This window comes from Canis lupus, chromosome 27 (assembly GCF_011100685.1).
Source record: "Canis lupus familiaris isolate Mischka breed German Shepherd chromosome 27, alternate assembly UU_Cfam_GSD_1.0, whole genome shotgun sequence".
Taxonomy (NCBI): Eukaryota; Metazoa; Chordata; class Mammalia; order Carnivora; family Canidae; genus Canis; species Canis lupus.
The window spans coordinates 6,562,331-7,583,042 of NC_049248.1; the positions used below are offsets into that span (position 1 = coordinate 6,562,331).

Here is a 1,020,712-nt window from a genome sequence, read left to right on the forward strand (position 1 = left end):
CAGGCTTCCTGGGGAGCCTGATATGAAACTCAGTCGCAGGACACTGGGATCATGACCTGAGTCAAAGGCAGATGCTCAACCACTGAGCCACCCAGGTGCCCCCCCCCCCAAAATGTAATCTTAAAAAGATATCTTCGTCCATTACTAGCTGACCACTAAGCTAAATGGTAGAGACCTCAGTGACCACACACAACAAAGACACAAACTTTACAGAAGTAGTTCAAGAGACAGACTAAACGATTAAGACAACAAACAATAAGAACAACAAACTTTAGACAGAGGAGGACTCTGATTTCCAGAGTTACTACATGACATTATTTTTAAATGTTCAGTTTTCAACAAAAATTGTGAGACAAAGAAACAGGAAATTATGATCTATACACAGGGGGAAAAAGCAGTCAATAGAAATCGTTCCTGAGGAACCCCAGACTGGACTATTAGATAAACACTTTAGATCTGGCTATTATAAATATGTTCAAAGAACTAAAGGATATCATGTCTAGAGAACTAAAGGAAGATATGAGAACAGTGCCTCACCAAACAGAGAATACCAGTCAAGAGAAAGAAATATTAAAACACACACACACACACACACACACACACACCACTAAACAAAGATTCTGGAGTTGAAAAATACACTAACTGAAATGAAAATTTTACTAAAATGGTCCAATAACACATTTAAGTTGGTAAAAGAAAGAATCAGTGAAGATAGTGCATAATCTCAATTGAGATTATTTAGTCTAAGGAACAGAATGGGGAAAAAATGAGGAAAAATTAACAAAGCCTCAGAGACCTGTCAGACACCATCAACATACAGATATAGAAGTTTCAGAAGAAGATGAGAGAAAGGAAGGGGAAAGAATATGTAAAGGAATAATGGCCAAATTTCTCCAAATTTTTTGAAAAAATTAATTCACATGTTTAAAAAATCTCAACAGACTCTAATTAAGATAAACTCAAAGAGATCCACATCTAGATTTATCATAGTCCAACTATTGAAAGACAAATAAAAAGAATCTTGAGAGAAGCAAGAGAAAAGTGATTGATAATACAAGAGATCCTCAATAAGATTAACAGGTGACTCTTCATCAGAAGTCAGGGAGGCCAAAAGGTAGTGAGATGAGGAGGGTAGAGGGAAGAGGTAAAAAGGGTGAAGGAGAGTGGGAGATACAGGTTTCCAGTTATGGAATGAAAATGTCATGGGAATAAAAGGTAAGTAAGTATAAAGCATATAGTTAATAGTATTGCAATAGTGTTGTATGGTGATAGATGGTAACTATACTTACTGTGGTGAGGATAGCATGCCATACAGACTTGTGGAATCACTATGCTGTATACCTGAAACTAAAGTAATGTTGTGTGTCAACTATACTCAAATAAATAAGCTGAAAGAAATTAATGCAAACAAAGAAATCTATATCCAGCAAAATTCAAAAACAAGGAACAATTAAAACAATCCCAGATAAAAAAATTGAGTAAATTCATTGCTAATGCATGTGTCTTATAAGAAACACTAAAGTACGCATTCAGTTTGAAATGGAAGGACATTAGACAATTACTGAAGTCCAGATAAATAAATAAGGGGTGCTGGTAAAAGTAACTTTATAGATAAGTGTATAACAATATATGAATGTATATTTTTGTTTGGAACTACTTTTTCTCCTATCTGATTTGAAAGACAGCTGCATAAGACAATAATTATTAATCTATATTGATGGATACACTGTACACAAAGGTGTTATGGTGACATCAACAGCATAAGGGGAGCTAAAAGTATACAGAAGAGAAGTTTTTGAAAACTGTTAAAATTAAGCTGGTATTAATATAGTCTACAGTTGCATAAATTAAGATGTTGATTATAATGCATAGAGCAATCTCAAAATACTTCAAAATGATATACTAAAAGAAACAAGGGAATTTAAATTGCACACTAGAAAATATCTATTTAACACAAGAAAAGGCAGTTTGGAAGAATAAAGAAAAACCATACATAAGCTATATAGAATGTAAAGACCAGGATGCCTGGGTGGCTGAGTCAGTTAAGTGTCTGACTCTTGCTTTTGGCTCAGGTCATGATCTTGGGGTCATGAGATGGAGCCCTGCATCAGGGCCAGGCATAGAGCTTGCTTAGGATTCTCTCTCTTCCTCTGTCCTTCCACCCCAACTCACACTCACTCTCTCTCTCTCTCTCTCAGAAAGAAAAGAAAGAAAGAAAGAAAGAAGAAAGAAAGAAAGAAAGAAAGAAAGAAGAAAGAAAGAAAGAAAGAAGAAAGAAAGAAAGAAAGAAAGAAACCAAAAGTACAGACATAAATCTTACCTTAGCAGTAATTACAGTGAATGTAAGTGGACCAAACACTGCAATTAAAGAAAAAGGGTGACAAATGAATCTTTAAAAATGATCTAACTGTATGCTGCCTATGAGGGACATGCTTTAGATTCAAAGACACAAAAGTTGAAAGTTAAAAGTTCTAGAAAAAGAAATTCCATACAATCAATAGCCAAAAAAGAACTGGAATGGCTTTACTTATATCACAAAAATAGAATTTAAGCCCAAAACTATACCTAACAACAGAGCCCTAGATTGGACTATTAGATAAACATGAAGTAAAATCTGTCAGAGTTGAAGAAGAAAAAAAAAAAAAGAATTGAAAAGAGAAATAAACACTTCAACAATAGTTGAATAGCTCAATAGTCTATTCTCAATAAGGGACAGTACAGCTAGAAGAAAATAAATAAGGGAATATAACACTTAAATAACACTATAAACAAATTAGATCTAAGAGATAGCTATAAAGCATTCTACCCAACAACAGCATAATACCCATTCTTCTCAAGTGCATATGGAATATTCTCCAGGATAAATATATTTTAGGCTATAAAACAAGCCTTAACAAATGTCCAAAGAGGGCAGAAAACATTCAAAGTATATTCTTCAATCACATGTAATGAAGTTAGAAATTTAAAAAAGAAGGAAATTTCAGAAAATCACAAATATGTGGAAAGTAAATAATAGAACATAACCAGTGGATTTTTTTATGGGCTGAGTTGTGTCCCTCAAAATTTATATGTTGAAGACCTAACGCCTATTATGACTGTATTTGGAGATAGGGTCTTTAAAGATATAACTAAAGTTGAATAATGTTATAAGGTTAGGGATAAAATCTAAGACTAATGTCTTTATTAGAAGAGGAAGACACACCAGAGATATCTTTATTTCCACATAGAAATAGAGGGAAATTTATGTCTGTAAGCCAGGAAGAAAGATCTCACCAGAAACTAGCTCTGGTGGTATCTTGATGTTAGTGTTCTGGCCTGCAGAACTTGAGAAAATAAATGTTGCTTTAGCTACCTCGTCTGTAGTGTTTTGTTGTGGCAGCCTTAGAAGCCTAATTAGAGCCAAAGAAAAAAAATACAAGGGAAATCCCAAAACAATTTGAGATAAATGGAAACAAAAACACTACATACCAAAATTTATAAAATGCAGCTAAAGTAGTATTTACAGGAAAATTTATAGCTACAAATTCCCATATTAGAAAAGAAGAAATGGTTCAAATCAATACCATAGTCTTCCACCCTGAAAAACTACGAAAGATAAGAGCAAACCAAATACAAAACAACCTGAAAAAAGAAAATTATATAAAGTTAGAATGTAGAAACACGAAATTAAAATAGAAAAATAATAGAGAAAATAAACAAAACCATTTTTAAAGATTTCTTTTAATTGACAATCCTTTAGCTATATTGAGAAAAGAAAGAAAGAAAAAAAGAAAAGGAACATCATAAGGAGAGAGATTAAGGAAGAAGGGAGAGAGAGAAACTCAAATTACAAAAGTCAGGAATGAGAGATGAAAGAGTGGACATTGCTACCAACCTTACAGAAAAAAAAAAAGTATATTATTAATAGTATGCCAAAAAGAATGTAGATGAAATAAGCAAATTCCTAGAAAGACACAAACTATCAACACTAACTCATGGAGAAAATCTGATGAAATCTAAAAGAAAAAGATTGAATTAGTAGTCAAAAAACTTCCCAGCAAAAAAAGCCCAGGCTTAGATGGATTTACTGGTGAATTCTATCAATCATTTAAGATAAATTAACATCAATCCTTCAAAAACTTTTCCCCAAGAAAAGAAAAATAAAGAAGGGACAACTTCTAATTCATCCTATGAGGGTAATATTGTCCTGATACCAAAGGCAAAGATATCACAAGAGGAGACCAATAACTTTTATGAATATAGGTGGAAAAAATCTAACAAAACAAATCCAGAAATATATAGAAGGATTATATAGCACAACCAAGTAGTATTTATTTTAGTATTAGTATTTATCAACCCTTTATGCAAGGTTGGTTTAACATGAAAATCAATCAATGTAATATGTTGATAAAGGACAAAAACCATATGTCCATCTTAAAAGATGCATAAAAAGCATTTAACAAAATCCAAACTCTTTCATGATAAAACATTCAACAATTTAGGGACAGAAGGGAAATTCCTCAATCTGATCAAGGGTACATACAAAAATCCCATAGCTAATATCATGCTTAATAGTAAGAAATAAAATATTTTCCCTAAGATTGGGAACAGAGATCGCTGGGTGGCGCAGCGGTTTAGCGCCTGCCTTTGGCCCAGGGCGCGATCCTGGAGACCCGGGATCGAATCCCACGTCGGGCTCCCGGTGCATGGAGCCTGCTTCTCCCTCTGCCTATGTCTCTGCCTCTCTGTCTCTCTCTCTCTGTGTGTGACTATCATAAATAAATAAAAATTTAAAAAAAAAAAAACCTCCTAAGACTGGGAACAAAACAAAGATTCTTATTCCCATAACTTCTGTTCAACTTTGTACTGAAAGTGTTAGTTAGAGAAATTAGGCAAGCAAACTAAATAAAAGGCATTCAGACTGGAAGAAAAAAACTATATTTGCACATCATATGATCTTGTATATAAAGAAATCCTAGGGAATCCACAAGAAACTAAGTATCACTAAGTGAGTTCATAAAGATTTCAGGATAAAAAATCAATATACACAAACCAATTGGATTTCTACATATTAGCAATAAAAAACCCCGGAAAATAGAAGGAAAGAAACTCTTCTTTTTATATTAACATCGAAAAGAATTAAATATCTAGGAATGAATTTAACAAAACATGAAAATTGTGTTAATTGGGGATCCCTGGGTGGCGCAGCAGTTTGGCGCCTGCCTTTGGCCCAGGGCACGATCCTGGAGACCCAGGATCGAATCCCACATCGGGCTCCCGGTGCATGGAGTCTGCTTCTCCCTCTGCCTATGTCTCTGCCTCTCTCTCTCTCTCTCTCTGTGACTATCATAAATAAATAAAAAATTTAAAAAAAAAAAAAAGAAAATTGTGTTAATTGAAAATTAAAAGAAAAACATTTTTGAAAGAAATTAAATAAACCCCAAATAAATAAGAAGAAATCCTATGTTCATGGACCAGAAAACTTAATATTCTTAAGATTGCAATACTCCTCATGATGATCTACAGATTCAACACTATCCCAATAAAACTTCCAGCAGTCTGTTTTGCATAATTTGAAAAGTAGACCCTAAAATTTCTATGACAATTCAAGGGACCTTGAGTAGCCAAAATAATCTTAGAAAAAGTTGGAAGACTTGCACTACTCAATTTCAATATTTACCTCAAAAGCAACATTGATCAAGACAGAATAGTGCTAGCACAAGGATAGACTTAGGTCAATAGAATAGAATTGAAAGCCCAGAAATAAACCTATATATGAATAGTCAACTCATTTTCAACAAAAGTGCCACGATGAGTTCATAGGGAAATAATAGTCTTTTCAACATATGATGATAGGATATCTACATATCCACATGCAAAATAATGTACTTGGACCCCTTCCTTGCACCATATGCCAAAATTAACTAAGTGCATCATAGATATAAGAGCTAAAACATTAAAAGCTCTTGGAAGAAAATGAAAGAATATATCTTCATTACTTTGCATTACTGTTTGAATGGTTTCTTAGATATGACACCAAAGCACAAGCAACAACAACAACAAAAATAGATAAATCAGTCTTCATCAGAATCAAAAACTTTTGTCTTTGAAAGGACACTATCAAAAAAACATGAAAAGGTAACCCATGGATTGCAACAATATTTGTCATCCCCATATCTGATAAAGGATTTGTATCCAGAATATATAAAGAACTCTTCTTGTAAATTGTAAATCAACTATGAAAGGACAAAAAAAAAAAAAAACCCACAATTTTGTAAATAGGTGAAGAATTTGATAGACATTTTTCAAAAAATATATACAAATGGCCAAAAAGAACATGCAAAGATGGTCAGCATCTTTAAACATTATAGAAATGCAAATCACAACCCCAATGAGATACCATTTCATGCCTTCTAAAAGGCATGAAATAATAAAAAAGACATACAATAACAATGTTAGTGAGGACATAGAGAAACTGGAAATCTCATACATTTCTGGCAGAACAAAAATGTGTAGTCATTTTTGAAAAATGTTTGACAGTTCTTCAAAAAGATAAATATAGAGGTACAATATGATCTGGAAATTCCACTCCTAAACATATTCCCAAGAGAAATGAAAATATTTTACACATGAAAACCCATATACAGATGTCCATAGCAGCATTATTCATAATAGCCAAAATGTGGAAATGGAAACAACCAAATGTCCATTAACTGAGGAATGAATAAACATGATGTGATATATCCATACAGTGGAATGTTGTCAACAATAAATAGGAGTGCAGTACTGATACCTGATACATATAGAAACCATGAAAAGTATCATGCTAAATGAAAGAACCAAACACAAAAGTCTGCAAATTGTATGAATCTGTTTATATGAAGTGGGTGGAATAAGCAAATCCATAGAAACTAAAAGTGGTTGCCAGAGTCTAGAGGGGAGTGAAATGGAGTGTGGAGAATAACTGCTAATGAATACGGAGCTTTGTTTTGAGATGGTGAAAATATACTGGAATTAGATAGTGGTGATCATTGTGCAACTCTGAACATACTAAAAACCACTTAATTGCACACATTTACTCTTGAAATATCTGAAATGTTTAGCATACCTTCATTCTATTTTGAAAGAATGGTATATCAGTAAAGTAGAATTCTTAGTTGCAAGTAGCAGAGAATCCAACATCAACTTGCCTGAGCAATAAAAAGGAAGGTGTGGGCTCACATAACAAAGGAATAGTACTGAAAAAGGGACTTATCCCAAGGGCTTGAGTGACTTTGGCAGGCTTTGTTCTGCTCCCACTGTATTGGTCTCATTCTTAAACCTTGGCAGCAGCAGTCTCAGATCATCTCAGATTCAAGTCTCTAGGGAAAATTTCCCTGCCTCTCTCAAAAATCCTAGCAAAATTCTCATTGATTGTGATTGGGCCATATGTCCATCTCTGAACCAATCACCTTGGCCAAAGAAATATATATTTGCCAGGTCTGTATCATGTGTTTCCTCCTACAGTGGAGAGGTGGCCTCTCCAGAAGTTTGGCGTATTGAAAGAGGAAATGCCCAATACTGTTGCCAAATGGGAAAAAATAGCTGAAACAGATACTAAGAAGCCACACAACAACAAATATCTACTATCAACAATTAGGAAAACTTTGCCAAAATAGACAATCTGGAGGCATCTTATAATTTTGGTTCCACAAGTGCTCCAAACACATAGATTCTCTCAATTTTTGTTCTTTATCCTTTTTAATCTAAATCCTGTTTTAGTTACAATTTACATTCAATGCTTGTATTCATTTTCTATAATATGAAGGTTAACCACACATAAACAAATGGATCAGAATAGAAAGCCCAGAAATAAATCCATGCTCATATGGTCAATTTGTCTACAATAAAAGTGGCAAAAATATACAATGGGGAAAAGACCATTTCTTCAACAAATTGTTCTGGGAAAACTAGACAGCTATATGAAGAAGAGTGAAATTAGACTACTTTCCTACACCATACACAAAAATAAACTCAAAATGAATTAAAGACCTGAATGGTGAGACTCAAAACTATAAAACTCCTAAAGGACAATATAAACAATAATTTCTTTGACATCAGCCATAGAAACATTTTTATAGGTATGTTTCATCAGCAAGGCAAACAAAAGCAAAATTAAACTATTGAGACTACCTCAAAATAAAAAGATTTCACACAACAAGGGAAACAATTAGCAAAACAAAAAGGCAACCTACTGAATGAGAGAAGATATTTGTAAATGATATATCTGATAAGGGATCAATATCAAAAATATACAAGTAACTTCTACAACTCAACACCAACAAAACAAATAATCTGATTTAAAAATAAACAGAGGATCTGAATGGACATTTTTCCAAACAAGACATACAGATGACCAACAAACACATAAAAAATGCTCAACACCACTACTTATCAGAGAAGTGCAGATCAAAACCACAATGAGATATCACTATACCTGTCAGAATGGCTAACATTAAAAACATAAGAAATAACAAGTGTTGGCAAGGATGTGGGGAAAAAAGAACTCTTATGAACTGTTGGTTGGGAATGCAAGTTGGTGAAACCACTGTGGAAAACAGTATGGAGATTCCTGAAAAATTTAAAAGTAGAATCATTCCATTCTCAGTATTTACCCAAAGAAAATGAAAACACAAATTAAAAAAGATACATGTGCCCTTATGTTTATTGAAGCATTATTTACAACAGACAAGATATAGATGCAACCCTAGTGTCCAACTATAGATGAATGGATAAAGAAAATGGATAAACAAGTTGAGATAGATAGATAGATAGATAGATAGATAGATAGATAGATAATAGATGATAGATATTTTATATATACATAATGAAATATTGCTTGGCTATAAAATAAACACAATGAAATCTTGCAACGACATGGAAGGACCCCAAGAGTATAATGCTAAATGAAATAAGTTATTTGGAGAAAGACAAATGTCATATGATTTCACTCATATGTGGAATTTAATAAACAGTACCAACAAACAAAAAAAGAGTGAAATAAAAAGACAGACTCAAATACAGAGCAAATTGATGGTTACCAGAAGGGACATATGTGAAGAGACAGATGAAATAGGTGACGAGGATTAAGAGTACACTTATTTGGGGCAGCCCCGGTGGCTTAGTGCCTTAGCAAGGCCTTCAGCCCAGGGCATGATCCTGGAGACCCTGGGATCAAGTCCCACATAGGGCGGGCTCCCTGCATGGAGCCTGCTTCTCCCTCTGCCTGTATTCTCTGCCTCTCTCTCTCTCTTGGTCTCTAATAAATAAAATATTTTTTAAAAAGAGTATACTTATCTTGATGAGTATGGAGAAATGTACAAAATTTTGTGCACCTAAAACTAATAGAACACTGTAGGCTAATTGTAAAAAAAAAAAAAAAAAAATGAAGGTTAATCTTCCACCATAGCATTTTATTAGCCCATGCTCTGTGTAAGTGAATAGAATGATCACCCTCAAAATGATGTGTCCACATCATGATCCTGTGAATTTTACCTTACATGAAAAAAGTGTCTTTGTAGATACGATTAAGTGGTCCTGAGGTGAGATCATCTAGGAATACCTAGGTCGGCCTTTAATCCCATGATAAGTGTTTCTATAAAAGACAGAAGAGAGAAGACACAGGAGGAGAACATCATGTGAAGACAGGGCGGAGCTTGGAGTAAGGCAGCCACAGTGAATACCCATAGCCACCAGAGGCAGAAAGAGGTAAGGAACACATTCTACCCTTCCACCTCTGCTGGGAGTACTTCTCCACCGACACCTTGATTTCAGATTCCTGCACTCCAGAACTGTGAAAGAATACATTTCTGTTGTTTTAAGACACCAAGTTTATGGGTAATTTGTCATGGCAGCACTAGAAAATGAATACACCCTGATATAGATACTAGATTTGGGAATAATTAGGTCTATTTCAGAAACTTCGATTTTTGAAATACTTAAATGGGCTACAAGAATGTTTTAATCAAGTATCATATAGGGATGCCTGGGTGGTTCTGTGGCTGAGCGTCTGCCTTTGTTTTTGTTTTTGTTTTTTGTTTTTTTTGTATATATATTTTTTTTATTGGAGTTTGATTTGCCAACATATAGTATAACACCTAGTGCTCTGCCTTTGGCTCAGGTCATGATCCTGGAATCCTGGGATCGACTACTGCATCGGGCTGCCCACAGAGAGCTTCTCCCTCTGTCTATATCTCTGCCTCTCTCTCTGTGTGTCTCTCATGAATAAATAAAATCTTTTCAAAAAAAGTATCATATGGCTTTCAACAGGAGCAGACAGATTAAAGATTCCATTTCTTTACTCTCTTATGTCCTTTCTCAAGTCTAAAACAAAACAAAGCAAAAACCAAAATAGCAAATAAAAGGCTAGAGGGAAAAAGACTTCCAAACTTGGTTTAATGAGAAATTAAAGAAGGAAGATATACACTAATCTTTCAAGATGTTTCTGTGAGGAGGGAAGCAAACAACATCTGTAGGTACAGGGATACTAAGGAATGAAAGGAAATTTTTTTTATCTTAGTTTTCAGAATGGGAAAGAAATCAAGTATATTTAACACTTAATTAAAGAGAATGAATAATTAGGGAATGGTTGCATTCCTTGCTTGCATTACAGAATCGAAAGGGTGACTAATACAAGCAGATCTGTAAGGAGGCAGGTGGAAAGGAAGTGATTGGCATGGGCAGCCATATGTACTTTGAATGGAAAGATGGAGACCTTGTCCTTAAAACTAGAGGAACAGTGATCAGTATGGCTCTAGATATTGAGATTTTAGGTAAAGCATAAATGTTAGACTAAAAACAATAGTCTTGTAAATTCTTATTTTAAGATTTTTGAGATAGAGCAGCTGAATTAAGTCTCAGTTAATCTCCCTTTGGGTGATTTTCTCATCTGACAACCCATTCCCAATATTTTATAAATCATAAAGTACAGAATTTTAGAGTTGGAAGAATTCTATCTCTTAAAAAAATAAAACCCTCTTCATTGGGAAAAAAAATCTGAGACAAAGTGGTTGTAAGTCATAACTAGACTCAGGATGAGGTCTGGATGTGCAAGGCTGAAGCAGCATGGAGACGGAAGTCATGAGAGTTAAGAGGATCCAGGCATCTTTAAGATTGGGAGGCAGCATAGCATTGTTTTTTGTTTTGTTTTGTTTTGTTTTGTTTTGTTTTGTTTTGTTTTGTTTTTCATGGAATAAATTTAAGGGCACAACCCCCAAACCAGGCTTCTAGGGTTCAAATCCTAGCTCTGCCACTTAGAAGTTGCATGGTCTTAGGAATGCCTGGGTGGCTCAGCAGTTGAGCATCTGCCTTTGGCTCAGGTCGTGATCCTGGAGTCCCTAATCGAGTCCTGGATCGGGCTCCCTGCATGGAGCCTGCTTCTCCCTCTTCCTGTGTCTCTGCCTCTCTCTCTCTCTCTCTCTCTCTCTCTCTCTCTGCATGTGTGTGTGTGTGTCTCTCGTGAATAAATAAAGAGAATCTTTAATTAAAAAAAAGTTTTGCGGTCTTGGGTAAACCACTTAACATATTTATGCATCTTTATCCTCTTTCGTAACAATAACATTAATCTTGTCTGGTTGTTTCAAAGACTGAATATTTGTAAGAGCTTACTATAGGGCTTTACATTTCACTATATTACACTTCTGTAAAAATGATAAAGTGATTGATTCTGTATCTTCTGAAGGAAATTCAGTCAGCAAGGGTTATGCATTATCTTTACTCCCTCAAGCGTTATTTTCTAACAGAATGCAGAGACTTAGCTCCCAACCTAGTATTAGAACCCAACCCATTAGAAGTTCCACTGCCTATCTCCTTCCTATCCCAGTGCTTAACCAGACCCATTCCAGTTGGTCACCATCTCTCAGCACATCTAGCATTTTTCAAAATCACTGGAGGGTGAAAGAAATGTGATGTCTCTGCAGATCAGATGCTCTGGAGCTCTGCAGGCAGGAAGGGTAGGCCAAACCTGTGGGTTGTTCTGGGAGAGATTAGGAACACAGTGTCTCAGACCCCCTCTCACTCTGGGACTCTCACCAGCAGCTAACTCCTGGCATCAAGCATGTAGATTCCATGAAGGGACACCCCCTCATCTGGTCACATAGCAACATAACGGTGTTATCTTGACCCATCACTGCTGAAGGGAAACCATGTTCAGTGCTTCTCGCAGAAGCTTTCTGGGTATGCTTCCCAGAATCATCTCAAGGGCTCTTGTGGTTACATGACAGCAAGTGGTATTGCTTGGATTTCAACCTACATCTCTCTGGACTTAATAAGGTGCTTTCAGGACCCTTGGGTGGCTCCATCGGTAAAGTGTCTGCCTTTGGCTCAGGTCATGATCCTGGGGTCCTGGGATCAAAGCTTGTGTCAGGTTCCCTGCCTCTCCCTCTCTGCCTTCTCTTGCTCTCTCTCTCTTTGTCAAATAAAAAATAAATAAAATCTTAAAAAAGAAAGATGTCTTTCAAGCAGCTAAAACAAAACAAAACAAAACAAACAAAAAACACATAACAAGAAAGCATATGAAATAGATAAAGATCCTTTCTGGGATAATGTACAGAGCTAGGAGGAGACTAGTAAGAAATGACCAACCCCACCAGGGGAGAACCTTAGAATTTGAGACTTGTTTTGACAGTCTGGCAGCCCAGGCACCACCCCATGCTGAGCACTTTTCTTAGGTAACCCAGTGGGAAGTGAACACAATTTCCAAGATTATCAAAATGACTTTTGTGAAAGAGATGAATACCTGGCTATACATGAGAAGTTTTACTGATGAGCAGGAAAAATAGACTCAGAAAGTGGATGGCTATTCCCCCAAGAGCTGCTACCTGTTCCTCCCCCTCCCTGTCCATCTGCATACAAAGGCACCTGCAAGAGATTACCTCGAGGGCCAGGTTTACAGTCCATGGAGATTCAGGCAAAATTGTTGCAATTACTTGCAAACCTGTTCTCTGAAGCAGGATAATTTTCATGAGCCAGAATAAATCCTTCCTGTGACAATGAGTAATTTTTATGGTCTTTCTGCAGCCATCTAACTAATTGCACGTCTCACATTTTACAATTTCCCCTCCCCCATCAGTACAAGACTAGTAGTTAGCAATGACCTTGGCCTTTTCTCCTCATAACCTATTTGAAATTGTTAGAAGGAGAAAATATATATGGCTGGAGGCTATGCCACACAGTCACCCTCTGGTCCCTTCCTCCTGTTGTTCTCCAGTCCTATGTGGTTCAGTCAGCCTGTGGTGGTCAAGAGGCTGTGGAGTCTCTGTCTCTGAAATGATCAGGCCGCATTGGAGACATAGTTAGCCTTCCCCACCCTGCCCCGCCCACTAGTTACTGTCTCTAAAATTTAATTCAGAATTTTTAAAAGTTGGCTTGATTTGAAGGATATAGAAAGTCACAGACACAGGAATGGATGGAGAAGATGGATCCATACACAGATCAGTCAGTGAGGTAAGGGCATAACTCAGCAAAATCATGGGACTCAGTGGGGACCTCTCCCAGTGGTCCAGGGGGGTGATATTTGAGCTGAGTCTTAAAGGTGCATAGAAATTCTTTTAAAAATTTGTTTATCTTATATTTATTAAATTCTTTAATGCATCAGCTCATGTTTGGGGTTGAAGATGGATGAGAGGCAACAATTAATATCAAGGTGCTTGCAATTCGGTAGAAGAAGAGGTCAATAGTCAGGAAATTGCAAAGCAATGTAATAACTATTACAACATATATACACATGGCACACAATAAGAGCCCACCCAGGGTTAGGCATGGTCTCTGTTATCAAGGACCAAACTGCAAGTGGATTTGACAATGGTATCTCTTGCTGAGGTAAAGTCAGACCACTCACTTTTCCCTTTACTGCTTTTCTAGAGCATGAAGAGATTTTTATGCCTCATTCTGGGTTGTTGGTTGGGAAACCAAACTGGATTATTAGAGAACTGTGAAGATAAATTGGGAGGACTACCTGAGGAGGCTTTCTACTTGTCAAACTGATGCTGAGGGAGTGTTTCCACACAGCCAACGAGAATGCGTCCTACCTCTTCTTCCTCACAGGTAGTCCTGATACATGGAGCCATGTAGCTTCAGGGTTTTTTTTTTTCAAGTTTTTCCACAGCTTTCTTCTTTCTGGACTCTTTCTACCATTCACCATGGCAACAAGAATCCTTTCCCTGGAGGATTCATCATCCTTTCCTGCTAGGAAAATGAGTGTGTTTACCTGCCACTTAGTCTTCTCAACCCTTACTGATTTGCCTCACTGTCACCAAGGAGACTGTCCTCTATAAGCCCCATTGATATACCTCCAGCCCACTTCAGCAGGGAAAGCAGTTTTATCTACTTTTCTGTTTGGCTTTAAAAAAATCTTGAAAATCAGATATATATTTTTAAATATTCATTCATTTATTCATGAGAGACACACACACACACAGAGAGAGAGAGAGAGAGAGAGAGAGGCAGAGACAGAGGCAGAGGGAGAAGTAGGCTCTATTCGAGGAGCCCAATGTGAGACTCGATCTTGTGACCACGGGCTCACCCCCCGAGGGAAAAGGCAGACGCTCAACTGCTGAGCCACCCAGGCATCCCAAAAATCGGATATTTTATATCAAGTGACAGGCAACAACTAGAAATTTGAAACCCACTCAAAAGTCCTTTTGATGAAAAATCTCTTCCATATGTTTGGGAACCAAGCCCTCATATTAATTGAATATACTGAACACACACAAAGCAAAACAATTTTTTAAGATCTTCCCTTGACAGTTCTGGGTTCAAAGGTTTTGGTTTCCAAATGTTTCTGACAAGGTTTTGACTGGGTTATTATTTATTTATTTATTTATTTATTTATTTATTTATTTATTTATTTATTTATTTATTTTTGAAGATACTTTATGTGCTCTCTGCTTAAGCTGGCTCAACTTTTTAAGCCAACCAACCCAATTCTCTGATTTGCTTAATGTTCTTTTACATTTCAAATGTTTTCCACATCACCATGTCACAGGAAACTACAGAACCATTCAGGAGGGTGAATGATGTATAGCTAAGATTTGGAATCAAAGTGGAATCACATGTTTGTAGGTAGATGCCCACACTGAAAAAAAATTGGATCTTTTATCCAGCCATGGCACTGTCCAATTGTGCAGCCCTGAGAGATATAACATATTTGATTCTCAAGGTTATTTTTTAAGATTTTATTTATTTATTCATGAGAGACACACACACATAGAGGCAGAGACACAGGCATAGGGAGAGGTAGGCTCCTCACAGGGAAACAGATGTGGGGTTTAATCCCAGACCACAGAATCATGCCCTGAGCCAAAGGCAGACTCTCAACCACTGAGCCACCCAGGTGTCCCAATTTTCAGGATTCTTTTAACTTTTCACCTCTCTAACCTTCTCTGTTGGCCTACCTAAATAATGGGACATAAAGTCTTGTGTCCCTTTGTCTGCAACAAAAGAAATAAAAGGAATTGAAACATTCAAGAAGAAAAAAAAGTTCCACAAAGGTCTCATGTGCCAATAATCCAAAAAGTTTCTCTGGCTCTCTGTATGGTCAGTAGAGCAGATAAATGAATTAGTATTATATGGGTTAAAAGTAAGATTTATCTTTATGAGTTGAAACATTTTAAAAACATGCACCAAGGGAAAAATAGGGAATCATGAAACAATGAGCTTATGGTCATGATTATGAGTGCTTTCAAATCAACTTTCAGCCTTCCCAAAAAGTATGTCTGGCTGTTCCTACCTCCAGCCAGCCCCATCTCAATCTCCACCTCTCCAGCCATGCCAAATTACCTGGTGCTGTATGAACTTGGATCTTTGTACTTGAACTTGGATCCCCTCCCATGCCTGAAATGTCCAGCCCTATATACTCTACCTGATACATTCCTCATAATCCTTCTGGGTTCCGTGTAAAATCATCTACTCTGTACAACCACCTGATCAACACCATGAGTTAACAGCCTTCTCTTTATGGGCTTCCATAATCCCTGGAAGTCTTCTCGTGCCTCCACTGCACTCCAAATCTATTGTCATTATCTGTTGACTTACCTGTTTACCCGAGTGGGTTGTGAAATCCTTCGGGACAAGGATGGGTTATTCATCTCTTTATCCCAGTGCCTCACATGATGCCTGGCACTTAATTTTCCAGATATTGAAGTCAGACAGTGGTGTGATAGAGTTGATTTGTACTGACAGCTTGAATTGACTTGTGAGGTCCGATTATTAAACTTTAGGAATTTTCGCAGCCAATGTTGAAAATTATACTATATAAGCTTACAGTTTGATATAATCAAAACAAAAATTATAAATACTCAAAATTCATCACTTTCTAAATACTTTACAACATCTTCCTATGATCTGTGCACCTGAGATTGTATCTGGACAAAGTATGGTAGAAAAACTATATAATAATGTGCTGCTACACCTCTCCCAACATCACATTCAGTAAAGTCACATTGGTGGCTTGAAATTGGCTGTGGCAGGACTATAGACACAATAGAAATTGGCTAATGCTACAAATCAAGGCTTGGTTTACTGTTTTGTTGATTGTCTAGACTTAGCAAAGTGATGGGGAAAATGTTAATGCAAACTAAATTAGGAATGTCTGTAACCATTGCATGGTGAATAACACATACACACACACCTTGAGCATTTGAAAACTATTATCCAATTCAGCAAGAAGCCTCTCATGCCACTGAAGAGTCAGTGAAACTGTGACATATGTCTCTGTTGTTTCACATTATTTCACTCATTAAAGTGTCAACCAGTATTCCTGTCAGAACAATGCTTGTTTGCTAATTGCAATCATAGGTTGATTACAGATACAAAAGTTTGACAAGCATCAATGAAAACATTTTACAGAAAGCAATTCACTACAGAGAACTTACAATAAGAGTATTGTATATTTTATTGTTTGTAAATTGTGTACTGTACATTTTTTATATCATTAAATCTGTAATGAACTCATGAGCATACATGAATGTACTTATTCCCTCAATCCCCCACCCCTAGAAAGCCTGTTGTTAAACATCTACCAGAGAGGAGAGACTTCAGAGCGGACTGGGGTAGTCAGATGGCTACATCTATGGAGAGGGTAGGGCTAGACACAGGCCCTAAGAGTCAGAGAGGGAGGCTGGGTAGAGCAAAGTGGAGCAACAGTCCCATCAGGAGGAACAGCAGAGCAAACGTGTAGAGGTGGGAAAGCCTCGAGCTGTTCAAGACACAGTGAGGAGTCCAGGCTGCTGAGATAGAAGTGGTGGCTGAGAGTTGCTGGACAGGCTGGGGAGGTCCAAATTCCGGAAGTCAACGCAAGTGAGGCAGAGAAGCCGGATTTGATTTAGAAGGCAATAGGGAACCACCTCTGACTCTTCAGAAGGGGAGTGATGAGAGGTGAGCAGTGATTTAGGAAGATTAATAGGGCCACAGTGTTCAGGATAGATTGGAAGAGGGAGAGGCTGGCCCAGTCCCTCCGGAAAGCAGAGCAGAGACTGCGAAGGATTTCGGGACTGGAGAGATGAGGTCATGCGGTGCTTTGCCTCTGTTCTCCATCCACCTCTCGCTTCCTCTCTCTCTGCCAAGTTCAGCTATGTCCCCCTCCTTCACGTTTCCCCTCCAGCAGTCCTTTTCTCTGGGGCCTATGATTAATTCTCTCTTAAAAGTATCTGGTGATAGATCCAAGGGGCATTTCATGAATTCTGCCTCATTATGTGAAGCCTAGTTTAAAAACGTCCTTCTGCCTAGATCAATTAAGAAATATTAAAATCTGACCTGCACCTAAGCCTGCATCTTTTCTTTCTCTGAGAAAGGGATTCAACCATCTTCAAAAAGTCCTAAGAATGAGAGAATTTGACTCTGCAGTTACACAAGCCCAAGCAGGAAGTAGCTAAATCAGCATTATTAAATGCTCTTCAAAATCAAGTGCATTGATCTCTTCTCTATTCGTTCTCCACATTTGTGTGTCTTACCCTCACATATATGCACACACTCACATGCAAACACAGACTGCCAGTATTTAGCAATGCTAGTTGGCTGTCGATAGTGTTGCTATGGCTATTAGCCTGGACTATGGAGATGGAGGACTGCTCGAAAATGGTGATAAAACAAGACAAAAAAATTCACCATTTGCAGTCTTTTCAAGGATGCTGGCTGCTTTTTAGGGCCACTGGATGGCACCTAAATCATGCTCTTGTTCAGGAATCATATACATTCTGCTTGTTTAAAAGATCCAATCCCATCCATCATGCCATCTGAGGTGAGAACAATGTCCGGCTAATAATTCCCAACATGGTGCCATATTGGGCCAATCACTGATGTAATGGTCTTTGGGTCATGAGGTTGGAATGTTGGTGATGATGCCACTGTGACAGGCACAGCTCTTTGACCTGATGGTCTCCTATCTCAGTGTTGACCTGTCCCTGTTTGCCCAGGGTCATAGTTGAACAGGTGCAGAAACGATGTTCTATCTAACTGCAGTTACAGTCATATCCATATTTTTTTTTCTAAAATAATCTATTGCAAAAAATTATATGCCACAGGTTTTTTTATTCTTTCCACATTTTCTTGTCTTTTTAGAAGTTACTAGCTTAGGCCCTTAAACACATTCTCGTGCACACAGACACACACAGACACACACACACACGAGGTATTTCTATCCAGCCTTCAAAATGCCAACCCCATAAACATGTCTACCCAAATTCCTATGACACTTATAACTGCTGCTTTCCTACACCATTCCTCCTAATTCCCCGATGACAACCCAAATAGCCTTGGCTCCCTAATTTTTCTCCCTACCAAGGACAAAAATAAAAAGTCATGAATACCAGAAATTTCTAGGGGCTAAGTCAGCTCCTTCCCATGGGTGATTTTTATGCTGGGCGCTGTCTGATATCTGACACTCAGTCTCACGATAAGTAAGTCTAAGGCATTCTGGTGCCTACACTTAGTAAATGAAATCTGTTGATCCATAGCAATCAGTCAACCTTTTTTTTACACTGAGCTAAGCACTTGGAAGAATCAAAGAGTATAAGGGCTGTTGTCTGCTTTCAGAGGGAAAGAGCTAATGTGCAAAACCACTCAAGAATACTTCAGTGCCAAATTGGGTGGTACTGGCTACAAGAGGCAGCACGGTATTTATCAACAAGGGCAAGATCCAGAGTCATAAGTGTGGCTTTTTCAACCCTTTCCATTATCCCGTGCAACAACAGACCCTCCATACACTCTCTCATTCACAGACCTCATCCAGTTCACTCCTTGGCTCATAAGATTTCCTGAACTGGTATTTGATAAAGTTCAACATTAATGTGGAAACAAGGATATCAGAATTATATTTCATAAGTAACAGAATACAAGCTCTTCTGGGTGTCCATATTCACAATTCCATCTATTAAGGTTATACCTCTATTCTGACTAGATGAACAAATTGAGTACACAAGACCTTGACCACCACCAAGAGCCTAAAACTGAAGCATGGAAATTTGACAGGGTTGTCTTGCTTTGGGTGAAATCTTGGTTTGTTTGTCTTAATTTACTCTCACAAAGTCCTCTGCTTCTTTGAATTTGTGACACAAGTGGCTTGTGAAAACACGCTTCTCTCTGTAGTTCTTTAATATCAAAGATTCTCATTAATAAATTTTTAGAGTCTAAGGACTATATGAGAATCCAAAGTTAAATTTTTGTTCCATCTGCCTCTAGATTCATAATATTTTTTTAAAAAAGAGTTTATAGTCTCTTTCAATTCTCTTTTTTAATTAACTTTTTATTTTGATTCCAGTCTAGTTATCATACAGTGTTATATTAGTTTCAAAAGTACAATACAGTGACTAAATAATTCTATACATTACTCAGTGCTCATCATGATAAGTGATCTCTTTAATCCCCAAACACCTATTTCACCCATCCCCCCCACCACCTCCCCTCTGGAAACCCTCAGTTTGCTCTCTCATTTCTCTTTTATAGTCTGTCATTGCTTGGTATAGAGAAGTAGTCCCTTGTGGCTCATCTATATTTTGCTTACTATGGATCAAGCTCATTTTCTTTGAAGATATTTTTAAAAGATGTTTTCATTCATTTGCATTCATTCAACAAAAATTTACTAAATACCAGCTCTATGCCAGCATTCTTTTAAACATATCTCCAGGCACCCTGATGTAAGTAATTCAACAAAATAGATTAAATCCCCCTGGTACCCAGGAACTGCAGATAAGATGAAGGGGAGATACAGTCCCTAGATTTCCCTATACAAGCATACAACTTAAAGAGGAAAATCACACAACTCCTTAGTTGTGGGTACATGTGCATCACACTACTCTATTAACTAGTGAATGAACACAACTACAAGAAAATAACAAAGGACTTCATTTACTGGGTCCTTACTTTTTATCAGGCAATATACCAGGTGCTCCACAAGCATTAATCCTAAACAACAAAGCTATATGGTAGGTACTATTATTATTCCACCTTACAGATGAGAAAAATCAATCTTCAAGAGGTCACAAAGACAGATGTATGTCCTTATAGACACACTTCATTCTTGTGTTCTGCTGCCTCTGTGCTTTGATCCTGGATTTTTCTACAGTAGCTGTGGTAGGCCTGATACATGGCTGTCCTGAGACTTTGAAAGATGTGATTTTTTTGGTCTAATATTTAAGAGGTCATACATACTCATGTACACTTTCGATCTTCACAGCAGTCAGTAGAGGACACTGACTATTCCAGAGGGGTCTCCATGCTCCCTCTATCCTATAAACACTGTTCATTAGTTGGAAGGGGTACCCAGGGACAGCCTACAGATGCATCAACAGCTCCAAGTGTTGGTCCAATCCATGGCCAGGCCAAGTTTAGGCATTAGGGATAGTTCATCACTTCAAAAGTTTTACTACCACAAAATATGGTAGAGAAAAATGTGAGTAGAAAATCCAGGAGTTATCATCCTAGCTATTCCAAGCATGGTAAGATGCTAGCCCTCTGCCTCAGATCACAACCCTGCCTATGGCCAGATGTGATTTTCATAAAAGGATTTGTAGAAGAAAATAAAGAAAGAAAATTTGGTAAACCAAGAGCACACCCTAATGAAGACATCTATTCCCCAGTTAGAGAACAAGTAAATTGCTGGGTCAGGCTGATGTGAAGGCAAAGGCAGCATGCTACCCCCCACCCCAAATAGTTACCACCTCCACATTTTGCCAAGGAGTCTTATAAACAGCACAGGAAAGTGCACACAGTAAACCATGGCCCCAAAATCACTCCTCATGCTCTACCCTTCTTCATTGAGGAATGCCCATCCTGCATGGCCTGACACCTATCTTACCTCATAATAGTCACCATTTTGAGTATGTATCACATGCCAAGCATTTCTTATTCAGCATTCCTAACAATGGAAGGAATTCTGGACTGGAGAGATGAGGTCATGTCATGCTTTGCCTCTGTTCTCCATTCACTTTTCTCTTCCCTTCCCTCTGCCAAGCTCAGCCACATCCCCCTTCCTTTGGTTTCTCCTCCAGCAGTTCTGCAAGTTAAGCATGACTGTTCCCATGACCAGAGAATAGACTGAATCTCGAGACCCTCAGGATCTCATAGCTGGTCTGATAAGCTGCAGAGACTGTTCTTTTGGCGATGTCATGCTGCCTCTAGTGATGTCTCCTGCGTTTAGACCTAGGGAGCAAATATATTAAAATTCAGCAAAAATTTACTGTGAGCTGCTAAACAAGTAACAAAATAAAACCTCAACCTAAAAACTTCAAAAGGTGAAACCAAGGATAAAAACAGGGAACTCTTAGCATCCCCTCATCCCTGAAACAGAACAACTGAGTTGACAAAATACCGAAAATCTTTCTTTAAGATTTATTTATGTATTTAAGAGAGAGAGAGAGAGAGAGCATGAGTGAGAGGGGCAGAGGAAGAGCATACCCAGAGCCCAATCCAGGGCTCGATCTCATAAACCTGAGAGAATGCCTTGAACAGAAACCAAGAGTCAGACACTTAACAGACTGCACCACCCAGGTGCCTCACAAAATACTGAAAATCTTATTAGAAGTCTTGAATTAAGAGTGGTGGATGAAGTGGATCATCTTTATCTTTTCCACCTCCTGCTGGGTGGGAGTAAATGGGGCATGAAAGACAGGGGTGTGAAGCAGTAATAAACATATGTTGACCATCTCTGTTGGAGACTAAGCTCTTGGGACCTGCTTTGAATTTGATGGGCAGTCCTCAGGACAGGAGACAGCATGCCCACCTGGGTAGTGCATTGTGCTATAGGACATTAAACACAATGGGCATTGCCCCAGGTGACTCTCTGCCTCTAAGTTCTCAGATCCTCAGACAGAGAAGTGGATGGAATTCAATTCTTAACCTCTCAGCCTTAGATAAACAGCAAAGACACACAGTTCTCATATACAAAAGGGAAAGGAGCTGAGCCAAGATCCCTGTACAGATATCAGAGCAATTGGAATCAGAACAAGCACACCAAGCATCAAGCATCGTGTGTAAGCTACAACAGGAAGCAAAATTCGGAAGACAATACCTCAACGTGAAAGAAAGATAATCCAAGGAACAGAATCAAAGTGCTTATGCTTCATACTCTAGAAAAACGTAAGAACTTGAACTGAATTTTAAAAAATAGCTTAAAGACAAGATAATAAAATAAGATGTTGGCAGATCTGAAAGAAAACTTTGAGATAAAAACAAAACATAAATAAATAAATAAATAAATAAATAAATAAATAAATAAATAAATAAGAAACAGTGAGAAAAGGGACAGTTTTAGTTGGAAGTCAAAAGATTAACAGAAAAAGGGCTCTAGATAATCCTAGCAAATGTAGAAAAAATTATAATGTGAGTAAAATCAATTGGAATATAATAGACATAGAGGAGAGGAAAGACAGACAATTCAACATGTGGATAACTTATGTAGCTGATTTCCCTAAAGTCAAAAACTGAACAAAAAGGACAGAGAAAGATGACATATAAAATAGGGGAGAATTTCCCTAAAATGAAAAAATGGAATATGTGATTTATTTGAACCTTCCATGGAAACTGGCATAGTGTTTTAAGTATGAAAATAATCATGAAATTAGATGAAGATTATAAGAAGATTATAAGAAGCAGTTGTGATAGCCAGGCTCCACTCAGCATGCTCAAAGCTGAAAGCCATGCTCCTCTGAGGCTCTAGGCAAGGCACTGCTTGAGGAGGCAGGCCAGAGAAGGGGACAAAACCAGGGCTTGGCATCCCCAGAACTTAGACCTGACAACGAGAGGAGATGCAGAGGATCAGAGCTATCCAGAGCTTCACAGTGCAAGGGAATTTTATCACTCAGCTACAAGCGGCAGTAAACCCAAACTGGCTACACCGAAAGTAGGAATGTATTGGCTCACACAACTAATACCCTGGGGAATGTTGGCTTTAGGTGCAGTGCTCCAGAATCTCAAACCATGTCCTTCTCTTTCTCCCAGTTCTGCTTTCTTCTGCATAATCTCCATTCTTTAGCAAATCTTCCCCTCACAGTGGAGGTGAGAAAGTTGTCTGCTCGTTGTACAGGCTTACATCTACTGTTACAAGCCCAACAGAAAGATAAACTTGTATTTCCAATGGTTTTATCAAGAATTGATTCTCTTTAGATCGGATCAGATCATGTGTTGATTGCTGAACAAAGCCCTGTGACCAAGAGGGTTTAATAGCCTGATTATCTCTCCTTGAAACAGGTAGGAACTTCTCTCCTTCTGGTATATAATGTCAGAATGGGGGAAGGGTGTTACCTAAAGAAAACTGAGCTGTTAGAAGGAGAGAAAAAAAGATGTTGAGAAAGCAAAAATAACATAAGTCAACACACTGAAGAATGGAACACACACACACAAACTCATGGATACATACCTTCTCATGCACTTAACGATAGCATGTACACATTAATATGATACCAACCAATGACCCAAAGCATGAAGGACAAGGTAGAAAAGAACAAAAGGGCCATCCTTCAAGTGTAAGGACCATAATAACATCTGAAGTTTCCATATATACCACCATCACTGTCATTATCACTGTTCATAGAACAAGCCAAGCCTCTTTTGTCACAAGAGTGTTGTAATAGGCATAATTCTAACAGAAGGAACTAGAAACAGTTTCTTTCTTTTAAAAGCTCACCTTATATAAAATAGGCAGAATGTGGAAGATCACCCATAAGTGGATCAAGAGCAGATTTAAAGACAAGGAGCTAATATGAGAATGGACATTCCTAGAATCATGAAACACTGATGCATTCTTTCCATAGGTATGCATATTGCACCTACTGAGTGCCAGGCAGCCCTCTGTGTCCCGGGCAGGGGTATGGTTTCTGCCCTAGGTTGCTAAAGGTCAGCCTTTCCAAAACCCTATCTTACAGAGGAAGAAACGAAGCCCAAGGCAGAGAAGAAACATAACCAAGGTCACGAACCTGACGGCTAAGTTAGAATGAAAATGGCTATCCCTTGAGTGTCTATATTCCAGAGCTGTGAAAAGAATATGAGGGGATCCCTGCGTGGCTCAGCAGTTAACTAATGCCTTTGGCCCGGGGCATGATCCTGGAGTCCCGGGATCGAGTCCTGCATGGGGCTCCTGCACGGAGCCTGCTTCTCCCTCTGCCTGTGTCTCTGCCTCTCTCTGTGTATCTCTCATGAATAAATAAATAAAATCTTAAAAAAAAAAAGAATATGAACTTATGGTTCAATAGACCTAGGTTCCAATCCTGGCTCTGTCACCAACTGGCTACACGAAGCCCACCGAAGCCCACCCTTCTTGCAGGTCACATGTTTTATGGCTGCCTCAAGGAGTGAATCAGGTGAGCCGTGTTGCCTCTGTAGACATCTGCTTTGTGAGCTCGGGAATATTTCACGGAGATGTTTCCCCAGACAGGTTTATGGCTGGTCTTGGCTCAGTGCCTTGAAAACACTCATCATGTGATGAAACAAGAATGTCATCCTGCCGACTATCAATAAACCAACATTGGCATTCCCACCCCCACTCCAACACCATCCCCCATGCAATCTCCCTCCTCTCTCCCCATATCCCGAAGATATCCAAATCATCTCATTAGGAAGTGACATCCGAGGGATTCATTGCTCCTAATCGGAAGAGTGGCCAGAGCTCGTCCTTATAGACACTTAAATATTTTTTGTTAAAAGCTGGAGTTTGGAAATGAGCAAGAGCCATTTCTAAAGGGAAAACAGAGAGCATGTGTGAGTTCAGGTCAGAACACTCAGGAAGTGGGCATCAGAAGATTATAACAGATCCTAGAACAACAAGATCTCCAAAGTTCTTGCCTGAAAAAGCACAGGAAAAAAAAAAAAAAACTTGAAACAGCCTGCTGTCTGGATTCCAACCCTGGTGACTCATCCTGGGCTTTCCTTACCTGGGGGAAGTGTGGGTTTCCCTGAAGATATTGCATGCAGGCCTGATTTCTAGGATGTAGGGTGAAGTGGATGCCACTGTGTTTAACTCTAATCATTGTCCTGAGGGACAAATGGGTTCAGTGAGCCTTCATAGTACTTTCTTAGCTCCTTGGTAAAAATCATACCAACCCTCCCCTACCAACTTGCCTATCCCCTGTCCAGGAAACAGGCCTTCCAGGGATGGAGAAAAATATAAGCCCCAAAGAAGTAGGAAAAGATGTAAAGAGGATAAATCAGGAAATGGGTGAAGGGAGTGAAAAGGCATAAACTTCCAATTACAAAATAAATAAATCCTATGATGTAATATATAGTATGGTAACTATAGTTAACAATATTGTACTATTTATTTAAAAGTTGCTAAGAGAGTAGATCTCAAAAGTTCTCATCATAAGAAAATAAATCATAACTGTGTGGTTATAGATGTTAACTAGACTTATTGTGGTGATCATTTCATGATATATACAAATATCAAATCATTATGTTGTACACCTGAAACTAATATATTATGCATCAATTATGCCCCATTTCAACAATGAAACCAATTAAAAATAAGATAAGGGCATCTGGGTGGCTCAGTCAGTCAAGCATTTAACTCTTGATTTCGGCTCCGGTCATGATCTCAGGGTCGTGAGATTGAGCCCTGTGTCAGGCTCTGCACTGGATGTGGAGCCTGCTTGGGATTCTCTCTTTCCCCCTCTCCCTCTGCCCTTTCCTCCCTCCCTCTTTAAAAAATAAAGAAACAAAAAAATAAAATAAAATGAAATGAAAATAAGTAAGCATGGAAAGCTTTTAGAAAATTATCACATACCAATCAATACTGCTCTTAAATTCCATGTTGTTAAATGTGAAAATTACTAGTGATTTCTATCTTCTTACTGGGTAATAGCAATAAAGAATATTACTGTCTATCTATATCTATCTCACTACCTTTTCTACACCTGCATTTATTAAGTAGAATAATCAAATGTATTCTTACCACCTCCCTTCTCTCTTCTGTTAGTAGAGACAGTCTGTGAACATAAAAGCAATAAAATTACATTTCTTAAAAAAAACAAAAACAAAAACACAACAGCATAAAGCACATTTATGTCCAGGACAGAAGAAAGGCAACCATTTCTTGGGGGATCCAGTGAAATGTTAAGTGGGCAAGAGAGGTTGAGGGAATGATGAGGCAGGAGATGCCAAGATCATTAAGTCACCAATACTGTTATGAACCAAGACTCTTAAACCACACTGTTTCCTAACCGAGCAAACGGGTATCACATCTTTTGTGCCCATCCCCCCAAGAAAGCTCATGTAAGGGTGGAGTGGTATGGAATGGATTCTGAATTGAGATGAGGATGCCAGATGATCTACAACTTTGGGATGATAATACAACTTTGCATGACTACTGTTTGAAACAAATAACATAATAGATTTAAGGGAAGGCTTTCTTAATTATGAAACACTGTCCAAGTTTTGGCCATTGTTATTTCCCATCCACTTGCCATCTGCTTGCATCCTGTTGATGCCCCTGTGCACCTAACGGTCTCTCCATTTGCTCTTTGAGGGAAGGGCTTTTCTTTGTATAACTGGTGCTCAATGAAAGTTGAAGGATCGAGTGGAGAAGAAATGATGGGCAGTATAGTTCCTGGTCTCTGCCTGCCATTCCCAGGACCAGGGATCCCTGTTCTCTGTGTGTGTGTGTGTGTGTGTGTGTGTGTGTGTGTGTGTCCTCATCCATGTCAGCACAGACCTGACCACTCTGGGTCTGTCCTAAGGCTGATGCATTGGACAGGGCCATGCTGGGCTAGAATCAAACCGAATGTCTTTGCTCTGACTGCCCATCTGTTCTGCCACTAACACCAGCACAAAACTTAGCTGAAGTGACTCATGAATACTGGGCTGTCCCAGGCCTCACAAGTCATCCCAGCAAGCTGCAGTCAATGCTTCCCTCCCTCATTCTCTCCCTCTCCCCAACATCCCTGGGGAAATGTGGCCTGGTCAGCCTTCACCAAGCTTGCTGGCCCAGTCGCTAGGATGCAAGGCTGGGATGCAGAGCTGAAGAGGGCAGAAACTCCACGTAGACACTCTCCTTTCCCAATCCATGGTACCAAAACCATAGGTTCTCTTGAAAGTCATTAAGCAAATGTTCCATGGTTCCCTAGGGAATCATTTCTTCTGGGAATGGCAGTGTTGATTCTGTCATCGGGAGATGAGGGGGAGGGACAGCATCTGGAGCATGATGTCAATAGTGAGAACTGTTCATTTGTTCTGCATTCAGTACTTCTTCTCAGTGCTATTCAGTATCTGCAAGTTTTCAAGGCAAAATCTCAAATAAAGAGAGGCCGTACTGCTTGCATTGGCAACAGAGACCTGTAGTCACTGACTCTGCTTTGGCTATTGAGCACTGCTTTGGCATTTTAACGCACTTCATATATTTATGTGAGGCACATAAGAAAGGGCAGAGAGGGTGATCTGCCCTGGGTGCAAGCACTGGGTTCTGCGCATTGTAGGCAGAAGATTTAAAAACAGTAATAAAATACATTAAAAATCAGTCTGCTTTTTGGGACACCTGGGTGGCTCAGTCGGTTAAGTGTCTGCCTTCGGCTCAGGTCATGATCTTAGTGTCCTAAGATCAAGCCCCACAGCCAGCTCCTTGCTCAGCACAGAGTCTGCTTCTCCTTCTCCTTCTACCTGCTGCTCCCTTTTTGCTTGTGCTTTCTCTGTGTCAAATAAATTAAAAAAAAATCTTTTTTTAAAAAAAAAAGTCCATCTGCTTTTTGTTATCAACATGAGCTAACAAACCTAATATGTCCATGATAAAATAATCCTTCCTGCTGGGCTGGATGGCTTCTTCCATCTCACCTCCTCACCTGGAAACACTACTGAAGGACACGGCCATCAATTCCGCCTCTCATTGCTACATTCAGCCAGTCAGGTATTAACACAAGGAACAGTTTTGGAGCATCTACCGTGAGAAAGACATTGTGCTTCATGCGAAGGAAACAGAAAGGCTAGGATACAGCTCTGGCTTTCAGCAGGCTCACACACTAGGGAGAAGAACAAGGCCACCAACAATGGCTGTAGAAAACACAAATGTCCCTGTGCCTGCCAACCCTGGGAGTGGGGAGTCCCTCTTCAATGAAATATTTGACTCCCAAATTCCATCAGTTCTGAGAACACATTTATTCACATTTTAGCATGTCTGAAATCAGGATCCATTTTATAGCTGACAGCACCTCACAACTGTAACTGGCAGCGTTTTTGCTTTCCTAGTAGTGCAAAGCTAGGACATGTCCCAGTCATTGGCCTTATGGATTCACCATCACAGGGGAGCCCGGCCAAGCCTGCAAGGTGTTCAGCTGTAGGAGTCCAGTCTTTGTCAGGTCTTCTTCCCAAGGATTTCTGGGATTTCCCTTGCCTTGGGAATGGCAAGGGCAGCACGCCTGCCCTGCTTGTCACTTCTGTCTGGTTCTCTCTGGCCATCTATCAACCACTCCAGTTCACTTTCCCAGGCTGCTACCCCTCCTTCTCACTGTGTTGTCTATATTCCCCAGGAATTGGTGGTGGGCCCCACCAAGCAGGTGTGGAGGGTAGAGGGGAGCACAGAGAAACTAAGGTCCAGGAAAATAAAATTGAATTTTAGTGGCAATGACCCTAACCAGCTTCAGCACGGCAGATACTCCCCTTCTAGGCTATGACTCCTCACATGGGGCCCTCCTCCCTGCCCTGGACCCAAACTCCCAGGGAGACAAGAAGCCTTCATAATAGGATCATTTCTGCTTCTCTGGATAGCTCTGGACTTCTATGGACTCAGAAAAAAAAAATTAAATGTATAAAATACAGAGGATTGAAAAGGATACCAACTTTATTGAGAAATGTCAAAAATCATAAAAAACAAATCTGTGATACAATGATGTGCTTTCTTATTACAAACACTTTAAACAACATCATCTACATGCAAGTCTAATAATTGCTGCAGTTTGGAAGTTGTCAAGAATGTAAAGCCTATTTCTAGATACCTGTCAAATCTGTAATATACATAAAAAACATCCTATTGCTGATGATGTCACAGTTACTGCTGATTCTACCTTGGCTTTTTACCTATTTCATAACTGAAGGAAACACTAAATTTCAGCCAGAGTTGAGTGAGAACAAAGACGACTTTTTTTTTACCACCCCAAGTTCGCCAGCCCCCTGACTTACGTCAAAGAAGGTTATGACCTTCTACCCCAGAGCAGCAGGCACCGAATGCTAGAGGCTTTGAGGATGCCCATGTTAGGGGAACCCCCTACAAGTGTAAGCACAGGGATGGAGATCCTCATGGGATGCCAGGTAAGCTAGGTGCCCTCTATTTGCTCCTCCAAAGCCACATTCTGCCCTTCTCTACCACATCACCCAGGGTCTCCTGCCACCCAGCTTCCTACAGGGTTCTGACAATGGAAGTCTGTGGCTGGAGACTAGAGTGCAAGAAAAAGGCTGGAGTATTCTTTCCCCAGTAGCTGAGTCTCTCCAGGGTTAAGTGGACTTCCTTGGCCCCAGTAATATCATCTACCAGAATCAACTAATGGATTTGGAAGACTCAGGGGGAGTTCCAGGTCTGACCTAGTAGCTCTGTAACTAGGTAAGTCACCCCAACATTGAGTCTCTGGTTCCTTGTAAATAAAATGGATAAAATAACCTCTGTCCCACCTCCCACAATTTCCACAGAAGCTCAGATGTTATTTTAAGTTTGGCAAGTGTCAGCAGCAAAAACCAAGGGGAGTGCTAGCCCTTGTGTAGGAGAGGAGCCAAGAGGTCCTGAGAGCAGGGACTGCCCTCTCAGCTACCCTCCTCATCTCTCATAGAGTTTCATGTGCACTTGAGAAACTGAGTTTGGATGGGCCATCCTCCACCCTGATGTCAGGGGCCTGCTTCTGCAGAATGCACTTAACTGGCACTTTGAGAACCAGCAGGGAAGATAGCAGACCCACTGCCTCTGAGACCCATCCTGCACCCATCCAAGAGGAGAGGTTATGCCGAACTCTTTACCGACTGACCAGCAAGTCACACTTAACATTGCCTTGGACTTCTGAGCAGCCAAAAGATGACACCATGGTGGTGGGTGGCAGTAGAGACACAATGTCTGTTGCTTCAGATGCTGGCGTCAAGGGCCCAGGTGCTAAGCAGGAGGCAGCCTAGCATACTGAAATAACTTCTTAGGCAAATTCCCTGCATCCAATACTTCTTCAATGCTATCCATTCTAAAGCCTTGATTACTCTTACCTAACAACCCTTCCAACATACCACTGAACTGCGCTAAGTGCCTTCTCTTTATTACCTGTAACAAGAGGCTTCTAATCCAACCTGATTCATTTTACAGATGAAGAAACAGAGGTCCCGAGAAGGGACCTGATTAAGATCGGGTGACTGGTTAGGACACATGGAGTCCAGACTCTTTAATCTATGGTACAAAATCCTTCCACTCATTCTGTCTTACCCACACTCTGTATTCTAGTCAGGCTATGTTCTTTACTATCCCAGGAGCAATGCAATTTTGTCGCTTTGCAGGACTTATTGCTCATCTCTTTCTAAGATGGTGAGTTGGATCACAGTATAGCTAGTGGGATAGACATTTGTACAACAGGAATAGAAGAATCAGCAGATACGGCCACTCCCAGGAGTGGTCTTCCCAGTTGCCCAGTGTCATGGGAATGCCTCACCATGTTTTGTGAATGAACAGTGTCTGGCAGAAATTCAGAATGATCTTTGGGAAGAAAATGTCAAAATAAGGGGGAATAAATTCATCTGATCAGAGACCATAAGAAATCACTTGGTAACAGCCAACAACAGGTGTAGGAACAAATATTTTCTTTCCAGAGTCAAAGACAACTTTTATAGGGTACTTGGATTCAATAACAAAAGTGTGTTACAACATGATGAGGTTGGGTTTTTTACTTTCTTAATGTTCTCCAGATGTTGTGTGTGCACACAGATGCACATATGCACACACACACGCGCGTGTGCATACACACAGCTAACCAAAGCAATGGTTAAAGTTCAGGGCTGACCCCTGGATACCACTGTGGGTCTGCACACTAGGAAGCATGCAACAGCAGAAAACTCTGAATACTCGAGACTATCTGTAAGGTCATTGGCTACAGCAGCCATAGAACTATCATGATTCGAGTTTTTTTCGGGCATTGTTTGGCAGTAAGGGAGAGGAAGAGCCTGTGTAATATAGAGAAAACTTTGCCCCTGCTCTTGTAAAACTTCAAATCTAGATGAGAAGCCAATTAAAAGAGAGAAATCCTGGATCCTTTCTTTCCCAGGAAGAATCGACCTTTGCGTGCCTCGCAGGCTTGCCCCCATGTCTACCACAGTAACTGTCAATGGCATGTGTCTCTCCCACCCACCTCCCCCTTGAGAGAGTGCACATGCACTTCTCCAGAGCAGACACTGATCTGACCTGTCTCTGTATCCCAAGCTCAGTACCATACCTGATGTGGCAAGCATTTTAAAAACGTTGCTTAAATGAACAAATGAAAGAGTGAATGGGAATAGACATTAGTAACTCTCTGGCTGATCATCTGGTAAGAAGACTGCCTGGACTGATGATCTTTCCCCTCTCAATTTTCTAACAATCTCTGGGATCATTTGCCTATTTAGTTGTCTCTTTGTATGGGAAATATGAACTAAGAAAACTCTAATCAGTCAACTTATATCTGTTCACAGCTCTTATGAGAAGTTACAAAAGGAAGTAAGTGCCCGTGGTCATATCACCTGACACTTAGAAGATTATTCAATGTGTCTCTTCCTCAATTACTAGCAGATAATTGTGTGTTTTCTACTGGGACACTGTCTCACACTGTACATGTGACCAGATATTCAAAGAGGTTGTAAAGTTTTTGTGTCAAAAACTCTATCTAAAAATTAGGATAAATAGAATGGTCACATAATCAGGTTTTCTTCTTAGTCCTGTAAAATATAAAGGAATATTCAGAAGAATTTCAATGGGTTATAGTAAGACCTTTTAAAATCATTAAAGAAACATTTAATCATTTTGGTGCAATTTTATTATTATTATTATTATTATTATTATTAATAAATTTATTTTTTATTGGTGTTCAATTTGCCAACATACAGAATAACACCCAGTGCTCATCCGGCCAAGTGCCCCCCTCAGTGCCCATCACCCATTCACCCCCACCCCCGCCCTCCTCCCCTTCCACCACCCCTAGTTCGTTTCCCAGAGTTAGGAGTCTTTATGTTCTGTCTCTCTTTCTGATATTTCCCACACATTTCTTCTCCCTTCCCTTATATTCCCTTTCACTATTATTTATATTCCCCAAATGAATGAGAACATACAATGTTTGTCCTTCTCCGATTGACTTACTTCACTCAGCATAATACCCTCCAGTTCCATCCATGTCGAAGCAAATGGTGGGTGTTTGTCGTTTCTGATGGCTGAGGAATATTCCATTGTATACATAAACCACATCTTCTTTATCCATTCATCTTTCGATGGACACCGAGGCTCCTTCCACAGTTTGGCTATTGTGGACATTGCTGCTATAAACATCAGGATGCAGATATCCCGGTGTTTCATTACATCTGTATCTTTGGGGTAAATCCCCAGCAGTGCAATTGCTGGGTTGTAGGGCAGGTCTATTTTTAACTCTTTGAGGAACCTCCACACAGTTTTCCAGAGTGGCTGCACCAGTTCACATTCCCACCAACAGTGCAAGAGGGTTCCCTTTTCTCCACATCCTCTCCAACATTTGTGGTTTCCTGCCTTGTTAATTTTACCCATTCTCACTGGTGTGAGGTGGTATCTCATGGTGGTTTTGATTTGTATTTCCCTGATGGCAAGTGATGCGGAGCATTTTCTCATGTGCATGTTGGCCATGTCTATGTCTTCCTCTGTGAGATTTCTCTTCATGTCTTTTGCCCATTTCATGATTGGATTGTTTGTTTCTTTGGTGTTGAGTTTAATAAGTTCTTTATAGATCTTGGAAACTAGCCCTTTATCTGATAGGACATTTGCAAATATCTTCTCCCATTCTGTAGGTTGTCTTTCAGTTTTGTTGACTGTATCCTTTGCTGTGCAGAAGCTTCTTATCTTGACGAAGTCCCAATAGTTCATTTTCGCTTTTGTTTCTTTTGCCTTCATGGATGTATCTTGCAAGAAGTTACTGTGGCTGAGTTCAAAAAGGGTGTTGCATGTGTTCTCCTCTAGGATTTTGATGGAATCTTGTCTCACATTTAGATCTTTCATCCATTTTGAGTTTATCTTTGTGTATGGTGAAAGAGAGTGGTCTAGTTTCATTCTTCTGCATGTGGATGTCCAATTTTCCCAGCACCATTTATTGAAGAGACTGTCTTTCTTCCAATGGATAGTCTTTCCTCCTTTATCGAATATTAGTTGACCATAAAGTTCAGGGTCCACTTCTGGGTTCTCTATTCTGTTCCATTGATCTGTGTGTCTGTTTTTGTGCCAGTACCACACTGTCTTGATGACCACAGCTTTGTAGTACAACCTGAAATCTGGCATTGTGATGCCCCCAGATATGGTTTTCTTTTTTAAAATTCCCCTGGCTATTCGGGGTCTTTTCTGATTCCACACAAATCTTAAAATAATTTGTTCTAACTCTTTGAAGAAAGTCCATGGTATTTTGATAGGGATTGCATTAAACATGTAAATTGCCCTGGGTAACATTGACATTTTCACAATATTAATTCTGCCAATCCATGAGCATGGAATATTTTTCCATCTCTTTGTGTAATTTTAATTACTATTATTTGCACATCCAGTCCCTTAACTAAACCATCTATTAAATGATATAATATAAATAGAGGGAACTAATATTCTGTCTTATACATGATAGTCTAAGCAAACCATTTGAAATAAGTGGCAGCACTTAAACTTACTAATTGGTGGCCCTCAAATTTTAGGAAGCATCAGAATCTCCCAGAGGGCTTGTTAAAACAAGTGGGATTTCTGGGTCCCCGCCTTAAAGTTTTTGGTTCAACAGGCCAAAGGTAGAGCCCAAGGTCCTGCATTTCTAACAAGTTCACAAGTGATGCTGAAGCAGCTGGTTGTTTAGTGACCCACTTTTTTGTTTTGGTGACCCACTTTTAAAACCACTGCTACTGGCTCCTCTTTCCTACATGAAACACTCTTTACCTTCAGCTTCTACGGTAAAGATTCCTACTGATTGCTTATCCATGAGTTGTTTATCTTTTTACTTACAAATAAGCTGTCATTTTAGTTGGGGCAGCAGTGCAAATAGCACATTTCCCAGCCTCACTGCTGTAAAATGCAGCTAATAATAGAGATTCAGATGTTGCCTGTTAGGACTTAGAGGTAAGGATCTACAAAGTAGTGCATAAAGGCAACACAAGCATTTTTGTCTTTCCCCCACTTCTTCCAATTATTGCAGTGTGGATGTGATGGCTGGAGCTCCTGCAGCCATTTGGACCACAAGTCTTGACCTTGACCCTTGACCACAAGGGAAACTTTAACAAGGAAGACATTTTTTACATGGCCATTTTTACAAGGCCATGGAACAGAAGCATGGAACACCAAGTTCTTGATGACATCATGAAGAAGTCATTCCAGCCTACCAATTACTTCAGATTTATTCCATGTGGAAAAAAAAAAATCAAATCTGTAACATTTTAAACCATTGTTATTTTGATTTTCCATTTCATACAGCAAACCTAATATTGCCTGATTCAGCTTCCAATGTACTGTAGTGATCTTTTTGCCCACCAGGCTCTCTGACTACTCCTTTTGAACACTCTTCCTCTTCTTCCTCCTTCTTCTGTTTTCTTATCTCTCCAATGTCTTTTTTTTAAGATTTATTTATTTTATTTATTTATGATAGAGAGAGAGAGAGAGAGAGGCAGAGACAGAAGGAGGGAGAAGCAGGTTCCATGCTGGGAGCCTGATGTGGGACTCGATCCTGGGACTCCAGGATCGTGCCCTGGGCCAAAGGCGGGGGCTAAACTGCTGAGCCACCCAGGGATTCCCCCTTTTTTTAAAAAAAAAAACCTCTTTTTTTTCCTCTCTCTTTTAAACCACAGTTTATCCAAAGATTTGACCTCACCATTCCTCTCCTCTCTTCTCTGGCGTCATCTAGATGTGTTCATGACAATCTCAGCCAGTCTCTTTGCTCTAATTATAGCCTTTCTTCTGATAACACCCAACTTTGAAACTGCAACCTTGCATTTGCTGAAAAAGAGCTTATACACATCTCCATCTACACGCAAATCCCTGTGGAGTGACACAGTCAATGTTTCCAAAGCTGAATTTCTCATCTTCTCTCAAGAATCAGCTACTTTTCTTTTACTTCCCAATTCTCTCCATAGAGCACCCTGATTTGGACTTCACAATATGGAAACATTCAAGCTATCTTAAACTTTGCCTTCTCCTTCCGCTTGATAAATGGTCAATTATAAATCCCATCAATTCAACCTCTGTGATTTAACATCCTCTCCAACCCAAGCCATTGTTACAATGCAGGGCTTCATCGCCTTTCTTCTGGGCCAGTGCAATAGCCTCATAACCACTCTTCCTGCCTCAGTTTCACGCACCTGCCTGCCAGTGTGGGTGAATACCACTCTCATTATATTCCAGTCCTATGCAGCCAGCATAATCCACCAGATATAGTCCACCATCTGATACCAACATATCTTTCCAAACATAGTTTCCACTATTTTTCATCATACACTTTATCTAAACCTCACCCAACCTGTGTGATTTATCATCTTCAGCATTTAGCCCATAATTCTGTGTTGCTATCTTGTTGTTTGTGTTGGCTCACTTATCAATAATCCCGTACTACTTCCCACCCACTCATACCTCAATCCTGTGTATTCCTTGGGCTCAACAAAAATGTCACCTTAGGCCTCCACTAAGCCTCCATGGTCTTTATAGCTGAAAGTTTTCTCTGAAATCCCATATTATTTTATATATATATATATATATATATATATATATATATATACTGATTTTTCCTATTACAGTAATCAGCATACATATTTTATCTTGCTAACTAGACCTGCTCATTCCCTTGGCTTCTTCTTTAGAGTACCAATATGATAGGTGATCAATAAACATGTTAGGTGAATAAAAATATTTTTATTTTTTGGATGCATGCCTAACTATATATGTGTTAAATGTTTGACTATTACTTATAGTCTCTCCTCTCATTACCATGGTCACCACCTCCTCCACACCCACCTTTCAGCCTGCACTACTTTAAATTGGCAAGATGTGAGGGAAAGAAGGAAAGAGGAAAAAAAGGGCTATGCCAATATGTTCACTTCTTTAAAAATAAATAAAACAGAAAGAAAGAGGTTAAGTTTTCATTGGGCTTTGATGGATAAGGAGAGGATTGTGATTTTTGCGGCATGAAGGATATTTTTGCTCCTTTAAAAATACGAAGGATCTCTCTGGAAGCAGTTCAGTGCACTTGTTCCACTGCGTATCAGACAACAGGGACTTTCTATTTGCAGCACACTTTACACACTTTTACTGCTCCACTGCAGCCAAACTGTCCTTCGAAGAGGTAATATGCCCTCTGAAAAGATCAGTGCCTTTCAGAGACTCTCCTGAGGCTCTTTAGAGAGCAAAGCCCCTCTCATTCCGTTCCACTGTAGCATGGAAGGGAGAAGTTAGGCGCTATGAATCACACACTGGAATTCATTAATCTCACGTGGTGCGCAGATTGGGACATCACGCCCTCCCCCTTGGCTGTGCAGACAGCCGTGTCTCCTGCTGGACACCACCAGCCCCTAGGGACGATACAGGTGGGTCCATTCTCTCCTCCCAGGGGCACAGAGACATTCAGATATGGGGAAGAGCACTGTGCTCAGTGTCCTGAGCCTAAAACATGCTATTTTACCATGACGCCAATAGACCACCTTGGTCCTCAGTTTTCTTATCTGAATATAACCTGCATAGAGGACACTTGTTTAATGTCCCACAGAGACTGATGCTAATGAAGGGGAATCTTATTTACCCTTTTCCAACTGGGTCACACTCTGAGGGAAAATACTTCCTGCCACCCAATAATCCATAAAGTGATGTGGTTTATACCTATTCAATGACCACAAGGGAAGGGGGTGGGGGTGGCCAATGAAGCAGCTCCCACTGAAGGGATTTGGTCACATTTAGCCTGAGGGGAAGGGGTGAAGGATGGGAATCAGGCATCAGCCCCTGGCCTTGCTACCCATTCCTCTTGCACCACGTGCAGGTCTGTGTCCTCTTTCGTGCTTCTCTCAGACCTATGGGGTTCTCTCTCTTTAAGACCTTCGGCCTTTGGTGTCTCTTCCCCTCTCCTGGCACAGGCTGTGTCACTTTCCTGATACAGTAATGAGGTCTCCATTTCATCAGGCTTCGTATATCTGAAATCTCCCAATAAAATATCTGAAACTTAAGCCCAATAAAACAAAAGAGCATGTTCTGGCTTCCAAGAAGCGGGAAGGGGTAGAGTAGGGAGGGAGCCCTGGACTATACATGGGACAGAGGAAAAGAAATGAGGGCAACGGGGCTTTACTCTGGACTGTGCCTGTTCTTCCCCATAAAGGATCTGGAGCTGGCACATTACACCATCATGAGGATTAATGTCATTCTGAAGACTCTTCATGAGAAATTTGTATTCCTTTAATTTTATTTCTTGCAAGATAATAATCCTCACCTTATTATGCTAAAGGAATATTTGCCCCTTCCCTGCCCTGTGCTTTATTATAGTTTTATCCCATTTGCTGACAAGGAGTAGTGCTTTACCCAAACCAATTCTCTTGAACACTCAAGCTCCTTCCATGATGATGGAGGGGGAAGGGAAGCCTTGCTCAACTATGCACATATAAACATAGCTCTGGGCTTCAGGGAGGTGATGGATTTCAAACCTATAAAGTAGCTATCTGTATTCTTAATGAGGTCTGAAGATGACACAGAGATAGCTCTGCTCCCATCGTGCTCTGAGAGCAGTGATGGAATGGGCTCCTCCACCATCTGATGGGGAGCAGCCCCTCAGTCTCAGAAAATGAAGCAGCGTGCGGAGGCTCTGCCACCATTCCATGTTTCAGAAAGCATGTCACCATTTCAGACTACTAATTGCAGACTCAGGACGGTTCACAGAAAGCTATTAAGCTGATCATCATTCAGACATTTTCAAGCATCTATTAAGGGCCTACCACGTACCAGACATGTTAAAGTGCTTTCCCAAGCAGTGCAGGCAATAAGGGGCACTTACAGTGTGGCAGGACAGGGTGGCCAGAGTCTTTAGAGAAGTCTTCCTGATGCAGTAGGAACTGAGGTTCTGTTTAGAGGAGGGGTAAATCCATTCCCTCAATATCATCAAAGCCTCAGCCCCAAAGGCCCAAGTGTGTTTATCTCTCATCAGCTCTTGGTCCTGAGAGTTTGTTGGATGGTTTCCTGGCATCAGACTGTGGAGGAGACACAGCTGGGCCAAGACGATGACAGCTCTGGATGAAGTCTGCACCAAAGTTCTGACTCTGGCTCAGCCACTAGGAGCCGTGGACTGTGGCCCAGACCTCTACCTCTCTGTATCTCTGCTCCAGCCACGGTGTTTGTAATCCCCAAACATGTATCAAGAGTCAAATGCAAGGATGAATCGATTCCCCTCCCAAGATTTTGTCCTAGGGTATGTTTTCTCAATCTCAGCACTACTGACGTTTTGGACTGGGGAGTATTTTCTTGTGGAATTATATCTTATGCATTATAGGATGCCTAACAGCAGCCCCAGCCTCTGCCCACTAGATGCCAATAGCAACTCTCACCAACAACTTGTGACAACCAAAGTCTCCAGACATGGCTGAATGTCTCTAGGGAGACTTCACCCTAGCTGAGAGGCACCATCATGGGATATCAGAGGAAAGATGGCTGCATGAGAACTTAGGTTTGCAGCAGCATTACATGTAATAGTAAAAACCACAGAAACAATTTGCATCAATGTTTAGAGAGGGGTCAGGTAATTATGACACACCCTTTCGGTGGCATATAGCCATTACAGATAAAAACATGAATTTATATACATAAAATTATACTGAATATGAAAGCAGAACGTTAAATTATAAGGACATAATGCAGTTGAGTAAAAATGCTCTGAATCATAAAATCTGAGAATTAGATAAAAGTCACCTGATCAACAACCTGATTTTCTGATCCTCAGACTCCATGGAAGACATCTTTACTAAGGGAACATACATCCCCCTTGTCCACAGGAAATCACCACAAAGTAGATAGCTTAAACCAACAGGGGTTTATTGTCTCATGGTTCTAGAAGCCAGCAGTCTGAAATTGATGAGTCTGCAGGCAGGTCCATTCTCCTCTAAAGGCTCCAGAGAGAATCCTTCCTTGACTCTCCTGGCTTCTGGTGGTCTCCAGTTTTCCTTGGCTTATGGCAACACCACTCAAGTCTCTGCTTTGATCTGTATTTGGGCCTCAAATCTTACTCTCCTTCCTCTTATACAGATACCACTGGATCTAGGGCCTTCCTTCCATCCAGGTTGATCCCATCTCAAGATCCTTAACTCAATTTCATTTAAAGACCCTATTTCCCATTAAGGCACATTCACAAGTCCTGGGGGTTAGGATGTGGATGTACATTTAACTGGATGGGTGGGGATACAACTGGAATCACAATATCCTCACTTCTTCTTGACCCTGGGTCTCCCATTCTTGGACAGCTTTGAAGTAGACTATTCTTCCTCATGTTACATAAACATCCTCACACATGCATAATTATCAGCACTCTGGAGGAAAACGTAAGAAGTTGGAAGAGTTATATGGTAAGACTCTAGGATTTGTTTTTCTTTAGCTCTCCCAATAAAAATAAAAACCTGTTTTCTTTCTTTCCTCAAAAGATCCACTCATATAGTATATGTGAAATTGCTTTGTACATTTTGAACTACCAAACAAATATAAGGACTTTTCACGATGACTTCACTTCATTTTGCAAATGCTTGTCTATTTGGAGTGCTCTATCTGATACACAAATCCTTAACCCTATCTATGCTTGAAACATTAGCAAAGAAAGGTCATCAAAAACATACTTTTTGGAATAAGACACTATTTGCTATTTTAAAATATCATGAAATCGTATTTGTGATTTTAAAAAGTTATCATGAAAAAAATCAGTAGCCAATAAGTTTTTCTCTCTTCAAATTCTCCTTTCTCTTCCTTATATTTATCTCTTTCTGTCTTTCTCCAGTCCTTACTCCCCTACCAATCTCCCTTCCATTCTCTCCCTTCCCCCTCCTTCTTTCCTATCTCCATTCCCAGCAAACACATGTCAGACATCTGGGTCCCAACACAGGGAAGCAGATCCTCCAAGCTGAGAGGAGAGCAGGGCTGGTTTGACACCTGACTTGGGTACTGAGGGGCCTCTGAAATACTCTTAGAATCTCTGTCCTGATTCATAAAACACATTCATATTAAAGCATGCTCCTTGTTTGAACCCCCAGGCCCACTCAGTGACCACGGCTCAGGGCTTTCAGAACACCTCCTCCTCTGCAGCCATGTGGAGGGCAGCATCAGACCTCGGGGCTCAGGGCCTGTATAGGTTATTCACAAATGTAACCATTGCCATCTTTAGGGATTGGTGGTGAGCCCTGAAAGGTGGTCTGCTAGAAGCAGCCTTAGGCATCCATAACCATTGTACCAGCTAGCCTGGAACATGTGAAACTGGGGAAAGGAGCCCCCCTTAGATCTCTGAAAGCCAGTGACCAGTTTTCTTATTGACCCAAGTCATTAAAACTTTTCTTCACTTTCAGCCATTGCTAAGGGTCTTTTTAGCTAAGAGTCTCTACGTAGCACAGGGCACAGGCTCAAATTGTGATGATAGGAAGTTGGTCTGGACAGTCAGGAGAGGAAATGTCACTATTTCAGATAGTCTAGAACCAGGAGTTGTTCCTGTTTGTAAAGAAATCAGCCCCCTCTCTTGCCCTACTGCCAGCCAAAGGTCTAGTTCCAGCCTGACTATGAACACCCAGGATAGCTTTTCAGAGTTTGAGCCTCATCTACCCATCCACATAGAGGACACACATCATCTCTTCCTTCTCATTCCTTGGCACCAGTGCTGCTAAAAATAGAAGATGCCATACTCACACTGCTTACACTGCTGTTGATTCTGGGACTAAAAGGGGAAAAGCACATCCCAGAGCCTTCACCACACTCATGCAGTGGGTTGAGTAGTGGCCCCCAGAAGACATGTCCACCCAGAACCTGTGAGCGTGACCTTATTTGGAAAAAAAGGTCTTCACAGATGCAAGAAAGTGGAAGATCTTAGATCAAGATCATTCTGGATTAAGATGGACTCTCATTCCAATGTCAAGGGTCCTCATAAGAGATGAGAAGGAGCAGAGATACACAGGTATGGCCATGTGAAGACAGAGGCAAGAACTGGAGCAGAGTTACCCCAAGCCAAGAAATGCCTGGAGCCACCAGAAGCTGAAGGAGGCAAGGAAGCCTTTAAGGGAAAGCTTGATTTCACACTTCTGGCTTCCAGAACTGAAAGAGAATAAATTTCTGTTGCCATAAGCCTCTGAGTCTGTGGTCATTCATTTTGGCAGCCTTAGAACTAATACACTCACTAAGAAAACATGACATATTGGCAGGAAATTTCAATCTTACTAAGACACTCCAACATGTTGTCCTGAAAAGCATAGATCTGGGCATCAGATAGACCTAGATTTGAATCTCAGCTCTGCTGCTTTTCAGGACAAGGTTCTTGGGCAAGTTCTATATCCTGTTCAGTCACAGAAAGCAGAGGTAAGACCTCCCTTCCCAGGGTTTTATGAAGAGAAGACCAGAGTGCTGGTTTTCTTCCCTCACAACTTCTTCTCTTCTCCATGCTCAGAAAGCTCCAGGGATTCTCACTGGTGATCTATAAAATCAAGTCCAAGCTCCAGAGTATACATTTAAGATCGTTCCTATTTTGTCTGCCACCCACCTACTGTCCTTCCGGAAACTCTTTTCCATAAGCTTCTCCTTAAGAGCCTCTGAATTTGGCACTTGCTTGTCCCTGAAGCAAGTTTCTATCTATGCCCTCCCAATACTGACACATATTCCCTGCCCTTGTCCTTACCCTGAGCCAGCGTCACCTGTCCCCCACCTCCTTGTCACCCCTCCTGTGTCACTTGGTGTTTCTGCAGCAGGACATGGAAATACCCAGATTCGGCCAGGGAGCACTCAGATTCAGGTAATAGGGAGACAAAAATGGTATTTCTGCATCCTGGGTCCCATCCACTCTTCCTCATGCCTCCTCTCCTACTCCACACTTGCTTTCTCCCTACCCCAGGTGTTAGCTTGCTCCTGAAAACCTCCCCCCACACCACCACATGGCTCATTCATGCTGTAGTGTGAAACAATGACAACAATTTAAAAATATTGCTTCCCATAGGGGACTCAAAACCTTAAAGCTAAACAATAAATTCCATGCATCATCAAACATGGAGATGTGAGGTGCAAAGGGGAGACAGGACCTCTCTTAAATCGCACCAGCTGCCCCTGCCCTAGCATGCCCTGCTGTCGGATGTGAGGCATCCACTGCCTCCATCCTCCCATTCCATCCCCACCTTGGTTGCCTGGTTCATCCTCCTTATTCTGAGATTGAGACACCACTGAGCCTTGTCTCTCTGTGACCCTTTTTCTCTTTCCCCATCCAGCCCTTTTCCCCGGCTTTCTTCCTGCTACTTCTTTTCTAATTGCTCCCGGGGTGGGGGGGTGGGGGCGTAGGGGGTGGGGGGGTGCTGATCATCCATCTTGTGCAGTAGATATTCAATTAGAGCAGACCTCAGCTCCCAACCCTTCCCTTCTCACTCCCTCCCTTCCTCCCACCCTGCCTGCCCCCAGATGTCAACCTTCCGCCCCCAGATGTCACCTTTCAGGAAGCAATATATAACATCCTCCATCCGAGGCAGTCTACTGGCCCCCCGCCATTCCCAACCTGAGTCCCCATTAACTACGCCAAAGCAAATGAATAAATAAATCTCTAAGGAAAGAAAGAAAGAGGAGGAAGTGCAGGTTCAGAGCTAATGGAGGTCACCTCCCAGCCAGGACCTCCCACTCCCACTTCTGTGAAATGAGCCCAGGCCTGGGGAGGTACTTCCTCCTGGAACAAGACGCCTGTGTCTGTTTGTCTGTGGTGTGTGCCCTGGGTCAGTTCCAGAGGTACAGTGTATTATCATAGTTCTGCTGTTACTGCTCGGCTTAATTTGGTCTTCACACACAGCTTAGGAGCAGAAATGCACGGTACCTCTTGTCAGGACAGGCAATGCCTGCTCAGCTGACTGATAAAACGACATGATGGGTGTATGTGGCACTTTGGAATCAGTCAACCACTGTAGGGTGAGTAGATGGACAGTATTATCAACATTCCAGGGATGGGAAAACCATCTTACCCAAAACTGATGATGATCCTGGAACCAGATCTACTAATTCCTATTCTAATTTTTATTCATTGACAATCATATTCTTCTAAAACGGGGGCACATACCCTTTAAGAATGCCGGACTTCATGCCAGGAGGTATAGGAAACCACAGTTAAATGAAATGCTTCTTCCTGAATGGCCAATGTCACTTGCTCATAAGTAATCTGAGATATAATTTAATACTAATATCATCACATCATATTTACATAGATACAAGATAAAATGTATCAATATATTTACAAATATTTCCAAAATAACATCTGTACATTTTGTGTACATATATATATATGCATATATATATTATGAAATGGAAAATTGTTTTCTCTCTAGCTTTTATGATAAAGCAGAAGACAAAGTAATTCAAAGCCTGTTTTCTCTATATCATTGGATCCCTGGGGTGCACAGTATCACTCTTTCCCATGATTTAGGGATCACACTTGAAGGTACAGTTTAAGAAGCTCTGCCCACAGCACCCCAGGCTGATCTGATGAACTGACTCTAACCCCCACAGAACCCCTCATTTATGAATTATCAATGCCTGTGTATGACATACATGTGGATCATTGGCCCAGAACAGGCCTAACCTAACTCTGTAGTCCCTTAGCTACCACACTTGTTCCAAAATCTGCACTTGGCCTATTGTATTTATCATCATCTCATCACCTAAATCTGGCCCCTCTCTTCCTCTTTGCCATCTACCAACTCCCTCAACCAGAAACCTGAGAGAGCTAATCTTTCTTAACTTCACTCAGGGCTACGCCCTTCCACCATATCTAATCCAATCTATCACTCAACCCAAAACAGACCCCTAGCACACATGATCCTCTCCACCTCTGCTATCCACCTCCTGGCCTAAGAGCCCATTATTACTTCCCTGAACTACTGTAACAGCTTCTGAATCTTTCTCTTTTCCCTGTTCTTCTTTTTCCTCTCTCCATTCTCCATATGAACAAGGGGATCTTAGTACAATATAAATCAATGCCTTCACCCCTGAAAACATCTCACTGGTGCAAGATAAAAATACAACTCCTAAGCACAGCCTTCAAGGCCCTGCGTGGCCTGCCCTGAGCCTTCTGGAACATCCTAATCTCCTACTGGCTCTTCTTCACTCACTAAGCTCCAGCTAAGCTGGTCTCCTGCCTGACCAAGTTCCCTCCTGCCTGAAAGTCTTTGCAGGGCTGTTCCCTCTCCCTGGAGATTTCCGCCCCCACTCCTGTCATGCCTCCTGTCCATATTTCATAGCACAGCTGAGACATTACTTCTTCTAAGCCTTCCAGGTCACTCAGTCTAGAGTAAGCTACTGTTTTCTTCATAGCACTTCCTGCAACTTGTACTTGTGGAATTATTAGTTGTTGCTGTTCTTACATCATTAATGTCCATCCCCTTCTTTAGTTTATAAACTTCTTGCAGACAGACACCACGTCTGCTTTACTCAGTATCGAATAAGCAATGATAAGCCTAGAACCTACTACCTAGAAAGTCCTCAATACTTTATGGATGAATGAATGAATGAATGAATGAATGAATGAATGAACTATCTACAAATACCACTTTGGATTGCTTTTACATTAAGCATAATTAACAGTTGAAGAACAGTAATGAGTGGATATTTTCTTAGTAGGTTCAGAGTTATTCTGGACATTAAATAAGACAACATACATAATCTACTTAGCCTAGTCTTTAGCCTTCAGTATGCACTCAATAAAGGTGCACTATTCTTATATTTCTTATTATCAGAAAGTCTCAATGAGGTACCAGATTTTTTAGCCACTGTACGAGAGACTGCTAATTGTCCCTGGTACCTACTTTTCCTTCTTTCTTCTGGTTATAGAACGATGCCTGAACACACACACACACACACACACACACACCACAATTAGCAAGATACATACCCACTTATTTACAAACTTATTTCTAAGGATTTTGCAGATGGAATTAGCCTCACGAAGTAAATCCTTACCAATAAGATAAATGGCATGAGCAAATTCCATGTGACTTGCTTAATGGCAAACTCTTGTCCACACTTCTTTTCATTCCCTTTCCAATAGCTTGGAAGAGAGATGTGGTTAAGACCCCATTTCTATTGTTCAAGGAGGACAACATCCTAGGCAATCACAAAGCCACAATACAAGGGAAATCTAAGCCCCTGTACAACCTCAAGGAGCAAAGCTACCCTGCCAGCCTGAGCCATTCATCTCAAGTTATTATGAAATAGAGGAAAGGTTCTTATTTAATGAGACTGTATTTTCAAGTTGCCTTGTTACAGCAAATGGCCAAACTTATGCAGTTCTCCTTGGGTGTTTTAGGGAGAAAACTGAGAACTTCTGTACTGAGAGTCACAATTCTCTCAATCTAATTCTCTCTCTTGAACTGTGATGCCACCAAATGTGATGTGGAAGGTAATGGTTGGCCTCACTGAGGTCAGCCTTGGAGACTAAGGAATATCCCCTCACTTCAATATCTCATCCTAAATCTGTCACCAGGCGCCTGAGTCCTCACTCAGTTATAGTAACTATAAGACCTTGGCCAAATCTCGAATTTCTGAGCCTCTGTCCATGTCTTTAAGGATGGGTATTATGTTACTCCTACCAACCTTGAAGATCTGTGAGCATCATATGAGAGAAGAATAAACTAGAGTGCACTATGGTGAGAAGTGATGAAGATGCTTATCACCCCCTACTTTGGCCCCAGCCCTCAGAGAGACTAGGAGAGCACCACTTTCACAAATGGGTCTCCGCTGAGCTAGATTGGTCCTTCTGGTTACAGGGAAGTGGATCTTTATCTTTCAGTACAATGGATTAGCCATGCTTTGCATGCTTGCCATTACTCCAACTTGGTAGGCTCTTTCTTACTGAGGATATCACCCTGGAGCACATCATATCATGAGCTTTTAAGGTGGCTCTTGGAACACATTTTCCAGGTTAAGAGACAAGGTATGGGATGTTCTGGGAAAGAACATTAGAAGGAATAGAGTGATAAGAAAAACTTAGCTCTTAGACCAGGAGTCACAAAAGCTAGAATCCAATCCCAGTCCTGACACAGAGTCACTCTGTGAGCCTTGACCAACCACTTACTGTCTTCAAACTCCATTCTGGAAAGCAACTGGGTTGCCTCTGGTAATCTAGACTTTCCTTTCCCTTTCTAGTTCTAAAAATCTGTGATTCTAGGCACTTTGGAAAAAAAGTAGGAGGACCCCAGGAAGTAAGAGTTAAAAGAGTAGAACTCTAACATGTGGGGCCCAATTCATTACTTGGCCATTGATTCATTCTTTCTTTCTTTTGCCAAGATGTCATTGAGCCCCTACAATACAGGAAGCACTGTGAGGATGAGAAGGAAGGGACTGCCTGCTTTCCTAGGTCCTGGAGGAAGGAACACTATCTGCCTGGCACCAGATGAAGCCATATCTGTCCACTGTATAGTTCATTTAGGCCAGTGCAGGTAGCCAGAAAGCAGGCTAAGAGCAGCATTCACTGACTATTCACTCATCCCTATTTTTCAATGTGTCCATCCCTCAAGCAGTAGTAGCTGAAATAAGAGTAATAAGGGGAATCCCCAATGTTTAAAAATAAACGAAGAATACAAATCTCCGTCTAGTAGATTCCAATGACCACAGAATTATTATGCCAGAATGAAACAGATAAGGCAGCAACATGACCTAGAAACCCAGGTTGTTGCTTGAGATCTGTCACCAACTACAGTATGTGTCAGATGAGCAAGGCACTTGCCTGTTCTGAGCCTTGGTTTCCTGTTCTTTAAAGTCTGGGATTGAACTGGATTGTCTCCAAGGACTCTTCTAGGTCCAATGTTACATGAGCCTCTCCCTGATATTATTCCATAAGGTAGTATTTCCTTCTAATAACACAGCATAATGAAAATTCCCTAGAGCCAAATGCGACCCCTCTGTTTCCTTTGCATGGCTGATTAAATTAGTGAAAACCAAGCAGGCCCTCACTGGAGAGCCTGGGAAATTGCTGGATAATGGGGGGAGATTTCTGAGGTTGCCTTTGGGTAGATTATGCAGTCCTCCAGAGTTTTCTCTGAGTTGTGATTAAGCATGAAGCAGAGAAATTCAGCAATGTAGAGAACTGGCCTGGGCCTCTCCTTCATAGAGAATGCTTCTCAGCTAATAGCTCTTTTACCATTTGATGCAAGGAAGTACATTGATTCTTTGAATCATTTTTTATATCTCCATAACCATATTTCATTTATTTATTTATTTATTTTTGAGAGAGAGAGAAAGAGTGGGGGCAGGGGCAGGGTGGAGGGAGTGAGAGAATCTTAAGCAGACTCCCCACTCAGTGCAGAGCCTGACATGGGGCTTGATCTCATGATTCTGAGATCATGACCTAAGCCAAAATCAAGAGTTGGATGCTCAATCAACTGAGTTACCCATGTGCCCCTCTACAACCATATTTTAATTACATAAGGCTATGGAAGCAAATCTGAAACACACCTTAAGGATGATCGGACCCTGATCAGTTAATCACAGCATACTAGAGACTGCATAGGATCATTTGAAGAGACCCTTTGTGAACCCATCCCACGGTGAGAGAGAGAGAGAGAGAGAGAGTGTGTGTGTGTGTGTGTGTGTGTAGTGAGAGAGAGAGAGAGAGAGAGAGAAGGAATTAAGACAGGAATCTCTTTCTCCGAAGACCTTTGAGGTGACAAGGGTGCCAAGTGGGGCACAGGATGGGCACTGGGGTCTCCTATAATTCTGCCTAAACTTCCCTTCAGGTCCACAAGGAGGGAAAAAGCTTCAGAGCTGAAAAGACAGGCATGATGCAAAGAAGGAGAAGTGAATGTGGCTTCATTCAGTTCTCAGGGTTGAAACTTGGAAGAAACAGGGGTTAATAGTTATTAAAAACTTACTCTGTGCCACATACTGTAATGAGCACTTCAAAGGCATTTTCTTTTTTTAACTCAAAACTCACATATGCACACACCACTCTTTGAGGGAGGTATAGTTATCCCTTACTTCACTGATGAAGAAAGAAGGGTTAGAGAGATGATCTAGATAATCAAATGGAAAATTGAAACACAGGTCTTTCATCCTAATTCTGAAACCTGAGCTTTTTAATAAAATCTATGGTTCTCACATTGCTGGAGTGGGAAGAGCCTCTTTACCATATCAAATCCTTGCTCCTTGCACTTCTTCACAATGCTAAATTTAAAAATTCCACTCTATACGAATGCTTGGGACAAAGATGAATTTGGAGGAATCGGAGGAATCACTGCATTAGCCATGCTAATGGGAATGCTCGTGAATAACGGAGCTTCTTGGGCCCATATAAGAAAGCAATGAGAAGGAGAAGGGGACTATTAATACCTATGTTTTATCACATATGGCATGCTCTGGCTTGGGGACTTCAAACTGGGAGCCTAAATTTTATTCTTTCTTCTTCAGCCTTTTATTTCTGAAAATAACAGATTTTGACTTTTCTGTACCTCCAAGGAGATGTCAGAGTCTCCTTGAGAAAATCAAAACAAAGCTGTTTTGTGAGTAAATATATGCTGAATGAAGGAATTACCATAAGCCATTTATTCTAGGTGCATTAATTAACACTGCCTCATTCATCAGCTGTACTGTCCAATTTACTTTAGAGGACCAGCTGTCTCCAACTCTGGAGGGCTTCTGTGGGGTTGAGATCATTAGTCTCCACACCCTGAAGGAGAAGTGGAGACACAGTCTTGCTCTCTTACAGAGTTGCACACTGAGAAACTGGAGATCAGAATAGAAATGAATATGAAATCATCAGATTGACCCATATTTAAACGTTAGAACTGCCTAGAGCTATAAGAAAACATGTTTTCCACGTAGTTGAGATGTTCCCTTTACCATATTAAAGACTGAAGTCTAATCAGGCTTCTCTCCAAACGCTTATCAAGGTAGAAATTCTGCAGCAGGCTGTCTATAGCCCCAAGGCATCAAGTAGAGCCAGCTTAAAATACAGGGAACACTTGTGGTGTAATCTAAGGAGGCCCCTTTCCTCTAAAATAATCTCTTCCCCACTGGCCTTCTGGCAATACTTGACATGCCATCATTAACTGCAATGGGCTCATCAATGTTTTCCTGGAATAGGTGCAAATGACATGACAAGAGCTGAGACTAGGCAGTTCTAATAGGATTGGTGAAGAATTAGCAGTCCAGGGCATGATGCCCCGTTTAAAGGCAACTGTGGGTCAAGACACTCTGTGAGGCAGGTGAAAGTCTGACAGCTCATTGAGGCTGGCGGGCTACCAAGGAAAGGTTATAGATCGGAGAACTATTTGTGTGCATGTGTGCTTGTAAGTGTGCATGTGTGCACGTGCGTGCGTGCGCCTCTGTGTGCATGTGTGTATACAGAAGGAAGGGGGGGTGTCTATGAGGGTCCCCAGCAAGGCTGCCAAACAGAACTTGTAAGAGGGTCAATTATTGTTGGTATCTTCCCTCTAATCCACACCACCTCTATATTTTCACTCTCCCCAACTGCATGTAGAATTTCTTGAAAGTAGATTAGATAGCTTTCAGAACCAGTGGACAAGCTGGTGAACTAGGCTTCCAAACCAAGCAGCCACAAAGGATGTCTGGGCCAGGACAGAATTAAAAGTCAAGAGGCCCTTCTATTCTGGTTCTGCCAGAATCAGGTGAATGATTTCAGTTTCTCTGTGGCTCCATCATTCAGTGTTTATTCTCTAAGTTCTCTGGGAGCATCTCAACTCACTGTTTTCCTCTATGTCTTGGAGTCACACGTCCAACTGGGTCAGCTCTCTCCAGCTGCAGGCAATAGCCAGTAAACCCACACAATTGTGTGTGTGTGTGTGTGTGTGTGTGTGTGTGTGTGTGTTTATGCATTAGGGTGGAGGTAGGAAGTCAAGTTTAATCTCATCTGCTCTTTCAGATAGTAGGCAACATTTGCAAAGCAAATGGGCATCAGACATAAGCCAGGCAGTCACACCTTGAAACAAAAGCTTTATGAACTTGCTTTTTTTTTTAAAATGCATGCTAACAAGTATAAATTGGAGAAGCTCACAAGACTACACAGTGAATGGGGTATGCACACAGAGGAAAAGGAACACTGCAACAGGTAGGGCAACACAGGAAAGTTAATCCCAGAAGACAATCTGGAGATGTAGTTTGAGGAGGAAGAGAAGGAAAAGGTCACTCTGGGTAAAACTTGGCTCCAACATCAATTTTCCCTCAAGTAGAGAAGTTGGCACAATAAAAAGCGGAGTCCTCACTATTCCCCTATAAATGGGCTGAGATCTTTCCCCAAAGCACTATTATGCATTCGGACATTCTCTTGCTATATTTGTATGGGAAAGAAAGAAAGCAATTCACAGCCTCCCTAGTTCTTTTTCTTGCTATTCTCCATTTGTCTTTGTTGCTGGCATGTTATTTCACTAAAGAGGAATGTCCTATTTTTAAGAGGTGGAAGACAGTATGTGGGGTGGAGGTTATACTAATAAATTTTGACATGGAAAAATGGAGACCTTCTCTTATTTCCTTATAATAAATGAAAACTAAGTCAAGAATCTTGAAACTCATTTCATCCCAAAGTGATGTGAAGGCCTTCAGGAGGGAAGAGACACCTTCAGAGGGCAGCTGAGCACGTGCCTGACTGGTTATGTGGGAGTGAAGGGCAGGGCTGAAATCCCGTAACATTTTTATTAATGCCCCAAATTCTTGCAAGTTCTCCCAATCTCTCTTGGGCTGAGTGCATCCTTTCCCTCAGAACGTGGTGCTTGCATCCAGTTCCTCTTGGAATTTCTGTCATTTGATATACATTTATTATCTTCTATTTTCCAAGAAGCTCTAAGAACTAAGAATTTAAACAATTCAAAGATGAATAAGAAAATTCTTTTTGTTACAAGCATATAAGTCGGCTGGGGCCACCATAAGAAAGCATCACAGAATTGGTGGCTGAAACAACAGAAATATATTTTCTCATAGTTCTAGAAGCTTCAAGTCTAAGATGCAGGTGTAGGCGGGTTTGGTTTTTCCTGAGGCCTCACTCTTTGGCTTGCAGATCGCCACCTTCTCGCTGTGTCTTCACATGACCGTTCCTCTATATACATGTACCCCTGGTGCTTCCATGTGTGTCCAAATTTCCTCTTCTTAGAGGGACACCAATCAGACTGGATTAGAACCCACCCTAATAGCTGCGTTTTAGCTTCATCACCTCCTTAAAGGCCGTATCTCCAAATACAGTCACATTCTGAGGTACTGGGGGTTGGGGCTTCGACATATGAAATTGAGAGACACACAATTCAGCTCGCAATAGCAAGGCAGCTCCCTATACTCATAACAAATCAGGTATCTTAAGGCAACACACAAGAAAAAAAATGCTTCAATTTTTGTAAGGGAACAACAGATTGAATGGGTCTTCTGGCCGGAGTAGGTCCTTTATATAAGTTTCCTGGATTGAGCTCCCCTATGATGTGGGGAACTCCCCACAACTCCAGGCTGTCTTTCTTATTCCAGTAGAGATTGAATATGCAAAGGTAATTCTAGGCCAAGAGAACAGATGATGCAAAAGCACAATCATGGCAAGTTCCTATTGAAAGAGTTGGATGTATCAGATGGTGTCTCATAGGGAGAGGTTAGGGGATAAGACGGAAGAGGTGTAAGACAGAAAAAGCCCAGAGGGTAAAAGATCACGCATGTGTGCTTTGGATCCTGATTTATCCTGTAGGCTCAACAGTAGGGTTGTGACTTGGACAAGGCAGGATATTTTGACTTGAATCTCTGCTTTTTTGGAGATATTACTGATGTGACAGCAGGGAGACAGAGTGGGGAAATGGCAGAGAGGGAGCCCATTTAGGAGCAGACTGCAATGTTTGGGGCCATTTTCTAGGGCTTCCTCCATGAGGAAGTCACAAAGGTGGGGATTGCAAAGAAATAGACTGCCCCCAAAAGACTCTGGACAATGCGCTTTTAATCTTTCAGAAGAGGCAAATGCCAATGAGGTCAGATTTGGAGGAAGGTCACTGGCCAGAGAAGGTAAGCACCTTCTTTGTAAAGCCTCCAGGCACAGTGCCATCGGTTTACGTTGTACTTGAACCAAAGCCATGTGGAAGGAAGAAAGGAATGAGATCAGAGTCTCCCAAAAGCTATGCGGGGAGTCTCCATGGTCATGTTAGCTGTCGGATAATTAAATTACTTCTTAGAAAAGTAAGATATATTTCCTCTTTCCCAGTATAGTATTTTTGGAAAAGAAATGTGTGCCTTCTGCTGGCTGCCTGGTGTGTCCAATTCTAAATGTCAAGTTCAAGTCTTGAAAATAGTGCTGGAGACATTTTGTCTCAGAGGTGAGTCGAGGTGGGTCCCTCCCACTGGATCAAATGAGGCTTCACCATCACAAGGAATGAAAACTTGTCTTCTACTGATACAAGAGTAGCACACTTTTCTGTTTCAAGAGGGCCATATGATTCAGCTTTTTTCTTTTAGCTTTTTGTTCCTGCACTCAACATTTGTCAAGCATCTTTATCTGTCAAACAAATGATAGATACTGGTGGTACAAAGGTGAATATGACCCATTCCAGAGAAATTTCTTCCTGTCTGATAGAGACCAGGCAGATACAAGTAGATGAATTAAAATACTATATAACATACATTTGATTGAAACTATGGATTAAGGGGACCACAGAGAAAGTGCCACACCTGCGTAATCACTTTCCTCGGGCAAAGCATACCATGATGTACATGGTGTGATGACCCACCAAGATACTGCATCCGAATATGTAGTTAATTGGCCTATATGGGTACCTGGAATTCCTACCTTAATTATTCCTTGGGTTAAGGCCTATTTAAATTTAAGAATGTTTTATTCTAATCATATCCTAATATCTCAGCTCAATCACTTAAAATAACCATTCACCCAAACAATATGAAAAGGCATAGAACTGACAGGTGATCCATTAATCACCCAAATATTTATTAATGATCTCTCATCTAAAGTGTACTGGACTGGGGCACTATACAGAGAGATATAGAATGTCACATAAAGAAGAGAAAGGGAAACAAGGCAGTAGCAACCACTGATGTTGCCAAGTCTTTGACATATATCACATTACTTATTTTTGAAAGGAAGAAATTATTAAAATCTCTATTATATAGGTCAAGAAGCAGGTGATATGAATTGTTCAAGTTCACACAAACAACAAGGGGAAGGTCATTGCCACTCCAAAGCCCATAATCAATGCATCACTCCCTGGTTGTCTGACAAGAGTGCTGGGAGTACATTTTGTAAGAAAGGTAGGAGAGAGGGAAAAGCCCTGATGTGAAGTGAAGCAGTGACACGAGTATCCAAGGGGGAGGAGATACTCAGTGCAGAGCCCACCATGGCCTGAGTTTTCCGGAGCTGCAGGGGTAGAGCACACCCCCCAGCTGCATCTAAGCACACTTGAAAGTATGTCCACACACTGCTGCTTTTGCGGCCTTACTGGGTTAGCATTAAGGGCTGCTGTTGGATGCATGTATTTTGTACGTACATGTGCTACCATATTCCAGGTGGATGTATATGCTAAGATTATCAAAATAAACATCCATTTAAAAGAATCGTTGAATTTGTATCTTTCTGTGACCACGAATATTCTCAGTTAATGGATACCAGAAGGGCAGTCACTATTCTGTATAGGGCATGATGACATTTTTGTTTCTTGGCAACAGACCATGGTCCTCATTTTGGAATAGGTTGTGTGTCAAAGGTCTAGAGAAATTGTATTTTTTCTGGTTAATATCTGTCAAGGTTATTGCCCCACAAGGGGACAGACACTATGAAAAGAACGTTGTCCATAGTCTTACTTGAATTTCATGGCTATGGGTAATATTCATGGTAAGTGGGTAATATTATCATCCTTACTTAAGAGTTGAGAAACATCAAGCAACTTGCCCATGGTCACACAGCTGTTTCCAAGCTCTTTAACATATTAGCTCATTGAATACTCCCTGCACCCCTATTAAGTATGTACTATTGTCATCATCCTCTCCATTTTTCAGACAAGAAAAAAGAAGCGTGGAAAAGCTCAATGACTTGTACAAGGTCACACAGTAGTAAGTTCTGGAACTGAGATTTGGCCCTGTACCTGGATTTGACCTGCACAGCTCAACTCCTAACCATCAGCCTCTCTCATTTACTTGATAAACTCTGATTCTGCCTTGACACTATCAGACTCCAGACTACAATTCCTACAGGAACACAGCTTCATCTTGCATGTGTGAAAAAGACCCTCACACATATTCTCTGAGTGATCAAGTACTTTGCCTCCAAAAGCTCTTTTGAGCTGCTGCTAGAATGCTTTTAAAAGGAACTATTCAACAAATTGGGGAGATTTCAGGGGAGTTTATTTGTCATCCAAATAGGCTGATGCTCTGGACATGATCATGCACAAGATAAACCATCCAATGAAGAGAAAAGCATATTCCTTGCACTCAGAGCTAGAAAACACCAAGATGAAACTGCACTGGGATTCAGAAGGACAATCAACTAATCGGTTGTAAGGGACTTTGGTCCCATGGGCCTGTGGCAGTCCAACTTCCCCTATACCTGGAATGTCTGACCAGTGTCCCTGGGATTGGATCCCTTAAGGAATCTAAAGGTCATTGGATGCAGCCTAAGACTGTATTACCATTTCAGTTCTGTTCATATTCTACTGAAGCTCCTGCTCTCTTCCATATAAACTACTCTTCCAGCCAGATCCCTCATCTCCTGTCCTGCCAGAACTGCCTTTGCATCTAAATGCAGGTCTCAAATTTTCTGTCCTTTCTTTCATTTTTAAATTCATATTGCTAGTTTCTTTTTTTTTTAAGATTTTATTTATTTATTCATGAGAGACACAGAGAGGCAGAGACCCAGGCAGAGGGAGAAGCAGGCTCCATGCAGGGAGCCTGACATGGGACTCAATCCCTGCACTCCAGGATCGCGCACTGAGCTGAAGGCAGACACTCAACTGCTGAGCCACCGAGGCATCCCTATATTGCTAGCTTCTACCCAACATTTTAAGTTTCAAAATTCTTTTGAATATTATTTCTGCCATTCATCTAATTAACAAATATTTCCAAGATTGTAGTAACTCATAAATTTGGAAAGTTGGAACATTTTTTTTGGCTTCAGGAGTAGAATTTAGTAATTCATCGCTTATATAAAATATAAAATACTTAGTGTTCATCACAAGTGCTCTCCTTAATACCTGTTACCCGTCAGCTCATCCCTCATCCATCTCCCTCCATCAACCCTCAGTTTTTCCCCTATCATGAAGAGTGTCTTATGGTTTGCCTCCCCTCCTCCTCTTTTTTCCCCTTCCCAAACATTCATCTGTTTTGTTTCCTAAATGAGTGAAATTGTATGGTATTTGTCTTTCTCTGGCTGATTTATTTTGCTTAACTTAATCTAGCTCCATCCACATCCTTGCAAGATTTCATTCTTTTTGTTTTTGTTTTTGTTTTTTTGTTTTTTTTTTTTGATTTCATTCTTTTTGATAGCTGAGTGATATATTCCATTGTGTGTGTGTTTGTATGTGTACCACATCTTCTTTATCCATTCATCAACCAATGGACATTTGGGCTCTTTCTACAGTTTGGCTGTTGTAGATAATGCTGCTATAAGCACTGGGGTGCATATACCCCCTCGAATATGTATTTTTGTATCCTTTGGGTAAATACCTACTAGTGTAATTGCTGGGTCATGGAGTAGTTCTATCTTTATGCAAAGTTTGAACTCTTATATTCTTTCAAGTCATTGATGAAAAGTATAGAACATGGACATAGCTCTGTCCATGCCTCTTGGGACTTGAGTATAGGTTGACCTTAACCCACTGAGACTGCCTGATTCCCTGGTGACTAGTCCAGCTGCTGTGGCATTTTCAGTGAATCCTTCCTAGATCCTAGACACTATCACCTTCTAGTGTAAAAACTCAAAACCATCTATTTAGTCATCTTTCCTAAACGGACCAAACACTCCAATCGAAAAACATAAGGTGGGATGCCTGGGTGGCTCAGGGTTTGAGCATCTGCTTTTGGCTCAGGTCATGATCCTAGGGTCTGGCATTGAGTCACACATCAGGCTCCCTGCAAGGAGCCTACTTCTCCCTCTGCCTGTCTCTGCCTCTGTGTGTGTGTGTGTGTGTGTCATAAATAAATAAATAAATAAATAAATAAATAAATAAATAAATAAATAACATATAACATAACATAACATAACATAACATAACATAACATAACATAAGTTGTCTTTCCACATCACTTGGCACAGGGAAATACAAATCAAAACCACAATGAGGTACCACTTCATACCTGTCAGAATGGCTAAAATTAACAAGACAGGAAGCAACAAATGTTGGCAAGGATGCAGAGAAAGGGGAACCCCCTTACATTGTTGGTGGGAATGGAAGCTGGTACAGCCACTTTGGAAAACAGTGTGAAGCTTCCTCAAAGAGTTAAAAATAGAGCTACTTTATGACCCAGCAATTGCACTACTAGGTATTTACCCCAAAGATACAAATGTGGTGATCTGAAGGGGCACCTGCACCCCAACATTTATAGCACCAATGTCCATAATAGCCAAACTGTGGAAGGAGCCAAGATGTCCATCAACAGATGAATGGATAAAGATGTTACACACACACACACACACACACACACACACACACATGGGAATATTATTCGGTCATCAGAAAGGATGAATACTTACCATTTACACTGACATGGATGGAACTGGAGGATATTATGCTAGCGAAATAAGCCAATCAGAGAAAGACAATTATCATATGGTTTCACTCATAGGTGGAATATAAGAAACAGCACAGAGGATCATAAGGGAACAGAGGGAACTGAATGGGAAGTTATCAGAGAGGGAGAAAAACCATGAGAGACTCTTAACTTTAGGAAACAAACTAAGAGTTGCTGGAGGGGGTGAGGATGGGGTAACTCGGTGATGGGCATTAAGGAGGGCACATGACGTGATGAGCACTGATGTTATATGCAACTGATGAATTATTGAACTCTACATCTCAAACTAATGATGTACTATACATTGGCTAATTGAATTTATATTTAAAAAAAAGACAAAAGAAAGAAAAAGGGTATCAGAATGGATAAAAAAACAAGAATCATCTACATGCTGCCTACAAGACACTCATTCCAAACTGTTCAATTTAATCTATAGTGTCCTGAAGTAATTTTTGTCTCCTGTTTTGAAAACAAAAGTATCTGCCTGTTTTCAGTGTCTGATCCATTTTTCATGATATCTCAGATATTATAACAATTGTCAAAGACTGTAAATGCTAATTCATTTCATATGTTAATGTGTAGTTTAGTGAAGCCAGAGATTGGAATTTAAAAATTTACTGGGTAATCTCTTATTCTCTCTTTGCTTTTTTCTTCCATGGAGGCTGCAAATAGATTTGGGATCTATTTGTTACTCCAGCAACAGGCACACAGAAACTTTCCCCAATATCTGTTTATCAAGGAGAACAGAAAACTCCAGTTACTCACTGAAGACCACAGATGAGGAATAGGAAAGATGTCTCATGAAGTCAGTTGGCAATGTCACCTGGACAAGCATGCCCCAAACACTTCCATCAGCTCAGAGCCTGAAACAAATTGGCAAACTGAAAAAGATTGTAAAATGTTATAACTGGGAGTGTATTTAGAAATTGTCTAGTGCAGCCCCTCATCCTGCAGATAAAAAGTGAATCTCTCAGGGGGGAAGTGGCTCTATGATTATTATGTGGTATATCCATGATATAGGCAAGTTTAAAACACTCCTAATCCAGTGTTCTTTCCATTATACTGGATCATTTTTCTAAACTCTAATTGGCATATCAGATGGAGGAAACATCTTTTAATGGTGCAACTGATTTTGACAAAACAGTAATAAGACTTTAAGTCATTTTATGAAAGGTGCTGTAAATAAGGAGCCTGAAATAGAAGCAAATGACTCTTGAAGACATTCCTTAGAATGGTCTTCATACCGTGCTTCCTGTCATTCCTTCCACTCAGCCATCATTTCCATTTTAGAGAGGCAGAAACTGAGACAGAAAAATTTGGTAATTTTTCTACATTTAGAGGTGCCAAGGGACCCTAAATCCAAATACAGTGACTCTACAATTTGTGTTTTTAGCCACTAGACAAAAGTCTCTCTCTTATTCACTTATGGCTTCCACGGGATCACCAACTCAGCTGCCCCCTATAATAGGGGTAACTGCTTCTTTCCAACGGAATGTACCTTCTTGACCTGAGCCAGCTGATCTGATAAACGAATAGGTGCTAATGAGCACAAGTGAGCTGTCCTTCTCAATTGACACTTTTTTGACAGAGGCTTTCTAGAAACCATGACTTTGCATGAGTTTAGTTCAACCAAAATTCTTCAAGTGCAGGCTCCATGAGGGATCTATTACAGATGGTCTCAGGAGAGTTAACCTTGCCCTTCCTCTTACATGTTAAAGTAGTCTGCCTGGTGTTTGATAAATAACACCCTGTGTCTGAGACACACAATATCTTGAGATCATTTCCTTCTCTCTTGATTCCTCTCTTGAAGCAGTTGAATGGTGAGGCAATGCAGACCCCATAACTTTGTGGGTTCTCTATTCTAGGTGCAGTACCAAGGGGCTCCCATCTATTATCCTATTTGATTGTCACAACAACTCATTTTACAGATGAAGAGACATTGGCTCAGAGTAGCCACCTTATGTTAATTATCTTGCCCCAATTCTCCAGCTAGTGCCTAAAATGTTGGAAGCGAACTAGGGGTGGTAGAAGGGGAGGAGGGCGGGGGGTGGGAGTGAATGGGTGACGGGCACTGGGGATTATTCTGTATGTTAGTAAATTGAACACCAATAAAAAATAAATTAAAAAAAATAATTATAAAAAAAAATGTTGGGATTCAAAACAAGTTTGGTTCTATAGCCCTTGCTTTCCTGTCCATCTTCTTTTTCTTTTTTTCCTTCCTTTCTTTTCTTTTCTTTGAAAAGTTATCCTAGGCTCTCTCACATATATTAACCCATTTTAGGATGGAGGTCATCCAAGGGGGACTGGTAAAGGGATTTCACAGAAGTAGGATGGAGGAATATGCTAAATTTACCAAGCTTTATTGTAATTTAAGTGAAATAAAGACCACACTTGGAGACTTGAGACATGCTACATCATTTGAAACATCCCCTGTTGCTTGGTACCTTCCCCTATTACTTGGTACCCTGTTGCTTAGAGATCAGACAAGGTACTATCTAAAGTGTGACATGCCTCTACAGACGGTAGAATGGTGAAGGCTAGGAAATACCTAGAGTCAGGACAGACTTTTTTTAGACATAAAAAGCCTAATTAGACATAAAAAGATACCCCAAAAATGCAATATATAGAACATAAGTTGTTACAAGCTCAATATTTCCCAAACTTCTGTCTTTGGCCAACCACATGTTTTTCCCATGTAGACATACCAATAAAACTATTATAAACTTAATATTTTTCTTTAAATTGCTTAATTAGTTTTGCTTAATTAGATTTTTTTGCCTAATTAGATTTTTTTGCTTAATTAGATTTTTTTAAAGAAAATATTGAGGTATAATATTAGTGTAGAGAAGTTCCCTAATAATAATATATAACTTGGTAAATTTTTGAAAAGTAAACACTCATATGTAACTATCATCCTAATTGAGAAATGATCACCAATATTCTAGAATCCCTCACCCTGCCTCTTTCTTAAGCACTACATTTTCTTCTCACACGTAATCACTATCCTAACTTCAAAAACCACAACTTAGTTTGGGTTCTTTTAGCAACTTATTAAAAATGAAATTATGATATTATGTACAGCTTTTTTGTCTGCCTTTTTGTTCAATATTTTTGAAGTCAGATTTTTCTATGTTTATCACATGTGGCAATAATTCATGATTTTCATTTTCTGTAGAGTGTTCCATTGTATGAATACACTACAATTTATTTGTTCACTCTACAGTTGAGGGGCATTTCCATCATCTCAAAAATACTGCAACTACAAACATTTTGCACATGTTTTTTGGTGCAGAAGCACAATATATTTCTTTTTTTAAAATTTCTATTGAATATATATTTTGTAGTGAAATTGCTGGGTCAAAGATAAGTGTATGTTCACCTCTAATAAATAGAGATAAAACAGTTTCCTAAAGCAATTGTACCAATTTATATTCACACTAGCAGGATATAACATTTCTGGTTGCTCTACATCTTTACCAATATTTGCTATTGTCAGGGTTTTTTTTTTTTTTTTAATGATGTTTAGTCACTCTGGTGTAGATGCAGTGGTATTGCATTATGTCTTTAATTTATATTCCAATTTTGACTAATGAGGTTGTACATTTTTGCATTTAGATATTCTATTTAATGAAGTGTTTTCAAGTTCAAGCCTTCATCCATTTTTCTACTGCATTGTCTTACTTATTCTAATTTATTTGTAGTAGTTATTTACATGCTCTGGACACAAGCCCTTTGTTCCTAATATGTATTGTACATATCTTCTCTAACTCTGACTTGCCCTTTTACTTTTTAATGGTACCTTTAAAGAAACATTCTTAAGTTTAACATAGTCCAATTTATGAATCTTTTCCTTTATGATTAGTGCTTTCTTTATGTCTTAAGAAATCTTTCCTTACCTTAGGATTATGAAAAAGTTTTCATAATATGTTCTATAAACCTTATTATTTTACCTTTTACATTTAGGTTTGCAATACAACTGTAGTAATTTTTGTATCTAGTATGAAATACAGGCAATAATCATATTTTTCCAAGTGACCATCTCATTGATCCAACATAATTTATTTTAATTATCCCCATATCTTTCAGTGCCATAAGTGACCATATGAGTCTACTTCTGCATTCCTTATACTGGCCATTAACTTAGTATGTTCTTAGCAAATACCCATTGTCTTAATTGATGGAGCTTCATAATGACTCGGGATATTAGGTAGTATAAGTCACTAACTTTGAAGTTTTTCAAGAATGACTTGGCTCAAATTGGTGGTTTTCAGAAAATTTAAAATATAAATTTGAGAATCAGCTCATCAATTTACACACACACACACACACACACACACACACACACTTTCCTTTTATTTGGGATTATATCAAATGAACAAACTACTTTGAGAAGAATTAACATCTTTATAATATTGAGTCTTCCAATCTATGAACATGGTATATAGTGTCATGCAAATCTTTAATTCCTCTCAATAATTTTTGTACTTTTCTATGTAAAGATGTTATACAACTTTTATTAGACTTATTTTTAGTACATGTTTTTATTCTATTGAAATGGTACTTTTTTTAGAATTGAAATTATACTTTTTTTTAGATTTCAACTTATAATCATTTGCTACTAAAAAATAAAAAGTTTTTTTTTTTTTTTTGCAAATTACATATATTTAAGTTCAATTCTGTATTACTTTACTAGTCATTCTGTCTTACCTACACTATGCTCTTTCTCTCTTTTCTGGCCTTTGGAACTAATATTTTCCCCAACCTCCACATTAACATCTTTAATAAACCTTCTTTTATTGTTCATTTTGTGATTGTCATAGAGACAACACGTAATTTTGAATTATTAAAATTTAATATACTTTAGTACTATCACTTCCCAAAGAATGCAAGGGTCTTAGAAAATTTTGCTCATTCATAACTTACTGCTCTTTGTGCTTTGTTTGTTGTGAATCTAATTCTGTAAGATATTTTATGGTTTCATACAGTTAGTATCCATTCACACTTGCCACATATTTAAACATTCTGTTGCTTTCTGTTATTTTCTTTCCTATATTTTTCATTTATATGAAATCATTTTCCTTTTTTTTTAATTTTTATTTATTTATTTTTATTTATTTATGATAGTCACAGAGAGAGAGAGAGAGAGAGGCAGAGACACAGGCAGAGGGAGAAGCAGGCTCCATGTACCGGGAGCCCGACGTGGGATTCGATCCCGGGTCTCCAGGATCGCGCCCTGGGCCAAAGGCAGGCGCCAAACCGCTGCGCCACCCAGGGATCCCTGAAATCATTTTCCTTATGTAGAAATAACTCCCTTTAATATTTCTTTCGGTACAGATCTTTCAATAACAAATGATCTCAGTTTAATTATCTGAAAATAACTTTACTTCACTTATTTTGAAGGATATGTTATTGGATGATTAATTATTTTCTTTTTTTTTTCTTTAAAGATTTTATTTATTTGAGATAGAGGGTGCACTGAGGGGGGCACTTGATGGGATGAGCACTGGGTGTTATTCTTTATGTTGGCAAATTGAACACCAATAAAAAATAAATTTATTTTCTTCTATACTTTGAAATTTTCTTGTCTTCTTACTCCCATGGTTTCTGTTGAAAAGTCCTTGATAAGTCTTACTGCAGTTGAGGATAATGCATCTTTTTTTCTGGTACACACTTTCACATTTTTCTTTTTGTCTTTGTTTTCAGAAGATTTATTGTGATGTGCACTGTGGTTTTCTTTCTGTTTATCTTATACCAGGTATGGCAAATTTCTTGAATATGTGGTGGAGTGTCTTTAATCAACTTTTGAAAATTTTTGACCATTATATTTTCTGATATTGCTCCTGCACCAGTCTCTTTTCCTCTCCTTAGTTGGGCACCAGTTATATGTGTATTTGATCTCTCCTCTGTGTATCACGTTCTTAAATCCTTTTAGATATTTCTTAATATTTTTTCATTCCACGCTTGTAACATATCTCTTTTGGTTTACTCATCTCCTCTTCAGTTGTATTTAAACTGCATTCTTAACTTTCTGTTGTAATCTTTCAGTTCTAGCATAACATTTATAATGTTTTATATAAATTCATTATATCTCCCATCTTGCTATTAATTTTTAATGTAATAATCACAACTGTTTTTAAAATGTATGTCTATTAACTTCAATATATTGATAACTTTGGGGTTTCTTCCTATTGTCTGATTTTTCTCTCTTGTTTCTTAAACATTTGAACACGTTTCCTGGTGTGTGTAAGGACAGTTATGCAAATAATTGAAGCACGGTGTACTCCAGTAAGGATTTTCTTTTGTTTCTGTTAGGCACTTAGGCTAAGGAAAGATTATCTTAATCCTATTTTGAGCTGATTGGAACTTGGGTTTCCGTCATTGCAAAAGTGGTTCTATTTTTGGTTCCCCTTTATCCTAAGAAGTAGACTTTTAATTATCAAAACTGAAAGCACTTCTCAGTGATTCTTGAACTCCAACTGCTATCTCTAAAGTTTAGAGAGATTACAGAAAGTTCATCTTGGTTTTTCATTTTTTAAGCTGCTACTTACAAATCAACATCTGTTTCAAGAGAAAAATGCAGCTAAAGATCAGTGTCACTTCTCTGTGCTTCCCTGTTCTCTGACAACTTGTCCCCTTGTATTCATGGTGCTGTGGTATCTTTCCAATTACTCCAAGCACATTTTTTCCTATCTCTTCCTCCAATATTTTAGTATGGGAATTTTCAGACATATAGAAAACATTAAAGTATTTTACGGTAAACAGCCACATACCCATAGACCAGATTCTATAATTTATATTTTCTTCATGATTGGCTTATTTTATCTCTCCATCCATCTATCCTTCTGTCCATCCATCAATTCAGCTTTTTATTTGATGTATTAAAAAATATATGAATGCCTTGAGGACAACTCCCTTTAAATATGTCAGGGTGCATTTCATTAACTAGGGTTCAATATTGCCTTACAGACAATTTTCTTTAGACACAAAATTTACATTAATTGAATTTTGTAAATTTTAAGTAAGCATAGATTGTGTATTGACAAATGTATACACTGTATAATCCAAACTTCTATCATTCATGGCTCTTCCCAGTTATTTCCCACTCACCACCCCAGAGACAACAGTTGTTATAATTTTTTTTGCACATTAGATTTTTTTGCCCATTGTAAAACTTCATAGATATGGAAACACATACAATATATGATTTTGTGTAAGGCTTATTACAATATAATATTTTTGAGATTCATCCATATTGTTGTGTGTATCCATAATTTGTTCTTATTTTATTGCTGAAGAGTATTCTATTATATGAATATACAACAACTTGCTTATTTCTTCTATTAAAGGATACCTAAAATATTTGTATCCTTTGCCTTGATCCTGATCTTAGGGGAAAAATGTGTTCAAATGTTCACCATTAAGTATCATGTCAGTTGTCAGTAGTTTTTAGATTCTTTTTGTCAGATTAAGAAAGTTCCCTTTTGTTGATAGTTTGCTCAGTGTGTTTACATGTGTGTATTTATCACAAATAAGTACTAAATTTAATATTGTCAAATGCTTTTCCTAAGTCTATTGAAAATACACTATGATTTTTCTTCTTCATTGTATCAATGGAGTGAATTATATTGATTGGTTTTCTAGAATAAATTGCATTACTAGGATAAATCCTACTTGATGATAATATATATTGCTGGATTCTATGTGTTCATATTTTGTTAAGAATTTTTGCATTTATGTTCATAAGAGATATTGGCCTATCATTTTATTTTTTCTTTCACTTTTTTCCTTTCTCTTCTTTTCCTTCCTTCTTTCTTTCTTACTAATTTCCTTGTCAAATTTTGGTATTAGCATTACACTGGCTACATATAACAACTTATGAAGTTGATACTATTCTTTTGTAAATTGTACATTTTGACAGAATTTATCAAACCATCTTTTTCTATTGTTTTATTGGTGAGAAGGTTTATGATAACAAAATTCAATTTTTCCAATACATAAAAGCTATTCAGATATTCTATCTGACCATCAGTTAAGCTCAAATACTTAACCCATCTCATCTAAGTTGTCAAATTTATTTCATGACAGTTTTCATGATAGTTTCTTTTTAACATTGGTAGGATTTGAGTGACGGTCCCTCTTCATTTTGGACACTGGTAATTTTCTTCTCTTCCATTTCCAATCTAGCTAGGAGGTAATCAATTTTGTTAATCTTTTCAAATTTTGGCTCTATTAGTTTCTATTTCGTTGCTTTTTTTCTTAAGAGTTCTTTCTTCTTATTTGCTTTTAGTTTACTTTGCTCTTTCTAGATTTCTAAGGTGAAATATTTGGTCATTAATTTTTAGACCTTTCTTCTTTTTAACATAAACATTTAAAGCTGTAACTTTCCCTCTAAGGGCTGTTTTATCCATACCACACAGATTTTTGAGAAGGTGGCTGTATTTTCATTACTGTAGAGATCAGAATATATTCTAATTTCCCATGTGATTTCTTCTTTGACCTACAGAATAGTTAAAAATATGTTGCTTAATTTCTAAATACTTAGAACTTTCTACATATCTAATTTTGATTGATTTTTAGTTTTATTCTATTGTAGTTGGAGAATATGCTCTACATTATTTTTATTCCTTAAATCTAATAAGGCTTGTTTTATTATGCAGCATGGGGACTATCTTTGTAAACATACCATGTGTACTTGATAAGAATGTGTATCTGCATTTATTGGATGTAGTGTTCTACAAATAGTAATTAAGTCAAGGTGATTAATTATATCATATTTGCCTTTACTGGTATTTAGATTATTATAAATTCTACTAATTGCATAGACAGGGGTATTAAAATCTCAAGCTATTACTGAGAATTGTCTGTTTCTTCCTTTAAGCTTTTGCTACTTCATGTGATACCACCTGAAGACTGCCCTCAAGTTAAAAATTTTAAAAGACTGAAAACTCACCCTATCTTGTTCTCTTCTTGAAAAGTCAACTCTCCTGGAGAGTCTGCCTACTTTTCCATTCTCTTGTCCCTAGTTTATATTTAGAAGGATTTACACAACTATATCATAAGTAGAACCTTCAGATGGCTTCTAAAAATATTTTTTCAGCTTTTTAAAGTACTTTTGGTGGAAAGATTGGTATATTATAATTTAGTTTGCAATAATCAGAAGTGAATGTCCCAAACAAACGTGTTTTTAAAGGAAGTTTTGAATTGATACATTAAAACAAACTAAATATAACTATATAATTTAAAATGTTTATTAATGTACCACCAAAAAATCTTAGTATATCCAATATAATCTTAATATATACATCATGCTTTGGGAAAGTACATACTTGCTAAAGTGACCAGATCACTGAGGTGTGATAGTTCAATTACCTATCCAAATCTGAAACCCCTCCAACAACATTGTTTGAAGATGGTCCTATGCCTGAGCTTGTCCAGTGATAGGAAAACAATGCATTAGCTATGAAGTGATTGGTTCTAGTTTTTAAAATTCTCTATGTCAGAACCAACACCCTTGTCTTGACTTGACATTTGCACCCCTATAAATTCCACTCACCACTCCAAGTTCTACCCCTTGAAGTCTTGCAGAACAGTCACATTTTCATTTACAGAATATAACCTTATAGACATCTGACTCTTCAAGTCCTATTTATTAGATGCTCCTAGGCTCCTGAGATCCATAATGCCAAGGACAGATATTGGTGTCAGTTCTTTAACAAGGAAGGAATGAGGACGTAAACAAGAGAGTAAATGATATGACCCTAGGTTTTACTGTTAGCTCTATTGCAAGAAAAAAAAAAATGAATCTACCAAAGAAACATTCCTCTCGCAAAATAGATCCTTTGCCATTTTCAATACAAAGGAAAGAAGATAAAAAAGCAAGAACAATCTGAGGGAAAAGATTCATGTCAGTGCAAGTCTCAAAATGTTATCTAGAACAGTATGGAAAAATAAAGTTCATCTAATTAATCCTCTCTCTTCAGAAAGGACCAGCCAATAGAAGAGCATCCACCTCACTTTTAAGGTGGTCCTTTGACCTCTCCTGTAATTAAAACTCTTTTCCAATTCTTACTGAAACCTTGCCTTCTGCGTGTGACGTTAATTCTCCCTTGTTTCGCCAGTGGTGCATGATGGGAACAAAACAAAGGAAATGAAATATTAAACTAAATTGAAACATTATATGTTCTCATTCATTTGGGGAATATAAATAATAGTGAAAGGGAAAATAAGGGAAGGGAGAAGAAATGTGTGGGAAATATCAGAAAGGGAGACAGAACATAAAGACTGCTAACTCTGGGAAACGAACTAGGGGTGGTAGAAGGGGAGGAGGGCAGGGGGTGGGAGTGAATGGGTGACGGGCACTGGGTGTTATTCTGTATGTTAGTAAATTGAACACCAATAAAAAAAAATAAATAAATAAAATAAAATAAAATAAAATAAAAATAAAACCCAGAAAAAAAAAAAAAAAAAAGAAACAAGTAATGAAATAAAGGAAAGAAGAAAAGGTAGGGAAGGAATCACAGGGACCTGGAAAACATTTCCAGGAGGAAAACATGAGGTGTGTCTATTTCCTGGGAGTTGCATGGAGAGAGTAAAGGAAGCACCACTGGGGGAATCAGGAGTTTGAGTTACAGTGCTCTCACTGAAGAGCCTCTTAATAACTTTCTCTATAAAATGAGAGCTAGGACTAGGGGAATCTCAGGTGCCTTCCCATCCAAAAGAACGTAAGTCATTCATTCATCGATTCTACTTTGTAGCCAGTTTCTGTTTTCCAATTTGAGATATGGAGTGTGGACCAGTGATTCATGCTATGAATCTCCTGCCAATTATGAGCCCATCTTCATCTTAACCATGGACTCTCTGCTAACCCTGAAAAAAAAAAGACATAGTTTTTGGTGTATTAATTTCTATGTATAGAAGGCTATTTCCAACTATGTTGCATAAAAACCTTTGGCAATACATCTTTTAAGCAGAGGGAGAAGAACCAGTGGAACTCTCTTATCCTCACGTCAACATGGTGAAGCAGTGAATAGAAATCTGAGGCCCCATGCTTACTATCTTGCCAGCAGCTCCAGATTCAAAGTTCATTCAAAGGCAAGTTTTGAACACTGGTTTCTCTACTCAGATTGAGCTCTAAGTGTCACTTAAGTCTATGTCTATCCTGGAAGGAGAGACATTTGCATGACTGTATGGGATTCAAATAAACATTTGTAGCAAAACATCAATTGGCCATAATGTTCTACTCTAGGGTTCTTTTTTTTTTTTAAGATCTTATTTATTTATTCATGAGAAATCCAGAGAGAAAGTGAGGCAGAGACACAGGCAGAGGGAGAAGCAGGCTCCATGCAGAGATCCCGATGTGGGACTCTATCCCAGGACTCCAGGATCACACCCTGGACTGAAGGCAGGCGCTAAACTGCTGAGCCACCCAGGTGTCCCTACTCCAGGGTTCTATAGTTAATGAGTGGGCTTTTATTACTCATGAGACACTTGAGACTCAACTTTTTTCCTGTGTATCTTGATGTTATAAACACTAGCAGTTTTGATTAGTGTTTTAATCATTGAAGCCAAAGCCAAGGGCTTACTCCCTGGGAAGAATTTCTTGGTAATCTGGCACTGTGTAGCTTTGTCCTGCTGCTTGTGGAAGTTCTTTGGCTAAGACAGTCCTGTAGTTATACAGGTACCTTTGTCAGGACAAAGGAACTTGCTGAAGAGACGGGTAAGTGCTGAAACCAGTCCTTGTTCTATGTACCAAGTCACTGTTCCAGTGTGAGTTACAGTCACCAAGAAAGGCACGCAAAGGGCCACAGATGGATGTGTTCTTACTCGACTTCATCATCCATTTCCTTGTTTCCCTGCCCACTCTGGGACAACCTTGAGGGCAGAAGAATAGACTCTATGGACACTGCAGCTTTACTACTGCTGCTCATAGCCTTGGACTACAGACAGGAAAGCAGGCTCACATCAGAGCTCCTCTGAGTGTTCTTAGGCAAGTTGTTCCTCCCTCCTAGACCTCAGTTTCCTCATCTGTTAAAACACCACCTCTCAAGGGCGGATGGTGGAGTGGTAACAGGCAGTTGAGGTTCAAACCTCTGTTTTGACCCTTATTTACTACTTATGTATACCTGGACAAGTTATATAAACTCTTTGTGGCTCAATATTTTAAATCTCTAAAGTAAAGATAATAATAGTATCTACTGGGGCACCTGGGTAGCTCAGCCAGTTGAACGTCTAACTCTTGATTTCAGCTCTGATCATGATCGGAGGGTCATGGGATCTAGCCCTTTGTGGGCTCCTCACTCAGCAGGAGGTCTGCTTAAGATTCTCTCCCCATCTCCCTCTGCTCTCCTCCCCCTTCACAGGCATGCTTTCTCTCTCTCTCTCTCTCTCAAATAAATAAAATCTTTTAAAAAATAATAGTGCCTACCTGTACATCATTTAATCCTTGGAAAAAACCTACAAAGTAGGTACTCTTATTATCTCTACTTTACAGATTTAAGAAATTGAGATCTAGGAGGAGACAAGTAGCTTGCCTAAGATCACACAGGAGCTCAGCCATGAACAGTCTCTAGGTCAGTGCTAAGACCAGTATACACACTTACACATAGGTGTGTATGCATATACACATACACACAGCACTTGAAACAGGGCCTGGTATATTATGTTAAACTTATTAACAGTACCTAGCACCCAGTAAACACTCAATAACTGCTACATGTTGTGATCATGATGATGATGGTGATCTGAAAAGAAGTTCTCACCTGCTAACATTCTTTCCTGTGCCGGGCATTTATGTTTCTATCAGATCCCAGCTTGGGTACTCTTTGCTGCTTTAGCCTTTGCATTCTGAATGGGGGCCTGTGGACAGCCTGCTCTGAGGGTGAGAACAGGAGCAGAACTGTCAGTGAACTGCCTGGTAAATAGAGAAAACCATCAGATGGGTTGGCTACATGGGTATATCTATCTGACTATTCCTGTGTGTTGGGGAAAGTGGGGCACATAAACTTATCTTAACTTGAATACAGCTTTCCTTGGCCTCCAAGAACTATTAATACCTCCTTTTTTTATTTTTTTTATTTTTATTTTTTTGCTGTTTTGTGAGAACCCTAGGGATAAGGTCTTTAAAGTAAAAAACCCTGTGATTAATTCCCCTTCCTTAGTTTTCCTAGGCCACTGGAATGGAGAGAATGTTTTCAAGGATACATGGATAATAGAATGAATCTTCCTTGTCCCCCACTGTATCCCATACCTATCTTGTCAGTGTGAGTGAGGACTGGTCTTGGGGTCAGGAAGATGAGTGAAGTGACATTTGCCAGCCTGAATTCTGGGGAGAGATGTGTAAGAAGAGAGTATTCACAGGATATGTTATTATATGTCATTGTCATACACATGGCTAGGCTCGGCAGGGCTCCTATTAAGGGATAAGGAGACCTGGGTCCTCATCCTACTTAGCCTAAAATCCTTGGGAAAGCTGCACCTTTGGATTGCTACATGTTTGCTTCCTAGACTTTCCTCACTCCTTAGTACGAACTAAGAGTAGTAAATGGAGGGTGTGGCCAGATATTTTTCTAATCCTCAATCCCACCACAGGTGCCCAATTAGGGCAAATCCCAAAATGCCCAATGGAAGGTATTGTGTGAGGAACACAGTGCTAGCTTTCCCATCAACTTTCCAGCCATGAACCAGCATCTTCTGTCCTTTTTCCACCAGGGCATCAAACATGCAAAACACAGGCTGCACTCAACAATGACTGTCCCAGTAGAAAAGAGCAGGAACACTTCCACTATGGGAATCACAAGGGAAACTCACCATACTTTGCACAGAGAAATCACCTGGCTGTGGCTTGTTAGAATTTCCACCTACAGACATCAATCAATCTGGGGCTACCGGAGATGGAAAGCAGATAATACAAAATTCCCAATTATATTCAAATTAGTGTGTGGGTTTTTTTGTTTTCTTACTTATATTTCCAATTATACAAGAAAATGAGGTTAAATCCCTTTAACACATGGTAAAACCAAGACACTGAAAAGTTCAGCCATTTCCTCTAGCTCACAGAGCAGTGACAAAGCTAGTTCACATTCTCATTCTTCCAGTCTCCAGCTCATAGATCTTCTCTGGGTTTCGCTGTCTTTAAGAATTGCTCAAAATTCTTATAGCATAAATTAAAGCCTACGCTCCACTTACAATCTCCCATTTCTTCCTAAGCATTCAAGTGTTCTTTAGCACCCAGACCCTTCCCCAGAAGGAAGCCACAGTGAAAAGACCACCAGGTGGGAGTAGGGGTTTTTAGAAATGGGACCTTGGACCCTGTCCATTCAACCCTGGGGTGCCACCTTCTCCTGAGGCTAACAGACCTGCTCCAGTGTTCCCAGAGTCTGTAAGATGGAAAGCATTTGCATATTTCGAAACATCTAGATCAATCCTATTTTCAACTCCTATTTTTCATATTCATCTCAACATTTGGTTATGTCTAAATACAACCATGGAGGCCTCAAGAAACAGCTGGCTGGTGAGTGGACACAGCTTGGCAGATGAATGTAAGGGATGGATTACTCTCACCATTTGTTAATCCGAACCTCAAATAGGAAATGCTGGCATCCCTAATGAGAGGGCTCGCCTATTGAGTATTTTACTGTCTGAAGATGGAATTAATGGCAGTGCCATATCTATGTCAAGCCCAGGCAATAAAACTTTATGAGTTCTTCCCCATGAAATATTTTGTTTATGTCACATGCGTCTAATCTAGGGTGTTTTTTTTTCCTTTTTCTTCACTTCCCTACCCCCATCGTTTCCCTGCCCTCTTTGTCTCCTGAGGCCTATTCCCTTTGGAAGTGCATTAGTTACCTAGGAAACCTTAATGTCATTTTTTTTTTTTATGAGTGGAGTTTGGTGCAGCATAAAGTTAATTTATAGGGTGGTGAGGAATTCATGTCATGACTGGTGAAATAGGAGACTTTATTATGATTTCAATATCCACCTGTGTGGTAGGCATACATACCTTCCCTCTATCATTATGGGTAATTTCTTGAAACATAATTATGAATATGTATGCTATTTCACAAAATGAGTTGATCCATTGTTAGTCAATGTAATTCATCATATTGTTCAATGTAAGCCCTAGAACATTATTAGCAATAACAACAAACCAATAATAGACTAGGCAATCTGTTACAAGTTGAAGGACATGTTGGAATTTCCTCTTACGTGATGAGGTGGTTCTGCTTTAGAGACAAAGAATGAATAAGATGAGATGCTGAAATCCTTCAACTATGCCTTTCATGCTTTCTGAGGTCCGTGTTTGGGAAACCATATAAATTCTAAATACATCCACTACTTAAATCTGCTCATTTCTTTCTCTTTGTCCAAAGGAAAAATATATAACCATGAACATTAATGAAGTGTTTCAAGACAGTTTACAAATAACAAACATGACATTCCAGCGCGAAGCTGGGATTCCCCCACCAGCGTGATTGGCAGGGTTTCTGGTAGGAGGACTATTAGACTGGTGCTTCCATTGTGCCTGGCACTGTGCTGGGCATTTTAAATCAATTCGTTCATGTGGCCTCCATAATACTCCTATGAGGTTGGTATTGTTTCTACCAATTAGGGACAGCGTCTGAGAAGTTCAGGAACCTGTCAAAGACACAACAACCAGTAAAGGAGGGGACATGGAATGTAGGTTGATAAGATTCCAAGATCTATTCTTTCAAGGAGTTCTACTTCTTGGTCTGTTACTCCATTTTTGTTTGTTTGTTTCCCTGAGGATATTCATGGAGAAGCCAGAGCCTTGGTTTCCTTAACTATTAAATGTGTGGCAGGGACACAGAGACTGATGGAATTTGACCTGTCTCTTTGCTTTGTTTAGAGATCAGTGTTGATAGCAGCAAAGCTGGGCTTTCACAAGATGATGAACAATTCAGGGAAAACCTGGGCTCGCTGAATAAACATAAAGTCACTCAGTTTCTGCAGACATCTGCACCCACAAAAAAAGAAAAAGATAAAGAAGAATGGCTCCCAAGACTCTTCAGGGCATTTGGGTGGAGTTGCTAATTGGCAGGATAGCTCCTGTGGCTGTTGGTTAATAATGCTGTAGTTACCATGGGTGTAGTAATGGGTGGGCAGCCAGGAATGGTTTGAGTGCCAGAAGCCAAGGTAACACACAGCCTTCCTGGGCCCTTAAATTCCCAGTCCCTATGCAAACACCTTTGGCAGGCACTTTAATTGTTTCAGAAACATAGACTTTCGGGCTCCAGGAGCTCAAGCAGCTGTCTGAGTGAGTGCGGGTAGGAGTGGATGGTGTAGAGAAAAAAAAGTAGTCCTCGCTTCGGCAGCACATATACTAAAATTGGAGAAAAGAAAGTAGATGCAAGCATTCTGCAAACCTCTCCACAGTGCCCTCCAGCAGCAGAAGAGGCAACTTGCAAACACTTTAGGATCAGCTAAGGTGAGGAGGATAGCTTAGCAATCTAAGGCAGAGGGGGGAAATAGCCACAATGGAAGAGGCCATACATTCAAGGCGAGCTCTATGGTGCTGGGGAAAAGAACCTTGGCCACGTGTGGTCGTGGAGGAAAGGGTCCTTGGAGGCCACCGAGCCCAATTCTCTCATTTCTTGGGTCACCATGTCATAATGAATTAATCACACACAGCTACTGCACAGATTCCCCTCCTTTGCCACATGCGGAGCAGCAGCACCCCCCCCCACCCCCCAACACAGAGCCCATTTAACTGAAACATCCAGTAGATCAATACTGTTTTTCATAAGGTAAAGGCATAATTCACTCCATTTCCATTTTGTTTCTATTCAGTGTTTCAACCACAGAGTGGTGCTATTGCAAAAGATAAGGGTGGGCAAAAGGCAAGCTCTAGAAATTTGCTTTAGGAGAGATTTTGAAAGGGTGCTTTCAATCACTGGATCTAGTTCCTGCCCTCACAAACAACTTTCAGGAGTCAGGGCCTTACATTCAGACCGGGCAGGGAGAAAAAGAAAGTTTAGTAGCCTAAAAATACAGTCAACAGATGCAAGGCCATGACCAAGGAATCAGCATGGAGAAAGGAGATTACCTGACTCATCAGGAGAGACCTTGTCTTGGATGGACTTGCACACCCAGCTCTGTCTATGGGGCATGAACTCATTGGCTTACTTCCTAGTTCTGTTCTTTGCTTGAGCTATCTACACCAGTAAGATCTTTTTCTATTTAGAAAGACGGATTTGCTTAGAAGTCCAAACGTTCTGCAGTTCCAAAATTAATTACATGATGATATACAATAATCTTTTACTCTTTAAAAAAACATACATGCTTTCTATTCCTTTTTCTGGCCGCCTTCTTTTATCACATTGCTTCTCTTAAAAGTCAATAGAGAGACCTGGGGCATTAGTCCCTAGTATTTTTGAGGCAGGAGAGGAGAATCTTTAGCTCTGAAGCAGAAAGGAAAACTGAAGGAAAAGGCAGCTTGCCTGCTCCAGGGAGAAATTGTCTGAAAAAAAGGTCTTTCACAAAAGGAAGGACCAGGAACTCTCCATTTGGAAAAAAGTGAGGAAAATGCATCTTTTACCCTCTGTTTCTGTCTGGTTCTCTTGCTCTCTTCCTCTCTCCTTTCCTCAGCCTCTCCCTCCCCACCCCCCACCCCCAAGGCACCATACATATTTGGCAAGATTAAGGTGTCACCTCTCATATTACAAGGCGTGTTGATTGCACGCAAAGACGGACCCACCAGCGCAGGACAGCCCCCCACCCCCTCACCCCCGGTGGAAAACAATACAAACTCTTCCTGTGATGGCCTAGGTCCTGGCAAACTGTGGCGGCCAGTCCGTGCACGGCATCTGCGGAACAAATCGGGTCTTAAACTCACTGCTGCCTTTCCTTCTTTTTTTTTTTTCCTTCTGATTTTTCAAATTTAAGTTTGCCCCCCTCCTTCTTCTCCTCCCGCCAGACTGCCAGTGACCGGGGGAGCTGCAAGCGGATCAGCCCGCACATGTTTTTAACCCGTTCCTCACTGCAGCAGGAGCCAACCACCTCTTTCCCTGCAACCCTCGGGTTACCGGAGGACCCGGAGCTCCAAAAAAGAGCGCCTAGAACTTGACCAGTGGAGCTGAAACTGGGCCTGAATCTCTCGTTTGACAGCGGAGGTGGGGGTGAAGTGCGGGAAGTGGGGGAGGGCAGGGAGTGGGGGGGCCAGAGCAGAGGGAGAAAACCAGGACCCAGCAGATCACGCCCAATCCAGACCTTCCCGGTGCTGTGAGCCGAGTGGAGGGAACCCCTCGGCAGGTTCATGTGGTCCGGAGAAGGACCTCGACATTTAGGGACCAGGGAGGCACTGAAGGAGGACCCCAGTCTTCCCAGGGACCGCGGGAGCGCCGCCGCTGGGCCTCAGTGGGCGCTTCTGGCCGTTTCCGATGTAGCAGCCTCCATCTGCCAGGATAATGATGAGGCAGGGACGATCTATCTAGTACGCAGCCCCCCGACTCCTCATCCCTTCCTACCTACGCTCGGACCCGCAGCCTCTCTCTGCAGCTGCTTGGGCCTCATCTGGTAGGCGCATTGCCGATGCTTCTCCGTGTTGGACCAAATTCTCAAACAAATAAAAGGAATTTGGATTTTTTTTGAACCTGGACCCTGGCTGAAACATAGAGTGGGTTGCTTCTTAGACACCTGGACTGGCAGGGCAGGGACCAGAAGGGATACTTACTTGCTCCCCTCCCCCAATCGCGCGAGTCAAAAGGTCCTGGCAAGAGAAGTGGCCGAGGGATGGCAGAGGCTGCAGGAAGGAAGTGGGGGGGGGGGGGTGCTCAGAGATGGAGTGGGCCAAGCCACTGCCCAGAGAACTGGGCAGCAGGGGCTCAGAAGCGCAAAACTAAACTCAGAAGCTCTGGATTTTTCATTGACCCCTAAGCGACATTCCCACCCCCCAACCCCTCACTTCTCTCGAAGGCAAACGGACGAAAGAAAGATGACTTAACTCGGTAAATTTAGAGAGAACGATCTCAGAACAAGTGGGGTCTAATGGGCAGCTAAAATTATCGCGAAATAAGAGATTTTGCCCCCCTCCCGCCCATCCCTTCCTCGAATAATCTGCTGGTGGGGGAGTGAGCGTCACTACTTTCGGAGGGCTCCTTGGAGGCTTGTTTGTGGCTTGCCTTTTCTGCTTCCCCGCGCTGCCTCCTGCGTGCAGACTGGTGGGTGCTGGACGGGTGCTCAGCTGCAGGGCCCCATCCTAGTTTGGAAGGAAGGGGCTTAGAAGTAGGAGTCTGGGTCAAATGGGAGTCTCCCATCCATCCCCCTCGCCCTTCCACGTTCGCGTTCACGCTCCCGCAAACACACACACACACACACGGCCACCCCGTCCTTGGGTCCCCTGAGCCCCGTCCCCTACCTCTCTGACTCGCTGTCCTTGACCGCCTGCACAGCGTCCTGGGGACTGGTCCCTGAGTGCAGCGAGTTCGCTGGGGAGCGACTGTCCTTGGGCGTGTTCGTGCTGTGGGGTGGGGGAAGGAGTGACGGGTGGGCTTGATAGGAGGTGGGGAGAGATCTAGAGCTGGAAGGGTCTAAGGTTTGGAGGAGGAGTTTGCACATTAGACCCAAGCCGCCAGGGGGAAGGGGCAGGAAAGGCCCTTCTGCCTAGAAAGGAAAATCTTAAATAAAAAGGAAGGAAAAAGAAGATCAAAAAGAAATTTTTAAAGAAACGGAACAAACAAGACAGGCTGCAGACATGAACATGTAAAATGTAGTGAAAAGTTGGATATTTCGTTTTTTCCTGGATCTCTAAAAGGAGGGATCCTGCAGCATACTATTAATTCGGAAGTTTTTGGTGGTTTTCTTTAGGACAGGCTAGAAGAAACGACCCTGTCGCCCCACTGCCCGCCCCCAGCCCCAAGGCTCAGGGGCGCAGGGGCGCCAGCGGGCGAGGCGCGCGGCGGCGGGGCGCGGGGGCGGGCGTCGGCGCCGAAGGGGTTAAGGCGCTGAGCGCGGAGCCATCTGGCCGGGTTGGCTGGTTATAACCGCGCAGATTATGTTCACGGGACTCAGAGTTGAAGGCTCCTCTCCCTACCGAGCAGCTCCGCGCGCGGCCCCGCCAGAGAGCCCGGCGCAACTACTTTCTTCCCTTCCTTCCCTTCCCTTCCTTTCCTTTCTTTCTTTTCTTCTTCCCCTTTTCCCCCCCTGCTGGGTAGTGGCGGCGGCGGGGTGGGGGGGACTTTGAATGACCGAGGTCGTGTCCACCTTTCTCTTCATGTCGACGTCCCTGGAAACAGTCACACGGATGCCATGGTTACTTCTGCCACGGTAAGGGGAGGCGGGCGCGTTGGGTGGCAGGTTCGGAGGTGAGGGCCTGAGTGGGGGGGTTCGCCGGTGCACCGGCGCGGGGGTCCCCAACTCTGCGCTCCGCCCCCACCCCCATCGCTCGGCGCTCGCTCACTTTCCCGGGCTCGTGCCTCCCGCGAAGTTTGCGCTGGGATCTGCCCGGGCCGAGGCGCAACCGCGGCCACCCCCTCCTCACCACAGACACACACGCACACGGACACTCCTCCCCACCTCTACTCCCGTCCCCAGGCTGCCAGAGAAACCGCCCAGAATCTGGGAAAGTGATCAGGTTTAAGGGACCTGGATTGGAAATGGGGGCGGAGGCGAGGGGAAATAGGGACGACGGAAGGGCAGAGGGGACTCAGCAGAACCGCCCCCCAACCCCCAACCAACACACCCGCCTGCTCCTGCAGGAGAGAGCTCCCCGCGCATCCTGTAACAAAAGGGGGTGGCAGGCAGATCCCGCGCGGGGAACAGGCGAGCGTGCGGCCGCGGGTCCCCGGCACGCGCCCGGCGCCCCGCTCCCCGCAGCGCTGGGTTCCCCGCACGCCTCCCCCGCCCCGGGCCCGGGAGAGGGCTGGGGGAGGGGACTCGGAGCTCCCAAACTGGGAGGTCGCAACTCGCCGGGCGCGGCGGCGTACCTGTCGCGGAGCACCCTGCCTCTCCCGAAGGCTTTTCCCGGCCACTGCCACGCGCCCGGGGCCGCGATGGCCAGCGCCCACCCCGCCGCAGCCCCGCCGGGGTCTCTGCGCAGATGTTGGAGCTCCGCGCGCAGCCCGCGCATCTGGGACCCCGCGGGGGAGCGACGGGCTCGCCGACCGGCCGTCCCCGGGGAATTCCTTGCGTTTTCTCCAGGCCAGCTCTAGGAATTCGGGTCGGAGGTGTGGGGAGGCCGGGAGACTGGGGACCCGCAGAGCTAGGTGGGCGTCCAAAGGACCCCCAGTGGGCCAAATTACCGCACTGCCCAGAGCGCTGCTCACACTCCAAATGAAACCTGGGACTCTTGGGAATTGAAGGTTCGGGGAAAGGAGGGGTGAGGGTCGGAGAGGGGACTCTGCTTGTTGCTTTCGGGGGCAATTGGGTGCGCGGCGAGGTGCTGCTGCTGCCGCTTGGGGGGGAGTTTGGCTGCTGCGTTGCTCAGCTGCGCTGCCAAGGCACGGAACTGAGACCCTCGTACGGAACCGGGTTGGAGCTGCCAACTGTTAAGGGACCGCTCCCCACTTCCCCGAGTCTGGGGGCGCTCCAGGTGGAGGAAAACGCTGAACTAGACCGCCTCCTTTCGACCTCTGGCGGTGGGTGGCAGGTTTAGAGTCAGAGCGGAGGCGCCACCGGAGCGCAGGGCTCAGCGCTGGAGAGCTGGGACACCGCGCTCGCTCGCCCAGCGGGACTTGTTTATGTGTGCGAGGAGCTGGGGGCGGGAGTTGGAGGGGTGGCCCAAACGGAGGTGGGTGTCACTCCTGGAGCCTCATGTTTCAAATTCACCGATGAGAGAATATGCTGGACAACTTGCTTTTTCATAAAGAGATTCCCCCTCCCAGCCTCCAGAGCTTAGAGCAAGAAAAATATCTAAGCCCTCTGTCCTAAACGTCAGGAGGGCAGAAAGTTGTAACAGAGGGCACTTTGCAATCTGCTCTGTGTTCCCTGCACTCAGAAATTCTCCAGCATATTCAGCTGGCCTCCCCCCTCCAGCCCCCAATTCCTTCCTGACCTGTTGCACAAGGAGAGTTGAGAGGTAGAACTGAGAGGACAACATCCAACCGCCTCTGCCTTGGAGAGCTCATACACTTAGACTGGGGCATGGTGTTGGGAGTTGGGGGGCGATGAAAAGAAAGCAAGCTCTGTGACCAGTGTTGGAAGAAAATAGCAAGTCTGCAGGCCTGCAGCAAGGAGTGTGTGAGATTTTGCGTTCTTGGGGACTGGATTGCAGCTGGTAGTGGAGGATTGGGTTCTGTGTGACTGGGGTCTGGTTTCCTATGGAGGGAGATCTGGGGCCCTTGGGTGCTCTGTGTGGTCAGGGAAGGAGGTTTCTGGAGAGTCTCTGCACCAGGGTGTGTATTGCAGATGGCCAGAGAGAGCCAGAACTCCACCTTCCTCTATGTGCAGTGGAGGTGTGTGTTTCTGAGGCGTCTGTTGGATGGGCATACGTGTGACTGGCAGGAGATGAGAGCATGTGGGAACATAGGTGTAGCTAATGAGAAATCTGTGCCCGTGAAGGGTGTCAGAGCAGGAGGAGAGGTACAGTGTGTTGAAGACAGATGGCTTGTGCATGCCTGCACAGACACATGGAGTGGGTGTGGCGGGGGAGGGTGGCTGTGGGTAGGAGTGAAAGGTGGACTGTCTGGAAGGTTGGGCTCCTGAGGATTACCAAAGGGATGGGGGCGGGGGTGATTCTCTTTGCAGGGCAGAGTGTGAATTTTATGAGTGCATGGGGAAATTTGGCTGGAATGGCATTGGGATATGCCGGGGATAGGAAAGTATGGGCTCAGACACTCATTGTGGAGAAACAAGGCATTTGCAGACAAGGATGCTGGGTTGGTTTTTGCCTTCTCCTCTTACCTACCCTCCCCAGAGAGGAAGTAATTGGAGAAGGCTTAGAATGAGGGGTGTACATTTAAGGAGGAAAGTCCTGTGTGTTGGCATTAGGTGAGGATCAGGGAGGATGTCTCCATAAGATTGGAGTGAGTGGGGGAAACTATTTAGCATGCTTGATGGCAGAGACGCGTGTTGTATTATGTTGGATGATAGGTTTCTCATTTAATAGAGGGATTCATTGTTACCAATTTATATTGATTATTAATTAACATTTATGGAATGCCTGCTGGATGCTGAGCACGTTGCAGGGTCCTGGGGCATAGCACAGTGCCCTGGAAAAAAATCCTCCTCAGACTCAGCTGACTGCTGCAGTTTTGCCAAGAGAAATGAAGAGAGCTCAGTGCTAGTTGAGGTTTCTTTAAGAATTATAATTCCGTTTCTAGAGATGTTTATGGATCTTAGGGGCCAAAGGGAAGCTGACTTGAAATGTATCTGTGTTGTGGAAAAGGGGCATAAAGATAGGGATGATGTATGGTTTTGTGTATTGGGGAGCCAGCTGAAGGGTGTTACTGTTTCCTGTAGGGGGTGTAAGCTGGCGATTTGGGGCGGGTGCTGCAATTCAGGTCAGAGTGCAGGTCCTGACACATTGGAGGATTCAGTTTCTGGGAATGTGCAGGACTTACTCACTAGCACGAATGAGACTTAATACGTGGAGCTGGTGATGGAGAAGCTGTGATCAGGGAAGATGAGGGATGGGAGCGATTGGTAATCTTTGATGTTTTCTGGACTGTGAGCATACAGCTAACCTGGTGTGCATGTATGTGCATGTGCATGTGTCCATGTGTGAGGCCAAGGTTAAGTGATTGAGAGAAAGCTAGCCAGAGGATAGAGGCATATAAGTTCTGGCCCTCATGAGGGGGTAGGGCATATGTTTTTGCAGGACTTCTGTGTGCCTGAGGAAAGATGAACTTTGTCTTGGATGCTCAGATGTATATTTTAAGTCAAAAGGGTATACATAAAAGAAGAGCTATAGGCTTCTGGAAGCATTTGGGGAGTGAGGGAAATGTGAAATTGGTGGCATTCGTACCTTAAGACAGCTAGTGTGGTAACTGCATCAGAGCAGGAAGAGGAAGGTATGCTTTAGGCTGCACATACCTGCTCACCTGGACCAAGTGATAGGGAACCTCGTTTATTGGGTTCTAGTGATGTGAGGGCGTATAACTGGGGAGACTTTGACTCCTGACATTTTAAAATTCATGACATCGAGCTGTGTCATTTTGAGGTTCTACCTTATTTTTAGGTTAAATTCATCCTTAGAAAGTTGATAAAGGCTTTGACCATTCTTGGTCAGAAGATCCCGTGCAAATATTCCTGAAGATGGCAGGAATGCCTTGATTGTAGTTCAGTTGTGCCCCTTTGGAGCAGTGTGACTTTGGGAGAGTGTCCAAATCTCAGTAATGACTCTAGGAGGAGAAAAGCTCTTTCTTCTTTTTCCCCAAAGCTCCATGTGCCTAGGAATACAAAGTTTCACTCAGAGATGAAGTCTCATTGAATACAGGCAGTGGCATGTCTGTGAACCATAGTAAAAATGGGATCTCTACCCCTTCCCAAGTTGGTAAAACAGTCTTAATAACCACTGCATGTGTACTGCTCATGTAGTGTGCATAGAACTTTCTATAACTGCCTCAGTTTACTCACCCACTAAACAAAGGCAAGCTAGCCTAGATTGCAGTTGATGGGAATCTGTGCTCATTAAAGGTCCTTGGAACTATTCTGAAGAAAGATGGCCCCAAAATCAATGTTCTTAATTATCAGAGACATTCTCCTGTTCCTTAGCATGAGCTGTGTAGGTCATGACTCTAAAACGACTATGACTTTGGAAACAGAGGAGATAGGAATGGTCCTTGGCATATTTGAATAAAAGAGGACCAATGTCCAGCCATCGCAGGTGGTGATGAAGGTCTATTTCTCTCTAGACTATGGGTCCTTCGAGGCAAGAGCCTGCCCAGTAGAGGCTTGGGGTTTGTGAAATGCCTTGTGCCCAGTGCAGCACAATGTTACAGCGCCTTCCCCCAGAGACAGAAATGGAGGCCGGGAGAGGCAAGGAAATCCACTGAAGCCTCCAAGTCCTCCCAGAAGTCAGCACACGCTGTCAACTCCTGGCTCGGAGTCAGGCTCCCATCCTTGAGTTCAGTGGCCATAAATAGTCAGGAGCTAAGCTATTTCCATGAGGCACTAAACCAATTCTGTTGCTTTTCTTGGCGAGATGGGGCCAATTAAGTTGATTGGAAGAGGTCACTGCTGATGGGTCTCACATTCCCCAGGCGGGACAGGCCAGCAGAGTTTAATTACATAACATTTCCCATCCCTGCAATTCCACTCCCAGATGGATCAGATGTTCAGGCCTCTCCACTTCCCCTCCGTTCAAGACGGCTCATGAAGCAGCGGCTTCTGCTCTGGGCTTCTCCAGACCTTTTCCTGAGCAGTTACAGTTCTCTGGCCCCAAATGGAGGGAATGTAAATCCTCGAGTTGGCTGAAGTGCGAGAGGAGAGTTAGGCCGACACAGAAGATCTTTAAAACCCACCACCCTGCCTGGAGACCTCACCAGCTGCTGTTTTACTCTTTAATGAGGCAGGCAGTTTCTGGCGGTGGAGATGTTGAACTAATGACCGTTGCTAGGGTTTTAGATTTAGTTTTATTTAAAATTGAGTCCATTGGAGTGGGACCAAATCTTCTACTGGAGACAGGCATAAGCCCTGTGTGGTGCTGCTAAGGGCTGTGGATGTACTTTGTGCATAGACGTGTGCAGAGTGAGAGAAGAGCATGGGATATGTGTCTGTGTGCTCGGGAATACAGAAGCTCAGGAGTGGCCCTGGGTGGGCAGGTGCCGTTTGCAGAGCTTGTGTCAGAGGTGGAAGGTATATGGCTGTCCGGCTCAGATGAGATGATCATTATATTGCTTCTTTCAGAAGGGCCAGCTTGTGGGAAAAGTTGGTAGCAGATTATTTGTATATAAGGATGGAGGATGGGTGAACTTTTAAGAAGTATGAGGTCAGTATAGATGGTACCTTGCTCTTGCCTGGACATATTTCTATTAAGATCGAGGCTGGGCAAAGGTAAATCTTACAGAGAACTCACTTTAGAACCTGTGAAAGCATATGTATATGGCCCAAGATCTTTAAAGCATTTGTAGTTTTCTGTAACTCAGCCTTTCATTCTACCGAAAAATGCCAACAGGCTGGAGAGTGCATGCAGCCCTGAGTAATTAGAATGCATTGGCTGTTTCATAGCCTCATCTATGCCATGATCCTTCTCAAGCAGTCTTAGTTGGGAAATTCCAGAGGCTGTCTGTGGCTCTTGACATCCTGACAGGACAGACTTCTGAGTTTAAGTGCAGTTTAGCTAGAGAAAAACAGATTTTGGAGTGAAATTTGGTGTGGTCTGTTGTGATTGCTCACTTTTTAATAGCATTTTTAGAAAAGACCCAGATCTTTTATGGATTCATTCAGTCAGGGATTTTTTAAAATCTTAGGGTTCCTGTTCATTCAAGGCCAGAGCTGTAGGAGTAAATGGTAGCTTACTGATCTCAAAAGATCTCGGGCCAATAAGGTGATGTCATGCAGCACCCAGCAGCAGAAAGCCTCCTGACCTAGAGGTGGGGAATCACACTTGTTACTGAGCTCTGTCACTAACCAGCTATTGTTATGTGACCCTCAGCGTTCTCTTCAGGCCTCGATTTACCCATCTGTAAATGAGGAACTTGATTTAGAAGATCTCAAAGTCCCATTCCAATTCCAGCATCCTAAGCTTCTACAGTGGCCCCATCCTCCTCTACAGTCCACGCCTTGCTAAGAGTGCATCTTGAACTCCTGCTTTTTATCTTTGGGGAATGGCTTAGCCAAAGGCAGAAAGGCATGCAAAGAATTTGCCATCCTGTTATGTTTTGGCTAAGAATGCTCATGAAGTTGGCTTACCCGGTACTGTATGTACAGAGTTGAGAGAGGTTGGGTTTAGCATCAGGCCTAATCATCAAGCTTCTACATGAGTTCTTCTTAGTGTCAATGTTGTGTTGCTGACTAAGACAAGTACCTACCTTTAAGATGAATGATGATGATTGATGATGATGATAGTTACTATATGAGTACTTACCAGGTACCAGGCATTATTACAAATATTCGCATGGCATTGTCTCAATGGCCAGGTTAATCTCATTTCCAGATGGGAAGGCTGAGGTTACATGAGGTTGAAGGATATGTATAAGGTACACAATTAGATGTTGATGTGCTGCTGGCTTTCTATCCTGAAGCCTATGGCCAACCCAAGTCGATCATCTACCAGTCAGATTGTGTTTTCTGCATTCTGTGATGTCATCCAGATGAGAGATTGGTAGGCCTCGGCAAAGCTTGTCACCCCACAGGGTAACCTGCTCCACTGGAAGGTACATTTTCACACTCGAGACAAATGTTGAGGCTTTTTAGCCACCTGCTGGCAAGCATGTGTCAGATCTGTCTCCCATTCGGCCCTCCCCCTTCACTTCCCGTTCTGTTGACAAGGGAATCTACCCTTCCAGAATGGGGGTATTGATTTAAGCCACAATTGCCTCCTTGTAAACTCTATAAGATCAGAACTGGACATCTGGTTTTGATCCACACGCCCACAAGAGGTGGTAGGTCCCAGCATTCTTGAGTCCTGGGATGAGGGTTGCACAGAATCAAAGTAAAAGAGAATCTGCATGGAGAACACGAGGGCCCCTCAGAATTTGGAAGATGACTTGCCCTGATAGGCTCAGGAACTCCCTCCGTGTACGCTGGGGCCAGAGTGGATGTCGATTTCGTGCTGAAAGGTCGGGGTAGGGGTTGCTGCTAAGGACTGGGCCCCCCAGGCTGTGTTTGGCACAGAGCAGTGGAAGCCCTCCAGCCCTGGCCCTTGCCTGCCGCGTGCCCCTCCCTGAGCAGTACCAGAAGTAGGGGAACCAGAGGGGTGCTTGGGGTGCCTGCTGCCATCTCTGAGGGCCCTGACTGGAGGCTCTTATTCTTTCTTCTCCTTCTGCTGATTTCCACAGCATCCCTCTCACTACATCTTCAAGACAATTCATGAGAATGACTGTTTTGTTGCCGAAAGGTATTTGCAGGGTGCAGACATCTGTAGAACACTAACCTAGAACCTGTGAGATTGTAGGTACTTAAAAATATGTGTCTATTTTATTTAAAATGACTTTTCACATGGAGGGTGATGCTTTTTTTTCTGTATAAGAGGACACAGCCTTTTCATTATTACCTATCTATGACAGCCAGGTCCTGGCGATGTACTGCCCCCTTCCTTCTGTTTCTAGGTCTCAGACCCTAGAATTAAAAAATATCCCCCCCACTCTGGCTCTAAATTATCCCTCAGGGAATATGTATCAAGTTTGTAGTGTGGCATTATTTCCATGCTGTGTCTAGCAGACCTGCTTCTGGTGGTACATAGGGCATGTACCTTGCCTCCCCTGGATTCTGGAGGAAAATGCAGCCCTGGGAATCACCTGATTGCCAACAAGTGTGTCCCACAGTTGAAAAGGAGCCCAGCTCTCCTGACACCTCGCTACCACCTCCAAAGGCTTGCCCCATCTCTCCTGGCAAAGAAATCAAACTGGCTGCGTGACCTTGAGCAAATCACTCCCCTTCCTTGGGTCTCTGTGTCCCCTTGTGGAAAAGAAGTGAACTGTATTCGCTAGAAGGGGGAAGGACCCTGCCAGTCGTGGCAGCTCACATACTCTGATTCTGCTGCTCCCTGAACCTCACTGCGGCCCAAGCCTGGGATTTCCAGGTATCCCTGCTGGCCTGCAGGACTTATATGCAGAAACGTGGAGGGGGTGGAGGAGGAAATTAAGTTATGTGATGCCAGATAAGTTATTGAACATATGGATGAGTGTATGTTTATAAAGTGCTGAAGAAGCAAGCTTGCCAGATTTGTGGCAGATCTTGGATTAGAACTTGGGAGCATAGAGAGAGGTTTATATGGGAGAAAATTGTCTGTGGGTAGCAGAATTCAGTAAGCTAAATCAGAAGGCTCCTGAGCTCTGAGCAAGAAGACCATACTCCACCCTTAACTCAGAGACTAACTGCAATTTTCGGGGATCCCTGAGTCACACCAGGTTTCCACTTTGCTCGTGTGCTAAGTGAGAGACTTGAGGTCTACTAGCTTTGCTGATCCCTAAAGTCTTTCCTGTCTCATCCTTTATTGTAGGAATCAAGGATAAGTAGAGAACCTGGATGACTGGATCCATAAGGGGATGTGGCTTAAATGTAAAGGGAAATGTCCTCTGATTACAAGATGTCACAAGTGGCGGAAACATACATCTGTTCTTGAATCTGAGATGGCCCTGGAGTATACGTTCTGTCTTTGGGATGCCCTCCCCTCCTTCCTCACCAAGAATGTGGAAGCCATCCTTCACATCTCTGCTTTACCTATCTTCTCTGGGAAGCCTCCCTGCATTCCCCCACCCCCAGAGCCCGTGACTCCCTCCCTAGCTTTCTTGTGTTATAGCACTTAGCAGCCTGAGTTTTATTTGCATTCCTACCTTTCACTACAATGTGAGCTCTGTAAAGAAAGGATCTGGACTTTTCATCTTTGTGTCCCCCAACACCTTGAGCAGGTCTGCTGCAGAAATGTGTTGGGGAATGAGTGCATGACAGGTCATCTATGAAGCCAGACCTTGGAGCACTCAGAGCCAGGCTCAGAGAGGGGACATTTCCTGCCGAGGGTCCAGAGATGTGTTCTGTGTGTCTCTTTCTGGCCTGTCCCAAGGCTAAGGCCATGAGGCTCATTGCCTTCCTGCTCACTGGGAAAGGCTGTTCCTGCTCCCCTCAGAGACTCCCCACCCCATGTCTTAGTCTGCCAAGCTCTTCTGCAAATTTGGGCTTTTCGTCACAGGTGAGTTGGGTGTCATTGCATATGAATTAGGGCAATCCATCTCCAGACTCTTGGAAAATACGTGCGTAAAGGTTATTCACTAAACATTGTGTTGGTTGCTGGTTGGTATCGGGCCATGTGCTAGATGTTGGAGAAGATGCAGGTGAATGGTGTGCCCCTGACCTTGAGGATACAGGAGCAGGTGAGGGACACGGGGGGGGGGGGGGGCATCGTTGTGTTCCAGGGAGGAGCAGTCTGAGCATTGGAAGGTCAAGTGCAGGCCCCTGATTGGAGTGTGTTTTTTTTTTTTAGTGTGAACAATGATTAGGAATCGTCTGGGTCAGGAGCTTTTTCCCTTCTGCAGGGCAGTGGCTTTCTGGTGGCCTAGTTCCCCGCTGCTCAGCCCAGGCTCTGGCGGTGGATGCTCAGAGCCCATTGGGATGCGTGCCTTGGTCAGTCATGGGGAGAGTTTGGGGAAGGTGTGTGTCATACAGGTGTTGGGGCTTGGTAGATGTGTAAGTGTGTGTACTCACAGGTGTGCTTTTCAGCAGTATCCTTGCTCTGGCTTCAGTTTGCGTGGACAGGGGTGCATCTGCCTGAAGCTCGCTGCTTCTCCTGTAGCCTCTCTGTGTAGTTACTGCCTCTGTGGCCACTGTTGACACAGGGACAGACTGCCATCTACTGTCCACTTCTGTCCTGCGAGTCCCTCTTGCTCAGTGAGCTCCTCAGTACTTTTTTTTCTTCCACATCCTGTTTTTAATTGGTCCAGATACTAGGAGAACTAGAATAGGCAGCAGATCCTTGTTAATAATTTCTTTGGAATTTATAAGGGGTCTTTAAAAAAAAAAACAACATAACACATCTCTTAGACGTTTTTCCTAGACACTAAACAAAAGTGTAACTTGAAGAGGGCCTCCTGTCTTAACCTGATTCTTCTGAGCCACCATGGTAGGCACCACAGGGGAACCGCAAGGGGTGAAAGGCAGGGCCCTGCTTTCAAGAACCTTGCAGTCTGTGTGGGAGTCTGGGACAGAATGCAAGCAAATAGACCTGTGGGGGTGGTGAGGGGGGGCAGGATATATTGGTAAGTGGCACACAGTGGCAGGGAGCAAGGGGATCTGAGAGTTTGGAGGAAGGAGGAGTCCTTGTAGGCTGGAGTGGTTAGAAAGACATGTGGAGTAGCATGTCCAGGTCTGCTTGCAGCTCTAGGGATCAGTGGGAGCTTCCCGAGGGACCTGTCTGGTGTCATGGCACAGGCTCTGAGCTGAGAGTTCTGGGACCTCCAGGGCTGCCTTGGGACCTGGGGCTGGTGGTCTTGCTGCCTGAGGGCTATCCCTTTCTTGACCCTGCATTACATGCCACACCTGCATGCAGAGGGAGGTGGCTCCTGCTGTCCGGCCTGTCAGGAAGCAATAGTGCCAGAGTCCTTATGGGGGGTGGGCACCTCAAGAAGTGGCCCTGCCTGCCCTGATGGCCCCACACACAGTGGGAGAGGCAGTATTTCCCAGAGGAACATTGGGGGATGTGCAAACACAAACACAAGTGGATGAGTGGCTTCGCTGGGTGTTTGCCACACTCCTCCCCTCCGTCTCTCTCCTGAACTTCCTTCTGAAGATCTATCTGCATGGTGCTTGAGTCAGAGTTAGCACCCCCCTCCCCAAAAAACTGCATTGGTACCCTAGCGTTGGTCATGGCTCAAGCATGGAGTTCCCCCACACTATAGTTCAAGGCTTTGCTATTATGATGTTGTTTTTAACTACCTGCCACTTTTTGATAGTTGTGGAAGGAAATGGTTGAAGTTGTTTTCATCACTCACCCTCATACTCTTCTCTCTCTTTCCTAGCATTTAAATGATCACCAAGGAAACATTCAGTTGATTTCATGTTCTTGTGCCTTGGGTGTGTGTTTGTGTGTGTGTGTGTGTGTGTGTGTGTGTGTGTTGGGGGAAAAAGAGAAAAAGATATTTTAGATTGTAGTCTATTAGCAAATCTAGGAAATCAAGTTGGATGTGGTTGGGTTACTGGCAGAGACCTCAGCTTGTCACTCTAATCCTCTGACATTCCCCTTTTACTTTTTGGCTCTTGTATGAATCGGGAATACGTGTTTACATCTGAACTCTTGGGGGCTGCCGTATAAAGTTACTGTCTGTCTGCTGTAAGTCTCCTGAGTCATTTGAAGGACCACTCGACAGAGGCACAGTCAAGGATAGAGCCATTCGAGACGGCTCTATCAATTTTTTTACTGAAATGGGAAAAAAATGTTAGGGGTTTGGAGAAGGATTCCGGTTGTTTTTCACATGTTTTCCTGGGGCACAGTGATGTCTGAAACTCTTGTCCAAAGACAAACAGAAAGTGGGGGCTACAAAAGAGATAGAAAAGAACTTGCCTCCAAGAGCAGCCGGTGTGGAGGGAGATCATCAGCTCCAAGCAATCCCAGGAACAATCCCAGGAAATAGAGGGGGACACTTTCTGACAGCCTGTGATGTGATTTGTAAGCATCTGTGAAAGCAGGAGGGGGTGAGGGGGAAGAGGGTTCCAGGTGAGGAAGTAGGTGGGAAGCGGCTGCAAGGTGAGCATACCAGGAGTCAGAAGAACTGAGAGATCCCCGGGTAGGTGGTGCGCAGAGCAATGTGGGATGATGTGTACAGAGAGGTGTGGAGTAGGCAAGAGCCAACAGGGGGCCCCCATCTTTACCAAGGGTGATGGGGCACTACTGTGCCCAGAGAGGGCACAGTCAGGCTTTGGCTTTGAAAAGGATCACTCTGGCTGCAATGTGGAGGACGGCTTTTAATTTGTAGCTGTGCAATGAAAGAATGGCTATTGAATTGGTGGAAGAATGAATGAGTGAGTGAACAAATGAATGAAATACAGAGGGGGAACATCAAGCCTGATTTGGTCTTTGGCTACTCTGACTAGTGCTGGCTAGGAAACATGATCCCAGCCCAGGAAAAAGGAGGATAGTGTGCTGATAGGAGTGGCTTTGACGTGGGGAAACAGGAAGTAAAGTAGGAATTCATAATGCTCAGAGTTTAGAGTGGTTGGCAGGTTTTCTTTTTCTGTGCATTTCCATCTGAATTTGGTTTTGTTTACAATCAAAAAAGAAGGTGGCTTTTGGAGTTGCACCCCAGAAAACATGAGGCTGTGACAGTGACTTGCTCCAGAGGGGGCTGCTTGCATTGCAGACCTTTTCATAGGCACAAAATGAAATGTGAACAGATGCTAAAGTTTCTGGGTCTCAGATTCCTGAATATCAGATCCACCTATAGATTATTCTTATGGCGGGATGCCTGGGTGGCTCAGTGGTTGAGCGTCTGCCTTTGGCTCAGGTCATGATCCTGGGGTCCTGGGATCGAGTCCCACATTGGGCTCCCTGCATGGAGCCTGCTTCTCCCTCTGCCTCTGTCTCTGCCTCTCTCTGTCTCTGTGTCTCTCCTGAATAAATAAATAAAAGTCTTTCTTTTTTTTAATTTTTTTTAATTGGTGTTCAATTTACCAACATACAGAATAACCCCCAGTGCCCGTCACCCAATCACTCCCACCCCCCGCCCTCCTCCCCTTCCACCACCCCTAGTTCGTTTCCCAGAGTTAGGAGTCTTTACGTTCTGTCTCCCTTTCTGATATTTCCCACACATTTCTTCTCCCTTCCCTTATATTCCCTTTCACTATTATTTATATTCCCCACATGAATGAGAACATATAATGTTTGTCCTTCTCCGACTGACTTACTTCACTCAGCATAATACCCTCCAGTTCCATCCACGTTGAAGCAAATGGTGGGTGTTTGTCGTTTCTAATAGCTGAGTAATATTCCATTGTATACATAAACCACATCCGCTTTATCCATTCATCTTTCGATGGACACCGAGGCTCCTTCCACAGTTTGGCTATTGTGGACATTGCTGCTATAAACATCGGGGTGCAGGTGTCCCGGCGTTTCATTGCATCTGTATCTTTGGGGTAAATCCCCAACAGTGCAATTGCTGGGTCATAGGGCAGGTCTATTTTTAACTCTTTGAGGAACCTCCACACAGTTTTCCAGAGTGGCTGCACCAGTTCACATTCCCACCAACAGTGTATGAGGGTTCCCTTTTCTCCGCATCCTCTCCAACATTTGTGGTTTCCTGCCTTGTGAATGTTCCCCATTCTCACTGGTGTGAGGTGGTATCTCATTGTGGGTTTGATTTGTATTTCCCTGATGGCAAGTGATGCGGAGCATTTTCTCATGTGCGTGTTGGCCATGTCTATGTCTTCCTCTGTGAGATTTCTCTTCATGTCTTTTGCCCATTTCATGATTGGATTGTTTGTTTCTTTGGTGTTGAGTTTAATAAGTTCTTTATAGATCTTGGAAACTAGCCCTTTATCTGATAGGACATTTGCAAATATCTTCTCCCATTCTGTAGGTTGTCTTTGAGTTCTGTTGACTGTATCCTTTGCTGTGCAGAAGCTTCTTATCTTGATGAAGTCCCAATAGTTCATTTTTGCTTTTGTTTCTTTTGCCTTCGTGGATGTATCTTGCAAGAAGTTACTGTGGCCAAGTTCAAAAAGGGTGTTGCCTGTGTTCTCCTCTAGGATTTTGATGGAATCTTGTCTCACATTTAGATCTTTCATCCATTTTGAGTTTATCTTTGTGTATGGTGCAAGAGAGGGGTCTAGTTTCATTCTTCTGCATGTGGATGTCCAATTTTCCCAGCACCATTTATTGAAGAGACTGTCTTTCTTCCAATGGATAGTCTTTCCTCCTTTTTTTTTTTTTTTTTTTTTTTTTTTTAGTCTTTCCTCCTTTATCGAATATTAGTTGACCATAAAGTTGAGGGTCCACTTCTGGGTTCTCTATTCTGTCCCATTGATCTATGTGTCTGTTTTTGTGCCAGTACCACACTGTCTTGATGACCACAGCTTTGTAGTACAACCTGAAATCTGGCATTGTGATGTCCCCAGATATGGTTTTCTTTTTTAAAATTCCCCTGGCTATTCGGGGTCTTTTCTGATTCCACACCAATCTTAAAATAATTTGTTCTAACTCTCTGAAGAAAGTCCATGGTATTTTGATAGGGATTGCATTAAACGTGTATATTGCCCTGGGTAACATTGAATAAAAGTCTTTCAAAAAAATAAAGATTATTCTTCTGGGTGTGTGTGTGTGTGTGTGTTTCGAAGTCTCCTAAAAATACCCAAATCTGCAGAACCTCTTTGCCAGTACTGGATCTGTAAAGAGAGTTATTTACAAGGTCACATTGTTTGTAGCATATTATAAAAGGAGAGTGTGTGTGACAGTGGCCCAGACAGACACTTGGCATGCCACCCAGCAACTTGGGATATGGGAATTCCAGAACTCTGCCTAGTGAAGTCAAAGGAAACCCAGGGGAACCTCAGGTGTCCTCTCAAAGGGCTTTTCTCAACAGAGATGACTTCACTTTTGCTGTTCTGAACTCACTTTGCACTTGGAGATCTTTTACCTTTGGCTCACTGATTGGTCTGGATGATATTTAGGCCAATTGAAGTTGAATATCTAGGGTTGGAACAGAGGCCTCTGTACTTTTTAATGCTCACCAGGTGATTCCTATGTGCTACCAGGGTTGAGAACCACTGGCTCACAGCATCAGCCTGCTGTGTGCACACCATCTCTCTTGGTGTGCTTGCGAGGGCTCCTCACCTTGTTAAGGATACCTAGCAAATGTGGTCTGAGCTCTCCTACTCCCTTACTACCTAGCATTTGCCTCAGAAACTGGATACCAGGAGGGCAGATCACAAGTAATCAGCGGATTATGACACACCCCCACCATCCCCCATCTACTGGAGGGGTTTTTGAGGGTGAATGGTACCGAGCAGGAGAAAGGAGAGTAGACCAGCATTCCCAGGACATTAATGCTGTGCAGGCACTTTTGTAAATGTCAACTCATTAGTTTCCCCAACAGCCCTCAGAGGCAGATACCCTACCAGGTTTCCACAGTGCATTTAAGATGCAAAATGGTTTGTGGTCTCTGAGTGATCAGATTTCTTGCACTGGTTCTTCCTGAGAGTGTGCACACCAGTCGGAGACCCTCCTCTAGGCTTAGCTGTGGAGGTCCAGCCTGAGGCCATGCCTTAACCATGGGCCCTCCCTGCCCAAGAAAGTAGTTCTTCTTCCCCTTGACATTGTCTTGTTAGAAAGCCAGGGCTGACAGGAGGGCCAGGGAGCAGAGGGTCAGAGAAGGAACCTAACAATCAAGGTTTGAAAAAATTAATAAAATCTGAAAAAATTATGTTTCCAACTACATATTCCTGAAGTGCAGAGTGGACCATCTGGAAGCATTGCAGTCTCTGGCTTTCTCGTTTACAAAAAGATATTACAGTGTATGCTGTCAGGCAGGCTGGGGCTGGATGCCTAGCACCCACTGCTCAGTGTGGGCTGCTGTAAGCATTTTGGACCTGGGATGCTCCGGACGGCAGAGCGGCCTGAGGGTGGTTTAAGAACTATGATGTGGTGGAGTGAGCAACGCTCACCAGATGTGGACACTGGGAAGGTGGTTCAGGGGAGGAGGTCAGAGTTGATGTGACTGTGCTCTGTTCTGCAGCACTGGGCAGTGAGGTGGGGACAGGCCTCATCCTGCATAGGGGACTGCCAAAAGATTGCACTGTCATAGCCAGAGACAAACCCTGCAAAGAGCAGTGGAGGCAGGAAGCCCAGGGCTGTCTTTCTCTGTGTATCAAGTGGATGGAACTGAAGTCATTCTTGGCAACGTGTAGCTGCCACCATCTGCCCCTCCCCCACCACCCCAGCAATCACCTTCAACAGTGGCTTTTTTTTTTTTTTTTAAGTCAAGGATTAATAATGTTTCAAAGGAAAGAGGAGAAAGATGAGCTGAAGCATTTATTTCTGGACTCTAGGCAATTTATTTTGTTTTCTAAAATCCAGTCTAGACTGTGTTCTGAAGGAAGGGTTCATGAACTGAGTACAAAGTGGACAGTAGTATTGAGGAATATGAAGCACTTTGGGCAGTAAGAGCATCCCTCTCTGCATAGGATCGTGCTCAGGAGCTTCAGGAGAAAATGCTCCTCAGGCTATTTCTGCCTTAGAGCGAATGGTGAAGAAATGTAAAACTTCATTACGGTGAACTATATTGAGAACTAACATTTAAGCAAGAGGATTCAATTCTTTTTTTTTTAAATAAATTTATTTTTTATTGGTGTTCAATTTGCCAACATATAGAATAACACCCAGTGCTCATCCCGTCAAGTGCCCCCCTCAGTGCCCGCCACCCAGTCACCCCCACCTCCCGCCTTCCTCCCCTTCCACCACCCCTAGTTCGTTTCCCAGAGTTAGGAGTCTCTCGTGTTCTGAGGAGGACTCAATTCTATTTCCACTTCTATCAATCGCTAATAGTTGCAACCTCTGAAAGCCTTAATTTCCTCTTTTGTAAACTCGGATGATAAATCTTATCTACTTAAGATAATTAATGCAGAGTTTCAGATGAGATGATGCATAGGGAAGTGTTTTCCAAGCAGTAAATTACAAATACATGTTATGGTTGAAACTGGTATATTCTTATGCTGATAGAACATCGGTCAGTTTGAAAGTTGGTTCTTCTCCAAGGCTGGCTGGAGAACTGTTCCTGATGAAGACTGCAGCACCTGGGCACTCCTGCAAACCCTAGGAGTCTGGGAGGTAGCCTTCAGGTGGCATCAGAAAAAACTGGGAAGAGGGGCACCTGGGTGGCTCAGTGGTTGAGCATCTGCCTTTGGCTCAGGGTGTGATCCTGGGGTCCTGGGATGGAGTCCTGCACCGGGCTCCCCGCAGGGAGCCTGCTTCTCCCTCTGCCTGTGTCTCTGCCTCTCTCTCTGTCTCTCATGAATGAATAAATAAAATCTTTAAAAAAAGAAAGAAAAAAATCTCCTTGAAACATCCTATTCTCATTTTGTGGATGAAGCACCTTATATTTTCGAGATGATAAAATATTCACAGTCCCCTTCTGATTGCCTTTTTTTTTTGCCCATAATTCATTTTCTTGATTTAGTGTACGTACATAAAAGAGAAAAATGATATCCCAAAGAATTATACCTCTCACTTGATTTTTTTAATTTCATTTTAACTGCTTCCTTGGGTTTGAGTTTTCCTGATACCAGATTGCTGGTTTCTTTTCAGGGTGCTGGCTTTCCTTGGATAGGTGGTCAGTTATTTTCACTGCCAAATTATCTTCTGTGGCAGGTTCTCCTACATTCATCACACCTGGCTTCTGCGCTGGGTGTCAGTTTCTCAAGTTGTCTGTGGCTTCTTAAACCTTTTTTTTTTTTTTTTTTTTTTTTACGATAGTCACAGAGAGAGAGAGAGAGAGAGAGAGAGAGAGAGGCAGAGACAGAAGCAGGCTCCATGCACCAGGGAGCCCGATGTGGGATTCGATCCCGGGTCTCCAGGATTGCGCCCTGGGCCAACGGCAGGCGCCAAACCACTACGCCACCCAAGGATCCCTGTCTGTGGCTTCTTAAATGTTTACCTTCATGTGGATGTGTGGGGGGGTGCAGGATTCCTTACAGTTTCTGGCCAGGAGAGTCCCCCTGCTTGTTTTCAAGCCCAGGCATTTATTTTCATGTATTTTCTGTTATGTGTCTTGATTTGATAACAGGAGGAAGAGAACTGCAGGGGGTACTTGGTCTGCCATATTGAAAGAGAGTCCCCTCAAAGTTCTCCGAATGCTCCAGCCAGCATAAACACCGAAGCCCACTGCTACGGTGACGGTCATGGTGGGAGTAGCTAGACCACTGAGCATGGTGCTTGCCCCACAGCAAGGGCTTGTGGTGCTCTGGCTGCACTGACCTGTTATCTGTATAGTATTGTCATTAAAAGGCCATTGGCCCAAGTCTTAAATCCCAGCTTCACTTCTTAGCTATGCAATCTTGATTGGTATTGCTAAGATTCAGTGGGTTTTCTTAAATGTAAAAGGACATCATCATATTGTTGGAAGGAATAAATGAGACATAGTATGTGGCTCTCTGAGTCTGGAACATGGTCCAGATTCAATACATGTTGGTTATTACTATCATGATTTTATTTTGAATGTTCTTGATTAACTGGAGGGGGGAAAAAATAACTAGACACAGGGCCATGTTGGGGACCCACGGGTAGGAACAGCAAACGATTACATAAGATGTTAACTAAGGAGCCTGAGGCCATTCTCTGCAGGGTCATGTGGCTCTGCTCTCTATGCATCTGTATCCCCCCCCCCCACCATTCTGGGCCTAGCAACTGACTGTCCCAGGGCCCCCATCTCAGATTCCTCAGAGAGAGATCCTCATTCACCCAGCTAGAGTCAGAGGTTTGTGCTGGTTCATTAGCCACAGACCAGGGCACCAAGTCATGTCATGTTGTACTTAAATAATTTCAGAAGCCTAGCCTTTCAACAAAGGTGCAGCTGTTCTCAGAGCATAGGCCCATGGACTGAGCATTTACCACCACCATCCCCAAATTATCCGTTAAGATGGTCAATCAGTCACGTCAGAACTAAAAACAACAATGTGGCATGGGAGGATTCTCAGGTGAGCATAGACTGGGACAGTCTGAAGAGACCAATCTCTTCTGGGCAGGACACAGCACCTGTGCCTCTCCTTACAAGCCTCTGCACCAGGAAAGAGAGAAGCAGTTAACAAAAGGCAGGCCAGTGTGACAAAAGAAGCATCCTGTAAGGATAAGGGCCAGTTGACATGTCCCTGCAAGGCTCTTGCTGGGACTCAGGCCACACTCAGGACCGTCCCTGGTCTTCATCTTTGGGTAAACAGTTCAATCAGGGTCTTTCCCTGAGTTGACAAGCGAGAAATAAGTTCTGCTCATAGTTTAGGCAGAAGGCTTGGTGAGGTTTGGTAGGTGGGGTCTTCTCTCTCCTTCACACATGCCGGACAGCACCGGGATCCTGGAGCTTGCCTTCTAGATCAAAGGCTGGTAGTCCACTGCTCAGCTTCCCTTCCCAAGCACAGATCTTAGCCCTCTTATCTGAAGGTCCCCTGTGCTGTCCTCATAAAGTCAAAACGTGCAGCCCCTCACTGTGTACATGCAGTTCCCAATTGTGTGGCCATTTTACTTTTAATCCCCTGCATTTTTGAAGCTGAATGTGAGATTAAACAACGAAGGCCTTAGGAATATCCCAAATGGCAAAGATTCATATCCTTAAACCCTAGGCCCTTAAGATAACCAGTTTCTGATCCCTGAGGTGAGTTTTTAATGTGATAATTTTGTTCAGGATTTATTTGCCCTTGGGGTCATGGCACCAGGTATCCCCCTGTGCAATCCCAGTCCCTTCAGTGACTGGGCAAGACCCCTAGACATAAGTTCCCACATTTTACAGATGAGGAAACTAAGACTCAGAGATGTGAAGTGACTTGCCCAATGGAGCTTTGATCAGAAACTGGATCTGACTCCCAGCCTCTTGGGCTGCCCGTCACCACTGCATCACCTCTGTTCAGGATGTTCTGCTCAGACAGTTGTTGTCTGCCCAGCTTCCATTCATCCATCCTTTCAATAAAGCCACATACCTGTCTGTAAGAAATACACAATTTCACTAGTGAGATTCTTCTTTTGTTGTAGCCTTTTATCTAATTGTTAGATTAACTCTTGAGTGGGCTTCAAAAGTCTCAGCTCTTGTCTTTCCTCTCACTCTTCTCTCTGTTTCCTACATTAGCTGGGATTTTTTTGGTGATAAACAATTTTGTTGATGATGGAATAAAAGAGTGGACATACCCTGTACTGCCCAACGCTTGTACGTTTGAATAAATAAGGTGCTATAGAAGACTCTCTCCATCACACCAAATATAATCCAGGCTCCTAGAACATGACTTGCTTGTCTCTCCATAACACACTCTGCTCACCGCCGTGGGGTCTCACAATCGTACTTTTGTTTATGTTTCTCCCAACACTTAGGGTTTCTTTCCTCCTATGTTTTCCTGGCTGACCATTAGGGGTGCTCATGCAGGAAACCTTCCCTGGAGCCCAAAACAGATGGGGTTTGGGCTTACCATTTATCACATTACTACCCTGTGCCCCACTGCAAACATGGTACTCGTGTGTCTGTCTCCCCAATGCATCTGTATGCTCTTTGCTGGTACAAGCCATATTTTAATCACCTTTATGTTCACCGGGACCTGAATTCCAGTGTTCAAGAAATGTTGATTACACCGAACTGAGCCCCAGGCAGACATATCTACGGCAGTACGGTGGGTAACAGAATTTGACAAGACTCTTCAGTCCTGCAGGATCTATCTTTGTTGAGCACATCTCTGTGGGAAGGTTTGTGGTCATTTTTAAAACCTATTTTTTTTCCATGAGAACTTTCAACTAGATAACCTTAAAAAGTAGGCTGATTGACTGGCCATGGCAATTAAATCATGGCTTTCGATTTCTGATCTCTAGGAATTTCTTTAGGTATTAAAATTGACCCAAGAAAGAGCTCTGCTGGCAAGTAATTCTTACATCAGTATCCTGAAAGATTTTTCTATCCAGAAATATTTAGTAAGTGCCTGCTGTGTGCTAGGCACCATTTCAGATGCAGTGGTAGAGAAGTGAATGGGAAAACTTAACCCTCTGCCCTCATGGAGCCTACATTCCAGTGGAGACAATCCATAAATGCAGAAACAAACAAGCATATCAATAGATCAAAAAATGACATTTCTTCTGAGGCCCAGGGCCATGATGGACAATAAAACAAAGTGGTGTGAGGCAGTGGGAGAGGGAATTTTTTTTCTGTTCATTTTTTTTTTTATTGGAGCTCGATTTGCCAACATAGAGCATAACACCCAGGGCTCATCCAGTCCAGTGCCCCCCTCAGTGCCCATCACCTAGTCACCCCATCCCCCCGCCACCTCCCCTTCTACTACTCCTTGTTCGTTTCCCAGAATTAGGAATCTTTCATGTTTGGTCACCCTCTCTGATATTTCCCATTCATTTTCTCTCCTTTCCCCTATAATCCCTTTAACATTTCTTATATTCCCTGTATGAGTCAGACCATATAATGTTTGTCCTTCTCCGATTGACTTACTTCACTCAGCATAATACCCTCCAGGTCCATCCACATTGAAGCAAATGGTGGGTATTCATCTCTTCTAATGGCTGAGTAAAATTCCATTGTATATATAGACCACATCTTTATCCATTCATCTTTCAGTGGACACCGAGGCTCCTTCCACAGTTTGGCTATTGTGGAGACATTGCTGCTATAAATATTGGGGTGCAGTGTCCCAGCATTTCACTGCATCTGTATCTTTGGGGTAAATCCCCAGGAGTGCAATTGCTGGGTCGTAGGGCAAGTCTATTTTTAACTCTTTGAGGAACCTCCACACAGTTTTCCAGAATGGCTGTACCAGTTCACATTCCCACCAACAGTGCAAGAGAGTTCCCCTCTCTCCACATCCTGTCCAACATTTGTTATTTCCCGTCTTGTTAATTTTCCCCATTCTCACCGGTGTGAGGTGGTATCTCATTGTAGTTTTGATTTGTATTTCCCTGATGGCAAGTGATGCGGAGCATTTTCTCACGTGCTTGTTAGCCATGTGTAGGTCTTCTTTGGGGAAATTTCTGCTCATATCTTCTGCCCATTTCAGGATTGGATTGTTTATTTCTTGGGTGTTGAGTTTGTTAAGTTCTTTATAGATCTTGGATATTAGCCCTTTATCTGATATGTCACTTGTAAATATCTTCTCCCATTCTGTAGGTTGTCTTTTAGTTTTGTTGACTGTTTCTTTTGTTGTGCAGAAGCTTTTTATCCTGATTAAGTTGGGAGAGGGAAGTTTGGATGGGTATGTTCAAGAACCAGCAAGAAGGCTTGTGTGGCTGAGACAGAGCACTAAGAGAGGCCGGCCAGATCGTGTAGGGCCTCAGGGGCCATTTACAGAGTTTATTTGTGTGATGAGTTGAAGCATGTAATGAGAAGCCAGGACCTCCCCATGTCCCCAGAAAATATGTCAGGAAACCAGAGTTTTCTCCCCCTTCAAGTATAACAGAAGGCCACTGGAGGGTTTGGAGCAGGGAATCATGACATCCAGTTAACCTTTTTAAAAGGTTCCTCTGCCTTGCAAGGGGCGGGCTGCAGAGTCAGTGAGACTGTCAGACACCAACACGGGGCGAGAGAGGATGGTGGCCTGGACTCGTGTGGTCATGAGTGAGGTCGAAGAAGCCAGAAGACTGGGGGATCTGTTTTGGAAGCGGGACTGGAAGGATTTGCTGATGGACGAGCAGTGGAGGCTGAGGGAAAGAAAGTTGTGATGGAAGAAGGGGCAGTCAGAGACCTAGCACCATAGGTGCTTGTCCTTGTTGGGTTCTGGAAGCCTCCCAGAGAGAGCTTGCTTTTCATGCCTGAGCACTGTATGTGTGGCTCGCAGGAGCACCAGGGAAAGAAAAGCAGTCAGAATGTTCAGTATGCTTCATTTCTCTCCCCTGAAAAATGAACTCTGCTCAGTGATCTAATGGGCATAAATTTTTGTTCTAAAAAAACCACTCATTCGGCCGTGAGCTACCGAGTGCCTGATATGGTAAGGTATTGTCCTGTGCTGTAGGGAATACAAAAATGCGTGGTTCCTCACCTCTAGGAATGTTCAGTACATCTCGGGAAGTAAGATCTCCCCAACTAAACAAAACTTGAGAGAAAGGATTAGGGTGACGGGCATGGTGTACACAGAGGGCAGTTAGAGTTCCAAAGAGGTTTGGTAGCTGGTTGAGGAGACCCCTGGATCAAGCAAGAAAGTTCTAAGGGATAGATCTAGATAGCACAGTCAGAGGCACAGAGGTAGGGAAGGGCAGGCGGTGTTTGGGGCTTGACCAGTGTGCCAGAAAGAGAGAGCTCCTGCCCAGCAGTAAGAGAAGCTGTGACTCAGGGTAGCTTCCTCTGCTCCCTGGGCATTGTGGTTTGGGGGAAAGAGCCGATTGCATCCCCTCACAGCTCCTCTCTTCCCTTTTTCTGTTTTTGGTTTGCATTATTTCCCCCTCGGAGTGCTCTTTGAACTTTCTAGAAACTCCTCTTGGGGTCTTCTCATCTGTTCCTAGTTTAACATAACGTTCTGTCTCATGGGGTTCCGCTTTGTTAGGTTGTAGCATTTTGAGATTCAGCTTTCCTGAAGTGCTTCTCCGTGTGCAGCATGGGTGCACATTGTCATCCCAGTCCCAGGAAAGGAAGGATATAAGCGTAGCAGCAGGCTTCACAGAAAATCCTAGCACTTCTCAGTCCTGAGTTAGAGCCAGAGCTCTGCCAAACCTAGCTTTACGGAGAGAAGAGGAAAAGCACTAACAGCTATCCTTTTTGATGTCAAGTGCAAACAAATCATTTAGCTCCTCTGAGGTCCACCAAAAATAAGCTACTGGTCTGTGAAACCCTGGGATAATCCATCTGATTTAAGCTCTGCATTTAGTCACTTAAAACATTCTTGTACACACGTATGCTGGCGCGTGCACATCTACAAACACACACGTCTGTCTCTTTGTGCTCTTTGGGAACTTCTGATGACTCGTCTCCTCTCCCAGAGTCTAGAAGGCAAGGCTTATAAAATAGAGTTCTGGAAAGCTTTTCCTTCTGAGTAGTCAGGGCACCATTGCTTTCCTTCTTCCCCCAGAGAATCCTTGGCCATTGGCCCATGGTTGGAGCAAGGATCAGAAGTACCCTTGTATTCTGGGGGTTCATTCCTCAAATAAGTGTGGAAATCTGCACTCTGATCTCTAATCTGGCTCCACCAGGCTTTGGGAGAAGTCCCTTTGAGCCATTGACCAATCTCATGGCTCCCAAATGGCCCTGGAAATGTGGGGCCTTAGATGAGCCTCTGCCATCCTTAGAGAGAAGTGGGGAAAGAAATGATGGCAGAGCAGCAGGGGAGCAGGGGAAGTTCACTGGATCTTGTGCCTTTTGTTAAATCCTGAGCAGGGAGAAACCAAAGGGCAGATATTATGTTGATTAAATGATAATAGAAGTGATCATGGATTCCTGGGATAACTTCTGGGGTTGGATAAGCCCCAAGTGAGAAAAATTTTGCTCTTTGTCTCAGTGGGTAGGAAGCTCAGTGAGTACCTACTACGGTGTTGGTGGTTTGATGGTTCCTCATTGCGGGGGATGAATCCCCTTTGCCTCTGCATTTTCTGAATGGTTGCAACCATTTCTTATAATTCCCTGTGTCATCACTCAGACAAGAGTAGATTTGGCTCCTTTAATTGCAAAATAATGGTAATTGTTAATATTTATCAAAGTGGGAATCATGCCCAGTGCCTTATGTGTGACCTCATGAATCCACACAAGTACTCGGTGAAAGAGCTGTATTTATAATTCCAATTCCATTTTGCAGACAAAGCAGCTGAGGCTTGGGCAGATTTTTCACCACTGCTCCTAAGATCATCTGAGAAACTATATGTTTTACTTGTTTTTCTAATGTATTATCTTTTTGTCTCTATTATTTTAAAGATTTTATTTATTTATTTATTTATTTATTTGAGACCGACAGAGAGAGAGCACGTGTGCACAAGATGGGGGAGGGGCAGAAGGAGGCTCCATGCCGAGCAGGGAGCCTGACCTATTGTGGGGCTCGATGCCAGGACCCCAGGATCATGACCGGAGCCGGAGGCAGACACTGAACTGACTGAGTCACCCAGATGTCCCTCTTTTTCTCCGTATTATAAATAAATTCCGTGGGGACAGCACATTTTTTGTGTTCTGGCTTCACTGCTCTATCTCTAGGACCTGGAGTAGGACATGATACATAGTAGTTGCTCAGTAAACATTTGTGAAACTACCATAAAATTCACCCGAGATTAAATGGCTAAGAAGTCGTGGCACCAAGCTTGGAATCACTCTTCTGATTCCAGAGTCCATGTTCCTAACCACTAGTTCACACTGCCTTCTTGTTTATTTATAGTTAATTTTCCTTCTTCTGTTCTGCCCACCTTTCTAGCACTTCTCACCCTCCTTGCCTCGCTGTGTAAATGACACAAATGCCATCTACTAGATGCGGTACATGACAGTACCCAGCCACAGGGTACTCTCAGCCCTACTTGGTCTCCTGAATAGGAGGTCCTTCCTTAAGTCCATATTAAGTCAGCAGATTATCATTAATATTTGAATGGTTCTTTTATCTAATTGGAAACACAAAACAGCTGTCTCCTTAATTCAAAAGTTTTGGTTTTTCTTAAATTAAGATCTGAGCCAAAGGAGTACCATAGAGCTGATTGAGGTGCTTCGAATGCCCTCTTCTTGCACCTGGTCGGTGGAAAGTAGGTGAGACACAGACAGCTAAAAATCCCAGCTGGGACCCTCCCAGAAGTACTTACAACATTGTTTTCTGATTGTGAAATACATACCTGTCCTAATGTGTGCTCACCTCAGAGAATTAGGAAAGTGTTAGGATACCCAAAGAGGAAGACAATTTCCAGAATGTTATCCCTTGCAGTTCTTCCTCTGTGTGTGTATACACGTGTGCATGTTTATGTGTCTCTGTGTGTATATTTCCTTTTCTTAGTAAGGGAGCTCATCATACTTGATAAATAATCTTTAAATGGCATTTCCCACTCTGTGTATTGCATGTATTTCCCCATGTTTTCAAGTATTCCTGTGTACGATGATTTTTTCTTTTAGTCCATTGTGCAACATATTTGAACCATTTCATGGCTGTGGTGTGTTTCCATTTTGGCCACTGTTTTTACACTAGGGTTAACCATCCTTTTAAATAGATTTTTTAATACACATATCTGATTATTTTCTTAAAACAGACTTCTACAAATTACCTTTCCGGGCTTAAAGATGTTAACATTTTTTTGAAGGTGGTGATTTTTAAAAAGTTTTTCAGTTCCTAGTGGGGAATCTGAGCTGATGGCTATCTCAGGACAGTAGAAGGGTATCTCGACATCTCTGCCCCTGGCCCCGGGAGCAGCCTTGGTGCAGACCACTGTGGGTCATGAGAAACCCTGTCCTCCCCTCCTCCTTCCCTCCATTAGTGTTCTCTTTTGGGCATATGTGCATTCTTGATCTAGTTTTTGGATTGTTCTCCTCTTATCTTCTCTCCCACCCCACCCGCCACCTTTGAGCTAAGTGCACATGTCCTGTTGCACAGTAGGAAAGAACTGGGATGTGGGAGCCAGACCAGCTCCCTCGCTCACTGGCAGAGTGGCCTTGAGCAGGTTACTTTACCTATCTGCCAGTCATCCTCAATTTCCTCTCCTGTAAAATGGGGCTAATAATCAAACTACTTCATCGTATTGCGTGAGGGCAAAACAATCAAATCCATGTAAAATGCTTCAAACTGTGCCTGGCACACAGGAAGCACTTATTAAATGGCAGTTTATTAGATACATTTTAAGATGGGCAAATCAGTAACAGACTGTCATTCTTAACCTCTGTGTCCATTTTGTTTCAACTTGCAAAGTTCTTTGCTAGTGTGTTAGCACCTGGGTGCCTGTGCACATGACTTGCCAGGGACTTTTCCTCCAGGAAGCCCTAACACCAGCTCCGCCCCCCCACTTCCAGTTGTTTCCTTTCCTTCTCCCTCAACACCCCTTAGACCCTCCCTATTTTACAGAGCATGGGCTTTTCTGGGCTTCCTGACCTGTCCCCATGTTCGTGCTACTCCTTCCCATCCCTCTTGGACTCTCCCTCCTTATCAGGTTATTTGTTCCATTGAGGGGGAATGAGCCTGGCTGGCCGCTTTTCCAGCTGGCTTCGTCTCTGTGCTGCACTGTACGACTGCTCTCCCTATTACTTACAAACCCTTTAGATCTATGTTGGCTTCATTCTCCTCGCAGATGCATGGGTAGTTGAGGGTTTTCTTTTCCCGTTTGCCTAGCCTCGTGCCCCTTCCAGCTCCCCTACTAGTTCGGGATTTTTTCCCCAGCTGACCACAGACCAGGGACATCTGTCCTGAAGCTCTTGTCTACCCAGCAATGCCAAGGTGGTGTGGTAACCAGAACTTCCTGGAGTGGCTGCTTTTGGGGGAGGGGGGGAGGTTGGGGACATCAGTTTAGGTTTCCTAGACATGTTCTAGGAGCTCTGGTAATCCACAATATCCATGACGTGGCTTGTACTTTGTGGTGCGTTGATAAAAACTCAACCTAAATCGTCTGTTGTGGACAGTGGAGTGAAGCCCTAGGGCAGGGCAGGCCACCGAGGAAGACTACCCGGGAAGTACTGTGTGAGTCTCCTAGAGCTGCTGAACAAACGAATCACAGCCTGGGTGGCTTCAAACAACAAGAGTGTATTGCCTCACCGTTCAGGAGCCCTGAGATCCAAAATGAAGGTGTTGGTGGGGCCGTGCTCCATCTGGAGATGCCAGGGAAGGAACCCTTCATGCCTTTCCCTCAGCTTCCGGTGGCTTGATGTGTCCTTTGGCTTGTAGATGCATCACTCAAATTCTTACTCTTTACATGCCATTCTCCCTGTATGTTTTCACGTTGTTTTCCCTCTGTGCCTGGCTGGCTGTGTCCCAATTTCCTGATTTTATAAGGACACCAGTTGTATTAGGACCCACTGCCATGACCCCATTGTAACTTGATTGCCTCTGTAAAGACCCTATTTCCAAATAAAGTCATATTCTGAGGTGCTGGGCGTTTAAGACTTTCCATATCTTCCTGGGGGATGCAATTCAACCTGTAAGAGGAAGGAAAGATGTTAAGGATTCACACTCCTCCACATGTTCACACTGTGCTGGGCAGGCTGTGTTCAAATACAGCCAGTTTTTCAGAATTAAGATGAAGAGGGGCAAGGCCTTTGAGCAGAGCCTCTGTCTGTCTCGGCAACAGTTGATAGCCAAGGAGGACCGTGTCTTGCCTTCCTTGTCCCAATCCAATCATTTTTCTTTTCTTTTTTAAAAAAATTTTATTTATTTATTCATGAGAGACACACAGAGAGGCAAAGACACAGGCAGACTTGCTCTCTGCAAGGAGCCCGATGTAGGACTCCATCCCAGGACCCCGGGATCACGACCTGAGCCAAAGGCAGATGCTCAACCACTGAGCCACCCAGGCACCCCACATTTTTCTTTTCTTTTTCTTTTTTTGTTTTTTTTTTTTTAATTTTAATTGGAGTTCAATTTGCCAACATATAGCATAACACCCAGTGCTCATCCCGCCAAGTGCCCCCCTCAGTGCCCGTCACCCAGTCACCCCAACCCCCCACCCACTTCCCCTTCTACTACCCCTTGTTCGTGTCCCAGAGTTAAGTGTCTTTCATGTTTTGTCACTCTCACTGATATTTTCACTCATTTTCTCTCCTTTACCTTTATTCCCTTTCACTAATTTTTATTTTCGATACGACTCCTGCCTTCTTCTTCCAATGATCTGGGAGTTTCCAGGAGCCACAGAGACAACAGGCAGCAGGAGGAGCCCAGCTGGGAGGGAACAGCAGGAAGTGATGGGGGTAGGGGGAAAGCAGAGGATGGAGGTAAGTGTGCAAGGAGTGGAAAAATCAGGAAAGTTCAGTAAGCGAAGCACCAGATTGGCGAGGAGGTCGCAGAAGGTTGCTTGGCAGCCACGAGTTCTTGTCCCAGCCCTGCCACTAGGCTCTGTGCCTTGGGCTGAAGCATTCAACCTTTCTGGACCTTGGTTTCTCCGTGGGTGAGATGGGAGGCGGATGGCTACTCCCATCTACTCCGTGGGTGAGATGGGAGGCGGATGGCTACTCCCATCTACTTCTTGGCCGGAACAGAATTCTCAATTAGAGCCTAATGTGTAGAGCAAATGGGAGCTCTCGGACCCCTGCAGAGAGTCCAGCACACCTTCCTGTTGAAACAGCTTCCCGACCAGTGTGCATCTGGTGCCCGGCCTGCTCCTTCTTAAACAGCTCCCGCTTCTCTCCCCTACCAGCTGCTGTGTCTTTCCACACGTAAGCTTGCTGCTCCTTTTCATGATTCCCATTACTCCTTGACGGCACACATCTGTCTTAGATCGTTGTCAGCTCTGGGAGGCTGTGCCAAGCTTCTGGAACACAGCCTGGGACGGCCTGGGCTCCGGCCTGGGCTTTCGCCGGGAGCTGAGCGAAAGATGCCTGCACGCCGGGGTGGGGCAGGAGTGTCTGGGCCTGGCTCCAGCTCCGAATGCGGAGGGACTGCCCTCATAGGTTAAATGCATCTCGGGGCCACGATCACCTACTCAGCTCTCCTTGGCACACGCGCGCGCACACCCACACCCACACCCACACACACACACACACACACACACACACAAACACACTGCCTGGTACTCAGAGGAGCCCTAACCCTTCTCATGCTGTCCAATTTAGCCTGCTTGCATGCTGGGTGATGTGAGACCAAGGTCTGCACCCTGTTTATAAGGATGATGGGGAAGGAGAAGGGAGAGATGGGTCAGAGAAGTGAATGTCTTCCTTGGGGGCATCCAACAGATAAACTAAATGAGCTGCTGACACCCAGATGCTGATGCAAGAAGGTGGCTCTGCACATCCTTCTGCTGAGGCCCCTTTCGTGATTGGCAGGGATGGTGAAGGATAAGCAGAGAGAAGGATCAGGAATGAAGGTCAGTGGGAAGCATTAGATGGTCCACTGAGTCTAAGAAAAGAAAACCAGCTCTGGCACACAGAGGTCATAATTGCCCGCCCCAGACAGGATAAGTCTCAGTGCTAGGAATAGAGAAATAGGAGGGGTGTGGCCTCACGGCAGGCCAGGCCAGGTGTTTGCATGTCGATAGCTCCTTCCTCCCAGTGTCCTAAGACATCCGACATCCGACATCTGTAGTCAATGGGAGGGCTATAGGTCTGCAGTAGGCATTGGGTTTTCTTAGCAGGGATACTGTGGGCAGTTTGCACAGGACAGTGCCTTGGTACAGGATGCAGTGCAAGCATTAAATGCTTATAGCATCTTCCCCTCCCCTAGTCATCATGCCACCCAGACCAGAGCTCAACTGATGTCCCAGACCCAGGTTATCAAGGTGCCGGGGGTGGGGGTGGGGGGTGTTTTCCAAACACATTTCCAAATGCCCTTTAGGAGGGGATGTACCAGCCCTTTGAGAGAATCACATAGATCGACATTGATTAAATGAGTGAAAAACGAATGAATGATCTCCCAACTTCTGTGATTCTGCAACCTACTTCCGCTTCCTTTTCTCGCTCTAGGAATGTACTGAACACTGGGAGCTTTGGACTCTTCAGCCCCAGGTGGAGCCTTGCCAGCGTTATTTAATCCATCCCCCTGCTGCCGGGCCGGCTGCACCTAACTGCCTCAGGCAGGGCTGCCGCTTGCTCTGCAGAAAGCTGTTTGTGCAGAGGTGGTCTACATTCTGTTTCTGTCCCCCTGGCTGTGAGCCGGGGGGAGCCCACCTCCACCCCTCCCCCTCGGAGCCGTGACTCGGGGTCAGAGCTCTGGCATTAGTCTGCTAAGTGTCTGACTGTTGGAGGAGAGGTTTGTGTAAGATTCCCTCTCCACAGCTCAGCCCAGATGGGATGATGAGGACCAGATTCAGTTTCTGAGCTCTGCTATTTGCCAAGATTTTTACCAGGCTTCCTGAAATAGACAGGGAAGCAGAGCAAGCTCCCTTAGGTCAAGTGACTTGGGCCCGAGTTTATCAGAGTCCTCGAATAGCTGCTCTGTTAGTAGCAAGAGTGTGCCAAGCATCCCACGGCTGCTGGACCAGGAGAGATGGGTGCACGAGGAGGAAGGGGGCTGCTGAGCTGTCTTCCCATCTCCATCCACCCACAGGGTCATGGGGCCGAGGCAGTGTCAGCCTGGGTTTGCTCACCTGCAAAAGGAAGAGAAGGATCATCTAGCTGCTTTTGCTACATGTATGGACTGGGAACAAAGAGAAAATATTTATGAAGTGTTTTGAATTCCAGAGAGAACAGGAACCATATAAATTCATGGCATATTAAGATTTGAGGTCAGAAGTTAGAAATTAATCTAGTCCAGTCATTGGGTGCCGTTGGCAGGAAGATCCGGGGATCTGTGAACTAGAGCCACGGGTGTCCCCCTCGCCACCACAAGATGCTCCATTCCAGTTCCTACCTGGATTCTCTCCTCTTTATACCCTGACTTCTTCAGTGGAGTTGCTGTTTCTGCAAGTTCTGTTCCATGCTCAAACCCACTGCAGTCTGAGTGTCACCACCAAAGTGCCCCAGAGCCTTCCTTGGCCCGTGGCTCTTATGTCACTAAGCCCAGTGAAGAGAGCCAACCTCATCTGGCATGGCCTTTGAGAATCTCCTTCATGCTTTCTTCTTTCTTGCAGTTCTGTCTTCCCACGATCTACTGCATTGTCCTGCTTTTCATCCTGCCTCTGGGACAGTGTCTTTATTCTTTACTTAGCTGATTTTTTCTCCTCCATCTGACCTGGGCTCTCCTCTCCCTACACACTCTCCATAGCCAATGTCAAGCATTCCAGGGGCCTCCCTTTTCTGCCCAATGCTGACTCCCAAACATATGGGTACTTTCTCTTAGGGTCCAGACCTGTACATTCAACCGCCCAGGAGATAGGCCATTCAGATGTCTTCTGGGTACCTAACACTCGGAATCCCCCAACCTCATCACGGGCTCCTCTGTGCTGCAGACCTGCTCTCCTTCCAGTGCATAGTCTGCATTGTTTCCCAGCTTAGTAAATGGGGCCACCTGCTATTGCATTTGGTCCAATCAGACACCAGTTCTCCCCAGCTTATCTCACTGTTATTCCCGTGACTGGGCAACCTCCACATCCTCCTAATCCTGAACTCCAGAATATCTCTCAACTTTGTCCCCATCTCCTCATTTCCATTGCCATTACCCTAATCAAAACCACCATCGTCTCTTGCTGTTCTCCACACTTTACAAAGCTAATTGGCTCATTTTCCTACATGAAATTTTATAATGGTGCGCCATGACTTGAGTCCTTATCACAATTCTCAAGACTGTTCACGATCCCCCTCTTCTTTATACATCTTTCTCCTCCCCTCCCCCTGCCTTTTCTCTCTTCTTCTTTATCCATCTCCCTCTCCCTCAGCCAAACTGGATTGTGTTTTGTTTCTCAGTATACACAAATGCACCTTCTTGCCTCTGAGCCTTTATACTTGGGAAATCGAACTCGCTACCTAGAACCACTGCTCTCTATTCTGAATGCCTCTTGCCTGATTCATCAGGTGTCAGCTTGAATATCTCTTCCTTTGGGAGTTTGTCCCTAATCCCGCCTTGTGTTAGGGTCCCCTGCTGCACGTTCTCATAGCACCCTGTATTTTTCCTAACACCAGCATTTTGTATTCTGACTATTGGTTCAACACTTTTTTACTAGACTCCAGACTTCTTGCAGGCAGGAACCATCGCCACTTGTAGCGTTGTTCCAAGCACACCTAACACAGTGGCTGGCTTAAAAGTAGTTGTCAAATAAATAGAGGAGTGAATGGAAGGTGTTTATCCAGCAGAAACCTGGAATTGGTTCTGAGATCCGGCCTGGGATTAAAGAACAAACTTTCTGAGGATACCATCTTGAATTCCCAGAACAGGTGACTAACCCTCACTCACTTTGGCAAACATTTACTCCATGCCACACAGCCAGGTAAAAAGTCGAATGAGATTTAATCCCTTCTTCACAAGGAGCTTAGTCTCTTAAAACAAGCTCTGAAATGATTTTGGCAGGTAGACGAACTGGTCCCTCTTTCTCTGTGACTAGTGGTGTGGAAAAAGGGGGCATGCATGCACACACATGCATACACACACACACACACACACACACACACTCACGGACATCATGCTCACACATGGACGTGACCAAACCCTTCTTCTGTTTTACTAAGTGGTAACTCACTTCTCAGTTTGGGTTCTTGGCATGCCATGGAAAATCCCATCAGCCTTCCATCCGGGGAAGCTGGTTTGACTGTCACAGTGCTGTCTGTAGCTTGATCTTTGTTGATTCCCTCCCTGTCCACATTTCTCAATGGTGAGCACTCTACTTGCTCCCAAAGCAAACACCTGATTTGGCCCCTCACCCCACCCCCACCACCAAACTGGTTTTCTCCTTCTTGTGCTTAGAGTTCATCTTCTCTTCCTTTTCTGGATTCTCATATGGGATGAAGTCAGAGAATGGAGACTGACCACACCCTTCCCCCCAACCCCCATACAGTTTCTTGGAAGCTCCTGGGAGGCAGCTGGTTCTTGCCAGTGGAGGAGGAAGAGGCTTCAAGAAGCTCAAGGCTCAGTGCCTGCCGCCAGGCTGCTCAATTAAGGACATGCCTGTCCCTCACTCTCGAAGATCTTGTTGTTGTTCCCCTGCCAGAGTGACACCCGGCATTGGCTCCTGCCCTTCACACCCAGGCAAGAGGCTATTTCCCAGAGGTCTTATAAGCGATTCCATCCTCTTTGGAGCTGTTTTTGGATTTCAATTATCTTCAGGGAGGAACACACGTATTGGATCTTTGCCTGGCCGTGAAATTTCATTTCCATTTCTTTACACCTGGGGTTGCAATATAAGAAAAGACCAGAGCTCAACTGATGTCCCAGACCCAGGTTATCAAGGTGCCGGGGGTTGGGGGTGGGAGGTGGGGGGTGTTTTCCAGAAAGCACTACAGTCCTAGGACAGATCCATCAGCAGGGTCTGGGAGGAGACACCCTTCTTCAGCTGCTTTCTCTTTGGGGTGTCTGGTTCTTTCTTTTTCACAGGCATATCTGAGCACTTGGTTCACGTCTTTACGACTGACATTGGAATATTTGACTAGTCATCCCAGATGCTCATTCTAATTTGCAATTTGTCCTAAGGGACCAGCTTATCCTCTTGAATTTCCCTTTTCCCAATCCCACTTATCAGTCCCCCCACCCTTGGGATCTCCTGGAAGCAGAATCAGTCACCACAAGGCCAACCGCCCAAGGGATTTCTCCATCTTTATATGCTCCTTTCTACCTCTACTTATGCCAGCCTTGGCATATAACAGATGCACTTTTAGTGATCATTCCCACTCACAACCTAGGATACCTTCCTAGGGACAGCAGAAGAGGTCAGGGTCGATTCCAGTGCCCCCCCCCCCGAGATTTAACCTCATTCTCTCCCTTCTTTATGCAATAGACTGGATCAGAACCAGCAGCCCTGTAGCAGTATATTTCTTTGCCTCAAAAACCAGGCCCCAGAGAGCACTTGATTCCTTGGCAGAGAGGTGGAGGCTTAATTAATTTTTCTCTTTTTTTCCTTTGAACTTCTTGGAATACATGCACATACTCACATTCATGCACAATTGGGTGTATAAGAATTTTAATGGCAGGTGGTGTTAGCAGTTCTTTTTCTCCTGATACAGACCAGGGGTTTTTCCATCTGGACTTTTTAGCAGGACCTAGGAATATTGACTTTCTAACCACTTGGATTTGGGTGGAGTGAGCAGAATGGAAATGGAGGAGAGGGTTCAAGGGGGAAATGTGCTTATATATAAATCACATGTGAAGGGAGTTTTGAAGTCATTATTGCTTCAGGATGTGTGAACTGTAATTATTTTTTAAGGCCTTGATTTACCCAATGAGCATTTCCCCGGATTGCTGCTCCAAGCATGACGTCTTTGCTGTCAGGGGGTCCAGCCTGGTCTGATACGAGTTTAATCACTTTAAAGGGGGCCCAGGGTAGGATCCGGTTTCTCCAGGATCTCAGCTGCGGTCAGTCCTGCCTGGAGCACAACGTCCACATGACTCTGATGATTAAGACACTGGAGCTAAAATGAAGAAGAGACATTTCCTCCCTCTCTTTTCCTTTTTTTTTTTTCAATTGTTGGCTGCACGAGGCAGTAAATCACTTTCAGACGGAAGGCTAGTGGTCATTAGCCTTGCTCTTCGCACTCCTCAGCTCTCTGCTCACACGGCAGAGCAGTTTTCCCTGCACTCTGAAAGTGGCTGCTTGGCCGCCTATGCTCTGCCTTTTGACCCCATGTGCTGTCCTGTCTTCTTGCCGCCCTCCTTCTTTGGCTTCACACCCCTGACTCTCCTGGACTCCATTCCTCATGCTCCATCAGCTGCAGCCCTCTGTCGGTAAGGGTCGTTCCAGGGAAAAATTGTCAAGGGACATGTAAAACATGCCACCCTCTGTGTTTTGAGAATGGTTTCCCTCCCCAAAGGGCTTTTCTGGATAATGAAGAAGGTCAAACTGGGGCAGCCTACAGGAAGAAGCCCTTAGAAGGGAAATCTGTGTCCACAAGCCTTACGAATCCAAGACTTGTTTTGTGTTGTTGTTGTTGTTTTTGTTTGTTGTTGTTGTTTTTGGGCTTGTGACTTTAAAAATGTGGAGAACTTGGGAAAAGAAAGTTGAGGGAATGTTGAAAATATTTGAGGGGTATGTGTATGGATAATTGTTAAAAAGATGTGGTGGGGAATCAGATTTGTATTCAAACTTTGTAATAGGGTAACCTGTTCATTAGCTGAAGTGTGCTTCGGTGCAGGGGTGACAAATACATTCATCATACATGTGGACATCTCCACTTTTGCTCATAGCAGACATGACTAATCAATCACATCACTCCCTTGCCCGCAGCAGACATCACTAATCAATCAGCACACGTGTTCCCACTGAGTTCACCAAGTCTTTTAATCCTTTATGTAGGCCTCCAGGTTGCCATATGTATCAACTAAACAGATTTGGAAGTTAGACTGAAACCCATTGAAACCTCTAGTTTAATGGAAAGAATATTAAGCTTAGAATCAGAATACCTGAATTCTAGTCCCTGACCTACTACTTATTAATAATTAATTGTTAATAATGATTCTCTAACATCAGCATCCTGATAAGCATGTTTTGCTTATCATCAAGGTCTGAGGCAAGGATGCAGTAGGATAGCATATAAACTGTAAGATAGCATTATGTGGGGGTGCCTAGAACAGTGCCTGATACATTGTAACCACTCAGAAAATGGTAAGCGAATCGAATTTGAAGTGGCACAGGCATAACGTGCACCCTCCAACATGTGGAACAATGAATAGTACTTCTTTCACCCTTGCTGTTGTTTTTAATGTCCTCAGTGAAGGCAGATGGAGAACAGCTGGGCCCTCTAAATCCACCTCACTTTAACTTCACATGCTTAAGACTGTTATAAAATCCCTCTTTCGTGAACTAATATAATGCTCCCTTGTTACCCCAGGAGGACACAGTTAACACCAGCATGTTGGGACCTGACACGCTAAGTGTGTAGCCATGTGGCCACACCAGGTCTGCATTAGTACTTGGCTCTCCAGAGCAGCTCATGTGACTGAAGAAAGTTCCAGAAGAGATCTTGGTAGAGATCTTGGTACAACTGGTTGATACAGAGGGAGTAGGACAGGATATGCTGGAGGAGGTTTCACCGTAGTTTACCTCATGCCAAGGTCAGAAGACTCCAGAGTGGTGTTCAGGGCATGCTGAGAAATAAGGCGATATCAGACCAGAATCCAGCCCTGCCTCCAGATTGGGAAGGAGGTATTTGCAGAACCCAGCAGCCTCAGGGACTGTTCTTGAGGAAATTGAACCCTTAATACCATAAATGTATATATTCTGAGATATTGATGACTTTAAAATACATTCTGAGATATTGATGACTTTAAAATACCCACATGCCTGGGTGGCCCACTTGGTTGAGCATCTGACTCCTGGGTTCAACTCAGGTTGTGTTCTCTGGGTCGTGAGATCAAGCCCCTGCATCAGGCAACACACTCAGTGTAGAATCTGCTTGAGATTCTCTTTCCTTCTCCCTCTGCTCCTCTCACTTGTGGGCACACTCTCTCTCTCTCTCAAATAAATAAATCTTTAAAAAAAATACCTTCTCAAGTTTACATACATCCTATATTCTATATAGTGCATGTGTTTTACCCCCGTCCTACTGATTTGCACTGAAAAAGGCATGCTGAATAGATCTCTTCCCTACGGCTTCAAATTGTATCTGGATTATACCTTTTCTATCTTTCTATTCATGTGTGGGCACTCTGTACCCAAGGGCCTTCTGCCCTTTCTTCTGGAATGAGAGAGGCAGGACCAGATCATTGCATCAGGTCAAGATTCAGTTTAATTAAACAAATACGTATTGATCACCTAAGTGTACGTGCTAGACAATGTAAGGCCTGTTGAAAGGCATAAAAATGTAGTCCCTGTCCTACACAACTTAAAAACTATCATGAGGGATTAAGAAATAGACATAGGAAAGGCAGAATGGAAGACCTACAAAAGAGAACATCAAAATGCCTTGGGAGGCAGATCCCAAAAGACTTGGTGGAAGAATTAAGTGATTGTAGTCTTTGGAATCAGTCTGGCTGTCGGGCTCTAGATGGGTGGGCAGAGATGGTGAGGATAGGGCAGTAGGACCAGTAGGCAGAAGGAGCCCCCAGAGTGACACTGTGGAGATAAAGAGCCCCAAAGGGTACAGGTTGTTATGAGGCTGGATTTGTATAAAGGGCATCACCTAAGGGACAAGATGCCTTCTTTTGCTGATGTTGGATGTTAGAGGCAGAAGCCTGATACATATTGGTACTGGAGCAAATCCAGTGTGGGATCTTGGCAGATCTGCAGAATGCCAGATAATTGGACAGCTGGCTTGGTTCTCTTCCCATTACGCCACACCATTGGGGCACTCGCTTGCTGGGAGAACTTGGTCAAGCCACTGCCTCCACTCCCTGGGTCTGTTTCCACACCTGTAGAATCAGGAGGTTGAATTAGGTTATTCTATGTCCAACACCTATGATTTTGTGATGATGACAAAAGGTGACAGGAACATGTATTTATTTATTTAGCATGCCTCTTTGAGAGGGGAACGGGAACAAAGTGGTACTTCACTCCACATGAAAGTAGAAATCAGAGGTCCAGTTCTAGGCTTGGCCTAAGCCACACTCGTCTGTTTTCTGCTTTGGCACTAGTAGACAGCTCAGCTCATCCTTCTCATCTGAGAGGTTCCAACAGTCTCTGTTTTGCCGGCCACCACCTTGGAATTTCAGCTCAATTCAGTAAGTGCTTTTTGAGCAGTTCCTGTGTGGAGTGTGGTACTGGGGTCATGTGGGGTGGAGATTCCTGCCAGTGTTGAGACAGATGGGGAGGCCTGGAAGAAGTAGTGGTTCCCAGATCTGATGTTTAATAGCATCATTGTAAGGGACTTATTTGATATGTGTTCCTAGGCCTCTTTCCTGGGTGCTGTTGATTCAGGAAGCCCGGGGTGGGGCCTGAGAATCTGTAACATTAACCTCTCCTGGATGATCAATGGTGATGCCAGGCCAAGATTAGGGAGCCTCTAACCCAAGGAAGATTCTCAATTATCATGACTCAGAAAGACCGTGTTCCACCCTCACTTACGTTTATTTGAATTCAATATTTGTTTCTTTCTTCCTGTGCACTCAATGTAGGCATCTGTGTCCAGGGTAGGGGATGAGGATGGAGGATGTAAGCTAGGATACCTACGCTTCTGAGCGTCTGCACAGCTTACAGCCTCCAAAAGAAGGCAAGTCACTCACATGAGAAATGTTTTCACTAGCATCTGCACTCATCTCTTTAAGCCTTCATTTAAGACTCGCATTATATCTATTGAGACTGGAAAGAGCCTCCTACAGTGGACAGGTCAGGTGTCCTCTTCTCTTTTTTCCAGATGTGGAAACTAAGGCTCAGAGAGATGAATCGGTATGTGCAACCCACAGAAGTAGTAGGTGTGAGGCCTGCCACTCAGAGCAGGGCTCCTGGCCTGGGTTCAGTGCTGCTCCCTATTCCATGCTAAGCGAGAAGCATCCCCTTCCCCCTAAGAGCAGTGGACTCTGGAGCTGGGAGAGGCCACTGCGGGCTGAGGTCCTTGGGGACATGGAGAGCCGGACTCAAGGAGGCAGAGAACTGACTGGAGCCTGTGGCCCAGAGCAAGGCAGCTGACGCAGCTCTGATCTGGAATGACCCTTGCTGCTGAGAATGACAGCTTTTCACATCTGCCTTCTAAGGTGGTAGGTATCACCATGACAACGTGAGGCAAAAAGAAGGAGGAGTTCATTACTCGGAAGCTTTTCCGTGGGAAATTCGAGTCAAATGAGTACTTTTCCTGAATGAATGGCACTGGCATTACTGAATGCCTACCGTGTACCAGGCAGTGTTCACACTGGGTGCCTACCATGAAATGCCTCATTTGTTCCTCTTCACTGCTCTGTAAGGTTGGCAGTATTAGCCTGATTTTACAGCTGGGACAACTGAGGCTCCTAGGAAGTATGTGATATATGCACAGATGGCTAAGAGACGGCAGAGCAGGCCTTCAGGTGGGGTCTTTCTGACATCCCAGCCCCCACCCCCTTGCATCAGAGCCCCTAATGGCATGGCTCACGTGGTGGCACTGCATTTCCTGAGTCGGGGACCTACTAAGCTTCCCCATCAAGGGTGCCACAGCAATAGCATCTCCACGAAGGTTGGCATTCATGTCATATGAGCACCCATGCTCATCTAAGAGGCCATGCACCAGGAGGAGCTACTTAGGAGGCATTGCCACAGACACTTGTCAAGGCTCAGAGAAATGACAGGACACTCAGGACTGTCATCTTCTAAGTGGCAGAGCCGGCACTGAGAGGCAGGTCCTCCGACTCCACCATCTTCATACCATTTGGAGCTCGGCATTGCTGGAGATTGCTGGGCTTACATGGGGCCACCAGGCCAAGGAAGGTAGAAGCCAGACCTGGGAGGATTGTTAGGGCCATGCCCCACTCCCCAGACTGAGCTGCCTCTAGGCTTCTAGGGGCACAGGTCAATACTGGAGCTTTTCACATCTTTGAAGCCAGCCCTGTGATGTCTCAGTGTCATCTTGAGCAAGTCCTGTGTCCAGTGGCGAGATGCACGGTGGTGAGGGTGGCTCTTGGTCTGTGACGGGGCTGCCCCCAGTGTGCCAGCAGAATGGGGCTGTCCCTTCTTGTGCAGTTGAGTTCTAAAACCAGCCTGCAAGGATAAGGCCAGAGGAATGTTCTGCAAGCCCCAGGGGTGTCTTTCAGGACAACTTCTTGTTCCCTCATAATTCTTCAGACAAATTCTTCTTCTTCTAATTTTCTTTTTAACAAATTCTCCTTTTGATCCAGACTTTTCTAGGCATCCAGTCATTCCAGAAGTGACACGTGTGTGCGCACATACTCGCATTTAGGGGAGTCCAGGGAAGAGGATAAGAGAGGGGAGTGAGAACTCTGAATCTGCTCGAATGTAGCAGAGAACTGTCTATAGCCAGAAAGTACTGCCTACTCAATGAAATGCTATTTGCCGGGTTTTTCCCCCTGGGTAGAGTCTCCTGTTCGAACTTGAAAATAAAAATTCCTCCACTTTAGAATGAACAGGCAAGAAATGCTGTAGGTTGGGATTTCCCAGGGGGGCTGGCAGTCGTCTGCCCTGGGACCGACCGACTGGGGAGCCTGAACTCTCTGTTCTCGTTAGTTCTGTTCAGGGAGGGGAGGTGGAGAAGGGGGCAGCGGGAACAAACCGCCCCTGCAAGTTTTCCTCTGTGCCTTGGAGACTAGGGATTTACTAGGCTCCCTTGGGGAGCATTGGAAGGAAATGAGGAAGAGCTGCTTCTGGGGTTTGGGTTCTGTGACCTTCATCAATCCTTCTCCTCCATCCTTCCCATTACTTCAGTGACCGCGTTCAGAGGAGCAGAATTTTGTTCTCCCAAATGCACACATCCTGATGCCTGGGAGGAAGAAGCCTTTTTTTTTTTTTTTTATTTTGGAAGAAGCCTTTAGTGTGTTGCTTATTTCTGTTCTGTATTTAACTTACCTCAGTCTGAGGCCAAAGTCCCTTGAGTGTCTTCTGTGATTTAATTGATCTAATGAAGGTTACAATGTTGTCATAAAAGCGCAGAAAATTTGAAAGAAAAAAAAACACTAAAAAAGAATAGTTAGAAACTGACATGCAATTAAGAGTGCACAAAACCCGGTGTTAGCTGGATGCTTCACTGGCTGTGACCTTGGGCAGCCCACCTTGGCTCCTTGGGTCTTGGTTTCTTCAGCTGTAAAATAAGGGCTGAGGAGTTAAATCACTTTTATGGTCCCCCAAGTGCTAAAATCCTCCTCTCCTGTGATGACTGGTCTTTAAATGCCATCATCATTTCAAAGCATGTTATTTGGGAGATTTCTTCTGGGGAGTCCGACCTCGACCTCGTGTTGTGACGTCCCTGAGAGGTTGTCATTCGCTCAGGCTGTGGTCACCTGCAGCTGTGAGTGGCTTTGACTAGCCTAGAAGGTAGGAATTCTGAATTTGCCATTTTCTTCTCCAAGGGATTGGCCAAATGCCAGATTCTTCTATCTCCTGCCTCTCACTCGTCCTCAAATGGTTGCGCCTAAAAAGATTCTTTTGATTCATCTTGCTAGACCTGTCCATTAATCTTACTTCCTTCAAACCTAAACATGATGAACGTCCATCCTTGAATTCCGACAATTAGAGATGAAGTATGTTTCACTGGTACGGTACCAAATTGGAGTGAATTTATTTCCCAGCAGAGGGATAGACAGGCAGGGTCTTACTGGCGGCCTTTCCTGTTCTCTTCCTCCCTCCCTGCCCAGATTCTCCTTTGTCCCACCATCCTGTCCCCTCATGTTTCATGCTGTAGCTCTTGTACACCCTTGTAAGTGGACAGATTGATTCTACTTTCCCAAACTCAGCCACTGAGCCGGCTCCGCCCCCTGCCTTTCCCCCTTCCCCCCCTCCTTCCCTTGCTCCCCACCCCCATGGTTCTCCTCTGATGAGATTTCCTCTCTGAGGGAATATTTTGGTCCTGTTCTCTGTTCCCAAACAAATTCCCCTGGTCCTTTAAACCTGGTTTCAATCAACATAATCACAGTCTGTTCAGTGATATCAACTCTGCCTTGATTTGTTCATATAATTCATGCTGTGTCCTCCATCTCTCAGGCTGTTTTATATATACACACTTAAATACGTGTGTGTGTGTGTGTGTTACATGTAATGTATGTATATTATAGGTTGAAAGAGAGATATATTTTCCATCATGCCTATAATTTCTTTTCATCTTTGTCCAAATCAGTGTCTTAATGCCTCTCACCTAAACTGGATTCATTTTGAGAACCCTATGGGCTCTTTTTACTTTTTAAGAAGAGCTATCTAAATCTGGCTTAATAAAAATGAGTTCTAGACTGAGGGCAGATTTCTTTTATCCCCAGTCCTAAATCTCATCCATGCAGTGGGATAGCGTAGAGTGAGGTGGGTGGTTTGCTTCTCCATGACTCCCCGCTTCTGAGGGTGCTTTCTCAGTCTTCATTCACATCCTGTCACAGGTCCTTTCTTTTGTCTGGAAGGAAGGATACGAGGGGGCCCTGGGGAAGCTCTGACACTTAGAGGGCCTAGATGACAGCATGGAGATGGACTCAGAAATGGCAGCTTAGTGGTAGATTCTTGGTGCGTGACCCACATGCCGAATTCTACTAGTCCAGTGATTACACCCCCTGGTTATGTGGGTATAGCGAAGCAGGACAGTATTCGGAGCCATAGGGAAGCCCCCCTATCCCTGCAACCTGCAAGGTCATTAACACACCACCTCATCGTGGAGCGTGGATACCACTAGAACAGGGAAGTCAGTTGACTTGCCAAAATCGATTCTGGCAAGTCATGGCTTTAATTTCCAGAGCCAGGCACTTAAGAGAGAAAAGTGTTTTGTGAATTCTGAAAAAAAAAAATTTAATATTTTATTTATTTATTCATGAGAGACACACATAGAGAGACAGAGACCTAGGCAGAGGGAGAAGCAGGCTCCCTGCAGGGAACCCGATGTGGGACTCGATCCCAGGACCCCAGGATCATAACCTGAGCCAAAGGCAGATGCTCAACCACTGAGCCCCCCAGGTGCCCCTGAATTCTGAAAATTTAACTTTACAATATTCAGAGTGACAGTCTGGAGGACTCAGAGTATAATGAGGACAGATCCACTTTCCCAAACAGCAGGTGAGGAGAGGAGAGTTCTTTGGGAGGAGAGACAAAGCTCAGCCATGGTCTTTGGAGGGAGGCAGGGAGGGGCAAGGGTGTGTAGAGTCCTGGAGACAGGCTGAGAACTGCACGGAGAGTCACCGCCACAGTTGGGGGCACCAGACATTCCCCGGGGTGCAGTGACCATCTCAAGTGAACAGCATAAAAGGGAAGTTCCCACATCTTCACTTAACTACGGGCTATAGATGAACCTGGAACTGGATGGGACTTTATCATTAATCCACAACTAACCCTGACCAGTAAGGCAAAATGTGGGAACACCGGCCAAGCCTTCCTTGAAGATTACAGATCTTGGCGAACATCTCTTTCACGTTCCAAAATAATATAAAAACAATTTTGAACCATGCATTTTTTAAAAAAGATTTTATTTATTTAGGAGAGAGAGAGAGCACAAGCCAGGGGAGGGGACAGCGGGAGAGGGACAAGCAGACCCCCACTGATGGGGGAGCCTGACACAGGCCTTGATCCCAGGATCCTGAGATCATGACCTGAGTCAAAGTCCGATGTTTAACCGACTGATCCACTCTGGTTCCCCTGAACCATGCATTTTTTAACACTTAATTTTTTAAACATAAGATGTGTTTATTTGAGAGAGAGAAAGAGAGAAAGTGGGGTGGAGGGGCAGTAGAAAGAGTCTTAAGCAGACTCTGTGTTGAGTGTGGAGCCCAACTCAGGTCTGGATCTCATGACCTTGAGATCACAAGCTGAGCCAAACCAAGGGTTGGAGGCTCAACTGACCTTGCCACCCAGGCGCCCAACATTTAATTCTTACAAGATAATTTTTTATTCATGGCCTCCATTGTTTTATTAATTACCTATGTCTTTGATTTAGTGAGACACCTTTTATTTAAAATAAAAAAAAAAAAGGAGAGTTTCCTGTTTCCTGGGTGGCTCAGTCGGTTAAGCGTCAGACTCTTGATTTTGGCTCAGGTCATGATCTCAGCATCATGAGATCGAGTCCCATGTCAGGCTCTGCACTAAGCATGGAACCTGTGTAAGATTCTCTCTCTGCCCCCCTCCCACCTCCTGCTCATGTGCTCTCTCTCTCAAAAAAAAAAAAAAGAAAAGAAAAGAAACAATGAGAGGAACCGCATTTCCCTTTTGCATTGTTAGTTGTTCATGAGTTGATTTTAAGAGGGGCTTCTGGTGTACAGGTTTTCATGGGGAGGAATTATATGGTTGGGATTCTTCCCCTCCTCTGATATGGAGACAAAACCCCCTTAATAAATCCACTGAGACCAGGAAGCCGGATTAACTGCCACATGCTCCAGGAGAGAGTATCTAGCACATCCAAGTTTTGCAGCAGGAGAACACCATCTCACCCAAAAATCTATTCCAGATCCCTGTGTCATGGTCTGGATGCTGAAGTGGAAGCAGGAACATCCATGTTCCTGGGGGCATTGCATTTGGAGGTCCACTGTAACCTGAGTGAACAGTTTGTGCGGTTCCTGTTGATAAATCTCCTCTACCACCCATCCTCCCTTGGCTGGAGGGCACGGGCTATGTCCTCCTCTTTACTTCCTGTCCTGGATAAACATGCCCCTGCCTTCTCCCGGGACCTGGGGCAGTGGCGTCACAAATGGGTTCCCCTGCCTTTGCCCATCTGTACCAGCCAGCACTGCTATGAGACCCAAAGACGTGGTATTTGGCTCACCTACAGAGCCCAAGTGCATCCTCCGGGCATGCCACCCAGCCCTGAGACTTCTCTTCAAAGAAACACATACTGATTGTAAGATGAGTTTGCAGCCCAGATGACATCTGATAAAGGCTGTTATTTTGAAGTACAAAATGTGTGTGTCTCTCACTGCTGGCATTCCCAGAAGCTGGGCATGTTGTCAACACCTGTTTTGAGCTCTTTCTCTTCCCCACCCTTCCTTTTGGCAGCCTAAGTTGCAATTCATTTCCTCCAGGATTGTCTCCTCTGTCCTACCCCCTTACTGGGTCTTGCAATAGACACTTTAAATAGTTTATTCTTCCACAGTATAATTTGTGTTGAGAAACGCAGACTCGCTGACTTTAAGGCCTTTTCTAGCACTAAAAAATTCCTCTGGCTTTTATAGACTGTTTCATGGGCTATTAATGTGGAGCAGACTGCCTTTGGACACAGCAATTCACAAGGGGTCAGCACACCTGGATTCATGCTTCGCCTTGTGTCATCAGCCAGGGGGTAACTTTAAATATGTCACTTTCCTCATCGGGCCTTAGTTTCCTCATCTGTCACACAGAAGCTCTTATGTGAGTTAGGGAAACTCTAGTGCAATAATATATCGAAATTATAAAGTAATGCTAAAATATAGAAGCAGGATCATGTTGACACTCCTGATCCTACCCAGAGCGTACTCAAAGAAAAGAGACTGGCTTTGCAGTAAAGGAGCTTTTGGGTAGACTCAGGGGCATGGATGTCTGAGAGGAACCATGGCCCTTCCAAGAGGCCTCTTAAGAGGCTCAGCTGCAGCATGGGCTGCTTATTAGGTGCATCTCTTGCTGTGTGGCCATACTCTTGGGGAGCTCTTCTTGGAGACAAAGAAGGGGGTCTGGGTGGGGGCTGCTGAAGAATGATCAGAAATCTACACAAAAAGCATTGGAGGCAGAGGCGGATCTCGGCATAGATTTGAATTTGATCACTGGGAAGAGATTTCCAGATCTCTGCAGAATTCGGGCAGAGGTAGATGCCTTTTGGCAGGGAAGTCTCTTTCCTCGTGGAAGTTAGAAAGTCGGATTTGGCATCCTGGAGGTTTTGTCTTGGTGGGTGATTGAGTCCCCCACTGCCTTGCATAATCCCTGGAAGGCTGATGCAGGGAACGCATTAGGTACAAGACAGAAAACTAATCTGGGGGTCCTGAGGCCGTCTGTCTACTGTCAGTTTTCACCTGGTTTCTGATAAACGTGATACCTGTGATCCGCTCAGGAAAGCATCACCTGATAAGAAGTAGGTTACTTAGTTAACAGTAAGGTTGTCATCTATACATAATCAAGCTCTAAAGAAGTTTCAAGTTTTTATTTATTTACTAATGGGAATACTTTGAAAAATCTATACCCAGGCATTACCTTCATGAGATGGGCAAGAACACTAGGAGTGTGTCGGTGAAAGAGGGCTGGGGGCCATGTAGTGGGAAGGGAAAGCATGCTCAGGCATGTCGTGTACGTGAGTATGTGAGGTTGGGGGTGCCAGTCCTGGCTGTGTCACTTACTGGCTGTTTGCCATTGGGCGATTCATTTAACCTGCCTATGATTCATTTTGCTTAGATTTAAAATGAAAAGATATTGGTCCTCATAGGTCATTGAACTACTATAATGATCAATTTGAAAATATACGGAACAGTATACTTATTAGGAATTATTTTGGTATCCGGGCCCCACCACTGCCACCATCCTCACTTTTTCCCTTCAGTGGTTACTTACTCTGTCCCTCCTGGTCAGTTTTGTGTTGCTATGATTTGAACCCGCCTGGGGAGGGGGTGGAGAGACACTGATGTCCTGTGATGCTGGGCGACTGGGCAGTTTTTCAAGGCTGGCATTGCCACCTTCACTGGTCTCTTCCCACATACACCTGTTCCCCTCCCCACATCCACCCCTGCGCTCCGTCCCCCCACCCCCACCCCCGCCCCTGTCAGGGACCTAGGGTTCCCAGGAGGGTGATGCTAAGAGAAGTGGCAGGGTCAGAGAGGCCACCACTGCCAGGAGCTAGTCTCAGAGCTAGCCTTTTGCTTTCTGCTCTAGAAAATCAGTGACCTCAGATTGCTATATTAATGACTATTTTAATTTACTCCAAGAGCTGTTATTCAGTGAACGTCTTAAGGGTTAAAAAAAAATTCTCAAGCCTTATTTTCCTTTGGGCCAGAAGAGCACTTCTGTGAGGTTTACTTGTAAAGTATGCATATATTTTGGGGAGGTTCTAGCCGAGTTCAAAACTGCCTTCTCTCACCTAAGAGGTCTTTTTAAAGACATGAGCCCAAACCTTCTTTTTGTCACCATGAGGGATTTAAACCTTCTTTTTCTTTTTTTTTTTTTAAAGATATTTTGTTATTTTGGAAAGAGAGAGCTAGAGCAGAGGGAGGGACAGTGAGAGTGGGAGAGAATCTCAAGTGGACTCCTCACTGAACATGGAGCCCAACACAGGGCTCGATCCCATGACCCTGAGATCACAACGTGAGCTGACATCAAGAGACCCTTAACCGTCAGAGCCATCCAGTGCCCCACAGCCGCCTTTTTCTTTACCTTTTGCCTATTTGGCTCTTCCCAGATCCTTGTACAGCTCCCGTGAGTAAATCCTTTATGACCCATACAAAGATTTGGGCAGCTTATGTTGTGCCAGGTGCTGTGTTCCACACTGAGGTTTCCAAGGTGAATGTGATGGGGGTTCTGCCCTCAGGAACAATGAAGCCCAGTGTCTCCTAGAGCTGCAGGACCCCCCTGACCTGGTAGGAGGCCCTCCCTGGACCTCCCTGGACCATCACAGCAGGGGCTAAGCAGCCTTTTGGCCCAGCACTAATTTCACGTTTGCAAGTCCTTTTTTTTTAAAATAATAAATTTATTTTTATTGGTGTTCAATTTGCCAACATACAGAATAACACCCAGTGCTCATCCCGTCAAGCGCCCCCCTCAGTGCCTGTCACCCATTCACCCCCACCCCCCACCCCTCCCCTTCCACCACCCCTAGTTCGTTTCCCAGAGTTAGGAGTCTTTATGTTCTGTCTCCCCTTCTGATATTTCCTACCCATTTCTTCTCCCTTCCCTTCTATTCCCTTTCACTATTATTTATATTCCCCAAATGAATGAGAACATATAATGTTTGTCCTTCTCCGATTAACTTATTTCACTCAGCATAATACCCTCCAGTTCCATCCACGTTGAAGCAAATGGTGGGTATTTGTCATTTAACTTGCTTTTATTTGCAGGTTCTCTGGTCTTGTGCATTCTCTCCCATCCCTAGGAATCCCCTGTATAATGCGGATACTGCACTAGGACTGCAGGACCAGGAGGCCTTGCTGGAGGCATCATAGTCTAGTAGCAGGTAGAGAGTAAAGGAAGAGGAGGCTCAGGTCTAGAGGGCCTTCGGACCTCTGTGCAGGTTCCTTCCCACCTTAGTGCAAGTGTCTTTCTCTACACAATAGAGAGCCACCTTCCTCCCTGCTTCTCCTTCCTGAAGAGACACAACCCTGCTGCTTCTGGACAGTGGGCGGGGGATGCTAGAATTGAAATTTTTATTTTCCTTTTTTTTGGCAGCTGAGTCCTTTCTTGGTAGTTGCTGATACAGTTTCATTTGAGAGATCCATCACCCACATCAGCCACCATCTCTCAGGACTTCCAGAAACCCCTTCTCCCAACCCTCACATAAGCATCCTCAACTGATTCCCCTGGCCACCTTCTTGCTCTTGACTCTAAGCAAGTATTTTTATGGGATGCAGGTATTCCATATCAACAGCCTTTTGAAAAGAGTGAGCATGAAAGGGAGAACCTAATAATGACTATACCAAGGAAAAAGCATAAATTGCCATACTTTTTTTTTTTTTTTAAGATTTCATTTATTCACAAGACACAGAGAGATGGGAGAAGCAGGCTCCATACAGGGAGCCCAGTGTGGGACTCGATCCCAGGACCCCGGAATCACACCCTGAGCCAAAGGCAGATGCTCAACTGCTGAGCCGCCCAGGTGCCCCAGTGGTCATACTTCTCAAGAGGTTCATCATTTTGCTCCAGGGACTTTGTTTCTAGAACTTGTATACAGTACCTACCATGAGCTCGGCACCATTGTAGGTGCTGAGGACATCAGACATGGAAAAAGAGCTTGCAGTCTGCTGGTGGGGACAGACAGTGAAAGCATGGTTATAAAAGAATGGGAAAGTGCTGAGGGAAGTCGACAGGGGTTTGGAATTGGAACAGACCAGATAGACAAATAGGAATCAGCCAGGAAAGTGAGGGAGGTCAGGAGAGTCCATGCAGAGGTGAGAAGACACCAGGTGCGTTTGCAGAACTGAAGCCCCTCCCTGTGGTTGGCGTGTGAAGGGTAAGGGAAGAATAGTGAGAGATGAGGTCTAGGAAGGAGACACCCAGGAGCCAGGTTGGGAAGGGCCCATGCCTGGCCAAGGGATTTGGGCTTTATCCTGAAGGTTTTAGAAAAGAACAAACTTTTGCAGTTCAGGAGTGACCCAATAAGGCTCAACCTGAGAAAGCTCATTCCATTCTGGTGTTGAGAAGAAATGCCAGGAGCCTGGGAGAGGACAAAATAGGGTCTCAGAGACCATCTCAGAGACAGTATCACCTGGAATTAAAGATCAGGGTGCTGTGGGGGACAGGGCAGGGCAAAGACTCAAGCTTGTACCATATATGGTGAATGCTGGTGCCCTTGCCTGGGAGCAAACACAGGAGGCCAGAGGACGAGCAGAATTTGGGGGAAGGTGGTGATGTTGGTTGGGGACATATCACCCTCAAAATGCCTCTGAAACATTCAAGTGGAGATGCCCAGGGGGCAGTTGCATTCTCTGGCATGGAGTCTAAAAGTGAGATCTGAGCTGGAGGTGGGGGTGTGAGAGTTAGCCCACATGGACAGGTGTGTGCAGTTGTGCAGTCACAGGCACAGGTGAGAAAACAGGATTTGGGGAAACAGCATTGAATGCACTGGAAGGTCAGTTCTGGTGGCAGGTGCTATCACAGCAGCTGAAGGAAGGACTGCAGGTGTCTGTCTATCTGATAGAAATGAGATGCTCAGGGGTGTCCTGGTAGTGCTGCTTCGTGAGGGGCCTGGTGCCCCAGTGATGGATCCTGTCTGTTGCAAGGGGCTGAGGAAATGGACAGAGTGACAGGTGCTCCTATGCAAAGCTCAGCTGGGCCAGGTAGTCATCCTTGGAGAAAACTACTATTTTTTTCTTTTTTTAAAGGTTGGCAGCAGGTGGACTCTATATACCTAGGAGAAGAAGTCTGTAGAGGGGCAGGCTGAGGCTAGAGCCAGGTTGGAGGCCTAGGAGGAAGGAGACTCCTGAGCAAATGGGAGGGAGTGGGACCAGTGTGTCATCCTAGGTCCGGTTAGAGAGGGCCGTGCCAGGGACAGGTGGACACTTGGAAGAAATGATGGCCAACCCAGGGCAGGCCAGTGGTGCAGCCCTTCCCCTCCGGCCACATGCTCAATAGTACCCCCTTTCACTTTCGAGAGTGCACAGGTTGGGGTTACCAGGATCTGTCCCCGCAACTGTGCATATTCAAGTGGATTCCAGTGGGTAAGGAGTTAAGGCGTTCCTATCTGAGGGGCTCTGCATAGGAGACAGGGTTTTCTGTGTTCTGAGAGACCTCAGGAGACAAGTGTCGCTTCAAAAATGCAATCCTCTGAGGCGCTGGAAATAGCAGCACCTTGTTGATCCACAGCAGGGGCTCTACTGAACCCGAGAACATGAATTTGCTGGGCAGCAAACAGTGTGTATGTGCTGTTCCTGCCTCTGATCAACCTGATAGTCAGCAGGGAGGACAGAGGCTCCAGTCCACGTGACACTGAGGTGGCTGCAGGGCAGATGGGCCCGAGGCTGGCGGATCGGCTGAGCTCATGCTCGAGGCAATAACTCATAGCAACGGTCAGCTCTGCGCATGAAGACATTTACCGCAGCTTTGTTTATGAGAGCGGAGAACTGGAAATAAGAAATTTCCTACAAAGGGCTGTGATCCAGTAAATCACAACACATTCCTATGATGGAATATTATGTAGCTGTCAAAATTTTGTTTGTGTAGAATTCTAATATGATGGGTAAACGCTTCAATTATAAGATTAAGTAAGAATGTCACAGAATGACATACATTAAACATTCCCAACTCTGGAATGCGGAGAAAAACTTCGCATGTGTTTAAAAAAGGCTGGACACACAAATATTCCATAATGATACTTGTGGGAGCTGATAGATTTCTTTATATACTTTTGCATTTTTAGAATAGTCTTCAATATGCTCTTATTTTATAAAGAAAAAGACTCTCTCTAGAGAAATTTATTTAAGGAAAAAATTCTTTAAACATAAGAAAGGGTGTATGCAATCACAGTTTAATTTTGTCTCCTCAGAAAACCATTGTAGGGAGTTTTAATTCTCTCAGGACTCAACCGAGGGACACCACCAGCATGGCCTGGTGTTTGAGAACGTGGATTTTGGTGTCAGACATGCCTGGGTTTGAATCCCAGCTCTGCTGCTAATCTTCACTACCTACTTAGCTGCGTGGCTGTGGTGTGATCTCAGGCAAACCACTTTCTCTTGGGTGTGGCTTCTTTATTTATGAACTAAGGGGAATAACAAATGCCCCCAATGTCTTCTTTGTAACTCAAAAATCCAAAAAGCTCAAAAACTCAGTGTCATTTCTTGAGGTTACAGCAGATCCATTTGGCTACAGAATATGACCTGAATCGATGTGATCTCCCTCCCTCCCTTCGGTGAGTGCTTAAAATCTTGCAGCAGAAATATTAGGTCTTTTAATCATGGGGTACTGCCCAGGCCCACTGAGAGTATTAGGTAATATATGGTAATATACAGAGTTTCAGATAGGAGACTATGAACTGGAGGACCTTCCTGGGAAAGCTATTGTAGAATCAAATTGGTTATGACTCTAGAGTTCTAGCATAGTTCCTGGCATGGGGTCCTGCTCAGTGAGGTGAGCTATCATCACTATTGACATTCCAACTTTTCTTGAACCTTCAGTAAGTAGAATGTATACTTTCTGCTCACCCTCCTTTTCCCTCTGTTCCTTTCCTTATCAGGACCTTTTAAGAAAACCAAGATGTGGTTTACTGTGGGAACTTGGGCTGACATTGTTTAAGACACAAGCGTGGAAAAAATGGGAACTTCCAGTAGGAAGTTCTCCTGCCTCTTTTCTTCTTCCAGATTTCTAGTTTGGAGAATAAGCCATAAGGAATGATATACATTCACAGGGCACCCAGTTAATTGAAGAGCTCATCAAAGGATAAAGAAGTCTTCCTGACGCCTTGGTGACGAATTTAATCTCCAAGCATACGTATTCACTGTGGAATTGTAATGTATTTATAGCATAGTTGCTCTAGATTTTGCTTTAAGCTAAAACAAGTCTAATATATAAATTTTTTAAGTTGAAGTATGGCATTTTACTGCCTTCCATAGGAATCCACAATAAGATTTTTTGTCATAAGCCTTTCTAGTATTCTTCAAAATATAATTCAGCTCACAAAACTTTGATTTGCACTCAGCCTCTTCAGAAGCATGAATAGGGACAAACTGAGGTCATTACTTCTTCCTTTTCCTGGATGAGTGGCGCTTCATAAATTCTGTTAGTGTGGCATTAGCCAACTATATTATTAACATCACCAAGGGGAATTAAAATGTATCATGTTCTAGGATCAAAGATTCCACATTCTGAGTCAGTGCCAGCGTATTTCCAGACCCTTCCGTTTGACCATAGCCTGCAGGGAGCCATCCCCTCCCTCCCAACCATGTGACTCACCCACACGGGGTGGGGTTGGGGGGTGGGGGAGGTGGAAGTCACTCACTGCTCCCACACATCTCCGTGGCCCCGTTATCCTCCCTGTGGTAAAGTGTTTTGCCTTCATAACATCAACACAGAATCAGAGCCTCAGGTCTGGAAGGAGCTCTCTGCAATCGGCTCTATTAAATCCAGTTAATCGGGTCATTTAGACTGCATGCCTGGAAACTCACTACTGCATGCTTTCTAGTAAACTGCAATAGATCTCCCTGAAATAGATGGCTCTAGTGCTTTGTGGGTTGGTCCAGTGGTGGAAGAACTCGTCAGTTGGCCAGAGATGACTGCCCTACTCTGAGCCTACAACCTTTCCCACTTCAGTCCATCAGGTCCCCATTGGCCCCACTGTGGCATGCCCAGCTCGGTGTCAGGATGCATTCCTGCACATTCTTGGGTCTCAGCTTCTCCTCCAGATTAATCCACTCATTAGCACCAAATTGTAGCATGCCTCGCCAAGCCCATTGAGCATAATTGAAAGCTTCTGAAGTCGGATCCCCCAATTATGTTAGTTCAGCCGTCTCATTAGCCACCGTGCATCACCCAAACCCATTGTCAGATGTGTTTTCTTTCATTATTGTTGTCATTTTCTTAATGCAGGTATTGTGGAGAAAGATTGTTTTTAACATGCACTTGTGCTTAACCTGTTGTCTGATCTCTCTGGAATGCAGTAAATCTTCTCACACTAGAGATAGGTGGGTTGGGGGAGGGTGGGAGCAGGGGAGTAGGTGGCTTATAAAGAAGTGGGTGTAGAACTCGGGGCTGATGGCAGGCTCCATCATCTGTCTGGACAGGAGGATGGTCTCGCAGCCAGAGGTAGCCTGGCTTTGGAAATGACTCACTTCATATAACCTGGCCCATTGCAGACCCAGCGAGCCTAGAGAAAAGTGTGGTGTGCATTTTATCCCACGGGGGCTCTCCCAGAAGCCACAGAAAGATGAAGAAGCTCTGCTTCTTGGGGGACCACAGGCATGTGGTCTGCCCTATGCTCTCTTTAGGACTTTGAGAGTAGAGAGGGTTGTCTTTCAGGAAGAGTGTAGAACCAGGAGTCAGGGAGTGGGGCTTCTGGTTCTAGTCTTACCTCTAGCTGGCTGTAATAACTTTGAGCTCATCACTCACTACCTCTAAGGCCTCAATTTCTCAGCTTTAAAATAGAAATAACCTCTTTGGATTTTCCTGACTCCATCTAGACCAAAAAACCTAAAGACAGTAGGAAATAAGTTTTAAATTGCCGTCCTTGGCATACAGCAGGTGCTGAGTGTATCAACCTTCCTTCCTCTAAGAGAGTTGAAGACTTTGCCACGTCTGCAAATGTGTTTCTCTTCCTGGGACCCATGTGCCTGTTCTGCAAGGCCCTGAACCCTCGATCAAGCCCCTGGGGCCTCGTGTTTTCTCCACTTGCCTTGGCTGTGATCTCAAGGTGGCCTCTACTTGCTCTCTAGAGCACCTATAGGGATGAAGCCTCTAAGTACAATTACACTTTTGTGGAAGAGGAGCTACACAGTCCGCAGGCTCCCTTGACCAGTCTGAAGTCTTCATCCCTTCCAACGCAAACCCTCCAGAGCCGTAGAAACCCACCTTCTGCCTTTTGGCAAACCCACCAAAAACCAGTGCGAAGCCACACATTGTATTTTTCAAGAGTCAACCGCAATCATCCAAAGATGCGTCGGAAAGTCATAAGGGCTGGTGGGGCGAGGGGGTGGGGTGCATGGGGCAGGGGTGGGTGAGGAGGGATGGAAGGTCTGTGTGCCTCCCCATGAGGTATATTGGAAGTCACGTTGGCAAAATCCCTTCAGCCTTTATTTACCATGGTGGCTAGCCACGGGGAGGAGGGGGGCCGAGCCAGGAAGGGGAAGACAATGGAACACTGTGCTGCCCTCTCTAAAAGCGCGCTCTAAGCAAGTGATGCTGCAAGCTCAGTCCGAGCCCCGCTCAGTTAGACAGACCCAGGGCCTCAAGGAGGGCCTAAGGGCGGGCCAAAGGCGCTCAGGACGCTCAGGACGCAAACCTGCGAGAATCCTAAGAAAAGCTGACGAGCCCCCCCAGCCCACGCCCCTGCTTCCTCGGCTCTTCCAGGGAGAGGCAGTGTGGCAGCCCGCGGGTGATGGGACCAGGAAAGTGAGTGCAAGCGTCTCCTGGAGAGTGCCCGACATATGGAACGTGTTATGGGGAAGGGTTACAGGCTGGAGGAGCTCCTAGAGTTTTCCGGGGCTGGGATGGGGGAGGGGAGGCCTTCTGAAACAAGAAGGTTTCTAAACAAAAGGAATTTGAGAAGGGCTGGAGAAATAATGAGAAATGCAAACCTGACCCACAGTTTCTCTATCTCCTGGGCTTCTCCCCTGCCTGTCCTTACATGTTTCCAATTCACAGGGACCCAAGAAGGCCACCGGAGCCTTGCACCCTCCTCTTGAGCCTAGCAGAGCAGGCGCGGTGTGTGTGTGTGTGTGTGTGTGTGTGTGTGTGTGTGTGTGTGTGGAGGGGGCCAGGGGCGGAGGGAGACCCCCAGGGCCATCTCTCAGTCCTGTGTCCAGGGGGGCCAGAAGGAGAGCACTGGCCCAGAGCCCTGCCTTTGACCCCCTGTGGAGGGCACACTGAGAGCACTGGAAGGATCTTGGATGATTTATTCTGATCCCTTCGCTCTCTGGAAGAGGAAACTGAAGCCTGGAAGGTGGGGGAGAAAAGGCTTGTCCAAGGTCCCACAGACGCTACAAACTGGGGTGCACCCTGTCTTTGGAGTCCTCTTAACCCTTGGGTTTTCTTCCTGTGTCAGCAGCCCTCTCCCAGCATTCTGCACACACACAGACAGACACACACTACATGGTCACATGCACACACACACACAGGTACACACCACACACAGACACATGCTCACACAAATGTTCACAGTCACACATATGCATACCACATACTCACATGCAGACATACAGACATACACACCACACAAGATATCCACACAAACATGCACACCACACACTTAACACACACATCACACACAACAATGTTCACACAGACATGCACACATAGATACACCACACACTCACACATACACACAGCTGTTCACACAGATATGCACATACACATTACACACTCACCTGCAGATGCACACAGCACACACAGATATTCACATGGACACACAGATTTATACACAGTCACACACAGATACATAAGCCCAGATATACACACGGACACACAGATATTCACACAGAAACACATTCGTGTTTACAGACACAGTTACACACAAAGCTATTCATACACAGGCATACTCACACTCACACACAGCCTAGCCTCTTTCCCAACAGCACATGCATTAGTTGGAACCCTGCTCTTCCCCTACCCCTGAAGACCACGGGCTGCTGGCACTGCCCCAACCCACTCTGAGAACAAGTTCTAGAAGGCCTGTACGATCATGGGCCTCTACATCATTGCCAGCTCTTTTTGAACTCGAGTGTTCCTGCCTTCGTGCTTTGCTGTGGCCCCCGATCTGTGGCTACCTGCCTGTCTGCAGCACCAGCTTGATCATTTCTCTGGTGGATGGGAGGAAAGTGTAAGCTAGGGCATGGATATCAGCGGCGGGGGAGACGATGTCAGGGCGGGGTGTTTCTAACATGGATCAAAGTGCACATGGCCTCTGGGGCTACAGAGATGGTTGCTTTGGAGGGGACATTCACTCCCAGTCACCCTGTTTTTCCCTAGCCAAGAAAAATTACACCAGTCCAGGGGCCTTTGACTCAGCTGAAACCCCCCGTTTAGGAAAATTTTGTCTGCCTGTCTGTCACAGTATCTACCTCCCTCCATCCCTCCCTCCTTCCTTCTCTCTCACATACACAGGCACACGTGCGTGTGCACACACACCTTGAAGCCTCAAAGAGTAGAGGGTGGCTTCACACTGTATTGCCACTTTGTGGTCAGGCCCATCAGGGCTGGCGCACACCTTCAGATGATTGGGGGCTCCAAGGAGCCCCTCCTCGTCACAATTCCAGCCTCAAGTCATCAGCAGTGTGCTGGCAATAGTCCTAGATGTCCATTTTAGAGCTGTCCTACAAGAATTTACTCAGACGCCCTTGGACAAATTTCATGAAAGGTCATCATTGAAACTAACAAACGACACATTTGATCTTGTATAGTTTTTGCAGCTCTGGGTGTTTGTTTGCTTTCACTATGTAGCAAACCACTCCAAACCAGTGGCATAAAATGCAACCATTTTTTCAATTCTCATCATTTTGTGGCTCAGGAATTTTGAGGACTGCTGGGCCGAGTGATTTTTGTGTGGCCTCAGCAGAGGTCACAGGTAGTATTCCGTTGGCTGATGGGCTGGTCTGGATTATTTAGGTCAGTTTTACTTGCAAGACTGGTGCCTTGGCAGGGCCAGCTAGAGGCCCATCCAGGGGAGCCTCTCCAGCATGGTGGCCTTGGGGCTGTCAGACCACTCATGTGGTAGCTCAGGGCTTGAACAGGTGGAAGCGTCATGGCCTCTTGGGGCCTAGCCTTGGAAGTCACATAGCATGACTTCTGCTATACCGTATTGGTCAAACAGCCACAGGCCACCCACATACAAGGGGAAGGCACATGGACTTCACCCCTAGACAGAGTGCCAAAAGTGGGCAGCTGCATTTTCAACTAGCAACGTGCTTGTGCATGATGTCTGCCTCCAGTATATTTTCTGGCGAGACTGTCTTGTAGATTGATCCATTTTCGGTACCTGCTATATCAAGAGAGCCTCTGTCGATGCTTAAAGCTCTCTCAAGCTTCTGAGGTTTTGTGACCACCCTGCAGTCCTCTGACCTCCAACTTTTCCTTTGAGAGCAAGTGTGACTGCACTAAATGCTTGGCATCCCTAGAATCATAACGACGGTTGGGATGTAGAGAAGCTCTTCAGAAACAATGAGGTTTTCAAACATAATGGAGGCCCTGGTCTTGGGAGCAATTGAGGAAAGGAGAGACCAGAGGGATGGAAAGCCATCAGGTTGGAGATGAGGTCATCCAGGGTGATGGGATCAGACATGGGAAGGAAAATGCACACAATCCCAAAGCCCTTGAGGAATGTGGATATCATGTGAAGGATGGTACTGGTGCTACACAAATATTTGTAAAAGGAAGAAGGAGGGAAAGATTCTGCTTCCACGGGCCACCTCTTTGGTGGAGTCAGGCATTGAGCACTCCAGCCCTCTCATGGTAGTGTTAAAAGGGCCATGTTGCTCACATGGGACCCCTCTGCCTCCTCTAGGAAGCCCTATAGGCAGTGAGCCTTGTGGACAGGTTTCCCTCCTGTGTTCTTAAATATATTGTCTTGTGTTTTTTAAATGAGCAGTGCAGGACTGGTCCTCTGGAGAGCTGGCCTTTATTTTTGGTTTTTCCACTAATTTGTTGTTTCATCTGGGGCAGGTCACTTTCCTGCCATAACCTTCCATGCTATGGATTAGGATGTTGGTGCCTGGCTCCATTACTTCAAAGTGACACAGAAAAATGGGGAGGATCAGAAAATGAGAGCAGTAATGGGGATCATTTGATCTGGTGAAGAAATGGCTAAGAGTTGGCAGAGGGTAATAGAAAAATAGAGTATTCCAGCTTAGGAAGAACCTTTAGAACTCTTTAGCCTGGGTAGCTCAGTTGGTTAAGGCATATGACTCTCTTGATTTTGGCTGAGGTCATGATCTTATGGGTCTTGAGATCAAGCCCTATGTTGGGCTCTACGCTCAGCAAGAGTCTGTTTGGGGTTCTCTCCCTCTGCCCCTCCCCCCCACTTACTCTTTCAAATGAATAAATAAATCTTTAAAAAATTCTTTAGTCTGAGAATTCCTCACTTAGGATCTATGGGCCTCTGGGTTAGACTTCAAGAAGTCTGAACTGCCTTGGAAGTTTTCTGAAAAGTTGTCCTCTGTGCACACATATGCATCTGTCACATTCTGAAAAGGGTCAGTGATCCAAAAATGGTTAAGGACCACCACTGTAGTCCACCAACGTTATGTCATATGACTCCTAACTAAGAAGGATAAAGCCTCCCCAGATGAGATGGATTCGGAGAGTATGGGTGCATTTTTCTGGTTGTCACTGTGACTGGGGTGCATGACTGGTATTAGGTGATAGGGGCCAGGGCAAGAATGAGCAACAAAGAACTACTCTGCCCAAATACCAGCAGCACCTCATGGAGAAATACCATCAGGAGTTGATACCTAAGACAAGCAATGGTTCTCCCTTTGCTACAAAGCTCGTTAGTGGCAGAATTGGGTTTTGTTGATAAATCAGAACAGGAGATGTGCCAGGAGCCCACGTTATTTTATTACTCCTTGCCATTTGCAAATATACTACAAAGAAAACCAAAGTATCAGAAATCTGTCTTACCTTAAAAAAAAAATCCAGCAATTTTTAAAAAGAACCCCTGGGTTCTTGGTCTTCCTTCCTCAAATAAGGAGGGAGGAAAGAAGTGTTTTACGTATTGGGAAGCCAGGAGACATGTAAGTGAGTCCAATAGCCCTATGTGGCGTAGGGGATGTTTTTCAGCCACTATGAATTGGTGACACCAGGCCTAGCCTATGATATGTACTCTTTACATTTCAGAGGCTTTGTCCTGATGTCCCTTTCTGTAAAAAGGGAAAGAAGCATTAATATACTAGTGTGGTGCTCACTTCCTAGTTCACTCCAAGCAAGTGGCAGGTGCCTTAGACTCTGGAATGAACTGGAAGTTGTTCTGCAGTATTGGCTGCAAGTAAGGTCCTGCAGGGTCACACAGACAGGGGTTGATGTCCTGGCTCTGCCTGTCAGCCAATGTGTGATCTCAGACAACATGACTTAATCCCTCTGAGCCTCAGTTTCCTTAACTGCAAAGTGGGGATAATAATCATATCTGTGAGGCTTAATTGAGATAATCCATGTGAAGTGTCCCACAAAGTCCCTAGCATATGGCGAGGCTCAGTAAATGCTAGCTGTTATTACAAGCGATTATTATGACTGTGTCTGTGATTAAAGACAGCTTTGGGTTGGGAGTGTTGGTGCCAAAATTGCTTTCAGAGGACAAGCCCAGCTGCCCAGAAAGAGAGCCGTAGACTGTTTGGGATTGGAGTCATAATGTTTATGAAGTGCCTACTGCACACTCCAGTTTGGGTAAAAGATTGATTTCCTCTCTGTGTGCACATCCCAACATCACTTTACAAGCCGGTGAGAAGAGGCTTGGGAAGTCCCATAGATGTCTTTCCTGCCTCAGTTTCCTGGTCTGTCAGGTGCTCAGGTGAATTATGGTGGCCAGGGTGAGCAGAGGGGAGAGGTGCCCTGGAAAGTAGGAGGAAGCCGTGGCACTCGGAGCCTTCAGACCTCAAGGTTTCCAAGAGAGGGGTTCCAGAACAAAGATAGCCACGGACCACTTGCCAATCTCTCATCCTCATGAAAGGAAGTTGGCTGTGAGACCAGGGGGGAGCCTGAGGGGGGAGACAGAGGCTATATTTGACATGGCCCCGATGGCCAAGCCCGGAGGAGAAAGGCTGCCATCTGACCACACTGCAGCCAAGTCCTTGTAGGGCCAAACCATTATGGTTTGGGTTGATCCCCTTCTCGCTGCCACTGCTCTGGTTGATGCACAAAGGTTTGGGCGTTGCCAAGTCAGCTGTGGTCTTGGTTTGGAAGAGGCATCCAGAGTGTGAATGGAAGTTGTGCTTCGGGATTTCCCTTAGCTCCCAGCTCTCACAACCAAGCCAAGTTCTTCTTCTGCCATTTTGCGACCTGTTCTTGGCTGGGTGGACAAGATAAGTAATTTATTATCATCATCATAATTTATTATATTTATTAAGGATCAATTCAGCAGCCTCTACCTTGTAATTATATTGACTTACAGCTGTATAGCACTTTGCAGGTAATGCAGATGCTTGACACATAAATCCAACCCCAACACGAAGCATAAATCTAAAACAGAAGGTTGACTTGGACAGTTCTCCTCTGATGCTAAGAGTCGAATGCCAGCTGTACCCCCAACTGTCTGTATAACTGAAGCAACCTTCCCTTGTGTGTTCTCACACTTGGAAAAGGGGGTTTCCCCCAATGCAGAAAACAAAACCAAAATCAAAATGTCTTAGAATATTAAGTGATACAATAATTTAGAAATAGCCTCTGTGTGTGTGAGTGTGTGTGTTGGCACCCGTGCACACACACGAGCCCATATATGCACACCTTTTTGCACAGTGATGAATGACTGTTAGTGCCCAGAACAAAGAAAACTAAATTTATAAATACATGCCATTATGGCCAGTAGCTGGATTGACTCAGATCTTCTCTGGGGATCCTTCCTTGTCCACCCTCTGGCCATGAAATCAGAGTATGTAGTATGCAAAGGATAAAGTAAATCGGGATTTCCTGGGGCTTGTGTTGGCATACCAAGCTCCTTTCAGATGTCTTTGCCAAGACAGGTCCACGCCAGAGGATTCCTTGGCCTGAGGAATAACTGTGCTACCTTGCTCTCGGAGCTGCTGATGCACATTGTTTTGACATGCGCCATACCTTCCGTCTTTCGCTGCCTTGGGGCCGGAGGAGAGGGTGTGCTTTGAACAATGTAAAATTCCTCTTCCAACAGCTGTGCAAAAGCAAACTCACAGCTCTCAACTTCCAGCTCAGGGCATTGAGTTTGGTTTTCGGATACAGGCTCCTTGTCCCTTCTGGAATCCGTCTTGCTCATTTTCCGGCCTCCGAGAAGAGACTAGTTTCAGAAATTCCTTACTGAGAGAGGCAAGGAAACCTTTTAAGTTGCTCTATTCTGTTTTGTTTCATCCTAGGATAGGCCTTCCCTGTTGACTGTGTGCCTTGTTTCCACTGGGAAGCCAGCATCCCCTCAAAGTTCAGGACCTTGTCCTCTCCCAGATCTTGGGCCAAGTGTTCTCCATGTCAGACAATTTCTGAACTCTGAGTTAATAAGGAAGTTTTAGGAGCACGTGGGTAGCTCAGTGGTTGAGCATCTGCGTTTGGCTGAGGTCATGATCCCGGGGTCCTGGGATCGAGTCCCACATCAGGCTCTCTGCAGGGAGCCTGCTTCTCCCTCTGCCTGTGTCTCTGCCTCTCTCCTTGTGACTCTCATGAACAAATAAATAAAATATTTTTAAAAAAATAAGTTTTAACAGGAGGAACAGGAGAGCAATCCACCTCCTTGCCTCTGCTCTCACCTGTTATTTTGACTGTGTAGGTGAGCGTCTGCCAGGGACCAGGGCTCTCAAACAAGATGTCACAAAGCAAAGTACAGAGAAGAGGCTCTTCCTTCTTCCTGTCACTGTTCACTTCCAGTTTGGGGGAACACAGAGCAAGCCAGTCGGCATCTTTTGGTGACAGCCATCCACTTGGCTCTGCAATCCTGGCTCTACTTCTTGCCCTCTCTGAAGCTCCGTTTGAGTATTTTTGTGCTTCATGAAACAGGGAACGTAAGAGTTGCCACCACTCCAGAGGGTGCTCAGAATGAATGGAATGGGATTTAGGAAAGAACGGAGGGCTATAGGGGAAGAAGACGAGGCCATGGAAGCCCACATAGCCCTAGTCATGTGAGTTCATTTCTCATTTACGCCTTGTAGCCATTCCAAGTCGCTCCTTCCCTTCATCCCTTTACAACCATTTCCCTCCCTTGTTGGTTTTGGAATCATCTCGCCCCCAGTGAGTTAACCTATGTGTTTCTAGTTTGAATCTCATCGTGCTATTTCCAGGCTGCCAACCCCCACGGGTGCTGGGGAATAATTGGTCTGTCCTCACCGGTGTTTGTAGCACCTTCCTTTTGAGCATCATCTGTGCGTTTTAATTAATCTGCCACTTTTTCCTCTATCCTGCTTCCGGATCATTAATAAAGAGATTAACCAAAACCAGACCAATCCCCCGTGGAGGCTCCACCAGGATCTCTCTCTCTCTCCCTGCAACCAGCCTTGTCATGGGTCAGAACATCTTCATATGGCCCGACTAATTTTCAGGCCTCAGGACCTGGTTTCAGAACAAAGCCAATTTGAATTAATTCTGCAATCAAGATATGGGTAGCAAGCTTAGCCAGCCTTCTATATGGCCTTAGTTTAATATTTCCACCACATTCCTTTCCTTTTTGTCATTCTACTTTAAATCTATCGCCTTACCACCTCTCCCCCTTTCCAGTCCCTGAACAAGATATTAGGGTTATCTGGCAGGATGTAGTCTTTTGAGCCCTTAGCATTAGTCAGAGACCATGTCATGGCTGCAGAAATTCTCCAAAGAATTAGGCCCTTCTGGATACAGCTGGACAGTGTCCTTGTTAACCTAGCCAGAGAAAGGCATTTGCCTCCAGAGGATGTGGCTGTACCGGAAACAATGAAATCTCTAGAATTTGCATATTAAAAACTTGGCAAATTAAAAAGTGCTTCCACTTTGATCTCATGCCTCTTCCCTGAGAACAGCCAGAGCACAGCCTCTGTGCCTTATTTGTAAGTCACCCCGATTTCCAGCACTGGCGCCAGAGCCAGGGCTTGAGATGGGGCATCTGGTGCTCCGTCCACCATGACACATGGCCTATGTGGGGATGGATGACCCGTGGAGAGGCTGACCTGGAAGGACATCAGGCCTAAGGGGGACAGGAGTTTGTTTCCTTGCATGGCAAACACTTGCAGAGAGAATATGGGGAGGAGGAAACAGGAGTGGTGGCCTCAAACACCGAGAACTGCTGCCCAGAGCTGAGGATTCCTGCAGAGATGCTCGACCCGCTGGGTGGAACCTGTCCTGGTTCCAGCCTTTAAACCTAAACTTCCTCTGGAAATAAACTCTCTGGAATATTCAAGAGCAGGGACAGACTGACCACATAGCCTAATCCTTAAGGACATCAGTTGCAAAGTGGGACTGTGATCAAATCCTGGCTCTGCTGCTTGCTTGCTAGCTGGTTATTAACCATCTTGTGCCTCAGTCTCCCCATCTGAAATGGGGAATGTTAGTACATACCTCAGAGGAGCTGTTAACTGAGATTAAAGGTTTGATGAACGACAGTCCCTGGCACTTAGCATTTCTGTTCCTGATGCTCCCATTCCAGCTGGGCTAAGTATTCACTCCACACATGTGCAGCAAGTAAAGTCTCTAGGTCCAAGGTCAGGAGGAGGCGCGCCTGCTGGGAAGCCAGTCCTGGAAAGGTAGATCAGAACTCAGAGGAGAGCGCCCCCAGGTGTTTGTGTGCCAAACGACAGACACGGGGTGTGGGGAGGGATGGGGACGACACTCAGGTCCTGTCACACCCCACTCTCCAACCAGTTTTCATTTCCATTTCAGCTGCTTTACCCCCAACCCCTCTGTGTGTGTGTGTGTGTGTGTGTGTGTGTGTGTGTGTGTGTTGTAAACTGAGCCAGAAAGGAGAAATCAGAAATTGCTCTCTTTTGAGTATTTTGAGGGATGGTGAAACCTTGTAGGAATGTGGCTCCGGGGAACGAGAAAACACCATATGTGGGAAAGCATTTCTAAGTGAGCAAAATAGCATCTGCTAGTTGGTCAGGATCTTGGAAAACTCAGTGCAGGGGAAATGGGCACTGGGGAGAGTGTAGGAAGGGGGTTTTACTGAGGTCTTTAACAGGTCTTTTTCCAATTATAGCCAAGAAGAGCCTGGGGACCATGGCCTACTTCAGAGCCAGGGCTTGTATTTTCTTTGGGAAAAGAAGGCAGAGTTGAGTGGCTTCCAGACCAGGCTTGGCAGAAGCCCATACAGGATCTTGGGCCAGGGAGCAGTGTCTTGGGCGGGTCTTGATCCTGGTGGGCACTCATTCACTAAGTAGACATGGAGACCCTGCAGCCCCGTGTGAGGCAGCCGTCGTGGGTGGATGAAGAGGACATGGCCCCTCATGCAAGAGAAGACATGTGGCCAATGATAACACAATAGCAGGCTTAGATGGGGTCTTTATTAATAGTGACCAACAGAGGGGACACCTGGTGGCTCAGTGGTTGAGCGTCTGCCTTTGGCTCAGGGTGTGATCCTGGGGTCCTGGGATCGAGTCCCACATCGGGTTCCCTGCAGGGATCCTGCTTCTCCCTCTGCCTATGTCTCTGCCTCTCTCTCTGTGTCTCTCATGAATAAATAAATAACACCTTTTTTAAAAAAAAATAGTGACCAAAAAAGAAGAAGCATAGAGGTCCTACTAAATCAAAAAATTCACTGATGTGCCTTGCCTGGGTCAATCTGGCACCGCCATCCTTTCTTCACTCCCGACTCCAGGGAGCTAGTCTTCTGGGAAAGCCTACTCCAGAAGATGGGGTGGAAACTACAGACTCTGGTGACTAGAAGGAGCCAGAGATCAGATTTGGGATCTTTTTGCCCTCAGCTTATCCAGAAACACCACTTCACAGCCTCTCATGCGTGTTTGCTTTTGTGATTTTCCTGTGCTCTGTGCTTTCAATTTGCAACAATCTTTACTTCTGCCACAACCAGTGTGGCTGGTCTGAGATCCAAGCACTTGCTAGCAGTGGCATTTGGGAGAAAGCTCTGTGCTGATGCAGATTGCTGTGGGCTGTATGTGGAAAGGAATTCCTGACTTCAGCTGCTTGGTAGCTCGTATGTATGCAGGGAGGCATGCAGCCGCTCTGTTGCCACAGGGAACTCAAATTCATGTCCAGCTGACATTCCCAGGGTGCCACTGCAGGCCAGAGACTGTGCTAAGTGCTTTTGTATAGATTTCATGATTAAACCCTCACAATAATGTTACTTAGGCACAAGCCACATGATTTTTCTTGAACTTTAGAACCGTGTCATCTGTCACTCTCTGCCATTACTGAGGAGTCTAATCTTAGATGAAGCCCTCCATCCCCACACCAGGCCTCAGTTTCCTTACTTGTAAAAATGACAGATTTGAGACGTCTGGGTGGCTCAGTGGTTGAGCATCTGCCTTTGGCTCAGGTGGTGACCCCAGGGTCCTGAAATGGAGTCCTGCATCGGGCTCCCTGCGTGAAGCCTGCTTCTCCCTCTGCCTGTGTCTCTGCCTCTTTCTCTGTGTCTCTCGTGAAAAAAATAAAATCTTAAAAAACAAAAACAAAATGAGGGGTTTCCACAGGGCCCTTTCCAGCTTCAAACATCTGTGTTTTGGAAGTTCTAATAGCAACATTCTTGGACTTACTCTCCATGAAAAAGCTACAAGCAGATTATCAAGGTGGCAGCCACAGGCACTCCGGCTGGGTTTTAATACAGCCTTACAAGTGGGTTAGCAACACTTACCAGTCTGCAGTTGATTTATTCCCACAACTTATCTCAAGTATCGTGGTAAGGTTTTGGAATCAATGGTAAGGAATTGTGGTGCTCCAGGAAGGGGTAGGACCAATGCTAAGAGGCATTTAGAAACTCTTATATTACTATTTTTTTCCTGTGTGTCTCTCCCACCCCCACCCCCACCGATGATGGCCTGATTTCTTCCGGCTGAGTTTCTGTGCTTGGGATCCGAGAGGGGTCAGAGTTGCCTGAAAGAGACCTGTGTTCTAATGCACCCAATGCCTGGGGCTCCCTGAGGCAGTGCACCACCAGGTGGGCTGCTAGGAGCAGTCAGCCCAGGTACAGCAGCTAAGTATTGTCTGGGCAGAAGCTAAAAATAATAAAATCAGTTACAAGTTATTCTGCTTTTCTTTTCTTTGTTTTTTTTTTTAATTTTATTTGTTTATTCATGAGACAGACAGACAGACAGGGAGGCAGAGACACAGGCAGAGGGAGAAGCAGGCTCCATGCAGGGAGCCCGATGTAGGACTCGATCCTGGGTCTCCAGGATCAGGCCCTGGGCTAAAGGCGGTGCTAAATTGCTGAGCCACCGGGGCTGCCCCATATTCTGCTTTTCATGATCAGCATGCTTTGGCAGTTCTGAGCCATATCAGTGATACAGTGTTCCTTCCTGACAATTCTGACTTCTCCCACTGCCTCATTGGAACCCACAGTCCTTGGTCACCACTGCCCAGAGGAGGAAAGCAGGTGGGCATGAGGGCCTTTTCATTCTGCACATCTCCAGGCTGAAGTCACAGCTCCTGTCCCAGGCTCTGAACCTGACCCCCTCCACGCAGCACTCTGTGGGCTTTGCCCATCTCTCCCGACCTAAAATGGATGGCCACTCTCCCCTTCAAACAGTTTCACCAAAATGGAACGTTGTCGCCCTGCTGCCAAGGCTGGCTTCCTAGGTATGCATGCCCATCGTCCAAGCTCCTGCACTCAAGAAGGGGACTCTACATTCAGTTTAATGCTGTGGTTGCCATTTTGAAGTTCTTAAGAATTTTACCTTTAAATAGGTGTTCTGTAAGTGAGATCTGATGGGACACAGGGCATGCATGCAGGGGCTTGAGAGTCTTGGCTCAAAGGTAGTCACATCTCCTGCCACCACCCTGCAGGGTCTAAATTACCTTTGCGCTAGGCCCTGCAAATGAGGTGGCTCTTCTGCCGTCAGCCACCCTCCTTTCCGTCCCTGACTCACTGCATCCAGACTTGCACCTTGTATTCACCATGGTGTCGATATGGGGTGGGAGGGCGGGAGGCCCACAGGCGGGCAGGGGCTCCTTGGAGGGCCTTGGAGGAGAGGGAATCTAGTGAGTAAAGTACCTAGAACCCTGAGGCCTGTCAGACCTGCCACGGCAGCGAATCGGAAACATGCTGCAGAAATGCAGAGGAAGTGGCAGTTGCGGCTTCTCAGAGGCCTTACTGCTTTTGGAGGCCCTCGTAGAAAAGTTCGCTTTCCAACCAGGCACCGAAGAATGGGTATAATTTCAACAGGAGAGGGGAGGAAAGCCTGCCAGCAGAAAGGAACAGCACGTGTACACGGCTCCTAAAGCTTGTTCGGGCAGCTTTGAAAGAGCAAATGGGCTGGGGCTGGGACGTGCGAGCCCAGGTGTGATCTGACAGAAAAGGCCGCTAGAGGACCCCTCTTCCCTGTGCATTTCTCCTCCTCTTTCCACTGCAGATAGGGTTTCCTCACCTATGCAGTGAAGGAGCTGGATTCAGTGCTCTCTTCATATGGCTCTTCTACCCTTAAAGCCCTTTGGTTCTGTGTTCAGGCACCAGCCACGCAGATGTTTCTTTTTGCATCCCCAGCCCCACTGGCACCATCCATCCTTCTTCCTGTCGATACACCCTTATCATTACCTGGCCAATCTGTATGTACATCAACCCTCATCCTCTCTGGGACCTCCCCTCGCTGACCATACTTGATCTATTTCCTCATGAGCAGGTATCCTGCGTAATCTTAGCTTGCAGTGGCTGGGCTTTGGGAAGACTGAATAAACTTTTTTGATAGACTTTTAGTCCCAGATTGTTTTATTGCAGCTGTATTCTGTTTGGAGCGGGGAGAAAGGGCATGCAATTCTAGTTGCATGCATGCCATACGTTTTGTGTTCCAGCTTCATTTTGTTGGGTCTGTAACATTGAAGGAAATGTCAATTATATGCAGAATGGGAGGGAGAGTAGTTATCCTGTGGGAACCACTTTCCTAGGATAATAGGATTCTTAGAACAGTCTCTAGGGGTGGGCAGCAAAGCTAGCATCCTTCTCTCGGCTTTGACCCTTGAGGAGTCAGTAGTCCACAAAGAGTGGTTCCCATGGAAGGAAGATGATCCCCTTATCAAAGAGGTGGGCCAAGAGCCAGGGGGAGGAAGTAGGAGCAGAATGCCTGCAGCCTTGTTGGCCTTTGGGGACAAGCGAGCAGTGCTTCAGACAAGATGGGGAAGAGTCTGCGTCTGGAAGTCTCAGGAGCCAGTTAGTGTGGGCAAGCTCAGACATGGGTACTTGGTAAGCAGGGCTGCTCTCTGATTCTTGCGTCCCTCTTGTTTATTTCCGTTCTATTTTCCCCCTGGATTTAGTGAAGTCTCTCTGCAAGTACCAAAGGTGAATGGAGGGAAGGTTTTTTATTTTCCATGCTGAGAGCTTTAAAGAGGAAACTGTGAACCCCTGGGAGGCAGTGAGGTGGTGGCAATGGTAACTAAGGTATGGATACCTCACGGGGGTGGTGTGGATCACGGGACGAGGTGGAGATCGCTCCGGCTGCCAGCCCTCCCCACCTGAAGAGCCTCCTTCCAGCGCCAGCCTTCGGAAAAGCTCTGGTGAGGGACAGACCAGCCAGAAAGGTATCTTGAGATAAGCCCTATAATTCCATAAGGACCCAATGGAAACCTTGTGTCGCGGTTCTGCTCTGGCAACCAAAGGAGAGGGCGGATAGGTTAAATAAAGTACCATTTAAACAGGGAGAAAGCAAACTGAAAATGCAACCACCAGAAGAAACATTGTGTTCTAGAAACTTAGCATGTAAAGGCCAAACAAGAAAAAAAATGCATCCACAAGGAGTCTTGCCTTTCGGGGCAAGTCCAGCGCATTAACTTGAGCTGGTTGCCTCTGTGCCTCTATCTTCTGCAAGGGAGTGTCTGGGAAGCAGTTGGGCACCCTGGTGAGGCATGTCCATTGGAGAGCTCGGCCAGGCCCTCTCAGAGTGGGGAGCAGCCCATGAGCTCATTACAAGGGCCGGAGAACAGCTCCACCAGAGGTGGCCTGGCCGGGGAAGATGCTGTGATGCTGCAGCACGCAGGCAGCAGGTGGGACCCCAGCCTCAGGGTATTCCTTTGAGAGATCCAGAAGCTGCATTAGGTGTGGGGGAGGGAGGTAGAGCTCCGTTCCTTGACACAATTGCAAGTCTGCTCCTGTTGCCAGAAGAATGTAAATATACCTTTACAATTTTCAGGTTCAACTTCTTCATAATTTGCCAAGGTGGAGTGGACTGTGGTCTTCTCAGGCTCAAGTGGTATTTAAACAAGTGGCAGGACTTCATGCACACACAACAGAAACCTGAAGATAAGTGCAGACATCAAATGCAGATGCCATGGGGGATGTCTGTCTAGGAACGAGAGCAGAGGTGGAAGTCCTAAGTGTGAACCTCCTCCTCCCTCTGTCCTAAAGGCTCCTGGGGCCCCGGGTCCTGGGGACAGCCCTAACTCCTCTATAATGTAGACCTCATGACTCATGGTTTTGGTTTATTTAATTTAAAAAAAAACAAATTTGGGGCACCTGGGTGGCTCAGTGGTTGAGCATCTATCTGCCTTTGGCTCAGGTCGTGATCCCAGGGTCCTGGGATCGAGTCCTGCATCAGGCTCCCAGCAGGGAGCTTGATTCCCTCTGCCTATGTCTCTGCCTCTCTCTGTGGATCTCTCATGAGTAAATACAATCTTAAAAAAATAATAATAATGTAATAAAAATAAGTTTTAAAAAAATTTAAGAGGATTCCTATGGAGGCAGTGTTTCCCAAGGAAAGAAACCGACGGCCCTGGTCTCCGGACATCAGAGAGGAGCCTGAGTTCTCTTGCCTGCTCTCACGGGGCTGCTCAGCCCACAGTGACGTGGATTCAGCTGCCACTGCCCGCTCCTAACACCTGTGTTTCTTTTTCAGATCTTACAGGTGAACAAGGTGATGTCCATCTTGTTTTATGTGATATTTCTCGCGTATCTCCGTGGCATCCAAGGTAACAACATGGATCAAAGGAATTTGCCTGAAGACTCGCTAAATTCCCTGATTATTAAGCTGATCCAGGCCGATATTTTGAAAAACAAGCTCTCCAAGCAGATGGTGGACGTTAAGGAGAACTACCAGAGCACCCTGCCCAAAGCAGGGGCCCCCCGCAAGCCCGAGCGCGGGGAGCCGGCCAGGTCGGCGTTCCAGCCGGTGATGGCAATGGACACCGAAGTGCTGCGGCAGCAGAGACGCTACAGCTCGCCCCGGGTCCTGCTGAGTGACAGCACCCCCCTGGAGCCCCCTCCCTTGTATCTCATGGAGGATTACGTGGGCAACCCTGTGGCGGCCAACAGAACGTCTCGGAGGAAGAGGTACGCGGAGCATAAGAGTCACCGGGGGGAGTACTCCGTGTGCGACAGCGAGAGCCTGTGGGTGACCGACAAGTCATCGGCCATCGACATCCGCGGACACCAGGTCACGGTGCTGGGAGAGATCAAAACCGGCAACTCTCCCGTCAAACAATATTTTTATGAGACAAGATGTAAAGAAGCCAGGCCTGTCAAAAACGGTTGCAGGGGGATTGACGATAAACACTGGAACTCTCAGTGCAAAACGTCCCAAACCTACGTCCGAGCACTGACGTCAGAAAACAATAAACTGGTGGGCTGGCGGTGGATACGGATAGACACCTCCTGTGTGTGTGCCTTGTCAAGAAAAATCGGAAGAACATAGATTGGCATCTCTCCCCATATATAAATTATTACTTTAAATTATATGATATGCATGTAGCATATAAATGTTTATATTGTTTTTATATATTATAAGTTGACCTTTATTTATTAAACTTCAGCAACCCTACAGTATATAAGCTTTTTTTCTCAATAAAAATCAGTGTGCTTGCCTTCCCTCAGGCCTCTCCCATCTGTTAAACCTTATTTTGTGACCCGGCTCTCAGGAGCAGCTCTGTAAAATCTGTGTACACCAGTATTCTGCATTCAGTATTGTCAAGGCCATGACTGTCGTTTTAGTAAACTTGTTGAAATCAGATGCTGTCAGAGTTGTGTGTAGACACAGTGATGCATGCTTCATGTTTAATGAGCTAATTAAATGCACCGTTACCGCAGTCGTTGCAACGATACCCGGGAGCCGTGAGCTCCATGCTTAATTCTGGCCAGCAAGTCCACTGCCGAGGACTTGCCCTCGTTTCTCTGCTGTCACTTTCGCCAACCAGAACTACGATTGTCCTCAATGTTATGGTCCCGGAACAGTAACAACAAACCTGGCAATTTTAGTTTGGAAGGTTTTTTTCAGCACATTGGTTGTTTTGGGGTTTGAGGTTAAGGGTTGGAATTTTTTTTTTTTTTTTGGCTCTGATTTTTGTTTTTGCTTTCTGTAAGTGGTTTTCTTCCTTTTAGGCATATAGGAAAAAATGTTTTAACTGTTTGTAACAGAATAATTGTATGGTTACCCAGAAGCCAGCTGAAATGAATCATGAATAATCTACACACAGAAGAGAACTTCCTCATTTGAGATCCTTGGGGCTCATGGCCCCCCCAAAAGAGGGGGGGGCTGCCTGAGAATTGGAAAATGCTTGCACTTCAGTCAGACCTGGGTACACATCGCAGGTCCTCCCTTCCTTGTGACTGGGGGCAAGGCTTTGCAGGCTCTCAGAGCCTGGGTTTCCTAGGGTCAGAAGGCCCCATGGGGATTCTTGCTAACTCACGGGGCTATCATTAGGATGCTAAATAAATCAGCTAAATAATCACTGCAGACTTGCTAGCATAGGGCAGCCATTGGAGGTCACTCCTTCTTCCTTCCCTCTGTCTCCTTTTTTAGCTAGCACATTTCTCTGTATCACTTTTGGTGGGTTTATCATTCTGACAGGTAAAAGCTCAAAAGCTCAGATGGAAGGAAGGTGTTACAGAGTCGCAGAGGGATCCCTGTGATGATGGCTACACCCATCCGAAGAGGCAGGCCTGAGGAAGACACAGTGGCTCCCCCAAGCACTCCCCCCCCACCCCCCCCCACCCCCCCCACCCCCAACGCTGGAAAGCAGACCTTCCCCCTGGCGCTAGAGCGACTCTCCCCTCCCATCTTGTCGGAGGCATAGTTACTCACTGTCCTTCTCTGGAGCCCTGTCCTGCGCCTTCCCTGCATAGCCCTCTCCTCAAAGCATGTGCTCTGTCTAGAGCAGCCCACGCCCCAAGATCTCTCTAACACATGCCTAATAAAAAATGCGTTCTTTATGGGGCTTGAACCAGCCTCAGCAAATTGAAACAGCCTCAGCAAATTGCAGTGGCGTTGGTTAAGCACATCATCATACTGCATTTGATTCTGGACGCCTCAAATACGAAGGCAGGACATGAAGAATTTCCTTTATGCCCACCTTCTGCTGGGCACTTCCAAACACTGTCCCCTTCCTTGCCACAAGTCCTTTGAGGTAGACACTATCATCTCCAGGGCACAGGAGAGGAAATTTAACTTGGCCATGGTCATTGAGCAGGCGGGTTAAGTCCGTGCTCAAATGAGGACACAGTCTGGTTTCCTCTTAACTAGCCCTCCCTGGCCCCCCCTTCTGTGTGACAGTTTGCATTTAAGAATGAACATTACAGTCTTAGGGACATGGAAAGCAAACTTGCCTGTGTGAAAACATTTGTAGCACCTGTTTCATGAACAAGAACACAATAAACCAGCAGGTAGAGTAACCGCTGTCTTACGGTTGAGCCCAAGCCATCTTCTCAGACTGGAACTAATGTTCCTCTTCTGGACTTGCTATTCCAAGTAGGTGTAGGGCCTATCTAGAGGGTCTGGCTGCCTGGGGAGATGGGCTTGGGTGACACAGCCCCCAGCCTGGGAAAGCACTGTCCCTAAACAACAGGACCTAGTGAAAGGAGTTCGCTTGCACGTGGAGAGGGAGTCTGGAGCAGCGTGCTTCTGAGCTAAGTGTTGCTCTGGTAACAAAGTGAGCCTGGGGAGGAGATGAAAACCTTCCAGAAAGGAGCGCCAGCCTGCAGGCCATTGGGATGGCTCTGCCTCCCCCGTGCTGGGTGGCAGAGCAACGATGCATTACCCGGTTCCATTTGAGTAACTTTATTGGCGTAAGAGGGCATTCAAGCGCTGCCAAAGTCAACATGTCGGGCTTAGTGAGCCCAGGGCAGAGCCTTCCTCAAGATTCATAGGAGGCCTGTTGTACCAGTGTACACACCTGCCTTTGCCAGAGCCCCATGATCAAACCCTTCTCTGCAATAGAGGAGACTCGGGCTGGTGTCTGGCTCCGGGAAAACTCTACACTCGTCTTCATCTTCCCGCCCTGCCTGGTTTCCTGACAGAGCTTGAGGACACGGGCAGGTGTGCTCCAGTGTGAAGCTTCACAGGATAGAGGAACAGGTTTTGGCCCAGCTTCGTTGCCAACAGCCGCATGTCCTCGGATGACTCCCCTGTCCTGATGGGGGCTTTTGGCATCATGAGACTCTACCGCACAGAGGGGCAGTGGCCAGCCTAGACAGTCCTCACTTCTCTACGGAGGCTGTGGTGAGAGGCCCCGTTGGCCACCAGCGGGGGAATCTCTCTGTCCTCCCACAAGCCTCTCGGGTGCCTCCATCTACAAGCTGTGTGAACTTGAGCACATGCTTAAACTCTCAGAGCCTTTCTTTCCTGGTCCTATACAATGAGGGTAGTGCTGACATCAGAAGATTGTTTTGCACTGTAATGAAATCATTCAGTTCTTGGCTCCTAAATCCCTCTGAGTATTACTGAGGAGGAGGAGGAGGAGGAGGAGGAGGAGGAGGAGGAGGAGGAGGAAGATTAGCTATCGAGGGATTTGCACAGGTCCTTATTCAGGAATTCTGGTAGGAACTTCCAAAGTTCGAGGTGGAGGATTAATTAACCCCTTGATTAAAGTCTATCAATCACTGATCCCACAGGACACAGTCCCAAAGGAGCATTTTCCCAGTCCCTCTGGCCCCGTCTCACTGACAGGCCTTGAATCCTCAGCTGCCACACCAGCTAGGTGTGGTAGAAAGTTAGGCAGAAAGTTAGCTACCTAGTTAGAAAGGTATTTCTAACTCTCACTAGCAACCTATGTGATTTTCTGATATGTGTGCATGTGGATTTTGTTCCTTCTTGCAAATGCTTGGGACAGCCTTGTTCTTGCTGCCTCTCCCTCTCACTTGTGTCCAACAAGTCTTGCTCCAGGTTGATCTTTTAGGGTTGGTATTTTTGAGAATTTCTCTGTGGTTCACTTCCCATATGTGTGTTTGTGTGTGCTTTTTACTTTAGCTAGCCCACGTAAAAACACTCCACTGAGGCTTGGAGAAACCATCTGCATTTGTTTTATCACCTTTGAACATGTGTTCAGAAATGAAATCTGTGTAGTCAGTTTATGGCTACCCAGGGGTTTGTGTGGCTTCCAGGAAGAAGCATCCCCTAGACTTCAAGTTCTGATGGCGCTGGGGCTGCAAACCCAATGCCAGGTTCTCAATCAGGCTGGGCTTTGCCTCCCAGATTTCTGGCTCTGCTTGGCCCTGGGGAAGGTACTCTGAAGCCCAGAGAAGAGCCAACAGCCCACAGCAGCCCCTCCTCCCACTCCATCTCCACCCCACCCACCCCCAACACTGTCCGCACCCCTGACCCAAGGTCCTTAAATGTGCTCAGTTCCACAGACTCATGAAGAGCCGCAGCCACTGAAGGCTGATTCTCTCAACTGGAACCTTCTACAGCCTACCCTCCAAATCTAAGGAGATCCAAACTCCTTACACATGGCTTCTCAAGGTACACAGGGTGAGTGGATGTCTCGAAAGGCTCACATGTTCACAACAAGCTGCAAATGCAAGCACCTCTGTGTTGCCTGGAACCCCTGGGTCTTTCTTTGGTTCCAGATGGAGGCTGGCCCAGCTGGGAAGAGCAGAACCACAGAGCGGGTCGGAAGCGCTCCGAAGGGCAGTGGATTTGTTTCCTTCGGTGCTCGCCTGCATTTGGTTACAGCATACAGCAGGCCAATGAAACAAGCACAGATGTGCCTATGGCAGGGGCTGGGGGTATGGAGAAGCAAGAAGGTGGAAGGCAATGGCCCAGAGATACCAAAAGCCTTTTTAAGAAGCTGCCTACCACTGATGAGTGTGGCTTACTTGTTACAGAGTTCCTGTAATGAATTGCCTGTCAATGATAGAAGTCTCCATGGCAAGAAAACATAAAAGTTTATTGGAAAATTGGGAAACACTCTTTAGAGGTAGATGGTTTTTCACATGGAGATGTATGGAGGTGGGTGTGCATGCGTGCATGTGTGTGTGTGTGTGTGTGTGTGTGTGTGTGTGTAGCTGCTTTGACTACGTAACCATTGATGTATTGCATTTTTTTAAGAAAAGATAATGCTCAAAAAGAATGCTCCGGAACATTCTAAAGTTTAACCTTTAGGAGACCGAGCTGGTAGCCAGCTGGCGAGCATATGGAAAATGAACATTCTTGGGGCTAGAAAACAGACTGATCAGGGTTGAGGATTTACAGACAGAAAAGCATGAGGCAGACTCCACCAGCCAAAACAGGAGTTGGATTCGTGGGCTTTTTGATTCAGTAGGAAAGCACTGGAAGCTGGTGCTGGGCTTAAGGGGTAGAAGATAAGACCAGACCAAAGAATAAATAATAGTAATGGTGATCATTTCCTGGCTGATCCCTCCACGTAAAGCACTGTGTGCACCTGGTAGTTTTAACTCCTTCCTACAGCTGAGAATGCTGGTTAACAAAAGTTGTCACTTGCCTAAGGCTGAACAGCTAATAAGGGAAAGTGCCTGGATCAGAGCCCCAGAGGTCTCTGTGGTTTGGAGGTGCAATGCTCTTACCAGAGTGAGTGATGCAGTAATGGAGAAGATGCTGACTGTTTCAGGGGACCCTGATGAATGCAATAAGGTGAATATTGCAATAAGGTGAGGGGAGCAAGGAGGGTGGCGTATACTTAACACACAGGGGAGATTGAAGAGTTAGTACAGCAGTGATTCCCAACAATTTCCAGTGGCCCTCCCACCTCACACCTTCCATCCCCCACCCAGCAGCTCAACAATCCCTGTGCTAAGGTTGTTTGTGGCTTCTTCTCGAAGTGTACAGACCAGCATTGCTGTCTTTTTTCTCTGAGGCTTTTGCAAGGAGATAGAAGGCAGGAATTTCAAATTTGGATAGAAACTTTCATCCTGCTTTACAAGGCAGAAATCTCTTATTCATTCAATCATTTTCTTTTTAATTTGTGGAACGCCTATAGGATGTCATGCACCCTGTTCAAGCATATGGTGTCAGCACAAGAGATGTCATCCCTCCCAGGAGAGCAGCGTAGAAAGGGTGAGACTTTAATGTATAGCAGCTTAAAGTGGACCTCATAATTCCCACATCTCCTCTATAAACACCTCCTCACAGGGAGCTGGCTCTATTTTAAAATGGCTCTAATTATCTGGTAGAAATCCATTCCCTATGTCAAAGCCACATCTGCAGATACAACATCTATAACTAAGCTGCCAACAAAAGGGCTACAGGAAGCTAGACAATAAACAACTAAATGCTGCTTGGGACAGTTGAGGCAGGCTTCACTGAAGAGGTGACCTCTGAGCTGGCTCTTAAGGATGAGTAGGAGGAGCTTGACAGGGAAGAATGAAAGGAAAGATATTTCAGACAGAAGGATAGCCTACAAAAGTGCATAAGAGTGAAAGGGTCTGACATACCTAGAGAAAAGTAAAAGGTTTGGGGTAACAAGAATTTTAGGACTATAAGAAGCTGGAGAGAAGCTGGGACCAAATAATTCAAAGTCATGTGTGAATGAAAGTCTATGAAATTTGTATCTGATTCTTTGAGTACCACCCCCCCAACTTTAGCTTCAGAAAAATCACCAAGAAAATTTGCTAAAACTCATTGCTGGGCCACATCACCTGAGTTTCTGACTCCTTACATCTGGAGTAGAGCCTGAGAATGTGCATTTCTAACCAGTTCCCAGGTGATGGTGCTACACACTTTGAGATCACTGGTTTACTAAGCAATGAGGAGTCAACAGCGGTTTTCAGCTCTTTTCTTTAAAAGAAGATGATTTTGGTGGCAGTGTGACAGACAGACTGGAGATCGATTGATGGAGTGATAGCTGGAAGACCAGCAGGAAATAACAAGGGAGGGGCAGGCTAAGGAGAAGGCAATGGGGATGGGGAGAAATGTTGGGTTGGAGAAGCATTTTTTGAAATGTCATCAGTAGGGGGGCACCTGGAGGGCTCAGTGGTTGAGTGTCTGTCTTTGGCTCAGGTCATGATCCCGGGGTCATGGGATTGAGTCCTGCATCGGGCTCCCAGTAGGGAGCCTACTTCTCCTTCTGCCGTGTCTCTGCCTCTCTCTGTGTCTCTCATGAATAAGTAAAATTTAAAATCTTTAAAAAAAAAATGTTATCAGTAACCAGCGGATGTGGAAGGTGAGAGAGGAAGGTGTTAAGGAAGATGACCACAACATCCTTGAGGCATATTGGTTTTAAAGCAAATTCAAGAGGACAGCAAGATGAGCGGGTTTGTAGGCAGGAACTATAGACAGTGAGTTTGAGGAGGCCATGGGACAAACTCTCTATTGGGTAGAGAGCTAGTTACCAAGATAGTTTTATGTTTGGGGTAACGAAAGACCGTTCTTCCTTATTTAGGAGTGCTCCAACAGAAATAAGCCATTTGCAAATGGGTCTAGTGGAAGCTCCATGGATGGGTTGAAGCTCATCAGTAAATCAGGGTGTGGAATCTGGACTCCTCTGGGGATCTATGGTCAGGCCTCCACTGCATGCAATCTATTCCACCCTCCTTCTTTATCACTTTGAAAGCTGGACAGACAGCTTAGAGATGACAGAGGAGAAGCAAATGAATATTCTGAGGCCCAGGGCAGTGTCATTCCCTGGAGATGTGCCTCAGCAGCCTGCTTGAGGACACTACTATCACAGACAACTCAGGTTACCTTTTAAAGGGAAAAGTCAGTTATTGGGGAGCTGAAATGTAAAGATTCTGGCAAAAAAAAAAAAAAAGACTTACTGTGGTTCTATTTTCTGGGCTAGGACCTTTACCAATTATTAACATGCCTCTTTGAAAGTCCCTTGGTCAATCAGGAAAATGAAAGATTCCTCTATCGGGAAAATCCTGGAAGGAGCCAAACACCGTCTGTTCTGGAGGTATACACATGCCACATCCCTTCTGCCTTGAGTGTCTTTCCCTTGGTTCGGATTCACTCCTGTTCAGTCTTCAGATCTCAGTTTGCAAATTCCTTTCCCCTGGGGGGTACCTCTCCCAAAACCTCCTCCTGAGTTCATTACCCCACCATTGTGTGTTCCCAAGCACACAGAATTTTACCTCCTGCCACAAAACAAGGCCAAAATGAGCTCTGTGGTTATTTGTATGATCATTTGTTGGCTATGTTGCCCCATTTGGCTGCCCCATTTGGTTGCAGCCACTGCAACCAATGGCTGCCCCATTTGGTAGTCAGTAACTACCAAATGGGTTTTAGAACCATATCCCAAATGCTGAGCAGCATGCTCTCAGTAGGTCTTCAATAGTATTTTATAGTACAAACGAATGAATGAGTCCCTTTAGTAAACTGAGCTTACAACAAGATGAAGAATTTGGATCAAACCTAAGGGAGAATGGATTAGTGTAGAAGATTGTATTGCTCTTCAGTTCTTTCAATGTCGATGATGAGTTGGGGGAGTATGTTTTGGAGGCAAAAAGCTCTAAATCTGCAATATCCAATATTCTACAATCATTAGTGTCCCTGTTCAGTCCTAAGCTTGGAGACTCCATTATTCCATTTGTGGAAACGTGGGAATGAGAACCTGAGTTGGAAGAAAACAACTTTTAAATATAAATTAAGGTAAACAAAGCAAAACAAGGCCATGAACCATGGCTATGGTTGCACTTCTTCTTCTTTTTTAAAAGATTTATTTATTTATTTATTTATTTATTCATGAGAGACACACAGAGAGATGCAGAGACACAGGCAGAGGGTGAAACAGGCTCCCTGAGGAGAGCTCAATGTGGGACTTGATCCCAAGACCCCAGGATCATGCCCTGAGCCGAAAGAAGACACTCAACCACTGAGCCACCCAGGCATCCCTAGTTTACACTTCTTAAATAAAGCACATCGTGTACCAGTGGAGCAATCATTTGACCATTCGGGCATACATTCATTCAGCAGAGCTCCCTAGAGACTACCTATGTGCCAGCTCTCCTCCTGGGCATTGTTTAGTACAGTGACAAACAGGCATTGTTTGTCTCCTATACTGTAGTTAGTGGAGCTTCCTGTCTACAGCACACAACAAGGAGAAAAGATAAAGAAAGAAGTAAATATATATATAATATGATTTCAGGCAGGGGTAACCGCTAAGAAGAAACCTGAAACAGGCCAAGGATAGGAATGAGCAGGGAGCAGGTGGGGACAGGGGGATGGTGGTGTTACATGCCTTGTATTTTCATGATTAAAATGCTTGCTGCTGTGAAATTCAAGCCTGACACGTCAGTGTACCTAAGGGAAGCCAAACACATTTCATGTACTCTGAGCAATTAATGGCCCTAATTGAAGCATAGAATCTGCAACCAAAAGTCAAAAGTCAGGCTTTGGCAATGGAAGTTGCAAACAGGGACCCATGAATGAATCATCTCTGGGCAAAGCTTTTTATCAGAGACCTTAGGCACCCCATTCTCCCTTTTGCAAAGTGTTGCTTTTTGCCTGAGGGGCTTCTTCAGCCTTCCCTCCCTCTGAGAGACTTTTTATCCTGTCAAACCTGTTCCATTCCAGAGAAACAAGAGTTGGTCACTCCCTCCTGCCAGTAGGGAGGGCCCGCTGGTCCCCCTCCAGATGCTGAAAGCCCTGCGGTGAGGGGAACAGGTGGGGGGCAGGCCACTCCCTCTGAATTTCTGGGCCTCTGGCTCCTGCCAGCAGCTCCCCAGCCAGGTTAAGTAGAGAGGTTTGCCACACCCGAGGCTAGGTTTCTGGCTCCGGCACCCCAAAGGAACTTTCTTTTATTCTAAGTCATATTTCAAGAAAACTATGCCTGAGGCCCCATCAGGGTGACTTCTGTTGAGACTGTAGTGGAGTCATTTGTATTCTGCAACCCTCAGTTTTCCTTCCTGGAAAGTGGGTATAAAAGCATTTCTTCTTCCATTACAAAGTATCGTGTGTGCTATACCAGCCTACCTTAAAAATGAGTGGCTGGGATAAGAGATTGAAACTGCAAGGAGAGGCAAGCAGCGTTCCAAGAAAGGTCATTAGAACTACTTCCCACCCCAACCTATAAGCCAACTAGACTCCAGAGAGTTCAGGCAACCCAGCCAAGGTCACACAGCCAATATGCAGGGCAGAGCCAGGATGAGTAGGTCTTTAGTCATCCTGTGCAGAACACCCTCCACACTGCCTCAATAGGCTCCTTGACAGAGCTGCAGGGGTGAGAGACAGGAGTGGTCTAGATGCTTCTACTAGGTTAACGTAAGAGCTTTTGCAAGGGCCTTACAGATATCACCCCAGTGTCTGCCCTGCCAGCAAATGCTTCTGCTGTTTCCAGGGACTTCCCAGAGACCGGATCTTTCCACATGGAATCTTCCATCTGTGGCTCTCAGACCCTCCAGATACTGGCCCTCGGGTTTGCAGTGTGATGTAAGGACCCAAGTTCAGCTGACCTGCACTTGACCCCTGATCGCGCCATTCATAATCATGTGATCTTGGGTAAGTTGCCTGATTTCATTCAGCTTCCCTATAATGGAAATGGTGTAGGACCTGCCTCTCGGGGGGGAAAAGTAAAGATGTCTATAGCTGGAACAGGCAGTGTAGACCAGTGGATGGCCACAGGCTGGAGCAGGGTCCTGGGGGCCCCACTGGACCCTCTTTGAGTGCTGGCTTATAAGAAATTCCTGAGGACCCTAGAAGAAATGTAGTGGGATCTCCCTTGGGGGAACTTGCAGAGAGGTACACATTATTTTGCTGCCCCCTGCCACCCTCACTTCTAAGGAGGTGTCTCTTTTTCTTGCCCAGATCCATCATGCTCTAATTTTTTAGTCCAGACCAAATCTGAAAGCTTTCTGAAGTCTATAAAAATATCTTAGATTCCAAAAGCACAGTACCAACCGGGTGGGAAGGAGGTCGTAGAGCAGAGGATTCCTGATTTAGACCAATTCCTATCGCAACATCTACCTTTTCTCCTCCTCGTGTTCTAGCAGATAGTGGTTCCAGCAGAGCTCAGGTCTCCCCCTGCTGCTGGGGGAGACGTTGCCCTGTCCTGGTCCTTTCAGCTTAGCAAGAGGTAAGAGAAATATGGACAAGCAAAAGCTCATGCATCCATCAAGAACTACAGATGTGAACCCGACCACGCTGGTCATCCCACGAGACCTCAGATGAGGCAAGTTGTCTCTAGGCCACATCATGCCCTCTTCACTCAGCTCTGGCTCTGTGTCAGGATCCTGCTTGTGATGGCAGCACACACTCCCGGAGAGACAGACACAGATAGCCATGTGATCAATGTTTCTACAGCTTCATAACAGATTGTTATCAGGGCAGAGATAAAGGGGGAGCTTTTTGCTTCAGGCCAACCAATGGAACACAGCAATGGTGTGGCAAGGACCACACCACGGAGGCAGGTATGCCATGCTAAGGAAAGTAGACCTAGTTCTGCAGAGAAGGAGAGTCTGTGTCCTGTGGGAGCTCAGCAGAAAGACCTTTGGGAGATAGGTCACCATGGGTCCAAGAGTCTTATCTGTCAAGAAGGGCCCCAAGTTTCATCTTTACCCTCTGATCCTCTGTACCCCCTGGACCACCTGCTCCGGCTGCTTCACTGTATCTGTGCCGACTCAGGCTTGCCTGGAGTGAGAGGGACAGATGTGGCCAGCAGGTGTGGCAGCACTGTAGCCATTTGATGGCTCTGGTGTCCGTCTGAGGACGTGCTCTTACAGCCTCTCTAGAGGAAGGGCATGCTCAGAGTCAGGTTGAAGGGAAAGCCCTGGGAGGCATCCTGGTGGGTTGAAAGCCAGATTTGGAGAACAAGGTTGCAGGACTCAGCATATGGCAGGGCCACTTCATCGCTCATGATGAAGTGGGTTTTGACCCACCACTTGGCATTCCCCCTGTGCATTCCCTGGTCCCCTTGGCCTGGAGGGAGGACAAGGTCTGGTTACTGCCTTTTCTCGTCTCCTGCAGCTGGACGTCCAGATGCTGGGTCTCAGTCCCGGGACAATTGCACTGTCCATATTGCTTCCTCTCCCTCTTATCCTGTCATGCTTCCTCCTGAACTTTTGACATGAACCCTGCTTCATGTCAGCCTGACAGTCAGCCCAGTGAGTCTTGCAGCCTCGTTTTGCCTCTGAAACCCACAGGCCCTGTTCCAGGCTAGCGACCTACACGTCTCTTCTCAACTCACGGTCAGCAAGGCTGCAACTCTGTAAGAGGGCAGGAAGACAGAAAGCCTAGTTCTGGTGGTCTTCAGAGCAAGAGGCTCCTGGCGGCCCCATGGATTCCTTTGCATTGTTGTGTCCTGTATGCCTGATCCAAAGAGGCAGAGTCTCACACACACACCCCCGCAGCAGCCCCCGAAGCAGTGCTAGCTTTCCCATCTCCTTTTAAAGAAGCTGAATGACAGCATTCCCAGACATGAGTTTTCATCAAATGTCACTCTCATCAGGTCCCACCCAAATGCTTCCAGGAGTTCCCCATTGCTAGAATCCAAGCTTTTGGGCACTTGGAGTCACCAACAGTATAGACTAGTCTCTTTTCTGGTGATTTTTCTCTCTCTCACAGACACTGAGATCAGCCTCCACTGATGTCTCCCTATTTCTCAGACCTGCCATGCACATGTCCCGCCTTGGTGTAGTGCCCCCCTCTAGGCCCTCTCCAGATCCTTCCCTGTCCACAACCTTCATCACACATGATGCCCCCCTCCCCCAGCCCCTGCACTGACTTGAAAGCGATACCAGAAAAGGAGAGGTAGCACAGGTATGAAGTCCTGACTCTTGACTTCCTTCCCTGTGGCAGATGAGGGTGCTGAGCCCCAGGGCAGCGTCGTACCTCTCCAGCAGTCACAGGAGATTAAGGAGAGTGCTGGCACTCAGTCCCACATCCTCCATCTCCAGAGCTCCGGCCTCAAGATGTTCTCCATACAGTACTGATTTCCTCTGATTCGTGGGGAGGGAGAGAGTTGAGGATTACACATGTAGCACTCCCACGCATCTTGCACACTTTGGTCCCCTTCCGGGTGCTCATCCTCCACTTTTTCTGAAAGAAAAACCCCAGCTAGCCACCAGCACTAGCTTGGCCACACCAGATGCTGCTATAATTTCCCTCCTTGGGACAGGGGACAGAATCTGCAGCGCCTGATGCTCAAGACAAGCATGGGATCTCTTATTCATAAATAATAAATAATTTCAAAGCAATGGCAACAAAACATTAGCCCCAAGCACAGGAAGGGCCCTGGGTTACTGCCTGGGTGGCACCCCATGAGGCTCACCTGCTCCTGCTCTGGGCTGCCCTCCCAGCACTCACCACTCCCGGGGACTGAGCAAGCAGGGCCCATGGCTGTCCTTGCTGGAGCTCCAGTGTGAGTACTACCCACACATAGTAGGTCTGCAATAAACATTATTGAATTGGAAAGACTTCTTGTATGCAAGGTTATACACTTCAGAATAGGAGATTCTAAAAGCAAAAGAGATACTCATATGTCCAGATTTCCTAGTGCTTGCAACTTGAAAGGAATATCTGATATCCTTTTTAAAAACAATAAAAGATTGAATATGATTATAGGCGTAATTATGCACACCTCCCCTACCCCCCAAATTCACGTGTTGAAGTCTTACCCCAATACCTCAAAATGTGGCTGTATTTGGAGGTATGGTCTTCAAAGAGGTAATGAAGTTACAGGAATCATTAAGGTGGCCCTTAATCCAATCTGACTGATGTCCTTAGAAGATGAGGTTAGGATACACGCATGCGCAACACAAGCACGAAAGGAAGGCCGGCTGCGTGAAGACACAGGAAGAAGACCGCCATCTGCGAGCCAACAGATCCCTCCCTCACAGCCCTCAGAAGAAACCAACCCTGCCGACACCTTGATCTTGCACTTCCAGCCTTCGGAATTTCAAGGCAATCCATTCCCGTGGCCTAAACGGGAATGGATTGTCTGTAGTCCTTTGCTATGGCAGCCCTAACAAACCAGCACAGATACTTCAAGAAGAAAAATAAATCACCACAAATTAAATGGTAATGGTCGATAAGTTCTTTTAAAAAAACCAGAAAATATGAAAAGCCTAATGCTAATAATTTCATTAATTGCCCAACATACTTTTATGACACTTTCTTTCCCATATTTTGTGTCTGTGTATTATTCACATCTGACAATAGTTTCATTGTGTTGTTTTCTATAGAGAGAAGAGAAAGAGACCTTAGCTTAGCTTGTAGCATGGGCGATCGCATTTTGCCTTTTGTAATATTGATATTCAGGGAAAGTTGCTTCCAGGCTCACAATTTATCCTTGATAATGTCATGTGCATTTTTAGAATTGTCACCAAATTTAGAAAAAGCTCTATTAAAGACTTTCACATATTAGCTGAAAAATGTCAGGACATTTCCATTTTTTTTTTAATGCAGTGATTAATCTCACCTGCTTTCTGAATTGCCAACATTCATTAAGCAGTCTGTCATCATCGCTCCCGCTGTGGGGTTATGTTATATATTTGTCAATGATAGCAGTTTTTGTTGCATCAGCAAAAGAAGAGAGATCTTTTTTCCATGTGAATGTATAATTTATTCCTTTCCTTTAACTGGATTATGTAACAATACTTCTATTGGAAATGTATCACTTCCACCGGAAATTTATGTCTTTCTCCTAATGAATTAATAGGTTTGTGTGATCTGAAATTTTTTTTGTTACAGCTTGTTTTTTGATATCAGAATAATCGTTTTTTTTAATGTCAAAATAATCTTAATCTTACTTCCACAAGATTTTAAAAGCCATGCCACATATGAAGACATTACAAGGGTGCCTCCCAGCCTTTGGAAGGGCTGGAGCCATGAGGGAAACTGAAGCTTCATTAGCTTCCTGGTAAATCAGCCCTGGTCAAGGTTGAAGGCTGGGACTCAGAAGAACTAAACCAACACAAGCATCCAGTGCACGGCCCTCCAGCCAGTCACCAGCACTTGCCCCAGCCAGTGACACCCATGTTCGGAGCCACGATTCAGGCTGCAGTGAATTTCTGTGAGGTTAGGACAATGCACGTTTTCTGCGTTTGCACGTAGGGAAAGAGAAACCATTTCCTGAACCCCAAATGAGGGTGACTCTGAGGGTACTGTCTCCTCTATTCTTCTGGTCGACCAAAATAAGATTTTCTCTGGTTTTGTGCGTAAGGTTTTTCTGTTTGTCTTTTTCAGCAGCACAAAAGGGTTTGGTTTTTGTTATCCACTCCACACCAAACCTCTGCATTCTCTCAGGGTGAGGGAGTTGTGAGGTGGGTCAGAGGGGTCCCTCATTGGCCCCCCAGCGTGTCCCCTCAAGGTGGCTAACTGTGCGGGCTCTGAGCCAGGTGGCTGCAGCTTTGACACAAATTCCATCCTCTACCAGCTCTGGACAGAAAGGAACCAAAGAACACAAGACAGTTGTAACCGTGAGAAGTTAGTGAGTTATTGTTGCAGGAAAAGCACTTAGTACCCAGGACCGGGCACTTCACAAGTGCTCACCACTGTATGGCTGATGTTTTTATTAAGGGTGTGATCAGGAGAATCAGAGGAAACTGGTAGTGAGGGCCAACCCTGTCTGAGCTCGAGGGGATCTCCCTGTCCCCTTCCCTCAGGCCTCATTGGCAGCTGCACCCTCTACTCCTCTACCACACGTTTGTCTCCCGTTTCCTATTAGACGGAGTGCATGAGATGGCTACACTACTGCAAAGGCCAGCCGCACACCCCGAGTGAGTATTCCAGATAGGCCCAGGCCCTAGTCCCAGCCCATCCCAGCTTGGCAAGAGGCCACTGCAAAACTTCACCCCACTGTGTGCCAAACATCAACCACTAGAAAGGCAGGTCCCAGTGCCTCTTCCGAGAAGGCTTTCTGGATTTCACTCTCCTTCCTTAAATTCTGCTCATAGCCTATATCTGCTCTAACTCTGGGCTTAGCTTTTTCAAGAGCCATCCCGACTGTTAGGTGTAGTGTTTCTGAAACTATGCAGTACAAAAAAAAAAATCCGAAAGCAGATTCATAGACTTACAAGGCCAGGGTGTGTATTTTCCCAGGCATCTAGAAGAAATTGCAACATCGTGGTAACTCTTCATCCTGTTTTGTACAATTTTTGCAATAGGCTGCCCATATTTTGAACATGTTTGCTAATTTATTTCCTTTACAATCCAGCATTTGTAATGAAATGCCAATATGAATGAAATGTCAAATACCTTAGGTACCAGACCTTAGCTTAGGTATTTAGGATTAATCTTTCACGGAAGGAGGCAGACAATAGAAAGGACACATAACGAAGAAGTCTGTCTGTGAGATGGTGATTAAGGGCATGGGGAGTAGAAGGAGAAAGCAGAATGGAGCTGAGGTCCCAGAAGGCTGGGGAGGGTGGACAGGAGGGTCAGGAAGCCTCATGGATATGCCGAGCTCTGAGCAAGGACTTGGAAACTTAGAAGCAAGAGGACTGTGCAAGCCCGGGGAAGAGCATTCTGTGTAGAAGGCCTCCAGCGGGAATGCATCTGGCATCCCCTGGAACACAGTCCATCGGCTTAATCCTGGTGAGCCTGCTTGTGGCTTCTTGGTTCGTCTTGAGCATCCCTAACAATGTCAATTTTGGTCTCATTTCTGTCATGTTTATGAGACCTAGGCCTCCTACCCCTGCTCTCCGCGGTTCTGTGTTTAGAAATCAGGAAGGACAAAATTAAATGAAGTATGTAACATAACAGCACACACTCCGAGCCTGAGACGAGGGGAGGCCCGACACTGACTGGTGGGCTGGCCCGCTGCCCTCCCTGCCCCCTCCCGTGGAAGCTGGCATGGACAGTCCAGGGAGCACTTGGAAGGGAGTCTGGGGATACTGGTGTGCATGGTCCAAGCATGCATGCTGAGTGCAGGAGAAATTTATGAGAGTCCAGGACTTCTTGCTCCACTAAGGAAGAACGCAGGGCAGAGGCAGGGAGTGGGGGAGGGGAGAGGGAAGAGTGATGCGGGTGGAATGTGGGCCACACCCGCTCTCCTTTTAGAGCCAGGGAGGGCTTTCCTGTCCTTGAACCACAGAGCAGACAGTCACCCCAGGCAGCTGTGTGCGTGGGGCAGGGCGGGGTGGGGGTGGGGGTGGGGTTCTGGGAGAGGGTGTGGTGCCAAGGAGGGTGCCCCACTGGATGGCCCAGGAAGCAAAGGTGTGCTTCATGCTTCTTGGCCAAGGGCCTCCGGTTTGCTTGGATGTGCGTGTCTCTCTTCTCCCCCCGCATGTCCCAGGGCAGGGGCCTTCTGGGGCACCCATGCTGCAGTTAGGCTTCAGGACAGGCTGTGGGACATGTGGACGTCTGGGCTGGTGAGCCTGGGAATCGGGGAGGGGGTGTCTGCGCAGGGAATCTGGCCCACCCCAGTCATAAATGCCATCCTCTTAGGGACACGCAGGAGTATTTTATTGTTTCATTGAAAACTGAGCCCTGAGTGCAGCTGTTCGGCCCAGGAATTCCAGGGGGCAGGGATGGTGCGGGAAGTGGGGAGAGGGCCCACTTGTCAAGCCCATGAGATCTGGTTACTGGGGTTGGGGGAAATTGGATGCGGTTCCAGGGCTCAAATCTTTCTTGCCCCACACACCAGGGCGCTGGCTGCACCGAGGGCGATCAAGGCGGGAGTGATGTGTGCTGCTTCCCCCGACAGGCCAGCAAATGGCTTCTGAGCCGACTCCTGACAGCCTGTCTCAAAAGAGGAAAAAGCTTCAAGGAAGAAATAAAAACAACTCTTTGTTTGGAGAGCAAAACCTGAACTGAGTTAGAGGTGACAGGACCGTCCCCTTCTGCTCTGCCGAAGGAGGGAAGGAGGTTCTCGCACCGGAAGGCTCTTTCCTCCCGTTTCCACCTGCCCTCTCCTTCTTGCCTTGCCCATGGCAACTTTAAAGGTCACCTCCCCAGGAAGCCTTCCCTGCTCTCCATCTCTGCTGCGGTAGCCCCTCCTGGCGGCGATGTCCCTGCCTACTGTTTTGCGCTCACCAGGGTGCAAGCACCTTGAGAACAGGGGCCGGCTCTTCTTGGCTCTTCTTTCTGCTGCAGCATCATCAGCGCCTGCAAGGATACGCAGCGCGTGGCAGGCATTCGAAACATAGATTTTATTATCTTAAGTATGCATTTAAGGGGCGCCCGGGTGGCTCAGTAGGTTAAGCACCTGACTCTTGCTTTTTGGCTCTTGCTTTTGCTTCATGATGTCAGGGTTGTGGGATTGAGCCCCAAATCAGGCTCCTGGCTCCATGCAGAGTCTGCTTCCAATCCTCTCTCCCTTGCCCTCTGCCCCTCCTACTTGTATTCTCTCTTAAGTGAGTACATCTTTAAAAAAATAAATAAGTGTTTATAAGACCTAGCATGTACATTTCTTTTTATAAGGAGATAGAGAAAATATGGTAGAGCAGAGAAGACGAGGAAAGGGACCAGAATCAGGAAAGAAAAATAATGCTGATTGTTTTCCTTCAAAGACAATCTGCTCCTTGAGATCAGATGCCCTTTTGGCTCCTGCCAGGCTGCTCAGAGGCACTGGATGGTCTCTGGACACTGAGACTTTAGTTTTTCCTTCCTTTGTCCATCACATCCTTATCCTCTAAGGTCCTGAAATTCCTTTCTCATTTCTCAAAATGCGTTCCCTACAACCTAAGAAGTTTGACTCCTTCCCTCACTTTGGAATGGATTGTCAGTTTACGTTAGGGAAGTTAAAAACAAAAACAGAAAACAAACAAAAGACCCCACTTCTTGTCCCTTGGTATACATCTGGATTCTCCTGGAGCTAGCAGTAGCTGTGTGACCTTCATCAAATCACTTCCCTCTTTGGGCCTCAGTTTTCTGTAAAGGAAGGAGAAGCTAGAAAGGGGTGAGCTTCTGATGCCCACCCCAGATAACATTCATAAAGGGGGCTGCTCCCTTGACAAAAAGGCTCACAATCTAGCATCTCTGGGAATTCTAGGAAACAGAGGACCTCGTTCCTGGTGACCAGGCCCTCAACTGCTACTCTCTGGGGCTGTCCTTCCTTTGGGATATGCCACACAATGATCATGAGGACTCTATTTGACAAGAAATGAAAAGGAGATTGCCTCCCCGCCAACCCCACCCTGCACAGATGGCTCCAGTTCACCCTGTATCTAAGTCCTTTGCCATGTGAATTCTCACCTGGAGGTGGAGCTTATGTCCCCATTCCTTAAATTTGAACTGGCTTTACAGCCAATTTGGCCAAAAGAATGCACTAGAGGTATTGATGAGTAAATTCAGAGCCCAGGTTTCAAGAGGCCTTGCACAATTCCTTTTTCCTTCTTGGAATCCTGAACTGCCATGTGCCAGGCTAGCTTCCTGGAGGGTGGGACACATGAATGACCCCCAGCCACCACCAGAAGAACTGCCCAGCCAAGCCCAGCCAATGTCAGCAAAGATGAGCCAAGGTCGATTCTGATCAGCAGAACTGTGCAACTGATCCATGGACCTGTGAGTGATGATGAATGGCCCTTACAGAGTGGCTCATTATATAGCAATAGCTTAGAGATGATACACTCAGAATCTTCCCCCATAGCATTCCAGCCCCTCCCCCACCCCGTATTTTGCTCCTTGACCATCCCTGCATGTGGTCTGCTCTTCCTGCCTCTGCACTAATTTGTTTCTTAAAAATATCATTTCCCACCCAAAAGTTCAGCTTTTAGTATAAGGACATATAGACAACTGTCTATGTGATATGATTTTATTTTTCAAGGTCTCTTAAAAAATGGGTGACATAAAGTATCAGCCAGTTGCCAGTGGCATCTGAAATTATGGTCTGAAGAATCAGTCTTTTGAATTACAGTAGAGAGGACATGCATCATGTGGATGAACACACGTCCCACCTCAGTCTCAGTGGCATGAGCTATCAGGTGAAATGGAAATCAGATGTAGGGATGGCTACTTTTATGGGTGGGCTGGGCCCCGTGTGGGGGATACAGATTTGGCTGTGTTCCAGTAGAGGCCTCCATGAGGTCACAGTCAGTAAGAGGATGAAAAAGCAGGAGCGCTCAGGCACGTCTTAGGTTTGCTGAGGACTGACCCTGTTTTAGTACAAGCATTCCATTTCCCTTTGGGTTCAACGAACATTTGTTAGAAGTCTATCCTAAAGCAGGTAGACACTGGAAATGACAAAAATAAATAAGGCAGAGTCCTTGCCCTCAAAGAACTTACTAGTTCATAATCAGAAAAGCCCTAGGAGGGATGCTTGGGTGGCTCAGCAGTTGAGCATCTGCCTTCAGCTCAGGGCATGATCCTGGCCAGGATCGAGTCCCATATCGGGCTCTTTGCATGGAGCCTGCTTCCCCTGTCTCTGCCTGTGTCTCTGTCTCTCTCCCTGCCTCTCTCTGTGTCTCTCATGAATAAATAAATAAAATCTTAAAAAAAAAAAAAAAAGGAAAAGCCCTAGGAGCATAAGTCAATATATCAGTACATTCAGATTTAGTTGTTCCTTCTAAATGGTGAGAAAGCCAGATTAATCAATGATCAGCAATTAGAAGAGTCAATTAGCAAGATTATATTACTTATGATTTTATAGTTCTTCAAATTTTACTCAAATTGCATCTCTCTGCGACTACTATTAATGCTCAGAAGCAAACTCTTGATTTCCAGCCATCTCCATCTCCAGTACCTTGTCTTTCCCTCCTCCCGTAGCGTTTACCCACCTCTGTAAGTGATCCCTCTGTTCACTTACTAGCTCTGGCTGAAAATAGAGGGCCATCATGTAAAAACAAAGCAAACCCATTTATATTCATCTAAAAAAAATCTATCATGTTTTTCTCTTTTGTGCTTTATCTAACCCATTATAAATGCAATAACACCACCCTCACAATGTACACGGAAGCCAACCACTTCCCACTGAATCCACCACCACTACCCTGCCACAAGCCATCAACCCCTGTCCCCCAGACTTCTGCACACATCTAACTGATCTTCCCACTTCCATCTTTCTCCTCTATGTACTCTGTAACTAGCGGGCCAAAGATCCCATTCAAACAGAAGTCTGATTATGGTCATTCTCAACTCAAAACCCTCCAGGGACTTCCTACCTCACTTAAAATAAAATCCAAACTTATCAGAGCTTACCAGACCCCAGATGACTCTATCTCTCTCACCACATTTCCCATCACTTTCCTTCTTGTCAACCTTGCTCTAGTCAGATGGGCAATACTGCTTGTCCTTAAATCCGCCAAACATTCCTGCCTCAGGGCCTTTGCATGACCCATTCCCTCTGCCCGTGATCCTACTGACCCAGGTCTCTTCATGGACTACTTTTTTATGACCTATCATCTCTCCTCAATTCCTACCACTTTAGAAAGAACCTCTGTGACCACCAGAGCTAAAATACCCACTGTTAAATAACACAACCCTGCCCTTCCTCTGCAACCCCTTTGTCTCTTCCTCCAGCCCTTTGAATAGTGCGTACCCTCCTTATGTTGTATTGTGTACTTGTTTATTTACTGATTGGGTGCTGAGTGTGGGCCACCTGGCACAGCGATCCCAGCTCTCTTGGGTCCCACTGTATGCCTAGCAAACTGAACAGTACCTTGTCTTTCCCAGCTGCAGGATAGGCATTTAGGGAAGTGATTCCTGTGTGTTCACATTGATTCTCTTAATATATCTAAATGTTTTGATTTGTAAGATAATCATTAAGTGAAGGGGCAAGTCAACAGCATAGCTCAAAAACATTACTCTTGGAATTCAGAAAGCATGAATTAAATCCCATTGTTTCTCTGTTAAAAAAGAGAGAGAAGCATTTGTTCTTCTTTCTTTGTTTTAAGATTTTATTTATTTATTCATGAGAGGCACACAGAGAGAGGCAGAGACACAGGCAGAGAGAGAAGCAGGCTCCCCACAGGAACCCCAATGTGGGACTCGATCCCAGGACCCCATGAGCCAAAGGCAGAATCTCAACCACTGAGACACCCAGATGCCCCTGTTTTCCTTTCTTTAAATCATGCCTTCCTCCCTCCCAACCAAAGAGGTACTGTGGTTACTTCCATTTTACTGGGGAGGAAACAGGCTTGGAGAAGGTTAGCCAGCCTTAGTCTTTGGTTTCTCAACAAGAGGATCAACCTCTAGAAGGCAAATTGTGTCTCAAACTGTGGCCAGAGAAAGTCCCTCTGTGGCTCCCTTCTAAGGCACTGCACTTGGTGTTCTCAGTGCCTGCAGCATGGGAGAGGCCCCCCCTTCCCAGGCACCTCCTCTCTCCAGCTGTCCCCACCCCTCATAGGGCAGGCTGGGACTTGCTAGTGACTGCAAACAGGCAAGGTGCATGTGGGTCTCTGGTTTCTAGGAGCACTGCCAGGCTTCAGGAGCCCCAAGGCTGTGCTCCCCAGGGCCTTCCTGTCAGGGGCAAATAACCAGTTGTTAATGTCTTCCTGGGCGTATGCGCTTGAGGTCATCACAACAAGGATCTCCGCAATTGGCACAGGGTGAGGTGTAGACACTGGAGGCCTTCAGGCTGACAGCTGCATGGGGTCATTTCCAATTAGAGGATGAGTTGGAAAAGAAGAAAAAATTGGACATGGAATCCTCTCTCTCCTGAAGCCTGCCCGCCCGAGGCCTGGGGACTCCCAGGTGGAGGACAAACAGCCCCAGACGGCAGTGTGCCTGGGAAGGAGATGGGGGGTGGGGGGGACCAGCTTGTGCAATCCTGCCCTTCCAGACGGGAAAAGAGAGCACAGATGTCTCAATAGGTTAGCTTTCTCCTGGACAGTCTCACTTTTCCAAGTTCTTGTTCCCACGAGAAAGGCCACACAGCACCAGGGAGTGGGCAAGAACTCTGGAGTCACACAGGATTGAATTTGAACCCTGGTTTTGCTACCTGCTAGTTATGCAACCCTGTTGCATTAGTCAGGACTCCAGCAGGAAGCAATGGTACAGTCAAATTGGATAATTGTATTAAGGGGCTGTTTACAAAAATGAGGGCATGAGGGGGTGGCAAAGCACCTGGGGACTAGGAACAGCATGGCACCATGACTTAGGGAGGGTCAGACGAAGATGAGCAAGGGAAGAGACACCGAGCAACTCAGCAGTCAAGACAAAGAATATCTTGAAGCAATATGTTTTCAAATTACAGTCAATATAAAAAACCCATAGAGAATAAAATATCGAAATCCTAAATGAAATAGAAGCTTTAACAATGCCTTGCTGAGCCATGTGGGAGCCTGAGACAAAAGGAAAATATGTGCATCCCTATAGATACATGTTTCTGTATATTCTTAATGGTTAATTTTTTTCCCAGAACATAGAGTTTTTAAAATATTGAAAATTAAAAGTAAGTGGATACAGCTCAGCATTATTTGAAACTTAAATATTTCATTTACATCAAAACCAGACTGTATCATTACTTAAAATAAAAGCAGCTCACTTAAAATAAAAGCAGCTTCATCAATAGGGTTTTCAGAATCTACTTTGTGGTTTTTTAAAAGATTTATTTATTTATTTGAGAGAGAGAGAGGGAGAGAGAGCACTTGTGAGGGGGGAAGGGCAGAGAGAGAGGGAGAGAGAGAATCTCAAGCAGACTCCTTCCTGAGTATGGAGCCCCATCAGGGGCTGGATCTCAAGACCCTAAGATCATGACCTGAGCCGAAATCAAGAGTTGGATGGTTAACTGACTGAGCCACCCAGGTGCCCCTCTACTTGTTGATTTATGTCATTTTCAATTGAGAGAATTGCCATGTTTGACAATAGCTCTTGATTAAGTGACTATCTTAAATAATTTTTAGTTAACTTCATTCAGCTCACCAAAACTTCTCTTGCAATACAACACTAACTGGGATGGTTAAAAAAAACAACTCATGGCTACTTTTCCAAATTTGGAAAAGACCACACTACACAAAACGTGTGAATCAGTTTTAGAAGATTCAAATGTGATGCCGATTTCACATTATCGATGATTTATATGTCTGCTAAAGCTATTTCAGAAGAAATTTCTATAATGCTCATATCAACAGTATGTTTAAGAACTAAGGCAGTGACTTTTTTTGTAAATCAGATCTTTACAAATTACTGGAAATTTGTACATGGAAAATTACTTCTTATAGTTATGAATTCAAAATCCAAAGATTTTTGTTTCCTTTTCATGTGTCCATCTGAAATGTGAAAGTTGGACATCTAAAATCTTAAGTTCTATTTGATATATGTTGTTCTCATGCCAATTGGTACTCTGATCTTTGATTCATACATTTCCAATTTCCTTAGTTTTTCATTATTTCTTCTTCTTTTAAAGGATTTATTATTTATTTATTTATTTATTTATTTATTTATTTATTTGAGAGAGAGATGGAGGGAGGGGCAGAGGATGATAGAGTAGTAAGCAGACCCTTGTTGAATGTGGTATCAGACGTAGGGGCTTGATCTCAGGACCCTGAGATCATGACCTGAGCTGAAACCAAGAGTCAGAATGCTTAACCAACTGAGCCACCCAGGAGCCCCTTTCATTTCTTCTTTAATTCAAAAAGTATATTGGGGGATCCCTGGGTGGCGCAGCGGTTTGGCGCCTGCCTTTGGCCCAGGGCGTGATCCTGGAGACCCGCGATCGAATCCCACGTCGGGCTCCCGGTGCATGGAGCCTGCTTCTCCCTCTGCCTATGTCTCTGCCTCTCTCTCTCTCTCTCTCTCTGTGACTATCATAAATAAATAAAAATTAAAAAACAAAAACAAAAACAAAAAGTATATTGGTACCTGTTGATAAGATCTTCATACATCAAACATTTTCAAAATTATTTCCTCTTACTTGTTGTAACTCAAAACTCTCAATTGAAAATAAGATTAGCCAAGAAATAGATTTTTGAAGTACTAATGATGAGTTCACTTCCATCCAAGCCTGGGAAATAAAGTTATAATACATTCAGTGTAGAGTATAAATAAAATATTTAAAAAATATAAAAAATAATGTGAGTTTTGATACACCCTACTTTTCAATTTTTCAGTATTTTTTTCAGCTACTGTTCTAGAAAAAAAAAAAACATTAAAAATCATATAAAAGCATGTCTAAAGGGGCCCACAGTTTTCCCATTGCCTCGGGCCACTGCCACAACCAGCTCCCCACCCCCAACCCCAACCCCCGCACCCCCATCCCCCACCCCCTGCCTGGGGGGAAGGTTAGGAGGTGCTTCCTGGAAGCTGCATACAGAGTAGAGAGGACTGATTGGCAGGAGCTGGGACCTCTGCGAAGAAAAGCTGGGAAGCACTTCAACCTCATCCTCCTCCTCCCATCTCCTGCTGGTATCCTGCATGGGCTGGACCCAACTTCTTGCTGGTGGGCAAGGGAGCCCCTTGTGGGCCGGTGTGGGTCAGCCCCATAGCACAGAGCAGGGAGAGAAGGATGGAGGAAAGATTTGGAGGGGCGCGTGGAAAACCTACAGGACATTCTCTCATTCTGTGTATTTGCTCCAAAATGCATGCTTTTCTCCCCTTACACTTCCCTTTGTTTGGGGAGGCAGGTGGGGGGTTGGGGTAACTGGGTGACGGGCACTGAGGAGAGCACTTGATGGGATGAGCACTGGATGTTTTACTGTATGTTGGCAAATTGAACTGTAATAAAAAATTTTTTTTTAAATGCAAGGTTTTCATATGCGAAAAATAGGGCAAGGTATGTAAATTGCTCAAATACTAGCAGCCCCCAAACTTGAGCCAATGTTATGGCTGAAATGGAAGTATCCACTGCCAGCAGCAGAGCAAGGGACAGAGATCAGGGAGGTACCGGCAGGGTCCTGAGGTCACATGGGACCACTGAGACAGGACTCCAGTCCTGGCCCCGCGCAGGTCAGCTCTGCCTTCAGAGAAACACAGCGGTCAGATGGAAGGAACTTGAAGCACCTAGCCTCAGTTTATCTTATCTGTACAGAGTCTGACAGTGATAGAGTAATATCTCTCTCGCAGGATTTGGAGAGATAATGCATGCGAAAGCATTTTGTAAACTATGAAACATGTTAGTTTTTCACTTGGGGTGGGAGGGCTGGTGCCTGTTTCATCCTCAAAACAGAAAACCACATAAAAGCCATGTGGACATCTTGTCTTCTTTACTATGAAATCAGATGCAGAAAAGCTTTTCCTTACCTCAGGATGCCATGTGAATTGTCCCTGTTTGACAGACTGTTACCATACTTCTTTTAATCTGGAATTAAAAGACTCTAGAACCAGCTTTCTCCTGCTTTGCTGAGATGTTTTGAATCCATGTCCCCTCATTGTCCCTCAACTTCCCTGCATCCAAGTGGAAGCTGTGATGCTCAGTTAAGAGCTTTATGCTCCAGGAAAGAGGAAGGAAAGAGTCACCTTGACCATTCAAGGTTCTGTCAGCCGGAGTAACCTGTTCCAAGAGGAATATGTATTCTATGGTAGAGTTCAAAAATATAAAAGAATGTAGGTGCATCTAAAATGTTCCAAAACTGGAATGGCACAGATTATTTTCGATGGCCTATTCTTTTGGAGGCAAAATGAGTTGGAAAGATCACATAATTGGATCCCATGGGTAGAGACCCCAGCCCCAGGCTCCCCTGACAGGATCAGAAGAGAGTAGAGGGCACGCCTGCCCCCAGTTTCCAGAAGAAAGATGGGATCCACAGCTGTGATGTGATCTCGGAGCCCAGCACCATGGCCACAGGCGTACATGTACACAGGAGGGCGGGCATGCTGCCCGCCAATAGGGATGGGATCGTGCGGTGATAGAGGACCCCCTCCAAGGGTCTGTCCATCCTGCTTCCCTTGGCTCTGACGCTGAGCCACCTCACCCCTCAACCTCATTCCTCAGCAGTGTGATGTGGGGACAGGAGCAAGCCAGGGGGTTTATAGTTTGGGTGTTTGGAAGAATAGCCTGAGAGTTTTTTTAAAATCACACTCTCTGTAATCACACTCTCTAGAGATTCTGAGTCAGTGGACTTGGAACACAAGCCCAGGATCTGTAATTTTTTAGACACCTATGGTGGTTTTGAGGAGCAGCCAAACTTGGGAGCCATGAGTCCAGGTGGTCCCTTGGATCGCACCAGCCCTCCTAGTCTGTGGGTAGGAGCTGTAGGGACGGTAGGTTCGGAGCAGAATTTCATGGAAGAACAGAGGGAGAGAGATTCTCGGACATGGGGATGGGGCAGGACAACTCTAGTAGGGGACTATATATAGTTGGCTATATAGTTGACAACTATATAGTGGCTTGGCCTGGCCTTCTCTCAGCCGATTCTGAGTCCTGGTTGTGTTTCATTGCTATCACCATGTGAAATCACTGCACTGTCTGAGCATCTGTCGGTGAAGCATCAGCCTTCAGCTCATGCCATGATCTCAGGGTTCTGGGATCGAGACTTGCATCAGGCTCCCTGCTCCATGGGGGAGTCTGCTCTCCCTCGCTGCCTCTTTCTCCCCCTGCTCATGTTCTCTCTCTCTCTCTCTCTCTCTCTCTGTCCAATAAATAAATAAATAAATAAATAAATAAATAAATAAATAAAATCTTTAAAAAAAAAGAAGAAGAAAAAATCATTGCACTGTCTTGACTGTTTCCATGCTTTTGATGCCATAATTTCCTGTCTCATCCCAGTAAAATCCAATCTTAATTGATTTAAAAAGGTGGTAGTAATAGCAGCCCCCCTAAATGCTATGTTTACCTTCCTTTTTTTTCTTTAAATATTTTATTTATTTATTCATGAGAGACACAGAGAAAGAAGCAGAGACACAGGCAGAGGGAGAAGCAGGCTCCATGCAGGGACCCCAGAATCACACCCTGGGCCGAAGGCAGGCACTAAACCGCTGAGCCTCCCAGGGATCCCTTATGTTTACCTTCTTAATCTCTGCTGGAGATTCCTCTGTGGTCCGAAAACTTGCAAGGCATCATGTCCAGTTCTAAGTTCTTCCTCAGCTTGGCTGTTTTGTAGACAAGCAAGCGTCACCAGTGGCTGCATCTTGACACGAGGAGTGGTCAGCTGGTGAAGGTACAACACAGTAAGAGACTGGTAGTGGAGGAGCCAACAGGAGATGAGGCAAAGCAACAGGTGCCACAGGAGAAAGCAGAGGTCAGGAAATGGCTCTGGGTGTTGGTGGTATGGCAATGGGGAGGGCGGGGGGAGGCCCAGACAAGGAGCTACCATCACCAGGGTTACCTTCGGCCAGCTACCGTGCCACATTCCTTCAGATCTTACAACACTCTGAAGTCATAGGATCCCCATCTTACAGGGGAGGAAACTGAGGCCCAAAGAGTTTCAGGGACATGGCTGTTCAGTGGCAGAGCTGGTATTTAACCTGGGCCGATGTGACTACGAGGCCTGTGCTCTTTGCCAGGGGGCCAAGCAGAAGCCAAGAAGAGGAGACTGAGCGCAATCAGTCCGTGGAACGTGCCCCAAGAAGAGTTGGTGTGGGAGGCAGACCACGTGGGTGCTCACTGGATCCCCACAACCTTCCAGACCCTGGGCAGCATGGCTCATACCGGAGGCCGGGAGGTTGGGTGAGGGGCAGGGCTGGTGCTGGCTCTCTATTCTCTCTCCAGCAGGTTTGGTGGGTAGGTCTGCAAGGGAATAGAGGTCAGAGCAGCGGTAAGGATAGAAGGCAATAGACTCATCAAACCCCTCCAGGTTGCAGATTAGAAGACAGGAGGCCCAAGAGTTGACCAGGACTCCACCTGCCATCCATCAACACTAACCCGGCATCTGCAGGGAATTTTACAGTAAAGACAAGTATGGTCTGGAATGAACCTAAGTAGAAGGAGGCTTCTGGAAAAGAGCAATCATGGCAATGTTGAGAGGTGATCAAAGCCTCAAAGGTGGAGAAGGACATGCCTGGCAAAGAGACAGAAGGGAGACATTTCAGGTTGGGGCACGAGTGATGTGTGGGATTCAGTGCTGGGGGTGGAGGGGGTACTGTGCTGAATTCAGGCAGGGTGGTTCAAATCCTGGCTGCCATTTGACCAGCGGGGCGACCGTGGGCCAATCCATGACTTATCCAGGTCTCCGCTTGCTTACCTCTAAGGAAGGCAGTAATAACACAGACCACTCAGGATTGTGGTTTTGAGGAATAAGTTAGATCACACATGGAAAGTGTTTAGCAGAGTGCTCGGCAGGTGCCAGGGCCCCAGAAACAGAGTTCTGCCTCGGTAATTGCTGATGGTGCCGAGATTCCTGGTAGCTAAGATGGGGGGAGACAGGAGGTGCATTGATGCTGAGAGGGGTGGACGCGAGGTCACCTCAAGGCGCAAGAGGGGCTTGAGGGCTCCCCACAGAACAGAGAGGGAGCAGAGCACGGGGCTGGTAGCCAGGTTTGCAGAGCTTGGTTTTAAAATCCAAGAGTACAGGGCTGGTGGTGCAGCCTGGGGTGGCGGCTGCTCGGTGCTGAGGAGCTTGGGATGCCCACCTGCCTAGGCTCCTTGGACAGCTTCCAGAATGTCAGGCAGCCAGACATGAGGTCATGTGTTTACTATAGGGAGTGTGCAGCTGGGGGGGTGGGGGGAGCAGGGAGCAGAGGGAGAGGAGGGGAGGAGTGGGGGCTGTGGGGCAGAGGCTGGCCGCCCCTCGTGTTCCTGTTGAGAGGAACTGAATCAGCAAGCATTAGATTCAGGGGTGGGAGGGAAGGGTCCTGCTTCTCTGCCCTTCCCACCCCTACCCTTGTTTCCTTCTCACTGTCCCAAGCCCGGAGCTGGGTGGCAGGTGTTGGCACAGGTCTGACAGGCACCCCATGAGAGCACAGGCCACCTTTCAGTCACTGCCCTGACACCTCTGGCAATTGAAACTCCCCAGGAAATGGCCCTGCTGGGGAGGGCAATGAGCCCCCCACCTGAAAACACACCTCCCGGCGCTGAGGAAAGGCTGGTCTTTCCCGAAAACAGGCTGGGGCGCGCCACTGGATTGGGTGGTGGGGGGAGGCTAATGAAGCCAGAGCCCCGGAAGGGCTTCAGAGGCACCTTAGCCAGGCCTCACACTTCACAAATGGTGAAACTGAGGCCCAGAGAGAGGAAGTAGACTTCCCCAGCAACATAAGGAATTAGAGGTTGGAAAAGGCTTCAGAAAAGTTCCTCCCCTGGAAGATATCTATGTCCTGATAATGGCTGGGACCTGGGAACATTACCTGATACGTGGTGGGGAGAGGAGCCTTAGCAGAAGTGATCAAAGCAAAGGTGTTGAGTTGGAGAGATTCTACTGGATTCTCTGGATGGGCCCCAAATGCAATTCCATGTATCCTGATAAGAGAGAGGCAGAGGGAGACTTGACCCCCACCAAGGAGAAGGTGAACAGAGAAAGAGAGAAAAGATGCTGACCCCGAAGAGGGGAGGGATATGCCTGCAAATCACCCGGTCCTGGAAGACACAAGAACGGGCTCTCCCCCAAGGTGGCCCAGCAGACAGGTTGATTTTGGCTCCGTGGAATGATTCTGGACCTCTGGCCCCAGGAACTGAGAGACAATACATTTCTGTTGTCTTAAGGCTCTGAGTTTGATTTGTCCCAGCAACCACAGGAAACCCATAAACTCAAGTAACTATGCTCCACCTCTGGTTCCAGGCTTCTCCTATCATCACCCACCACTCGGACAGAGGGAGGAGAGCTAGGTGCCGGGAAGGCAGGGGACCCAGTTTCCATCAAAAGCTCTCTCCTCAACTCTGCTGTGTCCCCAGGGATAAGGACAGAGACACATTTCTCTGGGGAAGCAGACAGGCCAGCGAGCATGTTCTTTCTGTCCCGAGTGTGAGCAGAGAGCCAGCCAGACCAGGATGGAGGCAGGGCCCAAGCCAGCTTCCTGCTGCTAACCAGGCTTTAATGCTGTCTAAACACAATTTGGGGTATTTGCAGTCGAAGCTGCTACTGTGTGGCACTGAGCATTTGGAGTGTCTCTGTCAGCATCTCCCTGCAGCCAAAGGAGAGCCCTGGGATTGATTAGGAGGAAAGCCATTTGGGGAAAGAAGTGTTAAAGCTGGTTAGCATTCTCTTCCCTGCAGGCCAAGGTGGTCCTGCTTCTGCAGAGTGGGACAGGCCAGAAGGCTGGGCCCAAATTCCAGCGCACAGACACAGTGCGTTCCAGTCCAGAGAAAGACAGCAACTGGTTAGACTCGGCTTCTCTGAAAATCCTGGAGAATGGATAATCCTGGAGAATGGAAAATCCTGGATGCAGAATATGGAAAATCCAACCTGCCCCAGCAACCTGCAGCCTCCTGGGGTTTGAGTTAGGTGCTGGGCCTCGGGAGGTTGTAACAGTTAAATGTGTGTCTGTGAAGGGGCTCTTGTAAGCTGTAGAGATCCAGACTCACAGGAGTTGTTATTTCTACCCCATTAGCTCTGTTGGTTTTCCTAATCGGGTCCTACCGCACCCTGGTCAAGTAGGTTGGATGAGGCAGGGGAAGGCTGTGATGCCAGGGTATACCTGACTCCTGGCTGGTCCATCCCACCACTGAAAAATAGCAAAACAAACATTGCCCCGGGGCACACACATACGCATGGCCAAGGAATTGAGGAGTGGGACAAGCTCTGTTTCTTGAAAGCCATCAGTCTGGCAGGAGACACTAAATGCATACATAGGGAATGAAGTTAATATAAAGCAACGCATCTAAAAGTGCCAAGTGACACACTCAGACAGTACAAAACTGCTGAACACCCACACAACTAGAAGCCTGGCCTGAAGTACACCTGGCACTCCTGCAGTCTGACCCTGAGAACTTCAAGGAATGGGAGTGGGGTGGGGCTGTCTTGGAGAAGTGCCACTCTGGACAAGGAACGAGAAGGGCATCTCCCTTACTGGGGTGACAGAGGGAAAAGGAGGCTCTGGGTCAGGGACACTGTGGTCCCCTGAGCCCGGCAGTGGCAGGCAAGAACAGGGGCAGGCAATCTGGTGGGAGGTCCTGTGGAGCTTAGCCCGAGGCAGGTGGGATGCAGTATGGTGGGCCTTGGCGAGAAGGAGCCATGCCCCCCTGCAGTGCCACCTGGCTGTGATGCAGGTCTGCGTCACTACCACAGAGTGTCAGATGCCCAACCTCAGGCCTGAGGCCTGGACCTGACCAAAATTCCTTGCTCCAGGAATTACACAGCCGAGGGAAACCAGAGTCTCATAGAGGCAAGGCTGAGTTCTGGCCACTGCGACCTGGCCCAGGAAGGGCTCTGGCTCTGTAGGGGCAGGCGGCATCTAGAGAGATGGGCTTTTCAGGCAGTGAGTATGCAACACTAGGTAGGGAAGAGAGAGCTAATCCCCCTCCTCCAACCATGGCAAATAGTGACCATGCACAGTTCCCACTGGTGGTGTTTTATTAATCTTTTCCTCTATGGCCTCAATTCCCAGTCATCTCACCGCCCTCTCAATGTGTTTGATACAAATCCTCATAGAAATGGATTTTTTAAAAAAGCTTTATCTATTTATTTTAGAGACAGAAAGAGGGAGAGAGCTCATACACACAGGTGGAAGGAGGAGCAGGAGAGGCACTCTCTAGCAGACCCCCAAATGAGCGTGGAGCCAGGCACAGGGCTCCATCCACCTGAGCTGAAATCAAGAGTCAGGCACTCAACCGACTGAGCCACCCAGGCACCCCAATAGAAATAGTCTTTCTAAAGCACATTTTAAATGTTTGCATGTTTAATCTACATACATGGCATCCTGCTGTGGACTTTCTGTTTCTTCTCTTTTTTAACTTAAAAGTACATTTTTCAGATTTGCCCGTGATGCTCTATGTCTCTCTAAGCCTTGGTTTTGGCCGTCACTACCTAGCATTCTATAGGGGCACCCATCCCTTTACACGTACCCAAGCCCCTGGGGGCATGCAGCTAGCCTGCACCTAACTCTGCTCATGTCCTCTTGTGACCAGGGCTTCAGCCATTAGGGAAAGGTATACGCACTTGTACTCACCATTCTCAGGTTTCTGTCTAGGACCTTGTTGCCAGATTGTCCTCCTGCCAGAAGTACACAAAACTGTTTCCTTTGTCCTTACCAACATCTTTGACACTCTGATGAAAGGAAAGTTGGGGTTTTGTGGTAGTTAAGACTATGAGTTCAAACCTTCACTCCATCACTTACTAGCTATATGACCTTGGATAAGACACTTCTCCATGCCTCTGTTTTGCTTCTATAAAATGAAGATAGTAATAGAACTACCTTATGGTATTAATATGAGGAATAAGTGAACTAGTAGAAATGTGATACATATGTTAAGTGTTTAGTAATTACTAATATTACTATTTAGCATCCATTTATATATTTGTTGGCCATTTGGATTTCCTCCTAGTGTAGATTGCTTATTCATAACTTTTCCACATTATTCCATTGGGAACCCACATATTTCCTGCTGATTTCTGTTTGTTGAACATCCTAGATACTAATCCCAGCTTATTTTTTGTCATAAACACCTCCCAATATGTTATTGGTTTATTCTCCTTGACAGTGATATCTTCTGTTAAATATAAATTCTGATAAAATCAAATGTATCATTTCTTTATTTCCATTAGGCTTGTGCTTTTGGAGTGTCATTTAATAAATACTTCCCTATACCAAAATTACAGATGTATTACCTCTTTCTTTTATGATGTTATAATTTTACTTTTCATATATAGATCATTAATCTTTCAAAAGCTCACATTTACATTTGTTAAGGTAGGTATGCAATTTATCTCCCTCCATTATAATTCTTTTCTTCATGATTTTGTGGTGATTCATACATATATATTAGGAAAGGAATGTATATGAATATATTGAGGGTTTGTAGCACTGAATTCTATTGCATTGATCTCTTTGCCTATCCCCATACCAAAATCACATTGCTTTTATTGATACATTACTATAGGTTTGTAATATTTTCATATTTTCTTTTTACAAATATTTTTAGGGGCAGCCCGGGTGGCTCAGCGGTTTAGTGCCACCAGGGTGTGATCCTGGAGTCCTGGGATTGAGTCCCGCGTCAGGCTCCCTGCATGAAGCCTACTTCTCCCTCTGCCTGTGTCTGTGCCTCTCTCTCTCTCTCTCTCTCTCATGAATAAATAAATAAAATCTTTTTAAAAAATTTAAAAAATATATTTTTAAATTCTTATTTGAGAGAGAGCAAGCTAGAGAGAGAGAGAGAGAGGAGAAAGAGAGAGAGAGAGAACACGAGCTGGTGGGAGGGCCAGAGGGAGCAACAGACTCCTCACTTAGCAGGGAGTGGACACAGAGCATATTCCATGACTGCAAGATCATGACCTGAGGACAAATGCCTTACTGCCTGAACCACCCAGGTGCTCCTCATATTTTTTTTGAGTAAGATGACTATCTTGACTTATTTTCTCTTTACAAAGTGTTTTTTACCTTATTTTTACAAAGTTTAATTAGGTATTTGTGGGTCTATATTCTTTGATACACATTTGGAATAAATTTATGGCCCTCAAAAAGTCCTTTTGAGATTTAGCTTGGAATTACAATGGATTTATAGATTATTCTGGAGAGAACTGAAATAGTTACAATGTTAGATTGACAATTCATGAATAAAATACATTTCTTTATTTCTGTATCATTCTAATTTTATATCTTTTTTGGTTCTATGGGTTTACTCAATTGCTTTTATTTTACCTTCTTGAGTTGAAAGCTTAGCTCATTTGTTTTTGTTCTTTCTTGCTTTGTGATAAATGTATATAAAGCTGTAAATTTCTCTCAAAGAAGTGATTTAGTTGTGCCCCACATATTTGGACATATGGTGCTTTTATTCTGTTCAGTTTCAAGTACTTCATACTTTTCCCTCTGACTTCCCCTTTAGCCAAAGGGTTGTTCAGTAGCATGCGTTTTAGTTTCCAGGCATACAGAATTTTTAAAAACTATCCTTTTTAAATCAAGTCTTCATTGTATAGCATTATAATCAGAGTAGTTTGTGCAATGCTGGTTCTTTGGAATTTATTGAGGCTTCCTTTGTTACTCAAGTTTGCTGTTGACTTTCGTGAATATTCCATGTGTTCTTGTAAAGCATATGCATTCTATATTTATTAGGTGTGAAATACATATGTATTGGTTCAGGCTTATTAGTTGCACAGTTGATAGATAGTTTAGATCTATCATACTTTTTCTTTTTTGTCTATTTAATTAAATAGTTTCACAAAGGAATGTGTTAAAATCACCAGTCCAACAAATGATTTATCTATATCTCAAAAGTTAAGTCTCAGTTTTATTTTATATACTTCAAGACTTTGTTATTAGGTGCATACATGTTTACGATCACTATATTATTTTGTCTATTCATTTTACTGATGAATAGTACCTCTCCTTCTCCCTTTGAATGAAATTTACCTCAAAGTGTACTTTGTCTGAATAAACTTGGTAATGTGCTTGGTACATATTTGCTTGATACGTATTTTTCCATACATTTATTTTTATATAGTAAGTATATGCAAAGAAAACTTTTAACATAAACAAAAGGATGCCAAAATCAATAAATGTGCATATGAAGCCCCTGCTCATCTCAAGTGGTAGAACATTAGCTCCCATGAGCTTATCCCTGGTCCCATCATGCTCCCTTAACCCCCAGAGATAACCTGACTTTTGTCTATCATTTCTTCACTTTTTAAAATATTTTCACAGGGCAGCCCGGGTGGCTCAGCAGTTTAGCACCGCCTTCAGCCCGGGGGGGTCAACCTGGAGACCCGGGATCAAGTCCCCCATCAGGCTCCCTGTGTGGAGCCTGCTTCTCCCTCTGCCTGTGTCTCTGCCTGTGTCTCTGCCTCTCTCTCTCTTCTCTCTCTGTCTCTCATTAATAAATAAATAAAATCTTTAAAATAAATAAATAAATAAAATATTTTCACATATTCTTGTATCCCTCCTCAGTGAATCACTCCATTGTTCATGCTCTTCATGCTTTCAAATTTTGTATGAATGAGATAGTTTTGCATGTATCTTTCTGTGACTTACCTTTTTTAAAATTCAGCATTACTTTCATGACTCATCCTTGATGATGTATAAAATAATTGTTCATTAATTTTCACTTTTTGATAGAATTCCACAGTCACAATATAATTTATATATAATATTATGTATATAAAATATAGGGCATAATTTGTATTCCTACTACTCTTTAGTTTTTGGTTTTTGATTGCTATATAAAGCATTGCTGCCATGAATGTTCTTCTCCCTCTCTCTCTCTCTCTCTCTCTCTCTCTCTCTGTCTCTCCCAATATATAAATGCAAGAGTTCTGTCTTGGTTGTGAATTGTTGGGCTGGTTAAGGTTTGGACTGGAATTGTTAGGTATGCAATTCTTCAAAGATATGCATATCCTTAAAAGTATATACATATTAGAATTTCTCACTCTAAAATCCACATATTTTGACATAAGTTTTCTAAATCTTTTTGTTTCTCTATGCTTTCTTTTGGGAAATTTCTTTGAACCTGTCTTCTGAGTCATTAGTTCTCTCTTTAGCTGTTTAATTTGCTCTTTAATCCATCCACTGCATTTGATTTTAATTATTGTATTTCTCAGTTTCTAGAAGTTACCTTTGATTCATTTTAAAATCTCACTGGTTTCTTTGACAGTCTTTGGTCCTTTACTAATTGTTTCCAAGCCTTGATTTTATCTCTTTAAGCATAGAAAAGGTATTCATTTTATTTCTATCTGATGATGCCAATATCCAAACTATTTGCAGGTGTACTTTGATGTCTTTTTTCAGAATCTATAGGTTAATAAAGGAAGAGGTAGCATTTTCCTCTATGAAATTACAGCAGAGAAACAGGCCCACTTCTGGAATGGGGCTCCAGCTATGGAGCTAAAGAGCTAATTCCAGCAGCCAGCCTTGAACAGAGACCCAGTCCCCAAGTCAGAGTTTCCTGTTCTTCTCTCTTTCCATCTACTCCCCATCTATGATGTACCTTGAAAAGCACAAAATGAGCAGGTCATTTATGCCTCATGCCACTGGGCCACGGCTCTCTTCTCTGAAGAATAACCCAGGAAGCAATGCGACTCATACAATGTGGGATTAATATCTTCTTCCATTTGTAGAGTCACATGTGAAAGAAGTTCATCACCTTCATGCTGACTGCATCCTACCAGGATCCTCAGAGCCAGCTAGAGAAATAACACATTCCTAACCTCACCTAGGCAGGCAGCAAAAGCAACCAAGGCTGTAGAGGGAAGCCCATCTGAAATGGGAATTGTGAGCAAACTTTATTACCTACCCACTTCTCCTTCATCTCTCCTGAAGGAACACTGAGAACCCTGAGATTTCTCAGGTATCCACCTCCAGAAGGGAGAGACTTCAGGGAATATTGAGTTGGTTACTTCATTCTAAATGAGAGATGGAAGAAAGAGCTACCCTGTTCTTCCAATGGACATTGTCCAGTGATATGCCTGGAACCGTCATGGCCAACTTGTGACCATGAGGGGAATTAGCCTGAAGATGAAGCCACTCTGTGGAAGAGGACAGAGCAGGAGAACCACAGGGTGAAGAGCCAGAGCCCTGACCTATGAAGCTGACTCTTCTTGTGCCTTCTCATCTAAGAAAAGAACCCCCTCATTGCTTAAAACTTTTGAGCCAAGGTCATCCATAACTTGTAACCAAAACATCCTAACTGAATGAGAGGTAGGAAGGGTTACTTAAAAGCCATAGTCACAGAATGGAAATGAACTGGGAGAATGTCTAATGGCCCCAGACTTCCCATGTACAGAGATCCGTCCACGCTAACTCCTACGAGAGCAGTGACTGGAATCTAAGTGTCCTGGTCCTAAATCACAGTCATTTTATCAATGATTGACTGTCCAGCCAGCATTTGCCATGGTTCCCAAGAAGTGGACACCTATCACTTTTTTTCTGTTCCAAATCCTGTCTTGATTGGGATATGCTCCTCATCCCACCCCATGTGATTCTGATTCTGATGGGGCTCTCAATTGAGAGACACCATCAGAGGAGAAACACATGGCCCATGCTGACCAATAAGACTTTGTTCTTACTCTGACCAGTCTGTTTGGGGATCAATATGTGACCCAAGTCTGGCCAGTCAGAACCCTTTTCAGGCATTCTTACACATGCTAGAAAGGATGTTTTTGTATTTGGGGTGTGTGTGTGGGGGGGAATACTCAGTAGTGCTTTTCCTAGATTGTAGGGTAGTTCTATTTTTAATTTTTAGAGGAACTACCATACTGTTTTCCACAGTGGCTGCAGCAGTTTATATTCCCACCAACAGAGCAAGAGGGTCCCCTTTTCTCCACATCCTCACCAACACTTGTCATTTCTTGTGTTTTTCATTCTATGACAGGTGTGAGGTGATATCTCATTGTAGTTTTGATTTGCATTTTCCTGATGAGTGATGTTGAACATCTTTTCACATGTCTAAAGCTATCTGTATGTCTTCTTTAGAGAAATGTCTGTTCGTGTCTTCCGCACATTTTTAATTGAATTATTTGTTTTTTGAATATTGAGTAGTATCAGTTCTTTATATATTTTAGACACCAACCCTTTATCATATGTCATTTGCGAATATCTTCTCCCATTCAGTAGGTTGCCTTTTAGTTTTGTTGATTGTTTCCTTCACAGCACAAAACCTTTTTATTTTGATGTAGTCCCAACAGTTCATTTTTGCTTTTGTTTCCCTTGCCTCAGGGAACATATCTAGAAAGGTGTTGCTACAGCTGATGTCAGAGAGATTGCTGCCTATGCTCTCTTCCCTGAACTAATTTTAATTAGGTGTCTGTTACATGCAACTAAAAAAGTCCTCATTAATATACTCTGTAATCTTATTCTCTTTTCATTTATGTTTCATTTTCCCCTGCAAAGTGTGAGGAGAGACATCATCTTATCCACCATTGTATCTTCAGGGCCAAGGATAATACTTTCTCATTATGTGTCTGTGTTCTTATTACTTAGTCCTCAAACCACTCAAGAAGGATACAGAGGAGGGAACGTTCTGGCTTTCAACAGCTCCAGATTAGGAGAATTCTTGGTCAATTCTGAACACAGCACTCTGCTGTCTTTCTTATTTCCACTGACCTAACCTATCTCATTAAAATGAAAAAACAGCAAAGGTGTTTTCAAGCCAAGGAGTCTTGCCAATGTGGCTAGAGAAGCAGGGGTCAAGATAAGTGACCTGGCCACTGGAATCAGCAAAGATTCCTGGGCTCTTCTGAAGCTCCTCTCTTTATATGGGGACCTGACAATTTACTAATTTTCAGCTGATGGTACTATATTTTGTTTTTCTTAGTAGAGTGAAGTTTTTGGATCTAAAAAGAAGCTTAAACCTTCTGTGAATAACAGATGGGGAAAGATGAGAAAGCTCAGGAAGGTAATCAGTGCCAGTGTGGTCCTGGGTGGGTGGATGATGACAGGGCTGGGAGATTAGGCACAGCAATAAGGAGCCTACTGACCTAGCCAATCACCTTTGAGAGGAGACGGCTCCAGGTGACTTCACAGTGGTGTGGGGAAGACTAGTGTCAGGTAGGTAGCTATTCTCCAGGCCTGCTGACACCAGGTATTCTGGTTTTATGACAGGAAGAAAGGATCAGAATTTGACATAACGGAGTGTTCCTGAAACTAGATTGATGGCTTATTTCTGGGTCAGGAACATGAACACATATATGTGCACACACATACATGCCCACACACAAGACCCGGCACAACATACATCTGTCTCTTCAAAATGGTTTAGAAGTTTTGAAAGAGGTGGTATAGAGAAGTTTCTGGAGCCATGGATCCCTCTGGCAATTTGTTAAAGTCCATAGCCACTGCTCAGAATAATGTTTTTTTTTTTAAACCTAGAATACAATGAAATATATAGTACTATAATTGAAACACATAGTATTACAAATTAAACCAAAGGTATTGGAAAAAAAGTATTGAAATATTACAAAAACATGATAAAAATGTCTTTAACAATGCATTAAGTAATAAGATATTGCAGCAATTCTAAAAAAACTACCATTATTTCTAAGTAGTGTTGAGAATGATGATATTTTCATGACATTTGCAACAAATAGGACGTGATATGAAACTATCTGTGAGTTCTGTGGGTGACAACGTCACTAGTACACTATTAGTAATGTAATCTGGTGCCTATACTCAAAATAGAAGGATGTGCTACAATTCAGTTAGAGGTTAGTAAAATAAACATGTATTTTTTTTCCCATCCAAGTTCTTGGATGAATTCTATCCAAACATATCTTGGAAGTCATGGAATCTTGGATAAGAAACCTTCTTTTAGAGATAGGCCACCTGAATCCAAAGAAAAAGATGTAGCATCTTCTTGGGATCCCATCCTGCACCATCAATTCAGACCTAAACGACCCAGTTACTCAGGGTTTGACTCAAGGAGGCAAGCTGTTACCTGCTTTGTTGTTCTGGCCCATTGTGCCAGGAAACCAGACTGGGCTTTGAATATGCATGATCTGGGATAGTGCTTGTCATTTCTCCCAGATCATCACAGAAGGCCTGGTGGCACAGATGGGGCCTGCTCTGTGCCCTCCAACTCAGCAGCCTGGATCCATCCCAGTGGGAGTGGTGGCACCAATCCCCACCCTCATCCCTCTCTCCAGCCCCTGCCTAACTCTAGGTGCCCCATCGACTCATGCACCCTTGAAGCTGCCTTCCCATCTGAGGACTACCACACCCCTGAAGGGATAAGAGAAGGAAGGGTGGGGGGGAACCGACTATATAAGCCCAACATGTGTGGGGCATTATGGTAAGCACTTTGCATATCCTGTCAATATAACCCTGTGACATGGGTGATATTACCCATCTTGCACTTGGGGACACAGAGGCCCCAAGGGATTAAATGAGTTGCATCAGTTGAGGCCAAGATTGGTGGAAGCCAGATTTTCCTACAAAATGCAGAGTCCCCCAAACCAAGAGCACACCATCTCTTTGAAAGATCCCATTCCTCCCACAGGTAGCTCTGTCCCTCACAACATTTTTCCTTACTCTGAGTTTCAGCACAAATGTTGGGTGGTACTAATTATTAGTCTTATTTAATAACAGAGCGTTTGTGTATTCATTCATTTAACAGTTTCATTGAGGGCCTACTAGGTGCAGGTCCTGGAACTGCAGCAGGAAGAAAATCGAATCCCCTTCCCTCTTGAAGTCCACTTTCCTGTGGAGCTATAGACAATAAAAATAAACAAGTAAACATAGGGTGTACCAGATTGCCGAGAGAACTGGAGAATGACAAGGGAAGTCCAGGTGATGGGGATGCTGGCAATCATCATGAGCTTATCTTGACACAGAAATGTAGACAGAGGTGTGCAGGAGTGAGGGAGTGAGCCTCATGCAGGGGAGCACTCCACACAGGCGTGCCTGGCACATGGCGTGGCGTTCAGCGTGGCAGGAGCAGAGTGAACAGGAAGAAAATGTAGGAGCAATGCTGATGTTCAGCCAACACGCACCTATACGGGAGTATCGATTGGGAAGATCCCAAAAACTGTCCAGACTGGACGACCTCTCTTCCAAACTCTCAAGTACCACCACAGCATTACCCTAACCACAGAGACCTGGCCTCCCCATTGGAAGTCCTCGTGTCCAGCAGCTGCAGGGGGATGCCTGGCACAGCAGGGCACCTGCACCCCGTGGTGGGCACCCGTTCACATAGGTCAGGGCCTCTGCAAGCACCCATTTTTGCGTCATTTAGCATTCTGAGTATCACCCCGTGGAGCAGGCAAAGCTGGAGAAGAAGCAGGATCCAGATCAGGTAATAAAGGAGAATAGGAGAAAAATCTTCCCTGTGGAGACCACAGAGATCTAAAACTCTTGAGAAATTTTGCTCTAAAGGAGAGCGGATAAATGGGACAGTGATTGGAGGGAGAAGTTTTTCTACTTGTATCTCAATATGGGAAATACTACAGCTTGTTCATGTTGATGGGAATGATCCCGGAGAGAGAAACAGGTGGGGCAGGAGGGGCCCAGACCCGAAAGCACTGGAGGGTGGATGGGCAGGTTCAGGGGCCCTCAGGCTGGAGGCAGAGTTCTGCCTCTAATGGCTCCTGCCTTCTCAGTGGGAGAGAGAGAGAGAGAGAGAGAGAGAAGACTACTGACAGTCTCAGGGGATAAAAAAGACAATGAAATAGTGCCCAGCAAAACGGGAGCATGAGTGGCTTGGGAGAGGCTGTCAGGCAAGCAGCACCGCTCCTCTCCATAGGCGGGCATGGGCTGAGTTGTTCCATTTCCAGCTCCTGTGGGGAGGCCATCTAGGTCTCACAGAGAAGGAACAGAGAGGGTAAAGCAGAGAATTTCCCACATGCACTCCAGAGCTCCCTGAAGACAAGGATGGGCCATGCCCCTAGCACCTCCACAGGCTGGGGGCACAGACCCTGTCGATGACTCCCCATCTGAAGTGTCTTAGCCACCAATTGCCAGTGACTGCAATCCTAATTTAAAGCTTCCTTTTTTATTTGAATATTTTAAGATTATAGTAGAGCATGCATACAATAAGATCCATAAATCTGAAGCCCATGAAACCACCATCCAAGTCAAAGGCATAGAAAGTTCCAGGCACTGAGAAGACCCCTTTGTGGCCTCAGAAGCTTCTCTCTGCCTTCCCAGTCACTTCCAAAATAACCAGTTCTCTTTTTTCTTTTTGTAAAAATTTTTTGCTTGGTGATGCCTGGGTGGCTCATCGGTTGAGCATCTGCCTTTGGCTCAGGTTGTGATCCCGAGGTCCTGGGTTCAAGTCCTACATCAGGCTCCCCACAGAGAGCCTGCTTCTCCTTGTACCTATGTCTCTGCCCCCCCTTCTCTCTCTCTGCATCTCTCATGAATAAATAAATAAAATCTAAAAAAATTTTTTGCCTGTTTTTGAATTCCATATAAACAAAATCATCCTTTAAATATGTTTCATAGATGGCTCGTTTTATTCCGTATTATTCCTGTGAGATTCATGCTGTTGCATGTAGTAAGGCTTGTATTTTTTTTCTTTGCTGTAAGGTACTCCCTTGTATTAATTTATCACAATCAATTTATCCATGTTCTATGGATGGCATGAAGTTTGTTTCCAGTTTGGCTATTACAAATAATGTTGGTATGCACATTCTTTTATAATCTTTTTTTTTTCTCACAAATATATGACGTTGCCAGGTATATTCTTACTTGTGGATGCTGGTGGCTCCTCAGAAATGTGTATGTTAAGTTTCAGACACAACTTTCCAAAGTGGTTACACTAATTTGTGTTCTACAACTACAGCAATTTCTTCTTTTGGGCCTTAGATATTTTTCAGTCTTCAAAAGGCCCTTCTTGGGCACCAATCCCCCCTTTTTTTTTCTTCAGAAGAGAAATGATATAAGTCTGGGAAGTGGACATTATAAACATGCTTACCTGGGGCCAGGTGTAGAATATTGTGGGTTTTGGGTGACAGTGGAAGGAAGCCGGACAAGGACCTCAGGAGTGGGACTGGTTGGGATGGGGAAGTAAGAGGGCACCAGAGACAAGATTCCCCAAAGGCAAGCAGACCCTCCTGTGGGTCTGGAGGGCCTGTGGCACCCGAGGACCTGGAGCCCTAGCGCACTCCCTCTACCTCTATCCCTGTCTCACTCACTCACATGCTTTGTACCCCTTCTCCTTATGATCCACTCTGATTCATTACCAATGTTATACCTCTTTTGGGAAATGGCTCAAATGGGTTTTGGAAAGCTGCATAATGCAAATAGTGTCTTAAACTATGACACTGTATTAAATTTTTCATAATCAAGGATCTGGCAGAAAATGAAAGATTATAGAATCTCCTTCAGCGATAAGCCAGGATCTCCCATGAGCGGGTCTGTAGGAAAGCAAGGAGGGTGAGCACATGATCCCTCTAGGTTATTGTGAGTCCTAAGGGGAAGGAGAGTGGGCAGGAGCAGAGATGTTTCTCTCTTGGGCACATGGAGGAAGCAGAGTCAGAATACCCTGAGACAAACTCAGTCTCATTTCAACCTATGCTCCAACTCTCTGTAGGACTCCACGAACATCCAGCTGTGTGTCCTTAGCTCTAGAATGGAGTCCCAGAAAGTGCTACTAAGGGATTGCCTGGCTGATTTTGTTACATGGGATGCCTAATGTGAAAGAGCCTAGAAAGCACCAGCTGCAGTAATAAATAAACCCCAACATATCAGTAGCTTGACATGACAGAGGTGTGCTTCTGACTCTCATTTTTTAAAAGATTTTATTTATTCATTCATGAGAGACAGAGGCAGAGACATAGGCAGAGGGAGAAGCAGGCTCCATGCAGGGAGCCCGATGTAGGACTCGATCCCAGGACTCCAGGATCATGTCCTGAGCCGAAGGCAGGCACTCAACCACTGAGCCACCCAGGTGTCCTTACTTCTGACTCTCATACCAGGCCAGTATAAGTGCCCTGGTATGAAAGATTCCAGCTCAGGGACTCAGAGTCCTTCTGTTTATGAATCCACACCCAGCATGTAGGTGGGGAGAGCAGTGGAGAAGGTACACTTTCCTTTGAAAAAGACTTCCAGGTCACTCACCTTAATTCATTAATGAGAATCGGTTATATAGTCACACCGGCATGCAATAGGGAGCATGCCATCTGGTCTACTGTGGCCACATCTAGGAAAGACTCAGAGCTTCCTGTCTGATTTATGCAGATTCATTTTATTTATCAAAATTTATCAAATTTTGATATCAATTTATTTATTTATTTATCAAAATCTTTCTTATCCAATTATTCTATGTTTTAGTATCAGGGCCCAGATCCTGTCTTATACATTTCTGAGCCCCCAGCCCCCAGCACACTGAGAGTATTCTATAATTGCTGATTGATTAATTGATTCATTCATACTGCCTCCTAGAGTTTTACAAAAGACCAAGTCCTAATTCTTATTTTATTTGTTGTCTACCTGTACCTCCCCCTCTAGCCCTGCAGTCACAGCCCCATCTAGCAGCCCAGCTATCTACTGCCTGGACAAGCATAATCTCCCCACCTTTTGTTTTCCATCTGTAGGAAACCAGTCATGTTCCTTGGCTTAGTTCAAATGGTACCTCAACAGCTAACATGTCCTTGCTCACCAAAAATTTGTTGTTCACAAATTTGGCACTTGGCACAGCTTTCTGAAAACATTGTGTTCGCAAGTACACGTATCAAATTATCCTTCCAAATTCTAGTACCTCCATGCCTCTGAATCTCTTAACACTTTGTCCTGAACCAGGCAAAGATGAAATGCTCAGCTCAGACTTGCCAAGTAGTGGTTCAGCAAGATGAGATTCTCACACCCCCCAAAACATATCCCTTGGACCAACTGCCTTCTACCCGCCTGCATCAGCACATAACTCAATAAAAGCTGAACTTCTGAAGAATCGGGCAGTGCAGACAGCAAGATGAAAATGCAGTTTCACCTCCACCTCATTTCCCTCATCTCCTCCTTGTCATCACAAGTGAAACTCACAAAAGAACATCTGAGCTGAGAGAACATTTGGAAGAAGGGAATATATGATCCCTGTGGCATGAGCTCAAGCGTGTGTGAATGTGTGTGTTAGGGAAAATGGGAAAGTCCTAAGGAAAGAGCCTTCTAATCCAGTCTGCTGAGTGTCAGAGGGAACAATCTGGCCCCAGGAACAGTGGTCACTGAGGTTGGAGAGAAGGCAAAGAGCACCAGATACTCTCTCCAGGGGTCTTCTTATCTATGCAGGCTTGGGTCCTATAGTCTTCTGGCTAAGACCATGAGCCAAAGTGCTATAGACAAGAGAACACTGGATGAGGTGGTCAAGAAGACCAGCTCCCTACTCACTGTAATGAGGTAGTCCTTGTATCGCATCTAGGAAATGGACATGATAACTCTCTGCCACCATCAGATCCACAGAGGCATAGAAGGGCAGCCTCCATGAGTCAGTGATCATTCTTGCCAACAAGGGGCTTTATACTAAGTATATCCAATAAGTATATTCCAAACAAATATACAGGAGTATTATAATCAACTCTCCCAAGACTTCAGCATCCTGGAGCCAACAGATTAAGAACCCTGGAAGGAACTTGAAAAGTTGCTCTAGAACCACCTTCTTCTAGTGCCACATTCTCATTTTCTAGATGTGTTTCATTTCTGAGCCCTCAGGTCAATTGCTGGGGTTCCAGAGGACTATTCTGCATCTCTGCCAGGGGAGTTCTGGGCTATTGGAAAAGGCCTCCAGGAATCAAGCAGATCACCTGGTAGAGATGGCAAAGCTTAGGAACCACATACCACCTTCCTGTGGGTCAGGTTAAACCCCCTGGGTCAGACCTGGCTAACAGGGTAAAACATGCCCATGGCTACAAGCAGTGGGCCAGGGTAGCCCTATTACCCAACCAGAGTTTTTCCTGGTCTTTTATGTACAGAAGTCAGGAGAGTGACTTTCTTCTGCAGTCACAAAGCTGGGATGATGTAAACCTAGAGATACTTTAGCCATATCCTTCTGATATCACCCTGTAGAGGTGAAGAGAAGGAAGGAGAGGTGAGTGGAAGGAATGGAGAGAAGGAGGAAGGAAGACCTGGTTGAGTGTCCATGGTTCCTGAGGTCAACTTTATCCTCAAACTTCCCCGTTTACACGAGAAAGATTTCTCCCACTCACAACTTAAAGTTGTATAGAATTGTCTATTGGTAAAATCTGCTAATCTTGTTTCTTGGTTTTCTGATCTTAGTTAGAGAATTAAAGGATGGATCTCTGTCTACATAGGAGCAGTGAAAAGTGACAGCTCAAGGGAAGCTGGACTTTTGAAGTTAAGACCTTCCAAGACCTGGCAAGGATTGGAGTGATGGCCGGAGCTCAGCCACTAGCTAGGGAGCAGCAGCAGCTGAGACACACTGATGCTATGAGAGCAAGAGTTCCCAGTGATTGCCAGAAATCCCTAGGAAAGAGAACCTGGTAACGTGGAGCTGGAGCCTGAGCTAGGCACCAGAGTTTCACCTGACCTGTAGGCTGCAGAGGTCTGAGTCACACTTACTCCTTCTCTCCCTCCCTTCTTTCCTCCTTCCTTCCTATCCTCCTTGTCTCTCCTATAGAATCAGGCTTCATCCATGGAGGGAGGTCAGGAGGTGTACACAGGTTTGGGGACTGCAGAGGAAAGGTGAAGTCACCATCCCAGCATCAGTACGTATTTACTGAGTTCATACCACCCAGGCACATTTCCTTACTTGCCAGATCTTAGAAACATCCACCAAGTGGGGGGCATGTTGCTGAAATATACAATATGACCTCATACCATCCTTTAGATGATCCTCATGCATAATCCATGATGAGACCCTTGGAAGCACTCATGTGACCAGTTGGCTCAGATTGCCTCTGCACTGGAGGTAGGGAGCTGAGCCTTCCTGTCCTCCCCCACTCATCAGCATGGGGGTCTCCAGCACTCTTCCTGGCAGGATGATGACACTTGCCTGAGCCAGAAGGTGGAGACAGTCTCCAACCCTGACTTGTAGGCTGCATGGGCCATTACTGAGAGAAGGAGCAGGAGAGCAACTATAGGGAACTTGGGAAAGGAAAGGATTACAGAGAAAGGAAACAGGGGTGTTGATAGAAGAGAGAAGCTGAGGGTTGAAGATTCCAGGAAGCTGGGCTGTGAAGCTGCCTCTGGACACTTGGCAGACTGTTGCATGGGGGTAGGAGCATGAGCTTTGGAATCAGATACAATAGGAAGAAAGCCAGCCTTTGACAGCCAAGATACTTGACAGCTTCCAGTTCTTCCTCTGAAAAATGGAAACCACAAAGTCCGCCTCATAGCTTGGTGATTAGGGTCCAATGAACTCATGTATATAAAAATATTGGACTTTGTGCCCTGCACAAAGCACGTGCCCTTAACACAGGCAGCTGTCACCACCTGAGACCTCATGAGCCATGCCTGGAATCCCTCCGTTACTCAAGTTGGCCTTCAAGGCCAGTTATGATCTGGCCCCTTCCTGCATGAACAGCCTCACCTCCCCCCTGGTGCTTTCGTTTCATGCAGCTTCGACTTCAAGCTAGACCTTTTCCTTCTCTATTTAAAGGTCTAGGAGAAGCTTGTGGAAGGATGGGGGCAGAGAGTACTCAGTGCCCAATGCAAGTCTATTCTCCTCTTTCTCCTCACCAATGGAAACTGGACTTTGTTGGGAAACAGGGCAATGTGCCCAGCAAAGAAAACTATACTTCTCAGGCTCTCTCTTGCGGGTGGGGGAGCATGTGACTAAGTCCCAGACAATAAGGAAGTTACAGAGTGGCACTTCCAGAAAGCTCCTAAGCAAAGGAGCTTTACTCCTCTTCCCCTAAATAAAGTGACAGCTGGATCAGAGGCCATCTTCCAGCTCTGAGATGGCCTTGAGGAAAGAAGCCGACATGAATCCTCTGGATTCTTCAAGGGAAGCCCTGTGTCTGTTCTGGCTCTCTGCCAGCCACACACCTCCCCATGCAGCGAGGCATACCCCCTTCTAGACTACTTCCGATATTCAAGACCCCAGAATTTTCTGACTAAATCACCCCAAACCCACTCCCAGGGCTACATGTCCTTTTCTGTGGGTCTATCCTCCAAAGAGTGGAATGTATCACCAGTCTATACAGCCCTGAGTGTCTGGATGCCTGGTGGTCAAAGAAGGCCTCTTAGAGGAAGTAAGAGTTGAGTAGTGACTTGAATAAAGTAAGGGGACAAGGGATGTGAGAATCTCAGGTGTAGGATCCCCAAGTAGAGAGGCCTTGGGTAAGAAAAGATTCATGTGTTTCATGAGGTTGTAAGACTTGAACCCCGGAAAGCAGGCACTTCCACATTCACCTTGGGATCTATGAAAGCCAGCCCATGCCACCAGTGTAATTCATGGTGGCTGTGGAGTCCCATCTCCTAAAAACAATTTTGAGTCAGATAAATTCTGAGTTTCAGTTCTACATAATTAGCCTTTTGCCCCCTGTCAGATGTTCTGTACACCATTCTCATGTTTAACGAGGCTGTAATGACACCAGCCTGAGGTTGGCCACTGCTGGTCTTGGGCAATATGGTGCCAGAGGCTGGTTTGTATTATCTGTTCCAGTGGCCATTCTCTCTTTCCTGGAACATGGTTTCCTTTCATCTCAGACTAATTGGTTTCAGGCCAGGGCTCATTTGCCCATTTGGTCTTTGACGTCCCAGTCTGGGATGAGTTTGATAAGGTTCCAGGCCCGGAAGCAGGAGGAGGAAGGAGGTGACCTCCAGAGGAATCCACAACCCATGGGAATTATCACTGTGTGTCTGAGTCATGTCACCACCAAGCAAGCCAGAGTTTGGCACATTTTAGCATCTGGGAGTCCTTTCTCAGCAGGAGGGAGAAAGGGGAAGGAAATGAATTAAGTGTAAGCAGGGAGAATGGTGTGAGCACTGTCCTCTCTCTCCCGCAAAAGATTTATTGCATGGAGAAGATAGCAGGTGTTCATTAAAATGGGTTTCTTTGTATTTAAATCTATTATCTGGTGTTGAGAAAACATCAATTGCCTTGAATGCAGATGCATCTTAGCCACTTAGTCGCCCTCGGAAAGAATGCCAACTGGCTCTGACTACATTCACTAGGACATAATAAAGATGGAGACTCTCCAGGGCTTTGGGAAGGTGACGCCAGGCCAGCTGTGATTAATACATGTCCTCAGATCAGATTAAAAATGATAATTACCTCTTCCTTTAGGAAGAGACCAGGATTTGGGGGGGCTGATGAGGGACCTGAGGAATTGGAGACACGCAAACCTTTCTTTGCCTTTGCCCTTGCCTTAGCTACGGTCTCTTCAGGAAATCTCCAGTTTTGGGCCAACATTTCTTGATAAGATTTCTACAGTGAAGCCAACTTGATAGACGTCAAAGGTTTTCCTGTCTTGGATTTCACTTATGTCATGGAGCCAAGGCAAAGGTAGGCAGCTACCCGGCTTGTTTCCTTTGGAATGAACTCAGGCAAATTCCTCAAGGTTTGTTTATGTTGGCTGCCTTCAGGGACCTTAGAGCCTTGAGGCAAGAGGAGACAATCTGCACTCAGAGTATCTGAGCAAATTCCAAGGATTCAATGCTCCAGAAGGAGAGTTCTGGGTGGGGTAGGATGGAGGGAAAGTGGAAATCCATGAGACTTCCAGGACTAAGCACCCAGAAACTGGTACTTTTATGCAGAGATATGTAAAAATTTTGTATTTGGAACAGCCTGGACACGTACAGAGTCCCAGGTCCCCTTGGTGTGACAAGCAGCACTCCTTTATTTACTTCCAGAATCGCAGGGAGGAGCAGAGGGCCTCCAGGGATTAACTAGGGTGGCCTGGGAGTGTGCTTGGGAGGAGAACTTAGGGTGGGGGTGGGGATGGGCAGTGGCTATTTAAAATCTAGAAAATTATTTGAATCTTTTAGTCCTCAATCTGGCCTTGCTGGCTGTGAAATATGGGCTTTGATTCCCTGTGACATGGCTGTGGAGAGCCAGGAGATGAGGCGTGGAAAGGGGAGCACAGTGGCGGGACATTGTTGCTTTCCAGTGAAAGCCTCATCACTGGGAGCCACTGGGTGGCTCAGTGGCTGAGTGAGTGTCTGTCTGCCTTTGGCTCAGGTCATGATCCTGGGGTCCTGGGATCAAGTCCCACATCGGGCTCCCCACAGGGAGCCTGCTTCACCCTCTGCCTCTCTCTCTGTGTCTCTCATGGATACATAAATAAAATCTTAAAAAAAAGCAAGCAAGCAAGCAAGCCTCATCACTGACCACCTTCTAAACACCTACTGTGGTGGGTACTCCAGCCACACCTTGCTCCTTACCTTTCTCCATCTGTTCCTGACCTCCTGCCTTAAAGCAACCCACCTTTACTGAGTGCAGACTCTGTGTCCAGGGACTGTGTGAGGCTCTGGATCCTAGAGATGAAAAACAAGTGCTCATTTTCCTTAAAGGAGGCCAAGCCCACAGGTGAGCCGTACACACTTTCCACGGGGTGAGTATGCTAACACCAGGCCTGCCGGTGTGCAAGCCCAGTTGCAGTGGTTTTATGATAGAAGAGTGACGAGCTGGGGATGGGAGAGACGATTGTCTGAAAAACAGCACAGAGGAAAGGCTGGCCGTTTGGTGCTCACAGCCTTGAGTGGGAACCAAAGGTCAGGTGTAAAACCATGGGTTTTCTGGCAGCACACCAGAAATGAGCATTCCAGATGTAGCAAAAGCCCAGGAAAGGAACATGGAAATATGTAAAAGATCACAACAGATGGGTTTGACCAAAGTAGAGAGTTTGTACAATTAAATAATAGGGGGAAAAGCCTGGAGAAAGAAACTGATGGCAGCATGGCAGAGAGGAAATAGCATGGCCTCTAAGACAGAGCCAGGTTTCACATGTGGCTCGAGTGTCTTAACTAGGTGTCCTTAAGCAACTCGGAGTGTCTTAGAGCACCTGGTGTTTATCCATAAAATGTGATTATTGTTAGGGGTCTTTATGAGGGTTACAAAACACGACTCTGATGTTCCTGGTCCAAAATAGTCCTAATGAGTGGTTACTACATACATACACATCCATCCCCTTTCTGACCCTGACCCACAGTGTCAGCATAATTCCCCTGAAGAATAAAGGAGGCAATTGTTAAGTGTTTGTGCAAGGAGTTGGTGGAACACTAATCCTAGGCCAAGAGAGCATGATCACAGTGAACCAGGAGTCTTCTAGCCTGTCCTAAGAAGCATCGTGGAAGGGCATGCCCAGGGACAAAGGACCAGGCTGATGTGAGCTCACAGGAAGGTCCCCAGGCATGAGAACTGAGGGAAGGGCAGAGATCTCAGTCCAGTGAGGATGGCACAGGCCAGGAGAGAGGTCACCAGGGCTGGGCACCCTATGCAATCATGAGCAGGGTGGAGGCGTAGGCAGCTAGGAGCCATAGACAGTCTGGAGCAGTGCTCCTGCTCAAACAGTAGGGATCAAACAGTAAATATTCGGTGAAGCTATGTAGCTTCTGTTGAAGCAATTTAATGAATTGGTAAGCCTCGTGTTGCCTTTTACCTGACACATTCTGCATGTATTTGCCAACTCCTCTCTACTTTAACTCCCTTGTATATATAATCGTGGCTTCAAATCTCTTTTCAGAATGAGTAATCTAAAAAAAAAAAAAAAAGAATAGGTAATCTAGAGGCATCTGGGTGGGTCAGTTGGTTAACCATCCGACTCTTGATTTTGGCTCAGGTCATGATCTCAGAGTCGTGAGACTGAGCCCCGAGTTGGGCTCCACACTGACATGCAAACTGCTTAAGATTCTCTGTCTCTGTCTCTGTTTCTGTCTCTCTCTCTCCCTCTGTCCCTCCCCCGCCCCTTGCACTCGCTCTCCCTCAAAAAAAAAAAAAAAAAAAGAACAAACTGGGTAATCTATAAAGAAACAGAAATATCTTCTGTTTTAAAAAAATCTCTGACCATGTGTTTTCCAAATAACATGCCACTGCCCACCTGCATCACCTATAAGGGGTAGAGAAATGGCTACATAACATCTTTCCAATATAAATTCTCATTCTCTTCAATGGGCATTTGATTCTTTATTTCTACCCTTACTAAAAATAGATTTGAGACTGTAGACTGTTGCCAATAGACAGAAGATACTTTTCAGAAAGCCTATATTCTTGGTTGTCAGTTCTCTGAGAGGTCCTTTGGCATTTTCTGACTTTGCGATCCTGGAAAATAATTGCCTCCATGTGGCATCCTGAAAAGGCGTGAGTATAACCAGAGTCACTATCTTGGATAATACATTTGCCATGATGCTCTGAAGTACTCATCCAAAGATCAGTAGAAAAGCCTGTTTTCTTCTGAGGGGATTTCAGTCTTGATGATGAAGCATTTCAATTCAGAAGTCTACCCTGCTCCCACAATAAATTCTTTTTCCTTTGGTAGACATTTATAAAGACCACTCAAGGAAACCACGAAAACCATGAAAAATTAGTTTAGATTAATGCATTTTCTGAAAATCACGGTCTAGTGACTGAAGCTTATACTTGGGTATCACTTGATATGTTTTTAATGGAGTTGGTACAATGTTTTTAAAAAACCACGACATACTTACTCGACGTCAAAGCAAGGCATTTGTTTTAAAAGCCAAGGCACGTTAACAGAAGTGGAGAGGAAAGACAATAATTCTAGTGAATGTTGGGCAGTGACATTGCCTTTGAGGTCTTCCTCAATAGTTTACTCATCTGGAAACCCAGCCCGAGATGGAGTTTAGCAAACGTGCTGATGTCAAGAATGCTAACCAGGCCAGTGCTCTGGGTACTCTGTAGAGATCATTCTAGCATGCAAGTACTCCATTTCCTGGCATCTGTGCCACCGTCTTGGAAAGGCCATGTCCAGACTTTAGATTTACTGTTGGCAAGACTGGTCTCTAGCAGTGGATTCTATACTGGTCATACATTTGTCTTGGCCATTGATGATAATATTCGTCTTCTTAGAAATGTACATGTTTGTTATAATATCACTCCTTCATATTGGTCTCATGCTCGGTGGCCTACCGAGGACAACCCTGAGAAGGAGAGAGGGCAGGTATGGTTTCCATGCTCCGGAGGGAGAAAGAGCTCAGAGAAGTTAGAACTTGCCCACTGGGAGAGTGGGCGCTAGCACCAAGTCCAGCTCCACGACAGAGCGCATTTTCCATTACAGTACCTTTCTCAGGTGTCATATGAGACTCTGTCCCCGCAGAGGCTTTACCCAAACACACACAGCTGAGAAATGGGCCTTCTTGCTTTTTTCCAATAAATGATTAATAAGAGCACAGGCTCCGGGGGGAGGCGACTGCAGTTCATTCCACCTTGGCCACTCCATCGCTCCATCAGTTTCTCTGATCTTCAAGTTCTGCATCTGCGTGTGACAGAGCATCAGAATCCCCCGCCACGACCCCACACACCATCTCTGCCGGGTCAGATTAGAGGCTCCAGATTCAGTGACGGCTGCCACAAAGATTTCCATCTGTGTCACAAAGGAGTCTCCAGAGTGGAAGGAGATGGGGAGCTTCTGTAGCCTTAGGGAGGCAGACCCTTAGACTCAGCTGGGGCTGGCGGGAAGATTTTTCTCGACACTCTGAAACCCCCTACTGAAAATCCCAAATCAGCATTTATCAGAGTGGATCAGTCTGTCAAGAAAGACCCCAGGGGAGTGTCTGCTTTCGGCTCAGGGTGTGATCCCAGGGTCCCGGGATCGAGTCTCGCATCAGGCCCCCCGTGGGAAGACTGCTTCTCCCTCTGCCTGTGTCTCTGCCTCTCTCTTTGTGTCTCTCATGAATAAATAAATAAAATCTTTAAAAAAAAAAACAAAAAAACAAAGCCTCAGAGGGGATGTCCCTGTGCAGAAGGGGTGCCAGGCCAGGGAATCTGACTTACTACAAAGATCTGGCTGTTCCCTGGGGAAAGGCTGAACCTAGTGCATATGCGGTAAGGCTGGAAGCCCCTCAGGCACAACAAGGTTGTACCTTGGAGCCCAGCTGTGGGGCACGACTTTGCTATGTCAGCAAAGGTGCCGATGTGGAATGGCAAGTATCCCCAGTGGTGTCTCCATGTTGCATTAACCAAAGAGGACGAATACTCCCCTGCCATCTCTTCCAGGGGTCCCAGAGAGCTCCCTTGAGGTGGAGGAATCAAAGGTAGGAGGCCTTAGGAAGGAGATGCCCACAGCCTCTCATTCCAACTTTGTTCAAAATTATGTAGGCACTAAAGTGATTAATACAAAAAAGAGGGATGTGCAATCCAAGCTGGTGGTGTGGCTCATCTGGTTAAGTGCAAAATGGGCAGTAGAAAGGAGGTTATGAGGATTAAGCAAGGTGACGAGTGGACAGTTCTTGGCACAGAACTGGCTCCTACTGATGTCATCACTGTCACTACTAGTACTGTCACAACTAGTACTGTCACTCCAAGGGCCTCAGGCAGAAGCACCCAGGCCAATGGGCTTCTGAGGGAGGTGTCATCATTTTGGAGAAACACAGGTTGTAGTCTGCACCCCAGGGTTGAAGCCCTTGTGGCTTCAGTTCCAGTGACAATGAAAATGGGGCCAATAAGAGGAGGTAACTTTACAGGGAATCTCGTCCCCGGGGAGCCAAGGATAATCAGGAAGTGGAGGCAAAACGACTTTTGAAATGTATGGAAAATTCTTTCATGTCTTAGAGCTTATTATATATGAAAGAAACTTGAGAGAAGCTTTCCCAAAGTTGATAATAATCTTTTTTTTTTAAGATTTTGTTTATTTATTCATAAGAGACACAGAGACAGAGGCAGAAACAGAGGTAGAGAGAAAAGCAGCTCCTTGCGGGGAACCTGATGCAGAACTCAATCCCAGGACCCCGGGATCACGACCTGAGCCAAAGGCAGACACTCAACCATTGAGCCACCCAGGTGCCCTGACAATAGTCTTAACATTCAGATGCAATCACCGACAACAAGCTGTGGAACTGAAAAAGACTTTCTATGTCTATTTTCCATCAGAAATACAAGGCACGGACTGGAGCATATGGGCAAACTTGGGCTTCGGTACAGACACCACCAAGTCCGAGAAGCACACCACACACAAGCAGTCAGGAAAATGGCACAGAAATGGCATCAAGATACCCCCATCACAAAGATAGGCACCTGTTAATGTGGAGGACTCAAGTTCCCAAGGAACATGCACTTTGCCAAGAAACACAAGAAGGACCTGGAGAAGATGCCTCCAACAACATCAAGGCCATGAGTGCACGTGGTGAGGCTGGTGAGGCCTCTTCAAGCCCAAGGAGGTCAATCCCAAGATCCCAAAGGGCAGCAACCACAAGCTCAACTCACTGGCCTACATCACTTGCCTACAAGCTCGGGGAACATGCTGGTGCCCACCTTGCTGAGAGTCTCAGGCTCTGCTTGGTCAAAGTTCAAGGCCAAGGCTCAAACCCAGGCCCAGGTTGCATCTGTGACTCTGCCTCCAGTTCCTGGCACAGAACCCAAAAGGTGCCCAGCCCCCCACAAAGCCTCCAGTGTAGAATCTTCTGTCTGCCTCTGTGAGGACAGAAGAACTGATGTGACCTTTGGGCTTCTGTGTGGAGCTAGTGCCCTTCTGCGCTATTTGTGCAAGTAAACCTATGGCAGGACCCATCAAAAACAGACAAAAAAGAAATAAAAAGCAAATGTTGATTAACTTTGCTGGGGGAAAGAATGAATTACCTTTCTCTTTCCTAATTGAAAACACAGTTGTGAAAAGCAAAGGGCACATGGCTACAAGTGTGGAGGTAGCAGTACTGTAATATAAAAGGTGAGTGAGTCAGTTCATCAATAAAATAAAACTATTTGTAATGGATTCCGTGACCCGTCTAGTTTAGCCTAAAATTCATATTTGGAACTTATATTTCATGATAAATATTCACCTTTGTGTCTTTTTATTTAATAATTTTAGGTGCCTTTTCTTAAAGAGGATCCCTAAAATTATAGAAGCTTCTGGCCCTGCAAAACTGGAATCTGCCCATGTTAATAATCCTCCCTACTTTTGACAGAATGATATTGAAATGTGCTCTGCATATGCTGCCCATTGACCTGGAGAGGAGCTTCAGGGGACTTTCTGGAAGGAAGTTGGAGCCATTGAGAAGACAAGGAGAAAAAAGCCTCGCCCTGGGAAAAGACAGTGAGCAATCAAAAGTGACAGGTGGAGTATAGTGAAATCAGAGGTTGGCAGCTAAGAAAACCCAATTTGAAGTTGTTGGGCAAACACTGGCAAGAGTTTCTGAGTTGAGTCGGAATGTGGCCCATGGCAAAGGGTTGATGAAGTCTGTTTTGGGGGGCCTCATCTGTTTCTCAGCTAGCCTCATTCAGACCAAGCAGATGTGGTTCTTGATAGAAGTTGACACATACTCTCTGAAGAATTAGATGCAGGCCAACCAGAGTCCATCACGCTGGAAGAAAACTAGGAGCAGGTTATGATGTGGGATCCATGTCAAAAGTCTGCCTCCTTCCCTTAGGGCCTAAGGCTTCATTCCCCTAATTGAGGAAGACATCTTGGCTTGGGAGCCTCAGTCCTCAGCTCCTTGTTCTGTTAGGCAGACAGGAGTGAGACGAAGGTGGGTCAATAAAACATGAAGGTTCCTGAACTCATATGTAGAGCTGTCTTTTTGAATTCCCATCTGGCTTTCGCCTTGCACTTCCTTTCCACAGATAAAGCTGAAAACGCCATGGGAGGAGCAGGATAAGTGGGTGCCACTGCCTCTGCATAAGAGTTGTGGGGAGACATGTCTTCTAGCCTGGTTCGGGAGGGGTCTAGTTCTGGGGGCACTGCCATTCTCTGCTGGACCAAACAGGGCCGCGGAGCAGGAGGCTAGCCAGATGTGCAAATAAGGCTGCATTCTGAAGAAACATCTGCTTTGTCTTCCAGAACTTGGGGCTAAGCCTTTACGGATGGGTTCTGCTCTCTGGCGCCCTCTGCTGTGGCTGAGCAGATCGGATACCTCTGGGGGTTGGGGCAAGAGTAGAAAGTCCTGCAACCCTTCTCTGCGCTGAATTGGGTTATCTGAGACACAGATGGCAAGGGCCTGGGTTGCGAAAGATGAGTAGAATGGTAACGTGGAAGATAAGACTGAACATTCTCTTCGTGTTTGCGGGGCCGTGGTGAACCTGTAGAGCCCTACGGGGCCACACAAGAGTGGATGCTAGCCTTGGTGCAGTCCAACTTCTTCATTTACTGGCAGGGAGAGTGCCTTGGAAAATATATACAGTAGGCAAAGCCAGTAGTACCACAGGAAGAAGTAGCCCAGAAGAGTAGGGTTATGGGGGCGTTAGGAGAAATCTTCACCTTATCTGTGGAGGATCATACAAGTGAGAGCTTAGGAGCTGCTCAAATAATTTATTAGCCATTATAGATGGATTGATTCCAAGGGGAGGGGGCAAAGAAGTAACATGGTACTCGGGGAAGGGCATACTCCTGATACATAGAGGATCTGGAGAAGGAGACACGTGCTCAGAAGAAACATGGTGGACATGAAGATAAAAAACTGGAAAGCTGATCTACAACTTCAGTGTTTCCTTAAAGTAATCAAAACAGTTGGGATGGCTATAGCTATACTAGACTCCACTTCTATACCGGAAGAATACCTTCCAGAGCTGAGAAAGGAGTGAATATGCAGACTGAAGGTGATTACCTCATTTCAGGCATATTAAATAAAAGAAACCCACATCAAGACCCATTCCAGTAAAATTTTTGAATTCCAAGAACACATTTTAAAATCCTATTAACACCAAGGCAGGAGGAAAAAAGAAACATACAAAGGGATATGAATCAGGCTTATTCTAGAGGTTTTTCCTCTGAACCAGTGGATGAGCCTGTATTCTTTGCCACAGCCACAATGTTTGGAAACTAAGGATGGTGACTTGAGAAAGGTAAATCCAGTCATCATTCCAACAAAAGCAAATGCCCAGTGTTGTGTTTTGGGTAGGATTCTCTGGGAAGCAGACTCTGAGATGGGGAGCTGCATACCTGGCCTGCAGGGGGTTGCCTGGAAGTGTGCTCCAGAAGGACACCTGTGGGGGGAGTGAGGTAAGCAGAATGAGAATTGCTGAGTTGCAAGACATTTCAGTCAATTCCACATGGAGCTCTGGCACTGAGGGAACCTTTAGAATTATCTGGAATTGAGCCAAGGGAGGCCTTGGCCCCCTGCAGAGATGAGATGCAGCCCCCAGCGGAGGAGTGGCCCTGGTCCAGGCATCCCCCTTCCACTTTATAGCAGTTCTAAGGTGGGCTTCACACTGGCACTTGAGTCCTGAAGGGACCTTTTAACACTGCATTGTTAAAAACACTCTTCCTAAAGGCATACTCTGGCCAACTAAGGCAAAACTGTGACAATATGAAAAGACAGGAGCACTTTCCTCATTTATTTTTAATCCCAGACCCTGTTTGACTACGTATTTCAAGCAACCATGAAAGCCAAGACTGGTCCCTGGGTTTTCCCACCTCATTCCTGTCCTTGCTTCTTAGAAATGCCTTACACAGCCTGCTGGAATCTCCTACAATTTATGGCAGTTTAAAAGAGCACCTGATAAGTTACCTTCCCATCTTTCTTAATAAGAGCTAAGCTCTATACAAAGTTAGAACATTGTGCTGGGTGGATCAGCAAACCAAAAAGGCTTTCATTCATCTTTGGATATGGCAAAATAAGGGCCATTTGAGAAGGAGTTGATGATTTTCTGTGTCTTTAAAATCTTCCTGAGGCAGCCACTCTGGAAAACAGTATGGAGGTTCCTCAAAAAGTTAAAAATAGAGCTACCCTACAATCCAGCAATTGCACTACTAGGGATTTACCCAAAGGATACAAAAAGTACAGACCTGAAAGGGCACATGCAGCCCGATGTTTATAGAAGCATTATTAACAATAGCCAACTATGGAGAGAGCCCAAATGTCCATTAACTGATGAATGGATAAAGAAGAGGTGATACATGAAATATTACTCAGCCATCAAAAAGAATGAAATCTTGCCATTTGCAACAACATGGATGGAGCCAGAGGGTATTGTGCTCAGTGAAATAAGTCAGAGAAAGACAAATACCATATAATTTCACTCATATGTGGAATTTAAGAAAGAAAACAGATGAACACATAGGAAGGGGTAAAAAGAGAGAGAAACAAACCATAAAAGATTCTTAGGGGGGATGTCTGGGTGGCTTAGTGGTTTAGCGCCTGCCTTTGGCCCAGGGCATGATCCTGGAGTCAGGGATCGAGTCCCACATCAGGCTCCCTGCTTGGAGCCTGCTTCTCCCTCTGCCTATTTCTCTGCCTCTCTATGTCTCTCATGAATAAATAAATAAAATCTTTTTTTTTTCTTTTAAAGAGAGAGATTCTTAGGGATACAGAACAAAATGAGGGTCCATGGAGTGAGGTGAGTGGGGGATGGGCTAGTAGGTGATGGGGATTAAGGAGGGCACTTTTTAAAAGATTTTATTTATTTATTCATGAGAAACAGAGAGAGAGAGAGAGAGAGAGAGGCAGAGACATAGGCAGAGGGAGAAGCAGGTTCCCTGTGGGAAGACTGCTGTGGGACTTGATCCCAGGACCCCGGGATCATGACCCAAGCCAAGGGCAGATGCTCAACCACTGAGCCACCCAGGTGCCCCAAGGAGGGCACTTGTGATGAGCACTGCTGTTATATGTAAGTGATGAATCATTCAATTCTACTCCTGAAACCAATATTGCACTGTATGTTAACTAACTAAAATCTAAGTAAAAAATTGAAAAGAAAAAAAGTATATCTCCTGTAGACAGCAAAATAAATAAATAAATAAAATAACTTGATAGTAGAAGTCCTCTTATAATATATACATGTATAAAAACACCATGCTATGCACTTCAAATATCTTACAATTTTGTCAATTATACCTCAATATAGCTGAAAAATGTTGAAAGAACGAAAAAAAGAAGAAAGAAGAAAAGAGAAAGAAAGAAAGAAAGAAAGAAAGAAAGAAGAAGAAAGAAAGAAAGAAAGAAAGAAAGAAAGAAAGAAAGAAAGAAAGAAAGAAGAAAGAAAAAGAAAAAAAGATCCTGAGAATAGCACCATGTATTTTCCCAAGCAGGATTGTTCAAGACAGGCCTGCTTTGAAGAGGCTGTGAGAGGGGAAAATGGGAAGGGAAGTCTACCTTTTATTCCACCTTCTTTTCTTTACAATGAGCACATCAAGGAAATAGCCATTAAGATTATTTATTTGAATCAACCATCAAATGGATTTCATTTCTTTTTATTCTTAATAAGGAAAAACTGATGAACCCAGTAGTAAATATGCCAAGCCCTCCACCTGGGGCTCATGACTGTTTCTCTTGGAGGGAAAAACTTAAATAATTTAAACTGTTTTATTTACATTTTATTTTTTCTGCATTTTCTACATCTTCCTCAATGAGTATATATTACTTATATGATTAAACAAAATAGATGCTATTACAGACCAATGTAGAGGGCTGAACATACACCATGAAAACACAAATGAGCTCAAAATAAATCCAAACATCAACTGTTATTATTTCTGGAGAAAGGGCATAGGAAAAGGAGGGATATTTTTTCCTTTCTTCAGGTTTCAGATGTTTGCTCACAATTATTATTATTATTATTATTTTGGTATTTTATAATGAAATGTCAAAATGAATTATTTCTTTTTTAAAAAAGATTTTATTTATTTATTCATGAGAGACACACAGAGAGAGGCAGAGACACAGGCAGAGGGAGAAGCAGGCTCCCTGCAGGGAGCCCTATGTGGAACTTGGTCCCAGTACCCCAGGATCACACCTTGAGCTGAAGGCAGATGCTCAACCACTGAGCCACCCAGATGACCCTATGTTATTTACTTAAAGAGCTCAGCGAAGGTTCTATTGTTTGTTTTAAATTGGGCCTGCACATACCATCTCTCTACCCAGCTTAACAAATCCTTTGGGAAGTTCTTCACGCTTAGCCTAAATACTTAGCCAGTTGCTGCTATGGTAGGCAGGCACAACTGGTGGTCATGAGGGCAGATCTCAGAATTCCTAATTCACTTCTTGTGGGAGAAGAGGAAGAAAGCAAAGTCCTTTCAGGGTGAAACCTATGGGCAGATGAACTCTCCCTTCCTCTCCATCTAGGTCTGACCCAGTCCCTTGGGTGAGGTCTGGCCACCACAGGCATCCATATCCCATCTCCAATCCCTTTACAGGACGAGGTGGGGCAGGAAAAACAAAGCAAGAGGCCCACTATGCAAAGGAAATAAAATGGATCACCTACTAATCCCCTCTACCTTACTCAACTTTTTCTTTTTCCCCATACCACTTACTACCTCGTAGCATACTAATATTTTCATTATGATGTCTTCCTGACTCACCCACAAGAATGTAAGCTCCCCAGGGGCAGGAATCATTGTATCAAGTGATGGCCTGATACAGAGCCTGACACATGGTAGGTGTCGGGTATGTAATCTTGAACAACATTCAAAACTGAAAACTGAAATTTATGAGATAACAGAATTGATGAGATATATGAAGTGGAAAAAAGATAGCAAGGCAGCATATTCTGCAGGATTGTAACCTAAAATACACATGGGTTTGAGCGGGAACGAGAGTCTGAAAGGAAATACAGCAATTGCTGATGTTGATTCTGAATTTGGGGACTGTGGGTGATTCCACTTTCTTCCTCAATGGCTTTCAGATTCTCTGACTCCTGGGGTGCAAGTGGCACCTCTGTGATCATAGAAAAAAGTTTACTTGGAAAAAATAAGGAAGAGAGGTGGGGTGCTGAGCCAGGCACTGTCGTGCAAGGCATGTGTCTTGGTGCCGGAGGCAGCCCCTGGACATCCAGTGTGGACCATCACTGCTTCCGGGAAACACCAACCCATTCACACCAGTAGGAGGGGGCCCTGAGGATAGCCTTCTTTTTATGGGCCTGGAATCTCCATGTTACTAGTGCGCCTCAAGTGAATTTTTTTTCCCCGTTGGCCACTTCTCTTCCTCCAGGTTAGCTGAAGCCTGTTGTCAGGCTTTTATTTTGTTTTGATAATATTGTGGTTTCCATCTGGGCTCACAACCTGAGTTTGAACACGAAAGTGTCATGTGGTTAAAATGTATTGTAGGACTGCTGGTACGTGAGCGCCGTGGGACAGGATTGTCTGCGGCTCCCACTAAAGCTGTATCTAGGCCCTGGTGTCCCCGTGAAAGAAAGGACCACCTTCCAGAGCAAGAGCTGGTGCAGTCCTGCACGTGGCCAGGAGGCAACAGAAGTCATGATGAGCAGCAAGGATGACCAGCCCAGCACCTGGGGGCCCGTGAATCACCAGGTGTGCTGCAACTTGAGAACACTCATCTCTCCTCTGAGGCATGGCCCCCCTTGAAGCTTCCATCCAGACACCAAGTTGGACTCTGGTCAGACTGACCTGGGAGGAACTGGGGCCAGGTCCCAAGGCCCTGGTGCAACTGGTTTCTGGACAGCAGGTGGGATTGAGGTGTGTGAAAGATGATGAATGATGTTTGGCCTTTGCTTCCAACTATACTTGAAAATCTCTCCCCTTCTCACACCTCCCCCCCAACTGATCCCCCTTCTGAGAGGAAAGATGAAAGCTCTGAAGCATCTTGGGTTTGTCATTAATTCCAATGCAGAATGACAAGCCTCTTACCTCTGGTGCTTTCACATTTCCCTTCTCCCTTATATTTCTCCTTAAACCTTATTACTAGCTGAAACCCTATATATTATCAGTCTCCCTCTCCCAGGAAACTCCAGGAAGCAGAGGTCTCATCGCTTGTACTCTGCTGCATCTCTCCTCCGAGAAAAGTATCGGAGGTATAGTAGGTGTTCAATAAATATTGGTAGGCAGTGACCGACAGGGAGAGAACCAAAGACATGGAGACATAGCTTTATAAAGAATGTTTCAATTTATTTGATTACTTTAAATATGAACCTGCATAAAGTGATGGTTAGTTGCACAAGCTCAAAGCATCCCCACGACATGAACTGGAGACAAGCCCGGGTTTAGGCCTCTACCACTCACCATCAAGTCCAGTGGCCACAGCAATCAGCCCTGTGACTTAATTTGCACCCGGTGGGGCAGTGACAGTCCCAGCTGCAAGTGACATAGAGGGGTCTGCTCCCCGGAAGATGGAGGGAAGGGGTGAGGGATCACTCAGGATGGGGGTTTGCTTCTCTCACAGCCTGTGCCCACCTGAGAGAGAGGACACCTGAGGGAATGCAGGGAAGGCTCATGGCGCCTGGGGGCTCTGGGGTAGAGACACCCAGTTCCTTCGCCAAGTAATTCAAAAGAGGGTACCAAGCCCCCCAAAGGATACAAAGAGGACCTAAAAGAAACTTAAGCTTGAAGTTTCTGAGAAGCAGACCCGTTTCTTTTCCTGCCTCTGCTCATTCACTCGCTCGCTCTCGCACCCCCTCTCTGCACACACACACCTTCGCGAGGGCCCCTCAGGCCAGCCCCCACGCCCACGCAGGTGCACGGGTGCTCCGCGAGGTCCCTGGCGGCCGCAGCGGCCCGCGGGGGCGGGCTCGCTCACACGTTGGTGTGCTGAGAACCAGAGGATGCGATGCTGCCCGGCTGGCTCCGGCCCGAGGGTGCCGAGCTGGGTGCTCGGCTCCTGCTATGACGCCCCCCTCCCAGGCTCCTCTGGCCCGGCTCGTCCGACAGCTTGAGTTTCTCATGCTCCTCTTTCAGGAAGAAGTCCACCAACAAGCCCTTCTCCTTCTTGATCTGGTCGCTGATGTCCGTGGGGATGTCTGGAATCATCCAGTCCACCAGGACGCTCAGGAACATCACAAGGTTCTGCCAAAAGCAAGGGAGAGGGGTTGAGGGGCGAGGCCCGGCCCGTGGGTCCCCAGTGCACCTTGTCCACCCTTGCCCTGTCCTCCGGCAGTGGGGCTGGCCGTGTGGTGCCACGGCGGGGGCAGTGGCACACAGAGCCCCAGGAGCAGGACACCTCCGCGGTATTCTGGCTCCCTACCTAGTAGCAGGTGGTCTTCACCAATGAGCAGAAATGGCCCGCAGTGTCCCCATGTAGAAAGTGGAGCAGTAATACTACCCGCCCCCCTAAGTTGCCGTGAGGATGAAAGTCAACACCTCCCATATGGCAGGGCCTGAGAAGTGTCAGCTGGCTTTTCCCCTTCCTGTTCTTCCTGCCAGGCCTCTCAGCCTCGGGCGCCCGGCTCCAGGGCTCCCTGGGAAGTGGGCACAGGGCCTGCTGGCCCCTCCAGGCCATCACTGGGCCGGCTGCTCCCCTCTCACTTCCAGCCTGCGCTCAGCGCTCCAGATCAGAGATGGGCCTTTGGTCTCCGCACTGAATTCTGGCCTCGGCCAACCTCACACTTACCTGATCCTGCTCCCTCTTCTGTCCAGCCATGCTAGTCACACTGGCCAGTCTCAGGCCCCTGCCTTCAGCTCCCCCATCTCCATTCTGAGCTTCTGTGCACACTTGCAATCAGCTTCCTTCCCCACCTGCTGAGCCCCATCCCCGCCTTGCAAACACAGGTAAGACAGGACTACGTTTCCCTGCAGTATTTTCCACTGAAGCGGTGAATGCATTACCACTGTGCCAGCGGGGCCCGATATATGACAGCTGCGCTTATTACCTGGTTCCCACCCAGCTCCCCAAGCCAGGCAGTTTCCCCACCCCAGTTGTGGCATTCTCTGCCTGCCAATCACACGCTCGCTTTGAGATCCAGGGACAGCGATGAACCCAGGATGAGATCCTTAGGGCATGGCTGTCTTCCAGGTTCCAAACCTATTCCTACCTTAACCTTGACCCTCGCTTGTACCTAGGGGCCCCAGGGAGGGCCAGGGGACTAGTAATAGCTCCTGGGCCAGGAGCTTCCAGACGCTCCTGGAAGCCTTTCATGCTCTAGAGCTGCTTCAAGTCACACTCTTCCCTTAAACCAACTTTCACAGTGTGAACGAGTGTTATGTGTGACGTGTGGGAAAGCCAGTGGATGCCTGCAGGGGGGTGTTGGAGCAGGTTTTCAAAAAATCGCCCCATCTTCTCAGAGGAAGAATGGCTGTCTTCTTTAGGTGAAAGACTAGCTGATGGGCTTCTCCACTTCCCGGGCTGGGGTCGGGGCAGGATATCTTAGAGCCCTCCAGAGATCTGCCTTCAGGGAATACAAAAGCCTGGGGGAGTGGAAGAGAAAAGGATCTGGGCTCGTGCTCCAGCCCTGCTTGAAAGGCGGCAGGACCCCCGAGTGGGAGCTGGGGGCCCGTGTACCCCCGGATCTGGGCCATGCAACCTGAGCTCTGGCTATTGTCAGAGATAGCAATCGCGGACTCAGGTTTGCTATTCATTCAAAGAGGCATGGCCGGATGTCTCTGGGGTCGGAGCTCACCAATAAAGGAGGGAGTTGGCCCAGAGCTAGAAGAACCGTTTGGAACCCAAGTCCTTTGGTGAACTGCAGAGACCAGGCGGGGCTGTTTGTCTGCAGTAAGGTGGGGATTCTGGGCCCCACCGCTCTTCTCGCTTCCTTTCTTGTCTTAGGTCTAAATGGGAATCTATCTCCACCCTGTAACTTATCCCACATCTGCCTTGTAAACTTACTCTGAGCGCTATTCTCTTTCTGCAAATTCATCCATTCATGGAAGTCCTCTCAAGAGTGCTTCCTGCCTCCTCTGGGGAGGTGCTCCCTCCTGCTGGCCACTTGCAGGGACCCCTATGTCACAACGCCACATGGAGAACACATGGAGAGGAGGGGCAGGCGAGGAGACATGGCTGTCTTTACCTCTGTGGCCTGGAGGCTACTCCTTATCTGGACAACTCACCTGGAAGATTATGACAAAAGCCAGACGGGCAGACAGAATGGACCAGTACTGTTTGGAAAACTCATATGGGTTTGGGGCCCACGGAGGCTCTCGGTAATCCTTAAACCTGGGCAGAGAGAAATGTAGTGTTAAGACTAGGAAGTACTGGAGGGAAGAGGGTGTTTGAGATCCTAAAGGATCAGAGCAGCCGGCAAAACCCTCGCTCCCAGACTCAGGAAATTGCAGGAAGCAAGCAGAGTGAGAGGAATCCATGGTCCCACCAACAAGCCATGGAATAACAGGACCAAAGTCCAAAAAACTCCAGTGTCGGCCTGGAAATGCCTTTTTCCCACACTCTCTAACATCCCCCTGGCTTCCTCTGGTTTCTGTATTCTTCTTTCAGAGGAGCCCAGGAATCATGAGAGGAGCCCAGGACAGTGGGTTCATGTTGGCCCCACTAGCACATGAGCTCAAGAGCCGAGGGAGATGCCCAGAAACCTTGGACAGTTCCAGCAGCCCCTGGACTCAGGAAAGACACAGGCGCCTGCAGACAACCCCAGGTTTCCTTCCTGGCCGGCTGCTTTGGGAACGGCCATAGAGGTGGCAGCACTCTTGCACCCCAGTGAAGGCTGAGTCAACCCAAGCTGAAGGCTGAGTGCATTTGGGGAACGGTGGTAATAGTGATGGTTGGTTGGTATCCTCGGTTCTGCCAATCACGTTTATAATCTGTCCATGTGGCTTAAGAAAGGATAATCATGATACAGTTTCACTCATACATGAAATATGATAGTGAAAGGGACTATAAGGGAAAAGAGGGGAACTGAGTGGGAAAAATTAGAGAGGGAGACAAACCATGAGAGACTCCTAACTCTGGGAAATGAACAAGGGGTAGTGGAAGGGGAGGTGGGCAGGGAGACGGGGTGACTGGGTGACGGGCACTGAGGAGGGATGAGCACTGGGTGTTATACTATATGTTGGGAAATCAAATTTAAATTTTAAAAATGTAAAAAAAAAAAAAAAAAGAAGAAAGAAAATGTTAGTAGTGCCTGATGTGAAGTCATGCCTCTTCCTCGGGCCCACGAGAGATCTAGAGTTTTTCCTCACCATTGCTCTTCCACCTCTATCCTATGATGACTCATATTAAAAATGGCTCATTTTCAGGGTGCCTGGGTGGCTCAGTCAGTTAAGTGTCTGACTTTTGGTTTTGGCTCAGGTCATGATCTCAGGGTCGTGAGCTCGACCCCTTTGTTGGGCTTCATGCTCAGTGCAGAGTCGGCTTGAGATTCTCTCTCCCTCCCCCTTGGCCCCTACCACTCTCTAAAAAAGTCTCATTTTCTCAGACTTACTTTTTTCCAAGCCTGGAAAAGTGACAAGAGCTGGCACCAGAAGAATTATGACCCTTCATGGAACTGTTCTCTCCATGGAATTCCACAGATCTTTGATGCTTAGTAAAAGCAAAATAATCCCTAGGGGAAGAAGTGGGGTGGCATCAGGCCACCAAGGGGGGTGCAAGACTGCAAGGCAGGCAGGGTGGGGACTCTATCTGAGGAGGGGCCGGGGGGAAAACAACCTATACTGAACATGCAGCATGTGCCCATCCCTGAAATCAAGAGTCAGATGCTTAATGGACTGAGCCCCCTAAGTGCCCTAGAAATGGATACTTTCTGTTCCTTCCCGACCTGGAATGAGCCAGCTGCCCTAAGATCCAGGACAAAGTATGGTAGTTTCCAACTGTCTATGGAGAGATGCAGGAAGAAGAGAAGGAAAAAAGAGGAAGAGGACAAGAAGTGCACACACACACACACACACACACACACACACACAAACACACACACAAAGGCACAGCGCCAGAGGCAGCAACAGAAAGAGACATGCAGAGGTGGACACTAAGCAGTTGACTAGGGCTGGGCAGGAGGCCAGGAGCTGCCCCTTCCCTGGCCGCCCCCCTTCCAACAGCTGATCACAGCTGTTGCAGGCTTGCTTTGACATCCAGATGAAAAGCAAAGCTGACTGCAACCCAGCAAAACGCCACAGGATTCAGCATATCCACCCGTGGCTGAGGACACAAGCTCGGCGGGCCCCAGATCACACTTGCTAGCGGGAGACAAGGGGATCATGGCTAAACGGAGAGGGACAGACCTTACATGGGAAAACTCTCATGCTCACCCTCTCTCCTGCTGCCCCAGCAAGGACCCCATGGCCAAAGGGAATTCATCTTCTGTCCTCAAGACTTCAGGAGGATGGGTGCGGCATATATGTCCACTTTGTACCACAGGGACACCCTTCCCCAGGTACAGCCCCATCCCTCCTGCTACAATCAAAGTCTGCTTCTCATGTTCTCTAGCTCCATCTACAAAGGAATAGCTGCTCACTGACCTTGCTGTAGGAGCCCCTGCTCACCCCTCTTTCTCCCAGTCTGAAAAAAATCCATAAATAATCTAATTCTGGTCCCACCTCTGATACTCACTCACCCCGGTTTTGGAAATGTCACTTTGCCCTCCCTGAGTGTCCAAAATATTTTTAAAATCTAACAGACACATCCATTTCATCAGAGATCTGGGAAAAGATTAACACAGATATTTCCAGAAAGCTTTACCTGAAAACACTGCCATGCCAATAGGCTAAAGGTAGCTCTGGTAGGAGCTACAGGACAAAGTACCCACAGGAAAGAACAATGTACAATGTAATGAATTATGCATCTGTTCCTATTTCCCTTTCCAAAACTAACTTTAAAAAAACAAACTGTGACCCACAGTCGTAAGAGACACATTTTCCATTAACACACACAAAAGTATATGTCATGAAATGAAAAATCACACCCTTGCCGTGTGTGATGCACCAATATTTTCTGATTCTATCCTCTCCTGTCTGATCCTATTCTCATCTTTATAATGCTGACCATGACCCACTAAGGTGATTTTCTAAGCCCACTAATGAACAATGACTCGTGGTTTGAAAAATATTATTCCCCTAAGCCTCTGTCACCAGGAAAGGAGTAGTTGTTTACATTCCAGTATAAGTTCAGATTTCATAATTTTTTTAAAGTGTCATTCTAAGAAGTCAAGCTTATCAAGTGTTTCCACTGAGTAATAAGAAGACACTACTTAAAGAGATAATTATCTTTAAGATTAGAAATGGTCACAAAAGATGGATGACCAGGATGCCTGGGTGGCTCAGTTGGTTAAGCCATGACCTTTGGCTCAGGTCATGATCCTGGGGTCCTGGGATTGAGCCCTGCATTGGGCTCCCTGCTCAGTGGGAATCCTCCTTTCCCTCTCCCTCTGCCCCTCCACTGCTTCTACATGCTCTTTCTCACTCTGTCTCTATCAAATAAATGAATAAAATCTTTTTAAAAAGTGAGTGACCAATGGACTTAATTGTGCCCACCATGGTGACAGGTCTGCTGGCTTCTAAGCCCAGGGCACAGTACGCGAAAAAGCACGGGCTTTTAGAATCACCAGGTGAGGGCTTGATGTTACCTTTGCCACTTTGGTTCTATGGCCTCTAGAAGTTGCCCGATGTTCTGATGGCCAAGGTGCTGGTCTACAAAATGGCCTCAGTGTTCCATCTCATAGGGATGTGATGAAGAGGCAATGTCAATGAAGAGCGTGCAGTACACCACCTGACCTACCAGATATGTGCCCAATAAAAAATAGCTATTCTTTCTCTTTGACTGGAGGTAGCTTATGGGAAAACACCTCTCCTGTTAAGAGGCCAGACCACATAAACCCCTGCTCCCAGTTCCTCCTGGCATTCCAAGGGGATTTCAGACCATTCAGGCATAGATGCTCCAAGTTTCCCACCATACTGATGTGAATCAGTCAGCCATTGTCACAACTGCAAGAGGCTTCTCTCGGGATCTATGTCCAGGTAAATGGCACAAAATAGGTAAGCCTCAGGCCAATGGGAAGCAGAACTTCTGCTCCATTCCCATCAGCTCAAAGGCTTTCCAAAACCAGAAGTTAATCCATGTTTGAGGGATGGTTCTCCCAAAGTCTTGCTGAGTGGCCAAGCACTGGGTGAACCCCCACATCTAGTCACTTCTTGCACCTGTTGCCTGGGATTTAAGTTTGCAGGTATGATTTTAAGAGCCATTTCTAGATCTTACAGTCTCCTCTCCAAAGCTCATCTTATTTTCTTTGAGACTTGACATTAATTTTGAGTGCCCTTGAGTCTCGTAATGATATGAGGCTTGCAATTACAAAACCACTAAACTGTCTAAAAAGCAAGTGTGCACTGGGAGTGGCTCTGTCACTTACAAGCTGTAAGACCCTTAGAAACCTGTTTCTCATCTCTGAACCTCAGCATTCTAATCTGTAAAGTGGAGCTAGTAAAATGTGTATCTCTGTGCTGAGCACACAGAAGGGCTCCAGATCTCTCCCACCAACCACAAATAAATGAACAGGTGCATGCATGTGCATGCATGCAGGTGCATTAAATGTTAAAGGGAAACACAGTGAAAGTTAAATAAGACAACACGTGTGCATGTGATTTCTGGAGGCTTCCATAAAGAAGAAACACAATGCTTTCTTCTGGGAGAGAATGACAAAGGTGAGGATTATGAAGAACGTCTTTTCTTTTCCTTTTGTAAATATACAAACGTATGCAGAATTTCTTTTGTTATAAAAAATGATAATTTCAAGAGGACATAATTAATGGCCATCTTCAGTGGACCCAAATGCACTTTTATGTTAAGCTTTCAGGAGCAAAATCATAGTGTTAACCAAGACAGCCTCATATGCAGCAAGTGAAACTGATAAAACAATCACTATTATATTTTAGCTTTAAATTACTTTAGGATCATATCTAGATTGTTCTAGCACTATGAAAAATCACAACGAGTTGAATTTATACACCACCTAAAGAAATAAGGTTCCCATTAATTTAAAATATATTTCATTATTATAGAACACAGCCATGAAACCCCATACAGGTTCTATGAGCTTACTTGACGTTAATGCATGGAAGAAGGTTTGGGAAAGATGCACACAGATGTATTGATTACTATGAGTCCTGTTGGGGAGGTGCCTAGGACGGGACAGAGGTTAGGGTAGATGTAAGACAGTGTTAGGTTGCCTGTAATGTTTTAAGTTTTTAATATTTTACATGTGTCATGAAATATTAATTTTTTTAGAAAGAAGCAGGAAAGAATCTTTGGATATTATCCATTCCAAGTCCTCATATTTATAGATGGGGACACTGAGGTACAGAGAGGTTACAGAGACTCCTGGCTCAGATGCCCCTCCCATCCTCACTTGCAGGGGTGGCCAGCGACAGCGACAAGGGCATCTGCCACAGTTCATCATCACACAAAATCACCATGGGCAGGAAGGTGCTGACATAACAAACTGAGGAGTTAGTCATCAACAATCAGGGACTGCTTTTTCCAAAAATGAGGTTTTAGTTACATTATGAATCAGTCAATACATTTCTCAACTCCAAACAGTGGTATGTTAAAAAAAATTTTTTAAATAGTCCCAATGGAAATTAATGTCATATTAATGCTAAACACAATTACATACAATATTTTCATACTATCCGAGCAACTTCAAACTGCCTTCTGAAATTGGCCTTTAACGAAGGAGAATAGTACAGGCAATTAGGAACTAATGAGAACCATGTTAATCCAGCGGGTGATAAAGATCAGGAAAAGTCAACACCCAGAAAAGCTGACTCTCCCTCTGGAGTCAGTGAGGAGCAGATGAGAGGCCGCCATGGACTGAAGACAGCTCGCTTCTTCAAAGACTTTTCACATGACCTTGGGATATGAAAGAACTCAGACACTGCAGAGAACCTGGCAGGCGCCACCCAAGGATGCTCAGCACCTCCCAGCAGCCCCACTGGGTTGACCATGCCCTAGCAGGCTCCCCAGGCTCTGGGACCCCGATCCCCGGCCAGGCCCTCCCCTGCTGAACTCTATGCTCCCTCCCAGTGGAGCCAGGAGCCTGGGCCACCATCTAGCCTACATGACAGGATAGCCCTTCGACCCTTGTCAATAGCCACCGATCTGGCCTGCAGACTGATGTCACTGGGACTGTTTATGGAGCAGCCCTGCCGGAGTAGTTAGAGGACTGAAGCAAACGTTGTTCTAAAAATGCTGGGAATGCATCTCAAACGGGCAGCTGGAGACTTGTCCTAACTTTTATTGCTATTTTTAAGATACCTCTATCCCTGGCAAGGCTGGGCTGGGGCCCGAGACCTCAGTTTTATTTGACCACATTTATCTCCAGAGGTCACTGAAAGCTAAGAATAAGAAGGGTCATTGAGTTCCCAACACTATTTGCCAGAAAATCAGAACAAACTTCATTTCCCACCACGGGAGCAGTTTTAAACACTGGCTCTGGGGCTAGCCATAGAGCTACCTCCATCTCTTACAATCTCTCCTTTCCTCCCTCCCTCTCCCACCCTATCTCTTTCCCCTTCTCCCCCATCTTCTCTCTCTCTCTCTCTCTCTCTCATTCATTTCTATTTCTTACAGCCACTGACGGTTCCTGACTTATGGCATCAGTAGGTTGCCGCCACTCCAAAACTCCTGAGACTTCGGTGAGCTGGGCAAGTTCATGTAGCATGCAGTAAGTAGGACCCGCTGAGGCAGGGATTTGATTCAACAGTTATTGCCCATTTAGAAATAGGCAGCCCCGAAGTACACCTATTTGATATGCTCTATCTAGATAATATGTTGACCCTACTCTCTGGATACTTGCTTATACCGCAGAGTGGAACATCTCTTTATTTTAAATATAACCCACTGGTCTTCACACTGCAGCCAGAGAGAACACCAACATAAAGTATAATTGCAGCCCTGCTCCCTGTGGCTCCCTGCTGCCCTAAGAGGGAGTGCACATGCCTCCATATGACCATCACGTTCTTGGTCTGGCTTCTGTATTTTCTTCCCGCCTCACCCCTCGGAGCTTACCCTCCAGCTCCCACCACCAAACAATAAGCCCATCTCCCTGGAATATCTTGTTCTCCCCAGGTCCCTTTCACCAGGTGATGCTCCCTTTGGGTCCCCCAGCACTCCTCCCACTCCACTCACCACCCAGGCTGGCTCAGTTGTGTGAATGAGGAGGGTCAAGAGAGCATCAGTCTGGCCGACCTTGTACTGCTCAGTCTTTAGGTTTTAGCTTCCTTGAAGCATTCTCAGAATACTTAGGTCTGGGTTAGGTGCAGGCCTCCTACTTTGGGGCTCTCAGAGCTCCTTGAAGATACCCCATTATACATTGCTTTAATTCCTTGCTGACTTGCCTGTCTCCTCCATCTAGACTTCTTGAGGAAGGTATTGTGTCTTGTTCCTGCAACCAACAACAAGCCTCTATAGTAAGGTCTCAAAAATAGTTGCACAGTGAACTCAAAATCCTTACTGGTCCTGAGTAAGGAGAACATGACTCCAAAACTCATTTTGGTTTGATCTTGCAGATAAATTTTCTTAGCAGAAGTATAGAATGCACTTCCTACAAATGCACCCAGTAATAATTCTGCCACTTTGTTGGAAGAGGTTTATTGTTGTTTAATGGGCCACAGATAAGCCACAATCCCATCAGCTCGCATGGCAACGATGGAGAGAAGAGTTATCGGGGCGTTGCAGCTGGTTGGCGAGTCCAGTGACTCTGAAAGCAGATACAACAAAGCTTGATCTGCTCTATGTGTAGTAATAATACCTGGTATGTTGGGCATTTGTTGTTGTGTCCATTCATCGTAAGTTCTCACCACGGAACTTCCTCCTACTCTGTTCTTCAGATGAAGCTCATTCCACCTCCAACCCCCAAGTCCTCCTCTGGCTACAGTGATTAGTTCTGGGGAGAGCATGCATACTGGTCATATCTGATGAGACTTTTGCAGGATCATTAGGAAAGAGGTATGTTCCCATTTGGACTTATATCCAATAGCTGCTGGCAGTCATATTCCATACCCCATATTTATTGACTGGAGTAGAGTTGGGAGGGAAGTGGACAAAGACTTGGTTTTTGCAGACTTGATTCAATCAAGTCTTGCCTAAAATTAGAATGACTCTCAACTTTCAATATGGAGGCCCATTAAAGTCCTTTTATGTTTAAACCAGTAGAAGCCCCTGGTATATCTGGAAAGCATATTCATAGTGTTACCAAAAGATCTAATTGTCAGGGGCAAGGTCACAGACCCTCAGTGCTCAACAGACTTGTGCTTCTAGACCAACTAAAGAAACACACATAGAATGCATGGGTGACACAGGGGGTTAAGTGTCCAACTCTTGGTTTCAGCTCAGGTCATGATCTCAGGGCCATGAGAGTGAGCCCTGCATCGGGCTCTGCATTCAGCAGAGTCTGCTTAGAGTTTCTCTCACTCCCTCTGCCCCTCCCCACCTGTGCTCTTTTTCAAATAAATAAATCTTTAACAAACCCCTCACATACAGTGTTAGCCTTGCTTCCCCACACAACCCATACTGGTGCTGCTCCCTGCTATGCCTGGACATTGAAGCTTCTGTTCTTGGATGAACTTGAGTTTTACTTCAGGATCTGTCACTGAAACCTCAGCAACTCAAAGAATTCTTCACCATTCTAAGTCTTGGTTTCTTCTTATGTAGAATGAGGAACTTCAACGAGATCATTTCTATACCTTCCAATTATAGAAATGATTCTTTAAATATTACTTCTCAGTGCATGTTTAATGTAAACCTGCTGACTGACTTCATGCACTCTGCTGGAGCACATCTAGATGCTACCAGAGAAGCCTCAAGCTGGAACACATCCTCTGTATAGTGGAACTCTGTCTTTCGGATCTGTAGGCCAAAATCCAACACCAAGGACAGACAGTCTGACATGCCAGATATACAGAAGGGTGGCCCCAGGGCAGTGCATCATGTAGCAGCAAATATTCCTACATCAGACCTCATCTAAGAGTTAGACCCTCTCTACCCCCAGATGTGCAAGTACTGGCTACTTGCATTCATCTAAGCTGACATGAATCCATATCTGTGAATAAATTCACTTACCTGTTCTTAGATCTGGCCCCTAGTTTTGAGTCTTGTCCTGATTGGCCAGAGTTGAACCCTTCAGTTATCCCTGCTAGGACCAGAATACCTTTCTATTTAAATCACAAATTGGTAAGGTTGCATCACTCAGCCATCTGAGCTGGGAAAGCCAATTCGTTTTATCTCTTGTGAATCAGAGCCCGAGCAGCTATCTCATGAATGGTGCGCCTTGGGTACCAGGTGGGAAAGCATGACAGATGCACTCAAGGTCACCACTGCTACAACACTACTCAAGCACTGCGTCTCCCACGGAGGCATCCCAAGTCCTTACATCAGATACTTGGGGATGGCCTGGAAAAGCCCTCCATTGGTCCCTCAATACCTTTCTTAGGTTTTGGTTTTTGTTGTAGTTATTGTTCTATTTTTTAAAGATTTTATTTATTTATTTATTTATTTATTTATTTATTTATTTATGAGAGAAGAGAGCACAAGCAGGGGGAGAAGCAGACTCCCCACTGAGCAGGGAGCCCAATGCAATGCTTGATCCCCAGACTCCATGGTCATTACCTGAGCCAAAGGCAGGTACTTAACTGACTGAGTCACCCAGGAGCCCCTGTTCTATTTTTTTAATATAGGTAATGTGATCTTGGCTCAAGTATTTCCTGGGGACTATCATTTCACAAGGATACAAAATGGTTAAAGAATTTATTCCCCTGTTTTTTCTCTTTATTTGTCCTTCTTGTGTTAATAGTGGAGAGTTTTCTGTTTCTTGGCTTCCGTGATCCCCGTGTTGGTGGTTTTCAATCAAGATTCTGACCTGGATCTCTCAGGAATTCTAGCTTAGCTGGGTCTAAGGAGTTAGGTGAAAACTTGCCCACCATTTTTTAAATCAATGTGATGGAAATCAAATTCATCATAGGCATCATGAAACTAGATTCTCTGAGCATCTTCCCCATCCCTGTCAATAGACCCACCTCTGACATCGGCCCAATCTTGAGAGATAGCCTTAATTTGGGCTCCCTCTTAGGTCTCTTGCCACTAGCACTGTCATGTATTCCAGTAAATAGCTCATCTTCTCACTTCCTCTTCCTTCCTTCCACTGCTCTGTCTACACCTGCCATGGGTCATGTCTGATTAATGGCAGCACCTTGGCTGCCCTCCTTGGGCTCTCCCAATTCTAGTTCATCCTTCTCTCTGAGACTAGATTACTTTTCCTAAGCCTACACTTTATTGACCATTCCTGGTACTAAAAAGCTCACTTCCTGTTGCATCACATTGCATTTCCTGCAATATTTCAAGACTTCCCATTATCTACTTCATCCTACTTGTTCAAATTCAACAATGCTTTAGCTAATATCATCCTAGGAGTTTTGATACCCTGTATTTCCCATATTATTCCTTATTATCTTTGAAGTGTTCTTCTTGCTAACTACATTACCGAGCCACTAAATGTTCAACTAGCACCCCAAATTCATCCTCACCCAATGAGTAGCCCCTGCCAACTCCCCACCTAGCAGACTCTCTGTCTTACAACTCCTCACCGGCTCTCCAGGAAGTCTATCCTTTCCTTTCTAGTTCCCACTGATCTTCCTCTCCCCTAAACACCCACAGTGCTCATGGTCCACACTGGATAGAATTCCTGAATAGCCTGCTATGTCCTATCTGCTCTGCTGGGTTCTTCCAACCAGACTATGACCCCCTTGGTGGTAAAGACAAGTCTATATACTTCTTTGTCTGCTCTGTAGTGTCTAGCAAAGACACTCAATAAATATTCATTAATTCACTGAAATTGATTTAGCATGACTCGGGGCATTGAGGGTAGGAGAAGGAGGGGGAGGAGAGTGATATAAATCTAGATATTCCAGATAACTACTTGGGATCTACCACTTCTAGTCATCTGCTGCCCTCCTCCTCCCAATGACTTTACCTGCAGAACTGAACCTCCTGGTCAAACTGTGAGTTTTCTGGCTGCGTTCCTTCTTTTAGCTGGCTGACGTTGAAAAAGGAGAGGGTGTGGTTGACAAAGCCATGCAGGGTCCCGTTGTGACTATAGGCATACTGGTACACCAGGCGGGGGATGAAGTCAGAGGTGACGGCGATGACAAAAGCCTGGAGGACAGAAGTGCAAGTACTTGAGGGGTGGTTGAGACAGATCCGTCCAGGTGGCACAGCATCTCTCTGGGGCTGAGAGACCGGTCCCCTTGGGACTCCCCATCCAGAGGCACTGCTCTGAGAGAGAGATCCTTATCTCTGAGCTTATGCAGCTTCTCCACCTCTGACATGTGTTAAGTGAGTCTGCTAGACAGTGGCTGGTGGCTAAGGATGCTCAGCTAGTGTGGATCATTGGGTTCTGGAGGGAAGGAGCCCCTCTGAGATATCCGAGTGTTGGCCAAGCCGAGGCAAAGTAGAAGATTTTCTGAGAATATTACTGATAGTGATAAGAGTGCCACTTATACACAAGGTGCAAGGACACTGAATGACCATGGACCTCTGCCTCTGGGTGATACCGGAGAACCAGGAATACCACAGATATGCAACAATAGGTCCCTCCATTTGACCATTGTCTCTTGGCACTTTTTAGCACAGCACATAATGGAAGTTGTTTTTCAACTGTTTGACTCAGGAAAACTGAGACACAGAGGGGAAGGAGTGGGTCTTGCCCGATCGAACCACACATACCCAATGTGCTGTCTGGCATATTTAAGTGTTCTATAAATGTCTACGGAGCAAACCAAACAATGAGTGAATGATTGCGTGTTTGAACATGGGGGTACTTTCTGCAAAGAAAATCTTAAATCTTTCTGGCAGGTGTTTATACTGTATTCTGCACCAACAATTAAAGCCCTTTGAAAAATGTAGTTTAGGTATTTCTAAAGGTATATGTGAGTGTGGATGGCTATAACCATATTTGAGAATGAGTAATGTACTTACTGAGCATTTGCTAGAGGTCCTTTCATCTTCCCATTTAATTTCCAGAATGATCCTTTTTGGTGGGTAATCTTATGCTCTCCCATTCTTACAGATTGGTAACAAAGTCTTAGCAAGGCCAGGGAGGTAAGACTTCCTGTCATTGTTTCATATGTTGGAAAGTGCCGGTAGGCAAAGCCTCTTTTCAAGCAAACACAAGTCCAACATGGCTACAGATTTAGTTTCCAAATTGTACCTGATTTGTCAGTCTTAAGATGTGTGCTTCTTGTGTCAAGCATTCAAAATGCAGGGGGCTGGGACGCCTGAGTGGCTCAGCGGTTGGGTATCTGCCTTCAGTTCAGGGCATGGTCCCAGAGACCCAGGATCGAGTCCCATATTGGGTTCCCCAGAAGGAGCCTGCTTCTCCCTCTGCCTCTCTCTGTGTCTCTCATGAATAAATAAAATCTTTTTTTAAAAAATGCAGGGGGCTGATTCTCTCTGCCTCTCCCCACACCTCTCTAGTTATTTTATGTGTTCTTAATAGACAACCAAGTCACAACCAGAACCCATGTTTCTCTCCCAGGGGAAGGGGGTGGTGGCTTTCTTGGTTTGCACCGGTCTACAGGGTTTTCTTGGGAGGTAGAAGAAAAGGCCCTGGCTGGCCACCATCCATACAGAAGGCTAAAGCAAAAGCTGCTTTTGGCTTGGGCCCAGCAGGATTTCCTCTGCAATGTGGACTGGTCTGGCAAGGCCGTTAAGGAGGTCACAACAGGTAGGACCCCTCTTTTTGTATGTCCTATCTTAACCTATGTGCGCCGGAGTCCATAGGAATAATTACGGCTTTGCCTTGACAGCTTGGAGGAACTGTAATTAGGAACTGCAGTTCAGGCAACGCTCCAGGTATTGTCTAGCTCGGGAGTAGAAAAAGAAAAGAAAGCGATGGATAGATAGGCGGCATTCTTTCCTCGTTATTCTTGGCTCTGAGGAAAGATCAGATCTTGACTCTTAAGGCCAAGGTATGCGTTCTGGTGGATAATTACCTTTCTTGCGCATCGTGAAATTAACGAGAACGTTGCACAGGCCTGGCCACGGCATGGTGAGTTAGAAGGCATGTACGCACTATTAACTGGGGGCTGCCTTGAGCAACGCTCCAAGAGGAAAAGGCTGGGAGCTAACATGGGCTGGTACCCTGCTTTGAAGACCTCAGCTCCCCTGGAGTCCCCTTCTGCAGCTCCCTTCCCACAGAGCTAGGGGGTCATGAATGGAACACTTACGTTGCTGATAACGGAGAACTTGCCAATCCCGGAGAGAATGTCAAACCAAATCCCTGCAAGACAGAAAGCAGGGCGCCTGGCTCACTCCCACCCTTGGCCTGGTGATGACAAGGCTGCGCCTCAGGGTGATGCTCTGCAGGCAAGGTACTGGTGGAAGTTTGCAGGGGTCCCCCAGGGATGGCCTTCCTGGAAAGGCTTAGATACCCCCTGTCTGGAAACCGGAGGAACAGGTGGGGATGGACAAAGGCCTCCTGTAGCCCGTAGATATGAGGATGAGGAGCTCCAAGGGATGAAGAGGCAAGGGCCTCCTCCACCCCCTCTTGCATCCAGACATAGTGTGACAGCAGTAGAAGGTCACTGGGGGGCAAGGGGATGGACAGAGGTGGAGGGCCTGTCATAGTCTCTAAGCAGCGGACATACCGATATCTTTGGTTCTCACGGCATCTGGCCGTCTCAGCTCGGTCACAAACTTCTTTGCATCAAGTCGCACTTCAATGACGTTGTTGAGGAGGGCAAACACAGGTGCCAGAGGGAAGGAGGCCACAAAGAGGGTGACAAAGCCAAACTGGATGACTAAGAGAGAGAAAAGCGTAAGAAGCTTCACTGGGAAGAAGCGAGATCTAGGTAAACTCTGCCTTGCAGCCATGGCCTCTTGTCGTTTCTTACGGGGTCTCTTTCCCACCTTGTTCTCCTACACTCCTTTTTCCTCCTGCCCCGTAGTTGTGGGTCTTTCTCTCTCAGTGCCCACAGGCCCACGGGCCAAGGCGATCACCTGGAGCAAAGCTCTGGTTTCTCACAGTGAGATGTGAGAAAAGGAAGCCCGTTGCTCTCCTTTTCATCATTCTATTTTTTTAAGCTTTTATTTATTTATTAATGAGAGACACAGAGAGAGAGGCAGAGACATAGGCAGAGGGAGAAGCAGGCTCCCTGCAGGGAGCCTGATATGGGACTCGATCCTGGAGCCCTGGGATCATGTCCTGAGCCAAAAGCAGAAGCTCAACCACTGAGCCACCCAGGTATCCCCTTTCCGTCGCTCTTTATCTTGGGTCACTAATCCTGGTCCTCTAACTCACAGGTTGACAACCTTTCTCAGTAAGTGTCCAGAGAGTAAATATTTTTGTATTTGCAGGTCATGCAATTTTGTCACAATGACTTAACTCTGCCATTGTAGAGCGAAAGCAGCTAGAGACAAATGTAGACAAATGAGCTTGGCTGTGTTCCAATAAAACTTTATTTACAAAAGTAGTATATAAAGTGGGCTGGATTTGGCCCATGGCCAGTTTGCCAACCCCTGATATAACTTAAAAAAAGTCACCTCCCAAATTTGGCCTCTTCTTTTCATATCTGTGGTCACTGCCTTTATTTAGAAAGTGGACTCATTCATCACACATTTATTGAGAGCTCAATGAATGTCAGGCACCTTGCCAAGTATTTAAGGAGGCAAAGGTCTGGTCCTGCTTTTAGGGAGCTGGGTGTAAAGCAGAAGAGAGAAATGTACACAAAGATGTGCACCAAGATTTTATGCGTGCCAAGAGAGAAAGAGGAATGTACCAGAGATAGTGGAGACCCAGAAGAGGGGGAGCACAAGCCCATTCAGGGTGAAGACTAAGGAGAACCTCCATATCAAACACCTAACCTTAATCTTGAAAGATGGGCCTGGATTGAAGACAGCATTCCAAGCCATGGAAGCAGTTTGAGCAAAGGAGTGGAGGAAGCCTGTGCCAATCAGATGGCTGTAAGGCGTCCAGCCCCTCATCATTTCAGCCTGGGCAACTGCATGACCCCTTAACTGCTTCCTTTGTCACCAGTCTTCCCAGGCTTCTATAGTCTCTTCCCTCAAACCCCCCAGTAGTCTGATCCTGGTACTTACCTATCATAAAAAAATGACTGTTGGATCCCCTCTATTTACTTATACAGACCAAATTTCTTATCGTGGGATACAGGTCCTTTACAGTCTGCTCTCAACCTACCTCTCTAGCCCCATCTCTCAACATCCCTCCCCCCACAGCCATCACGCATCTGCCTCTGGCACTGAGCTTCCCCCCTTCGGGATCTTCCCCGAACACAGCAGGTGCTCCCATTCACCCATGCACACGCACTCCTTCTCCAGCTAACAATGTCTATGCCTCCCCAAGACCATTTGACTGCCATCTCCTTGGAGAATCCCCTTCCTTCTCTCTACCCTTGTCCCCACCTTGGTACCTGCCTCTGTTACAGCCACCTCTGTGTGCTGTTGTGACAGATCTACTCACTCCACTAGACAGGCAAGGGCTCCATCTATCCGTAGGGGCTCAGTGACCACAGTCCTGAGTCCCAGGAAAGCCACAGTCTCCTAGAACTCCCCTACGTACCAAGGGCAAGATATTTAACTTCTCCAGGTCTCAGTTACTTCAATTGTAAATTGAGGATGATGATTCCCATCTAGGTTATCACAAGGGTGAATGATATTCAAGTGCTTAGATATCAGGTGCTTAGAAAATGTCTGCTACTTAATAATTGCTCAATAATGTTACCTGTTAGGTATATTTTTACTCTTATTGGAATAAATAGCAACACTTACAGGTGGCTGCAATGTATACTGCATATCTGTATGTTAAACAGACATGAATTTAATGTGTAAGCACTGAATGAGGGGCAGGAGACCTGACCTCCAGCCCTGGATATGATTCTCTCTAGCCATATGTCCTTGGGCAATTCTCTCTGTTTCAAGGGGCTTCAGCATCCTTGTTGATCAGTTCTGAAAAGACTGGTTTAAATTCCTCTTGGGTCTGATTTGTAATGATGCTGTGATCCTCATTCTCTTGGGCAAGCTTCAAGATTCTAGGATATGTAAATAAAGAATGAAAAACCAGGATCCAAACTAAAAACGTAATAATAAAATAAAAAACGTCCACAGAGGGATATGCCTAGCCACAGTAGAAGTTTTGAGAAAGAGAATATGTGTGGAACTGCTTTTGATTTGGCCATCTGCTTGGGCCCATAGGTGTGGGTTATTGCCCTTGCTGATGCAAGTCTGTCACTGCCATGGTTCCTGATGCCCAGCAGACTCTCAGCTGGCCCTAGGAGACTGGCAGGTGCCAGTTGGTGGCAAGATGCACCAGAAGGCACATATTTGTCAAGGTTGGGACCTTGGAATGATGCCTGCCAAGCTGGCCGAAGGAGTTGGGGTGGTGGGGAGGGGGAGGAGAAATCTTCAAAAACAAGCTCTGGGAGCCTGTTCAAAATGCAAGGTCTACGACATCTTTTAAATCAGGCTTTGCTGAGGAATTCATTTTAGAGTCAGGGGTGGGGTGGGGGCAAAGGGGAGTGGAGGGGATGGAATTAACAAGGAAAGCAAAACAGATGTTAGACTAGTTATCTAAAACCTGTAAAATGCATGTCTGTATTTAAGTATATATATGAACATGTCTTTTATTTATGAACTTCTCAATTGTCCTTCTTGATTCAAATGAGCTCAGTTCTACAGGGCAAATGTTCTTTTTCTTGTAAGTGACCTCCTCTAGCAAAACACTGTAAACTCTCCAAAGCCCCCACAAGGGCCTGGCAAGGAGACTGATGGGGAAGGAAGGGTCAGGTTACTTCTGAGTGGCTATAAAGGGAGACAGCTTGCCCTCTCCATGCTTGAGCAAATGGCACTCAGACACCTCGTCTCTTTCAGGATATAGGAAAATAGGACTGTCCACTCACTCTCCTTTCCTTCACGTGATCTCCAGAGGCAGATAGGAGCCCTCTACCTGGGGTTACACTGATGGTTTGCTGTTCAACCTTCATAAACTCTCCAGATACACAGGCTCCCTTTGGTCTTTGTTATGTCAACACAAACGTTGTTCAGTGGTGGCTCAATCCTAATTGAGTGCATGAATTACCCTAAAGCCATGACATGGTTCTTATTTTCCTCCTTGCCACGTAAGCTTGTGTGTCTAGCACTGGATGACCTCAAGGGGGTGGGCTCAGCCAAGGCCATGGTGCTGGGCTTGCAGTGACAGGACACACCCCATCCCTGCTCTGATGTTACTCAGGGTACCCAAGGTCATGAGAAGCCACTCTCTGCAGATGTTCCCAGCTGCCGGTGCTGCCTACCTGCTTGGATGAGGTGCATTGCCCATTTCCAGGAATCAACCCAAAAGAGGCAGAAACAAATAGGAAGCTTCGTCTTATCTTGGGGAGAAAAAAATATATATGAAACTATAACCCTCTGGCATACAAATGCCAAATCCAGGATTTTTCCTTTTTAGTCAAAGGCCTAAATGTTGTATCAGATGGGTGTCCTTCTGGGTTCACTTCAGAGGACACAATGATACCGGCCTTCACCAACACTGAGATTTGCTTCTAAAAACAGCCAGCCTCCATTAGGATAAGAATAACACCCCAACCCTCAGCACGCTGCATAATAGAAGCCAGCTTGGCTTGACCAATAACAGATTAAACCTGGCCAAGGCAATTAGAGAGGAATCTGTAGGTTGATTTCAACTAAATCTTTATAAAGCCTGCTGTCAAGTGCTCCAGAAAGGCTAAGCTGGAAGCACAAAGACTGGAAACACTCCGAGGCCCAAACTCCTTTGCTGTTTTCATCTCTCTCTCCAGAACCTTCTAAAGTCAACACCAACCCAAGCTGCCTGATGCTAGAGACAATTAAAATCTTGGCCTTCATTATCTGGGCTTAGGTTAAAATAACAAGGAGAAGTGGATTAAACTAAACAAGATGGCTTCCAGCAAGGACATTCCAGGACAATCTGCTTAAAGAAGAAAAATAGTACATTAGGTAGAAAAGATTGGCGGAAAAGCTTTTGATGGAACACAGTTTTTACTCATTTATCTAAAATTCTTGGGGCAGCCCCAGTGGCTTGGCGGTTTAGTGCTGCCTTCGGCCTGGGATGTGATTCCTAGAGACCAGGGATTGAGTCCCACGTTGGGCTCCCTGCATGGAGCCTGCTTCTTCCTTCTGCCTGTGTCTCTGCCTCTTTCTCTCTGTGTGTCTCTCATGAATAAATAAATAAATAAATCTTAAAAAATAAAATTCTTCAGTGAAAATATCCACCCACCCAACAGACGTGCTTATGGGTGTGCGCACGAGCATGCATACATACATGCATGCATGCATACACACACACACACACACACACACACACACACTCTAAAGCCCAGATCCTTGTCATGGCATTTAAGACCCTTTGTGATCTAACTCCAATATATCTTTTCAGATACATCTCCTCCCCACCCATGCTTTGAGCTCAGGGCTAATATTTAGCTGTTGTGCTTGGAGATCAACTCTGCCTACTTTCCAACCATTTCAAAATCCATTTGTACTTCTTCGAACTCACCGTGTTTTCCATATTCCTGAACCTTCATTCGTACCACTACTATCTGTGCTGCACTAATTTTTCTTCTCTTCTTGTATACTGACTGAATTACTGTCAACATTTCAGGTCCAACTCAAACCTAACCTTCTCTATGAAGACCCTCTAACCGAGTCCCACCACCTCACCCAGGAAGAAGTGAGTACCATGGGCATCAAACCTCTTCACTCCCATAATGCCTTGCACATGTCACTCTGTCTATCTGACTTGCTCCCAAGGTGGGGAATCCCTTGAGATCATGGACATATCTGATTCTTTATTGAATCCTCACAATTTTGTGTGATGCCTATCCCAGAGCAGGTGTTCAGAGGCTATTTGTTTCACCAATACAGACTTATTTTTTCACCAGCTGTAAACTCAAAACAGATACAAAAAGAGGCAGACTAAACTGTGTGAATGGAAATCATTATACTTAGTGATGGTGACATGAGATGGGGCATGAAAAGCTGACACCTCCACACAGCAGTTCATAGTGCTGTAACTTGTACAGAAGACTTTGAAGAAAGTGGTATAAGTTAGGAGAGTCTAAATCTAATGAAAATTGTTTCGGTATTTTTTCCCTTAACTTTCTATAGCTTAGGAAAAACAACACAGTCTGCTCAAGGAGATTAAAAACTGGGGGCTTAAAAATCCTCCCTTTCTTGAATCACTAAAAAACAGTGCAAGTCACACTCATCAATGTGAGTTTGTCTTCTCACTCAGGAAGCAATTGCTGAAAAGATTCAGCTAGAAACAGTCCATTAATATAAATGCTTACGTGAACATATATTAAGGGAAGGTCACACTGTTTATTTCATCAGCCCATATTTCAAGGCTGTACCCAGTGATGCCCTTCCCCTGAGGGCAAGGGAAGCCAATGGAGCTCGGCACTGAGAGTATCTGGTATAAAAAGGAATCACAAGAGTTGGTTGATCATTAAATGGGAAGAGATAATGAGGGCATGAGCATGGGGCTCTACTGCTTAGGAAAACAGTTAAAAGCCCTGAAAGAGTATACGAAGGTTCTCACTATTCATTCATTTGTCCATCCAACAATCATTTATTGAGCACATTCTACATACTAGGCACCATATCTGTTGCTAGGAAACAAGGATGAACAGATTACTGTGCCATCCTCCCAAGAACTCATAGTATACAATGGAGAAGTTGGACATGTAAACAAACCCTGCTGGTGTCATAGAGTTAGAACTCTAACAGAAGCATCAAAAGAGCACTGGGGCAGGAATAATTCACAGCAGATCCCTAAGGCTTCACAACCATTGGGCTTGACTTGAAGAACAAAGTAAAGGAGGCATTTGAAGGGTGGCTATATGGCTGGTAGTTAGATCTTTCCTGAAAACCAGTGATCCAAATATCCAAACTTACTTAGGAAATAAAGACAGTACGTGGAATTCCTTTTCAATATGTAGAGAATCACCTGGGTTTTATACAACAGATCAGATTAAATTCAGAAACTCTGGAAGTCATAATAGGAAGGAACAGGCTTAAAGGAATATTACGAGTTTACTGCATACAAATCAATGCAACACTGGGACAAGATCAGCAAGGCATATTCTTTGTGATTAAAGGAGACCCAGCCCCCCACTATTTCCTCACTGCCACATGAACTGTGAAATACTAGTTTCTTCAGATGGAGAAAGAAGATCCAGTGACTTTTGAGAGTTCCGCTAGTCATCAATTCAGAGTCTAGTTATAACAGCAGAACACAGGTTGATAGTACAATGGAGACCAACCCGTAAGCAGCCCTCTTCTCTACCTTGGGAACAGAAGCTGGAGCCTTCTGGGATGAACCCTGCTGATGACCTTAGCAAAGGGCAGGAGAATGTGGCTCTCAGCCACAGGGTGCTTAAAGGCCTGGACAGTATAGTCTGGAAAACTCTGCCCATTGCTCCTCTTCCACAGCCTCTAAGCAAAACTCCAAGTGTTCAGACTTCATGGACCTTCAACCAACATTTCCTACACATCTATCATGTGTAGATAGCATGCTCTCTGGTTTGTAAAATAATCTTCGGTGTCAAGTGTTATTATTTCCATTTTTCAAGTAAGAAAGCTGAGTCTCAGAGAGGTGAAATAATCGTCCCAGGGCCACGTACCTAGCAATTGATGAAGCTGGGGAAAAAAGATAGTTTCTGCTGCCAACCAAATTCAATGTCCTTTCACCACACAAAAATGTAAATATTCTACCCCGATGCAACAGTGTCCTTCCCCCTCCCTAGCTGTTCTCACATCTCCTAGGTTTCCTTATTGGATCTTCTCTGATCTGATTTCTAATCTTCTTGTCAGACAATGAACCAGCAATGTGTACCCATATCTTCAATCTCCAAAGATTATTCACTCACATGTCTTCTACAGCTGGTGCATTGGAGCTGTCCCTGCTGTTTTCTGTGTCCTTGCTTTGGTCTGGCCTGCATTTGTGCCACCTCAAAACATTATATCAATGCACCTAGTTCAGCTTCGTAAAACTAGACCAAATTGAGTTGGTGGGACATACTGGTTTATTTCTGAATTTCAGAGAACAGCCTGATGAATTTCCAGTAAATGTTTATTGGGGGCAAATGAATGACTTGGCTTACTCATTCTTGTTTACTTTATCCACCTGCAAAATGGAAATGTGAAGGCCAGTTATTCATTCCTTCCCCTCATCTACCCATCCATCCATCCTCCCGTCTACTCATTTGGGCTGTGGTAACACATTCAGTGAGGTGGAAGGGCAATGAAACCAGGCATGATTGGAAACAAGTTCCCAAGCAACAAATCATGACTTCATTTCATTTATTCCTTTGCCCTTTCATCTCCCCAAAGGGCTGTGAAAAAGTCAACAAAAAGAACTCATAATTAGGCTTATGGAATTTTAGGGAGGAAAAATAAATAACAAAGAAAGGAGGGAGAAACAAATATGCAAACTCTAAGTACCCATTCAGGGGCTATGGCTGAGCAACAAAGTGTACTCTGAGTTTCCTGGCTGCCACAGCAAGAAGAGAAATGGGAAAGTGATGGAGTGCTCAGTAAGTTTTAACCTTAAAGACTACCTTCCATTCACTCATTCACTCATTTTGCAAGCACTGACTGGGCATCTCCTGGATGTCAGGAGGCTTCAGTAGTACACTGAGAGGTATGGTATCTAGATACACTCTTGCCTTTTCTCTTAAGTATGTATGGGGAGAGGGACTCCTAGCACAAAAAATGACAAGCAATGTATGCCTCAAAAGCAAAAGAGAGAGACAGACAGAGAGACAGAGAGACAGAGATATGACCTGTGACTCACCGTACTTCCCAGAAATACTAGAATGAGACCCTGGATACTGCCTACACTGTATTTAAATGTGATTTGGAGAAGATGGCAGGTGCCTGATTATCTAGTGAGATGACTCAGTTTGTATAAACAGGATGGCTCAGGGAAAGGAATTTCCCGGCTACTTAAGACATTACCTTGTAGCAGACAATCTTGGAGTAATGAAAGGATATTCGGGCTTCAGTGCTAATGATTGTACAGATACTCTGGAATATTTAATCATTTACAGCTAAGGCACCCTTGGGACTAGATTTACTCCTCCTGTCTGTTGGAAACTTGGAAGTTATCCAGTGCAGTCCTTGCCATCCATGACCAAAGGACATCAGAATATGGAAGGGATCTTGGGTGTCACCTAAGTTATTGCTCTATCTGGACTTTTCTACTCTTTCTTTAATAAGAAAGAGTAAAAAAAAAAAAAAAGCCACTTAGCTTCCTTTGCTTGATCATTACCAGGGAAGGATACTCAGTGATGTCTGGAGCCAGCTCTTTCCATTGTCCTTTATTCTCTGTCTCACTTGCAAGTCACTAAGACTTTGGGCTATTTGTTATAAAGTTTTATCATAGCAGTAGCTGACTACTACATAGGATATTTTGCCTTAACTACCCAGATTGGACAAGTCTACCAATTTGCATTGCTGCAAGAGACCTGCCTTTGGGAGGATAGCATTCCCTCATTATAAGTACCTGAAAATAAAGCATCTTGGCTCCTGTTTGGGGGACTTCGGGGGGTGTCCCAACTGAATCAACACAGCCAAGGGGTCTGGAGAGCTCTGGTGAACAGTGATACCTGGAGAGTCCAATTGCCACTTCGTCTTCAAGGTCCTCACTATAGAACCACCTCTTTCACTCTTTATTCCTTTCTTTCTCCTTCAGACATTTATTAAGCACCTACTGTGTGCCAGGACCCACGGTTAGGTGCTATGAATAAGACACAAATTCTGCCCTCAAGAAGTTCCCTTCACAATTCCGTGAATATGAACATAGGCCATTGGTCTTCAATTATATCACTTATTTATCTGATCAAATGGTAATAAAACTTGATCAAGAGAGTCTTTTGGAACTTGTAGAATTAAATTCAGGCCTATATTCTTATACCAAATTCCATTCTGTAAGAGCCAAACTGCCATAAGCTTCACAGAACCATGCTTGCAGCCCTTAAAGCAACAGAAGAATTTCCTGCCATCAGGTCCTGTGTTAAACTCCACGATGGGGCTGTGAGGGGCCTGTGGCCAAAAAGCTTTGAAGCCTCATTCTGGGGTTGGGGACAGTGATGATTAATGTTAGCCTGCTCCTGGGCTGGCATTCCTTCCTCCCCTCAGAGTGGTGGGGGTGGGGAGGACGACTACCCTTGAAGTCCCCCTCACAGTAAACTCTTCAGGAAAAGGGTTTGATATTGGAGATTCCCTCGAAAGCTTGCTGCCTCCCTCACAGGTTTCTCCCGCTTAATCCCCCACTCTCAGGTTTCTCTTTGGGGCCAGCCCATCCCCACCACCTAGGCCTGCCCAGAGGTAGCTCCTTGCAGCCAGGGCCCCCTCCACAGGCCAACTCCCAGCCTCACCCCCACTCCCAGCTTCCCCTTCACCTAGTGGCCCCTCCCCCATGCCTCCTGGACCCTGGGCCCTGGTTCCAGCTCAATTGAGAAAAATGTAAATATAATACATCTCTCCCTGCTGCCTTCCTCAACTGATGACCAGCCTCACCATTACAACTGACAGGCTCAGAGTGGGCTCAGCACACTTCCTGTCTGCACGGGTGGTCCTGGGGATCACGGAGAAGGAAGCTGACAGCTGAGAGCAGAGCCAAGGATCACCATGTCAGGCACACCAGAGGGAGTGGGCAGCTTTGGTTTCACTGCTCTCATTTTTGTTCAAAGCCCAAGACAAAGGTCTTTCTGGAATTGGGAGGTCTAGCCTGTTGGGAAGGAAGGAGGAAAGCTCACTCTACCCCTATCCCTCCACTAAAGCCCAAGTTCCCATGGGTCCTAATGAAAGTCTCCTGTGAAATGATCTGGAAAGAGGCTCTAGCCTCAGTTCCACTAATGGATCTGCAGGGTGATCTTAGGCAACTCGCATCACTCGCTGGGCCTCCTGGCTTCCAGGTGTATTATCTAGCTGGATGTATGAAATGGAATGCCAACATTGGAAGAGACCCTAGACGTTACCAGGGTTTGAAACTCTATTCTTGTCAAGGCACTCAGTGAAAAATGATTATGTTCATTCACTTCTAAATTGGTGGGTGGAGGGGGCGGATGGCAGGTTTTGTGCATGCTGAAACCTGCCTTGCTCTCTCACTCAAAAATAATCTGGAAATGTGAGAAAGTGAGGGTGACATTGACTCCGCTCCACCTTATATTTTTAAATGATATGATCAGTAGCACCCAACTTGTGACATATTACACAATTGGTTTTGATCACAGACCAGTGAGTCACATCTCTGCGGAAACTCGTCATCTGGTCTAATTCCCTATAATGTCAAGGAGGAAAGTGAGGTCCAGAGAGATGATGTGCTCAAGGTCACACTTCCAGATAAAGGCAGAGCTGGAGTCACACCGGCTTCTCACCTGACAGACACCCTGTGAAGACTGGAAGCAGAGATTGTTTGCTCTGCCTTACCTTGATCATCCGAAGAGAAAAGGGGCTCGGCTTTGAAAACAGAGATGCAGAGAAGTCAGAAGCAGTGATAGGCTTACTACCACCAACCTGTAGTCATTCCACAGGATTGGCAGAAACTATTGCCTCTGACAAGGTTGTGATATTTGTGGACCTCAGTCTTCTCTTCCCCCCAGCAAGCTATTTCCCAGGGCTGCTACCTATGAGCAGCGTGGAAGGGTTCATATTACGCCTTCTCTTATTTCCTTGGCTTAGGCCCTGGAAAGGAGTACATAATAGGCCTGAGCTGGGGGAGGGGAGAAGGCAGAAGCAAAGGGGAGGCGGGGGAGGGGGAAACAGTAAAGGACGGGGAGAAACATGGGTAACTCCCATTCTTGGTAACCTACCCACTGGTTTCTCAGCCCATTACTACATGAGAAAGGACTGCACTATTGCAGGAAGGAAGATGTTTCAGCCTAGAGAGAGAAAGGCGGAGCCGGATAAGGGCTACCCTCCTGTATTCAGTCACTCCTTACCAGGGCTTTTTGGTGTGTGTGTGTTTTAGTATTTTATTTAAATTCAATTTGCCAACATATAGTATAACACCCAGTGCTCATCCCATCAAGTGGCCCCCTCAGTGCCCGTCACCCAGTCACCCCGTCTCCCCCCCCACCTCCCCTTCCACTACCCCTTGTTCATTTCCCAGAGTTAGGAGTCTCTCATGCTTTGTCACCGTCTCTGATATTTCCCACTCATTTTCTCTCCTTTCCCCTTTAATCCCCTTCACTATTTTTTATATTCCCCGTATGAATGAAACCATATAATGTTGGTCCTTCTACGATTGACTTACTTCACTCAGCACAATACCCTCCAGTTCCATCCACGTGGAAGCAAATGGTGGGTATTCATCGTTTCTGATGGCTGAGTAATATTCCATTGTATATATAGACCACATCTTCTTTAAACAAACCTTTGTTTGTTTCCCAGAGTTAGGAGTCTCTTCAATGTTAGTGTAGTGGTGGGGCCTGCACTAGGCCTTGTGGTTCCAGGAATCTGCCCCCAGGAATTTAGTTACCAAGAGCTATCAGAGGCATTGCTGGCTTAGGAAGCAGCCTGTCTGAAATCCTTTGCGGGGGGGGGCGGCAGTGAGGGCACCTAAAATCCTGAGGAATGGGGGAGGGCAGGAAAGGAAAGGAGGGTAAGGGAGGGAAGGGGCTTTGGGGAGGAGGTGACCCCAGAATGAGAAGGCACCAGGAGTTCCAGGGCAAGGTGGCTAGGGAAGGTCAGAGACGAAAGGAGTGAAATGGAAGCTATGGGTGAGAAATTGCCTGCTGGGATCCATTTTGGCTGGACCAAGGATGCGTAAAGGGGCCTAGGGTTAAATGCATTGAAAGGACGTCCCACAAAGGCCCTGGTAAAGAATTGGAACCCTGGAAGTCTTTGAATAATGGATGACAAGACCAATGCTAATGTTGGAAAATGTAACAGAGCAGTAGCAAGATAGTGATTGGTGGTTGCAAAGGATGTGTTGAGATTGTGCCAGGAAAAGCACCAGGTATAGGAGGTTAAGTGGCTGAGCAGAAGAAGTGGCTTCCAGAGATATTCCAGAGGAAAGACCAAACCGCCCAGATGGAAGGGATGTGGACACAGAAAAGTGGAAGCAAAGCGATGTTGAGATTTGTCAGCTGGGGGCCCAGAAGGCAGTGAAACCATCCATGTGATCGAACAGGGACAAAGGAATAGTCACAGCAGTAAAGTCTCCAGGCAGAGGAGCTGAGAAATGTCTCCCCAGGGATTGATTCTCCACCTGGCCTGGTCTAATGCCCCCAAATAAGCCTGAGACGCTGGGAGAGAAGTCTCTAGTTGCAGGCCAGAGTTAGTGCTGCCTTGATACATGGGTTCCAAAGCCCAAGGAAGTTTGGTGAGCTGGCAACAACAGGACAAAACAAAGAAGAGAATGGATCATTGTAACACACCTCTGCTCAGTCAAATGGAACCTTTAGAGGTCTAGCCTCTCTGAGGAAAACACAGTTAGCTGCATTTTGTTTTATTTTGTTCTTGTTTTGTGACAAGGCCCTTTCCTGTACCTGTCTGCCCCTCTCTCTCTGCCACTAGCCCTTGAGATCCTGACCCAGCAATGCCCTCGGGGATGGCCAGGATGGCGGCACTGCAGAGGGAAGACATGAAATCGTAGTTGAGCTTAAATCTGAGTCTGAGGGGGAGCGTCCCACTCTGTCCACTTCTGCTAACAACTTGACCCCCAGAGGCAAAGGAGCAAATTAAAGCCAGAAGTGACTTTTCTTTGAGGGAAGCCCTGATAATAAACATGGTTCACCTTGGTCTTGGGAGATGGAAATTGCTGCACATAAGAAATATAGAGAAATATGTGCACTGTGAACAGGGAAGCCGGCCCAAGTATCACGGGCTAGAGAGACGTGAGGTCTCTATTTCTCTGCCACTGAAGGAAGGGAACTAAAGTGCCACTCATTTAAGAAACATTTTATTGAAGGGCGCCTGGGCAGCTCAGGTAAGTTTCCAACTCTTGGTTTCAGTTCAGGTCGCAAGCTAGGGGTCCTGGGACAGACCCCTGCGTCTGATCCATGCACAGTGGGGAGTCTGTTTGGGGATTCTCTCCCTCCTCTGCTGCCCCTCTTGCCCCTGCTCTCTTGAAGAAAAATAAATCCATCTTTAAAAAAAATTTTATCTTATTGGGGTCTTACTCCATTCCAGGAATTGTGCCTAGTGGTGACATTAGGCGGGGGGAAAAAAAGGTGTCTCTTCCTCAACCACATTTTTTTCTCTACCAAAGCAGGTGTAGGGGATGAGAGGAATTGTTGATGGAAGAACCCAAAACTGCTTTCAAGAGACATGTTTGGGCCTAAGCAGTTCAGCAAGAACTTGCTGTAGGCAGAGAGACCAGCACAGGTCACCCAACCCCAGAAGCAGGAGACTAGCAGGTGTACATTTGCAGAGCCAGCGTGTGGATGCCCTTGCCAGCTGCACCATGTAGGGCACTTGAACTTTAATGTAAGGGAAGTCAGTAATGTGGCAGGATTTTACATAGAAAATATAACATGCTCTGGACTGCATTTTGGAAAAGCCATTTTCAAAAGTGAGAAGGAAATGGGAAAGGGGGAAAGGAAGCAGGGGACAAGTTAGGATGCATCTGTAGTCACACGGAGGTAAACACTTCCAGTTATAAAACAAAAAAAAATAGATCGTGGAGATGAAAAGTTCAGCATGGGGAACACAGTTAATAATAATAAAAAAAAGAAGATGTGCCTGGGCGCCGGGGTGGCTCAGTCAGTTACGTGTCTGCCTTGGGCTCAGGTCATATCCCAGGTTCCTGGGATGGAGCCCTGCGGGGGGGTTCCCTGCTCGGCAGGGAGTCTGCTCCTCCCTCTCCTTCTGCCCTTCCCCTTGCTCATGGTCTCCTTCTCTCTCTCTCTCTCTCTCAAATAAATAAATAAAATCTTCTTAAAAATAAATAAAAATAAAAAAGAAGAGGAAGAAGAAGAAAAAGGAGGAACAGTGAAGGCTGGAGTGGGAATGCAAAATTCTTAGTAGATGCAAAGCCAGTGAAGTAAGGAGCCATGAATAAAAAAGGTTCTGGACCATACTGAGCAGGCCCTTCCTCAGCTGCAGCTGATGCAAAGTCAGAGAGGAATGTTGGAGAAGAAGGCAGGGTCTACGCCAATTCCAGGATGTCCTTCCTGAAAAAAGAGGTTTGAATTGGCCATTTCAGGAGAGTAGTACAACCCTGGTCTCTGAGGAGGATCAGCCATGCATTTCTAGCCACTGGGTGATACTCACAGGTCTTGGTGGACATATCTAGACAAGGAGGGGATGGTCAGCTCTTGGCCCTCCAAAGTCATGATCTGGCCTTCACTTCAAATGAATGAATATGTACATTTGCAAGCATAAGGCACCTCCCTTTCAAAGATGTATTTATTTTTATTTATGATAGACACAGAGAGAAAGAGAGAGGCAGAGACACAGGAGGAGGGAGAAGCAGGCTCCATGCTGGGAGCCCGACGTGGGACTCGATCCCAGGACTCGATCCCGGGACTCCAGGATTGCGCCCTGGGCCAAAGGCAGGCTCCAAACTGCTGAGCCACCCAGGGATCCTTGGCACCTCCCTTTCTATTAAAGTTTGATAGGATGTAAACTCAGGACCAAGAAAAATGAGATCTCCCCTAATGACTAGGTGAAATGACAGAAGAAATTCATCCTATCACCCGCATTAAGGGCCTCAAAACCTGGGCTGCATTTAAGAAGCTGGAGGAAGGCTCTAAGGGGGATAATTGAATTCCTGAGTCAGGAAGACAATGGTGATTATTTATTGGATGACTAAAGGAACAAAGTTTGTGGGTTTTAGATAAACAGATGACAAAAAGAGCCCATTTGGGATGCCAGGCTTGACAAGTAGAGCCCTTAGGGCTTAGAGTTCTCTGAAAAGGCAAACATCTTGGAGTGTTTACATCTAGGGCTTCTGAATGGGATGCCTTTGAATCAGTACCCTCATTCCATCAACAACGCTACCCAACCCTACACTCAAGAGTAGAGCCTACCTCCAGGGCTCACTACATTAAGGGCTTCAGACTGTTTATTTCTTTTAAGAGTTTATTTTCTTTTTCCTTTCTCTTTTCTTTCTCTTTCCTTTCTCCTTTTTTTCTTTCTCCTTCTTTCTTTCTTTCTTTCTTTCTTTCTTTCTTTCTTTCTTTCTTTCTTTCTTTCTTTCTTTCTTTCCTTTCTTTTCTTTCTTTCTTCCCTTCCTTTGAGAGGGAGAGAGAGAGAGAGGGAGAGAGAGAGAGAGAATGCATGCATAAGAGTGAGTGGGGGGGGCATGCAGGGGCAAGGGGAGAGGGAAGGAATCTCAAGCAGACTCCCTGCTGAGCATGGAACCTGACTCAGGGCTCAATCTTACAACCCTGACATCATAACCTGTGCAGAAATTACGAGTCAGTCACTTAACTGACTGAACCCCCCAGGCACCCCTGGGCTTCAAATTTTTTTTAGTTCTAAAATTTAATTCCTAAATTAAAGGTAAAGAAATTGGACTCTTGACAAAAACAGTGGCAGTTAGTATTCATGAGAACCTACTTGTACCAAGCCCTGGTTTTTAACTACTGTCTATCCATGACCTACTTCTCAGAACCATCCTATAAGGTAGGCGCTACTATCATCAAATCTACTCTCTGGACAAGAAAACTGAGCCTGGCTGACCTTATGTGTCAAGCCCAGAGTCATGTAGCTGCCATAACAGGCTTGGGACCAGGAACCTGGTGGTTTGGCTCCAGAGCCCACCCCTACCCTCACTCAGCCTACACTGCCAGATGGAATAATGTTTGGTAAAGTTTAGTCTGCAGCCCTGACTTTGATTGTACATGGGAGCAAATGCTCCCTTCAAGGGGGAAGAGGATATTCCAGAGACAAAAGGAATCAAAGGAATCTAACTCAGAAACACAGGACTTGTACTTATATAAATACAAAATAAAATCGTCATGTCTCTAAAATGACTGATACCTTAGTAAAATGGCCTAAAGAATTCTGGGAGTGAGTTTTTGTGGAACCCAGCTGGGAAAGCCCAAGTGTGATCCAGGCTTCTTCGTCCACAGAAGACTCAACCAGAATCAGTGGAATTGTTGACTGAATCACTATCCTGAACTGTTGAGGACTCTGTCCTGGTCTCCAAACTTGTTCTTATGCTCAGTAAGTGTTTGACAAATACAAGAATGAGTAAACAAGTACACCTCTGTTTCTTCTTCCTTCCTCTGTCTTACCACTTCCCCTCTGCACTTGCTGCCTATTGCCTCAAGGGAAACACAGTCACAGCACTGGTCAAGATTTTACAACTCCTCTCTATGGCCTGATGTGAAAAACAAACTTGTCTGATCTTCAGGATTCACCACTCACATACGAGATCTTCTTCTAAACTCTCCCTACCCCAAAACCACCATTTGCTTTGTTAACACTTATCAGAAGACTCTTTGACCTTGTGAATCCTTTTTCTTGGAATGCTCTCCCTTACTCTTATTGTTAATTTGTAGACTGTCAGAACCAAAAGGGACCTTGGGGATCAAGTCCAATATCCTATCTACAGCTGGAAATCTCTTTTCAAAACATGCTTGACCCACCATCAACCAAGCCCCACTTTGAAAATGATCCTTCATTTGCCTCTTTAAGTTGTTAAACACTTACTTCTGTTAAGAAACCTTCCCTCATTAATTAATAAATCATTCATTCATTTATTTATCTTTGTTTATCAGACACAGTATCTATTATGTGCCAGGAAATGTGCTGGGTTATGGAGGGCATGAGGATGAATAAGCCATGATTCCTACACACTGTTCTTTAGAATCCAATAGACTGGGTCTGTAGAAGAACAGATATGTGAGCAATATTACCATAATCCTGTTAGATACACTATCAGTGTATATACCATATGTAACATTGGGACAGAAATGCAAATAATTAATTATTAATAAAATTAGTGAATTAAATAATTAATGCAAATAATAATTCCTCATGCAGGGGGAACGGGGCTTGGTCTAGGAGGACTCTACAGAGAAAACACTGTGGAAGAGCTGTCTTAAAGGATGAGTTTGGAATATTCAGATCAATAAGGTAGAACAAGGTGGCCACACGCTGAGAATCTCAAGCTTACTATACACTGATAATTCCTTCATATCACATTACCTCAAGATACTAAATAATTTGTATTCACCAGAAGAGTATTTCATATATTGCCTGTGGCTCTGTGAATTGGTCTAACCCTTTTAAAAAGCAATTTGGGGGGCACCTGGGTGGCTCAGTGGTTGAACCTCTGCCTTTGGCTCAGGTCCTGATCCTGGGATCCTGGGATCAAGTCCCGTATCAGGCTCCTTGCAGGAAGCCTGCTTCTCCCTCTGTCTATGTCTCTGTCTCTCTGTGTCTCTCATGAATGAATAATAAAATATTTTTTAAAAAAGCAATTTGGTAAAATAAATCAAGAACTATACAATGGCTATACCCTCAATCTAGTAATCACATCTGTGGGAATCTACCTTGAGGAATCATTAGTAAATATGGAAAAGATTATAGGCAGGAGGATAATATATATTAGATCATTAAAACAGGGGAAGAATTGGAAAATGGGTCTCCAATGTGCTTCACTGGAAAATCAGCAAATACACTATGGTACATTTATTAGAGGGATCATTTATCATGCAGCTCTTAGTTTTGAATAATATATGACAACTTGGAAATATTTATTCATCTAATACTAAGTGAAAAAAGAGCAACAAATGTGTGCTTATGATTACAACTTTATTTAAAAATCATATGCCTAATAAAAAGGGTCTAAGAAGAAATGGTACCAAAATGCTAAAAAAAAATTGGGCTGATTCAAGGTAAGTTTGGGAGACCTATTCCCTTCTTTTCTGTATTTTCAAACTTTCTGTTATATGGTTGTTTTGTTCCCTTATAGCCTACAAGGAGGTGTGTGTGTGTTGTGTGTGTGTGTGTGTGTGTGTTTTAATCTATAGAATGAATTTCACTCTACAAAATCGGAGTATGAACTTTTTTCAGAGGTCATTAAGTCTAGTTCTTGGTTTTTTCCCTCTTCTTTTACTTTGCAAAGTGCCCAAGTCTGAACACATACTGGGTGTCCATTCAGCAACATGGTGGCAGACAAAGTGCACATATATTCCTACACTCTGCTTTCCTAGGGCCTCAAGACCATTAAGAGAAATAGCAATACTTGATGACACATGGCTTTTAGATGTGCCAGATACTCTTCTAAGCACTTCACAGATACTAATGCATTAAGTACAACAATCTCATGCAGTAGATATTATAATTATTATTAATTATTATTTCATGTATTTATTTATTTTTACAGCTAGAGCAAATTGAGACACATATAGGTAGCTACTTACCCAAAGCTGTCCAGATAAGTTGGTCACAGAGCCAGGGTTTGAATCCAGGGAATAGAGCTCAAGTGTCTCTGCTCTCAAGGACTCAAAAGAAGAAGCTCTGAAATAGCCAGCTACCCAGACAGATAGATAGGCAGGCCAGGAAAACCTACATGGACAGCTCTGTGAGGGGTTGGAGGGCTGGGGTTGGAGGGTAGGGGTTGGGTGGGAGACAGAGCCCAATAGAAGCCTCACCCTGTGGCAGCAATTTCTGTCTGATAGGATGGTAGACATAGAGAGGTGGCATCTGCCATAGAAGTGATTGCCTTGGCATGAATACCCGGTTCACTGTTGGAGAAGGATCGGCAGCAGCACTTAGATAAAGGTAAAGAGCATAAGGGAACTCCATGCTTACCTAAACTAGGTCCTAGCCTCTTGTTCCTGCAATAGATATAATGATTGTTCTTTCTCTGGTGAGTTTATTTAGATTACAAGGTGAAGATTTTGCTTGGAATTTTAGAACCACAGAACTTTCATACCCACCTAACCTAGACCCTATCCATCCCTCCACCCTTAACATACATACACACATTCTTATAAACAGAAGAGGAGAAATATCCATTAGAAATAACAAGTGAAGGACCTGGTACACAGAGAGGCATGGGGGTCCCCTATTACACATGATGAACCATAGGAGGCAAGAGCCATTATGCAAACACAACACTGGGCCGATGATAGAGTACTGAGAGATTCTTCCAATGGATCTCCACACATTCTAACTTGAGTAAATGTTGAGGTGATGCGGCTGACCTCTTGGTCCAATGTTTTTAATTCATTAGTTCCAAGTCAGGGGAAGAGGCTTCTCAAATATCCACCCCAATAAAAGGTCAGGATTATTCACATGAAACCAAGAGTTTGAAGGCAGCTAATCTAAAATGGAGAACTCATGGCTAAAAACCACCTCTGAAATGACTGTGTTCTACCAGCCTATATACCACATGCACTCTTGCTTTCAAACTTTATATAAGAACAGCAAGAGGCTCTGTAATGAGAAATCTACCTCTCATCCCCTACACAAACATCCCAACTTTTTAAGAGAAAAGTTAACATTTTACCCAGCCCCACTTGAGTACAGTGGTGGACTCTCCTATATTCTCCATGTCAAAGACGTATGTATCCTTGCCCTGAGTGTCATAGGATTACTTTACTCTTCCTTAATGGAAATTTCAATAAACCCTTTCAGGTTTATCAATGACAGAAACCAGGGGAAGAGACCTGAGAGACCAAACTTCTCATTTCATAGATGAGAAGAAGCCCAAGAATAAGAATGTATCACCCTAGTGTCAAGGTGGTAATAAGAGTTGCTCCTGGTTCTCATTCCAGGATTCCTTCTACTCTACCCTCCCCACTTCCATGTGGCACTGAAGGTGACACTGTGTAGGATGAAGCTCAAGAAGATGCAGAGACTGCCCCTATCATTCCCCTAATCCCCTTCCTTGCCCTTCATGCAGACACCCTGTGTAAACTTCCCCCCAGTAGAAGGAAAGATCATGGGATCTTACTCATCTCCATGTACTCTGGAGTCAGTCCAGTATATGGCTCCAAGCTGTAGTCTAGGTCCCACTGCTCTGGATGCTTCGAGTGGGCAGAGTCAGTTTCTCGAGGTTCTGTCTCATCTTTCAGCTTCCGAAATAGTTTCTTTAGCTTCCTGGGAAAGAAATGGACCAGTCACCAAAAGCCTCTGGAACTATTACAGGTTAAATTGAATTCCCCCATGAGTCATCTGTTGAAGTGCTAACCCTAGATGTGACTACATTTGAGGATAACCGGGTATTTAGGAAGTAATTAAGTGAGGTCATAAAGCTGGGGTCCTAGTCCAATAGGATTGGTAGCCTTATAAGAAAAGGAGAAGACACTGATCTTTCTCTCTACAGTATGTGGTGGAGGACACAGTAAGAAGATAGTTTTCTGAAACCCAGGAAGGGGGCCCTCATAGACAGCAAACTGCCAGTCATTGATCTTGGATTTTCCAGTCTCCAGAACTGTGAGAAATAAATTTCTGTTGTTTATGCCAACCAGTCTATGATATTTTGTTATGACAGCCCAAGTAGACTAAATCAACCAAAATAATAATAGCCTAACCTCTGAAGATTAAGTGAAACAATGTTTTGTATCATCCTTAGCATAATAACTGGATATAGTAAGCAATCAATAAATAACTTTATTATTTTCAATACTAGATGCTAAAATATGCCTGAGGGGTATAGTCTTTTCATACTTTCCGTTGATATACAATCACAGAGAATGAAATTAGGTAAAGGAATAAGGTGCCAGTTCTGTTAATTGATCTAAGAGAAAGTTTCTAGGAGATAGCTGGGAGGAGAATTAATAGCAGAGTGGTCAGAATCATAGCTTTGGAGAGTTAAAGGGGTTTTGAAGTCCATACTCCATATAATGCAGGCATTCCCCCCACATTCCCCACATGGAATCATCTAACTTCTATGTAGCTATTTCCAGAAGAGTATTCTCAGTATCATTTAGGTATGGCTTCCATTCTTAGAAAGGGCTTCTGACAGTTAGTGGAAATCTAATAGTTCAAAATAATGTTTTGATTAGTGTCCTGTGTAATACCATTTACCATCAAGGAGACATAGTATGGTGATGTAGTGTAGTGGGTAAAATTCTGATCTTTGATGGCAGAAAATAATTGCTTAAAACCCAGTTTCACAACTCACCAGCTATATTTTCTTGGACAGGCTATTAAAACTCCATAAGCTTTAAATTTCCTATCTATGAGAAAATATTAACTAGTCCAGGGTCAGTTAAGGGAGCTAATCTATGTAGCATACTTAACTTAGGGCTTGGTACATGCTAAGAGCTCAATAAATGTATTTATCCTAGTCCCTGTCATCACCATCATCATCATCAAAGAAGGATTTAAAGAATGAGTTGAGATCCATAGAAGCAGGAGTAAAATACAGTATTTCATAATCAAAGAGCAAGCAATAATTATCTGATAATAAGAAATAAAGAAAAACCTAGGTGGAACCTAAATATTCTGAAGCCAAATCATGTGGACTGGATAGACCTTTTCTGTAGGCCAAGACAGGAGAGATGAAGAAAAAATTGATAGTGTAAAAAGAAGACAGAGAAAATGGGGAGAAAAGTATAAGGAAATACAAGAAAATGTCCCAGAGCTGAAAGATACACATTTTCTGATTGAGAGGACCTACTGAGCATAATGATAAGAAAAAGGACTTCCACCAGATCCATCACCATGAGATTTCACCACTCTAGGAATAATGAATAGGATTCTAAAAGCTTCCATGTCCAGAGAGAAAGATTCTCTAAAAATTATTTGGAATAAAAACATAGAATTCTCCCCATCAGCCCTTGACCCTAGAAAAGGCTAGAAAAAAATATTAATATTGAGAAGGCAAATGAATTTTAGCAAGAGATTTTATGCCCAGCCAATTTAGACACCAAGTGCAAAGACAGAATAAAGAAATGTAAACCACACAGGGTTTTAAAAAAGATATCCGGGATCCCTGGGTGGCGCAGCGGTTTGGCGCCTGCCTTTGGCCCAGGGCGCGATCCTGGAGACCCGGGATCGAATCCCACGTCGGGCTCCCGGTGCATGGAGCCTGCTTCTCCCTCTGCCTGTGCCTCTGCCTCTCTCTCTCTGTGTGTGTGACTATCATAAATAAATAAAAATTAAAAAAAAAATAAAAAGAAAAAATAAATAAATAAATAAATAAATAAATAAATAAATAAATAAAAAAAGATATCCTTCCAGGCATTTACTCTCGTGAAGTTCCTAGAGGATGATTTTCACCAACCAAGGATATAAAACAAGAAAGGAAACAATGGAATCTAGCAAACAAGAAATCTATCAGAAAAAGGAAGTAGTGGATCTAACTGGGATTAGTGGCTATATAAAAAGTTTAGTGAACAGTTTTGGTTTGAACAGGAGGATGGTCTCCAGGAAAAAAAAAAAAAAAAAAGACATCTTATGTGTTTAATGACCTAGCTGGAAAAGTGGACATTTAAATAAGTGCTACTGGGCAGCCTGAGTGGCTCAGCGGTTTAGCGCCGCCTTCAGCCCAGGGCATGATCCTGGAGACCGGGGATCAAGTCCCACATCGGGCTCCCTGCAGGGAGCCTGCTTCTCCCTCTGCCTGTGTCTCTGCCTCTGTGCGTGCGTGTGTGTGTGTGTGTGTGTGTGTGTGTCTCATGAATAAATAATAAGATCTCTAAAAGAATAAATAAATAAATAAATAAATGCGTGCGTGCATGCTACCAATAATGTGTAGTGAGTCTTATGAAGGGAGATATTTAGGTAATTATGAGAATGGAAAACGAAGAAAATGAACCTGACCTAAATCAGGGGATGTTTTCCCTGAGGAAGAGATGTGTAAACCAACTAAATGATGAAAGATGAAAGAAGTGTGGGGAAGAGGGAGAAGGTGTGTTCTAGGTAATGGCCCAAGGCAAATGTGAAAATGGCTCAGAGAAGGGACTGAAGGAGTTCCAAATGCTCGGAGCACAGAGTAGGGGAGAAAAAGTGAGGAAAGAGCAAGTTCACAGCATGGAAGGCCTTGTTGGCCATCTTAGGTAGCAGCTCAGGTGAGAGATCATGTCCACAGAGTCCAGGATGACTGCAGTAGACAGGAGGACAGACAGAGACAGACTCAGGAAGCAGAGTTAAGAAGCTGGGGGTGACCTGGATATGGGAAGGGAAGCATAATGAGGAACCAAGGACTATCCTGAGTTTCTTGGCCATGTGTGTAGGTGGTGGTAGTTTCCTTGGACAGGAACACTAGAGAAGAAGCCATTTTGATAAAGGGGAGAAGGACCATTGAGGCAGAGGACCCCATATGATAACTAAGTAGAAATCCAGGAAGCGTTCTATACATGGGCAGAGAGCCCTTCAAATAGGTCCAGGTGGAAGCTAACAATATTAAGAACCATCCTGGAGAGAAGAACCGAAACTAGCAATGAGCCCACATGTGGGTGGAGTGCGGAAAAGGAATACCAACAGTCAAGGGATGCAGAGAGGGCGTAGGGTCTTCCAAGGGCAAGAAAGCAGCAGTTGAGGAACAGAAGGCCAACTGCAAGTCCATGTGGTAGAGAGGGAAGAGGGGGTAGGGGAGCTTTGGGAAAGAGTGCAGTCACAGTGTTACACATTGTGGGAGGTCAAAGACGCTGTGGTAGGAAAAAATCCACAAACAATTTTTAGGCACTCCTCCTTCCCAGAAGTTCTCCTGGAGATCTCAGTGACCATTAAAAAAAATTAATAAAGAAAGTCCCTCAAGAACAGGATTTAACAGGAATCCTGCAAACTGTATAACATACAGATGGGCCCTTTGGAAAACTTTAGATTATGATTCCGACCGTATGATGCACTCGCTCGTTAAAATAACTCCTTTGATGTTACCTCTTGTCTTTTTCATCTACTCTGCAATATTTCCATCCCCTTTTTAATGACAGGTCTGAGAAAGTGTCCGGAAGGCTCAGAGCCTTTCCTTCACTTGCACTCCACAGGCTCACCCCAAGACCAGGGTGATTGTCACACCTGAGGCCTTCTTGCCACAGGACTCTGGGCCCCAGGCAGCTCTCCATAGACCCAGGCTTCACAGGCCTCAAGTCTCATTAGGGAAAACAGAACCAAGCCCTACATAAGCCAAAGAAGAGGAACACGGCACTGTCTGAGCTATGTATCCCTTTCCTTGACACCCGACAAGGTTCAAATTTGTTCCTTAAACTTCTGATTCATGGCCAGATTCCTCTGTCTTGGAGAACACAGACCTCCTTCACCTGTAATGGCTTTAAAGAGAGACTGTTTTATGTCTTGAAATGTAATATTTATCACATTTATTGAGAAAGAAAAAGCAGAGAGTTTATAAAATCTTACTGGCCGTGTCCAGGGTACATTACAGCTATTCTGGGATGTGATCTGGTGTTTTTAGTAAGAATAGGGATGGGGGACACTTCGCTAGTGGAAGTATTCATACATTTGCTCTGTCTGTCTCAGACTTCATCCAGGAGAGAATCTGGCATTTGAAAAAGACTGCATTTTACCTTTTATCAAAAAAAAAATTCCATCTTTCTTAATGATAAAAGAAAGGACCATTTTCAATTTTGCTTCAAGGATAACTGGAGCTGAGTTTCAGATAAAATTATACTGAGAAGTTGGGATGTGGGGGCCATATTTCAGGGGCACCATACAATCTGGATCCAAAGTCTATCTTGCACAAACACATGTGGGAAAGGCGGGGTGTGTGGGGCAGCAGCAGGAGGCGGGTATGGAAACCCCCATCAGGGGACTTGGGCAGTATAGCACGAGATCCGATTCTGCCCGCCATGTCTGAAGTCATCTCAGATGGAGCTGCCGATGAGCATTGTTCTGGGGCCTGTAATGTTTAAAACCATCCAGCTCCTCTCTGGAAAGCATCTGTCACAACTGTGTCAGGCCCCAGGAGCCTGGGGTTGCTGAGTAGGGAGAGTCCAAGGCCAGATCACGCAATGCAGTTTTATTTATTATCATGTCCTCAATTAGTCGCAGAGCTGCCTTTAAAGAGCCTATTGCCCCCAGTTTTACTGCCTCCCTTGGAAGCACATTGCTTTTCCATCTCCAGGCCCTGAATCAAGCCTAGCCAAGATGGGACTGCTGCTGCCTGGTGGAAGGTGCCTGGACAAAGCTGGGCTTCTGCATGGCCCTGTAGATTTTGAGGCCTATCTGGCACCAACCAGATTTAGGGGTAGCAATGGAGATTCTGAGCAAGCTGGTAAAGCTCATCCAGGTCCCACAGGGCATCTGTACAGTATCCATGGACATGGCCCACATTGTACCAGCCTTCTGGAAACCTGTGGGATGAACAGGTGATAATATTGCTCTAAAGCAACATTTCTTGAGCAACAGACACATTCCAATAGCAGTTCTTTTGACACTTTGGAGGGCTCTATACTTGGTCTTCATCTCATTAGATCATCTGGGAGAGTTCTTTCCTTTCCTGCTCTCATTCAGTCCCTTTGATGGCAGTCAAGGAAAAACCCCCAGTCTGCTGCTGGCATGTCTTTAACAACTCCCCAGCGCCTGTGCGGCTTCCTCTATAACAAGGAGAATGCAGATCCTAGGCTGATGTTATCGTTTGTCTAATAATGTTTACTTTTTATCGTGTTGCTTTCTACTGCAATTTGCTATTCATGGTCACTGGCAGTGTTTGTTTTCCATTTTCAAAAATGTTATGAATTTAAACAAAAAGTGAGTTGGTTTAGAGGAAATTAATATGCAAACAGCTGTTTAGGTAGGTATGGAGAAAACAACTTCAAAAGTTGGCTCACAAATCACTGAAGATTGGGAAACAATGTTCTACGAGAAGCCTACTGGACTGTTAAGATTCTCAAGGGCAACAAAATTGTGGTTATCGTACTTTCTGCAAGACACACACACACACACACACAGAATCTAAGAAGAATATTTTGTCCTTGTGAAGAGGAATAAATCACAGCTGATTACCTGGCTTACTGATAAAAGTCAATTGGTCTTTAACATTTCAAAATTTTCTTTGGAAGAATCTTAGAAAATTCCTTTCAGAAGTAGAGGATAAACAACTTCTAGCTGTATAATCTTATATTTTTACCCTGAGTATGATCACCTATCTAACTCCTCAGACTTGCCTCTGTTTTTAAAAATCAAATCTGGCCTCTAAGACTAATATTTATCTCCCCTGAGGGGAAAGCATCTGAAGGCATGTAAGCCAAAGGCCATTAGGCCCCGAACAGAAGAGAAAAACAGTGTTCCTGACTTGGTCTTTTCAATCTCATTCTTGGACTTGCAACACTCACAAAGCATCACTTACAAACAAAAAGGTAATGACGCTTAGTCACCTAGGCTGCCTAGAAACTCTAAGAATGGTTCTTCCTTTTTTGGAGTCCATATTTTCTATTTTCCAGACAGCTGGGCATTCATCCAACCTTTATTTTTACATAAGCCACGTTGCATGAGAATCCTTTTAGAGCAACTTTAACAAGTCACACAGTGAGTATATTATAATGCCTCAATTTAAACCCAGATCTGTTGGACAGTCCCTGACCTACTGAGATATGCTACCTCCATCAAAGAATTCAAGACCACTAAATCTGATTTTTATAATACTTCTCCTTCTTCACTGTCAGGTTCAACTGTCATTTCTCTTTTGACTATGAAGGACTCCTTTTGATTTTCTTGCTTATTTCACGTTTCTCAATGGTGTCACACAAAAAGATATCACCAGGTGCTTGAACTCTGGATTGGATGTGGTCTAATTTACTGAGAATGGGCTCTGAGTTGAGAGTGGAAAATCCAATAATCACCATCGTTGTGATTTCATATGACTGAACTCAGAATAGAACCCATATAATTATAAAGAGCTTTAGAGATAAAAGACACTGAGGCTTGATAGAAGAATTTTTGCTCTACATCTTTAGGGACTAAATACATATTTATTACTATAATTAACTACATATCTTATGTAGCATATGTATATGTGTGTATGTGTGTGTATATACATACATATATATATACGTGTGTGTGTGTGTATATATATATATATATCATAATTATGTCGTATGTGTCCTTTGGCAGACTAGAAACTGAAATGAGGAAGTCTTTTGAAACAGAAGTGACCTGCAATTGGAACCAGTAGGGCCCAGCTTCAATGAATAAAGGAGAGGCTCCCTGAATGTCAGAGCTGAAATAAGAACACCTTAGAGATTAGTCTAATGCCATCATTTTCATTAAGAGAGGGGGACAGCAAGACTTAGAGAAGTGACTTGCCCACAGCTTTATGAGTCACTGTGCAATTGCCATCAATTAAAGTGTGGCACATTAAACATGCATCAAGCATAAACAAGAAAATTTAGCCTTCAAGGCAAACAGCCATGTGTTAATTTCATCTGCTCTGGAGCTGATGGAGTTGATGGGTGGGGGACATGCCAATACACTGTCCAAACATATGCCTGAGCTCTTGTCTCTCTTATACTCTATAAAAGGCCTCTGGATCCAGAGTGAATGGACTAAGTGGTAGAGCAGATGTCCAGGGATGAATAAATCTCATGTTTGCAAGCTGTATACAATTCCACCCAGAGCAGAATAACAATGTTCTGGAAGGACAGGTGTCTTCCCCAGATGTCTGAAGGAGAACGGAGACTTTCCTTTGTAGCAGTAGTGGAGGGGCTGGTCTTGTGGCTTCAAAGGAGCCACATGTGGCTTTGGTACATCTTTTCCTGGCCTGTATATTTTCTGGATGTTTATCCATAACAAATGTGGTCTCTTTCTGAGATGGTAAGCTCCTAGAGAACGGTGACCATGTGTTTCACCAGCTTTGCTTGACTATCACCGAATGACTTTCAATCAGAAAGCAGGGAACATGACACACTTTCAGAGGGTGAAGTTTCTCAAAAGTGATGATTTCCTGACCGATGATGAGAGGCTAGATTAAACAAGGAGGTGCAACAAGATGCCCAGGCATCAACATGCTTGCCAATCCTCTTCCAAGAAAAGCATACACCTTGGGCTACCCCTGAGGCTCTCAGAGTGAAGGCGGAAAAACACTCTAAGGACTGAGCCTAAGGAATGGTACATGAGCACCAAAAAGCAATAGAAATGCAAGATGGTGATGGCGGGGAGAGGGGGTTACATTTTTCTTTGACCTGAAGGTAGATTTTCATTATTGAGTTTTCATTTCTTTTCAATCCTGTGCCTATGACTAAGTGTTTATTTTCATGACTATCTCAAGGCAACATCTAACTGAAAGGAGTCATTCTATGAAATTGGTATAAAACCATGTGGGAGAGGAGAGAAGATCCACATGAAGACCCAGCCTGAGCTTTACCAGCTCCATGTCCTTCCCCCTCTAAGATCACATATTCCACAGTTTCTTAGAGATTTCTCTAAATTATTATGTAATATTCCCAACTTTTGTATTCATTTATATCCACCACAATGCATCTTTTTTACTTATTCAATGGGAGGACAGAGAGCACTTTGAGGTCCAAGATACCTGATTCCTAGCTCTGCCACTTTGTCATTAAGTTCCTGAAGCAAGTGCTTATTAATCTTTCTGAGCCTTAAACCTCTTGAATTAGATTAGCAAGCAAGCCTCGTGGGAGGTGCCCTGCCTCAAGGGGAAAATTATTGGCAAGTGGACAGAGGAGTAAATAACCAGCTGTCTGAGAGGAGGAGGCCAGGAGCACCCTGCTGAAAGTGGGGTCCTGCTGGACTAGGCCCCGGACAGCAAACGGAGAAGGAAGAGGAGTTCATTACTTACGGGACTCCGATCTCAAAGATGTTGTTCTGGATCAACTGTTTTCCCAACATAATGATGCTGAGCTGAATGCAGAGCTCCATTAGGCAGCCCCCTGGAGCACACTGCCCAGAAGAGAAGATAACAGAAGATGTGGTTAGACCAAGTAGAGCTCAGAGAGGCACAGGCAAGAAGAAAGGCTCGGGCCAGGGCTCAGGCTGGGGCTGGGGCCAGGGGTACACCTATAAACCACCAGCTGGACGTGTAACACCCAGGCTGTACTTGCCTCTTCCATGCGGTAACCATCAAACACGTAAACGTAGCTTCCAGGCCTGCCCACAAACCTGAAATCCAGAAGTGTGGGAGAGTTAGGGAAGAAGAAATGTAGGGCTGCTTGAAGGCATGCCTTCTGAGTGGAACAGGCACTGTCCAACACTCTCCCTGAAAGTGCTGGCCAGGGCAGGGAGCTGAATCACCCAGTGGTAGGACTTTACATCTTGTTAAGGGCTAGCCATCACCTGTTCCACCTACAGTTCACCTCTTAACCCAAGTTCCAGGGGACAGGGGCTGAGGCTGGGGCCGGTGTGGGGTTGGGAAATGTCCCATGTATGTGCACATGTGATAGTTTCTGGGCCTAAACACCACAAGGTCTGGATTAACTCGAAGTGTACTATCTGTGCACCTTCTTCCCTCATCTAACGTCAAGAATTGAGTTCTGATTGTAGCTCCTCAGTAAGAGTTTCTGTTTTCCCAGGAAATGGAGGAGGAGATAGGCTAAAGTTGCAAGTAGAGATTTCTGGGATCAGAAAAGAAAAATGCAGACTTCTTACTGAAAATATTCAAAGGCATGGAAGTAGCCTGCTCCTTCTTTTTCCAAGTAGGGTTTATTTTATTGAGGACAAGAAGGTGGGGCAGGTGGGGAGAAGTGGAGTGGAAAAGCCCATCATGGAACCAGCCAGGTAATGAGAAAACTCCTTCTTACTTGAAATATTAGCCCCTCATCCACCCGTGGAAAGCCTACCCATCTATTTAAGGCTCCGCTCCAATCTTTCCTCTATGAAGTCTTCTCACTGTCTCTGTTCACAATTAAGTATTTCGCCAACACTTTCTCTTTATACTTCTATTATAGCACTTATTGCAATGTGCTGTTGACAAGACCATCTCTTTCAGTATACCACAAATTTATCTAAGAGTCACCTAAGAGTCAGGACCCTATTTTTTGGCCTGGAATATTGATGTATGAAACTTGCTATTGATATCAAATTTAGAGAGAAAGCACCAGTGGAAAGCACCCATTAATAAGGACAGTCTCTCTACTACTCTAATTTTGTAAGAGTCAAGGGCAACCATCCCAACAAGGGGGTTGTGGTTTTGGTCACAAATATATTTGTAAGAAACTATCAAATATATGCAATAATAGCTCTTGCTATGGAATGCTTGCTTGATGAGAATTTAGTGCTAGGGAAGCTTTCCTGACAAAATTAATGCCTACTGGGAAATCTCCTTATAGGTAACCAACTGACCTACCCTGAGAAATAGTTATCAGAAGTGATTTTACATCTAGATGTATTACATAATAAAGAATCTGACTGGCCTTTGTCGCTGGTTCTTGGAGAAGCCTCTAAATCCTTAGTTTCCAAGTAGGAGTCTCTTTGTTATTCAAGCTGGGCATTTAGGACTATATTTAAATTTATGCTAATTTATGCACATTAAACATCTCAGGATGGGGTGGGGGTGGCCAGAAAAACCAACCATCTGACTGGAGGGTTGGGCCTTTGATTTAGGTAGTAGCAGCCTGACCTCAGGAGGGGAAGGGGCTGAGGCAAAGCTCAGTCATGGGGCAAGTGATTCAAGCAATTATACCTATGTGATGCAACCTTACCAATTGTGGGCACTGAGGTCTGGAGCTTCCTGGTTGGTGAGATGCATTGATGTGCCAGGAGCTAATGCGTACTGAGGACATGGACACTTCCCTTTAGGACCTTCTTAAACCTCACCCATTGTGCCTCTCCCATTTGCTAGTTTGGATTGTATCCCTTTATAATAAAACTGTAATTTTAAGTGTAGAACATTCTTAAGTTCTGTGAGTCATTCTAGAGAATTATCAAACCTGAGGAGTTAGTGGCCATAGCCAGTGAGTCTGAATCTGGAGTGGCAGAGGAACCCCAGAGCCGGCAGCTAGTGTCTGGAGTGAGGGCAGTCTCCTGGAAGACTGTGCCCTTAACCTGTGAAGTCTGCATTGCAAGACCTAGAAGCCACGCGCTAGACCTGAAATTCCTTCCTATCCCGTCCTTAACATTGGGAGGCCCAGGGTCAAATCCCTGTACAGTTTCCCTGGTTGTCAGAACCTGAAGATTCTAACCCCAAATGCTACCATGCTAATGCCATTGCTTCACCAGCAGTGTGATACAGATGGAAGAGGGGAATGGGACTAACAGTGTGAATTGACAGTGGGGACAGGCTGACTCTAGTGGGGGGCCCTGTCTTAGTGACAAGTTGCCCTTCCATGTGTGATCCCATTGTACTCACCTCCCCTTGAAAAAGGCCACATAGAAGATGGGTGAGTAGGCATTGACAAACTTTAGCAAGAAAGCTTTGAGTATCAGCCGTTCTTCAAAAGTCTGTTCTGTTTTTGGAACCTCTGAAAGATAAAAGCAAAGCTGATAAGTCTGAGAGACAGATTTTTCACCCCGTCAGTTTTAACTCCGACTACGTGAACTGTTGTCTTTCAGCTCTCATTCCTTCAAGGTCTCTCTGGCACATTAGAATTGAATTCATCTGGGAGGCCCCAAATAGATAACCAGGTACAATGGAACTACAGAAAGCAAAGGGTACATATAATCATCATCTTTCTTCTTCCACCGTCCTCCCCACTCCAGCAATGGTTTCACACTGTGCTTTTCTATGGGGGATCTGAGCAGGAGAGCTTCCTCGAAGCACTCTCACTTCATCAAGAGGAATTCGGCTTTTACCTGTGTGATTGCCAATTCAGAAAGATTTTATTTGAACAAAGGTTCCTGATGAAAAAGGCTTTTGTTAACCAATGAACTACTCAATAAGCAGCAGAGACTTGTCTTAGGCACTGTGACATTATTCCTCTTTCTCTCCTCCTTCATTTCTAGAAGGAAACCCTGCATCTGTATGCTCTCTGGATAGAATGAGACACCTTGCATTTCTTTACTCAAAGGATGCACAATGCAGGATCATCAGATAAGTGAAACAAACATAAGACTAATGCCTCAGATTTGGGGGTCACAGCAAGTCCAGTGAGTCCTAAGAAGTTCAAGCAGATGAGTCAGCACAGAATCCCCCAAGGATCCTGAGAAACACTGGGCAGAAACCTCACGATGCCTTCAGAAGACTCAAGTTCCATGGGATATTCTGGTGAACAATGGGGCAGAGTGTTTGCTGAGGATTCACAGGTCTTGGCAACTGGCTTGGCAAAGATAGAAGGTTATAGGGCCACACTTCAGGGGCAGAAGGAAAGCCCTAGCCCTGCAGCACATGCACTAATACAGTATCGCCTTAAAGAGTGCTGAGCATAAAGCCAAACAACCAAGACCATGCCAGCCAGGAGGTGGTGTGTCCAGATGAGGTTGACGCACGGGTCCATGTGACTTGTTTGCCCACCTGACTCACACACAGCTTTAGTAGGAATCTTTGGAAGAATGGATACAACACTGTTTTCTGCCCTGAAAGTCCCTTCCGAGGCCCATCCCCTCCTGTACAAATCCTTCTCAACCCTTAGCATTCAGATCAAATGTGGTCTGTAATTTCCTTCCTGAAGCTTTCCTAGATGACTTCAGACGGTGGTATTTTCTTCCATGGTATTTTATGTCTCCCTGCATTCATTACCTATATCCATGCCCTCTGAAAATCACAACAGGAGCTTTCACTGATCTTCTGTCTTAGTTGGTGTTGCCTGCTGTCAAGAAATAAGCAGTTTGGGAATAAGTGGTTTATTTGGGAAGTGCTCCCAGCAAACGTGGCGAGGGAATGAGCCAGAGAAGGGAGGGAAGGCAGCATGGATGTGTTCATGAGCAATTTCATGCTGCAGGCTACTGGAGCTCAGTCCCCCTGGGACCTTCTAAGAGACTGTGAAACACCCCTCGTAATTATTACACTAAGGAGTGTGAAAGTGGAGTCCCTCACTGGTTGAAGGTTACCGCTGGAGTGAGGTTACCCCTGGACATGACTCCCTAGCGTTTCTGCCTTCTCCTGTGCATGGGCTGAGCATGCTTACAACCAGAGAACACCTGCAGGCAGAGAGCTGCAGTGACCTCCACGGTGGTCAGTGGAGATGTGTGTGCTGTACAGGGGTGTCTGCTCCAAGCTGCTCCACAGGTGGCATCACACCCAGGTGCACACACTTGCTACCCTGTTTCATCCTTACCTACCTATGTGAGGGAGGTATCACATCTCACTTTTACAAATAAAGACAGCTGAGGTCCAGAGAGGTGAGAGCCTTGCTCTAGATCACAGAGCCAGTAAGTCTGGATTACATAAGAGTTAAGGTCTGAACCCAGATCTGCCTGTCTCCAAAGACAATTTTTACTACACCACACTATGAAATCAGGACTTTTGGCTGCTGTTTACACCACACATCTTCTTTCACCTCCCCACCCTCCACCCTCAGCCCACTTGATATGTACCTAAGAAATATTTGTGACTGGTCAGTTCACATTCATTGAGTACCACCTGCATGCTGCCAGGATGAATATGACTCCACACTTCCTGCAAGGAGCTTCATTTGCCAAGGTCTCTGGGAAAGCCTTTTGCAAACTGCCAAGTCTTTTCCAGATTTAATCTCTGACTGGCAAGGAATCCTTTCCCCTCTAGTCATGGCAGAAGGGGATCTTAGGGAGAAGAATGCTATGTATCCATGATCTGTCTTCCCACACAGCTCAGTGAGCCCCTCATTCATTTGCAATCTTAGAACACAGTCCTGAGTATAACAGATGATGCATCAGTGTTGGTCCAAGCATGAACAGTAACCTACCGAGGAGACTGTCATAGGCAGACATGAGCCTCTAGGGACCCATGGCCCTGGGAGGGGCCTTGAGACCTAGGAAAGCTTAGAGATGCCATAAAACTACTATCATAATTGAGATCTTGGCCTCCACTTCTCCCTAAGGCCTGGGGAAATGAGAGCTACCCAATTGTCTAGTCCTGACCTAGCCCCCATGAACCCTAAGAAACATGGCGTCGCCCCTGGGCAGCCAGCAACTCTGAAAACTGGTTCATTCTCAAAAGCCCCATCATCCTGAAGCCCACTTTAGTTTGCTTATGCTCACGAACAGTCCTAGAGGTCCTGGCAGGCCATCCTGAACCTACAGAGCACCCACTCATGCTATTCTGGGCTCAGTGGAGTTGAGGGGAGTGACTATTTGCTTATTTTGCTCCAAAGATGGCCATAGGGACAGAGAGTTGCATCAGACACACCCAACTTCAAATACGGAGCGTAGAGGACTGAACTTACATAAAGAGCATACTGACATCTGCCTCCCAGGTCGTCCTGAAGACAAGATAAGATGCTTATAAAGCCCTCAGCCTAGTGCTTGGCAAGTGCCAGATCTCAATAAACAATAGTTTCTATTGTCCTGAATACTGTCCTCCCACTCCATCACCTCCTCCAAGCCAGCAGCCCTGCTTTCTGCAGCCGGGTTGGGCCATCTGCGGCCAGGTGTTTGTGTACCTGTCTAGCCCCTAAAGTTCTGGGAACCGTTTCCATGTTGATTAATGGGCACTTACTACCAATCAGCAGTGAGGATAGCTAGTAGGTGACCCTGCTGACACATGGCTGGGAAGGTCTAATTGAAAAGCCCCAGTCTCCACCTCCACAGAACTCCTAGGCCAAGCTTCCTGACATCCTCCAGACAACTCTGGAAATAAACACAGTCTGCTAGGGAATCTGGGACATCGCCATCATTTTATAGGAGATGAAGTTGGAAAAGTCTACATGATAACACGCAGCTGGTAGACACCTTTGTGCTTTTCTCCTTGCCACACTCGGAGGAACATGGATGCAGTCTCATGAGCTAGAAGTCCAGGCCGATCCCACACTGCCTTACCCAGCAAGCATTTGGACCATGGTCTGTACTCACCATTCACAGTGAACACTGCCTCGTCTGCTACTTCTTCTTCAGTTTATATGCATTAGCAAAGCCCTTCAGATATTTAACCTGTAAGGGCTTTTTCAAAACTCCCTGCTACGAATTCTGCCAAAGTGGCCAGTGCCTCCCTGTTTGATTTATGTTTATCAAGTCTTGCCTGGGCTCAAGGTCCAAATCCCTATCTTCAGTCTGATTCTTATTCTCTTTGACAAAAGGAAACAAGGCTGAGGCCAAGGAATTGTCTGCCCACAGTTTCTAAGGCCACTTGCCATTTGAAGATCTCCTAACTCTGTACCCCCATGTCGCTGTTAACCCTCATTTTCCCTAGCCCCGTGTCACCCAGCCCTGCCATGCACAGTTTGGATGGCTTTTCCACAATGAACACAGTCAGATTCACCTTCTGATGGGTCATAGCTGTCACTAGATGTACCCTACTAAGCATATTTACTGAATGAATGAATGGATGAATGAATGAATGAATGAGTGAGTGAGTGACATGAAAAAAAATATGATTTGGAATAGTGAAAACATTCCAAAAATTTCCTAAAAATCGCCGGTTGTGTTCCAAGGAAGGACCAATGCCTATGGGTATGAAGTCACAAGAAAGCAACAGCAAAAGAAGAGAGTTAAATCTCCTTAATTTCCATTTCAGATTCATTTAATTAATTTAAATTTCCCTACCTTACCCACAAGATAAGAGATGGGGGTGTTGGAGTTAGATGCAGGACCCAGAAAGGCTACAGCCTGTGCCTTGTGAGGTACGGACAGAGACAGGAGGTCAGAGCCCAGGCCAAAGAAGAAAAAGGGAGTGATGGGGCGGGAGGCAGATGTGCCCAGCAGAAATGCTCCTTAACTGTCCTGTCATTTGCAGTGGGGACCCTCATTAGCCTTTCCATGGAATCTTCAATAAAGATGCATTAAAATCTGCTTTCCTCACCAGTGTTCAGAGAATCCTGGATTTGTTCTTGGGGGAGGGATACACCAAAGGACTAAGTCCTGTATCAAGATGGGCACAGGGTCATGAACAGAGACTGTCCATGTGCCCTGTTGTGCTGGGCTACAGAGGAGAGAGAAAGAAAGAGGAGGAAGGAAGAGCAAGAAGGGAAGGACAAAAGGAAGGGATGGCAGGGGAAAGGGTAAGGAAAGGAGGGAGGAGGAGAGGGAGAGGGGAAGGTAGAAGGGAAGGAAGGAGGGAAGGGTAGGGAAGGGAAGGGAAGTAGGGAAGGAGGGAGGGAAGAAAGGGGGAAGGAAGGGGGAGAGGCAAGAAGGGAGGCGAGGGGGAGAGAGTGAAGGAAGAAGGGAAGGGAGGGAGGGAGAAGGAAGGAGGGAGAGAGGGAAGGAGGAGGGAGTGGGAAGAGTGGGAGAGAAGAAAGGGAGAGGAAGGAGGGAGAGAGGAAAGGAGGGAGAGGGGGAGGGAAGAGGAGGGAGGGAGTGGAAAGGAAAAGGTTTTCAGTAGGATTTTGATCCTTAGACCAGTCACCAAGGCAGCCAATTCAACAGTAACAACCACTTCTTGTCTCTCATTTTAAAATAGTTTGGGGCTAAGACAATTAAAACTTCTGTCACCCCAAAATAAGTAATCAGATCTAATGAGCTGAAAATTTGGGAAACTTGTCAATGTGGCTAGAAGGAGATTAAGGATGAGGTGCAGAGAGGCACGTGTCTTTGATTTTCTTTTATAATCTCCTTTGAACTCTTTGTTCTCAGATCTCCCAATCCCTGCAGGAATTTCCTCCAAGTTCTTGGGAGAGAAAATCTGATCCTTTCAGGACGCTTTGCTCCAACTGGAAATGAGGGGCTCCCTTCCTCCATACTGATAAATCATGGACCTAGTTATTATTTATTAGTTTTATTTCTAAAAACAGCCTTTGCCTGTGCTTTGAGGGCCATGAGCCACCATAAATAATGGGCATTTCCAATAAACAATCCAAATCCACTTGATAGGCCACTAAATCAGCTGGGTGCCCCCACCTCAGAGAAGCTCTATAGCCATGTTCTGTGCTTTGCTGAGCCTTCCAGGGAAGGAGGCCTTCAGGGGACACCTCCCCCCAGGGATGGAGATAACGGGGGTGGGGGTAGGGAGTGTCGAAGCCCTGAAGCTCCAGGTGGACTGCGGGATCTCTCTCAGCCAGCACCAGGAGTCTCATCTGTCCAGGATGCAGACTACGTGACTCAAGAAATACAACAAGTTTTCCCAGAGTCCACTTGGGATGGAATGATGTCTTCAGGCCAAGAAGGACCATCTGCACTTCAGGCCACTGGCAGGTTACCCTCATAAGACACAGACCTCTGGAGTGGCCCAAATCTGAGCCCATGAGAGAACAGCCCAGAGCCTTGTGCTTCATAAAACTCCAAACACAGTGCCTTTAGGTCACGATCACCACAGGGGAGTCAACACAGAGCACGTGAGTGGGCAGAAAGCAAACCCCCTCTATCATTATTGGCTTCTGAAATCCCACTTCCCCCAGAAAGTCACCCCACATCGACTGGAGGCCTTCTGAGGGTTTTGCCTGCTTCCAACCTGCTGAGGTAGATCTCCAACAGGGGGCAGGCTCCATCCAGGACCAGAAGGGCAATCCGATAGAATATCCATGCAGAGCCTTTACCCAGCCTCCTTTTCTCTTAAGTGTTAAACCTCTGGAGCATCATGTCATGAAAAAATATGACTACAAATGACCCAGCTGTAAACTGCCTTGGAAAATAATTAGTATGAAAGCCCAAGTTAGTCCTAGGGGGCCGCTCAGAATTCAAAGTCCCCAGAGCTCCATCCTAATCATATAGAAACAGTATGACCAGCAATAGGATGCTGCTGAATTGTTGAGAAGCAGCTCAGTGTAGCCGGAGCCCCCAACAAGCCAGCCAGCACAGCTAGGGCCATGGCAACAAAAAGGCATGAGGGGATGTCCAAGTGTGTATGTCAAGTAGTAGCAGCCCTGGCACTGCTCTGGGCGAAGGAAGGAGGGCCTGAACCTCTGTGGCTGAGTCAGAAGGCAAAGGCGCCAGCTCTCCCTGCCTCTCCCCCAGGGCAGATCAAGCCTTTGCAAACAGCAATGTTTTCTGACAGCCCTACCATCTGGCCTTCCCTCCGTGTGTGTGTGTGTGTGTGTGTGTGTGTGTGTGTGTGTGTGTGTGTTTGTGGGGGCGGGGGCAGGGCAGGTGTGTCTTGGCCTCCTATGTGATGTTGTTGCCTTGTTTGTGCCATTAGGAGGGAATCACCATAGGAAAAGCCAGCCAGTTGGGTAATTAAGCAGCCAGTGCATTGCCTAAGGGAGCAGAGAGCTCCAGAACTGGAGATTAAGGATGGGTGCTCCTGAGATACTCCTGTAGCCCTAGAGAGTGTCTTTAGTGCAAGGGATCCCTCCCTTAGAGTCAGGAAGATGATTCTGGCTCCTAGATAAAGGGCTGGGAGACCTACCATGCTGTCTAGCAGCCTAGCCCCCAAGGTGACAGCACCCCAGGGCACCTCATTGTAAGAAAGAAGGAGACTAAGTAGGAAGGGAGCACTTGAGAAGGGGGGGGTGGGGAGAGAGAGAGAGAGAGAGAGAGGAGACATTGGTCCCATTATGGGCCAATCAGTAGTACCCTAAGCCTGGTGCCCACTGTGTAACAGGTACTATACGGGTACTTGAACGTGGATTCCCCATTTGATTGTTAAAATTGCCCTATGAGGACTGTCTCCCCTTGGCAATGATAGGAGCAGGGAGAGAATAGGTAGGTGTGCCCGGTTTGTGACCACAGTGGGGCATCTGGAAACCAAACCCAGTGAAGGAAGGGACCCATACCACCTTAGCTCATCTCACGTCTTCCCACAGAAGATAGCTCAGAGGGAATGTTTTATCTTTCTCTTCTTTTTTTTGTTCCACAAATATTTCTCAAGTGGCTACTATGTGCCAGGCATCAGGCACGGAGAATACAGCGGTGGCTGAACCAATATACTCCCCGCCACGTGGAGCTTACAGTCAGAAGAGGGGCACAGACAAATGTACAACTCTGGAGAGCCATGAGGATAAAAGGCAGGGAGAAGACTGCTTTAGTCGGAGTGGTCAAGAGAGGCCTCTGGGAAGCTGACCTCTCTGCTGAGGCCCCAGGGATGCTGTGGAGCTCCTGTGGTCCCGGGAGGAGCCAGGGGCAAGAGCTATAGGTATAGAGGGAATGGAAAGACCCAAGGGTCTGAGGCATTCTGAGCAAGGAGAAACCATTTATTTAGGCAATGGAGCTGGAGGGGAAGGCAGGGGCGGGTCAACGAGAAGGATCTCAGATCTCACAGGAAGCACAATGGGAAGTTGCCTTGGCGTTTTGCACAAGGAAGGGATAGAGTGAGATTAAATTTTAAAAGGATCACAGAAAACAAGCTCTGTGTGTGTGTGTGTGTGTGTGTGTGTGTGTGTGTGTGTGGAGTGGCAGGGACAGTCACAGAAGCAGAGAGACAAATGAGAAGTGTACAGTGGTCCAGGCAAGAGATGACCAATGTTAGGATGGGAACTTGTGAACAGTGGTCAGATCTGGGGTATGGATGAAGGTGAAAGAGGCAATACTTCACAGACTGGAATCAAGATGTGGGGGGGAAAGGGACACAGAGAGAGAGGTCCAGGGTGACAATTGGGTTTTAGTAGGAGCATTTGAGTGGGTGGTGGTTCCACCTCCTGAGAGGGGAAAACAAATGGGTGAGAAGTAACGGGTATGGAGGAAAACTTAAGAGCTCAATGTTGGGTGCACAGAGTCCTTGGACCTCTGTGCTTTTGTGCCTCCTGGGCCATGCCCCTGGTGGGGAGGAGCACTGCACCAGCTGGAGAGCATCCAGTTGGCTGGTATATCCGGCCAGCTCCCAGCTTCGAGGAACCGGAGCCTTGAGCAAGCCATGGCCGCAGGTGGCAGGTACACCGAGTGATAACCCAAGTGCTTCCAGCTTCTGGTCTTCTGTGTTCTGTGACAAGTCACAGGGCTGTACCAGAAGCAGAGAGGAAGATCTTGGACTGGAAGGACGTTTTGGTCCCACACTGTCCCCAGACAAATGATTTACTTTTCCAAGCCTCGCTGTCCTGACTCCTCAGAGGGAACCATCCTTAAACATTTCGTGTATAGACTGAGGGAAATAAAGATCTACTGCGCTTTTCAAGTTTAAGGAGATAAGCTGAATGCTCCTCGGGTGGATTTCCTAGGAGGAGAAAGGAGTCCTTGGTTCTGGGTCCGTGGGATGGACGGCATCCTGGAGATGGGGTGGAGTGGCATACGAATCCCTGCAAGCAGGAGACCCTGCCAGCTGCAGCCCTTCAGCTGAGCTTGCTCTGGACAGGAGGACTATCTTCCCTGAAGAACAATGGCCCACCGGGGACCTGCAGTGCAGAGGGACCCTCTCAGCAATGACCCAGCCTCTTCTGTCAGAAGGGACAGGGCTGGCGTCGAACAGCCATGGTGTGTAGCAATGAGAGCCAGGAGCATGAAAGGCCAGATGTACTGCAGGTACTTTCCGGTTCAAACATGGACTCTGGCCGGACCCCCGCTATTAGTCAAGACCCCAGCAGGACACAGAATTCACCTCCAAGGAGGGCAGTGTAACAAAGGTACTACTTAGAGCGGCGAAGGGGTGAGAAGAAGAAAGGGAGTCACGGGAGCCCAAGGACCACTGCGAGGGAGGACTCCTCTGTAGGAGCTGTGCTCAGGACAGGATGCGGTTCTGCCAAAGATGAGGGAGAAGCAGGGAAGAACCAGCCCCAATTCCCTCTCTGGCCTGCTGAGTTTCCTCCTGCTCTTCCACGGCTTCCTATCGGCAGAACCCAACTGGAGGTCAGAGCTGGGGAGCCCCTGTGATGCCACCTGCAGGGGCTTTGAGGCACAGGACCTGGTGGCGAAGGGGTCTGGAGAGAAAACATGGCAAATGGAGAGTGCCCAGCATACTCCTTGCTCTCCTCATGCTTCAAGTCTTGAGCCGGGGTTCTTAGAAAACTCAAACAAAGGAGAGGAATAGACTGGACTTCTGCTAACAGGAGAAAGGAGTGCTCCCCTGATTAACCGGAAACATAAAAGAGTCATGTTCATAGTCATGGCTCAAGTTTGGGAAGGAATTCTTGCCAGCTGTATTAAACTATTATAAGTAGCATGTTTCTAATAATAGTTTCCTCTAACTGGAAAGAATTGCTCCCTGAACTGGGGCTTTAACCATGATCAGGTCTTTTTTATTATTAGCAGCAGCCTCCTGTGGTCCCTGTCCCTCCCAGACAACGTTTACAAGACTTCATGCCCACAGCACAGAGGGGGCCCACAGACAATGGCAGGATCCCCCCGTGCCACACCCTTCCCCTGGCCTCACAGATGGGCAGGCAGGAGGTGCTGCCTCCCCAGTTGCTGGAGGCCACCCAGAGAGTCAGGCGGGGGTGGGGGGGGTGTGAATGCAAGAGTGTGAATGCAACCCGGGTAGACCTGACTCTCAGGCTGGTTTTGAAATGACCAGCACTAGGGTCTCTGCACCTCTGTCCCCCACCCTCCAGCCCTGAGAAAGCACAGGTCCTGGTCCACACACATCTACATGTGTCCACATGCATCTACACGCGTCCACACGTGTCTACATGCGAACCTGCTGTGAAATTACGCTCCTGGGCAGGCTTAGGCTGCAGTGAAGCCGAGTCCCCTTGTCTCAGTACTCAGAGCCAACAAAGCCAGCATGTCCCCCTGACTCTGAAAACACACGTTGTCCACATTTGATGGAAAATTAGATCCATCCGTGTATGTCCAAAACTTTCTTTAAATATTTTTTTGATGTCCTAGTAGCATTTGGTACTGAGCTTCCTCTCCTTTTTTTCCTTCCCTCTCTTTTCTCCTTAGTAGTAATAGATTGGCTTTCCTTGGGGATGGCTTAGAACTGGATACAACATTTTAGACTGAGGCACTTCAATTCTTCGGAAAAAAAAAAATTGTTTTTAATTTAATGAAGCACGTGGGACCCCAGAGTCTGTGAACCTAAGCAGCAGGTGTTCTCATGCGTGCAGAGTTTGCTCTGAGGTTCCAAGCCCCTCCCGAGACCCCTACCACCTGTCATTCATATGGATTGGGGGCATTGCCCTTTAAACCTTCTGAGCCGTGGGTGGTGTTTTCTTCTGCTTTCGCAAACACCTCTAAAATCTCCTGAGGACAAGAACAGCTACATATTACCAGACAGCAGAGCATCATGGTCTCAGCGGTGAGGTCTCACTCATCCCCTACCAGCCCCATGAACTCGGGCTTGTTATTCATCTCTCTGTGGCTCAGTCTTCTGACTCTAAAATGGTCATGTTAAGACTCCCAACACCTGGGCACCTGGGTGGCTCAGTGGTTGAGCATCTGCCTTTGGCTCAGGTCGTGATCCTGGGGTCCTGGGATTGAATCCCACCTTGGGCTGTCCACAGGGAGCCTGCTTCTCCCTCTGCCTGTGTCTCTGCTCCTCTCTGTGTGTCTTTCATGAATAAACCAATAAAATCCATAAAAAAAAATAAAGACTCCTGATGCCCTTGAGGGCTGTTCTGAGGATTAAATATACTGATAAATAGAAAGTGCTTGGAGCAGTGTTTGGTGTGTGCATGCACACATGTGTACATACATACCCCACAACCATGGGCTCATGTGTCAAGTTCCTAAACTTCTCAGGCTTCCCAGAAGTAATATGAAAGCAATGAACAATTTCCTGGCACTACAGTGAAAAGTCTGTGGCATGATCTATGTATAGTGCCCACCAGTGCCCAGTACATGATGCGTACTCCATTAAAACCTGGCTGCACTTCAGTGGCCTCCGGGGCAGCAAAACTGCAAGACATTGGCTACATTTAAACAGCTCACAAACAAAGCCATGTTCAAGAGAATTGGAGACTCTGACTTGACACAGTCACCATTCCTTGAGTACCTGCAAGAAACTCAACCCTGTAACTCACAGAGGCCTGCCAGAGAGTGAAAAATCAACTGCACAGCTCCACACACTACCAGCACTGTGCACATGGTCTTGGAAGAGGAAGAGGAGGCATGGCAGCAGAGCTAGAGATAAAGAATGATGGAAACAAGCTGCTGGTGGCGTCTTGGTTACTCAGTCTAGAAACGTCCTGTGAGCGCTGCCTCCCCACTCTGTCTCCAGCTAGATTTCCTTACAACTGGAGTGTGGACAGGCTTCCCTTCCAGGCCAAGTCCAACCCATGCCTACATGGGTCAGGATAAGAACCTACAGTTTTCAGGAGCACTAGAATCCTGCTCCCTCTGTGTGGGCTCAGAAGCTTGCTGCCTCAAAGGCATGGTATATCCCTGTGTCCAAAGGAGGAAGCTGCTTTGCTATGCGAGTGTGTGTCCCCCCGAAATTCATACATTGGAAACCTAATCCCCAAGGTTATGGTATTAGAAGGTGGGGCCTTTGGGAAAGGCTCAGGCCATGAGAGTGGAGCCATCATGAGTGACAGGAGTGCCCTTGTAAAAGAGGCTCCAGAAAGGCCCCTAGTCTCTCTGCCATGTGAGGACACAGACAGATGTCTGTGAACTGGGAGAGGACCCTTCCTCAACCCTGTTGGTGTCTTGATCTCAGACTTTTAGCCTCCAGAGGATGAGAAACACATTTCTGCCATCTATACCCACCCTGAGGTATTCTGTGATAGCAGATGAACAGACTAGGGCCAAAGCATACCTTGAGCTCATCTACATGGTGACTCTTGTCACCTTGCCCCGTACCTAGCCTCCCAGGACATCTGAGCTCTGTCTGATTTGCCTGGGAATCTGAGGTCCTGATGTCCTTCCCAGCTCTTGTTTGTTTCCCATCCCAGGAACCAGACCCTTTCCTATGACCACGACCTAAAACTCCTTCAAGAATGAACAGATAGATCACTGGGGCCCATCCTGTCCCTGCCTCCCCCCATTCACTGGGATTCTCACAAACTAGTCCTGATGCTGCTGGACCGGGCTGCACAATTTATATAGAGGGCCTTGGCTGTCAAGGCCCCAAGCTTCATTCACTTTTCCCTAGCGACCCCATACCACCACTGCAGGGTTTAGCTCAGTCCCTGTCTCTGGGCTCCAGATCACGGTGTGTCTTGCACCCAAGCCCGTGATCATTGTTATGTGGTAGCCAGGAAGACAATTACCCCCTTTATCTACCACTGCGGAGCCAACTTCTAACAAATTCTGTTTCTTGTCACAAATATTTGTGGCAAGAATGGCCCTCAGATCGGCCTGATGTCTGGGTCTGTTGGAGGATGCTCCCAAGGAATCGGTCTTCACCACCCAGCCTTGCAGGAAACACTTGGGAACTTGTTGGGGTTGTTTACACCAGCTGTTTGCACCTGGTGAGCAAGGCAGTGGTCACAGCCTCCTCATCAATCAGGAGATCTGAGGCACGAAGCCAGATGGGTCTTAAAGCCAGCGTGAGAATGGCAAAGGAAGCCCCCAATTCTGGTAGAATCCTCACTCCATTAGGTGGCATTCTTCACAGCTCTATGTCCCCATGAAGGCCTGGAGTCTGCAGCCACCCCTTGGCCGGCAGGTGTGCTGGGCACCCCGTGGTACACGGTCACTGCCATCGGTGGGCAAGCGTGCACGCACTGCCGTAAGGGCGCTTCCAACCTTTCAATCCCTCCGTTGTGTCTGTCAAGTCACTGTCCCATCACAACAACTTTACATTCACCTTTCTCATCTCAAAATCTCCTCGGGTCCTTTAGTAAGTAGGAGATAAAGAACGTGTAACTGTCCGCTGTAGCTTCTGCTGTGGCTTGCCGGATGCCCAGCCTAAGGGCATTCCTTGGGGAAAAAGAAAGCCTTTTTGAATGGACGAAGGAAGACAGAGATGCATTTAACCAATAACTGCATTCAGAAACTTGTGCTAAGGTCTACTGTGAGGCAGGCACCACATGGGGGAGGAGGAGAAAGGGAAGACCGAGCAGCTGTCCTCCAGAAGCCCCTCCAAGGCGCTACGGCCTGGCTGGAGCAAGCAGCAGGGACCTTTCCCGCTCATGGAATGTCCATGCACTTCTACACATTTTCCGGCCTCTTCTCAATTAGGCTGCTTCCAGCCAGCATGCTGTGAGCGGAAGTGAGGGACGGTGCCCCAGACCTGTGTGGCTCACAGCTGATGTGGCCGTGTGGCCTCCATCCGTCTGCGCCCTAGAGCGGCTGTGTGAGCCGAGCCCCCCACCCTCACACACTGGATGTGGAGCATGAGTGAGAACAGATAAATGACTTTGCACTATGCACCAGAGATTTTAAGGTTAATTTTTTACCCTGGCAGAGCCTCATCTATTCCAAGACCAGGAAACACACACACACAAGTCCAGCAATGAGAGAAGACAGTACGTGATGAACTCCAGTGAGTGGAGCAGACAATACAGCCCAAGTGTCCTCGCACCTGCTGCTTTACAGGCCACCAGTCTGTGGTGCGGTGTCCCCTCTGCTGTTCTGCACCCTCCCCTCTGCCTCTGCTACTGCCTCTTCCTAGAGCCCTTCCTCCAGGTCTCCGTGTTCCAGGGCCTTCCTGTCGCCCTGGTCTCAGCCACCATGGTACCACCTCGACAGGCCTTTCCTGACCACTTGACCAGAGTGCACAACCCCAAACCACAGTCACGTGACTGTTTTTGCTTTCTCACCCTCCATAAATATTCCCACTCACTGTTGATCTTTCCAGTATTACAGCGTAAACATAGTGAGAGTAGGGGCCATGTCTTCCTTGTTTCCAACTATATTCCCAGAATCGTGCCTGGCACCCAGCAGGCACGCCACATCTGAGTGATGAACAAGTGAAAGCATGATCTGTGTCCGAGGAGTTCAGAAGTTGGCTGAGTGTCCAGAAAAGGATGGGGGAGGCAGGCCTCTAGAAGTCCCTTAAAAGAAGGGTCGCTGAGGGCCGTGAGAGCACTTACAGCAGCCTAAACACAGCACAGAGGTGGGAACATACAGGGTGATGTCAGGTGGGTCACCCAGGGCGGAGGAGGACACTGGGAAGAAGGTGGCCAAGAGCCTCAAATCTTAGTTTATATTTGATCTGAGACCAAAAGGAAAACTTTCTGTGGGGGCTGATGGGAGTGGTGCTCCCCTCCCCCAGCCAGGGAGAAAGTCTGAGAAAGACTGACTGGGTGGGATTTCCAAGCCAGAGGTCCACAGTCCTTAGGCTGTGATGACAGCCCTCTCAGAGGTGATGATTGTGGACAGGAGGGAGGAAATGATGAAGGAAGGATCCATAAAATTCATTCCAGAAAAGCTCCCTATTTTGCCCAATGCCACACATCTGGGGAAGGGAGGGAGAAGGAGCCAGGTCCAGACCTCAAAGCTTCCTTCCATTGGGCTCCCTAATTCAGTGGCTCTTCCACTATACAAAAACACCTCTCTGAGCCTTCTGGGAGCACCCAGTTGCAGGCTGACAAGGGCAGCACCGACGAGGCCCAGACAGGTTCCTGTACGGGGCCCTAATACACCATTTTCAGTCCCGTCAGTAAGAAACTCGCATCAGCATCTCACAGAAGGTATCTGCGTTTCAGAGGGAGACTCTGAGTGTGAACTTCAGGAAAATGAGGAGATGACACTTCCCTTGCCGACTGCACAGTTTTTGTGAGAATGAAATGGGATAATGGAATTCTTTTAAGTCTAAAGTCGCTTTAGGAGGATCACTATCAGAAACAACAAATTGTAGTTACTAGAATTTCATCTCCTTTCCAGGGCACAGATGTCCTCACCGGCCCCTGGTTTCACAGCCAGAAGGAGCACCAACTTCCTGGGTGAGGGAAGGGGTGCTATTAGAAACACTGGACATAGCTTCACAGTGTGGATGGTGTTTTCTGGCCTGATGCAAAGAGAATCTGCCCAGCCTGGTAATGGGAGGTGCTCACTAAATACTTGTTAATGAGGTTTTGATCCTGGGCCACACTCTAGCTAGAATTCTAGCCCTCCTACTCTCCAGAGTTGTGGAAGACAAGTGAGATAGAGTAATGCAGATGGCAACAGGGAGATATTTCTGCACCACTGCTGGCTTCCTGCTCCTCTCTTCCCTCCTTCCTGCCAAACACACTCAATAATCTCCTTTATAGTAGGCCTCCTTGCCTCTCTCTTCTCTGTGGCATCCTAGGTTCCTGCCAGGGTAGTTTTACAAGCATATAGCTCCATTCGTGTTGCCCTCTTCAAAAAAATCACCAGTGGTGTGAGGTCAGAGCCCTTGAGGGGGATGGGGAATGCTTCTCTCCACTTCTGATGTCTCCCCAATGTGGAGGGAGTGCGCTTAGTAGTAATGTCCTGCCTAATCTCCTCGAACTCACTCCTTTCCCCTCTCAGGGTACAGAAACTTATTTCATTGGTCTGTCTAGAAGGTGACACTGGCATTCGCCATCTACCCACTTCCTCTGCACTTCCTCTCAGGAGCCAAGGGCCTGCAAGAAGCAGGTGTTCTTCTGGGCCTCCCTCCCCACCATGTCCTGAGACTTGCCAGGCTTCCCTGTCCTCTGCCTCTGGGCCACTGGGAGGAAAGTCTGTCTGTAATCTGGTATTAGGAAACCTCTCTGGCTCTCTGCTAAGCTGCTTCCTCCCGTGTAGCCTTCTTTTTAACCTTAAAAGTGAAATCTTTGCCTTTGCCTACATCTGCCTTTGCCTTCCTTCTCAGCTAGTTCAGTGATCAGGCCAGAAAGATGGGTACTTTTTATTGCATGGCCCTTGAACTCTGGCAAACGCTTTCTCCTTGCCTGTGAAAAGAAGCAGAGCTCTCGGCCTGGCGTTCAAGGTCTTCCACTGAAAGATCAGGTCTCAGTCAATGCTCTGGGCCCAGATCCCCCTGTCTGCTGTGCCCTGGGCAATCCAATAGGAACTGCCACGCTGGGCTCCTCTCACACCCTGGACATGCTCTGTTTTCCTTCTTTTGCAGGCGGAGCTCTCTGCTCCTCGCTTGGCACCAAAATTCTACCCAGACTTCAAAGAAGTGTATAAGCCCAGCCACATGCACGCCTCCATGGGCCTTTCTTAACCCCAAGGGATCTGATCTCTCTCTTCAGTGTGTACCTCTCATTCTCATTCCTCTGCTAGGAACTCTTGTCCTCCTGCCTATCCTAATACCACTTATCTGTGGGCAAAGCAACTTGATGCCCTTGTCTCAGAGGCCTCCCCTGGGCCTTCAGGAGTGTTGGATGCTCCCCCTAAGTGCTTCCATAGAGTCCTACATGCCACTAGACACACTGAAGCAACATCCTCTGCTGACTCTCCTCAAGAAATTTATATCACTTTGATGAATGTGCACATGCCTCCACTCTAGAAGGTACCCTGCCTACATCCACATAGAAACCAAAAGTCAACATCCACCGTGTGTAGAGCCTGGGCTAGAGAAAGGCACTGAAAGAATCCCTTTAATCAGAATTAGTGAGACCTTTCTGGAATTTTCTGATCCTCTAGGGAAGGTTCTCTTGAAGACCTAACCTATCAAGTGTCTAGCTTCTCACTGGTCAGTGACTTCAAAGTATCATATCATTAATTCAACTTTTCTGAGGCCAGTGAGCAGCGGACAGTCCAGGTCCTCAGATTCAACCAGGAAGAGAGGTGCATGCACGCAGGCCACCCAGGGTAAGTACCATGAGGAAAGGGTCTCAGCTCTCAGCCCTCCCCCCATCTAATAAGCACAAATGCCAAAAAAGTGGCGCTTAGGCAACAGCAGGTTGCGGCTCAAATGACACGTCTGAATACTGAGGCCACCACATTTTTCTCACTGGCTTGAAGCTTGGGAAGTCTGAGATGCCTCTTTGAAGTCTGCTCAGTGCGTGGGGAATGTATGGATTTTCTGGGGCCTCGGCAAGATGGGGATAGATAAGACCCTCCAGGGCTCAAGTATCAAGAGCTTTCTTGACTCTGTAAACACTCCTGGGAAAGTGCGGAGATCTAAAACTTGGTGACTTGTAACCAGAAGTGTTGAACCTGTCTCGTCTTTAGATTAGGCTAAAAAGAAGAGACCCTGTGTGTGATGCTTAGGGGACGGTGAGGCACTCAACTTGGTTGGGCTGGAAGACAACTGATAGAGAATGTCCTAGGGAGGATCTTTGCCTGAAGGGAGGCCCCTGGCAGGCCCTGCAAGTACAGAAACACTGTACTTCCTCATTTCTCTGGTTAAAATGTCCCGTGCAAAGCATTTGGTCCCTATCCCTTTTTTCAGTCACCACCACCAAGACCCCTGTGTGCTTTGAGCTGACTGCGTTCAGGGGGCCTTGGGGAAACATGGGATTTTGTGACACAGTACCGATTTTGGTGAGCCATGTGGCCACGGCACCATAGATCTCATCCAGGATGAGGATGACCACGAGGTTGATGATGACCGCTGTTGCTGTCACTGTCACCCGGACATTGGAGCGTGTGGTCTTGTTGAGAGACAGAGCTGCTGCAGTCGTGATGCGGTACACAATGACCCCAAAGACAATGGAGAACGTCAGGGCGATCTGTTTGGGAGACAGGGAGAGTCAGAGCTCAGCAGGCAAGTGCTGAGCAACTACTACTGGCTCAGCCAACTGTCCTATTTGCTACGTCAGGAACTCTATGAACCTGGAGTCCACTCGTGGGTAACAGGGGGCTGCACACCCTCTGGACTCATGTGCAAATTCTGAGGACAGGGGTGCTGTCCATGAGAGAGCACCTTCCATTTTTACCAGATACCAAATGGTCAACAACACACACAAAACCCCAAGAATGCAAACACCAGAGAAGGTGTGTGCAGCACATGCAACATGGTTTCTTTCACTAGGGGACATCCGATCGACTATGGAGGTAAGCTGAACTCTTATTAAACCACAGTGAGTAATACCAGAGAAGGTACCACGTGCTCAATGAAGGGGCTGCGTACAGAGGGGCAAGCTAAATCAGATGGAATAATGGGATAGAAACTGGGATCTCAATGGAAGGAAACAGGGAGCCACTGAAGGTATTTGAGCTGAGAAGCAGTGAATTAGAGCCTTCTTGCACTGCATACGGGAGGGCTCCCCAAAGAAGAATAAAGGGAGAGAAACTAGGAGTGAGACTGGTAGACCCTCGATCCTCAGGTAAACAAAACATCACTCAAAGATTTCTCTACCAGGCACCCAGAATGAGGACTCAGATTTCTCATTCAGTGCTGAAATCTCTGGCTGTTTTGTTAAAAGGAAAGTTTACCAGCCACTTGACCTCTAAGGGTTCCCCACTTCTTCTTTCTAGAACCAAGGAATAATAAACTGTGCTCCCAGACCAGCCCATCTCCTCTCCCATCACAGCCCAGGAAGGGCCGTTCCCATGAAGTCCAAGGACATTGGGGGAAAAAAGTGCCCTGAGTGAGCCCTTGGAGAGGGCAGAGGGAGGACATGAGACAGGCCAGGTGGATAACCTGCTAAGAGCAAAATTCTAATTTGTTTCAATCATTTGAAGTCTTCTTTCTTAGAATCCTTTCTGCAGAGGAGGCTGTTTAGGTAGTATTTCCTCTGGGGTCAGGGGAAGGGGGGCTGGCACTGGGTCTGGAGAGCTACTTGGAAACATGGGAAGAAAAGAGTTTCCTTCTGAAACTCTAAACTGTCCTGGATGACATGTTCCCTCCCTAGGAAGAAGAGGAGGAGAAGGCGGTGTGGAGAGGAAAGGAGGGGATGAGGAGACGGGGCCCTGGCTCAGGCAATGCTTTGCAAGCAGTACTTAGGACCCTGGTGGACCAATGAGGGTCCTCTTTTCCCCCAAAATGAGGACTGGGGACTAGGTTGCAGATGTGTCAAGGTATGAATGTCTTCAGACCTCTGGGGGCTGCCTGGGGATGCTGCGGCCTGGGGGTGCTGGTGGCAGCCTTAGCTAGTTATCCCTGTATGCTGTACAAATATTACTATTTGTCGTATGGGCCACAGTGTGCAAAAGAAGGCCTACCTATGGCGGGCAGGATGGCAGTGTTCTCTGGGTAGAGAGTGTGTGCGTGTGCATGCACGCACACATGTGCACACACATGCATGTATGTCAGGGTGGAGGAGAGGCAAGATGGGAAGGACACTGTGTGGGAGTCTTCTGATGCAGGTGGAGGGTGGGAGCAGCAGAAGCCCCAGCCCCCAGGACGAGGGAAGAATGACGACCATGTGAGTGGGAAAACCTGGACATGACATCACCGTTTTCCAACAATTTAGACATTTTCACTTCCTGTTCCCCTGGGATTGTCACTGCCAGACAGAAAGGGCCTGGAAAACACAGTGTGAGATTCTTTTCCCCCAAAATCACTTTTGCAGTGAAGGCCGGCGATGGTGGTATTGATGAGGCAGGGGGAGGCCAGGGCATCAAAGAGTGTACTTTTGTGGATGGGTCTGGGGGAAAACAACAATGGCAAAAACAGCTTTGGCTTTGGGGTCTTGGGGGTGGGGCATGGAGGAATGAGTGGGAAGGAGATCAGCTTCAATTCTTCTCCAAGAGGCCCCTGCTGCTAAACTAGGGGAGGAAGAGAACTCTTCACTGCTACCCAGAGTGTGATCTGTGGACCTGCTGCATCGTCTGGGAGCCTCGGAGCATGCAGAATCTCAAGCACAGCACCAGACACACTGGTTCAGAATCTGCACTTGAACCAGATTCCTATTCAAGTTCTAGAGGCACTGCTCTAACTCACTTAGGGAAGTTAAGGGTTTCCACCCTCCCTGCCTCCTCGGCCCTGCCTCTGACACACCCCTCCCCAACCCTCTGCTGCTGCTCTGTGCCATCCTCATCTCTCTGCCCCTGATTTCGCAGGCCACTAGAGAAACCAGGCTCTGACCTGTCCTTCGAGGTTGCCTACAAGCCCCTCAGTAATCACAGTTCTCAAGTTAGAAGAGCACGGAGAAGACCAGCCCAGTCCCATGACCACTTTGCAGATGAGGAAACAGGCATGGAAGGTGCAGTGGCTTGCTCAAGGTCACAAGGCACGGACTACAACCCTCGTCTCCAGGATTCTGGTAGGAGTAAAGGATTCTGGCATTCATGGATCAGCCACATCCTGCCTCCAATCTCATATATAAGGAAACTGAGGCCCAAAAAGCAGCAATGTGATGGGTCTAAGGTCTGGGCAGTTCCTGGCAAAGCTGGGATGCTAACAGTGATAACATCATCATTAACTAGTCCATTTGTGTCCTCTTGATTTTGTTATTGGATGCACATCTTCATGAACACTAATCCTTATAGCAGTAATATAAAATAAGTCTTTTGTGGATGTGATTTAATGACTGTCCAGGATTTGAACCCTGCTCTGTGGCTCCCACATCTACAACCCCAACTCAACATTAGAATATAGCTCATCTAGTACTAAATATAGCTCTGTTTTCACCACCATGGCTGCAATGTTGATTTTGTTTATTAAATTCAGCAAATGTACACTGAGTATATTTTATGTCTGTGATCAGTGTCCCCTCAAATAGGCCAAAAGTGGGGGTTGGTCTTGTACTGCATTCTATGCCTCATGCTATTTCATAGCGTTGCCTCACTGTGGAACCTGCCAAAGATTTGCTGGTCTCTGGCTCTAAGAATCTAGTTCCCCAGCACATGAGAACATCATCATGCTCCCCATTGCCTTTGGTATTCTGATCTCATAGCTTTACTTGTGGATATAACCAAACGGCAACAAAAGCCAGGCAACAGAGTCCAGAATCCTATTTAACGCTACGAGGAAGGAGAACAGGTCTGGTCCCTGCCCTCCAGATCTGGCATTCTGAATCAAAGTTGAAAAAATCATTGCACATATACAAGGATGAGCCTTGTAGCAGCTGGACAGAGTACAGGCTCAGTTCATGTGCTTCATACACTCTGAGTAGAGAGCGGGGGGATTAGAGAAAATCCCACGGAAGTAGTTTTGGGTCAGTTTCCTATGAGAAAGGCTTGGGGAAAGGAATTTTTAAAAAGCAAGCAGAAATGGACAAGTCAGAAGCAACCTGTGCTGAAATCAGGGGGAACATACCCAGTCTAGAACAGGGCATAGAAATAGTAGCTCAATTTTAAACCAGAAACACACTAACGACTTTGACATAATAAGGTGTCCCTGGCAACTTATTAATCTGATTAACTAATTCATTTCTTCATTCAGCCATTCACAAAATATGTCTTGAGTGCCTTCTATATGCCAGTCACCATTCTAAGTGTCAGGGATATAGTAGTGAACAAATCACACAGGATCTTCTAGTGGGGAAAGTCAGACAACCAACTACTAAAACACATCAATTAGTATATCTGGTGTGGTAAATACTATAGAAACAAATACAGCAAAATAGGAGTATAGGGATTTAAAATTTAAAATAGGGTGGTCAGGAAAGATGTAGGTGAGGCATAGGTGAGGAGGTGACATGTCAGCAAGGCTCTAACAGAGGACGTCTGAGGGAAGGGGCTATCAGGCAGAGGGTAGCTAAAGGAGAAAGAAAGGGAGGGGTGGGGGTGGAGAGGAGGATGTAGTGCAAGGATGTACAAGGTTATATAGACAAGGATGTAGTATAAGGATGGTGGCTTCTATATCTCATGAGATGTAGAGCCTTAAGAGAGTTTTGAGCAGAGAAGTGACATGATTTGATCTAGATTTTAAAAAGATGAGTAGGCTGATGATCTATAAAGGCACAGTTAGGAGGCCCCTGCAATAAGTCAGGTTAAGGAGGAGGGTTTCTGATGGCTGGTTCCCAATACACAAGTAGAAGTAAATGACTGTCTTGGGCATGGGAAGGAAGCTCAGGCACCAAGCTCTAGTATAGGGACACTGCTTCTGATAATCCCCTCCCACAAAAAGAAAACAAAAGAAGTTTAATTCAAAAAGGGAAGAAAGGGGCACCTGGGGGGCTCAGTCAGTGGAGCATCCAACTCTTGCTTTCAGCTCAGGTCATGATCTCAGCCCTCCAATGGGGGCTCAATGCTCAAAGGAAGTCTGCTTGGGATTCTCTCTCCCTCTCCTTTGGCCCCATCCTCACCCCCCATTCATGCTCTCTCTCAACTAATTAAATGCATCTTTGAAAAATTTTTTAAAAAGGAAAGAAACTGAGTTCAACATGTTGGGTTGGAAAAGAAAGAGAAAATTCATCTTTGCCCATGCTGCCCTCTATCACAGGTGGGGAAGAGGAACAGAGCACTGGGACATTGCTTCGTGCTCACCATTCCACAAAAAATAACCCCAGTTAATGTGACAGATTGGCATCCCTAAAACCCTCCCCATGGCCATGGCCTTGGCATCTTCTGCCAAGATTTAGTTACAGGGGGTGGAGGAGGGAAGTATATCAGTAGTCATGTGTGTTGTAGTAGGTGCCTTTGGCTTATCCTAATTCCATAACCAAATCCCAATTTTTTATAAATACTATCATGACCTCTTTATCTCCCACTCCACACCTTGTTCTAGGGCAGTGCCAGGCCCTTTTCTTTAGAATATTTAGACATCTTTTAAAATGAAAAAAAGAAAAAATGAGAACAAGTTAGCACAAAATAAAGATTTTTAAAAATCTAATAGGTAGGAGACTATATAATTTATTGCCCAACCTGGAATATTTTTGAAAGTAAGATGGAGTGCTATTAATCCTTATCTCAGTGAACCCAAGAGAATCTGACTATAAAGGGGTGACCTTTTTTAAGATTTTATTTATTTAATTTGACAGAGAGAGAGAACACAAGCAGGGGGAGTGGGAGAGAGAGAGAAGCAGACTCTCTGCTGAGCAAGGAGCCTGACATGGGGTCAATCCCAGGACCCTAGAATCATGACCTGAGCCAAAGGCAGACACTTAACACACTGAGCCACCAGGTGCCCCTAAAGGGGTGATCTTTAAAGGGGTTCCACCCCATCCCTACCACTCTCTTCTCAGCTTCTGCTCACACAGTCCAGTGCTCAGCGCTGGCTGATTACAAGACTCCAGGCATCAGAGAGATATAGCAATTAGTTCTTGGTTCTGATACAGAATCTCCCATTTGTATGAAGATGTAGAGGTAGGTGGGGTTAGAAAAGGGAAGATGGAGAAATAATCATATAATATTTCTAAATAACAACAATAAATTACTGTACCCTCCAGTGTAGTTAGGAGGCCTCTATGGAACTTTTAAAAATATAGAACTTTGGGCAGATGACCCACCACTGACCCAGTTTTCAGTACAGGCAGACCTCAAGAGTATTGTGGGTTTGGTTCCAGACCAGCACAATAAAGCAAATATTGCAATGAAGAAAATCAAATGAATTTTGTGGTCATCCAGTACATATAAAGGTTATGTTTACACTCTACTGTAGTCTATTAAGGGTACAGTAGCATAATGCCTTAAAAAAATCAATGTACATACCTTAATTAAAAAACACTTTATTGCTAAAAAATGCTAACCACCATCATCTGAGCTTCCAGTCAGTTGTAATCACTGATCACAGATCACCATAACAAATGTAATAATAATGAAAAAGTTTGAAATAATGTAAGGATTGCCAACTAGGGGTTTGTGGGTGACTGACTCAGTTAAGGGTCTGACTCTTGGTTGTTTTTTTTTTTTTTAAACTTTTTTTTTTTACTTTTATTTTTTTATTTATTTATGATAGTCACACACAGAGAGAGAGAGAGAGAGAGAGAGGTAGAGACACAGGCAGAGGGAGGAGCAGGCTCCATGCACCGGGAGCCCGATGTGGGATTCGATCCCGGGTCTCCAGGATCGCGCCCTGGGCCAAAGGCAGGCGCCAAACCGCTGCGCCACCCAGGGATCCCTGACTCTTGGTTTTGACTCAGGTCACATTTCAGGGTTGTGGGATTGAGTTTTGCATCAGGCTCCCTGCTCAGTGGGGAGTCTGCTTGAGATTCTCTTCCTCTCTCTCTGCCCCTCCCCACTTGCATATTCACTCATGCACATGCATGCTCTCTATAATAAATAAATCAATCTTTTTTTTTTTTAAAATTGTTAAATTATGATACAGAGGCAAGAAATAAGCCAAACCCTTTAGAAAAATGGCACAAATAGATTTGTTCAATACAGGGATTACCACAAACCTTCAATTTGTAAAAAATGTTAAAACCTGCAAAGTGTAATAAGATAAAATACAATAAGACAAAGGTATGCCTGTATTTGTCAGTGGTGATGCAGTAACCTATTTGTTGTTGACAGTGATGATGACGAATCCAGGTCCTCTCTTGGACAGCAGACAAGCTTATCTTTTCAGTTCTCTTCTTGCCTGACCTATCACTGGCATCTGACATCATTGATTGCCCTCCCCTTGCAATAGTTTCTTGGCTTCCAGGACTGTCCACACTCTGCCAGCTGTTACTTTTGATCTTGTTTTTTGGATCCTCCTCATGTGCCCAAATTTGAACATGGCAGTGTCTTGGGACTCAACTCTTAGACTTTCCTCTAGCTACCCTCACTCTCCTGGTGATTGTGTACAATCTCATGGCTTTTAATAGCACCTATACCATCTTATCAGGTTTCCTCTGAACTGCAGATTTATATTCAACATGAAGGCAATTTCAGAATTCTTCCCTATCCAGGAAGCTTACCTCTAGCTTTTGATTATTCAAGATAACAACCTTAGAGTAATTCTGAACTTCTGTTTTGCACCTTGTAATGAAATTTTTATGGATCCACCTTTTCTCCAAGTATAAGCAGTGCTATTTGCATGGATCTGACTCTTGGCTTTCTGTTTTGTTCCACCAGCCTAATTATATTCCTGCAACAATATCACACTGTCATACTTATTACTGTTTTATAGTAAGTTTCTATTTGGTAGAGTACCTTAGCCCTCTTTACTCCTCTTCAGGAGTGTCTTGACAATATTCTTTTTTTTTTTTAATTGATTTATTTATTTTAGGGAGAGAGTGTGTGCAGAGGGAGAGGGAGAGAGAGAATCCTCAAGCAGATTCCCCACTGATTGCAGAGTCTGCCACAGCCTGATCCCAGGACCCAGAGATCATGACCTGAGCCAAAATACTTAGGTGACTGAACTACCTGGGCTCTCCAAGAATGTCTTGACCATTCTTAGCCTTTGTGCTTCCATATAAATTGTCATGGAGAAAATATAAAGATCTTACAATGTTTTTGCTTCATTATTGCCCACTCAACTTATATGCTATTATTATTGTATGCACTGTAATTCTACCTAATTTTTTTCTACCTTATATTTTTTAAGATTTTATTGATTTATTTGAGAGAGAGAGAGAGAGAGTGAGAGTGCATAAACAGAGGGAGAGTCAGAGGAAGATGGAGAAGCCGACTCCCGGCTGAGCAAGGAGCCCGACATGGGGGCTCAGTCCCAGGACCTGGAGATCATGACCGAAGCCAAAGGCAGATACTTAACCAAACTGAGCCACCCAGACACCCCGATTCCACCTTATCTTTAAATTTTTTTTAAATTATTTAATTTTAAGTAGGCTCCACACCCAATGTGAGTCTTGAACAAATGATCTCAAGAGTCTCACCTAAGCCAGCCAGGTGGCCCTCTTCCATATTTTTAACTCTATGAGAAATCATCATCATTGTTTACAACCAAAGTTTATATAGATTTTCCCACATATTTACCACTTTGTTCTTCATTCCTTCTTAAAACTATGGTTTTTCCATATGAGATCACATCTGAAGTACATTCTTAGGACTTCCTTTAGTGAAAGATTCAGTTGGTGGCAAATCCTCAATATTTGTTTGGCTATAAATACCTTTACTTTATTCTAATACTTCTACATTAGAATTCTAGGTATAGAATTTTAGGTTAGCAATTGTTTTATTTTCAGTACATGAAGATAACACATCACTGTATTCTGGCTTCCAAAAGCTATGCAAAAATCAATGGCCGATGGAACAATCTCTTGAAGGTCATTTGTCTTTTGATTTCTGACTGCACTTAAGATTTTTCTTGTGTCTTTTTTAAAAAGATTTATTTATTTATTTGAGAAAAAGAAGGAGGAGGGGGTGCATGTGGGAGTGAGGGGCGATGGGCAGAGGGAAAGGGAGAGAGAGAATCCTCAAGCAGACTCCAATTTGTACATGGAGCCCAATGTAGGACTTGATCCCAGGATCCTGAGATCATTACTTGAGCTGAAATCAAGAGTCAGATGCTCATCCAACTGAGCCACCCAGGTGCCCCTTCTTGTGTCTTATATATTCTACGATTTCACTGTCATGAATCTACATGTAGATTTCTTTTTCTTTTTCCTGCTTGAATTTCACTGGGATTCTTCAATCTCTGAGTTGGAATTCTGTTGGCAGAACTACCCAATCAGGAGAACAACAGTCACTGTATCTTATCCATTAATATTCTCACCTCTTTTTCCAGTAGTGCAATTAAAGACATGTGAAATGTTCTCACTCTATTTCCAAATCTTTAATTTCTCTTTTGAATTTTCAATTTTTTGCCTCCCTATGCTGCACTATGGATACTTTCTTCTAACCTGTACTGCAGCTCACAAATTATCTCTTCAGCTATGTCTAATTTGTTGTTAAACCCACCCACGGGGCAGGGGGAGGAGGATGTATATACAAAATATTATATATATATATTAATATGTTCATATTTATGTATATATTCATTATTATATAGTACACATCTCATTGATATATATTCAGTTCTAGAAGATTTATTGGGTGGTTTTCAAATCCTTAAGTCATTTTAAACATAATTTCTTTTTTTTGCAGATATTTTCAAATGGGGTGTTTTAACCTGTGACTGATATTTCTAGTATCTTTAGTTCTTGCTCTCTCTCCACACTGGTTCTCTTCCATTTGTGCTTTAGCTTCTTATATAATTGATTATTTTTAACTGTATTCTCTTCTTTGCCCTTGAAAAATTATTTTGGGGCATTTTTTGAGGACTGGCGGGATGTGCCTTCCTACAGAGAGAACTTGTGCTTGCTTCTGCTGGGCACCTGGAAACATGACTTGTCCTGAACCAAGTTTATAGCCTGAGGTTCCCTGGTCCTCCCAAGTGACAAATCAGGCCAGCATTCCATGATAGGGATCACCTGTGGCCACTTCTCAGGGTTTTGTTTCCCTTTTTCTTCCTGTTCTCCTTATAATGTTCTTGCAGTCCCATGGATGGGGAAGGGATGTGTTTAGTTCTACTTCATCTTTATTTGGAGAGTGTAGCTCTTTTGTGGTGTTCCATTTTAACGTGGTGAGAACTTCCTGTTAGCATCTCCACTTTGAGCCAGCCACACCCCAATTTTTCTCCCCCTTGCCCCATAAAACCACTCAAAACCAAAGCCCAAGTTCACCTAGATGAGAAGATGCTCTCAAGGCTAAAGCACTTTTAGGGCCCAGGTATTTGTTTCCTTGGTTCCATTTCCCTTAGATGGATCTGTATTAGGAAGAGTCTCATATTCTTTACTAACCTATCATCCCCTCAAGGCTTTAAGAAGAATGAAAAATATATTTATCCAATATTTCTTCTTTTCAGCAAGAGGGGATGCTACAAAGAGCCTCACCTACCACTACTGGAGATAGAAGTCTATTTTACTGATCAGTTTCCTTATTTAGGCACATATTTGCTATCTGGAAACTCCTTAAGGAGAGATTATTTTATTTTCTATTCTATCCCCAATGCCTAAGAATAGTGTCAAGCATACAGTTGGCACCTGTTAGATATATTTTAAAAAAATTTTTTTAAGATTTTAAGTAATGTCTGCACCCAACATGGTCTTCAAACTCACAATCCTGGAGATTAAGAGTTGCACACTCCAGAAACTGAGCCTGCCAGGTGCCCTCTGTTAAATATTTCCTGAATGAATGAATAAACTCTTTGACAATAATATGTATATTGTGGGAGGCTTTGATATGCTAAATTAAACTTTATATCACTTCAGTTTAACACATTGCGATTCACCACATATTCCTGAATAAATTCTGCATGCTTTGCTCTTGTTAAGCAATGAGAAGGTAACGAATGCAGATGTCTCAGTTTTGGCAAGGCATCCATCACCTCTGTACTTCATCTGTGAAATGAGGTGCTGAAATAGATGGTGCCTAGGATTCCTTCTAATTTCTGTGATTAAGACATGGCTCCTGTCCTCAATGGTCACAACAACTATAATAACCTTGGGTCAGGGCCAGAGGTAATGTTGATAAGGAGGTCCAGAAAATTATGATTTCAGTCCCAGAATAAGCAACTATAACCCCACAACTAATGTGTAGTCCTGCTCAGAAATGATGGAAGGACACAACCTTCCTTTTTAAAACACAAGTTCCATCCTTGAATACTAGAAGGAATCTACCATAAAGGGGGGTGGGGAGGGCAAGGGGTCTCAGTGATCTGAGCTTAGTTCTCTGAGTTTCACCTTCCTGAAGTCTTCTCGATCCACTCACTGTGGTCTCAACCATCCTGGCTCCCAAGAATGATGTGCTACCACCTCACTGATCTGACTCGAACGTGAACCACAGACCCATTCTTCATCTTCCCTGATACACCTGAGATTCATCTGGGTCTTTTGAAAAGGTTCTTCCAAACTCTAACGGAGCACACAGGGAAATAAACACAGTAAGTACAGGGAAGCTACAAAACTGGGCTCACACAGAGCCCAAGCTGGCTGTCTTCTGTGGTTTCCAGGCTCTGTTCTCTTCCACAAACCATCAGGGAGAGCCAGCCTGAAGCCCGAACAGGATGCCACGATTCTGCCTGGAATTACTTCTTACCTGGGTTACTTCTTCCAAGGTCTTGATCTGTCTCAATGCAGAAGGCATTCCTGGAAGTTCCAACTTCAAAACCCTGTGCTCAAGCCTGGCAAGATAGAACCTTGCTACCATCTTCTATCTGGGAAGATAAAACCTCCTTCTGGAGCCATTCAAGGCCACTGACCTCCATTCTGGGTCTGAAGGAATCACCTTTCCCTCTCCAGGTGACTGATACCCACAGTGGCCTCACTATCAGAAAGATCCTTGCTGTTTAGACAAGGAAGACTGTGGCTTCATCCTTACTAGCTCCTCATTATCCCCACAGCATTCTAGAATAACATACCCACAGCATTTGCTCTACAGGATCTACATGCATAAGTCATAAGCAGGTGTTCCATCAAGAAAATTACCATAAATAAGATGGAGGCGAAGTTCACCAAGTAACCCGGGAAACGATCTTTCCAGGTCAGCTTATCTTCATCATCCTAGGGAAACAGGAGAGTACAATCAGATGGCACAAACAACAGAAATATCGATATTCTCTCAAATTTGCACATTGCATATCCTTAATCATTCATTACTCTTCTATTCTCCTAGTCTCTGATGCTTTACCCTCCATATCCACAACAGCCCTCCAAACTTTGTGATTTCTAAATAGCCTGGAAAAACTATGGTGGAAAGAGGAGAAGATTTGATTCCAGCCTCATACCGAGATGAAATTTCAGCGATCAAACGTGTGATCATTTCTGACCCTCTATTTCTTCATCTGTAGAATGGGCACAGCCATGACACCCATCCCACCTACCACACAGAATGGTTGTCTTTGCTTTGTATCATTTTAATGAGAAACATGTAAACATAATGAAGCAATGGACAAATGACATTTAGAAACCGGTTGATTGAGGGATGCCTGGGTGGCTCGGTGGTTGAGCGTCTGCCTTTGGCTCAGGGCCTGATCCCGGATTCCTAGGATCGAGTCCCACATCAGGCTCTTTGCATGGAGCCTGCTTCTCCCTTTGCCTGTGTTTCTGCCTCTCTTTCTGTGTCTCTCATGAATAAATAAAGTCTTTTTTTAAAAAAGAACATTGAGCAGCATCTTAAAATAAGTCATTCTTTAAATGAAACAATAACCATTCACCTTCAATCCTAGTAAGCGTACAAATCACCTACAGTTGCCTTTCTTCAAAGAACCTATATGTGTTATCATTTGTTTCCTCCAAAATGACTGTATTTTCCCCTGGTCAAAAAAGCACACATATTGAGGCAGAGATGAGGCTGGTACCTTGCAGTCAATCTGTTTGCTAACCCTACCTTTTCCCCTCAGACTGGGTCCAGTTCACCCAAGTGACTGTCCTGGGACAGCCATGCCACCAACCACAGTCCTCCTCAGGCAAACTCCAGGAGTTTTGCCCTGGCAGAGCAATGCCAACAAGGCATGGATGGCAGAAATCTCTGCTGATTCGCTGCCATTTAACTGGAGCCCAGGCATTGATTTCTCTGAGCTGCTTTTCTACAAAGTTAGAATTGGTGCAGTGTCCTGTCTCTACCAAGGTTGTGGTGAAGCCTCACTGGGGCCATGTGGGTAAAGGGCTGTGAAGTAGCAAAACCCTCTGTGCTGGAGGAGTCCTCACGCATCTCTGTAACAAGTCCGAGTCAAACTCAGCAAGTCCACAGTCCAGGGCTTCCTGCTCTATTTTCTCTTCCCTTCTCCCCCTTATTTCAGAATACACCGGACTTGGCTCTAGCAACAGTGCCATCTAGCCTTTGAGAGCTTGTACTGTAAGTTAAGGGCCCTCCTGGCCTGAAAGACATCTTTCTAAAAGCCAGTGGGTGACCACTGAGTTCAGACCTTGGCATCCAGGCATGGTGGGGAGACAGAAGAAAGTGGATATGATTGCTACCCTGGGGGGCTCACAGTCTAATGAGACGAAAGGGACAGCCATACCAAAAAGCTTTAGGGATCACTTGCTGTTTGGAAAAGAGGGTTATCTGGAGGGTGAGCCTTTGGGCAACTTGAGAAAAAAATGTGTCTTTCTCACTGCATGCTGGAATTCAGCACAGGGCTGAACTGGCTCGATAATGGAAGCAGAAGCCATTCAGCGACTAGCACTGTCATTTCCAGATGACATAAGCAAGTGATACTCAGCTTTCATAGACAGCTTGACCAAATCCAGGCTCTAGACTTTGAGCCTAGCAGACTTTCCATCATTCAGTGAGAATGGGTAACTATAGGTCAAACTATTCTGAATACATGGGAGCATATAAACGTATTTCTATTAGGACTGAAAGAAGGCTCATTCATATTTTAAGTTAGGCCAACATTAAGAGGGAATAGAGCTTTCTTTTATTTACCTCCTTCAGTGTTAATTCTTAGTTTCACTCACACTAGTAATGTTTTCCTGTAAGATTTTGATGAGGAACACTGGCAATGTGCGGTGGATGATAACACTCAATAGGGATTCTGAATGGAAATATGGCGGAGTGTGGTGGGCTCTTTGTGAGGCCCCTCAGGGCTAGGAAGGTTTTGATGATTCTCTCTTTTCCTGTTCTCTGACCTAGAGAGGAGAGGTTCTGCCTTAAACCCCAGCGAACGAGGAATATCCGTGAAATATCAGGAATACCATTGCTCTGAAATATCAGTGGTGATCCAGGAAAACTCTAGTTAGAGGTTCCTTTGGTCACCAGTTCCTCCCTAGTGGGGCTTCTGAGTGAGGAGCAGAGAAGGAGGGGTAGAAAAACCTATGCTCGGTCCATAACATGAGGGAAGGGGGCGAGAAAAACCAGTCAGTGAGGCTGAGATGAGGCTTGGAGTGGCCCTCAGGGCAGAGTTGGATAGTGTCTGGTGGACACTAGACAGCATAGGTGGTTAGAAATGGTGGAAGTGGAAGTAAAAGTCAAGGAGCAGGAAATGTGGCCAAGGACAAATGGGCTCAAAGAAAGAAGTACAGTTGTACGGAATGACTAATAAACCTGTGGGCAAAGTCAGGCAACTGAGATAGTTTTGGCTAAGGCTTCCTGCCAGTGGTTGTCCACGTTCTTCAGGCCAGAGATCAAGGGGGATGAGATGTCTGTGGACTGTCCTCCACCCTGCAGTGACAACCCTGTCCCAGACAATGAGTTTTAGTTCAGTTCCACTCAACAGACACAGTCTGAGCCCCCTGGAGGGCCATACTCTGGTCTAGATACCTGAGGACGTGGAGGGCAGAAGGCTCAGCTCTGCCCAGAAGGAACTCAGAGACCGCTAAGGAGTCAGAGGAAAGGCTTCTCAGAGCTAGTCCTGGTAAGGAACATGGTGTTTTTATCTTGCATAAAAATGAGACATAAGTAGAAAGCAACTGAATTGGGTATCCTCTCAAAGCAGTTATCTGAAAGAAAAATTCTCATTCTGATATAGATATTCTGGTGTTTGTTGAAAAATCACCTTCCCTCTCATGTTTACCCTGATGAGTTGTTTTTTTTTTTTTTTTCTGGAAGTCACAGTTTCCAACATACACACAGTTCTCATATATGCAGACACTATCCAAACACAGAGCTGAGAGGAACACAAAGAATGCAGACTGCTTCCAGGCTCCCAAAGTTACTAGTAAAGATGACAGTGAGTAAAGCTGCCTTTATGTGTTACAACTGACTCCGATAGTGGAAGCTAACTGGAACTCTCCACTCACTGGCACATTAAAGAGGTGAAGATTCATGGCAAAATGCCATTAATTTAAATACACTATGCAGCAAAGTCCCATTGCCAACATACAGGATAAGAGAAAGAGAAGCAGGCTTGGAAGCCGAACATCTGAGCTTAACTCTTGCCACTAATGCTTACTAGCCAAGTGACCTCGGAAAATTCCTAGAACCTCAGTTTCATCATCTATAAAGTAATTATATTCTTTATTTGTCAACTACATAAGATAGTCATACCACACCAAGTTACCATGTGTCTTATGTTGATTACCAACCTATGGAGAGCTCTGAGCCACACACAGAGGTAAGTGAGAACTCTCAGTACCTCCCTCTCCCATTTTTAAAAAATTTTCCTTTCTTTCTTTCTTTCTTTCTTTCTTTCTTTCTTTCTTTCTTTCTTTCTTTCTTTCTTTCTTTCTTCTTTCTTTCTCTTCTTTCTTTCTCTCTCTTTCTTTCTGAGAGTATGTGTGTGCAAGTGGAGGGTGGGGGTGGGGAGGCAGGCAGAGGGAGAAAGAGAGAGAGAGAATCTTAAGCAGACTCTGCTCTGAGTGTGAAGCCCAATGCAGGGCTCAAACCCATGATGCTGAGATCATAACCTGAGCCAAAACGAAGAGTCAGGTGCTCAAGAGACTGAATCACCCAGGTATGCCCCCTCTGTCTCCTTTTAACAAGGAAGGTGACAACTTATATCCCATCTCAGTGGGAGAAGCATTATGTAGATCATGGGGGAATGCCTGTGAGAGCTCTGTAAGCTATAAATGTCGTACAAAAGTAAGATCTCATCAGCTTCATGATTATATCAAAAGCAGGTGATTAGGAGGCACTTTCCTCATTTCCCCATTGTTCAAATATAAGCCTAGCTGTCATCTCTTTGTCTTTGCTTTGGGTCTTTGTTCCTGGACTGTGGCTCCCCTTCTGAGTCTCCAAACAGCACACAGCATAGTTATATTCACTTAAAACCACCAAAATGCCCTTTTGGCAGACCCAACAGTTGGAAATAGGAGCACTGAAAGTGCAACAGGTGAAAATACTATTTAAACAAATCCCTTGGAGAATGGTTTTAAGAAGTGGCCAATAATCCCTCAGTTGTTTTATTTTTTCACTTTTAAGATGAAATTTAAACAGCAAAATTCACTTTATTAGTGTGCATTTCTGTGCGCTGTGAACATATACTGTTTTGTAGCCACAACCACAATCAGGATGAGGAACAATTCCAATCCACTCAATATTCCCTCTACCTTGTCCTTTTGGAGTCCAGCTTCCCAATCTCCAGCTCCTGGCATGAGTGTCTTTAGTTTTGCCTTTTCCAGAATGCCATCTAAGTAAACTCAGACAGTGTGGAGCCTTTTGAGGCTAACTTCCTTCACTTATCATGACACAGCTGAGATTCAGCCATGTGGCATTCTCAGGGGCTTGATCTTTCTCATTGCTAAGTAGTGTCTCAGTGTAGGGATGTGCCACGGTCCATTTACCTAGCAGTAGCTGAGAGATGTCTGGGCTGTTTCCAGTTTCTTGTGATTACAAATAAAGCCATTATAAGTCTTCGTGTACTGGCTTCAATGTGAGCATAGGTTTTGGTTTCACTTAAGTAAATACTAAGTTGTGGAACTGCTAAGTCATAGGGTAAGTCTATGTTTGATTTTATAAGCAACTGTAAGACTGCCAAAATGGCTGCGCCATTCTGCATTTGTACCAGTGATGATGAGAATTTCTTCCTCTACTTTCTTTCCTTTCAATAAACCCTTTACTTTAGAAGAGTTTTCAATATACAGAAAAGTTTCAAAGATGGTACCGACAGAATAGGTGTATACACTTAGTTTCCCCTATTACATGAATGTGGGTATAATTTTCACCACCAATGAACCCATACTGTACATTATTATTATTACCTAAAGCTTATACTTTATTTGGATTTTCTTAGTGGTTGGTTACCTAATATCCTTTTTCTGTTCCAGGGTCCCATCCAAGAGGCCACATTATATTTAATGATCATATCTCCTTAGGCTCCTCTAGACTATGGTGGTTTCTCAGACTTTCCTTGTCTTGATGACCTTGTTTTGAGGGGTACTGGTCAAGGATCCTATAGAATGTTCCTCAATATAGGCTCAGCTTAAGTTTTCCTCATAATTAGACTAAAGTTATGGGTTTTGGGGAGGGAACTCAAGGGCATGGGCTCAGTGGAATGTCCCAAGCTCAAAATGTCCCAGAGGAATGAATCTTCTTTCTCCATAAACCTTCTTACCCTTCTTCTTCACCCCCTGGCTCAGTGAACTGAACCACAACCCTTGGAGCCTGAGAGAAAGCCTGAAACTGAGGCATTTTCTTGGGCTATTTCCTCCCCCACACTCACCTGCAGCTGCCCCAAGTCCTACAGAATCTAGCTCCATAACCACTTTCCTTGTCTGCTTTTCCTTTCCTTTCCACCACTGGCACCCCAGTTCAGGCCCTGAGCATCCTTGGTCTCGTTACCTTCTGCTGTAACTGCTGATATCCTTGTCTCTCCTCATGGACTATCAGCTCCAGGAGAGCAGAGACCATGTCTTATTTGTCTGCAACTACCTGGTGTTTAAGCACTGCAGCAGGCACATAATGTAAGCTAAATAAATAAATAAATGTGCAACCAGCATGTCTCCTATCAGGTTTGTGGACCTGAACTCTGGACATATCTAACCAGCCTCACCTGGGTCCCTCTCTGTGCAAGGAGGCAAGGAGGGCATGGCTGGCACTTAGAATTCAGTGAGGCCAATGCTAGGTAGGAGAAGAATTGCCGCTTCCTTAGCCCTGCCTTTAGGGACACTTTGCCTTAGTTTCCTGAGACAAGGGATCCAACTACAATAGAGGGAGAACTGCGAGGATGAAGAGGGTTGGTAGTGCTTAGATGGGGCTTCTGAGTGAAATCATTTGGGGGAACTACCTATTTCCAATGACAAGGCTGAACCAGGACTGGTTAAATCTCATGACCAATAGGAGCCAGTCCCAGGCTGGGGCCCCATGCAAGAGCAGGACTGGGAGCTTGACTTAAAAGGGGGGTTAGGTGGAACACTAAAGAAAAGTCTTAATCCAGGTTCAACTGTGTCTGAATAAGGGTCAAACAGCAATAGCTTGTTTTAGTGTCATTGTCAAGAACGTAAGCCTTGAGATTCCAAGGCTTGGATCCAAGTAGATCAAGTGCCATTCCTGAGGTCCTTGTGCTAATGCCTCTGATGTACCACGATTGGACACAGCTGGTCACAGGAGACACAAATACATGGGAGACTCAGAGGATGGTGGGTTGAGTAGAGGTGAAACACTAGGCAGAGAGGGGAAATGAGAAGAAGTGCGAGATACTTTTCCATTGGAGCATCCCTGGGGCACTGTCAGAGGTGAGGACCCAAGAAAACCTAGGGACACCTGGGCTCTGGGAGAGGAGGGGTGACCGCCTGTCTTGTATGGCGGCAGGTCTCAGGGTTAAGGAGCTTCATTTACTTTCATAGGCTGACCCATTGGTGCACCACTGTCAGGGGACCCCCGACCCCCATTTTCAGATGGAGGTTAATATCTGAGGCAGCCTACATCCTAAATTCCGCCACTCACAGGACAGCGTGTATGTTAGAGGCAGAGATGGGATTCAGTGCCCTTTTACTACATAAATGAGAGCCATAGACTGAGAGGAGTTACGTTGTGAATTTCTGGAGCCCTCTACATAAAATACTAAGGAAAAAGACAGTGAGGCCAGGGCTGGAGGCCCGCAATCTGTAAAATGGGGCCATAAAGTTGCATTTAAAAGAAGAAGAAAAAAAAAAACTACATTCTTTGCTCGTTTATCTTCTTTCGTCTCCTTTTGCTTCCTCCTTGTGAGAGCTGGACATCCCACCAGCCTGGTTGGGAGAGCCAGCCAAGTGCCCCAAGAACCATGCAAGGCAGTTGAGTCTGGAGGCAGCTGCCTGGGTCTGATTCCCAATTTGCATACCTACTATGTGGCTGCAGGCATGTGACTAACTTCTCTACACCTCAATGCCCTCATCCTTAAGAATGAGACTGAAAGTAGTGGCAATTGTGCAAGACAGCCTCTGTGAAAATGAAATGAGGTAACATGTGGGAATCTGCATGGGTCTGTGCTTGGCACACAGTACACAGTACCTGTTACCTAATATCATTACCAGCATTACTATGGCTTCATCTACCAGGGGCCTTGGTGCTGGCTGGAACACATTAGGTGAAGTGCCCTTGTCAAAGTAAAACAAACCCCAGTTCACTTTGGGCAATGCTTCCTACAGCACAGACCCAAGGGCCACTCTTCCTGTTCCAAAGCTACATAACTATCCTGTGTGGCCTCCTTCTGCCATTCTGGTGCCACTCTGCCCTCAGACATGGCTGCTCAGTGCTTCCTCTGCTGGGTGAACCCTCAAGAACTCTCAAAAACCTCTACTCTAGGAACAGAGATGCCACCAACTTTATCATCTTCTCTCTCTCTTTAGTTCTCCCTCCTAAAATAGCTCCTCCTCCAGAAAGCCTTCATGGCCTGTCCAGAAGAGTAAGGCCAGCTTTTGAGTGCATGTTCCTCCCTTCACTGAGCCTGAGGCCCTGCAGACTGGTCATGGTCTCTACAGTCCAAGCACACACAGCCTCTTTAGCTAAGCCCACCAATCCTGCTCCTCAGCCCTGTGGACCTACCCATGACTAATGCCCAGAGCCAGCTAGAGAGTCTAGAGATAGAGAAAGACTTTTAGAGACAGAGTCTCAATGGAGGAGGAAAGTCTTGGCAAAGGAGCATGAGGGAGTCACGTGGCACAGCACCTAAGTCTACATGCCTGAAGCCCAGGGCTGAAAACAGTATAATTTGTGGCTAAAATGGAAAACATTCTTTAATCCTCCCACTGTTTGGTTTTCCCAGCAGACATAGAAAAACAGACTCTGGCTCCCTGTCTCCCGTCCTGAGGTCCAGCCTGCTTACTTTGACCCCTGAGGCTCCCCAGATAGCTTCCTGCTTCACTTTCCTGACCTTGGCCTTCCTGGGTTCCAGTACTGGGCTGAGCTCCTCTCCCTCCCTGACCCCAGTCCCCACTGTTCCACCAGGTGCCCTGCCTGGTTTCAAACTGGAGACAGCCCCTCCCTACTCACTCTCTCGAGGGGACACCCTTCTACACTGTCCCTCTACAGGACTCCATGTCTTTAAAAGGACTGGTCTGGGCTAAAGTCATCAGTGCCCTCCACTAGTACTACACATGAATCCTTAACATGCCACCTCATCTAGAACATCACACAAAGGCCTTAAGCCAAATGACTTTGGACTAAGAATGCATCTAAACCCCGTGCCAGACTCCAAGGCTGACATGATCTGGGCTCTGGCTCCTCTCAAATTTTATTTCTCACCTTCAATCCCTTGCTTACGCCACCTCTGTCCATTGGCTTCCTTCCTGTTCATTGAACATGCCAGCTGGTTTCCACCCCAAGACCTTTGTCAGACTCCTCTTCCACCTCTTTACCCAGCTGGGCACTCTCAGGTCTGTCCCCATGCCCCATGGGGTCTGTCCCAATGCCCCAGTCCCTCCCCCCTGGCCCTTACCAATCTCGATCACAGCCCTCTTCACTGCCAAAGTTATCTTGTTTATTTGTCTCCTGTCTCTTTTAGGAAAACATTAAGCTCCGTGGGGCAGGCAGCCTCTGTGTCTAATTCCATGCTGAATCTCCAGCACTGAGGTCAGCCTAGCCCATGGGGTTGACATGCAAGTATGACCCAGCAGGTGAACATTAGCTTGCCAGCAACAGCCTAGCTCATTTTGGTAGTGCTCAGCACTCATAAGGTTGAGCTTGTGTATTTAGTCTCTGAGTGCAGCAAATCTAGTTTCACACAAGAGGAGCCCACAAAACAATGTTGTAGTGCTGCGTTGCATTTTGCACCAGTGCCAAGACCTACGGAGAAGATGCAAAAGGTTCATGGTAACTTTTCAATGTATTAAGAAAAACAGTCAAGTGCAGGTCCCACTGGCATGTGCCAACGGGGACAGCTTTTCTATGGAAAATGCTGCAGGGAAGTGTTCCAGGCTGTGACGGATACCCAGCTGTGTTCTGATCCACCCTCCTGCCTCCAGGCAAGGAGGCTATAAGCCATCCTGGGCAATCAGGAAGATTCCTGTGACAGAGGCCCTACAGCCACACTTAGGTCACATATTATCTCTTAGTCTAACCCACAAACCTCTAGCGTCAGTCTGGATCCTTTCATTACGTTCTAGCCCACAGAACAGAGAACTGATCTGCAGATGATTTGTTTACAAATGGGAAGTTCCTCATGAAATCCCTCCTTATTCTTGCTTTCTTCAGCCTCCATACTCTTTTTCTTTTTTTCTACCAAACATATATGGCTCTACATTCCTGTCTGTATCTATTACCTCCGTACCATGGTGATGCTCTCAGAGGGTATCCAGGCCTTATCCTGCTGGGGCAGGCACGAGCCTGGCCCTGGAGGCTGGACAGGAGAGAACTGGGGGCTCAACCCCCAGCAGATGCTCAGGCCAAAGAGAAGATGGGGGCCACTGTTGTGTGTGGGGGGGGGTTAGGCTGGAATGGGACACCCAGGCCAGTGTCATTGTCTCCCACATCAGCTAATCATCACAATCACTCAGGGAACTTTCTAAACTACACCAGTTTCTGGCCTTGCCCCAGATCTACTCAGTCAGAATCTTGGGGGTGAAAGAATCTGGTTTTGAAAATATTTCTGGGGAAATGCCATAGATCAGCCCAATTTGGGCACTTCTGTTCGTTAAGACTCACCCCTCCCTCGCTGTTTCTGCTCCAGGGCCTGTATTCCTGTGGCTTGCCCCTCTGTGAACAGAGCTTTGGAGAGGAGCTCACAATGTGGAAGCAGGCTTGGGGACAATGCCTTTAGGAGCAGAGTGTCCACACAGAATCTGTCATGTCAGCTGCCCTGCTGGCCCAGCCCCACTGCCAACTGGCTCCTATCCACACACCCCCACCCCGCCCTCCCACAAGCTGACTACAGGGACAGAGCTGGCACCAATTAGATGGAGTGCGGGGGTAAATTTCAGATCTACTATGCTGTGTCGGCAGCTCACGGAGGGCCAGAAGGAGAGGTGAAAGTACCCCCTGGCCTCAGTCATGCTTGGAAGGTGAGCAGCGGAGGCCTGGTTTGGCCTTCGAACCACTTGTGTGACATTTCAAAGAAGACCTGCCTAGAACAGCAGCTGATGACCTGACTTCATTTGTAAAGTTTACGTTGCATTTTGTGAATTTGTTGAGCTTTGAAATCTCCCACTGTGTGCAGAAGCAGCATCAGAGGCACCATAATAGGTGGTAGCTGCCCTCCATTCAAAAGCAGAGGGACAGGCTTCTCAGTCTGATATATATATATATATATATATATATATATATATATATATATATATATGACATTTGGAAATATGTTGGTAACTTTTAAAGAGTGAGACCTCTGAATGATTCCACGTGCAAATGAAGAAATAATGAACTTTTCCCAGGAAGAGCACTCTGTTCATTGTTTTAGTAAGAACAGTCAATTTGTCCTGCCCTCAGCCCAGGGACAGAGCTGTTACTCTGACACCACAGTTAGATTGTTATGTTGTGCACATCTAAACCAGCGACAGTTTGTAACTAGGACTGCATGAGAAACAATTGCTCAGGAACTTGCAGCAACAGTAAACTGGCAAAAAGGCACTGTAATTAGCTCTCATCATGGTGTTCTGTGACAACTAAACTTAAGCCTGCAATGTTTGTTGGTTTGGTTTCAGATTTTGTTAACTAGTAGACAACAGTGGTTAGTTGCTATTCCTCTTCATTAAAAACCGGAGTCAGAACAAATGGAAAGGAATTCCAGCAAGGAAGACTGGGTAAGACATGCAGAAGGACCCCCTAGATCTTCCTCAAACCTGGGGTCCCTGATCAAGGAGGTGTCCTCCATTACTTTTCAGGAGAACAGTAATCTCCAATGCCAGCCCTAGCACCTCCTGCTAGAGACACACCCCCAACCACTAGAACACGTACTCTTCAGCAACCCATTCTGAAATTCAAAAGTGAAATAATCCACACAAGATGTCTCCTTCCACATGTATGGCAGGTGAAGCGACATCCTGCCCCATACACGCATGCCTCTCCTTTGGGTTCTGTGCCCTCTGTGACCAAGAGTCAGCTCTGTCCGGCTAGGTGGAGGATATCCCAGACAGAGCCACAGAACCAGAATAGAAGTCAGTGTCCTTGGCATGCCTCACCAGGCTCTGGCAGAGACAGGGAGAGTGGGGCAAAAGAGAGGAAGAAAAATTTAGAAGGGGGAAGAAATGGAGGAGTAAAGAGGAGGATGGTTGCTGTTGTTGAATGCATGGGTAGTCTTTGCCTAGCTTTTTCTGTTGCCACTGCCCCACAGGGCTCAAGATGAGGTTCGGCCCATAGACGGTTACTGAGTATATGCAGATCCCAGCATGGAAGGGCAAACTTGGCTGCCATGAATCCAAGCTGACCCATAGCACCTGCTGCACATGACTAGCACCAGGCCAACTGGTGAAGAAGGGAAGGATCTGAGGCCTGATGCTATCAGCGGGACCTACTTCACTGCTGCACCACCCGGCCCTCCTTTGGTCCATATACAGACCTTGTCATCAGCATCTCTGACTCCTCAGCGAGTACTGAGTTCAGAGAATCCATTTTTTGACATGGTTACAATATGTTAAAAGGCTGGTGGGATCAGGCCTCTCAGATGCCACTAGTGCTCTACTTGCCAGACTATTGAGAAGAGGTGCTGACAAGTCCTTTTACAGTGATATTGTGAGTGTCTACTGTGCACATGGACTGTGCTGTCCTCTAAGACTCTCAATATCATGACACAGACAGATGGGTAAACAGTTACAGTGCAGTGGAATACTTTCTGGGATGTGGCCATGTCCAGAACACTGTGGAAGAATGGTGGAAGAACTCCTAACTTTTATGTTCAGAAAAGACTAAGGGGGAATGCATGAATGAGTGCTTGCATACACATGTGTGCATACATACACATTCACACACACATAATCATGTTTTGTGGTCTGTGAGTGCCCCAGGACAGTGATTCTGCTTAGCTAACGTAGTGGTCCAAGACTGACTATTCTATCTATCCATCTACTCACCTGTCCACCCACCACCTATCCATCCACCCATTCATCCATCCATCCATTCACCCATTGATATATCCACTCATCCATCCATCCACCCATCCACCACCCATCCATCTACCCACTCATCCATCCATTCATCCACCCAGCCACCCTCTCACACACCCATCTATACACCCACTCTTCCATCCATACATCCACCCACCCATTCATCAACCCATCTATACACCCACTCATCCATCCACCCACCCATCTACCCTTCTATCTACCCATTCACTCATCCACCCACCCATCCATTCACTCACCCTCCACCCATCTATCTACCCATTCATCTATCCATCCACCTATCTATCCGCCTATCCATCCATCCATCCATCCATCCATCCATCCATCCATCCATCTTTTATTATGTGCTTACTATGTTATAGGCACTTTTTAGGATTCTTTATGTATCAGATCCCATTTATTCTTCACAATAACTTTGTGAGAGAGGAATTATTAGACCTATTTTACATCTGGGGAAATTAGGACCCAGAAAGATTAGTTACTTGACCAGGGTTACACCAGTACATTAATAAGTCATTGAGCTGGAGTTTTAATCCAAATCTGAATAATTCCAAATCTTTGTTCTTTTTATCCTTCCTGCATTCCTTACACTGTGTCCTTCAGAACACTGGATTTTCCAGGTATTCACAGATGTTCCACATGCACAACCTCTCTCTCCTTTAGGAAATATATTAGGCCAATGCATCCCAGAGGCTCTGAGAAGACTAGAAGTATCTCCATGTAATCCAACAATCACAGACCCAGCTGGCCATAGGACTGTTGACTTCTTTGGCAGCCAACTACCTGTCCCATAGCAGTTTGGCAAGAGTTGCTCTATCTCCTTAACTGACCTAGGATCACAGATCAGGACTTCTGCCCTCCAGCAAGGTATTTTTTTCTTCAACCAGCAAATAATGATTTGACCTTATGCTAATCAACAACCCATCCCCTTGCACCTTGGAGATGTTCTCCTCCCATTGGCCCTTTACCTCTGTTCTCTCCCCTGAGCTGCAGGGATTCTCCATGAAGCAAACACAAAAGGTAAAGGGAATATCAGACCTCATGGAAGTGAGAGATTTGATCTGCGAGTTGGGGTTGCACATACACTGGAACCTTCTCATCCTCTCTCCTGACTCTGAGTCTTAAACTGTTACTGGCCTAGGGCAAGAACCCATATTCCTGGTTACTCTAGCTTCATACCACTCACTGCAGATGCTACTGCTGGGCTGCCAGGACAATGGCCTTGTTTTCAATGCTCAGCCTCTCAACCCTCAGCTTTAGCATTAAGGAGAAGATCTATCTGCATTTGCTTCTCAAGTTTCTCTTTCCATCCTGCTCATAGCTTTCTTCCTGAAAAACAGACAGACTGGCGGGACCAAGCCAGACATGCACACCTTGTGCCCAAAAGAGATTTTACTCACTGCCTCACAAAGTAAGGCTGGGCCCTGCCTCTCCCCAACCTGCAGCCAAGAATCAGAAACCAAGGGTGACCCAATGCTGTGTCTATCTGGGGGAACCCCCTCCACTCTGCAGCCTCTCCCATATCCCTGTCCCCCCAGCCCCCACCCAGGGAGTCAACACACGTCACCTCCTTGCACTCCAGGCCCTGACTCACTGCATTGTTGGGCAATGACTGCCTGGAAATCTGCAGCCTCAGCTGCTCCAACCAGGCTCCCTGCTCTGTACCACAGGGTACAGCCATCTCCCTGTATCATAGGCTAAGGGTTTGCTGTTTTGTTTTGTTTTTTTTTCCAATGAGCTCAAGTCATCTCTCGAATGCTTAACCCCCAGGAGTGGCTGGAGTTGGGTCCCAGGTCATGCATAAGCATCCCTTTACTTGGGAACAAAAGGCACAGCCTAACTTGAGAGCTTGGCCTCTCCTGACCTCAGCACCACTCACCCCTCTAACTCCAGACTCTGACAAAGGGCAGCCAGGGCTTCCTAGGATCATGCATGAGCCAGATCAGAATTTATGCATGATGTATTGTTTTATTTCTAATACAAAAAACAATGAAGATTGAGGCAGAAGAGGGGAGGGAAATCTACCCCCTTGAAAATGGCAGGTAACCTAAAAGAAAGGTACCAGGGCACCAAATGCCTGATAGAAATAAGGAGTTTCCTTCTTAACTCTTGCTTTCTCTCCTTCTTTCCATCCGAGTCATCATGATGTCAAGAAAAACTGCTAGGACAGAAGGGAAGGAAAGAGATTCAAATTCTCCTGTCTATGGGCACCCCTGTTGACTTCTTCTCTCTCTCCTTCTTGAGTGTGGGGAGGAAAGCATCAGGCAGCTACCCCAGGGCTGCCCTGGAGTTGAGGGTTCACAGTCCCCACTGGGCTGTGGTGAAGAAGCACTCCTAAAGGCAGGTTCTAGCCCTGGCTCTGTGATTGATTTGCTGGGTGACCATTCAGGAGCCAAAGGAAAAAAAAAAGCTTAAATTCCCCACTACCAGATTTTACCTTAAAAAAAAAAAAAAACGATTTTCAGAACTATGCTCATTACTATGCCCAACTCGTTTCTTCTCTCAAAGCTTCCAGCTCCCCTACAAAGCTGGCCTCTCGATCTTTTTGCAGACGAAGACTCTTGGGTGGCTGGGTAGTCAGCAATTAACCTTAACCAAAAAGAGGCCCCTGGCTACTTCAAATACCATGCCTGATGGGAGCATCTTTGTCTGTCTGGGGGATCTGGCCACAAGACAGTAAAACATGTGATTTACGATGGGGTCTTTGGGCCACATGGCATCAGTTCTACCCCCAGACGGGCTAGAGACTAAAGGTCAGCCATGCAGGTGGTATATGATCAAGGTCCAAGAAAAACTTTAGATACCAAAGCTCTGGGCAATTGTCCTGACTGGCAACACTTTGTGAGTGCTGTCACACACTGATGCTAAGAAAGTGCACTCTCCTGACCATATGGGGAGGGGATGCTGGATGTTCTGTATTTGGTACTTGGACTCCACCCTATGTACTTCATCCCTTGGCTGATTTCAATCTATGTTCCTTCCTGAAATAAACTGTGCTAGCTTTCAGCAAATTCTGCGAGTCCTTCCAGCAAGTTAGCAAATGTAAGGGAGTCCTGGGGACCCCAGACTTGCGATCTGTATCAGAGGTGAGGGTGGTCTGTGCAGACCAGTCCTCCTAACTCTGCAGTTAGCTAACTCTCCATAGCTGGCCTTAACTTTCATGGTGGATAATACTGAATAACAGAGTACTAGATGGTTCTTCCACTGGAGGAGCATGCTTCCCCTAGTGGTCTGTGAAACTGGCCTAATAAGGACTCTTAGTTCATGAAAAGATTACAGGGATAGCCTTAAATCTAGCAGTCAGTTTTCAAAATTGTATAAACGCAAGCACAAATTGCCAGAGTGCCAGGGTTGCAATTTTTGGTAGGATGGGTAATCCTTCATAGAGACAGTGCTAGAGTTCCACAGTATCCTCATGGCACCCTTGGCGCTTGGTCCACGCTGCCGACATATGCTGCTTTCTGTGCTGCTTGGTTATCTGCGTGTCTCTGAGCACATGAGACTGTGAGCTCCCTGAGAACAGCGATCCTCTCTTACCCATCTCCCACTTTCCGGAGATTGAGGCAAAAGGTAACACACTAAGCATTTGATGAAGTGAACTGGGATTGTCAATCCTTCCAAGACAGTAAGAAGTTGTGTCCATGGATGTGTGGTTAGCTAGCCCCGTAAACAGGTTCTCTTTAAACTGTGAGCCCACAAAATAATGTTACAAGTCTGTTCCTCTCCAAAAAGATAGCCAAAAGGAAAAATCAATGCAGAAGTGGCAGCATGGGTGCAGGAACACAATTGGGATGTGGGAGACCAGGGTCCTGGTAACAGCCTCATAATCCTTGGTGGCTTCTGGACCTTAGACAAATCACTTGACCTACAATTAGGTCTTCTCACCTTGAGACAGGAAGAAATAGTGTGGCATCTACCAACGTTTCCGCCCACCCCCATACCACCTAGAGGTGCTAGAAGGTAATAATTCTAAAACTCATACTATCACATTTCAGATTCCACAGACATTTTTGAAGCATCTACTACCTGTTAGGGACTCTAGAAGGCACTTCCACACCATTGTTTCTTTCCCTTACATCCTCACGTTCTGGTGTTGGGGGCTAATAGTGAGGCAGAAGCCATGAGTGGGGGTATAGATGACACAAGCTGGCCGTGAGCTGTCATTACTGAAGCTGGGTAAGAGGATCTGAAGGTTCACTCTACGGTCTACTCCGTCTCTGTGCATGTTTGAAACACTCCAGTAACAAACGCGCTTAAAATAATCCTCTTGGCCACAATGTGAGGCAGGCCTTCCTAGTCCCACTTTAACCATGGGGAACCACGGCAGAGCCAAGGAAACGTGGAGGTTCTGCACAGTGCTGGGGAGAGCTGGGTCTGGAACCAGAGGTTCCTATTTCCATGTGATCTCCCCCAGCCCCAGCTCCCTAGCTCCCCAGCTCCGGGGAGGTGACTGTCCCACACAACTGGTACCTGCTCGCTCAGAACCATGCCTGACCTCAGACTAGGGTTCTTTGAAGGTACAGGTTTGCTTCCAGGAGAAGCCTACCACTGCAAAAGGTTGAAGAGATGAGGAAAAACATCTTTCCACCTTCCTTTCCTCTGCCAGGGGCCCCTTTCCACCTTTCACTTGAGAAATAAGGAATATAGGGCCTCCTCAAAGTCACAATCATTACCTGGAAACATTTGCTGAGTCCCCAAGAGCATTGGGTAGGCATTGTTAGAGGCTCTAACACTGTGTAGCACACAGACCTGCCCCCTCAGCAACTTTAAGTCTGCTCACAGTGATATTTTTTAAATTTACTCACAAACTGTACAAAGAGACAAAAATATCACCAGAATAGTCTTCATCTTCAAATGAGTTTGCTCTAGAATGGAGAGGGGACTGCCCATCTCTTCTGCAAGGAAGGAATTCTGTGTTAGTGTGTGCATGTGCATGCATGCACGTGTGTGTGTGTGCAAGCACTTGTATGCATGTGCACTGATTCTGTGTGTGTGTGTGTGTGTGTGTGTGTGTGTGAGGGCAGAGGGGATAGATGGAGCTAAGCAAAAAGAAACACACTTCTCAAAAGCCACACCAGGAACCCAGCCATCTGCAGTGCTAGAGCTGGCTGCAGCTTGCGTTTGTTTGGAAGTTCAACCTTGGGATCTATAAAATTTTCCCCAAATAGCCCCTTGAAGGGAAAAACAACACAGCACAAGTAACAACAACAGTACTTGAAAGCATGGAGACATGTTCAACCATTTCCGTTACCCTGACTATATTTTGCCAAGGCCCATGTTCTAGAAATCTCTTCCCCTCCATGACAGGAATTTCACCAGCGGGGTCACGTTTTCTCACACCACATTTTAACTTTTTCTCAACACTCCTGCAGCAACACATTGGTTGGCCAACCAGCAAACACCAAAGAGCGTGAGAAACATCGTCCAGTCACCTCTGCCATTCGAACCGCCCACGGTGCCTGCTGTGGGACATGCATTTGCACACACGTCACTGGGCATGGCACTGCCCAGGTGTCTCCTCCTGGCTGGAGGCTGGATGGGCTCAGCCTCTGAAGGCTTCCTCCACACCTTCTCTCTAAGTCAGGCAACACTTCAAGCCATGGCTGGATTCCCGACACACTGGATTCTCTGTGGCCATCTCCTAGATTTTCATAGAACCACGAGGTAGTCAGTGGAACAACAGCTTAAACTCATGATCAGGCTGCCCTGCCAATTTGAGGATGTGTAAAAATGTATCAACTCTATGACACTGGGGAAAGAAGTCAAACCCCACTCTATAATTGTGGTCCATTCACATGGTGTGCTGTGCTGTTGGTGCATTCTCAGGGAGGCTGTTCATGCTTCACATAGGCAGGGGCTGTGAATGATAACAGAGGGCTAGTGAGGTTCCGTACTCTGTGCCCTTCTGAATGCTCTTGTATTAAAAAGCACGGTCCTTGGGTTGAAGAATCAAGTTCTTCAAATAAATGCTGCTCAGCTCATTTTCTTTCAGGTTAGGTTTGGGCCTAGTGTGGATGATCTTTGGATGTCAGCTCCCTGGTGTAAAGGAGTTTGCTTTCTAAGGTGTGTGTGGGAGAGGGTGTGCGTGTGGTGCACATGCATGTGCCTGCTGCGGAAGTAGAGAAAGTAGTGGAGACCCAATGCAGTTAAAATCTCTTCCAAATGATCTGGTGATGAAGAATAACATCTGTCTTGGGTAAGAGTCTAAAAATGAACAATTTCAGGGATCCCTGGGTGGCACAGCGGTTTGGCGCCTGCCTTTGGCCCAGGGTGCGATCCTGGAGACCCAGGATCGAATCCCACGTCAGGCTCCCGGTGCATGGAGCCTGCTTCTCCCTCTGCCTGTGTCTCTGCCTCTCTCTCCCTCTCTCTCTGTATGACTATCATAAATAAATTAAAAAAAATAAATAAATAAATAAATAAAAATGAACAATTTCAAAGGTAATTTCATAGCACTTAGTGTCAACATTGGTGTCTTAGGGCAGATAATGCCCTAACTTCCCTTTTGTTTGGAAGTTCTATATAATATTATTTCTGGATTTCAGAAGGCTTTTTTATGAATTTATTTTGTAGACAGGTAATGTGTTCCAGTGGCTCCCAAAATCCAGTGTATCCATGGTGAGGAATCTTCTTCCCACTTGTGTCTACACCTGTGTAGTTCTCACTCCTACCTCTCATGGCTACTCATTTCCTGACCAGCCTACACAATGTCACGAGTACAGAAGTACAGATGTGTGGGTGCATTTATTCGCATTTTCTCCCTCTCTTACACAAAAGGAGGCACACCATGCACCCTGCTCAGTACTTTTGGTGAGGCTTGAGAAAGACTATCCTGTCTTTGTGGACAAGCTGGAGAAATGGGGACCTGATGTGGCACAGAACCAGAAATGGAAGCTAGTTCATTGACTTTCTGTCCTGGGCCCTCCCACAGTGCTGTTTCCTGGATCTGCTCTTTGCCTGCTGATAAAGAGAAAACAGGACCCAGAGTCTCTTGTGCTAAGCCCATGTCACCAAACCCAGACTTAATAACTAACCCAACTGCAGATTCAGCCTCTCCCAGGAATGTGATCTTAACCAGTCAGTTTGGACTTTCCCCGATCAGTACCAGTGAGGTCATCCACCCCATAGACCCCTGCCTTCACTTCAAATATGGTGATCTCACTTTAAACAATCTGCTCCTTGCTAAGCAAAAATCCTTGTTCCACCCTCCTCCTGCCAATAAAAGTCTCTTATTTTGCATAGCTCTTTGGAGCTCCTTTCTGCCTGGTGGGTTGAATGCTGCCCGATTCATCAATCATTGAATAAAGCCAACAGGATTTTAAAAATTTACTCAATTGAACTGTGTTTTTTTATACCACGTAAGGGAGTATCTCAGAAGCCCTGGCGGGCTTCTCGGAAGCAGTTTGTCCTCTTACTTAAGAAGTCTAAAATCGCCCCTGGCAATCTTGCACACACCACTCATTCTCTTAGTAAACCTTTTACTCATAGATCATGCAAAGATAAATTCTGAGCCCTTCTCTCTTCAAATGACTAAATGACCTAACTATGTGAAAGCCTCAGCCTGGTACTTGGCACATAGTAGCCACTTCATAAAATAAATATTAGTAGAATCTGATTGATTACTAAATTCTGATTTAATGGAACCTGGAATAAGCATGAAGAGACAGAGAACCGGCTCCTTTCAACACCAGACTGGCGATGGTTTACTTTGGTAACACAAGCCTCTCCTGAGCCAGTGCTCACTTCCTACCCTCCCGCCAGTGAAGCAGAAATGATGGTTTTCTTCATATTTAGTATTCATTTTAGGAATCTTGTGGATTCTAATGGTTCCTTGCTGGCAATATTTGGACCTGCCCCTTGACAGCACTGAGTTGGAAGGGCGGGCTAAGTCCAGTAGGGGTGAAGTGGCAGCACCAGGTTTGGGGAAGGGATGAGAAACCCTCTTGTGGGGCTACCATTATTGCCCCTCCTGGCTCCCCAAGGACACCCATCCTCCCCCACTTCACCTCTGACCTGCCCTCACCAACCATACCAACTCCAGTCTTGGATTGGATAGATGATCTTGGGAAGTCACATTTCTTTAGTGCTGGCTTCAGTCACGGGCAAGAGAGGGTGAACCCCTGGAGGAAACATTTACACAGGGACTCCACACACAAAAGAGTACTCTCTGGCAATCAGTCATTGCTTTAGATGTAGACTGCTACCACTTTCTACTCTCCAGTATAAATAATTATAAATTTGTGGTAGCTCACAAGCAAAGAAAAGGAGAGCAAAGTACAACTACCATGGGCTGGTAACTTTCTGACTTCATCTGCAAGGTACGCAACTTTTCCAGGCCACCAGGGAATCTCATGTCAAGTCCCAAGACTGTGCACTGGGCTCTCATCCCAATCTTTTCTTAGGGAGCCAACACAGTCACCACCTCCACATAAACATGTCACCCCTCCCCAAACACAACCCTGGGAAATCGCTCTCAGCCAGCCACAGCTGAAGGCACTTTGCAGCTCTGATAAGTAGCACTGTCTCAAACAGAGAAGATAGCAACCACAAGGCTCCTTCCACGGTCGTGGCCTCCTGTTGGCGTTGGTGGCCACCTCTTCCTAGAAGCCACCTCTTCCTAGAAGCCACCTCTTCCTAGAAGTGTTCTGTGGGAGAGGTACAGAGCTCTGCTGAGTCCGACTGCTAGCCACTTCCACCACACTTCAGGAAGGCCATTCCAAGTACAGTGGTTACAAGGCCTGGGTTTGAATCTTACCTCTAATGCTTGGTCCTGGGCCATTATTTTACTCCCCTGAACCTGTTTCCCCATCTTAAACCTCTGCTTCCTGGGGGAGTTACAAAGAATAAGTGCACGTATCCTTGCAAAATGTTTAGCAGAGCATCCAGTAGGCTGGTAGTACAGGATATATGTGACTTATATTCTTACCATGGCTGTGGCCTTCAGGAACCCCTGGCCCCTTATCAGAGCAGAACACTACTACCACCCCCATTGCTTACTGGATTGGGCTTCAACTCTGCTCCCTGGCTTTCAATTTTCTCCCTCCAAGGCTTTCTCCCAATTCTTTTTCCCATCCTCATATCTTCCTTTTCCCCATCAGGCAACTTCTTCTCTCAGACACTGGGGGAGTATCTTCCTACCAGCTCTTTGTCCCAAATAATAATAAATTATAATACTGTCATCCCGGTAACAACAGTGACCATCTGCAGGTGATTTGCATGGGCTGGGTGCTGAGAAGGGCTTTGTGTAGGTCCCCCCACTCTAGCCTCATAGTACCACCTCACTCACTCACAACAGCCCTGCTAGGTGGGGTCCGCATAACAGCTTTAAAGCTCAGGGCTGGAAGGCTGAGCTGCCCAAGGTCACTCTGCAACCTTACTAGAATGTAAGCTGCATGAGAGCAGGGGTGTCTATTCCCATATTCCTAAAACCTACAAGAGCTCCTGGCCCCCAATAAATATTAGTTGAATAAATGAATGAGTGAATAAATGGATGGATGGATGGATGGATGGATGGATGGATGGATAGATGCATGGATGGATGGATGGATGAGTGAATGAATGGATAGATGGATGGATTATGAATGAATGAATGTAATGAGAAGTCTGGAATCTGAGTCTTGGTCAGTGTGACTCCACAGCCAGATGTGACACTCTTCCTTCTACCTTTCTATGTATGTATACATCCTATTCATCTCTGTGACACTGGCTTCTTCCAAAAGCTTTCTGCCAGTGGCAACCCATTACTATCTTTTTCTCGGGTCAGTAACATCCAAAGTCTCCACTAGTCAATGAAGTGCTTCATAAACACTCTGAGGGCAGAGACCACTGAGTCACTGGATTTCTTGGTCTCAGTGGTAGCCTAAATCAGGCACTTAAGAAACACCTCCTGGTTGAATGGCTTCTTTTCAGGTAAGGGCTGCCAGTCATCACCTCCCCTAGATCCCTACATCCTCAAACCCTGGCCTTTCTTATAGAAAAGAAGAAATGAACTGAGCCTTACTCCTGACATTTTTCAAGTAGGAGCTTCATTTGCCCTTGGCCTCCTAATTCAGTATGTCACCACCAGTCTAGTCAGTCCTTAGAGATGCTCTATCACTGGGCTGAGGTGGTAATTCTGTACTGGGAGTCAGAGGCCCCAGGGCCAAGTCCATTCTTTGCTGTTACTTGCTGTAGGAACTTTTCCATTCTGGAGCCAAGTTTCCTCGTCTGTAAAAAAGAGATGTCCATGATTTCTACATTCTCGTCTGCTTGGCGATTCATGCAACTCATGTGCTCACCCTATCCTTGGGGCCCTGGAGAGCAGGACAGATCTACTTCTAGTTGAACAACCCTTCTAAGACAGGATATCTCTCTGATTTCCCTCTGGACCTCTCCTCAACAGAGGGCTCCTGGATCTAGAGCCATATCATTTCTTCCAGGATGTCACTCTATACAACCACTCTGCTCCCCTTCCTCCTCAGGGCCTCTCTTTTCACTAGGAACTAAACATGGGGCAAGAGAGGACAAGGAGAAAGCAGGGTTCTTATCAAGAGCTGCCTCTCTTGCAGGCGAAGAAGCTCTCTGAGCACCATGGTAAGAAATACACTCTGGACAGGCATCAGTCATTGAAAGAGGATCTCACAGATATATAGAAAGAATTGGAAAGAAAGCTCAGTCACGGCTTAGCCAAGAAACAAACATGCTGGGCAACTGTCTTGTACTGACAAAGGATGAACAACAAAAGGATGCCACTGTTTACTTTTAGAAGCATCAAGCCAACAAACAAGATGAAATGTGGCTCCCTATTCACGATAATTATTGGGTAAAAAGCTCAGGCCACAAAGTGTACAGCATAAACCATCTTATTTACACACAGAGACACACAGATGCACACAAAGATTCAAAGGAAAGATGCCAAAATGTTAACAGTGATCACATTAGGAAGGATGCTTCTTATTTGTAGTTTCTAATTTACCTGCAGTAAACAAGGACTGTTTTATAAAGAGAAAAAATATAATACATTACTTCAAATGCCACCTTATCCTAAGATTTTAAAAATAAAGATGTTAAGGAACACCTGGGTGGCTTCATCAGTTAAGTGTTTAAGTCTTGATTTCAGCTCAGGTCATGATCTCAGGGTTGTGAGATCAAGCCCCATGTTGGCTCCATGCTCAGTGTGGAGTCTGTGTGAGATTCTCTCTCTCCCTCTGTCCCTCCGTACCACCCCCCCCCACTCACGCTATCTAAATAGATAAAATATTTTTTAAAAAATCAAAATGCCTTAAAAAAAGGGTTCTTTCCTTTAAAAATGTACTACAAAGCTGACACCAAATTGAAAAGAAAGAAACACATGGGCTACAGGCACTAGAAGAGACAGTGGTTTTTAGGACTCAGGAGGGGTGTGAGGCAGGGGAGGAAAAGGCTTCAGGAGACATTCAGGATTGGGGTAAGGTGTGGCAGTGTGTGGTGCTGGGAAGGCCCTCAGAACCCACTGGAAAGGAGAATAAAGCACGGAAGACAAATTCCTGTTCATACAGACATCAGACTTACAGGAGATAAATGAGAAAGGCAAACCAATATGCCCCAGAAGGCAATGGGGTCAAGCCACTCCCTGTTGCAAAATATAAGCAAAGACAACTTTATTCTACTTCTTGATGTCTGGAGTTTCAAGAAGGCACTAACCTTTCCATAAGCATTCATCCTTTTATTAGTTATTACTTATTGTCCTTTTATTAGTTATTATCCTATAAGCATCCATTATCCCTTGCCATCCTACCTCCTCCTCCTTTAGCACAAGGGGACTTTGCAGATAGAGGGACAATGGATGTTTCAGTTCTGCCCAGGCCCTGATTGGGTCCCCTGGGAATGCTGGGGAACATCTCTGCACTGTCCTCCCTTCTCCAGAGTAGACGCCATCAGTCCCACCCAACATCATCCCCCCCCCCCCCCTGCCACCACACCACCACCACCACCCGCATGACCCTACCCTTGGTCCTCTCCTGGCAGAAGAGGAAGGTCTGGCTCTCCTAACCAAAGGCCATGGCTGCCAGTGAGGATTTACACCTTTCAAAAGGTATCTCCTTTCTGGGAAAGAGAAAAGGAACACTCATCCCATCTTTTCTTCCATGGAAAACAGGGTCCTCTTCCCTAGAGCACCCCCTTCTGGGAAAGCAGCCATATCCCTGGATGGCCTCTTTTCTCCCTCAGCCCACATTCTCCTAGCATGTGGGGGAGGGTATGAGCAGTGTGAAAGCTGGAGTACTCCTGAGTGCATGAAATGTTAAGAAAACAAATAAACATGTTTTGCTGAACCTAAGCGGGAGACAAAGATCTGCTGGAGGTAGGGAAGAAAACCACCCCAGAGAAAAGAATGAGACTATGGATACGTTGCTTTCTTCCCTGAAGCAATCAAAGGCCTTGGGCCCTGATCCCTTGCTGAGAAGTTCCACTCCCTGGGACGCCTGGGTGGTGCAGTGGTTGAGTGTCTGCCTTTGGCTCAGGTTGTGATTCTGAGGTATTGGGATCGAATCTTCTATCAGGCTTCCCGCAGGGAGCTGCTTCTCCCTCTGCCTATGTCTCTGCCTCTCTCTCTGTGTCTCTCATGAATAAATAAATAAAATCTTAAAAAAAAAAAAGTTCCACTCTTGAGGCTCAGTTTGGAAACCGTGGCCCCTGGGTAATTGAAGCTGGCAGATTTTGACATGTATTTCTTGGGGGTGACCCTGAAGATGTTCTGATGCTAATTTAGAAAGACTCTCAGTTTGGAACACTAGCTGCATAGCTGGATCCCTATACCTCCACCCTCCACCAGATGTGCCAGTATCATTTATGTTAGGAATTCTAAAGGGCTGTCCAACCAGCGCCTTGGACCAGTGCCTCAAGTCTGCTCCAAGTCCACCCATGTTTAAAGCCAAAATCTTCAGGGCACCAACTAGGTGGTGAGGGTATCTCTGGGCTCTGGGTTAGGAAGCCAAATTGCCAGCCGTCTCTCTGCCAAAGGAAAGACTGACTTGTCTGGGACCACAGTCTCTGTGTAAAGAGACATATCAAGGCAAACACTAGGGACTGAGGTACAATACTTTTCCAAGGGAAAGTGCTGACCTGGAGTAAACATCATCTTTTTTTCTCTATTATGCAGAATTAGATGGACTTGTAATTAGTTGAGTAAAAATACTCAAGGGATGTTAACAAGTGAAATAATGAAGGAAAGTCCTTAATAGGGTGCCACCGTCTTTTCCTTTTTCCTGGTCAATATGGTCATTGAGGATTTGAATGAAGGCAGACAGTAAAGCTTAAAATGTGCAAATATCACCAAGCCGGAAAGAGCAGATTAACACACTGGCTGGCAGCAGGAGTACCCATGAAGGTCTCAGTTGCCTAGCAAGAGGAGCTGAAATTCACAAGTTGGGTTTGAATCTGACAATTGTCAGACCTACATTTAGGTTTAGAAAAGCATATGGGTGAGTATAGCCCATGCCAATGTCAGCTCATCCCAATGAGACTTGGGGAGGGGGGATGTCTATAGAATCTGAGCTCAGCATAAGCCAAAAGTGTGAGGCAGCCTCTAAAACTCAGATTATGTTGACAGATGTACAATATTTGAAACAAATTGAATAAGTTCAACTCTGCCCACTTTTGGAGTTCTTCTCTGGCACCAATTAAAAGGGACACTGACAAATAGGAGAAGGTGACCAGAATAGTAAAAAGTCTAGAAACAGCATCAAGTTAGGAATGGGTGAATACATGGAATGTTTTGCTGGGAATGGAAAACACTCAAGCAAGGCAGGACAGTGCCTTCAAACATCAGAAGAACTGCCTTAATGAGGATGGCTCTGCCTCTGCTGTGTGGGCTCAGAGAGCAGCACTAGGACCCATGGGTGGAAACTGTGGGGTTCCCAATCAAAAGGTGAAACAGGCTGTATGATGAAGTAGCAAGTCTCCATCCCCAGAAGCATTCAAGCAGAGACTAAATGAGCAACTATCAGAGACATGGTAGGACTTCCTGGAACCCGTAGGTTGTCCCTCCTAACTCTGGGGCTCTATGAACGCAGAGCCATGTAATGATGAAAGAAAAGATCCCAAGGAACGGTGAGAAGCACACAGGGGATATGTCGTGGCTAGCCACCTGCTGGTGCTCTGGTCATGTGGATTGATGGGAGGTGACTTGCAGGTGGTCTCCGGGTAAAGGACACAGACAAGGTTAAGCTCTTATAAGGGACAAGGGACTAGCCTCTGGATGGCAGAACTGCTCCGCAGGGAAGAATGGAAAAGCTTTCTGCCCCAGAATCAAATTGAGACACACCCTGAGTGGAGGAGGCACGCGTGACTTGTCTGAAGGCCCCAGTGCCACTGCCACCAGCCACAGGACCAGCGCAAAGGACTCTGCACCAGGGCACTACCTTGTGTTCTTGTGCATGGAAAGGCAATCCCTAAGCAGGGAAGAGACCTCAGATAAACCCAGAACAGTAGCATCCCTATCAAGAGACCTGGGATGGAATCACAGCTGGGCACCCAGGTGACCTCCAGAAGTCACTTCTCCTGTCTGCCCTTCGTGTTCTCTTCTGTGAAGGGAGCGAAGGGCTGCAGATACATGAGGCTGGTCATTTCCATGTCTCACATTTGCTAGGACTCTCATGGATTTTGTGACTTTTGGTTCAGTGACATCAAGGTCATGGCACAAAAGGGAGGGGCCGAGAGCCAAGGTGTGATCCATTTTCCCACAAGGATGAGGCCCAAGCAGGGGGTCCCTGGGGACAAGCTCCAATGAAGACAGCGTTCAGAGTTGTGGCTGACCCCGCCTGTCTTCCTACTCCCCTCCCTGGGAATAATGCTAAAAGTGCAAGTCCCACCAAAAGTTAATGAACCAATTCCCTACTGCTCTTGGGGCCACTTCCACCCGGGGGGAAATTTACTCTTTCCCTCTAACCTTTTCCTTCCTTATTCAGCTTCATATCCTCTTGTCACTCCCTAGAGCCCATTACTGCTTATGGCCCCTGTGGCTATTTTTTGAGTCAAAAGGCTATTTATTAAGTTCTTACATCTCCTCCTCGACAGCCCTACTTTTCCCTCGTTTCCCGTTCAAGCCACAAACCTACACTTCCTTTGACTAACCCCCAGGAACACAGTCTTGGAAAGTTTCCTTCGTGGATCGAGAGGAGAAGCATAGACTTTGCTGGAAAACAGAGGGGCAGAGGGAGGCATTATGGAAGAACAGGTCCATTGCTTCACTTAAATTATTTTTAAAATGATGTCAATTCCTTCTCTTTAACAGATTTTCCTGTTTTCCAAGGAAAAAGGGAGGAAAGAGATGGATAGAGATAAGTTTAGGTCAATGGTTCTTGAACTCTTTCTCCTAAGACCTGTGCCTTTCTTTCTAGGCTTCCTATCTTATAGCTTGGGATTCTTAAATTTTCCCAACTCCTATATTCATCAAAATCAAAAAGTAGGCTTGGAATTCCGGTCTTTTGAGGTTTAAGAGATAAATGAAAAATATACAAGAGAAATCGTTATGCTCTTGATTGAATTATAGGCTGCATTCCCCTACCCCCCTCGGTGGGACTGGGCAAAGGTAAGGAATATGGAAGGTCAGTGATAACAGTGAGGGATGGAGGCCTGGGTAGTGGTGGGTTTCTCTTAGCCAGGGCTAAGAGCTCTGCAGTTCATGCTGTTCAGCTCCAATGCCCTGGAACTTTCTGTGTCTAGCTCAGGTCATGCCCTAGGCCAAAAAACACAAAAGAGCCTGTGTTTGTGAAGGCAGTTAGGCATGAAAGTAGGCAACACATAAGGACTGGCCATCTCCTGCCCTGTGTTGGATTTATTGAATTCTGCTATGTGGCTACTGCCATGCCAAACACGGTGGGAAACAAAATGATGAACTATGGTTCTCTGACTTCAGGGAGCTAACCATATGGTTGGTACCATATCTGAATACCTAATAAAGATCACTCACCTGAGTAGAATGGTGAAATTTGGTCTTATTTGGAGGCAGATGGAGAGACAAGAAAACACTGATTTTTTCTTTTCCACACTGAGATGTCTGTATTTATCAGGGGAAAGCAGGGAGGAATAGTGACTTCTAGGACCTTGTGAGCACTGAGGGCTGAGATGAGGTCACCACTGTCCCCTGGGGCCACTTCCTTTCTGCAGTGCTCTTGGACCTGTCTCTACTCTGTACATTCTAAAGCATATCCTGAGCCTGGACTGTGAGACACACTACCTCTAGCCCTCTGCCTTAACATCACCATAAGCCTTCTCATGGCCTTCTCTCCAAGTAAGCTGACAATTAAAGATAGAAAACACAGCTTAGGCAAGAGCCTGGATTATCTTATTTTGGAAAAAAGAGAATCAAGACACAGAGGAAAGATTCAGATGTCTCTCCCACTCTCAAAAACATAGATGAACTGTCAGAGATCTGTAAAAAAATTCAAAAATCTCAAGGGAATGCAATGTATACTATCGTCCCTTCAACAGACTTTAATCTGGTTGAGGAGACAAGTCTCAGACAAATGAGAACTTTAAAACTAAACAAATAGGGGCACCTGAGTGTTCAGGCAGGTAAGTGTCTGCCTTCAGCTCAGGTCATGATTCCAGGGTCCTGGGACCGAGCCCCGCATCAGGCTCCCTGTTGTTGGGGAGCCTGCTTCTCCCTCTCCATCTGCCATTCCCCTGCTTGTTCTCTCTGGCTCTTTCTGTCAAAATAAATAAATAAAATCTTAAAAAGAAACCTAAACAAATAACTGATTTGGGGGTATCTGGGTAGCTCAGTCAGCTAAGCATCTGACTCTTGATTTCAGCTCAGATCATGATCTCAGGGTTGCGAGATTGAGCCCTTCATCAGGCTCCACGTCAGGCTCCGCAATGGGTATGGAGTCTGCTTAAGATTCTCTCTTTCCTTCTCCTTCTGCCCCTCTTCCACATCTATTTACACCTCTCTCCCTCTAAAAAAAAAAAAAAAAAAGAAAAAGAAAACCTAAATAAATAACAACAGATTTAAATAGGCAAGTCAAGGTGAGGAGGACCACAGAGCCAATTTTGTGTTGGCCACATATAGTGGATTTTTCTGGACAACCTCAATTTTAACAATCAGATTCATTGTTAGGTAACATGTCTTGGTTTTTCAGTTCAGAAAACAGAGTCACCATACTCGTATGTCGAAAAGTCAAAAAGATGATATGTGTAAGAGAACTTTAGGGGAGGGAGGAAAAAGTGGTCAGTGCAGGTAGGGGAGATCAGAGAGGGCTTCATGGAGGAGGCCATGATAGAGACTTGAGATGGTCCCCATCCTCCAAGTGAGCACACCCACTAATCAGGTCCTTCCAAGGTTTGGCCTCTCAGCTGTCTTGCCTCCACTCCTACTTTGATCTCTCTTGAATCTGCTCCACTTGGGTCCTCCCTCTGCCTCTGTGTGGCACAGTGTTCCACCATCTATAATTTAGATGTGTGGCAGATGTGAGCAGTGACTGGAAGGCATGTAGAGAGGAGACTGTAAACAGCCCTCCCCACTCCCACCCTGGTCACACGCAAAGCTCAGGCAGGCCCAGCATCCGCCCTGGGGCCCATCATGCCAGGTGTCCTTCCCACACACCTACCAGACCCTAGGGCTTCTCGGCTCACAACGTGGCACCAAGATCTGGCAACAAGCAGCCACGCCAGAAACACAAGCTGCTCTGGGGTTTTCAGCCCCTGGGTCACTGCCGACCCACTGCCCAGGGAACTATTGCTCCTCTGTGGGATCAGAGCACCAAATCACAAATATTCACTGAGTTTGAGCTGTGGGCTAGACATAGACAATATGATAATGAAATAGAGAAAGTCTTTGCCATTGAGTTGATAATCCAACAGCTGAGTAAGAAGAAATTAGTTTATATACACTGGACACTGCACAGGGAGCTGTCCCTCTCTGGGGGCCATAGGAGGGCTAGTGGTCATGGTTGAAAGTGGGCCGGACTTCCACCTGGGAATACTGTTACTCCAACAGAGTACAACTTCTTCCCAACCACTCTAGTGGCCTTGGATCTAGCCTTCAGCCTTGCTCAAAACTTCACTTCCTCTAGGAAACCCTCCCCTACTAACCATATTTCATCATAAATCTCTATACCCTAGGAAGATAGAATACATGGCAGGACACATGCATCTGCAGATATCTTGGGTGCCTCCTCCCCATGAAGTTACCCTGGTTCCCATTCTAACCATTATTCAAGAATAAAGTCCACATCGCTCACTCCTTTTCATCTTCCTTCTGGAGGTCCTAGAGAGGCTGGTGCTAAAATTGGGTTTCCAAGCACAGGCTCTGGAGTCATGGACCCTTCCTGCAGATGTTGACTTCACTGCTTACTATCCTAGGAGATCAGGCACATTGTCTGTTTTGGTGAGCCTCCATTTTCCCCTTTATACATTGTATCAAATTATTCTACTCCAAGAGGTGATGTAATGGGAACTAAATAAGCTAATATAGGGACAAGGTCTAGTTCTGTGTCAGGTACACGGCACGTGCTCAAGAAGTCAAGGTTCTTTGGTGCCAGATCTGCATACAGTGCAAGCAGGTGTGACCTGGACAAACCTTGGCTTGGTTATGAGGAATAAGCCCTTTCTACTTCTAGGATGGCCAGTGGGAGAAAAGGCAAAGATGGCCCCTTACATCTGCTAAGCCACCCTGGATAGGGACCTGGCCTCAGAGTGAGGCATGTGGGGCCATCTGAACTTAGCCAATTAGAAGAGCACTGGGAAATCTGGGGGTTTACAGGGTACCAACAATACTCTTGGCATGTCCCCAGCAGGCTCTGTGAACATAGAAAGGATGACAGGAGCAAAGGGCTGATGACAGTCCATCCCTCCTGGTCAGGTCAACTTCTTGCCTTCATCACCATTCCCTCCATCACCACTCACCTCCACCCATCCAGGACAGAGAAGGAGAGCAGAGGGCCAGACAGGATGACTGACGGGGGCAGCCTTCTTATGCCAGCCTGGCTTCTAGAAATAGCTCTGCCCACAGAGGAACTGGCCACTTCCCCAATCCTTCCTCTGGAGCAGCACTTCCCTCAAGTGGCAGAAGAGATAATTCTACCGAGACTGGCTTCTTCTCATTGAGAAAGGGAACAGTCTGGTAGCTGGCAGAGAGGTAGGGCAGTCTCTCAGATGATGTAGGGCAATCTCTACATAGCAAGCAAGAGGGCAGACTCCCTCAGGATCAGGTCTGGGAAGGGTTTCACTTGCCCTCCCCGGCAGAGCCCTACACTGCCTGCCCACTGCACCCTAAGAAATGAAAAGCATGTGTGTGCTCTCACAAGTCGTCGGCCAAATCTGTTGACCCCTACAGAACTACTACCTATACTTTCTGTATTAACAAAACAAAACAAAACAAAACAAAACAAAAGTTTCTTAAATACTTATCAACTTTTGGTGCTAAATAAGTACCATGAATAGGTATTTTCAGAGCTCTCCTTGTGGATTTCTTTTTTTTTTTAATAAGATTTAATTTATTTATTTGAGAGAGAGTATGAGCAGGGGGAGGGGCAGAGGGAGAAGGAGGAGCAAATTCCCCTCTGTGCAGGGAGCCTGACATGGGGGGCTTGATCCCAGGATGCTGGGATTATGACCCGAGCCAAAGTTAGCCATTTAACCGACTGAGCCACCCAGGCACCCCTCCTTATAGATTTTGATATAAAATGTCTACATTCCTTCTTTCTTTCCCAAATATTTATTATGCACTTACTATGTGCTGTATTAATGAAGAGACAAAGACAAATTAGATGCAGTCCATCCCCCCCAAGGAGCACAGAGTCTAGAAGGGGAAACAGATCTATACCATTAAACCGTGCCACAAAAGCAGTCAACTGTTATTACTAATAAAATAGAAATCCATATAAACCCTGTGGAACCACAAAGGGGGAGCAGTTCATTCTCTTGAAGGTCTAGGGGCATATTAAGGGAGTGCTGGGGCCCTTGGGTCCTCTGGAAAGCTAGTGTGAATCACCAAAACCTGGCAGCAAGCAGCTCACCCAAGGATGCCAGCGCCTCTGATGTCCAGCACGGTCAATATCCCTGGTAGGAACAGTCTTCTGATTGTCTAGCAATGCCAATTCAATAAGTATCTTTTAGTTCCTTCCTTGTGCAGACAAGTGAAAATACAAGGATCCCACCCTGTTTTCTTGCCTCATCTGCACTTACTATGTCCCACTCATTGTTTCTGGAAATCTGGGTGTTTTGCAAATATATTCATGAAAGCCAGGATGAAAGATCCAAATTTGAGTAGAGGAGGCTCACAGAAAGTTTGGGTGTACATGGATTCACCCAAACATAGCTGGAGCGGGGTGAGGGGGTTAAGGATGATGTGTACATGGGGTATAGAGAAGAAACTCCTTGAAACGGATGCAAAACATCTTAAGTGACTGAGTTAAGCACTTGGCATGTCTTAGGCTGAGAATAGTTGAGAAATGGTGTTTTAACCAAATGAGTTAAGCTATGTTATGAAGGACTGAGCAAGGCACTGTTTCCACCTTTTCAATTATGCACAATTTGTGTCACAGACTTTTTAATGATCTGCCTTTTGCACTGGACCCCGAGCTCAATGGGCCAGTCCTGTTCACCTCCTAATTCTGTGGGTAGCTGAGAACAGTCACTAAATAAAAATGAATGAATGACCTTCACTGAATATAGAACGAAAGGAAGTGAGAGTCAGCACAGCCCCATGCTGGGAAGACTGCCTTAAAGGGGGGATTTCTGAAACCCTGGGATATACTTCCAATGAAGCATGTGCAATTGCCTTGATACAGAAACTCTTCAGAAGGGGTTAGCATTGGTACGTCTGGGCTGGTCAGGTGGGGCTCTGCATGGAGGCTAGGGCACATCCAGTCCCCGTTGCATGTTATGGATGCTGGGGCTTGATGCCAAGTGTTAGCAGCATTCAAGGTGTCCCCCACACAAGGCTGTGTTTTCTGAGAACTTGGAGTGCTGCACAAATACCCAACATCTGTGAATTTCCACAGTACCTTTCTCCAAGGAATTCCACACACTTACAGACATGATCTCATTCATCCTCTCATTCCCTCTGAGGCAGGGAGGGGATGAGCATGATTACCTCTGTTACATGTGTGGGGCAACAGACACAGAGAAGGAGAGAAACTTCCCCAAGGTTACACAGCAAATATTGGACTGCTGAAAAGGATAGTAGGTGGTCTGGCCTCCTGTCCTGCACTAGTTCCTTCTCCTGCCTTTGCCTTGACATTATGCTGTTAAGAGTTAAAGGCATTAAGGAAATGTATATATTATGAGGACTGTGGTATGATCATCATGAATGTCTGGTGAAATCCAATAAGACCACTAAGAAATAGTATTAGTCATTGCCCCAAGCCCTCTTCTTCTTCTTCCAGGTTTCTACTTCAATGATTAAGGGGAACAGAAATAAAGAATAAAACAATAGTGGTGGGGAAGAGGTCATAACTCTACTGCTGGGGATCCCTGGGTGGCGCAGCGGTTTGGCGCCTGCCTTTGGCCCAGGGCGCGATCCTGGAGACCCGGGATCGAATCCCACGTCGGGCTTCCGGTGCATGGAGCCTGCTTCTCCCTCTGCCTGTGTCTCTGCCTCTCTCTCTCTCTCACTGTGTGCCTATCATAAATAAGTAAAAAATTAAAAAAAAAAAAAATAACTCTACTGCTGAATTGGGGCCTGAGCAGTGCACTGGGCCCATCAGCTCCGGTGGGGGGCTGAGGGGGGGGGTTGGGGTGGCTTTGGAACATTCAGTGCTTTGGGAAATTGTGAAAGGAAGGAAGCCTGTCCTTCTTGGGAGCCAGAGAAGCAAAGACCAGCTGAGTGCTACAAGAGGCCCAGGTCAAGGATAGTCCTTCACAGAGAGAACCAGTCACCCCTCTCTGCTTTAATCAGAGGGCTCTTTTAATTAACACAAAGCCCTGGTGACACCATCAACAATGATTTTCTTAGTCAATTCCTAAAGCCCAACTGCCCCCAAACAAAGTCTTGACTCCTCTGCTCCCTTTTGAAGGAGTCTTAAAGTACTGACTAATTTAATCCCATCTGCAGCTTCTCAAATCCTTGGGAACCTAGATATAAAGGGCTGAGACCAAAAAGGTGAAAATTTCAATTAGGCATGCTGCTTTATCCAAAGCCGGGGGACAATGGCACACAGCTTAATCTGGATTTGCAAATTTACTCTGCAAATAGGTCAAAGGGTATTGGAGCCTGGGTGGTGCCTAGTTCATCCAAGGCTGGCATTCTTCTGCACAATCCCTGGTCCTTCCCTTTGCTAAAGAGAAAATCCTAGCCCATGAGAGAGTGCCCCTCCCTCATTAGAGCTCTTCAAGCACCAGGAATACCCCCCAAGTCTCCACACACCTCGTCTCCTAAGCCCTGACCCTGTTGTCCAGCACAGGAAATGCAAATCTTAAAGGGCCGTGGCCTCAAATCGGTGATTCACCCTCTCCATGAAGAGAGTGAAGATGAAGTGAAAGCCACAGAGTGTACTGATTAGGAAGGCAACTAATGATCTCTAGAGAGACCCATTTCAGAAGATCTGGGGAAGGAAACAGATGGCAAAGTTACGGAAGGGCAAATGGGATGTAAGGAGGCCAAGGTGGGAAGTTCCAGAAGAAGAGCAGTAAGAGGAAGACAGCTACTGGCATCAAGAACAGCATACTTGGGAGGTACAGATTGAAGGGGGCATTTGTAAGACAGCAGGACTTTGACCCAGTTTTAGGGCAAGAACTGGAGATAAGGAGGGGTTAAAGATTATAAATGTTGAAGAAAAAATATCAATTTTGAGTAAAAGCCCAGGAGTAGACAGGGAGAGGTAGGGTCATGAGCCCAGAGACAAGTTTTTTGCAGGAGGTAGAAATTGGCTTCATTCCAATACTTTCTTGGTGGAACCTGGAATCCATGGTTCTAACTTCATGCCTGGTGTCTCAGGTCCTCACTAGGTATGACCTTCAAGGCCAGGCCCCAACTCACCCATGGTGACTGAGGTCCTACTCCTGAACTCTCACGGACTCTGCCCCACTCTTGTGACTGGTTCTTACCTTTCCTACAAGCCCACTTGGGATTTCTGAGTTTGGCAGTCCTGCTGCTCGAGACCTGCTGCCTTGCAAGCCAGATGTGACACACAAACAGGTGGGCTGAGACTCCCACAAGGGTGCCCGTGGCGATGGGCAGGTCTAAGGACAGCTGCCAGGCCTGCTGTGGTCTTTGTCTTTCTCGTGGCCTCGCTTAGGATGTGACCCTGCTGAGTCGCCCGCCCCATGTCTGGCACATAGTAAACACTCAAGAAATAATTGTTGAACTTAAGCCTGCTTTGTATTCTTCCTCCCTTCTTGGAGACTTCTGATGGAAAATGATTTTTCCTAAGCAAGGCAGCTAAAATGTTGCTTGTGTAAGATGCTGACATAAGACAGACTCCCAACGTGGGCAGTGTGTGAGCTTCGTTGTGACATGTTTAAGTCTCAGACCGCTTGCAGAAAGCAGCTCTCCATATGCCCTACACAAGCAGACACAGCAGGGCAAAGTCAATTCTAAAATTACCCCGGCAGATTTTTGCTCTGAGAATCGACGAGCTGGCTGGACCTAGCGATGAAATCACTCCTTAACACAGGCACTTGCAACAGAGCTAACTTATGAGAGTCATGGAGACATGGAGGGGAAGGTGACAAGGGTCTCAAACCACCTTGAATCGGGTCCCAAAGCTGCCGGGATTGAAACCCACAGCTTTGGAACTGCCTGCCTCCCAGCCTCACTATTTTCTCACTCAGGATTCCCTGAAACAACACACTTAGAAAAAAAAGCCAAATAAGAGTGAGTGCTCTGAAATGAGGGAATCCACAGTTGCTACTGACTTTGGATCTCCAGGAGGAAAACGAAGCAGCCAAATCTCTTGGCCAGCTTCATGTTAACATAACTTGGCCAGCTCTGCGGATTCCTGAAAGTCTCCTTCCTCCGCGGGGTGAAATTCTCCTTTGCTCTGTGCCTGGTCTGTCCTAGCACAAGCTGGGGCATCAGCCAAGTTACCTCTGGGGTGAGAGTTTCAAAGGTGGCCACTTGAGGTTTCCTCCCATCCCCATGTCACCTTTTTGTGTGGCACTGCTTGGTGAGAAGAGGGACTGGGAGCTGAGGTGGGTGGGCCCCACGACTCCTACCATGGGGAAGAGGGTCCTTGGCCCCTCACTCTAGGCCTCAATTGACTCAAAGATTCAGGAAGAATTACCAATGTTCATTATACTTGGAACAAGTTATCCTGTTCTGGATATACAAAAAAGCCAGAAGCCTCGTGAAAATCAGAAATTAGACCTAAAATAATTTTGTAAGTTCTGGTTGTCGATGATCAGTCAGCAGGCATTTACTAAGTTATGTAGTTGAATAAACACCTCCTAAGTCTCTGCACTACTCCAGAGACAGAGTACCTGGCAGTAAGGAGTCTGACAGGCTCCCCATCTTTGTGCTCGTTTCTGGGCATATATGCTAAAATTGGAATGACAGACTCCCCATCTTCAAGGAGCTGACATAAAGAGGGGAGAGGCAGTCAGCAAACAAGGAAGAAATAAATGAGTAAGACCATCTGGGGCACTGTCGGGTGCTATGGGGAAAACCACACAGGGGAAGGCAGGAGGACCACTAGAGCTAGGGCTGGCAAAGGTCTCTCTGAAGGAGTAATAAGCTGACAGCGGACTACAGAGAGCAGATGGCCAAAGAGGACACTGAGAAAGAACCCTCCAGAAGAACAAACAGCAAACCAAAGACCCCAGGATGGATATATTTCAGGGACAGAAAAGAGCAAATCCAGTTTGCATAGTGAATAAGGTGAAGTGTGGAAGGAGAGAGGGAGATGGGGGCCAGATCTTGTGGGGTCTTACAGACACAATGGAGGAGGCCTCTGGTAGGTTTTATGGGGGTGATATATACTGTCTGATCTATACTTCGGAAAGCTCATCTCAGCTAACATATGAAACTGGACTACAAGGGAATGAGGCCTCCAGACAGAGCAGGCAGGTAGTTCTCACAATAACCCAGGCAGGTGATGGGGGTCTGGACAAGGTTTGCAGGGAAGAGGAAGGAGGGTGAGAGGTGTACAGAGAGGGATATATTTCAGTAGTAGAGCCAAAGGTACTTATTGTGGATTAGCTACACAGGGTACAAGGGAACAAGAAGAATCAAGGATGATTTCTAAGTTTTTGCCCTTATTTCTTTTTTATGTAAACTATTCAAAAAAGATATATGCTCAAGCTGGAGATTTGTCATCTACAGTAAAATTCTTATCTTCTTTAGCCACTAACTCGGTAGTTGGTTGACATCAGGTTGGTACCGAATGCTGAATTCAAAGATATGCATAGACTCCTGGATTTACGTTGCCACTATGGTTCACTTAAGCCCCTCCTCTACGACAGGGGCTCAGATCCTTGGCACAGGCCAAGATCGGGTTTTGATAATTGCCATCACATAAGTTCAGGTCCTAGGGGCGGTTCGTAACACTCAGATGTAGGGTGCGGCGTTCCCACTGTGCAGTCTTACCGCAGAACCCCAGCCTCCCGAGCTAGCCTGGGTCCCAAGCTAGCAAGATGTCCATAGCCTTGGCGGTCTGCGAGTGATGAGGAGAGGCCCTCTGCCCAGTGCCCATTCACAGACCAGGAGGTTACGAGGCAGACTGTGTGAGAGAAGAGTTGTCCAGGGAAGAGGGAGGTAACCTCAGAAAGCAGCAGAATGAAAACTGGCACTGCTGAGCTCCAGTCACAGTCACATAGCCATGTCCTTCTGAGTCCTTGTCCCCACCTGACCCTCTGGGACTCCTCCTCCTACGTGACCTGCCAGGGCTCAGCGACTCTGGCTGTGCCTCCTAATCGCAGCCTCTAAACTTCAGACAGGCCCAGTCTCAGTTCTTGGGCACCTCTCTTCTCTATCTACACTCACCCACTTAGTGCGCTCAGAGAATCTCACGGCTGAGAAAGACTCTAAATGCCGCTGACTCTCCAGCCTGAGTCTGTATCTGGCACAGAGCGTGGCATCAATCAGCATATGTTGTTCCCAAGTACCAGGCGTGTTACAAGTATACTTCTGCTTAGTCCTCTCAGGATCCTACAAGGTTGGTATTATGACACCCCTCTTTATAGATGAGGACAACGTGGCCCCAAACATATCCAAGTGACTTCTCTTCAACTCTACGTGGATCTGTAACAGCTCTCACCATGTCACATGTGCACCACTAAATTCCAGACTTCCTCCCTAACCAATATCTTTCCAGGTGTGCAGGCCAAAATCTTAGAGTCATCCTTGATTTCTTTCCCTCATATCTTGAACTCACTCCATCAGCAAATCCTAAGGGATTTGCCTTCAGAATAGAGCCAGAACAGGGACGTTTATCACCGGCTCTATGGCTAGCCCCCTTGTTCAGGCCACGGTTTTCTCCCCAGGACCACTGCAATAGCCTCCTATTGATCCCCTGCTCTGTCCTTGCCCCCAACAGTCTGGTTGGCACAAAGCAACCAGGGTGACCATTCAAACATGTTAGTGACCATGTCAGTCACTGCTCAGAGTGCCCATGACTTCTCATTTCATCCAGAGGAAATCCAGAGGCCTCCAAGGTCTATAGGCTCTGCACATCTGACCCCAACCACCCGCCCCCACTCCCGCCTTTCCCTCTGGCTACTTCTTCCTCTCTCAAGAACTCTCTGGTCTGGTTGCACTGGCCTCCTCTTCCTCACTGCTCTTTGAGCACAACACACCTGCTCTATCAGGGCCTTTGCACTCGCTGCTCCCTCTGCCTGTAACCCCTCACTCTCCCCATTGCTTGCCTTGCTCCTTCACTCATTTCTGCTCAATCGTCACTGTGCCAGAGAGGCCACTCCTGACCACCCTATCTGCCTCTTCAGTCTATCCCCTTGCTCTGCTTTATCTTCACAGTACATATTGCTACTGAACACATGATATATCTACTTGTTCACTTGTTTAATGTGTCCTAGACTACTAGACTGCAAATCCCTTGAGGGTAGAGACTTTAATCCTTTCCCTCATGGCTGCATCCCTAGGGCCTGGATCTGTGTCTGGCATAGAGTGAGGCCTCTTAATATGTGCTCTTGTTCTCCTGTACCAGGCACTTTACAAGTATGCTCCTACTTAGCCCTCTCAAGATCCTGTAAGGTTGGTCATATGATGCCCCTCTATAAAGATGAGGAAGCTGAGAGGATAGTAAGCCAAACTGGCCAATATGACAAAGTCAGAGAGGGGCAGATCTGGGACTTGAATCAGCCCCATTTGGCTTCTAAAGCTCTCTCTCCACTATAAAATAATGTTCCCCAAGGCTCACACCAGCCCCCAAAGCTTCCAGGATCTCTGCTTCAATTCTAAGGAGATGGAGCATCAGTCAGACAGAGAGAGACAGAGATACAGGAACAGGAAGAGAAAGAGAAATAAAGAATGATGGAAAGTCCTGGGGCGCTTGGCGGGGGGGCTCAGCTGGTTAAGCATCTTCCTTCAGCTCAGGTCATGATCCTAGCTCTTGGGCTCCCAGCTCAGTGAGGAGTCTGTATCTCTCTCTCTCTCCCTCTGCCATTCCCCCTACCTGTGGGCTGGCTCTCTTTCTGTCAAATAAATAAAATCTTTAAAAAGGACAGAAAGTCAGATGGAGGCAGTCTCCATGAATTCTTTTGGTGAAAGGCTGAGCTGTTCAGATCCACAAGCAGAATGGTGAGCCTGGCTTTCTAGGGCAATGTCAGGATCACTGAACTCCCCAGCATCCTCACAGAGCTTCAGAGGGACAAGCCTCAGGGGATCAGATTTTTCCTTGACTTGCCATTAACTAGTAGGCAAATCCCTTCCTCCCTTCTAGCCCCAATTTCCCATCTGTCAAATGAAGGGAATGACCTGATGGTGGTCCAAAGCCTGGCTTTGGATATCAGAATCAACCTGGAGACATGGGAAGCACATGGCTTTCAATGCTTTATTCCTAGAAACAAACCGAGAAACAGACTCTTAACTATAGACAATTGATGGTTACCGAAGGGAGGGGAGGCAGGTGAATGGGGTGAAATATGTGATGGAGAGTAGGAGATCACTTGTTGTGATGAGCACCTGGTGATGTATGGAGGTGTTGAGTCACTATTCTGTATACCTGAAACTAATATGACACTGTATGTTAACTCTGCTGGAATTAAAATTTAAATACTTAATTAAAAAATAAGCTTTAGAAACAAAACAAAAACAAATCCCTAGAAGGATTTGATACTGGAAGTCTTTGGTAGGCAAGGAAATATGTATTTAACAAAAGTCAAACATCAAATCTGTGTGGGAGGTGGCATCATGGAACCATTGAGAGCATGGTCCCTGGGATCAGAGGTTGCCTGAATCTAATCCTGACCATAAGACTTTAGGACTTAATCTCTCTGAGGCCCAGTCTCCTCATCAGAAAACTGGGGATGATAATATGAATACTGTCAAGGCCTGGTATGAAGATTAAGAGCACTGGTATTAATGGGGAGAACAGTTGGTATTTGTAAAGTCCATACTTAATGTGCTGTGTTAATTATCTGCTGAATAATTACTCATAGTTACGCAGCTAGGTTGCTGCCAGCAATGGACAACTTCTAATGGGTTTTTCTGGTTTCAATATTCCTAATTCCCTGCCCCACTACTTCTGAAAAGGAAAAGGAGACTGGCCCTCATTAAACTCTTGTCTTACAGTGGAAAGCACTCAAGCACCACTCCTGACTCACTACTGAATCAGCCTCAATGCGAATTAGGTCCTTTTAACTACAACTTCGAACAGCATGTCAAATCAGGCAGAGTTATTGATGTTGACATAGAACCACTGAATTGCCAAGTTGAAAAGGACCTTAAGATCATTGGTTAGCATTCTTTCTGAGCAGACATGGAAGTTTTACAAGATAACAACAACAACAACAACAACAACAAATTACAGGTCACAAAGCAAATCTCACAAGTATCCCCAAAATTAATATCATACATGCCACATTTTCTCGACAAAACTCAAGTCAATTAGAAATAGCCAAGACAACAACCTCCTCACCCCTATATCACTAGGGATGTAAAACATACTTCTAAATAACTCACAAGATAAAGAAATCAAAATAGAATTTTTAAATTATAAGGGCAGGGCTTTTGGTTGTTTTGTCCACTGATGAATTCACAGAACCTATAATAGTGACTGGCATATAGATGTTTATTGAATTGAGGAAGGAATGAATAAATGAACAAGACAAGTGATAATAAATATACATGCTTTTATCATAAAGGAAAGAAGACTAGAAATTGGTAAGTTAGACATTCAACAACAAAGAACAGAGTAAGCCCAAAGAAAGCAGAAAGGGGGGTGGTGCCTGGGTGGGTCAGTGGGTTAAGGATCCGACTCTTGATTTCAGCTCAGGTCATGATTTCAGGGTCATGAGATCAAGCCCCACACTGGGCTCCATGCTCAGCATGGAATCTGCTTGAGATTCTCTCTCTCCCTCTCCTTCTGCCCCTCCTTCTGCTCATGCTCTCTCTCTCTCTCTCTCTCTCTCTCACTCTTTCTCAAATAAATAAATAAATAAAATCTTAAAAAAAAAGAAAAAGGAGAAAGAAGTAATAGAAGATGGGAATAAATGAAATAGAATACAAACAACAGAAAGGGTAAATTAAGCCAAAATCTGTTTTTTTTTTAAGACTAATAAGCATCTGCCACACTGATCATATTTTTAAAAAGAAAGAAGACACAAACAATATTTGGAATCACAAAGGCAATAACACAGTTGCAGATGCAACAAAGATTAGGAACTTCAAAAGACAATTCTATGAAAAAATGCATACCAGTAAATTTGCAAATATGTACAAAATGGACAACTTCCTAGGAAAATAAAATTTAACAACACAGAATCAAGAAGATAAAAACCTTAATAGAATAGCACCAGTAAAAAGAATTCCAAAATTAAAAACCACCGACAAAAACCCAGCAGGTGGCCCAGACATTTTTAAAATGAATTTTATCAGACTTTGGAGAAACAAATAAGCTTGCCCTTTGAGAATATATTTCAGAAAATAAAAAAGAAGGAACAGTCTGAACTAATGACATGCAGCTTTTATAATCTTGGCACTACAACCAGACACAGTACAAGAAAAAGAAAACCTCTGGTCCAATGTCACTAATAAATATAGATATAAATATCCTAATAAAATATAAGCAAACTGAATATGGCAGTAGGCTAAAATAAGTACATAATGACCGTCTTGGTTTTTACCAGTTATGTATGTGCAGTTTAATGTCAGAGGTCTATCACTGAAGATCCTTGTATTCAAAGGTTAAAGGAGAAAAGCCACATGATTATTTGAGTCTACTCAATAAAAAACTCAAGAAAAAGTATCTGAAATTTTAATTTTAAGTATCATAGCAAAATAGGAACAGAAGGGAATTTCTTTTTACCTGATAAATGGTCTCGACAAAAAACAAAAACAAACCAGCAAATTTCCTATTTATGGATAAAATATTAAAAGCATTCCATTTAAAATCAAATAAAATTAACTACAAGCCTGCATTTTTAGTGAACATGGTACTAAAGACACTGGCTATACAGTAGGACAAGAAAACAAATACGAAAATTAAAACAGAAAAAGGCAAAATTATCATTGCAGAAAATGTGACTGTCTACTACACAGAAAATGAAAGACATATTCCCATTTCTGGCAGTATGGTACACAAAATGTGGAGCAAACTCCTTCCAAGTATGGAAAACATACTAATTCTAGGAAAAATATATGAAATAGCATCTTCTTTAAGTATGCCTAAGCTGGTGCTACAATAAGGAAAGACTCAGTTCCAAATAAATGTACTAATCTACCAGTTCTAAATGACCAGGCAACTACTAACAATCGAAACTTAGACCTACATGAGTAGGTTATCAATTTCTCATGTAGAAGAAATTGATAAATTCAATATTTAACTGTCATCATTGAAGTCCAATCCTTTTCTCATTGCTTTTCAACACATAAGGTTTTTGGAGGACATTCTTTCAACTTTAAAAATATGGTGGTAGTTTTTATCACCCTTTGAAATAATTTCTAAATTAACTGACTCGTGTTCAGGAAATATGATTTTCATAATACAAATTCTATAAGATATGTTCAGTCCTGCCTCCTGCTTGAGACATTGTTGATTTTCATAAATGTCCCATCATAAAAGAGATTTCAATATAGTACAGTCAGTAACTGATAATGCAAGAAGGCAAAATTTTAGCAGGTTACAGAAAATATGAAAACCACAACTAGCACACTTAATGTAATAGACTGATAAAGAACACTGCAGCACTTCTACAGGATACATATCAGGGCCATGTTTCACAAGTTCTATCGAACAACCAAAACAGTGCCAATGTTCATCTAAGAATGCCATAGTCATAGTAAAAAAAAAAAAAAAAAAAAAAAAAAAGCCACAGACTGGAAGAAGATGTTTGCAATGCATATGACTCACAAATATAGTGTCCACAATACATAAAGAATTCCTGTAAATCAGCAGACAAACAATTCAACAGGAAAATGAGAAAATTAAAAAAAAGAAAATTAGAAAATTAGAACAATCAATTCACATGGATGATAAACATAGGAAGAGATGTTCATTTTTATTAGTGACCCAGAAGATGTAAAATAAAATCATTATACAGAAAACCATGAAAATTGGTCCCTGCTGCACTCTATATGTGAAAATAAATTTTAGGTAGTTTCAAGATTTATGTAGAAAAGTAATCATGAAAAAAATTAGGAAAAATGGACTATCTTTATGATCTTACAGGGTAGAGAAAGATTTCTTATACAAAACACAAAGAGGCACAAATCCAAAAAAACAAAAAGCACACAAAAAAACAGACTAAATTTAAAGGCTGATGAAACACCATACATATACTTATTATCAATTGGCAAAATTTAAATTCTGCTATCGGCAGGAAATGGTAGGGATATACAATTAGTGGGAGCATAAATTACTTCAGTCATTTTAGAGAACAATTTGATTATATCCTGTAAAGTTGTGTATCCTCAAAGAGTAAGTAATTCTATTCCTAGAGAAATTCCTACATAAATGCTCCCAGACACGTGTTTAAGAGGATTCATAAGTGCATCACTGGCAGTAGAAAATAAGGAATCAACCTCAGTGGATAGTTAAATGCCAGTAGATTAATCTAAGGAATATGGTAATTCAGTTTTAGTGAATGTACTAGAGGTACATATATCAACATGATCTATCTGAAAAACAATGCTGAGCAAAAAAGCAAACAACAAAATCATAGCCCGATACTATTTAGATCAAGTTTGCAAATGTGCAAAAAATACTGTAGAGTATTTGTGTGCATGTACATTAAATAAAAGCACACAAATATCCTGAAAATAGTAAACACAAACTTCACAATATTAGTACAGAATATTAGTAAGCTCTAGGAAGAGAAGGAGCAAGAAGGTAAGAGGAAGGGCTTCATTTATATTTGTAATGACATTTACCAAAAAAGAGATCTGAAGCAGAGACGACAAAACAAAGATGACGAAACTGTGTCTTGGTTACATAGGTACTCATTAATTTACTTTTTAAATTCTTCAGTGTGTTCAAAACATTTCACAACTTTAAAAGCATATTATCAGTTTCCTCCAGCCACACAAAGCAGAAATTCTCATTTACTGTTTCTCGCAATTATCCATATTACCTTCTATTTGATCACTTCCAGAAATGGGGAGCTCACTACAATAGAATACCTGGAATAAGGATATGACCTGACAAGGATGTGTGTGCTATTTTTGGAATTTTTCAGTCTTAGATCCAAAAGAGCAAAAGGATTGGAAAAGAAAGGTGGGAGAGGGAGGGGGACTATTGCTTATAATACATTTGCAGAATTGCAATTAAATATTTCAGAGTATTAGCTTCTTGCCAGAATACATAAATGTCTGAAATCCCTCGTGACTCCTGCATTATCAAGATTGCTATCATCGATCACAATCTATATCCTGCCCCTGTCCATGGGCTTTCTGTGACATCACCAACCAGTCGTTTCCAGTTCAGCAGGCCACACTCACCATGTGCCATGACAGCAGCTCCTTCTCTACTTGTTATAAGGCATGGTTTTTAAACGGGCAGGCATAAAATAATGCTCTTTTTAGAACAGTCCTGTCATTGGAAGCTTCTGGTATTTACAAAGTTCTCAAAAAAAACCCCAGCCTTTTGCTGAACTTTGTGATGCAGCCAATTCTGTTGGTGGGCAGATTTGACGGTTAAAAAAGTTCTTCCCTGAGGAATCTGAAATCTGTCTTCCCTGAAACTTTTACCACTTGGACTTGATTCTGCCCTTGGAAACCCCCCGAGTGAGCAAGAATATGAGTGTGTATGTGTGTGTGTGTGTGTTAAATATCCTATACATATTTCATATACACATTTTCAATTGTACCCCATTGCTTTCTATGCTTTTAGAGGAAATCTATTTCTGAGTTTACCAAGATTCAGATATGAGGGAACTATAGGCAAAGAAACCTTAGATTATAACAAGTGTTATTTGAAAAATACATAGACATTAAGGTAGTTATGTTTTTAAAACTTGCCTACTTAAAGTAATTGAAATTGGAATATCAATTGCCTGTCACTTCTGGGAAAATCATACCTTCGGTTAAGAAACATAATTTTGCTAACAGATTGTTCATCATTATGGCTTTTATACAGTTGGAATCCAACAAAATTTCATTGAAAAAAATTATGACACTTTATTTTCCTAAGAGCTGGTGATTTATGAGGACCACTTAGCAGGCATATAGGGCATATTTTATTGGGAATGGAGATTCTGTGATGATATATTCTTGTAGGGGGTGGACTCTCTGGGTGTGTGATATGTAGATAGTTGTCCTATGAACTATTAGAACTTTAATAGAGGGAAAATCAAATGTTGGTGAATGTCTTCTGTCTATGATGGAGGGAGGGAGAGAAAAAAAAGGAAAGAGAGGCAGATAAAGAGGAGAACAGAGAGAGAGAGAGAGAGAGAGAAACCCATCTTAAACAAACGGAGAAGATACAAGGGTTCCAGACCTCCAATCCCAGCCAAGAACCCCAGTGTGCCTTCCCCTTGTCACCCTCCAGCATTGTATCAATCTGCCCACACAAAGGGAGGGCCAGTTAGAGCCCTCGGCCAGATGTGGCCATCTATAGAGTTGGTCTGTGGAAGACAGGGGTAGACGATATAAGGTCACCTCTGGATACCCCAATTCACGTACTATTACATCTGCTTAATCCATGCCTAATACTATATAAACAACAATAAATTCTTACAAATTCGGATTCTATTGTTTTTGGCCACTCTGTGGCTTCTTAAGCAGATAGTAAAGGAATTCTCCAAAACCTATCATAACTGTTGGTTTTTCCTCTTAAGTCCTGGTGTTTTAGCTTCTCTAGTCCAGCCCCAAGCGGAGGTCTGTGTTTAATTTAAGACAATCTCTTCTGCCCAAGCCCCAACTTCCTTGGATGGTTCCAGCTCCCTTATTGCTATCCATTTAAGATCACAATCCCCTATAGCTCCTTCCAAGAGTCAAATGCTGCCAGGTCACTGAGGTTCCCAAAGCCCTTTGGCTTGGGAAGAAGAGAGTGCCTTGGCCCTTGCTCAAGGGTTTGGCCTGGTTCTACACTGACACTGAACCCCACGCTTTCTGAGGGAGACCCAGAGTGCCATGGAAAGAGGGGTGGCTTGGGAATCAGGGACACTGTGTTCTATTCTGGCTCTGTTACTGCCTGGCCAGTTAAAGACCCTGGAAATATTCATGAACCTAACTTTCCGATTCATGAAGCAATTTTATATGCATTACCTACCTCATCTGCTCCATGCATTACCTACCTCATCTGCTCCTCACAAAAACTCTACCAATAGGACAAATATTATCCGTTATGCCTCGTTGAAAAAGCTGTAGTGGCTGCTCATCTCACAGCGAATAAAGTCCTTGCTGTGGCCAACAAAGCCCTACAAGATCCTATCACCGACCGCCTCCCAGACCTCATTTCCTCCCACCCTCCCTTTGCTCTGTTACTGTCACTCTGGCCTTCTGACTGTTCTTCAAACACATCAAGAGGATTCCTGCCATGGGACCTTTGTGTTTACTATTTGCTTTGCCTGTTTGCTCTCTTCCCAGGTCTCCATACTGTTTGCTTTCTTACTTCATGATGATGTCTGCTCAAACATACTTTATCAGAGAGATCTTCCCTGTCCACCTCTCCCTCCACCTCCTGACACTCCTCCCATTTCCTTTTGTCTCCGTCCTCTGCTTTATCTTTCTTCAGAGCACTCATCATGCTCCAACACACAACATGTTCACCATGTTTACAGGCAACTCTGTTGTCTGTCCTCCTACCACCAAAATGGAAGCTCCTTGAAAGCAGGTACTTTGCTTCACTCACTGCTGTAATCCCATAATCTAGAACATGCTTGGCACATAGTAAACATTCAAAAAATATTTTACATTTGACTTGATGGTGTTACCTCCTCAGTTGCATGTGAGGCAGATGAGAGTCAGAGAAGGTACAGAATCTGTTCAAAGGTGTGAAGCTAGTAACCACTACAATGCTCATTCTTCTCTCTGAAAGTTGGAAGATCAGAGCTCCAAGGCCAACTTCCCACACTCACCAGCCAGATGACCTTGTTCACTCTGGACCTGGAATTTCACTTAACAATACAGCTTTTCAAATCCTTATGGCTTTACAATGTACATAATTCATTTAGGTTTAGATCCTGTCACACCAGCCTGTGTGTCAGATATGATGGGTGTCAATACTAGTAGTTCAGGGAAGTCAAATGCGTCCCCAAGGTGAGGCAATTAGGAAGAGGCAGAAGTAAGTCTCTGACCCAGTTCAGGGCTCTGAGGCCTTCTGCAACCTAATGTGTTCCCAGATATCTCCCCCAGAGGATGCTCAATCAAGTTTCTAGCACATGAGTCTGATGATCCATATATCTTCGGGGCTTATCTTTGAAATGCTATCCACCACTGTCAGCCTTCCCAGCTTCCCATTGGTTTCTCCTTCCTTTAAACAGATGGCATATATGAAATTCACACCATGCGGTGTGATGCTGCTAAACTGTCTTGTGTTCATTTTATTCTAAATGATATATTCTAAATAGCAAGATATTTATCGACAAAGACATCCCTATTTTGTCTATGTCTATGTCTCAAATACCATCTAAATGTCAAATTTATATCTCTGGCCCAGACTTCTCTTCTGAGCTCTGGATCCAACTGCCAAAATGACCTCTCCACATGGACATTCTATAAACACTTTGATTCAGTATGTACAAAACTGAACTCATCATCTTTCTCCAATTGCTTCTCCTCCTGTCTTCCCCCACCTTAGTAAAGAAAATCACCACCTCCCAGCTATTTAAATGAGACACTTTTGTGTGGTTCTTACCTGTCTCCCTAACCAAACCCGGTGAATACTACCTGCTATATATCTAGAGTTGTATCTATTCCTACTTCCCTGGCCTAAAAGATATTGTCATCACTGATGTCCCTGGACCTGGTGTTACATCCCCAGCACTCCATACAGCAGCCAGAGCATTGTAAAATACAAATCTGATCAGAGTGTCCCTTCTTTTAAAATCTTTCAGTGACTTCCCATTGGTCTTAAGAAAAAGGCCAAACCCTTAGCCGGACTTTCAAAGTTCCTTCGGCCCCATCTGGGCCCCTGCTCTCCATAGGACATCCCACAGTACATCCTTTTCCTTGACTGCTAAGCAGGTCCCTTAATATTTAGTTACACAGTGGTTCAGGGAATGTGCCCTGGTGTCAGGCTGCCTGGGGGGCCAGGGTTCCCTGAGTCACCCAACACCCTGTGACTTTAGATTCCTCACCTAAGCTCTATCTCAATTTCCTGATCTATGGAGATCACCAGCTTGAAAGCTCCATGCTGTAAAAATTAAAGGTATTTCAAACAGGGCCTGGCACCTCGTAATGCATGTACGGCACATTGGCTCCTCTCTTCCCCCTTTCCCCCAACTTCTACTCAGCTTTTCAGTCTTCATTAAATACCAGTTCATCAGCAAAGGTTCTTTGACTCTTCAGAGTAGGCCACTCTTCAGTTTCTCCTGTTACACAGTCCCATACCAGTTGTGTCACTGAATGAAATTATGAGGTAAGTAATTATCTCCTTGTCCAAAGTCTATCTTCTGGGGATCCCTGGGTGGCTCAGCGGTTTAGCCCCTGCCTTTGGCCCAGGGTGTGATCCTGGAGACCCGGCATTGAGTCCTTCATCAGGCTCCCTGCATGGAGCCCGCTTCTCCCTCTGCCTGTGTCTCTGCCTCTCTCTCTCTCTCTCTCTCTCTCTCTCTCTCTCTGTCTCTCATGAATAAATAAATAAAATCTTTTTTAAAAATGCTAAAAAAAAGTCTATCTTCTTCATAAACTGGAAGCTTCACAAAGATAGAGATCAACTGCATCTCATTCACTTTTCCATCCATAGCTTCTAGCATAGTGTCTGTCACAGGGCAGGTGCTCAACAAATAATCGCTGATAAGTGATTCTGTAAACCTCACTTGGGATCATTTGCAAATCTCCTCTAGTTTGGCTCTTCCACAAGCCTCCACTTAGGTATGGTACTTAGTACGATTAACTGAATATATTGACACCCCCCAGGCAAGGTTGCTGGTGTTCCCCAAATCCATTTCCTTTCTCACAGTGTTGTAGCTTCTTGTTGTAGCTGAGTCTGTAGATGTCCAGAAGAAAAGCTACACTCCCAGCCTCTCTTTCCACGAGGAGTGGCCATTGCCTAAATTCTGGCTCATGAAATAAGAGTAGATGTCACATGTATAGCTTCTGGATAATGCCTTTAAAAGGAAGAAGAGTGTCCTCCCCTGTGACAGTCCCCCTTGTCCAAAGCATAGTCTTGATCAAAATATTTTTAACTTCAACTCTTTCCAAATATTTAAACCTCTCTGCTACTAAACCTTGAGCCCAGAAGGGATCAATATTGAGCACACTTAGGTTCCATTTGAGTGAGGGTTTGGCAACCAACCAGAGGCCTACAGGAAAGCTATGAGAGGGCTTGAAACTCCTCCCCAGCATCCCCCATCCACTGATCTTACCTCAGCTTCTTTACTCATATACATTGTTCTACATTCATATATAATTTGACCATCTCTTTGAGAATCTATATTTTCTGAAAGCAACATATTAGGGCAAATGAGTAACCCACCACCATCATCACATCATCCCTCCTTCTTTGTCCTCTCTGCACTCAGGGTGATCTGACTGTGAAAAACTCTACGGGTGCCCAAACCTCAAAAGAGAGGTGGGGGTACAGTTCTAGTGCCTTTAGCTGGTAGCCAGAACTCATGTCCCAGCCAAACTGTTCTGTAAGGACAAGAAGCATGATAGGCCAGCAGGTTTGGGCCATGGAAGAAAATGCAGAGTAAAAGGAGTGGGGTGGGTGCGGGTCCAGCAGTCCAGGATAGTTGCAGGAACTGAAAAAGTCACACAATAAGAGTAAGAATGTGTTGGACGGCAGGGCCTTGAACATCTGCCACGTTGCATGAGCTGAGCTTGGTAGCTGGGCTGAGGATTCAGTGGTGGAACAGAAATAATGGCCCAGGGGCTGGCAGTGAGATGGTGAATGAAGAAAGGTGTTGAGAAGAGGTGAAAAGTTGAAAGTGAGACCAGTGTGATTAGAAGCTTTCCCTGAAGATGGGAAGCCCTTCATTAAAGCCCAGATTACAGAGGCTTTGATTCTCGAACACTGGGCCAATCTGTAACAGGTGGTTGATGTGGAAAGCAAGGACATGTCCCAGCTGCTGCAAGAGCTCCTCAGAGATGTGAATGGTATAGTCAGCTCTGCACGAAGAAGAGGGCCTGGCACTCAGGACTTTTCCCTGTCCGTGACACGGGGCAGAGATGACCGAGAACACTTAAGCCTTTCGTAAATAGTTTACACAGCACTGAGAATTAGCTGCATTCTCCCTTTTCCAAAAGAACAGTTTGATTTTATAGGTTCTTTCACATAAACAGTCTTGTTAATGTGGGTTGGGAAGGGAGACCTCAAAGAGAGAAGGCAGTGGTTAAACAGGAGCTAGGAGCATCTTGCCAATTTTTTTTCATGTTTGTCTCCCATAACCAAGGATGAAAACCCCCTGAACAGTGGAAGCTTCATGTCTTCCACAGAGTGATCTTATTTATCCAGGCATATGGATAAGTATATGGCACATAGTAGGGCCACACTACTCATCTGTAGACTGATTTGATAGATGAGATTTTGGACTCCTAGGGCAAATTTTAACCACAAGTGGATAAAGAAAATCAAGAAGCTGGGAGTTATGTTCTTATCAGTTGTTTAAAGAAAAAATAAATAAACTGAGGCCCAGAGAATAACAGTTGCAGGTCTCACAAATGTAGCACACTGTAATTTACTGACCAATACCCCAAGACTACTAGCTCCTCCCTCAAAAACCAGACTCTCATTTGAAATGGAGGGAATCCAGGTAATGCCTATACATGTTTAAAAACAGTGCTTCCTCTCAGCCACTTGGTAACCTTAAAAAAATGTTCACATTGTCATCATACACCAGAAAATACACATTAGAATGTAGATGAGCTTGTTTGGGCTCTCTCTGTGATTTGGGACATTCCCAAGGTCCTCCTCTGGATATTCCTTGAAATAAATTAGCCTAAAAATACACTTCTGATCCAAACAAAACTGCAGAAACCGGTTTCTCGAGCTGGATGGTTCCTCGAACTCTTTGCAGAGGTGATACTGTCCAAGTTGCTGCTTCTAAGCCTGCCTCCACCAGTCTGAGCTAAAGATAAGGACCTACAGACAGCCTTAGGTAGTTGTCTTTTCTTTTCTTTTTAAAGATTTTATTTATTCATTCATGAGAGACACACACAGAGAGAGAGAAAGAGGCAGAGACACAGGCAGAGGGAGAAGCAGGCTCCCTGCAGTGAGCCTGATCTGGGACTCGATCCCAGGACTCCAGGATCATGACCTGAATCAAAAGCAGACACTCAACCCCTGAGCCACCCAAGTGCCCAGGTAGTTGTTTCTTAAATGTAACAAAAATGTCAAACTGAGATGCAGCCAGGGCCTGAGCCAGAAGCCAAAGATGCAAGGTCAAACAGAAGACCTGCCCTCAAAGAGATCTAATTCTTGGGGAGTAGGAATATCAATTGATGCTTGAAAAGTCTACAGAAAAGTCCCTCCTAAAAGGAATACATAGGGTCCTAGGACTGGGGTGGGTTGAAGTGTGACTCCCCAAACTGTACATCTAAGTCCCAACCCCTAGAACCTGTGAATGTGACTTTATTTGGGAGAAGGGCTTTGCAGATGTAACTTAACTAAAGGTCTTAAGATGAGACAATCCTAGACCTAGTGTGGGGGGCCTATATCCAATGACCAGAGTCCTTGTGTGAGACAAGGGGAGAAGACACACAGGGGAGGAGGCCAAATGAAGACAGAGGCAGACACTGGAGTGAGGCAACCACAAGCCAAGGAATGCCTGGAGCCACCAGAAGCTGGACAAGGCAAGAAAGGGTTCTCAGAGCCTTCAGAGGGAGTGTCACCTGGCCAGAACCTCTATGTTGGACTTCTGACCTCTAGAACTGTGGGAGAATGCATTTCTGTTGTTTTAAGCCACCCAGGTTGCTGTAATTTGTTACAATAGCCCTGGAACATAAATACAAAGGCCAACAGCTACATCTGCCAGGGGAGTGAGAGATGGCCTCCCAGTGGAGATGACATTAGCCCTGTTTCCTAGACAAGAAGGAGTAGTGCTGGATAGAAACAGGGAAAGCATCTTCCAAGCAAAGAGACTTGCATGCCCAAAGTCACTGAGCCATGATTCAGCAAGAGGTACTCAGAGAACTGCAAGTAGTTGGGAAATGTTTGGCCGACTGGCTTCATGTGGGGGAGTGGGAGATGCAGTTGGGGAATGGTGGGTCATATAGGGGCTCGTGGGTAAAGCCAAGGAGCTTGAAAATAATCCTGCACACTCTGGAGAGCATTAGAGGATTTGAGGCAAGGGAGTGTCATAATCAGATTTGCATTCTGGACAGATCCCTCTGACACAGCTGGAAGGGGGCCTGACAAGAGGCAGGAGACCAGTCAGGGTGCTGAGGGAGGGGGGTCACTGAAGAGGTCTGGGCGAGATGTGATGAGGGCCTGAAGTCGGAGGATAAAGCAGAAGGGATAAATTCAGGACATTAAGCACACCCCAGCAAACGGGTTCATCAGATGTGCAGATGAGGGGAAGAGTCACCAAGGACGGCTCCCACGTTTCTGGCTTATACAACGAAATCTTTCAAAATCGGTGTAATCTAACAAGCATGCGACACATGAAATTATTCTCGTTTTAGTTTCTTACTTATTTTTGAAATGAAGGATACAGATATCAGATAAACTTCAGTGTTTGAAGATTCATTTGTGTCTCAAACTACTTTAAACATTTTCTTCCAGAAAGCAGCCACACTTTCCATTTGGGGAAACTCGGGCAGGTGACTGAGTAGAATGCTAAATGCCCCCTGACCCCGGATGCCAACATTATAATCAGCATTGTGACAACACATGAATTAAATCACCAAGAGGGATCAGGGCGAGGAGGCAAGGTTTACGGAGCTTCCTGGAAGAAAGATGGAAGGTGACACATGGTGGGCTCTAGGGAACTAGGAACTCCTGGCTTGTTTATGGAACAGTTGTTAACCAAGTCCCCTCTGGCATGACTCACCCTGGCAACTTCACCACCTTCCAGATTTCAAGTGGCCAGACTCCCCTGCTAGTTCCCAAACAAGAAAACTCAGATTGAATCCTTCATCCACCATCTACCATCCATGATATTGGCTAAAAAAGCCTGGGGGCCAGGGGGTGTTCCCAGCTACACCCTTCCCCTCAGGGCTTAGCTGGCCCAGAGACACTAGTCTCATTTTCTTGGGGAGCCACCTCAGGCTTTCCTTCTGTCTGCCAGCTCCCAGCTTCTGCCAAAGAAAGGAGACAGAGGGAGGGATGCTAAAGCCGGAAGAAACAAGATCTAGTATCAGGTTCTGGCCCAGAGCCTGCGGACTTTGAGCAACCTCCCTGCTTTGCTTAGGCCTGCCAAAATTCTGGCCCATTCCTTCTACTTTCCCACATGTGGATTATCTGCCACTCTATCAGATCACTCTGAAGTGACCTTTGTTTGGCAAAAGTTCAAAGGACACGCTCATTTTAGCCAAATCCACATTAGTCCTCCATCTCTGCTCTTAGTCCACGTCTCTGAGTCCAAACAAAGGTCAAGAAGGAATCTCAGATAAGGACTCATTCCACTTCCTACCACCCAAACAAGGAGTAAACAAGGACTGAGAAGGCAGGGAGGCTGGCTCTGGGACTTCCAGTGGAGCTGAGGCCATGGCAGGTTGTACACCATGCCCAAGAAACATTAGCCAGCCCCCAGGTCTGAGAAGCTTGGTGTTACTGCCAGCTTTGTTTTCTGTTCAGGCCTCCAGCAAGCTAGAAATAGCCTTGAAACACTCCATTTATGGGAAAAGACTAAAAAAATATGGAGAATGGGTTTCTAATGTGGTGCTCGTTGTTATCCACAAATAGTAGGAGCTTCAGCCATTCCTTGGCTCCTCCTCCCTTTTTTCTCTTCCTCCTCCTCCTTCTTCTTCCTTTTAATGAGGTCTACTTATTTTAACTCTGATTAAGAATTTACATTTTTAGAATTTCAAAGGTGCCCAGTTTAGAATCACAGCATGAACTAGTTAGGAGCCTCTATTCTAAATTATGTATGATTGGAAAAGCAAAGACAGGGAAAAGTTCAAAATGCATTCCAAATTCAGAGCCCCATTAGATCAGTTTTAGGGCTATACAGCATTTTCCTGATTTATCAAAGAGTGTGAAGGTATGCCTAGGTACTACAGGGAAATGAAGTGACTATCAATGGAAAGTTCAAGTCAAATGAAAAATGGTACTAAAGAAAGAATATCATATTAAAGTATTTATCAAGGGCTCTTCTGTGAATTAATAATATTTTCCATAGGTCAACAGTGTTTGTGTATACATGTTGTAAAGCTGGGGAAAAAATCAGCATCTCAACAACAAGAAAATCTTTCCCTTTCTCGGAAGTCGGAGTGACCCTACTTGCCCTCTAAATTATTTCCAGAGGTTTAAGTTATCATTTCATACTTTTTTGGTTGATCATTCACCAACCGGGACACATTTCCTCTTGGAGCAAAAAACCATAGCTCACAATTTGTCCCACTGATTTCCCTGCCAAAAATCAGCCTGAGTTCAAATGATAAAATATCTTCATTGGAGAAGCATTCTTGATCCATCCATTGCCCCACAAGCATTTTTCCACATTAATGATGGAGTCAGAAGATGTAGACAGTTCTAGGATTTGATACAAGTTACCCACCCATTCCCAGGATGTGATAAATGGCTCCCTGGCCAAAACTGAAGCCCAGAGTCTATGATAATGACCCACCTATGCTCCAGAACATCTGCTCTCCCCATCACACATGCAGATAGAACAAAGGGCTCCTGCTTTCCCAGAAGGGGTACCCAAGTCAATGGGAAAGTTCTAGGACATGGATAGATTCATGGATTCAGTGACCTGACCCACTTCGCTCACAGTGAACAACTGAGCAGTGGCAAGAAGGATAATTACACTCATGCAGCCTCCACATACCAGTCACATGTCAGGGCTGTATCTATGTAGTTCCTTCAACAAGCACCAAAGTGTGTGCAATTAGGAAACCGGTAACCAAATAAAGACCTTAAGCTTCTAGTAATCTCTCCTATTAATATAATCCTCCTGAAAGAATCCAAACCATCCTCCCACTAAAGTAAGAAGTACAAATATATTCAACCACAGGATAGGGACTAAGAAAACTATAATATGTTCATATGATTATTAATCCAACTAACCTAAAATTCATGGAAAGAAATGAATGTGTTCATCATATGTTAACTAAAGGGTAAGGGCTAAGAAAAATCCAATATATCCACATGATGACATATTATGCAATTATTGAAATGATGCTCATGAGTTGTATTTAACAAGACTGGGAACTCCTCATGTTCTGAAACTAAGTAAAGAAATCGTGACAGAAAATTAAATATGTAGAATGATTTTTTTAACCATGTGACAATATAACATTAAAATGGGGCTTACAAGAGTTTTTCTGGGAGATGAAATAATGAATGATTTACTTTCCTTCTTTATATATAACTTCTCTTTTTAGATTTTCTACACTTAGCACATTTTACTTTTATATACTGGAAAAATAAAAGTTATTTAGTTTGACAAAGCCATGGTTTTAGGGGGCTGGTGATGAGGATGCTGAAGAAGGATGTGCTGAGCTGGAAGGTAGCCAGGCATTACCAGGACTATTGTGCTGATTGCTGACTCCCCCCATCCTGACACTCCAAGAAGTGGGGGTGGAAGGACCCAGAGTGGTCCTTGGCTCCACCCAGCATCCTGCAGTCCAAACCCCCTGGTTATGAGCAAGTTCTTTCATGACTCACTATAGGCCCCTGGACTGGTCACTTCCCTTAAAATAATCCAGCTGGCAAAGAGCACACAGTGGTGTTGGGAGGATTAATTCATTCATGTTTATAGACAAGCTCTCTGAGATTCTTGGATAGGAGTCACTTCATGCTAAGGAGTGCGAATATTCGGCTGAGTACATTTCCAGGGCAAACTTCCTGCTGCAATTCTCTAAACTCAATGCAGATGCCCAAATTCAGAACAAAATTTATGTAAGTTGGCTGGCAGATCCTGTAAAAATGAATTGGATGTCAAATATCTACAGCCAACTGAACACCACCCTTCTGTCCTTCCTGAGGAATCATGAGGCTAGGTCCAACTCCAGGCCATTGATGAGCAGGACTGTGTGGCCCTGAGTGGGTGGCAACCCTTCTAAAGTTATGTGTATCTCCACCACGGGGATGTAAGTGGTCAAAAGGTGCCATGAAAATTGGTACAGGCCCATGTGCCCTAGACCAAGCAAAAAGAAAGCTGCTGTACAGAAAATCCTGCATGTGGCATCATAATGTTGGGAAAGCATAGTATTTTGAAGAAATGCAACAGCAGTAGCTCTCCAGATGAGGAACTGACTCTGGAAAATCTGGATGAAGAATGACTCACAAAGCAGGCTACCCCTTTGCCTAGCTGTGCCCCAGCCAGCTTCAGCTGGTAGCAAACCCTGGTATGACGGCAATATGGGAACCATGCAGAAGCCTCCAGCACTCCTCAAGGCCCAGGATAATGTCTGTCCTTCTGTCATCTCCCACCAGTTGGAAGACAAAGCATGCTAATTTGTCAGAGAAAATGGAATGCCCAAATAAGCCCAGAAGATTCAGAATTGCATTTCAAGGTTGTCTTATTACTACATCTCATCTTAAGCTGAGAGTCAAGATAACAGAAATAAGAAAGACCCCACAGGAGTTGGTTTTGGACATCTTCTTCAAAGAAGTGTGATTTACAGAGATGACAGGAAGAGAAGGTGAGTTAAATCAAGGATCGCCTCACTTCCCGTTACCACCTTGCTCCAGTTTCCGAAACCCAAAGACATAACTAAATTAACATCCTCTGCTTACCTTTCCCATAAATGGATTCAACTCCTTTTTGACTCTGGGTCTCTGGGGATGGTACCTCTAAGGACCCAATTCCAATGTGTATTTTGCCTTGAACTATCTGGCCTGCTTGGGATAGCAGGATGTCATTCTCTTAGAATGTCATTTTCCTAGTAGCCTATGAATATTAAATACACTTACTGATCTGGTCTTATATATTAAAAAAAATAGAAACATGGGTTACTGCATTCTTAGGCATATTACAGATTAAGTTGGCTTTTAAGTAAACCCAACTCAGAAGTGGTAACCAAGGGAACTGGAGACTGGCAATGGCTTGCTCTAGAGTTGGTACACATGAGTCATGAAAACCTCACTTAGGCTGCCCCATCTGAAAGAACAAGAGACTACACAGACATACTTCTTTCCAGAAAGGTTGGGAGAACAAATGAAGTAACCATTGGAGGCATGAGGAGTCCTGGTGGGGAGGCAAGTTAGCATGACTTCAAATAGCTATTTCTAGCAAATAGAATGTTGACATTTGGTTTTATTGAACAGATAAAAGCCAACATGTCTACAGGTAATGATTTGAGAGACAGAAAGAATGAAACCAGTATGCTCCAGGTTTTGAAAAGAAGGAAACCTGCCTCACTGAAACAGAGCAAAAATCAAACCTTGGCAAGCCTGGGTATAGGAGACACAGGAAAAAAGGCTGTATTTAAGATATGATGTTTCTTCAATGACCCCCATGATGGAGGCAGGATATCCAGAACAAAAGGCACAGGGACAACCCTAAGACACCTCAGAACAGAGGGGAGCAAGGGTATGGAGTATATTCCTCATCCTATCACCTACCCTTTCCCAAAATGGCGGCCATCCAAATTTCTTAAAAATTCCCAGAGTCTGCTTTGGGGATGATAAACCCAATAGTCATGTAGCAAAAAAGAGCTGAGAAATGGAAGGTGGAGGCATGTGTTTATGTCAGATAAAGGGTTATGACCAGGCCAGTGCTTTTCGTGCTTCCTCTTAAATCTGCCCATTCTTTGCTCTAATATGTAATGTACCAGTAGTGGTTCCTGAAGTGTCATTTCCCAGACTCCCTCACCAACTGGCTTTAGGCTAAACTCAACCAATTCAAGTAATGGCAGCGGATTGGCAGGTGGATGGAAAGAAGAATCCTGAGTATTGCTCCCCTCCATCTATCTGCTTCATGCAGTGGCTGCAGCCCCACGACAATTCCAGGACCCGCTGGCCTGCCCTTCCCCTAATGGCCCCATCTCCCACCATGCAGCTTCCACCATGGTTCTAGCACCCAGGCAGCCTGGCCCTGAGCTCTGGTTAACAGCCCCTTATACCCTGGTTCCCCAACCTCCTGTTGCTCCTTACCTCTGAGCTCCAACCTCCTGTTGCTTCACCATCCCTGTTTAGCTTGTCAGTGATTCAGACACCTTTCAAACTAACTTTCCCTGTATTAAGTTCCCTCTGCCCAATTCCTGGGATTTCAATTTTCTGAATGGATCTTGACTGATGCATTTTAGGGCTTAGAACCTCTATGCTGTTGGTGTCTTACGCTAAATCTCCATGTGCCTTCCCATAGAGTGGGAAGGTCCAAATTTCAACTGCCAGCCCCTGTATGTCTTTGCCTGAACACTTGTTTTGGTAGCCTAAGTCTTTTTTGCTCATGTGCATGTTCAAGGCAGGCCAGAAGTAGAGGAGAGTTCACACACACACACACACACACACACACACACACCTTCCCTCAATGGTGACCAATGGGAACTCTTCTCCACTCAGGCAGTAAAACTATGAAGTGCCTGTTCTAGCTCAGCTCCCAGAATTTCTCAGCAGAAGCAGCTCCAATTGAACCTGACTAACAAGGCACCCTTCAGTAGCTCCCTTCTCTCCTCTGTCACTTTCCTATTCCACTACAAGGGTTTCCACCTCTTGAATAAATTTTGCACTTGAATCCTTGGCTCAACATCTGCATCTGGGGGAACCTTAAGTAGGGACCCTGTCTTTTCTTCTACCTAGTTCCTTATTATTTGTGGGAGTGAAGGAAGTCATATCCAGGAAGAACTCTGTGCACTCAGTGATGGGGCCACAGATGCTCTGAGTAAAAACCCTGGGCTAACCAGGTGGAGTCTGGCTGAGCTGAGCAGGCCCCAGTGCTGTTGGAAGAAAGAAGGTTCCTAAAACTGCCCCTAGTCTGTGTAATGACTGGTAGGAGAGCATCATCTTGAGGACTCTTGCTTTCTCTGTCCACAAGAGAGCCATCCCACCTGTTTTCTTTGAGAGCTTTCTTTGAGAGCTTTCTTTGAGATCATCCCGTCAAAGGAATCACAGGGAGCCGGAACACCTCCCGACCCTGCAGGAATTTTTTAAACCAACACTTGATTTTCTGGCACATGATGGAGAAGAGAGCAAAGGAACCTGAAGGGCTTATGTGTGCTTCCAGTGAATTCTAGGGAAGTGAAATAATGACCTTGGCCCAGACAGCAAAAGACAAACTTAATTTACATGCTTCAGGCCGTATATGGAAAAATCATTTAGACCGAAAAAAGCAAAGTCCAAACTGCAAGTCAATAGTGGCAAACATCACACACCCTGATGGTATGTGCTGGCCTTCGCTTGCTACTCTACTGTTCCAACATTCTCCATTACTGCACATATTTGGGCCTTGTGTTTTCCATGAAGGTCTAGGCTGAAATACCATCTTGAACATGCCCAGCCTTCGCTCCAAGGCTAGAGCCACCGCTTCTCGTCCCCCACCATGCTCTCATTTCAAGGGCTGCCTCATCTCCCCAGCTTCTCCTCCATAACACAGTCTTCTGGACTCTCCTTATTTGTAACTTCTTAATTTAGACCTGGGCCAGGAGAAATGTATACAATGAGAGCATAGGGAAGGTCTTATTTTAGCCAGCACTTCTGATGCTGAGAGTGGGCTGTCAGTTGAAGAGGGCCAGAGCCCCCCATCTGATGGCCTGGGCCACCCGAGGAGTCTCTCCTTGGGATGAGTAATTCCCATGCTCCACAACGGGATATGTTTATGGACACATTCTGTGCTTCTCTGGCATCCCTCCCCATGAAGCCCAAACCACCCGGGAGACTGTAAGTAAAGCAAAGTCTTCTGGATAAGAAGATGCCGGGTTTATTTTTAGACCCAAGGATTTAAAGTGATGCCCATAATCAGAAACCCTCAGTGCCCCCCCACACACACACACACAGGCACACAGAGAGACACAGAGAGAAAGAGGCAGACAGAGGCAGAGACACAGAGAGACTGTCCTGGGGCAGATGTACTGCAAGGCCTAAGAGCATAGTCAGAGCAAGTGTAGAAGAAGCCAGTCCGCTTGGCACTTTCCCAGCACACACTTTGCCACACAATGCTGCCACCCCCACACAAATTCCTGCAACTTTAAAACTCACTATTTATTTCTTTAAACTTCTCTGCTCCTGGCTGTATACTTTACTCTGAAATCGGTACAGGACTTAGGAAGTTTTTAACGTGGCAGTTCCCAAACTTTCTTGGCTCCTGGCACCCTTGACGTCTCCATCATTTTTACACAATGCCCTAGGCTAGAAGAAATACTTAACGGTGTCATTTAAAGAGTAGTTGAGTCCAAATAACTTAGTATTTCCTTACTATGCCCTAACAACTTCAGTAGCCATTTGGGAACAAAATACACATAACTTGAAGGAAAACATATTTTAGTTCATTCTTAGCCTTAACTACTTACTTAAAGCATGTGCTCACCTGCTGGACAGTATCCCACTTTGCCAACCTTGGAATCAGCCCAGACATGACCACTATCATCTCCTATTCTATGATGGCTCTGTGCAGAACTGGTAATATAAGCAACCTCATTAAGACAGGATGACATCAGAAGGCATATCATGTGTGTTCACCCTGACACAGTCAAGGCGGTCATTCATTTCATGTCTGACAGACATCACATATTATTGGGCTTCCCTCATAAATGTTTACAAATTCCACAACACCTCTATGAGTTCACTGTGGCACTCTGGGGGTGTCTTGTGGCATTGTTTGAAAAATGCGGCCTTCCTACCTTAAAAAACATTCTCAACATAATGAAACAGTTTGTCCATGACTCTTTCCTGAATGTATGTGTGTACATGTGTGTGTGCGAATAAGCCCATAACCAAAACAGATAAAGGTCACCCATTAATCAAAGGACCCAAGAAAAGGTCTGGAAGTACACAGACCAAACTGTAACTATGGCTACCTCTAGGGAGACAAATAACATTTGGAGGAGATGAGAGTGAGAAAGCCCTTCATTTTATCTGTACTGTGGAACTTCTCCTGTATGACAACTATAAACAAAACCCCCACAATTTTAATGTATTCATACATAAAAAACGTTACCTGCAACACCACTTCAGATAGGGCTAAATTCTGTGCAGAGAGGGTCAGTCCCAAACTCCAGTGGAGGGACTTACTCACTAAAAGACCCAGCCAGGCTCTGCAGTACACCGAGAGGGAGACGCATCTCACTTACTGCTCCTCATGACATTTCCCTCTTCAGGAAACCTCCATCTGTCTCACTTCCCACAACAGTGACTCTGAAGGGGGTAGTCAGAATCACCTGTGGGCTGTTCCATAACACTTACTCCTCCAGTAGCCTTCCTGGAGTCAACTGCTCACACACTACTCACATCTTGATGCCATGGCAGAGAAGGCCACTGTCCTCTGGTAGTCTGGGGCTGTGGCCTGCAGGCTGCTGGCAAGGACCATATATCCTAGCCTGCCCTTCCTCTAGGTGGAGCAGAATCCCACCAATAATGGAAAGGGATGCAGAACCCCAAAATGCCAAATTTAAGTCCTTAACTACGACTCCTAAGAAAACATCTCCATTCTATGGTCAAATAGGATTGACTCCCTAGTCATCCATTTCTCTGCTCCTTCGCCTACTCATTTCCCTTGACAAGACTGCCTCCAGGAGGAGGGGACCACAGGTGAGAAACAGAAACCTCTCCTGAAAGATGGAAGACAGGGAGAGCCAGAGAGTGGGAAGGGGATGGAGAGTAAGAGAACGAGAAACAGATGACCCAGAGCTGGAAACAAGGAATTTTTTTAAAAAATGACAATTGGTAAAAACATAAAATAAAATGAATAAAATAAGATGAAATAAAATAAAATAAATAAAAGTACATGAAGTTGTCAGGGGGTGGCCTTCAAGCAACAATTCGACTTTGTAAGTTGTGTTTTGCTGCGGAGCTACATCGTACACAATGACCTGTCTGTCCCCTTGCCCTTATCATCAAACCTGAGGAATTCCAGGGGAACAGAGATGAATGACATGGCACCACAGGATCTGAGAGGGGACCAGCCCTGGTCAGCCGGTCCTCATCAGTTCAAGTCAGTGGCTGATCTGTGAGCCAAGGGGCTTGACTCTTCTGGGAGGTCCTGCAGCATGGGACAGAATCTGCCTCCTTCCAGATGTGACAGCTAGTCTTCAGTTCATGCAGAAGCACAGGACAGAATGAAGGCACAGAGTGGCCCCTGTCTCCAGAAATTCAGCCTTAATAGTGTGAGGCCATGAGGCAGCCCAAAAATACAGCAGACCAGGGACCTTGGCTTTTTGCAGTGGCCCCGGCCTCAAGCCTCACCTCAGCTCTTCACGATGTGCTTCTCTGGCAAATGGAGTCATTTCCTGCTCCCCTCCCACTGCTTCCCTGCGCTAATGGGGAACCTTCTTTAACCTCTTAAGGAGGGTCTGAAACAATTACTTAGATCCTTTTTTTTTTACCCTCAAATGGTCAAGGCATTTAGTGCCTTCAAAGAGGGCCCAAGGGAACTTGAGTCTGCTCCCCAGGAACATCCCCCATAGACTACCAGGGCCTTCATGGAAAGCCAAGGCCAGAGCCCATTGGCCCAGAGTGAGGGTCCAGGCAGATCCTTCCCCCCTGACCCCCTCTTCTCCCCAGACTCTCTGAAGGTCCCTGGCTTCCTGCTGCTCCCCCACGGCCTCCTTGTCAAAGGCCCTGCAATGATGCATAATTTACTCCACATGTTTGTTTTTTGCGCCTGCCAGAGGCATCTGTCATAAATGTTTCAATACTTTGACTTTAGATGAGTTTTCTTTTGAAATAATTGTCCCCACGGTGGTGCACGGTACAGTAAATTAACACCCATCTCTCCCCAGGCCTTGTCTTGGCACATGTTCCAGCTTCGACGCTCCCTATAAAACATTCATTAAGTGCACCATCGCAGGCCGCGCCTGGCTGCACCGGGACGACAGGTGCTGCAGCCGCGCTGGATAAACAGTTGGGGGGCGAGTCTCAGGAGGTAAACCCCCAGGACCAGTTAAAGAGGAGTTTGTTTTAGAGTCCTTTTAGTGAGACTCTTCACAGGAGAACATGCGTTGAAGACTCACATTTGCCACCCCCCCTCCCACCTTGCTACATACTCCTTGTCCCTTGACACAAAAATACATTTCTGGGACATCTGGGTGGCTCAGTGGTTGAGGGCCTGCCTTTGGCTCAGGTCATGATCCCAGGGTCCTGGGATCAAGTTCTGCATTGGGCTCCCCAAAGGGAGCCTGCTTCTCCCTCTGCCTATGTCTCTGCCTCTCTCTCTCTCTCTCTGTGTGTGTGTGTGTGTGTGTGTCTCATGAATAAGTGAATAAAATCTCTAAAAAAAAAAAATTTCTCCTCCTCTTTGAAGCCATCAGTTATCTGAATCTACCTCTGTCACTCCAATTACCCCCATCACACCCGTGCTCTGTCTCTCCAACACACACATGCTAACAAACACTCACACATGCTCACACAAATACAACTCAGGAGCAGTCTGAACGACTGAGCATTATGTCAGTGGCAGGCATTCTTATGCTTTTTGCCAAATTTTTATTTCTCTGCCCCAAAAGTTTCTCAGCTCCCCCCAAAAAGGGCCAGGCTAGTGATGATCTGTGTCTTGCCAGCTACAATGAGTAAGAGGAATACTCTGGCTTACTGATTGAACACTTGTGCATTTGCCACTTGCTCTCAGATCTACTCTCTGCCGTTCTCTTCCTCTGTTTGGCTGTGGCAGGGTACTGACCCTTGAAAATGATGTTCCCTCGACAAAGCCAACAGTTGCCTTTCAGTTAGGTTTGGCCAATGGGGAAAGGAGGCACTGGTGGGAAACAGGAGGGCAGGAGGGGGGAGATTCGTGTTCTTTCCCTCCACTCTCTCCATCTACTTCAGAAGGCATCTCCAGAAATGGCTGCACTTTCTGCAGGGTTCCAGCCCCCACTGCGTGGTCCCAGCACCTGGCTTCTGGTAATCCCACCTCCCTCCTTATCTTTCCAGTTCTAAGAATGGCAGTAATTCCCTGTGGCTGTCTCTCTGGTCCCCATTTCCCCCTACTTGCCCAGTTCAAACACCTCGGCAATTAGGTCCTCGTATTGTTTTCCCTCAACTGGCATGTGCTCTGCTTTCGGAGTGTACCCTAGCTAATACAAAGTTTATTAGGAAAAAAAAGGAGGCATGGGTTGGAATCAAAAGGGACTGAGTGAAAAGTCAAAGAAATGAGAGGAAAGATCGGGACTTCCCCCAACCGCCCCCCCCCCCCCCGCCACTATCCATAGCACCTTGCCATTTGTACTCAGCTTAGAGCTTTATCATCCTGTAAAAACAGAAAAATCTTGCCCCAGAGGGAAACTTGAGAAAAGCTCCAAATCTGTCCAGGACAGACTAGTCCAGAAAAGATTTAAGCTGATCCAGGGAAAAAAAAAAAGAGCTTATTCTTTTATTAAAAGTCTCAGACTCTATATTCTTCCTTGGAAACACAACATATATATATCTGTGTTTAATGTTCCTGAGTTTTCCCTACTGTCTGTTGAACCTGCTGCTGCAAATTGAGCTAATTCTACTTACTATTATCCTCAGTGGAAATAGAACATCACCCCATGAGCAATTAACACAAAAAGAAACAGTGGGGTAGCAAGTTTGTCTTATACTCATCTTTCCAATGAATACTGCTATTCTTCTTGCCTTTAGTATAAGGAAGAAGAAACAAGCATGACTTTTTAGTAGTATTTGAGGATATGTTGAGGGAAAACATTTGAAAGACAGAGGAGCACAGTGGTCAATAGCATTGCTCTTGAGTCAGACCATCTGGCTCACATGTCAGCACCAAGCAAGTTGTTTATTTCTTGAATCCTGAGCCTACTCTTATATAAATTGGAGATATTAATGGTTTTGAGACTAAATGAAATAAAACATGTAAAGCCTTACACACAGTAAGCAGCCCATAAATACCACTCATAATTTTATCATTACTCCTATCCTCACTATGCCCATACCCTTGAAAATCATGAAAATCATAAGAATAGATGTAAAAAGCCTATGAAGAGACCTATTTTGGACCTAAAGACACCTGCAGATTGGAAGTGAAGAGATGGAGAAACATTTATCATACAAATGCACATCAAAAGAAAGCTGGAGTAGCAATACTTATATCAGACAAACTGGATTTCAAAACAAAGACTGTAATAAGAGACAAGAAGGACACTATATAATCATAAAGGGAACAGTTCAACAAGAAGATCTAACAATTGAAAATATTAATGCACCCAACATGGAAGCACCCAATATAAAAAAGTTAATAACAAACATAAAGAAACTAATTAACAATAATAGAATAACAGGAAGGGAATTTAAAAGCCCCTTTACATCAATGGACAGATCATCTAAGCAGAAAATCAACAAAGAAACAATGGCTTTGAATGATACAAAGGACCAAATGGACTTAACAGATATACTACAGAACATTTAATCCTAAAATAGAAGAATACATATTCTTTACAAGCGTACATGGAACATTTCCAGAATATATCACATTTTAGGTCACAAAACAAGTCTCAACAAATACAAAAAGACTGTAATCATACTATGCACTTTTTCTGATCACAATGCTATGAAACTAGAAGTCAACCACAAGAAAAAATTTGGAAAAACACAAATACATGGAGGCTAGGCAACATGTCTATAAACAAAGAATGGGTCAATCAGGAAATCAAAAGGAAATTTTAAAAAATACATGGACACAAGTGAAAATGAAAACACAACAGTCCAAAATCTCTGGAATGCAGCAAAAGTGACAGTAAAAGGTTCATGTTGCAAGAAAAATCCCAAATAAACAACCTAACTTTACACCTAAAGGAGTCAGAAAAAGAAATACGAATACAGTCTAAGATTAGCAGAGGAAGGAAATAAAAAGATTAGACCAGAAATAAATGATAAAGAAACTTTAAAAACCTCAGCAGAATAGATCAATGAAACCAGGAGATGGTTCATTGAAAAAATTAATAAAATTGGTAAGCCCCCCCCAAAAAAATTGGTAAGCCCATAGCCAGATTTATCAAAAAGGAAAAGAGAAAGGACATAAATAAATAAAATCACAAATGAGAGAGGAAAAATCACAACCAACACCACAGAAATACAATTATCAGAGATTATGAAAATATATATACCAAAAGAATCAGACAACCAGGAAGAAATAGATAAATTTCTAAAAAGACATAAGTACCAAAACTGAAACAGGAAGAAATGGAAAACTAACAAACTGATAACAAGCAAAGAAATGGAATCAGTAATCAGGAAACTCCGAACAAGCAATAGTCCAGGGCCAGATGGATTCACAGGTGAATTCTATCAGAAATTTAAAGAAGGGTTAATACCTATTCTTTTCAAACTATTCAAAAAAAATAGAAAAGGAAGGAAAACTACCAAATTCATACTATGAGGTCAATATTACCCTGATACCAAAACCAGACAAAGGCTCTACCAAAAAGGAGAAGTAAGGCTAATATCCCTGATGAACATGGGTGCAAAAATTCTCAATAAAATACTAGCAAAATGAATCCAACAGTACATTTAAAAAAATCATTTACCACAATCAAGTGGGATTTATTCCTGGGTTGCACGGGTGGTTCAACATTCACAAATCAATCAACATGACACACCACATTAATAAAAGAAAGGATAAGAACCATATGATCATTTCAAGAGATGCAGAAAAAAGCATTTGACAAAATACAACACCCATTCATGATAAAAACCCACAACAAAGTAGGTTTAGAGGGAACATACCTCAACATAATAAAGGCCATATATGAAAAACCAACAGCTGACATCATACTCAATGAGGAAAAGCTGAGAGGTTTTCCTCTATGGTCAGGAACAAGACAGGGATGTCCACTCTCACCACTGTTATTTAACATAGCACTGAAAGTCTTAGCCACAGCAATCAGACAACAAAAAGAAATAAAAAGTCCTCCAAATCAGCAAGGAAGAAGTAAAACTTTCATTATTTGTGGGTGACATGATACCCTATATAGAAAACCCAAAAGACTCCACCAAAAAACTGACAGAACTGATGAACAAATTCGGTAGAGCCACAAGATACAGAATCAGAAATCTGTTGCAATAATGAAACAGCAAAAAGAGAAATTAAGGTATCAAGTCCATTTACAATTGCACCAAAAACCATAAGATACCTGGGAATAAATCTAACCAAAGAAGTAAAAGACCTGTACTCTGAAAACTATAAAACAGTGATGGAAGAAATTGAAGATGACACAAAGAAATGGAAAAATATTCCATGCTCACGTATAGGAAGAACAAATATTGTTAAAATGTCTATATTACCCAAAGCAATCTACACATTTAATGCAATCCCTATCAAAATACCAGTGGCATTTGTATGGAACCACATGAGACCCCAAATAGCCAAAGCAACCTTGAAAAAGAAAAGCAAATCTGGAGGCATCACAATTCCAGACTTCAAGTTATATTACAAGGCTGTAGCAATCAAGACAGTATGGTACTGGCACAAAAACAGACACAGCCATCAACAGAACAGAATAGAAAATCCAGCAATGAACTCACAACTACATGGTCAATTAATCTTTGACAAAGCATAAAAGAATACCCAATGGAAAAAAAGACAATCTCTTCAAAAATGGTATTGGCAAAACTGGACAGCAACATGCAAAAAAATGAAACTGGACCAATTTCTTACACCATACACAAAAATAGGTGCAAAATGGATTAAAGATCTAAAAGTAAGACCTGAAACCATAAAAATCCTAGAAGAAAACACAGGCAATAACCTCTTTGATATCAGCTGTAGCAACTTCCTTCTAGATAGGTCTACCTGAGACAAGTGAAACAAAAGCAAAAATAAGCTATTAGGACTTCATCAAAATAAAAAGCTTCTGCAGTGAAAGAAACAATCAACAAAATTAAAAGGGAACCTGTGGAATGGGAGAAGATATCTGCAAATTACATATTCAATAAAGGGTTAGTATCCAAAATGTATAAAGAATGTATAAAAAGTCAACACCCCAAAAATGAATAATTCAATTAAAAATAGGTAAAAGACATGAATAAACATTTGTCCAAAGAAGACACACAAATGGTCAACAGATATGAAAAGATGTCAACATCACTGATCCCCAGTGAAATACAAATGAAAACTACAATGAGATATCACTTCATACCTGTCAGAATGGCTAAAATAAAAAATGCAAAAACAAGTGTTGGCAAAGATGTGGAGAAAAATGAACCCTCTTGTACTGTTGCTAGGAGTGCAAACTGGTACAGCCACTCCAAAAAACAGTATGGAGTTTCTTCAAAAAGTTAAAAAGAGAACTACCCTATGATCTAGCAACTGCAGTACTAAGTATTTACCCAAATGATACAAAAATACTAATTCAAAGGTATACATGCACTCTGATGTTTATAGCAGCATTATCTACAATAGCCAAATTATGAAAACAGCCCAAGTATTCACCAACTGATCAATGGATAATGAAGAAATGGTGTGTGTGTGTGTGTGTGTATAATGGAATATTACTCAGCCATCAAAAAGAATGAAATTTTGCCATTTGCAATGACATGGATGGAGCCACAGAGTATAATGCTAAGCAAAATGAGTCAGTCAGAGAAAGACAAATACCATATAATTTCATTTATATGTGGAATTTAAGAAACAAAATAAATGAGCAAAGAGGTAAAGAGAGAGAGAGAGAGAGAGGTGCAAACCAAGTAACAGACTCTTTTTTTTAAGATTTTACTTTTTTATTCATTAGAGACACACACAGAGAGGCAGAAACATAGGCAGGGGGAGAAACAGGCTCCCCACCAGGAGCCTGATGCAGGACTCCATCTCCGGACCCAGGATCATGCCCTTCTGCCCTGAGCCAAAGGCAGACACGCAACTGCTGAGCTACCTAGGTGTCCCCAGATTCTTAAATGTAGAGAACTGATGGGAAGGTGGGTGGGGGGATGGTGAAGTAAATCATGAATATTGAGTGTTCTATGGAAGTGTTGAATCACTATATTGTACACCTGAAACCAATATTATACTGTATGTTAACTAACTGGAATTTAAGTAAGAACTTTTAAAAAGGCAAATGTAAAAAAAAAAAAAACAGATATAGGAATATCTAAATTAACAACATCTAAGACAAATAAGGAACAGTCTATGCCCCAAAGTTATGGGCTAATGACCAACATCATCTATCATATAAACAAAGAAAGCTACCAACTCTTAGAACTGCAGAAGCTATAATTCAATCTCCCCATGTGACAGCTGAAGCAGAAGAGGCCCAGAGAAAAGTTTATCTACCTGATGAGAGTACCATGACCCTGCCAACCATCAGTCATACCACATTGTACCTCCACAATGTGGAGATGGTAGTCATCACCTCATTACAGTATAGAATGTTTCATTTCAGATCAACATCATGATGATGTGATATAAATTGTTCTCTGGGAAATCTTATAAAGATGGAACAAAAAAGCAATGGGCTACAGTGAACATCATACTTAAAGGTGAAAGACTGATTTTTTTTCCTTCTAAAATCAAGAAAAAGACAAGGAAGTCTGCTCTCACCACTTCTGTTCAACATTGTACAAAAAATTCTAGTCAGGGCAATCAGCTGGGTAAAATAGAAAGAGAGAGATAGGGAGAGAAAGAAATAAAATGCATCCAGATTGAGGAAGGAAGAAGTAAAACTATCTATTCACAGATGACATGATTTTATAAATAGAAAATCCTAAGGAATTCACTAAAAACAAAAAATGAGTTCAGCAGTTGTGGGATATAAAATCAATATACAAAAAAATCAAGGGATCCCTGGGTGGCACAGTCAGTTGTGCATCCAACTCTTGGTTTCAGCTCAGGTCATGATCTCAGGGTTGTGAGATCAAGCCCCATGTGAACCTCTGAGCTCAAATAGGAGTCTGCTGGAGTTTCTCTCACCCTTGCCCTCTGCCCCTCCCTATGCTCACTCACAGGCTCTCTCTCTCTCTCTAAAATAAATAAATATTTTTTAAAAATCAATTATATTTTTATATGCTAGTAATGAACAATGCAAAATTGAAATTAAGAAAACAATTACATTTTTAATTAAATCAAAAAGAATAAAATAATCATAAACAAATTTAACAAAACACGTACAAGACTTGTACACTGAAAATATAAAACACTGTTGCAAGAAACTAAAGAAGATCTAAATAAAAAGATATACCATGTTCATAGATTATAAGACTTTACTATGATAAGATGGCAATAGTTCCTAAATTAATCTGCAGATTCAACGCAATCCCTACCAAAAATCCTAGCTTGGGTTTTTTGCAGAAACTGACAATCTGGTCATGAAATTCATATAGAAATGCAAGGCAATGAGAATCATCAAAATAATTGAAACAGAAGCACAAAGTCAAAATCACACCCTCAATTTCAACACTTATTAAACAGGTATAGTAATTAAAACAATGTGGCACTGGTATAAGGACAGATTCTCTACCTCTCCTGCCCTCCCTCTCCCCCTGTAAATGCATGCTTGTGCTCTCACTCTCTCTTTAAAATAAATAAATCTTTAAAACAATGTAAAATGGCATGGTTAGTCTGAGAAATAGTATGGTAGTTCTTCAAAGTGTTATATATGCAGCTACCATGAGACCCAGTAATTCCACTCTTACTTATGTATCCAAGATATATGAAAACATACATCCACACAAAAATTTATACACAAATATTCATAGCATCATTATTCATAATACCCAATAATTGGGTCCAGATGTCCATCAACTGATAAATGAGGTATATACAAAATATGGAACATTATTTGGCAATAAAAAAGAGTTAAGTACTGATGTAGCTAAAACATGGATGAATCATGAGAATGCTTTGCCAAGTGAAAGAAGCTACAGACACATTTTGCATGATTCCACTGACATGAAAGTCCAGAATAGGCAATTCCATAGAACACAAAGTAGATTAGTTGTTTCCCAGAGCTTAGTAACTACTAGGGAAAGGGTTTCTTTTTGGGGTAATAAAAATATTTTAATCTTAGACAATGGAAATGGCTACACAAATCTGCAAATGCACTAAAAACTAATGAATTATAGATTTTAAATGGGTGAATTTTATAGTGTGAGGACTAAATCTCAATAAAGATATTTTTAACAATGGGCTTGGTATCTACAAACTTAAAAAAAAAGAGCAGTGGGCCTTGGGGATTAGGTGAAGCTAGCGGAGTTTGACTATCAGCTTCCCTACAAGTTATGTGGTCTTCAGCAAATTCCCATACCACTCTGAGTCTCAATAAATGGTAGCTAATCATCCAAAAAGAGGGAAAGTAAGGAGATATGCAGCCTCAGGGTCACAGTGAAGGCAGAGACAAGATGATCCTCTGGGATGAAAGGCACATATCCAAGACGACCAGCTATACTTTGGGTCTTAGTCTCTGTCTATTCCCCAGCAGAAGGTGCCTTTCCTAAATATCCCACAGATGAGGGTGCCCCAGAGCCATATTATGCCATGAACATTGACCTTGACTCTTCCTGCAAGTATGAACAGCATCTGTCCCATCAGACAGCAACATGTTTTCCTCCCGTCATTTCCCACCTTTGGCTAGATTTATAGCAAGAACAGAATATTTACAATATTAACAGAATGGAGGGAACATGAGGAGGATGCTGACAATCCAACTCCAGGCCATTTTCATCTTGCCCTGCTCATCTGGGAAGGTCATTTTCTCCCCAGTGCCCATAAGACATTAGATGCTTTGAGCTTTGCATTGTCAACAGTGTAATGGAAATAGATGTTGAATGCTAAAACATAAACATATGTATCATTTATAATGCATTCAGATGTTTTTCAATTATTCATGGTTCCTGAAAGTTATGCAACCTATCATGCATATATATCCAAGCAAAGTTTATATTAGAACCACAGCCTCAATGTACGCAATTCCAGCTCCTTGGCATTCCCGTCTATGGAATTAAAATTAAATGAGTCAGTGGTCAATAAAAGTTACATGTGATTTCCATAAAATTATCCATTGTATATTGCTCTGGTGTGGAGAAAGAAGGTTGCCTGGAGTTGCTGAAGCTGACAGAACACAAAATGTATGCTTTCTGATGAGGGTGGTGGTGATGATTAGGCTTTCCTAAGAATGAATTCATTATTTCCCTGAATAATTGGTGGTCTTGGATTTACTTCTCGTCTAGGAAAAAAAAAATAACTCAGAGGGCCACCCTCTTTCTCTTCTGTTTAAGTCTTGTTTGCTCAAGAAAGAGAGAGAGAGAGAAAGAGAAAGAAGGAAAAAAGCCAGTGTTCTGGGCTCAAAAACACCACATTCTTCTGTTTTGGTGCTTGAATAAATTTGCATGTTAACATGAATGGTTCCAACTTTAAGAATGTAAAATTAAATGAAATTTGAATTCAAATCCAAGATGGAGAAAAGACACATGCAAAAACAACAGATTTCCAATCTTGTTGATTTTTTTCAGGAGCCAGATTAGGAAAGACATAAACACACACACACACACACACACACACACACTCTCTCTCTCTCTCTCTCTCTCTCTCACTCACTCTTGCTTTCAAAGAAGGGTGGAACTCAGAGCAGAAAGGCACTGCCAAAGAGGAGCCCCCTACACCGTACCCTCAGCTCACACACACTATGAGTATTTAGAGATCACAGCACAGATTCTGAAGCTCTGTTTTAATGTCTTAATGCCATCCTAAAATTCTGAAATAGGACTCAGAAGACAGGTTCACCATCATCTACTTGTGAAAGCCCACCTAGATAAAATGAAATATAAGGAACACTGTATGAGTAGCTCAAGTGAGCACAGGCATGAATTTGCCTCTGCCAGCCCTAAGAGAGTCATTTCTTGCTTGGACCTCTTCATTGCATTTGAAAGGCAGGTTTACATAGTGGTTAGATGCACTAGACTGTCAGAGATGAACCAGGATTGGAATCCCAGATCCACTCACCATTTCCTGGCTGGGTGACCTCTGACAACTGACTTAAGCTATGAACATAACTGTTTTTCATTAGTTTCCATCTACCTAACCAGAGTGACAGCCTCACAAATTTATTGTGAGAATAAAATATATAATGCACTGAGACTGACACCTAGCCTAGAGCAAGCATTCGACAAGGGTTAGCTACCATTATGCTAGTTAGTATGGTGGTAGTTATCATTATTAGATATTGAGGTGATGGATTCCAGAGGAACCAGGCCTGAAACTGTTTCTTTCTTCTCTAATGTGCTTTCCCATTTTGCCTAAACACTGCCACCCAGGAAAGAGAGACAAACCAAGTCATGGCAAAGGCCCACTCCCCATGAGCTCTGAGCGCAGGTCAACAAGAAGGGTCATGAATCATTCCCCCCTGTCCCATTCCCATCAACCCCTTCCCTTAGTCTAGTCTCTGTCCATGAAGGCATTCCAAATGGAATGACAACAGGATCTTAAGAAATAAAAAAGACAGAGAACAGCAGGTGAACATCTTACCTCATCTTCATTCTCAGTCATATTGGTACCCAATTTCTGGACAACTGACTTGCCGCTGGCCTTCAACATTTTCTCTCGAACTTTGGTTTCATACTCAGGCCGGGAATGTTCCTAAAACCCAAGAGTCAATGTGTAGTTAGTAAACAGGCAGAGAGTGACTCTGTGGTTATAACCTGTGGGTTATAGCCTGTGGGTTATAACCAGACACCAAAGTACAGTAAAGTCAGGTTAGGATCAAATGCTATTGGACATGAACCATTACACCACACACGATCACAAGGAGTCTAGACCAGGAACACAATGTGGGGGGAGAGAGAAGGGACACACAACAGTTGTTACCACACTGAAAACCAAACCTGGGCACGTTCCTGGGGATGGCACCAGTGAGAAAGGAGAGAGGAAATGTTAACTGGGTAACTGATATGAACAGAAGCATCTGGTCATCCTACTAACTATCCTCATACCTCAAACTTTAAGTTTCAATGAGCCAAATCCCAGCTAGAGAAACAGATGTACCCCACAGCTGGGAGTTAGGACAATGACACAACTTCTTCCTGCTCCATTATTCTGCAAACTAAAATGGCGACCAATAAACATCAAAGTTAAAGATGGCCACAGGGAATCTTAAAACTCACTTGCCTGAACCTGTTTCCTGTACAGCCTAGGTGAGTAACTCATTGGCAAGTACACCAATGCTCAAGAGATATCACTGAGCCATTCAGCAATACAAACCTGAATAGTGAGTCACCAGGCATGGGAAAGAGCACCTAACTAATCAAGAGGACTACAGTCAAATCAATGCAGATGCTGAAGCAGGAAGATGCATGACTTACTTCAAAGAGAATTTAACAGTGTACACCTGGCTTCATTGGCAGGTCTTCCCTGCAGCGTCCAAGGACGAATATCTTACAGGTGTGAGGGCTTCATGTTCCTGCATCATTTATCGATAACTCCTAGGCAAGGATTCAGGCTTTGGCTCACAGTTGACTCAGAGAACACACATTTCATTACCACTGCTTCACACGTTAGAGACTCCAAAAACCAACAAGCTAGTCTCCTGACCAGTCTTTGGCTTTCCCAGGACATGCCATGACATTGGAGAGGAGAAACCATGCATGTGGCTTATAAACATGACCAATACAACATGACAAATTCAAGGGTATTAAGGCATCCTATCATTACTGATCTCCAAACATGCATCAGCCCCATCCCTTCCAAGACGTCTCTGCTACAGCATACCTGGGGGAGTCTCCTGCCTCTCAAGTGGCCTAGAGTTTTATAGCTGCTACCACACGCAGTTCTTAGTTATGTATTTTTCTTCTATTATTTCCTAGATGTTTTGGATGTGAGAGTCTTTTTATACTAATATGAGGATCTGCAATCTAATCTATCTTATTTTGTATTTCTCATAGTAATGAGCACCATGCAGAGCACCCAGAAATCTCTAAATGATTGTGAAGTTCACTGATTTTGTCTCTCACCTTTATCTGTTCTCCACCATATCATTTCCTAATGTGTATGCTAAAAGATTTGTAGTTTTTAAAAAGGGATTCCAGGGTCTAAGAGATTGGAAAAGGCCACACAATATACCACTTGAGAGAGGTATATTAGAGCATATCAGAAGCTCTGAAAAGTTCTACTGTGAAGACACTTGCCTAATGTTTTTAAACCCATCATTTCTTGCAAAAATCCTTTTGGCCCCATCAGTTAACATCCCACAGGAAGAGTTTGAGAACTTTGTTTTGAAGTTGGCCTCCATGCCCCTGAAATCTGGTACTTTTCATTTTTATTATTTCCATACAAGATTTTCATTAAAAAAGCTATGGCAATATCTTTTCGGTGAGTATGATTATATGGATTCTAAACCCCCTCTAGCTAGAGTTGTTTCTACCTTTCATACCCGGCAAAGGGGCTAAGAACTTCCCCTACTGACTAGGAGGGCTGCTCTTGACCTGCCTCTGACTTTCCAAAGATAGTCCGTGACATCACAGAGAGGCATGTCCTCACATCCCTCTAGTTGTGGCTATGGCCCACCTCATCCCATGCGAGACCCCCACTCAAAATCCCTCATCTGTCTAGAACAAGCTGAGCATTCTCAGCATATAAACAGGAGTCCAAGACTCTCAAAGCAGAGTCTTAAGCTGTTCTGCATTCCAACTAAAGCAGGTCAGACAAGGATCTCTCTATCTGTGGCCAAGAAGATCAGGTGAGGTTACAGAATTCCTCAAAGGCAGGGAGCTGGACAACTGAGCTCCTGACCAGAGCAGAATCTAGCCCCTGTAGGGCCAACGCACCCAGCCATGGGAGGGTCCTCCTTATTCCTAATGTTCCTCATACACTCTGGTCTCTCTGGGTTGGTAGTCTGATGCAAAATCATCAGAAATACATAACTCCTCCCACTAAAATCCTGGGAAATATTCCCAAAGTGGCTTCCACCTGGTTGGTCTCCTCAGGAGCTGTCTGAAGGACAGCTCAGGACCAGCCTTCTTTGATCTAAAGAGGTAAATCCAGAGACACAGTCAACAAATGTCTTCATCAAAGAGTTTTCAAGCTCCTGCTGCACTCTGCACTTCTTTCCAGGCTCTGAGGCCACAGTGGAGCCTATCTTCAAGTAAAGGAAGGTGACAATAAGCAAACGAACACACAAATAAGAAGCCAGCAGCTAGGGATAAGAAGAGTAGAAGAAATAAAACAAGATGGCTGCTTTAGAATCGGGATTCAGGGAAGGCCCTGAGTCTGAGGAGGGTAACATTTAGGATGGGATGGAAAAGCCAAGAAAGGACAGGCCATGTAGAGACTAGAGCATTCTAGGCAGAGGGAACAGCCAGTGCAAAGACTGGCATAAACCTGGGAGAGAATGAAGGTCTATGTGGCTAGAAGGTCTGAGCAAGGAGGAGAATAATATGTACTGAGGTCAGAAAAGGTAGGTAGAGAATTTGGCTTCCTTTGTGCTACGAAGCCATGTATGATACCTAAAATTTGATATGACAGATGAGGGATGGGAGAGACAGAGGGGAGGACATCTGTGTCAAGATAAGACCACAGTCTCTCAGAGGAACACATGGGGCCTGATAGAAGCTAACTGGGTCAGGGAAGGAGGCCCACTGAGCTGAAGATTAGCCCATGTCAGAGCGAAAAACTCTTGAAGTCTGGCAGGCCTCCTTTCGGCAAGAACAGGATCCAAAGAGTCTTTAAGTAAGTCCCTCGAGGTGTCCCTGCTGGTTCCAAATGGAGGAACCCTTAGGCAGGGGCCACACCGACCCAGGAAGCTGGTCTTGGGTTTGGTTGTTCATGTTCTTCCCTACCCTGAGAGAAAGCAGTCTCCACCCTCCTTCCACTTCTCCGTGATTTGCCACCTGGACTTGAGTCACACCACTTGTTCAACTCTTCCGGGTGTGGCCCACATAGTATCTCCTAATGCAGACCATAGAGAAGCATGATGTCTTAGGGTTACAGAAAGCTGGCCCAGAGAATATTCCTGACACCTGGAGACAGTGTCTGGTTAAAATAGAAAAAACTCCTAATCATGACCTCCAAGGGCTCCTGTCTCCCTCTCACCAGTGTCCAAGTCATACCTGCCATGGTATGCTCCTGCTCCTCACCTGAATGCACGTTAAACCTGCTCACACTTCAGATAAGTCCTAGGACTCTTGCAAAGTCATAAATATAATTCTATCCTGCCCTCTATGCCTTCCCATGACCTACAAGAGACACAGACCAGCTGTCAATAAGCCCCCTGTCCTGGCTACATGCCTGTATTTATTGCTTCGGCCATCCCCAAATCCGTTCCTGCATCCAACTGCACTGCACTTTCTGGACATCTTGCTTTTTCTGATCTACACCTCAATTTTCCCAGATCAAGGCTTCTGCTTGCTGTTTCTCCTTGTGGGCACCCTCTCCCCTCTTTGCTACCCAGCGAAATTTGACCAGTCTTCAAAACTCAGGTTAAAAAAAATGCACTCCTCTTCTGGCTACATTAGCCAGAAGAAATTTCTCTTACATATTCACCATCGCATTCTAAATATTCAGAGGCCAGAAAGCACCCTAGCTGAATGTAAGCCTTTGGAGCTACTCAGAGACTGTTTGACATAGTTCCATACTCCATACTAAAAACTGGTACATAGTAGGTGCTTAATGCGTATGTTCAGACTATACTGAATTTAAAGCATGTTTGATATTCTAGTCTGAAATATAAACACGTTTAAGGAAAAGACAAGGCTGTCCTCCCTCTCAACCATGCCTGGCCCAGGGCTTGCACACTCAGGGCACACAAACCATGCTGTAGAACCAAGCCACTTCGCAGTAAGTTCACCCAGCAGAAGTGACCAGAGCCCATGAGGAACATCTCCTTGTGCCACAGGCAAACCAGTCTTGGCCAGACCCCTCTCAGCCTGCCTAAGAGTTCCTGAGATCATGTACCTCCCATGAGGTTACCACTGCTCTCTGGGTTCATCAGAAAGCAGGAAACCTGGCTACAGAAAGAAAATTGATTATATTTCCAACCCTTCCAAGAGCCTGTGACTAAGATTTTTGAAGGCATCGAATCATAACCTATGGCTTTCTCTGTGTGTGTTTACACCTCCTAGCAGAGACTGGCTGGCTTCCACAGCTCTACTTAGCAGACACACCTAGCTTGTCTCTGGACCCATTTAGGCCTGGATGCCAGGATGTTTCTTCTTCTCTTCTTGGGAGACATGATAGGCCCTGCATTAGGAGAACAGAGCTCCCACTTCCCCACACGTGGCCAAAACTCCCTTGTCAATCTCTCTGCTGAAGCAGATGGAACCCGCATGATTAGAATGTCCCAACCAGACCACCCCCACAGTCCCACTTTTACTGGAAGCACTCATTTGGCCATTATTCCCCCAAGAAATGTAATTGCTTTCATTATTCCCTGATGCTTATCTTCCTAATTTGTATCCTCTCTGAAGGTAGAATCCAAGTGTATATTCTCTGATCTGCCACAGAACCCATGATGGTCGCCAAGCATATGCTGAATGCACCAGGCTGGAATACAGTGAACACACATACTCTCGTGCATGGTAATGGAAATGCCCACCTGCTCCATTAGAGCATCAAGGAGAAGAGATGACATCATGCTATAGACATATGGAGCCATGCAGGCTTGAGAACAAGACTAAATTGGGGATTTCACTTGTTTGGTCATAAGACAACAGGGCCACAAAGCCAGCAATCCCAAGCCTAAGGTGAGGCACATCCATTACTGTGGGAGAAAGCAGAAAAGGCCTGCTCTCCATGCAGCTGCCATAATGCCTGTGGCCAGGATTTGCAAGTAACTACTCAGGCAAATGCCAGTGTCTTCTGGTCTTTCCAGACAGTGTCCTCAGCACCTCAACAACAATGTCCACAATATCAGGAGCCTCTATACAATATTCACATCTGTTCAGTCAATGGGAACATGCAGGAATAGATAAGAACTGTGAGCAACTGTGCACACGTTACTCATTGCCAGCTTCCTGACATCAGGAATGGGGCCCTAGTTCTCATAGGAGCCAGAGGGAAGGCTGATTTGTTTTCAGTCATTAAGTATTATCTGTCCATAAAACTAGACTCTAAAAGAACCTACCCTTTGCCCTTAGCTCATCCGCCAGTTTGACCATACTTTACTGGCTTACACTGTAGTAGTTCATTGCTTCTTTCGCCTTCCATAGGCATCAAAGGCAATCAGCCTCTGGCACCCACACCTCTCCCTTGGTCCTCAGTAGGCTTACAGAGGCGTTCTGACATATGCATGTTCTGGGTTACATGATAGCGATTCCTGCTCTCTGGCTTCATGCACACTAGCACCCAGGAGATGGGAGGTAGAGGAATGTCAAGTTAAATCTCAAAGCTACCATAAGGCTTTTCTCTCGTGCCATTTCTTTTTCCAGTGAGGTTCACCAGGACATCTGACTACCCATCAAGTCCAATGTCTTGCTGCTCAAGAGAAGAGCAGGGATTTGAACTTTTGACTTCAGTGCATATCAACCATGGTTAAGACCATGGAGCCAGTGACTAGCTGATGTGACTCCAAATGTTAAGTGGTCATCTCACTCCAAAAAAATCTATTTCCAGAATGAAATCAAGCAAGGGCCCAGAGAAGTATGCAAAGGAACTCACTTCTTCCTCTTCTATACCAGTCAGGTCCCAGAAGTAGCCCAGCCGCATCTGTAATCTCTTCCAGTTTTCAAGAAACATGGTAGCTTAAAAAGAAAGAAGAAATCCTATTAAAGAATGGATTTTGAGTACCCTTTGGGTTCACCAATGGGGGTGGAGGATAAACTTAGAGGTTTCAAATTTTTGGACTCTCTTTAAAGCACTTACTCCCTTCCTCCTACTTCTAGCTGGAACTGCTCAAAACATTCCCCATCCCTGAGAGCCTGATAGATGTAACGGGAGATACACACATCTAGGTTATGAGAAGAGGGTGAACAGTGACCTCTAGAAATGAAAGAAAGATGGAAGGATGAGGAAAATGAGAATGGAAGGGTCTGTAGTCTTTTTTGACAATGTTCATCTTCCCTACACATACTTTCTTTCTTCCTGCCCCTTCCTCAGAGCCCTCACTCTTTTTCCCATCTTTGTGTCTCTAGCACCACTTCCCTTCTCTGGACCCCAAGAATCCCATCCTGAGACTATGTAACAGTCTCCTAATGGTTCCATTGACTCCAGTGTCTCAGCCTTCCAAGGCAGCCTGCATGCCGCTGACAGAGTCCTCTCCCTGAAGGGGCATTCTCCCAGCCCTCCATCTGTTTAGCAAGTAGCTGCTGAGGGCCTCCCTACACTCTCATACCCACATGCCAGTCAGTCTGCCTGCCACCTGCAGCCCCTTGAAGGGCCAGCCCAACATGGTCCAGGGAAAACCAACCCCTCCACTCTACAGCCGTGGCTTCTCATACCAGGTCTGAACACCTAATCCAGAGCCTGCTGAGGGACCATGCAGATTCTCTCTTTTGAAAACTGAAACCAAGAGACACAAAAGGAAGCAGGAATGGGATGAGCTACACAGCCAATACCCAAAAGGAAAAAGGGCCAGGATTTCTGACAGCACCTCCAGCTCCAGTTCCCAGAAGCCTGGCTCCCTTCCATTACCTGCACCCATGAGCTTGCTTCTTGCTTTCTTATAACACAGCTCTTGTTCTTTGAGCAAGCTGGAATAAATTTCCAATCCTGCACAAAGAACTGGGCCTGCCTGAGGTATCTATAATACACAAAACACTGTCTTAGACACCACGAGGGAGATCAGGTGAATCTTATGTGGATGTTGCTCTCAAACTGTTTATAGTCTATAGGGAATGGCTGTAAACAACTACAATAAAAGGCACAAAGTGATCAGGGCCTTAAGAAAGGCACAGTAAAAGGCTGTGGGCAGGCAGCAGAAGGAGTTCTGATTGCCAGAGAAGCCATGTGGGCCGAGTCTTGAAGAACAATGACACCTGGGCAGTGAAGAAGGGGCGAGGAGAGGGAAGATGCCAACACTCCCCCATCTAGACTTTCAATGGCTCCCTATTGTCTTAAGTTCTTTTCTCTTGATGGGGGGATCCTTTGTATGTGGCCTGACCCATGTGTCTACTAAATCCATTCCTTTGTTCTGTCAACACACAACCTCACAGCTGCATCACTGCTACAGTCACCTCCTCATTGCCCTCCCCATCTCCAACTCATGCAAACTGTCCTGCCTCCCTATGCTGCCCTCCACTGCCTACCACCATCCTTTCCTGATCCATTCTGCTTGGGGCACCCTCTTTTCTACACTTCTACTATACTTAGAGTCCAGTGCCCTGGAAAGGAAGGGAAGTGATACTCTTTGAGGCCACCCACACACCTCGACACCACCCACCAGGAAAACCCCTGGTGCCCTTCACTGTGTGCAGCACTGCACTGTTGGTTGCCATTCAGGTCTGCAGCATAGTAACTGGACTGTGAAATTCCTCAGCTCTTAGCTGGCTGTTTACCTCGGGCACGGCACAGAACTAAGCAGAACAAACACCCACAGATTGGTTGAATGCACAGTTGCTAACAGCTACATTTGTTTTACATGGTGCTGTGTTACAGTGCACAGATTCATGTGGTTTCTCCCTTGGATTTGAGGCTTTTTCACATAAGTGCATCCTGACCTCCCAACACTGGAATGGGGCTGGGGATGCTCTGAGAGCAAGGTGGGGAGGAGGGCGTCTCTCCTTTTTCTATCCTTGTCTCAGTGCCTGAGGAGGGCTCTGCATACAGCAGGGCTCAGAATGCTTCCTGACTGCAGGCTCTATAAAGAGAAGCCAGACCATGGGAACAGATGAGAGGGAGCAAAGAAGTCACTGAAGAGGAGTCATGAGGACAAGGGAGGATTGTCATAATGGCAAAGAACAGCTCACACCTCCTGTGTGCACTGTATGCCAGGCACTATGCTAAGTGCTCTACACACATATCTCATTCACCCGACACAAGAACCCTATGAGGTAGGTATTCCTTAACCATTCTTAAGGATGAGCATGATGATATCCAAAGGTTAAGAATCTTGCCCCAGGTATATGGTACCTGGGTTAAGAGTGCTGACTTTTATGACACAGAGCTAGATCTGCACTGTCTTGTGATGGACCCCAGCTGGTAAGGAGTAGGACTGTGAGACACACATCTAGGACCGCCTGGCCCCTAGGTCAATGTTCTTAACTTCTATTCAGAACAGAGTTCAGAAACCCTGTCCCTTTACTTTCCTTTTCAGTAAGGCTTCATTCACTTTTTGAAGCTCCCTAGAGTCCGAAGCCGAACCACAGAGGAGCTGGGAGCTAGGCCTGAAGGCTCCACAGACCCAGTCCATACTGACCAGCACCCTCCATGCGCCCGGGCTCAGTAGCCTCTACTATGGTTCCACTGACAGAGAGTCTCTCTGCAGAGAACCACTTCTCCCCAGTCTTCCTTCTGGCAGATTGGGCCTCAGGCCAGGCCCACCACGCACAGCACCACTGATCATAATAATCATTGTAATGAGAGGCAGTACTATTATTTTTAATTGTAATTTGCAGGCAATCATGCCCAGCGGCTCTTGGCTGCTGCAACCAAATACACAATCACATAAAACACAGCAAAGCTGTTAAAAAAAACACAACTGAAGCCCACGCTATGCCAGGAAGCTCTGACGCATCCCACCCTTTATGCTTTTCCTGTGTTGCCACATGAGAGGGAGCAAGAGGGGCAGGGGCAGCGGCAGTAAATTACCACAGATCCCAGGGGGGTAGGAGGCATCTGTTAATTACAGCTATTGAGGAAAGAGATGAGGTTGTTGTTGGGGCTTGAGAGTGGCAAAGTACAACTGAAAACCAAGTTTCTCTACAACAAGGAATTACATCCCAGGGAAGTCTGTAAGGGATCATGGACTCAGTATTATGAAACTATAGCCACTCAAGTCATGGGAATCCCTTAAGACAAATAAATGGGAATTAGGATTGCAATGTATCAAACATTGAATGTGCATTCCAGGTTCCAAATCAGTTCTGATGGATCTGGGGTAATCACGAGATGTCCTGCTTAACAAGCAGACACAGAGCTGCTACCTAAGGCTCCCTAGGCCATAAGCTTCAGCTTCAGCTGGTTCTATTGAGTTCCTCCTGGAAACACTTCCAGAGCCACATGGTGATAAGTGTCACTTCCTCCTACTCTCTGCCCCTACTTCTGTGGGCTGACTACTGCCTGTGTGCCCCTAGGCAGTGCATTTCCACCTGAGAACAGAGAATAGAGTGTCCCCTGGAAATGTTCCTTGGTGGCCTAGTAATATGGCAATCTTTCCAGTCTGGTTCTATCTCCACCCAAGGAGAGGTCCCTACAGGGAACAGAAAAAGCTTGTGTTAGTACTCCTAGCACTACTGAAAACAGACCTCTCCCTCTCTCCTCTTCACACTTTCAGGAATGTGTGACTCATGGTCCCATCCTGGCATGTCCTCCAGGCCCCATGGAGTCAGAGATAATCAAGCATCCTCTGCAGTGGGATCACAGCCCTGCCATTCTGTGATCTAATGGAGAAACTAAGGACCTGCATATCTAATGATGAGTAAAAAGTGAAAATCAGGTGGCTACTCAAGATGGGCTGAACCATGTTGACTTTGTTCCTTGTATGATACATGTGGGTGTATCTTCTTGGAAATGTCCAGTTATCACAGTGTTATTATTTTGGGTTATTCCATTCCAGTTTGTGAACAGAAGTGTCTCCGTGTGTGTGTGTGTGTGTGTGTGTGTGTGTGTGTTTGTGTGTTTATGGTCAGATGGCTATGGCCCAGAGAAAGTTTATTACCCTAATGCTCTGGGGAGACAAAGGGAGGAGGAAGAAAATGATGGAACTATCTGTTCTTTCCTTCACAAATCCCTTTGGTGGAAATACTGAAAACGCTACTCTGGCATTGAGTAAAATCTCTACCGTCTGCACTCATGGTGTCCGGAAATTGCACAGAATCTAGAGTCAGGAGATCAAGTTTGGGCCAACCTTCCCCACCAGCTAACTCTGTGGCCATGGCAGTCACCCCACACTCTGAGTGTTATTATAGTGGACATTGATGACTTCCCCTATCTTAGTAGATATATCTGGAGCTCCTCATGTGTGTGCTAGGGATTTTCTTTTTTTTTTTATGTATATTTTTTACTGTAGCTCGATTTGCCAACATATAGTATAACACCCAGTGCTCATCCCGTCAAGTGCCCCCCTCAGTGCCTGTCACCCAGTCCCCCCACCCACCTCCCCTTCCACTACCCCTTGTTCGTTTCCCAGAGTTAGGAGTCTTTCATGTTTTGTCACCCTCTCTGATTTTTCCCGCTCATTTTCAAACATGCGTTGGGTTCAAATTCCGAATAATTTCTACATGAGATTAATACAAGATGAATGTCTCATATCTTTTAAAAAAATACATAAAACCATGGAGGAATTCCTAGTACTACTCACATATAAAAGTAAAAGAGAGAAATCTATTGTCCCTATAATACTTCTTAAGGTATAAAGACTAAATACTAAAGAACATAAATCAAAGGATATGGGCTTTAGAGCATGGTCACTGTACCCATTTAAGGTATTACCAAAATAAGCAAGGTTTATGATAACCACTTACCCCACAGAGCCATGAAGATAGAGAAGAAGACGGTGGCAGGGTTGTCAAACAGGTGGCTTGCCTTTGCCGTGCCACAGGCTGAGCTGAGGTTCCAGTAATCACAGGACTTGTCACACAGGGGACACATGGTGAAGGCATTCTGCTGGTCACACATCTCTTTGCTGCGGAAGAGAGAGGTTGCTGGGTCAATGAGAGCTAAGGCAGGACCCACCACAAGCTAGTTGCCCTAAAGACATCTCCCACTCCAAATCCATGGCCAAGTTTATTTGCTCCAAAAGCGAGGTGTGTTAAAGACATTGGAATTGGATTCTTTGCCATGAGAGCATTATTCCTATATTTTTTCAAAGAAACGGGTGGGCCCCTTCTGCGGTACGGACCCGTCATTAGAGGTATTCTAGCAGAAAATTCATGAGCATCTGCCAGAAATGTTGTACACTGCAGGATGATCCATAAAGTCCCTTCAAAATGTGCTGAGTCTAAGAGATTGGTGGGGAGCACCAACAACTATGAATCCGTCACCTGTCTGAAATTGGATTTCACCATCATCATGCAAGCACAGACCGTCTCCTTAAACCCTACTGGCTGCCTCACAGATGTGTGAGACCTGGTCATGGGGAGAAGCAAACACAAGAGTATGGCTGGATCAACACAAGCTCTAATTTCTCAAGGAGAAGCCACGTGAAGAAGACTGGAGTCAGAACTGGGTTAGAGGCCCTTTCCAAGTGCACCAGCTGCATGAACATTTGTAGAATGGGATCTAACTTCAGCCTAATAAGAATGATCAAAACCATGAAATGGGACTAGGGGGAATGAAAGAATAGGGTAATTTCTTCCAAAGTCTAGATTCTATGATACTTATAGAGAGAAGCATGAGTCAAATAACCGTTAGCTATATTCTAACCTAGTCTCAGTATATTTCTATTTAGTGGACTAATGAATATAGTTGAAATTCCATTCACTCTTTCGGTGGTTAGCTATCCAATAAATTCAGGCTTATATGAATGCTTGCGAATAAGAACCAAAGTACTACCAGCCCTAATTGGCTTCCCTAGCGTCCCTCCACACTACATATTGGTAGGAAAATGAGTGAACTCATCACTCTGGTGTGTAATGCTTCCCCTGGGGAATGGGTAGGTGGTTATGTTCATTGTTTGGGGCAGCAGGGTGGAGAACTCAAGATTTCATGAAAATGAAGCATTGGCTGTTCTCATGGAGCAGCTGGAGACACAGTTATGGGGAGGTAGGGGGTCCTACACTGAAAACCACTGCTGTGTTCCCTCTGGAAAGTATGGGTACTACAGAGCATGGCTGATGAGTGGGAGGCCATCACCAGGGTGAGCTGGCTGGTACCCTATGTGCTAATGCAAGTGCTTATATGAAACCCAGAAGTCAAGGGGTGCCTGGGTCCAGTTCCCCTTCATTAGGAAGATGAAGGGCTTTCCTGAGGACTGTCCCTGGCTGTCAAGTCCCAGCTTTCAGGTTTGTTTTTAATGAGCTATTAAGCCCACAGCAAGAAAAGGCCTTCTGTGTGAGAGAATGGAAACTCTAGGTCTCTAAGAATAAATCCTCGTTCCTCCACTTGACTTGCTGCTAAGCTCTCCATTGGCAAGTGTCAATAGCAGTGACTCATTCACAATGACAATATTAAATAATAACATCTTAATAGTAAGTTCAGCCATGCTGGTTTCACTTGGGCACATTCTTATGGGTAACTAGAGAGCAAGGTTTATTCTGTCTTCTGGGTCAGACAAGTGTCTGGTGTATCATTGAGAAGGAGTTTCTACTTTCAGAGAGGAGAGTCCCCTCCTAGAAAACAGATTCACACAGAAAACTGTTGGTCCATATAAATTTTAGTAAGGGGCTGTGCGTTTAAGCCATGTCTGAGAACATAAGAGGTTCCTCAATGCTGCCCTTCAGGTATATGTGTGTGTCAGGGATATCACTTTGCTTTTTGGGGCTTTTATTTTATTTTTTACACAGAGACTTGGGGGAGGGATACTCCTAGCCTAATCCTAATCAAAAGCAGTCGATGCCAAAAGGTCAGGAATGAAAAATGTGCTAGCAACTAGTTAACAAAGTACAAAGCACTTTGAAACATAAGTGCTGTGTCTGTTTTTGGGAGGACAGTCAACTGCTGATCATTTGTACAAAAGGGCAGCCACCATCGCATGGCTATTCCCTAGATCATTTAAATTTGAAGTCAGAATGCTTTATATGTATTGGGTCGTATTGTTTGCTTGTTTGTCTGTTTGAATGCAAGCAATTTGAACAGAATTCTGGAGAAATTCTGCCCCAGGATGATATTAAAATGACTTTGCATTCTCTGAGAGAGGCTGCCTGCCTAGGCAAGGCTGAAAAGAGAAGTGGAAAGATGAGAGGAACTCGGCTAGAATTGAAATCCTATCTGGGTTATTCATGAACTGCATAATCCATGGATTTCTAGTTGGAAGCAACTGTGCCTATAAATCGAATGCTGTATTTCTCCAGTCTATCGTTTTCTCTAGAAAGCACAAGAAGGTTGATAAATGGCCCAGCAATCAGCTGAACCAGAACCCCAAAGTGAGTGGTGTTCTTAATCAGTAACTCATTGCTCACAAGTTAGATGATGCAAGGCTGTGCTGGTGTGAAGGGAGAAGGTGCAACATGGCAATTATTCCAGAAATTCAGACACAGTGTCTGCTGTTAAGGTCTCAGACCTGAAGTGACCTTTTTGTTTTTTAATAAGATGGTTTAGATCAATCAGCCTTTTTTTTTTTTTTTTTTTTAAACGCTCCAGTCTTCCCTACCCTATATAAGCAAGTACCTAATAAATGGAACCAACCCTTTGGTATAAGTAAAGTTCTATAGATATTTCATTCACATGTGGAATTATTTCTCATAAGTCATATTTGTATCTCATATATCAAAGTTGCTGAAGATAAAAGGTACCATTTAAAGTTCCACATAATGTAAATTTTCTGCTTTTGATATCGTCCTAAAGTTATATGAGACATAACCACTGGGGAGAACTGGATGAAGGCCACATTTTTTTTTAAAAAAATGATACATAGATAGTAGACTCCAGGCTTAATGTCAAAATTAGAAACCCTGTAAAGTAACCACAGGAATAGTACAAGTTTTTAATCATGCTTAGGCGTTGGTGACAGACACAGATCCCGGAAGAGTATGAATTTGTTTAGATTCAGTATTAGGATTTAAAGACTATCCTTTTGTTGATAGGGAGTGCTATTTTATGAATTTTCATCAAGTCCATTGAGCCTAGATTTTTGATGGGTATATAATTATGATTAAAGAGCAGTCCTTTTAAAAAAAATTATTCATAATACACTTATTTTTTTCTATTATTTACATATTCATTTATCACATCCCACCTGAATCTGAACAACCAATAACCAAAATTTCAGCTTTACAACATCAATTTCAAACTTTTTTTGACTGTGATCTACAGTTTAAAAGCGATCTTTTATATCAGATTCCAGTATGCAAATATATATATATATTCCCCCTCTCCTCTATAAACATACTTATATAGCTAACTAAAATTTCATGAAGCAATACCCATACTTCCTTCTTGTGATGAGTACTAACATTATATTTCATTCTACTCTTTGCTATCTTATTCTCATTCATTTAAAAAAATAACCATTACACTGATTCTACTATCCACTAATGGGTTGCTATATATAGTTTATGAAATATTATACATTCTGACAGGTAATAAGATACATCTGCAGGGATAATGATCACATTTTACATGCATATATACTATATATGAGTGCATGTGTATAGATACATATTTTTCAGTATGTGTAGACCATGGTCATTTCCAGCTATAATGGTCACCGTCGGATGTATTCCCAGATGGGGAACCAAGGCATACGTCCTAAATCCTGATGTAAACCGGCACTCCGATGGCCCACCCTCTACATTGGCCCTGGCTCTCCATGCACAGTGTAGAGTTTTCTAGTTTGAATCAACCTGAGCCCCAGCTCTCTAGGGATCAAACTGGGCAAGAGAAATGTGGGAGCCATGTTTTCTAAGAAATCACCAAGCAAAGCCAGTTGGCTGCCAAGGAGGATATGAGCCTTCTGGGAGACTTTACATCTTTTTCTTTTTAAGATTTTTATTTATTTATTTATTTATTTATTTATTTATTTATTTATTTATTTATTTATGAGAGAGAGAGAGAATACAAGCATGAGCAGGAGGGAGAGGGAGAAGGAGAGGGAGAAGCAGATTCCCGATGAGCAGGGAGCCCAGTGCAGGACTCATCCCAGGGCCCTGAGATCATGACCTCAGCCTAAGGCAGATGCTTAATCCACTGAGCCAGCCAGGTGCCCAAGACTTCACATCTTATGGGAAAAGTAAAGACTTTGGAGTAGGAGACAATTGAGGTCAAATCAGGATTGTAACAATTATTAGTTGCTGTAGTCGGACCAGTTATATGACTGCACTAGCATCAATTTCTCCATCTCTGTTAGGTTAAAATAAAACCAATATAACAGTTTACAACCATGATCTCTACAGGATCAAAGAAACTAGTACATGAGAAACACCCAGCACCATACCTGGCACAAGGCAAGCATTTGGTAAGTATTAGTTTTTCCCTCATGCTAGTTGGCCTGAGGGAGGCAGAACCTCCACCCTATATGTTATGTGATAAAAGTCATAGAATTCCCAGTCAAAACACTGAGCAGCTGGTACTGGAGTGTTATACACAAAAATATCCAAATCCTTGTCTCTTATACCGTTATTTAGCTTTGTTCTAACTATTGGAAACACCAACCCTAGTTTCTAATTTATAAGACCATTTCTGTAGATTATATAGATGGTAACAAGAAGAGATAACTGGTAACTCCTTTCCCCAAAGGAGCCCAGCTCTTGGCCCTTTCTTCAGAATGGCCATTACTTCCTCCAACTACAGTGGACACCCACAGTCTGCCCAGTGTCCTCATTCACCTGGCTGCTGAGGGAACATCCTATTGGTACAATGTGATCCTGCCCCATAGCCACGACTATTGGCCCAGGGCCTATACCCTAATCCAAAGTGAGCCAATAGGACTTTTTCATATGGAACCACTCAAAGAGAAAGCTCTAAGAAACAATACCTATGAGCTATTGGTAGGAATGTTTATATCCAATGGGGAAAATCTGTAGTGAAACAAATACAGGAAAGAACCAGAGATGGGAAATAAACAAGAGTCCCTATTTCCATTGGCCCTTATGCTAGCCACATGCCTGCCACTGTGTTCCCTGATACACCCCAGAATCCTCATAATAGATTCCCCTTCTTTTCTTTTTTCTTTTTCTTTTTCTTCAGCAGTTCATGTTGCATTTCTATCACTTGAAACTGAAAAAGTATTAAAATATATTAACCATGCTTTGGTTTTCAAGGACGGTGCTGAATATGTCAAGAGATTTAAATTCTAAATATAAGTTAAGTGTCTCTCTTGCGACTTGTACTTTATTTCCACATATGTTGATTCTTTCAACAATTATTTATTAATATTCTACTGTGTGCCAAACATTGTCTCCTTGAATCCTCACAACAACATCACTAGGCACATGTTATTATCCCTGTTTACAGCCAAGGGAAAGGAAGGTTCAGGGAATGAAGCTATTCACTCTTACAGCTACTATGTAATGCTGTCCACCCTAAAGGATGCTATTTTTTTTTAAGAGAGAGACAGAGAGAGGAGACAGAGTGTGAGCAGGGTGGAGGGGCACTGACCAAGGAAGGGAGAGAATCTGAAGCAGGCTCCACACCCAGCACCAGCCCTGTCAGGACAGAAAATTCTAAGGGATATAGAGAAATGACAGAAGCTGTTGAGACTAATGAGCCAAAAGGATCTTCAGAAGATGAGGATATCTCTGATAGAAGAGCAAGTCCAGAGTTGGCCTCCAGCACCACTCAGTTTCCTCAGGCCAGGCGACCTCAGTTTCTTGAGCCAGTCCCACCATCTAGCACTGCAGTCTTATCTCCTCTGGAGACTCCTCTGGAGTCTTAACTCCTCTGGAGCCTCTGTCGACCAGGCTTCCTCCCAGAGCCCAAGCCCCCTGGCTTCAGGCCCCGTCAAGATCCCCACAAGACTGGACTGAGCCACTATGTGAAATTCTTTAGCTTCTGTGCTAAGATGCCCATGGAGAAGAAGGCTGTTGAGATGGTGGAGAAATGCCTGGACAGGTATTTCCAGCATCTTTTTGATGACTTGGAGGCATTTGCTGCTCATGCTGGCCGTAAGACTGTGAGGCCAGAGGACCTAGAACTGCTGATGCCACGGCAGGGCCTGGTCAACAACCAAGTCTCTCTGCATGTGCTTGTGGAGCGGCACCTGCCCCTGGGGGCTCAATCTCATGACTATAAGACAATGACCTGAGTCAAAATCAAGAGTTGGATGCTTAACTGACTGAGCCACCCCACACCCTAAGTAGGCTATTTTTAAGTGCTACTATTCTTCGAAGACTCTCTTTTCACCATAAGGACCAGCCTTTGTTCCTTCTCTTGGCTCTCCAAGGGCCCCACTCTGGGGCCTGTCCCCTGAAGTTTCTGACTTCTGAACCAGAGGGTGGGCCCTTCTCACTTCCAGAGCTGCCTGCCTCTATGGACAGCCTCACAGAATTTTACCCCATTAGTGTTTGACCATATAGACATGTGATTGCTACCCAATGCCACTCAGCATTTCCCACCTTGGGTCTTATGAGAATCCAGAGAAAAAAGTCATAAAGTGGAGGGGAAAACACATTTCTCAGGCATGGATTTTTTCCACCAGGTAGAATCCAGTTGCCCACATCATACCCTGGCCCTGGAGAAGAGCTTAACTAGGAAAGGGAGGGAGCCGCCCCCAGCGGGCTCTGAAGCCATTCCCAGGCTCTGGAGTTCCCAGATCTGTCTCTGGAGGGAGGTTACGTGTGTGGTAAGGGGAGGAGAGAGTAGAGGGTGAGGACTTTGGAAGGAAGCATGTGAACTGTACTTTCAACTGCAATGAAACTCTAAACTACTGCCATGTGGGAACTGAGGCTTTTTCTTTAAAGTCATCTCACCTGGGAATATCTTCTTCGATTGTTGCACATCCATAAAGAAACACGATCACTCCAATTACAGAAGAAGGAATAAGGAATGACGTATATAATCCCAGCCAGGCAAAATACAGTCCAATTTTTTCTCCAAAATACTTTCTGAAAAAGAAAGAAAATCACAACACATATGACAAACACCATCCATCTCTCCCATTTCAGTTTGTTCTAAACCTGACAACGGGTCAGTGTAAACAAAGAGATGAAAGTTAGGTGGTGCATGAAGGACCTCAGCACAAAGAACCAGTCTCTTCAGTTATGAATTATATTCCCTGGGAATCTCTCTCTCTCTCTCTCTCTCTCTCTCTCTCTCTCTCACACACACACACACACACACACACACACACACCAGGGAATCCTGGCTATTCACATGAAATAGCCCCTAGAAGGAATCCAGCCCTAACAGCAAACTGAAAATAGGCCATACTATTTTGTCATCTTTACCAGACAAACATGAGGAACACATCATTATCTCATGAGTACCACAGCCCACAGAAAAACACACCTTTTCAGAACTAGCTTATGTGAACAAAACATGCAAATTATCTAGGTGGGCATGTGGACTTACATACACCAACCTTAAATTCATAGAAAAAAGACTAGAAGCATTTTGGTAAAAGATTAGCAATGGTTTCTTTAGCTGATGGGATTACAGGTGGTGTTTATTTCTTTTTTTATCTTTCTGCATTCTGAAACTAATAATATAATAAAAAGATTATTTTAAAGAGAAAATTAATAATCCATTATCTTTTTGATCCCTAGGTGCAGGAAGTTAGTAAATTATCACACAAGGTCTCTAAAACTAAATTTTTCCTTTAAATAAATATTGGTGATGGACACCTGATGAAAAAAATACAAACAACAGAGAAACAGTATATTTTATTTCCAAAGAGGCTCTGACACAAAATACAGTAGGGAGATGGGAGTGCAGCCCACTCTTTGATGTGAGGACAAAAGAATAAGTAGAGTGAGTACAATCTATTTATCTACTACTAGAGGTGCTGCTCCCACCTCAGATATAGACAGTGGTAAGAAAATGTGACTTCCACCTAACAACCAGGGAAATCTGGATAATCTGTGACATCAAACTTTCGTTGAACCCATCAGAGAGTGGAGGCTGCAGGGTAATCATATGAACCGAATTAAAAAAAAAAAAATGACAGGCCCCTCCAAGGAAAGATAGGACATGCAAACAGTTTCAGATTTGGCAGAGCATGGGAGAAAAAGGCCATCGTTATTAAAATGAGTACAAAGAAAAAAAGATATAATCTTGTAAACTCTGAAAGGCTGAGTATAGTTTAGCAGGACAGATTAGAATCACTTAGGAACTCCAGATACAAGAGAGGTTTACACTCATTCACAAGATCCCAGCCGATGACCGCCATCTGGTACTCATGAAGAGGGTAATGGTCAAGGTAGGAAACTGGGAAGGGCCTCTTTAGTTGCAGAGAGGCATAGAAGTACACCCACCTCCCAGCATCATCTCTCATTCAATCACTGAGTGACAACGATCAACAGTCTGCTTTGGGGGAGGGGTAAGAGAGAGGATAACATCCTAGGGTCTATCATACATGTAACCGAAGTCCCAGGAAGATTAAGGGAAGGAGGACAGAAGAAATATTTGAATGGATTATGTCTAAAAAACTTCTCCAAATTAATAAAAAACAACCCAACATAGATCTAAGAACTCCAGAGGATCCCAAGCAGAATAAATATTAAAACCAAAACAGAAACCTACACACCTACACATATCTTAATCAAATCTAAAAAACAAAGATAGAAAATCTTTAATTAAGCTGAAGTGGGGGTGAGGGTGGTGCTGGGGAAGGGAAGATGAGAAAGAGAGGATATTATATGCAAAGGAACAAAGGTTAGATTTACAGTCAATTTCTTGGCAGAAACTATGTAAGCCAGAAGATAATAGAGTGACACCCTTAAAGTATGGAAAGAAAAAAAAAAACTTAACCCAGAATACTACATGAAATAGTGCTCCCATAGGGATAAAACTAGTTCTTTGGAGGCCAAAACCTTTATTACATATTACAGTGTTTTTTAGAGCCACAGAACATAGACGGATATACTGTGTGTGTGTGTGTGTGTGTGTGTGTGTGTGTAGTGTCAAAACTTCATGGAGGAAGGCAATAATACATAAAAGGCAGAGAAATATTGGTAACAAGCAAAAATAGTGATGGAATATGGTAAGTTAAAGATGGATTCTGTAAACCCTAGAGCAACCACTGAATTTTAAAAATAAGTATAATTAATAGACCAATGTTGGAGATGAAATGGACCATAAAATATACATATTTGCAAAGAAGTCATGAAAAGAGGAAAAACAGAAACAAACTACAGACAAAACAAATAGAAAACAAATAGCAAGATGGTGGTTTTATAATATAAATACATTAATGATAACAAATGTAAATGTACAAATCCATTTTTATTATAAAGGCATATACAGAAAAAAAGTGAAGAAATGAAAAAAGATATACCATGCAAACATGAATCAAAAGGAAACTGGGACATACAGAGGAGGCTTCAGAACAAAGAATATCACTTGGGATAAAGAGGGGCATCAATGAATGACAACATTATCATTCATTTCATTAGAGAGGCCTTATAATCCTGAATGCATGCAGTAAAATGCATAGATCACCTACATACGTCAAAATGCATAGAATAAAAACCAACTGAACTAAAAGGATGATTAGACAAAATCTCAAGTATAAACTGGAGACACCAACACTTCTCTTTCAAGTAATGGAGAGAACAAAGAGATGTAAAATCAGTTAAGGACACAGAAGTCACCACAAACTAACTTGACCTAACTGATATTTATAGAACAATCCACTGAACAGTAGAAAATACATTCTTTTCAGCAAGAGAGTCCATTTTCTAAGTCATAAAGATTTTTTAAATTTATTTATTCATGAGAAACACAGAGAGGAGAGAGAGAGAGGCAGAGACACAGGCAGAGGGAGAAGCAGGCTCCATGCAGGGAGCCCGACGTGGGACTCGATCCCGGGTCCCTGAAGGCGGCGCTAAACTGCTAAGCCACCCAGGCTGCCCCATTTTCTGAGTCATAAAGTCAATCTAACAAATTTAAAAGGATTGAAGTAATGAAAATTTTATTCCCTGACCACAATTAAGTTAAACTAAAAATCAACAGCACAGGGGATCCCTGGGTGGCCCAGCAGTTTGGCACCTGCCTTTGGCCCAGGGCGCGATCCTGGAGTCCTGGGATCGAGTCCCGCGTCGGGCTCCTGGCATGGAGCCTGCTTCTCCCTCTGCCTGTCTCTGCCTCTCTCTCTCTCTCTCTCTCTCCCTCTGTGTGTGTGTGTGTCTATCATGAATAAATAAATAAAATCTTAAAAAAATAAAAATCAACAGCAGAAAGATATCTGAAAATTTCTACAAATATTTCAAAAGTAAACAACGCCCTTCCAAATAACCCAAGGAAATGTCTAAAAAGAAATAATAAAGGAAATTAGAAAGTATTTTCAATTGTGTTAAAAGGAAAACACAACTCTTCAAAAGTTGTGGGATGCCATTAAAGCAACACTTAGAAATGTATAACATTGAATACTTGTACTAACATAAGAGAGCTCTGAATCAATAAGCTTGCACTTCTACTAGAAAAAGAATAAATTCAATCCAAAGCAAGCAGAAGGAAAGAAATAATAAAGTAGGGAGCACAGATCAGTGAGAATGAAAAACAATAAAGTCAATGAGGGATGCTTGGATGGCTCAGTGGCTGAGCATCTGTCTTTGGCTCAGGTTGTGATCCTGGGGTCCTGGGATGGAATGTCACTTCGGGTTCCCCATAGGGAGCCTGTTTCTCCCTCTGCCTATGTCTCTGCCTCCCTCTCTGTGTTTCTCATGAATAAATAAATAAAATCTTAAAATAAAAAAAGAAAGTCAATGAAACCAAAAACAGATTGATAGGATCCATAAATTGAGAAATGTTTAGTCAGACTAATCAAGACGATGAATGATAAAACATAAATTACCAATATGGGGAATGAAAGAAGGGACATCACTACAGTTCCTATTTCCATGCCCATGTGATACTGTGAGCTGCCTCCTCATAGGTGCTCATCTTGCCTTCCCTTCTAGTCCACATCCCTTCTGGAAGAAAAGTAGGAAACATGAGAAGGCAGGAGAGACATAAGACATAACAAACACAAACTGCCCTAGCACTCCAGTCTTGATTGTCTTATTTGGCTCCACTTTTAATTCTCATTACATCTTTTTCAAATGAGAAAACTGAAGCTCTCTGGATAAAGAGACTTGTCCAAGGTCACATGCCTAGTGCCTGGCAAAGCAAGCATCTGACCCCTTGTCATCAGACCCTGCCATATCTAGTGCTCTTGCCAGGATAACAACAGCAGCCATGATGACTGAAATTTATTGAGAGCTAATTCTTTGCCAAGCTCTGCTTTTAGAAGATTCTAAATAGTCTCAATTTTTAGTCCTCACAACTCTATGAGGTAGTGTGTTATTATCTTCCAATTATAGATGAGAAAGTGATGTAGAAGATTAACCCAAGGTCACCTGGCTGGTAAGAAAGCAGAGACAAGACTCAAATTCAGTGAGGCTAACTTGAGATTGCAGCTCTTAACCTCCACAGTACACTGACTTTTAGGAAGGACTTAGAGACATGGGGACATGCCCAGGGAAAATCTGCTGAGTTGGAGAAAGCACAAACCTACCTATCCCCATCCCCCATCCTCTGCCATCTTCTCCTGTTCTCTTCCAGCTCTGAAGCCAGATCACCACAGAATCACATCTGAGGCATTCAATCATGCAGAGACATAGATTTCTCTGACCACCCTCTTAACCCATATAATCTACAAATCTTTTCTCCCATTGCTTTCCAGACTTACGCTTAAGGAGCTGATCTGATAAATTAAATCTTACAGGGGTACTTTGTCGCTTCTTCCAGGAAATAAATGACATTTCAAACTTCATGAAAACACAATACCTTCACCCATTAAAAGGAAGAGATAGGGTATTTTGAGGGACTCTTCTAACTATTCCACATAAGCAATTTACTCCTCTTTTTTACCATAAAAGTACTGCTGGCCAGAAAGGTAGACAGGAAGCCCATACACAGAGCCTAGATACCTTGCAAAGGAAGGTAGCGAGGTCAAAATGTATTAGGATTAATAATAGATGGAACAAAGAAGAAAAAAGAATCATTTATATCATTTAAGGGCAACAGTTTAGTAGTGAAAAATTCAGATGTCTTCAGGAGCCAAGCAGAAAACATAAATGACTGAAGCAGACCAAACACTACCAATAATAGCACCACCAGTAGGACACTAGAAGGCTTAGTACTATCTACAGGGACCAGTAATTAGTCAGCTCTAGCAGTCCAGGGTGACATGTGAAAAAATGGGGAAATATTGCCAGATCCTACAATTTTCCAAGAAAAGCTGGAAATCTGTATTTCTCCTAACTTTTCAATGTTGGCAACTAATTCAACTGGAAAAAATATGTGGAGGCCAAACAAAAACATCCAAGGACTGGACAATGTCTATGGGATATCAGCTGGTGCCCTCTCTGGTATAGCAGAGCTCACAGAACAGGGGCTCTGAAGTGAGGAGAGCTAGCATGAACATGCCCTCTGCTGTTCCCTAACTTGGGAAAGTCTTTCCACTTCTCTAGGTTTCATTTTCTTTTCACTTAAAAATATGTTAATGTAGGGGATCCCTGGGTGGCTCAGCAGTTTAGCGCCTGCCTTTGGCCCAGGGCACGATCCTGGAGTCCCAGGATCGAGTCCCACGTCGGGCTCCCGGCATGGAGCCTGCTTCTCCCTCCCTGTGTCTCTGCCTCTCTCTCTCTCTCTCTCAATCTCTCTCTCTCCTCTCTCTCTCTCTCTATGTCTATCATAAATAAATAAATCTTTTTAAAAAAATATGTTAATGAAAGTGCAATGAGCAAGGTAGAGGAGGACATAGTAAGCAAGTAATAAATGTTAACTAATAAATGTTATGAATGACATTTATTCTAAAAGTCCATGTGATCTACATTAAAATGAAAATTTTCTGTTCAAATGGTATTCTTAAGTGAGTAAAAAGACAGGCCAAGGAATAGGGGAAAAAATATGTGTATATGTGGACTTGTATCTGGAATACATAAAGAACTTCCATAGATCAATAAGAATTATGAATCCAACAGAAAAAAATCTTTTCATTAAAAAGATATCCATTTGGGGTGCCTGAGTGGCTCAGTCATTTAAGCACCAAACTCTTGATTTCAGCCCAGGCTATGATCTCAAGGTCATGAGATCAAGCCCTGGCTTGGGCTCCACATGCTTAAGTTTCTCTCTCCTTTCCCTCTGTCCCACTCCCACTAAAAAAAAAAAAGATGCCCAATTGACCAATAAACATATGAAAAGGTACTCAACCTTTCTAATCATCAGATCATCAGGGAAAAACAAATGAAACCACAACACAATACCTCTACATAGTCAAGAGAATGGTAAAAATGAAAAAGAGGGGAAATACCAAGTCTTGGCCAAACGTGGAGAAACCAGAATGCTTACACAGTGCCAGTGGGATGTATATAGGTAGATCCACTTTGGAAAAACTGCTGGGCAGTATCTACTACAGCTGAGCAAGGGCCCCAGTGATGCAACAACTCTCTTCCTAAGTATATGCCCAACAGAAAAGCACACATGTGCACTAAGAGATACATACAGGAACATTCACAGCAGCACTATTTATAATAGCCCCAAACTGGAAACCCCCCAGATGCCTATAAGCAATAAAATGAATAAATACGTTGTGCTATACTTGCCCAATGGAATGGGAGTTAACACATTACAAGAACATGCAACTATATGGATAAATTCCATCAACACAACATGGAGCAAAAGAAGCCACACACTAAAATATATATTTAATTATTCTATTAATATAAAGTTGAAAAACAAAATAACTGTGCTAGGAGTCCAGATAGTAGGGCCAATCATATTCTTCCTTGATCTGCACACTAGTTGTATGGGTATGTTCAGGTTGCAAGAATTCAGTGAGCTGTATATTTATTGCATATACAGCTTTATATAAGTATATTATGTTTTGATTTTAAACTGGTTTTATTTTTAAATTTTTATTGATTTTTTTTTAGTGTAGTTGATATACCATGCTACACTAGTTTCAGGTATAAAACAGTGATTTAACAACTTTCAGCATTACGCTATGCTCCCCACAGTGTAGCTACCATCTGTCACTGCACCATGCTATTACAATATCATTTACTATATTCCTTATGCTATGCCTTTTATTCCTGTGACTTACTCATTCCATAACCGGAAGCCTGTTCTCCCACTCACCTTCACCCATTTTGCCCACGCTCCCACTGGCAATCATGAGTTTGGTCTCTGTGTTTACAGGTCTGATTCTTCTGCTCTTTGTTTATTCATTTGGTGTGCTTTTGTTCTTTTGGTTCCACATATGAGTGAAATCATATGGCATCTGTCTTTCTCAATCTGACTTATTTTGCTTAGTATAATACCCTTTAGGTCCATCCATGTTGTTGCAAGTATCAAAATCTCATCCCTTTTAATGGCTGTGTGATATTCACACACACATACACACACACATATACACACGCCACATCTTCCTATCCATTTATCAGTGGACTCTTCGGTTGCTTCCATAGCTTGGCTATTGTAAATAATGCTGCAAAGGCAAGAGGTACATATATGCTTTTGAATGAGTGTTTTCATTTTCTTTGGGTGAATACTCAGTAGTGGAATTATCAGATCATTTGGTATTTGTTTTTAATTTCTTGAGGAAACTCCATACTGTTGTTAACCCACAGTACAGTGGCACCATTTGCATTTCCACCAACGGTGCACAAGGATTCCTTTTGCTCCACATCCTTGCCAACACTGGCTATTTCTTGTTTTTTAATTTTAGCCATTCTCACAGGTGTGAAGTGATATCTCATTGTGGTTTTGATTTGCATTTCCCTGATGATTAGAGATGTTGAACTTTTTATGTGTCTTTTGGCCATTTGTATGCCTTCTTTGGAAAAAGGTCTGTTCAGGTCCTCCACTCATTTTTTAATTGGTTATTTTTTTTTTTTGGTGTTGTCTTTGGTCTTAATATGTTTTGGATATTAACCCCTTGTCAGATATATCATTTGTAACTATCTTCTCCCATTCAGTAGGTTGTCTTTTAGTTTTATCATTTCCTTCACTTTACAGAAGCTTTTAATTTTGATGTAGTTTATTACTGCTTTTGTTTCCCTTGCCTTAGGAGACATGTCTGGAAAAATCTTGGTATGGCCAAGGTCAGAGATGTTACTGCCTGTGCTCTCTTCTAGAATTTTTATGGTTTCAGGCCTCACACTTAGGTCTTTAATCCATTTTGAGTTTATTTTTGTGTATGGTGTTAGAAAGTAGTCTAGTTTCATTCTTTACATATAGCTGTCCAGTTTTCCCAACATCATTTACTAAAGATCCTCTTTTTCTCCATTGCATAAATTCTTGCTTCTTTGCCATAGGTTAACTGACCATATAATCATGGGTTTAGGGATGCCTGGGTGGCTCAGCAGTTGAGCATCTGCCTTTGGCTCAGGACATGATCCTTGTCCCGGGATCGAGTACCACATTGGGCTCCCACATTGGGCTCCCTGTGGGGAGCCTGTCTCTGCCTCTCTCTCTGTGTGTCTCTTGTGAATAAATAAATAAAATCTTTTTTAAAAATCATGGGTTTATTTCTGGGCTCTCTATTCTGTTCTATTGATCTATGTGTCTATTTTTGTGCCTGTACCATACTGTTTTGATTACTACTGCCTTGTAGCATATATTGAGATCTGGAAATGTGATACCTCTAACTTTGTTTTTCTTTCTCAAGACTGGAAGGACTATTCACCACAATCAAATGGGATTTATTATGAGGATGCAAGAATGGTTCAATACTCACAAATCAATCAACCTGATACATCTCATCAACAAAATGAAGGATGATAATCATATGATCTTATCACTAGATGCAGAAAAAGCATTTGACAAAATATCAATATCAATTCATGATAAAAAAAAAACTTCAACAATGTAGAGTTAGAAGGAACATATCTCAAAACCCACAGCTAACATCTTAATACAGAAAAACAGAAATTTTCTTCTAAGATGAAGAACAAGACAAGGATGTTTATTCTCACCACTTTTAAACACAATACTGGAAGTCCTGGCCACAGCAATCAGGTATGAAAAAGAAATTAGAAGTATCCGTATTAGCAAAGATGTTGTTAACCTGTCACTATTCGCAGATGACATGATAGTATATATAGAAAACCAAAAAAAAATTAGAAATAATAAATGAATTCAGTGAAGCTTTAGAATACTAAATTAATACCCCAAATCAGTAGCACTTCTATAATTAATAACAAAGTAGCAAAAAGAGAAGTTAAGAAAAAAATTCCATTTACAACTGCACCAAAAAAAAAAAAAAAAAAAACTCCATAAACTTAACTGAAGAGGTAAAACACCTATACTCCAAAAACTATAAAACACCAATGAAGGGAAATTGACCTAACTCTGGGAAACGAACTAGGGGTGTTAGAAAGGGAGGTGGGCGGGGTTGGGGGTGACTGGGTGACGGGCACTGAGGGGGGCACTTGATGGGATGAGCACTGGGTTTTATTCTATATGTTGGCAAATTGAACACCAATAAAAAATAAATTTAAAAAAATAAAATAAAACTGATCTTAGTAGTTCTACTTTAAAAAAAAAAGAAAAGAAATTGAAGATGTTGCAAACAAACAGAAAGCTATTCCATGTTCATGGATTAAGTGAATTAATATTGTTACAATGTCCATATTACCAAGCAATCTATAGATTTAATGTAATTCCTATAAAAATGCCAACAGCATTTTTCACAAAACTACAATAAGTGATACTAAAACTTGTATGGAGCCACAAAAGACCCCAAATAGACAAAACAATCTTAAAAAGATTTTTAAAAGACACCGTATGTCTTCTAATCTACAGGCCAGCAGATTCCCTGAAGATCATCTCATCCATTCTCTTGCCTTCAAGCCAAGTGGCATATAGTCCACATCATGTGTACATGTCATTCGGGCCCAGTCTGTCACCAGACCTGAACAGTGAGTTTTTACCTTAATGAGGCACAGAAAGCCATGCTAACAAAAGACAAGACTTCCAGAACTAGATTGCCAACCCTGAAGTGCAAGGTTGGCATTTGGCTGGGTAGCTCAAGCAGCGATGGAGGTTGAATGTTGCTTGCACCATTCCCAAGCAATCAGATCAGAAGCAGAGCAGACATGCCAGCAGGGTGTGTTCCAGGGGAGCTGGCCCTGTCAGCCGGAGGGGGGCAACTTCTGCTCTCAACTCCTGCCAAGCCTGCATCAGCCTGACAGGATGGCAAGCACATCACCTTCCTTCCTAGTCTTATGAAAAGCTCAGGCTTTCCCAGCCCCTCAGGAGACAGACTGTGGGCAGCTGCAGGGGTGCCAAAGAAAAAGTTCGAAGACTTTAATTAGAGTTCATAATTGTTGGTTCTCTGGAAGACAGCCTGGAAATTCCCAGGAACAGAAGAAGCTAGGCAAGCTAGCAAAGGCCTCTCCTTGGTGATACCATGAGATGGGGCCAATGAGGTTTCTTACCAATGTTTCTTTTCTGTCCCCTCAACTCTTGAAAATAATGTAAGTGGACTATGGTTGTATAAGGGGTCAGCACTGGAGAGCAAGAGAAGAAATGCAACATTTATTCAGCATGCACCATATGCCAAGCTCTGGGTTAAGTGCTTTCTACACAATATGTAATTTAATGCTTGCAAAACGTTACAAGGCAAGTTAAAAATTAGTGTTGGAATTAAAGTTATATTCATATGAGCAAAACAGTTAAAGGTGAGGTTTTTAAAAAATTATTTATTTATTTGAGAGAATATGCACAACAGAGGGCACAGCAGGACAGTCAGAAGGGAGAAGGAAAAGCAGACTCCCCACTGAACAAGGAGCCCAACACAGGGCTCCATCCCAAGATCCCAGGATCATGACCTGAGCTGAAGGTAGATGCTTAACTGACTGAGCCACCCAGGCGCCCCAAAGGTGACTTGGTTTTGTCAGGTTTTTTAAAAGTCTCCTTAGGATAAATATACAGTCAATTTGAGGTTCAAGCTCCCTGTTGGAACTGTCTTGCCCCGCTCAAGGAGATACCCCACACCATCCCCTTCACAAGATAGAATTTAGGTGAGGAGGAAGTGTGTGCATCCTTCAGATGGAAGAGCAGAGGGGGGCTTCTGGGAATTTCCTGGTCTAGACCTTAGAGCCTTGTGCTGGTCCCTGCTACTCAGTAGCTGAGCTGGGCTGGCCTGGCCCCCAGTATGGTGCAGGCATCCACCAGGGCATAGGCAGGCTAGCAGGGCCCTACTGGGGAATCCAGCTGGCACCTCCAAGCATGTGCTACCTCTTCCTTGTCCCAGTCATAGCCTCTTCAAGTCAGTGGGTTTCATGAAAACCTCTGGATCATCCAAACTGCATCTATGGTCTGTAGGATTTAGGAGGCGCTGTTTCAGGCTCAGCTATTCCTAGTCAGCTGCCTGCGCAGCATCATGAACACTCGCACCATGCTGGATGATGGGCTTCTCTAAAGAACTTGTCATTTCCACAGGCTGCATTCTAAGATACTAGGTGCAAACCCTGGGCACTAGGATTCACCCCCAAAATATTAGGTGCTTCCACTCCCCTTACTTCCACCCCCTACTCCTACTCCAGAACCATTTGACCCCAAGGCAGGGAAAGCACCAGAATAATGACCTCTCAAATCTTACCCTTCTACATATTTCTATTTCTCTCTTACAACAATCTTCCTTCATTGGAAAAGTTTATATTCCCTTTCTGTCTGATGGGAATCTCCCCATGTCTTATCCCCACCCCTAAGGAGTGGGGGATTCCTAAGGAGTACTGCTCCCTCTTATCTTCCCTGGGGCTAGGAATGGTGAGGGTGGGTAGCAGAAAGGTTTTTGGACAAGAAATCCAAGAAGAGAATCTGTATCAAAAGACATTTCAAACATTCTCTGTACAGATATGTGTTATAGTCATTAAAGATTGGTGCTTATTGGGATGCCTGGGTGGCTCAGTGGTTGAGCGTCTGCCTTCGGCTCAGGTCATAATCCTGGGATCCAGGGATTGAGTCCCTCACCAGGCTCCCCAAGGAGCCTACTTCTCCTTCTGACCATGTCTCTGCATCTCTCTCTGTGTCTCTTATGAATAAATAAATAAAATTTTTTAAAAAAAGAATGGTGCTTATCAGTTTCTTTTCTTAGGACTCATAATCCCAATACAGACATGCTCATGAGAAAGGACTCATGGTCACAGAACATCAGATTCTCCAGACCTCCCCTTATCCCACCTCCCAGCTTCTGCCTTCTGATCACTGGCCTGGCAATCCAGGGCCTGAACCCATCTCTGTGTGGGGGTCCCACTAGTTGAGGAGTAACAGCTGGATTGTCATCCTTCTGCCAAAGCTGACTGCAGGAGCCAGGCTGCCTCCCCCTCTCCTGGGCACAGGCCAGCAGACATAGTAGCTGGCTCTTCCAATCAATAATGATGGGCACTGAGGGGGGCACTTGATGGGATGAGCACTGGGTGTTATACTATATGTTGGCAAATCAAACTCCAATAAAAAAAATATACAAAAAAATAAAAATTAAAAAAAAATAATGGAGGACCAGAAGGCTTTTGGTTCTTAGCCCTCCCAGAAAGGCCAAGAGAAGGCCTCCTTCTGAAAAGAGCATTTTGTAAATATGAGGCAAATTCAGAAAGTAGACTGAAAAAAGGGCTAGGCTTCAGGGCTGTGAAAACCCGGCTTGGCTCAAGTCCTGACATTAAGAGACAACACAGATGCCAGTTAATGGCATGAGAATGCTTCAGAAGTTCCAGAGGGGAAAAAAACACTCCTTGGAATTAGAGCACACTATGTCCATGACACTCTCCTGAGCCACTTCTGTCAAGTGTCTCCCTCTCCCCTACCAAGTCCTCTATTTTAAAAGGTTTCCAAATAAAGAACTACTGTATGAAGCCAGGGAAGCTGCAGGCCTAGGCCCAGGAGTCAGAATTGGCTGGGCTGGTGTGGCCCATCACTGGCCCTGCAAGCAGCAGATGTGTCTGGACAATGCAAATAAGATAGAAGATGGGGTAGGGCCAGGGACCAGAAGTTCCAGATGCCATGCTCAGGGTCAAACAGAGAAGAGAGGTGCAGGCGACAGGTAGGTAAATTAGGCAGACAAAAAAATCAGGGCTAGGAAAGTGAGTTAAAGTGGAAAAAACAAGGCAGGGGTAAAAAACAAGCTCCAGAAGCCAGAACCAAGATTCTGTCAACCAAGCTTTGGCAGGATTCTCTCCAGAGCCCAGGAGAAATATTCAAGACAAGTGCTGAACCTGGGTCTTTCCACTTGTCTGTGGATTTCTTTCAGCAGTTGGGTGGACCTCTGAAAGAAAACACAGACCACAAAATAAAAGAAATGAAACTATCTCTATCTCTGATTGTCTACTTCATTCCAGGTACGCTGGAAAATGCTCTCATGCATTCTCTCCTATGATCCTCACAAGAATCCTGTGAGTGAATGAATGCCGGGCTTGGCAAAAATGGTGTCCTTGTGTAAATGAAAAGGCTCCTTCCTCTGGGAATACACAATACCACATCAAGGCACAAGGCTTGGAGAGAGAGTGTGATGTGGATTCCCATTCCCCACTTGCCCCGTCAGCTGGAGACCTATGGGTAAGGCACAAAATTCACAAGTCTGTGTGTAGCCCTAGAAGTAGGCTTTATATCCCCATTTAATAGATGAAAGGATGGGAACTCAAAAGTCTAACACCTTATCCAAGAGGATGAAGCCATTTGGCTGTGGATGCAATATTCCAACTCTAATCCACTGAGGACCAAAAGCCCCTGCTCTCAATTACCACACCATATCACAAAGCAGAGAGGAGTGCCTTTCAGGAAGCCCTTCCAAGAGTTATCAGCAATGGCAGTAGATTCCCAACAACCCTAAAATAGTCAAAAAGCCTCATTTCCCAGCTGTGTGATCTATCTCCAGTTCATGAGATGAAACCAGAGAAAAAAGCAAAATGATTGGTATTTTTCTAGTTTGTTGGTTTTCAAACTCACGACTCCACCAGCTGAACTGACACTTCCTTTATGGGTGGCTAAGAGTTTCGAGGTCAACACAGCCAAAGTGCAACTCTTGGTTTCTCTACCTCTCTGCCACTCTTCAACTGTCCTCTCCAGTCTTCCACATTTCAGGACACAGAACCATGTGCTTATGACAAAAACATGGAAGACCATCAACTGTTTATCACATTCCACATTCAGTCCATCAGCAAATTTCTGTACACTCCACTTTCAAAAATATACCAAATCCAACCACATCTCACCATCTCCACCACTCACATCCTGGCCCCACTGCTCTAATCCCTCTCCTGGAGTCACTTTTCCCTTTTCCCTACAATCTCTGCACTACACAGAAGACAAGAATCTTTTAAAACATCTCTCAGACTCATTAATCCTCTGCTCCAGGTAATTGTATGACTTTATATAACATGCACAATAATAGCTGAAAATGTTTTCATAACCTACAGCTCTGACTCCAAGCCCCTTATCCCCTTGAAATAAGTCCAATTCCATTTTCTCCTGCTGCTCCCCATTCCCCTTTGGCTTTGCTCCAGCTCACTTGGCCCTCTTGTTCCTCAAGCACACCACATCTGCTCCCACCTCAAGGCCTTTGCTATGGCTGGGCCTTGGTCAGGGAAGCCCCTTCCCTCAGACCTTCTCATGCTACTTCCTTAGAAAGGCCTTCCATGATCTCCCCCAACCCAAATGTCACCCAATATCTGGCCTTGCTTCATTCTTCTTCATAACACTTCTCATTACCTAACATTGTTTCCTAAGCCTATTGGTGTTTGGGTCCATCTCTGCTGCTAGAGTATAGGTTTCACGAGAGCAGAGACATTTTCTATCCTGCTCACAATTGCATCCTTGGTGTCTGGAATGTGTCTGACACACAGAAGTGACCTCATAAGCATTTGTTTAGTGGATGATGAACTCCTCACAATCACCCTGTGTGGTGATTATCAGGCCTATCCCTCTTCACTGCATGAGCTGAGAACAACTCTGAGAAACTGAGTCACTCGTATCATCACGCAGCTAACAAGAGAAGAATCTGCACTCCATCTCAGGGCTGGCTGATTTCCAACCTACAGTCATCCCACAGGCATGTCTGTAACCCCTGACATGCCTCTCTTTGATAACAGAGTAGATGATAAGGCAGGCTGGAGCTTCCTGGTTTACTAAGTATTATGATTTGTTTTCTATTTTAATTTAAAAAAAAAACTAAAAAAGAACTCTAAGCCTCATCTAAAATAGAATTCACAGGATGCTTGGGTGGCTCAGTGTTTGAGTGTCTGCCTTCACCCCAGGTCATGATCCTGGGGTCCTGGAATCGAGTTCCACATCAGGCTCCCCATAGGGAGTCTACTTCTCTCTCTGCTTATGTCTCTGCCTCTCTCTGTGTGTCTCTCATGAATAAATAAATAAAATCTTAACAATAAATAAACAAACAGAATTCGCTGCTCAGCGGTTTAGAATACCCTATGACCCAGAAGCACACTCTCATTGGAGAAGCCAGGATGGCATCTGTTTCAATTTCTATTTGCAAAAAAAAGTATATAAAATGATTATGCAGACATTTTCTGTTTATTAATGAGCAGCAAGCAGACCTCCAGGACCCATCAGAGGGTGATTTCAGACACATACTTGATGCCTAGTCCCCCGATCACTTATCACTTAGTGGTTTTGACCATTTAAAATTGTTTCCATTTTCAGTCTTAAATATTTATTTTTTTTACCCACAACCAATATTTAAATAAAGATGGAAACAGAAGGAATACTGATGTTGAAATATAACATGTTAATGGAGAACATTAAAATGGCAAGAAAGAAATCAATAAATTTACCTTTAGGTGATATTCACACAGATCCATAAACTGCATACCACTGATCAAAATTATGACATATAATTTCAAAATATGACATATAAAGATATTCTCATTGCCAAAACTCAATGTTAAAAGGTGGGAGGAGCTAGTATATCCAATTATATCCAATTGACTTTTCATGTATTGAGAGTTAAGGGTTGTCCCCAATTACTACATTCATCTGCAGAGAAGTCCTTGCAAAAGTAACCTAAAACTTTCTCTTTTAGCTCTTAAATTGGGAATGAAGAATAATATTAAATTTTGAACTCAAACTACAACATACTAAATTTCAAGTCACAAGAGTGTTTTTCTATTTGGAAAATGTAACATGATAATAAAATCTAACCTTTTAATATACATCATTACCCAAACCAAGATGACACACTCTGCTACTTAAAAATGTATTTGTTGGGACATGTTTTTCTTTTCTTGCATAATTTAATGTGATAACATAAACATTGTGTACTATGTTTATCAAAAAAGAATAAACTTATCTTTATGTATGAGTATTATAAAAGATTATATGCAATGAATTTTATAGTATAATATCCATTAATATTCATTTAAAATAAAATACTTTTACTTAGAATCATTTCTTCATCATATTCCATAAAATACTGACTTAAAAACAGTTCTTAAGCAGGTTTAGGATATTAGAGATCCACTGCCGTGAAGGTAGTCTGTGTAGAGCTACACACCTACCCTCCACCCACCCAGCTCCACATGGTCTGTGCCCCATGAGGGTGGCCTCAGTGGAGAGAGTCAACCAGGTCTCCTGTTTCTCTGGCTTCTGGGTTGGCCAATGGAAGGCATCAGCAGGAAATCAAAGGATAGGGGAATAAAGACAGTGGGGCACTTTTTCCCCCCAACCATCTGGCCACAAAGCCCTGGGCTGGCAGTGGGGCCACAGTGCCCATCAGGAGCCTCTCCTGCACAGTGGCTCCAGCCACAGCCCTCTTTGAGTTCTATAACCACAAATTCCTCTTGCCCTTTTGGCCCTGGAGGTACTAACAGCTCCCCACTGTTGCTGATACCTAGAGTGCCTTCCCATCCTCTCTAGATTTCCCTTAATCAATTACCCATTTGAATGTGTCACCTATTTCCTAAATAATACAAGGTTCAAAAGTCAAAAAAGAATGTGAGGAGAGTTAGAAGTTGCTGATCTGTTACAATCCTCTCATTTTACAGATTAGGGAACTGAGGACATTATCAGACTTGTCCAAAACTCCCACCAAAAACAAGGAATAGCCACCATGAGAGAACAGAATTTGATGCAGGGACAATAGAGACTCATATGAGTTAATACACATGAATTGCTTGAAACATCACTTGGTACATAGTAAATGCTCAGAAATGTTAGGTAGCTAGCATGATTATCACCATCGTCGTCGTCATGTGCTAATTCCCAGTCTAGTTAGGAAAAGGGGGACATGGTCTTAAAAATACATAATCCTTCTGGCATAAGGATTCTAAAATTAATTCTATTTGGTAGGTGGGGAAACCAAAGCCCAGAAAGGCCCTGCTCAAGGCAGGACCACTGCCACCTTCAGCATGAATGAGAAAGAAGTGCCAAGGCTCATGACTTGGTGACAACATGGAGTGAATTCCAGCCCCCTAATACTCCCTCGGCCAGATGCCCTGTTCAGCTCTGCACAACTGTCACAGAATGGTCCTGCTTCAAGGTCTCCCAGCAACTAGTTGTCACTGTTAAATGCAAGTGACCTTCATCTCATTGAGCAGTCACAAATATCCACTGAGACAGCATATGAGAAGTGCTTTAAGAATTTTAAAGCAGAAGGTTCCAGCAAAAATTGCTGTGGCTTCCTTACTCCACATTCCTTCAAAAAGAAAAGAGGCCAGAGATTAGAATAAGAAGAGGTTGGAGAACTGTTTTGACTTCACTATTCCATAATGTGTGTGGGTGGCAGAAAAAAATAAGCCTTTTTTTCCCGTATGACAAAAAAAAAAAAAAGAAAAGAAATCATTCTTCAGTGTTCTTCAATATTCTCAGGGGGAAAGAAAGACCAGCACTAGGATGTGTAACAATCATGCCAACAAACCTGTTATATTTCATGTTGAAAGGTTGAAGAAGAGAACATCTTTATACAAAGCACAGCTTTTACTATAAGCTCATGGACAATGTTGGTATTGATGTTTTTGAAGAACACCTGACATCATGGTGGAACCTCTAGAAGAGCTCAATCGGATCCCAGCCCTGCCAAACCACGTCTGCTCATTACCAAGACATAGGCCATGGCTGTCGTGAGCTTCTGCAGCTCACACTCATGGGTTCATCCATGTGAAAACTTAACTGAAGCCTGGTTATTTTTCTTTCTGATTCAAGGTACACTTCTTAGCTTAAAAATAACCCTGTTTGTTCTGCCATTGGGCACTGCACCTCTTCTTGAGGACTTCTTTTTTCCCTGAATTTGTTCCCCTCTCATCCACCAAGAAGGGAAGAAAAGAACCTATAATAAGCACCTACCCTGCTTTTTACATACATAGAGAAGTTAATCCCTACCCTCTGAGTTAGAAATTATCCTCCCATTTGCAGATAAGGAAAACAAGTATGGGAGAATCCCATGCCCCAGATCCACACCCATTAGCTACACACCTGAATTTCCACCAGATGTCTATTTCGAGAGTCTTTGATCTTTTCCACTGCCCCACTGTACCAACTCCAAATCCCTTCTTTCCTCCACTAACTTTAGAATATGATTCTCTAATGAGAATCTAATGCTAGAATATGATTAATGCTAGAATATGATTAATGGCTAAGAGAACTGGAATAATTCTCCCTGTCTCTCTCTCTCTCTCTCTCTCTCTCTCTCTCCCCCTCCCTCCCTCCCTCCCTCCCTTCCTCCCTCCCTCCCTCTCTTTTATACACACACATAAAAAAATTGACCCTACAAAACAGGAAGAATCTCCACTGTCTTATCTTGACCCAGAAGATGACCATGTGCCCATGAGTCATGTTAAAAATTATGGAAGAATAAAAATTAAAAACCTCCTAATTGCTTTTCCAATGATTGAGATGCACTGTCCTGAGCACCATAAATCATTTCTCCAGGGCTTCGTCAAAATAGTTTTCTACTTCTCATCTCTCCATGGTGCACCTTCCTGGTCTCTGACAACATACACTCCTTTGGCTCAGAAACCCTTCCCAGCTGGTGCCCTGCCCAGCACCCACTGCATCCTTTGGTGTTGTAAACAGCAAATGATAGTCATGAATGGAGCTGCACAGTTTATGTCGACACTTTGACATAAACCAACATCTAAATCCCATCCTCACGTATCATGGTTGGGGGTAAAGATGCTTAGGTATGCCAAGGCCACAAGGGAGACAATCAAAATATCCCCCTCAATCCACTTATTCTTTCTTCAGATCATGCACAGGTCATAAACACTCTTGGCAGACATATGTCTTCATACCTCACCTACATTCTAAAAACTAGTTTCTCTGCATTGCACAGCAGCTTTCTTATTAAAATCAACAGTACTGAAAATTTGCACTGCATGTTATATTGCACAAAGTACATTCACATACTCTATCACATGTAATCCCCCCAAATACTCCTTAGAAAAGAAAGTAAAGGTCACAGATTGAAACAATCAGACCAAAGACAAGGAGCTATGACAGGGGATGCTGGGACTGAGACCATATCTTCTGCCTCCTTTGCCTGAACTCTTGCAGCTCTACTACTTTCTTACCATTTAAGTGGTTGTATCTTATCTCCCCAGCCATACTGTAACACCTCAAGGATTATACATATTTTTCTCCTCACCTGGACATTATACAAAGCTCTGCTGTTTCCCAGCATTTGGTAAATCCCCGCTGAATGCATGAATGATGAACATGTGAAGTAAGCTCCTCTGTGGGTCAAGTAATGGCAAGTAGAAGAAAGCAAGCTTCAAGTGATTCACTATTTGGGTGAATGGCTTTTAGGACTGAAGCCATGCAGGGGCAGTACCAGTCTCTGGTGACCAGGCTCCTGATTCCCTGGAATAATCTACCTTTGAGCAGCTCTTATCATACACCCTCCCCCAAGAGCTTTCTCCCTGCAACTTTGACCTAAGGACCAGGGATGAGGAGTTCCTTCAGGCTTAGATGCAACCTCAGTCCTAGTGTCTTCTTCCCATCAGTATACAAATGTGAAGTCTAGTAGAATGCAAAGCTTAAGTCAAAAGTCACATGCTTACAGATCCTTGGCATGGCTCCTGGGGTATGTGAGTGCAGAGCAATGCCATAACTGGGAGGACCACGCCAGAATGTCAGAGAATGAGCTCCTGAGCACGGCCGGCCCTGAAGAACTCAGCTTCCAGATCTTAGAGGAAGGTCATGAATCCCTTATCCAAACATCCTCCAAAGTACTTCTGGAATCCTGGACACATTATAGCAGATGCATGAAATATGCAGAAAGGGTTAGGGTGAAAGAAAGGGAATAATCAGATATGGAAACTGGCATGAGTTTGAAGGAAGTATATAGATAGTTGGCGAGAAGGAGGTCCAGCATCACTTTAAGCTGTGGCTTGCAGCACCAGCATCAACCAAGGATCCTCAGCACTGTGGATGAGAAAAGGAATGGTCTTTCCACCAGGCAGTGAGGTTAGTAGTAGTCAGCATCAGCTATGGCCTCAGTGAGGCTCCAGAAAGAAGGGAAGGTCTTTCACCATATGTTGAGGATATAGAGGAGACAAGGTCTTAGGGACAAGGCAGCAAGAAAAGGGAAGGGAAGGGAAGGGAAGGGAAGGGAAGGGAAGGGAAGGGAAGGGAAGGGAAGGGAAGGGAAGGGAAAGGAAGGGAAGGGAAAGGAAGGGGGCAGTGTCCCCATGTGAATGTGCTTCTCAAAGCCTGGCAAGCAGCAGCCTGGGATGAGTTGCTGCAGAGGCTGCATGGGGCTTGTCAAAGTGGCTCCTAAGGCATCCAAAGGCTCTTCCCAGCAATGTTGTCTTATTATTTCGGGGCAAATGCATCACAAACATATGGATTTGATTGTATCTCCCCACCCCCATCTTCCTCTCCTCATGCCAGAAACACACACACACACAGATTTCAAAATGAAAAGGAAAAAACAAAAGAACAGCCAGGGACCAGAATGCATAGTATGGTTTTAAGCAAGCTTGGAACATGCTGGGGAAATAATTGTCGCTGGTCAACAAATCCAAAGAGCAGTGGCACCCAGCCCTGTCATTAACACTGACAGCAGGGAAAGTAACTGCAATTCAGCCAGAGCAGACATGTGGACTGCCAGAGGGAACTAGAAATAAATGGCCCCCAAATCCTTGACACTTAGATGGGTAAGGTGACGCATCATTTCCCTACAGTCTCAAGACCAATGTATACAGGGGAGTCTACTTCTGTCCTCAGACTTTATCAAGGGGTTGGTGTCCAGCTGTTCTCCATCTCCACTGGAAATGGAACAAAATGGCTTCCATTAGAGCAGAGGGAACACAGTTGAGACATCAAAAGGAATGACCAGTTGTAATGCACTCATAACAGAGCATATTAATCACACACCTATAAATCAATCTATTTACAAATATTTGTTGAATGCTTACCCTAATAAGCTTGCACCATGTGTCAGACACAAAGTAGATGACTTTCAAATATTATTACCAGTCGTCACAACAGCACTACAAGACTGAGTATTATTAACCTCATTTTGTAGATAAGGACTGAGACACAAAGAGGTTAAATGAGCTTCCCAAGATCATAAAGCTAGGAAGTGGTAGAACAAGGATCACTTTAAGTTTGTCCAAATCTAATTTTTTTCCTCTATTTTCTTGAATTTCAGCTAAGTGCTGAAGGGAATTCTTTGTACCTCCCTACAAAAACTGGCACATCATTTTATGGTGAATAGATGTTGAATGAATAAATGAACAAGTACAAATGATAGGTTCTACCACCAATATTCTTATACCATGTTTCATCAATTTAAATGTTTACCTTTAAGTATTATATAAAATAATGTATATCTTACAATCAGCAGACTCTTTGAATCAATGAGAAATAATCATCTCAAACTAAGACCAGTTCGACATAAAAGTGTACTGAACAATAATGGACACTTGAGTGTGAAGTGTCAAAGTAAGTGTAGTCCAGACTGAACAGTCCAAAAACAGTGGGATCAATTATAGATTTAAAGGCCAAAAATAATAACAATAATAAAGTCCAAAAGAACTTTGATGGCAGTGGGGAATGGTCACTGGAAGCATCTCAAGAATATAGAGATTTCTTAAAAATGGGGACCTCAACTGATCTTTTTTGTTCTCCAAGTTCCAGTTCTATGTTATGTAAGAAAGAATGGTGGTATCTTCCCTCTGAAGTATCAAAAAGTAAAGGAAAGCCCAACCCATCCAACATTTCCAGTGATTCCTACCCAGAGGTAGAGAGTTGAATCAGATGTCCTCTGGAGAACCCTCCTAGATCCAGGATTCCATATCTAAAATGGGAAACCTGATTGGCTGCTGCTCACCTGATTAACTAGAGAAACTTACTATGCATTGACATTATTGAATCAAGAACTCATTCAACAGTAGTTTGCTTACTTCCTTCTCTAGCCAAGCTTCCTTCTCCTGTTTCCCCATTTTTTGTCACTTCCCCTCTCCCCAAATATACTCACACATGTGCATACATGCAGTCATTTAAAGGTAAATTAATCTCTCTTCTCTATTCTCAAGTTAAGTAATCTAAAAATCTACTTCCTCCAGGAAATGCTACATGTCTGCTAGGGAACAGGGACAGAGAATAATCATACACCAAGCAGAACCTTTAATAAGGACCTTCTCCTTGACTTCTTCCTTCAAAATGCTGTCCCAAGAGGTAAAATAACCCAAAAACAATTCTAGTTTGCTGCAAGTAATGGGTGAAAATCTGACGAGGATCAGGATATTTGCAGGGTCTCAAAGACTGTCCTCACAAATTTCTTATTAATTACAGAAGAAAACCAATAACCACTCAGTGGAAGAATCTAGCAAACACCACCATAACCCAGTGATCAAAGCTAATGTCACCATGAAAGGAACACACAGACACCATGGGCCTCCTTGTTGTGATATATTGAAAAGGATACACATTGCTTAGGTAGGATTCCTACTAAAAATACATAATCTTGATCCAGTCATGAGGAAACATCAGACTAACCCAAACTGAGAGACCTTCAACAAAATGATCCTTTATTCTTCAAATACGCCAAAGTCATGAAAGACTTAAGAAAAGATTACAAATCAAAAGAGCCTAAAGATATATAACAACCCTAAATTGTAACACAAGACTTATTGGAACCACTGAAATTCCAATATGGATTCTAGAATAGATAATGGCAGTACTAAATTTCCCAGTTTTGAAAATCACACTGTAGGAAAAATCCTTGTTTTTGGAAAACACACACTCAGGTATTTAAAGATAAAAAGCATGATGCCTGCCACATTTTCCTAAATGGTTCAATAATAATAATATATTTGTGTATGTGGGGAGAGAGAGAGAGAGAGAGAGAGAAAATGACAGAGCATATGCAGTAAAATGTGAACAACCAATGAATCTCAGTCCCAACAATATGGGAGTCCTTTGAATTACTTTCACAGTTCTCCTGTAAGTTTGAAATGACATCAAAATAAAAAGTAAAAAATATGTAAAACTAATTTCTCCTCATTTCACAGGCATCATTTATCCCAGGCCCTGGCCTCTAAGTAGCAATGTCCGATTTTTTCATTTCCACAAGCCATCATGTTAGAAAACAGAAAAACATCCACCCCTTGTCTCTCAACACATGCAGCCTTTCCTTTGATTTCAGGATAGAAACTACAAGTGAGCAAAGTAATCACTGAAAGTAATTATCTGAGCATAAAACAATTAGTATGACAACCACAGAGAGAAAGTTAATAGCCATTTACGTGACTACTCACTTGTAAACACACTAGCAGGGAAACTCAGCCAACTCCGCTCTCTGCTCTCAGTAATTACGAGTCTTAAATCAAAGTTACAAGGCAGGGCAAGCAGTAGGGGCTATGTATATTTTGAGGGAGGCTCCAAAAACAAGCATAAAGATGTTCCTGGAAGCTGTTCTGGAAGGAGCAAAGGAAACCTTGATCACTTCTCGAGGTATTGGAATAGGTTGGAAGGGAAGGGGAAATGGGCATTCTTTCCTGGCCATCGTTGAAAGAAGGGGAAACCATCTAGGAAAATATTACACTGTGTAGAATTTACTTCAAAATACATCATCATATAAAGTGTGAGAGGATGTGTCTCACTCGACTGAACCTCTAATGCAGGTGCTAGCCAGGACAGCCCAGGTGTTCAGCTGGCACTCTATTCAGAAAGCCCGTGCTCACAGGTGGCATCTCTGCTTTGCTTATCTCTGTCGACAAGCACAGCTTGGTTAATTAGCATAGAGTGTCAGAAATGGATTTTCATGGGTAAAAATAATGGCCTGTTGACTAGCATAGCAAATGCTAGAAAAGGGCTCTCACTTGGCAAAATTAGAGGCATTCAAATAATGTAGATTGGCTTGACCTATTTCAGACATACTCCTATCCTGGCTTATAAATATCCAAGGAGGCCTGTACCCCTTGTCCTAGGGATGACGCCTCAGGCTAAACCCCTAAACGGCCCCATGTCTAGCTGAGTCTCTGGATTCTATCTCCCTGACACTGTTTATAAAGGTGACAACAAAGTTTTGCCTCTAGAATTGAGGGTTTTGCCTGGAGTGAATCTTTCATGCATGGAGATGGTCAGAGACTACAAAAGAACAAGTTGGGACACTTGGAACACATAGTATGAACCATTATTTTTCACACTTGTTAATAAATGTCACTTACTTCAAAACCTCAGAGGCTATCGAAAAGAACTGTGCATGGCTGAATTGGCTTAGGTCATCATGCAACAGATGAATGAGGTATATGGTCCTGCACAAACACAGGGGCAGAGGAACACGGGCCTTTTTGTTAATGATCTCTACCTTAACGCCACTGCAGTCTGACGATATATGCCATGTGACCTCAATGCCTAAAAATCACTGGAGCTTGTTTTAAGGGCTAGAATATGGTCTAGCTCAGTAAATGGCCCATGTGCACATGAAAAGAATGTGTTAAAAAAAAAAAAAAAGAAAAGAAAAGAATGTGTTTGCTGCAGTTTGGGTGCAGTGTTCTTTGAATACCAATATCAAATATTCATAATGTTCAAGGCTACTATATCCTTAACTGATCAGCTACTCATCCTGTCCATTATTGAGAGTTGAGATCCCTAGATATTGTGATTTTGTCTATTTCTCCTTTCTGTTTTGTTCATTTCTGCTCCATGTGTTTTTTCAGGTACACACAATCATAAATAGGGTCGTTGCATCTTCTTGAGGAGCTGGCTCCTTTATCAATACAAATATCCATACCTCTGATAATATTCCTTACTCTAAAGTCTATTTTGTCTGATATGGACATAGCCACTTCAGCTTCCTTTGGATTAGTGTTTGCCATATCTCTTTTCATCCTTCTACTTTTAACCTATCTGTGCCTTTATATTTGAAGGATGTTTGTAGTAGGCAGAACATAGTTACATGTTGCTTTTTTATACAATCTCACAATCTCTACCTCTTAACTTTGATGTTTCGCCCATTTATGCTTGATGTAATTACCAATATGCTTGGATTGAAGTATGCCATCTTGCTATTTTATTTTGTACTTGTTCAGAGTAACAATAGGGCTAACCTTTTTTCAGGGATTACTTGTCTGCTGTCTGATGTCTAGGAACAGTTATTAACATAAATTTTAATGCGGCCTGTATTTGTTTATGGCAGAAAAGCTAGTCTTATAGCAGGTACTCCATCATGGCCAGATGTAGAAGTAGGGCATCTGTGCTCTAAAGGTTTCTCAGGTGATTCTGGTGGTTGGAGAGGATAGGGATAGGCATTCCAAGCAGGGAGAATAGCATGGATTGAGGCATGCAGGGGTGAAAAAGCATAGTAATTCAGGGGTTTACAGGGAGCTGCGTGTGGCTGGAGTGAAGAGTATATGTGTGGGGGGGAGGTGTAGAATTGGGAATCTCTAATTCAAGGGTCATGGTTTAAATGGATAGTATAAAGGCACACAGAAGAAATGTGAGCTACTGGTTATTAGACAGTAGAGAATGCTGGGAGGTATGGGGAGCCAGAAAGCATAGGTTCCAATTGGAAACATTCATGTGTAATGTTTTTAAAACCTCTTCTGGCCCAAATTTTTTGAAATGTCTCCTGGCTGAAATCTCCTCCAGAGCCACCAATTTGCAACACCTGTGACTCTTCCTTAGCATGAAATGCCCAGATTTGAGCACCAGCTTCCATGGAGGACTGATGGCTCAAGGTCAGTGACACCATAATTACTCCCTATCCATACCCCGTGAGTTCATTAGTTCAGTTAAGACAAGCTCACATTTGAAAACCAATTGAGAGCTCATGTTTAGCTGTGTTCAACTCACTACCACCCCCTATTTCATTCACACAAATCCCTCCCACATCAGGTTTTCCTACTCCTGCACTGTATTTACATCCCTGACTTTACATTTATCACTATTAAATTTCACCTTGTTGGTTTGGGATCAGGGTTCTTCTTGTCAAGAACATTTTTTTTGTGTGTGTGAACGAAGTTTTTATTTACATACTGTATCTAGAAGCAGATACATAAATTCTTATACAATTAATTTCCAAAAATGTGCAAGAAATTACTATAATTTGTTTACTAACCAAAACACATAGTAAAATCAATGGACTTTGGATAATTCATTCTGTGGTGTTCTCAGTACAAATGGTACACACCTGATTTGAAACATACAGAAAAAGTGTAAACTACAGCAATCTGGATTGTAAGTATTAATTTCATGGCACTCCAACGACTATAAAATTTCTTTAACCCAACATGTATACTTATTACAAAATTCTATAAGAATTTTTCATCTCTGGATGTAGAGTTTGGATCACTTTTCAGAAACAGTAACTACACAGTCACCATGTTATGACTAATAAAAAGAATGTTTATTTAAAAAAAAAATCCTTGAATCTCGACTCTGTTATCTTTCAAGGTAACTACTTTTTCCAGATGTGTGCCGATGGAAAAGATGGTAAGTATGCCTCCTATTCTCAAGGACTGAGAGCTTAATGACTAGACAGCATGACACGACTCCACCTGGACTGATGCTGGCCAACAAGTGCTACCTCTGTTCTTCATAATCTCTACCCCCCGGGAGAACAGAGAACAGAGGAGAGGAAGCATAAACCAGTAAACCAGCTCTTAGAAAGTATCTTGGCAAAACTCCACGGTTGATGGTAAATTTGCAATCTGCTCATGGATTTTGCACAAATGTTCCCACGAATACTCTTGCTGCTCATTTCCACAGGTAACAGTGCTGAAAACGGAGAAGCTAGGGCCACCACAGAGCAGGACCGTGGGATCACTATTCACATCTGGCTTCCACTCAGCAGTCCTGCTGCAAATTAGCTGCGTGGCCTTGGGCTACTGAGCTGTCTTTCTTAAGCTTCTGATTACTCCTGTGAGATCTCCCTCTACAGCTTTGCCCTTTCTCCCACCCTGGCACCATCTCTCCCGCCAGAGACTCACCTATGCCCCATTTCCACAAGGCCTGGCATTGCCGTTGCTGTGACAGACTGACTTCTGGGAAAGGCAGTTAGGGGAACTTTATCCCTCAAATAACATTCTGCAGTGCAATCTTACCAGCTTCCTATTCAAACTCCTTCCCCATCACTTGAGCTGAGTATTTCATGCTGGCTTTATGATCTGATGCCTGCCTAATTTTCTTGCCTTACACCCCTCCTCCCCACACACGTAAACTCTTCACTCCAGCCACATGCAGCTCCCTGTAAACCCCTGAATTACTATGCTTTCTCACCTCTGCATGCCTCAATCCATGCTGTTCTCCCTGCCGGGAATGCCTATCCCCATCCTCTCCAACCAGCTTCCATCATGATTTGGAACTCAGCTCAGTCATGCATATTACCAGCATCCTCTAGTTTGGGAGCCCTCTGAGTTCCACTGCACATATCCTGTCTGGGCATCCATCACACATCCTTATATACTAGCTGACTCATCTTCTCACCAAGTTGACTAGAAGCTCCTCGAAGGCCAGGATTTTTCATTATTACTGTCGTCATTATTTATTCCTATTACAGTGTAGGTGTTAGAACCACTGAGTGTTTTGAACAATGAGGAAATCGATAGCAAGCCAAGTGCCAGCACATGGTTCAGTTGCCTACCTCCCCCACAGGCCAGGCCAGGCCTACAAGCTCAGCCCTTGTCACGGTGCCCTGAACTCAGACCTAGGCTCCTGGGACTGCATCACAACTAGATTCTAAATGTCTGACCATGCAGTGTGACTCTGCAGGCATTCACTCAATTCTCCAGCCTCTGTCTAAACCTTCTCTCTAAGCAGGACAAGTTAAATGGAAGAAATCTCCGCTCACAACTGCCTCACAACCAAGGAGGAGCCACACTCCCAGATGTGCTGCCCAAGAGAGATCCTCTGGTGCCCAGAATCCAAGAAGTCAGGGAAGCCTCTGGAAAAACACCAGTTGGAAAATCCATCCCCAGCCAGCCCTCTCCAGGCCACTCTCCTGCAGAGTTTGAAGTCTACAACCCACTGGTTGTTTACTTTCCTACCCCTGAGTTAGGGGCATCTGCAATTTAATTTGAGCCCATGGACAGAAATGACTGTTCTCTGTTAGAGTTGCAAGAGCATAAGTGACTTTCTAGGCTGAGCTCTGTGTGGCATTCCCCAACAGCACCCCTGCCCTGAGCCAATGAATACCTTCTATCAACCTTCCAAAATCCCCTCTGGCAGGCCACGATGGGGGTCACTCGTCTCCAAGTCTGGAAGATGTCACTAGGGGTGAATGGATACAGAGCAGCTGGGATGGACTGGTAAGGAAAGTAGATGGAAGAAAGAAGAAAGCCTGATGGTTACTGGAGGAAGGAGAAGGGGAAAGTGCAGGGGGACCAGAGAACTTTAGAGGGAGATACCCACAGCCATGAAGGCTGAAGATCACTAACTCAAGCCCTGGGAGGGGGTGGGAAGGACTCAGGAGGGCACTGATGGGTTCTGAAACATCTTGCCAGGAGTCAGGCTCTAAATGAGTGGTAAACAGATCTGCCTGGGCACACCCACTCCTCCTCACTACCCATGAAAAGAATAAAGTAGGGCAAGGGTGACTTGGGTCCTTCAGAATCACTCTCACACAATCTGTCTGCTTCTACTACCATCATTCTTCTTAGAGATACTTCCTGAAAGTATCTTCACCTCCGCATAAACACACCAACTGCCTCCTGCCCACGACTGGGCCCCTGAGGACGAAAGGCCAACACCGAGGGAGGGGATAATGGACAGCAGAGAATCCTGGTCAGGGGACTGGGCATGTTCCCAGCCCATTCACCACGGGGGGCCCCACTGCACATCTCATCTATCCTCACTGCTCACTGGTCCTGCCCAGGGGTTCACTGGCAATTACTATCATCTTTCACAGACCGAGCATGGCTGCCTCTTTGCCCCATGTTCATATTCATCACCCATCGTACCGATAAACACACACACACACACCACTGCTTTATGTTATTCGATGTGCATACACGCAGATAAGAGCCAGAGTTACCATGGAGAGCAAAGCTTTGAAGGGCGGTGTCCCTTGGCAACAAGGTAGAGGGCCTTCCATTCTTCTTCCACACTCATGTGTGGCCACACACACACACCTAATTCCCATGCACCAACCCCACTAAAATAACTCAACGCCATTTGGAGCAGTGGTCTGGCCTTCCCAGAGTCAGCCAGCCCCCATGCCAGGTCTCCTGCCATGCAGCTGCCATCCACTCCCCAGGCCAGCAGCCTCTGAGATGCCACGCAGACTTTTCCACCCGTCCAAAGCTTCTTAAGTGCCTCTGATATACACCATGTGTCCCAACAGGAAAACACACACTCATCAACTCCACAAAATGCTCCAGATGTGATCAAAGCTGGAGAGGCAAAATAAAACAGAGATGGGGGTGTTTGGGAAAATGGAGAGGAAGAGAGAAATCCAAGGGTGTGGTAACAGGGGTTCCCTAGGTGGTGGTGAGTGAATGGGTGGAGTTTAGAACTGGGATCCAGACTCCTGGGCTCCAATCTCTACTTCAAATTGCCTCCTTGTGAGACCTGGGGGGCCCTGCCCCCAGACCAGCTTCAGACTTGAGATTCTATCTACAGAGCCTAGAAAGTTGGCCCTGGAAGTGATACTATAGGTCACCTGGCCCAACCCCCCTACTATTAGGTGAGGAAGGTAGCAGTAAGTCAACCTGCCTAGAGGATCACCACTATCTCTAACCCCACACACCCTTTTACCTCCCAGGTCACCACTGTCCATATTAAATGTCAGCAGGTGACAAAAGCACAAATTAATGATTCCTTATCTAAAAGTAGCCTCAGACATGATACCTCTGTCCCTCTGCCCCATTAAATCTGTTAGAGGATTTGGGTTCCTTTTTTATAAAGTGAGAGAATGGCTTTCAAAGACCTCCCCAAATCTAAAATTGTCCTCATGATCTTCAGCATACTCCCTTAATGAACCAGATTTGTTTTATTCCAAAAGATCTAGAGTCCCTTCATCATCCCATCTAACATCTGAACACATTGGTCCACTGTTCCCCACCATCGCCTCGAGGGCCCTTTCAGGAGGCAGCCCCTGTGTCTCACCAACATCTTCCTTCCTCAGGGTGTAACAAAAACAGTTAAGATAAATGGGCTCTAAAGTTTTACTGCCTGAGATCTGGAGCAAGTGACTTATCCACCGTGTTGCAGTATCCTCCTCTTGACAACAGGGATGATGACTGTCCAAACTTTACAGGGTTACCATGAAGATTCAAGCAGATCATACATACAACAGACATGGTAAAACAGGTGCACAGTGAGCATGGGGATTGATGCTGTTAGTAATGGTCATCACCATGCCCACTGACACAGCTACCATTGGGGAACAGGGACACTACAAGTAGTAAAATCTGTGAGTTAGTTAGGACATGGAGGGAGGGAACAGAAAAGAGACTCTGAACTTGGCATCAAACCACCCAGAGCATCATGTCCTCTTAGAAGGACAGAAGATACCCAGGAGCAGAAGCTGCTTTTCTCCCAGATATCCTCTACCCTGCCCCCAGGCCCTCCAACCTGTCTGGCACAAAACAAGAAAGCTCTTTCTAGTGCCCCACAAGGAAGAATATCAAGTCCTTTAAAAGTAAAAGCCAACTGGATCATGTAAGTGCCACCCACACAAGTGCACCCATATAAGCCAAACCCTTCCAGGATGTACTTTTTTCCTTAGGATAAATTCCAAAATCCTCAACCAGCCTACAAGATCCTCTAGCCCCTGACACCTGCCACTGTCACTCCCCTCAGTGCAGACCTAATGCTCCTGCACCCCAGGCACCCTCTCCCAACAGTGCAGCAGTATACCCAGTGGCGAAGAGACCTGACTCTGGAGCCAGACTTGGGAACCCAATGCTTACCTCTGACTTACTAGCTGTGTGAGCTTGGGTGACTCAACAATCCTTTGTGTTTTGGTATCTTCTCTATAAAGTGACTATAATAGTATCTATCTCCAAAGGTTGTTGTAAGCCAGCAAATGCAAAGAGCTGAAGCAGTCCCTACCAGCACAGGAAGTGCCATATAATATTAGCTACTGTCATTACTCCATTCACCTTTGTCTGGCTTATCTTTGGTTTTACTCATGTATCAAATCTGAGTTCAAACTTACTTCCTTAGGGATTCCTTCTCCAACTACATTGGATTATCCTGTATCTTTGTCCCCATTATATTCCACGCTCCTATACTGTAAACCATGTCACCCTTAAAATTAACTATGCATTATCAGTGCTCCCTGCTAGATCGCAAGCTCCATGACATCAACCTAGCATGGACCACAGGTTCAGATATTCCTGGGACAGTCCTGGTTTACATTGCTGTCTCTGTGTGGTAGGTTAAATTGGCGTTCAGCAAATATGAACTCCTCTTTCCTTAAGTAAGAGTGTACTTCCCAGAAACATGGATTTGTCCTTGGCCATGTGACTTCTCTGGTCAGTGGAACACTAGAGAATGTGATGTCAGTGATACTCTAAGAGGTACTGTTTGTTTCCATTCCTTTGCTTGTGCTCTTATGATGCATCATGAGAGGAACATGTTCCAACTAGCTTCTGATCTAAGGATAATGTACAGACTTATGAAGACCTGAACACAGTCTGGAGCCTAGAGCCAAGCCCAGCCAACCCTTAGCCTGAAGCAGAGCTTTTCCACTCAGCCTAAAGACACATGTCTTATTTGTCTAGCTAAATAAATGACTGCTGTTGTAAGCTACTGACTCTGGGATAGTTTGTTATGCAGCATTATTATGACAATAGCTGACTAGTACAGTCAGCATAATTATTAATTGTACTCATCATCACTGTCAAAAGTGTTCCAGGTTAGATGATAAATTATCTCATCACCCAAAGTCAGTTCATATCTATTTTTATCACTTTAACTCCAGTGCCTAAAACAGTGCCTGGCACAATGAACATGCTGTATAAAACTAAACTGAATTACACGGTCTCTGAAATCTCTTTCCCAAAACATGGAGTCTTCTTTCCAACTGCACGGTTAGATGCTAAACCTTCAGAGAAGGGCTAATATAGCCAAAGGAAGATATGGTCTCACAAGATTTGATAGAAAGATGTCAAGCCTTCAGAGAAGTGCTAGTATCCCCAAGGGAGATATGATGTCACAGGACTTGAGAAAGAGGGGAAACAGACCATGGAATAAGCATGGGGAATGACCAAAGTGAAAGGACATTCTTGGGGAATAATGTACATCAGATTTATCAGGTGGGGTTTCCAGGTGGTGGGAGTGCTCACGAGTGGGGCAAAGAGACACCCTTGGCATGGTTCTTCTCTCAACTGAGCAGCTTACCTTTCCTAATTAAAGGTTGAGGAGTACACAGAGTATCAACCCAAGGAAATACAGTCATTTTGTTATTGCTAACGGCTGGAAATCAGTAATTGTCCCTACCTTCGTCCAGATTAAAATGCCCAAATACAAAGCTGAAACTCCAATCCTCCAATCCCCTTTCTGTCTCTTTGTGTTCAATTGAACATGGATTCTACGAAAGAAACTGATGAGGCCTGACCCAACAACCCTGGGGCCTGTGCCCTCAAGGAGGGTTCTCCTGAGTCCCTTCAATGGGCTGGGTGAGCCAGGCTAAGTACCACATCTTCCACAGCCTGAGTCAACCACTGCACCAGGGGCAGACAGCAGTCCTTGGCTGTTAGCCAACTACTCATATCTCTGAATACCTTGCCATAATCCCAAAGGTACTGGAGGACAGCAATCTCCCAGGCAGGGAATCTTGAAGTTTTTTGTTTTGTTTTGTTTTGTTTTTGTTTCTTGCTTATGTCTGTGACTTCCAGACCCACAAAATGCTGTGGTTTTCCGTTTCTAAAACAGAGGCATGTCCCTCTGCGAAAAGCCCAGGCGTGTCAGGCTAATTAAATTTAGCTATCTTGTGGTTGTTGTTGTAACGTGTGATCCGCCAATGTTATTCAACGTGTTAAGACGTTTTCTGTTTATGTTGGTTACATACCCATGTGGTGTGGGTGGAGAACATCACTCAAGGGAATATCATTAGCAGGAACGGGGAGCTCAAGGGTTCCAGAGACACGTGGTGAGACAGTGGCTCCCGGGATCAAACAGTTGGGCCGTATCCATGGTAACTTATCCACATGCTAGTCCTCTCACTCTTTCTAAGGCAAGATCAATCCCTTAGATCTACCTGAGGTCCTTGACTCCCACAGACAGGCTTGCACCTGCCACAGCCAGCCGAGAGGCTTTGTCGGGGAGGACAGATTCCCCTTTCTCTGTCAGGCAGAGAGATCACACCAGGTCCAAAGGGGCTGAATGACTTGCCCAAAGTTTCCCAAGAGAGTAGGCGAGAAGCCGTCTGCTCTCACCTCATAGCTAGGAGCACACAAGTTCCCAAACCACTATAAGCTGTTTTGCCACCTGCCTAAATTCCAGAGAAATCGCTTGACAGTTGGTTGTCCCCTGTCCTGACCCCTTTGCCTGGGCTCTCTTTCCTCACTGTTTCAAATGTCTCCTCCAACCACTGCCTATAACCCTCTGCTTGCTTCTCAGCCCCTCCTCGGCCCCAGCCACACTTGGGTCTCTACCAGTCAGCCTCTCTGACCAAGAATGCTTTCACCCAGGTCCCGTAAATCTCCCAACCACAATTCTTTTCTCTTTCAAATCTCTGCTTTCTACTCCAAACTCACCTGTCCCATAAGTTGCCTTTTTCTCTCACAAACCATACTAAATCAAGTTACTACCCCTTTGAAACCTTCTACAACCTGGCCCTGGCACACTGACAGATCGCTGTGAGTGTCAGCCACCCGCTTATAAGTATACTACTTAGAGCTCTGTGACCTCCATCAGCAGCGTTCTACTGGTAGCACCTTGTGTCCCGCCATGACACTTCGAGCTTCCTGTTCCCTGCCTTCTTTTAGCTTTGACACCAATCCCAGGACAAAGCTCTTCATCCAGTAAACCCGTGAAGATCCATTCTCATGTTGTTAACAGACTCTCAGTTCTGTTTTAAGAAAAACCTTCGAGAGTCTGGGTTTCTGTGATCTGATGGTGTCATACTTACTCTGCTCCCATGTCTGAGGCCCCTAGAGCTTCAGAAACCCCACTTCACTCTCACTGGAAAACAAGAAGACATTCCCATGACAGAGGCAGAGCCTCCACAAAATCCCACATTGGACAGGAGCCAGACACTGGGACAGGCCACGGAAGAGTCTCCCCCAGAGCCCAGTGCAAACCAGTGGGGGTGTCTGTTGTGAAACCTACAACTGAGACCCCGCAATACAGTAGTGCCATGGAGAGAGCTACTAAGTTGACAAAAACAAGAAGTGACAGCTGACAACATGGAAGATGTCACAACAAAAAAACTATAAAAAGTGGAATTGAGAAATCAAAAACATGGCATTCTCTGCCTAACAGAGGCACAAATGATTCTATCCAGCTCAACAAGCTAAGAGTGGCCCATCATTCCTGCTATGCACAGGGGAATGCTCATGACAACAACCCCACTGTAAGGCAGAGGCTGACTATGGCCAGTGAGCTCCACTGACCAGAGTGGTACTGACCCCACACCAGTTTTCCCTCAGAGCTTAACATCAGATAGCTGGAAACCTAGCTTGCTCTGTGTAACCTTCAGCCACATGTTACAAGGGAAAAAAACAAAACAAAAAAACAATCATTTCTGGAGTCAGGTAGGCCTTGGTTTGAACCCCAGACAGGCTGGCTCTGTGGCTTATGGAAGCTCCTTGTCTCACCGAATTCAGTATCCTCATCTGTAAAATGGAGGTAAGAATACCCACTTTGCAGGATCATTGGGAGCCCACACACAAAGGTACATGGTTAAAATGCATTGATTTACTGTAAAAACAAAACAAACATAGTCTTATGATTATACAGTATTTGTCAAAACTCCTGAGCTGGAGAGCTATGCAAAATCCTGCCAGCTTAGGGAATATTATTGTTTTCCTCTAGAGAGTGGATAAATAATGCCTTTATTTAACCAAGACTATGTCCATCATCACAGTATTTGTGTGATACTTTATCACAGTCTTCAAAATAACATCGTGGGCCATGTGGAACAGGTCGTATAGTCCCTATTTCATAGCCAAGAAAACTGAGGTTCAGGAGAAAATGGCTTGTCCAGACATTACATCAACTGGAAACAAAGCTGGAGCTAAAAGAAAGTTCTTTTCATTCTTAACCCACTGCTCCTAGTCTACAGGAGTGTCCCTAAGCCAGGACTCAATGCATGCTCTATCCATCCTCTAACTTTGTAAGTGGCAGCCTCGCTCCCTCTCCATTTTCTTCCTGGATAGGGAGCTCTTATTTGTTTAAGATTGTCTTCAGATGCATCCTCTCCAAATCTCTGATCACATTCGCTTTTTCTTCCCTGAACTATTTCTAGTCTAGCTGAGCTTTCTTCCTTGGGTGTGATGACCTTAGACACACGTGAGGCTTTGCCATGATTTGGTAAGTGATGTGATCCTAAAAGTGGGTCTTGACAATTTCCAGGGTCTTCGAGTGCCATAACGCATCACATGGATATTCCCAGAAATAGTTATGGTCACCCCCAATAATCTTTGCCTTAGGCATAGCCAATTCACCTGAGCCCATCACCGTAGATAACTAGTTTGGGGGTCCCAGTTTCCTAGTTTCCCCTCATGATCTCTTCCATGTGCTATTTTTTACAGCCTCACAGTTGCTTTTTGCAAATTTCTCCACCAGCTTGTCCCTTCATTTCCCAGAAAAACTAGGGGTCATCTACAGGCTTAGAGGTCTGACCCTGACCTCGAGTTCATTTCCATGTGCCCGGCACTAGCATCTGATATATGGTCAATGGAAAATATGTGTTGGTTCCCCTACACCAGGTAAGGTGTGTAGAAGGACCCTGCTCTAAGTTTCCCAGGCCACTGAGCCCAGAAAAGAAGCATTGGGACGATGCTGCTGCTGAGCATCCCGTGTCACATGAGGACATGCAGAAAGGCCTGGGGAGTGTTATATATGTACAGAAAAAAAAAAAAAAAAAACACCTCAGGTACGTGAGAGCCGTTAGGGACACAAGAGTTCTTTTCCATTTTTTAAAGGACTGAGCTCCTGGAAGCTGAACTGGAATCAAAAGGAGGGAAACCAGCAAAGTTACTTCTCTGGTTCCATGACCTCCTAGTGGCTAGAAACGTCCAGCAGAGAAACAAGCTTCCCCTGAGGCAATGTGCTCTCTACTACAAGAAAAATCAAGCCAAGGCTGGGCATTTGCTAGATGAATATGCTGTGAGAGAGCAAGTCTCCATCCCTTCGCTCCAGGCCAGGCCTCAAGATGCTGACCCCTAAGTGCCATCCACCTCTCTGTGCCACGGTTTGGTACCGGTGGTTGTGGGTAACTGAGAGTTCGTTGCTCATGAGGGACCAAAGGGACGTGCAGTATATAGCTTGCCATATATTTTTAGAATAATAGCAGCCTCTCTTCCTCCCCAGGATGTTGGATAGAAAAGAATCAAGGAGGCAATGAGCTGTGAGCTGTACAGCCTGGTCCTACCTCAGTGCTGCCCATGGAATTCCGGGTGGGCCTGGGAAGTGTGTGTGTGTGTGTGTGTGTGTGTGTGTGTGTAGCTTCCTGGTGCTGGGGATCCACCATTTGTACCATAAGGCTGACATTCCAGGCAGAATGAAGAGTTTGATCTGAAACAGGAGCCACCATCCATGGAAGGCTGTTCTGAAACTTGAGAGGCTGCCCTACTATGACCAAGCCAGCCTCTGGGTACAGCCTAGAGTGGAGAACACTTTATTCCAACTCCTTATAGGTCACAGGCCACAGGCTTTCCCCCAGGAGGAGACGCTAGACTTAATAAACAGCCTAACTTATTTCCTCATCTGTAAAATGGGCCAGAATATAATAGCACAGAACATTACCATCCTTGTTTTGGCCCTGCCTTAATCTGCTACAGCCTGTTGTTCCATGTCTACTCTACCTCTCGACCTCTGGAAGGAAAAGGAACATTCTTCAGGCCCACAAGATGCTAATTCTTTCCAGCCTGCAAAATGCTTCCCAGCTAAATCCAATACTTCAAATGTTGGGACCCATGCAAACACCAGGGTCTAGTCCTATATTGCACCTCTCCTTGGCCTCCCCTCCCTTGGATCTAGCCTCACCAACTTCAACACTGGATTCTCTAACTCACAGGGCAGAATGAGGGACGTGGGCCAGATTGGCACAGAATCTACACAAGTCAACTTTTGACCTAAACCACTCATAATCAATAGTTGTGAAGGATCTGACTTTGGGTCAGTGGGATTTCTGGCCATTGATAGCGGGCTAAACAGTAAATCCATATATGGAGTAGCCCAAGCTGGCTATGAAGACACATTCATGGCCTTTAACCTCAGCTTTTCAGAAAGGAGCATTTCTAATTCAAGGGCCACCTCTTCCAGGAAGCCTTCCCTTATTCTGCTAGTAGCAATTACTCTTCATCTGTTGCCCTGCAGTATTAGGTTTGTACTTATGTTATAATCCTTATAAGCCCTCACTTCATCCTGCCTTGCATATGCCTACCTCCCTACATAACTGCTGGATTCACTTCACCTCCTCATGCTGCCTAGCACAAAGACTTGCTCACCATAAGCATCAGTAAATGCTTATACTGCATTGGACTGAACTGCCTTTATACATCCCAGAGAAGGATCAAGGAGGAGGCAGCAGGGCTCAGGAAATAATTAATCACAGGTTGATCAACATTTTTTTACTCTCCATTCCCTCCCCCAAACCAGCTGCAGCTGGTCCTCCCTGAGCCTGGCCTGCTGAGAAGCCTCCTAAGAAAGAATGTGGCTTCCTCTGTCTTCCTTCTGGAGGGATTTAGATGGGTCACATTTCAGGAGGGTAGAAGTGGGGCCCAGAGACCAAGAGGGAATGGATCAAATCACACAGCCTTCTAGAGGCTGTCCTGGAGAACTCTGGGGAGGACAAGGCCCTCTGTCTTATGTAGGAGGAGGGAAAGGCAGCTCCTATGATGCCAAGGCTCCAGACAGGCTCCCCACGGACTAGGATAGAAAGATCTGGGATTCTAAGGTGACAAAGATGTGTATGTAGCAAGGTGGGGACACAGGGCCACCCGTCTCATCAGATGAGGCCCAAAGGCTCCTGAGATGGTACAACCCCATAGAAATCACTCTCAAGCCACTGTGGAAGTGTTCATAACTGAAGGCTTCAAGCCAGGACATTTCTAAGAGAACTCCAGAGCTGCCACCTGGATGGGTTTCATGCCCAGGGCCTGATTTTTAGGAAGCCTCCCTCATGAAGTGGGCATTCCTGAAAGGGAATCACTCCTCTCCAGACTGTATTCCTGATTCCGTACAGCAAACGCTATGGTGCCCTCGTGTTATCCCCTGGGTGAATTCCCCAAAGCCAATGTGCTGCCATCATGCTAAGCTTAGGAGACTTCTGGACCTCCTCTCTTTCTCACACCATCATATGCAGCCCGTGGCCAGGGTTAAAAACAAAAATTTTGTAGATCAGCTTCAACACAGGAGCTAATCAGACTCAGATTTAAAACCTTTGTCTCATCCATATTAAAACCTTCCTGCTAAGAAAATCAGCCTGTGAGCAGACATTAATCTTAGTGAAAAGACAGGTCATGGCCCTGACTAATAGTGGGTCACATCTGTACAAATCCAAGAGGCCCCAAGTCCCCCGATTCCCCAGAAAATAAGACTGATTCCCTCCTAGGATATTAGGGAGTAAACCCAGAGCAGTATATAGGCAAAAAAAAATCTACTTTTCTGGCTGTGAGGACCCTCTCATGGCTCCTAAGGGACCAGAGGAGTCATTTACTTGCAGCTAAGGCATCATTTCATCCATTGTCTTGGTCATAAGCTGTGTTCCTGCCAGGGCACAAGTGCTGCTGGCTAGAAGTTGCCAGAGAGAACTACTGTGAGTGGCATCCTTGCTGGATACCTCCCTGGAGAACTTTCCAGGCAACGTTTACACACACACACACACACACACACACACTCAGCTCACGCCCCACCCAAGCTTTCTAGAGCAAAGATAGGATCCAGGGTTGGAGAGCCCTGTTGGGCTGGGAACCAGTCATCAGCAGACTCACAGTGCAGCCTGCTGGGCATGAATGAAGGTGCAGCAGCAGGAGGCAGGGGTGAAAGGTACAGGGAAGGGTGCCTTGCCTCCCCTCTGTCCACTTGCAACACCTAGGAAAGGAGCCTCAAACCCCAAACTGCAAGTTTAGGCTTGAAGGCCTGTGGAAGGGGAAAGACAGTTCTGGGGCTTTCAAAACGCAAACAGTTCTCCCCGCCCTCCCCACACTGCTCCACTGAGTTCCCAACTGCTCAATGCTTTAGAATGTTCCAAATGGTTGGCATAAGGGAGGAGCACTGGGAATCCACAGGAGGAACAGAAGCTCCGCACTGAAAATAAGGAGCTGAGTGTCCAAGGAAATAGGCGGGAATACCTCCTAGTAAGCTTTGTATCAATTATCATTTCTAACTTCTGTAAGACTCCCCTGCTTCTGCCAATCTTTCAACACAAACATATGGGTGCAATTTCTACATGCAGCACAAAGAGAGTATAGTCCACGTTAGTAAAGTAGCAACAGAACAGCACTGACCCGGTGTGGGGGCCGGTGACGGCTCAGGGAAGGCAGCCACCGGCTGGACTCCATGGGCCAGGTGGGTCCCGACAGGTGGCGGCAGGAAAGATGGAGAAGCCGCTGGAGAGAATGGGCAGTGAGAAGCACCCACAGGACCTGGCGTCAGGGCAGGCCGTGGGAAAGGAGAAAGGACAGCCGACAAAGAGGAGGAAGGAGGTGGCCTTGACAGAATCAGAAAAAGTGAGTTGGGCCATTTGGAAGGCAATTGTAACATGAGTTTCGGGTGGCACCTGCTGAGTGCGGGTAGCCGTGGCCCACACCCTGCACCCTGTTTTCTCCCTGTTCATGAACCCTCTAGCAATGTGTTCTTGCTTGCCACCTCGCTTACCCACCTATTACTCGGCTTGCCCCTAATGCCCCGGCCCTTCCCTCCCACCCACCCCCCAATTACTGTCACTTTTTCCTTCCAGCGGCTCCAGGTCAGAGTTTCTTATACCACTGGGTAGACAGCAGCCCCCCCGGAACCCCCCCCCCCGGCATACTATCCAGCCTCCCCTTCCCTTCCCCTCCAGCCAGCCTTCCAGAGATGCCTGAGGCTCCAGCCTTCCTCCCTTTTGGCCAAACCAGCCAGGCTGCTGGCCTCGCCCAGGGGCTATGGGAGCTCCCTGAGCCATCTGATGTGTGAGGAGCAGTGGACAGCCTCCAATTCTGCAGCACACCATGCCCCGTCTAGACAGATTTGAGCTCTGTGTCCTCAGGAACCGCCAGGCCCCAGAGCAGGGCTTTGCTCCAAAGGCAATTCTTCCACTGCAGGTGAGGCTGCTTTGGTGGCCAAAACTGAGTGCACATTGGAGCCATTTCCCACTTAGCTGGCAGCCAGTCACCTGAGGTCTCTGGGGGGGGACAGACAAGGCTCTCTGGTAGGGAGAGTTCTTATTTTTTAATCATATTTTTAAAAAACGAATGAGTAGTTGGAGAAAACAGGCGACAGAGTGGGTGGCCACTTGGGATGCAGAGAGGAAGATCAAAGCCCACCAAGCATGGAGGAAACAGCCTTGGTGTGGCCCAGAGAACAGTCTAGGTGGCCCATGCTTCATACAAGGCGGCCCAGGAATGGGAGGTGCAGGGTGAGGAAGCCTCAGTCACAGGCACCCCGTGGCCCTGCTCTGGACCCCAGCACTTCAGTTAACGGTCTTCAGCTGTAACAAACACCTGCCGTCAAGAGACGTCCAAACCGAGCTCCCAGTTCCCTGGGAGGGCCATCATATCTCTGGGTGGGAGGTGAACCTACCCAAACTGCGGCCCCCAGGCTGCTTTCTTCTTCCAAGAAGAAGCTGGAATTCCTCCCTCTGGACACAGTCCTTCTGGCTGCTGCCCCTCTCACAATCCCAGCCCAGGGCAATTAGCCAGGAACACTCTCTGTGTTTACCGGCTGATTAATTAGCTCATTATAAGAGCCACAAGTGACCGTGTGGCAGTGAGTCCATCATGTCAGTCATGGGCCAGAAGTCCCCATCTTTTCCAAATGAATATGGGCTACCAGGTTTCTTCACTGATCCCTTAGGTCAGTCTCCCATTTTTCCCCAAATTTGTGATAAGCAGGATCCTGAAGACCAGAGAGAGAATGTGGCTTTCCCAAAGAAGCAATAGCCCCTAGGTGGGCTCAGCCTCCGCTCTCAGCCCATGCTTTCCCACTGCACAGTGGTGCCTCCCAACATTCCAGCTGGGAAAGATGCTGGGCTCCAAGGGCCCACTGAGTTTCTGAAGCCCTCGACCCATTTAGACTAGTCAGACCTATAGCACTCTAGTAAGTTCTCTCAAAGGACTTTCATTAATCTTCTGTAGAAGCTAGGAAAACTCCCAAGGTACCAGGAGGGTGGCACTGAAGGGAGGGATCCCAAGACTCTGTTTCTTCTCCCTTCTAATGTGGAGAAACCAGAAAAAGCTGACATTCACTCTTAGACCAGCCAGCTTAGTCCTCATGTGATTTGCCAGGTCTTCCCTTCTCTTGGTCAACACCGTGGCATAACTTGGGCATAACCCAAGGATCTGCTTTACCCCATCCTCCAGGACAAATGTGAAGGACAATAGACGAGTGATAACTGCATACACACACACACACACACACACACACACACACATACACACGAGCAGGCAAGGAAAGAGACCATAGGCTGAAGACTTCAAGACAGAAGTCATGATATGTCAATTACATTATCTGCTGCCCCAAAACAGACCCTATTACCCACCCTCTGTCCTTGTGCTGCTTCCCCAGGCATCAGACATACAGCAGGATTATCACAGACCAGAAAAGCAGGTGCCTCTGTTTGGTCAGTAGACTGAATGCCAAGGGTTAAGAGGGTTGATGGGTATCTTTCAGGATTTGCAACTCTAGGGTCCTCCCAAGAGTGCCCCCCCACATCTTACCTGATGAGGTCAATAGGTTGAAACTTATAAAACACTCCATAGCGTGCCCATTCTTGATACAGCAACTAAACAAGAAAAAGAGGGAAACAGATTAGAGGTCGAGGGGACCATTTTTTCAGTCCACCTTAGCTAGTCAAACTTTTATACTCAAAGCCCAGCTTCTAGGAAAATTCTCACAAGACATCCAGGAGGAAGGTATCCAAAGGCAGGAGGCCACACAGGCTGACTTCCCTTCCCCACATAATAAAAGTGACCTTCACCACACTCCGGGGCAGTGCCTGCTACACCTGCCAGTTATAACCCCACATTTCACTCCCTCGCCTGGCTTAGTCCAGCAAAGCAGAGCCTGGCATTCCTTCATTCACTCCTTAAACAAGTACTTATTGAGCACCTACTACGTGCCAGACGCTGGAGACAGCTGTAAACCAAACAAAGTCATTGCTACCATAGATCTTATGCCGATGTATGGGGACAAACAGAAACACATCAACATACAAGATTTATAAATGCCATGAGGAAAACTAAATCAAGGCAAGGGAGCAGAACACCAAGGGCAGGGCAGTAGGGTAGGGTGCTATTTCAGGCAGATGGCAAAGGAAGGCCTCTCCAAGGTGACATTTGAGCTGAGACCTGAAGGAAGTAAAGGAACATGCCTGGCAGAAGCATGCTCTTCCTGTGCAAAGGCCCTGAGGAAGGCATGTGTGGTATGTCCTGGGGAAATAGGGAAGCCAGGTGGCTGGGGCAGCGTGAGCATGAGGAGAATAATCAGAGATAACATCAGAAGGTACCAAGGTGGCAGATCACTCAGGGGCATGCAGGCCATGCTAAAACCTTTGTACTGTGAAGGAAGCCAGGGAGAGATATGCAGCCATGAGGAGGAATGATCTGGTGTGGACTGGAGATCGCTCATGCCAGCTGCTGTATGGGGAAGAGACTGAGAGCTAGCACAGGAGCAGGGGTCTCTGTACTGGTCCAGGGGAGGTGAAGGCGGCCTTCAGCACCGAGGCAGCAGGTGATCATGATTATGTTTTAATGGTAGAGTAAGACTTAGTGTCAGATTGGATGTGGGGTGAGATGGAGGACTGGTCCTGAGGCACTGCGTAAATGGTGACACCATGTGCTGTGGAAAAGCCGGAGAGGAAGGATAGGACCAGGAGCTCAGTCTGGGTGCCCTGTAGGCATTCCAATGGGGCTACTGAGTAAGCAACTGGGTGTAAGCCTCTGGATTTCAAAGGAGTGTTTACCTCCTAACTTTACAAAGAAGATGTAAATTTGGGAGATGTCTGACAGGAAATGACTTGTAAGGTCATTAAACTATGGAGGCAATCGCCAAGGGAGAGGAAGTGGGTAAAGAAGAGGATGACAGTGGGGCCCCGGTGTGGCAACATTAAGAGACCAAGGAGATGATGAGCAGCAAAGGAGACAGAAGCGCAGCCAACGATGTGGAGAGCTAGCAGTGTGTGGTGTCCCAGAAGCCCCAGGACAACTGGTTTCAAAAAGAAGAAAATGACCAGCTGAGTCAAACACGGCTGATGGGTCAGGTCAGGTGAGAATGGAGAAGTGACCTCCAGATTCGGTGACTTTAAGGTCACTCATGACCTTGACAAGAGTGGTTTCTGTGCTGGTGTGGGGGCAACACCCCCACATTAAGCCATGTCATCTTGTGATGTTTGCACAGCAACTTTAGCAGAGCCAGCCCATGGACAAAACCTACGTGTCACTCTTGAACTAACCGCATTTCAGTTTCAAACACCTGGCCAGCGAGCTTCACAGATTATCCAAAGGTAAATGAAATAATTAGGCACCATCGGGGATCCCTGGGTGGCGCAGCGGTTTGGCGCCTGCCTTTGGCCCAGGGTGCGATCCTGGAGACCCGGGATCGAGTCCCACATCGGGCTCCCGGTGCATGGAGCCTGCTTCTCCCTCTGCCTGTGTCTCTGCCTCTCTCTCTCTCTCTCTCTGTGACTATCATAAATAAATAAAAATAAAATATATATATATATAAAATAATTAGGCACCATCAAGATACCCACATGAAAAAGGCATTAGCATGTAATAAATTCTCTGTCTAGAATTGACAGGTTTGCAATACACTGGCTATCCTGTTATGTTCTCTGTTCTCCTTACACACCACACGTCCTTACACATCACAGAGAATTCACAAGGAATTCTGTCCAGGAGAAGCAGCTCTAACTGGATATTTTGGATATCCAGTTGAACACCAGGAAGCCATCCTTTTCACTGAAGACCCTTTAAAGACATGATTTTTTCACAAACTGACATAGGAACTAGCATTCCTACTTCATGGGTGTAGACTCTTAATTGTGATACTATCTCCAGGTTCTCGGCAAAGCAGAGCCTGAAACTGCACGGACCCTGAGAGAGCAAACTGCAGCCACACGTGGCACCCCCTGCAAAGGAGGAAACCCAGACACAAAAGGGGGTTGTGTGACTGGCAGAGGAAGATGTGAATCCATGAGTTTGGATGCTGCTCCCTCCAGACAGGTGGCTCCTAACCGAATTCCAGCATGATCATTAAATCTCCTCCTCCCTTACACCTCAGGTGCTTCTGCTGCCCTGGGTCTCTATTCCCTCTCCTAGTGCAATCCCTGCACTCACCAGCACCCAGCTGTCACAGTGACATCATCCGTGGCCCACAGGGAGGCCCGTGTGCGTCAGGAGGTACGGGCAAGGACTCCCCTGAGGGCTGTGGGTCGTCACTGCCTGCCTCATAGGCTCTAACCTCCAGCTCCAGAATGGATTCCTCTCTGAGTCACATATCAAGCCAAAACCTGAACCTGAGAGCACCTATCTGCCACTGCCTGGGAGGGAAAAACTAAAAATGCTCTGAGAACCAGTAGGGTACAGTTGGCTCCGGCCCACACTGAGAGCTGTAAGGACATCTGGAGGTCCCGTTTTCAGTATAGTGCCCTCCAAGCACAAAGCTAGATTCTGTTTGTGGATACAGATGAGGCTGAGCCAAGAGAGCTGCGTGAGCTCAGTGAAGACAGGCTGTATGGGCACAGAGGATGTGACGGGGCAGGCCCTGTGAGGGAGCTGCCACTACAGAGCACCAAACCTGGGAAGGGACACGGCAGTTAGGGCCAAATGCTCTGCCCAAGCTGGCTCATGCCTCCCTGCAGGGGAAGCAAGGAAACAGGCGGGGAGCACTGTAGACCCTTCCCCATTCCTATAAATGTTCACTCACACATACTTAGAGACCAAGTGGGTCATGCTACTACAGCCCAGGCTGCAGTGTCCCAGAACAGACTAGCCATCAGGGTGGAGGGACGTATGCTCTGGAGCCTCTGCCCCACGGGGATTAGCGTGGTGGAGTAAAGTACAGGAAGACATCCACAGTATCTTGTAACAATCCCTTTAAATATGCAGTGTCTAGATACTGCTAATGCAGGTTTTAGCAAATCTACTTTCTCCCTCAGAGCCACACCATGTCCTCTTCACGACCGGCCAAGCCTGCGAATAGATTAGGGAAAGTCTGCAGCTCCCTCTCAATGGACAGTGCCTCATATCAGAGGCCCTGAATGGAATTCCAGACATGTCGGCCTGACCCCAAACCTTTAGGTAGCAATGACCCACAGGGACTCACCCCCCTGCCTGATGCATTGGGGCATTCAAGCAACCAGTTGGCTCCCTGGTGCTCACACTTGACAGTGGGTCAGTTGGTTTTAGTATTTTGTGAAACCATAAAAGAACCCAACTGTTGGGGCATCTGAGTGGCTCAGTGGTTGAGCACCTGCCTTTGGCTCAGAGTGTGGTCCTGGGATCGAGTCCCACACTGGGCTCCCCGCAGAGAGCCTGCTTCTCCCTCTGCTTATGTCTCTGTCTCTCTCTGTGTATCTCTCATGAATAAATAAATAAAACCTTTTTTAAAAATTATTTTTTTAAAAAAAGAACCCAACTGTTAAAACCACTTGCAATGCCAGAAAACGGCAAGATGTTTGAGACTCCTGGCTCTCTCGAAGGCCTCAGGCTTCTCAGAGGGCTGGACCTGCACCAGGAACAAAGATGCCAGCTGCAGCCAACTGTGAGGTGGCGATGGGGCAGGGTGAAGTGAATGGAAGAGAAGGGAAGGCTACTCCCAGATCTTGCAATGAACTGTTTGAATTTTTGGCAAGTTGCTTTGACTCCCTAGGCCTTCTCCACTAGCAAAATTAGTGCAGAAGGAGAAAAAATCAATCCTCAAGTGAAACCCAGAACCAAAGTACCTTTCTGGTCATAAAAACAGACCTGACTCTCTTTGTACACCTTTTAGTGGGGTCACTTTATAACCATCCACTAGAGAAGAAAATCACCTGCCAAAAAAGCTGGAAAATCCAAGAGTCAGGGTTTAAAGATTGCTAAAGAGAATCACAGTCCAGTGATGTGCTGCAGGCTCCCCTGTAGGTGGGTGAGGATGCTGTAGGGAGCCCTCAGATGCTTACGGTCACTTCCCTGGGTGCTTGAGAAAAGCAGGCAGGTCTTGGCTAACATGGAACTAGGTGGCTACTGGCAGTGGCTGGAGGGAGGGGACCATCCACACCCAAGCTGCTCCTCTTCCTGCTGCCCTGCTTTCTAGAAAGGCGGAAACCCCCTGTTCTCCTGAGGCAGGGTGCGTCTTGTTAATTACCCTCCAGGAACCGGAGAGAGAGACTTCCAGCCCCTGGCCAGGGCTGAGTCATCGAGACGCACAACTACACGAGGCAAGCTGGAAGGGAAGAAGAGTGCATTCTCAGGAGCCTCTGGGCTTTCCTGGGATCTGCCCACAAGGAGCCTGGGCCTCAGGGAGATCAGGGAACAGGCACAAGTGGCAGGGTAGAGTAAAGGAGAACATCCAGGAACTGGCAGGACCGGCAGCTTGCGATGCCCTTGCAAGTCACCTCTGGAGGCCCCCAGAGGGGGATCCCCCTGCAGCTCCCAACCCTTCTCCACGTCCTCCAGCAACAGATGCAAGGATTCTCCCTGGCACCCAACCAAAATCCTTCCTGCAGCCCTCTCCAAGAACACTAGGCTATTATAATACAATTAAAACAAATCAATATGCTGCATTTATTCAGAGGTTTAGACTCTTTCTTCTTGAGGATCCTTCTCGGCCCCAGCCATACACCATGACACTGCGGGAAGGAGGGAAGCCAGCACAATGCTGAGAATTCCCCTTGCCATACACAGGGTGCGGAGTACCCGCCTGCAGGGTGCTGGCTGCGCTGTGCACAGGGTTTTAGCCCTGACTTGACAATCATTTCAGGCCATTGGAACCATCTCCTCACCTTGCCAGGAATCAGTTTTCCAACCCAAATGGACAGGGGGCAAAAAAAAAAAAAAAAAAAAAAAAAAGAGCTTTCCCTCTCTCAAGGATTCTCTTACCCCCACCCCAGCAAAGCCTATTTCCATAATCAGGACTCCAGCAGGCAGAGGAGAATAAGGACTGGTCAGCAAACCCACAGCAAAGCCACAAGAAAGGGGCTTCTTGTCTTTCAAAGACAGCTGGCTGCCTTTTGACATCAGCTCTGGGAATTAACCTCCAAGACACAGCTCCATCCGAGCTGGTCTCTCCCTGCCTCCCAGACTACTCATTCCGCCAGTCTGGCCGTGCACTGGGGACCATTCTACTGGCCTATGCAAAATATCTCCTGAAAAGAAAAAATCTGTGCTACGAGGCTGTATCACTAATAATAACATAACAGCATCCCGAAGACAAGTAAACATATACTTCAGATGGTCTACAATTCGCTTCCCTCTGCCTCTGTGCAGATAACAGAGGTCTGGATGATCCCTCCCAGGAGTTACTGTGTGTTCCTAGTCCCTGGAATGTTCCTGTAAAGTGCTCCACCTTGACGGCTGGGGTCACCACCCACTCAGCAGGAGGAATCTTAGGTGGGCAGTGGTGGCGATCACTCTTTAAAGGGGAGGAACATGAAATGAGAGAGTGGGAGGACAGAAAACGGTTGGGGTGAGCTAGGTGAGATGTGAGGAGAAACGCTTCCTCCTTTTCCTTTAACTGATCCGGGACTTTTCAGGAAATTAAACACCGAGACTATTAGCATCAGATAGAAAACAGATGAGGTTAAGACATCGCAATACTACAGCAGATTCCCTGGGCAGGCAGAGAGGGGACATGTGTAAGCAATCACAGCAGTATTTCTGGAAAAGACCTTTTATGTTTTTAATACTTAACACTTCATAACAGGGACTAATAGGCAGGATAAAAAGAAGGCTGCTCAAAAGGCAACTTGGGGGATGAATAATTTTCCAGACAACAGAGCTGGGGGGGGGGGGGAACTCCTCAGGCTTCAATTCTTCAGCCCTCCTGCCCCTGCCCTCCCTCCTCCACTCGCCAGAGTGGCTGATGGCTGGGGAGCTGGTGGGAGGATGGCATGAGGGGGTTGACAGCCAGATGGGGAAGTCCCCACTAAAGAGGCGAGTGATCCTTAGAGCGCCATGTCATGGTGGGGGGGCACACCCACGCAGAAGAACCAGGATCTGGGCAGGAAGGCCTGGAGAGCATGGTAGGGGCGGGTGCTGTGGTTGCCACAGGAGGGGTCCTTCCAAAGGGGCCTTTCCCTCTCCTAACTGTCACCTCTGATTCCCAGCTGCCCAGAGCATCACCATGACTGAGACTCCTGCGCCCTCAGATTTCTCATCTTTAACTTGGGCATGGTTATACCCCACTTGTCTGCCTTGAGGGCAAGAAGAATAAGCTAAAGATGACCCCTCCCCCCCAAAAATAAAGCCACGGTGGCATGGATAATAATACATTTTTAGCAGGGCCACTGGCTTTGGGAGTGAGAGGTCTTCCAAGCCTCCTCTCTGTTCACCATGACAGTGTTATCATGGGCAAGGTGCCCACTCTTACTGTGCCTCAGTCTCCCCACCTATAAATTAAGGAATTGGGGCTCTCGGTGTTTCTCAGTTGAAGCCCTCTGGTCACCAGGGGTGGGATGATGTTTCTGGGCGGGACTGTAGAACAGACCTCAGGATAGTAGCCCTGCTGGCCCCTCCAGGCGCGAAAAGCCAGTAGCACCCGCGTGCACACACACACACACAGTCATGTCAATGGTCAGAAATGGCCCCCATATTTCCAATGCCTGGAGGGCAGGGAACTGTGGAAGAACTGCTGAAGAGTACTCAAGCAGGTAAAAAGAACCTTCAGGACGTCTGGGGCTAGTTCCACACCCACCCACAGTCTCCCGTGCCCCAGCATTCCCGGCAGCCCAGGGCCCGCTCACCTTTCTGTCATTCATGTCATCCCCGGGGCTGTCGTATTCACCCTGTAAGAGAGAAAGCACTGCTGCATAAAGCCAAGGGAATTAGCAAAACCAGAGAAAGGGTTTTCTTTTCTATTCTCCGGCGTCATCTCTATCATTCCCCTTTTGGGGAAAGTCAAAAGCACAACATAGTAAGGAGCCAATATTCCATTTTGTTGGGCAGTGACACTTGCAGTGTCTCCTGGACAGCTTCTCACACAAAGACGCTCCCCTCCTATGCACCTGCGACCCGCCTGTGCCTCCTCAGAGCAAAGGCAGTGCCAGAGCCCGTGCCCAGCACACCATCCGAGATCACCCTGTGCCACAGCACACACCCCCGTCCACAAGTGGCTGAACCTAACGTCATATGTGCCCACAGCAACAGTATCACTGGAGACAGACTGTCATCTGGAAGTTCCTTAGGGACTCAGGGAGCCCCACTCCACAGCCTCATTCGGCATACACGTGGAACACATGAGAAAGAAGTGACCAGTCCGTGAGGAGAGCAGCTGTGAGGACATTTAGTTCATGGGCCAGTTAAGTTCTTCACGAAGCGTCTTGAAGCACATCGCTGCACCTTGTTACAGGATGTCTATAACACTACTTCCCATCAAGGAAAGCTCTATTTACAGTCTGTTTTCTCTGCTTAACCAAACGATAGTGTAAGGAATTTTGAGAGATTTTCTTCAAAACATATTAAAATCTATTTAAAAAAATTGAATTGGGGCGCCTGGGTGTCTCAGTGGGTTAAGCATCAGCCTTCGGCTCAGGTCATGATCTTGGGGGTCCTGAGATCCAGCCTCACATCGTTGGGCTCGCTGTTCTGCAGGAAGTCTGCTTCTCCCTCTCCCTCTGCCCATTCCCCCACTCGTGGTCTCCCACTCTCTCTCTCAAATAAATAAATAAAATCTAAAAAAAAAAGATCTGATACTTAATATGTATTTATTTGCCTATTAAGGACGAGGAATTTCACACCCACACAAAACGATCATGTACAAAATGCCGTTCTTCGGTCATTTTAGGGTCTGACCATCCAGGATTGAGTGACCTGGGCCCTAGACCTTCCTTCCACCACCACCCACCCACCTTCGCCACCACCTCCTCCCTTCTAACACTTGCATGCCACATCTGCCTTCTCACATGGCCTCCCAAAACCAGTGCACAGAGTGTGGGGTACACTTACACCAAAACCAGCTTGCCATCAGGGCAATACCCAGATAGTTGTGGGAATAACTGTCCACCCCGAGAAAGCCAGAAACAGCCCAGGTTTCTGAGCTGCAGCATGACTCCCCTCTGCCCTGCTTGGTATACACTGTGTCGCCTGTGGGCACAACCATCTGAAGACCACCGGGAGCAGGTGGCAGAAAAGATACTTACATCATGAAGAGGGTAGGCAGCCTCGTAGATATTGTTTGCTATCAGAGAGTTAATGCCTGTGGAAGGAGGGAAGATGAAAGTGGTTAACTGTAGGGCAGAGGTTTCTCGACTTAACCTCTGTCTATGGGTAAGTATTAACCCCCACCACTTCCCAGCTGAGCTTCACTGTGTGCTCCTCTGGCACCCCCATCTAGAAGTTTCTGTGGAGCTTTAGTTCTTAACTTGAGAACAATATTTGTATTTCCCCAATACAAAGTTATATCCCAAGGTCAAATGAGCTCTCTCAAACCTCACTTGCCCCATCCTCAGGCCCCCACACTGCCGCAGACTCTCCGGCACCACCACCTCTACCACCACCAGGTGATGCTCCCTGTGTTACAGTGACAGCGCAGGAATCACTCTACAGATTACTGTCATTATGACCAATAAAAGGATATGTCAGAGCATCCCACAGCTCAGTATCGGAACTCATTTCTGGTGCCTTCCTGTTCTTTCCCAGAGCAGTGTTCATCCCTCCCCAACCCTGGTCTGCCTGGACCATTAGCTAGCTCCTTGAGGTAGGTGACTGTAGGGCAGTGATTCTCAAAGTGTCTCAATGTGTCCTGAAGAACACTGAGAGTCCCCATGACCCCTTCAGGAGGTTCACAAGGTCAAAACTAATTTTATTAATAGCACTAGGACATTATTTACTTTTTCCCTCCTATTCTCTTATGAGTATAGAGTGGGGTTTTGTGAATGGGATGTCATCACCCCCCTGACAGCTAATAGAATGGGTGCTTGTGTATCCTTGTGCTTTAAAACTTTCTCAGTTTTAACTCCTAATACAGTAAGTATCAACTAACCCACCTAAACAAAAGTTCTTTCGATGCTCTCAAAAATTTTTTAAAGTGTAAAGGGTTTTTGAGGTCACAAAGTTTGAAAACCACACAAGAGATTCATTTTTAATCCTAACAGTATTTCACATCACATGCACAAAGCAGACTCTACTAAACATATGCTAAATGAGTAAATGACTCTGTCCCTATAACTCCAGTATAGTCACAACAGAAAACTTTCTGCACAGAGGCGGTGCTGTTTATTTGTTTCATTCACAGTTTTATTCAGAGACTATAAAATGGCCTGAATGTTCTGACTCAGGATAGTCTGTCCTGGGTCACTGGCTCCCATATGGGATACATTATATCCCACTAACCTCCAGCAGCAGTACCAAGGACCCTACTATGCAAGGATGCACATGTAATCCTGGATAGGGAGGAGGGTCGGTGAGCTCTGGAACATGGTCATTTCCCCTGTCTCAAACACACTTTCGGTCCTGAACCATTCTTTCCAGAGAGACTGTAGACTGTCATGAGATGAGAAGAAAGTGGTTTTAGAGGAAAACATGTATCATGTACTAATGCTAAGTAATCTGCATTTGCATGGCTCTGGATAAACGACAAGGATGGATAACAAATCTAGACATTTTCCACCTCCCCCTTCCCAAGCAATACCCCACCCACATACTCAGAGACCACAGAGGCTCTCAAACAATCCTCTCTCCTCAAGGGCCTCCCCCTACCCCTATTCGCCTCATTACTAGGGCTCTGGATGCCAGGAAGACCAGCCATGAGCCCCACGTGGAAGCAGAGGCCCTTGGGAGACTGCAGGGGGCGCTCTCAGAAGTGACTGCTCTTCCAGTGAGTTGAGAGCTGCAGCATCACCAAAGGGTGGGTCAGTCTTTTCTTGATGTTAAGCTTTCTCTTTGGCATGAACATAAACCATCTGAAATAACTTGGCAGAAGGGGGGGACAGAGGGTGGGTAAAGGGAGTGTGGATGGGGGAGGAGTGCCCAGGGGCTGAATGAGCTGCAGATCTGTCTTACTCACAAGACTAAAATTTCACTCTGAGCATCATTAATCAGTTCAAGAGCCATAACCACAGCAATGCAAAGCCACCCTACAATAATCAAGAGGAAGAGTTCCGAGTCAGGAGAGGGGGTAGGGGTGGCTCAAAGCTACAAAAAGGCTATCGATGCAGAAAGACGCTGAAGCAGCCCAGGCACGGCAAGCTCTAAAGTAGACCGTACCTGCACACTACCCACCACCCCCAATCCCTGCACTCACACCCGTGGTGGCCGCAGCAACAGCAGTAGCATACACCCTGAGGACAGTCCCCAGACTGCATGGAGAAAGTGAAACAGGTGTGGAACTCTTGGCTTTGCCGGGCACTGAGCACAGCAGCCGAATGTCTGACAGCAATAAGCTGACAACCTGAATTCACAGGTCCTGCTGCCAGATCCTCATAAGGATCTCAAATCACTGGAGGTCTAAAGCTGTGTACCCTACCTCCCATCTCAAATAAAGCCTGCTGTGCACCACGTGCCTAACGCAGGTAGCTCACTTCACTTGTAGGGTGTTGTCAGCCCACTGTTTTGTGTTCCCTGGAGGTTTACAAGGTACCCAAGGTCAGAGAGCCCTCCCCCCTCATCTATATCTCTCACGGCACCTAGTTCACTGCTGGGAACACGGAAGAGATAATGGCTGGTGAGAGTAACCAGCCCCATGGCTAAATTCACTGCAGTATCTCTTCCCATTTATCACAGGCACCCATCTTCCTCACTCCACCAGTGTTCTATGGCAATCTCTGCCGATGAAGAACCTTTAAACTCTGGTTGATTAGTCTATTTCCTAGAGAAGAAGCCCAACTAATGGTTCTTTGTCTTGGGGCCAATACATTTCAGGTCATCAAACCTGAGTTGTCCCAACCCAGATAAGCAGAACCTCAAAATGCTGTAACAGAACGTGCCTCTGTCCTTCATGGTTGTGTACCTCCTCTTTTCCAGATGGCGTGATGTGGGCCATCCCAATCAGTGGCTGCCATAAAGGGAGGGAACAGCACATAAAAGGAGGAGTGGTGGGGAGAGTGGTAGGGGGAGGGGGGAGGCAAGTTGAAATAACTATTCATCCACAATTTCACCCAAGAATGGGAATTGCTTTGGCCTCTTGTGTCACCCACAGACTTCAGAAACCAAGATCCTACCCCCAAACTAGCATGGAAATCAGTTTGAAAGAAGAAAATAATCAAACGTTTTTGTTTTTTGGGTTTTTTCAAAAAAGAGTCTCTGCTTTGAAAACTGAAATTCTGAATTTTTTTCTTTCTTTTCAGCAAAAATGAGCTAATTGGTTCCATCATGTCCCATCCATCTGGCCATAATGGCAAAGCTTTTCTCTTCAGGATCACATCTAGTATTTCCTCTCTGTTCTAGACCCAGGGAGAGGGGGAGAGATAGAAAAAGAGAGAGAGAGAGAGACCCCCAACCTCTCATCCCACTGTCCCCAGAAAGGCAGCCAGGAAGGAGAAGGCACAGAGGACACTTCTTTTCACCTCTCTCCACAAAGAGGAATAGTGCCTCGGCTCAAACACAGCACTGCCCACTGAGGACCTCCTCACTGATCCCTACAGTCCCTTTAAGTCACTAGGTTCTTCCTATCTCTAGCCGTTAGAACTATAATCCCTAAAGGAAAAGGCTCATGCTTCTCCTCTGCCCAGCACCAACCACAGCTCTACACAGCCTGACCCAGCCAGGCCTGGCAAGGCTGTCGCTTGGCATCCAGAGGGCCAGGGTCAGGCACCAGGATCAGTATCTGAAAACACACACTCAGAACACAAATCCTGAGGCCTAGCATTTAGCTTCCAAGACATCTCTGGTTTCCCGGACACAAAGGATCAACTAAAGCACAGTTTATGGTCAGCCTCCCAAAGAGAGCCTCATTAAATCTACAAGTGCCGCTGGGTGACAGGGACTGCAGCTCTTTTCCCTCCAGGCCAAACTCAAAGGAAACTTATCCAGCGGGACAGGTACTTAGAGGAATGGTGAACTCTTGAAAACCCATTTGGTTTTGATTCCCCCCCAGAACAGGGCCCAGTCCGCCCGGCGTTCTGCTTTCATCCACGTACTCCAGCCGGACGTAAATCTAAACCAGAGGCCCCAGACGGTGCATTTAACAGAGACTATATTTACCCATCACCAAATTGTCTTGACGTGTGCTTAATTACTTAAATGCCTTTAATCCCGAGCCTTTTCTTCTAACAAAATATAAACCAGTTCAGCTGGATGAATGATAAACCAGATGTTTACAATGCACAACATGGTCTGGCTTCGGTCAAAATAATTAAGACATCGTCTCCTGAGCGGGGAGGAGAGATGCCCAAAGCGTACATTTGTTGAAATGCTCTGACACCAAAATGTCTATGAAAATGTAGTTCCATCAATCTGTAATTTTCTGTCCACAAAAAGGCAGCAATAACTTCCATACAAAAGAAAAAGGTGTCTCTCTCCCTCTGACATGGCCAAGGGGGCTTGGGTTTCTCTCCACAGAAAGGTGTGCTTTAAAGGCATCCAGTCAATGATACTGCAGTAATGTTGTATGGTGCCAGATGGCAACTACACTTATCGTGGTGAGCACTGAATAATGTACAAAATCGCTGAATCACGGTGTTGGACACCTGAAACTAATATAACACCCTATGGTAATTATGCTTCAGTGTTTAAAAAGGCATTCCATGACAGGGTGAATCTGCAGGGCCCTGACAGTTGACCTGACATCATGTCAATGAAGGAGGCATCGTGGGGCTAGACTGAGTTTCACTGGGCCAAGATTGCTCAACTGTTATCACCACCTTGCAGAACCCAAACTCACAAATATATTTGGACTGTGTGTGTGTGTGTGTGTGTGTGTGTGTGTGTGTGTGTGTGTGTTGGTCCATCATACCTCACTTCTAGGGGTAAATAAGAGAGAAAAGCTGGGTCACAGAAGAAACCCTCACAATCAAAAGACCATCGGCAAATGCCAATCCACCCATACTTTTCCAAGACAGTAACCCTTTCATTGCCTTCTTATGCTTATTTTTACCCTCCTGCCCATTCTTCCACCAAAGGAAAGAAAAAAAGAAGAAGATGAGATAGAAAGTCCAAGAGGCCCTACTGCTGGCTCAGACAAAAGGGATTGAATGCTAAATGTCCATATGACAAATGACAGAAAAGTATTAGCAACAATAAGGCCCTTCATAGAGATGACTTGGTTATCTTTGGGTACCTCAAAAAAACAATGACCAACCCCCCAGAGGACAGAGCAGTCTGCAGCATTCTTTCCATTCTCAGATGTGAGCAGGTCAAGAAGCCTGTGGCTGCTAGCCCATAGTCCTCTTTATCTAACCTTAGAGTTCCTAACAATCACCTGGGTAGCTTGTTAAAAATGCAGCCTCTGGGGCCCTGCCCCTGCAGATTCTGACTCAGCAAATCGAGTGTGGAATCTAGAGAACTAGGGCCTTCAGAAGTGCACCGGGGGATTCAGATGCCAATAGAGTGGGACCACACCTGAGCAATGTCACTCATGGCATGTGCAAAGGATCGATGCAGGAGTGCAGTCTTTTCTCCCGATCACCTTGGCCAGTGGTCCTGAATCCTCCCTGCCCTCACCTTCCCTTTCACTGTCTACTCCCATGCTCTTTGAGTGCAACTTCAAGTCCTGGCTATGCCCTGGGACCTGCCCATTGTGAATTTATAGGAAAGCCAGCCCCCTCCCTGAGCCTAGCTGGCTCTTAAGGAAAGGAGACCATGTTGTTCCTTTGAATCTAAGTCTAGGAAATGCTGGAGATATAATTAGAAGCTTCAAGCACGCTGAGGGGGTCCCTTGTTATGTTACAAGAAAAGAAAGAAATGGGCCCATAAAGGGAATGTGACTTGACCTAAGGTTCTCAACTTGTTCATCCCAGAGCTGAAATGTCACCTGCTTCTCCAGCCTTGTTGGGTGTGCACCTATCTTCCTTTTGCTCCTTCTAGATACACTCTCTCCCCTTCTCTATCTGACATGAATAGTCTCCCTTGCTCTCTGCCTTTCTACTGGGTTTGGCAGGTCTGAGGGAGATGGGACCACCTGACCTCCTCCCTGAATAGCAACCTGTTTCTCCCCATGGGTCTCCTCTACCCAGCCCTGTCCACCTATGTTCTAGCAATCTTTTTCTCACCTCTTGAATCCAGAGCTAGGAACAGCTTTACTGCTGCTAATTCTAAGCATCCCCAACTACCTGTCCACACCTTTGTAAATGGTCTCTCAATATTCTCACCTTAAATTATCCTACTTTGAGTGTGTCATTTGTTCCCGTTGGGACCCTGATTCTCTGAAGTGGCTCCCATCATGTCTTCTGTATTATTTGCTCTTCTTGCATATATCTCTCTTATATCATGTATCTCACACAGCCACGTGGCACCTTACTACTTCCTCTCCTCAAATGTTACCTTGTATGTAAGCCCCATAAGAGCAGGGGTTTGTGTCTGTTGTGTCTGGTTGATTCGTTACTCTATTCCTTAATTCTAGAATATGAATGACATATAGTAGGCGCTCAGTAAATATCCACTGAGTAAATGAATGGATGTTAAACTGGGAAGGCCTCAGCTTCCACCTCTCTGAGAAACCTTCCCCCAAAACCTCATCCACTTATTAATTTATTTTATTTTATTAATTAATTTAAAGAGCATGAAGAGAAGCCAGGGTACCTGGGTTCTAAATATGGCTTTAAGTCTCTGACCTCAGGCACCCTGTTAATCTCTCCGACCTGAAACTGGTTAACATCTGCTGACCCTACTCTGTGTGGTGGCTTCAAGGATCACATGAGAAATGAGCACAAATGTGCACGTGTGTAAGGAATCATCATTATCCTGGTTACAGTAATACCTTATTTGTTCAGAGATCTCTTATCTGCTTATCTCAGTTTTCACAACAGAGAGCCCAGAAGAAAAGATACCTAGATCTTACAAAACCCATTCCCTAATGTTGTGTACTGTAACCACAGCAGAATCCTGCAATCCCTCCCTCCAAGAATTTTCTCTCTTCACCCAAAATTCTAATAAGCTTGTTTTTCCGTCTCCCAGACAGCAAAGCAAAACTGAAAGAACAGAATTCAGAAAGAGAGGTTACCAGAGTCCAAAATTCAAGATATCAGACAGTGTAAGCAAACAACCCTAAGGATTCTTGGAAGATCCTTAAGGAAATATTTTCAAAATTTATGTTCCTAGTGATGATCCTGATTCATCCAGAAAAGGTTACATATGCATCTATACAGAGGATATACCTTGATCTATTCTATATAAGGAAGCAGAGTACAAGAGATTCTAGAAAAATTTCTGTACCAAAAGATGTTGCTGAGGACTTTGAGGGCTAAACCACTGATCATATTCCCCTTCCACTTTGGTTCAAGGTCAAATTTGCAGCCCAACTGTAGGAACTACAGGGCCTTATGGTTTGAATATTTGTATTCTATTTTTTCCCTGTTTTGACATTCTATTTTAATTTGTGCTTTTCCTGGTTCTTATTTCTTAATTTATTTATATTATGTTGTTTTATTGTTTTTCTTGTGAGCCACCTCAGAAATTTTGTGGAGCAAGACAGGAATATAAATAATGCCATACAGGCAACTTGTATACAGCTTCATGCTTTGCAAAAGTCAGCCTCAAATAAATGTATTTCCACAAGGAAAAAAAAGTGATAGTACTAAAAAAGTGATAGTACAGTGATAGTACTGATAGGGAATGTTTTTTAATTATTATTATCTTTTGTATATTTTCCATCTTTGATTCTAACCTTTCTTATTTTCTCTATCTCCTGATTCCCTTTGTAACTAGCTACACCAACAAAGGGAATAAAGCTTTGTAAACTGGCTGCAGTAATGACCATCCATACTAAAGGGGAAGAATCAACACAAATACCTTGGAAAACAGTGCCAAGCATTGTCCTGTTTTCCCTTTTTCTCTTCTTTCTATGAGGCAACAATCCTCTGGAGGAATCTAAGTCAATTCCAGCCATTTGTGCTTCTCTATAAATCCAGAGAGAAGGGCAATAAAATCAAAATTTACCCCATAGCTCAAAAGGCCATGTTATCGTGAGGCCTCTGAGTGTCATCACATTTCTCAGTTTTTCTGCCTTTCTAAGTAAGATGGTACATTGGCCAAAGAGCTTAGGAGGAGCTTGACTTTCCCAGCTGGAAGACAACTTGAAAATCAGCCTCAGGGTTCTCTTCTGCTAGGAAGCAGAGAAGTTCAGTCGTATGACCCTTGTTACAAACCCAGGAAATCACTGACAGCTACTGCTGAACTAACAGACTTTTGGGTGGGGGGTTAGGGCTTCAACATACGGATTTGGGGGTGGGGGGCCTGGGGACACAAACATCAGGCCCATAACAATATGTAACTATGAAGTAGTTTGGATTTCATCTAAGGAAATGTGATCTATTTTACCATTTCAAGCAGACCAGTGAAAGAATCAGATTTGCATTTTAGAAAGCTCATACAGCCTATATCTTATGGCATAGATTAGAAATGGACAAAATGGGATCTAAGAAGACCCCTTACTGTTTGGGATAGTAAATTCAGGGTTAAAAAAAAAACCATTTAACATAGAGCAGGATAATGGCTGTAAAGAGTCAAACTGTACCTATTTCAGACATGTTCACATGGTCAACTCAACAGCACTTTGTTATAGTTTCTGGCTTGAGAAATTAAGAACTAGGGTTCACTGAAGTTTGGGGTATATAAATGGGAGTTGGGTTGTCTCCCCCAAAGAGAAATCTGTATTTTGGGAGGTTTAAATCGTGGTTGAGGTTTTTTCAGAGCATCTGCATGAAGATAGATGTCAAGTGCATAGTCGGATATTTAGTCCTGAGAATCTAAAGAAAAAAAAAATCATTCATCACTTGTTATATAATGCCCATGCTTAGAGCACAGAAATCAATAATGGGATTTCAAAATTTACTGTGTAGTGAGTTGCTTACCTAAGATTTAATTTACATTAGAATGGCACTAAAGAAGAGGCTTTATGATACCTTACCTTCTGTTTTCATTTTCATCATTTTATAAGTGCACGAAAACTGAGGCTAATGGACACAACACAGCCTACTAAAATCTAGGCAAATTCAATGTAGACAGAATTCACTTCTCCATGTCTCCCTGCCAAGGTCCCTGCCAAGATCCTGCTTTGGTGTTTAGGAACTCAGGTTCAATGTATGTCAAAAGAAGGTAGGCTTCTCTTCCACTTCAAGTGCCTATAGATTGGTGGCCAGATAACGACTGCTTCTGTAGTAACAGACTTTAAAGACTTAACCTAATTCCACCCCTAGATTACAGTGTTTCAAAAGTAGCGGAAATAGGATTTGGAGCAAAGAAACCCAAGTTCTAGACCCAATTCTGACAGTGATTCAGTATGTGACCCTGGACAAGTCACATGTCCTCTCCGTCCCCATTTGTAGAATTACTAACATGCCAACTTTCCCCTAAGCTACAAAGTGAATATTAGATAGTGTATCTTGATACTTAGACACATACATGAAGGTAACTGCTTCCACTTCTGTGTTCCCTCTGCACTCTGGACATGTCTCTATAGCTGTACCTAGCAGATTATTTCATAGTTATTTATTTATATGTCTGTCTAAATATCTATATGGCTAAACTAAGAGCTTCTCAAGGCTAGAAATGAGGTCAAATTCATCTTGGCATCTCTGAGTTTCTATACCATCATTTGACACATAGTAGGTACTTAATAAACGTTTTCTGAATGTCAAAAAAGAAAGAAATTTTTGAAAGCTACTCACCAACAACAAAATCTTTAGGATGTTTAATGTGAGACATCACCAAAAAACTCAGATGCTCAAAGGGGAAAAAAAAGGGGGGGACATTTGATATTAAAGCAGAAGGTCTCTAATGGCCTTTCAACAACCGAGAGACTCTCTCTCAAAATAAACTTCAGTTTTTAAGGACTTTCCAGTTCGTAAAACAAACTAACAGCTCTACACTTCATCTTCTCAAAAACTCTGCAAGATAGATGTTATTGTCTCCACTCGACATCAAAGGAAACTGAGTTGCAGAGAAGTTAAGCCATTTGTCCATGGACACAATTACCAGCAACTGGTGTGGGTTAACAGACTAAACATGTTTAATTAATTCACTGAAACAAACTGACAGAGTAGAATGTACAAGGCAGGTAGCTCGGTGTCCTGAGGCATAAAAGATGACTCAGATACACCTCTAGGACTCTCTGGGAGTCCAAGCCATGGACCTAATGATCAGCAAGAAAGAGACTGAGTCTGGTGGGAGCTCCAAGAAGAGGGCACTGGGAGAACCTGTGAGACAATCATGGTTGGTCTGGGGATGGGCATGAGGATAATGGGAGTAGGATGTTCAAGTAAAGGGAAATGTGTGAGCAAAAACAGAAGACAGTGGGCACGTCAACAGGAAGAGAAGTGGGAGAGAAAGGGAATTAAATACAATGGACATTTCATATATTGATTTTAAGGTTCTGAAGAATATCTCAGGGGAGGTATCCATCTGGCAGTTGGAAATGTTTGCTGGAACTGGTCAGAAAAGTGAGAAATAGAAATACATGGTTGCCAGGGGCGCCTGGATAGCTCAGTCAGTTAGGCGTTCGACTCTTGGTTTCAGCTCAAATCATGATCTCAGGATCATGGGATAGAGCCAATAGCAGGCTCCACACTCAGCAAGGAGTCTGCTTGAGATTCTCTCTCTCTCCCTCTCTGTGTGCCCCTCCCCTCACTCATGCATATTCTCTCTCTCTCAAATAAATAAATAAATTTTTTGGATTATTTATTTGAGAGAGAGAGAAAGCAAAAGACAGTGCATGAATGGAGGGGAAGGTGCAGAGGGAGAAGCATGCTCCCCACTGAGTAGAGAGCCTAATGTGGGGCTTGGTCCCATGACCTGAGCCAAAGACACCTAACTGACTGAGTCACCCAGGTGTCCCAATAAACAAATCCTGAAAAAAAAAAAAAAGAAATACATGGTTGCTAGTCATCTGTATAGAGAGAAAGTAAGGAGGCCATGGGAATATGGAGAAGAAAACATCTAAAATCTAAGAGAAGGAAGAAGAATCAAACAAAGAAAGTGTGGCCCACAAGGCAGAAACAGAACGGCAACAGATTAGTAGAGCAGTAGCACCTTTCTAGATATCAACTCTCAGAAGACGGAGATTGGTAAAGAAGGTTTGGGAGGATGTAGGAGGTTAAAAAAGATGAACTAAGAAAAAGGCTACAAAATGTGGCAAGTAGGAAGTTTCCCAAGACACCTGAGGGAGCAGATTTGGTCCAGTTGGGGATGGTATAACATGATAAAAGGCAGATTAATGGAATGGAGGGGTAAACTGGTCAAGAAGAGAGGCAAATTTAAGAATTCTGATAGAAGCCACAAGAAATACAAATACATTTTAAGATCTCTCGATTCCTCTGGTAGTCCTTGTAACCAAGGACAAATGGCTGCTCCAAGCAAGGGCCTCAGTCTGTTCCATGGAATCAGGCTGGGCTAATTAATTACCTCCCTTATTCACATCCTGGCCTCATCAGCACCATGGTCCAGACAAATAACATTATGTAGAAGACTTGACTTTTAAAAATTAGAGTGTTATTTTTAATTCTGTAGCAAGAGGAGTACATCAAAGCAGTCACACATAAATCGCCCCCTTGAGAAGTTCTGTGCTATACTAAAAGCACTATCACTATATAAAACCTGTTCTGGTTCCTTCTTCAGTACCATTCTCCTGGTCCTGGTAGTGAGGTAGCTTAGGAGTCCCTCTCAAAACTCTCCAAAATTAGCCATTATTATCATTAGCTTGAGTGACTGCATTGGCCTGAGTGACCACATTACTCACTACTTGTCTCTAAATGACTCTAGACTCTTTTTAACTCAAAGCTGACTCAAAAGTGAGAGATTTGCCACCCCAGAGTGTTTTCTGAAGGAATTTCTCTCAAAGGTTTTAAAAGCCATTCTGAGTGATGGCTGAACCACTGGGAAGAGCTCAGCCTGCAGAGTGACTCCTGTGGAAAGGATACCTGCTCATATTCACAAGCTCCCATGTTTACCTCAACCATTATGTATGTCTTCTGCAAAGTCCACCAACATCAGTTGGCCTGCCTTATGGGTCCCCAAATGCTGACATTCCTGCTGCAAAGACTAATATCCTCAAATTTCAAAAACAAGCCACAAGGGGAACAGATTCAGCCACATTTGGTGACAGGAATGCTGAACTCCAGAGCCGCATGTTCAGACTAACATGTGGCCTCTCAGACAAGTCACTCACCCTGTGGGCGGCCAGCTCCTTCACACGTAATGGAGGAGGCTGCACTACAGGGCCTCTGAGATGCCTTCCTTCTTTTTTTTTTTTTTTTTAACTCAACCCTGAGAGGTTTTTCTTTTTTTTAAGATTTTATTTATTTATTAATGAGAGACACACACAGAGAGAGAGAGAGAGAGAGAGAGAGGCAGAGACACAGGCAGAGGGAGAAGCAGGCTCCATGCAGGGAGCCCGACATGGGACTCGATCCTGGGACCCCAGGATCACGCCCTGGGCCAAGACAGGCGCTAAACTGCTGAGCCACCAAGGGATCCCCTGAGATGCCTTCCTTCTTAAAAAAAAGAAGTAAATAAACAACTTGGGTTTGGGTGATTATTAAAAACTTTCAGAGACTGTGGAGACAGGGATGAAGGTCTGGGAGAAGTTACAGCAATCCGGGGAGCACTCCGCCCCCCCCAAAAAAAATGGGGCACTGCTGCTCCTGGAGACCAAGCAGGACTTCTGGCCCTGAGTGAAAACAGCCTTCCCTCTTCTGGGCAGAGTGGGGAGGAGCGAGGGGTATTTGTTTTGTTCTTTGCTGCCCGCCCCCCCACAGGGAGCCACTGAAAGGACAGCTCTGGCCCCCTGGGCAGCCCATCAGCAGTGGGGGCCCACGGGCAGGCAAGGGGGTCCTTACCCATTGTGTTGTTGGCTCGAGAACAGGCCGTGCGCTTCAGGATCTCGTGCACCTAAAACAGACAACAGTAGGGCTGTGAGCACTGTGACCATGTGTGTCACTGCACCAGGGGGCATGAAGTGGACCAGGCAGCTGAACCCACTTCCGGGGAGGGGGAAGCCCAGCATGTGCCAAGCTCGTGCCCTGCCTGTCAAACCCATTCAAACTTAAGTGCTTTGAGGAAACAAAGAATCTAAGCCCCTCACACACACCCTTCTTCCCCCCGCCCTGAAAAGAATAAAGGAAGGCTATAAATTGACTGCAGTTATTGGAGGTAAGGAAAACACAGCAGGGAGCCCAGACCCTGTGCCTCTGAGGCTAGGGAGGAAGTGCCCAGGCCAGACTGTCCTCTCCACCAGCCCTGAGTCGTGCCACACTGGGGAAAGCACAGGACAAGGAGGCCACCGAATCTGGCTCCAGGGCTGGCTCCTAGCCAAGGGGTCCTGAAGAAGCCGTCCACAGACCCTGACAGTCCATGGTCTTCTCTGCAATGGAGCTAACTCTCAGAGCTGCTTTAAGAAACCATGAAAGTGCTTTGTAAACTAAAAAACAGGTAACTAGGTGGTGGGCATTAAAGAGGGCACGTGATGTATTGAGCACTGGGTGGTGTATGCAACTGATGAATCACTGAACTCTACCTGTGAAACTGATAACACACTATATACTAATTAATTGAATTTAAATAAAATTTTTAAAAAGTAACTTTTCAAGTTAAAAAAAAAGAAAAGGGCCACCTACATCTTGCTCAATATTACTATTATTTCTCTCTTTTTTTCCTGAGTCCTCATCTTGTCTCCCCGGTTGGATGCTTCCTCCAGACTCCACGTCTCAGAGAACTTCGGGGCACACGACAGACTGCCAGCTCAACGGCCACTGCATGCCCAAGCCGATGAAGGCCTGGACATGGGGCTTGCAGGGGAATATCCCTCACCTGCAAAGGAGGGCTGCTGAGTCCTCCCTGCAGAGGGAACAGGGACTCAGGTAAACCTGTAGGCCACCTAGTGCCCTCCAGTGCCCTAGTGGGTCCCAAGCTTGCACTAGGCTCTAAAGAGGTGCCCAGCAAGGCAGTCTGCTCTGGGACAAATACTCAGGGTGTTTAGACACCCACAAAGAAAGGGTACAAGGATAATGTTTACAGATGTGAACAAGGTCCTCAGACAAAAGTCCAGGGCAGAGTAACCCCAAGACAAAACCCTAGGGCTCCTTTCTCCTCCTTTTCACTATGTGAGATGGACTGGGGAAAGGGAGAAGCTTCCAGAATGAGAACTGAATAAGATAAATGTGTTCCTCCAGCATCATTCACACCCCCACCTTCCAGCCACAGACCTAGACGGAGTGGGAAATAAATAACTTCCAGCGGTATCAGGCCCAAGAATGCTTAATTCATTTATAATACTGTGCAGTAATTCTACAGCAATAATAATTAGGAACAGCATTTATATGGCATTGTACTATTTTACAAGTACTTTTCGGATTATTCGGTAATCTTCACAACACTCTATAACTCCCCCATAGACATGAGACCCAAGCCACAGCGATATTTAAATGGCTTGTAATAGCATCAACCAAAAAAATGGAAGTTAATGCTTTTTTCCATAGGATGATAAAAGAAATCATGTGCCCATTTTAAACCTTCCTAAAAGACTAGGCTAAGAGACCTGCAGTGTTTTCCTGCCCAAGCTGCAAGCAAAAGGTCAAGGCCATGTTTTCAGTGTGCCCTGGACATGTTCTACAGCTTCCTCTAATCATCTGTCCCTTCTTATTCCTATCACCCTACTGATTTGGAAGTCCTTCTAGAGATCTAACCCTCCCTCACTCCTCCTCTGTGGAAACAAAGTCCTCCCTGGGCATCAATGGAAACACACTGCCATGTTCCCACTGTGGCATGAGTAAGCATGCAGCATTCCTTGCGCCCTTCTTTTTCTTCTCTGTCCTTAGGCTGAATGTCTCTAGGTGGAGAGAGAATAATCAGATCAGGGAATAGGGACATGCTATAGCTCAGATGAGGACCATATGGCCATATACAGATTTTCATTAGTATCAATCATCCTACAAAATTTAAAAATTTGATTTCAAAGGGAAAAAATGTAGAGAAACAGCTAAAGTCATGAATTTTGAATGGGCTGGTAATTTTAGTTTGGGACAAACTGGCTAGTCCTAGCTAGCATTCCCTGGAATGTAAATGCACAAGACTCCTCTGAAGTTACCAGAAACATGGTAGCCCAGCAATGAGTCCTCATTCAGACACTAATGATCTGTATGAATTTTTTTTAATCTATTGCTTCTCAGAGCCTCAGCTTCCCCAACTGCAAAGCAAGGTCACCCCACCAGCTCTCGCATTTCCTGTTTCTGTGATTCCAAGGCAGGCCTGGGTGGAGAATCCTAAAGAAAAGGCACTCCTCTCAACCTGAGTGTGGACAGTTGTTTGCTCTGCCTTTTGCAATGAAGATTAGGAAGCTCCTGTACACTTCTTTCAGTTGCTAGGCAACTCCAAGCAAATGACAATGGAAGGTAGCAGGGAGAGCGAGAGAAGGCCTGCCACATTGGGTACTCAGCCTTCCCCTCACTTCCATAGCCCACCACCGCTGGTGGACCTGTGTACTTACAATGCGGCTACGGGTGGCATTATCAAAGAAGGTGTCCTTGTCTTGGATGTTATACCTGGAGATACCAAGAAAACAGAAGGTTGATTCATTTCATGACCCTTGTCCTGATGCCACCGTCATCCCAAACTCAGAGCAAACCTTCAGAAGGCAACACAGCAAGATGTATAAGACACACATACTCGCACCTGCTCAGGCACACAATGTTTATAATTTTTCTTTGACCCAGTAATTCTGAGAGCTTACCATGAAAATGTAGCCTAGGAAATACAAATTCAATAGAAGAAAAAAGTCCCATACAAAGTTACTTATAATAAGGGTTATGGACATAAATTGGAATTCCAAAATCTATAGGATGGATTATCATGCAGTCATTGACAATTAGAATTATGAGAAATTCATAAATAGAAAATTTCAGACTCATAGGAAAATGTTAATACTATGATAAGTTTTAAACATAAAAGTATGGGGATCTCTGGGTGGTGCAGCGGTTTGGCGCCTGCCTTTGGCTCAGGGCGCGATCCTAGAGACCCGGGATCGAATCCCACATTGGGCTCCCGGTGCATGGAGTCTGCTTCTCCCTCTGCCTGTGTCTCTGCCTCTCTCTCTCTCTCTGTGACTATCATAAATTAAAAAAAAAAAAAACATAAAAGTATGTAGAAAGGATTCCTATGCACAAACAAAGACAGTAAAAAATATAATCAGCACCAAAAAGAGTATAGTTTCCAGGTGCTGGGTTGGGAACTCTTTGTTTTTCAAACTTTCATTCAATGTTGTCACGACTGTGACATCAATTAGCTACCAACCTTCTAATTATGCAAGTTCTGTGTCTGCTCTAATATTCAAATTGTGACCTTTCACTAAAAAGAACACTCGTCTAGAGCTGACTGTGCTCCAGGCATGGGGCTAGAGGACACCCAGATGCCAGGAATATGCTCCCAGCACCCCCAGGGGCCCCGTCACATGGGGTGGGGGAGTCTCCTAGTAACAGATGAAGAACAGAACATGGTAGTGCCCAGACCACTGCTATGAAAACTCAGAGGATGGAGAGCATCTTTTGGGGTGGGAAGAACAGAAGATTCTTCCAGATGGAAGTCCCAGGACCCTGGATGTGAAGGGTCCCAGGCACTGAATGAATGGGAGATGCATGGGAGATGGCAGTTCAGATGCCAGCACTGGCTGGCATGAAGGAAGGCCCAGAGAAGGGGAAGCACAGAAGTAGCACAGTGCACAAAAAGAACGGCAAGCTAGGCGATCAGCGTGCCCGTCCCAGTTCAGCCACCTGATACTGTGCAACCACAGACAGACCCTGGGCCTTGGTTTCCTCTCCATAAGAGAAAGACGTTTGTATGTAAATAGCCATCTCATGAGGGGAGAGGATATTGTGACTTACAATGAATACACCCTGGGCTCCTGACCCTAGCGCCCCAAACCCTTGGAATTTCCTGAGTAACAAGAGGAATGGGAGCATCTTTGTCATAATATTTGATCTCCTGTCCTCAGTTCCTGAAAGCCTGAAATCACTTAAGGCTGAGATGGGTGTCTTGTCTCCCCCCTTCCACCACAACTGGAGTGGCACAATGGCAGTGAGGTGACTTTAGGAAATCCCCTAATGATGGAGAGGGGAGCAGCTGGATGCCAGGGGAACCAACCATGAATAGAGACTTGGAACTTTAAATCTCACCCCTGATTCCCAGGGAGGGGAGAGGGGCTGAAGGTTGAATCAATCTCCAATGGCCCATGATTTAATCAACCATGCCTTTGTAATGAAGCCTCTATAAAAACCCAAAAGGAGGGACACCTGGGTGGCTCAGTGGCTGAGTATCTGCCTTTGGCTCAGGTCATGATCTCAGGGCCCTGGGATTGAGTCACACATGGAGCTCCCCATGGGGAGCCTGATTCTCCCTCTGCCTATGTCTCTCTGACTCTCTGTCTCTCATGTATAAATAAAAACAAAAGCTTTAAAATAAAACAAAAGGAAAGGATTTGCAGAGTTTCCAGGTTGGGGAACCAGAACACTTCCATGTGCCACCCTGCTGACCCCAACCTCCACAAGGACACCAGCACCTTCCTGCAGAACCTCCCTTTCTCTATCTCTTCATCTGGCTGTGGCTTTGTATCCTTTGTCATAAATCAGTAACCTGGTGAGTAAACTAGTTTTCTGAGTTCTATGAGCTTTTCTAGCAAAGTAATCAAACTCAAAGAGGAGGTCATGGAAACCTCTGAGCTACAGCCAGCGAGTCAGAAGCACTGGGAATAATGTGGACTTGCAATTGGCATCTGAGGTAAGTACGTGAGTAGGCAGCTGGGGATATAAGAATCCCGAAGCTTTGTCCTCCATCTCTCCGGGTGACTGCAGTATGTTGAAACCCTATTATTAGACTAGGAACTGAGCGCAACCATTTCCCCATAGAAGGGGAACAGGTCTCTGACCATTTTCTCACAGAGCCCTGAAGTGTATGGTGATGTGCTCCATGATTCACCATCCATCATGCAAAAGGACTGAAATGGCAGGTATCTCCTCAAGCCATTGGGCAAATATTGGGGAGCTCTTTGGGATAATTTCACTTAGGGAAGGGAGATTCAGAAAGCAGAGCCAAGGAACAATTGGCCAGGGGAGCAAGTCCCACCCCTCCCATCTCCCAGGCTCTGGGGCATTCACTATGGGAGCCAAGGCACTGAGTGGTGTTTGATTTCTCTTCCCGCCCCCTCTCATGTCCCTACCCACAGCTCCCATACTCACAGGTACATTTTCTCCCTGGAGAACGGGTAGGAGAGGTTTTTCATCTTGTTGCTACTGTGCTCTGGAACTCTGGGCTTCAAGGGTGAGCTCAGCTTCTGCAGAAGCTCGTTGAACTTCTTTGCAATGCTGCCTTCTGATTTGATCTCGTACATCTAGGAAAGGCAAAGCCCCAAGCCTAAAAAAGAGGCCATATCCAACTGCAAGAAGAATGACTCACAACCACAGTGGCACGGGACACACACCCCCAGTGGGGCACACTGTGGAAAGAGGAGGAGTTTGGGAGAAGCGAGCAGAGCCCTGTCCTTCCCCTCAGCCCCCCACCGCCCAGGGCTTTCACAAGGGTGTGGGCCCTGGATCTTTCTGAGCCTTAAGTTCCCCATCATAGAAAATTGTGATGCATCAAGGTCATACAGATAGTAACTGAGTGACAGCGTGGATCTAACTTATGTCAACCAAATCGAAAAGTCTGTACTTTACAGCTGCACCATGCCCCTATGTGATCATCCACATCCATTTTTTTGTGTTCCTCCTAGGAAATATCTGATAAATGAGTCTGCCTTCAAAGCATTAAACCTCCAACAAGTACGTGCCTTGAGCGAGGCATCGAGTTAGTACCAAGACAATTACTGATATTTATAGTCCATATAGCTTTTTTATAATGCACAGGGTGCTTTTGCATACACTGTACCTCTTGGTCTTCCTTGTTTATAGATGTAGTCATTGAGACATGGAGGTTGTACTTCTCATAGCAAAGCTGTGATGGATTAAAGATGGCCACAAACTTTTTATACAAATTTTCCTTTTAAGAGGTGCTGTTCTGTTCCTACCCCCTTAAATCTGAGCAGACTCTGTAGCTCCTTAACTGGTACAGCAGAAGTGACACTATGCCAGCTGCATCCTTAGAAGATGGGCAGTTCTGTTTTGGTCTGCCTTGGTCTCCGGAAGCCCAGGTCCACTAGGAGGAAGTCCATGGCCACCAAGTAGGAAGAGAAAGAACTTAGGCTAGGTCCAGCCTTTCAGCTATTGGGCCATGCATCAGGCATGTGAGCAAAGTTTTCCTGAACCCTCCTGTCCAGCTCAAAACCCAGGTAATTCTACCAAGTGATCCAACGCAATACCCCCATGGAACAAAAGAACCATCCAGCCCAGCTCTGCTCAACTTCCTGACCAAAACCACATGAGAAAGAAAAAAAAAAGAGACTGTGTTTTTTAGCTATTAAGTTTGGGCTAATTTGTCATACTGCAAGAGAAAATCAGAGCAAGAGCCAACATCCAGATCTTCTAGCTTGAAAGCTGATTTTCTTCTATCACGATATCCCTCCAGTGGCTTAAATCTAGAGAGGCAATAAAATAGGCATGAAATACAAGATAGAGAGAAATGCCACGAAAGTCACAAAAAGTATTTGGTGGTTCAAAAAAAGGAGACAGTACATCCAGTTGACACATCAGAAAAATGTTTCGACCAGGGAGTAGGATTTCTGTTGGGCTTTCACAGAAAGGTAACTTCGTTATCATTTGGTTCTTTAATAAAATAATAAGTTAGAGGGAGGGGAAGAACATTCCCAATCTAACAACTGAAACATAACCATGGTTTGTTTATTCTAACAAAATTTCTAATGAAATATTATTTCAACTAGTTAACAAACCAAAACCATAAATGTATATGTTAACTAAGTGTGAGCAGTTCCCTTTTACTTTCAACCCAATCCCTCCCTCCTTTCCAGAGGAAATCTCTATTAACAATTTAAAGTACATTTCATCCCCTTCTCCACACACATTCCTTTCTAAACACAACTATGATCATATTCCATGTATTACTCTACCATTTGCCTGTTTCACTTAGGAATATATCACAGATATATTATCTTTCCAGGTCAGTTCATATACAACTACCTTAATTACACAGCAGATGTAAATGCTAATTTGTTTAGTCATTTCCCTGGTGATGGGCATTTGTTTTATTTTTTATACATGTTTTATCTTGTTTGATCATACTTCTACTAACATTACTTTATAAATAGCTTGAATGAATAAGGCTCGAAGAGATGCAGGAAAAGATATTCTGGGCAAAAAAAAAGGTAGAAAAGTTCAAGCTGCATTGAAGGGTTTAAATGGCCTGGTTACCTTACAGCACATAGACCGTCTAAACCAGCTAGTAACTGCTGGAACAGCTAAACCCCCGGGCAGTCTGTGTTCTTGAGTGCTCTGCTCCACTGCTTCATCTGCTACATGAGTTGCCGTGGGGGGAAAACAGTGTGTAACTTACAATCGTGCCTCTATTGTCCTTAGGTTCTTGGCCATTCTGACAAATCTCTCCTTCACACACTGCTCAGCGCGATGCAGTGCTCACCCCTCAGGAATCCTTGGGCCTAGAAGGATGTGGGCAACAAGACGACCCCCTCATGGGTTCCCAGCACACACCTCACAGGTCATCCCCAGAGGGCAGGTACTGACCAGGCAGGTGCCCTGCACCGAGACTGCAGGGTGCTCATTATACCCTTCACCATGTGTCTTTCAACGGCACTTGCATGGAAATCGAAGTTTCGAACAGGACGGAAGCTGATGGACTCTGTCTTCCAGATGCCTTGGGATGACAGACTTAGATCCACCAGGGTACTTCTTGGTCCACTTCCCTCAATGTCTACCTCGCTTTCCTAGTCTGGATAGCCTGCCTTCAACTACTACAGGAACTGGTCTCTCCACATCCTGTGCTTAAGGTTACCAGGTTTATCAAAGAAAAATTCAAGATGTCCAGTTAAACTTGAATCTCAGATAAACAGTGAGCCATTTTTTAGTGGATGTACGGTTCCATGCAGCATTTGGGAAACACTTAGACAAAAAAAGTAGTCATCGTTTATCTGAAATTTCAATTTAACCAGGCATCCTGTATTTCATCTGGCAACCCTCCTCTTGTCCACCTTTAATTTACTCTCTGCACTGGGGACACTGTGATGTTTCTGAAGCAAAAAATCTGATCATATCACTTCCCTGGAAAGAAGCCTTCAACAGTTACATTGCAAAGTTCTTTTTTTTTAAGATTTTATTTATTTATTCATAGGGACAGAAAGAGAGAGAGAGAGAGAGGCAGAGGGAGAAGCAGGCTCCATGCAGGGAGCCTGACGTGGGACTTGATCCCGGGACTCAGGATCACACCCTGGGCCAAAGGCAGGAGCTAAACCGCTGAGCCACCCGGGCTGCCCCAACAGCAAAGTTCTTAACACAGCCCATGGATTAACAGAAAGATCTTAATGCAAACCCTGTAAGAGTCTCCATGTTTCCCTTCCTCACTTCACCCAACTGCTGGCCCTCTTTCAGTTTTCCCAACATGCTCAGAGCTCGACATATTCTTCATCTTCTCCCTGCCCCCACCCCAATTCTGTCCACATTTAATGCCTCACTCAATCATCACTTCCTTGGGAAAGTCCTTCTTGGCTTCCAGACAAGGTCAAGTCCCACCTTCACGGTATTTCATGGGCTCAAATTCCTCTCCTGTATTTGAGAATTTATTTGAAAGATTATTGGATTAATATCCAGCTGTCCTACCAAACCATGATCTCCATGAAGGCAGGATACTGTCCAAACTTTGCCCTATCTTTGAATGACTGACTGACTGCCTGAATGAATGATAAATTTTGAGGAAATTAGCATTGATGATGGCAGTTGTTGCCACTGAAGCAGCCCAGGCTGGGGACAGAAGAGCCAGAAGTTAACAGGCCTGGAAGAAATAAACCAGACTGAAGAATAAAGTCAAAAGCCCAAAGACTCTGACTCTCTTCCTGTCCTCACCAAGTACAAAGGTACTTGGGAGCCCAGCCCCAGCAGAGGCCAGGAATGCCTGTATTCAACTGGTACAGATTAATAACCCAGCAACTATCTCGAGGCTTTGTTCTGGCAGATTAGCTGAGAACCTCCCTGCAGTTCTTGACTCTCACTGTGGCAGTGGATCTAGTGGAGCTCACTTAGAGAAACACTTAAGAGGAGTAGGCACCTATATTGTGTCTTTAGAGGGACCAGGCATAGGCCAGGGTAAGTTTTGACTGTTTACTGATGGGGAGAGGATGGGTACTCAAAATCATTGAAAGCAATATCATATGCCTCCAGGAAAAATGTAAAAGCTGGAGAAGGCGAGTCTCACCAGAAATATCAAGGTAACATCCATAGCCCTTGACCAAGCCCCTATAAAAACATACCCAGGCTGAAAGATCTGATTGACTTATGCTGGAAAGAGACTTCCCAGACTTCAGGGACTCTTGGAGGATGAAGCCAGACACATACCGACAATAAAACATAGGTGGGTGGCCCTGTGGTATCCGTGGTGTCCACAATATCATGGACACTAAGCTTATAAGACAAAGAACCACTCCCTACCTCCGTGCCTGAGCATGCAGTGGATCTATTCCTGAAACTTTTTCCCTCCCTTTTCACTTGGACTATTCCTACTTCTTCCTTCACTACTAGGCTTCAATATCAACTTTCCCAGAAAAACTTCTTGGCCACTCACTTCTTGTCATGCTTCTTTAGTACCCTGTGAATGAATACCTGTGTCATACAATTTATCATGTTCTTCTCTAATTCCTGGCTCACTTTTCTGTCTCCCCAGCAGACTGTAAACTTCTGGAGAGCAGGGACCACACCCTGTGGGCCTGGTTCACAACAGGAACACAAGAATGTCTACTAAGTGAAGGACCGGGGTCCTGGTCCTTGCTGACGCCACAGAGCAGTAGAACTTTAGGCAAGTCACTCTCCCTCTCAAGTTCTTCATCTCTAAAGGGAGAACCAGGGAACACCCACTTCCCACCATGTGAGTAACAGGAAGTAACAGGGACCAGATTTACTCCCTGAAACAACCAAAACACCCAGACAAAAAACATGAAATAATGGGTGCTGTAGTCTGAACATTTGTGTTTCCCCAAAATTCCCATTTTGAAATATTTAATGCTCAATGTGATGGGACAGAAGATGGGGCCTTTGGGAGCTGAACTGGTCATCAGAGTGGAGCCCCTCCCACCAGGTGAAGACACACGAGGAAGGACCAGCTATGACTAAGGAAAAGGACCCTCACCCAACCATGCAGGCACCCTGGCCTTAGACTTCTGGCCTCCAGAATTGTGAGAAAGAAATTCCTCATTTATAAGCCACACTGCCCATAGTATTTCATTACAGCACCTCCAATGGACCAAGACCTTTATTTTCAGGACACTGGCCATTGGGCAACAAAGTTTCTGGGAGCCAGGAAACAAGCAAGATGGTTCCTGGGTAGCTCCAGCTCACTGCCTTGGGATAGGTTCTCAGCCATGGGACAGGAAGGGGAGACAAGTGGAGCCCATCAAACCCCCTGGACTGAGAAGAAAGAGCTGTAATTCTGGGGAGGACAAGGCAACTGGAGTTCACAGGACAGAGGAGCCCCAAGGACAGAGCTTCACAGGTAGCCCCAGAAGTCTGCAAAGGTCCCCATGAGTATTTGGCCACATGGATACAAGGGAACTAGTTGAGCCTGGACAAAGAACCATCTAAAAGGACTTAAAATAGCACCTCTTCCCATCAGGCAGAATGGAAAATCTCATCATCCACAGGGCACTGACTAGAGTGCTCAGGTCAACTCAGCAGTGTTGATAATTAGCCCTAGACTGTGCACTGCTCCAGATCCACTTAACAAATCATAAAAGAAAGAACTAGACTAAGTGCCTTATAAAGTACTGTCCAAGTCTAATATTCTACAGCTTTAAACATTTAATGAAAAAGAAACACTCATGATGTGTCTATGTTTCAACATTGTAGGCATCTCCTAGATGCCAGGTGCTGAGCTTGGTGGTTGATCTGCCAAGTGCTGGAGAAGCACAAAGATAGTGATGACCCTTCCAACACAGAATGCCTTGCCATGTGTCTGGCACTTCCGCAAGCCCCATTTCATTGGGCTCCATGAAAACTCTGTAACCGTGCCTGCCAAGAAGTATTAGCATCGCTATTTTATAGGTGGGAAAACTGAGACTCAGAGGTGCAAGGAATTGCCAGAGTCAGTGGTGAAACCAGGCCTGAAACCTGGGTTTTCAGACTTCCCCATCCAGGCTCTTTCCTTCAACCTTTGATCCTTGGAAGGGTTCCATGATCCGCCAGGGACATAGGCTGGAGCTCCCTCTCAGTCCCACCAAACCCAGCAGCCCAGGCTCTTCTCTTGTGTCCAGCAGGATCCATGAAAGGCACCCCGATCCTCTTTATTATCATTAATATGCTCAGCGGCGGCATCGTTATTACTGTTATTCTTGGACATCAGAGAATTATGAACATCCTCAGAAATGGCAAGACACATGTTAGCCAGCTGTTCCCCATTATGCCCTCCCTGGGTACACGATACGCCTTTCATGTGCTTAAAATCATAAATAATTTTTAAAGTATGTTGCTCTTATTTTTTATTCCAGGGCTCAAATGTGGTTCTCATAAAAGCTCACTTTGGCCTCATTGTCACAGTCTAAGAGGTTTACCGATATTCCTTCTTTTCTTACTTCTTTTTCCCCCCTTGTCTCCCTTTGCCTCTCCCCTCTGGAGGGACACAGCACTGTAGTCTGAGGGCTGATTTGTTTCCTTCCTGCATGGGAATCATGTTCCCTCCTTGATGCAAAGAACCAAGGTTATGGTGATATCTATCATGAACAGATACATAGTACTGTCCCCACTTTACAGATAAAGAAACAAGGCACAGAAAGTTTTATTAATATGCCCCATGTCATAGGAACATGCAGAGGTCCAATGACCCCAAAGATCAAGGAGAAGGTGTAACAATATAAGCTATAAATAACATAATCTTGATTATCTATGAGTCCCTTATCAGTAGTGACCTAAGAAGGCCTCCCCTTACAACTTGTAGGAAAAGTCAGTGGGATGAGCAGAGACCAGGCATAAACATGGAGAGTGAGCCCAGCTGTGAGCATGCGTGTCTGCTTACACACCCCATGACCCAAAAGCTAGTACTTCTGATTACCTGTGTCTTTTCATCTATTTATGCTTTCCTCTGCTTCTCTGGTCACTGGAGGGCCAACTGTTATTATTTACGATAGCTCACTCATCATGGGAGGGAGGGCTGGGCTGAAGATTATCATCACACCCACTTACTGACATTTAATTGCAAAAGACACAGGCTCACTGAGAAGTCAGTGTGGAGCATGGCATCACAAGCCACCAGCTGGAGGAGTGTAGAAGCCTCTGGACTAAAGAAGTCATGAGGAAATAAAGCTAAAATGCAGCAGAATTTGTCCCCCTGTCCTCATGTTGGTACCTGAGGGCAGAGGGTGGGTCACATGTGCATACACACTCTGCACTGGACCTGAGGAGCATTTACCCTTGCATGTGAGTGTTAAGCTATTCACAAAAGTGCAAACAGCAGTAGGAGCCCCAAAGGTCAGCTGTATCCTAGATCCCACAGCGAGACTTTGTGTGACACCAACAGTAGAAATGAAGTGGTCTCTTCGTCCCTACTGGTGCCTACAGGTCAACTTCCTGTCTGAAGCACTAGTGAGCATGGAAAGTGACATGTACAAAATACACATTCTCCCATTGCCTAACCTAACTCTATATTCATTCATGGTTCTTCTGTTTTGGTATGGCCTCCACACATGAATGAACGTTTGCTGACTTTAAAAATATGGTCTACTGACATGGCTGACAAAGCCTTGTGAGCCGTGCCTCCTGCCTCCCACTGCACGCACATTGGTGTGCGATCATCCTCTCGTTTTCCCCGCACTGGCTGGGGTTTTCTTACCTTGGGGACTGGATGACATATACTTCCCTCTTCTGGGAAGGTTCTCAGGTACCCTCTCTACCTGACCAACCGCAACCCAGCCCTCAGGTCTAAGCTCAAATGGCACCTTCCTTCACCCTGCCCCCCACCTAAATTAATTTCCACTGGTTGGCTCTCTGTCCACCCTGCTTTTTCCTCTGTGGGTGCCTCCCAGTTCATATAGCTATCGTCTGAATCTTCACCATCCCAAAGCCACATGGTGCCAGGACCAGTTGTAGTCACCACTGCATCACCCACTCTCAGCTGGGTTATCTCATACATAGTGATACTCAACAGGTATTCACTAGGTGGATGGATGGATGGATGGATGGATGGATGGATGGATGGATGGATGTGTGGATCGGTGGATGGATGGGTCGGTAGTTGAGTGAAAAATACGTCCTTCCAAAAAGGCTATGACCCCCCTCTACACAACCTAGCACCATTCAAGGTACAGTGAGACTCTTCCCAAACATTTCTTGGCAACTGAAGGAGCAGCTGAAAACCCAGATCAGGGATGGCCATCAGGGTACATGTGCTGCCAGCCCCACCCCTACAGACAGCCCTAAGGGATGGCAGTGGTCCTCCCTAATGCCCTTATATGGGCCTCAAGAGCCCATTCAGCACCACTCTGCAGCCCCCTGCCATGACAGATTAGGTGTGCTATGTGTTTCATTATTCATCATTCATTCATTCATTCATTCACACATACTGGTTTCGTGCCTGCTCTATACTAGGCCCCTTCTAGGTGCTGCCTGCACCACAAAACCAAATCCCTGTCCTCATGGAGTTTCCAATGTAGTGGGGAGACAATCAAACAAGAAGACAAATACATGACTCAGGAGTAGGCAGTGCCAAGTGTTAGAAAGGAAAAATAAGAGAAGGGGGTGAAAAGTGGCGGGGGCCTACCTCACATAGGGTGGTCGGGAAGGCCTGTCTGAGGAGGGGACATATGGCTCTGCTCATATGTCCCCAGTGAAGTAAGAGAGTTCTGGGGGTAGTTACAGAAGATCTTCCAGGCAGACAGAAGAGCAAACCGAAACACCCTGAGATGGAAACGGGCTTGGCATTCTGGAGGAGCTGCAAGGAGGCCATTGTGGCTAGAGAAGAGTGAGCAAGTAGCGAGTGGCAGGAAATCCGTTTCTGAACCAGAGGTGGCAGATATGGCATCCACTTAGAGTCCCTGGCAGAAACATTGTCTCATTCCTGGCCCCTCTCTGACTAACAGCCCTTCCTGCCCACAGCAGGAATCACAGAACACCCTCAGGTTGGACCTAGCCCCGGCCATGGGACACATCACTGGTCCCACTCTGCCATTCCACCCAGTGCCCATCCTTGGGCTTTTATCCGCCCAATGCTGGTAAACACTTACCAACTAACTGGAACAAGGTGCTGGGGGTTGCTGATGTGTAACATTTGTGGATTTGTATGGTATAAATAATGCCTACCCTGGTCATTTTCAAGCTACCAATGCTGTAACAATCAGCTTGCAAAATTTCTGAAAATGTAACATCAGATCTCAAGAGGTGTTAAGAGTCAACATGTTACCAACCCCAGCTCTTAATGGGTAAGAAGAGCTCTCCATCCATGAGCCCTAAGAGCCAGAAGCTCTTGCCCCTACTTGCGTCTCTGCCTCTCCTCTCCCCAAACACCCTCAGGAGCCCCTACTTGCCTCTCCTCTCCCCAAACACCCTCAGGAGCAGTCATGGCCGAGCTGAAGAGCACCCACATGGGCCAGTTACTCGGGACAGTCCTGGCATACTCAAAATCTAGTACTGTGTCCTGGCATGATCATTAATAAATCTTCCACCCTCAAAGGGCACCTTGGGATGATAAATTAAATGGTCTGTCCACTGGCCTCCAGCACTGGGTCTGGTGTCTGGGTCCCAGCTGACCCCAGGCTGGCACGTACTACCCCAGTTCAGAAGGACAAGACTCGAGAGCCTAAAGAAAGAAAAGCCACCACCTCTATCTCCATTTTTTAGCTCCGAGTCTTTAAAACAACTTAATACAACCATTCAAATTCACTTCCCATTACATTTACATATTTTCAGCTTCACTGTTTTTAAGCCCTGCAACAGACTTATCCACTGATGGAGCCAGGTGGGCCAGACCTCTGAGGTCTCACCAGGCCCATATGCATATCTAGAACATGGCCGTGTGCCATGTCAGGTTCCTTGCTCAAACTACAACACGTAGGTGGCATCAATTATTTTGTTTTTATTTTTGAAAAATGAGAAGCATTACTGAAAAAAAAAGGAATAAAAAGTCAAAGTATTCTGCACTCTTTCCAGCCTATTTAAATAGCAAAGAGTGTGCACCAAAAGCCCATAAAGATATCAAATACAAACTCTACCCTCTCAGCTACGCCTCTATTAAAAACAAATGTCTGGGAACAGACAATGACAACATGGGGCAAGGCCCCATCTACAACCAACCCTACGTAAACACCAACAGTTCTGCTTCATTTAAAAAATTACTGCCAGTAATAATAAAAAGAGTCTGCCCTAAAAGGCATCTTGAAGGCTGAGCAGACAGAGACCCTCTCCCTGTGACCAGAGGCCCACAGGTTCTCTATCCTTGACAAAGCTCATCGAGTTTCTCCTCCTTCTTATTTTCTGATCACCAGAGAGGATTCAATGAACTATCGAAACAGCCCCCAAAGAGTAATTAGCTCACCACCCGATGAAGGGAAGAGCTGGCCGAGTGAGGAGGGAAAAGAATGTGCCTCCTGTTCTGGAAGACTGCATGAACTGTACACAGCTGCGAGCTGAAAGCCCTGCTATTACACTGTGGATCACAACTACCAGAAGGTCCTGGGGCTGGGGGAGCAAGCTCGATCTGGCATCCATCAGCTGATCAATCTCATATTTACTGTTCATCTATTATTTAGGTAACACCATACTAGAATTTTCAGGGAATACAGAGAAAACACAAACTATAGTTCCTACTTTTGGGAGAGGGGCAAGAGTGCTAATGGCACCTTTGGAGACATAAGAGTAAGGCACCCAAAGTAGTTAAGGAAAAAGTACTGGATGAAAAAATCCTGACTGTAGGTTGCCTAAAAAATCCATGTAAGGAATGAAGGAGGTTCTATGAGGAAAGTGAGATTTGGGCTGGGTCACTAAGAAGGAATTTCTTTATTGTTTATTGTGTATTTAGAGAAGATGGGGAGATCATTCCAGGACCAGAGGCAAATACTGGAAGCATCTTAAAAGGCTCCAGCCCCTGGAAGAGAGAGTAAAGTACTCCCTCTTGACAAGAGTCTAAAACCAGGGAGCTCAGAGTAGGCTCCACAGAGAGGCATGGGCAGGGGAACTGAGAGAAAATCCAGTGATATTACTGGGCTCAGGGACAAAGGGCAGCCCCATATATGGACTAGGGATCCACAGGCTAAGTGTACTACCTCATTTAACACACAGCTTGAAGAAGCGGCAGATGTAGGACACTTTTAAGTATTTGGGCACAATCAGACTGTGAATGTCAATGGATCATTGACTTGCTTCCTGCCCAGAGGGAGAGTGTACTCGTTTCCGAGGGCTGCCATAACAAACTACCACACACTGGGTGTCTTGAAACAGCAGAAATACATGCCCTCACAGTTGTGAAAGCCACAGGTCTGGAATTAGGGTGCCAGCAGGGCTGCATCCTCTCCAAAGGTGAGTATCTGTGAGTATCTGTCCTCAGGTCCCTCTGCTAACATCAACAATAGCAGAGAGAATGAACAAATTTACTGTCATTTGGCTGGCATGTGGACCCCGGCATTTTAAAGCTATGACAGAGAAGTCAAGGTCCAACCTCCGAACCTTACAAGTGAGAAAGCTATTATATTCCAGGACTGCTAAGTAACTCACCATGCCAGTCCAAAGCAATGACAAAGGAAAAATGCAGATGTGTTACCTCCCAGCCCAGGAATATTTATCTAGGATGGAGTTTCCCAGAGTATGTTCTACAGATGACTGGTTCCCTAGGATACCTAGGAATACACCCGCAAATAACTTACAAGTATTCAGCAGGAAGAGCTGGATAAAATGGAACCATGTTCTTCACTACAAGTTTTCTCAGAACTTTTAATTTCTCAGATTCACTATAATAATTAGTGTTTCTAGACTTTGTTAGACTATGAATTATTTTTTTTAAAATGGAAGCCCAGGGGTGTTTGGGTGGCTTAGTCAGTTAAGCACTGCCTTTGGCTCAGGTCATGATCTCAGGGTCCTGGGATCAAGTCCCGTGTTGGGCTGCCAGCTCAGTGGGAAGTCTGCTTTTCCCTGTCACTCTCCCTCTATGTGCTCTTTCTCTCTCTCAAATAAATAAGTACAATCTTAAAAAAAAAAAAAAAGGGAATGGAAGACCACCACCATTCTATGCTATATGCTGAGAAATGCTATTCTAGACCATGCTAGCTCAAGCCTCATTTTGGACTCCTTGGTAAGGTCAGGTAGTAGCTCGGCTTTGCAGTCAGACAGAAATGAGTCCTAGATCTAACCCCTTCATGCCATGTGACCTAAGATAAGCTTATTAACTTCTCTGAGTTGGTTCTCTCATCTATAAAATGGGGCTAAAGCTAGCACCTACCTCATATTGTCTTGAGGATAAAAATGAAAAGCATGTAACACTCCTATCAAAGAAAACAGCACATCAGAAGCATAAGCTGTATTTTAAATTCAGTTTAATTATTTCCCAATTTATATCTACAGTTTTAAGTCATTTTATTTTCAGATATTTTGTTTTTAACTGACAGCATTGAGAGTGGTTTTATTACCTCCCTTTCTCTTGAAGTCAATTATGAATTATGAAATGCAGGGAAGCTAACATCCTTATTTACATATATCCCTTACCAAGGCAGAAGCTTTCACCTCATCAAACCCACAGTTACCTTTGAAGCAGAACTACAAGTGGGAAAACAACTGCTGAACTGAATATACACAGTACTTTGCAGCCACACTGGGTCTCCTTACAGCATGTATGCTAAGGTGAGCCACTTTCAGACTCAAATCTCATCAAAGCAGAAATCTGGAACGTGAAATAGGCATAAACATGGAAAGATCATGCAAGAGGATGCTTGCACAAAGTCTTCTTTAGACAAGCCCAAAGCCCAGTGCTGAGGAATGAACAGAGAAGATGCAAAGTGGATTCCTGGGATGCAGAGCAAGCCCACAAGCCTACCTGACACCTGGGTCTTGGATCATTGACTTGCTTCCTGCCCAGAGGGAGAGTGTACTCGTTTCCGAGGGCTGTCATAACAAACTACCACACACTGGGTGTCTTGAAACAGCAGAAATACATGCCCTCACAGTTGTGAAAGCCACAGGTCTGGAATTAGGGTACCAGCAGGGCTGCATCCTCTCAAAAGGTTCTAAGGGAAAAACCTTCCCAGGAGGGCTCCAGTAAGACTCCAACAGGGTCTTACTTTGAATTCCACCTTGTTTTCTACCCTACATGTCTGTGGATCTCAATTCTCTTTCAGCCTGTCCTTGGATTTGGGCCTATCCTACATCCAGGATGATCTTATCTTGAGATCTTTACCAAATTATATCTGCAAAGAGTCTTTTTTCCAAATAAGATCACATTCACAAGTTCCAGGGTTAGGGCTTGGGCATATATTTTTGGACACCTCTATTTGAACCACTACAAAAAGCATTATGGACCTTAAAAGCACAAGTGCTTATGATGGTTAATTTCATGTGTCAACTTGACTGCCCATGGGGTGCCCAGATATTTAGCCAAACATTATTCTGAGAGTGTCTGTGAAGGTGTTTTTGGATGAGATTAACATTTGAATGGGTAGACTGAGTAAAGCAGCTTGCCCTTCTCTTGCAGGTGGGCCTCATCCAATCAGTTGAAAGTCTGAATAGAACAAAAAGGCTGAGTAAGAAGGAACTCCTCCTGCCTGATTGTTTGAGCTGAGACATTGATCTTTTCCTTCCCTCAGACCTGAACTGAAATAGGCTCTTTTTGGGTCTTGAGCCTGATTGGGGATTTGACTGGAACTTACACCATTAGCTCTCCTGGGTCTCCAGGTTGCCACCTGCCTATCTTGGGACTTCTCAGCCTCCATAATCACTTGGAACAATCCAAGTGATAATATATATATTATATAACATATATAATATACCCACTACCCAAACACACACACACACACACACATCCAATGGGTTCTGTTTCTCTGGAGAGTCCTGATTAATACAAGGATCAACTCTGGATAACTAAGAAGAGGTGCTCTGGTCCTGACTGGGCAAGTCCCTGAAGCTGGCTGGATACTATTAGCTGGAGGGAGGGTCTTACTGTGGAGCTTTTTTGCAAAAGCCATGGTTACCAAATCAGAAACTCTTGGGATGCAGTAGCAGGTACCCAAGAACAACTTCCAATAATTGCAATATTTACAATAATAGAATTAATATTTTCCTCTACGGGGCCACTCAGGCTAACCAAAATGCCAAGTGGCTTTGCTTTTTAGCTGGAATTATATTCGTTCAGTGTGGTAATACCAATTATCTCACAGTGATCAGAAATTTCTTCTTTTTCTTCTTCTTCTGGTAGTTATATATTTTTTCAGTTAATGAAAATGATAAGATGAATTATTCTTTAATAAGTGCTGTTTAGTAGATAAAAGATATTTCAAACCATGGATTCCATGGAGAGACTTAAAGAATAAATGACATTTCTGGACTTGTGTTTTTGCATCATTGGCTCATCAGAAATTTACATACATTACTTTGTACTAGAATCCACCCTGCACAACAGTTTAACATGACATTCTCAGTTTTTATACAGAAGCAGGTCAAGAAATGGCTATACAAAGAACATTCTAGTACCTCATACAAACTCATTATTGAAAATCTGCCCTTATATTGTTGGTGTCCTTTACATAACAATTATGCTTTAACGACAGCAAAGTTTGCCTCCTCTGCCAAAGCAGATGCTCATTTCCACAGATTATGTAAGCCACAGTCCCCTGTGCCCCGGCTACCAGGAAGCTCAAAGTGACATCTGTCACATGTGCATGAATCACTTTTATTCTTCATTTTTACTATCATTTTCCCTGCACTAACTTACTTTCCTCCAATTACAGAGTTCTTTTTTATGTGTCTTTTCTAAAAGTGATCCATATGTACTTATGATTTTGGTCGTAATCCATCACAAGTCCTGTTTTGGGAAATAGGCTAACATGTGAATGAATGCCAGGTTCGTGGGGGCAGAGCCAGTAGTAAAACTCACATCTCCATTTGCCACATCTGTTTGAAAAGGGTGCCTTCCAGCCCTCCCTCCTGCACTTCAGGGCTCCTCCAGTGATTTGCATCACAGACCTCATACATGTAGCCATTATGCTAGGGATGCCCCAAGGAGCCACACTCTAGGAAACAGAAATCCCCCAGCACACAGTTCAGAGGCCATCTGTTCCTGCCTCCCCACAGATTCCAAGCCTGGGTTTCTGGCTGCCTTGGCAGGTTGAAGGAACTGGGTCCAATTCCCCCCAATACTGCTAATAGGAAATAGCAGGAAAGAGCCACTCGATTTGTTGCCAACCATGTTGCCCTCTGTACATCACATATAAACAATAGTGATAAAAGTCATAGTACCAGCTACCATGTGTTACGTGTGCCTCTGTGTTAGGCATCCCACCTCAGTACCACTCCTTACAATAGCCCACCATGACATTTGTTATTCCTATTTTGGAGATAAGAGAGATTTGCTCTAAGCTTGCTTTCCTCAAAAGGTACAACTTGCTGGAAGTTAACAGCATCTACTTGCATGCAAAGGGCTCACTTGCATGCTACTTGCATGCTAAAGTCCTCACAGGCTCCTGGGAACAACAAATATGGCCCCTGCAATATCAGTCTCTCTCTTCAGGACAGCCACGGAAATTCTGACAGACTGGGCAAAAGTGATGTTCACCCACTCCAGGCATGTCATTTCTTCCAAATTCAGTGGTCTCTGGCTAGATTAAAATGATTTCAAGGATAGACTCCGTTACCTCCCCCTTGTCTGTTCCCAGCCTTGTCTCTGCTGTAGAAAGCACTTAGAGAATAAATGAAATAAGGGGTGAAAGGGTGGGAGGATGTTCATTCATGTGGATCAAAAGTGAATAAGAGAGAAACATAAATGCTGGTAAGGAGCAAAACTGAGAAAGCACCCATTTCAAACCTTCTCAGGCTGCCCGGGGCCAAAGGCCAGGACTATCCGCCCCTTTCCTGTGCATGGATGTGGAGTGTCCTCACAAAATGCTGGCTCTCATGTTGTTGTTTTTGGAAAACAAATGCTTCCTTCCAAGATTCCCCCTCCCAGTTAATATCTGTGTTCAGGACTCCGAGTCCCTGGACGCATTACTATGGGTTTGTCCAGGTTTGAGATCTCAATTTTGTGATTTCCTCTCCATCTTCCTGGTCTCCAGACCCTGCTGAGTCACAATTCAAATGTCCACTGAAGGATACTCAATTGATCCCGCGCCATGCCTCAGTCTCCCTCCGCTTTACCCTGACCACCAGGATGTGGCTCTCTGCACATGTGGTTTATTCTCATTGTGGTCACTTTCCAAACCCACTAAGACAGGACAAAAATGCCACTGGTCCCAATGCTAGCCTTCTGCAGATCGCCCAGTCTTGTCCTCCTGGTCCATCTCACAAACTGGGTGTACTCCACACCTTCACCCTTGTAATCAGGTTCCCAGATTGATTTTGCAAAACATACTCATCCTACCCTGCCTCCAGAATTATATCCACCCTCTCCTTGTTATGACATCCCCTGTGAGGTCAGCCACTGCGTTCTGTGAATACAAAGAAGAACGGGGCCATGTGGCTGAACCCGCAGAACTATGCCACAACAGTCCACCTGTGTCAAGTCTGGGACCCAGAAACTTCAGAGAAAAGCTCCGCCTGTTGTATCTGTAACATTCTAGGAGCCACCACCTGGCTTTCCGGTCTCCAGATTCCGTGGTCCACCCTATTTGCATAGAGAGCTGTGCTGTGCTAACAAGCCACCATTTGAGACAATATTTAATTCCCGCTTTGATGTCTGGTATGTGCATTCCTCCTGTTGTGCTCCCTGACTCTAAGCTGTTGGAGAGCCTGGATTATTTCCATGCCCAGTAGTGTCTCTCCAAAGACCCTCTACAGTGGGACGTCCAGTGGTGCTAGCTGCAGGGAAGTGGACTGGGGCACTAGGAATTGAGAATGCACATAAAAATATTCCAGCACATGGACACAGTGATAAACTTCCATACTTCCATAGCACTGGTTAGTAGTTAGAGTCTTACAACAGCCTTCTGTTGTAAGCCTTCCCAGTTCACTGGGAACTGGGACTCTGAAAAAAGAAGTGACATCCCCACGTCACCCAGCAAATACATGAAGAACAAAGTCTGGGCTTCTGAGGACTCGTCTAGCACAGTGTCTGCCACCCTATGCCTTCAAAAGGAAGGAGGACCAGGGACAGCCTAATTGTCCATCAACAAATGAATGGATAAGGAAGATGTGGTATGTGTGCACGATGGAATCTCACTCAGCCGTGAGAAACAAGAACATCCACCATTTGCAACATGGAGGAACTCTGAGCATATGATGCTAAGTGATATTAAGTCAGGAAAAAAATGTACTATCACTTATATGTGGGCTCTAAGAAGCCAAACCTGTAAAAACAGAGAGTAAAAGGGTGGTTACCAGGGAATGGAGAAGGCAGAGGGATAGGAGAGATATAGTGTAATGATACATATTTGCAACGAGTAAGAAATAAGCGCTAGAGAGCTAATGCACAATACAGTGAATACAGACAATATTGTATTATAGCCATCAAACTCACTAAGAGACTAGAACTTAATTATTCCAACCACTAAAAAGAAAGAATAATTATGTAACAGTAACAGAGGTGTTAATTATTGCTATAATGGTAACCATATTACAATACAAAAATGTATCAAATTTACATGTTGTAGACCTTAAGTTTACACAAAGGTATGTCAAATATATTTGAATTATTTTTAAAATGCAAAAAGATAAAGACAAAGAAGGAGGGAAACTCAGAGATGGTTGCATTGTAATATGTCCTTACCTTCATTATCTCTTCCTCAAGTTCAAGTACAGGCATTACCTAAACTATAGGTGGCAGTTCCAGTAGGCTAAGAGTATGGCAAGCACATAACTCTAGGGGAAGATGGGTCATTTAAGCAGATCTATGCTCTCAAAGATATGAGCCTGTGAAAGAATGAGTAGAGACCAGGGGCAGGCATTATGTGGGGGCTGAGTCTAGGAATGAGGAGGAGAAGGTGATAGAGAAATAAGAGGTATGGCAGGATGTCCTAAGAACAGAGAAGGAGGCAAGGAAAAGGCATCAGGAGAGGGATGTGGAAGGGGGAAGGAAGAAGGATGGGAAGGAGAGCAACGAAGAAAGAGGCATAAGAGAGAACAGAAGGATACACACTTTTTCTATGTCTCTAGCTTTCCTGCTATAAGGAGCATCCTGGGAGAGAGAAGCCATAGCAATGGCCATTAGAGTTTTGCTCACCTTCTTTCCAAGGATCAGCCAGCAGAGAAAAAACACAAGAAGCAAGATACAAATAGAATGAGATTAAGAGAACACTGGATACTTACATAAACCAGAGAAAGGATAAGAAATATATTGAGGTTAGTTAGAAGCAGAAGAAAGAGAAGTGAAAGGGTTGGCCAGGTTAGGTCACTACTATAGAGAAGCAGAAGCCTCCATCTAAAACTAATACTTGAGGCGAGTTGGGGAGAACATCAGTGGACAAGGAGTGGAGGGCCATGAGTGGCACCTGCATTTGAGGACAATGGGATTAGGAGCAAGATATCCAAAACTAGGAGACAATACAGCAGTGCAACTGAAGGGGGAAAGACCCTGGTGTCGTCCTTGGGAAAACAAGATACTCAGGTATGTGACCCCAAAACATTTACTTCTTATTGGCAGAATGTTTGTAGCTGATATTCATGTCTGTGGTTGTTCACTGTTGACAATCATTTTTAAAACATTCCCCAAATGATTTTTTCCCAAATGTTTTTTTTTTAAATCAACTCTTTTGATTAAGAACATTCTATTTTACAGAAGAGATGAGTGAAAGCCACCACCACATAGTACTCTGTGGCAGAGTCACAGCCAGAACAAGGATCTTCACAGCAAGTTTAGTGCTATTCTCCCTACATGCTGCTGACCCAATCAGCAAGGCTTGCTGTCTGCTCTCCTTACTGTTTTCCCTTTAAAAAGGGGAAGAAAAAAAAAAAAAAAAGCCTGCCAGTGTTGGGACATCAAGAAGAGGGAGAAAGGAAGTATAACAAAGGGGCCAAGAAACTGGACCAGGCCATGGCTGACTTCTCACGAAGCATATTCCAAGGGAGCTCTGTGGTAAAGGGATCTCCCAAACCCTGCCCCTCTCTGTACCCCAACTTTCTTCCGACCCTATCCACATCACTGCCCCATACTTAGGATCCCTGGGGAGGCAACTGCCATTTCAACTCCACACCCCTCATCTCCCAAACCCTGGCCTTGTCCCCACACTATTCCCAGCCAGCCCTCAGGAGGCCCCCAAACCCAGAAGAAACATCCTCATACTTTCTTGGTGGGGACTTTGATCTTCAAGAACTCCGCCTCTCTGGCCAGCACCTGCCATGGGGCGTGGATCCGGACAAAGATGGATCCCTGGCTTTTATTCTGTAAGATACAAAGAAAGAAAAAATGGAAACACTTAGAAGGACATAGTTTAAATTCCTGTCTCCCCAACTTTCCCAAACCAGAAGCCTGGTGTTTCTTCAGTTTCTGGTGTTTGTTCTCTTTTAACTTCACCAGGACCCAGTCCCCTCCTGCCCATATCCCATTCACCAGTTCTGTTCCAGAAAGGCTCTCATCAAAAATCACAGAGTACTGTTCCCAAAGTGTGGTCCCTGGAGGTTTGGTGGTTTCAGAGGAAAAGAAGAATTAAAATGAGTATGGCCCCAGATTTGAAATGTAAGCAACTCTGAGTTTCACAGAAATCCTATCACACTCTGTAGCAGTTACAGGACTTTTGCTGGCATTTGGTGAACAGCCTGCCACTCATCCCATTCACAGAGTTTCATTGTTTACTGTTAAGTTTGTATCTGTGTTCCTACTGTGCTGTGTCAGAGCCCCAAATGGCAAAAGTAGTTCACCTAAGTCCAAAACTAATGATAATAAATAATAATGTAAACAATGCAATGAAAAATGACATCATAAACATAAATCATGAACAGAGATCTAATGTGAATATAGAATATGAATCTATGTCACAGGACAAGTGATTCTGTGAGTGTAGTAATTTCACCCAAAAATTAAAAGGAAAGAAAATGCAGAAATGAGTATTTGAAAATTAGGTCTTCATGAGTCAGTAATCCTGGTCACAGTGTCTGTGACAAAAATTGGTCTGTGATTTAAAAAAATGACATGAAGCTGTCAGTTTTTCCCCACCTTCACATAAAACCTCAAACTTTTCAAAATAAGCATACAAAGAAAGCAACTACTTCAGACATTTTCAATTTAGTTTTGTCACTGAAGAATGAAAGGAAACCAAAACAAGTCAGAAAAAATAGGCAAAAGCCCCATTATTGGTAAGAAGCTTCTTAAACCACCTGCAGAATTCATTACAAACATGGTGTTTGTTCACAGAGAAAGGAGAACAAGTCGACAGCACCCCTTCTCAGATGACTGCTAGAAATCACGTAGAACCCATGCACCATGGTGGGAAGATGCTGGTATACCAGCCAGCCAGCCACTGACATCAGGGCGCAGCCAAGGGTCAGTGAGGGAAGTGAGTGTGCTCTACAGAGAGAATGCTCATAGCTTTTTGTTCCACTGACCCCCTACACTCCTTGAGGTTCCTACTGAATTACTGTGTATTTTGTGAAGCAGGAAGCACAGAGCCCAGGACTGAGAAGATACCAACTCTGCGTGCTGCAAAAGTGTTACAGCTTATGTAAAAATGGATATCCCCTTTGGAACATTTTCCAGCTTCATTCACAAAGACCAGTTGGTATTCAACAGTCCACCCTCTGGTCTTGGTTTTGTGTTAAAGATAATAGTAGAAGCAGCCTCTGACCATCTGCTTTTGTGCTGGGCAGAAAAATAGGTGGCAACCAGAGGACTGCTTTCCCCACAGAAGTATACAAGCCATGACAATGCTCACATGACAATGAATACGATAAAGAGATTCTTGATGATGTTCATAAGGCAATTGAAGACTCTCTCTATGATTCTGTATGGCAGTCCCACGATATATTCAGTAATTCACACATCCAAAACCAACCCCCCACTTCGGAGATGAAAGCTTATGATTTGTAAGGCAGAATAAAAAAGAAGAAACTAAGATTTTGTACAAACACTCAACTGTGGTATGAGTCTTGGAGAGTCTAGAGTTTGCAAACACCTGAAAAAAAAACCAACAATAACCATGATGTGTATTTAGCTGAGTATATATCATGTGCCAGGACAGAACCAGATAGTCATGTACTTTGGCACAAAAAATATTCACAGCCATGCTGTCAGTAGGTACCATGACCTACTCCATTTTACAGTTGAAGAAATCAAGGTAGGGAATTTAATAAATTTAAATAGTTGGTCCAAAGTTACATAGATAGTGTGATTTTAAAAAGTATTCAGATCCAAGCAGTCTATGCTCTACCTGGTGATCTTCTTGTCCACTGGGGACAGACATGGCATGTTACCAGGCAGAGTTACAAACCACCGCCAAGGGCTGTAACAGAACATTAAGACATGCTTTTTGGACTAAAATCAAAATCAAAAGATGGATTAGGAACCAATGAGGCAGTCCTAAGATGAAACACTCAACCTTCCAGCTTCCAAGGATGACATCGTTCTGACAAAACACTGGAAGTAGCTTTCAGCAAGGAATCTCCTCAATTTCCATGTCTATCTATGGTTACAATATCCAGGATTACTAGGCTGAGTCATCCATCACTTGCTGCTACTCCTAACTGTAATTTAAGCTCTTCTAATTTAGTGAAAATGAAGGGTAAGAAAGGAAACCATCTGGGAAGCTGACCTGTAGCCCCAGCCCTCCGCTATGGCCCCAGGAAAGATGTTTTTGGTGAAAGACGGCAAACGGTACCATCCTTCTCACTGAAATGAAATCATGACTATTACTGATTTTAATATATGATGTTTTGTCCTTACTTTTAAGTTGTGATGAATGCCTTTTTTTTAACTTTATCTATAATGGGTAGTGGAAGTGTGTAGTGAATATTTGTTAAGTGGCTGCAGATGTTCAAAGTTTGAGGAAGGGTTGAGAAGGCAAGAGTCAAAACCCATGGCATTGGTGACAAATTGCTAGCTCTCCCCTGATGGTCATTCTCATCTCCTTCATCCACTTGCAAACTAAGAGTATGGCCATCCAGAAACAAGTCTATATCTCCCCTGCAGTCATAACACTAATTTTTAAGCAACGTGGTGTATGTAAGTAGAAGTGGCATGAAGCAGCTGCTGGCAACCCTCTTCAAAGACAGCAAATAGGTGCCCTTTGGCCCTCCATCACCCTCCTCCCCCCCGATCTGCTGCCTGGAACATAGAGACAAGCACATCAGACCTTGCAGTCAAAGTCAAGGCCAGAAACAGCAAAGTATTGAGAGAAAAGTTGGGTCCTATCCTCGCAGAGTGTCATAACAGCCCTGGGCTATCGCCGGGATTTTTTTTTTCTAAATTTTATTTATTTATTCATGACACAGAAAGAGAGAGAGAGAGGCAGAGACACAGGCAGAGGGAGAAGAAAGCCCTATGCAGGGAGCCCAACGTGGGACTCGACCCCGGGACCCCAGGATCACGCCCTGGGCCAAAGGCAGGCGCCGAACCTCTGAGCCACCCAGGGATCCCCTGTCCCTGGGATTTTTATGTGAAAGGTAAAATTGTTTAGCCATTGTGATTTTAGAGGGTCTATTCATTGCAGCCTGACCTCTTTGCTAGTTTTCCCTCCAGCAAAACATAATTTTCCTCCATTCTCCTCAAATGAGATTTGTTTCAAAAGAAGATAAAAGCTGGAATGTAATCGTGTGGTACCAACATCCAGTCATGTCCCTTTCAATCCATGCAGTATTGTTACCTTCTCATAAAAAGAAAATCATACAAGCTGATGTGAAATGTTAGCTGGCGTGACTGGCTGTGTCTCCTGGAGAAAAACAAATATTTGAAAACCCCTGAGCAGAACCATCACCAAGTGCAGAAGCTCTTTTTACTAACCAAGGCATCTAAAATTGGAGGTAAACACAAACTGAGCTGTAAAGAAAAAAAATGGCTTCCTTCTTCTCTGGGACCAACTGATCCATTCTCCCCCAATTTGGATTCTCTCTGGTACAGCAGGGGAGTGGAAAGAGCTTGAGCTCCAAATAAAAACAGATTAAGATGTAAATCCTGGATTTTACAGCTGTAGGATGTTGGGCAGGGCACTGAACCAAGTGAACCTCAGTTTCTTTATCTGAATAAAGGTGAGAAACACTACTGGTCTGTTGTGAGGATTGGAGATAAGGTTTCTGCGAAGTCTCTGCCACAGGGCCTGAAATGTGGGCCATTTGAGATGTCAGCCTTGACCCTAGTGATTTGCTCCACCTGACTTAAATGACTGATGAGACAGTATCTGTTGGTTCTTTTGTGTTCCTCCAGCACCCCAGCACATAGCTGGACAAACAGGAGATTTTCCCTAAATCCCGGCAGTCAACAGAAAGATTCAGGGAATACCAGTTCCTGTTACATTATGATTGTGATTAAGTAATCCTTGTTGACTTCCCTTGAACTTTTAAAAGTCTCTACAGGATTTTCAAAATGTCCCATGTGTTCTACAAGAATTCACAGGTTCAAAACATAGCACATCTCCAGACTTTGAGGGCAAAGTTAGGAAACATGACTTTTTGACACAACATGAAATTCAACATAAAATATATAATAGATTGTGTATCAGAGCATATAGACCATCTCTAGAAAAGATTTTATAAATATGTAATTAATGTGACTGGAAGGGCTCCCAAATCTCATCAAGCAACTAAAACTCAAGTTCATAGAAAAGGAACTGTAACATGTCATTTGATTCTGGTCATCAGACAGAGGAGAACCAGTGCCCAAAGATTTCTGCAAGCAAGCACAAGCCCATCCATCTTGAGGACAACTATCTCAGCTGCAAGAAATATGAAATAGACAACAGAGACAGAAAAATCTCTCCAGCTCAGTTGAAATGTCTCACAAAATTGCCCTACTGCTTTCACCATGATTCTATTTTCATAAAACCCTACAAATTCTGTTTCTCCATCTCCTGGATGTCAGGAAAAGGTACCCAAGAAGAGGATGCAGGCATTCTGGTCAAAGGAAATGAATAGCATGTAGAGGGGGAAAAACAGCAACAGTGTATGTAGGGTTCAGTACCATTCATACTTCCAGGCATCCACTGGGGGACTTTGGAAAGTATCCACACAGATAAGGGGGCCTCCTGTACTCCTCAGTCATAATCTGACTTTTGGTTCTCTCAGTCTCTTTTAAGTTGTGTTGTCAGTTGGTTTCCTTGCCCTGTTCACCACTAACTAAATCAATGGAACATGGAGTTCCCAAAGCAAAGTCAGGTCTCTATCTAGAACCTGTGCCCTGCCTAATCAGCCAGTGCATCCCCCCCCCTTCCCCTCTAAAGTCACCTCAAGAGCAGGCCTGATCATAGGTACCTTCTCTAAGACACCAGCACCTCTGCCCCCTCCCTAGACTATAGCCACACTCTTCCCATTTGTTTCCAACTGCTCCAGCCAGCTTCCCACCATGGTACCTCCCCACCCAGCCAGTGTCCCACTTCAGAACCTCCTCACACTCTGTCCCCTCCCCTGCAAGGTCCTCCCCTACCCTCAGACCCAGCCAACTCCTAACTGGCTCTCAGGTGAAAGATGACTTCCTCCAGGAGGCCTTTTCTAAACCCTGGATTGTGGGTAGTCCCCCCTCTTGCCTATATGGCTCCCATCCTCCTCCTTCATAGCACTGACCATTAGCACAATCATTATGAGTAGGTGTCTAATGCTTGTCTTCCTGGTTAGACCTTAAGCTCTGTGAGGACAAAGAACGTGTCTATCTTGTTGACTGCTTTGTCCTCAGCAGCCAACACAGTACTGGCACAGAGTACATACTTCGGTAAGTATGTATCGTAACTGTACTATGCACCAATACCTAGTTAGTTCTTCTTGGATCCTATGATTTATTTCTAAAAATTGGCTACAATAGCCCAGAAGTAATTGGTGACCTTTGGCCAATCACATTTAAATCTAGTTCTATTTCAAGAGAATGATTCAATTACTCTTAAGTGTCATTTCTGGGGGCACCTGGGTGGCTCAGTGGTTGAGCATCTGCCTTTGGCTCAGGTCATGATCCCTTGTTGCTGGGACTGAGTCCTGCCTCAGGCTCCCCGTGGGGAGCCTGCCTCTCTGTAGGTCTTTCATTAATAAAAAAATAAAAAGTGTCATTTCTGAATCATTTTCTCAGGTCAACAACTAACGTTATTCAAGATTCCATCTGACAAGGAATCTTATGAAGACCTTGTAGGAGGGCATCTCCATTACTATCAGTAGGCCCTGGTCCTCATTGCATTTGCAGATCACTTCTCTCTTTCTGGAGGCCTAACCCATCTGCACACATTCATTCTGGTGCTCACAAACCATAATCTGAACTGAGCTGGGACTGCATATACCTAGAACCCCTCTGCCTTGTGGTCTTATAAGGTGTTGTAGCATTAAGGAAAAGATTGGGTAGGAAATATCAGAAAGGGAGACAGAACATAAAGACTCCTAACTCTGGGAAATGAACTAGGGGTGGTGGAAGGGGAGGAGGGCGGGGGGTGGGGGTGAATGGGTGACGGGCACTGAGGGGGGCACTTGACGGGATGAGCACTGGGTGTTATTCTGTATGTTGGCAAATTGAACACCAATAAAAAATAAATTTATTATTAAAAAATAAGGAAAAGGGGATCCCTGGGTGGCGCAGCGGTTTGGCACCTGCCTTTGGCCCAGGGCGCGATCCTGGAGACCCGGGATCGAATCCCACATCGGGCTCCCAGTGCATGGAGCCTGCTTCTCCCTCTGCCTGTGTCTGTGCCTCTCTCTCTCTCTCTATCATAAATAAATAAATAAATAAATAAAATTTAAAAAAAAAATAAAAAAAAAATAAAAAATAAGGAAAAGAATCAGGGATACTTTGGAAAATAAAAAACATTTCAAATGTAAAAGTCTCTGGTATCTTTACTTGCCAAGACTTCCATGATACCATTCAACATCCCTGTGTGGACAGCTCAAAGCAGGGCCAGTTGATGGGCATGGAGAATTTCAAAAGAATAAATTGATTTGACCAAAGAACTCTGGAGATAAAGAGGCCTCTAAAAATAGTTAACATATCTTTCCCAAATAACAAATGAAGACCTAGAACAGAGGAGGCTCAATTGCTCGGACATGGACATACAGCTAGTTAGTAACAGTCAGGAATGAAACCCAGGGCTCCTGACACCAGGGTCTGTCCCATAGCCCGTGAGTGGGATGGCACCACACGTCCCCAAGGGCTCCCAATCCATCTGAGGGCAATCCCACAGCCTCTCCCTCCACAAGAGAGGAGGTAAATGAGGGATGCAGGAAGAGCAGCGTTGGGAGAGGGAACTGCACCCCCAGCCACCTCTCCCCAGTGTTCCAGCCACTTCTCAAGGCCCTTGGCAGGGACCGGAGGCCAAGCACTCCTGGTGAGATTATCTGTATTGTTTATGTCTTGCTGTTGTTATCCAAGACTGCATGTGGCTTTGCAAGACCACGTCCTCCCTCTAGAGAAACAAGAATGAATGGAAGGCAGCCCTGGCCAAACACTGGAAACCGATACTCCACAAGCCTCCTTCCCACACAGGCCTGCCAAGCCACCTCGATGCTGACCCCAGACGCTTGAGTGTACTCTGGTCCCGGGCCCCGCTGTGCACTGAGAACATCTGCTGTAGCACATCATGGCCCAGGAACAGGGCTGCCAGAGGGAGGGCGGGGAGATGAACGTGTAGAAGATGGAGACGGACAAAGCAGGGCCACACTCGTCTGAGATATCAGCAGCCTAGCTCACCTTGGATGGGCAGGGACCACAGGCGTACGGCCCCACAGCAAGGTTGAGAGAAGCCCCTGGTGACTCCCCATGTTCTTAGATCCCCATGCTGACAGTGCACAGTCAGAGGAGTTCTACTGTGTGCTGCTGAGACTGTGGCCGGGACAGCCATCGTCACAGACTAAAGGGGAGGGCGGGGTGTGGCCCTGACACTTTTGAAATGAGAACAGGAAATGAGAGGTTCTTTGAACCGCTCTGTCTGAGGAACACCCTGGTCTCCTATGTCACTGTTAAGACCAAAGTTTAACCTCCCTTCAGCTATCGGGACCTTCCAATCTATGGTCAGGGAGCAGGCTCTGCCTGGACTTCCTGGAGACCCAGAGACTTAGAATTCAGCACAGGGAAGAGTGTCCTGACTGGAGGAGGAGAGATGAAAGCTTGCTTTCCTGGGAGGCCCCAGCTCAGAGCAATAGAACCTCCTCTTGAACCCCGGCCTCTCCAGGCCAAGGTGGGAATGGGTCAGCAGAGGCAGAGGGCAGGACCAAATGCCCACTGTGCCCTGTCCCAGATACCACCGCCCCAAAAAATACCCACAGCATGTCCTTTCTTACAGGAAAGGCTTCACCTAGTCCCCAACCAAAGACTCGGGACAACATAGCCAAGGTCCTATAGAAATGAAAATTCAGCCAATCTTTTTTCATCCTTTTTTCAAAGCAAATAGCTATCACCAAAGTTCCTGGAAGGGGAAGACACCCAAGGCTGAAAGGGGACCCCTTGGGATCAGCTACCAAAATGGACAGGTGCCCAGAAGGGAGATGATCTCTAGACCCATACCATAGTGTCTATCTACTCTGTGTATCATCTATCACTGTGCTCCAGACAGGAGCCCTCCAGAAAACCCCCACTCAAAGCTCAGGAGTAGATAAAGTCATGAGGGTGAATCCAGGAAAACTGAAGAGTCAGACCCTCTTTCATACCAAGGGCTGAGAGAACCTGCTGCCCCACAAAATCCCTGAGCAGAGGCCCCCAAGGGCAGCATGGCACCCTGGGAGGAGTGCCACACGAACAGAGTGGGATTAAGTGTTCTCTGGGCTTCATTCTACTTCAAAAATCCTGCAGAAGAAATGAAAGAAAATCTTCACCATATATGACATGCTGTGGGAAGGTCGTGGGTACTTGGGTCTGAGGACCCAGTCTGGGAGCCCAGCTCTGTCACTTACCAGCTGCACCACTTAGGACAAGTCACCAAAGCCCTTGAAACTCAGAGACCATGTTAAAATAATTGTAATAACTAATACTACCTGGAGGACAAAAGGATAAATGGTACAAAGACACGCACAGACTCTCTTGCGGATAAATATATTCATTACCTCAATTCTGATAGTAGTTTCACTGGTGTGGCCATACGTCAGAACTGAACAGATTCAATGCTTTAAATATTTGGAGTTTACCACATATCAGTTACACCCCAGTAAAGTTAGAGGAAAAATGTAAAACAATGCCACACTTTTCACATTTTTTTGTTTGGGAAAATATCATTAATTTTCATTAAAATATGTTAAATCAATATGTTATTTATTTAACAGTATGCCATATGTTAGTTTTTAGTAAATAAATAAATATATATTCAGAGTTTAATACTGATCCAATGGTATCTCAGAAGCAAATGAGATCACATAAAGTATTCTGCAAACTATAACATATATATAAAAAGGATTTTCTTAAGCATGAACTCAGGGGAAGTCACTGCCAAATCTCTGCTTTCAGTATCAAAATACAGAGCATGGCCCTACCTTTAGACAGATAACATATGCCTTTGACCTCCACAGGAATCCTACTAAACTTCTTGGGTCCTACCTGAGAGAAATCATAGCTGAGCCCATCACGGCAATAGTTTCTGGCACGTATCTCAACAACACCAAGTGAAGTCAAAGATAAAAGAGAAAGTTTCTCTTGGGAATTTGCACTGTATCCAGTAAAGAGCTAAACAGAACCCATGAGCCAGGGACCAAATTTCTATAAAAAGAGAGGATAAGAATCCATAAGCTGTTAAGACGTTGACAGAAAGGCCAGGGCCTCTCCCCAAACTAAGGCAGGCCAAGGGCGCTGAGGACCAGGCTTCAGGCACACAGGCCAAGCCCCAGACAGGGCAGGAAAAGGTCATGGATGAACCATGAGGAAAGACCAGAGGAAAACGCTGCCCTTTCCTATTTGTCACAGTGAAAGTATTTTGGACAGTCGACATCCTGCAAGTGGAATCAGATGCTGCAAAAGGCTAGCCCTCAGCCGTGTGTGGGCTTCCCACTCGCCCCCAGCAGGATGCTGTGAGCCTTTCAATGCCCAGGGGAAGGGAGGTGGGCAGAGGGCCCCCAGTTGGGTGGCTGACACAGACCCAGACCAAGGACTATCGATAGGTCCTGGGTGGGCTGGGACCATCCCTGTCTACTTTCCTTGCCTCATCATCCCATCCCATATAGCACCGTAGCATTACAAAAACACCCCAAATTGGATGATAAATCCTAGGGTCACCCTGCAGATCAGCAATGAGTACCACTGCATTCAACTGCCATCAAACCTTTGGGCAGCAGTGCCCAGTACCTCCTTCCTCACCTTCCTTCCTTTAGCCCCTGGGATAAATGTCCCACTCAGAGAGAAACATTTCTAGGCATTTAAAAGCCCATTGTATTACCTGTACAAGTACACTATTGTTAATATTCCTCCTAACTCAAAACTTATGTGATTCTTTGATTTTGATACTTTTCTTCCCTCCTGGAGACCCCTGCATAAAACCTTCAGGCTATCATTAATTAACTCCTCTCCCTCCCAAAGATATGCCCTTGTCTTTTCTTAGCCGTGACTCACCTCTCCCCTAGGAAATAGCCCCACTATTTCCTATGATTAAATCATTTCGACATATTTCAACTCAGCAAGTATTTATTGGGCAACAACTGTGTGTTCAGCAATGTGTTAAGAGCTAAAGGCATACAGAAGAAATATAAGCTATTATATACCATCACGTGGCTTTCAGGGTCTTTGGAAACTGGATGAATGATATCTAACACATGAAACAGATGAATAATATCATGATGAGGAGGTAATTAATGTCCAAATGGACAAGACAACTAGTGATTATTCATAGGATTCTTGCCTTTACCTCATCAATAATTGCCAGATTTTGCTTGGAGAGAAATAGTCCTCCTAGATCTCAGCCAATGTTTTCAGTGGAACTGACTCTATCACCACCTCCAGGAATGACCCCAATTAGCCTGAGCCAATCAGTATATCCCTCCTCTTGGCCAAAACAATTGGTTCTGGAATCTGTTTGTAATGCAGTCAGAACCAATAAGACTTTGAAGAAATTTTGGCCAGGGATTCTAAGAGAGCAGCTTTCCCTTTCTGTTAGAACTCTGGGGAGAATAGTGGCAGTCAACTTGCTCCATAAAGGGAAGACCTGGGTCAGCCAAGGGACCACTGAGTAAATAGAAGTAGAACCTTCAGAAGCTTAAGCAAAATGATGGAGAAATAGCGAGTCCTTGGGGACATCATTTGAGCTGCTGGATCAAACTTCATCAAATTTACTTAGGGACTTTCTGATCACATGAGCTCATAAATTCTCTTTGTTGTTTAAGCCAGTTTGAGTTGGGTTTTCTGTCCACGCAACCAAGAGTTCTCGCTGATACAAGAAACCAGTGGAAGAGCTGAGTCTGGGCTAGGGGAGCCAGAAAGGATGCCATGGGAGGACAGGGAATGTGAGTTTTACTCTGAACACTGTATGATGGGATTGACAGATACAAAAGGGTTGTGGGTGGCCTGAAGAGAAGGGACAGGCAGACAAAGATGCAAGGAGGAATGCATGCAGGGTGCGGAGCCCAGCCCACCTGAAGTAGGGTGGAAGCCAGGGAGCCAGAGGGCTGAGATGTGGCCTGTGCTGATCACACTGCCCACTCTGTGTTACTGCTGTCCATGAACTTCACAACAGCAACCTGGATGGATCAACCCCGTACGGTCACCTACGTTCATTAGATCTTCAGTAGGACAAAGAATAACAAGAGTACCCCTGAGAAAATGCCTTCCTCTTCTGAGCAGAGCTCAAGTTGGGAAGTTCTTCCCATTTGCCAGTGAGTCCAAGAAATACAATAGATGGGCAGGGACTGTCCATCTGCTCCACAGCTAGTCTAGGCTGTGGTCAACAGAATAAGGTGCAAACTTCCCATGTGCCACTGTGACCTTCTGCAGGTCAAAGGAAGATTGCTTAAAGGCAGGGCTCTGGCTCTTTATTCTAAGGGCCATTCATCCTTTATAACAGATCTCTTATATAGAGAGGCAGGTAGACTTTAAACACGTACAAAGAAGCTATAAAGCCTTCTACAACACTAGTCATATGCTTTATTCAGCTAAAGAGCCCTTTCCTCAAGCCAAATATTTCAAGGGGCAGTCCTATTGAGCTCTGGAGGACCAGAACTTCACCTGCTCAGCCATCTTTGGTCCTGAGACAGTCTCTGTGTCACCTTTATGCAAACTACAAGAGTTGTACCATTCGCCCCGGAAATGGGTGAAAGCTTCTGATTGTCACAATGACTGGGGAGCACCATGGTCGTTTTGTGGATGGAGGAAGGGATGCCAAATATGCTTCCATGTTTTGGAAAGTCCCACACAAGGAAAATTCTCTTTCCTAAAATATACAGTGCTCTAGCGAGAATTGCTACCCTAGAGCTTAGAGACCTACAGTTGAAAACCAGGGTGCTGCCCATAGATCTATCACACCAGTTTCCTGCCCACACCCAACAAGATCCAGACTTGAGAGGCATTAAGGGAGATCTTGAAAAGATTAACTTATGAATAAAGGCTATTAAAATAGCTAAGATCTAGATCTTGGATCTAATAGTGAGCTGATCAAAGATTGTCAGAAAAGACCCATCACTATCATGATTAAAAAGAATAGAAGAGTTGATTATTTGTGGGGCTTCCAAAAATATCCAGAATTAGCCCACCTTCCAAGAGTGCTATGAAAATAATTCATTAGCCTAGAGTGGTTTGGGGGCCAGAGAATAAAGTAGATGTGGTCTTGGAGAAGCAGGGTACATTTAAGGAAGAGTTCAGAGAGCCTAACATCTCAGCTTTTCCCTACAGCCCTGTGTGACCATGGATATGGTATGTAGTTTCTCTGGGACACATTTTTCTTATTGGTAAAACAGAAAAATAATAATCCAAAAAAGCAGTGACCTCACAGAGCACTTATGAAGACCAGCAGTGATACAAGAAAGGAATCTAGCACCATGCCTAGCACATAATAGGTGTTCAATGCTAACAGTAATTGGATTCTGCAGATGGTGTCTGAGGGCCAGAGGAATTCAAATAGAGGGGGTCTGTGCAATCCAGTTTCCAGCATCCTCCCTTTTTTCCCAGAAAAACCTGGCTCCTGGGGCATTTTTTTTCCCCTATATGAAGCGAGAGCCCAGTTTGGAATATGTCCTCTCCGTGCAGCCAAAATTGGCTTTTCCACAGCCATAACCCTGCGTGTGCATGCACACACACTGCCATCAAGCTGGCCCTGCCTAAGATCACCTGTCCCTCCCCGTAGCCTCTGGTCGGGAAGAGAAGGGGTCATCAGCCCTGCTAACTAAATCTACAGATAACAAAGTGGGCGGCACTACAAACAGCACCAGAGAGGATGGGGAAATAAATGAGAAGGGACCTGGGGAGTTTAGAAAATATGGGACAGGAAATAACGAAATGAGATTCAATGCAGAAGAATGCAAGTAACCAACTGGGGGGAGTAATCAGAAACAGCGAGGAGAGAGGAGCTGGGAAAAGCTGGGAGAGGAGATGAGGACTTAGGGGCAGTGGTGACAGGTGGCAAGTGGGAGAATGGGCAGCAAGAGGTAAGTGACAAGGGACTGATGGAAGCCTCATGGTGAGGGCCACATGGAGAAGGTGCTGATGCCGGCTGAGCTGGTGCCCTGCATCCCACCACCTGGCTGGGCCATGAGGCATTCTGTGAGGCTCATTTCCTTTTTCTTTTCTTTTTTTTTTTTTTTTTTTGTATATTTTTTTATTGGAGTTCAATTTGCCAACATATATAACACCCAGGGCTCATCCCATCAAGTGCCTCCCTCAGTGCCCAGAGGCTTACTTCCAAAGGCAAGCCTCTCACTGGAGTCACACCTTCTCCAAGAAGTCCTTCCGGACTCCTAAAGCAAGTGAGACCAGTGTCCTCACTTGTCACTCATCTGTGGCATGCAGCACCGGGTCTGATTGTGGACATCTCTGATTCCCTTACCTTCAGGGTGACCAAAACCCAGCTCTGAGGCTCACTGGTTCCTCCTGGCGTTGCCTTGAGCTAAGCCCATAGTAGGTTTTCAACAAAAAGAGGGAGAGGGGAGTGACATTATCCCAAACAACACAAGGAAGAGAAGACTTGCACTCCTTAACCCTTTACGGGTCAAGATGATTTCTGAGGCTCCTCTGTCTCTATCTCCAGACACCTCTACCTTGGTGCAATTAGTCTAGTGCATCGTGTCCAGAATCAAATACACATTGTCTGTTTCACCCTTATTCAGGCCAAAACACAAACCAGAGGTCACTCAGGGTCAGGGAAAAGAGGACGAAAAATGGTCTGGGGAACACAATTAAGTGGACACCTACCCCTACCTCTCCACCTCAGTTGACGATGACTCTTCTGATTTGGCTGTAACAAGGCAGTGGCTTCTCAAAACTACAGGGGTTTCCCTGAGCTATTTGCCCCCTTTTCGCTCAAAACTTCATAATTCATCATCCCACTCAACACCGATCAGGAGAATAAGGTACAGCTCATTCTCTGGGCGCTTGAATGAGGCGCTGCAGAGAAGTCAAACTGCTGCCGGGGGCCTTTGGCAAGTGAGGCTCTTAGAAGAAAGGCAGGAGCCCCTCATTAAATCCAAGAATATCACAGTTTTCACTAAACACGTGTGTTTTAAGGGATAAAAGAAGCAAATGTTGAACTTGCTTTGAGGCTTGGCTTACTTTGGCATCGGGGAACAACAGGAGGGGCAAGTTAAAAGCCCAAAGTGCTGAACAATCTCCCTCTGAGAAGCGGGTGGGACGGAGGTGTTTCTCTGCATAGCAGGTTCATTACATTCTGAGCCAACAGGATTCGCCACTATTGTGGGTCTGTGCAGAAAGCGAGCCCACGGTCTTTCCCGCTCATGTGAACCCACAGTATTCCAACACTGCTCACTCCCGGGGGTGAGCAGTGGGAGAGACAAGGCATGAGCTGGTGATGCAGAGCCCCAGGTCCCGATGCCAGCACTTCCCATCTCTGGTACCTTAGGGGTGTCACACCTGAGCCTCCCTGGGCCTCTGCTTTCAATGATAAGATTGAACTCAGAAGGTCCCCTCACACTGAAAGATCTCTTACTTCATGAAAGCTAGGAGTTTTCTTAGCAATTCATCCCAAAGCACTGGCCTTTCAGTCATTCTACCACAAAAGTAATTTGATGGGCTGCAAAGCCCCATTCCTCCCAGGAGTGAGCGCCAGCACAGAGTCACAGAAACTATCACCACCTAAACAGTACTATATTTCTTCTGTCTTCTTTCCCCAAGGCTCCCATCCCTGTTCTCATATTCTAAAGCTTGAAAGGATCAAAGATCCAACTCAGGATGAGGCAGCCTTCTCCAGGATGAAAAATGCAGCAGTCCTCAGCCAGCAAGAATACTTATTCAACTCTAGTACTTATCCTAACCAAGCTGATCCTGTGCAGTTGTGCAGGTCACGTACTGCACAAAGCTGGTCTCATTAAGGGGGTCCCAACCATAGAGAGGTTATCTTAGAGTTCATAGTTTGATGACACATGGCAGTCAGATGTCTTGATCTAACAAAATCATCATATTAAAACAATTTTTTAAATGGAAATAAAGCACCTTGAGGAAGGGAGACCTTTTTCTAATTGGCACAAAGATGCCAGATGGACTAGCTGTGGCCTCAGTCTTAACTCTGGATGCTGACCCATAGGAAAATAACCAGAGAGAGGACAGGAGCACTTAGTGTCTTTTCCAGTGCCCCAAAGGAAACCGGCTCTTGAGAATAGAATCGAGAAAACTCATCTACACAAGTTGTCAGTGACTAGCAAGCCAAAGCAGAATGCCTCCTGGGAATATCTGTATTTGTTAAAGGATCAAACAAAGTGACAATTTCTTAAAACTGGGTCCATGCCTTGCTCAAGCATGAAGATACCTAGTTTGGTGCCTATGGTAGAGTCAGCTCTCCAAACAGTTCACTCCACACAGACCAATGAAGGAATGCAGAACCTACTAGTGGATAGTGAAAGAACCCAGAACTCCTAAGTCTTAGCCTACAAAGAGGCCATGGCAGGCTGGAAAGCCCAACACATCCCACTCGAGTCCTTCATAAGCTCACCCCCTCTCACTCAGGCCACACTCAGGAAGCTTCATGGATGTTCTGGAAACCAGAGAAAGCTGGAGATATACAATTTTCTAAGCTCCTTTTATTTATCCTGCAACCAAGAACATCAGAGAAGCAGTCCAGAGACTAGTCTCAGAATGTCCACCAGCTTTCACAAGGTCCAGGTTAAGGAAGTCGGAATAAGATAGGTCTGCAGTTGTCCCTCTCTTGATGTACAGCCATTTCAGAGAGCACTCCATGGGACCCTCCACCTGCTTCTGTGTTGCTCGGAAAGTTCCCTCATTCTGGCTCACCTGTCACTTCACCCACAACTTTTCCAGCTAAGGAAGGCCCAGGATGTCCTGAAGAAGCTCATAATCTAATGTCGTGTTCCCGCACTGTGAGACAACCAAAAGACTATGTTCATCAGTTGATGACGAGGCAACTCGTTGAGGTGCTAAAGGCTGAGGAAGATCCAGTCCCACACAGCAGAACTGTGACAGGGGCTTGAACGCTTCCTCCCACCCAGGACTCACAGCAGACGCCAAGGCCCATGAGGAGGGTGATGGGGGAGAGGATGGACATCTAAGGGTATCTCTGAAAAGGCTCAAATCCTTCCACCCACCTGGTGATTACACATTTTTGCGAATATAGTAAAAACAACTGGATTGTACACTTTAAAAGGGAAGCTTTTCTGGTATGAGAATTCTCTCAGTTCTTTAAAAATCATGCTGCCTACATCTCCATTTTTGCCCACAGGGAGGGCCAGCCCTGTCAGGACCCTGGAAATGCTTCCTAAAGAGTGCTTCCCCAGGAAAAGCATGCTGGTCCCGGGAGGAGACATGAAGAGATACTGACAGTCCTACTGTTCCTTCTGAATGACTTTAGCGGATCATCTAACTACTCAGAGCCCTGGCTCACAGAATGGAAGAAATGGCATCCTTCATTCTTCAGGTGAAGAGCTGATGGGGGGAGCTATGGGAAACCCCAGCCAAGGGCGCACACGAGGCAGATGCACATCTTTGTCATCTCCTTCAGTGACAGAGTACTATTTGCATTTAGCTCTTTTCTTTTTCTCAATATTTGATGACTTGGGCATGGCTACTATGTGTGACCAGCATCTACATTGCTGGAAATAAATAAGACCAGCAAAGGGGGCTGAAAGAGAGGGGGTGAGGACTGAATTGGGTAGAGACCCTGCCAGGGTCAGAACTGTGGAGGTGTTGCCTGTAAGCGCCTAAAGCAGTTTTCTTTGTCTCTCTCATGACACCTGGTGTCCCCAGGCTCCTGAAATCTGGCCTGTGTTCTCCAGCTCTATCCCAGCTGAGCCTCTGACTCTGGACAACAATTCCATTGCTATACGGATGACAAATCTGGGACTATGTGGGCAAACACTGTCCAACTCACTCTGCGCCACATGCCTGCTATGCTCAGTTCCCCACCCACATCCCTGACCCACCAGGGCCTCGCTGGAGGGACTGTGGCTGGCGCCCATCCAGCAAGCTAGGGGAGCCAAGGGGAGTCTGCTCAAAGACTGAAAGGAGGCTGGGAGGAGCAGGTCCCATTGATCAGGGGCGGACCGAGCTGGAGCCTCATCTCTGGCTGTGTTTCCAGCCACTCCGTCAACACATTGGGACAGATGAGGTGTTTCTGTCAATCACCGAAGATTCATGGCATCCCAACTACATCCTCCCAGGGCTGATGAGACTTCTTGGGAGACAGTCAGTGTTTCAAGAAGCTCCTTGTTCAGGGGTGGCAAAGTGATCTGGAGGAAAGGTGGCCAGAGCACGTGTGAAAACGCGAGGGGTGCTAGAAAGCCGGTCAGGCCTCAGCGACAGCCTCACAGCCTTCTTGAGAGCCCTCTCAGCCCCAGTGACACCAGCTACAGCTGTGAAGTAGGAAGGTAACATGGCCCAGCTCCCATCCCAACCAAGGGATGCCCCCAGAAACCCGGACTTTGCCCCACCTGTGGGAAGATGGGGATAAAGGCCTTGAGGCTCCTTGTTTTCGCACACATCCATGGAGACCCCAGTCTGAACCAGAGGGGCTCACAGAGAGAAGCCCTGCCCAGACTCTGCCTTCGAGCAGCTTACAGACTGGGTAACCTCCCAAGAGGCTAGGACAGAGGACTGGAAGTCTGAGAGCTACAGAAAAGTTGAGAGAGAGGGGCTTCTGGGGGAAAACCTTGCGTTTCCTAGACCTTTCTCATAAAGAGCCAGGTCACAGGGTGAGTGTCCAGGGGCTCAAATCACAACTGGCAGAGAAAGACAAGACTTCCAACTGACCTGCTGTTCACTAGCTAGGTGAGCTTACAGGAGCCACCTCTGTTCCCTTCACTTCTCTTCCCTTGTGCAATGAATGCAATGAATGGTGGGGGTAGATGATGTGTTAGGACCCACCCAGGGTCATGTGCTGCTTTGGTGCTTTACACTGAGTCACCTTTGTCACTACAGCATGTCCTTAGGTCCATGCAATCCTCTATTGTTGCAGCCTCCTGTCTTTGCCTGGCTCTGGGGTGCACCTGTGCACACACAGCCACCTCCCAACCCTTCAGGCCTTCTGCACACCTGCCCTGCTTTCTGACCACTTGCTTCCCAGTCAAAAACCTCACTCCTGGCTCCCGGGCTCTCCCCCAGCCAGCTGCTCCAGTTCACCTTCCCCTGAATTCTGTGTGAGATGCATAGACAAAAACTCCAGAAATATCTTGAGAATAGGGTCCATGTCTTTTTCTTTTCTTTCTTTTCTTTTTTTTTTTTATTTTTTTTTTTTTTTTGAACTCTCGCCTGATGACCTGTCATCTAGGATGGGAGCAGCAAACATTTTCTGTAAAAGAGTAGACAGTCAATATTTTAACACTCTGCAGGCCATATGGTCTTTGTCGTAACTACTCAACTCTGCTGCTGACCTGCAAAAGCAGTCATAGACAATACACAAATAAATGAGTATAGCCAAATGCCAGTACAATTATATTCACAAAAGTAACTGGTGCAGTAACTATGCAGGTATAGTACAGTTACAGGTTTGGTCTGCTGATCAGCCTGCCAACCGCTAATCTAGGATAGGATTTACTGATAGATACACCTCCACCTTGGTCCTTCTCTAATTACAGTGATTGTCTACTTGAAGGCTGGCTTTGTGTCTTTCAACTATTGAATCCCAGTCTAATACTGTGCCTTATATATACTACATACATATATCCAATAAACGCTTGTCCCATTACTGTTCTGATATGATGGCACAGGTTGCACATCTCATGACCTAGGGAGATCATCACTAGGACAGACCCCTGAGATATCAAGAGGTAGATGAGCCCCAATGGGAGGGTGGCCCAGAGCCGAAACCCTGCCACACAAGTTTGTACCGTGCCTGCCAGGGAACACAGGGGGAAGGCAATTGGCCTGCTGGCCTCAGCACAGCTCTTGGAGGGAACTCTTTTCTGCTACATCAAAGGGCGCACCTCCTGATCAAAAGTTTGGACCAGACACTCTGCCTCCTGGATCCATTCCTCCACCCCCTCCTACGCTTCCAACTGCTAGCTCTCCAGGGACTGGGATCAACCATAGAAGGCAGACATCTGTGGAAGTCTCCAGTGCCTTTCATCTGAACCTGTAGCACAGGCCCAATATCCACCACTACTACATTCCTTATGCTGCACAGGTAAGAAATACCATCCAGACCCATCAAGCCACTTGACTCAGGATATCCTTGCAATAGAGTATAATGTCCCCCATTCTATGAAAGATCAGCCTGAGCTCAGAGAGGCTCTGACTTGCTCCAAATCACAGCAGTAATCAGAACCGGTCCCAGGGCTGCAACATGATGAGGGCGCCACAAAAAGTTCATATGACAGAGGCCACATACAGAATGACAGAGAAGACTCTATTCTCACTGATGCATCTCAAGGGGGCAGAGGGACAGACAAATCAGAGATCATTCGGAGGAGAAACATGAGAAAAATAGAGAAACTCAAGGCCACAAGCCAATGAGAAATGGATGAAGGGGTTTGATTACAGAGAAGGCCAGGGCAAGAGTATGGGTGAGGGATCATGGTATTTGGCTTGGGCAGGGCCATGGCCACCTGAGGAAGAAGTAAATATCCTTCTTAGTTCGCTGTCTGTCCGTGTGCCCCCCAAAAGAGAGCAGGGGGTGGAAAACCAAGAAACAGACCCTTAACTATAAAGAATAAACTGGGGGGGGGGGGTTCCCAGAGGGGAGGTGATGGGGATTAGGGATGAGCATCAGGTGTTATATACAAGTGCTGAGTCACTATACTGTATCCCTGAAGCTAATACGACACTGTATGTTAACTAACTATAACTTAAATATTAAAAAAAAAAAGAATCATGGTCTAAAATACAATCAGGTTCTCAGAGCATCGTTTGAATTCTTTTGCCTGCCTTTTGGAATAAGGTAGTAAATAAACATTCCTTTGTCACTTCCCATTTTAAAGAGAAAATGGTTATTACAGTGAGTTGAATAGTAACATCTAAATATTCACATCCACCTTGAACCCCAGAAAGAGGCCACTGCAGATATAATCAGTGAAGATGATGTCCTACTGGGTTAGGGCAGGCCCTAAATCCACTGACTGGTGGCCTTAGAAGAAAAGAAAGGGACACCGAGAGAAAAAAGCCACACGAAGACAGGGGCAGGGACTGGAGTGATGTGGCCACGAGCCAAGGATAGCCGTGAATTGCTGGCAACCACCTAGAAGCCAGGGGAGGGCCATGGGCCAAGTCTCCTTCAGGGCCTCCAGAAGCTACCAATCCTGCTGACACCTTGACTGTCTGTGGACTCTGGCCTCTGGAACTGTGAGCAAAAACTCCTGTTGTCGTCAGCCAAGAAGTTCAGGGTAATTTATGATGGCAGCCTGAACAAACAAATACAGTTACTAACTTGGAAATACTGACTTGGAAATACTATGAGACTAATAAGCACTTCATGGAGAGGCAGTAAAATATGGAGCTTAGGAGCATACAAGATAGAGGGCACCTGGGTGGCTCAGTCGGTTAAGCATCTGCCTTCAGCTCAGGTTGTGATCCCAGGGTCCTGGGATCAAGCCCCATGTCAGGCTCCTTGCTCAGCGGGGAGCCTGCTTCTCCCTCTCCTCCCCACTCATGTTCTCTTTCTCTATCTCTGTTGCTATCCTTATATCTCTCAAATAAATAAATAAAATCTTTAAAAAGAGAAGAAGAAGAAAAGAAGAAGAAAGAAGAAGAAGAAAGAAGAAGAAGAAGAAGAAGAAGAAGAAGAAGAAGAAGAAGAAGAAGAAGAAGACGACGACACAATATGAAGCCAGACAGCCTGGGTCAGAGTCTGCCAGCAATCATTCACCAGCTATGTGACCTTGGACAGGTTATTTAACTTCCCTGTGCCTCAGTCTCCCCTCCGACAAAATAAAAAGTATCATAAAGATTTAGTGCATTAATACATGGACAGCCCTGAGAACAGAGTCTGTGTTAGGGGACAAGCCTTATAAATTTTAGCTATTATGATCAACTAAAGCAGACTAGAGAATCTGAGTTTTATATTTTACTATAATCACTACTGTAACAGTGGACAGTCATTATGAGTCTCTCTTAAGTGGAAAGCACTGTACCTACCAAAGAATGTCTGATGTACATTCTAATACTTACAACAAGACCATAAAGGAGGTAGAATAATCCTCAATTTATAAGTAAAGAAACCCCGAAGCTCAAAAAGGTTGAGTAACTTGTTCAGGACCACATAGTACGAAGTGGTGTAATCAAGATTTACACTCAGATCCACGTAACTTTAATGTCTTTCCATCATATGACACTGCCCTGCTGGGCAGGGACCAGTTCTGCTCCCCACTGTATTACCAGCCCCAGCACAACACTCAGATACTAGTAAGTGTGTCCCAAACACTCAACTGCCCTGAATATTAACATAATGGACTTCCTCTTAAGCTCAGTCCACGCAGCATAGAAAGAAGTACCCAACAGCAACGGAGCTAGACAACAATCCCCAAATGAACCGACAGATTGATGGGAACATCAGATTCCCACTGACTTATATAGCATCCTATACGGACACACAACCTTGGTGAAAATGTGTATTCTGTTACTTAGAGAAGCCAGGGCAGGTGACATTGAGACTCAGAACTCCTCTGGAGGAACTCACTACCCATTAACTTCATTAAGATTTCAGTTTTCTATGGGAAGTGGAGCAGGGAGCAAAGGTGTTACCTTCTAAGATTTCATCTTGAAGCAGATTGCTAATCCTGTTCTACTCAGGTCAGGCTTAACATCTGATTGGAGGGAAGAAAGTGGATAATAAAAGCTGACTGTACCCAACATGAGAAACAAAACTAACTTCAGAAGTTCTCATGGCTTCTGGTGGATTTTCGACATGGTAAGACAGAAAAAGTCTAACCAGACAAGTGATGAGATATCTGTTGCTCAGATATAGATCAGAAGAAGAAAAATAATCTTAGGGGCATAAATATCTAATGAGCTCTCTCAGGGTACAAGACTTGTATGAATCACCAGGGTTACAGGACTAAGGCCATCCCTACACTTGTGGAGCTCTGTGTCTGGTGGGGAAACAGACATGAAAATAAATCATTATGCAAGCTGGAATAGAAGAGGGAGGGAAGAAACGTAGGGGGTCAAGGTTGGCCTCACAGAAGAGAACAGGCATGACCTGAGACCCATTTCTCAGGGGACGAAAGGTCACACCAGGAGGATGGAAGAGCATGGACAAACTGTGGAGGCAAGAAGCCACACAGCAAGTGGTTTGGGGTGACTGGAGCCTCAGGTGTGTGTCTGGGGTCAAGTAAGTTGAAGAGACCTTCCTGGGCAAGAGGCTAATCACAGCAACCTGCTACAGCACGCATAAGGAGTGTGAATATGATCTCAGGTGCTTGGAAGCCACTGCAAGATTTTAAATAAGGGACTGACTTGATCTGATTTGCATGGAGAGAGGCCATCCGAATACAGTATGAAGATGGTTAGGAGGGCACAATCTAGGGGCCAGTTAAGAGATACTGTAATAATGGAAGGGGGGATACTGAGTGCTGGAATTGGGGTGGTGGCTTTGGAGAAGGACAGGTGGAAACAGAGGAAAAAAGACGGACATGACTTGGTCTCCACATCAATGAAATCGGAAGGGAGACATTGATGGCTCCCAGATTCTGGCATGGTTGAGAAGGAGAATGGTTAAGACAACCCTCAAGATACAGAATCAAGAAGATATGAGATTGACAGAGAAGATGCTGAGTTCAACTATGAACATGCTGAGTTTGAGATCTTCCTGGACATCCAGGTATGTGTGGCCAAGAGACAGGCAGAGGAGCCTGAAGCACATGGCAGAGGTCATATACGAACATCTGAGAGTTGGGACGCCTGGGTGGCTCAGCGAATGAGCATCCACCTTCAGCTCAGGGCATGATTCCGGGGTCCTGGGATGGAGTCCTGCATTGGGCTCCCTGTGAGGAGCCTGCTTCTCCCCCTATATCTCTGCTTCTCTCTGTGTGTTTTTCATGAATAAATAAATAAATAAATATTTTTTTTTAAAAAAAGCATCTGAGAGTCATCATATGCATGTAAATAGTAACCCGGCCATGGTGCCATCAGCAAAACTGTCCAGAGAGTTTGAAGAGAAGGGTAAAGGGATGAGCACTGGGTGTTATTCTGTATGTTGGTAAATTAAACACCAATAAAAGATAAATTTATTATAAAAAAAGAGAGAAGGGTAAAGGGAAAAGGAGGAAAGGAGCTGAAGATAGAACCTGAGAACACTGCTGCACAGACGGAATATAAGGGGGAGGGAGCACATGAGAAGGAATAAGGATGCCCAGAGAAGCACAGCAAATGTAGGGACAAATCAGGTTACGACCCTGGAAACCTTCGGAAGAGAAAAACACCAAGTCAGAAGTGGTCAACTGTGTCAAATGCAAAAAAAGATCAAGTAAAAACAGTTGAAACTATCTCTGATTTCACTGAATAGAAATATTAAACAAAGTTAAATAATATAGAGCACATTACCATAGTTCCCAAAATTCAGCAGACATTTGGTAAATGGTGGGTGGGATGGATGGATAGAAGGAAGCACTTCATACTGACCACTGCCCAACCTCCCCAACTAAACTCACTGTCTGCATCATGGGTTGTATTTGTGATGGTTTTTTCCAGACCAGAGAGACAAAGGTGACCTCAGGGCATCCATTCCAGGCTGTCATATAGTCCATCTACCTACATCTACAGAAATAAAAAGAAATGTCCAGCCCATAGAATAACAAGAAAAAAATTCATAGCTATTTTACCAAGAAGGGTCTTCCAAAGGTCATTCCATCTATCCCCCTGCGTCTGGCAGTATGTCAAGAGTAATATTTAACGCACGCCATCAGTAACATAAAGAAACCCACATATGCATGCATCCAAATCAGACTTGCCAGAAGGAAGGGAGGAGTAGTTTTGCGTCTTACCCTACCACCTCTTGCATCTGGCGGGGGGAACGGAAAAACTCGTCATCAGCCTAGCTGCTGCCCCTGGAGCCAACAGCATAACCACAGAGCCAAGTCTCTGTGAAATGCATCAGATCAAACTCAATGATCAATAATAAAATCAACAGCCTTCTCAAAGCCAAAGGGGTTGAAATTCAGAAAGGGCAATCCTGTAATTTCTCCTGGGGCCATACAGCACACTCATTTTTGTGAGATTTACAGCTTTAACCAATTCTCCGGGTGCAGGACAATGTTACAGAAGTCAAACCTTTTGACAAGGTAAGAGGCCAGGGCCAGGGGAATAATGATATAATAATTAGAGGGGCTCATGGACCCCTCAGTCCCCTACCCCCATGAACTCTAACAAGAGAAATCCAAACTGCTTACGAGGGTAACCAATCAAACCAGAAAATCCAACAGCCATACAGTTCAGCTGGAAGAATGTTCCTTTATTAAACAAACAATGTGTCTGGAACACTTTGGGTCTCATTGTTCCATTCCAGGCTGGAGACCGAAGCTATAGAAATAAATTAGCAATTTCAATAATGCTCATCCTGGGCTGACTCTGCTGGCAAATTGAGACTTCCTGGCAGTGGCCAAGAATCGAATTAACTCTTTCTGGCTATAGTTAGAGGTGGGTGGCTGGGGAGGCCCAGAAAGAGATTTCAAAATGTAAACCACTAGTGAAAGAGGAAGGCTGGATGGCACTAAGTACAAACGTGCTGCCTTTTCTTCAGGGGTCTTTAAGAGTGGGAAGGAAAGGAATAGGCAAAAACATCTCTAGGCTGAGACAGAGACTTTATGACAGCAATCCCAGTAGACCCTGACCTGCATCTCCTCAGTCAGTATAATCTATCACTTCTCCTTTGGTCTGAAAGAAATAATGCCTCTCCCCAACTCAAGCTTCCATCAGGGATCCAGGTTCACTAGAAGGAGGTGGATGGGACCCCACGAGGCTGTGGTCTGCATTTTACAAATGGGAAACTCAAATTTGGAGTTATTTCCTGGGACCACTTGACTTGAGAAACCTACTGTGCTAGATCTTCTCCACTTCTTATGGAAGGGCATTTGAAGAGCCATGGCCCTTAATCATACCTTCAAACGGCAAGGCCAGGATCTGCACTCCTCCCCACAGGCATGGAGCAGGGACCATGCCAGCTTCGGGACCTGGCCCACTGGCTGGACAGAGGACAGAGGACATTCACAGCTTGGTCAGACATCAGAGGGACTGGTGGCCAGAGCTAGCCTAGCCATGTGACAGGTCTTCTTTTCCAAGCTTCAGAGGAAACCAACATCAAAGCTAAGAGAGGCATTAGCTGGGTGGTCTAAGAGAACAATTAGAGAACAGGAAGGAGAAAGGAGAGCGCCTGGTCGCCCACATCCCCAAACAGAGCCGTCTTTGTTTTCCTGACGCAAAGTCCAGCAGCAAACGCAGGTCCCAAGGAAAAGGCCATGACTTTGCTTCCACTGGGGTCAGGGGCTATAGTACTGCGATCTTCAGAGCCACTCAGGGCTGTCCACCAGAGAGACAATAGGCAAAAGGAAAATTCTCTAGAAGATGGTGAGGTTAAGAGCTGGAAGGGGAGGCAGGAGAGCACAGGGAGGGTGCACATGGGCAGAGGCATCTCCTTGTGGCTTCCCTGCTAGAGGTCCACAGGATCCCCTTATTACCAAGGAGTGTCAGGTCCCTAGCACACACCCTGCTGAAAACCACGGAGGCCACCGCCTGTGCATCGACCTCCAATCTCAGAGCGGCTGGCTTCCCCCTTCCCTGGCTTCCTGTCAGCAGCTGGGTGCTGAAAATGGAGATCAGCTAAATATCTGAGGCTCATACACAGCCCACTCTGACTCCAGCGCAGTCCACCCCAGTAAGAAGACGCACACACCCCAGGGGTAGGTCCACCTACTGTATGGATGAGCCAGACCTGGGGAAGCCCTCTGCCCCAGAGCTTACTCATAAACTTACAGCCACTCTGCACACTCACGGAAACGTCACTTAGCAGTTCGTTTCACGTGCATCCTGAGTAATTTCTCTTGCTCAGTCATCAACACTGTCAACTGGAAATATCACAAAGACTTGAGTAGCCTTGTATGTGCAGATGTCTGCTTAGCTGTTGGATCTCTGGCTGTTCTGCAGGACTCTCTTTGAATTTGGAGAAGACAGCCCTGCGGAGAAGCAGTGCGAGCCCTGGGCTGGGAGCTCAGGTCCTCACTTCAAGCTCCTGCTTTCCTACTGCCCGAATCAGGGCCTTGGCAAGACACATCACCTTGCCCCATAGAAGCAGGAGGCTGGATACAGTGACTAATATCACAGGTCATTTCTAGCTCTGATATCTTTTTTTTATTATTGCACTTTAAATGATGCCAAGTATTTATAATAAATAATTATAATGGCAAACATTGATTGACCACGGCCTTTTACCTAGGCAAAATGTTTGAGCTCTGTAACCCTGTGCCTACATGGGGAAATTTGGTTGAGGCTGTAAATCTTATAAACGTGAGTGCACCACATCGGCCCAGGAAAAAAATCACAAGATTCCTCTCTCTGAATGTCAACCCATGAGTGGCAGACACTTCTCTAAACCCTGCGCTGACTTATACTTCTCACAGCCCTGGTGAGGTTATATTACGACCACCATTTGTCAGAGAAAGAAAAAGAGGCACAGAACAGTTTAAAATGCGGCCCAAGGTCACACAGCTGGTAAAAAATGGAGCTAATAAACCCTAGTCATCTATATCCAGACCCTAAACACTGAACTTGACAATCTATGGCCTAACCTGACAGTCAATAAAGGGAAGGGTGAAGGGTGTTCTGGCTTGGGGGGGGAGGGTGTATGTGTGTGTGTATGTGTGTTTATTTATGTGTTTATTTTATTTTATTTAGAGAGTGAGTGAGGAAGTGTGTGAGTGGGGTGAGGGGCAAGAAGAAGAATCCCAACTGAGCATAGAGCTCGATGCAGGGCTCGATCTCACGCCTGAGATCACGCCCTGAGTCGAATCAAGAGACACTCAACCAACTGAGCCATCCAAGAGCCCCTAGGGAAGGGCATTCTGAATCCAGGCCTCTCACCAGTCAGGGTGCCCAGCAACACTTGCTCACAGCCAAGATGGACAGTGATTCTGTAGCTGCCACCACAAGGACATTGTAAAATTCATGAGAGCAGAGGATGAAATCACTGGCATCTGTTCTGAACATGAGAGAAGCTCCAGTTTCACAAGTGTCATCTTCACCTTGTCTCCCTGAGCAGCCTCGTGTGCAGACAATATGAATGCCAGCCAGATGCATACCTGAGAACCTGTCCTGCCCAACCCACCCCACCCTACCCCTCCTTCCTGCTGCTCTAATTGCAAATACCTCCTGATGAAAAGCAATCACAGCTTGATGGCAAGGTGGGGTCACTGAGACCCGGAGGCCATCTCTATCCTCACCCAGGGCAGCCCACACTTTCTGCACCATTCCAGAGGTGGTGAACAGGCAATATCAACACACAAGCCAGGAAACTTCCTGAGAGCCAGGTGAGGGTGTCCAGCCTGCTTTGGGAGGGTGCTTCCACCTCGCCGAATAGTCTCCATTGGAGGGAAACAGCAATCACTCATAGCCCTTCTCTCCAATCCATGATCTAGGACAACACACTGGGCCTGCAGATTGCTCTAGAACATCTGGACAGAACATGGACCAAACAAAAGTGAAAGGAAGCCAGCAGGCAGCCCCGCAAACCCACCCTCTCCCCCCAGCACAGTGAAGGACAAACAACCCCAAGGCAGGGCCATGGATGAAGAGCAGAAAGGACCCAAAGAAGAAACAATACCTTCCCATCCACCACCATCAGAACCATGTTCAAAAATCTGGTTCCGATTTGTTGCAGCCAGCCATTGCCTTGATTCTACCAGAAAGCACTACATTCTTGCTCTACTATTTCATCTCCCTCTGGTCCAGTCTGCTCTGGCCCCATGTCAGATTAATATTCCTATTCCATGGAAGCCGGACGAAATTTCCTCTGGTGGGGTTGACCTCTCCAGTTGGCCCCAGCTGCCTGGAAGCTTACAAAGCCAGTGGCAGCCACCACCCCTTCCCCAGTGCTGGGGTCCGGAAGTGTAAACACTCTGGGCGGCCTCTGACTCACACAGAACATTATTAGGGAAGAGCGAGGCTTTACAAGGTGTCAGAGCTTTCACCAAGCCTTCAGGTTGGGTGAGCTGATGTCAGGCTTTTGCAGAGAGAGAACAACTGAAGGGAAAATGCACTAAAGAAACCATGCTATGTCTGAGGTTCATGCTTACTGACTAATGACCAGGGCTGAGTAAAGGGAAATGGCCGTAAGCAAATATAATAATACCTAGTATTTATAGGGCAACTTACCATATGTCAGGCACTGTGCTAAAGATTTTATTTATTTCTTAAAATATTTTATTTATTTGACAGAGAAAGAGAGAGAGAGAGAGAGAGAGAGAGAACAAGCAGGGAGAGTTGCAGAGGGAGAGGAAAAAGCAGGCTCCCCACCAAGCAGGGAGCCCAAGACCCTGAGATCACAACCTGAGCCAAAGGCAGATGCTCAACTGACTGAGCCACTCAGGTGCCCCTGTGCTAAAGATTTTAAATGCATTATCTCATTTGATTCTCTCAATAAATGCAGAAAGTAGACTCAATTTTTTCCCCACTTCACAGGTGAAAAAAAGTGATCCCATGAAAGGTTTGATAATGTGCTCAGGGGGTCGGTAAGTGGCAGAGCTGAGGCTTGAACCCAAGCAGTCTAAATCCAGAGTTCAAGCCCTTAACCACTGAGCACACTACCAGCATGGTCTATGTTCTTTGGAACATCCCTTTCAACCATGCAGTCCTTAATGAGCAACACTGGGGATGACTGTAAGGGTTGTGCAGTGGCTAATTAAGACCCTGAGCCAGTACAGTCCTGCCTCCATCTGACTTACAGACCCCAACTGAGAATCAACACATAAGAAATGGGCAGCAGTCTGTCAAGGCTGACTCCATCCAAAGCCAGAGCAAACTTTCCTGTGTCTTTCTGGAGACATATGCCATTGCCCCCTCCATGAACAGGAACTGCCAGTAGAAACTACAGACCCTATCATCTGGTAGATGCCTACCTGGGACTCAGGACCTGCATTTTAGGAGGAGAGGCCCTTCCCAGCCTACAAACCTAAGCCACCCTGATCCTTCCATGCAAGTTGAAAAGCAAAAAGGAAAAGTAGGTGCTCAAATATCTGTACACCCATGTTCTTAGCAGTATTAGTATGGAAGCAACCCAAATGTCTGTTGACAGATGAATAAGTAAACAAAAATGTAGTCTCTACATACAATGGACTACTAGTCAGCCTTAAAAAGGAAAGGAATCTGGGGCACCTGGCTCGCTCAGCAGCTGAAGCATGCTTGATCTCAGGGTCATGAGTCTAAGCTCATATTGGGTGTGGACATTGCTTAAAAATAAAATCTTTATTTAAAAAAATGAAAAGGAAGGGAATTCTGACACCTGCTACAACATAGATTAACCATAATTACATTATGCTAAGTGAAATAAAAGGAACACAAAAGGACAAATTCTGTATGATTCCACATATATGAAGTCCCTGGAGTAGTAAAGTTCGTTGAGTCAGAAAGTGGAATGGTGGTTGTCTGGGGGTGGGGGTGGGGAGATGGGCAGGTAGTGTTTAATAAAACAGAGCTTCTGTTTGGGAAAATGAGAAAGTTCAGAAGATGGATGGTGGTGATGGCTATACAACAATGTGAATGCATTTTATGCCACAAAACTGTACACTTAAAAATGGCTAGCATGGTACATTTTATGTTATGGAAAACTGTATGGATAGTCCTATGTACATTTCACCACAGTTACAAAAAATTATGTGATGTCTCCTGCTGACTCTAACAGCAATTAAAGGGGGAGCCTGGGTAGCTCAGCTGGTTAAGCAACTGCCTTTGGCTCAGGTCGTGATCCCAGGTTCCTAATATTCACAAAATCCACAGATGGTAAGGAGCTATGTTCACTAGCCTCAAACCCCAATAAAATGTAATGATGGATTCACAGAAATCCAGGACAGTGAAAGTTAAATCTTCCAATATTCAATTATTTAGGTAAGTAACCCTAACCTGATACAGCAGCACCCTCAGTAAAAATGTATGATTCCAAGCAGAGCATGCACAGAGGGCTGAGACCAACCAGAGAACCCACTACTTCCCCAACGCCTCCCCACAGCCCTGCAGCAGCCCATTCCCACCAGTGTCCAGGGACATGCAGGCAACCGTCCCCAGGAGGCCCAACAAGCCATACTGCTGAGTCATAATTCGTTTGCTCTCTTTAGACATTTTCTTAGTCATTCAACCAATGATTATGCACACCTTCTCTATGCCAAACACTATGTGAAGCTCTGGAAACAAGGAAGGAGGTGGAACAGAATGAAGGAGGAGGAGCAGGGGACCTAAGGTCTTTTGAACATTGCAATTCGCCCAGGACAGCTCTAAGCTCTTCACAAGCATTATCTTCTGTATACCTCACATAAACCCTGGGAGGTACATACTACAGATAAGGCTCTTTTTCTTTTTTTTTTTTTCTTTTTTTTTTCTTTTTTTTTTAAGATTTATCTTAGACGGAGGAGAGGGGCAGAGAAGGAGGAGAAACAGTCTGAAGCAGACTCCGTGCTGAGCACAAGCCCCACATGAAGCTCAATCTCATGACCTGAGCCAAAACCAAGCATCAGATGCTTAACCAACTGAGCTACCCAGATGACCCCCTCCTTTTTTAAAAAAATGTAAATGCAAACTCCTAATGAAGGAGATAAAGCTTCGACACTTACACAGGGATTTAGATCTAGACTTGCCTGGCCCCTAAGCAGGAGTCCTTAACCACTCTTCTATACTGCTCATGCCCAGAAATGCAGAAATTAATGCCACATGACCCCTGACCTCAAGAAGTGCACATGCTTCTGGGAAGAGCAGGACAGGAGCAATCATACTCCAAGAAGAAATGTGCTAAACTGCAGGCCAGCGTACGGATTGAGCCCCCAGGAGTCATGACAGAAGTCAAGATCACTACACAAGGATGGGACTCTTAGACTCTAAATGTCTTGTGTCTTTTTCTCCTTCCCCCACCTGTGGCTTTCTTGGGAACCAGGACCATGTGTCCTCTTCTCCACAGTCCTTCCCTTGTCATGCCACACTGACGGTGCCGGAGTTGGGATGTGCTGGCCACCAGACAGATAACTCAGGAATGACAAAGTGGGGTTCCCAAGCAAAGGGAAAATGAAGCCTTTTTAGATCAGGGCCTAATGAGAAGTAAAGCCTTCTTAAAGGGGGACAGTGACTCTTCATGGTTTGCAGAGTTTCACTTAGCCAAGCAGCCCTCCATGGCCCTTCTCTGCCTCCTGGTGGCCTGGAGGACTCCGGGGGCAATTGTGTAAATAATGCCCTGGGACTAAGAGTTGAGACGACAGAGGACAGAGGCTCAGAGGCCGTGTGTCTGTGGACAAGCAAAAGCAGGTGCACAGACGGAAAATAGGACTCATTAAGTCTGTGCCTTCTCTGGTCGGTGGCCCTGGGGGCTTAAAATTCCATTCTTTTTTTTTTTTTTTTTTTTTTTTGGTGTTTTGTTTTTTTAATTTTCTGCCTAGACCTGCAACTTGGGAAAAACAAATCTGCCCAGAGGTGGTAATTCTCAACAGTACTGAGTCCTTAGCAGCATGGAAAATCTCCCTCAGAGGTCTGGAGAGAGTGGCAAGGCCTCTTGTGGTTGCAGAGCTCATTTCCCTATCATGACAGCTGCTCTAGATACTCGCAGCCTCAATGCTGGTGCACAGGCCAGAGGAGAATGTGCTTCCAGCTGGTCACACTGGAATAGCATCGGGCAACAGAACAAGCCCTGCCTTAGACCTGCCTGGGAATCCCTCAGGGGAGAGCCTTCCACCCAGAGCCCAAGGCAGAGGTGTGCATGTCAGAACAGATTGATGGAATGCTCTGTATTTATAAATACCTAATCTGAAGTTAATGATTTTTGAGTGGCTCTAACTTCTAGGATTTTCCCCAAGACACACATTAGTGTGGAAGATAGAAAGACCTCAACCCAGCAACCACTTCTCAAGCCCTGTGTTAAAGACCAGGGAGCAAAACTGGACTTCTTTTTTCTAAAATTCTGATTCTTGTGATATACATTCAAGCAATATCTACCTTTTCTTTGATTTAAGATATATGTACATGAAAAGCCTGGTAGCTATATCTGATCACACCCTACATTCTGTACTTTCATCATTGGCAAGATGGCATGGCCAAGTGGGGTTCTTCCTTTGCCAAACAGCTTTTCCTTGTTATTTGGAAATGAGATGAAAACTTAGTTCCTCTTACTGTCTTTCCTATAGTCAAAGGGATAGCCCACAAAGAAATTCAAGAGTTACTAGATATTCCATGATATTCTGCTTTAAAAATTTATACCTAGAGCAGACATCTCAATAATAGAAATTCTCCATTATAACATTTCCACAAGTTTTAAGTTCTATAAACTTGTGAAGTTCTATAAACTTATAAAGCATCAACCATAATTCCTATTTGGCCATCTAATAGATAATAAACTCCATATTTTATTTCCTTTAATCTCATCTGCTCAACCAAGGGATTTCCACTGTCCTTTCTCTCTCTGTTTATTAAATAATAAACCACTGGGTACTTAAAATTACTAAAATGAAGTAATTTGACTTATATTCTACTCTGGACAAAAAGTTTTCCCATGTTTATTTGAGGATAGACTAGATCAGTGGTTCTCAAAATGTGGTTCTGGAACAAGCTGCATCAGCAGCATCTGGGAATTCATTAGGAATACAAATTTTTAGGCCCTGAGACTAACTGAATCAGAAACCCTCAGGGTGAGGGATGAAAAGCTGTGTTCTCAACAAGTCTTCCAAAAGTCTCAATTTCAGGTAAGATGACATAAGCACACTCTCTGCTTCTCTTCTTCTGAATAAAACCCAAAGAGAAGGTATGGAGCAGCTACCTGAGAATTCTGCAAAGTGAACAGTAGTAGGCAGACTGAGGAAGAAGAAGGGAGTTTAAATGAGTACCAAACTGGTGTCTTTCTCCATCAGTATCCTCCCAGCTTAGACTCAAAGTGGTCCAAAAGCCAGATGTGGGGGTCATCAGCATCACAAAGAGCCCCAAGAGAAGCCCTCTAGTTTTGACTGGAGAAATAAAAAAGGAGTCTCTTAACACTCAGAGAGAATGGAAGAAAACTCTCTTTATTTTCTTCATTCTTTTTTTTAATATTTTTTAATTTTTTATTTATTTATGATAGTCACAGAGAGAGAGAGAGAGAGAGAGAGAGAGAGAGGCAGAGACATAGGCAGAGGGAGAAGCAGGCTCCATGCACTGGGAGCCTGACGTGGGACTCAATCCTGGGTCTCCAGGATCGCGCCCTGAGCCAAAGGCAGGCGCTAAACCGCTGCGCCACCCAGGGATCCCCTTTCTTCATTCTTTTGCACCCTATCCTATGGGCCCATAGAAGTCTAAGAGAAAGGAATGTTCAAAAAAAAAAAAAAGAGAGAGAGAGAGAAAGGAATGTTCTCCTCTGAATACAGGAGATAGGCCTCCAAAAGGGGGGAACAAACTCTTGTTGCTGCCTCTCTCTGTGTCCTCCCACCACTTGGTCCCAGATACAGGTGCAATTGTAGGAAGTATGTGGCAAAGGAGGGAAAGCAGATTCCAAGGTTTCTGGGGGGAAAAGGTGACAAAGGGATCCTGGCAAACTAGAAGACACAGAAAGATCATGGAGAGAGAGGAGCACAGCAAAGTGACCCCATAAGGCTGTTCATGAATTCCTTCACTTACCCCTGGGCTCCATATGCACACATCTAAATAGCATGCTACATACTTTAAAGACTAAATTGTGTGGTAGACCACTGCCCGTTTCCCAAACTGGCCACGTGGTAGCATCTGCAGGACAGATCCAAATAGCACAAGGCTTTGAAAATGAAACTGATATTGAAACCACGGCCCACAGAGTTCTGGTCAGAACTTGTAGCCAAAGCCAATTAGATCAATTGCTTGCTAAAACACAAATAGGATTTAAACAAGACCCAGAGTCTCGTAATAATGAAAATGTCCAGGATACAATCAGAAATTACTAAGCATATAAGAAACCAGGAAATGTCTTTATGGAAAAAGACAACAGATGTCAAGTTCACAAAGATACTAAATATCTGACAAACACTTTAAAGTAGCTATTATAAAAAATGCCTCAAGACAGGACACTCTTGAAATACATTGATAGAAAATTTCAGCAAAAAAGCAGAAGACATAAAAATGAACTCAACAGAAATTTCAGGAAAAAATACACTAACTGCAATCAAAAGCTCACTGATAGGCTCAATAACAGAATGCGGGTGACAAAATGAAGAAAGTCCTTCAAAAAATCAATAGAAATCATCCAATCTGAACAACAGAGAAAAAAAATGATTGAAAACACAAACGGAACCTCAGAGACCTATGGGAAATTGCCAAAAAAGATCTAACATTAATGCCACCAAACCTCCAGAAAGACAAGACTGAGTTCAGTGCAGGAAAAAAAAAAATTTTTAACTGAAAACTTTCTCCTACATTTGGTGAAAGATATAAACATACAGATTCAGGAAGCCCAGTAAATCCCAAACACGATAAACCCAAAGAAATCCATACCCAGACAGATCATAATCAAACTGTTGACAAAACTAAAAATAAAGGGAAAAAACCACCAGAGATAAACAGGGAACAATTATGTGAATGAGTACAGATTTCTCATCAGGAAACACAAAGGCCCAGAAGATGGTAGAATAACATTTTGCAAAGGCAAAAAGAAAAGAATCATCAACCCGGAATTCTATAACCTGTAAAAATATCATTTGTAAATAAAATCTTCTCAGATGAAGGGAAAACTAAGATAATTTATTGCCAAAACACTTGCTCTAAAAGGAAATTTTTCTAAAGGAAATTCTTCAGACAGAAGAGAAATGACACCAAAAGGAAACTTAGAACATCAGGAATGAAGAAAGAGCCACAAGAATGGTAAATAGCTGTGTGAATGAAATATACAATTCTTCTCTTCTTATTTTTTAAAAATAAGTCTAGAGGCACCTGGCAGACTCAGTTGGTTAAGTGTCTGCCAACTGGACACTTAAGTTCAGGTCATGATCCTGGGGTCCTAGGATGGAGCCCCCCCATCAGGCTCCCTGCTCAGCAAGGAATCTGCTTCTCCCTCCCCCTCTGTGTTCTCTCTCTCTCTCTCTCTGTCTGTCTCTCATAAATAAATCTTTTTTAAAAATATGTTTAGTAGTTAAAAATAAAAATTATAGCATTTCTGACAGATTTTTCAATGTATATAACTGTAATACATAAGAAAACAACAAAACAAAGGAGGAAGGGTAAAAGGACTTATGAGATGGTAAAGGTTCTACTCCTTTGAAGTAGTAAGTGAAGTGGTAAAACAATGAGTCAGAATAGACAGTGAAAAAATAAGCATATCTACCATAATCCCTAGGGCCAATAAAGCCATACAAAGAAATACATTCTCACTCTTCAGGTAATCCTGATCATGCTACAATTTGAGAACAAATGGAACACACACACACACACACACACACACACAAGGAACTTTCAATCTAATTGAAATCCTGATTAGTAATCACTATGATAGTAAAATTCCAGCTTTGACTGAAACAGGGGATGATTCTGTCCTAAAAATGTTCTAAACAGTGATTATAGTGAGGAATCATAGGGCCTAAGCAATGAACAAATAAACAGGCTTGTTTGTCAATTCCCCAGCAGAGTGAAAGGCAGCTCTTTTCCTTCCCTGAACCAATAATCAAGGCTGGACATCAGATCTCCAGTTTCTGAGAATCACCAGTGTTTTTTATGAGGCGACTCTGATGGGACAAACTGAGAGCATTCTTGATCACCAGTTGTGGTGGGAGGAATCCACTTGATATGTCTGGGTCTTCATTTTCCCTCCCTTTGAAGCTCTATCATTCTAGATGGTCAAAATGTAGATGAAAATGAGGAAGCGTGTTTCGTAGAAATCTAAGAGGGTTGACAACATTTTATAGAGATATTATTTGTCTCTTAAGAGAACAAAGAAATTTGACAGAAATAAATCAGGTAATTCTCTTATCTTCCTTGTGAAGGAGAGAAATATTTCACCCCAGTTAATGATCTGGGGCAACTGAATATTTTTTTTAAGATTTTATTTATTTATTCATGAGAGACACAGATAGAGAGAGAGAGGTTGAGACACAGACAGAGGAGAAGCAGGCTCCACACAGGGAGCCCGACACGGGACTCAATCCCGGGACTCCAGGATGATGCCCTGTGCCGAAGGCAGGCACCAAACCACTGAGCCACCCAGGGATCCCCGGGAAACTGAGTCTTAAAGAGATTAAACCCCTTGTCTGAAGCCCCAGCTGGAGGGTATCTGGGTACACAGAGAAGGACAGGAAGGTAAAAATAATTCTGGGTTGGGGTGCCAGGGTGGCTAAGGTGGTTAAGCATCTAACTCTTGGTTTCAGCTCAGGTCATGATCTCATGGCCATGAAATAAAAATGCCAAAAAACCCCATGTCAGGTTCTAAACTCAGTGGGGAGTCTGCTTGAGACCCTCTCTCTCCCTCTTCCTCTGCCCCTCTTCTCTCTCTCTCTCTCTCTCTCTCTCAAAGAATAAATCCTTTTTTTTAATTCTGGGTAAAAAAAATAATTCAGTAAGAGAACCACTGAGAAAAAATTCTGATTGAGATGATTCATGATTTCAAGCTCTGAAGAAAATTCTACATGGAGATATAAATTTAGGAGCTCTTTTACCATGAAGATGGCAGCAGAAATGTTGTAAATAAATCATCTTGAGAATAACTGTAAAATGAGAAGAGGGTGCCTAGAAATGAGATTCAAAGCAACCCAACATTTAAAATAATAACCCAGCCAGGAAGACTTAGAGGAAGTGGCCAGAGAAGTAGGAGAGAAATTAGGAAAGCATGGCATCAGGTTAGATAGTGTTTCAAACAGGAAAGAATGGTCAGCTGTGCTGGATGCTGCTGTAAGAACAGGGAAGCTGAAAACTAAAATACCTCTGTTAGGTTAGCACCAACCAGATGGCAATGGTCATTTATACAAGGGTATTTGGGGCAGAGTGGGGGGAATGGAAGGCAGACTAAAGGAGCTTGTCTAAGATAAAAAAAAAAATGGAAATATTAAGTAAAAAAAATTTGAAAGTCTATGAAATATTTAATATAAAATGCCGTGATCAAGATGAGATATTAAAAAAATAAAAATAAAAGATAATGAGATATTAGTGCATACATGGTCAAACGAACCCATAGAATAAAATAGAGAATCCAGAAGCAGCCCCCTATACATGTTTGATGACACTGCAGAGCCACAGGAAAGGATGGTTCTCTCAATAAATGCTGTTGGGTCAATCAGACCTCCACATGGGGGAAAATATTAATCACAACTCACACCATACCACACATGCAAGAAAAAAGTAAATTCTATGTGGATTGTACTCTAAATGTGAAGTGTTAACCAATAAAGTTCTGGGAGATATCAACAAAGAATATATTCATGACTTGTACTACAGAGGTGGTTATCTCTTAAACAGAGCATAAAAAGTACTAATCATAAGAAAAAGATTAATAAATTGAACTAGAATAAAATTAAGAACCTCTATCCACCAAAAGATACAAAGAATGAAAGGAAAACCACAGAGCAGAAAAAAAGATATTTGGAAAGCAGATAGTTAGCACAAGACTTGTACCAAGAATATAGGAAAAACTCCTTCAAATCAATGAGGAAAGGATAGACAACTCAACTTTTAAAAAGGTCAAAAGAGGTATCCCTGGGTGGTTCAGTGGTTTAGCACCTGCCTTTGGCCCAGGGCATGATCCTGGGGTCCCACATCGGGCTCCTTGCATGGAGCCTGCTTCTCCCTCTGCTTCTCTCTCTCTCTCTCTCTCTCTCTCTCTCTCTCTCTCTCTCTGTGTGTGTGTGTGTGTGTGTGTGTGTATCTCTCATGAATAAATAAATAAAATCTTCTTCAAAATAAATAAAATAAAATAAAATAAAAAGGGCAAAAGACATGAACAAGCACTTCACAAAAAAGGATCTCCAAATGGCTGGGGGAAAAACAATACATATGAAAAGGTTTTCATCTCATTAGCCATCAGAGAATGAAGATTAAAACCACACTGAGATACCACTTACATATGTAACCAGAATGGCTAAAATTAAAATGACTGACAAGATCAAGTGTTGTCAAGTGTGTAGAGAGACTGGAACTCTCAGACACTGATAATGGAAGGTATAAATTGGGGTGCCTGGGTGGCTCAGTGGTTGAGTGTCTGCCTTTAGCTCAGGTCATGATCCCTGGGTCCTGGGATCAAGTCCCGCATCAGGATCCTCACAGGGAGTCTGCTTCTCCCTCTGCCTGTGTCTGTCTTCCTCTGTGTGTCTCTCATGAATAAATAAATAAAATCTTTCAAAAAAAGAGAAAGTATAAATTGATACAAAAACTTTGGAAGCTGGTCAGTCATGTCTACTAAAGCTAAACAAACATATATATACCATATGACCTGGCACTTGACCCTCCAAAGTGTATACCCATCAGAAGTGCACTCACCAAAAGGCTTGCAAAAGAACAGTCAAAGTAACACTATTCATAGTCTAAAGCAAAAAACAACCCTAACATCCACTGATGGTAGAATGAAAAAGTAAATGGTAGTACACCCAAACAACAAAATAAATACCCTTGAAGTAATGAATAAACCACCACTATACACAATATAAATGACTCTCACACACTTAATGTTGAGAAGGAAAAAAAAAGGCCAGGCATTGAATAATTCCATTTATATAAAATACAAAAATAGACAATATTCACACATGAAGCGTGAAGGATATTATGACCTTTGGACAGGGGCACATGACCCTCTGGCCTAAGGGGGCCAGAGGAGGCTAGAAATGTTCTATTTTTTCATCTGGGTGGCAGCTACACACATGTATCCACTTGGTTGCACACTTACATTTGTACACTCATATTTTTCTGATATATGTTACCCTTCAACAGAAAGGTTAAGCCTGGCGTGAAGAGGCAGACTGAGGAGATCATAACTGAGGGGTAACAGAGTTGAAAGAGAGGTTCCTAAAGACAGGAAAAAAAGGGGAGCATGGGCATGTAAAACCAAGCTATAGCCAAAAAGCTGCAAAATCTCATTAAGGTGGGAGAGACTCTCCCTGCCCTGAGCTGGGACTCTGAGTTCCGCCCAGCAAATACCCAAGCATGCTAGATGCACAGTAGATGAGTTAAAACGACCCCTCTGTACAGTGCTTCCAGCTTAGAGGCCAGCAAATATCTCTTTAGTAGTCATTCCTGATCACAGCTCAGAGGACCACAGACTTCATGTTATTAGGAATTCTAACAACCCAGCCAAACAGCCAAATCGCATGAGTTCCATCTTCAGAGGAGGAAACAGATGCATATAGTGGGTTAGCAGCTATCCCACAAAATCAAATGGTCCCTTAAAGACTAGGGATTCTAAGATCCTTAGTCAGGTAGGTCCACAGAACCCAGGGGAATATGCTGGCAGCACAGTGTCATGGAAAGTGCATGGCTCTCAAATGGAGTTTCATCTCTAAAAACCTCAGCTTCTATAAAATTGGAATAATTTCACAATAGCTTGAAGAGAATACAAGTCTGGCATATACTCAGGTGACTACAAATGCTTGTTCCTTTCCTCCTTCCTCCTTCCCCTTCCCTAGGAGAGTAGAAGGTTTTCAGAAAAGAGAAACACCTCTGTCTTGCAAGGAGTTCCCACAAACCAGGGACGCGGTGGTCTCTAGGAGTCCAAACGCATGTTCTTAAGACCACACCATCTCCTGGCACGATATATGCCCATCTGCAGGACAGCTCCTCCCTTGCCCTTTGCAGCACTCGTTCAGCCCATCCATGTGGGTTTCTGTGTTTCTATGTGGTTTGGATATGTTGGCTTTTCCTAGATGGCCTGGAGGGTGGGGGTGGGGCGTACAGACACAGCAGTACAAATGCGTGTGTTTGTGTTCCAAGATGCAGCTGTTTATTTCCCCAGGTGAATTTTAAAATCACTCCAAATTCATCAGCATCTTCTTAGGAAATCTCCTAAATAGCAACGTGTTCAAAACTCAGAAGCTGTGCCTGGGTCGAGAGAAAGAGAACTGGGGCAGGGAGCAAGATGCATGAGTTCTGTCTTTAACGGCTTCCCCCTGCCACTGGAGTTGTGACACTCTCCCGGGAGCAGCATCTGACTCTCCCACATGCATGCCCCTGGACCTGGATCCAATCATGGCAAATCAGAGCCCTGGGAGGCTGGAAAGGTACCATGGTACCCAACATCGCCCTCTAGTTCAAGGTGAAGAGTGAGGAAAGCCACAGCAGGAGGGAAGGCTTGTTTGGAAAGACTTCCATTTCTGAGCCCCTCCTCCTCACGACAGATTTTAACTCTTTCCACGCCTAATGCTAAGTACCCATCTAGAGGGCAGAGGACAATTTATCACGCTTCTGGGAATTGAAGAAAGTTAGCAAACTTCCATGGGCCTCCATCTGTAAAATGAGATGCGCATTAAAGACTCTCAAAGGTCCCTTGTAACTCTTGACGTTCTGAGTCATAGGGGCTTACAATAAAATAAAAGAGGAAAAACTAAAATGAAATCAACTCTACCTTTAAAAAAAAAAAAAAGGCAGGGGGAATCATTCACTCTCCCCCTGCGTTTAACTTGTATGGCCTCTGCCATCCTGGCCCAGCCACCTCCCCAGCAGGAAATGACCCCAACTGCCTCATCTGGCACTGGGGGGGCTTCATCTGCTGAGTATTTAATTAGAACTGGTGATGGCTGTTCAGATAGAGCTAAGGCCAACAGGGCAGGAAGGCGTCCCCTTGTTCTCCGCTCAGGAGACTCAGGGAAAGCCCAACAGCTGGGACAGGTCTCCATGTAGGTCGTCCCCCTGCTGGCAGCAGTTGATGGCTTTCTGTGTTCATCAGTTCAGATGTCCTCCTGGGGAGGGACTTGACTTCAGAGGGGTGGGGCCCTTCTCAGCAGGGGAACAGGCTCTCCCCAACCGCTCCATTCAGTCTGCACACCGCCCAGCAAGCAGAGGCTGCAAAAGGGACCTGGAGATGTGAGCAAACCCAGGCAGGAAGTAACAAAGAGCAGATTCAACCTGGAAAAATGTGGCCATTGCATCTGGGGATAAATAATCAGAAACACAAATACTCAGGTGGGAGGGAGATGCCTGGAACAGGATGCGGCCAGACAGCATTTGGACAGGAGCTTGCAATGTGATCTAGTGACAAAGAAATTGCTGGGGGATTCACGAGCTGGATGCATGGAGGTGACACCCCAACAAGAACAAGGAAGGAACAGGGGCAGGGCCAAGCAGCTGTTCCTTGCCTCTCTAGAGGCCGGATTAGGTAGACCATGGTATTAAGATGGCAGCAAGGGAGATTCAAGTCAGACTCTAGGAAGAACCCTGTCACTACAAAGAACAGGGACATATTATCTGAAGTGATGAAGAAGTCTCTGGGGAGATGTTTGAAGGACACAGACCCAGGAAGCCTGCTGCAGACACAGGGATGCAGACAAGATGACCCACAGACATCTCACGCAGCCCACCAAGGACAATGTGATTCTGCAGGTAATGGCAGGCTGGCCTGTTTACCAATGCCACAGGGAACAGATGACACAGGAACCCAAACCAGCCACAAACACAGAAATGCAAGATCTGGGAAAAGTCACATGACTGTCCCAAGTCTGAGACAAAGCTGGGAAGAGAGAGCTCCAATCTGCAGATCACCAGACTTCTTCCTCCTTGGGCCCACAAAGAAGGTATTTCCCAATCCTCCCACTGGCTCCATTGCCTAGGACATGGGAGCTTCAAAACAAGGCTCTGGGGACAAATCCCCACGTACATGAGACCCAGCGGGGCCAATCAAATACATGCCATCTGATCTGTTCCTTCACCAACAGACAGTTGCTCTGGAGGGAGTTGGGTTAGACCTAGACCCCAAGAAGAGCCTCCCTCTTGAGTTTTACGATACTGCACAAGCGAGCAAAAGAACTGGTTTATATTCCCCCTTCTTCCCATAGGTTGATAGGCTAGACTGTGCTTAGAGCTGTACAGTGTATGCCATTTCTCACCAAAGCACATGAGAAAGGTACAGGAGTGCCTCCCTTGAAGGAGGAAGGGAAGTTTGAGATTTGAAAGTCCGGGTTTAGAAAGCAGATAAATGACACTGACTATTCACTTCAAAAAAGGACTACTATATAAACACTTCAAGTTGGATGAGGATTTTAAAATCAGGTATTCAGTGTAATAAGTGACACTGTCAGCTCAACCCAGAGCATAGATTGAAGACCTAGTCACAGGCCCAGGAAGACAAAAGTCTCTATGATTCCAGGTGAGGCTTCCAGGAGACCAGTCAGCCTGCTGGTAAGGTATTGGACATTGGGTCTTAGCTCTTGAGAGAGCTTTCCAGAGACTCTAGAAAGATGAAGGGGGGGGGGGGCTTTTAAAGAAGGGCTCTCCAGAGCATGTGGACAGCAGGCAGGTGTTAGAGTCTGCCACTGGTCCGTGAAGCCAGACCAGAAGAGGGCTGGGCCTCATTTGGATGGAAGACTGCATCTCATTTATAGACAGGTTGGCCTAGAGGCCAGAAAAAGACAAAAGTTCTTTAGAGATCTCTGGACCGGAGATTAAGGAACTAGAATAGCAACCAAAGCTGAACCTCTGGCAAATGCCAGGCACTGCTCATAGTGCTTTAGGGGTGTCATCTCCCTGAATCTCATTTCCTTGACCAATATTTTTTTTAACATTCTACCTAATTATTCATGAAAGACACACAGAGAGAGGCAGAGATGGGCAGTGGGAGAAGAGGCTTCCTGAGGGGAGCCCGATATGGGACTTGATCCCAGGACCCCAGGATCACACCCTGAGCCAAAGGCAGATGCTCAACCACTGAGTCACCCAGGTACCCCTTCCTGACCAATATTATGTGTCCACCATGTGTCAGATGTTTCCTCGAAACCACTCAAAGAGATCCAGTGAGAAAACCAAAGGGACAGGAGATGTCATACAGTTTGCCCAAGCTTATCCATTGCTTGGTGGCTGAGCTGGGATTCAGATTCAGCCTGGCATTCCAACTTTGCTTACATGAGAACTTTCTCCTTCAGGAAACCTTCCAGCCCTGTTCCCCTTGGTCCGAGTCACTACTGCAGGACAGTTAGGATGTGTACCTACGTATACCCAGATGAGGTCTGGGCAGTTTGCCATTACCCAAACTAGTGAAGGTGGGAGCAGCTGGATCAACCACAGCCCTTTGGTCCTGGAGAGTATTACACTCTGCGTCTGAGGGAGGAAGATCCAAGTGTCTCTGTCCGATTCAGCGTGGCTTAGGCTAAGATTAATGACTGAATTAGCTTCCATTTCCTGAGCATCCTAACAGTGGGAGGGAATGACCCAGAATGCAGGAGGCTGTGAGCAGATTAACCACTCACCCTCTGTAAGTAGCCACACATGGAAGAAACCTGTGCATTTACAGGGGTCATCCCACATGACCCTGAAAAACCGTCTGCCTCCTGTTTCCTTCATTAAACACTGACCTCCCCAGATGTACTGACCGCGTCCTCCTCCCTCATCCCAGATCAGCAGAGAGGCCTCTGCACTTAAGGGCATTCCATCCCAAATGTTGCCTGGCTGTTAGGGCATTAGGCTCTAAGGTAAGCGGCTTATGACAGCTGGGGGCAAAGGAAGGAGGGAGGCCCGTCTGGGGCCAAAGCTCTTGGAAATAGAGCCAGCAGGGTGTGATTTCCAGAGCCCCGCTCCACTTGCTGGTGCCCAAAAGCCTGAGGCTTTGATCCCCCATTAGGGTGCAGCTACTAAAAGCAGGGTTACATGAAGGATCTGAAGGAAAGACCTGAGAGTATATGCAGAGGATGTTGAGTGATGGCAAAACCAGGCAGGGAGAAACCACAAGGAAGGAAGGCTGAGCATGCTCAAGACCGATGTCTCCTGGTCACCCCAGACCCACTCCGAAGCCTGAAGGCAGGAAAGGGCAGTACACATACCTAGAGGTCGTCCCCGCCCTGCTTCCCGTGGAAGCTGACCTGCAACCTGGGTTCACTGTCCTCCCTGCTGGGGCCTCAAGAAGCTTGGGACCCTGTGCTCCCCAGTTCTTGCTGTTTCCCCAGCCCCCTCCAGCCTCACCCTCCTGGGCAACGTGCTGCCTCTCATCCCTGCCTGCTGGCTCCACGCCATGTAATGGACTCAGGGCCAGTCCTGAGCAGATAGATTCTTGCAACAGACGCAAATTACAAACCTTGTAATTAAAAGGTATCTGTGGGGTGCAACTCTTCCCCAATTCATGACTCCCCCCCCCCACCATGCAGACAGGAGGGAAGACAGGTGTGTATACCACAGGGAGCAAGAAGGTGAGCAGAGACGACTGTCCAGTTCAGAGGCTGCCTTCTCCAATCCTGACCCTGCTTTACTGCTAGCAACCCCAATGGCAAGAATAAGGCCATCCCTCCCCCACCTATGCCCAGGTGACAGAAGCATCCTGGAGAGGCCGGACATCACAGGGACTGAGAGCTCAGACCCAGGGTCTGTCTGCATCCCTATCTGACACCAGCTGTTTGACCTTGACCAAGACAGGTAATCTCACCGTTCTCTTCTACAAGAGAGGGATAGTCACGGTAAATACTCCAGAGGGTTGTTAAAGGGATTAAATTAGTTCCTTGATGGACCGAGCACAGTGGAAGTAATGGTGGTCATTACTAATAACTTAGCAGCAGCAAGATGTTCAGGGAGGGAAGGGTCCAGACTCCCACCGTGGGAGGGAGAGAACAGATACCACTGCCCCCATCCCTGGCAACACTGGGACTACTAGAAACTGGATGACAGTCGGGTCCCAATGCCAGAGGGGCCTTCAGGGCAGAGCCATGGGTCATGCAGGCAGCTACTGACACAGTGTCCACAGCCAATGGTGCCTGTGTCTTTTCCTAGATGACTGTATAATCACATCACAGATAAGCACAACCACCACTAAGTTCTTCACTGCAGTGGTCTTCAGGGCTGTGGGATCCACCCACAGGTGCAGGGCTAGAGGCTGCTGACAAAAAGAAGAAAGGGAAGCAGCTAGAGAGCAAGGAGGATGGAATGAGAGAAGAGGATAGCCTACAACCCCCAGGGCTCAGCTTCTGCCCTGGGAAGGGCACCAGACTCCCCTTAATGCTGGACCTGAGGGCAGCCTGTAAGGGCTCAGGCTTAGCCCACAGGTCTCCTGACATGCCCCCACCATCCCCCTTCCACCCTGGCCCCCCTCCATCCCCCAACCTCCCTCCTCCCACTCCTCCACCCCTGTCTTGGCTCCCCTCAGCCTTCTCTTTGGGGGGGTGGCTCTGAGGGGGAAGCAGGTTGCTGTGGTATTTTCTTCCCTGGTTGGAGAAGGAGGTAAGAAAACCAAGGAGGAAAAGGGCTCATGAGGGAGCAATGAAGGGACAGGTTCCAAGTGGCTGTGAGAGGGGCCCATCTCTGGAAAGCCTCCCTTGCCAAGCCCAACTCTTATGGATCCATCCCTCCCCTCAGTGCTACAGTGTACTTACTGTCTATGCTAACACATTATGCTTTGAATCAATTCAACAAACACTGTTTAGTATTTACTATGTGCCAGACACTGTACAAAGAAATAAAGAAAGCAGAACATTACAAAGTCTTCAGTCTATCTAGGGACAAGTGAAGCTCAGAGGGTATGCTAAGTGCTTCGGTGATGTTGCCCAACCATGGAACATGGAACAAGGAGCATCATGTAATAGACACAACAGAGTATTAAATAGCATTTTTAGGAGTGCCGAGTGGCTTGGTGGGTAAAGCCAAGTCCAACTCTTGGTTTCAGCTCAGGTCATGATCTCAGGGTCTTGGGACCAAGCTTCACATTAGGCTCTGCCCTCAGTGGGGAGTCTGCTTGAGGATTCTCTCCCTCTGCCTCTCTGCCACTCATGCATACATATGTGTGTGCTCTCTCCCCCTCCCTCTCTCTAAAATAAATAAATATTTTTTAAAAGACCATTTTTAAATAGTGAAAAAGCCCCTTTCCAATCACTCTGCAAAGATAAAGTCTTGGTTAGATGCCAATATACCTTCAATATCTCCGACATTAGTGAAGCTTCCTTTCTCAAGGAAGATGGAGCAGGTCCCCCAGCCTGAGATCTTCAGCCAGCTGCATCCAGCCAGGAATTAATAAGCTTATTTTATCACTGGTGTGGTTTATTTTTGCAGTATTGTCTATTTGTTGGTCAGTGATATTGGTTCTCCAATTATAACAACATAATATTTCCTTTTAAAATAAATTTAAGCTTTAAAAGTGAGCCATTTTAGCAAAAACATTCAACAACTAACAGTATAGATAGTAAATGCCTATCCTGAAAATCTTGAAACTGGTAAGCAATGGTATCCAAAATTACAATCATGGTATTCAGAAAACTGAAATTGTAAGACTTTCTGACCCAGAAAAGCCTCAGTCAGCACATGTGCCCTCATGAGTCTCTCGTCTCCTGGCTAGACAGTAAACTCCCTGCACCCCCTCCTCTCTTTGGGGGTGCCAAATCCACACAATAGGCATTTTCATTCATTTGGAACATGGGGAAGAAATTCAACTCACCTCATAGGGGGGTTAAAAAAATTAAAAATTAAAGCAAAGCATGGACAGGTGGGAGAGCCAACTCAAGCCCATTGGCAGATGGAAAACCCAAGGCAAAGAGGAATATGAAGTATTTTCACCTGGGGAAGGTGCCGGCTACAGGTCTCAAATAAGAAAACCAACGCAGCATGGCTGACAAACTTGCCCCAAAGCACATGCCAGTGAATCCTACTTGTTGCCCTCCACACACCAAATTCTTCCCACTACATTCTGCTGCTGGGCAGGTCCACGTAACTCACAGGAAGTAACTCCTACCGAAAGCCACTGGTTTTCTAAAACATTCCACTAGCAGAGCTGGGGCTCCCAGGCCCTGCTCATAGACCATGGCATGAACTGGTCTGAATGCCCCCACCCCCAACCCCATGGTGCACAGTGAGAACAGTACATAGCAACACACAGCTCTGTAACCAGGGATGGGTGGGGTGTGTAGGGAGCCAGCAGCAAACCCACGCAAAACCTTAGGGCCTCGGGGCTTCAGCTCCAAAGCCTTTGGGGTTCCTATGTCTGCACTTGACCAAGAAAACACAACAGAACAGCATACCCATCAAATTCCACTCCTTCTGACTTCCTGTTCCTAAAAAGGTGCTAAAACGCCACAGGCCCTCTCTGCAGCCTGGGAAGCCTCTACCCTCCCAGGGCCTGTGGATGAGCTAAGTGTAAGTTCCCTGGGCTGGACAATTTCAGAGAGAAGGGAGAAACAGCTTTAGCTAAAACATTCACAGCCAGACATACTCCACCCTTCGACACCTGACAGCCATGGATGGATTCCTGACTGGAAACTCAAGAAGACAGTTAGGAGAATGCCAGGGGTCACCCAGCCCCTTAGACTGCTGAGCTGGACACGGCATCTGGTGGTTATCCCCGGTGGGCTGGTATGCAGCAGATGAGACCCCCAAACCGCGATGCTCACCGGATGGTGAACACATTGTGGAAGACATAAGAATCCACCCAGGGCTTCTTCGGAGCCATCACACCATAAATGGCAATCTTCATGACTCTTGCTGGGGAGATTCACAGCGCTCTTGCCTTAGCTGAGCTCCATGTCAACAGGGGTGGAGGGTCAAGGAAGGTGGGGTCTCCACAGTGCACTGTCTGCTTCAGAAGATGGTGACATGGCTAACAACCCTGCCAGCTCTTCTTTCTTTACTTCCAAAGTACTGTTGGTTTGTCCTCCTCATAGTCAGGGCACACAGAACAGGGAAGGCTGGGAATGTATCAGGGCACTATTGCTTTGGTTTGTGGTGTGAAGTAAACATGAGCATTATCTCCCCTGAAGAAGAGCAATCACCCCGCTCAGACTCACCAATCCACTAACCGTTTGCTCATCCAGAACAAAGGTCAGCCTTCTTAGCAGAATGCATCTCCAGGTGCCATATGTTCACAAACGCTCAACCAGGCAGGGGCCCTGGAGCCCCACAGGAGCTGTTCAGATACCTCCAGGCCACAGTGCAGAACCCTTTACAAAGGTCCTTCCAATACCAACATGCTTAATCCCAACATTCAAACAAAGACAAACTTTAGTGGAAAAACTCACGAGATAGGCAACAAAAAACTATAACCGAAACGAAGTTGCAAAACCAAACATGACTGGCCAATCCTAAGTTTTCCCATTAATATCCTTGTACTTCTCATCCATTTCCTTTGCCCTCAGCAAGTACTTCAGGGCAGGCAGCCTCCAAAGGTTTAAGGGGGAAAAAAATTGGGGTGGGGGAGGAAGAAGTGGGGCAGAGGGAGAGAAAGAGAATCTTAAGCAGTCTTCACAGCCAGGAAAGAGCCCAACGTGGGGCTCGATCTCACAACCCTGAGATCAAGACCTGAGTCAAAATCAAGAGTTGGACGCTCAACCAACTGAACCACCCAGACACCCCTAAGAATAATTTTAAATTGAGAATTACCTTTATCGCTGCAATTTTCCAGTTAAATGAGAAGACAGTATCAGTTTAGCACCGACTACATCAGTGTAAGTCACAGGAAGCTAGTATGCTCAAACACACAGTCTGAGAATCCCTGATGGTGCCCAACCTTCTCCTTTTCCAGATGAGGAAGTCAAGGTCCAAAAAGAAGCCAGTTGGTGGCAGAACAGCACCTAGAACCCAGGTCTTCTGGCACTCAGCTCAGCCCTCTTTCCTCTCCATGTCCTTGGGTTCAAGCACATCATGGACTAAAGCACATGCTTCCAAATGCAATTAGCCATGCAGGCCCCAAATAGCAGGGGCAGTATGTAAGGTTCAGCTGATGTCACAAGTGTGCTCAGCTGACATGCCCCTCAAATTAGGCCCCTGCCTCAGGACTCCTCAGGAATCTTCTCTGGGCCAGCCGTCTCCAGAGAGTAGCCAGTGTGTGTCTGCATGTGCTCTCCTCCCTTCCCACAGCAGCCAGGTGAGACCACCACTCAATGCCTGGTTTCTCCTAAGTCTTAGGGATTATGTTCAGGGGTTCATAATCTTATTTGGGCCTTGGAGCCCTAAGACAGCTAAAATCTAGAGACCCCTTCTCAGAATATTTTTAGATGTGTAAAATATAAGGAAGGACTATGCATATACAAATATAATCACTAAAACATTTAAATGTAAAATATAGTCATATACTTGCTTCCTTATCAACACGTTAGATAGCAAGACCTAGCAGCATATCTCAAAACTGTCATAATTTCAAAGCAATGATGAGTAACATGCTATTGGAGATTTGTGCAACAACTCTTCAATGCAATACAAGTCTGTGTGATTTCTATCCACGACAAACTCTCAGGAACTCATAGTAATGTAGGTTTGTGCCTATATCCTTTTTTTTTTTTAAGATTTATTTATTTTAGAGAGACAGAGAGCCAGAGACAACCAGCATGAGAAGGAGAGGCAGAGAAAGAAGGGAGAGAGAACTTCAAGCAGACCCTGTGCTAAGCATGGAGCCCACCATGGGGCTCAATCCCAGGACCTCAAGATCATGACCTGAGCTGACACCAAGAGCTGGACACCCAACTGACTGCACCACCCAGGTGCCCCTGTGCCTATATCCTTAATTGAAGTAAACGCTAAGTTCTAGTTAAGTGTTGGTGAAAATAAAGCCAAGTTTATTAATTCTGCCCCTGAATTCTATTCTCAGAAACCCCAAGGTTTAAGAGGTCCTGACGCTGCCTCATAGCCCCAGGGTCATCAGATATGAGGTATCGAGGCACCCTTATGAGTTGACCTGGGGGGCAGAGAGACCTTGTCTTCGGTGAGGAGACATATCAGGCTAGAAGCAGCCCCAGAACCATCCTCATCGCCTACCAAGCATCAGATATGACTCCTGGATGTCTCTGGACCTCAATAGCAGGACACACAGCTGGCTGGGGTGATGCTCTGGCTAGGAGAAGGGGAGGGCCTCAGCCAGGCCAGACACTGGTCCTCATCCTCTGTTCTGTAGGGTGGGACTGGCAAGTCAACGCCCCAACATTCCTTCCAGCCCCTTTTGAGGAATCCTAGAGAGCTCTGGACCTGAATGGAAGCCACACCCCAGCCACCTCCATCCCCTGCAGAAACTCTCAGCCTGCCTTCCACTAGACCCCCACTGCCTGACCTCTTTCACAACCCTGACACTGCTCATCTCCGGGTAGGGGACCATGTAGACAAAATGCCGCCCTTGGACAGTCATTTTAAGAGAACAGGGGGAGCAGTTGCAAGGCACAGCCCGGCTCGTCATCAGCTTAACAAGGTATTTTATGTTTCCTCATGATGAGGGGACGTGAGCTGCTCCTAACCACCTCCACAGGATTGCTATTAGCATCAAGTGAGAATACTGTTAATTTTTTAAACTCCTTGGAAAAGGAAATCCGTACCCAGTTTTGGGGGGCTTGCCCTTCCCCTACCCCGACTTCTCTCTGTAACACACCCCAGGCTGCCAAGAGCCCCCAGCTCCCCAGGAGATGAGATCCAGCCAGCCCTGCGGAGGCTCCGCTCTGCTCAGCTGTGCAGTCCCAGGGGCAGGGGTTGCTGGGGCTGTCTCTGTTGTGTCCTCTGGAGGGCCCCTGGGGGTAGCAAAGAGAGGCAGGTGAGGACCACATGTGGCCTCCAGGTGGGGCACACGGGATAGGAACACAGGCAAAGCCTGGGGGAAATCACCACATTGTCCTCAGTCATTAGCACAAGTCGACAGCAGCACCAAGTGCTCCCCACCTGCACTTGTGAGAGTACAGCAGCCATCACCAAGAAACGGCGTGGACTGGGGCATCATTAAATCCACATTTGAATTTGCCCTGTGTTGGCCAGAGCCTCTCCTAAGAATTCTGGGAAAGGAAGACTAGGACAGTGTTATCAAGGGCTTGGTAGTCACCCCTGGAATGACAAAGACCCCAAAAGCTCATATGAAGCTCAAATCCCAGCTGGATCACTTAGTAGATGTCCCCGGGACAGAGCACTAGCCTCTCTGAGTCTGTTTCCTCACCTCCTTCAAGAGATGAGGATAACAGCCACTTGGCAGGGTATTCACCAGGACTAAATGAGGGAGCTCAAGTGGAAGCAAGATCCACATTAGCAGGCACACTGAAGGCATTCAGGAAAGTTGGTTTCCTCCCCTAAAACCACAGATTAATGATAAAGGACAATTTCCTCAAGTCCCCCCAGCTCCGTTCAAACACTGTTTCATCAGATGTATAAAAACTCTTCTGTAAAGGAAGTGGGAACAGGCGGTAATGACAGGTCAAGAAACAGTGGCCTCTGGTTTTAAGAAAGTGAGAAGACATTCTAATTTTCTCGGCCCACGTTTTTTCCCCTAAATGAGCCCTCGTGGGAGATCCCCGATGGCCTATATCTCAGATGTCCCCTAGCCTATTTCTCTGGCTCAGTGCAGTAATTCAGGTTGAGATGTCAGATGTCCAGGGCTACAGGTGAACAGTCAGGGGTCAGGGCCATCCTACGGCTTGGGGGGAGGGGTCTCCTCTGCAGAAAGGGAAGGGATTTGGTCAGTTCCAGGATCCCACCCAAGACCAGGCCAGAGAGGAGAGCACTGCCTCCTGAATGAAACTGTGGGCCCCTGGCGCCTCCCAGCTGGCACTCTGCCTCTCCATGCCTGCCGCTGCCAACAGCAGCCCAGGGACCTGGCAGAGATGCCAGCTCCTCCTGAATAAAGGCAGCTTCTGCTGTCCGTTCTCTGGTGCCTCAAGCCCGGGAAAGCTAGTCCAGAGCAAGGGGACCCCTGGCCTCCCTGTCAATGCCCTCCTCACCATTCCCACTTCAGAAGGTCCAGCTGCCCACACAGATGAAGCTGTGGGCCATGCCTACTGGAATTCCAGCACCCGCCAGGGGGGAGGGCTTTATACCCTAAGTCCACAAATGCCCCCAGGGCCGACCACATGCATGGCACTGAGCCTCGCTCTGGGATCTCCTGGTGCCCGTTCTTTTTTTTTTTTTTTTTAATTTTTTAATTTATTTATGATAGGCACACAGTGAGAGAGACAGGCAGAGACACAGGCAGAGGAAGAAGCAGGCTCCATGCACCGGGAGCCTGACGTGGGATTCGATCCCGGGTCTCCAGGATCGCGCCCTGGGCCAAAGGCAGGCGCTAAACCGCTGCGCCACCCAGGGATCCCCCGTTCTTAATCTGCGTCTCTGCCTCTGTCCTTCTGACTGTCTGGGTCAGGGCAAGAGGTTGGGAGGAGGTGTGTCACAGAAGGGTCTATTCAGCCCACCCACTCCACAACCCCGTCTGAAGGCTCGAGATGGCTGAGTCCCTCAAATGCTCACATTAGCTTCCCACTTGGCGGTGATGGCTATCTCCAGACAGGTTGCTCTCCTGTATCCAAATTGGCAGCGAGGATGCAGGTGTCTCTGCCACCTGTAGGCACCTCCAGGGATGTATTTAAATGAAATTTTAATCAAATGGCTACACATAAGAAAGCATATATGCAAACTGTCATTTCGTCATCTGATAAATACTAAATGAGTGGGAAATATCAGAGAGGGTGACAGAACATGAGAGACTCCTAACTCTGGGAAACGAACAAGGGGTGGTGGAAAGGGAGGTGGGTGGGGGGTGGGGGTGACTGGGTGACGGGCACTGAGGGGGGCACTTGATGGGATGAGCACTGGGTGTTATGCTATATGTTGGCAAATTGAACTCCAATAAATAAATAAATAAATAAGCCTTTAAAATATGAACATAGACAATGCCAATACATGGAACTTTGCCCACGGAATGAAAAAGTAAAACACCAAATGGAAGGTATGCACCAATCAACATCCTGAGTCAAGACACACAGAGAGCAACCAGGGTCAGAAATGGCTCCTATGATATTTCAATTAGGGTTTGATGAATGCAAAGTTCTTTTGATCTGTAAGGCTAAACAAATAATTTCTAATGGGTCTCTGATAGAAACCCATTTCCTCTCCATTTATCTTAAAATCAAATTGAAACCTGACCTAAAAGGCAGTGTAACCCAGAAGGGCAGGGACAGCTGAGCAGGTAGGGCCACAACACCTGCTTTGGACGCGGCCACCAGGTGCAGCCAGGCAGCAGCCCCGCTCCCGTGAGGTGTCAGCTGCAGGCTGCTGCTCTGGGCAGACAGGGCATCCTGACAAAGGGAAGAGTTTTGAAGACCCCAACAGGTCCCTAGAAGAGCTGCTCAGGCCCTCAGAGGCTCCAGCTTATAAATCTCCAGCCAGGGTTTAGCACCAACAGGGTGGCATGGACAGGGAGACAGGAGAAGGGCCAGAGAAGATCAAGTAGTGCTGGCCCAGAAGGAGGTGACAGTTTCTACTCAATCTTGTGGGGGTGGCACACAGCTGGAGGCAACATGTGTGCCTGTTATCCTTAGGGAAGTGACCAGGTGACTGTAGTGACTGCAAAGTGCTCATCCATTAGAAAAAATGGATTAGATGCACATGCAGAACATGAGTGGTCTTAAAATACAGGGTGAGAGGAAAAGTCAGAAACAGAATGAGTTGTAAAACAGAGTGCCTCCTAGGTAAATTAAAAATGTGTACAGTTTTGGGAAACTGTCATAGCCAGTGGAAGCCCAAGGAGGCAGGACAACTAAATGGAATGTGGTATCTGGGGTGGAATCCTGGAACAGAAAAAGGACAAATGGTAAAAACTAAATCTGAAGAAAGTAGAGATTTTAGTTAATGGTGGCATATCAATACTAGTTCATTATTGTGACAAAAGAACCCTATTAACATAGGTGTTGGCAGTAGAGGAAACTGGGTATGGAGTATATGGGAACACTATTTAGTTTCTCTGTAAATCTGAAACTGCTCTAAACAATAAAGCCTATTTTTTAAATGAAAAACTTGCACAGAGACACCTGGCTCAGTGGTTGAGTGTCTGCCTTTGGCTCAGGTCGTGATCCTGGGGTCCTGGGATTGAGTCCTGCATCCCCTGCTTCTCCCTCTGCCTATGTCTCTGCCTCTCTCTGTGTGTCTCTCATGAATAAATAAAATCTTAAAAAGAAGAAGAAAAGAAAGGAAAGAAAGGAAAGAGAAAGAAAGAAAGAAAGAAAGAAAGAAAGAAAGAAAGAAAGAAAGAAAGAAAGAAAGAAAGAAAGAAAGGAAGGAAGGAAGGAAGGAAGGAAGGAAGGAAGGAAGGAAGGAAGGAAGGAAGGAAGGAAGGAAGGAAGAAAGGGAAAAAGGAAGGAAGGAAGGAAGGAAGGAAGGAAGGAAGGAAGGAAGGAAGGAAGGAAGGAAGGAAGGAAGAAAAAGTGAGATGCCTGAGTGGTTCAGCATCTGCCTTCGGTTCAGGGCGTGATCCTGGAGTCCCAGGATCGAGTCCCACGTCGGGCTCCCTGCATGGAGCCTGCTTCTCCCTCTCCCTATGCCTTTACCTCTCTCTCTCTCTCATGAATAAATAAATAAAATCTTTTTTTTAAATAAATAAATAATAATAAAAAGAAAAACTTGCACAAAGCAAACACACCACCATACATGCCCTAGAAACATACCACACAGGCAGGACACCCTGCAGAGAGAGCAGACAATGAAGAACAAGGCATGTATTTAGGAAAGTAAGGAGAGAGTCCTCCTGCAGACCCATTATAATGATGATGCATCCTGTTAAGTTAATCGTACACTGCATCAGAGGTCCCAAAATTAACAATAATTAATTTTTAGAAGAGAGAGAGAGAGGCAACACTGCAGGATTATAGGTTATGAAGGCCACATAAGTGGTGGGGGCTCTGATGACAGAAGGGGGCTCTGAGGAGCTGAGTAACCTGGAAGGGTCTCATGATGGAGAAGAGTTACATAGGGCTTTGAAGCAGGGGGAGGGGATGAGGGAGGGGAGAGGCTGGGAGGGAGGTGCTTCCAGCTGGTTACAAACCAGGGAAATATCAGAAAGGGAGACAGAACATGAGAGACTCCTAACTCTGGGAAACGAACTAGGGGTGGTGGAAGGGGAGGTGGGCAGAGGGTGGGGGTGACTGGGTGACGGGCACTGAGGGGGGCACTTGACGGGATGAGCACTGGGTGTTATTCTATATGTTGGCAAATTGAACACCAATAAAAAATAAATTTATATTAATTAAATAAATAAACAAACAAACAAACCAGGGACAGCCATCCAGGACCTGCTCCATGCCCCAATCAAACACTGGTCAGTCCCAAGAGCTATTTCTGGGCCTTCGTAATTCCGAGCCAAAGCCAGGAAAATCCCAGAGCAACCAAAATGGAATCTGCTGATGGGTAGCAAAGCTGGTTAGTGATACTGACAGTAGTAGTAGTTAAGAGTTGATCAGCAACAACTAATTTTCTTCAGTATACAAGTATGTCCCAAGTACTTCCTGGGACATACTTATGCTAAAAATTTACTTGCTGTTAAACTGAAATTCAAATGTAGCTAGGCATCTTGACTTTGTTAAATCTGGCAACTCTAAATAATAATAATAGCAGTGACATGCAACTGTTGCTGTTCTAAGAACTTAATTCACTTGTCTTGTTTTCATCTTTAAACAACTCAATAAAGAATGTATTGCAACCCCCTTTACACAGACATGGAAACTGACTACAAAGGAGCAAGCCATTCACCTAAGGCTGTGAGGCTTGTTGGTGCCAGAGCAGGATGCTGTTTCCCAACTGAGAAGCTGAACAAGGCCTGGGCCTCCATTCCCTGACACCCAGAGATAGGTGTGGGGACTGAGCCTCCCACAAGTGGTCGTACCAAGAGCTCCTTGTATGATCCTCAAAGAGAATTACCTCGAGAAGCCTCCCCACCAGACTCCAATTTGAGGCATCAAGCGAGCTCTGGGTTTCAAAAACTGACAAATCAAGAGAGTAAGGGAGCCCCAGTTAGTCCTCAAAGAACACAATGTCCCTACATCAGTGGAAAGAATGAGAGAAGCAGCTTCTAGTTGAAAGGTCTAGATAAGCAGCACAGGTCAGCAGGACAAGGGTCTGAGCCAGGCCACGTGCCATCCTTCCTGAGGCCAGAGAAATGGATAAATGACATTCCAGTTTGGCGGCGTGGGGGGGGGGGGGGTGGATAGTATTTGGAGATAGTATTAACTTGAATCTTATAAAACAGATGAGAATGTCACCACACCCCTCAGCGTGACTCTATTTAAAATAATCCTAATGAGCATTTATTGAGCACCTACTACATACTACACATGGAGCTAAATGTTTTCATTGCCCCATCTATGGATGGGACCTCTAAAACTACAGCCCAGTAGGGCATTTAACAATTTTGCAGATGAGGAACCTAAGATTCAGGGAAATCACTTATTCATTCAACTAACTAAAGCACCTACTACACTTTGTTCTTCAGACTCTGTCGTAGGTACTGAGAATACAGGAATGAACCAAACAAGACCCCTGCCTTCATGAAGCTGGTTGGGGCACAGATAAAAAACAAAAATCCATCATGTTGTTTCAGGTAGTAATGCTAAGTGTGATGAAGCAAACTAAAGCACAGTCAAGGAATGGAGGGATAGGGTGGAAGGATCTTAGTTAGGATGGTCAGGAAGATGTCTGGAAAGAGGTGACATTTACACAGAAGTCTGAAGTGAGAGACTGAACATGCATGGGTTTGGGGAAGGGTACCCAAGGCAGAAAGGACAACCAGTGCAAAGGCCCTGAGGTAAGGGTAACCAACACACAACCAAGATAAGGCCAATGGGCTGGAGCAGGTGCGAGAGGGTAGGATGGGTAGAAGATGAGTCTGGAGAGGATGTTTAGGGCAGGTCATCTCTAAAAGATCACTGTGATATGAAGAAATGGATCGATGGATAAATGAATGTATGGAAAGATGGACAGATGAATATGTAGATAAATGGATTTCCATAGATTCCCTTAGGCTGCTACTGACCAGAGGTGAGGACATATGTAGCTCACAAGTTGATAAAAACATGTCCAATGTTCAGATGCCAATTAACCACCTCCCTCAGAGGGCCCCAGGCAAGCACATTCCTTAGTGTATCTCCTATAGAGGAATGTGATCCAAAGTTCAACAGGCAATCTGGGTCTTCATCCAAAGGAAACCATTTGAAGAAGTCCACAGGACGGGGTCTTTGAACACCAGGAAGAAATGTCTTGCCTCCAATCTCTAACTAGGCCAGCGCCCACAGAACAAACTGGCACATCCCTACCACCACCACCACCTGGGATCAGAGGCACCAGCTATACTCTTTCTCAAGTTTTCGAATCTGTTTTGCCCAGCAGATAAAAAAATGTCACCTTCCAGAACAAAGCCAACACTCCCTGCAGGTGACACCAATCACCAAAAGCCCAGCCCCGCAGGGCCAACCCATCCCACAGTCCTTTACCACCTGCTGGACCTTACCTCCAAGTCCTTCTCGAGCTCCAGCCCGGCCTCCATCAGGTTGTGCTCAAACTCCTCCCGCTGCTCCTTCCTCTCCTCCTCCAGGGCATCGAGCGGCCCCAGCTCAATGTCACCGTGGCCCCCAGCACGAGGTTCCTTGCCTGTCTCCCCATTGGAGACAATCGCCAGTGAATGGCCAGGGGAACCCTGGCCAGGGTGCACCCCACGTTTCCGGTAATGGTAAGCAAGCACATAGTCGACCTTCCTCTGGTTGTCATGGAAGTGCATGCGGCTCAGACGGGCCTCTGAGGACACTGGCTCGCTGGCATCCAGGTAGTTGTTGATGACCTGGTCAGAGAGAACAGGACAGGGACTGAGTTCTGGTGAGGAAGAATGAGAGACAGAGGAGGCTAACCTCTGGGTCAGGGAAGCGAACTAGGAAGCCAACCCCTCAGGCCCAGAGGCCCTGACTCTCCCAGTGAAAGGACAGAGTGACCTAAGTTCCTCTGCCACCCCCAGCCCACACCGCCCTCCACGCACCTGTCCACAGCCTGGACACCATTGCCTTCATCCCCCCTCTGGCAACCACACACATACGGATGCTCGCATGCACGGTCTATACACACAGCAGCAAAGCCCTGTGCATCCACACGTGCCTGCACCCCAGAGCCCCATGACACTTCTGCACACACACACAGCCCACCTACACACAGCACCTCGCATCAGCTCTCCTGCGCACACATCTGTGCATGCACACGCCAGCCCAGGGCACCCTGACACACATAGCCCGCTGCATGCACTGTGACACAGCCACCCATACCCATCTCCCTGCAGATCTGCTGGCCAGCCTGCAAACACATGCATGCTTACACACATAGGTTACTCACCGGCAAGTTCTCTGGATCCATTGGAACAAAGGCCAATTTCTTGTCACCTGGCCCACCCCAGCCCCACCCCACAGGGATTCACTCTACACTATGCCCCTCTCAGCCCCACATCCTCCTCCTCCCCTTCCTCTGCAGCCACCAGTAGGGACCCTGCCAGAGACCACAGCAGGGGGACCGACTTCTGCTCTCAGCCAGCCTGGAGGTGGGAGGTTGAGAGGAGAGGAGGGAAAAGAACAAGGCGGAGCAGGAGAGGGACCTGCCTCCCTCCCTTTGGGTGTTTCCCTGTTTATTACTGGTTTGATACCCAGCTGCCTCTGCAGCCACCTGAGAGGTCACCTGGGCAACCAGATGAAGCACCAGGCACAGGGGAGAGCTTCCCAGCAGCCACAGCAGAGGTCTGGTTCCTCAGACGTGTGAGGGGAGCCAGGGAGTCTGCAGACCAACAGGTGGGATCACGTGGCCTCTCACACCTCCCCTTCCCTGTCCTTTGACCACAAGACTCCAGGGTGGCTGAGACTTGGAGAAAGAGGGAAGAAAAGGCCCTCACAAAAACCCTGGGCCTCTTTCTCTCTCCTCTCTCTTTCACACACACACACACACACACACACACACACACACACACAAACCTGCCCCCCAGGTGGAGAGTGCCCCAGCCCAGAGGCTCCCTTCTGGCCCCCAAAGGGCCAGCCTTGACCAGACGCCAGCACTCACCGAGCCGCTACAGGAGCTCCCTCCACCGGAGGGCAGGCCTGAGTCCTGGCCAGGGGCTTGGGAACCAGGCACCCTGAGGTACTGCTGTCCATGATTGGGATCCTGGCCCCCTCTGACCACTGCCCGAGGGCTCAGCCGGCGTGGGGAGCCAGGGAGCAGGGGGATATCTGTGAGAAGGAAAGACAAAGGAGGCAAAGCTGCTTCAGGTGACAGGAAACCCAGGACATGAAGAAACTAGGGCACGGAGGGAGGGACACTGGGATATCCCTAAGAAGAAGGCCACACCTCCTCATGGCCTTGGTTAGCCAGGGTCACACTGGCCACAGGGTAGGGGAGAGTGTAGAAGGAAGCAGTGGGATGAGGAAGAGGGTCTCACTCACTACACACACACACAGAAACACACACACAAGCACGCACACACACACGTGCACACACAGAGCAGGAGCCACCAGCAGGAGCTCCGTCAGATGATGGCTGTCATAATCACTTATAATTCCCAGACAAGAGGAGAAGGTGGCTCAGGTGAGCCAGGGTGGGTGAGCACTCCCTGGAGAGACACCCTGAATTAATGCCAAAGGCTTAAGTTTTAGGGTCTTTCCGAGCGCAGCCAGGCCAGACACCCCTCCTGTCGGAGAGAACAAGGACAGACAGACCAGCTGTGAGTCCCCCAAGGGCAGGGGCCTCCTCTGACAAAAGTGCTGCCTCCAATGCCAGTGAGAGGTTTCCCCACACCTGCTGCCTCCACCAGGGCCTGGGAATGCCACAGCCCCTGCTCAGCCCTCCCCAGAGCAGCCCCCTAACACCTGCGGCAGCAGCCAGTGCTATCTCAGAGAACTTCCAGCTTCACCCCTGGAGGGAAGGGCCTCAGGCTGATGACAGAATTGCAGAATGTCAGACCCGGAGGGGACAGAAGCATGAAATACTCTGCTTTGCTCCCAAACGCCCCAGACCAGGCCCCCGGGCTGCCAGGATTTCGAGGCTGACCACACTCCATCTGTCCCCACTTCCAAGAAATACTCTTCCAGTCAAGAAGCACAGCACAGGGCTCCTGGGCTTAGCCCTCAGCTCCACCACTTGCTCTGAGACCTCTCTGGGCCTGTTTCTCCACCTATAACCTAAGAATCCCAAACTTGCAGGGTAGTAGTGGGAAATCCAGGAAAAGAAGCATCTGCAAAACACCCAGGGCAGTCATTAGCCCAAGGGGGTGCAAGAAAAGGCAATTATGATAATTATTATCATTTTCATTTTGAGCTCTGTATTAAGAAGAAACCACACCATGGATATCCAGCTCAACCCCCAGCACCTGCTATAAGAAGGGATGAACAAAAAGTAGCTTGAAACAGAGCTTTCAGTCAGTCACCAGGCCTTGGAGCAGCCCCTTCCGTGCCCAGCTCTCTGCTGGGCAGTTCAGGAGCCCTAGAACATTTGGTCCCTCTACTGGAAAACCTTAGGACCTCTTTTGTTTTTCTTAAGATTTTATTTATTTATTTATTCATGAGAGAGAGAGAGAGAGAGAGAGAGAGAATGGCAGAGACACAGGCAGAGGGAGAAGCAGGCTCCATGTGGGACTCGAACCCCGGGACTCCGAGGATCACACCCTGGGCCAAAGGCAGGCACTTAGCACCTCTTCATGAAGGCAGAGCTGGCAGGCAGGAAGCACAATGAAGGCCAGCAGAGCAAAGCTCTCCTATCTGACTTTTTTTTTACACTGCGGGCTCTCATCCCTACTGTGGAAGGCCAGCAAGGCCAGAAGGCTTCCAGGGGAACTGATCCTAATGCTGGTCTTGAAGGGTGGACAACTTCTAAAAAGCAGGGGAAAGAACACAGAAGGGCAGTAGTAGGTGTGTGTGCTGGTGGCGTGATGGAGGGCCTCCAGCTCCGGACATCAAGGAAGGGGCTTCCTTCTTTGGTCCCCAGTCTTGCCTTGTCTCTCCCGCCTTATGCCTTTCTGCATGCTTGCTCACCATCTGGCCCAGAGCAGACTGAGAACAGAGCTCTACAGCCCAAGGAAGGCTTAAAAACCTCCAGATACATGTCTGAGGAGCCCAAGACCACTCTGCTGTATACCTGAGCTGATGACAAAGGGGATGCTCACTCAAGCGTCCTGGACAGCTACATTCACATTCACAACGGTGACTCAAGGTAGGTCAGATTCAGGTCAGCCGCAAACTTTAGGCAAACCACTATCCAGGAGCCACAAGCTCCTGAAGATACAAGTTGGGGTTTGAGGCTGGCCTCCAGAGCCCTACCAGCCATCCCAGGAGCTCTCTTTTCTTGCCTCTGACACATGGACCACAGCTGCCGGAGGCTCTGCTTTCATACCCACCTTCCTCCCCAACCCAACAATGAGAACACAGTATATGGCTGACTTGTGCCAAGTCCAGAAAGACATACCAGGCAGTAACGACACAGAAGTGGAGAGACCCAAGACAGTTGGCCTATACCAGGAAATGAAGGCAGGGGGTGGGGGGTGGGGGTCGTTGTGCATCTTGAGTGAAGCCTGGGCATCAAGAAGAATGGGGTAGGTGAACATAAGGACTCCTCTAAGAAGCTGAAAAACGGTGAATTGAGTTCGATCGGTAAAAACCATCATACATAGCCTATGGAACATGAAACGCATTTGAAAATGATCTTTCTTTAGTTGACCTTTCACTTGGCTCTTGGCACAGGCTGCCTTGCATAACAGATCCCTAGGTGCTCAGGACTTAGCTGCCTCCCTGGGCTGTGGATGCCAGGGGGGCATGGCTCACCCCACTCTGGATCAATAGAATGGATTTTCACAAGGCTTAGACCTAAGGCCTCTTCTCTACACTCTCACCCTTTCCCTGGATATTCTCATTCACTCCTATGGCTTTAATTATTACCTATGTGATCATGACCCTCAACATTTTATCTTTAACTCTTATTTTCTTCCAGCCCCTGGATCAAAACATCCTCTTGCCTATTTGGCATCTCCACTTGGATTCTTCAGAGTCCCTTCAAAACATACACATCAAAACCAAACTTACAATCTGCTCTGCAAGAGGACTCTCTTCCAGGATTCCCCATCCCTATGAATGCCCCCGCTATACTCAGCATACAAACCAAAAATCCACAGGCAGCCTTGAGAGCCTTCTTCCCCCATGCCCCATAGCCAATGTGTCACCAAGCCTAGGAATTTTCCCTGAAATATCTCCCAAATCGATCTGTTTTTCACCACCCTCTATGACTGCCATCGTGATCCAAACTACCGTGCACATCCAGCTGCATTACTCCAATAGCCTCCCAAAAGACACCCCCCTGCTTCCACCATAACTTCCCTTCACTATTCCCCAAAAGGCAGCCATGGGGGTCCTTTCAAAATGTTGAGCTATGACACCCACATGTGTGGAGATTTCTAGTGCTTTCCACCACTCTCAAGCTGCGAGACCCTGCATAACCTGGCCTGCTCACGTCTCCACCTCGCCTCTCCCCGTGTCCTGCTGTATCTCTGAGTTCCAGCCATGCTGCTCTGTCTGCAGTGTCTGGGATACACCACACCGTCTCCCAGCCCAGGGTCTTACACGTGTTCCTCCTTCCGGCTAGAACAAGATTCTTTGTCCAGCTGCTATTTTGATCATTAGGGACCCAGAAAATCAAAAGTAACATATCCCTGTTTCAAAAAGCAGCTGAAGCGACAGAAATATTCAGATACTACAGGCAGAGCTAATTTGCTTCCTCTGCAGACAAGACTGAACTTCCACCACCTGAAGTAGAACAAGGAGGGCCTGGGGGACACACAGACACATGTAAAGTCAGCACAGGAATGCCTCCAAGTTTTAGCCAGTGGACTCTACTGGTCAGCAGGGAACCGTGGAGAGTGGGGTGCTTACTGTCTGGGGTCACCAAATAAAGGCAACCCATTGGTGGCAGCGTGTTGACTGTCCAGTCAAAGGAACCCCTCTGCTCCAAACTTTTGCCCAGATCTGACACCCTGACTGACTCCCCCAGATGGGACTGGCCCACCTTTCAGCCAGCCAAACTGTCATAAGCCTCCTAGAGGATTGCGCTGGGGGGAAAGGTAGGCCCTCTTCACCTAGTCAAAGGGCAACCAGTTGAAAATGACCAGGGGTCTCCTGCTAAGCGCGGACAGAGGACGGCCCGAGCCTGGCTGCAGCCCTGCCCACCTCCACTGCTGCCTTCATTCACTTTCCTCCACCACCTTCAGAGGGACCTCTCTAAATCACATTGCCCCCCTCTCCCACTGAAAGCCCTTCAATGGCTCTCCATTGCCAGAGCAGAAAAGCTCTACCGGGAACAGAAAGATGCTCCATGTGTTCTCCAACCCTGTTCCCTCCCTCCTTCCCATTCCTCTTTTTGGAGCTAATCTTTCTGAATATTCTTCTTTGCTCCATCTGCTAAGACACTGAAGTACAGTGGGACCACAGGGGTGTGTGATGAGGGGAAGGGGCACTTTTTGAGGAAGGCCATATTCTGGTCTTAGGCTGCTGTTTGGAGGAGCTGCCACCTAAGTGGCTCAAGACCACAGCTGACAGTCTTTTTCAGGCCAGGAATAAGAAATTCAATAAACATCAGGCCGTGATTTGGGACTACATGGGTGTTGCACAGGGGGGTGTGTGTGTGTGTGTGTGTGTGTGTGTGTGTGTGTGTGTGCGCGCTCTACAGACAACTGAGAAGTGCTAGATCGACAACCACACTGCTCTCCATCATGCTCCACAACCCTGCTAGGACTCGCCATCATCACTCTGCCACGTGGTGAGCCCCACACTGAGCGGGGGGGACCCTCAGCGCTCCATTCTGGCATTGCCACAATTTCAGAAAAATAATGTATTTTCTCCAACATCAGTTTTTGCTTCCACAATTGAGAGGAGGGTGTCATTACTGTATCTTCTCCCCAGAGGGAGAAGGGTGATGATTCAGCAAGAGGAAATATTACAACCCGTTGGAGGTACATGAGCTACAGAAAATGGGAGGGATTGTTACCCAATCCTACTGCAGGGGCCTCAGGCCCCACCCTGACTTCTCTGCTTCACCCTAGTCACTCTGCCCCAAGTCCCCAGAATTCCCATTCTCTGCTACCCACCAGCCTGCTGACTATTCACCTCCTTCTGGAAGCTCTCCTAAATGAGGCAGGAGAAGCACTAGCTGTGTACCCCCCCCCCACCCATTACTATAATTTCCTTCCTCTTCAGGGACCATCACACACTTTCTTATCCTTTAGAACTTGCTATTTCAAAGGTGAACTCTGTCCCTTCTAGATGAATCCAACCTCCACCACCCAGAGGCTGCATTAGAGAGGCAGACAAAGGAGGCACAGGATCAGAGATCTGAGGGGAAATGAACAGAGACCAAAGGCAGGGAGAGCCCCAAATCTAAATGAACAAGCAGGCAAGGTTTGTTCCAAGGTCCTTCCATTGTCTACCCTTTCACACTGTCCCCTCCCCCAGCCCACTCATGGCCTCCCCCCAACTGTGGTCCTCGTTCCATGCTATGCTTTCCCATCTACCATCAGGGGTTCCTGACACCCACTCCCCCATTTAGCTGTTGGCTGTCTTGTCTTAGAAACCAGTACACTCCAAAGTACAGATAGCCCATGTTGGCATCATGAGACAACATAAGTAAAAGCATTCTGGAAACCCTAAAGGGCTCTGGAGATGTCCCTAGCACTGCATATATACAGGGGCCAGGGTCCGGTTTTACTGGGAGGAATATTCTCCAATGGTGGGCACTGCTAGGTGAGGGGAGAGAGGTTGCAGGGCAAGGATTCTCTCTGGACCTTTCAAATCATGTCATGGCTCCTGGACAGTTAAGTGAGAATCTTCAGGGTCACACTTCAGAGTGAGGAGCGAGCCCAGCTCTTCTGAGTAGGGGAGCCCAGCACATACAGGCTGTGGAGACTCAGGAGGGTACAGAGAGTTCAGGCAGGAGGGGATGGCAGGAAAACTGGAGCAAAGGGACCAAGAGGCACAGTCAAGAGCAAGGCAGCAGCAGGCTGAACAGACTGGGAGCCAGAAGTGGGTTCACCAGGCAGGGAGGAGGGGGAGGTGAGTCATCAGGGCCCTGGGAGGTTTTCAGAGTCTCCAAGAAAGAACAGCAGGATTCAGTGTCCTGTGGGAGCTGGACCTCCAGGCAGCAGGGCTCTTCCTCAAAGCTTCCCTCATGGTGTAATTACTGCTTCATTTACTAACCATGGGCAGGAAAGTGTGAAGTGAAAGGCAGGGCCACCTCTCTCACCAGCCTTTCAAGGCCACTGCTTCCAGCAAAGCCAGACAGTCCAGGGCTACCTTATGGGGGACAGTGCATCCACACTCTCGCAGGCCAGGAACAAGACTCCAGGTGGGCCTCAGAGAGACCAGGGCACTTTCAGATTTTGAGGAAGCTAACCTGGTCCCTCCCCAAGCATCCTGGGACGGATGGATTGTATTCTGTTATGGTTAACTTATGCCTGGAGTCTTACTCTGCTTTCTTACATGCATTTGACAGTTAAAACTTGAGGCTCCAAGCTTAAAATTTAGACCCAAAGGCCCTGCCCAACATTTCCTATTGAACAGCATCTTTCTCAGACTCTGCTTGTGGCCAGAGTAACAGAAGAATGGTCTTCCAGTCCCCTCCACACAAAAGAACCATTAGCCAATCTGCCTCTTGGGCTCTGCTTATCTTGACTCAAAAATAGCCCTCTCTCCATTGATGCTCAAACATCCTCTTTAAAAAAAAAAAAAAAAAGATTTTATTTATTTATTCATGAGAGACACACAGAGAGAGGCAGAGACATAGGCAAAGGGAGAAGCAGGCCCCCTGTGGGGAGCCTAATGCAGGACTCAAACCCAGGACCCAGGATCATGACTTGAGCCAAAGGCAGACACACTCAACCACTGAGACACCCAGATGCCCCAAACATCCCCTTCCTAATGGTGATATGGCCACAGTGTACATCCTTATCTTGAGCCTGGATTAGGAAAAGCTAACTGTCCTCCCTGCCACTAAGCTTGCTTCCCTCTGATACTTGGGTCACAACCTGACCAAGTTACTCCCATTCAGTGGTTTCCACTCTTCTTAGATGAAAATGAAAACCAGACTAGACTGTCTGATACGAACACAGAGTCTTTCATGATCTGGGCCATGCCCACCTGTCTGATATTCCTTCATCTCCAAACATGCATCCCTGGCCTGCTTACCCCTTCCACCACACCCCCACCACGCACATGCCATCTGGCCATGCTCTAAGCACAACTGTCCGTCTTTGGGGCATGGAAGTATGTGGAAGTATGTGTCATCTTTCACATCTCTATTCATTTCAGAATGATTTTACTTCCTGGCACTATGCAATATATTGGAAATATTAGACTTGCCCTAGGTTCTCACAAGGAAGGCACACTCATGAGGAAAAGAGACTAATAAGGAGATAATTTCAGGAACAAGAGAAAAGCTAGAGCTGGAGTATGAACAAGGGCCTATAGAAGCAGGAGCCCACAGCTCTGCTTAGAGCTAGCAGGAAAGGCCTCCCAGAGTACATGGCTTTTGAGAAGCATCTACAAAAGGTAAGCAGGCATATTCCAATGGGTGAGGGAAGAAAAGAGATTGTGGGGAGAAAGGCAATCATTTGTATGTGCTTTGCAATCATCTGCTGGGCCTGGCTGTTTCATATCATCAACCTTCTGAGAGCAGGGCATGCCTTCTCCTCCTCATGTTCCTTTCCCACCCACATGGTCCCAGCAGGTGGCCAGCTATGTGGTGGGATTGAAGGAGCAAAAGAAAAAGGACCTTTTTGGTTTATAATACACACTTTCTACCATGGCTTACGAGGCCCCTTACTATCTTTTCTGTTGACCTGACAGTATCAATCATCTCCTGCTGGCCACTCCTCCCTCCCTCTGTCTCTATCTCTGTCTCCCTGTCTCCCTGTCTCCCTGTCTCTCTGTCTCTGTCTCTCTGTCTCTCTCTCTCTCTCTCTCTCTCTCTCACACACACACACTCACATATACCAGACACACTGAACTATCAGCAGCTTCTAGAAAGCGACCTGCTTTTTCTTATCTTTGGTCTTTGATCTTTGGCATTATTCTCCCTTCTGCCCTTAAACAGCTCTTCTTAACCAAGACTACTTGACAAGTCCCTTCCTGGTAACATTCTTAACACCTCTCATCCTTTTAAAAAAGCCTTTTAACAAAGACCACTTGCGGTCGATGCTCAGACCAAAGACCCTAAAAGTGCAAACCCAGGTCAAGAAAAGAATAAGCATTTCAGGACATGCTTCCCTTAGTAACAAAACCCACAGACTGAGATCTGGATGAGTTTCCCAAATGAAACCTACTCATGGGTAGCCCATCCTACACTGCGGTTTGGAGAGTGGCTGACGAGATTAAGGTATAAATGTCCCTTCCCCTCTGTAGGAGGAAGTGGCCAGTCTACAGCATAATTGATCAAAACTGTTCTGTTAGCTAATCATAACCTGTTGTGCAAGTTCAACATGAAAAGAGCAAAATGATGCAATGGTGAGCAACACGTAACCCTTCCTCCACCCCCTCTAATACATACCACACACACATGCTTGCACACACGCACGCAAACACACTTTATGAGGGTGACTGACTCCTCTCCTGGACATACTTGGTGAGTCCCCACAATGTCCCCCATCTTCCTCCATCACCCACAAACATCTCCCACCTCTTATCTCCTCCCCCTGGTATAACCAATATTGATGATCTCTGTCTTATTCCCAGCTCTCCAAAGAAGGTGGAACAGATTTCTGTTGCCCAAAATGGACTGGGTCCGAGGCTAAAGCTCCTGTAATCATAGCTTCCTGCCCAGGCTCCATAGGCTTTTGGATCTGGATGAGATACGAGGAATTCAGCAGACAGGAGGAACATGGATGAACCTCAGAATTTTATAAAATATCCCAAATACATGTATAATCTATAGGAAATTGCTCAAAAGTTTTCTCTATGCTACAGACGTGGTTAACTGATATGAGTAAAGTTCGTATCATACAGACAATAAGCTACATCTATCAGTTGTGCTCTCCTTGAGGACAGGAAGAGTGCCTATCTTGGTATGTTTAAACCAGGTATGTTTAGCCCCAAGCATGAGGACTTGCACATAACTGGCTTTGGGAGCAGGACAAGTATTTTCCCACAGCTTGGGAAAAGGGAATTCTCAATATCAAGCACCAACTAAGATGGCTAACACCGCGTAGAAGCTTGAAGAATTGTTCACAAACACACTGGAGACACTTCAAGGGACTCCCATAATTGCCATAATTGCTGGGTCAAACTTTTTAAAAGGACTGGAGATCCCATAATAACTAGTGAGGGGGGGGGAGCTTGAGAGACACATTTTTAAATTTCTCATAACTCCATTTCTATTAGGCTGCTGTGGCCTAGCCAAATACAAATTGTTCTTACTTAAAACCAGATGTGTCCTCATTTGACTATCAGTGATATGATATCACCACATTCCAAAGGACAAAATCAAGAGAAGTAGTTCTGGAGAAGGAGAAACAGAAGCACACAACAGCCACTCTATGGGGAGGCAGAGATGGCTGTGGGAAGCCAGACTTAAAATATTAGCATTCAGCAATTGGGAAAAGTGAGGACCAGTGGAGAACTGGCTGGTTCTCAACCCTAGACACATAATTAGAATCATCTAAGAAAGTTAAAATATTGATGTCTGGGCTCCACCTCAAGATTTGGACTTAATTTGTCTGAGGTGCTCTATTGTGCCTCCAGGGGTGAGGTCCCTGGTCTACAGAATCAAAAATATGAGCAGAGATATAGTCACAAGGTCTTGGCATATGAAAGAAAGGAGTATCACTTAGAACTTGAATAAAGTAAAAAAAAAAAAAAAAAGAACTTGAATAAAGTAAGCTTAGGACAAAACTCAGTGCCACTTAGCACAGCCAAAATAAACATTTTGAGCTAAAGACCTGCCTTGGCCTAGGTGTTATAAAAAAAAAAAAAAATGGGTGCTGCATGAACCCAGAAGCAAGGGAAGCCTGTCACTGGAGAAGGAAAAGAAAGCTACCATGCTTGGCACCCCACGAGCAGCCCTTGGTCCACTGGCTATAGAAGCGGTGTGTTGCGGGGAGCCCTGGGTAGCTCAGCAGTTTAGGGCCTGCCTTCTTTGGTCCAGGGTGTGATCCTGGAGTCCTGGGATCGAGTCTCACATCAGGCTCCCTGCATGGAGCCTGCGTCTCCCTTTGCCTGTGTCTCTGTCTCTCTCTGTGTGTCTCTCATGAATAAATAAATAAAATCTTTAAAGAAGAAGAAGAAGAAGAAGAAGAAGAAGAAGCAGTAGCAGTGTGTGCTTTAACCGGGGTTAAGACCCTCCACTTCTGCAGCTTTGGTTCAGCTTATTGACTTCTAAGGCATACTGGAGAGCTTGGATAATAATACAAGCTTGAGACTCAGAGGGGGTAGGAATGAGTTCTACACAGTCCAAGTAAATTCAAACACTAAATGTCATTAAATGTAGTTAACTGGTACCTGAATAATTTGATATAGTTAATAGATGAACTGGAGGCTCACCTACCTGCCATAACGAATAGAAAGGCAAGTATCTTCCTCTAAATTGAAACCATAAATATGTGCCATTCCAGGAAAAACCTCAAGATCAACATATAGGACCATCACAATATGGTATGCAGTTAAAAAGCAACTTTTTAAAAAGGTGACCCTCAGGCAGAATTTTATCACTTCACCTCACTTCAGAGGAGCAGGGATAGCCAAGTCCCATAACTAGGGCCTTGGTTCAATCCTTCATAATGAGATTTTTATTGAAAAAAATGTTTTTAAATATGCAACTGTATCTCCAGTTCATACATTATTTTCATAATTTCTCCCTCTCTTCCCTCTAATCCAATCTGAAAAGCATTGAGTTCCAAAGAAGAAATCAAATTCAAGTGTAGCCTCTCAAAGAATTGTGTGGGTTTCAAGCACAAATAAAATATGTATTTCACATTTAAAACAACACTCACAATGCCTTCATCTGCTTCCTCCAGCTCACACTAGTCAGTTAATCACTTTAAATTTTTTTAAAGTTTTTTAATATTTTAAAGAAGAAACTGAATCTGTTGGCCAACTAATATCATACCAATTCACTATAAATTAATTCCTTCATTCACAGAAGTTGAACAAACAATCCCAAAATTCGTAAGGAACTGCAAAAGGCCCCAAATAGCCAAAGCAATCTTGAAAAAGAAAAACAAATGCAGGCATCACACTTCCAGATTTCAAGTTATATTACAAAGTGATAGATTAAAACAGCATGGTACTAGCATAAAAATAGACACATAGCTCAATGGGTCAGACAGAAAACCCAGAAGTGGACCCACAAGTATATGGTCAATCAATCTTTGACAAAGGAGGAATGAATATCCAATTGGAAAAAGACAGTCTCTTTAACAAGTGGTGTTGGAGAAACTGGACAGCAATATGCAAAAGAATGAGATTGGTCCACTTCTTAAATCATACACATAAATAAACACAAAATGAATTAAAGATCTCAATGTGAGACCTGAAACCATAGAAATCCCTGAAGAGAACACAGTAATCTCTCTGACATGGCTATAGCAACATCTTTCTAGATACTGAGGCAAGGGAAATAAGTAAAAATAAACTGTTGGGACTGCATCAAAATTAAAAGTTTCTTCACAGTGAAGGAAATGATCAACAAGACTAAAAGGCAACCTATGGAATAGGAGAGATCCTGGTCTCCAGGATCGCGCCCTGGTCCAAAGGCAGGCGCTAAACCGCTGCGCCACCCAGGGATCCCGGAGAAAATATTTATAAATGACATATCTGATAAAGAGTTATTATCCAAAATATATAAGAACTGATAGAACTCAATACCTAAAAAACAAATAAATTTAAAAACGGTCAGAAGATATAAACAGACATCTCTCCCAAAGACACATAGGTGGCCAATAGACACATGAAAAGATGCTCAACATCACTCATCATCAGGGAAATACAAATCAAAACAACAATGAGATATGACTTCACACCTGTCAGAACAGCTAAAATCAACGACACAAGCAACAAATGCTGATGAGAATGTAGAGAAAAAGGACCCAACATGCACTGCTGGTAGGAATGTAAACTGATGCAGCCATTGTGGAAAAATGGTATGGAAATTCCTCAAAAAGTTAAAAGTAGAACTGCTGTATGATACAGGAATCACATTACTATTTACCAAAAAAATGCAAAAACACTAATTCGAAGGGATACATGCACCACTATGTCTATAGTAGCATTATCTACAAGAGCCCAATGGATAAAGAACATGTGATACACACACACACACACACACACACACACAAATGGAATACTATTTGGCCATAAAAAAAGAATGAAATCTTGCCATTTGCAACAATATGGATAGAGCTAGTGAATGCCAAGTGAAATAACTCAGTCCGGGAAAGACAAATACCATATGATCTCACTCATATGTGGAATTTTAAAAACAAAACAAATAACCAAAGAAAAAAGAAAGAGAGAGAGACAAACCAAGAAATAGACTCTTAACTATAGAGAACAAACTAAAGGTTACCAGAGGAGAGATGAGTGGGGGACTGGGGAAATAGGGGATGGGGATTAAACAGTCATTTATCAATAATATAAATAAAATAAATAAAATAAAATAAAATAAAATGAAATAAAATGAAACAAAAAGAAATGAGATCATGCTTGCAAAGCTTAGTGCTCAGTAGATGCTCAATAAATAGCAGTTCTTATTATCAATATCATCATCATTTGGGGACTTTGGTAACAGACAGATAAAACTATACTAAAAAAAACTCATTCCTTCATTCAGAAACCATTTAATAAGCATTTACCACTCCCTGTCCTGCCCTGTCCTGCTGAAACTTGAAGACTTCAGAGCCTTACTTGGAGAGACAGGTGTGTAAATCTGCAACTTTAATACAGGAAAATAAGTGTGACCATGCCACACCAAAATTATCATTTTTTGAGAAACCCCTAAGACAGAGACTTCTAGCTGCTTACCAAAAAAATCTATGCTCTCCTCTTCTTTCTGGGCACACAGCTAGACCCTATTTCCTGGCCTCTCTTGCAATTAAATGTAGCTACAAGACCAAATTCCAGCCAGAGGGATGTGAACAGAGAGGCATGTCCTACTTCCAGACCTGGCCCATAGAAACTTTCTGTGCATGCTCCTTCATGCCCTTCCATGTTTTTCTCCCCTTTCAGATAACTGGGAGGACAACCCTGAGGGCCACCTTGGCAGTCATAGTTGAAATTGGCTAAGCCATCATGCTAGCTCCCTGAAAAGCTATATGGCTAAGAGCCACCTAGCTCTAACAAGCCAACTTGTTTACTCACCTGGATTATTGCTTTAGCAAGAGGTAAACTGTCAGGTTTTACTCATTTATTTTTTTATCTATTCCTTAGCAGCTACCTGAGTGTTAGCCTAACTAATATAGCACCCTTCCTTCACTAGCAATGCAGACAATAATAACTCTACCTACAAGATCAGTAATTAGCCCACTGAGATACCATCAGAGTCAAATATCCACATGCCAGAGCCCTGCTCAACAGACCCCTTCCCAAACTTCTCCCAACCCCATGGATTTAACAGCCCCCTCATAATTTCTGCAAACCACAAATGGGGAGAGATTCTCAAAAGTAAGGCCTATATATCATCTTTGACCTTCACTGCAGCCTGGCACACAGCAGGTGCTCAATGAAAGAGTGGATTAAAAAATCGAAATGCTGAAAAGATTAGCAGAAGGATTTCTCTCCTATGCTTTGTGCAAAATAACCACCCCTTCCCCTCATGCTTTGTGCTATAGAATTCCAGAACTTTGGTTATGTTGAGTTTAAGTACTGCTAAGCAGTAACAAAGCTGATTTTAAAGAAAAGTGTGGCCTTGCCTGTAGGCACCTCCATAGTCCAACTCTCCCTTAAGACAAAAATTAAGGCTGGGATCTTAGCTTCTCATTAAAATTAAATAAACACAAAAATTTCACTCTTTTCTAAATCATGAAGATCACTTTTGAATTAATATTAGAAAGTCCTGTGATTTCTGGCCTTTGCCAATGACCTACATCTGAAAATATTTGTCAACAAAATACTTTTTGACTAAAAACCTGCTGACAAAAACTAGTTTCCAGTACCGATAAAATCACTGATCCTGGCTGGAAATTCTTCTATAAACAGCTACAAAACAGAACAAATGACACAAGCCAACCATTTCAAGCACTGAACAATCATCAGCATGGAACTGCAATTCCTGAGAACAGAAAGTCACAAATGTAACTCCATGAAAACACATTATTGACTGGAGTTCAGGGAGCAGGAATCCAAGCAAGCAAAATCCCATGGAACTGAGGAGGCAGAAGTCAAGGCTTGGAGCAGCTACAATGGCTGAAAATTATGGGGCAGAGCACAAGAGAGGAGGAATCTATGCAAAGAAAATTCTCCAGAGAGACCTCTGGGGACCTTCATGAGTCCTTGGCTGAGAGCAAGACTCCACATGCATAAGGGTGAAATGTATGAGGCGGACCAGAGAGAGGCTACCACACACTGAGATCAGAACAAGATGCTGGAGGTCAAACAGTCCTGGAAGACGCTGAAGTTCCATCCCAGCCAGAGCAGCAAGACCTCATTAACATGTCCTAACATTTCGGACATCCAGCTGAGACACAAGACCCCATTCTAGAGTGAGAACCACACACTAGAAAAATATTTATAGTAGACTATCCCTAAAAAAGAAGCTTCTAAGGCCAATCCCTGAACATATCAATAGGGGAGACAGACTTGAGAGGTTAAGTCTTACCGAGTTAGAGAATCATGAAAAATACCTTGCATTTTCCACATTATATACCTTAATGAAGCAGAAAACCAAACCTAAATATTAAGCTCAAAGGATCGGCCAGTAGTTGAACTGCATGCCAGAAAACTTTTCTTAAAATAAATTTTTAACTCTTCTGAAAGAAAGATAATGTCATATCAAGCACAATGTCTATTTCACCATCAAAACTTACTAGACACACAAGAAACAGGAATAAGTGGCCCATGAAAGGCACAAAACAAGTAATAAAAACTCATCTCAGTCCTCTGGCCTTTTTCACTAGGTCCAGAGGGATCTGGAGCCAATTTACTCTACCCCCAACATCATGAAAGATTCACACCTCCATTGTTCTCACTGGAAAAGGCTGGTCAAGGCTGCTGGGCCAGCCTTGGTCATACACAGAGACACAGCCTGGGCTGTATCTGGCCCTGTCAAAGGGACTGGTGTTTTGTTCTCATCACTCCTTTCCAACTCTGATTTTTATGCTTCTAAAATAAACAGGACTTAATCACCAAAAGCAAACAACACACACACACACACACACACACACACACACACACACCTGATCTCAAGAGAGCCCAAATATTGGGTTTAACAAGAAAAGACTTAAAGCAGAAAACATAAATATGTTCTAATAAATAAAAATAAGTATGGCCTTAATAAATAGATGATATGGAAACTGCAAAACTGCAGAGAAATAGAAAATATAAACAAAAATCAATATAATTGGTTTCACACTTTCTGATTTCAAAACTTACTACAAGCACAGCAGTTAGGCAAGGACAAGAAATAAAGACACCCAAATTGGAAAGAAAGAATTAAAACTGTCACTATTTTCAGATGACATAATATTACATATAGAAAACCCTAAGACTATCAAAGAACTGTTAGGACTAATTCAGTAAAGTTGCAGTATACAAAATCAAGTACAAAAAAAAAAAAAAAAAACCCTTACTACAAAGCTACTGTGGTACTGGCATAAGGATAGAAAAATTGGTCAGTCCCTAGAATCAAGACTGCAGAAATAAAACCTTAAATTTCAACAAAGGCACTAAGAGGCGGGGAAAGAAATGGGGAAATAGTACCGGGACAACTGGATATCCTCACAAAAAAGAAGGAAGTTGAACTCTTTCCTCGCACCATACATAAATATTAACATTTTCAAAAATAGATACCAGACCTAAATGCAATAGCTGAAGCTATAAAACATTTGGAAGATAACACAGGAGTAAATCTTTATTACCTTAAGTTAAGCAATGGTTTCTTAGCTATTATACCAAAAAGCACAAGTTATCAAAGACAGACAAATTGTCTTTCAACAAAATTAAAAATGTTTCAAAAGACACCATGAATGGGGTACCCGGGTGGTTCAGTCAGTTGAACATCTGACTCTTGATTTCAGCTCAGGTCATGATCTCAGGGTCGTGAGATGAAGCCCCACTTCAGGGTCCATGCTGAGTCTGATTAAGACTCTCTCTCTCTCTCCCCCTCTCCCTCTACTCCTCCCCCTGCTCCTGCTCCCTCCCTAAATAAATAAATAAAATCTTTTTTAAAAAAACAGATACCATTAATAAAGTGAATATGCAACCTAGAGAATGGGAGGAAATATTTCTAAGTCATATATCACAATAAGGACTTGTATCCAAAATATATATAGGACTTTGCAACTCAACAATTAAAAACCAAACAACTTAATTTGAAAATGAGCAAAGTATATGAAGGGACACTTCTCCAAAGAAGATAAGCAAGAAATATTCAATAGCACATGAAAAGACATTTAGCATCATTAGTCATTAAGGAAACGCAAATCAAAACTACAGTGACATACCACTTTACGCGACTAGGATAGCTATGATTTTGAAAAAGACAAACAATAACAAGTGTTGGTGAGGATGTGGAGAAATTAGAACCTTCAGATGTTGGTGGTGGGAATGTCAAATAGTATGGCCATTTTGTAAAACAGCCTAGTAGTTCCTGAAAAAGTTAAACACAGAGCTTCTATAAGACCCAGCCATTCTACTCTAGGTATGTACCCAAGAGAAATACAAACATACACATACACACACACACACACACACACACACACAAACTTATACTTGAACATTCATATCAGCATTATTCATAGTAACCAGAAAGTGGAAATCCAAATGTCTATCAAATGATAAATGAACAAATGTGGTATATCCACAGAAGGGAATATTATTCAGCTATAAAAAGAACTGAGCTATTGACCCATGTTATGATACAACTGAACACTGAAAACATGCTCAGTGAAAGAGCAGTTTCAGACACAAAACACTATATAGTGTGTGATTCCACTTATATTAAATATCCAGAATAAGCAAATCCATGGAGACAGGGAATACATTAGCAGTTGCCAGGAGTTAGAGGGAGGGAGGAAAGGTGAACAGCTGTCAATGAGTATGAGGTTTCTTTTTGGATGATGAAAATATTCTAAAATTAGAGAACAGTGATGGATGCACAATTCTATGAATAAAAATTACTAAACTGCACATTTTTAAAGGGTGGATTTATGGTATGTGATTATATCTTAATAAATCTGGCTGGTGGTCAAAATAAAAATTCCTAGAATTGAAAAGTACAGGGGCACCTGGGTGGCTCAGTGGTTGAGTGTCTGCCTTTGACTCAGGTCATGATCCCAGGGTCCTGGGATCAAGTTCTGCATTGGGCTCCCCACGGGGAGCCTGCTTCTCCCTCTGCCTATGTCTCGCCTCTGTCTCTGTGTCTCTCACGAATAAATAAATAAATAAAATCTTTTTTAAAATTCCTATAACTGAAAAGTACAATAATGCAAAAGAAAAACTTCATTCGATGAGCCTGACAGCAAACTGGAGAAGGCAGAGAAAAGATCAGTGAAGTTAAAGATGGACTGATAGAAAAAAAAAAAAAGATGGACTGATAGAAACAATCTGATCTAGAGAACAGAGGACTGAAGAATGAAAAAATTCAACACAGTCTCAGGACCTGGTGGGATCATGTGGGTCTAATATACATGTTAGAAAAAGAAGAGAATAAAAATGGAGCAGAAAAATAATTGAAGAGTGAGTGAAATTATCCCAAAAGTTGATAAAATACAGTAACGTCCACATTCAAGAAGGTCAACAAACTCAAGGAGGAAAAATACAAAGAGAATCACTCCTGGACACACCATAGGCTGACTGTCGAACACCAAAAATAAAAATAAAATATGGAGAGCTACCAGAGGGAGGTATTACATACAAGGAAAACAAAAATCTGGACTAAGGCTGACTTCTCATCAAAACCATGGAGACCGAAAGAGAACACCTGGAGTCTTGAAGGGAAAAACCTGTCAACCTATTAATTTTGCATCTGATGCAAGTATTCTTCCAAATGAGAATGAAATAAAAACACAAGCTGAGAGGGGCGCCTAGGTGGCTCAGTCAGTCGAGTCCGAGCTCTTAGTTTCAGCTCAGGTCCTGATCTCAGGGTCATGGGATCAAGCCCTGTGTGGGCCTCCATGCTCAGTGGCAAGTCTGCTTGAGGTTCTCTCCCTCCCTCTCCCTCTGCCCCTCCCCCTGCTTGCACTCTCTCTCTCTCTCTCACTCTCTCTAATAAATAAACAGAATCTTAAAAAAAAATAGAAGCTGAGAGAATTTGTCACCAGCATATCTGCACTTCAAGACATGCTGCAGAAGGTTCTTCAGGCTGAACAGAAATGATACCAGATGGAACTTGGGGAACTGTTCCGTGGAGCTTTTTATATGCTATAAGCCACCACTTTTCAAATTAGAAGTTTTAACCCAATGGCTGGGGATCTACAGGTTCGCAAACAGCAATTTTTAAAAACATAATAGAGTGGAGTGGGCCAGGGAAGAATAAAACACAAGCACCACTTGAAAAAAAAATCAGAAACAATAAATGCTCACGTGATGAATAATACTCTTTCCAAAAATCTATTAATGAAACTACAGCTCATTAGGTTGGGCAATGTCTCATATAAATAGCACAAATATCACTGTGACATTCTTCTTAAAGTTTAATGTGGATGAACTAGAACTAGTCTCCTTCTATTAGACGATGAAACCCATGTAACTTGCTGGCCGTTTTCTGACCTGTCAGAAAGTTCACAGATAAATTTTTGTTCAACTGCAGTACCTATTCTTAGTCTAGGTTTTATGATATAATACTGTGCTCCCAAGTCTTCATTATTTGGCATTTGTTCATTTAAGGATTATTGTTATCTAGGTTTTCCTCTTCTGCAAACTGTTTGAAGATTAATAAAAAGCAGAAATAGTTATTTGATACAGGCAAAAATAAAAACAGATTAAAAAGGAATTTGAGTGAAGAATAATTACCAAAAATATTTAAAAACAGGGAACTTTTTTATTTTATCTGTATTTAAATGTTTTTCACGTTGGAAGTATAGTATTGCTTTTTTTAAGCTATTTTTATTTAGCTAGTGATGAATATCAGGCACCAAGGACTGCTAGAAAGTGTGGATTATCCCTGTGTCAGTGAAGAAGTTGTAGGATACAAGGTATTAAAAGAGAAACAGGCCCCAAATGGAGTCATTTGCACAGGTGCGGGTGCAGACACACACAGATACACAGACACCCAGCAAACCAGCAGGTCTAACCTATCCCGGGAATGTGACCTTTTATCCTGGGAATGTGACCTTTGAAAGGTTTGTCTGAAATTCCCTGATCAGCACTGGTTAAGTAATAAACTGTACAATAAAAGCACTTTCATCCCTTTCCCCCTTTTCATCCCTTTCCCCAATCAAAAGATGATTTCCCAGCCTGAAATATTCCTTTTTCTTTTGCTAATAACTTTTTGCCTCACCCTCCTTCCTATGAAAACCTTCCATTTTGTAGGACTCCTCAGAGCTCCCCTCTACTTGCTAGATGGGATGCTGCCCAATTCATGTGTCATTTAATAAAACCAATTAGATCTCCAAATTTACTTGGTTGAAATTTGTTTTTTAACAAATTGTGTTTGCTCAACAGAGGGAGGGAGTGACACCAGCTCATTGTGAGAACTGCAATCCTTCAGTAGTTTCATTTCAGAGAAAGTCACCTAGATGGAGAGTTGTCAGACAGACAGACTTAAAAGGCACTTCCTTGAAATTTCTGGAGGAAAAGCAAGGTTGTCAGTAGTACAAGAAAGACATTTAGTACATATTGAAATAACTATAGTGTGGTCAGGCTAATGTCATTGGTGTGGTCTGAACAGGTCAAAGTTTGACTCTATCCCCTCCTTCCCATGACCATCAACAGTGGATAAGGATGCTAAAGTACTGAGATCATCATAGGGTACCAAGAGTCTAGAATGTAAGGTCTTGACAGGCAGGTGCCTATTGATCTTTGTAACTCCAACAGTGAGCATAGTATCTGGCATACAGTACAGCTCAGAGGTGTCCTCTAAACTGATCTGAGCTGCACTTACAAGTGGAATATATTGAGTCAGATTTGCTAGAGCCCATCAGGACACTAAGTACATCTTCTTCCCCCTGTGGTCACAAGATCAGCTTCCCATGCCTCTAGAAACCCTAATGTGGAACTCAGGTAACCACGCTGGTGAAAACATGTCTCCAATGTAGAGCACAGTGGCACATTTCCTTACAAGTTTGGTTATGACAACCAGCCTTCTTGGGCTTGGTCTCGCTAGATAAACTAACCATGATTCCAGACTGGAAATACAGCTGACTCAAACAACACAGAGTTAGGGGTGCCAATCTCATTGTGCAGTTAAATATCTGCATGTAACTTTTGACTCCCCCCAAAACTTAACTAATAGACTACTGCTCATTGGAAACCTTACCAGTAACATAAACAAATAGTGCATGTTTTATATACGTATTAGATACTACATTATTAGAATCTAGAGAAAAGAAAATGTTAAGAAAATTATAAGGAGAACATATACACCTCTAGTACTATACTATAAAAAAAATCTGCATATTACTGAACCCACGCAGTTCAAAGCCATGTAATTCAAGGGTCAACTATAGCATATAGGCACAGCCCTGCCTGGACTGTGACCACGGCACTTCCCTAACAGCCTTGCAAAATCAGTATCTCCCTTAAAGCCCCAGGTCTCCCCACATTTCCCACCACCCCTCGTGCTGGTACCTACATACACTTCCTTTTAATGACTTCTTATAAACAGAACAAAAGCCACAAGGTGAGGTGCTGGGGAAAACAAGTTTGAATTCCAGCCTTACCCCTCTGTGATTATTCGGTGGTTAACACAATATAACTGGCATATTTCTTAACCTCTCAGAATTTCAGGCTCTTCTTCAATGAAATGGACTGAACACTAACAACAAAGCTGTTGTGAGGCAAAGCACCTAGCACAGTGTCTGGATATAGTAGATGCTTGATGACTATTAGTATTCCTTTTCTCTGAATGCCAACAACAGATGGCCTGAGCTACAAGACTCTGTGTGATCTGGCTCACTCTGGCCATTCTCGCTCTTCATCTCTCTGCTCCAGGCACTTGGCTTCCCCACTATTTTTTGGACAGCTCAAGTACATTCCTGCCGCAGGGTCTTTCACCTATATTTGCCTTTGTGAGATCATTCTCCAGATATCTGCATGGCTTGTTCTTTCACTGAGCGCAATCTCTGTTCAAACTCATCTCCGCAAAGAGGCCTTACCTAACCACTGATCACAAATAGAGACCGATTCTGTTTTGCAACAAGAGGCAAGATCCTTGTGTCTAGTAGTCAAATTTCTGTTCTCTACGAGCTCTAAGAACACCACAAATAGAGTGGGACAAGTGTCTCTCAGCCAGCAGAAAGAGTTCACAGATGGGTGGATTTCCAGAAAATCGGGTCCTCATTTCATTAAGTCAAAGACAAGCTTCATGCTAGGTCTTATGCCACTGGTCCTCAAGCCTTGTGCCGCAATGGACGATGGCAGAGAAGGCACAAGTAGAAACAAGACCAGGACCCAAGGTAGGTCTTTTAAACCTACCCCGACCTACCCCTCACACATCCACTTCAATGGGCCATCAAAGCGGCCCAGGTTCCCACATACAGGCAAGTCAGAGAGCATTCCAGGCTGCTGGAAAGGACCATCCTATTAGGTCTTTGCCTCCCAAAAGGACAGGCGTCTAGCAAGACACAGTGAGAGGAGCAAATGGGTCCTGGATGCCCAGCAGCCAGGGCAGGGTGACAGCTAGATGGGCCAGGGCTCTGAGGTCAGGTCCCGAGAACAAAGTCCAGGCAAACAGAGAGACCCAGAGTACCACAGTCCTCTAGGAGAGCCCCCACCTTGTCTGAGATCCTCCCTCCACCTGCCACTTGCCCTTTGGCTTAGATCTAACCTTGTTCAATGGAGCCTTCTGTCCAGAAGCAGGGTCCACATGGTTCCCGGAGATATCTCTCCACACCAGCTCACAAGATCTCAGGACTAGGACTTACATCTACCTTCCCGTTCCTTTGGTTCTCTGTGCCAATGCAGTGGGCACCTCCCCGCTTCCTGCCTCACGCAAGAACCACCAGAAGAAAGACACTCAACATATTCCCTTTCCAGGCCACATCAACCCTGCCCAGGTGCATGTGTCTGCTCAGTAGAACTTGAGAGATGCAGCCGAATAATGTCCCGCCCCCGCCCCCCCCAAAAGTCCACCTCCACTAACTTCTTTTTTTTTTTTTTTTTTTTTTTATAGATATACAAAAAAATTTTATTTTATTTTTTTTTTTAATTTATTTTTTTATTGGTGTTCAATTTACTAACATACAGAATAACACCCAGTGCCCGTCACCCATTCACTCCCACCCCCCGCCCTCCTCCCCTTCTACCACCCCTAGTTCGTTTCCCAGAGTTAGCAGTCTTTATGTTCTGTCTCCCTTTCTGATATTTCCCACACATTTCTTCTCCCTTCCCTTATTTTCCCTTTCACTATTATTTATATTCCCCAAATGAATGAGAACATATAATGTTTGTCCTTCTCTGACTGACTTACTTCACTCAGCATAATACCCTCCAGTTCCATCCACGTTGAAGCAAATGGTGGGTATTTGTCATTTCTAATAGCTGAGTCCCCTAAAAGAAAAGTCCCCAGGAAAGGCGTGCCTGTGTTCCCCTGCACCCTCCGGAACGCGGATTCAGTTCGGGTTAGGTCGGGGTGGGCAGAGAGTCCCTGAAATCCGGAGGACACTCCAGAGAGGCCAACGTCAAAGCAGCTGGGGACGAAGCAGAACCTCTGTCCTCAGCGGACGGCTTGAGAAGTAAACCCCAGCTGCCTGCCTGCCCAGACACGCTGAGCTCCAGGGCCAAGGACCAGTAGTGGGTCGAGGCCAAAACGCACAGGTAAGACTTGACCGTCCATCACCCAGGAGCCGCGGCACCAATCCTCCGCCTCTCGCCCTACTTCTCCCTCCCTGATAAAAGTAAGTAAATGAAAGAAGTGAGGGGGACACTGCCCAGGCGCCCGCCGGCTGCCCTGGCCCGGCGCCTCCCTCCCAGGTTCACGTGGGGTCACCAGCCGCAAAGGCGAGGAGTCGGGGTGCCGCTCCGGGACCGCCCGCCCCTCCCCCGGACAGGCCGACGCGAGGGACCCGGGCCGGGCCCTGGGAGACTCACCGCGCAGCCCGGGGGTGGCCATGGCGCGGGCACCGGGACGCGACACCCGGACTGGCCCGGCCGCGCCGGCGAACGCTCGGGCTTAGGCGGCCGCCGCGGGGCTAATTCCACGGCGCTCGGCGGCGCCCGGACGTGCCCGCCCCCCGCCCGCCGCCCGCCGCCCGCCGCCCCTCCCCGCCTCCCGCCCTCCCCGCCCTCCCGCCGCCCCGCGCCGAGGGGTCCCGGGGCCGCCCCGGCTGGCTCGGGCGCTGCGATCGCCCGCGGGCGGCTCGCGTCCAGGGCGCGCGGAGGTCGGCGAGGCCGAGGCCCAGCCGGGGCGGCCCCCCTGCTCCCGGGGACGCGCCTGCCCAGCCGGGCCGGTGCGCACCTTCAGCCGGATTAGCTCCCGCCCCGTCTGGCCGAGCGGGTCCAGTGCCCGCCCGCCCCCGCCGCGCCCGCGCTCGCGCTCCGCCGTCCCCACCTCGCCCGAGGCCCCCGGGGGCGGGGGGCGGGGGCGAGGAAGGACCCGAGGGCCGCAAGAGGCAGGAGGAGGCCAGGTCTTCAGGGACCGTCCCTCTGCGGCGCCGGGGACCGACGGGCTGCAGGAGGCAACAAGAGCAGCGCCGTCTCCGGCTCCGTCTCCGGTCTCCGCCGCCTGGGTCAGGTGATGTAGTACGGGCTTAGGGCAGCTGGGGCTACACAGGGAAAGGCCCAGAGTCAGGCCCCCCGGGGAGCCAGTGGGCTCCCACAGACCCCAACGACACCAAAAGGCCCACAGTCAGGCTCCTACCCATCCCAAGAAGACAGTTAAGATAGTAAAAACAGAGAAAAGAAAGCTGGCTCCTAGCTCCAAAATGTAAGGGAGTATCTCCCTTTAACGGCTACTAAGTAATCACAGACCACAAAGAAATAGGTCATTAAGGTGTTATCAATAGTCGGTGCTCAAACCACGACTGCACAAGAATCTCAAGGCCGCAGGCTCCCTGCCTAGGTTCTCAATAAAAGACGGCCACTAAAAGCCCTCGGTGGCAGCCCTGTCGGGACCCTTCTCACTTCTGAGAGCTTTCTCTGAATGTCTGCTTAATAGAGCTTTATCACTTTGCTCGCTCTCCGTTGTCCGCAAGATTCATTCTCTGACTCCATGAGACAAGGAAGCTTGGTTCGTCCATGAGATGAACCAAGCTTTCCCATATGACAAGGTGACCCGGTTCAGGTGCCTTGTGGTGATGAGTGGACAAATGGAAGGCTGTCTGAGGGGGCTGTTGCTGGATGATGGAATCTGCAACTGCAACATGCCCTGAAGCTCAACACGTTCATTCATGCCAGAGACCCAAAAAGTGAAAGGGCATTATGTTAAGGTCAAGAATGCTATTTATCCTTCACTGGGAAGAATGATGTCTCCTCCACCGATGAGGTAGGCTGGTGGTGATATCTTGCCACTTGCTTGAGGACAAAGAAGAATAGACAACACAGAATGAGTCAGGGGCAGCACAGAAGGAAAACCAAAGGGATTATGTCCTTGTCCAGAGCTTTCTTCTGGCCACTGGGAGTAATCAGGGCTTGCGTCTATACAGGACTTCCTCTTCCTGGGGTACCCTTCTCAGAGCTTTCCCCGTGGTAATTCTTTGATTCTGACACAACCCCATGAGGAGTTACTGCTAGTGTGCCCATCTGACGGAGGAGACTACAGTGTAGAAAGTCAAGCAACTCGCCTCTAGGAGATATGCAGGAATCCCCAAGCAGCCAGCCCGCTCAGAGTCCACGCTCCAACACTTTGCTACTAGACTTCTTTCTCTTCCAAGCAATGCCCTTCACCCCCATTCACTCCCAGGGACCCTTCTCTGTGTCTTTTCAATGCCAAGAGCACTGGAAAGCTGCCATGGTTCCTTAATCCATTCCATTTCATCTTCTGCACTTTCTTAGTCCGTGAGCTCTCTCCATGAGATTCCCCCTAAAACACTCACCTTGGGAGCCTCTGTCTCACCTGGTCTGGGGGCAAGCAGGAAGGGAGTCCCTGAGACCAGAGGCAGGCTCTGCCCCATTATCCCTGCAAAGTAAGAGGAAGTGGCTGAGACACTCCTCCATTTCCACCTCTTTTTGCAGCCTCCTTACCCTACTCCCTGCCATTTTTAAAAAATCAAAACGTACAGGTTTTCTGATTTGGCTTGATTCTGGACAGTGAATTGTCCTATCAGTAAATATGAGGAGAAATTCAGGCAATGGAGGCAGAGGCAGTTGGAAAATTGACACCTTCTGCTGGAGAGGGAGGCTACCTCTCTGAGTTTCTCTGTGGCTGAGTTTCTACTGTGCCTCCAGTAACCGCTCATCCCCAGGTAGAGTGTTAGGCGATCAGTAAGAAGAGAGAGAGGTAATTCCATGGGGATCTGGTTTCCTACGGAGACCTCGGAGACTACTCGAAGTTGGAGGCAGGGTGATGGACAGGTGACAACCTTTGCATTATTGAGCAGTTATATTAAACTTCTATCCATTCTTCCTTTGCTCTACTTAAATAACCTCCCCCACCAAAACTGCTCAACACAATCCATGCCATTGGTAATGTATCTCCCCTCCAGGTGATTCCCCACAGAATTGGAAGTGGGTGAATCCTAGATATGCAGTAGCGGTTGGTTCATGTGCCAGCAAGGACCAAAACTGTAAAGCAACAAGGATGGGGTGGCTCTGGTGGAGTGGCCCGGCCCGGGAGGGCTCACCCAGGTGTCAAAGCACCTGGCTTCTGAACCTGCCCTGCCACCCAGCAGCTGTGTGACCTTTGACAAGTCTGAGTTCTCTGAGCTGCTTTTATTCTCTGTGAAGGGGGGGAGGGGCAGTAGATTGGATGGTATCCAAATCCCTTCCACCTCCACCATCCAGCACTTTCAGTGGCTAGAGTCTCTCCTGTGTTAAAAGGACGTGGAATGAAAAATCAATTCTCCCATCAAATTCCTGTCACAAACACAGGGCATTCCCTTTATCCTCATGGGTATTCCCTCGCCAGATAGGGTCTCCACCATTTTACCAGCATATACATGTAAACTCTTCACATAAATTTTGAGGAAGGACCATCTCTCCTTGGGACTGACATTACCGGTTAGTGATTTGGGGACTGGGTGAAGTTTGGTGTTATTTCTACCCTTCACCAAAGATGTCTGGAGTGGGCGGGGCCCCGGGCATGCAGCATGCAACTCTAAAGAAACTCAGCTCTTTGACCCTACAGGATAAAGTCAATCCCTAGTGCTGTGCCACTGACAATAGAGGCACTTATTCCCCCACTTTGAGTCTCGATTTCCTCTCATTTTCATTCTTGCCACTCCTTATGTTATTAAAGAACAATTTAGGGATGCCTGGGTGGCTCAGCAGTTGAGTGTCTGCCTTTGACTCAGGGAGTGATCCCGAGTCCCAGGATTGAGTCCCATGTCGGGCTCCCTGCATGGAGCCTGCTTCTCCCTCTGCCTGTGTCTCTGCCTCTCTCTCTCTCTCTCTCTCTCTCTCTGTCTCATGAGTAAATAAAATCCTAAAAAAAAAAAAAAGAAAGAAAGAAAAATTTACAGTTACCCCCAGACTTCCAGCCATATTTTACCCTCTCAACCCCCTGAGTGAGACTAATTCCTATTCCCCAGATGAGGAAACTAAGTCTAAGAACCACTAATGGTCTTATTTGGGGCCACACAATAGGACAAGGGCCATGTGGAGAACCCAGGCCCACAAATGTAGGGCTCATCCCCCATGGCCAAACCTGCTGGATGGGATGCTGGTCCTGCACCTGCCAGCACCTCATTTCCAGTTCCCTCAGTCCTCGGTACCTTACTTTCCCGTAGGGGCCACCAAGAGTACAGAGGAACTTAGGGAGCCCACGGCTGAGAGAAACCCTTGCACACCTGCTCAAGGTCACCACAAGGTCAGTCATGCTGGCAATAACCATGTCTGTCTTGGCAAGAGCCTGGCTCCAGGACCCACCCCTCTGCTCTGTTCAGAAGCCCCTCAATCCAGAGCTTGGAGAACCTTGTGTTCCTGAGCAAATCCCTTTCACTTTAGGAACTTGGGCTGACTTCAGAGGAGGCCTGCCCCACACAATGTGCTCCTCACCCCACGGAGGCAGACACCACTATTTCCCAGAGGTTGGCCATGTCTGGGGCTGGAGTTCTTTCAGAAAGAGCCTGTGCCTACTCCCTCAGAATCAGGTTTGGAACTCAGGCCCAAACTACCACTGTCACCTCGGCCTAGAAGACACAGAGAACCATCAGCCTTTTGCAAGGTGAAAGATTGACCTTTATTGTGGGATCAGGAAGCACAAGAGCAGAGCAGGAGGAGGACTGAGGAGGACTGAGCAGCACTCTGGCCAGTCCAGTGAGGTCGGGTAAGGCAGGCGACAGTAGCATCCAGGGCAGTGGCCTCACTTGCTGCACTTCCTGGGGGAACACCTGCATTGCATGGCATTGAGGATCTCATGGTAGATGAGGGAGCCATTGGTGCAGCGCAGGGGCACCTGCATGGGCTCCGTCTGGGTGGGCGAGCAGCAGGAGCACTGGTCCTGCACATCCTCCATGTGGATGGAGTACACGGCTTTGCTGGCACATTTACCCTGTGACAGAGCATAGAGAGGTGGGGCATTGCCATGCTGAAGAATCCTGCTTGACAATTTGTAAAGCTAGATCTTAGGAAAGTCTGACTTATCCACTATCCTTATGGTCCTATTACACCCAAATCCTGCTAGCTGCAATTTCTATGCATGTTTGATCAGGAAACATAGTTCCCATCTTCCATTAAACGCTCTCCATTCTCTTTAAATGACTTGAATCTTTCTATGTTTTTTTCTTCTGCAGTCAAAAGGTCCCAGCACCTCACCCTCCCATAGGGTATTTTTTATATTAAAATTTTTTTTATTTGCTTAAAAAAATATGCTTCAAGTTCCTATCACTTCTCTCTGTGAATTTTCCAGGTGCTTCTAACATGTAACTAGAGGTGTGTCCAAGCAAGGAGACTCACCCGTCCCCACCCAGACCTCACTGAAGCCGGGGCCCCCTTACCTCACAGTAATGAATGTCCACTTCCTCTTCAGACTTACAGTCTCCCACTTTGACACGCTGCAGCTTGGCAATGATATCCTTGCATTCTGGCTCCTCACCTACAGGACAGGTGAGAGATGGGAACTGGGGCCTGGGTGAGATGCTATAGAATCCTCTCTGGCCCATTTCCCTCATTTTACTGGAAAAAAGGTCAGTTTCGCAGTAACCAAATCACCAAAGCCAGCTTCGAGGAGGGGAGTTATCTTGGTTCACCTCAGATCCAGAGATACAGTTATAGCTGGATTTAACTCACTTAATGATACAGTTTTAATTGCAGGAGGAGCCTAGATCCGCTGTGCTTTGGTGATGGAGATCGATGAGACTTGCTTTTATGTAATTGTAGATTCTAAAGACCATAATGACTGGAGCAATCTCCTTAGACTTATAACTATATCCGGAAGCTAATGGACAATGAGGTAGCCAATAAATATAATTAATATCTATCTATCTTTGCCTTTGGAAAAGAGGAAAGGCAAATGTCATGGCCACACAAAGGGCTAAAAGGATTCCTAAAAGCCCTTATGGGGTTCTTCCTTTGGGAATAGTGGCCTCCAGACTCTGGCATGGCAGGGATTAGTGGCATTCAGATCTGAACCTCGACTTGGGCCACTGATAATTCTAAGATTTAATGCCAGCTCACCATTCACCATCTGAACACTGGAAGTTTTCCATTTTTGAATGGCTCCCAGACTAAATCAACTCTAACTGCATATTAGCCTGCCTCCCAACTTTCAAATAACTTCATTTTACAGTGAAAGCCTGCCAACCACAAGAATGAATAAGGAAAACATATTTAGGCCAACATACTATATTCTTCTGCTGTAGGTTTAAATCCCTGAGCCTGGCTTCCTCTCCTTAGGAAGGGTCTCCACCTCCCAAAAGTACTGACCAACAAAGGCCCCTGGTTGCTTCCCTGCCAGTTTTGCAGATAACAGTCTCTTGACCAAATTCTGTGTGCAAAGTGCGCCCAGAGAGCATTCATCTCCTCTGACAGTTTCCTGACGTCACATTCTTAAACTTATGCAGACAGGAATCACAGAAAGAGTAGCCTTGGGAGCACGTCTCCTTAATCTGCCACCTGGTTACAGCAATTGCAAGGATTCTCAGATTGAGCCATCAGGAAAAGAATGAATGTCTGAGCACCAAAGGTATTCACGCTTTCACTCTTCCTTTCTTTATCCAATACCAAACATGGGCCCATGAACCCAAAATAAAGCAAGAACCAAAACACTAGACTCAAAACAAAACAAAAAAAAAAGTATTAGCCCAGGCAAGTAATTCTAGATCTAGAGAACACAGCACAAACACTAGAAATCTGCAAGTTACTTGCACTCATGAACTCAAGAATGTGGGGTCAGACTGTTGTCAAATGGGCAGCCTTGTAGAGCTCTGGCCCCAAAAACACTGCTGTGAGCTCCCAGGGCCAACCAGCATAACATAATTGCAAGGCCACGAGGGGCCAAGACTGAAGAAGGGGAAGTTAATCAATGTAGATCAGTCTTCTGAACCCTTGAGAAGACTGTGTGTTCTCTGCATCTACAGCCCTCATGGCCCACGGGGGGAGCTGAAGTTAGCCAGCTGGTGGCTTCTCTTTCTCTGGAAGGTGGCTGTCTGACCATCAAAGAATACATGTATTCTTTGTGTATTGAGTGCCTGCTCTGTCAAGATTATCGATCAAGTGTGCCTTTTTTTCAAGGAGCTCTGGTTGGAAAAAGAAGATATTCTTTCACAGGACCATGAGCCACCCTCGCCTCTAGAAGGGGAGAAACAAGAGTTTGGAAAAAGCGAAGAGACTGCTTCACGGGGATTTGAATGGCAATTTGAGTAGAGGGCAGTCTAAGAACATTCAGGAAGGATGGCAGTCCCCTGCAGAGCTAAACTTAGTGACTGGTCAATGGTTAAGAACTATCTTTCCAGATCTATACTCTAAAAACTACAGAACACTTCTGAAAGAAATTGAGGAAGACAAAGAGATGGAAAAATATTCCATGCTCATGGATTGGAAGAATTAATATTGTAAAAATGTCTGTGCTACCCAGGGCAATTTACACGTTCAATGCAATCCCTATCAAAATACCATGGACTTTCTTCAGAGAGTTGGAACAAATAAGATTTGTATGGAATCAGAAAAGACCCCGAATAGCCCGGGGAATATTGAAAAAGAAAACCAGAGCCGGGGGCATCACAATGCCGGATTTCAAGTTGTACTACAAAGCTGTGATCATCAAGACAGTGTGGTACTGGCACAAGAACAGACACATAGATCAATGGAACAGAATAAAGAATCCAGAAATCGGCCCTCAACTCTATGGTCAACTAGTATTCGACAAAGCAGGGAAGACTATCCACTAGAAAAAGGACAGTCTCTTCAATAAATGGTGCTGGGAAAATTGGACAGCCACATGCAGAAGAATGAAACTGGACAATTCTCTTACACCAGACACAAAGATAAACTCAAAACGGTTGAAAGATCTAAACGTGAGACAAGAATCCATCATAATCCTAGAGGAGAACACAGGCAACACCCTTTTTGAACTTGGCCACAGCAACTTCTTGCAAGATACATCCATGAAGGCAAGGGAAACAAAAGCAAAAATGAACTATTGGGACTTAATCAGGATAAAAAGCTTCTGCACAGCACAGGAAGCAGTCAACAAAACTAAAAGACAACCTACAGAATGGGAGAAGATATTTGGAAATGACATATCAGATAAAGGGCTAGTATCCAAGATCTATAAAGAACTTATTATTGGGATCCCTGGGTAGCTCCATGGTTTAGCTCCTGCCTTCAGCCCAGGGCCTGATCCTGGAGTCCCGGGATCAAGTCCCACATCGGGCTCCCTGCATGGAGCCTGCTTCTCCCTCTGCCTGTGTCTGCCTCTCTCTGTGTGTCTCTCATGAATAAATAAATAAAATCTTTTTTTAAAAAAAAAGAACTTATTAATCTCAACAGCAAAGAAACAATCCAATCATGAAATGAGCAAAAGACATGAACAGAAAGTTCCCCAAAGAAGATATACACATGGCCAACAAGCACATGAGAAAATGTTCCGCATCACTTGCTATCAGGGAAATACAAATCAAAACCACCATGAGATACCACCTCACACCAGTGAGAATGGGGAAAATTAACAAGACAGGAAACAACAAATGTTGGAGTGTATGTGGAGAAGGGGGAACCCTCTTGCACTGTTGGTGGGAATGTGAATTGGTGCAGCCACTCTGGAAAAGTGTGTGGAGGTTCCTCAAAGAGTTAAAAATAGAGCTACCTTATGACCCAGCAATTGCACTGCTGTAGATTTACCCCAAAGATACAGATGCAGTGAAACACCAGGACACTGCACCCCAGTGTTTATAGCAGCAGTGTCCCCAGTAGCCAAACTGTGGAAGGAGCCTCAGTGTCCATAACAGATGAATGGATAAAGAAGATGTGGTCTATATATACGATGGAATATGACTCAGCCATCAGAAAAGACGAATACCCACCATTTGCTTCGACGTGGATGGAACCGGAGGGTATTACGCTGAGTGAAGTAAGTCAATCAGAAAAGGACAAACATATGGTTTCACTCATACGGGGGAATATAAAAAATAGTGAAAAGGATTAAAGGGGAAAGGAGAGAAAATGAGTGGGAAATATCAGAGAGGGTGACAAAACATGAGAGACTCCTAACTCTGGGAAATGAACAAGGGGTAGTGGAAGGGGAGGTGGACAGGAGGATGGGGTGACTGGGTGACAGACACTGAGCAGGGCACTTGATGGGATGAGTACTGGGTGTTATACTGTATCTTGGCAAATCGAACTCCAATAAAAAAATATACAGGGATCCCTGGATGGCTCAGCAGTTTAGTGCCTGCCTTCGACCCAGGGTGCAATCCTGGAGACCTGGAATCGAGTCCCACGTCAGGCTCCTTTCATGGAGCCTGCTTCTCCCTCTGCCTGTGTCTCTGCCTCTCTCTCTCTCTCTCTGTGTGTGTGTGTGTGTGTGTGTGTGTGTGTGTCTCATGAATACATAAATAAAATCTTTTTTAAAGATAACAAAATAAAAGAAAGATAGAACTATCTTTCCAGAACAAGCTTCCTCCAAAGGATAGTTCCTGGACTTGATCTGATGGATTTCAAAGGACAAGCTATTGGTAATATACTTACATGTGTCACAGCAGGTGCCTGGAATTTTCATGATTTTCCCCTAAGAAAACAGCAAAGTCCCAGATTAGTCACAGAAAAATATACAGCAGACAGCTTTTGGGTCACTCCAGGCTATTTCCTGGCTCTGGACTCACAGCGCCGAGCTTTGGTCCCCAGACATAAACTGTGGATTGCCATCACAAATGTGAACAGGCTGACCACCCTACCTGACCAAGCTGGAACAATTCTGATTATTCTGGATTCTCTCTCAGTTGTGTCACCAGGAGACTAGAAATCATTTGATCTCTCACCTTCCCATTCGAGGATCACAGATTCAGTCTCCCCCAAGGAAAGGTTTATCCATTGAAAACATCACATAGCACAGGGTTTTTGTCTCTCCAACAAGCTTTGATTTTGAAACCTCATTGATTTTTAAACTAGGTCAGGGGGCTCCCTTTGACACTGGAACATCATGTCAGAGAAGACTGCCTGCTGTTTCAGAGGACTCTGTTCTTAAAGTCAAAGATGAAGCTGTGAAGAGGAAAGTAGGGCCTGAGCTCCAACTACTCACTCCCTCAGCCAGACACTTGTGTTCATCGAAAGGTGGGCAACCCGTGACTCTCTTCTCCCAGATGTACTCTCCTCTTTCATTGACCTTGCAGAAGTGACTGTCACAGCCATCCTGGATAGTCTCATCACGCTGAAAACAAAGAGGGGGAATGGGTAGAGCAAATCTGAAGGCATTTTTTGGGTTGCAAAGACACTTCAAGCCACGACCCTGACTCCTTGAAGTTATTGAAACAATCTGGAGGACTACGAAACACAAATGAGACTGTATCTATAGTCTCCACAACCAGAGCACACAATGGAAGTGGAGTCTCCGTTTTACAACTTATTTTCTGTGAATAGGGCTGCATAAATGCAGAGAATCCCCCAAACTCTTCTGACCACCTAGAATCTTAAAAAATTAAGACATACTGAGGGTAAACTAGCACATCAATAACTGAACCAGAGATGAACCAGGGAGCCACCACCCAGCTAACAACTAATTTTCATTCTCATAGATCAGACTCAGTTTCACCCCGATTGCCCTTACAGTCTTATAGACAGTTGAGGCTGGAAAAAATCCTAAAAATCAATCAACTCCAAATCATGGACCTTATACCCACTCCACTCTTGTCAAGAAGAGTGAAAAAAAATAATAAATCAAAGAGAAAATTCTGTATCTTCTATAGGCTATCCATCTCTTGTCTGTAAAATCAGAAATAGGAGAGAATCTAATATTGACCCAAACTCGGTTCCTCTTTCTTGAAGAAGAGATGCCAATATAGGAAATCAGGTGGTGACATGAGTTCAATTTGCTCCCACCTTCAGTGTCATGATCTGTCCTCCTCTTAGCTGAATGGTGCAAGCTATAGGCAGACATCTCCCACAGCATTCACCTTGGTTCTTCTCTTCCTTATAACCCTGTATCCAGGAGAAAAATCAGCCTTGGTTAACCCCCCTGCCCAGAACACCCCAATCATACGTAGGCTTACTTTCCCAGCTTCTCATCTTTCCATCCAGCAGTTTTACCCAAAATTCACAAAGTTAACATTCAACTCTTGGCTAACCTTTGTCAGTTCTCAGTTCCCTAGATGGCATTCCTTCCCTCCACACATGTACATCTTGCTTATGTTCTAGTAATCAGAACTATTAAATTAGACCTCTCCCTTGAGCTCCAGACTTACAAATTCAATTGTTTGCTTGACAATTATCTTATCTATCCAAGACTTATACACAAAATGCAACTTGATTTTTGTCCCAAATTTCATCCTTCTCCTGTCCTGCCTTATCTTAGTAAATGGCTTCATTACCCAGTTGCTCAAAACCAGAAATCTGGGAGTCATCCTTGACTTCTTTCTTTTTCTCTTTCCCCCACCCCCATCATCAAATCATGCCAAAAATGTCTCTTTAACTCATCTTCTGCTTGTCATGACCAATGTCCTCTGTCATCATCATATCTATCATCATATACCACTAGACTCTGGTAATAGTCTTAATTTGTCTTCCTCCCTCCATTCTTGCCCTTGTACTGCTGGTCTCCACACATCTTCTAGAGTGACTTTCATATGAGTCTAGTCATGTCACTCCCTTGCTTAAAAACCATCCATGGAATTCTGGTTCCAGTAATGGCAGAGTAGCTTATATTGGACTGACCCTCTGTAGACAGAGATGATAAATTCTTGACAAAATATTTTAAACAATTGTGGAAAGGCACTGGATGACAAAAATAACATGAGTTTATCTCTAATGTAGAAGTAAACTATTTGACAACAGTAGCACAAATTATTGGGGGAGAGTATATCCTACATGAAATGTATATTATCAAACCAAGGTAGATTATGATAAATCAAGGATGTATATTGCAATCTCTAGAGTAACTTCTATTATCTCTGGCAAAATATTTTCTATCTTCATCTGTGATTTCTTCTTTGATTCACGGATTATTTTAATATATTTTATTTAAGTTCCAAATCAGATGGAGGGAATGTTTCTAAATACCTTCTTGTTACTAATTTCAATCAAATTTCATTGTGGGGGGCAGCCCGGGTGGCTCAGCAGTTTAGTGCCGCCTTCAGCCCAGGACGTGATCCTGGAGACCCAGGATGGAGTCCCACGTCGGGCTCCCTGCATGGAGCCTGCTTCTCCCTCTGCCTGTGTCTCTGCCTCTCTCTCTCTCTTCTCTGTGTATTCTCATGAATAAATAAAAATAAAATCTTTAAAAAAATTTCATTGTGGTCTATAGAATATACTCTAAATGATTTCAAAATTTTTACATTTATTGATCTTTTTATGGCCCAGAATTTGGTCCAGATAAGTGAAAATTCCATATGTATTTGAGAAGAATGTGTGCTCTGCACTTTAGGAGCATAGTAGTTTATTAATTTAAATTAGGTCAAGTTGGTGTATACAGTTTTCCAAATCTTTTCTATCTATACTGATTTTTTTCTATTTGTCCTATCAATTACTGAGAAAAATCACATTAAAATTATGAAATAAGGTTATAGATAAGCCTATTTCTCCCTCTAGTTCTGTCAATTTGTGTTTCATATATTGGAAACTCTGGTACCAGATGCAAACATATTTAGGATTCTTGTGTCTTCATGATGAATCTACTCTTTTATAATTGTGAAATAACCTTCTTTATTTTTGGTAACATTCCTCATCTTACAGTCTATTTTGTTTGGTATTAATATATTCATCTTAGCATTCCTATTCTTAGCATTGACTGGTGTATCTTTTTCCACCCTTTTATTTTTAATCTCTCCATCTCTTTAAATTGAAAATGTATCTTGGGGGACTTGGCTGGCACAGTGGGTGGAGCATGTGATTCTTGATCTGAGGGTCATGAGTTCAAGCCCCATGCTGGGGGTAGAGCTTACTTTAAAAAATAACAATAATAAATAAATAAAATTAAAAGCACACTTCTTGTAAACAGCATACTAATTGGATCTTGTTTTTTTATCTAAGCCTGACAATCTCCATTTTTTATTGGGATTTTGTTTTGCTCATTTACATTTAATGTAATTATCGATATGGTTGGGTTTAAATCTACCATTTTGCTATTCATTTCACTTGTCTTCTCTGTTATTCATCCTTTTGTTGATTAATTTCTATATTATTTTGGGTTGTTTGTTTAAAATTTCATTTTCTCTCCCCTATTGGCCTTTTAGCTGCATTTTTTCATATTACTATTTTAGTGGTTACATAGGCTTATCCATTTGTCAAACTTCATCAAACTATATACTTAACATCCGTCCATTTTATTACAGGTAATCTATCCCCATTTTAAGAAATAATAATTTTACAAAAATTTTAAAAATAAAGTCACCAACTTGTTAACTCGTCATACTATAAAGGGGCAGCTGGGAGGGGGGACCAGCTCTCTATGGCATCCCACTGCATTTAGGATAAAATCCAATCTTCTTAGCATGTTCTACAATGCCCTGTATGTATGATTCTTTCCTAATTTTATGACCTTATCTTCTACCACCATACCCTGGCTTTTGACAATCTACCCGTGTGCACCTTCTAGGACCATGAACATGCCAACCTCCTCAACTGAGAGTCTTTGTGTATGTTATCCCTCCATCTGGAATGCTCTTCCCCATGCTTCATATAGCTAGTTCTTTCTCATTCTTCAGTAATCATTTCAAATACCATTCCTCAAAGAGGTCTTGCAAGATACCACACACACACACACACACACAAACATTCTTCATAACACTTAACACAATCTGAAATTTTCATTTGTTCTCCCTGAGAAGCATGTAAATTCAAACTAAATCTATGCTGTTGTCATTGTAGCCCCACACCTGGCTCTAAGTAGGCCTCCTACACTCACTGAGATGAGTTGAGCTGGGAACTCCTTGACTATGGCTTTAAGTGACAGCCCTTCATTTACATCTACACTGGAAAAAGCAACAGCTTCCAGACAATAAGATTTCACTGTCTTGCAAAAATGTCCCCAAAGAGACAACCGAGGGTGACCAACTTTTATCTTGCAAAGTAAGAGTATTTTCAACAATGTTAATAAAATAAAAACCAAAAAGCTACCATCAGCTGCTTCATCACTGCAGCTAAATTAAAGCTCTTTTAATGCAAGCCAGCACTTTGGGAAAAAAAAAAAAAAGAACATAATCTCACAACATTTTTAAAAAATAAGTTGAATTATATGAGAAACCAACTACAATGTCATTGTTTTTCTCATTTTGCCACATTTAGTAATAACCACTTAGATACTCATTCATTCGGGTCCTGAGGTTTTCCTAACATGAATCTCTAGTCAGTCAGTTTGAAGCCTTCAGACAGAAAATGTGGGCTTCTCCGCCTTGCTCCTATGTTCATTGCACATGGGCTGAACACTCCTAACTCCTAATTGGCAGACAAGGTTAGGAGTCAGCTTGCTCAGAATGAATTTAAACAACTGGCTGCTCATAAACCAAGCTTCTGAACTCAATATATCGTCAGGCAGTAGGCTGTGTAGAAAGCACATGAGTGCAGAATCAGCACAGAATCAGGGATCCTGGGTCCCCACCACAGGTTCAATCTGGGAAGGACACTGCTGGAGTTTGAGGCCATCAGGTTGTTTTCACTGATGAGCTTTAAACTGTGTTTTCAAAAATGTACGATTCATGAAAGGTGTGGGGCTGAAGTAAAGGGGACAAAAAGAAAAGGATGGAATAACAGTATGAGTGAGTGTGGGTGGTTACAGTCAGGAGGAGGAAATTAAACAGGGCTTAAATCAGGCAGGATTTTTGTGGGAATGGAGATCTGGGTGTTTTTCTTTTCAGGGAAGTGTCAGAAGAAGAGACCTGGAAACACCCTTTGCTCAGCAGGCCCAAGGGGAGGGAAGTGGACAAAATCTTTACAAGGAGAAGCAAGTGGGCAGGGGACAAAGGGAGGAACAGGCTGCTAAGTGAAGCAGTGGAGACAAAACCCACATGCCAGAGAGGCAGAGCGCACAATTAAGCCATGAAAAAGGAAAGGCAGAGGGTGTTGTGGAGGGAGAAAGAACAGAAGAAAAAGAAGAGAGGGTGGAAGGTAATAGAGAGGGGCGATGATTTTGGAGTTGGGAACAAGGGAGGGGAGCAGAGGGGGAGCATGGCAGGACCCACTTGCTGGAGTAAACAAAGAAAACAGACCCTCTGCACATCCACTGCCCTACAAGGCCAGAATGCAGCTGCACCAGGTAAGAGGGCTTGTCTGAGCCACTGGTGGCCTAGTAAGATGCTGCTTAATGGGCTTTCCTCAGAACATCCAATCAGGAGCAGCCACTTCCTCTGCCTGCCAGTCAAGTTCCCTGCCTCACCTGTGTAGGTCTGAGCAGCCCAGTCAGTCTTGCTCATGTCCCATCCCACCCCTAACACTGCCCTGCCTGTGTCTCATAGCCCTTTTAGGTATAAGCACGGTCTCCCCTGGGAGGAAATGGGGACTCACCTGTCTAGTGACACTAACACTTTAGTCTGATGAGGCAGTTCAAGCAGACCTACCTAAGCTCAATTCACCACAGCTCCTCACCTGCAGGAGACCCCTCTGACCATCACAGCAGAGGAGCGTGGCAAGACCAGTTAAGGGTGCTGATCTAGAATGGAGACAACTGAGGCAGTTTTCAGCAAAAGTTGGGAGATACATGGAAGGAGGACGAATCTAGCAGTTCTCAAGAGGTAGGAAGTGGAGACACTGCCATGGGGGATATCATAATTTTTGGAGGAAAGGAGGGAGAATACCAAAAAGGGCCATGGATTTAAAAATACTGAAACCTAGATGTAGACTGGATTGATTCTAAGGCTGGATTTCTATGGTTGCAAGAGGAGCTTACGGTGCTACCTTCTGGGCACTAGAGGGCACTGTTAGAGAGGTAGCAGCCTGCCCTCCAGAAAGCGTTCCTTCCAGAGGCTGCTGGTGGGGACTTTTTCCTGCACTGATTGTAGTTCAGTGGGCATCCAAGGTGAAAAAGATGCCACAAACTCCACACAGCATTATTTCATTCTGTATTCAAGCCTAGATGTATTCTAGGGGAGCTGTTACATGCACATACACCATCCAAAACCCTAAAGCACCAACTGGGATTTAAAAAAATAAAAAAGCATGTATTGGCTTCGTTCTAATTGAGGCAGGAATGTTCTCTTGGAATCATTCTGTAAGAAATCGCTGTGTCTCCCATAGACCCATTCACTCCATATATATTTTATTAAGCCCCTACTTTGAGAGTGACTCTGCCAAGTGCTAGAAAGAACACACATGTAGAACACTCCATACGAAGGACCTGCTCAAGTGTTCTTCATCACAATCCTCCTGAAGTCCCCTCCTGCTCTGATTGACTTTGCTCCTACTCATATGAAGGACTCTTCCCAGACTCCGCCCCAGAGCCGACCTGCTCTCTGGCAAAGTTGAGGGGGAAAGCCTTCCATTTGCACCATCTAAAAGAGCTATTACTGTATTCTGTGCCTCTAGCTCCCGAGAAGCTCATCTGACCAATTGTGTTTTCAAGAAAAGCAGGAGCCCCCAACAAAGATGGGGATTTGAGGAAGAAGCATTGGTCCAGCTCTGTGGGGTGGGGCTGAGTCAGAATTTAAAACAGTGAAATGCAGTTTTAATCTATCCAACTAGAAATGACGATTCCACTTCTCAGAATCCACCCTCAGGAGGCTTTCAGAGTGAACATAGTCATTGTGGCCTGGCAGAAACAGGGTGAAAGATTTTAAGCCACCTCCATGCCCAATAATGAAAGTATAGGTTGAGGTACATCTGTCCCAAGGAATATTGCATAGAATTTTACACATAATAAGTGTCTGATAAATATTTGTTAACTAATTAATTTTTAAAGTTATCACAGAATGTAGTGATGCTTCTTAAAATGTAGTATAAAAAAATAAAGATCAATAAAAATGGTACTATAAGCCTTGTGTTTATTCTTTGAATTTACAAAGTAAGACTCTTCATGATAGTTGTTAAATATTGTCCACAATCAGAAAATAACAAAAGCTTTATTGATAGATCCTAGTGAGGTCCCAGTGCTTGGATCCCCCAAGTATCCTGGTACCTAGGGATCCTAGGTCCCTGACAACCCTCTTACCAGGGGGCATGCCTCACAGGTGGTCTTCCTGCACTCCAGCTTGAATCCAGAGATGACTCCCACCTGGACGGTGCAGCGGCAGGTTGTACACACATCAATCATCAGACTTTTCCCCGGCTGAAACCAGAGGCACCAGGGTCAGGCCTCCCAGAACCCTGACCCCCTGACCCTCCCACTCACCTCAGCAGTATACCTGAGGAGAAAGGAGGCCTGGCTGCCCACAGCCAAGATGAGCTACCACCCTGAAGCTCCTCCTGTGTCCAGTGGCCCACTCCCTTCCTGCCCTCCCACCTCAAGTATGGCAATAGTAAGTCAGAGCTTTTATGCCAGCAAGGGAGCCTGAGCAGGGGGAGAAGAGGATGGATTGAAGGGTGTGTCACACCATCAGAGTGCTCTTCTGCACACAGAAGAGATGCCGATGAGCCCGAGTAGGAGGCAGAAGGTGAGTCCCTAGAGAGTCAGCAAGACAGCAGGAGCCTGGGCACCAGGATGCCAGGGAAGCCAGGAGCCAATGGAAAGTGGAAAACATAATAATAAAAAAAAAAATAAGTAAATAAATAAATAATAAAAAAATAAAAAGGAAAATGGAGGGTAGGGCTCCCTGTTTCCTTTCCTTTCCACTTCAGAATGACTGAGCTGCCTGCCCTTCCCACAATGCCCCGAGGCCTCCCCCACAACTCGCCCAGTAGAAGAAGGCTTACCCCAATGATGGTACCATTGAGCAAGCAGGCCTCCAGGGGCTCTAGGGGAGAGACAAAAGTGCAGGGCTGATCCCTCAGGGTCTCCTCCTCCCCACCTGGGCCCCTCTCCTACATCTGCAGTCCCTCACCCCGCCCCACCCCCAGGAGCCGTGGGTCCTACTGCCAGGGCTACAGTGGCCATGCTTCCCCAGGCCTGCCAAGCAAGGGCAGACTGCCTGTGTCCTGCCACCCAGCCCACACTGAGACCTTTCTCCCCTGGTCCTCAAGGCAACAGCCTTGTTTCATGGTCCACACTTCAGGAGTGATGGGGAGGGCACTTGGGCTTCTGAAAGAGTGAACTCTGCTCTGGAAACTTCAAGTCCCAGAATCAAATCACACTAAGAACTCACAGCAGGTGGTAGAGAGAGTCGCTATTTTGTTGGTTGATTTGTTGGCAGGGTTGAGGTGGAAAGTTGGGAGTACCCCTTCCCAGTAGAGGCAATACAGTGAATGATCAAGAAGTCTGGAGTTGGTGAGTCTGCTACTCACTAACTCGCAGGAGCAAATGGAAGTAAAATGGTAGACAGTCACTGAGCACAGTGATGACCTTCAGGAGCCTGTGATTTTCTCTCATCTTATTTGCTTTCCCACAAAACCATTAGGAGCAGAAAGGAGAATTTGGATCCTGCCCATTTCCCTAGTTGCTTAAAAGGCAAAGAATTCAGGAGCCCTTGGTGGACAGATAGGCTTAGATGTAGGGCCCCTGGACACACGCCTTACCGCAGTGACAGGTGGGACAACACTCTGAGGTCTTACAGCTCAGCTGGAAGCCCGTGGGGCAGGTGGGGACATTCAGCTGGGGGCAGGAGACATTCCTCTGTTGCACAAAGACCTCTTCCTTCACTCGGACACACTCATTGATGAGGCAGGGGTTGTCAGGGGAGGCCCAGTGAGAGCCAACCTGTGGTTAGAGCACTGGAGTTGAGTAAGGCTGGGGCCGAGGGCCCAATGGGAGTGTGCTGTTCTCTCAGGGAGCCAATCTGGGCTCTGGGGATGAGCCCCAGCTTAACATCTAAGTACCACACATAGGGTAAGACCCACAGAGGGAATGAATGGGGCACATCCCAAGTCCTTCAGTGAGTCTGGGTCAAAGTCACCCTGACCACGATCCTAGCTCAGAGCCATGAGTTCTACAGACACTGTCTTCACAACTTTAGGGAAGCCTGGGGACACTCCCCTCCATCCTGGGCACTGGCTGTGAACTGAGTTCAGAGGCTCTAGGGCACTCTGACCAAGAAGCAGCAGCATGGGCTAACATAGAAGAGGTGTGGAAGGGAAACTCCACCCATTTCCCAGCCAGGGGCTACTTCCCACCTACTCTTCAAGGGGCTAGGGATGATGCCATCTGACCCCTACAGCCCAGCAATCTGTCCCTGGGGCTTCTGGGCCTGTGGATGAGTGGCCCAACACAGGGCACAACTGTACTTAGAGCCCATGGAGCTTTGGAACAGTGGTAGGCCTACAATGCCTGCAGGATGGTGAGGCCACCACCCCACACCAACTACTCAGGGAAACCAGACCTCAGATTCGAAGGTAAACAGGAGGACACAAATCCCCCAGGAGTTCAGAGAACTCTTAGAGCAGGAACTGGACCTCTCCCCACATCTACCAAATGGGAAGTCTGAGACAATCTCAACTGTTCCTAAGGGGCAAAGTAATCCCAGGGGACATCTGGATAGTACCACAGCCAGATGCACTCCCTGTGGGGAAACCAAAAGGTGAGGAAAACGGTCAAAGCCAACACTGGACCACAGAATGGACAGCCACCCTGGTAAGGTCACTACCTTTCTTCCCACCCTGCCTGGGTCCCAGACGTACATTCTTCCAGTGAGACTGGGCGTCGCCCCGTGGTGAACCGATGACCACCTCACAGGCAGATGGCAGACACCTTCCACAGCACTCGCCTTCATGAAGGACATAAGTGAAGCCCTGAAAAATAAAAGGGACAAAGAGGAAGGACAGCCCAGCAACAAAGGCACAGGTGTTCTTATCTGCTCCATATGTGTCCTGAGCCTTGGGGCTTTGCAGACTGTTTGGAGTCAACACTTTCATCCCTGTCATCCACCAGTTTCAGGATCATGCTAAGAAGTGGTCAGGAGGCACCAACCCCTAAGTCTTATGCTAGCTGAAGAGACATAACCCTACTCTCTGAGAGCTTCCACTCTCAGACCAAGATCTAGCCCATGGGAGTATTAAAGACAGCCCAGAACTCACTCAGAAGCAGCTAGCTGGCATGATGTTTATCATGACAAATCTAGGGCTCCTCGCTGACTGGGGAAGAACAATCAGGATGCCTAGGATCTAGTCTCTGCTCTAATAGGGATAAACACCTATACAAGTTGAGCTTCTTGACCTCTCACCAATGTGCAGAGCTGGGTTTGCCCTGACTATTGCTTGATATTACCTAGTGGTTTATGGGGCATAGTAAGATAAGAAAGTACACAGATGGATATTTCCCAGAAATCCTGCCAGGGAGACCAGCATCCTATAAATAGGCCAGCCCCTCTTGCCTCTTGGAGGTTCCTCCCATCTGGCCAAAGCATTAGGCACTTGGACTGAAATCCTCCACAGAAACTCCGAAGCAATATACAAAGAACAGCCAAAACACTGCTGTGTGCATTCGTCCCAGGAGCCACAGAAAGAGAATCCAGAATCATGCTTCATCTTGGAGCTCTATCCTTGAGAGAGAAGGAATGACAGCAGCTGTTCAGGATGGGCGTGGATGCCAAGCCTGCTCTGTTCCACAGGAACACTCAAGAGCAGGGCCGAGTCAGGAGATGCACACAACGCTGGTGCCTCTCTCTGGGGAGAATGCAAGCACTCCAGAGACTTGGCTCAACTTTGCACCATCTACATGGGACCTACTTATATCCCCACCTGCGTCACAGCAGTGCCCACTGAGCCATCCCCAGTCTTTTATCAGCTGAGATTCTAGTCGTTTATTGTGCATCTATGATGTACTGGGGTACTTTGGAGGAGCCAACAAATTAGAAAAATACAATCTAGACACCCTCCACTACAAGCAGAATATACAAAGTGCCATAAAAGAAGCAACGTTTCAAGGGATCACAGAAGTGAGTCATTAATCCCTTTAAGGACCTAGTCAGTCTTGTGTGTCTCTCTCAGAGTGCTGGGTCATCTGGATTCGCATAATCTTCCTGTTTGCTGCTGCCTCCCTCCCCCATCACAGGCAAACATGTCCGTATGTTGCCTGACTCCCAGACCAGAGGCCTTGTTCCCAAAACCCCACCAACTTTGCATGCTCAAGTACTCTTAGCCATGCCTCCACTCCAAATTTCCTGGCTGCCATCTTTCTAAGATTACTTCCACACTTCCAATATCCCCATCTTCTTGCTGTGCAACCAAGGTTCATCCTGTATGTCATCTCTCCTTCTTTTCCCATACTCCTCCAAATCCTCTAGCTTATACCTGTTCAAAGTCTACATCTCACACCTTCTCCTTACTCTTCTCCAACCTGTTTCCTCTGGTTCTGCAATTTAAAACAGAACTAAGTAGGGGCAACTGGGTGGAACAGTCAGTTGAGCATCCACCTCTTGGTTTTGGTTTTGGTTTTGGCTCAGGTTGTGATCTCAGGATTGTGGGATAAAGCCCCATGTCAGGCTCCATGCTCAGTGAGGAGTCTGCTTGGGATTCTCTCTCCCTCTCCCTCTGCCTCCCCTGCTCATTCTCTCTCTCTCTCTCTTAAATAAATAAATAAATAAATAAATAAATAAATAAATAAATATTTGCAAAAAAGAATGGAACTAAGTACATCTAATATACACCTAATCTGAAGACAGATGCCCCTGAGAATAAATTCCTGATGTGCCTAGTAACATAATCCTTGAAGCAATTGTCATAGCTGAAATGGAGGTAGGAGGCATAGGACTCTGGTCCCTTGTCTCTCGGCTGGATCAGACTGGTCCTTGCAATGCTGGTGTTGCCAGTATACTAGCCTATCAGAATGGGCACGGGGCCAGTAGTCAGGACACTCCCTGTCTACTGACTTCAAGTGAGCTGTCATCCACCAGCTTGATCTCAAGCTTCATTGCCTGTGCTAGTCCTCTGCATCCTTTCTGGCAAGTGGGAAGACCAGCCCTACTTCCTCTTCCTTCTGGAAGAGAATCATGAAGATAAATGAAATGAAATGCATTTTATTCAGTCCCTCAGAACACAGTTCCTAAAATTCCATGAAGTAGTCTGATTCTGGAGTCTAAGAGTAGGGAATCTGGTGGTCATAAGCCTTCAAAGAAAAACTCCTCCAAGATTTATACAAAGGAGTGGGAATTTCTCATTGTCAACATGAAAGCAAGGCCATATGCACAAAAGCCCACCTATAAAACTCCATGGGAAGCCAGCATTGCCCCTCTCTAGCTTTACATTTTTCTGACATGAAAAGCTGAGAACCACGGAGTTGGTTGGGGAAAGTCTATTTCTGCAGACTGTGGCTTCAGAAAAGAAGAATCATAGGGCTGTGGTAATGTTATTCTTTTGGGGTAATGCTGTCCTATGTTTGCTTGATGTCACAACCTAGACAGTAAATGAATTCAGACATTGGGTAAGTGAGCCCAAATGTCTCTGGAGTCGGACCAGAGCTGATACTACCCTCTCTGAAGAATGAAGTCTGGAGCCATCTCTTCACTTCTCTTCAGCTTCACTGAAGCTCCCACCTCAACTCAACACATCATGGTACAGCCTCCCACATCCCTTCAGCTTTTATTAAAGCACTAGGCCCCCTTCTTCCCAGAAGGTGTAAATATTCAGTCTCTAAGATCAGCATGTCTCTAAAATAATTCCCTGGAGCAATCATGTAGTCAAGAGATCTAGACATGGTGCCACCTCCATCCATTCCCCTGACCTCCATACCCATAGTTTTTGTGAAATTGTCTCCAGCACCACCTCTAGACAGGTAGGTTTATAGCACAAGACCTGTACCCTCCCTAATAGTTGACTGGGACAGATGAGGACTGGACAGAGGACCCAATCCAGAGGCTGAGCTGAGCCCATCAATTTTCTTCCTGAGAAGTTACTCTATGGAATACAAAGATTGAGGAAGTCAGATTATACAGGGATGAACCCTGATCTGCAAAGCCATATTGAGTGGAAGCCAGATTCAATAAGGCCGTGTGCAAATGAAATTTACGAAAAAACAAGACTTCCTCCCACCAGCAGTTGGCCTGTAGAGGAGCTGGAACAGATGGGCAGAGAGAAGCAGAGACAGGGGCTCATGGGATAAATGAAAAGAAATGTTCTATGATTGTGGTGCCCATTCACATCTCCTGCATTTCATTTCTGAGACATTCTCTTTTTCATAAATCCCCTTTTGATTTTAGTTAGCTTGAGTGGAGTCTGTTCTTTGCAATCAAAACTTCCTACTGATACACAAAATATATTGGGTGCTGGGGCACCTGGTTGGTTCAGTTGGTTAAGTGTCCAACTTTTAATTTTGACTCAGGTCATGATCTCAAGGTTGTGAGATCGAGTCATGTGTCAGGCTCCGCACTCAACATGGTATCTGCTTGAGATTCTTTCCTTTTCCATCTGCCCCTCCACCCATTTGCTCTCATGCTCTCTCTCTCTCTCTCTCTCTCTCTCTCAAATAAATAAATAAATAAATAAAATCTTGGGGCGCCTGGGTGGCTCAGCTAGTTAAGCATCTGCCTTCGGCTCAGGTCATGATCCCAGGGTCCTGGGATCAAGCTCCATATTAGGTTCCCAGCTCAGTGGGGAGCCTGCCTCTCCCTCTCCTCCCTATTCGTGCTCTCTCTCACTATCTCTGTCTGTCTCTCTCTCAAATAAATAAATAAAATCTTTAAAAATAAATAAATAGATAAATAAAATATTTAAAAATATAGAGAGAGGGGGCTAGTTTTACAAAAATGACCTCTAAGCAGCACTCCCTTGCTTGATAGCAAGTTATTTCCATCACCTTCCATGGCCTGTGGGAGGAGATGCAGACCAACGGGTTTCCAAAACTTAGTGTTCCCAGTGGACATACCTGGATACCACTGCATCATCCTCTCCCAAGGGTGCCTCACAATTCCACTCCTCCTCAGTCACAGCAAGGCAGGTAGAGAGCAGATGAATTAAGCAGAGGCTCCCACTTCAAGATTCATAATTGGGCCTCCACTTCCATCAACAAACCACCCACTTCCAAACCAGCATCAAGAGCATTAGCTCCACTACTGTTATGAAGACAAGCACAAGATATATGTACTTGTCTGTCCTGGCTACTCCTCTTTTATCTTTTATCATCCTGATAACACTGAAGGAATAATAATAATAATAATAATAATAATAATAATAATAATAGTACTAAACCAGAATCTGACCCAAATTCTCCCTGTACATCATCACGCCCTTTTTTCTAGGATCCAATTATTTTATTTTATTTTATTTTATTTTATTTTATTTTATTTTAGAGAGAAACAGCATGAGCCAGGAGGAGGAGCAGAAGCAGAGGGAGAAGCAGATACCCCGCTGAGCCGGGAGCTGGACTCCAACTCTAGCTCAATCCCAGGACTCTGGGATTGTGAACTTAGCCGAAGGCAGACACTTAACCGACAGAGGCACCCAAGCACCCCAAGGGTCTGATCAGTCTTAAATGTGCAAGAATAGGGACGCTTGGGTGGCTCAGCGGTTGAGCATCTGCCTTTGGCTCAGGGTATGATCCTGGAGTTCCAGGATTGAGTCCCACATCGGTCTCCCTGCATGGAGCCTGCTTCTCCCTCTGCCTGTGTCTCTGCCTCTCTCTGTGTGTGTCTCTCATGAATAAATAAATAAAATCTTTTTTAAAAAATGTGCAAGAATAGAATGCCCCAGAACACACAGGGGCCTTAGGGGCAGGTACCACAAGAATTAGAGTTGAATTGAGCTATAGCAGTGATCATGTTTCCTGTCCCGCAAATTATTAATGTGGTCTGAAAAATCACCAATTTGTGTAGATACATTATAGGACATTGAAACTGGGGGAACCTCAGAAAAGTAAAAACATGTGTCTGTTCTAGGGGCAGGTTGAGGTGATATCTGAGGAGGAAGATATGGGGAAAAATCAGGTCCTCCTTTCTAGGTGTTATATCCAATTTCTGCTCAAACCAACTCCACAGCCCTCTGGACTCAAGACCATACAACAGACATGGCCATTGGCCAAGGACAGACTCACAGAAAGATAGAACAGCAATCCTCCCCTAATGCTGCCTTTCACCCAACCTCAGTCCTCTCCTTCCCCTCATCTCTGGCCCTGAACCAGAAATTACTCAAGGGGTCTCTTGCCCCTTCCCAGAACCCCCACTCCCCCACTCTCTCCCTTGCCTGCTCCAGGCAGCGCCCAGCCCCTCTGCTCCCCTTACCGACAGGCAGTTGTCCTCACAGGGCTTCTGGGAGCACTGGGCCACACGCAGGCCCATCACAGAGTCCTCCAAGTCCGTGCAGGTGCACACGTCACAGGCCTCCTCCCAGAACTGGCCCACAGGGTAGATGGTGCCTCGGTGGACACACACCTACAAACACAAGATTTCCATGAGCAAACTTATTCCAGTCATTGAAACAATAAGTAAGTGCCTACTATGTGTGGAACTTGCTTTAGGTGCTGAGAATACAGCAGTACATAAAACTAACATGGTCTCTGCCCACCTGGAGGGATGCTTATGAAGGAGATTTTGCCCTCTTCCCTTCCTTGCCCACCAGCCTTAGAGAGCCATTGCTGGTGTGTGCTGGTGAGTCCTTCTTGGACCACAGGCTCAGGAATAACTCACTTGGTGGCCTTAATCCAGGCTCATCGCTGTCTTAATTGCATTTAACTCCCTCCCATATCACACAGAAAACTGTTCCCTAGTCTTTAGACCCAGTAAAGTTCCTGGACTTAGCACCCATCCACACATAATGGGCTGAAGGTGAGTGGGGTCTATGAATAGGAGCCCCCCAGAAGCCTGCAGATGACAGGGAGCATAACAAGGAAAGACTCTGGGGCACAGAGAATGGGATATGTTTAAGAGACAAGGGGTCCTACTTGGAAGAACTGTAGGCTATAGAAGGGATATGGGAAATGGAGCTACAAAGGTTGATTGGGATCAGAATATGTAAAGCCTGGTATGCACATGGTATACAATACTCAGACTTTATTCTGTAGGAATGAGGCAGTAAGGAAGCTGTTTGATCAGGACACTTAATGACAGTTTTGACATTAATCCTGAATCTGCCCTCTGAAGCTGTGAACAGGTCTCCACTCTCATTCACATCATAGGAGTATAAGTATTTATAAGCCATTATCCTTTATCTGTTGGGTCTTCCAGCTGCTATATAATGACCTTACTAAATGAGACCCCTTGTTCTTCTATTAAGAAGACTGCTAGAAAAAAAAAAAAAGAAGAAGAAGAAGAAGCCTGCTAGAAAATGTTACCAACCAGAATCTTACTTCTAGGAATCTATCTCAAAAGACAAATTTCCCAAACTACAAAATGACAGATGTATGAGGCTATTTGTTACAGCATTATTAGTAACTATATTACTATGCCACGATATGTTTCATGTACAAAAATAGTAAATTAAAAAGGAAGTAAAAGCAATCCCTAAAAATGTAAAACAAACCAAAATATCTGATTAACTAGATCAAAGCAGTGGCAAAATAACACAAGAAAAATAGTTATTTCAAATAACTTTAAAACTCAGGATTTTGGCCATATATCCCTAATGGGTTATATTTCTACACTAAAGAACTGCAAATAAATCTTAAACCTCTCTCAGTTGCCTTAAATTGTTGGCAATAATATTGGCATTGTTATTTTTGAGACTACTCTAGGCATGTTGTAATATAAAACAAATAACTAATTGTGTCAATTATGTTAAGAAACCAGTATTTACAACTTAGAAAAATAGTAGAAGTATAAGTCAAAGAAGTTAAGTAAAACCTTATAATTGAATTTGAATCCAAAATATTACTATGAGTGCATGAGCTTTGTTCTCTCTAAAAATATATTTCCAAGCTCTATTCACCAAAAAGGTCTGGAGGCAATGATAGCCTGCAAGCAGCAAGCATCCAGGGAAAGATAACCATGGCTCCTCCCTGTCATTCATTCCAGGGCTCACCATCAATCATGCCCAGGTCTTCCTGCTGCAATTCTGGCTCACGATAGGTCATCTTGGTGGATCTCTCCCCCAGAAGACTGCTATTTGCACATACCAGCTGTACTATCCCTTGACACTTTATTGTATTCTATTTATAGGCAATTGTCTTCCATATACTATCAAGATCATAAGTAGTCTGCATCTTACATTTCTCCCATAACACCTAACAAAGTCCCAGCTCTGCTAGAATATAGTTGTTACTCAGTAAACATTGGATGGATGGATGGATGGATGGATGGATGGATGAAAGGATGGATAGATGGATGGTTACATCGATGAGTTGATAGCAATAAACAAATGAATAAACTATTAACCAGTCGCTAAATAATTCATGCAATCTCATTAGTTCCTCAACTAACCTACAAAATAAGCTCTTTAATGGTAGGGCCCAGGTCTCATAGCTTGCTTGTAACCCTAGCACCTAGCCATGCCAAGAACATAGTATGTTCTCTCTAAATACCTCCCAAGCTAATTAGGCTGTGGTGAATGCTGACTGCTCAGCCACCATTAAAGTATTCGGGTTGGGCAGGAGGGGAAGGTTAGGTAGGCAAATATTTCATGAGAAGCAAATGTTTGGCCATCTTCCCAACCAGAACTAAGCAGCCCCTACCTTGTCAGGGAAGCAGGTTGTTGTGGTGCAGCCACAGTCGTTGGTGACAGCCGAGGCCAGGTACCCCAGCGGGCAGCTCACCGTGGAGTTGACACAGTTGCATGCACACTCATACTCATCACAGCACTGAGTCTTCCGAAGGGCCGGCGTCCGGTGCGGGGGACAAGAGGGCGGGGACTCCCGTCTGCATTCATCCTTCCTGCAGGCTGAGGGGCAGCACCAGGTGATGCCTCAGTCCAGCCACACTGGGCAGTGCATTCAGCCAGGGTTCATAAGTATTCAGCTATGATAATAAGATCCCAGGGAACTCCAGACCCAGAATATTAAATCAGAAATGCCCAAGAGCTGAGCTCAAGGACTATGGGATTTTCAATCATACCAAAAAGCAATTCGTCTGCAGAAAAAATAAGAACATCCATCAAAAGGAAAAATGTGAAGCTAGGACTTCTAGTAGAGGAGAAGTGAAGGCTGCCTGGTCTTCCCTCTATGAAGAAGGAAAGTCCTTCCAGCTGTGGATTCTCAGAGACCTCAAACAGAATCTCTAAGATCCAGATAAGCCTGGGCATGTGTGGGCAAGTATGCTTACAAGCTGGTAGCTTTTGTGATCCTATCCCCAGCTCAGTACCTAGAACAATACCCTATAGTTTTAGGTCCTCCAACAATGTTGAATGAAAGAATGCTAGCAACTCTGTCAAATCCACAGTATCATTTTACAAATGGCAATCCCATTCCTGTGTCCTTTCCCTCTTCCCAACTTCCTTCAAATACAAAGAGATCTCCTCTTACCCTCTAGGCCTTATATCTAGGAGCTCAAGTGAGACTCTAAATCAATAGGATAGGAACTCCACTTGATGTAAGGTGGGTATTCTCAAAGGCTGCATATGCAATTCTGTTCCTTGCCATTGTCTTACTTTTAGTCCAACTTATGCTGGCACTATACCCTTTGGTGGCTCAATAGTTAAACATAACGGAGGCAGGGGGCACCTACAGATTTGTATCCACTGATACAAATCAAGTAATCCGCACCTGGTACGCCTGCAGCAACATGTGGCTAGGAGGGCTCAATCCAGGTGTAATCTTACCACCCCCACCCCTGAATTCCAGATGTATGCAAAACCTAGACTTCAATGAATTATAATACAAGACACCTTCCCCAGGCTAGGAGAGAATGGTCGCGCCACCCTCTCCGCATCCACAGAGGCTTTACCACAGGTGAAGTTGGGTCTGCACTCGCCAGGATTGGTCAGGGTCATCTGGAGGCCATCTTCGCAGGGAGGCACCGGGGGCAGGTCACAGCTCACCAGGTCACACACTGAGGCCAGGAAAGAGAGATGCCCACTCAGAGGTCAGCAAGGGTACTATTGTGACCCAACATTCCTATTCCTATTCCTATTCCTATTCCTATTCCTATTCCTATTCCTATTCCTCCAGACTTCTACTGTTTTAGGTACATGGTAGGGATGAGATGAAGTTAGAGGTGGAGGTAGAGAAGGGGAGGAGTGATAGGTAGGTAGATAGACAGACAGATAGAAAGATAGATCCGATTCCTATGATAAGCTCGTGTTGATTACTCTTGTCACTGCTGGGATTTTCAGATCTCAGCCAAATCACTTGAACTCTCTGGGCCTCGGTCTCATCTTCTGCAAGGTGGGAAGGTCTACCTTCCAGGCTCAGTCTCAGGGTGTCATGAAATAATGGAGGCAAAGTGTCTGGCACATTGTAGAAGTTTAATCCCTTCTATAAAATGAGGGGCCTGAGGTAAATAATGCCCCCAGTTCTCTCTATTGTTAGCATGCTAAGACCTATTTTCCACAAGTTTTTCTCAAGCCACATCTCCTTCTATGTGGGACTTTATTCATGCCTTATAAATTTCATCAGCATACATAAATTTCTAGATGATTTCATTCTTTTTTAGACCCTGTAGACTATCCCTTGATCTATTTGCTCTCCCTCAAAGATTTGCATCACTGCCAACTTGACACGCCTGTGCTTTATGTCTCCATCCGTACAATTAATAAACACATTGGACAGGACAGCAACGGGGCACTGGAGATTTCCTCTCCTGTTAACCATAATTCCATCAGCTCTGGATTCATCTCATTACACTATTTATTCAGCCCATTACTCACCATGGAGTTTGCAAGCCTATAATGAAACCTTTTGACGAATAACTTGCTGAAATCAAGGTGCCCTGTGTGTGGCCTTCTCTATATCTAGTCTACTCTGAATTTATTGAAAAGGCACATGGGTTACTTTGGCATGGCTTTTTCTTCAGTAAATCTCTGCACTACTGCCCACCAGAGATTACCCCCATTCTTTTTGTTTGTTTGTTTGTTTAATGCTCTCAAACCTTACATTTAATAATTCACTGCAGAAGTTTCCTAGGAAGCAAATCCTACTTTCCAAAGGTGACTCTTGCTATTTGGTGGGGTAGGGCGGGGAGAGAGAGTCAGCCCTTACCCACCTCCTTTTGAGCACCCTGTGCCTGAGCCCACCCACACCTTTCTGCACCTGCCGCATGGGTCACCTGGGGCCAGGGCCAGGGTCAGGACCCTGGAGAAATGCCCAGGGCGGGACACATACCACACTCGTACTCCGGGCAGCACTGCTCTGCGTTCTGGCGGAGGCGGGCCACTTCACACGGGCCACAGGTGGGAGCTGACGGAGAATGCCACAGAAGGCAGAGAGATCAATAATGCTGCAGCATGCAGCCTGTAAAATGTTGCAGAATACCAGCACATGCCCTGCATGGGAGGCCTGCCAAGAATCAGGCCCAGGGGCCTCTGACAAATGAATCTCCTTGGTGTGTCCCGGTGGCCCCTCAAATGTGCCCTCCAGAAGACTCTGAGTCTGAAGGCCAAGCTGGGGTTGGAGAGGGGAGCAGGATGAACCTCTAATAGTGTCTACCCCCCAGGTACAGAAAAGGGGACCCCAAGTCCAGTAGGAAGGCTGGGGCAGCAGTGATGGAGGAAAAGATGTTTGTATCTGGCCCACCAGGTATGCAGACAGGATGGCCAGGGCCTCAAGGGATCCTTCTTCCTCCAAGAGCAGCAGGGAGAGGGGGTGAGGGGTGGCGGTTGGGGGGCTCACCTCTGGCTGTGGGGCAGGGCTGCAACGTACAGTTGACCTTCCGCCCACTGAGGCACGTGCAGATCTGGCAAGGCTGGTGGGCTGGGACCCAGGTTTCCAGGAACTGAAGGAAAACAAGGCTCAGGGAGGGCCCATGCCACCAGGGACACAAAGCCTAAGAGGTCATGGGGGTCATGCCCCCATCTCTGGCTCGGTCTCCCCTCAGGGGACACAAACCCCAATCCAGGCCTCCATCAGTCTCACATACAGGCTGAACACATACAGGCTGAAAGCAGTGTGAGGCTCTGAGAGCAAAGAGTCAGAGAAGCATCAGGGGTGCCCAGAGAGGTGGCCCCACTGCTTTGTAACCTCGGGGAATGACAAGCTATAGGCTGTAGAGGACCCTCCCTGCAGGAGGGCCATGAAGTCAGGGAGACCTGAACTCCAGTGTGGGGCGTCACTCCCCCTGGGACCAGTTTCCTCACCCACAAAGGGAGTGCACTGGGACCTGCCTTGTCCTGTAGACTGTGACCAGCACAGATGCGGGCTGCAGAGCCAGGACCCGGGATCCCTCTACACTCGGTGAGTCAAACGCAGAGTTAAAATTAAATTCACATTTAAATTGCCTGTCTCTGAATAAACGCATTCTTGTCCAGTAGCTCAAAGGCTTCTAAAATGTTCCCAGGTCAAAAGAGTCTTATTTATTCCGTCTGTTTCCACGGTCAGCAGTCAGCTGAGAAGAAAGGAGGTCAGAGGTCTCCAAGGAAATCACCCTTCCCCCACGCTGCTGGTCCTCCTCTGACCTCTCCCCCTTGACACCTTCCCAGCGCTCAGTATATAATACCAGCCAATCTCTAAAGAGCATAGGCTATGTACCACTGTTCTATGAGGGTTTTTTTTTCAAGATTTTATTTATTTGAGAGAGAGAGAGAGCAGAAGCTGGAGGGTATGGGGGCCATGGGGCAGAAGGAGAGGGAGAAGCAGGCTCCTCGCTGAACAGGGAGCAGGATGCAGACTTGATCCCAGTATCCCAGGATCACAACCTGAGCTGAAGGTACCCCCTTAATTGACTGAGCCACCGGGTGCCCCTGTTCTATGGGTTTTATACAAATGACTTGTTTAATTCTCATTGCAGCCCTCTGGTAAGGATATCTGTATTACTCCCACTTGTCAAATGAGAATGCTGAGGCCTCTGTTTAGGTCTCACCATCACAGCGGCAGAGCCACCATACAAACACACAATCCATCTTTTTGACACCATGCTCCACTGCCTCCCAGCAATAACTGGCATTAAATATGTTCAAGATATCTTTCTAAGGGCTTTGCATTTATTCACTTTCTACCCCTTACAATAACCATACCGGGGAGATATGGTGTCATTATCTATGCTTACAAATGCTGAATAGAGATACAGACAAGGAACGTGGTGACCAGGCAGTAAGTACATCCCAGGATTTGGACCTGGCATCCTGGCTCCAGACACCACGTGTTCTCTGTATGACAGCTGCCTCTTGTGGGTAATCACAGCATCTGCCATGGGCAGGTCACACTGCCAGTGCTGCGGGGGGTGGGGGGGGGGGTTGTTCAGAATACTCAGTCCCAGCCCTCAACAGCTGCTGTTCATTGAGGAAATAAGACTCCTCGATGAAAAGTGGAATGAGACAAATGAATTGTGATCCATTTGCAGCAGGGCATATTACTCAGCCATGAAAACAAACTATGAAAACATGCAACATGGGGGAATCTCAAAAGCATTATGCAGAGTGAAAGAAGACAGGCAAAAATGGAGTACACACAGCCTGATCCCATTTATAGAAGACTCTAAAAAATGTAATACATCTCTAGTGTCAGGAAGCAAAGCAGCAGTTGCCTGGGGGTGGGAGATGGGGGCTAGGGATGCATTAAAAAGAGGCAACCTTGGCAGTTGCCAAGGAAATATTTGTTATCTCGACTGTGATGACAGCTTTATGGGTATGTGCATATGTCAAAATACATCAAATCTTACCCTTAAAAAGGTGCTGTTTACTGTATGGAAACTAGAGCTCAATAAAGCATTTTTTAAAAATGAAAAATACAAGAGCCACAGCAGGCGCACAAGAAATGTTCACAGGGGCTGGAGTGCTCCAAAAAGGCCTCACCAAGGTACACCTGTGCTGGAAGGGAAGGACTCAGGCAGAAGAAAAAAGAAATGGGAACAGAGGATGAAAAGTCCTGTGGACATCTAGATGATTCTAGAGGCCTTCTCTGTCAGCTTCGGGAGCTGGCGTTTAATATGGTAGGCAAAGAGCAGCCCTGAAGCTTTGTAAGCAGTACCCTGCCTCAAAGAGAGGAGTGTTGGATTAGGACATCCCTGGTGAGAGTGAGCAGGCTGGAGAAGACAGGAGCCAGCACCGGGAGATCAGTGCTCTCCTAGCGGCTGGGAAGGCCAGGGAGGGCACAGGGCGCAGGCCTCAGAGGAAGAAGAAGGGGGACACCTCACATCTCCGTAGGCCTCTCTCTGTCCTGCCTCTCTCCTGCTTTCTGCAAGGATGGTGATGCCAAGAAAATGGCAAATCAAGGGTTCTATATTTAGACCTTTAAATGGCAAACGTGATGGGATGTCAAAGGAGAGGATCATATTCTTTATATGTTTTGGGGGGATTTTGTGTCTTTTTAAATGTGAACTTTAGATATCTAAATTCAAGAAAAAATAATACAACTTTCCCACCATCCTGAGAGTGGACAATACCACAATAAATGACCAAAATTAGGTATTAAGCCTCCCTTTCCTAGGGATTTTCATTTTTTTAGGAAGCTTTAAGGAGGCATGCCTGAGGCAAGGGACAGAATCTATGATCCCTGTAAAGGCCCTTTTGGCCTAATGCTAAGCTACAAGCACCAGCGGCCAGCTCTGCAGCCGCATCACCTGTCTAGTTATGCAGCAAGCACACCAGCAGGTGGCACCCCTGCACCAGGACAGGCCAATTCCAGCCAGTCCTGAATGGCCCACTGGGCTCCCGGCCAGCAGGGAGTATTTCCAGGGCAGAACAGGTATGAGACCTGGCGGGAGTTCTAAATTAAATGAAGACGACAAAATAACAGCCTACAGAGAATCTGATAAGGGAAAACTGAAGTCTTCAAAGCCCCAGGTCAGAGAAGGGACACAGCTAACGACCAAGCACCACCCACCACAGCCAAGGATCTGAGGGCAGATGCAGGAAAATGTAATTCCTGGGCCGCCACGGAACAGCAGAGACCAGGGAGGAAGCTCAGGCTCCAGGTGCTCCGTCCTGGGTGATGGAGGCGGTCCCTGCTGCCCACACAAGCCCCCAACCCAGAGAGGGACAGCCAGCCCGCAGCCCTGGATCCCCCCTGAGCCCGCCACAGAGGCTCATATGTTTACACTGCATTCTGTAAAGTAAACAAGGGCTATGGAAACCGGTAAATATTTTGCCCTTCCAAAGTTACCACCAGAGATTTATACTCTGGATTATTTCCCTGAAGAAAAGTTGTCTCAGCTTTATTTTTCAGTTAAGGAAATTTCATTTAATGGAAATGTTCTTCATGTTAGATTTTTATTCCTTTTCTGCTGTGAATGGGAAAGCTGAAATTGCAGGTGGCTGATAAGATGTCTATTTTCATCCATTTAAACCATATTTTCTGAAGTAAACTAAAACTGTGTTTGTTCCCTTCACAGTTTTTGATTAATTTTACTGTCACTTGGTTCTGAAATACGTTTATAAGACTGTCTCTATGTCCAAAATATTGCACTACTCAGAAGCACTCTCCACACAACTCAAATGCATATTCCAATGGGTTGGATGGAAGGTGAGGGGAGTGGGGAAGGAAAGTCGAGTTAGAGGGGGCAGGTGGAGACACGAAGATAAAATTCACAAGCTTCCAACTCTCAGCACCGTGCAGCCAAATGATACTCCTGGAGCCAGAAACATTTTACAAGCTCAAGCTTTCTTCTCATCGCAGAATGCCAAAGAAGAGGGCAGAGACCATTTCTGCCTCCCTCTGAGAGCACCTAGCACTACCAGCAAATGCAGGCTGAAATCACCACTGGGTGCTGGCACCACACATAAATAGTACCTACCCTTCAAGCCTATAGGAAGGGACCCCAAGAGCTGTGCAGATCAGAGAGAGTGATGTATGGTTTTATGGACTCGTTTTTGGAGAATATTACAGTACAGGCAGTTACTTCATTTGGCAATTGAAATACAGCAGTAGAGTGTGACTAGTCTTCCCTCCTAATTCATCTACTCCACAGTGAGAACAAATGGGGTCCACTGGGATAAAGCCCAATAACAAAACAGAGCAGATGAGAACCATCCAGTAATAACTGGATGAACGCCCATGCTTCCATGAATACGCAGCTCAAAGTTTAGCTCACAGTTCCATTGGGATTGAAGGCAGGGCTAGGACACTGTGGGATGCCCTGGTGTCATGGATAGGAACCACAGTTTTATCACCTCCTGCCATTCGAGCCTCAGTTTCCACTCAATGGCACATGTAATAACGACCCCACAGAGTTTGAGGGAGAATCAAAGGAAACAGTCCATTGCATGGCCTACGTTGTTCAGGACAGAATAGTGTAGTTACGGGAATAACTGTTTCCATCATTATCTAGATTGGTTAGCTAGCTTTACCTTGAGTCCTGCCAGTGTGATTAAATATAATGAGTCACTTCACCTGGTTCGCTTAGTGACAAAAGTCCTCCCTGGTGATAATGGAGATGTTAGGTCTGGGGTGTAGCCCCTGATCATAGAATACACTCACTCTCTTTTGCTAGAAGCCAAATCTGTTCTCCCTCTATCAGGTTCTGTAGCGTCACTGTCAAAGAGGAAGGACAGGAGCACTGCACACATTCACGTGTGCACACACACTGCCCAGCTACTACAAATGTACATGTTGTCAACTTTGAAGCTATGATTGCCATCTTAGGCCAAGATGGGGGAGAGTCTGGTAAATATCCTTTCAAAATGTACTCAAAAACCTGTAAAGGGCTACAAAAATTGTTGACTCCACGATTCCCATGAAAATCAGCTCAAAGAACACCTAGCAAAAAGGCATTTTCACACATCAGAAAGAGCACATTCCAAAAAAAGAGAGAAAAAGAAAAAAAGAGAGAAAAAGAAAGAAAGAAAGAAAGAAAGAAAAAGAAAGAAAGAAAAGAAAGAAAGAAAGAAAGAAAGAAAGAAAGAAAGAAAGAAAGAAAGAAAGAAAGAACACGTTCTTTGGAGTTAGAGCCTTAAATATTGAGTCCAATTCGCAATTCTATCACTTAACAAACCATGTCCATGGGCAAAGTAAGCTGTCTAAGCTTTGGTTTTGTCTTAAAGATTTTTTTAAGTATTTATTAAAATGACATAAAACATCCTACTCTGTTCTGTAGAACCCTAGTCCAAGGGCATGCTACATATACATTCACTCACTCCACCACACATACAAGTCCCATGGTTAGATAAGTTTGAGAAGCAAAAACCCTCTTACACACTTGCACCACACATTAGCGCATTAAAAGCTCTAAAGAATCCTGCAATAAAGGAACTTGTCTAGCTAATGTTCTTTAACCTTTCTTGACCACAGGTAACTGTCAATATCCTGCAAAACAAACTTCCAAAAAATGTTGAGATAATGAATATATAATGCTTAGTACAATGCAAGGTACATAATATATTGTAATAATACTAGACACCACTATTAATATATTCTTTTCCTATCCCCTTCTGGGTTCCTGCAGCCTTCTATTTACATTAATATAATGATGGTAATAGAAGTAGTGGTAGTCATAATGTGTTATTAATACTTTGGTGTTTGCTTACATAGCTAATATATGACAGACCCAGGATTTGAACCAAGATGTGTCTGGCTCCAGAGTCATTATGCCTTATGCTTCCCTATTCTTCAGTGATCTCCTTAAGAGTTAACCCTGGCTGCCACAGTTGGAGGGGGCCAATCACTAGTGAACACTTCACCCTACTGACCTGAGAGAGAAGCAGCTCCATAGCAGGTGAAAGGCCAAGGCTCCTACCTGGTGCCGGACTCCATCCTCGCTGATGCACTGGGTACAGGCCTCCTCGGGGACACAGCTACCTTCCAGCATGACTTGGTTTGGGGGGCAGAAGCAGCCTTCCGAGGGTTGGTCCCCACAGGAGCTTGTATTGCCTTCACAGAGCCGAGGGCAGCCATGCTCACAGTGGTTGTACACCAGGGATGGTGGACATGACATAGCTACAGACAGAGAACAAGGTCACACTCAGTTCACACCAACCAGAGAGAAACAGAGGCATAGCTGCTTCAATGAGGTTAATCATTGAACAAACTTGCTCGGGCAGAAATGGCCAATTTCTACTAAATTTTATTCCTTCCATTTTCCATGGAAATAGACCTTTAAGCTAGGCACCTGACCACAAACTACAGACTACATTTCCCAACCTCCCCTGCAGCTAACTATAGTCACATGACTATAGTTCTGACCAAATAACTGTAGGTGCAAATGTAGACTCCAATAGCAGTTTCCAGAATTCTTTTTTTCAAGGACAGCTGTGCATGTCCTTTGTCCCTTCCCCTTTTTCCTCCATGCTGCTGTTTGGAACCTGGATGTAAGGATGAGAGCTCCATCTTAAACCATGAGAAAAAAAGCACACCCAAGTGAGAATGAGCAAAAACCTAGAATCCAGTTTGAAACCCAGACACAGCTGGAGCCACCTCCCTCTGACCAACTGTGTAACAGAGAATTTTACTTCTCTGTTACTTGAGCCAAATTTAATCCTAACTGATAATGTGATCCTGTGTGTCCTTAGGAAGTTTTATGGGTCTTTCTTTTGAATACAGGTGTATTAAATCCTTTAAAAATCGTCTTAAATTAAATAAGAAATCCACAGCTATGAAGAGTTGCATGAAGAAAAGCTACAAGATAATTCTCTTGTCCCACTCTGCCCACTCATGGTGCCAAGGCAGCCGGCAAGAACGTCTAAGGATTTAAAGCACCAAGCATTTCCCTGTAAATGCACAGTAAGTGGCCAGGGATAGACAAAAGATGGGAGTATCTAAGGATTTAAAGCACCAAGCATTTCCCGTAAATGCACAATAAGTAGCCAGGGGTAGACAAAGAAATTACTAAGTATAGAAGGACTGTGGGTAATTCAGGAAATTATCATTTGCCCCTTGATCAGTAGGCAGGTTGAAAAGGAGGTACTTCCATCTAATGGACTCAGAACACCAGAGCTGGAAGGAACCTAGGAGCTATCTAGTCCAACGATCTCATTCTGAGATGCAGAAAGCAAGGTCCAGATAGAAAATAGCTGATCAGACCCTAAGCTGAGACCAGAGTGCCCAAGTCCTCCAGCCATAAGTTAGAGCTGTGACAGCTGTATGATAATAAATTTTGAGACTCCAAGAGCTTGGAATTATTGACTTTCCTCCAGAGAACATCAGGGGTTATATTCAGTAATTGGGGGTGCTGAAGTTCAGTGCTCTTTTCGTGCCAGTGCCCTCTGAGGCAGGCATCACATCTGATTCACTGTGGTATCCCCTATACGTTGAATGATAAATAAATGCCAAGTCCAAATAGGGGAGCTGACCTTGGGCAGGTACCCCCACTAGTGATCCTATGGTATTTGTCATTAAGATGCTGCTTGGTATGTCAGAGGAAAATCCCACTCACACTTCAAAATCCTTCTCAGGCATGGCTTACTCTGAGCCTTTGCTAAACTTGGGGGAATGTCAAATTCAGAAATGTGACTGGTCATTCCGTACTTTGCTGATGCCTATGTGTGTACAATACATTAAAATAACATTTGTCTGAACTATTGAAATGCTCTTGTTTACACAGAAATTCCACACTCAAGTCACTGAGACATCTACCATCTTATTTTATCTTAACTGGGATCCTAGGTAATAGGGAAAGCAGGGATTTTATGCTTTACCACCCAGAAAAAGAATATGAGGCCCAAGAGGTTGAGCAAGCCCAATACTTTGTTGGTCTTCACACTGTAAGGGATGCATATGGAGACTCACCACAGAAATTGGCCCTCCTCCAGTCCACACAGACCCCTTTGGTCCGACAGAGGTGGGCATACAAGGCAATCGCCTCACACACTTTCTTCGGGTGGCAACTGTCGGGCTGGCACATGGCATAAAAGGTGGCTGGAGCGAGGACCTTGTGGCACTCGGCAAACAATTCTGAGAGGAGGACCTGGCAGTGGGAACTGCTGGAGACAGGACACTGCTCCTCAGGGACAGGCTGGCATGTCTTCCCAAGCTGCTGTACGGTCCATTCCTGGATGAGTGCCTTCCAGTCTGTGGTGACTGTCCCATCCCTCAGAATGAAGTCATTGGCTCCGTTCTCATCACAGATCCCTAGACAAATGAGGAAAGGCAAGATCAGTAGCCCCGGGTGCCTTCATATTGATGCAGGAGACCTGGCCAGTCTCCATCCCCACCAGTGTCTGAACCTTACAACCAACCGGACCCAGGAATATAAGCTGCCAAGAGTCCTGAGACTAGAGGAAAGGAGAATTTCTCACCACAGAGACCATATGTCTTCGAAGCAAAGGTCCTGGGGCTGAGCTGCAGCTGGAACTCATTGTTTTGGGGGGTGAATGTGAAGATGTGGCCAAGATGGTTGAATCTGACCTCATACATGATGGTCCCATAAACATTGACTTCCATGTCTCCACCCACATATGGGATGGAGACTAGTCTCCCATTCACTGTCATCTGCCCAAAGAAGAAAATGCCTCATCAGTAGTCATAGCAATAAGGAATCCTAGAATTTCACTCTTAGCTTCTCCCTGAGGTTACTGAAAGTCCCTCCACTTCTGCCACACTCAACTCCAGTGTCATCCACAAACTCTGATATTTGGCAGGAGCTCTTCTAAGATAAAGGGCTTTGCAGAGCTTGACAGAACAGATTATCAGAATCCTAAACAGATGGCCATGCTCCTGGAACCTGAAAGCCAAGGGGTTAAAGCTAGCCCTGAGTCTGTGTGCATTCAACAGGGAAGGACAACCCCTCCCGGAGAGGCTGTGAAAGCTGCTTTTTGCCAACTCAGGGCAATGTCTCCTGGAGCATCTCGTGGGACTATATTAAGTCCATTTATGGATGGATGGATGAATGGATGGATGGATGGATGGATGGATGGATTTTTGGTCACTAGCTCTTTGGTGGCCCTACTATACATCATATCAAACATATTAAAAGATAATCATGTACCACAAGGAACATAATTTTTAATATTAAAAATTTTAGAAGGTTTTTTATTATTATTTTGAAGTTTTTGATTATGAGTTGCTCATTTAATATAGGCCTAGCTATGATTTTTTAGGAATTAGTGTGCATATATTCAGGAATTCTGATAAAATGAGAAGAGCTAACCTACAAGTTCTTTTCACATAATGAAATACTTAAGATTTCTAAACAAATAAAGAAGTTGGCATAATGTAACCTTTTGTAAACATTTAGTCAAACATTTATTTTTACCAGTTTTGCAGTTTTCTTTTTGAATTCTGGAGCCATACATCTCATTTAGGCCCTAAATATTTTCAAAAGCCCTAATTTAGGCCTAAAAATTTCTCCTTTGGAAAGTTCACATGCCTTAGGCACGGGGCTCAAAATGCCTGCTGGGTAAACAGCACTGGTGCCAAGCCTAATTTTCTTCCAGCATCAGAAACCAGCACTATGTCTGTGATTTGATGCTACCTAAAATTGATCCTTTCTTCCAAGTCTGGGCCCAGGACAACAAGAAATCGTGCCACGGGGGAGATGGAAATAAGTACTTCCTAAGAAAATTGGTACTCTGCTAATGAGGCAGAAGGCAGAGTCCCTAACAGACACATCTAAAACCAGCTGCCAGTAGAGGCTTCTTCGAGGTCCTGGTCCTGCTATGCATGGGACCTATAGAAAGTACTTCTCACCTGCATGTCACTGTGGAGCTCAACTGAGAGGCCGTCATGCTTCACCTCAATGGATTTCATGCAGGTCTCCTTCGCCCCAGGGCTGCAGGCACCATTATGGAGAATCACCTCCAGGTCCTGCTCCTTGTTTTGAAATAGGACATACGAACAGCTGCCAGTCAGCTTGAAATTCTGCCCATCAAAGGTCACGATGTGCCGGGTAGAGCTGCCCATGCACACACCTGGACAGGAGAGAGCAAAGCTTGGATGTGATGTGATCCAAACTCCCATACATGCAAAGAGGCCAATGTTATCAAGCTACCCGCAGAAAAATAGAGCTGAGAGCTGAATGGGCCTTTTGAGATCATGTAGTCTAACTTCCTCCTTTTTACACATTAGGAAACAAATTCCAAGAGATAGAGAGAGTAGCTTAGGTAATAACACTTGGCCAGTAAATATTTTTCTACAGAAGGTTTAGAAGGACAAGTATCACACAAAAACATGCAAAATTATAGAACCATACTTCTAAAAAATTTTAGTGTGCAAAGTGAATGATCTCCTCTACAGGGATGCCTTGGCCCAGGAAACAAAGTTAAGTTTCAGGGTTGTTATAACTTGATGAAATCATGAGGAGCTAAGCATATCATGAGCTTATGAGCTCATTGTAAAGAAAGTTCACCTAAAGACACATGTGTCCTCTTGGCTGCCAAGTTTCTAACGGTACAAGAGGCCATGTTGACTTGATCCTTTAAGAGATCACACAAGAGAAATATTTCTGACGCCAAAACAAATGATTGGGTCTCAGCACTTCCTTATTTGCCACTCATTCTTTCACATGATCAGCAAATTCTCGAGGTTCCTATTAAAACAGCACTTGGGAATACTAATCATCTTGCATCTGCATAAGATGATTCTGTAAAAATCCCCCCATGGAAGGTAGCACCACCATGTGTGATTTGAAAGCTAATCTTGGACCAAAATGAAGTTGGAGATAAGCTTTCTAGAGCAATCATGACCACAGCTGCGGTGGTAGGTAAATAAAAGCCCAAGAGGGCAGACTCAGTGGGTCAGTGGGAACACAAAAATGTCCCTCATTCATACCATGTCTAGACATCCTCCACCTACACGAGTGACCTGTAGGTCAGGCAGCATGGCCACTAACAAATGAAGGGGGCTGGAGGCACCAGTTTTCAGAGCTGAACCGCCTGCCAGGAGCTCGTCCCCTCAAAATCCTGAGTCCTGGAATAGTCAGTCACTTCCAAGTGGCAATACTGAACCCATGCAGCAAGTGGCCCCAACAATCCAGCTGTATAGAGCGTCAGGTCTTAAGGAGATCAGCCCCAACTGCTGTGAGGGTGTAACAAGTCACAGGCAAAGAAATGGGGTTAGCTCATGTGTGCAAGCCAGCAAGAGCAGCTCTGCCCACCATCGCATTGCCTTCCACAGGTAGTGAAGAGGCTACTTCAGAGCCAGGGAAACTCCAGATTGCATTCTGCTCAACCCCTTGCTGGTACTGTGATCTTGGATAAATGACTTCACTTCTGTGATCCTCTCCAATCTCCCCTGCTGTCTTTGAACTAACAGAAAGGATTTCTGGGCTACGTTTTTAAGCAAAAAAAGGCAAAGCTCATTTGTGAAGAAGGAGAAGCCTGAAATGAATGAGACTGGTTGCCTGCATGAACATAGGTGGAAATGAGTAGAAAGGATGGAGGAAAGGGGACACTGGAGTGATATCTGAGTAAACCTTTCTGTACATTCTCACATTTGGATCCATGTTAGACATTCACATACTGAAAACAAACAAATGAATAAAATCAGCAAGGATGGGAATGAGGGAAACCCAAAACAGGATACAGACAGAAACAAATTAAACTCATAGTAATGAAGAACATAACTGCACTGTAGGGAGGGGAGAAACTATCCTAAATAACTTTGGGGAGAAATGTATTATGTACTCAAAGACACATGTCAAAAAGAATTGTATCTGAATATCCCACTCTAGTTAGTGGATTTGTTTTCCATCCAAGCATTGGTTAGCAATTCTGAAACTACTTTATGTATATTCTGGGATTAAGCCAACAGAGAAATACATTGTGGATAATGAGAGCCAGGCTCTCCACTGTGTGAAAGATGGAGCTGAGGATGTCAAAAGAACCCTAGTCAAATTGAAAGGACTCCTAGTAGCCAAATCCAGGACCATCTGACCAAGATAACAAATAATGCCAGTAATTGATCACACTCCATAAAATAAAATAACCGATGAGTCTATTCATTGATACAAATAATTAACTGAATTAATAAATGACAGAAAAGGAAAAAGCTCTTCCTTTCAGTAGAATTCTAACTAGCAAATGTGGAGGAAAAGAAGGAAATAAAAAATCACTACTTGGCAAACACCACAATAAATATTGTTTCTGGTAGGGATCGTCAATGCATGGTAAACTTAATGGGTAAAAGCATATTTCCATAGCTCCAAAATATCTCTGTACATAATCATTATTCACTGCAAGGAGGAAAATAGTAACTTTACAGTGGGAAAATCTGGTAAATACCACCTAAACCAAGTCATCAAACTTAATATTACCTGTAATGAGGCAAATTGATACCATGTACCTGCTCTCGATAAACCAAAAAAGACAAGGTATGTCTTCTGGGGTATTCTTGGCAACATATATAACCTGAATCTAACCCAAATTGAGGGCTGTTCTACAAAATTACTAGCCAGAACTCTTCAAAAAAGGTCAAGGTCATAAAAATCAAAGAAATACTAAGGATCTGTTGCAGGTTTAAGGAGAATACAGAGACAAGAAAACATAATGTCACGTGTGATTCTGGGTTGAATCCTACCTCTGAACAAAGGACATTAGTGGGACAACTGAAAAAAAACTAAATAAGATTGTTATGGATGTATTTTATGGATGTTAATTCCTGATTTTAGTCATTACACTGTGATTATGTAAAATACCACAATCTGGGTAAAGATATACAGGAATTCTTGGTGCTATCTGTGCAACTTTTTTTGCAAATCTGAAATTATTCCAAATAAAAAGTTTTAAATGTTTTTAAATTTTTCAATCCTTAAAAATAGTCTAAATCTCATCCTCTGCTTCTGATAGAAGAGAATATAGAGAGTCAAGGGTATAAAAGGAGTCAAGAAGCATATTGAGGGACTGGATTTAAGAAGAAATTTGTTCGCATAGAGCTCCTATTGTGTTGTGAGTTTCACACCTCTAGTGCCCCACTGGGGACAAATGGGACACCCAAGCTTTATGAACATGACTTTCAAGAGGCCACTCCCAGAGATGGGTTTGCATCCCGTTTAGTTACAGAGAACCCTGGACCAGTGTCTGAAACATATCTGAAGAATGTAAAATAAAGAAGCTATTGCCATTGCCCAGAAGTGGCCAGACAGCAGGAGAGCAACTGCTGCAGTTTGGGGAAGCAGGTGCACTCTACTCCCAAGGTGGGGCTAAAGTGCCTGAGTCCTGGGGGTGGGGGTTGGGGGGAGAGATAGCACCTATGGAAGGAATTATGACCTGCCATTGTTCTAAAAGTGACCCTAAGAGACCTTCTACCTTAGGGTCAGGAGGACCCCAAGAGAGAGAGAGAGCCTAAGAGGGATCGGATACAAAAAACCAGAAGCATGGCTAGAAGAAGGAGCCAGCCCAAGGATACATACTCCTTCTGCACCCCAAGAGTGAGTATCAGAGGAATATAGCAGGGGAACCTGTGAGACCTGCAAGGTAAAGCAGTTGCTCTAAATACCTGCCAGGCAAGGGGCACAGAGCTCTCTCACAGAAGCCCCAGTCCCACGAGAACCTTCGAAACGCCCTTCCATCCTCCCTGCTCATGCCCAAAACTGAAAGAGAAGCAGAACTCACCCCTGTCCTGGTGGCAGGCAGCCCAAATGGGGATTAGAGAGCTGTTTTGACCCTAACTGAAACTTTAGACTTTGATTATTACACAGGAGTAGGCACCTAATTAACAAGTTGAGACTTTGTTTTATAACTTACAGTAACCATAGAACTCTTTATGAATAAACAAAAATGACATGAGGTCTGGTAGCATTCTCATCCAGTCCAGGGAGATAATTTCTCCCATGAAATAAACTGTCAAGGGAGGGTGGGGCATAAAATACAGCTCTGCTTTTATCTCACTGGTTGTGTCCTTTCAACACAGTAATAATGCTGAGTAGGTATTGCCCGACGCAGCTATTTCTCCCAACCATAGGCAGAGAACTAACCTGCCCCCATGGATGAATGCCCTCCACACATCTGCACAAGATGGAGTTGACTACATCCTTCTCTTAAACCAGGCCACTGTGTTGATGTACCATGGCACCCAACTCCTATACAGCTCTAGGTATGAGAGGAGAGTTTTCTGGGGGTGTCACTCTCACTGCTATACTTTTCTAGCATAGACTCCTAAAGGTTGACTTGCTAACAGCCAGGCTGAGCACTGACCTCAGAAAATCAATTTTTCCTTCTGGTTATGTATTATCTGGGGAAGTGCTTTCCAAAGACACAGGAGGAGACAGCGATCCCTGGGACTAAATGAAAATACATCCAAGGACACAAGAGGGAGGGAAAGTGGATGAAGTAGCACTTTGCAGCTAGTGAGGAGAGAAAGGACCTCTTGGTCTACCACTCTGCACAGCCATGCTAAAAGCACTGCCCCTGCAACACCAACCAGGCTGGTGAAGCAATGGACTCACAGGGACAGGTCCAGCGGCAGCCACAGGTCTCCTCTACCCTGAGAGGGGGCTGGCCATTGGGGCACGAAGGCCTTGGCCCCCGGTCACAGTTGACCCGATGACTCTTCAGCAAGGTCTGGCCATCTGGCAGGCAAGTCACTGTGTGGCACTGGTCTGGCAAGGTCCAGACATCCCCGGGCTGCAAAAGAAAGAAGCAGATTCAGGCAGGCAGAGGCTGAGCCAGGCCAGCCTGAAGCCCATCAACTGGGCAACTGATCCCCTCCGAGGACACAGAGACTAGGATTTGGACATGGGCCCAAGCAGCAAGGATGCAGAGCACAAGATTTACAGGTGGAAACCATGCCCCCCTGGGCCCCCTCATACACAAAAGCACGATATAGTGGTAAGAGGGAGAACTGAACCAAGACCAAAAGAGGAACAAGGGGGAACAAGCACCCCAAATACTCATTTCTGATCTTTCCTTCAAAGTCAGCTGAGGGGTGCATGGGTGGTTCAGTCAGTTAAGCCTGAGCCTTCGGCTCAGGTCATGATCCCAGGGCCCTGGGATCAAGCCCTATATCGGGCCCCCTCTTCAGTGGGGAGCCTACTTCTCCCCCTCCTCCCCCAATCATGCTCTCTCGCTGTCTCTGTCTCTCTCTCTAATAAATAAATAAAATATTTTTAAAAATTATTTTATAAAAACAAAGTCAGCCAAAAGGAACTCACCCTCTTCTCATTCCCATCCTCATCCACGCAAACTCTATCAAACCCTGAAAGAGACACATATAAGATCTGAGGTCCCACCCATTAGGCAGAAGCTCCAAGCCCTTCACAATGTCTGCCTCAGGCTCATCCGTGAAGTGGACTTCACTCTGCAAAGGCTCTGTGGGAATTTAACCATGTGGATGCAGGTCCACCAGGTTAAGAGGTGGCCATTCTGTGGTTCTCCCCACATGTGCTTTGTGGTTCTTAAAAATTATGGTAATAACAACAATAAGAACACAGAAATCTCTCCAGTGCATGAAGCCTCTCATGGTCAGTATTTCCTTTTCCCATTTCATACATTGAATAGTGCCTAATGAGGGGAAGGGGGAGGAAATGAGGCAAGATCCCCCAAATTTGAAAGAGATCTTTAAGAGTCCCACCAGGAGAGCTATCTTCCAGCAGAAAAGGGCAATAGCTCTGTAGTAGGTTTTGACTCACAGCTAGTTACTTTAGGAAAATAAATAAAAACAGATAAAAAAAAAATCCTATGTGGTAAAAAAAAAAAAAAAATTTCTCACTAAGTCAATTTAAACTCTGGTACTCTGATATCAGATTCTATGTTACTGGCTTTCTAAGGCCCTGTATCTGCATGCTAAGGGTGAATATATGACACAGGGAAGAAGACCATGGTCTGCAGCATGCTGGGGTTCCCTACTGCTGTCTTCCACTTCTTCATCCCAGATCACTCTGCAGGAGTAAGCATGGGTGCCTCTGCTAAAGTCTTGATGGACAGACAGGATGGAAGGAGAGCTATACACAAAGAACTTTCTGGTAGTCCCTTGAATGTTTGTAGTACAAATTTTCCATGAGCAGAAACCCGAAGGTCCTAGTCTATGTAACAATCTTCATCAAGGTCATAGTTTGTGCATGGCCACCCTCCAGTCTCTAGAATGAGTTTTGTTCTTGGGTTTTGTTTTTGTTTTTGGAGAGGGTAAGAAAGACATGATGAGACTCACCAGAGCACAGCTTGTGGAAGAAGGAATTTCCCAGGGTGGCCACGGTGGGGAGGTCTTCAATTCGCTGGAGCCTTACCATATTGGAGCCAGCCTTTGGGCCTGCCAAGCTGCTCAGCTGGGCCTCACTGTACCGATCCCCGATTCCAATGGGGAACACTGTCACTCCTAGAGTTAGCAGAGGAATTAGAAAGGGTCTGTGTCAGCCTGCTTTGGTCAGGTAGGCCCTCAATGGACAGGCCTGAAGCTGTACCCAGCATCTGCATAGAGCCTCATGTTTTCCAGATGGGTCTCATAAACCGACCCTGTGAGCAAGATATTAGTCAACCAATGTTAATGACACTGCTCTGTGTCAGATACTATTCTAAGCAACGGGGATACAGTGAGCTGAGCAGATGAAATCCTGTCTTTATGGACTTCGCATGGGCAGAGACAGACAAAAAACATAGAAATAAGTAAATGTCTAGTATTTCAAATGTGCATGAGGGCTTAGGAAAAAACAAAATGGGCTATGAGGATGGGAGTGCCCAGGGGTAGGAGTGGGAGTTACTGTTTCATGCAAGGGGACTGGAGAAGCATTTGATGAAGAGATGGTATCTGAGCAGAGGCCTGCAGTAAGGATTGAAGGAGCCATAAGGATATCCCAAGCAGAGGAAACAGTCTTGAGCACAAGCGCCCAAGCAAAAGTATCAGTGCTTGCTCCAGGGTGGTGGGAGCAGAGCAAACAAGAGAGGAGGGGGACACAGACCATGCAAAGCTTCATAGGCCATATAAAGACATAAAATGTATTCTGAATGAAGTGGGAAGCCAGCTAAGACTATAGAGCAGAAGAGTGACATGGGCTAATTTTTTTAAAGCTTTGTTTATTTATTTTAGTGGGGAAGGGACAGAGAGAGGGAGAGAGAATCCTCAAGCAGACTCTGCACTGGGCATGGAACCTGACACAGGGCTCTATCCCACGACCCTGAGATCATGACCTGAGCTGAAATTAAGAGTCAGGTCCTTAAACTAAGCCAACCACGTGCCCCTGGGCTGATCAATTTTTAAAGGGTCACTATAGCTGCCATGTTGATTATGAACTACAGGGGACAAAGGTGGCAGCTGGTCTACCTGGTTCCATCAGAAAGCTATTACAATGGTCCAGGTGGGAGACAAGTGTGGCCCTGGTGGACATGGTATGGCATGGTGGGATTCTCAATATATTCTGAAGATGGAGCAGTAGTCTGTTGATAGTTTGGACAGAGGCCTGAGAAAGAAAGAGGAATCACAGATGCCTTTGGCCTGAGCAACTGGAAGGATGGAACTGCCATTGTCTAAGATGGGAACAATTACGGAAGGAGATTCAGGTGTGAATTTGATTTACATTGAATTTATCTTTAGAACATCGAGGTGGAGCAGAAGCGAGAGATCCAGGCTGGAGAATTGGAATATTGTCAGTGGTGTATGAATGGATTTAGACCCATGACACTGAATGAGACCATCCAGGGGGTGAGTGTAAGTAGAGAAGAGAAAATGTCATAGGCCTGAGCCCAGAGAATGTACGTGCCCATTAGTAGATGAGAAACTGAGGCTTTGAACCATCAAATGACTTGCCCTAGGGCACATCTGTTTCCCCCAGACTGCAACTACTTCCCTTCCAGATGAAAGTCTTTCTTTGAACTCATGATACTGAAGAAGCATCTCCATCCTGAAATCCCACAATTCAGTTCTCTGGAAAGTTCTAGGAATGTGCAATTTGCCTAAGGTTAGAGCTGATTTTCTACCAGCAACTTTTCAGTTCTTGTAAGCTCATTGTATCATCCAAATGTATGTCTTTTCCCTTTTAGGGTCCTTTTCCCTAAAATAATCGATTTCATATACATGTCTCCTTCATTCATTCAGCAAATATTAGATGGCCACCTCTTTCATGCATCATGCACAGATGACATGAAAATAAGCAAGATGTTGCCCCTGCTCTCAAAGATCCCCAAGTTCTGCAAGATACTGCAAGATACAGAAACGTAACAAATAAATACAAGGGGACTTGCACATTTGGAGTTGTTCAGACATGATACAGAAAAGGGAGTGAATAACTCTCTTAGGAAGACATCACAGCAAAGACAACTCCAGAGCAGAGTTCTGAAGGATGAACAAGTCTCCAGGCGGCCATGCAGGGACTTAACATTGTTAAGCCCTCCCTGGGCATAATGCCACCTGCCCTCCCTGGGCATGATGCCACCCCCCCAGCTCACATTCTGTTGCTATTCACAGAACATGGGGTGCCATGTTTATTGGCATGCTTGGTCATGCCCACACTCATTCCTTTCCTAAAGCTGCATCCTTTCTCTTGTCCAATCTGCACCCCTCACCCATTAGGCCATTACCGGGAGAGGGCTCTGCACATGTGGAGGTCTGATGGTTCCCACAACCCTATACTGAGTCACTCTGTCCTCAGACGTGGTGAGAGCAGGGACAGAGCAAGAAAACCACCTCAGAAAGGAAAGGTGTAGGGATCCCTGGGTGGCGCAGCGGTTTGGCGCCTGCCTTTGGCCCAGGGTGCGATCCTGGAGACCCAGGATCGAATCCCACATCGGGCTCCCGGTGCATGGAGCCTGCTTCTCCCTCTGCCTGTGTCTCTGCATCTCTCTCTCTCTCTGTGACTATCATGAATAAATAAATAAAATCTTTAAAAAAAAAAAAAAAAGAAAGAAAGGAAAGGTGTAGAGGTCTGACCCACCCAGAACACAAAGGGAAAATGGGGAGAGATTACAGGCGACAGTTGAAAGCATGCAGACAAATGAAGGACAAACGTGTTTGGTTTGGTTTGGTTTCTAAGTAACACATGATTAGGCCACTCCCTGCTGTTTGAAACCAGGCCACAGGGGACTCTGAGGCATTCACTGCCATCCAAGCCACCCAAAAGCACCCCCCCCACCCTCCCACTTTCAGTCCTCCAGTGGTTACAGAGAGTCTCGGGATCATATACTGCACACTTACGGTTGGATCTGGCGGCCTCGGCTGCAGCATCCACTGAATCCACGGAGACATCTGTGACTAGGATAACCACCGCTTTCGAGGCTCCGGGCCTGGCACCATGGACTTCTGAGGTGACATATCGCACGGCAAAGCTCAAAGCATCCCCTGAGAATGGAGAACAGACCACACCAAGTCAGTCCTAACTGCAGGAATGTTGGGCAGCCCGTCTCAGAAGAGATCCTTAGGTCATCTAAATGTAATGATTCAGAGACAGAGATACACACAGGTGAGATCCAGATGGAGCGTCTGGGCCCACACTTTACAGGAAAGGAAAGCAGCCCAAGGAACAAAGTGACTGGCCGAGGTTACTCAGTCAAGCATGCCAATAATTAAGACCTGACAAGGCTCCCGCTCATAGCACCAGGTTACCAATTTGGCTGGGGCCTCCCTCCTGCTGCATGAGGTCCACAAGGCTCAGTAAATGGACTTTCTCATAGGCTACATTCCAAGGCACATCGATAGTGGTGATGCTTCCATATTGCAGCACCGACACTTGAGTGAGCCGGGGCCCTAATGGGGGAGAAAGAACATGAGAATCCCACTCTGGATCAAGTGGAGCCCCCAGAAAGCATTCCTTCTCAACTTGCTCCTTCAAGTATATCACTCACCTATATTAGCTCTTGAAATGAAAGCCTTGGTGAAGCTCTTCATTTCATCAAAGTAAGAAGCTGGAATGCTGGAAGAGCCATCCAGGAGGAGGACCACATCCAGGGGCTGGCTGCAATCTGCAAATAGACCAGGAGAGTGAGCACACAGGTGCTGGCAGGGGGGCTGACCGCCAGGCCCACTGCAGCAGACACTGCATCCGAGGGTGAGCAGGAGGCTGCCGCAAAGGGGAGGATGTCTCCACTGGTCCTGCCTGGTGGTGACACGGGCCAGGGAGGAGCGACAGGGGCCCATGAGTGCCCCAGGTTTGGAGACATTGGGAAGACTCAGAATCCATCCAAAGGCTGCTTAAATGCCTACAGATGAAAGCAAGAGGCACCTGCTCCCTCAGTAACTGGAGGCTGCAACTCTTCTAGAATTGAGCAAAATATCAGAGTGACACAGCAGAGAGATAGGTGGCTAAAGGAGATGGAGTGGCAGCCGAGGGCTGGAGGACGAGCTCATGTGCTCTCACATCTTAGGGTGCTTAACGTGCCATGCATGATGGGTACTCATGGTAATGTTTGGGCAGAGTCCTGATCACAGCACAGAAACAACCTCTGGCCCAAAGACCATTCTGAGATTTGATAAGATGATGCTATTACTGCTGTCCTCAGCAGAAGCATCACAAAAATGTAAATCTGTGGCTCTGGTTAAAACAAAAACAAAGAAACAAATGCACTTAAAACAAGTGTGAGAATCAGGAGACATTAACAGAAAGTTAGTTATTCTGGTGTGTTAGTGTTTCATTTTCTCTGGGTAAGTACCCACTAGTGGAATAACTGGATTATATGGCAATTCTATTTTTAATTTTTTGAGTAACCTCCAATAGTCTTTTCCACCAGGTTGCCTTCCTGCCAACAGTACACAATGGTTCCTTTCTTCCTACGTCCTCTAAAAGATATATGCACTCCTATGTTTATTGCAGCATTATTTACAATAGCCAAGACATGGAAGCAGCCCAAGCGTCCATCCATAGATGAATGGATAAAGAAGAGGTGGTGTGTATATATACATACACAGACACACACAATGTACTATTACTCAGCCATAAAAAACAATGAAGTATTGCCATTTGCAACAACATGGATAGAGCTGAAGGGCAGACCTAATGCTAAGTGAAATAAGTCAGAGAAAGACAAATACCATGTGATTTTACTCATAAGTGGAATTTAAGAAACAAAAAATGAACAAAGAGAAAAGACACAAATGAAAAGAACAGACTCTTAACTATAAAGAGCACACTGGTGGTTGCCAAAGGAGAAGTGGGAGGGATGGGTGAAATAGGTGAAGAGGATTAAGAGAACACTTACCGTGATAAGCACTGAGAAATGTATATACAATTATTGAATCTCTATGTTGTACACCTGAAACTAATGTAACACTGTGTATTAATTACACTTTAGTGAAAAAAAAAATACAGCTCTTTGGGGAAAAGAAAAGTTATTCTGGGATGGTCCCAAACACACCAAGGAATTTCTTGAACAGGCCTATGCTCAAGAACTAAGACCTGATTGGACATTAGGATCAGTTAAGAAGGCAGTCACAGGAGCACTGGTGACAACCAGTTTTCGAGCACTTGGCTATGTGCTGAGTACTGTTCTAAACATTTTACAAGTACTACTGTTATCTCCATTTGGCAGAGGAGCAGAGATCTACACAGAAGTACTCACTCAAAATCACCCCAAAATTATTACCAAAAATAAATTGCTCCAAATTACCCAGGTAGTATGTGGCAGAGTTGAATTTCAAACTAAGGCAGTCCGGCTCCAGAATCTGAAGACTAACTCCACTACCTGTCACCTAACTTCCTGGCCTTGCCCCAAAGATCAACAGCTACTTAGAGTGATTTTATCTGCCCAGCATGGTCAGAGCTGAGAGTCACCAAATTTAACAGACTACCTCCAAAGCAAGGAGTGGGACTGGGTGGGGACGAGGCTGTGTGATAAAGCAGGACTTGTACTTTTCACTCTATATCCTTGGTATTGTTTACATTTTAACAATAGTCTTGCATAACCTTTGAATTTACAAGCCCATTCAATAAGAAAAGATCCTTTCCCTCATCTCCCACTCCTGCAAAGGATCATGGATGCATCTCCCTGGCTAGGAGGTGAGAAAACAAGGCACTCTAAAGACCGGGGTTTGACTAAAGGCAGAGCAGGGAAGCAGGATTAGAATCCAAGAACTGGATCTCTGCCAGCCACCAGCAGCCCTCACATCCGGCCAGGTGCCTGCATACCTGGGGTGGGGGAGAGGGTGGGGATCTGCAGCCCCTCTCCAGAGCAGCACCTCTGTAGCACCAGATCAGGAGCCTCTCGAGGGAGCATCTCAAAGTCATGGATGAGGATGGGGGCATTGGGCCAGCCAATCTTCTCCAGCTCCTGCACATTGGCATGTGGACCCACCCCGATGGGCACCACCTGGATGTCTCCAGGCATCCGCTTGATCTCATCAGAAGCGGGGTTTCCTGTGACCATGTAGACCAGGTTAGGTACCTGCTCCCGGTCCCCCTGGCTGACCGAGAAGCTGTGTTCGGACAGGTATTGCAGGGCCAGTCCAGTGTTGGTCCTGTTGCCACCCCGGTATCGGATATCCCGCACCTGCTGTAGGACCTCGCCCTTGGACTGCGCCTCGCTGAAGGTGTACTCCACGGTCACCATGTACGAGTACTGCAGCACTGTGACGTGGATCCTGTCCTGGCCCACGTCCATCCGCTGAATCACCTCCTCCATGAACTCCCTGCTTTTGTTAAAGTTGGCCTCACCAATTTTGTCTGACCCTTCCAGGACAAACACCACATCCAGGACCATGGAGTTCCTTTTGGGTCCTGGAGATGAAACCCCCAACAGCTCCGAACCCACCGTGACCTGGGCCATTGGGGGGTGCTGAGTAGGGGCAGGTGCTTCGGGGGCAAGGTCACAGAGGTAGTTGATAATCTCATCCCTTCGCTGCTCCAACTCATCCACACCACTGAACACAAAGGCCTTGTTCTCAGGGGCCTGCTTCTCTATGAGGTGGATCTGCTTAAGGCTGGCGTGGGGCCCGATGCCCACAGGGATGACAATGACTTTCTTCTTCTTCAGGCCCTGCACATAGCGGACCAAATTCCGGGCCAGCCTTGAGGGCTCCTGGCTGGCCATCAGGAGCAGGGCAATGCGAGACGCTTCCGGGCGGTCGATCTTGCCAAAGATCTGGAACAGCGTGTACTTTAAGACCTCACTGGTGGAGGCCACCTCGCTGCCCGCGTACTTCACCTGGCTGGTGATGCGCCGCAGCTCTGAGGGTCGCTTCCGGTCCTTGAGCTCGATGTAGGCGTGGGAGCCGTCGTGGTACTCCACCACAGCCACGCGGATCCGCTTCTGGGAGATGTGCAGATGCTCCATCATACCCACCACAAAGACCTTCAGCACTTCAAACTCGTCCTCAGACAGCTTGGAGGAGCCATCCAGCAGGAAAACCAGGTCCAGAAGCCTGCTGCAGTGGAAGTCATGGAGGGGCGGCTCCGGCGTGTCCTCCACATACGAGGTGGTAGAGCCAATGGGGCCTTCTGTGGGGGGCACCACAAGACTTCCGGGTTCTCTGCAGGCCTGACAGGTGAAGTTGACACCATCACAATGACTGCAGTAGAGAGAGAAAACCAGAAATAGTTCAGAAAGAACCTCTGGGTGCATCTTGGCCTTATCTAGAACCATTCCACAGATTCCCATAGAACTGCCTGCCAGGTCTACCTAAACTGAGCTCTCATGGGTTACTTCCCACCCAAGGGACACATCATTTTTTAGCATATGTCCCCAGTTAGCACCCCTACTCATGCAGCAAAGGTCTCCCTTTATTCTAGAAGTCATAGTTCTAACCCATCGCAGCACCTGAGGAGAATCTCTCTTGCTTCTAAGCCCTCCACATAGCCTTTCAAAGTCAATGTCTTTTCAACCTACATCTCAGCAGCACACATATTTAATTATAATCCAAACTTTCTCCCAAGTGTCTCCAAAAATAAATATTGCTCTAAAATGTTGATGCTGACCAAGGCATTTGAATGTCCTATTGAAGATAAATGCTTTACCATATTTATTATACCAGAATTGAAGCTGAATACATTTTATATCATGTTTAATACATTGGGCCTTAAGGAAAGGAGAAAAAAAGTGGAGTGGAAACATTTTGTAAAGATGAACAAAGATTCAAAATCCCAATTTTATCCCAGAACAGAGTTGGAAACAGTATTCAGGAGGGTGCAAGATGTTAGGGCAAAAGACACTGGCTTGTTCATTCATTCCTCCAACAACCATGTGGTAAACACCTGTCTTCTGCCAGAGAGAGTCTAGGCCCTACACCCAACCCCAAGCACCCACCCCAAGTCTGTAGCAGAGCCCCTGCCCTCCTACAAATTCTGGCACTACCAGGCCAAGTTTCCAGTCCCTTCTGGTCACTCCACACCAGTGTCCTGGAAATGACAAAGTATGTCAGACCAGAGGTGAAATCAACTTGCCCTATGGTAGAGAGCCATAGAGCCTGGGACCTTCTCCTATTCGTATGCTCTGCCTTTGAAGCAACTTGCCTTCAGCACCCCCAGTAAAGCCAGGAAGCCATAGTGCCCTAAGGCCTGAGAAGTGTCCTCTGTGGCTTGCCTCCCAATCAACGTCCCCAGCCTGGAGTTACTGTCCACAGCTATCTGAAGCCATGGTATATACCCTGGTAGCTGCCCCTCCCCATGTGCCAGCAGGGGGAGATTGGGAGAGGGCTTTAAGCTCTCATGCCTGTGTGGCTCAGAATCCCAAGCCAGTGTTGGATTCACCTCTCTTAATTCCTTACAGTCTCTGTTTCAACATAGGGTAGGCAGGCAGGATCTTACTGGGAAGTTAATTTCTACTTCCCCATAGTCCACACGATTTATTGCTTCAATCCTTGGTTAACAATGCGTGAGTGACATACTTTCTAGTTTCCTGTGTTTGCTAGAAAATTTACCCCAGGCAGTGTTCCCCTTGTTTGTACAGATGGTGGCGGTGGGATCTGATGCTGGCAGCTGTGGCCACAGCCCTTCCCCAGAAAATTTAAGTTCTCAAGTTCAAGTTCCCATAAGGCTTGATCAGTGTCAGGGTGTGGTGTTAAACACGTCAACGTCTGAATATATGTTCCTTATTTGGGAGCAGAGCTTCAGAAAGCTCAGAGCTCACCCTTAGAACTCCTTCTCACCTCCTCAAAGGTCACCTCCCCAAAGGCCAGCTCCCAGATGCAATCCAGGGGAGAGCCCAGGGATGCAGCGATGAGTGTCTTCCCTCCCAATTATGAAAGTCCTGTCCTGGGACCTCAGTTGCGGCCTCAAGGTGTCTATGTCACACTGAGGAGTCAGAGTTCTGAGCAAAAAGGAAATTTGACTTCCAGAGGTACCTGTCCTAGACTAGATGCCATCTCCAGGGACAGTAAGAGATCACCTCCTTCCTTAAGTGAGAAAAGGCTAAAAACCTTGACCTCAAAAAAAAAAAAAAAAAAAAAAAAAAAAACCTGACCTCTTAAGAGGTGTTTTCTGAGGAAGCAATACACCTCTGAGCAGGACCCAGAGAAGATAGGATTTATCACTTTAAACACCAGGGGGCCTGTTTTACCAAATTTGGCAGTGCTCAGGGTCACTGGGGTTCAAGATGATTTTCTTTCCTGGGGCCAAGCGACGACCAGCCACCTCACACACAGGACAGTCTTCAGGGTCGATGCAGGTCTGCAAAAGCTCATCCAGGATTTTCCCTGCATGATAAATCCTCGTTAGGAAGCAAAACTCTCACCTTTGACACAAGGAAGGCTCGGTTTTAACTAACGGGACCTATCCCAGAATCTAGTCTGCCAGCCTCTCTCAAGGACCACCTCACCACTAAGGGAGCAATGTTCCTTCTTTGGGCTTGACTTATCCCTCAGCAAGACCGAGAGGGGGCTTTCCTTCACCCTACTTCACCACACCCGAGCCTCAGGACAGAGGAAATCTTATCTCCAGGGGTCTTTTCATGTTGCCCCAAGAATATATTTGATTACTCTCCATCTGTGCTATCCCACAGAGTAGCCAGTAACCACAGGTGACTAGTTAAATTTAAATGTGAACAGACACAAAACAAAATTGAAAATTCAATTCCTCAGACACGTGAACCACATTTCAGCAGAACGTTCCCATCCCTGTAGAAAGTTCTATCAGAAAGTGTTCCCAGTGATAAGCCCAAAATAGGCGAACACAAGCATCGTCCAGGAGCTCAACTTGACAAAATCACAGCTGGCCTGGCTTGGATGAAAGGGCACCTTGAAGCAGAGCCCAGGGTGGCAGAGATGGGAACAGAGCACCGCAGGGCAAGGCTGAAGTGGAGCACCAGAGGGAAGCACCCTTCCTGACACCCAGCCTAGCCCCCAGCCTGTCCTGCCCCAGGGGCAGGTGCCTTACCTGGAGGGCAGTGCGCATGGCAACCTTCAACACACTGTACAGGGCATGCCAGTGGCTCGGGGTGCTGGCACGTGATGGGACAGGCAGGGGCACAGCTGTTATAGCGCCACTCACACTCATACCCATTCTCGTGGAGATTCCGCTCCTCGCAATTCTGGGCTGTGTAGACAGAACACAACCAAGCTGTGCAACCCGAGAAGCCAGGACTGCACCAAAGTCCCCCCAAAGAGATGGTGGTGAGCCCCTTGGTGGTGATGGCCCTGGGGGAGGTGACGGTGATGGCAGGGAACTAAAGAGCTATGGGAATCACCAGTATTCGAGGCTGCCAGGGTTTTAAAGCACCTCACCAGGAACTGAATGGTTCTGAATCAGTTTTCCATATAAAAACAATCAGCTGGGGTGTCTGGGTGGCTCAGTTGGTTAAGCATCTGCCTTGAGACCAGTCGTGATCTCGGGGTCCTGGAATTGAGCCCTGCATCGGGCTCCCTGCTCAGTGGGGAGACTGCTTCTCCCTCTGCCCCTGCCCCCGCTCATGCTCTCTCGCTTGCTCTCTCTCTCTCCCAAATAAATAAATAAAACTTTTTAAAAATAAATAAATTGGGATGCCTGGGTAGGTCAGCGGTTGAGCATCTGCCTTTGGCTCAGGGCATGATCCCGGGATCTGGGATGGAGTCCCACATCGGGCTCCCTGCGAGGAGCCTGCTTCTCCCTCTGCCTGTGTCTCTGCCTCTCTCTCTCTGTGTCTCTCATGAATAGATAAATAAAATCTTTAAAAAATAAATTAATTTAATTAATTAACTAATTTTTAAAAAAACAATCATCTGCTCACAGCCAAGGAAGAAAGACTCCATAGAAAGGTATGCATTGCTCACTCACATTGGCAAATATAATAGTATCTAATTAAAGATACTGAATTTAATGAATATATTGACTTCCTTCTTCTCTTCATCACTGTTCTATCTTCTCCCTCTTCTGGAACTTCTCTACATATCAATGTCTTTAATCGCTGTCCCCTGTCCTTCCTCATTCATATCAATGTCCTAACTCCTTTCAGCTCTCAGCCATCCATCCCCACATAGAAGCTTTGCCTTCTTTCCCATGAAGGAATCCTCCTGCACTTCACTTTGAGGTCTTTAGGTCTAACTTCATGAAGGATGAGGGAGGGTGTCTGAGACCATGAGGGACATCAGGACTCACGACAGAATGTGGCTGTCCTCCAGGCTACCACCTTGCCATGCTGGGCACAGACATGGGCGTAAGCAGCAATGGTGTCACAGAAGCAGGTGCAGTCCCCAATGGACTCACAGGAGCAAGTGTCGTAGATGCAAATGTCCAGGAATGGCTCAGGGTCCACCTGCAAGGGAACCTCAGGGTGGCCTAGGCCTGGGCAGAACTTAGGAACTCTGGCTTTTGATCTGAGTGAAAATATTCTGGTGGTCAAAGTAGGGCAATGGGGGCCCCAGCATGGGAGGGGAAATGCTGGTCAGCAGCCCAAACAGGGAGTGGATACAAAGGCATAATTTCTAGGTTCTAATCTGGATTCCAATAAGAAAAGTTTAATAAAGGAGTGCCGCCGGCCTTTCACAGAAAGTAGTGTGTCTTAGAATTTTCCAGAACCTTCTCTTTTATCCATCTTTCCACATACCTGCTCAGCCAGCCAGCCATCCCCATAACCCACTCCCAACTTCATGGGTGTTTCAATGTTTCTACATAAAGCAAACAGACATACATGCTGGTCACTTTCCTCCCTTGCCTCAATTCAGCAAAACAGAGGAGGAAAGGCATCAGGACTGCTCCTATTGCCTCACTGAAGGGCTGTGGGGCTATTCCACTGGCCAGCCTGGCCAGCCTGGGCCCTGCCCCTCAAGCTGACCCACCCACCACCCACATTCAACTATAGTAACCACTGCCCACCTTCCCCACCCTGACACATGCTGCTGCCCCCACTGGCCATTTCCAAGGTGGTTGTGGTAGGAATGAATCCAGACGTTAGGCAGATCATTGTTCCCAAGACATTCCAACAATCCTGATTTCCCTGGCTGCCTTGCTATCTGCATTCCTCCAACTCAGATGCCCAGGGTTTCCACCAAACCAGGCAATCCTGTGTAGTCTTCTGGACTAACCTCAGGGATTAAAAGTCATTGCATGGAGAGAAGGAGCCCTGAGGTACAGGAATTTATCCAGTCTCTTCCACATGTGGTGCTACAGAGCAGCGCATGTGTGTAGGTGGCTGGGTGCATGTACGTATAGAAATATATACATGTTGCCACACACACCCATACGTGTAGATATATTCATACAGAGACAGACAGAAAATGAATTGAACGTTGGGGAACTTTCTGTCACCATTTGAGATAAAGACCCAAAAAGAAGTCCCACAATGAGGATTCAAAATCCCTATAGAGTATAGGCTGAAAAAGAGTATCTGTCAGACAAGAACCTGGAGTTGAAGGGTTTTGTGAGAGCAGAGGGTGCTCAGGTCAGCATGCGGCAGTAACTGGAAGATGAGATCCCTGGCTCTGGTGTGGGAGGTGAGATAATCTGCGGGGGAAAGAGCCCTAACACTGAGGCCCAAAGAGAAGTGCTGGCAGATGGCCAGAAGAGCTACACCTTGCATAGAAGAAAAAATGATTCACCAGGCACTGCTCTCCTCATACTCTGTCCATTATGCTTTCTGTTTCCCGGCCCGAAGCCAAGGAAGGGAGTAAAGGGGTGACTTGATATAGATTCTTTCCCAGCCTCCAAGGTAGTATCCATTGGGCCAGCCCTTAGCACTCTTCTGCCCCGTCTGCCCCACAGCCCTCACCAGCCTGTTGCAGTCCTGGAAAATATCACTGGTGAGGATCCTGCAGGAGGAATCCACCATCGTCTGCTTCATGATGTTGTTGTGGCAGACGGCAGGAGAGGAGTCCAGTGGTACCTGGGGAACAGAGCAAGAGGACACAGAAGGACCCCCCGACCAGTCAACCCAGAAGAATCCAAGAGACCCTCCTCGAGAGCCCTGCCACCACTGCAGTTCATACCACCTGACATCCCACACCGCACCCCACCCCTCCAGCCCCCATGAGACTGGTAGGGATGTTCCAGGAAGCAGACCTCCTGCTGGTTTGGGCTACATGGAGACCCCAGACATACTTTCTTGGTGTCGGCACACTGCGGGTTCACTTTCCAGGAATTCCCAAAGTCCACAGGGTCTTCTTCTATTTGGAGGCTGCTGCTGGTGAAATCATTGTTCTGGATGCCATCAAAATTCCCACACAGGCCACACACCTGCTCCTGACAGACAAGATGAGATCATGAGCATTGTAAACCTAGGGCCAAACTCTCTGATTCAGGGAAAGGAAGGTTCTGGGCGGCTGAGGATGCAGGCTCGTCAGAGGAAGGGGAGGCCAGGAAAGGGATGAAGATGGAGACACAGAAACAGACCAGGGTCCCTGCCAAATTTTCTCCCAGGCTTCCTCACACATCCATCTTAAAGTTAAACAGAGGGCACTCACAAAGACAGGCAACCTGCCCATGTCCCACAATCCACCAAGGGCAGAGGTGGCAATCAGGCAGCCTTGGCCCTAGTAGCTCCAGGGCTCTATCTACCCAGTGACAAGCTGAGCAGAGAGAGGAGCTGCTTCAACATGACATCAGTAAGACTGTACAGGTCCAAAGAGAGAATGTTCTGATCCTACTTTACTGTGGACAGGCAAGCCCATTATCTGAACAAATGCAGCCTGTCCAGAACAGGCTGGCCAGCATTCTGCTGGATACTGAATGCCACCAAAGTTGACATAATATCCTATTTGTCCCTGTGTTCACTTACCACACATTCAACAAGCACTCATGTGCAGCTACAGGTCCTGAACACTGGCCTCCTTGCTCAAATACTCCAAACACCATCCACCAGAGGGCCTTTGCACATGCTCTGCCACCTGCCTAAATTCTCTTGTCTGGATATTTACATGCCTCCCTCTCTCCCTTCCCTGAAGACTCTGTTCATGCCCACTTTCCCGATGTGAGATTCATCGGACCAACCAATCTAAAATAACAGCCCCACTAGAATATGATCTCCACAGGGTTGCGGTGGGCAACACCACAGCTCCCCCAAAGATGTCCATGCCTTGATCCACACATGGCAAAAGGAACTGTTTGCAGGGTTGGGAGTGGGCCCCTGCCACCATCCTTCCTACATGCAGCTACTTTCAGGAAACCACCAAAGCTGACTCCATGCCTTGAATCCATAGTCTTATTTGTGTGGAGAGGGAGACCAGACTGGGACCACTCACCTTCCTCTGCAACTGTGGGCACAGGGGCAGTGGGCTGTTTCTCAGGGAGCTGAAGAAGGTGGAAACAGCAAGTCACAGGCAAGATGAAGAGGAGACAGAGAAAACCACTTACCTGGTATGTCCGCTTCAGGGTCACAGAGATGCTCAGGCGGTGGTCCCAGACCACAGAGAGTGCCTTGCCCAGCAGCAGAATGACGTACTGACCAGACTCTACCACCTCAAAGTGAGTCTCATCCTTCATGGGTTTCTTCACATTCACCTGAAGGATGACAAAGCACAAGAAGAGGGAGAGTGCAGGGCAGGCATGCGTGATCAGCTCCTCCCTCTACCCCAAACCCCTGCCTGCCGCCACAGCCTTCCGGAACCACAGGTTATTTGCTTCCCCTGGTCAGAGCATGTCCCTTCGGGGCCAGGACCCTGTCTGGACATTTCTGGGTCCATCTTGCCTATCACTGGCCAAGAATCCTATGAGTAAGGGATGACCGCAGAGATGGCAGCAAAATCATAATTGTGAGATTCGAAGTACAGTGAGGCCAACTAGCCGAAGATAGCCATCACCTTACAAAAAGGATTTTTTGATACTTAATCATTAAATGCATGTGGTCCCCTAAATAATTTTAACATGAATACGATTTAAAGCCTACAACCTCTAGGCAATTCATTTAAAATCTGTTTATATAAATGAGTACTCTTCCCTTTCCTTCCCCCATCCCCTGCTCTCCAGAGTCCCTGTCATCAGGCGTCACAACTGACAGAACAGGAAGACTGAGGAACTTGGCCCTGGTGGCAGGAATCACGGATTTCAATTTCTAGAAAGACTCTGACCTGAGCCCTTGAATTGTCACCAGCACCTAACACTCGGAGCCCCCTTCTGCATGTTTGGCTGACTAATTTGTAAAATTGAAGTTGCTAAGAGCCTGTCATCCCCTCATAAAGATTCTCTCCTTAGTGACATACCACATGCAGAGCCAATCATAAGTGCACACCTCCTATTCGACATCACTACTGTCATCTGTCCTTTGAAATAGAGTTGACACTGCTGACTGACAGTCAATAATGGGGAATTCGCCCCATTATTCGCCTCATGCGGGCTGAGACCATGAGACAAAATGAAGATACCAGAACAGGTTTGAGCCCAGACCCTGGTCTCCCTAGTACAAGATGCTCAGACCAGCAGAAGCAAAACTATGGTGTCCAGACTATGTGATCCTCCAGATGCAGATTCTGGGGTCCCAGCCAGACCTGTGAGTCAGAATCCCAAGGTGGACCCCAGGATCAGAATCATTTTTTTTCCAGGATCAGAATCTTAAACAAGAGGCTAAGTGGTTCTCCTGTACCCTTCTGAGAACACTTCATAAACTCTTAGCATATAAGGACTAAATCTGTTTACTTTTCTTTTGAGCTCTTTTAAAAAGATTTTATCTGAAAAGAAAAACATAGAGTAAAAATCTCCCAAAACACCCTTACTTCCCAAAATAAATGTTTTTGTGTTACATATAATGTATATGTATGTATTTGTGTATATATTATATATGTATATATGTGTGTGTATAGATGATGGATATGTGTATATGTATATTTATTACATGTATATAACACATGTACATATGTATATATGTATACATGTACATATATATTTGTATATGATAGATAAGTATACATGTATATATGATATATGTGTGTACATATGTTTATATTATGTGTATATGTATGTGGTGTATGATATATACATGCTTTTATCTATTATATATGTTGTACACATACATATGGATATATGTATATCTGGTATATATCTGTATATTACATGTATATGTGATATATGCACATGCATGTATAAACGTGTGTATATGTCTATATTATATGTGTATGTGTATATAGAGAGATATATTATGCTGTGGTACATACACATATATGTATGTATGATATGTGTGTATCATATATGTACATGTGTGCTGATGTGTGCATATATGTATATTTATATACGTATTGGATATAGATATAGATATAGATATAGATATAGATATAGATATATGAAAGGGAAGGGCCTCCTGCCCTCCAATCCCCACTCCACCCTCCAGAGGTAAGCACTACGCTTTTACAGATAGTTACACACTTTTCTCCACATACCTCTCTGCACTTTATTTCACTAAAATGGGAATCCATCATCCATAGCCATCTGCAACTTGTTCTTCTCATAGAACATGTCAAGGTCAGATGATACAGCTGTACCTCATGCTCTTTAATGGCTGTACAATATTCCATCACACAAGTTCTAAACAACACTCAATGCCTGCTCTTAATCAGCTGACAGAAGAACAAAGGAGGTATGAGGGTGGAGGGAATAAGGCTGGCACTCACCTCCCCATCAAACAGTTCAATCTCTCCTCCTTCCACCAGGATGGTGACCCGCTTCTTGCATTTCACTGAGGGGTAGCTGCACCCCTCGTTCCCCACCAGGATCCGGAAGGTCCCAGGGTTACTGCCACAGTAATCCTGCGGAAAGGGGGTGCCAGGAGAGAAATATTATCCCTGCTACCTCTCCCCAGATCAGAAGATAAGCATCTCATCATCTCAGACCATTGAAGGATATGCGTTAAAGGATGTTACCATGTCCAGGCACATGTGTATACATGTGCATGTGTCTGTGTGAGACAGAGAGAATGAAATTGAGAGAGAAAGAGAATGAGATGAGGGTGGGGGGAGAAAGGACAGGTGTGTCATCTTCAGCCATTACATATGAACCATTGTCAGTGAGCACGAGGTAGAGAAGGAGGGAGAGAGGCAAAAGGGGAAAGGCCTGTGGTATGCTTTGCTAAACACAGCAGCCTAAAGACCCCCACCCAGACCTGTTAGTGCTCAGTCTTACCCAGCTAAGGACAGTCTGACCACATGGCACTCTGTGGCTCTCAATTCTGGTTGAATCCTTCTGGACTGCTGGCCCAGAAATATAACCAGAAGTCATTCAACACAGCTCTATGGGTGCTGAGCTGTTTGGGAATAGAGGATGAGGGAGTTCTGGTCCGTCTTGATCAATTGCATGGAAAATTAAGATAAAGGGGACACATTTCTAGCAAATATCTCTCCATGGTGGCTATTGCTGTGGTATGATAGGAGAAAAAAAAGACACTCAAAAAAAAAGTGTGAGCCTTGGCTCTGCCATTTATTGGCTACATTGAGCAAGTCACTGACACCCCCCCCACACACACACACACACATACACACATACAATCTGCCCCTCTAAAAGACAGGATCAGCGAACTTAGTGGGATTTAGAGGTTAAATGGGTCTGTGTTGAGTTAATGGGATTGTGAAGGATAAATGAGGGAACAAAGGTATAGGAGCTTTATAAATGGTTCTTGTCATCAACTGAGATTTGGCTAAAAAAGATTCAAATCTTGATAATATCTCCTAAAGGAAGAAGGGAGAAAGGGGAGGATCCAGGGAAGAGTATCAGTAGGGCACAACAGGACTGGCTGTGAAGGAAAACGAGCAACCACAAAGAAGCACAATTTGAAAGGGACTCTAAAACTGGCCCACTTGGGAAAGCGTTGGCTGGGCAGGGGGAAAGCTGGAGAGCAGCAGATCTGACCAGCTCCTTTTCATTGCGCTAAATCAGTCTAGTCATGTTTTCTGGGTGCTCACATTTAAAATTGGCTGGATGGTTGGGCCCCAGGACTGGTGTCACCTCATCTTTTGCTACCAAGATTGGGAGGCAGATAATCAAAAGACGGGCTGCCACACATAATATGTACGAAAGCTCTAAAAGGGGGTACACACCACGTTCATAAGTGTCAGTAAAACCATGTCATGATGTGCATGACTTGTCTGTCTCCCCAGAATGCTGCATGCCTCTCTGGGGCCACACTGGGATATGGGAGATAGAGGCTTGGTTAGTGCCGATGCTCACTCCCAGCATGCTCTGTGCACAGCTGTTCAGTGCTGTCACTGATCCTGCCCCACTCCCAGCATGCTCTGCATACATGCATGCTCAGACACTCTCACTGCCTGACTCATGGAGCCCCTCAGCTCTGTCTCTGGGGCTGAGGCTTCTATGGGTTTGTGGTCCTCCCTTCAGACCATGCCAAGCCCCTGCCCCTCCTCCCGAGAATGGAGACAGAGAGACCACATTTGTTTTAAAGCTTCACAGAGTCAAGTTGTCTCACCCCCATAAGAAAAGCACTCATACCTCCTTGCTTACTCACTTTGGTGTCAACGAGCAAGAAAAGTTTACAGGAATCCACACAGTGGGGAGAGGAAGGCAGAGGGACTGGGGTCCTCACTCACCGGTTAGGATTTCCTGGGCAGTATGACTCCTCCCCCGCCCCGCCTTCTGAATTGTACTAGGTTAGGAATGGAAATGGTGGACGACAGGATCATAGGGCGGGAAGCCAACTCCAGGGACTATTCCCAGTGTCCCTTCGTCCTGGGCCACACACCAGGGCACTAGCAGGGAGGGTGAGGGGGCTCAGTCCAGTCCAGCCCTGGCTCCCCTCCCCACTGTGCATCCTGACTGATGCTGTGTCTGCCAAAAGCAACCAGTGTGTTTATCTAAGTCCATGTCAGTGCTAACTTGGGCTGATGATAGCCGGGCCCCTACACACGGCCCGGTCAACAAATGAGCTTCCACCCTGTAAGTCTCCATGTCAGCTGAAGGAAGACAGACCATAGCTCTGAGTTTCAGGCACCTCTTTTAGGAGCTGGAAAATTGCTCCAGTAGAAATGAGCTCCAGAGCTGTTTCTACAGAAGGAATAGCAGAATCTGACCCAGAAACCCCCAAAGGGCAGTCAGCACCTCCCAGTCCCACAGAGAGACAAACAGCACCCCTGCCCTCCATCCCTCTCACCTGCACCAGAACATACTGGCACTCCCCAGGGAACAGGTACTTGAGTCCGTCGAAGGTGAGGTAGTGCGCCATGCCGATGGCAGAGCAAGTGGCATCACACACATGGTCTGTGCAGTTCCACTTCCGGTCCCGACAGACACTAGGAACAGTAATGGCCAGGATGACCAGATGGGTAACATGAGGTGAGGGCTCTTCTGGGCATGGGGGAACGAGAGACAATGAAGGAATGCAGACCACTCTGGGGTGCCACCAGAGTGGCACCCTTCAGGAAGCCTCTAGAAGTGTAGGATGCCACCACCTATAGGGTGTGGATGGGGGGGGGCAGTTTGCAGTCATAAACTGTCACATTTTTAGAGCATAGGGTGAAGAAGGAGAGAGGGAAGCCACACTGCTCTCCTGTTCCAAGGGGGGAAGGGAGGCAATGAAGCAAACAGGTCACCCAAGGGGATCGGGCAGCCAGGAGAAGAGGTCCAGATCCTCTGAAGACCACCCACTATGGATTTGCTAAAGTTCAGCCTCCCTGGAAATTGCCTGAGTGGCCATGGGGTCTCTACAGAACAGAGACACTGAGGCTGAGAGCCTTCTAAGGTTAATGGGGAGAACAAGACACAACACCAGCAAAGTTCTGAGCTGGAAAAATAGTGATTAACCAGCAACTTCTGCCAGGAGAGATTTTGTGTGTACACAGCTATGTTTATTTTTTTTCACAGCTATGTTTAAATCTACAGTGATTTGCCCACTACCACAGCACCCCATCCCCCCCCCCACCAGTCTGTAACCAGAGCTGACATCAGGAAGCCCACTCTGTGCGTCAGAAGTGGTAAGCTCAGACCTCAGGCCTGAGAGACAGCGAAGCCCCTTCCAGTTCCCAGCCCTTCCTGCCTCTGTCCACGTGCGCCTCTCCCTAAAGCTGTGCGCAACCCAGAAGTCACAGCATGGTGCGTGAGCAGAGCAAAAGGCCAATGAAGAGTAGCCACGGAGAAGGAAGGAGAAAACCAACCACCTGCAGAAGGTCCTTTTCAAACCATGCTGTGACAAGCACACTTGCAGTATGCTTAGGGGGCAGCAGAAGGCCAGAGAGGGACCCTTCAAAGCCTGTGCCTCTTGGCAGTTTGGCCGCATGTGTATTGATCAATACGGGCCAAGGTCCTTCTTGGAAACACTACTCTCCGGGAGAGTGTCTATGCAGGGTGAGCACAGGTGAGGACAAAGATTCTCCCCACTTTACAGATAGAGAAACAGAGGCACAGAGAAAAGGAAAGAATAACCACATTCCCACAGGGTGCTGGAGGCAAGTGTCAGAGGTCCTGTGGCCATGTTGGCCCCCGCATCCCCACTCCGGCTCACTCCACCCCAACGGCTCGGTCCCCAGGAAAGCCTCTCTCAGGCCTCACCAAGTGTTGCAGTCAATTTTCACGGTTTCTCCTGGGGCGTACTCTTGGCCTTGGTGGAAGCAGGGACATCTTTCCAGCGCCACACACCTGTTTTCATGCCGGACCTAAAGGAAAGGAATCCAAATGTCCTGGGGGCCACAGTGAGTGATCTGAAGCCCTGCTGGGAAGACAGCAGGTCATGATCCCAGGATCCGGGGATCAAGTTCCACATCAGGCTCCTCCCCACACAGAGCCTGCTTCTCTCTCTGCCTATGTCTCTGCCTCTCTCTGTGCATCTCTCATGAATAAATAAAATATTTTTTTAAATGCTGTGAGAAATACTGACCCTGTTTACAACAGGGAAAAACTGTATATACATATGGTCCCAATTATAGAACTATATATGTACCAAAACTATATACATATATATACATATATATACATATATGTCAAAAAAAGACTAGAAGGAAATACAGAAGTTCCAACCAACTGGAAGGGTGAAATAGAAGAAAAAGAGAATGTTAGTTTCTTCTTTGGTTTTTAAAATTGTTTTCCAAATGCTCATCAATGAGCATGTGTTGTTTACAATAAAAAAGATGGACAATATATTTTGTAAAATTTAAGTGCATTTAGTACAGTGGAGGTGAAGGTCGCATACTGGCCATAGGTAGGGATAGACCAAAGGGGAGTCTGGGGCATAGTCAAGCCCCACAAGCCCACTCCTCACCCCATCCCCTGAGATTCTGACACCCCCTCCACTGGGGTATGCTCTGCTTCCCTGCCCTCCACCCACGAAGGACGTGAGCATGTCACATTCCTCAGGTCTGTAGGGGCCAGGGGAAAAAAGAACTAAGACCCACCGGCCCTAGTAGGCTCAGCAAGAGCTATCCAAACCCACTCTGACCCTAGCATGTAAATATGCTTCTGTCCCAACTTCAGAAGGCAGCCCTGGACGTCCGCTCTGGGGATGGCCTAATGGTGGTCATCTAAAAGAGCTCTGGGTCACCTTCACGTGAACAGACCTTGGTTCCAGAGCTATCCAAGGAGTGAGAAGCTCCTGGTCTGTATGTCAGGATCTGTGTGCTCCAGTCACTCCCCAGACAAGTGTGAGTTCCCAGGGCTTGGAACTGGATAGAGCCCTGGGAACAGGGCAGGGACCATAGGCAAAAGTCGTGTGTGTGTGTGTGTGTGTGTGTGTGTGTGTGTGTGTGTGTGTGTGTTGGAAGGGGATGGGAAGAATAACCTCCGCTATGGTAACCACCACCTTCAGTCAACCCTAAGTCCTCAACTCCTAAGTGAAGGGGGAGGGTAGGAGACAGAATGAGGAAGAGGGGCAGGTCAGCCGGGCCCTGTTCTTCTAAGAAGGACCCAGTAGGGAAGATGGCAGCTTGGGAGGAACAGGGAGGGGGCGGCGAAGGTCTCCCTACCACAGCCTTCAGCAGCTGTTACAACTGGGGTTCATTTCCACATATCCACCCCCCATGCCAAGCTTCATCAGCTCTGACATGAGTCTGAGGCCTGCCACCTAGTGGCTAAGTAGTAAGAATGATGGATGCATCCGCTGGGGAAGCTTGTGCTCTCCAATGCCCACACCTCCAGCTGATGGAGACCAGGCTAGAAGTCTCCTTACTGGAAACATTATGTGAGACAAAAGTGATGCATGGGGATGGATTCCAGGAAACAGAGCCTTGCTAACCTCACCTGTCCTTAGCAGAACATGCACCACCCCTTCCCCTCCGGGCAGCCTGGTTGGAGGCTCCCACACCTCCTGGTCTGCACGCTGGATGTTTTTATACCTCTCTTTAGGATATTCAGCCTATTGACAAAAAGTCCTGCACACCCATAGCTCACATAGCCCTTCTCCTGGCCCAGAGGTGCGTCCCAGCTCTCCTCCAATGGACATAAATTTAAATCCCAGCATGATCGTGAGATAATGCCACCACTGCCACAGCTGCCACTTGCTATTTCTGCGCTCTCACTGATAAACTATATGGCTCCTCTCTGCCCTGACTTACTGATGGATTACAGTATTAAATTAGGACCTTGGTTCTGGATGAGGACTGCTATAAAGACAGGAGGGGTGTAGAGTTAAATCCATAAGCCAGAACTGGAGAGGGGACAAAGCATAACCTTTAAATGAAAAAAGAAGGTTTCCAGGCCATACCTTATTACCAGCTCTGACTTGGGAGAGAAGATCAAATAACACCAGCCCAGCCAAAAACACCCAGAGAGTCCTCAAGCATTAAAAAAAATCCCTGGAGATAAAAAGGATAAAGGTACAACACAGGGCATGAACAGGATCTAGATGAAGACTGGTCAGACACATAGGGTAAGCCAGGATAGCAGTCCCTACCTGGAGTTTGTGGAAAATCACTTAAACATCATGTTTAAAATGAAGAGAACCATCTCTGCCTAATGTTTGTCCCTTTGAGACATGAGAAGGATAAGATAAAGTTGATGAATGCCTTTCTAAGACTTCAGAAAAACAGGCAGAAAGCATTGTCACTATTCATCAACTAGGGACATCTTGAGTTCATGTCAAGAACATGGTACTAGGTCTTGGGGCAGCCCCAAGAAAAATTATGAAACAGAAAAAAAATTTACTTTGTTACTCTTCTCTGAAAAGGCCCCATCCTCCCCCACCGCCCCCATACACGAACACCATACTGCCCCATTCTCCAAAATCTTTTTTGCCTTCCAACTATCATGTGTTCTCTCTACCCATCAATACTTCCAGCTCAATACAGCTGATTTCAACTAGATGTTTGCTAAGGTAGAAAGACACTGATTAAATAACTCATACTAAGCTGTGAATGACTTGCTATGAGGATTTATAAGGCTGTAGTCTTCTCTAAAACTCCTGCTTGTTAACCAAAATGAATTTGTGCTCATTATATGTCAGTAAGCCTGAGTAGGTGACAAATATTTATTATACTTTTGAGACAGAATGGCTTTTTGGGCCTTTTAAAATTACATCTCTTGGGATTTACAGTGCCCACATGGGAGGCCCACCCTGGATGGGCCCTGGAGCCCCGAACTCTACATTTCAAAAAGCAGTGCCAGAGTCTTTTTAGTCTTCATACTGGGCCAGTGAGAAAACTAGGCATCAAAGTACCAGAGAAAGGAACAGGTTTCCCAGTTGCCAAAGGCTTCCTAATAGTAACAGAACTGGATACCAGCTAGGAAAGTGTCACTACAAGATTTCAGAGGGTAAGTGAGCATCTCCCAGACAGGGGTACCACATTTTCCAAGACCACCTCAAGGAAGGGAGGGAGGCAAATAGGGATGAAGGAGCCCAGTCTGGGACTCAGGAAACCAGGGTTTCCACTATATCACTATGTAGCCTTGAGTGGTTCTGGTTCCTATCTTTCCTCAGACTCTTGTGTGAATAGAAGGGGTTGAAATCATGAGCCTTGGGGCACCAGGGTGGCTCAGTGGTTGAGCGTCTGCCTTTGGCTCAGTTCGTGATCCCAGGGTCCTGGGATCAAGTCCCACATCAGGCTCCCCGGAGAGAGCCTGCTTTTCCCTCTGCCTATGTCTCTGCCTCTCCTGAATAAATAAGTAAAATCTTTTAAAAAGAGAGAGAGAAATCATGAGTCTTTAGGGCTCTTACTCCACCACTGGATGATGCTCCTTCAGAATTAACACGGTGGCTGGATGAGCAAGCTGGGCAGTGGGTTGTGCTTTGCTGTCACCTTGTGGTGAAAGTGGGTAATATTCCAACAAAGGCAAATCCACTCCAGAATTTTTGTATTGAAGAAAAAGTCGGAAATTTTTCCGAAGCAACTCCCTTATTTTATTGGTCTCCTGGGCCTCTGAATGTGGACACTGAGGTCTTAAAATTGCTCCCAGCATGTGCTAATTTCCTATAGCATCTCTCCTTTCACAATATGATTCATGGTTTTCCTCCACAAGCTTCTAACAGCAGTCATCAAAGTACCACTTACTAAGCAACTCCCATGACCCTGCCACTGTCATCTCCCGTCCTCCCAACCACCCTTCTAACCCAGTTTTACAGATCAGAAAAGTCAGAGTCAAAGATTTTAAGCAACTTGCCACTCTGTTAAGTAAATGTCAGGAGCCAGGAGTCATACCTGAAAGGATGGGACTCCAACTCAATGCCTTTTCCATGCAGCTTCTTTTCCTGATAAACCAACCATTTATCAGGGCATCAACCCCTTATCAAACGTATTCCCCTACTGTGTTTCATGCAAGGAGACCTTTGCACCAGTGGTAGGAGCAGATGACGTGGCCAGAAAACCCCAGCTCTAAGCAGGTGCCAAGCCTAGCATAAACTGCAGAGAGGGGGGGACTCCCAATCTATTCCCAATGCTTTCAGGCAGATGCTGCTGTTGGCCTTGCAGTGGATGCCCAGAGATGCCTTGTATGGAGAGAGGCAATCCTCAACCAAGAGCAGCGCTGCTCAAAGCGTGGTCCACTACACCAGTGCCGATCTGTGATGATGTGAGGACACAAATGGAATAAGGCCTGGGAAAATCATACGGCAATTCGCCTGAGTCATACATCACATCTGTTAAATCTAATAAAAATAGGGCGGAGGTGAGCTCATATTTTGTATGTCTTTGCTTTTTTATTTCTTTTTTCTGATCATTCATTTCTATTGTATTTATAAAAGCTTTGGCTAAGACAGATTGAAATTTTAAGAAAACAGGCCCTGCACAGATCTCTCCTGGGGACCAGAGGAGAAGGAGGAGGTCAGCAGAGTCTCTGAGACTGAGCTTCGATTACTGATGAAAAGAATCAAAGCTATCCCTAAGATACTGTAAGCACTTTCACCTACAACCCCTTTGGGCCCACAGCCAACGCTGCAGGAATTATGAACAGGAATTATCCACCCATGACACAGATAAGGCAATCAAGGCTCAGAGAAAGAAGGAACGCTCACCCAAGGGCAAGTGAAGCCTGAACAGAGAGTGTGGCCCTGCCCTGTTCCTACTCAGGTGCTCTTTCTGCTCTCCTAGATCTGCCCCCAGCAAGAGCTCCTGCCCCACCCCACCCCCACACCCACCCCGGCCCCCTTTCAAGTCCCCAGAATGCAGAATCCCCAACCTCTTCCCCCAAACCCTCAGGCCCGTGCCACGTCCTCACACCTCCCACAGGGGACAGGCTACACGGAGAAACACCCCTGGGTAGGATGTCTACAGCATCACACAGGCCCACACAGCTCCTTTGTCTTTGCATTGCGGCCAGGAACACGTGTCCGGTGCAGCAGCCAGCACACTGCGCACTTCATAAATCACCAACTTTTCTGCTCTGCCGAATTTGGCCTCAACGATCAGCATCGTCATGAAGCAGTTGTGAAAATAATCCAATCTCTTAGACTCCAAGCTCTTGAGTTTAGAATCCCCTGCAGTTGAGGTTAGAGTCAGCTCATTGTGTGACAGATACCCAAAGACTGTCCTCAGAGTGTGTGCCAGAGGCTTCGGGATGCCAGTGAGCTCCCGACAGTGTGTCCACATCCTATGCATGGGGTTTCTCTCTCCACTGGGGATTTGGGACCGTGATGCAACTGTTGTGGTTATTGTCTAAGATGATCTGTACTGTTTGCTTCACTGGGGGGAAGAAAAAGGTTTATTTAAAAGGGTCTCTGATGTTGACATAATTCCCTGAGTGAAGCCCCTTTTCTTACCAGAGACTTGTCTGATGTCTGGAGAATTTCTCCTCCAGGTACAGTGAAAGGACAGTCAAATAAGAGCAATATAGAAGCTTCCTCTCCCCTATCTTATTTCTTGCCTCTCCCCAGCTCTGAGTCTCCCCTCCTTCTTTAGCATCCTTGAATAGCCACCTTCTGCAAACGCACCAAACAAGACCTTTCAGGTTGGGGGTGCTCCATGGCCAATCTCTAGTTCTCCCAGTAGAAAAGACAGTTCAGAATCATCAGAGGCAAAGGCAGAGGAGAACACCTCAGGGAAAGTGAACAGCTGGTCTCTCTATCCTTGAGGAAGGGTGGAAGAAAGGAGATAAATCACCTGCCCTGCACATACTCCAATGCACAGCCTGCCTGAGGGCCACCAGTGATAGGTCCCAGTTCCCCCCAGAGGATACGGGCAGCACCCACGGCCCAGGACCCCGCCCCCCAAGCCAAGGCCTGGACATCACTGACACCCTATAGGGTTGTGTGAGAGCCATCCTACTCCCTCCCATTTTGACCTCTACAACTCCTGCCCCAGCCCCACCCTACTCATTTTGGGTATGGAAAATCACAGGGAAAGCAAGAAGACATGATGCTTTTGAAAGATAAAAACCCAGAAGTTATAACCTGCAGTATAACAAGAATAACAACATGTATGCAGCAGTCGCAGAGTACCGAGCCCCCACATATACTGTTTCATCCCCTATATGCACACACCTATGATAAAGTTTAATTTACAAATCAGGCACAGTAAGAGATGAAGAGCAATAACTAAAAATAAAACAATTATAGGACTATAATAAAAGTTATATGACTGTGGTCTAAGTAGCTTACTGTATGGTACCCACTCACGCTTCTTCTGGTGCTGATGTGAGATGATAACATGCCTTTGTGATGAGATGATGTGAGAATAAGATGCCTTCGTTATGAGACAACAGAAGATGACTGAGACAAAGCGTTAGGCTATGACAGGTGTCTGCCTCTGGACCACAGTTGACGGTAGGTAGCTAGCCACGGGTAGGGGGACTGCTGTAATGTATTTAAACATAACCAGCCTACAAGCAGACTTGGGAGGGAGGCTAGGAGCCTGGGCACACTCAGATCACTGCCACCAGCAGCAATCCATAGCCGGGTGGTGGCAAACCGGCCTGTCTTGAACAATGCAAGGCACTCGGGGAGCTGCTGGCCACAGGCTGCATGTCAGCAACCCCAGCCCCAGAATCACTGGATGTTAAGAGCTGGCCAAGACCTCTTGACTCACTTTATGGTTGAGGAAAAGAAGTCTCAAGAAGAGGAAGGGGAAAAAAAAAAAAAAGAAGAGGAAGGGACTTGGGGCTGGCCTTTATATGCAAATAATATGCAAATATGTGCATGTGCCCTCTCCTCTTCCTGCATGTTCTTGGGAAAATCCCAGGGGAAATGCCTGTCTCCAGTTGTAAGTATTTTCTGGAAATAACACACTTTGCTTCCTATGGCACCTCTGTGCACTAAGTTCCTGTGTTTTTGTCAGACCACATCAGGTGGACTCCAGACACCTTCCCACCACCTCCCTTTCCAGCTCTGTCAGCTGAGTCAGCCCCAGGAGACTCCCCCCAACCCCTGCCCCCATCACCACCTCCACCAGCCACCACCCCCACCCCCTTACCATTCCTGGTTTTTCCTCTCTCTGCTCCAGAACCACCATATCCAAGTTGTGCCCGCAGGAAAATGCAAAGCTGCCCACCCCCACCCCGTGGCAGGGATGGCTTACCATGCCCTGCGGGCAGAGGCAGCCGGAGACACAGCCTGTGCTCATGCACTGCAGGTCATAGTTCTGGCAGGTTTTGGCACACTCCAGTCCTTCAGCCCTCGGGTTATCAGCGGGACACACCAACTTGACCATGGGGGGCCGACAGGACAGGCTCCTTTTGCCTTGTGGGTAGGAAAAAGTAAAGGAGTGAATGGATCTCCCTTCCACTCTCCTAGGTACCCCCACACCCACCCCATTGCAGTCAATCACTTCCAGAGACCCAGCTTCCCCCTTCCCTGGGATTAGGTGCTCCCCACCTCCCCGTGAGGCTGGATGGCCACCTCATCTACTCAACTGAGCCCCTGACCTTTGCCAATATTGAAGGCGCCTCTCCTGCTCTCCGCATCCCTATGTCAGCCCACGCTCCTCATGCCCCTTGAACCCACCGTAGCAGGTTGCATGAAATCAGGATGCACTGTGGGAATGTCCAGGCCTAGGCTTTAAAGGACCTGCATTGGGTGCTCAAAAGGAACCTCTGTGGCCCCAAATGGACTATTCATAAAATGGTCACAACTAATTTAGCCACAAAATCTTTAAGGGGGACTTTGCTCCCATGGCTCCCATCCTCTGTCCAGCCTCTAGCCACCCATCACTCTTTTTAAATTTGCTATACTCTGTCCCTTGGCACTCCTCCTTGCCCTCCCTGCTTTGTCATCCTCCATCTGATCTCCTCTATCGCCACTCTCTGATATGCTATCTATTTTACTTACTTGTTGATTGCCCGCACCCCTCTTCCCCCACACTAGAATATCAGAATATCTGTTCCATGAAAACAGAGGTTCTATCTCCTTTGTTCACAGACATATCATATTTCCTGACAATCAGGTATTGACAGCTGATTGAGTAAATGATGACAGCAGATGACTGATACAATACTTTCCTTTCAAAAACTTGGATTTAGAGAAATAAATGCACCTCACGGCATTTATATCTTACCATATAGAGCACTTATTATCTCCTGTGGACAAGCTCTAGCCTTATTTTTATACAGAAACTTTTGTTAGGAAAACGAAACCCTAAAAGACTAAGTGGATCTTCCAAATTGCACAAAAATTTTGGAGCTTCCTGACTTCAAAAATCAGCACCTTCCAGAGACCACAGGCTAGAAAACACCCAAAAGGATGGGGACACGAGCAACCACCAGGGAGAGGAGCAGAGGGACTAGGTGACCCTTGTGCCTGCTATGGACTGAATGTCCCTCCCCCAAAAATCATACTCTGACCCCAAAAGTAGTGGTGATAGGAAGTGAGCCCTTTGGGAAGTAAGAGGGCCATAAGGGTAGAGCTTTCACAGATGGGGCTAGGGCCCTAATGAAGACAGTCCCCCACAAGCTCATCAGCCCCTCTTGCCCTCTGAGGACACAGGAGAAGCCTGCAACCTACACCTGATCTTGCCGGCACCCTGAGCTTAGACTTCCAGCCTCTACAACTGCAAGACATTTACACTAAGAACACAGAAATACATTTCTGTATTTCTCACAGTGAAGCCACCTAGTCTGTGGTGTCTTGCTACGGCAGCCTGAATAGAAAAAGACAAGATTTTAAGTTCTGATTTCAATGTCTGAGCCACCCATGTGCTTGGGATCTCACCCCGGCTCAAGGCTGAGAGATGCTCCCCAATCAGTCACATAAGCAGCCTGACTTCTTACCTGGGCCAAACTGGAGAACGAATGTATAGCACACATATGGGTCACTGGGAGAGGTGGGGTGTTGAGAGAAGTGAAAGGCAGAGAGAAGTGGTCAAGCTGGAGGTTGAAATTGGCCCATTTATCTGCCTAAAGTCATCCCTCTCCTTCTGGGACAGTCCTTTCGAGGCACGGATCCCTCTGGAAGCCAATTAGTTCTCTCTGATTCATAAGCATGAATATGGTCCCATCAGTGCCAGGTCAGCCCCTTCTCCCTTCTGTGCCTTGTCCTTAACCAGTGTAGCTACTATTAGGACCTTAAACTGAGAACCAAGAGTCTCAACTCCCTTCTTTCAAATCCATCTGAAAAGCTTTCTAACCAGGTGTCCTTCTTGAAAGGAGTGGTCAATAAATTGATTCCAGACAGTGTCAGAAAAGATCTAGAAAAGACTTGTCAGTCTATTTACCCACTCCATGATATCTTTGTTAGAAAAGCAAAAATGTTGAAGAAGCCCAAGTTTGAATTGGGAAAGCTCCTAGAGCTTCATGTGAAGGTAGTAGTTTTTCTGGAAAAACTACTGGGAATGAGACCGGTGCTAAAGTTGAATGAGCTGATGGATATAGCCACCAGTCCAAGAATCGGTTTAAAATTAAGACAGTTAATGGTGACAAATAAAAAATCTTATTTGTGATGTTTAAAAATAAATCATCAAATAAATAAATAAAAATCAACAGGTGTCCTTATCATTAAAGACCTAAATATGAGACCTGAAAGCATAAAAATACTTGAAGAGAGCACAGGCAGTGATCTCTCTGACATTGGCTGTAGTCACTTTTTTCTAGATATGTCCCCTGAGGCAAGAGAAACAAAAGTCAAAATAAACTATTGGGACTACATCAAAATAAAAAGCTCCTGCACAGTGAAGTAAACAATCAGCAAAAGTAAAAGGCAACCTATGGAATAGGAGAAGATATTTGCAAATGGCATATCTGATGAAGGGTTCGTATCCAAAATATATAAAGAGCTGACATAACTCAACACCCCAAAAAAACAAATAATCCAATTAAAATATGGACAGAAGGGGATCCCTGGGTGGCGCAGCGGTTTGGCGCCTGCCTTTGGCCCAGGGCGCGATCCTGGAGACCCGGGATCGAATCCCACATCGGGCTCCCGGTGCATGGATCCTGCTTCTCCCTCTGCCTGTGTCTCTGCCTCTCTCTCTCTCTCTGTGACTGTCATGAATAAATAAAAAATAAAATCTTTAAAAAAATAAAATAAAAATAAAAAAAAATAAAAAATAAAAAAAATAAAATAAAATATGGACAGAAGACTTTTCTCCAAAAAAGACATCCAAATGCCCAACACACACATGAAAAGGTGCTCAACATCACTCATCGCCAGGGAAATACAAATCAAAACTCCAATGAGATATCACCTCCGCACACCAGTCAGAGTGGCTAAAATCAACAACATAAGAAACAACAAGTGTTGGTGGGGATGTGGAGAAAAAGGAACCCTCGTGCACTGTTGGTGGGAATTCAAACTGGTGAAGCCACTCTGGAAAACAGTATGGAAGTTCTTCAAAAAATTAAAAATAGAATTCCCATACAATCCAATAATTCCACTACATGGTATTTACCCAATGAATATGAAAGTGCTATTTCAAAAGGATACATGCACCCCTACATTTACTGCAGCATTATTTACAGTAGACTATGGTAACAGCCCACATGTCCATCCATAGATGAATGGATAAAGAAGCGGTGGTATATATGTACAATGGAATATTAGTCAGTCATAAAAAGAATGAAATCTAGCCATTTGCAACAACTCAGATGGAGCTAGAGAGTATAATGCCAAGCAAAATATGTTAGAGAAAGACAAATACCATATGATCTCACTCATATGTGAAATTTAAGAAAAAAAGGCAAAGGAGAAAAGAGAGAGACAAACCAAGAAACAGGCTCTTAACTATAGAGAACAAACAGCTGGTTACCAGAGGGGAAGGGGTGGGGATACAGGGAAAATAGTGGATGGGGATTAAAGAGTACATTTATCATGATGAAGAAAAAAACATAAATTAAAATGATTAGATAGGTAAGTAGGTAGATGATAGATAGATAGACAGATAGATAGATGTCCTTATCAGCATGTCCCTGAGTAAAAAAGAGGCCAGTGAAGGAGGTGGTCTTCTCCACAATCAAGGAGACCAACTTACAGCTGCTCATTAGGTTAAGGTCACCATGGGCAAAACAGGAGTCTCACTGAGTCCATCTTGCAGATAACTTGATCTTTCTGCCTAAAATTCCTCCTTGCCTCAGTAATTTGGATATACACATGCCAAGGCATGTCAAGGCCTGAAAGTCACTCACACAAACACAAAAGTTGTGTCAATCCTGACCCAAGCCCAAATGCACGTGCACATCAGACAGAGCAGCTCCCCCCAACCCCCCCCAAAAAAAAGACAAGAGCAACCCAGCTGGGAGATGAAGAAGAGTCCTTGCAGGGGGCGGGGGTGGGGGGGAGGGCGGGTAGTACTCACTGCGGTGAGACCGGGGGCTGCTGAGCACCGGGTTGGGCAGCAGGCTTCCCAGGCCTCCACTTGTGGTACAGTGCATGAAGCCATCCTCACAGTAGCTGCAGAGAGGAGGTCAGAGCCCAGCTTTGCAAGAGCAGTGACACTTGCCAGCTCTTTTTCCTCACCTCCCACTAACTCTCTGCCCCCTCCAACTTGGGGAAGTCCCATAACTCATTGAAAACACTGCCTGCTAAGGTTGCCAATGACCTCCATGTTACCAAACCTAATGGAATTTCTTCAGTTCTTTTCTCACCTGATCCCTTCCCACAGTATTCATCACTGTGACTCTTCTGTTCTTCTAGGGAAAGAAAAAAATCTTTCCTGGTTTTCTCCTACGTTCCTAGTTGTTCCTTCAAGCCCACCCCTCTGCTGGCTCCACACTCGGCTCTCTTTTGTCACTCCGTGCTGTCATCCACATCCCCAGCTGCTTTGACAGAGACGACTTGCACATTCACATTAGCAGCTGGGATCTCTCCCTTGAACCTGAGATCCATATATTCAAGCACTTACATGACAGCCATCTTGGTGTCTCAAAGACTCCAAACCCCGTATGTCCAAAACTGAAGTCATGACCACCCCACCACCACCACCAAAGCCAGTGCTCCTTCAGGGTCTGATACACTGCATAATACCACCATACATCCGGTTTCACAAACCAGCAAACGAGGGGTCAGCCTGATACCGCCTTCTCCCCACCCGCTATATCTGCCCATCACCCAGCCCTTGGACTTCATCTCCAAAATATCTCTATCTCCACTGCCATGAGCCACTCCACCTCTGACCTGGACAAGGCAAAAACTCCTAATGGATGATGTCCCTGCAACTATTATTGTACAAAACACACTTCTCTTGGAAGCCCAAATATCTTTTCAAAACCTAAAGCTGATTATGTCACATCCCTGCTCAGATTCCTTCAATAGCTTCCCCTCAGGAGGCCTTAGGATAGAGACCAAATCCCTAAGATGGCCTTCCAGGCCCCATGCACTCAAGCCCCTGCCTACTCTTCCTCTAGCCCATTTCAAGCACTCATAGACCATGTACTTCTCTCTTCCTCCCACCCTTGTGACTTTGCATGTATTAGAATTAATATTTAGTTAAGACCTTTTTCTGTCACTGGACTATAAAATCTAAGAGGGTAGAAGCCATGACTGGTCTTGCTCATTTTCTCCTCAGCAGACAGCTGCAAAAGGCTTTGCATAAAGTATTCAATATATTGCTAATCCCTATCCCCTTCCCTAACATGAGCAACTATTTTTATGATATCTGATCTCCTAAATGGCCCCCAGTGACCTCCTGGTGTTCACACTCTTGTGTCAACTATTGCACCAAGGTTGGTCTGTGTGACCAACAGTATGTGGCAACAGTGACATACCATATGTCACTTAAGATTAGGTTATGAAAGACTACAGCTTCTGTCTTGGTGCTCTCTCTTGGATTATTCAGTCTAGGAAAACCAGTTCATGAGCAGCCCAATGGAGAGGTCCATGGGGCAAGAAACTGAATTAAGCCTTCTGCCGAGAGCCGTAAGAATGATCTGGGAATGCACCTTCCAGCACCAGTCAAGTCTCCAGATGACTGCAGCCCTAGCCAACAGTTTGACTACAACCTTATGAGCCAACCTGAGCTGAACCACCTGGCCACACTGCTCCTGGAGTCCTGACCTTTAGAAACTGGGTGAGATTATACATGTTCATTGTTTTAAGCTGCTAAATTTGGGGTTAATTTTTTATGCAGCAATAAATAAAGAAAACTAATATAATTTTATTCTGTTTCATGTATCTCTGCCTGAATATATTCTTATAAAATATGTGTTTATTTTGCACATGTGTATGTTTAAATTCTATAAGCAGTATTGTCTATCACACTCTGTTCTTCTGTTTTCTTTAGCAGCGTGTTTTAATATTCAGTCCTGCTGGGGCATTTGGGTGGCCCAGTCAACTAAGCATCTGACTCTAGATTTCAGCTCAGGTGATGTCTCAGGGTCATGAGATTGAGCCCTGTGTTAGGCTCTGTGCTGAGCATGGAGTCTGCTTAAGATTCTCTCTCTCTCTCTCCCTCTGCCTCTCTACCTCCCATTCTCTCTCTCTCTCAAAAAAAAAAAAAATTTCAATCCTGCGAATACATACCTACTTGCCTGGTGCTTCTAAGGCTGGATAACCCTCTATAGTATGCATCCATTACATTTTACATACATACCCTCCCAGGGATGGGCACGGATTGTCACCTGCTCCTCACCACTACAAACAAAACTGTGATTAACATCTTCAAACGTTGGGACTCCTGGGTGGCTCAGCGCTTGAGCATCTGTCTTTGGCTCAGGGCATAATCCCAGAGTTCCAGGATCAAGTCCCACATCAGGCTCCCTGCAAGGCACCTGCTTCTCCCTCTCCCTATGTCTCTGCCTTCTCTCTGTCTCTCATGAATAAGTTAATAAAATCTTTTTAAAAAAATCTTCAAACATGTGCTCTTAAGAGTCTGTGTGAGCATTTTTAAAAAACATTTTAGTTCTTTATTTGAGAGAGAGACCATGAGTGGAGTGGAGGGGCACAGGGAGAGGGAGAAGCTCAGCAGGGAACCTAATGCAGGGCTCTATTCCAGAACCCTGGAATCATGACCTGAGTAGATGCTTAATGACTGAGCCACTCAGGCGCCCCAGAGAATTTCTTTAGTATACATGCCCCAGAGCAGAGCTGTGGGAATAGCAAGTATGGATATCTAATTTAGTTTATACTGTGCCAATTGCTCTCTGGGGTGCAACTGACCTTCCCTTGAAGGAAGAGATGTCCCTTCCACATGAAAGAAAGCCAGGGGACTGGAGAGGGGAGAGGTAGACAGGGGCTTGAGTGCATGGGGCCTGGAAGGCCATCTTAGGGATTTGGTCTCTATCCTAAAGCTTCCTGAAGGGAAGGATATTAAGGATTCCAAGCAGGGGTATGTTATGTCATCATATGTGATTATGATCAGATTTAGGTTTTGGAAAGATACTGAGTTATCTGAACAAATATCTGTCCTACCAGCAGCAGACTGGGGGCCTCATATTCTGCAGCCCTGTCAACACTTGGCATTATCCAGATTTCAAATTTTTCCACTCTAATAGATATGAAGTAACATGCATAGTTTTATTTTTTTTTTTTTTTTTTTTTTTTTTTTTTTTTTTATTTTTTTTTTAATTTTTATTTATTTATGATAGTCACAGAGAGAGAGAGAGAGAGAGGCAGAGACACAGGCAGAGGGAGAAGCAGGCTCCATGCACCGGGAGCCTGATGTGGGATTCGATCCTGGGTCTCCAGGATCGCGCCCTGGGCCAAAGGCAGGCGCCAAACCGCTGCGCCACCCAGGGATCCCAACATGCATAGTTTTAATTTGTATTTCTCTGATATAACGATTTTGAATATTTTTAATGTGGCTGCTGCTCAATCAAAATTTATTGAATGAGCAAGAGAATCAGCCCTTCCCTCTCTGGACACATGTAGAAGTTGTGCCCTCTGGTTTCTAATTAAAACATGATTTAAAGATATCCTCCCCCAAATGTCACAGTCTGTCTGTCATTTGGGCATAACCCAAAAGCTTGATTTTATTTTTAGAAAGAAAAAAAAGAAAATCCTTGCAGGTAGGTGTATAATCAACTTCTGACCCAGACCTTGGCTTGCAATAAAGCAGGCACTCTACTGTGATGTCTGTTTGATGACCAGACAACTGGCCTGAAGACACCTCATCTCCAACCTTTCCTGTGCCTCTGATATGCCTCCTGCCCTCCAAGTCACCCCAGCCTCGTATCCTCTGGCTTCCTTCCTCACCATACTACTTCAACATGAGGTCCACCATGACCATCTGATCACCAAATTCAACAGCCTCCTCTCCATGTAATGTGAAGAGTTCAAGAATCCCTGGGTTCACTTGCTAGGTGATTTAGGAAAGTGGTCATCTCTCTAAGCTTCAAATTCTTTACTAAAAAAGCAATGCTTGCCTCCTAACAGTGTTGTTTTAAGATCCCAGAAAGAAACACCCCAAAAATCACAGCTGGACAACTGCAGTAAAATGACCACTGGGCTGAGGCCCAACGCTCAAACCAAATGATGTTATTAATCCCCTGCTTCCTTCACTTCGACCATATGGCTCTGCCCTAGTTATGCCTTTTTGCTGGCCTTTTTCCTTTGGCCTCTCTCATAGGATCCTCTTTCTCTTCTCCTGGCCCTCTGATCATCCCCCAAGCTCTGGACTCAGTCTCCTTTTCTGCTCCTCGGCCCACACCCTTGGAGAGCTCTCTACTCTCATGACTATACCCACAAATCTTGTCCAGCATCAAGTTCCAACTGCACCCATCATTCTAGCAACCGTTTCCGTTGCTCACCAATATGCCCTCTTGGTAACTCAGTCATCTCAGCTAAGACCAAACTCATTATCTTCCCTCTACCAACAAGCAAGCAAGAGCCCTCTTGCTTTTCTGGTCCTCCCTTGCATACCAGTTCAGAGCCTCAGGGCCATCTTCAGCAACCTTCATTTCTCCCTGACCCTCTCCCCCCACACACACATGCCTCCAGACTGTTTACTTTCTCTCTGTTTAAAACCTCTCAAGTCCTCACCCTATCTTTCAAGGACCCTCAACATCCCTCCAGGCTTCTCTTCTCTTCCCACAACACACGCTCCCCCAGAGGACTTACCATGGGGACGAGTGAGGGAAGACTCCCTGTGTGCTTTAGCTCTGGGGCCTCAGCTCCACCCCAAAGCCCCCATCCCATGGGACTACCCCACACCCACTGCTAGAATCTTCCTCAAATCCCAAGCTACCTCCTGCACTGTCTTCTCCAGTTCCTTCCAATTGGAAGCAATCTGCCCACTTCAAATGAGTAGAGATTTTTAGGTCTACAAAATGGAAAATCTACCAAACAATAGTTATTTCATCTCAGCAAACATTAATTGTACTTATTTTCTGCCAGAAGAGTGTCAGGTGCTGGGAACCAGGGCCTAAGATATGGTTTCTACTCTTAGGGGAGGCCACAGTCCAGATGGGAGATAAAACACATTTTGCCAACATCCAAGTCCAATGACAACCACTATTTTACTCCAGGTGTCATCAACTCGCTTTGGGTACCAGAGATTGGGAAGGACTACAAATTCATCTCACTAAGTGAGGAGGAAAAGCTTCATGCCAAATGTGCAGACCTTGTTGGGACTTTGATTTGAACAAACCAATTATATATAAAAAGACATTTTGAGACAGTCAGGGAAAAGTGGAGATGGATGGAATATTAGGTGTTATCAGGAATTGTTGTAAATACTTAGCTTAATAATGATATTACTGTTAGGTTTGGTTTTTTTCAGTGCTTATCTGTTAGAAATACATAATGAAATATTTTCAAAGAAATGACATAATATCTGAGATTTTCTTTATTCCAGCCAAAGAGGGGAGAAGGGGATAAATAAGCATGGAAGAGTGTTAATAATCACTGAAGCTGGGGATGGATGCCTTAGGGCTTGTCACACTATTCTCTCTACTTTTATGACTGAAATAGTCCATAATCAGGTCTCCCTAATAGACTATCATCTTCCTTGGGACCCACACTGTGCCTTGTTCACCTTTAGATCACCACCCTCTAGGCTAGCACCCAGGGCAGAGCACATGCCAAGGAAGCATGTGCCCAACAAAACATGTTACCCATTTCTCCTGTGACCGTGACAGACCGTGAAACCAACTTGACCGGCAAAGGACCACACGAAGCATGTGGGATTGGAGCTGTTTTTCAGGGAAGTGCACGAAGCAGGTCAGGATAGCAATGCACCAGTAAGGCAAACCTGCTGTGGTCTGTTTTCACTGCCAGGAAGCCAAAGGGGAGGGGACAGGGAGCCCTCCCATTTACTGTTCTGGAAAGGGAAACTGAGACCTAGCACAGGCAAATGGGAAATCCTACTGGCAGTCTGCTCTAGTTTCCAGCGATGTAAGGAAATCATTCGAGCTGTGCAACTCAGGGCAAGTCACTTCCCTTCCTGGGCCTCAGTTTCCCAACCGTGAAATGAAGGACCCAGAAGACCATTTTCCTTACAAGCTCCGCCATTCCTGAGGTCCCTGGTCATGCTGCTCGCACTTACCACATGGTGTGATGGTCTGAGAAGATGTCTTCGGGCTGAAAGATCTCACCATCATAGTAACAGGGACACTGAGCCTTGGGCACACAATCTCCCCTCTCATCCAGGTACAGCCCTGGGGGGCAGAAGCAGCCTTCCAAGCAGACCTCATTGCAGTCCTCCTCCGGGTAAGAGAGGGAGCGACAGGTCATGTTGCAGGGGGTCCCACACTGCAGGTACACCTGGCCCTGGGGGCAGCTCAGCGCTAGAAGAGAGGGTAGAGGAAGGAGGGCTTCAGTGGAAGCATGGAAACACGCCAATGCCAAGGACTGTGGTTCTAGGATTCGGGCTGCCACCCCCTGCAGCTGTGACCCCAATTATATCTCTATGATCACCACCTTTCTTTCCCACTATGAGCAAAACTGGATTTCATGCTCGCGGATGTCTATGATAATAATGGATGCACACAGTTTCCCCTCTGCTGAGCCAGAGGGCTCCTGCCTTAGCCATCTCTGAATCCTTAAAGCCTGGGATATGTAGAAATAGGGAGGATTTTGACACTATGAGTATTAAAAAGAACTGAGAGTGGCAGGCAAGGGCACTTCTCCCAGGATGAAGATAATTAATTTAGCACCTGCTGTATACCCTGCTCTTCACACAGCTTGTATACCTTTTATGCCTTTCATTGAGCTAGATCTCATAGCCCCCTTCCTAGAGGGAAGAAAATGCAAACATAAACTAAGTGACTGTCAAGATCATGCCTCCCAGGCAGAAGCAGAGGCAGGATGTGAACCCAGTTTTCCATGACCCAAAAGCTCATGCTCTCCACCATTATGCTCTAAAAAGGAAACCACCCCTTAGGAGCCATGCTTTCAAGGACAGCCACAGAGAGCAGAGCCACCCTTGTACCTGAGCTAGCAAAGTAGGCCACCCCGCCTCCCCACTAACCTCCCTCTCCCCCCTCCCCTCCTCTGGCGTCCCACAGAGAAATAGCACAGCACACACCAGCCAAGAGGATGGGTGGCAAACAGCAACACAGGGAAGCCAATGGGCTCTGTCTCCCAAATTCCTGGGTCCAAGCCCCAGTTCTGCCATTAGTTACAAAGTGACCTAGAGCAGTTTCCTTGCTGGACCAGACTAAAACCCACCCGGGGTTGTTGTGAAGGTTCAGTGCACCAACCAGGTCTGAGTAATGCCCAGCATGTGGCAAATCCTCCCTGCTACTTTATCGTGATGATGACTGGGGAAATAGTCCCAGCTCAGTGGGCTCCAGAAGGGAGGGATGGGCCAGAGACTGGGTCTTCCAGTGCCTACGAAGACCTGGCACTCCTGGATCCTGGTCTATTCCCATAGGCACCCCAAGGATGAAATTCCTTACGGGGGAGGTGGGGTGCAGGAAGCACTTTGCCCTTTCTGAAGGCTTTCCCATCGCTAATCAGCTGCTGTCCGAGAAGTGAGAACCTCACTCTGAGGACACTGTTCCTAAGACCACTGGAATCCTTCTGCTCTCTATTGGAATCCAGTTTTACAGTAGAAACCCAATGGCAGCACGTGTCATGGAAGCTGTAAAAGGAAGCTCAGGCCAGGAACCCCGGACACAGGGGTGGGAACATCTGGGAAGCCCCTGCAGCTCCCGGCCTCCTACAACTGGTTCTGTGTTTGAGGGCAGCTGAGAAGAGAGGGGGCTCTGTAGCCATATTAGACATGGATTTTTCTCTGAACCAGCAGAGAGGTTGGGCGCAGTGAATGGGTATTCAGAGCAGGGTGGATTAAGATGGGGTGTGCTGGGCAATAAAGATGCAACTCACTTTTGATCCATCAAACCTATGAGAATAAGGTCACATTTAACCCATTAAGGAGCAGCTGGAGCTGAGAGATTTTTTTATCTGACAGACTGTCGTCCCTAGAGCTGGCTTAGAGCCATACTGGATTTCTCCTTTGGCCTTCTTCCCCAGAAGCAGCGGTGCACACCTCAGTTTAACAGGTGTTTATTGTGTGCCCACTGAGTCCTAGGGGCTGTGCTAGGCTCACAGATGCAGCAATGGTAAGACTTGGTGCCAGCCTGCAAGGAGCCCATGGTCTCGTCATGTTACAAGAAAAAAAATGTGTGTGCCTCTGCCTCATCGCCTCACAGCATCCCACAAAGTAGCTGCATGATCAGCCTTCACTCTGTGAGCATCCCCAGTTGGTATGACCTCTCCTTAAGGATGGAGTTAGTGGGTTAGGGAGCTCTGTTCATTTTTAAAGAGGAAAATGCCCACCTTCCTCGGGTTCAGGCAACTGGGGCCATCTGGGCAGCCTTTCTCTAGTTCACCTCCACAGAAGCCCATAGAGACAAAAATGCCTTCCCAGGATCCCCACAGTTTCTGCCTCCCTAACCAACTCCCAGTCCCTGTTCTCTCTTGTTCTGCTCCCAGTGGAGGTGAAGGAGGGCGGCTCTTTTGAGATTACAGAATATGTCAGTAAGCCCTCAGCTTCTGGGGGACAATGTCCTAAATTAGGAAACCCTTCAGATGCCCTAGCACACTGATAATGAAGATTCCCTAATACTGGTGGACAACCACCATAATATGGCAGACGACCATATTCATGAACAGTGTGCCATTCCTCCTCATTACTTTGCCCAATTTCTAAACAGCAAACCCCAATGAGGAAGCTAAATTGTGGAGGTCGAGATGAAGAGTTCAAGGCCATAGAGCTGGGAAGTCACAGTTCCAGCAAGGCCTCAGACTCCACTCCTCCAGCTGCTGGCCATGACACTGTGGCGTCCTGGACCCAGAGGGACAGGGAGGCACAACTGCATGCGTGCATAGACATGGTATGGACACTTTTGTCCTTACTTCTGCCTCTGCTCCTCTTATGACATTGTTTAGACTCCAAACATGAGTTGGCTCATTGGGCCCCAACAGTGACACTTCTAGAGCCCTCGTCCTTTCTTTTCAAATACATGATATATTATAGACTTTCACCATTTCTCATAGCTCCTATTTTCCTGCTTCTGCTGGGATCACTAACATTTTCATTTCTGACCACATCTACTTCACCCTAAAAATCAGAGTATTTGTGATACCTCATCCCAGAATATCCTAATTTCCATCACTACCATTGTCTCACCATAGAACAGCTCTTTTCTGCCAAGATGGTGCCTTTTTAAAGCCCGGTCAAGTACACTGCCTCCAGAAAGCCTTCCTTGGTTGCCCCTGCATTAATCTAATTATCCTTTTATTGGGTGTGACAGCACCTAGTAGAGAAGCAGTTTCTACCTATGCCTCAAAATGGTAGAGGGTTCAGGCTCTACACCACTGGCTTTGCCTGACCATACTGGGCCACCCAGCACATGTTCCCAGAGCAGCAGCACCAACATCAAAGTGAGTGCCATGTAGCCGCTCAAGGGGCCAGAATGTTGAGCAGATACCAGCTCTGGTGGCAGAAATCTAACATGGCAGAGTGAGACTCCAAAGTCGGCTGTGGACAATGATGTCATCCAACTTGACATAACTTCATCAATGCCAAAGATTTGGGCCGGAAGTCCTCTGATGGTTGGCCTGGAGTTACAAGCGAAGGATTGGTAAGTGCGTTCCCCCACTGCCTTGGTGAGACCCTCCTGCGTGCAGAGGCCCTTGGGGATCTGGGACCCATTCACCCTGCAACCGGGCCAGACACGTATCGAACGCTAGGTGGCAGCAGCCACAGGCAATCTCTGCTTGCAGCGGCTGCTAGGTCCTTGGCGTCCAGGTAGGGGGGTGCTACTCGCGCTGCCAGAACAAGCCAGAAGAATCACACTGTCCTGTAGGGGAGCCAGTCCCCACCACCGTGTCCTGCTGGAGATGGGAGGGGAAAGTGGCTGCACATGGACAGTCCTCGTGACCCAGGCGCTCGGGCCCGGTTCCGAATGCACTAATGCAGAGACAGTGCTTAGAAAAGGACGAGCCGTGTGCAAGGGACCCGAGGAGGGCTCGGCTGGGCCGGGGTGGGGGGGGGGGGTGCTGGCGGCCAGGGAGGGCACCCACCACAGAAGCCGGGCTCCCGCCACGCGATGTGCACGCCCCTCCGGGCACAGGCTGCGGCGTAGTTGGCCACGGCGCTGCAAAGACAGTCTCTGCCGTCGGAGCAGGAGCAGACGTCGTAGCGGCAGTTCTGCACGTAGGGCTGAGGACCCACCGCTCGGTGGCAGGGCTCGAACTTCGAGGACGTCAGCAGCGCGCACGCCTCCTCCGCAAACCTGGCTGTGGCGGGACAGAGCAGTGCGCAGGCGTGGCGGGGCGCACGCCCCGAGCCCCGCACCGGCCCCGCCCTCGCCCCCCACCTGCCCCCGAGGGCCCCACGCGCCCCGCAGTGCCCCCACCGGCTCCTGCCTGGGCTGCGCTCCCTGCCAATCTGCCTGCCCCGTGCCTCTGGAAATCACCATGATTTTTCTTCTGCAGCCAATAAACTTTTCTAATTACGTTTGGCTTAAATGCAAATAAACTGCATTTCCAGAGCACCACAACGGCTGACAGAAAGGAGACCTAGTTCCAGGATGGGCTGAGTAAGGGGAGGAAATTAATGCGGAACTGAAATGCTGCTCCCGATACATCTGCAAATGGCCACCCCAGTGCATTTGTCTAACGATAATTTAATTCTGGGGCTGTGTGGCTGCTGCTCCAACAGACTGAGAAGATCCAGGGACAGGAAACACGGATCATTCTCCTTTCCCAGGGTTCAGCCCCCGGGGGGGGGGGTGGGGGGCGGGATGCGCAGTCGAGGGACTTTGAAGCATAAATGATCCAGAGGCAGATCATCAAATGCTGACGGTAAAAGCGAAGTGCCCCTGTGCCCCCAACGTCGGTGCACCGTGCCTTGGGTCGCGCTGGAAGCCGGGAGACCTCGGGACGGAGGGGGCTCGGCGAGGTCCCCCTCCCCCCGGGCTTACGTACCCTGGCGCGGGTTGAGGCTGCAGGGATCGCGGTGCTGCTTCTGCAGGTTCTCGCAGGCCCCGAGCAGCTTCCAGGCGTTCCCGAAGTCCTCCACCAGGGGCTCCGCCAGGCCTGCGGGCGTCACGAAGTCGTCCCCCCGGTTGCCGTTGTAGTTCCCGCACAGGCCGCACGTCTTCCCCGCGTAGGCCGGGGACAGCTGCGGGGAGAGGCAGACCACCGTGGGGCCGCCGCCGAGGCAGCCGCAGCTTCCTGTCGCTAATGAGATGGTTTTAATAATAATAATAAAAAAAAAAAAACCTCCCTGGGTGAAAAATAAAGACGAATTTAATAAACCGCAGCTAAGCCCAAGGCTGCAGGGCAGAGGGAGCTTACTGGGGTGTAAGCTTAGCATTAGAAACATGAGGCTCTTGTCATTAATTAAGAGTCAGAGAGCAGGGGCGTCTGGGTGGCTCGGTGGTTGAGCCTCTGCCCTCAGCTCAGGTCGTGATCCTGGGGACCTGGGATGGAGTCCCACATCCAGCTCCCCAGGGAACCGCTTCTCCCTCTGCCTGTGTCTCTCTGCCTCTCCCTGTGTCTCTGCCTCTCTGTGTCTCTTAGGAGTAAATAAATAAAATCTTAAAAAAAAAAAAAAATCAAAGAGCAGTCCTGCCAGAAGGGTGTGAGAGATCATGTAGCCTCTTACAGATAGGGACACAGATGGGGACACTGAGTCCCAGAGAGGGAAAGTGCCTGGCCTACGGTCACAGAGCAGGTGGCAGAGCTGGGACCAGCAGCCAGGTTGAGTCTCAGCCCAGCATGTTCTGTACCACCCTCACCTGTCAGGGAGATGCTGGAGCCTACCAGCTTTGCCACCCATGAGAATCAAGTGTGATGTCAGCACCTCTTGACCCCTTTACTGAACACTTGTATCTGTCACACATGCGGTTGTGTAGCAGCCTAAGTCCATGATAGTCCAAGTCTCAGAGCTCACATTTGGAGACAAAGGACAACACTTTCCCAGCTGGAGTTGACTCAGCCACTATAAGTCATTGGAGAGAAAAGACCATGAGCCAAGGAGGACTCTAGAGGGTGTGATCGTGATCGGAGGAGCCAGGGTCAGCAAGGTGTCTGGGGCAGCCTCCTGTGGGTGACCAAGACGGTTCCGAGGATCCAACTCCAGGCCACCAGCATCTGGTTTGTTCTCCATCATTCTGATCCCAAAGTGCACACTCACGGACAGCTTGGGGCATCAAACCTGCCTTTCACACTCTACAGCTGGGCCCCTCCACCTGTTTCTATTGAGAGGGCCCTGATCCAAAGATGGAGTCAGGGCTGGGACCCCAGAGTCCTAACTCCTGCTCTGCCGGTGATGAACATGGCCGGATGGCCTCCCGGGCTTGACACCATTGTGCACTAGGACTGGGCTCCGCATGGTCATCTCTAGGAGCCCCTTCCAGCTTCCAGCTATGACTTCACAGGATGCAGGATGAACCATCTAGTGGAAGGTTCTGGATCCATATAAAAATGCACCCAAGGAAATACCAATAAAAGAAAGAGAATAGGGCAGCCCAGGTGGCTCAGTGGTTTAGCGCCTGCCTTGGGCCCAGGGCGTGATCCTGGAGACCCAGGATCGAGTCCCACGTCGGGCTCCCGGCATGGAGCCTGCTTCCCCCTCTGCCTGTATCTCTGCCTCTCTCTATATATATATATCTGTGTGTGTGTGTGTGTGTGTGTGTGTGTGTGTGTGTGTGTCTCATGAATAAGTAAATAAAAATCTTTTTAAAAAAGAGAGAATAATGTTTCCTTGTTTGCTTTACAAATTTCAGGTGTTGCCACACTAGGCCCTGAGGCCTTCCCTGCTGTCACTGTTTAAAATGTAAAAATGGGTGGCTCAGTGGTTGAGCACCTGATCAAGTCCCACATCAGGCTCCCCAGGCGCCCCACAGGGAGCCTACTTCTCCCTCTGCCTATGTCTCTGCCTCTCTCTCTCTGTGTCTCTCATGAATAAATAAAATCTTTAAAATAAATAAAATAAAATGTAAATCCTCTGACCCTGACACTTCTTATCGCTTTCGCTGCTTTATTTATCTCCTCAGGATTTATTACCTTCTAATATATGATATAATTTACTGGTTGGTTTTGCTTACTGTCTGTCTCCCCCAAGGGGAATGTAAGTGAAGCGAGGCAGGGATTCTTATCTGTTTTGTTTCACAGTTGTAACCTAGGCCTCTCAAATGGTGCCTGCAGACATTCGCTAGATGTATGTTGAGTGAATGACTGAACGAATGATTAAGTTCATGAATGAATGACGTTCTCCTGAGGACACAGGCTGAAAGGTAATGCCAGAGGTCAAGGTCAGGCCCCAGCTGAGCAGTGAAATCCATGATGTCTTCCCTCTCCTCATCCATGCCTCAGCGCCCTCTTTTCTGCCCTCATTCCCAGACTGTGAGTGACCTCATGGCCCCCAAAGTCCCTCTGGTCACCCCTGGGGCCTGCTGTCACACTATCCTCCACTAAGATGTATCTTCCCCCATCCCTTCAGTCCCCTTGGCTTGACTCAAGAGCAACCTCAGCCTTCAGATCAAGAGCACCCTTTCTGTGATATGGGAAGTTACAGAGAAGGTGGAATGGATGATGGCAGGGTAGGGGGCACCCTCCCTGAAGACCAGGGCACAGCAGGTGAGGGAGTCAGAAGACCTAGTTCTGGTCCCCACTCTGTAAGCAAATGACCATGAGACCCAGGGTGAGTTCTTTCTTGCTTCAGAAAGGGATTTTATTTCTAATTGCAAATGAGGGGCTAACAAGAAACTCTCCCAAAATCTTCCTGCTGTGTGGTCTGTGGTCATAAGGTTGATTTTTTTCAGATAAGAGAGGAAAGTCACTAATATGGAACTCTCTCCAGGACTCTATGACAAGGGAAAGAATATGGTGTCATGAGGCAGAAGAAACCAGGATCTCATCAGGAATGCCCAGATGCCCACCACAGGATTATACCAAGGACTTATGGCACACAGGACCTGGGGCACCAGAGGGGATTCCCCAGAGATCCTAGGAATGATCTAGGGCAGCAGTTCTCCAAGTGTGGACTTGGGACCCATTGGGGTAGAGGGTGGACACCTTCTCAAGGTGTCCATGAGGCCAAAACTATTTTCCTAATCACACAACAACGTTATTTGACTTTTCCCCTCTCATTCTCTTATAAGTGTGCAGTGGAATTTTTGAGAGGCTACATGACACATGATGTTGCAAAGGATTGAACGCAGAAGTAGACGTGAGACTCCAGCTGTCTTCTATTAAGCCAGCCATTAAAGAAATTGGCAGACATGTAAAACAATGGTATTCTTCTCACTACTTGTTTTTGTTTCAGAAAACACGGCTATTTTTCAAGAAAAAATTCTGTTTATATTAACATGTAGTGGGTTTTTTATTGTCATTTTTTGCTTAGGGTTTTTTATTGCAGTGTCATTGACATATATTATTATATTAGTTTCAGGTGCAATAGGTTATCATTGTAATTTTAAGTGAATTCATAAATTCATATATTAAGTCTCTGATTTAATTTCTAATATGATAAATACTGACAGCTATAACCTTCGTAAAAGATTGGGGTCTTCAGTAATTTTTAAGCATACCACGGCGTCTGAAGACCAAAACATGAGAGGCACTGGTCTAGCAGGAAAGGCCCTGCCCAGAGAGCTGGCCCGGCTCTGCTGCTCTGTCCACCCAGCCTGGAAGCCCCTGAGGTCCCGGAGCCCCAGAAGCCAGAAGCCCCGGGGCAAACCAGGGTCCTAGAGACAACAAACACCAGTCTTTCCGAAACAAGAGAGGCCTGTTCCTCCCTCTGGGGGCGCAGGGCCCAGGGAGGGAGGAATTCTTCTCCCACCACATAAAGCCACTCTGCCAGAGCACAAGAGGCACTTTGTAAGGCCCAGGCGGCAGGGAGGCAGCGTTTGGGAGGGCACCTACCGTCACCAGCAGCCTGCCCCGGCCGTCCCAATCCATCTGCAGGTCCTCCCCGTAGCTGAGGCGCACGGAGGCCATCACGGTGTGCTGGATGCGGAGGTCACCTGGAACAGGGCAGGGACAGGGTGTAGGCCCCGAAGCGAGAGGGCACGGTGGTGACAGGCCCATGTATCGTGGGGAGAGACGGAGTCTCTCACAAAGGACTGTAACAATGAAATCAAGGAGCTGGGGACAGATAGGGATGTCCATGAGACATAAGGGGGTTTCAGAAGGAAGGATAATCCAGGTGAGTTTAGTACAAACAGCCTTCCCTAGAAAGGAGCCCCGGTATCCCAGCTGTGCCTTGCCATTCACTCTACTGGCACAAGAGGGCGGCAGAGGCTCCTCTGCATCCTTGGTTTAGGAGCTGGCCCCCCACTGAAGCCCATTCCCCACCCCTGCCGCCCTTGCACACCACTTCTAGGCTGCACCATGCTGCATGCAGAGCTGAATGCAGCAGTTCTCACTGGAGACGAGGTAGGAGACATACCTCTTGCCCTGGAGGAAGGTACCTCCTGGGGAGACACACACAGCATTAAACACAAGTGGACCTGCTATGTGTAATGCCAGGATAATGGGCCACACGGTCCACGGAGGTCACAGGCAAGAAGGCAGAGGGCTCTGAGAGCCACTTTGAAGGTGAAGGTGGCAATTATGCTACCAAAAGGGTGTGGGGCTACCCAGCAAATTCACTGGATAGGTTTTTCCCACAGGTCACAGGGGTCGCCTGGCTTTGCCCCATGACAGGCTCTGGTCTGACCCACCACCAGCCACCCTCTAACTTCCCCGCATCAGCTTCTGCTCCTCTCCCACCTCAAAGCAGAACCAGAACTGTTGTGCCCAACCCTCAACTCATCCCTTTGGCTCAAACCAAATCTTCTTGGTCCCCTTTGCCCCTCTACCCTCTCTCCCTGGCCTGGAGCAAAGCTCCCTTGCCTCCAGACAATTCCTCCACTCCCCCTCCTCCTTCAGGAAGCTTTCCTTCTTTGCAAGGATGCATGTTGAGAATAACCATCCCTCCACAGATAGCTCTCCTCACAGAAGAGGTGGGCAGTTAGCATGGCTGAGGGGCAGGGGCGGGGGCTCTGTGGGGTGAGTTTGACCAGCCCCAGGCCCCAGTGGCGGAGGAGGGAACGCACCTTGCAGGAGAGGAATCTGGATATCCTGGCCATCCATGGAGACTCCTCCCCCATGCTTCAGCTTCACAAGGCTGTTGTGATGTCCAGGCAGGCGGACGGTGACCGAGCGGGTGCAGACAGCATCCAGGTCATCGGCACACTGCCAAGAGGGGCGCCCAGGGTGATGTTACCACAAACCCCCTGCCCAGCGCCCCAGCCTGGGACCCACTTACTCAGAGAAAGAACACAAGCCCAGACAGCCCGAGGCCTCATTAGGAGAAACAATTCTATTCTCCCAGAATGGTCTCAGTGAGTAGGCCCCCCTGGAGGCATCCCACGACAAAGCCCTAAGCCCCACATCCCCAAGCCCTGCAGCTCCCCACACCCTTTCCCTAGCCAGGCCTGGTCTTTATTCTAGGCCTCTGGCTATCTTCCTGTTGCTTGGGCCAGTGGTTCCAAAGCAACACTAGGACTTCAATCCTCAAGGGGAGCCGTGTGCACCCTAGATTTCTCCCTCCTCGCTCCAGTCTCTGGAGGAGCGAGGTCTAGCACATAGCACAGCAGCTCATAAAGGAGCTAGGACCACCTTGCCCCCACCCCATCCCCACCTCCTGACTGGTGGCAGTCAAGCTCACCTGGACAGTCTCTATGACAACAGAGAAGGTGTGGTCCTGGCAGTCCTGGGCCAGCAGGTAGTGGCAGACCCCACTGAAGGTGAAGTACCTGTTGTCGAAGCTCTTGAAGTGGGACTGTCCTGTGACCAGACACTCGCCTGGAGGGACACAGAGGAAGGCGGTAAGCACAGGAGGAGGGGAAGGGCTCCCCTTGGGGTGGCAAAGGAGGGATGCATGGGCACACCGGGCACCTCCTGTGGAACGCCACAGGCATCCTTCCCCACACCAGTCTGAAAACAAGTTCGACGGGGGGACTCTAACTCAGGTCCCAGACCTCACACCACAAGAGCCCAGAGGTGGATCTTCAGCTCAATGCCTCACTTACCAAAAGGACAACCAAGAGAAGTGACAGCCACACACACAAGCCGCAGCTTGAGCTCCCAGTTCAGGGTGGCTCCCAGTCCTTCCCCACCGCCACCCCACAGGTTCTGGCTCTTGGGGGGAGGCCTTTCTCTGCACTGCTGTTGTGGGGGGCTCTGGGGCATGGCCTGACCCAGGAGAGGCCTCTGAGGCAAGCAGGCAGAAAGGCCAGCCCAGATGGAGAACTGGGGGGGGGGGGGGGTGAGACAGGCATTCTCCAGGCTCAGCAGGGCAGGGGCCAGGGCGCCATCCTCGCCCCGCAGCCGAGGGGTGGCTCTAAGGCCTTCTCATGGGCAAGTCAATGTTGTGACTTCAGTTGGGGCCAATGGGGGGCCAGGAGGCCATCTGCCCATGATCTCACCACCACCCAAGCCAGTTCCCTAGCTCAGGCTGACACATCTGTGGGTGGGTACGAGGACTCCCCTTCATCATTCCCCATTGCAGAGCCCTCAGCTCACCCTCCACCTGACCCTGTTCCGTCCTCCCCCAGACCACAACCCAGCCGTGCGGCTGGCCCTGTGCACTTCCAACCAGTGACCACACATCCTGGAGAGTGTCCATGTGGGGTGGGGTGGGGGACCTCTGCCAAGGTCTCCAGGGATCCCCTATAGGCCCCACCCCAGCTCAGGGCAATCCCATCTCCAGAGACTACAATAGGCCCATTGAAGCTGAAGCGGGCATCTGGATCCCTTCCCAAACTCCTTCTATGTATTTCCTCCCATCTGGGCCTTCTACATTTTAGAAAAATAAATATAGACACACACCATGGCCATTCTGTAAAAGTAGGGGGCCCTCCTTCCCACCCAGTCACCCTTGACCTCCAAACTGCAGACACCTGTTCTCCACAGCACTAATCCCGTCTAAACCTCAAGTTCCGCCTGAGAGGGTATTATAGCCAGTGCCACCTGGGCCCACCCCCCAGGGCTGATGCTGGCTCCGTCACATGATCAGGGGGTTCTCAGAGGCAGCAGAGAGATTCCAGCCGCTCATCTATCAAAGATAAGCTCCACAGGCCCCCTCCACCTGCCGCCTTAGGCCCACACTAGCACTGAAGGGCACGGCAGGCATAGCTTTGCATCCAGGTGTGGTCCTGCCTTCGGTGTGTGCTGGAAGGCAGGGCCAGGGAGAGGAGCCTCAGCGTACTATGAGTGTCCTCTGACTGTCCCCCCAGGGCAGCTGACCTCTTCCTGGGACAGGAAGCTACACTCAGCCCAGAAGAAATTAGGAGAAATTAGGGAGGCCCCAGATCATTGTCAGCATCACCCTCTGTGATAATAAAAAATATAGTCTTTATTCCTGGTTCCTGACACAGAGCTCCTAAAACCCTTGGAATATCCTGGGTGATAGGAGCATCTTTTGCTCTAATGAAACCACTCTTGGTGGGCCCCTGGGTAGTAGCTTCAGGGGGGCTTGCTCACCAGAAAGACCCAGGCAAGATGAGAGTTGGAACTTTCAGCACCCCGCGCCCCTCCCCCCAGCCTCCAGGGACAGGAGAGAGGCTGAGGATTGATGATCCATCATGCCTGTGTAATAAAACCTCCATTAAAACCCCTAAAGAAGAGGACTTGGCAAGCTTCTGGGTTCGTCAATGTATCCACAAGCAGGAGGGTGGCCACACCCCAGTTCCACAGGGACAGAAGCTCCTGTGCTCAGGACACTTCTGGTCTTTGCCCCATGCATCTCTTCATCTGGCTTTTGATTTGTATCCCTTATAATATCCTTCATAGCAAACCAGTAATAATAAGTAAAATGCCTGAGTTTTGTGAGCCACTCTCACAAATTACTGACCCTGAATCAGGCATTGTGGGAACCCCCAACTGGTAGCCAAGCCAGACAGATGGGGGCACCCTGAGAACCCTGTACTTATGATCAGCATCTGAAGTCAGGCTGTCTGAGGGGATCGAGCCCTTAACCTGCTGGGTCTGCACTGATTCCTGGTCGTTAGTGTCAGAATTGAACCATAGGACACCCAGTTGGTTTCCAGAAAGTCGAAGATTTGGTTAGCTTGGGGAAAAATCACACACATTTGGTGTCAGAAGTGTTGAAGTAGGAACAGCTTGTGTCTTCCCACTGTGTTGCCCCCAAAGGGGAGCAAGAGTGAGGAGTCACCATCCATGGAAGGCAGAGTAGCACAGGCAGGAAGGTGGGGGCAAGGGTCATCCCAGCTGATTGTAAATGTGCTGAAATTCCAAATCCATGGGGTCACAGGAAAGCCTTTCTAAAACAGCGACTTCTCAGAACCCACCATCATCCTGCAAACAGAGTGGGGTGGCCCTTTGTGTCTAATGTCTTGACCCGATGGCAATAAAGTGGGTGGGAATTCTTCCCCTGACCTTTCTCTGTTTTCTCAGGAGCGCTCTTATCTGAGTATGAAAGTGGACTTGCATCAGTTCTGACAAGGCCTAGGAAAAGATGGGTCAATGTACAAACATGTACAAACAAACATTCACAAGCAAAACTTTCAGAGCTAGAATCTAATTGTCCGATCTGATTTCCTGCTCTGACCCCCACTGACCTGTGTTCTGAAGTGCCTCAGGAATCAAGTCTAAATACTACATTTAGCTTATTGACTTGGTATAACTAAGGACGAAACTGAGAGCACAGGAAACCCAAGAACACAGATGGGGAAGTTGCTGGGCTAGGAGTTGGCCCCAGGAGCTAGAATTGACCAGAATAAAAGCTACAGGGCAAGTCACGCAGCCTCTGCCCGGAGCACGACAGTCAGGACATTCCCAGTTGGATAGTTGGTCAACCAGCAAAAGGCAGCTCCCCACAAACAGCTGGCCCACCACCCAATGGAGAAAGTGGGCAATGGAAGTGTGGTGAATCACTGAAGAGGTGATTCTTAAAATAGCATAAAAAGCAGAACAGGGGCAACTGGGTGTGTGGCTTAGTGGTTGAGGGTCTGCCTTTGGCTCAGGTCATGATCCCAGAGTCCTAGGATCAAGCCCCTCCTTCTTGCAGAGAGCCTGCCTCTCCCTCTGCCTATGTCTCTGCGTCTCTCTGTGTCTCTCATGAATAAATAAATAAAATCTTTAAAAATAAATAAATAAAAATAAAAGCAGAACAGCTAGAAATTAAAGCAGACCCAATAAGTGAATAAAGATCCGTCGTCTTGAAGAAAATGGAAAGAAATCTCTCATCTGATGGAAACACACTACCTCTTCTAAAATAAACCCTTTTGTTTGCAGTAAGTGAGTCCTCCACGGAGCTTCTCTGTTCAGCCCATCTGCTTCCATCCTGTTCTGGCAGCCTACAGAAATGCCAACCCCCAGGCCCTTAGCAAAGCAACACAGACTCCCCCAACGTAAGTTTGCACCAAAGCCTGCCTCTAAATCACAATAACATGATCTCCACCAAATGTGCAAGACTTTTTTTTTAAGATTGTATTTATTTATTGGACAGAGAGAAAGAGAGTCAGAGAACACGAGAGGGAGACGGGCAGAGGGAGAGGGAGAAGCAGGCTCCCTGCTGAGTAGGGAGTCTGATGTGGGACTCCGTCACGAGTCCCTAAGATCATGACCTGAGCCAAAGTCAGACGCTTAACTGACTGAGCCATGCAGGTGCTTGCAAGGTGCATTTCTAAGTGCTTCATGAGTACATCTTGTTTACTGCTTCCATGAAGCAGTCATCATTACCCTTAGTTCACAGATGAGGAAAGTAAAACACAGAGGAAAACTCACCCAAAGGCTCAAGGTCCTCAGATACGGATTTGCATGTGGGCATTCTGTCTGGCTTCAGAGCCCAAAGCACTTGAGACCACCCAACACTGCCTCATGGGTTGGCTCCTGCAGTTTCTCATAAGCCTGATTTTGTGAGGGCCCAGCCTGAGTCATTCTGAGCCTTGGCATACACAGGCCTATTGCAAGGGGCATCTGTACAGCTGAGTCTGGATATAGAGACTGAGTGGAGAAAAGCCCTGGCTTCCTCTACTTCTATTTTTTTTTTTTTAAGATTCGTTTATTTATTTGAAAGAGAAATGGGGAGAGGGGCAAAGAGAGGGAGAGAGAATCTCAAGCAGACACCCTCCTGAGTGCAGAGCCTGGCACGGAGCTTGATCTCATGACTGTGAGATCATAACCGAGCCAAAACCAAGAGTCAGACTCGCAACCAACTGAGCCACCCAGATGCCTTTAAAAAATAATAATAATAAATTTATTTATTGAAGAGCCCTGGCTTCTAAAGGTGGTACACTGGCTTGTCCTGAAGGAGGACTGGTGTGACTCCAAAAAACCCAGTACTGGCTGGGGCAGGCTCCAGGAGAGTTTCCATGAACTTGGGCACTCAGATTCCCCAGGTGAGCCCAGCTACCTAGGAGTGCCTGCTCTCACTGGACAGGCATTGGCCCTGCTCATATAGCCAGTGTGCAAGTCTGTCTTCCCGAAGGCTTCAGAACAGACAGCTTAAATCCTAAAGGTGAATCACAGGGCTGGGTTAGAATGCATCAGAAGTTATCCAGAACCAGATGAGTAATAAGTTACACCAAGGCTCTCCCCTGCCCCACGGCCAAGCCTAAGGCAGGTCCAGACTCTGACTCTCCTGCCTGCCCCGATAGCCCCAGCCACACCACGTGCCCCACCAGCCCTCCCCATGCCAGACTCTTTTGGGTGCCTGCCTGTGTCTCAGTCCTTCCCTGATCCTGCTGAATGAGGCTGCAGGGGCTGCGGGGATGAAGACAGCTAATGTTTATTGAGTGCTTACTTTGTGTCAGGTAACAGCTTCCTCCAGATGAAGCCGTAGTTATCACCCCTGTGTTACAGATTAGGAAACTGAGGCTGCAAATGATCAGACGGTTTGCTAGAAGTCACTTAGCTGGGCAATGGGACTGGAATTCCAGCCAGGCTGAGCAAGTCCACCGCCCAGGCCCCCAGGCCTCTGCTACGCCACCTGTCCATGTGCATAAGATGGGCAAATGAGAAACCCTCCACTCACACCTTTCCAGCTGCAGAAGAGAACCTTCCACACTCTTCCATCAGGAGTTTGAAATACTAACCAGGGCTTTATTTATTCGAGGAATAGTCCCTGTGGATAAGCATGATCCTCCCTCGTTGACCCTGCCCAAACATTTACAGTTCGATGGGAACCAAATTGGCAGAACTTTTCTGGGAAGTATGTGTTGCAGAGGAAAGGAAGAGGAAGAGAAGCTTGGGGTTACAGAAAGGGAAGTTTGGGGTAAACCACAGCTTTGCTTGAAGCTGCCCTAACTCCTAACAGGAACAGAGGAATACAGAGGGCAGTGAAGGCCTAAGGAGTATTTAAGCTCTAGCCCTCCCCATATATGCTCCATATCCTCCCCCTGATGCTCTTTTGGGCAATTTCTCTTCCCTCCCACTCCCCATCCACCACACTCCCTGAGCCAGGAAGCCTCTAAGATGCTCCCCACCATGGTCCCACCTCTTGTATTCATGACGTCGTGTGATCCCCTCACCTTGAACATGGACTGGATACTTTGACTTATTTCTAGTAGATATAATACAGCAGAAGTGAAGGATGTCATTTCAGAGATTGGGTTTTTAAAAGACCATGGCTTCTGTCTTGGCTGCTCTCCCTCACTCTCTCTGAGGTCACTCACGCTAGAAGAAGCTAGCTATCATGTCACGAGGCATCCCTTCACAAGAGGTCCACAAGGTGAGGACGCCAGGGCCTGCCAACCATCACATGACTGAGCTTCAAAGTCGCAACAGAGCCTTCAGATAAGACCACAGTGCAAGCCAAAGACTTGACTGCAACTTCATGAGAAATCTTGGGCCAGACTCAGCCATACCCAGGTTCCTGACATACAGAAACTGTAAGATAATGAATGTTTGCTGTTTGCTAAGTTTGAGGTAATTTGTTCCACAACAATAGACGACCAGTACACTCTCATCTTACCCCAGAGAATCAAAACCCCTCTCTATTTCTAAGATTCACAATATCAGCTCTTGCAGGGATTGTGGGCAAACCATAGCTTGCTCTTTGCTATGCTAGCAGAGTCAAGCATATCCCCTTCTAGAACCTTCCCATCAGAAGCTCTACCAGCAATTGTCACACTGGGGGCATAAGACAGCCCCCCTTACAACTGAATCACGGCAAGTTATGGAAATATGTCTATGTGCTACACGTAGAAATGGAGTGGGAGATGACCAACTAAACTCCAGAACTAGAAAAAGAGGGTCAGAGCTGAGGCTTTGAATATACAGAGGAAGAGCTTAGTGATTGTGTTGGCAAAATATCAAACCACTCAGTAGACTGCAGTAGAGTTGGAACTGGTTATATTTCCATCAAGGCATCGAGAAAATTTCTTACATCCTCGGCAAAACTATCTTCTAGGTTTTGAACTGAATACCAGAGGATTGTATTGTCTGCCCCAGACCAAGCATTCCATCATATGCATAGTGAGTGTTCAAATCATTGTTGGATGGATGGTTAGAAGAGCAATGGATGGACAGATAGAGGTTTGCATGGATGGCTGGTTGGTTGGTTGGTTGGTTGGTTGGTTGGTTGGTTGGTTGGACAGATAGATGGATAGGTAGAAGATACTCCATATAGAAAGTAGTTATTAAGAATTCCTAATCTGGGAGTGCCTTAGTTGTTTGAGTGCCTTAGTTGGTTGAACATTGGACTCATGATTTTGGCTCAGATCATGATCTCATGGGTTGTGGGATCATGCCCCAAACAGGGATCTGTGCTTGGTGGGGAGTCTGCTTGAGATTCTCTCTCTCCCTCTCCCTCTGCCTTTTCCCTACTCTCTCTCTGTCTCTCAAATAAATACATATCTTAAAAAAAAAGAAAAGAAAAGAAAAGAAAGAATTCCTAATCTGGTAGTCTAACAAAAGACAATAAACAAATTCCTAATTCCATCCATTGTGGCTCACAGATCTTATACAATGAATGCTTATTATTTAGACATTAACTTTTTTTTAAGTCATTGGCAGCAACTTCATGTCTTTCGAAGGGTTGCTTAGGTTTTTCACAGGGTGGGATGATGTTAAATTGGAACATTAATATCCCTTGGAAGAACAATCTTTTGTTCTTCATGCTTCCTTTAAGAATTGCATAGAAGGTAAACTGGCTGGTAGACTAATTGACCTAGCCCTAATGCCCACTTTCCATCTAGTTCCAGAATTTTCCCAATGTGGTGAGCACTACGCAAGGTCCTAAGTGACCCTCCAGCCAACAGGCCCCAAATATGATCCCAGTACCCATGTTCAAGCCCCATCAGCCCACCAAAGCCAAATGGCCTCTTGGGGCTAAAGGGAGGGGAGCCCTTTAGCCGGCTGTTTGCCTTGCAGCTTTTTTATTGCACTCTATAACCCATGGGAACTCAAAAAATAGTATCCTGCATAAGAGCTGAGGCTGAGCTGGCCTTTAACTAAACATGGGACCTCTCCAGAGCCCATGAAGGATGGCAAAGACATACCTACAAAGGAATAGATCAAGGAAAGAGAGTAAACATAAGGGCAAAAGCAGCAATCAGATAGTTGTGAGTTTGAGTCCTGTCATTGTCTCTTACCAGCTGTGTGACATTGAGCAAGTTATGTAATCTCTGGCTCTGCTTCTTCTTTTGTAAACCTAGAATAAACTGTACCTGCCTCATAGGCCATGTGTAAAGTGTTTCCACAGAGCCTAACACATAGCAAACACCGTGTGAGTGATCACAAAGAGGAAAATTATCAGGAGAAGAGCCAGGGTTATTGGAGGGTGAGGCAGAAGGGAGCCTCAAATGGGCAAAGTTTGCAGCAAACAGAATAGATTTGGGGCCAAACAGAAGACCAAGTAAAGGGCAGAGATTATAAAGCAACTTTTCCTAAGAGATTTCCGGGGAGGGAGGGAGGTAGAAGAAATCATTTGGAGGTCTGATTTTCTTAGCTCGTAGGCCATTCTAAGATCTTCCTGTCAGACATTCCAGAAACTTCTCACTTTGAACATAAAGAATCACCTGGCCCTTCTTCCTCTTAATTTCCAAAGGATTTGCATCATCTTTGTTTAGTAGACTGTGACCCTCTGGTTCTTACAGCTCACTGAACCATAATCCTTTGAGCAAACAGGTGAGAAGAAAAGGACAATAAAACCTGAGCCCAGGTGCATTCTCGCCTTTCAGCTATGCAGGGTGTCCCTCTGCTGGCCCTGTGAGGCGGGTAGCAGAGCTGGGATCCAAAGCCAGAGCTGTGGTCAGGGGGATTGTATCCAGCCTGTGCAGAGGCCGCCTTCTCTTTGCCTTGAGATTCGGCCCACCCAGTCTAGCAAGGGCAACATACCGTTAGTTCCCTTCCGAGAAGGGAGGAGAAGAGCGGAAGGTGGCCTACCTGGGCATTCTTCATTGCTGCAGATCCACAGGCTATTTCGGCAAATGCTATTGGGGAGAGAAGCACAGGTCATGGGTCATCGTGCAAACACAAGGGCACATGAACAGATCTAGAGCCCATCACAGATCCTACAGCCCCCAAAGGGAGAGATCTGGGGAAAAAAAGGAGCTGGTACTAGGGGGATCTTTATGAGGCTGAAGGTGAAGAGCACAGGGCTGTGGCCAGAGGGGTCTTGGAGCTAAGGCCAAGGGGAGAAACCCTGATGGAGAGATGAGAGGAAAACCTAGAGGACCCAATGTTCCTGAAAATCCACCCAGCCCCTGAGCAATGAAATTCCTACCCCCCCAGCTGCCCTCCCCACCTCCAACCCCCCACCTCACCCCCTATACAGCTAGGAGAAGAGAGGACTGCTGAAAGGTGTACCATGCAGACCCCCCACTGGGCAGCCCATGGAGGCTCCTGGAAGACAGCCCAGCAGGAAAAGACAGCAAAGGGAAGAGGCCTGGAGATGGAACAAGAGCACTTATGTCTTCAAGGAGAGAACGGCCTGTGGTGTGGTGGCTGTCATATAGCCCTTCTTCAGAAAGACGCATTAATTAAAGCGTAGTTTGGAGGGAAGCTAGAGACAATGTTTGCATGTAAATGGTCCTTTCCTCCCCGCCCCCTCCTCTCAGCCCATCCTTCCTCCTCCTCATTGATTGCCCCACCCTGGCATCTCAAACTCTTCTCCCTCCTGTCCCTCTGCCCAGACTGATCCTGTTGCACCTGCACCTGCCTCTCCTGCCATCCTCTTCTTATCCGCCCCCCACCGCAGTCCCTCCCAGACCACACAGCGCAGCCCCAGGTACCAGGTGTGGCAGTCCTGTAAGAGGGAGGCGCCCGGAGGGTACCGTTGCCCAGCATGCACACAGGAACACTCAGCACTTCCCACGCAGTGGCCTTCATCCAGGAGCTGGCCCTCTGGGTTCAAGGGCATCAAGACAAAGACTCAACTTATCATCATTACTCATCTCACAGCTACAGAATCCCTGTGGGTGATCACAGCTTTGGGCTTCTGCAGGAAGCTCAAAGAACCTGTTCTGTGATGTAGCTCCTTCCCATTAGTGGGGGAGGGGGATTATTCATCTCTCTTTTGGCAAAGAACTGGGGGAAAGAGCCTTGCCCAAGGTCCACCAGTGATGAAGGCATGAGCCTAGGCCGAGAGCTTCTCCCAGCACGCTTGAAGAACTTGTTGTATGACTCTTACCTTTCACATTAATGCAATGAAAAAGACAGCATTATTAATCTCCTGGCACAGATGACGAAAGGAGGCAAGAGTTGTGTTCAAGATCTTCCAGTGGGGAAGCCATTAGTCAAAACACACAGGCCTCACTCTCAGTAATTAAACAGCATTTTCCACCAAAGCCCACATGGCCCCTCCTGAGAAAAACTTTCTAGTGCAAAGTTCTTTTTCAGCTGAGGTCATATGGCAAACCCAGGAGACATTTTAAAATATCTTTCGCCCAGACCGGTTCCCTGACACTCAACTGAGGATTTGTTTCTACTCAGATCAGGTCACGTGCTCCCCAAACAAAGTCACTGTCGGAGCCCAGCCTGTCCTTCTGTTTCCTAGACACATGCGCTTTCATGGATATAGTACAACGGGAAAACAGAAATTAAAAATAAACACCAGCTCCATCCCGATCAGTCGGTACAAAGACTTCTTAAAAATAAATAAAAGGCTTCTGATTTCAGCAATGGGCAACAAACACAAGTGGCCTTCATCTGGCTTCCCCAAGCCAAGGGCACTGAAAAGGTCTCGGATTTGTGAATAAAGTGAGAAGTTTGTTACCGGGGCAGCTGCAGCCATCTACACATTGCTCCTGACACACTTCTTTGACATGAAGGCTCTGGCAAGTTCTGGTGCAAGGGGACACGCACTCCTTGTACTCCATGCCAGCAGGGCATGCTGGTCCTGAAACGAAAGACCCAAGAATCTCCCAAGAGCAGCTCCTTCCCAGAGAGCACCTCATAAGCCACACCATACTCAGACCCTCTATGCTCTTTCGTCTAACCCCTTCTGTCTTCAGGGCTCCAGGGACCATCTCCACCCCAATGGCAACCCAATGGCCGACGTGCCCTCCAAGACCACAGTGCAACCACCCCTCCCCTGAAGGAACATCTTCCTTCTTGTAGGGCTAAGACTCAGCAGGGTCACCTGGGACCACCACCCCTTCCCCCAGGTCATCTGTTTTCCACTAAAGGCTTGGTATTTTGTTGTTGTTGTTCCCCTATGCTCTGTCCTTTCACCTAAAACCCCCTCGAGGTAATACCAAACTCCTCTGGGTTAAAATAAATGTCCTCTTGGGGCCAAGCAAAGGGTAAGTGGTATCTTCCATCACATCCCTCCTCTGAAGGCTCCCCTTCCTCATAAAATTGGCCTCAGTCAAAGGCCCCACCCAGCACAGGGTACACACCATCCATGCCCACTTTCCCTGCATGGGTGACATGTTCCATATTTATTTTCTACTGTGCTGCAGGACTATCTTCAGAACCTTATCACCTAGGTGTCTGTCCTCCCACCGCTGGACCCAGACCTCCTGGGCAAGAACTGGTTCCCCTCCTTTGTGTCTCAACCCTATGGCTGATTGATGCTTAGAGCAGCTCATGAACCGCAACATACCGATGATCTTTCCTGAGCTTCACAACATCAAACCATTGCTCTAAACCTCTTCTTCTCCAGGATGCCACCAGGCATCTCCCCCCACCCTATCTTCAAAGACCTAGAAAAAACAGCCACTCCATCTTACAGAGGAGAAACCAGCTGCTAATAGCCACCTTCTCACACCCCCACAGCAAAGATAAAAGCTCTAATTTATAAGCTGAAAAAACACACACTGAAAAACATGTGTGTGGTGTAAATATTTGGCTGGCTGTTCTGTCTCCATCAGCCAGAATGACCTGTGTAATTATTCCAGATTGTCCCTCTGCATGGCTTGTGATCCATGGAAAGTTTGGGGAGAGAGGAGTGTCCTTACAAGATAACCACCGAAGATCCTACATAATTACGATAATTTGGGTATGGTGACAGTGACTAGGGACCTAGGAAGATTGGGAGATCCAAACCACAGGTGTCACGAGGTCAGGTGGAGGTAAAGGAGAGCACTGCACTACCAGGAGGAGAAAAGGCTGGTTTAATAAAAGGGAAGGGCTCATATACTGAGAGCCCGCCAAGCTCTGCAAGATCACGCCGCCAGGGACAGTGTGGACAACTCCCTGCTCCTCATCAATTCAGACTAGCAGGCGGTGAAGACGTGACTTGAAATCAGGACAATTGAGATCTCCCCCAAAGGCAGGGAAAGGTTTTCCGAGTCCAGGGAATAGATTTCTGGAGGGAGTCACGGATGCTGAGGGAGGCTTGGCTTAGAACAGAGGCTAGTGGGGACACCTGGGTAGCTCAGCAGTGAGCATCTGCCTTCTGCCCAGGGCGTGATCCCCAGGGGCCTGGGATTGAGTCCCACACCAGGCTCCCTGCTGGGGAGCCTGCTTCTCCCTCTGCCTGTGTCTCTGCCTCTCTCTGTGTGTCTCTCATGAATAAATAAATAAAAATGAAATAAATAAAATTTAAAAAAGAACAGAGGCTGTTGGACAGGCCCAGGAAGGCCTTCCCAGCTATAGCCTTTAAGGGAAGGGATGCCCCCTGTGGGCCAGCCGTCCGTGATCAGGTGGCCCAGGCACAATCGGCCCTGTAGGCACTGGCCAGTTGGGGTGTGGCAAAGGTCCAGGATGGTGACACAGCCCAAGGGCTTCCCTGGGGACACCCCAGGACAGACAGCACTCAGCCCCAGCTGGGAGCGTGGGCCACTGACTTACGGCAGACGCTGTGGTCGGTCCAGCCGTACAAGACAATCCCCTGCTGGGCACAGGCCCGGGCGTACTCCAGGAGGACCGCACAAGGGCACTCCATCCCCTGGACACAGGTGCACAGAGTCCTTTCACACAGGGCGACAAAAGGCTCAGGGTCCACCAGCGGGTGGCAGCGGGCAAACACCGAGGCACTCTTCAGGAGCTGGCACTGCTCCCACAGGACCTGCAGGAACGAGAAGCCAGGCAGTGAGGACAGCACCCATGCAGCCCTGGCTCGACAGTGCGTTGGATTAGTGCCCTCCTGAATGTGGCTCCGTGGAGAGCCAGCCCCGCCAGGAAAACCAGGGAAGCTCCATCACATAGGCACCGGGTAGGTGCTTGTCAACATTTGTCAAATTAAACAGCTGTATCCATCAAAGCACAGATGTTGAACTCATGCTACAAGAAGTGGCTGGAGACTAAAGTTACTTCCCAGACTGAGCCCTGAACATGCAGAGCCCAGGGTCTCTGGACAGCAGCAGCAGGGGGGATCCTAGGCAAGCACAGAGCAGAAAGGTGCTGGGCACCGACCCAGGCCATCAAGGAATGGCCATCGGTGTCTGCTTCCCACTGACCTAGCCTCCTCTTCTCCCCGACTGGGTCTTCCCCACCATACAGGAGGAAATGGTACAAGGAGTTTCATAAAGCAAACACTGCTGAAATTCAAATTCAGTGTATCTGGGGTGGAGTTCAGGGATAGGTTTTCCAAATGTTCATTAGGTGATTCCTGGTGGCAGACGGGATCAGTTCTCATCAGCAAACACAAGCTAGGATTCTCAGAAATGTCCTGGAGATCCTCTGCCAGGTAAACACTCCTACATATTGTACTTGTAAACATCTCTGCATTCTGTGTTTTAATGATTCTAAATGCACATTTACTTTTTCTTTTTTCTTTTTTTGCAATTTAAAATCTCTGAAGTTGGGAGTCACAGTTTTGGAAGTCATTCCCTGTGATCTCCTTATTTGCTGCAAATAAAAGTTTTCTTTACGTAACAAAATAAATCTCTGAAGTTGGAGTGCATCTTCCAACTGATATTACACTTCAATTGGCAGCAGCTGTTTTTCTTCTAGACTTGAGAATGGATTCTGGAATCCCCTCCTACAGATTTTTATTCAGCCACTTTAATAACCTGTAAGCCATCTAGCTGCTATAATAAATCCTTTTTATTCCAATTGTCTAAAGTGGAATCTCTTCTCTGCATCAGAATATTGACCAATACAAAACCCCAAAGAGAATCTATAGAATGCATAAAAGGATTAGTTTTTAATTTGTTTACTATATTTTTACAGGAAATCAGGTCACTGAGTTGAATAATCACTGACCCTGATAATAGGCCTCCTGCTGTGATTTCTCTCCCTCTCTCTCCATTATTTTCTGCTTTCTTCTCTCTGTTCCTCAGCTTTTCTTAGTGGCAGATGGAACAATGACATGTCTGGGACTTGACACAGTACAGTATTGTCACCACAGGTCCCCCCCCCCCCCCACTGGGGCATCAGCCCTTTTATGCATAGACATGCTCCCTGAGCAGAGAGGTAGTGAACAGACTTCAAACCTTCAGTTAAGGGGGTGCCTGGCTGACTCAGTCCATAGAGCACGTGACTCTTGATCTCAGGGTCGTGAGTTTGAGCTGCACGATGGACATGGAGCCTACTTTTAAAAGTAAGTAAGTAAATAATAAAAACTTAAAAAAAAAAAAAAAAAACCTTCAGCCAAAAAGAAAGAAGTAGAAAGAAGTGCAAGAGCATTTAAATGGAAGGCTGAAAAAAATAAATAAAATAAAATAAAATTTAAAAATAAAATAAAATAAATGGAAGGCTGAGCCTTGAAGGATAAATCAGAGTAAATCAGTGTGAGTAAAGGGGACAGTAAAAAGGAGGGAAGAAACGATCTGTTTCGAAGGGAAGGAAATCGATCTGCTCAAACCGTACAGAAGGATGGCCAGAGCAACCAAGAGCCAGGGGTCAGGACTGAGGGGCTCTTTTGCATGGAGGGACCATGGAAAGCCCAGAGGGACAGCGGTCTGCTCCAGTGCGGCTCACCACCCACAAGAAGCGCCCTGGCCACACCAGGGATAAGCTGCGTCCTCGGGAAAATCCACGCCCTGCCCACAGGGACTCAGAGTCTGGCATCAGCACTAGGAAGCAGGCAGAATGTCACAGCTGCCCCAGTCCACAGCAGGCCTGGGTGTGGGGGCCTCAGAAGGAGGCCCAGGGCCCCGCGGGGTGCCCAAGCAGTCAGGTGTGGCTGCACCTGTCAGAAAAGCCACAGCAGCCTGGGCTGGGGGATTACAGACCTGCGGGCAAAGACCACAGCGAGCAGCTCCTCATCTCGGAAGCCAGCAGCTGAGAGCGGCTGCTCCCTCCACGACTCCACCTTTCTGGCTTACCTGCCATCAGGTTGGACACTCCACAGCCACCGCAGGCTGAAGCCCGGCCTGCCACCTCCTGGCGATGGGGACTGAGGCAAATCTCCGCACCTCGCTGGAGAGGGGTGTCCTTGAGTAACATGGGAATGATCCCAACAGGCACTTCGTGCCCTGAGCAAGCCAATCGATGAATGAAGACCCACTGTAGTGGACCAGGGGACCCTGGCCACCGAGGTCTTGCCGTTTGCCACCCCGGGTATTTTACACAGGCGAACCCGAGGTTTCTGAAGAGCGTGCCAAGAAGAGTCCTGCCCTGGACTTATTATAACTTCACGGCTCCAGATCTGAGTTTTGCCTCTTCCACCTGTGTGACCTTGGGCTATTTTCTTAAGCCCTGCTCCTCTGTCAAATAGGGATGACAGTTCCTACATGATGAGATGGTAGAGTGGAGATTGAATGAAATCATACGGATAAAGGTTTCACCAAAAAAATGATGACTCCGTATCATATCATCACCGAGGATCTCCTGGCCACCAGAGAGGTCCCTCCCACTGTCCCTTCTGCAGTAGGCTTGTCCTCCAGAATGGCAGGCAGCTCAGCAGCAGGACAGAGGGCATCTTTGTCCCTGTCCCCCTGTATCCGCCTGGGGGAGACTGGGCTAAATAGGGACAAATGGTTGCCATGATAACATGATCACTTTACTAGTATCTTAAGGACATTGCAGTGAACAGAGGGGCTGCTCTCATTAATCTTTTATTTGAGAGGCTCACACTGCTCCCAACCAAAGTGGGTTTCTTTCCAGCGGGGGGATGGAGGAAGGGACCCACTCTTCTTTGCGATAGGCAGGTCTCAGACTCTCCTAAGGCTCAGAGGAGGACGCTGAGGCCTATGTCCAGTTCTTTCCATTCTGCTACATTGCCTACCCCATGAGATATGCCCCTTAGAAAGTGATGTTCCTGGACTCTGAAAGGGCATCCAAGAGTGTCCCCGGAGAGGGCCAGATGCTCAGGCCCTTGCCTACCTTTCTCTTTACTCACAACTTGGAACAAAAAAAAAACAAAAACAAAAACAAAAAGCCAAAAAGGCAACACATGAGTTTTTTCTAGTGATGCTGCCATCACCTGGGCTGTAGGACAGTGGTCTGGCCATATCACAGGACACTCCCACAGGGACAGGGACCAGGCATCTAGGGTTCTCACCAGCACAGCACACCGTCAACCAGAGAAAAGAAGAGACCCAGGAATCCAGGCATCCCCTTCCACTTTGAGAGCACTATGGGGCAGAGTCCAGCATGGCCCATCTCCAGCTGGCCCAAATCTGTCTGTTCCCTGCTCAGAGGAAAAGTGGGACCAGTGCTCCAGCACATTTCCTGGGAGGTCCCTTGAGATATTAAATGGTTTACAGAAAGCTATAGCAAGAAGGGTGTTTTCTGCTTATTCGCCTGCAGGATGGGAGTGGATTTCTGCAGAAACAGCCACCTCCCTCCTTAGAACAATGCCTTTGGCCTTTATTTGTGCACCTGATAATCTGGCTAGGATTTCTTTCTCAACAGAGACAAACGGAAAAGTCTGTCTTCCCGTCTTGCTCTCTGGTCTTCCTCTGCTCTGCTCTGGCCTGAAATTGGCTTGTTGGGGTAACCACAGTCTGAGGGCCTCACAGTGGAGCATGGTGGCACATCTAGCTTGCTACCTCTGCCTCCCGGCCTTCCCTGCTCCACCGCAGGTAGCCCCGCAAGGCCAGGCCAGGTCCTGAGACAAATAAGTCTGAGATGGGGCCCACATCATGTCCTCTCAGACCCTGGGGAGAGATGTTGGCAGGTAGGAGGCAACCAAACCTTCACTCAACAAACACTGGACATGTGGCCTCAAGGTCTCTAGCATGTGCCCAAGTTAGTAAATAAGGCAAATCTGACTGTTCCCACCTCAGCTTAAAGGGCAAACTTCTAGCTCCTTAGATAGGCTGCAGGGCCAGCCTGTCTTCCAGGATCTGATCCTGCTACTCTCCAGCTCATCCCTCCACCCCTGCTCCCCATCTCACACATCATCAATGTCCCCAGAGCAAATGAAGTTGTTTCAGAACCACCTCGGCACCCGCTCCCACACACTGGCCCTGCATAAGCCTGCAACACCTTCAGAGAACATACAGCTCCTCAGAGAAAGGCAAGATAAACAGTCTTTCAGATTGGGAAACTGAGGCATGGAGAGAGGAAAGCATTCCTAGATCAGTAGTTCACAAAGCGTGGTTGGTCCAGAAAACCCCTATAGACTCCCAAAATCCTTCCAGGGCTCCAGAAGATCAAAACTATTTTTATAATAATACTAAGATGTTATTTGGCCTTTGGGCTCTCACTCTTTCATGAGTACACAGTGGAATTATCCAGAGGCTCCATGATGATAAGTGATCACACCACAGACTGACTACAGACACTGATGTGGGACTCCAGCTGATGTCTCTTAAGCAAGATAGCAAAGATATTTGCAAAACTGTGAAACAATGCCATTCTTCTCTCTACCCAATTTTCTGTTTGGAATTTTTACTTGCTTTTATTTAAAAGATACCATCTTGTTAAATATAATGTGTTCATTATTTTTAAATGAGTATGTTGTAAATGTCTCAGTTTTATGATCTAATATAGTACATATCAGAAGATAATCCAAATCCATCATCAATAGGTAATCCATAGAGAAATCTCTTTCACATCTTCTATTATTTTTAAGAGTGTCAGGGGGTCATCAGACTACGTAGTTCACAAACTACTGTAGAGAGGAGGGTTCGAAGCCTGATTCCAACCCACACGCCAGTCACCTGTCACCAGACCACAATTTACATGGTTTTCCTCCCTGCCCCCATCCTCCCCATCTGTTTGCTCACACCAGATTAGACAACTGTAATACAGCAGATAGAGCACAGGTTTTAGAAGCGTGGTTGTACTACAGTCCCAACCCCATCACTTCCAAGGTGTGTGTCTGCATTTCTGTTTCCTCCCCTATAAAGAAGCCAGCTGGGAGTAGCCACAACTAAGTTTTGCCCAGTAGGATATAAGCAGAAGGATCATGGGGTACGTTCCAGGCCACATCCCCTAAAGGACAGGGTACTTCTTTTTCAGCCCCTTCTCTTCCCACTGTTGGGATACGGTTGTGATGCCTGGGGCATGAGCTGCCATCTTGGGCCATGAAGTGGAAGCTCCATGCCAACAACAACAACAACAGAGAAACAAGACCAAAGGACCCTGGATCTGACACCAAGGCTTCCTGTGCTGGCCCTGGATGTCCCACCCGAGCTTCTTTAAACCAAGAGAGAAATGAACTTCTATGTCACGTAAGCCGTTGTTACTGTAGGTGGCCGGTCATTCACGGCAGGACCTAACCCTAACACAGACAGTGATACCTACAGAAGCTGGTTGCTGCAAAATAAAACTAAATGACCTGATACAAGAAAGGCAATCTAGGGCTTATAGTGATTGTCACTGGCCTGTTGTCAACAGCAGCCACACAGCTCGAGAATGGCTTCTCCTCAGTTCTCTGCTATACTGTTTGTGCAGGGACACGAGCGCCAGTCAGCTCATGTGCACCCTTCCAGCATGTCCCTGACTCCAGGGCCCAGCATCAGCTGCTTCTATCTTCCTTCATCTCTGTCTGTGCTGCCAGAGGCTGGCAGGAGGGTCCAGCCCCAGCTCTGTCACCCCATGACTTCACCCTGCCTGGGTGGCTGTGCAGACCCAACTGCAGCCCAACTTAATCACATTTGCAGTTCATTAAAGAAGTCCAGGCCTCTCCCCTGGAGATGCTGAGCTGGTTCGAAGGGGGTGGGAAGAGAAAAGCAGCACATATCCCCAGCCGCAGAGGGGCCAGGGGCCGGGGAGGAGAAAAAGCAGTGGCAGGAGATCTAAAGCTTAGCTATTGTGTTTGTTCCCAAACAGCTGACAAAGGAGAAGGGAGGGGGCATTCCTAGAACTGAAGTGAACAAAGGAAGGAGAAGCTAATATATAAAGTGCAAGATTGTTCATCCAAGCCCTGATCTTTCCAGCCCTGGGGTGGGTGCCCTGCTACTGCTACTGGAGGAGGTCTGGAGGCGCCTGGCGCCCGAACAGGTCCAGAGTGGTGGGTTTAAGAATTCATCCTCGTGGCAGGGCAAAGTTTGTCATTGGTCAGCCAGCAAAGGATGGATGGGGGAGGGCTGCTGATTCTATTTATATCTTCTGGCTGGCCTGGGACTCCCACCCACATTCCAAGATCTGGCTTACAAAGCCCCTGTGAAACTGGTCGATAGATTTCCACCAAATGGGTGTGGGGTTTTTTTTGGCAGAGTTAGACATTCCTCTATCTGAGATGATTGGGGTACAGCCCTCATGAGAAGTAGGGTAATAGTAGATGTGTCACAGAAGTCAGTCCCCATATCCCAAAGGAATTTCCTTACCCTCTACCCGGTCTCCTGGGAGCTATCTGAGCAATTGTCAGGGATCAGGGCAGGTCTCAGCAGGCTGGCAAGACAAGGGCCAAGCACCATCCCCAGACACTCTGGGCTCTGTCCAAGCCCTGAGATGGAACCACTCCACTCATCCTGTTCCCAGGAAGGAAAGATCCATCAGCTCCATGCTAGTAGCTGATCCCTTGAGCCACTATACCACTCACCATTCTTTTGGCAATTCTACTGACCCAGGATGGCATTTATGTTGTTCTTTTTCATGGCTGTTTAGCTTCCCATAGGTGTTTGTCCCTTGAACAAGACTGCAGGTCCAACCTGTGCAGTTTAGTGTCACCCAAGCCCCACAGAATGTCTCAATAAACACGTACGAATGGGCACTATTGGATTCTTGCCTCACCAGGGGGAAGGAAAAGGGAAAGAGAGCCACTTAAGGAATATTTTGTTAAAGGATTGTGAAATTGTTATGTTAGGAAGGCATTTGAACTGAAAGCTTGAGTACTAGGACCTCATCTGATCCTCCTCAAGGGTTTGTCAGATAAGTACTACTTGATGGGAGGGAGGGGGCAGGGGGAGATCTCTGAAACCCTGTGGCAGCCCCTGATCTCTGCTATAAGGCTAGATCCTGAAAGCACACTGGTCAAGGTCACCCCCATCCCACCACAAGCACACAGGCTCACTGCCCCTCTGAGTTATTATAAGCCTATGATTCCTGACATCGATGAATCATAGATGCAGACACCTGCCTGAGGCTGTTGCTGCCACTGGGCAATTGACCACTGGACGGCCGAATGATCAGTGGCATCCTCAGTCTTCTTAAGAAAGACTGGTCATCTTGAGGACCAACTCTGGGGAGGCATACAGAGACAATTCTTGGGCCTAGAGGCCTAAAAGTGGCCTCACATTCAGATTGCAACAGCAAAAGCAGGAGATGACCTTCCCAGTCAGGGTGGGAGCGGGGAGGTGATCCTGGCGGGGAGGATGGCTGCAGCAGTAGCATTTCCCAGTGGAAGCGAAGTCAAGGTCCTGGCCACTGAGAATAGGTCTGCAGGGGATCCCTGGGTGGCTCAGCTGTTTAGCACCTGCCTTCGGCCCAGGGTGTGATCTTGGAGTCCTGGGATCGAGTCCCAGGTCGGGCCCCTTGCATGGAGCCTGCTTCTCCCTCTGCCTGTGTCTCTGCCTCTCTCTCTGTGTCTATCATGAATAAATAAATAAAATCTTAAAAAAAAAAAAAAGAGTAGGTCTGCAGGTCACTCCAGTGCATGGTGGCAACATGTGGAGAGGTTATCCTTCCCACTGTAGACACCACACACGTATATGTACACTCTATGCACATGTCTAATGTTTATTATGGTAATTTTCCAACAGGCAGTGGTAAAGTGCCTTGAGGAAGAGGCATCTTTTTCTAATTAGCAAGAGCATTGGATGGACTAGCTGCAGCCTTGGGCTTCCTGTTGTAGTGAAGACTGAGGACAAGGACAGGATCCAGGATCCCTTTATAAAGTTCAGTCAGTATCCAGACCAACAGAATGGGAATTTAAAAAGAAAAAATATATAAGGCAACCTAAGAATCTTCTTAAAATGTTCATTGTGTAGTAGAGTTACTTGCAAATTAACATCAATTATCTGAGCATTTGGAGCTTGGGGCTTTTTATTACTAGGTCTGCACCCTGAGGTCCAGACTCCAGCAGTCCTGCCCTCTGTTTCAAAAGCTGGGGGGAAAAAAAGCCCTGTAAATCTGCGTGCAATCAAACAAGCCATTATTTAGTCCCAGGAGAGAGGCTCAGGGGAGTTTTGTTGGCATAACAAGGAAACATTCATCCCCTAGGTATAAGTAATATGACCTGGATCAGAATAAGCTGACTCCTTGCTACCAGCTTGGAAAGAAGGGAAAGCACCAGAGAGTGGGGGCATAGATTTCTCTCAAGAAAGTTCTTAGGTCAATGTCATCTTCCCCCCAGAACCCTCTGCCACTGCAAATGGTCCTTCGAGCCACAAGGACAAGCACTTGTGAGTGCTGCCCATTTGCCAGACCTGACTTCTGAACCCTGGGGGAGCCCTGGGGACCCAGCAGGCCTCTGAACAGTTCCGAAGCCAGCACTAATCACCTCCCAGGAGATGAGTCCTTGTGCTTCCTGGCCAATGAGCGCCGCTCCGGGCTTGGGTGAACACAACCCGATTGGCTGAGACAAAGCCAGGTCTGTCTGCTGAGGTAAACAACCTGACACTAGTTCTGAGCTTAAAGAAGCCCATGCCTTGGGAGGTCTGGGGTGCTGGCGGGTGTCAGCCCAGGCACTAAGAACTTGGTAACCAGTTTCTCAGGTTGCTCCCAGGACACTGGTTAGTAAGGACTTCATCGCACCCAGGAGACAAAGTGAGTAGCAAGCCTGCAGCTGGAGCCTCCTGCAAGTGCCCCTGGAGACAAACCAGGCTTCTCTCATGGATTCTTAGCCCCCACCCTGTTGTCTCCCTCCCCAAATGGGCCAGCCTGTATCAGGTTCTCCTTTGAAAATCCCCTCTTCCCCTCCCACGTCTTACAGATAAGTGAGGGGAGCCCTTTGTACTCCGAGGGCGGGGAGAATACTTGTCCAGCACTTACCCTGCGTGGTCTGCATTTGCAAAATACAGTGAGACAAAGCCCAGGCCCTCAGAAAGTCGATTCAGTATGAGAGGGCCTGGTGTGACCCGCAACCCCACCTCACCGTGGAGGCACCCCTGTCTTGAACCCTGCTCCTGCCTGAGAACACTGGAGGCCAGGACAGGGTGAACCACCTGCCAGCTGCAAAACAGTGAGTTAGGAAATAAAGACAGAAATGATCAAAATCTCTCTTCCTGCCCCTCACTGCATGTGATTCCTGGAGGACACTCAGTCTGAAATTCGCTTGGGTTACCAAGCAGCTCCAGAAGAAAATTTGGCTTCCCTCACCCACCCCTCAGCGTGGATGTGAGTAGGAACTTTCTCTCCTGGGATGCCTGGGGAGCTCAGTGGTTGAGTGTCTGCCTTTGGCTCAGGGCATGATCCTGGGGTCCGGGGACCGAGTCCCACATTGGGCTCCCTGCACAGAGCCTGCTTCTCCCTCTGCCTGTGTGTGTGTGTGTGTGTCTCATGAATAAATAAATAAAAGCTAAAAAAAAAACTTCTCTCCTTCTAACTTCATGCATGTGTCACTATCATGACAGCAGGAGGATGCCAGGAGTCAATAAATAATAATAATAATTAATAATAACAAGAACAGCTTATGCAATTGAGCCCGACCGCACCAAACACTCTACACATACTCTCCTTCTCTAATCCTTACAGTGACTCTGCATAGCAGTTACTCTCCCTATGTCTGTTGTGCGTATGGAGAAACTGAGCCTTAGACAAGGTAAGTGTCTCGCCCAGAGTTACAAAGCCAGGAAATGGCCTGATCCCAAACCCATATCCTTAGCATAATGCCAAGGCCCACAGATGAGAAAAAATCAAGGGGCAAGCACCAGATATTTCAAAAGTTTTCCTGGAAAGAAGAGTAAACTCCTCTTCCACACAACAACACCCTCCTCCCGGGTGTTAGAACTTGGTCGGCCTTAGCCGGTTGCCAGTACCGGGCTACATTCCAGGTGACACAGATGTTTACAGACAAGCCAGAAACCTAGTACCACTAAAATCTTGGAAACCCAAGAAAAAGAGGCATTTGGAATGTGCTTGTTTATGAACTGGAAATTGTGTTTACCATCTAGGCAGCTGGACTAAACATCAAGCTAGAATATTTTCCAATGCCTAACAAAGCCCTTGGTTTAGAAGATCAGATTGTTCCACGAAAATGGAAAACACGGCACAAATAACCAGCTAGTAAAGAAGGTCTCTTGTGCTAAGGTAGGAGAGTGTGTGTGTGTGTGTGTGTGTGTGTGTACACTTGTGTGTGTTATTTTGCTCCTGGAGGAGGAGAGGGCTAGAGTTTCTCTACTTCCCTGCAGAGCTGGGTAAATCGGACTTCTGAAAGCAGCTGATGGGGGATGGATACCATGGGGATAGTCCTAACCCCCAGACACATAACACCACTGACTCGGCATTTATCCATCCACTGAACGCTTATTAAGACTTACTGGAAACTGTCTCTCTAGCCCAATCCACTGAAACACACAGAGTTCTAGAGCTGAAAGGAACCCTAAGAATCCTGGAAACCATCTCCTGAGGGAAAACTCAAGGACCACAGGCAAAGATAATGAGTAGTCCGAGGCAAGGTGGCCAGAACAGCAGATAAGGGGGAGCCAGAGACGGAATTGATTCTGCTGCTTCTTAGCTGGTGACTCTGGGCAGGTACTTAGCCTCCTATGGTTTGGTTTTGCCATCTCTCTGCAGAACTGTAGAGGCCCACTGTGGCCTGTAGACGCCCATCAGGGCTGACACCCGTGGGCTGACCAGTGTGCTTGCTCCCTGGGTGGGGGCTGGGAGGTAGAGCTGCTCAGAAGCTGCTGGCTCGCAGGGGATATCTGAGCGGAATGGATGCCCTTCTAAGCCAAGGACTCACCCCCTCATGGTGAAGAGCGCTGGCTGGCAGGGGCTCGCAGCTGAGTCACTCTGCAGGCATTGCCCTCAGTCCAAGAGAACTGTCCCACTTCCCTACCCAAAGGAAGCCTACATCCAAAGTCTAACTGGTCAACCATTCAGGCTTGCCTAGCGGGGCCACTCTGACTTTCAGAGCTCCCTGAAGGATTGGCTGAGACCTCAGTTGTAAGTACATGGCCATTCATCTTCTCCACTGCCCAGCACTGCCTCTCTCACTCCCTTACAGACACTGCTCCTGATAGGTCCTCAGTTACTCCCTGCACAAGGGTGCTGACTTATAACACCTCCAAGAAACCTTGTCCCCCAGGCAGTGAGTCACTACACACTGCCTCAGTAGGGCAATCCCTATGCTGACAGGGACCTAACTTCACCCTGGAGCCATGCTGCTTCTCCTCTCTCAGCCCCAACAGCCAGATCCCAAGGGGGAGAGGGGTCATCCACTGAGTGAGGTCTTTCCCCACCTAAAGCATCATCCTCTCAACACCCCACCCACCATGGCACAAGGCCTCTCCTACAGAAGATAGAGGTGGTGGGCAGTCCTGCCCCCTCCTCTCCAAGGGGAAGGTTCTGGTAGTGGGATGGTAAGGGGCAACTCTGTAGGGGAAGAAGCTGCTCATGAGCCACCGTGTGGTTAGAAATAGGGACCATGGGGTACCTGGGTGGCTCAGTGGTTGAGCATCTGCCATCAGCCCAGGTCATGATCCCAAGGTCCTGGAATCCAGTCCCACATTGGGCTCCCTGCAAGGAGCTTGCTTCTCCCTCTGCCTGTGTCTCTGCCTCTCCCTCTGTGTCTCTCATGAATAAATCAATAAAATCTTTTTTAAAGAAAGAAAGAGTCTCAGGACAGAGGCACACGCAGATGAGAAGGAGGCTATGTGACCACAGAGGTAGCAACTGGATTGATGTGGCCACAAGTCAAGGTATGACACAGTCACTAGGAGCTGGAAAAGGAAAGATTTTCCCCTAGAGCCTCCGGAGGGAGAGCAGCCCTACTGACATTTTGATTGTGGTACAGGGAAACTAAATTCAGACTTCTGGCCCCAGAACCATGAAAGAATATGTTTCCATTGTTGTAAGCCACTTACTTGAGACAAAGTGCCACCACAGCCTTGGGAAAGTGTTACCATGCCTGAGTTGAACACCTCAGGTCCACCCTGCCCATTTTTCCTCCTCAGCTTCTCCGACTATAAAGCAACCTTCTTCCTGCTGACATGCTGGTAAGACCTTGGGGCCTCGCCCTCCTATTTACACTTTATAACAACCCTTTCTTGAACTCCTTAAAAGTAATAGTTTCCTACTACAGAATTTCAGACAGCTAGCAGGAGATGATGGAGATATTTGGAGACTAGAGAGGGCACTAGAGTGTAAAACAGAAAATTCTAGTCGCTCACTATACCAACTCATTAGACAGACCCACTTTCAGAGTTCCAGGCCCAGAACAGCATTAGATTAGAGCCAACCAGACTCTGGCCATACTTGGTTTTCAGGAGAAAAGGGGCATGTGGGAACCCTTCTTTGAAGAACCAGAGGGACCCACAGAAAGTAGGCCCACTCTGTGCCTTGATGGAGGATCTGAGACTAGATGACATTCTATCTCTTGATCCTAGAAATCCCACTCCATTCAGACCACACCCAGCCTAGGCCCTACCCACCTGCTGCACTTCATCAGAGGAGACATTGCATGGGCTGCTGGGAGGGGACACCCGTTTGCACCGTTGTTCCCCACTGCTCAGGGCCCAGGAGTTGGCAAAGTCATAGGGGTCCGAAGTCAACGTCCCTGTGGAGAAAGTTTCAGGAATGAAATTAAGCCTGACCCAGGGTTTCTGAGTGAAAACTCTAGGTCTATCATCACCCAAATCAACCTTCCATTAGATTGGTACCTAGGTGTCTGGGGTGGGGAGTACCTTTCATGCAACCCTCAGCATAATACCACAGGACACAGGCATCAGAGCTCAGCCAGTGTGTGGCAAGGGGCAGCTGGATGGGTGGGCAGAGCGAGGAGACAACATGAAAGACAATGAGGAGCATGCCCATCCATGTGGTCTCCATGTCCTTGCATATCTTTCCCATCTAGACAGAATGTTCTCCACCACCTATTACCTTGACTATTTCCACTCATCTCATTCTTTGAGGTGCAGCTCCAGAGCTGCCGCTTCCAGGAAGCCCTCCTGAACTAGTCCTGAACTAGTTCTATTCCCTTCCCACTTCCCCAACCTGTGTTCCCTCAGCAACACCCCCCTATCTTTCCATCAAGACTCTTATTGTGTTAGTATTCTTTTTGTTTATATTCGTACTCCCTTCAACAGTGAGCTCCCTAATTCAGGCTGCAGGCTGTGTCTCTTATCTGTGACTTCTTATCTGGTGCTTTGTGGACACTCAAAATGTTTTTATAAGAATGGAAGCCGAGCCCCCAGTCACTGCATCCCCCACCCCCACCCCCCATCCCCAACCCTGTGCTCTCACAACATCTGTGCCTTAGGCCTATACCCTTCATGCCACTGTCAGCTCCCATAACAAAGGGAGGGCCTGCAGGCTTACATGCCAAAGGAGATTCTTTTTTTTTTTTGCAAAGGAAATTCCTTTTTTTTTTTTTTTTAAGATTTTATTTATTTATTCATGAGAGACAGAGAGAGAGAGAGGCAGAGACACAGGCATAGGGAGAAACCATGCAAAGGAAATTCCTAATACCACTTTCTGAGTCTTCACTGCAAAGGGACTCATGGAGCATTCAGGCATATATATAGTCCTTTTGCATAACCAGGTCTAGAAGAGTGAAGCATGTTTCAAGGTCACATAATGTACTTGAGAATAGAAAACCAACTATCCTTGGGGAATATTTTGGATTACCTAAGTGGGCCTTCGATGCAATCACACATATCCTTATAAGAGGGAAGCAGGGGGAGGAGAGACAGAGACACACACAGAAAAGATGATGTGGTAACAGGCAGAGATGGGGATGATGCAACCATAAACCAAGGACTGTTTGCAGTAGTTGGAAAAGGCAAGGAACAGGTTCTCTCGTAGGGCCTCAGGAGGGAGTGCAGCCCTACCAACACCTCAATTTTAGACTTTTGGCCATGGGAGAAGCCAAAAGGAATTTAAATGTATGGAGTTTCTACTGTGTGCCAGGCATTATAATAAGTGCTCTCTGGGTTCTTAGTCACCATGCCACACAGGCTTGTCCACTTTCTAATATACCATGAGAACTCCAAAAACTTCAGATAATACCATCTTTGTATAGAGGCCATAAAACAAATATACTTAAAACTATTGTTAAAAAGAAGAAATTGAAACCTGATAAAAGGACAAGAAAATAAGAAAAAAACAATAGAGTTGAAGAAGGACCAGATTTACATTCTAAAGTTACAAATATAGTCAAGGAAATAGAAAATTCAATTGATGGGTTAGACATCATCTGGAGATTAGAGAGAGTTGAGGGAATTAGGGAGCTAGAAGATAGATCTAAGTAATGATATGCTGATGAGCCAGCTGCTGGAAAAAAGCAAAGTCCTGATTTTTAGGATTTGCTGATTTCAAACTACCAACAGGACAGTACTCGAATGTAGACATGGAAAAGACACACATAATCAGTTCTCACCAGCCAGCATGAACACACCACCCAAAAAGCAACAAACAGGAGTAGAGAGAAAAACATAAGTAAGGTAATGAGGAGGGAAAAGGGGATGGAATAAAAATATCCAACATATGTCTAACAGAAGGAGAGAAAATGACTGAAATTTTTCTAAATCTGATGGAAGATAGGAGTCCTCAGATTCAGGAATCACAGTCTCAGGCAAGATACTGAAATTAAAACCAGGGCACCTGGGTGGCTCAGTTGGTTGAGCATCTGCCTTCTACTTTAAGGTTTAAGTCATGATCCAAAGGTCCTGGAATCGAGCCCCTCATTGGGCCCCCTGCTCAGTGGGGTGTTTGCTTCTCCCTCCCCCCTGCCCTCCCCACTTGTGCTCTCTCTCTCTCTTCTCTCAAATACATAAGTAAAGTATTTTAAAAATATATAATAAAAATAAAACCAGGGCACCTAAGTGGCTCAGTGGTTGAGCATCTGCCTTTGGCTCAGGTCATGATCCCAGGATCCTGGGATCAAGTCCCAGCATTGGGCTCCCTCTAGGGAGCCGATTCTCCCTCTACCTATGTCTCTGCCTCTCTCTCCATGTCTCTCATGAATAAATAAATAAAATCTTTTTAAAAAGATATTTAAATAAAAATAAAACCTACATATAGATACAACATAGTAAAATTTCAGACTATCAAGAACAAAGAGGTGACTTGTATACAAAGCTAAAAGATATTATCTGCAATGAAATAACAACTGGACTGACAACCTACTTCTCAAGAGCAACAAGTACATCCTCAAAGTATGGTGAGAAATAACTGATGTCCTGGAATTCCATACCTAGCTAAAGTATCATATAAGAATGAGGGGGTATTAGTTCCAGTTATCACTATTACCACTACCAGACCCTGAATGAAGGGAGTACTGAGGGATGTTTTTTAGGAAAACAGAAATTGAACCTAGAAAAAAGAATAAGATACAAGGAAAAATCATGGGCAAAGAACCTATAAACATGAAGATGTATCTAAAGAAGCACTGATTGTGTAAAGCTATAATAAAAATGCTAAATTTAGTGGTATTCAAAGTGGAGGGGTCAGTGAGGTCCTGAGGAAAGAAGTAACATTTTAGGGACAACTGGGTGGCTCAGTTGGTTGGGCATCTATCTGCCTTTGGCTCAGGTCATGATTACAGGCTCCTGGGTTCGAGCCCCAAATCAGGCTCCCTGGTTGGTGGGAAGTCTGCCTCTCTCACTGCCTCTGCCCACCACTCTCCCTACTCATGCTCGCTCTCTCTCCCTCTGTCAAATACATAAATAAAATCTTAAAAAAAAAAAAAAAAGGAACACTTTAAAAGGGAGTAATAGTAAAAAGCACAAAATAAGATGGGTAATAGAAATCCAAATATATCAACACCACAACTGAATATAAAATGAATGAAAAGAGGCAAAACTTCCCAGTAAGAGGACAGGAAAGATTAGGTTACATTAAAATAACAAGGATGAGATATAGTGAGCTACTACTACACATCTATTAAAATCACTAAGACAAATGGTGTCAATGAATCAGAGCAACTGGAACTCATACATTGCTGGAAGAAATGCAGATGACACAGCCAACTTGAGAAACAGTTGGGAAGTTTATTACAAAATTAAACATATGCTTGGCATACCACCCACTAATACCACTCCTAACTATTTATCAGAGAAATTAAAGTATATGTCTACACAAAAGGCTGTACACAAATACCACCTCATATTTATTTACTATGATGGCAACTATTAACAAAAAACAAAAACAAAAAACAGAAAATAACAAATACTGATGAGGTTGTGAGAAACTGGAACCCTTGTGCCCTGTAGGTAGAATGTGAAATGGCAGAGCCACCATGGAAAGCAGTATGGGAGCTCCTCAAAGAACTAAGAATAGAATTGCCACATGATCCAGCAATTCCTCCTCTGGGTATCTACCCAAAAGAAGGCAAGGTCTTGAAAAAATATCTGTAACCCTCAGTTTGTTGCATTATTATTCACTCTGCCTAACATGAAAACAACTCAGGTGTCCATTACAATACAAATGGATAAGCAAAACATGATAGACACGTACAGCATACACTCGGGCTTAAAAATGAAGGAAATTCTGAGCTAAATGGGAGTAAGAGGTATGAACTAACGTTAAAAATAAATCAATCACAGAGATGAAAAGTACAGCATGGAGAAGAGTATAGTTAATAAGATTATAAAAGGTGGTTAGGTGACAGATGGGGACTACACTTATCTTTTTTTTTTTTTAAGATTTTATTTATTTATTCATGAGAGACACAGAAACAGAAGTAGAGACACAGGCAGAGGGAGCAGTTTCCATGCAGGAAGCCCCATGTGGGACTCTATCCCGGGTCTCCAGGATCACGCCCTGGGCCGAAGGTGGTGCTAAACTGCTGAGCCACCCGGGCTGCCCTACACTTATCTTGATGAGCACTGAGTAATTAATGTAAGGAAGTGTTGAATCACTATGTTGTCCACCTGAAACTAATATAATGCTGGATGTTAATTGTACTGCAATAAAAAAGAGACTTTCTTCCTAAGAGTTTATTGTTAATAATAGTGATAGTACTTCAGAATACCCCACTTACATGTACAATGTAAATAGGTAATATTTTACTTTCCAAGCAAATTTGTGAGCGTATGACCATTTACTTTGTGCCCCTTTGTGACTGGCACATCTGTGCCTCTGAAACAAAAGGCCTTAAGCACTTTTGTTAAATTGTTGACAAATAATCCCTTTATGCTGTTGTTCTCAAACCTGTTCTCTAGATGCTGGCATGTGTTATAAAATAAGGTGCAAATTTAGAACAATGCCTGTGTTGAAAGAAATGATTTAAACACCAAAAGAAAAAGGAAATTCTGACATATGCCATAACATAAGGATGGATTGTAAAGACATTATGCTAAGTGAGATAAGCCAGGCCCTTAAAGACAAATCCTCTATGATTCCACTAACATGAGGTACTTGGAGTTGTCAGAAGCATAGAGAAAGAACATAGAATGGTGGTGGCCAGGGGCTGGGGAAGAGGAGGGAAAAGGGGAAGTTATTGCTTAATGGGTATAGAGTTTCAGTTTTGCAAAAGAAAAAGAGTTCTGGAGACAGACACCGAAATTGGTTGCACCGTGGCATGAATATACTTAATGCCACTCAAGTGTGCGCCGAAAAATGAGTAAGATAGTAAATATTATTTTATGTGTGTTTACCACAATTTTTAAATTGGAGGGGGGAAAATGATTTTTTTTAGAGGGAGGGAAGGGCAGAGGGAGAAGGAGAGAGAGAATCTAAAGCAGGCTGCCCCCAGCTCTCACAACCCTGAGATCATGACCTGAGCTAAAAATCAAGAGTTGGACTCTTAACCGACTAAGCCACCTAGGCACCCCCTACATGCATGTTTATACCAGCTTTATCCTTAATTGCCAAAGACTAGACACGACAAAACGTCCTTCAGCCAGTGAGTGGGTAAACACGTTGTTGTAGTTCTCCTCAACAACAAACAGGAACAATCTCCTGATACCTGCAACAACACAGATGTTGCCTGGTGGGTGATGTTCAATGAAAGAAGTCAGACCTAGAAGGCAAAATACTCTAAGTATGGCATGAATACAGTTACATGAATTTGGTGGAAAAAGAAAAAAAAAGAAAGCTATAGGAAAAGAGAAAAGGTCACTGGCTACCAAGACTAGAGGCTTGGGGAAAATTCACCTACAAAGGAGCACAAAACTCTCGAAAGAGGACACTGCCCCATAGTCTGTGGTGGTTACATGGCTCTCCACTTTTGTGGAGGCTCTTAGACCTGGAAGGGTGGCCTTTACTGTATGTAAATTACACCTCGATAAATCTGACTTTTAAAAATAATAATGAAAGCCAGCTATGTGCTTCTTTCATGCAGTATATCTGAAACAAACCCAACACGGACCGGTTGAGAATGTGAAAGAAGATACAATGAGCAAACACTAACCTGAAAACGGTGAGGTGCCTAAATATTAATGTCAGATTTTAAGGCATAAGGCATTGTTAAAAATGACCAGTCATTACCTAAAAGGAACAGTTCACTAAGATTCAACATTTCTAAAATCTAATTGCAACGGCTCAAAATAAAGCAAAACTGGATAGCTTTACATGAAGAAATTAACAAATTCATCCCCACTATAGAAAAATGTAATACAATTCTCTTAGTAATGGGTAGTTGAAGCCGACAAAAAGAAGTAAGTATATAGAATATTTGCATAGCACAATTAACGAACTTTTGAATTAAGTGTATATAGAACCCTGTACCAATCAGAGAATATATTATTTTGGAGCCTATGTAGAATTGCAAAACAGATCATGTAGGAGGCCAGAAACAAATCTCCCCAAATTTCTAAATTGGAAATCAAGGGGCACCTGGGTGGCTCAGTGGTTGAACGTCTGCCTTTGGCTCAAGGTGTGATCCTGGGGTCCTGGGATCGAGTCCCGCATCAGACTCCCTGCAGACAGCCTGCTTCTCCCTCTGCCTGTGTCTCTGCCTCCCTTTCTGTGTCTCTCATGAATAAATAAATAAAATCTTTAAACAAATAAGTAAATTGGAAATCAATGTAGTTACAAAAGATAACCAGAAATTCTAAACATCTGGAAATTTTGAACACACTTTGATAGGTTAAGAAAGAATTCCATGGAAAGTAGAAAATCCAAAGAACTAAATGAAAATGAAAATATCAAAATTGGTGTGGCTAAGACAGCATTTAGAGGAAAATTATGGCTTCAAAAATGTACATATCAGTCAATAAAAAGTTTGAGAAATCAGTGCTGGTGAAGACAAAAACAAATGATCTTACTATTTCTCAACATATACAGGGAAATGAAAGGAATGGCCAACCATTTCTCTAGATGCTTTGCCCCTTAATCAGAGGGTCTATTCGGTCATAAGGAAGAAGAATACCTCATGTACAGATGTTCAGCGTTGGTAAGGGAGCCTTGTTAACTAAATGTTTATGTAATTGAAATTATCCAAAGAAAATTAAAGATGAGTCGTGGTTTCACATTGTCCATATTACCTTCATGAGTACACACATAAACTGGCCTTTTTGGACAGTGTACCACCCTGTATAGGCTTCATCCATGAAGTTCTCTTGTTCTCAAGCAGGATGATCTGTTCAAACCATCCACCATCTACCAACCATCTACCCTGCCTAAGCTGCTAGGGTGAATTCAAAATTGAACCAAGTCAGCTTTGAGGGGCTCTAAAGTGTGGTTTGCCAGGGGGTCTAGGCAGTAGGGTGAAGTGCTAAGAGTTAAGGTTGGCAGGATAAACGTGACATGCCAGGGGGAGGAATGTCAGCAAAGGTTTGTAAGCAGTGAAATTATTAGCATAACCACAACTTTAGGGCAACGGCATCCCAGAACAGCCTACCTTCTTGAGTCCTGAAGTCATCCTCAGCAAAGATATTAAAGTTGCCACACAGCCCACAGGTCTTGTTGAAGTATCTGTCTGACAGCAGGACTTGAAAGTTGCCATTGCCATCAATTCTGGCCACAAAGCCGTAGGCCTCACTGGACAGCTTGTAGTAGCCAGCCTCGGCCTCTAGATACAGCCCATTGGAGGCGTAGGGCATGGAGATGCTGGAGGGACAAGGAGGAGCTCAGGAAGCGTGCTTCTCATGCATTTCCTCCATGTCCCTCCACCTTCCAACCCCAACCCCATGCTCCAGGGCTGGGACCTTGGTGCAAAGTCTCCTTGACCAGGAGTCGGGATATGGGGCTTTCACCCAGTCCTGCCACTCACTTTCCCTGGGCACATTTACTTCCTGTCTCTGGGCCCCGGCTCCCTCATCTGAAAAAACAAGGGGGGTTGCAAAGTGATCCCCAGGGTCCATATTAACCTGAACATTCTGGGCTTCTGACTTACCTTTGGGTCCCCTGCAGCATGGTACCATTGACAAACAAATGAATGTCGAAAAATTCTCCGAGATACACGGAGAGGCTCACTCTTTTGCCATTTTGGAAACCCCCTGAAAGAGAAAAGAGTCAGTAACTATGATTATTACCAAAAAAGCCGGGATATTTACCTCTAATCATCTGATGTACATCATTAATCCCATCTCATGGAGAACTCTCCCCAAGGACGTAACAAATGAACAACAACAAAAAAATCTTCCCCCAAATATAATTTACTCACTCATTTTTCCCTTCATCTAAAAATACTTATTGCACGCCTTCTGGATACATAGTCCACTAATAGTCTCTTCTATTTCTCAAAAGAAAACTGTAATAGCATGATCCCTGGGACGCTCAGTAGTTGAGCATCTGCCTTTGGATCAGGTCATGATTCTGGGGTCCTGGGATCGAGTCCCACATCAGGCTCCCCACAGGGACCCTGCTTCAACCTCTGCTTATGTCTCTGCCTCTCTCTCTGTCTTTCATGAATAAATAAATAAAATCTTTAAAAAAAAAGCATGACCCCTTCTTCTGGGAGCTTACCATCTAAGTAAGAGAAGGAGGCAGCAATTGACCATACTGTAAGGCAGTGAATAAAAGCAACATTGTGAATTAGCGGTAACAGGTACCCCAGGATAGAGTTATTTAATATGTCCTCTTAGGACAACCCAAATCAGAATCCCTGGGCTCTTGTTTAAAATGGAGACTCGTGAGTTCTGTCTCAGTTTACTGAATTTGATTCTCTAGGAGACGGTTAGAGATCCTGCGGGCAAAGTGCCTTGATCCACATGGGAAACTCAGGAAGGAGGCAATAAATGATTGATATTGCCATGAGATATGTGTGAATAGGCGAACACAAGAGAAAATCGTCTCTGAACAAGGGTTCAGCTGTGAGAGGCAAACCCAGAGGCCTGCAGAGGCCAGGGTGGGAGCAGTGACCTAAAAGCAGGGAAGCAAGCAGGAGCCCCATTTGGCACAGCACCATGGAGATTCATCCCACTGCGGGTCCCTGAGAACTGGAATCTCTAAAGATAACCGACTGGCCACAGAGAGTGAAGGAGCCAGAGGGAACAATGTAGAGTCTGAGTCTTAAGCCTCAGAGCTGGGAAGTTGCTAAAAATGAGAAAGAAAGATGAGGGGCAGCAGCAGACACAGAGATGGAAGATGCTGGAGAAGAGGGAGTCAAATATGGAGTTCGACGCCTGAGGGTCCTGCAGAAACGGGGCAAAGAACCCAGGCAAAAAGATAGGCTTGAAAATGAGGAAATATTCCCTCTCCTAGAAGAGTGTAGGCTCCAGTGGCTCAGCAAAAGAAGAGGCAAGAATGTCTGTGGAACTGGGGGCACCTCGGTGGCTCAGGTCATGATCCCAAGGTCCTGGGATTAAGCCCCACATCGGGCTCCCTGCTTGGCAAAGAGACTCCTTCTCCTTTTGCCCCCCTTCCTCGTGTGCTCTCTCTCTCTCTCTGAAATAAATTAAGTAATAATAATAATAATAATAATAATAATAATGGAATGTGGAACTAAGTGCAGGAGGTGGGAAGGTATGTTTGCATTAGATGGGCTGCTGCCATGGCTTGGGCCACTGACCAAATCAGAGAGAAAGAGTTCCCCAGCTGAGGCTTGAGCTGGACAGAGCTGCCGGAGGACAGCGATGAGCTATTGTAATGCACACGTGCACACACGCACACACACGTGCACATGCACCCATGCACTCACATATACACATGCACGCACGCACACACACATACACAAGCACGCACGCATACATGCGCGCACACATACACATGCACGCACGCACGCATGTACACATACACGTGCACGCAAGCACACACGCACGCACACACCAACCAGAAAATACAGTCGCTTCTGCTGAGATCTCGGTGAGGGAGTCACGGGTAAATAACTGGCCCATTCTAAGAGTAGATTCCTGAATGATCCACAGCCGCTCAGGGGCCCCCAGAGAAGGCCCCCAGACCACCTGCAGCCCACAAACCACGGTCTGCAGAGCTCCAGGCCACATTAAAGAGGGTGTTGTCCTGTTTCCCCGACGAGCTTGCCGGCTCTGCATTTTCACTTAGAACAGTTTTGCAGCAAGCAAATCTTTGAATAGTTAAGCAAACTTTCTGACGGCAAGAAATTAGCCAAAGATAAACAAACACAACCACCCAGAGAGGTGATCCGACAAAGGGAGCAAAGCACTAATGGCAGAATCTGAGCAGTGGGCATATGGATGGATGGTCGCCGTCTCAGTCTTTCAATGTTTCTACATGTTTGGACATTTCCAAGGTAAAATCTCGAGAAAACAAGCAAATGGGACAGCCTGGTGACAACCCTCCCCAGAGCCTTCCATGCCCCTGGGCCTTCGCAGTGGACCGAAGACCAGCTCCCTTCCCGGGCCTCCTCTGGAGCCGAGCCTACCCGACAGGGCACGGCTCCGTCTACCTCCTGCCTGCAGGAGAGGGTGCATGATGAGCCCAGGAAGCCGGAGGCTCTGGGTCCCTTATGACCGTAGAACCTGTCTCCTTATCAATGTGATTTTCCTTGCCCTCCATGGCCAGTGTCACAGAGCAGATGGACAGGCAGTCCTGTCCCTGCTTCACCGGGTTAACTTCAGCCAATATGTTGCCTCTGAGCCAAAGGCATCTCCTTCCTAGAAATGAGAGGAATCCCCATGTGCCTCTCCTGCAGGCTCTCCCATCCTCTCACGAGGATTCCAAAAGGCTCTGGAGAGCAAGTCAGCCAGGGAGCATGTAGCTGGAGGGTGGGTAGGAGACGCTCTGGATGCAACCAGGCAGCTTGGGGTGAGCCACCACCCTGCAGCTGTCAGAGCTTTCGAGGGTGTAGAATCACCCAAATAGTCGCTTGCTCCATGGAGGGCAGGTGCCCTAGGAAAGCCGAGCTCACTATCCCTGTAAGGGTGAAAGGCTCCCACTGTGTGGGGGTGCATGGGAGCCCCCACTCTTTGCAAATAAATAATAAAGGCAGCCTGTCCCCACTGATAGTGGGACTTGGATCCACCCAGGTGGCTACCCTCGGGATAACTTGCCCATCGTCACAGAGCCAGTGAATGGTGAGACAGTTGGGACTCTCAGACCAGGCGCTGGTTTAAGTATTTGAAGAGCTGGCTCTATGTGCCCAGGAAAGATCAACATTGGGAAGCCAGGGAGCATTGCTGAACAGAGACTGTGTGAGGCTGCGCCTGTCAGGGGAAGGGGGTGGCTGGCTGCCCAGGATCATCACTTGTCCAGGGGACAGTGCGAAGGGGGCGGGCACTACACTGTGAAGAGCCTGCAGGATTCCTGACACTGGACATCAGAGGGAGGCCCTAAGAGCAGTCACTCCACACCCAAAGCAGGTGGGCAGCAAGGAGATTTTTGGAAATGTGACCTGGAGAAGACTTCAATACAGAAAAACACACCATGGGGGTACCTGGCTGGCTCAGTTGGTAGAGCATGCAACTCCGGATCTGAGGGTCATGGGTTCAAGCTCCATGCTGGGTGTAGAGTTTACTTAAACATAAAAATCTTTAAGAGAGAGAGAGAGAGAAACAGTATGGCAGCAGGAAAACTCTTGGGGGATGGTCTAAACAGGTGGCTTTAAAAACCTTCTTGCTTATTCTCCCCTGGGTGGCTCAGTTGGTTAAGCAACCACTGAGGACAGGGTCCCAAGATCGACTCCTGCATCGGGCTGCCTGCTCAATGGGGAGCCTATTTCTCCTTCTTCCTCTGCCAACCCCCTGCTTGCGCTCTCCTACTCTATCTCTCTGTCAAATAAAAGCTTTTAAAAAAATAAAAAGACAAAACGTTTTTGCCCAGGAAGCAAAGTAAAAACGCAGTTTACTTCATGACCCAATATGCACACACCCATATGTTTCACATCCCTTACCCTTTCATGTGCCGTGCCCTCTGACACCTAAGGTTTTCTATTCTATTCCATTTAATTTCTTTAAATGCTGGTTACATCCATTAATTTTAAATCCATATGTTATGACTCACTTTGAAAAACACTGATGTAAAAAAAAAAAAAGAAAAGAAAAACACTGATGTAGAGATAGAGAAACTGAAGCCTAAATTGACAACATGGTTTGTCCACCCCAGCAAGAGTGACATTTGTGGCCAGGCACCTCTGTGTGGTGGGGCCTTCTGGTGTATGGCAGGCTAATTAGCAGGAACACCGACCTCCAGCCACTCAATGACAATAGCATCCACCCCCAAATTGTGACAATCCAAAATGTCTCCAGATCCTGCCAAATGTCCTCTAGGAGAAAAATCAACCAGGTTGAGAACCATTGGTTTATGCTGTTAACACGAGGCAGAGCCCATCCCCAGGTTTCCTGACTCCAAGTCTAAATCTCCTTTCGAAACACAAAGCTGCCTAACGGGGCCTCTGAGTGCTCTGGATTGAGTTAACCACTAATACAGGAGGGAACTCCGGATTAGCCTTATATTTTATTTGCTTCCTTCCCTCCCTGCAGAACGCAGGGGAGGATCTGATGATGTACAGCCATCAGGACAACGAGCTTATAAATTGCCAGTGAGCCCAGGAGGGACTCTGTAGACAAACAGGTTAGCGCTTCCTATAACCATTGAGAGAAATGGGCTGGGTGTCCCCCACAAGAGGCCAGAGCAAACCAGGGAAGTTCTCCCCATGGTGCTGTCTCTCGTCTGGCCTCATGAACTCAGTGACCGAGGGGACTAAGTGAGGGAGCAAGGCTTTCCCCCACATGTTGGATGGGACATGTACTGGGTAGCGAGCTGGCAGCTAGAACCAGGGTCAGATCTGGTGCTTTCCTGGACTTTAGAACGCGAAAATCACTAATGTGCATTTCTAACAAACACTCTACCTCCACGCCTGTGATTCTAATGCAGGTGATCATGTTACAAATGCCAAAAAACAGGGATCTGGTCTAATAGCGTCATTTACTAATATGGAAACTAAGGGTCCTCTGGGTAAGTGACTCAACACGGGTTGGTTGTTCTACGGCTCTCTCTGGGCTGGCTTGGAACCAGATCCTACAGCTTGCCTTGGGAAGAGCAGTCTCTGAGCAGTGGGCATCAGGACTCCAGTGGTCCCTGTGCCTGGTTCCTGGACCTGTGGGCCGCGGGACCTGTGGCCGTGGCCTGCCTGGACCTGCCCCGACCAAGAGCCAGGATCAAGGAAAGGCTCTTTCCCTTTGCACCAGGTGGTCCTTCATGCTTAGACATAAACACTTTACCCAGGATGTGAACAAGGTCCACAAGCCCTCTAGAGGAATGGAAATCTGTGATTTGGAAGCAAGGAAACAGGATGTCATTGGAGAACAATGGGGCAGAGGTGTATGTGAGGACAGACATGCACGTGTAAATTGGAAGTGTCATGTTAAGCGTGCCTGACCCTGGTGCCTGGTGCCTCGGGCCCTGGAAGCAGAAGTGCCAACCCACCCTCCCCAGCCCCAGCCTCCTCAGATTACTCCTCTCTTCCCAACACTCTCACCACCAGCAGCACCAAAAATACAAAAGTAACCACCCATTCTCTCTGATGTTAGCAGCATGAATTTTGGTGGGAATTAAATGAATCTGCGTTAAAGTGTGATTAACCCAGGACTGCCTGGGTGGCTTAGTCTGCTAAGTGGCTGCCTTTGGCTCAGGTCATGATCCCTGGGTCCTGGGATCGAGGCCCACATCAGACTCTCTGCTCCGTGGGGACTCTGTTTCTCCCTCTCCCTCTGCCCCTCTCCCTCACTCATGCTCTCTTGAACCATCTCTTTCTCAAATAGATAAATAAAATCTTTGAAGATTTGAAGCCTGCTTTAGGCCAATTACCTGCCAGAAAACTGACAGCTGACAAGTTGTTTTAAGAACAACACAGGGGCTCCTGGGTGGCTCAGAGGGTGAAGTGTCCACCTTCAGCTCAGGTCAGGACCCCAGGATCCTGGGATCGAGCCCTGCAGCTGGCTCCCTGCTCAGCAGAGGGTCTGCTTCTCCCTCTGCCTCTCCCCCTGCTTGTGCTCTCTCTCTCTCTGAAACCCCAAAAAGGATGGGCAGAAACGCCAGGCCTCAGACACAAACCCAAGCTAATGTCCCCCTGACCTTGACAGACACAGCCTCCAGGGCCCCGTGGCCCCATGGCCCACCATGTTCACGTCCAACAATTGGACACCCTGTGTTAAGGTGGCTACTTTCAATCACTAATATTGGGGTAACACTTCACACTTTCTCTCCCTTGATTCTCACAGTATCTCCATCTTAAAGATGAGGTGGTGGGAGCTAGGATGCATGCCCACTTCCCTAAGGACTCAGTGAACAGGGGGAGCCAAGACCAGTGCATGGTTTTCTGACTGTAACTGTGGCTCTTTCTAAGCTTCCTTTTCCACTGGGGGCAGAGCCACCACCTGCTAGGGGATGGAAAACAATCGGTCCCCACCCCCACGAGTGGTTGAGCCCAGAGCTGGACTGAGCCAGAGTGGTCAGGGGGCTTCCTGGAGGAGGTGACAGTGACAGCCTAAGTTTCCCTGCCTGTGAGGCGTACCCTGAATGGGGAGGGGTCCGGAGTGGGGTTTTAGATTTCATTACACCTTGTTTCAAATCCACCTCCAGGATAAGGAGTCCGCCGCTGGAGTCAAGACAGCAACCCCTAGTGTCTCCATATAGTCCCCCTTCCCAGAAAGTCTCCTGAAGCCAGAAGCCGCACAGTGGAGAGGGTGTCACTTGTCCTTCAAAATCTTTTCTCCTGTCACTCCTAATCCTCTATTCCCACTGATAGCCCAGACTCATCTTAGAGAAGGGGTCTTATGTAAGAGGCCTGTATGGAACCCCTCTATGATTTTTTTAAGATGTGTGGAACTAAGAACACATAGAAAGATCAGAAGATGGTTTCAATGTCAATTTCCTAGTTGTGATATTTGAGTATAGTTTTGCACAATGTTACCAATGAAGGGTAAACTGTTGTTGTGTTTTGTTTTTATAACTGCATTGAATCCACAATTAGCTGAAAATAAAAATGTTAATTTTTAAAAAATAAATTAATCTTAGATATTATCTCCAGGACCTTTTGGATATTTTATGGAGATACAAGAAGCCACTCTGGGTTGTGGGTTGTGTTTTTTTTTTTTTTTTTTAATAGGGAAATTAAAAAGGAAGAAATGGTGTTTGCCTTGTGATGAGAACTTTTAAGACTTGCTCCCTTAGGAGCTTTGTACACCACATGGCAGTGTTAGCCCTGGTCATCATGTTGTACATCCCATCTCCAGGACTTATCTTAAAAATGGAGGGTTGTATTTTTTGACCACCTGTATCCAATCCCCCTTCACCCATTACCTGCCTCTGATAACCACAAATCTGATGTCTTCTTCTAAGAGTCTGGGTTTTGTTTTTCTTTTCTTTTCTAGATGCCACATAGAAGTGAGATCATACAGTATTTTTCTCTTATTTCATTTAGCATCATGCCCTGAAGATCATGTTGCTGTAACTACACTATGATTTTGAAGGTACAGAAATCCACTTAAAATAAACATTGGGGCCACCTGAGGCAGGAGGGGCTTGGTCCTGAGCCTCCCAGGGAAGGTGAGGGGTTGCTTTTTCTCCACAATTGCTCTCTTGAGTCACTACCCAGTTGCTGCCTCTAAAGCAAGGGGTGGGTGGAGGGTAAGTTCAGTATTCTGAATGACTTTCTCCATTTGTCGTGCGCTAAGGATATCTGTGGTCCTTTTCACATTCCTTGCCTGGTTATCATGGCCAAGACCACCCTACCTATTGCCTTTCTCACTTTCTGGACCATATTTGGCAAAGTAGCCTTTCCCTCTTCACTAGACTAGCTCCTCACTGCTGCTGAATCGAGGAACAAACTCCCTATCAGGCCGTCAGTCTCACCCCCTGACCCAGCCTTTCTTCCTGCTATTCCCCAGCCCCATGCTTCTCAAAGTCTCGTCCCCAAATCAGCAGCAGCAGCAGCAGGCAACTGGGAACTTATTGGAAATAAGCATTTCGGGATCCCTGGGTGGCGCAGCGGTTTGGCGCCTGCCTTTGGCCCAGGGCGCGATCCTGGAGACCCGGGATCGAATCCCACATCGGGCTCCGGTGCATGGAGCCTGCTTCTCCCTCTGCCTGTGTCTCTGCCTCTCTCTCTCTCTCTGTGACTATCATGAATAAATAAATAAAATCTTTAAAAAAAAAAAAAAAGGAAATAAGCATTTCAGGGGCACCTGGGCAGCTCAGTGGTTGAGCGTCTGCCTTTGGCTCAGGTCATGATCCCAGAGTCCTGAGATTGGGTCCGGCATCAGGCTCCCCATAGGGAGCCTGCTTCTCCCTCTGCCTATGTCTCTGCCTCTCTCTCTGAATAAATAAATAAAATCTTAAAAAAGAAAGAAATGAACATTTCAGTCCCTACTCCAGATCCACTGACTCAAAAACTCTGGTGATGGAGCCCAGCAACCTGTTTCTCACCAGCTCTTGCAGCGATCCTGACACAGGTTGTTTGAGAACCTGGTGCAAGCCACACTCACCTCCCCGTGGGGCTGCCGGGCTGCCGTGAGAGGTCATCCACCCCTCCAGCCTCCTCCCTGCACTCAGGCTGTCACCCCTGCATGCAGCACACACACACACACCCTGCTCTGTCCTTTCTGCCCAACAGAACCCCTCCCCCAAGGCTCCTCCCATGCCATGCTTTTCATGAAATCAGGGAGGCTCTTCAATACAACACGGCACCGGGCTTTGTGAACCCCCATGGTCAGGGCTGCCAGAGACCCCAGTGAGCCAAGCACCAGGAAACAAAGATGAGTGGGACATGGTCCTTCCTCCTCCTCATGGTGGAGGAGGAACAATTGCAGCCTAGTGAATTTGGGGCCACTGAATTCACACTGAGACAGAGTTTCTAGCAGAGGTAGGGCAGGTGGCGAAGGCATAAGGAGCAGCCAGAGAAGCAGGGGAGCCTCCTAGTTACAGCAGCTGTCAGACCACGCAGCAACCAGACAGCCCACCGTGCACTGAGCACCGAGGGCTGCATCCAGCCTGGGAGACCAGTGCAGTGACCGCCCCTAGAGCCCTCCTGCCTGCATCTGGGTAAGGGTCTGAGTGTTGACAAAAACATACCTTGACCAAACCTGAATTGGGCTCCTCTGAGCCCACCTCTCAGTTAGGTCCCCACCTTAGGCTTTGTCCTTGGTCTGATTAGTTCAGTTTAGTAAGAATCTTGCTGGGTCAGTTTATCAAAAATCCCTCATCCTTAATATCTGACCAGTTCCTCACACCCCTCCTCAATATCTTATCACCCCAGCCCGCCTTCAGCAAGAACCCTATCAGGCGGGCTTATCCAGATGTTTTCCCCGATGTGTTCCCCTTTGATTTTCCATCCACTGACACCACCACCACCACCACCCCGCCGCACCCAGCTCCTTGGCTGTAAGTCCCCACGTGGTCTTGTTATATTTGGAGTGGAGCCCTCATGTCTCTCCCCTACTGCACCCCCCTCATGGCAATGGCCCCTCCTGAATAAAGCCTTCCTGACTCTCTTTACCAACAGTCATGAAAAACTGCTTTAACAACATGGGTCTTCCATTGCCACATCATCTCCCCGAGGCTGCAGACTCTGTCTTTGCTAGGTTCTGCAGCATCCTCACTCACACGTCACACACATCTGATCCATTCCCAGTGTGAAGATCACTAAACCACAATCTTCCACCACCACCTCCAGCCCCACTCCTAGCCCTGGAGAGCACCCTCTCTCCTTAGTGCAGAAGAACATTGATGCATCCTGACAAGTGCAGATCAAAATCCAGCTCTTGCTTTTATTAACTGTCAACCCTTGGCAGGATCATGCCACCTCCTCAGGCTGGACTTTTCATTTGTAAAACAGGGGGCTGCACCCATATGCACATCTCAGAACCACCGTGGGGTGCAGAGGTAATGCAGACACCATACCAGCACTCCTCCAGGAGCACATGAGGTGCTCAATCAACATCGCTAGGTACCCTGAATTCCACCAAGAATGTGGCAATGACCCCTCCCAAGTGCCAGGAACTCTGTGTGTTATGGAGCATCTTCTGGTTCATCGTTTTTCTTGATGTTTTACAGCTCCCAGAGCACCAGCTGGACACAAAGCAATGGACACAACCACTGGAAAGACATGAAGACTCTCTCCACCCCACCAGGCTCCCAAGAGAGAGACCTGGAGGGAAGCTCTAGGTTATAGAAAGGCCATTCCCGTCTGTGCTTCTGCAGGAATCTGCAAGCTCAGGCGCTGTCATCAGAATACCCCCACAGCCCTCGCCCTAGGGTTGAGCTTAGCTGACACCTGCTCTGGATCCCCCCACTTGAGTGCCCCGGACTCACCGATAAGTGAGATGGAGTGTTCCTGGCAGTCCCCAGCCAGGAGGTAACTGCAATCTCCCGCAAAGCTGTACATGCTCTCATCAAAGGTGTTGATGAAGTCACCTCCGAAGAGGCTACATCGGGCCATCGATGACCTTCCAACAGTCCCTTTTGTACAAAGTTTCCCTGGAGGGAGAGACTGCAGGTGAGCACATCTGGGATCATCAGCCCAACCCACTCCCGCCTTATAGAAATCAGGCTGTGTCGGATAAAAATTGGGCTGTAGGGAAGTACTTTCCATCCTAAACAAGACTAAAGTTGTTGCTTTAGGCCCTCAAAAATCACCGAGGAATCATAGCAATAATAAAGTAACAGCTCTACAGGATATCTATTTATTTTAAGACATTTAGTTACTGATTTAAAATGTTAATACATGCTTATCAGAGAAAACTTGAAGAATACAGAAGAAAAATACAAATAGGATAAAGTTATGTTACCAACATTCAGCAATAACTAGAGGTAACATATTAGTTTTCTCTTTCTATCTCACAGCATATATACAATTACAGATTTTTTACTTATTTGTAATTATCCCATACAAACTGTATAACCCGTCTGTTTCTCAATGGATTGTAAAGAATTTGTCATACCATTTTTGTATACTTGCAAAACATGATTTGTAGTGACTATAGTATATTTTGCATCTAAATATATACAGTGTGACTTCCTACTGTTAGCATTTTTCCAAATTTTTTTAACATAAGTAGATTGTAATGAGCATCCTTATACATAAATCTTCTAGTATATCTTGAACAGTTTATATTCAAATAAATTAGTATGTGTGTTCAACTCATAGAATCTATGAAGTGTTAGCTCCCTTAGGGCCACATGCTAACTCCCAGGAGTTAGCCACTCCTCCTGCCACTTCCCCACCGGCTGTGTGTGTGTGTGTGTGTGTGTGTGTGTTGTCATCAGGTATGGCACCAAAGAATAAATTTCTAAGTTTTCTGGATCCACTGGCAGAGGACTCCCCTAGTCAGAAGATGTAGAAGTTATGAAAAATGTACATTTTTCTCCACTCTACATTGTGAGCAGCAGGCTGGATGTTGCTGGCCCTGAGTGGTCTAAGTGGGGACAGAGAAGGGTCCCTCTTGCCATTCACAGACTCAGTATCTCAGCAAGGGAAATAAGGCAGTGTAGTCCAGTGAAAGAGTAGTGGCCTGGGACCAAGGAGAACTGACCTCTTAACTTTGCTTTATGTGACTTTGGAGCATTTGTTTTTCCTCTCTGACCCTCAGTCTCTTTGTCTGTACTCTGAGAGGTTCAACTAGATGACCTCAGCAATCTCTATCCAAGTCTTAGATTCCTTCTTCCCCAGCCTGCAGCCCCATCATAGAGGACTGTTCTTGTGTGGCCCTTGTGCTTCTTAATTGTCCAATCAGAGTAGGCATTTGCAGGGACCTGCTCCTTGGGGAAAACAAGCCAGGGGCAGGGGGCTCTGAAGAAGCTTCAAGAGAGGAGTTAACCAGTGACTCTGGCAGGCCCAACACAAGCCTAACCCAGGGTGGCCACACAGGTGAGCTCCAGACACACCTGCTGATTCCTGAAAGGGAGTTATTCCAAATGGCCCTGAGACAGGAGTAAAGAATGGAAGCAATTTGGTACCTACCTGGCAAGATGAGGGCCAGAGCCAGCAGCACCCTCACAAGTCTGGTAGGACTCATCTGCCACGAAGCAGGAGAAATGATTAGTGATCACCGTCCTCGCAGAGAGCTACTGGTATGTACTACTGTCCGTGTGCAAAGTGGGAAGAATTTTTTTTTTTAAAAAAAGCAAGAAAAAAGATTGATCCTCACTGGCCCCTGTTTGCCCTTGAACATGGAGTGCTGGTCCCAAAAAAAAGCTCCCAGCCAGGACCAGGCCCAAGAATAAGAATCACTGTGAGCCAGATCCCAGATGCCTTTCCCCAAACCGTAGTCCCAGAGCCCAGACAGAGGAGGAAATCTCTGCCTCTCCTCTCTATGCCTCCAGGCCAGCCTAGCCCCTCATTACCCCGCACTCCTGCACCAGCTAGGAGCTGACACGCACCTAATTCCCTCCTGCCTCTTCATCCTTCCACGCCTGGCAGCAAACTGGAGAGAAGGAGCTATCTCATGCTTCTGCTCCCACCACAGGCACCCACACATGGAGAACGCTCAACAACCAGATTTGCGGGTCAGTCCCCAGCGCTATACCATGAGCACGTGGCCTAGTGCCAGCCCGGAGGAGCGGCTCAGGCAATGAGCTGATGAATGAACAGGAGTCTGGTAGCCCCAGGCCCAGGCAAGGCCCCCCATAGCGTGCCCCTCTCCGGAGAGAGACCGTTGACCCTGGCTGCAGAGCACACTCCAACCCCTTAGCGCCCCTGCCACAGCCCTCTCCTCTTGAAAACGTTGTTAAATGGGTACAGAATCTATCACCTGAGATTTGCTGGGCCGGGGTTCCTTTCCTACCCAATTCCTCATCCAACCAACCAAAAAGAGACAAACCCGATCTGTCATTCGCCTGTGAGAGGAACACTTCAACGTCAGGGATAGTCACGTCGTGGCCTCAGAGCAGGTGACCCTCTACAACCTCCCAACACACAGGTAGATCAAGCTGCTCCCAGAAGACACCCAGACGTGAGAGCAAAACCCATTCCAGGCTTGCCACATCAAGTATCACAAGCGGTAAGCCGGGCATGCACGGAAGCAGCCACAGGACACCCCAATGACAAGTGAAGAGCCGGCCTAAGGGTGGTCCCTGGCTTTGGATCACCCTCCAAACAAGCCCTTCCAGCCCCGGGACAGAGGACACCCCTTCTTCCCCAGGGGCTGAGACCAGTCCTGATCTTCCTCCCCCAACTCAGCCAGTCCTGCTCCCAAAAGACCAGACCTTTCCCTGCAAGCGGGGCCAACAGGTATCTCGAAGGTCCGCTGGGAAGGTGGCCGCACGACAGCGCCACCGGCCTAGGCCATGCTCCCAGCAGCTGAGGCCGACCCGGACGCTGCGCCTCTGGCCTGTCCCGCTGCTAAGTGACCCAGGGGCTGCACGCCCGCGGCCAGGGGAGATAAAGCCCAGTGGTGACGTCCACCAACCCCCTCCTTCCCCACCACAATAGCCCTGGGCCGCCACCGCAGGGATTGGCCTCCTGCTAATTACTAACAGGAAACAATGAACGGAAACGGTATTAGGAATACCTCCAAGCCGATAAGGCTTTGAAAAGTTTGGTGGGAGACCTCGGACAGCTGCCATAATGAGGGGCCTCGGCCTCCCCACGCCCCCCCGCACCCCAACCCTGGTCCTCCCCACGCAGAGACGTCCACACGCAGGGGATGACCGGGAAGGCTGGCTGTCCCCGGGGCAGGGGGAGAACCCGGACCCCCTCCAACGGCTCCTGGATCCGGCTTCCAAGGCCAGACACCGGGGAAGTTTGGAAAAACACCTCAACCTGAGCCAAATTAGCCGCTGTGTTTGCAGAGAGAAGAGAAATAATGCTTCCTGCCCATGCTGAGGTATGAATGATGCAGTCCTGGCCCTGACGAAAACAGGCCCTCCGCGTCCTGGTGGCCATTCGCCGCCGACTCCGTGAGGGGCCTGCTCCCAAGCCCAGGCCTTTGGAAAATGATGGCCCGGCGGGCTTCGTTCTCGTCCTCCCCGCAGACGCTTCCTCCCGCTGCTGGTGCCTGACTCCTCCTGGCCTCCCGCACACCCCCCCACACACCGCCGCCCCACGCGCACGTGCACATACCAGACAGCCACCACACCCCACATGCACATACACATATGTGCATACCGCATATACACATATCACGTGCACGTATTTACACACACCACACCGCACGTGACACACCACATGCATAGCCACACATCACATACATACCACGTACACTACCTACACCACACACACATCACACACTCACACCATGTACACCACACGTGCACACACACCACATACATGCCTATCACACACATACCACATATATGCACATGCCACATACATACGCACTACATGCACATACCACATGTACCACACATACCACATATGCCACCCATACACATAGAGCATACACACAACACATACACCACACCCATACCCACATGACATCACATACACACTGCATACATACACTACCCACACCACACAAACACACATACCACCATATGCATATACACACAGCACACATACAACAAACATACACACATCATACACATACACCACATTACCACATACATACACGCACCCCACAGAATGCACACATAGCACATGCACATACACATACCATCCATACATATCACACACGCCATACACATATACACCACACACGCACACGCCACGCACACACACGCTATATGCACACATATATCATACATACCACACCACACATACCAGACATACCACACCCACATGTACCACACACTACATACATTACCCATACTTCACAAACACCCACACAACACCACACACAACACCACATGCACATATATACACATACCACATACATACATGTGCCACATACATACCACACACACATATACACCAATCTCCCATTTGTAAGAGCCTAATCTGCTAAACTCATTCCTGCTAAAAGAGGTAGCTGATAAAATAGAGGAGGAAGGTGACTCTCTCAGGGTGGGGATCCAGGCACTGTGACAGGCCGACTCAGAAACACTCAACAAAGGAGGCCCACCTCACTGCTTCTCATGTGTGGTTACCACTTACCCTAAGACTCTGGGGACCACCCATCCCCAAACACCCCCCTCCCCACACACGTGCCTCACACTCCACCACTCCCTCTACCACCCAGGAGAGGAGGATGAATGTTCCTGAGGAAGAAAATGGTGGTAGAGGTAGAATTCGTATGATAGAGTGGAAAAGATACTGAAGGATTTCCACTTCCAGCTGGGTTTTTTTTTTTTTTTTTTTTTTTTTTGGCTAGATAAACCTGGAAATCTGCCCACTGTGAAATATCTTTAAACATTGTGTTACATATGACAAATACTTTTTTAAAAATATTTTATTTACTCATGAGAAACACAGAGGGGGGGCAGATACAGGAGAAGCAGGCTCCACACAAGGACCCTGATGCAGGACTTGATCCCAGAACCCCAGATCACACCCTGAACCAAAGGCAGATGCTGAACCACTGAGCCACCCAGACATCCAGAAAAATACTTTTTAAAAAAATATTTATTTATTTATTCATGAGAGACACACAGAGAGAGGCAGAGACACAGGCAGAGGGAGAAGCAGGCTCCATGCAGGGAGCCTGATGTAGAACTCGATCCCAGGACCCCAGGATCATGAGCCGAAGGCAGGTGCTCAACCACTGAGCCACCCAGGCGCCTCCAAATACTTTTTAAACACACAGCTAACCTGGGAGCAGAATAATGGATATCTCCAAAGATCAAGGATCCCCATGAGCAGGAAATGGTACCAGTCTACAAGGTTAGTGAGTCCAGGTACCATCCAGGCTTGAGGCTAAGCTCTGCAAGAATACAAAATGAGGGATCCCTGGGTGGCACAGCGGTTTAGCGCCTGCCTTTGGCCCAGGGCGCGATCCTGGAGACCCGGGATCGAATCCCACGTCGGGCCCCCAGTGCATGGCTGCTTCTCCCTCTGCCTGTGTCTCTGCCTCTCTCTCTCTCTCTCTCTCTCTCTCTCTCTCTCTGTGTGACTATCATAAATAAATAAAAAATTAAAAAAAAAAAAAAAAAAAGAATACAAAATGAGGCTCTGGGCCTGACCCAGGTAGAGCTCTGGGCAAGACCCCGGCATAAAACTGATATTTGAAAGGGAATCTTCCAAAGGATGGATCAGGAAAAGTCCCTGCCACCAACATGGAAAAGGATCTTGTCTATCTCCATTGGTTTTAGTGATGGGAAAATAAAGTCTTTCTCCAGAATCTGTAGCCATGGGCCCACACTCATGGAGTTTTTGGGTTCAAATTGTCATCACCACACAGTCCTGGAACTCCCGAGTTGAGAAGTTGACACAGAAGTAAGTCTTGGACCAATACCAGGGGCTCCCAGCAGAAACAAATAAATTAAATCTATCTAAAAATATAATCCTTTTCCCAGGTCCCATACGATATCCAGAGATAAAGCTCTCCAGAGGATTAACTCAAAATCACAACTGTTAAAACACTTGAGAAAACAATCCACCATGAGCAAGAATAGACAGTCACAACCAAAAGCAGGATTAGATCCACCAAGAACCTCAGATAATAAAATGATCAAACAGAGATGGAAAAAATCAAAGTGGTTAAAACTGTCATAGGCTAAAGATCAGGAATTGAACACATAAAGGAATCAAATTTGATACGAAGACAAAAGGAAGATTTGAGAAAGAACTTTTAGAAATGAGAATACATAGTAGATTCACTGAAAAATCAAAATACATTTCTGAAGAAAAAAACTGATGGAAGATAGAGCTGAGAAAATTATTCAAAAAGACAAATAGATGAACAAATGAGAGATGGGTTAAGAAACATAATAGAAAAAAAAAAAGAAGCATAATAGAATAAGAAAATCCAGAGAAGTGCTGAGAAACTGTCCTTTGGTATAGATGTCTATATGTCACGCCTTAGCTTGAATGCACCGCAGAAGCCAGTCCTGAGAGTGTTAGTGCAGATAATGTATCTGGGGAAAAAGAAACACCAGCAGGGAAGTGGGGACGTGACATGAGGAAGGGAGGCCAGGCAATAAAAGATATTTATTGAACAGCCATCATGTGGGCCATTTAACTTAATCCTGTGATAAAAGTATGGAGAAAGGGTGAGTCTCATGCTCAGAATTATCCCACTCCTGGATCAAGAGAGCAGGGGTATTTGTACACCTACCCACATCACTAATTGTCAGGGGCTGCTCCTGGATGGTATTAACCCCCCAGATTTGTGGCCCTCAGGCACAGTGGTGCAGACACTGGTGGGCTAGAAGAATCACACAAAGTTCAGGAGAGGCACTGCAGCATCTGTCCTGCCTAATTAAATTATCATTCAGAGTTAGCGGAAAGCAGAAACATTTTTCAGAAAAATGACAGTGTGTTTAACATTAGGTGACCTTTCTGAGAGAACTACTAAAGAAAGTGCTTCAGGAGGAAGGAAATTAAACCCAGAAAGAAAATGTCAGAAAAAAAAAAAAAGAAAGAAAGAAAAAGAAAATGTCAGAAAAAAGGCAAATCAAGAAACTGGTAATACAGAGGTATATCTGAGCAGGCAGTGATTGCATAAAACATTAACAATAACAACGATTACTTAAAGAGTTAAAAAAAAAAAAAAAAAAACGATAGAACCAAACTACCAGATAGCAATAGCACCTAAGACAAGGAGTGGGTGATGGGAGTGAAAGCATATCAAGATCCTTGAATTGCTCAGGAGACAGAAAGGGATAATAACTGTAGGCTTGGTTAAGGCTACCATGCATACTGGAATTTTAAGAGAGGCTACTAAAAATAGAATTAAATGTAAGTTTTCCAAACCAAGGAGGAAAAAACAGGAAATAAAACTAGATTGACCGGGGTGGGGGGGTGGGGGGACACATGAAAAGGGCAGGGCAAACAGCATGAATTAAGATAGCACAAAACATCCAAACATGGTTAATTAGCAGTAAAGAGAAGGATTATCATATTGGATTTTTTTTTAAAGGTTCACAACTCAGCAACATTCAAAAGACCTAAACCATAAAGACACAAAGACAGCAAGAAAAAAAGGCAAAAGATCATTGGTAACCAAGAGAAAGCTGGCTATACTACCATCAGGCAAAATTGACCTAGGATAAAAGTCATCTTTAGACATAAAGAGTATAAAAAGTTGGTAAAAAGTTGGTAAAAAGTTGAACTCATCAGGAAGAGATAATAATTATAGATTCACGTGCACTTCATAATATAAGCTCCAAATGCATTTTTTTAAATTATTGAATTATAAGGCAAAGTGAAAAAAAGCTTCAGGTAAAAGTAAACAATATTCACTTATACAAAACAAGTAATCAAAAACATCTTAGTAAGGGGCACCTGGATGGCTCAGTAAGTTAAGTGTCTGACCTTTGGTTTCAGCTCAGGTCATGATTTCAGGGTCATATCAGCCCCACATCTGGCTCTGTGCTCAGTGCAGAATCTGCTTATGATTCTCTGTCTCTCTGTCTCTCTCCCCTGCCCCGCACTGTCTGCCTCTCCTGCTCGTGTTCTCTCACATGTGCACTCTAAAATACATAAATTTTTTTAAATTCTTAGTAAACTGCTAAAAGAAGGGAATATTCTTGACCTAAGAAAGATAGTAAACTTCACAATTATGATACATTATAAGCCACTTTCCCTTTAACAACTGGAATATAAAGATGCCCAGTATCATTACTGCTTTCAACATTGGATCAGACGTTCAGGCCAGTACACTAAAAGAACTCAAGGATATATATGACTTTGAAGGGAAGAAGCAAAATAGTTATTATTTGAAGACATCACTGTCTGCATAGAAAAATTCCAAAGAGGACACCTGGGTGGCTCAGTGTTTGAGCATCTGCCTTCAGCTAAGGTCTTGATACTGGGGTCCTGGGATCGAGTTCTGCATCAGGCTCCCTGCATTTTCTCCCTCTGCCTATGTCTCTACCTCTCTCTGTGTGTCTCTCATGAATAAATAAAATCTAAAAAAAAAAAAAAAGAATTCAGCAGTTTGCTGAAACAAGATGAATTTTCAAAACCTATTATGTTCCAATATAATTATAAAATGGAATTTTTAAAATGACTCTATCAGGAAAACAAACACTGTAAGGCACTTAAGAATGAATTCCAGGAAAAAAAATGAATGAATTCCAGGGGCACTTGGCCAATTGGTGGAGGATGCTACTCTCATGCAACTCTTAATCCCTAGGTCATGAGGTGAAGCCCCACGTTGGGTGTAGAGATTACTAAAAAAAAAAATAAACTTTTTAAAAAAAAAAAGAAAAACTAAAAAAAACTTTGAAAGAAAATAAAAGTAAACAATATAAGAAATAGATTGTTATTTTAAAAAAAGAAATTCCATAAAATATGTACCTTTATGCAGAAAATCATAAACTGTGTTACAAGACATAAAAGAAAAGGCAACAGGGAGACACACTGTGTTCATACTTATTAAGTCACAATAATGTAAAGATACCAGTTATCCTCAAATGAGTCTGTAAATTAAATGCAATTCCAATCAAAATGCAGCAAGATTTTTCATGAAATTGTACAAGCTGATCAAAATCCATATGGAAAGGAAAGATTAAGAATAATTCAGACAACTTCAAATTTAAAATTGTCAATAGTAAAAGAATAGGCTGGTATCAAAAAGATAAGATATAACAGGAGTTGGCGAGAATGAGGAGAGAGGAGACCCCTCCTGTGCTGTTGGTGGGAATGTAAATTGGTGCAACCACTATGGAAAACAGCAGAGAAGTTCTTCAAAAACCTATTAAAAAAGGGGGGGGGGGGAAGAAATACCATATGATCCAGCAATCTCACTTGTAGGCATTTATTTGAAGGAAATGAAAACACAAATTCAAAAATAGATATGCGTATTCATTGCATCATTATTTACAATAGTCAAACCATGGAAGCAATCTAGTGTCCACTGATGAATGAATGGATAAAGAAGATGTGATATATATACACAAAGGAATATTTCTCATCCATGAGAGAGAAGGAAACCCTGTCTGTGACAGGGCATTATGCCAAGTGACATAAATCAGAGAAAGACAAATACTTTATGATCTCACATATGGATTCTAAAAGAAAACCTAATTTAAAAAGCAAGCTCAGGGGCACCTATGTGGCTCAGTCAGTTAAATGTCTGCCTTCGGCTCAGGTCATGATCCCAGGGTCCTGGGATCTAGCCCCACGTTTGGGCTCCCTGCTCAGCAGGGAGTCTGCTTCCCCCTCTCGGTCTGCTCCTCTCCCTGATCATGCTCACATGCTCTCTCTCTTTTTCTCTCTCTCTCTCTTAAATAAATAAATAAAATCTTAAAAAAAAAAAAAAAGGCAATCTGATAGATACAGAGAACAGACTGGTGATAGCCAGGTACAAAAGATGGGGGTGGGCAAAATGGGTGAAAGAGATCAAAAGATTTGAGTTTCCAGTTATTAAAAAATCATTAAGTCAAGGGGTATAATGTACAACATGGTGATTATAGTTAAGAATAGTGTATTGGGGGGACACCTGGGTGGCTCAATGGTTTAGCACCTGCCTTCAGCTCAGGGCATGATCCTGGAGTCCCAGGATCAAGTCCCACATCAGGCTCCCTGCATGGAGCCTGCTTCTCCCTCTGCCTGTGTCTCTGCCTCTCTCTCTCTCTCTGTCTCTCATGAATAAATAAATAAAATCAAAAAAAAAAAAAAGGAATACTGTATTGGATATTTGAAAGTTGCTGAAAGGGTAGATCTTAAAAGTTCTCATCACCAGAAAAAAAAAAAAATTGTAACTATGGGCAATGTCAGATGTTAACTAGACTTATTGTGGTGATCATGTCATAATATATACAAATATCAAATCATTATATTGCATACTAGAACTAATATAATTGTATATGTCAATTATTTCTCAATTCTTTTTTTTTTTTTCTCAATTCTTTTAAAGTAAAAAAAAAAAAAAAGAAATAGACAAACGACCCAGGGGCACTCAGCAAGTAATACAGAAAGACAATTCACAGGAAAGGAAGAAACCCGTTTGGCCAGTAAACAGATGAAAAATCATTCAACACCGCTGGTCATCAGGAAAATCCAAAATAATACCACAATTAGTTATCTACCCATCAGATTGGCAAGGATGTGAGGCTACTGGAACTCCTATTTGCTGTTGTTAGGACAAATGGTGTATCACTTTGGAGAGAAATGTGGAAATAGCTATTATATTTAAAGATGCTCTCCCCTGTGACCCAGCAATTATACTCCTAAGCATATCCCCCGGAGAAACTTTCATCCAAGTGCACAAAGCAACTTGCACAGAATGCTTCCCTGCATCACTGAATGTAATCACAAAAATGTGTAAACAACCTAAACACACTTTAACAGCATGAATAAATAAACTGTGGTACATTCATCCTATGAAATGCCAAACAGCAGTCAACATCTTGATCTCAGGGATTCCTGGGTGGCGCAGCAGTTTAGCGCCTGCCTTCGGCCCGGGGCGTGATCCTGGCATCCCAGGATTGAGTCTCATGTCGGGCTCCCTGCATGGAGCCTGCTTCTCCCTCTGCCTGTGTCTCTGCCTCTGTGTGTCTCTCATGAATAAAAAAATAAAATCTTTAAAAAAAAAAAAAGAAAGAAAGAAAACAAAAATCTTGATCTCAGCTTAAGTCTTGACCTCAAGGTTGTGAGTTCAGCCCCATATCGGGGTCCACGCTGGGTGTGGAGCCTACTTTAAAAAAAATTATCTAGGCTGCGTGTACCAACATGTATAAATTCCAAAATAATGGTGAGCAAGAAATAAAAGCAGATATCCAAGGATCTCTACAGGATGATGACATATATGTAAAACTAAAGACCATGTAAAATAAAACTGTATACTATTGCTTATAAATATGTTTAATCACCAGTAAAGTACACATACATATTTATGGTGTGTTAACCAGTAAATTCAGGGTAGTGGCTGCGTCTAGGGAGAACAAAGATGGGATCCAGAGAGCAATACGTAAAGGGCTGTCCCTCTTTGTATATGTTTTATTTATTTAATCATTTCAAAAATATGAGACAAGTATGGAGCCATGTAGAGATCAAACCAAGCTGGCTGTATTATCAATGTATCCATTCTACTATATTATCCTTTCCAGTTTTCTGTATGGTTGAAATTTGCATTTCAAAGATAAAGCCCTGGGAGCCTGGGTGGCTCAGTCAGTTAAGAATCTGCCTTGGGGCAGCCCCTGTGGCCCAGCGGTTTAGCGCCGCCTGCAGCCCAGGGCGTGATCCTGGAGACCCGGAATCGAGTCCCGTGTTGGACTCCCTGCATGGAGCCTGCTTCTCCCTCTGCCTGTGTCTCCGCCTCTCTCTCTCTGTGTGTGTGTCTCTATGAATAAATAAATAAAATCTTAAAAAAAAAAAAAAGAATCTGCCTTCAGCTCAGGTCATGATCTGGGGTCCTGGGATCAAGCCCCTTATCAGGCTACCTGCTCAGTGGCGAGTCTGCTTCTCCCTCTCCCTTTGCCTCTCCCCCTGCTTGTGTGCTCTCTCTCTCTCAAATAAATAAATAACTTTTAAAAAAAATTCTTTTAAAAAAATAAAATAAAAAGATAAAGCCCTGAAGCCAGGAACCTTGGCATGTGGCTTTGCCCTTACAAGCAGCACAGTGACTGGCATCCTTGTACACACATTTTTGCACATGTGGCCTATTACCTTAAAAAAAATTCATAGCAGTAAAAAAAAAAATTGCTGGGTCAAAAGGCACAAAAATTGTTAAGATTTTTATGTATTCTGCCAAAAATTATACTAATTTACCCTTTCAAAACATCTTATTATTATTATTATGATCTGAATATATGTCCCCCAATATTCATATGTTGAAGCCCTCCCTACCACTGTGATGATATTGGGAGGTGGGCCCTTCAGTAGTTAGGGTTAAATGAGACCATGAAGTTGGGGCCCTTGATGACATTAGTGCTTATAAGAGAAGAAGAAGAGACACCTGAGTTTTCTCTCTCTGACATGTAAGGACACAGTGAGAAGGCAACTGCAAGACAGGATGCAGACCCTCACCAAGAACTGAATCCACTGGCAGCCTGATCTTGGACTTTCAGCCTCCAGAACCATGAGAAATAAGTATCTGTTGTTAAGGCCACCCACTCTGTTGGATTTTGTTATATCAAAGTACCATTAAAGAGTCAGGAGCCCGGGGCACTTAGGTGGCTCAGTTGATTAAGCGTCACACTCTTGATTTCAGCTCAGGTCACCATCTCAAGATTGTGAGATCGAGCCCCTCATCAGGCTCTGCACTCAGCAAGGAGTCTGCTTGGGGTTCTCTCTCTCCCTCTTCCTCTGCCCCTCCCACCACTCTAAAAAAATAAATAAAATCTTTTTTAAAAAAGTCAGTAACCTGAGCTAAGGCAATTCTTTTTTATTATTTGGTCATTTAACTGGCAAAAATTGGTATAAGATTATTGTTTTAACATTATTCCTTCATTTTGGGGAAATATTCTTTCTTTTTTAAAAAGATTTTATTTATTTGAGAGAGAGAGAGCATGAGCAGAGGGTGAGGGGCAGAGGGAAAGAGAGAAGCAGACTCCCTGCTAAGTGCCATGCAGGGCTTGATCCCAGGACCCCAGGATCATGACCTGAGCAAGGCAGACAATGCTTAACCAGCCTTCTCAGGTACCCCAGGAAATATTTTCTAATATTCTTCATTTGTATTTCCTCCTTTGTGAATTTCTTGCGTCTTCAGCTCATTTTCAACTGAGTTGTTTGTCTTCTTGCTGATTTATTTAAGCTCTTTGTAGAGTAAGAATATTATTCTTGTTCTCATTAAATATTATGTTTAATGGTTTTTTGGTGGGGGAAGGGGGTGCTAGGTAACATAGTTCCAAAGTAAAAGTATAAAACAAAGTGTTGGAAAGGCTGCACCGTGAAAAATCAAACCTCCCTTCTTGCCAGTTGGATGATAATTGTCACTCTTTGCTGTGAACTGAGGGACTTTAGGACATGGGATTTTCGTTACTTAAAACCGGGACAGTTCTCACCAAACTGGGACAGTTGGTCACCTTACCAGCCCCATAGTTTCCTTCTCTGAGGCATTACTGCTACCAGTGACTTCGGTAGCCAAGAAATTCCAAAAATAGGACAAAGTTGTAAACATCTATCTTCTGGGGCACCTGGGTGGCTCAGTGGTTGAGCATTACCTTTGGCTAAGGTCATGATCCCAAGGTCTTGGAATCAAGTCCCACATCGGGAGCCTGCTTCTTCCTCTGCCTATATCTCTGCCTCTCCCTCTGTATCTCTCATGAATAAACAAATAAATAAATCTAGGGAAAAAAACACATTTATCTTCCAATCTTTCATGGGTACTATAATCTTAGTCCGCAAATGTGCATTCACAAGATATGCCACATCATTTTATTTTCTATAAATCAAGTTAAATGCAATGTTCTTTACAGGCAGGGTGATGTGAGAATCCAGGGGGTGCCATATGCTCAGAAAGCAAAGTCAAGGTTCTCAGATCTTAGCCCATCCCCTTGCACTTCCTCCTTCACAAGCCCACACAATCCCTTTAAAGACTAGCAGCCCAGCAACTTCCAGGCACTGTTAGCATGACCTCTGACTCCCCTGGCTACTGCTTAGCTCCGTCCTGAACCCCAAGTGTAGGCAAGGCAGGAGCAGCCATAGTGCAGGGACAGCAGCAGGGGAAGGTGGCAGGGTGAGCTCTAAAGCCCCTCCCTCCTCCCTTTCTGGAGGACACTCCTTCTGGGGCCTCATGCCCCCAGTCCGGCACACTTAACTGCCTCCTGAGCGCCCTCACTGTGCACCTGCCCACACTGGCGTCACTCCTAGACACCTCCTGTGCTCAGCTCACTCAGTCCCACTGACCGAAAGACCTTCCTCTCATCCCACTCCTCTTGCCTGCTATAGTCCTTCCACATCCCTCCCCTGGGGAGAAAGGATTTGTCATTTGGTGAACACCTCCCTAGTGCGGGCACTCTGCTTGGTGCTTCATACACACTCTTATACTTAATCCTCCTGTATTGGTTTCCTGGGGCTGCGGTGACAAATTGCCACAACTGCATGGCCTAAAAACAACAGAAATGAATTCTTTCATGGTTCTGTAGAAGTCTGAAGTCAAGGTGTCAGCAGGGCCACACTCCCTCTGAAGGCTCCCAGAGAGAGAACTTCCTTGCGTCTCAAAGCTTCTGGTGGTTCCAGACGTTTCTTCACTTGTGGCTGCCCCACATGGCCTTTGACTCTTCTTTCTGCCTGCCTCCCCTCTGTGTCTCTTGCCAGGACTCTTGTCATCACATCTAGGGCCCACATAAGTAACCTAGAATTATCTCATCTTGGGAACCCTAACCTAATTACATCTGCAAAGATATCTTTTTCTTTTCTTTTCTTTTCTTTTCTTTTTTTTTTTAAGATTTTTATTTTTAAGCTATCGCTACACACAGTGTGGGGCTTGAACCCACAACCCCGAGATCAAGAGTCACATTCTCTATCGACTGAGCCAGCCTGGAGCTCTGACCCTTTTCCCAAATAAGGTCGCATTCACAGGTTCAAGGAGTGAGAATGTGGACATACCTTTTGGGGAGCACCATACACTCCTATAAACCACTCCTCTTACCAAAGAGGATGCTAAGTAACTTGCAAAGGATCACGCTGCTTGGGGTATCTGAACCCACTTCCAGCTGATGCAAAGTCCTTGTTTCTTTGGCTACACCTGTAACTCTTCCAGGAGCTGATTTACCTTTCCTCACTCCCTCATCCCCCACTTTCCCAACTAGAAACCACTTTCCTGCCTTTGAGCCCCTTGACATTTCCAGTGGGACTCATCTTGTCGTGCACGTTCATCTTCAAGCCTTATCTTCTCCAGTCTTCGCTCTCCTAGAACAAGGACCATGCCTAACTCATCCTGGTGTCTCCTAGAGTGCTAGGCACGGAGCATGGCACATAGTAAGCACTCCATAAATGTTTGTTGAACTCCCCATGGTGTTTAATTTGCATATAATATTAAAAAGTAGCTTCAGAGCTGAAACTGCAGAGCGTTACTCAGTATCTGAGGAAGTTCTGAGCTGCTCTCCCATTTGTTAGCACAGAGGTTAAAAAAGAAAGCACTCACCACTCTGGCCAAAGGAAATTACACAAGGAAAGTCACATGATTGCTCTGCAACAGGACAGTCACATCAGACCAGGGTCATGCAATCATCTGGCATTCTGTGGCCATAACTGATAGGACACTCAGCACCGCCTATTTCTAAAATGACACTGGAATGTCTATTTTATGACACTCTCGACTGGAACACTAAAGACTATTTTCTCCAACCCAGGGGGAGCATAGTTGAATGCAGCAGGGACTCCTGATCTGCCCCACGGAGGGCTGTATAAACCGCCCTGGCATGGGGGGTAGGCCGCCAGAGTGAGGAGAACACTGGGGGCTGCCCCCCAACCCCTGACTCCACATAGCATCCCTAGAATTGGGCCATTCACTACAAGGACCATTACCTAAGGAAATCCCAAGTCAGAGGCCATGCCACCAAGTTTTACATGTGACAGTACAAGCCCTGTGATTTTACTAGGTATTTTACATAGTAAATGCAATTGATCAGTTAATAAATTTAAAAATTGTCTGGCTTTTCTGAGTTAATATTTCCAGTGAGGCTGTGGATTTTCCTGGGATCCTATAAATTCGATAAATTGTGCTTTTATACACAAGGATTCTAAAAATTCTTCCTGTATAAAAGTACATTATTTGAAATGAAAGGGATGCCTGGGTGACTCTGTGGTTGAGCGTCTGCCTTCGGCTCAGGGCGTAATCCTGGAGTCCTGGGACCAAGTCCTATATTGGGCTCCTTGCATAGAGACTTCTTCTCCTGTCTCTGCTTCTCTCTATGTCTCTCATGAATAAGTAAATAAAATCTAAAAAAAAAAGAAAGAAAAATTAAATGAGAGCTTTAGACCTAAGCCGACAGTCCTCAGTTATATGTTTGAGATACCTTCATATACAGTCCAGGGTTCTAACCACATTGGCCTAATGTTTCCACAGCCCAGAGCATGTCTCTCTGCCATGACTGTGTGACCTCTCCTTCCTCTGCCCTCATACTGTTCACGAGATATCTGTTGGCAATTTTTGTATTTTTTTTTTATAAAGTGTGATGTGTTGGTGCCTTATCTCGCTAATCAGACCATCAGTTCCATGAGAACAGGAATGGAATTTGGAAAGCAGCCTGCCTTCCAAGACTCCACCCTACCTCCAAACACAGGAGCATAACCCTTAACAAAAGTGACCCTCCAAATCACTAGCTCCAGTCACCCTGCCTCGCGTCATGGCTGTGTGCGAGGGGGTGTGGTATATGGGATGCACAAGTATCCCTCTCCGGGAGTGCTCTCTCTCCAGCAGTGCTCCCTAGGACAAAGAGCAGCCCTGAGGCTTTATACCACAGCAATAGAATTTATACCACAACTCCCAGAGGTTGCCCTGTAGCAATTTCTTAAATAAAAATATAGGAAGTGTGCTAAGAGCTTAGAAACCATGCTGGAGAGCCAAAGGAAAGAGCACTCACCTTATCCAGGATGATGGCCAAGGGAGACCAACACCTTCCCTAGCAGGAAGGGATGGAGTTTGAACTGACCTGGGTAGGGTAGGTAGAGATATTTTAACAACTTTAATCACTTACTTATTATTATAAAAGTAGCATGTGGCTAAGGTAGAAAAAAAAACAATGGACAAATAAAGATAAGAAAATAAAAATTGTCCATAATCCTTTGCAATGATGCGGATGGAACTAGAGGGTATTATGTTAACCAAAATGAGTCAGTGAAAGGTAAATACCATAGAATTTCACTCATATGTGGAATTTAAGAAACAAAACAGATGATCATAGGGGAAAGGAAGGAAAAATAAAATAAGATGAAAACAGAGAGGGAGACAAACCATAAGAGACTTTTAACTATAAGAAACAAACGGAGGGTCACTGGAGGGGCGGGGGTGGAGGGATGGGGCAGCGGGGTGATGGGCATTAAGGAGGGCATGTAATGAGCACTAGGTGCCATATGCAAGTGATGAATCACTAAACTCTACCTCAGAAACTAATAATACACTATATAATAATTAAAAGGAATTTAAATTTAATTTTTTTTAAAATCGTCCATTATCCTACTACACAGAATCATCATCAAGAGTTTAGCCTGTTGGGACTTCTGGATGGTTCAGCAGTTGAGCATCCACCTTCAGCTCAGGCCGTGATCATCAGTTGTGGGGATCAGGGATCGAGTCCCTCAAGGAACTGCCTATAGGGGATCTGCTTCTCCCTCTGCCTATGTCTGTGCCTCTCTCTCTGTGTCTCTCATGAACAAACAAATAAAATCTTTAAGAAAAAAAAAGAGTTTAGCATGTTACTTTCCTTTTTGAAAAATATATACATATAATTGTTAAATAAAATCTCTTCATACAGATAGTTTTGTAATCTGGTTTTTTGTTTTTGAATATCTCACGAATATTCAACTCATTAACATTTTGGGGTGTTTTGTTTTTGTTTTTGTTCCCTGAATAGTGTTTCACTTCACTTCCACAATTTATGTAACCAATTCCATATTGTTGGATATCTATTTAGGTTGGTTCAGCTTTTTCTTTTTATTAACAATGCTGCAGTGAGCAACTTTGAACCTGTATCTATGCATAAGCCTCAGGACTATTTCCATTGTATGAGATTCCCATGGAATTTCTGGTCAGTGGTCATCTACATTTTAAGGTCTTTGATGATAAGGCCAAACAAGACGTTGATAGATGGAAATGAGGTAAATGGGGATTTCAGATGCACAGGAAGAAATAAAAGCACAGAAGCAGGAAAGTTCTGTGCATGTTAAAATAAATAAATTGCTAAATAGGCTGGTAATTCGAGCAAGTAAAGGAGACTAGGAGGAGATAAGCCAAGAAAAAGTGGGAAGACAATCTGTCGAGAACCTTGAGCCAGGGTCAGAGGTTTGTGTTTATCCAGTAACCTCTGGGTGAGACACAGGAGCTGCAGTGGACATGGATTTTAGAGAAGCCAGATAAACAGACCTGTAAGGTGGCCAATGGACTCTTCCAGAAGATCCACAGTGAGAGCCAAAAGGGGGCCACAGGGCTTGAGCAGATACAGCCAGAGCAGTAGAGTAATGGCCCAAAGGTGTCCTCATCCTAATCCCCCAAACCTGTGAATGTCACCTTACATGGCAAAAAGGACTTTGCAGATGTGATTAAGTTTATGGTTTTGAGATGGGGAGATTATCCCGGATTGCCTGGTGAGCCCAATCTAATGGAAAAGGTTCTTACTCGAGAACCCAATAGGGTCAGAGTCAGGGAAGGAGATGTGATCACAGAAAGAGTTTGGAGTGGTAAGGGGCTGCAAGCCAAGGAAAGTAGGTAGACTCTGGAAGCCAGACAAGGCAAGGAACAGATTCTCCCCTAGAAACTATAGAAAGAACACAGCTCTGCTGTCTCCTTGATTTTGACCCACCTCAGACTTCTGACTTCCAGAACTATTTAAAAAAAAAAAAAAAGTGTTATTTTAAGCCACTAAGTTTGTGACGATTTGTTACAACAGCAATATGAAACTTGGGCAGAGACCACAGGCTGTACAGCCCTGCTCTCATGAGATGTGTCTCAAGGCAGCCTTGCCCAATTAGTGTTGAGAGGACAACAAGGGCTATGAGGCTCCAGGAAGAGTAATCCCTGAAAGATGAACCAATGCAAATAGAGAATAGCACACATGAGGGACGCCTGGGTGGCTCAGTGGTTGAGCATCTGCCTTTGGCTCAGGTCGTGATCCTGGGGTCCTGGGATCGAGTCCTGTATCAGGCTCCCCACAGGAAGCCTAATTCTCCCTCTGCCTATGTCTCTGCCTCTCTCTCTCTCTCTCTGTGTCTCTCATAAATAAATAAAATCTTAAAAGAGAGAGAGAGAGAGAATAACACATGGGAAGCTGTGGCTGTTGGAGGAACTTCAGGCAATGCTATCCAGAGGTGGGGGGATACATGAGTCTACCTCTGCCTGCTTGCAAAGTAAATTCTCTAGAGTGTAACTGATACAAATGCAAAAGAACCTCAAGAGAGGAAAGACTTCCTATCAGGGCTCATATTCACCTTTTCTTTGTATATTTGGAGCATCTCTTCTGCCATGCAAACTCCTCAGGTAAGAGAACTTTCTCAGCAGTCCACTCCAAACAAACAAACACACCAGATTTTTCAAGCCAGGCTCCCAGCTCTCAGCATAAACTGCCAGCACCTGAAGGGAAGGCATCCTCCTCTACTTCCTTTTTCCTAGGGTTTCTGTGGGCAAAATAGTATGCTCACTTCCTTCCTCCATAGACATTATGATGGTGATGACGTGCTTGCAGCACAAGGTCAAAAAAATGGCATCAATTCAGACTAATCTTCTTGTGTTCTTGGTAACTATGACATGACATTATTATTTCCATAGAGTTTCAGAGACTTGAAGCACTGCATCTGGTGGAGTTTCTGGTTCTAGCAGTACAGGAGGATTCTTGAACCCAGAACCACTATCCCAGGCCCTGAAGTTCTCACTTGACAGGCAGAAAATTATACCAATTCTAAACCTGTATGCATCTTATAAAATACCTTCAAAAATACATAAGTCACTATGTCAAGCTCAGAGTCTTTCTCAATTATCTACAGGTCAAGTAGATCAAACTGGTAAAATGGAAAAAAATTTTTAAACAGATGTTAAACACATTAATTGCCCTCTTAGGCATTTATGCAGGAGAAATGGAAACAGGTTCACACTAAGTTCTAGACATGAATGTTCCAACAGCTTTATTTATAATAGACAAAAACTGGAAACAATCCAGATGTCCTTCATTGGGTTAATAAACACATGGTGGTCCATCCATACATGAAACACTGCTCAGCAATAAGGAAGAACAAACTATTGATATATACACAACATGTAAGTGAAAAAAGTCAACCCCAAAAGTTGACACACTATGTAATTCCATTTATATGAATAACAGAAACAGAGGATTAGGGGCAGAAGAGAAGTGTGGAAGGGGGTACATAAGGGAGGTGCCTGTGGTTCAAAGAGCAATGAGACAGATTTTTGTTGTGATGGCCTTACAATGACATGATGGTGGAGACACAAACCTACACATAATATAACTATACAGAACTAAATACACACATACACACACACACACACACACACACACAAATGAATACAAGTAAAATTAGTAAAGTCTGAAAAAAATGGGCGAATCATATCCACTTCAGTTTCCTGGAGCTAATATTCTACTATAGTTTTGCAAGATGTTACCACCAAGGGAAATTGCAAAGGATACAATGGATCTCTCCATATTATTCCTTACAATTACATACGAATCTATAATCTTCTCAAAATAAAAGTTAAAAATTAAAATTGTTTTTTAAAAAACACTACATAAGTTTGATCTAGGGGCATCGGGGTAGCTCAATTGGTCAAGAATCCAACTCTTGATTTCAGCTCAGGTCATGGTCTCAGGGTCGTGAGTTCAAGCCCCACATTGGCCTCCACACTGGGCATAGAGCCTACTTAAGAAAAGAATAAGAGAGAGAAAGAGACATTTTTAAATACTTAAAACCAAACAATATGAAGATACTCCGTATTAAGCAATATTCAAAGTGGATGCAGATGCAATGAAATGTGTTCTTTCATGCTTTCAGCTTGTAAAGCTAGTAGGAGTGTAGAAATGGCAACTTGGCAACACATGATGTACCAGACTCCTGTAACATGTTCATACTCCTGATCCAGTTAACTCCACTTCTAGGAATTAATTTAAGGAAACTACCTACAATGAGGAAAGAGATCTCCATCTCAGATAGTCACTGCAGCATTGTTTCTAATTGTCAAAATAAAATTGTAATCATCCTACATGTCCCAGTTTAGGAGATTAGTTGAATAACTTTTGGCACACACATGGGATGAATTATCACGTAGCCAGGAAAAACAGTATTGAAGAATAGTTATAAATGACATAGCAAGATACTTACAGACTAAAGTCAAGTGAAAGGAGATATGAATGTGCATATTCCGTATAATCTCAACCATGTAAAATCTATGGAGAAGAAAACACTGTAAAGAAATATCCTAACATGGAGCCCCTGACTGGCTTAGTCAGTAGAGCAACTGATCTACTGAAACTCTTGACCTTGGGTTCATGAGTTTGAGCCCCACATTGGGTGTGGAGATTGCTTAGGGATAAAGTCTTTTTTAAAAAATATGCTAATACATTTGCAGTTATCTCTGGGTGGCAAGAGGTTGTCATTTTCTTATTTAAATTTCTCCATATTGGAGCACCTAGGTGGCTCAGTGGTTCAGCATCTGCCTTCAGATCAGGGCGTGATCCCAGGATCCTGAGATCAAGTCCCACATCGGGCTCCCCACAGGGAGTTTGCTTCTCCCTCTGCCTGTGTCTCTGCCTCTCTCTGTAGGTCTCTCATGAATAAATACATAAAATCTATAAATACATAAATACATACAATGATCTTTACTTTTTTAGTGTTAAAAAAGGGAGCAAGGGAAAAGAAAACACAGAAAGTTAGTGAGAATTCAGCTTACCAAGTAACGTTGCAGATGAGAGGAGGAAGGCGAAGTCATCTGTGAATTCTGAGGAAAAAGGATAGGGCTCTTTATTCACCTAGATTCTCACTTCCCTAAAAAAAATGATTTTGGAAAAAAAAAAAAACTAAAAAATAAAGCACAGTGAAAAATTGCTTGATTTACTTTTTAATACCTCTTTACAACAAATCAAACCTATCAATGCTTCTGTTGGTAATAACCCCAAACTGGAAACAACCCAGATGTCCATCAACAGTAGAACAGATAAATACATTGTGTTTTGTTCACACAAGGGGTTATTATATAGCAGTGAAAATGATTTCCAACCACACCCTACAGTGTAGATGAATTTCACAACTCTAATGTTGAATGAAAAGACCCAGGTTCAATAAAGTACTCACTGGATATTCCATTTACATAGAATACAAACACTGGCAGAACTAGTCTAGGCTGTCAGAAGTTAGGAGAGTGGTTCCCCTTGGAGGAGCGGGTAGTGACTGGAAGGCAGGATGAGGGGACTTTCTGGAGGGCTGGTGATGTTCAATTTCTTAACCTAGATGCTGATGATGACACAAAGTGTCTAGTTTGTGATAAAGTACTGAACTGTGTACTTATAATCTGTGGATTTTCTTTATGAATATTGTACATCAATATGAGGTTTTCAAAATGAAAAAAAAAGTTATGGTGCTTGAAAGCATACTTGGAATTAATCTTCCCTTAATTGGATAAAAGTTCCTGAAAAGCTAGCAGGCTTCCTAGAATTTTTATTAATAATTCAAGTCTCCCGAGCAGTGTTCCAGACAGAGCAGCATCTTGGGCTCCTTGTTCCGAAACCCACTTCTTGCTCTGGCTGGCTGTTCTGTGGACCCAGATCTACTTACCTCTCCTGATGGACACAGAGGCATCCTCTACCTTATCGTTAATAAATTAGTTGCCATAATTTGATGTATAGAATATATATGGACATCAATAGGACATCACAAAGTGAGGCACAGCTTGGCTCAAAGGGAGGGGAAGAAAAGGTGCAAACATAGAGCTTATTCAGGCTGTTAAGAGGAAACAGCCCTTACTACTGGTTTCTCCTTGTTTGAGGATCCTAACCCTGGCACCTAAACCCAAAATCCCTGCTAACCTACCCTCCTGAACCCTACTCCACAATCACTAATATTTATTTGGTATCTGGGTGAGGCTCTGTGAAGACAAAGATGAGCAAAAACATGTCATTCTCTGACCTCATGGAGCTTATGGTCTAGGAAAAAGATTGACATGAATCTAAACAAATTAGGACTATAAACAGTGATAAGAGTTGTGTTGGTAAGATAGTGGTGATGGAGGCACACCTGTAATAGAGAATCCCAACCTAAACTGATGGGGGCAGAGGGTAGAGTGTTTGCAAATTGAGCTGAGCTGTAGGTTGAGTAGGAGTAAAACCAAGCAAAGGAGCTCTTTGGGCCATGGAACCAGAATGTGCAAAGGCCCAGTGACAGGGGGGAGCTTCCTACAAAGAAACTGAAAGACAGTTTGCATGGCTGGAACACAGAACACAAGGGGAAACATGGTAGGCAAAAGGTCTGGAGGGGTACAAATGTGCTGGATGTAATGTGAATCCTTTCTGTGGTCCTTTTTGGTTTTCAGAGCACTTTCACAGCATGACCTCCTCAGAGCCTTATACCACCACCACGAGTTAGAAAACAGGCAATACTGTTCCCAATTTGCAGATGAGGAAGTAAATTCTCAGTAAAGTGACTTGCCACCAGCTACACGGTGAGGAAGTGGAAAAGCCCATGTCCACTCCTTTCCCTCTGACTCTTGGTCCAGTGCTCTCTGCCCTACACCATCACTGCCTTCCCCTCTGCTTAGTCCAAGCTGAGACTTCTTCATGGCTCAGCCCTCAAATCCAAAAGCAAAGGCATCAGGTAAGGATGAGGATCTCAGGGATGGGCATTTTCGCTCAGACTCTCCCAACTGGCGCTGGCATCTGGACAGAGCTGAAGGGACCCAGAATGTCTGGCTGAGCCCTCCCTGGTTTATTATGAAACAGGCTGGAATCCTCTCAGCTCAGACTTCATTGATGGGAAAGAGCTTTGGGATGAGATGATTTGACCGGACCAAGCAATTCCTGCTTTTAATTCATTTAGTCTACATGTCCTAGCATTCTTTTGGAGACACAGAACATGCCTCTCCAGACCAGGCCATGCCCTCTCATAGGAGGCTTTTACCCACACATTCCTGAACCCTGGGAACTTGCCTTTGAGGTTTCCTGGAACACAATCATTACCTATACAAAGGGCTTCTCCCATACTACAAAGCATTTGTTGATTTAGAGAGAGAGAAAAAAAAAAAAAAAAAAACAGGTCTCTTTTTACTTCCTCAAACTCTTCCTTCTGTCCTAAGTTTTTGACTTCTCTCTTTCTGTGAAACTAAATTACCTGCTATATTTGTGTAAACAACTTGATGTATCCTCAACTGTGGGCCTTGAACAAGCTGCAACCTCCCCCGCCCCCACCACACACACAAACACCCAAGTCATTCAAGGAGGATGGAGCCTCTTGCTCAAAGCAAAGACCACAGACATTTAGGATACTGCCCTTGTAGCAAGCAGACAGTGGGATCAAACCACATCCTTGATTTGAATGAATAACTGCTTATACTTAATCACAGAATTTCTGAAATGGAAGAAGCCACAGAGTCTCCACCTGCTCAGTACCCAGCCCTGAGAAAGTGATTAACCTTCTTGGCCCTCACTTTTCCCAAAGTAGTCAGACACGTGTGCATATGATTCTGTGTGTTTCATTTCCATGTGTGTTTCTAAATTTTTGGCCAATGTTAAAAATTCAGGATCTTTTACACTAAAATGTGGATTTCTAGTGTCAGTTGGAATGGAAGACTGGCAGGTTTTACATCACCGGGCCACATTCTCATAAGGGAAAAATCAGCTGGAAAGGAGCAATTTTTCCAAGTGAGCTTGGAAAAATTTAAGCACACTACCAACTCATGGATCAAAGAAGAAATCATCATGAAAAAAGTAAAGTTCAGTCTGTTATGATGCAATCCATGTTAATCCATTTATTAGTTATTATTATTACTATTAGTTTAATACAAAAGTTGCATCAGTTTCAGGCCAGGTCATGATATCAAGGTTGTGAGATCGAGGCCTCCATCAAGGTCTGTACCGGGCATGGAGACTGTTTAAGATTCTCTCTTTCCCTCTGCCCCTAACCCCCATGCTCTCTTTCTCTCGGGGGGGGGGGGGGGGGGTGCTGAGTTTCAATAAAACAAGAGACCATATTTTTTTGGATGCTGAGAAATATTTCTTTGCATTCAGCTAGCTTCTCTCAGGGGTTCTAGCTCAGGGTCTCTCAGATGCTGGAGAGTCTGCTTTCCAGATGGCTCACCCACAATGCTAGTAAGTTGAATACTGTTTGTTGTCTGAAGGTCCCAGTGTCTTGTTGTGTTAACCTCTCCATAGGGATGATGAAATGTCCTCATGATATGATGATTGGCTTTCTCCAGTGCAAGTGATCCAAGAGAAAGCAAAATGAAAGACACATTGTCTTTTATGGCCTAACATTGACAGTCAAACTTTGTTATTTCCATAATATCTTATCAGTTACACAGGTCAGCCCCATTCAGTGGAGTAGACTATACAAGGGATGTGAACAGTGGGGGACAAGACTCATAAGAGGTCTATCTTGGAAGCTGGATACCATATAATTCTATGATGTTTATGAGAGACATACCTAAAACTATGGACATGGAAATATTTGAGGTTGGGGTGGCTGTATTAATATCAGACAAAATGAACTTTTGGAAAAAAAAAGCATTATTACAGATAGAGAATGAGATTAAATAATTATAAAAAGCTCAATTTATTAAGAAGATATGATTATTATTAACCTAGTAAAATAAACCATTAAATAGGCCCAAAATATATAAAATACAAAATTAATAGAACTCAGGGAGAGATTGACAAATTCTTTATCATGGAGAGATGTCAACATACCTCTCTCTGTTTCTGTTAGATCAAAAAGACAAAAAATTAGGAAAAAAAAAGAAATTTGAACAATACAATCAATAAGTTTGATTTATCAGACGTATACTGAATTCTATACCCAACAATTAGGGATGACACATTTAGAACATTAACAACAATTGACCAAGTACTAAACTACAAAACAAGTCTCAACAAATTTTGAAGACTCAATATCAAGGTGTTTCTCAGCATAATACAATTAATTAGAAGTAAATAACAAAATATAATTATTTTTAAATTTCCATATGCTTGGAAAAATTTAAGCACACTACCAACTCATGGATCAAAGAAGAAATCATCATGAAAAAAGTAAAGTTCAGTCTGTTATGATGCAATCCATGTTAATCCATTTATTAGTTATTATTATTACTATTAGTTTAATACAAAAGTTGCATCAGTTCATATATTTAGAAGCAAACTTTCTTGCCATCAAAGAAAAAGTCTTTAAAGATATCTGTAAAAGCTGAAAAAAAATGTTTCATAATTGACATCCTTTCATGTGAATAGTTGCTAGTTTAGTGACTTCAAAACCTGATATTTTTTTCCCACTATGTTAAGGTATCTAGGGAAGCTGCAAATGTAAATCAAGGAGCAATGAAGACATTTCTTTAATCCTACCCCAATGTAGAAAAATACACATTAAGAAGTCTATATGCCATATCACATTTTTAGTTTTAATGAAACTAGTCACTATTAGAAACAAATGCCCTCAAGGACCTATTTCTCAACGCAGGACACAAATCCCAGTGGTCAATGCTATAGAGAAGTGACTTACTATGGTGTCAATAAAAGAGATAGTGCCAAAATTTAATCATATACGGGACTATAAGGGAAGCTAGGAAATAAAATATTTAGTTATGTGGCCAACTAAAAGTTGGTGCTCTGTTCAAGAAAGACTCAATCACTATTAGAGAATCATCAGTCAACTCCTCCATGAGGACCATAATAATATGACTCAATCACTATTAGAGAATCATCAGTCAACTCCTCCATGAGGACCTCCATAATATGACCTTGATACCAACACCAGACATGAGAAATGAAAAATGAGAAAAGAAAATCACTGGCCAGATTACTCATGAACATAGAGTAAAAAGTAAATGTAAAAAGTCCTAAACAAAACATTAGCAACTGAATCCAATAGTATATAAAAAAGATAATATAGTATGACCAAGTTTTACTTATTCCAGAAATTTAGGGGTGGTTTAGTATTTTAAAAATCCATTATTATGACACACAACACTAGCAAACTAAAGGATGAAAATAATAAAAATTCTGTAATTATGTATGGTGACAGATGTTAACTAGGCTTATTGTGGTAATCATTTCACAACATATATATATATATATATATGTATATATATATTAAATCATTTATTTTGTATACCTGAAACAATACATAACGTTGTATGTTAATTATATCTCAATATAAAATAATGAATTAATTAAGATGAGCATCTCCATTGATGCAGAAAAAGCATTTGGCAAATTTACTCAGCAATCTGGAAATAGAAGGAAATACCTTAAATTAAGAGTAACAGAAACCTCATCATTCTGATAAAAATATATAAGAATTATAAAATCATCCCCTTGAAAATAACAAACAAGATAGAATGCCCATTCTTAACTGCTTCTGTTTAAACTACACTGGGGAAATGCCTGGGTGGCTCAGTGGTTGGGCATCTGCCTTCGGCTCAGGTCGCGATCCCTGGGTCCTGGGATTGAGTCCAGCACTGGGCTCCCCGCAGGGAGCCTGCTTCTCCCTCTGTCTATGTCTCTGCCTCTCTCTCTATGTCTCTCATGAATAAAAAAATAAATAAGTATTTTAAATAAATAAATAAACTATACTGGAAATCCTGGCCAATGCAACAAAACAAGCAAAGTAAATTCAAGTCATCAAAAGCAAAAATAAAGAAACAATCCTATCATTAATCACATACGATGTAATTGTCTCAAAAGTATCTACAGACAAAATATTACAAATCCTTTGCAAGGCAACCAAATATGAGATCAATATTTGAAAATCTACTGCATTTATATACACTAGCAACAGAAAACACAGTTGTAAAAAAAGAAACTCATTTAACATAATTCAGGACTATAAGAACATAGTAACCGATTAAACAAAAGATATTTGATACATGTAGGGAAAAATAACTAAATATTACTAGAAGACATTAATTAAGACTTAAATAATTTGAGTTCTATCATGAATATTTAGATTCAATATCACAACAATATTAGTTCTCCCCAATTGAGATGTAGACCCAATACAATGCCAGTCAAAATCTCAATAAGCTTTTTGAGAACCTGAACATGCGGATCTATCTATTGATTGATCAATAGACTGCAATGGGCCAAAAATAATCAACATACTCCTTAAGAAAAAGAATGGAATGAGAGAGCTTACACTACATGATATAAAGACTCGTTATAAATCAATAGCATGTTAGACTGAATGGTGTTAATGTGGGTACAGACAAATTGATCAGAATACTTCTGTCAAGAGCCAAGAAACAGACTCACAGATATATAGAAATTTCATATTTGACAAAGGTTACATCCTAGATCAATTGGATGAAGTTGGACCTTTCAATGAGTATTGAAATAATCAGTTATGGATATGGAAGAGAAAATGAAATTGGATTCCTATCTCACACCATACTTAATAATCAATTCCCAATAGATTAAATATGAAAGATGAAACTTTAAATTTTTCAGAGTAGATCTATTAAGCATGTAAAAATACTAATCATAAGACAATTGATGTATTTAGCTATATTAAAATTCAAAAATTTTGTTTATCAAAAAACGAGATAGAAACTAGGAGAAAATATCTGTAAAGCGTATAACCAATATAGATCCAGTACCCAGAATATAAAGACCTTCTAAAATCATTAAGATAAATAACCCAGTTGCACAATGGCCAAAAGATAAAAATTAGGTGTTCCAAGGAAAAGAAAACCCAACTGATGAATGGAAAAGATGCTCAGCTTTATTGATAATTAAAGAAATGAGCTAATAAAATCCCCTTTTACATTAACTAGTTTGACAAAAATTTAAGTCTGCTATTACTAAGTGGTTGTTATAATGTAGACCAATGTGGACTTGTATATACTGCTTGTAGGATTGTAAATTGGCATAATCACTCCAAACACCATTTTCTTTTATGAACAACAATATTATTTATAACACAAAACTATGTACATACATTATGACTCCATTTTCAAAAGGTTTGAAAATAAGGAAAAGTAAATATTAAGTTTGTGGATACACACATATGTGATAAAGCTACTCTTAAAGACAAGGCAATAATAAACACAAAATTCAGGATAGTGGGAGGTAGGCAGATGCAACCATATTAATCATGTTCTAATTCTTGGGTGAGGCAGTGTGTTCAAAGATGTTCCTTTTGTTAATATGTTTCATAATATATTTTTTACATTTACTTTTTATACATAAAATTCTAAAAAAAAACAAACAAATATCCTTTAAAGAGAACACCACTTTATTAAGGAACAGATAAGGCCTTGTTACAAAAGGTAAAAGACTTAAGTTCTTTTTTTTTTTTTTTAAGATTTTATTTATTTATTCATGAGAGACACAGAGAGAGAGAGAGGCAGAGGGAGAAACAGACTCCATGCAGGGAGGATCACACCCTGGGCCGAAGGCAGCACTAAACCCCGGAGCCCCCAGGGCTGCCCCAAGACTTAAGTTCTTGAAGCAAAAATTTCAAAATTTGACTTGGGCTGTTAGAATGCGCTGGGAGCCTGGGCTGGCAAGACATGAAAGTGACTCAAGCCAGTGGGTGGAGGGTCATTCTGTACCCTGGGAAGTAGCAAAAGCTGGAGCTATCCTGGTGCCACATGGCTCACTGATTGAGTCTCAGGACTCAGGCACCCACTGGCAAAGTGTGAGGAACTGAGGGGGGAAGACGTGACAAGTGATGTGTAGACCGAGCTGTCCAGCCAGGCGAGGCTTGGGGTTGTAGCCAGCTCTGGACTGCATCCCAGAACTGATCACAGCCTGATTCCTGCTACAGCAAAGGAACAGGAACTAGCCAGAGCCACTGCACAGGCCTGAGCCTCAGGCAGGAACCAACTAGAATGTCCATCATTTTTGGATCAGGCTTCCTAGAAATACAGGAGCCCGGGACTAGACCAGGAGAAAAAAAAAGGATGAAGGAAAAAAATCTCACGGCAGGCTGGACATGACGGTTGCATGCCCTGCACCAGTTTAAAAGCACTCCCTGGCCGCTGGCGCTCTCTTCTCACTCACTCTATAAGCCTAAGGCTGACAGTACCATCTCATGTGTCTTACGATGCTATTTGAGGGCCCTGGACAAACGAACACTTCCCCACTTGTTGGTCAGTGCCTCTAATGCCATCAGTTTCTTAATTAAGATTTTCTCCCTCTATGTTCTTACAGCACCAAAGCTGCTTGTAACTGTCCTGTCTCCAACACATGTGATGATATAGTGATATAATTAAAAATATGTATTTCATCTTCATCTCAATTCCAGACAAGATCCTAAAATGCTTCTAATTTCGTGAGCGAGAGGATGATAGGAACACCTTTTGTTTTAATATTTGGTCTTAGTCCTTGGTTCCTGACACAAGAGCTTCTAAGACCCTTGGATTCTCCAGGGTGATAGCAATGCCTTTTGTATGCTAATGAGATTATTGTGGCTGGGGTCCCTACCTAGCTTTAGGACAGGGTGGAGGGAGTGGGGTTGGGAATGCTGGTTATAGAAAGACCCAGACCCTGGCATGACTGGAGGGTTAGAACTTTCGATCCCTGCCCCTAGGGAGGAGAGAGGGGTCAGAGGCTGAGTTAACTACCAGTGGCTGATGATTTAACCAGTCATGTCTGTGTAACGGAATTCCCATAAGAACTCTTAACAGTAGAGGTGAGAGAACCTACAGGTTGGCAAACAAACATGTCAAGCTGTGGGAGTGGCATACCCAGAGGGCATGGAAGCTTCCCCATACCTACCCTATGCATCTCTTCCATCTGGCTGTTCCTGAGTTATATCCTTTATAATAAATTGATAAATGCAAGTAAAGTGTTTTCCTGGATTCTGTGAAGCATGATAGCAAATTATCAAGCCAGAGGACAGGATTGGTCATGGGAACCTCCAATTTATAGCCTTTTGGTGAGAAGTACAGAAAGCCTGCAACTTGCAATTGACATCTAATGCAGGGTCATTTTTGTGAGGTTGAGTCCTTTAACTTGTGTGATCTCTTGCTAACTCTGTGTCACAGTGTAGTTAAATTGTAGGACACTCAAAAAAAGAAAAATTGTAAGACATTCAGTTGGTGTCAGAGAATTAGTTAATGTGGGGGGAAGAAATCCACCTACTTGGTATCAGAAGTGTTCTGTGGGTAGAAATAATCATAGTATATGTTCGACCTCATTTTAGGACTATATGTCTATAGATTACATTCCATTTTCTAAGCCATCAGCATTTTAAGATTGAGCTATATCTGACTTCTTCATATTCCCTCTTAGCTTCCTTACAAACTTATGTGTGAATATCTCAAGAAATATTGATAAATTTTAACTAAGCTTTTAAAATCTGATAAAGAAGGAAGATACTTGCAACTATTATTTTCAGCTTCTAACCCTTTAGTATAAATTAGTTTTCAGGATTTTTTTTATTAAGGTAGATTTTGATGAAGAAATTGAGACAAAGTTAAGCGGAAAAGATTTAATGAAGAGGTTTCTTGAAGCAAAAGGGAAAAACAATATGTGTACCCTCAGAGCCTCAGAGAGATAATTTTTTTAAAGATTTTATTTATTTATTCATGAGAGACACACAGAGAGAGAAAGGCAGAGATACAGGCAGAGGGAGAAGCAGGCTCCCTGCAGGGAAGCTGATATGTGACTAGATCCCAGGACCCTGGGATCACAACTTGAGCAGAAGGCAGACCCTCAACCACTGAGCCACTCAGGCAAAAATCAACTCTCGATGATTTAAAAAAAAAAAAAAAACATGATTCATTCAGGCCCTAAAATATTGTGGAGAGCTTAAAAATAACTAGCTCTCTATAGACTGATGTGGAAAGTTAACAGATATATTAAGTGGGAAAAAAACTTGCAAAAACACTTACATTGTGACTCTTATTTTTATTCAAACACAAAACAAAATAATTATATGCATCTGTTTGGAGCAATGAAACTATTCTGTATGATGCTGCAATGGTAGATACACGTTATAAACTTGTCAAAACCCATCAAGAAGGTATACACCAAGAATGAACCCTAATGTAAATTATGGACGCTGGGTGATAAGATTGTGTCTGCATAGGCTTATCATTCATAGCAAATGTACTATTCTGCTGGGGGATGTTGATACTGGGGAAGGCTATATATATATATATATATGAACAGGGAATCTATGGGAAATCTCTGTACCTTCTGCTCAATTTTGCTGTGAACTTAAAACTGCTCTAAAAAATAATGTCTGTTTTAAAAATGTTTAAAGAAAGAGCCAGAAAAACATCATAGAAAATTATATGCATCTTTGTTGTGAAAAAGGTTCTAAAAGATACAAAATCCTAAACAGTGATTATCTCTATGGCCACATTTCTCAACTCTAAGACCCAGATGACTCGAGGACATTGTCAAAAGTGTTAAAATTCCTACTGCGATGCAGTAGATTTGGTGTGACCTCTAAGATTTGGCATCTCAGACAAGCTCCCAGGCAGTGATAAGCTGGCTTGCGAGAGCTGATTGTTACATTTTCGGGAATTTTGCGACTCAATTATTAAATACAATCATTATTCAAAATTAAATTATAAAAGCTTATAATTAAATTATATTTCACAGAGACAGTAACTACTCACAACTCACTCCCTAATCATATTTTGTGTTTTACTCTTATCTATGCTCTTGAGGTTATACAGACAGACAGACTGCTGTATCTGCATGGCAGACATGCTTTACAATCTACTCTGGGCTACTCTGCCCAATTTTGCATTCAGTGACATCACAGTGGCAACATGAAAATGTAGCCATGTGTAGCCATGTGAGAGTATTTACACCACCATTAATCAGGTACAGATCAGGGCTATTTTTCCCAGAGAGTCAAATACTAACCATTTACCAGCATACCATTGCTGTCAGGCATACGGCACCAGTCTAGGGCATGGAACTGATGTGGAAGAGAAGTTTCAAGAGCAAGAGGAGGAAAAGGTACAGAACAAGGAGACCATGAACATTGTACACAAATTTTGGCACACTAAGGTTTCTTGTATTCCCAGCTTGTTCCTGGCATGTGGTGCTCAACCAGGCTTTGCCAGCTATAGGAACGAATGAACACCATGAACAAGAGTTTCTCCTGGGAAACACGGGATGACCCACTTCACTTCTCACAGGGCTGGGGATGAATGAGCTGGGTGTGTGCTCGTAGGGGCCTCTAGCAGGGGAAGCCCACAACTGGTCCTCCCACTACCTCCCACCTCAACATTTCCTGTATGATGTTAGTTCCCCGATCTGGTAGCCAGTATTTACTTAACTCTGCCTCTGGAGTTTAGCAATAACCATTCAGCAAGGAAAGGCCGAGGCTGCCCAAAGTACTGGCCAAGTGAACACCCAGCCAGGCCTGGGAGTGGACAGTGGGCGCCACAGGGGACTCCAGCAGCCATGGTCTGGAAGAGGCTGGTCCCACACGTGCATCCCTTCAGTCTGCCCTCCCACCACCACCCATGCCTCCCGGCCCTCCCCTGCCACCAGAACCCTCTCTCTAATCCCAGCTATCCCTCCTGCCCCTACCCCACCCTCTGACCACCCTGGACAAAGCTCCTGAGTAATGGAACCATCTATCCCTCCAACTCCTGCCTGACAGCTCCCTCCTCCCCAAACCAACTCTCCAGAACAGAGGGCAGAGCAGTGGCATGGCTACCCTGGTGTACCATCTGAGCAGACTGAGGCCAAGCACTCCGTCCTGGTCATCCTCCAAGTCCCAGGTCCAGTTACGTTCTCTGGACCCCTGGAGGAGGCAGCTCTGCCTCTGTGCTCTGTTAGAGCAACCCGTCCCGCACTCCCACTCCCCACCCAGTGAACATGCCAAGCCCCAGCTGTGCACTGGCATTGTTGTAGGCGACAGAGATCCAGAGTGCCAGACAGTCCTCCCAAAGAGCTTATACCTAGTGGCAGGAGGAAGTCAACGAGCAAGTGCCATGGACTGAATGTATGCTCCTAACACTCATAGGTTGAAACCCTAACCCCCAGGGTGATGGCATTTGGAGGTGGAGCCTTTGAAAGTAATTAGGCTTAAGATGGATCATAGAGTGGGGCCCTCAAGGTCAGACAGCACCTTTAGGAGCAGAGGAGGAGACACAAGATCTCCACGTCTGTGTGATACCAAGGAGCCCAAGGGAGGCTACAGAGAAGGCAAACCAGGAAGACAGCCCTCTCCATGAACTCAACCTACTGGCACCTAAAACAAATATAAATTGGTAATAAATGTCAGGAGGCAAACAAAGTAGGATAAGGCAGGTAGCAAGTGATGAGGCAAGTGATAGTTGTGGAGGGTAGTCAGGAGGTGCTCTCAGAGAAGGTGATGTGGGAGCAGAGAGCTGTGTGAGGGACAAGCCATGGAAAAAGTTCAGGAAAAAGTAGTCAAGGCCAAGAGAGCTACACACAAATGCCCTGAGGTGGAAGATGCCAGCTTTGCTGATGGCAGCCCCATGTGACCTGAGCAAGGGGCAGCGTGGTAGGAGCTGAGGCCAGAGACTTGAGGGCCCAGTCATATAGGGTTTTAGGGACCAATGAAAGGAACATAAGGTTTACTCTGAAAGAGATGAGGAACTTCTGGAAACTTTCGAGCAGAGAAATGACACGATCTGATTTATGGCCTAAGAAGGCCCTTCTGGGTGCTCCACTGAGAACAGACTATGGGTAAGAGGGTGAGGGTAAAAGCATACAAACTAGCTAGGAACTTTGGGTGGTGGCTTAGACCAGGAGACTAGGAATGCAAGGGTGGATTCTGGGTCTATTTTGAAAGTAGGTCTGACCAGTCGTGCTGATGAATTCTTTATAGGGTGTGAGAGAGGGGTTGAGGATGACTCCTGAGGCTTGTGACTTAAGTGGATTAAGTCTGCATTATATCATGCCTTGATATAGGGAACTGTCTTTTTCTTCCTCACTGTGTTCTCAGAGATATAGAGTGGGAGTGGATACAGTGCCTGGCCAGTTGATAAGGGAGAGAGGAAGGGAGGCAGGAAGAGAAGGGGATGTGAGGGAACGGGTAGACGCAGGAAGAGTATGTGTGCCATTAAGATCTCTAACGTCCTGCCTGGTAGTCAACAGTTCCCAGAATGACCCAAAGATGTCTGGCAACTTGCTGGGCCCTTCTCAAAGGTATTCTTTTTTTTTTTTTTTTTTTTGTAACTCTCCGCCCTCTGTTCTTCATGTATTTATTTCACACACACACACACACACACACACACACACACAAAACACAAGAAGGGGGAGCAGGAGAGGGAGAAGCAGGCTGCCTGCTGAGCAGGGAGCCAGACATGGGACTCCATCCCAGGACCCTGGGATCATGACCTGAGCCCAAAGCAGACACTTAACTGACTGAGCCATCCCTCAAGTGTATTCTTATAGCCACCTGCCCTCCCAAATTCCCAGCCCAACCCCTATCCTTAAATAAAAGCAATGCATTGGCAACTAGCCTGTTGAGACCTGCTTTTACTTCACCTTCGAGTTCACCTTCACATGGTTAAGCAGCAGATCTGACTGCTGTAACAGGCAATCCAAACAACCATGCTGCAAACGAGATAAAAAGCATTTCTCCCTCATGCATTACTCTCTACATAGTAGTTCAGGCTGCTACAGCAGCTCTGCACGGTGGAGACCCGGCACCATCCATGTTTGCTCTGCCAACCCGGGGGAATGGGACAGGGTTTGGAGGGGAGGTTACTGGCCATATCTCATGGTCTCAGACAGCTTGTCACCACATCCGGGCTCTGGAAGGAAGAGGAAGGAGTGGGGAGAGGAGGGGGCCAGAGAAGAGAGTGCTACCCTTTAAGAACATGTCTAGAAGTTACACCCAACACTTCTTTTTTTCTTCTTATTTTTTCATTTTTTAAATAAAGATTTATTTATTTATTTAAGAGAGAATGAGAGTGTGGGCAGGAAGAGGGGCAGAGGGAGAGGGAGAGAGAGAATCTTTAAGCAGACACCCTGCTGAGCATGGAGCCCCACGTAGGGCTCAATCCCAGGACCTTGAGATCATGACCTGAGCCAAAACCAAGAGCTGGTTGCTCAACCAACTGAGCCACCCAAGTGCCCAACTCCCATCACTTCTGCTCATACACCATTGGCCAGAATTTGGCTGAGTGGCTAAAAGGAGTCTGGGAAATAAAGACTTTATTCTGGGAAGTCATGTTTCCAAATAAAACCCAATGACTATGAAAGAAGGGAAGGAGAATGTGGGGCCAAGTAGCACTTCTGCTTTGTAGGTCTCCAAAGCAGTTCCATCTGACCTAAATATCAAGCTCCTGCTCCCTGCGTAAGCCTCTTGGGATAGGACCCAGGTCAACTCTTTTCATTTTTTTGTGCGGAATTTTTCAACATATGACCCATGCCCACCTGTAAAGCTGTACTCCATCTTTACAACACCCAGTGAGGTGGACATATAAAAGAACTGGAGGTAGACAAGCAGGAGTACTTGCACCAGGTCATGGGCTGATGAACATCTGGGGTCCGAGGTCAGACCATCTCTCCAGATTCCATCTCTCACATCTCACTAACAGGGCACTTACTGGATAATTACTGTGATGTGAGGGAGAGGTGAGCCCTACCACTAATCCCATCACTACTGGAATAGTCCAGGAAAAGCACCTGCTAAAGATTTGTGTGACTTGATAGAACACAGACAAGGGTACCATTTTTGCTGAAGAAGAAAAATCCACCCACCTCTGTGCATCTGGGTATGTGACAAGAGACAGAGGAGGTAGAGCTAAGCAGCCAGGACAGATCCTGGGACTAGGCAGGATTCAGCCAACATCCCCAGTGTGGACAATCTCCTTGTCTACAACATCTGGGGTGATTGGTTAGTGGCTGAGCCACATAATCATTGACTATGTTTAATATCATTCCTCACGAGATCTGTTCTTGGTCAGTCCCAAAGTGTCATGTCACCTTGGAGAGCTCTCTCTGCCTCAAGTTACAGTTCTGCAAAAGAGAATGAGCCTATCATACTCCCACCAGCCACCCCCAGTCAGCTCTGAGGACACTGCTACAGCAGGAGAGGTGACAGCCCAGATTCTCCCCAGGCTCCTCTGGGACACCACCCAAGCCCACAGCATCTTCCACCCCAGCATGCTCCCTCCCATGCCCACAGCTCCTGCACCCCAATTTCCACTCCTGAAGCTACAACTCCCCACCCACTGGCCCACAGACCCAGATCACTACTACAATGCAGAGCAAGCTCAGAAGAACTGAGGGAAAATCACAGGCCTTAGAATAGTCTAAGAGACCTTCAGATGGTCTCTCAAGGCCTTTCTGCCACAATGGCGCTGGGTGGCAGAGCCTTGATGAGCACACAATGTGTGGAGCACTGCCTAAGTCTCTCAGCACGTCACTTAACCTAACTCAGAAGTCACTGGCTGGCCTTGGTGTCCCCTAGAGCTGTATGGCTTCAGCCAATCTCTGTGTCTCCATGTTCTCATCAGCAAAATGATGATAATTTTAGCCCTAATAGGTTGGTTGTGATGATGAAATGAGTTACTACAGTTGATTCTTGGTATTCAAGGTAGTGATGTTCTGTGAAGTTGCTGAACATCAAATTGGCAAATATTCAACCGCTGCCCCTCGGGAAGTACAGGAAGGTTAGGCGCCTGTGAGCAGTCGCATTTCTATCAGCCCTTCAGTACATAACCTGGCTTTATGGGTTTCCGTTTGAAAATACATGATTTGACATCTGTTGTAGATTCTTTCCCGTGACCTCATAGCCGACAATACTACTACTCATGCCCAGATGAAGCTTTTCTAACACGCCTACTTTCCTCGTCAGGCAGGTTATAGCCTTTTGGAGCTTACCAGCCCTAGACAGCGCTTCAGCACTACACTTGGCAGACGTTTTTGTTGTTCTTTTTTTCATTTATTGAACTGTAATTGGTGTGCACTGTTATACTAGTTTCAGGTGCACTACGTGCTGATTCCATAAAATTCTGTACATTACTCAAGGGCGTACTGCGAGAAGTGCAGCCACCATATGTCACCGTACATTATTGCAATATTGTTGACTCTATTCCCAATGCTGGACTTTTCATCTCCATGACATTTATTTTGTAACTGGAAGTTTGTACCTCTTAATCCCTCTTCTCTGTGTCACCCATCCCCACTCACCCAGCTCCTCTCTGCAAACACCACTTTGTATTTAAGAGTCTGTTTGGTCTGTTTATTCATTTGTTTTGTTTTTAGATTCCACATATAAGTGAAATCATGTAATATTTGTCTTTCTCTGTCTGACTTATTTTACTTAGCCTACTACCCTCTAGATCCATCCATGTTGTTGCAAATAACAAAGTCTCATTTTTGGGTATATGGTATATTCCATTGTATGTATACACCACCTCTTCTTTATCCATTCAGCTACCAATGGATACTTGGGCTGCTTCCATACTTGGCAATTGTAAATAATGCTTCAGTGAACGTAGACTGTACATATCCTTTGGAATTAGTGTTTTCATTTTCTTTGGGCAAATATTCAGTAGTGGAATCACTGGCTCATATGGTAATCCTATTTTTATTTTTTTTATGAAACTCCATACTGTCTTTCACAGTGGCTGCTCTAGTTCACATTCCCACCAACAGTGCATGAGAGTTTCCCTTTCTCTACATCCTCTCCAACACTGTTATTTCTGGTCTTTTTTATTCCAGACATTCTGACAAGTGTGAAGTGATATCTCATTGTGGTTTTGATTTTCATTTCCCTGATGATGAGTGATGTTGAACATCTTTTCATATATCTGTTGGCCAGCTGGATTTCTTCTTTGGAAAAATGTCTATTTAGGTCCTTTGTCCATTTTTAAATCAAATTGTTTGTTTGTTTTTTTAATATTGAGTTGTATAGGGTCTTTCTATATTGTGGATTTTAACCCCTTTATTGGCTATATCATTTACAAATATATTCTCCCATTCAGCAGGTTGCCTTTTTATTTTGCTGATGTTTTCCTTCTCTGTCCAAAGGCTTTTTATTTTAGTGTAGACTCAGTAGTTTGTGTTTTTGTTTCCTCTGTCTGCAGAGATATATCTAGGAAAATGTTGCTAAGGCTAAGCTAATGCCAAACAGATTACTGCCTATGTTTTCTTTTAAGAGTTTTATGGTTTCAGGTCTCACATTCAGATTTTTTTTTCACATTCAGATTTTTAATTCCTTTTGAGTTTGTTCTGGTGTATGGTGTAAGACAGTGGTCAGTTTCATTCTTTTGCATGTAGCTGTCCAGTTTTCCCAACATTGAGGAGCATGTTAAACCATGAAATCACCAACAAAAAGCACAAAAACAAGAACAACATGGCACCATATAGGCCATGAAAAGGACAATAGGACCTGAAACAAGAGGGGAGAGCATTGCCTTGTTCAACCTCAGCTAGCAGCTCAAATGTCTCACTGCTAGGACTGTGAAATGACTGAAAACATCACTGAGTGTTGATTTGGGGGCTACACATAAATGTTAGTAAGTAGGTGAATTTGCAAAGATGGAATCCACAAGTAGTGAGGATAAACTATATAGAGAAAGTCTTTAGTATAGTGCCTGGTGTGTAGGAAGCATTTCATGAACAGTGTTACTTTCTACACTTTACAATGCCTGCTGAGACAAATATTGCTACTCTTATTTTATAGATGAGGAGAGAGAGTGTCTGAGAGTTTGAAGGACTGACCCAAGCCACAGAGTTGGCAGTGATGGTGTCAGAACTTGAACCCAGGTGTATGCCCAGCCTAACTATTTTCTATGCTGCCTAGAACCGGGGGCCCCTGCTCCTTCCAGCCAGCCTCTGCACCAGCATACAGGCACTGGCTGAATATGATACACATGCAAGGCAGGCCCCTCCCACACAAACAGAATGCCTCATGTTTACACAAGAGCTTCCTTTCCCAAACCTCCTTAACTCTGAGATGCCTTAGGAACAAAGAGGTTGCTAAGCTTCCTGCCCTTCTGGCTGTGGCTCTCCCATGCCTTTTCTCCTCCCTGCCTCAGCACCTCCCACCGCACGCCAGCCACCAAGGCAGCCTGGCAGAAAAGCTTAGGGATGGGTAACTGGTTAAAGATCTTACCTGACCAAGAGCAGAAGTCCCAGGAGAAAGGAAAGCAAGAGAAGGTGATGTGGAGGTTGAGAGGCCTGGGCTCAGTGACCACCACAAGGCTCTCCACGGAATAGGGAGCAGAGTGGAGGCGGGGCAGGCAGAGGGGCAGGTGTGAGGGGCGTGACGGGCCAGCAGAACAGGCAATGAGAAAGGCCCCAGAGCCCACATCCCAGTGGGTCTTCAGCGAACCAGCACCCATCTGGACCAGTCAGATAACCCTGCCACCCTCCTGGGCCCAGGATTCTCTGAGTGGGCTTCAGATTCCCTCTGAAACCTGGAAGGGCATACCATCCTGCATTTCCATTTACCTGTTATGAGGGGTCGGGAAGCCATGGCCTGTCAGCCAAATCCAGCCTGTTTGTGTTCCACTCATGAGCTAAGAATGGTTTTGACACTCTTCAAAGTTTAAAGAGAGGGAGGAGGAAGAGGACAAGACATCATATGGCACCCACAAAGCCTAAAATATTTACTTTTTTGTAGGAAAAGTTTGCCAGCCCCGAACCAGATTGACCTAGCCATGGGGGGCCCTACACCCACCCCTCCCTAGCAGGTGGCATTGGGTATGTCATCTGAGCTCTATAAAGCTCAGCTTCCCCATCTGTAAAGTGGAGTCAGTAACCCTATGTCCCAGGGCTGTGAGAATTCAATCAGGCATAATCTGTGCTGTGCCCTCAGCCCAGAGCTCCTGAGCTCATAGTGTATGAGAGCTGATGGTGGCCATGGCAACAGTGGTGTGTGACACAGTGTGTGGTGGGAAAATGGGGGAAAGTGTCTCCCCCTGACCGACCTGGATTGTCCCCATGTCACAGACAAGTGGAGAAACTAGAACATGGGACAGTGATTCATCTGAGACCAAACAGCCATAAATAGGATGTCACCAGGACAGCTTTCCACAGACTCATGAATGCTCTTGCGGCCTCCCTTCCACTGCTCCACTGCCCCTCCTCGTGCCTCCCACACCTTGTGCTTTGCAGCCCTGCCTGCCACCTTTCTCCAGTCTTCTGCCCTGGGTCCCTCTCTCGCAGGACTCCACTCTTCTCACTCTTCTCCACTCTCCCTTTCATTTAACAGGTAACTCCAGACCCCCAAGTATCCACAGATATTTATCTCTAATTGTGTAATGTCGGCACAGTGACAGGCATTGGGAGTTATGCTGAAAATCACAGATGGCCACTTCTGTCCAAAGCATCCTTTTATTTTCTCACGTTCCTCCCAACGTTGGGACCACAGTGTGGCAAGCCAGGGCCTTGGCTCTCAGATCAACTATGTAAATCCAGTCTCACATGCTCAGCTCATGACCTGGAACAGACAGATGAGTGTAAGTAAGCACATGACATGCTCACAGAATTCAGAGAAGCTCTGATCCAGCTGGCCCTCCAAGTCCTCTGAGTGTGGGGTTCACCTTTTCCCAGCCCCTGATGCCAAAAGAGGTCTGGTCTGTCAGTGTTCCCATAAGGGGGCCCAGGCCAATGCCATCTTTTATGACTACCAGTACCTATATTTTATAAAATGAGAAAGTGTCCAAACAAGGTTATGAAACTTGTGATCTATTTTAAATATTTACGCTGCAAAATTTACACTTTCATCTGAATAATGCAATCTTGTGGTGCTAATGTACAAAATAATTTCAGGATTTATAACAAATATTTACTTATCCTGAACTCTTAACACCAAATTGTCCAATGGCAAGATAGATAGCAGTTTTTTTTTAAGATTTTATTTATTTATTTATTTATTTATTTATTTATTTATTTATTCATAGAGACACACAGAGAGAGACAGAGAGGCAGAGACACAGGCAGAGGGAGAAGCAGGCTCCATGCAGGGAGCCTGACATGGGACTCGATCCAGGGTCCCCAGGATCACACCCCAGGCTTGCAGGTGGCACCGAACCGCTGCACCACCGGGGCTGCCCTAGATAGCAGTTTAAAGCTGAACAGCATGTACCTTTTTTGTTGTTCTGTCACCGTGTCTCTGTGTCTGCATCACTTATTGAGAGAGGAGGTCCTTGAAAATGAGAGCCACGCCACCCAAGCTCTTGCCTGTTTCTCTGGGAAATGCCTAGGTGGCTCTCCTACCACTGGGCCATGCTGAGTGGCTGCTCCAGTCCCAGTCCTGAACCTCTATTCTTCTCTTGCATCAAGCCTGCCTCAAAGGCTGTCGGCTTCCCCTTCTGGCCACATGCAAGTTCTTTTTCTGATGTAGGAGACCTGCCCCCACTCTGTTCTGCCCTCCTTCTCCTCCCCTTGCTTGTAGGAGAGTCGGCAGCTTCATCTCCTCTTAGTGCTCAAAAAATAACTCTTAAGTACAGTATTGGAAAGGGAGATTAAGTCTACAACAGAAAACAGTACCTCAGCCAGGTGATCAAGGTCAACACCAACAGTCACAGGTCATGTTGATAGTATATACCCTTCATATGTAGTAAACCAACAGTGACAGGTCATGTTGATAGCATGTATTCTTGCTACATAATGCAAAGGGCACTTTACCTCTGTGATCGTCCTCTCTAAAAGCCATAACCCCAGCCTAATCATGAGAAAAATATCAGATAAATTCTAATTTAGGAACATTCTACAAAATTCCTGACCGTACTCCTCAAAACTGTCATGGTCATCAAAAACAAGAAAAGTCTGAGAAACTGTCACAGCCAAAAGCAGCCTAAGGAGACATGACAGCTGAATGTAATGTGGCATCCTGGAGCAGAAAAGGGACATTAGGAAAAAAAAAAAAGAAAGAAAGAAGAAAGAAAGAAAGAAAGAAAGAAAGAAGAAAAAGAAAGAAAGAAAGAAAGAAAGAAAGAAAGAAAGAAAGAGAAAGAAAGAAAGAAAGAAAGAAAGAAAGAAAGAAAGAAAGAAAGAAAGAAAGAAATCTGAATAGACTATGAAATTTACTTAATGATAATGTATGGATATTGGTTTTTTGATAGTGATGTATGTGCCCTACTAATACAGGAGGTCTGTAACAGAACAGGAGAGTACACAGGAATTCTCTGTACTACCTCTGCACAACAATTCTATAAATCTAGAAATGTTCTAAAATAAAAAGCTTTTTTAATAATAAGGGGGCACCTAGGCGGCTAAGTGGTTGAGCATCTGCCTTCTACGCGGAATGATCCCGGGGTCCTGGGACCAAGTCTTGCATTGGGCTCCCAGCAGGGAGCCTGCTTCTCCCTCTGCCTATGTCTCTGCTCTCTCTCTCTCTCTCTCTCTCTCTGTCTCTCATGAATAAATAAAATGAAATATTTTAAATAAAAAATAATAATAATAAAAGACTTCTATGTTTCAGTTGCCTTCTTAACAGGAAAGGGGCGATAACCATATCTATCTCATGGAACTATTGACAAAATTAGTATGTAAAGCTCTTAAGCAGAGCCTGAATTAGAAAATGTTTGCTATGACATTATTTTGTGGGGCCAAGAGATAATTTCTGGAAGGAGGGCTGCCCAACATGGGGAGAACTGCATGGTCAGAGGCCCTCCCACACGCCCCAGGTCACACCATGGAGATGGCCATCGCGTCCTCAAGAGGATGGAGTCCAGGAGAGGAAGGGGAAGCCGGCGTCTGGGAGACCTCCCATAAGTGACCAGGCTGGGGAGCCTCCTTGGAATGCGGGGCGGGAAGTACAGGGTGTTGCTGTGACTGCTACAAAGGCATCCGGGTCTCTGTGTTCATGACCCGGGGCACCTGTGAGCACAATGTCCGGAAGAGCTATTCCCGGCCCAGCCAACACACAGTGCCGCCTCCCTCGCCACCCACGTCACCCATGAGAGCTGCGCAACCGAACCCTGCTGAAGCACCCCACCTCCACCAGGAATGGTGGACTCAGCGAGGCCCCCAGATAAACCACTGGGTAACCTGGGCCTCCAGCGCCCCCACCAGCCAGGCCGCAGCAAGGCCCTCTCACGGGGCCAGAGCAGCAGGCCCTTCCTCTGAGCATTTATGGAGCACCCGCGGAGCAAGTCCCCAGGGGCACTGGCTTTCCCGACAGGTGGCGCAGAGCCCTGTGCAGGGCCTGAACTGGAAGTCGCAAGAGCTGGATGTGAATTCACCCTCATCTCAGATTAGCTGGAGGGCCTTCAGCGAGTCACCTCACTTCTCAGTGCCTTGGCTTCTTCTCTGTCTCTGTCGCTGGAAGAAATACCACCTGCCAGGAATGTTTCCGAGCCTGGGAGAAGCGCAGGAAATCGTGTGGAGGGAGGCGCTCCGTTAGCCCCAAAGCATGTGGCACTTTTGCCGACGCTGCACCTGCACCTGCAGAGCAGGACCTGCAGCTCTGAGTGTCTGCACTGGGAGCAGGAAGGGAGCAAGGTGTTTTGTACTTCCGAGGACTTGCACCTAGGGGGCGCACGGAGGGCTCAGGCCGTAGAACACGTGACTCTTGATCTCAGTGTGGTGTGTTGAGCCCTATGCTAGATGTGGAGGTTGCTTAAAAATAAAATCTTTAGGGCAGCCTGGTGGCTCAGCGGTTTAGTGCCTGCCTTCAGCCTAGGGCGTGATCCTGGAGACCCAGGGTCGAGTCCTGCATCGGGCTCCCTGCATGGAGCCTGCTTCTCCCTCTGCCTATCTCTCTATGTCTCATGAATAAATAAATAAAACCTTAAAAAAAAATAAGATAAAATCTTTAAAAACAAACAAAAACAGGAGCCCCTGAGTGGCTCATTCGGTTAAGCATCTGCCCTTGGATTCAGGTCATGAATTTGGGGTCCTGCATCCTGCTCCCTGCACAGCAGGGAGTCTGCTTCTCCCTTTCTCTCTCTCTCTCTCTCTCTCTCTCAGATGAATAAATAGAATCTTTAAACAAACAAAAACACAAAAACAAAAGAGAATTTGCACCTAGAAACCACTGGGGCTTACATGTGAGGACTGCCCTATTTGAATGATGACAAAACACAGGCCCAGAGTGCTGACGTGATTCACCCAAAGTCACAGGCTAGTGACACAGCAGCCATGGGATCCACTTTTCTTCTGATGTCGCCTCATCTCAGAGAGATAGGGTTTTGCTGTTGGCCTCCACTGCGCTCAGAGACAGGTTTCCTGAGTCTGCTCCTGGCATGTGGCTTGCTCGTTTGTCTCTCTGTGACTCCCGTTTTCCTCACCCGTAGTCTGGAGAGAATGAGCAAGAAGAACATTCGGTTCCACTGGAACAAAGCTCTATGGACCACCTGCTTTGTGTGTGAGGCACACCAATCAGTCTCTGCGGTACATACAAAAACAGAAAACACCTTAGTGCCTGCCCACAAGGAGGGCAATAATTAAATAGCAGTAATTAGTTATAGCAGTAGTTAAAACTTGGAAAACACCTTAGAGTTGTTTTTTCTTTTTCTCATTTTGCCTTCAAAATAGGCAGGTGTCACTGGCAGTGTTTCACAAACATGGACCTGAGATGGAAGGAGCTAGTTCAAGTGAGAAATTTTAATGTTCTCACCAAATCCCATTATACTTACCAAGAGGCACTATCTCTACATTTTTTTTGGAGGTTCCACGCCCAGTGTTCAAGCCCTCACATCCCTAAGATCAAGACCTGAGCTGAGATCAAAAGTCAGATGCTTCAGCTTCATCGTCTGAGCCACCCAGGTGCCCCAGAGGCACTATCTCTAAAAAACTAGGATCTAAAACAAAATTTGATGAGGGCTATTGTTTCATCTAGGACTTTCTCAGCTGCAAAGGACCAAAAAAGACAAAGAAAAAGTCAGAAACCCAATATGAGCTCACAAACTGAAACGCACAAGAGCAGGACTGGGCTGTTGGCAGTGTAGTCTGACTGGGGTTTATGTGACCACAAAACCCTGGTTTCTCTCCCTGTTTCAGCTCTGCTTTGATCTCCTCCCCTGAGCTGGTGTCTTCTCAGGCCACCTACCAGGACAAAATGAAGACTGCAGACAGCAGTTGTAGTTGATGCTTCCAGGCTTAAGCCTGTGGGGGAGGAGCCCCCACTTTCTTCCAGACAGTCTCATTGGCTCCATTTGGAGTCCAGGCCCCTCCCACTCATAGCTAAGGCCTTGAAGACTGATGGTGCTTTGGCCAAGCCCACACAAAGCTTAAGTGCCAGGATAGGGAGAGGGTGGTTCTTAAAGCACAAGGGAGGTGCACAAAAGGATGAATGAACGGATGCTTAGTGGCCTATCGATGCACACATTAAAAGTGCATGAAACCCTGTCACCGACCTTAACTTGATTCAATGTCTTTGTCTCTGGTTCTTCCAACTGCCTCTGGTTGGATAACAGTTTTGCCCTCTTGGTATCTAAACAACAGCCTCCAAGGTACTTACGTGTTTTCAAGATAGGAGAGGGTAAGCAAACACTCTAGAGTCCTGAATTTGGATTGGAAATAGCAGATTTTATGGCTTATTGTGCAGCAACTGTAGACCGAGATTTCCTATCTTCCAAGCAGGTCTCGGGACTCCATCCTTCCCTTCTGCTCACCTCCCCCATCTACCCAGGAAGTCACCAAAACTTGACAACTTGACTGTTCCGATTCAGAAATGCCTCCCAGTTCTGGCCTCTTCTCTCCATCCCACAGCCAGTGCCTCAATATCTGCCCAGCATCTCTCCCCTGGACTTGAAGTGTCTTAACCAGAAGCACTTGGGTAGCTCAGTCAGTGGAGTGTCTTTTTAAAAAAAATAAAATAAAATAAAGATTTATTTATGATAGAGAGAGAGAGAGGCAGAGACACAGGCAGAGGGAGAAGCAGACTCCATGCCGGGAGCTCGATGCGGGACTCTATCCCAGGACTCCAGGATCGCGCCCGGGCCAAAGGCAGGCACCAAACCACTGAGCCACCCAGGGATCCCCAGTCAGTGGAGTGTCTTGATTTGGGCTCTTGATTTGGGCTCAGGTCATGATCTCAGAGTATTCCCCACACCCACTCAGGCACATGCACATTCTCTCTCTCTCTCAAAAAAAAAAAAAAAAAAAAGCGTCTTAACCAGCGCCCTTGACTCCATCTCTCCCCACCCTGGTCTTCACCATCACCAGGGCTATTTCCCCATCAAATGCTAGCTAAGTCAAACCCCTACTGCATCAGGTAGGCTGCTGGACAGAAGCAGAAGGAACACCCAAAGGGGTTTCTTTTCTTTTTTTTTTTTTTTTTTAAGATTTTACTTATTTATTCGTTTGAGACATAGAGAGAGAGAGAGAGAGAGGCAGACACAGGCAGACGGACAAGCAGGCTCCATGCAGGGAGCCCGACGTGGGACTCGATCCCAGGTCTCCAGGATCAGGCCCTGAGCAGAAGGCGGCGCTAAACCGCTGAGCCACCCAGGCTGCCCCCAAAGGGGTTTCTAAAGAGAGTTTAATGCAGGGTGAAGTGAACTGATCAGGGTGGAGATGCACCTGGGGACTAGCTGCCATGGGAAGCTTCCACTTTCTGGGCCTGAGGGGCAAAGAGAGGAAAGCCATGTACCAGAGCCAAGGAAAGCCAGAGCTATGGCCACTGCCTGAAATGTGACAAGGCGACGGGGGCGGGGAGGGGGGGTTAGGGGAAATAAGTACCCCAACCTATCACTCTTCCTGTCTTCCAACCACAGGGCCAGGGAGCCTAGGTGAAGCAGTGTATGGAGGAGAACAGGGTAGAGGATGACTGGACTAACAGGAAGTGGGGAAGAGAAGATAGCCAGCACACACACATGCAACCTAGATCCACTCCTTCTCCGTCTCAGGAGCAAGCCCAAGTTCGTGAGTCCTGTACACCAGGCACTCTGGCCACACTCTCTCCCTACAACAGCGGTTCCCATTAGTGCCTCCCACCACCCCCACGCCCAAGCTTATTACCCCAGACCTACAGTCCTTTCATGACTTCCCACCTTGCCAGGTGCTATTCCCTCTGCTCATCTTACACCTTCCCCACTTCCTACCCTCTCCCCTTTTTTACATGTCAAACTCCCATTCATCCTTCAAGACCTTCTCTGATGGCACCTCCTTCATGCAGCCTTTACCAAGTCCCACACTCAGAGTATCTCCTCAGCTCCCACATAGACTCCATCAGGGCAGTCATGGCCTTGTTCTGGGACAGTTTGCTTGTCTATCTCCTTGTTCAGGCCATGAGCTCCTTGAGGTTGGGGATTGAGTCTACTCATCTCTCCATCCTTGACTTAACCACAGCCCATAAATATTCATCGAATCTATGAATAAAAGATGAGGAGAGGCCTTCTGTTTCCTTCTAATTCTCACCCCCACCCCTCTTATTTTGCTCCCACAGCAGAGAGGCAGAGCAGGGCAGGAGTAAGAAAGAGAAAAGGAAATGTTTACTCCAATATCCACCCAGGGGTTTTCTCTCCCAATCGGGCTCCAGGCTCGGCCTGACATAATATGGGAAGTCTTTCTCCTTGGCCTTTCTATTACTGGACAAGTGCTAGGTTTGAGTTGAGTGGACCTAAGGGAACAGCTCTGTCTACCAGGCCCCTGCCTTACCCCCAGGACATTCTGTGGTAGCATCCACCCCACCAGGAGAGGCCCAACCATCCACTGTGGTCACAAAAGGGACTCTACTGCCCCTGTTCATTATAAGCACAGACATTTTGTCAAAGCATGTCTGACTGGGCCCAGGAGGTAGCAGGGTGGTGAAGCAACAAGGCTCATTCCTTCCCATTCTACAGAATTCATCCATTTACAATGTGTACTGAGTGCTCCAAAGAGCCAGGCACTGAGGACACAGCCCTGAATGAACACAAAAGGTCCCTGCCTCCTGGACCTACAGTCTAGTAGGGGGGGAGAAGATGGGGGAGAAGATGTTGAACAAGTAACTGTTGAGACATTGTGTGGGGACTATAGAGCAGGGGAGGAGGCAGCAGAGGAAAGGAGCAACCAAGAGAATAAATAGAATGAAAAAAAGCCAGAACCAGAAGAATCCTCACAAACCAGCTCCTCTTCTCCCTTCTCCCTAAATTCCAGAACTCAAGGGACGTGGAGAGGAAGCATTACTGGCCAGGAGTGGTATTGTATCCGTTTCCTGGGGCTGCCAGAACCTACCACAGAGAGGGGTGTGGGGTTGAGGAGGGTGCTAAACAGCAGGAACATATTGTGTCATGGCCCCAGGGGCCAGAAGTCTGAGATGAAGATGTGAGCAGGGCTGGTTCTTATGGACATTGTGAGGGACAGCGTCTCAGCCTCTCCCCCAGCCTCTGGTGGTCTGTGGGCCATCACTGCTGCTCCTTGGTCTGTAGGTGGTGTTCTCCCTGTGTCTTCACAATGTCTTCCCTTTGTCCGTGTCTCTTTCTCTTCACAGGGCCTTCATGAGTGTGTGTGTGTGTGTGTGTGTGTGTGTGTGTGTGTGTGAGAGAGAGAGAGAGAGAGAGAGAGAAATATATGCTAAAAAAATTTACCATTTCAAGATGCCTGGGTAGCTCAGTGGTTGAGCATCTGCCTTCGGCTTAGGTCATGATCCCAGGGTCCTGAGATCAAGTCCCACGTGGGGCTCCTGGCAGGGAGACTATCTCTCCCTCTGCCTGTGTCCCTGCCTCTCTCTGTGTCTTTCATAAATTAAAAAAAAAAAATCTTAAAAAAAAAAATTTACCATTTCAACCATTTTGAAGCATAGAGTTCAGTGGCATTAGGCACATTCACTATGTTGGGCAACCATCACTATCATCCATCCCAGAACTTTTGCATCTTCCCGAACTGAAACTGTCTGCATTAAACACTAACTCCCCATTCCCCACTCCCCTGGCCCCTGGGAGCCCCACTCTGTGGGCTGTCTCTATGGGTCTGACTGTTCTAGGTGCCTCATAAGTGGAATCATATGTTTGTCCTTTTGTGTCTGGCTGATTGCACTTAGCATGACATCTTTCAAATTCATCCATATCAGGACACCTGGGTGGCTCAGCAATTGAGCAGCTGCCTTGGGCTCAGGTCATGATCCCAGGGTCCTGGAATCAAATGCTGCATTGGACTCCCTGCAGGGAGCCTGCTTTTCCCTCTGCCTATGTCTCTGCCTCTCTGTGTGTGTCTCTCATGAATAAATAAAATCATAAAAAAAAAAGATTCATCCAAATCTGCATGGCATTCTTTTTAGGACAACACAATCATAGTGGATTAGACCACACTCTGCTCTAGTATCATCTTATTTTAACTTGACTGATTAATTGTCCTTATTGCCAATTGCAGTCACATTCTGAGGTACCTCAACATATGACTTGAAGGGGGGTGGGGGGACAATCAACCCATAGTAGGTATGCACTGACCAAGACAGAGATGGGGAATACAGAACAGGCATCTCTGACGGGCAGAGTGGGAGGGGTGGATGAGCAAGGTCTTTGTTTTGTTAACCTCTAACCCTCTATACTCCCTACTGGGGCCAGTTCCCTGGCTCATTTCCCCAGGCTGGCTGACTCACTACACAGGAAGGGATGGGCAGGAACAGCTGGCTGGTGAGCCAGGGACCTCTCACCTCTGGCCAGGCCTAGCAGGGCCTCCTGGGGAGTCCCACACACCAGCCCTCCCCACTCTGGGTCCCACCTGGATGGCGGGTGACCACTTAACCCTCAGAGGGAGGCCAAGGAGGCCCCTTTCTCCCTTGACAATGTCCTTATCCAGGGGCCCAGCTGTCCTAGCCCAGAGGCTTCTGCTGCAAGTCACATGCATCCACACATATTAAGCACTCCCTTCCTTTTCAACAAATATGTATTAAAACTCACTGAAGGTCTGGTATAGGCCCTAGAGATAGAATGGCAAATAAAAGGAACAGCTATTTTCCCTGTGAAGTTTACATTCAAGTGGAAGGAGACAAAGACAACAAATCAACCGTAGACTGAGGCAGGTGGTGAGGAGGGTTATGGAGGTAACAAAGCAGGGGAGGAGGGAACAGGTGGGCTGGGCTGGGCTGAGTCATTTGTAAAGTTGAGAAGCCATCCACTAGCAGAGATCCAAAAGAAGGAGGGATCCTGGGCATGAGATCCAGGCCCAGGCCTAGGGAAGAGCAAGTGCCCTTCCAGGCCCCAGGAGGAGTGCACCTGTTGACTCTTGAAACAGCCCAGAGTCTGGGGAGTGGGGACCTAGGGTGTTGGGAGAAGTACTCCATAGTCTGTGGGCCTTCAGGAATTGGGTTTTACCCTGAGGATGTAGGGATGAAAAAGCAATAAGAACAAACTGTCCCATGCCTTCAGGGAACTTCCAGTCTAGGTTTGGAAGTGGAGCATTCCCCAGACTTGAAGCTTGCCTTGAGAGGCTGGAATGCGGTCTGCCCAGTGGGTGCGGGGGGGTGGGGGTGGAGTATGGGAAACACCGCAGGTCTCAATTTAGAAGCCTGGTTTTCTGTGTCATTGTTGGTTTAAGACTCTGTTCAGAAGGGGGTTGTTTGTTCATTTTAAATTTAAATTGGGAGGGAAAGTGCAGTAATCTCTGGGTTAACCACTTTGGCCTCTCCAGCCACAGCTAACCCTATGCCATGCAAGGCAGGACACAGCATGTGTGTCTGTGTGTGCGTGCATGCACACGCACGCATGCACGGGGGCAGCGTACAACACCCTCCCCAGCCAGCCCCTTGGGCCAAAAAGGAGATGGTATCTTCCTCTCATCATCTTCCCTTGTCCCCTCCAGCTTTAGTTTCCTGGGACTCTTCCTTTCTGCTGGAGGGAGAGACAGGGCAGGTACATGAGATGGAGGAAGGAGCTGGGGAGACACTTTGGGGCGTGTGTGTGCCAAAAACAGATGTGTACAAGCAAACAAGGTGATTGGGAGAGAGGAGTGTGGGCAGAGTCCTGGCAATGCTGTATGACCAGAGCACATTCCTGCGACGCCACAAATTTGGGAAAACAACTCGCAGATCTGGACAAGTTCACTTGGAGGGGGGAGCTGTGGCATGGCCCAGGGCCAGAGCTAAAAATAAGGAAGTATTTCCATGCTGAGTAAAAGCATTAGCATCTGTGGGTTCGTGTGGCATGGAGAGGAGTTTTGTCTGCCACCAGGCACTGTGAGGCCAGAGAAGAGGGGAGGGCTGGGCCCAGGGGGTGGGGGGGCTGCAACAGTGAGCAGGACAGTGCTTCCCCTAAGGAGAAAGAGAGTGCTCCCACTGAGAAGATTCTGGAGGCTGGCCCTAGGTCAGCACCCTGTACTCCCCAGTAGCCAGAGGGAGTGCAACAGTTAAGGAACCCAGAAGGTGTGGCCTGGAGCAGGAGAGAAGGGAGGCAGAATTTCTTGGACTTTACTATGTGTGGGATATTTTCTGTAGGGTTCCACAGTGATCCCAAAATGTAGGTGAGGGGGTGAGCTCACACAGGCTGACTCCTGGGTCATCAAGAGGGATCCCCAAAGTCCCCATCCCTCAGAGAAGCCACGCCGCATGCAAGTGAAATGGGAACCCACCAGGGTCCCATCATGCCCTCAACCCACCTTTCATGCAGGAAGCAGGGAACCTCAACTTTGGAAAAAGTGGGAGAGCAGTGGTGGGCACCACTCCCCTGGAGTACCCAGGGAAAGATCCTTGTTATAAATATTTATGTTAATAGTATAATTTTTTATATGTTTTTTTTTTTTTTTTGGAGTTCGTTTTGCCAACATATCGTATATCACCCAGTGCTTATTAACAACTGTCCTTTTTTTGTGTAGGTTTACTGTTGCCAGGCACTGGGCTCAATGTTTTACATGTGCTATTGATTTAACCCTCAGAGCAACCCTATGAGATTAAGTGCTCTCATTACTTCCTTTTTACAGATAAGGAGACAGGCTCAGAGAGGCAATGGAACTTGCCCAAAATTGCACAGCGTGTATGTGGCAGAGCCAGGACTCCAGCCAGATCTGTCAGACTTCAGAGCCAGTGTGTAATGTGAGAAACTAATGCTGTTACGACCTGTCCTGATACAGAAATATCTCCGAGATATACAGTAGTAGTTTTCCATTGTTGCTGTAACAAATTACTACAGATTTAAACACACAGTTATTCTTTTGCATTTTCTAGAGGTCAGAAGTCTGACACATGGGTTTCACTGGGCTGAAAATCAAGGAGCCAGCAGGGCAGCATTCCTATTTCTGGGAGCTTTCAGGGAAAATTTGTTCCTTTGCTTTTTCCAGCTGCTAGAGGCCACCCTCATTCCTTGGCTGGTGGTTCCTTTCCTTCAGCATTAAAGCCAGCACTGTCCGGTCTTCCTGACATTTTGTCACATCTCCCTCAGACCACAGCCAGGACCACAGCTCTGATTTTAAGGATCCACGTGATGAGATGGGGTGCACTTGTATAATTGAAGATAAGCTCCCCATCTCAAAGCTCTTAACCTTAATCACACCTACAAAGTCCCTTTTGCCATGTAAAGTCACACATGCATGGGTTCTGGGGATTAGGACGTGGACATTTGAGGGAGGAGGCATTATTCTGCCTACTGCATATGATAAAGATGGAAAAAGGCAGGGATGCCTAGGTGGCTCAGCAGTTGAGCACCTGCCTTCGGGTCAGGGCCTGGTCCCGCATCAGGCTCCCTGTGAGGAGTCTGCTTCTCCCTCTTTCTGTGTCTCTGCCTCTCTCTGTGTCTCTCATGAATAAATAAATAAATAAATAGATAATCTAAAAAAAAAAAAAAGATGGGAAAAGGCAAATGCTCCAATAGCAAGGTGCCAAAAAATGGTGGGGAAAGGGAGTGAGTAATAATACATATCACTATTTGCATTAAAAAAAAAAGCCATAAAAACCAGTAGTGGTTATTGGGGAAGGACTAGAATGAAAGGGGATGGAGTGGTCAGATGGAGATGTATTTTGTCATTATGGAAGTGTTCAAACATACACTAGAGTATGGAGAGAACTATAATGAACCCATATGCCCATCACCGTCCATTAACAATTACCACCATTTTCCCATTCTTACATCATTTGCTTTCCCTCACTTTTGGGGAAGGGGCTGCTGAGGTGTTTAAAGCAAGCCCTAGACACCAGATTATTCTAGCCTTAAAATTTTTCAGGATGAATCTCTAATAAGAGAGAGGATTTTTCAAAAATATACTGCAACACCATCATCCTCCTAAAAAAATTAACAATATTTCCTTAATACCAATATTTCCTTAGTCAATAAATATCCCCAATCGCCTACAAATTATTTTCTTTTTCTTTTTTTTTCTTTTTTTTCTTTTTTTTTTTTTTTAGTAATTGATCTGATTGAAGGAGGATTCCAACCAGGTCCACATGTTGCCCTTGGTTGATATGATTCCTTAATCTTTTTCTTTTTAATCAAAGGATTTGTTTTTTAGATTTTTATTTATTTATTCATGAGAGACACAGAAAGAGAGGCAGAGACATAGGCCCAGGGAGAAGCAGGCTCCCTGCGGGGAGCCCAACACCAGACTCATCGATTCCAGGACCCCGGGATCATGACCTGGGCCGAAGGCAGACACTCAACCGCTGAACCCACCGAGGTGTCCCAGTATGACTCCTTAATCTTAATCTAGAACAATTTCCAGCAGGGACACTTCTCCCTCTCTACTCTTTTGTATTTTTATTTTTTTCAATCATGTAAATGTTAAATTTTAGATGTTAAATCATCTAAAGTAAAATGTAGAGGGAAATACCAACCTAGTGCTCTGTGGAGTTAGCTCAAGCAGTGGGGACACAAGGGTAAAGGAGATGGTTGGGGGCGGCAAAGGACCCCCAAAGTTCCAGGTGGTAGATGGAGTCAGGGAACCCAGGAGTCTGGCGTTCTGGTGGGTTTCCTTCCTTGCTCGGTAGAGGTGGGGGTGGAGGGACACCAACTACACTCTAGCCTGGAGTAACCTGAGGAAAGCCCCTGAAGCCAAAGATGATACAATCATTCTAAATATGCATGGTGGTGAGAAACCACAGGAAGTCCACCATCCACCAAACTCAGCCAAGTGTTGTACCAAAGCATACCCAGACTGGGCAACTGTGGAGACAGGCAAAGCATGAAGCATAGACACAGCCAAATGAAACTGGAACTCAGATAAATGAGTTCAGGTCCTCCCTGGCCACCAGCCACCTGCACTGTCCTATGAAACTTGCCTGTGGACTTTGAGGAACCACAGCTGGGGGGGGCAGGAGAGTGGGTAGTAATATATTTTAGCATTTGTGTGCATTTACATAAAGGACCCATAAAATCCAACTGAGAGTCAAATGAGATCCTGGATGTGGAAGGAAGAGTGGCAATTTCCCCAGTTAATATTGCTCAACAGCCAGATCTCCAAATCCCACTCCTCCCCAGTTCCCCACATTATTTCTGACTCAACAGAGGGATTGCTGCAGGATGAATAAGAGTTTGCCATGAATAGGAAAGTTATCGGAGACAAAGGAAATGAATGACAGGGTCAAAGGCAACTGGACAGGAAGGAGGCAAGCAAATTCAGAGAATTAAAAGGAATGCAAAACACTAAATCATTGTGGGATCTTGGACTGGATACTGGAACAGGAAATGGACATTAGTGGAAAAATTGGTGAGATCAGAATAAAATCTGCAGTTCAGTTAATAGTGCTATACTCATATTAAGGTCTTCGTTTTGACAAATATACCATGGTCATGTAAGAGGTTAATATTAGGGGGAAGCTGTACTATTTTGGCAAATTATCTGTAAACTCAAAGACACTCTGGAATTTAAAAAAAAAAAAAAGCTATTAAGAAAGAGAAAGGAAAAAAAAGAAAAGTAGGGCAAAATGGCTAGAGCGTATAAGGTACTGGAAGTAGGGAAATGGGTGAGAGACATCAACACAGCCAGATTGCTGGGGGGCCTCCTATATCATGCAGTGGTATCCAGACTTTACAGTCTGCAGGCAGTGGCTCTGTGGCAACATTCTCCCGCTCTGAACCCTTCTCAGGTGGACACTTGTGAAAGCTTCTTACTGCCAGGTTCACCTTAACTATAATTCACCTGTCCATACCTGCCTGAACCCACGTACTAAGGTCCCATGTCTTACACACACACACACACACACACACACACACATACACTGCCACTCCAGGAAGAGCCTGTGTCCAGCCTCTGATCCTCCTCCTGAATCTAGAACTACCACTCAGAACAGAAGTCAGCAGCCATCCCCGCTCAATATGGTAGAGAAAAAGCAGTAAGTCTCCTAGCTCCACAGCTGTGGCAAGGGAGGTTCAGAAAGACAGGCCAAGGTGCAAATACCACCTGTGGTCATCCCCTAAGATGCAGAGAGTCAGCTTGCTCTGAGGCATGAGGCACGTTCAAGATGAGGCCACCATGAGGCATCACATGCAGCCCCTTCACCCTCCTCTCCTGTGGAGAGGCAGGTTAGCACATGTACCCTGGAGCTGGGCTGCCTGAGTTCAAATCCTGCCTCTGCTGCTTCCTAGCAAGTTAATTAACCAACTCGTGCCTCAGTTTACCTGTTTGTAAAATAAAAATCGTAAGACTATCAACCTTATGATAGCTCATCTGTGAGCTAAATGAGTTTATATAGCAGGTAGAAGAACCCCTGGCACATCATATGTGCCCACCCAAGTGTTATTCTTTGGACTATTTTTTCACTGAGTATCCCTGGAATACCTACAGTGGGTACCACAGGAGCTGATAATCTCGTTGGGGAGATTTTTATTTTTTTAAGATGCATGAAGTGTGATATGATCATGCAGGACAATGTTTGAATAGTCTAGTGGATGATTCAGAAAGAAATCTCTTTTTTTTTAAGATTTTATTTATTTATTCATAGAGACAGAGAGAGAGAGAGGCAGAGACACAGGCAGAGGGAGAAGCAGGCATCATACAGAGAGCCTGACGTGGGACTCGATCCAGGGTCTCCAGGATCACGCCCTGGGCTGCAGGCGGCGCTAAACCACTGCGCCACCAGGGCTGCCCCAGAAAGAAATCTCTACAAGAGTACGGGAAGGGGGGAGAGCAGACTGAGGTGACCAAGGGTACCAGGGAATGGGGGGGCCCCACTGTCCTCAAAGCCCAATCAGCAGCATCCAGGGGAGGAGAGGAAGATGGGCCTGGGCCTGGAGCTGGGAGCTGGGGCTGAGGATGGTGGAAGTGGGAAATTAGACATAGATGCGTAGATGCAGGAGCACACACAGTACCCCAGATGTGTAAATATCCATCAGTTAAGACAAGAGGGCTTTTGTGATGATTTTAGAACTGGAGCATTAGCTTTGCATACGTTCAATCGATACATATTTATCAAGCACCTACTGTGTGTCAGGCACTGTTCAAGTAACGTGGGACACATCTGCAAACAGGGCAGTCCAAACCACCCACTCCAGTAGAGTTTAAATTCCAGCAGGAGGAAGCAGACCATAGATGGGAAAAGTCTCCCCTGTGTTAGAAGATGAAAGTGCTAAGGAAAATGGTGTAAATGCAAAGGGAGTTGGGAGGTTTGGGAGCAGGAAACATGAGCAGGAAAGAAGAAAGCAAAGCTTTAGGAGTAAGACAAAAATATATTAAATATTCATTACCTCCAACTCCTTCCCACTCCCTAGTCTCTAAACAGGACAGATCCTGAGAAATACTTGACGCTTTACTGAGCTGCGGGAGTGGAATTAGAGTATACAAACTGGAAATGCCAAGTGAGGGCTCCACCATTCCATAGGGACAGAAGGCTTGGACACAAAGGGAGGAAGAAGCTGGGGCAGGGGACAAAGGCAGGGGTGGCTGTCACAGAAAGGGAGCTTGCAGAAAGATTCATTCAGAAAGGGTTTTTAATATTTATTATTTATTTATTTATTTATTTATGATTTTATTTATTTATTTGAGAGAGAGCATGCACACAAGCAGGGTGGAGGGGCAGTGAGAGAGGGAGAAGCAGACTCCCTGCTGAGCAGGGATTCCCAAAGCAGGGCTCGATCCCAGGACCCTAAGATCACGCACAACCAGAGCCAACTGAACCACCCAGGCGCTCCCACAAAGGGTTTTTAGAATGGCGTGCTCTGGCCTGCAACCTCTCTCTTCTCATCCAGCGCCCCATGGCATCCTCATGAACTGCCCACTATACGTGGGTGATCCCACGTTGACTATTCGTGTTTAATGCAGTGGAAAGGTACGGCTGGAGTAGAGCAACCCAGGGCAGCCCAAGCCCAGAGACAGTGCAAGGCAATGGGTGGAGCGATGTGTGCAGAGTGGACAAGTGAAGACAGGGGGTCAGGACAAGGGTAGGACAGTTGTTTGGGCTTAGGAAGAGTTCTGAGGGCCTGGCCTACAGGGGGGGAGGAATGAAGGCTGAGAAACCCACTGGGAGCTGGAAGCAGAAGACCTGAAGCCTTGATCTTTGGCTGTAAGTCACTATCTCCTGCCTTATGCTTGTTTCCTTATCTCTAAATTGGACAACTCTGCAGTCACGGCCAGGAGTGGTACAAGAGATACTTCACATTCGTGAAGCAGGTATGGGATTGGAGGGAGAAGTGGTCACAGGTGATGTGAATTTTGGAGCTAGTGGGTGAAAAGCATGGCTTCTGGAGCAGAGAGGCCCTCAAAGTCATGAACTCTGATCTGGATATTTATTTTGAAATTCCAATTGCTTCTGTAACAAGTTACCACACATTTAGTGGCTTAACATAACACATTATTTTACAGTCCTGAAGGCCTGAAGTCTAAAATGAGTTGTTCTGGGGCACCTGGGGGCTCAGCCAGTTAAGCATCTGCCTTCAGCTCAGGTCATGATCCCCAGGTCCTGGGATTGAGCCCCACTTTGGGCTCCCTGCTTGGAGGGAGCCTGCTTCTCCCTCTCCCTCTGCTGCTCCCTCTGCTTGTGCTAGTTTTCATACTCTCTCTCTCTCTTTCTCTCTCTCTCTAGTCAAATAAATAAAATCTTTAAATGAGTTGTTCTTTCAGGTAGCTTTAGGAGAAAATCAGGTTCCTTGTTGCTGCCAGCTTCTGGAAGCAGCTGCCTGCATTCCTTGGCACATGGCCGCATATCACTCAGACCTCTGCTTCTACCTTCACATTTCCTTCTCTACCTCTGACCTACCTGTCTCTTCTCATAAGGACTCCCAGGATCACACCTGCCCCACCTGCATAATCCAGGATAACCCCTCTATCTCACAATCCTTAACTTGATCACATGCATGAAATGCCCTCTGGTGTACAAGGTGACACATCCTCACACATTTGGGGGATTGGGATGTGAAGGGCCATTAAAGGAGAAATGCCTAATAGGCCCTCGGATAACACGATGAGTTTAGAGAGAGGCAGCTCCAAAGAGAAATGATGAGAGGGAGGGAGTGCCCACGGAGAGCTGAGAGGAGAGCACATGGCAGGGAGCAAAGCTTGAGGAAGGCCCACTCCTCCAGTTTTTCCACACAGGTTTTGGGGAGCGGGTCGGGGAGGGGGGGCGCTGACCCGCCAGCAAGGGATTGGCTGCTTCGGAGAACACAGAAGTTCATCAGGTGAAGTATACCTTAGAGGAGCTCACCACCAAAAGGAGAACACACAAGAGAACATGAGGAAAGTCAAGAGTCACACGTGAGGGAGATGCAAACAAGGTAATCCACGGAGGAAAAGACCGGGGCGTTCAAGGAAGGCTTCATGAAGGGACGGCATTTGAACTTAGTAAGAGAAGCAGGGAAGAAGTTTCTAGAAGTGAAGGGAGTGAACCAACATGGTACAGCACTGGGAAGGCGGAGGGAGAACTGTCTAGAAAGAAGGGATGGTCGGCAGGGTAAAATGCTGCAGCAGCAGGAGCAGGGAGAAAGCGAACCCCCAGAATGACCCCTGGTGGGGTGGCCAGGAGGGCGTTGGGGGCCAGTGAGAGCGCGGGTCCTGCGGTTGCCTCCCGCGGCTAGAGGGATGAGCACTCCCGGGGAGATGGGTGTGGCATTAGCCCGCCTGGCCCCCGACGGTTCAAATCTTACCACCAGGGGGCGCACAAAAGCCAAAGTGGACCCGCAGCCTGAATCCGGGTTTTTCCAGAAACAGGATGCCCTGAGGGAAGGGAGGGACCGTTCCCCACTCCCAGCACCACAAAGTCTGGAAGCCCTCTCTGCCTCCATGTGATCTCTGACTCAGGGGCTTACCCAGATTTTCCCCTTCCAGCTAAAGCAAACCATATTTTTTCCATCTCTCCCCTTCCTGGTTGTCTGTAGAACTAACTGCCTGTAATAAACACACTTTGGCTCAGAGGCACCATAGATCGTCAGAATGGACGGGACCCTGCCATCTCCTAATCCAAAATGCTCGTTCTACAGGTGAGGAGCTTGATGCCCAGAGAGAGGAAGCGACTTGTCCAAAATAAACCCATGGGTCGGATCAAGAATTCAGATCTCCACACTCACATTATAGGGACTCCCTTGATTGCTTGTAATTTGGAATTTAACTATAGCCCCCTCCATTATTTCTGGAGTATAAATAGGAACAGTAATAGTAACAATAGCTAACATTTCTAGCACACTTGTGTGTCAGGCACTGTACTAAGCCGTCTCAGTGGATTACCTCATTCAATATGCACATTACCCTAAGAAGTAGTTTCTATCATAAGCTTAAATATTTACTGAACTCCTCTCACCTATGTTGGTGAAAGGGCAGGGTGGGAGGAGTAGAGGAGAGAAGAATATAAAAAGATAAAATCCTCTTTCCTTAGATTCTAGATAGGCGGCCTCTGCCTGAGAGCAGCACAATGGGACATTGTCTGATTTTTCTACCACTCCCACACGCTGCCTGCCCCCACCATCCTCATTGGACACTAGATTAGGGTGAGTGACAAAGCACTACCAAAATTCCTCCACTTGGCCACTCTTGGTATTATGCAACACGGAGGGGAACCCTGGTCTCTCTGCTTCTCCTTACTCATCACAGTAGGCTCCCAAGAAGCATTAGAACACGTGAATGGAGTTCCCCAGAATCCAGCTCCTGCTGTTCTGGCTGGGATCTCTCCTCCCCACCAACCCCTGCCCACACACACACACACACACACACACAGACACACACACTGTCCTCTCTTCTGGTTTGGCTGCACTCTCTAGCCTACACCCCCTCACCCCATCCTCTTCACTCTGTCTCTCACCTGACCCATTTTAGAGCCTCCTAACTACTCTCCACATGTCCTCACCTCACCTTTTGTGTCCCATGCTCCCCTCACACTACTCAGTTGTAGGGCCCCTGACATCACGTGACACCCTGTCACCTTCCATGTAATCCCTCAAAGCTCTGTGCCAAGGTCTCAACAGACAAACAATCATCCTTATCCAAGGGGCTTGCCGCCTGCACCTCCTGCCCTCCCCCCACGCAACTACCTAAAATACAGGTAGCCATCAACCTAAATCACACAGCAGATGGAACTCGCTCCCTACCTGAACCCCTCAGGGGCCCCAGACCTCAGAGTGCAAAGTGTGCGAGGGGAGGCTCCCCGTCATGTCATCAGCTGGGTCTCCACCTCTACTTCCCACGGATCTCCCCCAACTATGAGCTCCAGCCCCAAGCTTTGCCCAAGATTCTCCTGTGAAGCGACTTTTCCTTTGGCTCAGCAGCATCACTTTCCAACCTGTGCCAGAGGCCCCTCCTTTGAGCTCCCTCAGCCCCAGCTCTATCTCTGTGACCCCGAACAGTACTCTCTCCCATTGTCTGGCTGCCTGAATCCCTCCACCAGTGGACACCCAGCTCCTGCCCCTAATGATGCCCCTTATGAACAGATGCTGAACAATGTTTTTGAATGAATCAATGAGACAACCGAGAGTGGTCATAAGCATTAATATAAGAGCCACAAAGTGCGACACCCTCCATTTCTGGTGGGTGAAATTTGAGTTATGTTCTTTTTTTGCTTCTTGGTATTTTCTGATGTTTCTTGCTTTTGTAAAGGAAACTTCATTTTGAAAAAAAAAAGATACAAAGGGGCTTGGGGACTTCAAAAGAAGAGGGAATCGTTTCATCCTTTGGTGAGAAACAGGAAAGGAATGTTTGAGGAGCCTCATAGTTTCTACAACTGAAGAGGGTAGGGCCAGGCAGCCAGAGGGCACACACCACATGCCACAGCGAGGGCTAGGCCACGCAGAGTCAGAGTCGGGGAGCTGAGGAGGGCGGCGTGGTCCAGGTAGAGCGGTGCTGGGCACGGACACAAGACAAAGGACAGAATGCAAGATGGGCAGTTTCGCCTTGGGTCATTGAACACTGGGGAGTTACAGAAAGTTGTTGAGCTGAGGAGAGCCGAGCTCAGAACTCAGCATCCAGAGGTGTAGAGCTCAGCATCGGAGGCCAAGGGGCAAGAGGGAGGGTGCTGTGGAGTAGAGGCAAGAGCAGGAGCCGGAGCCCGGCTACAAACGCTCTCTCCCCTCCGGGCACGCACACCCCAAGGCCCCGGAGCTCTCCAGGACCACCCGACACTCCCAGCCCTGTTACTGTTGGGTAATCACATTTGAAAAATTACTCCTACAAGCCTCCAACCCCTCTTCCCACCTGGACTGCCAGCTTCTGATTCCTGCTCCCCCGCACGACGTGCGAGCAAGGGTGGGCTCCGCCAAGCAAGTTTGCAAGGAGCCGCCTCAGGGAGGGACAAGGCCAGGCGGCGTCCCTTCACGGGCAGCTCGGAGCACGGGGTCCCCATCCCGCGGCCAGCCTGCCTTGAGTGGGGGGACTGGACCCCAGTGACCCCGAGGGAGGGCTCCCAACGTGGGGGGCTCGGGCGGGAAGCCCAGAATCCGCAAGGCCCGCACCGAAGGGCGAGGCGCCCCAGAGCTCTTAGGTGAAGGCGGGGGGAGGGGAGCCCGGAGCGATCCCGGGGCGGCTGGGAGGAGGGGTCGGGCCGGCGGGGGGGGGGGGGGGGGGGGGGGGGGGGGGGGGGGGCGGGGGGGGGGGGGGGGGGCCGGGCGGGAGTCGGGAGCCCCGGAAGCCGGGCGGGAGCGGCCTGGGGGCCGGGGCGGGGCAGGTGGGGCCGGGCCGGGCCGGCCGGGGGCGGGGTCCGCGGCACATGCGCACCGCGGCGGGCGCGCGCAGCGAGGAGGGCACTTTTTAAAAGTGCAGCCCCGAGGCCCGCCCGCAGCCGCCGCCGCCGCCGCCTCGGCCCCGAGTGTGGTGCCGCTCGTCCCGGCCGCGCGTCCCGGTCCCACGCCAGCCCGGCCCAGCCAGCCCGCCCGCGCCATGCCGGTCAAAGGAGGCACCAAGTGCATCAAATACCTGCTCTTCGGCTTTAACTTCGTCTTCTGGGTGAGTGAGGGCGAGCGGCCGGCGCGCTCCTCGGCGCCACCTGTCCGTCGGGGACCTGGCCGCGCCGGGGGACGCCGAGCGGGGGACACGGGGCGCCGCGGCCGCAGCTGCGCCCTCCCCGGGGCCGGGCCGGGCGGGGCGGGGCGGGCGGGGGCGCGGGGCGGGGGGGGGCGCGGACCCCGTCTCGCTGAGGCTCTGCGCTGCGGCCCGCGGCTGCCCCTCGCCTCCCAGCCCCTCCGAGTGCAGGCGGGGGAAGGCGGCGGGAGAAGCGGAGCCCCTCGGGGGGCGGGGGGGCAGGACGGCTCGAGACCTGGTGGGGTCCCGCGAGGGGGCGATGCGGGCGCTGGCGGGGAGGGTTCAGCCCAGAGCTGATGGCACGTCTGCAGGACCGAGGCCTGGGACCCCGACCTGAGTGAGAGTCGGGGACCCCCTCGACGGTCGAGGAGGTGCTTGCAGGCCGGGTTCTGAGCCGCCGTGGGAAAGTCGGAACTCCCTCGAAACTACCTGAAAGACTAGCTTGTCTGGATTTTTTTTTTTTTTCCCCCAAAGGCGATAAGTATCTGAAGCGGAGAGAGCTCAGAGTTGGGGAGAGGCGAGGCAGCTGCCCGTTGGCGCTTTCAGTCCTGTGTTTCTCCATTTCCGGGGGAAGATCAGGTGCCCTCGGCCCCCTGGCAGCCCGGGCCCTCCCGCCTCGCGGACACCCCCAGGCCAGCCCACCCAGTGGCTAGGCGCGGCCTGGGAGAGTGGCGGTTCCCCCGGAGAGGAGGAGAGGACGCCAGGCCAGGCCGGGAGCTGCCCGACTCCCACTGCTGGCCGTGCTCACCCCTCTCTGCAAATGCAAAGTCTGATGGAGGCAGTGCCAAAGGGGATGCCCCCTCGGCGCCTTCTCTTGGGGGGATTAAGAGACCACCCTGAGACAGAAAGAAGCAAGGAACAGGGGACCTGTGTGTCCTGAGTCTGAGGGCCACATCCCCTGCACACAGATGGACAGTGTTTGTTCCTCTGCAGTCAGGGAGTTTGGAATGGCAGCCCAGCCCCTATGCCACCAGGGAGATGGCTCTAGAAACGGGCATGCCACCAGAGCCTTGTAACAAAAACTATACGGTACCTTGCTCCCCTGGCGCTGGTCACTGGGGTCCCCAGGAACCTCGGAGCAAACCTCTTGAGATTTTAATTCTCTCTCAGGAGCTGCCAGTAAGAGACTGACCTGCCCTTGCAAGAGTCACCATACACAACACATGTTCTAGTGAGGATGGCACATAGACGTGCCCCTGCCCAACACTTGGCCTGTTTTAAGGAACCCACCCACCCCTACCTTGCCTCAGCGGTGGGCATTCTTTCCTCCTGGTGTTCCCACAAGCAGCCAGCCAGCCAGCTCACTCCCAGGCTTGGCTTCCTCCCCTCACCAACCTCTGGCACCAGAAAAGAATGTGAGAAGGCGGATAAGCCCCACCCCACTCCTGTCCTTTGGGGAGTCTTCTTCCTCTCTCCTCCCCAGCACAATCTCACCCACCAGTCTGTTGCATCGTCCTCATCTATCTGCCTAGGCTGCATCAGGCTTTCAGGCAGGGAAGGAACCACAGACTCCCATAGGCCCTCATACCCAACCCTCCACCCCCATCTGCCCTGTGGCACAGGCAACAGTCTGTTGGGAAGTTCCAGGGCTCCTCTGGTGTCTGCTCAGTCTTTTATTGTCTCCAGCCTACCACCCCACCCATACTCAAAGCTACCCCTGCCTGGGCTAGGCGCTGCTGGTCAGCTATGTCATCTAAAACGGACATGACTGAATCTGGAAATGTTTGGGTCCAGAATTAGGAATGACTTTAGTGATCATCCAGTCCGCCCCTCGTATCCACAGTGAGGAAACGGAGAACCAAAGAGGGGCCCAGAATCACAGAGACCGAACCACACTTGAGTCCCGCCCTCTTCGGTCTACATCATGAAATCAACAAGGGGACCTGGTAATGGGCTGGTGTTGGGGAAGGAAGCTACGTTTTTCTGAAGTAACGATTGTTCAGTAGTCCTGTGTCAAGGTCCTTGTAGAAATGATAGAATAAAGGAGATAAGGATCCACTTGTGCAGCGTTTTACAGTCTGCAAAGGCCTTTTCCAAGTCCCATGATACAAGCCAGAGCTAGAAGCATTATCCCCATGGTACTGATGACCAGGAAACTAGTCGCCAGAGAGGTAAAGTGACTTATCCAGGGACATGTGGCAGGATAGCATCAGAAGTTTGAAGGGAGGTCTTACTAGCTTAAAGTCCAGTGTACTTCCCCTCCTAGCCTGCTGCCATGGTCAGCTGGGTAGAAACAAGCTCTCAAAAATATCTTTAAAGGGAACCTGGTTGGATTGTTATGATGGCACCAGTTACCTTTTTCTCCCAAGACCAGGAATTTATACACTTGGCATTTGGGATCTGATGTGGGCCTTGAAAAACAGGAGTTGTGAGGCCAGTGGCTCATGAACAAAGGATGCTGAGATGGGTGGCCTAGCAGGACCCAGAGAGAAGAAGCCTACCTCAGTGGTAGTGGGATGATCAGGATGGAAAGATGGTATACCTCTGCCCCAGCCCTGGCCTCAGCCCTATGGGACCCTGGGTGACAGCTAAACCTACCCTCTCTGGCCTCCCCAAGTAGGGCCTCTGATGCTCACAGCCAGACCAGCAACCAGTCTATTCATCCAACATCCCCACAACTCTAACTTCCTGGCTCTCCGTTGTTTCTGTATTTTCTTCTAGACTGCCCTACCTACTCCACTGCCCACGCCCCCTGCTCCCAAAAAACACAGTGGAAATCTGGACAAGAACCTGAGTATTGGTCTACCTCTGTCCTCTTGTCACTTGAACACCTTGGGGAGGTGGTTTGTGTGCTCCAGACCTCAGTTTGCTGATCTGTAAAACCAACGGGTTGAAACAAATGGTCGCAAACCGTCCCTTTCGGGACTTTGCCACACAATCCAAAATCTGAGTCAGGAGATGGGAATGCACAGGGGTTGTTACCAAGACTTGTCCTCAGAGCCTGGCATCATTGGGCCTTTACCTCCGGGGCCTGATTCTTGGTCTCTCTCCTGTGAACTTCACATTTCCCTCTGTCGCCCTGGGTGGGGCTGCTCTGGATGCAGCCTCCCCATCACCAGGCTGGAGCTGGTGTCTACCCCATGGAGCTGCTGTGGGTTAAATGACAGAGTGTGTGTGATGCCCTTGGCACAGTAGCCTCGCCCCAGACACCATAAACTTCCAGCTGTGGCCGATGTTACTCCACAGCTGGAAGTACATTTAGGCAGTGGGGAGGGTGGGAGCACTTCCCAGAGGAGGGTAGAAATTGAAACCAGGGATGTAGGCAGGAATCCACACTCCACACACATCCTCCTACCCCTTCCTTTGCTCCTCTTCCTGAATCGCTGCCAGCCTCATGATCCCCACCCTACCTCCGGGATTCCCACTTCAGGACACCCTCTCCATTTTATGTGTGGTACCACGTTTTGACAGTGGGGCAGCCCCACTTATGAAAATAAGCCACAGCGCAGAGAGACCCCAAGACCTCAGGCTCTGGGGTCAGGGCAGAGGATGTCCCCAGGGAAGTGGCAGGGGCTGCTTTCTCCAGAAGCTCTTGGCCTTGGTGGTTGGGCTGAGCCAGCAGTTGGGACTGTTGCCTAAAATGGCTCTCCACCTTTAGCACACAGACAGCAGGAGCCCTGGTAAAGCTGGCCGTGTTTGTACTGAGGCCGGCAGGTCTGGGGACAGGTGGGGTGAGGCGAGGCCAGGTGTCTACATCTGCTAAGGAAAATAGGACTGCTCCCCTCCCCAGAATCTTGATGGCTTGCCCCTCACTTTGTTCTGTAATGGTTGTCAACAACAAAGCTCTGACTCCTGATTTTGTGGGGAGTGGGGTTCCTCACTCTACCCCTTTCCTTTCAGAGTGGCCCATGGCACCATTCTGGACCTTACTCTTCTGTACTCAAAGGAAGAGGCCCTGGCATTTGAACCACTTTAGTAAGCAGCCCCACGGAGGGCCTTCCTTGCCAGAGCACCCAACTCAGCTAAATGAGTCGGTCTGTGGCTTCAGACCTCAGTCGGCCTCCGCACACCCTTCTGTATTAGATGTGAATCTTCTCTGTTAGACACAGAGCTGTGTGTCCCATGTTTGACTTGTGTGTTTGTTTTCCGGTACGATTCAATTTTATAAGGAGGTGTGGCTTTGGGTCGCACCGTTTGGAATTTCATAGTTACACTATGAACCTGCAAAAGCACCTTTTCTTCTAGAAAACAGGAGCCTTAACTGTTCTTTCCTGGGTATGGGTGCACCTGGCTGTGGGTCAGGATAAGGGACCTGAGGCCATGGGTTATCGTGACTTCTGTGGCCTGTTGTCCCGTTGGTAGACAAGGAGGATTCTCAACAGACCTGTGTCCGTTCAGCCAGGAAAAGAGAGTGATGTTTGAGGAGGTGTGTGCTTTTGTTCTGCGTTCCCCACTCTCCAGGTGGGGGGGGGTCAGTGGGACTGCTGTTGCCCCCCCCCCCCCCCCCCCGCAGGTCTTTTCCACCACAGAGGTGCAGAAGCAGTCTTTTCCATCTCTTCCATACTTCCTTGTTCCAGGGTTTTGAAACTCTGGGTAAGAGCCTGTTGGCCCCATGTTCTCAACTCCTCGGAAATGTCCTCTGCAACGGACAGATGGAAATCAGGAGACCAGAAGGGCTAATCTCAACAATACTTTTTTTTTTTTTTTTTTTAATTTATGGTTTTGAAGTCTGACTGCAGATCACTTGCCTGTTGCATTCTGTGGAAAAAGTAATGCTGGTCCCGGGACATTTTCATTTTCCATCAAGTGATGGCATGCAGCTGTGGAAAGCAGTATCCTGTCTCCAGATGAGATAATTTTATAATAATTACATCTATCCGGTAATTCCAGCTCCCCTCCTCTACTGCCCCAACCACCTCCACCACCCCGAAAAAGTACTTAGTTCTGAATAGGTTTTTAAGTACTGTGTGCCATCGTCCTAGACTCATGGACCTTAACTTACTTTTTAAGGGAATTCTACAAAATCAGTAAGACCTGCCTCCAGAAAAATGATATGCCTTTTTTTTTTTTTTTTTTGGCTTTTTTCTGAAGGCCAATGAACACCTCATATTAGTTTTTCTCTCTTGGTCTCCAGGCAGCCTCTTCTCTGTTCTGAATCCCATGTTTCAGCCATGAGCAGTGGGTTGCCTCGCCACTACCCAGAGACTGGGGGTGATTTGAGAAAAGCTAAGTTCCCTGATGATCAAGAGCAGCCTAGCCTGGAGAGCTAGCCTCCCCACCCATACTTGCTCTGACTCTCAGCTTAATCATTGCCCAAGGAGTGGCTTTGACTCTCGATTAATTTAATGAGTGTTCTGTATTTCCAGTCCACATGAAGAATCTGACTTTATGAGCTTCTAGCTAAGTTTTGCTTCTTGGGTTAGGGTTTTCCCATAGCTTGGGTGATTTGTTTTTGTTTAGGAAGAACTGAGTTCTGACTTTCCCTCCGCCTCTTTCCCTACCAAATAGAGGCTAAAATCAGCCAACCTCTCCTGGCCTTCCCCTTGAGAACTTTAGAAAGGGAGGGGGGAGGTGTGGATTGTTTAGGGATTTGGGCTCCTGAGGAGATGATATTCAGTTTGATTGAGTAGCAAGGGTAGGTGAAGCCCTCTGATGGAGACGGGCCTGGATTCATTTGATCCTAGCAAAGATCCCTGGGTAGAGAGGTATGAGGACTATTGATTTGGAGAAAAATCAGATATCTGGGTTTTTTGGTTTTTGTTTTTGAAGATCTGAATTTATTTATTTGAGAGAGAGGGAGAGCCAGTGAGAGAGCTCTGGGAGGGATAAGCAGGCTCCCTACTGGGAGCCGGATGCAGGCCTCTTAACAGACTAAGCCACCCAGGTGCCCCAGAAATCTGGGTTTTAAAGGTCCTTCTTGTTCAGTCCACATGCCGGGCATTGTACAGGGATGCTGAAACAGTGACTTTTGCTGGCTCTGTTAGGAAAGTCAGCCTTCAAAGCTTAATCATGTTACTATTATGTTCAGTGTGTATTCCAGGCTCCAGTGAACACCTCTCAGGCCATCTTCTGGTCCTACTTTCCCCACTCCCACCATATTCTAGCTCTGACTCCCTAAGACAGATAATCCCTAAGAGACCTAGAAAGCTTATTTCAAACAAATTAGCTCCTCTCCTAGTGCTGAGGAGGGCCCACCTGTTAGTATGAGAAGCTGGCATTATCCTCTGGGGGCAGGTGGCTCCCAGGACTCCATAGCCGGGGCTCTAACACAGGCTTATGGTCATGCCCTTCACTGGCAGGATGGTGCTATGGGGAAAGGGCAGAGGTTCTGGCCTTCCCCTTGGGGCCATTCCTACAGGGGACACGAGGACGGTGGCCATTGGGCAGCCAGACTTGCACCAGTAGCTAAGATGGGATGAGAAGAAGATATGTTAAGTTACTCTGGGGAATCTGTTTCCCAGAACAGTGCTTGTGTCCACACTGACTTTCTGGCCAACGCAGCAAGGGTGTGGATGAGGTTCTTGGGCCAGAGGCCAGCAGGAAGAAATGCATTTTCAGTCTATCTCTGTCTGTCTGTCTGTCTCTCTCTCAACTCTCTCAACTCTGTCTGTCATGCAGCCGGGCTCAGAGAGAGACCAGGGTCAGGTTACACCTCCAGGCCAGGTGGCCATTGCAGGTGCCTTCCCAACCTGAGAAGGTAGAGCCCTCTGCTATTCCAGGTGGGCTCTCCTGGGACCTTTAAGAATAGAAGGTACAGTTTTGAAATGAGATCAGATATGGCCGGGAAGGAGACAGGACAAAAGTACAAAATTCTGACTCTGAAATTAACGACACTGATCAAAAAGACAGTTTAGCAGAGAGAAACTGGGCTTTGCAATCATACTGTCCGGGGTTCAAGTTCTTGCTCAGCTGTTTATTTGCTACGTGATCTCAGATGAGCTGCTGCTGTGTCCAAGTCTTCCCATCTAAAAGATGGAAGTAAATATTGCCTACTTGGTGGGTCTATTGTGAAAAAGAGTACAAGTGAAATGCTGCAGGCAGGGTGTGGGACATAGCAAGTATCAAAGTGCTGGCTGCCCAGGAGCACACAGTTAACCCTCGAACAGTGCACCAATCCCCACTCACTCAAAAATCTCTTTATAACTTCTGACTTCCCAAAAACTTAACTACTGATAGCCTACTGTTGACCAGAAGCCTTACCAATAACATAAACTGTCAATTAACACATACTCTGTATACTGTATTATATGCTACATTTTTACAATAAAGCAATCCAGAGAAATAAAAATGTTATTAAGAAAATCATAAGAGAAAACACATTTACAGGACTGTACTAAATTTATCCCCAAAATCTGCATATAAGTTGAAACCCGCCTTGTGCAAATGGCAGCTATAATTAAGAGACCTGAAATGAAGACAGAGATCATGGCAAAGGGATACGATAGATTATAGGTTGGACACAGCAGTTGGGAGACCTCAGCTCTTGCCCCTCCCCTGGCTTTGTGCTCAGAACACCCCATGATGGGGAAGGAGGGCCATTGAACTGAGCCGTGCTGGCTGTGCCTATTGCGAACACTGCCAATCCACACACCACATGGCATTGCTTAAAAGATATAAACAAAGGGGCATCTCCCACCACTCAGGGCCATGCAAGCAAGTGGTAACCAATCCCACAGATGGAATGAAAGCTAGCTGGTCCACATGGCTAAAGTGTATAAACAAAAGAGATAGAGAAAGCGTGTGTGTGTGTGTGTGTGTGTGTGTGTGTGTGTATGTGTGTGTGTGTGTGTTTGTAATCGCCAGGCATCTTAGGCATACACAATGGAAAACAAATGTGTGGTATTCTGGAATTTAAAGGAAAACATCCCCAAAACAATCCCCCACATCAGATGATTTTGGTTAAGATCAAAATGCCTGTTTTCAGCAGAAAACAGATTTATGGGCTGGCTGATGTGTGCTCCATGTCTGGCAAGCAGGCCATGGAAACTTGCAATGAGTTTTCTTGTTTAGAAAGAGGTTATCTTGGGCAGAGGCCCTCCCTCTGGATCCTTCATCCCCAAACTACTTAATTCTAACATACCATATTAGCTAAAACTTTTCTCCTCTCTTGGTCAGAATAAGGGCTCTGGTTTTTTTTTTTTTTTTTTTTTTTTTTTTTTTTTTTTTTAAATTTTTATTTATTTATGATAGTCACACAGAGAGAGAGAGAGGCAGAGACACAGGCAGAGGGAGAAGCAGGCTCCATGCACCGGGAGCCCGACGTGGGATTCGATCCCGGGTCTTCAGGATCGCGCCCTGGGCCAAAGGCAGGCGCCAAACCGCTGCGCCACCCAGGGATCCCAGGGCTCTGGTTTTTAAATGATGCTGACTTTGTCTTTGGAAGGGAGGATTTCTCAACTCTTGAACTTGTTCAGACCAGGTCGCGGCCTCATTACCATAAAGGTGTGCTGAAAAAAAGCTTACAAGGCCCTTCATCCCTTGCCACACCCCAGAGAGGGGACCTCGCTAGCTCCCTTCCACCAAGAATGTGACAGGCAGTCAAATAACTGACCTCTGTGTGGCCAGTGCTATGCATGTGACAGAAGGAGAGAGCTGATGGCTAAGTTGCTCCATACCTGCTCTGTGACCTTGGGTAAGTTATTTTACCTCTCTGAGACCATTTCCTCATCTCCAACTGGGATGATCATAACTATTTCAAGAGATGATCATAACTATTTCAGTTCAGCCAGCCCTCTTAGATTCAGAAGGGGCAGCAGGACCTTACCATAGAAATCTAGCTCAAAAAAAAAAAAAAAAGAAATCTAGCTCCCTCATATTCCTCTTCTCCCTGGGAAATCCCACTGTTGCTCCTATAGAGCAGGTTCCCCTCTTAGCCGTACACCAGCCTGAGGCCAGGCTGGAATACATGTTGGCCCCAAAGAGCCACGCTTAGCAAACTGATGGCACTCATATGCTATAGCTGTTGAACCCCTCCACCCTGGAGCCCCTCCCCCGACACCCCCCCCCTCAAAGTACACAGAATCCCCAGAAAGTGAATCTCTGCAAGGTCAGCAGGCAACCTAAGCAGGTGCTCAGGACATTAGCAATGCAGGTATGCCCAAGCTTCATGGGAAAGACCAGCACTTTTTTTAACTTCTTCATATTTATTTTATGATTCTGATTTTTTTTTAATATTGAATTGTATAGGGGATGGGATAGGTGTCATCATTTTCTCAGTATTGAGGGCAGTAAGTGGTCGCAGGAGGCAGAAGTGTGCCTGCCCAGGGGCCTGGCTTCTCAGGGATGGTTGGGTTTGCTGTTGACCTCCTGGAGGGTCCACCCTGACGTATGGTAGAAGAGCAGCACATGGTGGCAGGGCGCTTTATGATGACCCAGGTGGTGGTTGGGGATGGGAGGAGTTGACTTGTCCTAAATGCAGATTCCTGGGGGAGGCAGCAAATGTTGACTCTGCTTATGCCTCACTTTCCTTATCTGATCAGTGAAGGTAATACCACCAAAGTCATTGGGTTGTTAAAAATTATGGCATTTTTTAAGATTATTTATGAGAAAGAGAGCATGTGGGGTGGGGAAGCAGGCTCCCCACTGAGCAGGGATCCCAGTGCCGGGTTCAATCCCAGGACCCTGAGATCATGACCTGAGCCTAAGGCAGAGGCTTAACTGACTGAGCCCCCCAGGTGCCCCAATGATGGCATATTTAATATCAAGCATATCACAGTGCCTGGCTCAGAGCAAGAGCTCAGACGTTCCTTTCGGCGGTTATGGCTGTTAGTTACTGTTACTACTGCCTCTCAGAACATTTCAGGGATTGAAGTGTCCTAAACACTCACATTCCCCCATGTCTCCTTGCTTCCGTTGCATCACACAGGATTGTTCCTGGCTGAAATGTTACCATGAAGCTCCATCCCTTTCAGAAGGTGAATTAGAGAACTCATCTTTCCACCTGTCCACAAAATGCCCATTTCAGAGATTCCTGCTGTGTGGGAGAGGTGGGTGAGGAGGGGGACCAGCTTTGCCCTTAGCTGCATGTGGCCCCAGCCTTGGTGCCATTTGGCAGAGGCCTCCCCTTCGTGGAGTTGAACTGGGAGTTTAACAGTAGCCATGGGAGAAGAAATCTCTGCCTCTAAACCAGGAAGGGTGGCCTCAACACCTCTCCTGTTCACTGTCCATGCTTCCCAAAAAGAGGTAGATCAAGAACTTTCTTGATACCTCGAGTGGGGCTGAGCCCAAGTCACCGTGGCTTCTGTGTAGACACTGTGCAGGAAGGAAAAAAGAAGGCAGAGCTGTCCCTGAAGGGAGCATTTTCCCTGTTACCTGGTGATGGGGGGGCTTGAAACCACCACCTCTCCCACCCTCAACAGAGGGGGAGGGGAAGGAGAGAGAAGGAACCCCAAGGAGAAGTGAGTGGCAGTGTGCTCCATCCCCCTTCGCCTTCCCCTAGACTGGAGCTAGTGCCCTGGGTCTAGAATCACATCACTGCAGCAGGCAGGTTAAGGTTTCAGGCAGAGCATCTTGCCAAATTCAGCACGTCCAGAGGCCCTTCTTATGCCCCAAGGAAAGTTCTCAGGGGTTTCCAGTCTTCCCATTCACCAGCTGGGCAGGGAGGGAGCACAGTGTCAGGAGGGATAGTAGCTCTGAGATGTCTTATGTGGTCTGACTCAGTGTGAGCGCTGCCTCTTGCTGGCTGTGTCTTTCTGAGAGAGTTGTTACTTAACCTCCTGGAACCTGTTTCATCTATAAAATAAAGGTGACGAGGGGATTAAATGAGATGGTGTAGGCCAGTCACTTCCTGTAATGTGGGACATGCATGGATTGATTCTCATGGGGAACAACAGCTCCTGGGATTACATTATTGATTATCCTTTCTCTAGCCTCTGAAGGAGTTGCTCACGGACAGAAAAGCCTGCCAGAGGTCAACCCAACACTCACCTACAATGCCATTACCCATCAGCCTCTGCACGTATTCTTTTAAAAAAATTCTTCCCCCTAAAATTTAGGGTTGGCTGAGGAGAAGAATCCGCTTGTACATAATGGCAGCCCAGCCTAGAGAAAACGCAGGTTGCAGAAATCTGGAGGAAGTTTTTACCAAGAGTTCCCTGCTGCAGAGGCTGTGGAAGGCATTTGGGCTTCTTGGGGAGGAGAGTTCACAGGGCTGAGCCTGTGCGAAACCTTACTTGGAAGCCAAACACAGGTTCTAACTTGACCCGTCTACTATGCCTTCCCAGGCTGACAGGGTTCAACTTGGAGTTGTCCAGCCATGATCTCTTTCATACCTGTTGCTTCCTTCCGTGGACCTGTCCTGTATCTTCCCCCTTAGCTGTCCTTTTGTAGCAGTCTGGGGGTGGTCCTGTGGCTCTACAGCACCAGGGGGGACTGCTGAGACCACACTGTAAATTGCGGTGTAAATTGGAATGGAGAAATTCTTCCCTGTGGGGAGCTGAGCCCAGCCAGATCGCTACCCCCACCCCACCCTCCCTCCATGGCTTCCTGCCCTTTAGCCCTGGCGTTTAGAAAGCTAGCCTCTGGGTTCAGAACTCCCCACCAGAGAAAGGTTCTCTATGCCTTCTCGATAGTTCAGTGTTTACATCAAGGCCTAGAGCATTGGTTCTCAAAACGTGAGCAGGCATTAGAATCATCTGGGGAGGATTGCTGGGCCGCACCCCACTCGTTCCTAGTTCAGTTAAGTCTAGGACAGGGATTGTAAATTTTTATGTCCAATGAATTCTCAGGTGCTACTGCAGCAGCTGGCCCGGGACCACATGGTGTGATCTGCTGGTCTAGAAACAAGTTTCCCAGTGGCCCAGCTTCTGGAGATCTGAGCACTGTCCCCAGATGGGTGGCTTGGTAAAAGCCTCAGAGCAGAAGCTGTCAAGAGGGCTGAGATGACTTCTAGGATGATCCTACTCCTGGAGAGACTTAGTCTCCAGGACTGTCGGTCTCCTCTGGGGTTTTTCTACTTGCCTCTAATAAAACTAAAGTTAATAACAAACCCTTGCTGATATCTTTAAATTCTGCTGGGAAGTAACATTTTACTAGTGATCCTTAGTGAAAGCAAAGTCATGGCAGTATTTCCTGCTCAGCAGAGCAGGGTTTGGCTTTTGTGGTGTCTCCACACAGTGGGCCTGGGTGCAGGAAGACTCTAGCCGCTGCTCACTGATGGGTGCCTTCGTCCTTCCAAAGATGACAGCGTCTGCCTTCATTTGGAGGTGGCAGAGGAGCGTGCCAGGAGAGGATCAGAAGAGGTGGTAGGGACTGGGTTCCTGTTTGTGCTTGCAGTGAGTGCCTGGCCCAGCCTCCTGACAGTGAATCAGCCTGTCCAAGGCTTGGCAGTCAGCGGTGAGCCAGGGTTACCATGGAGATGGGTGAGGCCCAAGCCCACAGGTCTGGGTGGCCTGACTTGTTTTTAAATGTTGAAGCCTGCGTGAACATAGAGGCCCTTATCTCCACTTCTGAGGCTTTCTTAAAACGTGACTGGTATTTTGGGGCCCAGAAAATGTTGGTAGGGGAAACTCACATCCTTGCTATTGGGTCTGTTACTGACTTCTGGGTGCCACCTGGGTGCCTACAGGTCTCCCAAGCTTGGTACCTTTTACAAAAGATTTTTATCTTTTTATCTTTTATAAGGGACTTCTGGGTGGTTCCATCAGTGAAGCTTTTGCCTTCGGCTCAGGTCATGATCCCAGGGTTCTGGGATCGAGCCCCGCATCTGGCTTCCTGCTGAAGGGGGAATCTGCTACTCCCTTTCTCTCTGCCCACTGTTCCCCTGTTTGTGTACTCGCTCTCTCTCTCTCTCTCTCTCTCTGTCAAATAAATAAATAAAATCTTAAAAAACTTAAAATATCCTTCTGAAGACTTATTTTCTGGCATATCTTTCTGAAGGAAGTAAAGAGGTAAAATCCCCTTCCTCTCTGGTCTGCTCCATGAATACCTCCTTCCCGTGGAGGTAATTCAAATTACCATTCCTGCCTCATCCTAGCAGAGCTCTGGGAGGCATGTATGGGTGTGGGGAAGGTAAATTTATCCATCGTCCCTCCACTACAGGGCACTCTCACAGACCCACAGAAACCAGAACCTGTGTCCTTAAATTGCCCTGCTCCCTCCTGCCCAGCCACCTCCTCAGATCTTAAAGGGACACAACAGACAGCCACCAAGTGCCAGGAATCGCCCTTCTGTCGTCTTTTGTCTTTCTCAAGGTTTATTGTTGTCCTTTTCCTTACAGAATCTGGCTGGCTATGCCACATCGTGGTTTTCAGAGGGCTGTACATGCATTACCTCATTTAATCCTCCCCTTTCAACCCTGGTTCGGGGAAGCCAAGGAAAGTGCTTAGTGTCAAACAGCACCTAGGTGGCAGACCAGAGTTAGATCCAGAGTCCACTGCCTGCCACTAATCCAGGACTTCTCGGCAGAAGTGTGCCAGAGACTCTCCTGGCAGGATGGGGGACTGAGACAGATGCACACATATAGAATTCCCTCCGGGGACTCCGACACCCACCGCATGTAGACCAGGCCCTGAGTGGCACAGGTGGCAGAGCCAGGGCCTCCTACTCCTTGCTCTGTCATTCTTTCTGTAATGCCACCTGCCCCTTCCGGAAGAATGTTGTAGCATCTCCTTGAGCACAGGTTCACCAAAGTAACAAAAACGGGCATTGTTTTCCAGAGGGACAATGAAAAGGAAGCAGGAGAGCAAGTACCCCTCCTTCCCCTGCCCCTGTTGTCCTACTGCTGCCTACCTCCAACCCCACCAAAGTGCAGGTGTGACTACTGAAAGTCTGAGGCCAGCCTCAGAAACCAGGTGTGGAGAATGATCCACTCTGCCTCTTCTGGGCTTCCTAAGGCAGTTGGTTAGAGAAATCATAATGAGTATTTTGTCCTTGAAAAAAAGTTTGACCAGTCAGGTCATATTACAGAAGGAAAGAGGGGGCCTCGCCAAGACCACCCAGTTTGTTTGCCATGAGAAGATTTTTTCTTTGAAGTGGGATCTGTCCAAGGCAAACAGGGCCCTTTCCACCTGAGGGGTGGGATGCAGTGCTACCTGCACGTGCGCACACACGTACACACACGCACTGTTCCTTATTGTCATATCTTTGTGCAGGTTTTGTTCAAGCGTTTCCGATAGTGGAGCTGAATATATGTAAATACTTCCTCAGTTTCTAACTAGAACTAGTTTTGCAAACTTGGCATAGGGTCCAGAGCAACCAGGTGCCCCTAAGTGGCATTACGTTTTGATTTGTTTTCAATCCTCCTTTGGGATTAAAAGACATTTCCCATAACTCCAGGTGTGTTTTAGTGTAAGATTTCTGGGCCTGAAGAAAAAAAAAAAAAAAAAGATTTCTGGGCCTAGCCCTCCAGTCAGGTTTATGGTGTGACTCACTGGAGTGTTCATCTTGGCGTGGGTGCCCTTAGCAAGTCATGCTTTCGGTGGTGGTCGAGGAGATGACCAGGGCCCAAGTGGGGGCCCTGCCAGGTGTTCATGTTCCCTGAAACTGGCATAAGCCGTGGGGGACTGGGTTACCTGTGCGCTCAGCAAAGATGGGAGTGTCAAACTGGATTTTTTTTGTGGCGCAAGGACAGTGACTCATGGCTTTTTCATAAACTCTCATTTTCAAAAGACTTCACATGGATTTGTCCTCAGTCTCACTGCAGTATTCATCACATGCCCTCATGGGTCTTTCTCAGCATTTTCTGTGGACAAGTTACTGTTCTTGGCAGTTTCTGCCTATGGTGGTGAGACAGTAGAAGTTGGATCTGAATGAAAAGCCAGATGGGAGAGGAGGCTTGTTGAAGTAAAGAGGACCGGAGAGAGAGAGAGAGAGGATTTTCGTGGGAGTTTGAGATTCTGTCCCATTGAAGTAATCCTCTCATTTATTGGATAAATATTTGTTGATTGATTGATTGATGCTTTGTTCACCGATTTATCATTACTCACTATCGTGACCGAGATGTGGATAGAGCAGGGGACTAGAAGGACTGAGAAGCAGCCAGGCACTGAAGGAGCTTGTGCTCTAGTGAGACCTGACCCCAGCACACCTATGAGAGGGAAGGGCACTGGAGAGAACACCTTCAAAGCTCATGGGATTGTGTTCCCTTAGGGGGAGACTGAGGACATCTTGATGGGGAAGCAGCAGGCCTAGGTGGCCAAGACTGTCTTCCAGGAGGGAGGGCTGGCATGAGCAGAGGTGAGAACACATGAGACTTATTTGGGAACCTGAGTGATACCATCTAAGGGGCAGCTGAGGAAGATGTGGGGCCAGGGTTCAGCAGAGTCATGCTGCTGAGACCTCAGGAAACCTGAAGACACAGTTAATGCCTTAAAACTTAAAACTGAGTGACTGACCTAAGCCACGTAAGACTCTTGGGCAATGGCTGCGCTCCCACATGGAGGGCGGGAGGCAGGCTTGGTGTGTCATACGGTGACTACTTTCTGGGGACCTGGAGGCTGTAAGCCACCAGCTAAGGTGCAGGTATCAGAACATTCAGCAACCAGGAGCAGTAAGCCTAGAGGAAGAGAAAGTTTCTGTTTGGAATTTTGGATAGAAAGACCTGGAAGCTTCGGAGAAGTCCCAAATACACACACACACACACACACACACACATACACGTATGTATATGTAAATATTCTTAGTTTTAGAACAGTTTCAGATCTACAGAAAAGTTGCAAAGAGAGTATAGAGAGCCTCTTTATCCCCCACCATTCCCCCTATGGTTAATACCTCTACTACCGCACTCCATGTGTCATGACTAAGAAACCAACGTGGTACATTACTGTTAACTAGGCTCATTCGGCTCTCACTTGTTTATCAGTCAGGTCCTCTTTCTGTGCCAGGGTCCCATCCACGAGACCCATGTGACAATTACTATGTCTTCATTGCTGATCTGGGACACTTGTCTTTCCTGGTGTCTCAGAGATGACCTTAGCAGTTCTGAGAAGTGCTGGCCAAGTATTTTGTAGAATGTGCTCAATTTAGGTTTTTCTCATGGTTATCTTCTAAGAAAAAAACCAACACATGTGAAGAATTTAAGAATTCCCAATAGAACAATGAGGGGTAGCTATCCTTTTTCTCTGCACTCTGTCGGATGGATAGGACACCATTTTTGGCCTGAAGGCAAAGGAGCTTTTCTCAGCAAAACCAAGATTTTCTCTTTGGCTTCCTTTGGGAAAGGAGGTCACCAGATAGACTCCATCGTGCCTCAGGCGGGGAATAGAGGCTCTGGACTTTGCACTTCCATCCCCACCACACAGGTTGTGGTCTTGAGCAGATCACTCTTTTTCAGGGGTGGGGGAGGAGTGAGCTAGAGTTGGCCAACAGACCTGCTCCATCAGACCTGCTCAGATCCCTGCATTGTTGCACGAGCAAGATGGCAGCTGTGGTAACTGTACAGGCCAGTGTTCTGGCCACATGTCAGCTCATTAACCTGGGAGGAAACCGGTACCCTCTTGGCCTTCCAGACCCCTGTTTTCTTGTTTTATGGAGTCCCTTCGTAATGGACTCAGTGCCCCTTTTTTCCAGAGTTATGGCTCTCTCTGGTTCTTGTCATTTATTTTCTCCCGGTATTCCAAGTTCCTAGGGGTGAGAGCCAGGTGGGGGTGGGCTGGGCACCCCTCCATGCCACACCAAAAAGCGAATTCTTGGAGGATAGATAGTGCCCCCTGTACAACCATGAGCCATTATTAGGTGGTGCCAGTTCTGTGTGGCCCTGTGACCCCGGGCCATCCATGGAGACCCAGCCAACCGATGCAATTTCTCCAATAGTGTTAGAAAAAAAATAGGGCAGCTCATGACTTACGTATCTTCCTCTCAGGCCAATTAACTCAGTAATTCAATCCAGAAAGGCAGCAGGGCTCGCTCTGATTTTTGTAAGCCATGTGCTCCCCGGCCTGCCCGAGCCTTCTACTTTGGTGTCTTGATCCTTCCTCCCCCACCTCCCTTTGGTGAGTTTATAGGCATAAGAAACTGAGGTCAATGACTGCTTTTTCCATTTCTCCAGAGCCAGCTGCTGCTTCTTCATTTTAGTGAAGTTCTGTGGCTTTGATGCTAAGATGATGCTAGGTTTTGGGTGGGATCCAAACGTGTGGGACCTCCCCACCCCAAGGGAGACCTGAAGTCTTTCTTCTGATTCCAGTTCTCCAGCACAATGTTCTGCTTGCCACCACCTTGCCTAGACCAGATAATTGGCTGGACTTCTACACATTGGCCTAGGCTCCTTAAAATTATAAAATGGAAGAGGCCAAACCATGGTGGGTTTTATTTGGGTACCCCATTGTTATCCATGGAATCATTCCCAGAGAGAAATGATTGAGTCTAACTAAGAAAGCATAGAGCTAGAGGCCTCTCTTAGGCCCCAGGTATTCTCAGCAAGATGAGGGCAGGAGGGAGGACCAAGGACAAGGTTTGTGGCCAAGTGCTGACTGAAACTGAGACCTCCCTCCAGTGCACGTGAAGCCCCTGCCTACGGTATTCTCAGGTTAACACCATCACATCCACAATGAGGCCAGTGGCCACAGTCTCCTTGCCCAGGGGTCTCACTGGGCTTCCATATGGTGTAGGGAGAGGAGAAAGTATTGCCTTTTTCTGTTAACTCTCCAGGACCCCAGGGGAGCTAGGCAGGGCCTGCCTACCACTGTCAAGTCTCACTTAATGCGGGCTTGTCCTGAACTCAGCATACGGGGATGTCCCACATATGGGCCCAACTGGGCCCAACGGTGGCACTCCCAAGTCTCAAACACACAGTCCGAACTGGGTACCCAGGCTAGAAATGAGAGAGAGACCCTACTTCTCCCCTAAAGGGCCATGTCTGCTGTCTTTGATGAGGCCAGGAGACCCTCATTCACCAGCAAGTCTTGTGTGAATCAGAAGAAAAGCCTGGCATCTAGGAGTTTTTCCTTTCCTCACTGTGTAGAAACGAGGCATCTGGTGTCACATACTTCTTACCGGACGTTTGGTGTTGCCTTCCACCAGATGGGAGCTAAGAGGTCTCGGGAGATAGTGAATGACTGTCCTCCGTGGGGAGGAGAGTGACACTGGTGACCTGAGGGCTGATCAAGTTATTCTCACAATGCCCACTTGGTACCTCCTTCAGAAATACTTCTCACATCACCTCCTTTATTTTGAGCCATACTTAAAAAGCAAGGAAGGCCGCATCTCACCATTCCTGTTGTACAGATTGGAAAACTGAGGCAGTGGAACTCTGAGCCAGGAATTCCAGAGCCTGGCTGTGGAATCGCATCGCTGGAGGTGTGAGCAAGGATTTGACCCTACTATAAACAGAGGCCCTGTCGCCACAGTCGCTACCTCCACCTGACACACTACACCCACCGCCAAGCCCCCAGCAAAACGAAAGGAGCAAACAATTAGAGAGAGACCTAGCCACCCCATGGGCTGTCCCAGCTCCCAGGGCAGAGGACCAGGCCCCCTGAGGAGCAGTGCTCTGACATATGGTGCCTCTGGCAAGAAGGGGGGTCCCAGAGCCACTCACTCACTCACTTGTCCCACGTGTGAGTCACACGTGCACTGCAGCCTGAGTCCACCTCAACAAGTCCTGGTCCCAGTGAGAGGCAGTAGGGGTGGAGGACAACTCGGTAGGGGTCTGCCTGCACAGGCTCCTAGATCAACAATGCCGGGCCAGGATTTGTCCCATTGGTTCTGTTCCTTAGCGGCCAAGTCTGCCCTAGGGTCTAGTATCAACTTGCCCACCTACGAAATGGAATTTTTGGAAGATTGGGGGATCACTCAGACGTGTGGTGTCTGGATGTGTACAGGGATCGCTTGTACAGAAGCGCGTGCCTCAAACCTGGACCAGGGCAGCTCAGCCTGTGAGGTTTGCTTTTGTGAAAGGGAAAGGACAGGTGGGAGCCACTCAGGGGGGACCCTGCTGTCTCACTTGCTGAGCCTGGTGATTTCGTGAGGATTCACAGCTGCCCTCATTGGTGCTTAACTGCCCACTGAACAAACAACTTGTCTCCTTTGTCATCATAGGGCACATACACAGAGTAGTGCATGAAACCCAAACAGTTTAACGAATAATTAGGAAATAAATATCCACAGCTCAGCACCCAAGTCCAAAGCTAGACCATCGCCAGTGCCCTAGACACCCCCCTTGCAAGTGCTATATTCCCTTACCAGAAATCCCTCCCTCCCTCCCTCCCTCCCCTACAGGGCACCCCACACTTGGCTTTATGACAATTGCTTTCTTTTTCTTTTCTTTTCCTTTGTCATTTACATATACCCCTAAACAGTAGGGCAGTTTTTAACTATAAGAAAACACGTTGTACATGTTTTTGTGTCTCTTGCTTTAGTTTGGCATCGTGAGGTGCACGCATAGTGCGCATGGCTACTGTGATCGTTTCCACTGCTGTATAGTATTCTAGCATCCATGAAGTATCCACTCTACCGCTGGACTGCTAGTAGTGAATTGTTCCCAGCCTGCTGATATTTTTAACAAATGGATCTCAATCCCCTGGCTACTGCCACTACCAGGTGGACAGCGAGAGACAGAGGCAGAGGCCAAGGGTGGTCCCAGAGCCCTTTGCAAGTCTCCCCTCCCGTGCTGTGGCACTGTGCTCCCCCTGGCAGCCAGGACTAATGCCCATGTCTGGTCTGTCTTACAGCTTGCTGGGATTGCAGTCCTTGCCGTTGGACTATGGCTCCGGTTCGACTCTCAGACCAAGAGCATCTTTGAGCAAGACACCCAGCCTTCTAGCTTCTACACAGGTGAGGTGGTTGGGGGGTGGGGGTACTTGGTACTTCCTCTAACTGTAGACATTCTGTATTGATCCAGGGATTGGCCTTGGGAAAGACTTTTGCTCAGGCCACATTGGCCTGTCATGTCCCTTTCAAGCTTTGCTTTGTGTAGTCGCGCCCAGGAATTTGCATTTGACTGATGTGGTTTCTTTTATCATGCTGACTAAGTCTGGCATTCTGACCGTCCCCCCAATAGGAAGTTGGCTCTGCCAAAGTTGCTGCCACTCTTGAGGGTTTAAGAACCTCTGTGCTTGTCCCTGACTCTGTCTTAATGTATATAGTCTTCTTAAACTTGCTCGTTTTCCTTAATTCAAAAAAGTTTGTCCTGGGGATCCAGAGTGCCAGGACTAGGAGAGGCAAATCCTCCCCACTGTGCAGATAGGGGTGCTGAGACCCAAAACACCTGCCTCCTGGATAAAACCGTCAAAAGGAAGAAGAGACTGGCAGAGATGCCAGCCCAGCAGACCCCTGGGCTGGTAACTGCCTTGGGTATTTGGTCTTATTTGTTTGTTTTCCAGGGTGCTTTTGCTTTAGGGCAAATGTTTCCAACTTAAATACAAATAGATTTAGCAGCTTACAAGTGGCTCCTAGGCATCTTTTTATCTTTTCTAGAATTATTCTGTCCTTTCCACTCTCCTCCAAGGCTCACCAAATGCAATTCCTCAGTTTCTAGTCAACTCACAAAATCCGTAGCTGTCTTTTCTGTTTTGGGGACAGGAAACATTTCATTTACGAGAAACGAGCAGACCCCTATTTTTAGGATGATGTTGCCTTGTCATCAGCTCAAAGTGTAAGTTTGGTTACTTCCTTCCTACGCACCAAAGAAGTTATTTAAAAAAAAAAAAAGAAAAGAAAAGGAAAAGTTGGAGAGTACAGTCTAGAGAGAGTCCTCCCCCAGGCCTTCTGGAAGGACACAGCGGCTGGCAGGCGCACAGACCCCCTACCCGCCTCCCAGAGGCCACTTAAGCCAGGCCTGCGGGCCTGCGTTAGCCCTCTTGGCTGCCTTGGCTGCATGCGCCTAGGCCCTGTGGAAGTTTCCCTGCTTGTGCTGCCTGTTGCTATTGTTTTGGGGTGTTTTTTTAGGGTGTGTCCCTCTATTTCCAGAAAGAAAGTGAGGGGAAAAAAACACAAGCATGTTTTTTGAAAAAAACAGACACACACACACACACGCGCGCGCACACACACACACACAAGCATGCACGCATGAAGTTTTTAGAGAGCAGGTTTCCAGCGTGCCCTGACTTGTTTTAGCAATAGCATTTTTGCAGGGCTGTAGCAACGAGGGCCTGGAATGCTGCCCTATGCACAGGGAGCAGCATAAGGGTGCTGTGCTGAGGGGGAGCTGTGAACCATCTGGAGGAGAGAGGAGAGTAGATCTGTGCAGGAGTGTGGACTCGAGTGGCAGTGGTCAGGGCCGGGTGCCCTGGGAAGAGCCAGGCCTCCTGCTCCACCTGCCATAGTTCTCCACAAGGTGCCTGGCTGCACCCATGCCAACAGACCACCAGCTTCTATCTTTTGTTTTCTAGGACCCTGGCCAATTCCCCATGTTTTTAGATGTAGGAGGCAAGAACCTCATTGGCGAGTGGAGGAATCATGAGGAAGGGTCTTCTTTGTGTGTAACTCACTGTCTCACACATATTGTTATGTGATATAATCCTCATAATTCTTTAGGGTACATGGAATGATTCCCATCTTATATTCGAAGAAATGAAGGCTTAAAAGTTAAAGAACTTGCCCGATTTCATACCTGGCAAGAGACAGGGCTGGGATTTGAACCCAGGCCTATGAAAGCTGCTTCTCGGATTATCCATGCTAGATTGTGGGGAGGACTCCACTCCCCACGTAGGAAGAGAAAGTATCTCCGCTGACTGGATGTTCCCCATTGGGGGTTGGGGGTGGGCAGGGTCAGGGAGGAGGCTCCTTTGGCCTTTGACCTCACCCAAATTGTAGTTAGGGGAAGGAGCCCCCAGCACTGGTGGCCCTAGCTGGCCGATGACAGGTGGGGAAGTCCTGCAAGGTGGCAGGAAAGTGATGAGCACGGTGGTTAAAGAGCCACAGCCTGCCTCTGGGAATCACAGGATGCACAATGGCCAGTGGTCCCACCCAAAGTGACCAGTGGCCACTGTCCCCTTAGCTCTAACAGAGGAACATTGACACTCCACTTCCCTAGGAAAGGGCTTAGCTTTGGAGACTGTTCTGCTTGCAGAAGCCCCAGCAAAGTAGGGCAATGCAAGTGACACTAGAGCATCACTCAACAAGTGACCACTTGGGTGTGGCTGGGCCATGCACTTCACTGAGTGCACTGGGAAAGTGAATCATCGTCATTCATGGGCAAAGGGCCAAGGAGGCTTCATTCTCTGTATCCCCTTCCCCCTTGAGCTGTGACACCAGCCTTTGTACTGGCCTGTGGCCCCTCCTCTGGCAGGGTTCCAGCCCCGCCCCTGCTGATACTCTGGGTATCATGGGGTGACCGTACCTTGCACTGGGGCCCTTAACCACCTGCAGGGCAGCCCACAGGCCAGCCTGACCACACAACTGACCCTTCAGAAAACTTGAAAGACCCAGGGGTGTCTTTTCTCCAGAGGGGGTGATGGCTTTTAAAATAGAGAAAGAACGCATAACCAGGCAGAAGAAGCAAGTGAAAAAAAAGAAACTTTTCCAACATTCAGAACAGTCGCTAGTGAATCCAGAACAGCTGACAGCCTTATATGGGCCTTCTCCAATTCAGGCCCTGGGAGATTCAGCCCATCAGCAGTATCCATAATCCCAGGCCACAAACATGTTGGGGAACTTCATTTTCTTGGTCCCAGGCCAGCAGCCCTTCTTAACTCCTTGGTGTCCTTCCAGAACCATAGCCACCGAGTGAGGGCATCTGGGGGCTCCAGCCAGAAGTCAGGCATGTCCACCCCTCCCTAGGACTATCCCTCTTTTTATGACAAGGTGCCTGGTAATTTCTAGGATACATGGCTTTTGCCCTCAGCGAGCTTGTGGCCTAGGGCAGCCTGTTTATTTGCTCAGTGCCCGGTTCTCCCCATCCTGACACTGACAGAGCTTACACACTTACACCTCTCTGAGACAGAAGAGTACCATGCTAGGCAAACTCGAGTCCACCCATGGTGCTTGTTAGTGGGAACAGCCATCGATGGGAGGGAGCCGGACCAAGAGAGAGCCACAGGAGAACGGCGCAGGGTTCCTCTGAGCCCTTGATTGAGTATTTGGAGACAATAAATTCTTGTAAGTTGCAAGATGGGGCTGAGATGGTGACACGAGGCGGATGTATCACTCTGGAGCTGAAGCCCAAAGCCCTGCCTGATGCACCAGTGAAAAGAATGCTCAGTTTTGTGTATAAAGGACACCCTGGCATATGCTTCTGCTCCACCAAAGGCTTTTCTTCTCTGCCTAGGCCTATAATGTCAGCCTGAAAAAAGAATAAACAGGCCCTTAAGCAAATTAATACAGTAATCCCAGAGAAGGCTCCGTGACGAATAACTTTTTCCATGAGTCAGACAGAAAGCTAACATTCACTTGTTTTATAAAGGGGAACGCTTTGTCATTTATCATTGCCAGCCTTTGCTAACAAGCTCAGGATGTAGGCTGGAGGAGCCTTTCCAGAGGGAAGGCCTGCATGACCCTGCTAAGATGCAGTCAGGCCCGCCAGTGCTTCCATGGCTTCCAGAGGGGCTGCTTGCAGATGAGCTGCCCTCTGGCTTGATGGCCACTGCTCAGATCCCTGTAAACAGCTGCCAGGGAATAGCTTACCTTCATCTCCAACTGGAAAGAGTGAAGCCAAGACACCCCAGATCTGCAGCTACCTGAGCAAGATTTATTTTATTTTTTTTTTTTTAAGATTGTATTCATTTATTTGACAGAGCAAGAGAAAACAAGCAGGGGGAGCAGCAGAGGGAGAAGGAGAAACAGACTCCCCACTGAGCAAGGAGCTCCATGTGGGGCTCGTTCCCAGGCCCTCAGGATCATGACCTGAGCCAAAGGGGGTCATGCTTTGCTTAACCGACTGAGCCACCCAGGCGCCCTACTGAAGCAAGATTTTTTTTTTTTTTAAAGATTTTATTTATTTATTCATGATAGTCACACAGAGAGAGACAGAGAGGCAGAGACACAGGCAGAGGGAGAAGCAGGCTCCATGCACCGGGAGCCCGACGTGGGATTCGATCCCGGGTCTCCAGGATCGTGCCCTGGGCCAAAGGCAGGCGCCAAACCGCTGCGCCACCCAGGGATCCCATGAAGCAAGATTTAAAACCAACAACCATTGTCCTACAATCTTCATCTGCTGAGCCCAAGAATGAATAATTACCATTAATCAAGATGTCCATAAGGAGGAGAATCTCTCTCTCTCTCTCTCTCTGCATGGGAAATGTTTTTTCCTTTAGTAGCTTACTACTGCTGCTGACCTAGCTCCCCTGCCTTCTGCTAGGGCTGTCCTGGCTTATGAGCCGAGGTCTGGACTTACAGAAAACATGTCTGTCTGTTCATTCCTACTCGACTCAATTCCATGTGTTTGTAAATCCTTTTGATCTCTTAATACCTCCTATTTATTTAGCGCCTGCTATGGAGCTCAAAGGAGTGACCTCATCCTTCGTTGTCTTGCCCCGATGAGATGGGGAGAAACCGGGGCCACCTGACTGCCGCGGCTGGCCAGCGTCCCTGTGGCAGAGCCTGGAGCCAAGTGGGGCTGCCCCTCCAGCACCTGTGCAGTGCATAGGGCTGCACTGCCCACCCGAGTCCCACCTGAGGCCCTGCAGTATTGGACGGCCCCGGAGGATAGGACTTGACTTGGGGACAACCTCCATTTGTCCCCTTGCCCAATCTGGGCCAGGCATGCACGAGAACAATACCCATATTCATACAGCATAGGGGTTTGCCAGAAAGCCCACGTGACTTGACATCACGACAGATGTGGGGGGAAAGGAGAGAGACACAAATGCTCCCTTGTGTGCGCTCTGCTCGGGCTGCCCGTGAGCCTCAGCTGCAGGCGGGCCACAGAGTTTGTTGCCTGCAAAGCCCCGGCTCTGGACTGGGGGTGCAGATGTGGCACAGTGAAGTCACTGTAGCACCTGCCAAGGTTCTCACTGCACACTATCCTGTTGTGCATTGTGTGGAAACATCACAGACACTCCCCATTTCAGCTTGCACTTCAGGGAAGTCTCCCCAGGCCCAGTTGATAGGGGGAAGGGATCAGCAAGTATATAAAAATGCATCACTGTGGCTCTGAATGCTTGTCATCCATCCTCCGTATTATTCAGATTAACAGCAGCTAGCATTTGTTGTGCACGTTTGGGTCCTATCCCTTAGTCTTCACGACGATGCCTAAGGCAGACGCCTAAGGCAGGCATCGTCACCATCCCCATTATGCAGATAGAAAATTATCACACAGAGAGATGAAGTGTCTTTCCCAGGGTCACAGAGCTGCTCTCAGACCAGGACATGCTCTCAGCCATGTGACAGGGACATGCTCTCCGACAAATGACAGGAGCCCCCCTTCCCAGGGTTGAACAGAACACGCCTGCAACATAGGGAGGCTCAGGGCTTCTCTGCCAGGTTCCCCACGGGGCTTGAGTGCTGGGGAGCAGGACAGCTGTGGCTTCTCAAGAATACAACCACAAGGCGGGCCCCTCTGGGTATTCCCTGGGGGGTGATGATGGAATGACGAGGGCCAGGCTCTACGCGTTCCCCTCCAGGGTTTGACATCGAGTGGGGCCTAGGCAGCAGTCACTGCCCTTCTCACCACCACCTCCCCCTCAGTCACTCAGATTGAGGATTTCGGAACAGTGTACTCACCCTCCCTTTAAAGGCAGAGCCTTTTCACCCTCCCTCCTGGAGGAAACTAATCAAAATGAATCGCAACTTTAAGATCCCTTCAGTGCCCTTTATGGGATACTTTAAAATTTCTAGCCACCAAGCTCCCATTTTACTGATAAAGAGACCACCAAGGCCCAGAGGGGGAAAGCCATCTTACCAGGATCACACAGCTCTTAGTCACAGAGTTGAGATCAAAGCAATGGTCTTCTGACACCAGGCTTGAGTTCTCTGCACTGGAGCAAGTACTCACTCACCTACTCACTCACTGCAAGCGGGGCAGGGAAGCATCCCTCCCGGGAGTGAGACAGAGCTGGCCCATCCTGAGCATGGTGTACTACCCCTTCCTACTGAAAACTTGCTCTGACAGAGTCATCTTCTTCTTCTTTTTTTTTTTTTTTAAGTTTTATTTATTTACTTATTCATGAGAGACACAGAGAGAGAGGCAGAGACACAGGCAGAGGGAGAAGTAGGCCCCCCTCAGGGAGCCCGATGTGGGACTCAATCCCAGAAGCCCTGAGCCAAAGGCAAGACTGTTCAACCACAGAGCCACCCAGGTGCCCCTGACAGAGTCTTCTGTTGAGTAGAGGCCAGCAGGAGGCTCATCAGTGTCCCAGGAAGTTAGCCCCAGTTTGGAGGGTCTATTTTAATTAGTGTCAGTGGATTCGTGTTGCTGGAAACATCTGACAGACTGGATCAGTTTGTGTCCTGCATGAGATCTGGGGATTTGCGTGGATCTCTTTTTCCTGGATAGGGGGTCATGAGCACCTTCTAGGAAGGCGTGGGTAAAATAGGAATGAGGGCTTGATGCGGTGGGGTCCTAGAAGAGAGATCGTTGGGAAGGAGACCTAAGAGCAGATGTGGAGGAGGCTGTTTGTCGGGATAAGACACTTTTTCCCTGAGAGAGGGGCAATAAGGATGGGGGTGCGACACAGGTTCTCACAGAAGGGGAAAAGGAATTCCAGGTCCTATCCGGGCTTCCACACAATGACTCCATGCCTTGCCCTCTGTCCTCTCCCCTCAGGAGTTTATATTCTGATTGGAGCCGGTGCCCTCATGATGCTGGTGGGTTTCCTGGGCTGCTGTGGGGCCGTGCAAGAGTCCCAGTGCATGCTGGGGTTGGTGAGTACCCCTTCCACCCCCCTCAGCCACTCTGACCCCAGGCCTCAGGCCTGAGATCTCACAGAACAGGAGGGGTGGGGTGGGGTGGGGTGGGGTGAAGGAGGGTACCCTGAGGGCTTGAGCTCTCCTCAGCTTCTCCCCTGCAGTGAGGCCTTGCTCCTCTTCCTTTCTGGAGCTGCCTCTGTCTTATCCCTTCCGTAGGCGACTAAATGCCAGGACTTTATTTTCCCCTCTTTCGAGGACCACATTTGCTTTATTTCCCTGAATCCACAGGTACCTTTGCCTTCTCTTATTTTAAAATTTGCTGTGATTTTCTTTGAATTCCAAAGTGTATTCCCTTTGTTTCCTCAGCTCCCTATGGCTTTTGTGAGTGAGCAATGGCATTTTGTCACTGACTCGTAATTAACACCCAAGATATAGCAATTTTGGGGTCGGCCATGCCCTTTTCTTTCCTCCTGAGGAATCTCTTCCTATTACCGCTATCACTCCTCACCTTGGCGTAATGCTCACAGTCCTGTGAACATCTTCCTCGTCCCTGCCAGGCTGCTCATTTGTGTCACCAGATGCCATACCCCCCCCCCCCCCGCCCCGCCCCGAGACTTGTTCTTTGCTCTCCAGAATACCATGTGGTTGCTCTCATTGGCTGACTGGGATTTCTCTTCATCCCACCCCTTCTTTGCCTTCTAGTTCTTTGGCTTCCTCTTGGTGATATTTGCGATCGAGATAGCTGCAGCCATCTGGGGATATTCCCACAAAGATGAGGTAGGTTTCTCCCATGAGATCTCTTGGGAGTGATCAACAGTTTTGGGAATTGGGGAGGTGGGAGTGATGAGGGTGGTAGGGTGTCCCAGCTGGCCACTCTGGGCCACTCAGCTTGCATCCATCAAACGTTCCTCTTACTTCACCACATTCCCACATGAGCTCCCCCAGGGACAGGGGAGGTGGGTGTTGTGCCGAGCACTGCTTCCGGTTTCCTGAGTGGTGCTGGTGCATAGTAGGTGTTCAGGAAACATTCACTGGGCCTGTCTCACACCTCAGCAGCTCTGCCCCCATCTCCTCTGGAAGGATGGCTTAGTGTGGGCTGGACCCCTGTTGCTTCACCTCGTCTATGAGTATAAGCCACCGCAAGCTGAGTGCTGGCCAGACCCCCATGTAGGTCCACAGATGGGCAAGCTGTGATCCCTGCTTTAAAAACTGCCACCTACCTGTGGGAGAAAGCTATGCTTTTGATGAGTGTCATAAAAGTCCTTTATTAAAAAAAAAAAAGTCCTTTATATCCAGAAATTCCATGAGGTCTAAGAAGGTGGCATGCTAAAGGGAAATCTCTTCTGGCCTCCTAGAGAAGCAGGCATTGACCTACACCATGGATAGCAGATAGGATTTCAGGAGGAAAGTTGGTGGGAGACTGAATACTTTATTTATTTATTTATTTATTTATTTTTAAGATTTTACTTATTTGAGAGAGCATGTGAGCATGAGCAGGGGGCAGGTGGCAAAGGGAAAAGGAGAAGTAGTTTCCCCACTGAGCAGGGAGTGCGTACTTTAAAGACAGCTGAATGTGGGCTGCCACAGGGAGCCACTGAAGAGTTGTGGGCCAGGATGGGCCATGTCAGAAGAGTGTTTTAGGAAGGGCTATCTTGGCATGTTCGGCAGTAGGGAGTGCAGGGAGTCTAGATTCAGGAACCCTGTTGAGAAAGAAAGAGATTTTTAACTATTCAGATATAAATGCTGGAGCTGTAGACATAGGAATAGATGCTAGTGGAAGCCTGCTGAAAGAGAGATTATGGATGTTGGTCAGTTAATTGGGGGCAAGGGGACAGGAGTTTGTTAAACCAGGTTGCACACAGGTACCCAAATGCAGAACAATTGTCCGTCATATTTTGGTAGCTAATACTTATTCCAGATTTACTCTGTACCAGGCACTGTGCTAAGAGCTTAACATGCAATATTTCCTGTAAATCCTTACAGTCACCTGTGAGGCACAGACTGCTGTAATTTCCAGTTTACATATGCAGAAACAGAGGTACAGAGAGGTCTGGTAATTTGCCAAAAGTCACACAGCCTCTAAGTGAAGAAGAGAGGATGGAACCCTGAGAAACTAGCTGGGTCAGAAGTAGGATTTTAGTGGTGGTGGTGGTGGTGGTGTTACTACTGCTTAGATGGAGGAGAGTCCATTTTGTTCACAAGTAGATGGGAAGGAGCCATGTTGGGTGGAAGAGACCAGCCAGAGGTGTAAAGGAAGGGAATATGGTCAGAGTGGTTCCTAGGGATGTGGGTGGAGACGAGAAAGTCCCGGGGGCGCTGGGAGGGGCCTGACCAGTCTGGTGGCTTCAGTCTGCTCCATGATGTTTTTTGAGCACAGGAATCTGTTGGCTGAGTACGCACCAGATGGAACAGGTGACATTTATTTGTTTAAGAAAATCACATCTGCCCCTCTCTTGTCTGTCCATCATAGGTGATTAAGGAAGTCCAGGAGTTTTACAAGGACACCTACAGCAAGCTGAAGTCCAAGGACGAGCCCCAACGGGACACCCTGAAGGCCATCCACTACGCGGTACGTCACCCTCCCAAACACTCCCACCCTGCTGGCCTTCCTTTGGGACGCGCGGGCACACAGGTTATACTTGGTGTGCCAGGCATGTCCATGTCTGTCCCAGTCATCTGTTTTATTCATTTGTTTCCTCCCATCCCTGCCCTTCCCTCTGCAGTTGAACTGCTGTGGTTTGGTTGGTGGAGTGGAACAGTTTATCTCCGACATCTGCCCCCAAAAGGATGTGCTGTCATCCATCACAGTGAAGGTAAACTCTCGTGCCCCTGCCCACTTGCTCTGGACAAGTCCCACAAGAGTTGAGGTGAAATCTTACCCTCTTGTTCTGGGACGACAGGCTTCTGAGGGCTTCAGAAGTACTTTGCTTACCTATGAACAGGCCCCACGGTAGCCATCTCTTTGCTTCCCAGCCCGGAGGCCTCTGTTTCCCCAAGGGCAGCAAAACAAGGACCAGACCAGGGAAATAACAAAGTGCTTGGGCTGCCTTCAGTGCCCACTGCTTCCTTCTGTTCCATGTCCCCCAGCCCTCAAGCCATCAGGACGGGTGTGCTCTGAATTCTGGAGTCTCACTTTTTAGACGTACAAATAGCTCATGATTGTAAGCTAGAGCTAATGTCCAGACTCCAGAATAATAGGAAATAACCCAATGGCCTGATAAGAGCTAGACCCCAAAGCAGGGGCTTACTCTCCTTGCTTCCCTTATTTCTTACCCAGACTTTAGATACCCACTTCCGTGTCCCTCACTTCTCCTTTCCATCCCCCAGCCAGCACGCTTGGGCACTCCTGTCCCTAGCCCTTTCTCTGGGACTCCTGGTGCTCCTTATGTGAAACAGGTACTATGGGAGGGAGGAGATGTGCCGGAACAGGGACTGTATATGACCTAAGTCTTGGTTTGCCCCCCTCAGCCCTGCCCTGAGGCCATAAAAGAGGTCTTTCAAAACAAATTCCACATCATTGGTGCGGTGGGCATCGGGATTGCCGTAGTGATGGTGAGTATTGAGGATGTTGGGAGGGAATGATTGTCTTAGCAGTTAACATCTATTAAGCACACGCTCTGGCCAGGCACTGTTTTAATTAATCAGTTCATTTATCAACTAATTTAATCCTCCTCATACCTATAAGGTGGGAGCTATTGGTATTCCTCATTTATAGGGTAGGGAGTCAAGAGATGGAGAGGTTGAGTTGATCAGGGCCTCTGAGCTCATGGGTGAAGCATCTGGGATTTGAGCTCTGTGCATCTCCAGAACACATTGTCTTAACTGTTAAGGTTCAGGGGTAAATATCAGGTGATGCTGGTGCTGCTGGTCCACGGACCATGCTTTGAGTAGCGAGGGTATAGATCTCCCAGACCTGTTATTATCCTGGGATAATCTTCAGGACATGTATTCCTTATGTGCCTGCTTTTCTTTTCCAGAGAAAGTAGTTCAGTAAAAGTTACATGGGTGGGAGTTGTTTCTCACACATAAACACATACACACACACACACACACACACACACACACATATACCCATAGTCTGAAAGGCATCCAAAGGTAGATGGCCAGAAGGAAGATTCCAGGCTTCAGATGATTTAATGTCCTGCTAATCAGCCCCTCAAAACCATTAAGGGCAAACAAGGTTCCCTGGGGTCACCACCCCCACCTCCTTGCCCCAAGAGGGAGTGATAAGAACCCTGTGAGGGACTTGGCCCTCTGCCCAGGTAAGACTATCCCAAAAGTGAAAATTGCTTCCTCTCTGAGTGATTATTTACACCTAAGAAAAGCTTGAGGCCGCTTACAGTAAAAGACCTAACGGTACCTTTTAAAATAGAATATAAAACACAGACGCACACAAAGATGCAAAGGACAAGCCTGTGTGGATCATTGGAATATCTAGCATGTGAGCATTAAATTAGCTCTGAGCTTATTTGTCACACTCTGGATATGTCTTCAGGGAGGTGGCTTGTGCAGTTTACATGAGCAAGTGACCACAGACCCACCGTATCCCACCAGTCAGTGACTCTTCCCATTACCCAGCCTTCATCTTTCCTACTTGGGCACCCTTCAACGTGCCTGGCCGCATGGTCACTATTCTTTCTGTTTGTCTTGGCCGGAATGACTCACATTGTTCCTCCCTCAACCTTCCCTCAGCAAAACTGCCCTGTTCCTCATGTCCCTTTCTATCTTCTAGATATTTGGCATGATCTTCAGTATGATCCTGTGCTGTGCTATCCGCAGGAGCCGAGAGATGGTCTAGAGTCAGCTTGCACCCCTGAGCAGGAAAGTCCACCCCTAAAGATTGTTGGTTATTTTCTTGGGGTTTTGGTTTTTTGTGTGTTTTTGGATATTTTTTTGGGGGGGGGGTTGGGGTTTTTTGTTTTGTTTTGTTTTTTTGGTGTGTTGTTTTTGTTTGTTGATTTTTTTTTTTTTTTTTTTTGCCACTAACCTTAGTATTCATTCTGCATTTCTAAACAAAAAGGTTATTCCATGTTTGTCTTTTTAATGCTTTATTCAATATTGGTATTTTTAGTTGAGAGATTTGGGGATTTGGTTGGCTTTAGTTTATATTTTTTTGGTTGTTTGTTTTTGCTGATTATGTTAAGCAGAAATCCTGCAATGAAAGGTACTATATTTGCTAGACTCTAGACAAGAGATATTGTACATAAAGAGAATTTTTTTTTGTCTTTAAATAGATAAAAAAAATGTCTATCAAATTTAATCAGGTTGTAACTTATGTTGAAGACAATTTGATACATAATAAATGATGATGACAATATCCTGGACTGGTTTTTGGTTTTTGCTTCCTTTATTTTTTTAGAGCTATTTATTTTTCAGATGTCTTCCAACTGCTATTTGCTCTAACTGCATTTATATGAGAAATAGATTGGAAAGCTGGTCTCCCTACTAGATTAATGAAGAAAGCGAGAGATGAAGGGATTTTGATCCAAGGTCACACAATTTGTTAATAGAGAATACACACCAGATCCCAGCCCTTGACTTTTTCTTGTAGCATTGGGTTGTATCTTGGGAAGACAATAGTAAAGGCAAGCTCCCTGATGGCAGGGACTTTGTTTTATTCATTGCTGAACCCCCAGCACCTGGAACCTTATGTCTAGCGCATCAAAAGTGCTTAATAAGTATTTGTCATCAATTAATATTTGTTGGTTGAATAAATGGCGGTGTACCTATCAGCATTTGATCAGGGAAGCAGAATATTACGTGTTAAATATTGTATATATTATAATTTACATTTTTTATATATGTGTATATGTGTAATTTGCTACAGGGGTTTGACGTTGTACAATCATTAGAGTGGTAACGCAGTCTCTTTAAGACAATTGTCTTTGCGTCTGACCATGGAACTTGAAGCCCACAGGAAAGACATTGGGAAAGACAGAAGGATATAGTTTGAGACAGCAATAGGCCAGAACTCAAGCACGGAACTAGCACCCATGAAGACAGACAAATCTGTGTCAATTCTTGTTCCTCTGATGGTCATGTGGGTCCTGCAGAAGCCAGAACCCTATGGAGTGGAGTTAAACACACACTGGCCAGGAGCTGAAGAAGCTGACATGAGCCCGCAAAAGAGCAACAGTTTTGTGTGAGCTGCAAAATGCTGCTTCCATTGCCTTTCCAGGCTGAGGAAGGGGGAAAACCAAGGTTAACATGCTTGCATCACATTGCTATTCTGTGGCCCCAAGAGCCTTATTAATCTGAGCATTTAAGGGCTAATTGTACTGTTTTAATATGGAAATAACAGATCAACTGTTCTTTTTATGAAAGTGTGAATGAGCCTATCTTAAGTCAGGCATCACAGTCCCTGATTAGTTCTAATATCTGCCCTGTTCATGACTGCTAGCTCCCTCTAGGAAAAGCAGGTCCCATCTACATGCTTTTCCACTCTGCCTCTTTGCCAAAGAGTGGATGGGGTCAGAGTATAACAGATTGCTACTATTAAATCAAGGAATACCTCGGGTTTGTACCCTGTCTAAACAGTTTTCATAAATAATGGGCCAATTGGCTGGCTGAAGTGACAACTTAAGAACACAAGTGGTATCTCCTGGAACCCAAGAGTGAAAACACAGTTGAGCCATAGGAAGTTGCTAGAACCATGGACCAGGAACCCCTGCAGCTCTGCACTTCTGAGTGCTGTGTTTTATTCTCCAAAGAGACCACTTATCTCTGCTACTCACATGGCTTGGAAAAAGGGCTGGTCTTCAACCCCCAAGTTTACACAGACAACCTCCAGTAGCCTCACTTGAATTTTCAGGAGAAATCTGTCCCAATTTTCAGTACAATATCTATACCTGACTCCTCAGTGGGAAGGTGAGTGGAGGGGTGCCTGTCATAAACAGTTAGCCACCCTCTGACCTATGGACTACCTGAGACCAGAAGAGGAGGGATCATTGAAAACTAGAGCCAGGGATCCCTGGGTGGCGCAGCGGTTTGGCACCTGCCTTTGGCCCAGGGCGCGATCCTGGAGACCCGGGATCGAATCCCACATCAGGCTCCCGGTGCATGGAGCCTGCTTCTCCCTCTGCCTGTGTCTCTGCCTCTCTCTCTCTCTCTCTCTCTGTGACTATCATAAATAAATAAAAATTACAAAAAAAAAGAAAAGAAAACTAGAGCCAGTTGGCCCATGCTGTTCTCCGTCTAGCCCAATGAGCTCACCCTGACTCATGGTAGATGAGTCTAGTTGAAGCTCTGCATCTAAGGCAAAACCAAAGTAGGCCACAGCTCTCAGGGCCTGAAGGGCTTTTGGAACAAAGGCCTTAGGAAGTTCTAGGTCACAAAAAGGCAGTAATAGATTGCCAATACCAATAATAGCTGCGGGTCCAGAAAGCACCTCCTTGGGCCGAAGAATGGATACATAGCTGGGTGTATTGGCTTCTTGGTTCAACAATAAAAGGCAGTGCTGAGGCAATAAATTTGAACCTAAACAAGTGGATAGTAAGAGTGATTAAAGATTGTTACTTTACCTGGTGCCCTTCAAGGACTGCCTAGGGTGGAGCTGAGAGGTACAAGGGTAGAGGCAAGACCCCAGGCATCCCAGCATTCCTTCCATGCTGCTGCCATTTCCCTGGGGAAGGGGTTTTAACTAGTGCATTAGGACACTCCCAAAGGGCACTGTATTTTTCTTTCACTGAAAATAAGAGCATCTCATGAGCTGCTTGGGCACAGGATGGGGTAGTATGGGTGGTCTTATAGCATGATCAGACAGATCTATAACTGGGTGAGCACTCCCATATAAGGAGAGAGATCCATTGCTGGGTGGGTGGCCCTGCTTTGCCCTATCCAGTCAGTGTTATAAATAGTTTGGAATATGGGGCACCTGGGTGGCTCAGTGGTTGAGTACCTTTGGCTCAGGTCATGATCCCGCAGTCCTGGGATCAAGGTCTGCATCAAGCTCATCTTGGGGAATCTGCTTCTCCCTTTGCCTGTGTCTCTGCCTCTGCCTCTGTGTGTCTCTCATGAACAAATAAATTAAATATTTAAATAAATAAGTATTATTTTTAGTATAGGAATAGTATAGGTTTCACAAAGCTCTGAAGAATACCCAGTAATCTGAGTAACAGAATTATAGTTCAAAGAGATCACAGGATCTGGAATAATGGATTATGACACCCAAAGGATGTATCTTACCAGAAATAAATAAATAAAATCAAGCAGTCTACATAATATGTTTTTTTTTAATTTTTATTTATTTATGATAGTCACAGAGAGAGAAAGAGAGAGAGAGACAGAGAAATAGGCAGAGGGAGAAGCAGGCTCCATGCACCGGGAGCCCGACGTGGGATTCGATCCCGGGTCTCCAGGATCGCGCCCTGGGCCAAAGGCAGGCGCCAAACCGCTGCGCCACCCAGGGATCCCTACATAATATGTTTTAACACAGCTCCTCATCCTTACACTTGTAGCTGAGTAATAAGTTAACCACATGTTTGGCTGGCTAGATAATAGGGTTTTTTCCTTTATACATGAAGTCTGGAAGCAATCACAGGTGTTGATTTAGCAGCTAGGCCCTCGCAAAGATGACATCTGTGATTCTCTTGGCTTCTCCCCCTGTCACAAGGTAGCTGCCACAGCTCCAATCATCTCTACATTCACAGCAGGAAATAGGGGACAAGGTAAAATGCTCACTACAAGTATCCCTTTTATCTAAAATGTAAAAGCTTCCCCCAAAAGACTGGAAGGTGACTTAGATTTGTACATCATGGACCAAAATCTGTCACAAGAGTACTCAGTTACAAAGATGGTGAGAGCATGAGTATTAATTATTCCAATCTATGAAGAAGATGGGAAGGGACAAATGAGTTGTGTTTTACTCCATTTTAAAGTTGGAGGACTTGAAGTTTGAAGTATTTGCCCCCAAATTGTACAGTTAACATATTGGATACAGATTTGAACCCAGTTCCATCTTCAGTTTTATTGCACATTTCCCAAGTGGTGCCTCCAGGATTAATATCATAGGAAGAAATTTAACAGGAACATACTGTTTGATTAGAAGAACTCCTTACATAAATGCAGGATGGAGAAAGAATTTCATTTGAAAAAGAGACCAGGGGGACACCTGGGTGGCTCAGCAGTTGAGCGTCTGCCTTTGCCTCAGGGCGTAATCCCTGTCCTGGGATCAAGTCCCATCAGGCTCCCTGCGAGGAGCCTGCCTCTCCCTCTGTCTATGTCTCTGCCTCTCTATGTCTCTCACAAATAAATAAAATCTTAAAAAAAAAAAAAAAAAAATATATATATATATATATATATATATATATATAGGCAGCTCGAGTGGCTCAGCGGTTTAGCGCTGCCTTCAGCCCGGGGCCTGATCCTGAAGACCTGGGATTGAGTCCCACGTCGGACTCCCTGCATGGAGCCTGCTTCTCCCTCCACCTGTGTCTCTGCCTCTCTCTCTCTCTCTGTGTCTCTCATAAATAAAACCTTAAAAAAAATGAAAATGAAAAAGAGACAAGGAAATGTAGCTCACCACAAATTTAAAAGAAGCCAAAACTGTGAGATGAGGTTGTCATGGGTTCCATCCAGAGAGGCAGGTAGGGAGGGAGATAATAAAACCACAACAGGGGCAGCAGTCAGGCCCCAGGGCAATATGTTGCTCTAATCTGAGGCATCTCCTCAAAAAGTAAGGGAGCCAACTACAAAGACCTGGAGGTAAGGGAGACCTTATTGGGGAGGGGCCTAAAACCATGCCATCCAAGAGAAGAGTGAAGGACCAAGGGATTCTAACCTGGGTAGGATGGAGGGAACCAGCAACACAACACTCTTAGTTTTCAAATATCTAAAGGGATGTAAGGTGGATCAGGGACATAATGTCCCAGAGGCCACAATGAGAACTCAGGATAGAATTCACAGAGAAGAAATGTTGGCTTAATACAAAGAAAACTCCGTAGAACCTGGGGTTGTTGAACAGAGTAGTGGGCTCCAAAGTGTGAAGGAGGCTCCAGGAGAAGCTGGAGATGGGGTGTGCCAAATCCTGCAACAATGGGGCCTTGAGGAACTCCTACATCCCTCCCATCTCTAAGATAGTATACAGAATGTAAGTCTCCAAGCAAATAGAGTTGGGGCAGAAGAATTTCCTTTGCCCTTCAAGGTCCTTCCAGCTGGACTAAGAATTAAATTGACATGAGACAGATGAATAGGAGAAAGCCACATTTAATAGCAGACATACAGGGAATCCACACAGACATGGACATGCCATCAGACAACATGATACTTGTATGAGCTAAGGAGAGGGGTAAGGGTCTGAGGATCCAAAGGGGAGAAAGACCAGGAAGGTGAAAGATGTTTGGAAAACAAAGGTTGCCCTATGTAGATAAGTGTCTTAGGTAAAGAGGACTCTGTTTAATAGCTCACTTCATGGTATAAGCAGTCAGTTGAGGGGGAGGGGGAGAGCTTTTCCTGAATCTGCTGGGTTTTGATTGCTTTTAACTCAAAATATTGTTCATGCCAAAGTAGCCCATCTTGGTGCTGCCAGCCCTCGGCCCCTCCATCAGGAAACCAGTGTTCTCTATGTAGGTGTTTTTCTTTTCGTTATTCGCGGGGAGGGGGAAAAGGGGGACTGGTGGACCTCTCATAAAGATTATAGTAATAGAACCGTGAATATTTTCATGGGCAACCTGCAAATATCTCAAAATAGCATTTGATATCTGAAACTGTTGCATTTTTTCCATACTCAGTGCCATTGTTGGGCTCTTCAAGATGCAAGGAAAAGAGCACCTCATTCCTTAAATAATAGGGTTTGTTAAAAGGATATTCAACAGCTCAGCAGCCAAACCACAACTTCTGCATTTCTGCACTTCTAGCCTGGATAGTGCAACAGACCTAGCAGAGACCTGAGATGGGCTCATCATGGCTCTGCATATGCATCTCTGCTTCTCCCTGCATCTCACATTCAAGCTTCCAGAAAGAAGCATCATCATTGGCATCTCTTGTCAAGACACCCATCCCTGGTTCTATGGTTGTGGCCAAGGGAGTAGTGTTAATGTTCAGGATGCCCTTTGGATGGCCTTCCAAGCACAGGCTATTAGGCAGAAAAGACTCCCAGGGACAACTTTTCTGATCAGAGCTAACTGGCTCAAGGATACCTAGGTCAGCCACCCTGGATGAGCCCTGCTCGTCCTCTTTACCCCAAGGGGATCTGCAATGGAATTCTCAGAGTCAAATGCCTATTGAGGATGTTCTCCTTAAGCAAGTGTGACCACGCTCCAAGAGAAATAGGATTATATGTGTGGGTCTCTGAAAAAGGGAAGTTACAGAGAGGGTCTGTGAACATGGAAAGTTAATGGCAGAAGTAGCTACAGGTTCGTTAGTCCCAAGCCAGAGATCATCAGAAGGTAAGGACTTCTACCCCACCAAGCTAAGTTCTCTCCTCTTCCCCTCAGCCCACCCCACCCGCCCTCAGTTTTAATGCTGGCTTGGAGAGGCCTGAAAAGCTAATGTAATAGTTTTTACTCAAGCATTGGCCAGCAGACCCCTGGAGAGCTAATTCAATTTCTTCACTTTTAAATTAGATTTCACCAAACCATCTGCTTCCCCGTAGCAATGCAGACAGGATCAGATCTTATCCCAGTGTAGAATCTCTACTATGCTGCAGGGCTCTAGGAGCCAGAGCTGCCCTGGCCAAGCAAGGCAGGTGAGGGACCCAGGGGGCTATTCCAACACACCCTGCAAGGATAGTCACTGGTACCTACAGAGCTCATAGCAGACTTTGGGTGGTCCAACTGATCCTTAGCACTGCCCTGGGAGTTAGGGAAACATGAGGAATATTCTCTATTCTTAACACATAGGCCAAAGAAATGTTAACAAATTCTATATTCTTAACATTGAGGGCCAAAGAAAAGAGGCAGTGACTTGCCCAGGACCACAAAGCTCAGTCAAGCCTAGAGAAGCCCTTTGGCTATGGGGGAAGTTCAGAGGGAGACACTGAAACAGATCTATGGTGTAGCATTCAACTAGCATGGTCTTGAGCCTTGGTTTCTTCATGCTTAAGTAGCAGCTGATAAAGCATATCTCACAAGGATGTTTTGAAAATTGAAAGTGTTAAAAAAAAGTGAGCTACCAAGCTGTGAAAAGACATAGAGGAACCTTAAATGCATATTGCTAAGTGAAAGAAGCTAATCTGAAAAGGCTACATTCTATGTGATTCCAACTATATGACATTCTGGAAAAGGCAAAACTAAGGAGACAATAAAAAGATCGGTGCTTGCCAAGGGTTAGGAAGGGGGAGAGGATGAATAGGTGGAGCACAGTGGATTTTTAGGATTTTTAGGGCAGTGAAGGATAGTGTATGTAGATACATGGCATAATACATTTGTCAAAACCCATGGAATGTACAATGTCAAGGTGAGCTACAGTAACCCAAGGTAAACTATGGCCTTTGGGTGATGACGATATGTCAGCATTGGTTCATCCGTTGTGACAAATGTACCACATTGATGCCAATGTTAAAGGTTATATGTGTTCATGGTGTGGGAGGTTATATTGTATGTATTGGGGAGGAGGAGGTATTTGGGAACTTTGTATTTTCCAGTCAATGTTACTGTGAACCTAAAACTGCTCTTACAAAGTCTATTAATTTAAAACAATTTTTAAATGTTAATGTGTATGTAACAGGATAATAACATGGAGGTTTCAACTCAGGCATCAAGATACATTAGATGTAAGATTCCACAGTGCAGTGCCAGGTAAACATTTTCTATGGATCCATCTACTTCTACTTGTTGTTTCTTGTGTTTTTTATTTTAGCTACTCTGACAAGCGTGAAGTGATATCTCATTGTAATTTTGACTTGCATTTCCCTGATGGGGAGTGATGTTGAGCACCTTTTCATGAGTCTGTTGGCCATCTGGATGTCTTCTTTGGAGATGCCTGTTCATATCTTCTGCCCATTTTTAAATTGGATTATTTGGATTTTGGCTGTTGTAACAGTTCTTTATATATTTTGGGTACTAACCCTGTACTGGATATGTCATTTGCAAGTCTCTTCCCCCATTCCATTAGTTGCTTTTTAGTTTTGTTGATTGCTTCCCTCACTGCATAGAAGCTTTTTATTTTGATGTAGTCCCAATAATTTATTTTTGCTTTTATTTCCCTTGCCTCAGAAGACATATCTAGAAAAATGTTGCTACAGCCAACGTCAGAGAGATTACTGCCTGTGCTCTCTTCTAGATTTTTTATGGTTTCAGGTGTCACATTTAAGTCTTTAATCCATTTTGAATTTATTTTTGTGTAAGGTGAAAAAAAAGTGGTCCAGTTTCATTCTTTTGCATGTAGCTATCCAATTTTCCCAAAACCATTTGTCTTTTTCCCATTGTAAATTCATTCCTCCTTTGTCATAGATTAATTGGCCATATAATTGTGGGTTTATTTCTGTGTTTTCTGTCCTATTCTATTGATCTACGTGTTTATTTTTATGCCAGTACCATCCTGTTATAATTATTACCATTTTGTAATATAACTTGAACCTGGATTTGTGATACCTGAAGTTTCGTCTTTCTTTTTCAAATTGCTTTGGCCATTCAAGGTCTTTTGTGGTTTCATACAAATTTTAGGATTGTTTGTTCTAGCTCTGTGAAAAATACTGTTGATGTTTTGATAAGGATCCCATTAAGTCTGTATGTAGATTGCTTTGGGTAGTAAAGACATTTTGACAATATTTGTTCTTCCAACCCATGAACGTGGTATGTCTTTCCCTTTCTTTGCATCGTCTTGAAATTCTTTCATGAATGTTTTATAGCTTTCAGAGTACAAGTCTTTCACCTCTTTGGTTAAGTTTATTCCTACCTATTTTATTGGTTTTGGTGCAATCGTAAATGGGATTGTTTTCTTAATTTCACTTCCTGCTGCTGCTTTATTATTAGAAATGCAACAGATTTCTGTACATTATTTTGTATCCTACAACTTTACTGAATTAATTTATCAGTTCTAGTAGTTTTTTGGTGGAATCTTTAGGGTTTTCTATATACAGTATCATATCTTTTTCCTTGCCAATTTGGATACCTTCAGAGTAATGATTCTTTTTTTTTTTTTCTTTTTTTTTTATTCATGAGAGATACAGAGAGAGGCAGAGACACAGGCAGAGGCAGAAGCAGGCTCCTTGCGGGGAATCTGATGCAGGACTCGATCCTAGACCCTGGGATCACGACCTGAGCCGAAGACAGACAGATGCTCAACCACCCAGGCACACCCAGAGTACCGATTTTGACATATGGGATGAGACAGCTTTGATCAAGGTTGATAGTAAAGTTATAGCTTTGTTTACAGTGCAGTAAAGGTGGTGTAATTTTTGAAGCTTCTGGCCAAAAGTGTGGAACACATGAAACAAAGTCTGTTAAAAAGCATTAGAGAAAAGAAGGTGGAGAAGGAGGAGGTCAATGGGAGAAAGGGGGAGGAGGAAGTAAAGGGAAAAGGAGGAGGTGGGGAGGAAAGAAGAAGGGAAGAAAAAAGGAAGGGAGAGTGGAGGGGAGGGGAAGGAAGAGGAAGAGGAAGAGAGAGAGAGAAAGAGGAGAAAGGATGGGAGTAAGAGAAGGGAGAAGGAGCAAGAGTACATGACTCCAGTGAAACAGTGAGGAGTGGAGTCAACAACAGACAACTGTTCTAACATTTGGACAGAAGCCAGAGCATTTACCTAGCTACCTTGCTTTGGTTTGGAAATAAAGAGGAGCAACCTCTCTTTGGTCCACTTTTCTTCCTCTTTAAAGAAGTTATCAGTAATTAAATGAACCAGAGAATGAAGATGAAATGTAAAGATGATATTCAACAAATTGAAGTTAGGAATCTTCTGAATCTCTTGAAAATAAACCCAACCCCATGATGTCAAGAGGGACCCAGGGAGAATATCTTCTCAACTCTTCCGCCATGTCTCCTGCCCCCACTGGCCCTAGAAAAATCTAGACTCAAATTCAGTGGCCGCCACCCGTTGTATCAGGCTGCCTCTCCTCATTTCCTTCTGGACCAGAGTGGAGTCCCTCATCTCCTCCTCACTTCCAGATCCTATTGATGATGCTGATGTGATGAAAGGTGTATTCATAGTTTGGTCCATAAATGATTTATTAGGTGCCCTCTGGGTTTAAAGCAGAGGCAGAGAAGGAAGGTCATAGTACTCAGCTAAGTACAAATCTCTTCCAGGGAGACCAGTACCTTATTAAACCCTGCCTTAAAAAAAAATAAATAAATAAATAAACCCTGCCTTACATAAGCATATGTTATATTCTTTTCTCCATATAATTGACCATAATATTTAATATAATTTAAATTTTTTTTAATTATGGCTGGTTGGGTATCATTAAATAACAAATGTATAATCAAAATCTGACCAAGAAGACAGAATTTTAATAGGTAATTCATCAGAAAGAATTGAATACAGAGAGTTGGTTAGACACATCTTTTCTGAAAAAAAGAAAAAGGGAACACAGAAGTAAGGGGTGGGGGAACAGAGGGAGGAGGTAAGGCTATAGACTCTAGAAGCTCAGAGGAGAGGCCATGTCCCCACTGCTGTTGGCACCCCAAGGGCTACGGGGAGACTGATTCTATGCCTCTGATAATTGGCCTGGGATATCTAAAACCTTCTCCAACTGGGAGCTCAGAAAATGCAGTTAGGTGAGCAGAGGTGAGCAAGTAAGAAAGGAAATGCTGGCCACACTCCTTTCCAACACAAGGAAAGCAGCCATAACTTTAATTGGAAGCTTTGACTATCACCTGTGACTAAACCTTATAATTCTGGAATGAAGATTGTGTTTTGCAACTCAAAGTCACTTTAAGACTTTACCCCGAAAGTCATCAGGATAGTCACAAGACTGCCACACATCCATCCTGGACAAAGATGAACGCTTCCACTGAACACAATTTAAGGACAGGGCAAAACATGGGGTGCCTGTGTGGCTCAGTCAGTTAAGCATCTTCCTTTGGCTCAGGTCATGATCCCAAGGTCCTGGGATTGAGCCCTGTATCAGGCTCCCTGCTCAGCGGGGAGCCTGCTTCTCCCTCTCCCTCTGTGTGCTCTCTCTCTCTCTCTCTCTCCATTTATTTTAAATAAATAAAATACTAATAAAAAAAGAACAGAGTGAGACAAAAGAGAGTGGCTGTAAGGTTACATGGGCCCTGCTTGTTGGACCTTTTTTTTTTTTTAAGATTTTATTTATTTATTCATGAGAGAGACACAGAGAGAGGCAGAGACACAGGCAGAGGGAGAAGCAGGCTCCATGCCGGGAGCCCAACGTGGGACTCGATCCAGGGACTCCAGGATCACGCCCTGAGCCAAAGGCAGATGCTTAACCACTGAGCCACCTGGGCGTCCCCTTGTTGGACCTATTAAGTGCAAAATATAAAGTATCTAGCATGTAGTAGCTGCATAATGAGTGGCCTTGTTATTACTGAATCCAAGGGCTCTGACTCCTCCCACAATGTTACTCAAGAATGTTAGATCCTCACCTCAATGAAAGACTACAAAACCCTCAGATACCAACTGTGCTAGGACCAGGGCCTTCTGAAAGTGGCCCTGCGAGCCCACTCTGGGTAGCATGGACACAGCTCATTGGGATCTGCTTCTCTGAGTTGGAGGGATTGCCCCAGACTCAGCTTTCCACAACTTAACATCCCATGGATCTAAGATCAGCAGGTGCCAGGTCACCCCCTATTGCCAACAGTGAGCACCCAAATCTAGACTGGCTGGCCCCAAGCGGCCTGTGGGTGTTTCCACTGACAAGGTTGCTTTTTTTGTATCTGCCCCATAAAAAGGGCCAGGGTCTCTTCATTAGAACATGACAACTTGGTGTTGCTGACCCTGGGCTTGTAAATTTTCTTTTTCCCCACCCCTCAATAAATAAAGCCCGTTGGTCCTTTATCCATGTTATGGAATATTGTTGGATTCATCCTAAATCCCAATGCTTAAAAGGCAGGGACTCAGATAGAGCCTACCTGCATGACAGTGCAACTCCACTCTGGGGAACACAAAACAAATCCGGCACAGACAGGTGAGGCTCCTTGTATTCTGGTCTCATTCTCTCTACTAAATGCAGGGCTTACCCCAACTGGGTCCCCTTTGAATTAGCTTTTTTACCTTAATACACACTGTGCCGACCTCCACCCTAAAGGCCCCTCTCTCCCTCCTTCACCAGGTCCCTCCCTCCTGGAGGGCCAGCCCAGACCCTCATTAACCCCATCATCCTAGCTTCAGGCAGAGAGGGCCCGCTGATTGTCAATGTCCATACTCCCCTCTTGGAGGATGCAGTTGTTCCTGGAAGGGGCTGCCCTTGTCTCCTTGTACCCACTTCTAGCCAGTGAAATAAAAATACAAGTGATGAGTATAACTTCCAGCCTCCAGCATTTAAGAAGCAAGTGTGCCTTCCCCACCCCCACCTACCAGCTAAACTCCAAGGACAGAGAGGAAGGAAGAAAGGATCTTGGGTCCCTGAACCACCACACAAAAGGCCACCTTGTTGGGTTGATACACTGCCAGTAACACAGGGAAAAATAATTTGTATTGCATTAAACCCAAATTTCCAGGTTTACCTGCAATAGCCTCTAGCTTACAGCTTTGGCTGCCATGGACCTTCCACAGCCCTCAGAACCAAGGCCACCTGATGCCAAACTCTACCTTAACTGGTTAAGCCGCTTTGGGATGCAAATTTCAGGAAACTGAACTCAAAAATCTTAACCAAGAAGGAATTTACACACAAGGAATTCAGAGGTAGAACAGCTCCATGGTTGACCATCCTCAACACAGAGGCTTTCACCCTAGAGTTTATCCCTTCATGGTCACAAGGTGGCTGTAACCAACCTAAGGCTTCATCCCCTTCCACAACATCTATATTTAAAGGATAGAAAAGAAAATATTTTGTCAGCATGTCTTTTTCTTTTTTTTTTTTTTTTAAGATTTAATTTATTTATCCATGAGAGACACACAGAGAGAGAGAGAGGCAGAGACACAAGCAGATTGAGAAGCAGGCTCTGTGCAGGGAGCCCGATATGGAACTCGATCCCCAGACTCCAGGATCACGTCCTGGGCCAAAGGCAGGCGCCAAACCGCTAAGCCACCCAGGGATCCCCAGCATGTCTTTTTTTCTTTTTAAGAACATGACAATTATTCCCTAAATTCCCTCAGAAGACATCCTCTCACATCTCATTGGCCAAAATTGATTACACTCATTCTTTTTTTTTTCCAATACTTCTACTTTTTAAATTTTTTCTTAATTTTTAAAAAATATTTTATATATTAATTCATGAGAGACACAGAGAGAGAGAGGCAGAGACATATGCAGAGAGAGAAGCAGGCTCCTTGCAGGGAGCCTGATGTGGGACTCGATCCCAGGACCCGGGATCACGACCTGAGCCGCAGGCAGACACTCAACCACTGAGCCACCCAGGCATCCCTCTAAAAAATGTTTATTTTTATTTATTTATTTTTTTTATTTTTTTTATGATAGTCACACACACAGAGAGAGAGGCAGAGACACAGGCAGAGGGAGAAGCAGGCTCCATGCACCGGGAGCCCGACGTGGGATTCGATCCCGGGTCTCCAGGATCGCGCCCTGGGCCAAAGGCAGGCGCTAAACCACTGCGCTACCCAGGGATCCCTAAAAAATGTTTAATTTAAGTACAGTTGACACACAATGTCACATTAGTTTCAAGTGTACCACATAGTGGTTCAACAAGTCTCTATGTCACACAATGCTCACCATGAGAGTAGCTACCATCTGTCACCATAAAAGGCTAGGACAATACCATTGACTATGTTCCCTACACTGTGCCTTTCCTCCTTGTGACTTACTCACTCCCTAACTGGAAGCCTGTACTTCTCGCTCACCTTCACTCATTTTATTCCTCCTCCCACCTCTCTCTTTGATTACATACTCATTGTTTTTTTTTTTTTTTAAGATTGTATTTATTTATTCATAGAGACACAGAGAGAGAGAGAGACAGGCAGACAGAGGGAGAAGCAGGCTCCATGCAGGGAGCCCGACGTGGGACTCCATCCTGGGTCTCCAGGATTACGACCCGGACTGAGGGCGGCGCCAAATCAGTGAGCCACCCGGGCTGCCCAACACACTCATTGTTAAATCAAGGCAAGTGGAGTGGAATTACAGTAAGTGGGTCAGAGGAAGCAAGACTCATTTCCCAGGGCCTAGGCTGGGAGGGATGGCAGCCTCATCTGGGGCACATGGCCTCTGGACACCTGGAGTAGGGTAGGATCTGGTGATTAGGTAGGCCCTAACACTGTGAGCCAGATTCATATATGTCCCATACTGTCCTTTTATTATCTCAACCTGGACGGGAGACCTGGATTCTGAAGCTACCAAGATCTTATAGGGATAGTGCTAGAGACACTTTTCACCAGATACTAAAAACTTCAAGAAATGATGAGGAGTGACCAAAGAGTTTATAAATGACTACAGTGAGGTGATCCTTAATCCTTGCTCTAATTCTTTCCTGCATTATGACCCAAGCCTCAGTTTTGTCATTTGTTAAATGTGGAGAATCTCTAAGGTCTCAAGTCCCCATGATTATAACTTCTTGAGGCCAAAGCCCAGCATTCATTCTTTCCCTATAATCCCAATATAGCTCTGGGTACAAGGGTGGCATTCAGTGGAAACAGTAGCCATTCAAGAATTTTGATATTGGGACATATGGATGGCTCCTTAGTCAGCTAAGCCTCTGACTCTAGATCTCAGCTCAAGTCATGATCTCAGGGTCATAAGTTCAAGCCCCATGCTGGGCTCTGCACTGGGTGTGGAGCCTACTTTTAAAAACTAATTAATTCAAGGGATGCCTGGGTGGCTCAGTGGTTGAGCATTTGCCTTCTGCTCAGGGCGTGATCCCAGGGTCCTGGATCAAGTCCCACAATAGGCTCCTCACGGGGAAACTGCTTCTCCCTCTGCCTGTCTCTGCCTCTCTCTTTGTATCTCTCATGAATAAATAAATAAAATATTTTTTAAAAAAATAAATAATAAAAATAAATAATTTTCAATTAATTAAAAAATAAAAATCAAAGAATGTTGATGTTTACATTTCAACTCTATGAAAGAACCTGCGGATTGAGTTATCATAAGAAATATATATTTGGGGGGCATCTGGGTGGTTCAGTTAGTTGAGTGCCTGCCTTCTGCTCTGGTCATGATCTCAGGGTCCTGGGATTAAGCCCTACATCAGGCTCCCTGCTTAGCAGGGAGTCTGCTGCTCCCTCCGCCTCTGCCCTTCACCAGCCCCCACCCTGTTTGTGCTCTCTCTCCCTCTCTCTCTCTCTCTCTCTCTCTCTCAAATAAATAAATAATCTTAAAAAAAGAAAAAGAGGGATCCCTGGGTGGCGCAGCGGTTTGGCGCCTGCCTTTGGCCCAGGGCACAATCCTGGAGACCCGGGATCCAATCCCACGTCGGGCTCCCGGTGCATGGAGCCTGCTTCTCCCTCTGCCTGTGTCTCTGCCTCTCTCTCTCTGTGTGACTATCATAAATAAATAAAATTTTAAAAAAAATTTAAAAAAAAGAAAAAGAAATATATATTTGGCATTCTTTCCATTTCTGGCATTGACCTCCTTCAGGAACCTCCTTGGAATTTCTTTAGTGATAAGAACAATAATGATGTCTTGATATTCATAGTAAACTCCTTTCAACCACACCTGCAGTTATATTAATGAGGTTACTTTTGGAACAGCATGCAAGGGTGGGAGCTGGGTGTTAGGAGAGTCAATCATGTGATTGGAGGGTTGGAACTTTCAGTACCACCCCCTTGACAATGGGGGAGAGCAGAAGGGCTAGAGGTTGAATTCATCTCCAGTGGCCAATGATTTCATCAATTTACCTATGTAATGAAGCTTCCATTAAAAACCTGAAGGATAGGGTTCAGAGGGCTTCCACATTGGTAGAAAAGACCATTTCCATTGGCTACTGTGTCAGGCAGGCCCTAAACTCCATGGGGACAGAAGTCCCATGTATCTCTTCAACTGGCTGATTCCTATCCTTTAACATCCTTTGTAATAGCCAGTCATCTAGGAAATAAAGTGGTTTCCTAAGTTCTGTAAGGGTACCTCCCACTTATAACCAGTCAGTCAGAGGTACAAATAACAATCTGGGCTTGTGATTGGGGTCTGAAGCAAAGAGAGGCAGTCTTGCAGGACTGAGGCCTCAGCCTGTGGCACCTGATGCTGTCTCTGGATAATGTCAGAATTGAATGGAATTGTAGGACACCCCACTGGTGTCAGAGAATTACTTGGTGTAGGGGAAAAAAACCACACATCAGCATTGGTGTCAGAATAGTAGAATCCAACCTCCATGAAATGTAGTGATACATACTTGCACTGAAGCATGAAATCTGAATTTCATGCTGTGAGGATGGTCTGTAAGAGTGAATAAATCAACTGTTGAGGGTGGCCACAGGGTTGCATTGCAAAGCCTTCACTGGGAAAACAGACCTGAATTCAAATTCTAGCTCTGCCACTGAGTGATCTTGGCCAAGTCATTTAACCTCTGAACTCCCAGCTCTCTTCCTTAAAACGAGGCAGAATTTGTACCTTGCAGGATTACTATAGAGCACGGAGAGGGGCTCAGGAAATGATGGCTAACCTTGATGGTGTATTGCTGTTATCACTAATGAGCATGCTCAGAGGGATGAGTGAGGAATCTGGCCCCTGGAGTTGTGACCCAGGAGTTAGGAGCAGATTGCTAGGACTACTGAGGCAGGTTGGAATGTGCTGGTGGGGAAAAAAGAGCCAGCAGGCTCTGGGCTGGGAAAGCACAGATAAGGATTAGAACTAGAAGTCTTACAGAAAGGAGCAAGCACCACTCAATTACAATCATCTACAGACTCCCAGGACATTTCTTGAAGAGTTTGGACCCTGGTAAAGTATCTTTCTAGTACTACCTCTATAAAGTCTTCGTGATTTCAGGACTCACAATAAAATCCGCCCAACTATCTTGACTGTCAGTTGTCTGACCTCCTCACCCACTCTCATGGCCTTCAAACTTATTTGTCCATGACCCAACCATACATGTGACTCAGTATAACACCCATCATACATAAAAACCCACATCCACATATACACAAATGAAATAAAGTTTTATAATATGATACTTAGCCTTGCTACATGCATGGTCCTCTGCTATTTCCTATTCTGTTCTACTTCATTTTTGTAGATGGGCTAACTTAATTTTATGATTCTCTAATGGGCAATGTCTCTCAGTTTGAAAAACACTGCCCTAGAACATTCATTACTTCACTCCGAGTTTTGGAAATCAAAAGGCTGAAGAGAAACCAACAAAGGAGATTGAGGTGAAGTAACTAATGAGGCAAAAGAACAGAAAACCTTCATCCACTCAATCCAGGTATCACACTCTTTAATCTCTCTCCATCACTGAAACTCATTGTCTCTCATAGTCCAGAAGCAATAAATTCCCAACACCACCCAGAGCCTCCTAAGCATTGATCATACCGCCTTCTCCCTGACTCTCACCCCTCATGATGTAGAGTTCCGTAACTTACTCTTTATCTGGTTTAGATTACACAGCTCCTGATAATAATAATCTATGAGTTGCTTTTATTCAAGAATTAGCTGTCCACCCTGTACCAAGTACTGTTCTAGGTGCTAGAAACACAGCAGTAAAGAAAACAAAGGCCCTGCCAGGAAAGAGCTTTTTATTGGGAGGAGGCAGACGATAAGCAAAGGCACTGAAGCTATTTCAGTATAACAGCCAGGATGCCCACAGGTCCCAGGGTTAGCACAGAGGCCAGTAAGGCTGGAGCAGAGTGAGCAAAGGAGTAACAGAAGGGGAGGTCAGAAGGAAGCAAGAGGCCAGGTGGTCTCATAGGCCATTCCAAGGATGGCAGGTTTTCCTCTGAATGAGATGGGTAGTCGCTGCAGGATTTGAGTAGAGCAGAGGGAGTGCTTTGATCTGATTCATGTCTTAAAGATTTCTCTCTGGTTGGAGAATGGATGGTAGGAAAACCAAGGAGGAGGATGCAGGTTAGGATAGTATTGGATTAATCCAGGTCAGAGCTGATGGTGGCTCTTCCACCAAGGAAGTAGGAAAGGAGACAGTGAGAAGTGGGTATCATTTGGAAGGGGAACCTAGTGGAATTTGCTGATGGGATAAAGTCAAAGATAACTCCAAGGTTTTGGGCCTGAGAAGTCTTAAATATGGAGCTGTCTTCTACCAATACGGGAAGACCTTAGGAGGAAGTCTAGGGAATGAAGGATTCAGGAGTTGAATTTTAGATACAAGAGTTAGAAATCCAAATAGAGAAAGACAGTCAGAAGTTCAATACCTGAAGTTTGGGAGGGGGATCTGGGAAGCAGCCAAACTGGGAGACATTAGCATATACTTGATATGAAAGCCAAGAGCCTGCATGAGAGGACCTACGAATAAGTGACAATAGGAAAGAGAAGAGATCCAAGGACAGGGCCAGGAGGTCAGGCAGGCAAGGAGAAAGGGGCCAAGGAAACCAGGAAGAAGCAGCCAGTGAGAGGAGGGGAGAAATAAGAGTGTAGGATCCAGGAATGCCAGCAGAGAAACTGCTCCCAAAAGGAAGAAATGATGACTCTGGTCCAAGGCTGCTGGTGGGTCTGGTTAAATGAGGATGGAGAGGCTCAGCTTCATCAGTAATCAGGGCAGTGAAAATGAAGGCCACAGGAAGTACCATTGATATCATTCAACTTTCATTCTCTGAATGAAAGCCAGTCTTCAGAAGGACCTGCAAACTCTGGTGTACAGCTGAGATCCTCATCATTTTCCTTCTGGCTCAGGACAAGCAGGTGCACAGGTGCGTGCCTCCACTTCCTGTCCCTTCTACCTGGAGAGCTCGTCCCCCAATATATACAGGCACCTTCCCCACTGTTCTTCACATGCCAGCTCCTCAGTCAGGACTTCCCAGACAGTCCTCCTTACTGTGATCTATCTCCCTTAACCTGTCTGCTGTCTTTCCATAGCCCCTATCACCCTGATTTTCCTCCCCTGACGAGAATAAAAGCTCCTGGGAGGTGGAATGTTGTTTTGTTCTAGTGCCTGGCAAGGTGCCCGGCACTGAGGCCACCTCCAGTATAGGCAAGGCAAGGCAGTCCTGGGCAAAGATTCCTTTTCTGGGCCACTGTCTAGATAAACAGTTTGAGTCACATAAAATCAACATGTTGGCACCATTCCGGCAACTCAATCTTCTGTGATCCCACACCTGTCAACAGAAGCGAGCTGACTCTAGGCTGTTCTCCTGGAACTGAGGTCTGGCTATAGAGCCCCCCAAGGGCCCCTGGGCATGAGTCCCAGAGCTCCTTGGGTCAAGTTCATGTGTAGGGTAGAGAGGGTCAGAGGGCACACTGGAGTGGGAAGCAGGGCAGTGGAGACTGGGCCCGGGTCTAAACGTGGTACTGCCCAGTGAACAGAATGTATCACTAAAAATTATTCAGTGAATACCCTGAACTTGATTTTTTCCATCCCTCTTCTTCTGTCCAAACACTGGCTCCCCACCCCAGAGTACAGGTTACCAGCTCACATAGAGAGGTAGACACAGAGAACAGCAGAAGGGCCCCTGTCCATGCCCAGGGCTGGGTCATTTGGAGGTGTCATTCAGGGAAGCAGAGCATCTCAGCATCCACGTATGAGCTTTCTGGCCTCCAGGGCTCAGGCTATCAACCTACAGCACTCACATAGGTGATGCAGTCACTCTGCCTTCGTTAGGGACCTTAGCTGGAAGCACAGATCAAATCTCCCAATGGTGTCTAGTGAGGAAGCCAGGTTGGAGGATGGGTGGGGGCACCCAGTGAGGCCCCACTCCTCTTAGGGGCCAGAGGCTCTAGAGGGCAGGGCCAGCCTCTCTGCTCCCTGGACCTTGACCTGAACCTGGGGATCTCTTGCAAAGTGCATGTCATATCTTACCTTCCTAGTCCTCTGAGCAGCCCCCATGACGAAAGGGTTGTGATCCCTCTTTGTACAAATGGAGAAACTAAGATTCAGAAATTTTAAGTCATTGGCCCAAATTGACACAGTAAATGATGGAGATGGAGTCAGGACTTAGGCATGTCCGTTTGCCTCCCAAACTCACAGCACCAGCATCCCATACCCCACATTTTTCAGGAATACAAAGCCCACCAGAGCCTGGAAATCTGACCTCTATAGAGCTTCACGTGTAGACTTCAAAGCCCATAGCAGGGAACAGGGCAAGATTCCTAGGAGGCATCGAAGGGGCTCTGAATACATGAGCCCCAGACGGAGAGGGACACTGTGGACTTCAAGGTGGGTGTGCACCTGAGCAGAGTCTGTCAGGTGCCGTTTCAGACCAAACCCTCCTGCCCTCTGGTCAGGGTGCTTACTCACTGTGGACAAGTCACAGGGGATGACAAAACGCAGAGTTCTATGGGATCAGAGCCTGGAGCCTTCTGCCATGGTAGACTGGGGACCTGTCCTCACAGCAGAGTTTCACCTGCCACAAGCTAGACAGGTAGAGGTGACCTTCTCAGCTGGCCAGTCCTGGAAAGGGCAGTGCCAGGGTTGGCCTCAGACACTGTCTCATCCCAGCTCCTGTGGGAGAAAGAGCCAGACCCCAACCAGCACAAGAGCACAAGGCAGCGCTGACTCTCAGAGAATTCTCAGAAAGCATTTGCCCGCTCCCAGGACCCCCTGAGTCAGGCCTGGAGCCAAAATGAACACTCACGGTGAAAGACGGTGGAATTCCCCTGTGAAAGAAAATGTGGGGGCACCTGGGTGGCTTGGTGGATTAAGTGTCTGACTTCAGCTCAGGTCATGATTTTAGGGTGCTGGGATCGAGTCCCACGTCAGGTCCCTACTCAGTGGAGAGTCGGCTTCTCCCTCTCCCTCTGCCCTTCCCTGCCCTCTCCCTGCTCCTGTGTGCTCTCTCTCTCAAATAAATAAATAAAATCTTAAAAAGAAAGAAAGAAAGAGAAATGTGAGGGAGTTAATTTTATTTCTGAGAGGAAGAGGATAGTGACAACAGAGGGCAGAGGAAGGAAGACGAGGAAGGGGGAATGCCCAACAACAGAGCTGGAGCCGGGCCTATAGAAATGGCCACACGAGGCCTGTAGGAGAACACGTGGTCTAAGACCCAATTTGTAGTCCTCCCTGCTGCCCTGTAAATTCTCTCCATCTCCCCAGGCCATCAGGGAAACCTGCCACACAGACACTTCACGGTCATGTGGGGAGGTGAAGAGGTGAGTTTTGAAAAAAAAAAAAGAAAAAAAAAAAGAAAAAAGTTGCAAGGTTGACAAACAGGATCTGCCCAGGCAGTCGTGATAAGATCGCTGCCTGCCAGGACCCAGGGCCAAATGACAGAGAAAGGATTCCCGCCTCCACCCCCTGCAATCCGAGAAATCTTGAGGAAGACGCTGGACTTTCCACAATGGGGATGAGAGAACAAGCCAATCTGATCCTGGTATTGAGAGGTTGGATGACTCAGCTGCCCCGCTGCCACCTTTCTGGTAAAAGTGTGTTCATACTTTCCATCTGGGTCGAACGTGACTACACACATATCTCTGCTCTGGTCACCAGGGTACTGGTTTTCAAAGTATCTCACCCAGAAAGCATTCTTGGGTCCAGTTGTGTAGGAGATGACTCCTTGATGACTGCAGGCCACCACAGCTCTGTGGCCCTGAGTTAACCTTGTTACTTCTCTGAGTCTTCATTCTCTCATCATCAATTAGGGATCCCAATAACTACCTCCCAGGTCATAGGGATTAGAGAGAAAGGCTCTGTGATGGTTAGTTCTATGTACCAACTTGGCTTGACCGCAGCCCCCGATATTTGATTAAAGATTATTCTGGGTGTTTCTGTGATGCTATTTTTGGGTGAGATTTACATTAAAATTGCTGGCCTTTGAGTAAAGCGGATTGCCCTCCTTTATATGGGTGGGCCTCATCCAATCAATTGAAGGCCTGCATAGAATAAGACTGACCTCCTTGAGCAAGAAGAATTTCAGCAGATGGCCCAACCTTTGCTCTTTCCTGGCTCTTTACCCTGAGAACCCACTGTGCATGTTTTGGACTTGTCAGCCTCCATAATCACATGAGCCAATTTCCTAAAACAAATTACTTTCTCTTGGTAGATGATAGATAGATAAATAGATAGATAGATAGATAGATAGATCTAGATAGATATACATATGTACATATGTATATGAAGAGCCCTAAACACCCTCCCCATACCCAGCGTGCTATAAGAGTGTGGTCAGAGTCTCTGCCCCCAGGGCTGCTGTGAAACTGAAAGGAGACCAGCATTGCACAAAAGTTGGGGCTTATCAGCTCTGGGTCTTATCACTTCTTCTTGCCTCCCTGCTGGTGAGATGCAGAGTTCATGTGATTCTGAAGCAGCTTTAAAGAGACCATGGTAGGGAGGTACCTAGTGGCTCAGGGATTGAGCATCTGTCTTTGCCTCAGGGTCCTGGGATCAAGTCCCACATCGGGCTCCCTCAGAGAGCCTGCTTCTCCCTCTACCTATGTCTCTGCCTCTCTCTGTGTGTCTCTTATGAATAAATAAATAAAATCTTAAAAAAAAAAAAAAAAAAGACCGTCGTAGACTGTCATGAAGGCTGTTTCATCTGCATAAACTTCCCTAATTGCTCCTCTGGTGAGCAGGGGCATGCTTTCTCATGGGGATAGGATTGCTGGATGTAGGAAGATCACCATCTTTTTCCTCTAAGAGAGATGCTCCCTGCTGTGTTAAATGTGTACAATCTGAGAGGTATACCTCAAGCTAAAGAGGCTTAAATATGGAAGTACCTGGGATGCCTGGGTGGCTCAGTGGTTGAGCATCTGCCTTGGGCTCAGGTCATGATCCTGGGATCTGGGATCGAGTCCTGCATGGGGCTCCTGCATGGAGCCTGCTTCTCCCTCTGCCTGTGTCTCTGCCTCTCTAAAGAGAGGCTTTACCTCTCTCACGAATAAATAATAAAAACTTTTAAAAATATATGGAAGTGCCTTTGGAAACACCCTGGCCACTGCTCTTCTTTTGCAAATGGAGAACAGAGGCACAGAAGGAGAGGCTATTTGCATAGGACAGCTAGGGACAGAACCAGGGGCAGAGCCCTGGCCCACTGGCATCATGCTGAGTGGTTTCAGGTAACTTGTGTCACTGAGAAACAGATCAAGGAACTTTCTCCAGATCACAGTGCAGTAAGTAGTGGAGCTGAGATTTGAACCCAGGTCCACTACATTTTGAAACCCACTTGCCCCCAGGACAGCAAACTGAGATTAACTGCAGTTTCAATTTCTCCAGGAGTGGAATTTTAAATCAGTCAATCTGGGATTTTCCAGTCAGCTCCAATGGGGTCATCTATCACAAGGGCCCTCTCCATCCCTGAAAAGAAGAGGAGGAAATCCACCTAATGAGACCCCCTGCCCTTCCCCCTACAGGAAGACGACCTGGGGGGTGCCTGGCTGGCTCAGTCAGTAGAGCAGGCGACTTTTCTTTCTTTTTTTTTTTTTAAGATTATTCATGAGAGACACAGGCAGAGGGAGAAGCAGGCTCCCTGCAGGGAGCCCGATGTGGGACTGGATCCCCAAACCCAGGATCATGCCCTGAACCAAAGGGAGATGCTCAACCGCTGAGTCACCTAGGTGTCCCGAGTAGGCGACTCTTGATCCCTTGTGAGTTCCAGCCCCATGTTGGTGGCTCTATTTATTTAAAAAATAAATAAAGGAAGGAAGATGACCTGGCCTGAAACAATCTTTACTTTTGCTAGTAACATTCTTGCCCCACCCTCCTTTCTAATTAAAAACCCTGCATTTTGTACAACTCCTGGGAGCTCCCCTCTGCTTGCTAGATGGGACACTGCCAAATTCCTAAAACACTTCATAAAGCCAATTAGACCTTCAAATTTACTTGGTTGGATTTTGTTTTTTAGCAGAGGTCACTGACCTTGCACAAATCAGTTTACTAGACCATTTCCCACAGGAGGCAGGTAGTGACATGGCTAAGCACACATGCTCTGAAGGCCATCGGCCTGGCTTTGAAACCAGAATTACTTACTTGCTATGAGGGGATCGCACACGGTGTGATCACACTTAACCTCTCCAAGTCTCAGTTTCCTTGTCTGTAAAATGGGCAAGGGGATCCCTGGGTGGCGCAGCGGTTTGGCGCCTGCCTTTGGCCCAGGGCGCGATCCTGGAGACCCAGGATCGAATCCCACATCAGGCTCCCGGTGCATGGAGCCTGCTTCTCCCTCTGCCTGTGTCTCTGCCTCTCTCTCTCTCTCTCTGTGACTATCATAAATAAATAAAAATTAAAAAAAAAAAAAATTTGTAAAATGGGCAAGTAGTAGTACCTACCTCTTTGGATCATTATGAGGATTCAAAAGATCAGTACATGAAAGTGTTTAGAACAGCACCTGACACATAGAGCTCCATAAATATTCAATCAAGAAAGGAGGAGAGAGAATGGATCTGGGGGTAGGGGGAGGTACCAAGTGTAAGCTAATCTTTCAAAAAGTTTGGACTCTGAAGTGGCAGAGCAAAACAGTGGAAGGTGATGAGGGATTAAGGTAGGGTTTACTTTTTTAAGACAAGAAGAATCTGAACATGTTTAAGAGCTGATTGGAAGGAGCCAGAGGAGAGAGAGTTTGAAGATTTGAGGAGTACAGAGGAGCCAGGTTCAGGTGCCCAAGAGAGGGTGGGAGGGAAGTGCCTATAAATGAGTAGGTGGGTGAGGATGGAAGGCCCAAGAGGCCTCCTGTTTACTCCCTGAAGCAGAGATGACACCACCAATTCAAAATGAGGAGGTGCGTGGGAGGGAAGCAGAGAAGATCCAACCACTTCCAACTCAATCAGGCTAAGGATAACCCCTCACCTCATAGGACTTGACAATTTACAGGACTGTTTCTCACCTTCTCCTGGGTCTACCCCACGACAACCCCAAGAAATATTCCTGTTATCCCTTTGCAGGAAGGAATCAGCCTGAGAGGGGCTAAGGCCCCAGCTTGGTAGTAGGACACTAGGCCTAAAGCCAGGTTTTCTGAGTGGGGTCCCTGCACTCTGTCCTTCAGGTCTTGGTGGTGGTGCATGCACACACACACACACACACACACACACACACACATAAAAACCCCCCACAACCCCCACCCCTACCCTGGCAGAGCATGCAAATGAGCCAGGACCACCTTGTTTACTCTAATGAGGGGAGAAGCTAGTTAACCATTCACAAAAAAACAAGGTGCAGGACAATGGGAATAGGATGCTAACATTTATGTCATAAGAGGGGGAGAAAGAATCTGTATGTGACTGTGTTTGCTTATATGTGCATAAAGCACTTCTGGAAGGAGGCCAAAAATTCTACAACAGTTACCTCAGGGGAGGGAGCCGCCAGACTGGAAGGAGGGAGAATTTTCCTTAGATCCCCTTCTGTGCCTTTTGAATTCTAAAATAGTTAAATAGGGACACCTGGGTGGCTCAGAGGTTGAGTGGCTGACTTGGTTCAGGGCATGATCCTGGAGCCCCCTGCAGGGATCTCCTCCTTCTGTCTGTCTCTGCCTCTCTCTCTCTTTCTCTCTGTCTTTCATGAATAAACAAAATATTTTTAAAAAACAAAATAAAATAGGTAAATAAGTAAATCTATGCTTTAAAATACAAACCATACTTTGACTATGATGAGTAACATACCACTCAAAACACACCCCACCACTAAGCTATGCCACCATGTCACAACTAGAAATTCACTCTCCCGCCTCATGGTCCTTCAGGCCTGGCCCTTCCTTTCCCTCTTGGCTTCTGGTCCAAATCTTACCCCTGCATCAGGCTCTGGCCCTGAGGCCTCCCTATGAACTGCAGGAACCAGTGACTCAAGTGTGGGTGGCCACAGGCCACAGGCGCAGGCTTTGTGAATGTGACAGGGCAGCCCACATGGGGCTCTGCCATCAGGGACTGTCCTCGTGCACCTCTTCTGGTTGCCACAATCACTCTCACTCAGTAGATCTAACACCGAGGGAATTCTCGTAAGAAACGGACAGCAAGAAGGGTCTGAGGATTCCAGAACAGCCATACCATGGGCCTTCTAATTCAGGAAGGGGAACAGTGCTCAGAACCCAGGGCACTTCAGAGCCCAGATCACCTCTCCAGTGAGCCGCCACTTTACTCCTTCTAGGCATTTTCCTGCTTATGTCCCCTTTCTGGCAGCCCATCACCAGCGCTCCCAGGTGGGCACAGCCCTGACCCTAAAGCCCCATCCCAGGCCCCTGGTTCAGCATGGTTTCTCCCAGAAGGCCTGAGGGCACGGTGGTCACATGGTACATCCAGAAGTCTCCAGGACACCTCCAGGCTGGCCTGGCCTCACCTGACCCCCAGCCCTGCCTCTCTTGGATGTGCTCCTGTGAACAGTGGCATGGATACCTTCCCGAGTCTAAGCGCCAGGAGAAATAGCTCCAATATTTGCTACAAGAGAAAAGGTCCAGATTTATAAATACTTGACTACAAAGAGCCCACACATGCATACCCTTGCCTCCACTCTCCTCCACCACAGCCTCTGGTGGCCACCCCCACTTGCCACCTTTGCCAGGCCTCAGCAGTCAGGAAAATATCTGGAGATTTTGGACACTCCCTGCACATAAAAATAAAGAAAAATAAATCACAGAAGCAGCATGGGATTTTACATCAGAAAGATCTCAATGTTACATCTCTGTCACTTCCTAGCTATCTGATCTGTGGTCACTTAACCTCACTGAGCCTCAGTCTCTTCATCTGCGAAGAGGAAGCAACAAAATCGAATTCACAGGATTGACAGGAGAGTTAAAATAAAGGACAGGTGTGACAAAACACATGGTAGATGCTCCATTAGTGACTCTTACTCCTCCTTTGCATGCACGTTTCCTCTTCCGTCCACTCTGCAATAAATGGGCTTGGCTTAGGTTGACCAGAGTCCATTTCTTTTGGCTGCTGCTGAGAACACAGACTCAGAGAGCCTGTGACCCCTTCTTGCTCTCACTTCCCAGCCCCTACATAGCTCTATACTGGGGGGACGTTTGTCATGTTTTCTCGCTACGCAACAATTTGAATACCCTCCCTGGGTTGAGGAATTCCCCTTTTCCCAAGGTATAAGTCAGAAAACTTGCTTTACAAGCCTCCTTTGCAGCTAGGTACAAAGGCATGTGACCCATGCCCCACCAACCAGAGGTAAGTAGATGAATTTAACTTGTAGGTGAAAATAGAGCAGAAGGACACAGCTACCACAGGGGATGCATGGCCTGGTGATGGAGGAGGTGGAGGCTCGGCATTTGGGGGCTGCTGGAGAGTGTCAGGGGAGCCAGCACAAACAGGATGAGATGTACTACCTGTGACCAGGGAGGGTGGCAGGCCTTCCTGATGTAGTCATAGAGTCTGGGTAGCCTACAAACTAGTTTCCCTGGTCTTCCCCAAGGTTCCCCAGGAATCAAATATCCCAAAACAAATGTCTCTTCCGACCACAACAGGAATGACTTCTATATTTGCTACTAGATATGCAACTAAGGACACTGATTGTTTTTTTTTTTTTTCAGCCTTATCAAGGTGTAATTGACATATAAAGTTGTGAGATAGTTAAAGTGTAGATCATCGTGGTGATTCGATATACATATGCACTGTGGTTCGATATACATACGCATTCTAGTTCACTAACACCTCCACCCCACATACTCACATATTTATCCTTCCTTCCATTCTATCTTCTTTACTTTTTTTTTTTAAGATTTCATTTATTTATTCATGAGAGACACAGAGAGAGAGAGAGAGAGACAGAGACATAGGCAGAGAGAGAAGCAGACTTCCTGCAAGGAGCCTGTTGCAGGACTTGATCCCAGGACCCCAAGATCACAATCTGAGCCGAAAGCAGACACTCAACCACTGAGTTACCCACTGAGTCCCCCCTCTTCTTTTCTTTTCTTGGTGAGAACATTTCAGTTCTACTCCTAACAATTTCAGTTATACAACATATTATAGTTACTTATAGTCACCATGCTATACATTACATCCTCAGACCTTATCCATGTCATAGCTGAAAGTTTATGTCTTTCTAACCTCTCCTTTTACCTCTCTTTTTACTAACTTCTCCCTATGTCCCCCAGCCTCCAGCTCCTGGCAACCACTTTTCTACATTGTCTCTGTGAGTTTGACTTCGTTTTCTTTTTAAGATTCCACATATATCATGTAGTATTTGTCTGTCTTTGTCTAGCTTATTTCACTTAGTATAATGCCCTTAAGATCCATCCATGCTGTTACAAACAGTAGGACTTCCCTCTTTCTCATGACTGAATAATATTCCTCTGTGTATATGTACACAAGCACACACACACACACACACACACACACACATCCCATCTTCTTTATCCATTCACACAGGGATGGACATTTAGGTGGCTACCATACCTTGGCTGTTATAAATAATGCTACAATGAACATGGGAGTGCAGATATCTCTTCAATATCTTGTTTTCCTTTCCTTTAGATGAATACTCAGAAATGGGATTTCTAGATCATAAGGTAATTCTATTTTTAAGTTTTGAGGAACCTCCATACTGTTTTCCACAGTAGCTGCACCAATATATTCCCAGCAACAGGGCACAAGGATTCTCTTTCTCCACATCTTCATTGACACTTATTCTTGTTTTTGGTTTTGTTTTGTTTTGTTTTGATGAAAGCCATTCTTATAGGTGTGATGTGACATCTCATTATGGTTTTGAGTGGCATTTCCTTGATAACTGGTGATGTTGAGCACCTTTTCATGTACTTGCTGGCCATCGATATGCCTTTTTTAGAAAAATACTGAATAGTTTCTCTGGCCATTTTTAATCCAATTAGGAGTTTTTTGTGTGTGGGTTTTGTTTGTTTGTTTGCTATTGAATTGTATGAGTTCTTTATATATTTTACATACTAACCTCTTAGCAGGTATGATTTGCAAATATTTTCTCCCATTCCATAGATTAACTTTTTATTTTATTGATGGCTTCCTTTGCTGTGCAGAAGCTTTTGCATTTGATGCAATTCCTCTTGTTTATTTTTGCTTTTGTTGCCTTTGCTTTGGTGTCAAATAAAAAAAAAATCATTGCCAAGGATGATATCAAGGAGCTTACCTGCTATATGTTTTTTCTGGAAATTTTATGGTTTCAGGTCTAAATTACATCCAAATGTATTTGAAGATACATTCAAATCTTGAAGTTATTTTTAGTTGCTTTTTGTGTATGATGTGAGTTAGGGATCCAGTTTCATTCTTTTGCATGTGGCTGTCCAGTTTTCCCAGCACCATTTACTGAAGAAACTATCTTTTCCTCAATGCGTATTCTTGGCTTCTTTGCCATAAATTAATTGACTAAATATGTGTGGATTTATTTCTGGGTTCTTTATTCTTTTTTTTTTTTTTTGGCTCTTTATTCTGTTTGATTGATCTGTGTGCCCATTTTATGCCAATACCAAACTGTTCTGATTACTGGGGCTCTGCAATATAGTTTGAAATTAGGAAACATGATGCTTAGAGCTTCATTTTTCCTTCTCAAGATTGCTTTGGTTATGCAGGGTCTTTTGTGGCTCCATACAAATTTTAGGATTGTTTTTTCTATTTCTGTAAAAAATTCATTAGAATTTTGATAAGGATTGCTTTAGGTAGTATGAACATTTTAACAATATTAATTCTTCCATACATGAACATGAACTATCCTTCCATTTACTGGTGGCTTCTTTAATGTCTTTGATCAACATCTTAAAATTTTCAATGTACAGATCTTTCACTCCTTGATCAAATTTATCCCTTGGCATTTTATCCTTTTTGATGTGATTGTAAATGAGAGTGTTTTCTTTTCTTTTGGGGTAGGTGGGCAGAGGAAGAGAAAGAGAATCTTAAGCAGACTCCACACCCAGCATGGAACCCAACACAAGGCTTGATCACAACCCGTAGATTATGACCTGAGCAAAAATCAAGATTTGGATGCTTAACCAACTGACCTACCCATGCAAATCACAAATAGAAGTGTTCTCTTAATTTCTCTTTCTGGTAGTTCTTTATTAGCATATAGAAACTTAACTGATTTTTGTACAATTGACCCTTGAACAATGCAGGAGTTAGAGGTGTTAACCCTCCACACAGTTGAAAATCCTTGTATAACTTTTAACTCCACCAAAACTTGACTCCTCATAGCCTAGTGTTGATCAGAAGCCTCACCAATAACATAAATAATTAACACATAATTTGTATATGTATTATTTTCTGTATTCTTATAATAAAGTAGGATAGAGAAAAGAAAATGCTATTAAGAAAATCATAGAGAAAAAAAAGAAAATCATAGAGAAGAGAAAATACATTTATAGTACATTAGAAAGTACATTTACAGTATTTATTTAGGGGGAAAAAAACCCACATATAAGCAGATCCGTACAGTTCAAACCCATGTTGTTCAAGGGTCAGTGGTATATTGATTTTGTATCCTACAACTTTACTGAATTTGTTTATTAGTTCTAACTGTTTTTTGGTGGCGTGGAGTCTTTAGGATTTTCTATATATAATATCATGTCATCTGCAGTTAAGACAGTTTTACTTCTTCCTTTCTAATTTGGATACCTTTTATTTTGGTTTCTTGCCTAGCTGCTCTGCTAGGAATTCTAGCACTGCATTGAATAAATGTGTTATGAGTGAGCACTCTTGTCTCATTTGTGATCTCAGAGAGAAAACCTTTCAGTTTTCACTGTTGAGTATGATGTTAGTTGTGGGCTTGTCATACATGGCCAATATTGTTTTGAAGTTTGTTCCCTCTATACCTAGTTCATTAAGAGTTTTTATCATAAATGGATGCAGAATTTTGTCAAATGCCTTTTCTGCATTTATTGAGATAATCATAATGATTTTATTTTTCATTTTGTTAATGTGGAATATCACATTGATTTTCAGATGTTGAATCCTCTTTGCATCTCTGGAATACATCACACTTGATCACTGTGTATGATCCTTTTAATGTATTGCTCAGTTTAGTTTGCTAATATTTTGTTGAGCACTTTTGTATCTATGTTCATCAGGGATATTGACTTGCAATTTTCTTTTCTTATAGTGTACTTATCTGATTTTGATATAAAAGTAATGCTGCCTTACAAAATGAATTTGGAAGTGCTCCTTTTCTTCTATGTTTTGGAAGAGTTTGAGAAGGATTGGCATTAATTCTTCTCTAAATGTTTGTTACAATTCACCAGTGATGCCATCTGATCCTGGATTTTTCTTTGTTGGGAGGTCTTTGATTATCAGTTCAATCATCTTCCTAGTATTTGGTCTGTTCAGATTGTCTGTTTTGGAGCACCTGGGTGGCTCGGTTGGGCATCCAACTCTTGATTTCAGCTCAGGTCATTATCTCAGGATTGTGGGATCGAGCCTGCTTGAGATTCTCTTTCTCCCTCTCCCTCTGCCCCTCTCTCAAAAAAATAATCTTTAAAATAAATATTGTCAAAACAAATGGTGGGTATTTGTCATTTCTAATGGCTGAGTAATATTCCATTGTACCCACCATTTGCTTCAACGTGGATGGAACTGGAGGGTATTATGCTGAGTGAAAAAAGTCAATCGGAGAAGGACAAACAGTATATGGTCTCATTCATTTGGGGAATATAAATAATAGTGAAAGGGAATAGAAGGAAAGGGAGAAGAAATGGGTAGGAAATATCAGAAAGGGAGACAGAACATGAAGACTCCTAACTCTAGGAAACGAACTAGGGGTGGTGGAAGGGGAGGAGGGCGGGAGGTGGGGGTGAAAGGGTGATGGGCACTGAGGGGGGCGCTTGACGGGATGAGCACTGGGTGTTATTCTGTATGTTGGTAAATTGAACACCAATAAAAAATAAATTTATTATTAAAAATTTTAAATACAAAATGTATTTAAAAAGCCAAAAAATAAAATATTTACATGAATGTATAAATAATAAAATAATAAAATAAAATAAAATAAAATAAAATAAAATAAAATAAAATAAAATAAAGATTGTCCATTTCTTCATGATTCAGTCTTGGTAGGTTGTATGTTTCTAGGAATTTAGCCATTTCTTCTAGGTTGTCCAATTCATTGGCATATAATTGTTCATAGTAGTGTCTTATGGTCTTCTGTATTTGTATGATCATTTGTTTTAGTTGTAATGTCTCCTCTTCCATTTATAATTTTATTTTATTTGAGTCCTCTCTCTTTTTTGTGGAGTGTTTTTGATATTCATGTATTTGTGAATTTTCCAATTTTCTTCTTTTAATTCATTCTAATATCATACTATTGTGGTTAGAAAAGATGCTTGAGGTTATTTTAATCTTCTAAAATTTATGAAAACCTGTTTTGTGCCCTAGCATGTAATCTATCCTGGAGAATGTTTCACATGCACTTGAGAAGAATGTGTATTCTGTTGCTACTGGATAGAATGATGTAAATGTCTGTGGGGTCTATCTGGTCTAACATGTAATTTAGGTGCTATGCTTCCGTATTGATTTTTTGTCTGGATGTTTTGTCCATTGTTGAAAATGAGGTAGTGAAGTCCCCTATTTTTATGATATTGCTGTCTATTTCTCCCTTTGGGTCTGTTAATATTTGCTTTATATACTTGGGTACTTCCAGTGACCCCCTTTATTATTATATAATGGCCCTCTTTGGCTTAATGTCTATTTTTGTCTATGCCTGCTTTCTTTTCGTTCCCATTTGCATGGGATATCTTTTTCCATCCCTTCACTTTCAGTTTAAGTGTGTCCTTAAACCTAAGGTGAGTCTCTTGGAGGCAGCATGTAGCTAGATCTTATTTTTTGTATTACTCCACTCTATCTCTTTTGATTAGAAAATTTTTCCCATTTACATTTAAAGTAATTATTGATAAGTAAGAACTTATTGTCATTTTGTTAATTGCTTTCTAGCTATAATTGTAATTGTTTTGCCTCTTTCTTCTTCTCTTGCTCACTTTCTTTGTGATTTGGTGATATTTTATAGTGGTATGCTTAGAGACCTTTCTCTTTGTCTTTTGTGTATTTTACTATAGAGTTTTGCTTTGTGATTACCATGAAGCTTACATTAAACATCTTATAACACTCTATTTTAAGCTGATAGCAACTTAAGTAAGGTTAGGCACATATTAAAGCTCTACCTTTTTTTCTCCCTTCACACACATTTTATGTTTTTAATGTTACAATTTACATCTTTTTGCTTTGTGTACCCATTCACAAGTTGTTGTTATAGTTTTTAATACTTTTACCTTTTAAGCTTCATACTACATTTATAAGTGATTAACCCACCATCATTACATTAGAGTATCCTGAATTTAACTATATGCTTACCTGTACCAGTAAGATTTATACTTTCTTATGTTTTCCTGTTGCTAATTGGAATCCTTTCATTTTAGCTGTGTTTTTTTTTTTAAGATTTTATTTATTGAGAGAGATAGGTATAGCATGAGCTGGGGGGTGCAGAGGGAGAGGGAAAAAGAAGATCTCAAGTAGACTCTGCAGTGAGCACAGAGCCTGACATGGGGCTTGATCCATACCAAAATCAAGAGTCAGATGCACAGCCAACCTAGCCATCCAGGTACCCTCTTTCATTTCAGCTTTAAAAAATCCCTTTAACATTTCTTGTAAAGTTAGCCTAGTGGTGATGGGGAGCTTTCGTTTGTCTGGAAAACTCTCTCCTTCAATTCTAAAGGACATTGTTGCTGGGTACAGTATTCTTGGTTGGCAGGTTGTTTTTTTTTTTTTTTTTTTCTTTCAGGACTTTGAATATACATGCCACTTTTTTTTTTTTAAGATTTTATTTATTTATTCACGAGAGACACGGAGAAAGAGAGAGGCAGAGACACAGGCAGAGAGAGAAGCAGGCTCTATACAGGGAGCCTGATGTGGGACTCGATCCCGGGACTCCAGGATCATGCCCTGGGCTGAAGGCAGACAGACGTTCAACCGCTGAGCCACCCAGGCATTCCTACATGCCACTTTATTTTGGCATGAAAATTTTCTGCTGAAAGATCTTCTCATAGTCCTATGGGGTTCCCTATGTAACAGTTTTTTTTTTTTTTTTCTTCTTTTGCTGCTTTTAAGAGTCTCCTCTTGTTTTTAACTTTTGATGACTCAATTATAATGTATCTTATTGTGGGTCTCTTTGGAATCTTCTTGTTTGGAACTCTCTGGACTTCCTGGATCTGAATGTCTGTTTCTCTCCCTAGGTTAGGGAATTTTTCAGCCATTATTTCTTTGAATATTTCTACCCCTTTCTCTTTGTCTTTTCCTCCTGGGGCTTCTTTTTTAAGGTTTATTTATTTTTATTTGAGAGAGAGAGTGGGGGGCAAGGGGCAGAGGGAGAGAGAGAGCATCTTTTTTTTTTTTCATTTTTATTTGAATTCAATTTAGATAACATATACTGTATTGTTAGTTTCGGGGGTAGAATTTAGTGATTCATCAGTTGCATATAACACCCAATGCTCATTATATCAAGGGCCCTCCTTTGTGCCCATCACCTAAGTATCCCATCCTCTCACCCACCTCCCCTCCAGCAACTCTCAGTTTGTTGCCTACAGTTAAGAGTCTCTTATGGTGTGCCTCCCTTTCTGTTTTCATCTTATTTTTCCTCTCTTCTCCTTGGTTCATCTGTTTTGTTTCTTAAATTCCAAATATAAGGGGCACTATGTCTCTGCCTCTCTGTCTCTCTCATGAATAAATAAAATCTTTTTTTTAATTCCAAATATGAGTGAAATCATATGGTGTTTGTCTTTCTCTGACTGACTTGTTTTGCTTAGCATAATACCCTCTGGTTATATCCACATCATTGCAAATGGCAAGATTTCATTCTTTTTGATAGTTGAATAATGTCCCATCATATAAATGTATATACATGTGTGTGTGTGTGTGTATCCCATTATATATGTATATATGTATACATATAGCCAAAATATGAAAAGAGCCCAGATGTCCATCAACAGATGAATGGATAAATAAGATGTGATATATCACATATTTTGGCTATTGTGCACATTGCTGCTATAAACATTGGGGTGCATATGCCCCTCCAAATCACTATATTTGTATCCTTTTGATAAATACCTAATAGTGCAATTGCTGGGTTATAGGGTAGTTCTATTTTTAACTTTTTGAGAAAACTCCATACTGTTTTCCAGAATGCCTGCACAATTTTGCATTCCCACCAAGAGTATAAGAGGGTTCCCCTTGAGAATCTTTTAAGGAGATTCCACAGAGCCCAACATGGGGCTTGATTTCACTACCCTGATATCACGACCTGAGTGGAAATCAGGAGTTAAATGCTCAACTGATTGTGCAACCAGGTCCTGCCTCCTTCCTGGGACTTCTATAATGGTATCCCATAAGTCTCTTCAGCTATCTTTACTTTTTCATTCTTTTCTTTTCTGATTAAATGAATTTCACTGTCTCTCAGTTTGCTTATCCTTTCTTTCACTTGATCTAGTCTGCTACTGAACCTCTCCTCAATTTTAGTTCAGTAATTGTATTCTCAGTTCTATGATTTATGTTTGGTGCTTCCATATATTTCCTATATCTTTGTTAAAATTCTCACTTTGTTCATGCATTGTTCTCCTGACCTTAGTGAACAACACCTTTATGGCTATTTTTTGGACTCTTTATACAAAAAAATCTCTTATCTCTATTTTATTAAGTTCTATTTCTGGAGTTTTACCTTGTTTTTCTGTTCACAACATATTCCTCTGTTTCTCCACTTTTCTTGACTCTTTTTTTTTTTTTTTTTTTAGTTTTTCTTTTTAATTTATTCATGAGAGACATAGAGAAAGAGGCAGAGACATAAGTAGAGGGAGAAGTAGGCTCCCTGAATGGAGCCTGATATAGGACTGGAGCCCAGGACCCTGAAATCATGACCTGAGCCAAAGGTAGACGCTCAACTACTGAGCCACCCAAGCACCCCTTTTCTTGACTCTTTGCATTGGTTTCTACACATTAGATAAAACAGCCTTCACTTCTAGTCTTGAAGGATTGGTATCATGTAGGAGGAGATGAACCTTATTGTTCAGTCCATCCTGAGCCCTTAGTTGTCTCTCAAAACTACGTGATTGTTAAGCCACCTTTTTTGTTCTTAGTGGCTCCCAGCAGTTTAGCATGTACCAAGACCTGTCAGTGTCCCAGAGGGGAGGATCTTATCACTTAAATGCAAGCTTATTAGAAGCTGGACCCTTAGGCAGTAGCTTTTAAAGTAGGCAAATAGATCTCCTTCAGAGAAAGACTGAGAAATGAATATTTTTATCTGCTCCCTCTGAGCCCTAGGACAATAGCTGGTTAAGAACTGTTTCTTTTGTGTGGGAAATATCAGAAAGGGAGACAGAACGTAAAGACTGCTAACTCTGGGAAACAAACTAGGGGTGGTAGAAGGGGAGGAGGGCGGGGGGTGGGAGTGAATGGGTGACGGGCACTGGGTGTTATTCTGTATGTTAGTAAATTGAACACCAATAAAATAATAATAATAATAATAATAATAATAATAATAATAATAATAAAAAGAACTGTTTCTTTTTGGGACGCCTGGGTGGCTCAGTTGGTTTAGCATCCAACTCTTGATTTTGGCTTAGATCATGATCTTGGGGGTCCTCGAATTGAATCCCACATCACGCTCCATGCTCAGCAGGGAGTCTGCTTGAGGATTCTCTCCCTCTCCCTCCACCCCTCTTCTCTCTCCAAAATTAATATATTTTTTTAAAAGAACAATTTTCTTTCTTTCTTTCTTCTTTCTTTCTTTCTTTCTTTCTTTCTTTTCTTTCTTTTCTTTTCTTTTCTTTACTTTACTTTTCTTTTCTTTCTTTTCTTTTCTTTTGCCACAATCCTGTGAGATCCACAAACACAAGCTTTGCTAGCCACCAGAGCCAAGTGATCAAGGGCTGCATCCTCTAACTAGCAGCTGCAAAAGCCAGAGCACCAAACATGTGCACAAGCTCTCCCAAGGAGATATAGGTTACCTGGAGTAGGCCAGAAGGTGAACATGGAGAAAACTCTGCCAGCCTCCCCACATCTGCTTTCTGGGAGGATCACAAGTTAGCCCCTAGATGTGTGTTAAATTAGAAGGCTGCCCCTTAGGCAGCAAATTTTAAAGTATGCAAACATGCCTCTTTCTGGGAAATACAGAGGTAGACATTTCTGTCTGCTCTCTCTACTCTGAGTCCTGGAGGGCATCTCATTAAGAACCATTTCTTTGTTTGCTATACCCTTATGGGTCCTGTAGATACAAGCCCCATTGTTTTTCCTAGCTAGGTATTTGGGGACCCTGGCCCTCAAGTGGAAATCTTAAAAGTTAGGGCATAAGATACTGGGTCCATGCCTTTGCTCCTCAAGAGAAATTGGGAGTTGTGAATTCTCTCCCAACTGTATGTTGCTATGCCATGGTAGGGGTAAGGGTTATGGCAAGATTGTGTCCCAGACTTTCCTACCCATTTTGAGGTGGGTATTTTCTCATCCATCCAATGTATAGAAGTCACTGATTTGATTCCTGGATTTCTTTTTTTTTTTTTTTTTTTTAATTTTTTATTTATTTATTTATGATAGTCACACAGAGAGCTGGATTTCTTTCAGAGGAAACTGCTCCAAGTGTAGCTATAGATTAGGTGAGTCCATGGGAGGAGGTGAATTTGGGAGCCTCCTATGTTGCCATCTTGGACCAGACAATACCTGGTTGTTTTTAATACAGTCTGTTACACTGCATTAAATTTCACCAGTGTGGAATTGATTCTAAAATATCCACTTTAAAGACTCTTAGGAGAGGGGCCACTGGGTGGCTCAGTGGTTGAGCATCTGCCTTTGGGCTCAAGTCATGATCCCAGGGTCCTGAGATTAAGTCCTGCATCAGACTCCCCACAGGGAGCCTGCTTCTCCCTCTGCCTGAGTCTCTGCCTCTCTGTGTATGTCTTTCATGATTTTTTTTTTTAAAGACTCCTAGGAGCAACATTTGTTGCATTTATTAGGAGTTTTTGTTTTCCTTATCAACAGTCCATGAGATCAGATATACTAAGGAAACAGGAGGAGATTTGGCTACTTTGAGCAAGGGGAACAGAGGAAGTCTGTACTGGGTTAGAGGGTTCAGTGGGGTTCAGTGGGGCCTAAAAGCTGGTGTGAGAGACCCTAAAATGTAGGTCAGACACAGGAAAGGAAGCAAGAAGAGCAAGAAGACGTCATGGCAAACCACTTCCCCCTTGCTCACTCTGCTCCAAACACACTGTTGTGTCTTATAGGTGCCAGGCAGAGTCCAGATATAGAGCCCTTGCTCTGGCTCTTCCTTTTATGTATATCACTCTCTCCTTCCAGTAGCTGCCTAGATCCTCACCACTCCTTCAGGTCTGCTCAAATATCAACTTCTGTCTCACTCTCTTTTTTTAAAGATTTTTAATTTTTTATTTATTTTTAAAAATATTTTATTTATTTATGAGAGACACACAGAGACAGACAGAGACATAGGCAGAGGGAGAACCAGGCTCCCTTTGGAAAGCTTGATATGGGACTCAATCCCAGGACTCTGGGATCACGCCTGAGCCAAAGGCAGATGCTCAACCACTGAGCCACCCAGGCATCCCTAAGATTTTTTGTTATTTATTTGACAGACAGAGTAAGAGACAGAGAGATCGTGAGCAGGTGGGAAGGGTAGAGGGAGAAGCAGACTCCTTGCTGAGTAGAAAACCCAATGGGAAGGCTCAATCCTAGGACCCTAGGATCATGACCTGAGCCAAAGGCAGACACTTAACTGACTGAGCCACCCAGGTGCCCAAATGTCAACTTCTCAGTAACGCTCACCCCAAATACCCTACATAAAATTTCAATAACACCTGCCCCAGCACCTTTTATCTCCTTTATCCTGCTCCCTCTTTTTTAAAAAGATTTATTCATTTATTTGAGAGAGAGATGGGGGATGGGGAGGGCAGAGGGAGAAGGAGAGAGAAACCCAAGCAGACTCTGTGCTGAGTGTGGACCCTGACTTGGGGTTCAATCCCACATCCTTGAGATCAGATCTGAGCTGAAACCAAGAATCAGATGCTTAACCAACTGTGCCACCCAGGCACCTCTCCTTATCCTGCTCTTTTTATTTTTCTATGGCATTCATCATCTTCAACATTATACATACATATAATTTATTGTCTGTCTCTCTGCCTGAGGGGGATCTTTGTCTATTTCATTCATTAATATATCCCAAGCACCTAGAATTGTGCCTGGAACACAGTAGGCACTCAGGAAACAATCACTAGGGGCACCTGGGGGCTCAGTCAATTAAGCATCTGCCTTTGGCTCAGGTCATGATCCCAGAGTCCTGGGATGGAGCCCTGCATTGAGCCCCACATCAGGTTCCCTGCTCAGCAGGGAGCATGCTTCTCCCTCTTCCTCTGCCCCTCCCCCTACTAGGGCTCTCTCTCTCTCTCTCTCTCTCTCTGTAAAATAAATAAAATCTTAAAAAAAAAAAAAACAAGGAAACATTCACTGAATGGTGAACAAATTTATACACCAGATATTTAGATATTTAAGACACCAGACCCTATGCCACCCATGTTTACACAATGAAGACAGACACAGTCCTTGAATTTATGAAAATTACTGTAAAGCGTGTTATCTGATGAAACTAAGACACGTAGAGAAATGAATGACTAGATAACGTGCTCACCTTGCTAGAAAGTGTGGCCTCTTTACAGATAGACATTTTAATCCAGAGGAATGGCCCTCTGATTTAAGGATTTTAGCCTGGCTATTTCTGAGCAAGACAGTCATCTGGGTATGTCTCAAATTACACAGAGGAGACTACCACACCCACACAGCCACCCTGCCAGAGCCCTGACCACAAAGGAGTCCTGAGACTACCACCTACCTTCCTCATTGTTGAGACATTCTCTGTATCTGCCAAGATCTCAGCAAACCAGAAATGCATCCAAAGAGGGTAACTGTGAAGAGTTTAATGCAGGGGCTAACCATAGAGGGCCAGGCAGGGTTGAAGGAAACCATTGAGGGATGGTAAAGCACTCTGGGGCTGGCAAGAGCTGGAAGCCACTGCCCCTCCGAGGTATGGAGAAGCACGGGGAAGGGAGCAGGAGCCAGCCAGGCCTGGAGCTTCAGAGGAGGGCTACCTAATAGGAACTGGGGCATTCAGGAGAGGAATAAAGCCACTGCCCATCAGCAGCCCAGTGGTAAGTGAGCCAGGGGGATGAGTGCCCATCCCATTCTCCTCTCATCCTCCAGGTCCTGAGGCGCCTCCCATGGGCTGACGAGAAGCCAGAGGGCAGAGGAACCCACTAGAGGAGATCCACAGTGGTAAAGCTTCTGGGGTGCAGAGCAAGTGGAGAAGGGTGGGGAGCAGGTATGGAGGGGCAAACGGAATATCTATCATACTCTCTTTGTCTTCCTTTGGTCAGGCTGGGAAACTGAAGCACAAGCAGCTAAACCTGGGGAATCTGTACTCCATATGAGGCACGGGCTTGAGGCTTTAGAGTAGTGAGGAAAAGGCACAACACACATTATTCAGTCCTGAGAAGAAAGCAAACAGCTGTGTGCTTTTCTGAGCATCACCACAGCAACCACTGCACTGCCTTCCAGACCTAAGCCCTGGGAATGGCTGGAAGTCACTTTTTCCATCACCCACCCATTCCATTCCTGTCCCTCTTTCCTTCCTCCTCAGTTCCAGAGTAACTTCCCTTGTTGCATCCATTCCCAAAGAGAGTTTTTAAGAGAACAATGGATGGCAGCTCTGGGAGGGATGGGGGGCACTGGGGGGGGGGGACTTTGGGTTGGGACAAATGATGTTATGTTGGGAGGAAATAACAATGAGGTGGCACAGGGGGTGACAGAGAACCCAGTGTGAAGGAGAGCTGGTTATGGGGGAGTTATCTATGAGGGGTGACCTGGCAACCTAACATGTTTAAACTGTTGTCAATAAGCAACTTTTACTGTGTTGGCAACATAAACACGTATCAAACTGTGGCTGCCCTGCCTCTGCACCCTGCCGGTGAGATGGGAGGAAGGAGGCTTTCATTCATCCTTCCTTGTCAGTGCACCGAAAATGATTACCAGTGAGCAGCAGGTTCTAGAGGGGCATGGCAACAGGTCTCCCTTCAGAGACTACTAGAAGAAGGATGTGCCTTTTTGCTTAAAAAAAGGAAGGGAAGGAACCATAGCCTTGTCTGACAACTGCTTATGACACCCTTTTGTGACGCTGGTGCCTAAGAGGCCTCCATGTCTAGGTCAATCCTGCTGAGCTTCGTTACTATAGAAATCAGGGCAACAAGGGGTGGCCTGTAAATGCAATACTTCTCCCTCAGGCCTCTCCTCATCCCAGCTCTGCATCTCTCACAGCATATTTCCCTGCATCCTCCCCTCCCTCCATCCAATTCCAACCTGTCCTTCTAGACTTGGCTGGTTGTAATTCTTTATCTACATCAAGGATTTAAGCTCTGGTCATTAATGCTACACTCTCTCTGAAATTCCAAAGCATGCAGTGGTTATAGTACTGAGTTTTCACCCACCATTACCCACTTCTTTTTTGATGTGGATTGCCTGACTTGCTAACAAAAAGTCTAGAACCCTTTCACATCTAATTCCATTCCTGGTACACAGGGTAGGCTCTCAGTCAGTGCACTCCAATTCAATGAGGACAAGAGGCAAACTTCTAGGATATACCATTAATATCAGCTGCTGACAACATGAGTATCCCCTATGAAAGGGTATATATTACCCCTTACTCTGCCAACCAGGTATGAGAAAGCTCAGTTTATCCAACTCAATGAATACAGATGACATTGGCATCATGATTGACTTGTAGTTACCAAAGCACACCTTTGTAGACTATCTCATTTGAACTACACAGAAACTTTGTGACCATTTGACAGATACAGAATTTGAGGGTCGGAGAGGTTAAGTAATATGACTCAGGACACATAATTAGTTCAACACACAGGTCCCTAGTCTCCTAGCCTAACACCTACTATAGTATGTGCACCTAGGATCCGGTTTAACACTTAGTATCCAGGGGCGTCTGAGTGGCTCAGTCAGTTAAGTGTCTGACTCTCAATCTCAGCTCAGGTCATGATCTCAGGGTTGTGAGATGGAGCCCCACATCAGGCTCTGCACTGGGAGTCGAGCCTGCTTAAGATTCTCTCTCTCTCTCTCTGCCCCTTCTCACCCTCTGTTTCTCTCAAAAACAAAAAAGGCAGAGATGGACAATATTACACCCAGTATCCAAAGACAAGCAAAAAAAGGCTATCAAGCTGGGAGCTGACAGATACAACTCTACTCCAGATTGGAATACAACACTGAAAGAGAGAGATAAACAATGTGACCCAGGAGGAGGGAAAGTCATCACTCTGCCCAACTCACATGTCTTGATAACACAATCTACTGGAAATTGGGGGAAAGAAGACAAATATGAAGATTCACTAAGGTCTTTGGGCTGCCAGCATGTTGGTCTGAGCTCTCAGAGCCCAAGGGTCCCAACCCCAGCTGAGAAGCTCAGAGGCATGACCGCCCTGCCCAGGACCTGCAAGAAGTGAACCCCACTATGTGGGTGAAAAGGCTGGTGCCTGGTAAAGAAACAAATCCTATAAACCGAAGCAGAGGCCCAGAGAGGTTGAGAAGGGACAGGACTCCAAAGGAGTGATACAGATGCTTCCATTGAAAGAATCTGGGACACTGCTCAAAGTCAGTTGCAAAAAAAATGGGTTTGGAAGATGAGGGAATGGGGTCACTGGGCATTAAGGAGGGCACGTGATGTGATGGGCACTGGGTATGATATGCAACTGATGAACTGCTGAGCTCTACATGGGAAACTAATGATATATTGGCTAATTGAGTTTAAATTTTAAATTTTTCTTAAAGAAAAATGAAAATAAAAAAGAAGAAATTGGGCAAACAGGGCTACACAAGAAAATTGTAGGAGCCGTCTCGTAAAATTACAGGTTCCTAGCGCCACCTTGACACTACTCACTCGGTCCTTGGAGCCGTGGTTTTCGATCTCAGCTGCACACCAGAATCGTCCCTATTGCCCAGGCTGACTCCTGGGTGTATCCAGTGGGAGTCCCTAGAGGGAAGAACCCAGGCTTTCTTCAAGTCCTGAAGGATACTCATCGAGCAGCAGCGTACGACCAAGTTTGAGAATCTCTGCTCTCCCATGGGTGAGGGGTCTGTGTGCTTATCATGCTCCCTAACTGATTCTAATGGGCCTTGAGTCCACCTCACTCTGCTGGCAAGTATTTGGGAAACTCTGCTAAAGGTAACTTCGCTTAAAGCCACAGCGTGGCCTACGAAACCAGCAGGGCTAATGGTGGCGGCCAGAGGCCAGGTCCTGGGACAACACGGATGATCAGCAGTGGGACAGGAGAGCCCCGCGCCCCGCCCCGCCTCCTGCGCTCGCTCTCCCGGCGCCGTCCTCCACCTGCAGCCGGGACCCAGGGGCGCCTATTCCCTCCCGCTTCCTGGGAGCAGGGCTGCGCGGGGCTGTCCCGGGGAGCAGGGCAGGCTCTGGGCAGGCGCCGGGACCCCGGGCGGCCCAGGCCGGGCCCCCTTCTTGGAGCAGGTGCCCCCGGGGGCCGAGGACCCCGCGCCGCAGGGCCCAGGCGAGCACCCGCGCCTCCCTCCCGAAGCTCTGGCCCCGGCCCCACCCCGGAGCCCCGGGCCGCACCCCGCGGGAGCCCCGAGAGCGCCGGGCCGAGCACAGGGGGCACCGGCCGGGGGCGGCAGCTGACTCCTCCTCCCACCGCCGCGGTGAGTCACCCGCGGGAGCCGCCGCCCCCCGCCGCGGGCTCTGGTCCCGGAGGCCGGCCCGGGGCGCCCCCTCGCGGCCACATGGGGAGGTGCCGCCCGCGTCTCGCCCCTGCCACGCTCCCGCCGCCCGCCCCGCCCGCGCGCGCGCTCTCTCTCCCTCTCTCTCTCTCTCTCTCTCTCTCTCTCTCTCTCTCTCTCTCTCGCCCTCTCTTTTTCTCTCTCCTTCTTGCCGCTGGGCAGGGACCTCTCTCCTCCCCTGTCTCTTCTTCCTCTCATTTTCTCTCTCTCCTCTTTCTCTCTCTCTCATCTCTCATTCTCTCACAGTGCATTGTCCTTTCAAAAGATGAGTTTGGGGCCCCCGGGGGGCTCAGCGGTTGAGCATCCACCTTCTGTCAGGGCGTGACCCGGGGTCCCGGCATCGAGTCCCACATCAGCTCCCCCATGGAGCCCGCTTCTCCCTCTGCCTGTGTCTCTGCCTCTCTCTCTGCATCTCTCTGTGTCTCTCATGAATAAATAAATAAAATCTTAAAAAAAAAAAAAAAGATGAATTTCTGCACCCTCTCGGGGACCCCAAGCCAATGCCACATTGGAGCAGGAAGCGGAGAGGTCCTCCCCACCCACCCCAACCTCCAAGAGGAAAGACCAGACCCTTAGCTTCCAGGGAGAAGACCAATGACCTAGGCTACCACCTACCACTCCTATTCACCTCTGTCCCCACATGGGATGTGGGCCCAGAGAACAGTGAGCCTGTCGGTCTGGCTAACCCCCACCCCCACCCCCTCACTCCCCCACTCTGCCAATGCAAATCGCAGGATTTTCACCCAGTAGACCCTCCATGAAAATGTACCAAATGAATGAATGGGTGAGGGAGTTTGGAGGTCAGGGGAAGGGGCAGGCAAAAGAAAGCAGGGGTCCCCACCCACTCCTCCAGCTACACTTATTCCTAGAAATCTCACAAGACTTCCTCATCAATGGGCCGCCTCCTCCTGCTTCATCCCCAAGGAACTGAAGCACTACCGGGAGCAGCCCCCCTCCCCCAATTGCCCACTCACCATGTCAAGCCCAGGGGGATCCCACGCCTGGCCCCCAGGGTCCTGAGCGCCAGCCCTCAGCCTGACACAACTACCCATTTCCCCTTCCTGATGGAGTCTGGTCATCAAACAGCAAAGAATTCTCTGGAGATGAACAGGGGACTGATGATAGAGGCCAGCCTTTACTCATTACGTGTACCAAACATCTTGCTAAGCCTTTTACGTGCTTTATTTTATTTACATTTTAAATAAATAAATTTTATTAAAGCCACCTGGTGGAAGTAGGTGCTCTTATGTGTCCATCCTCAAAGAAAGAGATAAAGAGTTAATAGCATAATGACAATTTGTAGAGAACTTAATTATTTAGGCAACACTTTCATTTAATTCCACAACAATCCAAGGAATGAAGGATCATTCCCCTGCTTTACAGATCAGCCAACAGGACAGGTCTTTAAAAAAGTAAATGATTTATTCAAGGTCACACAGCTCCAGCCCTCGGACACTGAGCCTTGGTGCTTTTTCCATCACTTCTTCCTACCTCCAAGCGACAAAAGTGACTCTCTCTTAATGCACTCCACATCCAGATTCCAGCACCCATGAGTAATGTACTCTGCTGGTAGCTTTTGCATAAAAAACAAACCTAAACAGGGGCACCTGGGTGCCTCAGTCCATTAAGGGGCTGACTTGATTTGGGCCCAGGTCATGTTCTCAGGGTCATGAGATCCAGCCCCACATCCAACTCCCTGCTCAGCGTGAAGTCTGCTTGTCCCTCTTCCTTTCCCCCTGAGTCCCCATTCATTCTCTCTCTCTCTCTCTCTCTCTCTCTCTGTCTCAAGTAAATAAATAAATAAAATATTTGGGGGGGGGGGCGGGAAACTAAACAAATCGTCCTGCTAAGGACCCAGTTCCTGGGGACCAGGATTTCTTTTTCTCTGTTATATTCCCTGTCACCTTTGCAATGCCTAGAACAGTCTACATATCTGAGGCTCTGTAGAATTATGTGGAATGAATTAAGTCTCTACACCAGATGAGGCCAAACAGCCCCTAGCAGACTTCAAAAAAATTGGAAGATAGCGAAATGAAGCATTGGGAAGTGGGGGACAATTCTGCTCCCAAACGTCTCCAGGAAGAAAGGACACTTTCTAGGGCTCTGTCAGCTGCCAGTCTTCATGCCTCATGCCCTGTCAAGGTCAGAATTTTCTTCTTCAGATCTAGCCTTGAACATGCTCTCGCTCACATTCCCCACATACTTTAGGGGCCAGAAGTGAGGTTGGTGGCCTTCTGGCTTTTCATGGCTGCTTCCAGAAGTTATGTCCCAACAACCACCCCTGACATCCCTTATAAACATCCTTGAAGAATTTGGGCATCCAGCTCTAGTACCCTGTCCTCCCTCTTGCTGTCATCTGGCCTCCTGGCCACTCCCCTCCCTTCCTTGAAGACTTAGCTCCTGGTCCGCATCTAGTTCTCCACCCATCTCCTCCAGTTCCTTCAGGCAGCCTCAACATCCACACATATGACCTGTTATCCTGGGCCTCTTCCTTCCTGATGACAATCCTCCCCCTTCAACTTCCCATTACTGAGCCATACCTTGGATCTTATCATGTACCTGAAACTGCCCCGCCTCCCCAGGCACCTGTCCCATCATCCCAGTTCCGGTCACCTGCTCAAGGACTTCCTGTAAACCAGTCCTTTGGTGTCATAGAGATTTCCAGCCTGTCGCCCCTCCTCTGGCTTTTCTTCCCTCCCCACCAGCAGACGGTTAATGGATCGTCATTGGTCACTCCCTTGCACAAATCCTCAATCCCCTTTCCTCCCTCACATCATAATCACCTAACAAAATCTCAGCCCCAGATGAACTTCTCCAGGCCACACAGTCAAGCTTTGCTGGAGAGTACACATCAATCAGGCAGATGACATTGCTATGATCTCTTGCTTACCACCCTCCAGCGGACCCCAGTGGCAGCCAGCGATCCTAAGACATTTCTTTCTTTTTTCTTTTTTTTAAGATTTTATTTATTTATTCATGAGAGACACACACAGAGAGAGAGAGGCAGAGACACAGGGAGAGGGAGAAGCAGGCTCCATGTAGGGAGCCCGATGTGGGACTCGATCCTGGGTCTCCAGGATCACACCCCAGGCTGCAGGCGGCGCTAAACCGCTGCGCCACCAGGGCTGCCCCCTAAGACATTTCTGAAGCAAGCTTTCTCTCCCACTCTCCTTGTCCCACAAAACTGTTCTTGGCCCCCTGTCCCTCCCAAATTTCACCTGACAGCTTTCTTCTCACTTCTCCAGAACACAGAGCCATCACACAAGAGCTTTCCCAACTTTCTATGACCAAATTCACCCACCTACACCAGACCCCATCTCCTTTCCTCTCCTGACACCCCAGAGAATGGGTCCCTTCTCCCAGAGACCAACAGTCCACAGGAGCCCTGGATCCCATCCTCTCGACTTCTCCTCTTACCCCACTCTGCCACCCCCATCATTCCCTCCAACACTGACTGAGCCCCAATTTTCTTTATTTTTTACTTTTATTGAAGTACAGTTGACACACATTATATTAGTTTCAGGTGTACAACATGTAATCCTACATTTCTATACATTATGAAATGCTCACTACCATAAGCATAGTTACCATCTATCACCATACAAAGTTATAATATTATTGCTTATGTTCCCTATGCTGTTCACCCCCATGATTTATTTATTTTATAATTAGAAGTTTGTACCTCTTAATCCCCTTCATATGCTCCACCCATTCTCCACATCTTCCCCTCTGGCAACCACCAGTTTGCCCTCTGTATTTATGAGTCTGTTTCTCCTTTTTTGTTTATTTGTTTTGTTTTTAAGATTCCATATATCGGGGGCACCTGGGTGGCTCAGTTAGTTAAGTGTCTGCCTTTTGGCTCCGGGTCCTGAGATCAAGCCCCACACTGGGCACTGTGCTCAACAGGGAGACTTATTCTCCCTCTCCTTCTCCCTTTGTTCTCTCTCTCTCTCTCTCTCTCTCTCTCTCTCACATGTGCATGTGCGACATGCTCAAATAAACAAATAAAATCTTAAAAAAGAAAGATTCCACATGTAAGTGAGATCATATGGTACTTGCCTTTCTGTCTGATTTATTTCACTTAGCATAACACCCTCTAGGCCCATGCCAATGTCATTGCAAATGGCAAGATATCATTCTTTTTTATGGCTGAGTAATATCCCATTGTCTATCTACCACACCTTTATCCAGTTCATCTTTCAATGGACACTTAGGTTGTTTCCTTATCTTGGCCATTGTAAATAATGCTGCAGTAGACATGGGATGCCTATATATCTTTTTGAATTAGTGTTTTCATTTTCTTTGAGTAAATACCCAACAGTGGAATTATGGGATCATAATGCTATTTCTATTTTTAAACTTTTAAGGAACTTTCATACTGTTTTCCATAGTGGAATGCATTTTAAAAGCCAAAACAACTACCAAAAACTCTGTTCTTTTTCCATATCCCTCTTGCTCAGGACTGCCCATTTCTCTGTCCATCTTTAGAGCCTAACTTCTCTCTTTTTTTTTTTTTTTCTTAAAGGTTTTATTTATTTATTCATGAGACAGACAGAGAGAGAGAGAGAGAGAGAGAGAGAGAGAGGCAGAGACACAGGCAGGGGGAGAAGCAGGCTCCATGCAGGGAGCCTGACGTGGGACTGGATCCCGGGTCTCCAGGATCAGGCCCTGGGCCAAAGACGGCGCCAAACTGCGGAGCCACCTGGGCTGCCCTAGAGCCTAAACTCTTTTTTTTTTTTTTTAGATTTTATTTATTTATTCTTGAGAGACACAGAGAAAGAGAGGCAGAGACAATGGCAGAGGGAGAAGCAGGCTCCATGCAGGGATTCTGATGTGGGACTCGATCCCAGGCCTCCAGGATCATGCCCTGGGCCGAAGGCAGTGCCAAACCGCTGAGCCACCCAAGGATCCCTAGAGCCTAACTTCTTGATAGCACTGTCTGCATGCTCGCACACCTGTTCTCCCTTCTGCTGGCCTCTGCCCCTAGCTTGGGCTGGAACTGCTCTAGTCCATGTGACCAACAGATCCATGTGGCCCAGGCCAGGGGGACACTGCTTCTCTGCCTTCTCACTGTTGTCAGGTTTAATCTGATCAATCGAGAGGCCAGGCAAAAGTTGGTCTAGACAGGCTTTTAATGGGATGCACTCTGGGGCAGGGTTCCCTGGCTCGCAGGGGGCGGGGGGGGGGGGGGGGTGCAGGGGGGTAAGGAGTTGTGTGTCTGCAGGGGATGATTGGTATTAGGTGGATTACTGGTGAAATCGGCCTGGGGCAATAACTGCCCATGCCCTTATATGGGGTCTGGGTAAGTATGGTTCAGGTTTCCTGCATAGGTCCAGTCTCTCCCTGATTACGTGTCCTTGGGCAGTCTGCTGGTGATGAGAAAGTTCTGAGGTGGGGGCAACAAGCAGGAAGGTCTGCCACGATTTTGTTGGTGCCTCCCGATCCCCCTTGATCCCCCCGGCCCAAAAACTGTCACGGCAGCGACCACCCCCCCGTAATGGATCACTCCCTCCTCCTGGCCCCTAGGCCCTATACTTCCTCCTTCTCCTTCTAGTCCTCAGCTTTTGCCTCCTCCAGGCCAACTGTAAACATCAAAGTCTGGTCCTAGGCCCCCAATGTCTCCAATTTGCTCTGCCCTGGCCATCCTTACCATCCCCATGCCCTCCGATACTATCTATGTCACAGAGACTCCCAGAGTTTATTTCCTGCCCACAAGGCTCATACCCAACTGTCTACTTGACGTGGCCCCTTGTAGGACTCCCAGGACTTTAAAAATGGAACAACACAGTCCACTATTCCCCATCAGCAGGCCTGCCCTCTCAGGACCGGCTACCCGGTTGCTGACTGGGACCACATAACATCCTTACACTTTTGACGGTCTCCAGTGCTTCTCCATCCCAGACATAGTAAAATTACTCTTTTGAAATTTGTGTCAGACTCATGTATTATCATTTCTAAAACATGAATTAGAAAGAAAAGTAAAACAATTGAAAGCAGGGTATTGCAGAGATATTTGTACACTCACGCTCACAGCAGCTTGACTCACATAGCCAAAAGGTGGAAACAACGAAGTGTCCATGGACAGATGACTTAGGTAAACAAAATGTGGCATACATACAATGGAATAGTATTCAGCCTCAAAAAGGAAGGAGATTCTGACACATGCTACAACATGGATGAATCTTGAGGACATAATGCTAAGTGAAATGAGCCAGTCACCCAAAAATACAGTATACTTGTGTACCGTATGATTCCACTTACATGGCAATCCCTGGAGTAGTCAAATTCGCAGAAAGAAAATAGAGTGGTGAGTCTGAGAAGTGGGAGCAGGGGGAGAGTGGTTATTTAATGGGTGGAGAGTCTTAGTTTTGGGAAATGAAAAGACTTCTAGAATTGCACAGTATGAATGTACTTAAGCTACTTGAGCTGTAAACTTACAAAGCAGTTAAGATGGTAAATTTTATGTGTTTATTTTTACAATTAAAAATAAAATAAGAAAAATATAAATTAGCTGGCCTTTCTCCCCTGTTTTAAATCCTACAATGGCTTCTCATTTCCCTGAGAATATTGAGGTAGTTTGTTTTTTGGAGTAGCATTGGTGAGGTCCAGAGGCAACAGCAAAGAAAGAATTCTTGAGACGTCTGGTGTAAAAATAGGTGGTTTTATTAATGCATGGGGAAAGGACCCACGGACAGAAAGAGCTGCTTCCTCCGGGGGCTGTGAGGGGTGGCTGATTATAGACTTGGGAGTTGGGGAAGGTATGGAGAAGGGAAGCTTTTGAAAGAATTTTCTTTTTTTAAGATTTTATTAATTTATTCATAAAAGACACAGAGAGAGAGAGGCAGAGACATAGGCAGAGGGAGAAGCAGGCTCCATGCAGGGAGCCCCTTGTGGGACTTAATCCGGGGATCCTAGGATCACGTCCTGGGCCAAAGGCAGACGCTTAACCACTGAGCCACCCAGGCATCCCGAGTATTTTATTTTATTTATTTTATTTTATTTTATTTTATTTACTTATTCATAAGAGACACAAAGAGAGAGGCAGATTCATAGGCAGAGGAAGATGCAGGCTCCATCCAGGGAGCCGAATGTGGGACTCGATCCTGGGACTCCAGGATCACGACCGAGAGGAAGGCAGACGCTCAACTGCTGAGCCACCCAGGCGTCTCTCTCTCCCTCTCTTTTTAAGATCGTATTTGCTTATTCGCGAGAGAGGCAGAGACACGGGCAGAGGGAGAAGCAGGCTCCCCGCAAGGAGGCCGATGCGGACCCATCCCGGGACCCGGGTCACGCCTGGGACGGACGGCAGACGCTCGGCCGCTGAGCCGCCCAAGGATCCTTTGAAAGAATATTCATATGCTAAAGAGGACCTCCAGGCCAGTGGAGGCCTTGCCCTTGTCAAGTTAAGGCTGTTTTTCCCTCTAGGGAGGCAAGAGAGTAGGGAGCTTCCTGAAGGAGTGTCGCACAGAGCCCACCCAGGAGTGGGGGGCGGGGGTTGCAGGCAGCTTCTGCTTTGTCCTCAGCTCGCCTTCTGCTCCGTCAACAGAGAGAGAGAGAGAGAGAGAGAGAGAGAGAGAGAACTTGGGGGGGGGGCGGAGCGCGTGTGCTGGGGGAGGGCATGAGCTGGGGAGGGTACGCGCAGGAGGAGGGGCAAGCAGACGCCCCGCTGAGCAGGGAGCCCGAGGGCGGGGTGTGGCGGGGCTGGATCCCAGGACCCCGAGCAGGACTTGAGCCTAAGGCAGATGCTTAACCCACTGAACTGCCCCCTTCTATCCTTTACTCTTAGCTGATCGCTGTTTCCACAGGCCTCCCCTAGCCATCCTACCTGAAGATTCCCCCCCCCCCTTTTTTTTAAGATTTTATTTATCCATGAGACACACAGAGAGAGGCAGAGACACAGGCAGCGGGAGAAGCAGGCTCCATGCGGGGAGCCCGATACTCGATCCCAGGACCCCGGGATCACGCCCTGAGCCAAAGGCAGATGCTCAACCACCCAGATGTCTCTCCCCCTTTCTATGTAGCTGTCCTCTTCTGAAGCGTTTCCTTCAGAGCACTTTTCTTATTTTGCAATTGCCTGCATGTATGTTGACTCTTTCCCTGCTAACGTGACCACCACTACCAGCACCTCCTCCAGGCACTAAGCTTCAGGAAAGCAGGGAGCAAGTCTGTCCCGTTTCCCCCTCTACCCTCGACACCCAGCACACCACTGGACACATGCCAGTATTCCTGTATGTTTGTTTGCTGGTGAGCAAGTCTCTCTTGCTTTTTTTTTTTTTTTCTGGGAATAGCAACATCGCAGTGAGAGTCAACCACTCCTGGAATTAAATCCCAGCTTCCCCACTAGGTAGCCAGTGTGGTCTGGAGCAAAGTACTTTCACCTATTTGAACTTCAGGTTCTTTATGTGGCAAGGTGGTTCCGAGGATTATGTTAAATAACATGTATTAAATGCTTGCCCCTGGTAGATGTCAACAGATTAGTACCTAACATCATGCATTCTATACCGTCAGGGGGATGCATTACATTCTATGCCTTCAACGGGATAGTATTGCTTTTGGGGTTGGTGGGGGTGGGAGGGAAAATGTCACAAGTCCTTTCGAAAGTTTTATTAACACTATAAAACTTTCCTCTAACCAAAATATACAGCTCATCCCAGGCACACATATTTTATATATAAATTCTAGATGTTCACCGACCATCAGAGGCCTGACCACAGTCACCAGGTGAAGAACCTTTACTATACAGGGGCGCCTGGGTGGCTCAGCCGCTCAGTGGGTTAAGCCTCTGCCTTTGGCTCAGGTCATGGTGGGAGGCTTGGGATCTAATCCTGCATGGGCTCTCTGCTGTGCACCCTCCCTCTGTGTGTCACTCCCCCTGCTTGTGCACACTCTCTGTCAAATAAATGAATAAAATCTTTAAAAAAGGAAAACTTTACTATGAAGGAGGAAGACCAAATGAATACGATTAAATTGCTGAAGCTTGGATAGCGCTCAAGAATGCCTGGAGCAAACGATTCTAAACGGACTCGCTGAACAAGGCTGGCGTCCCTAGGTGTCCAGCGCCCCCTCGTGGTGGGCTGTACCGCCGGCGGGGGACTCCCGGGCCCGCCGAGGAAGGCAGGGTTCCTTGGGATTATGCTCCACCCTGGGAGTCTACCCTCAACACTTCACGTGGCCTCTGTCTCCCTATTTATCCTTCAATCACCTCCCTCGCAGCTCATCTAATAGGAATTAAAAATCTCTTGGAGGGGCACCTGGGTGGCTCAGTAGTTGAGCATCTGCCTTTGGCTCAGGGTGTGATCCTGGGGTCCTGGGATTGAGTCCCATATAGGGCTCCCTGCAAAGACAGCCTGCTTCTCCCTCTGCTTATATGTATCTCTGCCTTTCTCTGTGTCTCAAATAAATAAATAAATAAATAAACAAACAACAAACAAACAAATAAATTCTCTTAAAAATATAAAAATAAAGTAAAAATAAAAATCTCTTGGAGCAGTAGAATGTTTCCAACGACAGTTTTATCAACTGTAAATTGGTAGGTTCAGGGGAGAACAGTGATAAATGATTTTGTTCCTTCTGTTTCACAGATTTGAAACATGACATTACTTATGGCTGTCATAGACATCTCATTATGTTAATAAGTATTACACTCCTGAAGATTTCAGGACTGCTGTAACTAAAGGGACCAGCTTATGCATGTTTTTGTTTATGTTTTAAAATATACTCTCTGTATTCATACTGTTGTGCTATGTTATATCCCCAAATTATAAAAAGTCATTAATGGTTCAAAAGTGCTTTATGGAGTCATAAAAGCAGCAATGATGATAGCAACATAAATCTGACAACTCAGAACAATGTCATTCATGCTCAGTGAGCAGGATTTCAGTGGGCATATAATATGTGTGCATATATTGAGACAAAGGAAAATGTTAAGAGTGATTATTTTGCACATCAAGCAAAAAAAAAACTTCCAGAGAGGAGCTACCTGGAAACTATGTTTTACTGACTGTACACTCCTTGTCCCCAATGCATTATCATCTATGAAATGTCAAATAGTGGCTCAAAGTCATTAAAATTTGTCATGGCCAGAGCCTACAGATTTTTCTTTTTCAAAATAAGCACAAAATAGCATTTCCCAGATAAAAATTTAATTTTGCTCTAAAGACAAAAGAACGCATCAGAAATATGGCACATCACTCAAAGTTGTCCTCCCCCCTCAGAGTGAATACAGGTCCAAGTCCCACAACAATAGACAAAGCAGTGTGAGATGAATGACCTAAATACTTAGAGAGCAGCTTTATCAAAGGCCACGGATGCAGATCATGTAGCTGGCAGACAGGGTGCTACACAGACTGTAAAATCGCTGTTGGAATGGGGACAACATTGATGATGGCAAAATAGCGAAGTTTTGTTCTGTTTCTTTCTAAAAATCTCTCCTACAAGAGAAAAATAGTTTGTGTTATTAGAGATTGTTTTGTGAATGAAAGGGACGCATTGGCATCAGTACAGATGGAGCACTGGTTTGGGGAGCAAGAAGGCAGGAGGTTGAAGATGTAATGAAAGAAGCTTTACCTTCCTGTGCTTTAGTTTTTTTTCCCTCTAAATAATTGGAAATGGGGGGCTCCTGGGGGGCTCAGTTGGTTAAGCATCTGCCTTCGGCTCAGGTCGTGACCCCGGGGTCCTGGGGTGGAGCCCTGCACTGGGCTCCCTCCTCAGTGGGGAACCTGCTTCTCCCTCTCCCTCTGCCCCTCCCTGTTTGTGCTCTCTCTTTCTCTCGCTCTCTCTCTCTCTGAAATAAACAACAAAAAAAATAACTAGAATCCTTAAAAAATAAACATTGGAAATGATGATGATCAGTAGTAGTAATAATAATAATACCTATTTCATACAGTTGGGGTAAGGATTAGTGGAGAAATACATAGGAAGGGCTTACTTAGTACAATGATTGGCAGATACGGAGTGCTCAGTAAAGATTAGTTTTGTTGGTCACTAGTATTGAAGGTCAGTTTGAAACATTTTAATTCACAGAGAACCTCTGAGAGTCTTCAGTATGCCTCCTGAATGCAATTCAGTGTTGAAGGAAATAGAAACATTTCCCGGTGATTCATAATGCAGTCACCAAGGATACATTCTTTCCAATGTGTTCAGGTAGAAATGAGCAGCACAGAAGAGAAACTGCTTCCTTCTCCCAAAGCCTAGAAAGTACTCTGACTCTGTGGGGCAAAGGTGCTCACATGAATTAGTTTTGTTCTAGTTTAACTTCTTTATTGAGATGTAATTCACAGAACATAAAATTTGCCATTTTAAAGTGTACCCTCCAAAGGTTTTAGTATATGTACTATGTTGTGCAAACATCACTACTAATTTCAGAACACCTCTATCACCGCACAAAGAAACCCCACACCTATTAGCAGTTAGTCCAAATTCCTTGCCTTCACCAACCCCCTGGCAACTGCTAATCTACTTTGTGCCTCTATGGATTTGCCTACTCTGGACATTTTTTTATCAATGGAATCATACAGTATTTGGTCTTTTGGGGTTGGCTTCTTTCAATTAGCATACTGTTTTCAAAGTTCTCCCATGTTGTAGCATGTATCAATATTTCATTCCTTTCTATAGCTGAATAATATCCCATTATATGGCTATATCACATTTTGCTTCTCCATTAGTAACTTGACAAACTTTGTGTTGGTTCTATTTTTGGCTATTGTAACACTGCGATGAATATTCATAAAGTTTTTGTGTGAATGTGTAATCAGTTTCTTAGGCATATACACCTAGGAATGGAATCGCTGGGTCATATGATAATTCTATAACCTTTTCAGGCATCCCATTAGTTCTTTTTTTTATTTATTTTTATTTTTTTTAATTTTTATTTATGATAGGCACACAGTGAGAGAGAGAGAGGCAGAGACACAGGCAGAGGGAGAAGCAGGCTCCACGCACGGGGAGCCCGACGTGGGATTCGATCCCGGGTCTCCAGGATCGCGCCCTGGGCCAAAGGCAGGCGCCAAACAGCTGCGCCACCCAGGATTCCCCCCATTAGTTCTTTTATTTAGATCTTTGATTCATTTTGAGTTAAGATTTGTGTATGATATGAGATAGAAGTCCAAATTCATGGGACACCTTGGGTGGCTCAGCAATTGAGTGTCTGCCTTCAGCTCAGGTCGTGATCCTGGGGTCCAGGGATTGAGTCCCACATTGGGCTCCTTTCAGGGAGCCTGCTTCTCCCTCTGCCTCTGTCTCTGCCTCTCTCTCTGTCTCTCATGAATAAATAAAATCTTAAAAAAAAAAGAAAGAAAGAAAGAAATCCTTCTTCCACATTCTTTTGCATGTGGATATCCACATATCCCAGCATCATTTGTTGAAAAAGTTTTTCCCTGCTGAATGGTCTTCCTATCTTTGTCAAAAATCAATTAACTGTAAATATCTGAGTTTGTTTCTGGACTCTTAATTCTATTCAATTGGTCTATATGTCTATCCTTACACCAGTACCACACTGTCATGATTATTATTAGTTTTGAAATTGGGAAGTGTGAGTCTTTCAATTTTTTTTTTTCAAGATTGTTTCAGTTATTCTTGGTCCCTTGTGACTCTATATGAAATTTAGGATCAGCTTGCCCATTTCTGGGGGAAAAAAAAGCAGTTTTGACAGAGATTGCTTTGAATCTGGAGACCAATTTGGCAAGTATTGCCATCTTAATGATGTTAAATTTTTCAGGACAGTGAACACAAGATGTTCTTAGATTTGCATAGACGATCTTTAATTTCTTTTAACAGTATTTCAGAATGTACAAGTCTTGACTTTTTTTGTTAAATTTATCCCTAAGTGTTTTATTATTTTGATGCTATTATAATGAAAATTGTTTTCTTAATTTCCCTTTCAGATTGTTCATTGCTACTGTATTGAAACGCAACTGGTTTTTGTATATTGATCCTGTATCCTGTAACTTTGCTGAATTTATTTATGAGCTGTATGTAATTGGTGTTTTGTAAATTCTTTAGGGTCTTCTATATATAGGATCATTTCATCTGCCAATAAAGATAGTTTACTGCTTCCTTTTCATTACATGAGTTTTTGAAATGCAAGGTGACACTTCATGACATTGATAATGCCAACAAAGAATATTTCTCCAATTGCAAATGGCCTACTCACATAATGTACTTTAGTGATATGTCAGAACCTATCACTCAAGACCAAAATCTCACCATGTTGGGGATACAATATCAGGATGTCTCAAAACTAGAACTCTGGCACAGTAGCAGCATCAAAGTTTTACTATTTCCCAATATTTGCTTTACTTGAGAAAGAAATAAAAAATATGCTATTGGGTATATTTAAAACCACTTTGATAAAATGGAAAACTTTATGTGTGTGTGTGTGTTTTAAAAGATTTTACTAAAAAAATAAAAAATAAAAAAAATAAAAGATTTTACTTATTTATTCATGAGAGACACAGAGAGAGAGGCAGAGACATAGGCAGAAGGAGAAGAAGGCTCCCAGTGGGGAGCCTGATGCGGGACTTGATCTCCTCCCCCCCCACCCCATCATGTGCTGAGCCAAAGGCAGACCCTCAACCACTGAGCCACCCAGGTGCCTTGGAAAGCTTTATGTTATGTATATTACCACACACACACATACACACACACACACACAGTCTTGAGATTGTACATCATGATAAGAAGTTGCTTTCCAATGCTGAACAAAGCCAAGAATTAGATAAGGAATCCATTTGCCCCCAACTTCTAGGTTAAAACAGTCAATATTCCAACTTTTGTACATAATGTGCTTACAGACCTAGGTCCTGGTAGTTTGACCAACGATTTTCATTGAAAATGTTCTCCACAGTTCTGAGTCTGAGTTTAATCTGCTTACCAAGGACTGTCTGATGAAGCACTTGATGCCATTCCTTCCATTTTTCTAACTTGGTAGAAATGGTTATAAAAAAAAAAAAAAAAAACAGGGGCGCCTAGGTAGCTCAGTCAGTTAAGCATCTGCCTTCGGCTCAGGTCATGATCCCAGGGTCCTGGGATCAAGCCCCACATTGGGTTCTCTGCTTGGCAGAGAGCCTATTTCTCCCTCTCCTTCTGCCTGCCACTCCTTCTGCTTGTTCTCTCTCTGTCAAATGAGTAAATGAAATCTTTTTTTTTTTAAAGATTTTATTTACTTATTCATGATAGTCACACAGAGAGAGAGACAGAGAGGCAGAGACACAGGCAGAGGGAGAAGCAGGCTCCATGCAGGGAGCCTGACGTGGGATTCGATCCCGGGTCTCCAGGATCGCGCCCTGGGCCAAAGGCAGGCGCCAAACCGCTGCGCCACCCAGGGATCCCAGTAAATGAAATCTTAAAAACAAACAAACAAACAAACAAACAAACAAAAAAACCCATACTGGATACAAGATCTGAGCCATGGCTCAAAAAATATACTGGATACCGGATACCAAGCTGAATATAGATACTTTAGTGAAGATCACGAATATATCTCTTTCATTGAGTTAAAACAAAGCCATTGATGTTACTTTGTAAGTGCTTTATTACATTATTTTAAAATTTGTGATGATTTTTTAAGTGTATAAAAAATTTAGGTACTTGTGTGTACCAGACATCCATTAATGGATGCCAAAGTTTGAGAAACACTGATTAAGTAAAAAGAACATTGGGCTGGGAGCCAAGAGGGCTAGATTCTAGTCCTAGTTTTGACCTTGGCTTTGTTAATTAGCTTCTGTTAGCCCTAGTCTCCCCATTTAGAATAGACTGGTATTCTTTGTTGTCCTGGCTTCCTCCCAGGAGTTCTGTGAAAAGCAAATTAACAATGGATAAACAAGCGCTTTGTAACCTGTAAGACTATGCAAATGTATGAGATGAGATAATCTTTTAAAATCTATATTTTGGTTTTCCCTTCTTTCGGTTCCTTTGTGTACATCTCCAGCAGTTGTCAAATAGACCATTCCTCTTGGCTTTGCATTTGTAAATCTGGCCTATCCACCACAATAGGGAATGAACCCTGCTTGTCCCTGGTGAAGGTTGCCCAAGGTCTCCCAAATCCTGCTCTGACTCTTCTGTGTCCCAAGATTCCTTGTCTCTCCATTTCCTGAGTCCTCCCATAAGTATTTGGAGAAGGCAGGAGCTGCACAGTTCTCTGTCACACACTGTATGTACCCCCACACCTGACTACAGAGATCTGTTCCTAACCCCTAGCTCCATACCCCAGCCTCTCTTTCATTTTCTCCCAAGGAAACTGAGATTCTGTAGACACACATTCTCCCCACCAATCACCTCTGCTATATCCTGGACAAAGCTGCTGCGGTGCTGAGCCAGACAAGCGAGAGAATAGCCCCACCTGCACTCCCCACTCTCCAGGACTAGATTTATGCTTTATTGTTGGTGGCAACCATGGAAACCACAGATGACTGTGAGTCAGAGGGTAATAAACAGGATTCTTTACTAACAGAAGTTGCCTGGAACAACCCTGGGAGGGCAGGGCCCTAGATTTCTGGTTTGGACTCTGAGAACTTCCTAGAACAGCAGAGCTCCCATCGGATATTCGGGAAGGCTAACAAGCACAGATAAATCATTTGAAATTCTTCTGGAGTTTCTTCTCAAGACCCCCAATATCCCCTTGAACTTTGCGTTTCCCCATCCTGAGCTTCTTCTTCTTCTTCTTCTTTTTTTTTAAGATTTTATTTATTTATGAGAAACACAGAGAGGCAGAGACATACACAAGAGGGAGAAGCAGGCTCCCTGCCAGGAGCCTGATGTGGGACTCCATCCCAGGAACCCAGAATCACATCCTGAGCCAAAGGCAGATGCTTAACCACTGAGCCACCCAGGTGTCTCTCCAACTTGAGCTTCTTTCCATTCCTCAAACTCATCATGCTGTCTCTTGGCTCCTGACTTTCCTACCTGAGCTTCCTGCTGCTGGAAATGCTCTTCTTTTTACTCAGAAAGCACCTATTCATCCTTTAGGTATCAGGTCCCTTAAATGTCAGGGCCTTCCCAGAACCCCAGAAAACATGGAATCTTATTTCTCACTCACTTGAATAAGGTCTGGAGATACAGGGTGCTCTCCATGGAATCCTCGAGGTTTCAGGCTCCTTCCCACTCTGCCAGCCCTACAGGTGAGTCCCTCAGCCTCATGATCCAGGATGGCAGTATCTGCTCCAGACAGCAGAAGGGAGACAGGAACAAGGGCTTGTGCTGGCTGCCGTGTAAAACAGGTCATTAAATCTGCCAACAGGTACTCAGCACCATTGGAAGGCAATTGCTTTCCACCAGCTCAAATTCCCTGTCCCTCCTTCCTAAGACACTCCTGCCTGCAGCCAAGGCCTCTGCCAATTCTCTTGTCCCACCTGTCTATTGGCATGCACCACTGTCTTGCCACTCTAGAAAAGAAAGGTAGACCTCTCACCAGCTGTGGTCTCACCACCAACAGCAGGCTATGGGGCGCGTTGTGGAGAATTTTAAAACAGTGATCAACCAAAAGCCAGCTGCTCTTTATCACCTCAACCAGCAATTCTAAATATCAGTGGAAAAACATTCCTTTCCTGAGAAAACATTTTGTTGGTCTAAGTTCTAAATCTAAACTAGTGCTGTAGTTATCACTGGCTTTCAACAATAGATTAGCAAGTTAGCATTTTTTTAATGTGTTTTTTAGGAAACATTATATTCTACAGAGAATTTCAATTCTGGAAATTCCAGTTATACAACCCCCCTCCCCCACCGACTCCTGATTCAGGCCCAGTGGGCCCCTTTTGGATCATACGGCCCCTTCATGCTAGGTCAGCACATCCATCTGGGCAAACTACTTATCTCTGCGTTTAAACAGGAGATTCAAAGGAAGGAATGACAGCACTGAGGATGTAAAGACAAAAGAAGTAAATTGAGTTATTTTGCACCTGTCTACTTAGACTTCTTATTTGTGTTTGAAATTTAAACAGTGAAAAGAAGGACAGATTCCAAGTGGGAATTTTTTTGTTTAGTAAGAGTAGGCATGAAATGGAATCATTTCATTTCACAATTACTGCAGAAAATAATTTTGTCTAAAAGAGGAGAAAGGTGTTTAAAAATAATCCATGCCATTGTCAAACACCTCAGCCTCAGCCTCTCATCCCTCCCGATTTTTATTAAGATATAATGCTTAGAGTGGAAAAGCTTGGTGCCCGCCCCCCCCCTGCAAAAAACGGATGCCAAAATATGGGTTTTGGTGAATCTCTTTGTAATCAACACAAACCTATGATAGGTCTTCATGCCTTCTCTATTATCATGTGTATATTTTTGTTACAGGCACAGTGCAAAATTAAAAGGAAGATATCATGGCCTACGTTTAGATGTTCTGGATTCAGTTATAGTATCATGCAGGGCAGCAGGGTGGCAGTATTAATTTCTATGTGCCCCGAGTTGTCCCAGAATGCCTAAGTGCTGAAGGAGAATCCTTTGAGCACAAAGCAATGAAATACTAAAGGCATTTAGTCATGCAGACGCCAAACTCATAGCAGAGCTCCATGCCCGATCTATCCATCTTAACTATGCGTGATTCCTAAGGGTGCCTAGCTGGCTCAGTCGGTAGAGCCTGGGCCTCTTGATCTCAGGGTTGTGAGTTCCAGCCCCACGCTGGGTGTAGAGAGTACTTAAAAATCTAATGATGGGGCGCCTGGGGGACTCAGTTCGTTGCCCAATTATTGATTTCCACTCAGGTCATGATCTCAGGCTCCTGGGATCAAGCCCCACTTTGCGACAGGTTCCTCAGTCAAGCAGGGAGTCTACTTGAGGATTCTCTCCCTCTTGCCCCTCCTCTCTTTCTCTCTCTCTCTCTCAAATAAATACATCTTAAAAAAAAATCTATTTGTGATTCCTAAAAAAAAGGATCTGGTCAATGCTGACCTGCTATGAAGCGCACTCCGTGCCTTCACTGAGCCACCAGCGGTTAAAGAGTGGCCAGCCAGCTCTGTCAGTCATCTGATCTGGGTCGCTTCTCCTTTGCACATTCCTTCAAGGAGGAGGAAGTGAAAAGTTTCAGATTTACTTTCAACAGCTGAACACAACATCTTTATTTATTTATTTATTTATTTATTTATTTATTTATTTAATTTATTTTTACATCTTTAAATAAAAAGCATATATCAAAGGCACTTCAGTGTTTTATATTTTTGTAAACATTTATTGACTTCTAGAAAAAATTTTCAGTAACTTTTGCCCCCAAATTATTGGATGATGGTAAGTCATGATCTTTTCTTTTTTTTAATTTGGGCAGGAGTCTCCCACTTGCTGTCAATTATCAGTCACTTCTCAGCTCATTTGTTTATCCCAACCATGTTTCTATTAGATTAATTTAATAACATCTGTGATGTGATCTCCTATAAATAATGCATTCAACAACAATCATTAATACATCTCTCATAAGTGTCCAATTTACTGGTAAGCCATATTGTCTTGTTAATTTGCTCAGAATCTTCATTATTTCAGCAATAAATAATTATGTGTCCATTGATGCATTCTATTTACATTATACACATAAATTGCATTTAAAATACATCAGGTAAAGTTCTAAGTACCTTATAATATTAACTCATTGGGTCCTCATCACAACCTATATGTGACAGATATTATTATCTATAATAATATATAACATATATTATTATATATTGAGGTACAGAGAAATAACTTGCCCAAGGCCAGACAGCTACTAAGTAGCAGAACCAGGCTTCCAATACAGGCTGCCTGATTCCATTCATGAGCTAAACAACTGCACTATGCTGCCTCTATAAAAAAATTTAAGTCAGGGGGAAGCTCTGTCCATCTTACTTAGGAAGGAAAGTACAATCCCAATAAACTTTTAAGTTTAATGTGAATTTGAAATATATTTCTATTTGATCAATTTTATACTATAATTCTGATGTGAAGAGTATGAGAGAGAGCAAACAGGGCAAAATATTCATAACTGATAAATCTAAGGAAAGTGTATATAAGAAGTCATTGTATTATTTTGCAACTTTAAAAAGATGTCTTAAAATAAGTTAAAATAAAAGTGAATTTTTTTTATGTTAATAATACATTAAAAGTTGCATTTAAAACTATAAGGAAAAAATTTAAGCTTAAAAATATGCAAGGGGGTATATAGTTTTCCAAAATTCTTTTGGTAGTGGGAACAAGCACAAAGTTTGAAGACAATAGTCTTAACAAGGAACATTTCAGGAAACTGCCATGTGATTCTTCCCATTCCACCTCATTGGCCATAACTCACCACATGGTCATTTCCGGCCCCTCCCACGGGTGAGTTCTGGGAAATCAGACTGTAAGATAAAGATATGAAATGGAAGAGGTTTATTGGAGGCACTCTTGGCCTCAACTCCTGTGGAGGACAAATGAAACAGGCCTAGGCTGGGGAAGAAGTAGGGAGACAACACAGTTGCAAGAAAAGCCTTAGTTGATCCCACAGGCAGCTCTGGAGCAACGATGACCCTGCAGAGTTGGCCCAAATTGGAACAAGAGGGCTGGAACTTTATACTTCCACATCAGACAGTCACGATATAGGCTGTCCCAGAGGAGAGGGCAGAAACTTGAGTAAGGCAGCTCTTCAGCTGAAACAAACCATGAAAGGGGAAACTCAGCTGCAAGCTGTCAACAGTGTCCACTGCATCCCCATTTTACAGATAAGGAAGTTGAAGTACATGGAGACTAAATAGCTTGCCCAAGGTCACAGAGCTGGTAAATGGTTGTATCAATTCTCTATAGTCATGTTAATGCTGCGTAACAAATGTCCACAAAACCTCTAATAACAGGCTAATAGTAATTAGTTTTGTGCATGAGTCTATCGGTAGGCTAAGAGACTCTGCTGATTTGGGCCAGACTAAACTCACTTCTGGGCTCACTCAGGCATTTGCAGTCATGGATCAGGGGACTCATGGTGTAAAGCAGCCTCAGCTGGGATGACTCGACTCTACTCTGCATGGTCTCTCATCCTCCAGGAGGCTACCCCGGGCTTATTCTCATGATGGTGGGAAGGTTCCCAGAGAGAATGAAAGTGCACAAAGCCTTTTGAGGCCTATGCCTGGAACTAGTGCATCGTTATTTCTGTCACTCTATTGGCCAAAGCAAATCACCAGGCTGAGCCCAGAGGGAGTGTGGGAGGGTGCTCTTGGATGGCAGAGAGCCACAGAGGCATGAAAACCCTGGGGCTGATCTGCCAGAGTGATGGAGCAAGGAGGCAAACTTCAGAGACCTCTCTTAACCTTATTTCCCAGCAACCTCCCTATCCAATATTTTGTAGTATCTATTTTAAGTTCCTTCATTTCATGTACCCAGCATGTTGGTAGGCACTATGGAGAGACAAGGTCTTACTTTCAAGGAGCCTACGGTCTCGTTAAGGAGATGAGACACCACCCTGGAAGGCTTGGTGACAGTAAAGGCAAGACAAATGGTACGGGGACGTACGGGGATGAAACAACGGGAATCAAAGGTAGGCAAGGGCACTGTGCACTGGAAACATGAGGAAGGCCGGATGGAGGTTTATTTGAGTCTTGCACAATGTTCAGCACTGAGTCAGCCGGTGAATAAGAAGGCACAAATAACTCCTACTTCCTCCTCCCTCTGCCAGGTACCAAAGGAGGGGGAGAATAAGAGACGGAATTGGGGCTCCATCCCAGGACCCTGGGATCAGGACTTGAGTTGTAGACAGACAGCAGACACTTAACCAACTGAGCCACCCAGGCATGGGAAAGTCAGTTTCTAACTCCCCTCTCCATTGTGTCATCAACTCATTAAGGTTTCCTTCCACCTCCCTCGGGCATGCATTCAGTGCTCAGCATGCCAAGGACAATCCTATTCAACTCATATGGGTTTACTGCCCCCCTTTAGAGAATGGTAGGCTCTGAAAAATCATTGGTTTTACTGAGCAGAAGGGTGGACAGAGTTGCAGATGGCAAGATGAGAATGAATGGCTTTGTAAAGGGAATGAAGTGGAGCTAGGGAGGGAAGGGCAGGCAGAGGGGTTGGAAGGAGACAAAAGAAGATGAGAGAGGTTTGAAAAGATACCATGAGGAGGGTTCTTTTGGGGACAGGGAATAACTGTGCAAAGATGCTTCTTTTTAGGAAATGTTGCTGCGTGGTAAGCCACAAGACCCTGTGCTCCAAGTCAGCAGCCTTTAGCAAGGGCCAATGTTACTTCTCAAGGCTTTGGGAGTTAGATTTCTGTTTCTTTGAATGCTGAGATGACCTTGAGGATTGAAACAAGACAGTGGGTTTTCCTTGGTTTTCTTGCAATGTGGCAAGCTACACAGAACAACCCATTTATTTTCTCAAAGGAGAGTGGTAAAAGGTGCAGGCTTTGGAGAGAGACAAATGTGAATTCAAATCCTGGTCATCTGAAGCATGTTACGTAATCTCTCTGAGCCTGTTTCTTTATTTGTTCCAGGAGGGTAATATCTAACTCAAGAATTTTTGCAAGGATTACATAAAATGAAACATGTCAAGTGCTTAATTATGCCTGCACCTATAATTGCTTTTTAAAACATTAGCTGTTATTATTAATAATTATCCTAAAATTTAGTATCATTATCTTCATTTACATATAAGGATGAAGATATAAAGAAGTCAAGTCCTCTTGCCCCAGAAACTCTGGTGAAGGGCTTGCCTTTGAACAAAGACGCTGACATTGAACAAAGAGCAGGAAGGAATGCATGAGGCTATGACAGAAGGTCGTTCAAGCAGAAAGAGAGGATTAATGCAAAATTAGGGTGGAGACCAATGTAAAGTGGGGGTAAAGTCAGAGGAAGACATCTTTCCTAAATGCACACAGAGGTCTCTTGCTTGGAGGCTAGTGGTTGAACCAACCCCCAGCTCTAAAGCCTTGTTAGATGTGGGGATAAGATCCCAGTCATTCCACATGCTGGCTTTGTGACCTTAGCCAAGTTACTTGACCTCCGAGATTCAGCCTTGCATCTATCAAATGGGACTATCCCAGTCATACCTGTTTCATTGGGTTGTAGTAAGGGAATATTGATTAATCTACACTGGGGCATCCAGCACAGTACCTGGCACACAGACCTAGGTGCCTATCCACATAAACCACCTAAACTGAGAGAACTAGTGTCTCTGAAGGATAGTCTCTAAAATGACCCAAATTCAATTATCTGAAAAGGGATTCATGCAGAAGGACAGTTCTGGGAGTAGGAGGAAATTATCTTAAGTTTGAGCAGGAGGTATTTGGGTCAGAGATGAGAAGGAACTTCCTGAAAATCTGGGTTGTCAAATGAAATTAGAAATAATGATCTAAAAAAAAAAAGAAATAATGATCTAGGCCTGGGATCCCTGGGTGGCGCAGCGGTTTGGTGCCTGCCCTTGGCCCGGGGCGTGATCCTGGAGACCCGGGATCGAATCCCACATTTGGCTCCCGGTGCATGGAGCCTGCTTCTTCCTCTGCCTGTGTCTCTGCCTCTCTCTCTCTCTGTGACTATCATATATTTAAAAAAATAAAAATTAAAAAAAATGATCTAGGACTGTGGTGCTGGCATCTACTCAAAGAGTAAAATATCTGCCCGTGCTTCTGATCTGCACAAGATGTATCATAATGAGATGGGACGAAACAGCCAACCATCCTGGGCACATGAGCCTCAAAATACATGTGCTATGAGCAAGGCCTTTCCGTAATCCGAGACTAAGTAATGAGGGCCACAGAGCTAGAAGTTGAGCATGGCAGGGAGCGAAGCTGTACTAACTTGGAGAACATTTACAAAGACCAACTGGAGCCTTATGCTTCACAATTACAAGTACTTTTGAGTTAACCTCAGGCTGAAGAGGTGGAGACCCATTGTCAGTATGGACCCTAAGGAGGAAATCAAATGACTCCACTAATCAAAACCACTTGAACAAAGGCACAGACATTGGGAGCAGCATTGCTGGAGGTTATCAGGTAGCAGCAGGGGCCATCTGCCAAAGTCATTAGCCGGTTTTCTTGCCTGAAGAGGCATGTTGGGTTGCAAGAACACATGGGTCCCATTCAAGTGGGAAGGGCAAGGCTTGGGAGTGTGTCCACTCCTGGTCGCAGAAACCAAGTCATAGGGTTTCCAGGGAATGCCACTAGGGGAGACCATGGCCCCCAGGTGCAATGGAGCAAAGATAGGAAGCTGGGAAATAACTCTCTAGATAGTATCTAGAGATTATTCTCTAGATATAATCTCTAGATATTATTCACTTTTTTAAAAAGATTTTATTTATTTATTCATGAGAAACAGAGAGACAGAGAGGTAGAGGCACAGGCAGAGGGAGAAGCAGGCTCCATGCAGGGAGCCCGATGTGGGACTCCCTCCTGGGTCTCCAGAATCATGCCCTGGGCCGAGGGTGGCACTAAACCACTGAGCCACCCAGGTTGCCCTAGATATTATTCACTTTTGATACATTCTTATCATTCTTTTAAAACTTTTTTAAAAGATTTTATTTTTATTTTACTTGAGAGAGAGAGAGTTCGCACACACTCAAAAGGCAGAGAGGTGGAGAGAGAGGAACAAGCAGACTCTGCACTAAGCATAGAGCCCATCACAGAGCTAGATCTCAAGACTCTGACCTGAGCCAAAATCAAGAGTTGGACGCTTTACTGACTGAGCCATTCTGGAGGAGCCTTGGCTGCCTAGGAAGACAGAGGAATCAGGGACATGCCCACAGGTGGAGAGCCCCGTGTTATCGCCTTCGCTTTACCTGCTAAGGAATCTGCTGGGGATCTTGAACCACGAAGCCCTATTGGTCTGGCTGAGTCTACAGCCACCTCTGGGGACTGATCATGTCAAGATCAGGAGGAGGCACAGTAAGAACATAGACCCAGACATTCAGACACTTGACTCCAAGGTTTGCTCTAGGAAATCTCAAGAGGGTAAATCTACCTTTGGAGACCTCAGCTCCTCTTCTGCTCACTCTCCTCCTTCAGCTTCCACCAAAGGCAAAAGCCCCACCCAGGCTCTCACAATGCCCCAGTCTTGGCTTTATGTGAGAAAAGTATCTGATGAACCAACAGAAGGCAGAGGGAGCGCTGCCTCCTCACATGGCACATGTTGCTAAACCATCTTGGGGTTCTTTCTCCTGAGCCCCCATCATCCACAGGATCCTTCTTGGCATAATATTCTAGGGAGACCACTACTAATCTATCAGCAGTGATGTGCAAGGTAAAACTTACACGGTGTATTCGTCCTAACGGGGCTGAAACTTTTAGCGGGAGCATCAAGGAAGTGCTGAAGCTACGGTGAAAGAGCAGGAATGCCAAACTGAAGTTATGGAAGAGTCCTGGATATTTAAAAAAAAAAAAAAAAGGTGGCTCCTTTGATCAGGGATGGAGAGATTACAGACTAGGCAAGTCCACCCACAAGTCTATTTTTTTTAAAGATTTTATTTATTTATTCATGAGAGACACACAGAGAGAGGCAGAGATCCAGGCAGAGGGAAAAGCAGGCTCCCCACAGGGAGCTTGATGCAGGACTCGACCCAGGACCGTGGGATCATGACCTGAGCTGAAGGTAGACACTCAGCCGCTGAGCCACCCAGGTGCCCCCTATAAGTTGAATCTATTTGGATCCTCTAGCGAATCAATGCAGTTCAATCCCACAGACACTGGCTACCAGTCCTCTCCCAGGTCTTGCCCTCAAGGAGCTTGGTGTCTAGTGAGGGACATGGGCATATGGATTAACAACAGTACTGGGATCCCTGGGTGGCGCAGCGGTTTGGCGCCTGCCTTTGGCCCAGGGCGCGATCCTGGAGACCCGGGATCGAATCCCACATCAGGCTCCCGGTGCATGGAGCCTGCTTCTCCCTCTGCCTGTGTCTCTGCCTCTCTCTCTCTCTCTCTCTCTGTGACTATCATAAATAAATAAAAATTAAAAAAAAAAGAAAAAAAAACAGTACTGGGCAGGGTGTGAGTGGTGTGTTTTTAAGAAACACAGTGGCCAAGGCCATTGAAAGCAGGAAGGAAAGTGATCCCTCTGGTTGGGAGACTAGCAGGAAATGGTTCATGAAGGAAGCAGCCCCCTGGGAAGGTCCCTGAAAGGGGCAGAAATGGAGATGGGGGAATGGGGGGCAAGAACATGCCAGCTGAGGAGAAGGGCTCATGCCCTTGAACAAAGTCATGGAATCCGGGCCACTGAGGCAGACTCAGAGACTGGGCACACTTCCTGGGATGGAGTAGGGAAGAAGGAAGTGGAAGGCAGGGAGTGTAATTGGGGTCATATTGAAGAGGTCCTTGAATGCCAGAAAGAGGGTTTGTCCTCCTTAGCCACCACCCAAAGATCAGCTGCTTGGAGGGTAGGATATCCCCAGGCAGCCACCACAGCTGACTTTCAGGACACCTTTGGGAAAGCCTGCCCTTCTCCCTGCCTTTTTTTAAAGATTATTTTATTTTGTTGAGAGAGAGAGAGCACGTGTGTGCAAGCACAAGTGGGGGTGGGGGACGGAGGAAGAAGCAGACTCCCCACTGAGCACAGGGCCTCACATGATGCAGGGCTCAATCCCAGGACCCTGGGATCATGACCTGAGCCAAAGACAGATGCTTAACCGACTGAGCCACTCAGGCACCACCACCACTCCACCCCCCCCCCCCCATTTCTTTTTAAACATGCTCCTCCACATGCCAGTGTCTTTGTTCACACCGTTCCCTCCTCTAGCAATGCCCTTTCCTCTTCTCTGGGGATCAAACTCCTACTCAGCCTTCAAGACCCATACAAAGTTCGTCTCCTCTGTGAAGATTCCCTGGCTCTTCCATGCAGCTGCTAGTCCATCCACAGTGCTCCTGGAGCTCCTGGCTCATTCCTTGTATGTATGACTCGCAGATCAGTGTTCTCTTCACCGTCCGTCTCTCTCTCCACTGGTCTGTAGCCTCCTGGAAGCCAGGGACTGTCTCTTACACTAGGAAGGGGACAATATATTCCTCATACTGGGAATATGTGTTCTATACACTCCTAGTACCTTCTTGTACAGACAAAGCCTGTCAGTAAGTGTGGAAGGAAGGCGGGGGCGGGGGGGGGGTGGGAGAGCGCGGTGGAGAAGGGAAATAGGGCAACAGTTCTGGTCAGAGGCACTGGCAGGTGCCCAGTGGCTGGGCCTCCTGGTGATTAGCTGCCTCAGGTGCCCTGGTGCCTCCCAGCTCAAGGCCTCAGGCTCCCTTCCTCTCCTTGACCCTGGGCCAAGGAGGATGCCCCTGTGAGCACTTCATTAACCCAGATGGCCCCAGAGACAGACACCTTCTCATCAACTGTGGGGTGGAGCCGGGAAATACCCTGGTGAAGGGCACCCACACTAAAGGAGAAACTAACTCAGGCTCAGAGGACGGAGAGGACTCAGGCTAGAGCTGCAAGGAAAGTCTGGGCTGGCCAGTAGGACAGACACGCATCCAGGTGCCCCTCTCAGGGCCAAGGACAAGGTGCTCCCCAGGGCCCCACAGTAGAGGCCACCCTTCAAGTCCCTGGCTCTCTGGGCTTCATTCAGCTCCCTGAGCTGTGTTCCCCCTCAGCCTGTCAGAAGCTGGGGCTCGCTGAGGGGAGGCTTGTGAGGGCAAGGATCTGACAAGGCTAGATCCCAGGAGTCCCGCCTCCTGGCCCACCCACAGCATGTGCCCAGCCACACCTCCAGCTTTCAGACTCCAGCTTTGCCTGGGAACCTCTCATCCCAGAGAGGCTGAAGACAGGCCCCCGGGGAAGTGGTGGGTGGAGATTGGATCTCAGACTGGAGGGAAGTGAAAGGGTTAACTCTCCCTGCATCCCCTAGGCCAGTCCAGCCGGCTCACCCCAGAGCGCTGTAAGTCCAGGCCTGTCACTGGTGTTCTCTCAACTTCCATTTTGCTCTTACTCCTCCTTCCACCTCCTTCTGGGAGATTCTGGGAGGAGAAGCCAGGGGCCCCTTGGCACCAGCTCTCTCTGGGGTGTCATTTAATGTTGCCGGTAATCACCATCTTCTGGTTTATCAGCTCCCTCTCCCTCCTGGCTACTCTTGTCACCCCTGAATCTCTATTCCCGCCCCCCCTCAATCTCTCTCTCTCTTACACACACACACACACACACACACACACACACACACACACAGGCTGTGAATGGAAGACAAAAAGGCTTTTCTTCACTAGGGCTCCTGCTCCATTCGACTCCTCTCCCTAAAATCCATGCTGATCCACTGGAGGCAGAAAGCAGGAGGTAGGATGCAGGATGCTGGAGGCACTCTTCTGAAACAACCGAGCAATCACATAACAGCAAGCTCAGAAAAAAGAGAATTTTGGAGGGAAAATATGAGGAGGGCAGACAAAATTAGAAACCATTCAATGATAAAGATTTCTCTGCCAAACAAAATGGAGTCATCAGAGTCCAAGTGAGGATTCAAACATGTGCAATCCCTAATGCGCATAATGTGGTAGATGGGAGGGACGCCTGGTGGCTCAGCGGTTGAGCGTCCGCCTTTGGCTCCAGGCGGGATCCCGGGGTCCTGTACCAGGTTCCCCGCAGGGAGCCCGCTTCTCCCTCTGCCTGTGTCTCTGTGTGTCTCTCATGAATAAGTAAATAAAATCTTAAATAAAGAAGTGTGGCAGACAGGAGAGGTGGCTGGAGACCCTTTTCCCTAGGACTAATAATGAGATTATGCATTTGAAAGTGTTTCATAAATTCCAGAGTGCTCTACAAACGGAAGGAGTCAAATCAATCACCGCGCAGCTGATTAGTGGGAGGAAGACCACAGCCGGGGGGAGGGAAGGAGGCACCCAGGCCTGCCCAGCCCACACCACTACTGACTTTGGCTTTGGGACCCTGAGATTACAACGATGCCCCATCCGTGGACACTCCTGATTACCAATATCCAGCGCTTCTGTCAGGTGATGTGTCAAGATTTAGGGATGAGAAAATGTGGTCCATTCATGTCATGCGCAGAAAGGGCCCTTCCAGTGTCTATGTCAGCAGCCGCTGTAGGTCCTGGGATGGCACTTTGGAGAAGCCTAAACCGTGCCTGTCTTGCAGGGAAGTGTGAGGACGCCCCCATCTGATACCCTCGTCCCTCTCACCCCTAGTCTTCAGGAGCGGGCGAAGTGTTGGGTCAGGCCTCAGCCTGGCACCCGGCGCCATCCCTGGAGCAAAGGCAAAGTCCAGAGATAGCCTTCCACCCGGTGGCCAGGGCGGGCATGTGAGAGATAAGGGTCACACTTTGGACTCGGCCAGAGATTCGGCGTTGAGGGCCCCCAGGGTCCCGTGGCCCGTGCCCTCCTCTGCTGGCAGGGGAGGAGCGGGGAGCTGGCCACCCACCGCACCTGCAGACAAGGCGGACACCACAGGTCCCCGGCTCGTCAGCCTCACCTCCTCCCGCGACGCCCAGCCTCCCACTTGTGCCTCAGTACTCGGGCGCCGGCAAGGGTCTGGCCCCAGGGGAGGACGCGAGGGGCGCGCGGTTCGGGCCTTGCGCACAGGCCAGGCGGCGGGCGAGTTCGGCGGCGAAGGCGGGAGGGGAACGGGGCCCTGCGCAGCGAGCTCTCCCGGTCGGGCGGCGGGGAGGCGGCGGCTGCGCCCCGGGCACCGGGCCCGGGTCCCCCAGGGCCGCAGCGGCGCCGGGGGGAGCGGCCGGGTCCCCGGCCCGCGGCGAGGGGGCGGGGCCGCCGGCTGTCCCCGCCCCTCTCCCGCCACCTGCCCTCCCGGCCCGGCCCTTCGCTGCCCGGGTCCCGCGGGCCTCTCGGTCCCAGACCCAGGCCGCGCCGCGGGGCGGGCATCGCGGGGGAGCCGGCGGCGACCGGGAGCCCCGCGGGCGGGGGGCGGCAGCGCGGGCGGCGGGCGCCGGGACACCTGCGGGCCCAGGTGAGCGGCTGCGGGGGCCGGGCTGGCGGGGCGGGGCGGGCGGGCGGGGCGGGGGCGAGAGCGAAGGGAAGCCGCGGTCCCAGGGGAGGGAGACGCAGAGGGAGGCAGCCAGCCCTCGGAGGGAGAATTATCGGGAGGGGGTCAGGGAGACCATGAACGTTTTCCTCTTTGGTTCCTAAATCAGAGAAACGTAAGGAAAGGGCTGAGCAGGGTCCTCAGGCCCCTCCAAAGGGGGACAAGCACCTGCTCAGGAGGCCTCTGCTCTCCAAGCCCTGCCCACTCAAAGGGCGGGTCCTCTACCCAGGTTTAGGGCGAAGGGATGGAGCCCCCCACCTGGCTCCCAGCTCCGTGGAGTGTTCCCAAAGCCTGGGGAAGACCAAACATAGCCTGCTGTCACTTGGCTCGTCGCTAAGCCCCGCGGCCTCATAGCTGTCCTCCCTCTCCTCCCTGTCTGTGGCCAGGAGGGTCCAGGTAAGGGGTGGGCAAACTTTCGGTAAAGGGCCAGATAGTGGATATTTTAGACTTGAAGTCTACAGGAACAATCTCTATCACCACTAGGAAGAGAACAGTGGTAGACAGTTGGAAAGGAGTAAATGTGGCTGTGTTCCAGGAAAACTCTATTTATCGTCCCCAAAATTTGAATTTTATATACTTTCCATGCGTTATGGGATATTCTTCTTTTGATGTTTTCCAATTATTTAAACACATAAAAAACATTCTTAGCTTCGGAGCTGTATAAAAATAGTGGGCAGGTGGTGCTGTCTCCAGATGCCCCCCACCCCATGGCCTCCCTGCAGCTTTACTCTAGGCTTCAGGGAGGGTGTGGCTAGGTACCAAGGGAATACCCCTGTGGGAAGAGGGGACATCCAGGAAGCCCTGGGGACCTGCCTGTGACCTTTGCTCCCAGCTACTCTTAGGACTGCAGCATCCTTTGAGGCTCATGAGGGAGCTTGTACCCCAAATGTGCATACATGGGAGGAAGAAGGCATAGCTCCCAGGGGCTTTCTACCCAGCGTGCGGGGTCATACCCTACCCCCATTAAGTCACAGATAGGCAGCTCTGCTCCCAGATAAGTGACAAGGCCTTGGCTCTTCCTCCCCATCCCCCACCCCATCATCCTTCCCTCCTCCCTCCCCCTGATCAAGGCTGGCCCTTCCATTCCTTTATTTTCTCTTTGCAGCCTCAGGGGATCCTTCTCTCCTGGACATTGAAGCTATGACCCTTCAGAGGTGACCTGGGAGAGAAGAGATGCAGACCTTTGCTCCTCCAGATGAGAGTCCCTTTCGAGGACTTGTGGCCTCCCGCATTGAGACCTATGGGGGCCGGCATCAGGCCTCCAACCAGAGTTTTCCTGGCGGTCCCTATTTCCGAGGAGGTCCTGGGCTGGTGAGTCCAGATTGCCCCAAAAGTGACCTGGTTGGAGCAGAAGGGAGGATATGGGGTCTCTGGAAGCCCTGCTCTGTTCTTATCCCTCACCCCTGCTTTTTTTCCTGGGTTTCAAGGGAGAGGAGGGCAGTGTTGGGCCAGGCTCCCAGGACTCCACACCCATCCCTGGCAGATGGAGCAGGTGAGGCAGAGAGCCAGGAGAAGCCAGGCCCTCCCTCAGAGGAGGTGCTGTTAGACAGGTCTGAGGCCTGGAGCTGGGCAGAATGGGGGGGGGGGGGGGGTTGCTGAGAGGAAAGCGAACCACTCTGCTGGGGTGGGCACCTCCCAGATTCCCGCCTCTACATGGGAGGAGCCTGTGAGCTCCCAGAGACCTGCTCCCTCTGAGTCAACACTGAAGGAAGAGCAAAGGTTAGGGTGTCCCTATTCTACAAGTGGGGAGGAGTGGAGGGGCCTGCCTTGGCTTCTCTGTGGCTCCACCCTCCTGGCTCACCTCAAATACTGACCAAGGAAAGAAGTGTGGAGGCCACATAGTCTTTCCCTCTGCCTCCAAGCTTCCTCTCCACCTTGGGGACTGTTCTGCTTCCAGCTGGGGGTATCCCCTACCTTCCTAGAAGAGGATTTGGCCCTGGGAGATGGGCAGGACAGTTGGGGACTCTCCCAGGATGAGGACAGGAAGGGAGACTAGGAAGTATGTGGTGTTAGTCAGGCCACAGGCAGATCAAGGAATGTGACCAGGCCTGCCCAGGAGACTTGTGGCCGTGGTCTGTCTCTCATGCAGAAGCGCAGCCACTCCCAACTGGAAAGGACAGGGCTCCATGCCCCCCGGGGAGGAGGCCACACATGTGTGTGCCCTTATCCCCACATGAGAGGGAAGCCACTCCCAGTGGGGGGAAGCTGTGAGGGACTCAGAACGCAGTGTGCACTGTGTGTTGTGTGTGCAAGCCTACAGTACGAGGAGCACATGTGTGAGGGGGCGGATGCTGGAGGATTATCCACAGCAGGGCTCAGGTGTGTAAGTGCCCATGCCCCTGGTCTAGGGGCCCCCACTTCCAGCCCCGGGCCCACTGGGGGAGCCAAGATGGTGCTCCCCTGCCCAGCTCAGCGTGGTCTCCCTGGCAGCAGCTGCTGTGACTCAGGGCAGGAGTGGCTCAGCCCAAACTGGTTTGAGGTGAGAAGTGAGCCAGCCCCACTTGCAGCGGTAGGGGACACCATCTGGAGTCGAGCCTGGCCCTCACTACCTCTCTGAGACTTCTGGAGGAAGGGAGGTGCCCCAAGAGCTTACCCCTCTCTCCGTCCTCCAGGATCCCAGTGGTCGACGCCTCCAGGGCTACGTCCCCTTTGCCAAGGGTTCTGGCCACGTCCGAAGCGTGTCTCCCCTGAAGTTGCGAGAACCAGAGCCCGAGAAGAAGCATGGAGGCCATTTTGGGGCTGGCCCACCACACTCCCCCAAAGTCAAGGTAAGGGGTCCCTCTTCTCCCATCCTCATGCTCACAGCCTGAGCTGTAGTGTCCTCCACAGATGATCAGGGTGGAGAGAATGGCCAGCCCTTCCAAGAAGCTGGATTCGGTTCTGTGTAGAGATCCTCTCAGGGATGCATCTCTAAGCCATGCTGCCTCATAAAAGTGTCCATTTTATAGGCAAATGTCAAAATGTTGCCTGAGACCACTGGTTCCCTAGCCCTCTCTAGTCTCTACCTGAAGATCCCTCTGAAGGGGTCTATCTCAGAAGAGCCCTGGAAAGTATCTCTCTGGTCAGGGAGCCTAGGTCAGACTCCTCTGCCAGACCAAGGTGCCTCTCTATTCATGTTCCAGCAACACCCTTTCCCCTATACCCCAGGCTTCCGTGTCCCCACTCACAGTGCTACTTGCCACCTCCCATTCCCAGACACACATGTGCGTGGACAGCCATCCCCAGGCCAGGGGTCTGAATGCCCAGGAAACGGCCAGGACTGATCCCCTTTTCGGCTCCCCCAGGAAGTCACCAATGCCCACCAGCTGGAGATGAGGCTGCATACATTCAGCATGTTTGGGATGCCCCGCCTGCCCCCTGAGGACCGGCGATACTGGGAGATAGGAGAGGGCAGCGACAATGGCCTGGTCATTGAGAAGTCCTGGAAGGAGCTGGTTCCTGGGCACAAGGTGGGCCTGGAACACAGTGTCTGTCCCTGTGGTGTTGTAGATGCACGTATACACCTCAGGCCCGGAAGAAGGAAAGGCCTGAAGAAATGGGTTGGAGACATCTTGCTCTAGGTTCAGCTCCTGGTTCTGCTGCTTACTAGTGACACCTGGATGGAGACAGGAAACCTCTCTCTGGGCCTCAGTTGCTTCATCTGTAAAATGGGGATAACACCACCTACACACTTGAGGATTAAAAGGTCATCTATGAAGTAGATTCTAGTAGCATTTGACAGGTGGTAGCTGCCATTCTTTTTATCACACCCCTACTGAACCAGCACTATCCCCACCCCAGGAGATGAGCCGGGAGCTTTGCCACCAACAGGAAGCCATTTGGGAACTGCTGACCACCGAGCTGACCTACGTGCGGAAGCTCAAGATCATGACCGATGTGAGCTTCCCTCAGCTCCAGACCAGGCCCCTGCTTCAGCCATCCACCCACCTCCTTTGCTTTGTCCCCCACTCCCCCAGGGCAGGAAGGGAGGGCCACGGAGGAGTGTGGGGAGAAGGGGGGAGACAGGACAACCAAGAGATCCCCCCATTTGAGACCTGCTGGGGATCTTTGGGAAGCTGGTTAGCAGTGGTCAAGCCAGAGGTGGGGACACATAGAAGGGCTAGGTTAGGGTCCCAAGAGGAGGAGGTCAAGCACTGAAACCCTTATCTTTCCCTGCCTCCAGCTCCTTGTCTCCGGCCTGCTGAACTTGCAGCGAGTGGAACTGCTAACCGAGGTAAGTGGGTGCTCAGGAGAATCCAGCACATCCCAAGCTCTGAGGCCATGGAGGGGAGTGGGATCCCAGAGAGCCCCACAGGCTGCTCTGTCCAAATTCCCATGGCCCCGTTTTCTAGGACACCCAGTGCCCTCCTACTCCCCTTCCTGCTCTAGACCCCAAGCAGGCTGGCCTCTGCTATTTTCCAGGACTCAGCAAGAGCTCAGCTGAAGTGCCAGAGGAGTAGAAGGGAAAGCCCCAGCCCCTTAGATCTCTCAGCTCCCTTGCAGGCTTCATCCCTGACCCCACCCTCTGCCAGCCAAGTTTATGGGTCCTCACCTGTCCATAGCCAGGGCTGCCTGACAGTGACCTCCCAAGGCTTGTGGCTAAGTTCTGCTCCCTCCTCCAGGTGTCAGCTGAGACCTTGTTTGGAAATATCCCCAGCCTGATTCGAGTCCACAAGAGCTTTTGGGAGGAGGTGCTGGGGCCCACCCTGGAGGAAACTCGAACCTCAGGCCGGCCTCTGGACCCTGTCAGCCTGCAAAATGGCTTCTTGACGGTGAGACCTGACAAAGGGCCATATCTGGCTGGGGCAGGCCTGGGAGATCCCAGAGAAGTCCTGTCTGCAGGGCATGCCTATTCCATTTGACTTGAGGGAGTCTGAGGGCATAGCCCCCATCCCAGAATATCGTCTCACCTCCTGCCCTTCTTTCCATAGATATGACCTCTGTCCCAAAGGTTCTTTGGTCTTTTAGTGACTCTTTTGAAATGAAATGCAGCTATCTCAGGGAAGGGTTATACCTAATCTCTTAACTACAAAATCTTACTTCTTAGCCAGAGGTCCATTGCCAAACAGCTGGGAGAAGACTGGAGCCTAAGCAAGGCATCCCCTGGGTGACTAGGGGAGGGGGATGCAAAAGGTTATAGGGCACCCAGAGCATGGAGAAATGTGGTAAGAGGCCTAGAATCAGACTTTCTTCCACAATTTTACCCAGCTGGGAAACTATGGGCCTTGCAGAGCTGGAATGGGGTACAGAGGTGGAAGGGATAGTCTCCTGGAGCCACAGGCAGTCCTTTTCCACAGGAATCAGGGCTTCTGGGCAAACCTCAGGTCACTACCCACCACCTGTGTGAAATGGGACCTGCAGTGTCCAGCTCTGAAAACATTCCAGCTGAATTATTGATGATGAGAGAGTACGTCCAGAGCGGCAGGGCACAGCAGGGGCTATGCATGGGGGCTCAGAGGGTGGCAGGGCCTGCCACCCTGGGACCTCAGTTTCTCCCTGGAATCCAGAGAGAGGAACTGGCAGTCCCAGGGGATAGCGTCATGGGGGGTAGGGATTGGTGCGAGCTGAACTAAGTGTCAGTGAGAGGCTCTCTCCGCCCTGCTCCCTCTGTTCTGTAACTGGAGGCTGGATTTCATGATCTTCTTCCCCTGCCTGCCATATCTGTCCCTCAGTTCAGCCAGCGGTTCCAGCCCTATGTCCAATACTGCCTACAAGTGAAGCGGACCATGGCATACGCCCGGAAGCAGCAAGACAATAATCCTCTCTTCCATGCCTTTGTGCAGGTGGGAAAGAGGGAGCCTGGGAAAGGGGCTGGGGTGGATCCTAGACAACCAGGTCATCCCTGATCTCCAGCTGGGTCCAAGGCTGAGTCCATCACTAGAATGGGGGAGCAGGGGGACTTGCAGACCCCTTACCCCCCTGCCCTCCCCTGCTGGCAGTGGTGTGAGAAGCACAAGCGCTCCGGAAGGCAGATGCTGGGTGACCTGCTCATCAAGCCCCACCAGCGCATCACCAAGTACCCCCTGCTGCTCCAGGCTGTGCTTAAGAGGAGTCCTGAGGCACATGCCCGAGAGGCCCTGAACACCATGGTAGGTGGCCTGGCAGGGCCATGCCCTTGGGAGCTGGGGACTGATGTGTGGGAACTGATTTCCAGGAAGTCTTAAAGGTCTCTTTCTTCATATGCACGTGGCACTGGCTAGCCGCCTGTGTTGTCATTGATTGGGTTACATGTACAGGGTAAGGAGCTGAGCTCTTCCTCCTTTCGTACCCCGCCTGTCACATAGATTGCTGCTGTGGAGTCATTCCTGCGACACATCAATCAACAGGTTCGCCAGGGCGAAGAGCAGGAGAGCCTGGTGGCCTGCAGCCCAGCGCATCGGACCCTATGAAGTGCTGGAGCCGTCCAGTGAGGAGGTGGAGAAGGTGAGGGAGGGCAGAGGGAAGGAGGCTCAGAAAAAGCAAGACCCACAGGGAAACAGATTAGCAGAGGCCTGGAGGGTTCGGGACAGAGGTGCCACAGAAGGGCCTTGCCCAGCATTCTTTCCCCATGAGGAGAGCCTAAGAGGTGAAGTTCCAAAGAGTGAGAAGGAAGTACTGGATGTTTCCTCTCCCTCCAAGAGGGCTAGGATGAGAGGAGGAGTTTCTGGATGACAGAACATAGAACCACTGTGGCTGGGAGAGGGAGGCAACCCTACCCAGCCCCACGATCCACCCTACCCCATGTCCCTCAGAACCTGCGTCCATTCTGCACCCTGGACCTGATGTCCCCCATGCTAGGAGTTGCTTCTGAGCACATCAGGCAGCTGCTGCTGGAGGGACCCGTGCGAGTGAAGGAGGGGCGAGAAGGGAAGGTAAGGGGTGTGAGGAAGGTTGGAGAAGATGAGAGGTAGATTGAAGAGAAGGGAGGGATGCTGGGAGACAGAAGAAGAGTTAGAAATGCTGGGAGTGGGCAAAGAGCTGTGTTTGTATGTCTGTGTGTGTGTCTGTGTCTATGTGTGTTGGGAAGACAACATGGCATGGCTGAGCTCTGGTTGTTTGTATGTCCCTGAATCAGCCATGTTCCCTGCTTACAAAGGGAGAGGTGGGACCAAAGTGCCACCCCTTCCAGCTATTAGCATTCCACGGTTCTGAACTTGTCCCTTGTGCACGTGCAGACCCATGCATGCACACCACACAGGAGCCTGATCTGTGTCCCACCCTTCCCCTGCTCCAGCTGACCCTTTCTCTCTCCTGCACATGCTTCCCAGCTGGACGTGTACCTCTTCCTCTTCTCTGATGTGCTCCTGGTGACCAAACCCCAGCGCAAGGCAGACAGAGCCAAGGTTATTCGCCCCCCACTCATGCTGGAGAAGCTTGTGTGCCAACCACTACGAGACCCTAGTATGTCTCTCCTATGGGGAACTTTCCTTCTCCTTTCCCCTTGGCAAGGGGAAGGAGCAGTCAGGATGGGCATCAAATAAGGTCTAGCCCTTGAGCAGACCTTCTCCTCCACCCAGACAGCTTCCTGGTGATCCATCTCACTGACTTCCAGTGTGTCTCCAGTGCCTTCATTGTGCACTGCCCCAGTGCTACAGACTGTGCCCAATGGCTAAAGAAGACCCAGCAGGCCCAGGTATGTGAAAACCAGAGGTGGGAAGGGGTGGAGGGGTCATCAGAGGTCAGAAATGGGAGCACTAGAGGGAAAGAGGAAGAGAAAGAGGCTGGGGTGGATGCAGGTTCAGCCTGGCCCAGCCTCTCAGGAGGGAGACACAACCTTAACCATCCACAAGGGGATGAAGGAAAGCCTTTGGCCAGCTACTGTGCCAGTCACTGGGAGAGCCCAAGATGGCATCCCCTAAAGGTTTTAATGCCCTGAAACAATGATCTTCTGAATGTCATCTTCCATTCAACATTCATGGAGTGCTAGGGAATCAGGAAATAATAAAGCACCATTCTTCCCCCTCAGGGAACATGCACTGCAGCCAAGCTAGACAAATTAGGATACAAATATTAGAAACATGTACACAGAATGGAACGATGACCAAGAAGAGAGTAATTCATTCTGTCTAGTGGGTTGGTTGGGAAAGGGACAGTGCTGAGGGAAGTATGCTGAGACACCTTCACAGAGAGGCTATCGTCTGAGCATCATTTGTGGGAACAATGTAGGAGTTCATTAGGGGAACAAGGATGGGAAAGAAGGGTATTCCAAATGGAGAAGCAGAACGTTCAAATGCAAGAAACATGAAACATCGTGTGTATTGAGAGAACTGTTGGCTTAGTAGTTCATATTACCAGGATATAAAGTCCAAAGGCAGGCATAGTGGCAGAGAGGCTGGGAGGTAGGTACTCTCAGATCATGCCTGCTACTGGATGCTTTGCTAAGGAACTTGAACTTTGTCCTATAGATGACAAGGAGCAAGTGAAGGTATTTAACGGGGCAGATTTATATGATAAAGGCTAGAGGAATTCAAAAGATCCAAATGGAGCTGTACTAGTTACCACAAACTTAATGGCTTAAAGCAACAGAAACTTATTCTCTCACAGTTCTGGAAGCCAGAAGTTGGAAATCAGAGTGTTAGCAAGCCCACATTTCCTCTCCAAGACTCTAGAGGAGAATCCATCTTTGCCTCTTCCAGCTTCTGGTGGCTTCCTTACCTTGTGATTGTGTCACTGCAGTCTCTGCCTCTGTCTTCATGTGGCCTTCCTCTCATATGTCTCTGTGTCCAAATCTCCCACTCAGTCTCTTGTGCAGACACCAGTCATTAGATATAGAGTCCACCCTAAATCCAGGATGATCTCATCTTGAGATCCTTAACTGACGAAGTTTGCACATCTGCAAAGACCCAAATAAGGTCACATTCACAGGTTCTGGAGGTAAGTACCTAGACATATCTTTCTGAGGCTTCTGTTCAACCCATCATGGAGCAGAATGGTCAACGATTAAAGATTTGGATTGGCCTTTCAAGGACAGGGAAGACTCTGAGCAGAAAAATCAAGGGAGCAATTGGGTTGGATTATTTTGGGGACAATGACCACATCTGTCTAAGTCTGAAGCAAAGGGTTTGTGTGAGCAAATGATGAGAGGGCAGGTTCTACAGGACCCCCAGGAGCTACAGAAGAGTGTGGACAGGAAGGCTGAATTGAACGGATTGACAAGAAAGAGCCACCATTGATTCTTGAGCAAGGGAATACCATGATTAAATCAGTGTGTTCTTGAATTGAGAGCTGGCAGGGTGATAGGTGGGCTGGGGGAGGGAGAGACTGGTGGCAGGAGATTTACTATACCAGTTTGGGTGTGAAATATTGAGGTTTAGTGCCGTATTCTTAGGTACATGTTGCAAAAAGGGGGGAACATGTAGGGGGTGGGTGTAGAGAAAAGAATTAAAGAGGAAGAGACAGGTGAGCCCTTGGGAAGCTGTGATTAAAAGCCTATATTGAAAGCAGGAAAAGCCAGGTTCAGACATCAGGTCTACCTCTTCCTAGCCAGATGACCTTGGGTGAGTTATGTGGCCTCTCTAAGCTTCCATTTCTTCATCTGCAGTGGACACAAATGATAACAGTCCTTGCCTCATAGAGAAGAGTCAAAGAAGTCATTCTGATAAAGCAGGCAGCATACTGCCACTCTAGGTAAATACTCCCTGATACAGGTCACAGGTTAGAGAGAACAGAGGATAATCTCCTTCCCAGAGTTCCCATTTGAAAGATTGCTTTGGCAATGGAACCCCTGAGTAAAGTGAAATTACAAAGAGAGAAACCTTTTGGATTAGTTGTGGCTTCCTGGGAGGGGTGGGTCTAGGGTAATGATGTAGTGGGAGATAGCCAAGTGGAGGTATCTTAGGGGCTTTGGGAAGTATAGAAACAGCCCTGGGGTTCAGGTGGAGACAAAAGATGAATTATGAAAGTTGCTAAGAGAATAGATCTTAAAAGTTCTCAGCCAGGAGAAAAAAAAAATTATAAAATGTAGGGTGACAGATGTTACCTGGACTTACCGAAGTGATTATTTTGTAATATATACAAATATTGGATCATTAATGTGTACATCTGAAACTAATAAAATGTCAATTATACCTCAATTACAAAAAAGAAGGTATTGTGAACAAAGAAAGAAATCTTAATTAAGATTAATCTTAATCTAATCTAAATCTTAGAGTACTTCTAAAGAATGCAACTTCATTATTATTTTAACAGTTTATTTTTTAAAGATTTTATTTATTTATTCATAACAGACGTGGAGAGAGAGAGGCAGAGACACAGGCAGAGGGAGAAGCAGGCTCCACGCAGGGAGCCCGATGTGGGACTCGATCCAGGCATTCTGGGATCATGCCCTGAGCTGAAGGCAGATGCTCAGTCACTGATCCACCCAGGTGTCCCTTATTTTAACAATTTAAATCAAATTAGTGGTTCTCGTGGGGCTTGCTTTAATGAATAGATAATAATAATTTGTCATTGGCACATTAGAAGCCCTAATGCTTCTGAACCTTGTGAAAATAGTTTTGATCTTTAAATGATCTAAAGCATTCTTCCTGCAATCTTATCTATAATATCATATCATAATGTGGAGAGCCTGTTTAAGAAAAGGAAATCCAGAGTTTAGTCTCTGTTTAAATAGTGTAGGAAAGGGGCTCTAGTAAGGCCCCCTCTGCTGCCCTGGGGAGCCTTGTGGCTTGTTTAGTTATTCAAGGAAGTGGCAATCCTGCAGGGCTGAAAGACACAAGATCTTGAGGTTCTATCTTTTGTTCCTCTTTCTTTCTTTTTTTTATGGCAAAATCCTCATATTTATTTTTTACTCTCCAAATTTATAGTTTTTAATACATTTAGAGCTCCCAGGATACCACTACAAACTTAGGATTTTATTCAAACTAATTTACCTCCAGAAGTCTCACTCCTACTTAACAGGTGAAAAGAGGTCACTTCTGATACATAACCAAGCAGTACACAAGCTCCCTGTCCTCATTTAGCAAAACAAAGAACAAAGAAACTGAAATTAGTGTATCCTGCTATTGTCTCACACCAAATTCTTATAGAAAACTGTTCTCTATTGTCATCAGTCTTTGTAAATTGATAAGGGCAATAGAATATCTGTTGGTCCCCTTGATAGAGCAACCGCCCAGGAGTGGGACTATTTCTTTCTCCCCCTCACAGAAATGTAGGTGTAGATTTATTCCCCACAGGTCTAACCTGGGCAGCTTAAACTTTCAGAAAAAAAAAAAAATTAGCTTCTCTAGGGAAAACAGACTAAATCCTGGGAAATTTAGTCTGTTTAGGAACTGGGAAGAGGAAAAAGGAACGAGTGATGGGAATAGAAAAAGCTGTCAGAGATGGAGGTAAAAAAAAAAAATGACCAGAGGGAGGCTGAAGCAGGCAGCTGAGGGAATATCCAGAGCCCAGCTCTTATGTGTTATCTGTGATTCTTACAGGAGTTATGTCACCTCTCCAACCCCAGTCCCCATCTGGGGAATTGCAGTGATAGTGGCACTACCATGCAGAAGAGATGGGATAATTATTGATGCTGCTTGGCGTGAGGCCCAGCACTTAATAGGCGCTCCATAAATGTTTGTTATTGTCATCATTAAAAGAAAGTGGTGGTCAGTGGCACCTAGGCAGGGTTGGGTACTGCCTGGGAAAAGGCCTCATAGCTGCTGTTCAGAGTCTGTAGACACCTTGAGAGATCCATATTAGTCTTCTTAGGAGCTTTGGGAAGGAGCAGATGAATCTAGGAGCAACCTCAGAGGCAGAAGTGGGAAGAAGAGGCATTTCCTGTCAAGACTTATGTTCTCCACCAGGGCAAAGGAAGAAGAATCCTTCTGGAGGATTCCTTCTGGGGGAACCCTCCCTTCCTCTTCTTGGCTTTGTGGAGGGGTCACATTTTGGCTCAGGCACCAATTTCCTCTTCCCTTCCCAACTTGTCTCTCTTCTTACCCAAGCTGAGAACATCCTCCCAGGGTTGCTAGAGAGGCTTTGAGGTGTCTGGGAGGACCCAGCCCCATTCCCTGGTTCCTGAGGTCCCCTTCCTCCCTTCTTTTTCCTTCAGTTGGACCAGGGGTAAGTTTAATGGAGATACTTGTATTATCCCACCCCTTCCTTCCAGCTCTTTCCCTCCACACACCATCCCTATCCTGGACTTCCCTAAACACTCAGTTGAACTTGGGTCATGTGGGGCCAAGGGCATGGCATCTGAGCCAGACAAGCAGGCTGCTCCAGCTCCACCCTGGCCCCAAGAACAACTCCACCCACTGTCCTTACTAATTGTTCTATCCCACATTGGAGACAAGGGAGGAGGTCACAGGACCTGGCCCCGCAGTGTGCTGGTTTCCTATACTCAGGCCCCTATCACCCCTTGCTCCTGCCAAATCACTAGTCTTCTGAGACTGCTAAGAATTTTTGCACTGCTTTGTCACTCACAACAGTGAGGGCCTGGAGACCCAGAGAAAGGAAACTTGCAATATAAACTTGATGTCATTTTCCTGTCCCTGTTTATCCATTTCTCCAACATGTCTCCTATCCTGCCCCAGCTACCTCTTGTGTTTCTGGAGAGGCTTTGGGAAAGTCCAAATGTCTAGTATTTGCTGGTTCGTATACCTCAAGCTGGGGAGATCATCAAAATATATAGCAACAAGTATGGCATGGTCATCATCCAATCAGAGTGGAGCATCTTAGGGGTAGGCAGGTGTCCTAGAGGTCCCCTGCTGTGCCACATATTATCCCTGTAGCTGCTGGATCTTGAGGAATCAGGTAGTCCTAGAGAAGGGAGGTAGGAGGCTCAGATAGCAGCCCTTTGCTTACCAGTTGTGGAAGTACTCCAATATTTTAACAGTGATACGGCCATACCAGTGAGTACTGATATCAGAGCTGCCCATAGCTGCCACCAGTACCTCGATTTTGCTCAGCCTCTGCCTTCAACCTCTTTGCAGGTTCTGCTGCCTTCCCTACCCCCTCCCAAGCAAATGTCATCCTTTAGCAACACTTTGCCCTTTAAGGCTGCCCTTCAGAAAACAGTGCAGTTGGTGAACCAGGACTCAAAGAGAAGGCCCAGTGCCAGTTCCACTTCTCTTCCCATGGGACCTTGAGCAAAAGCCTTTGTTTCTCTAAGTCTTGTTTTCTCATCTGTAAAATGGGCCAATATCTATGCTGTCCACCCTGCAGGGTGATGGTGTGTATCAAATGTCCACATGCATGTGGAGGTGCCCTGTAAGCCACTTCTCAGATGTCACTACTTTATTCTGAGGGCACCTGTGTGAAAATGTTGAGGGAAGAAGATAAAAATATGGTGTATCCTCTCTCCATTCCTCTTGCAATGGTCTTGCTTTCATCTCTGAAGGATAGCAGAGGAGAAAGCCTGGCCCCACCCTCCCTGGTGGCAGGAGGAGTAACTTGAGGCCTAGAACCATTCAGAACACTTCCATCACCATCATCAGGGAGGGCTTCCTGAAGGAGGGGACAGACTGGATGGAGGGCTTGCAGAGGGGGCATGAGAAGCAGGAAGAACTGTACAAGCAGGAGAAGGGGCCTTCTGTTCACCCCAGCCACCCCCAGGGCCAGGTCACTGTCTTTTGCTCCATTCCCCCTGTCTTTGGCTTCATTGACCTTGGCAGTTACTTATTCCGAGTCTCCATTTTTCTGTGGTAAAGAAGGAGTAACAAATTCTGTCTGCCTCATAGGCTTCATGGTATATTCATATCTGTGAAGATCAAATGAAATGATGTATGTAAAGCACTTAGCACCTGTCTGGTACACAGCAAGTCTCAAACAAATGAGAGCTGTTAATGAAAGTATGCCCCCTCCCAGGCCACGCTGCAAAAGCTGAAGGCAGAGGAGTATGTCCAACAGAAGAGGGAGCTCCTGGCTCTCTATCGGGACCAGGACCAGGACCAGGACCAGGAGTCCTCAGGCACCAGGCCCTCCTCGCCTTCCCCGCCTTCCCCGGAGGGCTCTCAGAGCAGCGCAGAGGGGAGGTAAGACCCATGGGGACCACAAGTCTCTCAAAGTAGGGGAGCTGAGGGCAGGAAGAGAAGAGGAACCCACAGGCAGAGAAGTGTCATCACACCTTTGGGGGGCATTGGGAATAGATTGAGGAACCTAGGTTATGGGTTGGAGTAGAACAGGTTGGCCCCAGGCACACGAAAGGCCTATGGGACAGCCTAGGGGGTTAGCCAGTCTGCCGTTGTCTGGGTGAGGGACACAGACACAAGAGACGTGAGCTCCCTGAGAAGAGCAGGCTCTCCAGGCCAGGAATGGAGAGGGAAAGCCAGTATGGATTTGCAGAATACTTCACTGCAGGGCCCCAGGAGGTCCAAATCCCTGGAGTCAGAGGTTCGTTCACAGGAACACAGATATGCAGCAGCACGGTTAAGTAGAAAAAAGATCCATCACTTGGGGATAACATGAAGGGAGCTCAGGAACCTCTCAGCAAATACCTGAGCACCTGCTTGATACAAGGTCCTAGCCCAAGTGCTGTGGCTAAAACGCCTTAGAGGGGCTCACGGTCTAGCCAGCAAGATGAGAAAATAATCATGCAGTGTGAAGGTGATGCCAAAGTTAAGTTTGGAGGAGGGGCCATTTCTGGATGGGATGAGACTTCCTAGACTTGAAGTTGATCCCTCAGCACCAGACTCTGACCATTTACTCTTACTATTACTTGTAGGACTCCTGAGTTTTCAACCATCATCCCCCAACTGGTGGTGACAGAAGACACAGATGAAGACTCTCCCTCGGTCCCAGATGATACCTCAGACTCTGGCTACGGCACCCTGATCTCAGGCTCCCCCAAGGGGCCCCACTATGTGAGCCGTCTACGCCCACAGGCCCTTCGGCGTGACCCTCGCCTCACCTTCTCCACCCTGGACCTCCGAGATGTTCCTTTGCGCCCTCGGCCTGCCAACCCCCAAGCTCCCCAACGCCGAAGCGCCCCTGAACTGCCAAGGCAAGTTATCCGAAGAGGAAGCAGCCTTCCCAGGGGAGATACACCAACCTGGTCTGAAGAAGAAGATGGGACCTCAGTGGGCGGGAATGTGGTAGTGGAAACCTTGCATAGGGCGCAACTCTGGGGACAGCACCCTCCATCCCCAACCCACACTGACTCTGCTGGGGAAAGCCCCTGGGAGTCCTCAGGGGATGAGGAAGAAGTGTCCCACTTTGTGGGACCTGACTGCACCCCCTCCCCCCGCCCTCTCCGGGCTGAGGATATGCTCAGAGAGATCCGGGAAGAACTGGCCAGCCAAAGGATTGAGGGCCTCCAGGAGCCTGGGAACAGCAGGCCTCGGAAGCTGACCCGAGGCCAACTGCAGAGGATGCGTGGGCCCTACATCATACAACTGGACACCCCCCTGTCCACATCGTAAGTGCTGAAAGGAAGGTGGCCTGGGAGGGAGCAAAGAGGGCTGGTATGGAGTGGGAAGGGGTGTCAGAGTAGGATGTTGGTGGGGACTGAGTCAGGATAGGAGGGCACTACCAGCACGGGGGGGATGGCAAGGAAGGGCGCTTAGCCTCACTCTTCACCCCACATCTGACTTGACCTAACACCCACATAATACCTTTCTTTTCAGAGAGGTGTGAGGAACGCTCAGGACCTTTGGCATTTCTCCCCAGAGGAAATCTCTGCCCCCAAGAGTGCTGGTCACCACCCCACCCCTGGACTCTACCTCAAGGACCACACTCCCCAGTAAGAAGCCTGGCTCAGGCTCTCCGCCTCTTCTGCTCTGAGAGCTTTGGGGTCAAGTGCTGTACATTTTTGTACCACAGACCGGCCAGAGCTCCCCATAAAGTTGTGCATAAAAATGACTGCCTGGTCATTGCTGGACGAGGGTGGGAAGAAAGAGAACCTGGTGGGGAGGGGGGTCACAGAGTGAGCACAGGCTACTCCTCGGTCAGCTGGCATCGTGGTGGCGGGGTGTCTGGCTCAAGCTCAGGGCTTCTCCCATCCCACGCCATCAGGAGCCTCCCACACCCACCACTCAGAAGCAGCCCTTCCAGGAGCACTTTAATTCCAAAGTTTTAGTGTATTTACAAAAGTCCACTGCTCCAGCTGGCGGCCCCATTGTTCTGTGCTTGCCCCTGCCTTGGAACCGTTCAGCTTCCTCTGTGCTTGTCCAAGCAGTGGCAGAAGGGCAATCAGTTTCCATTAGTGTAACATCATTGATACAAAGATTGCTTATGTACTGTGAAAAAGGCCCAGGTGCCCCCCAGAGGCCCCTCAGCCGCCTCTCTGGGTTCTCTAAGCCCAAAATGGGTGGGGGGTCAGGGCGCCTCCTATCTCTGCAGCCACAAGCTTGGGCTCCTGGCACACTCAACCTCTCTCGGGATCACACGCGCGCGCACACGCACACACACACACCTGCCACGCACACAAGGCTGAGCCTCCGGAAGGGCTCCAGCTGCTGAGAAAACCTATGTACACTCAAAGAGTAGCACCAAGTAGGTGGCTGCCCAGCACGCCTGCCCCGCCACGGCCGGGTCCAGAAGAAGGGGCCTTGCCCGGAGGCCGCGGTCCTCGGCCTCATCGAGGGAGGCGGGGCGCCGGCGAGAGGGCGGCGGGGGCACACAGCGCCTCCTCGATGTCCTCCAGGCAGCCGAGCAGCTCCATCTCGCGGAGCACGCGGCCCAGCAGCTCCAGCGTGGCCTCGCGCCGCGGGGTGCGCCGCCGCCAGGCCGCCAGCATGCTGTAGTGCGCCTCCCGCAGGCAGCGCCCGTTCTGCAGCTCCAGCCGCTCGATCTCGTGCTCGCTCAGCCCCAGCCGCCGCACGAACTCCTTCCAGCGCGACGGGGGCACGCCGTCCACCACCGCATACAGCGTCGCGGGGTCCGCGGGGTCCGCTGCGGGCGGGCGGGCGGGCGGGCGGGCGGTGAGCCTCCCGCGCCCGCGCCCCTCCCCTCCCGTCCTCGCCCTCCAGGCGCCCGGCCCTCTGCACCTGCTAGGAGCTCACCTTCTGTGCGCGGAGTGGCGGTGCCGTCCTCCCACTTCTGAACAGGGGTGGGGATGGGGGTGGAGGCTGGAGCCGAGGTGAGGATGGGGCCAGCCCCCTGGCACGGTGGGGCCATCTCTCTGGAGACTGGTGCAGCCCTGCCGTTAGGCCAGTCAGTAGGGGTGAAGGTGGGACTGGGGGTGAGGATGGACCTGGGGGTGCAGGTGGGGTTGGGGACGGGACTGAAGCCCGTGGTGGGACTGAAGCCCGGAACTGAGGCCCGGGACTCAGGCTCCCCCTAAAAGAGAGAAGGCACAGCATTAGCGGAGAAGAGGGACCCTCCATTCTGGAGAGGGGTTGGGGCTACAGGCAGGTAGGGGTGGCCGAGGGCCATTTGGGTATGATTATAATGGACAACCGGGGAAGATTGGGGCTACGGTCCGAGTTTCATCTTACCTCTTTCGTCGGTGTTGGTTTCCCACAAACTAAGAAAAAAGAAACAAAGCGTCACAAATTTCACTTCCTCTCTCAGCCCTGCGCCCATCCTGGGGCTGGCGGCGAGGACTTGTGGTGACATGCTTCAGGGCCAAAGCGGCCCCAGGGACCAGAGAAGCACTGATGCAGTGTGACCTCCCACAAGCCATCAGGGCTACCTCCTGCCAACAGGGTTCTTGGCAGAGAACTGAGGGGACACTCCTCATTTCCCTCTGTGCTGGTCCATCATGCCACCCCACCTCTTCCCACGTCCCCACCAGCACGCTGGGCCCCCCTCCCCCCCAACCACCACTCACCAATGGAGAAGAGCCTGGGCTTCTGCCGTTGGTAGCGACACATTAAACCGATGGAGAAGGATAAAACGCAAATACCAAAGAGGATCACCAGGGGCAACAGCACGGTGGAGCCTACAGACAAGGCAGGCTGTGGTCAGAAGGCAGCCGCGGCAGGAGGCAGTGGGGCTGGCTGGCTGAGTAGAGGGGCAGGGATGAGGACAGGGCAGGTGAGCCTGGGAACCGGGTTATTTCTCCTCACCTGGGTCCTGGGGGACCTTGACTGTTTCCACGGGGGGTAGGCACAACTTCCCGCACTCTGTGTTTTTCTTACAGCTAAAAGAAGAGATGGCATAGGTGGATAGGAGCCCTCCCATAAGAGGAAGACAGGGTGGAAAGACAAAGAAAAAAGAAAAAAAAAAAAACCTCCACATTGTTGGAAATTCCTTGCTCTGCAAATATTTTTAGGTATCTCTTGGTATAATAGAAATTAAACCTCTCCTGGGAAATGAAACCTGTCCTGATGCAGGGGAATGAAACACAAGTTAATCACAAAATCATTTAACTTTAGAACTGGAAATGATCTTGAGGAGGCTGTGTAGAAAAAAATCAAAGCAATCAGAGGCAGAGCATGCATTCCAGCCCATTCATTGGCTGGCAGTATGACTCCAAACAAGTCATTTACCTGTGGAGGCTTCAGTTTGCTCATCAGTAAAATAAGGTTCCTACCCACCTGTCAGAATAGAGGAGTAGGTGAGATCAGTCTGCCTGACATACAGTATGTGCTCAGAAAATGGTAACTATCACTGAATTGTTTCACTGATGAGAATCCCATGGTAGAGAGAGGTTGGAGAGCTTTTTCTTGAGATAACGGTACTAGTGGGATGCTTGGGTGGCTCAGTGGTTGAGCCTTTGTCTCAGGTCGTGATCCCCAGGTCCTGGGATTGAGTCCCGCATCTGTCTATGGCTATGTCTCTGCCTCTCTCTGTGTCTCTCATGAATAAATAAATATATTTTTTAAAAAGATAACACTGCTAGTGACAATCCCTGACTTTGAGAGAAGGGTCAAACATGTGTGTGAAAAATTTTGAAATACATATTGTTGGGGGGCAGCCAAAGAGCATTCTAGAACAAGCACATCTTCCCCTGTTAGGAGTTGTCACTGGGCAGCATGGAGTGATGAGAATTCTTGGGGGGTTAGAAGGAACTCAGGAAAGTGAACTCTCAGGAGGTATCTGAAACAGGAAGAGGCACTTTTGCCTATCTTACAAGTTCTTGGTGAGAACCACGTGGAGGGGCAGCCCTGGTGGCTCAGCGGTTTAGCGCCACCTTCAGCTTGGGGTGTGATCCTGGAGACCTGGGATCAAGTCCCACATGGGGCTCCCTGCATGGGGAGGGATGTCTCTGCCTCTCTCTCCCTCTGGGTCTCTCATGAATAAATAAGTAAAATCTTAAAAAAAAAAAAAAAAAAAAGAGAGAGAGAGAGAGAGAGAACCACATGGAATCAGTGTAAAAGCTCTTTGAAGTAACAGAGAGGACTTAGTAGAAAAAGAAAACAAATAGTTTGGTGTCAGGCACTTTGTAGCTATACAGCTTGCCAAGTGGGTGTCATTATCCTTATTTTAAAGGTGAGAAAACTAAGGCTCAGAGATGTTAAGTAACTTGCCCAAGGTCACACAGCCAATAAGTGGCCCAGCTGAGATTTAAACCCAGGTCACTTGAATGTTAGAGCCCTGAAATTTCCTTCTTTGCAAGTATGTGTGCAAGAACAAGCTCTGTAGAGCCAAAAGAGGTGAGGAGGCCTGAACAGAGACTGGGGGAGAAATACCATATCACAGCAAAGATGCCATCAGTAATAAGAAGCACCATTATTTACATGCCACTACACACACACACACACACACACACACACACACACACACACACAGAGTTGCTAGCTAAACCATGACACATCAATTGTTAGAAGCAGTCTGATTTCAGAAATGTGAAAATGTGCATCCTAGAATCATCAAACTACAGCATACCCTGTCATCCCCAAATCCAAATCTCTAAAAGAACTGGAAGTCCATGAGCCTCTCTCCCCAAAGACTTCTTCAGATTTTAGGAGCAAGTCAGAGGTGGAGGGAACTCTGCTGTTTTGTCACTAAGAGCCGGAGCATCCTGGGGTGTCTCCCGTGCCCTGCTGGTGGCTCTCACCTGCAGCCACCCCATCCCACCCAAGCCCCCTCCCACTCAATCCAGTGCCCAGCAGCTGGCAGAGATACTCACTTCACACAAGAGACGCATTCATGCTCTCTTAGAAAGAACCCCGCGTGGCAGGTGCATATGGTGTTCTGCTTCTCTTGGCCTGTGGGGAGAGATTACAGCACAGCTAAGGGAGGACTGCCCTGCACCCCAAGGATGACGGGGAAAACCAGGAAGGGCAGAGGGTGGATGGCCAGAGTGGAGGTGGTCCCACAGACTTCAGGGGAGTGGGAAGGAGGGGAAGAGTTGCGTCAGGGGGCTGGGGCACAGAGGTGGAGAGCTTCTTCCTGAGATGGGGACACCCTAGGGCAGAGAGGGGGCTGGGGTTGGGAGAGCCATGCTCACAGGAGATCTGCACCGTGCCATTGAGGCAGAGGCTGCAGTTATTGCACTGGAAAAGGGTTTCACTCCAATAAAACCGGTACTGGTTCTTCCTGCAGCCACACACCGTGTCCCGGTACACAGTACAAGGAGAAATCTCCACCTGGTTCATTTCTGGAGTGGGGAGGAGATGGGGTATGAGCCCTTGACCCACTGCAGCGTGTGTGCCTTTCTCTGTACACACATCCCCACCCATGCACTCATGCATGCACACGCAGTCCCACTCACACCCACCAGCAGAGCTCTGTCTGCCCACACACAGAGACAGGCACGCAAGCTGCCCTAACAGTTTAGAGCCCTTGCAACCTCCTGAGACTCACCTTTTCGGCATTTGGAGCAGCTAAGACATTGTCTGAGGTGGTTCTCTGAAGCTGTAAAAGTTCCGTTTTCACATTCCCTGCAGTCTGTGTCCAGCCCTGGGCCTGGACAGTCATTGTACAGGTAGGTCCCTGTGATGGGGGGGGGCAGGGTTAGGTGGCAGTGAGAGCTCAAGGAAGGAGCCCCAGGCTAGAAAGAACAGTTGGGGCCATCTTCCACCCAAGTCTCTAAGAGGAAAGATGGGAGGAAATCCCAGCCCAAGAGAGGCAGCAAAGTTAGGAGACTGGAGGTGAAAGACACCCCCCCACCCCAGGTTCTAGAACTTCTGGAAAAGGCAAAGGAAGAAGCAGGACCCCATAACTGAGCAGATTCACTGTTACCGCTTTCTCCTACCTTTGTGGCACTTCGTACAGCAAATGGAATCGTCTTGAGGGTGAATATATTTTCCCTGGGGACACAGAATAGCTCTCTTCACCCTGTTCCGGGGGTGAGGAACAAGTGCAGTAACGCTTATGGGGTATATTTCCAACAACAGAGCCAGGAGCACCTGGGGAAAGAATCAGAGGAGATCCCATCAGGAGAGGGAGGGTGGGAGCCTTAGAGGTGGCAAGTCCAAAGCCTTCCCAGCTCAAGTCCCTTCTCAGTGAAACATTCTCCCCAGGCCACTCCTGCTCACTCTTGATGTTCCTCCTCTGAGCTTAGCTGGCTGGCCCCATGGAATCTGGTGCTTAATCCTTCCCTCCTACGAATTTTTGTTCCTCCAAGTCAAGGCTAGTAGACCCCAGGCCTGGGCTATATTTTATCCTTATTTCCCCATATCGGCTAATAGTGCTAGACACGGGGCAGGTGTTTAAGGAATGTTTTTGTTTTGTGTTTTTGGGAACTGGCTGTTTACCTCAATTATGGCCCTTCTTTCCAACAGGAGCCCTAAGGCTTCAGGTGGTGTTTCTCCATCGGGGTGCTATGTTGACAGTGTATTCACTTTGTGAACATTCACAGGTGAACAGTTAGGAGTTAGGATCTGTCTACTTTCCTGGATTGTGTTATACCAGTTAAAAGGTTTTTTTATAAAATCAGATTGGTGTGGAAGTAAGTGATGTATGTCTCTGTGGGCACCATTCCTGGGGAGTGGGTAGAAAGGAAGGATTTCTTTTTTTTAAAGATTTTATTTACTTATTCATGAGAGACATACAGAGAGAGGCAGAGACACAGGCAGAGGCAGAAGCAGGCTCCATGTAGGGAGCCCGATGCTGAACTTGACCCCAGGACCCTGGGGATCATAACCTGAGCCAAAGGTAGATGCTCAACCACTGAGCCACTCAGGTGTCCTGAAGCGTTTCTTTATAAATCTCTATCAGAACCTCATTTAGGATTATGCCCTCAGGCTCCATGCCTTATCCCCTTCCACCAGGAAATCTGCACAAAGGCCCCAGGTTGGCCAGGGGCAAAAGGGGAGGGGGTAAAAGGGAAAGTTCTGGACCAGGAATGAGGTAGATGATAAAGTTTTTCAGGCAGGCAGGAGTGGACAAAGGCATATGTAGTTTATACCAACTAAAGCTGGCCAGGGGGCACTGGTCCTGCTCAGAGGACTATCGAGTCAAGAGCTGAGGGTGGATCAGGGAGCCCTGTGGCCCTCTGCACGGGCATTCTGGGAGGCACACTTTATACCGTTGGGGCAACCCCACCAGCAACTGAACCACCTGCTCTGTTCTGGCTTCTGAGCCCCAGACAGCAAAGCCAGGAGTCAGTGTCTAGCTCCAACCCAGACTTTGCCCCTTGGGCTCCTGTCAGCCTCTTTCTGGCTTTCCCTGGGTCCTGATTTGTTTTGCCCTCTGCTATGAGAGCCACTTTATGTAAAGATAAGAGGATGTCCTCGAAGTGTGTTCAACCCTGGGGAGCAGCATGCTAATCTGATCACAGAAACCCCAGCATGGGACAGGAGGGCATGGCAGCCCACAGCCCAGTAGGCAGTGTGGGCAGGTGGGTCCCACTCTGAGGCACTCTCTGGGGGATGCTGCCGCCTGGAAGCTGGAGCCTCAGCCACAAACAGAAGCCAACCTGGGAAACAGCAGCAAACCGCCTCCCCTACCCAGATGGCAGCATCATCCTTGGCCCACTCCAGCACTGTCACCTCCCGCCCAACAAGACTGAGGTGTCCAAGGCAACAGGAAGAGTTTGGGGTGGTAATGGGAAGAGCTTCTCAATCCTGAAAGTGTGGATCCTATGCCTGAAGAAGGGCTCTCTGCGCCTAAGTTTGCTGGCACTTGGAATTCCACGCAGCCCCCACCACCACCACCTCGGGGGCAAAGTGGACCAGCGGAGAAGGTCGAAGGTCGGGAAGTAAAACTGGAGGCTCCAGTTCTGGGACAGCCTTGGTGGGAGGGGGCAGCTTTTCAGGGACCCCTGGCCTGTGAGGAGTAAATGTCCCAGGAGGGAGGGAGGCTTTCTCAATCCTTGTGTCTCCCTCCCTCTCCAGCACTTTGGGGGTTAAGTCGGATCCGGGAAAGGGAAAAAGCTTTTCCCGGCAGCTCCGCCCAGTGACTCAGGCCAGGGAGGGAGGGCAGCTAGGGGAAGGGAGAGAGAACCAGCAGCTTCCCCAGCTCCTCAAGGGTCATGAGTCAGCAGAACGACTGAGGGGACCAGCCAGCCATTAAGACCCCATCTGAGCCCTCTGTCCTGGGGGCCAGGCTCTCCCTCCAATCCCCACTCAGAGCATACTTCCTCCCCCGCCCCTCCTCCTCAAGAGAGCCAGGCAAGAGACCCCTGTTCCACTTGGCACACATGTTTTGGGAAACGGCTCCCTCTCCCATTCCATCCCAAAGGGAAATCTCCTCAACCCTTGGCTTCTTCCTATCAGGTCACTACCCACCCCTCCCTGAGGGGCCTCTCAGCTCCTTCCCGCCCCTCAGCATCCTTCCTTTAAGACCAGGCCCTGCCCTCGCTCCTCCTCTGGGTTTAACCAGCCCCCCTGACACTCCCCATTTCCAAAAGAAGGCAAACCAAGGCTGCCCTCCCACTCGGGGTTCACTGCATTCCCACAGCCTGGCTGGTTCTGGCCAGTTGGGGTGGGTTCGGGGACCTCCCTGGGGTCCCCCAACAACCCTTAGGAAATAAGGCCAGTTCTGGGCTTCCACAGCCCTACCCCCACCAAGTCCACTGGCAGTACAGGAGAAATTCCAGAGCCCTGAAAGGCCCACTTTCCAGGAGTGAGGAAACAGGCCAAGAAGGGATGGAGGACAGCATTTCCCAGATCCCTCATAGCCCTTAGCAGTGCTCCAGCCAGCCCTCTCTGACTCCTAGTAGCCAGGGCCTCAGGCCCCCACCAGCTGGCTCTAGGGGGCGGGTCCTCAGCAGCTGCGTCTTCCAGCTAAATTAGGAGGTGAGCTCTGAGCCCAAAGACACTAGCCAGCCTGCACCTGCCATCTGGAGCAGGGGAAAGGCAGGAAACTGGGAGGTGCCTGTGGAGACACAGTTGAGGGGGTGGCCTGGCACCCCTCCGACTCCCCCACAACTTCCGCCTGGGGAGACTTTCAAGTGTGACTTCCTGTGTTGAGGCTGCAGAGGGGGCGGAGAAGCAGAGAGCAGAGAGCGACCCTGTGGTCTAACCCTGACCCGGCACCTCAAGACCTTAGCTGTGCCCTTCCCCTGCATTAATTTGTTCATTAAATTAAGATGTGTTTGTTCTTTTAATGTCAAAATCTTTGGGGAGCTCAGGATAGCTTCTCCTCCAAGAGCTCAGCTGAGACCCCACCTCCCTGCCCCGAAGCCCTCCATTATTAACACCACTTCCTCCGCACAAGCTCATTAGCTGCTCAGCCTCCTGTGAACTTCAATAACGTGAATTAACTGTATCTACTTTCAGCTTTCACTATAATATAATTATCCTGGGTGAGTAGATATGATTTCCCACAAATGACCATAGACTCTATGAGATGAGCAATCTGAGAGACTGTGTGGTCAGAGATAGTGTCTTATCCTCCTGGGTATCTTCTCAGCCCCTAGAACGAGAGGAGCCAAATAAATACAGATTGATTGGCCAATCTGATGACTTATCTATGTTCCACTCCAGTTAAAGCTAATGATTCCCAGAGGGAAGTAGTTAGCGCCCCCTTATAGGAACAAACTTATCTCCTCTCCCTCCCCATTAGAGGGGGTGGAGGAAGAGTTCTCAAATCATACCCACTCCTTCCCACCCACACACACATACACACACTCCCCCACTGGAGAGTCTGACCAGTGTTCCTCTCCTTTTGAGCATCACTGGTGACTGCATGCAGCAGATATGAATGATATGAAGGCAGATTAGAGTTTGAAAAGCCCTGCTCTAGCCTGTTAGGTGTGCACTTCATCTGGCTCTGACCCTTAACATGCCCCCAAACTCAACTGGTCAATCTCCTGGTCTAGACAAATATCATAGTTCCGGTACTGAGAACTTTGCCACCCTTCTCGTCTCAAGGCCCCATCCCAGTCCTGAGGCCATCGGGTCTGTCAGTTCACCTCATCAGTCCTTCTTCGGAGGACAGGATCTCTTGGTCCTGTCCGTATCCATGGGCTGCCTCACTCTTAGATTATTGCAACTGTCTCCCCGCTGACTGCCCAGCTGCCAGCCTCTTTCCTGCTCCAATCCATCCTACACACTTTCTTATCTGTGTTCATGCTTCAACTTGCACCCACAGGTTGGATGGGAATCTTCCTCTCCAGAGCCTGACCTCAAACATCATTTCCACAGGTCACTCCTTCCCTGAATGAGTACTTGCAGAGGCACCTCACTACTATTCTGAACATGTTCCCAGATGCCATGGGCCCTCAGAAAACTGTGTCTGAATGAATGAATGAATGAATGAATGAATGAATGAATGAATGAATTCCTCTACCTGGGACCACACTCAAGATTCTCCTTCATCCCCTCCCCAACACCCTTCAATTTTCTCATTTCTTCTTGTTCTTCAACATGCTCCTTCCACTTCCAGCAACAACGTTCAGCTTCCTGCCACCACCAACCCCAACACAAAACCCCACCTCTCCATTCCCCTACTCTCCCTCAAACCAGTCTCCCTTTTTTCTAGGCATTTTTCCAATGAGTGACTTCGAATCTCAGCTCCAAATCCACTTATCTGTGAGGTTTTTCTCTTCCTCATTCATCTGACCAATGCCTGTTCCTTGATTCATTCAACAAAGAGTTAGGAAGCACCATCTAGGCACCAGGTCCCATATGGCTTCTAGGGGTTTAGAGCGAATACACAGCCCACGCTGTCAAGTTCTCAGCTGGGTCAGAGACAATCCACTGTAGGCTCTGCACTCTAGGCAGAGGGTGCTCCTGGAGCCCCGACACCACGGTTGAGGTCTGCTAAGCAAGAAAAGGCAGCTCATTCCCTTCCCTGGTCTGTCTCCCATTGGTGTTCCAGGGCACCGCATCAAAACACTTTTGTGGGTCTTCCCCTCCAGACTGTTCTGAAATCTTTTTTTTTTTTTTTTTTTTTTTTTTGCTGTAAGATGTCTTACAGACCATAAGCTCTTTGAGGCACAACAAAACCCTATAAGCTTTACTACCCTCTCTCCAGTATTCTTCCCCCTATCCACCCACACACGGTATACTAGAGTGCTCAGTATTAATGGTGAACAATTGAAAAGCTCAGACTTTGCATATCTTCTGTTTCCCCTCCAGCTCCAGGCTTAGCTTGGGTCCCTTCACAGTCACACTCCCACATGGGCTGGAGCCTCCTCCCCAGCCCCCAGACGCTTTCCTTTATCAATTCAGACTACCCATACCCTATGTTTTCCAAACACAGTAGCCACCAAGTAATTACTACTAATACTAACAATACAAATCTAACATTTATTGTTTTCTATTTGCTATACCTTATTCGTCTACTAGACTGTAGACTCCATGGGGGCAGAGATTTTGCTTGCTACTGTAATCCCACTTAAAATAATGTCTAGCACAGACCCAGCATTTAATAAGTTGAATACTTAATACATAGTTGACCCTTGAACAATGCAGGTGTTAGGAGCACCAGCCCGCCCCACTTAGTGAAAAGTCTACATATAATTTTTGACTCCTCTAAAACATAACTACAAATACCCTACTGTTGACTGGATGTCTTACCAATAGCATAAACAATGGATTAGCACACATTTTGCATGTTATGTGTATCGTATGCTGTATTCTTACAATAAAGAAGGCTGGAGAAATGAAAATGTTATTAAGAAAATCAGGGATCCCTGGGTGGCGCAGCAGTTTGGCGCCTGCCTTTGGCCCAGGGCGCGATCCTGGAGACCCGGGATCGAATCCCACATCAGGCTCCCTGCATGGAGCCTGCTTCTCCCTCTGCCTGTGTCTCTGCCTCTCTCTCTCTCTCTGTATGACTATCATAAATAAATAATAATAAAAAATGTTTAAAAAAAAAAAGAAAATCATAAAAATAAAATATACTTATAATACTGTATGTAGTGGGAAAAAACCTGCATATAAGTGGAACGGCATGGTTCAAACCCATGTTGTTCAAAGGTCAACTGTCTCTCAATCTATTTCATCTTCGAAATGACATTATGAGGTTGTGATTATTACCTACATTTTAGAAATAAAGAAGCTAAGACGTGGAAGCCACCCAGGTTCAGGTGGCTAGTCTGTGAGGGAGCTAGGATTTGAATCCAAGGGATCTACCCCCAAAAGAGAGAAGAGAAGTAAAGTAAGCCCAGGCCACTGGATGGGGGCAGAGGGAGCCTGGGAGAAGTACAGTCTTGAGAGAAGTCAAGAGACAGGGGGCTGGGGAGACAGGAGGTGGGACAGTGAAAAGAACAGTGAGACCCAGATGGAGACAGGTGCTGCCTGGGGAATCAGAGTCTAGAAATGTGGACTCAGCAGAGAAGAGAGGGAGGAACCAGGGAAAAAAGTCTCAAAAGAGACTCATGGAGAAACCGACAGAAAAGGAGTGAATGCTTAGGAGAGACAGGACAAGATCCAGAGGAGAGGAGAGTGCGGGGAGGACGTGGGCCAGGGAAGGGCAAGGACCCCGAAGAAACGGGCCAGTGCAGGCCAGGAACATCCACCCAGGTAGGGGGAGAGAGGAACCCAGGGTATGGCACAGGAGATCAAGGAAGCATTGAAACAAGGCTGAGGCATAAGAAAGGGACATTTTCCAGTGACGAAAACAACTTTCTACTAACTTCCCTAAACCCAGCTGTAAAAGAAGAAACCAAGAGATTGTTGTCCAGGCCTGAGGGGAGGGGGCTGGAAGGGCCAGGACCCAGGGGGCACAGGGCCAGGACCAGGTGGAGGTGGTGCTGGCTGCTAGAGAGGGTCCCCAGTCCAACACAGGCCACCCATCTAAAAGCTGAGCCAGAGGCACAGTGTGGGGAGCGCCTCCAGGTGGGCGTCCTGGCTCTCCACGGGGTTGCCCTGCCCCTGTCCAGTTCCCACCGGACACCCAAATACCCGCCTCCACACAGACACACAGACGCAGCATCCCAAACTTACCCACCAATCCATCTCTGCTCCCGGCCTCAGTTTCCCCCTTTCCCTAGCATCCAGCTCCTCCCCTCCGCCGGGGTCCGCGCTGGCCAGCGGATGGAGGACACCACTCCGAACCATCTGGCCTCCGAGAGGCAGAGGGCTGGCCGGCCTTCCCGCACTCCTTCCCTCACTCTCCCGAATCGGCCCCACCCCTCCCTCAGCGAGCACCTGCCCCCACATTCCCAGCCAATCCCTAGCCCCAGCTGACTTCCTTGGCTGGCCTTGGCTGGCCTTTCACCCTCTCCCTTGCCTCCGACTCAGGGCCGCCGGCCGACTGGGGAACCCCAGCTCCCGGCCGCGCTGGAAGTGGGGCCACGCCGGCCCGAGGTCCGGACGGGCGGCGAGGGCCCACTCCTGCGGGGCGGCGCCCTCTCCACCCGCCCCTACCCCGCACCCCCAGCCCTCGTCCCGTCCCGGGGCTCACCAGTGGCAGCAGCAGGCCAGGCACGGTGGGGAGGCCCATGTCCGGCCAGCCGTGGCCTCTCACTCCCCCATCGGGGCTCAGGCAGGGGCGGCGGCGGGGTCCGGGATGCGCGGGCCCGGCGGGTCCCAAGAGGAGCCCGGGCGGCGGGCAGGGGAGCCCGGGTGCGGACTGGAGAGACGGTCCCGGGACCTCCAACCCCAAAGGCCAGAGCTGGAGGCTGAGTCCCGAGAACTGGGAGAAAATTAAAGCAGAGAGCAGAGAGAAGGTGGGAGGGAAGGGAGAGAGTGGCAGATGGGGTGTCGCAACTGCGGGACAGGAAGAGCCTGGGGGAGGAGGAGGGAGGAGGCGGGGGAGGGGGGGCGAAGGGCTGTAACCCTTTGGAGCTCAGTCGGAGGCGCCTGCAGCCCTGGCTCTGGCGGCAGCCTGGGGCCCCCAGCCCAGCAATCCGACCCCTCCAGCCCCGACCGGAGGAGCGAACAGCCCCCCACCCCACCCACCCAAGACCTTTCCCACGTGACCAGCAGTAGACTGGCTCAGGGCTTTGGAATCTAATTCACTGGGTTCCAGTTCAGAATCCTCTACTTTTTTAGCTGTCTGGTCCTGGACCAACGACCTACAGACAGCCTGTGAGTCTGTTTTTCAGTTTCCCAGTTGGAGAGAACCTAGCTCGTGGGGTGGCTGTGAAGATTTCCTGAGACAGGTGTCTGACCTGTGACAGGCACTCAGCGGTCCGTAGTAAGTCCTCCCTTTGCTCCAGAGTTCTCCACTGACACCCTAATCTCCCACTCTCTTGGGTATTTATCCCTCCAACCCAGACTCAAAGTAAACGCTAACCCTGGCTTTCTGCCCTGACTGGGGCCCTGACACCCTCCCACCAGTCTGGTGCTCATCTACTCTGCCTGGCCAGGGCCCCCAGCTGCTGATGCTGGCTCTGCCACAAAAAGTTGAGGGACTTTCGGCAAAACCTCCACCAAGCCTCATTTATTTATTTATTTTTAAGATTTTATTTATTTATTCATGAGAGACACAGAGAGAGAGGCAGAGGGAGAAGCAGGCTCTCTACCTGGAGCCTGATGTGGGACTCGATCCCAGGACCCCAGGATCACGACCTGAACCAAAGGCAGAAGTTCAACGACTGCGTCACCCAGGTGCCCCACCAAGCCTCATTTATTAGGTGAGGGTAACATTGCCTGGCCCACCTACATGGGGAAGATGATGTCATAAGGATTAATGAGATCATATCTGTGAAAATGCTTTGGAAATTACAGCTATCTGGATCACGTTACTAGTACATTCTGTGCCCCTTTACCAGATATTCCGATATATCAATCCAAATTGACCTTAGATGTAATCTACCACAACCCTTTGTTTTATAAGAAAATTGAGCCCTGAAATCCCCAAACCCTAACTTCAGTTGAGTGCCCGTTTTGCCACTTTTCTGTCTGTCCCCTTGAGTCAGATACCATACTCTGGGTATTTCATGCCACCCCCATTTGTGCAGAATATCTCCCAGATGAGTCCTACAATAAGGGTACAACAAGGGTACAAGGGTGCCCAAATATCCTCTGGGCACAATGACTTTCACAATACCCAGCCCAGGCCTGAGGTCCCCCAGCCACTGAGGTTGCTAGAGATGCAGGGAGAGGTCTTTGTAACTTGGAATCAGAGCACCTGGTCCCTTCTCCCCTTGATCTACCAGCTGACCCCACATATTGGACTCCACCCTCCCTGGCCTCCCCTCTTGGATCCCAAAGGCAGGGCATCTGTAGATAAGAATGGAGCTCGGATGCCCTCCATCCCTGGCTGACTTCAGCCCATCCTCCAGCTTCTGAAAATAGAAGTGTTTACCATATATTAAGCATTCAATAAGCGGTAGTAATGTTAGGAGTTGCACAATTAATAGTATTCACAATTAATAACAACTTTAATATCCTGTTTTTAATGTTACGAGGAATTTTTAATAGTCTGTGCCAACTGTCAAAGCCATTACATACATAGCCTGGCACAAAAAGAGAGTTTCTTTCATTGTTTAGGATAAATGTGCACGTACTTTAAATTTTGAAAAATGTGGCATTAAATTGTTCAATAAAATTCTGTCTTAGGGACACCTGGGTGGCTCAGAAATTAAGTGTCTTCCTTTGGCTCAGGTCGTGATCCTGGGGTCCTGGGATCAAGTCCTGCAGTGGGCCTTCCACAGGGAGCCTGCTTCTCCTTCTGCCTTATGTCTCTGCCTCTCTGTGTGTCTCTCATGAATAAAATCTTTCTTAAAAATTAAGTCTTAAAAAAATGGTGAGAGGTAGGTGTTTGTAGGAATATGAAAGGCTAACTAGTCTCATGGAGGAGGTGAAAAGGTGGCCATGACCCCTTCCAGGGAAGCAGAAATAATGGGAGGGAATTGCAGAGATGGAGACATAAGAGAGGGGTGAACTAGGAGGTGAAGGAATGACTGTTAGGGCTTGTGGAGCAACAGGTGACGAGAACAGAGCACAGGTTCCCCTCTTCCTCCATCACGTGTCACATCACACACACACACACACACACACACACACACACACACACGTAGCAGCAGATAGAAAGGACTCTGGACTCCAAGTCTGGGTGCCAGGGGTTCTAGCCCCAGCCCTGTCATCTGATTCCATGTCTCACAGGGAGGCAGGATGTGTCATAAGTAGCAGGACACCTGGCTCCAGGCTAGTTCTGTAAGAATTATGAGCTTGGGCTAGTTACTTCAATCAGATAAGAAAAAAAGGCAACCTGAAGCCTTTCTTCTCAGACTCACATTCTGACTCCTAATCCTGGGGTCCAGGGGTATGTAGAGATAAAAGATTAAGAAAGATAAAGATATATAGGGAAAAGATGAAGAGACAGCACAGAATGGAAATGCAGTGGGCCGGAAGAAACTCCAGTGGGCCTGGGGTTGTGAGGGTGGAGAGCAGACAGCTGTCATTCATAACAGAGCCAGCTTCGTCCTGCTGAGGACGGGGAGGGACAAGGCCCAGACTGGGCCGCGGCAGAGAGCAGACCAGGACAGGCTGGACACAAGGGCTCGGACAGGGGAGTCTGTTGTGACACCACCATTTCCCCTCATGGGCTCAAATCAGAAGTCCTCATGTCAGTTTCTGGTTACAACTTTTTCTACTTCTCCACTCCCTTCAGCACCTCCCCCTTTCTCACCAGGATTCCCATCGCCCCTCTCTCCGGACAGGAAGATTGTAATGAAGAGGGGATGAGACCAAGGCAGCAGGGAGGTGTCCTCAAAGATGAGGAGGAAGAGTGACTTCCGGGTTGCAGGTCTGAGGCTAGCATGGAGGAAGGAACCAGGATTCCAAAAAACTGGGGTTCCACTCACACATCTCCGTTTCTCCTTTAATAAAAGCAGGAGGGTTGGTGCTGTTGTCCTCTCTGCAATGATGAGAGAATCAGAATATACCAGGTTTTGAGGTTCTAGAAGAAACTGGCCCTAGTCTCCTCCTCCTCTCCCCCCACCCCCAACTGTGGGTCAGTTGGTAGGGAGGTGGGCAGGTGAGGGCGTTATCTTGCAACTGGGTGTAGAGTGGCACTTAGCAATTGAAGAGGTGGATGTCTGGTGATGGTAAGTAAAGTTAGGGAGGGAAAGAAAGTTCAAACAGTAGACAGGGGTGAGTCATCGCAAGCGCTCCCCAGTAGGTGTCCTGAGGGGAGCAGCACCATGGCATCGCCCTCCTACCCGAGCATGGTGATGAACATCTAGCAGATGCTCAGTAATGCCCATGGGGGAGCCGGCAGTACAGTTCATCTCTGCCAACACCCCTGAAGAATGGTTGCTTCCATAGTGAAGCCAAGGGTATGAAAGTCTGTTGCCCTCTCCCCACTGTGGGACCTCCAAGGAGCTTGGGCGGTGACCCAGAGGCTTGCATCCATTCCCTACCCCCTGGACAGTATCCCCGTACAGCTCTCCAGACATTCTTTATGCAGCAAACATTTATTGAGCACCTGCCTACTTGCTCTAAGAGGGACACTGGGCTAGTCCCTGAGGATATATAAACAAACAAGACTCTGTCCCTGACCACAAGGAGCGCACAGTCTAGTTGGGGAGGGAGACACAAATGAACAAGAAAGCATAATGAAACATCCGCACTCCAATAGATGTTATGCCGTGCAGTGGAAGTCCAGGGGAGTGGGAAGTGATCAAATCTGGGGAAGATAAAGAGGAGCAGAAGTCTTCACACAGAAGTAGTGGTGTCTGAGCAGGGTCCTAAGGGATGCACAAGAATTCTCCAGATGGTGTGCAAAGCTTCCAGGCTGAGGAAATAACTTAAGCAAATACGCAGAGGTATGAAGGACACAGAGACACTGGGGTATGGCTCTGTGGGGGCACAGAGTAGAGGAGGCTGGAAGAGTCCTGGAGCCAACTAGGAATGGCCAAGCCTTCACTAGACTGGTCTGCTCCAGGCCCTGCCCTGGGAAGGGGAATTGCCCAAGTACTAGCAGAGGGGGCTTTTGGGTGGGGTTCCCCACTCAAGTTCAAGAAGAGGAGCAATCGTGTCATGGAAAACAGCATGGCCAGGCCTGGGATTGGCTTTAGTCATCTTTGGGTAGGAAACCTGCACGTGCCTTTGTGCACACCTGCTTGTGCTTTGTTTCAGTCACCAGTGGTTTCCTAGGAAGGTTCCTTGTCCAACCTCCGAGTTTGGCTTGGCTGATCCAAGGGAAAAGCAGATTTGTTTGCACTGGGGAAGGGGAATCAGAGTCTTCTAGAGGCAGGACCAGAGGGTACAGGGCAGAAGGGTACGGAGCAATTCTGGGCAGGTTCCTTGGCCCCTGTTCGCCAGACAATTTCTGCAGCCCCTTATCCATCCTGCCTCCCTCCCCTCACACCAAAGGCAGTTGGGCAGCTCTGAGAGGAAGTCCCCAAACTTTCTTTAATTCTGCCAAGCCTGGTCCCCTCCCACCAGGGGAAGCGCCTGCCTTGGGTGGAGAGGGACAGTCTCTTTCCTGCTCAGGGCTTCCCCAGAGTATAGGCAGAGGAGTGGGCCCCCGCCAAGCTGGATGGAGATGGGCAGGGGCCCAGAGTGGCATAGGCAGGGGGAGGGGCTGTCAAGGCTGGGGAAATAGCAGGGCCTGGCAGGGATGAGGACAGGGATGTGGAGTGGGGGCAGAAATGGGAGGGGAAGGAGGAAGCTGGAGTGGAGGCCACCTCCTGGGCACCCCTGCCCCCTCGGCCTGGAGACCAGTATCGGCTTCGGAACCTCCGGAGCAGCATGAGGAATGTGATGACCAGGAGATCAAAGATGAGCTCAGCCATCTCCACCACAGACAGCACCGAGGAGCCGAACCACAGGCTCCACTGGCTGCCCAGGTTGGACAGGAGGGTGACCATCTGTGAGGAGGAAGGGCACAGTGACCCCTAGGGCAGAGGCTCTGGGTGGGCTCTGGAAGAGGAGCCCCATCCCTCCTTCCATGAGGCCCTTACTACACCCCCATCATCTTCTGTCTAAGTCATACCCATCGGGCACACCTTACCCTCCCAACATGCTCAGAGAGACTTCATCACCCAGCCAAGCTCCCCTTCTTTCGACCTTCTCAACCTCCCCTGTGCCCCCCTCATCTTTCCTTGTTCCCCCTACCTTCCAGGCCCAGACCTCCGCAGTCCCACAGAGGGACCCCCTTGTCTTCCCTGACAGCCACCCGCTAAGACCTTCAAGAGAATTGCAGACATACCGTGACAGAGGGAGACTCCGAATTGGTTTTGTATTTCAGCTCCTTGAAGAAGATGTTGAGTTTGGCGACTCCGTTTCTTGGAGTCGAAACGAGGGGAGGAAGAAATGTTGATAGATTAATTTCTCAGACCCTCACAAACACCCTTCTCCAATCACATCCTCTTCCTAGATTGGTTTTCCCTCCCAAGGATTCCCCTCCCTGGCCAGATCAGGGTAGGATGTACCTTTTGTTGTTGATGGTGTAATTGTTCTGTCGGGATAGCATCTGGAAGATCCAGTCCTGGCACAGAATGGGTGTGTCAATAGGGTCACCCCATATTCTTCGGGCTTATGGGGTTGGGTGTGGGATTAAACACAACCCTACACATACCCAGAGAAGACCATGGTGTTACACACACACACACACACACACACACACACGTCCCCTATCCCGCCCCTTCCCCACTTTACCTGGGATGTCACTGAGGGCCATCGTGAATAACCGGCAGAGAGCTGGTAGCTGGTCACACTGGGGATGGAGAAAGGAGCAAGAGTGGGAGTGAGGTTCTCCCACTCAAAGGTTTAGCCAAGGACCCTGTCTTCTACCCAGCCAAGTAGCCAGCTGCCCAATCTGTACCTCAGGGGAAGGAGACACTCACCTACATGGTTTCCTGCACTTGGTGAAACAGCCCAGGTGGTCTGAGGAAAAGGCATCCTGGAGCTTATAGTAACAGTAACCTGTGGGTGCAGAGAGGTGCCCATTTTCCTGGGGCACCTCAACTTTCTCCACCCTAGACCCAAGAGATCTCCCAAGATATGTAGGTTCCCACGTCACAAGTAGCATTATAGTGATGCTTCCTGAGTGGCAGCACCAAAAAAAAAACCAAACCAAAAAATGACCTAGGACACATCTATGTAAAGATGAGTAGGATATGGACAAAAATCTAAAATCGAAAAGAAAACTGGGAACAGTTGTCATGTAAGAAAAATGAGCTTAGGGGCACCTGGGTGGCTCGGTCAGTTAAGTATCTGCCTTTGGCTCAGGTCATGATCTCAGGGTCTGAGATCAAGCCCTGTGTCAGGCTTCCCTGCTCTGTGAAGAGTCTGCTTCTCCCTCTCCCTCTACTGTTCCCTCTGCTTGCGCTCTCTGTCAAATAAATAAATAAAATCTTAAAAAAAAAAAAAAAAAGAAAAATGAGCTTAAACCACAAGATGCCATCTCACACCCACCAGGATGGCCACTAAAAAGATAAATAAGTAAGTACTGGTGAGGATGTGAAGCAACTAGAACCCTCCCACATTGCTGCTGGGACTGGGAAATGGTCTGGCCACTTTGGAAAAGAGGTGGGCAGTTCCTCAAAATGTCGAACACGGAGTTACGATATGACCCAGAAACACCCCTCGTAGGTATATACCCAAGAGAACTGAAAACACATGTTCACACACAAAATAGAAACAGGAAATAGAAACAACCCAAATGTCTATCAACTGATGAATGTGTAAACACAAGAGGTGGATCTGTACACTGGAATATTACTCAGCCATGAAAAGGAACAGAGTACTGACAGATGCCACAAGGTGGACGACTCTTGAAAATGCTGTGCTAAACACAAGAAGCCAGTCACAAAGGACCACACAGTATAGGGTTCCATCCATATGAAATGTCCAGAATAGGCAAACGTGTGGAGACACAAAGTTAATTAGTGGTTTCCAGGGGTGAGGCAAGGGGCTGTGGGTGCAGGGCATGGGGAGCTCAGAGACTGCTAATGGGTAATAAGTTTCTTTGGGGAGCGATGGAAATGTTTAAAGGTTGACTGTGGCTGCTGCACAGCTCCATGATTACACTGAAAACTAAAACTATACTAAAATCAAATTGTGCACTTTAAGTGGGTGAATTACCTGAAATAGAAATTACCCCAATAAAATCGTTACCTAAAAAAGAGGGGCGATGACTCTATGAATCCCCCCTCTCCCCTATTTGTCAAGTTCTTTTTTTTTTATTTTACAGATTTTATTTATTTATTCATGAGAGACACAGAGAGAGAGAGAGAGAGGCATAGACACAGGCAGGGGGAGAAGCAGGCTCCATGCAGGGAACCTGATGTGGGACTTGATCCCAGGACTCCAGGATCACATCCTGGGCTGAAGGCAGGGGCTAAACGGCTGAGCCACCCAGGGATCCTCTATTTGTCAAGTTCTAAGTAAGGGTACAGTGTCATTCTTGCTACTTTTAGTTGTCCAGTCTAGAAGTCCTCCATTTCTGACCCAAATCCCTCTACCTGCCAGGACTGGGTGTCTGGAATGGTAAAGCCTGGGGGAGCAGCTGGGCCCTTTCCCCTGGGGACTCAGGAGTCCTTAGGAAGCAGCAGACTGTGTCCCCCAGACACTCTCCCCCATCCTCAAGGCCTCTCAGCAACGAGCATTGTTATTTTTCTCTCACAGATCCTCAAACTTGCAGCCACTTAGAAATCATTGTTTGAGGGCAGCGAGGAACAGCAGTGGGTGGGGAGTCCCTGCTCTGCAAGCCCGAGGGGGTACATCACATCATGGCTTCCCCCTGGGCCTCAGCTTGTTCATCTGAGAAAGGAGATGGGGAAGCCAGATGGCCCCTGACTTCTCCCCACCTCCGATGAGCTCTGACCTAGGGTAGGAGAGATGAGAACAGGAGGCTGGGTGTACCAAGTGCTGGCAGGGGAGAGATGCACACGGAGCAGATCCTGGGAAGGGAGGAGCAGAAAGATCCACAGGGACAGAACCCAGAGGGCAGACACAAATCCCCGGGGTCTGCCCTGCCCCCTTGTATACGTGGAGGCTCCTCTCCTCCAGCAGTGGCCACCAGCCTGGGCCCAGGGGGATCCCAGAAGAAGGACCTTGGGAGGAATGGTCAGCTGCACCAGGTAAGAGCATGTGTGCCATGACTGCCAAGACTCTACTTTCTAGTTTCTTCTTTTTAAAAATATTTTATTTATACATGAGAGACACAGAGAGAGGCAGAAACAGGCTCCCTAAGGGGGAGCCTGATGTGGGACTCGATCCCAGGACTCTGGGATCACGACCTGAGCCAAAGGCAGATGCTCAAGCACTGAGCCACCCAGGCATCCCTACTTTCTAGTTTCTTGTTTGGGATTATCTTTCTCCCTCAGCCTCCTAGTACAGAGTTTTCATGCAGCATAACTCAGCTATAGCGGGAAGGAAGAGGGATGTGTCCACTCCTAAACCAGGATTTCAGTACTCTCTAAATTTTTTTGATTGTGCCTTCCTGTAGGTAAAAAAAAATTCTTAAACTGGCGGCACCTGGGTTGCTCAGTCAGTTAAGCGTCTGACACTTGGTTTCAGCTCAGGTGGCGATCTCACTGTTGTGAGACTGAGCCCCAGGTTGGGCTCTGCACTCAGCATGGAGTCTGCTTGGGTTCCTCTCTCCCTCTCCCTCTGCCCCTCTCCCCATGCTCTCTTTCACTCTCTCTCTCTCAAATAAATAAATAAATCTTAATTTTAAAAGTCCTAAATTATTATCTCTGACATATGTATTTGATTCATAAATGTCATACTTGCTACTATAGAATTGATCCATTAGGTCCATTATAAAATATATATAAAATAGAAGAGGTTAGGGAATTAGATAGCTACATAGAACTTCTAGGATTTTCTTCTGCTGCCCAGTGAGCTGTCTCGTGCCTTGCCCAGCGCCTGGTGAGACAAGGAAGCTACAGGCAGAGTGTGGAGTGAACAAGGGAGATTTTCCTCACATGCTTTTCCTTCCTTATGCTGCAAGTTATTTTTAAATAGGGTCATTCTTTATAAACACAGAAGCCAAAACACAGAGAGAAGCTGGGAGGGAGGAACAGGGATAGAGGAGAGAGAGAGAGAGAGAGAGAGAGAGTGAGAGGAAACTGAGCGGTGAGTCTAATGGCTGGAACACAGGAGAGAGAGACAATTAGCATCCCAGGAGTCCCAGAGAGGAGCACTCCAGCTCTAAGAAAGTCCTGGGGCCCAGGTGTGGGCCAGGGGCTCCCTGCGGTCTCACCCCAGGAATTATGCTTCCTGTAGTCACAGAACTCCGCATTCTTGGGCAATGGGTAGAAGATGTAGGCACAGCCACACTGTTTGATCATGTTCTCCTGGAAGCAGGAGCGGATACACACCTGGAGGAGAGGGAAATGACGGGAAAGGCGGTTCAGGCCCACCCTCCCTCCTGCATTGCCCAGAAGACACAGGGGAGGGAAGGACAAACAATTCTCCGCACCCCTCTCTCCACCTGCCTCTCTCTCTCACACACACACACCTCTAACTTTTGACTGTCCAACAGTGCTGGCCCGGGAAACAGCTGCCACAGAAACAGGCCAGTCTCACCTGCTGTGTGTACTTGGAACGATAGAGGTTCTCCACAGGGACTTCGCTGCCATTCTTGGTGCAGTCACCATAGTTGCCTCCAAGTCTGTCCAGGGCTTCCTGAGAACCCATGTGCACAAGGAAGTCAGAGATCAGAGGTCAGAGCATGTGGCCAGGGCCCCTTTCTGAACTGTCTACCCTCAGCCCAGGGGGTTTATATCTCCTACCCCCCAACCTCTCCTGTCTGCCTTGCCATGTCAAAACACCCTCCAAGGGCCCCCCAATGTGCCTATCCCAGTGCTACTCCCAAGGACACGGGCTCCAGGGCAGCCCTGGAACCCTAGACATGTCCTGGAAACTTCTCAACACTCCCATCCCAGGTCCCTCCTAAGGTCCCTAATGCTGCCAGCCCCCTACCACCGATTCTACTCCTGAAGACCTGCCCCAGACACACCCTACATGATCTCCCTCTATAGTCTTCAGGCTGTCATGTCACCTCCCCTGGCCTCTCCAACCAGCAGCTCTCCTCCCAGGCAGCACCCTTGCCTTCCTCATGCTGATGGAGGTCTCCATGCCAGGCCGTAAGTTAAAGCCGCCATCGTCCATGAAGGCAGGCTCATCCTGCCCATGCACCATTACCCTGGCCCCAGTCACCGTGGACAGCAGCGGGATGAAGTCATTCTGCTCTGTGCGCAGTGTCAGGGACAGGCCTGGGGGTGCAGAGGGAGCAGAGCAGGGAAAGTCTGGGACAAGTGTTCGGGGACAGACATCCCCTCTCCCACCTGCCTATTCTCTACGGCCCCAGGAGAGGGCAAGACCAGGAAGACCCAAATAGGGGTTTGGCAACCCCTGAGCTGGATTCGGGGTTGGGTAGGCAGAACTGGGACAGGATTCCTCTCACATGTGAAGTGGGCTCTGCGGTGCCTGCGGGGAACAAAGACCAGAGAGGATTGCAATTCTGGGATCGAGTGAGGCATGTTGCGGGGAGGACCAGAGGCACATGGCATCTCTAGGACGTGAGCACGAAGTAGGGGAGCAGGGCATGGGGAAGCACTGAGGAAGAGGTCAGGGACCTTGGGAATGAGGAGTTGCTCACCATTTTTGATCCCAGGCATAGAAGACATCCAGAGGTTAGAGTTGTTCTTGCCATTGAAAGTGTAGCAGTTCCCATACATTGGGTGGTGAAAGTGAGAGTAATTCCTATCCAGGAGAAAGTAGGGTCACAAAGGAAAGCATAGGGGGTCAGAGAGAGCAGGAGTTTCAGTGACCTTTGTTTCCTGATCACTTACAATGTGCCAACATAGCCCCGGGAGCTTTATCCACCTCCCTCAGCCACTCCAACCAACAGCCTGTGAAGGTATCATCCCCATATTCTAAAAGAGAAAGCCAGGGCTCAGAGAGGTCAAGGAACAACCTAAAGTCACACAAACAGTGATGACCAACTTGGGACACAAACACAGGCCATCTACCTTCTAGCCCAGTCTCCTCCCACCAGGCCACCTGACCTCACTGGCCTTGTGACCTCTCTTGAGTCGCTGTGTTGCATTATGAAGACTTCGACAGTGTCCCTAGCTTCTCACATGTCTAAATCTTAGTTCCCCATTTGGACTGTGATCTCCTTGAGGACAGGGGTCACATCTTATTCATCTCTGTATCATCTCTGGGTTGACTGCATAGTTCCTGGCATACAGGCAATACAGGAGGTAGTTAATAAATAGTGGTTGAACAAATGAAGCAGAGAAATGGGAGAGAACAGAGTTAGAGGAGACAGTGAGACCAGTAGTGAACATGGAGCTGAGAGGAGGAAGGTCAGATCTCAGGGTGGGGTGATGAGAGGGGTCTGCTGAGATGGCCTTGAGCAAGTCATTTTCTGTATGCTTATTCTCTTCATCTGTCAAATGAGGAGAATGGAAGTAGGTGATTTGGAATATTCCACTGGCCTTAAAGAACAAAGGCCCAGAGATGTGGAGTGCTGGTGCCCATTCTGGGAAGTTCCAGGAAGCCAGCATTTCCAGAGCAAAGGCTGGATTCAGGGAGGGATGGAAGAGAAGTCTCCAAAAGCAAACAGAGGCCCATCCTGAAGGGCCCGTGAGCCCTGTTCAGGGGACAGACAGGTACAATGTGATGGATGCACACCATGGTCTCCATGTAGGAGGTGGAATCAACAGATTAGATGGAACAACATGGATGGACCTTAAAAACAGAGCTTAGTAAAAAAAAAAAAAAAGAAAAAAGAAAAGAAAAGAAAAAAAGAGGTGAAATGAGACACCACCACTTGTCACACACACATTTTGCTAAAACACATATAAAGAGATACACATTCAGTATAATGGGAGAATATATGGGAAGCAATACAATGTGATGGTTAAGAGCACAGACTCCAGGGGCTCCTGGGTGGCTCAGTCAGTTAAGCATCTGCCTTCGGCTCGGGTCATGGTTCCAGGCCCTGTGTCGGGCTCCCTGCTCTGCAAGGAGTCTGTTTCTCCCTCTCCCTCAGCCTGCGACTCCTCCTGCTTGTGTTCTCTCTCTCTGTCAAGTAAATAAATAAAATCTTAAAAAAAGGTGGGGGGGGGGGCACAGACTCCCAAACTACCCACACTTGAACCCTAGCTTTAACAAGCATTAGCTGTGGGACCAACCAAGTTACTTAATCTCTCTGTACTACAGTTTCCTCTTCTGCAAAATGGGGAGGATAACAGTATTTACCTCACAGGTGTGTTGTAACAATAAAATCGCACTTTGAACAGGGCTTAGCACTTAGAGCTACGTAAGTTTGCTATTAAGATTATAAGCATCCATTAAGCTGACTAAAGTCAAAAAGACAAGAGCAAGTGAAGGATGGGGAGAATTTAGAACCCTCATACACTGAGGGGGGAATGTAAAAATGGGACGACAGTCACTTGGAAAACAGTCTGACAGTTCCTCAAAATGTTAAATACAGAATTACCCTATGACCCAGAATTCCACTCCCAGGTGTATGTGTCAGAGAAGTAAAAACATACATCCCTCCAAAAATTTGTACAGGAATGTTCATAATAACATTATTCATAATAGTCAAGAAGAAGTGGAAACAACCCATATGTCTATCAACTGAGGAACAGATACATCAGATGTGGGCTAGCCATACAATGGAATGGAATATTATCCAGCCATAAAAAGAATAAGTGCTGGGGCGCCTGGGTGACTCAGTGTCTGGCTCTTGACTTCAGCTCAAGTTGTGATCTCATGGGTTGTGGGATCAAGCCCCATGTCAGCCTCCACACTTAGTAGGGAATCTGCCTGAAGATTCTCTCTCCCTCTCCCTCTGCCCCTCCCCCATCTCTCTCAAATAGATAATCTTAAAAAAAGAGAGAGAGAGAGAGAGAGGGAAAGAATAAAGTGCTGATGCATGCTACAACATGGATGGGTCTTAAAAACATTGTGCTGGGTGAAAGAAGCCAGAGACAAAAGGCCACATAGAGGATGACTCCATTTATATGAAATGTCCATGATAGGCAATCGGTAATAGAAAGTAGACTTCCGGTTTCCAGCGCTTGGGCAGGGTTGAGGGGTTAGAATATGAAGTGACTGCTAGTAGGTGCAGGACTTCTTTTTGGGGTGAGGAAAATGTTCTAAAATTAGATAGCGCTTGCACAATTCTGTGAATATACTAAAAATCACTGAATGGTATACATTTAAAGGATGGATTTTATGGTGTGTTGTATCTCAATCAAGCTGTTATTAGAGAAAAGATTCCAGAGAGAAGCCATTATTGTGAGTTTCAGCTCGATTCCAAAGGCCATGAGAGACCACGGAGTATTTTAAGCTAATTGGGAGAATTGCAGAATAAAGACAGGATTTGGAGTCAGAAAGACAATGGGAGGTAAGGAGATTATAATAAGCCAGGTGAGAAATGACGAGGCTCTGAGCCAAGGAAGTGATTTAACCGTCAAGACAGCCATGAACTATGGACTTTCCGTTGATGGGGAGGTAGGAGCACAGGGCTGGGAAGGTGACATTTAGAGATACTTGAGGCAGGTGTGAGCTTCCCAGCAGGTAGCTCCGGTCTTCAAACAAACATGAAGACTAGAGACAGAAACAAAACCGTGTGCTGGCCTGAGTGTGTGTGTGTGAGGTGAGGGTGGAGGCAGAAGCAGGTGACACCTGGCCCTGCTGCCATTCCGTAGTGACATGAGAGGGAAGGGCCCCTAGAGAGTGGAGATGCTGCCTTAGTACCCTTTCTCAGCCAGGCAGAGGCAGAGAGATGGCGCCTGAAAACGTGAACATCAAGGAACAGAAAGGGAAGGCAGGGGTAGGAGGGGCCGGAGGCTACGGCCTTAGAGAGCTGCCAGCTGCCACAACTTCTTTGCAAGGAGATTATGACGAGTTCTATCAGAGGGAATGCCTGGTGGGCAGTGCAACGCAGTGGGAAGGATCCTTAGCCAGGGCTGGCCTGGTGGTCTAGGGGAAGCCACATTCACTTGTTTGAATTTGTTTGAGTTCAAGAACAATGAGACCCACTTCTCACTACAGTTTACAAAATGCCCTCACACTTATCACACGAACTTGGAGACAGGTGTAATTAATATTTTCTTCCCTTGAGTAGAAGTGCCAAAAGGCACTTATTATACATTTTTCCCTTTCAATGTATCCCAAATGCCTAGAACAGTGACTGGCACATAGCCGAGACAGTAAACAGTATTTGTTGAATGAACATTGAACGAATCTCATTTTCTTCCCATTTTGCAAAGAAACAGGCTATGAAGAGTGATGTGAAATGCCCGGAGTCACCTGGCTGGGAAGTTATAGAGCCAGAGCAAGAACTCAAATTCACTCCCTCATTCAATCCATGCTATTTCCACCAAACCATTATTCATCTGAGAGGATGACCTTCCAGGCACTTTGGAGTTTGGTGCTAGTGACAAAGAGGCCTTAGAAAGATGGAGATGCAGGCTTCCAGCCATTGGAGTCTCAAAGCCAGACTTCAACTCCAGCCTTCCCAGGGCATCCATATATTAGGCTGCCTCACTCAGACCCAGCCCTGCAGGATAACCCATGGGACAGAAGTCTGGACCTGAAGTAGATGCTTCCCCCTGCTCCCTGCACTGAGCATTTCCTGGGTGCTGCCCATAAGAGCCTCAGGCTGGCTTTGGGAAGGAGACCCCGTGGGGAGCACACCACCAGGCGGGAGGGACTCACGCTTGATTGCAGGAGGCCTGGTTGAAGCGGCAGGCAAAGATGAAGTTGTCCAGCATGTCCTCCCCCGAGGATAGAGAAGTGTCTGGCAGTCTTGAAAGAATGTTGATGTAGTGGAAGCGGTACCACTCCCTGACTGCATCCACCCCTGACGAATAAGTCTGGTAAAAGCAGTCCGATTTGTTCTGGTTGCACTAGACACAGAAACCACAGAGTGTCAGGGGGCCAGGAGCAGGGGACAGGCTGCAGGGCAGGCTGAGGTCAAAGAAGGAGTGGTCTGGGGTCCTGAGGACTGATACACAGGGGTGGGTGCCAGAAGTGGGGCAGAACAGGAGGCACAGAGAAGTTGGAACCCAGAGGAGAGAGGACCAGGAAAGCATGGGCTTGAGGGGGGGGGGGGGGGTCTGCCAAGGAGACCCAGAGCTGTACACACCTTGTGGGTCATTTATACAGCCTCTGCAAGAGGGTGGGGCAACCCTCCATCTCCCCCATTTTACTGATGGGAAGACAGAGGAATCAAGAGGTTTGCCCCAGCAACTGAGCGAGGACAGCACCCCGGTCTCCTGGTTGTATAGTCCACTCTCCCCAAAGAGGGTCTCTCTTCTTTCCTCTGGTATGCTCCCACTTCCGCTTATTCTCCCTTATTTTTTTATTAAAACTGTTTTTTTAAAGTCTCTCTTTCTCGGGGCACCTGGATGGCTCAGGGGTGGGGCATCTATCTGCCTTTGGCTCAGGGCGTGATCCCGGGGTCCCTGGATCGAGTCCCACATCGGACTCCCTGCATGGAGCCTGCTTCTCCCACTGCCTCTGTGTGTGTCTCACGACTAAATAAAGTCTTTAAAAAAAAAATAAAGTATCTCTTTTTCCTGTCTCCTTATTCTCTTAGGCCGGCAGAGCCCCAGTTCCCTACCGGTGGTCCCCACGGGGTCCCACCAGTGGAGGCTGACGATTCGGAAACGTGCTTTCTCCACAGCGGATGTGACTTGGGCCCCTGGGAGGCTCCCACAGAGGCCCTGGCCAGGAGGCCCCACGTGCCCGCGCACACAGAGCTGATATTTCGTTCTGTAACTACTGTATTTTGCCAGCGGGGCGAGGAGGTCCCGCCCCCCGTTGCTAGGCAGCAGAGGCGGAGTCCGGAAAGGGAGCGCAGTCCCGGGCGCGGGCGGAACTGCAGGGCCCGGACGCCGAGGCGGGGCTCGGGGGCGGGGCCGGGGCTCGGGGGCGGGGCCGGGGCCGGGGGCGGGGCCTCACCAGCTGGAAGCCGATCTTCCAGTCCTTCCTGTTCACTTGGGGGTTATTGTCCTGCACGCTGGAGGCGGCTCTGCGGGCTCGGCGGGCCCCGGAGGGCGGGGCCGGGACCCGCAGGCGCTGCAGGGGGTGCGGCCAGGGCTCCCGGAGGTCGCGACGGCCGCGGGGGTGGGCCCCCAGGGTATTGGAGGAGTTGTATTTGTACAGGTCGTAGAGCGTCTGCTCGGTGATGCGGTCCAGCTCCTCCAGCTCCTCTTTAACCTGCGTGTACCTGGAAGCGGCGATGGAAGACGCTCGGGCTGGGGGTCGGCCTCGCGCGAGTCCCCGGCCCCTCAGGGCCTCAGTTTCCTCGCCTGAAGCCGGTGAGGTCGGCTCATCGTGGAGAAGCCCGCGAGGAATAGCTCTGGTGTCTGCAGGGCCTCTCGGAGGGCGGGGGGGCGTGGGAGTATAGACAAGGTGATCCGCGGGGGCAGGGGAGGCGACGGTGAGCCCCGGCGGTGACGGCATTTATTGCGGCCTGTTTATCCGAAACGAGAGGCGAGAGGCGCCCTCCTCCCGCCCCCCACCCCGCCCAGGCCGGGAAGGGAACCCGGAACTCGCCTGCCCCTGCCCAAGGCGGGAGAGGGTGTGGCCTGGTCCTGCGCCGCCGTCGGGTCATCCCGCCCGGGGCTCCTCAGCCTCCCCCCGGGTAGGCTTTTGGGCCCGCCTGCCACCTGGCTGACACCTTCTAAATTAGAGGTGCCTCGCTGCACTTCTAGAATTTAGCCTGGAACTCTGAAACTATAGATGCTGCACGGCCCCTCCCCATCGAAGACTCAGTTTTAATAAGTGATGGGTGGGGCCCAAACACCAGAAGTTAAACACTGTCCAGTGTAAATCATCACATTCCTTCTCGGTGCAGGCCCTATTACCATCTCCATCGTGAAAATCCGTCGTAGCAGTGCCTTATGGCTGGAATCTACCAAAACGAAACAAACAACCACACCTAGAACTCTTAAATCCATCAAGGTGGTAGGATACAAAAACCAATGCACAAAAATTAACAGTATTTCTACAAAACAGCAACAAAAAGATGGAAAATTGAGATCACAGAACAATACCATAAACAACATCAAGAACTAGGAATAAATTTAATGAAAGACTGGCAAGAACTTTATCCCGAAAATCATGCTGAGAGAACTCAAAGACCAGAACAAATGGAGAGTTACATGAGTTCATGAGTCAGAAATTCTGTGTAGTTCTCATGTCTTCCAAATTGGTCTGGAGATTCAACACAATCCCTATCAACTTTTCAGCAGACATTTTGAAGAAACTGACAGGCTGATTCTAAGATGTATGTGGAAATGGAAAGAATGTAGAGTGGACGAAACAATTTTGTTTTTATTTATTTTTAAGTGATCTCTACACCCAAGATGGGGCTCAAACCCAGAACCCTGAAATCAAGAGTCACATACTCTTCTTCTAACTGAGCCAGCCATGCACCCCTCAAAACAATTTTGGAAAAGAACACAGTTGGAGTACTTTACCTCACTTCAAGACTCACTGTGAAGCCACAGTCATCAAAACAGTGTAATGCTTATGTAATGCTTATGTAAGGGTAGGCGATAGATTCGTGGAACACAATAAAGTCCAGAAATAAACTTACAGTATGCAGTCAACTGAGTTTTGACCAAAACACCAATTCAATGGGGAAAATAATTTTTTCAAACAGATGGTGCTGGAACAACCATCTGCTGTATTGAGAAGATTTTTTAAAAAGGAAACTCAACTTCTACCTCAGTTTATACACAAATATTAAGTCAGTTTGGATCATAGACCTAAACATAAATTTCAGAACCAGAAATATTCCAGAAGAAAACATGAGGAAAAAAAAAAAAAGAAGAAGAAGAAGAAGAAAACATCAGGGATACCTGGGTAGCTTAGTGGTTTAGCATCTGCCTTCAGCTCAGGTCATGATCCTGGTGTCCTGGGATCAGGTCCTGCATTGGGACCCTTGCGGGAACCTGCTTCTCCCTCTGCCTATGTCTCCACCTCTCTCTCTCTGTGTCTCTCAAGGATAAATAAGTAAAATCTTAAAAAAAAAAAAAAAAGATTCAAGAAAACATCGAAGATATCTTCATGACCTTGAGGTAAGAAAATATTTTTGGAATAAAAAATATCTAAGGAAGCAACTGATGAATGACTAAACTCTCTCTGAAACTAGTAATATATTTTATGTTAATTAATTGAATTTAAATAAAATAAAACCTTAGGAAGAACTTATCCTGAAATATAGACCTCTTAGAAATCAGCAAAAAGACAAATTGTTTTTAAATGAACCAAAAATAAAACAAAACAAAAAAATAATAAAAGTAAAAAGGCACCAAAAGATATATATAAATAATCACTAAACACAAGAAAAGGTGCTCAATGTAATTAGTCCTGGGGAAATGTAAAATAAAACCATAATGGTTGATTCACTATGGTATATACCTGAAACTGACAGAATATTGTCCATCAACTAAACTTCAATGAAAAATACAAATTTTTAAAAAGGCAGACTTCTGAAAAAAAAAAAAAAAAAAAAAAGAATGAGGTACCACTTAACATCCATTAGAAAAGCTAAACCTAGGGGTGCCTGAGTGGTTCAGTCCATTAGGCATAAGACTTGGTTTTCAGCTCACCTCTTGATCTCAGGTCCTGAGTTCAAGCTTTGCATTGGGCTCCATGCTGGGCATGGAGCCTACTTTAAAAAAATACAAAACCAAAAAACCGGCTAAACCTAAAAGATTGACAAGGTCGAATGCTGGTGGGAATGGAGAGCAGCTGGAGTTGCAGCTGGTGAGAATGGCGAGCAGCTGGAGTTACAGCTGGTGGGAGCCTAAAATGGCACAGCCAAGGGACATTTGGTAGCTTCTTATAAAGTTAAACATGTTTCTACCTTATGACCCAGCAATTTCACTTCTGGATATTTTACTCGAGTCCACTCCTAGCTGTTTATTCAAGCATAATGAAAATATAAAGACTTGTACTTGAACGTTCATAGCACCTTTATTCATAATAACCAAAAGGTTTGAAAGGCCTTTATTCATAATAGCCAAAAGGCTTCAAGCCAAAGGCTTGAAATAGCCAAAGGCTTGATGGAGTGGTCCATCAGTACCACTCAGCAAAAAAGGAGGCTGATACAGGCAAAAAGCATGAGAGAATTATAGAAACATTAAGTTCAGTGAAATGAGTGAGTTGAGCCAGACACATGCAGAAAAACACCAAAATTCACATTGTGTGATATCCTTCATAGGAAGCCTGAGAACAGGTCAAACTAATTGATGATGATGAAAGTCAAAGAATGACCATGGGAGATGGAGAATGGACTTCAGAATGGACTTCCATTACCTGGGCCACCACGTAATGGAAATGTTCAGGATCTTGATTGGCAAACCTCAGTGAGGACTTAAGATTTGTGCGCGGTATTATTTGTCAATCATACCTCAATTAAAGAAAAAGTCCAGGGGTGCCTGGGTGGCTCAGTTGGTTGAGTGACTCTTGATTTCAGTTCAGGTCATGATGGTGGTGAGATCAAGGCCCCCCCCCCCCCCCATATCAGGCTCTGTGCTAGGCATGGAACCTGCTTTAGATTCTCTCTTCCTCTGCCCCTCCCCTCACTCACACTTTCTCTTTCTGTCTCTCAAAAAAAGAAAGAACGAAAGAAAGAGAGAGGGGAAGGGAGGGAGGGAAGGAGGGAGGAAGAAGAAAAGAAAAAAGAAAAAAAGAAAAGAAAAAAGAAAAGAAAAAAAAGGAAAGAAAGAAAAGAAAAGAAAAGAAAAGAAAAGAAAAGAAAAGAAAAGAAAAAAAGAAAAGAAAAAAAAGAAAAGAAAAGAAAAGAAAAAAGTCAAATACCTGTGTGTGGCAGGCACTGCCAGAGATTCAGGTTTCGTGGGAAAGGGCGGGCCCCAAATAAGGTTGTTTTACAAGAACCCCAGGGGCCCTAATGTGCAGCTACATTAACCAGTCTCTAGGCCATACCCTCACTGTCTCCTCCACTTGGCTCTGTTTCTCTCTCCTTCATAAAGTCTAGCTGGCAAGGGCCCAGGTATCAGCTCCGGCTACCCCTGCATCCCCTCAGAAAAAGTAGCTCAGGACAAAGGTATGTGTTTGACATTCCCAGATACTTGCTTATGATTGGTAATTAAAAGGACGGCAGAGAGATGCCGGGGTGGCTTAGAGGTTGAGCGTCTGCCTTCGGCTCAGGGTGCGATCCTCCCTGCAGTGGGCTCCCACAAGGAGCCTGCTTCTCTGCCTGTGTCTCTGCCTCTCTCCCTGTGTCTCTCATGAATAAATAAATAAAATCTTTTAAAATAAAATAAGAGGGTGGCAGAAAACGGCTGGTCTTTATTGAGCACTTACTCTGAGCCAGGCACTGTGGTATCAGAATTCAAATGATTTCATGTAATCTTCAGTGTAATTCAGCAAACTATTAGCCACTGTAAGCGAATACTATTGTCCTTCCTTTTTACTGGTGAAAAACCTTAGGCAGGTGACTAGTTCAAGGTTACAGAGCCAGGAACCATGTCAGAAAGCACTCGATCCATCACGCTGCCTTCCACTCTGTTCCTGCTGGCTCTGGCTATTTCAAGAGGTTGGCAAGTTGCCCCAGAAGGAGCACTGGAGCCAGAATTAACTGGGTGTGGGTCCTGGTATTCCAGCTACATACTTCTAGCTGGGCAATGTTGGTGAGTAACTCACCCTTTCTGAATCCCGCCTCAGTTTCCCCATCTGTGAAATGGGCATAACACTAGATCTGCATACCACCTGAAACTCTCAGGAGGTTCAGTGAGAAACACAAAATGAAGAGGCCATTGAATATCAGGAAGACGCGGACAGAAGCCTGAATGAAGCCCAGGAAACTCAACTTCTTTCTCCTGGTCACATAGGAAGAATCCAGGTGTCCCACACTGGCTGGAGTTGTTTTCACATGAGCCACCACATGTCTAGCTGAGCATTCCCTTTCCACATCACCCTCAGCTGCCTCGGGCTCCTCTGTGCACCTCCCTCATCCTCATCACCGACTCAGAGTTGGTCCATCACCTTCTCTAGCTACATTGCTCCTCCCTACAGACCAACCTCACAGGCTGTCCCTATGCCAGTTTTCCCCTCACTGGCCCCCTCCTATTCAGCTCCTGCCTACCTCTTCCTGATAGGCCTCTGAGGGGACTCCACCTCCCACCTCCCACCTCCCACCTCCAGAAGAGGCCAGGCTCCATACAAAACAGGCTCCCCTCACCCAAGGTCAGCTTCTCCCCTTCTGGTGGGGGAGCCTTAAGGAAGGGAGCATTCCCATATCACCCCTCCAGAAAACAAATCTCTCCCTGCCCCTTTCGGTTGACACCTAGAACTAAGAAAAGTGCCACCGGGTAAAACCCACTAATGATAACAGATCTTCTGCAAACAGCAGGGCCCTGGTAAGAGACCTAGGGCTGGAGAGGTGAGAAAGAATGCAAACATGGGGCTTCAGCAAGACAGTGCAGTCCTTCTTATCTTGACCTCCTACCCTGTCATGGCCACTACCCCCACTCCCATGTGCGCTGGCAGACAGCCCTACGCTGGAGGGTGGGCCAACCCTCACACGATTCAGTCAGGCAGGCATTAGTATCTCCATTTGACGATTGAGGGAACTAAGAACCATCCATCAACGGGGCAACTTCTCCAGGGCCACTTAGCAAGGAAGTATCTGAACCAAGATTTGAACCCAGGCCTGTCTGACTTCCTGCTCCCTGCTTTTCCCACTACTCCCACTCCGGACTCAGAACCACCCGAGAATGGGCAGCACCATCTCCTCTCCCTGCCACTGGTCACCTCCCCTCCAGCCTCTCTCTCTGCTTGGGACAGACTAGCAGAAGCAGGGAGATGGAGAGACTTAGGGGTCTGTACCCCAGCCACCTCCCTGTGTGCATCTCCTCCCTCCCCCATTCCCCTCAGTAGCCCTCACAGGAAAGCCCTTCTTACCGGGCAGCCTTGGATTTGCCCAGCCTTGGATTTGCCCTTGGATTTGTCCATCCCACCCGCCAGGAGGACCCTTGTAAAGCATTCTCAGCCAGCAGTCCGAAGCACTAGGCAGGATGAGCCCTGGAAACTCAGTAGCTTCCTCTCCTAGCCAGGGTGCCTCTGAGGCCCTACTCCCCTCCCTCCCTCCTCCAGAGACCACCAAGAAGCCCTGACTTCCCTTTCTTTGGCACCTTCCTCAGCCTCATTCTCCCCCATGTCTCAGCACCTCCAGCCTGCCTCCCAGGGGGCTATGGACAAATAGCCCTTAGGGACCCACACTCACAGCCTCTGGGAGCTCAGCCTTCACCACACTGTGTTCACAGGCAGGTGCCCTTGGGCAAGCCTCTCAGCTGTGAGCCTCCCTGAAGACAGAGTCAGCCCCTCCAGAGTCAACTCCAAGCTCTCAGATTGCAGGTTCAATTCAGTCCCGGCTGCAACGTTTTAGGAGCAATCGATGTTCACAAACTAATGCTTGTTCCGAGGATGGACAGCCTGGATGGTGAAAGCTCTAGAAACCATTTCATCCAAGGAACTAAGCTCTAATCAGCTCTCCAGGCATAGTCTGAGCCTTGCCCATTGTTTTGATGCCTTGGAGAAGCTACTTCTCCTCTCTGCCTCTGCTTCATCCCCTGTAAAATGGGACTATTCATAGTTGTTATGGGGAGTGAATGAGCAAATACATGAAAAGTCCCGAGGACAAATATCTGGCAGAGGAGGCACTGTACAACCACTGCTGTTTTATTATCATTATTCTTGATGGAGAAGAGCAGGCCACAGAGACACAGGAGCACTGCCTGCCACTTACCCACCATGTAACTCTGTGGCCTTAAAAAAAGTAGAGCCTAGGGGCACCTGCGTGGCTCAGTGGTTGAATGTTTGCCTTTGGCTCAGCCCCATGATCCTGGGGTCCTGGGATTGAGTCCTGCATTGGGGTTCCGCAGGGAGCCTGCTTCTCCCTCTGCCTTGCCTATGTCTCTGCCTCTCTCTATGTGTCTCTCACGAAAAATAAATAAAATCTTTTAAAAAATAAATAAAAAATAAAAATAAATTAAAAAGCAGAGCCTACCAGCAGATTCCAATTCTGGCTCCTCCACATAACAGTGGGGCAACCTGCAAAGCCTACAGGCTTTCTACGTTCTCATCTTTCTGCAGGGGAAGGGTGGGGAGAGGAATCACCTTCCTTATCTAACAAGCTTGTTAAAAGGATCAGACTCCAATAGTGGGTTTTGCAAGCTCCTCGGCAGGTGCTGCTGCCCTAGGCATACCTGAACTCTAGGCCATTGGATGAAGGAGATGGTTTTAGGGTTTCTTCAAAGAGACAGAACCAGGGTCAGAGGCTAGACATCCTAACAGGGTCAATAGTAGCTCTACCTAAGGAAGAACTTTCTAAGGACAGCTGCTACGGAGGTGAGGAGGGGCCTGACGTGAGAAGGAGTGCATCCTTCTCGTGCTGGGCAGAGGCGGGCCTGCCAGCCCTGCCACCGCAGAGCCTGCTCTCCAGACCTCGAGGGGTTAGGGACAGAGGGTCCAGCTCAGAGCCCTCCCCACCCCACTCCTGCACCATGCCTCTGCTTTGCCATCTTAGGAAGGGAATTCTGTGACCTCCTTTGCTGTCTGAGAATCTCGAAATCTTCCTGAGGTCTCGCCACAGTCTCTCCCAGAATTGGATGAAAAATATGTTCTCAGGCTCAGTTTTCCTCAGATGTGGATATGAAAAAAACCCTTCACTGGCGAAAAAAGAAATGGATTGCACTGGCCGACCCTTCACATTGACTTTTTTGAACTTCCCTTTTTAGTGTGGAAGGCCCTTGCCCCCTCTCCCAGAAATTCCAAAGCAGCCCAGAAGGGCTCCATCTCTGCTGGCCGTGGACCACCTACTGCCAGCTGTGGGCATCCCTACTCTGACTTTGCGTCTTTCCTGTTATTGCAGCAGCTCTCCTATCCTATCCACTGATTTCCACCTCTTCCCTGCTGCTTCCCTGTAGGGATCACTCATCTAGCCCATCTCCTGCACCTGCTGCCAGCCCGCAGCAGTGATTCACACCCAGGTCACCACTCACCAGGCTGCATTAACCTGTCCACCCCCCCATCTCCCTCCCTGAGCAGGAGCCAAGCACCCTGGATCCCTCTCTCCAGCACTCCTGAGTATCCCTCATCTCACTGCTGCTCTTTCCTACACCCCCACCCAGCATGCCCCACCAGCAGCCTGAACCCCCGTGGCACCTTCACCCAGCCCCTCCTTAAAGTGCAGAGGAAGAAAGAGCTTTGAAATCAAACACATTCAGCTTGTGACTCAGCTGCTAACCTGAGATGCAGTGGCTGCTAGGTGGGGTGGCTGGGTGATTGTTCACCTGTGTGAGCTTGGGCAGGTGACCTAATCTCTCTGGGCCTCAGTCTCCTCATATATAAAGCAGGACTAATACTAGTACCTACTTCAGATGTCTCTTGTGATAATTAAATAACTTCATATAAAATGTAACCTATCCGGTGCACATTTAGTGCCATGAAGTGTTAGCTATCATTGTTGTTATTTCTTTATTATTTGCTATGTGACCTTGCTCAAATTATTTCACCTCCCTTTCCAAATGGAAATAATAATCATTTCTTATTCATGGAATTGGCAGGATTCAATGAGACAGTGCTTATAAAGCAGTAGGGGCAGCATGTGGTGTTCAACATCGTTCCTGTGCTAGGGGACATTCCCTGACTCCCCTCCTGTCCTGAGTGTGCGCTCCTCTGCTAAGCCCTGCAGCTGCCAGTCATGCAGGTGAGATTCTTTCTGTGTGGACACCTCCCTCCCAGCCTGTAGCTCTGGTCTCATTCCCTGGGGCCTTTTCCTGGACTGCCCATGACCCTGGACCCTGCAGGACCTCAGTTTATCTACAGGCAGGTGTCAACAGATGGAGCCCTGCCCTCTCTGTCTCCCACTCATGTCTCCCAAGCACAAATATTTATGGAGAGCCTGCTACCCAGCCTGTAGTCCCTCCCACCTGCCTGCCTTCCCCTCCCTGCTGGCTCAGGGTGGTCCCAGTGTCCCACCCCTCCACCATGGTCCAAAGGGGTGAAGAGGAATAAGTGGAGGAAAGATCAGGGCAGGGAAGCAGCAGAGTGTCAAGAGGAAGAGAAGCAAAGGCCCAGGGCACCAGGAAAGAAAAATGAGCGGGGGTTGGGGGAGAGAAAGGAGAGCCTGGAAATGAGATGTAAATATTTGACTACAAACTTCATATATTCCATGTCCCGCACCTGGGGTATTAAGAAGAGGCAAGGGTCTGTAATCAGACAGAGGGTGAGCCGCAACTCAGTCCCTATCTCGGTGACCTTGTGACTTGACTGTCTTTGCCTTGGTTTCCTCCAATGTAAAATAGAGATAATAGTCCCTGCCTCTTGGGGCTGCTGAGAGAGTTAGGGGTGCTACAGAGTACTTAGCAGCATCTGGTGCATGAAGCAGCTTCTCAGAAAGTGGGTCTTTGGCCAGGAGGGCATATGGAGGCCAATCCCTGAAATGGCCAGCAGTGTTTTCTCTGCAGCACAGGACGTCCTAACCCTTATTAGGCCCATGACACACCCCTGGACACAATAGAATGCATGGGGGGCCTCCGCCCCTGGTATGTGACCAATCTCCATCATCCGTAATCGCACATATACCTAGTGTTTGCTCACACACACACACACACACACACACACACACATACGGTCACACCCGCAGGCACTCAGAAATCTTACACTCCCTGAAGGCAGAGACTGTGCCTCTCACAGTCTTTATTATACTGACCACCCTGTCCTCCTGCTGCTTTGGTTTTTTCGTTTGTTTTGTGTTTTGGTCCTCCTGTTATTTGTGCCGCCTGTCTCTACTTTATTTTATCTTCCAGCCCCCAGAACCTAGCGAAGTACCTGGCCTTCAGTGAAGAAGGAATGAACGATGAATGATCTCATTTGCCGAGTGCCTAGCACCGTGTCAGGCATGCTTCAAGTGCCCCAAAGGTGTTGCATGACCGAGTGAATACAAATCAAAAGGATATATGAACACCTAACCCTGCCCTCCTTTCTTCTCCATGGTTACCGTCCCCTCTGGCTTCCAAGAGAAAAGTTGGCAAAGGGCACTGATGAAACCCAAAACTGTTGGACACACCTGAGCACTTAAAGGTCAGGCACCCAGGCAGGTTAGCTGTACAGCCCAGCAGGGGTCAACTGGGGCTTTGGGAGGAACCACTGGAATGGGGGGGGGCAGGGTCTGCTTTCTATCCTATCCTGGTCTCCTTCTGGCTCTACCCCTAGCCTTAGTGCTCTCAGACTGCTTTGCCACCACCCCCACCTTGTTTTCTCTGAAACAAACTCCCCTTCTACACCAAGACCAACACACTTGGGAGGGGGGCAGTCCCTGCCAGCTCCCATCCCCCACCCACCACCACAGCACCTGCAACCCCTTCACCTCTTCATCACATTCTTCTCTCAGGGTGGAGGAGGCCTGTTTTCGCCCTCCTTTTGCTTCGGGGAAGGGATGGGAATGATCTCTATCCTGCCCTTTGGAGTTTATCGGCATCTCACTTCATCAGCACTCCTTCCCACTTGTGAGAGGCAGAAGGGAAGGGAGAAGGGAAGAGGAGGGCTACGTTGGCCCAACAACCAACCACACTCTGGATAAGCCATGCGAGGAGGGCCCCCCACCCCCACCCCCGCTGGCCAGAGCCGCCAGCCCTGGTCCCCATCTCGCCACCTCCTACCCCTCTCCAGGTCTGTGGGTCTACAGGTCTGCCTCCTGTGTCCCAGGTACCCTGGGAGGTGGCAGAGAGATTGGTGGATGGACTGACCTGTAGGGGTTGAGGGTGCAGATGGTGACAGCAGGGAAGACAAGCTTGTCGGAGTTGAGGTTGATGTTGAGGCTGACGGGGTAGCTGAAGTACTCCCCGAACAGCTGGCCGAACTGCCAATACATCATGATGAAGGCGCAGAGCCACAGCACGGCCCAGAAGGCCGTCTTCATGCGGTTGTGCTTGGAGCACACCAGGCGGATTGCACCATGGATGGTGGTGTTGTTGCAGAAGAACTGGAAGAGGTCCCGGTAGGAGCGGTGGAACTCGATCAGGGCCTCCTCCTCCTCTGTGGGCTGCTGGGGGGCCGCGGGTTTGGGGCCCAGCCCCTCCTCCTCTCGACACTCTCCTTTCATGAGCCTTGGGGAGCAGGGGTCATGGAGGGTCGGGGTCAGTGCTGCATTCTGAGCTCTGGTGCCTCTCCCATTATCACCTCGACCCAGAGGGAGGCTACTGGCCAGGCCCCCATCCCGCCTGGAGCCCACCCTTCTCCGCCCCTCCCTCGCTCCCTCCACCTTCCCAGAGCTGGCTGACCTGCTGGAGTCCGGGCAGAAGAGCTGCTGCTGGGCTTCCCTGGGAAGCCACCCTTTGGGGTTCTGTCCCAGCACCTCCCTGTCTGTCTCCTCAGCTGTCAGTCTCCTTCCTGCAAGACCTGTGTCCCAGCTCAGGTTCTCTCTCTCTCTCTCTGTTTTCTGCTTTTCTTTGGGTCTCTTTCTCAGCTCTCTTCTTCCTGGCCTGTCTCCTGTCTGTGTGCCAGGCTCTCTGATCCTGCCTCTCTTCCTCTTTCTCCCTGAGTCACCCCCTTTCAGTCTAGGTGGGCTCTTCTCCTGCGTCCCTGGCCCTCGCCTTCAGCTGTGTCCTGACTCCCTCTCTGTCCCAGGGACAGAAGGGCTCCAGGAGGTCTGGGCTGCCTCCTGCTCCCAGCTCCCAGGTTGTGGCTGGACTGGGACTGGTTCCTTTCCAGTTGAATCTGGCAGCCGAGCCTCTCCTCCCCCTCACCTGACAGGTGCAGCGGGCAGTCTGGGGAGCCCGCCCGCCAGGCTGGGATGGAAGCGACAGAAGCCTCATTAGCATCTCAATTAAAGGTGAGCAGGGCAGGAGGAGGGGCCAAGGAGGAGTCAGAGCTGAGAGTTCTCCAAGGGGAGGAGAACTCCTGAGGGCAGATGCCCAGGGAGTTCAGGGCTGGAGGGGGCGAGAGGCCTCCCCCCAACCAAAAGTAATGGCAAGGGGCTGACAGACCAGGAGGCCAGAGACAGTCTGACAGGGCAGGGCCAGAGATCTTGGACAAGAAGAGGAATCCTAAACACCAAGCTGGGAGCCTAAAACAAAGAAACAGAGCCCAAATGAGAGGGACTAAGATTGGGGGGAGACCAGGAGAACAGGGAAGGCAGATAAAGGGAGACCCACAGAGGAGGACAGGATGGAGGCCTGGGAGGGGAGGGCAGAGTTGCTGGAGGGGCAGAGGGGTGGGGACCAGGCCTTTGAAGTGGAGGGAGCCAGCCTTGAAGGGAATCTCCCCTCCCTGGCAGGAGATCAAGGGGGAAGAAGCCCCAAGTGGGCTTCCAGGAGCTGGGGCCCCTCCCTGAGGACTCCTTCCAAAGGCACCCGAGGGTCAGCCTCACCCCCAGGTCTTGTAGAAGAAGAAGGGGTATCTGCAAGCCTCCTCCCTGCTCAATAAACTGGGAACACCTCCTGGCCCCACTGGGCTCTGGAGTACAGAGCGCCCCTCAGCCCACCCTCCCTGCTCCATCCTCTGCCCTCCTGACTCCCCACTCCCACCCTCTACCTTGTCCAGGCCAGGGAGGGACGCAGGTGCAGGTGAAGCTGAAGCTTGGGCGGGGCCCTGGGACATTCTGTTCTTTTTTATACCACACCATAGGCTGCCAGGCCAGGAATGTGTAATGTCCCCTATTGTGGTCACGGGGTTGCAGGAATGTGGTCACTGAGAGGCAGCACAGGGGCCAGGCAGGGCACTTGGGCACAGACCTGGATGGAGCCCAAGGAGCATTAGGGACAGCAGGCCCTGAGGGAACAGGGAGGGATGTGGGCAGCATGGGTGTCAGGGAGGGAGAAGTTGGGCACAGTTCAAGGCTACACCAGCCCTGGAAGGAAGGAAAAAGCTCACTGGTAGGGGCTGTGTTTCTCCTCCAAAATCTCTGCTCCAGACTTAATCCAGCAAGAGGATAAAGAGTGAAGTGTAAGCAGTGAGGACACAGAAAGGGAAGGGTCAGGGAGAAAGCCCAGAGACATATCCCAAGGAGGCACAGCCATACAACCCAGGCCCTGAGCCTCAGGGGAGAGAGGTGGTGTCCGCCACGGTGCCCCCCACGCACCCACCCACCACAGGCCGCTTCCTGGCTTCCAGCTTCCAGTGCCTCCTGGGAGGAACAGTCCTGGGACATGCAGATACAGGCCCTGCCAGAGCACTGATGAAGACTCAGTGGAAGAAGATAGGCAGGCAACATGAGATTAGGACTCTAGTGGCAGAGATAAGAACTAAGTACTGAGAGAACCCCTGGTTGGCCGGGAGAGGGGGGAGGCACTCACCCTGAGACTCAGAAAGACTTCCTGGAGGAGGTAACATCGCAGCTGCCTCTTGAGGAACACCAAAGAGTGTGCCAGGCAAATAAGAAGGAAGCAGGGTACTTCCAAATTGGGGGTGCAGCCAGGTTATGGAGCTTCCTCTTGAGGCCAGAGGTCTCTTGTGGCCTTTTAAAGTGAGAGCTGCTGTCAACCAGGATTCCAAATTGGGTCCCCTCCCTTCCTTTGATCCCTGCTGCGGACACCCCTCCTAGAAAGGGAAAGCCTGGGTTTTCCTTCATTTTCTAGATGAAGAAACTGACCCTCCACAAAAGAAACCAGTTTTCAAACAAAATAGAAGCTAAGTGAAACACAAAATCATAGTTCTTCTCTTTTGGGGTTGTCTACTGAGGGCATTTGCCATTTATTTCCCATGATGTACCAGCCAGAGACTCACGGGGAGTTGGAGCCCCCTTGCACCTCGTTTTGAAAGCTAGGGAGGTTCACACACAGAGTCCATGGGCTCATTAGCAATCTGGGTCCTGGGTTATCTCCCTGACTCTGAAAATCTCTCGACACCGTCCCCTCACATTCCCACGGGACCCAGACACTCCTAGAACCTCCATTCTCCCTGGAACCAGGTCCCTAAACAAGGAACCATCCTACCTACAAATAGGGTATATGACACCCTGCTCCTTTCATCTGAAAGGTTCACAGAGGCACTGCCCTGTCTTCTGTATTAGCTAGCTGGTGTCTGAAATCCAACCATAGCTTAAAGCAGCACAGCACACAGTCTTAATCTCAAAGGCTCTGTAAGAAGAATTGCAAGGCCTGGTCTGGGCTGAGCTCGAGCGTGTGGTGTCCCTATAACTGCTGTCAGGGTACAGGATGGCAGCACATGCTTACAGGAAGTGTCCTTCTAGATCTGGAATGGGCCAGATCGAGTTTGTTGTGAGGAACATAGAAATCTAAGACCTGCTCTTCTGCTTCAGTCATGGCTCCATTTTATTTTTTTTATTTTATTTTATTTATTTATTTTTTTTCATGGCTCCATTTTAAATAGTATCTTTGAAAGTGCAGAAATCATGCCCAAATACATTGTTGTCACAACGTAACTTTCCAACAATACAGAAATATACAGACCAACAAAAGCTCCCCTTTGTCCCATTTCTTACCCACCCCTCGGCCCAAGGAGAGCCGTCATAATCTGTATGTCCATCTGGATCTTTTGTGTGCTTTTATAGACCTATATGTATTTCTTTAAACTTACACTTTTTTTCATAAATGGGACCATGTCATAGGTATTCTGTGACTCCCATTTTTGCCTTTAAATTATGAGACTTTGTTGTGGTTTTCTTCTTTTAAAGATTTTATGTATTTATTTGACAGAGAGAGAGCACAAGCAGGGGGAGTGGCAGGGAGAGCATAAAGCAGGATCCCAGGACCCTAGGATCATGACCTGAGCTGAAGGCAGATGCTTAACATACTGAGTCACCCAGGCACCCCTAAACTATGTGACTTTGAAAAAGCAACTTTATCTCTCAGGGCCCCCATATTCTCATCTAAAAAGTGAAATGGCAGCAGGGAGGAAAGGTGAGCCAGCCCAGATGGTCCTACAGGCCCTTTCCAGTTGACTTAACACAGGAGGGAGCCAAGGCCTGGAGAAGCAAAGTGACTTGCCCACAGACAACAAGGAGTTAGTAGTGAGGCCCAATGAAGAGCTGAGCCTCTTCTTTTTCCACGCTCAAGTGCTGCTCCCCTGACTTCCAGAGAAACGGAGTCTTGTTCCTTGGGGGACCTAGGGCCTTGCTGTACTTGTTTTGGAAGTTCCCCTAGCCTCTCCCTGTTTCTTCTCTCCTAGCACTAGCCATCCCCTGACCCTGTGGGGTTGCCATAAAATGTGCAAAGGCAACAGGGAGAGAAGAAAAACAGAGGGTCTGCAAAGGGATGAGCGTTGTAAGTTGGAAGGGTCTTCCTGCTCCTTGCTCTCTGGGGAATAGGACATGATGGAAATAATGCCCTTCCACTCCCAGAAAGCCTTGTTGAGAATTCTATGGTGGCACTTATCACCGTATACTATTATTATCCTGGCATGTGTGTGTGTGTGTGTGTGTGTGTGTGTGTACCTGTGTGTATCCATGTGCGTGCATATGCACAGGCCATACTATGAGTTCTCTGAGAACAGGTGCTAGTCTTATTCATCTTGGTGGCCCACTGTCCAGTGGTCACTGTTTGTTGACCTACTCTGCAGAAGACAGCAAAATTAACATCTTCAGACTCAAAGTTTATCTTTGGCAGAGAATGATGTGGCTATGAGAAAGCATCTCCATCCAACATCCTGATTTCTGCTGACAACTCATTAATTTGTAATCTATTAATTTATCTACATTTCCTTCACTTTTTCCATTTCAGCCTCTATTCTTTCTAGCATAAAAAAATGAGTCACTCAATTAAATGCAACTCTTTATTCTCACTACTTAGAGCTAATTAGCCTTTCAACACTGGACTGCCCACCGTGGAAAACAGGGATCCTTCTATCTAGACTTAATATGGTGTCCTTAACCTAAAAGGATGCACCAGAAAATTCCTCCTTGCCACTCCTACTCCAGTCTCCTGGCAGGAGACTTAGAAGTTCACCATTAGAAGTTTATTCCTTGGGACACCTGGCTGGCTCAGCAGTTGAGCATCTGCCTTTGGCTCAGGGCACGATCCTGGAGTCCCAGGATCAAGTCCCACATCAGGCTTCCTGCGTGGAACCTGCTTCTCCCTCTACCTATGTCCCTGCCTCTCTCTCTGTGTCTCTCATGAATAAATAATAAAATCTTAAAAAAAATCTCATGAATAAATAAATAAAATCTTAAAAAAAAAAAAAAAAGAAGTTTATTCCTTTGGGTCAAGACCCGATTTCTCTACCAATAATTCTTGGGATTATTGGAAAGGATGGTCACCAGTGAAAATGCCAACACACTGGGGAAGGAAGGCCCTCACCCATGATAAGTCTCTCAGTGTTTCCCAAGCCCTTTTTAAGGATACCAGTTGGCTAAGAGCAGTGTGGGGAAGAGGAAACCGAGAGAGTATCTAAAAGAATCCATTCCCACCAACCCCCTTTTGGGATTCTTCCTGGACCTCTGGGAAGAAAAATCTCTCACCAGTAACCTTGAAAGTAGGCCTGGGAGAAGAGCCCCACTCCCAAACATTCTGGGAATCTATGGGGTACACTAGTCCACACCTGGTACTGCCCAATGGAAATCAGTAAAACTTGAAGGAAGCTGGCAAAGAACACAAAGGAAAGAAACCAAGACAATGACCTGCCCATAAAGAATTCATGGATCCGCCTGTGAGTTTCCTTTATCCTCTGGAGGAGATTGGGTAGGCATAATAACTACTTATTGGTAAGTTTTGTCAATCATGGTCCAGCTTAGAAACAAGAAACACTCCAAGTCTTTCAAATGGAAGAAATTTAGCCCAGGGAATTGGTACACGGGTGATGAAGAAGATAAGAAGCCAACGGGGGACAGCAAGACAACCCAGAAAGCTACAAAGCAGGAGGCCAGTCCATTCTATCTCTAGGGCTGGAAAGCCAGCAGGGTCATGTAGCCTTATAGACCCAGAGGCCTCCTGAGCCATTCAAAGGGAAGTCAATAGTGGGGGCTCCCTGAGAGGAGACAGGATTATGAAAGGAAAGAAGGAAGAAGCACAACCAACCACAGGTGATGTCCCATGTCCCACAGCAAAGAGAAAGGGGAGAAAGAACCTAGGTCTTCCTATTGGCTGAACCTACCCAGAAGCTGGAGGAAAAGGGAATCCGGGAAATGTAGTTCCCAATAGTGATCCAGAACAGAGCAAACTAGAGAACAGATGTGCAAGCAAACCAGTAGGTGACTGTCAAAGAAGAAGAAGAAAGGAGAAGGAGAAGGAGAAGGAGAAGGAGAAGGAGAAGGAGAAGGAGAAGGAGAAGGAGAAGGAGAAGGAGAAGGAGAAGGAGGGATCCCTGGGTGGCGCAGTGGTTTAGCGCCTGCCTTTGGCCCAGGGCACGATCCTGGAGACCCAGGATCGAATCCCACATCGGGCTCCCGGTGCATGGAGCCTGCTTCTCCCTCTGCCTATGTCTCTGCCTCTCTCTCTCTCTCTCTCTCTCTCTCTCTCTCTCTCTGTGTGACTATCATAAATAAATAAATAAATAAAATAAATAAAAAATTAAAAAAAAAAAAGAAGGAGAAGGAGAAGGAGAAGAGGCCCAGAGAGGGGATTAAAGTCCACATCTTAAGACTCTTCTTTAGGATCCAGAGAGTCCTTGAAGGTGAACTGACAGCATAAGACTGGCAGCAGGAAGGAGTTCAGCCACCTGGGCTTAAAAAAGACCTGAGATAGTGCTTACCTGTGAAGCAGGAACCTTTTGAAATGCAAGAAGTGTTCTAGGGAGATACGCAAGAACATACAAAAGTGAAAATTCACCAATCTGTGTATATAAGATTAGCATACTTTATGCATTTCATTGTTTGTAAGTTATACCTCAATTAAAAAAAAATGGAGTTCCTAGCATTTTAATAAAATCCTGCAATATTTTCAAATGAAAATGATACATGCTGGGGTCTCCTTCCAAAGATTTAAAGAAAGATTAGAAGAACAGAGGAGGGCTGTATGGAAGAGAGAAGACTGGCCATGAGCCGAAGCTACAGTTCACGATGTTATTTTCTTCCCTTCTGTATAGGTATATGTTACGTGAAAATTTCCATAATAAAAAGTAAAAAGAGGGGCACCTGGGTGACTCAGGGGCTGAGCATCTGCCTTTGGCTCAGGTCGTGATCCCAGGGTTCTGGATCGAGTTCCTCATCAGGCTCTCCTCAGGGAGTGCCCTGTGTCTCTGCCTCTGTCATGAATAAATAAATAAAATCTTTTAAAAATAAAAAATAATAGAAAGAGAAAAGAGGTTCTAGGGACCCTACACACACACATACACCTTCATGCACTGAAGGGCTCAGTGGTGAGTCCAATCCCAGCCCCCAATTCCCTTGACCCAGAAAGAGCAGGAGCCCTGAGTGGTGCATGCGGCTCTGAAATTTCGTCCCTTTCTGGGCAGCCCTGGACCACTCATATAAACACTGGCCCGCAGACTACAGATCTGAGTACAGTACAGTACAGATCTGTACCAGGGGAGGACAGCAAAAGGCCTAAACTCAGGCAGGCCCTTCACTCTGTTGTGAGCCTCCTCCCCAGACACACTCCTACACTAGGACTTCCCAGCTCCTCCACCAAGAGGCTGTCCAGCCAGTCAGACCAACCAACTCCTGAAAGGATGAGTACAGAAGAGGAGGCAGCATGATTGCCTGAATGAGCTCAGGACCCGGGAATCAGGAACTCTGGAGTCTAGGCTGGTTCCACATACATTGACTATGTGACGTGGACAAGGCATCACCATTTACTCCATAACTATGTACTGGACACTTGGAATGGGCCAGACTGGGCTAAGCACAGGGACCCAGACTTAAGGATTCAGTCCAGGTCATTGCAGAGCTCCCAGCCTGGTGGGGTGGGAGGCAAAAAGCAATAGGTCACAGACTGCATTGGGGGTGGGGGGGGTGGCTGTGTGGCCTGGGGTGGGGGTGCTTCTCGGAGCCCTGGTGGACCTCCAGCACAGATGGGAGCTAGCCAAGAGCACAGAATCTTGAGGACTGGAGAGCCTGGCATAAGGGGACACGGGGGGTGCTGTTCATGGGTCGCAGGGAAATGATGGGAAGAAAGGGGGCAGGGACGAGGCCAAGTCCCCCTGGAATCCTGTTCTCCTCTATGTGGTCCCCTCAGCCTCTGTCTTCTCATCCTTGAGGGGAGGGGGCTGGATAGGAGGGATCTCAGCCTCCTCCAGTTCAGAGGGATTCAGAGGCTCCTGGGTGAGGAAGCTGGGAAGGAGGGCTGTGGCTGCCCAGCTCCCCGCAGCCACCCCTACTGGTCTTTGGGAACTGGGTCTACCCTTCCTCCCTGTCATCTAAGCATTGGGGATCAGGGGCCACCGCCCTCTCTGCAATGTCTTGTAGGTGACCTGTGCCCCCTTATGTGTGTACCAGGATGGGTCAAGGATGGGGAGGGCCGGCTGACTTGTTATTCCTTTGTAGCTTATCTTTAAAAAGCACACAACAGGGCAGGAACCCCCAGGAGTCCAGACGGATGCCAGCTTGGGACTTCTGTTTCCTAGAAGCTGCGTGGCTGACTGGCTGTGGTCCTCTGCGGGTCCCGCACTCTCTGTGTCCGTGGGTCACAGGCCCTTCCACTTTCAGATCTGGCACCCAGCTGGACACAGCTTTGTCCGTCTGTCTCTGTTCCAAGTCAGCTCTGACCTGCTCTCCAGGGCTCATCTGAGCCTTGCCCACTGGCTCCGCTGCCCCCTCCCCACCTAGCCTGGCTCCGTGGTCCTCCCCTCCAGGCCAGACTTCCGAAGAAGGGAGGAGGCCCGGTTCCGGCCCTGCTGCCCTCACGTGCTTTCCCGGCCGCCCCCTCCCGCCCTGCATCGGGGCAGCCAAGCCTGTTCCTCTTCCCCGATTGCGACAGCTGCCTCTGCTCCCAGAGCTCCCTGTCCCCGCCCCGAAGGCCGGCTCGCTCCACTCCCACTTCCTGAGCCTGGCGCTGGAGCCCTGGAGGCCAGGCCAGGCCCGGCCGCTGGGCCCCCAGGGCACGTCAGCCCAGCCCTGTCCCAGGCCCTGGGCTCAGGAGGTTGCTGCCACCGCTGCCCAGGACTTGCAGGCCTCCCAGCTTCCTCCCAGGCCTCCACCCGTCTGGCCGACTGGCCGACTGGCCGACTGGCCGCCATGCGCCTGCCATGGGCCGCCTCCCCCTGCGGCCTGGCCTGGGGGCCACTCATCGTGGGCCTCTGCGGTCTCCTGGCAGCATCCCAGGCCCGACCGGTAAGGGAGGGGCCCATGCAGGTGGGTGGCGGCCGGCTGGGGAGGGGCAGAGGGGTCTGGGCAGCCCTCCCTCTAGTCCCTCTGCCCTCCCCAGCTGACTCCTGAATAATTCACCCCTGCTCCCCATCTCCCCTCGAAGGAGCTCCCCTACCACACGGAGAACCAAACCTGCCAGGACCGGGAGAAGGAATACTACGAGCCCAAGCATCAGGTCTGCTGCTCCCGCTGCCCCCCAGGTGAGAGGCAAGGGCCAGAGGAAGCCAGGGATGGGAGATGAGTTGCAGGGGACTCCGGCCCACCTCTCTGCCTTGGAGGGAAGGCAGACACCATCTCCCAGGAAAACCAGCTGGCCATCCTTCATGTGCGGTTGTCGAGAGGACAGGGTACCCCAGCAAGCAGCAGAGGCAAGGGGGGACCCTGCTCCCCTGACACTCCAGCTGCCCCACTCACGTTCTAGGCACACATGTCTCAGTGGAATGCAGCCGCAGCCAGGACACAGTGTGTGCCATGTGCCCCGAAAATTCCTACAACGAGCACTGGAACCATCTCTCCATCTGCCAGCTGTGCCGCCCCTGTGACCAGAGTGAGTGGCATTGTGCCTGGGGAGGCTGGGATCTCCTGGCATGCAGCCTCTCCGCTGAGTTCTTCTGTCTCCCCACCAGTGCTGGGCTTTGAGGAGACCGTGCCTTGCACCAGCAGACAGAAAACCCAGTGCCGCTGCCAGCCGGGAATGTTCTGCGTACACTGGGACACTGAGTGTGTACACTGCGAGCCACTCTCTGACTGCCCGCCTGGCACCGAAGCTGAGCTGACAGGTCAGAGGTCACTGTGGCCAGGGGGCAGGGAGGATGCTGGGTCCCCGTGATCCTGAAGGGGGCAGGGCGCATAGTGCTGGGTCTGTGGGGTGCCCCAAGGTAGTTCTCGTTGGTATATAGAGCCCCCCTCTCACCGCCCCCTCCCGTGAAAGGCTCACAGCAGGGGTGTGCAGAGACTTGGAACTGGGAACAGATGCCTCAGGAGCTATTCTATTATTATCTCTCAGCTCTGGGGAGGCCCCTTGGGCAAGAGGGAGACCAGAATGAGGTAGGCGGGCAGGAAGGGGCCCTCCAGTGGGAGCAAAGGAAACTCATGGAGAGACTCCCCTTAGCCACTCACCCTGGCTGGCCCTTGTTTTTCTCTTGCCAGATGAAGTCGGGGTGGCTAACAGTAACTGTGTTCCCTGCAAAGCAGGGCATTTCCAGAATACCTCCTCCCCCAGGGCCCGCTGCCAGCCCCACACAAGGTGAGTGCGCCCCCGCCCCATACCCCTACCACCCCAGAAGTCCCAGATGCTGACCCCCCACCCCCCCCCCCCACCCGCCCCAGCTATGCTCACCGTCCAAGGGCTCGCCTTGCCACTTCCAGCCCTGTGTGCACCTGAGTCGGGCCTCTCTATCCTCCACAGGTGTGAAGAGCAGGGTCTGGTGGAGGCAGTTCCAGGCACTGCCAAGTCTGACACCAGCTGCAGAAATCCACTAGAGCACTCTGAGACGCCAGGTGAGGGGCCTGGGCCTGAGGAGCACATGGAGGGGGTGGGTGGGAGGACTGTGGGAAGATGCCTTAATTCCTCCCATCTAAGAAAATGGGGAAAAGATGAATCCTTCTCCCTCAGAATTGGGGCAAGCAGAGAAGTTCCCTAAAGAAAACTCGGAGTATCCCTAGGCCAGCTTAATATACACAAATACATATACTCTTTTTAAGTTATGTATTATAACTTGTAAGTTGCATATAATATCATGCCAAGGACCACTCCTACACTGATATGTGATTGTAACTGACATCATTGTCATCATTTTGGACATGCCCCCATCATATAATCTACTTTACTAGACTGAAAATCTCTCCCTCTCTCTCTCCTTTTTTTAAAGATTTTATTTATTTATTCATGAGTGATAGAGAGCCAGAGACATAGGCAGAGGGAGAAGCAGGCTCCCCACGGGGAGCCCGATGTGAGACTCAATCCCCAGACTCAGAATCACGCCCTTAGCTGAAGGCAGACGCTCAACCACTGAGCTACCCAGGTGTCCCTGAAAATCTCTTTATTAGATTACACACTTTCATTATGAGAGAGTTCATCCCACATTTGACTCTTGTTTTGTTTTGTTTTTTTCTTTCTGTGAAGTTACTGGTTTCCTAGCCTAACAGATGATTAAGGGATATTTCTAATGACTGTGAACATTATTCGTTGGGAGAAAGTTTATTACCTTTTTTAAATTACCAAATATTTATAATAATAGCTTTCATGTAGTGAGAGTTAGTGTGTCAGGCACTCTGCCAGCACTTGACAATCACTAACTCATTTAATCTTGCTTAATGACCCTAGAAAGTACAACTGACCCTTGGACAATACTGGCTTTAACTGCGTGGGCCCACTTACATGTGGCTTTTTTTTCAATAAATACAGCACAGTTCTATAAATATATTTTCTCTTATGATTTTCTTAATAACATTTTCTTTGCTCTCACTTTAACACAGTATACAAATACATGACATACAAAATATGTGCTACTCAACCATGTTACTGGTAGGGCTTCTGGCCAACAGTAGACTATTTGTTGTTAAGACTTTTTGGGAATCAATAGTTATACATGGATTTTCAACTGCACACGGGTCAGTGCTCCTAACCCCCATGTTGTTCAAGGGTCAACTGTAGTTCTATTATTATCCTCACTGAGGGGAGGAGGCTCAGCAGAGTTTATGTGACTTGCCCCAGATCACCCACGTGGTAATTGGTATTATGAAGATCTCTTCTCGGTTCTTTCTTATTCCAGACCCCATGCCAGAATGCACGCACACCTCTAGAAAATTAGAAAATTCATGGGGAGCCTGGGTGGCTCAGCTGGTTAATTGTCTGCCTTTGGCTTAGGCTCAGGTCAGGATCCTGGAATCCTGGGATCCAGCCCCAAGCTCAGTGGGGAGCCTGCTTCTCCCTCTGCACCCCCCCCCCGCCCCGCCCCCATGCTCATGCTCTCTCTGTCTCTTGCTGGCACTCGCTCACTCTCTCTCTCTCTCTCATAATAATAAAGATCTTTATTTATTTTTTTTTAATTTTTTTATTTATTTATGATAGTGAGAGAGAGAGAGAGAGGCAGAGACACAGGCAGAGGGAGAAGCAGGCTCCATGCAGGGAGCCCGACGTGGGATTCGATCCCGGGTCTCCAGGATCGCGCCCTGGGCCAAAGGCAGGCGCCAAACCACTGCGCCACCCAGGGATCCCAATAAAGATCTTTAAAAGAGAAAAAAAAAAGAAAAAAGAAAAAAGAAAACTCAGAGAAACAAAACTAAAAATCATCCACAGGATCATCACTTAGCATTATCCAACTCTTAATATTTTTTAATATATCCTCCAGACATTTTTCTATGTATGTCTACACATCTAATTGTTTTTCCAGAAGTAGAGTCATTTGAATATTTTGTAACTTGATTTTTCATTCAAGTATATCAAATCTTTTTCCATGTCCTTTTGTTACTTTTTAATGATGTATCAAATACAATTGGCACTCTAGAGCTGGAATTTTATTTTATTTTATTTTATTTTATTTTTTTTTTTTAGAGCTGGAATTTTAGATCATATGTACCTCACCCCTTCATTTTATTTTTGAATAAATTGATGCTCCAAGAGGTAGAATGACTTACATAGTCATCTACTTGGGCCAGGACCCAGACGTCTCTGACCCCAGGTCCAGTTTTTTCCCATGCCTCCCACTCTGCCCTCCCTCAGGCCCCAGATTTAGGTGGATCAGAAAGGACAAGCTCCCAGTATGCACATGTCCAAGTGTTCCTGACTTTGCCTAGGCACACTTAATGGGTGCTGTAGACTCTGCTATGAAAGACAGGAATTAGGGCTTCAGGGTGGCTCCGTGGTTGAGCGTCTGCTTTTGGTTCAGGTCGTGATCCCAAGGGCCCTGGGATGGAGTCCCACATCAGGCTCCCTTCGGGGAGCCTGCTTCTCCCTCTGCCTATGTCTCTGCCTCTCTCTGTGTCTCTTATGAATAAATAAATTAAATCTTTAAAAGAAAGACAGACAGACAGGAATTATCCACTGCTACATACCAGAACCTGAGAACCCCAACTCCCAGCCTCCCTTCCGACTCCCTGCCCCGGAACCTGCCCTGAGCAAGGGGGTGGAGACCTTGCAGTCCCTCCTCTCCCACCCCCATAAACACCCCCACAGAGACAGAGGGGCAATCCCAGCTCCTACAGTGGCCTCTCTCTAAGATGGTCATGTCCACAGAAACATGTCCCTATGCTGAGTCTGCTTACAAACCCAAGGCCCAGCGTTCCTGCCCCGCCACCCACCCCAGCAAACCTCTTCCAGCCCTGGAAAGCCACCTGTGCACACTCCTGTTCTCACCCACAGGCCACCAGAACCACCCCCAAAAAACCTCCATCCATGACAGAGTTTCTGCTGGCTGCCAGGAGGTCCTCCCCAAGTCCAACTTGGCTCCTCTTCTCTGTAACCCAAGGACAGCTTCTCTAACTGCCTTTAGGAACCACAGTGGGTCTAGATGGGAAAAGCTGTGCTCCCCTTTTCTCTGGGTCACCCAGAGAACTAGAAAGCCGGTCCTTAGCTTCCCTCCTGCCTCTGCCCCTCCCACCCCATGTCACCACGGCTCTCTGTCTGCTATCCCCCCAGGAACTGTGATGGTGCTGGCTATCCTGCTGCCACTGGCCTCTTTCCTCTTCCTCACCACGGTCCTGGCCTGCACCTGGAAGAACCACCCCTCTCTCTGCAGGAAGCTGGGTAGGAAGGAGCTGGGTGCCAGCAGGGCAGTGGGCCTGGCCAGCTGGCTGTCCCCACCTGAATGAGGGAGGGAGTTTGGGGTGGGAGGAACAGTCAGCTTCCCCAGTGCCAACCCTTCGGCCCATCCACACCCCGAAGACTCGAGATGCTCGCCCCCAGCACGGACATTCTGTCCACCCTGTCCTTCTTTTGTAGGCTGGAAATAAGGACAATGATAGCTCGTTCCTTCTGGGAACCCAGGTGGGGGGCAAACGTCACAGCAGGGTGTGAAGGGTGAAAGCCCCAGCAGCGGCCCAGGCATACTATACTGGGGGCCTGACCCTCATTTCATTTTCTATTACAGGATCCCTGCTCAAAAGGCGTCCAGAGGTAACGGGGAAGGCTGAGGAGGCATAAGGAGGGGCGGGCAGGCATAAGTGAACAGGGTGGGGTAGGCAGGATAAGAGTGTGCAGGCTTCAGCATCCATTCAACTAATAACTGATTGAGCCTACCATGTGCCAGGCACCATTCTGGGCACCATGGATATAGCAGTGAGTGAAACAAAGTACCTGCCCTCCCAGAGTTATAGGCCAGGGGAGCAAGAATAAAGTTAAATAAATCAGGGGGTGATAGTGGCTAATAAAACACGGTAGGGGGACAGTGGCAAAGGGTGGGGGTATATTTTTCTTAGAGTGGGCAGAGAGGGCCTCTCTGATGAACTAATATTTGAGCAGAGAGCTGAAGAAATAAGGGAGCCAACCATCACAATATCTAGGGGAAAGTGTAGGGAGGAGGGACATCGAGTGCAAAGGCCCTGTGGCAGGGAGCATAAAGTGGAATAGAGGAGAACAGTGAGCTGCCTAAGCATGGAGTGGGGTGTGGGGATTAAAGAAAGATGGGGGTCTGAGGCCCACATCATTGGTTGGTTCTCTGCCTTTCTCCTACAGGGAGAGGAATCAAATACTGCTGACGGAAGCTGGGAGCCTCCTAGGGTCAACCCACATTTCCCGGACCTGGTAAAGCCTCTTCTACCCTTCTCTGGAGACTTGGCCTCAGCCTCAGCCAGACTCCCAGCACCCCCAAGTCTGGAGGAAGAGATGCTACAGCAGCAGAGTCCTCTCAGCCAGGCCAGAGAGCTGGAGCCTGAGCTCCCAGAACAAGGCCAGGTGGCCCACGGTAAGCCTAGGGCAGGTGGCAGGGAGAAGAGGGGGCAGGGAAGGAAAGGTGGGAAGGGAGGGACAGTGGGCAGGAGAAGAATGTGAGCCAGACAGAAATGAGAAGACTAAAAGAGAGTAAGACTAAACACCATCAGCCCCTCTCACTCTGCCTCCCTCCCACAGGTACCAATGGCATTCACGTCACCGGCGGGTCTGTGACTGTGACTGGCAACATCTACATCTACAATGGGCCAGTACTGGGGGGAGCACGAGGCCCTGGAGACCCCCCTGCTTCCCCAGAGCCTCCATACCCCACCCCTGAAGAGGGTGCCCCTGGCCCTCCTGGGCTCTCTACACCCTACCAGGAGGATGGCAAAGCTTGGCACCTGGCTGAAACAGAGACCCTGGGGTGCCATGCCCTCTAACAGGGACAAGGACCCAACTTGACACCCATGCCTCTTAGTGTCTGGGAAAAGCCAGGAGAAGGCAGGTGCGAGAACACCTTACCCCTGAGGCTGCCCTACCCACATGGGATTGACAGAGGGCCTGGGCAGGGCCCCTGAGAGGCAGACCCCAAGGGGCCAGGTCTCAGACGCGTCTCCGAGAGCAGGGCTGGCCACTAGCTGGGCATGTACCTGCTACCAGACTCTTGCCACCATCTGAGCAGGCCTGAGACTTCATTGCAGACCCTTCTGCCCGCTGGGGCTGCGGCAGCTCAGCTTCCAGCACGGACAGGACATATGATGCTAACTGCTGCCCATCATGACACTCTGAACTCTCAGTGTGGCGCAGAAGGATGCCAGCCACGTGGTCACTTGCAAGGACATCAGTGGGACCTCCAGCAGACTCGTGATGTTCATCCCCCAGCTTCAGAGGCCCTTTGAGAGCCCACACTTCACATGGACTGAAGTAGACCCTTGCATGAAGACAGAGTTACGTGGAGGACCACCCCTCCCCTCTCCTCCCAGACAAGAAAAGGAGTCATTAAACACTGGGGATTTGGATACAGTTACTAGGGAGAAGGGAGAGTTTTGGAGGGGAGGAAAACAGCAAGTGTATTTATAAATTGTAACCACATGCAAATAAAGAGGAGATAAGACCTAGATCACTTATTTTCTACGGATTCACATAAAAACACCATTCCAGGGCTGACAAGGTAACAGCCAGTGTTCTAAAGCCTTTGCAATATTAACCTAGGCGATCTTTACCACATCTCCCTGGGATAGAGACTTTTACTATTCTTGTTGAACAAATGGGGAAACTGAGCCACAGAGAGGGCAAGTCACTTGCCCAGTTCAGCTGCCAATGGCAAAGCTGGATTGGCACCCAGTCCGTCAGGCCCCAGAGCCTCTTAGATAAAAACTTCACACACCACACCCTTACAGAACTCTGAACAGGTAAAAACAACAGCAACAACAAAAAGGGCTGGTTTTTTCAAATAATCAGACTTCTTCATGTCCTGTGGGCATTCAGTCGTGGCCAACTCTCACACCGCCAACCACAATGCAAAGTGAAAGCATGCTCTTTCCACAAGGTTGATCAAAGGGAAAGATGTGCACTTTAGACATAAAATATGAGAGATCACACTCACATTCAGACAGTGAAGAGATCCAGGCCGATCTCCTTCAACTAAGAAGGGGCACCTATGATTTTTACTTGTTTATTATTCTTTTTTGTCTTATTTTTTTTTCTCCAGAAAAAGAACTTTAAATCTTCTCAAGCTCTTTGATTAGGATTAGGAAATGTTTGGGCCTCAGAATTTATCAGCCTCGCCGCCTGGTAGAGACAACCTGAACGTGAAGGATTGTGAGGAAAGCCACAGGCAGCCTGCCTTCTCCTTCCATAAAAGGCCACCATCTGGGTCTGATGTTAAGAACTCTGTCACTGGGGCTCATCAAGATGGTGTGGCTATAAAACACATGCTGCAGGAGCCGTCCGATCCATCTGAGTGGTTGGGTTATTTAAGGCTGACCATGAGAGTATTAGATCCAAACTCCTTTATTAAGAAGTAAGCCTTGGGTTGTCTGGGTGGCTCAGTCATTTAAGCATCTGCCTTTGCTCAGGTCAGGATCCCAGGGTCCTGGGATGGAGCTGCAGTCCTGCGATTGAGTCGGGGTCCTGAGATCGAGCCCCTCGTCAGTCTCTCTGCTCAGTGGGGCGTCTGCTTCTCCCTCTGCCCCTCCTCCTGTTCATTTTCTCTCTCTCTCTCAAAAAAAAAAAATCCTAAAAATATTGCTTTAAAAAAAAGAAGTTATAGTGAACTGCATCTTTAGAGTTAATCCCTCCACTCTTCCAGTATGCCAGACCGAGACCACATGAATCCTTAATCATTGTTCCAATGCATTTAGATAAAAAAAAATTTCTACAATTTCCCGCAAAATAAAAGGAGGAAACCTTTTTTTTTAAGGAAATGGTGCCAAGGCCCAGTCCCAGGTGACACCCTTCACATCTAGGATGATACCAGCCTGTGGTAATTTGTTAGGGCTGCCCTCACAAAGCACTGCAAGCTGGAAGGCTTCAAGAACAGAAAATTATTTTCTCACAGTTCTGGAGGCCAGTAGTCCAAGATCAAGGTGTCAGCAGGTTGGTTTCTTCTGAGGCCTCTCTCCTTGGTTTGCCAATAGCTGTCTTCCCCCTGTGTCTTCAGATGGTCTTATCTCCTATATGTCAGTGTCCTAATCTTTTTTTTTTTTTTTTTTTTTATAAGAGAGGAAGAGAGAGCAGAGGAAGAGGGACAAGCAGACTCTGCACTGAGCACCAGCCCAATGCTGGGCTCCATCTCAGATCATGACCTGAACTGAACCCAAGAGTCAGATGCTAAACCGACTAAGCCACCCAGGCACTCCCTTGATTGTTGTCTTCAAAAGAAACGGGATACCTGAGTGGCTCAGTGGTTTAGCGCCTGCGTTCCACCCAGGGCGTGATCCTGGGGACCCAGGATTGAGTCCCACATCAGACTCCCTGCATGGAGCCTGCTTCTCCCTCTGCCTGTCTCTCTCTCTCTCTCTCTCTCTCTGTATCTCTCATGAATAAATAAATAAAATCTTGAAAGAAAGAAAGAACCAGATACAAGAGTAGCTGATAATGGGACAATTAAGTCGAATCCAGCTAACCCCCCATATGTTATCTTTGAGAACGCCACTCCTATATCACATGGAGGACAAAGCCAACACTGAGTCCAACCAATGACAGCATAGGTGCAGAGAGGCCAGTAAGGAAGCTAAGAAATGATGCTTGAGCTGTGGCAGCCATCTTGCTATCATGAGAAGGGGCCACAGAGATAAAAAGCCAATCCTCTGAGAATGGAAGAAAAAAAAGAATATGGTTCATGAGACATTCTTTTTTTTGTGTAAATCAGTGTAAGTTTTCTTTTTCTTTTTTAGTTTTAACTTCATTTTCTTTCTTTGGGTGGGTAATTTATTCATATAGCTCAAAATTCAGAAAATATCAAACAGTAAATGGTGAAATGTTTCTCTTCCACTCCTGACACTCAACCACCAAAGTACCCTCCCTGGAAGCAATCAATGTTACTGTTTCTGATGCTTTTCCAGAAGTCATTGACAAATATATACAAATACTACAAATATATATATATATATATATATATATATATATATATATATATCCTCCTTTTTTTCCACAAATGGCAGCACATTCTCTGTATATCCTTCCCCTTGCCTTTTTCATTTATCAAAATACCTTGGCCATAATCAGTATCAAAAAGCTCCCTCCTTAATTTGTGTATCTGAGTCTGTATAGTATCCCATTACATGGCTGCCCCATTTAACTAGATCTCTTTGAGGCTTTTTAATTAATTTCCAACCTTTACCACTAAAACCAATTCCAGGGGTGACTGGGTGGTTCAGTTGGTTGAGTGTCCAACTCTTGTTTCAGCTCAAGTTATGATCTCAGGATTGTGAGATACAACCTTGAGTTGGGCTCTATGCTCAGCAGAGAGTCTGCTTGAGATTCTCTTTCTCCCTCTTCCTCTGCCCCTCCCCAACTTGCATGCATTCTCTCTCTCAAATAAATAAATAAATAAATAAATAAATAAATAAATAAATCTCTTTTAAAAAAAGGTTCCACAATAATACTATATGTCATTTTGTACATGTGGGAGTATTGCTATCAAAAAAATTGCTAGAGGGACGCCTGGGTGGCTGGTTTGGCGCCTGCCTTCAGCCCAGGGTGTGATCCTGGAGACCCAGGATTGAGACCCACGACGTCAGGCTCCCTGCATGGAGCCTACCTCTCTCTCTCTGCCTCTCTCTCTGACTGTGTCTCTGCCTCTCTCTCTCTGTATCTCTCATGAATAAATAAACAAAATCTTAAAAAAAAAATTTGCTAGAGAGGCGCCTGGGTGGGTCAGTCAATGAAGTGTCTGCTTTCAGCTCAGGTCATGATCTCCAGGTCCTGGGATTGAGCCCCACTTTGGTGGCAGACACCCTGCTCAGCAGGGAATCTGCTTCTCTTTCTCCCTCTACCCCTCCCCCTGGCTCATTCTCTCTCTCTCTCAAATAAATACATAAAAATCTTTTTTAAAATTGCTAGAAAGAAAATTGGGAGTCAATGGGACACCTGGGTGGCTCAGCAGTTGAGCATCTGCCTTCAGCTCAGGATGTGATCCCAGGGTTCTGGGATAGAGTCCCGCATCGGGCTCCCTGCATGGAGCCTGCTTCTCCTCCCTTTGCCTGTGTCTCTGCCTCTCTCTCTGTGTGTCTCTCATGAATAAATAAAAAATATCATAAAATAAAATAAAATAAAATAAAATAAAACAAAATAAAGGGTCAAAATGTAGGTATATTTTGTTTTGGTAAATATTGCCAAATTGCCCTCCATAGAGACTGAACATTAGCTATTTTTTTAAAAACTTTTTTTTAAAATTTTATTTACTTATTCATGAGAGACATAGAGAGTGAGAGAGAGAGAGGCAGAAACACAGGCAGAGGGAGAAGCAGGCTCCATGCAGGGAGCCCGACGTGGGACTCGATCCTGGGTCTCCAGGATCACACCCTGGGCTGAAGGCAGGCGCTAAACCACTGAGCCACTCAGGGATCCCTATTTTTTAAGAGTGTCCATTTCCATATGCAAACACCAACTTTGGTGTGTTATCAAACATTTTGAGTTTTGCTAATCTGAAAGGTGAAAAAGGTTATATCAGTGTAATTTTTATTTGCATTTCTTATAGTGACTGAACTTTTTCATCTTATTACGAGTAAATATTTTCATTATGTTAAAGAGTCATTTGTAGTTTAATCTCCACTGTCTGTTCATCTCCCTTATCATTTTTTTTAAGATTTTATTTATTTATTCATGAGAGACACAGATTGAGAGAGAGGTAGAGACAGCAGGCAGAGGGAGAAGCAGGCTCCATGCAGGGAGCCTGACATGGGACTCGATTCCGGGTCTCCAGGATCACACCCCGGGCTGCAGGCGGCACCAAACCGCTGTGCCACTGGGGCTGCCCTCCTTATCATTTTTCTTTTTTTTTTTTTTTAATTTTTTTTAATTTTATTTATGATAGTCACAGAGAGAGAGAGAGAGAGAGAGAGAGAGAGAGAGGCAGAGACACAGGCAGAGGGAGAAGCAGGCTCCATGCACCGGGAGCCTGATGTGGGATTCGATCCCGGGTCTCCAGGATCGCGCCCTGGGCCAAAGGCAGGCGCCAAACCGCTGCGCCACCCAGGGATCCCCCCTCCTTACCATTTTTCTATTGGATAATTTCCACATGTTATCTTGCTACCCCTGAAATCACCTATTAAACAATGGGGTTTTTTCTTCATTAATTGGAAACACTGCCATTTTCATAAACCAAATATGTGTAACTTGAATTTACTTCTGGATTTTCAGGTCTCCTCTTATGATCTGTCTTTTTTACCTGCCAGCACCCACAGTTTTTCAATTAATTTAGCTTTATATTTTAATATCTATTAGAGGTCCTTTTTCAGAATGTTTCCAGAATTTCTTTTTTTTTAGTTCAATTTGCCAGCATATAGTACATCATTAATTTCAAATGTAGTTTTCAATAATTCATCAGTTGCATATAGCACCCAGTGCTCATCACATCACATGCCCTCCTTAGTGCCCATCGCCCAATTACCTCATTCTCCCATTCATCTCTATGTTTTCTTATTTCTTTTTCCAAATGAACTTTAAGATCAGCATCTTTAGTACCTTCCCCCCAAAAAAACTTCTATTGGTATTCATATTGAGATTGCACCAGATTTATAGATTATTCAGAGAGAGCTAACATCTTCCTCATGCTAGCCTTCCTTTCAAGAACATGATGACTTTCTGTGTATTGATTCCTTGTGTGTCTCAGTAGTGTTTTAATGTTTAATTTAAAAAATATGTATAGATCTTGAGTATTTCTTGTTAAGCTCATTCTTAGGTGTTTTATCTTTGTAAATGCTACAGAAACAGGATCTTTTCTGACTTAATTTTTTTTACCTGGCTATCTACTGAATTCTCTTATCATCTTTAATAGTTGATTATTTTAGATTATCATCTTTAAATCCTATGAAATTAATCTCTACTGCCTAGTTTTTATATATCTAATACATTTTAATCTTGTCTAAATACATTGCCTAGTACCTTCTGAACAATGTTAAATGGTCATAGCATTAATGAACATTACTGTCTTGATCCTGATTTTAATGGGAATACTTTTAGTATTTCCCCATTCAGCAAGGATTGTAATATATATGTTTATTTTATTATGCTAAGAAAATATCCATCACTTACTGTTTCACCGAGGTTTTAAATTAACAACGGATATTGAATTTTTATGAGAAGTAAACAAATGTCATTTAAGCCTTTGCAGAGTTGATTGCACTACTTTTCTCCTTAAATCTACCAACCTGATGAATTATCTAAATCAGTTTCCTAATACTAAACTATCTTTACTTTTCTGGAAAAACCTACACTTTATCTTGTTGTATTTTTCTTTTAATGTACCTCTGGGATCCTGTTTGCTAATATTTTATCTCAGATTCTCATTAATAAACTGGGCCCTAATATTGGTCTGTTTTATGTTCCTCATAACCTTATAATTATATTTAAATTTCTGACATAACAGTTCACCTTATTTTTTTTTTAATTTTTATTTATTTATGATAGTCACAGAGAGAGAGAGGCAGAGACTCAGGCAGAGGGAGAAGCAGGCTCCATGCACCGGGAGCCCGATGTGGGATTCGATCCCGGGTCTCCAGGATCGCGCCCTGGGCCAAAGGCAGGCGCCAAACCGCTGTGCCACCCAGGGATCCCTAACAGTTCACCTTAAAGGAATTATACCTTAGAGTTAATTTAGTGTAATATCTAGAACTACAAACCTTTCACCTCCACCAACCCAGTATCAACACATCCCCCATCCATGCTTCTGCTCAGCACAGAGTTATATAGTTCCGTGTTAGATCTTCTTCTAGGTATCTGTTCACTTTTTAAAAATATTTCTATTTATTTATTCATGAGAGACACAGAGAGAGAGAGAGGCAGAGACACAGGCAGAGGGAGAAGTAGGCCCCATGCAGGGAGCCTGACATGGGACTCGATCCCAGGTCTTCAGGATCAGGCCCTGGGCTGAAGGCTGCACTAAACTGCTGAGCCACCTGGGCTGCCCTCTGTTCATTTTTATGTACTTACCATGAAAAGCTTTATTTGTTCCAAGTAGTATACTTCTGAGATCCTCAAATTATGAACTGACCTGGAAACACCTGTTTGATAAAGAAACTTATCATAAATAAAATTAAAAAAAAAAAAAAAAAAAGGGATCCCTGGGTGGCGCAGCGGTTTGGCGCCTGCCTTTGGCCCAGGGCGCGATCCTGGAGACCCGGGATCGAATCCCACATCGGGCTCCCGGTGCATGGAGCCTGCTTCTCCCTCTGCCTACGTCTCTGCCTCTCTCTCTCTCTGTGTGTGTGACTATCATAAATAAAATTAAAAAAAAAAAAAAAAAAGAAACTTGTCCAGTCAAATAGGGCAATTTGTGCAGAAGCCTTTCTGGAGCAACAAGACTTCAAAAGGCAATTATTGTTATACTCAAGGCTTAAAGGCTCCCTTTGGGACTAGTCCATTTGTAAAAGCTCTATCAGCATTGTCCAACAAGAACTTCCTGTAATGATAAAAATTATTATCTGTGCTGTCCAGTATGATGGCTGCTAGCCCCCATGTGGCTAGTGAGCACTTGACATGTGATTAGGGCAATGGAGGAACAGAATTTTATTTTTTAAATATTTATTTGAGAGAGAGAGAGACACAGAGCAGGAGGGGGACAGAGCAAGAGGGAGAGAGTCTCAAGCAGACGCCACTCAGCCCAGAACCGGGATGCAGGGCTCTATCTTGGGACCCTGAGATCATGACCTGAACAGAAACCAAGAGTTGGTTGCTCAACCAACTGCATTACCCAGGTGCCCCTGGAGAAACTGAATTTTAAATTTAACTTAATTTTATATTTAAATAGCTACATGTGGCTAGTGGCTACTGTACAGGACAGCACAGTTCTAAGTGATCTGTGGAGAAACATGATTCAGTGAGCCTGTGGTTACCAACAGCTGGAAAGGTATAAAGAGCTCAGGCATTGAGGTATCATGCATTCATCAAATTTCCAATATTTACCTGCTATGCACCTACTATGTACTAAACATTGCTCTAGGTATCAAAGATACAAAGCTAAACAAACAATAAAGGCACACTCCTGCTCTCAATAGATGAGTCAGATGATCAAAATAAATCAGCAAGAATAAGTATTATGCTGAAAACTGAAACAGGGAAAGTGAGAGTCACTATGTAGCTACTTTAGATTGAGTGGTCATGGAAGTCATTTTGAGGAGGTAACATCTGAGCTGAATACGCAGAAGGAACCAATCATAGGAAGATCAAGAGGAAGTTCCAGAGGGATCAGCTAGTGTAAAAGTCCCTAGGACTTTGGGACATTAGAGGAGTTAAGAGATTACAGTGCAATCTCTTTTCATGTTAGAAAGGATCAATTTGGCTGCTATATGGAGAATAGAAAAATAGAGCATTATTATCTGTAATAATCCAGTGGATAATGAATAAAGAATGGGAGCAGAAAGACCAGATAGAAGGCTCCTGCAAGACAGATGGAGAAAGTACACAGTTTAGAGATATCCCTTGGAGATACAGAGTCAACAGGATTTGTTGATGATCTTGGGTTTATTAAACTAATCCAAGCCTCATTTTCAAAATTAGCATTCAGTAAACATTAGATGAATATAAACTACATACTGGACATCTGAAGATACAACAACAAACAAGATGAATCTGGTATCTAGCCTTCTGAAACTTGAAAAATAATTACAGTGAAGTAAGTGCTATAAAGGAGAAACACACCATGTAATCAGAGACCTAATCTAAGCTTGAGGATCAGGATATGATTCCCTAAGGAAATTCAAGATGTGACCTGCAGAATAATTAAGGTTAGCTAAGGGAAGTGGGGAGGAGAGAATTCTCCTGATGGAAGAATGGTGCATGCAAAGGCTCCATGATAGGAAGAATAGTTTGGCTGGAGCTTGGGAACAAAGAGATGAAGCTGGAGAAGTAGTAGGAAGCAGATCGCTTTGACTTATAAACTATAATAAGGATTTTGGACTTTATTTTTTTAATTTATTTATTTATTCATGAGAGACACCAAGAGAGAAAGAGAGACAGAGAGAGAGGCAGAGACACAGGCAGAGGGAGAAGCAAGCTCCATGCAGGAAGCCCGATGTGGGACTCAATCCCAGGACTCCAAGATCACGCCCTGAGCCAAAGGTAGATGCTCAACCACTGAGCCACCCAGGCGTCTCAAGGATTTTGGACTTTAAAGGCAATAGCAAACCACTTAAGTTTTTTTCACTATAGTTTTTATTCTTCTTTATTTCACATTTTATTAAGTCATAAGATACAGGGGGCACCTGGGTGGCTCAGTCAGTTTAGTGTCTGCCTTCAACTCAGGCCATGATCTCAGGGTCCTGGGATTGAGCCCAGCATCAGGCTCCCTGCTGAGCAGAGAGTCTGCTTCTCCTTCCTCTGCCCCTCTCCCTGCTTGTGCTCTCTCTCTCTCTCTCTCTTTCTCTCTCAAAAAAATAAGCAAAATCTTTTTTTTTTAAGTCATAAGATATGTATGGTAAAGTATGTAAAGTGTACTGATCTTAAGTACAGCCTGGAGAAGTGTTACACATGGATAGACTTGTGTTGCCATTCCAGAAGATAAAGTACATTCTCAGTACCCTTAGAAGACTTCATGCCCCTCCCCTCTCAGTAATCCTTACTGCTTATGTCTCAGTTAACATTCTGGGAGATATGTAACATATCTGAGATACAGGATATCTCCAGAGATATTCACTATTTAATTTATGACTTATGCTCATCAATTATTCTAGTAAGCTGCCTATACTTGAACTACATATAAACGGAATCATACTGTATTTGCCTTTTTGTGTCTGACTTCTTTTAATCAATATCATGTTTTTGAGATGTATCCTTGTTATTGCTAGCGTTAATAGTTTGGTTTCTCTTTAAAATTTTGCCATGCAGGGGCACCTCAGTGGCTCAGTTAGTTAAGCATCAAACTCTTGATTTCAGCTCAGGTCATGATCTCAGAGTCTTGAGATCAAGCCTCAAATTGGGCTCTATGCAATAGAGCCTATTTGGGATTCTCTCTCTTTCCCTTGCCCCTGCTCACACTTTGTCATTCTCTCTCTCTTAAAAAAAAAAAAAATGCCATGTGGTATTCTACTATACGAATACACCTAAATTTGTCCATGCTCTTGCTTCTTTTTTTTTTTTTTAAGATTTTATTTATTTATTTGAGAGAAAGAGAGTGCAAGCAGGCAGAGGGGCAGAGGAGGAGCAAGAGAAGCAGACTTCCCACTGAGCAGGGAGCCCAAGGCAAGGCAAGAGGAGGCTCGATCCCAGGACCCTGAGATTATAACCTGAGCCGAAGTCAGATGCTCAACTGACCAAGCCACACACACCCCTCTCTTGGTTCTTTCTAATTTAAGGGTTGTTTCAAATTTTTAGCAATTCCGAATAAAATTACCACAAATATTTATTTTACAGACATATGCACTCATTTCTCTTAAGTACGTACCTAGAAATAGAACTGGTAAATCATAAGATGGAAATATGTATAGTTTTATTTAATACTGCTAAAACATTTCTAAAATGATGGAAGTAATTTACAATCCCACCTGCAATGCATGAGGGTTCCATTGTTTCACATATTTACCAAAACTTGAGATTGTCAGTTAATATTAGCCACTTGAATGAGTGCATTTCTCCCTGTGGGATTTCTTTCCTCATTAAATTATTTACTTTGGAATAATTTTAGAATTACAGAAAAGTTGCAAAGACAGTACACAAAGTTTTGATATCCTTCATCCAGCCTCTCTTATTTTAATATCGTATACTCATGATTCGTTAGTTAAAATTAAGAAATTAACTCTGTTGAAATACTAATTAAGCTATGGACTATATTCAGATTGCACCAATTTTCCCCTAATGTCCTTTTTACTTGTCCAGGATCCAATCCGAAATACTACATTGACTTTAGTGGTCATGACCCTTTAGTCTTCTCTGATCTGTGACAATTTCTTTCCTTATTTTTCCCTTGGTAGTTTTGAAGGGTGCTAATCAATTGCTCTACAAAATGTCCTTCAGTTTGCATTTGTCTGTTTTCTCATGATTAGAAACTGCCTAACTGTCCTCCAAAGTGACAATAGTATATCCTTTTGTATCTCCACCTGCAATGAGAGTTCCTTTTGCTCAATTACATTCGGTGGTGGTGGTAGTGATTTTTAGCAATTCTGGGAGGTGAACAGTGGTACCTAATTGTGATTTTATTTTATTTTATTTTATTTATTTTATTTTTTTAAAGATTTTATTTATTCATTCATGAGAAACACACACAGAGAGAGGCAGAGACACAGGCAGAGGGAGAAGCAGGCCCCATGCAGGGAGCCTGATGTGGGACTCCATCCGGGATCTCCAGGGTCACGCCCTGGGCCTAAGGCAGGTGCTAAACCGCTGAGCCACCCGGGCTGCCCCCTTAATTGTGATTTTAATTTGCATTTCTCTAATGACATATGTTGACCATCTTTTCACATGCTTATTTGCCATCTGTATATCTTATGTGCTGAAGTGTCTTTTTAAATCTTTCACACATTTTTAAATTGGGTCATTTGTCTTCTCATCCAGTTTTAAGAATTCTTTATGTATTCTGGAAAAAGTCCATCATCATCAGATAATCGATCTGCATATATTTTCTCCTGGCCTGTGATTTGGCTATTTATTCTCTTAACATATCTGTCACAGAGCAAGGTTTTAAAATTTTGATATGGCCCACTTTATCAATTTTTTTCTTTTATGGATTGCATTTTTAAATAATCTCTACCCCCAAAGTGGGGCTCAAACCCACAACCCCAAGATCAAAAATGGAGTAGTTCACCAACTGAGCCAGCTAGGCACCCTGTGGGTTGCATTTTTGATGTAGTACCTGAAATCTTATCACCAAACCCAAGGTTCACATAGATTTTTTCCTGTGTTTTTTACTAGATATTTTGTCATTTCATTTTTAAAATCTAAGCTTATGAGCCATTACTTTTTGTGTACATATGAGGTATGTGTTGAAGTTTGTTTTTTGTTTTTGCATACAAATGTCTAGTTGTTCCAGCAACATTTGTTGAAAAGATTGTTCTTTCTGTCTTGAATTTCCTTTGTATCTTTGTCAAAACTTAATTGGTAATATTTGTGTGGGTTTATTTCTGGGCTCTCTATTGGTACTGCAGGCCTACGTGTCTACCCTTTTGCTAATACCACATTATCTTGATGACTGTAGTTTCCTAACAAGTCTTGACATTCAATAGTGTAATTTCTCCTGCAACTGTTTTTTTTTTTTTAGTTCTTTTCAGTTCCTTTTCTTTTCCAAATAAATTTTAGAATCCATTTGCCAATTTCTATCAAAAAATAAAAAAGTCCTGCTGTGATTTTGATTGAGGATACACTGAGTCTATAAATCAAACTGGGGAGAAGTGACATCCATACAATATTGAATTTTCCAATCCACGAGCACAGTATATCTCATCATTTATTTACATCTTTGTTGATTTATTTTATTAGTGTTTTGTAGTTTTCAGTATACATATCCTGCCCATACTTTGTTATGTGTGTGTATATATATATATATATATATATGTATATATATATATTCTAAAGATTTTATTTATTTATTCATCAGAGACACAGGGGGAGAGAGAGAGAGAGAGAGAGAGAGAGGTAGAGACGCAGGCAGAGGGAGAAGCAGGCTCCATGCTGGGAGCCTGCCAGGGGACTTGATCCCTGGTCCCCAGGATCACACCCTGGGCTGAAGGCAGTGCTAAACCTCTGAGCCACTCAGACTGCCCCATACTTTGTTATATTTATGCTTAAATATTTAAGTGGGGTTAGGAGGTGAGGGGACTATTATAAATTGTATTTTTTAATTCAAATTTCAGTTGTCTATTGCTAATACATGGAAATATGATTGACTTTTGTATATTGGACTTATATCCTACAAACTTGCTAAACTTACTTATTAGTTCTAGGAGTATTTTTGTAGATCCTTTGGGGCTTTTACACAGACAATTATGTCATGTCAAACAAAGACAGTTTTATTTCTTCTTTTCCAATCTGTAAAACTTTTATTTTCTTGCCTTATTACACTGGCCAGGACTTCCAGTATATTGAATAGGTGTTCTGGTCACAGATTCCTTACAGCAAAATGATCCTACCTGTCAGAGCATTTATATTTATAGAACAAACACAGCAATAGTACCAACAAAATATGCCTAACATTTGGACAAGCCACTACAGAATAGGGATAGAAGAAAAGAACACATTTTAAAGAGCCATTATATACATCTTACTTTCTTGTACTAATTTGATTACTCTTTTTTTCCCCCTTAATCTACTGCAATTTGTACTTCAGGGTAAGTTTTTTTTTTTAATTTATTTATTTATGATAGTCACACACAGAGAGAGAGAGAGAGAGGGGCAGAGACACAGGCAGAGGGAGAAGCAGGCTCCATGCACCGGGAGCCCGATGTGGGATTCGATCCCGGGTCTCCAGGATCGCGCCCTGGGCCAAAGGCAGGCGCCAAACCGCTGCGCCACCCAGGGATCAGGGTAAGTTTTATGGGACTCTTTCACATAGAAATTTAGCTAATAGTTAGCTAAATCCAGTTCTTCAGGCCAGTCATTTTCCATAGATATTATATCCTGAGGAGGCTTTAATTCAATCCCCAGATACATTTGATCATCAGTATCAGTATGACCACAAGACTTATTTGCATGATAGTTGAATTTTACCAACATCACTATGTCACAGTATGATCATATTACAATTTGCTTTCATTACAGAACAAATCAGTAAGAATTACAGAGGTATTTGCTTTGCCTTCCCAACAGTAACTACTTTTGCCCATATACCAGATATTATTAAGAACAGACATTGCCTCAATTGGCTATTAGGTTATTTCTGGGTTCCAAGTTAAATGGGGACAAAGCCAGTCATCCCACCTCATCTCACAGGCTTTCTGAGACTGGTTTCCATTCCACAAGTGGTATTTAAAATGGTTTCTAGGGATCCCTGGGTGGCGCAGCGGTTTGGCGCCTGCCTTTGGCCCGGGGCGCGATCCTGGAGACCCGGGATCGAATCCCACGTCGGGCTCCTGGTGCATGGAGCCTGCTTCTCCCTCTGCCTGTGTCTCTGCCTCTCTCTCTCTCTCTCTCTGTGACTATCATAAATAAATTTTAAAAAATTTTAAAAAAATGGTTTCTATCTCTACCACCTATACTACAAGATACAATTTATTTCTGCCTATTTTGAGGTAGACAAGTGCTTCCAAGGAACTTCCCTAAGTTTGCCATAAGATTCCATAATCTTCCATAAGATTCCCATAGGTGTGCCCCTTTAGCCTCCCTCAAAGCTAGGACTGAAGGCCATTACCTCACAACCACTTTAACCTCCTTTAGCCTGTGTTAAAATAGTTAGGGGACTCTATTGGGCCAGGGTGCAAGTCTTTCTATTGCTGTGTTCTAGCATTATCCAGCATTATTTATTAAGTCAGCCTGACTCACTTTGCTAAAGCCTTGTTATCCTTCCAGGCTGACTCCCATCATTTGCCTTCCTCCTCAAGAAAGCTCCCTGTAAACTGCTTTCAGATTAGTCTAATTAATAAATCTTTCTCTCTATCACTCCTTATGAAAAACAAATTCCAGGGGGTGCCTAGGTGGCTCAGTTGGTTAAGCTCTGCCTTTGGCTCAGGTCATGATCCCAGGCTCCTGAGATGGAGCCCCATGTCAGGGCTCTCTGCTCAGCAGGGAGTTTGCTTCTCTCTCTCCCTCTGCCTGCCACTCCCCCTGCTTCTGTGCTCTCTCTCTGTCTCTGCATCAAATAAATAAATAAAATCTAAAAACAAAAAAAAATTCCATTTGCCACAAGATATGTAGACTGGCACTTAGTTCCTTTTCTGTCTATAGTGCTATTTAATCCACCATTTGTGTTGTTGTCATTGTATGCTAATGGTACAAGTGCAGTTAGGAAACAAGCTTTATACCCAAAAATGTTAGGTCTCCTATGCTGTAGTTAGATGAGTGGTAGTCACACCTAGATGTAATTTAGTCTGACTATGCCACAAGGCCTCCCACAGCCTTCCTTGTCTCAGGGTGGGGCCGTTCTCCAAGGGAACTAGAACCCATCACATGATGCCCCACTACTTGAATCCCTTCGGGGCCCATTATATTTCCCTACTTTGCTTAATAGCTTTCTATCCACAAAAACTAGGGTGATAAAGGGGCGTCTAGGTGGCTCAGTCAGTTAGGCATCTGCCTTCAGCTCAGGTCACTGACCTTGGAGTCCTGGGATCAAGCCCCATGTCTGGCTCCCTGTTCGGTGGGGAGTTTGCTTCTCCCTCTGCCTCTTCTCCCACTTGGGCTTTCTCTCTCTCTCTCAATCTTTCTCTCTCAGAAGTAAATAAAATCTTTTAAAAAAAGGGTGGTAAGTATTTATGTATGCAATCATTATATATTGTCAATTATAACCAGGACCTAAGAATTTGATCATCAAGATCTAGTTATACAACCATCTGTCTGTTGGGAGCCATATACCACACAGTCCAAAAGGAAGTAGTTCTCAGAAATTTCTTCCCAAGCAATATTCTTTGTAATAGATGTAGCCTGAAAGATAGGACTTAAAAGATAGTGGCACATCATTAGAGTCCGATTTATTTATTAACAATTGGTCTAGGGATCCCTGGGTGGCGCAGCGGTTTGGCGCCTGCCTTTGGCCCAGGGCGCGATCCTGGAGACCCGGGATCAAATCCCACATCGGGCTCCCGGTGCATGGAGCCTGCTTCTCCCTCTGCCTCTCTCTCTCTCTGTAACTATCATAAATAAATAAAAAAATTAAAAAACAAAAAAAAAAACAAAAAAAAACAATTGGTCTAGCTCACCATCATATCATATGAGCAGAATGTCTCCAGAACAATACCCACTCAGGTTTGTAGTCTACCATTTGCCCTTGCTGGTGTCAACCTAAATAAAAGAGGTAAAATAAATCCAGTTCAAATTACCAGAAATTGAGTTTATTCAGGAATAGCAGATGAATTGCAATTTGGGAAACATATGTTGTAGCAAGCTATAGGCAGGTCCACTGACTGCTTGGGGTGGGCTGTATTTTTGGGCAAGGAGTACAAAGAGGGGGAAGCCCAGCCGGAGTCTAAGCAGAAAATTCATTGGCTTGAATATGGGGAGAGAGGGATGCCTGGGTGGCTCAGCGGTTGGGTGTCTGCCTTCGGCTAGGGGCATGATCCTGGGGTCCCAGGATCAAGTCAGGCTCCCTGCAGGGAGCCTGCTTCTCCCTCTGCGTATGTCTCTGCCTCTCTCTCTCTGATGAATAAATAAATAAAATCTTTTTTAAAAAAAAATATGGGGAGAGATTCTTTATTCATTGGATGTTCATTGGTCAGGAGATAAGTCTCAGTCTTCCATAAATCAGGCATTTAATCAAAATCAGACTCTTGGTTCTGTTCTGAGGGCACATGTGTGAGGATCTATCTCCATTTCATATCCTCTGGTTCCATTTTATTTTATTTTATTTTATTTTTTATTTATTTATTTATTTTTATGATAGTCACAGAGAGAGAGAGAGAGAGAGAGGCAGAGACACAGGCAGAGGGAGAAGCAGGCTCCAGGCACCATGAGCCTGATGTGGGATTCGATCCTGGGTCTCCAGGATCACGCCCTGGGCCAAAGGCAGGCGCCAAACCGCGGCACCACCCAGGGATCCCTGGTTCCATTTTAGACTAAAGTCCTTTCACATCAGGTTATAAAAGCAGGGGTTCTCTCAGCAAACATATAGCTTTACCCTTTCCAGGCATCTGGTATAATTGTGCTGAAAGATAATAGTATTCTCTTGCTCTGAGCCTCTCTCAAGGTATGACTACTATATTAGATTCCTCTTTTGCGTAAACCACTTATTCATTCCCTTACCCTCAACCATTATTTCTCCTTCTTTCCATTTATGTTTACTTAAACATTTTTATCTTTGGGAAGGACACTGGGTTTGGCCACTTCACTGGTCCAGATTGCTTGTCAGCAATAGTAGTTTAGCAAGCTCCTCTGTCAGTCCATTCCCATTCCTATAGAGAAGGGTGATACAAGTGCAGAGATAGTGGGCTGTCTTGACCACTAGGCAACACATCAGTATCCACTGTTAACCCAGCTTTGCCAGATGTGGTCAAGGCACAGTCCACCCTATCGGGCCCTTAAGAATTCTGGCATAAAGGTTTAAAGGTATAGTTAATCCCTGCTCCTGGTTTCTACAGCTGCATCCCTGGTCCTGGTACTACTGCATCAGGCAGGAAAAAAGAAACTATGGTGATATGGGGAACTATATAGTCACACCAACATCCTCCCCACCCCCTTTTCCACAGGTCACCAAGAGAATTAGAGGATCTATCCAAGGGGACTGCCCATAGCTCCCCCTCACATTAAGCGTGAGTACACACTCAGGAAGGCAGGTAAACCAGCCCCTTATGCCTTTATCTCCCCTGCTTTCAAGCAGCAAATGTTTCAACATTTCTCTACTGGACAGTTACCCTGAGAATGATATGTGACGTGATTTACTTATTTGATGTGATATCTTTTTGCTTTCCATTGGACCCTAAGGGCCATAAAGTGTATCCCTTGGTCTAAAGAAATGTCTCTCAGTGGCACAAATTGGCAGTGTCTTCTGTGCCAATCCTTTAAGAGTATTTTTAATGTTTGGGTCTACTATCAAGTATGCAAAGCCTAGTCCAGCATAGCTATTCCTGTTAGGACCTATTTATAATCCCCTGGGGCTACCAGCATTGGTCCAATGTAGTCCACACACCAACTATGTGCAGGGCTTCCCCACTGCCCCTGGGGCACCTCTCCCAGAGCCATCTGCAGTCTCTCTCTTGTTGGTATTTTGTGCCTTAGAGAGTGCAAGAGGAAGATGTCTAGATTCAGCCCACTTATGTACTGCTGCAGGATCTACATGTCCAATCATCTCATAAAGCTAGGTGGCCACCTCAAGGGAGTACTCTAAAAGGTCTACTTCATGGTGTCAATCACCTTCTAAATCTGGAAGGGAGTTCTCCAGGTGGGCATCAGCATGCCCTGCTTCAATGTGCCCTTTAAATTCCCAGAGTGATTTCCACATGGCCACATCCTTTTCAGACATCCCCTTAATAGTCCAGTTTTCCTTTGCCCTTCTACCATGAGCATATGGCCAGGCACCGGCTACTGCCCATGAGTCTGTAAAAACCCAAACACAGGGGCTTTTAACCAATGTTCAGTTCTTTCATCACTACTAGGAAACAGCATGCAGTTGAGCCCGTTGAGAGATGACCCTCTTTTATCAGTCTCTCCATCTGATCGTCTTAACACAGCAGCTTTTCAAGCAGAATATGGGCCATTCATCTCAAACCCATCATCAATTTCCATCGCAACTTTCATTTCATTCCATCAACTGCCGTATCTGCATATCCTCCTAATCTCATCCTAAGCCCTGTTAAGACTCCACCACCAGGTTTTGGATTCCCAGTACACTGGGCTCCTGCATTAAGGAACATCTTGTTATATGTCAAGGGTAATGGGCAAGTGGATATCCTGGTCATCACAAAGCCACAAAGCTAGTCCTATATGGCTTGTATGTGAACCACAGCAGCTGCTTCATCTGGGGTGTTCCACTTGGTATTTTTAAGGGAGGTTGGGTAGACCATCTTCTCAGGGTAAACATACTTTCCAGTGTTTTTTATCCAGTCCCACACTGGCCATTCCATCTAATATCCTGTGCATTTCTGGATCGTGTTTCATCCATCTGTGATTGTTCCACAGTGAACTGCAGGTCCTGTTTCAACCCAAACATGCTCTGCCAATCTGCAGCATTCAAAACAAAAGATGCAGCCCCCAAATTAATTACTCTCACAATCCATTCAGGTAAAAATTCTTCAGGGAGCCAATGATACGCATATCCAAAATAAGACAACTCCTTCACACTACACTCCTGGTTTTAGTCGTTTCTTAGTTTTGTCCTCCCATCTCAACAACCTTCATGGTAAGCGGAGGCCTTAGAGTATAATTTCCCTCTTTACAGGCAGCTCTGAGGCTAGTAGCTGAAGCTAATGGTCCAGCATCAAAGTCTGACCTACCACTTTCTTTTACTTAACTTCAGCTATTACAGATAATAACCAAGGGAGTATATATTTAGCATGCTTCTCATTATTTTGAATTTCTTTATATATCTAATGAGCCAACTCCTTGAGAATCAGGTCTACCACCATTTCTAAATTCTATCAGTGACTAATTTCAGCACAGCTGCAGTTTCAGACAATGAGAGACTAGGTGGCTGTCCAGGGATCAAAGGTTCCTTATTCCCTCCCCTTTCTCTTGCCAAGCCATAAGTTTCTGTGAGCTCTGGATGTTTTACCAAATCCCACTTCTCTGAAGCCAATTAATAGGATCTGTTTCTACTCACAACACATGTGACACCGAATGTATGGGTTTTCCACAGCAAGAAATTCTCCAATTCTCTGCAGATACCAACTTAGTGTCCTACAATTTAGCTCAATTTTGACACTAGCTACACAGAGCTAGTAGGTTACCTACACTTCCATCCAACTTGCCTACACATCAGCGGTTCCCAAGACCTCTTCTTCAACTACAATAATTTGCTGTAACATCTTAATGGAACTCAAGGGTGAATACTTTACTAACTAGTAACAGGTTTATTACAAAGGATATTATAAAGAATACAAATGAGCAGCCAGAGAAATAGGTACCTAGGGCAAGTTTTGTAACAGTCCAGAGCACTGTCCAGGAACTTCTGCCCCATGGAGCATGGGGTGCACCAGGATCCCAGCTCATGAATGCATTCACCAATCTGGAAGCTCTCTGAATCCCATAGTTTAGGGATTTTTACTGCAGCTTCATCACTTAAACAGAATTGATTACTAAATCAATCTCCAGCCTCCTTCCCTTCCTGAAGGGTGGGTGGATAGGGCTGAAAGTTCCAAACTTCTAATAATGGCTTCATCCTTCTGGTGACCAGCTCCCATCCTGAAGCTATCCAGGAGCCCACCGAGAGTCGCCACATGAAAACAAAACACCCTTGAGAGGTGCTGCCAGTAGGAAGAGGGCCACAGCTTGCTCCAGATCCGGTCGGGTGTGCACACCGGCAGCAGGCACTGTGACCTGTGACTCCTGCCCGGGGCGGGGTCTGTCTGGAGCAGGATCCCCACGCTGTTTCCTGTTCTCTACCCTGCAGGGCTGCAGCTCCCTCATGCCCTGCAGAGCCAGCCTGACCCAGACTCCAGCTTTGGAAGAGCTATGGAAAAATCAAGAAGTGAAGGTGCTGCCGGAAAAGGCCACAAGAAAAAGAGTACATGGTGTCCTTACAGCTGAAAAATCCAAGATTGAGGCAGAAATCAAGAACAAGATGCAGCAGAAATCACAAAGAACAGCAGAACTTCCTGACAATGAAAATCCAGCTGCCTGTGGCTGCTCCCATGACAATGGGATATACAGTGAAAATCGGTAATTACGAATGGGATCAGCAGATAAATTTGTGAAAATCTACATTACCTTAAATGGAGTTCATCACGTTCCCACTGAGAATGTGCAAGTGCATTTCACAGAGAGGTCATTTGATCTTTTGGTGAAGAATCTAAATAGGAAGGGATGCCTGGGTGGTTCAGTGGTTGAGTGTCTGCCTTGGCTCATCCTGGGGTCCTGGAATCAAGTCCCACAGCAGGCTCCTCACAAGGAGCTTGCTTCTCCCTCCACCTATGTCTCTGCCTTTCTATCTGTGTCTCTCATGAATAAATAAATAAAATAGAAAGAAAGAAAGAAAGAAAGAAAGAAAGAAAGAAAGAAAGAAAGAAAGAAAGAAAGAAAGAAAAAATAATCTTGCACTCTTGTGTGAAATGTAAAATAGCAAGTCTTACTTAATGATAATGCCACATTGTGTTTTTGTTTGTTCAGCTAAGAGGTAGAAAACACAAGTTATTGTTTGCCTGTAAGTTTCTGACATCAACTCTGACCAATATAAGTAAAAATAAAACCAGAATTTTTGCATAAATAAATAAATAAATAAAAATAAAACAAAAGACATTCCTATCACTCAAGAAATTACAAGGGTTTTAGAAGCTATGTGTCAGGAACTGAGAGCAGAAACCAAATACATATTTTTTATTATGTCACAGGAATGGTAAGAGAAGACATCTTTGCTTTATTCCCAATCTTCACTCAATCTGTCACTATTAGATTTAGTGTTTTCTGCACATTATTAGGTTAAAGAAGTCCCCCTCTGTTCTTTGTTTGCTGAAAGTTTTTATCATGAACGAATATTGAATTTTGTCAAATGCTTTTTTAGCATCTATTGAGATGATCACATGGTTTTTCCTATTTTGTCTGTTAATATGATGTATTACATTGATTTTTGAATGTTGAATCAAACTTGCATTCATTTGGTCATGAAGAATTATCCTATTTAAAAACAAAAAAAAGAGGGTGATCCCTGGGTGGTGCAGCGGTTTAGCGTCTGCCTTTGGCCCAGGGCGCCGTCCTGGAATCCCAGGATCAAGTCCCAGGATCGAGTCCCGCATCGGGCTCCCGGCATGGAGCCTGCTTCTCCCTGCCTGTGTCTCTACCTCTCTCTCTCTCTCTCTATCATGAATAAATAAATAAAATCTTAAAAAAAAAAAAGGTTGTTTTATTTATTTGAGAGAGAGAGCACGAGCAGGGGAAGGGTCCAAGGGAGAGGGAGAAACGGACTCCCTACTGAGCAGGGAACCCAACACGGGCTCCATCCCAGGACCCTGAGATCATGACCTGAGCCAAAGTTAGATACTTAATCAACTGAGCCATGCAGGTGCCGCTCTTATCTTTTTTATGTTACTGAATTTGATTTGCTAATATTTTGTTGAGGAATTTTGCATCTATGTTCATGAAGAATATTGATATTAGTAGTTTTATGTTCCCATAACATCTTTGTCTGATTTTGGTATTATGGCAATGCTAGTTTTATAAAATTAGCTAGGAAGTGTTTCCTCTTCTATTTTCTGGAATAGACTATTTCTTCCTTAAGTGCTTGTTATAATTTATCAGGGAGTTAATCTCAGCCTGGAGTTCTATTCATTAGAAAATTTTTAACTACAAATTCAATGTTTTCAGGTTATCTATTTTCCCTCAAGTAAGTTTTGGAAGTTTGTGTCTTTCAAGGATTCAGTTCATTAAATTTGTGGCTATAAAGCCGTCCCTGGTTTTCTTTTATTACATTTGTGAGTTCAGTACGGATGATCCCTCTTTCATTGCTGTTATTGGTAATTTGTGCCCTCTCTCTCTCCTCTTTTTTTCCCCTTTACTCAGTCCAGTTAGTTATCATGTTTATTGATCTTTTCAGAGAACCAGTTTTTTGGTTGGATCAGTTTTTCCCCCATTTTTTTTTTTATGACATTGATTTCTACCCTAATCTTTAATTCTTTCCTTCTGTTTGCTTTTGGTTTAATTTGCTCTTTTTTCTTTAAGGTTAGAGTTTACGTTATTCCTTTTAGATATTTCTTCTTTTATAATATATATGTTTCATGCTATAAATTTCCCTCAAAACACAGCTTTAGCATCATTCCACAAATTTCAATATGTTGTGTTTTAATTTTCATTTTGCTCAAAGACTTCTTCTTTGACCTGTAGGTGATTCCATAGAGTGTGGTTTAGTTTCCTATTATCTGCAGACTTTCCAGATACTGTTCTGTGATTCCATTATGATTTGAGAAGATGTTTTGTATGATTTACATTATTTTAAATGTGATAAAAGTTCATTTTGTGGCACAGAATATATTCTATCTTGGCTAATGGTCCATGTGCATCTGAGAAAAATTTATATTCTGCTGCTGTGGAGCAGAGTGTTCGATAAATGTCAATTCAGTTAGGCCAAGTTGATTGATAGTGCTATTCAGGTATCTATATCCTTACAGATTTTCTGCTTATTCTAACAATTACTGAGAGAGAAGTGTTGAAATTTTCATTAAAATTGTAAATTTTTCTATTTCTCCCTTAGATCTTTTAGTTTTACTTCATATATTTTGAAGCTCTACTGTTAGGTGCATATACATTTAAGATTCTATGTCTTCTTGGAGAAATGACTGCTTCATCAATATATTATGTCCCTCTTTATCCCTGATAAAGGATATCCCTGAGCTGGTCTTATTTTGAAGTCTACTCTATGTAAAATTAATATAAACATCCCAGTTTTCTTTTGATTAGTGTTTTTATGGTAAATCTTTCTCTATTCTTTTACTTTTAACCTATTGAGCACTCTCTATTTAAAGTGAATTTGTAGGGACACCTGGGGGGCTCAGCAGTTGCGCATCTGCCTTCCGCTCAGGTCGTGATCCTGGGGTCTAGTGATTGAGTCCTGCATCGGGCTCCCTGCCAGGCGCCTGCTTCTCCCTCTGCCTGTGTCTCTGTCTCTCTTCTTTATCTCTCACGAATAAATAACTAGAATATTTTTTTAAATAAAATAAAATAAAGTGAATTTCTAGTATAGCACATAGTTGGGTCTTGCTTTCTAACCTCTTTTAAGTGATATGTTTAGAGTATCTAAAGTGATTATTCACATCTAAAGTGATTATTGATAGAGTTAGGTTAAGATATGCCATCTTGTTTGCTGTTTTTCTTTTGTTTGTTTTTGTTTTGGGGGGTTGAGTTTTTCTGTTTGCTTTATCTATTTGTTAATAAATTTGATTATATTAAAATGTAAAAATTCTGTCCACTGAAAGACAATATAAACACAGGATACAATGGGTGAAGATATTTACAATTCATATGACTGACAAAGAATTTTAAAATATATATATATTTCAGTAAAAAAAAGACACATGATCTGACAGAAAAATAGGCCAAGAATAAGAACAGGCAACTCACTAATGAAGAAAACCACCCCCCCAAAAAAATTAAATAAATAAATAAATATAAATTAATAAAAATAAAAAGATGTCCAGCCACAGACTCTTAACTACAGAGAACAGTCATCAGTCAGGAGATGGGTGGAAAGATGTGTTAAATAGGTGATGGGGATTAAAGAATGTGTTTGTAGTGATAAGCACCAGGTGTTGTTTGAAGTATTGGCTCACTGTATTTTATACCTGAAACTAATATTATACTGTATGTTAGCTAACTGGAATTTAAATTAGAACTTAAAAAAAAAAAAAAAGATGCTCAACCTCACCAGTAGCCATGAAAATACATATTAAAATAGCAAGGTACTATTTCACACATAGAGATTTTTTTTTTAAGATTTCATTTATTTCTTCATGAGAGACACAGAGAGAGAGGCAGAGAGAGAGGCAGGCTCCATGCAGGGAGCCCGATGTGGGACTCAATCCGGGGACCCCAGGATCACACCCTGGGCCTAAGGTGCTTAAGGTGCTTAACCCCTGAGCCACCTAGGCATCCCTCACACATAGAGATTTAGCAAAAATTTAAAAATCTGATGAAATCAAGAATTGGTGAGGATTTGAAGCAAGCAGCACTTTCATGCATAACTAATGGAAAAATAAATTGAAATCATTTTGAAGAGGAATTTGGCCATATCTTGCTAAGCAGAAGATATATATTCTGACATATGGTTCACATTTCACATCTAAGTATATTATCTAGAGAAACTCTTGTTCACATGTGCAAAGAAACATATAAAAGAAAGTTGACTTGGGCTTTGTTTTCTAATAGCTGAAAAAGTGAGGTGCACCTGGCTGTCTCGTCGGAAAATTGCACAACTCTTGATCTCAGGGTCGTGAGTTCAAGCACCACATTGAGTGTAGAAAGAGAGGTGTCAAAATAAAACTAGTTGCTAAAAAGATACATAGAATTTAATACCATTTATATGAAATTAAGAAATAAGCAAAATATCATATAAGTACATTGTAGAAAAATTATTAAAATGTGCAAGGAAATGATGAAACCAAATTCAAAATATTAACTTCTTCTAGGGAATAATAATATCAAAGGGCCTTAATTTTACATGCAATGTTTCACTTTTTAAGCAGAACCATGGTTATATGTATGATTATATTATTCCTTATACTTTTTTCTTTCTTTTTTTTTTAGAGAAAGAGAGAGAGAGCATGGTTAGGGAGGGGCAGAGGGAGAGGGAAAGAGAGAATCTTTTTTTTAAATTTAAATTCAATTAATTAACATATAATGTATTATTGGTTTTAGAGGTAGAGCTCAGTGCCCTCCTTAATGCCTATCACCCAATTACCCCATGTCCCCACTCTACATCCCCTCCAGTGACCCTCTCCAGTTTCTTTCCTATGATTAAGAGTCTCCTGGAGTGTGGGGGGGTGGGGGGCAGACACCTGGGTGACTCAGTCAGTTAAGCGTCTGCCTTCAACTCAGGTCATGATCCCAGGGTCCTGGAATGGAACCCTGGGTCAGGCTCCCTGCTCAGGGGGAAGTCTGCTTCTCCTTCTCCTCCCTGCTCACGCTCTCTATCTCTGTGTCTCTCTCTCAAATAAATAAATAAAATCTTAAAAAAAAATAAGAGTCTCATACAGTTTGTCTCCCTCTCTGATTCCATCTTGTCTTATTTTTTCCTCTCTTCCCCTAAGATCCAGAAAGAGGGAATCTTAACCAGGCTTCATTCTCAGTGTAGAGCTCAATATGAGGCTCCATCTCACAACCCTGAAACCAGGACCTGGAAGCCAAAATCAAGAGTCAGATACTTAACCAGCTGAGACATCCAAGCACCCCAATTACCTATGCTTTTATATGCCAGAAATATTTCATTAAAAATAAATTTTAATGAAAAATATTTCATTAAAAAATAATTTTTAAGAAAAAAATTTTTTAAGGAAACCAGTAGAGAACTTCCAGTTCCCAGTATTTACAGACTAGCTTTTTCAGTTCAGACCTCTGGCTGAAAGCAACCAAAAATAATGGATACTTTTTATAAATCATGGTAAAAGCACCACAGAGATGACAGGATCATAAGGAATTACCCAGAAGGGACAGTAAGAATCCAGACCTTGAGATAGCAAAAGCTTAAACCTCACTTCACCAAAAAGGAAATCCAAATGGCTAATCAATACATAAAAAGGTGCTCAGTTTCTTTAGACACCAGAGAAATACAAATAAAACCACACCCACTAGATTGGCAAAAATTCAAAACTCTGAAAGTACATTGTATGAAATATTGATAAGTGTGTGGAGCAACCAGAACTCCCATATACTGTCCAAGAAGAATAAATTGGTTCAATTGCTTTTGAAATCAGTTTGGGGGGATCCCTGGGTGGCTCAGCGATTTGGCGCCTGCCTTTGGCCCAGGGCGCGATCCTGGAGTCCCGGGATCGAGTCCCACGTCAGGCTCCTGGCATGGAGCCTGCTTCTCCCTCCTCCTGTGTCTCTGCCTCTTTCTCTCTCTCTGTCTATCACAAATAAAAATAAATAAATAAATCTTAAAAAAAAAAGAAATCAGTTTGGCATTATCTAGCAAAGCTGACAATAATCTGTGGCCCACCAATTCCACTCTCAGGTATAGACTAAGAGAGATGCATGCATATTATTACAAAGATTCCTATACAGTGGGGTCGACAGAAGCAGTGTTTTAATCCTAGTTCCAAAAACTGGCAATAAATCCAATGTCATCATCATAAACAATTCATAATCATAAACATTGTGTGTTTAGTCACACAATGGAACATTATATAGTAGTGAAAATGGATGCACTAGAGTGAAACATGGCAATAAGCATGAATGTCATAAACATCCTATTGAGAAAAAGAAGCAAGACAGAAAAGAAAACATACAGTGTGATTCCATTCATTTTTCCATTTAAAAATTTGAACTACAGGGGCGGCCCTGGTGGCTCAGCAGTTTAGCGCCGCCTTCGGCCCAGGGCCTGATCCTGGAGACCCACCCAGGATTGAGTCCCGTGTCAGGCTTCCTGCATGGAGCCTGCTTCTCCCTCTGCCTGTGTCTCTGCCTCTCTCTCTCTCTTTGTGTCTCATGAATAAATAAGTAAAATCTTTTTTAAAAATTGAACTACATTGTTTAGGGATATATACATAAGTGGTGAAATTAATGTAACTAAAAGCAAAGAAATGATCATCACCAAAGACCATGTAAGTGATTGCTCTAGGAAGGAGAAGGCTGATTATGATTGGAGAGGGGCACAGAGATGACTTCTGAGCTTTCAATGATGCTCCATCTTTTGATGTAGATGGTAATTACATAGTCATTTCACTTCGTAAGTATTCACTAAACTATACATACACATTTATGCAATTTTAGGCTGGGATGTATATTTCAAACATAAAGTAAAATAAAGGAGGATGGGGCTGGATTAAGTATGGCAAAGGATCTGAAAGATTCTATTTTGAACATTTTGAGTGTAAGATATCTGTAAGACAATCAAATGTTAGTCCCAGATAGGTTGGAGACATAAATTTTAGAGTCCTAGATATATAGATGACAAATGAAGAATAAGAGTAGACTGCCTACAAGGTGTATGAGGGTAACGAGAGAAGGGGTCCTAGACAAGAACCTGCAGAACTCCCACATTTAATGCCAGGTAGAGGCAGAAGAGCTGGCAAAGGAGACTGAGAAAGAACAGCCAAAGAAGGAGGAAGAAACCAAGGAAAAAAATGTTTCAAAAAGAAAAGAGTGGTCAATTGTTGCTGAGGGGATAAATAAGATAGAAAAGTGTCTGCTGGATGTATTAAAGTGTAGTCATTGACCTTAGCAAGAGTAGATCCAGTAAAGAGATGGGGATGAAGGATGGATGGGAGGTAAGCAGGGCTACCACATGGTAGACCTATGGAAGGCATCTTTCAAATTATGCCCCAGGAGCCACCATTTACACAGACTATAGAATAATGGTGTCCTTGGAGCTGTGCAATGCCTGCCAAGACCCTGGAGAAAAAAATGGAGCCCATGAGTAGAGTGATTTAAGAGCATTACCCTTAAGGTCCAGCAGCTGTGCTCAAACACTGGTTTCAACACTTATTAACAATTTGAAGTTGGTCAATGACTCAAACTTTTTACACACCAGGATCCAAATCTATAAAAATAATACCAATGCAATAGGACTATCGTAAGAAGTGAGTACAATAATCTACATAGAATGTTCAACACATTAATAAGCATTCAATCAATGTAAATTCTTATTTTCTGTAGTACTTAGACAAACTCTTTCAAGAAGTATGTCCATCATGGGAAGAGAAAAATGACAATAACTGCAGGGGGAGATGGAATTGAAGGGAGGTACTGTTGGGTTGGGTTGGGTTTAATTGAACTTAATTTCATTAATTAACTTTGTTACTTAAAGCTTAGGTTTACAGAAAAATTGCACAGGAAGTACAGAGAGTGTCCATATATTCTTTCTCCCCCTCCACATACAGCTTCCCCTACTACTAACATCTTGTATTAGTGTGGTACACTTGTTACAGCTAATGATTCAAACTGATACATTGTTAATAACTAAAGTTTATAGCTTACATTAGAGTTCACTCTGTGTTGTGCTGTTCTGTGGGTTTGAGGTATAAGGTCATGTATCCATCATTAAAGTATCATACAAAGTAGTTTCACTGCCCTAAAAATCCCCTATGATTCACCTCTTCATCCCTCCCTCCCCCAAAACCACTGACAACACTTGATCTTTTTACTATCTCTATAGTTTTGCTTTTTCTAGAATGTCATGGTTGGAATCACACAATTGATAATCTTCTTAAACTGGCTTCTTTCCCTTAACAATATGCATTAAGGTTAGTCCCTGTTCTTTTGTGGCTCAGTGGCTTATTTCTCTTTTTGTAGAATATTTCATGATCTAGGTGTACCACAATTTTTAATCCACTTACCTATAGAAGAATGTCTTGGTTACCTCTAAGCTTTGGCAATAATGAATAAAGCTGCTAAAACATACATGTGCAAGTTTTTGTGGAGACCTAAGTTTTCAACTCATTTGGACAAATACTGAAGTTGACAATTGCCAGATCTTATGATAAGACTATGTTTAGCTTTGTAAGAAATTGCCAAACTGGGATCTCTGGGAGGCTCAGCGGTTTGGCGCCTACCTTTTGCCCAGGACATGATCCTGGAGTCCCGGGACCGAGTCCCACTTTGGGCTCCCTGCATGGAGCCTGCTTCTCGCTCTGCCTGTGTCTCTGCCTCTCTCTCTGTGTGTGTCTCTCATCAATAAATAAATAAAATCTTTGAAAAAAAAAAAGAAATTGCCAAACTGTCCTCCACATTGGTTATGCCATTTTGTATTCCCATCAGCAATGAATGAGAATTCCTGTTGTTCCCTTTACTCACTGGAGATTGGTGTTTGGGATTTTAGCCATTCTAATAGGTGTGCAATAATATTTTGTTTTCATTTGCAATTCCTTAATGACATGAGATTTAGTATCTTTTAATATGCTTATTTGCCATCTGTACATCTTCTTTGGCGAGTTGTCTGTTCAGATCTTTTTGCCCATTTGGGGGTCCCATTTTTATTTTTTTAAAGATTGAGTGATTGATTGATTGATTTAACAGAGAGAGAGAGAGACAGCACAAGCAGAGGGAGCGGCAGAGAGAAAGTGGGGAGGCTCCTGGCTGAGCAAGGAGCCCAAAGTGGGGCTCCATCCCAAGATCCTAGAATCATGACCTGAGCCAAAAAGCAAGACCCCCAACAGACTGAACCACCCAGGCGCCCCTTAGGGGCCCATTCTTAAATTGAGTGGCTTATTTTCATATTGTTGAGTTTAAAGAGTTATTTGTATATTTTTAACACAAGTTCTTTATTAGATTTGTGTCTTGCCTATGTTTTCTCAGTCTGTGGCTTATCTTTTTGTTCTTTTAACAGCATCTTTCATAGAGTAGAAGCTTTTCATTTTAATGGAGTCTAATTTACCATTTTTTTCTTTCACAAATACTACTTTTGCTATTGTATTTAAAAAGTCATTGCCAGGGGCTCCTGGGTGGCTTACTGGTTGAGCATCTGCCTGTGGCTCAGGTCATGATTCTGGGGTCCTGGAATCGAGTCCTGCATCAGGCTCCCCACAAGGAGTCTGCTTCTCCTTCTGCCTATGTCCCTGCCTCTCGCTGTATGTCTCTCATGAATGAATAAATAAATAAATATTTTTAAAAATAAAATTAAATAAAAAATAAAAAGTCATTACCAAGTTCAAGGATTCCTAAATTTTTCTCCTATATTATCTTCTAGTGGTTTTATAGTTTTGCATTTTACTTTTTTTTTTTTTTTTTTGCATCTTACATTTAGGTCTATGATCCATTTTGAGTTAATTTTTGTGAAAAGTATAAGGTCTATTCTAGACTCTTTTTTTTTTTTTTTTTTTGTAGGTCTGGTTGTTCCAGCACCATTTGTTGAAAAGACTATCTTTTCTCCACTGACTGTCTTTGGTCTTTTGCCAAAGATCAGTTGATTATATTTCTGTGCACCTACTTCTGGGCTATTTTGTATCTATTCCTTTTGCCCATCCCATAACTATCTTGATTACTGTAGCTTTATAGTAAGTCTTGAAACAGGTAGTTTCAGTCTTCTTCCACCTTATTGTTCTCCTTCAATACTAAATTGGCTATTCTGGGTCTTTTTTTTTTTTTTTTTTTTTTTTTTTTTTAGTAAAAAACACCCAACACAAATCACAACCATGAAATCAAGAGTCACATGCTCTTCTAACTGAGCCAGCCAGATTTTATTTATTTATTCATGAGAGACACAGAGAGAGGGAGAGAAAGGCAGAGACACAGGCAGAGGGAGAAGCAGGCTCCATGCCAGAAGCCCGACGTGGGACTAGATCCTGGGAGTCCGGGATCACGCCCTGGGCCAAAGGCAGACACCAAACCACCAAGCCACCCAGGTGTCCCAAGTCTTTTTAAACTTTAGATTGGTTTGTAAATATACATAAAATAACTTGCTGGGATTTGGGTTAGATAATGTTGAATCTACAGATCAAGTTGAGAAGAACTGTTATCTTGACAATATTGAATGGAAGGTATTTTTTTAAGGTGAGGAGAAACTTGAGCATATTTAAAAGTTTTGGGGAAGGAGCCAGTAGAGAAGAGGTTGAAACCTCAAAACGGAGGGAATCATCAATATATGATTTTTGAGCAGGCTGCAAAAAGTGGGGTTCGGGGTGCATATGGAGGAATTGATAGGAGGAGGGACCTATGTCCATTGTAAAGGAGGACAGGGAGTGAGGATATGCGTAAATGCAGGTGTGTATGTATATTTGGTAGTGTTTAGTTTTTTGGTAAAGATGGATGCTAAGTCAGCTGTTGAGAGCAAGAGGATGAGGTAGGAGTTGGAAGTTTGAATGGAGGAAGTGCGAGTAGTCATTGCATGGAGGGAAAGAGCATGATAGCCAGAAGGATGGAGCTGGATCACCAGCAGGTAGTGCTGAGAGCTCAGTTGGTGACCATAAACTTGAAGTACCCATATATGCTGACATGTGAGACTGCTCAGTGGTACTCAGAGACCCAGTCGTATGCATAGAGAAGGAAATAGTTCAGTCCATCTAGGGCTAGAGTGTTTCTGCAAAAGTGTGATTAAAGCTCAGAGAGACAAAGGATTTTATAAAATCCACAAAAGAGTGACAGAAGTAATGGTGGACTATTGGATCTAAGATGGACAGGGAAGTGAAAATGGAAGGAGCAAATGCCTGAAAATCAAGTGGAGAGGCAGTGGACTGGTTGTCCTGAATGTAGACCAGGCGCTGTGGGAGTAGTTGAGCAAGAATTGGAGGTTATGGTCAAAGAGTTTCCTTCTCTGCAAAGTGGGGGAAATAAGAGTTGTAGTGACAATTAAATGTGACAGAATCAGGATCTCTGGGTGGCTCAGCAGTTTGGCACCTGTCTTCAGCCCAGGGCTTGATCCTGGAGTCCTGGGATCGGGTCCCATGTCGGGCTCCTTGTGTGGAGCCTACTTCTCCCTCTGCCTCTCTGTGTCTCTCATGAATAAATAAATTTTTTAAAAAATAATAATAATAAATAAAATAAATGTGACAGAATGTGTGCTTTCTAAACACTTAAACACTACACCGATGTTTGTTTGTTCTTATGCTAGATGATAAACTTGAAGATAGGAACCATGTCTCAGACATTTCTCTTGCTAGCGTAGTGCCTAATGTCAAATACATGCTTAATGAACCTATGAGTGTTAGAAGGATGAGCAAGTGAGCTGAGTTTCCTTTAAGATTTAGGCCCTGCCAGAATTTTGGACTTTCTAGTCCAGAAAACAGCTGGTCCTTCAATATTCTTGTACACAGACTAGTCAAAGTCTAACACTGAGGTTAAAAGATCACACTGTTCTGATAACGGCAAAGTAGCTGGTATTGAAATACAGTAGTCTCCTCTTATCTGAGGTTTCACTTTCTGTGGTTTCAGTTACCTCTGCTCAACCACAGACCAGAAACAGATGATCCTTCATCTGACATATCCTCAGAAGGTAGCCTAACGCTGTATCACAATGCCAACATCATTCACTTCACCTCATCTCATCACAGAGGCATTTTATCATCTTACACTATCACAAGGAGAGTGAGAAGAATACAAGATGTGTTGTGTTGTGTGTGTGTGTGTACATGTGAAAGAGACTACAGTCATATAACTTTCATTATAATATGTTGTCGTTACATTTGTTCTATTTTATTATTGTTATTAACCTCTGTGCTTAATTCATAAATTAAACTTTATCATAGCTATGTACATGTAGGAAAAAGCAAAGCATATATAGGTTTAATACTATCTGTGCTTTCATATATCCCCCACAGATAAGGGGGGGGCTACTGTATATATTTATAAACTCTGAATAAAATATAAAAAATAATTGTTTGAAGACATTGGAGAGTGACCAAAAGGGTACAAACTGGAAGATAGTTAGTGATTTTAAAAAGGACAATATGCTGAGTGGGCTCTATATTTATCTGGCTTTTACAGGTTTTCATGATGTGCATGGTGGGGGGAGGAGGGTGGATAGAGCTCAAGAAGAAACTGGCACTCTTATTAATGTGTCCACAGCAACAAGAAGAAAATACAACATGGGTAAAGCAAGAAAATATTATGCTAAGTCAAAGAAGTCAGTCTCATAGAGGACTTTATATTGTAAGATTTCATCTATATGAAATGTTGAGAATAAGCAAATCCATAGAAACAGGAAGGAGAGGGACACCTGGGTGGCTCAGTCAATTAAGCATCTGCCTCTAGCTCTGATCATGATCCCAGGGTTCTAAGATTGAGCCCGCCATCAGGCTCCCTGCTCCTCCCCCTGCTGCTTAAATGCTCTCTCACTCGTTCTCTGTCAAATAAATAAATAAATTCTTTAAAAGAAAGAAAGAGGAAGTAGCTTAGCTATTGCTTAGGGCTGGAAGGGTTTGCGGGAAAATGAGGGATGATGGCTCAGGAGTATGGGCATTCTTTTGGGGGTAATAATGGAAATGTTCTAAAATTGACTGTAGTGGGGATCCCTGGGTAGCTCAGTGGTTTGGCGCCTGCCTTCAGCCCAGGGCATGATCCTGGAGTCCCGGGATCGAGTCCTATCGGGCTCCCCGCATGGAGCCTGCTTTTCCCTCTGCCTGTGTCTCTGCCTCTCTCTCTCTCTCTCTCTCTCTCTGTCTCTCATGAATAAATGAATAAAATCTTTAAAAACTAAACAATTTTTTAAATTTAAATAAAATAAAATAGACTGTAGCAATGGGTGCATATTCCTCAAGAATGACAAGAGGGGTGCCTGGGTGGCTCAGTCAGTTAAACGTCCAGCTCTTGGTTTGGGCTCAGGTACTGATCTCATGGTGCTGAGATTGAATCCTGTATCAGGTTCCATGCTCAGTGCAGAGTCTGCTTGAGATTCTCTCTCTCCTTCTGCCCTTCCCACTTGTGCTGTCTCTGAAATAAGTAAATAAGTCTTTTTTAAAAAATATATGGGTATAGTCATACAATGGGATATTATTTGGCAATGAAAAGGAATGAAGTACTAATAGATGGTATAACACAGATAAATCCCAGAAGCATTACATTAAGTGAATGAAGCCAATCACAAAGGACCACATATCATATGATTCTATTTATACGAAATGTGCACAGTAGGCAAATCCATAAAGTAATTAGTGGTTGCCTAGACCTGCGTTAATGGGGGAAATAGGGAGTGACTGCTAATGGCCACATGGTTTCTTTTGGGGGATGATGAAAATGCTCTAAAATTGTAGGCATGGCTGCACAACTCTGTGAATATGCTAAACACCATCAACTTGCACACTTCAAATAGGTGAACTGTATGATATGTGAATTATATCGCCAAAAGGGTTAAAAAAAAAAAAGGCTGAGCCAAATCACACATCACATCAACTGCAGACAAGGGAGGACCCATAGTTCAGAGCCTGCAGAAGAGTTGGGTTGACTTCTTCTGCAGAATGGGGGGTTGACTAGGGTAGGAGGCCTGCTAATGCCTCTCCCAAAGGGGGTACTACAGAGCAGAAGCAGCACCATGGTACTCAACCCCAAGGGTTGGCAATAGCCATATTAATATCCCAGAGCCCTGAATGTGTCCAACTTGAGAGTCACCCCAAATCAGTGTATCAGCACCATTCTGGTAGCAGGGATCCATACAGGACCATGTCTGGTCTAACGGCACCTTGCCCAGATGGCACTGCCAGGCTCACTGGTCCAAGGCATTGCAGCAGAACTTAAAATTCTTGAGAAAGGCACTCCAAAGCACAAGGCCCCCTAAGTACTGTGGGACCCTGGACAGTCTTGTTTCTGTCTAAGGGCAGTACTGCAAAACTTAAACTCAACCATATTATAAGTGCATTAAATGTAAATCAATTAAACACTCCATGTAAAAGATTATCAGACTGGATTTTAAAAACTAATCCCAAATTATATCCTTTTTATAAGAGACACACTCAAAATAGACACAGACTGGTTGACAATAAAGGATGGAAAAAAATATATACCATGCACACACTGAAAGTAAGAAAGCCAGTCTCAATATAAGTATTACAGAGATTTTTTCAAACTAATTTCATAACTATAAAAAAGTCAATTCACTAAAAAGAATTAAGTATGAATACTTAAGAATTGATAAAACTAAATGTGTATACATCTTAAAACAGAACTTCAAAATAAATGAAACAAAAATATTACAGGAAGAAGTAGACAATCCTAGTTGAAGATTTAAAAATTCTTCTCTCAGTAACTGATAGACTGTGTAGACAAAAAAATCAGGAAAGATGTAGGAGATTTGAACACTAGCAACCAACCTGACCTAACTTAAATTCATCACACACTCCACCCAATAACAAAAGACTATGCATTCTTCTTCTTCTTCTTCTTTTTTCTGTTTTGGAAAGATTTTATTTATTCATTTGAGAGACAGAGAGAGAGAGAGTGAGAGAGAGTGAGTGGGGTGAGGGGCAGAGAGAGAAGCAGATGCCCCGCTGAGCAGGGAGCCCGAAATGGGGCCCAATCCCAGGACCCTGCAACCATGACCTGAGCCAAAGGCAGATGCTTAACTGACTGAGTCACCCAGGTGTCCCTGCATTCTTTTCAAGTACACATGCAACTTTCACTAAAATATACCACAGGCTCGTCTTTAAGCAAATCTCAACCATTTTAAAAGATTATCTTTTGGGGTACCTGGGTTATCAACTTGTAATTTCAGCTTTGGTCATGATCTCATGGGTTGTGAGATTGAGCAGGGAGTCTGCTTGAGATTATCTCTCTCCCCCTCCGTCTCCCCCTCCTCCCCCACCTCATTCTCTCTCCCTCTAAAATAAATGAAAATAAGAGATTGTTATCCAACTTTAACAGAATAAAATTAGAAATAATAATATCAAAAAAATCCCCTAATAATTGAAAAGCGAAACACTTCTAAATAATCCAAAGGTATTTATGAGATACCATTATACACCCAGCGGTGTATACAGAATTGTGGGTGGGGTTTTTTGTTTTGTTTTTGATGAGGTTTTATCATTCACATATTTACTCCATAATCAAAAGAAATCATAATTTAAAGCCATACATTTTTTAAAGGCAAACGAGAATTTGTATCACTGCTACATTAATAAAACACAAGGCTAATAACACAGCCTGGCTAAAATTTTAAAAGCTGACAACCACAAATACTAGCAAGTAGGTAGAAGAACTGGAATGTTCATGAAATTGCTAACGCAAGTCTGAAATGTTACAACTACTTTGGAAAACTCTTTTGGAGTTTCTTAGAAGGCTAAATATACACCTACCCTATGACCAAAAAATTCCACTCCTAAGTATTTATTTAAGAAAAATAATAACATATATCCAAAACACTTGTATAAGAATGTTCACAGGAGCTTTGACACTATTAGCCAAAAACTGGAAACAACACACATTTCCACCAAGAAGTGAGTGCATAAAAAAAAAAAAAAAAAAAAAGAAGTGAGTGCATAAACAAATTGTCATATATTCACATGATGGAATACACTCAACAGTAAAAGGATATTATGGGTACAGGAGCAACACAGATGAATCTCAGAATCATTCCATTGGGCAAAAAAGTTAGATAAAAACAATGATTCCATTTACATGAAATTCTAGAACAGGCGGAACTAATCTGTGATGATAAAAATTAGAACAATCATTGTATTTGGTGGAGTGGGGGAGACACATTGGAAATGGGCACACAGGAACCTCCTAGGGTAATGGCAATATTCCATAACTTGATTAGAATGGTGTAACACGTGCATACGCAATTGCCAAGATTTATCAAACTGTACATTTAATATCTGTTTTATTACACATACATTACACTTCAAAACAAATGTCACTACTTGCTACTTCTTTAAAACAAAACAAAACAAAAAAAAGCTCTTTTCAAATACCCCTGCATCCTGCCACATTGCACATCTTCTCAGAAAATGCTATCAGAGACAAAGAATGTACATTTATCATTGGGGCATCATGAGTTAGGGATCTTACAAATTAATTAGCCAGAAGTAGTTGGATTTAGCTGGCATAGGCTAAGATGCCATGGGTAGTCCAATACCTCCTAGTGGGAGACCATTTTTGAAGAGGAAGATAGTCCAGAGAGCACCAAACTGCTGCAAACTTGGGAAGCAGCGATAAGACTGAATAAGGTCTGGGGTGCCTGGGTGGCTCAGTGGGTTAAATGTCTGCCTTCAGCTCAGGTCATGATCTCAGGGTCCTGGGATCGAGCCTTGCATCAGGCTCCCTGTTCAGCAGGGAGTCTGCTTCTGCCTCTCCCTCTGCTTCCCAACACCCATGTTGATTCTCATTGTCTCTCTTTCTCAAATAAATAAATAAAATCTTAAAAATAAAATAAGAAAAGATTGGATAAGGTCTGGCTTTGGAAAGAGAACCTGGGTAAGAGCTTGGAGAGAGGTGATACAAAGGGTCAAGGAGGATCTGTTTTGGTGGGCAAGACCTCCACGGGGGTAGACTCAAGAAAGGGGGAGCAGGATTCTTAGTTGGTATGGGTTCAGATGGAATATGGACAAAGGCAAACATGACTGGGCCTTCATGGCAATCATAGGCCTAGGGAGGCTCTCTGAGTAGTGTCCAGCTTCTGCAGCCTCCATTCATGCCTTGGCCCTCACCTGACACTTGCAGTTCCAACCCAGCACCCTGGCACTGAACCCAACATCACCAAGGCCAGAAGCTGGCCTGAGAACAGAGTCTCTACTTCATTTTCTAATCTCTGACTCTGCCTCCCACCCAAAACTTGCTACTGAGGCAAAGCCTCTTACTTGGACTGTGTCCTGAAAACCAAAATCACAGCCCCAGTCCTTCTTCCAAGGCCTGACCCTGGACCAGAGCCAGTAGCCAGTAGCCAGTAGTGATAGTTGTGGTTTGGGATAGTACTGTTGTTATAATAGACCTAGTAATTAGAGTAGCAGTGATTATTAATGCTGTCATTGTTATTATGGTAGCATTAGTAGCTAACATTTAATGATGCTTAACTATATGCCAACCTCTGTGCTGAATGTTTAAATGTTTTATCTTATTTAATCCTAACAGATGCCCCCATCTTACACCAGGGAGGAGATAGAAACTGTAAAATACTCTACCGTAACTTTATTTGTTGTTGCATAAGTAAGACCTATTCATTATAGGAAAAAATTGGAAGATTCAGGTTAGCAAAAAATTTATAAAATAGAAGTCAACCAGCATCACATTTTTCTGTTAATCACTACTAGGGCACCTGGGTAGCTCAGTGGTTAAGCATCTGCCTTTGGCTCAGGTTGTGATCCTGGGGGTCCTGGGATCTAGTGCTGCATCAGGCTCCCTGCAGAGAGCCTGCTTCTCCCTCTGCCTGTCTCTCCCTCTCTCTGTGTGTCTCTCATGAATTAAAAAAAAAAAAAAAGTTAATCACTACCATACCCTACCAGATATAAATTCTTTAATATCTTTATAAAGACAGTATTATGCAGTATGTAGCTTAATCTGCTCATTTCATTCAATAATGAACTGACCTTTCCCCCTATTAATAAATATACATTTAAAACATATTATGGCTCAGTGGTTGAGTATCTGCCTTTGGCCCAGGTTGTGATCCTGGGATCCTGGGATCAAGTCTCACATCAGGCTCCCCATGGGGAGCCTGCTTCTCCTTCTGCTTGTGTCTCTGCCTCTCTCTCTGTGTGTCTCTCATGAATAAATAAATGAAATCTTTTTAAAAAAACATTATTTTAGGGGGGCACCTGGGTGGCACATTCAGTTGAGAGTCCGACTCTTGATTTGGGCTCAGATCATGATCTCAGGGAGCTGGGATCAAGCAAGCCCCCCATCGGGCTCTGTGCTCAGTGTAGAGTTTGTTTGAGATTCTCTTTTCCTTCTGCCCCTCCCTCCCACGCTCTCTCTGTCTCTGTCTCTCTCTAAAATAAATGAATAAAATCTTTTTTAAAAATGAAACATCTTTTTAATGCCTACCTTATATTCCATCATTTTTAATACACTAACCCAATCTCTTATTGTTGGACATTTAGATTATTTCCCTTTTTTTTTTGGTCAATGTTTAATGTTTTGCATTGCTTTGTTTTTATGTTACTTCCTTTTGTTTTTAATGTTTAATGTTTTAATTTTTTAATGTTTTAATGTTACAAAATATTTTTCACAGACCATCCTTATAGTTTTGAAAGTATCTTCAGTTATTTCCTTAGGATTGGTTCTTAGAACTGGAGCTGTTGAGTTAGAGTGTGGGCATTTTTAAGGCTTTGGAGTCAGACAGCTTTGACCTTGAATTCTGTTCACTGGCCTGCCCCTTGGTCTGTGGCAAAGCACTCCTGGGTGCTGAACTTATGCCCTGTGCTCCTTCTCCTCCTGTTTGCTCCTAATCACATTTTGCTGTTCTTATTCTCCATCTGTAGGTCTTGTGTTCTTCCCTGATTGCAAACCCTGACACCAAGGCCTGTGCATATTCCTGTGTGCTGCCCAGCACCCAGCACAGAGCTCAGTGTCTACCCAGACACAGTTCAGTGTTGTAGAAAGATCAGTGGTCTGGAAGGAAGGCACTCAGGTCCCATTCCCAGCATGACCACTACTAGCTATGGTGAGGGACAAAGCCCTTGAGTACCTTGATACTCACCTGTTGGGACTCATCACCTCTCATCTATACTTTTACACTAGTAATTCTGAACTAATGCTTCTCAGAGCTGATAGTTCTCAGAACATACCTTGTTCTCCTATATGTCCGTGCCTTTGCCCACATCTTAGGACTGGAGACCCATATTGTGCCTCTGTGCAAAATAGGAAAAGGCACCTCTTCCTCACAGTGGAGTACAGGCTAGATTTTAGGCCCCACTCATCCCTTGGTCTGGTGCCATATTGCATTGACCAATCTGGTTACTATGTCTGAAGCCTGTAACAAACACAGCTAGCCTACCTAGCAACCCCCCATTCATCCATCAAGTTGCAAGCTCAAGCGCTACCTCCTCTGTAAAGTCATCTTACTCTTAGCAGATATAATCGATTTGGGTGGTTTTTTGTTTTGTTTTGTTTTTGTTAAGCTTCCTCTGTTTTTTTTTAATAGCCTCTATTAAAATAATTAACTTAAATAATTATGGCCATTTGTCTATATACTTCTCTATCTCATTAGATTATTCTCAGCGTTTTCCTCTTTTATTCCTCCTACAAAGCCCAGTCCCTGACACATAAGAAATGACTGGTAAGCTTGAATGACGAATAAATGAAAGAGTGACATTTTACCTCTCTGGTCCTGGTGTTGCTTGTCTGAGAAAAAAAGGAATCAAAATAACAGATGCCAGAAGTTCCTACCAACTCTAAACTTCTCTTTACCAATATACATTAAGTAAATATCTGTTGAGCAAATGAATAGCACCAAACCAAAAGAAAATGGCTTTAAGGATGAATTTAAAGAATCATGGATGAATATGTTTTAGTTTTATTCTAGAATCAGGCCACTGTGAGTTTTTTTTTTTTTAAGATTTTATTTACTTACTCATGAGAGACACACAGAGAGAGAGGCAGAGACATGGGCAGAGGGAGAAGTAGGCTCCATACAGGGAGCCCAATGTGGGACTCGATCCAGTGTCTCCTGGATCACGCCCTGGGCTGAAGAGCAGGCGCTAAACCGCTGAGCCACCTGGGCTGCCCCACTGTGAGTTTTTAAATGTCTTAAATATTTTGCCTTGCCTCCAGAAGACTTTCAGAGACTTTCAGACGTCTGAAATAGAGTTAAGACTTGTTTTAGGAAACCCTTCTAGAGAGTGGCTTGCCTTCCGCTCATTATGTGAGTCATTTATTTTTGTTATTTCTCTTTCTCAGATACTTTCACAAAAGGAACGTCTGCTTCTCAACACAAGGAAGCTCCTTGTACATCTTGAGGCTAGTGATGTTACTTCTCTCATGAGAAGAAGTTTTACCATGTCCTTTCTCCATCTCTAGATGTCTTGTCCTTATGCGGACATTGTCAATCTCCACAGAATGATAGCAAATCTATTTGAAGGCATCAAGCCTCCAAAACACTGACAGAATTAGGAATCTAGAATAGAGGTTTTTACAAACTACAGGCATCCCTGGATCCCTGAAGAGTTCACTAGCTCCCCAAAATCCTACTCGCATATGCTTGTACATTTTCTAAAGGAAAATCCACATCTTTCTTTGGGTCCTCAGAGGAGCCCCTTGACCCCAAAAGAGCTAAGTAAAAGCCATGGTCTACAGCCTGGGCTAAAATAGGCTGGAAAGTACAGGGGCTTCTAAGATCAGATAATGTTCTGGCACATTCTTCGGAGTTATATTAAAGACAAAATCCTCAACAGCTACAGACTGGAATCTTTGGTACTAAGTCCCTCCCTTCATATCAGTTGACTTCATTTGGTGGCTTCCCCAAACCTCTAGGATTCACTGAAGCCCAGCCTGCTCTGCAGACACAGGAAAGCTTTGGGGAGATATTGGATGACTGGCACCTGTGTCCTTATGTTGTAATAGTAACGGCCTTGGAGACAGAAGATTGGGTTCCTTCCTGTGAGGGCATGGGACTCTCAGAAGACCAGAATCACTGTTCCACCACAAGGTGGCACCCAAAGCCCAGACAGATGGGACAACAATCATCCTGCATTTGCTCAAATTTGACTGTGGGACTCAAGAGCAGTTTCTCAGGCACCAAGCCAAAGCTTGAGCTCTTGTTATACAATTGGTCCACAAAGCCTTTTACCCACACCCAGTATCCCACAAGGGGCCTCATTGCTCTTTTTCAAAAGTTTGTGTGTGGTTCTTGCTGGCTTCAGTCCTTTTCCTAGAGGTGACCCTGAACCCTACATTCCTCCCTGGGGTCTACCATGGATGTGTAATATAGATGATGAAGATCCTGATCCTGGGTGTACACAGTGCACATGCTTCTATCTCCATGCCCTGGAGGACTCCTGAGGCTTTGCAGGGTCCTAATCCAGTGCTCAGAATAGGCCTTAATGTGATTTCCAGGTTGTGAGCACAGCCTTGTAAGGAATGCAGGTAGGATGTCATTAAAACATCTCCACAGTTGTGATCCACTCGGACAAGAATAAGGAAAGGAGTAATATTTATTCAGGCCAAAGTGAAGAGTCACCAAGAGTAGCTGCAGCTTGAAGGGGGATCCCAGACTGCCATATACTCCAGTGAAGGTACAACTTGGATACAGAAAGCAGGATGCAAATCTAAATCCATCAGAAGACTATGAACTTAAAAAAAAAAAAAAAAGAAGACTATGAACTTAGAGGAAATCAAAATATCAAATTTATAAATGGAGTTTAAAACATTTACTTCGTGTACTCAGTCAAGGAGACTGACCTAGATGTTTGTGGGCACCAGGTCTGGCATCCTAACCACAAATTTCTGGCAAATAGACAACTTTAACCTTCTTGAGATACTAATCACAGATCATGGTCATACATTGTACAGATGAGATAGGAAAACTGCTCCCTTAAGTGGAGATATGTCCTTTGAACTCCAAGAAGGTTTGGAATGAACATGGTGGCTTTGTACAACATCAGCTTAGCGAAGATGAAGCCACATTTTTCTAATGGTTCGAGGTTAGGGTTGGCCACAAGAGATTGGGAAGGTGGAAAGGCAGAATCAAAGCAGCAGCCATGGGCAGCCCCGGTGGCCCAGGGGTTTAGCGCCGCATTCGGCCCGGGGGTGTGATCCTGGAGACCCGGGATTGAGTCCTGCGTTGGGCTCCCTGCATAGGGCCTGTTCTCCCTCTGCCTGTGTCTCTGCCTCTCTCTCTCTCTCTCTCTCTCTCTGTCATGAATAAATAAATATTAAACAACAAACAAAGCAGCAGCCATGATGCTGTAAAGGTCAGCTTGGGGTGCTAGGATGGCTGCAGCTCTACACATCATTGCAGCTCTGCTGGTTCACTTTGTGGGCATGGGGAGCAGCCAGTCCTGCAGGGCCTCCAGGTCCTGTCAGATCTCTTCCTTCAGACTCTAACTCCTGGCCAGGCATCACCAGGTCCCTCTGCAGACAGTCCAGATCATCAAGGTTGGGGGTAATGAAGGACAGATAGATTCCACTTCATCCTTACTGTCCTCACTTCACATCCAGCATGGCTTCCCCACTGACCTATGCTGATCTCAGGCCTACCACAGATGCAGAGGCAACAGACCTCCATAGACCCCTTCACCAGTTCCTTATTCCATATCACTCGTAGTGGTTTTTCTTCTCTAGTTAGACTAAACCAAAAGTGATGGAGCAAATCAAACTCATGCTAAGTTGTAAATAAGTTAATCATTGGGAAAAATCTGTGTAATTTTGGTATTTAAAGCTTTTGTAGTGCTTAAAAGAATTTAACATAGTAGAATTATAAGATTAGCTTCATTGTTCTATTAAAAAATGTATAATTGATATGTGGAATCCAAAAAAACAAAACAAAACTCTGGTTCATTGTTACAGAGGGAAGGGGGTTCGGGGGACGGCAAAATAAGTGAAGGGGATCAAGAAGTACAAACTTTCAGCTTTAAAATAAGTCATGGGGATGTGATATACAGCATAAGAAATACAGCAATAATACTGTATTAATTTTGTATGGTGACAAATGGTAACTCGATTCCACTGTTTATACAAAGGCTGAATACTATGTTGTACACCTGAAACTAATAATATTATATGTCAGTTATACTTCAATATAAATAAATAAAATAATTATATGGAAAAATCAGAGGAGAAAATATAATTTGTAAGTGATAACAATAAAATTTTTAAATAAAAAATGTGTAACTGATTTTCAGTTAGTAATTCTAAATTGAAGCATGTAAAAGGTGTTGATAGAAAACAATTATAATGTGTGAGGGAACTTATAATTCACTATATCTAAACATTGATAAGTCTTCCAAAAATATTTAAGCATTTAAGGAAGTTTTTTCTTGTTAGGGTCAATAAGTTTGTCCAGTCATGCATCTAAGTACTCAAAAAGAAAATCAAATATTTGATATTTAGATATACAATTTAAAATATTTAAAAGGATTCAGTGGGCTATAGTTGTAAGTGGAATTGATTGTTATTGGAATTTAGATTGTTAAACTCAAGTTAATCAAATGTTAATTTTAAAAAGTGAAGATATTGGGGGGACTCGGGGAAGATGGCAGAGTAGGAAGCACCAGGAATCTGATTCCTCTCCTACACAACAACACCACTGGGAGAATTAGTCTGATATAACCGTTTTAGAGTCTGTTGAAGGCCTAGAACTTCCAGGGAGAGATTGGGATGGTAAATTATGATGAATTTTGCTTGATTTCAGCTATTATTACAGTAGCAATCACCCATTCCCTATCGTTAGGCACATGTCAGACAGCTGTGCTCATGTTCCTGGAGAAGCTTGCACACAGCCTGGGAGAGCCAGGCTGGGCAGAAAGGATACTGTCTTCTAAATATCAGCAATCTATGCTCTGATGGCTGATTGCTGCTTCTGATCACAGAGATACAGATAAAGAGGCAGGAGGCTATTGTTTTTGCACCTCCCCCAGTTGTTGCTGGGTCCACCCTCTGTGGCTGAAATGATTTTGAGGGCCAGTGTCTTTTCCCCCCTCTTTATTTTTTACTTTTTCCCCTTTCAGGAGTGAGACACTAAGAAATAGGACATTCAAAAACAACTGCATATATGGGGAAAACTAGAAAGTGACAATGTATGCCCAGGGAAACACCCAAAAAAGACCTGAGAAGACTTTAAGTTTATACTTCAGGCTGATATTCAGTTCAGAGAGAGCTAGCAACAATCAAAAAACAAAAACAATAACAACAATAAAACAGATCTTGAGGAAGGGGGAGAATCTGATTTCCAGAATTACCACATTATTAGATTCAAATGTCCAGTGTTCAACAACAACAACAAAAAATCACAAGGCATATAAAGGCACAGGAAAGTATAGCTCATTCAAATAAAAAATAAAAAAAAAAAAAACAAAGAAATCAACAGAAACTATCCATGAAAAAACCTAATGGCAGATATACTAGACAAAGACTTTAAAACAAATGTCTTTTAAAATGCTTAAAGAGGGATCTCTGGGTGGCGCAGCGGTTTGGCGCCTGCCTTTGGCCCAGGGCGCGATCCTGGAGACCCGGAATCGAATCCCACGTCGGGCTCCCGGTGCATGAAGCCTGCTTCTCCCTCTGCCTCTCTCTCTCTCTCTCTCTCTGTGTGACTATCATAAATTTAAAAAATAATAATAATAAATAAAATAAAATAAAATGCTTAAAGAACTAAAGATGTGGAGAAAGTCAAGAAAATACAGTGTTGAATAAAATGGAAATCTGTGTTTCTGTGTTATTTAAACTGCTACAGGTTCAAACTAAAGTGTTATGACTTTGGGATGTTAAATGTAAACACCATTATATCACTACAATATTTCATTATTTCACTACAAAAAATCAACTAAGCACAAAAGAAGAAATGCAGGAAATGAGGGACAAAAAGCTATAAGGCATATGGAACATATAGCACAATGACCAAAGTACACCCTCTTATCAGTAATTATTTTAAAAGTAAATGGATTAAAGTCTCTAATCAAAAAACAGATTGGTGGGCAGCTCCGGTGGCTCAGCAGTTTAGCGCCGCCTTCAGTCCGGGACTCTGGTATCCAGTCCCGCGCCAGGCTCCCTGCATGGAGCCTGCTTCTCCCTCTGCCTGTGTCTCTGCCTCTCTCTCTCTCTCTCAATCTCTCAATCTCTCTCTCTCTCATGAATAAATAAATAAATAATATTTAAAAAAACAGATTGGTAGAATGACTAAAAACACATGATCCAACTATATGCTGTGTATAACAGAATCACTTGATATCCAAAGATACAAACAGATTGAAAGTGAGAGAACAGAAAAAGATATTCCATGGAAATAGTAACCAAAAGAGAACAAGGATGGCTACACTAATATCAGACAAAATAGACTTTAAATCAGAAAAGGTTACAAAAGATAAAGGACCCTACATGTTAATAAAAAGTTCAATACTGCAAGAAGATGGGGCATGTGAATGGCTCAGTCAGTTGAGCATCTGACTTCTGATCTCAGCTCAGGTCTCAATCTCAGGATTGTGAGTTCAAGCCCCAAATTAGGCTCCATGCCCAGCCTAATATATATATATATATATATATATATATATATATATATATATCTTAATATTTATATATTAAGAAGTATATATCAAGAAGTATATATCAAGTATAAATCACTTAAATATATATAAATATATATTTATATATATATTTCTTAATATTTATATATTAAGAAGTATATATCGAGAAGATATAACAATTAAAAACATTTACATACCTAACAACAGACCATCAAAATATAAGAAGCAAAAACTGGCAGAATTGAAGGGAGAAATAGTTCTACAATGATAGTTGGAGATTTCAATAGCTCATTCACAATAATGTGTAGAAAAAACAGACAGAAAAGTAAAGAAACAGAAGATTGACACAACACAATAAACCAACTAGAACTAACAGACATGTATAGAACACCCTGCCCAACAATAATAGCATACACGTTCTTTGAAAATGTGCATGGAACATTTTCCAGAATAGACTGACTATATGTTAGGCTGCAAACTAAGTCTCAATAGATTTTAAAAGGCAAATATCATACTGGGGTACCTGGGTAACTCAGTTGGTTAAGCAACTGACTCTAGGTTTCAGCTGAGGTCATGATCTCAGGGTCATGAGATCCAGCCCCTGAGATGGGCTCCATCTTTAGTATGGAGTCTGCTTGGGACTCTTTCTCCCTCTCCTTTTGCCCCTCCCCACTACTCTCTCTCTCTCTCTCTCTCAAATAAATAAATAAATCTTAAGAAAAAATGGTAGATATCATATAAATTATCTTCTCTGACTACAATAGGATGAAAACTGGCAAATTCACAAAATTATGGAAATTAAGCTGTGACCCCAAGGGTGCCAGACACCAGGCGTTTCCCTCTCTCTCTTTTGTGGGGCTGGAGCCTTAAGACTTCAGGCTCTGGAGGGGGGTGGACAGATGTGGGTTCTTTTTTTTTTAAGATTTTATTTATTTATTCATGAGAGACAGAGAGAGAGGCAGAGACATAGGCTCCATGCAGGGAGCCCAACGTGGGACTTGATCCTGGGTCTCCAGGATCACACCCTGGGCCAAAGTCAGCGCTAAACCGCTGAGCCACCCGGGCTGCCCTAAACAACACACTTTAAAAAAAAAAAAAAAAAAAAAAAAAAACACTTTTAAACAACCAAATTATCAAAGAAGAAACCACAAGGGCAATCAGAAACTATTTAGAGGGGCACCTGGGTGGCTCAGTTAGTTAAGCATCAACTCTTAGTTTCACTCAGGTCATGATCTCAGGGTCCTGGGATCAAGTCCAGCATCAAGCTCTGTGCTCAATGGGGAGTTTGCTTGAGGCTTTCTCTCCCTTTCCCTCTGCCCCTCCTCCTTTCAAAAAAAGAAAATACTTAGAGATAAATGCAAATAAAAACCCAGGATACCAAAACTTTTTTTTTCTTTTTGGCTTTAAATATTTATTTAGGGGAGAAAACATCCACACTTCTACTTAATTAAGAGAAATAGTTTTAGAGACTAGACTAGAGGTATTTTTTTTAACGCTTATCATGCCATGAATTCATAGGGAATAGGTTCCAGCTGCTCAGACTCCTTTCCATCAGTTCTCACAAAGTGTGCTTTTCTGGGTGTAGCAGGCTGGCATTTCAGTTAAACCCAAGTACCTTTCTCTTTGACATCCTTCTTTTTCTGATCATTTTCCTTCACATGCTTCAGGAAGCTATCTTGGCTCTTAGAGCGCTTAGTATACTCAACATGTACATTCATTTTCATAGAAGGAATCATACCCTTAATGTGTTTGTTTTAGTTTTGCCATAGTAACATTTGTGGGGCATTAATTTTTCAACAGTGCCCATTCCCTTGATGTCTACAATATCACACTTCTTGCAGATTCACATGTATGTGACCAAAGGACCAACTCCATGTTTTCCAAAACGCCTGGAGAACATACAGTGGATATCTCTCATCTTTCCCTTTACATTGGTCATTCGGGCAAACTACCAGAAGATGGTGGTTCTAGCCAAAAGGATCACACCAAAACTTCTGGGATGCAATGAATGTGATATAAAAGGGTAAATTTATAGCTGTTAACACTCATATTAAAAAGAAAGTAAGGAAAATCTCAAATCAACAACCCAACTTACAACTTAAGTAACTAGAAAAAGAAAACAAAACTAAACCCAAAGCTAGCAGAAGAGAGGAAATAACAAAGATTAGAGCAGAGATAAACTAAATGAAAATATAAAAATAATAGAGAAAATCAATGAAACCAAAATGCAGTTCTCAAAAAGCCCCCCAATGGACAAACCTTTAGTTAGATGGACTAAGGGAGAAAACTCAAATTACTAAAATCCGAAATGAAAGTGGAGTATTACTACCTATTCAACAGAAATAAAAAGAATTACAAGAGAGTACTATGAACAAGTGTATACCAACAAGTTGGATTACCCAGATGAAAAAAATAAATTCTTAGAAACACAAGACTTGTCAAAACTAAATCACAGAGAACTAGAATATCTGAATATAACTAGTAAGAAGATTGAATCTGTAATAAAAATCTCCCCTCCCCCCCACAAAAAAATCTCCCAACAAAGAAAAGGCCTGGACCCAATGACTTCATTGATGAATTTTACCAAACATTTAAAGAATAATTAATACCAATCTTTTTCAAATTTTGTTTTAAATATTTAAGAGGAAGAAACACTTCTTAACTCATTCTATGATGCTAACATTACCCTGACACCAAAGCCAGACAAAGACATTATAAGAAAAAATAACTATGGAGCAATATCCTTTGTGAACACTGATGCAAAAATAATTCTCAACAAATAAAATTCAACAGCATAATAAAAGGAGTATACATCATGACCAGGTGGGATTTATTCCTGGGATGCAGAGATGATTCAACATATGAAAAGCAATCAATGTGATATGCCACGTCAACAGAATAAGGGAGAAAAACATATGATCATCTCGATGCAGAGGAAGTACTTGACAAAAAACAACCCCCTTTTATGATAAAAACTAGAAATAGAAGGGAACTACCTCAACATAATACAATCCATATATGAAAAACCCACACAAATACAATACTCAATGGCAAAAGATTGAAAGCTTTTCTTCTAAGATAAGGGATTACCTTAAAAATGCCCACTTTGGGGGATCTCTGGGTAGCTCAGGGGTTTAGCTCCTGACTTCAGCCCAGGGCGTGATCCTAGAGTCCTGAGATCAAGTCCCACATCGGGCTCTCTGTCTGGAGCCTGCTTCTCCCTCTGCCTGTGTCTCTGCCTCTCTCTCTCTCTCTCTCTCTCTCTCTTTCTCTCTCATGAATAAATAAATAAAATATTTTTTTAAAAATGCTCACTTTTACCACTTCTATTCAACATAATACTGGAAGTTTTAGCCAGAGCAATTAGACAAGAAAAAAAATAAAAGGCATCTAAACTGGAAAAAAAGAAGTAAAGTAATCTGTTTGCAGATGACATGATCTTACATGTAGACAACCCTAAAAACTACACAGACACAAAACTGTTAGAACTAATTAATTCAGTAAAATAGCAGGATTCAAAGTCAACACACAAAAATAAACTGGAGAATTCACACTTGCTGATTTCAAACCTTATTACAAAGCTACAGTAAATAAAACAGTGTAGTACTGGCATAAAGACAAACATATTGACCAATGGAACAGAATAGATAGCCCAGATAAATCTTTGTGCATTTATATATATTTATATTTATATGTCAAATGATTTTGACAAGGGTACCAAGACTATTCAATGGGGAAAGAACAGTCTTTTCTACAAATGGTACTGGGATAACTGATATCCACATGCTCGGCAATAATTTCTTAGGTATGACATCAAAAGCACAGATAATAAAAGAAATAAACACATCGAACTTCATACAGTCACAAAAAGATAAATATGTATGATTCCACTTACAAAGGTACTTAGAATGGTCAAAATCATAAAGACAAAAAGTAGAATGGTGGTTGCCAGGGGTTGGAAGAAGGGAAGAATAGAGAGCTTTTGTTTAATGGGTATAGAGTTCCAGTTTTACAAGATGAAAAAGATTAGAAGGGAGGATAATGGATGGTAATAGTTGTACAACAATGTGAACGTCTTTTTTTTTTTAAAGATTTTATTTATTCATGAGAGACACAGAGAGAGAGGCAGAGACAGGCAGAGGGAGAAGCAGGCTCCATGCAGGGAGCCCTATGTGGGACCCCATCCCAGGATTCCGGGATCAAACCCTGAACCAAAGGCAGACTCTGCTCAATAGCTGAGCCACTCAGGCATCCCTGTGAATGTCTTTAATACCATCAAACTGCATACTTAACAGGATCATAAATTTTGTTACGTGTTCTTTACCCCAAAACAACACATGCTCCCCAAAAGTGAAGATCATTGTCTTTGTTTTACTGTAATAAAACAAAAAAAAAACTATAGACTGAAATTAAAGAAAAGCAATAAGTAAGATTTTCAAATTTATTAGATTCAAAATAGAATAACAAAAATTATAATTTGAACTTAAAAACCATAAGAAAAAAGAAAAAAGCATAAGAAAAATTATATTTTGAAATTAATTATTTTTTTAATTTTTATTTATTTATGATAGTCACCCACAGAGAGAGAGAGAGGCAGAGACACAGGCAGAGAGAGAAGCAGGTTCCATGCACCGGGAGCCTGACGTGGGATTCGATCCCGGGTCTCCAGGATCGCGCCCTGGGCCAAAGGCAGGCGCCAAACCGCTGCGCCACTCAGGGATCCCGAAATTAATTACTTTAATAAACTAATATTTGTTTAAAATTCTAGTAACTATGCTTAGCCTTTTTTCTGTGCCTTCAAATATAAAAATATACAAACTTGCAATGACTTACTTCTTGCAACTGTCCCTAGCCAGCCTGTCCCATTTCTTTGGCATGAAATGTGATGGAGTTTCCTCCCCAGAAACTTCCACATTGCCTGTCTTCAAGCTCACATTGCTACCTCTGAGCTCTAGTAAAGGAAAGATTTGTCCCATATGCCTTCCATATACCTCTCCTGAAGGATTTCTCTATCCTTTCCCTTCCATTATGAGCTCTTCCTCAGGAATCCTGAGCTCTCCCACTGCTCCAACCCCAAGAAGGAAAGGAACTTGATAATCAACTCATACTCCAAGGAACATTTACTAACACCTTCTGCATCAAACCCTGTACGAGGTGTGCCCCCAAGTTACCACAATTAACTGCTCACATCCACCCTGTGAGGCAAACATCGGCATCCTCATGTTACAGTGGAAACAGACTCATAGCTTAAGTAACTGGCCCAGCTAGCAAGTGATCAAGCAGAGAGATGGCCTTGGACATAGTCTAGACAGCACAGATCTACCCTGACTGATCCTCCACTTCTCAGATTTTCACCATCTGGTTGATGCTTATACACCTTACCCAAAAGATTCCTCTGACAGCCTCCCACTGCAAGTGTTCAGGATCCTGCCTGCACTTATCACCCTCAACATTCCTCTATGGGCAAGGTGCTCACCAAAGGAGAGAAGATTCTGGCCCAATTTGCAGGTAAGAGAGAAGGCTACCAAAATCCCTGCTCTTCAAGAATAACTGCAGTAGGGCCCCTAAAAACCATGAAGGAGAGAAGGGTCAAGAGAAGCATCTGTGAGAGAGGCGGAAGCCTCTGCCACTAACCCACTCTCTTCTTCTCCAGTCAAGGAAGCCTTCAGAAGCAAAAGGGGAATGGGAAAGATGAGTCAGATATATTTCCCTTTGCATCACAGAATCTAACTCTCCATCTGTGACTTCAGATAAGTTCCAAGTAAGCCCAAGCCACAGCCCACAGGGTGTGATAGCAACACACCTACACTACAAGGCATCCCCTTCCAAATCCGGAGAAAACAACTGCCTCTTTCAAAAGTCAACATGTTACATGAACAATGAACAATTAAAAAATGAAACTAAGAAAATTATTTCATTTATAACATCATGAAAAAGGAAAGATACTTGGGAATAAATTTAAAGAAGAAAGTGGGGCAGCCCGGGTGGCTCAGCGGTTTAACGCCGCCTTTAGCCCAGGGCATGATCCTGGAGACCCTGGATCGAGTCCCACATCAGGCTCCCTGCATGGAGTCTGTTTCTCCCTCTGCCCCTGTCTCTGCCTCTCTCTCTCTCTCTCTGTCTCTCATGAATAAATAAATGAATAATCTTAAAAAAATAATAAAGAAGAAAGTGTAAGACTTGTACACCGAAAACCACAAAATGTTGAAAGACGTTAATGGAGACCTAAATAAGTGAAAAGTATTCTTTGTTCATGGATTGAAGGACTTACTATTATTGTTAAAATGACGGTACTCCCCCAAACTAATATACAGTTCCAATCCATTACTGATCAAAATTCCAACTGCCTTGTTCTGCAGCAGTAGACAAGCTAATTCTAAATTCCTATGGAAATGCAAGAGACACAGAATAGCCAAAATCATCTTGAACAATAAGGAAAAGTTGGAGGACTCACATTTCCTGATTTCAAAACTTACTACAAAGATACAATGGTTAGGATTGCCTGGGTAGCTCAGTCTGTCAATTGTCTGCCTTCGGCTAGGGTCGTGATCCCAGGATCCTGGGATCAAGCCCCACATCGGGCTCCTTATCCACTTCTCCCTCTCCCACTCCTGCATGTGCTCTCTCTCTCTCCCCCTGTCAAGTAGATAAATAAAATCTTAAAAAAAAAAAAAGCTACAATGGTTAGATCAATGTGGTACTGACATAAAGACAAATATTTAGATCAATACAATAAATTCAAGAGTCCAGAAATCAATCTATATACCTATAGTCAATTGATTTTAACAAAGATGCCAATGCCATTCAATGTGAAAATAATAGTCTTTTTAACAAATGGTGCTAGAACAATGTATATTCACAGGCAAATGAAGGAACTTGGCCCCCTACCTCAAATCACACACAAAAATTAATTCAAAATTGGGATCCCTGGGTGGCGCAGCAGTTTGGCACCTGCCTTTGGCCCAGGGCGCGATTCTGGAGACCCAGGATCGAATCCCACATCGGGCTCCCGGTGCATGGAGCCTGCTTCTCCCTCTGCCTGTGTCTCTGCCTCTCTCTCTCTCTCTCTGTGACTATCATAAATAAATAAATAATTTAAAAAAAATTAATTCAAAATTGAGAAAAAATAAAGAGCTAAAAATCATAAAAATGTTAGAAAAAAACAGATAAAAATCTGTGTGATCTTGGCTTAGACAACAAATTTCAGATAACACCAAAATCAAAAGAAAAATATGGCAACAAAAGAAATTGTACTTTATTAAAATTTAAAACATTATTTTATGTATCAAGGATACTATCATGAAAATGAAAAAAACCCATAGAATAGAGAAAATATTTACAAAGCATATGCCAAATAAAAGTCTAGTATCCAGAATATTTACTCTTTTTTAAAATATTTTTTAAAAATTTATTTATTCATGAGAGACACAGAGAGAGGCAGAGACACAGGTAGAGGGAGAAACAGGCTCCTTGCAGGGAGCCTGATGTGAGACTGGATCCCAGACCACAGGATCATGTCCTGAGCCAAAAGCAGACACTCAACCGCTGAGCTACCCACGTACCCCTGAAGAACTCTTACAACTTGGGGTGAATGGGTAGCTCAGTCAGTTGAGCAGTTGAGGGACCAAGTCTTGGTTTTTGGCTCAAGTCACGATCTCATGGTCAAGGGATGGTGCCCTGCCTCAGGCCCTGCACTCAGCTAGAGATTCTCTCCCCTTCTGCCCCTCCCCAAACTCATGCATGTGCTTTCTCTCTCAATTAAACAAATCTTTAAAAATAGAACTCTTAGGGACGCCTGGATGGCTCAGCCGTTAAGCTCTGCTTTCAGCTCAGGGAGTGATTCTGGAGTTCAGGGATTGAGTCCCACATTGGGATCCCTGAGGGGAGCCTGCTCCTCCTCCCTCTGCCTATGTCTCTGCGTCTCTCATGAATAAATAAATAAAATCTTTAATCTTTATGAATAAATAAATAAATAAATAAATAAATAGAACTCTTACAACAAAACAAAAAAAGACAAATAACCTAATTTAAACATGGACAAAGGAATAAACATTTCTCAAAGAAGATATACAAATGGCCAGTAAGCACATGAAAAAAATGTCTAGCACCATTAGTGTTAGGGAAATGCATATCAAAACCATAATGAGATTCCCCTCCAGTCTAACTATGATGGCTATATTTTTTTAATGGAAATTAACATGTGTTGGTAAGCATGCAGAGAAACTGGAATTTTCATGTACCATTGATGGGAATGTAAAATAGTTCAGTTTCTGTGGGAAACAGTCTATCAGTTCCTCAAGAAGTTAGAGTTACCATATGACCCAGCAACTTCACTCATAGTTGTATACTGTATGTGTAAGGTTCAAATTTTGATAGCAGCATTATTCGTAATAGTCAAAAAGTGTAAACAACCCAAAAGTCCATCAACTGATAAATGGATAAACAAAATGTGGTATATCTATCAACGGATTATTCAGCCATAAAAAGGAATGAAGGACAGCCCGGGTGGCGCAGCGGTTTAGAGCCGCCTACAGCCCAGGGCGTGATCCTGGAGACCCTGGCTCGCGTCCCACATCAGGCTCTCTGTATGATGCCTGCTTCTCCCTCTGCCTGTGTCTCTGTCTCTCTCTCTCTCTGTCTCTATGAATAAATAAATAAAATCTTAAAAAGAAAAAGAAAGGAATGAAGTACTGATGATATATGCTACAACATGGATAAACCTTGAAGATATTATGCTATAGTAAAAGAAACCAGATACAAATGGTCATGTCTTATATGACTCCATTTACATGAAATATTGAGAATAGGCAAATCTATAGAGACAGGAAACAGTGTAAGTAGGGGTGGGGGAAGGCAGCTAGGGGAGGGAAAAAGTGAAACTGCCAATGGGTGTGAAGTTTCCTTTAATTCAAGAGATAGGAATGTTCTCGAATTAGATACTGGTGATATTTGCCCAACTTTGTGAAAATGCTAAAAAACACTGAATTGTACGTTATAAAACTGGTTAAAATGTTGAATTTTAGTTCAACTTTAAAAGAATCAACATGCACCAAGGAGCCCTTCAGTTTGGGCTTGGGGTCACTGTAGGGTTTTAGGGAGGAATCTAGTACTGAAGCAAAGGAAACTAAGGGTCAGACATGTCTCAACTTCCATCTCACAAATGAGCTAAGGAATACCACCCATGAGCAGGTCTGCAGTCTCCTAAGGCTTATTAAGGGACAGGACAGGAATGACCAGCCTTGCCACAAGGAAGCTATTCTCAGCCCTAGGCAAACATCTGAAGGGTTCCACAGGATTGGCAGAGGCCCTGCAGGTGAGGTCACACAGCCGAGGATTCTGTAAAGAGCCAAGAGTGGACTTTAGAACACTGGTGGTGACACAAGGATAAAGATGTCACAAAAGAGGAGATCCACGCCACCAATGATGTGGCTCACTGGCTTTCAAAAGAACATACACTGAAACAACAATGAGACAGCATTTTCCCCCAATTAGATTGTCTAAAATGATTTGCTAATATGAAATTTGGCAGGATGTGAAGAAATGTGTCCTCATTCCACTGCTGGTCGGCGTGAGTTGGTAGAGCTGCTTTGGAGAGCAACTTGCCAGTATCTATTAAAGTGAATAGGATGCATACTCTGTGACTCAGTGGTCCCAATGCCCAGTGTTTATTCTAAAGGCACACTCCCATATGTATGAGGAGGTAGGAAATGTCTATGCAACACCACTTGTAATAATGAAATGTTGGGGGAAAAAAACAGAAGTATGGTAAACAGGAGAATGGCTAAAAAGCCTATGTACATCCATTGTCTATTTAACAAAATGAGTAGTTCCATAAGTATAACATAAAACGCGGGATCCCTGGGTGGCTCAGCGGTTCAGCACCTGCTTTTGGCCCAGAGTGTGATCCTGGAGTCCTGGGATTGAGTCCCACATCGGGCTCCCTGCATGGAGCCTGCTTCTCTGCCTGTCTCTCTCTCTCTCTCTCCCTCTCTCTCTTTCTCTCTTTCTGTGTGTGTTTATCATGAATAAATAAATAAATATTATTTAAAAAACATAAAATGATCTCCAAGGTATGTTACTGGATTTAAAAAGCAAAAAGCAAATTCTAGAAAGTTATATATCTTTATGAAAAAAAAAAAAAAAAAAAAAACAAAATATTTTGGGCTGAGGCCTTTGGAGATTTCTTAGGAGCAGACTGAGATGAACTCTTTATCTGGACAAAGATAGGCCTTAAAAAGTAATTGCAGGAAGAACATGGAATTGCCAGGCTTGGGGCTGTTTGATTCCAAGAAATAATTTTCTTTTTTTAAGATTTTATTGATTTTCTCAAGATGTTTTTATTTTTTAAAAGATTTTATTTATTTAAGAGAGAGACAGAGAGAGTGAGAGACAGAGCACGAACAAGGTGAGGGATAGAGGGAGAATCAGACTCCCCACTGAGCAGGGAGCTTGATGCGGGACTGGATCCCAGAACCCTGGAATCATGACCTGAGTCGAAGGCAGACTCTTAACCTACTGAGGCACCCAAGCACCCCTGACAGTTAATTCTCTAATGACTGAGAGAACCAACGCATGATTTGTTCCTTTGGCTTAATCTCTTACTCTGCGTTAGGAGAATTACTATAGGCTTGTGTAATATTTTCTTTAGAGAACAGATATAATGTGCCATGCCCTAGATACGAAAGGAAAAGTTAAAATTAGATGTCCTCACTGTCAATGACCTCAGGTATAAAAGAGGGGGATAAGCCCTTGCCAGGGAGAAGTCGTGACCACATGCTGCACGTGGGGATTTTCATCCCCTTCCCGGGAGACAGGTGGTCTTCCCTGCTCTGACAAATTCAAGCAGAGGGTTCTCACGGTAGGAGAGGGGCTGAGATCATAGTAAGAAACACCTGATTATTGCTCAATAATATTTTAGGTAGAAAATAAAAGAGACTGAAAAAAAGAGAAAAAAGAAAAGAGACTTTGCTGGAAAGATCCGCTTGATTCTTTGCTGACAGATGTCTGTCTCTGGAGGTTCTGCTCTTCCATTCTCTCCTATATAAAAAGAACCTGTTTGTTACCATACAGCCTAACAAAGGAAGGGGATCGTTCCTCATTTGTGGTCATGAACATCCCTAAACTAATGAAACATACAACATATAATTTATTTGTTTGTTTAGAAAAAGTTCTGGAAGGGTCCCTGGGTGGCTCCGCTGATTAAGCGATTGCCTTCAGCTCAGGTCATGGTCTCAGAGTCCTGGGATCAAGTCCCACATCCAGCTCCATGCTCAGCAGGGACCCTACTTCTCCTTCTCCCTCTCCTCATCCCCCTGCTTGTGCTCTCTTGCTCATGCTGTCTTTCAAATAAATAAATAAAATCTTTAAAAAGAAAAAGTTCTGGAAGAATACTCACTAATCTGCAACAGTGATTACCTCTGAGGAAGCAGAGAAAGGAACGGGACTGGGAGAGAAGACTGATCAAAGGGACTTTGAATCCTATCTAGAATTGTTCAATTTTTTTTTCCATTTTCACTTCTAACTTTAAAAAAAAAAAAAAAGATGAGATAAAGTTGAGGAAAACAATATTATTTATTTATTTATTTATTTATTTATTTATTTATTTATTTTTAAGGATTTTATTTATTTATTCATGAGACACACAGAGAGAGAGGCAGAGACACAGGGAGAGGGAGAAGCAGGCTCCATGCAGGGAGCCCGATGTGGGACTTGATCCCAGGACCCTGGGATCACGCTGTGAGTCAAAAGCAGATGCTCAACCACTGAGCCACCCAGGAGTCCCAAGGAAAACAATAAAGATAATGTTATTTTTACTTGTTTATAACATAAAGATCTTTTTGCTCCCACTAAAATATTAATCTATAACAAAATTTTATACAACATAACAATATTTAGTAATAATATATTTTCATAAAATCTTGCTTCAGCATAGCCAAAACAGTTCTTAGAGGGAAATTTATAGTCTTAAATGCATGCATTATAAAAGATAAATTTAAATGAATCAACTAAGCACCAAATTCAAGAAGTTAGTAAAAGCACCTGGTTCACTCAATTAGGAGAGCATACAACTCTTGACCTTGGGGTCATAAGTTTGAGCCCCTCATTGGGTATACGGATCACTTAAATAAATAAAACTTGTAAAAAAAAAAAAAAAAAAGAAGTTAGAAAAAGAATGGCAGAATGTACCCAAAGAAAGAAAAAGAAAAAAAATCTTTTTGCTCCTCAAAGGAGATAATTTTAAAATTACTCCAGAGAGTAAAATGAAACAGAAAACAAAGAAATAATGGGAAAACACAGTGAAATAAAAAACTAGTTCTTTGATGTAAGTCATAATTAGATGTATTTCATGAAAATATATCAGAAAAAGTGAGGAAATTATAAACAATATTAGAAATGAAAAAGGGAAAATAACTATAGATCTAGTGGTGATTTAAACATTTACACCCATAAATGTGAAGCAGATTAAATAGTCTCCCAGAAAAATATGATCTACCAAACTGACTCTAGAAGAAACTGAAAACCTGAATGAAATCATCAGTGTAAAGCCTATACTCAAAATACACATAAATTCTCCCAAGCTTTCAAGGAACAGATTACCTCTATTTTATATCATCTCTATATAAGAAAAACTATTAAGGCTCAAGAAGAGAAGTGGCCAAGGAAAAAAAATAGAGTGACATCTAGAAACCTAAACCAAAGGAAGAAACAATTCTCCAGTAGGTGGAGAGCTGTCATCCCACACAGCTCAGCAAAACTTCCTGGCTGAAGCACTTCACCCCTTAGGGGACAGGCATCATTATTGCACTCTGTCTCTGCCCTTCTTGGTGCTGCAGTAATGACCATTCTAATAACTTTACGTTTGTCTTTGAGATTAGTTGATCCATTTCTGATTCTCTCACTGATGTACTGATTCCACGAGGGCAGAAACCACATGCTTATTTTTTTTCACCTTTGTGACCCATTACTTAGCTGGTATCTGGCACAGAATGGATATGCGACAAATTCTTATTGAATGAGGAGTGGAATTTAGGAGGTCAGTGTGGCTTTGGGTCCCCTGAAATGTCAAACTTATAATTGTGGTTGGAACTATTAAGGAATAAGGCTGAGGACAGACCACCCAGTATTTAGTGAGTACCTTAAAGTGCTAGGCAATATTAGGAGCTGGAGTTGAGATACTGAAAAGTAGTCAAAGTTTGAAAGAAATGTCCACTGGGGCGCCTGGGTGGCTCAGTCCAGTAAGTGTCTGCCTTCAGCTCAGGTCATGATGTTAGGGTCCGGGGATAGAGCCTTGCATCAGGCTCCTTGCTTAGCGGGAAGCCTGCTTCTTCTTCTGCCTCTCCCCACTTCTAGTGCTCTCTTGCTCTCTCTCTTGCTCTCATTCTATCATAAATAAATAAATAAATAAATAAATAAATAAATAAATAAATAAATAAATAAATAAAATCAGAAATAAAGAAAGAAATGCCCATGAAAACTCAGTCCTCTGTGAGATCCGGCCAGGAGTCCCATGAATGCAAATTACAGAACTGGGAAGTGAGCTCACCCTACTGTCCTGCCCACTTGGTCTCTTAAAGACTCGCTGGGAAGGAGGACCTAAAGCAGGGAGGTATAGGGGTAGGGAATGGAGTGGGAGGGACAGAGAAGGCTAGAAAAACTGAGGGATTTGTTGATCAAGAACAGTGATTTTTTTTATTTATTTTATTTTTTTAAGATTTGTGTGTGTGTGTGTGTGTGTGTGTGTGCTTGTGTATTTCGAGTGTAAGCAGAGCAGGGAGCCCAATGTAGGGCTCGATTCCAGGACCCTGAGATCATGACCTGAGCCAAAGATGGATGCCTAACCTACTGAGCCACCCAGGTGCCCCAGGAACAGTGATGTCTGACATCTGTGTTATGTAACAGAACTTCCTTCTAAGGAAGGATCTTGGAGAGAGTCCTGTTCCACTCAATACTTTGACTGGTTATAGTTTTCTTTTTTTTTTTTTTTTTAAGATTTTACTTATTTATTCATGAGAGACACAGAAAGAGTGGCAGAGACACAGAGGGAGAAGCAGGCTCCTCGCAGGAAGCCCGATGCAGGACTTGATCCCTGGACCCTGGACCCAGGATTGCGCCCTGAGCCAAAGGCAGACTCAATTGCAGAGCCACCCAGGCACCCAGAAATCCCATAGATTTCTGAAGAGCCAAGACCAATTCCGGGACGAGGGGCTGAAGACAGATGGGGTATGCTGCCTGACAGTCTGTGACAGGAAAGGGTGGGGTTGGGGCAGTGCCAGCGAGACTCAGTGCCTTTGCTGCCTTATGAGGTAGCGAGACCACCCATAAATCTCTGGGGCAGGAAGGACGGTTGAAAACAAGAATACCTAAAATTCAATTTTAAGTTGTAACCTTTTGATATGTAAACGTTTCTTAAGCAAAAGTTTAGCCACACCTAACAGCCTTCTGTTTACTATTGGTTTGGAGGAAAATTCAAGAAAGCCTGTATAGGGCAGGAACCTGTGTCAGGGCAGAGGTAAGGGAAGAGCCAGGAGCACAAAGGCAAGAACTGGACTTGAGCTGAGTGGGAACAAGAGATGGCCATAACAGCTGGACCACCAGAGTTGGTGCCAGTTGACAGCTCTGCCTCCTCCTCACTCTGTCCAGGGCCTGTCCTGCTTGAAAGGTGAGGAGTGTCTTACCTAGATATCAAGAAGTAGGGTGGCCCCAGCTGCCATCTGGGCTATGGTCACTGTTCCAGTTTGAGGGTTTAGTCAGGCCCTCAGAAATAAAGAAAATCATCAAAAGAGATGTGCTTCCGTGGGCCTGTCTCTGGAGATGCAGGAGGAGGAGGGAGGAGTTGAGAAGAAAAGATCTCTGTGCCAGCAGGTGTGGAGAGAAACTGCACCCCAAAAGAGAATGTGGTAAAGGAAGATTCCGAGGGAGAGGTCAGCAGGTTGCACTCGCAGACCTGTAGACAAGATGAAGGCACTACCCAGGGAGCCAGTCCAGGTTCCATTCACCTAGAGCAAAGTGAGGTCCAGAAAGCTGGGTTTCCTCCTCTGGGCCACAGTACTCCAGGAGAGCCAGACAGACCCTGCTCCTGCCCTTTCCCCCACGAAGAGGGATGATGGGCCCTAGCATAGAGCACCGAAGCCTCCCTCGCATGGGTGAGTAGCCGTGAGATTGTGAAAGTTGCCAGTCCTCTCTGGGTCCTCCAGTTCCCCCTTCTGCAAGTTCTCCCTAAAGGTCCCAACTCCTCCTTGCTCTTGTGTGGTGTCCTCCAACCCCACAGGCCCCCACTTCCCATGCCCAGGTTTAAGACTCATAGTGAAGGGGCACCTGGGGGCCTCAGTCAGTTAAGTGTCCACAACCCATAGGTTTCAGCTCAGTTCATGATCTCAGGGGTTGTGGGATGGAGCCCCTCATGGGGCTCCACACTCAGTGGGGAGTCTGCTTGAAGATTCTCTCCCTTTGTGCTTCTCCCTCTCTCTCAAATAAATAAATCCTTTTTTAGACTTTTGTTTTTAATTTATTCATAAGAGACACAGAGAGGCAGAGATATAGGCAGAGGGAGAAGCAGGCTCCCTGTGGGGACCCAATGAGGGACTCGATTCCAGGACCCCAGGATCACGACCTGAGCCAAAGGCAGTTGCTCAACCACTGAGCCACCCAGGTGCCTCAATAACTAAATTAAAAAAAAAAAAAAAAAGATTCACAGTGAAAAGAATGACCATATCTGGGGATGGGACAGGACTGTTAGTGACAGCACAATCCTCAGATGACAAGGTTGTCTCTCTGAGGTTGGAATTCAGGCACCCTGCCTGCAAGGGAGAAGAGGTTGTGTAGAAATAATTCTTCAGATCACACTCACATGTGGTTTCCCACGTGTGAGGACCCTCTTGAAGAGAAGAGGGGCCTGGAGGAAAGCAGGGGGATGGAAAATATGAAGAGAAAGGAAACCAGAGTGAGTGAGAGAACAGAGCTAACAGGTGAGGTCACAGGAGTGTGACATTTTATGAGCAGTGTGGAAACAACGCCAAAGCCCCCGAATGAAAAGGGGCCTGGAGAAATAAACTGTGGGTTCAAAGAGAGAAAAGTCCAACAAGTTCCAATATCCCCAGATCAGCCTTCCCAGGAGAACAGCAGAAACAGGCAAGCAATTACCCGGGGAATCTCATCCCAAGTGCCAAGGCTGGGAAGAATGAAATCGGTAGTGAGGTGACAAGGGAAGGCCCAGAGGGACAGTGATACCCACCCCATGGGCTGGCAGGAGGATGAAATGAGATTGCATGTGATCTCCTAGCTGAGAGGAGGACACGGGTGTAAGTCCCTTGTATGCAATTCTGAACAATTATGTAGCAAAGTCTTTTGGCCATAAAACCAGACCTCATTCGATGCAAGGGTTAGTTACGGTCCTTATGAAACCCACTTAGCTTCAATGGTTCATTCTTTTTTAAAAATTAAAAAATATATATATTGGGCAGCCCGGGGGGCTCAGCGGTTTAGCGCCACCCTCAGCCCAGGATGTGATCCTGGAGAACCAGGATCAAGTTCCACGTCAGGCTCCTTGCAGGGAACCTGCTTCTTCCCTCGGCCTGCCTCTCTCTCTCTCTCTCTCTCTCTCTCTCTCTCTCTCTCTCTCTCTTTGTGTCTTTCATGAATAAATAAATAAAATCTTAAAATATATTTTTTTTTTGAGAGAGAGAGAGCATGAGCTGGGGGGAGGAGCAGAGGGAACCTGACCCAGTACTCTAATCCCAGGACACCAGAGTCATGAGCTGAGCTAAAGGCAGATGCTTAACTGACTGAGCCACCCAGGTGCCCCAATATTCTTTTGCTGCAGAAATGTTGTGCTTGATTGTGAGTGCTATGCCAGCCCCGTGAGGGCATTTTGCAGGGCTAGTTTCTCCCCCAAATCTGAAAAATCCTGAATTCTAAAACCTATCTGACCCCAAGAGTTTCAGATAAAAGTTGGTAGACCTGTACTGAGGTCCCCCTCCTTCTCTAAACTCTTATTAGTTTGTAAACTGTGAACAGGGGGCAACGTGGGCATCTCTGTGCACAAGCGTGTGAAGGGGAGAGGTAGTGACCCATGCAACCAACATTCTGTAAAAGAGACGGGCATGAGTGGGTTATGTTCTTAGTGAGCACAAGAGCCAGATGGAGGGCAGCCCGGGTGGCTCAGTGGCTTGGTGCCACCTTCAGCCCGGGGTGTGATCCTGAGGTCCCGGGATCAAGTCCCACGTTGGGCTCCCTGCATGGAGCCTGCTTCTCACTCTGCCTGTGTCTCTGCCTCTCTCTCTCTGTCTCATGAATAAATAAATAAAATCTTTAAAAAAAAAAAAAAAAAGAGCCAGATGGAAACCGGGAGAGGCCGGCATGTTGGAGGTGATGGATGCCTTTGAAGAGCAGCAGATCTTCTGACAAAGCTTGCCCTTTAATACTCTTGCTGGCACCCAGCACACGGAAAAGGGGGAGGGGGTGGAAGTCGCTGTTCTGAGAAAAAAAAAAAAACAGGCACAATAGAGCTTCAGCTGCCATCAAAGGTCGCCTTACCACCTGAAGCCAACTTCTGAAGAGGGCCTGCAGCTGCTGCCCAGGAGGTACAGAGAGTAGGTACCAGCACCCAGCTGGACGTGCCAGCTCCACCAAGGCCAGCAGTCTGCAACTGGGGTGCAAAAAGAGCTCCCCTGAGTGAGAACCATGGCCCGGCCACCTCCCTGCTGGCTGTGGATTCTGGGGACCCTGGCGGGGCTCTCAGCCACCCCAGCCCCCAAGCGCTGTCCAGAGAAACACTACCAGGTCCAGGGAGAACGGTGCTGCCAGATGTGTAAGCCAGGTAAGAGAGGAGGCCTCGCCAGGAGTTTGGGGGTAGGGGGGGAGCAGAGAGTGTGTCTGAGCTCAAGCAAGGAGAGGAATCCTGTCCTGCCCTGAAGACGGCAGAGAAGTGGCCTTCCTTGCCCCTTGACCCTAGACCTCTGCTCACAGGAACTTTCCTCGTGAAAGACTGTGAAAGGCATGGAGAGGCTGCTCAGTGTGATCCCTGCATACCGGGGGCCTCCTTCTCACCAGACCACCACGCCCGGCGCCACTGTGAGAGCTGTCGGCATTGTAACTCTGGTGAGATGGGCAAGCCTCCGGGGGAGCAAGGTGGCAGAGCTGGGTGTGGAGAAGCAAAGAGGAGGGGGTCAGAGCTTGTCACTTCGAGGCTACTGCAAGTGGAGGCAATGCTGGGAAATGGGGTGACCTGGGCATATGCCCTGGGGAGAACTCTAGTGTTACAGCGAAGGGGAAAGCAGAATTTGGGGGGCTGCTGGAATGGGTGTATAACTCAGATCATGACAAGAAGGGGTAAGTGAAAAAAACAGGAGGGGAAGTGGCCCTAGGTCCCTAGATTTCAGATAAGCGACCCCTTATTGATGAACTGGCTGCATCTGAAGCATGCATTTGTTTGGACCCCGGAGTACATCTTTCTTAGGATATAACAATACCAGCCGGTGGGAAGTATCTTTCTTCTTTTCACACAAAAGCCAGTTTAGGAAAATGAGTATGTGTGTGTGGCCCATGTTTTTGTTTATTTTAGAATTTTATCTCTTATAAAATGAAGAAGTGCAATGTCTGCAGCTGTGTTATGGATTCTTTTATTATTTCTCCAGCTTAGCTAGAATTTCAGAAACCATGTGCCAGCCTACATAGAGTAGCAGACTTTCAAGTGGCCCCTTTGCACAAATGTTCCCCCTCAGGACCCTTATGAGGACTCTGTAACTGAACTACTACACTGCTTACCTATGAATGAATTTTCTAAAAGGTCTCAGTGTTCCCTTTAATGACCCTAGTAATAGAGGCAGAGGCACTAGGTGACAGGGAGCGAGGGGCAGGAGTCCCTCACTGTGGGTCTGGGTTGGGAGCTCAGGGCAGGATTTAGCAAGTGCACTTTGCAGGTCTCTGAGGCCTGAGCTGCTTGTGTGTCCCCTGTCCCCCCCACCCCGCCCTCTGTCACCAGGTCTTCTTATTCGAAACTGCACTCTCACGGCAAATGCGGAGTGTGACTGCCCCAAGGGCTGGAAGTGCAGGGACAAGCAGTGTACGGAATGTGATCCTCCTTCAAACCCCTTACTGATACCTCATCCGTCTCCAGCCCGGGGCCCACACTTGCAACCCACCCACTTACCTTACGCCAAAATTAAGTTCCAGGCAACGCTTTGTCCAGTGACAGGTATAGTAAGGCTCTCGCCACAATCACCACCCTCCCCAAGTAAGTTGCCTGGCCAGCCAGTCAGCCCTCCCATCTCATTGTGCGTCTTAGGCCTCAGGCCTTCCTTAGGCCTAGGAGATTCCCCAGCTCCTGCTCAGTCTGTTTCTTTTTCCAGAGATGCAGGAGACCAGCACAGTCCGGCAGGTGCAGACCCTGGCTGACTTCAGGTGGCTGCCTGCCCCAGCTCTCTCCACCCACTGGCCACGTGAGTTTTCTCTCCCTGTTCTCTACCCCCAGAGAGACTGCATACAGGAGAGGGAAGCCAGCCAGAAAGCTCCTAGGAGGAGAGTTTAGAAGGGGGAGAAGCAGAGTCTACGGGTTAGGAAAGAACTGAGTCCAGTGGTAGCAGTAGGGGAGGGGATGGGTGACAGTTGGGAGGGGAGGTGACAATGGGCCTAGGCTGAGGGGAGTCAAGGCCTAGGCTCTCTCCAAAAACCCTGTGTGGCCTCTGCCTGTCACAGCCCAAAGGTCTCTGTGCAGCTCAGATTGCATCCGCATCTTTGTGATCCTCTCTGGAATGTTTCTTGCTTTCACCATGATCGGAGCTCTGTTCTTCCACCAACAAAGAAAATACAGGCTAAGTAAGAGACAACATACAGGTTTCCAGTCCTGTCCCTGTTCCCTACCCTACCATCCCAGGCCCCCTGCCCATGCCTGGAACCTCAGGGAAGCTTTCCTTACTCCATCTTTCCCAACGCTGGCTCCCACCTTCTCTGTCTTCCCTCTTAGCTGGCAACCCCCTGACAGCTAAGCTGACCCTCCTTGGCTCATCTCCACTCCTGTCACCACCCCCCCACCCTCACTGCCAGTGAAGGTTCATCTGATTCTCCTCCCGCAGACAAAGAAGAATACCCAGTGGTGCCTGTGGAGCCTTGTCCTTACAGCTGCCCCAGGGAGGAAGAGGGTGGCGCCATCCCCATTCAGGAAGATTACCGAAAACCAGAACCCGCTTCCTACTGCTGAGCTTGTGCACCACGGAGAGGGGTGGGCAGGTCATCAGTACAATAAAACCTCAGCCTCTATCCCACCCCAGTGGCCATCCAGGGGGAACAAGACTGCCCCACCACCCCCGTCCCCAGTTTCAGTACCATCCTGTTATCAGAACCCTTTCCTATGTGCAGACTTGAGAAAGTGCCTTTTGGAGATTGTCAGTGAAAAGGACACATGGGGATGAGGTGGAAGGTGGGACACAGGGACTCAAGTGTGTCTTGGCCCACCCACTTTCACTCCTGCCCTGCACCAGAGGGCTATGGCCTTAGCTGGAGAACACAGTTTCCCCTACGAAACACCATGTGCTGTATCACTGACCTAGAAACTCCGCAAAATAAAGTGACAGCCAGCCACACACAGAAGCTCTCCCAGCGGTGCTCTCTCTGAAATCCATTCTCCAGGTGCAGGCCACTCCCGGCCTCCTCCTCCAGATCAGAGATCTGAAGGAGGAGCTTTCTCCAGTGCAGACTAGTGGTGAGGGCCCCGCCCAAGTCAGGGAATGGGAACTGCAAGTGGTGTGGCACCCACAGAAAATGAAGAGAGTCCCCAGGCTACTGGGGATCCTGCATCTGGCTTCAGTCTCCCCCTTATTTCAGCTCCACTTTCTTGGGTGGGGAGCAAAAGGGTATATGCCGTCAAGTCAGGTCTTAAGCAGAAGGGGGAGGAGGGTGGGAGCCATGGGGCGGTAGGGCGGGGTGAGGCGACAAAAAGGAGAACAATGAAGAGGACTCTGGAACGAGCACCTAATGGCTTCACTGACAGGCAAGGCAGCCACGATGATAGCCAAAGTGAAAGCGAAAGTGGGCTGAGGACTGAAGAGAAAGCAACAGGCCGGCAGGGGTGGTTTGGAGAGACTCCTCTTCCGCAGCTCAGAGGCACCAGTCAGCAGGAGCTGGTGCAAAAAGGCGGTTGGGGAGAGGGGCAGGAGCAGAGTGGTGGCTGCTGCTCTGCTTGGCTGTCCAGGGCGGCCCCCATGGGCCCAGAGAAGGGGTGGTACCTGCTGCTCTGCTTGGCTCTGTCCAGTGCGGCTGCAGACCCAGGTGAGTGCGGGGTGCTGGCTGGGGAGGGGAAATGTTGGGCCCAGGGCAGATGTGATAGCCACCCACCCCAAGATTCCTGAGATGCCAGAAGGGGAGAAGGTTGTGGGGAAGGGCCGGGGATGGCCTCCAATTGCCTCCTAAGCCCAACTGGAAAAAAGGCTGGCAAAGTAAGGCACCAGTAGGGAGAAGGAAGACTGTGGGAAAGGCCAGATGAAGAAAAAGTGTGTTCTCCTGGGTGGATGTGGTGGTGGGCCTACTGAAGAGGACAATGCCTGGGAGCAGACACCCAAGAAGGAAGGGTTCCTGGCTAGGAAATCCCTGGAGGAGGTGAGCCCTGAACGTGGAAAAGAGGAAGGCCACCTTAATGGCAAAAAGCAGAGGAGACTCAGTGGGCTGGCTGGGAAATGGAGAAGATGGCTGCCAATGCCCCTTGCCACACAAGTGTCCTGTCTCCCCTCCCAGTGGCAATTCTTTATTTGCTTTTGCTGAGAATGCCTTTGCCCAAAGAGAGTTTTTCCTGTGACAGTTGTAGTAAAATAAAAACAAACTCTTCTGAGCAAGGCAAATCCAGGATTTTCAATAATTCATACCAAGTATGTACCTAGAGTAGCAGGTGCTTCCCAGAAGGCTGGTTTGGAGGTGACAAGAGTGGGACACAGAGCCAGCTAAGACCCTAGAAGACTCCATGACTCCACAGTTGGGGTGGGTGACGACGAGCACAGGAGCAACTCTCTGGGCAAGAGGGTGCTCACCCCATCTTTAACCTGCAGCAGAAAGGCAGTGGCAAGCAGTGGATGTGGTCCTAGACTGCTTCCTGGTGGAGGAAGGTAGGAACCCTGGAGGTTTTGCCGGCAGTAGGAATATGGTGAAGGCCTTGCTCGTGCTGAGGCAGGTACCAGTGCTGGATGATGGCTCCCTGGAAGGCTTCACCGATTTCCAAGGGGGCACACTGGCTAAAGACAACCCATCCATTACCTTCGAGGCCTCAGGTAAGAGCCCCCCACCCTGTGTCCCAATCTTTCTGGGCTCCCTCTGCGAGACAGCCCAGTTCCCAAGTACACTCGCTGCACCTGCTTTCCATGGGCCCAAGTGTCCTCAATCCAACCAAATCTGTGTCCTCTCCTCCCCCAGTGAACTTGGTACAGATTCCCCAGGCTGAGGCCTTGCTCCATGCTGACTGCAACGGGAAGGAGGTGACGTGTGAGATCTCCTACTATTTTCTCCAGGCCACTGAGAAGGCAGCTTGGTTCATCACCAACGTGCAGGTATCTGGAGAGGGACCTGATATCTCCATGGTGATGAAGACTCCCAGGGATGCTGAAAATGGGGCTGTCTTGCACCCCACACTGAACCTGCCCTTGAGCCCCCGTGGGACAGTACAGACTGCCGGTGAGAAGATTAAAAGTAGCAGAAAGGAAATTTTGGGTTTTTTCAAGTAGTCAGCTATGGGGGAATAGGAGGAAAAGGAAGGGAACAAGTACACCTCTGTCCATATCAGTCATTTCAAGGTGTCCCCTAGCCTTGGCCCCTTCTCTGAAAGACCCAAATAATTGGATTTGAATGATTTTCACCTCCCTCATCTGAGGAAATGACATGTGATGCTCTATTCACATATGCTGTCCCTAGCAGTCTTATTAAGCCATGCACAGTTGTATCCCAGTGAAAGCCAGCCTGGTCTGGTGTTTCAGGATGGTTAGAGCAAGGCACAGGGATACAAGTTTGTTCATTATCTCTTGTTAGTAAAATCTGGCCCTTACACTCTCCCACCCAGCACATACCAGAGGGTATAGGAAATTGAGATCATGATGATAGGTTTCTCTAGAATTGATCAAATCCAGTATTTTGCCTCCAAAAAGAGACAACCAAGTCCAGCGATTAGGGGGCTACCCTCCTGTCCATAGAAAGCCCCAGAACACTCGAAGCTTTCTGTGGTACAACCTAAATTTATCCTGCCACATCAGGAAAGAGGGGTTCTCATGTCTGTCCAGTATCAACCATAATGAATACTTGTATACCATTCACCTAGATTAACCAGTTATTAATATTTTGCCACATCCACTCTCTTGATAGATGAAAGGATAGAATAACCCCCACCCCGAACTAACAGAAAGTTGCAGATATCTCAACACTTCACCCCAAAAGTTTCCATGTATGGCATGTATTTGTTTAAAACACAACATTTAGGGATCCCTGGGTGGCGCAGCGGTTTGGCGCCTGCCTTTGGCCCAGGGCGCGATCCTGGAGACCCGGGATCGAATCCCACGTCGGGCTCCCGGTGCATGGAGCCTGCTTCTCCCTCTGCCTGTGTCTCTGCCTCTCTCTCTCTCTCTCTCTGTGACTATCATAAATAAATAAAAATTGAAAAAAAATAAAAATAAAAATAAAAAAAACACAACATTTAAAAAAAGAAAACGTTTATAACCAAAGACAAGGATGTTTCCTTCATAATCACAAAACCATCACCCCAGCAGCAAACCAAAGTGGGGAGCAATCTACAATGGTGCAGACAATAAGGGGCTACAGTGTGTAAAGAATTCAAGAACATATTTTCACCATTACACTATCACCATATTGGCCATTTTGAATATTACCAGTGATAAAATATTCCTCCCTGCCAAGGAGGGTATGCCACCAAGCATCAGACTGAAGAAATTTTCAAATTGATACAGTAGTACTGTCAAAATTCAGACTTCTCCAGTTGCCCTAATAATGTTCTTTGTAGCTTTCTGGGTTGCTTTGGTTTTTTTTTTTTTTTTAAGGCCAGGATTCAAACAAGGATCATGCATTATATTTAGCTGTCCTGTGCCTTTAGCTTCCTTAAGTCCAGAACATTCTTTTCCTGGCAAGGACACTTTGAGGGTGCATGCCCACTGTCTCATAAAATATCCCACTATTTGGATGTGTCTGATTGTCTTCCTCATTAGATTCAAATCAGCACATTTGGCACAAATACTGCTACTGTGTGTTTTTTAAAACTCTTACTCCTGGGGCACCTGGGTAGCTCAATGGTTGAGCATCTGCCTTTGGCTCAGGTCGTGACCCCAGGGTCCTGGGATCGAGCCCCACATAAGGCCACAAGGAGCCTGCTTCTCTGTCTCTGTGTGTCTTTCATGAAATAATAAATAAAATATATTTTTTAAAAAACCCTCTTACTCCTAGTCTTCACAGCAGCCTTGCCTTAAGCAGATGACCTTGGCAACCCTTAGTGACTTGCCCAAGGTCACAGAGCTAATAAGTGGAAGAAACAGGGTTCCAAAGTTTTTTCTGCTATTCCAGTGGTCTGACCTGAGAGTCAACAGTAACTCATAATTTTGCATATGTACTTTTTTGGTGAGAAGTCCATAGCTTTTGTCAGATTGTCCAGGATTAAGTGACTCCAGAATTCTCAGGATTATCATGTGTGCCAGGCTGCCTTCCCAGAGCACTATTTCTTTGTGTTCCATCTAGTGGGAATTGAACTCAACTGGCCTCATTGTCCAGAGGAGGAGGCAGGGGCAGGTGTATGCCTACAACATGTCCATAGCTAGGGATCAGGGGGACTCAAGGAGGAAGTAGCCCACAATCACCCTTCTTTTTCTCACTACAGTGGAGCTCCAAGTGACAACACAGACCCCATCCCTGAGTTTGCTGCTGGGGTCCTCAGCCTCCCTGCACTGTGGCTTCTCCATGGCACCGGGCTTGGTCCTGACCAGTGTGGAATGGCGGCGGCAACATAAGGGCAGCGGCCAGATGGTGTACAGGTGGACCAAAGGGCAGCAGCACGCCAAGCGGGAGGGCGCCATCCTGGAGCCTGAGCAGCTACTCCTGGCCGGGGACGCCTCCCTCACCCTCCCTAGCCTCACTCTGAAGGACGAGGGGACCTACATTTGTCAGATCACCACCTCTCTGTACCAAGCTCAACAAAACATCCATTTCCACATCCAAGGTGAGGCCATACTCAGTTCTCCAGGGAGAGGGTAAGGGATATGCCTATGAGAGTGGTTTTCAGGACAGAGTCCAACACAAGGGCAATTTCTTGAGAGGCAGAATGCATTGCCACGACCTAACTGCCACCTCCATTCTAGAAGCACAGACTGTTCCCTGTCAGACTCCAGGATAATTCCACCAAGCAGTCTACCAATCCAGGATTCTGCTGCCCTGTCCTGGCTGGCTGGCTCCCAAGTACCCCAGTCCTCTGGACCACATCCTGGGGAGGAGCAGCAGCAAACCGAGGGGCCATGGGGGCCGTCAGATTGGCAGGAGTATTCCATTACTGATGTCCTTGAAAATCACCAGCTAATAGTGATTTTTTTTTAGAGATTTTATTTATTTATTCATGAGAGACACAGAGAGAGAGGCAGAGACATAGGCAGAGGCAGAAGCAAGCTCCTTGCAGGGAGCCCGATGTAGGACTCGATCCCCAGACACCAGGATCATGCCCCATGCCAAAGGCAGATGCTCAACCATTGAGCTACCCAGGCATCCCAAGCTAATAGTGATGTTAAGAAGCTAACTTTTACTTGGTTTTACTAAGTTTTACTATTGTTTTTCAATTACCTGTGGAAGACGTGCCCCCTTCTGGCCTGCAACCAGGGTGGACCCCTTCCACCCCCTCCTTGGCTCTCCACTAAAGGGTTAATTCCAGCTTCCACACCAGCAAGAAAAGAAAGCAGGCTTTGGGCAACTCTGCTATCAGGTTAGATCCCTCTGGAAACTCACTCCTCATTCTTTCTTCCAGCTTCCCCCAAAGTACGACTGAGCTTGGCGAACAAAGCTGTGCCAGCCACCCTCGTCTGCAACATCGCTGGCTATTATCCTCTGGACATGACTGTGAAGTGGACCCGAGAAGAGCTAGGTGGAGCCCCAGTTCCGGTCTCTGGTGCCTCCTTCTCTGGCCTCCGGCAAAGCTCAGACGGCACCTACAGCATCTCCTCCTTCCTGACCGCAGAACCAGGCCCTGAGGGCACCACTTACACCTGTCAGATCACCCACATCTCCCTGGAACAGCCCCTCAGTGTCAGCACCTGGATTGCCCCACCAGGTACTAGGAGTGCCGTCCTTTCTCAACTTCTATACTTGGGGCTCCTCGCTCTCCTGCCCCCAGCTCGTCTCTGGCCTTGTTCTGCTTCCCACAGCACTCTGTTCCGTTTCTACTTCTTATTTCCTGAGATGACAGTCCCCATAGCTGCCACTACATCCTGAGACTCCATTACACCCCAGGTTCCAGGGTGCCAGGCAATATACTGAGAGCTGGAGACCAAGGGTGAATTGTTCCTGCCCTCAAGGAGCTTAGTCAGCTTGGAGGGATGGACTAGGCAGTCAGGGAGGATGGCCTGGAGGAGACACGCCAGCTAAGCAAGCTGAATGTGAAGGCCAAATTATAGTCTCAGGAACATTTGGGGAACTGCACAGCTAGAGCCAAGGGTGTGTGGGAAAAGAAGCAGCTCTGAAACTTGAATAATTACATTTATTGGGCATTTACATGAATCAAGTGCTTTACTGAGCACTTAGCTGTATGACTGCATGTATTATTATCACGACCCCCATTTTATTGATGAGCAAACTGGCACTTACAGATGTTAGGGAATTTGCCCAAGGTCACCTGCCTAGCAAATGGTAAGAGAGAAAATATGAAATATGGGCAGCTTGACTCCCCTACAGCCTTACATCCTTTACTGCTTTTAGTGGGCAGATCACAATGGGCCTGCAAGCTGGAATTTCATCCTGAAGTCACAGAATATCATTGAAAGGTTTTAAACAAGACCCGCAAACATCCAGGAGCATTGGGCATTATTTGGCGGCTTGCCAGCCTGCAAGCTTCCCAAAATCTGGGGTTTTGTCTCAGCTTACATCATTCCCCAGCTAGCTGCAAAATTCCAGTTTACCTGTCAACAACTAATCTAACCTAAGTCTCTCTTGCAAAGCAATTAAAAATGTTCCAAGCAAAAAAAAAAAAAAAAAAAAAAAAATGTTCCAAGCAGGGGAAGAGGCAGGAAATTCTGTGTGGAGGAACACACAAACATCTGACAACTTTTAACAAGTACGAATACTAGTGTGTGTAGTTCCTGGGTGAAAGCAGAACATTTGTTGCTATGAGCTCCTTAACCAGGGATGGGGACACTTGCACATTCCCTCTCTTCCTCTCTCAGCTTTGTCCCTCTTGCTGGGGCAGGTGTGGGCTCGGGCTTGGGCTCAGACATAATTCCCACCTACTGATCTCTGCCCACACTGATCTCAACCTAAAGAGCAGGAAACAACCTTTGGAGTCCTATTTGCCAGCGGCCTCTTCCTTCTTGCACTGTTGTTCCTGGGACTTCAAAGATGACAAGGTAAACACCTGCTTGCCCTCAGCCCTGCCCCTACCCCTCCTCAGTTGTGAATCAGCCAGCTCTAGCCACCTCCCCACCTAGATGAGGATGAAGCCCAAGTGTCCTGAGTTCCAGCAGTCCCCACAGCCCTACTTTGGGAATTACCCCAACTGAAACCAACCTCCTTCTCTCTTGTCTTCTCCTAGCTACCTCACCAAGATCTGCCAATACTCTTAAGTGGTAACCACTCTCCTGCCTCAGGATAAAAGAAGAGTAGTCACGTTCTCCCAGAAGGACTCTAGCCAAGTCTCAGAGCTCAAAAAGACTCCAAGAAAGGCATGAAGAAGGCACAGATCATGGGTACTCTGTCTCTGTGTAGGTCTCTGCCTTTTTTCATTGTGTCCCTGGGCTGAACACAATGTGAAGGGGTGAGAGGGTGGTAGGAAAGCAGAATGTCTGGGTGGAGGTTAAAAATGAGCCTGTGGTAGGAAAAGAAAATGAGAGGAGATTAAGGAGTAAGCGGGTAAGTCATGAGCTCATGGTTCATGAGACAGAGCCCCGCAGTGGGTTCCACGCTTAGCAGTGAGTCTGCTTGAAGATTCTCTCTCCCTCTGCCCCTTCCCCAACTCATGCTCCTGCTCTCTTTCTAAATTTTTTTTTTAAAGGAACAAGTAAGGGACAGTGGGGCAAAGGTAGGGATTGGGCCATAACACATAAGCATTTGAACCCTAGTCAAGTAAAAGTCCCTTGTGTCCTCAGAAACAAAGCTTTTCTACTTTCCTGTCTTTTCCCCACACTGGACCCAACTAAGCCCTGTACCCAGGCCTACTCCCACCAACTTGCAGTGTTCAAGGCATGAAATGAAGGTGCTCAGAGGAAGCCCTGGGGCACCATGCTGTGCTCTGTGTAACCTTGAGCTGCAATTAAGGTCATGCCCTTTTGGACAGCTACTGAGTATTTCAGGATACCTACAGGGTCCTCACTCCCTCAACTGCAGGTAAGGCTGCTGGGGAGCTGGGTGTGTTGGTGGAGGCCTCATCTGGGTACCCCCTAGGTCAGGCTGGGCAGCCTGAGGACCCGTGAAGGAGGTACATGGGTGGTGTCTGAGAAATCCTGTAGCGGTTTGTGATGTGATGTTTCAGACATGCACTCAGCTTCCTGTCATCACTTCCTCTCGCTAGCACCTGGGAGAGCTGGGCTGTGCCAGGTACGAAGACAGGGCAGAGACCACTTCCTCTGCCAACACAGATCTTTCATCTTGAGTACCATGCGGCACATGTGAGCCTTCCGGCCTTGAGCAACATCACACTGTAGAAGGAAAACCACCCCTCCCCCACCCGCCTCAGTTACTCCAACCCAAACAACAACCAAGTCAGTTTAGTGGTAGGAATTTATATTTTTTGCCTTTGTGCAGAATACATGAAATTGGTAAATATGCCACATGCCTTTGGTGGAAGTACAACTGTTCTTATTCTATACAAGTATGAGGTCGGGGGTAGGAAAAAACACGGAGGTGATGACAGACACACAGTGGAAACCCCACATCGCCTCATGGCAAACCAAGGAAGAAGGGGATGTAGGAAGCTCAGCTTCATTTGACTGCAAAGTCCCGGAGTTTGGGTACACGTCTGCTCATGCACATGGGTGGCAGGAGGGAAGAGGGACACGGCAAAGACACAGAAGAGGGCATGGGGTGGGGTAAGAAAGAAAGTAGAAGGGTGAGCATCCCCAAGAGAACAAAGCCAACTACATCTGGGGAGCTACAAAGGGACAGAGACCCAGGAAAAAATTCCCATGTTGGGGCTGGGTGGGCCAAGAGGGTGAATTTGCTCCAGGCTTGGGACACATCGAGGACAGTGGTGGTTCTTCTCCAGCGGTGACCCCCCTGCATTAGGCAAGGAGGAGCCCAGAGGAGAGTGGAGACCTTCGAGGGGGGCCGTTGGGAGGGTATACTGACTGCTTTCTTCCAGCTCTTCGGCCCTGCCCTGGGGCAGGACGAAGGGAATGTGGGAAGCAGGGGCGAAGGGAGAGGAAGCATGGTTCTGCGCAATGAAATGCTGCTGCATGGAAAGTGAACATCCAGACCCAGCCTGGCCTGGCCTCAGCCTCTTTTTGCTTGTGGGCTAGAAGACAAGAGGACTAAGGGGTGATGGATGTTCCCCCTTCCTGCTCCCAGCCACCTTCCTCCCCTCAAATTTGGGTCTCTCCCACTCCACAACCTATCCTGAAGCCCAGCTGTGTCTCCCATCCTCAGGTCCCACTGTCTGCCCCCACAAACCATGCAGAGAGGAAAGGCAAGGAGGCAAAGTGGAAATCAGAATGTGGTGGTTTAGAAGGGGAACACAATGCAGGAAGAATAGACAGGTGGCTCTAGATGCCCCATGACAGCACAGCAGTGCACAAACACACCTGTCCACAGACCATCCCGCCTCCCTGCCAAGACCAGGGTGGCAGGGATCCTAGACTTCTCTGAATACTCAGATTCGGCCAGCCTCAGGAAGGACCTCCTGCCTCAACCCTGTCTTTGGTGAGTACATGGGAACAGTATAGAGGAGAGGAATCCCTGAGAGCCCAAGGATCCTCAATTCTAACACCTCACACTTTATCAACGGGAAGGGAGGAGCAGGACCGTCCCCAATGAGCTGGCAAGAAGTGGCTTCCTCCAACCTTGTTTTTTCAAATTAGGCCCTTGACTCGTTGTCTGTCTATAGTTAACGTTCGTTCTCTATCTATGCCAACAACTAAAACTAACTGAGAGCCCCCAGTTATGGCCATTTGAAATTATCTAATGCTCTCCTGAACAATACAGAATGCCACAGAAAATGTAGACGAGAGACAGCCCCTTGTAGTTATGAGATTATGGGGCTGCTTCCAGGATGGGAATGAAGCCAGTACTTTTGCAATTAACGTGTTCTATAGGTCTCCAGAAAACAAAGCAAAAGGCTGTAAGATCCCCAACAGACATAGAAATTCTTGGACTAACAGATTAGAAATAACTGCAAAAACAGGTTTAACTTTCTTAAAGGGCAATGCCCAGAACCAAGTTGGACTTTGAGCCCACTCCAGGATCCTCTTCCAGCCTGGCCTAGGAGAAGAGCCCCAAGTGACCAGGGCAGCCCTGGGCTGCTGTTCCAGCTGTCCCTAGCCACCTCCTGCCAGTGCCCTGGCCTTTCCTGGTGACACCATGGGCATCAACACCCTTGTTCTCCCCCGATCTTGGCACCTTCTTGGGCATGTCACCCCCGCTATACCCCCTCCTCTTCTCTTGGCCTCCAGCTCTTTTTGGCCCTGGGGAACTTAAAAGCATATAAGAAGGGGGTAGGGAGGTACCAGCTAATGCTCTTTGGGAAGTTACTTCAAGACTGTGCCACGAGCAGCAACTCTAGCATTGAGGGACACAGTGCAAATGAAAGCAACAGAAAAGGAAGACTGGGCAATGGAGAAGCCAGGACAGGGTGGAGGAAGGTATATGGGGACGTTTGTTGAGAGAGCAAACAGAAGGAGATGGACGTAAGTCTGGATGGCGATGGAGAACAGGGAAGGGGGTGGCACATTCTCAAGTAAAAAAGTAGACTGGACACAGGAATCAGGAAGTCCCAGATGGAGAAGAGAAAGAGACAGGAGAGAACAAGACGGCAAATTACATCAAGTTACTAGACATCTGGGCCTTTCCGTTGCAGGTGTCCCATCCCCGTGGTCTCCCTCTGACCCAAGCCAGTGACAAACAGCACAGCCCCGCTTCCTCAGAACAGGAGGGGCCATCTTCCCATGGCATCTTGCAGGGGAGCAGGCTCGTCCATCAAAGAAGTCCCCTGTCTTTGCCCGTCCTCCCTCCCGAACCAGGTGATGGTTCCACAGCAGCGATCTCCATACCTCAGTCAGAGCAGCCCCACTCCCCAGGCAGGCAGGCAGGCAGGCAGGGCTGGGAGAAGACTCCAGGACCTTCCCACCTGTTCACCCCACCAGCAACCTCAGCGATACTTACTTACAATGACTACCACGATGATGGCACAGATAGCTCCCAGCATGATCATCATCTGAGGAAACATTGACCAAAAAATGGGCCCTTGGATTCGGGGAAGAGGAGAGAGATGTTCCCACTAGGGATGTGGTAAAAGAACCTCCTCTGTCCTTGGGACAGTGGAAGAAGCCACAAATCACCCAGGATACATGCAGGTCTCTTGGGGAGGGCTCAACCCTCCTGTTCCCCATGGAACAGCCACCCTTGCACCAGAGCTGAGGCTTCCCAAAAACATGACAGCATCTGCAGCTTGCTCCATTTTGCTTCTCTCCTATTGCCTGAAGGCTCTGAAAGGAATGTCAGCAGAGATGCAGACTTGGGATCTTTAGTCAGTTGCTTCATTTTTCTTCGCGAAGCATTCAGCTCATTCCTAAAAGCTGCAGGTATTTAAATAGATACCTCCCTACCCTAGCCATTGTGTCCATGTTGGCTGTGTGTGGGGAAGGGCTATGCGAGATCTTCCCATGGTCTTTGGGAAAAAGCAGCCTAAATGACCACTGTTCAGGGTATGGCTGGCACCCAGTTAGTGGTTCTGAATACTCTAGCCTACCCTGGTGGGCAATTCCGGGTAATGCATGTCAAGAAGACTCAGATTTCCTCTCCAGGGTTCTGCAGGGCCTGAGATCCTGTGCCACCTTGGGTTAGGAAGGTAGAACTTGAGGATTTTCTTGCCTTCTTTAGGCCCAAGAAAGGAAGCCAGAGAGGACAAGAGAACTCACCTTGCAGTTTTTCCACCAATACTTCCTCTTTAGCTTGGCAGCACTACTCTCAAATTGTGATGCTCCCACCTGCAAGGCATCCGCTCGGTCATCTAGCTGTGACAGTATCTCATCCCTCTTCAGGACCTTGTCCACATTGACACGCATGATGTCCACCACCTGGGGGTGAGGGATGCAGAAACAAAGCTAGTAAGCTTCCTGGCTCGAGACAGGGGTAAATACAACGGAATCTCAAGTCTGGCCCTGTGTAACTCAGGGACACCTTGCTTCTCAGAGATTTCCCCCTGTATTTATTAAATAAATAAATAAATAAGTTTCTAAACTTCTACTATCTGGAAACTCAGAGAAAAAGTTCTCCACTTACTTCCTCCACTTGTGCCTGGGTTTGCTGTAGTCGTCTGTTACTGGTTGTATTAGGAGGAGGGCCAGGGGGACCACCTCCAGGGGCAGTCCCTTCTGCCCCTTCAGTGGGTGGCTGAGCTGGGGCAGACCTGTGGAGAGAAGTGGACCAAGTACACAAAGTAACTAAGACAAGAAAGGAACCACATGCATTCTCGCCCCGTATCACAAATGTAATGGTAATTAGGCTATATGCAACTAGAAGGGATTCTAACTTCTTGGTGACACCAAGTAGGGAGATGCAGCATAGACGAAGAAGCAAAAGGTGAAAGATCTTGTAATAACATTTAGATGGGGTTCAGGAACATCCTGGGTGGCTTCATGAGATCCTGTTTGGAGCTATCCTTTGACCAAATTCAAACATCCTCTGGCACAATGGCTACAGGGACAAATATGCCAGCCTTGAACTAAATGGCACTTTCCTGACTCTGAAAAAGAAGCCTTTCACATGAAGTCAAACTGGAAAACTCCTATCCAGATTAGGAGAAATCCATACAAAAGACTAAAGCCTACAGACAGAACATCTCTTTTATGCAAGCCTAAAGACAAGCAAGTTGACAGACTCTGTTTAAAGGAAACCGGTTATTAGTTGTTTCCCACAGTGATTAGTATATTGGGGCTACTGTAAGAACAACTTGGAGAATCACCAAAGGCAAGGCTTCTAAAGGTAGAGTAGAGACAGAACTATTTGCTTGCTTTGTTTTTGGCAGAGAAGAGTGTTTCACTTAGATAGAATTGGGGCCTAAAGTAATTGTGTTAGTTATGAAACTGTTCCAAGAGCATAGACAGGATGCAAGAATATAGATAATGGTCCTCAATGTACAGCATCATAGACATCCTGTCCTTTCCTTTTCTAGATTTGGTATCAAGTCTCAGGAGGCTCCCCTAGTTCTTTATATCCCAGAGAGAAATCTTGGTTTACACTACTACACACAGAGATTGTTCTTTTTTCTTTTTTTTTAAGATTTTATTTATTTATTCAAGATACAGAGACACAGAGAGAGGCAGAGACATGGGCAGAGGGAAAAGCAGGCTCCCTGTGCGGTGCCTGATGTGGGACTCGATTCCAGGACCCCGGGATCACAACCTGAGCCGAAGGCAGCCGCTCAACCACTGAACCACCCAGGCACCTCTGTTCTTTCTTTCCCTTACACTTAGATGGCATTAATCTAGTATGGGGTCTTCAAGATAAACTCCTTTCCGTGTCCCAACACACGGAGGCTAAATTCATCTCTTAAAGAATTCCCAGAAGTCTAACCTAAGGCATGAGATTTTTCTCTACCAAGAAAGAACCTACCGACAGAGGAAGATCTCTCAAACTTAATGGAGAATAGAAGTTACAGTAAGAACTCTTCAAATAGAAGCAAAATCTTACAAAACATACCTCATAGGAGCAGTCCAAGAGTAAATGCATTAGGAATTAATCACAAGTCACCAAAAAGGAAATGCCTTGACTACTCACAATAGAAGTAATACCCAGAAAATTCTCCCTCCCTAAGTGAATTTCTTTTGGTCTAAAATGATAGGGAATGGGCAGCCCAGGTGGCTCAGTGGTTTAGTACCACCTTCGGCCCAGGGCCTGATCCTGGAGACCTGGGATTGAGTCTCACGTCAGGCTCCCTGCATGGAGCCTGCTTCTCCCTCTGCCTGTGTCTCTGCCTCTGTGTGTGTGTGTGTGTGTGTGTGTGTCTTGTGAATAAATAAATAAAAATCTTTAAATAAAATAATACTAATAATAAAAATGATGGGGAATAACTCCTCAAAGAGGCTTTCCTAGCAGATTATAACCAACCCACCCTCATTCAAAAAATCACTTTCTTATTTCCTTCTAAAGCACTGGAGGAAGCAAAGGAAAGAAAGATACAGAGCCATGGAAGCCACAAGACTCTTGTGTTACCACTGCACTAAGCAATGTAGTTCTCTGAAGGTGGAAACGTCAGTGAGTAGGTAGCAGCCAGTATTTGGTCTTGGAAGCAGTCCAAGATGGTGGCCCCAATGACAAGATTAAGGTCAGAGATCTCGTGATGCCCTGCTAGTCACCATGCTTTCTCCATTTCCTTCAGTTCATCCCACATGCCAGCTCCCTGCTGTTGGGAACCTGTCTGTCCCCCTCTTCCCCAAAATGTGTGTGGCAGGGGAATGGAATCTTAGGGCTTGGCCAAAATGCATAGACTATCACATACAGTTAAAACTGTAGAAACCAAATAGAGAAAAAGTGAAATGGTTATAAAGCATTCGAAGGGACCATTTCACTTATTATTTGTTGGGAGTTGGGAACACTCAGCAATAAAATATCCAGGGGTAATCATAACCCATGTGTCACATAAGTAAATCTTCCCCCTTTTTTGTCACTATGAGAAGCAACACAAATATTTCTAGAACCAAGACAGGACTCCAGGCAGTAAGAAGAAAGAAAACTCTCTATTAAATATTTGGTGGTCCTGACAGGGAAATCCTTCCTTTGTCCGGCCACCGTTCTCCCCTCAGGATCTCCGGATGCGGGTTGTGTTGAAAACTAAAACTGAATTGTTGGGGGAAGGCAGAGTTCCTCAGTTCGATTTCTCTTCCAGGTACTTGGCTAAGACCCGATGACAGGGAAAACACCTCCTATACAGGTGGCCTGGAGATGAATGGCTGCTTGGGATCACATGCCACTGCCCTGGAGTCTCTCAGAGCTGCTCACCTGGCGCCAAAGGGCTGTCAGCTAAGTTCCTGGATCTTTGCTCACCGCCGAGAGGGGTGGGGGAGTAGGGAACGCGGCACCGTTGGGGCGAGGGGCACACACAAATCCGGAGAGGGCAGCGCAGCTCAAGTTACTAAGTGGTATGCGCACCCACTACAGCTCCCAGAGGCCCTACAGATTCGATCAGACAACAAGAAAGGGTCTCGAACCCCCCCTCCCCCCATACCTCGCCCTGCCCCGGGCTTCGGTGCTACCCAGACCCGAACGGGACGCCCCGCGGGCGAGAGGAGAGCGTGGCACGAAGGTGGGACCCCCGCGCCCCCGCCCCGCCCCGCCCCGCCCGTGGGGTGCCGGCCGTGGCTGCGGCAGGAACGGGGCGCTGCCCCCGCTGCCCAGGGGCGGCGCGGTCTGGGGGCGGCGCGCGGCGGTGGCTCCCGCATGGCCGCAGCTGCTGCAATGCGCCATTTTCCGTCCCGCAGCGGCCGGCGCCAGGGGCGGGAGCTGGCGAGGAGGCGCCGAGCCCCCCGCACCCGAGTCCACTCACATTTCTGTGACAGAGGACGGGTCCATCTTGTGTCCTGAGGCTGCGGCCAGATGCCTGGCCGGGAAAACGCTGCGGCTGAAGCCCGCGGAGCCGCCGAGTCCCGCGCCCAGCGGACCACCCGGAGCTCTAGCCGCGGTGCAAGGGAGCGCAGCTGCCGCGCGGGTCCCGCTCTTTATCAGCGTCGGCCACGCCCCCCGGTAACGTGGACGATCCCGCCGCCCAATCGACGCACAGGACAGGTGCGCGTCCAGAAGCCCAGTCCGACCGAGGCCGCGCCCGCCCGGCCCCTGCAAGTTGGCCAATCCCCGCTCTCCTCCCACAGCCGACCCCCGAAAGCAGCGGTTTACGGGGGGGATCGTTCCGTGACCACAACTATAGTTGGCTTGGCTTCCAGTCTAACTAGGCGGCGGGGCTGGCTGGAAACAGGCGCCAGCCTCCTGGAGGGGCGGTGCCAACAGTTTGATTTAGGGCTCTGGGTACCTGCCAGCCAATCACTGAGCAGGTCCTGAAGCCCAGGCCCGCCCACCGCCCCCGGCGCCCGCAGCTCCGGCCAATCACAGCCGGGGCCGGCCCCAGCTCATCTCCGCGCAGACCCCGAAGTGCTAGGTGGAGAGCGGGTCCCGCGGTCTGCCCACAGCCCCGCGCGCAGACCCGGCTGGCGGCCCGTCCTGCCTTCCCGCTTCTCACAAACAGCTCGGGGGTGCAGAATCCATCCTGGCAGAGCCGCTGGCTCTCGCGACCCAGTACCGGGCGCTGGGTTCGGTCCCTCCAGAGCAATCCACGAAGGCTTCATTCGTCCTTTTCCTTCGACACAGCCGGCTCCTCACGCAGTGTATTCTAAATCGAACTCCCCCTGCAAGCCCGCGCCTCCTCTTCCCCCCACGAGGTCACCGCAACGACTCAGCTACCCAAACCAAAGACCTGGAAATCATTCCAGATTTCCTTACCCGTTCATCTCTACGCCTCCTCTGATAATTCACCAAGTCGAGCCGATTTTTCCTTCTTAGTTTTTCAAGGATTTGCTCTCCTGGTATCACTGTCCTACTCTCACTTTAGACTATATCATCCCTTGCCTGGACACCATCAGTTGTAAAACTTAACCATTACGTTAGCTCCTGCTAAGGAAAAAAAGGTGGCAAATAAACTGACACCATGCTTTCTTGTCTCTTTGGATTTTTATTTTACATTTATTGAAAGTGTAGATTTATATAGATACAGATTTTTATAATTCTTCACTCTTGTGCGTACATAAAAAGGAAATCTTTTAAAGGGTAACATGGTAATGGTATTTTCAAAACTTCATATTCAGAGCCTGAGTCTTAGGATTTTTTTTTTTTTTTTTTTACTCAGTCTTAGATGTCCATGATTTTTCACAATGTAGTCCTCTGTGCATGCCATCAAAGGCGTTGGTGATGCAGCATTTCTTAAAAGAGTGTTCCTCTTCTGTCTCTGGAATCTTCTTCTTCTAAGCCTTAGACAACCATTTGGCAAGTTTTGATTCTTCTGAGTGGGTATGACAAATATAGTTTGACTACTGTCTGACTAATAGTTATAGTGAAACATCCCAATTTAAATGTTAAAATGATTTTTTAAATGCCTCCTAGAATCAATGAAATATATCTTTTTGCTTCTAGTTTTACCATCCCTCACATCCATCCTCTAAGAAACTACCAGAAAGATCTATCCAAATGTCACAACCCTGTTTAAACCCTTAAACACTACCAAATCTCGCCAGAAAAAAAAAAAAAAACCTTAAAATCAGTGACTTTTGTAAAAATTAAGATGTTTTTAAACTTGAAATAAAAGTAATTATAGATTCACATAAGGTGGGCCAAAAAAGGTACAGAGAGGTTTCCCTGTCTCTCTTCCACTAGTTTCCTACCATGGAAACAGTACAATATTAAAATCAGGAAATTAACGTTGGTACAATCCACAGAGTTTATTCATGTTTCACCAGTTTCACGTGCACTCATGTGTGTGTGTGGTTTTATGCAATATGTGTGTAGAATCCTGTAACCACGACCACAATCACCCTATAGAACTAGGACATTACTACAAGGTTCCCTTGTGCTATCCTTTTATAGCCAAAACCACCCCAATCCCTAACCCTTGTCAGCCACTAATTTGTTCTCCATCTTTATAACTTTATTTCAATAATGTTATATAAATGGAATCATACAGGCATGCCTGGGTGGCTCAGTGGTTGAGCATCAGCCTTCAGCTCAGAGTATGACCCCCAGAGCCCTGGGATTGAGTCCCACATTGGGCTCCCCACAAGGGGCCTTCTTCTCCCTCTGCCTATGTCTCTGCCTCTCTCTGTGTGTCTTTCATGAATAAATAAATAAAATCTTAAAATAAACAAATAGATAAATGGAATCATACAGTGCGAAACTTTTTAAGATTGGCTTTTTTCCCCCTATTTTGGCTTATGGATGTCCAATTGCTCCAGGACCATTTGTTGAAAAAGCAGCCTTTCCTCCATAACGTCCTTGAAATCCAACCAACTTGCGTGTATCAATAGTTTTCATTGCTGAGTAGTATTCTGTGGAATGGATATGCCATAATTTGTTTATCCATCTATCTGATTAAAGGATATTTGGGCTGATTTCAGGTTGGGGATGTTATGAGCAGTCGGGTACAGGTTTACATGGACATGAATTTTTATTTCCCTGGGGTAAAAGCCCAAGAGTGCAATTACTGGGTAGGAAGGTAATTGCCTGTTTAGTTTTAGAAGAAACTGCCAAATTGCTTTCAAGTCACTTTACCGCTTAAATTCCCACCAGCAATGTATGCAGAATCCAGTTTCTCCACATCTTCACCAGCATTTGGTGTTGTCACCGATTTTTTTTTTTATTCTAGCCATTTGATAGGTCTGTAGCAATATATCATTGTAGTTTTAATTCTCAGTTTTCTGATGGCTGATGATGTTGCACATGTTTTAATGTGTGTGTGGTTTTTTGTTGTTGTTGTTTTTGTTGTTGTTGTTGTTGTTTTTACCATCTATATATCCTCTTTGGTGAAGGGTCTGCCCATGTCTTTTGCCCATTTTCTAATTGGGTTGGTTTTTTTGTTTTGTTTTGTTTTGTTTTTGTTTGTTTGTTTGTTTTACTATTGAGTTTTGGGGATTATTTAAATATTCTAGGTAAAGTACTCTGTCTGATAAATGGTTTCTCCTGGTCTGTCATTTCTTTTTAAAGGAATCTTTCAAAGAGCAAAGGTTTTCAGTTCTGTTAAAATCCAATTTATCGACTTGTCCTTCTATGGATTATACTTTCAGCATGAAGTCTAAGAACCCTTGCCTAGCCCTAGACTCTGATGATTTATTTTATTTTACTTTTCTAAAAGTTGTATATTTTTATGTTTCACATGTAAGTCTCTGATCTATTTTGAGTTCATTGTTGTATAAGGTGTAAAGTTTAGGTCAGAGTTCATTTTATTGCCAATTGCTCCAGGACCATTTGTTGAGAAAGCAAACCTTCCTCTGTTAAATTGCTTTTGCACCTTTGTCAAAAACCAGTTTGGTAACACAACCTAACCACACACCTAAAGGAATAGGAAAAAGAACAGCAAATAAAGCCTAAAGCCAGCAGAAGGAGGGCAGCCTGGGTGGCTCAGCGGTTTAGCACTGCCTTCAGCCCAGGGCCTGATCCTGGAGACCCTGGGCTTGAGTCTCACGTCAGGTTCCCTGCATGGAGCCTGCTTCTCCCTCTGCCCATGTCTCTGCCTCTTTCTCTGTGTCTCTCATGAATAAATAAATAAAATATTTAAAATAAAAAATTTTAAATAAAAAATAAAAATAAATAAATAAAGCCAGCAGAAGGGAAATAATAAAGATTAGAGCAGAAATAAGTGATATAGGAATAAAAAAAAAAACAGTAAAACAGATCAATGAAACTAGGAGCTGGTTCTTTAAAAGATTTAACAAAATTGATAAACCCCTAGCCAGACTTATCAAAAGAAAAGAGAAAGTACTCAAAATAAATAAAATCATGAATGAAAGAGGAGAGATCACAACAAACACTGAAAAAATACAAACAATTATAAGAGAATATTATGAGCAATTATATGCCAACAAGTTGGGCAACCTGGAAGAAATGGATAAATCCCTAGAAACATGTAAACTACCAAAACTGAAGCAGAAAGAAAAATTCAATAGACCAATAACCAGCAAAGAAATTTTAACATTGATCAAAAATCTCCCAAGAGGGACGCCCAGGTGGCTCAGCGGTTAAGCGCCTGCCTTTGGCTCAGGGCGCGATCCTGGAGTCCCCGGATCAAAGTCCCACATCGGGCTCCCTGCATGGAGCCTGCTTCTCCCTCTGCCTGTGTCTCTGCCTCTCTCTCTCTCTCTCTCTCTCCTCTCTCTCTCTCTCTCTCTCTCATGAATAAATAAATAAAATCTTTAAAGAAAGTAAAAGAAGAGTTAATGTCTATGCTTGTGAAACAGAAGAATGAAAAAAAACAGAAATGGAAAACAGAAATGAAAAGAAAACTTCCGGGATTCCTGGGTGGCGCAGCTGTTTGGCGCCTGCCTTTGGCCCACGGCGCGATCCTGGAGACTCGGGATCGAATCCCACATCAGGCTACCGGTGCTTCTCCGTCTGCCTATGTCTCTGCCTCTCTCTCTCTGTATGACTATCATAAATAAAAAAAAAAAAGAAAAGAAAACTTCCAAATTCATTCTATGAGGCCAGCATTACCTTGATTCTAAAACCAAAGACCCACTAAAAAGGAGAGTTACAGACCAATAACTGTGATGAACACAGATGCAAAAATTTTCAACAAGACACTAGCAAATTGAATCCAACAGTACATTAAAAGAATTATTCACCACTGTCAAGTGGGATTTATTCCTCGACTGCAGTTCAATAGTAGTTCAATAACGGCAAATCAATCAACATGATATACCACATTAATAAAAGAAAGAATAAGAACCATAGGATGCTCTCAATGGACGCAGAAAAAGCATTTAACAGAATACAGCATCCTTCCTTGATGAAACCCCCCAAGAAACTACGAATCAGGATACCTGGATGGCTCAGTGGTTGCTTGAGCATCTGCCTTTAGCTCAGGGCATGATCCTGGAGTCCAGGGATCAAGTCCCAAATCGGCCTTCCTGCATGGAGCCTGCTTCTCCCTCTGCCTATGTCTCTGCCTCTCTCTGTGTGTCTCTCATGAATGAATGAATAAACTCTTAAAAAAAAAAAAGAAAGAAAGAAACTAGGGATAGAAGGAACATACCTCCACATCATAAAGGCCATATATGAAAGACCCATACTTAATATCATCATCATTGGGGAAAAACTGAGAGCTTTTCCTCTAAGGTCAGGAACAAGACAGGGATTTCTACTCTCACCACTGTTGTTCAACATCATACTGGAAGTCCTAGCCTCAGCAATCAGACAATGAAAGAAATAAAAAGCATCCAAATCAGCAAGGAAGAATTCAAACTTTCACTATTTGCAGATGACATGATACTCTATGTAGGGAAACCTGAAAGACTCCACCAAAAAATTGCTAGAACTGATACACGAATTCAGCAAAGTTGCAGGATATAAAATCAACATACAGAAATCTGTTGCATTTCTATACACCAATAACAAAGCAGCAGAAAGAAAAATCAGGGAATTGATCCCATTTACAATTGCACCAAAAACTGGAAGATACTTAGGAATAAATCTAACCAAAGAGATGAAAGATCTGTACTCTGAAAACTATAGAAAGCTAATGAAAGAAATTGAAGACACAAAGAAATGGGGAAACATTCTGTGCACATGGGTTAGAGCAAATATTGTTAAAATGTCTGCACTACCCAAAGCAATCTGCACGTTCAATGCACCCCCTATCAAAATAACATCAGCATTTTTCACAGAATTAGAACAAACAATTCTAAAATTTGTATGGAACCAGAAAAGACCCTGAATAGCCAAAGTAATATTCAAAAAGAAAAGAAAAGCAGAAAGCATCACAATTCCAGACTTCAAGCTGTATTACAAAGCTGTAATCCTCAAGACAGTATGGTACCGGCACAAAAACAGACACATAGATCAATAGAACAGAATAGAGAACCCAGAAATGGATCTCAACTCTATTGCCAACTAATCTCCAACAAAGTAGGAAGGAATATCCAATGGAAGGAGACAGTCTCTTCAACAAATGGTGTTGAGAAACCTAGAGAGCCGCATGCAGAAGAATGAAACTGGGCCACTTTCTTACACCATACACAAAAATAAATTAAAAATGGATGGAAGTCCTAAATGTGAGACAGGAAACCATCAAGATCCTAGAGGAGAACACACGCAGCAACCTCTTTGACCTCAGCTGCAGCAAACTTCTTACTAGACACGTCTCTGGAGGCAAGGGAAACAAAAGCAAAAATGAACTATTGGGACTTCATCAAGATAAAAAGCTCCTGCACAGCAATGGAAACAATCAATAAAACTAAAAAACAACATACTGAATGGGAGAAGATATTTACAAATGACATATTAGATAAAGGATTAGTATTAAAATTTTTTTTATTTTTATTTAAAAAATAAAAAAATCTATAAAGAACTTGTCAAATTCGACACTACAAAAATAAATAATCCAGTTAAGAAATGGCAGAAGACCCATGAAAAGGGCTAACAGACACATGAAAAAAATGCTCAACATCACTAATCATCAGGAAAATACAAATCAAAACCACAATGAGATACCACCTAACACCTGTCAGAATGGCTACAATTAACCACTCAGGAAATAACAGATGTTGGGGAAGATGGGGAAAAAGGTCGGAATGCAAACTGGTGCCACCACTCTGGAAAACAATACGGAGTTTCCTCAAAAAGTTAAAAATAAAACTACCCTA

The 1,020,712-nt window shown here is 45.7% G+C and overlaps 11 protein-coding genes and 5 long non-coding RNA genes across 29 annotated transcripts; 9 read left to right on the top strand and 7 right to left on the bottom strand.

The window, feature by feature from the left end:
• The first annotated feature begins 77,554 nt into the window (after window positions 1–77,554).
• On the top strand, window positions 77,555–148,857 carry NTF3 (neurotrophin 3). Of its 2 annotated transcripts, XM_038576112.1 has the most exons (3): window positions 77,555–77,827; window positions 147,188–147,358; window positions 147,890–148,857. In XM_038576112.1, the coding sequence occupies exons 2-3, from the start codon at window positions 147,326–147,328 to the stop codon at window positions 148,682–148,684; spliced, it is 828 nt and encodes a 275-aa protein (XP_038432040.1). In that variant the 5' UTR covers window positions 77,555–77,827; window positions 147,188–147,325; the 3' UTR covers window positions 148,685–148,857. The 2 variants fall into 2 exon arrangements, with proteins under 2 accessions (XP_038432040.1, XP_038432042.1); XM_038576114.1 differs by lacking the exon at window positions 147,188–147,358.
• Window positions 148,858–211,236: 62,379 nt separating this feature from the next.
• On the bottom strand, window positions 211,237–553,199 carry ANO2 (anoctamin 2). Of its 4 annotated transcripts, XM_038576551.1 has the most exons (25): window positions 553,070–553,199; window positions 529,710–529,876; window positions 528,133–528,459; window positions 470,313–470,411; window positions 450,989–451,140; window positions 448,249–448,303; window positions 445,604–445,655; window positions 432,818–432,873; window positions 431,423–431,464; window positions 424,200–424,264; window positions 381,534–381,668; window positions 374,493–374,653; window positions 369,532–369,614; window positions 363,412–363,522; window positions 288,670–288,744; window positions 276,963–277,158; window positions 259,185–259,296; window positions 256,942–256,999; window positions 256,680–256,780; window positions 247,932–248,077; window positions 227,659–227,811; window positions 227,239–227,291; window positions 224,985–225,166; window positions 214,132–214,237; window positions 211,237–212,151 (listed from the first exon to the last, which is right to left on the bottom strand). In XM_038576551.1, exons 1-25 carry the CDS (start codon window positions 553,089–553,091, stop codon window positions 211,882–211,884), a joined length of 2,979 nt encoding a protein of 992 aa, XP_038432479.1. In that variant the 5' UTR covers window positions 553,092–553,199; the 3' UTR covers window positions 211,237–211,881. The 4 variants fall into 4 exon arrangements, with proteins under 4 accessions (XP_038432479.1, XP_038432481.1, XP_038432480.1 ...); XM_038576552.1 differs by lacking the exons at window positions 211,237–212,151; window positions 214,132–214,237 and adding an exon at window positions 221,596–221,717; XM_038576553.1 differs by lacking the exons at window positions 528,133–528,459; window positions 529,710–529,876; window positions 553,070–553,199 and adding an exon at window positions 494,303–494,326.
• On the top strand, window positions 365,468–369,819 carry LOC111092786. The gene is made up of 3 exons (XR_005379775.1): window positions 365,468–365,617; window positions 368,343–368,618; window positions 369,303–369,819. It is a non-coding gene; the product is annotated as an uncharacterized LOC111092786 (long non-coding RNA).
• A 4,092-nt stretch (window positions 553,200–557,291) lies between the features above and the next one.
• Window positions 557,292–695,358, bottom strand: VWF (von Willebrand factor). Its single transcript, NM_001002932.1, is given in 52 exon segments — window positions 557,292–557,627; window positions 558,073–558,170; window positions 562,262–562,301; window positions 562,812–562,940; window positions 563,609–563,707; window positions 569,862–569,978; window positions 570,563–570,603; window positions 571,322–571,502; window positions 572,420–572,530; window positions 577,951–578,100; window positions 580,335–580,540; window positions 581,542–581,646; window positions 582,918–582,992; window positions 583,425–583,527; window positions 589,420–589,619; window positions 591,408–591,749; window positions 591,917–592,109; window positions 593,307–593,527; window positions 598,000–598,177; window positions 598,705–598,748; window positions 599,700–599,864; window positions 602,673–602,816; window positions 603,081–603,221; window positions 603,320–603,436; window positions 605,596–606,974; window positions 608,960–609,095; window positions 609,775–609,933; window positions 610,972–611,128; window positions 612,581–612,694; window positions 612,910–613,050; window positions 614,161–614,307; window positions 616,407–616,541; window positions 618,893–619,031; window positions 620,287–620,390; window positions 627,669–627,829; window positions 631,875–631,969; window positions 637,998–638,238; window positions 641,984–642,199; window positions 642,890–643,085; window positions 646,835–646,935; window positions 648,010–648,148; window positions 648,624–648,760; window positions 657,308–657,354; window positions 658,156–658,267; window positions 659,139–659,261; window positions 661,160–661,376; window positions 674,182–674,306; window positions 681,534–681,742; window positions 682,029–682,131; window positions 692,363–692,527; window positions 694,011–694,065; window positions 695,255–695,358. Coding segments are annotated over 51 exon segments (8,442 nt in total). The 5' UTR covers window positions 695,255–695,358; the 3' UTR covers window positions 557,292–557,438.
• A 12,325-nt stretch (window positions 695,359–707,683) lies between these two features.
• On the bottom strand, window positions 707,684–733,865 carry LOC102157333. Of its 2 annotated transcripts, none has more exons than XR_005379778.1 (4): window positions 733,253–733,865; window positions 714,589–714,636; window positions 714,021–714,085; window positions 707,684–708,917 (listed from the first exon to the last, which is right to left on the bottom strand). It is a non-coding gene; the product is annotated as an uncharacterized LOC102157333 (long non-coding RNA). The 2 variants fall into 2 exon arrangements; XR_005379777.1 differs by lacking the exon at window positions 707,684–708,917 and adding an exon at window positions 709,446–709,630.
• Window positions 733,866–733,903: 38 nt separating this feature from the next.
• On the bottom strand, window positions 733,904–757,372 carry LOC119866432. Its single transcript, XR_005379776.1, has 3 exons — window positions 757,266–757,372; window positions 737,798–738,137; window positions 733,904–734,243 (listed from the first exon to the last, which is right to left on the bottom strand). It is a non-coding gene; the product is annotated as an uncharacterized LOC119866432 (long non-coding RNA).
• Window positions 755,786–787,945, top strand: CD9 (CD9 molecule). Its single transcript, XM_038576555.1, has 8 exons — window positions 755,786–755,950; window positions 775,570–775,672; window positions 782,541–782,638; window positions 783,326–783,400; window positions 785,094–785,192; window positions 785,347–785,436; window positions 786,092–786,175; window positions 787,356–787,945. Exons 1-8 carry the CDS (start codon window positions 755,885–755,887, stop codon window positions 787,419–787,421), a joined length of 681 nt encoding a protein of 226 aa, XP_038432483.1. The 5' UTR covers window positions 755,786–755,884; the 3' UTR covers window positions 787,422–787,945.
• LOC111092895 lies at window positions 764,998–768,594 on the top strand. The gene is made up of 3 exons (XR_005379779.1): window positions 764,998–765,056; window positions 765,831–765,879; window positions 766,834–768,594. It is a non-coding gene; the product is annotated as an uncharacterized LOC111092895 (long non-coding RNA).
• A 39,448-nt stretch (window positions 787,946–827,393) lies between the features above and the next one.
• LOC119866330 lies at window positions 827,394–830,994 on the top strand. Of its 2 annotated transcripts, none has more exons than XR_005379629.1 (3): window positions 827,394–827,485; window positions 827,785–827,856; window positions 829,748–830,994. It is a non-coding gene; the product is annotated as an uncharacterized LOC119866330 (long non-coding RNA). The 2 variants fall into 2 exon arrangements; XR_005379630.1 differs by having other exon boundaries at window positions 827,478–827,608.
• A 29,262-nt stretch (window positions 830,995–860,256) lies between these two features.
• PLEKHG6 (pleckstrin homology and RhoGEF domain containing G6) lies at window positions 860,257–875,972 on the top strand. The gene is given in 17 exon segments (XM_038576556.1): window positions 860,257–860,633; window positions 861,343–861,548; window positions 862,850–863,005; window positions 863,522–863,686; window positions 864,018–864,113; window positions 864,400–864,450; window positions 864,839–864,988; window positions 865,889–865,999; window positions 866,156–866,305; window positions 866,501–866,578; window positions 866,580–866,639; window positions 866,948–867,067; window positions 867,464–867,596; window positions 867,713–867,828; window positions 873,981–874,147; window positions 874,837–875,529; window positions 875,738–875,972. Coding segments are annotated over 16 exon segments (2,394 nt in total). The 5' UTR covers window positions 860,257–860,633; window positions 861,343–861,410; the 3' UTR covers window positions 875,748–875,972.
• A 182-nt stretch (window positions 875,973–876,154) lies between these two features.
• On the bottom strand, window positions 876,155–889,052 carry TNFRSF1A (TNF receptor superfamily member 1A). Of its 2 annotated transcripts, none has more exons than XM_038576558.1 (10): window positions 888,741–889,052; window positions 881,197–881,350; window positions 880,806–880,934; window positions 880,450–880,599; window positions 880,129–880,207; window positions 878,123–878,196; window positions 877,885–877,995; window positions 877,550–877,578; window positions 877,115–877,391; window positions 876,155–877,004 (listed from the first exon to the last, which is right to left on the bottom strand). In XM_038576558.1, the coding sequence occupies exons 1-10, from the start codon at window positions 888,777–888,779 to the stop codon at window positions 876,688–876,690; spliced, it is 1,359 nt and encodes a 452-aa protein (XP_038432486.1). In that variant the 5' UTR covers window positions 888,780–889,052; the 3' UTR covers window positions 876,155–876,687. The 2 variants fall into 2 exon arrangements, with proteins under 2 accessions (XP_038432486.1, XP_038432485.1); XM_038576557.1 differs by lacking the exon at window positions 888,741–889,052 and adding an exon at window positions 888,281–888,452.
• A 3,630-nt stretch (window positions 889,053–892,682) lies between these two features.
• On the bottom strand, window positions 892,683–918,708 carry SCNN1A (sodium channel epithelial 1 subunit alpha). 4 transcript variants are annotated; one of them, XM_038576561.1, is made up of 13 exons: window positions 918,547–918,708; window positions 916,000–916,359; window positions 905,174–905,441; window positions 903,926–904,116; window positions 899,844–899,947; window positions 899,294–899,457; window positions 898,769–898,867; window positions 898,443–898,560; window positions 895,078–895,156; window positions 894,890–894,947; window positions 894,664–894,719; window positions 894,441–894,516; window positions 892,683–894,099 (listed from the first exon to the last, which is right to left on the bottom strand). In XM_038576561.1, exons 2-13 carry the CDS (start codon window positions 916,353–916,355, stop codon window positions 893,719–893,721), a joined length of 1,950 nt encoding a protein of 649 aa, XP_038432489.1. In that variant the 5' UTR covers window positions 916,356–916,359; window positions 918,547–918,708; the 3' UTR covers window positions 892,683–893,718. The 4 variants fall into 4 exon arrangements, with proteins under 4 accessions (XP_038432489.1, XP_038432490.1, XP_038432488.1 ...); XM_038576562.1 differs by lacking the exon at window positions 918,547–918,708 and adding an exon at window positions 917,786–917,872; XM_038576560.1 differs by lacking the exon at window positions 918,547–918,708 and adding an exon at window positions 916,999–917,152.
• Window positions 918,709–925,076: 6,368 nt separating this feature from the next.
• Window positions 925,077–932,440, top strand: LTBR (lymphotoxin beta receptor). The gene is made up of 10 exons (XM_038576563.1): window positions 925,077–925,415; window positions 925,555–925,651; window positions 925,873–925,998; window positions 926,078–926,230; window positions 926,601–926,697; window positions 926,860–926,951; window positions 930,091–930,198; window positions 930,542–930,567; window positions 931,126–931,354; window positions 931,519–932,440. Exons 1-10 carry the CDS (start codon window positions 925,320–925,322, stop codon window positions 931,758–931,760), a joined length of 1,266 nt encoding a protein of 421 aa, XP_038432491.1. The 5' UTR covers window positions 925,077–925,319; the 3' UTR covers window positions 931,761–932,440.
• Window positions 932,441–995,304: 62,864 nt separating this feature from the next.
• CD27 (CD27 molecule) lies at window positions 995,305–998,528 on the top strand. Of its 2 annotated transcripts, none has more exons than XM_038576566.1 (6): window positions 995,305–995,763; window positions 995,913–996,044; window positions 996,928–997,179; window positions 997,295–997,384; window positions 997,641–997,760; window positions 998,018–998,528. In XM_038576566.1, the coding sequence occupies exons 1-6, from the start codon at window positions 995,628–995,630 to the stop codon at window positions 998,140–998,142; spliced, it is 855 nt and encodes a 284-aa protein (XP_038432494.1). In that variant the 5' UTR covers window positions 995,305–995,627; the 3' UTR covers window positions 998,143–998,528. The 2 variants fall into 2 exon arrangements, with proteins under 2 accessions (XP_038432494.1, XP_038432495.1); XM_038576567.1 differs by having other exon boundaries at window positions 995,313–995,763; window positions 996,928–997,140.
• Window positions 998,527–1,006,934, top strand: TAPBPL (TAP binding protein like). 2 transcript variants are annotated; one of them, XM_038576564.1, is made up of 7 exons: window positions 998,527–999,209; window positions 999,980–1,000,198; window positions 1,000,341–1,000,598; window positions 1,002,796–1,003,134; window positions 1,003,927–1,004,229; window positions 1,005,434–1,005,517; window positions 1,005,703–1,006,934. In XM_038576564.1, the coding sequence occupies exons 1-6, from the start codon at window positions 998,669–998,671 to the stop codon at window positions 1,005,511–1,005,513; spliced, it is 1,740 nt and encodes a 579-aa protein (XP_038432492.1). In that variant the 5' UTR covers window positions 998,527–998,668; the 3' UTR covers window positions 1,005,514–1,005,517; window positions 1,005,703–1,006,934. The 2 variants fall into 2 exon arrangements, with proteins under 2 accessions (XP_038432492.1, XP_038432493.1); XM_038576565.1 differs by having other exon boundaries at window positions 999,983–1,000,198.
• On the bottom strand, window positions 1,006,869–1,014,256 carry VAMP1 (vesicle associated membrane protein 1). 2 transcript variants are annotated; one of them, XM_038576569.1, is made up of 5 exons: window positions 1,013,863–1,014,256; window positions 1,010,601–1,010,727; window positions 1,010,237–1,010,395; window positions 1,009,482–1,009,533; window positions 1,006,869–1,007,619 (listed from the first exon to the last, which is right to left on the bottom strand). In XM_038576569.1, the coding sequence occupies exons 1-5, from the start codon at window positions 1,013,886–1,013,888 to the stop codon at window positions 1,007,387–1,007,389; spliced, it is 597 nt and encodes a 198-aa protein (XP_038432497.1). In that variant the 5' UTR covers window positions 1,013,889–1,014,256; the 3' UTR covers window positions 1,006,869–1,007,386. The 2 variants fall into 2 exon arrangements, with proteins under 2 accessions (XP_038432497.1, XP_038432496.1); XM_038576568.1 differs by having other exon boundaries at window positions 1,007,437–1,009,069; window positions 1,013,863–1,014,030.
• Between the last annotated feature and the right edge of the window lie 6,456 nt (window positions 1,014,257–1,020,712).

What these genes read in the sequence shown, in the direction of transcription:
- NTF3 (XM_038576112.1), top strand. Translation starts at nt 147,326, where the DNA reads ATGGGGGATGTCTGTCTAGGAACGAGAGCAGAG. An exon ending in GTCTAGGAACGAGAGCAGAG is followed by an intron (nt 147,359 to 147,889) that starts GTGGAAGTCCTA and finishes TTTCTTTTTCAG; the next exon opens with ATCTTACAGGTGAACAAGGT.
- ANO2 (XM_038576551.1), bottom strand. Translation starts at nt 553,091, where the DNA reads ATGGCCACCCCCGGGCTGCGCG. An exon ending in TATCTTCATGGCTCTGTGGG is followed by an intron (nt 369,615 to 374,492) that starts GTAAGTGGTTAT and finishes TTTCTTTTTAAG; the next exon opens with CTACCATGTTTCTTGAAAAC. An exon ending in TCCAGAGTACATGGAGATGA is followed by an intron (nt 227,812 to 247,931) that starts GTAAGATCCCAT and finishes TCTCTCTCTTAG; the next exon opens with TCATCCAGTTTGGCTTTGTC.
- CD9 (XM_038576555.1), top strand. Translation starts at nt 755,885, where the DNA reads ATGCCGGTCAAAGGAGGCACCAAGTGCATCAAATACCTGCTCTTCGGC. An exon ending in GCTTTAACTTCGTCTTCTGG is followed by an intron (nt 755,951 to 775,569) that starts GTGAGTGAGGGC and finishes TCTGTCTTACAG; the next exon opens with CTTGCTGGGATTGCAGTCCT. An exon ending in TGTCATCCATCACAGTGAAG is followed by an intron (nt 785,437 to 786,091) that starts GTAAACTCTCGT and finishes TGCCCCCCTCAG; the next exon opens with CCCTGCCCTGAGGCCATAAA.
- TNFRSF1A (XM_038576557.1), bottom strand. Translation starts at nt 888,394, where the DNA reads ATGGTTCGGAGTGGTGTCCTCCATCCGCTGGCCAGCGCGGACCCCGGC. An exon ending in CTGCTCCAAATGCCGAAAAG is followed by an intron (nt 880,600 to 880,805) that starts GTGAGTCTCAGG and finishes TCCCCACTCCAG; the next exon opens with AAATGAACCAGGTGGAGATT. An exon ending in GCCCAGGCTCTTCTCCATTG is followed by an intron (nt 877,579 to 877,884) that starts GTGAGTGGTGGT and finishes CTTTTTTCTTAG; the next exon opens with TTTGTGGGAAACCAACACCG.
- SCNN1A (XM_038576561.1), bottom strand. Translation starts at nt 916,355, where the DNA reads ATGAAAGGAGAGTGTCGAGAGGAGGAGGGGCTGGGCCCCAAACCCGCG. An exon ending in CAGGAAGCATAATTCCTGGG is followed by an intron (nt 895,157 to 898,442) that starts GTGAGACCGCAG and finishes CTGCACCCACAG; the next exon opens with GTTACTGTTACTATAAGCTC. An exon ending in TACACCATCAACAACAAAAG is followed by an intron (nt 894,517 to 894,663) that starts GTACATCCTACC and finishes TTCGACTCCAAG; the next exon opens with AAACGGAGTCGCCAAACTCA.
- LTBR (XM_038576563.1), top strand. Translation starts at nt 925,320, where the DNA reads ATGCGCCTGCCATGGGCCGCCTCCCCCTGCGGCCTGGCCTGGGGGCCA. An exon ending in CAGCATCCCAGGCCCGACCG is followed by an intron (nt 925,416 to 925,554) that starts GTAAGGGAGGGG and finishes CTCCCCTCGAAG; the next exon opens with GAGCTCCCCTACCACACGGA. An exon ending in CTCTCTCTGCAGGAAGCTGG is followed by an intron (nt 930,199 to 930,541) that starts GTAGGAAGGAGC and finishes TTTCTATTACAG; the next exon opens with GATCCCTGCTCAAAAGGCGT.
- CD27 (XM_038576566.1), top strand. Translation starts at nt 995,628, where the DNA reads ATGGCCCGGCCACCTCCCTGCTGGCTGTGGATTCTGGGGACCCTGGCG. An exon ending in CTGCCAGATGTGTAAGCCAG is followed by an intron (nt 995,764 to 995,912) that starts GTAAGAGAGGAG and finishes CTCTGCTCACAG; the next exon opens with GAACTTTCCTCGTGAAAGAC. An exon ending in ACAAAGAAAATACAGGCTAA is followed by an intron (nt 997,761 to 998,017) that starts GTAAGAGACAAC and finishes CTCCTCCCGCAG; the next exon opens with ACAAAGAAGAATACCCAGTG.
- TAPBPL (XM_038576564.1), top strand. Translation starts at nt 998,669, where the DNA reads ATGGGAACTGCAAGTGGTGTGGCACCCACAGAAAATGAAGAGAGTCCC. An exon ending in CATCCATTTCCACATCCAAG is followed by an intron (nt 1,003,135 to 1,003,926) that starts GTGAGGCCATAC and finishes TCTTTCTTCCAG; the next exon opens with CTTCCCCCAAAGTACGACTG. An exon ending in CACCTGGATTGCCCCACCAG is followed by an intron (nt 1,004,230 to 1,005,433) that starts GTACTAGGAGTG and finishes CTCAACCTAAAG; the next exon opens with AGCAGGAAACAACCTTTGGA.
- VAMP1 (XM_038576569.1), bottom strand. Translation starts at nt 1,013,888, where the DNA reads ATGGACCCGTCCTCTGTCACAGAAAT. An exon ending in CCGTCCTCTGTCACAGAAAT is followed by an intron (nt 1,010,728 to 1,013,862) that starts GTGAGTGGACTC and finishes TTCTCTCCACAG; the next exon opens with GTCTGCCCCAGCTCAGCCAC. An exon ending in CCCAGGCACAAGTGGAGGAA is followed by an intron (nt 1,010,396 to 1,010,600) that starts GTAAGTGGAGAA and finishes CCTCACCCCCAG; the next exon opens with GTGGTGGACATCATGCGTGT.